Below are 1,153,433 nucleotides of genomic sequence, written 5' to 3' on the forward strand. Positions count from 1 at the left end.
GCTCCTTTCTCTACCCTTCCCTTTTCAGATCAGAGACTTTATCCAATCTCATGGTTTTGGATACTATCTGTATGCTGATGACTTACAAATTTACTATTCCAGCCTAGACTTTTCTGCAGCCCCCGCAGGCTCAAATTTATAATATGATATTGCTATGTGAAAGGGCATCTAATGATTCTGGTACCCAGTTCCTGGGGCAGGGGAGGGGGACGGAGGGGGTGGTTCGCTACACCACCAAGCAATTCTCTGAGAAACTATGTTTTTTAAATGGGACTTGAAAATACACTTCACAAAAGTTTATAGGTAGATGGCCAATAAGCCCATGAAAAGGCATACAATTTCAGAGTATTTAGAAACTTACAGCAATTAGAGACATTGTGTGTCTTTTCATTCTAATAATTCTTTGAAAGACTTGTATTTTGAATGTGTTTTTTATTTCATGCTTTCTAGTGATGCGTTGTTGTTGTATTTACAAAGGTCTTGTTTTGGACATTTTTAAACATTTTGTTTTTCACCACAGGAGTTTGAGAGACACTATTCTACAGCAAGAGGCTAACAAACGACAGCCCTTGGACTGGCTGCCTGATTTTGTAAATAAAGTTTTATTGGCACACAGCCATACCCATTTATTTCCATACTATCTATGGCTGCTTTTACATGACAGAGGCAGAGTTGAATAGTTGTGACAGAGATCATTTGTCCCACTAAGCGGGAAACATCCACTATCTTGCCCATTATGGGAAAAATTGGCCAACCCCTGTTCTGCTCTGTCTCCCCAGCTGGATTGAGCTCCAGTGGCCCACAGTGATAATGTGCTTGCTGACATACCTTCTATCACATTCTTTCCCCTCCCTGTCACATTTTCTCATTCCTTGCCAGGGTTTCCTAGATCTCCCAAATAAACACCTTGTACTCACATTCTTGACCCAAAGTCGACTTCTGGGGGAACCCAACCAATGTGCACATGATGTCCTTATTTTTCTAATTCCAGGCCAAAATGCTAGCAGAGTAGGGACCACTTTCTAGTGTCCACCTCAGCACGTCAGTTAAGCTATCACACGTGTATCAACTGTAATTAAAAATAAATAAATAAAAAAAATAGTATCAAAAGAAAGTGCAAAAAAAAGCTATCACACTGCACCCCTCCCCACTGTCCCGGGTCTTCTGCAATACCCTGTGAAAATTTAGCTCTGTGGGCATGAATTTTTCTGATTCATTTGCTCGCATCAAGCGCCACCTCAGCACCAGGGGTGCTGGAGGAGAGGATAAAGAGGAGGGTGAGGAAAGAAAATCCCCTCTTGTCCTACATAGGATACTCCCTTGTGACATCAGCACCCTGCTTGGAGTCAGTCCCCAGGTGTCCATGCACCTAAGTAGAGGCCAGTTGCTTTCAGCCTCAGAGGACGTGCCCAAGTCATTGCCCACCCTCACTTTGTCACTGCTGCTTTCATTTGTCTCTGCCTGCCCCTCCTAATTACTTAGGTCATTCCAGATTTTAATTCTGTCTTCTAAAGTGTAACACCGCCATAATTAGGCCATATGTTAATTAGCAAGATGACGTCTTGTCACTCGTGAGAGATGTGGATCATCCCAGAAAGTGCCATAGAAAGGGCAGTGAAGCGGGAAGAGGAAGTCTGAGGAGGCTGCAAGTAACTCTGCTAAGCCCAAACTGACTAGAGAGCAGGAGAAAATGGCGGGATGCAAGAAGGGGAAAGGATGGGGTCACACAAAGAAAAAGGGCTAGAATTGACCTCTTTTGCACTCCAGGAATGAGATGGAAGCCAGGAGGCATGTCTGACGCCAAGAAGCCACCAGGGATGGCAGAATCTTCTGAAGGACAGGAGGTGGACAGGGCTGAGGTCAAGGTGAGTGTCAGGCATACTCCCAACTCTGATCCTAGATGCCTGTGGCGATGCCGTTCAAAACGCAAGACTAAACTCTGCCTCTATGGCCACTCCAGGAAATCTGAAGGAGTAGGGTTCTGGTAGCCTGGGGACTGTTTCTATCTGCTATTTGTTAACTGAATTTTGGCTCCCCGTTTTCTGTTAACTGAACTTATTTTCTGACATTCTTGGGATAAGAAAGTTGGAAAGGGGATTGGGCAGGATATGATAATTTCCTATTTCAGATAGTGTCATTTTATCACTCAGGAGACAATTTTCCAGGAAACTGATTACTCAGGGAATTCATGATGGGGTGCAATGACGTGAATTATAAAGATATTAACCTCCTTCCAGTCGGCTGTCAAAACATGATGTGATGAGAATTTGTTCTGTCATCACCCAACTAATGGATGAAAGGGGCTAGGATAGTTGTTTTACGTCATGTATTTGCCTGGATTTCAAAAGGCATTTGACACAGGAACTCTCAAAGCATACCAAAGGGGAAATTTTGAAGGTAAAGTTTCTGTTAATGATAATATTAGTAAGTATTATTATTATCATTGCTGATATTTGTTGAGTTCCTAGTATATTCTAAACCTATACAGGCATTGCTTCTAATACGTCTGACAATCCTTCAGGGAAAGTCTTATGATCCCCATTTAATTTCAGGTTCACAGACATTGGATCGTACTCAAAGATCACACTGTCAGATGAGTGAAAACTGAAATCCATGTTTATTTGTTTGTTTTTCTTGAACTCTAATGTTTGAGCTCTTGTCAGTAGACCAGGGTCAGCAAACTTTTTCTGTAAAGGGCCCGATAGTAAATATTTTCAGTTTGCCGGCCAGATGGTGTATGTTGTGACTATTCAGTTCTGCTGCTGTAGTGCATAGGCAGGCAGAGACAGTACCTAAATGAATGACTGTGGCTATGTTCCAATAAAACTGTATTTACAGACACTAAAATTTGTTTTTAATATATTTTTCACATGTCATGAATTATTATTGTTCTTCGGAACTTTTTCCTGTTTAAAAATGGTAAAATCATTCTCATGGGCTGTACAAAAACAGGTGGCAGACCCGGTTTGGCCCGCGGGCTGTAGTTTGCTGACCCCTGTACTATAGGAAACTGTCTATCTACCAATGACTTAGGAAAATAATGATGCGAAAGCAACTGAGCTACATATTTTATGTAAGGGAGCCAAGTCAGCTACAGGAAAACTTATCAGCCCTGAAGCTGTAACAAACAATAGTTCTCATTCTGGCTCTCCCATCACAATAAATGTATAAATTTAGGTCCATCGCAAAAGCTTCTGAGTCTTCCTCTCATCTCCCAGAGACAGATCCCTAACAGTTCCATCATTCTTTGATTCTAGTCATAGTATGCATGCATCGAATGATTTCCATAAAATCAGAATTCAAATCTAAGACAATTCCTTGGATGGTGCCAGATTTCAATCTCTAGTCCTGCCTTTTCTCCCAACTCCAAGTTCTTATATGCAACTGTCTCCATGTATGTCTATTAGGTGCCTCGAACTTCACTTGTTCACAAGCAAACTCTTGCCCACAAACATGTGAACAAGTGAAGTTTGAGGCACCTAATAGACATAAGTGGAGACAGTTGCATATAAGAACCTGGGGTTGGGAGAAAAGGCAGGACTAGGGATTGAAATTTGGGGGTCATCAGCATGTGGATTGAATCTGGGTATATCATAGCATTGAATAAAATCTTTTAGGGCAAACTTTCCATTGGCATTTGGGGTAGGATAATTCTTTGTTGTGGGGGCTGTCCTGTCCTACAATGTATGTTGTATGGTGTGAAGCAGCATCCCTGGCCCCTGCCCACTAGATGCCATTAGCACACCGCCACCCTAACTCACCCCTGTGACAACCAAACATGTCTCCAGACATTGCCAAATGTCCCCTGGGTGGAAGTCACTCTTGGTGGAGAATCACTGTTTCATGGAAAAGGCTGAGGATGGTCCCCAAGGACTCCAACTGTGGAGGTCAGAAAGAGGAGGAAGAAATAGGAAAAGACACTGAAAAGGAGTGGCCAGTGAAACAAGAGAAAAACTCAGATGTGGGGTCCCAACATCCCAACTGTTTGGGCTGGACTTGGCTTGATAGTTGATGAAAGGCAGAGTGTTACAAGAAGTAATGCTCCATAGCCTGGGGCTGAGCCGCAGTGAGCTCCGCGGTATTTCCTTTATGGGACTCTCCCCGCCCCAGTGGCAGGACGGGCACATGAAGCATTGAGGTCATACATTTTCTAACTGCATGGAGCCTGAAGATAGCAAAATGGACAGTGTTTTCTAGGGGGGAATTAAACGAAATAGGAGGTTACAAGTAACATTTAGAAACCAAAGATAGAGAGACATGTTCTCGTTTTATTTTTAGAAATAATTCCCAGAGGATAAATATTGTCTGGGTTCAGGAGAAAAACTAGAGCAGAAATAGAGTTGCTATGGTTTCGAGGGAATGCAAAAGGGACTTCCGACCTGGAGCTTTTGCCATTCTGGGCCGCAGGGTGGATCCTGTTTGTTGTGTTATGTCTTCACTCACTTCATGCCTCATGGTAGTTAACAGCAACCAAAAAAGTGAACAGATTGTGAACTTTCTCTTGATACGTCTGAAACTTGAAGCGCTATGACTTATGAAAGGCACAATATAAAGGTTACAACAATCAATTCCTCATATGGAAATTAATGACATTACACAAGAGTGTCTCTTTAGCCACATGCCTGATACTGAAGGACCAAAAGGGGAGGAAATGTCTGCTTTGTCTTCTATTGTTAAGTCTTCTCACTCCAAAATGGAAATAATCTATTTATCTCATGAGATTATTATGTAAAAGTGCCTAACAGTGCTCAGTGCATAGTTGGGCTTTCATCAATGTTTAGAAATAATAACAACGTGTATCCTGGTTGTGGTGGTGATTATGCACGTCTACACATGCAATAAAATTCCATAGAACTGGACACTGCACCCCCACCCCAAGAAAGTGCAGCCAAAGAGTATAATCCACATAAGATTATTAGTTGAGTGAACAGTATTGTATCAATTCAATGTCAGTTTTCTGGTTTGGGCGATGCACTCTAATTAGGTAAGATGTTCTCATTTGGGGAAGCTGGGTGGAGGGTACACAGAACTCGATTTTTGCAACTTCTTATGACACATTATTTCAAATAAAAAAGTATTTAAAAAAACCCAAATAATTAGATGCCGAAAGAGATTGAAAAGGCTCTCTGTTTATGATTATTGTGCAGCTCAGGATCATTTGGTTTTGTGTTCAACTTTACCTTGTAGGTTCATTTTTATTTTAATGGAGACTCATATCCTGAGTAAGCCAAATGATCAGGTTTTATTTAAAAATGGTGAAACAGATTGTAATCACTATAGTTTAGGTTAATGCAATAGGTTATATTCCAGATCATGAACCTAAGTTGATCTTAACTAATATGCAGTCACAAAGCCCAATGATCGGTAAAAGTATAAAATTAAACAGGATTTCCATTCAGTCTCCAGTTTTGGCATATTTTATTTTTGGATAGTCCAGGACTCATCTAAGCTTGCCAAAGAGGGAAGTTTTCACACAACACATCCTTAAATTCCCTGAGAAGTAGAAAGTAGAGGTGGCTTGCCTACTTTTTTAGGTGAGAATTTCTACTTCAGCAGACTTTGGGGAGGGCAAGCCTCCTCTATCTTGCTGATATGCCTAAGATGTGATCTATTTATATTACAAACCATATGCAGAACCTGGCAAGACTTTCTGTAAATGAGCTCATGGCTCTGCCCTAAAATAGGAGGCTGGGAGGGGGGCACCAAAGACATTAGGGACCTTTCACAACCATTATGCTTCTTGGTGCTGATTGAACAGGAAGGATGAACAAAATCTATGAGTTCGGATAAAAAGGATAAATAATAAATACCTGTCAAGGGGAAACAAGATGCTCTCTCTCCTTGGTCTTTGCAGGTCATCAAAGTCAAGTTATTAATGACTTGAGTACTTTTTAATGGGTTTTCTTTTTTTGTGTATTGTACAAATTGCAAGTACAGATAATTTCAGATTTGTCTTACTGATGGGCCTCCTTCAAAGTGTGATGAGTTTTATCTAGAGCTTCATTCAAAGCAACCAGTATTTATAGAACCTTTATCCAGTGTTAAGTCATTAGATTTGTCTGCAAGGGAATAGAGAAGAGCACTTGCCCACCTCAAAAGGCTCCCAGACAAAGACAAAAGATATGAGAAAACGAAGAAGTGTGTTACAAAATGACAAGCACAGGAAGAGAGACACATACAAGGTTCAGAAAAAGGTATAAGGGGAAGGTCATGGACTGTTTAGAACAGCGTGGCTTAAACTGGGCTTGCAAAAGGATGTATTCTCGGGGGGTGTTGAATGTGCTGAAAGAATTTTTAAATTTTGTGTTTTCATTTAGACAGACATTGTATGTTTACATATATATACACTTTCTCTAGTTATCTGGATGAGTCTGTAACTTTAAAAAAATTATTTTTATCGTAGTAAGAACATGAAACATGAGAGAAATCTACCCGCTTAAATTTTTAAGTATACAATGTAGTATGGTGAACTATAGGTAGTGTTGTTCAGCAGATGTCTAGAGCTTATTCATCCTGCGTAATTGAAACTTTACATCTGTTGACTAGCAGCTCCTGGTTTCCCCTCCCCCCAGCCCCTGGCACCCACCATTCCATTCTCTGCTTCTATGAGTTTACCTACTCTAAGTTCTTCATATCAGTGGAATCAGATAGTATTTGTCCTTCTGTGACTGGCTTCTTTCACGTAGCATAATGTCCTCCAGGTTCATCTGTGTTGTCACATACTGCAGGATTTCCTTCTTTTTTTAAGGCTGAATAATATTCCACTGTGTATACACCACATTTTCTTTATCTATTCATCCATCCCTGGACACTGAGGTTGTTTCCACATCTTAGTTTCTGTGAATTGGATGAGCCTGTATCTTATTGAATACTCACAGCCACATGGTTTTAGTGCATTTGCATCAATGGGCTGTCCAAACGAGTGTTTTGCTTTAGTTTGAATAGAGGGAAGTGGGTAAGAAAATGGAGTCATTCCAGAGCCTAGCGTAGTTGGGAATGTGGAAATCAAATAACCTAGAATAGAGCATCAGTGGCATATTCTGAGTTCTAGTGGATGTTTTACATAGATACCATATTTATTTGTCCCAACCTATTAAGGAACCAAAATGTCCTTAATAGGAAGTGTAGGAGTACATATTCAATGAAGAATTTGCATGCTTCTAATTTCAACCACATCGCTTCTTGCCCTTTTGGCTAAGATCAAGTGTAATTTGTACCACAACTGGATACGATACGCATTTGGTGCCTGAATAATGCCCCTGCCTTTAAGTGAACAGGAAAGTTGTGCCTGTGATAGATCCATTCCCCCTTCTTCAAATTCTTATCATGAGCAAGGCAGCGGCAATTTTAATACTTTAATGAAAAGGTCAAAAGGGCTATAGATACATTGGCAGTGTACCAATCAGAAATTGCATTCAGTGGCTAGTAATAAAAACCCATGGCTTAAATTATGTCTTTATTGAGTCAAAAATGGGTAGCCCAAGGCTGTGATGGTGGTTACATGATATTACCAGGAACCTCTGCTCCTTTTGACTTTGTGCTTTGTCATCCTAACCCTCCTATTCTCAAAATGGCCGTCAGAGCTCCAGCCATCGTATTTTCATTTCAGGCATAAAGAAGGGGAAGAGCAAAGAGACAAGAAGGCATCTGCCAGCTGTGTTAAGCCCTTAAAATTGCCTTCCTGGACGTCTCCTTCAGTGATTTTTACTTACATCTCACTGACCAGGACTATTTCAAGTACTCCCAGTTGTAAAAGAGACAGGAAATTTAATTTTTAACTTGTCACATTTTCTCTCCAAATAATCTCAGGTTCAAGTAATACAGAAAAAAGAGATATTTGGTAGACAGTCAGTAGCCTCTGCAACATTGGGATCTTATTATCACTGAGTTCTTGATTCATCTTTAGCAACTACTTCTAGACTTCTTGATACATGGAAGAAAGAAACCCCTAATGTTAAAGGTACTGTTATTTAGGTGTTTGTTATGTGCAGCTAAACATATTCCTACCTGAAAAAAATATAAATACTGCTCATTGGTGTTTAACTTTTAGAATTGACTCATTGACCGGGAATCAGAAATTCAGATATATTCAGAACTAGGTAGGCAATGTGAGTGAGTGGTACAGGTTGGGGAGGGGGTCATGGTAAACTGGAGAGTGCGTGCCCCATCTAAATAGCCCACTTTCATATAGGATTGCCAGCCCACCGTTACCAAATAAAAAACTTTCAAGAGAATCAGAAATCTGGATCTTTATGCATATCTCAAGGTCAGAAAATTCTTTTCACACCACATTATAAATACGAAGAAAAGAATCTCTTTTCTTTATTTAGTCTATAATTATGGCCTCTCCCAATCTCCCTTCTGCTGGGTGGAGGAAAAGCACAAGAAAACACCAACACACCTAAAAGTCACTCTTGTTTCAGTGTTAGTCCATTCTGAAAATTTAGGATATATTGCTTTCTTCTTTTTTAAAACGTTGAGGTATAATTCATAAACCATAAATTTACCCTTGGAAACAAACAATTCCATAGTTTTTAGTATAGTCACAAAGTTATGCAACAATCATTACTATCTAATTCCAGAACATTTCATCACCCCCAAAAGAAAACACATCCCATTAGTAGTCACGCCCCTGCCCCGAGCCCCTGGCAACCAGTAATCTACTTTTTGCCCCTATGGATTTGCTCACTCCATTCATTTCACATAAATGGAATCATGCACTGTGTGGCTCTTTGTGACTGGCTTCCTTTGCTTAGTATAATGTTTTCAGGGTTTATCCATGTGTAACGTATAGCAATAGCAATACTGCATTCCTTTGTATGTCTGAATAATATTCCATTGTATAGATAAACCTCATTTTGTTTATCCATTAGTCATGGACATTTGGGTTGTTTCCATTGTTTGACTATTAAGAATAATGGTGCTGTTATCATTTGAATACAAGGCTTTGTGTGGATGTATGTTTTCATTTCCCTTAGGTATATACCTAGGAGTGAAATTGCTGGGTCATATGAGAACTTTGTGTTTAACAGTTTGAGGAGCTGCCAGACTCTTCCAAAGTGGCTGCACCAATTTACATTCTCATCTGCAGGGTATAAGGGTTCCGATTTCTCCACTGCCTTGCCAACTCTTGTTATTGCCTGTCTTTTTTATTCTAGCCATCCTAGTGGTATGAAGTGCTATCTCATTGTGGTTTTGATTTATTTTTCCTTAATGACTAATAATGTTGAGCATCTTTTTATATGCTTGTTGGCCATTTATATATCTACTTTGGAGAAATGTCTATTTAAATCCTTTGTTTTAAAAATTGGGTCATTTTTATTTATGAATTGAATGCTTACTTTTTATATAGTTTGAAAAATATATTATTATCCTATTTTGCAGGTTACAAATGTTTGAAAATTGGCAACGAGTATGGTTCAAACTAACATAAAAATACTCAGTTTCCTCCTGGCTTTCTTCTTAGAAGAGCACTGAGATGTGTGGTGTAGGGTGTAGCTTTTGTAACCTCCTGGTAGGAGGGAAGAGTGAGGCTCTTTGGATCTTTTTCGGGGCTCCTGAAGCAATGTTCCATATCTACTTGGGTGCTGCTAGCTCGGCTGGCATTTATGGCTCACATCTTTGGTGGGAGAACTAGTAATCTGGCCTCTCTTAACTTTGTGAGGGTCTTGGTTGCTCTGGCTGCTTTGGCCTCAGCTCTGCCTCTAGTCACTTCTGATCCCTCTGAGGTCTGACCCTGACTTCCATTTGACCCTGTCTGCTCAGGCTGCTCTAACGAAATACCGCAGACTGGGGAGCTTAGAACAACAGACATGTATTTCTCACAGTCTGGAGGCTGGAAGTCCACAATCTGGGTGTCAGCATGATCAGGTGATACCCTTTTCTGGGACACAGCCTTCTCCATGGTGTCCTCACATGGCAGAAGGGCTAGGGAGCCTTGTGGGGTCTCTTTTATAAGGATATTAATCCCTTTCTTGAGGGCTCCCACCCTCATGATCTAATCACCCCCAAAGGCTCCATTACTAATATCATCACCTTTAGAGGTTAGGGTTGCAACATGAATTTTGGGGGGATACAAACATTCAGACCATAGAAATCCTAACTCAAGTGGTCTTCTGTAGAGTCTTCAGTGGATCTCACCTCACCCCCACTATGGCCATACCTTGAGCAAACTCTACAGCTAGAAGCTCAGTTACTTTCTGTTAGTGGAACGTAGGGCGACTTGGACAAGCTAAATTTCAAGATCTCCTTTTGCATGACTTGGTTATCAAGCAAGGCTATATGCTTGAGTGGTACGAGGAAGCTTCCAGAGCCTCTGTATTCTCCCCGATTTGTCCCTTCGTGTCTCTTCTTTGCCAGGCACAGGCAAAAGAAAAGTCAGGTGACCCAACTGCCCCCTTTGCTCTCCTGCTTTTTTCTCTCTCACCTTTTCATGGTTCCTCAGATCAGAAGATAGGAGGGCTTATTAGACAGGGTTCCCCCGAGAAACAGAACCCATAGGATATGTGTGTGTGTGTGTGTGTGTGTGTGTGTGTAAAGATACTTACTAAAAGGAATTGGCTCACAGAATTATGGAGGCTGAGAAGTTCCAAGGTCTGTAGGGTGACTTGGCAAGCTGGCGACCCAGGAGAGCCGCTGGTGAAGTTCCAATCTGAAGCTGGCAGGCTCAAGACCCAGGAAGAGCCAATGTTTCAATTCGAGTTTGAAGGTAGGAAAAAGCCAGTGTCCCAGTTTGAAAGTCATCAGGCAGGAAGAGTTCTCTCTTACTCGGGGGAGGGTCAGCATTTTTGTTCTATTTAAGCCTTCAGCTGCTTGAAGGAGGCCCGACCACCTTAGGGGGAGCAATCTGCTTTACTCAGTCTACCAATTTAAATGTTACTCTCACCCCCAAACACCCTCATATAAACACCCAGCATAATGTTTGACCAAATATCGGGGCACCTCATGGTCCAGGCAAATTGACACATAAAATTAACCATCACAAAGGACTGTCTCTTCTATTGTGACTAGGATGGCCCCTAAAATATACCATGGGATCTAGAACACATTTGAGGGTGAACGAATGCACTAGCTGGCTGGAATGCATGGGCCACATGTGTAACCTGGGCCTGTACAAGTCAAATCAGGCTGTAGAGTGACCCTACTTCTATCCTCTAAGTTCTGTAGCACGGCTCCAGCTGGCAGAGATGGAAGGACAACCTATTGTCAGGTTACTGTGGGAATCGATGAGGCTAAGTCCTCAAAGCTTGTCCCTTGAAAAACTTCAGAGGACGTCAAGTAATCTAGAAAGCCCTCTCAAGAAAAAAGCTAGTTTTGGAGGATTAGTGTCCTGCTTCATAAGCCTATTTTTGAAGATCAGAAGATGAATATTCCCTTGGACTTTCTCTTCAAATTTCCTCTCTAATGAATTCTGGTCTCTCTACAGGCGGCTGGATGACTGAGCAGTGTAGGTTGAAGGTCATGAAATTGAGAAGGAAAAAGAGTAAGGCACCAAAGAAATAGTAAGAAAATAGTACTTTGGTTACAGGGGAAGTATCTCAGTTTAAAATACTAATTTATAATTTCTATTTAAATCAAACAAAACACATCCATGGCATTTTTCACTCAGGGGCCAACAGGGGCCAATTTGACCCTTGCTGGACAAATCACAGATGAGTTTTGTTACAGAATCAGGTTGGTGGGGATGAGAAAGGAGTGATAGATGGAAAGGAAAGACCATTGCTGCTTTTTCTTACAGAATGGAGAACCAAGAGACCATCCTTATGGTGGAGAGAACGTGAAATAGAGAAACAGAGTGTACTCACTTACTAGCAGCATTGACTGATGGAGGTCTTGATCTGGAGATACAATTAGAGTATATACCTAAATATAAGTGGACCCTGACTATAAGTGAAACCATCATTTTCCTAAATGAGAACGTTGAAAACAACTTCTCTTTTTTTCAACGTGAATATACAATATTTAGGAAAAGAGTACAAATGGCCAAATGTCTACCTATAATTTTTAACTTAAACTTTATTTATATGTACATATTTTAAAGCTCATGTTATATAAAATATATTATTATACACAGTTGTTCTTTGTCACTCTCCATGTCATGATACAATTTTTCCCACACTGCATACTTGCACATTGACATTCATTTCTCCTTCTTCTAGAGCCACTTGAAAACTCATATTTGCTTCCACCAAGTTGGTTGGCACCTGTGGCCTGTTCAGTAGATTCAGGAGTGCGGGAGAGAGGCTCTCTGACAGATACATGAGTATCATTTGAGTGTAGCTACAGCCATGGGAGTGGCTAGAATGGCTAGGAGATTTGTTTTATGTAGTGTAACAAGGCTGGGGATTGGGCTTTGGGAAAACTTTCATCATTATTGGAAGGGAGGGGAGAGAATCCCATGAAGGAGGCTGAGAAAAAATGAGACAGAGAGAAAGATGGTCAAGACAGGAAAAGTGTCAAGGAAAGATTATTTAGTAGTGTTAGATTTCAAAGGAATACCAAGTGAAATAAAGAATGAAAGTGTCCACTTGATTTAGCAAAATTCTTCTGTATTTTCTAAATAAGGTTGTGAACTCCTTAGATGATAGATCATTTTGTCTGTAAACAGTTTAGAAGAGCCTTTTGGGGAAGGTATGATTTAGGAGTATTTAGTTGAAATGTAATTAACTCAATATTCATCAAGAGAAGGACGACCCTGGCAAAAACAAATGAATGTGCTTTTGCCCAAATTTGCCTGTGGCCCTGCATGCGGATAACCTCACAAACAACTAAACTGAGTCCCTGCCTTTGTCCTCTGGGACCTCAAGTTCACTTTGTGTCTAGCTTGCTGTCCATTCTGGTTCTGTCTGGCTGTCCCTGATCCCTGCCCAATTTTCTTCCAATGACCACATCTGCGGCAGGGGCTTTGCATTTATTGGTAGAATTTCTGTTGAATAGATATCCATTTTGCCTCCAGACACCCACTACTGTCTTTGTGATTCCCATGGATGTATCTAAAGGGTGGTAACTATGGGGAGACAGATTGTTTCAATGCGAGGATGACTATCAGACAAAGTGATTCAGGAGGTATTGAAAGAGTTAATCAAAGAGGCACCAGATTTCCATTCTCCAACAATCTTCCAGCACAGACTAGATGACCTTTTAGCAGTCATGCTGCAAAGAAAAGAATTCCTCCATCAGATGACCTTTAAAATTCTTTCCTGTCCTAAGAGTCAGTGGTATCCCAACACCAAACATAGCATAGAAATCAAGGAACCTCAGGGTTGGAAGAGACTTTAAGATGTCATTAGATTCACTGCCTACCACATAAATATATCCCTTCTACTGCCTTATTGAAGAGGAGCATACACAGCTTCTTTGTTTTTGAAATTAATACACTATTTTTAGAGCTGTTTTAGGTTCACAGAAAAATGGAGTGGTAAGCACAGAGATTTCCCATATACCTCCTACCCCCACACATGCACAGCCTTCCCCACTGTCAACATCCCACACTAGAATGGTACCTTTGTTACAATGAACCCACACTGACACATCATCGTCACCCAAAGTCCAGAGTTTACATTAGGGCTCACTCTTGGTGTTGCATACTCCATGGGTTTTAAAAAATATATAATGACATGGGTCCACCATTGTAGTATTTACAGAAAAGTTTCACTGCCCTAAAAATCCTGTGCTCTATCCATTCATTCTTCCTTCCCCCAATCCCTGTTGACCATAATCTTTTTACAGTTTCCATAGTTTTGCCTTGTCCAGAATGTCATATCATTGTAATCATACAGTATTTAGCCTTTTCAGGTCGCCTTCCTTCACTTAGTAATATGCATTTAAAACTTCTCAATGGCTTTCCAGGGCCTGATAGCTCATTCTTTTAGAGTTGCATAATATTCTATTGTTGGATATACCACTGTTTATTTATTTGTCCTATGGAAGGACATCTTGGCTGCTTTCAAGTTTTGGCAGTTATAAGTAAAGCTGTTACAAACATCTGTGTGCAGGTTTTTGGGCAGACGTAAGTTTTCGATTCATTTGGAGTTTTTAATTCAAGGAGTGCAATTGCTGGATCATATAACAAGAATATGTTTAGTTTTGTAAGAAACTGTCAAATTGTCTTCCAAAGTGGCTGTACCATTTTGCATTCTCACCAGCAATAAGTGAGAGTTCCTGTTGCTCCACATCCTCACCAGCATTTGGTGTTGTCAGTGTTCTGGATTTTGGCCATTCCTTGGCTTCTCTTTGAATAGTCAAACAATGGTAATTTACCATGTTGGAAACAGAATGCATTTAACCAGCTGAGCAACGAAGGCCTTATTGGGGAGTCAGCTGAGATAAAGAATGCTTATGGCATCTATGTTCACCCTTCTGTCCAGTCCTTCCATTGGCTCTCCACTGATTTCTCAGAGTCCCACTAACACCAGAGCTCCAGTCATGAGCTCCCTCGGTGACAATGCCCCTCTCTACAATTCCTGAATAAGGCACCTCATTCTATTTTTAGAAGAGTCTAATTGGCATCAAGTTCTTCCTTAAGTGAGTCTAATATGCCTAATGAAAACTGCCTTGTATTTGTTCAGCCTCCATTATCTGGAGTTGTGAAAATATCTTCTCCTATGTAGTAGACTTCTAGTTGATTGAAAATGGAATGCTTCCTTCTCATCTTCTCTCTTACCTAGTCTGTCTGTTTTTATCCAGGTGAATGTATGCGTATTTTACAAAAGTGAAACTGTCCTGAAATGGAATGATAAAAGGATATATATTTCAGTACATGAATATAATTATAACTAATATTACACATTTAACACATGAGAGATGAACTTGTTTAAAAAAACATAACACATGTGTAGGCTGTAATGATGATACCTATAATCCATCTGCTTTTTATACATCTTTCAGTTTTCTTGGTAAAATTTCACTTGGGGTTGAAACTTGGCAAAGCCTTAGTCTGACAGCAATTTTTAAAATACAAAATGTGAGAAAAAGAGGAAAGGATCTGTCATATTTTTCAGTTACAAAAGCACTAAGGCAAGGAATAGCTCCTTTATCTTCTTTTCCTTTTTATGAACTCAGAAAGTCCAAAAAGAGAGGGTTAGAAGAGTAAAACCCTAGCACTTTTCAACTTAAGAAAAAGTAGATATTTAGATACTTAAATGAGAGAAGTAATCAATGACCCATCAGAAGCCAAGGAGGCCACTGTAATTGAAAAGTACATTCACATGTTTTCTCAATGTTTCTTTTAAAGCCAGAAGAGTTCCTATTTCTTTCAAAGTTAAGAGGAGCTCTGGGAGCCTGTTATTGACCTCTTGTTTCATTTAACTCAAAAACTTTTTCCTGTTTAATGTCATCAGTATTGGACTTTCCTTCCCTCATCCTTTTCCTCTATCCTTATCAAAGCAGCCAGATTACATCAAGGCAGCAGGACCAAGGGAACAGATACATATATAAACAGAGGGAATGAAAAATAGGCAACATGGCGGCAGAGGAAGAGTGTGAGGTGGGCATTGGGAGGAATAGCATTGAGCAAAGGTGCTAGAGGGTCAGATGACTTTCTCTTCTTCCTGCCTTCCCTGTTCCACTTTTGCCTTCTTTCCTTGTCCTCCCTTTACTTCATTTTCTCTTTTCCTTTCAACCATTTTGTCCTTTCTCTGCTTTCCCCATTCTTATGACTCTTCTTTCCTGTAACTTCTGCCATCTTTTCCCAGTTTATCACTTGCCATGTGTGTAGGACACCATTAGCAGAGCAGGCCTAAGGCTGCTATCTTTAAAAGACCTTCTTACAAGGTTGGCCCTGGGCTGACACCTGGACGTTTTGCCTTTAAAACATTCTCTAGGTGATGAGTTGTCTTGCCCATCTGGGGCACTGAACACCTGCTTCCTTCTGGGAATCTGAAATTTGGGCAGTTGTGGAAGGTCATTATGCCTAACTGACAAACTCCCAATAAGAACCCTGGACTCTGGGTGGCCAGATGGCTCAGTTGGTTTGAGCGTGAACTCTGAGCGGCAGGGTTGCTGGTCTGATTCCCACAAGGGCCAGTGAGCTGCGCCCTCCACAACTGGATTGAAGATAATGAATTGCTGCTGAGCTTCCAGAGGGGCGGCCATATAGCCCCGTTGGTTAGAGCGTGAGCTTTCAACAACAGGGTTGCCAGTTCAATTCCTGCATGGAATGATGGGCTGCACCCCCTGCAATTAAAGATTGAAAACAGCGACTGGACTTGGAGCTGAGCTGCGCCCTCCACAACTAGACTGAAGGACAACGACTTGGAGCTGATGGGCTCTGGAGAAACACACTGTCCCCCAATTTAAAAAAAAAGGAACCCTGGACTGTGCATCTCAAGCAGGACTCACTGGGCAGAGCACTGCACACGTGTAGCTGTATCTCATGGCTAGAGGAAGAAACACATTCCCCAAAGAGAATCACGTTTCCATTTTCCCGGTGTCCATTCACTCCCTCATACTGTGAAATGTAAAATAAAGTGAGGGTGAATGGAGACCACTAGATACCAGGCACTATGCTTAGCGCTTTATATACACTGCGTCATATAATCAACAACCCTGTGAGGTAGTTATGATCACTCCTACTTTGAATGTAGGACGTCGACTCAACCGATTACAAAGCTAACAAAGACAGGAGGCAGGACTTTAGTGGTTTCATGAATATTTATCAAGCAACTAATATACAGAGAGTGCCAAAAAATGTATACACATTTTAAGAAAGGAAAACTGTATTAAAACTGTAATACTCAATATATACCGATAACAAAAGATGAATACAAGTCATGTTTGCCGTCTGCGATTACAACATGTGCTCACAGTGGTTTCCATCAGTGTCCAGACACTTCTGATTACTGCGAACTATCGCTTGAGCAATGTTGACCAAAGTGTCCACTTGAGTACATTTTTTTTGGCACCCCTGTATATCGGGCAGCATGCTGGGCAAGAGAGAATGATAAATGAATCCAAGAATCAGCTATAGAGTTGCTAACTGTTAGGGAGGAGACAGCCATATAAAGCTAATTGCTATGCTCTCATGAAAGCTTAAGACGATAGATACGCCTGGGGTGCTCTGAAATTTTAATCTAAGTAATTTTGATGGGAAAGTTTAGGGTTTTTCTTTTTAAAGTTCATTATTACTATACCTCCCCCTTTCTTTCAAGGGAAATGCATATGAGGAAGTGAAAAAGTTCTGTTTTATTCTTGAATAATTTTTGTTAGGTTTTGAAATGCACAAGTAATACATGTTCATGACAAAAATGTCTGATGGTTCAGGAAAGTAAAGTGAAAAGTCAAAATACACATCCATTTTCCAACAATTTTCCACATTCCATTCCCCAAAGAGAATCACGTTTCCATTTTCCAATTGTCCATTCACTCCCTTATACTGTGAAATATAAAATAAAAAGATAGGAGCCCAATAATAACTAAATTTAATGATTAAAATAATAAATCACTTTTTTTCACAGACTTTCTGGGCAAAGTGTAAGCATCCTGAATGCCCCTGGCCATGTTGGACTGAATTTGTGTTTCTGACTATGAGTTATATTTCTGACTATATATTACTATTTTAGTTTATATTTCAGTTCATTTTTAAACTGACAAAAAGAATTGTATTTCAATACTTTTTTTTTTTTTCATTTAAAAAATCCTACTGGTCAATTCTTTAAGTTAGAAATCTCAAATATTTATGTTGATGTTAGATTTTGAGAAAATGATTTTGAAATATTCCTGGATTCAGTTTCTCTAAAAGCTGTGATTTTGTTTCTTCTATACTGAGATCTGAAAAAAAAAATCTTACTTTTCTAAGGATGTTATAAAAGAACAGTGTGACAAAAATAGATTCATGCTCAACTACTACAGAAATAGGCGACAGTGGGTAGAAATGATAAATAATAGCCAGGAATAATGGGGGGAGGTCATGATTTATGTTAGAACTGGAAGGAATCTTAGAGCTCACCCAGTGTGTCCCCTCAATTTACATATAGGACTCTCCATACTACTAATGATGAAAACCAGAAATGAATATTAATTCACAATGAGAGTACAGCTTGTGGTTTGTTTTTTATTTTTATTCTAGAGCCTATTTTTTGTTTGTCCCTGGATTTGAGTATTCTTGTATATATTTGGGGAATTTTCAGCAGTACCAGCTGAGTAATTAAGGAATAGAAATGCCGCTATGTTAGATCTGATTCAGAATGGCTCAGTCTCACCAAGCTTATTCCTATGAATTTAAATCAAGTAAGTTCAGTTCAAATTAACTCATCAAGAATCTAGCACAAATTCTTGTCCTATATTCTAAGGTGCTCTTCATCCCGTGGGAAGTAGGATCGCAACATAAAAAATTAGAAAGCAATGTTAGAGTTCAAACATGTGATACAGACAGAAGGTGCTAGAAAGATATCCATGCATTTTTATAGGCTGAAGAAGGCAGTTTTTTTATTTACAAAATAAAGATTTTGGATTAAATTGACCCAATGGTTTTCTTAATTTTTAGTAAATTTGTAGACTTGTGTAACCATTATCACAATCATGTGTTAGAATTGCCCCATTACTCTCAGAATTTTCCTTGGGTCCATTTGTAGTCAATTTCCGGCCCTATGCCTCCACCCCACCTGCACCAGACCCAGCTCTGCTTTCTATAGCTATAGATTTGCCCTTCAGAAATGGAATTACACAACATGTAGGCTTTTGCATCTGGCTTTTTTCCCCCGCATAATTTTTCGAGGTTCATCCATGTTATGGCATACAGCAGTAGTTTGTTTCTTTTTATTGCTGAGCAATATTCTTTTGTATGGGTACATGACTTGTGTATGGAGACACCAGTTGATGGACATTTAGGTTATTTTCATTTTTGACTATTAGGAATAATGCTGCTATTACACTCAGTTACAAGTCTTTGTGTAGACATATGTTTTCATTTCTCTTGGGTAGTAGATTCCTGGGAGTAGGATCACTGCTTGTATAAGTTTAAATTTTAAACAAACTAACAATCTGTTTCACAAAGTGGCCATGTCATTTTACATCCCTACCAGCAGTATATAAGGGTTCTAGTTTCTCCAAATAACAAATGATGTACATCCGTTCATTTGCTTCTTGTTTATTTGTGTGTCCTTTTTGGTGAAATGTCTATTTACATTTTTTTACTCATTTTTACATTGGCTTATTTGCATTTTTATTGTTGAGTTACAAGACTTCTTTATGTATTCTGAATACAAAGAACTAAGAAGTTAGTCAATTTTTGAACTCTTCTTACAGATTTTGTTCAAAAAAGGATTTTGGGAAGTACTCGACTTTAGCTTGGGTATGATGACAATAGACATTTTCGAGAATGGCAAAATTCACATCTTGGAATGCAAATTATATGCAGTTTACCTACAGTAACTTAGGTGTAAATATATAGAAAGAAAAAAACTCAGACATAGTGAGGTTCTATTATCAACTTCTAATTCTTTATCACAAGGAAGTTAATGAAATTCCTTCATCAGATATAACTAAGAAAAGAGTCAGTGTTCTGGTCTAGTGGAAAAACTCCCTTCCTCATTGGCTATTAGCTGAAAATAAGAGTCCAGCCCATTGGGCTGACAAGTGGATGATGGGTGAGGTGGTGGTTGGGATATTCCTGTTTAGCCATTTTGTGCCGTCTGGGCCACACAACCCTGCCTTCTTTGTGGAAATGACTTGTGTGTCAGTGCACGAAGCTTCAGCACTGCGGTGGGCTACACTGCACATTCTGAGTCAATGGTAAGAACACACTATATGATTTCAGCCTTTTCAGATTTATTGAGACTTGTTTTGTGGCCCAGCCTATAGTCTATCCTAGAATATTCCATGTGTACTTGAAAAGAATGCTTACTATGAAAACTCTTATAGAAGAAAAGTTGATTTGACTATAAAGTATCCTGTGAAATGTACTTCGAATCAGTTTATGCTACCCTTGTGTAAATGAGGCTTATTCCTATTCTCCTAAGGTAAATTTAACAAGAAGATACATATTTATGATGCAGATTATTAAGAAAGCAAATATACTTGCAGAAATCTTTAAAAACATAGCTGTCAAAATAATTTATATTTTCCTATCCCTGGTTCTAGTAAACAGTTGAAGGTGTGAGAATATTATTTGTTTCTTCGCCATGTTTTTCAACATTTGTGTACATAATATAGGTTTATTAAGGCCGTTCCTATTCTTGAACTGAACTATTTTGACATTTGTTTAATTAAATAATTATTCATTTACTGCACATGGGAAAAACTTCACTCGCAGACAAGGACAGAATTATCCAGGATATCAATTTTTATTCTCTGCACTATGAAGTCGATGTTAGCGAAAAGCCAGAAGCGCAAAGCAGCAAAGCACAGCATTAGGCAATGTTTAGAGGCTTTGTCATGCAGTTAAAAAGGAATTTCAGGTTTTCACGTGATAAAATTTTGCAAAATATTTTTACTTCTGTTTTTTCAAACCTGGAATTCATCATTTTGAGACAGAATCTTGAGATGAGGCGGAGGCGGACATTTTTTAAGATAATTTCTTAAAAATATCAACATGTTAGAACCACAGAACTCCTCCATTTTGCATAAAGGAAGGCCACTTCCCAAGACTTTCAGTTCCTGCCTTTTCAGGTTTTAGAAGCTAAATAGTTGATTGCTTCATTATTCAATTTCTCACTATTTTAGGACAATGAGGTTCACGGTCAGGGAGGAATACTCAAAATCGTTTTCTCCACATATTAAGAGTTTTGCTTTTGGGTTCTCTTTTTTACTACTCTGTCTCTATCCCTTGTTACATTAAGTGGTTTCCACAGACTTGAGACTAATTGCTGCTGCCAGTTCAAGTGAAATGCTCCTTTCTGTTTCCTGATGCTTTCACTGTGCCTGTGTCCTCCTCTTTCCTATTGCGGGTTGTGCTTGTCCTTTATACTTGAGGATTTGGGCTGTCACTTCTAACTTGGCTTAACTTTTGCCTTGTGTGTTGCAAATTTCCAAGAATTACTGTTGACTTAAATGAACCAAATTGGCCATTAAATACAACAAGGGTGCTTCTCAAGACAATATAAAATTAAGAATACATTTGTGAGAGCACTTGAAATCTATAACAATAGGCATATAGTTTGGAAACAATCATTTCTCAATTTACTGTGTCGACGAAAAACATTCAGCCTAAGAGAAAGCGTATAAGAGTTTATTTGAACCAAACTGACGACAATTGCCGGGAAGCAAAGACTCAACAGATTGAGAAAATGTTCTACAAGATGGCGGTTTGCAGCTTATTTTTACATAGAATCAAAAGAGGAGGGCTACATGAAATCCACTGGTGGTAGATTAAGGGAGTGGGAGAAAGCAAAGCAGGGAAGTCTCTGGGATTGCATAAAAGTAAAGTGGAGAGACAGGTACTTATTTTCATTGCTGGGTACAGGATAGTAGTTCACTTTTTACAGTACATAGAGATGGTAATTAGAGGACAAGAATAACAATGAGGGATTCTGTAGTTTCCTGCTCTGGTGGTGAGGGGGGGAGGGATTACTGACATTCCAAGGGCAGTTATCGTAGGTGCAAAAAGACAATAGCCTCACTTAACGTGAAGATTGACCTTTGTCAAGGAAGCTATAGGCTAAAGGTGTGACTTTCCGCTGTGGCCCACCTTACTTAGGAATTTTTATGTTCATGCCATCCTATGTGGTTGTTTTCAGTCTCTAGAGCTTGCCAGGGTTAGCCTGTGGCCCCTTTTCCGTCTACAACTGTTTTCTCTTGAAGAATAGGTTGCTGTGGTGCTTAAGTTGTCTATTTTAATCTAAGCAAATGTATTGTGGTTGGTTACTATTTCTCAGGGTAATCATCCTTTTTGAGATTGAAGTGTAAGGAGAGCTTCTTGGTTGAGGATTTTTTACGGGACTTGGGCCCGAAGATCAGCTTCTTCCAGGATGTATCTGGACTATATGGTTGCAGCTGCTACATGACTCAGGTGGCATTTGCAATCCTGATTCATTCCTTGCCAAGCAGCATACTGATGTCAGAGAATGTTTCCTGATTATCATCAAAGTTACCTTTGCTGAGATATACTTGGTTTTTCCAGGAAAGGGAGCTGGCAACTGAGAGCCAGTTGGCACCTGACTAGCTATTAGTAATGTGTTCTTCTCCCTCTGGGGTGTCAGCTCCCCAAGGGCTCCATGCCAATCACACTTTAATGATATTTAAAATAGATGAATTGTCTTAGAGAAAATGTTGCCTCCTTGGAAGCATCTTGTCAGGTTCTTAAAGCCTGATTATAAATGAACTCATAAGAGACAAAACTTTTATACATCGGTAGGATTTTTCCTAAACCGAGTTAGGAATAAATGGTTCCTGCATTGCTGTAGGTGAGGTTCGATGAGTTTTAAGAACTTTCTGTAAAGCTCAAATTCCTGGTTATCCTTGGAGATGAAGATTGATTAATCTTCATTTAGTAGCAGTTGTTCTTTTACTGAAAAATTTATAAGGTATCTCTTATTTATGTAAGAGTAGAACCAATTTGTAGATTTTTTTTAAGTCTAAATCTCTAAATTCAATTGAAATTCTTTCACAAAGTATTGAATTTTTTTAAAATAAAGAAGCAGTTAAGGCTCTGCTATGGGACTCTTAAACAACTTGAAGACATTTACTGATTTTCTGAGTTTGTGTTAATTGTGGATATATTTGGTACAAAGCTGAACAAGAGCCAAAGGCTCCAACAGAAGGTTGACAGTGCGATCTGTGATAAGTCATATCTGAGTAAGAGAGATAGAATAGCTGGAGAAGTATTATTAGGATTGTTAAAGGATAAAAAGAGGCATATTAAAAACTTTAAGAGTTTGAGGAAAAATCAATTGGAATTGGGTAGCCTGAAATGCCTTAGAATATCTTGTCAGGTTTCAGCCAGGACCAACAGTAGGTATTCCTAGTAGTACTGAATGACCCCATAGACCCAAGAGGGATCTTCAGAGCTACTACCCTCCCAAGATCCAGAGCCACTCCCAAAGATACCATGTTTCCCTGAAAATAAGATCTAGCCAGACCATCAGCTCTAATGTGTCTTTTGGAGCAAAAACTAATATAAGACCTGGTCTTATTTTACTATAATATAAGACCGGGTCATAACATGACATGACATGACAACACCAGGTCTTACATAAGATCCAGTCTTTAATATAATATAATATAATATAATATAATATAATATAATATAATATAATATGATACCAGGTCTTATATTAATTTTTGCTCCAAAAGATGCATTAGAGCTGATTGTCTGGCTAGGTCTTATTTTTGGGGAAATAGTACCCCAAAAAAGAAAGACTTAGACAATTCTCCTGACAGCTGGAATTGCTGGGGAATTGCAACAGTCTGTAGGACCCTAGCTGTAAATGAAGTATACTCCACATTTCTGCCCAATCATGAGTGGGGTGCAACCCACATTTCTATCTAGCCATATTTTGGGGGACCCAACGTGACAGTTGCTAAGCCAAGTTCTCAGGACACAAGAAGGCAATAGCTGTCCCTGGGAGAGAAAGGATCAATAACCAGTGCTTTTTTCTGCCAATCTGAATTTGGAAAGGAAGGGACAATGTGAAATTTTACCTTCTCTCAATCACGCACTGCACAGATCGAGAGAGACCTGGGAGAGCTGATTTTGGCGAGAATTCTTATCCTTTGCTGGCTTCTGCAAGTTTGCTCAGGATGCCATCTGCAGGTTCCGGAGTGAATGGGGTGTCCCAGCGGTCTCATCCTAGTCACCAGGAACTGTACAAGTGGAAACATCATTTTCCCTCTATCCTTTATAGTGAGTGTCTGGCTAAGACCCCTTGTTCTTTAGGTCACCTCAAAAATGGATAAGGTTATCTAAGATGGTTAAAAATTCTCCACTGAGGCCACTGTAATTCAAGATTATCTTTGGTAAAGTTAATCTACTTGTTCAACCTTAAAACACAATTTTATTCTCCTGAGGCCTCACACTGGCCCTGGTCTAGTTTCTAAGCTGGAACCAGTCTGTCCCCAGACCCAGTCTGGTTTGTAAGCCAGAACCAGTTCATCCCAGACCGGACCAGTTTCTAAGCCAGAACCAGTCCACGTCCAACAGTTTCCAGACCCAATCTGGAAAAAGAAATGCTCAAATTAAGTTTGAAAGATGGTAATGCAAAAGCTGCAGAGCTAGGATCTGGGATTCAAGAGGGAGTGGTCAACCATCTCCAGAGGGTGAGAAAGCAGAGAGCTCAAGGGGCAGTATCAAACCGGAAATGATTAGGAGTGCACAGGGCTGCAGCTCAGGGAGAGATTTTATAGAAAAGATGGAAGCAAAGTAAGGAAATTATTGATTGGCTATAGTATAAAGCCTAGTTGGCTGTTTGTGATTGGTTGTCCTTAGCATTTAGATTTTGTAACCTTGAGGCATTTACAGGCTTAGATTTTGGTTGTCTTATGTTGGCCCCCACGGCATTAGAGCCAGCTCAGTCTAATAACCTCTTTGTTTAATTTAACAGGATTTTATATTTAAATCTCTCACAAAATAGTCATTTATTGGGTCAATTTCCTATGTCAGCTAATTATACTGTATGAATTTTTCCATGACTGCAGCGGTGACTATGTCCTTTATCAAGGTCTGCTGGATTTTTTGACTTGAATGTTAGAACTGATAATACTTTTGATTTGATAGTTCCTGTTTATCTTTTAAACTGAAAAAAAAAAAGCACAAACATGAAAATAAGAAATAAAAAGTTCTTTTAGCTTTGTTTTTAGTCCGGGGTTGATAAATATGCATCAGGCCAGGATTTGTCTTTCTCTAATTAATTCACTTATTCAGTTTAATGTTTGTACTATTTTATAGGAATAAAAGCCTGAAATGTGTGCAATCCTTCCGGGGTTTCCTAAGGAGACAGAACTTATAACAACTAAAACAAGTAGAAAGTGCTTAATACTCTAAGGGCTGGTCTCCAAGTAGGTGAAGTCCCATGGAGGGTCTGAGGCAGGAGGGAACCTTTCTACTAGGGTAGGGGTTTATCCGATGGAATGGGGGCAAGAGTTTTGAGGACAGTCTTAGTGTTGGATTGGCATTTCTGATAGGTCTCACAGAGTTGGTAGGATCTTGAAAAGAGTGTTTGAGGTGGGGAAAGTATTAGAGGGAGGAAGTAGCATGAGGGAAAGCATTTTGGTCACCTGTAAGGCTCATATGGGGACTAAAAGGGTACTTAGACTACTGTAAAGATGTCAAAAAAGGAAGTACTAGAGATTAAGGTTTACACATAGGTTAGGTGGAGATCAGAGAAAATTTGGATGCCAGGCTCAAGATTGTGTATATTTTTGAATTTCTGTGTAGGAGTGGTATGTCAGCTCTGAAAATGCACCTTGCAGACCTCCTACACTGGGAAGCAGTTGTCCCAGGGCCTCAGCTCCTGCCCTCTGGAATCCACTTGGATCTTGCCTCCATGGGCTGCTCCCCAACTATGACTGAGTGGGGAAGGGATACTAAGGCATGCTGTTCCAGGAGATATAGTCTCCTTTGTTGGTTTAACTTGACTCAAAAACTCCCAGACAGCTTTGCTGAACCTTCCTTAGACATTAAAACAGTGTAGGCTGCTTCCACCCAAGTGAACGTGGGTCTGTCAGCTCTCTTAATCTTGCCTGGCTCCATCCATATTTCCCTTTGCACAGGCATTTCCACTAGTAAAGCCCTGGTGCATTTAATCTCATCTTGACTTCTGCATCTTAGAGGAAGGACCAGGACTAACTCCAGGTGTTTAAAAGTAGCAGCATGGTTGAAGGTATATGGCTAAGGAAAGTGTCTTGAAGATGTGTTTGTGTAGCAAGCACAGTGCTTTTCTTTTCGCTGTATGGCTACTTCAGGAGACTTTACTGGAACTGGTGGAGATTAGGGAGGTCTATAGCACCCCCTAGGCTACCCTCCGTGTTGGTGGCGGGGAGTCACTTCAAGTTTTTGACTTATTACGAAATGAAGACAGATTATTTCATAGTTTAGTCATAAACTGTGACTAAAGTCATATGTATGACTAAAGAAAACATTATTTCAACTCTATTAATGTAAACTGAAAATGTAATTTCTGCCTCCAGTTCAATACTTCTGATTTAGAAAGAACTCGTGTCTTAAGTGTTTGACAAAGATGGCTTAAATATTCTTTTCTCCATTATTTTCCCCCCCAGTATCCCTCTAATGCATTTTATCAGGAAGTATGGCATGGCCATACAGCTTCTTAATTTACAAGGTTCCTTCTTCGTATAATTTGTGAAAGAACTCTTATGACAGCCCGAAATTACTTCGACTCAATATTAATAAAGACATTTGTTAAAACATGTGCCTTGTTCTCCTGTTACTCAGCTTTGTGTTATGCTTTGTCTTCCACTGAAATAATTCTGTGTTTAGGACCTTGCCGTTGGTTGCCTTGGATGTCATGGGACTGTCAGAATTTTAGGCTGTTACTCTGCTGCATGTGCTGGCAGGAGACAATAGGCTGCCAGGCAGAGGCAGAGAGAAAGGGAAAACTGGATTCCCATACATGCTGTGGCCTTGGCAAGTTACACACATTGCACAGGTCTGTGAAAATAATTTCTACCAGAAATACATGTCATAAATAAACAAAGGCTGCTCAGAAAGTTAACAAGAGAGAAAAAATGAGGGAGGAAGCATAGACGGCCTGGGTGCGGACTGAGGGCACTTGAATGGCATTGCATTGGCAGCTCTAAACCGGTAGTCAGACACACCAGAGGGGCAAGGACAGAGGAAGCTACCTAAGGGATGCTAGAGCCCACAAGAGTAAGCTGAGACTTTGAACAGGGTAAGTGGAAGAGGAGGGGAAAGTGGCCAGGGGTTGATTTGCATGCGCAATTGGACAATGGGAGCTTTTGGTGTCCCTTGAGAAAAGCCTGTGCTTCCTCCTCAATGACAAGGGTTATTTAGCAAACAAAGTGGTCAGGCCTCTTGTCTTTATATGCAAAACTATCCTGTCATTCTTTTGTTGCTCTGGGAATATTCTAGAGAATTGATGTCTCCTTTATCCATGAAGACTTCCACTCATCTGCTAATCCCCTAACAACAAAGATGCATTCCAAAATCAAAAGGAGTTTAATGGACACTTTACATTGACCTTATTTATCGCTCTTCCATTCTGTGGGCGTTCTTGACGTCTGTGTATAGTAAAATGTGAGTGTTTCCTTCCATAGCAAAATAGGTTTTTCTCTAGTAAATGTTTGTTCTTGTGCAGAAAAATGTGAAAGAAGTCTTATACTTTATTGTTACCAGTTGTTTCACAAAGTTAGTAATTATTTAAATTGAGGATGGTGGAAGTAGAAAAGTCAGAAGAACATCCACTTGTGACATTCCCAGGAGAAGAATTCCTGCAATGAGTAAAACCGAGTGAATTCTACTGTTCTTTAAAAATATATAACAAATTTTGTAGAAAGAAGATAGTCAAAGCCAGACACTATTTCTCTTACAGGTGGATGGAAAACAGACCAAGAGGAAAAAATAAGTGACTTAATGACCTAACTTTACCCAGAGAGTGGAAAATAAAACGCAAGATTCTAAACCCTGCCCTTCCATTTCATCTTCATCTTTGACAAATACCGGTGAGTGTTGGTAATCATTTTGAAAGTTTACCTAGTGGCCATGGAAACAAAATGGCCAAAACAGCAATGCTGATTTGACTCAAAAATTCTTTTAATTTTCTTGCAAATATTATTAGAATGGTATTGTTTTCTTATTCATGAATGTGAAACTGTGTGACTTGATCTTTTTAAAAAAGCACATCTTTATGAGTTGTGTACATCACATGAAGACATGTTACTCAGAACGAAATCTCCACGGGGAAGGCACCTATGACAATAGCAACAATGACAGCCGCAGTTTATGGAGTCCTTTTTCTGTCATGCGTTGTGCTAATGTGCATTCCAGAGATTTTCTAAAGAATCCTTGTGATAGCATTAGGTAAGTATTTTCAGCATTTTATGAATATGGAAACTGAGGCATACCGTGTTTCCCCGAAAATAAGACCCAGCCGGACTATCAGCTCTAATGCGTCTTTTGGAGCAAAAATTAATGAAAGACCTGGTCTTATTTTAATATAACATAAGACTTGGTATTATATTATTATATTATATTATATTATATTATATTATATTATATTATATTATATTATATTATATTATATTATAATACCGGGTATAATATAATATAATATGTGTGTCTTATATAAGACTGGGTCTTATATTAATTTTTGCTCCAAAAGATGCATTAGAGCTAATGGTCCGCCTGGGTCTTATTTTTGGGGAAACATGGTAGAGAGGCTAAGACATTAGCCGCGGTCCGTATATCTAACATGACTAGTCCTCTCTCTCCAAAGATAATTCTCTTAACCAGGGAAGATAATGCAACTGGTAAACTGAGTGGTGATTGGGACACACCAGGTCCTTTAACACATTTGATTTTTCTAAAAGGATATCCAGATTGTAGAGTAGGTTGAATGAAAAGGAACCAATTCATACAAGGCTTTGGCATAGGAATAACTAGTATGTGGCTTGCTCTTATGATATCTTGTGTCTGCCAATCACTTGCTTTGGAGAGAAGGACGTCACAAAATGGGTACAGTTTCCAGGCTACTAGTTCAGGTAATAAAGGACTGTGAACATTGAGTTTAGGCAATCATAGGAGAAACAAGGTGAAAAAGCACAGTTCTCAGTTGTAGTCCTGGAAATCCACTGACAGCGGGGTAGACACATTCTGTGAGCTACAGTGGTGGTTGGTGGTCTGTGAATTTATTTCTTTACACGTCACTTCAGCAAAAAAAGAAAAAAAAAGGTAAGACTGTCCATATAAGCATGTGTCTGTGTATGTATATATAATGATTACAGATTATAAACATTAATATATTAAGAGCTCTTAAAAGAGACTTTTAAATATGCATCAAGTTTAGTAAAATTGTGTAATGGGCTGAGTGTTGTTTCATGATTTTTAATATTCCTGAAAACTATGGCAATAGTTTGTTTTCATGGTCTGGATGTTTAGTTTTTAAAATATTTTGCAAATTGTGATGACTTCATGCTACTATTAGCCAATTTCTAAGGGGGAAAATATACACTTTTGTGGTGAGACTGATGATTGACTGTAACAGTTGTTAATCCATATTTAAATAGTCTTCTTAACTTCGATTTCGTGTGGTGGATTTCTCCTCAGAACTGATTGTATCAGTATTTTTCAAACTGCATATCACAACCTATTGGTGGATTATAATATTCATAATAATTCATATAACTTTTTAATAAAATAGAGAAAATGTTAGAGTACATTACTAATAAGTATTGTTTTGAGAATCTCTTATTTCAGTTGTATACCTATATCTCTATCTGGCTATATTTACATGTCTATTTACATGTCTGTATATACATATTTAACTGAATCACAATGTGAACGTTGACGGTCAGACAACCTTGAAAGTATTAAATTAGGTATTAAATTAGGTCATTATTGTTTTTACCTAGGACTTATCACTGTTAAAGAGCTTATACTAAGACAAGGAGAAATGTAAACTCTACTATTCTCTATTTTTTAATAAAGATTTTGTTGGGGAAGGGGAACAGGACTTTATTGGGGAACAGTGTGCACTTCCAGGACTTTTTCCAAGTCAAGTTGTTGTCCTTTCAGTCTTAGTTGTGGAGGGTGCTGTTCAGCCTCAAGTTATTGTCCTTTCAGTCTTAGTTGTGGAGGGCACAGCTCAGCTCCAGGTCCAGTTGCCGTTGCTAGTTGCAGGGGGCACAGCCCACCATCCCTTGCGGGAGTCAAACCGGCAACCTTGTGGTTGAGAGGACGCTCTCCAACCAACTGAGCCATCCGGGAGCTCAGCGGCAGCTCAGCTCAAGGTGCCGTGTTCAATTTTAGTTGCAGGGGGCGGAGCCCACCATCCCTTGTGGGACTCAAGGAGTCGAACCAGCATCCTTTTGATTGAGAGCCCACTGGCCAATGTGGGAATTGAACGGGCCACCTTCCACATTAGGAGCACAGAGCTCTAACCGCCTGAGGCACCGGGCTGGCCCCAACTCTACTATTTTCTTGCTTTTTTCTTGTGCTTGCATCATCTGCATTTCTTTAATCCTTGACTTTTTTGCACAGAGCTTTTTAAGCCATTTATGTGTTGTGTGTTGCGTGAGGGTTCGTTTAGTTACAACTAGAGAATATAATCTGTAAATTAAGGCACATATCAGCTGCAACAGAACAAAAGTATTGCAGGTGCCTGACAGACCCTTTGATAACTCCTTTTCCTCAAGTAACATACGTGGTTCATGAGCTTTAGACATCAGTAAGAGAGAGCACCAGTGGCAATCTCTATATGAGCTATTAGCAATGCTTAATTTCTGTCCTATTGTTTTACACAATCTTTTTTCATAAAAGTGCTGATATTTTTCTCCTGCACCCCAGCGGATCACCTTAGGTCATGCCCTGTGGAGCACGTACCCTGCTTTGTTGACACTCACTCATAGGCACGGTGGCCAGGGGTTGCAGCCACTCCTGCCTTCTGTTTTGACCTCATCTCACACCATTCTACCTGCTCCAGTCTAACCACACTGACCACACCAAACAGGTTCCTGCTGCAGGACATTTGAACTGCTGGTTCTTATTACTGTGACCCCTATGAGGCTGGCTCTTTGTCATCACACAGGACTTGACTCAAAAGACACCCTCTTGAAGAGGCCTTCCCTGATCATCATACTGTATACAGTCCCCTTCTCTCTCTCCACAGTCCCTAGTCACTCTTTATTTCATTACTCTCTTTTATTTATGTATTTTCACAGAACTTATCACTTTCTGTTTAATGTTACTCATGTCTTAAGTCCCTCTAGAACGGGACCTTGTCTCTACAGCTCACTCGTGTATCCCCAGAATGTTGGAGCTGGTAAATACTTGTAGAAAGATTCAAAGAATGACTCAACATTTCCCCTGTCCCACTGCTTCCCTTGAGCCAGTCCCTTTGTATCCAGGCTTCTCATTTGTCTCTGAAACCAGTTCGTCCCCAAGATATCGTTTGGCAGAGACACTGTATTGGGAAGGATGGGGTGGTTGTAGGGTGAACCAAATGCTCTGAGAACTCTTTGGAAGGAACGCTCATGACCCAGGTGTTGGGTATGGATGCTGGTCCTAGAAATCCTGATGGCTGATATCTGATAATAGAATTATCAGGCCCCCTATGCATTTGGGAACAGAGACCTACAACTGCAGATGTATTTTACTGTTCGCTCTAAAAGATAAAATTTTTGTGTCCCATAGATAATTGCCATGATAAGAAATTTGATCTCCAATTGGAAATGAGCTAAATTTAGTGGAGACTGCTAAATTTTATCCCTGTAGACAAAATATTACAGTCGGAACTTGGAGTCAATCAACTGTACTTGAATGCCATACCATCCTGGCTCATGTCTGGCACTCAATAGACTCTTAATAGGTATCAGTTATGTGAATAAATAAATATAGCCAGTCATGGAAGCTGAGTCTGGCCTGACTGACATTATTCAGCTGTGCAATCCAGATCAAGATCTGACAAACGATGGCCCATAGACCAAGTCTAGGCCCCCACCAGTTTTTCTAAATAAAGTTTTATTGGAACACAGCCATATACAACAATGGCAGAGCTGAGTAGGTGTTTATCTGGCTCTGTACAGGAACTGTTTCCTTACCCCTGAGCTGGAGAAGATGACTTAATATCTCCTGGCATTGATTTTTGTCATTTGTAAAATGAGTTGAATGGACTCAGTGGTGCAGTGATCCTTTTCAGAGCTCACACCTGGATCCCCTGGAATCTAAGATACTGTGTCCATAAAGAAAAAGTGATGCAGACCTAAGGTTACACTCATTGTCTTCTGAGAAAGCACATGATTTCAAGAAGTTACGTTTTCATTAAGTGGACATAAAGCTTTTACCACATATATCTTGTAGACATTTGGAGCATTCCAGGCTGAGTTCATTTCTGTGGTTTGGTGTTAAGTGCTTACAGCAATAGACTCATGCTGCTTAGTAGTTTCCCACTGCTTTCCTCAAGGGCTTTACTAAAATAAAAGTGAAGAGTTTGTAAAGTAACTCTGATAAGTGGGTTCACTTACAGTCTATAATGTTTTAAGTCTGAGCCTGGTATATTGAGTTAAGAAGTGAAAAGTAATGTTATAATTTATAAATACATACATTATAAATAATTTTAATATAACATTAAAATCCCAGTTGAATTTCTTTGACTTACTGTGATTTTATTTATGGGCCAGATAAGAACATTATTAGTTGCTACCTATTACAGGAAGAAAATCTGGTTTGGGAGAAAAATTTGTCTTTATTAAGTTAGAACCAATTACATGATCTTCATTGGTTTTCTTGTTTGGGTTTAACTTATAGATGCTTCAGTAAATAAGAGACTCATGCATACCTTTCAGGATCATTAGATCTGTAAAAATTTGTTCAGGTCATCAAGTTTACATTGGCTAGTTCTTCCCATACTTGCCATCCTTTTCCTTAGCTACTCTTCTCCTATTACTATTAGCTGCAGTCTATACCACAGATCACAGCATATGAATATTACGATCAAATCATGTAGTCAGGAGTTTCTGACAAACTGAGCAAAAAGAAGTAGAATACGTTGAATTTTTCTGCGCAATTAAGCAGCAAGTTGCAATTCAGGAACTCTCCCTCATTCATTAAACATTTATTGAGCATCTACTACGTATGTGGCAGTTCACGCCAGGAGGTGAAATAGCTCAGTTATGTGTTATCTTCTATAGATTACAAATCTATAGAAATGTAGATCTCATACTTTGAATCCACTTGATTTTCACCCCAAATTTGGAAGGGAATCAGAGCAAGGATTCTGTCTACCTCTAAGGTTTGTGTGGGACCCTTCTGGAGAAATACTCGAGTGATAGAGTGGAGAGGTAAGCCCACCCTGGCACTGTCTGGGAAAGCTTCATCCTCCCCCAGGTGAGTTTCGTTATATGGGATCTCGGTGTGGACTGGGGAAGGCCGGACACCTCCTTGATCTGAGGGTGGTGAGCAGAAAAAGGGTAGTGACAGGCGCTAAGGCTGGGCAACCTCTGCATGCAGGAGACCGGATTCCTAATTCACACCCTACTCAGCCTTCTTGACCCAAGTAGGAGGCTGGGTTTTCAGCTCATGGTGAGAGGAGCCCTTCTGGGTCTACCTAATGCCCAGATAACTCCAGTGCTTGCCAAACACCCCCTCCTAACCAAACTCAAATTGCTGCCTTTCCTTTGGGTGTGGAGTGGTAGGGCCAGGGTCTATGAAATGGGAAAATTCTTTGCAAATTACTCATCATTGTTTGATGGTGACCTGACAATAATAGAAATAGCATCCTGGACCTGCCAATAGGTAACTCTTTGCCTTTGGATAAGAAATTCTGAGCCATAATGTCCTGATCTATGAAATGAGGGAGTTGGACTAGGTAGATGGTCTTTGAGATCTTTCCCAAATCTTACTTGCTATGAATTTTGAACTTAAATTTGACTCCCAAATTAACTCAGTTTATGTGGGGCTCATGATCCAGAGGTATCACTGTAGCATATGCTGTCATGGTAGTGCCTATTCGTATCCCCCTGGCACTCACCATTTCTGCTGGCTTTGCTGCAAGCACCTATCACTCTCTGCTGGAGGCTTTCATCTGGCTGCCGAGATATGCTTGGCTGGAAATGCAAGGGAGTTAAAATCCTCAGGAGAGGTCCTCAACTGATGCCAAGTATGAGTTGAAGAAAGATATCGCAGATTGAGGAATGTATTTTATTTGCCCTAAGGTTACTAGACTGAGCAAATAAAAATACAGGACTCTCAGTTATATCTGGGTTTCAGATAATATCAAGTAATTGTTTAGTTCTAGAGGTATGTCCCATCCCTATTATGTGGAATATACTTATACTAAAAATTTCGTTGTTTATTTGCAATTCAAATATAATGAGAGTCCTGTGTTTTATCTGTCATTGTTAACCCCATCTCTTATTGGGAGCATTGGGTATTGCAAGCAGACCATTTCCAGAGCTGAGGAAAGGAGGGTGATTGGGACTGGTTTAGAAGATGCAAAATGTGGAGGGAGTGAGGCATACCTAAGTACCAGTGCCCACGGATAAAGACATGTCCAGAACCAAGTAGTAGAGGGGTGTCGGGTAGTGCATAAGGAATTATCAGTTCAAAGGGCTCAGGCAGGGAGGCAAAAACTAAGTACAACAAAACTGCAACCAGCAATCTCAAACACTGTGGGGAGACGCTGAATTCACTGAGCTTGCCCAGACATTATTCATTTCTCTAGCCCTACTGCCCAGCACAGTGTCTGGCTCAGTTTTGGTGCTCAGTTAACCTTGAATGACATGGGAGGAAGACTGATGGAAATAGGAAATTCTGTCGTTTTGAGTTTGGGGCCTACTGAGAAATGCACAGGACCTTTTTGAGCAGTGGCACATCTGATTACAGATGCATAGAAAATATGAATTGCTATGTGAATCATAAGTAATAAGCTTTTCTAATCCTGTCCTCATTTTTTATTGCAAGTACAGTTCAACTTAAATCTTTCAGGGCTAGACAGGTTTTTGAATGCCACTTGTATGTTCAAACCTAATTTACTTAATAGCCAACTTATCTGAACCTTGAACAATATTATTGGAGCATTTAGACTCAGTGAAAGGGTTTGGGAGGAAATTTTCCCATTCAAAAGACTGTAGTCAATTTATGTTTTCAATGACATTTCCTTTTCTTTCTGCAGGAAGAATAAAATCTCATTCTATGTCTATTATTATTTCTAACTGTAAGTTCAAAGTTGAAAAAGATCAGTTTTATCCTCAGCAAGCCATGTCATATGTCCTTACTCTTTTACAGAGAAAATAAAGGGAAATAGAAAAATAAACAGTAGCATCTAGATAACTGAAAAGTAGCATCAACATTTCTGTAGTTTTCGTTCAAGTCAGCTTTTATTTTGACCAGAGAAAATGCTGTTTACAAAGCATTAAGCAGGGTGCTCTCTGAAAGGTGGTTTCAACTTAAAATCATTTATTCTGTAGACGATATATTTTTCAGAGCTAATATGTTCATTCTGTGTCGACAGTGTGTCAGCCACATGAGAAGGGCAGAAATCTGTATACGGAGAAGTAGTAAAAATGCACTTACGAATTCAAAATAATATATATTTTAATGTAAAGTGAAAGTTGTCCTTGTTGTTAGCATTCTATCAAAAACAAAAGTTTCCCCTGATGCTATAAGCCAATAATAGCTCTTTTGAGGCTTCTTGTCCCAACTCTGTGTGATACTGTTATGGAGACTTGTACAAGAAGTAAAGGAGGCTTCCTGTTTCTGAGCGTGGCGGGGTCAGTTATTCATACCAATTGCCTGGGTAAAATATGTTTTCAAAAGCTTAAAATTACCGAAGAGCTGACCAAAGTACAAAAGTGAAGGAAAATGTTAAATCACAGCGTTGGCTAGACTATGGAGAACTGGAAGCCTTGTACATTGCTGGTGGGAATGAAAAATGGTTTTGTTGCTGGGGAAAACAGTATGTCAGTTCCTCAAAAAGTTAAACATACAGTTACCATCTGACCCAGCAATTCCGCTCCTAGGTATACACTCAAAAGAATTGAAAGCAAGAGCTCAAACAGATACTTGTACACCAATATCCATAGCAGCATTAGTCATACTATCCAAAAGGTACAAACAACTGAAGTGTCCATCAGAAGATGAATGGATAAACAAAGTGTGGTCTATCCATATAAGGAACATTTTTCATCTATAAAAAGACATGAAATTCTCATACATGTTACAACATGGATAAACTTTGAAAACATTATTTTAAATGAAATGAGCCGAACACAAAAGGACAAATACTATATGATTTCCCTTAGGCCAGGTACCTAAAATAGGCAGACTGATAGAGACAGAAAATAGAATAGAGGTTACCAGGGTCTGGGGGTAGGGAGATGGGGAGTTGGTGTTTAATGGGGACAGAGTTTCAGTTTGGGAAGATGAAAATAATTCTGGAAATGGATAGTGATGATGGTTGTACAAATTGTGAATATATTTAATGTCACTGAATTTTACACTTAAAATGGTTAAAATGGTAAATTTTGTTATAGATCTTTTACCACAATTTTTAAAAACCCAGAATAATGTGAAGAAAAAAATGAGAAACATGACAGGTAAATGATTACAGAAGCTGCTTTTGACCTGAGGGCATTTGCCATTTCTCCAGAAAATGAGGACTTTTCCTTTACAACCTCCTACAGCAAGAGAGACAGAAATCAAAGCCCAGCGTCTTTTTGTTGGGTATTTAATATTCATCTTCATTAATTTTACCCTGAATGTGCCCTGTGAGGTTTTCTGAATGAGAGACCACAGATTTTCATTTGTGATATTTACATAATAATCACTGCTTTGGCTCCCTTGCCCCAGACCTTTCTCCTGGGGCATCAGTTTGGCACCGGATGGAAGTACCTCTTCTGTGAGGTTGCCAGATAGATAATCCATAGGTGAGAAATGGAGAAAAAATGGAGTTTCTCTGCTTATATACAGTAGAAAGGGGCAGCTGCCTCTCCCTCGTCTCTCAAAGAGGGAATAAAACTTTTTGGTCCTTGGAGGTGAGATGAAAGGATCTGAGTTTTCACTCTTACCTTTTTGAATGTATTTAAATATTTATAAGGACCAGATAATCCTAGATGGCTCTGGCTCTACCAGGTCCTAAGCCTCGTTTTCCCTTGAAAGGTAAACACAGATCTCCAGAGTTAGGCAAATCTCTCTGGAGTTCTCTCAGTATGTATACTCGTACAGTTTGTAAATTACCTTCCCAAAGCTTGCTCTTAGCTCAGGATGCCAAGTTTTCAGCAAAATTTGTTCAGAAATCCCTAGCTGCGCAGAAACACAAAAATATTTTCTCTACACCCCACACTGTTGAAGACTGCACTTAAAAAATTTCCAAGTTCAGTTTATCAACTCTTTGTTCTACCCAAGAATGCTTTCCCTGTAAGGTCAGGGGCAAGACAAGGCTTCCCATTCTCAGCACTTCTATTGAATATGTACTGCAGGTTCTAACCGTTACATTACAGTGCGGTGTGGGGAAGGAAGGGAAAGAGAAGAAACGGATTTCATTTGCAGATTACATGACCATCTATGCAGAAAATCCTAAAGGATCTACAGAAAGCTGCCTAGAACAATAAGTGAGGTTAGCAAAATTAAAAACACAAGTACCTGCAATGTAAGGCAGAGTGTGATAGGTCTTTTACAGAGGTACCACGCGTCCTTTAGATGTACTGAAGTGGAGAGATGGATTCTCTTAGAGAAAGTGGAAGGCATCATAGGACGTGAGCTATGAATCAGGTGTTTGGGGAAGGACTGATTTTGGTCATGAAGAAGGGCATTGGTGTTCTGAAGGAAGGGAAGAGCAAAAAATCTGTTTGGCAGTGGACAATTATGGGGAGCTCATTGCTTTCTTTAATAAAATTGGTGTTGAAATTACTGTTCCCCCGAAAATAAGACCTGACCGGACAATCAGCTCTAATGCGTCTTTTGGAGCAAAAATTAACTTATTTTAATACAAGACCGGGTCTTATATAATATTAATAATCTTATATTAATCTTTGCTCCAAAAGACGCATTAGGGCTGATTGTCCGGCTAGGTCTTATTTTTGGGGAAACACAGTAGGAAGAAGAGCAGAAGGGAAGAAGGGCCAAAAAGGAAGGTTGGGAATGTTACTGATACCAGGACCAGAAAGAACCCAAGCGGCACTCAGAGAGTTAGGAGTGTCAGCTTTATTATGCTGGTGGGCTCAGCGGGATCCTTCCCAAAAGACTGAGCCCCTAGCAAGGTTTTGAGCAGGTTTTTATGGGTTGGGGACTTCCTTGAGTCGGGGAAGGGGTAGGTGTCGTCTGGTGATTGGCTCGGGGTGTAGCTTGGAGGGGGTTATGTGGAAGTGGGCTGGGGCTTAGGCTGGGGACTTCTCTCTCCATTCGGGCCACCATTTTAGCTCAGTTCCACGTGGCAGGGAACCATTTTGGGTCAGTTTCTCCATCAGAAAGAGATGGGAGAGGCCTTGAATGTCAGGCCCAGAATTAAAGACTTTACCTGAATAACTTTAAATAATTCCCAACACCTTCCTTAGAGGGGTATACAATTATTTTATCAATTATAAAATAGCGGCCTTGCTTATTTTTCTGTTGGCAAGTCGTAAAAGATGATTATGTTTCATAAGTAATTTTAAAGTCACTCAATTTGTGACTTTATTTTTTTTAAACTAGGCAAAATAATCCAATTGTATGTGGAAACATAAAATGAAAACATGAAATGAAATCTTGCAAATCTTCTGCTCTTGTATATTTATCTCTCTATATAACCCTAGAGTATAAGCTCTTTGAGGACAGTGACATAGGATCTAAGTCTTTCATATTTGCTACTGTGCAGGCCATTCAGTAGGTATGTAATAAATCTTAGGTATCCAGCTACGATGTACAAGTACAGTAATACAGTTGGTAGCTTTGACATTATTAAGAAATGAGTGTTTCCTGGAAAGAAAGAAAGGAAGGAAAGGAAGGAAGGAAGAAAGCTTCACAGCATACAGCCAAGGAATAAATATGGGAAATAGGCCGAAAGTAGCACCCACCCGTCCCCCTGGGCCAGGCCATGTGGAGCACCCTGGCGGTTCCCAAGGCAGACAGCTTCGCCCCCTCCAGTTCTGTCCACAGAGGAGGTGTCTGTTTACCCATTTCAGAACACCACTGTGCTTTGTTACAAACCTTTTCTCCCTTTGTTATCCCAAAGGAAATGGTGCACAGCAACTCTCCTTTCCTTCTCACTCAAAACCCTTTCCCATAGGAACCTGGAAGCACAAACCTCAGCCCTTCAGAGACTGACCCCCCACACATAATTTCCAAAATGAGCCCTGGAGTGGACAAACAGCCGTGCTGACAGGGTTTCCCACGTGAGAAACCCGCCTGCCTTTACGTCATACCCGCTCCTACTCAGAAAGGAAATTCTGAGGCTCCCAAGGCTCTTTCTCTAAAGACAACTTCCTCTCTGCGAGATTTCTCCGTCAGGCCTGCCGTTCTTAATGAGATGCCCACCACCACCTGTGGACTTGCTGAGCCGCACTTTCACTTTAGAAACCATCTTCCTGATTTTCTCAGTGTTGAATTAAAATAGACTGCAGTTACTGTCTTTAATTGAAAAGACTTTTTTGGCTCTAATCTGATGCTCATAAGGAAACATCCCAACAGGGGTTGGTTAAGGTTACACGACTAGGTAGGGAACCTGTGTCCTCATTATCTCTGCCTTGATTTGTTTTGCTGTCAAAGATCAGCTGGGGATAGTTTGCCAGAACAAACGCTACCGTACTTGCAGTGAAATGACAGAAAGGAAGGTAAAATAAAGACTATGTAACTAAGGAGAAATTAGCATATTTCAAACAGCAGGTTTCGGAGACTTGGAAATTATAGTAGTGTATTAGGACTCTCTAGGGAAACAGAGCTAATAGACTATATGTAATATAAATATTCTATGTATATATAATGTATATATACAGAGGGTGCCAAAAAAATGTATACACCTTGTAGGAACGGAGTCCCAGAGCAGTTTCCAGGCTCCCGACCTCACATAGAAAGGTGCTGGCTCGGGTAGTAGATGCCCATCAGCTGTGATCAGGTAGCCATCAGCTGTAAGCAGTTGGCCATTAGCCACTATTGTTTTGTATATAACTGTCATGGCTATGCTAGCAAGCACGGATTGCAGCTAGCAAGTGGGTTGTGGATTGTGTTGATCCTACTCCCTGTGTCTTGCCCGGCCGCCAGCAAGACTGGGGTGCAGGAAGACCCCTCGTTGAGGTACCGGCAGATGTTGGCTTTTGTGTCTCGACCAGCCACCATTGAGAATATAGTGGTATGAACCCCCTATCTGTGGCTCCATTGTTGTTCCTTTTTGGCCTCACCATGTCCTGTGTTCTTGTGTGGGGAGCGGAAGCTGAATCCCTGCATTACACACATTTTAAGAAAGGAAAACTGTATTAAAGTTGTAATACTCAATATATACCAATAGCAAAACATGAATATGAGTCCCGTTTGACTTCTGCAATTACAAGAGGTGCTCAAAGTGGTTCCATCAGCATCCAGACATTTCTGATTATGGTAAACTGCTTGAGCAACATTGACTAAAGTGTTAACCTCTTAAAATGTGTACATTTTTTGGGCACATAATATGTATGTGTGTGTATGTGTGTGTATATGTATATATATATGTCATGTGGGGTGGCCTGCGGGGTCTCTGCTCCTGCTCCCCATATAAGAATGCAGGACATGGTGAGGCCAAAAAGGAACACCCACGGAGCTATAGGTAGAGGAGTTATACCACTATAGTCTCACTGGAGGCTGGATTCACATGACATGCGACCTGCTGTCCGCTTTCCTGCCACCTAACCGCCTTACTTCGATTCAATTCCCCAGCGCAGCCGCGGCAGTTATACTAGTGGCCAATGGCTAACTGGCTACAGCTGATGGCCATCTACTACGCGAGCCAGCACCTTTCCACGTGAGGCCAAGAGCTTGGAAACTGCTCTCTGGGGCTCTGTCCCCACTATATATATACACACACACACACACACACACACATATATATGAGAGAGAGAAATATTGATTTATTATACGGAATTGGCTCACGTGTCTATGGAGTCTGAGAAGTCCCATGTTCTGCCCTCTGCATGCTGGAGGCCCAGGAAAGGCCATTATGGTCCCCTAGTCTGAGTTCAAAGGCCTGACAACCAGGAGAGCTAATGGTGCAAATTCCAGTCAGAGCAGGAGAAACCCAAGTCCCAGCTCCAAAACAGTCAGAGAGAGCGAATCTCCCTTATTCCATCTTTGGTTCTATGTAGACCTCCAATGCATTGGATGAGGCCCACCCACATTGCGGAGAGCAATCTACTTCTTTCAGTCTGCTTATTCAAATGTTAATCTCATCCAGAAGCATCTTCCCAAATACACCCAAAATAATGTTTAACCAAGTATCCAGGCACTCTGTGGTGCAGTCAAGTTGACACAAAATTAACCGTCCCTGGTAGTGAGCAGTTCAGCAAATGTCAAAGAAGATTTGGTATTTCCCACCTCAAGTGTGTCTCCATTTTGACAACCCAATTGTCCACCTGCATTTGAGTTCTATGGTTCCCTTCACTATTTACCGACTACCTGTCTTTGGCTGGAGCCTATCTCAAATGTAAATAACATCCCTCCTCTTTTGAAAAGCTTCACTAAAGAAATGGGTCTACAGCAGTGCTTTTGACCAGGAATTTTTGGCCCCCACAGGTGTATTTGGCAATGTTTTCACCCCAGGAGGGGTGGGCCCATGCCACCTGAACGGAATATTCTTACATATGGTAGATAACTGGGACCATTAAGTTGTTTACTGCATTGATTATACAGCTTTTAACAAGTCCGTGCCACAGAGCTCCAAGCCACCTGTGTTAGCGAGTGTCACTTGACTACATATAACAAGCCCCATTGACTCAGGAAGTTTTCCCACTGTGTCTGGAGATGTTTTTGGTTGTCACAATTGAGATGCTACTGGCATCTAGTGACTACAGGCCAGGGATGCCACCAAACATCTCCCAATATCCAGGGCAGCCCCCTCACAAAGAACTATCCATCTCCAAAGGTCAGTAAGGTCAAGGGTGAGAAATCGTGATCTAAAACCAAAGACATATTCCATAACACTCAGCATAGTGTGCCCGAATGGCCCGTCTGTCATGGAAGCCAGTGTTTCCTGGATCAGCATTTCCCCACTGAGTTTAAATTACTGGGTAGGATCTAGCGTTAAAATTGGCAACTTGCAAATAGCTTTAAGGTAGACGTGTTAAATCTCAAATTTGGATGAAAAACGAGAAAGCCATGAGAGAAGTTAAGCAGTACTTTGAAAGCTAGGCGAGCTGTGAGACTTGTGTGCAGGTGGCTTCCTTCCAGATGAAAGCGCCAAAGATCCTGTAGTGAGTTCTCCGATGGGGAGGGGCAGGTACTCAATTTCATCAGAGGCAAATGCTGAAACTGCACTTCCGGCCTCTGCAGCCCTTCAGAAGGTGCTCCTTCATTCCCAGTGCCATATCACTTCCATTCTAACTGCACTGACTGGGTTGCCCTGATTCATCCGGGTCTGTGGCAGAACATCAGAAATCTTGTTCTTGACTCCTCAATCAATGTATGTGCTTCGTGCCAAACCTGATTGCTTTTTTGCCTTAAATGAGTAACCTGTGCATCTTTGCTCAGGGTCAGGAAAAAAGTCCCTGTTAATAATTTACAAAAGACACAGCTACTCCTTTTTTTGCATCCTCAAATCTCTTCAGAGCACGTGATTGTCTAAGCATATCTGGTTTCCAAGTTGCTGAGTGATGAAATATGATTGGCCTCCCTGCATCGATTCCTCCTCTCCTTCCTCTCTTGCTCTCTTGTCTAGCAGTTGTTTGTTAGGATACAATCATTCTCATAAAAGAATACAGAACTGAGTTCTTTCTTTCCATCCTTAGGAAAAGGTGGGCTGTTTTGGCTTCCTAGCATGGATGAGGATCTCGAAGGAGAAACTTGGCAGACCCTCTCCATTCCCTGGGGCTTCGGCAAGGCGGTAGAGGATGAAGGAGGACATGTATGCCAGTGAGTAAAAGTCCTCAAGTTCAAAAACCGGGGATCTTATCATGTTTCCTGAGACTAGCTCATGTTTTTTCGGCAAGATGAATTTATCTGGACAAGGGTTGAAAGCCATGCCTCAGAATTACACATGAATGATGCCTTTCATAGAAAAGTAATGAGATTCTTCTGAGGTTTGTTCAGGCAATTGTAATATTTAAAAATATTGAAGGTGAGGCAGGAATATCCTGTAAAAGAAAAGGACAAAACCATGTACTACTTTTATTTCCTCAAGGCTAAATGTCCAGAGGCACTTTTGGGAAAAGTGAAACTGATTTTAGCTGCTGGTCCTTATATATGGTATTATAACAGGCTCTAATTTACAGTAAACTTTTGACTGCACTTTTTGCAAGGGAAAATGGTTTATGCTGTGTTTTCTTTTAAAAACGGTATCTTTTCTTTTAAAAACGGTATCATTTCGGTGACAAATGTTTCTGTCAGGATGAAAAGTTTGGATTTTGAAACAGAAAATAAGTTGGCTGGGCAAATTGGTTTGTATTTAATTGCTTCTTTATGTTCAATGATCTTGATAAATAAGTTTTTCTCCTTTGAGAAAACCCCAAATTTTACAGAATGTTCAGATCTTTGCTGAATGGCTTATGGCTTATATAAATATATAATTCTTTCTTGGGGTTGTCTAGGTTTCAAGTATGAGAAATTTGTCAGTAATGAATACATTTGGGAATGCTGATTGGAAAGTTTCCAGTCGTTCTGCTATTTAATGCTTTCTCATTAATCACTGACACTGTGTGTTATAAGCCACTTAGGAATTTGCATAAATGATATTCTTTCAGTAGATTCTGTGATTATTGAGTGTTTAAGCTTTGCAGTAAGAACATTATATGGAGCCCCACGTATAAAGGAACTGCCACAGGTTAAGAGAAGCTCTCCAAATGGATAAAACTCAACACCCTTGACTTCTACTGCTTGGGACTTTGAGCTAAATATTTTTTAGAGTTGTCATAATTTTCCACGACAGTAATCACTTGGTGGCACTATTTGTTTTAAAACAGTTTGGAGAGTTTGTGTGCGTGCAGATGAAAACTCTTTCTGTTATGTAGTTCATTGTAAGGAAAATTTAGAAATAGAAATTGATGTTGGCATTGTATGGGACTAAAACCCACAAAACAGTCTGACATTTTGGAATTTGAACTGTGAGCCCTCCAAATGACGGTTTGCTTGTGACATAGTTTTATCACATACCTTTTATTTTTAGTGCACACATTTCCCCCCTGGTTTCATACTTGAAGGATGAAATAATTGAATATTTGGGCCAAGGAAAGTGACCACTTAAGACTTTGGATCCTGGGATTTGTGTCTTTTGCTTGCCTTGTCAATAACATGAAAAGAAATAGATTCAGCTACAAGTTCATTTAAGCATATTGTTTATGGGTTTGGTAAAAAGTAGGTAATAAAAGACAAGAAATATTTTAAATCAAAACATGAAAGCCAAATCACTGAATTCCAGTTTGATAGTTTGTTGGCCATAGTTTTAACTACATGTATTCAGTGAAAACTCTAGTGTGTCTTGTTTGATTAGAATTAGTGCTAGATAGGTCTCTCTAAAGATGCAAATTGTATGTTATCCCTGAATGTGCTTAGTCAGTAGATGATTCAGGTAGTATATCATTTTTATTTTTTCACATAAAATGCTGTTTTATTTTTACAACTCAACATCAAAAGCAACCATTATTATAACTTCAGCCTATATCTCCATTGGAGAGTCAAGTATAGAACTAGTAAATGTGGTTAAAAATGTAATGCATGGGGATAATTTTCATAGAGCAATAAGTGATGTTGGTCCAGTTTGTTCTGCTGAGTTCCACTTGTGTTGCTGGCTTCACAGGAGTCAGCTGTCAAGTCCTTAGTCTGTCCTGTAATCAGGCTGAGCCGGCTGTCCAGCCTGGGGGCCGGCACCCCTCATTCATGTTCCTCATTGCTGATCTGAGTGATATGAAGAGGACAATGCTTCACTTTCCTGAGGTTTTATAACCCTTCAGAATTAAAGTGACTTGAGGTTGTTTTGTTGTTTTTGCTGTTGATTAAAGAGTAACTGATTTCTTTGCCCAGTGGAGCAGCCTCACAGAATCTTAGGACTGTGGTTTCTGAATCAGCTTGACCTGGGTGTGCTTTTGCTAATTGGCTGTATGCCTTTGGGCAAGTTTGTCAGCTCCATGAAACCTCAGTCCCCACCTAGCTCTTGGGGTTGGGGGGTAAGTGAGTTACTGTAGGAACAGCTCCTAGCACAGTGCTGGGCTCATTCAATGATCCAATTACTGATGGTGAGGCTTAATTGTTAGTACCAGTCAATAGCAGGATGGCAAAGGCTTTCAAAAGCAATCTTGTTTGCAAACCTTCAAGTACAATTTAAGTTTGAGTGAAAGTTCTAGGTTATATTGTTATATCAATTTTGCAGTAGGAAGAATGAATCATTTAGGACTTGGGAGAAAGAGTGAATACAGGAAGGTAAGAGAGAGTTTATACTTCTATGCATTTTCTTTGGTTTTAAACACAAAGCTTGGTAGAAAGTGTAATGAAAACATTAGTGAATTTTAAAACAGGACTTAAAAATGGGATGAGTTTATTTCAGTTCAACAAAATATTTATCGAGAGCATACCAATGTGCTAAGCGCCGGGGTACAAAGATAAAAGTCAAGGCTGCAATGAGATACCACATCACACCTACTAGAATGGCAAAAATGAAAAATGCCAAGTGCTAGTGAGGATGTGGAACAACTGGAACTCTCGTACATTGCCAGCAAAATGCTATAAAGCCACTTTGGAGACCGTTTGGTAGTTTCTCATAAAGCTAAATATACATTTGCCATAAAACCCATATGATCCCACTCCTGGGTATTCACCCTAGAGAAATGGAAAGTCACGCTCACAGAAAACCCTTTCACAAATGTTTATAGCAACTGCATTCAAAATTGCCCCAAATTGGAAATAGCCCAATTAATCCTTCAATGGATGAGTGGATAAAGAGCGTTAAATCTTCACAGTGAAATACTACTCAGCAATAAAAAGGAACAGACTATTGACATAGGCAACAATTTGGACAAATATCAAAGGCATTATGCTGAGTGAAAGAAGCAAGTCTCAAAAGGTTACAAGCTATGTGATTCCATTTATATGACATTCTCCAAAAGACAAAACTATTGTGACAACAGATTAATGTAGGAAGAATGCTAGGGGTGGGGGGAGGGTATGCTAGTATCTGATGTGATGGAAGCTTTCTGTGTCCCAATTGTGGACATGGTTATAGGAATCTACATGTGATAACATTTATGAAAATGTATATCAGAAGTCAATTTTATTATGTGGTAATTTAAAACATGAAAAATGAGAGAAGAAGGTTCATGCCCTTGAGTTCACAGGTGCAGTGAGAGATAATTATAATACAGTGGGGTGAATGTAGTGATTGTGACATGCTGAGAGAAGAGCTACCAAGCAGCGTGACATGCCATGACTGGGTTACAAGTGGACCCAGATGTTGCTGTATAAGGACTGTGGTCGCCTATCACTTAGGCCCATTGCTTATGACCAAGCACGGCCTTGTCCATTTACCCTTAAACATTTTGTATGTGTATCAAGATGTAAAAAGTTTTGGGGTATTATGGGAGCACAGAGGAAGTATACTTTGCCTGGTGGCCGGGGAAGAAGGGTGTGGTACCAGGAAAGGCTTTGGGAATTAAAGGGTAAGAAGGAGCTGGGTGGGCAGAAGAGGGCTTCTCCAAGGAAGTGAGCGGGCACTCCAAGAAAGCCATTCCTTGCCTGAGAAAGGCACAGAGGAGGAAATGAGTGGGGTGTGAGTTAGGAGCTCAGGGGTATTCACGATTATAGGAATACGAAGTCTGAGATGGGGCTGGAGACGCGAGATGGAACAGACTTATAGAGAGCCTGTATAATAAAGGAATGCTTGGTTTTGCGATGGTAGGTTTGAGCATATGTAGGGGTGGATGGGGTGAGGCAGCAGAGAGGGCAGTTTGATAAGAGAGGAGGCCGGAGGGATGAGATAATGGGAAGAGGTATTGGGTTTGGTCTTAACTGTCTAATGCTGGGAAACATTCTTATAACATGTGTAGCATTAATGGAAGACTCGCCTAGGAAGATCTTTTCATTCATTCATTCATCCATTCATCCATCCATTCATTCATCATGAATTCATTCAGGAAGTCTTATCCCGTACCTACCTGCCTACTGGACACTTTTTTAGGTGCTGGAGAATCCAACAGTGAACAGAGTCTCATGGAGCTGATATTTTAGGGGCTTACTGAACTTCGATTTGGACACTTTTGAAGTGTAAAGGGCATCTCATACAATGAACCCTAGTAGATGAGCACTGCGGAGAGCTGTCTGGGCTTGAAAGTGCAAAGAGGCATATGTCTCACCCCTCAAAAAAAAAAAAAGGCTTAGAAGTGCTGCCCAATACATTGTCGCTATTCAACACACTTTATTAAATGAACTACACAAAAGCTATTATTTCAAAGCTTCGAGCTCAATATATACTCAAATAAAGCAAAATCTTATTAAGGCTCATTTATGCGATCGATTATTCCTTCTATATTTTCAGTGGCTGGGGTGAACTTATGTCCAAATACTTATAAAAGCAAGGTGCCCTGGGAGAGGCCCAGCTTAGAGTGCTTTATTCGGCAGGGATGCATGTGCCCTCCAGGAATCATTTTTGTAAGCTTCTCAGTTCTTCCCACACAAATCAAGAAGGTGTATCCAGTAGTAATCAATGCTTCAAACCCCACCAATTTGTGCTTTCCATTCACAATTTCCCTCCAATATGCACCCCTATTTTCTGAAAGATTTTTTAGGTGACTATTAGGGAGTCTTCTACGGTCTTAGTTAGTGGATTTCTAGAAGAAAACAGCTGGGAAACATGTTGGAATTACAGAGTGGAGATTGATTTAGGTGGTTTTTTTTTTCCTGATTACAAGGCACAGGCAAACTCAGTGCTTTGAAAAGCAAACAGAGATGTCAGGAGGTCTTTCCCCAGGCAATTCAACAAGCCCTTAAAGGACCCTTCTGGGACGAATTCTCTGCTTTGCCCTTTGAAAGCCCACTCAGGTAGAGATGGTTATCCTGGATTATAGATCATTGCTGACAGGGTTGAACACAATCCTCCCAGGGGACTGCAGCTAATGGGTTGGAAGTTGTCCGTCTTTAATATAGTTGCCTGGGGGATACCATCTTCCCTTTCCAACACAGATTTCAAGCCCCCAAAGCAGGAAACATGCACACACAAAGTCAGTTCTAATAATCACATCTTTTTTGTTGTTGTTGTTTATTTTTTTTTTGCTAATTTGATGTATCTACTTTTAATATTATTTTTGTTACCTGATAATTATATCTTAATACCAACTCTCTGACTCAGAATTTTTGTGCTTATTGTACCTTTTCTCTGGAAGGTTCTACCATGTCTCTGCTCAAATGTCTTCTTGGAGAGACTTTTCCTGAATACCTAACCCCAAAATTGTTCCTGCTCCCTGCTTTCTTCCTTCTGACGCAGCTTTAATTTTCTTCAGAGTACTTGCAATCATCTAGCATTTTTGGACATTTATTAGTTTGTTTATTATCTCTTTTTTTCCTGCCAGGGTATATGTACTCAACAAATATCCCTTTATTCCAATTACAAGTTATTGTAACTTTTTCAATATTGCCCCTTTAACTTCATTATTAAATGAATAAATGAGGGAATTTTCAAAGGAAGATTTAAATGTAAGAGGTTGAACAAAATATTTTCTTACTTTCTCTATGCAAGGCTCTCCTTGAGAAAGCTTGCATGCGTTGACCTTTGTTCATTTAATGACTATCGAGTGCTAACTGTGTACCTGGCACTGATCTATATGTTAGTGGGACGGTAACATTATACCATTACTAAGCCAGTCTTTTGTCTCTTTGTGAATACTTAAACACTTGACTATGATTTGGGGCTAGAACTTGTGTCTCATACGGGTACTATTCTGAGGTCTTACATTACCAAGTATATCAGGATTATGTTCTTTCCCCTTGGGTTTTCATGGAGAAAAAGGTAGCAAAATAACATAGATAAATGGAGTTTTGAGAGGGTGCCTACAAGATTAATTTCCTGTTGTAAGAAAATGGATTGACTTGTTTATTATCCCGTACAGTTAAAACATGATTTGTAAGTGCATAAATTTCCTTACAGAAAGTGCTTATAAAGAGTATTATAAAAATAAGTATAATTGTATTTTGCTCACTTCTTATTCTTAAACATCGGACTCATTTTATTGTAATGTTATTGGAAATTTTTAATTCTGAGTGCTCACAATACCAATGGCAACCACTTAATAGAAAATATTTTCCAAAATGAAGCACATTATAACTGGGATGTGAATGAGGGCTGAAGGTCACCACTACAGACATCAAATACTTGATGTTTGTTTCCCAATTTTATTTTGTGTACACTTTTCACCTTCAAAGGTCTGTGTCATAGCTTTTGACTTTCACATTATACCTTCACAATTTTTCCCTGTATTACATCTGTGAAATTCTCCTATTTCTACTTCTGTAGCATATATTCTATAATATTCTTGAAACCCCACAATTTACTAATTTAGTGACATTATATATACCATGTGCCATAGCAAATAAGAATTTTAAAGGTCTATTTAAAATTGTCATTCTCTGTATAAAGGACTTTGAGAGCTTTCTATTTGTCCATGGGGCTGACTTTTTCATTTTTGTATAACAAATTTGAACACTATTACTCAGGTATTACATGGCTCTTTTCACTCCTCCATTTACCTAGGCTTAAGTTGTACTTCCTGTGCTGAACTGTTCTCTGATAACTCCAGAATACACTGACTGAACTTCTAAGTGTTCACAGAATTTTATTGTTGGTGTTAAAATATTTTCATTCTCAAATATATGCATATTAATTGATGCATACTTTCTAATGGTTTTCTTTGTAAACGTACCCGTATTCCCTACTATATTACAAATTTCTTGGAATTATGTCTCCAACTTTTCCCCCATTACCCAGTAGTTGAATAAATACTTATTAAGTTGAATTGAATTCAGAAGAGACATCTTCTTTAAGAACTCTCTAAATGTAAAGTCAGCTCTTGGCATATATTCTGCCCTTCAGTTGGTACGCGTATTTCTTTATAGTCCTTCCAAGCATTGTGGCTTTTGAAATGTCTATTATCCTCTATGTGAGTAGACCATTAGTATCAGTTATCAATTGCTAGGTAACAAACTACCCCAAAACACAGTGGCCAGTGGCTTTGAACAACAGAGATTTGTGGATTGGGATCAGCAGGGTGGTTCATCTGCTGCGTGAGCTCTCAGCTGGGGTCACTTGTGTAGCTGCTTAAAGCTAAGAGGTAAGCTGGGACTAGAACTTCCAAGATGGCTATGTTCACATGTCTGGCCCCCTAGCTGCAGTGCCTAGAGCTGGGGGCTGGCTGGCCCCTCTCCCTCTCCTCATTCAGTTTAGCCCGAGCTTCTGTACATGGCAGTTGGGTCCTAAAAAGGCAAAAAGGAAAGCTGCCAGGCTTCCTCAGGCCTAGGCCTGAAGTCACACAGCTTTATTTCTGCTATGTTCTCCTAGCCCAAAGACCACTCAAGCCAGATTTGAAGAGAGGGACTCCACCTTTTGATGGGAGGAGCAGCAAAGTCACATTGCAGAAGGGTAGGTAGGGTAGGACGAACTGTTGGCAGCCATTTTTCAGATAATCTATCACAGCATGATAGCATGGAAGGACTATGACATTATCTAGGCAAACTTTTAAAATTTTGCATCTGAGAAAGCTGAAGCCTGGAGAAGTGAGATGGCTTGTCCAGAGTACCACAGCTGGCTTCCTAGACCCTTGCTACACAGTGTCCCTGGACCAGTGGACTCCTCATCACTGGGAGCTCATCAGAAATGCAGACTCTCAGGCCTCACTCCACACCTACTGAACCATACTTGGCCTTTGTGCACTATCCCCAGGGGCTCTGAATGCATATTAAAGTGTGCTGAGAAGCTCTAGTGCTCTTTTTATTTCCCAGACTGAGACAGAAGACTTACCACCAGTGAAAGATTGTTTTACAGCCAGAGATTTGACTCAGTGCAGAAAAGGTTTTGTTTACTTATGTTTTTCTTTTAAAGTACTGCCCTTAGCTCTTGACAATTATTATTGAATTTAAGCCTCCCAACAATCTTGAGGGGTAATTTTTTGAAATGTTTTTTAATTATAGTTGACATACAATATATTGGTTTCACATGTGCAACGCAGTGACTAGACATTTATATAACTTGCAAACTGATCACCCCAATAAGTCTAGTACCCATGTAACACCATACATAGTCATTATAATATGACTGAGTATATTCTCTGTGCTGTACTTTACATCCCGTGACTAATTTTACAAGTGGCAATTTGTGCTTCTCCATCCCTTCACCTTGTTCACTGTGAGGTAATTATTATAATTTCCATTTGACAAAAAGAGAAAACTGATGCTGAGAAACCTACACTTGTACATGGACCAGAATTCAAACCTAGGGTTTTCTGACTCCAAATTCTATGCTCTTAATTATGGGACTGTGTACCCTGGCAACTGCCATTTGGTGGCCGTGAAGGTGTCTAAATGTTTAGAGGAAGAGATGGTTAGAGGGGAGCCATAGCATGTGTCTGGCTTGGTGAACTGTCGCTTCTTCCCTGACGCCTCCCACTCCCACCTTGCCTAAAGTGAAGAGGCTGACATGGATATATGACAGATGGCATGGCCCTGCGCTGCCGTATGTGTGCTGCTCCCCATTCCTGGGCACACAGCTGCCTGACACAGGCCTTGCCAGTTGAGCAGCTGCCTCTTGCGGTGTGTCCAAGGGCTGTTGGTTCGATTGCAGTCCAGCGTTTCCTCCACTTTTCCTTTTAGACATGCCTTCCCTCTGCTCCTTCATCTCCACCTGGAGCAGAGAGCACTGTTTGAGGTCTGACTGGGGGGAGCCAATGCCAGACCTTGAGCTGCACATAACAGGTGGCATGTGGACAAAGCTCATCCAAAAGTGGGCGAGCCAAGGCCAGGAACTGTGAAGGGCTCCTGGATTCCCGCTTCTGGGAGAGCTTGGTGCCAGCCAGAGCTTCCTTCCGACAGCTGTGCGTGGGGTGCAAAGGCAATTCCTTCCTTGCTGTTCCCTTACCAGGAATGAGAAAGGAAGGAATGAAGAATAGAGAGCAAGTGCAAGCAAGGGCATTCCTCTTCCCAGACCCAGAATCTGTGGGAAGAGGGGCCAAGCAAACCTCCAGAATCCTTCCACATTGGAGTAGGGACAGCGATATTTCTGTTTGCTTTGGTCCCATCAGCACTTTATGCTAGCATCAGATAGGTGAACAGTTGACATCGGACACTGAATGTGCAATATTAGCTGGCTCAGGTGCTGCAGTTACCCTCTTTGGATTAAAACCTATGTGCTAGCCCTTTCTTTGGGTAAATTACTTGATAAGCCTCAGGGTTCTCATCTGGAAATTGGGAGTAATTTATCTCCTCATACCGTAGTTGTGAGGACTAAGGGATAAAATACATCTAAAGGGATTACATAGCCCACTAACTGGCGTTTAATACATATTTGATAAATGTTATTCAGTACTGTTAAAGTTTTTGTGAGGGCAGTAACTTTGTCTTGTCTACTGTTACATCCCCAACTCCCAGAATGGTTCCTGGCACATAATAGGTACTCAGTATCGAATAATGAACAAATTCTCTAATACCTGAGCAGTTATTTGTGTGCTTCATCAGAGGACTCCATGGCTTTAGATGTAGTGGGTTGAGCACTTAATATGTGTGTGTGTGTGTGTGTGTGTGTATATGTGTGATTGTATGTGTGTATATACATATGGGGGGTATATATGGGGATAGACAGATTTTTCAGATGTTGCTCAGTTTGTCAGAGATGATGCTGCCTTTTTTTTCTCTGGAGCTAGCTAACTCTCTCTATTCCCTCTGTTCCCTCTCCTCTCCTCTCCTCTCTCTCTCTCTCTCTCTGCCCTCTCTTCCCCGTCCCTCTCCACTCTCCCCCTCCCCTCTGCCTTTCCCTCTCCCCCCTCCATCCCTCCCTCCATTCCCCCCTCCATCCTCCTCGCCTTTCTCTTTCTTCTTTCTTTCTTGTTTTTTTTTTGGCTGTGGTGTTAAAATCCTGCCTCACAGCATATTTAGTAAATTGCTTTCACGCTCACAGCAGAGCAGAAAAGAGTCACCTGGTCTTCGCCAAGTGAAATTGTACAGCCTTCCTGCTCTAAAGCCAGTCTTTCAACACTGCTTGCTTTTGTTGGAAATCAAAGCAAGCTCCGCCTCTGGGACAGTCCTTCCCCAGCCCTCCTAGGGTGAATGGGCGCTCTGCAGGAGGGGCACTCCCCTCCATCTCGGCCTGTTGGAGGCCTTGAGGCTCTAACAGCCACCTGCTCCTTAGCTGCCACGTTTGTTGGAAGGAAGACTGGATGAGCAAAAGGACACACGCACTACGATACAACCGGGGGCCAGAATCAGTACATAAACATCTGCTGTACAGAGAATGGCGTTGCTGTATTCAATAATTAAGTTCTGCCATGGTGATGAGGGGACTTTTCACAGTTAAAGGGCAAAGAATGAAAGCGGACTAATCTTGCATCTCCTAGGGGTCTGCTGCTTTTGGTCAGAGCCTGGGAGCCCAATAAGAATCCTGGGCATAGGTTGTTCTCTCATCCCTTGGGTCTCCTGTGTTTTTTCCTGAAGGGATGGTTTTATAGCAGTAATTGGGAATAGAATATATTATTTCAGAAATGAAGCCGGAGATGGGTCTTAATCAACTCGGGTTTGCTTCAGAATCAATGAGAGCTTTCTCAAGATACACATGTCTGGAACTCAGAATTTTGAGCAAAATTTCTGGAGGTTCATCTAGGTTTCTTTGTTTACTATGTTATTTAATAACCCTTTTTATTTTAGAATAATTTCAGATTTACAAAAAAGTTGCAAAGATAGCCCAGATGACTCCCATGTTGGCTTCACCCAATTCTTCCCGTTGTTAACATCTTACATTTCCATGATGCATTGGAGTATTTCTCTTAAACTCCAGACTTTATTTAGGTTTCACCAGTTTCTCTACCATTCCTTTTTCTGTTCACGGATCCCATCCAGGATACCACATTGTATTCAATTGTCATGTCTCCCTAGTCTTTTCCGGGTCTGTGACAGTTTCTCTGTCTTTCCTTGTTTGCTATGACCTTGACCGTCTTGAGGAATCCTGGTCATGAGTATATTTACTTTTTAGAAGTTTCAAGTTGCTTCTGATTCTGAAGGGCACCACTATTAGGAACTCCTTCGTATATGGTGCTTGAGCTTGCATTTTCTTTTGTATATATTTTTTTCCTTGAGTTCTTAAAGGTTTTCCCTGAGTTCTTAAGATTTCTTCCTGCCTGTCAAGTTATCTATGATACTTTGGTGACAAATAACCTGTTTTTGGCTAGGGATGAAAACATGTTTTGTCTATAATATAACCTAATGTAAAGTTGAAATTGAGATTTGACCTCATCCAAATGCATTACATGCACAGCACTTTCGTATGGAAATCTTTGACTACAACTTTTACCCCTTTGGTAAGATCAATAATCACACTTAGAGCTAACTGCACGAGGTACTGCCCTCAGTGACTTCGGTGAGGTAGGGCATGTAACTCTGTGATGGTTCTGGATGTGGCCGCCGGCTGGCCTCAACTACAGTCCAGAGAGTTGAACTCAAAGGACCGGAGAGATACTCTGATGGGTGTTTTGGACAAGATGATAGACACTTGCACTTATTTGTGCAACAAATGATGGCAGAGCACGGTTTCTTAACAACAGCACTAATATTTGGTACCAGATGATTCTCCTTCGTGGGGCTATCCTGTATGTTGTACAATGTTTAGCCGCCTACACTAAATGGAAGTAGCACCACCCCCGAGTTGTTGTAACAATAAAAAATGTCAAGATATTGCCAAGTGTGCCCTGGGGGACAAAATCGCCCTCAGTTGAGATCCACTGGAATAGACTGGAGGATAGTGCAGGGTTGTTGTAGGAGGTTCCAAGATCAAATCTTTAGAGCATTACTGAAAACTGTTAGGAAGAATGAATAACAGATCCAATCACCTCCCTGGAGATCAGGGAGCAGTTGGTCAAGGGGGAGAAAGAAATTAAGACAAAGGGCCTTGGGTTCATCCAATGTAACAAGCATGACCTTATTAAAATCAACACAGATTTTTCTGAACTTAAAAATTAGGCAGTTTTAGGAGAACAAAACGGGCGCATCATGCTGCTGAGGGTAATATTGCAGGGCCCAATGGATGGGAAGATAACTGTTGCAGTGTGTAGGTTCATTTTACTTCGTTAAGATGGGAGACATCTTCTGCTTTTATTCTTCCATTAATGCCTACCCAGGGCCTGTGCGCCTGGTTCTAGAAGCCTCTCGACCATAATAGGGAGAACTCCACCTCACATAGGTTTTCTTCCTGCACCTGGGTCAGTGTGTGATTTTGACAGAGTTGTGTGAGCATCCCGAGATTTTATAGCCGTTTCAGAAGTCACTATTTAGATTGGCACCTGGACGCTTTTTCCAGTATTTTTTCATCCCCTCTAATTAAGTTACCTTTCTGCTTTAGATGAATATGCGAGTTCAAGGATCCTTCCCTTTAAAGGAACTGTCCCTTGTTGATGCTCTTGGATGTGATTTCTCAGTTTCAGGCTTCCAGCCATTGAGTTCTGAATGATTTCCCCTGTGTAATTCAGACACCCTTCTAGAGCTCTTTAGGCCACAGTGATTTAGGTAATCCAGTTAGCTTCCCTAAATCTCGGAGGCATATGTATTTTTAAGAAGGGAATTCAAACTTGATTATACTACCATGTTTCCCTGAAAATAAGACTTAACTGGAAAATAAGCCCTAGCATGATTTTTCCGGATGACATCCCTTGAACATAAGCCCTTATGCGTCTTTTGGAGCAAAAATGAATATAAGACCCGGTCTTATTTTCAGGGAAACACGATAGTTGCTTTCTCCTGCAGTGTTCCTTCCTTATCTTTCCCACCCCCTAGAGCCAAACTAGTGTTTGTAAAGAGGCCAAGGTGATATTAATCGTCCTTGCTTAGTTTGTATCAACTGACCAGCAGCAGTGAAATCTGCTCCGGCTGAGCCTGACACAACAGTGTGTGGCCCAGGACTGGGCTAATGAACTCTTCCCCTAAGAGTATTTAAACAGGCACTTCTCCAACTGGAAGGTGCCCACCAGTCGCCTGGGCATCTTGTTAAAATGCAGATGCCCATTCAGTAGTTCTGGGATTCTGCATTTCTAGCAAGTTCCCGGGGGATGCTGATGCTGCTGGTTCCTGGAACAGACCACACTTTGATTAGTGAGGATTTAACCCAGTCTTGTGGTTGGAGGTTTGGAAGCTGCTAAATTCAGTATCTGAGTTAAGCTGGATGTAACTTCACGTTCACCTCACCCTGCTTTCCTCAAAAACCTTGACAATTACCGTTTCCGTTTTCTACTTTAAAATGTGCCATGAAACATGGATGAATTTCAAAAGCATTATGTTGAGCAAAAGAAGCCAGGCACAAAAGAGTACATATGGTGCGATTTCATTTACATGAAATTCCAGAACAAGTGAAACTGACGTAGAGGGACAGACATGAGATCTCTGGTTTCCTGGGGCTGGGGTGGGTGAAGATGGTGGGGTTTCCTAAATTTGTTAGGGATGATAGTGGCCCTTATATTTTAGAGATAATACTGATACAAATAAATGATATTCCTGGAACTAGCTTCAGAATCATCTGCTGGGGGAAATGGGCGGCGGTATAGCTAACACGAGAGTGGCCCTGTGTTGGTAATTGTTGGAGCTGGTTGTTGGGTACGTGGCCCTCATTGTACTATTCTCTCCTTGTGTATATGTATATGAATGTCACCAGAATACAAACTTGAAAAAGTGATTTTCTGTTAGGATGTTTCTTCTCATGACAAAAGTGTTTTAGGAATGTAGGAGATGTTCTCACCGAAGTCTACTTTCATTCATTTATTCAGCATACATTCATTGTGCACCTACTAAGTGCCATGCGCTGAGCTAAGTAATGGAGATACATCAGTGGATGAAGCTGAAAAACCCCTACTGTCACTGCACTTGCATTCTAGTGCAGAAGACAGGCAGGAACTGATTAACATAATAAGTATGTAAATTGGATGGAATGTTGGACATGCGTGCTGTGGGAAAACTAGAACAGGGTAGGAGATAAGAAGTTGTGGAAGAATGAGAGGGTGACAGGGACAAGTGAAGGCTCATTGAAGAATTGGGTGCTCAGCGTAGGCCTTCCTGGGAAGATGACATTTGCATCAAGTTCTGACGGAAGCGAGGGATTTAGCCCATGCAGATAATGGGACAGAACATTCTAGGCAAAGAACAAGCAAGCACTCAGAAAGTGTCAGGAAGAAGCAGTCTGAGGCTCACACAAAAGAAGAGGCCCTTGTGACGGAGTGGTGTGTGTGGGGGGTGGGGAGGGGACAGTAAGAGGGGAGATTGCGTGGTGATAGGTCCAGATGGAGAACTCTGAGATGGAGAACCAGTTACTTTGAGCAGGGCGTGGTACAACCTGACTGCTGTGTTGAGAATAGACTTTAGGGGGCAAAGGTGAAAGTAAAGGGGGGCAGCAGGCAGGTGACTCCACTCGCTTGGTCTGTTCCCTTCTCTCATGTGCTGTATGTAGATCACTCCATACCCTATTACTCACAGCCAGAGATACCCTCCTCTTTTCCAGTCTCTCCCCTCCTTGCAAATATTCTTCAATTTGAAACACTCCAGAACTTGCCCTACACAGGCAGCATCGGCCTCACCTGAGAGGAGCCTCAGAGATGCGCCATCACTCATCCAGGTGAGAGACTCGGGGAGAGGCACAGAAAATGGAAGCTTTGGAGGCAGGAAGAAGAAGGCAGATTCTGGAAATAATTTGAAAGTAAAGCTGACAGGATTTCCTGACCAATTTGGCATAGACTGTGAGAGTACCAGTGAGTGAAGGATGTCTCCAAGGTTGGAATCCAAGAACGTGGAAAGGTGGAGTAGCCTTTGAGATCAAAACACTGATTTGGGTGTCTGAGTAAGGGTTTAAAGGTTTGACAAACCCTCCACTCTGCAGTGAGCATAACATCTAATTTCTTAAAGACAGGCTGATGTTTGCGCAATAGCTTCATAAAAACTACAAAATGGCTTTTCCATCAAAGTAAATTTGAAGAGGTATTGAAGAATACAGGAAGTCGGAGCTATAAATTGGTAGAGGATTTTGTGTGATGGGAGCAGCCCATGGCAATATGTTCACATTCCTCTCTGTGGCATCCTGATTTTTCATGCCTAAAATGCACGCGGGTAATTGAAAATGCGTTTGCTTCCTCTCAGGATGTGGCTGGTGACTGTAAGAAGAGAGATGTTGCAGAATAATTTGTTAGTACAGAAGAAAATGGCTGAAGAGTTGATTGTAGACTAAAACCTGACATCAATACTAATCTTATTTTCACTTGCTGTGACTCAGGAGTGATGCTGACTTTCTTTCCAGCTGACACTTTGTGCTGTCAAGCTCTCCTTTTATGTATTTGTTTGTTTTTGTTCTTTACCGTCACCCATTGACATCTTTCTCTTCTTCTCATGAGAGCTAAGGATTAAGGTTTAAATGATAGATAATATAATATGTTAATGATTATTTAGCCATGGTCACTGAATTACCCAATAATACTTTCATTTTTATGTGGAGTTTTGAACGTAAGTACACATTCACTTAAGTGGACTATAATGTGAAAGAATTTTTATGTTGGCTACTGGGTCATTTTGTAGCAACAATTCCAAATGGACAGTATTCCTTCTTTTCCATCCATTTGTTATTCACCATCAATATAACATCATTCCTCCCTGAATCATTTTCTGCTATTACCACAACCCCACAATAATACAAAAGTGTTGGATATTAAAGAATTATCCAAATGCCTAGTCTTTGGAAAAATACTCTTAGTGATTCAGGGGCCAGGCTTCTGAACAGTTTGGGTTAGATGAGTTTTTTCAGGTCTGTTAGGAGCCGAGTTGCTGGTTTCTCTTTTGCTTTTTCATCCAATTGTAGGCAATCCTATATGAAAGGTATGATAATTTGACAGATTATTAAATTGCCTTTCAGTGAGATTTGTTATTTAACTCTCACCTCAGAAAAATAGAATTACTAGGGATCTGCTCTGTGGCTGCTCACACTTGACATGGGAAATCATCTCTTAGAATAGAACTGGAATGGAAATGGCGGTGGCCTCTTACCTCCCTCTTACACCCACTATGAGGTAGAATTTCCAGAAGGAAAATGAATTACTGAGCAAAGAGCAAAGGTGAGGGCCAGGAGGCTGGTTAGGAAGTTATTACTGTAATCGACGGGAGTGATGAGGGAGCCTGGCACCACTGGGCTGGTTGTGGAACTCGTGAGAGATGGGTACCTTTTGGGTATGTTTTAAATGTAGGGCTAACAGGATGTGCTGATGGAATAAATACTGGTTTAAATATAATTCCAAGGTTTTTGACCTGAATAACTGAAGAATGTAGTCGAAAGGCGGGATGTCCTGGGAGGCCAATAGAAAGGAAACTGAGGAAGGCAGGATTTGGAAGAATGAAGTAGCATTGATCAGGAGACGGCTGCCATTTTTCATTTCGTTTACAGTCTTTGAGCATGATTACTAGTCTAATCTACCACTGGACATTATCCAAAGCTTTTTGATAAATGATAAATGCTGGAAAAGATTAGTGGTGGGTATTTATATGTCAGTATGGAGCATAGACTTTCAACTCCAAAATGGAATAAATTGCCCTAGTTTTCTAAACTATAATATTTTCGATTTTAAAATTTATGCTAATATAACACTCTTATTGTAGAAAAATTGAATCAAACTGTGGTTGAAGAAAAAATTAAAGCAAACCATACTTATATGTAGTGTAAATTTCCTAACTCAGAACATCAAAATATTCAGTGTAGCTCTCAAATAATGAGGCTGGTTAATAAACCATATGGAAACCCATTCTTGGTTCTTTACAACGCTAATTCCTCTTCTCCAATTTAAACCCAAATCACAATTCCATATTGTTCAAGTTCCATCTTTTAAATTCCATGCTTTCTTGTTTGAAGTTAAGACATTTTTAAATTACAAATTTAAAAGTCATTAAATTTTACCAGAAACCCAATACTTGAATCAGAGTTGTAAATTTAGATTCTATGTTCTCTAGCCAAAACTATTGAAATTTCTCTTTGTAGCCCTCTAGTTTGTCTTTTTAAATATCTATTATTTAAAATCTTGTACTATTGGTATTTTATCATGTCCTGCTGCTTTGAATCTAATTTTGAGAATATTAAGCGAAACATCAGGATATTGTGGGCGCATTATCAATTTACTTTGAAATGGTCACATTTGTCTCCTCTGTTTCAAATGGGTGGGTACAAATAGTTATCATCTTGTTTAAATCATTGTCATTTTTATTTTGTACAGTGTCTACTTCAAGAAAAACCAGACAGAGGTCTCCATCATGAAAGCTAGATTTCATAAAGTGCTGCCTTACTCACTGAACACAAGTAATTAAGGGAGACTTGGCCACTAAGCTCGAGACTAAGGAGGGTGTACGTCTCTTTCATCAACTCCTGTTGGTCCTCGACCTTTTTGGTTGAAGGGCATGGGACACTTACAATGTTGGCTTCAAGGAAAGAAAGAGCTTGGTTTGGATTTTATGAACACTCAATTTTGTCCTACCAACATCGAGTCAAGTGGTTTTACACAATTAGGTGAAACTGATATTGAGTTTCCTGTCTTGGTCCTCACTTTCACCCTTCTCAGGAAGCAAGTCAGAATTCACTGCATCAGCCTTGACCTCCAAGACCCATGGGAAGTCAGTACTCATCAGCCACCTTTTCGGAATATCAACAGTGACCATACTAGGACAGTCATTATTGATCTTTGATTGCTGGTCTCACTTGAATGTTAGGACTCTGAAGTCCTGACCTTGTCCCCATAGCTCTTGAGTTTTCATAATAGGTTTATTTTTAAAGATACAACAGTATTATTGACGTGTAGAGAATAAATCTATTTTGGGTGATAATGGAAGTATCCTCAAATAGCAAGATGGTGGTTTTTTTTTTCTTTCTATTTTCTGTGGTAGACAAAGTTAGTTGTATCCATAATAGCATTTCCTCTTTTCTTTGCCACCAGGAACTCTATTTAGGCTGCAATGGGTACAACCCTCGGGGACAAGTCTTAAACCAGTGGTCTAAACAACTGCATGGTAATTCATTTCCCTTGGACAAATACTCCCATTTGAGGCCCTCTTGCAAATTAGGTGGTCACGTGACTTTTAGTCAATGAGACATAAGGGTAAGACTGCTGAGGGATAACCAGGAGAGATTTTATTGTCAGCAAAAGAGACAGTTGGGAAGGACATCTCCTCTGTACTTCACTTTTCCCCTTCTTTCAGCCTTGAATGTGGTGAGAGATGTGATACCTGGATTTGCAGTATCCTTCTCGAAACCATGAGATTACAAACTAAGGCAAAATGCTGAGGATGGCAAAGTGGAAAGATAAAAATGATCCTCAGACATTGGTGAGTTTGTTGATCCAAGGTATCAAACCAGGAACTCCCTATCTTATTTTGAGATAATAAAATATATTTATTTTTTACATTGTTAATAATTGTATTCATTAGTAAGAAACATTCTTTATTGATTCAGTTTCTGTTGTATTCTTCAGGCAAATCATCTACATACTTCACTTTGTACAAACAAGCTTTGTCTACTAGAAAGAGCCCTGAATTAGCTCACACTTGGACTGTAGTTCTAGAACACTTATATTTCAATGCCTACTATTCAGCAGATTCTGTGCTACATATTGGGAATGTTAAGGTTGATAACATGTGTTCTTAACCCCAAAGGGTCTTAGAAACAAGTTGGAAAGATTGGCTTTAAATAGATAATTTTGCACAGTGAGTCAAGTGTAACAACAGAGGTATCAGCTAAAAGTTATTGGAGCAAAACCTGGGATTATGGACTCCTTTTGTGGGCACAGAGAAAGCTTCTGAACAGAAGATAATATTTGCTTTTTAATTAAAATTTATTGAGGTGACAATGGTTAGTAAAATTACCCAGGTTTCAGGTGTACAATTCTGTAATACATCATCTATGTATCACATTGTGTGTTCACCACCCAGAGTCAGTTCTCCTTCTATCAACATGCATTTGACCCCCTTTACCCTTTTCTACTATGCTCCCAGCCCCCTTACCCTCTAGTAACCACTGAACTGTTGTCTGTGTCTGAGTTTTTGTTTCTTTATTTGTTTGTCTTATTCCTTTGTTGATTTCAGTTTTATATCCCACATATCAGTGAAGTCATATAGTTCTCGACTTTTTCTGTCTGATTTGTTTCACTTAACATAATCTCAAGATCCATCCATGTTGTCGCACATGGCACTAATTCATCTTTTCTTATGGTTGAAAAGTATTCCATTGTGTATATATACCACATTTTCTTTATCCATTCATCTATCAAAGGCACTTTGGTTTTTTCCATGTCTTGGCCACCATAAATAAAGCTGCAATGAACATTGGAGCACATGTGTCTTTATGTATAAATGTTTTCAGATTTTTTGGGTAGATACCCAGGAGAGGGATTGCTGGGTCATATGGTAATTCTATTCGTAATTTTTTGAGGAACCTCCACACTGCCTTCCATAACGGCTGCACCAGTCTGCATTCCCACCATCAATGTATGAGGGTTCCTTTATCTCCATAGCCTCTCCAACACTTGTTACTATTTGTTTTGTTGATTATAGCCATTCTAACTGGGATGAGGTGATATCTCATTGTGGTTTTTATTTGCATTTCTCTGATGATTAGTGATGTTGAACATTTTTTCATATGTCTATCAGCCATTTGCATGTTCTCTTTGGAGAAATGTCTATTCCGGTCCTCTGCCCATTTGGATTCTTTTTGTTGTTGTTGTTATTGAGTTGTCTGGGTTCTTTATATGTTTTGGATATTAGCCCCTTATCAGAGGTGTTGTTTACAAATATCTTCTCCCATTTGGTTGGTTGCCCCTTTGTTTTGTCGATGGCTTCTTTTTCTGTGAGAAGATAATCTTTTTTAAAAAAAGTTTTATTGACATACAATATTATTCAGCTTCAGGTGTACTATAATTTAATATATATATATAGTCATGGGATATGGAGTACAGCATAGGGAATAGAGTCAATGGAATTGTAATAGATATATATGATGCCAGAGGGGTAACAGATTGGGGTGGGTGGTTACAGGGTTGAAACTGGAAAAATAAAAAAAAAGGAGAAAGCAATAGCATTAAAAAAAAGTTTTATTGAGGTATAATTTACAAACAATAAAATTCACTAATTTTATATGTAAATTTCATGTACAATTGTATAATAGCCACCAAAATCAGAATATAGAGTTTCTGTATCATTCCAAAAAGCTCCCTTTGCAGTTAATCCTCACCTCAAATCTCCTGATCCTGGCAAACACTGGCTTTCATTCTGTTCCCATAGTCTTGCCTTTCCTAGAATGTGTAATGAAAGCATTTAGTTAGTTCCCTTTCATTTTCAAGGTTAGTTTTGCTGGATTTCAATTCTTGGTTGACAGTTTTCTTTTTGCACTTTAAATATATCATCTCACTGCCTTCTGGCTTTCATTATTTATGATAAGAAGTCAGCTTTTTATTATGTTTTTATACTGTATATAATGAGTTGTTTTTCTCTTGCTGCTTTCAAGGTTCTTCTTTTTCCATGGCTTTTAACAGTTCGAGTATGGTGTGTCTAGGTAAAGATCTGTGTGTGTATTCTACTTGTGATTTAGTGAGCTTTGCCTCTCCTTCTGGCACTCCCATCACATGTAGGTTCGTACACTTGATGTTATTCCACAAATCTCTGAGTCTCTGCTAATTTTCCTTTCATTTTTTTTTCTGTTTTACTGATATTTTTATCTGTTATCTCACATCCGCTGCTAAGCCCATCTAGTGAATTCTTTATTTCAGTTATTGTAGTTTTCAACTCCAGAGTTTTCATTTAGTTATTTTTAATATGGTGTCTATTATTTCAAGACATTTCCAATTTCTTGAATCATTATCCTTACATTTTTATTTAATTCTTAAATAAACATGGTTTCTCTTAATTCATTGAACACATTTATAATAACTGCTTTGAAGTCTTTGCTGAATCCAGCATCTGGACCTGAGCACTCAGAGTCCTTCTTTTTGGTATTCTTGCTTTTCTATGTATGGGTTATACTTTCTTGTTTCTTTGTCTCATTTTGTTGTTGAAAACTAGATTGAAAGCTCAATCTTTCAGATAATATATTGTAGAAACTGTGGGTTCTGCATTTTTTTTCCTTTTAGGGATGTTGTTTTTGCTAATTTTTCTTTTTTGGTTTTGTTTAGTAACTTACTTTGCTTTGATCTGTGGAATCTTCCACCCCTCCCTCATTACCCATGTTTATGACTGATGTCTCCGCTGTTTTTTGTCTTTTTATTTTTAAACTGGCTTCCTATGTATCACCCTTTTGTCTGTGTAGCTTAGTTTTCAGTCAATGATTAGGTAGAAATTGTACTAGAACAATTTATGTCAGTAAGGATTCTGCTTTCTGCTGATGGATCTGTAAGCACTTTCAAAGTTTAGGGAGTTTTCAATCTTTAATTGTTTGCTGTGTCCTTTTAGGCCTTTCTTGCATGTACAAACAGCCTCCCAGTTATCCAGGGATGTGTGGAGAGCTTGGGCCTACTCAGGTCAGCCCTATGTCTGCACACAACTTCCAAATTAGCCAAGAATGTGTGGAGAGCATTTCTAGCCCCTTTATGGCTCTCTAGTTATTAGGATCTCCCTGTTACATTTCTGGCTTTCCAGCTGGTCTGCCACTCACCCCCAGTGGCATTACATCCTCAGACTAACAGAGCTATGGACTCTCCCCTTTTGTTTCCTACTGAATTTGTAATTTTTGCTGACAGTACCACTGGTCGTGGGCTTTTCACCCTCTGCTCCAATTCAAGGCAGCTCCCTCTAGCAGCTGTCTTATACTACCAGCCCCACCGCACACTACTATGAAGCACACTGCTTTGCTGATTAACCTGGGTGAGTAGATGGGTGTGTGTGTGATCAGTTCCAGGCAACAATGCCACAGACACACTTTTTTGCTCAAAGTTCACCAGTTTTTCATAAATACATCTCAATTTGTTGTCTGCCTTTGGTTTATTTTGAGAGAGCCTTGAAATGTTTTTTTTTTGTGTTTTTTTTTTGATTGTCCAGTTGTATAATTGGGCTTTGGGAAGAGATTTGCTGCTTACTGCTATGGCATAACTGAAAATCTTGCTTTTACATTTATTTTTTAATGCTAGATCTTGAATTCCTAGAATAAATTCTACTTGATCATGACATTAGCTTTTTCTATATTGCTATATTTGATGTACTGATGTTCCTGTCTGTGTTCATAAAGGGTATTTGTTTCTCATTTTCTTTTCTTGTAATATCATTGTTTGATTTTGGTATCAGAGTAATGTTAGACTCAAAAAATTAGTTGAAAATATTCCCCCATCTTCTAGTTTCTGTAGAAGTTTGTGTATAATTGGTCTTATTTCTTTTTTAATTATTAGGTGGAATTCACCATTGAAGCCATTTGGGTCTGGCATTTTCTTGGGGGCAAGATTTTTAATAACAAATTCTACGACTTTAATAAAGTTATTTCATTTCTTTCTGAGTGAGCTTTTTGAAAGTTTGTGTCTTTCAAGAAATTTGTCCATTTACCTAATTTTTGAAATTTATTTCCGTAACATTAGTCATCATAGTCTGTTAATATCCTGTAATGTCTGTAGGATCTATGGTGATGTCTCCTTTTTCATTCCTGATATTGTTAATACATATGTGTATTCCCTTATTTTCTTGATCAGTCTGGCTAATTTTTTTCAATTTTATTTATCTTCTCAATAATAGTTTCATTGAATTTATTGTCTTTCTGTTTTCTGTTTCACTGATTTCTGCTTTCTTCTTTCCTCCTGCTTACTTTGGGTTTCATTTGCTTTGCTTTTTCAGTTTTCTTGAGTGGAAGCTTAAAACAATGATTTGAGATCTTCGTTTCTAACATATTCATTTAGTGCTATAATTCTCCTTCTAAACACTGCTTTAGCTTCATCACACAATTTTTAATATATTGTATCTTCATTTTATAAATTCTCTTTTAAATATTTCCTAATATCCTTTGTGATTTTTTTTTCTTCAACCTATGACCTATTGGAAATTGTATTGCCTAATATCTAAATATATGAGAGCTTTTCCCAGTGTTTTTCACTTATTGATTTCTAGTTTAGTTTAGTTATAGTCAGAGAACATACTTTTACTCAATCATCTGCAATGTATCGAGGCTTGTTTTATGTCTCAGGATATGACCTATCTTGGTGAATGTTTTATACATATTTTAAAAGTATGTGTATTCTTTTGTTGTTGGGTACAATGTTCTATAAATGACAATGTTATCAAGTTGGGTTGATAATGTTTACCAAGCCACTACTGATTTTTTGCTTACCTGTTCAATCCACTTCTGAGAAAGGAATTTTGAAACTTCCAAATGTAATTTTTTATCTGTCCATTTCAAGAAATCTTAACGAAGTGACGCTTCTTTACTCACTAGCCACATGATTGTAAACAAACCTGTTAAGCCCATGGGACTCAATTCCTTCATGGTTAAAATGCTGATACTCTCTATTCCCACCTTAGAGGGTTGTTGTATTCACCAAACTGGATAAATCAGGAAAAAGCAGTGTAAACCATTTACTTTGTGTTATCTCATGAATTTGCATTTGTAACATGATGTTCCCACCAAAGTCTCAAGCCTTATTCATAGGTATGTAACACGTCAAGACACAGGATAATGCCTGCCAGGACTTTAGCATTTGTCTTTTGTGAATTAATATTAAACATCTATAATGGACTTTAAGAATCACCAATTTTCATCATTTTTCAAGAAATAAATTAGTTACTTTTGCTGTTATAAAGAAGTAAAAATGTAATCCTTGAATAAAATCTGCCAAGAATCCCTGCAGAGAGACTATTCTGCTTAGTTGTATTAGCATTATTTTTGGCTCGTTGTTAGTCTAATACAGGGTCAGCAAACATTTTCTGTGAAGGGACAGGTAGTGAATATATTAGGCTTTGCAGTCTCTGTCTCAGCTAGTCAACTCTGCTATTGTAGTGCAGAGGCAACCATAGACAATATGTGAAGGAATAAGCATGGCTGTGTTCCAATAAAACTTTATTGACAAAAACGGCTGGTGGGCTTGATTTGGCCTGTGGGCCATAGTTTGCCAACTCCTGGTATAGATAATAACCTTTGTTTTGCCTTCCCCCAATTCAAATACTGCATTTGTTTATCTCTATACATATATTTGCTTATTTGGTAACTGAGAGATGTGAGAAGATATTATGTTCAAGGACAGTAACAGGTAAAAAGGAAAGAAAGATGAAAGAGATTGGATGGTCATTTGGGCTGGTTTTGAACTCCCCACCGTGCAAGTAATATAGAGTTCAAGGTTATTCCATTACTTTAGGAAAACTTGACCACAATTGTGGAAGCTTTGGGGGGCTGACTGCCAAAGTGTGGCACTGTGTTGTGGTAAAAGGGCTTCTCTGTCTTTCTAAACAGACTCCAACTGCATTCTGGCACCTTGGAGAGCAGCCACAGAGAGACTTTGGGGCATAATTTGGTGGAGCCTGATAGGTACTGGCAGCAGGGAGACTTCTCCTGGAGACTGAGTGGACAGGGGGTGGAGACAAAGTCAGCAAGAGCAAGGAGACCAGGGTAGACATTGGGGATCAACTGCAGCTGACAGCCATTTTTGTGGACACACATGGAAGCATCCTCTTAAGAACAGTCCAGTTGCTTTACAAATGAGTGCTATTGATCCAGAAGATATTTAAGCAACAAGATGCAATAGGTGAGATGAGCCAAAGTGGTGCCACAGCCAGATGTGGCCAGAGGATAGAAGATGGGCAGGCAAGACTTTTTCACCTTCCTTCAGGGTGCTTTGATAGTAGCATGGAGGTGGTATCCTGGCTCTGCTTGTGGAGTTAGCTGACTGCTTGGTTATCAGGAAGAGACCAACGGTGCAGAGAGAGGGGAAGGCTTTCACAGGCTACTTCAATGGCAGACGCTGGCTCCTCTTACTCAAGCCACCAAAGAGGAAGAACATGGCCCTTGGTCCTCTCAGTTGAAGCTGGCAGTTAGGGGGAAAGCAAGTTCTTGTAAGCCACTCCCAGCCTGTTTTCTTATCCTTTGCTTCTTAGCTTGAAAGTTAGTATAACCAGGATGGCCTCACATTTTTATCTGTCTCTCAGCCTTAGAATGTTACCCTGGGAAATGGAAACTCAAGCTTAACACAGGACAAATTGTGTTCTCTTCTCAGAAATCAAAAAGGAGATCATTTACCACAACGAGATTTTCCTACCTGTCTTCCCTCTCAGTGGTTGACACAATGAACAGACAGTTTTACTTTACTACTGCTCTTGTAGGTTAGATAGCAAATGGCTTGCTGAGATAATAACACATAAAAGAAATATAAAAGTTCAGATTCCTCCAGGAACAAAAACGCCACTTGACAGATGAATTCACTGGTCTGACAAGCTAGTGAACTTATCTTGACCTATGGAGAAAAAAAATCCTATGTATACATGATGACAAAACAAGATTTGGGATCTGCCTGTAGATTTCCTTTTGGTCAAACGGACAACTTAAAATGCCCCATCAATTCTGATAAATTTTTATATGTGGAAGCACTCTGTCATCCAATCACAGTTGTAGGACATGACAAGAAATGGCTTATTTTCTGATATTTATAGCAGAATAAATGAGATTAAAAAAAGAGGCTTCTAGACAATAGCAAAAGGAAAAGGGAATTTATAGATCACCAACTCTGCCCGAGGCATCGGACTGGGTACTATAGTTTTATTACTTTATATTATTTAATTTACTTCTGAGGTCATTATCATTATCCCATTTTAGAGATAAAGAAACTAATGCCACGGAGGTTAAGAAATTGACCCTCAGAGGAGGCCCAAACCTTTTAAGTGGCCAAGTTGAAATTTATATTCACATGTGTCTTTAAAATCAGTGATCTTTGTGGTTCTCTACTTTTGTCTAGCCTGTGGTTCATAGTCTTTACTGGGACTATGTATTTCAGAGAGAGCTTGAAATATGCAGATTCCTGAACCCTGGCCCCAGAGATCCTAATTCTGTTGCTTTTTTGGGGGGTGCGGTCTTGAATTCCCATTTTCCCAGGCATGGCCTGTGATTATGAGGCTGACTGTCTGAAAGACAATACTTGGAGGTGTGCTGGAGTGGACCTGAGGTTTGCAAAGTACCAATTCTTGGTGCCTCACCCCAAATTCTCTGGAGTGGGGCCCACGCATCAATATGTAAAATTGAAGTCCCAGCCCCTCTGGGCCTTGGTCATTCTGATGGACAGTGAGGGTTGTAAATCTCTGATCTAGGTGTTTCTGGTGTTATTTTCATCATTGAGTAACTGCGTGATCACTGACAGTCCTTGCTCCTCCATGAGGTATTGGACTGTGATGGTTCATTTTTATGTGTGAACTTGACTAGGCTCCGGGATACCGAGCTAACTGATAAAACATTATTTTCTGTTGTGTCTGTGAGGGTATTTCAGGAAAAGATTAGCATTTGAATTAGTAGACTGAGTAAAGAAGATCTGCCCTCATCAATGTGGACGGGCATCTTCCAATCCACTGGGGGACCAGAATAGAACAAAAAAGGCAGAGGAAGAAGGAATTCCCAGCCTCCATAACTGCATAAGCCAATTCCTGTAATAACTCTCTACTTTTATATATCTCTCTCTATCCTATTGATTCTGTTTCTCTGGAGAAACCTAAGGCATGGACTCCATCCTCAAGATCTCTTCCAGATACTTGGGTCTTAGAGGCAACCTAGTTGATATTGGATGCATTGTTTATTGTTCAGTAAAAATCCCAAATATATACGGTTGCTTTTGGAATTAAAAATTTACATATTTTCACTTTGACAAATCAGGAAAAACATAATATTTGCAAGTAAAATATGATTTTGTTTTAGTACTTTCTGTAGAATGAAGATCAAGAATTTTCCTAAAGCTATGAAATAGAATGGGAGAAGAAGGACAAGGGCTAAAGATGGTAGATAGAATGAACAGAGGTGAGGTGTAACACCAGGTCAAGTTTCCTGTTTCTTTCTTCTTTTCTTTTAAATCTTAATTGATTTACTAGTTTCAGGTATACAAAACAGCATAGTGATTTGACATTTACACCCCTCACAAAGTGATCACCCCCTAAGTCTACTACCCCTCTGACACTGTACATAGCTATTACAATACCATTGACTATATTCCCTATATTCCCTATAGCTGTAGTTTACATCCTGTGAGTGTGTGTGTGTGTGTGTGCGTGTGTGTGTGTGTCTGTGTGACATTAGTTTCAGGTGTACAGCGCAGTGATTAGACATTTATATAATCTATGAAGTGATCTCCCCGATAAGTCCAATACCATCTGACGCTTCCCTGGTGGTCTAGTGGTTAGGATTCGGCTGTCTCTCAAGTTTCCTTTATCAATGGGACTCCCAGCAAACTCTGGTGAAAACAGATATGGAGAAAAGGCAATGACAGTTTCCATTTAGTAATCATCATCATTTTAACTACGGTAGACAGTGAGAGCTGCCAGTACATCCTAGAATTGTGGTTCTGCTAGAATTCTGTGACTTGAGGAACACGGGTCTACAACTCTGTGTCCCATAAATACAACTCCGTGTTCCATAAATATTTTCTGGATGAATTAATTCCTCCAGATTTAGAGAAGATTCGTAAATGCAGGAAGTGAATTTGTGCGTTATGTTTAAAGGATTGCTAAGTCTAGCATGGTGAACTGATGGTGTGTTGCATCTCAACAGCACATTGCACAGTGTCCTTCAGTAGCATGTCATTTCATTAATAACTAGGTAAGAATATGAGTGTTTTTTTTATTGGGGAAGGGAACAGGACTTTATTGGGGAACAGTGTGTACTTCCAGGCATTTTTTCCAAGTCAAGTTGTTGTCCTTTCAGTCTTAGTTGTGGAGGGTGCAGCTCAGCTCCAGGTCCAGTTGCCGTTGCTAGTTGCAGGGGGCGCTGCCCACCATCCCTTGTGGGACTCGAACCAGCAACCTTGTGGTTGAGAGGATGCCCTCCAACCAACTGAGCCATCTGGGAGCTCAGCGGCAGCTTAGCTCAAGGTGCCATGTTCAATCTTAGTTGCAGGGGGCACTGCCCACCATCCCTTGCGGGAGTTGAGGAATCGAACTGGCAACCTTGATGTTGAGAGGATGTGCTCCAACCAACAGAGCCATTCGGGAGCTCAGTGACAGCTCAGCTCAACATGCTGTGTTCAATCTTAGTTGCAGGGGGCACTGCCCACCATCCCTTGTGGGACTCGAGGAATTGAACTGACAACCTTGTGGTTGAGAGCCCCCTGGCCCATGTGGGAATCGCACCGGCAGCCTTCGGAGTTAGGAGCATGGAGCTCCAACCGCCTGAGCCACCGGGCCGGCCCAGAATATGTTTTTTTTTAAAAAAAGTCATTCGAGTTTTCTGAGTTACTGTAGCATGACTGCCTCAGTAGGGGTTGCAAACTCAAATGTCTACAGCGGGCCAAGCTGGTAAACTAGATTAAGAGTACTGAGCAGATGTAAAACAAGAAGGGACATGGGGTGATGGGAACAGTGGAACCATTTGAGCCTGTGAGTCCTGAAAAAAACATTGTGTAGGTGGAATAAAACACATCCAAGGGCCATCACTTTGCAACCCCTGATCCAAACAAAACCAATTAGTATCTTGTTAGTCTTCTATTGTACACCTTTAAAGTCATAATCCCTTTGAATTATTTGAAAATTCTTTACAACTTTTCTTTAATGGTAGAATTTTTTTTTAACTTTTATTTACTTAATTGTGTTCTTCCAGGACCCATCAGCTCCAAGTCAAATAGTTGTTTCAGTCTAGTTATGGAGGGGGCAGCTCACAGTGGCTCATGTGGGGATCAAACCAGCAACCTTGTTGCTAAGACCACTGCTCTAACCAACTGAGCTAACCAGCCGCCCCTCTTTACAACTTTTAACATGCCATGTTGTTGCCAGGCTCTCTTCTGTTCCTGAGAAGGAAAACAAAACTCCAAACACACAAACAGTCTTGTGTATTTAAACTGTAGCAGTTGGTGGTTAAACATATGGGAAAATTATTTCTATGGGTATCATTGTTGTCTGTGTACTGTGCCAAACGGGGAAGAAAAATAAACTTTTTTTTCACGTATACGTTAAGTAACATAGTGTGGACACAACATATGCTGCCTTTGTCACTTAGATATTTTTACTGAGTTCTGAATGGTGTTCAGAAATTTAAATTAATGTAACTTCTGGATGCAGATATCTGCCATAGTTTCTAAGTATTATATGTATCTCCATAGGCCCTCTATGAGGCATATATATGTTGTGTCTCTACCATGTTATTTTATATATATATATATATATACATATGTAATATATATGAGATTTACAAAAGCTTTCTAGCAACATAAAACAAATAGCTTTCAGGATGTGCCTGTCTTAACTGTAGTTGACTTTTATTTCCTACTCTGTGGCACCGTATGCTGACCTTATAAATGTTGTTAGATGTTGACCTGTAAATATAAATAAGAATTATCAATAAATGGAATTATGTGTCTGAACACAGAGGTCAGATGCTCCTCTAAGCTTCATGCGTTTACTTGGTGAGCTTGTAAGTATCAAAAAGTAATAAAACAGTTTTTGCGAAGCATTTTCAACCAGCGTGGTTAAGCACATTTCCTAATAATAGGGATTGTTCAGCATAGGCTGCAGAGTGGGAGCCCAGCAAAATAGTCTTGTCCCTCAGTCATAGAGGCAGAAGAGCTGCCCCCCATTTTTATGGAAGAAGAGGAAATAGGCCTGTTTCAATCTGACAAACATTGCAGCTGGGTCCTGGGGCATCTGATCATGAACAAGCCATAGTGCCTGCCCTCATGTGGAGAGGAATATGATGCAGAGCTGTGCTCTCCAATGAGGTAGCCAATAACCAAACGTGGCATTTAAATGAATGAAAATGTAAAAAAATCTAAATCCAGTTCCTTAGTCACACTGGCCACATCACATGTGCTCAATGGCTATATGTGGTTAGTGACTACTATATGTGATAGTAAAATTATGGAATAGGTCCATCACCATAGAAAGTTCCATTGGACGGCACTGGTATAGAAATCATGAACCCACCTCTGGAGTCAGGTGGCCTAGGTTTAAAACCAAGAACGGTTCCTTGAGATCGCTGTGCCTCAGCTTTCACCATCTGTAAAATGGGAGGGATACTTAGAAGAGGGCTGCCATGAGGATTAAATGAGTTCGTCAGACAAGATACTTTTATAACTACCTGGCCAAGAGGAAGTGTACAGTAGATACAGTGGGGCATTCCTCAATAGAGGTTCAACAGAACATTCTGAACACCCAGAAGCGCAGCAAGTTAACTATGACACAGACCGAGGAAGCTTCATGAAAATGGTGAAACCTATGTTGGGCCTAGAATGATTAATTTTAACAAGTAAAGAAGGGAAATGGATGGGCAGGAAGGGTTCAGCCTGTGCAAAGGTGTGGAGGGAGGCATGAAATGACGGGGCATGTCTGGGTAATGGCAAACTGCCCGATTTGTCTGTGGAACAGGGGAAAGGCCCAAGGTGATGCTAGAAAGGCAGGCAGAGATAGCTTAAGCAGTGCCATGCATGCCACACTGAGGAGGCCAGATTTGGTATTATAAAGTAAGGAGCCAGCAAGGGATTTTGACGTCACCATATCTAAGTTTTGGAAAGATAGCTCTATGGTGTTACTGTGGAAAATGGGTTAAAGTGGGGGTGTGGCAATCAGAAAGGGAAAAGGAGGATGATGGGATCTTGAACTAAGACTGAGAAAGTATGGAGGTAGAGGAGAGGGGAGTGTTGATAAATCCTGGGGGTGAATTACATGTGGGGAGGTGGGAAAGGGGGCTTTGAAGGCAATTCCTTGGGCTTCTGAGTTGGGTGGAGATACTCTTCCTAAAACAGGGATTTCAGAGGGGTCAGGCAGGCATCTCCTGTGAAGCCTTCCTTCTGTTGACCTCTGCAGACCATGCTGACAGCTGGGGTCCTGTTTTGTCTTCCATTCTGGCTCTAGATGGCAGCAGCTACCAGACACCACCACTGCCTCGAGCTCATCCGAATCTCCCTTCTACAGGCTATGAGGACAGGACCAGATAGTGTCTACACTGCCATGCCCCTCCTCGTGGAATGTCTCCCACCCTCTTTCTTACCAGCAGACACGCCCTCCCACTAAAATGCCAGCTGTCTGTGTCCCCAGCCTCCCTTGCCACTAAGACACGGGCATGGACATATGATTCAGTCCTGGCCAATGTGAACTCAGGGAACTATTGGGGCTGGGCAAAAACTTTCTTCCTTGACAGGGGAGCAAGATGGGAAGCTTCCCTCCCTTCCCTGCTTCAAGACACTGTTCTGTGAAAGTGTAACAATTAGAGCTCTGGTCGCCATATTGTCACAATGTGGCTAATGTGAACAGATCATACCATGTTTCCCCGAAAATAAGACCTAGCCGGACAATTAGCTCTGATGCATCTTTTGGAGCAAACATTAATATAAGACCCGGTCTTGTTTTACTATAAGACTGGGTATAATATAATATAATATAATACCAGGTATAATATAATATACCGGGTATTATCTAATCTAATCTAATCTAATCTAATCTAATCTAATCTAATCTAATCTAATCTAATCTAATACCAGGTATAATATAATATGATATAATGCTGGATATAATATAATATAATATAATATAATATAATATAATATAATATAATGTAATACCGGGTCTTATATTAATTTTTGCTCCAAAAGACGCATTAGAGCTGATGGTCCATCTAGGTCTTATTTTCAGGGAAACAGGGTAGAAGATGACTCTGAACCTGATATTGCTGAGGCCCTGGACCAAATATGGAAATGCCCTTCTCTTCCAACTCTTTACATCTCCTCTTTAAATAGGTGTTCTCTTACTCATGTCTCCTGGAAGGCAAACTCATCACCAGTTGAGAACTACTATTCTAGGCAAATGCTTTGGTTATATGTCAAAATCTAAAGAGCAAATAATAGGGACTACACACATATCTGTTACGAGTCACAGGTGAGTCCATGAGAATCCATCAAACAGCCTAAGGCATTGCTTGGTGGTGAGGATCGGGCCTCCCACAGAGTGGGAGACCGTGCACAGAGTCAGGGGGGCCAGGTGAGACTATGGGTGCTGCAGAGGAAGGAGTGGTCTGGCTGGGATTTTTCAGGGAACTCTTAGGGAGTCAGGGTCAACAGCAGGCACCAAGAAATCATGCTTGGCAATTATCATTGGAGAGATCCAATGACAATTCCTGCCTACTTCAAGAGTTGAATTTGGGGATGAATGGGGAAAATGGTGCCCAAATCAGAAGTTGTACTATGAAAGCTAGTATATGTTTCCAATTCAAGGCTATTCACTGAACCTGCCTCATTATATTCACTTCTGTAGGGTGTAAAGCTTGAATAGAGTAGAGCATCTTTTAAAACAAAGTCCTCCCTTCCCCCTCCAGCTCTTCTTCAGACTGTCAGTTTATACATGGTACAGATCTCAGCGTCTGTGACAGCACTGCGTGCTGCCTGCTGGGTAGCTATTAAACTGTTCTGTAATGGTGCTAAATTACTGAAGGACAATATGGCAATGAAGAATAAGGAAATGGATATTTATTAGTGAGTAAATCTCTTTTTAGCCCCATAATTCCTGAATTAAAAACAACACAGCTGTCATTCTTTTATGAAACATTACAGAAACACACCAAACTCTCCTTCCTCCCACCATCTAAATTCCTGATATAATTTCCGAAATCCCCCCTCCCTTTTTTGTTTCTGATAAAAAGAATTTTTCTTCTGGACCACTGAGACTCTGCATTGCTAAAACCAGGGGGCAAAATAAGAGAGGAAAGATAGCCAAGTGTGTTTTCAGTTTTTGCAGTAACTGGGCTTTAATCACAATTGATGATGAATGCTAACATCTTTATTTAAATGCCAACATTGTTATGACAGTAAACTCCCATCAGCTGCACAGTGGCCCTATTGCATAAATGCAGTGACCCTTTCTTCTTGCCTGCAGGTAGGCTCCAACAGCCTCCATTCCTCCTTTCCCATCTCCAATCTCCAAACAATTCATCACAATACCTTCTCTACGGTAATTAATCCTGTAAGATGAGCTCTGATTTACAATAATGATTTATGGAACAAAGGGAAATGTCTCTTTTGATAAGACTGATGCATGCCAAGCTTTAAATTCCCCTCAGGATGAATTTCTTCAGTTACTAAGAAGAATATAGGAAGAAAGCAATATAATATTTAATGGAAACCTACTATGTGCTAGGATTTTCTCTCTTTTACCTCTCCCAGCAGCCCTGGTAGCAGTGAGCAGTATTCTTATTTGACAAACAAAGCAAAACTCAAAGAGGTATGAAATTTGCCCAAGCCCACAGCACCAGTAAATGTTAAAATCAGGTTCCCAGGACAAAGTGCTGTAGCTATGACACCCATCTCTTCCACTGGGACCAGCTGCTGCTCATTCTATGAAGTCTAGGAGTAAAGTCAGCTCTGGACAAAAGGAAAAGAGAAGGAGGTTTCATCTTTGGTGTCCCCTGAGCTACCTTTCTGCATGTGTCTAGCTAGACACTCCAGATGCATCTAAAAAATCAGGATGGTACTCACCAACTGCTTTAACAAACATCCGCCAACTTCAGTGACATAATGTGGTAGATGGTTTCATTGTCCCCAATTGCTTTGTCTCCTACTGTGTAAGACGACTATGAACCTCATCCATTACCATGTAACTCGTAGTGCCTATTTGAGGGGGTGTATTAGTTTGCTAGAGCTGCCATAATAAAATACCACAGACTAGGCACTTAAACAAATAGAAATGTGTTGTCTCAGTTCTGGAGTCTGGAAGTCTGAGATGAAGGTGCTGGCAGGTTTGGTGTCTCCTGAGGCCTCTGTCCTTGGCTTGCCGATGGCCACTTTCTTGTGTCCTTGCACAACCTACTCCTGGTGTCTTTTCCGTTTCTTATAAGGACACCAGTCATTGGATTAGGGCCTCAACCTTAGGACCTCCTTTATCCTTATTTTACTTTTTAAAGGCTCTGTCTCCAAATACAGTCACATTGGTGGTTAAGGCCTTAGACCTATGAATTTGGGGTGTACATAATTCAGCCCCTAACAGCATAAGTAGAGTTTCCACCCTGCTAACTGAAGCTTGGCCATATGACAGGCTTTGACCAATGGAATGTGAGCAACTGTGATGCCACATCTGAGCAGAAGCTCTAAGAACCTTGCATAGTGGTTTTATTGTTGCTTCATTTTCCCCTGTGCCATAAAGCAGCATGTCCGAAATAGGCTGATCCTTCAGCCTGAATTCTGGAATAAAGAAAATGCAAGGAGCATAGCCCCAGCCAAACAGCAGTTATCATGTAATGTGAACTATAAATAAACTTTTGTTGTCATAAGCTATTGAGATTTTTGGAGGAGTTTGTCACCACACCATAACCTAACCTACCCTGACTGATACACGTAACAGCATAAAAAATATATTTCTTGCTAAGTTACAATCTCATACAGGTTGGAGATCTTTGTTTCTCCTTTCATACAATGTCTCAGTCCTTGCATCATAGGGTTCTGTCATCTTGTCCTCATCTCCAGCCACCCAGATGGAAACAAGAGAAAGCCAATGATCTCTTGGGAGATTTTAGTAGGCAGGCCTAGAAACGAAGTATATCACTGTCTCCATTTCTTTGATGAGAATTAATCTCATGGTCCAAACTTAAATGCAGAGGAGGCTAAGAAATAGAGTTTTCTGGAATCCCCAGGAAAAGGAAATATTGGTGAGTATTTTGTCACCCTCGGCTTGATTGAGTACCTATCTTCAATGTTTAATTCTGAGAGGGGTCCTTTCCTCCAGCTGTTAATTATACTTCAAGGGTATTAACTGACACCATGACAGAAAGTGTTAGATACACATCTTTTCTTAACAAAGAGCTTTTAAAGATCAGAAAGCCTCTTGAACCAGCAAAGGGATAAAATGCCAGTAACCTACCTGATAGATGAGGGTAAAACCTGTATGCATCTATTCATAAGCCAAGCTGGACCCAAGTAGTCCAGCGAGTATTAATTACGCACTTAGCTGTACCCATGTGAGACTGTGGACAATGAGCTGTGGGAAATGGGAAGTGACTAATTTTGCCCATGAGGTATTGAGAAGGTTGTATGGAAGAGGTGAACTTTGAACTGGCCCCAAAGACTGTTCCTTTAGGGAAGGTAGCAAATGACACTCTAGTCAGAAGGGCACTGCCATGTGATCACAGTCATACAGACACATGAAAGAGCGAAGTGTCATGGGAAGTGCAAGTGGCAGAGTGTCCAGATCACAGCACACGCAATGGGCTAGGGACAAGGTGGGGAAAGTGATAACCTGGAGAAGTGAGGTGTAGTGGGTTGAACGGTGGCTCCCAAAAGATATGTCCACCTGGACCAACCTGTGGAGATGACCTTATTTGGAAACGGGGTCTTTGCAGATGTAAATAAGTTGTTTCCAAATGAGATGATCTTGGACTACTCAGGTGGGTCCTAAATGCAGTAACAAGTGTCCTTATAAGAAGAGGGGAACACATACAGAGAAGGCCATGTAAAGACAGAGGCAGAGATTAGAGTGATGCAACCACAAGCAAAGGGATGCCTGGAACCGTCAGAAACTGGAGCAAGCAGAGAAGGATTCATTCCTAAGCCTGCAGAGGGAGACTAGTCCTCCTGGTACCTTAATTTCAGACTTCTGGGCGCTAAAACTGTGGGAGAATAAATTCCTGTTGTTTTAAGCCATGAAGCTTGTGGGAATTTGTTATCACAACAGGAAACTGATACATGAGGATATGAAGAGCCTGTTCTATGTCTTCCTGAGGAGTTTGGGCATCATCCTGGGAGCAGGCGATGGGCAGAGGAGGTGGTATTGATAATCTTTACGATGTAACTGATGTCGTCTGCTTTGTCCATCAGAAAAGCAATTCTGCTGTCTCTGAAGGGTAATGGACACTTATTATCAGTCTGCTTGTGCTTGAGGAGTGGGGCGCTGTGAGGCAAGAGGCACAGTGGAGCTGAAGCGGGAATACCTGCCTCTAGAGACACTGGCTGTGCCTTGGCCACAAGGAACCATAGTCTCTTCCCAACCATCAGTTATCCCCACACCCTCTCAGGGGCTACTTAATGAGCTGTCTTTATCAAGCTCCCTGGATAACCAGTTCATTACTAAAGGGGAGTGAATCCTTTTCAGGGATTCCTTCTGAAAAAGGCAGAAATTTTGTAATCACCTGGCTATACATTGCCTCTTCTGGAATGCTGACCTCAGAAATATTCTGAGTGCAGCACATGTGTAGGAGTGTCCCATTGCTGAGCACCCACATTCCACTGAGGCTTATTTAGATATTTATTACTGTATAACAAACCATCCCAAAATGTGGTGGCTTAAAGCAACAGCCCTTTTATCCTCTCAGAGTTCTGTGGGTGGACCGGGCTCAACTGCGTAGTTCTTCTGCTGGCCTTCCTTGGGGTCTCTCATTAATTGTCATCAGATAACAGCTGGGTCTAGAGTCCTCTGGACGTTTGCCTGGGACACTGGGATGGCTGGGCCTCTCTTTCTCTCCACATGCTCTTTCTAGAAGGGGAGTGGAACTTTGTTCCATCGTGATTTTGGGGTCCTAAATGTGAGAGTTCCAAGAGGGAGGAAATGGAAACTGTTAGAACGCTTAAAAGCCAGGTCTGAAATTGGGATAGGCTAACTTCTGCTGCCTTCTGTTGGTTAAAGCAGTCGCAGTAAAGCAGATTCAAGGAAAGAGAAATAGCCTCCATTTCCTGATGGGAGAAGACAAATAATTGGCAGCCCTCTTTAATCCATGTCAAGTCTATTTTCGAAAAGTTGCCATTCTGTCATTTTCTTTAAGCAGAACAAATGGGAGTGGAAGGGGCACAGTGTAGGTATTCAATGAATATTTGATGAATAAACTGAATGAATACATGAATGTATACAAACAGTCAGCGATGTTTTAGAATTTCTCAGTCACTTTAAAAAGAAGATTTAATAATAGCGATGATATGATACTAAAATTGCCTGGAAATATTGTTTAAGGGTTCGATTAGAAAAGAGAGAAAAGCTTCTTGTCTGGTTAAGCGTATAATGCCAGCATGGAGTGATGTTATTAATTAAATCATGTTGTTAATTGCAGGGTGGATATCTATGAGTATACGGCAATGCTGAGCCCAGGGAAAGGACTGTTTGTCCCTTGCCACTTAGGAGACTTGTTACAAAGGAATATTAATGATAGTTCCTCTTTTTTATGAATCTAGCAGATAAAACTGCTACAGGCATCAATTAAGAAAGATGAGCTAGTCATTTAAAAACTTTATAAAATTAAAAAGCTTTTAAATCAATATGTACATTTCATTTCATCTTTATTGAATAATTCTGTATTCATAAATAATATTGTTTGCTTTGGTTAACTTTTCCTAATCTTTACCTTTCTCTGTTTCCTATGATAGGAAACCTGAAAATCATAAATTTTTGAACTTAAGATACCATGATGGCTTCAGTATTGTATATTAGATGCTACTGGTCATATTAATGATTCAGGTTGCATACAAAAAGTAGACATTGGTCAACTGTTTAAATGACTATGTCATTTTAAAGTGGGACTCTCCTGCGGTGTAATTTTTGACGAAATTCTTCAACATTTGCTTCTTTGAGTTGGGTGTCTCAAACGATATACCGGGTACTAAATACACAAAGCAAGTGCTGTTCTCCTGTTTGAACAAAGGGAGGTCTTCAAGAGAACCAAAGAATAAAACAAGACGCATCCAAAATGCTTTGAACTCAATAAACACGTTTCTGGGAGCCTTTGCCAGACCCACTCTTTCCCCATATCTTCCTCTACACGTTTCCACAAACGAGAAAGGTAACACTGCCGATATAAGTCCCACCCCTAGATTCTAACGCAGAGACATCTGCACCAATTACAGAAAAGGCTGCCAGTTCCATATTGGCCTCATTATTCCTGGATCATAAAAAATAATTGTTGTTCCTCTTGGAAGATGGCTCATTGTCTGTATTTATCCTTTTGTCCGTATTTATCCTTTTGTCCTAACCATACCCTTGCAATGCTCTTCATGAAGACAGGTGCCCTACCTTGCATGACACGCCTCTTCTCCCCCACTGGCTGCCCTCCTTTTTCGTATTTGAGCTATGAGCTGTCTCAGCAGCCTCAAGTGATTGGTTGGAAATAAGCTTTCATTTAGACCATTGAAAGTTTTCCAGATGCGTGGAGTTGCAGTGAACCAGGAAAAAGCAGAAAATCAAACATTTTATATTATTGCTGCAAAATGATTTTCAATTCATCCTACATGCACATCAGTGCCCAGAAATTCCAAAGGATCAAAAACTTCATTGCTTCTCAGTGCCTCCACTGTCAATTCTATTTCGGGAACCAATTGTACCATCGTACCCACCCACTCTCCACTGGGGAGAATAAGTGTATGCATTGGTAGGATTGAAACTCAGTTTCCAAAATATTTGGTGACGTTATTGAGGTTAGCTTTGTGTCTTTAGGGACAATCAATATCTCTCTAGAATAAATGTAGCATTAAATTGCATTATTTCAGTGGCAGGACTTCTAATTATGATTCAGTTGATAAATCTGGTGCTAAGCATGCAATAACCTTGCCTCTTCGTTTATGTTTGTCTCTGTGCTAATTTTCTTTTTAAATTAAACTCTTCAGAAGAGAGCTTAAGGTGTAGAATTTTTATTTCAATTAAATAGCTCTGGCTCATTCATGGCATATTCCCAGGTCTCTTGGCCCATTGCTGGTCATAGTTAAAGGGTAGATAAGTTTATTGAGATGGTTTTATAATGCCAGGCAGCTAGCGTATTACCTGATAATCTCAATTTCAAATAATTTCAAGCAAGAATTATTGATTTAGTCTGCTGTGCCAGGTAGGTGGGAGGACCACGGCATGCTTACTGGGTTACTGCATTGGGTACTGAGACTTGAAATTGTTGGGATTTTGTCTGTTTGCTTGCCTCCCTAACTTTTAAAACAGGAAAGTATGCTTGAGTTCTCACATAAGCATGGTTCTGCCAACCTGCGTGATGGTTGGTCTACACAGAAAGGCTGGAAGGAAACTCTTGACTCCAAGTTTCCCCAAGTGCAACCCCAAATCAAAGTCTGTTGAGAAATGGAGAACATCCCACTGACTGCTTGGTTCAGTGGTTTCTAGACTATAGCTCCTCCCAGGAAAACCTCCATGGTCATAAGGGTGGTTTGTTTAACTCATGAGAGAGACCAAAAAAATGTATACACATAGAGGGTGCCAAAAAATGTGTACACATTTTAAGAAAGGAAAAAACTGTATTAAAATTGTAATGCTCAATATACACTGATGACAAAAGATGACTATAAGTCATGTGTATACATTTTTTGGCAGCCCTGGTATATGTAAAGAGAATGGCTGGGGAACGCTTTCTGTTCCTACATGAAGAAGTAATGTGTTCTTGCCAAATATAATTGGGTGGTATTTAGTGTTTTGAGAAAATGCCTTGATGAAGGAAGCTTTTGTCTTTTCTAAAACGATAACTTGTTTGTAATTATGTACGTATATGCATTCCTGTGAGATGATAAACTCTTTGAAATTATAAGCAATGTCTATCTCTCCCACTGATGTGTCCCCAACCTAGGACAGGGTCTGACACAAGCCAGAGTGTCAACAAATAGTTCTAGATTGAATGATGAAGGGATGAATGGAAGTTAATAGCAATTTACTACCGAAGACCATTTTCAATGTTGTTATTTCATTTGTTTGTAGAGGAAGAGATACCTACACTATGTTATGTGAACAACAAAATATGGGCAAGACAAACAACAAATGACTGGTGTTTTCTTGTGAATGTGGAAGGTCAAGTTCATTCATATATACCAGTTTGTCAATAAATTTTGGCCTTTTGTGACACTGGATTTCTAACAGTACAATAAACTATTGGTGAATTTTTTATAGTACTTTTGGGAGGTTTCAAGAGATTATTATTATGAGACATGCCGTATGTTTACCTGTAGGCCATTCTGCTGCTTGCTAGTAACGGCATTCCCCGGCTCCCCAGCACTTCCTGAAATATAGAAGCATTTTGCCCTTCCTCCCCCAGTTCGCCATATGCCTCTTCACATCCATAGGTAATTGTTACACATCACTCCCTCTTGGGAATGAGAAACAGCTCCCATATCTGAAGGCTCATTCTAAAATGAGATCACGGACAGTGTTTAATTTGTTTAATAAATACTTCAGCCTCAACTACTTAAAAGCTTAAAGGCAGCAGTTGTTGAAATAAATCCAGTGTTCAAAATTTGAGGAAATCCAGTCGACTTCAAGCAAGCTTCTAGATTTATCCCCTAGTTTAAAAGATTTAGGCAAGGGAGAGTGAAGGCATGGAAGTTATTTTTAGCTCTGTTGAAATGTGCAGGGACACCTTTATTGCTCTGTAAGTTGAGGAGGCTTTTCTGCTCTGCTGAAAACATCAGGTCTTGTGCCTCCTTCCTAAGGTGTAGTATGTGTGAGACTGTTAATCATCAGTCGTCAGACCTCAGTTGTGACCCCGGGCTTCCAGGAAGGAAGGACATGTGCAGTGGAGAAGTGAAGAAAACACACTACCCGGATGCTCATGAATGCAAAAGCTTTGGAGATGGAGAAAGGCTAAGATTTTGATGCATATACAATAAATAGCAAGGTGACGGCTTCTACTTAACATGCCCAATGTAAGCCTAGTATCTCTGAAAGAGTTGTGTTTTAGTGGAAACGTATGCTAGATTTTGCATTTTAATAGTCATTTGGTTTCACTCTCACCCTATGTATATTTTTATTGGTGGTTATGTTGATTATTATTCTAATTGCATGATGCATTTCAAAAATGTATCATTACTTAAGGAAGAGTAATTTTAAAAGTATTAAGTAGAAAGGCACAGACGAAACACAAGTAGAATTCTGGCTATCATAGAATTAAGGGAGAAGTAGGATCCTCCCACCTCATGAAATCAACGGAAAATGAGAAAGTAGAAGTTTCCCCAAACATAGTGACATTTTTGCAATCCCTTTAGGACCAGATTTGGTGTGTGACAAAGGGATGGGAAGGATTAGGTTGTTTTCCATAATATCGCTTTCTTATTTTTAGAATAAATAAAAGGAAAGCACATGGGATCAATTTTCTTATTGTGGTAAAATACACATCAAATTCACCATCTTAACCATTTTAAAGTGTACAATTCAGGGGCATGTAGTATATGCACAGTGCTGTGCAACCATTAGAACTAGCCTGTTCCCAGATATTGTATCACCGCGAAAGGAAACCCCATACCCACTGAGCACTCACTTCCCATTTCCCCCTCCTTCCAGCCCCTGCAGCCAAGTACCAGACTTAAGCAACCAGTAAAATTTGCTTTTTTGTTTCTTTGGATTTACCTATTCTGAATATTTCACATAAGTGGGATCCATTTTTTTAAAAAAGAGGGAAATCTAAGCCATCAATAGCCATCATTTGATAAGTGGGGTAAAAGCAAATACCGTGTTTCCCCAAAAATAAGACCTAGCCGGATCATCAGCTCGAATGCGTCTTATAGTAAAATAAGACCGGGTTTTATATTAATTTTTGCTCCAAAAGACGCATTACAGCTGATGGTTTAGCTAGGTCTTATTTTCAGGGAAACAGGGTAGTTGGATTTTGCGATCTGGGACCCTTCCTTCTGCCAGCTGGCTGCACCAGAAGTGAAGGGCCAGCTGGAGAATAATGATAATTGAGCAGAAACCAATATTGGAATACCTAGATGCTATAGATGAAAATCTGGAATTTCAGGTGAGTTCCTGTGTCCCCTAACCAGAAATTTGGACAGAATTCCAGATTTGAATCTCAAATTGTTACAGTGACCTAAGTCTGCAACTTGAAATGACCCATGTTGAGCTGTGAGAATTCAACTTTCTCCATCTCTCCTATCTTTTGTTTTTTAAATAAGCTTATTGAGCATGTAATGTGACCAACACTGTGGAAACAATGGTGTACAAGACAGGCATTATCTCTGCCCTCACAGTCTACACTTGTGTGGAGACAGACAATAAAATAAGTATCTATACTCTTCTCTAAGTGTTATGAGTAAAGAGAACACCACATTACGAGTGAGAAGAATTGGGCAGCTCCTTTAGCCCACACTATTAGGAATAGTCCTGAGGATGTCATATTGAAACTAGGAGATGAAGGACGCGAGGGAGGGAGCCAAGTGAAGAATGGTGTAAACTAGTTCCAGGTAGAAGAATCACCATGTGCAGTGACATGGCCAGGTGCGCCGTACATTCCAGCAAGAAAAGACCAGAAACCTAGTGAGGGAGATGAGGCTGGAGAAGTAGCCCTGGGCCCAGTCATGCAGCACCTAAGAGTCGATGGTACAGAATTTCTTATAAAAGCAATGAGCAGTCATTTGACAGTATCAAGTAGAAGATGGATTTGATCCATTTTTAAAAAATAAATTCACTTGCTGCTCTGAGGAGATAGGATGGAGGGGTCAAGAGTAGAATCGGGGAGACCACTTAGGAGAATAATGAAAAGATCCAGATAGTGGTGACCTGGGCAAGATGAAGATACATCTGTTTATACTGTGGTCATCTATGGAACCCTACGGCTGTGTTAGGCAAAATGCAATGAGCATGAGTGTTCGTGTTATGCCGATATTTGTCCATACAACACCCTTCTAGGGGACTTGGAAACACAGAAGATACAAATCAGCAATATAGTTGGTAATTTGTCACAGTTTAACAAACGTATTAAATTCCTCTCTGTGCTAAGCAGAAGTTGGCACCATTTTCCTTCAGAATTTTGAAGTCATTGCTTCCATGTATATCTTCCTTGGTCCCAGGACTGCTGTTCAGATGACCAAAGCAGTTCTGGTTTTTGTTCTGGAAGCTGGAGGGCTCTGCTCTGTTCTGTACTGCAGAAGCACATGGGCCTTAGTTTGGGTTTCTAGTCATTCATTTTGCTGGGTACTCACTGGGCTAGTTCAGTCTTAACATTCATGCTCTTCAATACCTGGAATTTAAAAAATAATTTTGTCACTGATTTCCTATCTGCATTTTCTTTTCACTTGCTGGGTATCTTATTACATTCAGATTTTGGACTACTAGACTCACCCTTTGTCTTGTTTTCCTTGTATTTTTGGGACAATTATGTATTCAATTTTATCTTCTAACCTATCCATTGAACTATTTATTTTTAATTTCCATGACCCACCCTTCCTTTTTTATTTAACCTCTCAATGTTCCTTTTGTATTGGATCTGGGAAACTGGACATGTAATTGTTTCTTAAACATACTTTGAACCAACTCCCCCCTGCCCCCACCGTTTTATAACTTCACCTTCTAACCAACACCCCGGGGTACTTGATACTGCCAGTTGCTGCGCCGTGGAGCCGGCTATGGCAGGGATCAGCAAACAGCTTCTCTAAACAGCCACATAGTAAATATTTTCGGCTTTGTGGACCTTACAGCTGCTCGACTATCAAATCATAACTGCTCAGATCTGCAGCTGTATCATCAAACAGCCATAGACAATAACTAAATGGATGGGCGTGGCTGTGTTCCAGTCAAACTTTATTCACTGACCCCTGGTCTGTGATACAATCAGGCTGCATTGTGGCTTTCCCACTGCTGGTTTAGGCTGGAGCTTCTTTTGAAGTCTGCTAATTGACTGATTTCTTCTCCATCTGCTTTTCAGCTTCCAAATGTTTGTTGCTATCATTTGTCCTTCTCCAATTCTTGTTACTTTGAGATTATATGTTTTCAATGCTTTTACAGTTGTTTCACTGGAGTTTCAGGAATGAAAGTCAGTAAATAATCTTGTTTCCTTCATCATCTTTACCTGGATATCACAGTTAAGCAGGAATGAAGAATAGTATGAGGTATTTCCATTAGTTATTTCTGTAATAGGACCCTGACACTGTGGGCCATTAAGTGATTTTACTTGCTTCCCCCTTTTGCAGGGCCCACTAATTTGGGTCCTCTAATTTTTGTTGTCCTTTGTTGTGATACAAATTTTATTCTCATTTCAGCATTTATGTAGAAATCTATTTCCAGCAATTCATGGGATCTTAGCATTTGTAATTTCATGTAAAATTAATGGAACATAGATTTTCAGCAGTGCGGTCAATATATGAAGCTAACTTACAAATGGCAGGTGAGAAAAAAGAGCTCTCCCAAGGAGCTGCCAGCACCAGGCTAACATGCTCAGATAAGATGGAGGCTGATGCTTCCATGACTACCCAGATGAGGAAGAACAGAAACTACCAAGAGCAGTCGCTGGTCCTTGTACCCTGAAGCATGGTGGCAAAGGCTGGATCAATATTTCAGGAAATGCCATAGGAGCAGTGGCTTGCTAACATGATTGCACAATAGTATCAGCTGGGGAGCTTTGAAAAATCCTGATGCCTAGGCCCCACCCCAGATTATTTTCATCAGACTCAGCATGCAGAGCCCAGGTAGTAGCATTTTAAAGCTCCCTGTGTGAGTTCCTTATATAGTTTGGATATTAACCCTTTATCAGATGGAGGGTTTGCCATTATTGTCTTCCATTCTGTAGGTTGCCTTTTCATTTTGTTGATTGTTTTCTTGACTGTGCAAAAATGTTTTTGTTTGATGTAGTCGCAGTTGTCTACTTCGCTTTTGTTGCCTGTGCTTTTGGTGTCATAGCCAAGAAATCAGTGGTAAGACCAGTGCCAAGCTTTTCCTCTCTGTTTTCTTCTGGAAGTTTTATAGTTTCAGGTCTTACGTTTAACTCTTTAATCTATTTTGAGCTGATTTTTGTGTATGGTGTAAGATAAGGGTCCAATTTTATTCTTTGACATGCATCTGTCCAGTTTTCCCAATACCATTTGTTGAAGAAACTATCCTTTTCATATTGTGTATTTTTGGCTCCCTTGTCAAAAATCAGTTGACGGTATGTGCATGGATTTATTTCTGGACTTTATTCTGTTCCTTTGGTCCATATGTCTGCCTTCACACCAGTACCGTACAGCTGGGCAAAGGATTTAAATAGACATTTCTTCAAAAGAGGACATGCAAACAAATGGCCACCAAGAGCAATATGTGAAAAGGTGCTTAACATCACTAAACATTCAGGAAATGCAAATCAGAACTACAATGAGATATCACCTCATTCTTGTTGGAATGGGTGTTATAAAAAAAATAAAAGATAAGTGTTGGAGAGGATATGGAGAAATCAGAACCCATGTGCAGTGTTGGTGTGAATGGAAAATGGTGCAGTCACTATGGAAAACAATATGAAGGTTCCTCAAACAATTAAAAATAGAACTACCATATGATCTAGCAATCCCACTTCTGGGTACTCAATCCAAAATAATTGAAATCAGGATCCTGAAGAGATATTTGCAGACCCATATTAATTGCAGCATTATTCATAGTAGCCGAGATAAGGAAATAATCTAAATATCCAATGATGGAAGACTGGATAAAGAACATGTGGTACATCCACATACAATGGAATATTATTCAGCCCTAAAAAAGAAGGCAATCCTGCCATATGCAAAAACATGGATGGACCTGGAGGGCATGATGCTACGTGAAATCAGCCAGTCACAGAAGGACAGATACTGCGTGATTCCACTGATATGACGCATCTAAAACAGTCAAACTCATCGAAGCAGAGAGCAGAATGGTGGTTGCCAGGGGCTGGGTAGAGAGAGAAATGGGGAGTTGTTATTCAAGAAGGGAGGAGGAGGGAGGAGTTGTTTAATGGGTATAAAGTGTGTTATTCAAGATGAATGAGTTCTAGAGGTCTGCACAACATGGTGCCTATCGATAATGACATTGGATCGTGCACTTATGCATTTGTTAGGAGAGTAGGTCTCATATGAAGTGTTCCTACCATAATACAACAAAAAATTATAAAAAGTAAAATAATAATAATAATAATAATAATAGAAAAAATGGCCCCCTGGGAAATTCCAGTGCACAGCCAGGTTGAAACCTGGTGTTTTAAAGCACAGCCTCATTTGGGAAGTATTTCTGCTGGAGTTTGTCTGCCCACAAGACTGCTGTTTTACCTGTAACCCCATTCAGTGGTTCTCAAAATGTTGCCACTTTGTCATCAGCATTAGCATCACCTGGGAATTGGTTAGATGGGCAGAATCTTAGCCCTCACGCTGAGCTACTACTGTGTCTCTCTGAAAATAAGACCTAGCTGGACCATCATCTCTAATGCGTCTTTTGGAGCAAACATTAACATAAGACCCGGTCTTACATAATATAATGTAAGACCGGGTCTTATATTATAGTAAAATAAGACCGGGTCTTATATTAATGTTTGCTCCAAAAGATGCATTGGAGATGATGGTCCAACTAGGTCTTATTTTCGGGGAAACATGGTAAATCAAACTGGGATGGAGCCCAGCTCTTTGAATTTTAACAAGCCTTCCCGCTGATTCAGATACGTACTCAAGTTTGAGAATCACTGTATGGGTATGGGTGGGGTTCATTGCATTTGCTTATCAGCTTACTTTCCTCAGCAATAATAAATTGACACCAGGATGTGACACAAAGTAAAACGGTGTTTTAACTTGGGAGAAGAAGTGAGAAAACTGTGGAGTGTAATTCTGGTTTTAGAACAAGATTTTTAAAATGTAAGAATGTGAGAATTATGTCATATTTAATTGATAGCTCAAATTTATGCACTATCTTAAGCACTTTCCACATACTATCTCATTTAATCTTCATAACAACCCTATGAGGGAAGTATTATCATTTTCATATTCTTACCAAAAAGGAAACTGAGGCACAAGGAGGTTATTTGTACAAAGTTACACACAGGAAATAAGTGGCAGATCTGGGAGTCCATCTACAGGGTTCAAGGTCATGGCTACACTGCCTCTACGTTTAATTTTGCAAACGGATGATGTCTTTATGGAAAATAATCAAATTGTAATAAAATAAATATAAAACTGAACAAAAAATATAAAGCTCTGAGCACAGCACATGTTCACAATCTTTTATCTAAATCTGAAATGGCCACAGCTTGGAAAACAGAGTTTTGAAAGTATGGCCTGCAAACTCATTTGTCTACCAGACCTGCACTGAACCAGCATGAGGTGATGCATAATCTCTTTTTACCCCTCATGTATAAATATTCATTTTTTGGGGGGGTGCAGTTATTGGGTTTTATTACTCTTTGCTATGGTAGACTCTGCTGGGGTTATTGCATAATACATGGCTGTGGAAATGCAAAGGGAACTTACATCTGTGCCAGATGTTTCCAGCCCTCCTTTCTCTGGGCACATTGTAGGGTTTCACTTCCCTTCCGCCCTTTGAGGTTATGTATGATCATGTGACTTGATTTGGCTGATGAAATGTGAGCAGATGAGGTATATGTCACTTCTGAGCAGAAGTTTTGAGAGGCAGCTTGAAATTAGCTTCAGCTCTCTTAACCCCTGGAACTCTGACCAGCAGCACTCCTGCCCGTGCTTGCTCTGACAGCCGGGGACCTGGAAGACAGGCAGAGCAGAGCAGAGCCCCCACTAAGTTCGATTTTGGAGATAGTTGTTACTGCAGTGTCATCTGCCCTATCCTGACAGATACAGTGCTAGAAATTCCACTTTACCTTTGTAACATCTGATTCTCAATTCTGAAACATCTGGCACCAAGGGTTTCAGATAAGAGATTGTGGGATCTATATTTGAATATTTGAAATCAGGATTTCCCCCCAAGAAAATGTAAACTTCGTCATTTCTTTGAGCACAGCCCGTTTCCTGAAAGAGTAAACTAGCATCCGAGCAAGTCCTCTGGACTGAGCTCCTAGGTTCGTCTTACTCATCTTGGTCGCCTTATGTCTGATGCCGAGTTAACACTTGGTAAATAGGTGCTGAAAATAAAAATGGTGGCCCAAAGACAGTTGAATACCTGGAGCTCGAGTCTCCAGGGGAAAGAGCCAAAGAAGAAGATATAAGAGTTGAAGACAAAAAGTTACCTACTTCATCTGGTTCACAATTTTGCCTTGTTCGGTAATGAACTGGAGGCAGAGCAAATCCTGTCTGAAAGAACAGTATAGTGACTAAGTAAATGCTCATAGATGAAAGTTAAGATTAACTGAGGTGATTTCTTGGCCCAGAACTGTTTGTTTATAGTTAACCTGTAGTAGTTTTAGCTATGATTAATATTAATTAAAAAATAGGTAGCAATCTTCATGAAACTTGGTATAAGACGGGAAATTGACTAACACTGTGGTTTTCAAATTGTGTTCTATGTGTTCTGAAGCCACCGTGGGAACTCTCGGGACCCTGGAGAGGGCAAGAGGCATCTGAGTGGGTGGAGCCTGAACCATCAACGCCTGCCAACCTCAACTGCTCCGCTTTGTAGCCATCAGGTGTTAGTTACCTTCTGCATAGGATTCTGTTTGAAGAAGGGGTTGTGTGGATAAAAATAACCTTAAAGGCCATCAGAATACTATATTTTGGCGATACCTTTGGCAGCAGGTGTTGAAAACCAAGGCTTTTTGATAAATTGCATTTTAAAATAAATTAATAAGTTATTCATAGTGTCCCGGGTGTTCTGGCTAATTACAATTTTAATGCAGCATCTTGACATAGCATTAAAAAAATATTTAATGCTCTAATAGTCACGAGAGTATTTGGATCCTTACAACATTTTCTCTGCTTCTTCAAAAACCAAATGATAGATTTGGACGTTTATAGGCTAATGACATGAGATCTTTGCTAGCTAGAATTTAATGAGATGTTACTTAAAGCTCCTAGAATCTCCTCCCGCCTCATGAATTTGTGGCTCTGAAGGGCACACTATTAGTGTCCTGATTTAAGGTAAAATTAGAGACTTCGAGAAAGGGCTATAGATTCCATTTCTGAGATCTCATTAATGTGGCAAATAAGATGTCACTGAGTAACATTCACTCATTCTAGCTTTTGAACTGTGTAGGGTGTGTGTGTACCAGGTGGCAGTCCCCTCGTGAACTGACTGATCCCTGAGGTCTCCCAAGAAGATGCTTTTCCTACTCACTTGTCCTCCCTGTTGGTGCTTCAAGGATTCCTGTTCTGGGAGCCCTTGTGGGTAAAACAAAAATGAAACTTGAAACCTTCTGAGTATTTGTTCGGAAGTGGAAGAGGAAGGGGGACTATTTAGAACACCTAATCCAAGTTAAGAGACATTCAGGAGGTGTCAGTTTTCCAAAGAGAAATCTGATTGTTTTGAAATTTTGTCTAGCACGAACCCTGCAAACGAATGTATGTATGTGTTGGTGAGGGGTAGTTAGAGGGGGAACGGAATTTTTCCCCTTTTCTCTTGTCTCCTTTCCAGAATGTCTCTGATTTCCAGGATTCTCAAGTGAGACCAATATTATAAGTCTGGTTGAGGTCAAATAGGGCTGCACTTGGCCTTGGACGGTGATCGCCCTGAGCAATATTATCATAGGATGGGGAGAAGAGCAAACTGGGCCCAGACGGGCTAAAAATGGACTTTTGGAACAACCCCTCAGTTCTGTGCAGGAAGGAATCAGTGACAGGAATTTTCACATCCCATCTAATATAAATCTCTGATGGTAATTATTAATATTGTCATTTAATAGTTTAAGAAAGACTTTGAGCGTCATAATGACAGAACTTGAGTTTAAACTCAAAATGCCAAGTTCTGCCATTTTTCTCTCAGTCATGGGAAAACCATTCTTGTATCTGGAGCACAACTGAAAATATTCCCTGTTCAATTGTATTAATTCTGTCACTGATGTGTACACCAGTGTTTGTAACACCGAAATCATGCATCCTCAGAGTGTAAGTCTAAATCAAGCAGACCTTTCATAGGCTTGATTGCTTTTGGTGCGCCATGTTTGGCTACTATTTCTAGAGTTGGTTTTGTTCACTGTCCCACTCTAGGGTTGACTGTTAAGAGAAGAGGGGGTTTTTGTTTTTGAGAGGTGGGTTTTTAAGAGGCTTCCATCTGGTGCTCACTGGAAAAGGGATACAAAGTAACTTTTAAGACAGGTACAGCTGTCAGTTAGGCTGTTTCAAAATGGCTGGAGTTTGGTTGCTTGAAGGGGCATTCACACTCACCCTGACCCAGAGGCCCAGGTGGAGCAGGTGGGCTGTCAGTGGGCAGAGCCTGGGGATGGTCCACTTGCCTATTGAGCTGCCTGATGGCTGAGTGAACGTCACATTCAACTTTTAGACTTCTAAAAGTTGCTTGGTTGATTTTTTTTTAAGGTGCATAAGTATTAGAAGGCAATTTTATTTCTTTTCTTAAAAATTGAGATGTAATTCATAAAATTCACCCTTTTAAAGTGTCCAGTTCAGTGGTGCTTAGAATGTTCACAAGATCGGGCCCTAGGAACTAAGCCTCCAATGCCTAGTGGGTGAGTCGGCCCTGCTTTCATGAACGTTGTAGCTACTGGTCAGTGAGGCGGGTGGACCCGGGCCCCATGGGAGCCTTTTCCCACTAAGGGGAGCTTTTAGGAAATGACAGGATGCATGTTCCTTCCCAGTCAGGTTAAGCTTGCTGCTTTTATTTCTTGAAGCTGCAAAATGGATACTTTTTGGGACATCAGGATAGTAGCATTAAATCTCAACTGGAACTGTGCAAGGGAAGTCATATTTATCAGAGAAGCCTCTGCCTTAAGTTGATCTCAGGTGCTATAGTTTGCATCCCAGGGGAGCCAAGCCTAATCTGCCTTCCCCGGAGCCCACTTGTTATCTTCGAAAGGCAGTGGGAACTGGCAGCTGTCCAGCCAAAGTCTCCCTTCTCCTCCCATCGCAGGAGATAGGTGCTCAACATTAAAGCAGTTACTCAAAGCTCAAAAGCATGTGTCTGAAAGGGCCCTGATTTTTTTGCACTTCCTCTTGTCCTAGAGACTCTAGGCAGGTAAAAGCTAACCATAGGGACATATTTGCAGCCATCACTCTACTCACATCCTATCACATCCTCCCCTGAGACCAATACCTCCTTTGGGGATGGCTGCCATGGCCAGGGGTCTTGGGACTCCTTGGCTGAAATGGTGAAATAATGAATAGACCAGTGTCACTCAAGGTTGGGACCATCAGCAGCATCAGTATTGCCCTGAAGCTTGTTAGAAATGCAAAATTTCAGGCTCCACCAAAATCAAAAGCTGAGGAGATGTCCAGCATCAAGCCTTAATAAGCTCTCCAGAAGATCCTTTTGCATGTTAAAATTTGAAATGCACTGAGAAGATTCCTGATCAGGTGGGGTTTGGAGTGCTAGACATAATGAGATGGTTCTGAAAGCTAGTGCGAAACCAACAAAAAGAAATCACGTGACCAATCCAAACCTCTGAAGCTTATATAGACATGACCACCAAATACCCACACATTGTACAATTTTTATATAGGCTGAAAATGAATGGGACTTCCCTTCTCCTACCTGCATCTGTCGTTTTATCATTTGACAAGGGCCTTCCTTCAAGAAGCTCTTTATTGTTAACTTCACTGCAAATAGATTAAATTAAGAAAATAAAAAAAATAGTGGAGAGGGAGTGAAAAGAGGTAATTTCTTTTTTGTTGTTGCTGTTTTTTTAATCCTGGGATTTAGGAATCTAAGATTCCTAACTATGGTACTATTTAGAACTTTTACCCAGATTTCCATTGTCAAATAAATGCCAAATCTGGACTCAGATAAGGAGGACCTTATTGCAAAGGATTCTTGCAATGAGGGAGGGGCTACTGCAGAAGGGAGAGAGAACTTTGCAAGAGGGAGAACAGTTTGACCCATAAGATCTGCAAGCATATCAAAGGCTATTGAGAAGGAATTCTTTTATCAGGAGTAAACAAGACTAGAAAGACCCAGGTATGGGAGAGTGGAATGAGCAGGTCATAAGCCCTTGATTGGGAGATGTCTTTCTTTAGGCTCAGCTATATCTCCTGAGGGTTTAGGAAAGAGGGGTTGGCTGGTTGGCATTTCAGTGCTATTCGTAGGTATTTTGTCCAGACTGGTCAGTGGGTACAACCAGTTCAGCGAATCATTAGTGGCCACAAACAGGAATGTAGAGGGTCTGTAATTGGCCTTGTCCTAGGTAAATTCACAAGTTGCCTTGAGGTCACCTGGGGAAGGTGGTTCTCTGTAGTGAGTAAGCCGTTTCCCCACAGTATGAAAGGCTGGAGGGATATCTTAGCCTTTGCTGTTTTCCATGTCACCAGGGCTCAGGTAAAATTTAACATTGTCACTGTATAGTCATTGAAACATTTTAAAACACAAATTTCTTAGCACTTGTGTAACAAAGCAATTCTCTTTAATACAAAATGCATTTGTTGACTTCAATTTTGTTAACCTATGTGTTTTGTAATTAAAAAGAATTTGCTTTATTTGATAAATGTTAAACTTCTCTTTTAGGAGAGGAACCAGTAACCATACTTAGCATTAAGCACATGCAAATACATAGTATAGATATTTTAAAAGTACTTTGAAGATAGAATTGAGTGAACTATTAGGTTGGTGCAAAAGTAATTGCAGTTTAAAAGGTAAAAAATAATTGCAAAAACCACAATTACTTGTGCAGCAACCTAATATTTAAAGCTGGATGCAAGAGTTGCAAACGAAAAAAATACTACATATTTTTTCCCATGTTACTAAATCTGGTATACACAACATGTGACTTTGGTGAACAAAGAAATGCTGGGAAGTCATTAATTACAGTAACGAGAGGACAGAGTGGCTAAGAAGGTGTTCACAGGTTGTCCCATTACCAGTTCCTAAAAATAATCATCATGGCTGAAGTTCTTTTTTTCACATGAAAGGTTAATAAATAAAACAAAAGAACTAAGAGCAGGGAAGTCTTTAAGTAGAGGTGAGGGAGGAAAAATTGTTAATTTTTTAACACCATATTTTTCAGTGCGGTAGTCCACTGTGCTCATCAAGCCGACCACAACTTCTATCAAATAATGCAAATCCTTTCTAACACCCTGGACTATTGCCACAGTGTCGCACTGTTTTGCACTGTTGTTCTGTCATTCTAGCTTCCATTATAGGATCATAAATTGATTGTAGGAACTGCTAATTCCTCACTGAGGATTTTTTCTTGACCGTGTTGGTGTCCTTGAGGGCTTTTCAGCAGAGCAGGAAAGTCTCATCACCAGGGATAATTCTAAAACTCCTCCCAAACAACCACACTGACAACAATAACAAGAAAACCATTTATAAGAATCAGTCAGACACGGTCTTAGGCAGTGAAAAAGTTAATTTATATATTGGGACCCACAAAATGGAGGCTGCCCCAGTGGCCCAGTCCATGTCACAAAACTAAACTTAAGTCAGCTTGCACTTACAGGAAACACCTTGTTGTCAAGAAAACCTAATCCCAATCACAATTCTCCAACTTAGCTTTAGCTAGCTCACCATACCCTAGAAAATGGGACCTGCTAGCCTCATAAGGAAATCCCGACCTCATAGCCAGCCATACCCTGTTTCCAAGTTACCACTTCTAACGTTCTGTAAAACTCGCTCTTGCCACTTAGGGGGTAGACAAATTGATTTTCTTTCTACCCTTCTAAATTCTTCTGGCTGGACTAATAATCAAATCAACAGGAGACAGCTTAACAGGAGAAAATGACCAAATTTATTATGTATGTATATAAGGGAGTTCCATAATAATATGCAAGCTGGACAAATTGGGCAGTTAAGGCTCATATGCCATCTTGAGCTAAGGAGAGAGGGGTGGGGTTGTAGTTTGGTACTACAAAGGGCAAGAAGGCAATTCAACAGTGGAGATGGAAAAGCAAATATTTGGTAACTAAATGTTGGGCCATCTTTAACAACAGGACACAGAGAGGGCTTTGATCACACAGGCCCTGCTACCCCCAAACATGACACCTTGGCATATTGAATATTTTATGCTGAAGGAATTTGAGAAACGGCAGGTGCGGGAAAGACTCAGACTTTCCCCTGAAGCAGGTCATAGGACCCTGATGTGATAGGTGCCCTCCCTATACCCAGAAGAAAGGAACGTCCTTACCTCTGTAGATGGAGAAACACTGAGAGGAATCTGAACAAATAGGCCTTGCTATATTTCACCCAGTTTGCTACCCTTAGCTCATACTCTTTTGTCTTATCACATTTTCCCATGACTTCCCACTCAATCAAAGCTAGCATAAAACAGAGGTTTGCTTCTTCAGGTCTTCATTTCCTTATAAAGGCTCCCGTGTCACACAAAACTGACATTAAATAAATTTGGAAGCTATTCTCTTGTTGATCTTTCTTTTGTTATAGGGGCCCCAGCTGAGTAACCTAGAAGGGTAGAAGGATAAGGTATTTTTCCTGCCCTGCAATAGCTTAGCCCCTTTGGAAAATGACTCAAGAGTCCTTATTGTTTGCCATATGCTTGATCACTGGTGTGTCTACCAAGACAGAGCCTTCCCCGACCCCACCTAGCTCTCCACGCACATACGAAGTCTGATCAAACAATATGGTGAATATTTAAATAAAAAAATTTTATTACAGTAAAAGACAAGACACATTGTCATTATTCCCCCTTAAAATATTCCTCTTCACTTCAAACACACTTATCCCATCATTCTTGACACTTTCTGAAGCAGTTCTGGAAGTCCTCTTTCATGAGTGTCTTTACTTCATGCTCTACCATGACAACACTCCGTGTCACACATTGCTTCTGGTATATGGCAATGTCTGTCAAATAAAAATATTATGGTGGGCTGGCCCGATGGCTCAGGTGGTTAGAGCTCCGTGCTCCTAACTCAGAAGGCTGCCGGTTCGATTCCCACATGGGCCAGTGGGCTCTCAACCACAAGGTTGCCAGTTCAATTCCTCAACTCCCACAAGGGATGGTGGGCAGCGCCCCCTGCAACTAAAGATTGAACACGGCACCTTGAGCTGAGCTGCCTCCCGGATGGCTCAGTTGGTTGGAGGGCGTCCTCTCAACATCAAGGTTGCCGGTTCAACTCCCGCAAGGGTTGGTGGGCTGCGCACCCTGCAATTAGCAATGACAACTGGACCTGGAGCTGAGCTGCGCCCTCCACAGCTAAGACTGAAAGGACAACAACGTGAAGCTGAACTAAGATTGAAAGGACAACAACTTGACTTGGAAAAAAAAAAAAAAAAAGGCCTGGAAGTACACACTGTTCCCCAATAAAGTCCTGTTCTCCTTCCCCAATAAAATCTTTAAAAATATGTGTATATATTAAGGTGTGTCCTCATCCACCTTATTCATGGGATCTGGCACCATGCAACTACTGGCTCTTCCCCAAAGTCAAAATGATTCAGGACACCGAGGCAGCCACAACAGCACAACTAAAGACACTCACGAAAGAGGCCTTCCAGAACTGCTTCAGAAAGTGGTAAGAACATGGGATAAGTGTGTTTGAAGTGAGGGGGAGTATTTTGAAGGGGATAAATGGCAATGTGTCTTGTACTATAATCAATTTTTTAAAATTTAAACATTTACCGTAGTTTGATTACGCCTAATAGAATTAATTGCCCAGTTCTACTCAGTCTCCTTATTAAGATGCCATTTTCCCCACTGGGACTGGAAGCTGTCCTGACTCTGTATTCTATTTCTTGCTTTCCCAAAAGTAGTATTATAATAAATTCAATTAAAGATGTATGTGAGGTTTGGAGAAAGGACACCTGCTTTAGAGTACATTAGCTACTCAAATATAACATAAAACCATTACATTAGAAGATGCTGAATATAGTAATAAGAGGAACTCACTTCACTGTTAGTATATAGCTATATTAACCCTTAATGGGATTCGTGGATGATATGGTCCCATGATAAATGTATGTACTTTTAAAATGACCCTCTGGTGTAACCTAGTTCTTCCTTAACTTGGGTGGACAATTCCTCTTTTGTCAATATACTTTCTTTTGTGTAAAAAAGCTCTTTGAAATATTCTTCTGTACCAGTTTTAAATAGCATCTTTGTTCTTTCTCTTTTTCATCCTTGGCCTTTCAGAAATAAACTTAGAATGTTTCAAGAGCATTAGAATATTTTTTCCCCATGTTGAAATTAGAGCACTGAGATAAAATTGTCACCAAAGGAGGCAGGCTGGCACTAACATATGTTTCAGGATCTGGTCCAGAGGTTTGGAGTTCCAGAAAAGGGAATTGTGTGGTGCTCAGAGTTCATCAGCCTTAAATGTAGCCTATTCGTATAAAGGCTGGTTTATCATGAGAGTTACAACTTATTTGTTTACACTGAGAAGGCCGGTTTGTAAGAAGACTACAATACTTGTATATGGGTATCACATTTTCTCCCTTATAAAAAAGCTATTGTTTTGGGTAAGCCAGAGAAATAAAACAAGAAAGAGGGAGATAAAGTCACTGACTGGTGTCATGTCCCTCTAGATGTCTTGAATATTAACGCCTTCCTGAACAGAACCTGTTAAAGGGTCATTTTTAACAAAAGGCAAAATCATGCATCATACAAATATCAAATGAACACACAAAATATTTTACGTAACTCATTGATTAAATGAAAGTCCTAGAAAGATATTAGAACCAAAGTAGAGTTAATGAACCACTGATTTGTATGGAGTAAAGACACGTGAAAATGAACTTACAATTTGGACATAAAACGGGTTTTATTCCCAGGGATGTGGTTTAGGGAGTTGATTGAACTGCCACCAGACAATTTATTTGCACGTCTACAGGCAAGAATTATTTTACATTGCCATTAGTTATCTCTAACTTACAGAGTTGTAAAATACCTCAAAGAAAATAAATCATTTAACCCAGAAGATTGTGCTCCACACAGAGCATAGTTTTCCCATTGGACATTATCCAGTGATCTTGTTGCTTAGTCCAAATTCTTACAAAGTTGTTTACATCTTCTTTTGACCCATAGTCATTATCTTGAAAGTCATTTGTAGGCGTGATCTCTCCTGACCTTGAGACACCTTTCTTCCCTCCCTTCTCCTTCACTGGCCAACAACTAGGTTTCCTTAACAATATACCCTAAGAAAGTAACTTTTATTATTTAAAGGACCCCTCAATTGGTCTTCTGTGCAATTAAAATTAGCACTTAATATACTGATTTCCAAACCTAGTTGATCAGAATCATCTGGTTGAATTTTCAGAAATATAGACACCCAGGCCCACTCTAAATTTCCTGATCCAGGTTCTTGAGGATTGGAGCTTTGGGATGTATATGTTTAACAAAAATTCATGTTAGAAGTCTGTGGATGTAGTACAAGTTAGAGACAAAGGGGTCTGAAGGAAGAAGTGTCAATGTTGATGAAGAGAAGGGGTGGGGTACAGAACTATTTGAGGTGAAATTGGTCAGACCTCATGACAAATTGAATATTGCAATGGATAATGGGGGAAGAAGAGTTTTCACAAGTTGAGCATGACTTCTAGTCATTGAGCAACTTGTTGCATAGTGGTAAGACCAGTTATCTTCTTTATCATATTTAAATCATTATGACAATCACTTTAGTATAGCTTTCCCTCCAAAAACCAATCTCGAATTAATTCCAGTGTTTACCATCACTTTAGAAAGATACATTTTGTGATAGAATGTAATTCTCTATATTGCCCATATAGTATTTTATATCAAAAACCAATATGCAAATAAAGGATGTGTTTGGTAGTTTTAGACTCCATTAAGTTTAATTAAATGGGCATTAAAAGTCATAATGCAAAAAAAGGAATCAAAATGTAGTTTGTGTCCTGAAAAGAAATCTTAAATGAAAAGCCTCAACTATTATTGCAGGTTGTATTTGTGATGTTGGGGAGGAGAAAGTTTTCCTCCACCCTCTTAGAGTCCCTGGCTGGGTCTGAAAATTAAACTGGCAAGAAGATTAACAGGAAAAAAGCATAACCAAATTGATTTAATGTAAGCTTTGCATAATTCGGGAGCCCACATAAGAAAATGAAGACCCTAAGAAACTGTTAAACCGGAGTATTAGATAAGGCGGGCAGGGAAGGGCCCTTAGCAAGGCCAGTTTGTTCACATTCTTCCCCTTTGGACTTCAGACAGAGGATGCCCCTTTCCCCTGAATATGGGGAAGGCCCCTTTCACTTGAACCTCTTTCAGCGGAGAAGCTGGGAGGGATCAGAGTTCCCTTCCTGCTGCTGGTTTTTTCTCAATGTCCTTCAGCTTCAATATGCCAAGGTGCCAAATCTTGGGGTAGTGTGTCCTGATGCCAATCAGTGATTTATAGTAAGAAATATGTGTTTGGTTTTCATCCTTCTTCCTGGCACTGAGCTCCTACATTTTTGTAATTTCCTGAGATTAGAGCGATAAAAGTGTTTCTGTTTTTCATAACAGGCCCCTTTGGAGCACACCAGTTTATGTTAATGAGGTGACATTTAGAAAGCCCCAGGTAACCTAAGCATGGGGGCTGGTTGGGGGGAGGGGAACCTATCTTGATTAGAGGGTTTGAACTTTCAGCCTCACTCCTCAACCTCCCAGAAGGAGAAGAGAGGCTGGAGGTTGAATGAATCACCAAAAGCCAGTGACTTCATCGGCCATGCCTAGGCAATGAAGCCTCCATAAAAACATAAAAGGACTGGGTTAAGAGAGCTTCCAGGCTGGTGAACAACAAGTGTCCATGTGCCAGGAGGGTGACAGGCACCAAACTCCAGAGGGCAGAAGCTCCTGTGCTCAGGACCCTTCTGGACCTATGTCTCTATTCATTTGGCTGTTATTCGTGTCCTTGAATGTCATTTGTAGTAAGCCAGTAATCTATTACTAATAAAACTGGTTTCCTGTTCTGTGAGCTGCTCCAGCAATTTAATTGAACCCGAGGAGTGTAGTGGAGACCACCAATCAGAAGCACAGGTAGTCACTTGGACTTTGTATTGGTGTTTGAAGTGTGTGTGTGTGTGTGTGTGTGTGTGTGTAGTTATGTGGGATGGAGGCCCTAAAGCTGTGGGATCTGATGCTCCCTCCACATAGATGGTATCAGATTTGAGTTAAATTGTAGGGCACCCAACTGTTGTCACATATCTGGTGTCAAAAATGAAGCAGTATTGTAGCGTAGTGCGAGTTCCGGAGACATAGGCGTGTTTTTCATGACAGGATTTCTTTTAACAATTTCCATGAGTGTGGCAGACATGCCTTGTTCCCCAAACTACGTTCTATAAAGGATACAAAAGCCCTTCATTGACATGTGCTCTATGTCATGGGGGGGGGGGGAATCACCTCAGCTCACAGTAATCGATGATGCCAAAGACAGCGAGCTCTGTTGGAGGTTCAAGTGTCTCCAATGATTGGACATCACTAAACTAATTCACAAAACTTGAAGCCATCAGTGTTGAAGAGGAACAGCACGCACAGAAAGCAGCAGGTGTTAGCTTTTTCAGCAGACTGAGTGTGCATCGCAGAAGTAGCGCTGATTATTATAGCGTTGGGAGTAATATATCAATACCGAGCTACTTCCTTATACAGCATTTAGCACTTCCTGTACTTCCCCTCCCCGCACCTCCCTGCAGCTTTCCTACAGCTCCTGTGGGTGTTGCGAGGGACCATTTGGATTTTAAAGGCTGAAAAGTAAGGCAAGTTCTTTCTCCCCTGGAGTTGACCGGTTACCAGTTGCTTCTTTCTTCTGGGTGTCAGTGTATTCAGTCTGTCATTGGGAAGGCCACACATTCCTCTGAAAATGATTCCTTTATGTTACTCAGTTCATACTCCAGAATAATTTTGTTAAGTAGCATTTAATCAGGCATGAGACTCATCAATTCACTGTTAACTCATCTCTGACCAAGAAGATGTGATTTCTGCTTATTTAGAGCAATGCACATGCTACCGGGGCTGTTGTCATTTTTCCAGGACCACACTTTTGTCATTGTTTGATTCTGTAAATGTTTCACTCTTTCAAGTGTCCCTGGGAAGTCTGGATGAGTCTAATAAAACCATCTTCCCATTTAATCATTGTTGTTGGGAATAGAAATCAGTATTCTTTTGTCAGTAGTACATGGTTCCTGTCTGTTGCTTTCCACTCTCGCAGCCTCTTAAATTTTAAAAAATGTATGAATACAAAAGAAAAGGGTATTAGCTGTTTTCACTCCAGTATAGAACTTGAATACTGTCTTGATTTGATTGCTATTTAGAAGCAACCTCCTTATGTTCCATGGTGTTGCAAGGCAAGAAGTTCTTTCCTCTCTAACAAGGAGGAAATAATAGTTTTCTTATATCTCAGAATTTTGTCACACTTCCTGAACTCTATGTTTTAATATTTAGTGAATTAATCCAGGAACATAAGCACTGTGCTTGATAAAACACATCTAAGACACAGACCCCCACCTAAAAGAGGCTTAAGAATCTTGTGGAAATATATACAAAGTTGGTAGGAAAGAAGCTTTTATACACAGAGTAGAATTACTTGAAGCTTTTCTTTGCCATGGAAACATTTGCATCTAATAATAATCATAATGTTATTATTTTAGCCTTCATTTGCCTCTATTTGCCATGGCAATGAGTTGAAAAGATAGCATGAGTATGTAAAAGTCATCTGTGATCTCAAAATGTTTTAACCAAGACTTTATTTTCTTGTAGATCTAGTATTTTTCTAAAGCAAAATCAGTAAGTAAAACCAACTAGGTTAAATTTCACTTTCTTTCTCCGACTTGACCTTTCCAGTAATGCCAAGTGACAATTCCTTTGATTCACACAGACCCTCGCTTTGATCCAAAATCCTCAATGCTTCATTCCTTAAATCTCCAGTTTCATTTATATTTAAGAGACTCACTTGTATGAATGCAGCTGATTATTTTCAAGTAGGATAGATTAAACATGCTGGATGACCATACTTATTTGGATTACACTGGAAGATTCTCTTAATTATGCCCATTTCAGCCCCCACTTCCCCAGCCATCAGCAAGTAAGTGGCTTAGGTATGAGTTTTACTTGCTTATCTGTGTTTCTTTTATGCTTTTCAGGGCAAGAGGTAACAACAATTGATAAAAAATGATATTGCCGTCCAGGAGTTTGAACTGTGTAGAGACCTTAGATGTAAAATATATCATATCCATGTTGGAGCTTCTTCACATTTCGTTGTCTTCAGGAGTTCGAGGCACTGCCGCCCCCACCTCGAACTACTGAAAACATACAAAGTAGTGAACTGTTTTGCATGGACAGTGCTGTTATCTGATGGTGTGTTGTGAGACCCTGCCAGATGCCTTGTTTAGCTTCAGAGTCACAATTTACTGCTTCAGTAAGAACTGTGCCACCCGAGTCCCTGAATGATTTATTTTCACAATGCATTCATCACAATAAGCTTTGGAATTTGTGGATTTCCGAAGCCTTGAGCTTTTACCACATGACCTAATCATTTGCACTTTCCTGTGAGCACCTGGTCTTGCAGACTCAGAAATGGATGCGAAGCCCAGCAGCTTCCTTGAGGTTGGTTAGACCAGGACTGACAGGAGCCTGGGCTGCACTGAGAAGTGGATGACTCCTTGGCAGTCATGGTGGTTTCTTGACGGAAGTTGACCAGCGACAGCTGGAGTAGGTTTTTTGATTGCAGATGCTACTGTCACTGTCCTCTTGGTTTTCTTGCAAAGGAGAAATGGAAGATTGGCAGGAATCTTTATGGAGGGAGGTGGCCAACATCTAGAATTCTGTTTGACCACATAGGTCCACCAATTCTTTCCATTTCATCTTCTCTTGCACTCCCTTTTTCTGGGATCCCCCCCTTACTTCCTCCCTCCCTCCCCCATTGTTTTAGCCTTGGGTCTAGTTCATGATCAAAGCTACTGTTTTATGCAGGGCAGTATGCTAATATTTGCAAAAGCTCAGTGAGTAGGTGCTAGTATTTTCTCCTCCCCCCCTCTTTTTTCCAAGAGAAGTCCACTGAGGCACAGAGAGGTTAAGTAACTTGTCCTAAGTTACACATGGGTAATGGGTGGCAGAGGAGATTCAAATCCAGGCAACCTGGCTCCAGCACCTGTGTTCTCAACTTGCTGGTTGAGCATACTGTCATTCAGCCTGCTATGTGTCACCCCCCATCCTTCCCAGGTATGGGAGGCAAAAAAGCTATTTCTGCCACTTGCAACCATGTGAAGCCTGACAAAGAGACCGACCAAAATCCCATTTGCTTCATTTCAAAACTCCTTCTTATTCAAGGATCAGAGAAAATAAGGACCTGGGGGCAGGGGGGCTGGGGGGAGTTACCTTCCAATATTTAGGCTGAACAAAGTTTTAGTCTTCTTTCTTATGTATATGTATTCATTCCAATCCACATGTTCTTTCAATTGATGGATGCTACATTTATAAACATAAATGAGAGTTTCATGGAGGTGTTAGTAGCTATCGTTTAGTGGTCATAGGGAAGTATTTTTAAAAGGTGATGGTCTCGAGGGAAACAAGACAACCATGAGTTTGTTGGCAGGAAGGAGAAAGGTGCCTTTTGGGGGGCTAGGAAGCTCATCTGTTATTCCATGAAGACATTTAGGATTGTCAAAATGTTTTCCCTGAAAGTTTTAGTGATTGCCTAAATCTCCTGCTAGTTTTGAACTCACTGTGCTTTGATCAGAATGCCTATCATTTATCTCATACCGCAATAATTGAAGCAGGGAAATATGTCCCCAACCAAGAATTGCAAAGCAGTTGGATCACAATTTGGGACAGTCAGTGGCCTTGGGGTTGTAAAAAGAAACTTATAACAGGATGATGGGGTGGGAAGACAGTGTACAAGACCATTTAGGGCAAGTCTTTTATCAAAGCAAAGCTTACAAGGGTCATGAATAGGTGTGGAAGCAGTAAACTCTGTCCTGAACAATCCGGATGATTGGCTCTCATCTCCAGCTCTGTTGTGTCAGTGGAGTATTAACAGAAAACAGAGGCTATTTTTCATCAACATTTTCTCTCTGCAGCAGGACTGCTAAGAAGGACCCCCTCAGCTGTCTCAGTATGCCAGAGTGCCTTGCAAGTCTTCTTGGGTGCGAGGTACCTCCAGCACAGCCCCTACTGCGTTTTCAGGAACCAGGCCGAGTTGCTCACCTTGGTCCTCAACATTGTTGGGTTCATCTGTGAAGGAGCATGCCCCCAAGAACCTTCCCGATGAGGCAGTGCCATCTGAAGTGCGAAAGCACCAGAGGATTTCCATGGGGTTAGGCCTTAGACCTGAAGATGGGAGCCTTTCCTCAATGACTTGGGTAATGGAATGAAAGAATCCAGGGTATTAAGATTCCAAATGGCCTTAAAACAATTGTAAGGGCTTATCCTGCAGCTTGGAAATCAGGTCCACAGTCTAAAGTTGCATAGATAAATGGCAGTGATTGTCAGGATCAAACAGAAGCCCAAGGCCGTCTTGGTACAGACCCACTAATGAATTTGTGTGAAATGCTGTGGTCTGTGAAAGGCTGGCTGAATTTGACATTGGGGAGATATAGAAAGCCTGGGATCTACATTATTCAATAAAATATCATTGTCTTTGTTATTTAATAGTATGTAACAAACACGTCAATTCAGTCTTACATCTCAAGTTAATTAGCTTAGTGGACTAGAAAGGTTGCTTTCACCATCCCCTACGCCCTCGAAATCCTGCCTCTCTCTACTCCCACCACCCCGCATCGGAGTATCCAAAATACAGCTAGTGTTGTTATTCAGTTAGAGTAATACACTGTTACTAGTCCCGTCCTTCTGCAGCCTCAGATACAGTAGCTGTGGTATTTTGGGGTTTCTAGGATACTGTAGCAAAACCAGAGACAGATACAGGTTGCTATGTTTTGGGAAATGTTACTAATTTTGTGATGCCTGTTGGCACCAAGAGAGTAGGCAGTTTGGTTCTCTTGCCCAAATCAAAGAGAGATGCTTTTCCAAAGGTGTATATTATTAACATTCATCTCTCCTGTCACCATAACAACCTTCATCCCATGATAAGCAGTGATTATCAAAAGAGGCTAAAGAGGAAAGCTTTCCTCTTTAGGAAACACTATCTTTTGATAACACTATGGTATTTTTGCTTCTCTTCCTGGGGGCCATCTGGTGGACTTCTTGCAGGCCCTTTGTACCTTATAATAGATGATCATAGCCATCAGACTTGGGTTCCCAGATGGAGTCTGATGCTGCCACATTGTTAGCAAGCTTTTTGACTACTCTTGTCTCTATTGTCCAACTTCCACACACTACGGTTGGGGTACATGCCTAATCAGTAGAAAACAGGGGGGAGGGGCTTGGTCCCAGCACTAACCAACTATGTCCCAATCACAAAAAAATTAACTAATAATGCTCTAAGTAAATGAGCTGCAGGATGTTGCTTGCTCTTCCTAGATATGAGCTATACAAGAACCACCAGGGGAACAGAAAGAGTAGGTGTTTAAGCCAAGTCAGGAGGAAAATTTCAGCTGACTGCAAATCTCTGCCACTTTGGCTGGGTGAAATGATTTTTCCCGGAAGGTTTCAGTGATTGCCTAAAGCACTTGCTAGTTTTGCTAATGTAGTTTGACCTCACCAGGGCTCTCATCACAAATGCCTGTCATTTATCTCATAGTACACACACAGCTGAGGCAGAGAATTTATTCCCACCCAAGAATCTCATAGAAGTTGGATAATCACTCTTTGGTTCAATCCAATTCCATTTGATTGTCTCCTGGTTTAAGCCTCCCCTACAAACAAATAAAGTATTGATCTGCGGGTCAGTACACGTAATTGGCAATTGTTCTTTCCCTCTTCCAGATCATTTGTGTGTCTCACATGGTTTACAATGGCTGAATTTATCAGGGGTTTTTCCACTGGGCTTCCTAGATTTCTGAAGGTCATGATCTGATCCCCAGGGTTTATTTCCTGCCTTTCTGGAATCTGTGAGTCATTAAATGTGTCTTAGCCATGGGCTGGCTTGCCAGTCTTAGTCCAAAATCAGAATCTGAGTTACCGCCTTACATGCGCAGGATTTTGTTAGGGCCAGGGAGACGTGTTTCCTTTCACTCACAGCAAGGCTTTCTGAGTACAACATTCCATGTAACTCATTATGGATGGCCTTCCCATTTCCCGTATTTGATTATTTGTTTATTATTCATAGAACATGATTCAGGAATTATTACAATATTATAATTGTATTACTTATATGGAAATATAGATATAATATTTAACCATGTAAATATCAGTATACAGCATGAGCTGGTCAATGGCAGGATCTAGATCTCATTAATCATTTATACCCTAGCCCCTTGAAGAGTACCAGCTCATAGTTGGAATTCACTAAATGTTTTCATTTTAATGAATAAATAAGTGAATGAATAAGAGAATGAATGACTTTGCGCTATTAGATTTTCCCCCGTTAGTATGTGCCGAGTAACTTAAAGAACACTTTTATTGTCTTCTCAACCATCATTCCACCCTCCCCCATGGGAAATAGCCGTAATGCATTTGGTGCAGGTATTGCACCCACCCTCTCCACCCAGACCCCCATGTCTAGGAATAATTCCTGACTGGTCTAGGTCTATTGTCCTGGCATTAACTACCAAAAAGGGCACACTCTTTTAGGTTCTATTAAGAAAAAAATGAGGAAAAACCCTGACGTAATGTGTTGTACTTCAGAGATGTTACAGTATGAAAAATATGTATCTTACAATGGATGCAATATGGTGAATTGGTTCAATCAGTGAAGCTCAGGCCTTCCGTTTGATAATGTGGGAAAGAGATGCCCCTCTTCTCACGTGCAAATGAGAAAGCCAGTAGCCCTGAGAGTCCCTGGCCATCAACATCCTACAACTCTGCTGGGCAAGATGGCTGGCCCCAGATGTGGCCAACAGTTGCGATGGCAGTGTGGATTGCCAAAGGTAAACTGGGTTCTTGACACAGTCCTGTCTCGGGAGTTCTTCAGTTATGTGGATTAATACATTCCCTTTATCATTTAAGGCAGTTCCAGTTTTTCTTTTTAAATTTGGGACCTAAAGCATCCTAAGTCAAGTGTGACTTTTAATGAAGGATACTGGGCCCAGAGAGGATACACTGCCCAGAAATTAGAATTGTAGGGAAAGAAATGAAAACCACGGTACAGTGTACAATGCCACCGAAAGAACGACATGTAAGTGGCGTAAAATAGCCATCCCATGTGCTCATTTTAGCTAGATTCTCAGATCATAACTAGTTTCTGCTCTTGAGTTCACATGGAGGACTTTTCTTTAGAATTCCAGAGGAGTCTTCCAGGGAAAGTTTGGAAGAAAATGAATTGGAATTGTCCAGTTTGGAAAAATAAAAACACAAGTAGTAACAAAAAGGCAGGCTAGTGTAGTGGGTGAAAGCTTAGGGCTAGAGTCGGATGCCTGTGTTCAAATCCTGACTCTATTGCTCTCTCCTAAGACCTCAGACACATTGCTTACCTCCCTCTCTTCTTTCCTCATCTGCCAAGTGAGTCTAATAGAGTACCTGCCCTTTGCATTGTTAAGAGAGTTAAATGAGATTGATTCATGTAAACCATAATAACAAATGCCTTACAAATGTTATTCATGTCAAAACAATTTTGAAATCATTTTCAATTATATGCCATATGCAGAAGAGATAGTAATCAGGTAGCCTTAGCCTTGTGAGTATGTAAGACTAAATCAGTTTATATTAAAGCTCAAAGATTGAGGGTGGTAAAAAAGGGAAAACTTTCAGCCAGTAAAAGCTGTCAGACCTCCAGATAGATTAACAGACAAGTGAGGTTCTTATCTGTCTAGATTCAGTGAAGTCCTCTCTCCAGTTCGTCCAAGGCAGCATCCTGAAGCAGAAGGCTTGACTTTGCCTCCCCCTCTCATGGGGGTCTTTTATTCTTTCAGCGCAGAATTCAGTGACTTTAATTTTGCCTGGTTGTGCAGTAACCTCCACTTCAGTGCCTCTTCCTCATTCACACTTTCTCTGTCCTTTCTCCTCTCTTTGTGGAAAACAACAAGTTCTGTGTCTATTAATTCAGGCTCCAATCCATCGTGATGAATGAGGAAATCATTGTTATGTTTCAAAACATTTGATTTTGCTTAAACCTATTATAAAATGTGATATTTCAGAGAGAAGAGCTATGGTTTGAACCGGAGACCAGGGCTGTCTAATTTTGTGTGTACTGCTTAAGAAGAAGCCCAGGTATAAAGCCATCTGAGGTGTTGGTAGATCTAGGGCTTTGCTGCTCAAAATGTGGGACTTGAAGTAGCCAGGGCACCTGTTCGAAACACATGCCTCCCTCCACCTAAATGCACAACCAGAATCTGCATTTTAATAGGTACCTTGAACGACTGTGAAAGTTGGAGAAAGCTGAAGAACTGACTGTAAAGCTCATCATCTGATTGGAAGAGGCCTTTGTGTGATTTTAGGCTGTGTTCATTCTTTGCTTTCTCTGTCTTTTGCATATTTTTCACTAAGAGCAAGAGCTAACCATTTATTAAGAAAGCAACTAAAACAATAGAGAGCCCCCGATGAAAAGGAATGCTACGGAACACTAGGGAATAGGCAGTAAAAAAGTGTCTTCTGCCAAAGAAGTCTTAAAGGCGCTAAGAATGGCAGTGAACGGATTCTAGTCAAGGCTTGAGGAGAATCAGGATTCGATCCATCAGCGATTGGCAATGATTGAAGGTTCCTGTGCCTGGACATGAAAGGGAGTTAACAGACCCTGGACATAGCTCAAAGGGAGGGCACATCAAAGGGGCAGGTCTCAGGAGAGACTGGAAGCTGGGAGTCAGGCTGCACTAGAGAATCTGGAGTGAGTGGAACTCCAGTCAGCTTGGAGTTGAAGAATTTGTACAGAGAAAAGGTCAAAGTCAAGAGACAGACATACGCAACTAGCTTAGGAAAGAGGAAGGAAAAAGGTTAAAAGTCTAAATCAGTCATCAGAACTCAGAAGATCCCCGAGAGTTGAAGAGGTAGGAAGAAAGCAAAGCAGGAGATCTGGGCTGTCAGGACATTGAACTTGTTCGTGGTTTGCCAGGAGTCTAAGGTTATTAATAAATGGGAGCTCCTGGCTGGAGTGAGGCAAGAGTTACAGACAGGCTGCTACTGACCGGAAGCTGTCGATCCAGGCCGACCTCTGTGGTGTGGGTGGCAGAGGGTTAAGGCTGGGCCAGAAAGATGAGGTCCCCAAGGTCAGAGGAGCTACATGAGAAAGGTAAAGGAGCAGCCCTGGTTTTCCCACTGCGCCAGGCCCAGGAGCAGAGGGTTCCTGAAGGATTGTTGGTGTGCAGGAAAACAGCCGGAGGTCAGCTCAGGTGGGAAAGGTGAGAGGATTCTGGCAAACAAGGCTATTGGCCTGGGATGCCAAAATTTGCCTGTTGGATCCCTGTGCTCATTCCCAGAGCCTGATGATGGGTGTGGGTGACCCCGAGTATAAATCACATCTCAGAGGAGGGCAGAGGCTTACAGAGAACAAAAGCAAGATACTGCAGGTCAGTGAAGCATGTACCTCTGGCTAGTATTTTCATTTGTTTAAGTCTTAATCCAAAGACAATGAGACCAGTTTAAGTATAGGACAAAACATGCTGTCAACAAAATTTGCAGGCACTGCCATCAGACACACGGAGGCTTGGAGAAATTATCTTTGAGCTTTAGGAAACAATTCCATAACATGGAGAAAACATGACCTTCGCAGGATTGTTGGAAAGGTTTCAAACATGGAGTTTATCTGAACTCAGAAACACCTAGTGCATAGCAGGGGCCGGATGATATGCAACTGAATATTTATGGGGAGAAGAAAGCATTCCTATTTGCTGCCTGAGCCTTCTACCCACTGTTGCCTCATATGGACCCTTCATTCTCGTTTTTGCATTTTGGGGTACTGATTGTGTTTGGCATTTACTGCATGAAGAAGATGATAATTCCATTTCTGGTGGGTAATGGATGAGAACAAGGGTAATTGTTGGTTCAAAATATACTCGATAAAGGCAAAGTTGAACTCTACCTAGAAGCTGCGCACAGCTCAGCCCTGGGAACTCCTCCCTGGGCCCCTTCCCTCCTGGTGGCCAGCGAGCCTCAAGGAAAAGAACAGCTGCTGAAGTGCTACTACGGTAGCCCTGGAAATTCATGTATGTAAAGCGAGGGTCAACAGCTCAGCTTCAATCAAAGAGGTACTATTTATTTGGAGAATTATGTGTATGACCAGCTGCTAAGCTGCTATTGAAGTTAGTGGGTGAGTATAGGTCAGTACCCTACCCTTTCCAGAGGAGATATTTTGCATTTTAACAGGGATTGCTGGAGAAAAAGGCTACCATTCAAAGCAATGACTCTTACCCTGGGAATTTTTGAGGTTGTGGCAGATCCATCCGTGGGAGAGCAGTGTGGGGACAGGGAGACTAGGATCGTTTTATTCTGGGCCCTCCTGAACGGACTCTCTGTGTGAGCCTCTCCTCTGCCAAGTTAATCTTAAACTTCCCGGATATTGAGGTGGAGATAGACTTGTCTCAAGCTGTTTTCTGATCTGAGAGTTGAGGCTCTGCAACAGAGGTATTTGAATAATCTGTAGCTTATTACACACAAAACTAAAGATAAATTCTCCATGAAAAAATAAGGAACAAAAAAAGGGCTTATTGGCCTTTTGATAGTGAATATCATAGAAGATAAAAGTATTTCCTGTCAAATCTATTTTTTTCTTTAAAAAATCATAGCTTTGATGTTTTGGTGCTGTCTTCCTTTTTTTTTTTTTAAACCAAAAACAAAAAAAACCCCAGCACTTTAAAACATAACACTCTTGACTACCATCCATTTTCAGGTAAGCTGTGGCCCTGATCAATACATCAATTTTTATTTAAACGGGAAGGGAAACCTACTTTTCTGGCAAGGGCATCAATAAGGTTGACCCTTTGAATGTGTTCATTACAATTGTCAAAGGAATGGGAAGCTATCACTTTAAAAATGAGATCAGTTGATCAATTATAATGTGATTCCTCAGATCACACACTTCTGTTTTGTATCAAACAAGCCCATCACTATTCAACTGGTTGCCTTATGAGAATTCATGCCAAGCAAATTACTAACGACTAGCCAATTTAAGAGATTAAACTTGTTCCAAAAGAGCCCCTGAATAGCTGTGATTCAGTGGTCTTCATTAGACCCAGTTCTTCCCTCCTTATTTACCATGACTCATCAGCTTTGATGGGACCAATTCTGGGATTATTTGCACTTTATTTTGTCCTTTCTTTTAAATTGTATCAGCTTTTTATTTTAATTTTCCGTTGCACAGGATCATATTGATTGCAGAACAGCTTTTTTCTTGTAAAAAAACAAACAAAGCATGCATTCTGGTTCATGGACTCAGTGGCAAACTGTACTTTACTAAGCAAATAGTGTTTTTCTCATATATAATGAGTAAAAAATGTTAAGAAGGCATTTAGGTCGATACATTTGGCTGCTTCTTATTGAAAAGTAGCTGAAACAGTGGAAAACAAATTCTGAGCAAGAGGCCACATTTGTGTAAATTTGCTTTTTAGAATCATTCTGTTCCAGTATGGCCCTGGGTCTCCGACATGGGCTCTGTGTACAGAGTGGAAGCAAGGACATGTGTGAGCCCACGTGTTTTTGTTCTCTGGTGTGCTGATGGGTATTCAGAACCATCTGATGTCACCTGAGCTTCCTCCTGGAAAACCTCTTCAAGGCTGGTGTCTTCCGTTTTGATTCAAAAGGGGTTGGCTACTGTTTTCAAAAGGGTAGAGTATGCTAAATAGTGTGAAGTGGAGATGTAAGGAGAGAACTACCGTGTTTCCCTGAAAATGAGACCTAGCCAGACCATCAGCTCCAATGCATCTTTTGGAGCCAAAATTAATATAAGACCCGGTCTCATTTTACTATAAGACTGGGTCTTATGTAATATAATAATATAATATAATACAATATAATATGATATAATATAATATATAATATAATACCTAGTCTTATTTTACTATAATATAATATATATATATTATAATATAATATAATATATATAATACTATATATTACTATAATATATAGTATATAGTATAATAATATAATATAATATAATACAATATAATATAATACCAGGTCTTATATTAATTTTTGCTCCAAAAGATGCATTAGAGCTGGTGGTCCAGCTAGGTCTTATTTTCGAGGAAACACGGTATGTCCAAGAATATGGCAATATACCTACTTTTTAGCAAGATTGTGGTATCTAGGACGTTTTGTCTGTTAAATAAAAACAAAACAAAAGACATTGGGAATTGAAAACCGATTCAAAGAATATATGCTACCCATCTTTAAAGGGGAAAGAAAAGAAATCCTTCTGGTAATTACTGCAGGAGAATTCTAAACTGAATCAATCACTGAAGTAATGAAATGGTTATTATGAGTGCTGTAAGTCAGGGCTGCTAGGAAAAATGGAATCTTAATGAGTAGAGTGTCTGGAGAGAGGAAATCATGCCCCACACGTATAAAAATTTATTTTGAAGCAATTAGAAAATGAGACATAAGAAAAGACCATCTTTAAGATTTTTTTATGTTTCCAGCTTTATTGAGGTCTAACACTAAAATTGTACATATATAAGGTATACAACCTAATGGTTTAATATACGTATGCATTGTGAAATGATTACCACCACCAAGCTAATTCATATATCCATCAGTCCCCATGTTACCATTTTGTGTGTGTATAATGAGAACGCTTAAGATCTATTTTCTTAGCAAATATCAAGTATACAGTACAGTATTGTTGACTATAGTCAGCATGCTATATGTTCGATCTCCAGAACTTACTCATCCGGCCTCACTGAAACATTATACCCATTGACCAACATCTCCCATTGCCCTCCCCCCATGGCCCCTGGTTATTATCATTCTATTCTCTGTTTGAGTTCAGCCTTTTTAGATACCACTTGTAAGTGAGGTCATGCAGTATTTGTCCTTCTTTCTGGCTTATTTCGCATGATGTCTTCCAGATTCATCTATGTTGTCACAAATGGCAGGATTTCCTTTTTAAAGACTGAATAATATTCGTGTGTGTGTGTGTGTGTGTGTGTGTGTGTGTGTGTATCTCACATTTTCTTTATCCAGTCATCTGTTGACAAGCACTTAGGTTGTTGTCATATCTTGGTATCTTAAAGATCTTAATTCACATTAGGGTCAGAACTTTTCTTGAAACTTGATATATACAGAACTGCAATGTTCCCTGTCTTTTTCACTCTCCTTACCATCGTCCCCCAAAATAAGTCACCCTAGAATAGTACCATATTGTTATTCTCACAGTACCTTATTCTTTGTAACACTAAGCACTTTTGTAATTATTACTATCTTCAAAAATTAATTATGGTGAAAAAGAGGTCTGACAATTAAGTTTGCGAACTTGTTGCAATGATGTTGCTAACATTTTTTGATATCAGAGAGATTATTAATTATGAAAATTTGTACCAACTGGACAGACAGTTAACCATGTTTACTATTTGAAGTACTGCAAAGGCTGCATGAAAAAGACGACCTGAACTTTTCGCCAACAATTCATGGCTCTTGCATCACGACAATGCACCAGCTCACACAGCACTGTCTGTGAGGGAGTTTTTAGCCAGTAAACAAATAACTGTATTGAAACACCCTCCCTATTCATCTGATCTGGCCCCCAGTTACTTCCTTCTTTACCCCAAGATACAGGAAATGTTGAAAGGAAACATTTTGATGACATTCAGGACATCAAGGGTAATATGATGACAACTCTGATGGCCATTCCAGAAAAAGAGTTCCAACATTGCTTTGAAGGGTGGACTAGGCGCTGACATTGGTGCATAGCTTCCCAAGGGGAGGACTTCGAAGGTGAGCATAGTGATACTCAGCAATGAGGTATGCAGGACTTTTTCTAGGAAGAGTTCGCGAACTTAATTGTCCGACCTCGTGTGTCAACATCATGAGGTAGGACTCATTTGGGGTCACCTTAGACTCTGTCTGCTACAGAGTCTAATCTTTAACAGCATTTCAAAGTGAGGTCCAGTGTTTCAGGCATAAACACTTCCAAGTTATGATGCCATAAACTAATTATCGTTTAATGTAAGGAGCCAGCCTTTTGTAGCCTGTAAAGATCCCATGCCTTTCCATCTATTTTACCTTTACTTTGGAAACACAAAAGTAAAGATGCCTCACTAAAAGCCCATGTAGCAGAATTTCTAACTTTGTACCTCTATTTTAACAAGAGACAGGGACTTAAATTTAGACACTAATTGTCATTGAGTACTTGTTAAAGCCAAGCTTAAGGATAGTGATTGCTTCTAAAGTCCCACCCTTCGCACATCCTCTTGAATATGAAATATTTCTTCTGTGCTTGGAACAATAGGAAAAATTATTTCCTTTAAATTTTCCATTTGCCTTATAGTCACCTGAAAACATTTAGAACTTTTTTCCTTTAGACAGAATAGGAGGCAATGCTACCTTTGAAATGGATGAACCGTGCATTTCAGTTGAGATGCGTTATAAGAACTCAGAAGAGTTTTGATTTTAGGTTTGCTTGCCGTAATTGCAGAGTGGCAATTGAAATCTTATTGAAGTTTTATTGCAAGTGCACTCACATGCAGACCACAGGGAACCGTTGAATTTTTATATCTAGACTACTATCCAATGATTTAGAAGATAGATCTGCTCTAATTTTATTCAGTGTGTTTTTTCTGAGTGCTAGAATAGGCTTTTGTTTGCATGCAGGCGCCTAATTAAGAGAGAAAAAAACCCTCCCTTGTTAATATCAGCTGGGAATAATCAGAATGATCATTGCACGGCTCATAAATATTACATGAGCAATATGGGTGCACCAGTGATTTTTGTTTTCCAGTTTCACTTAAAACTTTTTGTTCTAAAAGTCTCCAAGCCCAGGAAAAGATTGGTGCTTTAAATTCTTAATCACAAGAAGAGCTAGCAGGATTTGTATTTTCAGCAATTTGGTTTATTGATACATTTGCAAGGATTATTACGAAAACCAACATGTTATTGTTGTGGCCACTTATGTGTCGTCTCCCTGGGTAGGACTCTAGTGTGGCTTACCCAGCATCTCAAGGGTGAGATGCCTGCATTTCCTGGGCTATCTCACCACCACCTGTGTTTTGCACCTTAATATTTTGACTGCCCTTTTTGTTGTTTGGATTCCACTGCCTTTAGAGAACTTGCAGCAATGAGATAGGATTACATAAATCTTCAAAAAAATTTGTGAGATCATAGCTCTCATTCAAAACATGTAACTGAAATTCCAGGAAGGAGATGCAAAGAGAAAAATAAATAGATGGTGAAGAGATTTACTTAAAGGGGGAAGAAAATTCAAGCCCCACTGGAGTTTTTCTTTATTGCCCACTGTTTGTCCCAACTCTCTAGTATGGTGGTTTCCTTGTGCCCTGGAAGACCTCTCCACGTTATTACCCCTTAGGAAGATGCCTCCTCTTGATGGAAGACTGCAGGGGGTGGAGATGGCGACTCAGTGTGAGGAGAAGAGCCTTTTAAATACATAACCAACAGATACTGTGTTCCAACATAATCAATGATTTATGACTTTGATACCGTGTTTCCCCGAAAATAAGATCTAGCCAGACCATCAACTCTAATGCATCTTTTGGAGCAAAAACTAATATAAGACCCAGCATTATATTATATTATACCAGATCTTACATTAATTTTTGACTGGGTCTTATATTAATTTTTGCTCCAAAACACGCATTAGAGCTGATGGTATGGCTAGGTCTTTTTTTCGGGGAAACACGGTAGTCCTTGATTTTGCAAATGTTACAACTCATCCGTTTAAAAATAGGATTTTGTTCCCACTATAATTTCTTGGTTTACCCAAAATGTTTTAACTGAAAAGAGTAAAGTTGCTTCTTTGTCTTCTCCTTCCAAAAAATCAGATTTTTCAAGTAACAGTCACATGGGGTACCTGCAGTGGATAGAGTCCTAGCTAAGCGTCATGGTCATTAAGCAAATGGAGAAGATGTGGGTATCATCCCTTTTCCATAGCGTGTAACCAAATTAAGGGCTGAGTGGGAGTTCTTATTATGTGTCTAGACCGGGATTTCTCAGCCTTAGCACTAAGGACTTTGGGGGCCGGATAATTGTTTGTGGTGGGTGTAGTCCTGTCCATGTAGGATGGTTAACATTGTCTCTGGTCTCCACCCACTAGATGTTAGTCACATTCCCCCCTGTCCAGTTGTGACAACCAAAAATGTTGCAGAACATTGAAAAATGCCCCCTGGGGGCCACAAAGTTTGAGAGCCACTGGTCTCAAGAAACTATAGAGACACGGGCATAGGAAAACAAAATCAAAAATAAACATTCATTTAAAAATCAATATATTCTATGTATGTGTTCTATAGATCATTATGTCTGACTTGACTAGAGATACGTGTTGTACAAGTCAGGGATCTAATCATATTTTTGTAAAAACAAGGCTCTGCCCCTTCACATGTTCTTATTTTTCATTTGAATAGTTTTTGTGATGCAGTAAATTCAAGGGCTACAGTGAGTGTAAAGGAATATAGTCAGTTGTTTGCCCTTTAATACATTTTCAAGTAGATGTATGTAAATGTGACAATGTATTGAGTCCTTGCTTGAGAATATTCATCTGTAAATTTTTCTTCAGTGAAGCAAGAACAAAAGCTCTTGACTGGAGTCCAATTCTGCTAATTATTTTGTGATGAACAGGTTTCTTGTTTGGTTCTATTTTCCAAAAAGTGATTTATGTACTAATAGCAACTGCACAAAAATAAAAAATAAAATCCGAAGTGATGCATTTAAGGTTACTGGTGTTTGTAAGTAGGACCTGTCTTTGCACAGACCAGCAGTTCTCAACTGGGCGATTCCTCCCACCCTCCAGGACATTTGGCATTGTCTGGGGATATTTTGACTTCACAGCTGAATGAAGGGATGCTATTGGCATCTAGTAAGGAGAGGCCAGGAATGCTGCCCAAACACCCTACAATGCAAAGGACAGACATCCATGGAAAAGAATTCCCCAGCCCCAAACTTATGTAGTTCCAAGGTAGAGAAAGCCTAGTATGGCCATAATGAGAAAGGAGACCTTTGTTACATAGGGTGACTTGAGCATTAGAGGAAAGTTATTTTATACCCCCAAATACCTCTCCTATAGGCCTATGGGATTTCATTCCTTTGAGTCTAGCATAGACTTCTCAGTCTCTTCTTTTGAAACGCAGATAGTCCTCAGAGAGATAAGGTACTGAGCTACTAAAATATAATCAGAACCCTCCAGATGGTTTGTTCTTGCAGTAAGAAGATTGCAGGATAGAGCAAGTAACACAACTTTGGGGTGTGCATTTGGGAGTGGGAGAAGTCTTTGCAATGAAGAAGAAAGAGCAGGAAGGGGCTATGGAGTCTGTAAGGTTGAACTCCATTATTGCTTCATTTTCTTATGATTGGTTGTTTTCAGGAGCATTCTTAGATTTATGAACACATAAAATGGCAAACTGTGTTGAGGGCTGTGTGTGCGTTTGTGTGCAGGAGTTGTATTTTAGATTAAATCTAAAAGGTGATTCCTGTAAAATGAGATTTCTATGCTTGCTGGTTCTCCAGATAATGGGTGATAATGGGTTCATTCACCCCAATAAATCAAGCACCCCAAAGTTTACATTTAGCTCATGGACTTCTAGAAGACATCAATTCTGTTGGAAGCCCTATGTTCAGTCCTTCGTTTCAGCTCTGTTTCTGTGTTCTCTCTTTTCATTTTTGCATATTTAATGCCATATGTCTGCTCTTAAGTAGGCGCAGAATCATTTGAAATACTGCTATCACTTTTAAAAACTTCTTTTTCCCCAGTCACTTTCCACTTAAGATTCTAAAATACTTGCAACAGCTCTCTCTTTTTTCTCCCAGAACAGATTGAATATGTGGTCTTTGGACCTTTTTTCCCCTCTCCAGATTATGCATTTTGTCTGTGTACTGTAATGTTTCTCATTGCTAAATTGTAGTTCTTACCAATGAAAGTTGGGTTTAAGAGTTGAGCAGAAACTTTCAAAAGTGATTTGAAGATCAAAGAGGATGACCAAGAATGTCACACTACAACGTGATACTTTGAGGTACAGCATTTCCTGACATCTCTTTCTTTACAGTGGCATACTGTAGCAGTTGCTAATTTAAAAAAAAAAATTTTTTTAAATTTTTTAGTCACAGTTCAGCCTGGAAGTGGTCCCAGAGAAATTTAATTTTGTCTTCTCAATTTTTCCCACTTTTGCTTGGGTCGTGCTATCTTTATTTTCTTAGGATTCCCATTTTAGTTGCCAGTGAGGTATAAATAGAGTTGAATCTTCCACATTTCAGACTTCTTTGTCCCACCAGCAGGCACAGGGAAAGACTCTACTTTCCTTGAAAAAGACTCTTTAGAATCGAAAGATTGAGAAGTGAAGATAAGGAATTTATTGATGCTCTTTCCCCAGTCAGATTTTTAAACATGTAGTTATTTAAAGTATTAAGGAAAATGTATTTAAATGGTTAAGATCTCACTGTGTCTGTCACCATAATTATTAACGTAGTCATCTCTCTCGGTCATTCGAAAGCTTCTACCCAATAGGGTTATCAACTCCTCTTCTCATTGGGCACCTGTCATAACTGCGGACCGACCTGGACTTGGATGAGAAGTGTGGAAAAATCATTCACTTACGTGCTTAAACATCCACTCCCATAATTAGTACCAAATTGCATTTGAAGTAGCCAACACTCCAACTCTGATTATGATGTGGTTGAAATGTTAGAGGTTGGAAGTAGTCTTCAGTTAAATTTCACTTTTCATAAATGCATCAGAGCTACTTTTCAGAATCTTTTGGCAGTGTTACTTTAAAATTCTGTTATTGGGTTCTGTTTCATAATCAACAATAGGACTTTAAATTTTCCTGAAAATGTGCCTTATAAAGATTCAGTTATTTAGATAGGTCTCCATTTTTATAAATAAATAAATGAATAAATAAATAAATAAATAAATAAATAAATAAATAAAGAGCAGACAGTGTACCTAGAAAATGCAATTCCATTAGTTAGTGCATTGATTTTGTAACGTAATATGCTACCTCTTTGATAAATTATGGAAGTTGCTACTGTTCTGTCAGATGACAAGGGGAAAATTAAGAAAACACATTTAAATATTTGTTTCTGGTAAACTGGAAAACTATAAGTAGTGTGCTGTATCAGAAGATTCCCTCCCCAGATGCCCTTTTGGCCTTTCCTCATTGACTTAAAAAAACATAATAATAAATAAGGGTTGACAATCATGTTCCCAGATGGTGGCAATTGGGTTAAGAAAATTCTCTGGGTCACACATGACCATGACTTCAGGAAATGCATCTATCACACTCGTCTTCTTTTTTGTCTGGCAACAGATATAAACATTTAAAATATATACAGCAAATGAAATGAAATTCCTTCAAAGGAAAACAGTAATGCTTCCTTTTGTGTATTTGTTGTTGTTGTAAATTTTAAAGCTCTTAAAGCCATAGGTGATGTTTTATTTGCTTTTTTTCCAGCCACGACGTATTAAAGTACCTGGCACATAGTAAGTGCTTGATCAATATATATTGAACAAATGAAAGCTGATTTTAGGATATCAAACAAATACCCATTGTCTGTTGTGTCCAGCCATTATGCAGGAAAATTTGGGGGGTAGGGGCAAGAGAATATAGTAACATTTGATGTAGTTCTAGCTTTCAAAGAGATTTCAAGGTAGTTGAGGCGAAAAAATATACATGTAAGCACATATACAAAGTCAGTGCTCAAGTAGATGCTGTATAAACTAAAAGTGTCATGGGTATGTGTAGTCCTTGCAGCTCTGTGAGGTCTGGGACGGTGATTACTACATGAAAGGTGGCTTAAGACGAAGCTTTGTAATGGGGCAAAAAGAAGTTGTGAATATTTTAAATGGGGCCCCGGGGGAGAGGTTCTTTTGCCTGAAGAAATATATGGCATAAAGAAGTAGTCTGGGCTGGAAACACTGAAGAGATTAAACTGTTTGGTGGTATTTGCAAACAAGGCAGAATTTGAATCTGAAATGCACATAATGGGAAGCCCTGCAGACTGTGAGATGAGCTATGACATGAAGGTGATGTATACGAATAGACTTCGGGATGGCTGAGAAGTGTGCAAAGCCAAACTTAGGGATATAGGTTAGGAGGCTGTTCCAGTAATCCAGTGCAAAGGAAGGATTGAAAGAATACCTCCTTGGTGTTTGGATTTGGAAGAAGAAGGAGTATAGGGTTAAATGGTAGGCAAAATTGTTGTCATATTTCCTAACATGCATGTATTAGTCACCTATTGCTGCAGTAATGCTGTGTAACAAATCATCCCCAAATTTAGTGATTTATAACAATAAGCATAATATCATAACTCTTTGGGTTGGCTGAAGTGGCTCTTTTTCAGGCTTCAGCTTGGTGGGTCTTGGTTCCAGGTTTTGGAATCCATGGACCACACTTTGAACTCCAGGTTTCTCATCTACAGCATGTGTCTCATTATGGGGCCCAGGCTGAGGGGCAGAGGCTAGCTAGGACATGTTCTTCTAATGGTCATCATAGGAGGTGAAAGTATGCTTAAAGCCTTTGTTAGTTATACTCCTTTGGTCCAAGTAAGTCATGTTGAAGTGGAAATATTTTTCTCTGAGTCCCCAAATTATGTAAATGATGTTGGATCAGCTAGTAGTTTCTGGGTGTGGGCCAGGATCCTGTCTCGTAAAGCCAAAGAATGGACACACAGCCAGGGAGAGGCAAAAAGTTGTAAAGGAAGATAGTTTATTAGAGGCAGGAAAAGAGGTTGCAGCTCCTGAGCGGGAGAGGGTCCTGAATGGGGATGCCCAGTGACTAAGGCAAAAGCTCTTTCTTTTATACCTTCCCTTGCCTGCTTGGGGAAGGAGGCTGGAGCCTTCTAATGGAATTCATCTATCTATCTGATCTGCTCCTTTGTCCGGCCAAAAGGGATTTGAGATTATTTGTTAACCTCAAGGCACAGGTCTCATATCTTTGTCCTGGAGTGAAGGAGACATTCCAGAACCTGGAGTTTCAGGATATGGCTGCTTTTTGTTTATTCCACCAGGGACCCCCCTGTCTACCTAGCAACATGCTAACTAACCTGTCTCAATATGACAAAGCCCAGTTCAATGGGGCAGGGACGTATATGTGAGGGAGGCTAAGTGAATATTTTCTGAGCAATAATCCAAACTTTCAAAACTGGTATTTTTAACACGTTGCATACGGCGGGGTTTAAATCCCTCATACCCCTCTGTTCCGGCAGGTTTTTAAAAGAAACAACTTTAAAATGCACTCTTCTCTTTAAAGCGTAAATGCTTCTATGTCATTTATTATTTTTCTATGGAATTTTTTAGGATTTACTCACCTATGATGTTAGTAATCCCTCCTGGTGTGATACTGCAGAAAGCAGCTTCCTTTGTTATTAACGAAACACAAATAATTCAATAAAATGTGCAAAGTAAAAAGAGTCAACAGTAAAAACGAGAATTCTCATTATCCGTCCTTAACGCATGGCTCAGAAAAAAACGAAGATTCTCGTGATCCGTACGCAACGTGTTAATAAATGCATCTGGACAAGTCATTCAAGTGGCTCCCTACCTGTGTAAAGGTCAAACTTCTTAGTAAATTGAGTTCTTCATGATCTGCTCACATTCCCATCCCAGTTCTGCTATGTTTCTACATCCATCTTTCACTCTAATTACACTGACCTATTTGAAATTCACCATGAAATTTCATGCCTTCTTTCCACACATTGTTCCTTTCTTCCTTGAATGCTCCTCCCCTCCTTTCAGTCCTTCAAGACCCAACCTAAGTACTATCTTCTCTCAAAGGATTTTCTGACCCTTTGAAAGGCCGTGATTGATGTCACTTATCTTTATTACCAGATACATTATGTGTAAGTCTGTCACAACACCTACCACAATTTACTGATGCACCATGGAGGCTGGACCATGTGGCTTGTGCGTCTGTATCTTCCTTGCATATGTTGACTGAATGAGGCAAGATAATGGTGGTATCTTTAGAAGGAATTGGGAACTGGGGCAGCAGAACCAAAGGTTTTCTTCATTTTGGTTTTCTTATTATATGGGTGGATAAAGGATAAGAAAATGAAGAGTTTTTCCCTTTGGGTCTTTTTAGGTTTGAGGTAAGGTCAGGCCATCCAGATGGCTCTCCATAGCTGAAAGTCTGAGACTTGAGCCAAGGTGAGAGGTCTGGGAGAGAAAATCCAATTTTTCAACCATCTGCATTAAATTTGTACTGAAGTCTGGTTTATGGTGAGATAGTCTTTTCTGCCTAATTGTCATCAAAAATCTTGTTTTTGAAAGTTTCGCCACAAAAGAGGGTTTTTTAAAAAAGCCTTTTTGGAGTCAGTCCATAAATCATATCTAAATCATAGGAAATGTGATTGTTCATACTCAGGGGATGAATGATTGTTTCATCAACTTGGCGTATCCTACTTCCAAAACCTTTCTTAGTGCTGATGAAAAGTTATGCAAACTGGGCTTCTTTTGGAAACAACTTGTCTTCCCAACCAGCTTGCATCAGGAACAGCTGCACAGTCCCTGAAAGGAACTACCTAGTTGACTAAGTGCTTTTCACTTTGTATGGGAAAATGGTTTTCTTTTGCTTATTTTGAAAAAGAGAGAAATCTGCTTTGGATTTTTAAAGCAGGGACAGCTCAGGCTGTTAGTCTTTGCATAATTTCTTATGTCTATGGGATACATGGTAAATAACAGTGATCACCTGATTGCTGGTGTATAAAGAGCTCATCTAGAAAGCTGCTTCCTGGAGAGAACTTGGGAGATGGGTGACCTTTGGAACGGCCCCAGCTACCATCTAACTTTATCCGGGGTCCCAGTATCCTGCCTTTATCCACATCCAGATGCCTCCCTGGAGAGTTGCCATATTTGTTCATGACCTGCCACTCAGTCCGAAAGCGATGAAGACATTGCTGTCTCTACCAGACCAAAACTGAATAGTTGAGCTTGCAACTTCTTTGTATGTGTCCTAAAGAAACTCAAGGAAGAAAGAGATCCAGAAATAGCCCAACCCCGTAAGTTAACATATAGTTTCAATAGTGAAATACTAACTTTAACAACTGAATCAGAAAACTTTCAAGTTGAATAAATGTTTTCTTTCAGCAATTCTGACAAAGGACATACCTTAAGACAAAAAGCATTAGGTATATTGCAGCTATTCCCTCAAGATGTCATTAAGGCACGTTAGAAACTTGATGGGGGAAGTTGTAGACGTTACTGACAAATTCACCATGGCAAGATGAGTTAGCATGTGCAAAAAAAGATCACACGGGAAGTGGGTCTGACTCTCCTGCTGCTGATCAATCTGAGACAGAAAGCAAGTCTGAATGGGAGATTGTGAAGAAATAGGCAGAGGAAGCAATTAGCAAAGGGAGCACACCATCTCCCCCAACTAAAAACCTCTTAAAATGATTATGAGCATCTGTGAATGCCGCTGATGGCTATGTCTGTCTTGGAGCCCATCAGTGATACTCAAAAAATGGTAAAGATGAGCCTTCATCAACACGCAGAGCACATCCTGAAAAGATGTTCTATGCTTTAAATTCTCTTCTACTGTTTGAGGAAAAGAACTCAACTTACTGACATTTAAAAGGCCTATGTTTGAGAATTAAATTTGAAGTGATAAAATGATATGCCTTCTCAGATTTATCATTTTTTATTACACTAAAGCACATCTTCCAATGAGAGTTTTAAAAACTCACTTTACTGTATCTTACCTACTTCAGTTTTTTTTTCCTTTACCATCTCTGCTCTACCCTCTCTCTGCTCCTAACAAATGAAATCTTTTCTGTAGGTTTTGATACAGGTTTGGCTTATTTTTCCCCAATTAATTTGGCATAGAGTAGAGCTGTGAAAATATCTGTGAAAATTTCGAATTACAGGAGGTAGGGTGGTACAAAAGCCAAAGAAACATATTTGGATTTCAACTCTTATTTTAAAATATCCCCAGAATAGTGATTGGAATTATGCAGGAGAAATAAAGATATGGTCCAGTAAGAGTCTAATTAAAAGGCAACTTTGACATAAATGTGCAGCAATGTTTAACAGGAGAAAAGAAGTTCAATATCATAATAGACCAAAAAGAGATGGTTTGCTCGTGGAGAAATTGTCAAATGTGATGCTGAATTGAGGTTGTCCTGGCACCTCTGCTGATTCCTTCCGGATCATGGTAGCTGCCTTGCAATATATTTTCCTTGCCCAGGACATTCTTCTCTTCTTCAGGTTATGTTCACACTTTTTAAGACTGGCCCCTGGAACATCTTTCCAAACCTGCAAACTAGATTTGGCATCTTTCCTCTCTGAGACCTTAGCACCCTCAGGCTAGCTCCTTTATCACACTCAGTTACTCTGCTTTAATCTGTGAAATTGTGTCTTTCATTTCTTGAACTCCTAGCACCATGAACGTTTGTTGAATGAATGGTTCTTTTATCTGTAAATCTTACTTTTCTACTTGGTACAATTGGTAACTTATCGGATGCATTTTAAAAACTGACATGAATCTATTTATAGTCTTTATTTATCTTGCCCAGTGTGAATATTCATGCATTTAGCTGCAGAAATATAAATGCGCTTCATAATTAGGTGGTGCTGTTCTGGACTTGACTGTTGAGTTATATAATAAGTGGTATACGTATTGCCCATCTTTCTAAAATCAGAAGAAAAGAATGACTTTGGGTATGCATTGAGTTCCGGAGAGAGGCTGGTGGATCCCTCCGCGTACACACTGTTCCCTGGTATAATACCTACACTTAGTGAGTTGGCATCCTTATTAGTTAAGGTTGGTTGTTCTAGCTGCTACAATGAAGGCTGAGAGACTGCCATATCCTTTGTATGACTCCTGATATTCCTTTAAGGTGGACCACGTGAAATTACACTGAGTTGGAAGTGTGGGCGTTTCAGTTAAGTTGCCTTTTCTGATGATTTACTTGATACACACAGAAGCGTAATAGAAAATACAGGAAGATGATAGATGATAGAGAGTTTACATTAAGAAACAAGGCGACCTAGGGGAAGAAGGGGCTGTAGAAATGACCATCTACTTCTCAGATGTTTTATGAGTATGGACAAATATTGATTTAAGAGAACAGTGATGCCTGCTGTACCATCCCCTCCAGCCCAGAGTGCCTGAAACACAAAGAAACCAACATTGTTAACACAAACAAAACCAATGACGCTATTAAAGAGGGGGGAAATGTCCTATCGGGTACACTCAGAGCACCAATTTTTAATTTTGAGTTTGTCCTCTGAGTTAGAGGCTAGTGGAGTGACTTGACCTGCAAAATTGACACATTTTAATCTTTGTAACTAAACAATACTTTTGGAATTCTCCCTCATAAATGAAGGCTTCAGAATGGCCATTGAAGTAATCATCTCCCCATTATCTCTTCCCAAAGATGAAAGGTTTTGTATAAAGATTGACTTGCCATCATTAACAGACTAGAAGCGATGCCTGGGCGTTCAGAAAATATGGTCTAAGAGTGAGCCATGAATGTAATGTCTGTGTGTAACCAGAGTCTAGGAAGTCAATAGCAATCATCGTGGTTCTCACTCTTCCAATCGGAGCATCCATCAATGTCCGAGTACAAAGCTCTGCCTTAAGTACAGGATTAGGCCGGCTCCTCGGAGGCCCGTTTCCATAAAGCCGGAAAGGAGATGCCAAACGTGACCTCAGAGCGTTGGACTTCCTTGCCAGTGCATTCCATAGAGAATTTATTATCCAAATTCTGGACAATGAAGGATGTGTTTTAATTAACTTTCTGTCTCTCCAGTGAGTTCTTGAACCCCTCGCTCCCCTTTGTGTAGCTGGAATGACAGACAGGAGCAATCGCCTGCCTGCTTCTGCTCATGTGGGTGTGGGAATCCTTTATTTTTCTAGGCTTGTTCATAGGCAGGCAGCTTTGATTGTGTGTCAAGTCAGCAGTTCCAAGAAACTCGATAGCATTACTCCTGGAATTGTATTTCTAATCATAAGACAGTGCCATGGACTGATTTAAAGCAAGTATGTAACAGAAAAGCCAAGTAAAATTACGTAATCTTAGAAGTCATAAAAGCAGTTATACTACATTCTTGTTCCTCTCTACCCAATTTTTAAACCCTTAATCAAAGTGCAATCATGTTGATAACTGAGAAGATTTGTGTTCATTGCTATATCCGCATTTCCTGGAATTGTGCATAGTACATAGTAGGTGCTCAATAGATGTTTGTTGAATGAATGGGAAAAAATCCCTTGGAAACTGGAGAAGAAATCCCCTGAGGGGTCAGCTCTACATTCATTCATTCATTCAACCATTATTAAGTAGTTACTATGTATGTCATAGTATTAGGCATTGCATATGCAAGGCTGAATTCCTGTTTGAGTTTCTCAGGCTCCGAGAGGTAGAATTTGGAATATGTGGACGTGTTGACATAATATATTTACTAAAGTTGCTATGGTAGACATGCATTTCAGTAGTCCCACTAACAGAGCAGGGGTTGGGAGTTTCTTTTCCAGAGACCCAGGCTCTAAGACTACTGGGTGGAATTTTAGTAAAATAAGCAGGGACTGAGTAGGAGTTTAGCAACTGTTTTAGAAGCTGCTTTGGCATGAATTTACTCTTATCAAGCCCCACCCATTCCAGGTACTGAAACTCCGAAACCCAAACTGCAATGAGCCAGGAGCAGTGGCAGCACTGAGCTGGGTTAGGCCCTGGCATTCCTACCTAGTGTAGCCCAAGACAGCAGAAGAGGGTCAAGATCTGAGAGCACTGATTTGGAATGCTAGTTCTGCAGGTATCTTACTTCCTGGTAGCCTTGATTTCTTAGTCTGTAAAATGGGGATATAATCGGAATAATAGGGACAGTCACAGGGCTAAGGGAAGTGACCTATTATTACACCTTACTTACAGCCTGCTGCATATACACCCATCAGTTTCATTGAGATTCTGCTGAGGAAGTGTCCCTCCCCTTCCCCATTCGTCACCTGGTTCCTTCCTCTGCTTCCTCTCACTGTGCCTTCATCTACCCATTGTCACCCAAACATACATCATTAACATTATGAAACGCACAAATTTTTCCCATTACACTTTATCTCAGGTTGCACACAACTGATTGAGTGTGGGTATTTCAGGTGCATGGACTCCTCACATAATTAGCTTAACTGAGGTTCCAGTCATGAATCTGTCCCCTACCTCCCTTCTTCTCCCTCCCCAAAGGCATTTTCTCCCTTCCCTTTGTTTCCCACTGCTGGCTGCAGAATAGAATGACTGGTGAGTTTTCTGAAAATACTCCTGGGTCCCACCTTCAGCTATGCAATTAATTGATGGGAGCCTGGACATCATGGTGTATTAAATGTTCCAGAGATTGAGAGTCACTACCCTAAAGCAGAGCTCCCTTTAGGTCCTGGCAGGATGGAGGATGTCTACATAGGCCAAGGTCTGCCAGTCTGAATCAGGTGAATACTACTTCCAACCTAAAGCAGTAGAATTCTGATTCAGTTGGCACTTGGCACTTGCTCAGTCATCATTGTGGAATACGTGAATGGCTGTTTTCTTGCTTTGGACACACCAGCAGTATACTTAACAATTTTGCACGTGGCCTTTCCTGTGCATCACCGTATTGAATCGCCATGTAGCCCACATAGTGCTTGTTGGGTAATGTTCACAGCGAGGCCTGGCTTGCCCATTCCACACTACGAGCCAGCACCAAACCCTTCTATTGTTTATCATCTTGGTGTTGAGCCACTCAAAAAATGGGAACAAATTGGAACAGATTTGGTTTTAAGCTGCTGATTCTGTGTTTCTGCTTGCTGTCCATGATCTACAGTTGTCCCCTTGTATTTATGTGGACTGTCTGGCTCTGCTGCCTCTTACTGCCAGGGGGACAAGATCTGTCCAGTCCAACTGGCCTCTCGGCCTCTGTCCTGGTGCCACGTTCTCCTCCATTCCAGGAGCAGGAACCAGGTTCCGCTGGCTCAGTCCTCTGCCTGACTTCCTTCTTGCATTGTTTAGATCCTCATCACCCCACATAAAATCTTAATCACCATTTCCTGAAATACGGAGTACATCATCAGTAATCTGGGGACAGCTGATGTTGGCAACTGATCTGTGAACATGTCAAGTTTCATTGATTAGCATGTATTCAGCTCCTGTGAAACTTTAGACAATTTCCTAAAGACCTAAATGACACATGAATTATGCCTCATTTTATTATGCATTCTTAAGAGTTGAGTAAACCAAATGTCTATTGTTATTTTTCTATTATCTACAGTCTGAATCGAGGCGTCTCACACTGCAGGGTGCTTAGGAATCATCTGTAGGGCTGGAAAAACACAGATTGCTGACCCCACCCCTAGAGATTCTGACTTAGTAGGTCTAGGATGGGGTCAGGGGATGCTGATGGTGCTGGTCCGTGGACCACATTTGGAGTAGCACTGGCTTAAATCACAGATATCCCATCCTGGGTTGACAGTTTATATTTGAACTTCAACCTGACCATTATTGAGAAACCCCAGCAGGAAGAACTTGTGGCAAGATAATAATTTGCTTGGTTCTCTTTAGTTTGCCATTATTATATTTTTCTATTCTAGACAGAGTCCATTTTTATCTCCAATGTTTCCTTTAATCCCTAAGTACCCCAAGATGCAGAACCCCCCATTGTGTAGAGTTTTATTTTCTGAGTTTTTACCCCAGTGAAGCATCTTTTAATAGACATGTGAGCCTTCACCAAATGCATTATGTCATCCTTCTGAGCTCTGCAGCGAGAAGAATGATATGCCTTTGGATCTGATGTGAAATGATGGCTTCAGTGTATCCATGATGAAGCAACTCTGATTTGGGAGAGTGCCCAGAAGTGTGACAGAAAACCCTGTGGCTGGGGTGGAGTGGGAAAGGGTGGCCTGTGACTCCTACTCAAGCCTCCTACCTCCATGCTTGCGTGAGATCTGTCTCTTCCCAGGCTGCCACATTCAAAAGTGGGTTTTATTTTTAGAGAAGAAATCATTAGTCATTAGACTAGCTCAAGCTTCTTTTTTCCCTTTGGGTAAATTTTAAGAGCTTGATCTTTATAAGAAAATGTTCAGGCTGTTAAAAGAAATGGTGAAATGATTATAGCCTTGGTGTAGCGAACCCATTTGCTTCTTCCAGAAAAAGGCAGACTTCTCACTAGAGCTACTGCTTTCAGTCCCTACATCTAAATCAGCTTTGTCTTTCCCATATTGTTAGAGAAGCCCCTGACTCATGATTTCCTGGCCCCCTCAAACTTAAGATTTCAAACGAATTTTATCATGCACTGAATATTTACTTTTTAAGCCCATTATAAAAATCTCATAATGGAAGTTGATTCTCAGCAAAATAGCCCTCTGGCTTAGGTATGTACAAATTTTCACTTAACAAAAAGATTTAATAGATATAATCTATATTGAAGCAGAAAACAAGATTTCTCTGATATCTTTAAATTCAGGGCTAAATTACAAGATCTTTTAACATGTTTCCATTGCCCTGGGCTAAATACATGTTATGTTAATGGTTTTACTACTAAAAAATCCACCAAAATAGCCAACTTCTGGTTTTAATTAAATTGTATCTGTCAATGTGTAGTTGGGAATGTCATCATTTTGAAGCATATCAAAAATTCATAGTCACATGATGACTGAGAAATCCCAGCCCTCCCCTGGGAGGGACACAGCACATTCCATTGCATCCCTCCGTGCCCCCGCCCCTCCCCACAACTGTAACATTTTATTTCTGACATTTAATCTTAGTGCGACAGAGACCATCAATTCAGGAAAGCAGGAGGTAGAGTTTTGCAAACGGATACCAGAAATCCAAAGGGAAGGGATTCTAAAATATGGCAACCCAGGGGTTTCTGTGGTCTCGAGGCTAGAGGAAGGGCCATTGCATGAGGTAGCCAACAGCAGCTCCTCTGCTTTGGTGGGGTGACGGAGAAAGAGGAGAGAGACCGGCTATGAGTCTCAGTCAGTCTTCTGCTTTTCTACTTAAGACAATCGAGTGGCAAATTAAGATGGCCGCAAAATCTTTGACATGCCTCCCACGGGAGGAAGATTCTGTATCCCCTCCACTTGAATCTGAGTGGGCTTTCTGGTGGCTTGAGCAATAGAATACAGTGGAATGTTGCTGTCTCAGTTTCTGGACCTTAAAAGACATGACGCTTCTAATTCCTGTCTCTTAGAACACACTGTTCTTGGAACCCAGCCACCATGCTGTGAGGAAGACTAAGCAGCTCTGCGGAAACACCCACATGGAGAGAACTGAGGCTAGATCCAGCTAACACAAATTTGGCAGCCATATGAATAGGCCGTGTTGGAGTTGGATGCTCCAGCTTCAGTGGAACTGCCCAGTTGCCACTCTGTGGTATAGACAAGTCTTCCTGCTAAGCCCTGCTCACTTTGCTTATTCAGGGTAACATAAATGGTTGTTGTTATTTTAAACTGTGGAGTTTTGAAGTCATTCTTTATGCAGCAATAGATATCTAGAACAATTAGCATCTCCTTTTTCTACTGCATCCCATAGCTGCCCCTAGAGATACTGCCAAGACCAGGCAATGGCTCTGACGCCAGAGCTGTTCAGACAGGTTCCTGCTGGAATTTCCAACCCCTTGTATGGCCTTGGGTATGTCCATCCAGTTCTTTTCCCTGGCAAATGCCGTGTCCAAAATGTTTTCTGTTCTTTCCCCTAGCTCCATCATCCACATTGTTGTCTTGTCTCATTCAGAGCCCACTGATTAGCCAAGTAGTGTGTTTGGGGTCAAGAGCAAGAAGCAGCCTGAAATTTCCAACTGGCTGCTAGTCATTATTCCAACAAAAAGCTTGTATCAAGATTAAAAGCCTTGCAGTCTTCTGTATTCCCACCTCGGTGACATAAATATACATACCTTTAAGGGTGTAGCTAAAATCTATGGTATTGTTAAATTCTGAGCAGGGATTGGTGACAATGAGCTAAGAGTAAGGATTGGCCTGTCGGTGGCCACAGGATGGGCCTGAATATTTCTAGGAAGGTGAGGACACTCGCTGTTAAGAAACAGGAAATGGGGAGGGCATCAGAAATACACTTAGGTGGTTAATGCTAAGGGAGATTGTACTCCTGAGTCCCTATTTGTCAGGCTGATGCTGAAACATCACCATGATTAATACTAATACTCCTACTCGCTAACAGTACTGCTTTCTTTGTGCCAGCTACTGTTGCGACACCCTGTATGAATTTAGGTGGGTGCTATTAGTATCCCCGACTTATGCCTGGGGAAACTGAGGAGTCAAGAGAGGACACTTGGCCAACATCACATGGCCTGGCAGTGCATAACAAAATTCAGAAACCAGGATTCAATCCCAGGGCGTCTGGCTCCATCGTCTGTCACCAGCTTTGGCTGAAATCTGAACTCTAGGCACAGAGGCTGTGGGGAGACCCATTTGAGTTCACAATACACTTTTAGTCCTTGGCTCAAATCATGCATCATGTCACACTCATGTCACGTGGACTGAGATGCTTCATTTTTCTTATTTTAAACACATTTTAATCTCAAATATATCATATGTGCCTTTGTTGGCTGCTTGAAATATTTCTCAGAAGAAGGCCAAGTGTAAATAAACAAGTACACAAAGGTAGGTTATAAAAGCAGATGTAAAAGACAACAGAGTAGCTCCACGTAAGAAGAATTAAGACTTTGAGGTCCACCTCATGGCCAGCTAGCCCAATGGCCTTGACTGCGATGAACCAGGAAACTAGGTGATATCTGCATTAGGCACGTGTTCCTGAGTTTCCAGGCATTCTAATAACCCTGATTATAGTGGCTTTAAAAATATTAATTTTTCCTAAAAAAAAAAAAATAAATTTTCCTTTAAAAAATAGGTATAGGCTTTTATTTTTTATTTTTTCAGTCTATAAGCATGTCTTAGTTGCCCACAGAGAGTTGAATGTATACTCCATGATATGTGTTTTGCCAAAAGGATAGCCTCCAGCTCAGAGACTTACCTGATTATATTAAAACCTACCTTTGCATTAAGTTGCATGCATAATTTAAACTGACTGTAACACCTCAAAGAGACCCCAAAACACATCCATTCTTCCTCACTGGGCAGAAATAAGTATACACTCCATAACTGTAAAGAATGTGACCCATTTCAGAGAAAGGGGTATTTTTAAAAAAATATCCCATTTGTGTATCAAAAACAATGTAGTTATCTAATATAAATGCAAAGACATTACAAATATTGTTTAAAAATTCATGAACCTACTATTTAATGTATTCAGAATAAAGTCAGAAGGTTTTTATAGGCAGACATAAAACAAATGTCCTATATTCTCACCACTCTGCTTTTTTCCAATGTTTCATATCAACTGTGTAAACAGTCGATACTGAATAGTAAAGAGGTGTTGCTGAGCAGGCAATGGACTTCAAGTAGATGAACTTGGCCTGGGAAGACTGAACATACCATTGGGGCATATTATTCTTACTTATGATTTAATCTGATAGCTACTAACTTGTAGTCAATAGCTTTAAGATGTTGAATGAAAAAGGGAGAGTAACTGCCTTTGTAAGGAGAACACAGCAGGGAGAGTAAGTGTGACCAGCTTGGGAAATGTACATTTTCTGTATCCTTTGAAGTTGCAAAAAAATTCCTCCATTTTTTGGGGGAAATTATTTTTTGTAAAGCTTTTTACATCTAAAGTTTTTAAATTTAATGAAATTATTTTTTGAAGTTAGAAACCTAGAAATGTTTTGAATGACTAGTTCTCATAAAAATCGCTGCATTTCTGTTAAAATGGGCCACGACTATTAATTTACTAACTAGATGTATATCCGTTTTTATTTTGGGTTCCATTGGCATTCTTACTTCAATTTCAGGGAAAGCAGGTAAGCAGCAAGTGGCAAAATGAGGTAGTTGGAGCCACAAATGCCAGGGTCTGAGTTTGTGAGCCAGTTTTGAAACTCCTTACCAGCTGTCTGTCCATAGGCAAGTCTGTTTATGCCTTAATTTCTCACAGTGTAAAATGTAGATAATGAGACCTACTTTTGCTATGTCAGGAAGTTATCTTGGCAAGGAAATGACAAATTGGGTGGGATAATGTTTGCAAATAGAAAATTGATATGCATAAGGAGACACTTATTAATTCCTTATAAATAAACCAGCATTTATTTAAAATATTTACTATGTGACTGCTATATGTAGGTCAATACTCTAGGTTTTGTGAAGATTTAAAAAGTAAATCTAACAATTGTCACCCCAATAAACTTTAGTTTAAAAAAAATAAATGAATAAAGCGATAGTTCCTATAGTCCATTCCAGAAACTTACAGTAATAAAAGATCAGCAAACTTTCTGTGGAGAGCCAGTAGTTGAGAGCCAAATCGTCTCTGTCGCAACTACTCAGCTCTGCTGTCATAGAGCAAATGCAGCCATAGACAATATATAAAAACAAAAAAACGAGCATGGCTGTGTTTCAATAAAACTTTATTTATAAAAACATGCAGTGGGCCACATTTAGTCTACAAGCTGTAGTTTGCTGACCCTGGGTCTAATCAGATAGATGATGTGCATGGAAAACTATAATATGTGGTCAGAGTACTAAATGTTACAAATGAAATAGATGAAGAATGAATGACATCCAGGACACTGTCAATTTGAGTTAGGCCCGGAAACATGTCATGTTTGGATTTGTAGAAGTGGAGGAAGACGTTCCTAGCAGAAAAGACAGCCCAAGAAAAGATACAAAGGTGGAAATATGAAGGCGGTATTTAAAGAAGAGCAAGCAACTTGGCAAATCTGTACGGTAGAGTTAGAAGCAAGAATTCACTGGAGTTGGGCATAAGAGAGGAAAACTGTACATAGTCACTTAAGCATAAGCTGTATGATTTCTGACCTCAGCCCAACCCCTTAATGAATACTAAGCTGTAGTTGTTAGGAAAGCATTTCTTACATTTTTGGTTGGTTAGAATAGTCTTCCATGTTTGTATGTTGCAGAATCCTTTTAGGTATTTCTAAGGATGTATTGTAACTTGTAATTATTTGCCAACAGTGGTCTGTCTATCTTCATGCTGCTACACGCATTACTCATTAATCAGTGAAGAAGTACACATAAGTTGGCCACTCCGAGGACAGAACCATGAGGAGGAATGTCTGATTTAGTGCAGGGACTAATAACTCTCTACAGTGTTCAGTGTGGTGGTCTCTAGCCTCATGTGGCTATTTAAATTTAAATACAGTTTTAAATTCAGTTGTAGTAGCCACATTTCTAGGGTCCAATATCCACTTGTGTCTAGTGGCCATTGTACTGAACAGTGTAGATATAGAATATTTTTCACCATCCCAGGAAGTTCCGTTGAACCATGCTGCTCTCAAGAGATAAGAAGACAAATAACCATTAAGCATTGACTTACAATCTTGGTGCTGGAGATTTGGGTGACAGTTATGACATTTGGTAACTGGCTCCACTAACAAATACAACACTTTCTAAGTATTCCTTTTGTTATCTGTGGTATAGGATAATAATAGTACTTGCTTAAAGGTAGTTATGAAGATAAAATATTGCCTAGCTCTTTGGAAGGTGTAAAACACTACATAAGTATGACATTGCTGTTATTTCAGTGATATCCTCTATGCATTCAAGCAAATTCCATTATATGTTTATTTGCCTCCATGTACAAAATCATGTAATTTGCAAATAGTTTTGCTTTTTCCTTTTTTTAAATCCAGGTGCCTTTTATTTCATTTTCTTATTGCTCTGGCTAAAGTCTCCAGTATACAATGTTGAACAGAAGTAGTGAGAGCAGACATTCATGTTTTGTTCCAGATCTTAAGTGGAAACTTTTCACTCACTCACCATTAAGTGTGATGTTACCAGGGGTTATTTGTAAATGCCTTTTATTGAGTTGAAGAAGTTCCCTGCTTTTCCCAGTCTGTTGAGGTTTTGTTTTGTTTTTCTTTTGTTTTGTTTCATCATGAAGATGTGTTGGTCCTTTCTCCCTTCTGTTTATTCAGTTTATCACCTATTTGTAGGTCTTTCACTTACTTTTTTCCCCTCTTAATTCCTTATGGGCATGGAAACCAGCTATGTAACTGGTTATACCTAGCATCCCCTAAAGAATCTTCTTTCTCTGACCATCAGGAAGGCCAGACAAGAGTACATGGATGGACTAGACAAATCCATGGCACCTTCATTAAGTCTACTGCTATTGAATCAGTGCAGAATTCATGTCCTACCACACTGAGAAACATTATATTTTGGCAGAAGAACCGTATACCATTAGTGTCTTTAATTTATTATTTTGACATGGAAAAAATGGAGTTTGTTATCCATGTGGTAGCCTGCTTTTGGGGAGATGAGGATAGAAGAAGGAGACAAAAGAAGATAAGATGAAGCATGGGAAAGGAAACTGCATGAGCGAAGATATGGAAGTAGAAATGATCATGAAATATTCAAGACGTAGTTAGTGATGAGACTGAGCTGATGTATATGAATTTAGATGTTTTTGCAGCATAAGTAGTACTAAGTCCTCAAGGTCCTCCCATAAAACTTCAATTTATGGACAGATTTAATGAACCTAGACCTGGAATCCTGTTGTTCACAGTGGTCTCATGGTTGAGAGAGAGCCATTAATCATTCTCTAGAATCCTAAGGAAATTGTCTCTCAATAGAAACAAAAAAATAACTCTGTAGTTCTTTATAATAACCACTCAAGCAGTACATTTCAGTGTTTCAAAACCTTTTCTGGGCCAGCCCAGTGGCTCAGGTGGTTGGAACTCCATACTCCTAACTCCGAAGGCTGCCGGTTCGATTCCCACATAGGCCAGTGGGCTCTCAACCACAAGGTTGCCAGTTCAATTCCTCGAGTCCCGTGAAGGATGGTGGACTCCGCCCCCTGCAACTAAAATTGAACATGGCACATTGAACTGAGCTGCCGCTGAGCTCCCAGAATGCTCAGTTGGTTGGAATGCATCCTCTCAACCACAAGGTTGCCGGTTCGACTCCTGCAAGGGATGGTGGGCTGCGCCCCCTGCAACTAGCAACGGCAACTGGACCTGGAGCTGAGCTGCGCCCTCCACAACTAAGACTGAAAGGACAACAACTTGACTTGGAAAAAAGTCCTGGAAGTACACACTGTTCCCCAATAAAAGTCCTGTTCCCCTTCCCCAATAAAATCTTAAAAAAAAAAAAAAAAAAAAAAAAAAAGAAACACAAGTACTTCAAAGGAAAATGTATTTTAAAAAAAACACCTTTTCTTTTTTCAGGAAAGGTAAACAGGTTTTGTTGTGTTCTTTTTTTCATTATATGCCCAACCTCCCTTTATTTTCTATGTATTAATCTGAGGAGTTGTCAAGCCCTTTATATCCATGGTCAAGGACAGATTTTACAGTTTTCCAAAGATCTCATCATTGTGGAGTACATGGCAAACATGAGATCTGGGGCCTTTATATGTTGTATTCCTCCATCCAGCTCAATGTCAGACTTCCTTTGTTTTAGTTGCAGTGCCAATTTGTTGCCTCATATTTAATTCATTGACCTCCAACTACTGTCTCAAACTCTGGTGATGTCAGTCCTATTATCTTAACTCCTGTATCAGTAGATGTCTGGATAGCTTCTTCATTGCCCATGTCCCCTTTCTGAGATAGTTATCATTTTTATAGCTCCATCTCCCTCCTGGGTACCCGGCCCTTACCAGGCTTCCTCTTCATTCCAAAGAAACCTGACAAATGTACTTACACTATGGCATAAGAAGCTTCAGATGTTCTCTCTCCCTGAGTGTAAACATTTTAAAACAGGACATCAAGGAGTGGTGTGGTAGACAGCTTCTGACATGGCGCCCAATGAACCTTGTCTCTTTTATTCACTCACTTGTGTGATTCCCTCCTCTTGACTTTGGGATGTACTTACTGATTTGCTTCTAGTCAATAGAATTTGACAATAGTGATGGGATGTCACTCCTTTGGTTAAGTTACAAACAATGGTAACTTCTGTCTTGGTGGAGACTCACTGTTGCATTCTTGATTTGAATGCTTTGCTGAAGCTGCTGTGTTGGGGAGGTCCCCAAGGCAAGGAAGTGAGGGCACCCTCTGACACGAGTCAGTGAGTAACTGAGCCTCTCAGTTTAACAGCATGCAAGGAACTAAATCCTGCCAACAATGACGTGAGCTTAGAATTGGATCCTTCCCCAGCTGAACCTTCAAATGACTCTCCAGACCCTGGGCTGAAACCTTGATGTAAGCCTCATTAGAGACCGGGAAGCAGAGGACACATCCAGATCTCTGACTCACAGAAATGGTGAGATAATAAATGTATGTCATTTTAAGTCACTAAATTTGGGGGTAACTTGGTATGTCGCAATAGATGGGTAACACAAGTGGTTAATAAATACTGAATCCAAAGTAATGATCTCCAAATGGTGGACATCCAGGCATCTAGAAGCAGGAAGGACAATAGTTTGGAGCAGGGGCTGTCCTACTGTTCTTAAATATAAGGTCATCTTTACTAGGAACAACTACCGTCTTTCCCCGAAAATAAGACCTAGCCGGACCATCAGCTCTAATGCGTCTTTTAGAGCAAAAATTAATATAAGACTGGGTCTCACAACATGATGTGATATAATATAATATAATATAATATAATACCAGGTTTTATATTAATTTTTGCTCCAAAAGAGGCATTAGAGCTGATGGTCGGGCTAGGTCTTACTTTCGGGAAAACAGGGTAAGAACCCTACAATTCTTTAATAATCAACTCTTCAGGGTTTGCTTTGCTCAATTTACAATTACCATTAGTGTGTAATGGTAATTATATAGGCCGATTTCTGAGGTTATTAGCTTTTTCTTCCTTTATGATTTGACTCAGATATGTCGTCATTGAACTGCTGCACCAGGTTTGTACTCATGCAATTCTCCAACTTGTCAGAGTTATTTCATTTGCTTCTTTTCAGCTGTCAGCCACATCCCCCAACTTGGCATTCTTAGGAAAATGTTATGTGAGTACAGGTAACCCCTGTATAACATGGTTGTTAGGTTCTTAAAAATTGCCGTGTTATGCAAATCTGTGTTATATGAAACAAAGAACTAGTACAAAAAAGGAGGTTAGGTTCCCAAAATTGAAAAACATACTATTATATTTTTATAATTAAGAGAATTATCTTTATTAAAGTAATTTTCACCAAAAGTATAACATTAGTATCTATTGAATAATGTTTTCTTTGTCATCACTACTAAGCTTTTATTATTATGTTTCGTGTTGTTTGGGGATTTCCCTAATTTCTAATGAGATATCTTTTTGCTCCTTAAAAGCTCTTATTACACTCCATGTTGTTCAGGGATTTCTCTAATTCTCAAACTGTGTTAGAGTGAAACCGTGTTCTAGGATGCCGTGTTGTACGAGTGTGGGGACAGAGCCAGGAGTGCAGTTTCCAGGCTCTGGGCCTCACATGGAAAGGTGTTGGCTCAGGTAGTAGATGGCCATCAACTGTGATTGGATGGCCATCAGCTGTGGCTAGTTGGATGTCAGCTGTAACCAGTGACCATTGGCCACTAATATAACTGCCGTGGCTACGCTAGCAGCGGATGGTGGCTGGCAAACACAGATTGCAGTTAACATGGCGGATTGCAGTTAGCAAGGGGTTGGTTGGTTGGTTGGTTGGTTGGTTGGTTGGCTGGCAGGCAGGCAGAGAAGCGGATAGCGTGGCTCCTGCTCCCTGTGTCTCCAACCCAGCCACCAGCGAGAATATAGTGGTATGACTCCCCTATCTATGGCTCCGTGGGTGTTCTTTTTTGGCCTCACCATGTCCTGTGTTGTTGTGCAGGGAGCGGAAGCTGAGACCCCACCTGACAACGAGGGTTTCCCCCAATTCTTAAACCATGTTAAAGCAAAACTGTATTAAAGCAAAACCGTACTATAGAAGTGCTGTGTTATACGGGGGTTACTTAGATAGTCTTTAAGCCCGTTACCTAAATCACACACACAAAAAGCATCATGGTGCACTGAAAACTAACCCTTATGGAACTGACTTAATACAAATCATGTATTAGTGCTTCTTTGAAAATGATCCTCAGATCAAGTTTATTATTTAAACTATACTTTCCTAGTTTGTTTGTTTGTTTGAGAAGCGTGAAATGTGCTTATCAAAAGCCTCACTAGACCCAGATCTCATTTTTCTCCTACATGTCCCTTAAGCCAAGAATGGATAGCTGTCTGCTCAGGTTGTCTCCACGCTTTCATCCAGAGGATGCCAGACTCAGATTTGGCAGTGCAGGTAATTGCTGTCAATAATGCCTCCATGTATTCCTTATAGGAAGCAGCAACAAGAAAAAGGGCAGGAGCTTCTTAAGGTCTGTCTGTCTGTCTCTCTGCTCAAAGAAGAGAGAAGACAACTGCTGCCTGTGAAGGACCAACCTGCTGTCTCTCTAACGCATGGCATTAAGCATTCTGTGCTATGAGTAGTAAATTACCCGTTTTTATATCACTTAGATTATACAATGAAAAGCGAAGGGCTACCTGACTTAATTGTTACAAGTCATACCATATTTTGCTGTGTATAATGCTGACACACTTTTTTGGCCCAAACTTTGAGGAAAAAAAAAATCTTTCCATTTAATTTTTTAATCAAATTTTTGTTTGTTTACACTTAGGTACTTGTTTTTTATATTATAAAGGAATCTTACCATTTATTTTTAACATATTATGGTACAAGAAAATTTACGTAACAAATTAGTTACATAAATTAGATACCAGGTACAAGAAATTTTGTGTACCGGTAACACATTTATGGTATTTACGCATCCTAGAAGGCTAAGAACTCTTAGTCATTGCAAGTTCTTCGTAAGTTCAACAAAACTGATTGTCGTATTCCAGAGTATTATTTTGCATACAGATATCGTTATTGATTTCTAGAGTTACACTTTTAACTCATAAGCATAAATAAAAGAATTAAAATCATTTATACAGGTACAGAATTAGTACCACCCATGTGTAATGTGCATTCTTATTTTTCCCTCATAAATTTGGGCAAAAAAGTGCATGTTGTACACAGCAAAGTACGATATTTCTAATGTTACATTCCAGTTGTTTTGTGAGTCTGGAAACTCGCTTCTGCAAGCTCAAACATTTGACTGCGTCTGACCTGTGTGAAAGGGTATATGTGTCCCTGTCTGCTTGGTGTGTGTTTTGCAGAGAAGTAAACCAGGGATTGTGGAAAGCAATAAAGATAGTACTCTTCCATCAGAGTTTTCAATGAGTGCTTTGAAGAGGGAAAAACAGAATAAAAAAAAAGTCTATGGATACAAAAAATGGAAATATATTCATACTTGATTTTTTTTTTTTGTGTGTGTGTGTGTGTCTGTGGTGGATGTATAGTTGTGTGTATATGTTTAAGGAATTCTGGAGAGAGAGCCTTGAATGGTTGCTGAAAATACATGGTATCAAGTGCTTTGTGGTTTTATCGAGTGGAAGCAATAACTACATGTACTGCAGGCTATGACAGCAGTGGGGTAGAAAGATCTAACGCTCTTGTTGCGATGATTCAACATCAAATCTCCCTCCATTTCCCAAACAGATAACAGCATAAAATAACATTCCGTTTGGTAAAAGGACAAGTAAGTTAGCTTGATGAGGACACCGTGGTGGGACCCAAAGATACATAAAGAAAAGCAGGAATGGGGGCATTTTCTTTGCTGCATTTCTGTAATTGGCAGCACTGTGCTGGATTTGGGGGGGGGCAGAAATCATGCTTTAAAAACAATTAATTCCAAGAGTGTGATCAAAATGATTGACCTTCATGCAGAAGTTCAGGAATATAAAAAAATATGGCTCCACCTATGTTATAGTTTATTTCATAGTAAATTTTAAAAACTTAAGTTTCTAGTTTTGGTTGTTTGGCTATCTCCCCAGTTTGAAGGTAGGCAGGAGAGAACACAGTGCCCCGTCACCCAGTTAATTCCTATTTATTTCTTAGGTTTCACTTACCAATATGTTTTTTGTGATCCTCTCATCTTCCCCAGGCTAGATCGCATGGCCTCATTATATGCTCTCATGTCAACCTGTACTTTTTCATTGTTCCATTTCTCAAGGCTTGACATTGTATAATGTAATTATTTCTTTTATGTGTATCACCAAATAGCTGATATTTGTTGGCCCCCTTTTTATTGAGATATAGCTGACATACAACATTCTATAAGTTCAAGGTATGTAATGGGTTGATTTGATACATTTATATATTACTATATGATTATGTGCCTTAGCTCACACCATTACGTCACATAATTATCATTTCTTTTTTGTGGTGAGAACATTTAAGATCTCGTCTCTTAGCAACTTTGAAGTATATAGAGCAGTGTTGTTAACTGTAAGCAGTATGTCATGCATTAGATCCCCAGGACTTATTTATTTTCTAACCGCAAGTTTACACCCTTTGACCAACATCTTCCCAATTCCCACACTCCCCAGTAACCACCATTCTACCCCATTTCTACAAGTTCAGCTTTTTAAGATTCCACATGTAAGTGAGATCCTACAGTATTGGTCTTTCTCTGTCTGACATTTCACTTAGCACAATGCCCTCTAGGTCCATCCATGTTGTCTTGTGGCTGAATCTATTCAGACAGCCCAACACTTAGGTTGTCTTCATGTCTTGGCTATTGTGAATAATGTTGGAATAAACATGGGAGTGTACCATGTTTCCCCCAAAATAAGACCTAGCCGGACAATCAGCTCTAATGCGTCTTTTGGAGCAAAAATTAATATAAGACCCGGTCTTATTTTACTATAATATAAGACCGGGTATAATATAATATAATATAATATGATATAATATAATATAATATAATACAATACAGTATAATATATACCGGGTCTTATTTTAGTATGAGACCAGGTATAATATAATATAATATAATATAATATAATATAATATAATATAACCAGGTCTTATATTAATTTTTGCTCCAAAAGACACATTAGAGCTGATTATCCAACTAGGTCTTATTTTGGGGGGAACACAGTAGTTATCTTTTTGAGATCCTGTTTTTATTTCCTTTGGATAAATGCCCAGAACTGGAATTGCTGGATAATAAGGTAGTTCTGTTTTTAATTTTTTTGAGGAACTTCAATACTGTTTTCCATGCGGCTGCACCAATTTACATTCCCACCAACAATGCACAGGGTTCTCTTTTCTTCACATTCTTGCCAACACTTGTTATCTTTTGTCTTGTTGATGATAGTCATTCTAACAGGTGTGAGGTGGTATCTCATTGTGGTTTTTATTTGCATTTCTCTGATGATTAGTGATGTTGAGCATTTTTTTCATGTACCTATTGGCCATTTGTATTTTTTGGAAAAATGTCTATTCAGCTCCTCTACCCATTTTTCAATTGGTTTGTTCTTGTTATTGAGTTGTATGAGTTCTTTATGTTCTGGATATTAACCACTTATGAGCTATATTGCTTGCAAATATTTTCTTCCACTCTGTAGGTTGCCTTTTCATTTTGTTGTTTCTTTTGCTGTGCAGAAGATTTTTAGTTTGATGTATTCCCACTTGTTTGTTTTTGCTTTTGTTGCTTGTGTTATTGCCCCTTTATCCTATCTAAAATAACTGTTTTATTTCAGGTGGACATTTTCCTACCTAAAGTCTACATTTCCTACACTCCTATGCATCTATAGCTAGCCATGTGACATAATTCAGCACCATTAAGATGTAAGTAAAATTGTAAAGGGAAGCTTCAGGGAGTGACCTTTAAAATGGCAGCAGATACAGCTGACTTGGGTGGCTTTGGCCTATCACATTTCCTGTTTAGGGCACAGTCACAATATCGGAAGATACGCAGCCACTTTGCAGCCATTAGGTAAACAAGCATTAGATAAAAGCCATATACTGTGCTGAGGTTGAGTAAAAAGACAGATGCAGAATGGATTCCCCAATGGCATCACAGAGCCACCATACTCCTTCGGACTTTATTGTAACACAAGAAAAATAACTGCTTTGCTGATTTGTCTTTGCTGTTTTCTTTTCAGTTTCTCTTGTAGTGGTACAGAAGGATAAGCAAAGAAGGAAGGATATTGACTATTTTATCAAGAGAAGAGAGCTGAGTTTCGTTAGACTGGGGAGTGACATGAGGAAAGGTCATACCCTTTCCTAGGAAATCATGACTGGAGAAGTCAATAGAAGAGAAGAAAGTTGAGGGTGAGACCAAGACATCACTAAAGAGCAATGGGAAAAGTGCTCATTATGAAGGAGTTAAGTCAAAGGAAGTGGAAGGGAAATGATGAGAGTCTGTTGGCTATGTAATGTCCCTATTGTTAAGTGTGGTTGGGTTTAGGAGAGGGGCTCAATGTGGTTAGTGTTCTTATGTGCATTAAGCAGACCAGAGTGCATTAAATGGGGAATGAATTGATTTTACACGACTGTCCTCTGCCATCCTTTTAGAAAAGTAATGACTAATGCAGCCCTGCAAATGTGTTTCTCCGGAAAAGCGTTTGGGGAAGGAAGATTTATTTTACCTAATCCCTTTCATCTATATTATGGATTACTTAGTATGCTTATTTGACCTTGAGAACTCTACTTCTGGCCAGTAGGTAAAGCAAGTCTAACCTAAAAAGAAAATTTATATCGAGTACTATCCTTACAAAATCAGCTGTTTGTGTCAGATTTTTTCCGTACTTAAATGTATAGAGTACACATGGCAAACTCTGCTTTCGGAAGGTGAGATCTACGCGCTACAGCACAGCTCATGTTAGGCAGGTCACAACGTGGCTGTGTACTCCTCCCCGTGCCACATTCCTTCCTCCAGAGAGATCTCAAATGACTCCAGCTATGGCCCGCAGACTGTCCACACTAGGGAAAGGCCCAGACTTCTCATGAAGCAGTCCAAAGCCTCTCATTGGTTCTCGCTGATTAACCTAGCTTTGGAATCCTTACTTGCCTTGATGTTGAATAGCTGTGTACCTTGCTTACTGGCTTGCCTTCTGGCTTCTGATCCATTTCCTTCTCAGACTTCCTGTACTTGCTCCATCAGTAATTACCACTCTGCCTCTGCTTCCTTGGTTTCTTGGCTGGGCTTTTGCAACTCTTTGAGTTCTTTTACAGGGCTGAATGCAGAAAAGCAGAAGGGCGGACTGTTTGGCAAGAACTTTTTATGAGCACATAACCTGCACATATCACAGCCATACGATAGAAAGCACACTTCCTGCCTGTGATTGTGTTTATAACATCCTTTTCTCCACCAGTGAAACCAGTTAGTCCCTGGAATCCGATTTTATAAGCAGCCTTCGTATGTCCGCATTTCAAACCCTTATCAATCAATTCCTTTCCTATCCTTCTCTTTTTTCTTTTTTCTCTTTTCTTCTCTTCTCTTCTCTTCTCTTCTCTTCTCTTCTCTTCTCTTCTCTTCTCTTCTCTTCTCTTCTCTTCTCTTCTCTTCTCTTCTCTTCTCTTCTCTTCTCTTCTCTTCTCTTCTCTTCTCTTCTCCCCTCCCCTCCCCTCCCCTCCCCTCCCCTCCTCTCCCTCTCTCAGTTTTATCTCAAAGGAACACCGAACTCAGCCATTCATAGAAGAGCTTGTTCAGGCCAAATCAACAGTCAATGAAGAGTCAAAGATCCATTGCCCCCCAATAAGGGAGAGGTTTATGATACAAAACTATTACTTTCTCCTATATGGTATAGAAAGATATTTTTATTAATACTTTATTTTTAGAGCAATTTTAGGTTCACAGCAAAATTGAGGGGAAGGTGCAGAGTTCCCATATACCCCTGCCCCACACATGCACAGCCCTCCGCCATGATCAGCATCCCCACCAGAGTGGGCACATTGGTTACAATCAGTGAACCTACACTGACACCTCATAGTTACTCAAAGTCCAGCGTTTGCATTATAGTTCACACTTTGTGTTGTGCATTCTGTGGGTTTAGGCAAATGTATAATGACATGTATCCATCATTATAATATCACACAGAGTAGTTTCATTACCCTAAAAATCCTCTGTGCTCTGCCTATTCATTCTGCCCCTCCTTATCCCTGGCAACCCCTCTTCTTTTCACCGTCTCCATAGTTCTGCCTTTTCCAGAATGTCATGTAGCTGGAATCATACACTATGTAGCCTTTTCAGACTGGCTTCTTTCTCTTAGTAATGTGTTTAAGGTTCCTCCGTGGCTTTTCATGGCTTGATAGTTCATTTCTTTTTAGTACTGAATAATTCATTGTATATACCACTGTTTATTTATCCATTTACCTACTGAGGGACATCCTGATGGGTTCCGAATTTGGCAGTTATGAATAAAGCTGCTATAAACATCTGTGTACAGTTTGTATATGGACATACGTTTTTAACTCCTTTGGGTAAATACCAAGGGAAATGGTTATTGGATCATATGGTAAGAGTATGTTTCATTTTGTGAGAAATCACCAAACTGTCTTCAAAAGTAGCTGTGCCATGCTGCATTCCCACCATTTTGCATTCCTACTGCTCCACATCCTCACCAGCATTTGGTGTGGTCAGTGTCCTGGATTTCGGCCATTTTAATAAGTGTGCAGTGTTCTGTATGTTTTTTGTTGTTGTTGTTGTTGTTCTGTTTTGTTTTGAATTTATTTCCTAGTGACAGTGTTTTTATTGTTCCTGGGGAATGGAAACTAAGTGGTAAGTAGTTCTCTGTTGCTTGTTCAGATTCAAATCTGCAGGTCCTGATCCTCTCCCAAATGTTTAAATGAAAAAAATAAAAATCACTGACTCAACACACGTAAAGCACTTTGGGAAGTGTCTAGTGCAACATAAGCACTTTGCTATTGTCTGCTATTATTTTAACTAAAAGTTCATGTGAGAATTGCTGGCAGCGTGCATGTTGTGAGCCCATTGGGTAGCGCAGGAAAGTTGCTGATTTGAATCTTCATTGGTAGGTAGGCCCCACTCATTCCTTGCTAAAAGACACCCATTAAAACTTTTCAACACTGGGATTTCTCTCAGAAATTGATCTGAAGATGAAATACTTATGATTCAGCCAGCACCTTTCCTTCTCCCATACCAGGCGCAGTGCAGCTCACCCCTGGGTCATTGTATGTTGTTAAATCAACGTGGAGCTGGGTGGGGACATGGCACACACACCAGGCCTTCTCAGTCATGCTCAAGGCATTATCAGACTTGTTATGTCTCTGAAAAGCCCAGATCTATATGTCTCCCTGGTCATCTCCCTCAGGACCCAGGTTCTCTCCTGTGCTGATGACTTTAATCACAGCCTCCTGTGTAGTTTGTCCCAACTCAATAAAGAGTCGGGTACCGGCAATGTATTTCTTCTTCTATCAGTTCAGTCTTGGCTTTCAGTAAGTTATTCCATTCAAACTCCTTTTAAGGGCAAATTAGAGTTGAGTCAGTGCCCTTGGGCTCGTGTGCAGCTGGCTGGATCCCTCTGCTTCCCTCCTGTTGCCTCCTCCCTCCCCACCCACACTCACAGCCTTGATGCCAGTCTCTGTGCCTTGACGCCATCAGATCAAATCTCATCTTGTTTTTTATCCCCGTTTGAACTGGGATTCACAAGAAGATCGCACTCCCCAAGTCATTCTTCTCTCTCTCCTGGACTTTCATCCCCACATGTGTTATGTCACCTTATCAGGGAACGGGTCCCTGCTCACTGGACTTTTCGTTTCCAACCCTTCTCCCTAGTGCTCCTCTGCTTTATTTTTCTGAATTACTACCTCTTATAACTTCTTTCATTGTTTATTGTCTGTCTCGTTCCATAGAATATAACCTTTGTGAAGGCATAGACTTTGTCTTCTTTGCCATGTCTCCCTAGTGCCAGGAAGCGTGCCTGGCACATGGTTAGAACTTGAAAGACCATTGTCAAATGACTCTCTACCAGTAATGGGCACATGGCACTTGGGAAAAGAATCTCAGGACTTTATGCTCCCTCATCCACTTTTAAGAATTCGCCTCCGTTCCTTCCTTCTTTTCAGCATCAATTCCCTTTCCATTTCTGTTCAGGGTCTCGGAGCTTAGTTTGCCTTTCCAATCCTGGTCATAACTACAATGACCGTCCTCTTCAGGCTCCTCCCTCAGCCTGTGTTTTCTTCGGTAAGCAGTCCCTGAAGAGATGCCTGCTCTTTTTCCCGTTTTGCATTCTTTGGGGAGGGCAGTAGAAGCAAGGGTAGGGCTGGAAGAGTGCTTTCTTTTGAAAGTCATGTAACTACAGTCAAGCCACAAAATTTGGCTTGCTTCTGAAGATCTTTTTTCTCCTAGTTTCTTTGTACTAACACAGACAGATCTGAACACCATTTGGCAGTATTCCCTGTCATTTTCTTTCCCCTTCCATTTCCATTTCTTTTATCTGTAATCTACATTCTAGTTAAGCTCTGAAAGATTGTCTGTTTTCAGCCCTCATTGTGAAGGTTGAATTATAGCTATCATTTGTTTATTGCCTGCAGTGCATTCATCTATGTGTGCATTTATATGTGTGTGTGTTTGCATGTATGAATGTGTATGTGTATGTATGCACAGTCACATGTATAAATTACACACATACACACTCATGCACACACAGATATACACATGCTCCATTTTACAGAAGAGAAAACTAAGGTTCAGAGAGAAAGTTATGGTTAAATAACTTCTCCAAGATCACTCAGAGGGTGAAGTCAAACTTTTCAGAAGAGGACGCTACCCTTCCTCACCTCCCATTCTCTCTTTAGTCTTACTAAACCTACTCCATTTGAAACGACTCTTAAAAGGTTGCCAAATCTTGTCAATTTTCGTTCATTTAAAAGTTTCACTGCAAAATATTTGAATCATATAGACAAAAAGAAAATAATATCAAGAATACTCATATATTATACTATATTTGCTTCAAACTTTTTAAAGGAATAATACATTACAGATAAGGTGATATCTATTGTATACTTTTACCTGATCATTACCACCTTCTCCCTCCCCAGATATAACTGCTTTTGTGGATTAAAAAAAATAATTCCTATGCTTGCTATTGCATCATTCCTATTACAAATGGATTTATAATAATATGCATTTAATTTTAGATATTTTAAAACTCTTAAATAATATCCCTCTTTGTAACAATTGCCTACTTGACACCTCTTCTTAGATATCTCAGAGTTCAAATTTAAGATATGTTTTTTAAAAAAGGAACTCTTCATTTTTCTGTCTAAACCTGTGGTAGAGAGTTTCTAATGTGGTCCCCCTGCGATCCTGTTCATGCCTCCTAGTATTCACATCTTTGTGTAATCTCTTCCCCCTGAGAGTGGGCTGGACCTAGTGACTTGCGTCTGTTGAACAAAGTAGAGCAATTGTGATGGGATGTCACTTTCAAAATTAGGTTACAAAAGACTACTTCTGTCTTGCTTGCATTCTCCCTGGCTCTCCTTACTGTCTCACTCTGATGAAGCCATCTGCGATGTTGTGGGCTATTCAATGGAGAGGCCTACATGACAAGGAACTGGGAGCTGTCTCTGGCCAAGGAAGAACGGTGTCCTACCAAGTCTACATGGGTATGAACTTCGAAGTCGGTCCTGCCACAGTTGAGCCTTGCAATGGCTTCAGCCACTGCCGACACTTTGATTGCACTCTTGTGAGAGACCCTGAGGTTCTGGGGTGCCTGACCCACAGAACTATTAGATCATAAATGTTTGTTGTTTTAAGCTGCTGTTGTTGGAGTCATTTGTTACACAGTGTTAGATATCTAATTCAAATCTTATTCATCTCCCACTGGTCCCCATATCAGTAAAGCATCCACTTGGTAACTTAGGTTAGAAACTAGAGTCATTGTTGACTCATTCTGTTTCTCACCCTCCATGGCACCGCATTTGCTAGTCCTGCAGCTTCTATCTTCTAAATATAACATAAATATCTCTACTTCTCTCCCCCTGACAGACACTAGGCCAAGCCACCATCATCTCTTGCCTCGAGGGAGTACTTGCCCAGTGTACTAATGATGTCTAAAGAAATTCATAGGTGCTTTGGAAATTCTTGATCAGAGGTGCTTCCAAAATTGTTTGTTTGAGGCAGAATTTTCCAGCATGGTGCAGAAAGTGATGGTTGAAAAAGTTAGGCATGTGTCATTATATTCCATCACCTGACTAATTATTCTCTTTGCTTCCTTAATTACCCTCCCCATATGTGAATCTCTAGGGATGGGCCCTTAAACACAAGAAACTGTGGCTGGGTGTTCTTCCCCCCTTCACCATCAAAGATTTTGGACAAATTGTCAAGATTGCATTATACTTAGTGAAAAAGGCATAAATTTGTTCCTGTAATATTTGAGTAATGTACCTATTATGTCATAAATTATGTCCCTATATAACTGTGTAACAGTGTAAGATATCTCTTTAAATTATTACATCATTTTTTTCTTTGGAATAATGAAAACGCTTAAAATTGAAATGGGGACTTTTACTGGCGAATGGGTTCACTCTCCCATATAGGAAGGGGATTTGCCCTATAACCTTCATTATCAGTGATCTTCCAACCTCTGCATAATCATTTCTAGTAATTGGCAACTTGTTATTGTACAAGGCAGCTCGTTTAATTGTTATAAAGATGAAATTGTTGTAACCTCTAATATTGATTACAAATCTGCTTTTTTTTTTTTTTTTAAGATTTTATTGGGGAAGGAGTACAGGACTTTACTGGGGAACAGTATGTACTTCTGGGACTTTTCCAAGTCAAGTTTTCCTTTCAATCTTAGTTGTGGAGGGCGCAGCTCAGCTCCAGTTTCCGTTGTTAGTTGCAGGGGGCAGAGCCCACCATCCCTTGCAGGAGTTGAGGAATCCAACAGGCCACCTTGTGGTTGAGAGCCCGCGCTACAACCAACTGAGCCACCTGGCCACCTGAGAGCTGAGCGGCAGCTCATTGACTTCATTTTAGTTGCGGAGGGCGCAGCTCGCCTGCCCATGTGGGATTCGAACCGGCAGCCCCATTGCCCAGAACTTGTGCACTAACCAACTGAGCCACCCGTCCGCCCCAATTCTGCTACCTTTTGATTTATGTCTGTTGGGCCTGTTTACTTCTGGCAAAACTGAGTAATTCTAACCTTGGGTCCATTGCTACTCTGCAAATTCATGTCAAAAGGCTTAAACCCTGCATGAATAAGGCTTTTTCGATGGCTTATTACTGTTAGGTGCTCAAAGTTAACTCAATTTGTTCTCCCATCTGTCCAGTGGATTCTTGATAGCAAGAGACAATCTTTGGATCTTGAATTGTGAGAAACTGTAATTTCCTCAATCATGTAGATATTTGATGCAATCATCCGATGTGAGTGAACAATCTTATGTAAGGAAAACTAGAATCAGCCTGAAACAATTCCTTCTGTTACATAAGTGTGATAGAGTGATCAGCAAAAACTCTTCATACACGTCCAACCTCATTCCTCAGTCCTTGCTTTCTGAAAACAAATTTGTTGGGGTATAAATAAGATAAGCAGTAAATAAGTAAGAAAGATAGTCCCAATGCACCAAAAAAAAAAATGTCAAACAGAAACATCTCAGCTCTCGCTTCTTGTAAATTGGACTTTGTGATGCATTTATAGATACCTAATGCAATAATTTGAACTATAATAAATTGTGCTTTCTTTCTAGTCAAAAGAAATATTAGTAAAGCTGATATCTGGGATATGTTACTTGTGCAGATAAAATTATTCCTGATAAATGGTCAGTGTAATCTTAAATGCATAGGAATCATTTGCTTATAAACTATATAGTCTTTTTCTATTGTTGGTGTTTAAATATCACCCACGTATTTGACGTTCCCGTAAGATGGGAAGTTTATATTTAGTAGGTCACTGGTCTCCTTCTGTTACCAACCATTGAATTTTATATCTCAATATTAAGGATGCATTAATTTTCTATTGCTGCACAGCAAATTGCCACAAACTTAGTGGCTTAAACAACTTACGTTTATGATTTAGGAATCCATGCACAGCTTAGCTAGGTTCTGTGCTTAGTGTCTCCAGGGTTTAAAGCAAGATTTTGACTGGGCTGTGTTCCTTTCTGGAGCTCAGGGTCCACTTCCAAGTTCATGTGGTTGTTGACAGAATTCACTTCCTTGCAGTTTTATGACTGATGACCCCACTTTCTTCTTGGCTGTCAGCCAAGGGCTGCTCTCAGCTCCCAGAGCCTCCAGCAGTTCCTTGCCACTTGACTTCCTCACAGTATGTCAGCTTACTTATTCAAAGCCAGCAGGAGAATCTCTCTGATCTCTAGACCCTCTTTTATTTTTTTGCTTTTATTTATTTTTCCTTTAAAAATACATTTTATTAAATTTATTGGGGTGACATTAGTTAATAAAATTATATAGGTTTCAAGTGTACCATTCTATAATGCATCATCTGTATATTGCATTGTGTGTTCTCTACCCAGAACCAAGTCTCCTTCTGTCACCATATATTTGACCCTCTTTACCCATCACCCATCCCCCTTTCTCTCTGGTAACCACCATAGTGTTGTCTGTGTCTATGAGTTTTTGTTTATCTTATTTGTTCATTTGTTTTCAGTTTTATATCCCACATACGAGTGAAGTCATATGGTTCTTGACTTTTTCTGTCTGACTTATTTCACTTAGCATAATAATCTCAAGATCCATCTATGTTGTCACAAATGGCACTATTTCATCTTTTCTCAGGGCTGAATAGTATTCCATTGTATATATGTACCATATCTTAATCATCTATTGAAGGACACTGGCTGTTTCTATGTCTTAGCCACCATGAGTAATGCTGCAGTGAACATAGGGGTACATATATCTTTGCAAATAAATGTTTTCAAATTTTTAGGGTAGATATTCAGAAGAATGATTGCTAGGTTATATGGAAGCTCTATTCTTAATTTTGAGGAACCTCCGTACTGTTTTCCATAGTATCTATACCGATTTACATTCCCACCTGCAGCGTAAAGGGTTCCTTTTTCTCCACAAGTTCTTCAACACTTATTTTTTGTCTTGTTGATAATAGCTGTTCTAAAAGGTATGAGGTGATATGTCTTTGTGGATTTGATTTGTATTTCCCTAATAGCTAGTGAAGTTGAGCATCTTTTCATATATCTGTTGGCTGTTTGTATGTCTTCTTGGGAGAAGTGTCTGTTCAGGTCCCCTGCCCATTTTTTAATTGGATTGTTGTTTTGTTGTTGAGTTGTATGAGTTCTTTATATATTTTGGATATTAGCTCCTTACTGGAGATATGGTGTGCAAATATATCCTCCATTCAGTTGGTTGCCTCTTTGTTTTGTTGATGGTTTCTTTTGCTGTGTAGAAGCTTTTTAGTTTCTTTTTATTTTAGATATAGTCCCATTCATTTACTTTTGCTTTTACTTCCCTTGCTTTTGAGGTCAAATACATAAAATCCTCTCTAAGACCAAGGTCCATAAGTTTGGTACCTGTGTTTTCTTCTGTGTATTTTATCGTTTCAGGTCTTATATTTAGGTCTTTGTTCCATTCTGAGTCAATTTTTGTGTATGGTGACAAATAGCAGTCTAGTTTCATTATTTTGCACGTGGCTTTCTAATTTTCCCAGCACTATTTATTGAAGAGGCTTTCTTTTCTCCATTGTATATTTTTGGCTCCTTTGTTGACAATTGTTTACCCATGTATATGTGGGTTTATTTCTGGGTTCTCAGTTCTTTTCCATTGTAGACTCTCTTTTAAAGGGTTCACCTCTTTAGGTCAGGACCACGTAGGACAGTCTCCCCTTTGAGTTTAATATAACTGATTAGGGATTTTAGTTACATCTGCAAAATTTCTTTATGCTTGACACATGATGTCACCTAATCATGGAAGTGACTCTTCCATTACATTTACAGGTGATGTCCACGTCTAAGGGGAGGTGATTGCGTAGGGCATGTACCCCAGGGCACTGGGAATCTTGGGGCCATCTTAGAATTCAGCCTACTTAGAATTCCATTTGCTCATTTCTGGTCCTAACATCTGTGGGCCTCACTTTTATCATCTGTCAAATGAGACTTGTTATAAATCAAATAGAATTGTTATAGATATTAGGACTCCACTCGTATCAGCAACTGTCTTTCTCTTTATTCTATTGTAAAAATAGAAACCAGTCTGATATATAGAATCATAAGAAATTTTCCAGATTTCATGAGGCTTATTGGCATCCTGGAAGTTAAATGTTATATTTTCTACATCATCTCAAAGAACAGGCTTTATAGAAAAGTTACTGTCTGTGCATTGTAGCATCTTTCACAGCCGACTTCCAGGTCATTGCCACTGCCACTGGCACAATACCTGCAATAAATAGAAGGGACACCCATGAACAGGATGCTGAAGTAAACCTCCAAGTGTGACCTTCTCCCCCAGGTAGATCTGTTGGTGTTTGGATTTCTTTCTAATTGTTTTGGGGTCTCTTGATTATGAGCATTAACATGGAAAGCCTCATCTTGAGCTACTCAATGCGGCCTTATTTCTTGACAATTGAAATCCCTGCAAATTCAGTATTAATTAGGAAGCCAAACAATGAAAACAGCATATATTCTCTATGGCAAATCTGGGAATGGTAAAGAAACCACAGTCATCTCACCATTCCTTAGTTACAAAAGGCATATGGACAATTCTAAAACAAACGGGCATGAAAGTGGTTAGAGAAGGCACTATCCATTAACACTGGTAAGGAGAAAAAGAAAATGAAACCCAAAGTCAAGTCAGAGCTAGTCATTGACTTACTAGAGATAAGAAAAGACAGAATAGAGTGTTATTTGAAACAAAGCAAAACGGCGAGAAATGAAGGCTGTTTTGACAGTAGACATTTTCTTCTTAAGCTGCACGCCTAGTATTACTAGTATTCATTCAAAATCAAACTATCTCCTTATCTAAGGTACACTAACAGATGTCAAAATGCCTGCATAAATGAGTTCTGGTGAGGCGCATCGATAATGTTTGTAAAATGCCTACCATAATGCCTGGCAGATAACGAATGCAGATAACAAATGCTAATCCATAGTAGTTGTAGAAGGAATAGTATGAGAAGTCTACAGTGCGATCTCCCCAGAGGGAAAAACTATACAGTAACACCACCAGTGCTCACAGTAATTTACAGGAGGTGTAGGGAGAGGAGGAGTGAATACAGAAAAGCATGTTTCAACATGCTTGGTCAGTTTTCAATAACAGGAGTGGTTGTGCTTTCTCCTAGGAAGTCAGTCTAATGGTAGAAACTCTCGAGTGAAATCATGTATCATCTGTGTTTGCATGATATTGCTGTTCAGAGCAAAAGATTGTTTAGAAAAAGCTTCTGAAATTAAATCTGCAAAATATTTTTGGCAGGTTAAGAAGAAATGAGGGATAGGGCAATGGGAAGAATAAAGCCTCAGAATGCTGAAGGAGACAATATCCACAGTGGTGAATTTTCTGTGAGGCCACTGGCAAAGTGGAAAGGATCAGTGCAGACAATGAACAGGGAGGGTGAACGTTGAGGAGTCATTTGCTTTCAATCACTCTAGGTCACTGGTTCTCAACCAGGAGTGAACTTGCGCCTTGGGCAGCGTTTAGCAATGTTTGGAGACATTTTTGGTTGTCACAGCTCGGGGGAGGAAAGGCAGCGCGACTGGCATCTAGTGGGTGGAGACCAGGGATGCTGCCAGACAACGTAGAAGGCACAGGACAGACCCCACAAAAAGAATTATCCAGCCCTAAAGGTCAATAGTACCATGGCATGAAACCCTCCTCTAGGTATTTCAATGGTATTATTGGATCAAGTTGAACCAGGAAATATTACATCCATGGAGTATGTTAGTTTAGCCCCCATAGAATCAGAGTTGCAGTTCCCTGTTTTGCCTTTTACCTTTGTCAGAAGCCACCACTACAAATAAACATACAAAAATTTAATATGGCATGTATGATAAAAAAAGATATTGTTCATGCCTTACGTGAGATATTTAATGTTAATTTCATTCTTGGTAAGAAAAGAATACCCTTTGCTGAGGAATTTTCATGCATTTCCTGTTCAATAAGATCCATATAATAGATTTTCTTTTCCTTTTTGCCTTAGTAGCCAGGAAATTGGGGACAAAACTTGAAGCTCAATTGTGATTTTTGCATTTGAACATAATAACTGGAATAGTTTCTATCTTTCTTTTCTTTGGTTATGATTGTCTTCTTACATTTCCATTGAATTACTATTCGTATATATGAATATATATTATATGAATATTATATATCATATAATATATATTCATACATATGATTTTCTCATAACTGGACAGAAAGACCCTCCTTTGCATTATAGAGTTTCTAATCTCTTAACACAAACTTCCTGGATTATAAATATGTAAGTTATTCTGAATTCCTCCTAAGCAGTGTACCTTCATGCAGTTTTATGCATTAAGTAGATTATTGGAATGTCAGACATAGCACTTATATCTGGCAGTTGCTGCTATGGGAATTGGAAGAGAATTATGAATGGAAAAACACAAAAGATTACCAGTCAAAGGAATTTTGAGACGTAGTAAAGGCTGGCTACCTTCAAATAGTGCCACAAATCCATTCTGGTTTGGATTCTCTACAGCACTTGTCAGCATCTTGGTGAAGACACTGACTCTGGGTGGTGAACATACAATGTGATATACAGATGATGTATTACAGAATTGTACACTTGAAACCTATGTAACTTTACCAACCATTGTCATCCCAATCAGTTTAATTTTAAAAAAGAACAAAATAAACAAATAAAGATAACAGAAACAGACATACAGATACAGAGAACAAACTGATGGTTACTATATGGTGATGGAAGGAGAAGTGACTCTGTGTGCTGAACACACAATGTGACATATAGATGATGTGATGATGTATTACAGAATTGCACACCTGAAACCTGTGTAACTTTACTAACCAATGTCCTCCCAATACATTTAATAAAAGTTAATAAATAAATTGCAGAAATAAATTTTTTTTATTAGTGTCAGGTGTACAAAACAATGTAATAGTTAGACATTTATACCCCTCACAGAGTGATAACCCCCTCCCCCAATCTACTATCCCTCTGACATCGGATGTAGCTGTTACAGTTCCATTGACTCTATTCCCTATGCTGTGCTCCACATCCCGTGACTATATATGTATAAAATTATGCATATACATATATGTGTGTATATATGTATATGTATATGTGTGTGTGTGTATATATATATATATATATATATATATATATATATATATATATATAAAATTATAGTTGACCTAAAAAGATTTTTAAAGCCTTAAAGAAAAAATAAGGAGTTGGGTTTATTAGGGCTAAAGTTTAGCCAAGTGGATTTGAAAGAAGGAGAGTGAAGGAAGGGGATTGTGGAATAAATGTCCATAAAACCAAATTAGATGGAGAAGGAAGTGAAGACAGGATGGAGGGTGACAGCTAGGAGAAATAGTAGGATGAACAAGGAAATGGGGGATCCCTCTAAGGTCAAAGAATAGCTAATAGAAAGAACTGGAGAAAGAAGAAGTTGTGGTGGCAGGAGAGCTATCTGAGTTTAAGATTTTGGCCCTGGCGATGTTTTGCATGAAGACAATATAAGAATGTGGCCCTGGGAGGAGGCGGAAGGGAAGTAAAGTCAGAGGCAGGTAATTGCAGGTAAGGAAGTCAAGGATATGAGAGGAAATGTTGTGGCATATGATGTGGCAAGTGGAAAGGTAGTCATTTTGGACTTTTATTAAAGAAGAAACACTCCATGGAACAAGGAGAGAGATTTAAAGGTAATGTCAAGGAGGACAGGAGGAAGGTGGGACAAAGCTTGGGTGTCATCCACAGAGAAGGCATTTTAAACCAAGGATCCACTTCTCAACCACACTGCTTAGGAGATGTGGAGACGATGCAGATTTCACGTAAGGTACTTTGAAGGAACACGTGGGAGAACAGAAGAAACAATCAGCTATTATTTCACCGTCCTGAGCAATCACTGTTAACGCATTTAAGAAGATTGCACTAGAGGTGATGTAATCATTGGTCTGAGAGGGGACACACAACACAGACAAGGTCATGAAGTCTTTGACCTTGGGCTGTGGTGATTGGGATGGAGATGAAGATGGACACAAGCAGAATAGCATTCAGGCGGTCACTTAATTTTCTTACCCTCTAATGCCAATTTCTGGACATTACCTGTGTTCACAGGGCCTAATAGTGTTTTCCTCTTGCTTATCCTTCATTCTGAGCTCCCATTCATCTGGCTCTTGCCTCCTGCTTCCTTCTACTGGGATTTGATGTAGCTGTTTAATTTCATCTGCTACGTAATCCTGTTTCACGTGAAGCATCAGGTGAAGTCACCAGTTTTACTAGTCCTTATTTTAGCACTTGGGAATAGAGTACCAATTACAATACAGCTGGGCCGTTTGCCTCCACCCTTTCCGGTTCTTTCACTGGGATGGGATACTCTGCCACCATCCCAGTGAATTATTCAACAATTGGATTAGATGAACTCAAAAGAGCATGTAGGCATTACTTGAAGGGGGTTACACTGTCGTTAACTGATTTGTTTCTTTGCTGAAACCATTGCGTGTGTGAGTACAAATGCATATATGTGTGCATGTGTACACACATGACTGATCAAAGCGGCCAGTGTTTGAGTGTTTCCTAGAGCCATGTGTGTAGGCAGCGCTGGCATCACTGTAAAAGTTATGCAATGGGCTGACAACCCAAGTTGGCAGCTGTTCTCCTGAAACTGTACTTCATGAAGTCGGCATGGAAGGCAGTCAGTCTCTGGAGCAGTTTGTGCCGAGTTTTTGGCATTGTTAAACTTCCGTTCTACTCAGTGTTGCTTCGTTTGTACAATCAGGATGCTCCGTTTTCAGACAATAAAAGCATTGACAATTCTTTAATAAATAGATTTTTATTTCACGTCAAATCCAAGTTGAACGATGAAATAGCAATATAATTATGTTTTGGAGGATGTTTTCCTCTCTTTGACCAACATTTGTAACTGGTTTCCAAAGCTCTTTAATGCACAGTATGTCTCATTGCTTATACAACCACACAGACTTGGTATTGTGAGCCCCAATTTACAGATGAGGAAGTTAATTTTCAGAAAGGAAAATTGAATTACCAAAGGCTGGGTTTTAGTGACAGACGCAAGATAAAAACACTGGTTGTCTTGAAATCTAGGGATGTTTCTATTAAAAGATACTAAGTTTGAACAAGGAGGTTTTTAGTGTATTTACCAGTGTGTATTGTAATAAAGTGTGTTCAACTTGAACTCACTGTACTTCAAGGTTAACACTTTATAAATGGAACTAAATCATTGGAGCTTAGGCCAGGGACTGAAAGTTTATTTATTGATCCAGTCTGGCCTCTTGGGTTTCTTGGTATTTGGTAAATGGTACATTTGTCAGTACAGTGGAAAAGCATTTTGTTTCCTCCAGAATGAAGAGCACGGCTCTTGAATTTGAAACAGAAGAAATGACTGTCCAATAGGGCTTTTGGACACAAAGCATAAACAACAAGCTTCGTGTTGGTACAGGAACAAAATAGGTAATTTCTGTAGAGCCCGTTTATCAACATCTACTTAAATCTATGCCTTAAAGATAATGGGAATATATGATAGTCTCTGAAAATCTGCATAGTCATTAAACATATTTTTCTGTTCCAAAACTATTTCTAATGAGGTTACTAGTGGTAAAGTGTGTTTCTTTTCAAGGATATTCTTTACAATGGCATAGTATTTTAATATTAAAATATATGGAATGGAACTAAATTATGAACTATAGAAGTATTTCTACCTGGATTACTTATTAATTGCAAAGGGTGAAACATCCCTTTACCATAGAGCAATCTGATGAACAAACAATCCAAGGTAACAGCCATGATCCTAGAACAAATGAGTATCACAGGCACCCTGATATGATGTAGCATGAGGGACACACTGTCACATCTATGGGGTACCTGCCTAAGATGCTTAACCACTGTCTAATCATGAGAGAAACATCAGGCAAGCCCAGACAGAGAGACATTCTACACCAAAATGGGCCTAGATCCTTCAAAATGGAAATAGCGTGGAAGACAAGGCAGAACAGTTCCGGATTAAAGGAGTCTGGAGCAATGTGACAGCTAGATGAAATGAGTCACATCTGGATCACAAAACCAAAATTGCTCCAAAGTATATTATTAGGAAAATTTACAAAATAAAAAGTTGAGCAAGAAAAAAAATTATATCTTTACAAATAATTGAGAACGTTTTGACACATCTTTAGAAATAATATGAATTGATTTGAATGTTATTTTGAAAACAGTCTCAAGCTAAGAAATGAACAGCTTGCACAGACGCCTTTGAGTTTGCTTCATTATTTCCAAATGCAATAAAAATAAGAAATTCTTCTCATATCAAGGGAACAAACTTATTACAGAACCCTGTTTCAGCTAAGGCATTATCTAGCTTACACAGCCCAATTGCACTTGCATAGAATTTTAAGATTTAGGTAGAGTTTCTTTATTTTGATTTGTTTACCTGTTTTAATTTTTTTTCAGTAATTTGAAAAACATTTTATTTTTATATACGAAGATTCTAAAACGGCCATGCAGGCACCATTGGCACAGGAGTGTGGGGAAGTAGATTAATTTATAGACTCCTCAATTTTCATATTTCACCATTTATTATTCCACCTCCACACCTGGCAGAGTATCTGAGTTTGGCTAAGCTTCTTTGTTGGAAACCATTTGTGTGTTTGTTATGTACATTTCCTAAGCAGCTATGAGATTATGGCCCTTTGTTGGGTATGGGGACTATACAGATAAATTACACCGTGTTTATCTCCTCACACAGGCAGTGCATTGACTTATGGAACTTCTAGGTAATTCTCCAATGTTCTCAGCTGGATTACAGGTAAATATTTAGAGTTTTTAGTGTGAGAGAACGAGGAGGCCTGCTTCTAAAGCTGTGTTTTCCCATGAGGAATATTTTTGTCAATAGTTTTTTTACCCTTTTGTTCTTATTTATTTTAGATGCATTTTGACAAATGTATATAGTCATGTAACCACCATTGCAATCAAGATATAAAACATTTCCATCACGCCAAAAAGTTCCCTCACGTTCCTTTACACCTATCTCCTTTTCCCCTCACTCTGGTCCCTGATCTGATTTCTGTCCTTAATTATTTTGCATTTTCCAGTGTGTGATATAAATGGAATCATGCAATGTGTGACCTTTTGCGGGGGTCCATGTTTTTGTATGTATCAGTAGTTCCTTTTTATTGCTGAATAATAGCTCATTGGTATGGGTGTACAATAATTTGTTTATCCATTCACCAATTGATGGTGTGTTTGCATTTCCAATTTTTGACTGATGATGAATAAATGTATTATAAACATTCATATGCCAGTCTTTTTTAACATATGATTTCGTCTCTCGGGTAATTATCTAGGAGTGGGATTTCTGGGATGTATATTAAATGTATGTTTAAGTTTTTAATTCATGTTCAATTGTTTGCCAAGGTGGCTGAACCACCTTGCATTCCCACTAACAATGTATGAGATTTCCAGTTCCATGTCCAGCCCAGCACTTGATATTTTCAGCCTTTTTTCATTTCAGTCATTCAGGGAGATTTGGTATAACATTGTGATCTTAATTTTCCATACAAATATCCTTTGTTAGCGCCTTTATTTGAGTTGTAATTGTTTCTTATGTATTCTAGATACAAACCCTTTAACAGATAATGGGTTTTGGAAGTATTTTCTCCCAGGTCTGTGGAAGGCCGCTTCATTTTCTTAACAGTGTCATTTGTGGAGCAGAAATTTGATGAAGTCTAACTTACCAATTTTTGTTTTAGTGTGTGCTTTTTATGTCTCTATCTAATAAATCACTGCCTACCTTCACAAAGGCATTCTCTTATGTTTTCTAGAAGATTTAGTTTCAGCTCTTATATTTAGGTCTATCATCGAAATGTCTTCTTAGGAATTTGTCTGTTTCAACTAATTTGCATAATATGTTGGTGTAAATTTGTTCATCATATTTTCTTATAATCCATTTAACTTCCCTAGAGTTGGTAGTGATATCCAATCTTTCATTTTTGAGTGTGGCAATTTGTTTCTTCTTGTTTTGGTCAGGCTGACCAAATTTACCAATTTTGGTGATTTAGTTTCTTTGTTTCTCTGTTTTCTACTTGATTCATTTCCCCTTTGATCTTTATGATTTCTTTCCTGCTTGCTTTGGAGCTAATTTCTCCTTTTTCCTAATTTCTTAATGTAGAAACAGATTATTGGTTTAAGACATTTCTTTTTTTCTAATATAGGCCTTTGGAACTATAAATTATCCCTAAGTACGACGTTACCTACATCTAAAAATTTTTCACACATGTAATTTTGTCTCAATTCAGTTCAATTACTTTCAAGTCCCTTTGTGATTTCGTCTTTACTTATAGAGTATTTAGAAAATACTGTTTAATTTCCAAATATTTGGTGATTTCCTAAATTCTTTTCTGTTGTTATTTTCTAACTTAATTCCATTGTGGTTGGAGAACATACTTTAACTCATTCCATATTTTTTCAATTTATTGGGACCTGTTTTGTGGAATAGAATATGGTCTATTCTGAGGAATATTGAATGTGTACTTGAAGAAAAATGTGTATTACGCTCTTTTGAGTGGAGTGCTCTATAAATGTTAATTAGGTGTGTGGTCGCAGCTCTCTGTTCATTTTTGTCTCCCTAATTTTAATTTTTATCCTGGATATATAGATGCCACCGCTTTGTCTGCATAACTTAACACTCAGACAATGACTGGGCAGAGGTTGTGCTCAAACACTTCAAGCCATTGGGCTGTCACACTCTGCCATTGAATTTGTTGTGTGAGTTGGGAGCACATTCAGAGTTCAAGTGATTTTAAAATCGGCCTCGGCTTTCACTTTCCGCTGGGCTCTTTTAGCTCTCCTTGCCCATACATGTAATTTTCCCAGTCAGAGATGTGGAGAGATTTCCTTGCAGTTCTAAGGTGATCTCATTTCCAGGACCATTTCCTTGTGTAATTTCTGCCTGGCTTCTCATTGGCCCTGAAGGCTGAGGCCAGCGGGGCTCGGGTTTTCTCCTTTTGTTTCCTACTGAGTTACTGCTTTTTCTGACAACGTTGCTGGGAAATGGATTTTCAGCTTTGCTCCAAACCAAGTCAACTCTCTCTGGCAGTGAAGTGGCTGGTTTTCATTGGCTAGCACCATACCTGGGCAACCATCATTCCTGTCTACTAAACCCGGCGGTGGGGTTGGGGGCAGACCCTGCAGGCAGGTCGCAAACTCCCACAGTTCTTGCCTGAAGTTAGGGGAGCTTTTCATGACTCAGTGCTTCTCCCTTTGCCTTTTGCCTTTGGTCAATGTTTGCAGCTCTGAAAGGTTGTTAGTGATCATTTTTTCCACCTTTAGATGTGTTTGTTGGGGAGAGGATTTGTCAGAATCTTCACTGTCATAAATGGAAGTTCTGCCCCTTACAAGGATTTTGAAAGAAAAATGTATGCCTTTTTTGTGGTGAAAGAAATGATATATGGCTAAGTTAGTGAGCTAATGATGAAAGCCTGTAATTTAAATAAGAAGATAATTGAGATTGATAAAGATGTAAATTTGAAAGTAAATCCAATATCAAGTTTAAGAAAAAGAAAAGTTAAAAGCTTCTGAAAGAATTGTCTTTGGTAATCTGTTGTGTGGCTGGCTATAAAAGAGAAAGGCATTTAATATATTGTAATGATGCAGAAAAAGAATTTAATTATGTTAAAAAAAATGGGAGTTGAAAGAGACCTCAGTTATTCTCTAATCCAGTAGTCTCCGAACACTGAGCTATGGATTATTAGGGTCTTTGGGACCTGTGAAATTTTTTTCCCAGTCTGTAGCACAATTTAAAAAAATAGTTACAATTTAACATGCTTTTCTTTTTTTTTTTCTTTTTTTTTTAATTTATTGGGGTGACAATTGTTAGTGAAATTACATAGATTTCAGGTGTACAATTCTGTATTACATCATCTATAAATCCCATTGTGTGTTCACCACCCAGAGTCAGTTCTCCTTCCATCACCATATATTTGATCCCCTTTACCCTCATCTCCCACCCTCCGCCTCCCTTACCCTCTGGTAACCACTAAGCTATTGTCTGTGTCTATGAGTTTCTGTTTCTCATTTGTTTGTCTTGTTCTTTTGTTGTTTTTGGTTTATATACCACATATCAGTGAAATCACATGGTTCTCTGCTTTTTCTGTCTGACTTATTTCGCTCAGCATTATACTCTCAAGATCCATCCATGTTGTCACAAATGTTCCTATATCATCTTTTCTTACCACCGAATAGTATTCCATTGTGTATCTATACCACAACTTCTTTATCCATTCATCTATCGAAGGACATTTTGATTGTTTCCATGTGTTGGCCACCGTAAACAAAGCTGCAATGAACATTGGAGCACACGTGTCTTTATGGATAAATGTTTTCAGATAATTCAGATATTTTGGGTAGATACCCAGGAGTGGGATTGCTGGGTCATATGGTAATTCTATTCATAATTTTTTGTGGAACCTCCACACTGCCTTCCATAGCGGCTGCACCAGTCTGCATTCCCACCAACAGTGTATGAGGGTTCCTTTTTCTCCACAGCCTCTCCAACACTTGTTACTATTTGTTTTGTTGATGATAGCCATTCTGACTGGGGTGAGGTGATATCTCATTGTGGTTTTTATTTGCTTTTCTCTGATGATTAGTGATGTTGAGCATTTTTTCATATGTCTATTTGCTATTTGTATGTCCTGTTTGGAGAAATGTATCTTCAGGTCCTCTGCCCATTTTTTCAATTGGGTTGTTTGTTTTTTTGTTGTTGAGTTTCATGAGTTCCTTGTATATTTTGGATATTAGCCCCTTATCGGAGGCACTGTTTGCAAAAATCTTCTCCCATTCAGTTGGTTGCCTCTTTATTTTGTTGATGGTTTCTTTTGCTGTGCAGAAGCTTAACATGCTTTTCATAAAGCTAAATTTAATTAATTTAAAGGACTACGTTTCAACCAACATAACATTGTTTTCCTACATTTTGGTATTAAAATGCTCTTCTGTGAAACGGTAGTAATAGATAAATATGCATACCATGTTCTTATTAAGCAAAATTAAAAATTTTTCACTGCATTTTATTCTCTAGTGTGTTAAAAATTTCCTGCAGGTCCTGAGAAATCAAATGTTTTGCTCAGTTTCACTGTTTTTTTTTTTTTTTTAAGAGGATATGAGAATATGGTTTGTCTTCATAAGAAAGGCTTTTTATTTAACTGACAGGAAAAATGAATTACTGCTTTTCCTTCTCTGTAATTTAGCTGTTTGAGTTAACTTTTATCAGTTTTCTGAATGATCAAATATTATTTGAGCTTGGGAAAAGATTTACCCATAGTTCTTAAATCTTTCTTTTTCAAATCAATTTAACAATGATTAGATGACTTGATAACTGGCCATCCAGAATCATACTCATGTATTTCTAGGTGTTGGCTTCATTGGTCTAGTTAGGAGAGATAGGAAGGTGAATAACAAATGCTCAAATGAGAGAGAAAAGCAAAAGTTTGCAGTGCACTGATAAGTGCTAGAGGGAGTATGAGCAAAGGGTGCACTGAGTTCAGATGATAGACACAGTAACATTGGACAGTTCAGGGGAGGGGTCTATGAGGAGGGGACCAATTTGAGCTGGATTTTGAATGATGAGTAGAGTTTTTCTATGCCGCGTTCGTAGTGTCAGACATGGATGAGTCATTTAAACATTTCAGCTTTCAATGATACAAATCCTAGTTCTAAAATTCTGTTCTCAGATCAATGCAGACACAACCATTTTACTAGATCAGTAAATTGGAGGCTGTGGTCCCATGTACCATGAGCTCTCTAACTTGGCCCGAAGTGATACAAGAAGAGACTTCTCTTGGCCAGTTTGTGTGCTGGGAAAATTGCTATGGAAACAAAAGTATCCTTTCTAAATTAGTGATTATTAATGCTGCATAGTTTAATAAAAATAGCAAACACAGACATCAGTTTCTATGTATTAGAAAACTCTCTAAATCAGGGGTTGGCAAACCTTTGCCTGTGGGCCAGATCTGGCCTGCTGCCTGTTTTCAGACAGCCTGAGAGCTAAGCATGATTTCTATATTTTTAAATATTGAAAAAGAAATAAGAATATTTACTGATACTTATAAATGATGTAAAATCTAGATTTCAATGTCCATAATAAACTTTTATTGGAGGACAAACATACTCATTCATTTAGGAGTATGAGTACATGCTGTTTTCGTGCTAAAACAGTAGAACTGAGTAGCTGCAATGGAGACCGTATGGGCTGCAAAACCTAAAGATTTAATACCTGGTCCTTTGTAGAAAAATTGTGCCAGCCATATTCTAAACTCATAATAAGGAATCCTTTTGAGGCCTAGGTTGAAGATATTTCTCTCCAAATATGTTTTGTGTTTACTCGCAGGATTACTACCATTCGGTAACCTCCTTTGATTATTTTTCTTTGTTTGGGTTCTAGGGACATTATAAATAGGGAACCAGTTTTACTTATTTGTCCTTTCCCAGCTTAAAGGGTCCTGTATTAATGTTGATGATCACATCAACGTTAAACGTCTGAACCCCAAATTCATGTGAGGGCTGGTGTGTGAGTTCCGATTCCAGAGGGAGACTTCTGTTTTTCACTGTGGGAGCCCATGTTGAGATTGGCACGTTAGCCAGTGTGGGAATTTTTTTTCTAGACTATTCTTTTGCTCAGGTCTGTAGTCCTTCAAGGGTCCTTGGCAAGAAGGAAATTACACTCAGAATTGAGATTTAAGAAGGATAATTGAGGAAATATCACTAAACAAGTGGGTAAATCCAAATATTACGACTAAATGAGATAATGTTAATGTCCAAAATTTAGGGGCAAAAAAGCAAGGGAAAAATAAATGAATAGGCTACAGCGACATGTAATATGGATGAGGGTATTTTCAAAGTTAAATTGCAGTAAGGTTCCTGTATTCTTGGGAAGAGATAGACATATTGATTAAATTGAGGCAAAATATACTTTGATTCAAATTGCTATTAGGAATAAAGAGGATCATGGCATAATGAAAAAAGATACATGTCAACCTCAAGATATATACTTTACTTTATCTGAACTTTTATGATAAAGTAAGTACATAACCTTAAATATATATAAAGCAGCTATTTACAGAATTACTAGGAGTAACCAACAAATCCATAGTGGTAGGTTTTAACACACGATATTTTTGTAATATTTTATTCAGGTGGGTGATAGGTACACAAGTATTTTTTATAATAAATGTCATACTCTTTAGGGTAGATGAGTAACAAAGGAAACCTTACTACAGAAGTAAGGTTTGGGCATGTGTGATGGCACGAGTGATGGATGCTAATTTAGAAAGAAAACTGTTGTACAAAACCTCATGTGGTGGTGGTGGTGATGAAATGTTATAGATACCACCAGCATCCAAAGTACCAACCAACCAACCATCCATGAACTCAGTAAACGCCCAATCTTGTACCAATTACTAGAGCTGTTAAAGTGATGAAAAAGAAATAAGGCCCATTCCCTTTCCTCCAAAATCAGGAAAAAAGGAATATAGGAAAGTAAACAGTTATAGTACCATGTTAGCAGAGAGATATTCTAAATGCTCCAGAACATGGGAGAAAGAAGTAATAACTTGGTCAGTGGAGGCAATTTTCAGCTGTGTTGAATGTAGAGAATATAGAACAACTTTTTTCATTAAATTGAGCCAACAATTTTGTTAATTAATCATTTAGACATATTTTATGGTATGCTTCAAAGATAGTTTTAATTTTTGAACCATATAAAATATGTCGAGTTAACATAGCAGTAAGGTCCAATTGCTTTGTACCATTTAGATGACTTGTGCTAAATAAGGATACCAAAATTTTTCCAGACTCCATATTCTTGAGGTAATTTCTTGCAGTTGGTGGTAGAGTCAAACGAATCCTTTGTAAATCACTGTCAGATTTATAGAGAAGGGAAGCTTATGAAAGTGTTTCTCGTGGTCATTAAATGTCCTTTGTCTTTTGCCTAGAGCTTGGTATATTGATGGTCTAACCAATACATCGAAGAAATGTATAGGGTTCTAACTTTAATCTTACCTAGAGAGAGAATTAGAAGGGAGTGGGGAGGAGAGGACATCTGAGTACTCACATAATGTCTTTACACTATTTCCACAAATAAATTGCCTGGTGATTGTTTGGATGGGTAAAGGAATATATACTTTGACTCCCATAGCAAAATGGGTATAGTAGAAAAGCGCTGAATTGAAAACCAATGAGCATGAACTCTGTTGTCTTGTTAGTTGTGTCACTCTGTGACATGGATAATCAGTCAACCATTCCAAAGCAGTCTTTGAATATCCAGGTGTCTTTACCCCACAGCTTTTCAATAACCACATGACAGTGTCTCTCTCCCCCCATCTCCCCCTATTCCAATATTTTGGGTTCTTTACAAATCTCTCACTTAAGGGTGTTCTCTCAATTACTTTATTTTAAACAACCACCAACAAAAAGGCACCTATAATAAATGAATAATTCTCTAATATTAATATTAATAAATTTCTACTATGGCAGTATTTGGGACCAAGAACCAAATATTAAGGCAGGCAGACAAGCGTTTAAGGGAAACAAAAAGGTAAGACGGTAGTCAATATAAAGGTGTTCTGAACTTGGACCATATCTTTTCTGTCTAAATCTATGACATATTGCAAGATTCAGGATTCTTATAAAACACTGCTAAGAATTAAACTGACGTTACAAATGCAGGTGGGAAACAGTTTCATGTGGGAGCAAAGCTCAGTCAAAGCCTACACATCACAAATGAAAAAAGCAAGAAGAAAACCTTTAGGTGAACAATATAACTGTGGCCACTTCTTAATTGTAACTATCTTTAAACTGTTGATGACACTTAGATAACAGATGAATTGCCACTGAATTCCAATTATGGACTCTGGGGTGAGGGGCCTGACTGTTTGCATTTGCAGACACATAGACAGTGGTTTAAAGGACAAGCATGTGGGAAGATGACAGACAGATATCTCCCACAGGCCAGTATCCTCCCTCTGCTCCCCAGACCTGTCCTCAGTATTATGTTTGATTTGTCCTGGTTCCTCACAACTTTGATAGTTTCTTAAAATTCCAATTGACACATGCACCCCTCCTTCGTTCTCATTATACTGTTCTTCTCATCTTATTCCCACCTCCATATAATTTACTGTTTTATTATGTTTATTGTTTGTGTTTGCCTCTTCTCCCTAGAATGAGGGTATCTATTTTCATTTGGTCACCGTCTTCATTTTGGTTACCATCTGGTCAGGAAATATTTGTTAAATTGAGCTTAATTAACTCTGATCAGATGAAAATGGCAAGATTTTCATTGGCACAGATCTCACTTCCAAGAAGCAAATGGAAAAATGAGTACATATCAGAAAAAATGTTAACCTAGTAAAACATGTTTGATACTGAAAAAAGTTATAAAGCTGTAATGTGACAAGTCATAATTTATTAATGTATAGATGTTTCCAGTCTCTCTGCCTGAGCTTACCCAAAGAAGAAAGGAGTTTGCCACCCTTATCAAAGAGTTTCTTATGGGTTTTTGGATTGAACCAGAAAATAGTAGAGGAAGATGAGGCCTAAGGGCTTGAGGCAGGAGAGCAGGGAGAGATGTGGTTAAAATAAGCTACATCTATCTCAACCCGGTTGCCTTTTTTTCATAAAGGCCACAGACTTTTTCCGCCATCTTTCTGTGCTGCCATCTTTCCATTGTGCCATCTTTCCATGGTGCCATCTTTCCATGGTGTGCATGAATGTCCCTGCTGATGCTCTCAAGAGCATCAACAATGCTGACGAGAGGCAAACAGCACATTCTTATTAGACTGTTCCCCAAAGTCATCATCCGGTTTCTGACTGTGATGATGAAGCATGGCTACATCGGTGAATTTGGAATCACTGATGATCCCAGAGCTGGGAAAATTGTTGTGAACCTCACGAGCAGGTTAAACAAGTGTGGAGTGATCAGCCTCAGATTTGATATTCAACTCAAAGGTCTATAAAAATGGCAGAATAAGCTGCTCCTGTCCCTTCAGTTTGGTTTCATTGTACTGACAACCTCAACTGGCATCATGGACCACGAAGAAGCAAGACGAAAACACAAAGGAGGGATAATTCTGTGTCTCTTTTTCTAGGGATATAATACAATGTGCAAATAAAGTACCTCAATGGACCATTTTTTAAAAGGCTACAGAGCTGGAAGAAGGATAGTGAATTAAGAGAGGGTGGGAGGGGAGTATGATTCATGCTTCTGGGTGGTTAGGACTTGAATCTGTATGATGTTTAGAAGATGTATAATTAAACATTTTATAAGTTAGATGAGAAATGCAATATTTTAATCTATTTGTTTGGACCTTGTGGGTTCAGGATTCATAGGGGGTATAGTGAATAAAAGAGAAATTCCCCAATTCTTTTTAATGGCTATATAACATTCTATGGTAGGAATATACCAACATTTATTTAGCAATCCCCATCTTGATGAGTATATGGGGTGTTTCTATGTTTTATTATAACAAATAATGTAATGATCATTATATATTTTAGCAATTATGTAATTATGTCTATTCAAATGCTTCCTACTAATTATGGTATAAAATAGTAAAAAACTTATTTGAGTGTAAATTATGTTTTTTGGCCACTGTGAAAATTTAATTTCTAGTAGTTATTTTTCGAAAAAATATTTTGATACTATAAAATTCTTTGAAGCAAAGAATACAAACACTATACAGTAATTGAATGGTAAATTAGTGTGTACATAATGAAGACAGGCATTTATTTTAATTATCCAAAATTTGGCAGATGTCCCTTCTGCTTTCATTTGACAATTAGTTACGTTACTGTTGATGGTGTTTTTGAACAGAGTTTAATTTAGTCTCATCAGCATCACTGAAAACAATCAAAATCAGAATTACTCTTTTTAGTTAGTTTTCTTGTGTCATTTCTTATCAGTCATAAATGGAATATATTTAAATGTTTACAACATGAATTTCGATTTGGGTATACTGTCCTGTGTTATGCATTTTAAGAGGTGGTAGAACACAGAAATCTGCCCCCTTCTCACCAAGCATTATTGGGGCCTGAGATATTCAAAGAGAATGAATATCTAGACATAATAATTATGGTTTACTTTTTCAAGGGCTCAAATAGTTTCACCATTTTAGTGGAAGTCATCCTAAATCAGCGTTAGTCACTGCCTACAGTATTAGTTCCCGATTGAGTACACCAACAATGGCTTGAAACAGCACACATTTAGTTTCTCAGTTTCTGTGGGTCAGGAGTCCAGGCCAGGATTTGCTGAGTCCTCTACTCTGGCCCTCCTGAAGGCTGCAATCAAGAGGGTGGAGATTATGGAGGCCACATTAGAATTCTGCCTTACCATGCCTTACGGAGACGATATAATACTTCATTGAGTAATTTTTGAAAATGCAGGAACAATATTAAGAATATCCACTCCTATTCTTTGCTATTACACTGATTTTAGAATTGTCAATATCAGCTTTTGGGTTATAGTGACAATCAGTTCTCCTGGCTCTGTCTTTTTAGCTTTGCTTTAGAGATGGTTTCCTGATGCCTGAGTTTAATAGACTGTTTATCACTAGATAAATGAAATTTCTTTTTCTGGGCTGGTAGGAAAGGTCTTTCAAAACCTAAAATGTCAGTCTGCTTCCTCTTATAGTATTTCTGTAAATCTCTTACATTGTTTTCCTCTCACCATTGTCAAATCTTTCCTACCAATGGTTTCAGTAAAATAAAATTACAGACAGTGTCACCTGTCATTCACAAGCAGAAATTACTTCAAGAAATATTGTCCTAACCTGAAACTAATAAAAAAAATTAAAATTAAAAAAAGAAATATTGTCCTAGAGCAGAAGGATTATATTTCATATAAGACCCAATCATCAAATAAAATGACTTTAAGTTCATTGAAAGGGTAAGTTGGAAAATAAATACTAATAAATAAAAATGGTATACCATGATGTGTCACACCGTTTTTCATGAACTGGTTTCATAAATAATTTTTATAAAGTATAATACACAGGGTTGCTTAGTATTAGTGGTATAAAAACACATTTGCCCTACAAATGGGAATGTCTTTAGCTTAACATTTCTGAAGAGTGGGCCACAGATTCACTTTAAAAATATTTATATCCTTTAACCCTATAATTCAAGCTTTCAGTTTATCGGAAGAAAATCATCAGCTTTCCAACCAAAGAATTTTGTACAAGTGTTTCTTATTTATTGCAAGACAAATTTAAAGGTCATGAAACTAAAATGTCTAATTACATATCATGGTTAAATTAAATGATTGTGTGTTATAGTATTTTAAAGTCATAAGAAGATGCCTTTAGAGAATATTTCATGACAAAGTAAAATGTTCAGCATTTCACTGGTTCACTGATTTTTCAACCCATGACAATTTTGCACACACTCCCTCACCACCAGGAGGTATTTTTCAATAGCTGGAGACATTTTCAGTTGTCAGAAGTGGGACAGGGCCGCTACTGGCACCTAGTGAGGAGAGGCCAGGGACACTGCTGAATATCCTAAATGCATAGGACGGTCCCTCACAACAGAAAAATTATCCATCCCAATAGTCAATAGTGCCAGTCAATAGCGCTGGGGTGGAAAAACTCTGCACTAAATGAAAGTAATATACAAACCTATAGTAAATGTGAGTCCAACACAGTCCTAACTGTGTTCCTAGCTGTCTCTCTATCATGTTAAATTGGTTTTTACTTTTCAATTACAGTTGACATTCAGTGTTATTTTATATTAGTTTTAGGTGTACAGCATAGTGGTTAGACATTTATAGAATTTATGCAGTGATCCCCAGATTAGCCTAGTACCCACCTGGCACTATGCATAGTTTTTACCATATTATCGACTAAATTCCCTATGTTATACTTTACATCCCCATGATTATTTTGTAACTACCAATTTGTACTTCTTAGCCCCTTCCCGTTTTCTACCCAGCCCCCCAAACCCCTTCTAACTGGCAACTACCAGTTTGTTCTCTGTATCTATGAGTCTGTTTCTGTTTTGTTTGTTCATTTATTTTGTTCTTAAATTCCACATATAAGTGAGATCATATGGTGTATGTTTTCCTCTGTCTCACTTATTTCACTTAGGATAATATCTTTTAGGTCCATCCATGTTGTTGCAGATGGCAAAATTTCATTCTTTTTTATGGCCAAGTAATATTTGTGTGTGTGTGTGTGTGTGTGTGTGTGTGTGTGTGTGTGTGTGTGTGTGTATCTCAAAATTACTTTATCCATTCATCTATTAATGGGCACTAAGGTTACTTCCATATCTTGACAATTGTAAGTAGCACTGCAGTGAACAGAGGGGTGCATATATCTTTTCAAACTAGTGTTGTGGATTTCTTCAGATAAATACCCAATAGTGGAATTGCTGGGTCATAAGGTAGTTCTATTTTTAATTTATTGAGGAAATAATTTATTGAGGATACTGTTTTCCATAGTGGCTGCATCAATCTGCAATCCCACCAACAATGCATACGGGTTCTCTTTTCTCCATATCCTCGCTAACACTTGTTATTTGTTGATTTATTGATGATATTTATTGATGATGGCAGGTGTGAGGTCATATCTCACTGTGGTTTTAATTTGCATTTCTCTGATGATTAATGACATTGAGCATCTTTTCATGTGTCTATTGGCCATCTATATGTTCTCTTTGGAGCAATGCCTATTCAGGTCCTCTGCCCATTTTTAAATTGGATTGTTTGTGTTTTTGGTGATGAGTTTTATGAGTTCTTTATAAATTTTGAATATTAATCCCTTATTGGATGTATCATTGAAGGAATATCTTCTCTCATTTAGTACGATGTATTTTCATTTTGTTGATGGTTTCCTTTGCTGTACACAAACTTTTTAGTTTGATGTAATCTCATTTGTTTATTTATTTTTTCTTTTGTTTCCCTTGTCTGCGAAGATATGTCAGGAAAAATATTAGTAAGAACAATGTCAGAGAGCTTACTGTCTATATTTTCTTATAGGAGTTTTATGGTTTCAGGTCTTACACTTCAATCTTTAATCCACCTTGAGCTTACTCTTGCGCATGGTGTAAGAAGGTGGTCCAGTTTCATTTTTTTTGCATGTGTCGTCCAGTTTTCACAACAACATTTATTGAATAGACTGTCTTTACCCCATTGAATATTCTTGCCTCCTTTGTCATAGATTAGTTGCCCATATAGGCATGGGTTTATTTTTGGGCTCTCTATTCTGTTGCATTGATCTATGTGTCTGTTTTTATGCCAGTACCATGCTGTTTTGATTACTATGGCCCTGTAGTATAGTTTGATATCAGGTAGCGTGATATTTCCAACTTTGTTCTTTTTTTCTCAGGACTGCTGTGGATATTTTGGGTCATCGGTGGTTTCATATAAATTTTAGAATTATTTGTTCTAGTTCTGTGAAAAATGCCATCGATATTTTGATAGGGTTGCATTGATTCTATAGAATGCTTTGGGTAGTATGGACATTTTAATGATGTTCCAAATTCTTCTGTGGTATTGGGCAACCCTGTTACCTGTATCTCCTTGACTTAATTTTTAAAATTTGTATTTTCATAGAAAACTCTTCACTTCATCTAGGTTTTCAAATTTATCAGTGCCACGTATAGTGAAATAGAAAATGGATTTATTTTTGTTTTAGTAAAGACAGCTGAATTCCACATAGACTATGACCTATGGTGTTTTCATTGTTGATTATAATGACTGTTTATATTATAGTGCTATTTTAGTAAACACAACAAGTTATTGAATCTCATATTTTTAAGTAGGGACTGATGGAAGATCAGGATGAATGATTAGTTTAGGTTTTCCCCTACTTTGTACCTACCTGGCATACTATCCATGTGTACTGCTGCAGTCACAAAGCTCGTGTGTTTCACATATTCAATAGATCAGAGTTTGGACTAAGGAAAGCTTTCATTTATTAAAATTACACCTTAAAGAGAAGATGGGAGATTTCTAGTTTTCTCAAATTCAGCGTAAGCACTCCTTGAATCCCAAGTGTCTTTTATCACAAGGGGAGGGAGGCAGGCTGGGGCAAGACGTGGGATCTAAGGGCAAAAGTCTTCGATTGTCTTTGTTCCCAGTCAGAACCGAAATTCACGCGGAACTCCTCCAGTCAATTAGCATATCTATAGAAACGCAGGAACTCCCTACTGGTATTAAGGTGGAGAGGAGCCTGTCACCTTGTTACAATTCCAGGCATTGTTTTAGATGCTTTATGTATATAATCTCATTTTATTCTCTAAACAACTGTTAAGTAAATAGTAACACTGACATTGTGCAGGTGATTAAATGCATACTGAAGAGGGTATTGTATTTGGTAAACCCTCCAGAGCAAGTTTGTGGCAGAGTCGGGCTTTTAAGGAAATATTGTGGCAGCAGGAGAAAATTCATGAGACAGAGGAGGAAAAACCTTTTTCTCTCCCTATTTTAAGTTCTCCAGCTGGGCCCTGTGAATGAGATTGGCCAAAGACACATTAACAAGACAAAAAGAAACAAGTTTATTAACATGTGCCTCCTGGTGTACACTTGGAGCACTCAGGTGAGTAACCCAACGGAGTTGTTAGAATTTGGGTGAACATACCAGTAAAGGGGGTTTGAGCTTTGTGGGCAGGAGAGGCAAATTAAGAGATGACTGGGAAAGTACGGTACACAAGGGTTGTTTGATAAGGTTTGTTACACAGGTTTAAGTCAGAGCCTTCTTGGTGGACAGTTGTTAAGAGCCTTCCTCTTCCTAGTTAGGGAGAGGAAGACATCTCTACAAATGGGAATTTCCTTTACAAAATGAAAACTTTTGCCCGTATTTAGAGCTTTGCCTGGTTCTCAGTGGCCTTTATCTCAAAATAATTCCTATGTCAAAGAGGCATATTTTGGGGTCGCTTAATCCAGTACCCCTCAGCACTATGTCCCTGGCACAGATTTCAATTGTGAGTTTACATTTTTAGGGATCTAGGTAAATCAATATATTCCGAGTATGCCTCCTGGGCCTACTTGAAACTTGACAGACACCTGAGCAAGAAATGTGTCTGCTGTGTGAATTACTGGTCAGGTGTCTTTTTCTAGAGTTGAATCAAAGAATATTTTGTCTGTCACTGAAAATATTTGAATATGGAGGTTTGGAATTGTCAAATATCAATGTGAGGTGCAGAAGAATGAAAAAGTGGGCAACACTGAGGTTAATCTACACAGGAATAAGAAACCCATCATATAGTTTATTAGGTGATTTCTCCAGTGCTTTAAAAAAATGGAAATAGATCATAGGAATCCTTGACAATATATCCTGGGAGAAAACTTTTTCTAGGACTTGTTATAGTAATTAGTTGAGCCCTAAAAATTTTGAAAAAATGTTCATTTCAGTGGATTAATGTAACTTTTTAATAGATTACTAAAATTTTTCTGTCTGGTGTAACAAAAATGAGCGAATCTGTGGAGAATGTTATATGGTTTAAACCCTACAAGTTAGTAATAAGTACACAGAATTCATGTGGTTTTTAAATGTCAGTGTGAATAATTAACAATCTCCATTTACTAAATGAAGAGGCAGTTAACATGAAAATGGAGTAATTAGACTTCTGTAGTTTGTAAAAGGATATTAAGATTCCTATTTGCAAATACTATTGAATTTTCAATCATTCTGAATTGGCAAATTGAGTGGGTGTTGTGTCTTAAGAAGCCAGTGAATACTAGAAGGAAATAAAACATTAAACCTTTAAACAGATTTCTGTTTGAGCACCACGTATTCTGATTTATCCCTTTCAAACAGTTCTCCCTGGAAAAGATCAGGTACTGAGCGCTTGTGAGAATCACGTAGCTAGAAATGCATAGTGACTCATGGTGGCGAGAGTGAAGAAAAGGAGAGTGTGTATTTAGCCAATGCCAAATGGTGACTAGTTACTATTTCATATTGTCATCAGTGGAACCAAGACTCACTCAAATGCCTATTTCAGAACCTCGGACAGTTCCATTCAAAAGGCACAGGCGGGATGGTTCCTTGGATCAGTCCTGGCCACCTAGTGGCTGCATTCCTCCTTCCTCCGTCTCCACTTCCATACCAGCCCTGGAGACCATCTATTGAACATGCGTATCTCTAACCCAGTGAATGCTCATACTGCTTGCCTCCCAATAGCCAGTAATTCGAGTGATAAGGAGTTGGGGCTGGGAAACCACTTCATTCGGAAAGCCTGCAGGCCGATCCGATAGCAGACTAGGGTCCTAAAGAAGCATCTTGAGAAAACACAGAGTTCAGGCTTCTTTTATGTCAAGGGAAAGGGGAAGCAGGAGGGGTTTGAGGTCAGGAAGTGATTGATGGCTGCAGACTTCTGGATGTTAGCAAGGGTCTGAGGGGGATGGTGAAACTTCTCTGCTTTTGGTCACCAAACTCAGGTTGCCGTGGTCTCAGTCACAAGGTTCCTATAGATCTTTTGGTTTGCAATCATTATTTTTGTACATATCCCTTATCTTTTTGGGGCGGTAGTTTTGAGCAGGGAGGTTGTTTCAGTAATTCCTAGGCTACAGGTGATATCTCTTTAATGATTAGCATATGTCTGTGCAGGACTAAGCAGAAGTTGCTAACTGACATGTTATGGGAACGGGGCATGCTTGAGCATGACGGAGTCAGAAAGATGGATTATTTTCTTTTATTCTGTTACATCTCTTCTTGCTTTGTGTGCCTGTTGCTGCAGCTATATATCTACTGTAGCTGCTCTCGTTTCTGCTTTTGACTTTGTTGTTCAAGGCTACATTTGATGATTATTTTAAACAAAATATTCCCTGAATACTAATATTACAGCAGGAAATAGGGACATAGATACCACTTATGGTTTGCCATTGGACATGGGTACCTTGAGGGATGACTGTCTTTGTAGCAAAACAATTTGAACATTTAGTAATCTAAATTTGTACCTTGGGACTATGTGGGAGATTTTTTCAGTCTGTGTGTATCTTATTTATGCTGTATTTCTAGTTTTACCTATTGTTAAGGTTCAGAGATCAGCCACAATTTTTCAAACATGTACATCCAGCTATATTCCTCTCCTGGGAGCTATATTATGCCACAGTCATTGGGTTAAACCATGAGATATTTCATATGTTTAAGAAACTTAAATATTTTAGTGGGGACCCAAGAATAACTTGCTAGATAACAAAATCTTTCAGGGAATTAAGTTTCAGCATGTTTCCATTTTTGTTTCTTCCTCCTGCTATTTTTATTAGCTTAAATAAATTAAATTTCCTTCCAGAGAATAACATCCACCCAGATCCTTCTTTTAGGATGTCTGCTCAAGACATCTTCTGTCCCTGAAATTTACACTATGTGGTTGCAGGATCTTTATCCATGTGTAGGAGCAGAAGATGAGGCACGGATACCAGATTTGAAGGGGTGTTACCTAGGAAACAAATCAAATTCTAAGACTGTGTTTTCTATAATCGTCCATGATTAGAGATGAACCCTTGAAATTTAACTTCCGAGGAATGTGTCTTTTTGTGAGCCTGGTGTGCACAGAAAGAATTGAAAGGATCAAGTAAGCAAATATACCTGATGAGATATTCAGCATTTCTTTTCTGCTTTTTGCCCTTTAAACAACTTGAGTTCTGTTTGACCTTTAATAAGTGTAACTTCTGTGGGCTTATTCATGGGGAAAGAAAAATTTAATTATGAAACATTTAGATTTTTGAATATTCAGGATGCTTCAAGAGCAATAAATGGTATGGAATTTGTATATTATAGACCACCTAAGTGATCCTGAAATATTGTTTTATAATACATTTTTTTATTCTGATATTTTTTTTTACAGAAGCAGTATAAAGTAAGCATTATTTTGGGGTGGGGGTGTGGAAACACAATTGTCAAACTCAAATTCTGTTTCCTATCATTTATAACGCTAGATACCTTAAAAACAGAGCAAAACAAAATAAAACACAAGCATAGCAGCAGCATTAAGATTTTAAAGAAATACCAAACTGCATGGCACGTTTCATGCACCGTGAACTTTTCTCACATAAGAAGATGGCCCCACACCGTTGATCTTCCCTCCTCCACTCGCTTACAGACAGTGTCCATGTCCAAGGAATGCCCATTGGTGGTCATGGCTACCATTGTTCACCCCTTCGGGGTCTTGGTCACTCAAAGGCAATCACCAAGTGGAGTGTTTCCTGAAGTATTTTGTATATTCTCGAGTTCTGCCACAAGTATCTTGAGATGGGAAGATATCCTGCATTAATCTGGATAGGCCCAATGTAATCACAAGGTTCCTTCCTAGAAGGAGGCAGGAGGGTCAGAGGAAATGTGATAACAGAATCAGGAAGATGGTCCAGGGAGTGAGAGATAGAGATAGATTTGAAGATGCTACTCTGCTGGCTTTGAAGATAGAGGGAGGGTTCATGAGCCAAGGGATGCCTGCAACTTCTAGAAGCTGGAAAAGGCAGGGAAACAAAATCTCCCTTAGAGCCTCCAGAAGAAGCACAGTGCTGCTTACCTTTGATTTTTGTCTTGGTGAGACCCATTTTGGATTTCTGGCCTCCAGAAATGTAAGATAATAAATTTGTGTTGCTTTAAGCCATGAAGTGTGTGGTCATTTGTTACAGCAGCCATAGGAAACTAATACAATCACAACTTTGTGTTTTTCAAAATAGACCACTTTTTATTCTGATTATAACGAGCTCAGACTTTTTAAAAAATACTTACTTTACAGAAAAACACCAAAGGAGGGGAGAAATTATCACTTGGAGAACACAGCAGTCCTGTTGAAGACTGATCTATGTTGGGACCCTCCAACCCTCAAGCCCCTCCCCCCACTTTCTTAATGTCAAAGTCTAATGAACACATTATGCCGTACTGCAGTTTAGTTAAACTATGGAACTAGACTGCTTTTTTTTTTTTAACTTTCCCCTTGAAACTGTGAACTCTTGAAGTTCAGTTTCCTTTCATTTCATTCCTGACTTTTAGCAAATTAACACACAGTAGGTCCACAGTCAACAGTTGATGAACTCTTTGATTAGTTTGTTAATTGATGCAATGCTATTAAAACATCGTACTCTATAGTATTAAGTATTAAGTAAAATAATAATTGTTGACTATCTATTGAATGTCAGACTCAATCGTAGGCACTGTATGAAATTGAAGTCCATCACCCAGAGGTGCATATATCAGGCGGGGATATAGACAAGAAAGAAACAAGCAAAGCAATTGATATACAGTATTTCCAGCAGCGATCAGTGCTTTGAAGAGAAATAAATGGCATGCGGGATGGAGAGTGTTGGGTTGGTACTATTTATAGGGAAGGCCACTCCAATAAGGTGACATTTGAATAGAACATGAAGAAAATAAGGAAGTGAGCAATGCCACTGTGTCAGCTAAGAGCAAGAGCCCAGAGCAAGACGGATGCTTGGCATACTGGATGAGATACAGAGATGTCTACAGACAGAGTCCAGAAAATGAATGGGAGACTGTTGGCAGCGAGATCAGAGAGGTAAGTTGGGCCAGTCATGAGGACCATGGTTAGGACTTTGGCTTTCACCCCGCCTGTCATGGGAAGCTTCAGGAGGCATCGTGATCTGCTAGTCTGAAAGTATTACTCTGTCTGCCATATGGAGATTAGATTGTAACCAGCAAGGATAGAAGCAGAGAGAATAGGAATCCAGGCAAGAGGTAATGATAGTTTAGCTACCAGTTGCTGCAGCAAAGGTGGTGAGAAGACACCATATTGTGGATATATTTCTAAGGAAGTGCCAGGAAGATTTTCTCATGGATTGGATGTGAGATATGGGATATGAATCTGGAGTTCTTAGAAGAAGTCCAGCTGAAGACATAAATTTTGGAAAGGTCAGTGGATACACAGGTTTCAATCCAAGGGGCTTGATGAGAGCACTTAAGGAGTGAGATTGCAGCCTGAAGAGACCCTTGAAGAGACCTGCGCCCAGAGCACCTCAGTGCTTGGAGGTATAGGAAATGAGACTGAGGGATTTGCCGATCAGGGGAGTAAGAGAACCAAGGTCCTTTTAAGAAAGACTTTCAGAGCAGCATGTGGATAAGATGACAAAAATGGGAGGGGAGTGTTGATTACGGGAACTAACCTCAGGGAAGTCATTGGTGACTTTGAATAAGGAATTCAGGTATAATCATGGAGACAAAGGCTGTGGGTCCAGAGAGAACCTGTAGACAGGAAGTAGAGACAGTGAGTGTAGGTACATCTTGCTAGGAATTTAGCTGCTAATGCAAACAAAGAATTTCGGCAGGCGCTGGACGAGGATGTGGGACCACAGAAAGGCTTTTTTGTTTTTAATATTGGAGATATTACGGGGTGTTCGAATGCAGATAGCAGTGATCAAATAGAGAGGGGGGACGCAAAGGTGCAAGAGTGATGGGAGAGGGCTGCTAAAGTGGTGGGCTTGAATAATCTAAAGGAGGGATGGTGTCCAAGGGTCCTGTGAAAAGCCTGGCCTTAAAAGTGGTGAATGGACAGGTCACACAGTTTCTGAAGAATTGATAAGGACATATATTTTAACAAATATTTTTTTGTAACACTTTTCAGTGTGAGATGCATTTCAAAATATCTAGTTTTGATACAAAAAAAAAGAAAAATAGAAATTTCTGGAAAGTTTCATGGTTTAGAGGGACTGTAAGACAACATTTCTTAAAAACTGGGCTTTCACGGAAAACCCATATATACAGACAACTATCTAGCTGAGTTTTAGTTATTAATTATATCTGGTTTAAGTCATTTTGTTAGAATGTTAAGTTGAGGCAATGTTTCAAGTTTCCATAGGTCTGCCGGCTTTAAATAGATAAATACCATGGTTCCCCAAAAATAAGACCTAGCTGGACCATCAGCTCTAATGCGTCTTTTGGAGCAAAAATTAATATAAGACCCGGTCTTATTTTAATATAACCTAAGACCTGGTCTTAAGACGGTCTTAAGACCGGGTCTTATACTACTGTTTGCTCCAAAAGACGCATTAGAGCTGATGGTCTGGCTAGGTCTTATTTTCGTGGACACACGGTAATTGTTCTGCAGTTGTGGATGGCACCATTAAAGTGAGCCATATAAATAAACTGTGGGTGGGGTTGGGGGCACAGGGGGCTGACTCATTACAGGATCCACCTCACTACTGGAAAAAACCCAGCTCCAATGACTGTCAGCACCATTATCTCAGATAAAAGATGGCCCTTCGGGCCAAAAAATACGTAGATATATATTGTCAAGCTGATATTGTCAAGGTAATGAAAGCGGCTTTTCAAATATGAGATACAATTGAACTAAATCATTTCGAGTGCTTCCTGGACACTGGCATTGCAAACCACCATTTCCACACAGCGCTCACGGCTGTCTTGCTCATTATGATCTTTCAGGGGAGTGTGTGCCCTGGATTTATTTTGGAGAGTCATTTTTTTGTCTTAGAAAATTACTCGGCAGTGTTTTTGAGAGAGTGGCTAAATTATCTACACATTGCAGGTGACAGTAATAAGATGGGTGAGTTACCTGTCCAGAGCTCATAAATAGCACTGATGGAATGGGTCTGAGTATTGATTAGACCCAGTGAAGATCTTCCTTTGGGGGCGGTAGACAAGCTTCACTGTCCCTTCCTCACTCCTGGCCCTCCTTCTCCTCCCTCCTTCCCTCCTTCCCTCCTTCCTTATATCTCGCCTCTCTCCCTCCTTCCCTCCTCTTTCCTCTCCTCTCTTCTCCTCTTCCCTCCTCTCCTCTCCTTTCCTCTATCTCCCTTTCTCTCTTCTCCCTCCCTCCCTTCTACCTCCTCCCTCCTCCATCCTTTCTCCTTCACCTTTCCTGCCTCCCTCACTCCCCTCTCTCCTTCTTTCCCTCCCCTTTGTAAGTCCCCTGAACCATGGCATATATCACACACACGAGTAGAAATGGTCTCACTAAATGGCATATTACACACATCAAAGCATCTGTAGAACACCCAATATCTTTATACAACTTAACCCGTTATAAAGCATTTTTGCAGAAATTTTCCTTTCAAATGTTCCACAATCCTGTGAGAGATCTATTTCCCCTTATTAGTGTACGATTTCATTCACTGGGCCTTGGAGAGGACAAGATGCTTACCCAGGGTGGCACAGACAGCAAGTGGCAATGCTGATAAAGAAATCCAGGTTGCATGGCTCCGAGACTCTTGCCCTAATGCTGCACACTCTCTACTCCGTCTTGCCTCCTCCTGTTGGTGAAGTCACCCAGGCCCCACTGTGACGCTGATAGAGCCTCACAAAACACCGGTGGCCGCTGCTCTCCCTTTCTCCATAACGTTTCCTTACAGAGTGGTGGCAACTTTGCAAACAGTGCTGCACCTCCAACCTGACCAGCAAAAGGAAGGACCCCTCAGGCAGGCCATAAAGCCAGCCATGAATGCTAGACAAGGACACGTGATCCCCTGAGATACTCTGTCCCGAGCCAACCACAAACCCCTCAACATTAAGATAGATGGTGTACGTTTCCCACCATATCTGACATCATTCTCATTAGTATTTAATAATGCTTCTTAACAATATCCCTCTCAACTTATAGTCGGGAACAGCACGTTTCTTTTTTTTTTTTTTTTCCTGATACTGCTGTTGGAAACAAAGCTGTTGTGTTTTCATTCAATGTGTCTGGGAAATGCACACTCTTTATTAACAGGGGTGATTGGGAGGTGGCTTACTCATGAAATAGATTGCCTTGGAATTCTTTTCCATTTCTATCTCTGTTCCAATATCCATAAAGCATTTTTCAGGTATTACAGCAATTACTTTGTCACCCATATCCTATAGTGTCATGGTAATTAGGTGTATAGTCAAAAAACAGGGCTTTATGGACTATGTAATTTATCGTGCTTGTCGGTATGCATTTTCTAGCATTCAGCAGTACAGGGCTGATGCTCACCAAACCTCCTGCCTGACTTTCTGGCCCGAGTGTTATGTAATCCAGAGGACACTTACCAAAAAGGTTGTGGTCAGCTGAAAATGTGGGCGATAGAAGTAATAGCTATTGGAGCAGTTTTGTAATTCTGATGTAATATTTTAAGTTAGGAAAATATTTCATACGTTTCAAAGGTAGAGAGCACATTGCAATAAACACATTTTCATAGTAAACACATTGTTTCTTTTTTATTTGCTACCATTATTTCTTTTTAAAGCAATAGAAGATTATAGATGCAGATAAAGGTTTCCATCCCATTCCTGTTTCCTCTGCAGAAATAACTGGTATCCTGGGGGTGTGTATTTTCCTATCCATATTTTTATACTTTTAGTCTCTATCTCTCTTCATGTATATATCCGTACATCATATATTGTATCATTGAGGGTATTTTTCAGAATGCATTTAAGTGGTTTTATACTGTATCCTTTTGCAGCATGGTTTTTTTATCATTCAACATTGAATATTTGAGGTTTATCCAAATTGATACATGTAGGTCTATTTAAAAAAACTATTAGAGTTCATTGTATAAATATACCAAGTTTATTTATGCAGTCACTTCTTAATGGACAGTCACATTGCTCCCAGTTTCTTTCTAATACAAGTAATACTGCACATCGTCCTTGCACATGTGTGAGAGTTTCTCTAGGGCCAGGGTCTGCAAGTTTTTTTTCTGTAAAGGACCAGATAGTAAATATTTTCAGCATTGCAGGCCAGATGGCCTCTGTCACAACTATCAAGCTCTGCTGCAGTAGCATGAAAGCAGCCATCGACAATACTTAAACAAGCAGGCGTGTCTGTGTGCCAATGATACTATGAGTATGCATGCTGATGTGAATTTCACATATTTTCACATGTCATTCATTATTTTGATTTTTTTCCTCGGACATTTATAAATGATAAGAAATATTTTGAGCTCGTGGGCCATACAAAAACAGGCATTGGACCTGGTTTGGACCAAATTATAATTTGATGACCCCTTTTCTAGGGAATATACCTAGAAGAGGCATTACTGTACCAAGTGATATGTGCCTCTCCATCTGTACTAGATAGAGGCAGATTACTCTCCACAATGGGTGTTTTAATTTCTCTTTATATTCCTACCCACATTTTCCAATAGCCTCACCTACACCTGGTTTATCAGACTTTTTATATATTGCCAATCTGATGCATGTGAAATGATGTCTCACTTTTCTTTGAATAGGCATTTTCCATAAACTGGCATTTTCATCTTCTCATTCATTCAGTATTTATAGATAGTGTTTTATGTGTTCATTAGCTGCTTGGTTTCCCGTTTCTGTTAATTTGCCTATCTGTTTCCTTTTTAAGTTTGCTATCTGGTTGTTTGCCTTCTTTCTTACTAATGTGTAGAATTCTTCATTCTGGATACTGTTTTGACAGGTATAGCACCATGTTGCAAATATCTTAGGTTTGTGGCATGTCTTTGTTGTACTAGAATAGATAGTGCAAAATCCATCAATATTTTATTGATATGCTGTGCTCTTTGTAAAAGAATTTTCCAGGTTAATTTACTTGCTCTCAAATCATTGATATCTGTGTAAAAGACCACCGCCACTACCACAGCTCCCACTCCACAATTGAGAAGGGGCTGACATTTGTACTAGGGGAGCCCATTCCACTGATTTTCACCTGTGTCTTCCCTCCAGCCCCCATTTCCTGGAACCGCCCCTTCCTCTCATTCTTCTGTGCCCCTTCTCTTGGGTATCCTATTAAATCCTGCTCCAGGTCCCCACTTAGATACAGATCTCTGACACCTGCTTAGAGATTTTTCCAGAAAAAGGGATCAGTGTCTTAATCTAAAGGGATAACTGACTGATGTCAAATTTCAAACATCAGTCAGTAAAAAAGGATTTTCTTGACTCTCTGAAATCAAGTCAGTTAGACTGCAGTAGACCTGCCTTACCATTGCAAGATAAATGAAATTATTCCTTCAGCACAGCGTATTATTGATTCAACATATGGTTCTTATATTCTGTTAATGAAATTGGAGATAATAAGAATGTGTAAGTGTTCCAAAAATGTATTACATGTTTTGCTAGCTTTTCTCCACTGACAAGAGATTGAAACTACATTTGCTCTGCATGGGTCTCGCACCATGTCGAGTGACATAATTAAGATAATGTCTTTTATCCTATAATTCTTATAGCAGTGTTCAGAGATATTGTTCCCCAAATGCTTTAAATTATGGTCTTTCAAAAGAGAAGTGCAGTGTTTGTAAAGGGAAGAAGGATCTTGCAGCCCGTGTGGGAAGTGGGTTGTAACCAGTGATAAAGAAGCTGAAGAGTAATAAGCTTGCAGCAGCAGAAGGCAATTTACTGGGCCAAGTCATGTCAGGAACTAGGGAGTGAGTGGATGTGATGCCTAGACAGGCTGTGATTCAAGTTCACCCTCAAGCCCAGTGACTGAGAATGGCTGCAACCTAGAGGCAGTCCATGGCTTTGCCTGGGCATAGAATGAATCAGCCAATGCTGCACTTTGCTCTGTCTTTCATCTTTTATGTTAGAGATTATTATTTTTATATGTCTGTGTTCACTGAGCATGTGAGAGGTGGCCAGAGATCAAAACATAGGGAATTCTGGAGAGGAGGAAGGAACATTGGGCCAACTCTACTGTCAATGCCATTCAAGTTTGGGCAGGCATGGGTTGCTGTAGAACCAGTGCTATCAACATAACCACTGTTATATTGAACCACTCCAGGCTGCTAGGTGGAGGTTTCTAAAAAGAGAACAGGAATGTTGATGGTGAGATATGGGAAGAAACCAGAGGCACCTTTCAAGAACTCTGGAAGTAACCTTCTTCCTGCCCACAGGGAGGGAACAATGATACAACTCAGGACCACAGAGTGGAGAGAAGGAAAAAGAGAAATCTGAAAAAAGCAAAAAAACAGATCTAAACAGGTTTCCTCTTCTCTTGGGTCAGTGGATGCCACCAGGAAAACTCAGGTTATAAATACACCAAGACCCTCAGCCTGAGTTCTAGGAGGAAAGAAGAACAGCAATCGGCTCAGCATCCTGGATTGAGGGATCTGACCATGATACAAATAAATGTTCATGAGACTGTACATGAGGACCCAGGGAGGAAGGCGGCTCCTCCTTGCAGTGGACGTTAGGGGTCAGAGAGGTGGAAGTGGAAGCTTTCAGCCTTCTCTTGTCTATATCAATTTCATGGTGGTGCTGGTGGTGGTAGTGATACTGTTGATGGTACTGGTGATGGTAAATGATGACTCCCATCAAGACCTTACTGCCACCCAGAAAATTCACTGCTGGAAACGCTGAGTTATATAAAGAATGTCTGTACCTCAAAAGACGGGACCCGTATTAGTGACCTAGGGATTTCATAAAATGGGTGGTCAACACTAGTGCTATTATCAGATGTGATTTTGCAATGGAAACTCAATGCTCCACCAAAATTATGCTTTCTCCCCATTCAGTCCACCTAACTAGCCATTGTTAAGAGACTAGGAAAAAAAGACAGAGTACCTGTTCTTTATGAACTCACTGTCTACCGTGTTTCCCCGAAAATAAGACCTAGGCAGACAATCAGCTCTAATGTGTCTTTTGGAGCAAAAATTAATATAAGACCCGGTCTTATTTTACGGTAATATGAAACCGGGTCTAATATAATATAATGTAACATAATATAACATAACATAACATAACATAACATAACATAACATAACATAACATAACATAACATAATAATATAATACTGGGTCTTATATTAATTTTTGCTCCAAAAGATGCATTAGAGCTGATGTCCGAATAAGTGTTATTTTTGGGGAAACACGGTAGAAGACTAGATAGGGAAACACGGAACGACAGTCCAGTGGTATAGATGTTGTGACAGGAACTTGCTACTGGACTTTACTCCTAAAATCTCGCTGCCTCTCCCTTTCAAACCACTCCCCACCCCACCATACACAGCCAAATATTAAGTGGTTCTTTCTTCACCGACCCTACCATTGGCCAGATAGTCAATGTTAGGAACATAGATCGAAAGCCCCGGTGGTCTTCTTTTAAAACAATCTTGTTATCAACATAAGCAATTAAATCTATAAGGAAGTAACAGTATTGACTAATGTTAGAGAGTACCCATAATCTGCCTAAAACACCGTGTTAAGCACCATACTTAAACTATGTCATTTACTCCTCACAGTGTTTTTAAATAGGTGGAATAGCACCTCTGAACTTTACCCTTTATTCATTTTACCCTCTTGGTTTTGGAAAAATAGGTGAGGAAAAGGAGGCGTAGTCCGTTTAAGAGACTCGCGGAAGGAGACATAGATGGAGATGGTCAGAGGCTTGCATTGATCCGATGTGTCCCTATGAGCTGAGCTCCGCTCTGACTGCACTAAAATGATACAATGCCTGTCATGTGCTTTTGGAGTCTTAAAAATAAGTCTTCGGGTCTCCCCAGTAGGTGTGGATTGTGGTTAAGAATCTGGTCTCCGTACCTCAGTCAGCACCACAGCCTGCTGCACGTAGGTGCCCTGGGTCTCCCTATTGCCCGCCAACCAGCCCAGTGGGAAAGTTAGCTTTCTTGGCTAGAAGGAAACGATATTTCCAGAGCAGCAAATCAGTTTCCTGACTTTACTTAAAATAGCAAATTTGCAGCCAAACAGCCAATGACCATAGTGCTTGCTGGATTAGTTTCCCTGGGCTGAGCTAGGCTTTTTGTGGGTGGGTCGTGATGGCAAAGAGCACTGGGAGAGCGAATCCGAAATTGCAAAATCAGACACTTCTCACTGATAACTTTTCTCCTTTCTCTACCCCATTCTTAGTAGTGATCACCCTGTAATTCTGACCTCTGCTTCATAATAGATATTTCACACAATTACTCTATTTCTTTTGGAAACTGTCCCTTGCCTTTTTTTTTTTGGAAACATAGTGAGAAGAAATGTTTTTCATCACTTTCTTCCCTGCACTGTATTAGGAATAGATACAGGCGGTGGAGAATTAAAGACATTTCTCAATTCTATAGGGGGTTGGATAAAGCATAACAAATGCATGAGTAAAGCATTTGGTGTTTCTTCATAGCCTCACCCTCTGCAGAGTAGCACCAATTAGTGTTTTCCATTGGCAAGTTTAGTAGTCAATAATACTAGGGAAAGCATCAACTGCAGCTTAAACCTGAGACAGAGGGGGAGGGAGAGGGAGAGGGAGAGAGAGAAGTATCTTGACTTGTTCCCCGGACTCATAAGACAGTTTACTGATTTGAGATAGAAATCTTATCTAAAAGACTCTAAAAATTACCTTCAAATCAAAGTCCATTTGTCAGAAACAAGGGTAGTTGAGAAAGAACTTCTCTTAGGAGGTTAAGAGTTCTGGTTGAAAACTACAGATGATCAGACACGACCTGCTTTTCCCACTTTAATCTGGAAAGTTCACAAGTCTTCTTGGAAGCCCATAGAGATCAAGGACCCTTGAGGCACCACAATGGAAGGCCCTCTAATTTCTCTTCCTCCAAGAGAGAAGGTTTTCCCTACTTTGTTTACTCATCCACAACCTTTCCTTAGCACTTCACCCTGATTTTCTTTCTAGAAACTTCCTGCTCAAATTCCACAAAATGGCTTTATGTTCATTCTCTTCTCTGAATATTTTTTTCTGCTTCCTTTCTCTCTCCCCTAAATCTGTACTCATCCTTTTCCATCCCCTCTTCTTCCAACCATAGGAAGTTCATATCACCTCAAATTTATGTTATCCTGGTAAACTTTTCAAATGCCATCGCTGCCTCTAGTTCTCTCCTTCAGTTACACAGTGGATCTTTATTCTTCTTAATGTTTTTCCTCAGCTCTGCCAGCACCCTTTTCTTCCCATTCTGTATTTTTAAAATTAATTCATTTTTTTCTTATGCTTTTACAGAGCTTTTGTTTCCTTTTACTTTCATCAGAGTTTGAGTCACTTAAAATGTTCTTTTGTTTACTTGAATGAATCTTCACCTCATGTTTCATATTGTTTGCCTTCTCCAAATCACATGGTTTGATTTGTCCAAAATCTTTTCAAGCACTTTTGTTTAGATTCCACATTTGCCTCTGTGTGTGTGTGTGTGTGTGTGTGTGTGTGTGTGTGTGTGTGTGTGTCTTTGTGTCTTTGACTCGGGACAGTTCTCGCACCCATCCCCTTTCTTCCCCAGTAAGTAGCACTGACAGTTTCCTTGACTTACTTCTACTTTTACCTGAACTCTATTTGAATCTTCCTCTTGGAGCCCTAGAGGGAGGACTGGTTACTACTGTTTGTTCATCTGTGTTCAGCCCCTCAACTCCCTAAGGGCCCCAGGAAGGGTGTGTGCAACTGGAAAAAGTCCATGTTATTGAAATTATCCGCCCCCATCTAGTGAATCTCCTTCACCAGCCATTGCCTACGTCAGGCCGCAACCTGGCTTCTCATGGAAAAGCATCTCATTATGTTCTACCCATTTAGGGGTGATCTGGTCACTTTGGAGAGAAAATGAGTGAGGGAGAAATCGGGAGGCTTTTCATAATTTTGTTTAGTGAAACAGTGCGGGATTTTCTATATGTAGCACCCTTTGATCCACAGCTGCCACCTGGCCTCCAGGTGCCATTTTGTAGTGATCCTAACCCCAAGCATCACCCCCAGACCTTCTTTCTCCCCCATTAAGAATTCAGACCAATAAAGAAGAGTAACACATGGCTCCATACTTTTTCAATTAGAAGCAAGTTTCAGGTCCCAGCCACACTCAAGAGGATGGGATTCTACAAGGGTGTGACTCATTGGAGGTCACCTTAGAGAATGAAGATTGAGAACCTGGTCATTTCTTCTTAGCAGGGCCCCTCAGAATTTCCTCCCTCCCATCCTGCACCAGAAGCCCCTTCTAATGATTCTGCAACCCTTTGAATAAGGAACATCAAGTTCTAGGTGCAGTTCATCCCTACAAATAAGAAAACTAATTGTGAAAGTATCTGATTTTACAGCCTATAGGCATCAACATAAATTGGGTTACAAGAGTTATCAAATAGTGGGCTCCACGCTAAGGAATCACTTGGAAATCCAGTGCTAACGTCTAGGACAGGATCTCAACTGCCACACTGTTCACATTTGAGGCTGGATCCTTCTTTATTGTTGGAGACTGTCCTGTGCACTGTAGGATGTTTAGCAGCGTCCTTGGCCTCTTCTCACTGGATACCACTAGCTTCCCCTTCCCCCTGGGTTATATCTGTTACCGGTGAACAAGGGTTCTTGGTAAACATCACAGGAAGGAATTCAGGGAGGTACCACATAAGCAATGCAAACAAAGCCCAGGAAGCAGTGGATTACAAGAAAGGATATAGTACAGTACACTCTCAAGATGGCATGAGAGTGGACAGACCCAGAAGAAGAGCAACTGTGTGGAAGACCAAGGCTTAGGATTTGATTTGAATGAGGGCTGAGGGTGTGAAATATTCAAGTTTTAGGGGTGAAGTTGCAGGCGTTCCCAGGGCAGGTCCCTGCTGTCCTCCCTGACCACTCCTTCCCATCAGGAGTTGGGATTCCCTTGTTTATACTTGGCCTTTGTTGGAACTGTCTTGGCGACACAGGGGGTGGAGAATTTTCCCTGCCAGCAATGCTAATAGTGTTATAATCCATTACAGTGAGCTGGAGCTGCACTTTAAGAATAATCTCATCTCTTTTTCCTTTGTTTCCCCTCACATCTTCCTTCCTTTCCTTCCCCCTTTCTCCCTGAGTCCCTGTTCTTTCTGCCTACCATGACATATCAACTAAAATGTCTCCAGACATTTCCAAGTGTCCCTTGTCAGGGAGGGTATAATCATCCCTAGTTGAGATCCACTGAGCTAGGGTCTTTCCCCAGGTTTCTATTAAGGAGACAGTGGGTGTCTCTTGATTGCAACACAATCCATGTAGTGTAATTTTCTGGCAACATAATTAGGTTGAAATTGGTATGAATACAGCTGTGAGTCTATCCAACTGCATGACAACTGATGATATAAGGCATTGGGAAATTTAAAGCCATGCTTCAGGCAGCCTAGCAGGTTCTAAAGGGTTCCAGTAATAGTTTGGACTGTCACTTCTCAATGCCTACCGTCACTTCACCTGTAAAATAAGATGTGTTTTACACTCTTCTGTAAAATAAAGGTATTGTAATCACAGGAGAATGATACTTTGGTTTGAAAAGTGCTGCTGCATTCATTGAAATATCCCCCCCTCCCCGCCATCTCCCCGACAATGCGTCTGGCAGTTGGAATATCTGTATTTACCATTTATATTCTCAGGGCATTTCTTTTCACTGAAGAAAGAATAAAATTTCACAACTTCCATAATTCAACAATAACAAAAACTCTTGTGAAAGATAGTTTGCTTATTAAATCTCTATACACGATCCGTTTTCCAAATGTTTATGTCCCCGTTTTTGCACTTGAATACTTCAGTTTTCTAGCCCTTCAAATGATAATAAAATGTACACAACTGGAAATGAAAGTCCTCAGACCCATGTTTGGCAATGCATTAGAAATTGCAATTTGTATAGATGACCCCATAAATCTAACTTATGGCACTAGTGAAAGATTCTTTCCATTTATTTTGTTTTATTATGGAATATTTTTCATTCAAGCTGAGGTGGTAATAAGGCCTACAGCCATAACCCGGTGATCCCATTTAATTTGTAAACGTCTGTAGTCTTGGACCCACCCCTTCAGGTCATTCTGCTGTTGGCAGTGTGAATTGAAATATACTCTGCAACCAAGGTCTTAAAATAGAGGCCTGCTAATATCTCCCACTACAATATAAATTGGCTGAAAACAAATTATCTCTTGACATTCCAGAGTTGAAATACAAAGTAAAATCAAAGATGTAGTATGCTTTATGTGTCATTTGGATCATTAACACAGTTGTGTAGGAATGAAGTCCTTATATCTTGAAAACTTGCTGAACCAAATTTTTGGGGAAACTTGGCAATCAGGCATCATATCCTTTCAGTCAGAAAGGTAATTTTTTTCTCTGAGTGCAGATAGAATGAGGACATGCTCCCCAATGAGGAGAGGGTGACAATATTAGTTCCCAACTCTCTGACTTACTCTCTGCTCTTCCCTCCACAAGTTAGTAAATTCTATTTCTATTTCTTTCCTGGGTAACTTTCAGTTACCCAGGGACAAGTTCACTATTTCGAACTTTAACACTAGAATGGCCATACATCCCTGTTTGCCCAGAATAGGCCGCGTTTACACCTGTTTTCCAGGTGTTACTATTTTCAAAACCTCCACTTACTCCCAAAAGCATTTCAGTTTGGAGGATAACACATAGTCCTCCTAACCATCACTTCTTGACGAAGTCTGGAGAAAAAGCGGTCCATGTTTCTATTTAGGTGGTATTACCACAGATGTCCACCAGGGAGTGCTCTTGTTTCTGGCTTACATCTCAGCTAAAGAAAGTTTTTTCTCCTGGCAGATTTTTAAGATAAAGAGAAAAGAAGCTAATCCGTGAATGTCTGTGAGAAGCCATTAGCTGGGCACAAAGCTCTCAGTAGAACTTCTAAAACTTTGAAGTGAAAAATTAAAGCACAGTTTACTGAAAACACCAGAAAATATCAGAGCCTGAACAAGGAATAGAAGACATTTGTTGCTAAGGGAAAGAATAAAATAAGAGGAAACATCTAAAAATCTAGAAATTATTTATGGTGTGATTATCTGGGAATTATAATTCCCAGAGAATTTATGAGCATGTCCCTTTCATAGTGATGACAGCTGCTTTTCTAGGAAACGGTAGAAAATCAGTACAATGCCACCATAGATTACTTGAGCAACCCAGTGAAAATGCAGACTTGAATTATTTCTTTATAAAGGCATCAATATTACATTTTATTACCTTCTGAAAATGTGTCAGACTCAATTTCTGTAAATTATTTATCTATTTGCTTACTGTTCCTCCCATTTAAATGGCTGCTTATTTAAAGCTATCCACAGGAAACTTCATCACGGCACGTCTTTCCTGGCTCCACACATTGCTTCTTTTCATGACCTAACCTTTTACGGAGCGTATTTGCACATGACCAAAAGATGAAGGTGTTCTGGTCTACCACAGTCCACTGCCCAGCACGAAATGCTGGCCCCCTCATGCGCTAAGACCACAGAGGAGGAGAATAAGTTTTCCTTCGTGGCATTTATTTTTATCTCGCTCATAGCTACAAGCTGTGTGTTGTACTGCACTTGAGGTTAATGCTGACAACATTTTCTTCCCCTCTAGGATAATAGTATCTTTCTTTTTTTCATCTAAGATTTTCCCAGAAGCTATACTGTTGGAGGACTGCAAATTTATTTACTTAAAATTTGAGCTGAGTAGTCTTCGTCATGCAGTCATGGTTTTATGACTGGTAAACTTGTCATTACTTGTGATTTTGCTTTTCTGGGGCTTCTTCCTTAGCCATGAATTTGACCATTGTCTTATATACTCTAAATACTTAACAGAGAGGAAAGTTGCTCATAGATCTGGTAACAGGCTGAGAAGGACCAGCCAAGCTGCTCCAAACCTTTCCCATGCCCGAAGACACTTGAAATGCTCCCTTTAGAATACCAGTTTCTTCTATTTAATTCTTTCAGTGTAATTTTAGATTCTAAACGAGAGGGAGAAATATATGACCATGGACTCTTCTAGGAGTTGTGCTTTTCATTTTTTCTTGCATTTGAAATCCCCTAATGTCACCAGAATTGACAGCTCCTACCTTCGAAAATTTCATCAGTATTCTGTTCTGTGGGATGAAACAAATTTTCTGATTCCTATGAAATTTATGATTTGAGGGAGGAACCACCATAAATATTCTTCCTTCTCACTGTGACATTATTCAGTCGGTGAGATATACTTTTGAAATTACCTGATGTAGCCCGACTCATGATACTTTTGTTTGTTTCTTCCAGGAATCAAGCACAAGTCATTTTCTATAGAAAACTAATTGTTAAAGCAAAATGAAATTTTAATCAAATGGAATGATAACATGAGATGTAGTTAATTCCTTATTTATTGTTTGGGAACATCTAATTATATTTATACATGGTGGTTTGTGTGTGTGTGTGTGTGTCTGTGTGTGTGTACATATATACATTCTGAAGCAGTAGCAAAGGCTTATTCAGATAATTTTGGTGCTCTGAAGAAGTGATGGGGTATTTCTGATGTTAATATTGAATCTTATTTTTGATCATCAAAAGAGATGGGGTGGCCAGATGGCTCAGTTGGTTAGAGCGTGTGCTCTGAACAACAGGGTTGCCGATTTGATTCCCGCACGGGCCAATGAGCTGTGCCCTCCACAACTAGATTGAAGACAACGAGCTGCCGCCTCCAGAGGGGTGAAGGGGCAGCCGGATGGCTCAGGTGGTTAGAGCGTGAGCTCTCAACAACAAGGTTGCTGGTTCAATTCCCACATGGGATGGTGGGCTATGCCCCCTGCAACTAAAGATGAAAAACGGCTACTGGACTTGGAGCTGAGCTGCGCCCTCCACAACTAGACTGAAGGACAACTAGTTGGAGCTGATGGGCCCTGGAGAAACACACTTTCCTCAATATTCCACAATAACATTTTAAAAAAAGAGCTAAACATTTTTGTAGTTCATTACCTAAAACAATGAACAATTTCCAACATATCAGAAAAACAAATAAGCAATGGATTTTATTTTTTGATTTGATTTTATTTTTTTAAGGAGGGCGCAGCTCACAGTGGCCCATGTGGGGATCGAACCGGCAACCTTGGTATTATTAGCACCACGCTCTAACTGAGCTAACTAGCCACCCCCAAGCAATGGACTTTAAAATTTCTTTCTTTTCCACTGTGAAAGACAGCAGAAAGATACAATAGATACTTTTAAAAATCTTCTTCTGGTATAGGAAACTGCCAGAAGAGAGAAGCCACAATGGGTGAAAGCTTTGGAAAGATCAGTGACTTTAGCATGTGATTCCCTTGTGTGTGGAGGACTAAATGGCACACAAATTTGGATAGGAAAATATGCAGATTGGCAATGTAAAAGCCTTAAGACAAACTCACTTATAACATCTTGAATTTTGGTAGAGCCAGAAAAATGTTAGGTAAAAGATAATTGTTTGGATATCATCAAGGGTCACAAATAACAGAAGAATCAAAAATTAAAAACAGCATGAAAAACATGCTTATAGTCTCAATGCAGTATATTTAAATTTTAGCACTGTAAATAAAAAATCATGAAATACTAATCTCAGTTAAATAATTAACTCTGATAATGGTATTTACTGATAATGCCCCGTAATAATAGATATAGCACCAGATGGTAAAATTTACCCGGTAAATGTGGCTTCAAAGAGTTCAATTAAACGAAGTCGTCTTATGGATGTACCATGTGGCTACATCCATATATATCCCATTTTTAAAAACTGAAACATAATTTAAGTGTATGAGGAGGTTCATCTTTTATGCAAACCTGTGGGCATCTTTTGAATACTGAAAAAAAAAAAACTGACCTGATTGTATTATGAATAGTCACCCCTTAATTAGGTTTTTAAAAAATGATCGGTGGGTTGGAGCAGATACATGCTAGCTATTCTCCCTAATTTTTTATCTTTCAAAAATTATTTGCAAACAACAAAAATTATAGAGGAAAAATACACTTATACCTATTATATAGTTACTGATATAACTACTATAATTTATAGATATTCTATTTGAATAATTTCTATTTATTTTCACGTGTGTGTGTGCTCTCTGGGTTGGTATCCTGTGAGATTACACACACACATGCACACGCACACGCACACACAATAAAAAAAGGGGGAGGGGGAAGAGATCTGTATTTAAAATAAGTTATAGAAATGCTGTATGCTTGTCTTCCTCTTGTGGATGTATAAACTTGTAAAACTCCTGCAGTAAAGGAACTTGCTTAACACAACTTTTACTCAAACACATTTGACCACAAAACTGCTCTTTTGTTTTATTTTCTATGACAGTAACTTAGGGAACACATCTGGAAAAATACTGAGGTTTTTATATTGAAAAGTTTGTATCCCTGGAATGGATAGATGGCATTAATGTCTAATTATTAATCTATCAGAGATGAACAAGCAATTCTCTTTCAGGCCCTGGAGAAATAAGAGATCAGATGTTTGAGCAAAGAGGGTAATGTGAGCACCTCTTTCAAAGATGGGACAAAGATAGGGAGGTCTGGATGGGATGTGACATGGGGGTCTATGAAAAGTCAAAGTAATCCTGAGAGCACTGTATTCATCCCCCCCCCCAGCTTTATTGAAATGTAATTGACAGAGAACAGTGTGTAAGTTGAAGGTATGCAAAGTTTTGAATTGATACATATACATTGCAGTATGATTGCTACCATAGGTTAGCTAACCTCCATCATGTCACATAATTACCATTTTCTTTTTTGTGGTGAGAACATTTAAGATCTACTCTCTTATCAACTTTCAAGTATATAAGACAGTACTGTTACCTATAATCACTATGCCCTGCATTAAATTCCCAGAACTTGTTAATCTTATAACTGAAACTTTGTACCCTTTGACCAATATCTTCCCATGTTCCCCAGCCCCTTGCAGCAACCACTCTACTCGCTGTTTCTCTGAGTTTGGCTTTTGTAGATTTCACACATAAATCCAGTATATAAGACATATAAGACAGTATTTGTCTTCCTTTGTATGACACATTTCACTTAGTATAATGCCCTCATGTTTCATCCAGGTTGTCACAAATGGTAAGATTTGCTTCTTTCTCATGGCTGAATAATATTCCATTATATACACATATCTCACATCTTCTTTATCCGTTCATTCGTTGGTGGACACTGAGGTTGTTTCCATATGTTGGTGATTATGAATAACACTGGAATGAACGTGGGTGTGCAAATATCTCTGTGAGATTCTGTTTTTATTTCCTTTGGATATATACCCAGAAGTGGAATTGCCAGATCATTTGGTAGTTCTATTTTTCATTTTTTAAGGAACCTCTGTACTGTTTTTCTATAGTGGCTGCACCAATTTACATTCTCACCAACAGTGCACAAGGGTTTCCTTTTCTCCACATCCTCACCAACAGTTGTTATCTTTTTGATGATTGTCATTCTGTCAGGTGTGAGGTGATATCTCAGTGTGTGTGGTTTTGATTTGTGTTTCCCTGATGATTAGTGATGTCGAGCACCTTTTCATGTACCTGTTGGCCATCTGTATGTCCTCTTTGGAAAAATGTCTGTTCAAGTCCTTTGCGCAGTTTTTAATTGGGTTGTTTTGTTTTTTGCTTTTTGTATGTATGTAACTGCTTTTTGTATGTTGTTTTTGTATCCTGCAAGTTTACTGAATTCATCAAATAGTTTTAGTAGTGCTCCCCTCCCCCCATGGAGTCTTTAGGATTTTCTGCATATATGATCCTGTCATCTGCATACAAAGATACATTTATTTCTTCTTTCCTATTTCAGTACCTTTTATTTCTTTTTCTTGCCTGATTACTCTGGCTAGGACTTCCCCTACTATGTTGAATGGGAGTGGTGAGGTGGGCACCCTTGTCTTGTTCCTGAGCTTCAAGGGAAAGCTTTCAACATTTTACCATTGAATATGATGTTAACTATGGGCTTTTACTATGCTGAGGTATGTGTCTTCTATACCAAATTTGTTGAGTTTTTATCATGAAAGATGTTGAATTTTATCAAATTCTTTTTCTGCTTCTATTGAGATGATCTTAAGAATGTTATATTTCATTCTGTTAATGTGGTGTATCACATTAATTGATTTGTATGTGTTGACCCATCTTTGCACCCCAGGGATAAATCCCACTTGATCATGGTGTATGATCTTTTTAATTTGCTGTTGAATTTAGTTTGGTAATATGTTGTTGAGAATTTTTAAATCTATATTCATCAGGAATATTGGTCTGTAATTTTTTTGTAATGTCCCTATCTGGCTTCAGTATCAGGGTAAACAATGGTCTTGTAAAATGAGTTTGGGATTGTTCCCACCTCTTCAGTTTTTTGGAAGAGTTTGAGAAGAATTGGCTTTAATTCTTCTTTAAATGTTTGGTGGATTTACCAGTGAAACCATCTGGTTCTGGGCTTTTCTGTGTTGGGAGGTTTTTGATTACTGATTCAATTTCCCTACTCAGCATTGCTCTGTTCAGATTTCTATTTGTTCATGATTCAGTCTTGATAAGTTGTATGTTTCTAAGAATTTATCCATGTCTTCTGTAATTCAGTCTGTTGTGATATAATTATTCATAGTAGTCTCTCATGATCCTTTGTATTTCTGTGGTATCAGTTGCAATGTCTCCTTTTTCAGTTTTGATTTTATTTATTTGAGTCCTCTTTTTTTCCCCTGAGTTAGTGTAGCTAAAGGCTTGTCAATTTTGTTTATCTTTTTAAAAAACAGCTCTTAGTTTTGTTGATCTTATCTGTTGTTTTTCTGGACTCTGTTTCATTTATTTCTGCTCTAATCTTTGTTATTTCCTTTCTTCTGCTACCTTTGGTCTTAGTTTGTCTTCTTTTGCTAGTTCCCTGATGTTAAAGTTATGTTGTTTATTTGAGACATTTTTCTGAGTGTAGGTATTTATCACTATTGAATTCCCTCTTAGAACTGCTTTTGCGGCATCCACTATGATTTAGTAATTTGTGCTTCCATCTTCAATTGTTTCAAGATATTTCTTGATTTCCCTTCTGATTTCTTCTTTTACCCATTTGTTGTTCAGGAACATATTGTTGAATCATTTTACATTTGAGAGTTTTTCAGCTTTCCTCATTTTATTGTGTATTTGTTTTCTGTTGCTGTGTAACAAGTTACCACAAAGTTAGTGGTTTAAAACAACACACGTTTATTATCTTATAGTTTCTGTGGTCAGGAGACCAGGCATGGATGAGCTGGGTCCTCTGTCATTGTCCCACAAGTCTGAAATTAAATGTCAGCTGGGCTGCCTTACTTTTCTGTGGTCTGCTTGCAAACTCACCTAATTGTTGGCAGGATTGTTTCTTGACACTGTAGAACTGAGGTCCAAAAAATTCCTGCTGGCTGTCAGATCGGGCCACTCTTACTCCTACCGTGTTTCCCCGAAAATAAGACCGGGTCTTATATTAATTCTTGCTCCAAAAGACGCATTAGGGCTTATGTTCAGGGGATGTCATCCTGAAAAATCATGCTAGGGCTTATTTTCCAGTTAGGTCTTATTTTCGGGGAAACACGGTAGGTGCTGCCTACATTCCTTGGTCTAAGGCCCTCTCCCAATAAGGCAGCTTACTCCTTCAAGGCCAGCAAGGGAGAGTCTCTCACTCCAACCCACTAAGGTGGAGTCTTACATAACATCCCATCACCTTTGTTGCCATGTAACGTGACTTAAATCAAGGGAGTGACAACCTACCATCTTTGCCAGATTCTGTTGGTTATAAGCAAGTCATAAGCTCTACTTGCAGTCAAGAAGAGGGGATTAGACAAGGGTGTGACTCTTTGGAGGTTACCTTAGGGTGTGCCCACCAAAAGCACCAAGAGCCCAAGGATGGGAGGTGGGGAGGGGGTGGTGGGGGAGCTAAGAGGCTAGGAGAAAATGCAAGAGAGGCGAGACATTCAGAATATGGCAGCAAGTGGCTTTCCAAGCCAACTTCGCCTGTTTCATAATTGGGCTCACTCCCAACGTGCCCTGCAGCCTGCATCTGACATACAAGTTTATGCACTCAGTGTTCTCCTCTTAGAATTCTTTGCTCATTGTGGATATCACCCCGGGTCAGCATGGAGATTCAGGAAACCTCCCAGCTAGCCGAGTTTGTTTACCCAAGCTGGTTTATGTAATACTTTGGCCTCGTTTGTAGCTTCACCTCTTTCTGACATCAGTATGTGATAAGCAGAGAAGAGATACAAAGATACAAAAGCCTTGTTCAAGGAGAAATAAAACATACCCACATCATTAATTTAAACATGTTTTCTTGAATACAAAATACAGATTTTTTTTTTTTTTGCTTTCAAAATGACAAGGCAAAGAATTGCTACTTGTGAGATTTTTGTCTTCCCCCAAAGCATGTACCAATCCTACAACACAGTGTACCATATAATTACTAACCAAGTACTAGGTTATGATTCTGCTATTCAGCTACAGAAATTAGCGCATACATATAGTCTGAAAGAAACAATTGGCCCCAAAGAAAATTAATAAGTGTGTCAAGTTTTCATTGAAAAGTGTGTTAATGGAGAGCTCTTGGTGTCTTTGGTGCTGGCAGGCATCATTTTTTTGTGCTCCAGAGATGGCCAGCTGCCCCAGGAGGGTGTAAACCGTGGACCTGTCCCATGGAGCTTTGCTAATTCCTAGCAAACAGAGGCGGCACAAGTACAGCTGGGAGACAGGGGCTTCTGGGAGCACGATCCCTCCTCAACTGCATGGTCTCAGGCCAGCAACTTAACTTTTAAAGTCTGTTTTCTTGCCTTTAAAATTAAGTTCTTTCCAATTCTCAAGTGCTGAGCTCTGTGTAAAGAATGACACATTCCAGTGTGTTTAACAAAAGACTGGAGGTGGAGATCTGGTGCTGGAGAATGGAAGGATTTTGGTGACAGTGTGAGCAGAACAAGCGTTCTTTCATTGTAGGCTGCTCTCTTCAGGGAATGGTGACTTTTGTTACCTACATACTGTGTGCAAAATAGAAAGCAGGGCCTGGAAATAGAGGAGAATAGTGCTAATTTACTCCTATTTGAATCAACCGAAGTAATTTTAACTTTATATTAGAGAATAGTCTCCATATAGAAAAAGGTACATCTTTTAACTGCACATCTCAATGAATTTTCACAAAATGAACCCACCAGTATAACCAACACTCAGGTCAAAAGAAAAATGTAGAACATGAGCAGTTTTGTCCAAGAAGACCCCTCATACTCTCCTCTGCAAGAATAACCATTTTCTTAGCTTCTGACAGCAGAGCTTTGTTTTACTAGGTTGTTACTTTATATAAATTGGATTGTATGCTGTGTACCCTTTTCTGTCTGGCTTCTTTCATTCAACATTACATTTGTGAAATTCATCCATATTGATGAGGCTGTTGTATATTGTCCCTTTGCTTTGTTGTGTCATATTCCGTTAAAAGAACACAGATATTTGATCATTTTACTACTAATCAGCATTTAGGTGGTTTTCAGCTTTTGGCTATTATGAGTAGTGTTCCCATGAATATTCTAGTATCTATCTTTTAATGGACGTATTTCTGTGCAGAGTAATCCAAGGAGTGGAATTGCTGACTCTCGGGGTGTGCTTACAGTGAGATTTTGTCGATACAGCTAAACGCTTATCTAAAAGATTTGTATCAATCGGTGCCTCTGTCAGTTGCAGGCGGCAGTTCTGCTTGCTCTATATTTTTTCGTGTTAGACATTCTGGTGGGTGTATAATGATAGCACAAAGATCTTTATTTGCATTTCCCTCTTATCTAGCGTAGTTGAGTATCTTCATATGTTTGTTGGCCATTTGAATAAACTCTTTTCTGAAGTGTCTTTCCAAGACTTTCACCCATTTAACTGTGATGTTGTTTGCTTTTTCACTGGTTGCTCGGAGAATATATATCTATATAGTTGCCCCTTGAACAATGTGCTTTTGAACTATGCCGGTCCACTCACACGTGGTTTCTTTTCAATAAAGCCCTTCATATGCGCAGGTTTTGCATCTGCAGATTCAACCAGTCATGGATCAAAAACAGTATTTTCAATCCACAGTTGGGAATCTGTGGATATGGGTGCTGACTGCATGCATTGTTCTACTCCATTTTATATAAGGTACTTGAGCATCTGCAGATTTGGGTATCCTTGAGGGGTCCTGGAACCAATGCCCTGCAGATATCGTGGGACAACCATAGTTAAGTTTTTGGGGGAGTCAAAAGTTATATGCGAGGGGCCGGTCCGGAGGCTCAGGCGGTTAGAGCTCCATGGTCCTAACTCCAAAGGCTGCCGGTTCGATTCCCACATGGGCCAGTGGGCTCTCAACCTCAAGGTTGCCAGTTCAACTCCTCGAGTCCCGCAAGGGATGGTGGGCTCCACCCCCTGCAACTAAGATTGAACAGAGCACCTTGAGCTGAGCTGCCTCCCGGATGGCTCAGCTGGTTGGAGCGCGTCCTCTCAACCACAAGGTTGCTGGTTCGACTTCCGCAAGTGATGGTGGGCTGCACCCCCTGCAACTAGCAACGGCAACTGGGCTTGGGGCTGAGCTGCGCCCTCCACAGCTAAGACTGAAAGGACAACAACTTGAAGCTGAATGGCACCCTCCACAACCAAGATTGAAAGGACAACAACTTGACTTGGAAAAAAGTCCTGGACGTACACACTGTTCCCCAATAAAGTCCTGTTCCCCTCCCCCAATTAAAAAAAAGTTATATGTGATATTGTTCGGTTGGGGTTGGGTGCTTGGCACCCCTAACCCTGCATTGTTCAATGGTCAATTGTATATCTATATCTATATATGTGAATTCTTTATTGACTATATGCATTGTGTCAACCAATATAACTTTTCAGTCATTGTGTTTGGTGCCTGCCAAGTGCTTCCTCTCTAAGCATAGTGCAACACGTGGTACACAGGAGAAACACAAGTTCAGGTCTTTGCCACAGTCATTCAGAGTGTGGCTGGGAAACAAGGCAGCCACGTGAGCAGCAGTTGAGTAACAGCTGCAGTGAGTGTGAGATGAAGTGCCTAGTTGAGAGGTGAAGACTTCTGAGTATTTCTGGAATTAGAAGAAGTAGGCTGGAGAGCATGCCAAGGGCCATGGGGTAAAAAGAACGTAGAGTGACACCTGGAGAATAGATAGGAATTGGAGAAGCAGAAACAACCCAAACAAATGCTAGAGGTCAGGCAGGAATTGAATTTGCTCCTCCACAGTGAGACTCCAAGTGTAGACAGGGTGGGGATTTGTGATGGGGATATCTACACATCCTGGCCCACAGAAAGGTATGTAATTACCTGAAAGCCCTTCGTTTTTAGGAGTTTAAAAGTAAGACAAGGGAGGAGCCAATGGAAACAGAAAGCACAGCCTTTCTTTATCTGAAATGGCCAGAAAGTATATAAATCCCATGTCAGTTTCACTACAAATTTGTGTATCTCCTCTTGGGCTTTTCATCGTATACTTTAAATTCCTATCGTTTCAAAGATATTTGATTCTCCCCTTTTTTCTTTGAAATTAGCACGTTAAATATTAGGAGAAATGATTGAAGGAGAGAGACTAATTAGTTTATTGGATGTGAGATTTTTTTTCTTTTCTGGGCAGATTTTATAGATATATAAATCAGTCTCTTAAAAGGTAAGCTCCCCATGTTTTCTTTGGTTTGCCTTGAAGAATATTATCATGGCAAACACGTATTGAGAGCCTGTGACATTTCAAGGACTGTTCTGAGTACATCACTTGTCTTTATTCATTTAATCCTCACAACAACCCTATGAGTTTGGTACCATTATCATCAGCCCCTTTGACAGATTAAGAAGCTGAAGCGCCAAGAGGTTCAGGGACCTTGCTGCAAAATGTATTGGTAATAATCAGTAAACTAGGATTTAAAAACAAGCAACCTGCCTTCAGATTCTACCTGTGTTATACACAAAGTATTAACAACTGTGTCAGCAAAGGCCAGACAGCAAATGTTTTAGGCTTGCAGGGCCGTACTGTCTCTGTCACAACTACTCAACCCTGCCTTTGTAGTGTGAAAGCAGCTGTAGACAGGATGTAAGTGATGAGCATGTCTATGTTTCAATAAAACTTTATTTACAAAAACAAGTGATGGGATGGATTTGACCCATGGACCATGTTTTGCCAGTCACTGCTATAAAACACCAAGATAAATTGCCCCTTAGGTATGTAAAAGTTTTAAGTCAGATCTCCTTTTTATTGACTTCTATTTCCTGATTCCTGGTCAGACATCAGTGGTTCTCATCCTGGGGTGATTGTGCCTTCCAGGGGACATTTCACACTATCTAGAGACATTTTTGTTTATCACAACTGGGGGGATTGTTACTGTGTCTAGCGTGTAATGTTAAACATCCTACAATGTACAGGGTATTTCTCCCGCAGCAAAGAATTATGTGGCCCCAAATGTCAACCACACTAAGTCTGAGAAGCCCTCAACTAGTTGAATCAGATTCATCTTTCAACATATAGAGTGCCCCCTCTTCTCTGTTTCTCTCAGCATCATGGTAGTCTTCTCTCTTACTGCCTCCTAGGTAGATCAACCTTTCCAAATAAAAATGGTGATGATGATGATGACGATGATGATGGTGGTGGTCGTGGCTGGTGTCTATTGAGTACCCTTAATGGAATGGATAATTGTGCATACAATATCCCACTGTTAAAATGTCCCGTGTCATTCTAAAATAAATTCATAAAGTAGGAATTATGGTTTTGTTTCTGCATATGAAGAAATCCAAGTGTCCATATCCAAAGCCTAGAGCTTTGCTTTCCACCTCACTGCCTTTTTCTTCTTCTTATAATGAATTCTATGATCAGACATACGGACTTCAGGGTTTGGACAACCTCCATGAATACCAGCTATGTCTAGGAAACAAGGCTAGATTTGCATATTCAAGTTTTATTTGTGAAGTCGCTTTTCTAACCATCATTAGCTCAAAAATAGCTTTTGTAAGAGTCTTGGATTGAAAGTTTGATGTTTGCCTCCTTTTTCCACATCAGTAAACAAGGTCAATGGTCAGCCCCATGCCTTCCATGTTGATAATAGCTGCTGCCTTCCATTAATACATGCAGGTATTTTTCCTTTGTGTTGCTTTACGTCCTGCTTAACTTGCCTTGGGATGGAGCTCTCACTGCCCTGAGAGGGAGTAACCTGTGGACAGAGATTAGAAAGGGAAAGAGGTAGAAGAGCAGAGCAAATGTGGACTCCAGAGAGGCCATGACCATGAGATTAGTTCAACAGCCCAAAGACCAACCAGAAAAGCAGGGGGGCTTGAGGCTCACGAGCTGAGCCTCACTCCCATCTCATTGTGCTGCCTTAGTTGTATTCATTCATCCAACAAACATTCCTGGAGCCCCATGCAGCATGCTTGGCCGTCTTCTAGGTGCTAGGACACAGCTGTGATCAAGACAGACAAAAGCTTTGGGTCAAGCTATAAAATAAAAGTACTTTTATAGTATAATAAAAGGCAACAAGCCCTATGGAAAGAAAAAACCAGCAGAAGATGGGGAGTGTTGGAAGGGACACTGCATATTGTCAATGAGGTAGTTAGAATAGATTTGCCTGTAAAGGTGACTTTTGGCAGATTTGAAGGAGGTGAGAGAAAAAGCCATCAGGATATGGACCGTGAGGAAGGAAGGTACGTGGTAAATTGGAGGAATGGTAAGGAGACATGTGTGGCTAGGCTAGAGTGAGTCAGAGACAGAGGTCAGAGAGTTTAGTGGGGGAAGGGTCAGCTGGTCCAGTATCTATAGGTCATGGGGAGGACTGTGGGATTTACTCTGGGCAGGATGGGGAATCGTCTGGAAAGTTATGAGCAGGGGAGTGATAAGAGCTGCATGGTTTGAAAATGGATCCCCCTGGACGTCAGGTTGGGAAGAGAATGTTGATTCTATAGGAAGAGAAGGACCTAGTCCTGTAAATTTCTTTCTCCTTTGAGACCCTCTCCCCTTATCCCACCCTCCAAGTCAAAGAATAACCACCTATATGAGAGTCTATTTTGGGAGTTCAAAGAGTGGTCTTTATCTAAAGCTCAAGACGAGAGGAGACATTAAAAACCATCTCATCCTATTCTCTCATTTTCTGATGGGCAAACCAAGGACCCAGCCATGTTCATTTATTTACCTATTATCTGTGGCTCTTTTCTTGATACAATGGCAGACTTGAGTGGTTGCCACCGAGACTAAGGATCACAAAGCCTGAACTGTTAACAGGAAATGTTTGCCGACCCTCGATCTAGTCCAATGAGAAGGTCATCAGCTTGCAAACTTTTTGCATTGGCAAGCTGTTCCTCATTAAGCCACTTCCTCTGTGGTCTGAGGAAGTTTTCCCAAATAATCCACACAGAAAACCGGCCTCCTTGTAATTTCTCCCTGTTGGTCCTAATTCCTTCCTTTGGAACAGCACATAAAAGGCTGATTCTTCATCCATATACCAAAAGTTTAACTGTGCCCCGTTCCTTCTCTAGATTATCCACCCTCAGACCTCTCAGCTCTCCCTCACTATTTGCAGACTGCTCACCATCCAGGTTGCCTTCCTGTGAAAGGACATGGAGGCTAGCTCCCCCCTTAGCTGCTCTCATGAGCTCTGCCCTCCGTCTGTGTCACACTCACCATGCAGGTAAGGATGACTCAAGATCTGCCTTTCCTGATCGCTTAGAAGCTTCACAAGGACAAGGACCTCGTGTGCTTGTGTTCTCTCCACCCCCGATACCAAGCATGGTGTCTGACACCAATGGCTCAATTATTTGTTGAAGGTTGTTGAATGACTAATCACTAATATACCTCTTAGTATATTACATTCAGAAATGGCTACAGTACTCCAAATGTTATCTGAATCCTGCACTTCTGTTATGGTGCCCATGACCATAGTATTCTTTTATGAATAAATGTTATATCCAATTCATATGCAAGTTGTTGGTGTGTAAAAGCCACAGGCTTCTTTTGAATGAGTGATGGTGAAGAGGGGTCTCCTTCATTCTGTTCGTGTGAAATGGATTTATTGAACTTTCACATCTATTCTTAATTTTGTTTGTTTCAGTATTTTGTTTCAACTTACTAAGATACTTTTTAATCTTAACTCTGTTATCTAATAATTTTCTGCCCATTGAGTAACTAATAAACTGAATGAGGACTCTGTGTCTTCAGCGATACTGATAACAAACACGGTCCTGTGCTAAGCCATTGGAATCTTCCCTTCAGCCTGGTCAAAATCCGTTAATGAAAACACTTTGTTTAGTATCCATTTGACAGAAACTATTGCAATCAGTGCCTAAGCCAATGAAGTGAAGGGAGTTGGGGACAGAACAGAAATGGGAAGTCTTTAGGCTGTGAGGACTTCAAATGCCCCTGAATCCCCTGCAACTACTCTACTAACATGAAGGCCTGTCTTCTAATTATATACCCATATATGAATAAGGAAATTGGTCTGAGATTCCATTATATGTCACAGCACAGCAACAGGGAAATCAGAACCTCTAAAACTTGATAACATATCTCAGTCTCATTAATTTTGAGGATGCAGTGACTATTAGCATGGAAGGGGACATAGTGAAATGGACAAATCTCTCATTGTTCAGACCTGCATTCAGGCCTGGTGAATGTAAGGACAGTGGAAGCTTACAGACTGAGTTTACAGCCTGGTAGGTGAATGTCAGTTTCCATCCAGGAAAGGTTTCATCTATACATTTTTAACAGCTTCAATGAGATCTAAATTACATATCCTAAAATCCACCCACTTAAAGTGTACAATTCAGTGGCTTTTAGTTTATTTACGGAATTGTGCAACCATCTCCATGAGATAATTTTAGAACAGTTTCATTGCCCCTAAAAGAAACTCACTACATATCAGCAGTTACTACCTATCCCGACCTCCCACATATATACCCAGCCCTAGCAAATCTACTCTCTGTTTCTCCAGATTTGCTTATTCTGGACATTTTCTATAAATGGAATGATGCAATATATGGTCTTTTGTGTCTGGCTTCTTTCGTGGAACATGTTTTCAAGGTTTATCCATACTGAAGCATGTATCAGTACTTCATTCCTTCTTATTGCTGAATAACATTCCATTGTAGACTATACCATATTTTGTTTATCCACTTACCAGTTAATGAACATTTGGGTTGTGTTCACTTTTTGGTTATGAATAATGCTGTTACGAACATTTGAGTACAAGGCTTTGTGTGAACATTAGTCTTGGGTAGATACCTAAGAGGATTGCTGGGTCTTCTGATAAATTATGTTTAGCTTTTTAAGAAACTGCCAACCTGCTTTGCAAAGTGACTTCACCATTTCACCTTCCCCACCAGCAGTATATGACAGTTCCACTTTCTCTATTTCTTGGCCAACACTGGTTATTGTCTAGATTTAAGTAATATCTTAATTGACACTAGAATGACATTTATTTGACTGGTTACTTTTTCTTACATATTTCAGATCATTGAATTTTAGTTAGGGAAAGCTGGAGGTGACATACAAGTTTTGAGATGGTTATTGCAAATTCCACGATCATTTAAAATGTGTGAAAAACAGAATGAAAAAGAAAAATCAGGAAAAAAAATTGATCCATAGAGCATTAATATTTACATAAAACCTATTACAGTGAATGACAAAAAATATTTGGTATTATAAAAAAAATGTCAAAAAAGCATGTTAGTGCATAGTTAAGATTTGCATTGAATTCAAAGCTACAAAAGAATGGCTACACTTAAGTAAAAAGGTGGGGTTATGAGTGGGCTCATGGTCCTTAAATAAAGCCAGAGAAAAGTGCTCTGACTAGATCTCATGTGGACTTCTCCAGTTTCTCTCTAGACTGGCTGTTAAGATAAAGCTAGTATCTGATGGTTTCTGTTCTAGTGCTTTCAATGAGGACGACTTTGCCCCCAAAGAGAACATTTGGCAAAGTCTGGAGATAATTTTTATTGTCACTATTGGGGGCGGGATGTTACTGACATCTAGTAGGTAGAGGCTGGGCTGCTGTTGTACATCCTACAATGCACCAGGCAGCTCCCTCAACGAAGATTTATGCAGCTCAAAGGTCAAAAATGCTGAGTGGAGAACCCTCCTTTAACCAATGCTTCTGAAGGTGGAATAATTAGAATCATTTGAAGTATTTATCTCCCCTTATTTTTCTCCCTAAGAGAAGATGCCAAGTCATTCCCTGACCCCACCCAATGGGATGATGGAGGTGAAAACTGGCCTGTATATTTGTGATAAAGATCTTCAGTTAATTCTGTTAATCTTTCTTTCTCCATTCCTTCTTTCTGCAACCAATTGAAAATCATAACTCTAAGTATTTTGTAAATGCCTGTGGCCCATATTCAAAGGAAATTAATGTTTAGCATAAATAATTGGAAGAATGGATATTATTCCCATTTATTATTCTGTAAAAAAACAGTCATTGGGTTCCTCTCTCTGTGACAATGTATTAGATGTTTGGGGCAAATCTCTGAGTTATCGAATCCCAAGTAAGAAAATGTTTACTAGTGTTGTCCAGGAAATTCAGGTTAAAATTATTTTTTGACATGCATATAATTCTTCACTCGATTCTGGCTAGACCAACTTCTCACTGAAATAATACCAGCAAACCCTTTTGAGACTATAAATTTTACTACAGGCATGGGCCCTGGAACCTTGATATGTTCTTTTTGAGTTATGTCGGCGCCATTTATGTTATGGAGCAATTGTGTATTTAGTTGAGTGGAATTTCTCCTCTGAACCAGAAATCCTGCTTTCAAGTGACTGTAAAAGGTATGATACTGATTAACATGACTCAGTCTGGTGGAAAGAGTATGAGCTCTGGGATGGATGGTCTTAGGTTCAAATCTCTGGCCTGCCACTTAGTCGCTGACTGACCCAGGGCAATTTGCTTGAGTATTTTGAGCAGTAGTTTCTTAATTTGTAATTTGGGAATACTATCTATCTAGCTCAGAATTAAAATACTCTCCACAAACTGAATCTGGCTTGCTTTTGTAAATAAAGTTTTATTGGGACACAGCCATGCCCATTCAGTTACTATTGCTTTTGTGCTCCTGAGGCAGAGTTGAGTAGTATCGACAGAGACTGTATGTCTGCAAAGCCTAAAATATTTAGCTTTTGGTCCTTTACAGAAAATGTTTGTCAACCGCAACTCTGGCTCAAAGATTCCATGGGCTTAAATAGAGTTGGTATATGTAAATCTCATCTGAGATTGGACCTTGGAAAAAATTAGTACCTGTTCCTTTGTGGACCCAATAAATTGTTTTTTTGTTTTTTTTAATTAAATTTATTGGGGTGACAATTGTTAGTAAAATTACATAGATTTCAGGTGTACAATACTGTATTACATCATCTATAAATCCCATTGTGTGTTCATCACCCCCAATAAATTGTTTTTAACATCAATAATATGAAAGCTCAGATTCATTCAACATCTAATGATTATGTACCTACATATAAGAAGATAATTTTTATAACAGCCTAGGTAGCTATAATTCTCATTTTGTATGTGAAAAAGTACAGTTTCATAGAGATTAAGTAACTTCCTCCTGGTCATTCATATGTATATATATAAAATAGCTATTTCGGTCTTTCTTTTTCCTCCTATTTAAAGAACCCATTCATACCACGTAAGATCTTTTTGCAGGATGTTTTTTGAAGCATCTGAAAAAAAGTAGCTGAGTGTTTAAGCAAGTGAATAAACCTCAAAGGCCGGAGTGTAAATTCATTTTCAATGTTTGCCATCGCTTTTTTTCTAAAGGCTTTTCTATTTGTATTAATTTATTGCCATCTTCCTTGTTCTCCATACTTGATCATCCTCACTTCTCCTCTTTTCTTTAATCTGGTTTCCTTCCTTCCACTTTGAAGCTCTTCCCTTTCTTTCTTGAGAGCATTTTGTGTGGGAGGGGAATCAGTACCCTGTGATCTGCGAAGCTGTAAGGCAGGTGCAGCTAAGCGTGACTCTTCTGAGCCTACCTGTTGCCAGTGTTGAATCCAAGGTATTCTTCATCTTCACGAAACTCCGCTTTCCATAAAGACAAGCTACTGACTTTGTGGCTTATTATTTTAGGAAAGAGCTCACAGCGCTGAGGAATATCTTTAAGGATGGAAAACCAACTTGAAGGTCACTTCTTGTGATGGGCTGTGGGCAGGAAGGATGTTCAGCATCAGGGCGCGTGCCTCTCTGTGTGTTCATTGGCATCTGAATGCATATTTCCATGTTTGGTCTTCCAGTATCTGTGTGTTTCTACAGATCGCTGTCCAGCATTGGGGATGGGCTGACAATTAAGTTCGTGAGCTTGTTGCAATGATGTTGCTGACCTTTTTTGATACCAGAGGGACTACTCATTATGAATTTGTACCAACTGGGCAAATAGGTAACCAAGTTTACTATCTGGAAATGCTGAAAAGGCTGCGTGAAAAAGTTAGATGATCTGAACTTTTCACCAACAGTTCATGGCTCTAGCATCACGACAATGCACCAGCTCACACGACACTGTCTGTGAGGGAGGTTTTAGCCAGGAAACAAATAACTGTATCAGAACACCCTCCCTACTCTCCTGATCTGGCCCCCAATGACTTCTTTCTTTACCCGAAGATAAAGGAAATATTGAAAGGAAGACATTTTCATGACCTTCAGGACATCAAGGGTAATACGACAACAGCTCTGATGGCCCCTCCAGAAAAAGAGTTCCAAAATTGCTTTGAAGGGGAGACTAGGTGCTGGCATTGGTGCATAGCTTCCCAAGGGGAGTCCTTCAAAGGTGACCATAGTGATATTCAGCAATGAGGTATGTAGTACTTTTTCTAGGATGAGTTCACGAACTTAATTGTCCGACCTCATACATCATCCACCGATGGTCAGCTAGCATTTGGGGGTGTGTTTGTATAGATGGTCATGCGGGGGTGTGCCTTCAGAGACAGGGAGCCTGTCTCCCTTTAGCACACTGTCATCATGGGTAAGTATTTCTGCCTGTACTGAACTTCAGTGAGCCTCCCTTTACTTTTCTATCTGTTGGCCCTAGTTCTATACTCTGAAGCTGCCTGGAATAAAGTCTCATCCCTCTTCTGCATGGTTGCTCTTCAGAGTATTTGATGAGTCTTATCTCATCGTCTGAAGCCTTTATTTTTCCCGTGGTGAAAATTGCACAGTCCTTCAGATATTTCTCAGAAGACAAGTTTCTGACCCTTTGTTATCCGGTGGTGGTTTATGTTGATCCATTCTAGTGCATCAATGTCTCTCTTTTCCAAGTATAACTCTTTTCTGATCTCAAAGGTAATGAGTATTGATTATAAAAAATGTGGACAACATTTAATTCCAAAAGAAAGAAGGGAAAGGAAAGGGAGAAAGGAAGAAAGTCACCCATTGTCCTACTACCCAGATAAACACTTTAAAAACTATAGTCCTTTCTTTCTAGTCTGTGTGTGTATGAGGGAGTAGTGTGTGTTTGCTGACGTATTCCTGGACAGTGTTCTTAATGAGTACATTTTACTCTCTTGTTAGGACATATGAGAGTTGATCTGTGTCCTTTTGGAGGTGTCACTGACAGAGGCCACCACAGTGTCCCAAACTGTATTTACCGGGGCAGAGCCGCAGTGGGGCTGGCCCCTGCCTTGTCCTGCATCTCTACTATTTTTGGTGGGTCTTGAGATTAAATTAATTTTCTTAATTCTCAAGTCAAGCTTTTCCTCAGCACCTGAGCACATTTAACCTATTGGTCTGAAGGGGAGAGGCCCATTTGCCAATGGGATGGCATATATCCCCTTACCAGATTTTCTTATGACCCATGATGATTGCTCTACAGAGTCACTTAGTAAAACCTTCCTGAAAGGCTTAGTTGGTCCACTCAGCGTGATGCTGTCGTCATGGTGAAACAGTGGCTAAGATGAGGGTGTAATTTGAGCTTGCGTTACACTTTCAAGGTGATGGTCTTTTTCCTTATGTGACTTGACTCATGGCATATCAGGTATCAATTTATATATGAAACTGTGCTTTCAGCATCCAGCAAAGTCTTTTTCTCCCAATTATTTCTGAGATCTCCCCAGGAGGTGTCTTGAAAGTGTTGAAATATCCCCTGCCATGCCACCACGTGGCACCTTGTCACAGTTTCCTCTCCTTTCTGTCTTTCTCTGATGCAGACAACGTAGGCCTTGAAAACCTGGAATGTTGTGAGCCCTCAAATCTTCTGGTCCCCATGATGGGTGACCCTGTGGGTATGGTTCTCACCTCCTTGCCGCCAACGCCCACCACCCGAAGCCCATAGGGCTGGAGCCATGGAAGCTGCCTCGTGTCTCCTTCAGAAGTGTGTGGGAGGCTCTCTCCCCGCCCCCTTCTTTTTATCATTTTATTGTGATATAAAGCATGGCCTTTATTGCCTACTGCCACACAGCCTTTTCAGTAAAAGTGGAAACTTCCCTTTGTCCGGCTCTATTCCTCTTCCCCTTTCTTCCTCTGCTCTCTCCCCCTTCCCCCTGCCTCTACCTCTCTGTGCTTCTCCCCACTCCCTTTCCTCCCTGGCTTCCTCCTCCCCGTGTCCCCTCTTCTTCCAGCTGGCTTCTCACTCACCCAGCTGCTTCCCCTTCCTCCTACCCCTCCTTCTCTCCCAGCCCTTCTTTCCCACCACTACCCCTGCCTCTCTCTTTTCTCCCTGTCTTCTCCTGCCTGTCTCTCCCACTCTCCTTTTGTCCCTCACAGGAGTCTCTGAGCTGGCACAGAGGACCAAACTTTCACACAAACTTTTGCTCTTTTCCTATATCCACCTCCTCCACTTTCAGAGAGTATTGTCGGCTTTGCGCAAGCCTCAGTAACAGCATACAACAGAAGTACTTTTCAACCAGCCCTCCTCTTGTCTCACATGCCTTCTTGGGTCTAGCAGAAGGGTAAAGGTGAGTGTCAGCTGGATGTGACGTCACAGGGAGAAGCCATCTTGTGCCAGGATGGGGGAAATGTGCCAGCTCACAGGAATTTAAATTCTAGTTGTTCTCATAGCTATGGGAAGACATCACAGGGGGGCCAGCAGCTGGTAGCCTTTGTCTTAAAGAAAATCAAGGCTTGACATGTTTTTAAAAATAAAAAGCCACATCATAAAATCCTAAATTTTTCAAGACTGAGGTGTCCTAGAGATCATGCAGTGGGGAAACTCTTTTGTTCGATATTTCAGCTTCATGGTTAAGAGCACAGGTCTGGTTTTCAGGTTTCCTGGGTCCCATTTCTGTCAGATCCTACAGATGACATTGGACAAGTCACACTGGCTCAGTTTGCTCACCTATAATATGCAATGATCATAGAATCTTCGTTTCAGGACTGTTGTAAAGGCTAAATAAGTTAATATACGTAATGCACTTAGAAGAATGTCTGGTACGTAGTAAATACTCAAAGGTTAATATGTATTTCTTTATTTCTACAATTAAGGCAGCTTAGGAGTTAAATGAGTTGTCTAATCTGTCACATGTAGGAAGGGGCCCACTTGTAATAAGTATTTCACAATGGGCAGGCCACACTTAAGAATTTCCTTCAGATTGACTAAGTTTGGGGTCAGCATACTGTCTGTAAAGAGCCTAATAGGAAATATTTTAGGCTTTCTGGGCCATGAGGTCTCAGTTGCTACTACTCAACCCAGCCACTGTGATGCCAAAGCAGCCCTGGAGAATGCATCAACAAAAGGGTTTGGCTGTGTTACAATAAAACTTTATTTATAAAAACAGGGGATACTTAGACTTGTTGGCACACCCCTGCCTCTCCCTCCTCTGTAGATAAAATAAGATACAACTTAAGTATCTTGTTTCTTAATGCAAAAGTAAATATATGTATTATTAATAGAAAGTTTGTAAATGGTCTATAAACCTAAAAAAATGTTGAAAAATAAAATCACCTCTATTCTGCCCAGAGATAATTAGAATTTACAGTTTGGTGAGTATTCAACACATATTCTCCTAGTTGAAAGATGTTGCTCTTAATCTCTTCCCTTTGCAGGTCTCTGGGAACCTGGTTTATTTGTGATTTGCTTCTTAATATTAAGGTTTAATTATGGTAGTGAGTGGACGGGGAGCTGTCTGCACCTAGCACATACATATGGCACTAAAGCCCAGGGGAGAGGTGGTGAGATAATATAGTACAGATTTACTCTTTTCAGGGTTGTCTTCTCTGTGTGTTGAATAGGAGACTTCTTTATCTGATTGTCACACTGGTTGTCTCAAAACTGTTTATTAATCAATGGAGCCTGGACTTGTGCTAAAATCTTTTTATCCATATCCGATGAGTATTATGTATGCATGCATAAATAGTTAAATTTCTTAATGATTTTAAAGGTGGGGACACACATATGCACTTCTCCTTGTTTTTGTCAAATTAAATCCCCAAGAATCAGCAACTATTTATTGAGCGCTTGGTGTATACTAGACACTATGTTAAATACTTTACATATTGTTCCCATTCTACAGACAGGTAAACTAAGGCTTCTAAAGGTTGAATTAGCTGTCCGAGACAACACAGAGTAAGTGGCTGACTGGGGATTTGAACTCAGGTCTCTGGACTCCTCTTGAGTCGGCAGATTTGGTTGGTTTACAGTGAATTATTCCCCTTCATGTTTGTTTCAGATGGTGGCCTTCAGTAGTATAGGGGAAGTAAAAATCCCAGCTGTGAATCACCTTGTCACTTTATAAGCAGAGCTGCTCTTAAGACAGAGTTCAGTTATTTGCATAGTTATCAGTATGCTGGTACAGTCCCTTCCTTCCACGGTGATGCCTTCCATCACATTTGACATTCGGCTTTTCTCTCTCTTCTGGACGATGCTGACTTTTGTGTCTACTTTTGTTGATTGAGACACCCCAGCGCTGATTTTCTTGGTGCTCGCTCCTCCAGTTATGGCGTTGGCACAAACCATACCTGCAGCATCATGTTACTCTCCTGTGCTAAAAATAACCATGATCCCGGGTGAGACTTCATATATAATTCATGGTTTTGATTTATTAATCTCCATTAAGCTAGAAAACGACATTTTTGCTGGCTGCATTCCAATGTGCATTATCTTAGACATTTAGAATTTGCATTAACTTGAATACCCTCTGCACACATATATTTGTGTTTATTTGTGGTTTTAGTAACATCAGAACCATTGCTGTGGATAACTCCTTTAATCTTTCACTTAACCCCTGACTTCAGAATCATAACATGTACATAATATCTGAGAGAAGCAGCATCAAATGCAAGTTGGTGATAACAAAAATACAGAAACAGAATGAAAAAAAGTATAATTTTGCCTTTTTGTATAGCCTTAAAGTTAAATTTATAATCAGCAAGTGATGAAGGGCAGGGTTTTGAAGCCAGTTTGTTCATTCAGTATTTATTTAGGGAGCCCCTCCTAAGTGTTAGGAACTTTGGTAGGAAGATCAGGACAAGGAGGGTTCTACAGATAATAAATAACTCAACGTTCAGGCTACCCCCTAAGTCTTTGAAGTGAGTTCAAATCCTTTCCCACTTTTATACAGAGGGTGCCACAAAATGTATACACATTTTAAGAAAGGAAATTACAATTAAATTTGTAATAATATATACCGATAATAAAAGAGGAATACAAGTCACATTTCACTTCTGCAATGACAAGAAGTACTCAAAGTGGTTCCCATCAGTGTCCAGACACTTCTGATGACGGCGAACTACTGCTTGAGCAGCGTTGACCAAAGTGTCCACATGTATACAATTTTTTGGCAGCTCCGGTATTTGCATTAGAGTTGGTTTAGTTCACGTGAGATTTTAAAAGACACGTTGAAAAGAGTGAACACATTGTAATTGTGTTACAAGACTTCTCTTGAGAGCTACACTTTCAGGGTCACGTCAACTTCTTGGACTCGATCACCTTCCATGAATCCTTCACCACCATCACCACCACATGACCAGACTCTTAAAAACAGGAAAGGAGGACAGGGTGGTAACAGATTGATAAATGAAGGAGGAAACCCACCATACTCTACTGTCCTTCTTACTCTTGAGTTGCCAAATTCATTAATTAATATAGATAGGTTAATTTTTTAGGAGCCATATTAATAATTGGGGTGGAGGAAATCAAGGGCATTAATGAAAGGAGACGTAATCAAAATCTGGAGTATTGTTTTCATTTTATACTAATGATTTGAAAATTAGATAATCAACATTCAAAGGAAATTGCAACATCAATGTTGAAACTTTTGATCAAATATTAAATATACACTTTGTACATAGTGGGTTATATTTTGTACCCAGTGGTAGCTATGATTCTTATTTACTCAATGTCCCTTCCTTTTACCTTTTCTAGTAACAGCAGCCATCTTTCTTGTTGGGACCCAAGTCCATGTTATTTCTATGGGACTGCCCCTACCCCACCCAGTACCCACAAGGGTGGGAGGACCAAGACATGGCCAATTGAAGTACTGCATGCCCCTAGCTAAATAATTGGTTCAAGGAAAGGGTATCACCTGTGCCAAGCCAATCAAATTTCCCTTGGACTTTTCTGGAGTTTGGTGGTGTGTGTGGGAAGATTTTACTTTTTTTTTTTTTTTTTAATTAGCACCACGCTCTAACCAACTGAGCTAACCGGCCACGTGGAAGCTCTTACTTTTCTTCTGGGGTTGCTAGTTATAAGCAAAGCCACCACACAGCGTAGCTCAAGCGATCTCCACTCATTTAGGACAAGGAAAGCCTTGAATTCAATGTGTTTATCTTTTCTCTGATGTGAGGAGGAACTGCCTGAAAATGAGACCAGCACAGACGGAAGCATTGCTTAGGGATTATTGTAATAGACAGGTTGACAACATCAGCTGAACCATTGAATTAAAATGAGCTGGATGTTAGTTACACTCCTTGAACTTCTGGTTACACGAGTATATTAGTATCCTATTGCTGCTCTAACAAATTACCACGAACTTCGTGTCCTCCAGCAACACACATTTATTATCTTGTAGTTTGGAGGTCAGAAGTCTGACATGGGTCAGCAGGGCTGTCTGTGTTCCTTCTGGAGGCTCTAGAGCAGAGTCCCTTCCTTTTCTTGCCTTTTCCACCTTCTAGAGGCTCCTCATGTCTCCTACCTCTGCCATCACATCTTTGACTCCGACTGTCCTGCCAGCCGCTGAATTTTCCCTCGTCAGACCCACCCAAATAATCCAAGATAATCACCTCTCTCAAGCCCCGCTACTTAATCATATCAGCTAAAGTCCCTTTTGCCATGTAAAGAAGCATATTTTCAGAGTCTGGAGATTAGAGTTTGGGCATCTTTGGGGAGTTAACCACAATGAACAAATTCATTCCTTTTCGGTTTAGGCTGGTCTGAGCTAGAATATTGTCATTTGCAACCAAGAGTCTTAAAAAATACTATAGTAAAGAAAATGAGATACTGGGGCAATTTAAGGACAATTATGTAGATATTTGGAGTTATACAGCAGGTTTTTGGAAAGATGAAAGAATTACACAGAGAACATTAAATTGTACATATAACTTTAAATGGCTCTAGTAGTTTCCAGCCCTTTAATCTCTTTGTACTTTTTTTAAACATCTTTTTCACTCTCTTATGCTACCAACTGGTAATTTTCTTTCACATGTTCTTCTCACTCAGGTTCAGCTTTATAATATTTTGTTTCTTATAGCCTGTTCTATGCTACAGAGCATTTCTGCAATATTTTTTCCCCTTATCTCTTTTTCTTGCCTTTCCATTGTTACTCTTCTCGTTTTTTAGTGTATTCATCTTTTCCTTTCTTAAATTTGAACTGGTTTCCCTTGTTCACTGTTTTTGTGAATAGTTTTTTCTCTATGCCTTTGGGGGTGGGAAATAGGCTCAAAGCTTTTTTAAAAAGTGTGTGCTTCTGTTCTTCTAAGGAATGTTTTGTGGTAATCCTCATGTCTGGTATCAAGTAGGCATGGATTCTCATTTCACAGTAAATGAATAAATAACTCTCTTTCTACCAGAGTGGTTCTTATTCTTTGCTGTTCCATGTAAATAACATAGCCCTCCATTACTTTACTAAAAAGTTTATAAAGTCATATTCTTAGTCTTTAAGTATACTCATCTATATTTCAATCTCATCTCTTTTTTAATTGAAATATTATTTTACCGGGCCATTTTGACTTTTTGCTCATAAGAATAGGTAGGGGAGGAAAAAGATTTCCTGGACCTCCTTAGTATCCCTGGCTGGGTCTGAAAAATAAACTGATAAAGACAGATTAACAGGCGAAAAGCATGCAAATTTATTTAATATAAGTTTTACATGACATGGGAGCTTTCATAGGAAATAAAGACCCCCCCCTCCCTGAGAAAACAATAGTTAAAACTGAGTGCTTTGTGCTAGGTTTGCTGAAAGGTAGACAGTCGTGGGGGGAATAGGATCGGTGAAGGAGTATGAGGAAAGTGTAGTAAACTGGGGAACTTTGCAAAGCCTGTTTGGAACCTTCTGGGTGTCCCTTTGACTTCCTGGATAAGGATGCTCTTTCCCTCCTGGTAAGGCGAGGGAGGGCATCTCTCCTTTGAGGGTTTTATGGTCTGTTTTAGGGGAGAAGGGCGAGGGAAGGTCAGAGTGACCTTCTTACTTCTGCCAACTCCTTCAGCTTAAAACTTTCAATATGCCAAGGTGCTAGATTTGAGGGTCCTCCTCCCTTTCCTCCTCCTCTTCCTCCTCCTCTTCCTCCTCCTCTTCCTCTACCCCCTCCTCCTCCTCCTCCTTCTTTTTCAATGAGACTAGGATCTGAAGGATTTGGGGGGAAAGAAATGAGATGTATCTCCTTGTGATGGATGTTTCTGGTCTTTGTTGTTACTTTCTCTTTCTTAAGTGGCCCTTTTCCTCCAGGGTTGCATGTCATCCCCCATCATGTTGCACCCTTGACATGGTCTTCTTGCTCCTCTGTCCCCTCTGTGGGCTCCTTACTTCATCCCCTGATTCTGAGTTTTCCCCATTGCTGGCCTCTTCCTTCTCTTCCTCACTTCAGACTGCGCCTTTATGTCACACATAGCCCCATCATTCTATAGATCTGAGATTAACTCAGGACACTTCCCTTCGCCTTATTGTCATTCCCACAATATCTTCACCTTCCCACTGTTACTATCGCTCCCTTTTTGCAAAACCGTGTCATTTATCCCCGGGATGATTTAAATTCATGCCTCAGTATTTTCCCTGCCTCCTGGTGTTTTCAGTCTTCACTCTTCCCTTGCGAGCAGTGCTTGTCTACATTAGGCACTTAAACATTTTTTGTCTTGATTTTTATACATAAATCATGGATGAATAGCCCATTGCCCCCAACATATTATATGTGTGCGTGTGTGTGTGCGTGTGTGTGTGGGGGGGAGGGGGGGTGGTTGGGTGGGTAGGTGGTAGTAGTAGTAGTAGTAGCAGTAGTTTCCTTACTCCTCTGGTCTTTTGTTCTTATAACTCATCCTTCATCAGTATTCTTATTGGGACAAACAAGTCTGATCATGTCACTCTCAAGCTCTATTAACTTCAGTGACTTTCCCCAGCCTAGAGGATAAAGTGTAAAGTCTTAGAACATGTCAGGCTCTGTACAGCCTATTCACATGTCCCACCTCGTCTTCTGCCCTCAGCCCCCAGTCTCACCATCCCAAGCCCCATCGCCCTCACACCATTTCTCAAACATGCCAGCTCTTTCAACCTGCACACGATGATCTCTTTTTTGCTGGACTTGCAAAATTCCCTGATTTTTGTTTTTTTTTCAAGATCCATTTTAAATCATCTCTTCTGAAAGCCTTCCCAGCTATTGAACTCTCCCCGTGCTCTTGGGACTTCGAATCTTGAGTAAGCAAAGCAGTAATTTGGGAATAAAGGCAGTGAGTTGTGTGTGGCTGAACCATCTTGTGGTGCCTTCTGCTCAGCCCCCAGACAGCCTTTCTCAGTTGGGAACCTCATTTGAACCAGAGAAACTGAAAATGATTTGAGTGACAGTTTTCTCACTTCTGTCAAGGATGGCACATAACTAGTACCATTTTAGAGGCACAGGAGAGGAGTTAAGTCATTATATGTAATGCATGCTATAGGGTGGTGGGGCTTCATTTTCTCATGGAGCTCAGGTTAGAAAGATGGCTACAGGGCATTTCTAGATCTGTCATCTGTCTAAGCCTGACCCTCCAAGCTCTCACGAAGTTGTGAGCATCTGGTATTATGACAAATTCCCTTTGTGCCTAAGATATAACTAGGTTCAGATGGGGTTGCTAACAAACAACACCCTTCTCTGATGTAACAATATCAGAGAATATGTATTTGTTGCTGTATGTGTTTGTTGAATAATTAATTGATTGAGTAACCTTTGGAATTCCTCCATTTTGTTTTCTTCCTGTATGTAATCAGTTACCACACACATTAATCTTTACTTACATGTTTCTCAGAGTCTATCCTCTTTGTAAATTTCCACTCCCACCATCCTTGTCTACATTTTTTTAAATAATCTCAGCCCACATTCCTGCAGTCATTCCCTGTTGCCATTTACCTCATTCACTCTCTCCCTTTCAAAGATACTGAACCCAGATCAATTTTTCCCCCAAATAAAAGGGCTTATTATCGTTTCATTTTGAAATATCATACAAATTGGCTTTCAGATTAAGTTAAAACTTGTGAACCTAGAGCTCCAGGTCTGCCATGATTTGACCCCGTTTTCTGAGCCTAGCGTGCTTCCTTCACTCCACTCTGACAGAGATGTTTTTCTTCGCAAACACTGTTCTTTATACTGCACTTACCACCCCTTCCTCCCTGGAACCTATGAGGTGTGATCAAATACTACAGTGAATGTTTAAATTAAAAAAAAAATTATTACAGTAAAAGACACATTGCCATTAATCTCCCTTAAAATACTCCCCCTTGCTTTGTACACACTTATCCCATCATTCTTACCACTTTCTGAAGCAGTTCTGGAAGTCCTTTTTCGTGAGTGTCTTTAGTTGCGCTGTCATGGCTGCCTCAATGTCCTGAATCATTTTGACTTTGGGGAAGAGCCAGAAGTCACACGGTGCCAGATCCGGTGCCTAAGGTGGATGAGGACACACTGTAATATTTTTATTTGACAGAAATTGCTGTACCAGAAGTGATGTGTGACATGGAGCATTGTCATGATGGAGGATGAAGTAAAGACACAGAAGGTGGCAAGAATGATGGGATAAGTGTGTTTGAAGTGAGGGGGAGTAATGCCAATTTGTCTTTTACTGTAATAATTTTTTTTATTTAAACGTTCACTATATCTTTTGATCATACCTCGTATACTGTTGACTTAAAAAAATGTATTTAACAGATTTTACCAAACGTTCTTCCCAATATCCATGTTCTAATCATTTTGTTTCCTGAATTTCTTAAGCTGTATTCATTGCTTCTTTTTCTGCCTGATATGCTTACCTCTACCCCCATTTCCCATACTTCATTTAATCTGGGTAATTATTTTTTTTAATGTTTAAAATACTCTTAATAAAACATACATACAATGGACAGAAAATATAAGCAGAAGGTGAATTGCACAGTGTCCAAATCTTTAAATAATTTTCTTTGACTTCTAAAACCCTTTCGTACCACATCAAAATCTAACTCCTTCCGAAAGCCTACTTGACTCACTTTGACCTAAATACTCACTTTTTCCTAATTTTAATTCTTACGCTCCGTTATTGCCTTGTCTACATACTAGTAAGTGGAATTATCCACTGGAATTTTCTTCATCAAGAACCATTAATTAACCTGTTAAGTATGCACTTAAGTGGTCGGCAAAGAAAACAGACTTTTATAAAAGGGTATAGAAATGTTCTTACCCCAGTTTTTCTTTTTTCTACCGAATTGCTAAACACTTTTTCTTAAAAAAGAAAAAAAATTAAAAGTTCACAGCAGGTCACTGCTGGCTATTAACAAACCTAGTAATGAGAAATAAACCATTTCCAAGTCACCTTTGGGGCATTGGCATTGTCACTGGAAACACAGAGGCCTCCTGTGTATGTCTGTAGGACTTAATTAGAACATCTTCTGCCTCTGAGGAGTGGAGGTGGAGGCCGGGTTATCTTGGATGTCAGGGCGGTGTCAGACTCAAATCATCCTGCCTCCCCATACCTAAGTAAAGGTAAATGCAGTGGTAAAGATGGTCTTGGCTGGGGATCATTTTGTTGTGAGAGTTAGTAGTCTGCTCAAACTAGCTCATGGAAAGATGGGAGTTGTGGTACATTTACTATAATGATGAATTGTAGTACATTTACTATGCAGTCATTATGACACAGGAATCAAGAAGTGGCCCAGCTTCCTGAGAATGAGAGGAGGGAAGACATTGAGACTGAAAAGCTCTCTCTTTTTTCCTCTTCAGCTCTTTGTTAGCAATCGCAGAACCTCTCCGATTTCTACTTCTCTTAGTAGTCTCTGCATTCCAACAATGTTGACCACTACAAGGGCTCAAAAGGGCCGGAACTATGTACATGGCCTTACAGTTCCATCACCCACCATTGCTGACCGCGTTTTTCATGACTCTGAGTTCAAGTTCTCAAGTAAAAGGATTTGGCTAATCATTGGTTTGACAACAGTGGTTACCCTTATGCCAGTCGTCATCGTTGGTCCACAGCACTGCTTCTGGGATTGGGGCCACATATTATAAAAATAAACATATGGTCCTATCCTTTCAAGGTGGCTTTGAGTGAAGTCACACATAGGTCCCAAAGCTTTCACTATAAAAAGTTCAGTGTGCTATATGTATTTGAGATTCATCATTGAGTAATATAAAAGAAGAATAATTTGTTTAACACCCTACGGCTGTTTTTCTGCCTTCTTCCAATTTTAGTAGCTAGTTCAGTATGATATACAAGAGGAATTGTCAATTTAATCTTAAAATTAACATGTTACCAATGACTAATGTCATCAATATGAAATGACGAAAAATTATGAATTAGTTCTTATAATCACATATACCATATGTTACATGGTTAAAATCAACCTTATTAGAGGCTGGGTGCAATTTGGGCCTGCAAAATTAAAAGAGCATATGGAAGAATTGGAGGGGGGGTCTATGAAAAGCTAAGGAAATGAAAAAAGGGAAAGAAAAGAAAATGTGAGTTTTAAACTAAGGAATATGATAGGCTTATTTACCCTGCAGAAGAGAAGACAGGGTGATGATATGAGCATTTCCTCAAACATATGAAGGTGAAACAGGGATATATTCACCTCATCTCTATTGCCTTGATATAACATGCAACAGAATATAGATTTCAATGACAGCATAAACTCAGCCTTTCAGATTGTAATGCTATGTGTTGAGAAATTAATGGACTGTCTTTATATATAAGATGCCTAAATGTGTCTATAGGAGCAGAATGTGGTATCAGAGTCACAGGAGTATAAATTAGAGGAGCTGGTTGAGATCGCCTCAAGCTCTGTGAAGCTGAGGTCAGCTCTGTGATATTTAGTAGAAATGAGAGACAGAAGAAATTTCCCAATCATGTTTTTCTTAATGAATTATTCCAGGTGTGCCCAAACGAATCGTGCCCTCTAAGAGGCATTCAAAGGAGCAGCAATAGTCACTGATCTCTGAATTTCCTTTTGGTGAATGGGCATTATGAGCTAAGGATGAAAGCTAAAGTTTTCTCCATAATAAAGTGGGATTCTGAGTGACTGAGAGAGGAGAGAAAGGAGAGATGTAGTGAGCAGAAATGGGGACAGGATCGTGCAAATTCCAGTTAGAGAACTTAACAGACTTTCTTGCAAATAGTGTGTAGTGCGAGTCATCTTTCTCCACCCCCTCTCCTTTGAGATTTCTCATAAAATCGTCACAAAATATCTGTTTCTGGTTATGTAGTCATGGACTCAGATGTCTGTTATGCTGCATGGAAAATGCTAAGTCCGGCCTCCAAGTGGGTTTGGACAAGAGCCGAGGTTACCTTTGGAAGGTGTAGTATACTCAGCTTATCTGTGTTTATCAATCCAACAGCAGGCTAAGTAAATATTTCAATGTAGTATCTGGACCAAGTAAGAATTTTGATTGGGTAGAAGAAAACCCAAGATTGCAATTCCAGAGAGAGGAACGGTGTGGCTTTGGGTGAAGCAAATAAACTTCTTGTGCCTTAATTTCTTGTGCTGATGAAGGCAGTGTATATATGTCATCTATCTCAGGATTCAATACTATGTGCTCACTCAAAAGAAAACACAGGCATTCAATATCACAAGTCCTACTGCCCAACATTGAGAACCATTGAGAAGAGAGTGAGCAGTGCGCACTGCGGCGTGGTCTACCACTTCCCCCTGAAATGTGGTCTGGGACCCTGGGGGTCCACAAAACTCAGGGGGGAACACAAAGTCAAAATTACTTTTATATGAATATTTAGGCTTTATTTGCTCTTTTCAATCTCATTCTCTCTTGAATGCCTGGTGCAGTTTTCTGGAGGCTACATAGTGTGTGATATCTCAACAGATTGAATGCAGAAGCAGATATTAAAATCCAGCTGTCTTCTTTAAGCTAGAGATTAAAAAGATTTGCAAAAATATAAGATAGTACTAGTCTTTTTATTTAATTTTTTTTCTTTAGGAAATATATGTAGCTATTTTTCATTTAAAATATTACTTATGCTAGCATGTAATGGGTTTATTGTTATTTTAAAAGAATCAATAAATATTTAAACATTTTTCAGTTTTAATTTCTAAGATAGTAATAGCAATGGACATTTCTCTTACAAACAAAAGATTTTTGAGGTCTTCTAATTTTTTTGAGTATAATGGAGGTCCTGCAATGAAATTGTTGGAAAACCACTGGTCCACTACTTCACCTTGGCAAAGAGGCTTTGCATAAGGTGATCCATGCACATTCTAACTCTCCTTCCTTCTGCCATGGTCTTACGGTGGGTGATATGACCCTTGGGAGAACCCCTCAGAGAGTGTAGATATTTGGGATCCCTCTCAAACTGGCATGAGACGAAGTTAAACTGTGTGCTTGGTTCCCTAGGCAGCGCTGTCATATCCAAGCCTCACAACATTCATTTGCTGTGGAGATTCTCTAAGGTTATTGATCTCTAGGTCAGAGGCTGCTAGCATTTTAGGCTGAAGGAACGGTCCTGGGGAAGATCTGGGCTTGGCAAAACCTGGTCTCGTCACATTAGCAGCCTTCTTCTGTGCATCTCTCAGTATATGTGTAGGCAGAATGTTCAAGCACCAGCCTCAGAATAGCTGTCATTGATGCTCTTGATGTGTGAGACATTGGTCTAGGCAATTTACAAGTACAGTATTAAATGTCACAGCACACTTAGGATTTAAGTACAGTAGTACCTTGGTTTTCGAACGTCTCTGTTGACGAACATTTTGGTTTATGGACGCTGTAAACCCAGAAGTAAATGCCTCAGTTTTTGAACACGCCTTGGAAGTCGAACATGTCACACGGTTACCCCTGAGTGCAAGATCCTGAGGCCTAGCTGTCAGCTGTTTTCGAATGTTTCAGAACTCGAACGGTGTTCTAGAGTGGGTTATGTTCGAAAACCGAGGTACCATTGTATAGTTATAAACCCAATTTTATGTATGAGGAAATTGAGGCACAAATTCAAGTAAATTTGCTCAAGATCTCACATCAAGAAATTGGATTCAAACATAGGTATTCTGGCTCCAGGTTCTATGACATTAAACACTATATTTTATTACCCTCCCTACAGACTGGATGAATATAATTTCCTCCTTAGCAGTGTATTAGGAAGGGGTAGGCTAACTCCTATCACAACAAACCTAAACTTTCCAAAAAGATTAATATAAAAGTTGTTCCTTTGTGTTCCAAGGCAAGGTAGGTTGGTGAGGGCTCAATGTAGTCACTCAGAGACCCAGGATCTTTCCCTGTTGTGGCTCCATCCTTCTGTAGCCCTTGGAGTTCTCTATTTTCAGCCAGTTGATGGGGAAAGAGAGTGGAAAATGTCACATAGGAGAGTTTTACAGGCCAAGACAGCATCTCCACCAATATTTCACGGCCTTAAATCACTCATGGCTACACTGAACGGTGAGGGATGCTTGGAAATGTAGTATTGATGCCAAGAAGAAGCAGGTGAAGAGTTGAACAAATAATGACATGAGTGCTCTGAAGAGTTTTGTGTTAAGAAGTAATGCACAGATTACAGGACTATTGCCAGGGTCTGAGCTCACAGGTCAACCGATACTTTGGAAGGCCTACCAATAATTCTATATCCCAACATAGAAGGTTCTTTTCTTTAAGTCCAGCAGGACCTAGGTCCTCAACTATAAGTATGTAGGGGCCTGGGATTAACTATCAAGAAAGTTTAATACAATAGTGGATGCTAAGAACCCCATATAACATCATAGTGAAGATTAGAAAAACACCTTACTTCCCTAAGACACTTCAGTGCTATGTTCCAGAAAATTTCCTCAGCAAATACACAAATCTATGATTAATATAATGAGAACGGTGCCCTCTAAAATTGTGCAGTGTACATCCAATTGTATGAGGATGACTTGTCTTTATGCTGACTAAAGACCTTCACCCCATTAGTTTTTACAGTTCAACCCAAGTTTCTAGCCATCTTGCTCACATGCACCAAGAGAGTGTGATGAGCCATAGCTTGATTTTCTTTAAATGTTCCTCTTCCTGGTTCCTTCTATTTGTCCCATGCACTGTAGCATCTCTCATCATTACCTGACCTAAGTAGAAAAGAAAGAACAATAGACTATTCCTTGAGTGAGGGTCACCTAGTCCTGGAGTTCCAGCTTCTAGTTCTGGCAGGGTTTCTCAACACACATGGTTATTTAGTGTATGAAATTGTTCTATAGTAGGGTTTCCAAACCTTGACACTGTTAACAGTTTGGGTGGATAGATCTTTGTTGTAGGGCCTGTCCTATGCATTGTAGGATATTGAGGATATTATACAGCATTCCTTGTCTCTACCCACTAGAGCCCAGTAGCAACTCCTCTTCCCAGCTATGACAATCAAAAACATTCCCAGACATTGCCAGATGTCTGCTAAGGAACAAAATCATCTCCAATTAAGGACCACTGGGGAGGCAGGTAGTGGCTTGGAGTGTAGATTATCATCTCCTAAAGTCATTGGGTTAAAACACTCATCTAATGAGTTGTAATGGTTGTGCTACTTGGGTTAGAGCAGTGGAATTCATTCTTGGTTTGTGCCTTTCTTCATTATCTACTCTCCCACCCTAGCCACCCACCCCTGGGATTCTCAGGAGTGGACAGGTAGCTGCAATTCTTAAAACACACTCCTATGACTTCCGTTGCTCTTAAAATGGAGGCCAGTATCCTTCCAGTGGCCTGTGGCTCTTCTACCTCCTTTCTGGCCTCCCCACTACTACTCTCCCCATACCATTTGTAATCTAATTCCTGGTATAACCCATGATCCTTCTCCCCTTTGGGACTTTGCACATGCTGATCTCTTTTCCTGGAATGTTGTTCCTGACTTCATTCCTCTTTCCTTAATTTTCACTTATCCTTCAATTCTCAGAGCTTATCACTTACTTCCAGAAAAACTCCTTCTCCCAAGACAAGGTTAGGTCCCGAGTTAAATGCTAATAAAACATTCTATATATTCCTCTCCTGGCTCTTAAAAATCATAATTGAATATATATATATATATATATATATATATATATATATATATATATATATATATATATTATTGGATAATTTAGTAATTATTTTCTCTCCCACACTAGAAGGTAAGTTCCACAATGGGAGAGCTCATTGGGGTTGACAGATCTCTTACATGTAACAGACCAAATACAAAGTGCCTTTGAGACTTCCAAGGGTCTATTTCATACCTGGAACCTGAGGGAACAAAAAGATTTGGCCTCCAATGTATGAAAACAAGTTGTACCATTAATAAATGTATAGTTAAATGTCTACAAAAATGAATGATGTGATGATAAAGCAACCCATTCACTGAAGCTCAATTCTTATATATTAATAGTATTTAAATCACAAGAACAAACTGAACATTTTATTCTGAAAAAAATTCAAAATTATAAATATTTTGAAAATCCTTTCAAAAATTGTATAGCAACATCTATTTAATGCCTGACGAATGTACATTTTATTTTATTATTTTATTAGTTTCAGGTGTACAAAACAATGTAATAGTTAGACATTTATCATTTATATCCCTCACACAGTGATAACCCCCCCTTCCCCCATCCACTACCCCTCTGACATCGCACACAGCCATTACATTTCCACTGTCTCTATTCCTAACGTTGTATGCCACTTCTTGTAAAACATATATATAAAATTGTAATTGACATTCATTATTGTTCAGCTTCAGGTGTGAGTGTGCGTTTTAATATGCTTCATATATAACAGGTGGTGGTGGTGGTGGTGGTGCAGCTCCAGTGTGGAGCGCCCCCTGGAGTGTAAAATTGCTAGAACCTGCATCTGTTTGGCTCACAGTTGTACGTAGCCACAGTATCTTGCCCAACTCCTTCCGTGCAGCAAAGGCTCAATAAATGTTTACTGAATGAAAGAATGAGTGAATCGGTGATTGCTCTCTACTAATACTGCCCAATTAATTTTTGTTTTTCATAGTATGTTGTTCAGCCTGCAAATCAGCTGGGAACCTTCTCACTCTCATTTCCCTTGACACAGTGACCTGCAGGGGCAGTACCAAAGCCTGGCTGGGTTCTTAAATCATGGTGCAAATTATATGTCAGTGATCTTCAGAGCATAGTTGGTGTCCCAGAGGCTTTGCAAAAGCTATGTGAGCTCTTCTAATACATCCATACTGAGGTTCCATCACACACACACAATTTGGGGGAAAGGTAGAAAGGACAAAGGGGAATAATAACTGGAGAATATGAGGGCGCCTTCACTGCCATCATTAGCTATCCAAAGGAGGATGAAGTAGGCTGGGATGGAGCAGAGGTGGGGAGATGGATGAACACCACCAATGAGGTCAGAAAAGGAGCAGTACCCACAGGGATGCTTGGCCAGTGCTGGTTTGGCTGTGAATTCAATAAGCATAACATTCATTCATTCAACAAACATTTATTAAGTTACTTGTACATTCAGGGAACTGTTCTAGGGATTTGGGATCCATCAGTGAAAAACAAAAGAAAACAACAACAAAAGAATCCCTGTCCTTGTGGAGCTTTTATTCCAGCAAAAGAATCAAACAAGAAACAAGAAACAGTGGACATAAAAATAAATTATATAATGCGCTAGTGGGTGATAAGGGCTATGAAACAAGGGGGAGACAAACAATTCATGGGGTCTCAGAGTCCAGGGTCTGGGGGCCTTGCAATTTTAAATAATTTTTCAGAGGTTAGTGATATTTACGCACACTTGATGGGGTATAGGAGCTGGCTGACCACACAAATATCTGAGGGAAGAGCATTCCAGGCTGAGAGAGTAACCATTGCAAAGAGCTAAGGGTGGGAGGATACTTGCAGAGTTTGATGAATGGCAAGGAGGCCAGTGTTGCTGGGGCCCCATAAATGTGGCGGTGGCTGAGAGGTGGGGAGTAATAGATGAGGTGAGGGAGATCAAGGGCCGTGCGCCTAGGGCCTGTTGGTCACTGTAGGAGTGCAACTTTAGCTCAAAAGAGAATGGAAATCTTTTGCAGATTGTGGATCACATAGGTAACCTCATCTGACCCATGTTTAAAAGGTATCTCTACATCTACTACATTGAGAATAGATTGTGGCACAAAACAAAAAAATTCTCTTTTTTTAAACATGTTGCCTTATTTATGTGACAAGATTGCTATGAGACTCAAGTGCAAAAGCGCATTAAAAATTGTAAAGCACATGCAGCCCCAAACTATAATTACTTGACACAAACAGTAGGAAGCTCAAAAGCCAAGGTCCCTCTCACCTCCTCTCATCATGAGTAGTAAATAAACCTGTTCTTGAAATTATACGAGTCTATAAGAAGTTAAAGGAAAATTGATTCTATTTATTTTTTAAATGATGTAATTTTATTCCTGTGTCAAATCATTAAGAGTTTTCAGATTGCCACTGATTTTATGTTTAATTTTTGAAAGAAATGCCTTTAAAAAAAATGGAAGTACTGGGCTTAAACACTGAAGACTTTAAATACAGCAATAGACCAGGATAGGAACACCCATCTGGGAACTTTAAACCTGTTTCCTTTTTTCCTAATCCCTTCCTGAGAGCTAGAAGCGCACTGGCCAGATCCTCCAACGTTTGGGGGGGTGGGGGCAGGCATCTTTTCTTTGCGGTGGCCCTGCCATCAGGTGGACGCTTCTGGGTGGGAGAACACACAGTTTGTGTAGCCATCTGACCTTCAGAGAGTCTGGGGAGAGATTCTAAAGGATTTTAGAGAAGAGGCCTTGAGACTTCCAAGAGAGAGAACAAGGAAAAGGGGCCCAAGGAAGCCTGAGCCCCGGGGAGACAGAACTGAGTTAATGACGAGGGGTGATTATCCCAGGTAATTATGTAAAAGAGAAGGCTAGGAGTTCTAAATGGCTGCAACTTGGAGTTTACTCTGCCTAAGGTGAGTGTTTCTGTTTCTGTTTTTTGAGTAAGGTTTGTTTTTTTTTTTCTCTTCCTCCTTCACCCACCGCTTAATTTGCGAAAGCAGCTGGCCTGCCTGCCAGATCCCCATTTCATCCCTTCTCTTCCTTTACGTTCTGAAACCCATTCAAATTAGTCACCGTACCACTGGCTCCCGGACCCTCATCTCTGTGCCCCTCTAGTAAGAAGCAGCTGTGCGTACCCCACCCCCAAATGCCTCCCGTTCTTGTTTTCTCATTTCTCCAACGCTTGCCTGGTGCAGCTGTCCAAAGACACACCTTCCCAGCCAGCGCAGCTGTCACGTCTCGCTCCAGCGGTTCCGGGGGGAACAGTGGGAACTCTGCGCTCTTCAATTCGAGCCCACTGCACCGGGCATCTATCTCCCTCTGCTTCCCCTTGAGAATCTATCCAGCCTCGGTCATCCCCGCTCCTCCTTCCCGATCGCTAGTTTTGTTTATAAAAACAAACCTAGGGTTTGGGCAACCTGCAGTTGCTGGGCTCTCCTTTGGTTTGGGGAAGGAGGGGTAAGTTTATGGTCCCCTGTATGCCAGAGACTGTTAGATCTTTCAGATCTGGAGGCACACGCAGCGGGTGACAGGAGACACCCCCTTCGAGGGTGGGGGTGGGGAGAGGAGAAGGGACACGGCTTGTGGGGAAGGAGGCAGGGAGGCAGCTGCAGTGCCGGGAGGGGTGCGTGCCTGTGTGCCAGGCTCGCCCGCCGACTCCCGGCTCAGTCTGCGCTTCTTGGCGCGCGGGGCAGCCGGGGCCGGCGGGCCACGGAGCATGAGCAGCGCCCCTCACCCGGGCCTCGCCTCTGCAGGCGCCCAGCAGTCTTCCGGGCTGGGGCGCACTGGGCGGGGCGCAAGACCCAGCGGCTCTCCCCACCCCCGCCTCTCGCAGCCTGCCCGCCCCTCTCTCCATTGAGTTTTCCCTGCTCGGGTGCCCATCAATGGTCCTGCTTGGGGATGCACACTCAGCTGGTGGCCGGAGGGGGGTAGCAGCCGCTGCCTCCAGGTGCAGGCTCTCCCGGGCCACCACCGCCACCCGCTGCCGCCGCCACTCGAGCCCCGGGGCACGCTGAGGTCCCGGCCGGCCATGGGGCTGCCGAGGCTGCCCTTGCTGGCGTGAGAAGGGGCGAAGGAGCCGCCGCGCTCGGGGTCCCAGGCTGCCTGCATGGATGTCTTCAGCTTTGTGAAGATTGCAAAGCTCTCGAGGTAGGGGCTGCGCCGGTTCATTTGCACCCAGGGCCACTGCCATGGGCAACTTGGGTGCTTTATTTTTCGAGAGGGTGGGGGGAAGCAAAAGCTGGAGAGAGCAGCGGGGCTTAAGATAGGATTGAAACGAGGTGGCCAGGGGCTGCTGCGTTCAACTTATTTCTCACTGGCTGGTCGGGCTTCTGTGTCCAAGGGTGTAGACCAAACCTACAGAGGCACACGCTCTTGTGAACACAGCAGTATTGACGACAGTATGTTTTCCCTTAGGAAAAGACTCAGTGGTGTTTAGGGTCCCTCGTATCATTTAGGGCTAAGAGAAGATGGTTGTAATTGCTACTGCTAGGGAAAGCCAGACGAGCTTAGAGCTTGGGTATCGTTCCAAGCAGCAGTGAGCAAAAGTGGCCCACTGCCCCCCACCCCTAAATAAGACCTCCACACACCAGAAAACTCAGCTTGTAGGTTGACCCAGGTGTTCTCAGCAGTGACATAGATGCTGAATTCAGGGAGACAGAAGAGAAAAACCTTTAGCTTTCCTTTGGGTAACTATTATGGAATCTGAAGCCTTGAAAAATTTAGATATTTGCTTCCAAGTGGCCATGTTGTTGAAATGGAAGAAAAATCATCATTTCAGGCAGATTTCTCTGGCAGTGCTGTTAGCGGAAGAGCATTTCCACTTTTTGGCCTCCTAGGCATTATATTATATAGTCAGAGCATTCTTCTGCCCTGCTTATGCTTCCAAAGTCTTCATCGAACCCAGGAAGTAGGTCTGTGCTTGTTGCCGTGTGGCATTAATGGGAAGAAGCTGGTTTGAGAAGTCTTAGAAGGCCCTGCCCCACCTTCTCTGCCCAAGTGTCTGGAAGGACTGACCTTCTGCCCCTGGAGCTTCTTACAGCAGTTACCACCTCGACCTTAGTAGGTAGACAGTAGGGGTTTGCTGTGACAGTTTACATTTGCTGGCAACACAGAGACTAACTTTAGGTTTTGCTTCTTTCCTTAGTGTCAGGGTGGGACGTGTTGATTACATCAGGCAAGAATGAGCAGCCTCAGATAGCCCTAGCCCAGATCAGAAATGTATGTTGCCTTTACATTGCTAAATTATTCTTGGGCTGTTTCAGAAACACTCAGTTTACATGTGGCTGTTCAGATGTGCCTCCTTCCAACATCCACAGGTCTTTATTTGTTTTTCTTGCCTGTCTCCACCTTCCCTCTCTACTCACATGGCTCAGTTTTAGTATCACAGGCAGATTTCCCAGGGAACGGGCCCCAATGTAACTTAGTCTGGGTAGACGTGAGGTATACAGTTGATGGGTAAATGTGTCTGTCTTGGAGCAGCCCATGAAGAGGTGTTGCCCTGCACAGTAGAAAACAGATGTGTCAAGGGGAGGATGATGGTAGTGTGGCAAATTGTTTGGTTTCACACCAGTATCATAGCGGGCCACGGCTTCACACCTCTATTCTATTAACTTCCTTCTTGCGTCTGCCTATTGCTGATTTATCAACAGCTGTTAAATCATGAACCATGGATGGAAAACGCCTGTGAGCAACAGTTTAGCAATTGCCTGGTACCATCTGTGTGATGGGCAGAGCTGCTGCTGAAGGAGAAGTTCAGTAGTATAGTTTAAAGTAACCAAGACATTTTGGTGGCCTCAACTGATAAAAAATGGTAAGATTAACAAAACACCTAGAGCCTTGATTTAGTCCTTAAACTCTGGAGTTTGGGAGAGAACAGTGCTGTGTGTCGGTGAAAAGATGTTTTACTAAATTCTAGGATGCCTTCGTGATATTCACAAAGCCGAGGTTTTGCAAAACCGAAGCCAGCCTGTGGGGGATTCGTATCTAATTTTAAAGAGAGGTTAAAATTTAGTAAATGAGTGTGATTTCACTTTCTATCCTTAATGTGATCCAGATAGAGTGTTTATTCTAAAGAGAGAAGCTGCACATGTCCTGAGCTTCTGTGCTGATGAAGAAATCTTCCATCCATAGGAATGCTTCTTGTTTCTCAGTGTGAGCTCAACAATGGTCTGCAAGCTGAAATAGACACACCTTTAGAGGGTCATTGGCATTTCAACCCTTGAAGGAATAGTCTTGTGTGTATGTAATTTAAACACTGTTACAGAAATGAAGTTCTCTTCTCAACGGTGAAGTGTAAAATTGCTTACACTACAGGATTTTCCTGATTTCAGAATGGATAATCTTCCTAAAGGATTTAGCTTTGATCAGTGTAGTTACTCGAGTGCTTAAAATTCTCTTGCTTTAGAGGTGAACACGCATAGTTACCCCAGGCCTTAGCCTTGCCTTTGGTTCCCAAGAACTTGAGTTTCTATAATAAATGTTAATTCAGAAAGCTTTTGCTGTAGAAAGCATACCGGATATTTGCTAAATGTCCTGTCTGTGAGTAAAGAGAGTGGTAGTTACAGAGAATCCTGAGAGAATATTAGTCCACACTGGAATTGATAAGCAACATATTTTGACTTTTAAAAGTAGCTACATTTAGCCACTTATTCCCAGATTCTGTGCCCTTTTAACCATGTGAAAAATTAGAATTCAAATTGCCCCTCAAGCACCTAGTACCAAGCATCTTATGGTCCTCATTTAAAAAAAAATACCGCTAAGCATTGGAATAGCTGCCAAGTTACGACCCTTTACATCAGCTTTTTGAGTTGTGACCCTTGATTGCATCCATCGTGGGTGATACCGTGTGTCATGGTTCTATCTGGAGATGTTTTTTCTTGTTCTTCTAATTTTCTGGTTATTAAACTGCTTGATAGTTTACATGCAATTTTACTTCACTGTTTCCTTGGTAACAGTTATATATCATTTTCCATCCCTATAGATGAGAATATTATAGATGATTGCTTTATAAACCAGTAATAGTATCAAAATAGGCAGATATTTTCATTATTACTGTTCGTTGTATCGACTATTTCATTTGTAAAGTTGATGCACTCTTTGAAGTGTTTATAGAAGAATGTAGTTCAGTAGAAAGACATACGATCGTGCCCCTTCACCTAAGGGAAGTGATTTGAAACCCAAAACTTATAGGGGTGCTGCTAACCTGAGCAATGAGTTCATGTATCAAATAGCCTGACTTCATTTATTTTCTTTAAGCACAATGGCAAACACTTTGAGATAATGATTGGGTGCCAATTATTAATGTGAAGATTATTTTTTGTAGTAGCAGGTCAATTTGGTTTGTCCTCGATATTACATTGTCTCGCAGCTGCATGGGTTATTTTGTGGTACACAGCAGTGACTACTATCTGTAATAATAAAGTGCTTATTTAGTTACAAGTGTCATACGTTTGAGGAAGAATAAAAAATACATGTTTATAGTTTCCTCAGATTTTTATGTAAAATCTGTTTAGAGACTGCTAAACTTCTATTTTTTTACCTTTACCTTTCTTCAGAATTAAATACTTCCTAGGGAAAAAAAAAGGAAGTTAAAGAAGAAATGCAAAAGGTCAGATTTTCCCATCTCTCTTTTTACCTCAGTGATTGCATTAGCGTTGCTGATCATAGTGAGCTCTGGAGGCTGGCGATGAAAAACTCCCAAAGACTCCGGATTTGAATTTTATTAAAAATGCTACTTGCTCATCGTCAGAGTCCTTTCTGAGTTCTGCTGATTTTCCTGGCTGTCAAGAGGTGAAATGATGAACAGTTTCATAACAGAACTAGATTCCTGTTTTAGGAATATTTAACTCTAGTTTCCCAGGGGTTGCTAGTTTGCAGCTGTGAAAGTCTAGTTGATAGCAGTTCCGGGGGGAAGATTTCTAGTTCAGGCTATGTACCATTTCAAACCTCTCTCTCTCTCTCTCTCTCTCTCTCTCTCTCTCTCTCTCTCTCTCTCTGTCTCTCTCTGTCTCTCTCTGTCTCTCTCTGTCTCTCTCTGTTTCTCTCTCTCTCTCTCTCTCTCTCTCTCTCTCTCTCTCTCTCTCTCTCTCTCTCCTGAATTTCACCTTCTTGCTGTCAGAATTTGATACAGATTGTCAGCTACAGTGAAATTTACTTGTACTTTAAAAGCATGACCTGGAAATTCTCACTTACTGTTTATGGACCTTCCAGCTGTTCATTCTCTCTTTACACACACACACACACACACACACACACACACACTTCAACTCAATTACTTTATTATTCCATTTGCAATTTGCTATGGAAGTTTAGCTGTGAGAGGATGTACATTATTGGTGAAGCAGAAATTAATCTTTAAGGAATGGACTTAAAAAAAATCACTGATTCCATATTTGGCTCAACGAGAAAATTGAGAGCATTTTTTGAATTTGTTGAGAAATACAGTCCTGAAATCTACCACTCTTAACCATCAAATGATCTTGAACTTTGAAAGCTAATAATAGCCAGGAAAGAAAATAATGAGTAGATTAAACCAGGGGTTGGCAAACTGTGGCCTGTGGACCAGATCTGGCCTGCTGACTGTTTTGGTATAGTCTGTGAGCTAAGAATCATTTAATTTTTTTTTTTTTTTTTGTAATTTGTAATTGGTTCAAAAAATTAAAAGAATAAGGCAGAATTGAAATGTCAGTGGCCATAAATAAAGTTTTATTGGAACACAGCTATGCTCATGCATTTGAATATTGTCTCTGGCTGCTTTCACTGTATAACAGCAAAATCGAATAGATGCTACAGAGACCTTATGGCCTATAAAGCCTGATATGCTATCTGGCCTTTACAGAAACAGTTTACCGACCCCTGGGTTAAACAATGTCTTTTCCTATTTTCTCTTCTTTACATAATCAGCACATGTGTGTGGGCACAGCTATAACCAAATACACATTGTCAAAAATCAACAAAGCCCGACACTAGTTAAAGTAGTAAGGACAGATTTTAATCAGTAATATACTATTGCAATAGGGAAAAGAGGCCAGTGTGAACTCCATACAACTTCCATCTGTACAGAGGTGACTGGGCATTTTAAAGGGTGGATGAGGGGATAGGGAGCGGGTGATCTGGGGGCTCAGTAGAGGCAGGGAAGTGAAAAATTACAGACAATGAGAAGGGAGGTTGGTGTGCGTGAAACCCATTAGGGTTTGCTAACTGGCACTCCTCCAAGTTAGGCTCCTCCCCTTCCACAGAGGCTGGGAGACAGGGGTCCTATCTTCAGGTGTTGGCTGGAATAAACAGTAAGTTCTTTTGGAAGCATTGAATTTTCTCAGGCAGACACATTAAGGGGGCTGGAATCAGCCTAGGGAGGTGGCCTTGAGCTGTTAGTAAGTATATGATCAGATTTTTATAGGCCAAAGTTGGGGCCTGGTCAAGAAAGGGCTCAGAGGAGCCTGGCTAGAGTGTAGTTAAAGGAGAGAAACTTTGTCAAGACATGTCAAATTTAGCATATTAAATACATGAATTCACCAGTGTACATTCACAACTGCCACAGACCTTATCTTTATTTAAACTTCTGATCTCAAATTATTTATTTAGCTTTGGGACGCTGTCCATTAGAAGTGAATGTAATTGCCCTACTGGTATTGCAGTGGGGTAAATTTTGCATGCTTAGTCTTTGGTCTGCTTCCTTTGGGTCGAAGGAAGAGTGATGCTGGCCTTCCAAAGGCCTTTAAATTTCTCATTTAACATAGATGGAAAAAGAATTGGCAGTAATACTTGTATGGCCTCAACCGACGTGTGCTGGAGAACTGATAAACAAGTCCACAGGAGGATGCCTGGTATTTCCTTACAGTACACTTGAGCCTTCTGGTCCTAATGGCTGATGACCTTCATTAATTGTTTTCCAAGTGGAAACAAAACTAGATAAGTGGATTTAGTTGTAGGCAGAGGGCTGAAGGTAGACTGTATTAATTTGGAGTTGAGTGTAACCCAACTTTCATGTGATTTGGTTGAGAGCAGTGTAATGAAAACCTATACACTTCCTTTAATTTTTTGTAGCAAAAACATATAAAAGGAATGCTGCTTTGCTTCTGAGTGATTTAGGTCATTATGTACTTAAGCTGTGAAAATTATCTTGAAGAAATCTAAGCCTTAGTTTTAGATAACAAAGTTAACATTCCCATTTTTTTCCTGGCAAAGAAACGAGAAGGATTTCCTGCCCGAACTCTTCTTTTAGAACTATATTTTCAAGCATGGTTTACAGTATTTGGCATACGATAAATACTGAATTCTAAATAATTAGTGAGTAAAGTCATAGACAACACTCTCTAATACTCCTTGCAAATAAATTATCAGCATTTGTTTAGCAGAACAGTAACTTAGGAATGTAAAGGATGACACAATTTTAAAAGAAATGGCCTTGGGGTGGCCAGTTAGCTTAGTTGGTTAGAGCGTGGTGCTGATAACAGCAAGGTTGCAGGATCGATCCCCACATGGGCCAGTGTGAGCTGTGCCCTCCTTAAAAAAAAAAAAAAAGGAAAAGAAACAAAAGAAATGGCCTGCTCTTGAACTAGGTCTCAGAGAACAAACTTTTATTTCTGTTTTGACATTTGAAGCATTTTTTTTCTGTAATTGATGGTTAAAAGTAATCAACTTGGGCTTCTAAGAAATCTGTGTTTTACTGCTATAAGCTCAACAAGCAAAATTATGATTATGCTGTAATGGGTTTTTATAGATGTCAGTAAGTTTTTATTTTAGGAAGTCCTTTATGAATGATAGGAAAATACTGTCATTTTGATGAGAGAGATGTTTCTCAAGTTTGAAAAGGAAAAGCAATTTCCTTACAATTATAATTTACTATAGGGTTTTAATTTTTATCTTGGTTGTTTTTTATATATTGCATAAATTCTGTGAGACTTGCTTAATTTGAAAATAAGAATGTGATAATTAGCTGACAAAGATGAGCTTTAAAGAAGTTCATAAAATAGGCCAAAGTTCATAAAATGAATGTTAAAATTTGCCCAATGAAAGTAGGAGGGAGTATATTTATACGTTTAACTGACATGATTATTTAACAGGTTGAAGACTGCTGTGGTGGAGAGCATGAAGCCAGGTGACTAATTTGAGGCCATTCTGCACTGGATTAGACATCTTAACCATGGCCGTTTTACAACGGCCCCTCTAACTGGAGTCCAGGGGCTTGTCACCAGTCTTGACCTTGAGGCAGGGCCAATTCGTAGTGTCAGGCACACAGTGGCTGAAGACGGATTAGTTTTGTCCCAAGCCCCTTACCTGCCCAACTGAATTGCAACTCAGGGCATTGCCCTCCTCTGTGGCCTAGGGTACAGGTAGCACCCTGAATTGTTTGCTTTTTAAAAAATTTACTTATTTTATAATAGCTCTACTGCCAGTTTTTATAAATAAAGTTTTATTGGAACACAGCCATGTTCTTTTTTTATGTATGGTCTGTGGCGGCTTTTGGCAGAGTTGAATACTATACTGTGACCAAAACCACATGGCTTGCAAGGCCTAAAAATTTACTCTTTGTCTTTGACAGGAGATTTTTACTGTTCTTCCTTGAGCTCTCTGCCCAGTACCGTACTCAGATTCCCCGTTGGTGCTAGAGCTGTGCTCTGGGTGTCTGCCTGCTTTGCTGGGAGGCGGAAGGGTAGATGTGGTTGGGGGAACACCCAGCACCCAGCCAGCTCTGCCAGCCCCGCTGTGGGGTCTTTCCTGTTAGCACTTACTATACAACTTGGAGGTTAATTTATAAGCTTTTCTACAGTGCAAATCTGATCCTCTCTGTCTTCTTTATCTTCTTGCCCTTTAATGCCCATAGGATAAAATCCACATTCTTTCTCTCTACCCTCCCGGAGCTGGCCCCTTTCCTTTGGGTATCTTATTTGTGCACACTTGTTGTTTCTGCTTCCCAGCCTTAACTTCCTATTTAATCCCCCAAAGCACAGATGCATGCATGCGCGCGCGCGCGCGCACACACACACACACACACACACACACACGCTTCTCCCCCTCCCCCCCCAACCTCTATGTTGAACGTTTTAGAAGTCCTAAATGGTGTCACACCTCTAAGCCTTTCCTATACTCTTCATTTTGTCTGGACCAATCTTGACCTTGCCCCCTTTTCACCTACAAAATTACTGTTTGTCTTTTATGTTTCAGTTTGTAATCTAAGCTTGTTCCACATAGCCTTCTCCAACTCCCCAGTCCTGGGTTAAATGGCACAACTACGTCTTTCATTAGCTAAGATAATGTAACTGCTTTAGCAGATTAAGCCCTCAATTTGTAGTGGCTTATTTTTCACTCGCTTGGAGCCCAAAATAGGTGTTCTTGATGGAGTGAGGCAGGGAGCTCTGTTGCCTCCCCTCTGTCAGAGAACCTGGCAGATGGACGTTCTCTCATCTTCCGTCTGAGGTTCAAGGTCATGCTGCCCATCACATTCAGCTGGCAGATAAGGGGAGAGACATGGGGGAAGACTGGGTGGAAGGTTTCGAAGGGCCATTCCTGGAATTGAAGTACATCATTCTACCTGTGCTCCAGTAACCGGAACCATGGCCACATCTAACTGCGAGGGCAGCTGGGAAATTCAGTCTAGCTGTGTGCCCAGTGTGCTGGGCATCACATGACCTACCTTCATCATAACATTTATTCACTATGTGGTAGATTGTGCTTTTGTTCTCAATACTTCAACCTTCCTGAATCCAAGCCTTTTCTATGTGACATTACCGTTACTCCTGGTAGAGGTGGAGTGTCCTTCCCTGCCCCATTGCTGTTGGGCTTGTGACTTGCTTTGGCCCCCAGAACATGGGCAGAAGTCAGAGTGTCGGTGTTGGTAGAAGGCCTTAGGAGGCAGTCGGTGTGCATTTCTCTTCTGTTTCTAACATTACTATTTGAAGAACTGCCTGCATTAGTCTGTTGGTCCCAGGAGCTAGATTCACATGGCACAACACCATCTTGCAAACCTGTGAGCATGAAAACAGATGCTTATTGTTGGATGACACTGAGCTGTGGAGTGACTTGTTAGGCAGCATTATTGTGGCAATCGTGGACTGGTACGCGTTGTATAATTGATTCCAGTTTGGGCTTGGGTCTCATTTATGAGCTCTTGCAGGGCAAACCCCCTTGATAATAAACCTCCTGGGTGTAGAGTAGATATTGAGTAAGTATTTGATGAATTATGAATAAATCAGAGTGAAGCCATACTGCATTCCACGTGATGTCAGGTATTGATATCACAGATACACCTTCTTCTCTACTCGATTCAGTACATCGGACAGCTCCGGAGTTTTAGGACCTGCTGCCAGGGCTCATTTAGTGTGCCTGCTGGGCACTCGGCACTGACGAACTGCCTACCTGCAGCTTGGGACCCCATTTCATCTCCGGGTGCAGGTCCGCTCAGTGACACATTTGCTTCCGTTCCTTTCCTTCTAGCCCTGAAAAGTCCTAGTTGTCTCTAATTAGACACATTGTTTTCCTACTGCCAGGAGAGAATTGTAGATAACATTTGTAACATACTTAAAGATTTGATAATGAGGGTTTTGTATACTTAAATGAGATTAAAGAACCTATGAGCAGGGTATTTTGTATGCGATATGTTGAGAAAAGGAAATAAAAGACTAGAAAATAGAAAACTCACTATACTAAATGAAAGGTATTGTCTTGCTAAAAGGTCACATACTTGACCTAGATCTAGTTTTTATGTTACTCTTCTAAATACCACACTGAATGAGCCAATTTTAAGAAATGGGTCTTTGAGAACTTCGCCTAAAAATTAACGTGAAATTCTGTACCTGTTGTGTGAAAATGGTAAACTATAAAGCAGTTTCAAAAGGAGATTGAATATATATATATATATATATATATATATATATATATATATATATATTTTTTTTTTTTTTTTCTTGTGCTTGCATTAAAATGGAAGGATGCAGAAAAAACTAATAACAGTATTTAACTCTGTAAAGCCGGGGTACAGGGGATTATGCGTGAGAGGGACTGGAGGATATGGGTGGGTCCCGTGTCCCCATCCATGCTTTAGGTTCTTATTTTGATTTTTGAAGCCTAGGAATATAAATAAATTTGAATTTTCAAAACACGATAGGATACCCACATAAATCCTGGTGTCCAAATAGCAATATCAGCAAGTTTTAACATGTTTGCTCTGATTGTAAAAGTAAGATAACTTTATTATATTTTTGGAGAGTATAGAATATATAAATATTTGAAATTCTGCCACCCAGATGTAATCACTGTTATTTATTTAATCATTCTGTTTTGCATAGTTAATATTATATATACACAGTTCTATACTTAAATTTTTACAAAACACTATGTTCCCATATCATTAAAAAATCTTTATAAACACAAAATAAACTGGTACATATACCACAGTTTACTGAATGCCTTCCTATTTAACATTTAGATCATTTCCAGTGTTTTGCTTTGACTAATAATGTGACGAATATCTTTATAAGGTTGTCTTTTGGTTTCCCGGGCATATTTTCATGACATTAATAATAGCATATTCAGTATTTCAAAACTCCTAAGTCCGAAAGTACTTTCAGATGTTGTGAAAATAATATTCAGATTTTATGCCAAAATTGTTGGTATTCTAGTTCTTCAAAGGGGTTAAAGTTGACAAGCAGCATTCGTCATAGAAGTTAATCCCTTGACAAGACTTAAAGCCATTGGTGGTGGAAAAGCTTGAGTGGTGGTGGCTGGAAATTCAGGTGGATTTTTGGCAAGTCAAATCTTTGTTTCCTCATGTTTGTATAATGGCAAAATTATGTGGTATTCCCTCTAAATTTAATTATATTTCAAATTTCCATCATTTTACCATAGAATAAGCAAATTTAAAAAACTCCATCAATTAAAGCTTAAATTAGCATGAAACACTATGCAGCTGTAAAAAATAAAGAACAACGGAGCGTTCTCTGCATTAGAATAGAACGATCTCTAGGATATATCTATTGAATGAAAATAGTGAATTACCCAACAGTAAGTACACTTGGATTTACATAAAAATACTGAAAAGAAACATCAGAAACCAATAAAAGTGTTGTTAGGATGTGGAGAGGTGGGGGTGAAGAAAGTTTACTAAGACAAAAGAAAGAAAATTGCACAAACATCCCCCAAAATGTGATAAAGTGTTGAAAAATCTGCCCTGGGTGAAAATATAAATTGCTTAATGAGACTGTTCTAACTTATAATTTCTTAGTTTCCTCTATTTGAAATGGATGAAACATAAGAGATAGTTTAATATATTAAGGGTATATATCAAAAAGTGTAATAGAAATTTCAGATCTATGAAATTTTAATGACAATTTTGGTTAGCAAATTAAGATAAAGCTGGAAGATCATGTCATTATAAAGCGATCTCTTTCTGCATAGAACTGAGTACTCGCAAGCAAAATTCCGTCAGTTGTTATATCTAGATCAGGCTTTCTTTGATAGGAATATAAACAAAACTATTTTTCTTTTGTTCCCACCCCCAATAAGGAAGGCGTGTAAGTTTTTTAAACTTAAATTTTATTAATTTTTGGCAGCATCCCTACAACTCTTATCTTCTGATAATCTCCCATCCACCAACAACTTGGTGTTTTTTTGAGAAACACATTCTGGGGATATATTGATGGATGTTTCCTTTAGGACTGTAATTTGATTCTGATGCCATTAGTTCATAATTTGGCTTTCCGGTTGAGATCATGTTGACAGGCTGAAGAATAGAGTGCTATTTAACTAAGTTGATGAAACACGTAGGAGGCAATAAAGTGCCTAATCCTTCTCTGCTGGTTCATCCTTTACTTTATCTCACTTTAGTATGGATGTAGCCATGTATAACTTTAGAAACTTCCATTTCTCTCAAATACAGTGATGTGTTTAATCACGGACTCTAGCTAGTATAGGTATATCTGTTAACATTTTTAAAACCTCATCTGAACATAAGAAGATACATGCCTAAAACTATACTGGGCACAATTCAGAGTTTTGTTGCTGACCCAGAAGTCATTTCAAAGTTTTTCCCGCGTCCCAGGTCAAGGATCGGGTTGGCCAATGGCAGCCTGTGGGCCAGTTCCAACCAGTTGCCTGTGTTTGTATAAAGCTAAAAATGGTTTTTCCATTTTTATATGGTTCCTCCAAATCCAAAGAAGAGTAATATGTCATGACACATGAAAATTATATGAAGTTCAAATTTGATGCCCATAGTAAAGCGTTATTGGCAGATAGCCACATCCAGTGTGTATTGTCTGTGGCTGCTTTCTTGATAAAAATGGGAGGGTTGTGTGGTTGCAGTGGAGACCAGATGACCCACGAAGCCTAAAATATCTGCCCCTTCTACAGAAAATGCGCTAACCCCTGTCCTACGGCATCAAATATCACCAAGTGGTTCTTGATGGGAAGAAGTTACAGATGAATATGTAGACGCACATTTATATATATAATTATTTTTATCTTGCTAGGTTTGTCGAAATTCTGCGTAAATGGGAGGTTAGACAATATCACTTTGCCCTTAGAGAGGATTCTTTTTACTCGAAATGTTCCTTCTGTGAACAATCCTCTCTCTTCCCAAATAGATTTTAAACAACTTGAATAGGAATTACGCTGTAAATGTTTATATTCTCCTGCCGTGCTTTCTCATAAAGAAGATGTAATAATGCACACATGCTATGTAGTAAAGGATTCAAAGCAAAAGGCTGATAAACTGTTTCCTCTTTGTCCACTGGCTGCCTGGCTGTAAGGTGTTTGCTTTGAAGGGAGGTGTAGAAACCACACTGGAAAAGTAGGCTTACTTAATAAGATAAAAGAAACAGAGAAGATGTGGCCCCCGTGCCAGCTCTGCTAGGTTATTATCTACTAAACTCCACTACAGTGTAGGGAGTTTATTTAGGGCCACCTATACTTAGTAGTTTATGTGTAACCTAAATAGCTTCTGTGTTTTAAAGGTTGAAAGTGTCATCCTTATTCTGCTTTTTATTGACTTTATCAGTTAGGATATTTTCACTGCAGGTAAGAGAACACTTGACAAACAATTTCCTAGAGGTAAGTAGTCCCTGGATGAAGGTTCATTCACTCAGGCTCTTTCCTTCTTTCCGCCCCACTAGGTTCATGCTTGTTACCGCATGGGCATAAAGAGGTTGCCACAGCTCCAGGCATCGTATCATTATAGGACTGGGTTCAGAGGCAGGAAACGGGTTGGTTGGAGTGCTGTGAGCATTTTTCTTGTGTGGCTCTTTTGCATAAGCTGAGACTCTTCCCTCAGAGTCTCCTTGACCAGAATGGGTCATATGACCACCCCTAGCAAAGGGCAAGAGATGTCCATTTCTGGCTCACCTTCCCAGAGATCCCAACACTCAGGATCAGGGCTCTGGGAGGTAGCTAACGAGTGTCCATCTGGACACCATGCTCATATTCTGGTAGAAATATCTGACCCTTGGCTTTGTGATCAAATTGAAAGTATATTTTTATGATACCATCAGCAGCAAATAATAGAAAACACAACTACAGATAGCTTACAGAGGAGGACTTTTATTCTCTCACATAAGAAACCCAGAGGTAGGGCCATTTTAGAGTTGGTTAACTGGATTCAGGGGTTCTGGGTTTTGTCATCTTTTTTCATGTAGCTCTAGCTATCATTTCTTCGCACACACAAAAAGACCAACGATGAGGCGAGGGGAGCAGGATATGATCCTTCCATGCCTCCCTTTTTGAGAGTGTGGAAAACTTTCCCAGAAATCTCATAGCAGAGTCCCTTGATCTTGCATTGTCCAGAATTACCATGGTGTCTCATGTTTCATAAATTTACCTAGTGAGGGGAGTCACCACGGCTGGTTTGGACTTGTAGATGTTGGCAAACTATGATCTGTGGACCAAAGATAGCCTACCACCTATTTTTATAAATAAAGTTTTATTAGAACATAGCCATGCCCAATCATTTACATACGATTTGAGTTGCGTAGTTGTAACAGAGATTGTGTGGCCCACAAAGCTTAAAATATTTACTATCTGGCCCTTTATAGAAAACGTTTGACAGTCCCTGGTTTAGAGAACCAGTGGTTCTCAACTGGGGACCAGGTGTTGGGCAATGCCACTGAGTGTTCTCATTATTAATAATGTTGCGGACAGGGATCCTAGGTACTTAGAGTGGGAAGAGACCAGGGATATGAAGCTTTCCCACATGAGCAAAACTGTTCTGTATACTGAAGAGTCGTCCCACTCAAAATAGCAATGGTGCTCCATGTTGACAAACTTGTATGGTGGGAGAGGGCCTCAGCTTCTGCTCTCTTACCCCCCCACCCCCACCCCAGCCCAGCATGTGGCCGTCTGATACCTCTGCAAAGTTGAGACTCTGGGAGGAAAGGAGGGGGAATGACTGTTGGTTAGGTAACTAAGAGCGCTGGCTGTGGAGAGCAGGGAGGATTTGCTAAGTTGATTTTCAGAAAGTGATGTTTCTGTGGGTACCTGATAACTCTGGACTGACTCATTGCCTGATGACTGCGGTTGCCCAGATGGAAACAAGCTCATATAGTGCCTGAGTTTTACGTGTGTTGGGAAATGTGCTTCCCTGTGTCCCATACTGTGTTTCCCCGAAAATAAGACCAGGTCTTATATTACGTTTTGCTCCAAAAGACACATTAGGTCTTATGTTCAGGGGATGTCATCCTGAAAAATCATGCTAGGGCTTATTTTCTGGTTAGGTCTTATTTTTGGGGAAACACCGTATAATACAGGATTGGAGTGTCTGTGAACCAGAAAGGTCTTTTCTTTCATGCTGTTCTGTAATGAACAAATTATTTCCAATAAGATGTATTGACTGTGTGATTGAAAGTAAATTTATAAAGATAGTTGTAAACAAGTTATTTAAAATGAATTATCTTGGTGTTTATGATAAAACCAATCATTTAGTAGGCATTTTTGTTTGACTCATTGAAAGGGTATTTACATTTCTTATATTTAACCATTTTCTCATTGATTCAACAAAGTGTAATAGATCATAATAAAAACGTCTCCGCTATACATTTTTGTGTATCTATAGCCATAATCACGTTAAATAAAGGCATGGGGATGGGTATGAAATATTACTATTCCCATGAATGGCTAGGTGTAGATCTTACATGTTGAACAAGTCTGCTGTTTAATGGTTGCCTGGAGTATTGTAGTCCTCTGGTTTTTAAAAACCAAACCTCACAGTAAGAAATTTGGTCTCCATTGGTACCCAGTACACATATACACCACACGTGCATGCACATGTATGCATGATTAAAGTAGACATTTCTCAAAATACTACTGAGTTGGATACTATCTGATTCTACTCATTTTATCCTTTAAAACATTTTAATTCTGTCAATTGTAGCCCACTGAAGTAGTTTCATGAACCCCCCACCCCTCCCACACACACACTAAATTGCAGCCCAGGTTTGAAAAACACTCGTGGATGTGTCGTTTTGTTTTTCCTCCTCCTGGGAACTCCTTCCACGTGCCAGTCGTAATATGCCTGAGCCCTCTGACACGGATTTCGCCAGTGACAGTGCTTGCCCAGAGTTCTTTTTAACTAGAGCCAGCAAAGAAGGGCTTTGTTCCTCTAGGGTGACAGCCTTTACGAATGTAAGGCCAGAGCTCTCTGTCACCATAGGTGCCAGTCCCAGGGGACTTCTGGCCAAGAGCCTGAGTCAGTGTCTAGTGAGACACTGGGAGGAAGAACTCTGGTGGCATCTGAGCTCTGGATCCAGCCATGTCAGAGGCTAGTCTCCCTTGGTGGGTTTACCTATGCAAACCTGTATTTTGTTTTTTCTTAATCTGGTCTAAGATGGTTCTTGTCCTGAAAGGGTTCTAAGTAATACATATCAACAAGCACAGAAAAGGGGAGCCCTGAAGAGGGCCAGGCGTTGATTCCACGACAGGACCTGATTGGCAAAGAATCTCCTGTGGCATCTGCAGGGGCCTCAGCCTGTTGAACCATACAGCCATTGCTTATTTACAGCGGTGAGCGAGGAGGTGGGACTACATGAGAACTTGTAGAAGATAAACCTACTGTATAAGTACATGTGTGCATGTACTTGTGTGTATAGATAGCGAGAGGGCAAACATGAGGAGAGCAAGGGGGAAGGGGAGGGAGGATAGAGAGGGCGAGATTTATTGAAAAAAACATTGATGTTGTCATTAGCAGAGAAATCCATTTCCCCCATAATCCCACTTGTAGTCTTTTTAGTATCTGTGTCGATGTGACTCCTGAGGACTAGTGGTCCTAAGGCTTGAGGGTAAAGTTAGATAGTAAGTAAAACATTTGCTGTTTGAATTGAAGGTTATTTGACTGGGCTGGGAGATGAGGAAGTAGGTAGACGTTCCCAGTAGTTGTAAACATCCCACCAGGAAATAACCTTTGTCTCTCACTTGCCTAAATGATTCCAGTCGATGCTGTGGACCCATTGAGTCTTTTAGTCTCTAATGTACCTCCTTCAAACCGCTGTCCTAATATCAGTAACACTAAGTTTTTTAACAAACTGTTTATTGAAGCATGATAGTTGTATACAATTAAATCCTAAGTATGTAGACTCGTGAATTTTCACAAACTAAATATACCCCTGTAACAACCACCCCAGGTCAGTAAATAGAACACAACTTGAACTTGCCTGGCCCTTTTTGGAGCCCTTCCCGAAGTTAACCTCTATCCCAACATCTATCACCATCGGTTAGTCTGGCCTGTTTTGGATGTCATATCAATGCAGTCATATAGCTGTGTCTGGCTTCTTTCACTCAAGAATATTTACGAGACTCATCTGTTTGTGTGCAGTTGTGGTAAATTTACTCTCATTGCTGTATAGTATTCCATTATATGAAGACCCTCAATTGATTTATCCGTTTTACTGTTAGTGGCTTTTTGGGGAGTTGTCAGTTTTTACCTTGAACAGACCTATCCTGATCATTCTTGTGCCTTCTTTTCATGAATGTATGTGCGTATTTCTGTTGTGCATATTCCTAGGAGTGGAACTGCTGGCCGTGTGACTGTCATTTGTAGTCACTCATGTTTCTCTCTCTCTCTCTCTCTCTCTCTCTCTCTCTCCTTACTAGACTGTAAATTCTTTGAAGGGAGATACTGTCTTATTGACCGTTATCTAACCTCTATACTTAGCAGGGAAGCTGTTGCCTAGAAAATACACAGACTTCTTGAACACTCTAGAAAATGCTCCTACATTGACCCTTTAACGTTTATGCTGGAATAGGACAGAAGTGTTCAGGCGGGCTCTGTTGGCCAGCCCACCTGGATTGAATAAGTTAAGGTAAAGCTGCTATAACAAAGTAACTCCAACATGTGTAATGTCTACCAAACCAGAATCATTTGTGTCTTGCTATCATAAGGTCTCCTCCAAGTGGTGCTAAAAAGACCTGAATTTCTTCCATCTGTGAATCCATTATCTCCAGTAAGCAGCTTCCAAGGCACCATGCTTGCCTGCATAAAGCAGGCCGATTTTGAAAGGAGGGCAGAACGGTCAGCAAGGCACGAGTATCACTTCTGCTCTCATCCATCAATGAGAACTCGTTCTGAGGCTGATCTGAAGACATGAGATGTTGGGAATTGTAGTCTCATGGGTTTCAGGGATAAGTGAGAGTGGTCTGCTGACCAGGTGGCCAGTCTCTGCCACAGTCTTTTCTGCGGTTCCAAGATGTTGCTCATTGTTATCACTGTCCATAGTCATCAAAGAGCTCACTGCCTTTTCAGTCCTCTGTCCTCCTCTGAGGGGTGAGACAGTCTTGCTCTCAGGGATTGTTACAGTTTCTCTGGACAGTTGTACTAGGGCCACCACAGTCTGTCTCCATGCTCTATTCCTTTAGAGAAGTTTTGCGGTAACATCTCTCATGCCGGGGAAGATTTAGAAGATAGATGCAGTCAGTTCTGCTACAATGTAACATATGCATTTTTGAAATTATGGCATGATTTCAAAGTTGTGTTATACAAAACACCTGGTTTGTAGGGAAATGGGTGAACAGCACTGCCCTGAAAATAATAGAAAATGTTGTCAGTGACCCAATAAAAACAAAGACAAGAACCTAATATAAATGATAGCACAATTTTATACAACTTCACTGGTTAAGAAATACATAAATACTATAATACACATATCACTTTCCCTTGAAAAGCCTGAAGTTGGCTTATGGAAGGGGGTGGAGGCAGGGTTGCAGCTTGTAAGTTTCGGCAAAGGGGTGGAGGAGGGAGAGCAGGTGTGGATGCGTGTGCTTCCTAACATCCTGCGAACTGAGGGAGTTGGAGGTATTGAGAGGGCCTGTGTGTGTGTGTGTGTGTGTGTGTGTGTGTGTGTGTGTACTCATTTTGTGTACCCCTGGGTAGCTCTGTTCAGCAGGATGTGGTTTTCTGAGTTCATATTGCTTCCACTAGATGAAATTTGCATCAGCAAACAATAAATTTGCATTGTAGTCAAATTGTTCCCTAGTGTATCAACCACATGGAAACAATTGACATTGACAAAACAAGTACCATAGCAGAACTGACCTTACTGGGGTGGTATAAGTAGCCACAAACTGGTCTCTATTCATTGCAATAAAGTTCCGATTAGTGCGTATCTTCTTATATGTGGATATTTTTGCAGAATGTTATTGACCAACATTGTTCTCAAACCAGATAGCTTGCTTCTAGGTAATCAAAAATTAACTGTAGTTTGGAAACTCTTAGAGGAGTATGCTCATTTCTTTCTGTTTCAGGTGTGTTCTTCTGCATTCTTTTCCGAGTAATGATTTCTCCTCATTGGTAATCAGCACAACTCAGATAACCCTAACTTTAATGGTTCCTCTGCGGCTTTCATTTCCTTTTATCTATGTGCAGATCGCTCTCCTTTTTTTACTAATACTGCTTCAAGATACAATTATCTTCTTTGAAAGGAAGGCAGAAGGGAATCACACTCTTTAGAATACCCCTGTGTCCAGAATAAATGTTAATTCCTAGCACAAAATAGGTCAATTTTATATTGCATTATTTTTATTGACTGCAGTGATTTTCAGGGTCTAGAATATTAGTATAATAATGAGTACTGGTAATAGCAGGGCTCTTTGTATTGCTCATCAGCAATGATGTTATCAGAAATGTTAATAATAGTACTAAGAGTTGCTAATGCTGTTACTGATAGTATTAACATTGCTACTTACTTATGCAATTTTACTATCACTAATACTACTTTCTACTATTTATATTAGTAATTATTTTACCACTTCCCAGACCTAATGGTCGATAGTACTCCTAACTGCTACCTCCTCCTCCTCCTTCTCTTGTTGGCACTGCTGCTTCTACTACCATGAGGTCCTAAAATGTATTGTGGGCTTGCTGTGTCCCAGGCACCTTGGGAACAAACAACAGCTGCACAACAACCTGGTGACATGGGTTCTATTGTTATTCCCATTTGTAGAGGAGGACACTGAGGGTCAGAGAGGAAATGTAACTAACTTACTCAAGGACGAAGCAGACCCCAGATCTGACCATCGCTCCAGAGTCCCAACTTGTAACCACTTTGTACACTGCAGAAATGAATGCCTCTCTGTTGTGCTATCATCATTTGTTTCCTGTGACCACATGGAGCTGCCTTCTTAAACAATAATACTATCTTGGAGCAAGGAGAATATTTATAGTCTTTGTTGTATTGCATATATTTCCAGAGCTATAGAATCAAACACTGATGGTCTCATTTCCAACAATATGGGTATTAATGACAGTGGTTTCTTCCCACTCCTTGAAAGAAGAATGATTTTTATCATCACCGAAGGAAATAGAGCAATTAGGTATTCCTAAAATTCTCAGTAACCTTCTTTCTAGACAACCATCCCATTAGATATTCCTGACTTTCTTTTGAAACTATATTGCCTTTGTACATTTTGTTTGAGAATTAAATGGATGCAATCTACTCAAAAGAACAATAGCTGTCATGAGATGTCAGAGAATATTAATAAGTCTGCATTTTGGAGGTAATCTGAAATTTCAGGTAGAACTAGTCCTGGAATAATTGTTGGAGGGTCTGATTATGAATTCTCAGCAGCATGTGTTATTAACTCTGGGGTTGGGACAGGTTTCTCATATTTAACAATGTTTATCTGGTTGGGAACAATGTAGAATTCAGAATTAATTCAGTGGAGTTGGGTGGTCCACTTTAGGCAACACGACATCCAGCCCAGGAAAGATGCTGGTAGTTTCTAAGAACAGGAGCCATGTAGGAACAGAGGCTTTGAACGGACTGTACCACGTTCTTACTGGAGCAGATGGAGTTGTGTGAGGCATGTTAGTAGAAAGACCAGATTCCCCACTTGGAATGCATTAGTCAATTGAATCTAGACTGTCCTATAAGCAGATGCATTTTTTTGATGACTTGTTTCCTGTTGATCGTTTTCAATGACATTTACGATTAGTGCCCTTGAGGCTGAGGACCACAAGTGCCAGGGAAGGTCAGTCTGTGGAGTAGTGAGTCATAGTGGTGATAACATATGCTTTGGGAATCACTGCCCACCACAGACATTCTGACAGCAGCATCTGGGAAGACTCCTCCGCTTCCGTCCCTAGCGTTCCCCTTCCCTGTGGTAAACATGGCATTTTCGGATCAGGGAGATTCCTTCTTGACCCAACAAATGATCTGCTTATGTTATAAAATGGTGAAATTTGACAGATTTTCCCCCTCTGATTTGAAATGTTATGATGAGCCATAGAGCTTAGCCAGCTAGTCTTCACCTTTGTAAATTTCTCCACTACTGAAATGTCCAGGGTCATTGTGTGCAGTAAGAAGGTTCCTTCATCTTATTGTGAATATCTCACTAGTAGCATCTTTTGATGCCTCCTCCTTAGGTCACATGATGAAAGGTGGAGGAAGGAAGGAAAGAAGGAAAGAAGGAAAGAAGGAAGGAAAGAAGAGAGGGCACATTTTTTTGTGTGCACAGGTGAGAATGAAATAGATGGTTGTTAGAAGATGGTTTCCAAATGATAAATGGAGCCAATTAGGGACTCTAACCTCCCCAGTGTGTGGGTAGCGCGCAACAGAGATATCCAGGATCTAATGATATTTGTTGGCGAGATTTCCCCAGGACTTTGAGCAAGATAAACGGTTCCAATTATTCCTTCTCTGGAGTGGTGTTTCTTCCTGTGTTTCCTACTCTTCAGGTCTAACATTATTACTATTATTATTTGTGCTTATATGCCCATTATTATTTCATCATTCTTGATTGTCGTAATTTTTCACAATGGATTTGTTGGTTCCAGTAACCTTTTTGAAAACAAAAGAATGTTGCTTGAGACTTCTTGGTTTCAAAGATTGGTTTTGATAGCAGCTTTCATTTGAAGTCCCCTGACCTAGGTGAATTACAGCCATTAGGGTTTTAGTGTAGTGCCTGGCAGTGTTTACACTGGCCACTGTACTATTCCTTTTGCCTTTTACACAGTACTTTCCAATAAATAACTTCCTGGGCTTGAGCATGTGCCTCTTGTAGGAAAAACATTATCAGTTGTGATTGTACTACTGTTTCCTAAGCAGCCACTGAATGTTGACGGGTATATACAAAAGACCCAGGCCTGCCTTGGATTACTTCTTAGTTCCTTTGCATCATTAAGAATGAGAGGTAGTGCTGTTTCAAGGGAATTTAGGATAATCATCTAAGTAATTAGCAGAGGGCCCAACGTTTGACTTATAGGAGCCATTTTTATAATGTTATGGGTTTTGTGCATAGGTGATTGCCTTCCATTGGAGAGAAGTTGATGGGATGGTAGAATCTTAAAGGGGGAGGGAGTGAGTGTCAAATGGTACTCACTGTTTGTTCCTGTGGCCAGTGGAACAGTTCTGAAATGCTTGTGAAGTATTTCAAGGCAGGGGGAAAGGGCACTTGCTTTTTTATGGGAAGATGATGTAACGGAACGTCCAGCTAAAAAGCACCTTGTGTCCAGCAGCAGTTGGGATCAGGTACCATGTGTGCTAGATCAACAAACATAACTTTATTTAATATTAGAAAAACGTTTTACAGTAAACAAATTACTCTCCTGGGAATAAATGGGAAACATCATCTCTGATGAGTGGTAAGAATTTTTCTGAGTACATCAGTGGTCCTCAGTGTGGGGAGGGAAGACTGTTGTGTTTTCAGGGTATATTTGGTAGTATCTGCAGACATCGTTGTTTTGTTTGTTTGGTTGTCACAATGGGCTAGGGGTGTGTGTTTCTAGTAGATAATAGATAGAGGCCAGGGATGCTGCTCAATAGTGGGTAATGTCTGGGGCAGCTCCCTACAACAAAGAATGATCTGGCCCCAAAGGTCAGCCTGCTAGTATTGAGAAATCCTGCTCTAAACGGTTAGGGGAGGCAGAGCCCAAAGATGGAAGATGCTTGGGACTCCACATAACTGTTTAGAAAAAGACATACCCACACAACCCCTGCCCCCCAACTCCTGTATAATTTCACTGGACTGGGATAGTGAAAACTAACTTCCACTGTTAAACCATCGATACTTTGGGATTGTTTTGTTATGGCAAATACCCTCTCCTACTAATGGAGATTCAAAGCTAAATTGAAAAAAAAAAAATCTCTCCAACCTGTAGTGTGATCAGAATGCCTTATGCATGCAGCTTAAATGAATAGTACAAAACCTTGTAGTGATGCCATCAAAGCGGAATGGTAACAGAATAAAACTTAGAAAGCTTTTTCAATTCTCATGTTGAAGCAGGGAAAAGAGATTTTATTAGAGAATAGGAAATGTAACTTTCTGAAAGTTACTGTGCACCCTTTTGACAATTTTAGAAGGTAAAGACATTGATTATTACCTTATTTGACTTCAAAGTGTTTCTTTCATCTTCTTTGACAAAGCACATTCCTAATACAACTATTAAATTTATTATTCATGAGTCTCGCATTTTAACTCATGTGGAGGTAGCTTTCTAATGCTGCTAGCAAGAATGTTAGAAGAGAGTAATAAAGAGGCTAGGAATACAGATATGTGAGAAGAAAATTGCTTAATAAGTAGTGATTAGTGAAATCTATAAGAAAGCAGAAACACTTTTTATGTATGATGCCCCTAAATAGAAAAGCAAGAGGTGGTGGGCAAAAAAGATGTTGGGTTTTTTCCTCAACTGGGCAACAATTGGTGTGATTGGCATATGTCAAATTTCAAATAATCTAAGTTCAACAATTGTTAGATATCTTTTTGTGTGTACCACTAGGCAATTATATAAGACATAATGTTTTATCACTTTGGTAATAGGTTGGCAAATTGCCCTGTAGGCCAAATCTGGCCCACTGCCTGTTTTGATAAATAAAGTTTTATTGTAACACAGCCACACCCATTTTTTACATATTGACTATGGTTGCCTTTCTGCTACATTGACAGACTTGAGTAGTTGCAGAAGAGATTGTATGGCCTACAAAGTCTAAACAATTTGCTACGTTGTCCTTTACAGAAGAAGGTTGGTGAACCCTTATACTTTTATTTCATATATTTCGAGCTGACTTTTAGACTTAAGCATAGATTTTAATCATAGAATACTTTGGTGCATACAAAAAAAGTGAAATACAAGCATAAGCTGACAACTTAGTTAAGGTATTCCTCAAACTTTTCTACGTAGAACCTATAGAGCTTGATCTATGTGAATCACTTTTCGATGCTCACAGTAAGTTTTGTCCATAATTTTCCACAAAATATTTCCTCGGTGCCATGTAAAACATCGGCGATCCAGCATTTCTTGAATGAGTACTCCATTACTGCCTCGAAGATTTTCTTCAAAGCTGGTGAAGCCTGTTCTACATGCTTTGATGCAGACATTTTCTTGATCTTCCCAGATGTTTTCAACAGAATTTCCTTTTTTCAACGACAACCAGGTCTCCTAGTCCTTTGTCAATTGGTCTTTAGCTGGTTGCCTGAAACTGGGAGGAATTGTGGTTGTCCAAACATGATTCCAGGAGTCCGACCAATTGTGCTTGCTCCAGGAAGGCAGGGATTCAAAAATGTCATTCGCTGTAAAATGAGCCCAGAGCCTTTAAAACGTGAGAGGCATGGGCTTCTTAGAATTCATGAAATGTTAGCTTGTTTGTTTCCCAGCAGGTGGGGAGTGGTTTGGTTCTTGGTTAATTGAGGGGAGAGAAGGAAAAACAGCATCCAGTCACATGGTTTTGCAGGTCTTTTGTAAGCCTGGCACTAGGTGTATACTTGAAATGTTCTGTTTATTCTTTGCTTTACTTTATCAAACTAAATAGACTTCCTACCAAGTCTGAAAGTGAAACCTCACCGAAAGGTTCTTTGCGAGTCTCTAGATTTTGAGCCGCTCCCCTCTTCTAGGGGCTGCAGTCAGTCGCATGGATAGCAGTGGTGCTTGGTTGCTGACAGGGGCGCTTGGGGGAGGGAAGCTCCACTCCCTGAGCTTAGGCAGCTTCGCCTTGGAGCCTAAATCAGCCTCATACCTGGAACTTTCCAATTTACATAATCCTGCTCCTCTTTCCTATGCAGCACATCAATGTCCTGTGAAAATCTAGAAGCCCCTTGTTGGATTAACAGGGTGAGATCGTTCTTTGAGAGATTTTTCATTCACTGGTGTGGTTCAGAAGAGCTGTGCCTAATGAGCAGGTGTTTCCACTCATTCTCACATTTCTAGCTGCTGCTGCTGCACTTCAGAGCAGTTTCCCACAGCGCATGGTCGTTAAAAAGTATCTGAGGATCTGTTCAGTAAAGCTGTTCTTCTCTGTCAGGGCACCCCAATATTTGGGGGGTCTAGAAACCCTGTTTTCATTTCCCTGGCAGTTGGGGGTTCTAAAACTATGTAACCCCAGGTCCAGTGGAGGAAGGGCTGCTCATTTCCAGAACTCTCCTTGTAGATGAAAAAGGCTAATGATTCAAGGCAACAGGGAGCCTGCAAGAGCAGCCAGCTTTGAAATGTGCCCGGTAAGGACTGGGGTTCGGGCCTTTCTACTGATTGTCCATCCCAGTTTGGGCTGCATGTTCTATTTTTTTTTTCTTTATTCCAGATGGGATTATATAAGCAGCTTTGAAAATGAAAAATAAACCTTTTCATTTTCCTATACTTTGCTTTGTGGGCTCCTGGAAGCATTGTGAAAGCCGGGGCCATTTTCCACCATGAAAACACAACAGAGGAATCGTTTGCGCTTTAGAGCTTAGTGTTTGTGCTTCTAACTTGTTCCAGTTGAAGAGCTACATTACAACTGGGCAAGATTCCGGAGATAATAGGCAGGGTTGCAGTGGTTACATATTCAATTTTTCAGAGCCCAAGAAAACGAAGGCAAAGGACTCATAAGACTCGGAAGCCAAAACCTGGATGAGCTCTTCTCCTGATGAGCAAGCATGGGACCTCATACCACAGTCAACACGACTTAAGGGGAACCCAGAGGCTTCCTGGGTTCATTAACTTTTGGGAACACAGAAGTTCATATCAACAGTTTCCAGAGACCTGGGGATGAAGGAAGGAACTAACAGTAGTGAAACCCAATCTGGCTGTCAGCTAGCGCCATTCTCAGAATTTGAGAGGCTAGCCCCGGAGGTTCCCTCTCTACTTGGTTCCTGGTTGTACCACAATTTAGATTGCCGATTACCCCTTCCTGTCACCTTCACACAGACATCCACTGACTGTGCCCTTTAGTGCGGCTATCGTCCCTTAGATTCCTGCTGGCATAGACAGCTGCCATATCAGGTCATCACTGCCTGACACGGGCCCATGGTTGATGCTTGAGGTTAGTCATATCTTAACCACTGTACAGGACGTCTGTAGAATAGTCTAGGTTGGTGCTGAGCCAGCAGGCTTCAGTTCGTTTATTTAGGTCTTTTCTCCAGGATGAAGTGACATTCAGATCTCAAGTCCTTCCCCAAGTACCTTCACTCCTGCTCTATCCTTGGAAATTGTTTCAACAAGATCTTCTCCCTGTGTGTCCATCAAAGTCACCTTAGAAGACTTGTTAAAATGTGGACTGCTGGGCCCACTGCCAGGGTTTCTGATTCAGTAGGTCTGGAGTGCGGCCTGGGAATTAGTCATCTCAGACGAATTCCCAGGAAATGCTGATGCTGCTGTTCCGAGGACCACACTTTGGGAACCAAGAACAAGAGGAAAAGAGAACAAGAACGGAAGAACAAGGAGGAGATGGAAAGAGAAGTTAGAGATTTTGAAAGTGAGAGAGACCCACCGTGGCTTGTTTGGAAAGGGCTGTGAGCCAGGGAATACAGGTGGCCTCTAGAAGTTGAATCCAGAAGCCACAGACAAAGGACCGCCAAATCCATCCTAGATAAGAAAACTTTCTTCAAGGCAAACATTAACTGCAAGGAGGTGACTCTGCCTACAGCCACTTTCTCAATGGCCACTATCACAGTTTTAGAATTTCCAAGGTCTCCTTTACTAATTGAAGTTTCCACTTTCATTTGCATGACTAAAGGATTCCTTCAAGCAACTAAGATAATCCTCTGTGCAAAGCATATACAGAGAGTGCCAAAAAATGTATATATATTTTAAGAAAGGAAAAAAACTGTATTAAAATTGTAATACTCAATATATACCGATAACAAAAGAGTGAGTACAAGTCATGTGTATACATTTTTTTTGACACCCCGGGTATTTACTTTCTACTCAGAAGAACCCCAAACTGCTGCAGCTCTTGGTTACAAAGATAAAAAATGCAAACTTCGAGCCGAGCACAAGCTCAAGGTCTCTATGACTTTCTTTGACCAGAAGTTTCTGGAAATGGGAAGGTTTTCTGTGATGACAAAGCCTTAAGTGACTTCTGCTTAAAATAGCTATGGTTGGATGAGGCAGGTAATTGGAAGATATTAACAGATTCTGCACCCAGAGCATAGTGGTAAATTAAATCTGGGCTGCTCTCCAGAGATATATTTGGAGCAAGGCATCACTTCCTTGCAGCCAACCACAATGGGGGGCGGTGCTGAGCAAGAGGCCACAGGTGTGCTTATCCATCTTGCTCCAGGGATCTCCAGCTTTTCCCTCTGGCTGTATGTCACTAAGGCCAGAAAGAAAAATGACATTAATATTCAAATTCAAGGCGAGCCAATAGAAGAGAATGTCATCAGAAGTAAGAGCACAGTGTTTGGAAAGAAAGGTGTATCAGGAAATGCCACATTTCTCTCTTTTCCTCAATCAAATATTCACCTGCCTCAGCTACCACCTGCCTGATAAGGCAGAGTGTACAGCGGAGAGGGTCCCAGCTCCTGCCTTGAAGCTCATTTAGGGATTAAGCAGGCCAGGACCGTTAAAGTGGGGCCCCTGCTCTTCATTTCATCATGACTGCTGCTGCGATGCTCAGGGTACAAGATGGTGTTTGAAAGGGGGGACCTTTGCTGATGGTCCTGCTCTCCCTTCTTATAAGCTTGGCCTCTGTATTTTCCATACAGCTCATAAGGTCACACATCTTGGTACCCTTTCTCTAAGCCACTGCTCAGATAGTTTCAGAAGACATCTGCTACCTCTGAGGCTCGGGCTGAGGCTGAGATCAGGTCTCTGGGCCTGCAGGGCTCCATTGTACATGGAAGCCACCAGTCGGCTGACCGAGACTGGGGAACTCTAACTTTTCCTGGGGCCGGTCACTCCCTCTCCCTCACCCTTTAGACTCTTCTCCAGCTCTAAACCTTCACAGGCTTAGCCTTTAGAATGGAGGTCAGCAAACCTCACTGAAAAGGGCCAGCTTTGCTGGCCTTATTGTCTCTGTCGCAGCTACTGAACTCTGCCGTTGTCACGTGAAACCAGCCACAGACAATTCGTATATTAATGAGTACATTCATGTTCCCATAAAACTTTTATATGGACACTGAAATTTGAGCTTCGTATAACTTGCATATGTCAAAAAATGATTATTTTATTGTTTCCCAACAATTTAAAAGTGTACATGCCATTCTTAGCTTGTGCATGGTACAAAGTGGGTGATGGGCCAGACTGGACTGGTGTCCTGCAGTTTTCTGACCCCTGCATTAGAAACCAAAGCCTTTTTACTGTTCTCAGGGATAATGCCATGTCCAGATGCCCAGTAGAAGATATAAACAATTCCTCAGTATTTTTATTTCTTTAAATATTTCTTTGGGGGAGAGGACACCGCACTTCTACTCAATTAAGAGAAATATTTTTAACAGTGTGGAGGTCTTATATTTTTTTACACTTATGTCATAAATTCATAGGGAATGGGTTCCAGCAGTGCAGGCTCCTTCCCATTGGTTCTCACAGTGCGCTTCTCTGGGTGGGGCCGGCTGGCGCTTCAGTGAACCCAGGTACCTTTCTCTTTGGCTTTCTTCTTTTTTTTGATCATTTTCCTTTACACATTTCAGGAAGCTATCTCGGCTCTTCGAGTGTTTAATATACTCAATGCGAACATTAATTCTCTTGGCAACAATCTTACCCTTGTTTGTTTACAGCAATGGCAACCGCATGCTGAGTAACACTGTATACCCTGCCAGTTTTGCCATGATAACATTGGTGGGGCATTCCTTTTTGAACAGTGCCCATTCCCTCGATGTCCACAATATCACCTTTCTTGTAGATTCGCATGTATGTGGCCACAGGAACAACTCCATGTCCTCTAAAAGGCCGACAGAACATAGAGTAATGGCTCTCCTGTTTTCCTTTTGTGTAAGATATTTAGGTGAATTACTGGAAGATGGCGGTCCCGGCTGAGAAGTAGCCCTCAGTGTTTTTTGTTTGTTTGTTTAAACATAATTTCACATCACTCTTTGCTGGCCAGCGCTGGCCTCCTCTCAAATCCAGCTTTTTCTTCTGTCAGGGACCCTTGGTACTACTCTAGCCCATCACATTTCGTCATGATTCTCTTAGTTAGTGGGCTTCCAACCTTGGTGGTGTATATAAGAATTGCCTTTGTATTTTTACCAAGTTCCTCAAGTGGTTTCAATGCCCACCCAATTTTGAGACACACAGGCATCAATATGTTGTTTATAATATGCCATTCTGCACTTAAACCTGCAGTTTCTTTGCCTGGGATGGTTTATCCGCTTCCTTTCTCTGGTCCACTTAACCTGACTCTTATCTTGTAAAAACATAAGTCAATTGGTAGTGCTTCTGGGCAGACTCCCTGATCCCTATCTTATTTTGAGCTCTTAAAGCAAGCTGCATATCCTTTATGATGGCACGATTACCAGACCTTGCTTTGAATGTCTAGTTGCTATCTTCCCAGCCAGGATGTAAGCTTGTAGACTGGGCCTTCTCTGATATTTTATTTCTAACCTCGTATCATACCAGACATAAAATAGAGACTCAGTAGAAGATGGTGGTAGGAATGAATGCAAATGCACCCAGAGAATGGGTGGCAAGTGATAAGGAATGGGCAGGACATGAGAGGCATGGATAGAGATTTCTAGTAATTTCTAGTCTTAATTGCCTAGCTTTGTTGTTAGCAGTGATCTATCTGGGCTTACTTTGCCTTTTCTGAATTTTTAGGATGAAATGTTGCACTTGTTAATTAGTTCACACAAAATGACCTGAACCAGTGGTTCTCCAAATGTGGTCCCTGGGCCATCTTCATTAGTCTCACCTGTTAGAAATGCTACTTCTGGAGCCCTACCCCAGATCCACTGAGTCAGGAACTCAGTGTTTTAGCTAATCCTCCAAATAATTCTGATGAGCCCTCATGTTTAAGGCTCACTGTGTCTAGATCACTGGTTCTCAAACTGGCTACACATTGAAACCAACTAGGGAGCTTTAAAAAATACTGATGCTTGTGTCCCCGTCCCCACTCCAGTGATAATGCTAGCTTGTGTTTGTAAATATTTAACAATTGTCTTCTTGGAACATAAGGAGCCATGATGTATAGTGCCTGCCCATTTCTCTGGTGTAAATACTCCCATCACTGCCAGTTTCAATGTATTAATGTTAATGTCACTGAACACGGAGTTGGGAAGACATGTGCATTATTGGCTCTTGGGAGCTGCTAGGAGCCAAGCTGGCTTCAGCACAAATTGGTCCCGTCCCCAGAGATCCAGTCTAATCGGTCCAGGTTGTGACCTGGGCAACAGAAGTTTTGAGAAATGCCCCAGCTGATTCCAATGTGAAGCAAAGTTTCAGATCCACACCAGTAGAGTGCTAGTGAAATAAATTTGTTAGTGAGTACACCTCTCACCCAGCCATGGGCAAAATACTTCCTGCTCCTTTGATTCCATCCCTCCTGTACTATGATAAAGCAGGTTCTTTAGAGAAGTCACTGATTTTCAAACCAAGAAAAAAAGTTGTTTAAGAATTTTATTCATTTTCCCAAATTTTCTTCTCAAAAAATGTTTGTATAAATATAGGACTAAATGTAATGTTAAAAATCTGTACAGCAATCCCCCCTTATCCACGGTTTCACTTTCCACAGTTTCAGTTACCCACTGTCTCAGCTACCCATGGTCGGCTGTGATCTGAAAATATTAAATGGAAAATTGCAGAAGCAAACAATTAATACATTTTAAATTACATACTATTCTGAGTAGCCTGGTGAAATCTCACTGCCGAGATGTGAATCATTCCTTTGTCCAGAAATTAGAGGACGGGGGAGGGGGAGAGAAAAGAGAAGAGAGACCAGAAGGGAAGGAAAGAGAGGGGGAGGGAGGAATCACATTCACATAACTTTTATTACAGTATATTCTAATTGTTTTATTTTATTATTAGTTATTTTGTTATTGCTTACTGTGCCTCATTTATAAATCAAGCTTTGTCATAGGCGTGTATGTATAGGAAAAAATATATATAGTGTTTGGTACTATCTGTTGTTTCAAGCATTCACTGGGGGTCTTGGAACATATTCCCCTTGGATAAGGGGTACTGCTCTATAGTTTAAATCAAGTTTAGTTTACATTTAACAATTTAAATGAAATTTTTAGATCATAAAATATCATAGTTGAGACAAGATAATTTTTCTTCCCTGTATAACTGTATTTCAAGACAGTGATTGATGTTATATCTGTTTTAAAGTTGGCTTCAAATATTCAAAACATTTAACATTAATATAATATCTAAATTTAAGCAATATAGCAATGTTTTGTATTTTCAAAATTAGAATAAACTACAATTGGCATATATAGTTTGACTAAAAGGCACAGAAAATATAAAGACATGTGGCATTTTGAAAAATCTGGTACTAGTGAGAAAGGTAAACCATAAGTGATTTTCTTTTATGTGGCTTGCCATAGTCATGTTTGAAAAATGTATTTCTCAGATCCTCAGGAAGAAAAATGGCTTAATAAGAGCAACAAATATAAAATTGATTTAACAAAATGAATCATTCTAGTGTCACATTTGGTCTTCTGTGGATGAATAAAAATGAGAAGCCATTATAAGTGGGTTATTCTTCATATACTCTGATAAAATCATCAGTAATGAAAAGATGCTATTAATGAATGTCCATTAAATACAAATAAATCTGGAAATTTCACCTACTGGATTATAGGTGGTAGTTATTAACTAGGTCTTAATTCAATTATTTGTTCCAAATATTCCTGCAGAATTGGAGGAGGGGAAATAGAAGTGGTTTTCATGAATTAAAGTTGACCAAGAGTGGATGATTATTGAAGCAGAGTGACAGTCACATGGAGATTCATTAAATTATTGTCTAATTTATGTTTGAAATTCTCCATAATGAAAGGTTTAAAATATTCATTACAGTTTCATTGTTTATACCTGGTGTGCTAAGCATAGTGGAAAATACAGAGAAACGCAAGGGGTAGTTCTAGCTCTCAAGATACAAGGAAAAATAAAGACACATTCTAACTCACTTACCTGGTAGTCCATATTCATACATTTTTCAGATGAATGAAGTTTACCCATTATGTGTGCAAACTTTGAAAACAATTTTAGAATTTTTTTCCAAAATGTTATCTCTTGCCCTGTGTTCTTAAACTTGGTATACTGAATATATTTTAACCTTTTCTTGAGGTCCAGTCTCACATTAGCCATCAGTTTGTTCTGTGCTTTCTATCGTGATTGTCTTGAAGGTTGTTCATTCAATCAACAAACGTTTACTGGTGCTGACGATGGGCTAGGAACTGGGGTTGTAGCAGTGAAGGAGACAAGAATCTCTGCCCTTCTGGCACTTACATTCTACTGGCTGTTGAGATGTGTTGGGTGGCTTAGGTGAGGACTTCGTGAAGAGGCACCAAATAGCCCAGAGCCCTACACTTAATTCCAGCTCTCCTGTATGTTCGTTGTAGTAAAATTCATTCATCTCCTTTCTCTTTCTGAGTTGTCACTTTTGTTACCTCTCAGTTTACCTACCGTGAGTGATTAAAAAAAAAAAATTTGAGTTAGGCTTCCTTGCCCAGCATTCAGGTCATTGCTACTGTCATCTGCATGACGTGGTCACTAGATTTGTTATAAATGTGCATTAAATAAAACAAACTAGGCCTCTGAGTAAATTCTTGAGTTGTGGTTGGGTAGCTCTTGTCTTACTGTCTCATCCACCTCTCCCAATTATTTTTGTGTTTCTGTGTTACTATTAATAGATAGCTGAGCTTTCTGGATGTGTGTATGATTCATTCACTTGGCATTTAATGAATACTTATTAAGCACCTACTATGTGCCAAGTACTATTCTAGGAGCTGAGGATACATGGTATAAAACATAAATACAGTGCATGCTTGAGAGCTAGGAGAAGGTACAAGTGTTTGTAATATCCTGTGCTACACGGAGAAGCGTTTGTAAAAGTGCCCCACCAAGCTGGGCATGGGGGATCAAGGAGGGGTGTGGAACCTGGAAGAGGATGGAGATGCTTGGAAGTTTGGGCTTGTAAAGTTCGATGTGCTTCTGAGACTTGCAAGTAGAGATATCCTGCAGACAATTGGAATTTCTGTTATTTATTATTGCATAACAAACCACCCTAAAACTTACTAGTTTAAAACAACCACAGTATATTATTTCTCCCAGTTCAGTGGGTTTTCTGGAGAATTCTACCACTGGTTTTGCTTGAGCTCATTCATACGGCTGCATTCATCTAGGACGGCAGCTATCCTGGAAGGTCCGAGAAAGCCTCACACGCTTGTTTGGCAAAGGCTGTCGGCTATTGGCTGGGGCACCTTAGTTCTCCTCCATGGGGTCTCTGATCCTGCAGGACACTAGATTGGCTTCCTTCCTTTCATGGTCTCTGGGCAGCATTCCAAGGCTGCAGAAGCAGAAGCAGCAAGGCCTCTTTAGACACAGCTTGGGAAGACACGTAATGTCATTTCAGCTATAATCTTTTGACCAAGCAATTTACAAGACCAACCCAGGTCTGAGCAGTTGGGAAATAGACTCATGCTCTTAAAGGGAGGAGCAACCTAGTCACCTTGCAAAGGGTCTTTGCACACAGGATGATAAGAAGCTGTGGCCATATTTTGTAATCTCCCACAGTTGCGTAGATGCTTTTGAATTTCAAGAGAGTAATTTGGATGGAAGATAGAGGGATTTGGAAGTTACCGATGTATAGATTAGAGGCTACTAATCCTGACTACACATCAGTTTCTCCTGTGGAACAGGGGCAGTTTTCCATATACTCCACGTTCAATAATGACTATTTTTCTGCAAGAAAGAGATGTCCTAAAATATTGGGGTGAGGGGGACAACTCAGGGCTTCATAGAGAAATGACACTGGACACCAAAGTGAAGACCCAACCTCACTTCTTGCACTGATTCCATGGAAACTCGGTCAACAAATCAACTTTCATCTCTAGTCCTAACCACAGACTTTAGTATCCACACAGGGATTTATTGTGTTCAATAAAGAATTTGTAATAAAATTAATATTTAATGAATTCTTTAATAGCTTTTGTAGTGTTCTAGTTTGCATGATATCTTGCTAACCTAGCCTTCTTGGTTAATTGTATATTTGTTTCTTTACCAGAATTCTTTCACACATGAGCTGGATTTTAAGTCCTCATTTGCCATTAATTATCATGGAAAAGATGGCTTCAGCCTGCCCATTATCTGTTGGTATTGGATACTAGACAAATGAGGGAATTCTCTTGAGGCATTTATAGCTGAGCCCTGGGAAAGCCTTGGAAAAGAAAATGTTGCTTAGAGAGCATAAAATTTTTCTATTTCTTAGTATTCTTAATTCTCTAATGCTGTCCTTTCCAATCAGTAGCCACTAGCCATGTGTGCATATTTATATTAATTTTAAAGTCATTGAGTTACATAAAATTAAAAGTGGAGTTCCTCACTTGAACTGATCATATTTCAAGTGTTCAATAATTCCACGTTACCAGTGGCTACCATCTTGGATAGTTCTGATGTGGAATGTTTCCATCCACATGGCAAGTTCTGTCCAACTACCGCTCTGACATTTCTTGTCCAATTAACGATAAAACTGGTAATGCCAGTGTTAGATCCCCATGCTGTGGATTAAAATCAAGGGTGAAGGGTATTTTCCTATGTGATTTAAAATACCCATTGCAATTGAAATATATTTTAGGAGGACCGTACATATAGGGAATACAATACAGTTATGTTTGAGACCATTTGTGAATTAACAGAGTTCATGTGTACATTTCGTATTGATGGAATTAAAGAAAATCTCACAAGCTGGTATGAAGGGCCCAAATGCACATAATAAAATCTAACAAGTATAAATATAAACACTTATCTTGTTGGTTTAAATCAGGAGTTCACAAACTTTCTGTAAAGAGCCAGTTAATAAATATTTTTGACTTTACATGCCAGCCAGTTTCTGTTATAACTACTCAACTTTGACACTGTAGCATGAAAGCTGTCATAAACAGTATCTAAAAAATTGTGCGTGGCTGTGTTCCGATAAAACGTTATTTAAGAAGAAGCAGTGATAGGCTAGATTTGGTTTTCCAGCTGTAGTTTGTCCGCCCCTGCACTTGGTCAGTTGTTTCAGTGCAAAATGAGGAAGCTTGGCCTGATGACAGTTGACCTGTACTGCCCTAGGGGATCTTTAGTTGGCTGGGGACTCGCTTTAGCCAGTTGCCTTAGGTAATGCCATTTCAGTCTGTGTTGATAGACATGCTCCATCCAAAGTCAGGGAAGGAAGAATTGCATTTTAGTTCACTGTAGGACTTTGCATTCCATCTGGATATTGACAATCTGGATATTGCATGGAATGTTCAAGAATTCGGAAACTGAATAAAAGGAGAATGGAAGGCACTGGGGTCTAACTTATTAATGGTGAATTATTTGGGGGTGTGAGTATATCTGTTTTTAAGTATTTGAGGTCCTGGCGTTTGGCAGGATGTATGATTTATCTGAGTAATTTTGAAGATTAGAAATTGAATAAATAGGTATAAGTTTTATAAAAGGAGAACTTTAAGAATATTATAGTGGTTTCAAAATGGGCTACCTTACAAAGTAGATAGTGTTCCATGAATGAAGGGTTTTAGAAAAAGGAGGGATAATTATCCATGAGTTGGTTGAAGAATGTGTTCTAGAACTGGGTAGAAGTTTGGAAAAATAATCGTCTAAATTATAGTTATACTATCAGATTAGATCTAAGTTGCATGTAGAGAAATCTCAAACCAAAGTTGCTTAAATAAAAAATAAAAAAAGAAGAAGAATCTGTTGGCTCACATAGCCGAAAAGTTTCACGACAGGTCTGATTTTCAGACATGACTGGATCCAGAGGTCTTATCGAAGACTTTAGTTAAGACTGGCTACACAATTTGTAGGGCATAGCACAAAATAAAAATGCAGGGTCCCTTGGTCAAAAATTGTTACAAGTTTCAAAATGGCAACAGCAGAGCATTAAACCAAGGCTGGGGCCATTCCAAGTGCAGGGCCCTATGAAACTTCACAGGTTGCTTGCCTGGAAGCCAACCCTGTCTTCAGTTTATTGTCTGCCTCAGACTTGGATCTATTTATCTCTAGGTTAGCTTCATTTTTAGACAGCTTTTTGTCATTGGCAGCTCAAGGCTTGTATTTTTATAGCTGCAAAAGAGTGTTCCTCTACCCTGGTGACACCAGCAAATGATACCAGATAATTTCTAATAAACTTTTCTCATCTCTGAATCCAAATACTGGGGGTGCCAAAAAAAAAAGTATACACATGACTTGTATTTATATTTTGTTCTTGGTATATATTGAATATTACAATTTTAGTACAGTTTTTTTCTTTTCTTAAAATGTGTATACATTTTTGGAGCACCCTCTGTATATGGTGGCACTCCATTTGGCCAGGTCTGGGTGACTTGTCTACCCCAGGGGCTGGGAGTAGAGGCAACTCTACTCAAACCATAAGGACCAAGAGAGAAAGGGATAGTTGCAAAATGAAAAACATGTTGGAGTTACTTGAAGAATTGTGGGAATGGATACAGCGTGGTCCAATGATAAATGTCTACTCTGTTTACCAAACAGCAATTATTACAGATAATGAAGAAGTGACTCAAAATAAGAAAAAGTCTTAATCCAGAGTTCTTGACAGTAAGTAAACAGATTCCTTTCGCTCTAAGAGTTTGCTAAATTTTTAAATTCTCTTTTCTCAAGTATCCATGTAAGACTTTTTTCTGTCTCATGTATATTCAGTATAACATTTGTATTCTTATCCTGAGCTGTTAAAAACTGTTAGAGGGATAGTGGATGGGGGGAGGGGGGTTCACACAGTGTGAGGGATATAAATGATAAATGTCTAAGTTTTGCTTTGTCTTGTGCACCTGAAACTAATTAAATAAAAAAAAAAAGAAAAAAAAAAAAAGAATTGTACCCTGAAAAAAAAACAAAAAAAAAACAAAAACTGTTAAGATTCTGAGATCCAATACTTACTGTCCTGCCTCAATTATTTTTGTGCAGTGAAGTTTGTTCCCTGGAACCTTATTATATTTTTCAGGCCCACCTTTCATCTAAAACTCTGTTTAGTTTCTTAGGAGGGGAAATATGCGCTGTTTCCCCAAAAATAAGACCTAGCTGGACCATCAGCTCTAATGCGTCTTTTGGAGCAAAAATTAATATTAAGACCCGGTCTTGTTTGACTATACGATCGGGTCTTATCTAACATAAGACCAGGTCTTATATTAACACGTTGCGTAAGGCGGGGTTTAAATCCCTCGTGAAGATTCTCGTGATCCGTACGCAACGTGTTAATTTTTGCTCCAAAAGTTCCATTAGAGCTGATAGTCTGGCTAAGTTTTATTTTCGGGGAAACACGGTATGTATTTATATGTGTCAGCACATTGTTTAATAAGCTCTGCTCAAAACTTGACTTTTTTTTGGGTGAAATCATGGGTCAAATGCCTGGAAGGGAGAATAGAACCCGGTAGTGCCAGGACCGTGGAGAGTTGTAGTTGTAAATGGATTCAGCACTCATGCAAATTTCTCTAACCATGATATTCATTCTAATCCGGTGAGATCTCACTTATTTTCCTGTCAAGTTTGACACTTTTGGGGATCTGAATTAACTAACAATGTTATTTGAGTCAGTTTATCAGGGGAGGTAGGCGCAATTAATTATAGTCCAGCCCTGCCATAGTTCCTTGCAGCTCACAGACGACCCTTTTCTGAAGTCAGTTGTACTGAGGCAGAAGTTCAACACAAGATCTCTGCAATGAGATTTCTGGGGTTTGACTCCTGGTCCTGAGACTCGTGAGCTATGTTTCCTCGGGCAAATTTACCTCTCTGAGCTTCCTTTTTGTCATCTGTACAAATGTCATTGCTGGTATCTATGTGTAAGCCCACACCATGGAAACAATAAAAGGGCTTGCTTCCCTTAGGTCCAGCACACCTGCTGAGATTCACAGGGTACATTTTTCTGGGTCATTCAAGTAGGGTTTTAGAAAAATAAAATGAGATGTGAATGCCTTGACTTCCTGTTAGTATAAACAAGTTATCAATTACTGATATGCTTGGCTAAGCATACATTGGCATATATTTACATGGGTTGACACCTGTCACCAACCACCCCATACCCGTCCCAAACTGGCATGGCTTGTCCTCCACAAATCCATGAGGCACAAATTCACATTAAGTAAAAGTCTAAGATGATAGTCTTTTGCCTCTTTTTTCTTTTCTTTAACACCTGACTTTTGTGAGCTGTTAGGAGCAGGCTCCAGCTCTTGGCTGCCCCTGGCCACTTTCTGTAGCTACGTTGCCTGACTCCATTTATCTGCCAGGACACCCCTCTCCTGCCTCCCACCCACTTACACAGTCCATCTGGCCAGGCCCCAACCTCAAAGAGAGTAAGAAAATTGGGCTACTGATCACAGGAGGACTTGGCAGACAATGAGGATATTTTAGAGTGATCCACTTTCATTAGGGGGCAGAAAACTCCATTTTCAGCATCTTAAGTAGATGAAGTAGTGGAAGCAGCACATTATATTCTTGTTAAAAGCAGAGCTTTGGGGCCTGCTCTGCCCTTGAGTGGCAGCTCTGCCCCTGGTTTTTTGTTTGTTTGTTTGTTTTGTTTTTGCCTCTTTTCCTATCTTGAACAAAGGTCCTCGCTAGAATAAAGTGTCCCAAAGCTTTTAGAAAAACAAGAGCTATTTTAAGGAAGACTTAATGTTCTGATCTTTCACAGAAACATTGAAGTCTGGTCTATTAATTACATCAAAGTATTTTCCCTGCAAATATCTGGATTTTTCCAGCTGACAGGTTTGCACTTAGCTTTGATTGGTCTTGAATATTTTAAATATAAATTGTAGACTGTAAAGGCTTGATCGCCTCCTGCTATCTTCCAGAGAAGTAACTTGAACATGTCTTTCCAGTGATAGGCACTCATGGCCCATGGCTTTTAAAGACATATACGTCAGTCTGGTGTTTTTCAGAATCTAAATAGAAGCATTGAAAATACTCTTGGAGCTTTCTAAATTGACTTCCCTGAACTAAGTTAGAAATTAAAGTTGGGCCGAGGTGCATGTCTTTGGCTCATTAAGTCTTACAGCGTTTTCTCTGAAATGGCAGGTCTCCTGGGAAAAATCAAGAAAATGTTCTCTTTTAATTCCCTGAAAATTAGAAAGGCGAAATTTTCTGATAATTTAAACTTATTCTTTACTGGGACTGCATATTGAAAATGGAGCATGGCACCTGGGCAGATAAAGGAAATATATGAAAAGAAAGAAAGAAAGAAAATATAATTTATGTTTGTATTCACTTACCAAAGTAGTCAGTAGCACAGTTGGAATTTTGAAAAGTCCCAAGGTACTTTCCCATGATTGCTAACAAAATCTACCCTGAATTAAAACTTACCACAGCTTTAGGTTACAGGAATAAAAATCCTGAATACCAAACAAATGCACATGTGGAGGGAGCCCCTGAGAAATATTTGTCTGCCTAGCTATGCAGAGATGGCACTAAGCTTCATGTGAATTCTTGAACATGCCTACCTTGCATGGTTGACAACCGCTGAGCTTGATTTCAAAGTTCAGGTTCTTGTCTCCACTGGCCACGCACATACTAAAACGGATAAATATCCCCACACCGTGCTCAGCCTTGACACAAACTGCAATAAAAATCACCACCCAGAGGTATAAAACATGGCAATGAGAGTTCTGCCAGTGCGTTTTCCTTCCGGGCATCAGAGAGTACACCCTATGTGCTCATGGCCAAACTTAGGTCCACATTATATAAGAATATTTTATGGCCAAACAGGTGAGGCAACCTGGAACTCCTGAGCTCCAACGAAAAAAGATCCCTTCATGTGTTAGATGAAGGGTGTGTGTATTCCGCATTGAAGCAGTTATTGGCCATGGGTGAGCCAAGAACTAATGAGGAAATTTGATAGAGTAGTGGTGCCCAGGTCTCACCCCACAGCCACCAAATCAGAATTTGGGGCTGGTTTTCTGGCATGGGCACAAAGTGAATGTCCCACAAGTGAATCTCATTAAGAATTATGGCAGCCAGATGAAAACAACACCGTGTCTCCCACCAGTTGACCGTCCGCCAGAGCTGACTCTTCCAATAGTCCCACCCTAGTCACCCATCTGGCCCACCCCCTCCTTTTGTGCCCGTTGGCTTACTCATTCTCACAACTCCTGGAAAACACCTCAAAGGGGAAAATTTCACTGAGTCATTTTTAAAATGTCACTGCAAGTGTAAGCAGTTCTGGCCTCGCACAAGTAACAAAGGAAAATAATGGAGTACTAATGGTGGTGGTAGTTTAAGGAACTCAGTTTATTCCCAGGGGCTCCATTCATCAAATATCACTATAACTTTATAGCATATTCACCAGAAATCATACATTTTGGTTGTGTTTAAGTCCCATTACCCAGGGTCATAAAATTCCCTCTAATAAGAAATCACGGCTGTCAAGTCCAGTCTGATTAAAGAGAATGACAGATGATCTGCAGCCTTGGCGATGATGTTTTTGGCTGCCCATTATTTCACATATGAAAGATGATTAAGTGATTATTAAAGGAAATCCATAGGTACAATTACAGGGCCTCACATCATAAATAATTCTAAAGGCACGTAATCTGCGCTTTTCATGTCTTTTATTGTTTGCATGCAATTTCTTGAATTGCCTCAACCCCTAGGAATTTCAACTCTCTACTTCATGTAAAATACCTTTCAAAAATCTCAAGAGCCATAGCAACACCATGACCATAAAACGTATGAGTTAGAGTCCTTCCAGCTAAGATAGAATGCTGTGTGTCATGAAGCACGCAGACTTACCAAACCAGAAAGCAGTGATTTAATTCTTCCTACTGTTTCACTTTCATAGTACTTGACAGTGTTTGGGGTCTTTTGTTTTAATGTATGTAATTATGTTATTATTATTTTTTTAATGGAATCTCCCAAAGTGCTTTTTAGTGCTCTTTTTTTGTCTTCCTTTATGTCATGTAATAATACAGTAGTAACCCAGAAAAAGGACTTAAGTCATTTTTGATGATGGCAGCATTAATATATTCTGATACCTTGGCTATTCAAATTGGTACTAGCGACTTCCTAACAACAAAATGTTAAATACAGCCAAGGCTCAAATGTGTTTTTGGCATGTTGCTTGATGATAAAAAGAGAATTTCATTAAGAGGGAAAGAAATAATAGTGCTTCCATTCCATTCAGAGGGTGAAAACTGGAAAGGAACTAAAACTATGTTATAGCTCTTTTTGTGTAGATTCCCCTCTCTCTCCACTTGCACCATTGCACGATATCTTTTTTCTCCAACTTTTGGGAGAAAAGTATATCCAGCAATGTGTCAGTACATCCTCATATTTTCCCCATAACCTTTCCTTTATATCTCAACAAAAGCCATGCACAGCAGAAGCTATAAGGAGCTGTACATGAGGACTATTTGGGGGGGACATCTAGAAAACCTGAATGTATCTTACCTGTACAGACACACCTCGGAGACATTGTGGCTTCAGTTCCAGACCACTGCAAAAAGCGAGGATCTCAAGAAAGCAAGTCATAGTCTTTTTTCCTGGTGGAGGGTCTGGCCTTCAATTTATCAAAAACACAACATCTGTGAAGTGCAATAAAGCAAAGCACAGGAAAACCGAGGTATGGATGTAAACGGAAGTGCAGCCTAATTTTTCTCTCCTCTAATTGTTGAAAGAAAGTATTAGAGTGGAAAAGGTGGCAATAATTTAAGTAAATATGATTTTTGGAGGGACTGTTTTAGAAGCCACTGAACAACCATTAATAAACAAGAAGTATACCCAGGTTCTTATGCTTTCAATGCACTTGCCCGTCTGCCCCATTCCTGTTGGTCCTTCTCAGCTGGATTCCAGTGTCATTTTGTTTTTGATAGGGCCGTCCCCTACCCTTCCGTACTCCCATGTATTTTACAATAGCTCTTCTTAAATGTTATACATTATCAACCATATCGCATTGTATTTTAGCTATTTCCAAGTCAGTCTTCTCTAAACAAGTCTGAAATTCCTTTGTAGCAGAACTGGATTAAATTTACTTCGTTTCCACAACAAAATCAGTAGCTAGTTCTTGAAAAGATCAACAAAATTAATAATGTAATTAAGAAAAAAGAGAGAAGCACAAATATTAATGTCAGAAATGAAAATAGCCACATCACTACAGATCTCATGGACATTGAAAGGATAATATAGAAATGTTGTGGAAAACTCTATGCTCCCAAATTTGATAACATTGATGAAATGGATCAATTCCTTGACAGACACAATCTGCCAAATCTGACACAAGAAGAAATAAAAAATCTGAATAAGCCTATAAGTATTAGACATTGAATTAATGATCAATAACCTTCCCAAACAGGAAGCACCAGGCCCAGATGGGTTCACTGGTGAATTCTACCAAACATTTAAGGAAGAAATTACACCAATTTGCTGCAATCTCTTCCAGAAGATAGAAGCAGAAGGAATACTTTCTTACCCAGTCTTTGAGGTCAGCATTACCCTAATACCCAAACCAGACAAAGACATTACAAGAAAACTACAGACCCATATCTCCAATGAACATAGATGCAAAAATCTTCAGCAAAATATTAGCAGATTGAATCCAACAATGTGTAAAAAGAATTATACACAATGACCTAGTGGGATTTATCCCAACTGTGCAAGGCTGGTTCAACATTTGAAAATCAATTAATGTAATCTATCACATCAACAGGCTAAAAAAGAAAAATTACATCATATCGATAGAAGCAGAAAAAGCATTTAACAAAAACCAACACCGTTCATATGGGAACACTTTGTACTTCCATCCAATTTTGCTGTGAACTGAACACTGCTCTAAAAATCAAGTCTATTAAAAAATTAATTAAACCAAAAATTGCTTATGAATCAACTCTTTCCATATTAGAGAGCTTTCCCCTGAAGGCATTAGTCTGCTTTGGGTTTGGTTTCAATGAGCCGTCTCTTCTCTGCTGGTTGAATCAACTTTATCACATTTTGAAACACAACCAACATTTCTATGCACAATTCTCAAACGGGGACTCAGTGCCCTGTAGTGGCATAGCTGTGACTGGCCTCCATGCCACTGCCTACCATGTGACATGGACATTCATGATGATTCAATTAACCTGCCTTTGTTATTTCTGTAGTGGTATAGAGAAGCAGTATTCTTTAGTCACCAACAGGTGTTTTGAAACTTCGCCCTGTAGAATGGTGGCTGATAACTGGAGAGCATGTGCAAAGATGGCAGCCACATTGACACTGGAGTGAGGTGTAATGCCATGTTAGGAAGGATATTGTGAATTTGCATGATTACTTCTCTTTCACCTTGCCAGTCAAGCATGACAGAAGGATGAACCTCCTTGCCATCTGCTTCCCCTCCCTCTAAAGATGACAGCTTGCGTACTCTGTAGTCACTGTTTCCAAGTTTAACTAGGTACTGTGTTTCCCCCAAAATAAGACCTAGCTGGACAATCAGCTCTAATGCATCTTTTGGAGCAAAAATTAATATAAGACTCGGTCTTATTTTACTATAATATAAGACGGGGTCTTATATACTATAATATAATATAAGACCGGGTCTTAATATTAATTTTTGCTCCAAAAGACTCATTAGAGCTGATTGTCCAGCTAGCTCTTATTTTTGGGGAGACAGGGTATGTGCCCGATATTGAGCAGTAATTCCCAAATGTTAGTGTCCATCAGAATTACCTGGAGGCCTTGTTATAATCAGATTACTAGGCCTTACCTCCAGAGCCTCTGATTCATTAGGTTTTTGGTTGGGTCTGAGAATATGCATTTTTAACAAGTTTCCAAATGATGCTGAGGCTGTAGGTCTAGGGACCACACTTTAAGAACCTCTACTCTAGAAGAAGGTCTACCTACACAACAGAGGAAGAACTTGGTGGACGGTGTTAAGGCACCACACATTAGCACATCTGTTTATCTGACTTTTTTTTAATGGATAGATAGCTCAGAACATTTTCTCATGATAAAAAATATAGTGAGTGTTCCCGATTAAAAATATTGCCTGCGCAATTGCAGTTTCCTTTTAAGGCATTGGCAAACATAGTATGAAACGAGAACAAAGCCAGCAGGAGGTGGAGAACAATGTCAGATATGAAAAGTGGGAACTTTTCTGCCTGGTTTCAAATCCGTTCTTATGTTTTTATACCTGTTTGTCCATCTCAGGATTGCTGGATGGTTTTCTCAATTGTGCTAACTGCCTGGCTTAGATGCAGCACATAATCTTCTAAAGTAAATCTATGGACTTTGAAAGCTTTGTCATTTTTTGAATATGGCTTGATGGTCTTCCTGAATTGTTGGTAACTAACTCCTATTTTTCCTCCAAAATATTATGAAACATTTCTTTAATGTCAGAAACATCTAGGTGTGGTACTTTGATTATTGAAACGGACATATATGCCTTTTGGAGAAAATAGGGCCCCAGGTCAGTGGGAAATAACTGGTGAAAGAGTCCTTGTAAGAGGATTTATGCTAATTGGATGATTTAAAAATTGTCTGTTTCTTTGGTAAAAGTCTGACAAATAGAGGTGGGGAGATCTATATCTTTTTTTTCTATGACCTGGCTAGTGGGTGGTATTTTACAATGTTATAATGAAAGCAAGTCTCAGATCAGCATTTGTATAGGTATTAATTAGTGATATGGCAAAAAGAAAGAATAAAAATGAGAGAAAAAAAAAAAAAAGAACAGATCTACTCTCTATTCTTTGGGAAGTTAGGGAAGCCCCTGTGCAGTACCCACCCCAAGAATTCTCTTGGAAACAGACATGGTGTGAGGTGTTCAGCTGTACCAGGCACAGAGTCCTCTGTCAAGTGGATGGTGGGTGAAGGTGAGAAATTTGGCTCAAGACCAAATCCTATGGCAGAATTCAGAGTATTACTTTTGGGTATACAGCTGTTGGTTTTGCCCAATTCTTATTCTTTTCTCATGCAATAGGGTCTGTATAGCCTTCCTGGTGACCACAATTCTGTAACACCACTCATTTCTTTAATGAAAAATGATTGCTAACACCGCTTATGCTAATTAACAAACCCTCTGGTGCAGATGTATTAGGTTGGTGCAAAAGTAATTGCGGTTTAAAAGGTTAAAAATAATTGCAAAAACCGTAATTACTTTTGCCCCAACCTAATAGATAACACATTTGAAGTGCTTGCCTTGGCTGCCTCTGAAACCTGGATTCCTCATTAGGGGCCTTTAAATGTAACCTAATTGTCTTTAGGATATGGGTTAAAATGAACTTATGTAACCATATTCATATCACTGTTTTGTGCCAGTTATAACAAGAAGCTAGCAGAGGTGAGATACAAAGTTATACAGGTTAATCACAGAGGCACTTAAAAAATTGGGGATAGCTGCCCTATTATCGATTGGACACGTAACAGGTGTAAGGAAAGAAGTGGGGGACTGTTAGTGTTTACTAAAGTACCATTATATAAAATTTGGAAATTTTGTGTATGATGTAGGTTAGTATGTAAGAAAATATTGTAAAAATAATTGTAACATTTTTGAATTCCATCTCAAGTCCCAGGAGTTTAGATTCTCTGAGGCATAAAAGCTATTGAGAGCAGAGGCGTGCTAAAAAAAAAGCTGGATGGATTTTTCGGAGGGAATACTGTTTCTTCTCACACGTTTCTATTTGTAGCGCAACACTCGGGTAATGCTGATAGCAAGCCCTGCATCTAGTTATTATTATTATTATTATTTTCAATTAAAGTTTATTGAGGTGACAATTGTTGGTAAAGTTACATAGATTTCAGGTGTACAATTCTGTATTACATCATCTATAAATCCCATTGTGTGTTCACCACCCAGAGTCGGTTCTCCTTCCATCACCATATATTTGATCCCCCTTACCCTCATCTCCGACCCCCCTCCCGCCTTACCCTCTGGTAACTACTAAACTATTGTCTGTGTCTATGAGTTTTTGTTTCTCTTTTGTTTGTCTTGTTCTTATGTTGTTTTTGGTTTATATATCACATATCAGTGAAATCATATGGTTCTCTGCTTTTTCTGTGTGACTTACTTCGCTCAGCATTATAATCTCGAGATCCATCTATGTTGTCATATGGTCCTATTTCATCTTTTCTTACCGCCGAATAGTATTCCATTCTGTATATATACCACAACTTCTTTATTCATTCATCTATCGAAGGACATTTTGGTTGTTTCCATGTCTTGGCCACCGTAAATAAAGTTGCAATGAACATTGGAGCACACTTGTCTTTATGGATAAAGGTTTTCAGATTTTTTTGGTAGATACCCAGAAGAGGGACAATTTGGGCATGAAACAGAAGTTCCCAATGCCACCTTTCCTCTTTTATCCAAGATCTGGCCATAAATGTGATTTTCTTGCATGTGTGTTGAGAGTGACTTTTATACACAGAAAAGATTATTTAAGGGGCAAGTTTTTGAACTAACTTGATGTCCAATATATTAAAGTTATATACTCAAAATCCTGCTTGTCATTTAAAAATTTTTTTAATCTAGCAAAATTCAAAGTCACATTTATAAAGACATATTTAAATCTCCTGAAACATTTAAAATGGCGTTTCTATATTTCTTTTAAAGTTCTTCAATTGTCTGGCAAACCCTTCCAAGTATTGACATTACTCTTATAAAGCTAATGTTTTAAACTTAGACATGCAAGTGTTTTGTTCTCTTAAATGTTTCAGCCCCATCTACAAACTTTTAATGTCTAAACCGAGATCTAAAGCAGTTACTGAAATACACATGTTTTTAAAACTTTTATTTATTTTAAGTGTGTTTTTCCGGGACCCATCAGCTCTAAGTACAGTAGTTTCACTCTAGTTGTAGAGGGCACAGCTTACACTGGTCCGTGTGGGGATCGAACCGGCAACCCTGGTGTTAGGAGCATCACCTCTAACCAACTGAGCTAACCAGCCGCCCCTCAAGTGCACATTTTAAATTAGAATTCCAAGCCTAACCTATTAGACATTCCGTATACCAAAGTCTGTTAAATAATATAAAGTACTTATTATATCAAGTATATACAGATTAACTCTAATGCGTTGGGATTGATTTATTCTATCATTTCTATACTTGATTCTAAACCTTTCTTGAGTTAAAAGATATCCAATAAGGAAAAACATCATCCTCACCAAGGCAAGTTGAAGTTCCCATCTCAGTTCCCACCCAGTTTGTAATTCAGCCAAGCTGCACAGCACTGGTCTTGATTTATCCTTGTGACACTGATGAGAAATACCAACCACTGTTATTCTCCCTATTTCTTGACCAGTGATTCTCAATCTCTAATGTCCGCATGGATCACTTGGGGTCTCCTTGAAATGAAGATTTTGATTCAGGAGGTTTGGGTGGGACCTGCCTTTCTCTCAGGCTCCCAGGTGATGCCTACCTGCTGGTACACAGACCACAGTTGAGTAGCGAGGCCTTTGATTCAAGTGGCATTTTGCATAATTCTTCCATCTACTCACAGATGACTTCCTCCCCCAAGGAGATATGTGACTTCCTTCACAGTTTGATTGGTTTAGCATTTCTTTGACTCTCTTGCCATATTCAAATGTCATCCCCATTAGACTGCAGATTTCTCCAAGTTTTGTGGTCATAAAATTCACAGAATCCTTGAAGATTCAAATTACTCTGACTCATTTATAAGGGAAAAATGATAGTTTTGAAATAAATGGATAGAAATGTTTTATGTGGGGGGGGGGTGAGAAGGAATGGGATAAGGTTGCCAGATGGATGTATTGAACCCCCTTGAGTTTTATAAATATAAGTTATAGCATTTTATTTATTTTGTTTGTTTGTTTTTTATTTAGTTATTTTTTCGAGTTTTTAAACACTATTTTAACATCCAATATATGTTTCAGGTGTACAGCATAGTGGTTAGACATTTATAGAATTTAAGAAGTGACCCTCCTGACTAGTCTAGTTCCCACCTGGCACTATACATAGTTATTACCATATTATTGACTATATTGTCTATGCTTTACATCCCCATGACTATTTTGTAACTGCCAATTTGTACCTCTTAATCCCTCACCTTTTTCACCCTCCCTTCTATCCCCCCAATAAATCTAGTACCCATCTGACACCGTACACAGTTATTACAATGTTATTGCCTATATTCCTTATGCTATACCCTACATCCCCATGACTACTGTGTAACAACCGATTTGTTCTTTTTCACTCACCCCAACCCCCTCCCATGAGTTACAGCATTTTAAAAAGATGTTTCCACCGAAATGCCCATCCGTAGACGACTGGATTAAGAAACTGTGGTACATTTATACAATGGAGTATTATGCATAAAGAAGAAAGAAATCTTACCATTGCAACAACATGGATGGACCTAGGGAACATTATGCTAAGTGAAATAAGTCAGACAGAGAAAGACAAATACCGTATGATCTCACTTATATGCGGAATCTAAAGAAAAGAATAAATGAATGAACTAATCAGAAACAGTCTCAGAGACATAGAGGAAAAACTGAGGGTTGCTAGATGGGAGGGGGGGTGGGGATAAGGGGGAAGGTGAGGGGATTAGAAAGCACAATCGGTAACCACAAGATGGCCACGGGGTTATGAAAGTTAATTTGGGGAATGTAATCAATAACGTTGTAAAGATTTTGTAGGGTATCCAATGGACACTTGTCTCATTAGGGAGACCACCTCAGGGATGATGTAGATGCCTGATCACTGCACTGTACACCTGAAGCTGAAGCTGAACAATAATGAATGTCAGCTGTAATTTTATATACATATATATGTATACACTTACAAGAAGCGGAGCACAGCATTAGGAATAGAGACAGTGGAAATGTAATGGCTCTGTGCGATGTCAGAGGGATAGTGGATGGGGGGAGGGGGTTCACACAGTGTGAGGGATATAAATGATAAATGTCTAACTATTACTTTGTTTTATGCACCTGAAACTAATAAAAACAAGAAAAAAATATATAATACTCAACATATACCAGTAACAGAAGATGAAAAAAAAGTTGTTTCCTGTATCTCAATGGTTTTTTTAGATTGTTTCTAGAGACTGTGTATTGATTGAAGATTCAACTATAGATGCAGGTTTGTTGGGTTTGATTCTGTCTTACCATAATGGCTGCTCCTCCTTTCCCTTCCTTGTGTCTCCTTATTTGATTGTAAGGGAATACAGCTTGCTGGATGATTTTTTTCTGTCAATTACATGAGTAGCAATGCATCTCACAGAATGAGCTTTTTATTTAAACAAGTTAATGCCAGGCTAGATTTCTCACTAATATGTCTTCATTCAATAAAATAAATAAATTTAAATTTTAGGAAAATGTGTGTGTGTGTGTGTGTGTGTGTGTCTGTTTGTGTTTTCATTTTTGAATGCCTTTTGGAGCAGGCAGTGAGCACTCTTCAGTTCCCATCATAAGTCATCTTTCTGTGGTCTTGCACAGGGCCTGAGTAACACCTCTCTGTTACCTGCCTGGCCTTGTCAGCATTTGAGTTGGCTACCCTACAAGAAATGGGTCCTCTCACGTAATGTTCACAGGAGTATACTAGTGTACAGCCTGCCAGCAACAGGTTTCTGTATTTAGATTTGCAGGCATTTTTACCTAGCAATTCCACTTCTAGAAACCTGCACAAAGAATTCATTGGACAGGTGTGCAATTTTGTTCAAGGATGTTCATTGTGGTATTGTTCACCAGAGCAAAATATTAGAAACCACCAAAATATCCATTAGTATGGAACAATCACGCAGTTGGAATAATATGTATTCATTACAAATCTATATTAGTCATCATGAAAAAGATCTCTGATGTATTGTTAAAAGAGCAAATCAGGCTACAAGGAAATTGTTATCGTGGGATTACATAAAGAACATGTGCGTTAAAGTGTGATTTTCAAGACAAAGTAAAATCATGAGTCTCATACCGATATCAAATGAGCACATGTTAACGATTTTTATATAACTCATTGTTAGTGAGGGAACTGGTAAGATGTTAGAATGATTCAAAAGAGATCTAAAAACCGGCACATGTATGGATCAGGAATATTGAAATGGATTTGCAAATGGTTGCAAAAATGGACTCTTCAACAGTAGGAAAGGGAGGCAATCGCACCTCCGCCTTACTGAATTTATTTATTTACATCTATAGATGAGAATTATTTTGCATTGCTCTAAGTTATCTACAACTTACAGAGTTGCAAAATAGCTCAAAGGCAATGAAAGGTAGGCAGCTACCACACACTTGTATCAGATAACTTGCAAAGGTGTGTTCTAAAGTGGAGAGCCTTAGCAATGCATAATTTTCTCTTAAAACACAAATTTTTCTCTAGTGTATGTATTTATTAAAGTCTGGAATGAGAACAGAAAAATGATTAGTTGTCTATGGATGGTAAGGTTGTATGTTCTTTTTTTGTAGTTTTTTCTATTTTTCTGTATTTTCACAGCATGTCTAAAAGAGTGTGTAATTTTTTTTATATATAATCAGAAAAAACAACAACCCTACTTCTATACTGAAAAACAATCACTAATCCTCCTGTCATGTTTTTAGCAAATCCTTCAGCAACAGCAGCAAAAGCAGTGACCAGAGAATGTGGTGGGGTGGTTGGCAGTCCCCTTGCTAACCTGCTATTTCTGGTTGGTCCTCCAACGGATGGCTTTGTTTTCAGGCCCGAAATATTCCCACTTATAAGAGATGGTGATGAAACCAAGGTACCTAGCATGTCAGTGATGCTTTTAGCTTTGACACTCAATAAATGAAGTGCCAAGAAGTTGCTAATGTTGTCTGTGCTTTTCTCAGTACAGTAGGGAAAAAACGGGTGGGAGAGGGGAGGACAGTGGGTCGGTACGGTGTGTCAGAAGGGAAGGTGCTTCCCGTTGCTGTGTGTGATGACAGTTATTAACGAATAGATGTTTCCAAGTTCATGCAACCCCCTCGGGTTCGTGTGCTTATTTATAGACTTGATTTGAAAATTAAACAGAGCTTTTTCTTTCCCCAATTTTACAGTTGTGAAGAGATAATAAACATCCTCATGACTTATATTATTCCATAAGTATTCACCTAGGTATTGATTATTGCCTAGGGATTTGTTGTCTTTCTCTGATCTGGGTGTTTTTTCTTTTGCTTTGTTTTCCCCCTCTCATGCCATTGTTTCTGGCTATAATCCTCATTTCCTTACAGCCTGCCAAACTGCAGCTCCTTTTGGGTGCCAGATTTTTCTTATAATCCTCCTGACTGATGAGAGATTTGCAGAGAAGTTGGCCCACACACATATTATGTATCTTATTGACAGTACACATGCAACATTTTAAATAACCCGAGGTTATATTCATCTCCAATTGTATGAAAATGATTGAGATTGCATCAGCAATTAAACAGTCTCTTGCTCTTCTTTGGTTTAGCTTGGAGCTAAATGCATGTTGCTGACAAAATGTTTTTGTTGAATGAATACACTGAACAATATTTATTTATATCACCCTATGTATCACCTATGTGGAGGAGTAGTTTGTGTGGCTATGTAAGCATCCTGCCCTCAGGAGGAATAACTTCACCTATAGGGAACATTTGGGGTGGGGGGGACAGCATTCACATTTGATTTGGAGATTTAGTTCTAAGAATACTACATCTCCTACAATGCTGGGCATACTTACCATGATGCTTAGTGCATCAGCCCTTATGGCAGGACTTGCCTTGGGAAAGAGGAAGCAAGAGGCACATTTGGTCTTTGATGCCTGCACTGGGTAAAATAGTGTCCCCCGAAACTTCATGGCTTGGTACCTGTGAATGTGACCTTATTTAGAAGTATGGTCTTTGCAGGTGGGGTCCTACTGGATTAGCAGGGGTTGTAGTCCAAGACGACTGGTTTAGGAAGGATATGTGGAGACAGAGACACAGAGGGAAGATGGCCACGTAACAATGGAAATAGAGATTGGAGTAATGCAGCTACAAACCAAGGAATGCCAAGGATTGTTGGCAACCACCAGAAGCTAGGAGGAGGCAAGGGAAGATTATTCATCTAGAATTCTTCCCTAGAGCCTTCAGCGGGAGCAGTGTCCTGCTGACTCCTTGATTTCAGAGTTCTAGCTTCCACAATGTGAGAGAGTAAGTTTCTGTTGTTTTTAGGCCCCCAATTTTTGGTTCTTTTGTTGTGGCAATCTTAGGAAACAATGACAGTGTCCTCTACTTCATGGTGATGCTCTTGTTTGGTGTCTCTAACTCCCCTGGTCTCCTGTGCCCTTATCTTGAGGCTTCATCCATGTATGAGTCAAGGTTGAGTAAGGTAAGCAGAAACCACTTTAGGTGTAGTGAGCAGGAAGGGATTGAATATAGAGAATTACCTGCTCTCACACTGTTAGTGGAATTAGGTAGTGAAGGTCAAGGAAACCTTGCTAATATCAAGAACTTAGGAAGCGCAGGGAAGGCAAGAAACCAGTATCTGATCTCTTCCCATTAAGCCTTCAGCACTTAATGGGATGATTCTCAGGAACGTGCTTGGAAGATCCCAACAAAACTCTGCGTATATCATCTGTTGACACGCACACATCTGACTCCTGCTGCTGCCAGTGAATAATGTCTTCTCTCTCTTGCTCTATCACATCTCTGTGAATGACTTTTACTGGCACAATGTAAACAAAAGTCTTGCTAAAGGATTCTGGGAAATGTAGTTTCCACGCTTTCAGCCCTAGTGACCCTGGAGAGACTGTTGAAGGGCAAGGGTAGAACTAAATACAAGAGATGATATCCTGCTTACTTATCTTAATTTCTCAAAACAAGAACGAGAGTACTTGCTTCTCTGAAAGTTTCTGATGATCTATTCATTTACACCAAGGTATGAAGGACCAATAATACCTTAAAATGTTTTTCCTCCAAGACTATTTGTAATTTCACATGATCAGAGATTTCATTCACAGAAATGAATCTGTTTATTTGACACTTAGTTGAAATGGGGACTCACAGCTGTGTTTTCTGATGGGTCCTCAGAGATACAAACACATTTTAGGTGGAAATCTTTGCTCTAGAGGATTTTAATCCAGTTTGGCTTTCTCTTTGTGCATGCAGTGACATTTGGATTTGTTGATTTTCTTTTGTTTTTCTTACAAATATGTTAATGAGAGGCAGATTCTTTCTGGTTAAATTATTTTCAATTGTTTATTACTAGTGGTTTTTTAATGGGGCAGTTTTAACCCACCCCCCCTTCTCCCATCATCTCCTCAGGGGACATTATGCAATATCTAGAAACATGAGAAACATTTTTCGTTTCACAAGTGGAATGGTTGGATGCTATTGGCATCGAGTGGGTCGAGGTCAAAGATGCAGCTAAATATTCTAGAGTGCACAGAACAGCCCCGTACAACAAAGAATGATCCAGCCTCAAATGTCAATAGTGCCACAGTTGAGAGAATCCTGCTCTGTATGTGGTTGAAGGGAAAAGGTGAGGTCGATCTTTATTATTGTGACCCTTTTCTAACTTCAGGTAATCTTTAATGCTGTTGCTGCCCGTGTTGTTTGACTATCCACTGTGTTAGCCCTTTCACTGTCCTCTGACGTCCTTTGCCTAAGATATGGCTGACGTTCTTACCTTGGCTGCCCAATTCAGAACCAAGGTTGGCGATGCGTCTCATCCCTCTTAACCGCTCTTTGGTTTTGTTCCATTCTGAGATCCCCCCTCTTTGAAAGCCTTCTTTCTTCCACAGTCTGGAAACAGCCCATCTGTCAGCTTTCCTCCAGTCCTGCGAAGGGTCTCAGATTCTCAGCACATGTTTAGAAGGCCTGTCGTCTTTGCCACTCTCCCCTTTGCCCCTGCCCTTCACCACATACCCCTGTCTTAAAAGTTTAAACATTCTCATCTTCTGTACATCAGCTGGAGAAAAGCTGAGGGCATAGAAATCTGCTCTTTTCCTCAAATCCCACCATTTCCATCCGCTTACTTGCTCCCCATGCCCAGGGCACTTATCCTGAATTGGCACAGGTGGCATCATCCCATTTGTTATGGGGCTCATTGTATTTATTTATTCATTTGCATATACTGGAGGAATCACTTCTCTGCGTTACTAAAGACTTTAAATTCCTAGAAAGCAAAAACAAGCATCCTGTAGTGCTCTTCCACCAACTTGGACACAAAATTCAGAGCTAATTAGATGCTAAAGAAAGGCTTTATGATGAACGAAGGTGATGATAAGTCAGGCTGAAAGGGACTGTAGAAACCCACGAAGCCTGTTCCCCGTGCACCCAGGTGGACTAAATCATCAAAGATAAATGGGGAGCTATCCAATTTTCAAAGATTGCCAGAGAGGAAAATTTCACAACCTATTCCAGCTATTAACTACCCAGTTATGAAATGCTTTCTGCTATCTAACCTAAATCTCCCTCTTAAGGAATCAACATTCTGAAAAAATATAGAGTAATAAATTTTGAAATATGAGTTAAGATTTTCTTTATACCTAAGAAATTTATATACTACCATTTCCCTTCAAGTTAAGAGGATTTTTATTTTTATCTGAAAAAATTGCTAAGCTAGGTCTTCTGGCAAGGGGATTGGGGTTCAGGATAAATGAGTAGCTTGAAAAGACGTTAGAATGTATGAGGTAAGAAAAATGGTTTAATTCTCTCTGTATATTCTCAGTGTTACTGCACAGCTGACTTAGAATGCTGAGAGCTCTTTTAAGATGACTCATATTGGGGTGTTTATTTCCTTGAAGGCATCATCTCTCCTGTATGAAAATGGTGCATTGTATTGTTTCCTTCATAACTTCCTACAGGGCAGCTGTTCAATTATGCAACTTCACAGGGCTGTTCTGTCTACCTCAGCATTACCCCTTTCATCGCAGAAATGAATTTTCAAGATTGGTGCAATTTATTCAGCAAACAAGGATTGAGCTCCTTTCGTGTGCTCAGGCACCATGTAGGCTAATTATAGAGCCAGAGAAGAAGGTGCTGTCTTGACCTGAAAGGGGCTTCAGTGTGGGGCAGGGGATTTCACCATGTAAATAAAGCTGTTGGGGAATGGCCTGTGAGCTCCACTATAGCAGTATGTGTAAGATACAGTGGGAAACATTTGGTACATGACTTTCTAATAAGTGTACTTTTTTTTGCCTCCTTCAAGAACACATGACTTTGAACCAAGATAAACTGGGTGACAAATCTGGTCTGTGTCACTGTGTAAAAGTTCTTAGCCTCAGAATCTACCCTCACAAATGGAAAGAAATCATATCTGCCTTAAAGATCATTGTGGGGATTAAATCAAATGCAATTAAATGAGATAATATGCTTTAAAAATGCTAAGCAATGGGCCTATTCCTGGGTAGGTACTTAAAAGATATTGTTTCTGTCTTCTCTCTTTGATGATTCAAGGATAGTGTAAGGAACTTTTTTTTTGGGGGGGGGGGAATCTCCTCCCAGTGTCACAATTACTTTCCTGCATGTGGGGACTCTTCTAAGTCATGAGACCGAGTTAACCCTACCATAGAATCTGACGATGACACAGACCCACCTTTCTTGCAACTAGCAGTGGGGCATGTGGCCAATCAAACACACCAACATCTGTTTTTGAATTAGCAGCTCATGGTTTGGAGAAGCAGGGGCCAAACAGAATCCATTCTGATGACAAGTTATATTGACAGTTGCCATCGGACCTGGTTGTTAGAGGTGTCATTTGCTGCATTTCTTCAGAGGTACCTCAAGTCCAACTGGTGCCAATTTCGGTGTCTGTCCTCAATGGCAGCAGCAGTGGTATCTTTAGTGTCTTGATCTGTGATGTGACTTTTCATGTTGGCCCTGGGGACATTGCCTCCAACCTTGGTTCTCATGATTGTTAACCTAAAAATGAAAGGCCTGTGAAAGTGAGAGGCAACAAGCATTTATTTGAGATCAAAGAATAACTATTTGGGAAGCACTGATTCGGGTAGAAGCCCAAATAGTGTTCTGATTAGGAGGCAAAGGCAATTGATGTTTATGAGAAAGGGAAGTTAAACAATTATATCACTAGAAGGAAGACATTTCTGTGGGTGCAGGTAACAGGACATAGTGATGTTAATTTTGAACAGTGGTTTTAATTTTCAGTCCAGTAGTCATAATGACTGCTTTCTTGTTATCTTTATAAACAGTTCTTTGGGGCACAATGTTGCTTAGGCCCCATTCAAAGGTTATTTTGCCTCTTTTCTAATATTCCAAAGGTTTGAGGCATAAGACACGCAAGGCAATTCTGCAATGGCAGCCCTGGCTCCATTTTAAAGTGGCTCTGTTTGTTATTTTTTGACATGACCTTCATGAACAGCATTCATGAATAACCACTTTTCCTGTAATTAATTCCTCTTGAGCTTGTATTATCCACATTCTGTTGCTCAAATTTGAACTTTTGACTGATAAAAATATTGTTATAAATATTATGAGTTTGTTTGGTTTTGCTACACTGATGTCTCATACGCTATCAAAGCAGGAGAGACAGTTCACCTCTACATTAAATAGACCCTTATAATGGTCCCTTTTCAATTAGTTTGCATCTTTTGTTTTTAAACCTTTCTACATCTTCCTTTATTGTGGCATGCCATTTCTTATTAGAAAAATAACAGTGTTTCAGACTTTCCATTCTTTTGATGCTACATCTACGTGGCAGGGAGATATACCTTGTAGAATTGCCAAAATCTATAATGCCATATGCAGAGAGAAAACAATTCTGACTTTCTGTTTTTGGCATTAAAAAAAAACAACCCTCACTCTTCTTCATTAACATTCTATTTTAGAACATGACTATTAAGCCTCAGGGCTCTTTAGTGTAGATAGAAACTTAACAATATTTTAAACAAGGCTGAGAAATAGAAAAAGGGAGTACCTCTTTTAATTAAAAAACAACAACAACAACAACAACAACAAAAAGCGAGCAAGCAAAAACAAATCTCCCAGGTTCTTGTTCCAGCATTGGCAGTGTAGCTTGTATCATATTAAATATCACTGAAGTAAACATTTTGCTGGTAACAATTATAAACTCAGAATTATAAACTGTTAAAACAATTGTTTGAAAGCTGTTTGGAGAACAACAAAAGCAAGCAGAAACCACAGGAGATAAGACCCTTGGAAAAGAGCACGTTAGGTGAGATCTACATTTACCTGGCTCTTCCACTGAGGGTGACACAGTGGGACAGAGCTCAAGCAGCCGTGGCATTCTAATTATGCAGAGCAGACTCAGAGGTTAGAGTTCAGGGCTGCCGAAATGCCTGGAAATTGAGGAGGAATTCTGGAACTGGGAAACCACAAAATCTATTAGGTTGGTGCAAAAGTAATTGCGGTTTAAAGGAGAGGTTTCGGGAACGTACGGGGGGGGGGGGGGATGGTGGATGGGGGGAGGGGGGTTCACACAGTGTGAGGGATGTAAATGATAAACGTCTAAGTTATTGCTTTGTCTTGTGCACCTGAAACTAATAAAAAAAAAAAAGAATAAATGCAAAAACTGCAATTACTTTTGCACCAACCTAATACATACAAATTCCTAGTTGACTCCTAAACTGTGCCTATGCGGGTGTGGCTCCAAGGAACACAGCAGAAAACAGTAGTTGGGAATGTAAAGACATGAGACTTTACCAGCTGCCTGGTGATGGGAAACCAGATTGGAGTGACAGTCCTGACAAGTGGAAGGAGTTTGGTAAACACGTCAAGGTTTTCATCGGAGCCTCAGAGTCACCATGTTTCAGGAATAGTGATGACAGTGTCCCAGGAATGAGAGCTATGCCCTTGAAATAAGGACAAAACTGAAATAGACCTAGTCTAAGAGGATCTAAAAGCCACACCTCCACAGAATTAGCATGACCCTCTAGTAATATAATTGCTTGCTACTATGACAAAAATCAACACTTTTCAGAGGTAGATAACAGAATCTAGATTGTACCATTTCCCCGAAAATAAGACCTAGCTGGACAATCAGCTCTGATGCATCTTTTGGAACAAAAATTAATATAAGATCCGGTATTATAGTAAAATAAGACTGGGTATTATATTATACTATATTATATTATACCCGGTCTTATGTTATAGTAAAATAAGACTGGGTCTTATATTAATTTTTCCTCCAAAAGACGCACTACAGCTGATTGTCCAAGTAGGTCTTATTTTCGGGGAAACATGGTATGTATACAACATATCATCAGTAATGTCCAGTACATAATTACAAATTGCTAGACATATAAGAGGCAGTGAAATAATCAAGAAAGGAAATAGTCAATTGCTGAAGGTTCGCATATCACCCAGATGTTGGAATTAGCAGACAAAGACTTTAAAATAGTGGAATGTGTTTAAAAATTTGTAGGAAAAGTTGGCTATAATGAGACAAAGCTTAGAAATTTTGGGAGAATGAAGGAAACTCTTAAAAAAACATCCTAGTACAGAAAAATTAAAATCATATCCTTGGTATCCTGTTCATTTTGGTATCCTTTCCAATTCCTTTATGCCAAATATAGTTGTGTTTTGCATAGCTGATTATTAGTAATTTTTAATAGATAAATTTCTTTAAATCCATCAATTTGGTTTTTCTCCTTCAAGTCATATAAAAATCAGCAGATTAAACTGTACTATATTATAATAAAAGATTGCAGTAAATTAGTATATCTAAGTAAGTTTTGAATACTGTGGAACAAATTATTTATATAAAGCCATCCTACCCAATTAAATAAAATGATCTCTTGCATTTATTACCTATATTTAAACTGTAAAGAATAAAACTCTGGAAAAATTCTATGTGGGAAATCTTTGGATAAATTATGAAATAACTGGAAGAAACTGCAATAATGATTTTGAATTACAATAGCATGGTTCCATCTATTTAGAATCAAGTAACTGAAATAAGTTGGCCTTCAATAAGCTGTTTAATTTGTAGGTTTTAATTATTGAATGTAGAAACTATTCGTGAGAGTAAGGATCACAAAAGCTAACATAATTAACCTCTAATGGACTTTTCACTTTTTAAATTGGTGTAGTTACTGAAGTATTTTGTTTCAGCACTTGTGTGAATCAGTCCAGTGTATCTTGAATTAAGTTATAAATGAATTATTTCCAATCATGCAATATTCCCTTAATAATCTACAATATAGTACAGGGCATTTTTAGTCTGGAGTTCGTAAAACTAGGAGTTTACATCTCCATGTATTTTTTTATTTTATTTTACAGAGTAATGTACTAAAAAGTATAATTTTTTTGATTAACTTTTTTTGCCACTTTTCATGTTGGATATTTGAAAAGGTAAACCAAAAATCGGTACCACATATTAACTTCACATCATACAAGTAATAAATAACTGCAGAACCAAAAATTTATTTAGGAAATCATAATAATGAGAAACTGAAATCATCTATAAGCAAGGAGTTTAGACATTCTATAGTCACATCTCTATATATTACACATAACTCGTTTTTTCTTTTTTAGTACTTCCCCAGTTAAGCCATTTGAAAACCCTTGCTTCAGTGTGATGGATGGGAGTGGTGGGTGGGAATGGGTGGGTCTGTGAACCCCTTGAATGTTTGCAAAAATTTATCTATTTGTAACATTGGTCATTTTCTGGGAAAAGACCATTGATTATCAATTCTGTCCTCGATTCCAAAATGATAAGAATCCCTACTGATAATAGTCTTCTTCAGTTATTGACAATCACAAATCTTTTCCATTTCCTCATTCTCCTAACTTTTAGTAATTGACAAGAGAAGTCAGTATAAAGGGCTATTCATTTGGTCATTTCTGAGACTCTTTTGACTTCTAAGAAGTGAGATGAATCTGTTTAGTATCAGATGTTACTATTGTAATTGATGTAAATTATGAAAGCGACCACCATGTTTTCATAGATTCCACTTAAGTGAGAATTGCTTGGTTTTCTTTCTCTGACAGTGCCTTCATAAATAATTATTGACACTGTGACTTTCAGCATATCAATGTATTTATGGCCTATTTTATTCAAGGAAAAATTAAAAATTCTTCCTAAATACGTGCACAAAACAACAATACAATGTAAAGTGAGAAAAGCAAGTGAACAAGAAATGCAGATAAAAAAAGATAAAAAGCCAAGTATTAATCCATAAAACATGTGCCTCAAGCTACTTCACTTTTGCTAGACACACAGTTCAGAATTGGACCAATGTTCCTTGTATTCAGGGCAAACGGGAAATTAGTTAAGTTAGGGAAGAATGCAGGTCAACAAAACTAGCTTGAACCAGCAAAAGGTAGCTTGACTGACTCCAGCCAGCTTGGGCTAGCTCAAACCAGTATGAGGAGGTTAGGCATGCCCCGAGTTATGCATCCTTCCTACCGTATGAAAAGAAGACCTAGCCGGACCATCAGCTCTAATGCATCTTTTGGAGCAAAAATTAATATAAGACCCAGTCTTATTTTACTATAAGACCAGGTATAATATAATATAATATAATATAATATAATATAATATAATATAATATAATATATAATATAATATATAATATAATGCAATATAATATAATATAATGTAATACCGGGTCTTATTTTACTATAATGTAAGACCGGGTCTTATATTAATTTTTGCTCCAAAACATGCATTAGATCTGATGGCTCAGCTAGGTCTTATTTTTGGGGAAACACGGTAGGATTGTGGAGTGGATGTATCATGAGCTCTCCTGGCATACAACAATGGAGCACAGATATCTTCTCCTTCAGGAGCCCCAGGAGTCAATTCCACCCACTTCTCTCCTCCCACTTCCCTCTACTGTCTCACCAGTGTTGTGTCCCTCCCTCCTTTCCAGTTTCCTTTCTGTAAATATTTCCGGAATCCTTCCTTGATGCCAGATTCTCTGCTGGGCACGGTGGGGTATAGCACAGTGAGAAAGTGAGGGCCCCTGGAAGCTGACGGTCTTCTTGAGAAGTCAGGAGTGACATGCAGTGTGAAAAGTGATCTCCTAAGGGGGGGCAAAGAGTACTGGCGATCTGCCTTCTTGTGGTCCCAGGTTTCTTTGTAAATTATTGGAATATTTGGCAAAGAGAAATCCACGTATTTGAGGGACTTTACATTTGCATTGACTGATACTGCGGGAGCCTGAAATAACCCCCAATTTCAATATGTCCCAAGAATCTGTGCGGTATGTGCTTGAAAGGAAGGCTTTCTGAAGGGACAGAAAGGGTAGACAAGGATGTCCTCATCTTTCCTAAAAGACAAGGGGGTGTAGCTTCTGAACACACATTAATAAAGAGCTTGGCGGTTCTCCCAGTGAGCACAGTTTGAAGTTCTGGAGACTGCAGGCAATCATCGTGTGTCACTGTTGGAAACCGTCACTTACTCACTCACTCACTCACTCACTCACTCACTCACTCACTCACTCAAAAAGGGGGGAAATAAAACCAGACAACCTGCAGTTGAATTTAGATGTATGAGAAAGTGACAGCCTTAACATTCGACAAATTTAAAGAGACAACATTCAACGGTAAGTTATATTTTAAAATACCAAACACTGAAATGTTAGACTTTCAGAAATATGAAGGTTTTAAAATGTCAACAGTAGGCATTTAAAGAAATTCTGCAGATAGGATTTCAAAGTGACAAAATGAAATAGAATATCTCACTGAAAGGTACTTTTGTCGAAATAAAACAGCGTTTGATTTCAGTGGGGATTAGCTCATTGCTCTGGCATTTATTTTACATTCTCAGCAAGGACCCAGGAGAGAACATCTCCATGTAATATGACAGAGTTAGAGTGATTGGCATTTTTGTAGTTCACATTGAAAGGACTGGATCAACCAAGATAATCGTGCTGGTTGCTTGATCCTCTGGCTATAACCGATGTGTCTTTGATAAGCAACTTGGTGAGGAGCTCTGGTAAGAAATGGGAGAACGTCAGATTGGGCAAAACAGTGCGTATCTTCCCTAGACGTGAACTGTGTGTCCAGCTCCCTCTCGCTCTAGTTGTCAAATGCTCTCCCCTCCCTTTTGCTCCACTTGGCTTGGAGATCTGTTTACCAGCCTGTGAGCTCTTTGATGTCGGAGGGAAGCCTCTGAATGAGGATTATGTACAGGAACTTTGCTTTTAAGTAAGTTTGTATTTAGTTTATTAAAGTTATACTTGCACAAATCTTAGGTTTTTTTGTGTTTTGAAGTTCAGTGAATAAATCTTATTCTTTTTTTAAATCTAGTAGAATAAGGACATTCACCTTTGCATTTTCTTTGTCTAATATTTAATTAATTCATGTCAAACAAATGATACTTATTTCAATAATCACACCCATTTTTGAAAGTGGTTAATTAAATTATCTTAAATATTTTACACTGCAGTTATGCATTTAATATATCTTCCTTTGAAGTGTTTCCAGTGACTGACAGAACAACTCAGTGTGCAAACTGTCAAAAGCTTTTGCAACATTTAAAAGTACTCTTATAAATATGATAAATTAAACTTATAAAGTAAACAAGCTCTGTGAAATGTTCTAATTCTGTTTAAAAATATGATCAATTTTCTTAGTCCTTTCAGCTTAAGTTGGCAAGACTAATTTCTTAAATCACTTGTATAACAAACAGATTGTTCATAAAATTTACTGAAAAATACTAATTCTATGGGCTTGTGTCATTTCAATTGTTTACTTAATTTTAAATATTCTCAATGTTGAAAAGACAGTTACCATTGTGGCAGAAACTTCCAGTCCCAACCCGATATCCATTTTTTCCTTTTCTGTATAACAGGCATTGTCAACTTTTTCTGTAAAAGGCCAGATAGTAAATATTTTGTCTTTGTGGAACACGTATGGTCTCTGTCATGTATTCGTCTTTAAAAAAAACCAGACACTTAAAAATGTCAAAATACATTCTTATCCCTCTGGCTATTGAAAAAATAGTAGTCAGTGGGCTGAACTTCATCTGTGACTTGTAGTTTGTTGACTTACCTGTGTTCTATAATTGAAAAATCCTTTGATTTTGTTTTTTTAATTTTAAGAGGGGCACATTTTCCAGATTTCCTGTAGCTAGGCGACCATAAGACTAATTTCTGTCCTCTTTCCCTTGGAATGGATTGTAGGCCTCGTGGTGCATAGCCTTGAACCTGTGGTCAAGGACAGCACTGTGGAGATGGCGGAGTATCAAGACAAAAGGAGACTGAACTCCGTGGCTCTGCGGATGCCATAACACTCACGACAAAAAGGGAGCAGAGCTGACATTCCAGGCTAGACTTTTATGTGAGAGAACGTCTTGATTAAGTCACTGTAACCTGAAGGCAAATCTATTTCTTAACTAATCCACTTTCTAAGGGGACAGATTTCATAACTCAGGGGATCTCAGGTTAGTGAGTCAAAAATTCATAACTACTTTATAGTTGTCATTAAAATGAACTAATTCTTTAGTAATTGCTAATTGCTTTCATCTTTTCCTCATTGTCATGATAAATTCTTGCACCTGTCACCCAGGTCTACAGACATTCTAATGCCATTCCATTGGATTTTGCAATTCATAGTTGGTTAGGAAGGCCAGTGATATTGTTTTGGTGCCTTGTTTTGTGTTTTGTTGTTTGACTGGTGTCTCCTAAGGAGGCAGGGCTGTATTGCAAACTGTGACCTGAGGCATGAAGGAACTTTACTCCTAAGGCTCTGTGTCAGGTCTCCCTCAGGACCTTCTTCCTGAGACCCAGTGCCTAACTGGTATCATCATGGTGACAGCTACCTTTCTTCCTGGTTTCTGTGTTTCTGGGCCTCAGTTGTGAGAACTTGTTCTGACTTCTCAGGTTTTAGAGCTCTAGCTTATGTTTGCTCCTCTCCCTCCCAAGTAGAATCCACCCGTAGTCTTTATTCTGGGATATGGTCCCCTTTAAGATGACGTACCTGGCACATCGTAGAGACTTAATAAAAGTCAATTCTCTTATTTCCCATGCTTTTGAAAACTAGAATAAAGCCATAACTTTTGGTGGCATTTCTAATTGTTGCCCTTAAAAAATAAAATTGTAGAATATAAATGCATTTTGCCTGAATTAATTGGTCTCTTAAAATTCGATGGATGGGTAGAAAGTGTCTAGAATTTGTGGAAAATATATTATGAAGAAGCTGGGACATAATTTTCCTCAAAAGAGGCATTGATCTCCTGAGAATTCTTTCCTTGAGTGGCTCAATTTTTGTTATAACCACTAAATGCCAGATGGGAATTTAATGATTTTTGTCTGATAGATGTTTTTCAGTTGAGGTTCTTGTTGGATGAGTATTGGCCTACTGAATACCTTGAAAAATGGCTTGTATCTCAATTTTAAGAGTGTGGACTTTACATATTTAGAGAAACTTTCATGTATTTCTTTTTACCTACAATCTTGAAATGCTTTGCTTTATCTGTAAAATGAGAAAAGATAAAAATATACGGTTTAACCAAATTCTGCTAAAATGACTTCTTATATTATTTATGAAACTGGAAGTAGCTTAAATGTTGGGCCTCAGTTATTTGTTTCATCGATTATCCTTAAAACCTCTGTCTTACTCAGGTATATATTGAAGACTGCATTTCTCTTGGTACATTTATTTGACTTATCTTTGGGCCATATCCTAAAAAATTTCATCAAAAGTGGAGTCAAATATTTATTGAGAATCTGTAGCTATTTTGTTTTTGAATACTGAAATTTAAGGGTATATTATAACACATATTTAAATTTTCCTATGTTGTCATGTTATATTAAGTTCTTTATCATTAAGTAAGAAGTTAATTAAAAATAAAAACTTTTTAGCAGTGTGAGTGGTTGAAGTTTTTCTCTATATACACATATGTAGTTTTTCTTGGCAACTGGCATTTTTAAAGTAGATCACTCCTTGTTATTGACCTTTAAAAATAGCAAATGAGTTTGCCCAAGAAATGCAAGCTTAATGCAGTAAAACACTCTCTTGCCATTGAGTAAACGTAACATTTGTCTTTTAAAATCTTGTGTCACTTAGCATTACAAGATCCTCAGTTCCAGACTAGGAAGAAGTTGAAACTTAGTACTCAAACTTGATTTATGCATATTTATTTATTTGTTATGATTTATACCCTATGGTAGATCAACTTACTATTGACCAATGAAACATGGCTAAAGACACAATATAAAATTTATTGTTTGTTGGCAAAACAAATTAAGAGTCAACAGAGACCTCTGGGCTAAGAGTAATTTGGGGAAACAAAAGGGCTCTATAACACAAACACCACAGAATTATTTTGTCACCTTTTACGTAGAACATGCCATACTAGATGCCACTCCTAAAGTCTTTGTTTCTTGTGAACTGATTTCTGCATCTTTGGGTCTCCTGTGGCAATGCCCATCTACAGTAATGAGTAGATGGAACAGTAAGCATCCTTTCAAAGTCCTTATAAAAGCAAGCTTAATTTTATGAGAAAATGCCAAAGGGATCATGTTTAAGTAAAAAAAGTGATAAATATATAAATCTGTGACATAATTTTGTTATATATAATTTGTATTTCTGATTCCTTTATGCATAGTCATCATAAAATAAAATATTATTTAATGTGTAATTATACATAAATTAATATTTGCAGTTAAAATATTTTCCCGCTTGATATATATGTTTATGTATATGTGCATATTTTTGCATGTGTGTATATGTGTGTGTGTGTGTGTGTGTGTGTATGTATAGTCAGAAGAGAAATAGTACAACACTATGTCAAGTTGAACAATATAAAATTGCTGCAAGTCAACCTTTTTTTGACCCGCAAAAATGACAATTTTATGTGGTTCAAGAAAATATTGTTGCTCTTTCTGAGTAGTGAGACTACATGAGATTTTTCTCAGCATAGTTTGTTTCTTTTGCTTTATAATGCATAGTTTTTATGAGGTGTATTTCTCATCAGGAAGAAACCTCCGAGACAGTTGTTCAATGAAACCTACAAGGCAACCCTCCTTTTCTTGCTCTGTGATTCTGCCAGCTTCCTTCCCATCCTGGTTAGCCTCTTTCTAGGCACCAGGGCTAATGGTCTCTCCACTTGTCTATCTTGTTGCACAGTCCCTTTTTATGCCTTATTTCTCATATTTGTCTCTTCTCTGTTTCTGTAGTTTCTCCCCTAATTAACCACAATAAAAATAGTAGCAGCCATTTACATGGTGCTTACTATTTGCCAGCACTGTTCTAAGACCTGTACATGTCATACACCCCTCACAGTGATCTAAGGGGTAGATAATATCATCTCCCGTTTTAAGATGAGATGAGGAAACGACGGCACAGACTGGTTAAGTGGCTTGCCAAGAATATGGATCTATAGGCCCTTTGCTTAAGTACCCAGCCATCCTGCTCTCTAGGTACCTTATTTTGCCTCCAAAGTAGTTTCTGCGAATTCTAGAGTACACAGCCACATTTCTGCCCTGGGACTAACATCAGCTTTCTTCCTTTGCCTAGAATAGGAGTCAGTAAAGTACATCCTTTGGACCAGATCTGTCACACTCTCCTCCCCACCAGGCCTATTTTTGTGAATAAAGTTTTGTTGGAACACAGTTACACCAGTTCATTTGCATATTACCCGGCTGCTTTCTTTCTACAACAGTAGAGTTAAGTAGTTGTAACCCAGATGATACAATCTGCAAATCCTCAAATATTTAGTGTCTAGCCTTTTAAAGATAAAGTTTGCTGACCCCTGGCCAAGAATAGTTTCTGTATCCAACTATTCCGGTTACGTGCTATGGCTGTGTAGCCAGTTACTCCAAATCTTAGTGGTGTAAAATGACCATGTGTCACTCTCACAGGTACTGTGCGTCACGAATTCCAGTGGGGCACGGCATTTCTTTTCCATAATATCAGGTACCTGGACTGAGAAGATTTAAAGAGGTGAGGACTCCACAGGCATCACTGCCTATAGCTCTGCTTGGTCTCGCTCCATGGTCTGTCCAGCATGGCAGCTTGAGGCATCAGACTTCTAACATATCAGCTCCAGCTTCTCAGTGTGTGTGTGTGTGTGTGTGTGTGTGTGTGTGTAGAGAGAGAGAGAGAGAGAGAGAGAGAGAGAGAGAATGAGAGAGAGGAGAACAGAAGCAGTCGCACCTTTTCGGACTAGCCTCCTATGTTACAGTGTCACTTCTACTATGGTCTGTTGGTCACGATAGCCACAAAGCCTCCCAGGTTCAAGCAGAGGGAACACAAGCCTCACCTCTCTGTGGAAAAGTGTCAGTGTCAAATTGTAAGAAGCATATGTGGGGTGGAATATATAGTAGTATGACTCTGTCTGGAATATGAGTCTACCACCCCCACCCACCCACCTGTCTTTAACTCTAGACTTCTTACTCTCTCCGAGGACCCTAACTGGGAACTCACTTAGGGTCCCAGGCTAACAGACATTCTACCTCATCACGGACACCTTTGCTCATCATCATGTCTGGAAGTGACATCCATCTCTCTTGTTTCCCCATCCTCTGTCAGTGGAAGACACCTGCAATATTGTGAATAGATCATTCAGATGACCAACAAATATTTTTCACATATTTGGTCTTTGTCCATGGTTCCTGGCTCACAGCTCCCAAAACTGTTGGAATTTCCTGAGTTGTAAGAGCAATGGGAACATCTTTTGTTATAATATTTACTCTTTTGTCCTCAGTTCTTAAAATCCCTCCAGAGCCATAAAGGTGAAGTGGGTATATTGTTGTTGCTAACAAGCTCCTTTCCACCACAGCTAGGTTTATGTTAATGGGTGACTTTGGAGAGCTCCTAAGGAAAGGGGTGGGTTGCCAGGGGAACCAACCTTGATTAGAGATTTGGAACTTTCAGTCCCACCTCCTGATTTCTGTGGAGGGGAAAGGGGCTGGATGTTGAATCAGTCACTAATGGCCAATGATTTAGTCAGCCATGCCTGTGTAATGAAGCCTCCATTAAAACTCAGAAGATCGGGGTTTGGAGAGTTTCCGGTTTGGGGAACAGGCGGAGGTTTGGGGAGAGTGGACACCTGGAGAGGGCATGGAAGCTCCATGCCCCTTCCCACATACCTTGCCCTATGTGTCTCTTCCATGGGGCTGTTTCTGAGCTATAGCTTTTTATAATAAGGCAGTAATCTTGCAAGTAACGTGTTTCTCTGAGTTCTGTGAGCTGCTCTAGCAAATGAATCAAACCCAAGGAAAGCGTGGAAATTTCTGATGTATAGCCAGTTGTTGACAAGGACAGGTGACATCCTGAGCTTGCAACTTGCATTTGAAGTGGTGGTTTGTGTGTGGTGAGGTGCAGTCTTCTGGTACTGAGACCTTAACTTGTGGGATCTGATGCTATCTCCAGGTTGATAGTGTCAGAATTGAGTTGAATTGTAGGACACCCAGCTCGTGCTGGAGAATTGCTCGTTGGTGTGGGGAAATCCTCCCCCCGCCCTCATGTTGAAATTGCATCCCAGTACCCTAATAACATCACATTCTTAATGTAAGCCCAGGATTCCTCCCAGCATTTAGCCCTGTGTTTTTCTTTTATGTGTGTTACAATAAATCTGCTTGTTTTTCTGAATCTGAAAGTGTCTTTCTTTCCTTCCTGTGCCTAAGCAAAACCCCTGCTCTGCCCTAGGTTTAAAATCTTTATTACCCCTCTCTGGGGCCTGCAGAATTTCTATATAAAAGGGATGCAAATGGCAGTCTTGGACGATGTGAAATGTATTTATGATAGGAGGGGACCAGAAGACCTGGGTTGAAGCTGAATGTATATCAGTATTTCACACACAACTAAAACAAGTCAATGGATATTACTAGAGGAATTGTGGGTAGTAGGGTTGATGTCTTTGTGTCATCCTTTGGTTCTGCCACTGACTTTCTTATTTTTGGACTACCCTCTTTACCAGGTCTAATTTTTCATTGTCTTTGGAAAGTAAGTTTCTGAAGGATTGCTTTGAGATTTACCAAAAGAAAGGGAAGGGTAAAAAGAAAGTTAGAAAAGCAGATCATAAACACTGGTTGGTCTTCAATCCAAGCCTGTTAATAATCGTGGGTAATAGGAAAAGAAACTTTCCTTTGATGTTTCAATGAGTTCATTTCTTTAATGAAAAGTAGGAAATAACAGTTTTGATGACCCACCACATAGGTTCTTGGGGTAATAAGCTTGATATTCGTAATTGGCAAACTGGATAGTCATTCTAATTTATCTCAGGAAATAATATTTTGGTGGTGTCTTTTTTCCACCTTATAAAATTTTTCCAAACCTTATAAAATTTTTCCATACCTTATAAAATTTTCCACCTAAATCAGGGGTCAACAAACTATGGCCCGTGGGCCAAATCGAATCCTCTACCTGTTTTGTAAATAACTTTTTTTTTAACATTCCAAAATTAAGCTTATTTAAAAACAAAAACAGAAAGGTAGGTGTATCAAACTGCTGTAATGACATTTACCATCTCAACAAGGAAAAAGATTATTTATATCTCAGCCTTATAGTAGCTCCAGTTTTTCAGATTGGGAACAAAGGTAGCAAGACATAAATATTGTTAATAAACACAGGGAGACGATCTTGTAACTAAGAGAACAGAATATATGTAGTTTCATCTTAAAAGGCCTGTGTCCTAACTGTAAATAAAGTTTTAGTAGGGCTCAGTGTTGCCTATTCGTGTGCATTTTGCCTCTGGCTGCTTTCTAACTACAGCAACTGGACTGAGTAGTTGAGGGAAGTCATAGGATCTACAAAGAGAAATATTTACTTTCTGGACTTTTATAGAAAGTTTGCCGACCCAAAGCATATGTTGCCATTTAAACTAATTTTCAGATCTCTTTTTCCATTTAGATGTCAGATAATATAGTGAATTGATCACATGGAAAATTTTAGTAGAGATATATTTAACTTGACACGGAATTAATTATTTAGTCAACATACAGGTGTCAGGAGAAACCAAAATACGTCTTCCTTTTGGTACTTGTCTGATTGAACCTGAGAAATAAGCTCTCAAAAAAAAAAAGGATTTTAGTTATAAGTATACATTAACATCCTTAATTTTTAAAACATCTGAAAAGAATTGATGGAAAAAAGGTCAGGACAAGAAGGTATGGATCTATCAGGTGATCTCTTCAGAAAAAGCAATTAAGATTCACGACATTCTATTACTGTACAATGATATTTGGTTAAAAGAAATTTTTGTAAAGATTTCCAGTGACTTTCAAAAATGGTTGCAGTAGTGAAACTCTTGACTGAAGCAACAGCCTGTTAGGTGGCAGAGAGCTCTGCGGAATGTGATGGGAGGAATCTGCATTCAGTCCTGGGTGACAGGAACCAGAAACTCACCTGTGAACTGTTGTGCACCATTGGGGTGAACGGTACTTACAAGTAAAAGCCGGTCTAATCAAAGAATACAAACTTGTCTGAGGATTTAGTTGTGGGAGTTTATAGAATTCATAATCAGGGTTCATAGATCTCTGTTGAATTTTTTTCTCTACTTTTAGCACAACCCACCCTCTCCCCAAATTGCAAAGAGGGAATAAGTCAGCTCCAAAAATAACAAAATGGTAGAGGTGACTTTAATTAAAGGCTTTTGAGGATGGTAATTATGACTGTCAAAATTTCACGAAGGTATTAGGAGCCTGAGAGATGAGCTAGACCCGAGTTTTGGAGCTCTGCTCCGGGGTCTGTGGTTCCGTGGGCTCTATGGGCGCCCCCTCAAGAGCCTGTGGAGTTGGAGGCCTAGGGAATGGTTCAGTGCTGTTCCCTCTCTCCTTCCTACTAGCACACACATGCTTTGTTTTCTAGGTACTGCCTTACACATAAGCTTTGCTGTATGATGAGTTTTTAGTGAACTGTTTTGAAACCTCTTCAAATTTTGCATATGAAGAAACTGAAGCTACCATAATTTGCATGTCTTCACTTCCGCTGTACGTTGAATTATAATAGAACTACGATTAGAGTCTAGCTCTCCTGTGCTCAGTCAAGAGCTTTTTTCCCTGTGATTCTATAACGAACAGCAGACTATCATGCCTTAATGCACTGAGACAAAGGGTAAACCTCTGTATTTTTATTTTATTTTAATTAAAAAATTTTAATTATAATTGACATACAGTATTACATATTTCAGGTGTATAACATAGTGATTAGACATGTATATAACTTAACACAGTGATCATCACAATAAGTCTAGGACCCATCTGACAGCATATATGGTTATTACGATATTATTGACTATTCCCTATGCTGTATATTACATGCCTGTGACTCATTTAAACCTCTATATTTTTAATATCCTTAGGGTTAGAGTTTAGTATTTGTCAGCTATTGTGACTTTTGTCATCACTCTATAATTATTCTCAAATTTTTGTATGTATAAGAATCACCTGGGGAACTCATTAAAAAATCAGTTTCCCATTTATCCTTCCTGTGGTGGAATATCTGTATTTGAATCAAACATCCTAGATGCTTCTGACGTGACGGCACATGTAGTATGGCTAAAAAAAATACTGTCTTAAAGTTTTATAGTTGGATCCTGAAGGTTGCTAGTACAAGCATTATTAGTAGTTTCTTGGTACCATGCCCTCTATTAAGGCAAACTATTACAAAGAAGACGTTGTTAGCATATTAGGCTATGCTGCAGTAGCAGCCAACCCCATTGCAGTGGTACCTCGGCTTTCAAACGTAATCCGTTCCGGAAGACTGTTCGAGTTCTGAAACGTTCGAAAACAGCCGACAGCTAGGCCTCAGGATCTTGCACTCAGGGGAAGCTGCGTGACATGTTCGATTTCCAAGGAATGTTCGAAAGCTGAAGCATTTACTTCTGGGTTTACAGCATGCATAAACCGAAATGTTCGTCAACAGAGGTGTTCGAAAACCGAGGTACTAGTGTATTGGTATTCTACAGGGACTGCTTCTAACTCACAACTCTGTCATCAGAAACTTGTGGGTGCAAAGTGTCCATAGCAGGGGAGGAGGGATGTAAAATCATACCTGATCAACTTTTTATTAAATTATAACAAACAGAGAGAGAGATGCACAATTATGAGTGTGTAGCTTAATGAATTTTTACAACTGAGCACACTTAAAATCAGCACCCAGTTCAAGAAACATAATATACAAAAAACCTTGTGCGTCCTTTCTCAGTTTTTAGCCATCCCCATCCCCAGTGTCAGTAATATGCAGGATTTTTTTGAGTTCAGCTTTAGAAGTAGCTTATTTGTCTTCCACTGCATTCCATTGACTTGGATCCCCATCTAACTGCAAGGGGTAATGGGAAAACGAGTCTTTCTTTGTTCCCAGGAAATGAATAATTTCGGTTAACATATAATAGTTTCTCCATTACAGTTAAGATTATAACCTAGAATGTAATCTTATGGTCCAAATAATGATACTTTCTATGCTTTTCTGTGGGTATGGCAGATTAAGTAAAAACGTGCATGCTTTCTAATTTAATTATTCTTTTTCCTTTTTCTTTAGAAACTAAATTCACTCCCAAATCGCTACATATTTATAGTAATGATTCCTTGAATGCTTTTATATGGAGTTGTAGATGGCTGGTAATTTAGTACAAGATGGAAAGAATGTAAACTTCTAAGGAAAATTTAATTTTCAAACATGCCCTGAGCACCAATTCAATTTCATAGGAATGAGCATTAATCCTTGTGGGTTCTGGGCTCCTGAAGAATGTCCAGGTGTGCACTAGATGGGTCTTTGTTTAGATCACAATATGAATTTTCCACTTTTCTTTCTTAGCCATAGCTCTCACATTTGAAACTGGTAGTTATCGTTCTAATTTTTGTGAAAACCCTAAGCTCATTCATTAAATACTTGATGGTCAGCTGTGTTGTTTCACATAGAAGTGGTTTGTTCCTTTTTATTGCTTAGTATTATTGTATTGTGGTTATGTGCCATATTTTGTTTATTCATTCACCAGATACTGGGCATTTCGGTTATTTCCAGTGATTAGCTATTACAAATAAAGTTGCTATTTACATGTTCATGAAGTCTTTGTGTAGACATACATTTGTATTTCTCTTCAGTAAATAAATAGAAGTGGAATTGTTAGGTCATATAGAAATCGTATGTTTAATGTTTTAAGAAACTGGCAAACTTTTCCAAAGCGGCTCCCATTTTACATTTCTACCAGTTGTGTCTGCGAGTTCCGGTTTCTCAGTATCCTTGACGATTCTCATTATCTGTCTTTGATTGTGGCCATTCTAGTGGGTATGAAGTGGTTTTCATTGTGTAATTTTCCATTTCCCTGATGACTAATGATGCTGAGCATCTTTTCAAATGCTTATTTTCCATTTGCATATCTTCTTTGGTTAAGTGTCTTTTCAAAATTTTTGCTCATTTTCCTTCATTTATTTTGCAAACATTTTTAAAACATTACACAATTTTATGGTTTCGTGCAGGGTTTTGGGTACTCTTGGCATTTTGGATCATACTTGGCCGTGGGAGGGCTGTCCTCTGTATTGTAGGATGTTTAGCACCATCCCTGACTTCTATCTAGCACATACAAGTAGCATACCCGTGTCATGACAACCCAAAATGTCCCCAGATATTGCCAAGTGTTGTTTGGGGTACAGAATTGCCCCTACTTGACTTGAGAACTACTGGTTAGGAAATTGATATAGAGTCAAAAAAAAAAAAAAAGTAAAGCTCAAAGTGATGTGGTAAAAGTGGAACTTAACTTGGGTATTTTAAGCGAATAGAATTTAGAAAGGTAGGAAGAAGAGGGAAGATTTCAGGTAAAATATTTACTTTTATAAAGTAAATTTTGCTGCTAAAACAGTTTTGCAATGCAGAGATTTAAGACAAGCATTATATCCTGCTTTCCTCCCATTCTGAGAACAATGTAGTTACCTTCCTTTTGTTTCCTTCTGATCTTTTTCCAGAAGTCTCTGTTGGTAAGTGGGCACTACACATACCTTTTGTTTGACGTTTAGTTTGGCTCTGATTATGTGCTCTTTGAGACCAATCTTTAAGTGTGCTCCTCTGTTCAGACAGTTATTAATTTTCTTAACGTGGAATTTCTTTCCTACAATGAATATCTGTGAATGATATTCCTGGGATAAAGGACATAACTTTTTTCATGGGTTTTAATATGTACCATCTCTTTGTTTTCTAAATTTGTACCAGTTAGGAAATGTCCATTTCCAATTTGTACAAGGCCTGTTGTACCAAAGACAGTCTTTGAATAAACCCTTCTTTCTCTACATCTTGAGAAGGACCTGTGCCAGTTTCTAAGCCTCTAATAGTAATGGTCTAACACTTCTCCTTTCTTAAAAATCCTATATATGAAACAAACAATATGCTATGCCAAAATTCCTGCACTAAGTGAAATCCTCATGACAAAGATTTGAAGTATGGAAAGATAGGAAATGAGTTCAAAAAGATAAATCTGCTTGTGCACTGAGAAAGGGTAGTACTTTATGTAAGAAAGCCTCCTTAAGTAAACATTTGATGGAAGGAATAAAATCTTACTTGAACGTAAATCTTTTTTATTAACAGCAGAGTCATGTGTATAAGTGAGCACTAATGTACCCGAGGGAAGAGGAAATAGGGGGAGTGATTATGGTACACAAGATGAGGGCAGAACTGTGTCAGCATTCATCAGACATTGGTCCCCAGTTGTTTAACCAACAATAAGGAAAGATAGATGGCCGTCCTGATGGCACTTTACATAACAGAGTGAAGCTAACACTTCATCAATAGTAACTTTCTCTACAGGCTCTGAGTGTTCCAAACACCTGATATAATTTAGACAGAAATGGAAAGTCTTTCCTGCGTTTCTCCTTTCTGATTTCCACAGCTTAACTGAAACTGGAACAGCAGAAATCCACACATCAGATGGAAGTTTGTGATGGCAGACATTTCAATGGGTGGAATTCTCTGGAGTAGTGTGACCTGAAGGCATTTGGACAAGGAAGAGCCTCACTCTCTCCCAGAAGGAGTTTTCTGGCAATCCATAGCATTTTACAAACAAGGTCTCTTCTACAGGCATGAACAGTAAGCGATACTAACAGTTAAGTGAGAGGAATCACACATGAAGATTAAACCTGCTTGGTCCTAAGTGGTGTGCAGTCCTGGAGACCATGTGGGGTGGTGGGTCTATTGCCTCACTTATGGCACCAGCCTGCCTGGGTTGGAATGATGGGAACTACCTCCTAGGGTGGTTGTGAGCATTAAATGAAAAAATTGGTGCCTGGCACAAAAACTCAGGAAGTTTCAGCCATTTGTTGTTTTGTTTTGTTTGTTTGTTTCTTTTACTCCTAGGAAACAGGACTTCAAGGGTAAGGGGGAGATTCATTCTAAAGACAAACTTGGCTTAGTGTCAACGTCTCAGTGATCTTGAGGACGGGCACTTAAGAGTAAAGCGATGAATGCCACTTAGATTTTTTTCTGGTTTGGTTCCCATAATCTGTATTTAGATCGGAATTCCAATGAATAGGTCCCTAAATATAAATGTCAAGATCTGTGAAGGGTCTGAGATCTTTCTGCCTTAACTGAAAGTTAACAATGCAGCCTGTCACAATTTCATGGATGCTGACAGAAGACACGACACCTGTGTCAAAGACAGTTTATTACTCACAGCAAAGTAGACCTAGAGTATAAGCACTTGGATCAATTCCCTGAGCGCCAGTTTTCACAGGGCAACAAGAAGAGGACTGGAAGCATGCCAGGTATGCAGTTGTTTCCATTACAGGAACGGAACCCTGAGCTTAGACAACCCGATTCTCTTACAATGGGCAGTCATCAGCTATACCATTTGCTCCAAAGGATGGCACTATCTCTGTCTTTTTGTGCTACAAGCAAACCTGCCCTTTGCTTGGGAGGAAGAGAGGGACTCTATCTTAAAAGTCTATTCTTCATACAAACATCTTTTGTTCAGGATAAATTAGTCCCGGACAAAGGGCATCAGAGTCTCTGCTGCAAGGATGTGTAGAGATAGGAGAGATCCAGAGATCCATGGAGAGTCGACTTCTGACAGTAAAATCTGAAAGCTACCTTTGTATTGAAAGATAGGGAAGGATGCAAAGAAGCATGGCTTTGATGTCCTGTGCAACACAATGTAGCAATAAAGGAAAGAGAGTACGTATGACACATTGACAAGTTCCAAGACAAATGGCATTTCAAGGACAGTGTGTAATTATTTGATGGCACTGGTCTCGTGCTGATGCTGGAGCTGGTGATGTCTGGTGGTGGCATCAGGGGTGCCTGGTGGTTCATCAGTGGAACCCCGTGGGATGCAGCTACCTCATGGCCCTTCCTGGAGGAACTTCCGTGCAAATGTGTAGGCATGAATGGATTACATGGTGGATATGGCATAGAGGCTTAAGGGTTATTCAAGAGCCTCTAGGTACTTGTTTAGGGCTCCTAGAAGTCATTGGAGGCAGCTGCATAAGGAACTGTGGCCTCCCCAATAGTTGAGGATGGTGAGAGCCAACAGAACATTGGTTATATTTGATAATGGCTTCTACTACTTCTGATTTAAAATTCCGATGGTGGGTAGGTGTTTATATATAGAAGTGGAAATTTGGTAAGAAAAAATAAATAATGGCGAGGTAGTGAGAGACAATCAAATTGATTTACCAATATCCACTAATTTTCTGTTTCTTATCCAGATTTTCTCAGTGATATGTAATTATCATTTGTCCATTTCAGTGCTCCCAAAGTGTGTTTTGGGGAACCCCTGGCTGTCCTTCAAATAGCCTACACAAGAGAACACCTTTGGCCAAATACGTCTTGCAAATGCTGATATCATCCCACCCCTTTGGTGATTTATACTTTAACATATGAAAGACTCTTCTTTCTCCTGCCCTTTAAGATGCTCTTGAACTTTGTTTAAACCATCCTTTCCTAAACCCACCTGATCACAGATTCCTATTTTTGCATAGCATTCATGAAAATCTCCATGGAACTAATGTTTGGAAGAGCACATTGTGGAAAATGTTGTATGGTAATGTCATGACATTAGTGATGTCACAATTAATGTACTAATACATAATACAAGAAACTTTCAGATTCTTTAGAAGCTCTTCAGTGATACCATTATTTCACTTGTTGCTCATATTTAAGGTCAGTTACAAACTCGAACTCTTTCACTCCTGGCACTGCATTGTATTCACTAGTAAGAAGGTCTAGCATACCAGACATGATCTAGAATTTCTTACATGACAATAGTTCATCCAAGCTTTTAATATGCCATAGTTTCCGCATAGAGTTGATATGATTCTGGTGAAAGGCAAACACGCTTGGTATTTCTTAGAGCTTGAGCAGCTTCCCTCAGGTTAGATCCCCAAATTTCACTGGATTTATGGAATATTAAAACTTGCTTACACACAGCTAAATGACTGGATTCCTTGACAGTATAGGACACAAGGTTGGTGACCATTGGATTAGAATGTCTTCTTCTTGGGTCCACGTGGGGTTTTTATTACTTTGTTGCCAGGTGAAATATTAAGGATGCAGTTAAGAATTGTAGAGCACCCTTGTTCTCATCTGTAAAAGGCTGAATCAATTGGAGGATTTATTGGGTGTTTTTCATGATATCAAGTGGAACATAATTTAGTTTATCTTTTGTTTGCAGAGAACTTATATCAAATTTTATACATGACAGGTGCTCCTTTTGCAGTTATCTCTTACAAAATGACAAGTGAGATAAGTTGGTAGAATTGGTAGGAGGTACTCTGGCAGGAATTATCACATAGCCACATTGGATATTGGGATAAAATTCACAGTGGCTGAAATTGTGATGTGGACAAAACTCCCCCTTCCCGCACCCCCTGGAACATCTCTTTCCTTTTTATATTTCATCATGGAGTCAAGTCAGGGAGATCAGTGAGGTTTGTGTTTTAATCCTGGGTCCACCATAGAAATTCACTTAATATCTATGATCCTCAGTTCTCTCTTTTGCAAAGAGCAATATACTTTTGTCATAAGATGTTAGGTGTTTTAAATGAAATGCCAACTATGAAGGACCCAGTGTAGTTTCTGGCATATAACATGATCTTGATGTGTTCATTTCTTGCCCTTCATTCCTTCCCTTCTGCACATTGAAAATCCTTCCCATGCTACCCCTTGACGGAGCTCTATGTCGGTCTCCTGTAACCCCCTATCCCTACACATTTCGTTTTTCCCTCATCCTTAATTGAATGGTTTTATTTTCCATTCCATTGCCCTGTTGTTCAGCTTCATCTTTGCTTTCTCTCTCTTCACTGATCTTTCCTCCAGGTATTAGTCATACATTGATCTCACCCATCTTAGAATGGTCTTGCTCTTACTCTGCTCGTCCTTGAGCTACCAACATTGCTCTCTCCTTCACTTCTTTACCCAAATCCTGGAACATATTGTCTATGCCAGCTGCTTTCATTTCTCTACTCTTTGATTCTTCCTTAATTTTCAGCAGTTACCCTACATCCTGCTATTGTACTGTAGCACCTCTCACGAAGGTCACAAAAAAACCATTTTGCAAAATTCAATAATATCCTTCAGTCCTCATTTTTCTAGACCTTTCTGCTGCATTCAATTCTCTTGACTCCCCTTAAATGTATCCTTTGCTTTCCACTGAAAATTTATGATCCAAGTCCTTTTTCTCTCTTTCTAACTACTGTTGTTCCATAGGCTCTTCCATGCCTTCTTTCTCCTGCTTCCACCTGTTTCACCCAAAGGTTACCCCTGGCCCATTGGCTCTATCCCGTACACTGCAATTCAGTAGGATTAAATTATATCTGCAGATGAATCTGACCAGCTGCTTTCCTCTCATATTCACATAGTTATCACTTGAGAAGTGGCTCATGGGGCAGTGATCCTTTCCAACTGGATTGGCTGTGAGTAAACTTACAGCAGTGCCATTGCCCTCCTGACATTCAAATCTCCAACAATGATTGTGCCAGCCATCCTGTACATAAATTGTATAAGGGGCTGAGCAATGGCAAATGGAGACCAAGTTATTGAGCCCACCTTTGGGCATATAAACAAGAGGCATGTCAATGTTATGTCACAGGACCTCCATCTTAGTTTTGAGCCAAATCTAACAAGTCGTGGAAGTCAGACCTAGCCATCACCCTCCACCCATTATACCCCACACAACAAATTGAACCTTTTTAAATCAAGATATGTGGCCTCAAAGTCATGAAAAGGAGGACTAACAAGAATGGTGAGATAGGCTGGTCGGAGGTTATGGTTTCAATGGGGCTGACCTGCCCCAGGGACAGTCCCACATCTGAATGTGGAATTCAGGACACAAACTAAGGAGTTTTTCTTTCCTATTTGCTTCCTGTTATTTAACTATCATTTCTAGTCACTTCTAGTCATCTGCGTAGAACTACTGAATCAACAATTTTCAACCATTCACCCTTTCCTCTGTTTTCGTTTTGTTTTGTTTTTAGTCCTAACTACAAGGAACCATTAAAAATATTTCTAATGACAAATATGCCTTTGTATATAGAGAGGATAGTGGGTATATTCAGGCTCTGAAGTTGGCTTGAATTAGATCTGAGTGCCTCCATTGGATGTATAACTTTGAGCAAATTGATTAATTTAGTGTCAGCCTTCTCATTGTAAAGGATTAAATGATGCAGGGCTTGTAAAGCAATTAGCACATGGCTTGCTTATTCCTCCGGTAGTTTCCTCTTAGCTTAGCAGTTCCTTTTTTCCTGTGCTCCAACGAAGCATTGAACAGCCTGCCAGGCTCAGGCTTACACACAAGGCCCCACGTGGCTCAACTTATAAATATCTAGCTGCTTACAACCAGATGTGAGGTGATTACATCAGATCAGTAGTTGCCAGATACTTGTACAGAAGACTCACTTGGGTGAACTTTAAAAAAACACAGATTTCTTGGCCCTGCCCAGATTTGCTAGATAAGAACCTCCTAGGGAGTGGGGAGTACAGTAGTACTTCGGTTTTCGAAAGTCTCCGTTGACGAACATTTCGGTTTATACCAACGCCGTAAATTTTATAGATCTGTGGTATGTATCATTAGATAGTAAAATTCATGCTAAATTTGCAGTTTTAGGGGTTGATTTTAAAGGTCTGGAATGGATTAATCCATTTTGCATTGCTTTCTATGGGGAAACTGTGCCTCGGTTTTCCAACGTTTCAGAACTCAAACGGTCTTCCAGAATGGATTACGTTAGAAAACTGAGGTACCACTGTCCTGTGATTCTGCATATTTTTGAAAACTCCCAGAGCCTATGTGATTCTTATGTGCAGCTAGTCTTTTCATCATGATTGGGAACCAACAGAAGAGATTCAAAAGTCCAGTAATTCCCACTGTAAGAGTGTGATATTCGAGTTTCTAGCTCTTGAGCAGAGCAGAAGAGAAGCACTGATTAACTGGGGCGGATGTCTTTATCATGGCCATTCTGAGGACAAACATTTGTGTACTGTGTTGGGAAGTTTCATGCCACCTCTCTATTTAAAATGAGTTCTTGAGTGTTCTATGAGTGGCATGACCACCCAAACCAGGGAACTGAAAGTGAAACAGAGCGTGGAGGATGGGGATATTGATAATCATTCTGGAACAACAGAAATAAACCAGAATTGTCCCAAGCAAAGAGGGACGTATGGTCACCCATAAGAACCAGCCTAAGTCAAAGAAGAGAGAAAAATGTGGGGAATAGAACCCACTGGAAAAGGCTACATGGGAATAGAACATCTGCCATGTTTTGTATTCTTTCTACTTCTTTCGCCTTCTCCCTGATGCTTTATTTGGGACTCAGTGGAACATACTGGCCTTACCTAGAGAGGTTAGATTGGCAAACACCTGGGTTGGGTGGGATTCTGGCAGGGAGGGAACAATGTTGGAATGATCTGTGAACTAGATTATGCTGAGTTTTACAGCCTTTCAGTTAAATGCGGACATACCAACACAGTCAACCACAAGGGGGAGCAAATCTTTATGCTTACCTACCATGTAATCAGGGATGAGCTGGGTCTGGGACACAAGAATAAATAAAAGATGCCTTGGCTTTAGGGAGCTAAGGGTATAGTAGGAAGTATAAGCAAGTGCAAAGGCCTTTCAAATACTGTGTGAGGTTAAGTACAGGTTTTCTTCAGAAAGAAGTAATGCAATAATTCATGCTGCAGGGAGTCAATGAAAACCCAGAAATAATATTCAGCAGCACCCCAGCTGCCATCAGGAACCCCATTGAAATTCCTCATTGTTTCCTGGCCTCTCCTATTTCTTTTCTTAACTTTTGGTGACCCATGTTTAGTTTCCGTATGTGTTTTATAATCATAAATTCTATGTAGTCTTACCCAATATGAAAGATACAGATGCTTCAAGCTCTAAATTTGCCCACTCTCCAATCTTCTCCCCTGTTCACCAATCCAATTTTCTGAGGCCATGAATGCTGAGTGGGGACTGTTTAAAATATTTGACATGAGGGTATGGGCCTTCTAGGGATTATTTTTAATTCAAAAGTGAGATATTTTAACCTAAAGGAATCTCAAAGTGGTATATTTATAAGTTTACAAGATTTAACAAATAAAGATACAAGATGCCCAGTTAAATTTGCATTTCAGGTAAACAATGAATTAGTTTGTTTGTTTGTTTATTTATTTATTTATTTATTTGAGTAGGAATATGTCCCATGCACTATTTGGGATATACTTACACTAAAAAGAAAAATTCATTGTTTATCTGAAATGAAAATTAAATTGGGTGTCCTATATTTTATCTGGCAACCCTACATGTTTGGGGAGCTAAGTTTGAATCAAGAACTTCCAAGAACTGTCTTATTTGGTCTTCATTTCCCCCCCCTCACAATAGTGATTTTATTAAATTAGTTGTTTTCATGGTCTTTACTTTTATAACCTTAGCCCTAACCATGACCCACCATGAGATGGTTTTCTTCCATTCTTTCGAAAACCGTTAATTAACTCTGCTGCGGTTTAGGACTCCAAGATACAAAGGTCACTGTGATGAGCTGGAGTGAACAGGGCAGTTGCTGAATGGGAAGTCCAGGGCAAACGTGGACAGGTAGCTGATGGCTTGCAGCTGGAAAGCAGCATGGTCTAACTGAAGCTTCCACGGGAGGCAGTCAGTGACATGGGGTAGATTGGGAGTGGAGGCAGACTGTTGTGGGCCCTGTAAACAAGGCAGGGAAACTTCTTGAAGGCAGGATTTGTGCTCTATTCATTTTGTATTACCATATGGTTTAAAAAGATGTTTGGACACAGCAACTGTTCCAATATTTGAATTAAATTGCCTCCTTCAAGGAGGTATCTTCGGCCTTTTCCTACTGCATAATCCACGAGGAAGTGAAACAATTGGCTAATTTATTTCTTAGCTGGCTGCTGCACATGATATGCTTCCCTTCTTTAAGTTTGTAAATGACCCTGTGGGGTTTAGCAAAAGAATTAGCTTGAGCAGGAATGAACGGACTGGTAGACTGTGTGAGCAGAGGGCTTCCTTTTAATATTCAGGCTGAGTGTGAGTGAGTGTGTGTGAGTGTGTGTGTGTGTGTGTGTGTCTGTGTTGAGAGTAACACAGTGTGAGTGCTATGCTAAGGATAGATTGCTGTGTTGGCATTTTACAATATAAAACTTTCATTAGAGCTACCGAAGTACAGATTAATTACAAAGGGAGTTAGTCAATCCTGAAGGCGAGAGATGACCCATTGTCAAGGACAAGTTATCCAGCAGATCATTGCCTTTGCTCTGGCTTGAGCAGAGGTGCATGGAAACCACTGAGAGATCATTATAATGAGCGGCACTCTTGGTTTTCTCCTACTGCATTTCTGGCTGCTCTGATGTGCAGCCTCCCGCAAAGTTGCCACCAACTCCAGGATATCAAAAACTATCCAAAACAAAGTTAAAATAAATTTCCTTCCATTTAAAATGCAAATATATATGTGTGTGTATATATATATAGTACTTTAGGAGCAGTGGGATTGGGTGTTCGAAAATCAGACAAAGCAGTGGTGCAGCAGTGTTACTATTTGCGAAGTTGGGGAAAAAAGGAAACATGCTAATGGCTTATGAAGGGATTGAACACTGCTGGGGAGGAGATAGAAACGGGAGTTAAAACAGCCTCTAAATTTAGTTTTAATCCAACTCCCGGGAATTCATCTCTACTCTTCAACCATCATCAATAGAACAACTTGTCCTGGTGGTATCTGATTTTGATCTTTGTTTGTTTATGATTCGTTCTTTCATTCATCCACTCAGTATTCACTTTGCGTGCTAACTCTGCTAAATACCAGGCTTATTAACATATAGGGTGGGTTTTCTATGGGTTCATTTCATACCCTCATATGGCCCTCCCATCTACCAATGTTGTCCTGGCCTTCTGGGAGCTGGGAAGAGGGTGTAGCATCAGAGGATGGAATTCAGTGAGCTCATCAAATAGTGACCATTGAGAGCCCAGGTGTGCAGAGTGTTACACATCCCTTCTAGGAAGATATGGATGGTAATGGCTTTGAGCATGAAATTAAATGGACCAACCTCAAGGACAAATAGGAATAAAGCAATGAGGAGAGGATGAAATGTTCTCTCCTTTTAAATTCTTAAATTTAATTGTAGTTAATAGTAGTTGTCTTTCCCCGTGCCTTTCCTGTGGGAAGAGAGGTCTTCCAAATTCTGTATGATCATACCAATAAAGAGGCCAAAGTTACTGATGATTTGGGGTAGTTTTATTTTTTCTTGCAGGACAACGTGGTTTTTTGGTTCACCATTAGATAACTACAAATTTTTTTGAGATATCAAAATTCATGCATGTTCAATATCAGAAACAAAATGGGGAAAACGTTTAGGTTTTTTGGCACACATAACTAATGAAGTAATTAGTTCTATTTAGCTGCTTTATAAGATTAAAAGTCAGTGCTTAGATTTCAGTATAGTATTTTATATCTAGCATTCATTATTATACTTTTTATCCAGTATTATATTTTATCTAGAGCCATTTCTCAGCGCATATATTTGAAATTAAGAGTAGGGTCATAGAAAGAACATGACTTTTTATCAGAAAGAGACAAACAAAAAGAAAAATTATGGCATTAGAAAAGCAGTGAACAAGAGTAGGTATGTACATATTTATCAAAAACTGTATATTCAGTAAAGATATTTTAAAAGTATCTTTATTTTTAAAATGTTACACATTTTGGTTGCGGATACGTGGACGTCCCGCATGTGTATAAATGTGTAACTTTTATAATCATGATACAAAAATATAATAATAAACTTAAGGAAGAAACTAAGTTTTTTAAAAATCAGAGACAAGTAGAAATAAAAGAGTAGGTAATAATTTAAAACTAATTTCTACATTTGGAAATTAGGCAAAAAGAAAAAGAAAACCCTCACAAATGTCTTTTATGTTTCTCTGAAAATTTTCTATGTAAATGAAAAATTTATAATGAAAAACATTATTTCATTTGAAAAGTAGAAATACATGCTTTAAATTTAAGTCATGAATCCTGAGCGAATAGCGTTTTCAGTCACCTTCTTGGGCAGTTTATGATTTTTTTTCTTGAAATGCACGTGAGACTCTGCCCTTGTATTGCTGTAGCATGTTTTTCTGTAAATCATTGGAATATTTGGGAAAGATAAATCCACATATTTAAGGGACTTTTGTTTTTCTTTGATTGGTACCACTGGAGCCTGAAATAATTCCCAAATTAAATATGTTCTAAGAGTCTGATCGGAAAGAATGCTTGACAACAAGCTTAGGTATAAATTAGAAATCTGAAAGGCAATATCCTGCCATATTTATGACTTAGGAAATATCACTGGTTTGTGTAAGCCTGTAGGTCCTAACATATTGCAGTGTTGATGGATAGTAATTTCTTTTGGAATTGAAGACAGTAATTGATCTATGCTAGTCATTCTCCACTGGGGGTGATTTTGTCTCCAGGGGACACTGGGCCATTTCTGGAGACATTTTTGGGTTGTCACAACTGGCTAGGGTGCTGCTACTGGCATGTAGAGAGGAAAGGCTAGGAATGGTATTAAACATCCTACAATTCACAGGACAGCGCCCATAACAAAGAATTATCCTGCCCCAAATATCAATAATGCCAAGGTTGAGAAACCTTATTCTTTTTTTTTTCTTTGCTTACGATCTTTATTGAAGTTGTACAAAAAGAATCCCCCAAAAGTGAAAGAATACATTATATACAAAATACTTTCCCTTGGGAGGAAGGCTCTGCACCTTCTTAACATGCAGTGCTTTCAACTGCAGCGCCAGCCTCTGCTGTCCCCTCCACTGCTGCCTGGCTTTCAGCCTGATTCTCAGCCTCCTCCTCCATGTTTTCCGAAACTGCATCTCCACAGGAGACTGTATTCCCACTACCTCCATTCCCCTCCAGCTCTTGTTTGGCTCTCTTTGCATCATCTTTCCGGGGGCTCTCTTCCTCTGGTTTCCTCTTCTTTCTGACAAGGTGGGAAATATCGGTCACACAGTTTGATGGGGAAGCACCATCTGTTTGCCTTCTACTGGCAATCATGGAGACTGAAGTGCCTCCTCCCCTAGAAGTGAAGCCTGAAGTAGAGCTCTCTACCAGAGTTGCCTTCAGAGCCAATTCGGCTACATTCTCACCACACTGGGACTCTTTTGCATCTTCTATCTTCTCTCGAATTTCAGGTAGCAGTTCCTTTAGCACCTCAATTTCTTTTTCATATTCAGTAGTTGAGCCTTCAGCCTCCTTCATCTGCTCATTTAGTACAGCCATTCTCTTCTCAATGACTTCAATAGATTTGCTGACCTGTGCACAGCGTCATCGTGCTGAGATCTATATCCATGGGCCAAGCCCAGCTGCTAGTGGGTCTCTGCAAGGAGACAGTCATGGGCTTCCAGATACCGCTCTTGGAGATTTAGGCGAGCTGGAACTCCTCCACAGCTTGGACGTAATTCTCAGATTCAACACTAACTTCTCCAAGTTTAAGATGTGCCTGCGCAGCGTAAAGCTGAGCTTCTTTTTGTTTCTTGCCTTTTAAAAACGATCTTTGCTAAATCCAGCATATCCCAGGCAAGCTCTAGGTTTCCAATCTCCTCTTCTTCATTTTCTTGAAGAGACTTGTTTTCAAGAACTGAATCATTGGGTGTTTCGTCAGCCTTGTCATTTTCTTTATCCTCCTCTTCTGAGCCCTCAGTGAGAAACCTTATTCTCCACACACAAAAACACAAGTGTTTAAATTTATTTCCTAAAGTTAGTGCATATGAGGATATTTCTTATGCATAATCTTTCCTGTGATGGTAACAGACTGTGTTTAATAGAATAAAAATTATTATTATTATTATTATTTGTTAAGGAGGGCATAGCTCACAGTGGCCCATGCAGGGATCGAACCGGCAACCTTGATATTATTAGTACCACACTCTAACCAATTGAGCTAACTGGCCACCCCCTAAAAATTATTTTTAAAGTTTGTCCTTATTTGTAAGAAATAAATTTTTGCATCATTTTTTATAATGTATATAGCTAAATTTTAGAGCAACTGTTCTTTTTTCATATTTATTTTACAGCTGTATCAGAAAATAGATGATTTGGCGTGTTCAGACATGCTCAATTTATCCTAATCATGAATGAAATGTCTGCCAGAAAAGATGATTTCATACCAGATTTCATGTTGGCAATCAGACTTCATGTGTTTTATTAGTGCTTTTAGCATTTGAACAAATATCTTCCATATTTATTTGCCAATTAAATTCTATTTCATTCTTGGTATCAACATATTTATTTACTTTTGCATTATATGACTTTCCTTCTTGACCACAAATTTATAAAGAAGCACTATATTTAGATATTACTCCTGAGGATTTCTGGAAAAGTCTTTATTAAAACATTTCCTCCTACCACTTTCTTCTCGGCATTTACTCCAAAGGTTTTTATATACCCAGATCTAGTTGATTCTCAATAAGCCTCATGTTTTTTTAATTACACCTAAATATTAACAATGATTATTTAATATCAACTGTGCATTTAGTGTTCAAATTTACAGTTGTCCAAAATATATTGTTTTGTAATTTGTTTGTATAAATTAGAATCCATATAAGGCCTACACTTTGCAGGTGATTGATGTGTCTTTTAAGTGTCTTTTAATCTATAGGTTCCTTCCTTTCTCTCTCTCTCTCTTTCTCTTATAATGTGTTTTTTGAAGAGCCTGAGTCATTTATTCTGTAGAATTTCTACACAGTCTGGACTTGGCTGATTTCAGTTTCATGGCATGGCTTAACAGGTTTCTTTGTTCTTTGTATTTCCTGTAAATTGATAGTTGAATGGATACTTAATTTAATCTTAAAACTAAAATCAGTAACAAAAAAAATCCACATTTATATATAAATCTTTTTGAAAGTCCATTTTTGGAAAGGGGTTTAGCTTGACCGAACATTTCCAGAAACTGGTAAGGAAAGTAAGATTTACCCTTATAGTCCAAATTATATTCATAATTATTATATTTGGAATATATTATATTCTTAATAATGATAGTCCTTAGAATTTCCTTCCTAAATACCAATGTTTTAAGAGGTGAGGAAACTACTTTTTTAATTAAAATTTCTTAGAGTGACAATGGTTGGTAAAATTACATAGGTTTCGAGTGTACAATTCTGTAATACATCATCTATATATCACGTTGTGTATTTACCACCCAGAGTCAGTTCACCATATATTTGACCCCCTTTACCCTCTTTTATTTCCCCTCCCCGTTTCCCCTCTGGTAACCACTAAACTATTGTCTGTGCCTATCAGTTTTTGTTTCTTTATTTGTTTGTCTTATTCCTTTGTTGCTTTCAGTTTTACATCCCACATATCAGTGAAGTCCTATGGTTCTTGACTTTTTCTGTCTGACATATTTAGCTGAGCATAATAATCTCAAGACCCATCCATGTTGTCGCAAATGGCACTACCGTGTTTCCCCAAAAATGAGCCCTAGCAGGACAATCAGGTCTAATGCATCTTTTGGAGCAAAAATTAATATAAGACCCAGTCTTATTTTACTATAATGTAAGAACAGGTCTTTATAATATAATGTAATGTAATGTAATATAATGTAATATAGGACCAGGTCTTATATTAATTTTTGCTCCAAAAGACGCATTAGAGCTGATTGTCCGGCTAGGTCTTATTTTCGGGGAAACACGGTATTTCATCTTTTCTTATGGCAACATAGTATTCCTTTGTGTATATGTACCACATCTCCTTTATCCAGTCATCTATTGTAGGACATTTAGGTTACCACTGGGAAACACTACAACAGGTGACAAACTACAGTTAGGGCAAGGGCCTGTTTTTGCAAATAAAGTTTTATTAATAGGATTACTGTCACAGACATTCATTTACACATTGTCTATGGCTGCTTATACACTGCAACTGCAGAGGTGAGTAATTGCCACAGAGATAGAATGACCCAGAAAGTCCAAACTATTTATTATTTGTCCCTTTACCAACAAAAACACAAAAAAATTTGCTATCCCTGGCAATACAAGATTGGCCCTTTAAGAAAGTGATCTATAGTTTGCTATAAACTGTTGATAAAATTTTTCTAAAAAAGGTTAAGGGTCACTGTTATCTGTCACAATATGTAATTAATAAGTGTAATTATTATTCAATCATGATACATTTGTACTTTATCATATTAAGTTAGTTTCATATCTCTTTACATCTCAAATATAAAGTTTACATGTTTAAAAATTCAGTATGATAAAAAAGTCATTAAATTTTATTTTTAAAAAGAATTCCTCTTGAAAAAAAGTATGTGGATGCTCTAAGATAATAAAATATAATAATCTTCAAATCTTCAAATTTATTAATTAATCCTTTCTTTGCACTTTTACTGTCCTTAAATGAAATTATAACGTCTTTAAAATTGGGAATGGTAGGGGCTTGATTACAGTGTCTATTTGGAGTATTTTTTAGATGTGGAATAATAATGATTCAAGTAGAGTATTTCCTATATTACATTAAATGGACTCGTAATTCTGTCTGCAGGTAAGAAAATTAGTTATTAGTATATGTCATTGTATATCAGTTACATGCGATCAGTTCATCACATCAAGTGGGAATCAAGGCCATTGCCTAGAATGAAATTGTACCTTCTTTCTTTGAGGCAAGTACCATTTCTGTTCTCAAGTATCTGTCATTTCGAAATCGGTGACTGGCAGGGTTTGTCTCTAAAACTCTTAGGAAGTTTTCCCATCAGATTATCCTTGACAAATGTTAAAAAGAGCGAGGGAAGGAAAACATGAAAGTCTGCTTGCTTAAAAATTGTAAATAAATCTTTAAGTTCACGGAAATCTGGATGCTGAAGCTCGTCCCGAGGACTCAGATGGGAGCATTAGTGTTTCTCCAAGGAAACCCTTTATTTCTGAAACAGTTTATATGATCTCCCTTATTTTCACGATGGTCAAGATTCTGCAGTTGCTTATGTATTAGAGTATTCCAACTGCTGAAACACACTCAGAGAATTAACACACAATAAAATGTATTTCTTACTTTTGTCATTGTCCAACGCAGGGGTTGGTAGGGTAGGGTGTGTGGGGAGGAGGGACTTAGCATCTTTCAGTCTAGGGGGGCAAACTATGGCCTATGGGCCAAGTATGTTTTTTACATTTTCCCAATGTTTGAATGGTTTAAAAATAATCAAAAGAATAATATTTAGTGACTCAGGAAAATTATATGCAATTCAAATTTCTGTGTCTACCATCCAAAGTTTTACTGAAATACAGCCATGCTCATTTGTTTACTTATTGTCTGTGGCTGCTTTTGTGCTACAAGGGTAGGTTTGAAAGGTTGTGACAGAGATTATATGGCCTGCAAAGTCTAAATATTTTTTCTACCTGCCCTTTTCAGGGAAACGTTTGGCCACCCCTGGTCTAGGGGCTGACCATCTTCTAGGGTGTCGTAGTACCCACTGGAGGGGGAAGAGAGAGTGAATCTGGTGGATGTCACAGGTTTCAGGGCCAGGCTAATATGTGGCACTGCCAACACAGTTGGCCAGAATGCAAGCATGTGTCCCCAGTACCTGCAGGGGGAGCTAGTCAGTGCAGTCTAGCAAAGTGCTGTGGATGAGAGAGCACAGATACTAGTCAATGTCTACCATTTTAGTTGGAAAGTTTATTTTTGGAGAAATTTTTTGATGCTCACCCTTGAGCCGTGTCCTCAACCCTGACTTCATGTGATTTTAAGTTCCATAAATGCACGAGCTCTTTTATCCCCCCTCCCCACACTGTCATTAGTTCGGGTCATCACACTTTGTTTCCTCAATTTGCATATCACAAAATGAAAGATAAGTTGTTTTTTGTTATTAGATTTTTTGTTTTAGATCAAGATGAACAATGTGATGAGAACAGCAGGGGTGTCCAATAATGGAGCTGGGTTTGACAGACTCATTTGTATACTTACTGAACTAGTCATACCATAGGTGTTTGAAATATTGATCAAAGCAATGTTTTATTTTTCTGTATCCTGTCATCTTTCTTTTTGGTCTGGTTGTACCTGCTGATGTTTGTGAGTTATTATGAAATGGGCACCTTCCCAAAGGGTAATGTTTCATTGGAGTATAAATTTCGTGGGAGAGTAGAAGCTCCTATAAATTCAAAGATTGTGATAGCTAGATTTCTCTCTTAAGACAGAAGCAAGAGACAATATGAATACAGCAATCAGAGATTTTAATATTTCGACAGTGAGGACTTTCATAATAAAACCCAATAGGATCCTTGATTTTCTTTAGGTTCCGGGGAATTTTCTCACATTAGGAATAACTTTTAAAAAGCTGACAATAAGAGTAATTACAAACGTTTAGCAGTGCACCAAAGGCAGTGTACCAAAATGGCATTTGATTTATTACATTGGGGAGATTTATCTGTTTTGATCTTGAATTGGAACAGGACTGACTCAGCTCTTGTCCAAGTGGGTCACTTTTGTGCCATCTATGAGAATCCTCAGAGGGCCCTGGAATAGGTACAATTACATGACAAGTTGGAGGTGAAGCTGCATATGGACCACCATCTCTGTACTGCCTAGACAGAGGCCTCCGAGCATGTCAAATTACTCATTTAACTTCCAGTTCCTTTGTGTAATTTATAGTTTCGGGCCATTGCAGACGGGACTTTGTTCGGACCAGATGTGCTACTGCAGGTGTTTCGGCCTCCTGCAAGCACCTTGGCCCATACCTCTCCCTGCTCCCCCTCAACAGGTCCCAAGATCTTCAGAGCACTCCATATAAATATTCCGACAGCTTTGGGTAGGGCCTCTTTTTATTCTGACTCCTGCCCTCTTGTGATTACTTCTGAGGCCTCTGGTGTCTGAAGTGAAGGGATCCTATGCTATATATAGATTCCATCAAGGTTAATGGTTCTCAACTGGGAGTAGTTTTGTCCCTGGAGACATTTTGGGTGTCTTGACTAGGGGGTGGGGTGATCCTACTGGTATCTAGTGGGTGGAGGCCAGGGATGCTGCTAAACATCCCACAGTGCACAGGACAGGTCCCCACCACAAAGAATGATCTGATCTAAATTGCAGTCTGGTAGTGCCAGGGTTGAGAAACCCTGAGTTAGATGATTCTTCTAGGCTGAGTGACCCTGGACCACTCCCGATATTCCAGTTATGGGCAAAGCTTAAGCCCCTAGGTATCTGATCCTAGTGACTGAGTTTCCAGTTCCTTCCCTTTGGGCAGACTGTGGCCATGCATCAAAAGGTTGTCATGGTAGTCGTGATTTATTGCACTTTCATTGAATAGTTGCCCCATCATGCTGCACATTAGAATCAACCTGGGGAGCTTTCAGACGATTCCAGTCCCCAGATTGTACCCTAGACCAATTACACTGGAATCTCTGAAGATAGGTCCCAGGTGGCATTTTTTTTTTTTTTTTAAGCTTTCCCGGTGAATCCAGTGCATATGCCAGGGTTGAGAACCACTGCTCTAGCCCAACCTTCCCACTGCCCAGCAAGGTCCTGTCATCTTTATTTCTGGTATAACCACAGTCCCGGAAAAGCACCTCCATAGAAGTGCCAGGGTAGCCTCTGTCCCCCACACAAGCAGCAAATGTACCTTGTTTGTCATTTCCAGCTTTGTAACCTGTGCGTATGAAAGTGAGTCTGCCAAACCCCGACATTTGATATTTTGCAGTGAAACCACACTTCCAAATCTTGCACAGAACTATCTTTCTATTGTTATCAGAGGGAACCTGACCCCTGGCTGGAGCTGCTACTCTGGTGAGTGAGTGTAAGACATCTGAAGGGTGACTCAGAATTGCTCAGTGGGAGCCAGCCAATAGACAAAAAAGAAATTGCCAGAATTTGTCTGGCACCCAATGGCCTCCTCTCACAGTTCACTTAACCTTTCAGTAGGTGCTTTACCACTGTTACCTGATCCGGGGATTCTGACTGAAGTACAATGTGAACGTATCTATATTTCAAAGGAATTAGTATTTTCAGTTTGTAATTAAGAAGATTGTACTGACCCACATGGCTAATCCGCTATTCAAATCCCCTGGACATTTCTAATAAAATAAATGATCATCTCACGTCTAATGAAATTAATGATTCTCTCTGCTCCCCGATCCTGTACTTTTATTCAATACCAACCTCTGCTGAAAAACATATTGGGTGGTGAGTTTTGATACAAAGAGTGTATTATTACTTTAATTTAAAAAGAAAAAAATAATGCATTCCCAACTCATCCAAAAACTCCAAATGATTTCCCTCAAATATCCCCAAAATACTCTAACAACCCACAGTAGATTTCCGCATGACACAAAGCATATATACCCAAAATGACCAAATTATTTACTGTTAGATGAACACATTTGTGCATCTGTGTGCATAGGTGTGCAGACTTTCAGTTTGGTTAGCAAATTTGGGGTACAAACGTCTTGCTGGTTGGTAGCATACCAATAATTTGGAAGGAAGACTCAGGGACACCTGTATATGGCTGTTTTTATTCCAAAGTGGGAGATTTTCTTTTCACTCTATGGCATATACTAAAGGTTCTTCAGCTGGAGGAAATGCACCTAGGTTATTCTGTTCATGAAAGCTATTGTCCAAAACTATGTGGGTAGGTGAAGATCAAGACAAGCATTTATTCCAGTAGCTATGTGGCTATTGAGTCCTGATACCAGAGTGGGCAGCAGGTAGAAACAGCTGTCCATGTTCGAGGGCACTTGTTCTCTGTTTTTGTTTGTTTGTTTTTACATGCTGCATTCCTTCTTTCAAAGAAAGGAAGTGTACCCAGTAGCTGCATGTGATTAGGTGGGTTGGCTGTCAGTCAGAGTCTGGTCCTCCAGCTCAGTAAGTGTCCCTGTGTAATCCCCTTGGCTGGGGGAGGGGTAGTTCCACCTCCCTTCGGGGCCCCAAGGGACAAGTGTGTACCCCTTTGGACAACTAAGTAAACTGGTGCTCTTGTTCTGATTTATCAGGGAGATGTTCACTCCATGCCCCTGTGACAACAAACTACATTTTGTTGTCAGACCAGGGCAGAGCAGGTGACATAAACATGGGGCTGCAGTCCAGTCTAGTCTGCCTTCTCACTCTGGCCGCAGCAGCAGTGCAGTCTTGGGACCAACAACAAAGGGGGTTCACACCCAAAGCAGTGCTGCCCAGTAGAAATATGTTGCCATCAACACTTATGAGACACAGGTGTAAACATATGTGTAAATTGAAATTTTCTTATAGCAACATTGAAAATGTTTTAAAAATCAGGTAGAATTAATTTTAAGAACATTTTACCACAGATACCTCATTTTAATATCTAAAAAATATAAAATTAGATATTTTGCATTTTTTGTACTAAGTCTTTGAAATCTTGTGGGTATTTTGCACAGAGAGTACATCTCAATTTGGACCAGTCACCGTATTTCGCGTACTCTGTTGCCACACATGGCTGGTGGCTCTTGTACTGAACGGTTCTAGAAGGTCCATGTTGGTTGCCCTCTAAGCATGCCTCTTCCCATGGTTCAGGGCATTTGCAGAACCAAAGGGGATGTGTGCTCTTGAGCCCATGCCCTCGTGTCTTCTAAACCTGGCACCAGCAAACAATGGCCTGTGGTCATCCCCGCTGTTGGCAAACAAAGGTTTTGTTTGGAACATAGTCACACTCATTCACTTACACGTGATTTGTGACTATTTCTGTGCAATAACGGCAGAGTTGAATAGTGGTGGCAGACATAATATGGCCTACAAAGCCTAAAATATTTACTCAAAGATTGCCTCTTTAGAGCAAAAATTAACCAGCTTCTGTCCTAGACCAAGCGCTGGGTACCTGGGACCCTGGAATTCTTTGCCCAACAGTCCTGAGACTACTTCCCAGGCTCCTAAGGGTAGGCCTCAGCAAAGGTGGCCAGGTGAGTCTGCAAAGGGGAAGTGGACAGGGCTGAGATTCCCAAGCTGTCCAGTAGGCCTGAGTATGAGTTGGGACGAGAGGTGGGCTGCGGCACCCCTGGGCGCTAGCTCCTCCATTGCACATCGTGGGGGGCGGGGGGACTCTGAGGAATCTAAAATTCCTAAATTTGAAACTGATTTGATTTAATTGGAACATGATTTGATTGAACACATTATTAACTCAATTTGGAGCTTTTGCATATTTAGATGTGTCTATGTGTGCCTCCATATGCATTCTTGCCCAGAGCTACAAATGTTGAGGGTGGGCCTGCCCGGAAGAGGGGTGTCTCATTTACATAAAGGCACTGTGGGCAGAAGGAGACAGTTGCCTGGTTGAACCACCCTTTAATCTGGCTCTGACATTCTTTCCTCGCAAGAGAACTGTGTGGCCCTCTCTCAGGCTCATTCAGCCCATAAACCTATCAAGGGAAGGAGGTCCCAAGGGCTGAGAAATGCCATCAGGTACTTTGCCAACCTGCAGGTATTTACTGTGTGCTCACCGTGCGCACTAATGGAAATTGACATAACCCACTGGGTCTCTTTTTCCATTTTGCGTTCGCTCTCAGTCATCTTTCCTTTCCCCGGGTACCTTGGCTCAGCCCGCAGAGCATGTCCAAATACAGTCATTGCGGATGGATTGCCACAGAGTTGCCTGCGCTGACATACGGTCTCTGTGCCTTGTGATCCAGCCATGGAAGCCAGTAGTGTTCTTCCCCCCTTGGGCTTTGCAAACAGATGTTTTGACAGCTCACCACTGCTTCTTGTGATTCATTTCCTCAGAATTACTGAACCGTGGTCCCCATGGGGGTTCTGAAAAGAAGCTTCATAGTCTGATTGCTGCTGTGTTAAAATCAGTCATGGGTCACATCACATCATAATGCAGTCACTTGACTGAAATGAAAGAGTTTCAGTTTCCCTCCATCTTCTGATATGTAAAAATTACATTCCTGCGCTCTTAGCAGAAAATACTTTGCACGATTATTCAGCCCTTTGCATCATTTCTTCATTGATGGTTCACAGTGACCTCCTGTGAAGCCACTGTGAATTCAAGGATGAGCCAGTTAATTTACCTGGACTTTTCGGTGTTCAGTACTTGAAAGTGGAGTGTGAGGTTATTTTTAAGGATATAGTTTTCATGTTCTCTAGTAATGCTGTTAAACCACTTAGAGTCATAGGAAATAAGCCATATTTTTTCTTTGCATAATTCTTATGGTAATTTCTATTCTTTTTTTTTCTACTGATGAGAGGTAGTGCAGATAAAGGGAGATACATATTGCACGAGATTCCTGAACATATTTAGCATTTTTTAGCACATTGTAGTATAATCTTTCATGAACACCCTAAAATTATGGTCTCACTTTCCATTAATAAGATGGCCATAGAGTATCATTCCACCTACCAAACAGATGGGGTTCTTTTAATTTAAAAACAAGATAAAAAATTCAGAAACCAGATTTCTGTCAACCTGAATCTATGATTTAAAACTAGTTGACAACTAATAAGCTTAGGAGAAGACTTTTTGGTCTAATGGACCAGTAGTCAGTGCCAACTGGAATCTTAAGGGGATTCGCAGAGTAGGTGAATTTTGTCTTGAATTTGCTTGCCTCGCTGTCTTTCCCCAGCTTTCTTATCTCTAGGGAAGGTATTCTCAACTTAGCACTGTTGACATTTAGGACAGGATAGCTCTTTGTTGTGGGGACTGTCCTGTTCATTGTATGGTGTTTAACAGTATTCCTGGCTGTTCTCTACCAGATGTCAGTAGCGTCCCCTCCTCAGTTACGACAACGAAAAATGTCTAGACATTGTCGTATGTCCCCTGGAGGATGGGAGCAAAATCCCTTGGGATGGGAACTTGTGCTCTAGCGGATTCCTTCCCCCAGTGTCTGGATGTTTCATGCTACCTTCTGGAATCCTGTAGTCACCACTCTAGTACCCCATCCCCAAATGCCCTTCTCTGGAGTACCCATGCTCTCAAATCATCGATCTCCCCCATAAGGCATGACCCTCATGACAGAAGAGTGTGATGTGTCACCTGTTTAAAGTGGTTCACTCTAGTGTGTGAATCGCTCATGGACTGAACTCAGACCAGCATATCTGCATTTTAAAGGAGGAGTTTGTTAAACTCTATGTCTAAGCAGTGAAAAATAAGAAACCATCTATAGTTTTACTTTTTGTTTCATCGTTTTTTTTGAGACTTAACAGCATTTTTTCCTAGTAGATGAGGTTATGGAAGAGGAAATTGAAACTTAGGGAGATTATGTAATGTGAACAAGGTCAGACAGCTTAATATAACAAAACAGGAATGTTCTACAGATCTCTTAGAGTTTAGTGAGGTGTTCAAGGTATTTTGGAATGTTGAGAGTCTTTCTAGGTGCTCTCCAACTGTCCCAAGTGATACTCTTCCTTCTCTACCTACCCCCCGGCATAAAAAACCATCTTCTTTATCACATATTGTTCCTTGTAAGTAACAAAAACAGTGTTCAAGCGGTGAAATTCCAGGAGACTGACACATGTTAGTTTGAGCTTTATTACAGTTTCCGGGGGATGGGAAGGGGATTATATAAAGTATAAGTTCACCTGCTGACACTCAGTAATTTTCTACATAGGCATCTGTTTCCAGTTTCAAGCCTCATTTATTACAAACAAAAGCAAGAACAAGGCTCTTCTTCATGCTCCTTTTATAGGTGATGATGACATAGCCATTCTCACATATGCTCTTGACTTAGCAATTTTCACAAGAGGTATTCAGATAGTCCCTGTAGAGTCCAATCGACTCACCTGTTAATTGACTTCTTGGTTTCCTAGGAAAATGTTAAGGATACTATTACGTGTGTTTGCAAACTTATAAATACGGGAAAAGTTGTTAAGGGTCATGTGTAATTTATGTTTAACAGCTATGAAATTATGTTTTTAAAAATGTACTCTTTATAATTGTACTGGAGCAAATTTGGAATGTAAAATGACAATGTATAGTGACAAAGAATAAAGCAAATCACCCATAATTCCACTGCTCAGTCGTAACCATTTGTGACATTTCAGTGTCTGTCATTTTAGTCTTTTTTTCCTAGTCATATATTAAGAAAACAAACACATTGGAATCATAGTAGTCATAATATTTTTATGCATACTAGATTGTGGGCATGTGGGAGAACCATTATGCATTTGATTTTAATGACTACATATGCTCTGCTTTATATCATATCATGATGTTCTATGTATTTGAATATATTCTTCTGTTCAAACCCTTGAATAGACACAAAAGACATAAAGGGCATTTTTTTTATATATAGAGTAGGTCCCTTGTGATATTAACTCTTGTCAGGAAAATACAGAGAAGGTAGAGGGAAGCATGGCTGCCTGGACTTCGGTTTTTGTGAAAGTCACAGGTCTGACTAGGTTCCATAGAGAGAATGTGGTGTGCACTTCCCCAGCCATACTTAGTAGGGCAGCAGAGACTGACTGGAGTGTGTGGGCAGGTCTGGCTGGCAGTGAAAGAGCAAGGATAACCCAAGAAATATGAGTTCCTGTTTCCTGGGGTCATTGCAGGGCTTTGGTGCTTTGGAGCAGCTGGCTGGAGGGGAAACAGGAGAGAGGTTTGCTTCTTATGTAATCGTGCTTCCCAGGGCAAAAACCACCACCCTCATCATCTGCAACACACATTTATTGACAATTTTCTCTCCTTGGTGGACCTCAAAGGAATGTGGGATGCATTCGAGAGTGTCTGCTTCATAACTGGAAATGTATTGAGAGAGAAAGAGCACCATTTGGACACTCTTTACAGAGACTTAAGCCATCTAACTCATTCCCTCAAAAACTTTTGTAAATTTTCAGAAGACAAAAAAGGTGTTAACGAGTTATTTAATGTTGGTTGAAATGGCTATGTTAGTTTTAAGACGAGAAACCCCACCCTCCCTACTCCAATTGCATTGTGCAGGGGACACCCGTCACACATATAACTTGTGTCATCAGTGTGCTTTTATCATAGGACTTAATTTAGAATATAATTTTTATTGGATGGAATACACATATTTCAGCTATTTTGTGGTGGTTTTAATTATTATTTATGACATATATAAATGTAAGTATGTCTTTCTGCTCACAAATTTGAATACAGTAGGCACCAAAGGCAGAAAGAAAATTTTTTTGGTGTGTGCTTGTGATCTTATTCTGTGAGGGAGGTTTGCTTAGTAATTTACTGTTCGGGAACACACTGTGATGCCAACTGGAAACTGCTTATTTATGAAGTGGGTTCTAACTGGGCATTTAACTATGTCCTCTGTCATCACTAAATGAACTTTCAGAGTTGTTTTTCTTAAAGTTTCATTTGACAGTGATCATTTTCACGGCAAAGTAGACTAATGCGATCACCAAACATAATGAAACTTCTGATGAGTATGTTCTAATACCTTAGGAATTCTTCAGGTACTTTTCTTCAAAACACCACATGCAAATATTCACTACAAAATCAATTTCTAGATTTGAACAGATATTTCTTTGGCAAAATTTGCTGCACACTAGAAAGGGAGTGTAATTTTGGGGAGATTGGTACATAATTATAGAATTAATTTCATAGAACAAAACGTAATATAGAAATCTCTTATGTGGATAATTTGTGTATTATACCTCCTTCCAACCGAATACCCTAAGGAATGAAAATAAAGATTTCACTAATGTACAGTGAAAATGAAATTCATTTAAATTAATTTAGTGTCCTTATGTTGCCAAAGTTTAAATTTCACATAGAATTACTAGTAAAAAGAGAGATCAATACTAAAACAGTACAAGCTTCGGCTCTCCTAACCCTCAACAGAACGGCCATCACCGCCATTTATCCAATGGCCAAAGTGTTATGTCTCAATTTAAGAAAACAATACATCAAGGCCAAGGTTGGATGCAAGCAGCACCACTTGTGTGGGGATTGTGGAATTGCAGATGGGGAACCTAGAAAGTGCAGGCTGTGTCTAGATGATTCGTGTAGTCAGATATCCCCAGTTAGAGCCAAGAGCCCCCTGACTTCCACCCTTCTGTTCCTTTGCTCCTCCAGCCCATACTGGAGGAGGGGCCTTTGCTCATGGAGAGTCCAGGCGGGCTCAGAGCCCACCTCCCATTGTCTTCTGGCCAGGACACCGAAGTCCCCAAGCTGAGTTCTGGTGTTCCTCTGTTCAAACTAGCCGCACTGTGAGCACTGAGCTGCCATGCAAGGAATAACAATTCCGAACATTATAAATGGAATTTAAGATTTGGTCACATTGTCTGATGTTCAGAAATGCCGTTTAATGAGACACAGTCTCAGCCAGTTCCCTTGAAGACTGAGGAGACGCAGTTGATCAAAGAGCGGGTGTCATCCACAGAGAAGTCAGGCCAATGGTCTGTGCAGACAATGTCAGGGTCTGGCCTTGGATCCCTTTATATCCTTTGTACTGTTTTTGTGCCCTCCTTGAATCCTGTCTTGCTGATTCCTCTTGACCACTGGAACCCACTTTGAACATCCTTTGCTTGATTGAATAGGAAGCTGGAAGCCCCTGGGAGTGTATGCCCCTCACTCCACCCCCTACACACAAACACTTAGCTCTTGACCAGTGACTGGCTGATGCTGGACCACACAAGCCCCAATCCTTTAGCTGAGGTCAAGACAATTCTGAGGCATAACTCACACCCCACAATTCTCCGTGGGAACTGGACAAAGCTACCCTGTAGGAGACGTTCTCTGGGAGTCTGTCCTTCTGGGTTTCCCACCCTTCCCCATGCTGTGCTCCACCCCCAGCAGAGTTCCTAGAGAGTGCTGCCTGTATGGTCACGTGCACACATGCATGCAAGCCTTCCTTTACAGTGTCTGCTCCTGGAGAAACTGGACTAAGACAGTAAGTCGATACATATATTGGGGGACGAAAGGGGAGCTAATGTGCATTGACACTGACACTGCCAAGTGGCATGTGACTGTTGTATTAGGTTGGTGTAAAAGTAATGGCGGTGTTTGCAATTTTTAACCTTTTAAACCGCAATTATGTTTGCACCAATCTAATATAATGGTTAAGAGTCTCTAGACTAAGAAAAACCCTGCTTCCACCTTTGGCAGCTGTGGAACCTTAGGCAAAGTGGCCAACCTCTCTGAGCTTCACTTTCCTTGCAAAGTGGAGGAAAAATAGAACCAAACTCATAAGGTTGCTATGAAACTGAAAAGAAATAGTGCTCGAAAATGTGTGTTTATGACACATGATAAACCCTCAATAGATGTTAGCTCTATAGAAAATCCTGCTCCTAAGACTTAAAGGAGTCCGTATGCTTAGATAATTCTCTACAGCACAACAAGGAAGCTTTATGAGACAGAGCGGCAATATGTGTCCCTATTTTGTAGGGAAGAATATGGGCTCAGAAAAGTTACGTGCCTGTGTATTAAGTTGGATGGTCTGTGACCAGGACCTAGGGCTCTGAACTAGCAGGCCACTGCTTTATCCACGGTACACACAGCCTCTAGGCATCTAGTGGTCTGACATTCGGGGACTATGTTTGCTTGAACCCGTTACCACATTGAACTCAAGCATAGAAATGGAGGTGAGATTTTTAAAGATCAGAAATAGTCTATTATTTAGGAAAGAGGTTTAAGATAAAGGTCAAGAAGGAATAGTGCAGTAAGACTATGTCCTCTATTCTTGGAAGGCCTCAAACAATAATACTATTTCATTAAATGAAATTCTTTCATTATTTCAAATGATTCCAACCTCTGGTATTGATTCTTCTACCTTATCTAGAGCAAATGAAAAAGATTTTAGATGATGGTGTTCTCAGAAGCTCTTGAATCTGTGAATTTGAAAATGTCACATGAAAAATGTGAAGGTCATGTGCATAAATCTACATATGATTACATTCATGTATGTGTTAATTACTTCCAAAGAAATTAACATCAGACATATGGAAAGCCATATGTACTGGGAAGAAAAAAAACTCAGGTGTGTTGAATATATCAAAGCACAGAAATCTCACCTGGTCAGACTGATGTTGAAGGGCATGTGTAAGTCAGGTCTTCAATGTATAGCAGAGTGAAAGTGGCTGTATTTTGTTAGTTTAGGTGGGAAGGTCAAGGGTAGGGAATTTGTTTAGATGTAGGACTTTGAATAATGTATAAAAGACTTCAAATTATATTTCAGTTTCCTGGAGGGTTTGGGGCCGCCAGGTCCGAGAGATTTCAGCTATTTATGAGAATATCCAGAGGACAGAGCAGTTGTTCTGGGAAATGTGCAAAGTGATGTCACACTTGTATAAGCAAGGTGTCTCTATTTTTTGTTTGTTTGCAGTAAGGTGCAAATACAACTAAGACATGTTCTTTGAATACTGGGAGGGTTGTGATCTGGATGAAGGTGTAGGCTTCTTGCTGGGGCTTCTGGAAGGTAGAACAGAAATTGGAGGAGGAAACCTGCAGTGAATTAAGTGTAGGGTGCGCTTTCTTAGAGTTCAGTTGTGAACAGTGAGGGAGTTGACCATCACTAGAGGTGTTTTCGACTTATCAAAGATGTCATAGAATGCTTCAGGTAAGATCTAACCCTCCTCGAATTCTGTGAATATTTCATTTTAATTTTCATAATCATTTGTGGTCCTGATAATTAAAACTTAATCAATGTTCTTCATAAGATATTTTTAAAGTGTCGTGAGTTTTGGACCCTTGTGATTTCAGTGAATCTAGTTAAGAAGCTGTCTGTGCCTTGAGGTCAAATGTACCACACATAATGTCATTACCCTCTACTAAAAAGCAATGGATGTTCAGCATTGATGCTACTTCTCATATAAAAATAAGGATTATGCTTTTTCAAATGGACAGCATTATTCCAAGCATATTTTTAGTTAAAGTAATTGGAAAATGTGTGTTTAGTTTGATAATGTCTTCAAAATGCTGGGGGAGAGAGAGAAGGACGGTGTAGATAGAGGGATGGAGCAAGGGAGGGAGGGAGGGACTCCACACCAATTGTTATATATCCAGAAAACCTATTTCTTAAGGATGGGTTGAAATAAAAGGTATTTTCCAGTAAACAAAGTACAAGAGATTTTCTACTTAGAGATGACAACTAGAGAGTGTAGTCTATGAATAAGGGAATATTATCAGGAGAGTATGTAACCAAGTTTTCTTTTGTTCTTTTTCCTTTCTCCTGAAAGGGATGCTAAGCAGAAAGGAATAAGTCCAGGTTCCCCACCAGTTCAATTGTATGGATGGAACCCATTGTCAGAATATATTTTTTTACTAGAAAATATGGTGGTGTAGTACTTCTTCGGGGGGGGGGAACTAGATTGGATGAAGGAAAGAGTGGCTATAGATAGTCAGGTTGTAAGCTACTGCAATGATTTGGGCATTAGAGGAAGAGGAATAGAGAAAGCAGAGAAAGTGTTAGAATCTACACAACTTGATGACTAACAAGATGTGAGGACAAAGGCTAGGCAGGAGGCCAGGATGGCACCCACCTAGGCATATATTGGTGCCTTTTAGCAAGATAGGAAATGGACAGGCTTGGGGACAAGACCGTTAGTTTAGTTCTGAGACTGATTACAAGGCATTTGTGAGACATCCAGGTGACGATGTTGAAGTGGGCACTTGACTGTATTGGTATAATAACGTGGAAAGCGGCTGAGGCAATTGGTTTTGGGATTCCAATGAAATTATAGGGAACCTAACCCACACACAGTGGGAGGTCCACAGCATCTTCCTGTCTCTGGGATTCTTGATGGCGAAGCTGGTGGTAGGGAGGCAGGCTTGCAAATTGTTTTCTGCTCATCAGTCTGAATTTCTGCTTCCACTGACTTTGTTTAACAGACCGATGATCTCCTTGCTCTCATGTCTTCTTTTTCTTCTTCTATATTGTCCCAGGTGAGGAACAGAGAAGTATGTTATTGATAACATCATCAACAACAGCAATTATTTATGGAAGACATTTATTTAGTAAGCTTGAAGTTCTGGGGAATTGGAGGGTTTACCTCAGATCAGTTGTTTCCCACCCTCCTAGCTTGTCTGCCTCGCCACCAGATTGCTCAGCCATCTCTTTGTTCTTTAAGACGCATCTTTCACTGTTTTCTGGGTCCTTCCTGCAGGCTCTTCTGGGAAAGTCTGTTCCCCTCATTCCATGCAGCACAGCCTTTGATCTCTTCATAGTTCCCAATTACCTTTCCCAAGCATCCTCAATACCTTCCGCTACACTAAGGTTCAGGCACTGTCCTATCCAGCCCAGAACTGCCAGAGGCATGGAGAGTTAGCCTATTCCTTCCTGGCTTGGGAGCAGAAAAGCACTTGATTTTGTCTCCTTTAAGTAAAATATGGCAGAGGTAGCAATGATTTTGTTCTCAGGCAACGTTTATTCCAACCGACATTGAGACTTGAGCTCAGAAACGAGATCAGGACTAGGGATGTAGTTTTCAATCATCAGCACAGAGATCATAAAAAGGAAAGCAGCTGGGATGGATGATGGTACTCCAAGCACAAGCCAGGAGGACAATTTTCTGCTCAACTTGCGAAAGGGGAAAGATTGAGCTTTCCTGGACCCAAACAGTATTTGCCAAGGGAACCCTGTGTGGGTGTGGTACGAGCAGTGGCAAAGGGCAATTTCACAGTCAGGATCTTGAGGAGAAAATATTGTCAAATTTCAGGCCATGATTTATGAACTACTGTATTATCTCTGTCATTAGAGTGGGGAAAATATTTTGTGAGGCACTGTGTTTCTGAAATATCAGTTCAGTACAGCCGAGTTTCTGTTATATGCAGGCCTTTCTTTAAAGAATTCAAATATTCAATGACTACATAATTATTCCATCTCTGTTTAAGTACTTTATGCACTTCAAAAATAAATTTGAATATTTTAGGTATACACAGTGAAGTGTCATTCTCCAGTTTAGCGAAAGGGAGAATCTGGCCATATAATCGAATGCCTATTCATCAAGGTAACGGGTTTGCATATGGAGGAAAGAAGCTTGTCTCTTTGGTCTCCATCAGTGTGGCCATGCAGCAAATGGGTGTTGTAGTGTTAAAGTCATTTTGTGAGACTGACACAATTGGCTAGAAACAGGGCAAAACCATGGACGGTGGTACTGGTCTGGGCATTCTCTGTTTTGGAGATTTCATTCCTGAAGAAGAAAGTCAAGTTCTCTTTTTTGTGGGCTAGATCAGCAACCTGAAATCTCCAGATGCACTTGCTACATCTAGAGGTTGGATGCCAATATCAAGGGCAGGTGGCCAGTTACAATCACCTGTGCTTGACCATCATCACCCTGTTGGGAGGCCCCCATAGGGTGGAATGTGGGCATGTAATAAATGTGAGATTTCTGAGATGGTTGGCCTTATGGATTTCTAACCAAACCCCCATGTTGCTCCTGACAAGCTCTATGGGGATGTTGACAACACAAATCTCAGATGCTTTGATGTTTCATCTAGAGGTGTCCCTGCCCCAGCTAGTCAGTCCCCTTCCCCACAAACAGGAGAGAGGAGGGCAGAACATAAGATGATAGAGTGGGCTTACATGTCACCAGGTGGACACAGCTGGATCCTATGCCCCAGGAATGTAGTCAGGACTTGATCTAAACTAGTTAGGTCCATGAGTAGGTAACTAAGACCTGTGCTAACCACCTTCTAGTGGGGTGAAGCCAAGATTTGAACCTGGTCACATGTGAGTGACAGTAGCCTTGGGCCCTCATGGTAGGACATTCTTAATTAACTTTGTAGTTGAGGTGATCTCAAAGACCAATGACCAGGAAATAGTTATAAGCAGGCCCTATAAAGTTGACCTATTCATCAAGTCCTATTTACAATGACAACACCTCTGTTTGTGTGTATGTCTGTGCTTCCCAGCCTTTTCATGTCATGACAAATGCAAAATCCAGTAAGTGGGTTAGGTTACTGTGACAGAAGATACAGACCCAGAAGCTCCAGCTGTCCTAGGCGAGTTCCTTTGGTTATACGAGGTCTGACAATTAAGTTCGTGAGCTTGTTGCAATGATGTTGCTAATCTTTTTTGATATCAGAGAGATTATTCATTATGAATTTGTACGAACTGGACAGACAGTTAACCAAGTTTACTATTTGGAAGTGCTGAAAAGGCTGCGTGAAAAAGTTAGACAACCTGAACTTTTCACCAGCAGTTCATGGCTCTTGCATCACAGCAATGCACCAGCTCACAGGGCACTGTCTGTGAGGGAGTTTTTAGCCAGTAAACAAATAACTATTGGAACACCCTCCCTACTCACCTGATCTGGCCCCCAGTGATGTCTTTCTTTACCCAAAGATAAAGGAAATATTGAAAGGAAGACATTTTGTTGACATTCAGGACATCAAGGGTAATACGACGACAGCTCTGACAGCCATTCCAGGAAAAGTTCAAAAATTGCCTTGAAGGGTGGACTAGGTGCTGGTTCGGTGCATAGCTTCCCAAAAGGAGTACTTTGAAGGTGGCCATGGTGATATTCAGCAATGAGATATGTAGCACTTTTTCTAGGATGAGTTCACGAACTTAATTGTCTGACTTCATATATCTGGGTAAGCATCTCTAGTAAAACATCACTAGGCACTTATAACCCATTCATGGCACACCAGTGTCCTTTGGCACTGTATGTTATTTCACAATCCTTAATCTCCTAAATGTTTGTTCTACTTCCATTGATGAAATCAAATTATCTCAGTGTTGTCATTAATAGCCAAGGTGTGGTAACTTTGTAAAACTGTATTCCAGAAAAGGTGTTTACTGCCAAACCTGAAAAATACCATCAGGTTTCTCATTTAAATTTTAATTGTCATACTTGTTGAAATGACTCCTCAGAGCTGGTGTTTCTTGCTTGGTTTTGCTGGTGTTGTGTCTCTTGCCCACATTTTCATTTTCTTTATGCTGTAATTGTTTGGTGCTTACAGGTCCCTCGGTTTCACCAATATTTGGCTTTAAAACCTTTCCTTGCAAACTCTCAAGACCCACATGCCTAGATGAGGACAGTCTCTTGATTGAAAACATTATTGTAGGTTTTTTCACACTTGTGGTTCCTGTTTGTATTCCACTTCTATCACCTTACAAATTCTGAGTATGTGTTTTACCTATTCCTCTTCCTTCTAACACCAAAATAATTTTTTTTTTAATTCCATGCTTTTTTTTCTCATGTTTTGATGCTTGAGGCCAAAGACTTATGTTATTTTATTATCTTACCATTATCCAGCTTTATGGAAGCCAGAATAAATCTTTCATTTGTTTTGATATTTTTTTCCTCTTCTGGTTTTGCCCACGGAACCAAGATAAGTGTGGTAAACAAGGTTAGATGAGAGGCCTTTCTAATCTGCCAGGTGCTTTAGAAGGAACATGAGATATACAAATATACAAACACACACACACACACACACACACACACACACACACACACACACACACATTGGTTAAGCGAACCTGGGTTCCAGTCTTGACTCATTAACTGTATGACCTTGGAAAAAAACTTACGCTCTGAGTCGTTTCTTCACCTGCAAAGAAGGAAATCCTAATGCTTGCTTTATGAACCTTGAAGAACTGTATTAAGGAGTTCATGGGCAAACATTTCTAATTATCTGGCATTTTGCCAGGGACATACTACATGCCAATAAGTGTTGTGCGTCTTCTCTTGATGTTTTCTACTTAGAAAAACCTCTGTACATGCTTCCATCCGGTTTCAGAGGCTAAGGTGTCCCTTTTTTTTAAAGTTATCCCTCCATTTGTGTTCCTGATCTTATCCCTTGTCACCTTATCCAATGTTGCTGTTGTTGAGGAAGGGGATGGTGATGGCTACCAGGTATGAGTATGTTCTATGTGTCAGGCACTAGACAGGGTGCTTAATGCTTTTTATCTGAAACTCTTACAACCCTGCAAAAGGTAGGGATGATTATCTTTTCCCTCAGGTGGCACTCTCCTTGCAGCTTAATTCATTTCAGGTCTGTGACCCCCACCTAACTCTCTTGGATTGCTGTGAAATAAGGAAAAGGTGTATTGGTCTCTGACCCTGGTTCTTGGCGCCCAGCTACTAAATCCCTTGGAATTTCCTGGGTAATGGGTATGTCTTTTGTGCTAATGAGATGACTCTGTGTGGGCTCCGGGATGGGTCACCAGAAAAACCAAGCCATGATTAGAAGCTTGGAACTTTCAGCCCTACTCCTCATTCTCCAGACGTGGCTGGAAATTGAGTTAATGACCAAGCATGTCTATATGATGAAGCCTTCATAAAAATCTTTACAAGGAAGGGGTTCCGGGAGCTTCCGAGTTGGTGAACATGTGGAGGGGCTGGGAGAGTGGCCTGCTTGGAGAGGGCATAGAAACCCTTTCTCATATACTTTAACCTATTCATGTCTTCTTTCTGGCTATTCCTTAGTTATATGTTTTTATATATATTAAAAACAAAAACAAAAAAATAACCCCTGGTAATCTAGTAAATAAACTGTTTTCCTGAGTTGTGACCCACTCTAGCAAATTAATCGAACTTGAGGAGGAGGTCATCGGAACCTCCAATTTAGAGCCAGTTGGTCAGAGTACATGTAACAACTTGGATTTGGGATTGGCGGATGAAGTGGAAGGAGGGGCCAGTCTTGTGCGACTGAGTCCTGGTGGAACTGACACTATCTCTGGATAGATGGTGTCAAAATTAAGGGAAACTGTAGGACACCCAGCTGCCGTCTCAGAAAGTTGCTTAGTAGGGGCAAAAATCCCCACACATCTGGTATTAGAAGTTTTGTGTGTGTGGTAGTAGTGTGAGAGAAACAGAGAAACACAGGAGAAGTGAGTTTTTGTCAGTTTCCATCTCTTTAAGTATTGCTTCTTTGTCATTCTTGTAGGTTCTTTCTCATAGCATCTTAGACTTGGGTTTTCCCTGGTTGTGACCTTGGCCTTTTGTCCTTCTTAGTCAACATGCATTGCCTTGGTGACCTCATCTTTTCATGACTTTACCTGAACTTGTATGTTGATGACTCTAAAACCTAAGTCTCCTTATCTCTTATATGAACTTAAGAATGATATATCCAAACACCTGTATGTAGCCCAGTTACCAAAAACACAACCTCTTCCAAAGAGTACTTCTCCAATTTCACCCTAAGAATTTTTTTCCTTCCATATTCTCACAGTAAGTGACACTACCCAGTCACCCAGAACAGAAAACTAGTGGTAGCCATCAATTCTTCTGACTCTAGCAATGTTCCCTCCTGTGTATGAGTTTGAACTAGCTCCCTCAGCTTCTAACCATCTATTGCTTAGTTCTGTCTCATTATTCTTCACTGGGTTTTATTTCAGTAACTCTTATGGTCTCATTTATTAATCTTGCCCCTTTCAACTCCATTATCCACACCGGCACCAGCATGTTGTATCTGCAATGCGAGCTAGCTGTTTACAGTTGTTCCCTGTTCACTCATCAGTGACTCCCCTAATGCACCAATCCAAGCTCCTCAGGCTGTGAATGACCTCTGTCTTCGTGACTCTTCTTCAGCCTCATATGTTACCCTGTGCACAGTACTTTATGCTCTAAGAATAGCAGACTGCTCTAGTTCTCCCCATATGCCGTTGCTGTCTCACTGCTCTATGCTTTTGCTGAAGCTGGCGTCTCTCCCTAGATACCCTTTTCTCTTTTCTGCATGTAGCTAACTCCTCTTATCCTTCAAGGTAACTCAGGTATCTCTTCTTAAGATGCCTTTAGGTTGTCACAAATCGCTCTCCTCTGGGCTCGATCACACCCCGTGTTTGTCTCTATCTTTGCACTTATAATGGTATACAGGAATCCTTATTTCTGTGTCCCCTCCCTAGAGTAGGTTCCCTGAGGGTAGGGGAAACGTGTCCCAGTACCCTACATAGTAGTTTCTAGAGCATAGTAGACGATGAATAAACATTTGCCGAATGGAGCGCAGCTTCTCGCAGAGGACGTAATCATCTGGATAGAGATTTTGAGCCTGGATATGACCACAGGTGATGTCTCATCACCCCCACAGAACCCAAGGGAGAATAAAGACTCCTTACTTAGTAAAAATCAGTGAAAATTGCATTTCAGAATCACGAGGCTGACATGAATAGAATTCAAAATAAACAAAGCTCCAAATTCTATCTGATTCTCTGGGTTTTATTGGTTTAAGGGGGGAAAGCAACAATATTTTGATATTTCCCAGAACCTCTGACTTCAAAAGCTGGTGATTTGCATTTATCCTCTTAAAACACCATCAGGCACTTTCCTGTGTAAGTGCATACCGGTAGAACTTGACATTTAGGGAAGAGGCTATTGGAAGCTAAAGGACTGGAAGACATTATTTTGGTGACTAAAAAAAACTACAAACAGCTTAGCCTAGCAAGAGGTCAAGAGAAAAACAGAGTCGGAGCCCCCCCAAGGAACTTAGTGTACAGTGCACATTGCATTCAATAATAAGTGAGGCTTTCATGATTTTAACTCTGTTTTGAAAATACATAAAGTAAAGCAGGACAACCCCTCAGGATATCCACCTTCAGTAATTATCAACATTCTGCCCTTTCTGAATGATCTATAGACCCACACTGTCTCCATTCCCGGTTCCTTTTTGTTTTGCAATAGAATGGAGGCTTTTACTTTATATATTCAAAAGTACAAGGACAATATATCTAAAATATTTTCAATATACCTACAAAATGTTTTCATCATGAAATTAATCATATTATAAATACAAAATATTACATTTTTGTTGCTTTAAGTTATAGCACGAATAACTTATTTTTTTGTCTAGTTTACTTAATAAAACATATGGCAAAAAAAACACATATAATCAGTCACTGCTTGTGTGAATGACATTATTTCTACTTCTGAATTGTTTCTGGAAGCACTTTAGTATTGTGCTTTAGAGTCGGAGCCAGTGACTCCACCCCATAGGCCAAATTCGGCTCCCGCCCTGGATTTGAAATTAACATTTGATTGGCACACAGCCATTCCCATTCATTTGTGTCATGTCTATGACTGCTCTCCAGCGACAGTGGCACAGTTGAGTATCTGCCACAAACTATATGGCCCACAAAGCCTAAAGCATTTTCTATCTGGTTCTTTACAGATAAAGTTTGCCAACCTCTGGTTTCAAGTCGGAGCTTCCTGTTACCATCTGTGTGGCCTTAGACGCATCACTTAATTTCTTTGAGATTGTTTAATCATCTGCAAATGGGAGTGAAAGTGAAGTCTCACTCATAGGGCTGTTTTGAGGATCAAGTGTTAATACTTGCGAACGCCTGGCAAGGTTATCGTTATCGATTTCATTGGTGATGGTAGTGGTTATATTGGAGTCAGATAAACCGATGGGCTTCAAATTGCAGATACGCCACTTTGGGGTCTCAAGGAAGTAAGTTCTTTTAGCTGAGCCTGTTTCTGTATTTGTACAAGAGAGATAACAGTCCCTTCCTTGTGAAACTGTTGTAAGGAATGAAGACAAATCCTTGGGACATGGCAAAGTTTCATGAAATTGGGCTGTTCTTACTGTGTTTCTGCAGGTGCTTTCCATTTGTATGGCAGTTACTGGGCATGTGTATCCTTGTAGAGATCTAGCTGACAGGTACTCAAGAGACCTCATGGGATAAAACTGTAGATCTTGGTGAATTTGCTCCAGTCCAGAGCCTAAGCCTCAGCTTTGAAAAGATCTAGGAATCTCAGTTTATTTCTTGAAGATCAAGTTTCTCCCTCTTGAACAAGACTTCAGGTCCTGAGATGGATGTAGAAAGCTGTGAAGTCAGTTTGTACATTTACTTTTAAAACAAGAACTGCTAAAGGGATTGGGCGCTTGTGTTCCAGACAGCAGTCTGGTGCATAACTCTCCATGGAAGGTTTTGAGTGGATTCAGAGCAAAGGCCACCTCTTAAGTCATTTGCATGTTTAATGGATAATGCCTAACAAGTGTCTGTCTCCACTCCTCACTGGGGTCGTGCCTTTGGATGGGCTCAGACAGGACTGGGTGGGAAATACCAGCCTTTGATTGATTGCTCGTCTCCACTTCCAGAGGAACAAGGGTGTTGAATGGCATTCTTTTATTCTCCATGTAGGTATAGTGAATCCAATTATGGTCCACTCTGCAGAACTATGGGCAAGTCTAGGGAGACCCAGGGTGGGGGAACTGGATGGCTCGGGGGAGCCATTCCTCATGCACTCATGTGGAAGGCACTTGACATTTTACACAGGGATTTGGTTTACTGGTTGCCATGCAGCATGTGTCCTGAATTTTATAAGCCTCAAAAAATCTGGATGGCAAAATGTATCCAGAAAGTGAATTCAAAGCCAATATTCATTAAGAGGGGGAAATAAAGAAAGCTGTTAGGAATTTTACCATTTATCTTTATGAAGTAAACATTTCCCTCTTAAAAATGAGATATTTATTTGGGAGGAAAACAGACTTCCCCTGCATAGCCTTGTAATAATGTCAATTTGTTTATGAAACCAGTTGTGGATGAAATGAGGTGATTGTAGTTTCTGATGTGCATTGCACCTGATATACTGTCAGTCTGTAATGACAATAAAATGTATTAAACATCTTCCCCTTGCTTGGATGAGTTGTTTATGTCATTAGGATGTTGTTGATGGGTACATTCTAATAATTGATTTATATTAGGCTTAGAAAAAAAAATCTCAATATGCTTCTCAGAATTGTAAATGGATTTCGATGCATATGATTGCAAGAACAAATAGGAAAATTCATTTTATGTCACACTAACTGCCCATTTTTGGCCAGTCTTTCCTAGGCAGACTTTGGCTCCAATTCCAAGTTTAATTTTTCCCCACAATCACTAAATTATATATGTCCGATGGAGTTTTCTAATTGTCTTATTGATTATAGTTCTTAAGCTCATTAAGAACTAGCATTGATCCAGTATTGTCATCTAGAAACAATATTGTTATCTTGAATCAAATAATACTCCCTGGGACATTATTATGTAGTATAAATAATTATTTTAGCAAATATTTCCTGAGTGTCTACTATGTACCAGGCACTGTTCTAGATTCTGGGAATACAGCAGTAAATAAAACAGCCTTCATGGGCTTACTTTCTAGTAGAGGGAGTAGGAAATGAAGCCAAGTAAATCACTAAACGTAGAGTATGTTAAAGAATGATAAGGGCTGTGAGAAAAGGGAAACAAGAAGATGGGGTAGAGATAGACTGGAGGGGAAAAGAGTCACTCGTAAATATAGGTAGTGAGCTAAGACCTAATGTGAGGGAGGATGCATACCAATGAAGGTGTCTGGGAGAGGGAGAGGTTGGGTGCCTAACTCATTTTGGTTTCCCCAGCACTTATCAGTATTTTTAGCACTGAAGGTCCTGCATCTTAGGAAACTGCTCTGTCCCTGGTAAGCCAGGATGCTTGGTTACCTTGGGATTGGTGAGAGCATGCTTGACATGCAAGAGAATTAGCAAGCAGACAAATGAGTGAGAGGGAAGTGGCAAATGATGAGATCAGAAGTGATGTGAGGGCATCAGCTGTGTAAGGCCTTGTCAGGCATTTTAAGGACTAGGTTTTACTTTGAGTGAAATGCAAAGCCAATGGAGGGTTGGCATTGGAGTGACATGAGTTGATTGATGTCCCTTACTGAAGCCCATGTTGGCTTCTGTTTTGAGACTAGAGAAGTGAGCAAGGGCAGCAGCAGGGACATGCCTTCTGAAGCTCCCACAATGACCTAGGCTCAAGGTGATGGAGGCACGGGCCAAAGCTCAACGGAGATGGGAGAAGCTCCTGTAGTGACCCAGGAGGAAGCTGATATTGGTGTGGGTCAAAGCCAGGTAGCTGTGGAGGTGAGAAGTGGTGGGATTCCAGATGACTGGTGGCGGTGAAACCAACAATTCCCAAACAATTTGGATGTGGAAGAAAAGAATGGCTGGAGTCAGTGGTGAGTCTTGAGCTCTTGTCCTGAGTTACTGAAAGGAGAAAATGACCATTTCCTGAGAATGAGAAGAACAACTTTTTAAAGGGGAAGATCAGAAGTTAAGTTTGAGATACCTGTTGCAAATGAGAATGTTACATAGGCAGTTGGAATTTGAAGTCTGAAGCTCAGAGGAGAGGAGAGGGTTGAGTGTTCTCCGGGGGGCTCACGACCTCCCCCACGCCCTCAGTGCATGACGAGGCCTGGCATTTCATACCACAGCTGCTTTCTGCAAACATTTTATTATGCCATACATTGATATGTCTAAAAATACAATGTGCTAATAAATCCATCTCTCCACAACAGGTGTTGAATGGAATTAAGCGAGATGTAAGTTTAGGGTACCGTATGTTTGTTTTCCCACAAGACTTTAATGAGTTTGTCTATTAGTTTAACATAACAAATTTTGAATACCGGAAGACATTTGATTATGCCATGGTATGTTTGTGAAGAATGCCTAAAGCTACTATTTGGTTGATTGAAAAGCATTCTTTTACTATTTTTCAAGAGACACAATTATTTGAAGTTAATCTGAATTGGGGAAATTCATGTGGGGAAATATGGAGTTGGGTTGTATTAGGCCTAATATCCACTGTGAAATCTACTAGTGAAATCCACCAGTGTAATTAGCTATGCTCCTCCGCCAGGGTGAAGTGCTGTGGTACAAAATAAACCAGGTTTTAGTAGAGGAAGATACAGGCCCCATGCTGTATATTACCATGCTAATATATTGCAGTAAAAGAAAAAGTTGCCTTGCTGACTTGGCATTCATGGAAAAGCAAGGGTTTAACCTATGTTTTGGTTTCAGCCTGTAGATGTAATCAAAGTAGTTGTGAACCATGGCTGTACTGTGCAATCACCCAGGGAGCTTTAAAAGATTGATGTAATTGGTCTGGAGTGTGATCTGGGCAGCAGGATTTTAAAAAATCTCCCAAGACAATTTAAATGTGCAGCCAAATCTGAGAACCTCTGATATATGAGTAGAACAGAATCTGATACTGTGGTTTTCTAGTTCATTTGACCGTGAAGATTTTTATAGTAAATGAGTCCACTTCTAAGAAGGAAAAAGACGTTTAGTAAGTGTACCAAGAGTCTTCTGTGTTTGTATGGGTTCTAATTTCTTAGAAGGTTCTCTGGGTGTATATAAACCTTTAAATATGGTGCGCATGGTCCAGGCATGTTTCCATGTTTTTATTCTTTCTTCGGGAGATAATGTGAGAGATGCATCTCCTGTGATTATGTGTTTGGAGAGCCCTATATCAGGTTTGGGAGGCTGAATGAGATGTCTGTATAATCAACTACTTGCCCCTCTTTCTGCACACTGGAGGTCAATCCATTTAGATGAAAAATATATATCTTCAGCATGACTTTAAGAGTACCTTGTAATTTCCCCAAGTTTCTATTATAATACTGAGTATTGGTAGTTTTACTGGGCTTGGTTATTATGACAGCCCCCTTTTTCCCTTTGTATAATATAAAAGAAAATGTGTAGTACTCCAAATAACTCCTTTTTTCTGAGACAGATGGGATTCTTGGAAGTGAAATCTTGAAGCATGGTTACTAGTGTATGCCTTGATAAATTCAGTAACAAATTATTGGTTCACTTTTGTGTTACTGGCTGTTGGCAGAGTGATGATAAGCTGTTATTTGTCTTGTTGGTTTACGTGTATTCTGCATAGAAAATGTTCGGGAAGAGGGCTTCACTTGGGTATTTTGGGGTCTCCCATAATTAAATGAGGAGAAACTAATGGTTCTTTCCTAAAAGCCAGTTCCAACTAGGAGTGTTGCTGACATGGAGGTCAGCAGTAAAGTCCTTGGGAAGTGAAATCCTAGAGCAGAGGTGGAAAGGGCTTTACGACGATGTGTACTAGGTTTCCCCACATAACCAGGAGACTGTACTTGGGAATCTGGAGAACATCTGTAACTCCTTTCTATATGCTGAATCCCCAGAAGTTCCCTGACAATCTGCTAGGCATTCCCCTTCTCAAATATGTTGCTGTCCTCATCAGATTTGACAAAAGCAGTCATAGTAGTTACGGTAGTTATACCCCAAATCTCAGTGCTTTAATACAATGAAAGTTGATTTCTTGCTCACATCCCTGGCCAGTGCAGTTTGGATCAGGATGGCCCAACTCCACATGGTCATTCAGGAATCCAGGCTGCTTCCATCTGATATTTCGGCCTTTCTCTAGATCTATAAGGTCATCTCTGTTTAGCTAGCAGATTTGCAGAAAGAATGAGGACCTCAAGTGAGAGATTTTTCAATTGATTAGGCTTGGAAGTAGCACTTTCACTTCTCACATTGCATTGGCCAGAGTTTCATCATACAGCCATGACCAATATAAGGAAGGCTGAAAAACCCAGCCTTCTCTTTTGCCCAAGAAAAGGACAACAGGAATGCCCAAGAGTAGTAGCAGGCTCCTCCATAGCCAAGCACAGGGAAACTTGGGAGTACGATTATTGCAAACACCCAAAGGACAGGAGTCTCTGCTCTTCCTCTAGAATTAGCTGAGGTATAGAGCAAAGAGCAGCAGACTTCACAGCAGGGATTCTAGCTTCCAGTCTCTACTCTGCATTCGTGAATGGTTAGGGGTCCTCCCCTCATTTGTACACCTATAATAAGAGTCTCAACCTCTCTGGATGATATTGGGGGTCAAATGAGCTCATAGTTGGGAAATGCCTTTGGAAGTATCATCTTTCTGTTACATCCTACAATCCCTTGCATGGTGCTAGCATTGCCTTTCCATGACCCTTTTTTCCCAAATGGAAGTTTTCCATTTCATTGACAAGAGTAGGACATCATTAGTTCCTTAAGGTGGGCAGCCTTCTGCAATGAGTTCTTTCTAATTTGGGGGGACTTAATATTGCGGGAGTTTTGATATAAATATCACTTTGAGCTTTACCTTCTTAGTAAGAATAGTCCTAAGGATTCTTCACTTTTCTTTAGAAAATATTCACTGGGAATTTGGCCATAACCTGCCCTAGGGTGAAATGTGACTGTTCTTTTTGGTTCTCGTGCTAGTTTCATCTTTTTTTCTGCTGTTGCTCATCAGTGTTGGAAGACTGGGGTTGTGGCTTTCTATCACATAACTAGGTAATCTGCAGCCTATCAATAAAATGATAACCTATCAAATTATATGACTAATAGTTTAGGAGAAGCCAGGTTGGCCACCCAGGGTAACTGGACTAGAAGCCACACAGCTTGGCTTGTTCGGTGATTGTGGAAAAATGCTTACCTCTGCAGAGGACCTCAGTTTCTTCATTAATAGAATATAAAAGGAATCTTCCCAGAAGTTCTTTTAAACCTTCCTGCTATAAGGTGTATTCCAAGTATCAATTGACTGGCAGGATCAGGAAACATGTTCTTAAAGCTAGAATGGAAAACTTATGACATATTTGAGTTCCACTTACATCGTTGATAGATACTGTCTTGAGTCATTTCACACTATTTCTAGTTTGTTGTTAAAAGCCTGAATTTTTGTTTGAAAGTATGTCTAAGTAATACCATTAGAGCAGTGGTGATTTTGCCCCCTCTTCCTCCGGGGACATTTGCACTGTCTGGAGACATATTTGGTTGTCACAACTAAGGGGTGTGTGTGCTACTGGCATCTGGTGGGTAGAGGCCAGGGATGCTGCTAAACATCTTACTATGCCCAGGACGGTCTCCTCCCACACCCTTCAGCAAAGAGCTATTGGACCCCAAATGTCAATTCTGCTGAAGCTGAGAAACTGAATTAGAGACAGAATATGGAGTCTCAAATTCGCCAGCTTTATGTCATTGGGATGAGGGATGCATTTTTAGGAGGAAATAGGTATTTGAACCATCTGTAAACTAGAGTTTGGCATAGATAGATGAAGGGAGTGAGAAATATGGAGAATAATAAGAAGGTGGCCCTAAAAATCATGTACCATTTGGTAGTATTTAATTCCCAAAGTTCTAATTGACTACTAGAATGTTCTCGCTGGTGAAATTATTGATTCCTAGATCAGAAGAAAATTCTAGATGCAAAAATACCAATGTGTTCATCCCTCATGTACCTAATACCATCTACTGACTATGGTCCACATGTAGTATTTCTTTCTTGAGTTTTGTCAGTAGATTTTTTTTTCCTGAGCAATTCTTTATAATGTCATTCTGATGAGGAATATTAGTTAGCATGCCAATGCCATTGTGTTTTCCAAAATGTGCTTTTAAAAATACCTTGTTTGGTTTGTCTTGGATGAACTGCTTAATTGAGCCATGTGTCAAATGATTTTCTATTCTCTTAAGACTCTGTGACCATCTGGTTGATTTCTAAACTCCTGAAAACTGAAATCAGTTTAATTTTATATAGGATATTGCAACAGGATACAAGGTACGAGCAGTCCCAATACTGCAATTAAGTAACTGGTAGGACTAAATGATTATGATCAAGTTATGTGAGAATGTCATGAATAGGAAAAGTTAATTTGCAAATTCACCTAATGATTGTTTTACTCTTCAATTTCAGATATACATATAGAGGTATAGAGATGTACACATGTATATGTATCTACATATCTTTTTATATATATGTGTGTATATATCCCCATATATTTATATATAATATACAATAGGATATTGTCTAACAATCAAAAGCTAAGCAACACATTTTTATTGTATTCACTTATTCATCCGTATTTCTTTTCTAAGTCTATGAAGAGGGCTGTAGGATATGGCACCAGCAGCTAAAAGAGAGTATTCTTACTGTTGAAATCTCAGTAGAGTCTACGGTTTAGTTAATAGTATTGTGCCAGTGTCCATTTCCTGGTTTTGACAAAATACTGTGGTTATTGAAGATTGAGTGCATGGGAACTCTCTGTATTATTTTTGCAATTTCTTGTGAGTCTAAATAAAATGTTAAAGAAAAAATAAAAAACAATTAGGATGGTCTTCCTGCTTCCAACAGCAGATCAGTTATAGTTTTCTTAAAAAGAGAGCACACCCTGCTATTTTGTTGGAAAATGTGGTAACTCACCCATATATACCATGCAATTCCTACCACTCAGTTACAAAAACTTTTATGTTGCATATCTGTTAGTGAGACTGTATTATAGAAGTAGTAACTTCTTTTATGTGAATGTTTATCAAAAGAGAACACACATGCTGTAATCCCAAGTGCGCAGTGATAGATTTTTTGCAGATGGAACACACTCATGCAACCAACACTCAGATCGGGAACTGAAATGTGATGAGCCCCACCACCACCGCCACTCCCTCACGGTACCCCTGACAATCCCTAACTGGGCCCCACCCCTGCCAAGGGTAACAATATCTTGACTTCTGGTTCCATAGATTAGCTTGTTTTGTTTTTTAATTAGTTTCAGGTGTACAAAACAATGCAATAGTTAGACATTTTACCCCTCACAAAGTGGTAACCCCTCTCCGCCAATCTATTGCCCCTCTGACATCATATATATATATATATATATATATATATATATATATATATATATTACAAATCCATTGACTCTATTCCGTATGCTGTACTCCATATCCTGTGACTATATATATATATATATATTAAATTATAGTTGATATACAATATTATTAAGCTTCGGATTTAGGTGTACAGTGCAGTGGTCATGCATCTGCACCGTCCATGAAGTGGTCTCCCTAATAAGACATGTGCCCATCTGACACCCTACAAAATCTGTACAACATTATTGATTACATCCCCCAAACTGTCTTTCATATGCCCTTTGACAATATTGTAGTTACCAATTTGTGCCATCTAATCCCTTCCACTTCTCCCTCATCCCCAACCTGCTCCCTTCTAGCAACCATCGGTTTTTCCTCTATGTCTCTGAGACTATTCATAGAGTAGCTTTGACTGTAACTTTGGCCTAGTGACATTTCAAGTGCCTCATGTTTTCTGCCAGGAGAAAGGTGTAGGCCCAGCACCTGTGTGTGGCATTAGCCGAAGGCGTTCCTTCTCATACCATGTGCGAAGAGGTGCCATTGAGCTCTTCTCGGTGCTGCTCACCTGTGCTAGGTGAGCTAAATAAAGTACAGCAGAACTGGGTACCCCAGATTTCCTTCACTTTTCCAACTTAGATTTGTGCATTTGGCTTGTTATTTTAAGATAAAAGTAGGAGCTTTTATTCAGATGACAGTGAGAGCTTTTGCATGGTGGTCAAAAAGTTAGTACTGTATCTTTTGTCATTAATCAGTTACCTAGACAACTGCATGTCAGACTTTTGAGTATCAGACTCCCCTGAGGGGCGCTTTGAAGTGTAGAGTCTCATACAGTAGGTCTGTGTTTGAGTCAAGGATTCTGTGTTTCTACCAAGCTCCCTCTGATACCGATGCTGTGACTATAAGAACCACACTTATATAGACCGTTTCCTATAACCAGGGACAGCACTGTGTGGGGGTTGGCAACAGGGAGTCTGGGCAAGATTGCCCAGATTCAAATGCTCGTTCTGCTCTAGACCTGTGGACTTCAAATAAGTTTCCTAATCCTTCTCTGCCTCGGAAGTGTTGGTCACATTTCAGATGACACATCTGTCAAGTGGGGAAAATAATACTAGGATTTTTTAAGGGTTAAATGATATCTTACATGAAAAGTGCTTCGAGCAATGCCTGGCACATAGTAAGCACTCACTAAATGCCATCATTATTCAGTGATTGGGCATTTGGGATAGTCTCTGTCAATCACTGACAATGAACTTGTAGCCACTTGGCCTTCTAGTGTTGAGGAAAGAATTCAGTCTTGGCGTTTGGATTTGGATGGGCATCATGAAGACACTGGCAGTGCTGCAGACCTGGAATCAAATAAATGACGGGGCGAGGGGGTGGGTTGGAATCATTTAAGCTATGACAGAGTACAGGCTCTTAATACCTGAACGGCCAGTGCCTGATGAAGTAAACGATTATGGTGGTTGGGTCTAGGATGACTTATAGAAGGGGCTTTTGGTAGGAGTTTTTATTAATTCATCTCTTCTATAGACCATCTGATTTCAAAGTTTAAGGGGGTGGACCTTGACCTATTTGAAATCTGCAACAGTCCTTAGTAGGTAATGATTAGCTAGCTTACGGGGAAATAAGTCAGGGAGGAGAAGAAATATCACACCCAAAAGAATATGATGCTTGTGTGAAACCACAGCTTAACAACGGAAAATGACTGTCATTTTAGTTGCCAGTGCTACTGACATAGCCATTTAGTCTTTTAAGGAAATAGAGCTCCTGCCTCTACCAACTGTGGCCTTGTTCTTTTCCATAAAGATGACTTTATAGAAGAGTAGGTATTCTTTGTTTTACAAAATGAACTTCATTAAACTGCATTCAGAAAGTGCTAAGAAAAATGAAATTTTGAAAGTAGTAAGAAGTAAATATCTGACATTGTTAAAGAAGAAGGTTGCTGTCCATTTTACTCAATTTGCTTCTATTTTATAATTTCTGCCAAAGTATAGTATGACATTTTTTTAGCACTTATGGTGATTTGGCTTTCAAATCAGACACATTTGGAGACACTAGAAATTTTGCAAGCATAAAAGTTAACATAGATTTATTTTCCAAATACAGATTGTTTCATGAATAAAAAAATTGAAAATGACATAAATAATATTTCATGTAAATGCAGTGTTTAATTATATGACATGCTAAGATGATAGCACTCTTAGTTTAGAGAAGCTTCTGGTTCCTTGCCGTGCCTGTCTCATTAGTTAGAGGGTGGTATTTTAGTAGGCGCACACTAGAGTATGTAGTGCTGGTTATTAAGGAAGTTTGTCGTGTTTTGCTCTTAAGTGTCTGTGCCCTGCTGAGAGCGTGAAAGTCTGTGGCTCTTCTCTACTTTTCATGTACAGGGAATTATTACCTTGGGAAGACTTTCCTCTTTGTACTGAATTTGCATTTCTGGGTATCGAAACTACATGTGATTTAATTTGCCTCTTTGACCGAAATGTTTCTTTACTGTGTTGTCATTGTCACTTTGTTTTCCTTCACAGAGGTGACAGTATTTCCATGCCGCTATGCCATTTTTGAAAAGGTGTCATTTCCTCCTTATGGAATAGTATGACATCACTAAATTTCATTCATATATTCATTTAGTCATTTCTTGATTAATTCATTCAATAAGTGTTATGGGTCTTTTGTGTGAAGTACGGGGGTCCTACTAAGAGTACAAAATGTTCAGGTAATACATTCTCAAGGGCCTGGGGGCCCCTAAATTGCCACTAGAATGCGTTTTTTTAAGATTGAAAAAGAATAGGCTTAAGCATCTGCCCTTTCCAATCAAAAATTAAAAGAGAACTGAAATCAGGCACAGATCCAGGTTTTGTGGAACCAGAAGCTGTTACATGAAGAGAAACCCTTTTTGGGGAAAAACAATACAAAATTATGACTACAAATCACCAGAACTGCACCCGGAGCCTCTGAAGGAGCTTTGCCATTCGGGCCCTTAAACAGAGACAGCGTTAGCCTCCTGGTCAATCTGCTTTGGAATAAAAACAGGCCACTTTACTGTGAACAAATGCATATTCATTCTTAACTTCTGTACAAAAGAGATAGCTCCGATAGAACAATACAGCAAAGAAACAAGGTGATTGCGTTTTATAGCTTAGGTCAGCGGCCAAGTAATCCATTGCTGTGGCCCACTTTTGTTTCATGCATTCCTTAGGCAGGATTTGTTTTAGGAGAGACATTAGCAGCAGGAAGCCATGAGGAAACTGGGCCAGTGTGCGGTGCTCCTGCCTTGGGTATGGAGCATAGTGCTGGTTCTGCTTCAGATTCAAAGATGGATCCTGCTTTTCAGGAGCGAGTTCCAGCGATGCGGCATTCTCAGAAATAATCATTGCCCAAGATAGGAGGCACTTCCTTTTTAGAAGGCAGTGAGACATGGCGTTAAAGAAACCCAGAAGAGCTTAGCTTACTGCCAGCTGAGGAAATACAAGCTCTCACTGAAAGGTAACATTTCAGCGTGACTTTGATTGATCGGTGACATGTGGGGATGTAACTAAACAGGATTTCAGAGGATGTGATGCAAACCATAGAAAAGAGAAAGGCGTGAGGCCAGCTCTGTGGGACAGAAATGCAGGGATCAGAGGGCAGAAGTGGCAAAGGAGGCCCCGCCGTGGAAAGCCTACAGGACTAGGTGGGATTTTCCTTTGTGTTGAGTGGGTAATGAATGGGAAGCCTGTGAAGAATTTTGAGTTGGGAGTTACAAGGACCTTGGAGGAAGATAATTGATAGCATTGGGGTGATTTGGAGATCAGTTTAGCTGAACCTCTAACCTTACAGATGAATAAACTGGGACCCAGAAGGGCAGTGACTTGTCATTTAGGGAGTGAACTTAGGTCTCCAGATGGACAGTGTTTCCTTTTTGCTCCCAAGACATTATGGGTCAGGATCACTCTCCAGCTTGGCTCCCACAAACCTTATCCCTTCCTATATCAAGGCGATGGAAAAGGGGCAAGGTAACTGATCGACAGCAAATGTATCAGATATTTATTTGAACATAAATATCAATTTCAAGTCCTGTTTTGATACAAAGCAACACTGTCCCAATAGAAATGAAACACATGTAAAATTAAAAATTTTCTAGTAGTCCTATTAAAAAAAGTTATAAAATGGTGAAATTAATTTTAATAACTTATTTTATACAACCCAAATAGACCCCAAGCTTTATCATTTCAACATGTAATCAATAGAAAAAGTACCATTAAGACATTTTGCATTATTTTTTTAAATTAAGTCTTTGTAATTTTACAATGAAGGCACATCTGTTCAGACTCATCACTTCATGCCAGCTGGGGCTGATGCTGCCATATTGAATAACACAGGAGTAAAGCTTTAGACCAAGGTTTAAAAGAGGGCAGTTCTGAATTTCTAGGAAGGCATTTCATATTCTAATTGGTCACCCTTATGTCTGATCTAGTGAGTAGGAATTGCAAAACATGACTGAATAGATGTTTCTGAAGTCAGACCTCTGTGTGAAGCACTGAATCTCACTCTGTGTAGATCTCAAGTCCATGGTCAGTCTTTCCCTTGACTCCCTTGTCTCAAAAGGATTCAGTCTTCCAAGAGTATGATGAGTTCCTTTTCTTAAAAAATTTTCCCTACCTAAAATCCAGGGTTCAATATGAACAAAAAAGTGCAAAAAAGTACCAAGCCTGTGTTTTTGACAGAAAACACCAGGGAATGATTGGGTGTTTCTTCCAGCCCCTATTTGGTTTTCACCCATTTTATTAGCTACTTCTATTCACAGATGCTCCCAGCCACCTGTTCTCTGAATATATTCTTTTCCCAACTGGCTTCCCCATTTGTTTTGATATTGGACAAAACAGATTCCAGCTATCATTTACGAAGCCCATTCAATCTGAAAAGCTGTGTCCACATGCAGCCAGGAAGACAAAGTCACGGGCATTATATACAAATCTATTTGTAAAATCTCATCAATGGGTCCAGCCAGCAGCTTAATTCCTACAGGGAGAATAAGGAGGAAGGAAAGACATTCATCTCTGGAGCTAAAGTGGAGTCATTCTGTGAGAGAGTTTTACGGTACCACCCAGATGACTCAGTGTAGCAAATGCTTCCGTGGCCCTTCACAGAATCCGTGGTTACTCACTGTCCTTGGACATGCTGAGGGCTCCCTGTTACAAGCACCTGAGGTTTATTGTGTGAGAGCTGTCACTGATCTACTCTTGGATAGAACAGGCCAGAATTACTGGGCACTTGACATTTCTCAGAGCAGCCCTCAGCTAATGAAAAACGGGAGTTGGAGGGTAAATACTCCAGCTCCCTCCCTCCACAGGAGGTACAACTCTGAAACTGGCTCTTCACTCTCCCATGGTCCCAGTGGGTCTGAGTGCCACTTGCCCCCAGCTGTCACATGCTTATCGGCATTTCTTCTACTGCCTTCCCTTCCGTCTCACTTCCCCACTCTCTCTATTAGAGCTTCCTGAAATCATCTCCCAAATTAACTGTTTTCACCCAAATCTTTGCCTCAGGGTCTGCTTCTGAGGAGTGAACCTAAGACATCTGCCCTTGCCAGCCTTGCCCAGATGTCAGTTGTATATGTAGCTATTGGAAACACGTTGGTCTTGGGCTCCGGGTGCCCTCAGTTTAACATTCAGAGTCCCAAATCTTGTTTCCAGAAAACACTGGGGATAGGTCCAGCATTCCTCTTGGTGGACCCAGTCTTCTCCTCTATCATCACTTGAGCAGCCTCCAGTCTGCTGCCATCTCTGTCACCTCTGGCTAATGGCAGCACAATATTTGCTAACTCCCCACTGCCCAGGGCGCTCTCAGATGCCCACCAAGATGCCCTCCTTCAGCATAGAAGGGTGTCTGCTTTCGGGTGTTACAGCGATTGTCAAGTTCTCAAACAGGGTGACCTTGGCAGGCAGTCATCTTGAGCTTCCCCAGGAGGCATAGGCTGAGGGACTATAGTACTCTTAATTATTTTAAACACTGAACAAAATACTGAGCTTTTAGGTCATAGAAAATGTTTTAATATAAGATATTATACCACTGCAGCTGTAAAATCTGAATGAAGGGCTGAGTAAAGGCAAAAGTGCCTTGGGTCCTCGGAAGGCATCATGGCAACTCATGCCCAAAGCCTGAAGCAAACACTAGCTTCAGGCAAATCAGCTGTAGCATTTTGAATGCTTACTGGCATTTGGACTGTCCTGGGGCTGGGCTTGGAGAAGTTCAGGAGAACACCTATATTTGCCATCTGCAAACCCAAAGGAAATTGAATCACCTCTGAAGAGAGGGGGAGATCACATGAGTGCGACCTCTGGGGCCTACAGCAACTTGCTCTTGGCTTGACCAGTTGGCCACACCACTGGGCAAATCAGTGCCTGTCATCAGCCCAAGTGTACCCTGGGGAGGCCCAGAAATCTCCAAATAGGTCAAAGTCTATAGCTGCACTGTCCAATACATAGCCATTAGCTATAGGGAACTATTTAAATTTAAACTGAACTTCATTAAAATTGAATACAATTAAAAACTCAGTTCCTCAGCTATGTTAGCCTAGCCACGGTTCAATAGCCACACATGGTCAGGGGCTACCCTATTGGACAGTGCATGTACAGAACAAACATTTCCATCAGTGCAGAAAGTTTCATTGGACAGCATTGGTCTGTGCTGTGTTAAAAGCTGGTTTAGGATTATTGGCTTTGTGGTTTCCTAGGAGTCAAATCTTAAGTTCTAGACTTAAGTTCTAGAAAGAATCTTTGGACTATCGGTACCAAATCTCATTTCTGCTAGTGTCAACACTGCCCTCGTAAAGTTCCATCTGTTGCTGTGAGGAGCCGGGGTTTAGGGAGAAGGCCAAGTGGAGGACCAAGTGGTTGCGACTGCTTTAATGAAAAGATAACAATGATTTGCAATCAACTCTGTCATCATTTCTAAGTGAGTGTTCTTCAAGTCCTTGAAATCAGTTTGTTCTCGAGGGCAAATTAAACATGTCTTCGGAATTCTCGTTTGTGCCGTTAAACTGATGAGCACACTCTCCATAGTGAAGAGATAAATTTTTGCTTAGGGTCAACTGATGACGCATGTTAAATTGGTGGGCTCTTAATTAGTGAGGGAAAAGGCCAAGTGGAGAACCAAGTGGTTGCCACTGCTTTAATGAAAAGATAAGAATGATTCGCAATCAACTCCGTCATCATTTCTAAGTGAATGTTTTTCAAGTCCTTGAGATCAGTTTGTTCTCGTGGGCAAATTAAGCACGACTTCGGAAATCTTGTTTGTGCCATTAAACTGATGAGCACACTCTTCATAGTGAAGAGATAAATTTTAACTTAGACAGGGTCAACCGATGACGCATGCTAAATTGGTGGGCTCTTAATTAATGAAGCTTTAATAGAACTATCATTTTCTCTAGTAAACATTTCATTTTAGTTGAGTTTTCAGCGTCTGAGTTGCCTGAGTGACTAATTAACATATGAGACATTGGGTTCCTCTGTAGCTATGTGAATGATTTTCTGTTTTCCTTTGTTAATATTTATTCTCCCATTCATTCACCAGACTGGCACAAAGAAACGATGAAAAATACCTTAGGTAGTCCTGTATGCTCACGTATAATATTTGTTTTTTAGGACTCTTTTTCTTGATAGCTCTTTAACATAAATTTAAGAAATTCCGAAAAAAATCTCTGTATAATGGAAACAAATTATTAGTAATCGTTTTTCTATAGATACCTGAGGAACTATCTCTTGTAGTTCATTATTTCATCACAGATTTTCCCAAACTGTGTTTTGAGCTACCCAGCTGTTTCATGAGCTATGATAACACAGTTTCCAAAAAAATTGAAAATAAAAATAACTTGTGGATAAGGAGTGTGGCAAATAATCCACATGAATCTGAGACTTTCTGATAAATACTTCAGTAAATAAATCTATTGAAGATGTTCTTATTCAGCATTTTTCACACTTACTTGATTACAGAACACCCCATTTTAAAGTCATTGAACAGGATGTTAGTATTATTTCTTGAAACTTTTCGGAAATATATTATGAGCCTGTGTGTAATGTAATGATCTCCCCTCCTGTTTTCTAGCTCCCTCTGAAGTAGGAGCCCCCATTTGGGAATCTGTTATATATACAAAACATTCTTTCTGCAAGATACCCTGGACACCAGAAAGATTACCTTACTGCTCCTTCCCCCCACTCCTCCTGTCCCCTCAAGCTCCTTACGTTTCCTGAGTAGTGACTGGTTCGGTTGGTCCTTGTGACAAGATGAATTCCTTTTGTAACTTAACCAGAGCAGGGGAAAAATGTCCTTGCAGCAGTTAAGACCTGGATTGTAGATAAGAATGTGCTTTCCCAAAGTGTTGTAGGCAGGGGTTATGAAAGCTGAAATAGCTACATGGTCTATTACATAGATTGATGAAACTTCCAGAGCAGAACCTAAACTGAAAGCAATATTACCCTGTCGATTCATGTTCACTTTAGAGTCCATGTATGTGCCTAAGTATTTTCAACTTGCATGGTAGTCATCTCCCCCACCCCTCACAAATGCATGTAAAGATGTATTCCTGCACTAGTGTGCAGGATATCACATCTGTCAGTGTTATGTTTTATCTTGCTAGAGTTGGCTTATCCTTCCTAGCTGTCAGAATCCTTAACGACAGCTTGGGGAAGAGGTTAAGAACATAGACCTCTCTAGACAGCCTGCTTTCTAATTTTGGCTCTGCGTGTCACGACCTGTATGAACATGGCAAATTTTAAAATTTCTCTAGGCCTCGGTTTTTTATCTATAAGATGGGGGAAAATAAGATGACCTATATCATAGGGTGGTTTGGAGAACTGTATAACTTAATTTATGTAATGCATTTAGCAGTATGTCTGGCATAGAATAAGTGATCAGCGAGAGCACCAGCTATTACTGTATCAAGCTTGACCTTCCGTGAATGTATTATTTAACTGTCCTCCCTTTTCACCCTATGCAAATTTGATCAGGTTTCTAGCTACATACATATCAAAATCATTTATAGAAATACTAAATGGGGGGAAACCTTTTGGCACGCTACTCAAGAATGATTCCCAGGGAGGTGATTCAGACCTAATCCCTGTCCATGGCCATTCATTCAGTTACACATCCTCTTACAGTACGACTTCAAACAAACATGGTTCCATCTTATTCCCAAGGAATAAGGAGGATCGCATCAAATGTAACATTTGTTTACAAAGACCAGCTTCAACTCAGCTCATTTTAGAGCAGTGTTCCTTATGCGGCAGGGATGGGTATCAGAATCATGTGAGAGATCTTGTGGCTGTTATTTTATTTCCCCATTTTATTTTTTGAGACATAGTGGAGGAGTTTTAGAGCAGAAAGGATGAGATGAGTAAAGCATATTAATACAGTAATGTGCATGATTTGTTGGGGAAACTCAAGGAGGTCACTTTACGTGTGTCTGTGTGTGCAGTTAGGTTTCCCATATAGACAAGGACAGGAGAGAAGGGATGGGCAAATTGAAGAGTGTAGAGTAAAATAAGCCTGCACCTAAAGGGCAGATCTGAAGGACACGTTAAGTAGGTTCTTTAGACTGTTGGTGACCCAAATATTTTAAGCAAGGAATCCTCTAATCAAACTCTGGAGAAAGATTATGGAAAAGCATTTAAATGCTCCCTTTTTATTTCTTTTCTGAGAAGACGTTTCCTCTGAAATCCTTCTTATAGGAACCCAGCATCCTGCAGCCGAAATGCCAGGTACATGTGAGAATTAAATAAATGCACATGGGTTGTACTTATAAAATGGTAATCCTCATGCAAACTACCACAAGCACTCGCATTTAAGATAATCCTGTGGACAAACAAGCTCGACATAGGAAATTTCCTGGTTTGGTCTTTACACCCAGTAGTGCTGTAAATAGATAAACACACATGAAATTCACTGTTAGCAAATATTTTGTGACACATCCCACTTCTGCTAAACCCAGCATCAGCAGGGAACAATGGCTCACTTCTTCATTGATGGTTCTTTTCACTTAAATGAGCAAAATGCATTTCATATACATGTAAGTGCCTACTAAGGAAGACAAAGTAGATAAAGGTAAAACTTTATTATAAAGGGTACCACACACACAGAAAACCACCTATATTCAGACAGCTACCTGTGCTTGACAGATTAATTTTGGGGTGACTATTTGCATTCTAGAAGGATTTTAGTTTCTGTGAAAACACCTTGCCATAATTTTCCACTTAATCATACATCCTCCCAGTATAAATAAAAATATGCATTGCAAATGAAGCCCAATTTCCCCACCTATAATATGATCGGGACCCCAGCAATGATGTGTGTGGTGTTGGGCAATGTAGTATGCCCTGAAAATGAGACACTGAATTAGATCATCTGAAAGGTTGCGTTAAACTCTATGATTTCTATGACTCTTTAATGAAATTTATGAAACACTCTTATGCCTTTGAGTAAGTTTCGTGTATTATACTACAATTTTGTGATTGGCAGAATGTTGGAATATGCACAAGGACCCTTCTGCCTTTTTTGTGCCTTATGAGGATTTCATATTGTTATAGCTTTGATTAAATTGGTCATAGACTGAGTGGAGAATTATATCTTGTGATAGATTTTTGGGGCCTCATTTGTCACTGTGTGGACAACAGTGAGTTGATCAGAAAGCCAAAGAATGTGAGGATTTATGAAACTCTACTGCATGACACTTGAATGTCTTCTAAAAAATGGAAAAAATGGTCCACTGATTTTTTTTTTCTCATTATAGCAATTGCAGAAATGAATTTCACAGCTAGGTTATATGTGGCCTTCAGGACCTTTGAGCTTACATGGCAGAACAGCCTCTGTGGAGGGTGTATCAATTCTGACTTGGCGTAAATCAAGGACACTTGGGAGAATGGGTCAGTCCATATGGTATCTTTATTGCTTTGTAGTTGAGGCAGGATGTAAAAGAAGGGCCATCCTTTAATGTGTTCATTCAACAGTGTTCATATACTGAATGTCTGATATGTTCTTGACTTTGTCTAGGTGCTGGAGTTATAGAGATGAACAAAGCAAGGCCAAATGTTTGCCCTTAAGGAGATGATCGTGTTGGGGGTGGAGGGTTTGGGAGAAGTAAATAGCCAACTGTAAAGTTAAAGGGAGAATAGTGGGAAGTGGGAGCCCGTAAGAGTTGCAGCTAAACCAGGTCCTGGTGAGTTGGGAAGGCTTCCTTCCTAGTAGGACCAGTGACAAAGGTTGAGTCCCAAAGGGCAAGAAGAGGGTCAGCTCAGTGGGGATCGGGGAGGAGGGTCAGCCTCCCCGATGAAGATTGAATGCCTAGAATTGGTGACATAGGTGACCATGGCACCTTTGGGAGCCTTATCAGAATGCCTAGATTGACCATAGCAAGGGGCATGACTGGAGGCCGTCAAGGGCCAGATTACAGAGGACTTTAAATGCATGTCAAGGAGCAATGTCAGGGTTCCACTCCCCCATAGCAGCCTGAGAAATGTCCAACATGAAGGTTGCCTAGTGCGGTCACCAAATAGCAGCTCCTCCCTCAGAAAAATCAAGTACATTCCTGTGTAAGCATCAGAAAGACAGCTATCAAATCGTTGCCTCATACTGTATAGGAGCAGGTGTGATAAAAAATGTACTGTCCAGCTCATTTATTCTGATTCTCACTCCAAAAAGGAATCTGGTGATAGCTAGGCTTAATTTCATGTATGGCACCCAAAGGTAGAAGAAGGAGACCAGGTTTTGTTTTAAAATCAGGAACCATTTTTTTCTGTTAATTTTTGGGCTTTTTCACTTCACCAGGGTTACCATTGATTAAACTCAGCAAGCCTCAGTCTTCTCTATAATTTCAGAATGAAACTTGAAACTCTTCTAAACTTGGCTAAATATATAAATTACTTAGTACAGTGCCAATAGTGTGTTACTTTGTCATTGCTTTTCAAGTTAACAGGAAAGCCACTTTCACATATTGACAAATTTTCATTGTAGGAGCAGTAAAGCATTTTACATATTTGGCACTTTTAGAAAAGGCAACAATGAGAAGCATAAGCATATTTTCCTCAATGTTATGTAGTACCTATATGCTATATTTCTGTCAGTGTTTTCTATTGATTAAAGTTATTTGAAAACGTATTTGTGTGGTAGAAGTAGCAAGATGTGTGTGTACCTGTATATTGTTTTGTTTATTGTAACCTTTCCTTGGTACTCTCCATTCCAATCACTAACACCCCTACACACAAACACACAAATAGATAACCGTATATTTCACAGAGAGGTAATAGGAAGTATATCCATAAACACATTAAGGTGGACTCATTACTTTGTTCTGGCTTGTTTTGGAAGAAGAAGGAGCTTCTTTTTTGTGATGCCATCCTTTCCAAAGCCCTGGATTGATTCCCTCCCCTGTACTTTGTGACTTGAGTTATCACTTCTTTTACCAAATATTTACTCTTTCTAGCTCCCTGGGGGTATCACCACAGTCAACTAGCATGGTCAAATTCCCCCTTCAGTAATAAAATAAAAAGGCCTTTCTACTCCCCTATATCCCTTCCTAGTCCCATCTCTCTTCTGAATCGTTCCCTAGGAGGTTTCATTGTCAAGTCCAAACGCCAGTTTTTGATCTTCATCTTACTTGAACCACTTTGTAACATTTGTCAATACCACTTTTACTTCTTGAACCTTTCTCTCTGACTTCTAGTTCTTTGCATTATCTTCATTTTCCTTATATGTCTTTGACGCTTATCATTCTTTGCTGGCTGTTCCATGTCCGTCAAATGTTATGATTCCCCAAGGATTGTTCTTGGCTCCCTCTAGGGCCTCATAGTACATTCTATCCCAGGATGATCTTATCTATCCTCAAGGCTTCATATGTCATTTATATGCTAATTACTCTCGAATCTTTGGCACTGGATTCTCTCCCGGTCTCTACATCTATACAGGACATTTTCTACATGGATATCCTACAGCAATATCAACTTTATAATTGCCAAATTTTATTATTGATCTTTTCTCCCTAACCAGTTCTGCTTCTTGTATTCCTGAACTCAGTCAATGGTAGCAAAGTTCACTCAGTCTCCTCAATAGACTGACAGTCATTCTCATTGCCAGGTCTCTCCCTCCCTCCGTCAGTCACTGGTCACTTCTTAGTTCTGCCATGGACATGTGTCTCAAGTCTAGTCTCCTTTTCTCCTAATGCACTGTTGGCTTAGTCTTATCCTCATCTTCTCTAGTCTGGGTTGTTGCTTCCTACTCATTCTTAATGCCACCAGCTTCTTCCCAATCGGTCCATTGCCACATTTCTGAAACCATCCTTGTTATTTCCTTTCTGTGCCTGAAAACCTCTTTTTGTTCTCTGTTGCCTAAGAAATATATATTCATAGGTCTGCGCATGTCAAAAATGCTTTCCAGGCAGTGACCACCAGGAAGACACCCAGAGTTGAACAAGTTGGGTTTATCACCCATTGCAACGAGGGAGAATGCAAACCATGGGAACGATGGGGTATCTGAAAAGAGTATTAGAAAGGACTCATGCTAGGAAGCTAGACTTTGCTCTAGACTGGAGGCTTCAGACGTAGGGGCAATTCTATGGCTATAGATACCCTGTTTCCCCGAAAATAAGACCTAGACAGACAATCAGCTCTAATGCATCTTTTGGAGCAAAAATTAATATAAGACCTGGTATTATATTATGTTATATTATTATGTTATGTTATGTTATGTTATGTTATGTTATGTTATGTTATGTTAATGACCTGATCTTATATTATAGTAAAATCAGACCAGGTCGTATATTAATTTTTGCTCCAAAAGACGCATTAGGCATGATTGTCTGGCGAGCTCTTACTTTCGGGGAAACACGGTAGGATTAACAACTTGGATCTATGAAGAGGAAGAATGACTTAAGGCAAAAGTTAATTGGTAAAGAAACAGCAGTCACTCACATTAGCCAAACTAGAATGGTGTTTGGCCAATTTTATGGTTTGTTCAGTGTTCTTGTTTTGTCTGTATAAAGACAGAGTTGCAGAGTGGTCCTGTTTTTGTCTTGATCCACTGTGGCCACAGGGTGGCCTTGTCAGGTTTTGCTGTTTTGTGAAATTGTTCCTGTCCCACAGCAGAGTACCCAGGCCCAGCTCGGAGTGTCCATGAGCTCCCTGACATCAGGGCTACTTGCCTCTTCTCACATTGCTCCAGTGGAACCCTCTGGCCTCCACTCTGTCCTTACGCTCTCCTACTCAGTCTTACTGCTTTTCCTGCTTTGCATCCTATATTGTTGCTGCACTGAAAGTTTCATAGTTTTCTTAAACATTCCATGATATTTCTTGCCTTTCTGCCTTTGGCATTTTCTGAAAACTGACCCTCATTAACACGCCTATATTTTTGGCTAAATGCAAAATCGTCAAGTGTCTCCTCAGGAGAGTTGCATTATGGCACTTCCTACCTCGCAATGTAGTCTATTTCTTTCCTTCACTGTATTATGACCTTCCCCAGGGAATCCTTTACCAGCTGTACAACTTTGAGCTAGTTACATAATCTTTTACATTCTCAGCTTGTTTATTTCTAATATGAGAACAATAGTAGTACCAACCCAAGAGTATTGTATGGCTTCACACAGACTAAGTGCTTCAAACATTGCCTGAGCCATAGTAAATAACAAATTAGAATTATCTATTATTATTGGTGGTGGTTTTGGTGGCTTAGGGTGATGTGGCCTATTATTATCACTTTGTTTTGAAAGTTTCAACAATGAATTCAGTGCCGGGCTCGCAAAATGGTGGCAGAATGAAAGTTTTGTATTTGTACATTTCTTTTCAATGTAAAGCACTTGTGTGCTCATTATTTGATTTAGATTTAGGGCAATACAAGGCAATTCTTTTCATATGCAGTTTGTAGTTGAGGAAACAAGTGTGGAGTCAGTAGCTGGCTTGCTCATGATCACACTAAAAAAAAAAATTGATGTATGAGACTTGAACCAGGGTCTTCTCATACTTGATTTAGTGTTTATCAAACTGAATATGCCAATTTAAATGACAACTTTTCCATATGCATTATTATATTCAAACTATGCTTTCCAGGTTGTATAGTCTCTCAACATACGTTAGGGGAAATACTGAATGATGTCATTCGTTTTAGTATATTGAAGTCTAAATGGGAATACTGAGCCAAATATTGACTCTCCAGTGAATCCAATCCAAATATTAAGGATTTTGGTATATGGCTACTACATTGGCACACCTATACATCTTAATGTTCTGTAGAGTACAGAATATGGATTTTTAATATGAAAGTTTGATAGAAATGGTGACTGCATTCTCGTTCTGTCCATCACTTAGCAGGTCGTTCATGCTTAGTAACTGGTCTGTCATTATGAAAATTTCAACTATATTTTTGGCTGATTTGAATATGTGCTTCCAGAACTTTGTACCTAGGAGGCTAAGCTGGCAGCTTACATAAGAATATAGGGGTGCAGAAAGCAGGGCTGGGGAACAGAATCCTAAGAGTTATGTAGGAGAAATACATCTGATCTGGTAAATAGATTTATTTCAGGGGAGTCCATTTGCAGTGTTGCAAGTGGTAATGTAAATTACTGCCTGGAGAAGGGAAACAATTTAAAATCCAACAGCACAGAATAAATATGCAAATTATTTCATTTTTTGAAGTAGCAAGAAAGAATTATACCTTAATTCATTTGTGGTGTCACTGTCTATTTTAATACTCACAGCAACACTGGATTCTTTCTACATTTAATTTGTTCGTTGCCTTTCTTTAAATTATTCTTGTTATAGTGGGTGGCCACTGTTGTACAAGAGAGACTAATAAATTAAGACAACAGGCTTGTATACATAAGGCAATGCCACTGACTTAGAAATTAATAATAGGTAATTTTGTTTGAATTTAATACAAGTCAACTGTTGTGATTTGTAAGTATTTTTCGTTTCAGAATTTATGGCACTGTTTTTAAAACTCTATGTAGCATTTAGAATTAATTGTGCTATGAATTAAATGTTTCTACTTTTGTCTTTCAGTTTGCATGCTATTATATTATATAGTGCTAAACATAGGATTATTTCAGAAACCTAGTTTTTTCTCTATACATAAAGTCGGTTAAATATCTTATGTATTTGTCAGTAAATTTCCTTTTCATTAAAGGTATCTTTGACTAAGAATAAGAGAGAAGTCCTTAGAGTAATGTATTATGCTTATAAAAAGACTAGACTAATTGGTGGTGAAGTATTTATTGGATCCTCACTGGTCCGAGATCTGATTAGGTACTCAAACAAAGTGTACGCCATACTCCTTTGAACTAGAAGTTTGCAGTCAACATCTGTGTTTTCTAAATCCCTTTCCTCTCTTCCTTTCCTTCAGGCCCCAGAATCTGTTACTTATACAACATATTACCAAACTGCTCTTTTGCAGGGAGGCATATTGTGGGGTTGAGGAGGGCCCCTGGCTTGCCCATGTGGCCCTAAAGGGTGTCTCCAGAATTCTCAGGTACCTTAGAATAAGATGTATGGGCTATTGCTCCACTTGATGAAATAAGATGCCCTTTTGTAAAGCAAATGGCAGTTCTTGGCAGCAAAAGAAATACATCAGTGAGGGACATAGATATGAAACCCAAAAAGAGTTAGAAAATGAACCATGAGATGTAAATAACTAAATTTGTTAATCAAAGAAAGTATTTGAAACATTTTAGGAATATTAAACACTTTGGAAAAACGTGACCATAAACCTATAGCTGTAAACACACACACACACACACACACACACATACACACACACACGCACAGCTTTGCAATGGGTTTTTCTTATGCTTATTATGTATGTAGCAGTTGAACAAAATGTATTTGACCTAGATGTTACCCCACATGTGATGTGTATATGTCATAAGATTTCACAAGATGCTATGTGATCTTTCTGGAGATGTCTTTGACCTAATTTGCAGAAGGTTAGTAATCAGGTTGGGGTCACCCCCACTAGAGAGGTGACCTGCACCAGAGCAGGAGTATGTCACTCTAGTTATTCCTGTATCCTCACTCAGTGCAGTGCCTGGTAAATATGTGTTTAATGAAAAAGTGGATTCAGAAGGCCAGGTGATCACTGTGACCAAAGAAATAGTCTTCAAATGCACATTTGGGAATCAGATTTCTTTTTCTTACTGGAGAGAAATTGGCCTCTGAAGATTGGAATCATGTTAATCATGTTCATAGACTTGAAATATAAATTTGCATATTTCATTTATTCAATGTTAAACACACAGATTATATTTATAGGTTTCTATTGAAATATCAATGTACGAATGAATGTACCACTAGAAACAAATATAGTTCTCAAGCACACCAGAATATTCACCGTCTCACATCAATAGCTACTTTATCTGTAGATGAGCTAAGCAGTAAGTTAACTTATAATTGGACTTCCAGTTTACGAAAGTGTAATAAAAACTGTGAGTCAACTGGAACTTCATGTCAGCTTGACCTGCTCACTGTTTCCTTGCAGAGAATCTACAGGATAAACCAAATTATCAAAAAGCTGTCTTGATGGGTCTGGAATCAGAATATGGGTTGTGGGTGATATCACTTGACTGCATAATTGTATCAGGTTTTTATACTCTGGAAATACCCATCAAGAAAGGGGTATTTTGTTGTGTGTGGGAAGCCTGTCTTTTAGCCAGTTCATGTATGAAGTCTGGTATGGTCTGCCTTCATGAAAGAGCTATTATAAGAATAACCTCATAGAACTATTATAAGATACTAATTGGTAAGAATAAATACTTACTGTTTAAATAATGTGAATTTGTTATCCCTTCTCTGTACTCTGTTATTCCTTTTGGTCTCTTCCTTTTCAGCATCTTACTTTCATCTCTGCCTTGGATGACTAACCTTCCTCTGAAGGCCACCCTCTTCCTCTACAGGCATTCATCTCTTCTCTTTCTTTTCAGTCTAGGACAGGAGTCTTTTTGTCACTTTAGGGAGTGTTTGCATGTCTCTGCTCTAATTTATTATTTACATATTTTAAAGTTTAGTTTTCAAATGTCAACATTCCTCATTTTCAAGTTTTTGGGAATTGTGGAGAACTTTGTTTTAGCATCTGTACGAACAGCAATTTTCATCATTTAGTGGGGAGCACTGGCAATGCTTGATGTGGGATCTGGCATATTGTACACTCTTAACATACATTGTTTGAATTAATTGTAGCCTTTAAAAGCCATTTCCTTTAGAGCAGGCCCTATTGACATGTGCGATAGAATTTACGGCTGGATCATTTTTTGGTTTTGGGATGCACTCTAGGATGCACTCTGGGATGTTGAGCAGCAACCCTCTACACACTAGGTGCCAGTAGCATAGAGAATTGTGGGGGAAAATGCATATTGTGGGACAGAATAGAGGATTGTGGGAGAGAATGGAGGTTTGTAGGATGAAGCAGGATATTGTGGGAGACATGGGGACTTGTGGGAAAGCAATGGAATTGTGGGAGAAAATAGAGAATTGCAGGTTACTTCAGGGAATTGTAGGAGATATAGGAAATATTCAGGAGAAAAGAGGATTCTGGGAGACAAAGGATTGTGAAAGAGACAAGGAATTATGGGAGTGAGTGGAGAATTGTGGGATAATTTAGGAAATTGGGAGAGCAATAGAATTATGGGAGAAAATGAAGAATTGTGGGATAGTACAGGGAATTATAGGAGATGGGATTTTGGGGAGGAGGAAGAGGATTGTGGGAAGATTACAAAATTATGGGACAGTACAGAGAATTGTGAGAGTTAACAAGATTGTGAGAATGGAGAATTATGGGACAGTATGGAACTGTGGGAGATAGAGGAGCTTATGTAACAGTACAGGGAATTGTGGGAGTGATGGAATTGTGGTATAGAATAGGTAATTATGGGACAGAATATAGAACTGTGAGATAGTATAGAGAATTGTGAGATTAAATGGGGTTGTTGGAGATGCTGGGAATTGTGGGACAGAATAAAGGGTTGTGGGAGAGAATATAGATTGTGATATGCAACAGGGAATTGTGAGAGACATGGGAACTTGTGGGTACAAGGGAATATTGGGAGAGAATAGAGAATCGTGGGTTCAGGGAATTGTGGGAGATGGGATTGTGAGGGGAAAGAGGAGAGGGGACAAAGAATTATGGGAAAGACAAGGAATAATTTGAGAGAATTGAGAATTCCGGGATGGTACAAGGAATTGTGGGAGACCACAGGATTGTGGGAAAAATAATTGTGGGACAGTGCAGGGAGTTGTGGGAGACAGAATTGTGAGGAAGAATGGAGAATAGTGGAATAGTACATGGAATTGTGGGAGATACTGAGGCATATGAAACAGTACAGGGAATTGTGGGGGAGATGGAATTGTGAATAGTGCAAGGAATTTTGACGGACAAGAGGACTGTGGGAAAATACAGAATTTGGGGAGAGAAATGGAGAATTGTGTAACAGTACAGGGAATTTTGGTAGCTATAGGGGCTTGTGGGTGAAAATGACAGCTTGTAGAGAATTGAGGATTGTGAGAGAATGGAAAATTACTGGAGTGAAAATCGAATTATGGATGACAACAGGGAATTTGGAAAGTGAACAGGTAATTATTTGAAAGAATGATTAATTGTGAGAGATTGGCAGGAAAGCTAGGGATTTGTGGGAGATGTGCAGAATTGTGGGAGACGATGTGGACTTGTAGGATATGATTGAGGATTGTGGAAGTGAATATAGAATTATAGGATAGTACAGGGAATTGTGGAAGATGCTGGGACTTGTGGAAAAGAAAGCATTGTGGGAGAAAGTGAAGGGTTGTTGGATGGAACAGGGAATTGTGGAGACATGGGGACTTGTGGGAGAGCAATGGAATTATGAGAGAAATTAGAGAATTGTGGGATAGTACAGGGGATTGTGGGAGATAGAATATTATGGGACAGAATGCATTAATAGAACTGTTAGGAAAATGCAGGATGTGGGGAATGGGGAATTGTGGGAGAGAATAAAGGATTGTGGGAGAGAATAAAGGATTGTGGGAGAGACTAGAGAATTGTGGGATAGTATAGGGAATAGTGGGAGTCACAGGGGTTGTGGGAAAGTACTGAGAATTTGAGAAGTGCAAAATTGTGGGAGTTACTTGGAATTCTGGGAGAATACAGACTTGTGGGAAAGAATGGATATTTGTGGGATACACAGGGAGTTGTGAGAAATTCTATAGGATTTTGAGAAGGAAAGAACATCAGATAACCTGGAGGATATTGGGGTGGAACAGGGAATTGTGGGGAAGAACTGATGATTGTGGGAGAGAAGGAAAGAATGTGGGATAGAACAGGAAATTTTGGGAGAAAATGGAGCATTGTAGGAAAAAACGGAAGCTTGTGGGTGACAAGATAGCATGTTGGGAGAGATGAAGTACTGTGGAAGAGAAAATAAATGGATTATCTGGGCTTCATCCCTCAGCCAGGGCCATGTCCCTCAGTTTTGGCCTTGCCACCTTTGCTCTGTCCTAACCAACCCCCTCCTATGCTTCCTTCACCCAAGCTTCTCCCACCAGTGCCACTTGCCTGCCACTCCCCATATGCCTACCAGGCCACCTCTCTCTGCCCCTTAAGGCCTTGTTTATAATATGTCTGGAAAGTTAATTTTCTCTTGTTAGGAATGCCATAAAATGTGATGTTCTTGAAGACACTTCTCTGTCCCAACACTCAACCTTCTTAGTACTCCATTTTATGATTAGAATTAGTCATTTCAGTTTTATTCAACAATCAAACCTTCATCGGCTGTGAGAAATGGCAAACATGAACAAAATGTAGCCCCTGCCCTCTGGAATCTTTCAATTTTGTAGGACACAAAACTAAATCATGTTAGTCATAGATGCATGTAAGACTGTGAATAAAATGCCGTGGGAACACAGACCAAGGCATGAATTAAAACTAAGAGGATTCAACAAGTCAATTATAAAATTCTATAACAAAAGCAAAAGAAAGGAAGGTTTCTCAAAAGAGGTAATTGAGATAGACCTGGAACAATAGCAAAACTATTTAAAGGTAAAAAGTGAAATCAATTTTGCAGTTAAGGAAATACAGTGTAGTGAATATAAACACAAAAGACAGGAAGGGATAGGACATGGCTGACTTGTGGGATGACCTCGTAGAATGGCTCAGAGGAGGGTGGGGAGGGGTCATTAGTGTAACTGCATGTGAAAACCATAGTTGGGTTAAGATTTTAGAGGCCAAATAGTTTGGATTCTCTGGCCTGGGCACTGGGGTGCTAATGAAGATTTTAGTGTTGGAATTACTTCAATGTAAATGACAAGGAGAAGGACAATGGGAGATGGAAACACATTCTTTGATGTGCCCGTTGGACTGGCAGCCCATCATGCCTAGGATGACCAGGGGTATGCCAGTGAGACTCCGGAGGCAGGAAGGAATGGGGACAAGAATTTGTAGAATGAATGAAAGGGAGAAGCCAGGGGGAGTTTGGAAATAAGAGTCAGGTGACTTGGACTGGAGGCCATCCTTTCTGGATCTCACTTGTTTCCACTTGTAAAGTGACAGCTTGAACTAAAGGGTATATTAGATTTCATTCAGGTTTACTAATTCTACACTGTTATATGGTGTTTCAAGTTATGAACAGAAGTGAGAAAAGCATGGGAGGGATTGAGGTGGGTGCTAGGTAGTCTGGAAAGCAGTTCCTGAACTAACAGAATTGGAAGAAAAAAACCTCAAGAGTGAGGTGACTGAAAAAGCATTGAGAAGAAAAACTTTCTTGGGATGGGTGTGAGGAGGAGGTGGTGGAACTGGTGGGATGTCAGAGCCACAGGGTCTTCATTTAGGGGATGCTGTAACAAGTTTTGACTTGAAACTGATGAGTGGATTTAAGGGCCACCAAAAGGTGAGCATACGAGCCCCTCCTTCCACCTTCCTATCCTGCGAGTCTCTCAGTCGTTACGTGTTTCATACTGACCTCACTGCCTTCTTGCCCTCCTGCCCCTTCTTCTGTATTCCATGTAGGAGTGTTTCCTTCCACTCAGTTTTCCGAGGCTAGACGTATCTGTGGTCCTTGACTCTTTTCTCTTCCTCGTGCTCCATAATCAATGGCTGGGAAGCCCTGTAGTTTCCCCCTCTTCATTCTGTCCCCAGTTCTCTACAGCAACTGCCGCAGTCATCACTGAGGCACCACCATCTCCTCCCTGACTCATTACATCGTGCTTATGGCTGGAATCTCGACACCAGTGTCTCCCACACACGTGTCCTGTGCTGGTCCTACAAGCACATTTGAGGAGGTCTCTCTTGGCTTGAAAACCATAAGTGGGCAGTCACCGGGCGGCCACCAGATGAGGTCCCAGGGTCCTTTGCGGAGTCTGTAGGACAATTTACGACCTGCTCCCAACCTGCCTATCCAGCTTCCCACATGCCCTCCACCCCATCCATGCTTGGGGCCATCCCCAAACCAGATACAGACATTCTGCTGTGTGTCTCACACACAGTCTTTCTGTCTGGGTTGTCTTCCTCTTCTTTCATTGCAGTGTCTTGGGTAAGCCTCAGACTGAAGACTACCTCCTCCAGAAACTCTCCCCAAATGCAATATAGCACTTGCATTTTCTTTGTCCCTTTAACATAAAAAAAAAGTATTTTGCTTACTGATTTGTTAGTTTCATACATTATGCTTCTCAAGGACACTCGCCCCTTGGGCTGCAATAGTGCTGACCATATAGGAGATGCTCAATGAATATTTATTGAAGGTCAAATTCAGCCAACCTGTGTTAATATCCTTAGTAAGTGTCAGACACCACATCAGATAGTTAATAATGGAAGCTCAATATGAGCTTTGTGGCCTTGGAGTGAAACTTAAAGTAGTAGATGCTCAGGGCATATGATAAACAAGTCAAGCTTCATTCTGACAGTTTAAAGAAGGAGAAGGCTATCTGTATTTACTGTATGTAGTTTGGATCTCTGGCCTTCCTTCCATATGTCCTAAAGTATTTCTTGCATTATGAATAAGCTCCCTGCCTTTACAGAAAAGATCAAAATTGAAGCAGCTGGAAAAAAAAGGAAAAAGGAACAAGTGCAAGACTAACCAGTATCTCCGTCTCAAGAGTATGACTTTTGAAGAGAACACGGCTCATTCCTTTGGGTTCTAGTAGCAGCACGTTGCCTGCGGTAAAGGGATAGGAGCCTGTTGTGGGGGCATCATCCTGCCCCGGGCCAGTTTCCTCACGTGCATCCATTTCTGGAGCCCGGATTGTTCTGCCCTGATAGTTTATTTTACTTATTATTTTTTTAACTTATTTTTTATTAGTTTCAGGTGTACAAAGCAACGTAATAGTTAGACATTTAAACCCCCCGTAAATTGATAACCCACCCCCCAATCTACTACCCCTCTGACATCTTATACAGCTATTACAGTACCATTGACTGTCTTCCGCATGTTGTACTCCACATGCCGTGACTATATTCACCTATATATTTAGGTATAGTTGACATTCAATATTATTTTACATCAGCTTCAGGTGTACAGTGCAGTGGTCAGGCATCTACACAGTCTATGAAGTGATCCCCCTGATAAAAGTCCAGTGCCCATCTGGCACCTTACATGATCTTTACAACATTGTTGGTTATATTCCCCATGCTGTATTAACTACCAGTTTGTATTTCTTAATGCCTTCACCTTTTTCACCCTGCCCCCAACCCCATTTCCATCTGTCACTCTGATAGATCTAGTACCTGTCTGGCACCATACATAGTTATTACAGTATTATTGACTATATTCCCTATACTATACCCTACATCCCCATGACTACTGTGTAGCAACCAATTTGTGCTTCTTAATACCTTCCCCTTTACCCATCTTTAACCCCCCTCCCGTCTTAAAGAAGCCCCTCTAAGATTCCTTGTAATACTGGTTTGGTGGCGATGAACTCCTTCGGCTTTTTCTTGTCTGGGAAGCTCCTTGTCTGTCCTTCAATTCTAAACTGATAGTTTATTTTAGATGTAGACTGGAAATTTCACTCAACTGTTTGGCTTGTGAATTCTGTTCCTCATCACCCGCCCCCCGTAACCCCCCACCAACTAGGTGATTTACTAGAGATCATTATTAGTTATTAGATAATGATCTATATCAGTAATTATCACTTATTGACTGCTTACTGTGTGTCAGGCACTATTTAAGCACATAGCATACACTATCTCATTTGCTCACAAAATCTTATAAGGAATTACTGTCCTTAGCACCCTATTAGAGGGAACGGAATGCTACGTGAGACTTGTCAGAAGGCCTCTCTCAGGAGGCTCCGATGAACCGTCCTGTGCCTAGACACTACTAAACCCTGATCTGAGTTTCTCATGGCAGTTCTTGCATAGAAAATCGATTCCTTATACTTAGATCATATGTCGCCTAGCTTTTATAAACTTCATAAATGTTGCTACTACTTAAACAGCTTCCTAATGATAAAATCTGAGTTTAAAAAAAAGTGTTTAGTAAGACCCCCCCAACTCTCATATTAAGAATTTTTGAACTTATAACCAGTTATTTTTTAGCGAAGCCTTTTTAAACCCTGAAGTATAGCCAAAGCTACACAAACTCAACTTTTCCATCAAAAATTATAATTTAATGTTATTACTTAGACAGCCATTGGGCACTCACTGTGTGCAAGGGTCAAGCATTAGGTACTAGTGTGAGATGGTGAATGGATTGCACATGGGGCATGATACTGGCAGTGTACATGCATTTTGTGAAAGGTTTCAGACATCCCCGATGTAGTAAACTTGTGGACGTTAGGAAAGGAGAGGAGCTACAGAGAGGGGGCAGAGGGAGGGGAGAGACACCTTTCTTCCCAAACAACATTTGTTGGATCAACTCACTGGTCCCAAGAAATAGGTACTTCCAACAAGTACTCTTTTTCAGTTGAGCCTACTTGAAGAAGAATTTCAATCTTCTTCAACTTTAACAGCAAAATATTAATGCAAGCAGAATCTTTAAAGGGGCAAAATCTGAATATATAATTTATATTAAAAATTAAAGCAAGGTATTTTCCCACAAGCCTTAAATAAAGACATAAAATGAAAATTTGATTTTAGACAGGTCAAATAAAGCAAATTAAGGAGGGTAAAATTAGTCAGTTATAAGAACAATGACATAAATTGGGATTTAATTTGAAATAAAAATCATAAGTTTGTTTAATTTTCTCTCATTAGCCATCTTAATTAGAAGATAAATGAAGTTGTAATAATCAATTCAGAATATAGAACAAATGATAAGTTATAAGCTTATGATATGTTTGATGACTACAGATATGGAGAGAGGTGTATATGTGTGTATATATATACCTCCCGTGTGTGTGTGTGTGTGTGTGTGTGTGTGTGTGTGTGTGTGTGTGTTTGTGTATTTATATATGATTCTTGTCTCATTTTAACTAGTACCCATCGGCTCATCGGTGTATTAAGTCACAATCTTTAGACAAGTGTTATTTAGGTCTTTAACTGCTACTTTCTTCCTCTTGAATAGTTGGATTAATGGAAATACTAACCCAAATGAGAATAGTACTTAAAAACAAAGAAGAAACAAAAAGAGAGGAATTTGTAAATTGATAAGTTAGGCTGATAAGTTAGGTGGCAATGTGGGGAAAAACCTTCATAAAAATAGAGCTTTCAGCAGTCAGAAGTGCTGGGGTTATCATAGAGAAAAATAGATTTTAGAGAAGACACTCAGGTCAGAGTCAAACTTCACGTGCACAAACACTGTAAAAGATTAATTACAAGTGCACAGTGCATTTTTTCCCGATGTAAGACCAGTGAATCCAAGTTAGGTACTCTTCATGGTAGATTGTGCCCTCCTAAGTAGAAGCTTCTAGGCAGCAAGTCAAGACTGAACTCAATTGTTGGTACCTTAGTTGGTAACGCGAAAACTCACTACACCTATGGCTGGCAGGTTTTCCTCAGAATATGGCATGTGACTTGTTTATTTATACTTGTGAACAATAAAAGTGAGATGCCAATTACCAAGGTGTCAGTGCCAAATATCATCTATGGTGTACTAGGTCCTAAGCTGCTAATTATAATGATGGGAAACTAAGATGGAATTTGTGGTCCATTACATAAAAGCTTGCACAATTAAAGTGGCAACAGTAGGTTAAAATAGGCTCTCGCAACCTTTGCACAGTTGACACCTGGTAACTCTTTGTTGTGGGGGCTGTCTGTCCTGTTCATTGGAGGATGTTGAGCAGCATCTCTGACCTCTACCTACTAGATGCAAATAGCCTCACCCCTCCCAAGTTGTGACAACCAAAAATGATACCAGATATTGCCTAATGTCCCTTTGGGAGCAAAATCACCTGTGGGTGAGGACCATTTCTTTGTAGTAAGCCTGTAATAATAAATCCAAACCTTCCTTTTGTTCCCCAGATGTTATAAGTAAGAAAATCAGTTGTTGGGGACATGGCGGTGTAGAGTTGTGCTCACTGTTCATTATCGGTAGAGACAGGGGAGCCCATTGTCTGCCTCTGTTCAATGAAGCTGTTTAAAGACAGCCCCTCCCGTTGCTCATTCACTCGAGGCAGAAGCCACCCTGGGAAAAATTTTATTTTACAATCACATATAAAATATAGATGCCTGGTGCCCCATTTCGAATTTGGGCTTGATGCATGTCATACGAAATGAATTATTCATGATAAAGACATGATACATGTCTTCTGTTGTAGAACACTATTTCATAGAGAACATTATTAATTGGGTGACTATCAATAAAATATGAACTTACAGGTCAGATCTTACTCTGCCATTTTACCAATTTGTTACAGCCCACTACAAAAGTATGGGTAGAGATGATTAGAAACTAGAAATTATGAAACATATTTGATGGGAAAGTTCTTTTGTGCACTCTGATTTAAATATAACTCCTCAATAGGAAAATAGTTTTTATAAGGATGGCATCATTTATCTGCACATTTACCTCATTGAAAGTCAGTGCTATGAGCGAGGGGTCAGGCAGGTAGAGGAGGAACAGATAGATGAGGGATCCGGCCCACAATTAGCCTGTGCCCACAGGCAGGGAGGGAGGCGAACTCGAAACCTTCCTGCAAGTTGGCACAGCCTCTGGGAAGAATATTTAAATGACATTCAAGGATCCCCCAGAATTGACAGAGAAGTGAATAAGTGTGTTCTCAGGTTACAAGCAAGTGGCCCCAGAGACATTGACCAGGGAAGAGTTCCAGGGAATCCTAGAATTGTCCCCAGAGGGCAGTGGTGATGACAGGCCAAAGTCCCACGTGGGGATCTTCATAAATGTCCTGAAGCATCCTGAGCAGCAAAATACTGAAATGATTTAATGATTGAAATCTCTCCCTAATTTTTTAGCATCGTGGATTCACATTGCTACATATGGTTACTATACAAAGTGTTGATGACTGTATCTTCAGGGCAAAGACTATGTTCCCAGGATGACTAGATGCAAACTTAAGACTCTAATGACCACTTCAACTGGATCTCCACTTTATACTTTTCCAGGAGATTTTGGTTGGTAATTTCACAGACATATTCTGTGCTTCAACAAATGCCTCCAAAGCCTGACCCAACAGAAGTTAGCTAATAATGGGTTCTAAATTAATACTGGTGACTTTTAGAGACAATTTTTCCACAGTCAGAAATACTGATAGCATTTCTTGTTTGTCTCCAAAAGTTTTTCTTATGTACTTGGTATTTCCTCCAAGGTTTTCTCAAGCCAGTATTGCTTTTTGTTCTTGTTGTTTTCCCCAATAGACTGTGAGATCACTGGGGGCAAGGTTTCCAGTCTCTGGTCCCTATACCCCACCCAGCAAGCAGCCCAGGGCCTTGCATTGATCAGAAACTAAGGGAAGAGCAAGGAATGAGTATTTATTATAAGAATATAAGCTAAAGGTAACCAGTTTCGTTTCCTGTTAGTTCTTTTCTTTTTCCATGCCCATAAAAATAAAAATGTCTTTTAAATTTGAAAATGGCTTTTAAAGCCTTGTTTTATTAAAATTAAACCAAAACTGAACATCATCCAATTTATCATCCAACGACTTTACTTCTTGATTTGCCAAATTCTCCCGCTGCTTGCACTATGAAAGGATTCATCTAAATGAGTATTTACTTGACAAATGAAATTCCAGTGACCCAAAAATGGGGTGTCCTTTGGGACATGGTACAAGTACCATCAGAAGTTTGATTGAGAATGGAGATTACATCATAGAAATGGCAGTGTGAGGTGAAAATGGCAGCTGACCCTTTGTATCGTGCCGTTCTCCAGGTAATTGTTATGAAGTCACAGTGGTCAGCACTACCGTGCCACAAGAAATAGTTGCAGGATCCTCAAATGGACTGGCCTCTCAAGGTGGGAAATATGATGTTTTCCCAAGACTTCCTGGAGAGGTGGCATTTTTATATGAGCCCAGAAGGTTGTGGACGTTTTCCACAGGCATAAATGAATATAGTAGGGAGGGGGCATCCCGGGCCCACGCCGTTGCTAAATCAAAGGCCCTGAGTGGGGGCGTGAGTGAGGTGTGCTTCAGCAGTGGGGAGGTTGAATTTGGCTGAATGACCATGGACATAGAGGGCACAGCAGGGCCATAAAGGCTGGACAGTGACTCAAATGCAGTAACAGAAAGTCTTGAGTATTAGAACGAGGAGACTAGGTTTATTAGAAAGCAGTGAGACACTATTGGCATTATATGTGCTGTAGAGTTATAGAATTCACAGCGCTGAACTGCAACAACTTAAATATCCACCAATACTAAAACAGATAAGTACATTGTTGTATAGTACTCCACTGTATGAACGTATCAAAATGAAAAGAAAACACACCATCACTGCATGCAACAATTTGGATGCATCTCACAGACCATTGCTGAGTAAAAGACATCCAGCACGAATCCTTCCATTCAAATGAAGTGCAGAAACAGGCAAAAGCGGCCTAGAGTGTTAGTCATCAGAATAGGGTTTACCTTTGGGAGGAGTATTGACTGAGAAGGGACACGAGGGGCCTTCAGAGGTACTGAAAGTAGTCTGTAGACATGAATGTAAATATTCGTCGGTGTGCATAGTTTATTCATTTTTTTATAACTTCTCCAGCCATTTTATTAATATTCTCTTGGCTATAATACTCCAAGTCTTTATGACGGTCTGCATAGTTTAGATCAGTGTACTTTGATGCATGTGTGCTGTGTTGCAAAAAAAAAGGGGGTGGGGAGTAAAAAAAAGAAACAACAGAAAACCAGTGTAAGTTTTCTGGAAGAGAAGAAGGCCTGAACTAGAGGCCACTGAGAGCAAACAGGAGTTAAATGTGACAGCACTTTCTGAGGCAGCCAAGCCCAGAGCTTGGCACAGATTTATGAGGGCTCAGAGGAGGGAGAGGAGTTAGAGAGGGCACTGAAGTTTTCAAGGGCAGGTAAATTAAGGCTGTATGTGTGAGTGCTGTATAGTAACTAAAGTGGGGGATGATCTCAGTGTACGAATGACCATTTGATTTTCTGCAACATACACGCTTTGGCAGAATTCACCAGGGCTCTGCGGGCCTAGCATTTTCTGGCATGCTTCTGCTTCTTTTGTTCACACCTATAGAAATACAAGGACTTCCCCCACTGTACTTCACATTCCGAGGACCTCTGCATCTCATTAACATCTACCTTGTATTCTATACAGATCCACTCTTCGCTCTGAGAAAGTCAAGTAAATACAGTCTCACCAAGGTCATTGCAGAGCTCACACAGAAACCATTCTGTATCCAAAAGATTCTGCAGTTATAGGAAGCTTTGTCTTTTCAGGGTCATTGTAACAGAAAAATTTTGATGCTTGGTAGCTAATTTTCAAAGGCTACTTTGGTTCTGTTACTGCAACCATAGAAAGAGATCGTGAATCTGTCTTCTCATTTCTGTGTGTACAGCTGGGCCCTGGGGAGGTGTGTTTCGGGGTTCACACGTTTGCTGTGTTTGGGGCTTGTGCATTTGAATTGAACAGTAGGTACTTGACAGAGTCACCGCCTTGGCAATACCTTGGGCCTTCCTGATGAACCAGCAGAGAATGCCACAACAGGCACTGTAGGGGAATGGATGACAAAGAGACCGGGTTTTGACAGGAAGGCAGCAAACTCCAGGAAATAGTTGGAACAGTGTGCACTCTTCAGAGCTGTGCCTGATCCTGGCTCACCAAGGCAGTGGAGGTGGCCTCGCAGCCTTACAGGCATTTAAGGAGGAAGAAAGGTGGGGAGGCTTTAATTATGTGAAGAAAAAGACTTTTATAAAACAAAATAATTTATTAAATAACAGTCTACCTAGCCCCAGGGAGACAGCTTGGTAGGTACTAGTTGCTGAAAAAACCTTTTCCCCCTCACTGTTCAACATTTGTCTCTGTGTGGAGGCTGAAACCATTTTACATATGGCTGAGAAGGCCCCTCCCTGGATTCCCTGTAGAGCAAACTTCCTGTAAAGGACTGCATGATAAAATGTTTGGCTTTGTGGGCCATAAGATCCATGTTGCAACTATGCAACTCTGCCATTCTAGCATGGCATGTACCATAGAGTGTACATAAACACGTGAGAATGGCTACGAGTGTTCCAATAAAACTTTATTTACAAAAAAATGGTGGCTGTGAGATTTTGCCTATGGGCCATACTTTGCTATCCCCGCTCTTGGGAGCCTGTATGCTCAGAACCAGGTTCTCTTCGAGTTGCTATATGCCTCTGTGTGCTCCCTCTGAAATCGGAAAGCTGTCTACATGGAACTAGCTCTGAGAGACGGACACTTAGAAGTCACTCTCACCGTTTAAAGGTTCAAATTTAAACCACTGATGGAAAATTATCCAAAAACAAGGCCTGCAAGTTCTTAAGGCTTCATGTTTCCTTGCCTCTTGGAAGAGTGGAACCACACAACACTTTTGACCTTTTGTTTGCCCTACTTATTAGTAATTAGATTTGTTTTTGAAGTGAGAAATTGTTATATAAAAACAAGCTAACGGATCATTTCCTAAGCCGTGTACACCATGATGGTAGAGACCATCTTCTTGACTACCCATCGTATACCAAGCTCCTAGTCATAAGTCCAGATTAAGTATTTGTTGAATGAACTAAGGAGTGGGCCATGCAGACAAGATGGTCTGTTATCTGAGAGTATTTATTTTGAAAGCCAATTACTGTAATTCCAGTGCACAAAACATGCTGTCTTATATGATGCCTTAGGGCAGACTTCAGGCAGAGCATTCTTGCTTTGTGTTCTGGTGTTCCAGGTTTGCTCCCTTCTGTTGACACAGTCTTGCTGATCCCCTTTGTGTAAGAGTTGCTGATTGGATCAGAAAGGACATCTGTGCTCGAGCAGGAGCAAAGCTGACTGGTCCCCACAGATTGCATTCTGCTAATTTGTGTTTTGAGCAGTGCCCTTGCAGTCTAATGAGCTGAACAACGTCACATAATTCCTTGCTGGTCTCAGTTCTAGTCAATCCCTCAGAAAAAATAAAGTGAGAATGTTAAAATAAAATTCAGAAGCCATCACCAATTTGGTTTCCTCTCTTCCTTCCAATGAATAAATACCATTGTCATTAAATGAAATCTGTAGTTTGAGGTATATCTTGAGGTATATCCAACATAAAATAGTATTCATGTGGAACAAAGGAGTGACTGCTTATAAAGCTATATTATCCCCAAGCCAATGCAGCTAAGTTGACTTAATTTGAGAAGTTGGTTATAATGGGTAACTATTTTCAACTTGAATGGTAGCATACCCTAATATAACCAGAAATCTTTATCTGCCCAGCAGGGAAGAAGATCAATAATTAGTTTAAATTTTCCACGCTATTTCTGCTGGTAGGTAGATGCTCCTCTCCAGATCTCCTTATGTTTTATTTAGCCTTTAACTTTTTTCTATAGTCTTGAATTTTATGTCTCTTACAAGCAACATGAAGTTGAAATTATAAAATATTTAATCTTATGTTTTAACTTGAGCATTTATTTCATTTACATTTGATGTAATTATGGGTACTTATATGCATAGATTTAAATCTACCATCTTATTCTGTGTTTTCTATTTGTCTTAATAATTCCATGTTACTTTTCTATCTTTTGTTTGTTTATTTATGGAGTGGTCAGGATCTGGGCCCACCAAGGCAGGACCCTTCATCCTCCCATATAGCTGTACATTCACTGCTATGATGGCTGGATATGGGTGTGACACTTCAGTGCCATCCATTTAGTGCTAGTTGATTTGGCAAATTTTTATCCTTTTAGTGGTTTCTATAAAAAACAAAACATGTCTTGTTAGCTGTCAATGTCTAAAGTTAATACTTTCATTTTCCTCCCACAGAATACAAAGAATATTTAAAATCCATTTGCTCATTCTCTCACTTATAAATGTATATGCTCTTATTATTATTGTGTATCTTAATTTATCCTCCAAGATAAGATGAATTTTGCTTGATACAGTCAGTATTTGTTTAGTTGCCCATATATTTGCTATTTTTACTCTTCTTTGCTTTCTGCATCTTAGAAATTTCTTCTGGGATGTCCCCTGTCTTTTTTTTTTAAACCTGGTTTGTGTACATGCTTTAGAATTTCATTTAGAATAGCTCTGTTGGTGGTAAATTATTTTCATTTGCCTAAAAACGAATTTGTTTTGCTTTGATTCTTCAAATGTATTCTTGTTTATTATTCTAGGCTGGCAATTATTGTCTCTCAACTCGTTAAGGGTATTATTCCATTGTCTTGGAATTTCTACTGTTGTTTAGAAATCTGCTTTAACTATAAATGTAATTCTTTTGAAGGTGATCTCTCTTTTGCTCTGGTTACTTTAGAGAATATATGCATTTCTAGGTGAGCATTCGATTTATTTTATCCTTTTTGATGATTTTTTTGGGACTTCTTGAAACTGTGGACTATTGTCTTTTATCAGAGTAAAATATTCTCAGATACTATCTCTTCAAATATTGCCTCTGCTCAGTATTCATTAGTAAATGTATGTCAGGTCCTCTAATTGGACCCTCTATATTTTTACCCTCTCTTTTGTATTTAACAACGTGTGATCTCTGTGCTATAGTCTGGATAATTTCTTCCAATTTATCTTCCAGTTCACTAATTCTTTCTTCAGCTCTATCTGATCTTAAACCTGTTCACTGAGGTTTTTGTATTTTTTGTTTTTAAGTTTTTGTATTTTTATTTATATAATTTCTATTTGTTTTTTTGTTTCCATTTTTTCCCCAGTTTTCATCAATAAGACTGACACAAATAATCATACTTCTCATTATTGGAAATGAGATGCCCTTGCTTTCAGCATTCTTTCCCCTGTTTTGGAAGACAGCATCCTCAACTCCTTGATTTTTTTTTTTTCCATCCTAATCACAGACACCCTGCAATTATAAATGACCTCTTATATGAGACCACGTATTTTCTTATGGTGGGCTTCCTCTGTGAAGTGACACCATCCCTGAACTCACTACAGAGTAGAATAGCAGGTGATAATTCAGGGATAATTCAGTGATGATTCAATATACACCCATGGCGTAATGGGAGATCAAAAAGCTGAAGTCCAGAGTCTTGGAATTGGGTGTCTGAGAAGACTCTGGGTGGAGTGGTGGGAGAACAATTAATGAGATCACTCAGTAGAACATATCCCAAAAGAAGAAGGAAAGACTAAATCTGCAGTATGTTCATATTTCATGGGTGAGGTGACAAAAAAGTAGCCAAAAATGAGATCGAGAAGTAATATTTAAAAATCAGAAGGATAATAGGGCTTTGAATTTGGAGAAGGAAGGGTAAATTTCAGACTTGAGAAAACGAAGACTAGAACAGGTAATATGATCAGGCAATATGGTTGCCATTGATTACCTCTGAGGGAACAATTTTAGAAATAGTAGATAGAAGTCAGGATTCCTGGGATCACACATTAGTAACAAAAGGGAGAGTTTATAGATTAAGGGGCACTTGCCATGAGACAGTGCCTTGAGCATTCCACCAGGGGTTGGCAAATTAGGGCCTGCCGGCCAAATCTAGCCCACTGCCTGTTTTGCAAATAAAGTTTTTTTGTAATGCAGCCATGCCCATTTTTCTTTAACGTATTGCCTACAGAAAAATTTGAGTAATTAGGACAGAAACTGTATGACACACAAAGCTGAAGACATTCTCTAGTTGGCCCTTCATAGAAAGTATTTGCTGAACTCTTAACTACACAGATACGTAAGGTTTTATTTCCTTTCAGTGATACAGAAGAGCACATTTTAGGCCAATTTCAAGGGAACAGTGGAGGGAAAAGGCTGGAGGTCATGGTAAGTGAGGGGTTAATTAATGATGGATGATTCTCAAGGAAATGGGATCCCAAAGCTGCCAGAAGGATCAGCTTTCAAGGTGTTGGGATTTGCTCTGAGTCACTTTACAGACATAAGAGAAGATAGAATGAATTTATCTACCAGAACTTTGAATTGAGAACAAGGAATGTTGAAAGAATTCTTGGCCAAAGTTTCAGATCTTTTTCTTTTTGTAATGTAAAATACCCAGGAAGTTGAAAAATCCAAACTCTTTGAAAGAGTAAGGCTTTGTGACTTCCCTCCCCCATTTATTTCATGTTTATAACCAACTCCTTTTAATTTCCTGAGAAGTGGATAGTTTCATTTTTGTTTTATAAATCTAGTTCCTGACTTAAGCTTTCCATTATTTTTAATTTCTTCTCAATGGATCTGATTCCCTCATCCCCCATGAATTTTTCAAAATTCCTCAATCTTTAAGAGTTAAAATGGAGCTTCTCCAAAATCGAATGTAATATGTGTATCACGATGTAATGTACGCAATGTAAATGTATTAAACTACATAGTGGAAATCAGGCCCAAGGAATGAAAGGTGGCTGTAAGTATTGTATGTGGAAGTGATGTTAAACCTGCTCTAGGGTTCAAATTTGGCAAATATTTCTGGAATTCAGGGCAAAAGACATTAACACCTAACTCTCAGTATCGGAAAGCTGAAAGGGTTTATTAAATCAACTAATTTACTGATTGCCTTCTATCAATTAGGCATGGATAAATGTGTAAATCTATGACACTAAATAGTTTAGAGTGAAGAGGGAGGAAATAACTGAATCAATTCCACTACAGATAATGAGGGCATGATAGAAAAGAACTCAGGAGTCCTTGGAAATACAAAAGATGGGCATGTTAGCCAGCTTTGAGTTATCAAGTAGGCTCCCTGGAGAGAGTGGACTTAAACTGTCTTACAGCTGTGGTTTGCAAAGTTTAGGGTACCTATGTGTCACCTGGAGATCTTGTCAAACATTTGCATTTCCAGACTCCTCCTCCCAGAGCTTCTAAATGAGTTTGAGGAGTGAGGCTGAGGATTCTGTGCAGTAGCCTGGTGGGCTGTGGACCCTGCACTGAGCAACGGGGCTGTAAAGGATACACAGAAATTATCCAGCGGCGTTCGAAATAATATCCCATTGAGATGTTCAGAACATAAAAATCTTAATTTCAAATGAGCCTATAGTTGCATTGGGAAAATCTGAGGTTATGAACATCTAGTGCTTATGGTTTATGTATGTTTTTATGACTTTTTCAAAAACTTGGTAATAGACTTGTTAGACCTGTGCTGCTCTCTCTCCTGAGTGTGGTGGTAGTCCACTAAAGAGACAAGTGACTGAGGACAGCGTGATTAAAGAGGGACTCTAATTAGTGACACAGCTAACACTGCAAAAGCGGAGGCATCTGCTACCGTTGCTAAATATAATTGCTAGAGAAAAGTTTATAAATATTCATTTAAATGTATTTCTCAAAGCCTCATGTTTGGAACCACAGCTGCTGGGTTGCCTAAAGAAACACAAATGCACCACAATTAGTGCATTCTTAAAGGAAGACAAAATGCTTTATCTTTAATGTTGCAAGCATTTTAGTAAATACCGTGGATCAGCGATTTCTATAGCTAGCATTTGGCATGTCATATTTATTAGACAGTGTTACTACTTATATTTGAGATAATCTGTAGTTTCTCTGATTATGGCTTTCTCAATTTATCAGTTATAAATTTAACTTGTGTCGAGTGACTAATATACTATTTAATGTTTTGTGTAATTAAGTCTTGAGTTTGCTTGCCAAAAATTTTGGCTAAAGACTTAAAATGAATTTCGTTTTCAAACAAATCTAGAAAACCTATTTCATTTTAATATTTCAAACAAAGGGATATTTTTTGTGGGGGATGGTTTTTGGTTTTAATCTTCCATTTAGTTGTGTTGAGAGGTGTGCCGTAATAATTATTCATTAACCACGTGTGCCACTATGTCTCAGAATGTAAGTTTTACATGACATGAGAGCCTTCATAAGGAAATGAAGACCCAAAGAAACAGTTAAAACTGAGTGTTTTTATGCCAGGTTTGAGGAAGAGTGAAAAGGTGGGGAAACTTGTGGTAGAAAAAAAAGAGCATGAGCTAAGGTTGGTAAATTGGGCGAAACTTAGCAAGGCCTCTTTGTTCAGCTTTCTCTCTGTGTCCCTCTGTCTTTGGAGAGAAGGGCGTTCCTTTCCTTGGGTGTGGAGAGGGCCTCTCTCACTTGAGGGTCTTATGACCTGCCTCTGGGGAGAAGGAGAAGGTCAGAGAGTCCTTCCTGTACCTGCCATTTCTCAAATTCCTTCAGCTTAAAATATCTACTATGCCAAGGCGCCATATTTTTGGCAGCATTTTCTGAATCATGTCAGTATCATCTCATATATTGAATTTGGTGGATTTGTGGAACAGAACATAGCAAATACCAATAGGCAGTGACTGGTCTGGGAAAATCAGCTGGGGATGTTTAGGGAATATTTAGGTGTATGAGAATAAGGTGGGCAAAGCATGGGTTAAAAATATGCAGATTCTCAAGAGTAAAGCAGGCAAGATACTTCACTGGCGTCCTTACCAGAGGCTAGAGCAAGGCAAAGGCAGATTTCACAATAGACAGACTAAAATGAGAACTAGACACCAAGAATCAAAATGTTGTCATGTGAGCTTGATACGGATACAAGACTTGGCCATAGATTTGTGCCTGTGGAGTGGTGCTCAACCAGGGGACATTTTGTCCCTCAGGGAACATTTGGCAGCGTCTGGAGACAGTTTTGGTTGTCACTAAATCAGGAGGAGTGGGAGATGCAACTGACACCTAATGGGTAGAGCCCAGGAATGCTGGTAACAGCAACGTAGAACACACAAGATGACCCTACAACCAAGAATGATACTATCTGGCCCAAAATTTCAATTATGCTGAAGGTGAGAAACAGGAGACAAAGGTGGTTATTCAAAGTCAGCAGAGACCTCATATGGCTTGTTAGGTTTAGTAAACTGGATGAATTGTTACAATTTGTGTTCATTTCCAGATTTCTTAAAGAGCAACATCTGTGGTGGTAATTGCATGATCTAAATTCTGGAAAGAAAGATAAAATTAAAAATATTCTCAGCCACTGTGTGTTTGAAGGTGATATAGCCATAATTAATAGCTTTTGTTAAACTCAGTGGAAAACTTTATTATTTATTTTTTTATCAAACATAAGGACTTTTATTGATGCTTTTGGCATTTCCCTTTTTTTTCCATCATTATTTTGGATCAACTTCTGAAATGTATTCCCTCACAAAATTACACAGATAAACCTTTGTGTGGTGTGCCTGCTTTCAGTATTATGAAAAGTGCTACAAAAATCTTCTAGGGTTCTATGCCCTTCTCTCTTACATTACAAGGTTTGGTTGAAAGCCAGTCCTCCGAGTGCTAGAATGCACTGTTCACACCGTCTGGTTTGGAAGTAAAAGTCTTTTATCATTATGGGGATCATCATTGAAAATGGCATGCACAGTTTAGCATTTTTTAATGTTACCAAAATCGTTAAAATTTATATTCACTGAAGAATGTTTAGTTCTGATTTAATGAACTTCCTATTGCCATTTTAAGATCTGAATATAGAAGCCATTTGAATTTTAAGGTTTTTGGTGATTGCATATATTGGATTTCAAGTAAACGTTGTGGGGGTGGGGGAAATTTCCTTCTTCCCTCCTTTGGCTCTTTTTGCTGCTTGAATAATTAAAATCACATAAGAAAGATTAACAGGAGACAATAATACATACCTGTGGGGAATCCACACCAACACAAGAGATTCCAAAGACAGTTAGGCCAAATGAGGTATGTATGTCATTCTAGACTAAGGAGGAGAAGGTAGAGTCCTGGAACTTCAAAAGGAAGTAAGGCAATTCACAGGAGGGTGAAAAGAGTTAATGTTTGTAAATATATTTGCTGGGCCATAGCGAAAGGATGGGTCACAGAGAGGACTTTGGTCAGAGGGCCTTGCTAGGTTCCTCCTTGTCTGTCACATCTAGTTCATATTATTCTATAAATATCTATGATGATAACTTCCTTCCTGGAGCAGGTCCTCTGTCTCAGTTCTTTTAGGCAGTTAGGGGGAAGGTCAATGGTTCTTCCTGAGTCTTTTGTTTGCTGAAAATAATCAGCCAAAGAGACATATCATTGGGTGACAAATTTTGCTCCCCTACAATGGCAAAGGTTTATGTGTTGGCTTTTCACTAACAAGAAACATTTCCTTTCTGCTGTTGTGTTGTAATAAGAACAGGGGAAAGTGTCAAAAATATTTACCTGAAATAGCAGACACCTTAAAAATTGTAATTTTGGGGGTCTCTTTTGACTGTCTTTTCTTGAAAAGTCTGAGTTGTTTGGAATGAGAATGCGGTGACTCCATTCAGTTAGCTTACCAAGTATTGATGTAGGTATCCCCAAAGCAGAAACTGTGCATAGTTAGTACAGAGGCAAAATGAGAAATGGATTACATTTCACTGCCCTGCCTGACTAATTGCAGTGGGTGCCTCAGAGTCCTAGAGGCTGAGAAGCATTCTGATTGATTTGTAATGTCTGCCACTGGCGTAGAAAGGAAGGTGTTGACTGACCACCTTATAAGGCCAAGCCTTTAACCCTGCCTTCAAGAGCAGGGGGCTCCAAAGCTGGGAGTGTAGCACGTTGATCCAGTGTAGGGCTTCATATTTACCTTTTATATTAAAAGTAAAGAACAGATATTAAACTTTTTTAGCATATAATATGTGAATTGATGTTGGAATGCTCATTTTGGTCTCTGTCCATGTGTTCATGTTTCATGTTTGATCATGTATCCAGAGGGAAATGTGAAAGTTCTATAACATGGAGGGGTTGTCAGCTGTGATCTCGCTGCCTCCCTTTTGTTGGCTTTCAGTGTTTTGTACCATGTTGTCACTGACATCCTGTAGGATGTCAGTACTATTCATCATTTAATTAAAATGTATCTTTAAATAGTAGATTGTTTACTGTACTTTGTAATGAGATGGGACTTAGCCCTAAAAATATTTTCATATCTGCAGAGGCTTGCTCCTTATCTCATGGCAAAATACTTCCAAAAATCTTATCAAAATTAAGTGTTTCCTTTTATATTACAAAAATTATTTTCATATATGACAAGAAGGTATTAATAGTATACTGTGTAGTAGATCTTTTTAAGACATAAACGTGTTTTGTCCGTTATTTCAAGATACAATGTTAAATAATGTACAAGCAATTAACTGCTTTCAAGAGAAACAGGTTTTAAAATTCTGGACCATTTTGTAAATGGATGTTTGTCAGTCTTTCCATCGTTGTAGTTTCTGAAATAAATACATTGTTGCTGAAAAACATGAGTGTTACCATATCTCAACACTTATAGATGCAAGCTTAAATCCTTGAGAACAGCATTTTCTAACCTGTTTCAAAAGCTTCCAGATTTAAGGTTTCAATGGGTTCTGAGCTCATCATGTTTTAAGAATATGAAAATTAGCACTATTTGGTTAGTTTCCTGGACAACTGATTATTGCTAGGGAAAGTGGACATTTACTGTCAGAGGTTCAACAAAAATGATTTCTTGGTTCGTGAGCATGGATTGAAAAATAACATTCATGAGTTGGAAAACTCAGCCAGTCAGCATTTGGGTCAACATGTCCCTGTCAAGATTTTCTTTCAGTCCGAGAGCTACTGATCCAAGTTTTGCAATGAACTTCATGCCAGCCCTTCAGATTGCTATATCACAGAGTATAAAACCAAGATTTTCCAAATGAATTAAGCATATTAAAACCAAGTGCTCTCTATAAAAAAATACTAACAGGGATGGTTCCACTGGAGCACATCCTATGCTATTAATAATAAAACACATAGTTAAAGATGCATTTATTTTATCCATCTGAATTTCCCATTTGTGTGTGTTTTATACTGTACATAACATATTAGGTCAGTGATACAGGTAAATAATTTAGCATAGTCTAGGTCAGCGGTCATCAAAACAGGGCTCCAGGACCCAGTCTGGCCCTGTCCCTTCCATTTCCATGTTGTCTCTGGCTGCTTTGTGCTGCAAGGGCAGACATGAGTAGTTGTGTCAGATACTGTGTGGCTGGCAAAGCCAATAGTGTTTACTACCTGGCCTTTTACAGACATGGTTTGCTGACCCTTGGTCTAGGGGAATAAGCAGCAATGGAAAAAGGATGTCCTGGCCTGTCTTTCATTCAGGTAATGTTTTTCGGGACACCTCATAATACTGGTTCTGATATGCGGCCGTGCATTGCCATAGTCTTGAGAGTTTGAAAAAATACGGATGCGTGGACCCAGCCTAGCTTTGCTGATGTAGTTGGTGTGGGTGGGGCTGGACTGCGGGACGTTTAAAAGCTCACCAGGGGAATCTCCCATGCAGCCAAGTTTGAAAACTACTGCCTATGGTGCTGGACAGTCCTGATGGGAAGTGAGTTTCTGCAGGCTGGAGATGCCCCCGAGTCGAGTTACAGGAACCGTGTGAAGTAATGCCTGAAGTGAGCTATCACTACATTAAATAAAAAGAGGACAGACTTGGGGATAGCTGTCCTTTGGCTCTCCTTCAACGTCCTGAAACTTCCTCAGGGCTGTGGCAAGAAGACATGAGATTGGGCCTGTAAAAACCCATTGATTCTCTAGACTTCGGTGAAATGTGAAACCCAATGGCTGCTATTGTTTCTGTTTCAGTGCTTTCCTTGGCTCTCTGGTGCCTATTTTACCTGAACTGAGAAAGTCCATTGGCAGTGTCTTCCATTCCAATGTCAATGGATGAGGTCTGAAGTTCTAGAAGTTTGGCCATCGTAGATTTCTTTTCCTGCATGGTTTAGGAACTAAGGATTATTTCAGTACTAATTCTATTTCTGAATGCCTGCCACATAATGTTATTTTGCAGTTCTGTGCATGGCTGTCATTGTAAACACTGTTTATAGAACCTTTATCAGCATTTGCCTCTGGAATTTATAAAGCACTTAGTATAATTTGCTGTGAAACCACTGGTGGTTTTTTTAGCTTAATAGAGTCGCACATATGGAGTATTTGGGAGATAGCAGTTTACATCCCACAAATGGCTTGCCGGTCTCCAGCACTTCTCTCTGAGCCATTTACAATGATTGATTAGTTAATTCACATAGCCAGGTACTGTTCTCATTTTACAAATGAGGGAAACGAGGCAAAGAGAGGACAGGGGACTTCTTCAAGGCCACAGAGCAAGTTAGGGGCCGTGGAGCACTGGGACTCAAGGTTCCTTGCTGCCTAGGGTGAACGTGCCCTGCCACTGCATTCCCTCATACAAGGCAGGGAGAATGCTATGTTGGTCTACGTCCTGCCTGAATGCAAAGCACCCGAGCAGATGCTCGTAGTAAAACACAGGACCACATCACTGCTCCTGCCTCGAGGAACACTTCTCCACACTTTATTATTCTATTTTCCTTGGACTGCCATAAATATCACTAGATCCATTGAGAAACAGACATTTTGCTTTTAAAAATTAAACCAGGAGTCTGGGTAGGCAGAGTCATGTACACAGCAGTCAGGAACTAATTCCATCAGTATTGTATAGGAGAAGGTGATAACCAGAAGAATGTTTTCTAAGTGGTGTGATTGAGCGTGGGGTTATGCTGCTCATTTCACTTAGAAGGCTTTTAAAAGAGGTGCTGCGGAAACTTGACTAGCCAAAAGATAAGGAAAAGAGAAATGTAGCTGACTTGATGGGGCCCAGAAAGATAAAACTTGGGAAAAAATCCTTGTTGGGAGTTTATTAAAAATTTTAATTTCTGGACTAAGTACCAACAGAGAGCCTCTTTCTGTACGATGTAATCATGTTTAATATTCATGCCAGTACCCCGTAGGGGAAGCAAGACACTCAATTATCAAACAAAATCCACTTCTCTCTGTATACTTTCTAAGGCAGCAGAATACATTTTTTAAATGATAGAAAACATTCCATAACCAGGGCTAAGCCACGTTTATTCCCCAAGAACTCCCGTTACTGAGTTTATTGTTTAATGCTTTAAATGTATGGAAACTTTGCTTGAGCTAAGAAATGTGCCCAGCAACATACTTTCTGGAGAACACTTTTTTTTTTTGGTAAAAATGAGACCTTTTTGCCCACTTATAAGATGGATGAGAGCTTACATAGGAGGGGCATGTTTGGGTGAAGAAGTGGCTTGTACGGTTTGTAAATTTTAAACTGAGCAGATAGAAGTCTACAGTTACATTGATTATGATTTTACCGTTACCTGATCTCTGTCCTCGTGAGGCTAAGCGTCTCTAGATATGTGACAATGAGCAGAGTCACATATCTAGTCCAGATGTGGTCAGAGCTGTACACAAGCATTGAGCAGCTCCTGTGCAGACATGTAGCTGCTAGACTACCTTTCCACACTGGCATCAATTGAATCTGTAAGGAAAAAAACGAGCCCAAATGGATTTAGGCAGTTATTACTCATGGCACAGCATGTTTGCAATGGTGCCCTTGCCCCCCCCCACCCAAGTTAGCTAACATGACGTGCAGGGGGCCTGGAAAAATGCTGGGCACACAGTGGGTTTGTGTCCTAACTGGAAAACGCGGAGTTGAGGAAACTCCCAATTATGAAGAATCTGCTAGCAAACCTGCCCATCCTCCCCTCTGAGAGAGAGCCTCTCTCTTTATCAGCCTGGAGTGAATGTAAGCAGATCTTCTCTGCGGAGGGAGGGAGACTTTCCCATCCTTTAATGTCTCAGAGCGCAGGCGAGATAAGCTCTCCCTTTACCCTCCTGCTCAGGAAATAAATCTGTGGGCCAGGGCTGCACTATGTAGCTGTAGGGCTGTTTGCTGTCCGAACATCCTTGGACCAAGCTCTCAGTGCCCTTGACTCAGAAGACATGGAAAAACCTGAATTATCTCCCAACAGCAAAATGAGGTGATGTAAGGTGACTGAAGGGTGTCAGAGGAACGGGGGCTGACCTGAGAGCTGATACATGTAGCCAGAACAAACTGTAGGCGTAACTCAGGACCACTCAAGAGAGGGCAATGTGAGCTGGGCGATGAACTTGGCATGCTCAGGGGACTTCAAGAAGAGCAGCCTGGTATGAGCTTTGTGGGCAAGCAGGAAAATGGCGGGGCAAGTCTGGGAGGTGTGGGAATCATGTCATTTAGGGCCTGTGGGCTGTGGTTCGAGTGAGGAGTCCCTCAGAGGTTTAATGGAAACCTGTAAGGGATCTTCTGTATTTTCCAATGACAGCTTCAAACCATACAGTGCGTAAATCAATCAATTTAGCTAGTCACAAGTGGATTTTTTTTTTACTATTTTTTAAATTAATTTCAGGTGTACAAAACAATGTAATCAAGTGGAAGTTTTAAATAATGAAATAGAATAGGACATAAAATACCAGAGTGGCATATACGAAGTCTGACAATCAAGTTCATGAGCTTGTTGCAACCATGTTGCTAATCTTTTTTGATATCAGAGGGATTATTCATTATGAATTTGTATCAACTGGACAAACATTAACCAAGTTTGCTATTTGGAAGTACTGAAAAGGCTTCATGCAAAAGTTAGACAACCTGAACTTTTCGCCAACAATTCATGGCTCTTGCATCACGACAATGCACCAGCTCACACGGCACTGTCTGTGAGGGAGTTTTTAGCCAGGGACAAATAACTGTATTAGAACACCCTCCCTACTCACCTGATCTGACCCCCAGTGACTTCTTCCTTTACCCAAAGATAAATTAACTATTGAAAGGAAGATATTTTGATGACATTCAGGACACCAAGGGTAATATGACGGCAGCTCTGATGGCCATTCCAGAAAAAGAGTTCCAAAATTGCTATGAAGGGTGGACTAGGCACTGGTGTCAGTGCATAGCTTCCCAAGGGGAGTCCTTCAAAGGTGACCGTAGTGATATTCAGCAATGAGGTATGTAGCACTTTTTCTAGGATAAGTTCGCGAACTTAATTGTCATGCCTCGTATGTAGTGGAGTATTGTCTCATGACACTTTTGTTTGTTTTCATATTTTGAATATTAAATTGCACATTTTTCCTATATTGGCATCTCTTCTAGAGTCAAGGTGGGACTCAAGATCAATGGCATCTAAGATTTGATTAAATATAATATAAATGTTTCATATATGCATGTGTGAAGTGGGTTACTATGTAATATTCATTTCTGCCCTTGGGTCACAGTCAGTATCTCACCTCCAGAGCCCTACTTAATGGTAGCATGCTTGGGACAGGCTGGAGGAGGTAGAATACCATGTAGAAATTGGATGAACCCCATTCTGAGTGGGGTGATTCACAAGAGGTAGAAGTAGCTTCGGGCTCTAGAAGCAAATATAGTTGTTACTTCAGCCTACTGTGTCAGACAACTGTGATCAAAGCAGCTGACTCAGGCACTGACAACCAAATATGACAGGATGGAGGGGGTGCCCAGTGCACAGAGGGAGCCACGAGCTTGCAAGGCTTTGGGCTCCTCGTAGCACTGTGCCCTCATTGGGCAACTCAGCCGTTAGAGGCTCATGAGTCCTAGGAAGATTACTAAGACAAGGTATGTGGTAGAAAGAACCAGGCCTGGGCCCCCTTCTAAAGCATAGGGCAGCCAGGTTGTGACACTAGGGAGCTGGCTTAGGGAGGAAGGTGCTACTCTTTACCACTTCTGTGACCACTTCTTATCCACACGCAACATGTGCCTTGTTCACTCTGCCTCTTTGCATGTAGTCTTTTTTCTTAAATGTATTTGCAATTACGGTGGTCATTCAGTATTACTTTATGTTACTTTCAGGTGTACTGCATAGTGGTTAGACATTTATATAATTTATGATGTGGTACCCCCTGTATGTGGCCATCAACAGTAAATCAACAAACAACAAGTGTCAGTGAGGATGTGGAGAAAAGGGAACCATCGTGCCCTTTTGGTGGGATTGTAAATTGGTGCAGCCACTATGGAAATCAGTATAGAGGTACCTCAAAAAATTAAAGATAGAACTATTTTCACATGCAGTCTTAATTGCCTTTACAGAGGGGTTACTTATGGGGATTATGCTCAGGGGAAGATCCCACTTGACTCAGCTTTGGGAGTCTAAGGTTTGGGGAATGACCCTCTGGAACTAAATGGAAGCCAAGCCAAGGCCCCTGTGGCCACAAGGGCAACTGGAGGCCCACAGTGTTTGGCTGGGCTTGTGTTCAGTTCTTTTATGAGCAAGGTTGAGCCTCTGTGGGAAATCAGTTGCTTTAAGGAAGAGGAGAGATGGATGCCTTGCCTGGAATCCTAGTGTGACTTCCATCTTCTCATCTCTTGAGAGGATGGAAGTAAAGGTGTTTGTGCAAAAATGACCACGGGTGGGTTGAGCCAACAAATATAAGGATGACATAAGAATCGACTTGTGTTGCCTTAAAAGTAAAGCCCTGTGCTTCTGTCCCTTTCCAAGCCCTCTCTTGCAAAACTCTATCTTTTCTCCAACATAGACAGGAGGTGGGAACAGAGAACTGTCTCTTCAGTACGTGGCTAGGTGGCAGCCCACTTTCCCTAACTTCAACTTTGCAGCCTGACTATGTGTAGTTCAAGTTGTGTAACCTTTTTCAAAGGGAGTGAATTTAGTCATCACATATTTTCCAATAAGTACTCCTAAATATGCTGTTTTCTAATTGTCAGATTATGACTACAATTAATTAAATGACAAAAGGATGCCCCGGATCAAAACAATTAACAAGTGACGATTTGTTCGTCACCTAATTTTTGGTTCAAACTGTAGCTTCTGCCCTTGAGTGTGGACTTTATAACATCAAAAGGCACTTTTTGGATTTTGACAAAGTGACACATTTTGCTTATGTTTATTAATTGTTCTCAAAGATAATGGTTAGGATTTTTAAGCATAATTTTAAGTAGTCATGGGGATGTAGGGTATAGCATAAGGAAAAGAGTCAATAATATTATAATAACTATGTACGGTGTCAGATGCGTACTAGATTTATCGGGGTGATAGATGGGAGGGCATTGGGTGCAGGGTGAAAAGGTGAAGGGATTAAGAAATGCAAATCAGTACGTATAAAATAGTGAGAGGGATGTAAAGTAAAGCATAGGGAATAATATGGTAATAACTATGTAGAGGACCAGATGGGGTACTAGACTAGTCAAGGGGATCACTTCTTAAATTATGTAAATGTCTTAAATTATATAAATTATATAAATGTCTAACCACTATGCTGTACACCTGAAATTAATATAAAATAATATTGAATGTCAATTGTAATTGAAAAATTTTAACGGGGTGGGGAAAGTAAAGGGGAATAAAAGGTTCAAATTTCCAGGTATGAAACAAATAAGTCATGGGATGTAATATACAGCATAGGGAATATAGTCAATAATATTGTACAGCATGGTACAGTATTAGATGGTTGCTGGACTTATCATGGTGATCACTTCTTTAGGTCTATGAATGTTGAGTAACTATAGTGTACCCCTGAAACTAATATAATATTGTATGTTAGCTATGATTTAATAAAAATTTTTAAAAAATTAATGCATTAAGAGGAGAAACTGCTATATTAATGCATTATGAAACAGAAACTGCCAGTTAAGTAGAAAGCAGTTTGAAGATAAACGGTACAGTGAGATTTGGCTTATCTATAAATTGAGTGTTTTATGTTCTCAATTATTACGTTCCAAGATTATTTTACTTCTCTTCTTACTGGTATGAGACTATTTTCATAAATATCTTGATACATACAAATTAATTACCTTCTCTTTAATCAATATATTTAGAGAGCGATTGCTATTACTAACAAATTTCCTAATTAAGTAGGATAAGGGGTATAGTTTTCTCTTTCACAATAGACTTTTATGGAGCACAAGCTGTTGTTTTATGGTCTTTTAATATTTGACAAGAAAAGTTCTCCAGATTCAGTAAAATTCTGTGAGGACAGAAAACAGTTTTGTTTGATGCTTTGTCAAAGCTGTAAGCTCTTTAATGTAATCTCCATTGGGTTTGCTTTTATTTCTATGATGCTATCCTCACCCAAAACACAAATAAAAGTATGCCAGAGAAGGAAAGTATTTTAAATGAATCCAATCTGTTTCACTTTTCTTATTATGGAAAAATATTATTTGTTGTGTAATATTTTGTAACTGTTTCATATACTATTTTGTATTATTTTGCATTGAACTTGTGTGACATATCTTTTTGAAAAATGTGATAAAATGAATACTGAAGACATATAGTCTAAATTTTCTAATTCTTGGGGATTGAAACCTGTCTAAGCTGATTAACTCAATTTCACTTAGATGCAGTTTTACTTTCAAAGGGAATACTAACAGACCATGCAGCACACAAAACCAAAAATATTTCCTCTCTGGCCTTTTACAGAAATTGTAATCCAGATGCATCATTAGAATTATTCGGGTACTTATTGGATTCATGGAAAGTAGTCCTTAATATGGAAAGTTTGGCATCTCTGCACCGGGACTGTAGCACATACTTTAGGCTTGGTGGCTGTGTCAAGGCTTCTGTCATGACTGCTATGTTCTGCTTTGTAGCGCACAGATAAAAGACAAACAAATGAATGTGGCTGTGTTCTTATAAAACTTTATTTACAAAGCCTTCACCTGCCTTTGGCCTAGCAATAGTTTGCCAAACTTTTCAAACTCTTGTTACCCAAAGAAGAATGCACACAGTGGGAAAGTCAGTATCCACTGGGGCTCCTTAGAAATGCAGCACAGCAGGCGCTGCCTTACACCCACTAAATCTGAATCTATGGTTTAAGAAGATTCCTAGGAGATTCATATGCTGCTTCAAGTTACGTTGCTCCTAAGGAAGCTCTGTGAAATGAATAGGTATTTTGACTGGCTTAACTCTAGGCTGGGTGATAGGCAGTAAGCTGTTTCACTGTGGACTTCTAAAGGGTAGTGTTACTGGAACCCCAATGTTCTTCCTGGAGTCTACCTGCCTGTGTGCACTGGTCCAAAGGAATGCATGAGCAGTAGTTTGCAGTATAGGAAGAAAAAATAGCTTGATGTTGAATTGCCAGTTTGGAGATGGAGAGTTTATGGGCTAAAAAAGAACAACAACAACTCCCCAATGGCATATAGGTTACAGATTATATAGGGCAAAATTGCAAGATACTGTGGGTTGGGGGTTCGGGGTCATGCTGGAAGCTGATTTGTGGGAGGTGAAGTAAGGGTAACAAATCATTTCTTCAGGTCTTGAGGACAGCTGTCAGGTCTTCTCGGGCATCCCTATGTCTGGTCTCATGGGAAAGTAGCCAGGGGGTCATTCCACCTTAGGGCTCAGGAGCTGAAACATAAGTTAGGTCAAAATGTTACCTTTAGCTGCCAGAGGATTGGACTATGTGACCATTAGTCAGGTCTGGCTACTGTCTCCTGCTGTCTGGAGGTTGCTGATTATCCGGGGGAAAGGCTGGGTCTCTGAGGGGTGGAGAGAGAGATGATTTCTAGAGTTAGGATTTAAAGCTAAATTTAATCAAAGGTATAAGGACCCTCAGTTTCACTAGAATGTGGAGATCTTTACCTGGAACATCAATAACCCTCGCTTCCTGCTTAGATCTTCTTAGGTGGTTCTATTTCTTTAGGGAAGAATCTCCCAATTGATGGCCCTGGGAAATATTGGCTATGGGTACTTCTGAATGAGGGACTGGGTAGGGTGAATTATTTCGTATATACATGTTGCCTTGAAGGATGTTTGGTCCTGTTTAAAATGTCCACAGAGACATTTAGTCCACGCTGAAAGGTCCTCGACCTTTGGTCCTGTCCCAAAACGTTTATGGACATATTTGGTCCATGATTCATTACCGAATACAAACATTAAAACTCATTCAACTTGTATGGGTGTCATTTTCTTGTAATTCGTGAGGAATCTTCAATTTCATGTTTATTCTTGTTGTTTCTCATCCTGAAGTTCAGCAGTGTTACTCTGAATTTGATGAGCAATTTCTACTGAGTATATATTGACCCGATTATTGCCTTGATTTTCGTTCTATCTGTAAATGGTTTCGGTGATTTGGATTTGATTCTTTTGGTATCATCATGAGGTTGGTGGCCATATTTGACGAGAACCATGAAGAACCTCAGTGAGGACCCTTCTGTGTGGACCAAATATTAAAGACTTTTCAACGTGGACCAAATCTCTTCCTGGACATTTTGTACACGACCAAATGTCCACTAATCAACTATTTTACTTTCCTTCTATTTTCTGTCTAGGCTTTGTGACACCCAATTTTGTGTCTGGCGTTTCTGAGTCCCAAATTTTGTCTTTTTTCCAGTTAAATCAATTTTCCCCTCCATTGTAGATCTCTCTGAGTGTAGCCCAGCTTCCCAGCATCTGTGGTATAACAGGGTTTCTCAGTGTAAGCATTATTGGCCCTGGGGACCAGGCCATTCTGTCCTGTGGATTGTAAGGTGTTTAGCAGCATCCCTGGCCTCTCCTCATTCAATGCCAGTATTTCCCCCATTGCTATCCCCCTGCAGTTGTGATGGCCAAAAATGTCTCCAGACTTGCTCAATGTGCCCTGGGGGACAATTTTCCTGGTCTGAGAACCACAGAGCTACAAGGATGCTGAGAAATCAATGCCTTCCCGATTTATCTCAGGGTAGCTAAAGGGCCAGGACATTGTCCTTCAGCTTTGAGCATTCTGTCTGTCCATGCAGTGAGGCATAATAATGGTATTTTCCATGTGAGACATGAAATGAAAAGTTTGGGAAGCACGGTAAAATCCACAACGTCCCTGCTATGAGCTCTCGCCCTCCATCATCTCTTCACCCTCCCAACACTTGTTACCCTCTCTCAGCTGCTGATCCATCCTTTTTCATATTCTCTCTGTTAGTATCAGTTCTTCTTCCCTTGTTTTATTTTTTATGTTCACTTTAAATACTCTCAAGTGGGAGAAGAGATAAAAATGTACTGTCTGTTTGGCATTTGGAACTGAAATCTTCATCACAACATCCTCTAAAGTAACGTACTGGGGACTGAGAAACAAATTGACTTTTATAGTTTCAAAGTCTTCTTTCAAATTAGAATGGTGCTATTACTGTACTTTGCCATGTATAATGCGCTCCTGTGTATAATGCACACCCACGTTTTTGACCCAAACTTTCAGGGAAAATCTTTTGTTTTAATTTTTGAATTCAAAGTTTTATTTACTTACATTTAGGTACTTGTTTTTTATATTGTAAAAGAATTTTAGCATTTATTTTTTAATATATGATGGTACAAGAAATTTTATGTAACAAATAATTACAAAACACAAGAACAGATACAAGGTACAAGAAATTTTATGTACTGCTAAGAAATTTACGATATGTATGCTTCATAGAAGGCCAAGAACTCTTCGTCGTTGCAAGTTCATTGTAAGTTCAACCAAACCGATTATCATATTCCAGGGTATTATTTTGCATTCTGATATAGTTATTGATCTCTAGAGTTGTACTTTTGACTCATAAGCATAAATAAAAGAATTGGAAACATTTATATAGGTACAGAATTAGTATTACCCATGTGTAATGCACATCTTTATTTTTCCCTCACATATTTGGGCAAAAAAGTGTGCATTATACACAGCAAAATACGGTACTTAGTTTTCATAATGTCCATGGCATATTTTAAGGAATCATCACCAAATGATTTAATTTCTGTAGCTGGTTCCCTTGACTTGCTCATCACAAGTCAGGCTGGCAATATGACTGCCCTCCATGAGGAAAAGTGCTGGCATTTGCTCAGTTTTGTATGAGTAATCATGGCCCTCAAAAATCTTCCCCATCTGATCAAACCTAACTTATTTACTCCTGTAAAGAAATCACTTTACATTATTCAGTGATTAAAATATTAAGTTTTCAAATATTGAACTTTTCCATTAGGTTATTTCTTGAACTTGTGGTATGTAAATTCGGAGTTGATTCAATTGACTGGAATAACAGTTGCCAGCGGGAGTAAGTATGGGTCAGCCAAGGAACAGACTCTGTAATCTGTCTCCTGAGATAAAGGTACCGCATGGCAGATCTGATGTACAGTTTCATTTGGTATTTCCTCATTTTCCAAAGAGAAAAGCAAGATGATAGATCAGTGTTCCTGCCAGTACATACCATGTCTTTGTGAATAGAAGAGGTTGATTAAAACATGGGTTCTGTTTCTCCAACTTTGCCTTGGCTCATATTTGATGTACTGTGACTTTTCAGTTCCTTCCATCAATCGGTGGAGTCTATTAGTCTGTTTCTCCTCTCTTCTCCCAAAGGGGGGCCTTGTGCCTTGCTTTGGCCAATGGAATGCAGGTGCAATGATGATGCACTTGCTCTGAGCCTAGTCCTTTAGATGCCCTACTCACTTCTGCTCTGTCTCGGAACACTGTCCAGCTCCCATGAGAACAAGCCAAGGCTAGACTGCTGGCAGGTGATAGACCACATGGCTTAGACAAGAGCTGTCCCAGCTGAGGCCATGTTAGACCACCAGTCCTGGCCAACCCAATATTTGACTGTACATGCTTGGCTGAGCCCAGTCTAGAGGAACTGCCCAGCTGAGCCCAGTCCAGTCGCCACTAGCAGAGTTGAGAGCTAAGTCAAGCGATATATATGCATTCGTTGTGGTATGATTTGTTATACAGCAAATCAAACAAAAACGGTGAGAATTGGAAAAAGATACCCGTTTGGGTGTATAAGTCAGGTAATGGTACCCTTTTTCTGGCACAGATCTTTCCAGAGCACACACCATTACTCCCTTCCTTAGGTTTCCTTATTCAAGGCTATAGCCTTCACAGTTGGAAGTGATAGCCATAAAAACTAGGTTGCAGCATTCCACTGGAGGCACAGCCATCTAGAATCTGTGTGATCTCCAGCAGAGAAACTCAGCTCTAAAAGCCTCTGTATTGTTTCCCTACATTTGGATCTCTGAACGTACTCATGGACTACCCGGATATACTCACACGAGGCTTTTGTTCAAAGGCAAAGGATATGGTGTGGCAGCAGAAGGCAAATGTGGGCAAGCATTGAGTCAGAGAGACATTCGAACAATCCAAACTCTCCAGGGTCTTTTTCTCTGAGTGCACAGGGCTGGACTGTCACTGGCTTGAATGCCAAGATCTGTGTGAGGGATCTTGGCCCGGGAAAGTTCAGAGTAGCTCTCAGTGCAGGGCACTCCTAAATCCTATTGGTCATAATCCAGCTAGGGTTGACACACCAATTAGGGCAGTTGCAAACCAGCAGTAAAGAAAGTGACCAGGGGATTTCTAACCTTAAAAAAAAAAAATAAATCCCACTGCCCTTATCTTGTCCAAATGTCAAAAAACAGACATTTCAGCATTCTGATGGGTAAAGATAGAGCTTTTCCCTATGTAGTTGTCAATCATTCAGAGTTAATTATAAACTTTTCATAGGATTGCTATGAGGATTCCATGACAATTCATGCAGAATACTTACTAAAAGTGCCTGGAACTTTGTAAACACTCAAAATACTGTTACCATTATTAAATAAATGAAGAACACTCACCTGGGGATCAGGAACTGCGTTCAAGCAGTGTGACCTTGGACATAGCACCTCAGCTTCCTCCTGGGCCTCAGTTTCCTCCTATGAAATTAGGGAAGTAATTATCAGGTTGGTCCCATCCTGTGATTATCTCATGAAAACTTTCATTTGAACCGATGCCTCAAAACCCCTATAAGAGAGCCCTTTTATTATCAATAGTTCGTGCAGTTTAGCATCTGCTAGGTGGAAAAGCTAGAAAAATGAATTTCATTTATTCCTATTTCTGAGGAGATAGTGGATAATTATGTGGATAATCCAGTAAGCAAACTTCAGAAAGCAGGTGAACTTGAGGCTTAGAAAAATCTGTTGAGAAGAGGGTTGAGAAAATTCTTGCATTGAATGTTTGGGCATCACAAAGAATAATCTATTTAAGGTCACCTTTGTGTTGGTTCCACTGTGGTCCATGAATTATTGGTGATCAGTGGGTTTTCACCAGTGGTTGGTGAACTGATGGCGACCTTAAGTTGGGATGTTACTTTCTAAACACCTATGAGTACCTAAAAGGAGAATAAAGGGGTGAGTGAAATGTTTGGTTTGCCTTAGTGCCCTTCTTAACTAAGACTTGATTTTACCTCTGAAACAATATTTATACAGAATGAAATAATCCATATATTAAAAGATTCCATTTTAATGCATATGTGTGTGTGTGCGCGTGTGTGTGCGCGTGTGTGTGTGTGTGTGTGTGTGTGTGTGTGTGTGTATATATATATGAAAGAAAGAAAGAAAGAAAAGCCCTGAAAAGACCTTTGGAAGTTGGCATTTTTGCATTTAACATAAAACATTTATTATGGAAAAAGTTTAAATGGTTTATGCTTGATTTTATTTTCCTGGTTTTCAAAGCAGCCAATACATAGAAACAGTTGCCTCATTAAATCTAAATCTAAGGAAATAAGTGAATTGACCCAGTATGCTCACTGAGAACACAATAAATAGATGAAATGCGAATACTTGCTGAAAAATGTGATTAAATGCAGCGTGTTTTCCAGGTCACTTTATTATTTATATTGGAATTAATTTTCATTTAGTAAACAGATACGTTGTAATTTACTTATTTTCACCCAAACTTGAATTGGAACTAATATTAAAACTTAGGATCTTGGGTTCATGGGTTAATTAAGAATCCTGAAAGTAGTTTGTTTTGTTTTGTTTTTTTCTGGCATTTGAAAAAAATAGCATTTTAAAATTGCTTAGTAACATGATTTAATATTTAAAAGTAAAAATGAAACCCACTAATAAGCCTACTGTATTGTTTATTTCTTGTTGAAGACTTCACTCTTAAAATACTGCTTCAGTAAGAAAGGTGCCCTTGCAATCTGAAAGCACCATATGGACAGAATAAATATGATCCCGATTAATCTCCCTATTTTATATGGAATGGCAATATAGCCAGGCAGTTTAAATACCTGTAACTTGTCAACCCCTTATTTGTGCTTTCCCACAGGACTAAGGCAGTGTGGTATATTTTTCTTAACTACAGATGTTTGCCATTTTAACCATAATAAATATACCCAAAGTTTTTAAAGCATTATATTACTTTACCCCATTTAAAGATAAACATCTGTTTGCTTTAAAATTGGAATAAAGTATATGAATCATAGATAAAGTGACACATTTTATGAGCCATGTGCACAAACTCTAGAAATGGGCTAATTTTCAAAAATTATTATGGACAGGCAATTATGTGCTTCAAGTTTCGCAAGAACATGATTCATTACCTAAGTGACACTGAGCATTTTTTTACATTTAGAATGTTTTTGTAAGAAGGCAGCTACTAGGGCATGTTTCATTTTTGGACTCTTGGTTATGGAGGTGTGGCCAAGATAAAAGGAAACTGAAATCCGCCTTTGTTGATGAAAAGGAATTATGCTCCTCAGCAAAGGTAGCTTTAGATGTAACAGCCGCCAAAATGAATCCTGCTTCCTTCAAGTTAACCAGAGAAAACAGATGTGCCTGAGGATGCTATAGAATCTGGGTTGTACTTTCACTTGTGAGCATTAAATCTGGGCTACCAATGAGAACCACTGTGCTTTACAATTCTGCTAAATTTGGATTTACTTTCATGACCCTGTGTGGTCTATGATGTCAAGCAGAGTGAACTTGTAAACATCACTTTTTCAACAGTAGATGATCATCGTGTTCCTCCCTTTCTATGTTTTAACAAGCTAACCAACCAAAATTAATCTGGGGAAAAGATTTCATTAAAATTGGGGAGTCTCTCTGCCATCTCACATAATTTATGTAGAAGGCATGCATGTACTTGGCTGGAAGAAACATATTCAGATATGTAACTTTTGATTGTTGTGTTTGTCTCCAAATTGTTTTAGTTTGGGGCGGAAAAGCACAGTGATGTGCACTTTCAAGACCGTCTATTGACCGGATATAGATAATGCACAGGCTTCCATAGGTCCTTAAATAACGGGTAGGCTTTTCTGATGTGTCTAAGGGACAGCCAACATCTGTGGCTCTCCATCATCCTTTCCCTTTAAAAGGTTTTCTTTGTACACTGTGCAGTCGTATACTTTTATCAGGAGATCGTGGAAAGGGCCTCTACCACTCTTCAAATTGCAAAATGTCAATGAAGTATCCTTAGTATCTGCTTTTCACTGGAAAGTAAGTTAGACAGTAAGCTTTGTCCTCACCTTTTGTCTTATTTCCTTACATTAGGGAGAGAACAAGTCCTGCATTAAATTGGTTTAAATGTATGAATTAACTAGTGTCAACCTAGTTATTCAGTTTACCTGAGAAATGCCTCCAGCCAGTCCGTTCTTCCTCCCTCCCTCCCTACCTCCCTCCCTTCCAAAAAGACAGCAATTATAGCAATTCAAACTCAAATCACCAAAAATTATCGTTAAATCCATGCAGTATACATTCCTTGGCTTATGATTAATGCTAAAGGAAAGATGATCTTTTTGGAGGCAAGTGCGTATTCATTAAGCTACTTTTATGTTTATGTGTCATCTCAATATCTTTTTAATTGCAAAAGTGAGCTAAAAAATATCATTACTGCCATTGTTCAAGGATATGGGGCTATTTAGAATTGTTAATTGAGGATCTAGAGATAAATTATATGTACCTGAGTAGAAAAATACGCTTAGAAATTATAAGGAATGCACACATATTCTAGCAGTATGCTGTGTAATATTTTTGAGTGTCAAGTTCATGACATTTGTTTAGGTTGTGGGTTTGAGGTAATGAAGTATACTATTATGAACTACCTTGATTATGTAAGGAAAGGAAATTGGCAGGGGATGTTGTTTTCCTTAAGAGGTGTTTTCATCAGTAAGACGGCCTTTGAGCCTAATGGTAGCACAGATGCTCTGCAGCAGTCATTTATAGTCTCCAATCAGAGCAGGTTGCGAGGTCAACTGGGGCTTGCAGGATGAACCTTGAGGAAGATAAACCATTAGAAAAGAGGTGATTGGTGAAAATAGTTCTTTATATGGTTATATTGCTTTGCTGTTAATTCATGATATCGGGTTGTACCTTCATGATGAAAAGGTCTTTAGAAAGAGTAATATTTCACTCTGCGTTTGGTTTCATTTCACTTTGAAAGATAACAAAACAGAGGTATGTGTGCTCATGTGCAGAAGTGTGTCTGCTCACAGACACGTGTCCCAGATAGCACATAGTCCCATGGAAAAGGAAGATGAGAGCAGCTTTGACGGGGGTGTATCTTATTATCTGTGTGCATTTGTCCATGTCTTGGCCAATGAGTGAAAAAAATCTACCTACATTATTCATTCTAACATCCATTCATTCAGTAACATTTATTGAGTACCCAGAGTAGGCATTGATTGAACACCTACTACATACCAATCACTGTGTTTGTTGTAATGCAAATACAAAGTTCAACAAAACAGTTTCTTTTGTGGAAGAATTTTCACACTATAGGGGCATGTAGACATGATTTTTAAAACTGAAAATGGATAAGTGTTAGAAATGGATATAAAACACTGGGAATTCAGGAATTGTTGCTAAACGTTACCCAAGTAAGTGAAGCCATTAGAAGGGAAGACACAGCTGTGGAATATGTGCTACCTAGATGAGCTTTGCCGGGCCTTGGTGCAGTATTTCAGTTTCCCAACGACCATCAGGTAGTATTGATTGACTTTTTAATCCTGGATTAGAGCCCGCATTTCAATCTCAGTCCATTTTGTTCTGGAGCCCATCTCGTCACTGCTCCAGGTTGGAGTTTGTAGCATAAGTAGGAGTTCACTAGATAGCTTACAGAGGAAAACAGTTTTCAACCTGAGAACAGAGAAGGTGGAAAAGCTTTTTTTTTTTTATTTATTTTTTTAATTTAATGGGGTGACAATTGTTAGTAAAGTTACATAGGTTTCAGGTGTACAATTCTGTATTACATCATCTATAAATCCCATTGTGTGTTCACCACCCAGAGTCAGTTCTCCTTCCATCACCATATATTTGGGAAAAGCTTTTAAATGTCAAAAAATTCTTCATTTGGGGCCAAGGCATTTTGGGAAAGTGGCAGCAGGAAGAAAGGAACTTGGGGTGGAATGGGAAAGAGATTATCAGAGTTAAGGGTTACAATCCAGGTGTGAGAATGGCAGAGAGAAGGCTGAACATCCATCTGTGACCAAAGAATTGTTCATTTATTTTAGAGAAGTTCCATCAGATTTTGAAAAACTTGATCATGATTTCAACTTAGTTAAAAAGTTATTTTATTAAACCCTAAACTTTGGTGTTGGAAAGTTCCAAGCCAGTTTTTTCAGGATACATATAATTGCTGGACAGGATACATATAATTTGGACAGGATACATATAATTGTTTATGGGTAGCAAACTTTTGTATATGAACCATAGCTTGCATGAAATTTGTTTTTATTTCTTTGTTCTTGCCTTTATGCCTGGATATTTTATGTCACTGTGTCATCTTTGCTTTTTATGCTTTAACCCTACTGATGACATCCTCACTAGGCCTGCTAATCTGTGTTAAACCTGTGTCTGTTTGCATGTCCACAATTCGCTCATTCATTTCTGACATATTTCACTCTCGCAACATTTCTAGAAACATAGGAAGGAAGAGATGAGGCATAGCCTGATCAACTTCTTGCTGACATACCACAGTATCATTGAAACAAGTTTAATTACATTAGCGGACAAATTTGAGTAGCAATCAAGTCAGTCAATAGCAAATGGGATTTCCCTCCACCCTTTTGAAGACTTAATTCCAGTTTCCCTTAGAGTCATTCTGCCCAGCAGACTACAGTTTTGTAGCGTGTCTTATGCGGTATCAGGCTCCTCGTTAGTGACACTCAGGGACTGTGTTCTCAGCCAAGTATCGCTTAGGCTGATTATGACCGTGTTACACCAATACAGTGTTGATTGTGTCATAAATGTGTTAACCATCCTGTAATTTTTTCCATTGAAAGCAAATACAACATTTCAGTACTCAATACTTTTCAGACACATTTAAGTATTTGCATGCACATTAATTGTGAGTAAAAATGGTCCATAGATGGCTGTAATCAGTTTAGGAACAGTGAATGGTACTTGATATTTTTGCAGAAAAGTAATGAGCTGACTGACAAAGAGGTCAAAAGGGGTGTTTTGTTCTTTAGTAGACCAGCTAAAGTTATCAAAGGAAACCATCTCAGTTCTTACGGGTTCTCTGGAAAACACGACATTTTTAGCTGAGAAGCACACGTGATTAGTAGTCTCTGTGTTAAGTGGTATGTAGTTTGTGGGCCTTGATTTTAGCTTATTTTATGCATTTAAGGGTTTTGATTTTGACATCAATATTGATTCTTTTTTTTTTTCATTTTATGTATTCATTCAAAAAGCACTTGGTTTTTGGTGGTGCCTATTTGGAGCTAGATACAGTACAAAACACTGCAAAAGGAATAAAATAGCATTTGTCTTCCACAGTTCTACAATCTGCACATACACTATCTCATTTGGTGGTCAAGCGCCTATACAAAAGGTGAGATTTTAATCCCCATTTTATATGTGAAGAAGAAATTGAGACATGGGGTGGTTCAGTGAAGTGATCGGGGTCACACAATTATTGGTAGAAGAACAGGAATTGCAAATCCAGGCATCGTGACCCAGAACTGGTGCCTTCAATGGGCGTCATTGGTGGGTTTGGTCTACTCTAGCTGAGATGCCTTATGGAGGAGAGGACATTGGAATTTGTTAAGATTGACAAGTTCATATTTGCCATCTAGACCCTGGAAGTGGGGAGTGGGAAGGCTGCTCTAAGCTAAGGAGATATTTGGAAAAACAACAGGCAGCAAAGTACAAAGGAAATGTTTGTGGAGCAGTGGTTCACCTGGTAGATAATATCTTGTGTATGAAGTGATGTGGCTAAAAGATGGGTGAGGGTCCACTTGCCGAGGCCCGCAAAAGACTAACAGGCAAACTACCTCACAGCTATTTAACAGACCTTTACATAGAAGTAACCATGTGGCCACTTACACATTAATTAATTTCTCATAATGGCGTTAAGTGTCGTCATAACCATTCCCATTTCACAGACTGGGAAACTAAGGATACAGAGACATTAGCTTTCCTGGTATTATACAGCTAGTAGGAGGTAGAGCTAGGATTCAAATTGAGGAACTTGGGTTCCAGGGGCTCTGATTTTCACTACTATGATGCTGTAGATATTATTTGGAAGTGGCGTGATGTAATCAGTGTGTGTATGAGTGTGTGTGTGAGTGATTACTATCACACTCCACACGAGAGGTAGTCATTGTCTGTGGTCGGATGGTAGCAGTGAACAGGAGTGTGAGGTGAGAGAGATTAATGAGAGAGGATTGGGATGTGGGAATAGGAGCTCTGAGCTTGAATTGTGACCCTGTCCACCGCTGGTTGCTGTGTGACCTTGGGTTAATGGATGAATCCCTGTGATTTCATTTCCTTATTCACAAAGTGGGAAGCACAGTGGAGCTGGAGGAATGAATTCTATTTTGGCCGTGCTGATTTCGAGGTATAGCAGGCCATGCACCTGCCCAGCACGTCAGTTGGAAATCTGGGTCTGGAGCTCAGGAAAGAGGTCAGGGCTATAAATGGACTCAGGAGTCACCTCCAGGCATATGAGAGTTGAAATTTTCCAGCGGGGTGTGTGTGTGTGTATGGGGGGAGGGTGCCTAGAGGGGAAGAGAGGCCAGGGGAGGAGGGAGGCTGATGAGCATCTGCCTGCCTACTCCTGAGAAGAGATCAGGATGATGAGATTACTAGGAGCATATTCCACTTTTCTGTTGTAACGTAGCTAATATCTTTTTCTGTACGTGAAGTTGTCGCTGACCTCTTTCCTCACCTCAGCATTTTTTACCTGCACTTCATGAGATTGAGGTAAGCACTCATGACATTTTTTTCTTGGGCTCCACATTTGCTATTTCTTTGGATAAAATCACTTTAGCAGCATGACCTCAGCATAGCCTCGGAGGTACTACATCCATATATAAAACCTTAAACCAGGTTTTTCATTCACTTTTGATGTCCCAAAGTCATTTTCTTTTCTAGGGGGCATCAAATGTTGCCAGTGAAATTACGATGGTGTCATTTGGTGTTTTATTAATGCATTTATTCCCTTAATTTAATGTGGAATTTGAAATGTAGCCTGCAGTTAAAATTGTTTGGAGGAGTGATCACCTACAATAGTAAATTGCAGCAATGGACTTAGAATTGTCTTCTGTGGTGTTTATTTTGTTTTTTTGTTCCGAAGTCTCTTAGCCCACATTGCCCGTGCCTATCTATCTAGGCTGTCTGCTCTTGCCTGAAGGCTCACCTCAGCAGCCTGTGCCAGTCAGAGGAAACAAACACGTCCTCCAAAAGCCTTGCAAAAGAAATGGAGGTCCTTGCAGAAGGTCTTGAGGACCTGTACGCATGCGGGAGGTGGGAGCATCCCATCTCACCGCAGAACTCCCCTCAAATGTTCACTAAATTCCTCTTTCACCAAATCCCTCTCCTGTCAGTAACTGCTCAAATTTCCCCTTTTCTTCTCCCTTCTTCTCTCTCTCCCTCGGCCAGCACATCCTTCCCTACTTTTTCAATCTTTTGATATTACATCTTACCTCTTCTCTCGCTTCTCACTTGGGTGCACACTTGCTGTCCTTGTTAAATCCAACACAGTTTCTTTTATTATTCATCAACATTAGTAGGTGGAGGAATTGTAGTGCTTTGTCTCTTTCACACAAATATTAATTTCATCATGCTAATTATTGGACTAGACTGAACCATATTCAGTGAATTGTGAACAATGGGCTCATAGCTCAAGAACACTTGTCTTTTTGGACATTAGTGAGATTTCACTGATTTTTGCAGCCTGGTGGTGTTGACTTCTTTTGGAGTCTGTTTTTGTCCTTTAATATTTTTTTTCAGGCTTTAGTAGATGGCAAGTGGCAAATGTACCCAAGTGTTTGTGGACCCGGCCACACTGGGGAGGGGAGGTAAATCTAACTGAAATTCTTTGCTCCCTCCTCCAACCCCTCCTTTAGTACCTACAAAGCAGGTAAAAATAGTCCAAGTTTTTTTCATTTGTTTAAAGATATAAGTTAAACCTGGTTACACATGAATACAAGAAATTCCCGGTATCATTCCATTGGGTATTCAGTGGATGGGTGGATGGATGATGGGTGCATCGGTGGATAGGTGGATGGTGGATGGATGCCTGAGAGAAACTGATTCCTTCTCCCCCTTTAATGTGTGATGGTGGAGAAGTGGGTGGTGCTTATGGCCACATTATGGATGTATGTGAGCTTGAACTTCAGACCTGTTTAGCATAAGTTCAAGAAGATACTTTCTTTCATTCTAGCAATTGTACCTCTAGCCCTTTTCCCACCAATGCAGAAAGGCCAACTTACTTTCCCATTGACTCAGGATCAATTAGTGGTAGACCTGGGCTTCCCATCCTGAGATAATGAGCTGCCAAGCAGGGCTAATTATGGTGAATATTTGAAGAACTGGGGAACCTTTGTATTTCCTCCTGTTGCTGATTATTATTCCCTGCCAGTTTCCCATTGGATAAGTCTACATTTTGTCACATGGATCCATGTGACATACTGGGAGACTGGCATACTGGGAGATGTGTGACATACTGGGGGACTGAGACGGATGGTATAAAATCTAATCTGTCACTAATTTATCCAATTTAGTTCAATCCTGTTAATTCTGTACTTTAACAATAAATATATTCACATCTTATTAAATATTATTAATCTCTCTAGCTCTTTAAAATACAACAATATGTGATGTGCTTAAGGCTTAAAAACTTGACAAAGAGCCGAAGAATGCTTTTTCTTTGAATTTATAAAAATGTTAATTAAGCTACTTTATGAACGAGAAATCTACAAGGAAAAAGAAAAGGATGCATCTTGACTGTTTCTCTTAAGTTTCAGAATATGAAATTTTCCTGTTAAAACAATTTTCCATTAGAATTTTTTAAATATCTAAATTTTTAATGTGTATTTTAAGATAAATGCTTAACAAAGATTAGTGCAATTGTCCTGAACTACTCAAAATTATGAAGCCAGTACAGAAAAAGCAAAGCAAGTCAGTAAGCAAAGAAGTAAGAAGTTGGGATGGCAAATTGATGGTTAATTGAAAGTTATCTTTAATGAAATATCATTATAATTTACCACAAAACAAGTGGAAAGTGTTTCTTGGGAAGAAAAAAATTTGGTTGCATTGCAATTATATAAGTAAAAGACAGAAATGCCAAGTCCAGTCTGAAATTGTCATATTGGGGGTGGCCAAATCTTGACAAGGCTTGAGCACGATGGCATTAGAGAGAGTCCTGGATCTGAATTGACCATCTCCCACTCATTCCTGCCGAAACCTTGACAAATTTACATAATGTCCTTACTTAGATTGCTGTATTTGTAAAATTGGCAAAAATATCTCCTTTAGAGAATTGTACAGATCATTAATTCTATAGTAATTTTTTCTAGTGTACCTCTTGTACATACTCAGCTGCTTTTAGTACCCTTTAAAATATTTTAGAGTCTGCTCCCTGGTTTTAGCCAAAATGGAGTATGCATTTCTATTCTCAATTTACCTTATAGTTGTACCCCTTTACTTGTTGAGGAGAGGCCCTGATTCCTGGATAGCTTTCTTTCTTTCATTTAGTGATTTAAAGAAAATCACAATTCTTAGTGATTCTGATGGATGCTTTCGTTATTTCCCATATATCCATTTTGTTATGAATACTATAATAATAATATCCTTTTCCCTTTAAAAAAAGGATCATCTTAAATTTCGAAAGACTTTTTATTAATTCATACTAGTGGAATTGGCATTTACAAAGAGGATGCGGAATTATGTAGGATCCAATATTCTGAGATAAGTAAACAAATCATTTTTTTCACTGCTAAAAAAGTTGTGTAATTTTTATATAATTAATTTGGGGTAGTTGTGATAATACGATGATTCACCCTATTTAGGAATATTCTTTTAAATCATATAATTCGGGTGAGGAAAAGCTTCTCTGGATTTGGGCACAGGAAAGCCAGATGGGTAAATCTGATATTCTCCCTCTTGAAAAATATGTGTTTAATATTTTATACATTTAACCTTTTACATGGCCATCTGTTCCAAGAATTGTGGAAGTAAAATTGTCATTATATGCAGATGACATGATACTATATATAGAGAACCCTAAAGACTCCACCAAAAAACTATTAGACCTGATAAATGAATTTAGTAAAGTAGCAGGACACAAAATTAATATTCAGAAATCAGTTGCATTTATATATACCAATAATAAAATATCAGAAGGAGAAATTAAGAAAACAATCCCATTTACAATTGCTTCAAAGACTATAAAATACCTGGGAATAAATTTAACGAAAGAAGTAAAAGATCTGTACTCAGAAAATTATAAGACACTGAGGAGAGAAATTAAAGAAGATACAAATAGATGGAAACACATACCATGCTCATGGATAGGAAGAATTAATATCGTTAAAATGTCCATACTGCCTAAGGCAATATACAGATTCAACGCAATTTCCATGAAACTACCAAGGACATTTTTCACAGAAATAGAACATATAATCCTAAAATTTATATAGAACCATAAAAGACCTCGGATAGCCTCGGCAATCTTGAGGAATAAGAACAAAGTGGGAGGTATACCGATACCTAACATCAAATTATTCTACAAGGCTACAGTAATCAAAACAGCATGGTACTGGCATAAAAACAGACACATAGATCAATGGAACAGAATAGAGAACCCAAAATAAATCCATGCCTATATGGTCATTTAATCTACGACAATGGAAGCAAGAATTTATGGTGGGGTAAAGACAGTCTATTCAATAAATGGTGCTGGGAAACCTGGATAGACACATGCAAAAAAATGAATCTGGACCACCTCCTTACACCATATACAAGAATAAATTCAAAATGGATTAAAGACTTAAATGTAAGATCTGAAACCATGAAACTCCTAGAAGAAAATATAGGAAGAAACTTTGCAGACATTACCCAGAAAAAGATTTTTACTGATATATCCCCGCGGGCAAGGGAAGTAAGAGAAAAAAATAAACATGTGGGATTACATCAAACTAAAAAGTTTTTCACAGCAAAGGAAACCATCAATAAAACAAAAAGGGATCCTACTGAATGGGAGAAGATGTTTGCCAATGATATATCCGATAAGGGGTTAATATCCTAAATCTGTAAAAAACTCACTCAAGTCCAAAAAAACAAACAAGCCAATTAAAAAATGAGCAGAGGACATAAAGAGACATTTTTTTCTAAAGAGGACATACAGATGGCAATCAGACATATGAAAAAATGCTCAACCTCACTAATTATTAGAGAAATGCAAATAAAAGCCACAATGAGATACCACCTCACCCCAGTCAAAATGGCTATCATTAATAAATCAACAAATAAGTGCTGGCGAGGATGTGGAGAAAAGGGAACCCTTGATACACTGTTGGTGGGATTGCAAATTGGTGCAGCCACTATGGAAAACAGTATGGAGGTATCTCAAAAATCTGAAAATGGAACTACCTTATGACCTAGCAATTCCACTCGTTGGTAACTATCCCTAGAAATCCAAAACTCCAATTCGAAAAAATTTATGCACCCCTATGTTTATTGCAGCACTATACACAATAGCCAAGACATGGAAACAACTGAAACGCCCATTGGTAGATGACTGGTTTAAGAAACTGGTACATTTATACAATGGAGTATTACGCAGCCATAAAAAAGAATGAAATATTACCATTTGCAACAATATGGATGGACCTAGAGAACATTATGTTAAGTGAAATAAGGCAGAGAAAGACAAATACCATATGATCTCACTTATATGTGGAATCTAAAGAAAAGAATAAATACTAATAAAGAATAAAAACTAATCAGAAACACTCTCAGAGACATAGAGGGAAAACTGAGGGTTGCTAGGTGGGAGGGGGTAGTGGGGGTAAGGAGGAAGGTGAGGGGATTAGAAAGCACAGTCAGTAACCACAAAATAGCCACAGGGATACGAAAGTCAATTTGGGGAAGGTAATCAATAATGTAAAGATTTGGTAGGGTATCCGATGGACACTTGTCTCATTAGGGAGACCACCTCAGGGATGATATAGATGCCTGATCACTGCACTGTACACCCGAAGCTAAAGCTGAACAATAATGAATGTCAACTACAATTAAATATATATATATACATATTTACCAGAAGTGGAGTACAGCATTAGGAATAGAGCCAGTAGAAATGTAATGGCTCTGTGCCATGTCAGAGGGGTAGTAGATGGGGGAGGGGATTATCACTGTGTGAGGGAGATAAATGATAAATATCTAACTATTACATTGTTTTGTACACCTGAAACTAATTAAAAAATTAATTTAATTTAATTTAATTAATTTAAAAAATGTTTAAAAAAAGAAAAAGAAAGAAATACAAATTGGTAGTTATGAAACACTCATGGGGATATAGAGTACAGCATGAAGAATATAGACAAGATATTGTAATAACTGTATTGTGTCAGATAGGTAGTAGATTTATCATGGTGATCACTTTGTAAGTAACATAAATGCCTAATCATTGCATTGTACACTGGAAACTAGTATAATATTGTATATCAACTGTAATTGAAAAATAAAATGTATTTCAAAAAATAAAAAATAAAGTTGACCTCCGAGATTTCATAGGTCATAAGTAAAGGAAAATATGAGACTCTTCCATTTTCTGTCATATTTCCATGCATGAGACAGAAGCAAAGAATCAGAATGTTTTGTCGCTCTATTTCTCAAGGTAGGAGGAATTGACAGGTCGGAGCTCTCAAGGAATTTCAGACCATCCCCAAAGATAATGTGACGAGGAGGAATCAAGTGTTCGCATCACTTCCTGAAGTGAGAACTGAAGACACATGCCCTGGGTCTCCCCTCTCTAATGAGCAAATACTGAAGGAAATTCTCCCAGAAAATAAGTGGACCTTGAATTCATGTTTGCTCTCCAGAAGACTCCCCGCCCAAAAAAGCCTTTAAAGACGAAACTTTGATCATAAAGAGTCAGTAGTCCATAGGCTAAAACTGGTTCTCACACTTTTTACTGAATCCAACACTTTTCTAAGTGGAATAATGGAGAAATTTGCTTAAGGATGTCAAAGTTAGGGTGTTCTAAGCCCATTCTGCCCTCATGAACTAATGGGGAAAACAACAGAAATAATTGGAAACCGAGAACAAAACTCTGTCTTTGAAACCAAGGAAGCAAGCTATGAAATTTTGTCAGAGAGACACACCCTTACCTACCAAGCATGACAAGGAATTGCCACAATCAGTGAAATTTATCCTAAACTGAGCTTTTGAAGAGAAGACATCTCAAAGAAGGGAGCTCTCCATAAATGAGAGATGCAGGTGTCAAAGGGCCAGTGAGTATCCCCAAAAGAGGTGGACCCAGGCATGCGTGACTCTTGTCCCTGCTAGCAAGCAAAGGGGGACATAGGCTTGAAGAAGTTACTTGGACATGCCGTGTTGGCAGAAGAGCAGGCCAACTGACAGAGTGGTCCAGTGGAGGAAAGACAGTGGGTGGCAGTCAGCTATGCAGCAGCTAATCTCAGCCAAAGATGTGTAATTTTAAAAACATGAAATCACCACAAACACATGCAAATCTTGTGATTACAGGGCTTCTCACAAGCTGTCTGCAGCCCTTCTGTTTACACCGAAAATGGTAAGGAGGAAAAAGAATTCTATAAGCCCTCCTGCAATCAAAAGCGGGTCACCTGGGGATGAGTCAGGATCTTAGACAAAGTATGGCTGCCTCCAGAATTCTCCATAGTTGAGCTCAGTCCTGAAGTAGTCTTATATCTACAGTGTCATGGAAAGATAATAGTGGAAGTCAAGAATCTTATGCTCAGCCAAGTTGTCATTCAGGTATAAAGGCAAAAGAGAGACATTTTGCAACATTCAGGTGAATGTGACATCTGTGAGCTCTTTCTGAAACAAAAGACTTAATTTTGAGATTTCTTTAACCAGGAATTAACAGAGAAGCTGAAAAGGTAGCTCCATTTCAATATAAAAGTCTAAATAATTGAGGGAATTAGGGTTACAGAAGAGAGTGCAAATATTTTATATCTTCCTAATGGATCATTAATAGCATAATTTATATAACATGATTAACAAAAATTCCTAGCAGGAAAGGATGTGGGTAAAATTTAGGGATATGGATTTCCTCATGTTTCATAGCTGGGAGTAAAAAGATACTCCCTAAAAGGAATACATTAAGCAATAGAGATTTAAATTATATCGTAAACGTATTGTTTAAAAGTAGAACGATCATTAGTCGAGAAATATAAAACATAGCAAATCAAAATTTTTCAAGTGGAGCAAGGAGGGAAGTTAGCAAGCATACCTGCATTTATTTCCTTCAGAATCAATAGTTAATAGACCCTGTCTACAATTAGTACAGTAGTATTCCCTCCCCAGCCCCATTCATGGTTTTCCTTTCCATGGATTCAGTTAGGCGCGGTCAGCTGCGCTCTGAAAACATTAAATGGAAAATTCAAAAACTAAACAATTCATAAGTTTTAAATTGCTGCTGTTCTGTGTAACATGATGAAATCTCACGCCATCCGGCTCTGTCCTGCTCTGGACGTGAATCATGCTTTTTGTCCACCCTGTATCTGCTCCCCTCCTGTGGTCACTTAGTAGCTGTCTTGGGTATCAGAGCGACTGTTATGACATCACAATGCTTGTGCTCTAGTAACCTACATTTTATTCTTATAATTGTTTTGTTTTTATTATTGTTTATCTCATCCTGTGCCTCATTTATGAATTAAAATTTATTGTAAGTGTGCATGTATAGGAAAAAGCATAGTACATATATAAGGTTTGGTACTATTCACATTTTAAGGCATCCACTGGGGATCTTGGAATGTATCTCCTTTGGATAAGGGGCACTGCTATAATGCATGAGACAGATAATTGGCTATTTAATATACTAGAACATCTAAAATTAATTATAATATGTCCAAATTGTCAGGAACAAAACACAAGGAAAATAGACCACATAGCAAGATACTGTCAATGCTGTATGAGTGAAGTATGGGGCAGGAGGGAGGGAGCCTCACTTTTCCTTTTGTTCCTTATTCCCTTTATTCTGTAGAGCTTGATTTTTCACTTTATTTTTTTAATATCATGGATCTGTTTTATTTTTATAATTTTAAAAAAAGGAGTAGAGAATATTTTTTCTAATCTTCAAATTCTAGATTTGCTTCAATGGTTGTACTCTTCAAGTGGAAATTTTCTGGCTTGTTCTTTTCGCCAAATTTCAGAAGATGAACCACCACATTCATATGTGGGAATTATTTATAGATCCCAACATCTGTCTTGGTCGTTGTGACCTCGTGTTTATTGTGAAAAGGAGAGTTGTTTTCGAACTACAATAGTGGGCAGAGATAAACTGTCTCATTTAATTAAAATTTCAAACTGATTTTGATTAAAAATACCTTGATAAGAACTATATGTTGGATAGGTTAGACATTTCAGATTACCTCTGTAATAAGTTAAAAACAGGTCAAGAGACAGGAAATGAAAACTGGAGGTGAGCAAGGAAAATCTCATAGCGAGTGAGTAAATCTCATTGAAAGTTCTTCCAGAATGAATGTATTTAAAGTTCTTGATCAAACTTTTGAAAGAGGTTACATCCTGACCGAACAAGATGTGCCCAAAATAGAAGATAGTAAGAAATGAGAATGAACATTCGGAGAAAATATATTTGCCTATAATATGTAGTTCTCTCTAGAGAGTACCGTGTGTGGAGATGCCTCAGAAATTTGTCGATGCCACTGCTATTTCTAACACCATTCTGGTGACTTATTTCATTCCTCTTTTGGCCCAGGTCCTTTAAAAGAGGAATATGTGACTTAGTTCTTTATGCTTGAGTTTCTCAGTGGTCTGTACATAAGCACTTTCCAGATGTGGGGATTTCAGTCTTATACATTTTTTTCTTATAATCGGGAGACTACCATAGTGATCATCTCCATCATTTCAAAAAACAAGGACCATTTTAAAGTAATCTTTTTGTTAAAGTGTAACATACAGACAGAAAAATGCACAAGTCTCAAAGACTTTTCACAAAATAAGCACAAGCATGCTCTAGCACCCAGAACAAGAAAAAGAACAGTACTAGCCACCCGAAACCCCTCATGCCTCCTTGAGGCCACTCCCTGCCCAAGGTACCCTCTATCCTGACTTCAAACAGATCAGTGTTGCTTGTTTTTAAACACTAAGTAAATGGAACCATGCAACATGTGTTCTTTTGTATCTAGTTTCTTTCTCTCGACATTACGTTTATGAGTTTCGTTCATGTAGTGGTGTGGCCATTCATTCCCAAATACTAAGCAATTCCACTGAATGAATGTACCACAAATTATTAGCCATTCAATGATTGATGGACAGTTGAGTAATTTCCAATGACGAGCTATTACAAGTAGTGCTGATATGAATATTCTTAGTGCCTCTTGGTGAATTTATCTGTATGTTTATGTTGAGTACATGACTAAGAATGTAATCGTTAGGCCAAAAGATATTTTTTGTATGCTCGGCATTAATGCTGACTTCAGTTCTCCAAGTGTTTGCATTAATTTATATATGAGAGTTCCAATTGCTTATCCATCTCTCCCCAGCACTTGTCATTGTGTATCTTTTTCATTGTAGACCTTCTGATGTGTACATGGTGGTATCCTATTGGGGTTTTCAGCTGCATTTCCAAAGAAAAGTGCATTTCAACAGAAAATTAGGGAGTATAAGTGCAGAAAGAGATATAATACTTTCTCAAAGAGAACAGTTGGTCATTTTTGTTGACCTGCAAATTTTTAAACACACATATTGAAAATATGAATGCTGAAAAATGACAGCATAAAATTTTCCTTTCACCGTATGACATGGCTCTTATTTGTTTCTTTACATGCCTGTGTTAAACTGGGGAATTTTGTGAGCTAGTTCAACATAATTCCAGGTCATGGAGCCTGGATATTCAATTTGTTCTGGGGTTTCCATTGTCATTACATTCACAATTGAAAATGGAACGAGTATCTCTATACTAGATCTCTAAATGTGAAATATTCTGGCCAGACTGAGAGAAGCTGTAGAATAACAGCCCAGATCCCTGGGGCTCTCTGAAGGCCCATGAAGAAAGTGTGGGTGGGTGGGCTGGCTACTCAGGACCAGAGAAAGGGAACGCCACTGCGCAACTTTCTCCATGGGTTCAGAGAGAAGATGTTGTCCCAACCCAGACCCACCCAGCATGGACAGAAATGTGTCTCAGATGGATTTTGCCACCCTGTCATTGGCCAGGACAAGTTCACAGATTGGGTTTTAGAAACAAGGGTTCACGCTGATTCTAGAGGCTGCTTTTCATCACACAAGCACTTTCTCTGTGCAGAGGGTTGCTCCATTTTAGCTCATCAGTTCACCACTGCTTTGGCATCCCATTTTTATCCATCTACTAGACATTCTTCCCAGCAGAGTGACTTCTGCCTTACGGAAGGCTAGAAGCCAATCATGCTGGACTCAGCAGCTGAAGCTCAAAATATTTGTGTCGCTCCTCAGAAAGTTGTGTAGAGATAAAGTTGCGGTGAAGTTCATGACCCCTTGAGCTTTAGAGCTTTCACTTGCATAGGGCCTTTATAAGACCCTGGATCTAATTTTGTATTTGTAATTTTGTATTCTTGCTCTTAAAGCAGTTCCACCCAAAATTGTATAAAGTTCAGGTCCCACAAAACCTGGATAAGCACCAGGCTTGAAATATCTAGTTTCTTGTTAGCTAGCTTACTTTCTTTCTGTCTGTCTGTCTGTCTCTCCCTCTCTCTCTCTCTCTCTCTCTCTCTCTCTCTCTCTCTCTCTCTCTCTCTCTCCCTCTCTCCCTCTCTCCCTCTCTCCCTCTCTCCCTCTCTCCCTTTTTCCCTTCTTCCCTCCCTCCCTCCCTTTCTTTCCTTTGGAAGAGAGTTAGGAACTCAAATAGAGGAAAGCTTCTTAGCAATGTTATGCTACAATTAGTTGTGAAGTGGTTTTGGTTAGTGAGAACAGTGGTCACTATTCACTGAGTGCTTGTTTTGTGCTAGGTCCTGGTCTCAACAGTATTTCATTTAACATTCACGACACTCTTAGGACAATGACACTATTATCCTTAATTTTCACTGAAGGGAACTGAACTTCAGAGGGCTTAAAATAAGTTGCCAAGGCCATGTTTCTAGAAAGTAGTATTGCCAGGGGATTGTGCCTTTTCTCATTAGTAATTACTAAAATGTTTAAATGATTTCATATCTCAAAATTCACTTAAAATATAACTTAGCACAAATTCACAACTATCCCCAATATTGTTTCACTTGTCCAAAAGGTGTGCTCTCTGTTGCCACACAATTGTGTCCAACCCAAGTTCATCTCATCCAGGTCATGTTTTCTGATAAGTCCTCCAGTAAAGGCAGTGTGTACCCATGTGGACACCAGCCATTTCCATGTGGAGCGTGTGAAATGCCTACCTGAGCTAGAATATCTACCTGCCTCGGTTTCAGAGGGGGATGGGCACGGCTCCCCCCGAGGAGTGGGAGGCTGGCTTGCAAGGTGATGCAGTGTCAGTTCTGTACTCTGCCTCCAACTCACCTGTCCTCGGGCACAATCTACCCATCTTGACGAGCATGGAAAAAATACAAAAGCCTGCACCAACCTGAAGTCATTTCCATGGTTGTAGTAGTCTTCCCCACTTTATTCAGTTCTGCTACAGATACTATATCATCGGACATGCGAGAGCTTATCTTGAGCTTTGGGTTTAGGCCAACATGTTATTCTTTGCTCCTTAATGAAAACCTTCCCTGGCTTTTTAGACCCAAATCAGAAACTTCTCCTGATAGATTAAGGCTTCAGAAAATTTAGCGCACTGTGATTTTTTTTTTAAGCAAATAGCTGTGTGATCACTAATAGAAATCTTTCTGCCAAAGGTCACATTAAGTGATGCAAAAAAAATTCTGAAACGAACTAAAAAATCTATCCACTGGTGTCAAGTAACAGAGTCAGATGTCATTCTTTTTTTTCTCCCTAGTGAAAGAACAGGATTAAAATGTAGAGAGATTAAAGAAGACTGGGGACAGAGAATATTACCAAATCTCACTTTAGTGTGTGTGATTTAATTTCTATATATTATGTTCTCCTAAGTTTGGCTTTTCTTTGATATAATACACCTGGCTTTGCTGTACATGAATGCAAAAGCTATTTGGAAAACTTATAGTATGGGAAGTATGCTATTTTTCCTCTAAAAGAAACATAATGGAATTGTTTTTCCTTCCTGGTAATTCACTGTCTACTTAGGACATTACAGATGCATTTTTTCTGCACTGAGATTTGCATCTGCCATGTTCTAATACTAGTGAGAGACTACTTTAAATACACCTTCAAGCACTTCCATCTATGTTTATAACACATTTTACAGCTCACAAAATGTCTGCAAAGTTTTAATAAACATGTGGTAAATGGCAAACTTTATTATATTAGGAAAGTGGGTAAAGTGGAATAAATGAGTAAATTTTGTGCCTCCAGAATGAAAGACATATTTTTCAAGATGAATGTGGGTACATGAACTGTTTGACTCTTCCTCTACCGGTTTCCATTGGAATAAGATTGCAGTTTCCCTCTGATAGGAAGGAATTTGTAACTTTAATATTAGTCTGTGCATTCAGTGTGTGAGTTGGCAAAATCAAAACCACTATTTTTAAAAAGTGGCATACCAGAAAGAATCTTGGCTTGAGAGTCATGGCATTTCAATAGGAGCTACATATGTGTTGTGCGGTGTTGAGTCAGTCATTTATTCCTTTTGCATGTCCTCAAGCAATCTGAAGCTAGGAATGTTACCTGATACTAAAGCTGTTAGGCCTTAACTCTCAATGGCTATACCAATAAAACGCGGTATTAATTCCTGTTATTTTCATGACTATGAATTATCTTTTAACTTCAAAGGAAAAAAAACAGTTTAATTTTTTTTACCTAACTTAAAGATTGGCAGGCAACAAAAGGACAAAAAAGATAAGTTGGACTTCATCAAAATTAAAAACTTTTTTTGCATCAAAGACACGACGAACAGAGTGAAAAGGCAACCCACCCACAGAATAGGAGAAAATAATTGCATTTCATATATCTGATGAGAGATTGAAATCCACAATATGTAAAGAACTCCTATAATTCAACAATAAAAATCCATGCAACTTGATTAAAATATGAGCCAAGGACTAGAGTAGCTATTTCCCCAAAGAAGACATACAAATGGCCAATAAGCAAATGAAAAGATGGTCAACATCATTGACATTAGGGAAATGCAAGTGAAAAACATAATGAGATAGCACTTTATATCCACTACAATAGCTAATATTAAAAACACACACACATACACAGAAAATGACAACTATCGGAGAAGACATGAAGAAATTGGAACCTTTGTGCATTGCAGGTGGCAATGTAAAGTGATGCAGCTGCTATTGAAAATGGTTTGTCAGTCCCTCAAAAAATTAAACATAGAATCGCTATATGACCTAGCAACTCCACTTCTGGGTGTACTTTTGAAACTAATGAGAGCAGGGACTCGAGCAGGTTCTTATACCCCCATGTTCATTGCAGTATTATTCACAATAGCCAAAAGGTGGAAGCAACCCAAGTGTCCATTGACAGATGAATGGATAAACAAAATGTGGCACACACACACACACACACACACACACACACACACTATTATTCAGGCTTAAAAAGGAAGGATGGTCTGACACATGACATGACATGGATGAACCTTGAAGACATTATGCTGAGTGAAATGAGCCAGTCGCAGGCAAATACTGTGCGATTCTACAAACGTGAGGTACCTAGAGTAGTCAAGTTCACAAAGACAAAATAGAATGGTGGATGTTAGGAGCTGCAAGCAGGGACGAATGAGGAGTTATTGTTTTAATGGGTACAGAGCTTCAGTTTGGGAGATTGAAAGGTTTGGGAAATGAATGATGATGATTGTTGCACAATTTACGTAACGCCCCGGAACTGTATGCTTAGAAATGGTTAAAATGGTACATTTTATATGTATTTTACAAGAGTATAAAAAGGAGAGAGCAGTGCAGCCATAGGGTAACACCAAGATTTGAAGTCGGGTTACCTTGAAGATTCCAACAGCCTCAGTAGTTCAGCAGCAGCTCTGTCTTTAATGCTTGGCTTAGACATCTGTTTGCTCATGGGGACTCCTGGGCACCCCAGGGAATGTACTATGAAGGATATGCAGAGGCTTTGTGCCATGGGAGTGGTCCTCTGTGCACCAGTGATCAAACCAGATTTTTTTTTTGATTTTTTTCAATAGCAGTTGACATTCAATATTATATTAGTTTCAGGTGTACAGCATAGTGGTTAGACATTTATATAATTTCAGAAGTGATCCCCTTGACACTATATATGATTATTACCATATCATTGACTATATTCCCTGTGCTTTACTTTACATCCCCATGACTACTGTGTAACTACCAATTTGTATTTCTTAATCCTTTCCCCTTTTCCACCCAGCCCTCCAACCCTCCCATCTGACAACCATCAGTTTGTTTTCAGTATCTATGAGTCTGTGTTTGTTTTGTTTGTTTGTTTATTTTGTTTTTCTGGATTCCACATGTAAGTGAGATTATATGGTACTTGTCTCTCTCGAGACAGATTTTTAAGCCACTTCTAATGCTCCAGAACTACACTGTCCAAAGTGGTAGCCACTAGCCACATGGGCTATTTAAATTAATTAAAGTGAAATGAAATAAAAGTTAAAAATCCAGTTATTCAGGTGCACTAGACATGGTTCAAGGGGCCATTCGCCATATATTCCATCAGCTGATGAATGAATAAAAAATGTGGCCTGTTCATATAATGGAATATTATTCAGCCAAAAAAGAGGGATGAAGTACTGATATGAATGAATGCATGGATGAATCTTGAAAATATTATGCCAAGAGAAAGATGCCAGACACAAAATATCACAAGTATTGTGATTCCATTTATATGAAATGTCTATAATAGGCAAATCCCAGAAACGATGTAGATTAGTGATTGCCTGGGGCTAGAGGGGAAGAGAGAATGGGGAATGACTATCAATGGATATGAGGTTTCCTTTAGGGTGATGAAAATGTTCTGGAATTGGTGGTGCTTGTTTCACAATCTTACATAACAAACACCACTGAATTATATACTTTAAAAACATGAACTTTATGTTTTCTGAATTATATCCCAATAAAGCCATTATTGTAATGATACATGTACCTTTGTAAAATATTTGTTATTATTTTGAATGAAAATGTCCTTTTAATTTACATAAATGCCATTGTGCTATTTATTTTTTTTAAAGCCGTGTTTGGCTAGTGCCTATTGTATTAGGCAGCACAGATATAGAGTATTTCCGTCATCTCAGTAGGTTCTTTTGGGCTGCACTGCTCCAGAGAAAAACCTGCTTTACAGATAACAGGTTCTCAGAATGTTATCCTCTCTTCTCGCCACAGTTCCATTCTTGACCTCACTGCCAAGCACATGCACTAGTTGAAATGGCGCTTTTGAAATCATCTATAAGGCTTGTTTCTGCTCTAACACAAATCTTCTGGAGATCTCTGGGGGAAGCTATTTCATGCTTGAGGTATTGATGTTGGGGGCTAATAATTTCATCCCACAAATGACACAGGCACTGTATTTAAATTTGACAAATGAACATTCTAATGATTGAAATTTCTGTGGCCTTTTCTTCAAAGGTAGGTTTATGTGACTGTTTCTGAGGTTTGGGCCATGTTGTGGTCCTTTCAAGCCATGGTCAGGCAGGTAGTCACCCATGTTAAAATGAAGTTGTGATGGTCTGTGCAGCCAGCCCTGGCAGAATAAAGAGAACACTGAGTTACTGTGTCTCAATACTTCACTGAATAAAAATATCTCTAAGTTAACATTGACTTCTTCCTTGTGATTTATTGATTTTTGAAGATACACAAAATTGTAATATCTTTGTGGACTAATTTTGTAAATAGCTCCATTACAAAGAAGCACTGTTAAAATACTTTGAACAACTTACTCTTCGCTACAAGAAAACATGGAGGAGACTTAAATGCACACTGCTGAGTGAAAGAAGCCACCAGGAAAATGCTATACACGCGGTATGATTCCAGCAACTTTGTGGAAAAGGCAAAACTCTGGAGCTAGTAGAAAGATCAGTGGTCGCCGGTGGTATTGGGGGAGGGAGAGATGAATAGATGGAACATAGAGGATTCTTAGGGCAGTGAATCTGTTCTATAAGATATTAGAATGGTAGCTGTATGTCACATTCCATTTGTCTAAACCTGTAGAATGTGCAACACAAAGAATGACACTTAATGTTAGTTTGAACATTGGTTGGTAATGATGTGTTAATCTTGGTTCATTGATTATGACAAATGTACCACTGTGGTACAGGATGTTGATGAAGGGGGAGGCTATTCGTGGGGGGAGGAGGTGTATGTGGGAACTCTGTATTTTTCATTCCATTTTGCTATGAACATAAAACTGCTCTGCAAAATAAGCTCTATTAATTTTAAAAACTCACTCATATAATTAAAAAGTTCTAATGTAACTATGCATTTGTTCCTATTCAGCTTAATAGCATACCAGGTACAATGCAGATTCTGAATTTTACTTTTGTACTTTTTTCTCTATTTTTTTACATTTGAATAATACTCAGACATTCCAGTGTTATCAAGTAAATCAGTAGATACCTTTCCTAGTAATAGATTTTAGAAAACTGTATGGTATGCCACTGACAAAAATCATTAGTATTCTCATTGGAAAAATTAACTCTTAAATATTTTAAATTCCTTAACTGTACTCAAAGGGTAAGAAAAAGCAGCAGCTAATATATACTGAATGTGATCTGGGTGCCAGACTTTACTAAGAACTCTATGTAGTTAATCATTTAATCCTCACAACTTATGAGGTAGGTCCTATTATCCCCATCCTACACATAACTGCATAAGTGGAGCATAATATTTAGCATCTGTGTTTGAACTCCAGCTGTGTACAAATAAGACGTGGATCCAGATCACCCACATCCAGGATAGCAGGACCTGGCATTGAATGGCGTCCATCATTGGTCACAGCAAATGAAAGCTGATGACATTGTAGATGGTACAGCTTCCTGGGTGGTTATATGTCCTGGCAATTTACTCAGGTCTCTAAACACTCTCTCAGAATTGGGCGCATAGAATGAAAACAGTGTCTTTTAGTACCAGATGTCGGCAGCCTGAACCCAAAAGACCAGCTCTGAAGGAAGAAGTCCTTCCAGAGGCACAGTTAGCCTGTCAGAAGCCTTTGGGGCTTTGCTCCTTTTTTTTTTTTGAATGACTTTATTGAGGTATAATTTGCATATCTTACAATTCTCTTACTTTTAAGTGTCTAAGTCAATGATTTCTAATAAGTTACTGTATTGTGCAAGCATCACCACAATCCAGATCAAAATCTGTTATGCTCATGTATAGCTAATCCCTGTGCCCGTCTCTGGCCCTGGCAACCACTACTCTACTTTCTGTCTCTATAGTTTTGCCTTTCTGTACATTTCATATCAATGGAACCATACGTGACGTGGTCCTTTGTGACTGCCTTCTTCCTTACTTAGCATAATGTTTTTGAGGTTCATCAATGCTACAGCATGAATCAGAACTTTGTTCCTTTTTGTTGCTGAATTATATTTCGCTGAATCGATGTACCACAGTTCGTTGATCCATTCTCCAATTTATGAGGATGTGTGAGGTTTCCACTTTTTTGGCTATTCGTATTAATGCTGCTATGACGATGTTTTTAACTTACTAATGTTTTCCCACATTATGCAGTCTACATACAACTGTACTTTTTTTTCTCAAGAGCCTCTCTGTTCCTCACAATCCTACGTGTAGACGAGGACTAAGTTGAGACCCAAAGTCCAGCAGTAATATGTCCTGCCAGTAGGAAATGACTTGTGAGTAAAATTCTGGGCTCTTGGATGCTAAGGTGTGGGGACAGAGTCCAGAGAGCAGTGTCCAGGCCCTCGGCCTCACGTGGAAAGGTGCTGGCTCGGGTAGTAGATGGCCATCAACTGTGACTAGTTGGCCATCAGCTGTAACCAGTTAACCAACTAGCCATTGATATAACTGCCGTGACTTGCTTGGTTGGTTGGTTGGCTGTCTGGCTGGCTGTCTGTCTGGCTGGCTGTCTGTCTGGCTGGCTGGCAGACAGGCAGGCAGAGAAGTGGATGGCGGATTGCATATCGTGTGGATCCTACTTCATGTGTCTCGTCCAGCCGCCAGTGAGAATACAGTGGTATGACTCCCCTATCTATGGCTCTGTTGGGTTCCTTTTTGGCCTCACCATGTCCTGTGTTCTTATGTGGGGAGCGGGAGCTGAGACCCTGCATGACACCCCGCATGACATAAGGTCAAAGGCTTATGTGTTTGGAAGTGACTCTCTTATATTGTATTTTGCTCTGTGCTCTATGGTGACTGAGGAAATATGGCAGTTGCTGTTTGGTGGCTTCATGTCTCCATTTTACAGGACTGCCCAATAAAGGCACTCCTATTACCAGACTAGGGACTTGTCATTTACTTGGACTTTATAGTTGTGCCTGAAGACCCCAAAATCTCAGTTCTTAATGTGGTTTTACTCATCCTTTCTTTAAGGGTTAGTTTTAGAGTTCAGTCACTGGAAGCTTCTGAGAGAAATCTTTCCTTACTTAATTTTTTAGTAATTTAATTTTAATTTTAAATTTTAATGTATTTAATTAAAAATGTTTAATGTATTTATTTTACATTTAATTTTAAATTTTTAATAATTTTTAAATAATTTTCCATAATTTAAATTTAAGGAGAATAAAATGTGAAACTTAGAGAAAGAATTCAATTACAGTTCTCAAAACAGAAAAGTCACTTCAAAAAGTCAACGCTGGATGTCTATAAGAACAAGGAGGGGACTGTCTACTAACAATGTGCAGAATGTAGGTATCCCTTGCTCTATTTTTTAGAATTTGAGTTTTGCCTCACATAATGTGTTATTCTTAATGCCTTTTAACTGAATTTCCAGATAGACATTATTTTTTGAACTTCAACAGTGTTGTAAAATAGGCTGCAAAGCTTGCCCTGAAGGGAACAATTACTCCCCTTCACCCCCAACAAGGGTACAGAGTGCTGGAAGCTATCATCAATGCTGGATGGAGAGACTGTGATGTCTGTTTCCATGATGCTGCAAATGCGATTGCTGGTAGATTTATTAATAGCTCACAGTTGATTTTTGACCTTGGATTTGTTAAATTAAAGAAGCTATAAAATAGAGATGAATAAAATGAACTAAAGGAAACCCAGGGCATATTCTCCACTTAATTTTTTTATGAATATTTAGTATATTGAGTTTGAGGGGGTTATGGGCATATACATACCGTGGGTGTCAAAAAATGTATACAAGTGGACACGTTGGTCAACGTTGCTCAAGCAGTAGTTCACCGTAATCAGAAGTGTCTGGATGCTAATGGGAACCACTTTGAGCACCTCTTGAAATTGAATTCATCTTTTGTTATTGGTATATTACAATTTGAATAGTTTTTTCCTTTCTTAAAATGTGTATACTTTTTTTGGTGCCCTCTGTATAATTAGCATTTTCTGTGTAAACCATTTGAGAATGTAAATATTACTTTAAAGTTAATCTGTTTAGAAATAAGAAATCTTGTAGAGTTCATTACGCTCATCTTTCCACCAATTTGTTTGTTTGTTTACAAACAACCACTGATGTGTTCTCAACAAAGTGCTACCATTCTGTTGTCGGGCAGGCAGACTAGAGGGCAGTTTTCTTCTTTGTCTTCTCATGCTTATGCAGGTGGTTACAGTCTGCTCTCTGGGGACAAGTCTGGAGACCTTTTATGTGACATCGAAATCTCCACTTCATCTGGTGCTGATCACAGTAGACATTCTGGGCCAGGGTCCTGATCCAGCCTGTTGACACTCTCCCTTCACTGACTTAAGTTTAGACTTAATGCTATTTTGTTCTACTTCAATAATGCATTTTGATTGTTCAAGCTTTGCTTTTATTTTTATTTTTCTGGCAGGCTTATCAGGTTAAATGTTGTAAAAATAGCTGTCCATATGTACCACACCACTACTTCTTTAAAGGAATTGGATATTTTTGATATATACCCAATTAAATTGTATCAGCTATTTATTCCTCAAGTGTGAATAAATTCATGGGATTCTATTCTGAGTCTGTTTGGGATTAAGGGACATTGAGACCAAATTCCAATAAGTGCAAAATTTTGCAAAAGATTAGCCTACTTAGGGAGTTGAGCTGAAAAAATATATATGGTTCGTTGGGACATACGGGGATGGTTCAATGGAGGGCAACTGTCCATGTGTGTCCATTGGCATGCTTAATGTGTTTGACTTTATTTTCTATGTCAAAACTAATCATGTAGAAGTAAAATTCTAAAAAAAGATTCCTGTGTCATCTCCTATTTGCACAAATTTCAATTCTGAACAAGTCTGAGTCACTATTAGTCACCAATATTCTGAGTTGTTAAGAATAGTCACATTTGTCAATTATATCTCAATAAAGGTGGGGGGATAAAGTGTACTCATGCAGGCCAACTAATAATTCCTTTTCATCTTCCCACAAACTAAACAAGTACTATGTTCTTATCATGCTCTGGTTAATTCCTGATCTTTCTTTACTAGTTAAAAACTGGTTGGTTGTCAAATACTTAATCTATGCTATATATTCATCCATAGACTGGTTGACCACATCTTTGGAGAAATATTTTAAGAAATAAGTATATTTAAGAGTTACTTTATGTTCAGGCAATTTAGTTTTTTCCTGACAGTTATAGTTCTGCTTTATATGTTCATTTATTTTCTAACCATATGGGGGAAACAGATATTTGTGGCTTCTTGTGTCTTATGGCTCTTTTGTCATGTCTCAAGTCATGTAAAGTCAAGTCATGTAAAGAAGAAACCAATATATATATTGAACTCTGCAGGCCTAAATGGAGCTCTGAGGCTTTGAAGAACAGTTACCAAAGTCACTCAAAATTACTCTTGTTTTGTCAGCCCAGAGTGATTGAAGGAAGATAGAGTTTCTTTGAAAAAAATGAGTCGCTGTAATGGAATAGTTGAATTTAATGGTCTTGTCTTCAAAATAATGCAAATCAGCTGTTTCTTGAGCTATGTCAGACTGTGTAATCCTGACATTGCATTTTCCCGAGTCTAACATGTAAGGTACATTTTGAAGAATATTTATGTGTCGGTTAAGAGATGGCTTTTACAAGTAGCCAGAGCAATGAAAGTTCAGTTGGAATATTAAGGAAATCTCTGTAGAAGGCATAGGCAATAAAGTAAGATTGTCAATGGGAATAATGGGTTTGCTAACTGGAAGGATTCCAGACTGATCTTGACATCACCTCTCTGGGATAATTTAGAAATCACAGGAACAGGCTTACCTTAATGCAGAAGAGCAGGCAGATGAAGCACCAGCCTTTGCTGAAACACTGATCCCGTCTTTCTATTGGGATCATTTAACTTTTTCTGTTTGCAGGAGGAAGAGCTAGATTCAATAGTTGAACACAGTGATTTTCACATGTTTTGAGACAAGAACACAGTTTTGTGTTATTATTTGGGCCTTTTGGACTGTGAATGTACATATGACAGGATGTAGTTTCCTATGGTTACTGGAGCAACCTGGGTGGCTTAAAACAACAGAAAGGTTTCATCTCACAGTTCTGGTGGTCAGAAGTCCATACTCAAGGTGTTGACAGGGTTCTGTGAAGGCGCTAGAGGAGAATCTTTCCATGTCTCTTCCAACTTCTGGGAACTCCAGGCATTGTTTTTCACTTAGGGTAGCATGACTCCAATCTGCTTCTGTCGTGACGTAGCCATCTCCTGTGTGTGTTTTCCTGTCTGTGTGTTCTCCTCAATTTGTAAGGACGTTTGTTGTTGAATTTAGGGCCCAGCCAGTTAATCTAGGATGATCTCATCTTGAGATCCTTAACTTAATTACATCTACAAAGACCCCTTTTCCTAATAAGTTCACATTTTCAGATATTGGGAGTTAAGACTTGGACATATCTTGTTGGGAGCAACCATTCGACCCACTACAGACAGTAAAGGCGACACGAATAAATTAGTTTCCGTAGAAATCTGTCCATTTATTTTCTTCCAGTTCATGTGAATCTTAATCTTCTTTGTGTCTCTGAAAATATTAGGAGGGAAAGACCATTCTCCATAAACATTCTTTAGCCTACCCTATATTAATGTATAATTCTAAATTACATTCCCACTAGTAAAGTATTTTATTCTTTCAAAATACTTGCCTCATTGGAATGATACAGTTCCACAGGCAGTACATCAAGTATTAGCTAAACGTTTGCATTTCTCTTTGAGTCCTGGGACATGCAGGGCCCCGAGGGCATAAAAATCAGCACTGACCACACCTCAGCCTGTTTAAGGTCCAGTAGTAGCTCAGCAGCTCGGCTCAGCTCCTCAGGTAGGTGACATTCCAGCAGCCTGAATGCAAACCAAATGCAATTGTGGGTGTCTGCTGTTGCTGTCATTTGGCTTTGGTCTCGTGGCTCTGCCATGGAACACCTCCCCTTTTCAAGGGGCAGTCTTGTCTGTATAAGGGCATTTGAAAATTATGCTAAAATTTATTGTCATTTCGCCAATTTTTGCCTCCTCTGTAAGACTTAGAGGCTCTATTTTCTCTTGGCCTAAACTTCTGCATGTTAGTTTTCTAATATTGAGCAAATGCTCTTTCGCTCTTTGTAATTGCCCTATTTAAAATATATGTATATGCTGTTCAACAACCAGTACAATTCACAAAGAAATTGTCCACAGGGAGTTTACTTCAAATTGGTTGCTTCATTCAAAGGTTTCGAACTGGAAACGCAGATGACGAAATGTAGCAAAAAGCAAAATCTGAATGGGTTGGGAGTTATACTAGCAGTTTCACCCAGGAGGCTGACACCAATACTCTCAGGAAAGGCCACGACCTTCTCCCCTTGAGCTTGGCCAAATGACACTAGGAACCCTTGCTGGGGACGAAAGGAATGCTGCGAGAGTCCCTTGCAGCCCCAGGCATTGTCTCTCCAGGGGCCATCCCCTGCATTGTGAAGAACTAAGTCTAGGGAAAAGACAAGGATTTTGAAGATGCTTGCAAAACGTTACACGTGTCCCAAAGACAAAGATGTTATGTGAGAATGTGGAAAGGTTCTGGCAAACCGTGGGCTGTCATTGTAATTTTTCAAGTTTCACTCAGACACCTGGTCTTTTGTAAAATTGCTAGAACCCAAACCTTCTTCCTTAAACAGGTTTTTATGATTTCTTTCTTGATTGCTTTGTGTGCGGGGATTTTATCTTTAAGAATTTGTGGAATCCAGAATGCTTCAGTTTCTTTAGTAAAATATAAAAAGATCCAGTCTACTACGTTGTCTGGGGAGCTAGGTGATTCATTAATCTTATTGCCAGAGGGAACTTTCTCTTTCCTAATAAAGTGCATTTCCTGTTATTAGACAGGGAACTCAGTAATAGATTGTGTTTCCCTTTTTGCTTGTACTGCTGGGAAATCTGTGCTTATGTTTTATACTAAATTTTCATAGCTATCTTCAGCCTAGGTTTTCTATCTCATCCCTTTTGCTATGTGAATTTTGTGCTTTAATACTGTCTTAATGGTTTTTCATTATCTGTGTTTCTTTGTATAAGTCATCTAAATAAAATGTAGATTACCCCCCAAAAATACACAATAAAGAATTAGCTCCCCATATTGCACAGCCTGATGAATATTTCCTGTCCCCACTGTGTCACAGCTAGATCATCTGGTCACAATTACATCTGAGAATTATGGTGGGCCAAGATGTTTGAGAGGCAGGTGGAATGACCAGAAGACAAAAACAAAACGTGGGGGTTGGGGGGAAAAAAAGTCCCTAATTGAATGCTATTTTCTAAACTAATTTACTTGTAGCTTAAAGAACTGAGGCTGTAATTCCTATCTGAAGAGTTTCTTTTGGTTTCATTTTAATCTGAGTGTGTCAGAAATCTCACTGAAATCAACTTGTTTGAAACTCATGCCAATAATGATTGCAATCATTTAAGGAGTCTTTATTATACATCAGGCACGGGGCTTCCTGCGTTGTAGACTCTTACTTGATTCTCATTACATCCCGTGAGCAGCTCCCTATTACCTGGAGGGGAACTGAAGCTGAGAATGTCTAAATTATTTGCTGCAAAGCCCATTGAAAGTGGTTGAACAGGCATGCCTACTGTGTTTCCCTGAAAATAAGACCGGGTCTTTTGTTAATTTTTGCTCCAATAGACACATTAGGGCTTATGTTCAAGGGATGTCATCCTGAAAAATCATGCTAGGGCTTATTTTCCGGTTAGGTCTTATTTTCGGGGAAACGTGATAGGTCTGTACTCTGAAATTTACCCAAGCTTACTCAATGGGAGGTAGGAGAGCTGTCAGTCTCTCAGGCAAAGAGCTCTGTAAGGCTCAGTCTTCGGATTGCACACTGGTGTGTTCTGTGAAAATTAAATCTGCTGCAGAGCGATAAATGCTTAGGACAGTGGCTGGCACATGAGATGAATAAATAGGCCTATGATAACAATGAAGACTCAATGTGAGTACAGTGGCCACCTGGAGCAAAGAAACATACAGGCTGCACAGTGAAATTGAATTTCAGATAAACAACGAACAATTTCTTAGTGTAAGTATGGCCCGTGCAATATGTGGGATGTACTTATACTAAAAAGTATTATTTACCCCTTGCAATATTTGATTTATACCTATACTGAAAACAGTATTCATTATTTATTGGAAATTCATATTTAGCTGGGCATTCTGTGTTTTATCAAGCAACCCCAAATAAGAATAAATGTGGAATGTTGGCCTATGATAAATGCCAACAGACATCCAAAACCCAGCCCTGCTCCTCTGTGGAGAAGACCTGCCCACACAGTATCTTCAGTGCTTACCCAGGACAAGCCTGGGCTCCAGAGTTTCTTGACTTGATTCAGATTTCCTGTGTCTGCAGTCAGATTAACTTGAGTCTTTTGCAGCCTTCTGACGTTTGACATGTGCTAATTTCCGGAAGTTGCCAGAAACCTGTCAGCCATACTTTGGTGCTTCTCAAACTTGACTGAACATTAGCATTACCTGAGTTCTAATGCCCAGGTCACAGCCTAGACCAATTATGTCCGAATCTCTGGGGTAGAACCAGGTGTGAGTATTTTTATTTTAATGCTTCCCACATGATTCCAATGTACCGCCTGGGATGAGAATCTCCTCCTAAGCTCACAGGCCCTGTGAGTCCTTGGCTGGAGCAGTGACGCCAACACCTATCACAGGCTGTAGTGTTCTTCCACATATTCCATCCCTCCTTTGGCCAACCCTGCTATCAGCATCCCCTCATCTTCCAAAGTGGCTAAGTTGGCTTCTTCGTAGAGCTGCAAAGACCGGTGTATTGGGTTCTCAAAGCAGTTTGTCTGGGAGAAACCATTGTCTTTTGCTCTCGGTTCTGTAACTTGGGCCTGTAAATGCTTATTGTAGTTCTAAAAGACTCCTGGGAAAATGACATGGCTTTTTCCCTTTTTATCGTGTGCTGACAGAGCTGGCCTCCCATTCAGTGGGGTTGGAGGCATTTGCTCAGACAAGACAGTGAGTTCTGAGTTATGGAGATGTCCATGCCTGATTAAATAAAACATCGGTCCCAAAGCACCACAGAGCCTGACACCATCTCGGATGGTCCCCAGGAGAGTCAGGGAGGCAAAGGACCAATTCCGGGCTTCATGGTGCCATGACATAGCAGAGAGGTCCATTAGGACGTTGGGAAACAGCCCTGCCGAGATCTCTCTTCCTGCTGCCTTACCAGATAATTCCACACCTATAAGACAGTTTTGTTATATTTTGGTCTTCCTCAGGTAATAAATGTAACAACCTTGTATAAGTTAGTCCTGGATTTGTAAAATCCAGTGCATAATCGCAATATCCATGACTTGATGTTTTCACAGGGTAGGTTCACTCATCCACTTTGCTCTGTTGAATTTTTGGAGTTCTGATTGCTTAGTGTAAAGGAAATAATTCATATTTGCAGAGAGAATATTACATTTCCCATGCTTTAACCTGGGTGTTTAAAAATTCAAATTTCTCAGAGGACATTGTGTTGCCTTTTTTGCATTTTAATTCTAGAGCTTTTAAGAGAGTTAGGTCATTAAGTAATCATCGGATGCTGATTGCCTAACCTCTACAAAGTTTGCTTTCAAGAATCTCGGTCCCACATAATAAATGGGGGGAGCAAGTGGCATATACTGTGCCTCTCTGTTTTGATTCATATGTGTAACAATTTGTACCTGCTGCTTTAAATTGGCCCTGAGAACACCTTTTGTGTTAAAGCCCACTCACAGTTAGAAGGAGCCAGCATCAACCAGACAATAGGAAAGTATTATCTCCCAACTAAACAAAGCCAAAAAGCCAATGGGACAAATTGTTCTGTCAGTATTTCCAAACCTTGACTGTGTGGTCTCCTGCTATTTTTAGAGCTTTTAGGGAAATGAATCCTCCTTATTGTACAAATAATCCAATTAAGTATCACGTCGGCCACTGGGAAACTCCGTTTCCTTTGATCACCATTTTGGAGACCTGTGTTCCTTTTATTAGAGTACAAAAAGTTGCCCACAAAGGTGGCAGTCTTCAAAGGGGGCCGGAGGGTGCTGTGATGGTGGGGTAACCTGCATCTCACAGGACAAGCTGCGGCATCACCTGCCTGAAATTGCAGTAGTTTGACCTTGGTACACTAAGAATACAGAAAGTCTAATTCTGACTTAGCTCTCGCCAGAGCCTTAAATTCTGTGCTCCTTTCTTTATAGGAGTGGTGGATGTCCAAGATGAGAGCTCTGTAGATTTTCTGGAGTGAAATTTTTCTAATTTAACCGTAAAGTAGACGAATGCCTTGAACAGACTTAAAGAAAATAAAGCTGGGCATTTATAAATCTTCATGCAACTTAGGAATCGTTGATAACTTTTGGAGTCAGGCTGCCTTTTCATAAAGATGCAACATTATCTATAGAATTTTAGCCTCTGAATTTTAAGACTAGTGAGAGAGACTTTTCATGTAGTCCCCAAATCAGAAAGCACTAGTTCAAATGGCAAGCAGTTTTACTGATGACCCATGTTGAGCTCGGACTAACTCCTGCCCCGGCCTGGCAGCTCACTGCCTGGTCCACTCTGCTTGTTCTTCACTAAGGTAAGGCAAGTGAATCACTCGCCTGGGGTGCCACTAAATGCTATAATGAAGATAAACACTATTTTAACACAATATTTTTTTTATTTTTCAATTATAGTTGACATGTAATATTATATTAGTTTCAGGTGTACAGCATAGTGGTTAGACATTTGTATAACTTACGAAGTGGTCACCCTGATAAATCTAGTCCCCACCTGGCGCTATACATAGTTATTGTCATATCATTGACTATATTTTCTGTGCTGTACTTTACATCCCCATGACCGTTTTGTAACTACCGATTTGTACTTCCTGATCCCTCCCCTTTTTCACCCTTACCTCCAAGGCCCCTCCCATCTTGTTTGGTTTTTTTTTTGCAGTCACTTTGATTTTTTTATACCAGACAATACAATTTTATAATATTGTGTTACACAATATTATAAAAAAAACAAAATGCAAAGAAATTGCAGATGGGCCAAATAATATTTTAAATAAAAACAGAATCCAACGTGGATGAGACTAGGGTGAGGTAAGTGAGGCAGGGTTGTGTGCGAGCAGGTCAGAGCCCGCTGATATTTTGGTAGTTGGTAATTGGCAGTTTTTCTTGGGGCCTGGTACACACGCAGCTGGCAGCTTGGGTATTCACACCACTTGTAGCTCCACTCTCCGCCACTCTGCATGCCTCCGAATGAAAAGAGTGGCTTCGTCCTCTGCTCCTGGAATCTCACTTAGTTCTGCTGTGCCTTCTAGTTAGTTGCTGTCTTCTCCATTCTATTATAACACCCTTGAAGATGAGGGTCTTGCCTTACTTGCTTCTGAATCCTCAGAACGTAGCATAGTATGGGGCACTTATTTGTCATATATTTCCCCTCTACTCCATCAGTCTTAGAATCATCTCCTTGCCTTTGGATGTCCCTGTGCTGACCTAGTGTCTTTCTAGGGCTTGGCTTGTGAATCCAGTGACATCTGTGGCACTGGTAGGGGTTACCTTCCCCATTGATGAGCCAAATGAATGGAGACTGTCTGCAAAGCAGGGTGATTAGTTTGTAGAAGATCACCCACCTTGGCCATAGAGAAAGCTGGGTTATTCGTTATCTCTTGCTGTGTAACAAATTACCACTAACTTAGAGACAAATAACCCCCATTTATTTTCACAGTTTTTGTTCTGGCTGAATTCTCTGCTTAGGATCTGACCAGGCTAAAATTAAGGTGTCAATCAGGGCTGTGGCTCTCAGCTTCTAGACCCTGGGTGCTGCTCTAAGCTTGCTATTTGTTGGCAGAATTCAGTTCCTTGCAGTGGAGGCCTGAGGTCTCCGTTTTCCTGACGTGTGCCCCTTCTTCTTTTTCAACACATCAATGACACATTGAACCCTTCTCAGGCTTCAAGGCTCGCTAACTTCTTTACACCTTCCTTTTCTGCTTTTAAGGGCTCATGTGATTCCACTGGGCCCACTCAGATAATCCAGGATAATCTTCCCTTTTTAAGGTCAGTTGATTAATAACTTTTGTTATAACATTTGCAGAATCTCTTTAGCCATCTAACAAAACCATAGGCTGACACCAGAAGGTGAAGGTCATGGGAGACAGCCAAACATTTGCAGTTCCTCTTAATACTTCAGGGGCCAAACATCCTTGGTGTCTTCTTGGCTTTGGTCCCCAAGGTATTTGGGAAGATTGGGGTCAGTTGTTTAGGACCACAGGCATAGTCCTGATGGGTCTGAAATCCCTCTTGTGGAATCCTGCATTGTCATTTTCTGGAACTTTGGCAGAAGCATTTCTTTGGGAAATGAGGAAAGGCATTCTGACTTCAAAGACCCTGAACCCCATCTGGTCAGGAAGCATAATCTATTATTCATTTCTGTGTCCCCTGATGGGCCGCACAGAGCATGGCCCATGATAGGCAGTCTAGAAAAGCTTATTTGAAGAAATGAGTGGATAAATGAATTGTTCCATCCTGAGAATTTCCTATTAGGAATTTTTGAACCAGTATTTATAATCACTATTTCCTACCAACTATTTCCATATTCCCCCAAATGGGAAGGCATCCTCCGATTGCTCAGGCAATCCTCATCATAAATAGCTTGTGAGAGAGCTGGGTAGAACGTTTGCCTAAAAAATTTCTTTCCTAATCATCGATGCCAACATATGCATCTGTTTCTCCTTCTCATCACCACTCATGCTTCCCAGTCTTACACTAACGGCTTCAAATGTCTGTGCTATGATTAGAAATTGAATTTGTGTGCTTAGGTCTGCTGTTGAGTCTAAGAATCTACTGTATTTTCTTTTAACTGGTTGATTTAGCAACTGTTTTCTAATATCTCTTAACCATACTTTAAATTTCTCATTGACTTCTAGGATAAGATTTACATAACTTGACATTTATTCCCATACTATCAGTGTACACACTCACCCACTCATTAACTTACTTGCGCACCCAGTTTCTTAGTCCATGGAGGGCAAATTGGCTACAATTTCAAAGAGAAGCTCATGGAAGGTAATGTTGCCCAGCAACGTTATGCTTGGTTTTATTCTACATTTACTTTTTTTCTTTTTTTCAAATGTCACTCTGTACCACTGAAATCCTAAACAATAGTAATAGTAGGCTACCCCCTTGGTACCTTAATCCAGGAAAGATGGCGAAGAGTTGTGTCAAACTTAGATGGTAGATGTGAAAATTCTGGTCATTTGAAAGACATATCCTGTACCGTACCTTTATTTATTGGGTGAATTAACATTTATAAATTAAATTTGGTTTATACATTGTTTTCTTGTGAGTGTGGTTAGTGTGCCTTTCCAGAGACCTGCATAAGCCCTGGGTCAGTGACCAAATAGTTTCTTTGGACCTCGGTGACAACATTCTGCATTTCCCAAAGACATACTTCTCCCCAAGTTCCAAAGTACTTCCTCCAGTTGGGGTACTTGCTACCCACATGGACCTGCTGACAACCTCAGTCATCTCCCTCCCTGCAACAAAAATCTCAGAGAAATCTTTCTGCTACATTCAAATGCATATTGCCCAATCGCAGAGGTTGGGAAAGCAGGGTGAGAAAAGTCCCTTCCAGGCTGTAGCAAGATTGTGTCCTGAGTGCCTGAACACAAAAGCACATAGCGAAACTTAACCTTGCAAATGTAATTCCCAAACCATGTTACACAGGGGGGACAAATTTAAGGAAGAAAAAGAAGCACTGTTACATTGTTGTCTTTGCAACTCAATCAACCATGAGCAGCATGTGAGGGGAAAATGTAAAATTAATTGTACCAAGAGACCTGCTTTCCCTCACTGTGGACAGTAGGTCATCCTCATCAGATGGGATGTGGCCTGGTAGCCACTCCTTATTATGTTGCATCACATCGCATACTTTTTGGACAGTGGGTTTTTGTTAAGCTTGTATTTAATGTTATATATCAACGATGAATTAAAGCTACGGCAGCCTGTTTTCACGAATCCATTTCTAATAAAGGCCCACAGAGCAGTTACTTCTCAGCATAAAGCTGACACATACCAATGTGTGTGGTATTCATTTTTCCAGTCTTGAAAGTTGCTGAAAAGAGAAACATGGCAGTCAGCTCACTGAACATCACCCAGCGTATCCTGGGTGCAGGCAGAAGCTTGCAAAAGGTGCTTCCCTTAGCAGAAGACATCACAATGTTTCACACATGTGTGTGTGTGGATGGGACGTTGGCTTGAAGTCACAATGCTCGCAGAAGTGCAGGGGTGCTGGCGGTGGTTCAGGCAGTGAAATGTAAGCTTGCCTTGTAATAAAAGCTCTGGGAATGCAGAGGATGCCTCGCCATTAGGCATTCTCCTCGTGTTTCACATAAATGCATCCTGTTCTCGGGAGCGGATGAGCAGTGCATTTGCACTGGCTCATTCAAATTGAATGCTGGTAAAAGGAGAGTCCCGAGGAAACAGAACAGTCTGGCATCTCTGAAGGCAGGAACAAGGTGAAGCTGTCGCCCGCCTTCTCTGTTGTTTATTGGATGTTTATTTGCTGACCTCATGCACACCCACGGCACGTTGCAAAGAGGCACCGATGGGGCGACTGGTGCCTGCACAGCACAGGCACCCATGCAGGTTTGCCCGGGCTTTTCAGGGCAATAAAGTTCAAGGCTTCATACGTGGCTTCACCTGTTGTCCCCAAGCCTGGTGTGGATAATGTTTTGCTGAAAGAGAAAGCTCCTCCGGAGAGGCAGTTTGTATTGTATTTTTCTTTTGTTCTGTATCAGTGCTGTATCTTTAACTTTGTCACAGCAAGAGTGAGGAGAGCGAGCCTGCAGAGAGCTTTTTGCAACGTGCTTTTTTCCGTTAGTTTTAACAGGAGCAGAGCATTCCCAGCAGCAGGGATCGCTTGCTCTCTAGTCATGTGCTATGAGGAATAAAGACACTGTAGGGCAGTGAACCTGAACTTGGCCCGTTCATCCATACTGCATTGAGTGATTGCATGGAGTGGAGTCAAATGCCACTTGGGGGTGAAGAGCACGCATCAGCTTGCATTCCTCCTGGATATAGGAGGAAGGACCCTTGACAGAATCCAGTAATTAAAAGGTAAACCATGAAGTGTATGCCGTGTGTGAGAGCCTGTGGGCTGAGGGGAGATTGCCCGGGGAATAGGGGGTTGTTTCATTTTATCTTGAATGATATGTTCCTTAGATTTTCTTGGCCAATAGATCAGAAGAAGATGGGGAGAGATTTTGACTTACTGCTCACTTACAGTAGAGTCCAGAAGTTACTTTTTTTTTTTTTTTGAGTGTTTGTAAATGAGTGTTTATTTTAAACTTTGTTAAAATAAAATTCATAAAAGAAAAGTACATGATTCCTAAATGTACATATGAAGTTACTTTTACACACGATGACACTGTTGTCCCCAAGTACTCAGAACTGTAGTGGACTTCTGTCCCTGAAGCAGGAGGGTTCTCAGTGGGGACTCTGAGGAAAAGAAAAGTTTGACCACAGAATTGAACGAGTACACTCTTTCTGTCTCCGTTTTCTTTCTGGTGAATCTCATCTTGAGAATTCATTTGGTGTTTTGCAGTAATGGTTCTGTCTGTTAGTCCCGAAATCTAGTAAGACCTGGCTTTCGGAGATACAAAAAGACTGGGAAATGTGACATTTCTCTTAGTTACATTTCTAAAGGTATATATAATTTCCATCATCCTTTTGGGGAGATTCTTGACAAGAAGGTGAAGTTCTAAGTTAAAACATGTCATCTGCTTAATGAAATTGAGTACCGTCTTTTGTAAATCATTGTTACATGTGCTGGCTTTATGTTAAGACGGAAGTAAGCAGTGTCTCTCGGCAGTGTGTGTTCTTAGCAAGTTATTGATGAAATTTTGTGACTGTAAACTTAGCTCGTGCCTAGTAAATCTCCTGTCCAGCTCTTTGAGCTCTTTTACAAGCTGCATTAAAAATACAAGGATAGATTTTTAATTAAATTAAGTATTGTATTTGCCCTTTGGTTGCTGAAAGGCAGTCATGTGAGCGTGTGGACAACGTGATGCTGTTGTTTCTAACAGACTGTTCACATAATTTGCAATTAGAAAATAAGCCTGATGCTCTGTGGATCTTTGGGGTATTTTATTTTACCACCCCATACAGTTGAATCTATTGAATATCTGTTTCAGTTCACACTCAAATTAAATAAACACAATGCTAATTGGTGGTATGTTATACATGTGTACCTATTATATATTCGTTATACATATCCATATTATTTATCAATATACACACATATGTATATGTATATCTTCTGGAATATTTTGTTCAAAAGGTTTGGTTGGAAGCAAAGCAATTTGTCAGCAGCAGAGTTAATAGGACTTAGCATAAGCATTCTTGGCATAGAAATATGGGTTCGCAAAATGAAGAGAGATGCTCAAGTATGTATCATCCAATGGTATTTCGCTTGAGAAACAATGCTGATAATTGCGCAGGGGTTCATCACAGGCATGATATGTAGATCATTGTTTCTATGCCAGAAATTGCATCTGATCTGACGTAGAGAAGATGGGAGTGGGGACAGATTTAGGGGAGGAAAGGCAAAGTCTTTGGGGAAAATTGGTATCAGTAGTAGCTTTTAACGTCATCAATGCCGGCACAAGGATCAACTCTATGGTAACTTGATAGAAGGAACAATCTTGATTGATGGCAGATTTTGCATCATTTTTAGCCTATGAAAGTATGTTCATCCCACTTTTTTGTTTATGTATTTAATTTATTATTTAAGATACCAGTTGGTTTTTTCCAACAAATACGTTTTTTTTAGTGAGGTTTTAAAGGTATGGACATGAAGGTTCATGGAATATTTTATAGTAAAATGTCAAAGTAAATAGCAAATATGTTATAAAAGTTAAGTTACTAAATTTTCAGAAATAGTTTTGAGTAATTGATAATGAGTTTATAAAAGGATACGATGTAAGGGGATGGCATAAGAGAATCAAATTAGCTTTCCTTCATTTTCAATTGAAATCAAAATTTTATTATCTTTAATATCTTTAATTAGAGAATGTACAGCTCTGTAATAGTAGAAAGCAGGGAAAATAAGCAGGGCCTATATTCCAGACCGTTGCAGCTAATTTGGATGAGCAATTTAATTTTTGTTGTGTGGACTATTTTGCTTAAACTAAACAGTATCTGGTCCATTGAAGAAAGGTGTCTGAAGTCCCACTAACACTGAAGGTTGCTCCAATCATCATTTCTTTGATGGTCCAGCCTGGCCTTGCTTGTTCAAACAGACAAAAAGTGTTCTGTGATGCTGGAAGTCAGGAATGTCTGTGCTTGAGTTATTTCCTAGACTGATTCACCAAGGCAATTGTGATATCTTGTATTTACAGAGCAGCATTTTGTGAAGCGCTCAGACTGGTTTTTAGACATTATCTAATTACCACAATGCCACAGGGAAATAGCAAGTGCTTGCTATCTCTACCCTACAGTTGAGATGATAGAGGGACAAGAGGTAAAGCAATTTGTCCAAGCTGATTCAGAAAAAAACACTGACACACAGCTAGGGAATGAGCCAAGGTGAGCCCCTTGGACGGGTCTGTGACTTTTGTCTGTGAGACCCCCTTACCTTGCTAGTCAGCTGTCAGTGTGCCCCTGGGATCCTCTGCCCAAGGGAAACATATTCGAACTGACTTCATGGACTCCCTCCCAACAATTTGTGGTTATAGGATTCCAGTGACCTGTTCAACATCTGCGATAACCAACTGGAGTGAAAGCAATGAAGAACATTGCCTGCAGGTTGCCAAACTGAGGTCATAGAATTGGCAAATGTCACTAGTAGTCTTTAAAATCAATGCGGAAAGCAACAGGACATATGACTTCCCAGAGTTTAGACTTGAAAACCATTTGAACCCTCTCCAGAAGCCCATCGACTGTCAGGGAGAGAGTTGGGATACTTTCTCTTCCTTGATTCAGGAACCATAAAACTGACAATCAGGAAACATACTTACTTTAGTATTTCAGCTTTTAGACATCCAGACAGTTTAAGCTTATTCAAAGTTGAAAATGAAAACTACTGAGGATTTGGACACAGTGTTCTCACACTTATGAGGACTTACTGTCTTTTTTCTATTAAGTGCTTATTTTGAAAGAAATTCTGTCTCAGTTAAAGGGTAAGAAAACTATTTAAATACATAGAAGTTATGTATGTCCTGTATTTGAGGGGATCATTTCAATTTTGAAATAGACACCAAAGCATTTGCAACTTAGCATATTAGTTAGATTCACAAGTAGTTGGAATGAGAAAGCAAATACTTTCCAGGAGACCATTACCACTGAGACTGGCTATGTTCAGATGGAAAATGCACTACAGATACAGTAATCTAGAGGTAGAGTCTGGGCAGATGGATTCTAGGAGAAAGGTCTGCAACATGGAGTAACTATACCAGGGTATTAGATGGTATTAGACAAAATAATCCATAAGAAATTCTTAGCGCATGGCCAGGCGCATATGGTACCCTCACATGCTGGATCTGACTCTGAATGGGTTGGGGAACCAAGCTGGGAGGGAGGCAGCCTAGAAACAGAGCCACTGGGGTGGGGTAGGGGGTGGACAAGTGCTGAAGGCTTTCGGAGAAGGAGGAGAGACCAAAGAACTGGGGAAGAACAAAATCTGGTGGAGAATGAAGGAGACTGAAGAATCCAGACAGACTTGGGTACTGATACTTAGGGACGGAAGCACGGCGGCTCTTTGCACCCCCAGTGAAAAAGCTGATGTGATACAAGAGAATTTCTGAGAGCACAATATGTAGGTCCCTAAGAAACTGGTTTTAAAGGCTGCAAGAAAAACTACAAGAGGTACTTAGGGACAATGGGGAAGAGTGATGAAAGGGCTCTCTTTTCTTGGGATTGCACACACCAAATACAGTAGCTTCGATGCAAACAGGGGTATAGAAGATGCGGTGACCTAGAAGCAGAGGTCAGAGAGGCAAAGGATCAGCCCAGCAAAGACATATGACACTGGGAGGGTTAGAAATTGGGGAAGGCTTGGAGGGGGTCTGTTGAAGGCTTAAGTCTGAAGTCCCCAGCGTGCATTATGCTCTTGGAGGAACTGCCAATCAGGGAAGCTGGGGGCTTTTCTCACTATACTTGGTGACCCACCTGGCATAGGGTAGCACACAATAATTGTTTGCTGAACAAAATGCAAACTTCGTGCTTGGTGCTGCTTACATGAGGTGGCCCCTGCTCTTCTGTAAGGCTGTCCTCGGGATTACTGGTTAAACTGGGGAATGACTTGCAGCTCATCCCCAGCCCCCTTACTCCTTACCCCTCCCTCTTGCTTTCACTTCATCAGAAGCACTCGCCACTGTCTCACACACGCTATGTTTCCTCTATTTGTTAAACACTAGTATGGAGGCTCTGCCTTGGAAGCAGCGGTCTATCTTGTTCACTGCCTTCTCCCCTGAGCCCCAAACAGTCCCTTTCTCAGAATAGGAAATGATTGTTGAATGAATGACTTGCTCCTAACTTATTGATAGCCCCTTCTGGAACTTTCCCAATTGACTGACCTTGTTACTTGTATTCTGTGTTCCACCCCTCCCCCAAACAAGATAGGAAACCTTTGAGGGCAGCCAGTTATGTCACACTAATTTTTGGAAACCCTCAGTGAATAGGATAGCACCTTAAGCTTGTGGAGGTACTTGATCAATATTTACCAAATTGAAACTATACCCCCAAAATAGGACCTAATTGCTATCCTTAAAATTGTATACTCATATTCATTGAGGATACAACTCACAGTTAGAAAAAACTCAAACAATAAGAGAATATATTTAAATCTGTGGTTCTCAAACAAGGGTGAGTTCCACCTCCTCCCCAGGGGTGCTTGGAAATGTCTAGAGACATTTTTGTTGTAACGTCTGGTGTGTGTGTATTTTTTTGGGGTGGGGGTGCTACTGGCATCTAGTGGTTAGAAACCAGGATGCTGCTCAGTATCCTACAGTGCACACAGGACAGCCTCCAACAGAGAATCATCTGGCCCGAATCGTCATTAGCTGAGAAGCTCTGATTTATAATAAAACCCTTATCACATAGTTTTTGAACAACTTTTATTATTTGTATTTTCCATTCAACTCTGGGCTTCTGGGTAGCAGTGGTTTGTCTTCTTCCTATTTGTGTATCCAGGTTCAGCATAACACCTGGCATATCTAAGGCTTTTAATAAATGATGGCTGAATTGATGAATGAATGAATATTAATGATGCCAAAAAAGGAGCTCCAGTATCCTCTTTGGAACAACATTATAATTAGAATCTGCATTTCTAATCAAGGACTCAACATGAAATAATCAATTGAGTCAATGTCAGGTTTTAAAAGCGGAGACCGAACAGCCACATGTTCTGTCATAGAATGTTAGCCCTGAGGGCGACCCGAGAGGCCATTCACTTCAACCCTCATAAATTACAGGTGAAGCAATAGAAACCCATGGAGGTTAAATGACTCACCTAAGGGCTCACAGGCAAATGGCAGAACCAGGAGTAGAATTGTTTCTCTTAGTCTTGGCACGTTTTCATGCTAGGCTGTCTCCATTGTATCAGCCCGACAAAAATTGGCACAACAGATTGCTTGTAATGATTATATGAAGCACCGCCCCGGTGTAATATTGGATGTAACACATAAAAATGATATATTTACAGTATTGTAGAATCTGACCTTAAACTAATATACTAGGCATTACTATCATTAATATAGAGTTTAAGATAATGGAATGTAAGGGCTGGAACAAGTGTTGGTAATTGTCTGCTAACCCCCTGAATTCTGAGTGAAGTGAAGGGTACAGAGAGCAGAAATTTTATTTAGAGTCATGAAAAAGGGTCTGGAATTCTCTACGCTGTGCTGTTCTTCACCATAAGAGTGTTTCCTAAAATGGATTCTTAGTTGCAAAGGGTATTACAGGAAAACAGGGTTATGTGGTCAGATAAATATAGAAAATGCAAGGGTAAACAAAAATAAACTGGTGTGTTTGCCAGAGGACATTCAGCATTTTTTATACTTGGTACACCTCTCCAAGAGGGAACTATATACATAGCTCCTCTAAAACTTCTTAATTAGGACCTCATTTAAACTGCCAACCAGTATTCCTCAGAATCTGATTTGAAAAATGCTCTACGGCTTCTTCCAATCCACTTAATTGACAGAAAAGTGGCAGGACTGCTTAGGTTTTAGAGGGACATTTTAGGTAGTCTTTTGGATGGCGCATGTTTTCTCCCCCGCAACCCCTCTGTGTCTTTCTGAAAACACTGTCCAAAGGAGTTTGAATTAGTCAGTATATTCTGGTTCTCATGGTAAGTTTGCCAATCACAAGCCAGGGTTTCAGAGAGCATCATTCCTGTGACCAGTCTGGCAGAAATAGGTACCTCATAAAGCAGAAAGACACTGGGCTTGAAGTCAGAAGATCTTGCCTTGGCAAGCCAGCTAACATCTGTTGGTTATCAGTGAAATCAGACATGACCTGAACAGTCTTCCATGCAGAATTCCAATGTGATCATGACAGACAATAGGGCTAGTTAGTTTACAGAATGTACCAAGAAATTCTGTGTTTTCCATCCTGTCTATACAATAAAACCTTGGAGCAGCTTGGTGTAGAGAGGCCCCTTCACTTTCTGACCTTCTACCTGATGACTGTACACTGCAAAGAATACAGACGTTATTCTGTAATACCAAGGACCTCAGTCAGTCCTTCCGTTACTTTGTATAATTGTTCCGTATTTAAATTGACTTGAATTTCTAATAAAATTATTCCCTAGTGTGAAAGCACACCAACAAAACATTGCCCTTTACATAGCGAGTCTTAGACAGGGAACTGAACTATATGCAAAAGCGCGTATTTCACAAATATGTTTACTGCAACAGCCTTTGGTGAATTTTTTTACACTTTATTTATTTATTTTTAACATTCAATATTATTTTATATTAATTTAAGGTGTAGCATAGTGGTTAGACATTTATGTAATTTAAGAAGTGATCCCTCATCTAGTCTAGTACCCACCTGGCACTATACATAGTTATCATATTATTGGCTGTATTCTCTATGCTACTTTACATCCCCATGATTATTTTGTAACTACCAATTTGTACTTTTTAATCCCTTTACCTTTTTCACCCTGCCCCCACCTCACTCCCATCTATCACCCCGATAAATCTAGTACCCATCTGACACCATACATAGTTATTACAGTATTATTGACTGTATTCCTTATGCTGTACCCTACTTCCCCATGACTGACTGCATATAAAACCAATTTGTACTTCTTAATCCCTTCCCCTTTCTCACTCACTCCCAACCCACCTCCCGTTTGGCAACCATCATAATGTTCTCTGTATCTACAAGTTTGTTTCTGTTTTGTTTGTTTATTCCATTATTTAGATGCCACACAGAAGCAAAATCACATTGTATCTGTCTTTCTCTGTCTGACACTCACTCAGCACAGTACCCTCCAGGTCCACCCATGCCACCACAGATGGCAAGAACCCATGCCCTTCCATGGCTGAGTAATACTCCATTGTACATATGTACCATTTCCTCTTTATCCATTCATCCATTCACAGACACCCAGGCTGCCTCCACATCTTGGCCATTGTAAACAATGATGCAGTGAACATATGGATGCACACATTCCCTCAAAGTAGTGTTTTGGGTTTCTTCAGATAAATACCCAGAAGTGGGATTACTCGGTCCTTCTTTGTCGCTTGTTATAGGCTTTGTTTTAAAGTCTGTTTTTTCTGGTATAAGTATTGCTACCTCACCTTTTTTGGGTTCCATTTTCATGATGTATCTTTTTCCCATTCCTTTACTTTCATTCTGTGTGTCTTTCAATCTGAAGTGAGTCTCTTGTAGGCAGCATATGTAAGGGTCTTGTTTTCTTATCCATTCAGTCACCCTGTCTTTTGATTGGAACATTTAATCCATTTACATTGAAAGTAATTGTTGATAGATATGTAGTTATTACCATTTCATTATTTGATTTTGTTTGTTTGTTTGTTTGTTTGTTTTAAAGAAGTCCCTCTAAGATTCCAGGTAATACTGGTTTAGTGTTGATGAACTCCTTTAGCTTTTTCTTGTCTGGGAGCTCTTTATCTGTCCTTCCATTCTAAATGACAGTTTTGCTGGGTAGAGTAACCTTGGTTGTAGGTCCTTGCTTTTCATCACTTTGAATATTTCCTGCCAATCCTTTCTGGGCTGCAAAGTCTGTTGAGAAATCAGCTGACAGTCTTGTGGGAGCTCCCTTGTAGGTAACTAACTGCTTTTTCTCTTGCTGCTTTTAAGGTTCTCTCTTTGTTGTTAACCTTTGGTATTTTAATTATGATGTGTCTTGGTGTGGGCCTCTTTGGGTTTATCGTGTTTGGGGCTCTCTGCGCTTCCTGGGCTTGTATATTTATTTCCTTCACTAGGTTAGGGAAGTTTTCTGTTATTATTTTTTCAAATAGGTTTTCAATTCCTTGCTCTCTCTCTCTTCTCCTTCTGGTACCCCTATGATGTGAATGTCAGTGCACATGATGTTGTCCCAGAGGCCCCTTAAACTGTCCTCACTTTTTTGGATTCTTTTTTCATTTTGCTGTTCTGCTGGATGTTTTATGCTACCTTATCTTCTAAATTGCTGATTCATTCCTCTGCTTCATCTAATCTATGTTTGATTCCCTCTAGTGTATTCTGCATTTCAGTTACTGTACTCTTTATTTCTAACTAGCTCTTTTTTATGTTTTCTGTGTTTATTTTTATGTTTCCTATCTCTTTGTTGAAGTTCTCCCTAATAACCTAATAACCAGTGTTTAGAACTCTGCATCTAGTAGATTGCTTATCTCCATTTTGTTTAGTTATCTTTCTGTAGCTTTGTTCTATTGTTCTTTTATTTGGGACAGGTTTCTTTGCCTCTCCATTTTGGTAGCCCCCTGTGTTTGTTTCTCTGTATTAGGTAGGACTGCTATGTCTTCTGGTCTTAGTAGAGTGGCCTTGTGTAGTAGGTGTCCTGTGGGATCCAGTGTTGTCTCCCTGGTCACCAGAGTCGGGTGCTGCAGGTGTGTCCCTTGTATGACCTGTGTGTGCCCTCCTGTTGTAGTTGAGCCTTGGTTGTTGTTTGTATGTCAGTGGGAGGGATTGACCCTCAGGCTGATTGGTTTTTGAGGACTGGCTGTGATTATAGTGGAGGAGCTATGGTGCAAGGGCTGACCCTACAGAGCAGGGTTTGCTTTAGTGGGGCTCAAGTGCCTGGCAAGTCTGCCCTTTGTGTTGTCATCCTTGGAGGCAGCCAGGTAATGTTCCAGTTTGGTCCACAGCTGGCCACCAGAGGTGTGCCAGCCCTGGGGCCTCCTGGGAGGGGACCCGCTGCAGGCCAAGTTTAGTCACAGCCTGTGCTCTGCCCAGAGCCACCTGGTATGAGCCACAAAACAATCTGCAGATGGCCGCCACCTACACTAGGATTAGAGGTGCCTTGAGAGACCAATCTGCTATTCGAGGCTGCCTGATGCTAGTGCCAGGCTTGGGGCTGCTCAGCCAGAGGGAAGGGGCACACAGAAGCCAGATGCTGCTTCTTTGGATTTTGTGAACCTTTGAGAGATTTTATGAAAGTCCACAGCATGAGCCCAGACATGTTGTTCATATGGGAAAAAACACTGGAATCGGCTTAGTTGTGCCCAAATTTGGGTGGGGTGAGGTTTCTGGGAATCACTAGGGTGGAGCAAATGAAAGGTGATAGTCAGGTTGATGGAGACTCAGATATGTCATATGCCTGTTTCCTGCATCTGCATGCAGGGAGTGGGAAGGCTCAACACAGAAACAATGGCTTCTGCCAGCTCCTCTGTCCAGGAGAAAGCTGCTCCTGCAGCTCTCGCCCTGAAGCCTGACACTTCAGTTCTCCCCATATGTCCCTGGTACCTTTTGAACTGCTGCCCCAGCACTGGAGCTTAGAGTGAATGAGATTGTCAGCAAGTAAGTCCATGCGTGATCCCCTTAATAATGCCTCGGAATGCAGCCGCCCTCCATCTCACTCAGTCACAATCTCCGCGGGTTTTCACAACCAGAAATTATGAGAACTTCTCTCCCCAGCACTGGAACCCTGGGCTGGAAATCCAGATGTGGGGTTGGGACCCCTCATTTCTCTTGGGGGTACCTCCAGAGCTGAGATACCCCTCCTGAATTATAATGGTCACACACAGTGTGAGACCAGCCCGTTCTGTGTCTGTACCCCTCCTACTGGTCACGAGGTGGCTTCTTCTGTATATCCTGAGTTGTAGGGCTTTGGTTCAGATAGACTTAGGTGATTCTCAATGATTGTTATTCTGTAGTTTAGTTGTAATTGATGTGGTCCTGAGAGGAGGTGAGCACAGCATTTACCTGTTCTGCCATCTTGACCAGAAATCCTCCCTTTGGTGAATTTTAAGAAAGTAGACAAACCCAAAATGAACTGAAATAAAAATGAAGGAGAATCAAAGAGCTTCTAAGGATAATCCAGTTTGGCATCTAGCCAAGTGATAGATAAAAAATCTGCACCTTAACATATAAGAAAAGCAGTCCAGAAAGAAAGAGGGGGTATTATATGAAAAATCTGTCTCAAGGAGTTTAAAATTGTTTCTTGCTTTTTTCACAATAAGTTTCCTCTTATTCGTAACAGAGGGCTTTTAGAAACATTCTATTGACAGTCCTTGCAGAAGTTTGGGATGTGCACAGATTAATACAAACAAGATGGGCTCTTGCTTTCAGGTGAGTTTGAGTTGACTCACCTTTTGCTTCTCTTCATAGAATTTGATGACTTTCAAGTTCATGTCCATCAGAACCTTCCTTAGGACATCACATGAAGAAGGTGGGTGTCTGTCTCATGATTGGAAATAAACTGCCACCCTTCAGAGTGAAACTAGGTTTCCACTGTTAAATTTCACATCTTCAAGGGGCTGAGTGCAGTTGAAATTGCCACCAAATGAAATAAACCTCTCAAATGTGAAATACAAAGGAACAACCCATTTTTGTGGAAAATTATTTGAGGGAGAAAAGCTTGGGAGAGTTGGCACCCATATATAGACTAAATGGTCTATGCAGTAAGTGAACATAAGGAAATTCATAAGTGGCCAAGAATGAAAGTCTGTGGATGGATTGATCAGAAGGGACTTTTCTATTTCTCATAGCTCAGTCTTGAGCTTGATAGATGCACTCCTCAAAGCTTTCTGGTGTCTACTTAACCCTCTTGTGCATCTTTGCTGATTGTTTGTTCAATAGCTACACACTTTACCTATTCAGTTTGCTTTGAAGAAATAAAAATAACCTGAGTGAATTACCTGCTTCTCTGCTTGCTGTACTATAGCTAACTCATCACAAGCTACAAAGGGGCTGGCAGTTGAGATTTGAAAATGGAGATGCAACTCAAAGGACAAAGGCTTTTCATCAACTGTGGTGAATGGAGATGGTGGTATATAAATGTAAGGGCAAGAAATTTATCACAAAAGGAACTTGTAATAAAGAAATATAGGTAATCTTATGGGGAAGGGAGCCTACCCTAAAGAATCATTGTGGACAATTTGTTTTTTGTTCTAATTATGCATATCAGGAGAAAACCATTTGGTGAACATTTAGCAGTTACACTAGAAAGAAATCTAAACATGCCATTATTGGCAAACAAGACATAAAGGAAAGGTTTTTGTATTTTTCTGTACTGTATTTAGTTTTAACTATGTGTTCATGGAGTTGCGCTATTCTTTTAATTACTAGGTTAAGAACATCATAAAACAATAGGGAAGCCATCCTTTCTTTGTCTCAGCCTGAGACAAATGTCTAATGATATCAGCAAACATTTTAGTAATGAAAACTGCAAATGAAACCTCGATAAATATTTTTCACTGTTTCTGATACCATAAAAATCCCTGGGGGCCCAGGTACATTAAACTTGGGTTAACACCATTTCAGGCAAACCTGATGATTAAAGGCTGTTCATTTCTGTTTTACGGCATCAAATCTAAGCCTCTAGGAAATTCTAAGACAAATTAAATAATGTGAAAGCAGCCAACTGAAAGATGTACAAAGGAGCACGAGGCTTATTGATTATAAAATGAAATGAATCTTACTCAGAGCAGGAAAATTGAGGAAGGAAAGTTATATCTGTGAAGAAAGCTATTTAATAAGGTGTCATGATTGAAGAGAGAACTTTAAATCAAGTAAATAAGAAAAACATAATTAAAGTGAATTAATCATGGATCAACATCTTGCTGGAATTCCCTCTTGTTTATGAGATTTAATAAAAATTATACTAATAATGTTACTGTCCCTAATTTGATATACTTGTATCATTTCAGGAACTTGGTTTTTTTTTTCTTTTCTTTTCTTTTTTTCTTGTAATACAAGTCTCTGAGGGCTAGATGAGCAGTATGGTGTGATATAAAACAAATTCTGAGATTATTAAGCATTTTCCACTCCTTCCCTCCCCTTCCCTTCTTCGTCATGCATAAGATAGATTTTTCTTGGTTGTGGTCTTAGTATGTCTGATCACCAGTGTCCACGTCCATCAGTGTTCTAAGCATCTCTTGACCACCTCAGCCACCGTTATGACAACTCTTCTTTGGCTAGCTTTACATTACCTCTGTAGTATAAAAAGTAGTAGCCATACAATGAAATATTAGGTCGGTGCAAAAGTAATTGCGGTTTTTGCAATTATTTTAAACTTTTTAAACCACAATTACTTTTACACCAGCCTAATACTATATGGAAATGAGGAGAATGAAGTACTGTTTATACAGACAATATTTGAGTGAAAGAAGCGAGATAAAATTATGTATAATGCATGATTTCATTTATATGAAGAATAAGAACAGGCATACCTAATTTACAGAGACAGGAGCCAGAATAATGGTTACTTCTGGGGGCCAGTTGGATATTGACTGGGAAGGTTTATGAGTGAATGTTCTGGGTGCTAGATATGGTCTATATCTTGGCATGACTGTTGGTTACATGAGTCTATACATATGTAAACACTCAATGAGCTATACATTTAAGAGAGTTATATACTTTGTTGTATATGTTAGATTTTTTAAATGATTTTAATTCTTTTTCAAATTAGTGTTTTGGATTTCCTCTATGTTTACTGCATTGCTATTCACAATAGCCAAGATATAGAAACAACCAAAGTGCCCATTGATAGACGATTGGATCAAGCAATTATAGTACATTTATACAGTGGAATATTATTCAGCCATTAAAAAAGAATGAAATCTTACAATTTGCAACAACATGGATGGGCCCAGAGGATATTATGCTAAGTGAAATAAGTCAGACTGAGAAAGACAAATATCATATGATGTCACTTATATGTGGAATCTAAAGATCAGAATAAACGAGCAAAAAGCCCAGAAATAGGCTCTTAGATGCGGAGAACAAACTGATGGTTGCTAGGTGGGAGGGGGGTTAGGGAAGGGTGAGAAAGGTAACGGGATTAGGAAGTAGACATTGGTAGTCACAAAATAGTGACAGGGATGTGAAATACAGCATGGGAAATATAGTCAATATGTTGTAAAGACTGTAGTGTGTCAGATGGGTACTAGACTTATCAGGGGGTCACTCCACAGATTATATAAATGTCTAACCACTATGCTATACAACTGAAACTAACATAAAATAATATTGAATGTCAACTATAAATATATATATGTATGTATGTATGTATTACAGGATTTATAGTACAGCATAGGGAATATAGTCAATCGTACTGTAATAGTTATGTACAGTGTCAGAGGGGTAGTAGACTTGTTGGGGTTATCACTTTGTGAAGGGTGTAAATGTCTAATTATTATATTGTTTTGTACACCTGAAACTAATAAATTATTTTTCAAACAGAAAATTTTTTTTTAAAACTTCACATATTCAGAAGCAAGATACTTTGTAGTGAATGTATAGAAGAGTTCAGTTGTTCAGCAAGAAAGGACCTGTGAATTGTGAGTTAGCTATTGTTACGTAGAATTAATAATGGTGGCGGAGACTTTGCTAACACTTGTTTCCTCATTTCTCATAAGGCCTGCAGGATAAGCAGTCTCATTCCCATTTTATAGATTGCCACCAAAAACGGTTCATCGTTTTCATTTTGCAATCTCTAAACATAACTGTGCTGCACCCAGAGTTGCACTGGAGGAATTAATGAAATTGTTACTGCAGTAGAAGTCAAATTGAAAATGTAGTCTGGTAAATTGCTAGTGTTAATTATTGTAGTTTCTAGTCCTTCTAGTGTTTTTCTAGTGCAGTCAACATAACTACCAGGCTACAATATTAAACTTCAGTTTTCTGATGGAGGAAAAAAGTTGTGCAGGGTATTAAAGGTAGGTTACAAAATCTCAGGGACAGACATCCAGTTTTTCTGTTTGTTTTTTTCCTCATCTGAGGACAGAACCTGTTAATGGCATGAAACAGAGAGTGTTAATAGAAAGAAAGAAAGAAAGAAAGAAAGAGAGAGAGAGAGAGAGAGAGAGAGAGAGAGAGAGAGAGAGAGAGAGAGAGAGAAAGAAAGAAAGAAAGAGTCTGAACTACAGATTAAATAATTTGTAAGTATTCAAGAGATGAAGTTTTTCTCTTCATTTGGTTATGACCCCTTTTTCCCTTTGTAAGTTTCTCAAAAGCTGCAGTTTATACAAAATCTTTATGAGATAATCACTTTTGATGTCAATTCTTTGCCCGTTAACAAAAATGTAGATTTTTTTTCTCAGTGTTTAATCTACATTACTTGTGCTCTCTGGAATGTTTGATATACCTAGATAATGCAAAAAATATGTCAACTTCACTTTAAGAGTTGCTTTGTCCATCACCCTAGAATGACAGCACAGTGGAATGAGACTGGGTCCTTAGCAATCACATTTGGGACCTCCTCATTTCAGAAAAGACTGGAAATTGGTGCCTTCAAAGGTGCAGTGCTTTGTTCCTAGATATATTGCTCAGGAGTGATGAAGCCAAATCTGAAATTAATTACCTTATGATGTTTATCACCTTCTCTTGATATGCAATGAGTCACTTCAATTTATGGTGAATTTCTAGGAGCCCATAACTAAGTCTTATCTATCATTCAGAAATCCGCTGCTATTTACTTTCCTTTCACACATATCTGGTTTCAACATAATGGTTCCACAGTTATTTTAAAATGTAATCAAGAGAGTTCTTTTTTAATTGGAGAATATTGGGGAACAGTGTGTTTCTCCAGGGCCCATCAGCTCCAAGTCATTGTCCAATCTAGTTGTGGAGGGCGCAGCTCAGCTCCAAGTCCAGGAGCCATTTTCAATCTTAGTTGCGGGGAGTGCAGCCCACCATCCCATGAGGGAATTGAACCGGCAACCTTGTTGTTGAGAGCTCGCGCTCTAACCAACTGAGCCATCCGGCCGCCCCTCTGGCAACGCAGCAGCTTGTTGTCTTCAGTCGAGTTGTGGAGGGTGCAGCTCACTGGCCCATGTGGGAATCAAACTGGCAACCCTGCCTTTCAGAGCTCGCGCTTTAACCAACTGAGCCATCCGGCCCCTCCCTCAAGAGAGTTTTGATGGAATCCATGTATTAATACCCCCTTGTCTCAAAGATATTACTGTGATTCAGTAAACTTCCAAGTTTACAGACCATCATGGAAAGTTGTGTTAGTACCTCAGAGTCAGTCCTTTGGAACAGAAAGCCTTTAGGAGACACTCAATCCAAAGCTTTTATGTGAGAGTGAGACCTTTGAAATGTAGAATCATAAACTTCTCCCAGACTACTTGTTAAGAGACAAGTTTTGAGTTCTCTTAATAAGGAAAGTTCTTGAATGACAATGATATCCTTCCTGTCGTGTTATTGCTTCCCATCTACCCCTGCATCCTTGTTCACATGATTGAAATGGGGAGAGGGAAAGGAGAGTAACACAAATCAGACTCCTGACATTTAAGCTCCCTTCGTTATCAAGAAAGAGAATAATCGCTCCAGGAGCAATGTCCTGGACAGAAGTCATTGCTACCTACAGACATTTTTGAGGAATGCGCCCACAGCATGGTGCACTGCCCTTTCCGAACTCATCGGGTCTGTGTGATGACTGGAGCATTTCTAGTTGTTATCTAGATTTGCTCATGCTTCCTGGAACTGTGCTTTCTCAGTGCTGCTCACTCATAGAATCTTAGCATTTGGGAGCTAGAGGAGCCTTTAGAAATCATCCAGTCCTCATTTTCGAAATGAGAAACTGAGGTACAAAGATGTAAAGTAACTTAGTAGCTGGTGGAGAGTGTACCAGGCAGCCAGGCTCTCGCACTTCTGCATCAGGGCTCTGTCCTCCTTGATAACACTTTGCCACATGCTAATAATCTCTTTACTAGAGTCACATAAGTGAGCTCCTCAGGGATAAGGAGCAGCTGAATCGAGTAGGAACGCAGAGGCCTGACCTCTCATAGAAGTGCCAAAAAGAAAAGTCTGGCTAACGGGAGTATTACCTTGAGCCTCGGAGAGTCCTGAGCCCTGCCTCTTTTACCACCATTCCAGTTACACAAAATGGCATACTTCTGTAGGGTTGACTGTAGGACAACCCTGTCCAATAAAACTTTCTGCAATGGTGGAGATCTGTGCCACTAGCCACATCAGGCTATTGAGTGCTTCAAATCAATAGAGCTGTGCAACTGAGGAACTAAATACTTCATTTTATTTAATTTTCATTCATCTAAATTTAAAGAGCCACATGTAACTGATGGCTGCCATCTTGGACACAGCCTCTTCTTTCCCTCCACTGTGTATGAATTTTCAACTTATATCTAAGTGTCTGCATCCTTTTCTTTCTGCTTCCTATATCCTAGAGATAAGACCATTCCATTTAATATAAACTAAGTCTAGATACAGTACAATATTTTAAATAATTATTTTTGGTTTCATATCAGTGTACACATTCTTCATTTCTGAAATTAAACTTAAAAGTTCACAGAGAATATGTGAAAGGTTGCATCAATGGTTGGGAGGGCACAGGCTGCAATTTAAATTTGGAAGCTTTGGAACTATATTCTCAGTCTCTTCTGTGCCTTTCAGTCTGTGCTCTGATTTCCACAGTTCTTAAGGAGAAACAAAGGATCGCTAGCAGAATGGCCAGACTTGGCAAATAAAAATGCAGGATGGCTTGCATGTTTATCTGAAATTCAAATTTAACTGGGCATTCTGTGTTTTATCTATATCCCTATTAATCTGTGTTTTTAATATAGCCACTTTTAATCTTTTTCTGTTCCTTAAGGAGAAAGAAAAAAACCTGGAAAAAAATATTGGACAGATGTTCATCATCTTTTTCATTCATATTTCTCTAATAGTATTTTCTTTTTTAAAAAAGATTTTTATTAAAGTATAGCTAACATACAATATTATATTAGTTTCAGGTGTACACCATAGTTATTCAACATTTATATAACTAAAAAAGCGATCACCATAAGTCCAGCAACCATCTGACACCATACTATGCTATCAACATTATTGATTATATTCCCTATGCTGTATATTACATCCTCATGACTTATTTGTGTTATATCTGGAAATTTGAACCTCTTATTCCCCTTCACACTTTTCCCCCATTTTTAAATTTTTAAATTGCAGGTGATATTCAGTATTATTTGATATTAATTTTGGGTGTACAGCATAGTGGTTAGACATATAATTTAAGTGATCCCCCTGACTAGTCTAGTACCCACCTGGCACTATATATGGTTATTACCGTATGATTGACTATATTCCCTATGCTTTATTTTACATCCCCATGACTACTTTGTAACTACCAATTTGTACTTCTTAATGCCTTCACATTTTTAACCACCCACTCCCAAGCCCTCTCCCATCTGGCAATGATCAAAATGTTCTCAGTATCTCTGAGTTTGTTTGTTTTGTTTGTTTGTTTATTTTGTTCTTTAGATTTCACATATAAACAAAATCACACTGCATCTGTCTTTCTCTGTCTGACATACTACACTCAGCACAATCCCCTCCAGGTCCATCCATGGTGCTGCAGGTGGCAAGAACCCATTCCTTTCCGTGACCAAGCAATATTTCACTGTATTAGTGTGCCACTTACTCTTTATCCATTCATCCATTGATGGACACCGAGGCTGCCTCCACATCTTGGCCATTGTAAACAATGCTGCAATGAACATATGGATGCACACGTCCCCTCAAAGTAGCATTTTGGGTTTCTTTGGATAAATACCCAGAAGTGGGATTACTGGGTCCTTCTTTGTCTCTTGTTATAGCCTTTGTTTTAAAGTCTATTTTGTCTGGTATAAGTATTGCTACCCCAGTTTTTTGTTTTGTTTTGTTTTAATGAAATACTTTTTTCCTATCCCTTTCAGTCTGTGTGTCTTTTGATCTGATGTGAGTCTCCTGTAAGCAGCATATGTAAGGGTCTTGTTTTCCTTTTTTTTTTTTTAATTTTTTTTTGGGGGGGCGGTTCTTCTTTTCTTCTCCATGTAGCCACCCCTTCTTTTGATTGGAGCATTTAATCCACTTACATTTAAAGTAATTATTGATAGATATGTAGATATTGCCATTTATTATTCATATTTTTAATTTTTTTCAGTTTTTAAGAAGTCCCTTTAAGATGCCTTGTAATACTGGTTTGATGTTGATGAACTCCTTTAGCTTTCTCTTGTTTGGGAAGCTCTTTATCTGTCCTTCAATTCTAAATGATAGCCTTACTGGGTAGAGTAATCTTGGTTGTAGGTCCTTGGTTTCCATCACTCTGAATATTTCCTGCCAATCCCTTCTAGCCTGCAAAGTTTCTCTTGGTAAATCTGCTGACAGTCTTATGGGAGCACCCTTGTAGGTAACTGTTTTTCTCTTGCTGCTTTTAAGATTCTTTCTTTGTCTTTAACATTTGGCATTTTAATTATGATATGTCTTGGTGTGGGCCTCTTGGGGTTCATCTTGTTTGGGACTCTCTGCACTTCCTGGACTTGTATATCTATTTCCTTTGCCAGGTTATGGAAGTTTTCCATCATTATTTCTTCAAATAGGTTTTCAATTCTTTGTTCTGTCTCTTCTCCTTCTGGTACCCATTTTTTTTCTGTTCTGATTGGGTGTTTTCTGCTACCTTATCTTCTAAATAGCCGATTCATTCCTCTGCTTTATCTAGGTTGCGGTTGATTCCCTCTATTGTGTTCTTCATTTCAGTTATTGTATTCTTCATTTCTGACTGGTTCTGTTTTATGTTTTCTATCTCCATTTTTATGTTTCTTATCTCTTTGTTGAAGTTCTCCCTGAGATTGTTTAGTACCCATTTAACAGTCTTTTGAACTCTGTGTCTGGTAGATTACTTATATCCATCATGTTTAGTTATTTTTCTGTAGCTTTGTTCTGTTTTTTTATTTGGGACATGTTTCTTTGTCTCTCCATTTTGGCTGCCTCTCTGTGTTTGTTTCTGTGTATTAGGTAGGGCTGCTCTTCCAGTCTTAGTAGAGTGGCCTTGTGTAGTAGGTGTCCTGTGGGACCCATTGGTGTAGTCTCCCTGGTCACCAGAGCCAGGTGCTGCAGGTGTGTCCCTTGTGTGCCTTCCTATTGTAGTTGAACCTTGGTTGCTGTTTCCACATCATTGGGAGTGATTGACCTTCAGGCTGATTGGCCGTGACTATAGTGGAGGAGCTGTGGTGCAGGGGCTGAACCTATGGGGCAGGATTCACTTTAGCAGGGCTCTGGTGCCTGCCCTGTCTCCTCTTTGGGTGTGTCCTCCTTGGAGGTGGCCAGCTCATCTTCTGGCTGGGTCTGAAGCTGAACATGGGTCTGCCAGCCCCAGGGCCTCATGGGAGGGCACCCACTGCAGGCCAAGTTCCACCACTGCTTGTGCCCTACCTGGTGCCACCTGGTATAAGCCACAAAGCAATCCACAGATGGCTGCCAGCCTTGCTGGGCTTGGAGTTTCCTCCAGAGACCAAGTCATTAACTGAGGCCGGGTGTCACAATTGCCAGACTTAGGGAGGCTCAGTGAGTGGTATGGGACATGCCAAAGCCAGCTGGTGCTTGTTTGGGTTTTGTAAACCTTTGAGAGATTTTATGAAAGTCCACAGTATGAGGCAAGACAGGCTGTTTTTATGGAAAAACCACTAGAAGCAGCTTGGGTGTGCCCGAAAGTTGAGTGGGGTTGGGTATCAGGAAATCACCAGGTCAGGGGGAGCAAATGGTGTCAGCCAAGAGGATGGAGACTCAGATATGGTGTTGACCTATGAGTGCAGAGTGGGTGCGGGGAAGACTCAACAAAGGAACAATAGCTTCTGCCAGCACTTCTGTCTGGGACAAGGCTGCCCCTCCTGCCCTTGCTCGGCAGCCAGACAACTCATTTCCTCCCCATATGTCTTTTGTGCCTTTTGATCTGCTTCCCCAGTGCTAGAGCTCAGAGTGAGTGAGTCCATCAGTGAGTAAGTCTGTTCATGGGTCCTTTAAAAGGAATGCCGGGGACACCAGCTGCCCTCCATCTCACTCAGCCACAATCTCTGCTGGTTTTCACAGCCAGAAGTTGTGGGATTTTCTGTCTCCAGCACTGGATTCCTGGACTGGGGAGCCTGGTGTGGGGCTGGGACCCCTCCATCCTCCAGGGGGAACCTCCTCAGCTGAGATATCCCTCCCAATTATTAATGGTCACCTACGGGTATGACCATGCTACATCTCTGCCCCTCCTACCAGTCTTGAGGTGGCCTTTTCTGTATGTCCTTAGTTGTAGAGCTTCTGTTCAGCTAGATCTCCAGCCATTCTCAATGATGGTTGTTCTGTGGTTTATGTATAATTTTGAAGTGGTCATGAAAGGAGGTAAGCACAGCTTTTACCTACTCCGCCATCTTGACTGAAAATCCCCTAATAGGATTTTCTTGACTGTAGAGGTCATTTTTTAAAAAAAAGACCCATGATTAATCTAAATTAAGATAGGCTTGGCCTATCTTGTCCTCTCGGGTGGAAAACAATCAAGTAGGTATCAAACCAAAGTGTGAAGAACTGTGAATTTCTAAAGAGTCATTATATTCCGTTAATGTTCATTCTAAATTGGCTATGTGTATAGAGGCCCCATTTTTAAATAATGAAATCATTGATCTATTTTCATTTTTCAAGCAAGAGCACTTTTTGTTTTTGTTTTTACTGTTTTTAGTATATATATACCTAGCTTTTCAGGAAAATTATAGAACATGACGTTGCCTTTTGACTAATGTCTGTCTCCAAGAAGATTGTTTATTTGCACATACTTTTTTCTCAAGTAATCCATTTGTGAAAACAGCATTTTCATCCCTGAGGGAGTACAAGGTAATATAGTATTTCCTTACAGATCACCAGATGCATTTTTAAAAATCAGAATTTTATATAAAATGTTAGATACTTGAGTACTTGTGAAAGATATGCACCTGTAGCCATTGTGTAAAGTTTAAGTGAAATCACTGTATGCATGTGATAGTAAGAATCGGCAATAATGTTGACATCAATATGGAAATGTCATGACTTATTAATTTTGTCATCATTGAGTGATGGTTGTCATAACTGAAAGTAACAGCCATTTAAAGAGGACAGACTCATAGTGGAAACCTAGAATATCAGGGTGAGAAAGTACCATATATCTTCATGCAGAAGCTGGGAAATAGTGAAATGAGGGAATTCAAAATAAGTATTTAGGCTGATGAAACAGAATTGTGGCTCCTTTTCAAGGCCAAATGACAAATGAAATTTGTTTTGGCCTTCACCCTGTAACCCTTTTTCACCTCTCATGAACTTTTTCCTTCTCATTTAGATATTCTTTTAATTGCATGCCAAAACAAGGTAAAATATATGGTTCCTAATAATTGTTTTTAAAGTGTGTTAGTTGTTGTTCCCTGACCTTTTTGAAAGAATGATTTAGCTTTCTGTTGTTGTTGAGGTAAGAAACGTCCAAACCTTGAGAGAATTTTTATGAGTTCATTTGAGCCACACTGAATTACAATTTCCGGGAAGCAAACATCTCAGTGGATTGAGAAAATGCTCCAGAGAATGGCAGTTTTAACTGGAGCATATATACATTAGAATAAAAGGAGGAGACTTAAGAAGGGTTACGTGAAATCCATTGGTGGTAGATTAAGGGAGCGGGAGACAGCAAAGTGGAGGGGGCAGGATCTGTGGGAGTGGATAAAAAGTAAAAAGGAGAGACACACACTTCTTTTACATTGGTGGGTACAGGATAGTTAATAAGTAACATTTACAGCGTATAGTGATGGTATTTGGGGAACAAGATAACAATGAGGGATTCTATGGTCTCATGCTGTGTTGCTGGAAAGTGTGCCTTGAGGGCTCTGGAAAAGATTTCTCTGACCTTTCAAAGGGATGTCATTTTAGATGCAAAAAGACAACAGACAGGCTCACTTAAGGTAAAGATTGCCCTTTGTCAAAGAAGCTACAGACCTAGGATGATTACCTGCCATAACTCACTTTTAGTTAGGAATTTTTATGTTCAGACCATCCTATGTTACTTTCGGTCTGTGAGTTTGTAGGGCCAGCCATGCTGGCCTCCACTGAGCTTGTCAGGTTTAGTATGTGGCCCCTTTTTCATCTACATTGGCTTACTCAAATAAGCACTGTGATGTGCACTGGGCCTCAGTGATAAGCCCTGGGTGTCAGCAGTAGTTCTCTCTCTCTCTCTCTCTCCTCCCCCCTTTCCCCCTTATTCCCTCCTTGCCTTTCTCCCTTTCTTTCTTCCTTCCTTCCTTCCTTCCTTCCTTCCTTCCTTCCTTCCTTCCTTCCTTCCTTCCTTCCTTCCTCCTTTCTCTGGCATGGCAGTAAAAAATCATTTGTTTTGTTGATCAAGTATAACATGGAATAGCCTGGAGGAGTTGCAGTGCGTTAGCTGTTTTCATTCCTATGTTTGGATTTCTTTGTATTCTGATTCAAATGTCAATATACAGTGCAGAATACCCCTTTATAAAGGTTTGGGGGGAGAGGGGAATGTACACAGGATTTACATTTGTTTCACGAGTGCTGAGGTGGAGATGGCAGGTCATGTGCTCCCAACATATTGTAGTTTGGCATTTCCAGGACTCAGAGAAGCCTGGATCCAGCTTGCCACCTCTGAAGCATGAAATTCCCTACTTATCTGGCTGTGTTGACAAATTTAACAAACAGACATCTGTCGGTGTAGATGTTGGGCACTGACCAATAACAGTTATAGCCTCCAACTGCTAGTGTGAGGCATAGTGTAGAATTAGTTAAGCTCTGTTGATAAGCATACCAGAAGATTAATTAGCCCCAGGAGGCTTCTCCTGGGTACTGGGGAATTGTGGACTGTCAGGCAAGGAAGCCTCCAACAAAACCTTTCCATAGGACTGACTTGACCTGGAGAGTGAACAGAAATTCCTTTGGGGAGATAAAAGCCACTAAATTGGCCCCCTATGTGTTTGGGGGTTTTTTCCTATAAAAATGGTGATATGAACTATGTTTTAATTAGAAGCTAGCAAAGCTTTCACAAAATTAATGGGCAAATTTGCTTCCAGTTATTCATCCGATAAAGGATAAATTTGGCAATTTTGAAATGATTATGGATGTTACTAATAGGCATTTCATTCACATTATCTGGAAAATGTCAAATTTTCATCTATCTACTTTTTTGTGACATAATTTTCCTTGAGAGTTTATTTGAGGCTCTAGAGCCTTTCTTTTCCTTGGCTGTAATTGTGGCTGCATATTTTATTAAATGTGTATATAGCACTTAATGCTGGTTTAAACTGGGAGCAGTGGTGACTGTTCTTTTGTAAGAACACAAAACTTAAGAGATTAGACTAAAGTGGAGAGTTTGAGAGCTCCTTCAAATTCAGCAGTGTTTTTAATTTCTGTCTATTTCAGATATACTGAGATGTTCACATATTAGAATTATATGTAATTGAATTTTCATGGTATAATATACTATGTAAGCAGCAGAATTAAATGACAGCTTTTTGTATGAATTGATGAGATATTATTTAAGGTAATGTAGGTGACTATGACAAATATACTTCAAAATCTTGGTGGCTTAAAACAAAGAAGTCCATGTGTCACAAACATAAAGTCCGGTCTTTGCTCTGTTCGGTCATTCAAGTAGCAAGGTTGATGGAGACCCTGCTCTCTTCAAAGCGTGTGGTTTCTGGGCTTGCCTCGGCATTGATATTCAGCAAACAGATGGAGAAAGAGAAAGAAGAGAGGCTTGCACTGGTTTTATGGACTTGGCCTTGAAGTGGCACACATGATTTTACCCACATCCCATTGTCCAGAATTCAGTCACATGTCTTCCCTAGATGCAAGGGAAGCTAGGAAATGTAGTCCCTGGCTGGTCAGCTATGTCCCAACACAACTCTACAGTATGGAAGGGGGATATGGATGTTTGCTGGACAGCTAGCTATCTTTGACACAAATGGATTTAAAAAAAAACTATGTTAGGATGCTAGTAAATTAATGCTGGCATATGATTGTCATTATCTTCTGGCTAATGGCATCATTTGTTGACAATTCTCCTGTCTCTGGGGGTCCTGTCTCCCTCTAAGTTAGATAACCTTGGCTGTCACACCCTTACTTGGTTGATCACTTTTGAAAACTATTCTATTATAAATCCCAAGTGGGTACACTTTGGTATATTCGTTTTCTTAACTGAACTTTCTCAAAATTAGAACCTGAGAAGAGACACATTATACATTTACCTCTATCACGGTTTAGGAACCAAGAAGAGGGAGTGAACATGAAATTTTTCTGATTACTTTCCTAGAATTAATTTAGAACATATTCTTGAAATAGTGGCAGTTCCTACAGAGAGACTTATCTAATCTTGTGTAAAAGATGACCCTAAAAGAATTCCATTTGGACTAAGAAAGGCATGCTTCCTCCTCTCCCTGAGTCCCAGGGGCAGAGGGGTCTGGGTGCATGTGGGTATCGGGGTAAGCAGCGGTGATAATCATTGGCTTCTATAGACTGCATGGTTCTAGTCTCTGATCTAGGAATTTAACATACTAAAGTAGTTTTTAGTAATCTTTGTCCTTCATGGACTTAGAGCAGTATTTCTATAGCCAAAGTTAGGAGGATGTTGTGATCATTGAAATTATGGGGCCATATGTATAGTCGTTATGTCAGACAGTCATAAAATATCATCTCCTCTGTCTTCATTATTGTCTGATGAGGTTCAGAAAGCTTATTTCACTTGCAAGACCTTGCTTATTTCATTGCAAGGGGGTAAAACGCTATTTCAAAACAAGGCGGAAAGTAAAATTCATCTACCAAAATTAGCTTCACCTATTTCTAACAACTAATTTGCAAGGAAATCTGCAAGTATGTTTTAGGCTATAATTATTTTCCATGGGATAACTATTGTATTCTTTTCATCTTTCATGATGTGAATGTTCTGTGTGTTTCAGTCCTTTTTGTAAGAGACTGACAGTCAATGCCAACGTATCTGTGGATATGCTTCAGAGTTGTATCAGTAAACTGTTCATGCTTCCTGTTTCATGTGCAGAGTCCTAAAGTGAGCACCGAAACCACAGTCCAAGTGGGAACAGGGCCCAACCTCCCAGACCATCCCGTTTCCTCTGGCTCCCTTCACTTGGCTAAGTGCTTTTCAGCCTCCGCATCTCAGGACAGACAGCATTCCTGCTAAGACCCTGTCTTTCCTTAGCTGCTAAGCCTGACTTAGTGGCTCCTTCTATGTGAGTCTCCAGTGTCCTGTTCATGCCTTCATTTGAGTGCTTCTTGTATCACCCTCTAAGGTCCATGAAGAAAAGAAAGTTTCGTGGCTACTTGGTTCACTGGTGTCTGTTTAGTCCTTAGGACAGGTCCCAGCATTTAGTAGGTTCTATGTAGATGTAGAGCTATATGTAAATGAAGGTGTGGGTGGGAAGATAGAGACAGAGATATAGATATTTGATATGTAGATTATTATTTTAAAAAACAAAAACATATTATAAGTTCCTCAAGGCCACAGACTGTGAAAACAGTGTGTTCACTGAAGCTTTATCCCAAATATTTATGCAAGTGTTCCATTTCGGCTTTTCATTTGTGCTTGACCTCATGCTCTCCTGGGCATTCCTTAGGTATAATAATGTTTTCCCATGTCCCTTTCTCAAGCCCACATCTGGAAGGTGTTCTTGGGTAAAAGAAACTTAGGAGGAATTCAGTGCAAATATTTGCACTTGCTTCTGAATCCTCAGACGGGGAAAGTGACACAGGCGTACTACCTGGACGGACTCCATTGGTTAATAAAACCCATTTCCTTAGAGGGCTGCATAGCCGTGCTCTTCCCCCATATTGAGGTGAAATGAAGTCCATATAAAATAATTAGTAACATTAATGTTCAAGGATAATTTTAGAAAGTAAGTTGAACATCCACTCATTCATATTTGTCATATTTAATTTACCTGGATGGCTTTTTTATTAGAAAATGAGCATCCACTGTATCCTTTTGGGAAATCTGCCTAAAGTGGGGAACAAATGCCAACTGGTAGATTGCAAAGACTGAAATTACTGGAAGAGGATTAATTCTAATAGATCTCCCCTTGGAAGTCACTACATGTTTGAATGTAGCAAGCATTGTGACATATGTGCATCAAGTTCATTTGGTTTAAAAGAAAGTGACATTAACATCTGTTATTTCCCAACCATAAAATATGATTGTGAGGGAATTGCTTTCCTGTATTTTAAACTCCTACTCTTGACATTATTAATGCCTCTTTTGACCTAAGACGGATGCCAGGCTGCCACTTTAATTTATATGACTTTTTTGCCCTTTCAATTTGATTTCCAGTTTGGCTTTCAAACAAGTTCAAGCCCAATATCAAGATCACAAAAGAGTTTCATTTTGTTTAATTAGAATTTGTTTTGTTACTGTGTTGTTGTTTTTTCTCAGCCATCTTTCTTATCTACTGTTTCTGTTTTGATAGTTTGAGTTTGTGGTCATGAAAGATTTTGTGATGACACTGATTTGAAGAAAATGGTTGAAACTAATGTTATGACAAATAGTAAACACACACACAAAATCCTGAAACTAAAAATCTCATAATTCTATTTTTAGCAAGCCTCGTAGAAAGGGTTAATGCTCATATTTTGGTAGAAGTATATAAGAAGAATATAATGAAATTGTATCTCCCTTAGCTTAAGTCAGATCTTAGCTGAAGAAAATCTGTCATTAGAAGGAAGTCTAATGTTCAAGTTACATGTTCGATTAATTTTTTCTACACAAAATGGACAATTTAAGTACAGTTGAACTCAATTCTTCAGTTGATCTTATGTCCTTCAAACTTGATGAAACTTGAAAAGCGAGTGAAAATCTCTTTCATTTTTCCTCTCTGGAGAATATAATTCTCCATCTGTGCAAATAAAAATGTCCATGAGGATAATGGCTTATTTCAGCAGCCCATAGTAGTTTGAGTGAGGACAGTCTGTGCGTAGTTGCTTCTAATAAGAGTTTTTGGCTTTTGTTGCTCCCCATTTGTGGTCTTCGACTTGTCCCAGATTTTCCTTCTTATTCTTATCCCCCAGAATCCTCCCTGTCTTTGGAAGGACTAAATGTGGAAACAAGAGAAGTGGAGTAAATATCCATGTCAGTTGGTTATGTGAGTTAAATTGGAACAGATGATGATTGAAGAACACCGTGTTTCCCCGAAAATAAGACCTAGCTGGACGATCAGCTCTAATGCATCTTTTGGAGCAAAAATTAAAATAAGACCTGGTCTTATATAAGACCCGGTCTTATAGTATAGTAAAATAAAATAAGACCGGTATTATATTATATTATATTATATTATATTATATTATATTAATTATATCTGGTCTTATAGTAGAGTAAGACCTGGTATTATATTAATGTTTGCTCCAAAAGACACATTAGCGCTGATGGTCCGGCTAGGTCTGATTTTCGGGGAAGCATGGTATTAGTTTTATACTGTCAGTTGGCCTGTACATACATTATTATATGGCTATTTCTTAGGTAAAATAATGATTTCTGTGATACCATAATAAATCTCAGGGCTGATGGTACCACTGTTTCCAGATTCGTATGTTCCACAAACATCGCATTTGCAGAGTAGTGCAAAGTGGTGTTGGTTGACTTCTTTACAAAGTAGTGTACTAGATACTGTGGGAGATAAAAGTGAGTCAGAAACAAAACACCCAGCTTTTAAGATCAAGAGGGTCTCCTCATCTAGGTAAATTGCACCGCTACAGACACTCAGACCAAACCTCAAGAAGTTTTCCTTGTTTACTCTGGCCACTTTCCCCATAGCCTATCCATTAACAACATTGTGGGATCAGCCCGCCACTATTTCGTTGTTTGATCAATGCCATTAGTAACCAAGGTCCACCACCATCATTCGCCTGGATTACTTTAGCTACTTCTTTGTTGCTCTTCATAGTTCATTCAAGTTTTCCCTCTTATAGTCCATTTTTTTTATGGACCAGCCAGGAAAACCTTTCATAACAAACACAACTCAGATCATGCCATGCCTCTGCTTGTAATGCACCAGGGTCTTCCCACTGCCCCAAGAATCCGCTCTGAAATCCGCATCATGGCTACATGGGTGTACTAATCTGGCCCCTGCCCACCTTTCCTGCCTCCTTCGGGATACTCTTCCCATGCCCCTTCCAGAACATGGGTTCCTTCATTTTGCACTACATCAGCTTTATTCCTGCCTCAGAGTCATGGAGCTTCTGTTCCCTCTTAGAATGCTTCTTTCACTAGATGTCATTACTCAGGTCTCCTGAAAAATGCCAGTGTCCTGACCACTTCATCTGAAGTAGTTCCCATCTTCCTGTTCAGTTAGTTCTACCTCATACCCCTGCTTCGCTGTCCTGATGGCTTTTAGCACCATCAACATTCTCATTTATTGGACGGCTTGTTTATAACCCGAACTGCTCTCCCCTCCACACCTCCTAAGGCTGGAATCTCCTCGAGAGCTGTGCATAGCTTGTTGATTACTGTCTGTCCAGCCCCTCATGCAGGACCTGAGTGCTCAGTAAATAATATTGAATCCATGAGTAACATGGGTTCACCAGCAGCACAGCAACCACCCAGCTGTCTTGCCGAATGCATGCTTTCTGTTCTCCCCTTCCACTGGCTGATCTTCAGCCTAGATCTTTTGGGATCTTCAAGCTTTCTCCTATTCCCATCTTGATATGTGTTCTCTTCAGTTGGTTGATGAAGTTGGCCCATTTTTTACTGTGTTTCCATGCTGAGTCCAATGTTACTGACTCAGGAAGCATTCACCAGCCGCTGACCTCAGCCTACCACTGTGTTTTTGGTATGGCTAAGTGTAGACCTTTTTAGGTCTTTCCTTAAGAACATTTCCATGGCTTGATAGCTCATTTCATTGTAGCTCTACTCTCTGGGTGTAATACAATGTATTTATCCATCACCTACTGAAGGATATCTTAGTTGCTTCCAAGTTTTGGCAATTATGAAGAAAACCGCTATAAACATCTACATATGGGTTTTTGTGTGGATGTAAGTTTTCAACTCCTTTGGGTAAATACTAAGGAATACAATTGCTGTATCATATGGTAAGAGTATGATTAGTTTTGTAAGAAACTGCCAAACTGTCTTTCAAAGTGGCTGTACCATTTTGCATTCCCACCAGCAAGGAATGGGAGTTGCTGTTGCTTTGTTGGTATTTTTAAAAGCTCTCCAAATGATTCCAATGGATAGCTACATTGCGGAACCACTGGTTTAAAGGGAGTTACCCCGCTAGAGCCAAGGCGTTCCCAAGGTGAAGTAGATGGACATGTGAACAACTAAATCTAATAAAGACAGTAAAATAACTATTGTAAAAGAACAGAGGGAGCCCACAGACAGAAAGAAGGAGGGGACATCAGAACACTTTCTCTAGGGAGTGCCATTGGAGCCATCCTTGAATTCTGAACAGGTTCTGTTTGGTGCAAAGGTGCTAACCATCTCTGGTCAAATTTCTGCAAAGTCCTGTCTCCTTCATTAATGTGAAATCGGGAGTGTAATGAAGAATTATACCCTGTACCAACAACCTTTGTTTATTTGCATGTTGCCATTATCTTACTCTTCTGGAATTAATATATCAGTGACTAAAAGCAAATGAAAAATTATATTTACTTAAATTTCAGTTTTTTTAAGGAACTGAAAATAGAAATCTGAGCTCTGAGGAACAACACAGAGACAATGGAGCAGGATTTATATGCTTGCCCAAAATCTAGTTTGACAGTATTATTTCCCCAATGTCACTGTTTCTTTCATTTATTCAATTTTCATTGGGGGTGGTATTCTCAGGAGGCTTAAGGAGAGTAGAAATATATAACGGCATGATGGAAGTAAACTAAAACATAACGTTTGTCTTCGATTATGCTAGCTAGTGGTTCTCAACGAGAGGCAACTTGCCCCTGAAAGGACATCTGACAATGTCTGGGGACATTTTTGTTTGTCCCAATGGTGGAAGGGGTGATACTGACATCTAGTGGGTTGGGGCTACAGACACTCCTAAACATCATACAATCCACAGGATAGCCCCCACACGGAATTACATGTCCCAAATGTCAATACCCCAGGCTGAGAAACCGTGGATTATGCTAATGTATTCAGACACAGAAAGCTTTTCAGGAAAATTTCTGTCCGGTATTTCAAGGAGTACTTATATAATTATCCCAATAGGTCAAATTTTTAATAATCTCTAAGTCACAGTCATATTTTTTAACAAAGTAGAGGGCAATGGCATTAACATATTTTGGAAATCTCAAAATTAGCTTTTGGATGCTGAAGGAAAAAAATAAGATTAGAGGAAACATATATATTCCTCATTATAGCCTGTGGCCCTTGGGGCAACACAACTCGTGTGCACAAGCATGCTCTTCGTTTCTCTCTCTCCCTCTCCCCAGTCTCTCCCCCTTCTTCCCTCTACCTCTCTCTCCTCTCAAGCTAGGTAGGTTATTATCTGCCTTCAGGGAAGATATGCTGAGCCCAGAGCTATCCATATGGGCGATCAATCTCAGAACCCCTCCTCTCAGGTTTTCCAGGTAGTTACGTAGCGCACAGGTTATTTCTCAACTCAACTCCCATCCAACTGTTCATTATTATGCTCCATGAAGCTCCTTCTATTAGCTTGAATTAGAATAAGTCCCTCTGTTGCTTCCATTTTGTGTATACTAAAGTGTGGCCCAAGTAAGTAAAATATGACCGGTGTATGAGTTGCCCGTGGCTGCTGTAACAAATGACCACAAACTTATTAGGTTCAAACCACACAAATGTATTGTCTTACAGTTCTGAAGTTCAGAAGTCCAAAGCGATTTCACTGGGCTAAAAACAAAGTGTTGTCAAAGCTGGTGCCATCTGCAGGCTCTGGGAGATAATCCATTTTCTTACCTTTTCCAGATCCTAGAGGTTGCCCGCATTCCTCTCCTTGTGGCCTCATATCTGACCTCTGCATCAATACGCAGCCTTTTCTGACGCTACCTCTCCTGCCTTCCTCTTTTACTTATCAGGATCTTGTGATCACATTGGACCCTCCTGGACAATCCAAAATTATTTCCCCACCTCAAGATCCTTTAAGTTAATTACACCTGCAGTGTCCCTTTTGCCATGTAAGGAAACATTTACAAGCTCAGAGATTAGGACGTGGATATCTTTGGTGCCATTATTCTGCCTGTCACAGCTTCAAATGACCAAATATGGTGTCAATTGGCCACATACTTTAATTCTATTACACAGAGAATCATGCAACTCACCACAGAGCTGGAGCTCTGGAGGCAAAGGACCTGAATTCCAATACTGACCCCACCAGCTACAACTTACGTAGGTATGAGAAAGTTACTTCACCTTGCCTCAGTTTCCCTATGTCTAAAATGGGCATTCCAATAATACCGCCCTGGTAGGGTGATTGTTGCGGGCAGTAAATGAAGTCATGTGCTTCAGGCAATTCACATAACACTTGGCACATAATAATTGCTCAGCATGCTCTAGCATTAGCATTGTCACTCATGGGGCTGTCACGAAGATTAAACAAGGCAGTTCACTGAGCAGCAAACTTTCTGTAGAAGGCCACCTAGTAAATATTTTTGGCTTTGCAGGCCATAGTCTCTGTCACAACTACTCAGCTTTTGCTGTGGGACAGAAGTAGCTGCAGGCAATACGTACATGAATGGATGTGGTTGCCTTCTGATAAATGTCTGTTTTTAAGTGCAAGCAGCAGAGCGGATTGGGCATGCGCAGGTCCTAGTTGCCCAAGCCCTGCTCTAGAAGAGTGGTGCTCGACCCTGGCTGCATACTGCTTTCCCCTGCAGAGCTTTTCAAAAGTGATAATGGCTTCATGCCTAACTTTCGGTCTTCTTGTAATTAAAAATGTAATTCCTCTTGTTTTTCCACTCCTGATTTCAGATTAAGTGTCCAGGCACATTACCTTGTACGTAGTAGTTGTCAATAACACTTTGTTGAAAAAAATTATGATGCTAACTGAGTCCCACCTTACTCCAATTGAATCAGAATTTCTAGGGGCAAGGCCTAGGCATTTGTTTCTAGAAAAAGCTCTCCAGGTAATGATAGTCATGGCAGCCTGAATGAGAACTGTGTGCGCCACAACTCTGCTTGTGCTCCCCATAACAAGAAGAGGGACTGTCACATACTAGGTCAAAATCTTCTGAGTATGAGTGAGGAACCGTGTGACACCATTAGCACAGTGCCCAGTCCAAACTGAAACTCAGCAAATGGTAGTTGATCATTTGGGGCCCTTTAATTGTAAACACCCAAAGCCCAAAGTGACTAATTTAGCTAAATTAGGACATTATTGGGAAGAGATGAAGGCACTCAAAGTCTTCCAAGAAGGTATCACATAGAACAAGAATGACAGCACGTACGAGATCTGAGAAGCAGCATTCAGGAGGGCTTTTTAAGGATTCTTCAGGAGGATGAGTCACCTCTATCTTTTCTTCTAGCGTTCTTTTGCTCAGAGAGAGGTTATCTACAGGATAGACTGGCCATGAGACAGTGGGACACCTTGACTGGGAAGCCTCACCCTCATCGTGACTGATGGGGGAGAGCTTGCCTCCAAGGCCAAAAATTAGGAGTCTCTAACTAGAAGAAAGGGTTAAGAGGCAGTGCAATAAGCTATCTGTAGCTAGTTGTTGCTGTTTTTTAAATTATTATTGCCATTGAATACCTTTGTGATGAGCATTATAAAGTATTCCCCATGGTATAAGGCACGCATTGGATGCTGAAGCCATTTACCATCAATGAACCTTTACAGAACACTGGTAAAACCAGTAAGTCACAATCTTTGCTCTCCAGTAATTTCATTATATCACTTGTATTCCTATATAGCAGTGGTCCTAAACTGAGTAATTTGGCATTCTCTGCTGGAGACATTGTTGGGGGCAGGTTGCTACTGGCCTCTTGAGGGTAGAAACCAAAGATGCTGATGAGCATCCTAATGTGCACAGGACAGTCCCCCCGACAAAGTATCACTGGGCCCACAATGGAATAGGGCCAAGATTGAGAAACCCTGGTATACAGTAACATGGATGGGTATTGGTTGTGTTGATGCAGTTTTAGGATTTTCCCAGCTAAAAGGGATCTGCTTTTTCCAATCGCTAAATGATTTCTCTTTGTGTGCCCCACCACCCCTACTTTAGAGATTGAGTTTGAAGGAAATGAGGGGTATTTGAATGTGCCTATTTATTGAAGACAACTGAACTCTGAGGGGGGTTTGAAATTCAAATTAGAACAGAGTGGTGCAGGGAAATAGGAAATGTAGGATACATTTCCAAAATTCACCTCTATGAAGCTACCCCAGAATTTTACTTGCTAAAAATAAATTAGCAGAAGAAAGAAATTTGAATAAACATGTGTTAATGAAATGGCAGACGAATATTTTAATAGTCCAATAGAAAACATTTAAAAATAAATGCAATTAAAGCTAATCAGTTTTATGTTTTTCAACTCTCACTGAAGGAATCGTTCCATAAAATGAAAGCCGTATTTAGGAAAAATCACTCGATATAATGATATTTCAGTTATCATTAGAAAGGTGTTGAGAAAGGTGTTGAGTAGTATCGCCTTTGAATAGTGGTAAATTTTTACTCTAAAAGGTGGTTATTAAGTTCATTGCTGTTCACTAAACATTTTATCTCCCTTTTTTGTAAGTATGTAATAGTTTTACAATATGTGAATAGCATCTTTTTTTCTCCCCTGAATTTTAGAAAAACAGGGCTTTAAAACATCTTGAAGCTTTATGTAAGTGCCAGTTTTTAAAAATTAGTTTCAAGTGTACAAATCAACGTAATAGTTAGACATTTACACCCCTCACAAAGTGATAACCCTCCCAAAATTGACTACCCTTCTGACATCGTACTGTTTCCCCAAAAATCAGACCTAGCCAGACCATCAGCTCTAATGCGTCTTTAGGAGCAAAAATTAATATAAGACCCGGTCTTATTTTAATATAAGACCGGGTCTTTAATATAATATAATATAATATAATATAATATAATATAATATAATATAATATAATATAATATAATATAATATACCAGGTAATATAATATAATACCCAGTCTTATATTAATTTTTGCTCCAAAAGATGCGTTAGAGCTGATGGTCCGGCCAGGTCTTATTTTCGGGGAAACATGGGTATATAGCTGTTACAATACCATTGACTATATTTCCTATGCTGTATTTTACATCTCATGAATATATATATATATATATATATATATATATATATATATATATTTATTTATTTATTTATAGTTGACATTCAATATTATTCGACTTCAACCTCAGGGGTATAGCACATTGGTCGGGCATCCATATAGTCCATGAAGCTATCCTCCTGATAAGTCCAATACTCATCTGTACATAATCTTTACAACATTATTGGTTATATTCCCCATACTGTAGTTCATATCCCTATGAGTATATTGTGACTACTGATTTGTACTTTCTAATCCTCATCTTCTCCCTTTATCTCCAGCCCCCTCCCATCTAGCAACCATCAGATTTTTTTTCTGTCTCTGAGTCTTTGTTTTGTTTGCTCATTTATTCTGTTCTTTAGACTCCACATATAAGTGCGATCATATGGTATTTGTCTTTCTCAGTCTGACTTTTTCCACTTAGCATAATATTCTCTAGGTCCATCCATATTGTTGCAAATGGTAAGATTTCATTCTTTTTTATGACCGAGTAATACTCCATTGTATAAATGTACCACAGTTTCTTTATCCAGTCGTCTGTTGATGGGCATTTCGGTTGTTTCCATATCTTGGCTATTGTAAATAGTGCTGTCAATTGAAGCTGAGACTTTTTTCATGGGGGGTCATCAGATTCAGTTAATTAAGTTTTCAGCTTCTGACACATTATCATCACTGGTAATGAGACTTCTTGTGGTTGACTGGATAACTCATTCATTTCCTTTTATACCTTATGTCACTCCTATTTACATACCCAGGTAATTAATTATTCTACTGAGTTTAGTATGGATCTTTTATATGCATTTGTTTTATATTCATTCATTTCAATTTGCACAACTTGTATTGAGTGATATGTATTATTACTTATGTTTTTTCTGAGCCCTGGGATTTTAAGACCCATCCATGTTGCTCTGTGTACTTCTAATATATATATATTTTTAACTGCTATGTAATGCTCCTTGGTGTGCAGCAAACCTGGTTTTTGAGACATATCCACTTTACACCAGTAACTTGAAGTTCTGCCTTTGCCTTTTTTATGATGGAGTCATAAAAGTATAATGAATGAAAAAGCTACTAGCTATGTATAGAAGCTAAAATGTCGATTTCAGGTCCCTCAAAATTGATCCTGGCTACAATCCCCTAAACTGCTCTTATTTTTAGTCCCAGTGAAGAAAAATCTTTTCTTAACCTCCAAGTCTTGCTAAAGACTCTTTAGCCTATAATTAAATCTACCAAATATGATTTAAATACAGTAGTCCCCGCTGACTGTGGGGGATGCATTCCAAGACCCCCAGTGGATTCTTGAAACCGCTGGTGGGTACTGAACCCTATTTATACTATTTATTTTCCTACACATATATACCTTTTCACTTAACAGAAGCACTTCAAGACTTCTCTTTGGCATATCTGAATTACTAGCATCACTACTCTTGTGCTTTGGGGCCATTATTAAGTAAAATAAGGATAACTTCAATGCAAGCACTGCAAAACTGAGATACTCTACCTGATGACTGAGATGGCTACTAAGTGACTGATGTACAGGGAGTGACTACAGCCTGGAAACTCTGGGCAAAGGGATAATTCACACTCTAGGGGGATCTAAGGGAATGGCTCAAGATTTCATCATGCATACAATGGAATAGTACTCAGCCATAAAATAGAATGAAATATTACCATTTGTGACAATATGGATGGACCTAGGTGGTATTATGCTAAGACAAATAAGTTAGACTGATAAAGACAAATGCCACATGATCTCACTCATATGTGGAGTCTAAAGAACAAAATAAATGGACAAATAAAACAGAAACAGATTCACAGATATAGGGAAAATGCTGATGGTTGCCAGAGGGGAAGGGACTTGGGGAGCTGGGTGAAAAAGTTGAAGGGATTAAGAAACACAAATTGGTAATTACAAAATATTCGTAAGGATATAACATACAGCATAGAATGTATAGTCAATAATGTTTCAAGAAGTATATACAGTGCCAGGTTGGTACTAGACTAATTAGGGGGAACACTGCATAAATTATATAAATGCCTAATCACTATGCTGTATACCTGAAACTAATATAAAATAATATTGACGGTCAACTGTAACTGAAAAAAATAAATAAATGATTTTTAAAGAAAAACAATGATTTCATCACACTCCTTAGAATGGCGCACGATGTAAAACTTGTGAATTTAATATTTTTGGACTGCAGTTAACCACAGGTAACTGAAGCCAGAGAAAGTGAATCCATGGATAAGGAGAATAACTGCATAAAGGTTTAAGTAGTTGCCTTTCCTTCCTTATAACCTTTTTCAGGCCGTTTTCATCTTATTATTGACTTATTATCCTCTCTGTCACCTTGTTTCTTTTAGAGTTCTTTTAGACTTAGAGGTTTTCTCATGATCACTCTTGAGCATATATAAAAAGAAACATATAAGCAAAATTAATTTATGCAGGTATTCCTAAAACTTCACATTTGCCTTTCTGACTCGGAATCACTGATGTCCACACTTGTTCCTATTTCATTGTTCTTTGTGCCATCAGTCGTATTGGTAACCTGGCATTTCTTAGGAATCCCCAGTATTTGAAATGTTCTTCCGAACTCTGAACACCCACTCTGCAGATTTTGACACTTGGGATTTTCTTGCTGGGCCTGGGATCGGCAATGCTTTTATATCTACCTTAGTAGCACACTATAACACAGCTTCATCTACTTGTGTGGGTATTTTCCTATCTTGGGTCCTGAAAATATTTGGCACTTTGCTAGAAAATGTGTTCACTTTTTCAACAATGAATATTTGCTTTCCCAATATCAAATTCATGTTCTGCTGCTCTGTTTCTATGCTTTTCTACATACCAGCAACTTTCCATTTCAATATTGAATCATAATGTAATCTTTTGGAGGATATTTTAAATGGGACTTAAGCTTGACATATATGGTGTCAACACTAGACATCATTCAGTTGAAGTGAAGACCATATAAAGAGCAGTGAGTACGTGGTTCACATATGTGCAGGGCATACAGCTATTGCTTGGTGGAGAACAGTTTAAAACACTATCAACTGTACGACTCATCCCACTTTTAAAGATTTTAAAGTGTAGAAAATGTGCATCTTGTATAAGATGAGTGCAGAAGTAGCTACTCAAAATTCAATATGGTGGCTCCATCGTCCACCAGAGACCTGAGCTCCTCCTCTTTGCTGTTGCATCCTTAGCGTGTGACTGCCATTGTCAAGGTTACTGCAGGGTCCAAGATGGCCTAATTAGCTCCAGACATCATGTCCGGTTAGAAAGAGAAAGTCAAAATGGATAAAAAGGCAATGTAGACACCTCTAACTTGAAGGGCAGCTGCCTGTGAACTACAGGCAACTACATGGTCAAGTTTGTCCCCTGGGAACAAATTGGGGCGTTGTTATTAGGGAAGGAGAGATTGGATGCTGAGTAATCAACTAGGGGTCTATTCACCACATCCTTTTGAAAGGCTCAATTCTCTTGCATCTGAATCCCAGCCCAGTTCAGCCTAATTCCAATCATATGACAATTCAATGTGTAATGCTTTGTGACAAATCTTAACATTTTGCTCTTATCATTAGATGTGAGTCAAAAGTAATCACTGGTATTTAAAGTAATCACTGGTATTTAATGTGGCTAAGCCACTTCTCTCTAATGAGTCTACAGACTCCTTGAGGCATATCTGTCTTCTACATCTTAGTCACTTCTCCCACCCCACCACCCACCCCACTGCCCACTGTCTGAATGAGCTTACAAACAAACAATGAATGCTGCATACATGGATTGATGTCATCTGGTTTCTGTGGCCTTGATCAGTGATTGCTGTGTCCCGCTGATTTGGTATGTAAGCTTCCCTCTTTGTGTCCACAAGGAATTTTGTAAATGCAGCAGCTTTGGAAGAGGAAAGTTTTAGTGTGCTAATCTCCTTTGAGAAACTTTTAATCCATGTTCTGGTGGCCATCAGTTCTGGGTCAGGGATTTCTTTAGCATCCAAATTGAGGAAACCCAGCTGCAACCTCTTGTGAGATTCTCAAGGTCCTGCCTAACAATGGCGGTAAAGGTAGAAGCTGTGGATTTTATGAGAGTAAAGACCCAGTGGTTCCTAGAAGAAGAATTTGTGTCTGGGGTTGGTGGTGGTTTGTACTTCATCTCATATGCACATAGTGTGCAAAGGCAAATTACCCCCGTATTTTTCAGGCTGAGCCTTTCTGGTTGAGTCTGAATCATCATAATCATGGTTATCAAATGTTATGGAATAGCTACTCTGCTGGGAGCATTAACAAGGGTCCTGGTAGCAGTGGCCAGTGCCTCCATGGGTAATGACAGTAATACTACTGATAGTCATAGTAAATAACATTTATGGAACTCTTTCCATGCATCCTGCACTGCTCTGCGTACTTGATGTACGTTCAGCCTCGCCCACACCCTTTGGATCATGATTGTGCACTAGAAGACTTCCAACAGCCACTATCTGCATCTCTGTAGCTGTTGGATTTTTCTGAAACTGTTGTAGCTGCTGTACTTTTGTCTGGAATTACTTTAAAAATGACTGACAAGAGTTGCTGTATAAATACCCAGCTGCCTGGCCCTGGATATGGGATGTTTCAGAGATGTGCGTTTTGCGCCATCTGTAGAGTTTCCTGGCAGGATTAAGTTTCCCTCGCCTACTGTGGTGGGGGGCTGGGTAGTACATTCTTTATTGACTGCTTTCTCTTCCCAGCACAGTGTCTCCACCGTAGCACTCCAATCTTTGTCTTGGGATCTGCTTCTGGGGAAACCCAAACTAAGACAAATACTAATATCAACCCTGTGACTTAGATACTATTATCACATTTATTTTACAGACAAGGAAGGAAATTAAAACAAAGCTAGGTAAAGGGAGTGGCAGAGGTGGGGTTCAAACCCACATAGTGAGTCTGGTTTTAGAGCCCACACTCTTGCTATTCTGCATAAATGCTATGTGAGCTAAGAAAAGGAAGATAGAGAATTTTAATACCAAGTGGACGCTCTAATCTGGCAGAGAAATTTTACCTAGTGGTCTGTAGATTTAGTTACTTTGGCAAACAAAAATGTCAGTTCAAATGTGGAAAGTGTGTTATACAGACTATTGCATTTATGACTGGATCCCTGGAACGTTGCATGACAGCCTTTGAATGTACAAACTCTTGTTTTTGAGGACCTGGTATGTTTACCAACTAAACCACTTGTTTTTAAACCTGGTGCTGTTTTGGTGAGGTTCAGCACTTCCAGCCAACAACCCTCCATGATCATCAGGAATCTAAAAGGTGCTAGTTTTGTTTTCTATTTCCTTCAATTTCATGTAGTGTCTGGATGACAAATGTCTTTTAATTAAAGCCTATAAGGCTATGGATTTACTGTTTGTGAGATGGTGGCTTTCCCTGTTAAACCAACATTGTTCTTCTGTGTGACTATAAATAAGGGTTTCAGTAGTTATTTATATATCTTGGCTAAGTAAAAAGGAATTTATAAGTTATTACAAAGACTTCTTTCAGAAGCACTTAGGGCTAATTTCATATGTGCTGCTTCCACCTTAACATCCCCACGCAGTAAATTAGGTAGGTCCTCACTAATCCTACCCTCACAACACTGCATCACTCATTCATTAACAGATTCCTACTGATGTCACTTTTAGCTTCCTGTTTTTAATTTGGGGGTCGTCTACTTTCTGGCAGACTACAGTTCAAAACGTCTATCATTGATTCAGCCTGAAAGTTGATGATACCCGGTTTCCCTGACAATAAAGACCTAGCCGGACGATCAGCTCTAATGCATCTTTTGGAGCAAAGATTAATATAAGACCCAGTATTATATTATATTATATTATATTATATTATATTATATTATATTATATTATATTATACCCGGTCTTATAGTAAAATAAGACAGGGTCTTATATTAATTTTTGCTCCCAAAGACGCATTAGAGCTCATTGTCCGGCTAGGTCTTATTTTTCAGGAAACACCATATTTGAGACAAAGAGTTATTTGAATTATTTTAAAAAGCTTTTTATGAAGTGAAAAAGTTGTTCTTTCTTAGCCTCAGTTGATTCATGTTGCTATGTTATGTGATCCTTCTCAATTTAATATTGTTCTGAAAATACTTTGTGTCAGCATGGAGATCTGTGGGATATAGTTATATTTTCCTCCCCAATTGAAAACGCTCATTTCTTTACTACTTAGTATGAACAAAACAATCTCATTAAATTAACGTATTTGGAGAAAATCCTATTAAAGGATTTTGTACCAGAATTCCTCTCCTAACACCTCTTTTGACCATTACCAGCTCAATTTTCTATGTGGCCTAAGTGGTATTTTCAGGTGATATTTTAACAAGAGGATTTTGCTCTTAATCTTCCCCACTCAGCATACACTACCAACCTGGGAGTTCAACACAGAGAGGAATGTGAATGATGCCCTCAGAGGGAATAATTGGCTACCAGACAATAGTAGCTAAACATTTTCCCCTTGGGAATTGGAATAAAATCAAACTAGCTGGGCTATTCAAGAGCAAAATTGAGAAGTGGGTGAAATGCGACTTTAGGCTTTTTTATTACCTGATTTTAGTTTTGACTACAATTGTAATGGAGTCAGATTGATTACTAAGGCTCCTATCATTACCAAAACTTTGCGACTAGCACCCAATTTGCCATTTACACATTATGATTATATATGTTACTAAATATTTGAGAGTCCCTTTCATGCATTGTGTTTGATGTGATACCTAGTGTTGTATGTGAATGTATCCAGAGTCTTCCTGGTTTATTTCTCATGTAGCAAAACCTGCTATTTACAATTGTCAGGATATGGAGGAATGTTGCTCATTCTCTCCTGAAAGTATTTTGGTCTTTCACTTTGAGTATGTTTTGTAACACTGCTGTGTACCTTGTGAGGCCAATCATTTCAAGGTCAGGGTACATTAGCATTATTTACATTTGTCTACAGAAGCTGAGCTTTCAGGAAATTTGATGATTATCTAGAATTCTTCATAAAAACAATGAGAAAACTTGTAGACCTTTTGGCAGCATATATAATTTTAAAGGGAAAGAAGTAGCCCTTCTTCTGTAAAATGTTACAGTGCTAAAAAGCAAGTTATTAGGAAATACCATTTACTGGGCATCTATTCTGTTCTAAATGTTTTCCTTCCCTTCCTTTCCCTTCCCTTCGCCCATCTTCTCCCCTCTTGTCCCCCCTCGGCCCCCCCTTCCCCTCCTCTCCTCTCCTCTCCTCTTCCCTTCCCTTCCCTCCCCTCCGCTCCCTCCCCTCCCCTCCATGCCTCTCTCACTCCCTCCCTCTCTCTCTCTCTCTATCTCTCTCTCTGCTTCTTCCTCCTTCTTTCCCCCCTTTCTCTCTCCGTCCTTTCTTTCTTTTCTGGATCTAAATGGTGATTGAGTGAAGATGGCAAAACAACTCTTTCTCCTCCTTACACTCCTTGGGGGAAAGTTCTGTCTTGGAGGGGGTTACGACTCCTATCCTGGCCTGGTCTCCCTTCAGAGCCATCAGTTAGCACTTCTACTCCAGTTGTGGGAGAAGGCATTGCTGCCATGACCATAGACAACTGGTACAACGGAGCCCTTGAAGGCAGGAAGATACTTCTAACACTCATCGCTACGATTGTCTAATTTGTGGCATTGATAATCAGTACCTTTTAGATTTACATAACATCTTTTTGCCTTAATGATCTTGGCATTCTCTCCGGATAAATTTTCATGGGACTCCATTCTGAGTCCTGATTTTCAAATAAATTATTCATGTGGTTGGAGAATATTTTAATTGGTATCTTATGACTCTCCTTTATTTACCCTTTTTGCCTCTTTGGAGATGGGACATGTGAAAAAGTTGATTTGTCTCCCTTGTGGGCAAAGAAAACATTATCTAACTTGTTAAAAATGAAAGATATTTGCTCTGTGTTCTTCTCATGTTGGACTTTTCCTTTAGCCACTTTACAAAAGAAAGTCACTGACACCATATTTTTTTGTCTTTCTTTCTTTAAAATCCTTTTTTTAGGAACATCAGAAAATGTTTTTTTCAGAAGATTATTAACTCATTTTTGCATAATCTCTTTCCTTAGTCATCCAGAAACTATGGCTACGTAATTTAAAATTGTTGTTTAATTTATAGGTAAGGATAGCATTTTCACAACTTGAAGCCTCGGCTCAGATAACATCTCCTCCAGGACGGTGTTTCTATGCTAAGAGACCCTCCTCTGTATCTCATAGCATGAGAGCAGACTCTAATATTTCTTCAGTTTATTCAATTTATCACTTTATAGGTCTGTTTCCTATTAGACTGCAAACTACTTTTTCTGTTGCCAGCAGGCACCACCACACTGGACATACGTAACACTAGTGGGACTTCAAAATAGTGCTAGATCTTTCTATTTCATGTATTAACTAAGAAGCACACATATTTTTACATTATAAATTTGCTTTTAAAAATGTATTACTATATTGCAGTGTAATTGGTTTCCTTTGTGATTCTCTTTATTTTATTTTATGCACTAAAAACATTCTTAGATGGATTCCATAAGCTTCAGCAGACTTTCAAAGGGGCTCCTGGCATGAAAAGGGTTAAGAGCCTCTGCCAGAATAACATGTGCCACAATTTAGAGACCTTCCAAGAGGATTGAGAGGATGCTTTCACACCCCCTTGCCCTCTTTGTCATTGACCGAGTCCCTTATCATCAGCATGGAGACAGCTTGTGGACTTCTGGCTGGTGCAGGGAAGAGCAGAGATTGGGTGACTGTAGGCTATTCCCGGGCCAGCTGATGACTCATGGATTCGAGCATCCATCAGTGTTTCTATTTGTAAACAGTATTTGTTTCTGTGTGACAGGTTGAGATATGCAGAGAAGAACACTGCTGTTGAACCAAACATAATCACTTTACTCTCCTGCTGCATCCTATGATAATCCCATTATTGCTAGTCTACAAGTAGTTGAAAATGGCCACCCTGTCTTTGAATTTTCTCTAGAAAGGCCAACGATGTTACATTTCTTTTGTTGTTCCTTCTAGAATCTTTTGGCATGGATTTCAGTTTCCCAGAAGGCCTCACAATTTCTCTAACACCACAGATTCCTTTCTTGATAGTCCATGTATATTTTTCAGAGGAGACTCATTCCTTGGATGTAATAGAAAGGATTATTTCTGCTCAAATATTCCCTATGCTTTTCAAATTTCTGACCCCTCCATCCTCCTTTCCCTGATCCAGGAAAAGTAGATCCTACTAGATGAAAAGTACCTTATCCTCCTGCCTCCCAATGGCTTAATTTCCTCATGTCCACACCCAGTATTGCCTATTTGCATGGTTACAATGGGAGCGAAGTTCCTTTCCCTGTCTCAGGTGAAGGCAAACTATCTGTATTGCCAGAGGCATCCTTCCAAGGTACAAATCTTATTATTTCTTCAAGGCCCTTGATCACCTGGCCCCCACTCACCTCACCTGCCTCACTTATCATTACCCTCTGTCACTCATGTGCCAGCCACAAGAGCTTCTGTGTGGTCAGCATTCCCGCCCCCTTCCCATGTACAGACACATGCTGTGCTGGCTGCTTCCCACTAGGTGTTTATATTCCAGATCAGATTTCTCTTCCCCAGAGGAGTCTTTCCAAAGTACCTCCTCCCCCCTCGTGCCCCATCTCTGTTTCTGTAGCACCCCACGTGTGCTCTGTGATGGCATTTGTCAATCCACACATGTAACTGAGTGTTTGACGTGACCTCTAAGCAGGCAGCAGCCTCGTCTCTCTTATTTGGCAGGGGCTCCCCACAGCATCTGCTAGCTCCATCATTCACCAGAATCTTTCGGTACTTAGTTATTGAATGAGGAAGTTCATATTTTTACATTTATTTTTTTCTTTTAAATGTGAAGAGATTTTAGTGATTTTTCCTTTGTTACACAGAGAGAGGTTAAGTACAGAAGAGCAGTGATTTCAGTATTTACAAAATATAGCATTTGTAGTTGTCCTAAAACCTGGTTATAATTTCATCTACTACGCACAAGAAAGAGAATCTCAATATAGGGAGGGTGCAGTGCGAGGAATAGAGATCTGATAAAAACATTATCCTAAGATGAGTGTGTCACGAAAGAAAATGCCAGTGTTCCTTTTCTTTCTAGAAGTGGCCTTTAATTTTTAAAACCCTAAGTGTAAAAATGGTCCTTTGATTTAACTGTTTTGTTAAAATAAATAAATAAAAATAAAACTATAGAATTTATCATAGGACATGACTTCTAATCAAGTATTATCTCATAGTTTAGGAGTATGAGGGGAAAAGGCTTCCATGCTAACTTTGGCTTTCTCAGACAGTGAAATATTTGCCATGGAGGTAAAAGGTTTTTATTTTTTCCTATCTTTTTCATACGAGGGTGTAATATCTAGTCTGTCACATAAAGAGACCAATGGACGTAAACACAGGCCAGGAAACAAGGGTCTCCAGCTTCCTGCATTGCACATCTTCGTGTTCTCTTTTCTTACCCAGTTTGCATTCTTGTCTGTTTCCTTTCTGCTTCCCACTGTTGTGGGTAACTCACTGGATCTTCATTTCCTTAAAATCATGACCACTTATGAAGTTATCAGCATGATTGAATCCTTGAAATCAGGGTGTGTATGTAAGGCATTCCCTTCCCTGTATTATAACGTAGGTGTTTAATTAAGGGATTTCTAAAGAATTAGGGCTTTAGGGGTGGCTTCTTTTGAAAAGAAAGGGGCTGGTGACTACCAGCTCCCGTATCTCTTGTGGGTGATTTCCTGTGAGGACACAGCTCACTGTCTGGCCAAAGAAGACCCTGGTCTATAACTCAGTTCAGTCTCACAAATATTTATCGGTCATCTTCCAGAAGGACATTGGGTAGGATGCTAGGGGTAGACTACAGTCTTTGACATTTGGGGTTTGGGGCATCAGCTTGGATTGGGGAGCCTTTTCTTCTAATTACCTTTACTTCCTTCAATCCCAGTCTCTTCATCTAAAATATGGCACAAAGAATACCTAGTTTTCAGAGCTGTTTTAAGAATTAAATGAGATAATGCAAATAAAGTGCCTAGTTCAGTGCCTGACACACAAGAGGAAGTCGGGACATAATGGTTTTAAGAACTATATGAGCAAGATTAGAGAAGATTGGGAAAGGTTCCCCAGGGTTCCAGAGTGAGCTAGAAAGAGATCTTGGCATTTTTGGAAGAAGTGATATACGTAGAATACTGAGACACAAATGAGGAAATACATTGTTATAAAAGTGGGAAATAGCTACACCAGTTTTGGTCTAAAAGCAGCACTCTTGCTATTTGATTCGATTTATTATTCATGAAAGTGACTAGCCTCCCAGAGACTTAAACAACAATTTTGACAGGCTTTTTGGGGGTAGGGAATCTTAATGTTTGCACCTTTTAAAAGGCAGAATAGATCCTGAAGTGGGAAAGATGGGACTTGGTTGGAGCTGATATTTACTGGAGGGAAGAATAGGCAGTAAGCCTACGTATATTGTGTTTGTTCAAACTGAGCTGGTCTTTTGAGGTAAAAGGGTTTTCTTGACAGCTGGGTGTTTCATATCCTGCCTGTGGAAACTCAGTAGGTTTCCAAAAGCCAAGTCTAAAGGCAATAACCTCGAGTTCCTGGGGTTCTTGTTTGAAAGGATTATTTTTCTGGCTTTGGGAGAACAAAACACCTTTTTAAAAATTCCTACTCCTGAAATCTGTTGGTACATGATTTCATTTTGAATAAGGTCATGGGGTCCAGTTAGCAGTAATCGAGCATTTTTCAAAAGTTGACCCCAAATTGTTGTTCCTCCCCAAGGTCTTGAGAAAAAAAAAAAGGAGATTAGGTTTGAAGAGAACGGAAACTTAAATGAGTGTTTTTCCTTAATTATGTTTTTGGCCACCATCACGAAGATTATGGGCTTTCAGCTTCTAATCTTCCACCTTTTTGATATATTTCCTGTTACTGTATTATTGTTGCCTGAGTGGGGGGGGGATGCTGCAGAGGAAAAATAATCCCATTGATGTAATGGAAATGTCTTTGTGTGCAATTCAGTATCTGGCTTTATTATTATATTTTTAATAAGGTTTTTGCAGTTTCCTTTCACATGACATTGTTTTTTATTTATTTATAGAGCTAATTGCCTGCTAATTATTGATGCCATTTAACCTTGTGTATTGGACTTTGACTCATCATTTTAAAACAAGAGAGACCTCAAACAATGGAGTTGGTGTCTGGGGACTCCAAGGCTTCATGTCCCAATCGTTTATTCACAAAATCCCCATCCACATAGACTTGTCAGCAGATGCTAACAAATACCACCAATCTTCAACTCTTCTTCAAAAAAGAATGATAGAAGGAAAGAAGGAAAGGGAAGGAAGAAAAAGAAAGAAGGAAGGAAGAAAGGGAAGGAGGGAGGGAAGAAGGGAGGAAATAAGGAAGGAGAAAGAAAGAGGAGCTTTCAAAATAAAATGCGTCATGCCCTTTTGGTTGCAGGGACCATCTGAGGGTTTTATTACTTGTTAATTACTTGTTAATGCTAACATAGCATTTTGTGTGTTTGGGAAAGAACTGAAACATGCCATCATAAAGAAATTATGGGTGGTATCCACCTTGAATCAGTAATGGTCAGGGAGCAGTTGCAATTTGAGCTTGCAGTATGGCCCTTGTCATTTCTTTTCAGGTGGATTTCTCCACCCCCATGTTAAATATCCAACCAGAGGAAATACCTTTCCTTTGAAGAACATATACTATAAAGGCTTAACTTGACCGTTGTTGTACTAGTTCTATTTATCTTGTTTTCTAGCGTCACTTTTTGTATATAATATGCTATTGTTTGAATAACAGAGGTTCATTTTTTAAGATGTTTTTATATTTTCCATGAAGTCCTAAAAAGAATATTTTCAAAACATATTTGTCTTGGGTTAGCACAAAAGATTCTATACAAAATAGTCTTAAACGATTAAAATTGGACTCTCCAGAACAGTGTTTCTCAAACTTTAATGAGTGTAATTATTACCTGGGGATCTTGTTAAGATGCAGATTCTCATTAAATAGGTTTGGGGTGGGGCCTGAGGACAATAAAATGTCCTCAATCCGATCTCTGTTCCTTGGGGTTCTTACCATGTTTCCCCGAAAGTAAGACCTAGCCACACAATCAGCTCTAATGACTCCTTTGGAGCAAAAATTAATATAGGACCTGGTATTATATTACGCTATGCTATGCTATGCTATGCTATGCTATGCTATGCTATGCTATGCTATGCTATGCTATGCTATGCTATGCTATGCTATGCTATGCTATGCTATGCTATGCTATGCTATACCTGGTCTTATATTATATAAGACCCAGTCTTATATTATAGTAAAATAAGACTGGGTCTTATATTAATTTTTGTGCCAAAAGACGCATTAGAGCTGATTGTCAGGCTAGGTCTTACTTTTGGGGAAATACAGTAGTTATAGTTTAGTGTTTTTTTAACCCTTTAGAACCTTGGCTTTCACTAGCTGTGTGACCTCAGACAAGTTACACAACTTCTCGGTGTTTAATCTCTCTGAAAATGAGTACAGTAACAGTCCTTATGTTTCAGATTGCATAGTGGGGATTAGCTAATGGTGTAAAGTGTTTAAGACAATGGCACATTATAAGCACAATATAAGCCTTAGCTATCATTGTGATGCGTATACATATAAACTCACTTATATTTAAATACTTTAGAAATTCATTTTGTTTTGATGCAAGGGATAATTAGTTGGTTGCTGAAATTCCTCTTCCAGTATTTTATCATTATATAAGAATTTTCTTATCTCCTTAATTCAAAATTGCATATTCATAATGAGCCCTTTTTATCTCCCAGTTTTATTCTCATCTTCCTATCTCTGGTAAAAAATAAGCAATCAAGTAATCATAATTTTATTAGCTGAAATCAAGATGCAGGCCAGTGCATACATATTTCTCCTTGGGTAGACCAGTAGTGTGCAATCAACTCAAGCTAAAGGTTACAGGATGTTTAGATGGGTGAGTGATGATGAAAATATAAGGATGGAGAAAAGCTAAGAGAACTAAACAGTGTAAAAGTAAAAGGAATCAAGATGTGGTTTGGTCTCTTTGGTGCTCTGAGGGGGAAGATATAAAGGACAAGACAGACAGTGATGACACTAGTGTCCTGGGACATTGCCAAGTGCTTTCCAACCTCACATGGTGAAGCCACCATATTTCCAGATGTCTAATCACCAATGGAGGTTGTTCATGCCGAAAAGAGTACTTTATGTGAGTCTCTGTTTGAAAAAGAGATGCTACTTAATTTAATTTTACCAAAATTTTACTTACAAATAATTTGAAGTCTGATGTGAAGGGCTTGCAACATAAAACCAAAGTCTGTTGGGTGGTTAGATGGTTCAGTTGTTGAAGCGCGAGCTCTGAACAACAGGGTCGCCAGTTCGATTCCCACATGGGCCAGTGAGCTGCGCCCTCCACAATTAGATTGAAGACAAGGAGCCACTGCTGAGCTTCTGGAGGGGAGGCCAGATGATTCAGTTGGTTAGAGCGTGAGCTCTCAACAACAAGGTTGCCGGTTCAATTCCTGCGTGGGATGTTGGGCTGTGCCCCCTGCAACTAAAAATTGAAAATAGCAACTGGACTTAGAGCTGAGCTGCGCCCTCCCCAACTAGATTGAAGGACAGCGACTTGGAGCTGATGGACCCTGGAGAAACACACTGTTCCCCAATATTCCCCAATAAAATAAACCAAACAAACAAAAAAACAAACAAACAAAAAAAACCAAAGTCTGTTACCTCCTTTCTTGTACCTTGCCTGCTCTGAGAAGGCAAATACATTTAACTCTGCTTATTTCTTCTTTTATTTAGAAGCATATTGTTTAAAAATAATGAATAAATTGCTATCTTGTGTATTTATCCAATTTTAGACATTATCTACAAACTTTTTTATTATGACAGATTTTAATTTCGTTTCAACTTTTTGTTAAATCCATATAGGGTGTTTTTATGATGATGACGATGTGAATCTTGTTTTCTGCTAAGCTAGGTATCATACTATGATTACATTTCCTTTCTTGAACAATTATTTTTTTTTTATAATTGCTTTGTTTTGTTTTGTCTGTTTGTATTTTGACCATCTGGAAAAGCCTTCAATCAACCCCGTAATTGCTTGCAATACCTCTCAACACAATTTTGCCCAGGATTCAACATGTCTGAGAATTGATCAGTTTCTATGTTTTTCCTGAATTCATCCAACCTCCACCAATCCTGGGCAGCTTATCTTTAGGCCTACTCTGAAACTCACATTTTAAGACAGCTGTCATTTTGCCATCATCCTGTACATTTCCTCACTGGTGACGGAACCTCTGTTTCTCCTGAGTCCCATGTCATTTCTGCCTAGGTTTACTCCCTCTTTTTGTTGGAGCACATCCTCCAGTACTTTTCTAAGAAATACTGCATGGCTATAATATCTTATATCTCTGAGGATTTGATTATAAATTAAATCCTGCTTCAGTTTCCTTCTCTTTTATGGCAGAAGCTCCTGGCTTCCCCATTGGTTGAGGAAGGATGGCTGGATGACTATACTTTGTGTGGATGCAGGCCCAGCTCAATAAAGCTCTTGCTACTGATAATCTTTCTAGCCTTCTGCCTCACCCCTCCTTCCATTGTAACTGGTATCCCAAATTCCTAACTTTTGGGGGTTCTGAAGAGGTAAAATGCTTGCTTCTACCATTAGCACCCTACCTCCTCAACCAAAGCACCTAGCTATGACCTTTATCCTGTCTGCTAAGTTCATTTGGCTTTCCTCCAATTGATTTTTGTAGTTTGGAGTGTAGTTTTTCCAAAGTTGATGGAGATTGTCCTCTATTTCTTCTTATTGTTTGTACATAAATTTTAAAAGTATAGAGTGTAATGCCTTTCCTCTGCCATCTTGAAAGTATATATGACTCTGATGCCCTTTTGTGTACTATAACTCTAAGTTGATCATAGTTGTCTTGTACCTGCCTCATCGGGTAAATTACTGGAGTAGGGTAAAATGCAACAAAACTCAGGGTTGTTCTTCTTACAATCTCATTTTCCATAATTCCATCATAACGGATTCTGTATTCTTTCCATATGAAATTATTTGCAATTCCCCAAACTTGCCATGCACTCTTACTACTTGACAAAACCCATACTGAATATGCCTTTTAGGAAAAGATATACATCTTCTAAGTTTCATGTCTTGAGTGGCCTTAACTCTTGGCAGTTAGCCCTGTCTTCCCTTTAATACCATTGTTTATTTCCTTACACATCAGTTTCCCAAGCCAAATGGGAAAGCCTTGAGGGAAAGACATCGTTTTATTTATTTATCTGTGAATCCTCGAAGATAGGAGAATTCCTTCCTTATTATACGTGCTCAATTCATACATGTTCAAAGAATGGATGAATGGTGTTTCTCTTGGACGATAGCCAAAGACAATCTTTAATACCTAGTTTTGCCTCTTCTTCTGGTGTCAAGGCCAGCTTCACCACCAGCTGGAAATTGGTGCTCTAAACAACAAGATGGAGAATAAGTTGTTGTTGAACCCTCTTTCTGATTAATAAATTAGCCTTTTGAATTTCACATTTTTAGTATATGGCCAATCCTTTTACACTCATCCTTTCTTTTTCATCTTTAAATTTGTCAAGCATTATTTTCTACCATCTCTCAGACCTATGTAACTTTATCTTTCGGGGGTAAATTACATTACTACAGTCTTTTTTAAATGAAAAACTTTCTCTGAAGCTTTTGACTGCTGCTATGAGTTTTTCCGAAATATATTTACATAGCACTCAGGGTTCAGAGGAGTATTTATATTCAAATTGCATAAAGAAATTTAGTCATCCTCGAGTTACAAATCAAATTGCATCTTAAACGTTGTATTTAAGAGAGACATAGCTTTCAATTTTGGCTTCTAGGAACACATCTTCATGCTCTTCATTGATTCATGCAAATATTTAATGAAACCCTACTGTGTGCCTAGCAATTTGGGGGGCTTTAGTAGTGCATATATAAATATATTCTCCTCTTAAAGGCGTCTAGGAGGGAAAGAACTATAGATTATAAGCAAAACAATATGCATCCCGTATGCATATGTAATGAATGGTTCATGAGACCAGTGTGAAAGGACATGAGCATGACAGCACATGACATGAAAGGAAATAGATGGGCTTGTTCTTGTCAACATCTTTTTGAACAGCAATATGAATGTGAATCTCTGTTCAAGCGAGATTTAGATTTCAACCCATCAAACATTTACTGACTACCTACTATATGCTAGGTGAGGTGCCCAATGTTTAATACATATCTGATAAAACTTAGTAACATGCATTAAGTTTGCATTGACATTTAACTAAAACAGAACAGAGTAAACTGAATAGGAAAATAGAAACAGTTGAGAATTTTCCATCCATTTCCTTTCCCCATGAGATTTGGTGGTTATCTCAAAGGCCTGCCCAGACATTGGAGTGTAGACGCCCTGTTCTTCTTACTCAGCGGTTCTTAAATTTTAGCATATTTAAGAATTCCTATACACAGTTGTCATACCCCAAACTGTTTATAATAATCTGCATGGTTGACAATTTTGCCTATAATTAATTTTGTCTTATATGCTAAATTTGCTTCCCGGTAAGAAGCAATTTTTATTTGTTCTTGTTCTGATCAGCTCATTTTAAACATCAAAAAGCAGCACCTTTAAGAATATGTCATTTGTGCCTTATCTGGTCGATACTAAAGCGAAACTTTATTGAGAATTCAAATTCTTCCAGGGAGAGACTGTTTATCTCAAGCTCAAGAAGACAAAGCTGGCACACGGTCCACCTACAGAGAGAACCAGGCTGCCCTCCTTAACTCAAGATTCTAAATTTGTTTTAAACTAATCTTTGGCAGAATTGAACACTTCAAGTCCACGTCTGGCTCAGGATTTGTACTTGTTGTTCCCTCTTCTTGGAAAGCGTTTCCTACAGATACTCGCACGGCTTATATCCAAACTCTCTTTATCTCCTCCCTCAAGTGTCTCCTCTGAGAGGCCTTCACTGATCACTCTTCTAGCACCTGCTAAACTCTTTCTCCTTATCCACATACTTAACATCCAAAATATCATGTCTCAGTTATCCATTGTTGTGTGACAAGTTACCCTAAAGTTTACTAACTTTAAACAAAAAACATTTATAATTCTAGGAGTCCTGTGGGTCAGGAATCTGGGCACAACTTAGCTTGGCCCTGTGGCTCAGGGTCTCTCACAAGGCTGCCATCAAGTTGTGGACCAGGGCCACAGACATCTCAAGGTTAAATCCTGCTTCCACGATCATTCGCATGGCTGTTGGCAGAATTCAATTCCTTGCGGATAGTTGGACTGATGGCCTCAGTTCCTCTCTGGCTGTGGGCCAGAGGCTGCCTTCAGTTCCTTGCTACATCAACCTCTCTGTAGTGCAGCCTAAAACATGGCAGCTGGTTCTATCAAAGTGAGCAAGCAAGATAACATGAGAGAGTGCCGCCAAGATGGAAGCCACAGTCATTTAAAACCTAACGTCAGAAGTGAAATCCCATCAGTTTTGTTGAATTCTATCATTAGAAGCAAGTGACAGTTCAGTCCACTCTGAGGTTGGGGATTACACAAGGACATGAGTCTTTGTCCTGTTGGAGATACAGATCCTGGGGAGCCATCTTAGAAGGCTGCCTAGTAAGTACCATATGTTTATTAGTTTGTTTCCCATCTTCTGCGCCACAAACCGAAATACAAACTCAGGGAGAGCTGGGGTTTCACCTGTGTTCACTACTGAATGTTCATGGTGTCTAAAACGTAGTAGACATCCAGTAAATATCTATTGAATGTTTGCGTTTCATAAAACCAAGGAGCTTTTCAAATAAATGTTAACATAAATTGCTTGACATCCACATTAGAAAATCACATCCCTCCTTGTCAAATGGATGCTCAGTAGTAACCTCTTGGAGCTCTTTTTTTTCCTCATGATACCTCCTTTGCATTTCAATCTTTGGTCTCGTGGAACTTAATTCACTTCCCCATCATGCCCCATTTCATTCCTGAGATGTCACACATGCAATTCCCTCTTCCAAAATTCTTTTCTTCCCAATATAGTTAGATGCCCAATCTTATTTCTTTATTACCGTGTTTCCCTGAAAATAAGACCTAGCCTGACCATCAGCTCTAATGCGTCTTTTGGAGCAAAAATTAATATAAGACCTGGTCTTATTTTAATATACTATAAGACTGGGTCTTTATAATATAATATGATGTGATGTGATGTGATGTGATGTGATGTGATGATGTGATGTGATTGTGATGTAATATAATATAATACTGGGTCTTATATTAATTTTTGCTCCAAAAGACTCATTAGAGCTGAAGGTCCAGCTAGGTCTTATTTTCAGGGAAACATGAAAGTTATCTTTGAAATTTTAAATAATATGCTTAATCCTTTGCTTCTTGCTTCATAAACTTGCTATCTCTTGATTTTTGACTTGATAATGTAAGGATATTAATTTCCTTTCTCTTGTTAACATCTGCCATCTCTTATTTCCTTATATTATTATAAGTTGTGGCATAATTTCTTTAGCTGACTTTTTTGGACATATTGTTTTCAGTTTATTATAAATGTCAATTATTAGACATCTTTACCATATCTTTGTTTATTGTTTCATAATCGGTTCCTTGAAATGATACTTCATAGTGAAAGGCTTTGCACATTTAAAAAATTTTTGAGACCTATTGCCAAACTGCTATGCAGAAAAATTATATCTACTTGATCTCCTACCATTTTTGTCATTTATGATTTCTTAGCCATCATTAAGTAATATCATCTTTATACGGTTTTCCAGCTTGATAAATGAAAAACAATATCACACTTACAGCTATTTGTTTCTTAGTGAGGTTGACTTGTTTTAATATGTTTATCAGCTATTTGTATTTCTTTCTTTTTCAAATCAACTGTTCATTCCATTATCATTCTTTTCAGTTGGGAGTGTTAGTCTTTTTAGTATTGATTTGTAATCACTGTTTGAGTTAGGAATATACTTTGGTTTCCTACATAGTTCTTTAAAGTTTTATGGGTTAACTTTTGAGCTATGACAGTTGTCAATATTGAAACCAGTGTTGAGCAGCCAGCTAAGCTTACAAAAGCAAGGAAGGCGTTTATTATCTTGGATCTTGTTTCTGTAAACGAAATCATGGGCAGAACAGAATAGTGTAGAGCAAAAGCAATCTGTTTCTGCCGGCATGGAAAGGAGATGAATAGGATTAAGCTAGAAAGACAGCCTGGGGATTGTCATCTCTTCTGCTCCATGGACAAAACACTGCCCCAGGGTACAGATGACTTCCTAGGCTCTGGAAATGTGGAGGTTGAATTGGCCTCTTGCTACTGGGGAGATACTACTCTTCAGAAATTGGCCAAAATTTATAACTGCATCTTCTCAGTTAACTGATCAGAGGGAAGTGAGCAGGTTGTACAATTTAGAGACAAGTTAGATGTAGCTAGGAGTGGATTCAGGGCTGAAGATATTAAATACCAAGAAAATTTTAGTCAGAATGCAGATGGTTCAAAAAGCGTGATCCCAGAAATCCAATTCAATCAACAATATTTTCTGAGAACTTACTATGGTCAGTGTATGAAAGACCATAAAGGTACGACTTGCCTCCTGTACTCAGACAGCTTACAGTCTATTTAGGAATAAGACAGATAATTTTAAAGTTAAACAGCAATGAAAGAAAGGTCTCAGCAATAGCAGAAGAGCCCTCCTGGCAGTACGTCTTCAGTTGTCAACTTTGTGACGTCAGCCTACAGAGGAGCTCAGAGAAAGGAAGAAATGGTCAGCCTGGGGAAGCAGCAAAGTATTTGTGAACAAGGCAAAATGTCAGCCGTGTTTTTAGTATGAAAATGACTATAGGTGGAGAGGAGAAGGGGTGAGGGCCTTCCCAGTCAGTGGCGTAGTATGAATTAATTAAACAGCTTGGCGGTGAGAAAGTGCACAGTATGTTCAGGAACAGAGAAACTTCAGATGTGGAGGAGAGAAATAATGTAGGAGAGTGGGTGAAGGGCATGACTTGCAGCGAAGCTCTGAAGTTCATGGTAGAGCTCTGCCCGCCAAGCCCTTCTCTACACCAGTATCACTTCTACAGAGGTGTGTTCCTTCATCGCAGGTACTTTAATTTATACAAACTGAATTGTGGGGTTTTTTAAATTAAATTTATTGGGGTGACAATGGTTAGTAAAGTTACATAGATTTCAGGTGTACAATTCTGTATTACATCATCTATAAATCCCATTGTGTGTTCACCACCCAGAGTCAGTTCTCCTTCCATCACTGTAATTTGACTCCTTTTAGCAGCTTCTACCATCCCCACCCCCCTTACCCTCTGCTAACCACTAAACTATTGTCTTTGTCTATGAGTTTTAGTTTCTTTGTTTGCCTTGTTCCTTTGTTGTTTTCAGTTTTATATCCCACATGTCAGTGAAGTCATATGGTTCTCGACTTTTTCTGTCTGACTTATTTTGCTTAGCATAATAATCTCAAGGTGCATCCATGTTGTTGCAAATGGTATCATTTCATCTTTTCTTACCGCCGAATAGTATTCCACTGTATACATATACTATATGTTCTTTATCCATTCATCTATTGAAGGACATTTTGGTTGTTTCCATGTCTTGGCCACCGTAAATAAAACTGCAGTGAACAATGGAACACACGTGTCTTTATGTATAAATGTTTTCAGATTTTTTGGGTATATACCCAGGAGAGGGATTGCTGGGTCATAGGGTAATTCTATTCGTAATTTTTTGAGGAACCTCCACACTGAATTGTGTTTTAAAGGTCCCATGAGAAATTGCTGTTTTGGGACATCCTGTGATGAATACTTAACTCCCATTGTATCCGAGAGAATAATTTTATCAAATTACAGATTTCAGAAATTGTTATAATGGGTTGTAGTATTGGCTCAGTCCAGTGGTTGGGACTCTGTTTCCCCGTGATGGTCTTGGCTCTGCTCTCTTCTGAGTGTAGGCTTCAGCTTCTGTCTGACGTCAAGATGGCGTCCCAGTTATGTTCAAAACTCTGTGGTAGAAAATATTAAAGGAAGATAATGCATTGCTTCCTGTAACTCTTCAGGTAGTGAGATTCTTCTAGAAGCACCCAGGAAACTTCTCCTCCAGTCTCTTTGGCCTGAATTACATCATATACCCTTTCCTGAACCAGCCTGTATTGGGTTGGGAATGCCATACCCAGATTGACTGAGACCTGGCTTCTGAAACATGTGCCCACAGGAGTAATGAGGTGGACTTGAATAATCTAGACCAATCAGGGCTGTTCATGGTGCTGGGATGAATTCCCAAAGCACAAAGCAGCCTCCCAATGCAGCAGGGGTGGAATGTAAGTTGGGGAAGATCACAGGGTCCAGGTTTCATGCCCTTAATTGCGGTACAGGTATGGAATTCTATATACAAAGTTTGCTTTTTAGAAACTGTCATTGCTATTCTTGCACATTTACTCACCCTCATTAATTTTAAAATCTCTTAGCCAAGTGCCAGCAAGTCTTTTTCAGATTTTTTAAAAATTTATTGGGGTGACAATTGTTAGTAAAATTACATAGATTTCAGGTGTGCAATTCTGTATTACATCATCTATATATCACACTGTGTGTTCACCACCCAGAGTCAGTTCTCCTTCCATCACCATATATTTGATCCCCCTTACCCTCATCTCCCACCCCCGACCCCCCCTTAGGGTTTTAGTAAAAATAACTGAGAGGAATTGACCCCTTTACAGAATTCATCCTTCTCACCCGTGACCATAGTGTGCTGTGATAGTCCTTTTATTTCTGTTAACATTTTATACTTTTCTTCATATTTGGTTCTCATAAGTGTTTTCTTCATAATATACATTTTTTTATTAGATACATGCCAAGGTATTTTATAATTTTTATTACTATTGAAAATTGGATCTATTTTTCTATTACATATTCTAACTTGTTAAAATGTGGCATTTGAGATCTTATCAATTGTTATATGTTCATCTTGTCACTAGCCACATGCTGACCTCTCATATATGAGGTCTGGCAATTAAGTTCACGAACTCATCCTAGAAAAAGTGCTACATACCTCATTGCTGAATATCACTATGGTCACCTTCGAAGAACTCTCTTTGGGAAGCTGTGCACCAATGCCAGTGCCTAGTCCACCCTTCAAAGCAATTTTGGAACTCTTTTTCCGGAATGGCCATCAGAGCTGTCATCATATTACCCTTTATGTCCTGAATGTCATCAAAATGTCTTCCTTTCGGTATTTCCTTTATGTTCGGGTAAAGAAAGAAGTCACTGGGGGCCAGATCAGGTGAGCAGGGTGGGTGTTCCAATACAGTTATTTGTTTCCTGGCTAAAAACTCCCTCACAGACAGTGCCGTGTGAGCTGGTGCATTGTTGTGATGCCATGAATTGTTGGCGAAAAGTTCAGGTCATTTTTGTCTAACTTTTTCATCCAGCCTTTTCAGCACTTCCAGATAGTAAATTTGGTTAACTATTTGTCCAGTTGGTACAAATTCATAATGAATAATCCCTCTGACATGAAAAAAGGTTAGCAACATCATTGCAATAAGTTTGTGAACTTAATTGTCCGACCTCATACATTCTAATTGTTCACTGATTATCTTGACTAGGACATCATCTTCAAATAATAAAAACTGCCCCTTCCTTTATGATCCTGTAAATTTTCACTAATTTTATAAATCAGTTTTTTAGCTGGAATCTCTAGTACAATGTTGCATATCTGTTGAATATAAACTGGCAACAGATATTTTTAGTTATTCCGGGTTTTCATTGGAATGCATCCTAAATTTAACTACTAAGTAGGGCATTTTCTGTACATTTTTAGTAGATATCCTTTTATTGACTTAGGAATTTTTCTTCTTTCCTAGTTTGCTATGAGTTTTTATCATGAATTGGTGTTAAATAATAGTAAAGGCTATTTCTGCCTTAATTAGGATTATTTTTACATCTGAATTCATAAATAAGTTTGGTGGTTTTTTTCTTATGTTACTTTTCTTTGGTTTTGGTTTCATAGTTACACTGGCCTCTTGAAACAAGTTGGCAGACTGACATCTTTTGACAGAAAGTAAAATAGTTAACGTAAGATAGGAATCGTTCTTGTCAAAGTTCAATTAAAGTCTTCAGTAATATCATTAGATCTACTCTGTTTCCCCGAAAATAAGACCTAGCTGGACAATCAGCTCTAATGCATCTTTTGGAGCAAAAATTAATATAAGACCCTGTGGGGACAGAGCCAGGAGTGCAGTTTCCAGGCTGTCACCCTCACATGGAAAGGTGCTCACTCGGGTAGTAAATGGCCATCAACTGTAATTGGATGGCCATCTGCTGTGGCTAGTTGGCCGTCAGCTGTAACCAGTGAGCCATTGGCCACTAATATAACTGCTGTGGCTACGCTAGCAGCAAATGGGGGCTAGCAAGGAGATGGTGGCTGAGCCTGCAAGCACGGATTGCAGAGAGGCACGGAGTATAGTGGTATGACTCGACTATCTATGGCTCCATGGGTGTTCCTTTTTGGCCTTACCATATCCTGCATTCTTATGTGGGGAGCGGGAGCTGAGACCCTGCATGACACCCCGGCATGACAGACCCGGTCTTATATTTATATTATATATTAGATCATATTATTATAAGACCCGGTCTTATATTATAGTAAAATAAGACCGGGTCTTATATTAATTTTTGCTCCAAAGGACTCATTAGAGCTGATTGTCCGGCTAGGTCTTATTTTCGGGGAAACCCAGTAGTGGGGGGATTTAGAGGAACTTGTTCTATTGGCTCAATGGCTTTTATGTTCAATCGTGTATTAAAGCTTCCAGTTATTTATTTCTTTGTAAAAATTTATTTCCTAGGTTTTACATTTATTGACTTAAAATTGTATGTGGTCTCTTATGATGTCTGAAATCACTACAACATGTATAGTATGCCTTTCAGTTTTAATATTATTATTTTTTGCCTTCTCTCTCTTTTTTTCCTTTTCCTAGAGGTTTATTTATTTCTTTAACAACAAACTCATTGAACCAACATTAGCTTTATTGAAAAACTCTGTGGAGGTTTGTTTCGTTGTTTTTTTTCCATTTGAAATTCTTTTATCTTTCTCTTTTCCCCCTCTTTGTTCATTTGACACTTTCTAGTTTTGTGAGTTGATCATTTGTTTTATTTTTAGTGTCTCTTTATTTATTTTTAACACGGATATTTAAATACTGCTTTAGTTCATCCCACTAATTTTGATATGGGCAGGCTTTCTTTACAATTCAGTTCTAAATATTGTATACTATTTATTTTTCTTCCTTAATCGTGAGTTATTTGGACACATATTTTAGTTTTTAAATATCTGGGACTTGAAGTCTTTTATTTCTCTTTATAGTGGATATGACATAAGATTTTTAAAATTAAGAAATAATTATTTAGTCAAAATACATACATGATTGATGTCTGTCTTTTAGTAGGTGAGTATAACTGATTCATATTTATTAGAGCAATCGAAACATTTGGACTTCTGTGTCTTTCTCTTTCCTTTTAGTTTTTATGCTGTTTTCTTTCCTGACTTCTGTTGGGTTGATTGAATTTTGTTTGTTCGTTTTTTACTTCTTGGAAGTTATACATTCCATTTTTATTATTTTTTTCTTATCTTTTTAATAATTAACAAGCACATACTAATATTTTTCTTGCAAAATCTGAAGTTAGGCAGGATTTGCCCTCCCAAGGAAGATACTTTACTTTTCCTACATTTTCCCAGCCTGGAATCTACCCCCAACTCCCAAGATAGTATTACTTTGACAGTAGGATTTTCATTCCAGCTTATTATTACACCCACACACACGTACATACACCCCCCACACACACACACACAGACACACACTCGCTCTTTTTCCAGACAATACTTACTTCGATTTAGCAACTCAGTTTCTTTTATTCTTTCTTCTACCTACACGTCTTACCCATTTCTTTGCTTCTTTAGTCACTTACGCTGGCAGCAGTCTTGACTTCTCGCCTCAGTTGTGCTCCATCAGTGGCAAACTTTCTGATTTCTAATGTGTCCAAAGTATCTTTATGTTATTCTTACTCTTGAATGATGGTTTGGGGTTCTAGGTTTTTTAGTTTTTTGTTTTTTCTTCTTAGAACTTTCTCAGTGTTCCTCATCCCTTCAAAAGTATTACCCTATTGTCTTCTGGCATTTACTAACATGATGAGAAATCTGTGAACGGTCCCCCCCCATCCATGTTTCATAGGTAATCTGCCTTTGCATCTTTCCTTTTCGTCATGCTCTCATTATACCTGGTTCTCTGAAGTTTTGCTATAAAGTACCTTAATGCAGACTCAAGTGAATCTTTCCTGCGAGTTTGTAAAGTTAAGTTTTCTCCAAGGGTTCCCTGAGAAACCAGTCAGATTAGGCATTCAAGGTCCCTTGGTTACTTGTACTTTCAAAAGAGAACAAAATGTTGTTTTGTTGAGTTCTGTTCAGGACCAAGGATCGAAATTTATTGGTGAAAAACAACGTGTGCATACTCCATCCATCTTTTACCTAAAACTATAAAATAAGGGAAAGAAATAGATAAATCAATTCTACCTCTGGCCTTTCAAAATGTCTTATTTTTTGATTTGCCATTCCTAAAAAGAATTTAAAAATTTGTGGATTATATCCAACTATATTATTTGACAACTGAGTGTGTCAGCAAACCAATCCACAAAAGATTTTCAGACAACCTTCTGAGGGAAACATTCCCACTGTTTTAGTAAAGCTGTAAGTCAGTTTAAGTAGGCACAACAAGCAAAGACTTTATGAAATTAGAAATCTAAGAGCAGAATATCAATGAGGGAACCTTACTTTCTCTATCAATCCTTTATGCAGTTTGGGATTGGATATAAAATTGTTTCGCCTCCTTGGTCATAAAAGTATGCTAGTCCATTAGTACAATTTATTTCATGGGGTTATGTACTCATCATGCCTAATGACGATATGGAGAATACATAGCTTTTCTTATTTGAGAGCGAAGGAAGCCTCCGAGAAATTCAGGATTCTCTCAAGTAAGAGGAGTTAGATTAAGCCAGACAATTTGGGCTTAATCCAGCGTATCACACAGAGCCTTGTAGGTGGTAGGTGCTCAGTACGTATTTGCTTAATGAGTGGATGGCAAAACTGGGGATTCTGATGCCACACCCACGACACTTTGTGCTTCCATTGCTGTTTTTAGTAACATGGAGTTATACAGTCATTGTGGAGGAGGCAAGAAACAGAACTGGTCAGAATAAAGAACTTTTCTCAACAGAAGGTGAAGAAGAACTCTGTGAGGTAGAAACTATTTTGCCCATTTTATATATGAGGAAGCTAAGACTTGGTGTTGGGGGACAATTATCCATGGGTCTCTCACATTTCTATATGTCATATGAGCAGAGACACTGGCGGCCCTTTTTCTGCAGTATCTCTAAAGGATGTTTGTATAGTGAACAGACTTGGATGGCGGTGGTAGTGACGCCACCCAGAGCAAAGGCAGGTTCATTGTCCAGTATAATAAAGACCTCCCTCTGGGACAACAGTCATGCAGGCTTTACTCTCCATTGTGAAATATTTAGGTTCCCTAAGCTCAAGTCCCTGAGCCTTAACCTAGTGTGTCTAGGTGTCACCTGACCTTCTTTGTGTCCACCCATGGGAATTAGGGCTCTGAAACTGGTACAATTGCTGATACTCTAGCTATTGTTATTGCTATAAGTAATAAATTCTTCTTTCTCTGACCCAGGAGTCTTATGTCAGCTGTAAGCAAACATGACACTGTAGCAGACTAAGTTGTCAGCTTGCAAATAGAGTAAAATCTGAGACATTTCCCAGTTCTTGAAACTTAGCTAGGCTTAGCACCATCTAGCCAGGGTGCTAAGGGTTTGAACCCATGTATGAAGGACCTCAGAGCCAGCATGCCCAGCCTCCAATCTATACTGTTTCCTGTGGAAATAGGCATAAATTACCTCAGCGGGAGCCCATGGTGCAACTGGAACTGTTTCATTATTACATTCTGAACTCATGAAGTCCAGAGCTCATTTCATTTTCTTCTCTATTATAACCCTTGAAATTATATCCAACCTTATTGAGAGGCAAAGGAAATGGGTCACTTGTACTGTAGGAGGGTCAGGAGAAGGTCACCTGTCAGCAGATGAGATATTTCCACTGGGAACAATTCACATTTTCCTGTAAAGGAGTTGTTTGTTAAAATGCCACATTCTGAGTTGGTTCTACTTACCAAATGGCTATTGGCCATTGAAACTAAGTTTGAATTAGTTTGATAATTTTGCTTTTCCAACAGGGAGGTTGAAAAGTACAGGGTTCTAAGAAAATGATACAAAACAAAACAGTAAAAAGGTCCACAGATGAGTCAGAAAACTGAAAACTCTTATATGACTCTTGAAAAGTCACTAGACTATACTTTAATTAAGAAGAAAGACCTTTACCTTCCAGAATGAAAATTAGAAAAGATAAAGGAAGTCACTAGACTTCTCCAAACGTTAGTTTTTCATCTATAAAATGGAAATAATTATCTCCGTGGGTTGCTGTGAGCATGGGACATACTTATACTAAATAATCTACTGTGTATCTGAAATTCAATCTGGAATTTGAGGAACACCACAGATGTGTCTCAGCCAGTGACAGGGAAACCAGGCTTTGATATTCCCTGTACCTATGTTACTGGCGAAGGGGTACTTCCGGCTCTCTGTAGTACTTGGCAAAGCAGGCCCCTAGGGCACCCCTCCAAAGATCTGTAGCTGCAGATCATTGACAAAGAAAGCACATGGTGGGGGAGGGGAGGAGGGAAGTGAACAGAATCCATAAGGAACCGATCTCCGGAAACCTCGGAGGAATGCCAACACTGTAGAGCGCTATGAGTGGTTGATTTCAACAGACTGAGGGCCACTGAGAGACACGACGCTGTTAAGAAACTGTCCTAGGCCAATCGGGCTGCTCTAACAGAGTACCATGGAGTAGGCAGCTTATAAACAGGAAAAAACATTACTGCTCACAGTTCTGGAAGCTGGAAGTCCAAGATCAAGGTCCCAGCAGATTCAGTGTCTGCTGAGAGCCCAGTTCGTGGTTCATAGATAGCCGCCTTCTCGCTGTGCCCTCACATGGTGGAAGGGGTGAGGGGCTGTCTGGGGGTTCTTTTATAAGGGCACTGATCCCATTCCTGGGGGCTTCACCCTCCAAAGGCCCCATCTCCTAATACCTTCTCTTTAGGGGATAGGACTTCTACATGTGAATTGGGGTGGGTGGCACAAGCATTCAGTTCATAACAAACAAAAGAGACAGAATACCCCTAAAAGATAAGTGTCAATTCGTACAGTTCTTTTCTAGATCCTGCTGCTCATTTGGGACACTGGGTAGTTATCTCCTCTCCATTTTATTTGCGTGTATCTGGGGTTGGGGGTGGGGGAGAGCTTTCCTTGAATCCGGAGAGAAAGCAACCCTTACAGAACAGCGTCTTCCTTACTGTGATGTTGAAAGCCCAGCTGGAGGCAACTATAAACACACAATCCTTGCAGGGCATCTCATGGGGGAACTACAGGGCATAATTTGGAAGTCCACGAAGTGCTACATGGCTTTGTCTGGAAAATCTTGGAGAGAAGTTGAATGACCTTAAACTGATGCCCAAATTGCACATTTAAAAACCCTGTAATTTAGAGGAAGTCTCCCCAGGAGGCTGTATGTTCTGCTCGGCCTATAAAATTCTTAACATTAAAATTAAAAATAGCTAAATACACAACTGGAAAAGAACACATGTATTGAAATCATCATTTATTGTGTTTGCTTTTGGCACCTTCTCTCTCCTTCAAGTAACAATTCCATGGCAAAAGGATCTTGTGGTATCACACTTGCTCCCCATCACTGGAGCGTGAGACTCCCAGGATGCAAAATGATAGGCTGACGGGGCAGGGCATTTTGCCATCACCTTGTGCATTATTTAGAGGTGAAAAGGAGCCAACTGAGAGAAGCTAGGGGAAAAGAAAAAGAGTGTTTGGCAAGGCACTTGGGAGATTTCTTTTTGAAAACTAAGCATTTATTAAAAAGAAGAAAGAGAGAAAGAAAAAAGAAAAAGAAAGAAGGAAAGAGGAAAGAAAGAAAGACAGGAAGAAAGGAAGGAAGGAAGGAAGGAAGGAAGGAAGGAAGGAAGGAAGGAAGGAAGGAAGGAAAGGAGGAAGGAAGGAAGGAAGGAAGGAAAAACTGTAGAAATAACTATCTAACATGGTCTCTTAACTCAATGGCAGACTATTATGTCAGCTACCAGGTACTAAGGCTGTCACCATGATGATGACATGCCTTTAGTTTTTGAATCCCCCCCTTCTCCAAGAAGTTCCATCTAAGAAGATGATTGTTGTAATGGAACCACAGATTTTGAGACTGACCAATAGGTAGCATTACTCATGAAGATGGTTTGGGAGTACATCAGTGCCTTTGGCCACAAGAATGTGTAATGAGTTCCTTCTAGAGGCATGGCTTCTAGAGTAAGCTTCCCAACTGGTGTGCCACAAATGGGATATAGGCTGGGTGACTGTAAGTCTCAGTTTGCTGTGACAGTCCTGATTTATACATATAATCCCAGAATAATTGGTAACATTTGTTCATTTGTCACGGACCTCTGCTCACTGAGGATAGTGTGGTTGTAAACATTGCCATGGAGACAAGTAGGTCTTTATGTGGGTGGAGAAGCCAGAAGACAGAAAGCTAACATCGAGGACTCAAGTAATGAAGCCAAAATGTCCTTGCGGATCTGAGAAACTGAAGTCCTTGTAACGCCTCTCTAAAGACTGTCTAACCCAGAATTGTGCAATAAAAATATAATTTAATCAAAACCACAATGAGATGCTGCTTCACATTCCTTAGGATTTATAACATGAAAACGTTGGATGATAACAAGTACTGGTGATGATGTGGAGAGACTGAAACCCTCACGCATTGCGGGTGGGAATGTAAAATGATGCAGGCAATTTGGAAAACTGTGTGGCAGTGTGGCAGTTCCTCAAGAAGTTAAACAGAGTTACCAAATGACCCAGTAAATCCATTCCTAGATATATACCCAAGTGAAGTGAAAACATATGCTCACAAAATAAAATTGTACTTTAATGGTCATAGCAACATTCTACATAATAGCCAAAAAGTGGAAAGAACACAGATATCCATCAACTGATGAACAGAGAAACAAAAGGTGGTCTGTCCATACAATGGAATAGTATTCAGCCATGAAAAAGAATGAAATAATGATAAATGTTGCAACATGGATGAACCTGAAAAACATAAGTGAAAGAAGCGAATTGCAAAAGACCACAAATTGAATGACTTTATTTATCAGAAATGTCCATAATAGGCAAACCCATAGAGGCGGAAAGTGGATTAGTGGTTGCCACGGGCTGCAGGGAGGGGACAATGGGGAATGACTGCTAGTAAGTATATGGCTATTTTGTTGGGTGATGATAATGTTACAAAAATAGAAAGTAGTGATAGTTGCACAACTATGTCAGTATACTAAACACCTGAGCTGTACATTCTAAAAGGGAAATTGTGTGGTATGTAATGGTATCTCAATACATCTGTAATTAAAAATATATAAATACATAATGTAAGCTGCATATATAATTATATATTTTCTAGTAGACACATTAAGAAAAGTATAAGAAACAGGTGTAAATAATTTTAATAACACATTTTATTTAACATAATATACCCAAAATATCGTCTTAACATCTATCAACATTTTTTTAATTATTGAAATATTTTACATTCTTTTCAATTGTACTAAGGTCTTCACAACCCAGTGTATTTCACCCTCACATCACATCTCAATTCAGACTGGCCACATCTCAAAGACTGTAATGCCATCTGGGGCCAGTGGCTACCACAGTGGACTGTGAATCTAGCTAATGGTCAGCAGAAGTAGAAGCAAATGAAAGCATGATTTAGTTGGGTTTTAATAATCCTTAGGGCCAGTCTGTTTGTACCTTCCAGCACTATTGTCTATGCCTCCAAAATAAGCTTGGGACTCAGATGTTTTTGATTTTCGAGGAAAAAAGCAAACCCACAGCTACTAAGTGAACCCATTCACCATTCATATTTTGGTCTCCTAGACAAGTGTGCCCCATCCATGAGTTAGCTTTCCTTGAAGAACTTCGACTTACATGTCATTTGCATCATTTCTCCATTTTCTAAAAACTGGCCTAATGCTCCTCTTGGCACTTCTAACTTAACTGGAAAACCCCTGAGTTTTCAAGTTCTAATTTCCTGTCCCCCTGGTTGTTTTGGTGCACTCATATCTTAACAGCATGTTGTAGGATACAGCCTAACTCCCTCTGTATTATTCTGCCCATCCCCTAATTTCAGAGACATGGGATTTTTATTACCCTGTGGGTGGCCTTGTGGGTTATTTGTGAAGCAGAGAAAGTGTGTGTGGGGGGGAACCCTTTGTGGAATAAGCTCATCTCTTTCCTAAAGATGAGGTGTTCTGAGGACAGGGAAAATAAGAAGTTTCTGAAAGGAAATTTCTTGCCTGACCAAAAGCAGAATTATGCCTCTCATGAATTTTGGTGCTTCTGTGTTTGTGTTGACAACTGAGAATAAAGGGGCGGTAAGCTTGGCGCAGAGAGGACCATAAACAATAGCTGTGAGGATATTTTCTTATGTGGATGAGAAGAGACCAAACTTTGCTACTTGCTGCAAAAATGGAGAAACAGTGCTTGTTTGTTTGTGTTTTCCTACTAGACTGTGAAGTTGGTGGGACTTGAGGACACGTTGCTAAGTTGGTTGCTCTCTTATTCTAGTACATGTTTCACTCATCCTAGGAGCAACTGTCCTGACCTCAGTTTGACTCGGGCAAGTATGACAACAGGGTTCCTGTTTTCTATCCCTCAGGAGGTTCTGTTCATCCATGTATGAGAACCTGGGAGGCTGATTCTAGTGCTTTCATGGTGGATGAGGTGTGGTTGGCCCGTCCCTCCAATAATGGCCGCTGCATTAGTTGTCCTAAAAGTCCATGTACAGTCATGGTTCTCTAAGAGTGATCCCTGGTTAGGCATCATCAGCATCACCTGGGACCTTGGTAGGAATGCAAACTTTGAGGCCCCTCTCCAGATCTATTGGATCAGAAAGTGTGTTTTAACAAGCCTTCCAGGTTATTGAAAAGCATGCTTGCCTTTGAGAACACCGACGTAGAGTGTTTGATACTATGGAGGTATTATTTCCTGCTCCACTTGGGGAGCTTCAAAAATAAATAGGAATGAGAATAATGGAAAGTCTCCAGTTGAAAAAAGTTCCAATAACAGACGTAGAGAAAGGATATGCAAATATGGATTTGGGAATAATAAATCATTTGTTGAAAGCCTGTGATGTGTAAGACACTGTTCCAGCACCTGTTACATACACTCTCTGTAGTCTTACCAACAAATATGAAAGGTCGGTGGTATATATCCATTTGTATCTCTATTTTATAGCTGAAGAAATTGTTATTCAAAGAGTTTAAGTAATGCACCCAGCATTAACAGGTGATATAAGAGGCAACACTGAAATTGGCATTGAGTCCAGGTCTGTTTGTTTAGAGAGCCTAGAGAGGTAAAGAGGTGTGGATGTTGACCTGTTACTGAGAGTGGGGTGATTAGTGTTGTTATCTCTTCTTCCTACTGGAAACATGTTTGATGGCTGGCATAGGATTTCCTGCTCTCTTTTCCAACAGCATACGTAGGGTTTGTCTCAAGGCATTTTAGATTGTAGTACAGAGAGCAAGCATGGACAGATCTCATATGCTCTTGTGTTTGATGGCATCTCTTGTTTGAAAACTGAAAATGAGAGATGCTTTATTACAAGTGTTCTTTACTGGAATGGGCTTTTTACTGCTAATACTGTGTTTCCCCGAAAATAAGACCTAGCCGACAATCAGTTCTAATGCATCTTTTGGAGCAAAAATTAATATAAGACCTGGTATTATATTAAATTATATTATATTATATTATATTATATTATATTATATTATATTATATTATATTATACCTGGTATTGCGTTATATTATACCTGGTATTATATTATATTGTGTTATGTTATGTTATGTTATGTTATGTTATGTTATGTTATGTTATGTTATGTTATGTTAAAGACCCAGTATTATATTATAGCAAAATAAGACTGGGTCTTATATTAGTTTTTGCTCCAAAAGATGCACTAGAGCTGATCGTCCTGCTAGGGCTCATTTTCAGGGAAACACGGTATGACTTGGGACGGTGAGCTCAGAGATGGGAGAGAGAGAGAGAGAGAGAGAGAGAGAGAGAGAGAGAGAGAGAGAGAGAGAGAGAAATCATAAGCTCTGTTACTCTCAGGAACTGGGTGGAAAACATAGATGGCTGTCTAGACCAGTGGCTTTAGTCTTTTTTAATCAAGGCCCACAGTTAGAAATACATTTTACAATACATTTCAGGACATAAATAAATGTATGTATATCTTTATAAAGCACTCAAAATTGAACAAAACAGTATTTGTAGTTGGTATGTGTGATGAACTGTAATATCTGCTATTTTATTCTTTTTTTTTTAATGCTAGCCACTACCCACTATTGTGATTCCGCCTTCCCCTAATCAGTAGCAACTGGCAGTGGTGACAATATTGAAATGTTGAAAAACAATGTCTACAGCACACATTTTGAGGGAATCTGAGGTGCTTTGAGTACCTGGAATAGGGAATGAATATTCTTCAAATGGGAAAAAGACTATCGCCAAAGGTGAAACTGTTAGGAAAGTGTAGGTTCTGGCCCCTAAATCCCTTAGATTGGGCTTCTGAACGTCACAATGGTAGGGAGTAAGGAGATGTTCAGGATGTCCAGGTGATTTCTCAGCAGGGGTGCTTCTGCCCTTTCGGGGACATTTGGAAGTGCCTGTGGGCATGATGTGGCTGCTGCCATGACAGCGAACACTACTGGTACTGGTGGTGGGAGGGCAAGAATACTGGCTGTGGTGAGGAGCAGGGAGCAGTCTTGCACTGCCAAGTTTTCCTGCCTTACATGCCCATAGCGCTCCAACAGAGAAGCACGATGGGTAGGTCTTGGCCACCAATCCATCCTGGGTCCTTGGGGCATAGAACATTTGGAGAACAGCCAAAGACTAGATCTAAGGGAGTCTCAGGGCTAGGCTCCTGTTGTTGACAATTACTAAATTAACACCCCTATCCTACATCAATGATAGAAAAGCCATGAGGGGAACAGCATGGATGACCGAAATAGGATTTCTCAGCCTTGGCACTATTGACATCTGGGGGCCAGATTATTCTTTGTTCTGTGGAGCTGCCCTATGCATTGTAGGAAGTTTCGCAGAATTCCTGGCCTTGAGTCTAGATGTTGGTCGCCCTGCCCTCCACTTGCCAGTTGTGACAACCAAAAATATTTCCAGATACTGCTGATTGTCCCCTATGGGGCAAAGTCACTCTGGTTTGAGACCCACTGGTCTAAGGTAATGAAGAATGGCCATAGATAACTTTAATAATGAATTTCAAGTAAGAATAGGAAGTTCGTAAGCAGCCCGCCCAGAACAAGCTTGTCGCCTCCTGCAATTTGGCTGTCCCTCAGGGCTCCACCATGATACGGTACAAACTGTGGCAAACTTTTTTGTCTTTCCCCTAGAATCACATTCCCTACACCTTCTGTAGTAAACTGCTTAAGTCAGCAAAATTTTAAAAGATGTACAAAAGGGAAAAAAAGTCGAATCCATCCCTGCTGTAAGAGGAAATCGAGTTCAGATAAAACCAATGCTTCAGTGTTTTACAGTCTTTTACAGTGTGATGGGGTAATGCTTCCTAGACTTTTCGTGCTTCTCTTGGTTTTAAGTGGTTAGCTAATTACTTCACAGCCTAACTCCATCATGGATCCAGGGCCCTATTCCGTTTACTTATGTGTGGAATAAATATGTAGATTGCAGTCTGCTCAGGGTCCTGGTAAAATCCTGATTGGTGGAACAAAGACAATTCATGACACATGGGGCTATTGCATATTTGCAGTTATTATCAAAACAATGTTCTTACAAAAATAAACATCCTCCCTCTGCTAAGTTCCCTTAATTTTCAGTTTCCTTTGTTTTATTTCTTCAAACTCAATGTTATATTGCCTTCAAATGTCTGCTTTCACAGTGTAGAGCTGTCCTCTCAACAAGAATCGCAGTTTCAACTTTTCTGGGAAACATGAATTGGATTTAGGTGTCATGGCTGGTAACTGTCCTTGTTTTGCAAAGGTGACATTTATGGCATGGCAATTAATTGCAAGCAGCAAATATTGCTTAGGTCTTCTTTAGAATCCATTGACTGTGCACACCTAGGGAATGATGGAGCATTTGTATACTCAGTTAATCAAACAGGAAGTGTCTTGTTATGTCCAAATAAAACAAGCGTCTCTTAAAATTTATTAATTGAGAGTTACTGCTCCTGGCAAATGAAATGATCTATGCATTTATGAGAACTTTACCCTCTGTTTCAAGGTTAACTGCATGTTGAGCTGGGAAGAATAGAAATTTATTCTTTAGAATTCACGTTATTGCCATTAAGAAGATCACAGGACTTGAATGAATAAAAGTAGAAACTATCTCATTCTTGGCCCAGAATCACTTCAATAAATAAAATGAGCTCCTTCGCTTTAAACAAACATTGCTAAAATGTGTAATGTAGACTAGGCAAATTTAACAAATAAATACAGTTTTGGTCGTTGTGAATTTTATTATTTCTGCCAATTGATTGAGTTAAAAAATCTTCAGCTGGAAACAAAATAATGTTCCTGGTGAATCCCTAAGACACATTAAATTATCCAGGTAAATGCAAGAAAGGCTAATAAGAATTACTGCTGTCTTCATGGAAATACAGGGATCAGAGTTTGAAAGTATTGAAATGAAGATGCTTCTATTTTGTACGCTCAAGAGTTTTATAATATGTTTGATTTCAAGTGAAGTGATATGTTGAAGATTAAACATCTCCTGATAAAATGAGTTCAGGAAGACAGATCTGATCTTACGCCAGTCTTTTCCCATTGTGCGGTGCTACTGACCCTGTATACACCCCACCCACCTCTCCATGTTAAACAGGGTTAGCGTTAGTGTTTCCTCTGATTGGGTGCCTAAGACCTTGCTTGAACATTCCACCTCTGCTTCAAAAACTGTCTCTCTGATGGCCAGGCACCCTTACTTTAAGAACTAAGGAGATGACGTCATAAAAATGGAGGTGTTTGGTGAGCCTCTTGATGTCTCCCATGGAATTTACAACAAACTGAACAACTATAACTCCACAAAGGACTCCCTGCACAGCAGACAAGCAAGAGTAAGAGGCACACTACTGAAATCACCTAAAGGTGGGCAAATTGCGTGAGCAGGGGAGGAGGAAAGGGAGAAGTGCAGAGATGGAGCCCCGTGGGCGCAGGGCGCAGGACGCAGACCTAGCTCAGTGCTCCGAGCTCGCTGCATCCAGGAACTACCGCAGCTGCGGGAGAGGGAAGAACTCAGACTGCTAGGGCTCTGCTTATGGCCCACAGGGCTGAGGGGGCAGCATATAACACGGCTGAACCCAACGCTCATGGCAGAGACCTCGGAGAAAAGACTGAGGGAAGAAGGCTGAAAATGGTGGTTTAAGCCCTCACTGCCAAGCAGAGAACGGAAGCCTTAGGCACGGAGACTAGATGCCCCTTCTCTACCCTCCCAGAGCTCGCCCTGCCTCCACCTGCCCAGTACTAGAAGCTGAATAGTAGCAGTGTCAGATCAAAAGAACAGAATATTTGCAGTTCTGAGACCTATAATCTGCAGACATGGACTCACAGCCCAACTAGTTTGGGCAAAGGGGAGGGAGCTGTGGAAGCAGGACTGGCTGTGATGGTGATTGCCGCCATTGCTCTGGGCCACCTCTCACAACTCACCGCGCCCCGTACCCACCTATCTGGGCAGATCCCTGTAGGAGTAAACAGAACTGCTGAAACATACGGGCTCTGAATCTGGTGCAGAAAGAGTTTTGGAACTTCAGAAACTCTGCACATCCCCCCACGGAGGTGGCGCCCTATGATCAAGGCAAACTGTTCACAGAGGAGAAGCCCACCTTCCAGGGAATCCTCCCGTGGTGTGAGAAGCCGGAAGAGTGCAGAGAAAATACAACACTACAGTGTGAGAAAGAATAAAAGGCTGCAGTCAGAGAGAAAATAAAACATTCTATCAATACCTACTGGAAAACCAAAGAAAGACCTCTTTCTATCAACCTGTTGCAGAACCCACTCTTGTATGTGTCTAGGAAGAGAAATAATAAATCATTAATTGCCATGAATAACCAAGGTAACAAGACAGCTCAGGAAGAAAATGAAAAGTCTCCAGAAAATGAACTTAAAGACATGGAAATATGTGACTTTTAAATGACAAAGAATTCAAGATTGCAGTTCTTAAAAAACTCAATGAGATGCAAGAAAACAAAAACAGGCAGTTTAATGAACTCAAACATAATCAAAGAACAAAATGAACATTTTACCAAAGATATTTAAATTTTTAAAAAGAGCCAAATAGAATTTCTGGAGATTAAGAACTTAATAAAAGAAATGAAGAATGAAATAGCCACCTTAGGTAGTAGAGTTGACAGATGGAGGAAAGAATCAGTGACATTGAAGCTAGAAATCTGGAAATGACACTGATGGAAGAAGAAGAAAGAGACTTGAGACTCAAAAGAAATGAAAGAACTCTACAAGAACTTTTGACTCCATGAGAAAGAGCAATATAAGAATAATGGGCATACCAGAAGTAGAAGAAAGAGAGAAGGGAACAGAGAGTATATTCAAACAAATAGTCGATGAGAACTTCCCAAACTTGTGGAAAGAACTGGATCCTCGAATCCAAGAAGCAAATAGAACACCTAATTACCTCAACCCCAACAGGCCTTCTCCAAGGCACATTGTATTGAAGCTGTCAAAAATTAACGATAAAGAAAGAATCCTCAAGGCAACCAGGGAAAGGAAGACGGTCACCTACAAAGGAAAGCCCATTAGATTATCATCAGATTTTTCAGCTGAAATTCTACAAGCCAGGAGGGAGTGGAATCAAATATTCAAACTATTGAAAGAGAGAAATTATGAGCCCAGAATAATATATCCAGCAAAGATATCCTTTAGATATGAAGGAAAAATAAAGACCTTTCCAGACATACAGAAGCTGAGGGAATTTTCTAACACATGACCTGCACTGCAAGAAATACTGAAGGAGGCTATTCAACCAGCATAAATAGGGATAATTTGTGACAACCAAAACATAAAAGGGGGGAGAGTAAAGGCCTGAACCAGAATATGGGAATGGAGAAAGTAAGCATGCTGAAGAAAATGGAATACTCTAAATATGAAACTTACATAAACTCAATGGTAACCACTCAAAAAAAATTCCAGAACTGAAATATATAACATAATAAAAGAAGAAACAGGGAAACATCATAGAATACCACCACACAGAAATAATAGACAACAACAAAAAGGCAAAGAAACAATGGAGACACAGTCTTACCAGAAAACCAAAGATAGAATGATAGGAAATCCTCACATATCAATAATCACCCTAAGTGTAAATGGACTGAACTCACCAATAAAAAGGCACAGAGTAGCAGATTGGATCAAAAAACTAAACCCAACCATTCTATTTGGCTCTGCCTCCAAGAGACACATCTCAGCTACACGGACAAACATAGACTCAAAGTGAAAGGGTGGAAACATGGAGGAAAAAACAGAGGGTTGCTAGAGGGGCGGGGGGGTGGGGATAAGGGGAAGGTGAGAGGTTTTGGGAACGTACAGAGGGATAGTGGATGGGGGGAGGGGGGTTCACACAGTGTGAGGGATAAAAATGATAAATGTCTAAGTTTTGCTTTGTCTTGTGCACCTGAAACTAATTAATAAAAAAAAAAAAAAAAAGTGAAAGGGTGGAAATTGACACTCCAAGCAACTGGCATCCAGAGAAAATCAGGTGTAGCCATACTGATATCAGATGAAACAGACTTCAGGATAAAAAAGGTAACAAGAGACAAAGATGGACATTTCATAATGATAAAAGGGACTATACAACAAGAAGGCATAACAGTCATCAATAGTCATGCCCCCAATCAGGGAGCACCGAAATATACCAAGCAACTACTAACAGAACTAAAGGGAGAAATTGACCAAAACACAATTACAATAGGGGACCTAAATACATCATTGACACCTATGGATAGATCATCCAAACAGAAAATAAATAAATAGCAGCCCTAAATGACACATTAGATGACATGGACTTAATTGACATTTATAGAGCACTTTATCCTAGAACATCAGACTATATACATTTTTACATTTTTTTCTAGTGTACATGGAACATTCTCAAGGATAGACCATATATTAGGATATAAAACTAGCCTCAGCAAATTTAAGATTGAAATCATGCCAAGCGTATTCTCTGATCACAAGTCTTTGAAATTGTATATCAACTGCAAAAAGAAAGCAGGAAAAATCACAAATAGGTGGAGATTAAACAACATACTTTTAAAGAACGACTGGGTCAAAAAAGAAATTAGAGGAGAGATCAAACAATACATAGAAACAAATGAGAATGAAAATATATTCTACCAAAATTTTTGGGATGCATCGAAAGCAGTTTTAAGAGGGAAATTTATATCATTACAGGCCTATCCAAGAAACAAGAAAAATCCCAGATAAAATAACCTCACGTTACACCTTAAAAAACTAAAAAAAGAAGAACAAATGAAACCCAAGGTCAGCAGAAGAAAGGAAATAATAAAAATCAGAGCAGAATTAAATAAAATAGAGAACAAAAAGACAATAGAAAAAATTAATGTGACAAAGAGCTGGTTCTTTGAAAAGATTAACACAATTGACAAACCCTTGGTTAGACTCACTAAGATAAAAAGAGAAATTGTACACCTGAAATCTATGTAACTTTAGTAACAATTGTCACCCCAGTAAACTTTAATTTAAAAAAGTGTTATTGGCAGATAGGCAGTTAATTAATAAAATCAATAGATTACTTTCTAAAAAAAGAAAAAGAAATTCTGAATTAAAGTATTTTAGCCAAACTGATTGTGGTCATCCATCTGCTCTCTGAGAAATTGTTTTGCGAGAAAAACCATGGGATAAAACAAATACTAGATTTAGCAATCAGAAGAATCATATCTAAAACTTCCCTCCTCATTTCCAGCTGAGTAACTTTAGACAAGTTGCTCAAACTTTTGATCTTTACCATCCGCAAGTGTTAAGTGAGAATAACCATTTTAATTTTTCTGTATGTCAGTATTTAAGACAGTAATACATCTCAAATTGCTTCGGAAATTAAGTGCCTTCAAAATAAAAGATAATGTCCTTTCTTAGTAAGCTGAAATTGTATTTTCAGAATGGCTAGATCTGGAGAATGAACCATAAATATTTTTCTCAAAATAATGCAACAAAATATAATACATAAAGCATGCATCTACCAATAACGATGCTTTTCATTTATCTAGAGGGCGTCCATCCCTGTTATTTGTTCTGATTCTCACAGCCCTGTAAAAATATCAGGAGATTTTATTTGATCTGTTTTGACTAATGAAATAAAAAGGACACAAATGGCATAAACTGGACCTATAACAATGAAATCTCAAATGAGCATTTGTTAAGCACCTACTTTGTGTCATGCCTAAAGTGAAGATAAGGTTGTCATTTTTATTACAGAATAGTTAATCCTTGTCACAATAATGAGATCCTTATTATTCTCTACAGTTCTGAAATTTGAACCCATTTGCATGTTTTAAGAGGAAGGAAAATGAGAATTTTACACTGAGTGACTCTCCCTTAACATGGTGACATACATAGTATATTTATCCAATGGGAATTTCTGATTCTACTTAATGCATTGTTTTCAGCCAGGCATTTTTATAGCCACCCTGCAGGCCTCCTGCATACAGTATAGAGGTTACCCCTCCAAGGGTTCCTCCTTCAAGTTTACCCCTACAAGAAAAGCTAAAGGAAGAAAAGACATAAGACTAAAACATCCTAGCTCTCTCTGTTAGGATTAGATTCCATTACATGTAACAAAAAATAATAAAAATAATAGTAGTGTTAAAAGATAGAAGTTTATGTCTCCTTTAAAGAAGTCTGAAGTTTGGCAGGACAGGGATTGGATGGACACTGCACAGTCACCAAAGGGCCCATGCTCCTTCTACCTTTCGTTCTGCCATTGGAGTAAATTGCTTCCAATGTCAAGTTCCAAGGTGGCCTGTGATCACACAGCATTGACCTCTGCATTCCAGAGAGTAAAAAAAGTAAGATGGAGAGAGAAAGAAGAAGAGATGTGGGAGGAATGCGTCTCCCAGCTTTGAACAAATTTCATAGAAGTCCCTCTCGACACTTCCACTGCTAGCTCACTGGTCAGAACTTAATTATATGGTCTGAACAAGTTGTGATGCTGAAAATGTAGTTTTCCAGCTGTACATGCTGACACTGAATAAAAGAGGGATTATTTTACTAAGGAAGAAGGGAAGGTGGCTCTCGGGGAGCAGCTAGCAATCTCTAAGAAATTGAGATAGAATGTCTGAGGGAGGCTTTCTTTGCCCTGGATGATTACCACCAAATCAGTGGAAATATCTACCTTTGTTTTGGACTTGAGCCTGTAAAATTTATCCAAAGAAAGGAGAGGTATAAAATCAAGTCAGTACGTTAAGCCAATGGCTCCCCCACCTCACTCAGAGCAAAAATCCGAAGTCAATGGGACTCTGCAGGAACTGGCCTGTTATGTCACGTACTGCTCATGCCATCTCAGGCACACTAACCTTGAAAGTGCCAGGCGGTCTTTGCCTTAGGCCCTGTGCCTGGCTGCTCCACTGGGCCCCAGCCGCTCCCCCTGGTGTCTGCATGGCTCATTTCTCTTCCTCCTTCAAGTCTTTGCTCAAATTTACTCTTTTCAGTAAAACCTACTGTGATGTTGTAAGTTATAATAAGAAATATATATTTGGTCTTTGTCCCCTTTTCTGACAAAGAGCTCCTAAAACTCTTAATGAGGAGGAAAAGGACGGTGTCTCTTGTTATGTTAATGAGATGACTTTTGGACAGCACTGTTTAATTGGGAAAGGAGGAGAAAGGGGATTTTCACAGAGGGTATGCCCTTGAAGGAAAGGGACAAGATGGCATATATATAAATTTTGGGCTATCTATTTCTATGTATATAAAAGTACACTCACAGGACAAAAACAAGGAAAATGTTCACTTAAGTGTGTAATCTTTTTTTGTATTTGTCTTTAACGTTTTCAGACTGCTCACAGTCATTTTACATTATGAAATCTTTTTTTCAGATTCTGTTTTCCTTGGAGCTTCCCACTATTCAAACCTCAGTGGTGTGTGTGTGTGTGTGTGTGTGTGTGTGTTTTCTTTACTTTCCTCTTTTCAATTCTTATCTGGGTAACAAGTCTTGACATATTGAATAAATTCTCCCTCTTTTTATCACTAGTTACTTACTATTTTTTCTGGATCTGTTTTCCAACTCTCCTTGAACTTTTGTCACCAGTAGTTCTATTCTTTCTCTTTTCTCTTCTTGTCCCACTAGTCTTTTATCATCCAACAATTATACCATGAGGCGTTATATGGACTCTACCAGAACTAATGTCATGTAATTCTCTCAGAAGAATAGTCTCTTCTGTGCTGAGTCCCTTTGCCTCAGTTTACAGTGATAATTACGTTTACATAATTACAGCGATAATTATGTCAACCAAAATCAGCACCTAAATTGCAAAACCAAGACCAACAAGGGCTACTGTTTCTGAAAAGATGACTCTAACCAGAGAAGGTCTTTATCGTTACAGGACAAATAAAAATACTTTTTTTTTCCTTTGCTTTAAACTTCCCATTTAAAATGTTCTTCCTTGATGAGTGGCAATTTTGAAAGGTTTTCAAAATTATTTTTGTATTAACTCGTAATCAAACTGTAATGTACAGAGGGAGTTAAACATATATCTGCTTTGCCATGTATTGCATTATAAGTTATGACATAACTTTTGTTTAACACCTGGAACATATTCAGGATCATGAGTAGTAGCTTGACATCTTTTTTTAAACAACTACCGTGTTTCCCCAAAAATATGACGTAGGCAGACAATCGGCTCTAATGTGTCTTTTGGAGCAAAAATTAATATAAGACCCGGTCTTATAGCAAGATAAGACCGGGTCTTATCTAACATAATATAATATAAGACCCGGTCTTATATTAATTTTTGCTCCAAAAGATGCATTAGAGCCGATTGTCCAGCTAGGTCTTATTTTTGGGGAAACACGGTAGATGAAGAGAACAAGGACAAATGGTTAAGAAACTTTGCCATAGCAGCTGAAAACAGCTGTTATAACAAGAAAACCCCAATTTCCCAGCATGGCAGTGGTGTTCATTGTCAGAGCCCTGAACCATACCTCCCTCTGTTCTTTGTCAGCCATTTTCATCTCTCTCCTTCAGGGCCTGTGTTTGAAGGAAGTATACAAAAACAAAAAATCACAGAAATGGAATATTAGTTAAACACCAAGCCTATTTTTAATATTAATATTCACTTTGTTCTGTGAAATTGTCATAACTTTTTATGTCTACTCATAAATGTTGAAACAAGACCATTATTCAGCGCCATTAAATCACTTGTAAATTACCGCTGATGAGGCTAAAATTGCTAGTTCTAAAATCACACTACTGTGAGGGCTTCCTGTAGTTCGGTGAATTACCACCTCAAAACTGCCTTACAAGTTGCCCAGACTGTCTGGTCAGACATGATGAATGTTTGATGGCTGCTGTCCTGGAGCTCCAAATGGCAAGGCCAGGCTTCCAGCCAGCATGGATGTAATTATCGCTACTTTTGATTTTGACTACAGAAGATAGAGTACAGTGTTCAAAGGGTGTAATTGTATAATGTGACTCTCGTTACTTTAAAAAAAAAAAACAATTTCGTATTTGTCATTGTTGCTTAGAGTTGAGTCGTATGGAAACAGGTCAATGGTTATGTTGAGTTTTTTTGCCCGTTATAAAATCTTGTGTTTATTGCCGGTGCTTTTTCAAAACTCCCTGCAGTGGGTAGAACAAATTAAGCAAATAAAGGAGAGAATTAGGCCTTGGCAACCACCCAAACAGTAAGATGTTCTACTTCTTGAAAAGTAGATATACTTGTAAAAAAAATAATAATAATAGCTACAGAAGGTATGTGTTCACAATAGAACGGCCAGGTTGCTTTTTTGTTTTGGTTTGGTTTGGTTTTGGATTTTTTGTTGTTGTTTTTATTTACTTTTGAAGTTAATAGTTTATATAAGGTATTTAATGAAAAAATTACCATTTTTGATGTCTTCTTAAAAGCAGCAAAATGTTACCTAGTAATTCTGAGGAAGTATTCCCTGATTTTGTTGGTGGGAGCTAAAAGGTGACAATAGAGCCATGGGTTATTTGGTGAGAGTGTCATCTCTCAGAATCAGTTCTGAATGACTTTAATGTCAAGGACCATGGGGCAGATCAGAAAAGTTCAAATTTCCCACTTGACAGAGTGCAGCACTGTATCTTATCATTCATTCAGAATCACGTATTCCATACCTTTATGTGCCAGAATAAAGTAAAAATAGAACATGACTTTTGAAGCTAGGAAAAACAGCATCCAAAAATTCAGCAGAATTTGGTTTTCTGGTATAGACCGAGCACTTTAATGGTCCATATGGATTATGATTTTATTGTACAACAGTTAACCACTGACTTTAATGTTACACAGCTCCTCAAGCTAACATATTAACAAGATCAAATTCCTCTATATTGTCATGAAGGACTAGTGATTATTTATGCATGTTCTACTTTGAAAATACCGTTCAAATAAATATGACATAAGAATGCTTTGGTTGTGAACAGATTTGCTACTTGTCCAGAAAATTAAAAATAAACAACAGGAGAAAATTAATCTTCATTCCGTTTTCTTAGAATACTCAAAATATACATGAGTATTGCAAAAAGTCAGCCTTTAGATGCATAAGTTTCTGTGCGAATATTAACATTCTAAACAAATTCTGCTTTCACACGTGAATCAATCAGCATGCTTCTCTTTTCTTTAAAATTTCAGTGATGGATCTGGAAGCTTTCAGTTTTCAGAATCCATTGAGACCTTGGAGGTTTGGGAAGAAAAAATATTTTTAAAAGAAGGTGCTTAGGAAAGAGCTGCATGACAAACTCCTATTGTCTAAAAAAGACTTTCCTTGCTCTGCAATTTCTTCTAAAAGTCATGTGTGCATTGACAGCAATGAGGTTTCTGGAAGAACCCCACCACACTGAGATTCCACAGTGCGGTTAATAATCACGTGATCATGGACTGCAGACAATATCACATGTGAAAGAATGACTGAAGGGAGACTTGGCAAAGGAAAATTACCTTCTGATGATCAAGACCAGTTCTGGGTTATAACAAAAAGAGAGAAGCAAGCCTACATGAGCAGTCCTTTCCTAGACATATCAGTGATGGGTTGTAAAATAACTTAATGTTGAACTTCACTGTAGATTATTGGGAGTACATTTTTATCTATCACTCCGAGTTGATCTTTCCAGTACAATGGGAAACCTCTTTTTTTTGTTCAGAGATAGCTAGGTTCATTGAGATGAAAAAACACGTAGGATTTGGAGTTAAGAAGTCAGGGTTTTGTATCAGCTCAGCCTATTGGACCAAACTTCAAGAAGCCACGACTTCCTCATTTTTTCAGTGACGTGTCACGAACCTACCAGCCTCACAGGCTTGATGCAAGGCCGTAGGATAAGTTTATGAAGTGAAAACTATAAAGTCTGTAACACTGCACACGTTGTCTTATTATTTGATTAACAGTTACTATACAATCCTTGGTGAAAATAAGCTGTAAAATTTATCTCATGGAAGTACACATGGCCATCAGTATCATGGTGGGTTCTCTTAAATAGCTTTGAATTGTTCACAGTTTGGATGGTGCACTTCCTCTGTACAAAATATTGCATCTTGTGTTGTACATGTGGTAATATTATCTCAGCTATTTCTTCCACCAACCCAGTAAGTTAACAACTGTGTTTTTAAGTCTCGGAGAAGTTATGTAACTTGTATAAGTTAGCCAATTTAAATGGGAAAGGGAGTTTCTAACCTGCTCTGTCTGCCTCCGAAACTTGTGCCCTTAACCACTACCCACACTACCAAACGACAGCATATACAAGAGATCTTGTTATTGCATTACTTTTATTAAACCTTTTTGAGTACGAGAGCCATGTCTGTTTCAGTTTTCAACCCCTGTAACTCATGTTTGCTGAAATTATGCCATGGTAACAAACAATCCCCCACATCTCACTGACTTATAGTAGCAAAGGTTGCTTCTTAATCTCATCAAAGCCATTGTGGATCATCTAGGGTTTTCTACTGCACTGTCTTCATTTTAGAAATTAGCTAAAGGAAAACAGAAGGAAGGTTGAAGGTTAAACCATTTGATGATGCTAAGAAATTTTTATTAGCATGTATTTTGTCACGTCCCCTTATATTTCATTGGCCAAAGCCAGTCATTTGTCTAAGCCTGACTCCAATGGGGTGAAGAGATAAAGTTGCCCATAGAGAGATAATGAATGCAATGTTCTAAACCCCCCTCCTATGTCTTATAGACAATAGACATTCTACTTATTTTATGAATGAATTAATTAATTAATAGAATGTCAGGAAGAAATGTGAGAAAAATTGGAAGGAAATATAAAACAATATAACCTCATTGCTCATCAAATTTGAAGCAGATGGTTATTTTCATATGAACAGAACAGAATGGATAGCATGTATTTTCTTATTGTTTTATGTGGAAACTTAAATACTGAACCTTTTGGGAATTAAGGACTCTGCTCTGGGTGGGGTCCTTGTATTTGAACATTGAATTAGTAGTAACTAATCATTACCAACTATATACAGTTACAGATTTTTTAATGCCCTTATGGAAATGGGCCAAATATTTAACCACCTTCTATAATATATTTCCAACACTCAATATATCTAAATAGACAAAGGCATGCTTTTAAAATGGAGTTTGCTTGTCCTATTGTCACACCTAGGTTTCAATGAGTAGAAATTTTATTTAAGTGTACATACATCTTTAGAAAATCAAATTGCTGTGAAGATCATATCTCATAGTTATCAAAGGAAAAGTAGTATATTTTTTCTATTGCTATGATTGTAAGCTGATTTAGGGTGGGTCAGGCCAAACCCCAAAGCACTCTCCATCCATGAAAAACAGGCAACAAATGGAATTCTCTCTTAAGAATTTGATGAACTGAGAAAAATATCGGAGAAGGCATTAAGAGGCCTCCTGAGGCTGCCAGTTCATGGTTCCCTTGTTTTGACCAAGGATGCCTCCTATTGTCACTGTTCACTAAATCCTGAGAGTGTATATACAGACCAGCTCTTAGCAGTCTTCTAGAAGGACTGCTTAAGAAAACACATGGCTTGCAGTCAGCCTAGGGATCATTTCACTGACCCTGATTTATCTGCAAGGACTCTACTTCCTAGTCTGTAGCCTTGCATGAGCCAAATATGTTCCTTTGCAGTGCTTTACTTCCTGAGATAAATGATGACCGTGAGACACAGAATATAATGGTGATGCAATTTATTCTAATACTAGAATAAACCCAGATCCTGAAGTTGCTGCTTTATCTTTATTATCGTCTTCTAGTAAACATCCATTTGTACCAGGGCACCAAAGCTGCTGTACAACGATCACATTTTATCATGCGTGCTTCCGTCATTACTTCTGTCAATAGTGAGTGGGTGCCTGTGCCTGCTATGTGAGATATGGATGTGAGGGCAGGTAGTTTATTTGGGAGGTGATTCCAGGAAGCAGGAGTGAGGAAGTAGGAAAAATGAGAGAGGGAAGGAAGAAAAGCAAAACAAAAAAAAAAAAAGGAGTGTTGTTTAGCAGTGTGGGCACCTGGGGTTCAAACCCACTGGGGAATTTCTAAGAAATGCTGTAGAACAGAGGTCAGCAAACTATATCTTGCAGGCCAAACACGACTGTTTTTCTGTAGAATTTTATTGACACACTGCCCATTTGTTTATGTGTTGACTCCGGCTCCTTTTGTGCGACAATGGCAGAGTTGTGTAGTTGTGACAGACACTGTATGGCCTAAAATATCTAAAAGTGCCTAAACATGTCTGGCTCGTTACTGAAAAGTTTGCTGACCCCTGGTGTAGAACTTACATTAGACTGTCCTTCTGAAGGATGAAAAAGCTGGAGTATTTATTCACTGACCCCTTCCCATAAGTCAAGTGTTTTCCCCAGGAGCACCTGAAGTGCACCTAAGCAACTTAATAGAAAACTGTGACAGAAAATTGGGGAGAACACTCAACTAGGACCCTGGGGATGAGACCACCAGTGGACATAGAACGTATTGTCCGTCCTGCCTACAGGACAAGCACAGACTGGCCAATAAGGAGGCCTCTGAAGCAGCTGCTATAGTGTCATTATTCTGCAAGGATTAGCTTCTTTTTACCTGCTGATATTTGTTTTCCCTTGATTAACAAGAAAACTTTATGGTTGTCTCTTTACCATAGTCCAGAAAGTTCTGGTTATTGCAGGCATCCCAGTTTGGAAAGTTTGGGGTATGTGTGAACGTGTATATGCGTGCATGTGTGCCCCAAGAGGTTTTCTTTGAAGTTCATTGTGCAAAATAAGGTAGACAGACTATTTGACCACTTAGGAACCTCTGTTCATCGGCACCGACTAAGGGAGAGAACCAACAGGGGTTCCGCTCCGACCGGTGTCTTCTAAATAATGTGTGTATCTGAAAGCAAGGGTAAGTTCATGGCGCTGTTTGCCAGTTGCTCAAAATGTTTGCTATCAGCCGGTATAGACAAAAGGGTAACTATTTGCACAATCTACAACATCATTTGGAATTGGATTATATAAGAATGACAGGTGCATAGGTGCCACCATGGGACTGAAAATGGAGGTGGTCATTGCAAGTCGGCAAAGCAATGGGGCCAAAATGAAAAGAGAAGGTAAGATTCCGGAGATGGGGCTCCCTCCTTTAACATTACCCCAAGTGAGACTTTACTACCAATGATTTGTTCCCTGCATCCTCTGCTGTACGTAGTAACACTTAATTCAGGAAGTAAACTATGTTTTCCCCTGTAACTAGAGAGTATTCTGAGCCTATATGGACAGCATTTCTTTTGAGTGATTGCCTACGAAAAATAGAAGATAGAACCCCAGGAATCTAAGGTTAGAAGGACTCTGTCACATACTCTAACTTTCCTTCTCTGGCAGTAAGCCTGTCTACACCAACTCTGGTGGGTGAGCATAGCCCGGGAGGGATAAGGTGCTTATTTCTTTGTCAGTGTCCCCATGATGTATTGCCTAGGAGTAACACAGTGTCATCGATTTGGAAAAATTACATAACCCCAAGATAGAAAGTGTTTCTACTCTTAGAGTTGGTGATTGAAAGGAAGGATCTGGTGAGATGCTCCCCAATTATATGTTTTGATGGGTTAGTGTCCTGATGGTCGTAGGGCTCCCAGTTCAGCAGCGCTGGGGTTCCATGTCTTGGTGACACACGGTGTGAGGATGGATTTTATTATGAAACAGTCTAGAACAAAAGCCTTCCCAAACTCTAACATGAATGGTCCAGACCATTGCTTAGAAAACACCTGGGGTTTCACTGCCCTCTGTACCTCAAAATGAATGCTATGTTGGCTTTTAAACTAGGTTTTATAAGTTCAATTGAATCATCTTTGATGCTGTACTTTGCATATTCAGAGACCTAGGTTTAAATAAGCATTGGGCTCGGGAGAGTCATGAGTTTTAAGATTAAACGAAGGGAGAGATTGACCAATTAATGCAGTCTCTGGAATGCACGATTATTGCAGGTTGTTATTATTGGTGAGAACAAGCCAAAATAACAAAAGTAATATTTAATGTAAAGAATAACTTTGGATAACAAAATCATTATTGCCACATGCATTTGGCAATACAGACAGGATACAAAGGATGGATATCTTTTGCTGTTAGAAAAGAACCCTGGGTTTCATGCCTGGGTGGAGTCACCAACTTCCCTGCCCCGTGGCCTCCTTCTCTCTTTGGAGAAAAACTAGTGTACAGTTGTCTTTTCTTCCTAAAACTTTGTAGGCATCTAGAAAACACTTTGAAATTAGATCCTACATGGGACTTTTTGACTTTTTATTCCTGAAAGAGATGGTGGCCCCAGTTAGAAGAGGTGGGAGGGAGGGAAGTAAGAATGATGCAGACATATTTCCAGTCTGAGTATTTTGGGATTATCAATATAAATCTCATTAATACAAATGGAGCATTACAAGTGGGACGATCACCCTTTTTCTGAGAATAAACCTTTTTTGGTTTGCATTCTCAGAAATGCCTGTGAGATTAAACAGGCAAACAAAATTGTTATGCCAGGAAAAAAAACAGAGCTGATTTATTTCTCAGTGTTTTGTTCCCCTTAGAAGTGCCTGCCATGAAAAACAAAAAGTGGTAAGGATCATACTTTTACACCATGTGATTAAGAGACTTTGTCTCCCGAAATGCAGCCTTGGTCTTCACTCAGCAGGCCTAACTGAGATTTTCCTATTTGATTTCCATCTCTCCCAAAAGTTGTTCTTTCTTATGATCTGTTCTTACTCTTCTGTGATCTCTAAAAACACATTGGTTTCTTTAGAACTTAACAAGACTCAAAAGAACTTCCATTTTTGAATGCCTGTGGTCTTCAAATCACAGAGAAAAAGAGCAAGAAAAGAAAGTAAGAATCCCTGTTAGGGAGGGCCACAGAAAACAGATTCTGTAACTGTCGGAAAACCATTCTGAAGGGAATACACAATGAGGGCTAAATCAATGTGCAGAGCTGTTTGCTTCTTCCTAAAGAAATCGCCAGGAAAGGCATGGTTAGAGATGAACAAGAGCCACCTCGCTGTGCATGTTGGGAAAGGTAGGATCCACTTAAGGAACATCGAAATGTTTTCTATAAGTGTTGATATATTTGAAGCAGCTCATTTTGGGGGAGTTCTAGTTAGCTCCATTCTCTCTCTCTCTCTCTCTCTCTCTCTCTCTCTCTCTCTCTCTCTCTCTCTCTCTCTCTCTCTTTCTCCGTGTGCTTACAATTTGATTTGTGTCCAAAAGTGGGGAGAATTATGTGCCTGCATATGTGTGTGTGTGTGTTGCTATAGAAACTTTTATGGGTGCCTGCTATATGGGTGCATGCTTGATTGCTTGCACAGAAAGACTAATTATGCAGCCCTAAGGCAGTGGTTGGAAATATCAGTGAGCAGACTTGTAGGCTTACCATCAGTATGTTCTGTTAAAAAATAAAAAAGGCAGTTTGCATGCACAGACCTTGGCCAGTTTAAGTAACTATAAGAGAGCTTTACCCCCAACACATGCTCCATTGTAGCAGGTCAACTTGTGCTGTGCGATCTAGCTTGTTAATCATTTTCCAACACGCTTTCTCTTAAAGCTGAAGACTGTATTTCACCTCATGCTGAAAGGCTCAAAGAATGAAACTCACAGTCCTTTGATAAAGCACAGTATTTTTTGGTGTCTACTAAATAAGTGTTCCTGTCCTGACAATCGTTCCTTCACATTTTAGTAGCGGAGGACCACTCTGATTGACATTTTAACTGCTTATCCCTGTTGGACAAGCCTCGGGACTGGGAAATTGTCAAAATGTTATGGCTTCATTCTCACCTGATGCCGCTCATCCACAGTACAATCGTGCCGGCTCTGACATACCAAGCTAGATGAAGATAAAATTCTAGTTCATGAGCCATCAGGAAAAATGATCTGTTTCACTTTTAAGAAACGGAAAGTGCTTGTTGAGATTCGGCCAAAAGATATAGCACTACTATCTTTTAATTAAGATGACTCTTCACTTATTTTCATGCAACATTAAGTTAATCTGTTTCCAATTTAATGCAAACAAGGGGGAAGGAAAACATGTGTGCTCTTCTACATAAGATCCTTTCCATGGATAATGTCTCATGGAGGGATTTGATTTTACAGTGAGCGAAGGGTTTAAATCAATACGAAATCAGAACTACGAAAAGAAATGAGATCAAAAGTAGGACAGATGAGTCCCTTGTTTTCATCACAATCACATGATACCAATTTCTAATTTACTAATGGACTTTTCCCATTTCCTCACGAGAAGGTCTATTTTGTGCAGAGCATAGAATAACAAATGACAATCAGATCTGAAAATGGAATGGACAAAATAAAAGGAGTGGAGATGTGAATTTGTGAACTTTGGTGAATTCGTCAAAAATGCCATTTGCTAGAGATACCTCCACATGTTATATTTGCCTTTGGGGATATGTATGAATTTCATCTCAGTATATTCAGTGAATTGAAGGAGCATTTGCCTTGCTTTATTTTCAGCAAACGTGTGTAAATTTTTTGTCAGGAATAAGTAAGTGGTTTGGATCTAGCTGTGTCTACTTGAGATGGTATCAAAGCACTAGAACAAATTATGCTTTTTAAAAGGAAGTATTTTTGAACTGAACACACAAAAGGTGTCATGCAAAGGCAGAAAAAAACTAATGGGCAAGGTTGCATAAAATGGAGATTTAACAACGGAAAGTGTAGGGAGGTGTCAAATCCCAGTTGCATTACCATCAACATGACTGCCCTGAAGCGAGGATTAAGTTGCCTGTCACTCAAAGCTTGTGATGTGTGTATTCAGGCCCTGTGTAGTGTCTGGCCAATGGATGCTCTCAGGAAAGGAAACTGTTCTTTTGGGTGACGTAATTTAACTTTCAGAAGCACCTCCTCTGTTGTGGTATATACGTGACTTGAGGTTTACAAGTGACAGTCATACCCCAAATGGGACCCAAGTGAAGAGAATATTCTACCCATATCATCACGCACTTACCATGAGTCACCTTGATACCCTGGACCAGACAGGTATCTGCTTTTTTATTCCCCTGACAACCATACAGAAATTTCTAGAGGGACGTTTACAGAGAACAAAATGTCCTAAAAGCGCTCTTTGATCATATGAGGAAAGGCACGTTATAAACATGTGTTTTACTCTGCTGGTTTCACAGCATCTGTATAGGACACATTGGCTGTGAGCATGATCAAATTTAAGTCCTTTATCTGATACATCCTGGTCAAAAACTGCAGCCAAGATTGGGGAGGGATGGCAGTGTGCCTTGATTCCCTAAGAAAATGTCAATTTTCAAAGTGATTTTTTAAAAGCATGATTCTTTTCCACTTTAAAATTCCATTGAGTCATGTCATTCACTTAGAATGTTCCAGACCTAACATTTTGGTGATCTCTGGGAAATTGGAAAGTACAGCTTAATAGTTCACATATTTGGAACTAAGATAGATTTGTTTTTCCTTCCTGCCTCCCTTCCTCCCTTTTCTTTCTTTCTTTTTAAAAATTATTGTGCAAACTATATCTCTCCAGGCAAACAATCTTATTCCCAGAGGAAGGTCATGATTTTTCAGGTTGAGGTAGACTGGCCTTTATAATTACCTTCTGGAAGCTAAGCTTTGGTAAAAATACTCGAGATGAAACCAGGTGATGAGTATTTCAAAGGCAACCTTAAAATAAGACTAATGAGGAAGTAGAAAGTCTTTGTGGTTTTTTCAAATAAATTATCCACAGTTGCCTTATAATTGGATACCCTATACAGAGAAATATAAAGTCATCTAGTAAGTAAAAATATCCCCAAATGTCTCAGCTATTATTGGGAGTCTGTTCCCTCAGAGAGTTAACATGGAAGAATGGGAACAGTGCTGCATGTGGACACAAAAACTAGCAATCGTTTAATCAGGGTCCACTCAGTTCATCAGCTCTGCAATGGAAATAATTGACCCTTCTTGCTCTGATGGTTAGGATCAGATGAAGTGACAGGTGTGAAATACTTTGTAAAGGGAAAGCTGTGATCCAAGATACCAGCATTGCAAACACTGGTATGTACTTGTACGGTATACAAACATACAAGTTGTTGTGAAATCCAATTAGGAGCCAATCACAAGGGAGTCTCAATTAAAACTAGTGCATCAGTGAGAAAAGAAGCCCTCCACTCTGAGTTGCTTAATAACTGGTCAAAATCATTATCTCTGAGAAGGTAGGATCTTAGGCTGTCTTTGTGTTTAAACACAATTTGAAATTGTGGTAACATCTATATATTCTTTATTTGTTTTGCCCCCATACCGTAACCATCTAACTAATCAACATGCCACTTTTATCATCATAAATAAATGCAGGTACAGCCATTGATGGGCCCATGCTTAGTACCTAAGATTCAATTCTTCCATCTGTACTGCCCCATCCATTAAATTGCACTTGCATAGGGAAAAATTAATTCTTCATTAACATTGTAGATTGACTATAGTAACGGTGTTGTTGTTCTTCCAGCAAAAAAGATGGAATGGCCTGAAGTCTTTGTAGCTAGGCTCACACATACTCAACATGAATTAATTACATTTGTGAATGAACATAAATATGTCAGTTTAATTCTAGTATTGTTATAATAATTTGTTTTTATTTCAAAAAATAATAAAAACTAATGGAGTAGAAAACTCTCTCAAATTCCTTTGGGGAAGTATAATTATATTTTCCTGAAACCCAGTATGAGGTCGAGCTTAGTTGATACGGTCTCCCATTCAGATGTCCCTTCCTGAAACTGTTAAATGTATTTTCTACATCTGTCACATTAGATAGGTCTTTTTCCTCATCAAAATCTTTCAGTAGCTCCCTGTTACAAATGAAAACAAATTCAGAAACCTAACTTTAGGCTTCTAAGTCCTTCACTGGTTACCCCTCTCATATGTATGTCCGTCCATCCATCCATTAAAGTAACAAATATTTATTGAGCATCTAATGTCTTCTGCTAGATATGTTCAAAGACCCTAGTTCAAGGCCTCCTTCTCCTGTTGTTATTTTCTTCGTGGGAACTTGACTCCTGTGTTTCCCATTAAAGAAGCTGCCATTCTCCCCATTTACAGCACTCAAATCAGCACATGGACCTTCACAAACATTCTCCTCAATTCATCTTTCCATGTTTCTGTGGGGTGTCAGGTATTTCAGAAGCCAAGTGAATCTGACCTTCCTGGCTCTGAGAATTGGAGCTTAGCAGGTACTGCGTTGTGCCAGTCTCTGCAGCAAACCACATTCCACCCTAAGCAAACAAAGCTGCTCAAGAATTAAGAAACACAAAGCCTGTTTTTAAGGAGATTATAACTAATGGAGCAAGGGTAAATACAGTGGGAAACAGAAAACACTCACAGAAGACATCTGAAGTGAACCAATATGGTTTAAAGGAACTTGAGTAAAGTACACAGGATGGGATCCATCATGAAATTAGGTGACTGGATATCAGGACTAATCAGAAAGGGCTTTGTAGAGGAAGGTGGATGATGCAAGCAGGCTTTGGAATGGTCAGATAAAGGGCAGCTGTGATTTGGCAGTTCCTAAAGCACAGGTGAGAGTTTAAGCAAAGTCGGAAGCACACATGAGCTGCAGATTTGCTCGGCTAGTCCTTAGGCCAGGAAACAAGGAGACTGGAGGAAGGTTATTTTTGTGGCGCTGGCTGTTGTACTTCCTTGGGAACAGCGATCATCCTTTATTAGTATCGCCGGAAACTTGGGAGGTTATAGATGACGATGCACGTAGTTGAGGACTCACTGCTGTGGTTCATTGCCTACCAAGGTGGTTCACGCTGTAGGTGAGTGGAAGGACACTGATCTCTGCATTTGGCATTCACTATCTAATTTAATTCACCCACAATTGAAGGACAAGGTATTTTGCATTTTGCAAACAGAAACTGAAGCTTAATTCTATGCAAAGGCAGAGCCCGGACTCAACCTTAAGACTTCCTGGCTCCCAACTTCCCTCCATCCACTTTTCCATGCCCTCTCTCTAGAACAGGGCTTCTCAGTCTTGGCACTCTTGGCATTAGGGGTGGATCTTTCTTTGTTGTTGGGGGGACCGTCCTGTGCACTATAGGATGTTGAGCAGCTTCTCTGGGCTCTACCCACTAGGTGCCAGTAGCAGCCTCCCCATTTGTAACAACCAAAAATGTCTCCAGACATTGCCAAATGTCCCCTGCAGGGGTGGGGTGGGGATGGGAGTAGGGACAAGCAAAACCATCCCCAGTTAGGCACTACTGCTCTAGAGTATTATAAGAGTTGTGGAAATTGTTATGTAAACTTTTCTTCCAGTTTTAGCCACATTCAAAAATGCAAAAGAGAACCTGGAAAACAGTGTGAACGCTAAAGCTCAGTTTGTATAATTCAAACTTTTTAGGACAATTCCCCACTTTTTTTCCCAAACCTAATGATTATAACTTGGAAGTGCTCTTACAAGAAGACGTGTTGCCAGTTAGAAGTAAAATGTCTGTTGTGAAGTCAGCACAGAGCCGGAGAACTCTAGTTGTAGAGCAAAGCGGTGCACAGGCTTTCCTGGGGTCTTCCTTCATGGAACTGAAGAAGCTGCGGCTTTAGCCATCAATTATTTGAAAGCCTCTCCATGCTGGGAGTGTGAGAACTGCTGGGCAGACATCAGTCTTTTCAGCTGGGTTGTTTCCAGCTGCCTCATTGAATACAAAGACAAATTATGAATATTGAAAGCTCCTTGAGAATAGGGACCATGTGTTAGACACAGTGGGGTTATTAAGAAGCATAACTCATAATTAGCAATAAATGAGTTGGTATTGCAGTCATTTGTTGACAAATATTTATTCAGTGCTTATTACATACAAGTATCATATTACAGTACTACAATTATAATTATAAAATTATAATATACCTATTTCAACATTATGATTATTTGATTAATTAACCACAAAACTTTTGGATATTGCTTTTGTGGTAATAGAGAAACAGCTTGAAATAATTTAAGTGTAAAACAAAATAACTAGGGAGGTTGTTGCCGGGCTCTGTAATGTCACACCGGTAGAATCTAACCCAACTCCTGCTACACAGATTTGCCACATACAATAATAAAAATGGACTGAAAGCTAAGAGCCTGGTAGTCAATCTGATCACACCCAAAACACACACACCAGAAGAATAGTCATAGATTTCAACCCTTGGTAATGGATACAGTATGTAGCTTGGACCATAATGTTTCTAAGCTGTTAGAACCAAATTTTTAATATGAAGATATCTCATTAAATGTGTCATTTGAATGTGTTTCCACACATCCACAAGAGGCAATTTAAAAATGATGGCTATGTTACTTCAGAACATAGACTTCAAAAGCATGACATCTTTTTTTTAGGCTTGAGTCTTCTTTCAGTCATATCTCGGAGCACCCATTTGCAAAATAGAAAATAATGCTAGCTGTGTGTTAAGATTTATTTCATCAACTTGGTTACAAAGTTTACTAAAGTATGGGCTTGGGTTCCTTTTGGCAATGTCATAAACACACAGAGTTAGAATGCTGGCGGAGGACATTTGTTTAAAAGGACGTAATTTTATGCAGTCTTTCTTCCAGATAACCTGCGCATATGTAATTATGAAGCTATTACATCTTTCAGGGACTGTTGCCCTTGCAGATAATTCCAGGGGAGGCTGGAAGAGGTGATAACTAGATCAGTAGGGAAGCAAGATGTCTTCTTTCTCATTCTCTCTTAAAAATTATATGAAAACTTTCCATATTTACACATTTCCATTTTTACGCATAGTGTGTTGTTAGTGATTATTGCCCAGCTCTTATTTCTAGCAGCACAATGTATAATCTTCTTTATATGAACTAATGGGTGTGCATAGGGGCATTTATTTATCGATTAAAACAGCCAAAAAGGATCTTGAGGGACTTGTTTTGTTTTTCCTATCTCCAAGCGGAAATGTAAAGAATGACACATGTGTATCCGCAGTACAACTCTAAAATACTTGCACAGTTCCTGCCCTAGGGAACCCTGCAAAGACTGAAGCACTCAACAGCCGGTGGCAAGGTAGGGACAGGTAGCATGGGAAAGTGTCCCCAGGGTCTTGGCTTCCCCATGCCCTGGGCGACAGTTGGCCCAGAGACAGTGTGCTGGCAACACTGTCATGCATCTTGGTGACATGTATTTCAAGTTGAAAACAAAATAAGGTGCATGGTGTGTTCCTTGGTGGACATTACCTGCTCACAGGTAAAAGGAAGTCCCCAGTAGGCCAAGCTATTGGTTCCCATGGAGGGAGCATTCGAAGGTCAGGTGCTTACAGAGGTGTATAGGCCCTAAGAAACATAGATGAAGGGGAAGGAAGGGGTTGATAATCCTTTTCTTTATCATGTCAAGAAAGAAGCAGTTAAAGTACAGACCCAGGATTTGAATTAGGCAAATCTGGGTTGAAATGCTAGCTCCATCCATTTAGTAGCTCGATAGCTTTGGGCAAGTGGTCTAGCAGTTTCCTCATCTGTGAAATGGGGATAGGAATAATGGCTTATAGGGTTGTTTACATCATTAAATGCAATATTTGCTATAAAGTGATTTAAAAAAATCAAACTGTAGACTGAGAAGTCTGAAGACGTAACTTATAAAGTTGATTTGGACACTCAACTAGCTTGGTCCCATCGTTAAATTTTTCAGCATCACTTGCCCCATCTATCACAATGGTGTCAGGTAGCAGAGAGGTGTGGCTGGAAGCTCTTTCAGTTGAAAAGTTATCAAACACCATATAAAATCATTAATAATATAGGAGTGGAAAAAGTGAAATAGTTGCAGAGCTCGCCATGGACCCCAAGAATGTATATGAGATAGAGAGTTAAACTGAAAATAAAACATAAACTAAATGTATGTTCCTTCCTCTTTGTGCCTCTACAACAAGAGACAGAAATTAGTCTCAAGAGATGAGTCACCCTCACCTCTTGTGTTGCATAAAAATTAAGCTTTAGATTCAGAAGGAAAGATTGGGAGAAGTAAATGTGGACCTATTGTGATGTAAATGAGCAGCAGTCTGTCTGATCCTCTTGTTTTGTGTGTTTTTAAGGAGGGCGCAGCTCACAGTGGCCCATGCGGGGATCAAACCTGCAACCTTGGTGATATCAGCACCACACTCTAACCAACTGAGTAACCAGCCACCCCTTGGTCCTGGTTCTTTAAGACTCAGAATGCTTCTGTCTTTATCCTTTCTTATCTCTCCTGCGAAATGGGTCCGTCCTTTGCAGAGTTTGGGAGAGATTAATGAGATCATGTCTGCCCAGTGGCTTCATTTCCTTAGGCGAAGCCCCCTTTGCAACTACATTTTGATCATCAGGATTATTTGTGCCTCTGAAATACTGCCAAAGAGAATAAGGGGAGCCTGCCAGGAAGATAAATGTCCTAGGGCAAGAGATGACAAAGAAATGGAACGAAGGGTGAGATTTTTTTAAAAAATAAGGGGAGAAAAGAGAAGTAATTGCAAGAAAGAAATTAGAACAATTACATAAACAGAGATTGACTTCAAGGGCACATGGCCCAAATCCCAGAATTAGAGTAAGGCATGCAGTGGATAAGAAGAAAAACACAACCAAAACCTTTGAGAGTTAAAATGTCAAATTCTCCAGGGGTGATCAGAGAGGTTCCAGAATAGAAGCTTCAGGTAGGCTATATTAAAAAAGGAAAAAGAAATGAAAAAGGAAAATCAAAATTTCCGATAAGCCTTTGTATTTTTCACTTCTCTGTCTCCCAGAAAAGATTTTTCAGCCATAAGATATTGGATATCACTGGTAGAAATACAATGGAATATAATAGAGTATAAAGAATAATTATGGATTTTGCAGCCTATTAAGGAAGTTTGTTACGGTTTTTTGTATGTACTGCCTCTTCCTTTTCAATTCGTTCACCTGTGTTCTAGACAAAGCTCCTTTCAGCTTGTTCCTTCTTGTCACTAGAATTAGATTGGCCTGTATCAGGTTGTCTTGTGTGTCATGATTGAAGGCTGGCATTCTTGCTTTGAATAAAGCAAAGGATCTTAATGACTTCAAGAGTTGACACCTGAAACGTTTGTCACAGTGGTGGAGCTAGCATAGACTGAGCCTGCAAATGATGACGAATTGGACAACTTAACTGGGTTGCCAGTTCAGTTAAAAAAGGAAGCCTAAGAACAAACATACGTTTTGGTGTGGATGTTGTCATGAAATAAACTTAGCAATTTATCAGTTATTTACTTGCTTCCTGTAGGTATAAATTAAGATTGTGTTTTTCGATAAGAAGTGTCCTGAGATACATGGAACAGGTGACTTGGCGTCTGAAACACTGTTACAGAGCTAGATGGTCAACTCACAGGATAACACCCAATACCTTTGGAGCAGTCCTTGCTTGCTCCTTACTTTCTAAAGAAGGAAAGAGAAGAGAGGGTGTAGCCCCAGAAACAGACATTCCTGGGTACTGGCTTCTTTGGGAGCTTCTGAGAGGTGTGGTGTGTGGGGAACTTACATTTAAGGAGCTTGCCAGCCCTGCTGTAACCAGTTCTACTCCCCTCCCACTCCCCCACCTATGGCCCCAGTCCCTGCCCTTAGCCTCTCCCCTCCGAGAAAAGAGGTTCCACATTTGTACATGATTTAGGAAGAGTCCGATGAAATCAAATACTTATTCTCTCACACCAGGCCCACCCTGTCAAACTTATAAGCAATGATTTCTAGCTTACTATTCCTTGAATTGATAATGACTTTTAAGGTAACAATATTTCACGAGTCCTGAGGAAGATAACAAGGCAAAGATAAGACTTTTTTTTTTTTTAAGAACTAAAAATCTGATGAGGGCTCATTTAAACATCCATGTTAGATATTTGCAGTCAGTCAAACTAGAAGGGTGGGTAGAGACAACCTAGTTTATCCTCCATATTTACTGTGGTTCAGGGAGATAAGATGCCTGCATCTCTTACCTCTTAATTCTTAATGTAGTTTTTCTTTTCATTCAACAAACATGGGACTGCATTCTATGCGTCAGGGATGACTGTAACCCTGAACAAGACCACAAGTTCCCTGCTTCAAGCAGCTCACAGAGCCCAGAACAGATAATCAAATCACCAGGCAAATTGACAAAAAGAATGAGGGATATAAAGAAATCTGTGGGCGGAGCACCTGCCCTGTCCAATAAAATTATAAAGCGAGCTACATGTTGTTTTAATATTTTTGTTAGCCACATTTTAAAAAGAAAAAGAAATTGGTGAAGTTAACCTTAATAGTACATTTTGCTCACCCGTTATCCAAAATTGTATCATTTCAATATGCAATCAATGTGTAAAACATTATTAATGAAACATGTTATATTCTTTTTCTCCTATTAAGTCTTCAAAATCTGGTCTTAAAGCACATCTCAGTTGGGACTCACCACATTTCCAGTGTTCAACAGCTACATGTACTGTGTTTCCCCAAAAATAAGACCTAGCCAGACCATCAGCTCTAATGCGTCTTTTGGAGCAAAAATTAGTATAAGACCGGGTCTTATACTATATACTTATACTATATAAGACCCGGTCTTATTATTAAAATAAGACCGGATCTTATATTAATTTTTGGTCCAAAAGATGTATTGGAGCTGATGGTCTGGCTAGGTCTTATTTTCGGGGAAACACGGTAGTTAGTGGTTACCATACTGGACAGAGCAGCTGACAGTGTTTCTTGGAGGATGAAGTGTTAAGCCAGAAGGATAAGTCAGTTGCAAGAATGAATGGAGTTGGGAGAGTTGGAGAAGGCTTCCAGACTTTGAGGGTCCAGAAAGCTTAAACACTCAAAGGCGAGAGAAGGCAGGTGTCTTATAGGAAATGCATGGAATTCATCGTAGCTTCTCTTGGCATGTAAGGGTTGCCATTTCTATGGATGGGGAAGGTAGACAGAGGGCTAAGTTTGAGGGAATGAACGTGAGTTCCCTTTGGGATGTTTTGAATTTGAGTTGTGTATGGACAACCAAGTGAAGGGCTGAGATGGTAAGAACTACAGGAATTCAGAGATCTCAGTGTGGACTAGACCAGAGTGGAGCAGCTTTAGGAGAGAGGTAAGGACTTAACCATTGCTTTAAAGGATGGGTATAGCCAGTGCCATTTATCCAACAGTGGGTGCAGATTACTGGGTTGGAGTTCTCAGTTTTGGCCATTTGACACAAAGGAACAAACACAGCAATGTTAGTTATTGGAACCATCAAAAGTTTATGTTACACCAATTTAGCCTGTATGTATCCTTCATACCCTATTATCATCTATAAACAAAGTAGGGTTTCTTGTTATGCTAGAATGACATTTGGATGTAGGATGACAGACTTTTTATTGGAATATTTATATTCTAATCCTTCATGAAATCAAGATCCATTTTGTGTGCTTTAGAGGAATTTTATGAATTTTAAGTTGCTATTAGGAAAGATCATTCACTGAAATGTATAATTTTTACTAGGTAATTTTGTGGTCTAGGCATAAATCAAGTAAATTAAACCTAAGCATCACACTTATTAGTCTTTTTTATCCAAATTGTTTCTAAGGGTTTTTTAATCCTCTAAATTATGATATAAACTTATGATACAGAATCTGGGTATAGGCAAGATTTAATTTTTGTGTGTGTGTGAGGGAAAGCAAATAAAATAGTGTGCTATATCCATAAAAATTAAATTTATTTTAAAGGGTCCCAAACTCACCAGCATCTTGGGAACTCCTTTCTTCTATGATTTTAGGAACTAGCAGGACTGATATGGGCTTACAGGACTCACAATTGAAAAGTATGGAATTTGTTGGACTGGCAGAATGACAGTAAATGAATGAAATACTGAGCATTAGAACATACAGTGGATGAATACTGTAATTTGGAAAAGATTTGACTTGCTTTCTTTTCCAGAAGCAATGACAGAAGGTGTATATTTTTTATTCTCTTCTTTAAAATTGATGAACATAAAGGAGGAAATTTTAAAAGAAAGAAAAAAGTTAATTGCTTACAAAATGCAATTACTGCCTCTTCTTCCTGCTGGGTCCTTGGAGCCCAGCTAAGACTGTAAAATACCAGATGAGTGGGGCTGCTGGAACAGAAGGAGAAATACACAGCCCTTAAGCCAGTATGCCAAGGGCTATGCCTCTGCATTGTTTGCCGTGGAGCGGGGGACTGTGCTCTTTGTCTCTGCTAGGGCTTGGAAGTAAAGATTCACCAAGGATCGGAAGTGCTAATATCAAGTATTTTATGGCTGCGATTCATTATGGAGCCTCTTGTAAAATCCCTGTCAAGCAAAATGGCTGTAAGAGCCACTTTTGTGTTGCTGCCAAAAGGGCCATTTGGTTTCTGCTAATTTAGTCACAGGTGTAATCGGATGTTTGCTTATTGCTCTCAGTAATTTCCCCATCCTAAATATCATGGCTTCAGTTGTGCCCAAGAAAAACTCCAAAGTTCAGTTTCATTCAACTCAATTGATTGAGCTCCAAGTTCAGGCAAATCCCTATGCTGGTGGTCCATGACTTACTTGGACATGAGCATGGTTGGAACCTGTAAGAGAACTAGAATACAGGGTCACTTATAACAAAGTAAGTGACACCACCTGGGGTTGTGCAACTGTGTGGCCCTGGAGTTTAGGCTCTCTCTCTCTCCCCCCCTCCCTTCCTCCCTCCCTCCCTCTCCCTCCCTCCCTCACTCCTACCTTCCCTTCCCTCCCTCTTCCCTCCCTTCTTCCCTCACTATCTAGAGGTGACTGTAATACAAGATGCCATAGAAGTGATGTCAGGCAGGTACTTATTACTCTAAAGCAGGAGTTGGCAAACCGTTTCTGTAAAGATTCCGAGTGTAAAATTTTTAGGCTTTGCAGGCCATATGGTCTCTGTCACATTACTCAACTCTCCCATTTTCGCACAAAAAGCAGCCATAGACTATACTTAAATCAGTGGGCATGGCCGTATTCCAATAAAATTTGACTTACAAAAGCCGATGGTGGGCAAGCCCATGGGCTGTAGTTTGCTGGCCTCCCATTTGGAGAATAGAGGGAGGAGACACCATTACTGGATCTGAAAGTCAAGCCCTGGTGGAGGAGATAGCCCAAGAAATGGTTCTAAGGGAATGTGTGATATTTCTGCAGGGGTACCTATTTCCAAGCTAGTTTATTCTTGCTTGTTCTCATTTTATCTATCATAGTTTCCTGTTAGCTTTTGTACATGTTCTTGAGCACTGCGGCCATTTTGTGATCATTTTGTGCTCTTACAGAGTTTAGAGGAGTTCTAAGATACAATATGTGCTCAACAAATCCTGTTGGAGAGGAGTAGGGTAGGGGCTTCAAGGAAAGTTTCCCAGAGCTTTTAAACTCTGCTCTACTAAAGAACCAAAGCCACAGCCAAAGATTAGGGCCCAGCCATGCCTTCAGTACCTTGTCTGGAGTTGTGGATGCTCACAGGGCTTCTGAGACAGACACGTACACCAGGGTCCTGCCCAGAGAAGGGAGCCCTTCGGTTCCAGACCAAATGCAACGCTATCTGCTACCTTTGAAGGAAATGAGTTAGGTTCCATTTAATGGGTAGTGTCATGCAGGGTGTCATGCAGGGTTTCTGGTCCCACTCCCCACATAAGAACGCAAGATATGGTGAGGCCAAAAAGGAACACCCGTGGAGCCATAGATAGGGGAGTCATACCACTATAGTCTCACTGGTGGCTGGGTTGGAGACACAGGAAGCAGGAGCCACAGGATCTGCACTCTGCTGTTCACTTCTCTGCCAACTGACCCCACTTGTTAACTGCAATCCGCCGTGCTAACTTCAATCCCCGTTTGCTACCTCAGCCACCATCTCCTTGCTAGCCCCCATTTGCTGCTAGTGTAGCCACAGCAGTTATATTAGTGACCATTGGCTCACTGGTTACAGATGACGGCCAACTGGCCACAGCTGATGGCCATTCGATCACAGTTGATGGCCATTTACTACCTGAGCCAGCACCTGTCTCTGTGAGGCCGCCAGCCTGGAAACTGTACTCCTGGCTCTGTCCCCACATGGTTACCCTGCTCATATGTTAGAAATCTGAGGTGACCGTGGATATGAAGTGCCACTGTTGTTCAGGAGACATAATTTGTTTTTGTCTTATTTTCCTTGTTTGAACCAGTTCTCATGGACTCCGTACCCTTGACCTAGGTCTGTCAAGTTCAGTGTCGGGGAAGGAGTGGATGCTGCCTTCCATCTTGGCAAATCCCTGCCGGGCCAACCTTAATGGCCTCATAGGCATCTGTCTGGAAGCCCCAAGTTGAAACCTCCAGCAGCAATAGCTTACTTCCTGGTTCAGAAACATGTTAAGGCTTGCTACTCCGGTCTGCCCCTTGGACCAGCAGTATCAACACCACCTGGGAGCTCGTTCAAACAGCAGCCCCTCCCTTGGCCTGCTGAATCAGAACCAGAATTTTAACAAGATGCTCAGCTAATTCACGTGAAAATTCATATTAAAGTTGGAGAAGCCATGCTATAACGGGCACTTTTCAATTTGAAAGGCTTTTCGGCACTTTCTAATAAATGTATCATCTAGTTGCTAAAATCTCTTTCCTGGAAATAGTCACGGTTGTAGTATATATTGTTGTCAGAGGAGATTTTTAGAACTTGTCTAATAAAAACAGCATGTCATACTTGGTTACAATATAGCTCTTTACCACAATTTGGAAGTCTGCACACTTTGTAAATAAATGTCTTCCTTGCTGTGGAAATAATTACTCCAGGATGTAGAAATATTGGGAACTTACTGTTTCAGTGCTTTCAGGTCATTTCTTCTCTGTGACACACCTTGGGGAAAATACATGATGGGATTTGTCCCTATTTATAAAATGATCATGTTTTGGCATAAAAAGGTAGCAGAGCTTAGTTGTGGCCATTACTGGAGCTCGGACAAGGCATTTCTGGCTCTGGCTCTGTGTTCAGTGATAACATGCCTATCTTTGGGAACTGGGGAAGACGGATGAAAACTAAGCCACCCTAATTGTTACTAATGGCATCATTTGTTTTGCTACAGTTTTTTATTATATTTTTTTCATGATATTGTTCTCAAATTGTTATGGATGTGTGAAGGCAGAATGGAAAACTATGAAAATCATCAAAGAATGTGGGCTTTCTCTTTCACAGAGTTTGAGGTGGACTCCAGCTCTCAGAGATTTTTCTAAAGAGATGAACCGTAATTCTGTTTTCCCCAAATGGATCAAGGAGTTGCAATGCTCGGGTTTTCAGCCAACGTTCAGCATCACCTCTTCCTCTCTCTAGTTTTTATTAGGTTCTTTGTTCTTTGAGGGTAGGGGCTTGTCATCTTTCTTTATCTGTCACAGTCCTATGCATAAAATGGTGTGTAATAAAAGGGTTTCTGACTGAACAAAACAAAAAGAAGAGGAAGGTAATTGTGGGGACAGAGTCCCGGAGAGCAGTTTCCAGGCTCTTGGCCTCACGTGGAAAGGTGCTGGCTCGGGTAGTAGATGGCCATCAGCTGTGGCTGGGTGGCCATCAGCTGTTACTAGTTAGCCATTAGCCACTAATATAACTGCTGTGGCTGAGCTAGAGGGCTGGTTGGTTGGTTGGTTGGTTGGCAGGCAGAGAAGAGGACTGTGGATTGCGGCTAGCAAGTGGGGTTAGCAAGTGGATTACATTGTGGATAGTGTTGATCCTACTTCCTGTGTCTCGCCTGGCCACCAGCGAAACTGGGGAGCAGGAAGACCCCTTGTTGGGGTACTGGCAGATGTTTGCTTTTGTGTCCCAACCAGCCGCCATTGAGAATATAGTGGTGTGACTCCCCTATCGATGGCTTCATGGGTGTTCCTTTTTGGCCTCACCGTGTCTGGCGTTATTGTGTGGGGAGCGGGAGCTGAGACCCTGCATGACAGTGATATTGGGTGGGAAGCATCTGCAAATTGGCTTCCATTACTACCAGAAAGTTCCCACATGATCCTTAGAATGTGTTTTCACCTTATGATCTTCACAGCTGTCTAAAGACAAACAAACAAATGAATGAATGTGGTGGGAAGGCCCTGAGTGATAGGTAGCTATTTTCAAACATATATGTTTATATCTTTTATGAGGCTTTCTGTACTCTTCCAGTCTTATACATTTTGGATGACCTTGAAGATGTGCAGATACTGAGAAATCTAGTGAAATAATATATTCCCCTTTGATATGTAGGCAGGGAGTATTAAAAATAATTTTAATTTCTGCACTTTGCATCATGTACACATTTTTTGCTTCTATATTAATAGTTTAGGAAAATGAAGAGAAGCCACAGAACTGCGCGATCAATTCAGGGTTGTGATGGGAAGAGGCGCCAGTCACGTAAATGCAGGAGCAAAGCCATGCATCTCTGTATTAAATGACTCTAAATGAAAAGTCACCAGAAATCTTCCTGGAATTAGATAAAAATAAAGTATACTAGGTCAATGTATTTTGTTTATATTATAAATAACCCCTTACAAATACAAGAAATGCAGTCTAACTGTGGGGAAGGAAGCCAGACAACACATTTTAGCACGCCAGTGTGTTTAGGTATACCTTAATGAGCTATAACTCTCCGTCTTACCTTGTTAAGGATATCGTCAGGGGTACTATAAACACCTGTTCTTTAGGGATTGTAATTCAGCAGTAAAGAAAGAAGTCTCCAGCAGACACTGACATAGCAAACAAAACTCAAGGGTGTTTTTGACTGAAAATAGAAACATTTTAGCTTGGAAAATTCATGGCCTTTGGTATTATAGTTTAAAAAATGGAATAAGGCTAAAACAAGGATGGATGTTATTAAGCATCATACTTCTTAATATTAAAATCATCTTATGACATCACACTGAAAACACGGGGGGGGGGGGGGAAATCAGCATGTGACACTATTGCTACAAACCAAAAGAATTTGGATTTGGATTTTGGTAAGCAGCCACTAGAGCGAGTTTTTCCACCCATGCCCATGTAGTGCATATTTGAAACACCATTCATCCAGGTAGTGAGCCTATTTACAAGGCAAGATCAATGGTTCAGAGACTCAAAATTCCCTATAAATATTGAGGTATGTGATAGACTAAACTATAATGTTCTATCTGTGGGTCAAATGCTATGGAAAATAGGAATCTTGTTCACTTTCCTTGAGTGGTGAATGTTACCTCAGTGGAAAAACAACTTTGTGGAATTTATGTATCTGGGTCTCTTCCAGTCCTGTTCAAGATTATGGCCTTTGAGAAATAAATCTGTTTAGTTGATGAAGGTGAACATTTTGAAGCTTCAAGGGACCTCAGGAATCATGTAGTCCTGCACCTTCATTCTATGAATAAGAAACCTGAGAGGCAGAAATGTAAACAACTTTATCAAGGTGCCACGGTAAATCTGGGGTCAGCAAACTATGGCCCGCCAGCCAACTACAGACTCTTTTTGGGTAAAGTTTTATCGGAACACAGCCATACCCTTTGGTTTACGTATCGTCTGTGGCTACTTCAGATTCAACAGTAGAGCTGAAGAGATGCAACAGAGACCACATGACCCTCAACGCTGAAAGTATTTATTATATGGCTCTTTACCAAAAAATGTTTGCTGATCCATGCTATAAATGGAAACCTTAGAACTTAGTCTCCTGCCTTCCAGGCCAGTGTTCTTCCATCTATCTTTTTTTTTCACTTTTAGTCCACAAAAGGCACGTACATAGTCATATCAGTTCCTTCCCCTCTCTCCACTTTCTCTTTTGAATAATCTCTTCCCTTTTATTCCTGCTGGTATGTAATTGAAGATAGTTTTAAGTAATAATTGTATTATTTTACTCAGAAATAATAAAAAGTCTTAATGGAATGGGGGATAGCTAGTAGATACACTTTTAACATAGGATTCTAAAAGTCATTAAGGAAGGCTAAGAAGATTAGTCAAGACAAGCAGATACTTTATATGTTAATACATAAACATTCAAAAATGATGAACATATATGTGTATGTCCCCAACAAACAGTGAAAATGTAATTTTCACAATAGCTAGCTAACTCAGAAAATATTTGAATTTTTCATACACAGTTCATAAAGATGTTCAGTGGAAAGCCAATTGGATCTGGCTAAGCTTGTTGAGTAGCAATATTATGCTATGAGTCATCTAAAAATAAGGCAAATGTGAACATGAATGCTTCCTCTCAAAATGATGAGTGTTTGCAAAAGTGTTTTAACAAAACATTTGAAAATTAGATTAGGCAATTTGGCAGATTCAGTCAACGCTGGATTTCATTAATCCTATAATCATTGTCAAGTTCTATGACATGATGCATTTGGTGGGTCCTGAGAGCATATTCAGGTTTCCTATTACAGCTAAGAGTGAAAGACTGGGCCCTAGATGAAGTGCAAGAAAGCATTTAATGGTCACTATGGGTGAAATAGTTGTCTGTATGGGATAATTGGAGAAGGGTAAGGAAGATTTCCATCTCCTGATGCCTGAATTTCCCAGCATGGGACTCCTACCTGAGGAGCTTCAGTGAGAGCTCAGGTTTCAGGGAACCACCAGGAACCACCAGGGAACCAGCCAGGCAGATGTCCAGGTAGGATGAGTCGTGATGCCATCAAGTCCATGAGGACAAGTACCCTATCTGCTTGTCACAGCATTAGGCCTGTACAATGACTGACACAAAAGTCCTCAATAAAATGTTTTGAATGATTAGTGTCATGAAGGCACTGGGAGCTTGAGAGAGAGAACGAGTTCCCAGACTCTCAGTAGAACTTAGAAAGAGTTCTACTTTCAGTAATAGCTGAGAGTAGGAACTGTATTATAGGGTATCTATATCGTACACAGGGCCGATCCCAGAACCTTGCCAAAAGGAGTCAACAGCCAATGAATGCTTGTTGACTGACCAGAAGGGTCTCTCTGTGTAGAGGATTGACTTGTCCAATGCCTTGTGTGTTCACTCTGAATCTTCTCTCAGTCCACATTGGCCAGTCTTCTCTCCAGTCGGCAGCTAAACCAAACTCTTTACTGTCTTTTCAAGAGATTCATTTGCCATCTCAGATCCTTTATGGGAAAAGGAAGGTGAAAGGGATAGATATGTGTCTGATATTCACTAGCAAATGCGAACGGTCTGGTCTCGCTGTGCCCTGGGCTCTTCACACATCAAGACATCTGTGAGGGGCTTTCTAGCTGGGGTAGAATGTTCTTTGATTTTCAAACTCTTGTTCTGGTGCCTGTAGTGTACTGTCGCCTCTCTCTCATCTCTCTTGCTACCTTGCCCTAACCACCAAAATGTGGGGTCCTGTCAGTCCTAACTGTCCCAGTTCCTCCTCATAAATACTCAGACACCTTTTGTGCTACTTTCTGCTTATGTTTCCATCTTGAACTCTGCACTTTGACTAATCCTAGGAGTCTTTGGGGGGCCCTTTTCTGTCATGTCCCAACTGCCCACAGTTACCATAGTCCTTGTGTAAAAGGTTCTAACAGCTTGTGTGTCGTTAGTTAACAAACAGTATCTATTGCACAACTACCATTTCCAGGCCTTATGTGAACTTCAGGAGTCATGTCTGAGTAGACTCTATGGTGTGGTTTACAAAATTGGTCATTATTGCTGGGTTTTGAAGTCTTCAGGTCTTAAATTTATGATAACTTTGCATCCTTAAAACATGGTTGACTAAAGAAACAAGATAACTAAGTGCAAAGTATAAAGATTGATTTGGTACTGAATCAAACAAAAGAAAACCTATAAAAGAACGTGATTGGGATAATTGGGGAAATTTTAATATGGACTGTATGTTAGATAATATTGTACCAATATTAAATTTGAGTGCAATACGGTACTGTAGTTTTAGAGGAGAATGTCTTTTTTCTAAAGAGGTAGATGCTGCAGAACTTTGGCATGAAATGTCCTGATGTGTATTACTTAAGCCAGGGGTGTCCAAACTGCGGCCCGCGGGCCAACTGCGGCCCATGATCCATTGTTAATTGGCCCACAGCAAATTCCAAAAATATATTTAGTTTACTTAAATAAACCAGGTGAGGCAATACGTACTTCACCTCGAGTGAGTGGCCCGGCTGTTTGTGTATTTTACCGCATATGGCCCTTGGTGAAAAATGTTGAAAAAAGTTTGGACACCCCTGACTTAAATGAAATGGTCCAAGTAAACATGTTATATACATAAACAGAGAGAGGGAGGGGGTAAAGGAGCAAAGGGAGAGAGGATAAAACAAACACTGCAAAATATGAACAACTGGTAAGCCTAGGTCAGTGTGTCTTAACCTCCCCACTATTGATTGACGTTTGGGGCTGGATCATTCTTTGTTGCCGGGCATCCTGGACACTGTGGGATGTGTGTCAGCATCCCTGGCCTCCACCCACTAGATGCCAGTAGAACTCCACCACCTTCAGTTGTGACAACCAAAAATGTCTCCAGACATTTTGAAATGTCCACTGGGGGGCATCATCTCTGCTTATTGAGAACCACTGCTAAGCGAAGAGTACAAGGATGGTGCTTATATTCTCCTTCCAACTTTTCTATCTGATTGAAATTTCTCAAAATGTGAAGTCAGGGAAACAAACAATCTTGGTTGAGCGTGTGAGCTTGCCATCACTGGAGAGCCATTTCCAGCTAAGGGAACCTTGAATTGGAAAAATAAACAACCTTATATCAAGGAAACTGATCAAAGCTTAGAAAATGTGGCATCCATAAAGTTTAGATTTAAACCCTTTGGTTTTGATTTGGGGCTTCTGAATTGCAATTTCATCTTCACAAAAACAGGACTCTTTCAGGAATGCTGAGGCAGCAAGTTCCTGTTGACAACAGTGTTGCCTTTCGGGCTGTAGCATCCATCTCTTGAAATCCTGGACCCACCCAGTCTCTGTCATGTGGTTCCTTTTAGAGGATGCTCCAAGGTTAACTGTTATGCATTCGTTTGTTCAAACAAATGCTACTATAAAGCAGTTTCCATGTGGCAGATCCTGACGTCAGTACTGATGTAAAAAGTGGTTGCTTTTTTGTATCTAATTATGCCAAGTGCAGGCTTGATGGCCATTGGTGAACTCAAAAGTGAGGACAGAAGACCCAGGAGTCCCATGAGTGCTATGTCTGTACATTCTCATCATGCAGAGACACCAGCCATTCAATGACAGTAATATGAAGAGGCAATGACATTGCTTCTATGTATTTAGGTCCGCCGTCCAAAAGCAATTGATAAAATTCCAAATTCTGTATAATTCTGTAGTCCTCAGTAAAGCAAGTGTAACAGGACCACTTACGAGGTGTGATCAAGCAATATGGTGAATGTTTAAATTTTAGAAATTTATTACAGTAAAAGACACATTGCCATTAATCCCCCTCAAAATGCTCCCCCTCACTTCGAACACACTTATGCCATCGTTCTTGCCACTTTCTGAAGCAGTTCTGGAGTCCTCTTTCATGAGTGTCTACTTCGTTCTCCATCACAACAACGCTCCATGTCACATATCGCTTCTGCTACAGCAATTTCTGTCAAATAAAAATATTACGGTGTGTCCTCAACCACCTTATTCACCGGATCTGGCACCATGAGACTTCTGGCTCTTCCCCAAAGTCAAAATGACCATGAAAGATAAACATTTTTAATCAATTCAAGACATTGAGGCAGCCACGACTGTGCAACTAAAGCCACTCTGTCCCTATGGGCATTGTAATTGGCTAAGGGATATCACAGATAAGAGATTAAAAAGTTGCAATGAATATATTAACAAGTAAATATTTATTGAGCACCAGCTAACTGCAACATGTGGAATTTTTTAATGGTATGAATTCTCAGGAGCTTATAATCTAGGGAGACATGTATTCACATGCTAATTATATTGGCCATTATAGGAGGTAGGTGTTACCTCAGTGGTGCAAGCAGTGGCTTCCCATAAGTATAGGGAAGTGAGGTAGTCATTTTAGGGCAGGAGTATTCAGGGACTGCTCTCTGCAGGTGGTGGCATTTGATAGGAGTTTTGAGGATGGATCAATTTTGAACAGTTATGGGGAGTCATAGTGGGGAAAGAAGAGTGTTTTAGCCAGAGGGAATAGCATGATCAAAGATATGGAGATATGGACATGGGGAACACGTGTGTTCAGTGTATGACAGGTGAGTTAGTTTAAAAGCCACAGAATATTGTTATACAAAATTAATGCATTGACAGACTAGGAAAGAAGATCTGGGCCAGGTGATTTGGGGCATTTATTTTCTATGTCGATGGGTCTGGTTTTCATTGTCTATTTTGTTCACTGATGTATTTCAAGCACCTAGAACAGCATGTGGTACATACTAGGGACTCCATCAATATTTGTTAGATGCATTAATACGTTGAAGGAATAACAATAGGAGCTATTTTTGCACATTTAATTCACATGGTTCTTATGACAATCCCACACGGTGGTTAAGATTATCTTAGCTTTCAGAAGATAAAGCTGCTGTTTTGGTGAGGATAAGGAACATCAAGTTCAGAGCTAAAGGGCAGAGCCAAGTTCAATGAAGCTGTCTGTGTCTGGACTTCATGGCTTGGCCTTATATATGCTTTATTCCTCCCTTGATTTTACACAAATGATAGCAGGTTGTGCATCTTCTGCATCTTGCCTTCTTTTATTCTTATTTTTCCATTTACTTCAGGATCTTTCCAAATCTGTACACAAAGAAATTCCCCCATTCACAGCTGCGTAATATTCCACTGTGTGTTTGTACCCTAGTTTATTTCATTCATCTTGTACTGATGGACACTTAGGTCAAAGGGCATACACATTTACAATTTGGATAGAGACTACTAAATTACACTCCATGGGGGCTTGTTGAGATGCACTCTGAACACTATATGACAGTGCGTGTTCCTCTATAGCTGCGCTAACACCGTGTGTTTTCAAACTTTCAGTACTACCTCTGCAGTTTCTCCAATGAATCCACCAAAGTCCAGATGGAATCATATTCCTTTTTCAGTTCCTTTTGATTAAAATAAATGATTAGTTATAAAAGTAATGCATATTCATTAAAAGAAATAAGAAAAAACAAAAGCAGACGAACCAAACCCCACGTCAATCTCATAACCCAGAGATAGTCACTGTGGACCCATGCTTCCAGACTGTTGTCTTATGCCTATGTACATGGATATTTTTAAAAAGTAGATCATATTGTACACACACTTTTTTTTTTAATTTAATTTTATTAAATTTATTGGGGTGACAATTGTTAGTAAAATTACATAGATTTCAGGTGTACAATTTCGTTCACTTGGTTTATGTCTCAATGGTATCCATTGTTGGATGAACCGTCATGGCGGCAGCCAGCCCCTCTTGTTAAGCTGTTGTGAGATTTGAGATAGAGTGATCTGTCAACGTGCCTAGAACAGTGCCTGCCTAACAGCAGTTATTAAACCTGTGTGACGCTCCCCCTCCTCCCTCGACACATACTCTTATTTGCCTGAAGGCAGGAAGCTAGCATTTAAATGCCTAAGATTCTGTTGCCAGTACCATCGTGTACCTTGTACTCTATTCATTCAATTCACATTGAGTTTCTATCACGTGCTGGACACTGGTCTGAGTAAGAGAGATAGAAAGTGAAGAAGACCTGGTCCTTGCCCTCACAGGTGTGCCAGCTTAGCATATCCACTTGGCATCGTGTGCTTACCTGGGACATACAACTACAGACTCATGAGCACGGACAACACCATTCTATTGAAAGGGGCTCGAGACTTCACCAGCTGACTAGTCCCACATTTAGCTCTGAAATGCCAAATGCCTCTCGGGCATCCTTGCCCAACCTGACCAGTCTGTATCTGTTTCCTCCTGTATTATACAGGGCTAATTATAATTGTCCTTCCACATCCACTGAGTTGGAGAGTTCAGTGTGCTAACAGATGCAAATCACTTTGAAAAAGTCAATGTCTAATTCAAGGCAGAGCTGCATCTGACTTTAATGGCCCCCTGTGTGCAATGTTTGGGGACTCTAAGTATTGTGTCCTCAGACTCTTACAACGTCTTGAGTCTGTCACAGGGTTGTTTACAGAGTGAGGCTAAAGTTTGGATGTGCAGATTTTTAGAAGGAAAACCAGTTAGCCTGGATTTAATTCTCCTAGTAATTCTCCCAGATACCCAATTAGGAAACAAGTTATTCAGTGGTGAGAGGTTTGTATTGAAACTCATAATCACACAATCAGTTTAATTGTGTGGGTTGGTAAATCATGCAATGAAGCAGATAAAAATAATCCGAAAAATGTTTAAATTGCTTTATTAAAATATATATTCATTTTTTTATCAGAGTTAAACTCTTGATTAATAATACATTTCTGCTTGACTAAAATGATTTGGTAATGAATATATTCTTGAGTTTCTCCTTTTAAGAGGCTTGGCATTAATATTTAAAGTGGTTTTTTTAACTACCTGCTTTCCCCCCTTTACTGTATTTTCCTGTCCTTCTTGTCATAACAGAAGTGGAATCTTAAAAATAGTTGCTAGGATGACTCTTCTGTCTGCATGGCTTTGATGTTATTTTCACCCTATCAATGTAGCTTTCTTCACTTGTACCCACACTAGAAGCTACTAATAAGGGTCCATAGGACAGAAAACTATTTTCTCTTGTATGAGACTGAAATACTGTGACCACTGTCCTAAAGCCTGATTGAATGAAGAGAGTTATATTCTGAGGTAGGAAAGAACGTGACCTATTTCAGAAGTGTCCCTGTATCAACAGCATGATTAACTAGAACCAGAAGCCTTAGTTGGTCAATCAGTTCCTCCTTCATCCATGAGAACAAGAAGTTTTGCAGGACAGGACGCCCTCAACCCCAATGGGCACACAGTTGGTCACAAAAGGAACAAGACTACCACCAAACTTGGAGCTTTTTCAATTCATCCAGAACCATCTTTTGTTCATTTTCTCACTCCTTCTCTGCTTCCTTTACCTTAACCTACATTGCATGTCAACCTTGAATGTCATCTGCTTGCAAATGGTGTGAAGTTAGGAGTTCTGTTAGTTTATGGGTACTGTAACCCAACCACCATTTAGAGCAAAATAAGTGAGAAAATGCTTTACATTTCTTAACACCATCTGTAACAGTATGTATCCTTGGGTTATTCTGAAAAATCTTTGTGAGTCCAAAGAGACAAGATGATCAAATTCAGGGTCATGTTTGATTTTGTGGGATTTGTATGGTGTCATTCTATGTCAGGAATGAATAACTGAGTAGATTTGGCTTATCTGAAATGGACATTATAATTAACTCCTCAACACCAATTTCAGAGGATGCAGCTTAATGCTGGCTACTGGTCGTAAATGCTACCAGGTATATAAGGAAACCCATACACTGAAGTCATATTTAATTATGGCACAGTATAAGTAGTATGGAGTTTAGAGCAGGAAGCCTCGGGCTTCAGTCCTGGACATTCTCCTAACTAGTTGTATAACATCCACAGGAGCTTTGCATAAGGTGAGTCTGGGGGAGCTCTACCATCCTCACCCCCCATTTCCACCCCTAGTACAATCTGTGGAACACAAGTGCTTGCCACAACAAGCAATCTCCCTTCCAACTAATTGGAGTCCTGGGCCTCTTTCCCCACAGTGAAGAAAATGTAATGACTCCGCTAGACTTGGATAAGACATTCTCTCTGAGCGTCAGTTTCTTCATTCTTAAAAATAGATGCATTAATGCTTTAGCAGGCATTCTATTGTGGCAGGCTTGTGAGTATCTCAAGAAGTTATATATGTAGAAGTGCTGTGTAAACTAGTAGGTCAAATGCAAAAGTTATTTTCCTTACTAGTACAACCACTTGTAACACAGCATGCCGGCCGATGAGACTCTTCTGAATGAGTCCAGCTCTGTACTTCAGGGCTTTCCATATCTCATTTATCTGTATAACATTGCTGTGAGCTGGGTGTCATTTCCATCTGACACAAAACTAAAACCCAGAAAGGCCAAGTAATTCGCCTAAAGCCATGAAGCTATTCCGTGGCAAACCTGGGATTTGAACCCGTTCTCTCTGATGTCAAGATACATTCTACTTATCCTAATTAGGTTGCCAGTGGAAACACTGAGATGGCTTGTTTTTTGTTTTAAGTGTATTGAGCACCAACTGTATGTCAAGTACCAACCTAAGAATTGTACCTTCATTACTTTATGAGCTAAGCAGGGCCACTATTGTCATTTTTGCTGGATCATTCTGTGTTCTGGGGGTTGGACTGTGCATTGAAGGACGGTCAGCAACATCCCTGGTCTGTACCCATTAGATGCCAGAAGCATCCCTCTCCCAGTTGTGGCGACCAACAGTGTCTCCAGACATTGCCAAGCATCTCCTAGCGATAAAATCCACCCCAGATGAGAATCACTGATTGAGACTAATTCTATTTTACAGATGATGAAAATAAGGTAGAGAGAGTTTAGAGTCCAGGGTCACAGAGCCAGTAAGTGGCCAAATTAACTGTCTGACTTGGGACTTTGGATCCGGACCTCCCCTTCCTTCTCCCCCACAACATCCCTTTTTCTGATATTGAGGTATATTTCTAAGGAAATTCAGGTCACCATCATGGCCTGGAGGTGGTTTTAAGACTGTGCCTGCTCCTAGGCTGCATTTGCCATCAAGATTTCGTCCTGGGCTGATAGATGTATACACAGGAAGAGATCATGGGTTGCTTCCACCATTGGTCCCAATGCAAATAGCTGTGCCACTGTGCCTGTACCCTTCACAGCTTCTCTCACTTCATGTGAAGTATGAAGATCTGTTTTGTCCAGGACAGTTTCCATCTGTTGCAAAGAATAGATGGGTGAGGCACAAAGTTGCAAACCAGTTCAGTCTGTGGTGGGGAGTTTCTGGAGAGACTGAAATAGCCCTGCCAATGTAGGTCGCTATTTTTAAGGCTGAGCTAAGTGTTTGAAAATGGTTCACACAGCCATGATCTCAGGTTGAAGTCACAGAACATCGCAGTTGCAAGGAATCTCAAGGCCTGGCCTGAGACAAGTGGAAAGTGACCCTCTGTCCCAAGGATCACACACACAGCTGGGAAAAACTGTCTGATATTCTCTTCTCCTTTGAGAACAGCTGAACTCATCAACTTCTGACCTTATAACTGGGGCTAGCTACAGCCCCTTCTTGCCCTCCTCTTGCCAGAATGGAAAAAAATAGATGACTGAGCCTTTCACCCTTTTCTATTTTGAGACTTGATAAAGCCATTTATACTTGCATCACTACCCTAAGTCCTATATTCTCTCGACGGATAGGTAGAGATCTGTTTAGCAGATACTTTATAGCACATAGTATAGCGTGTGCCAAGAGTCATACTAAGCGCTTTACAAAACTCACTTCATATTTTCCCAAAGATGTGGTCCCATTATTGCCATTTTATAGAGGAGGAGCTGGGACTGAGGGAGTTGGAGAGCTTGAGTAACTTGCTCAAGTTTATGGAAAGTAAGTGGCAGAGCCTCCATTTAAGAGAGTCTGAGTCTAGCCCACTTCTCAGACTTGAGTGGGCACCAGCATGGCCTAGAGGCTTGGTGACACAGACTGCTGGGTCAGCCCCATCACCTCAGATTTGGGGGTTCAGTAGGTTTTGGGTGGTGGCCAAGGATTTGCATTTCTAACAAATTCCTAAGTGCTGCTTCTGCTTCTGGTCCCGAGGCCACGCTTGGTGAATCTGCTGCTCCAGCAGGCAAGCTCCCCACTGCCACAGCCCGCTACTCCTATCTAGTCAGTATCAGACGGGGCTCCGAGGCCAAACAATGAGGGGCTCTGCTTTTATATGCACTGGCTGGCCCTGCTGCTACTCTAAAAGTGGCCACCTCTTTGCCTCCCGGTAGAAACAAACTGTCTTTCAGCAGTGATGGGATGGGGCACATTTAGGAGTGATGGAGAGTTTGGTGCAGCCACAGAGGTGGGAACTGGAAAACAGGGTCCCTGGAGCATCTTCCCAGCCCAGAGTAACCCCCCAGCTTCCAATGCTAGATATTGTTGGGGTAAACTTGCAGTTATCACACTGCATGGAAGCAAGAGCCAAATCCCTCCATAATCATGACCTTTATCCTTGGTTTTTCTCTAGGCTGTTACGGTTAGATATGTGTTATTTTCTTTTCTACTTGCGCATTTAGTTTGCTAAGTTCTACTATTGTCTTTCCAAACCATGTTTTTAATGTCAACACAGGACAGACATATAGTCATATCTGATGTTAATTATTACTTGTTTTCTTTCGGCTGATGTCCCTTGACCCGAATGAACTCATTTAGTGTTTGTGGATTTTTCCAGTATTAGCGCTTCACTTGGTGTTCTCTGACAAAAGGCTGTATTGGAAAACAACTTGCTGGACTGTGTTTCCTACTTCCTGAACATCCTGTACAGGACAGAGTGCAGTTTATAATAAAATCCAGGCTTCCTCGATCTCATTATTATAATTCTGTATTTTACATGTAAATTATATATATTAGGAAGCCTGTGTCTTTCTTTTCATGATTTAGACTTCGGGGGTGGAGGGTGCAGAGAATGGAAGAAAGGAAAAGAAGACAAAAGAAAAGACAGGTTACTGTATCTTTTTTTAATAAGTTAGCCCCTTCTGGGAAGGATTAATGTTCTGCTATAGCACATAATGTAGTAATCTAGAATAAATTCTGGCATTCTCTACACAGGCCTCCTTTTACTTACAAGAATATTATTTGTGTCACTGCTTACTGTACTCATGCTTCTACAAAATTTTTTAATAACAGGGTATACTGTGTTCATACCTCCAAGGGCTTATTTTCTTGGTTCCACCTTGGAAAACAGTGTAGAGAAATTGGCGTTTTTTTGGTATACGTCAGGGTAGAAATTCATGCGTTCGTTCACTGTAAGGGAGCAACACATTTTTTTAAAACCACCAGAGGAGATTGCCACTGCTGGCTTGCGTGAAGAAGAGGGACAAAAACGGTTGCCATGTCTTTGATTTTAATAGTCAACGGGTAAGAAGTAACCCTATAGTGGCATTCTAAATTTACCAGACCTATATTAAATTTGTGAACTCTTTCGCTCACCACACTTTATAAAGGATGTGGGAAAACTGAAAGGAAGTTAATGTAAAGCAATGGAGGTGGTTAACATTATGTAAAACAGTTCCTCTTGAGAAAACTTACAGGAAATGGACTTGTGTCACCTGAGGGAAGTGTTGGGTTATGGTCAGATGTATGATTTTGGTGAGGCGTTGGGGTGACTTACTCTGGGGAATTAAAAGTCTCCCCTTCTCACGGAAAGGTTGACACCCCCGATTTGGGTGTTTGCTGTGGGAGGGCAACAGGCTGCATGAGAGCTGCCATATACATACAGTTGTGTCAGTCGCCCATGTGACTGGTGCAGGAGTTGGGGGGGTGGCTTCTTTCTCATCTTAAAGGGCACGCAGGTACACTATTGAGACACTGGTGGTGAGGCCCCGGAGATGTCATCACTGCTCTTCCCCACACACTTAAGTACCAGTCTGCAATTTGGGTCTTGCAGGCAATCCAGAGTAACTTCACCTGGACCAAAAGGCCCAAATGATGAGGAATGTTGGTCGATCCTAAATGGTATTGCTTATTTCCTTTCCATAGTTAAGCTCAGAAGGAATCTTAGGAATTCATGAAAGAACGGTGGAATTTCTGCACATCCTGGGCAGATGTGGAGTGGCCAGGACTCCGATGCTCCAACGAAACTGGGCTCAGGCCTCTGGTTAGGGATTGTGACTGCGCTATGCTGCCCATCATAACTGCTTGTCCCTTGGAGTCCCTTGCCCTTTCCTCTTGCTCTTGGAAAGGCATGCTTCTAGAAAATTCTACTTGTCCTTTCATTTTTCTGATGAGTCAAATTTAAGGTGTGGACTGAAAATTGTAAAAGTAATTGTGTGCATTTTCATTGCAATTTAAATTGAGAGGTTGTCTAAGGTTGTATGACTCACTTGACTAGAGTGTGGTTGCTGTGAATGGAAATTATGTCTTTTGTGTCAGAGGAGTCCTGGAAAGTGAGGCTTGGGGTTATTTGTTTAAGACCCATAAAAACTGTAGTCTATTTTCATATGTGTGTTTGTGTTTATATTGTGGTGTGATATCTATTTATGTGCAAAACTATGCTAATGCCTGGTCTCAGGAATGTCTAGTGTAATAGAATGTGTGCAAAACTTTTGTTCAAAATTGGCTTGTGTGTCCTCAGGAAAGTTACTTAATCTTTTCAAGCCATTCATTGTTTCCTCATCTGTGAAATAGAATAAGTACACTTTCCTCATAGGGCATCTGTCACAAAGTAAGCAAGATGCTATAAAGAAAAATGAGGAGCATGGTACCCGACGCAAAACATTCTTTATCATTGTTCATTTAATCAGCTGAGAATATAGCGCACAGTGGAGAGGAGCAAGTCTCTGGAGTTTGTCTCACAGGAAATGTTTAGGAATCAGGTGTACTGATGCTTTTCTTTCTTTTTTTTCCAGCCATAGGACAAAGTCTTCAGGCTGGCCGCCTCCCTCTGGAACCTGGGGCTTGAACCAGGTGCCACCCTATGGATGGGAGATGATGGCGAACCGGGATGGCCGGGACTGCTTCATCAGGTATGTTGAACAGAGGGCATGAACAGTAAAATCTTTGGTTTTTTGAACATCTCTGTTTTGACCCTCTACTCAGGAAAATTAGTATACTTAAATTAGGGACTCACAAGCATTCAGAGGCCATTATTCAAGCAGCTGGATCTCCTGTGCCTTCTGCATCTTGTGACGTGAGCTTGCTTGGGTCTGGGACAGGCGCCATCTTAGAGTGATGTAGTGCAGTAATCCTGGGCCAGAACAAACGTGTTCATTAGTAAATCCAAGGCCAGTTTGTACTCATTGTCTGAGGCTACCAGTAAAGTTTGACAAGGAGGGGTATCATTTAAAATGCTTTCTAGAAATGGTCAAGACAGAAATGTTACTGACTCAGCTGTAACTAGAAAACTCAGCTAAAAAGATTATGTGCATTATGGGTTGTGTCATAAATTTCTCACACTGACATTAGCTGGTGTTTTGGATTTTTTGTGGTGCTTTTTTTGATTGTGGGGTTATATATATATAATGCAAAATTTACCATTTTAACCATTTTTAAGTGTGCAATATGTACAATTCAGTAACGTCCCATTTCCAGAACTTTTTTCTCATCCCCAACAGAAACTCTGTCCCCATTACACACTAACTCCCTATCCCCCCTCTCCCCAGCCCCTGGTAACCTCTATTCTACTTTCTGTCTCTATGAATCTCCCTATTTTAGGTACCTCACCTAAGTGCAATCATATAATATTTGTCCTTTTGTATCTGTCTTATTTCACTTGGCATAATGTCCTCAAGATTCAGCCATGTTGTAGCACATATCAGAATTTCATTCCTTTTTAAGGCTGAATAATGTTCTGCTGTATGGCTATATACCATATTTGTTTATCCATTCACCTGTCAATGGATAGTTGGGTTGCTTCCACCTTTTGGCTCTTGTGAATAGTGCTGCTGTGAACATTCATGTACAAGTATCTGTTTGAGTCCTTCTTTTCCACTTTCTTGGCAATCTATGTACAAGTGGAATTGCTGGACCATATGGTAATTCTATGTTTACCTTACTGAGGACCCACCAAACCAAACCATTCTCCACGGCAGCTGTAGTGCTCTGGTGGTTTGCATTTGTATGGGAAGAATGCTGAGATCACACTTCTCAAAACAGCAAGGGTCCACCCTGCTTTCTTCTCCAACCTAAGGGAAATATTCTTACCTAGGACATATTAGTGATATCTATTTGAAATCAGGAAGCATGGTTTGCCCTGGTCTAATAAAACTGAGCAGAGATTGGCAGCCGAAGGAAACCAATCTTTCACGCCACAGGCTGCATTCTTCATTTCAGCCAACCTGACTATGGACTGGTTAGCAAACACAGGATCGTCATGCGGTGGGAGATCATTTTTATAAAAATTACAATGTCTGCAAAGATTAGGGATTTAATCTTCTGTGCATACCAGCACCTCCATGTTAGGATTGTTGGAAAGTAGCTAGGGGCATAACTCACATGAGTGTTGTGGCCAGTTTCCCAGTCTCTGAAGCCCAAATCTCTCCTCTCCCTGGAATTACTATGGAGAGGAGAAGACACCCCCTCCTCAGAGTACAGTTGGTTGCTGAGGGGTTTGCCTCCTGGGTCCATCCTGGGAAATTCAAGTTGCCCTTGAACATGAGCCATTGGGGAGGCATGGGGGGGCGGGAGAGGACTGAGAGAGGGACTGTGGGAAGTGACCCTCCAGCTCTTCAAGTCTTTCCTGAGGATGTGCTCCCAGAGAAACGATAGTGGAAATGGCAGTGGGAGCAAAATCTCCCAGAAAGCTCCAAGACTGGAAGAAAGGCCAATAGTTTTGCTTACACCCTAGATTCTAAATCATTAATTTCATGAATTTTCCCAAGTCTCTCATACTGCTAGAAAGATGATATTTTTGATATTATATTGTGTCACCTATTTTGTAACATGGTTATGAATTTATGTAATTGACTCAGTTGAGGTAGCCTAAATGCTCTGATTCAAAACAGTAAACATTTCTGCCAAATAAATGTAATTTTCAAAAACCATGAATTATCAATGTATGAAGTTCTATCTCAGACTTCTCCAATTACAATGGGTTTTTGTTTTTTCCTTTTCTTTTTCTTTGTCCTTGGTTGGATTTGGGTTCCTGTATATTCCCTGCCATTTGATCAATGGATAGAAACGAGGGCCAACCCAGGTGTCCATTTAGCATTTACAATGGCCTAATGCCAGCTATTAAAATGTGTAAGAGCAAATCAGCAATCTGATAGAGATATCTGCACTGACAACTAAATGGCAAGTTTTAAAACCAAGGTCACCAGTGTAACTTTTCCAAATCTGTGGGGTTTTTTTACTTGAAAAGAAAGTTTCCACAGTCCTCTCAGAGACATTGTTTTAAGATGTTAAGAACAGTAGTTCTTTGGAAAGTGTTTGTTCTTTCTTGGTCACTAATGAGTTTTATAAACAAGGAGAATCATTCTGATTTTTTTTCTTACCTACTGAGGACTGTCCATTATAAAGAGATACTCTAATGAGCAGCATTTCTGGGGAGTCTGGGTTTGCAGTATAAAGTATATCTCTACTCATTAGTTTTAGAAGTTAAAAGAACAATTTGAAAATTAATCCGTGGTTAGTAATTAGCACCTTTGCATTTAATTTTTCACTCTTTTATATATTCTCTTTGAAAGAGATTAGATGTCTCCTTTTTAAAATATTTTCTTAGGATCTAAACGATAACCCACATCAAACCATCATTTTTTGACGGAGGAAAAACTACTTCCAAGTGATGGACAAGCTATGGGAGGAACCAGGCTTCACATGTTCAAAGTTAGAGTATCATAGCTAAATAATGAGATAATTCTATCATTATGCAGCTTTCAGAACATGGCCCAGGATACTTCAAATGTATTCAAATTTCATATTCCCTTTCCCGTCCCCAATTATTTAGAGTAGGACTAAGTAACCTGTTTTCTGTAAAGAGTTATTAGTCCATAGAGTTAAACATTTTTTTCATGCCATGTGCACATGTTAAAGTACCTTTGTATAATATTGTATAGTCTCCAGACTAGTGGTTCTCAACCTTGGCTGTACATTGCAGTAGCCTGAGGTACAGTAAAAATTCTGATGCCTGGGTGGCTTAGTTTGTTTGGGCTCCTATAATAAAATATCATAGACTGGGTGGCTTAAACACAGAAAGTTTTTTCTGACAGTTCTGAAGACTGAGAAGTCCAAGATCAGAGTGCCAGCATGGTTGGGTTCTTGGTGAGGGCTCTCCTCCTGGCGTGGAGATGGCTATCTTCTCACTGTATCCTCACAAGGCAGAGAGAGAGAGAGACAGAGAGATCATCTCTCCAGCTGTGTTCTTAGAAGGACACCAATCCCATCATAAGGGCTCCACTCTCATGACCTAATCATCTCCCAAAGGCTCTACCTCCAAATACCATGACACTGGGGATTAGGACTCTAACGTGAGTTTGGAAGCAACACAAACATTCTGGCCATAGCACTGTCTGGAGAAGAGCCTAGGAATAGGGAGTTTCAGGGGCTTCAGGTTCTAGTAAACAGCTATGGTTGCTCTTTAAAGCACTTTTCTGCATTTGACCTCATTAATAAGGGATAATTATCCCATTTGGCAGGTGATAAAACAAAGGCTCAGACTAATCAAATAGCTTTCCCAAAGCTTACACACATGTAGCAAGCAAGTCTCAATGCATAGCTTCTTGAAATATACCAGATCCCTCATTAAGAAAGAGCAAGTTTTGTTGGTATTAGAAAAATATGAAATAGTTTTTTGAGAAACAGAGAACATTGCTTAAAAAACATGACAGCTGCAAAATAAAACAAAATTTGTCAATTTTTTTTAACCAGTTAAGAGAAAGAGAACAGAACAGGGAAAGGGAGAGAGGCAGATGTGATGAAGGAAACTCTGAGGAAATGGTGACTCTCAGGAAAGAGTGTCCTAGTGAGAAATGGGTGACGGAGAGATGGATGGAAAGAGAAATTAAGAGAAACAGAGAAAGTGGGGTACTCCGAGGTGGTTGTTATAATAAAAGTATCAATAAATAATAGGTGTGGATGCAGGTGGATATAGATATAATTATGGATACGAATAGGGATATAGATGAACATCGAATATAGATATTGACATCGATATTGATATAGATATATTAGGTTGGTGCAAAAGTAATTGCAGTTTTTGCCATTTTTAACCTTTTAAACTGCAATTACTTTTGCACCAACCTAATAGATGGATATAGACTATAGGTATAGATGATATAAATGGCATAGACCTAGACATAGATGAGTAACCATGCAACTGGGTGTGCCCAAGAGGCTCTTGGTTTCTGGGTATTATTCTGACATAATTACTGATAGCATCTCCATTTGCTCTCAGAGTGTTCTGCTTTGGATAATACAGGTAAGATAACTATATATCACACCACCAAAGTTTAGAAAACTCTTGCAAGACATTAGATTTCATTTCATCTTGACAACTGCCCTCTAAGGTCGTTAAGGCACATTAAAGAATCTCCTTAGTGCAGAAAAAGCCAAGGTTGACGAGGATTGGGTTCTCCACATCCGATGGCTAGTCAGACCAGTGTTGCACCCCCTCTTCCGATGCCAAGGTTTTGGTTCTTTTGGCGCTGTCATGGAGTTGAATCCATACTAAACCCCCTAACATTGTATAAGGATTCCTACCCCTAGAATTACCCAGCTCTATCCCTGTGTGCTCAGCTCAGCTCACCTCCACCTGCCCATCATACCCTCCCTACTCAGCATCCTTAGAAATGGCCTGATCAGCCTGGTGAGTCGTGTGCTGCTTTCAGAAGCTGGCCTTGGCTACACCCAATATCTATCCACCCGACATGTATTGAGCACCCTAAGTGCTGAAGATACCAAAATAAGGAAGATAAGTGCATACCTTTAAGGATCTTAGAGTGTGGCGGAAGTGATAAGTGAAATAATAGAATGTGCTTTAGATGCAGTGGAAGCGCCCCCAAGGGGGAACTAATCCAATCTGTTGGAAGTGGGGCTGAGGCTGGGTGAGAATGCAGGCCGTTGCCATGGGCCTCATACTACAGAGAGGCAAGTTTCATTCTCAACCAAGCAATGTATCTTTTAACCTCTGTAGACACACATAGTATGTGTACTAATGAGAGGAAAGGGAGTATTATGTGTTACTTGTTTTCTTTGTTGAGTTAAATGGAATAAGAACATGCTTGTTTGTGGGGATGGGGAAAGTTAATGCAAAAATAATGCACTTCATTAATTTGGGGCTTTGGTTTTTGTAGATCGAAGGAAAAATGAAAGCACGAGCACAATAAATATTAAAACACTAGCTGGCAAGATAGATGATTATGATGAGACCCGTGGGAGTCTAGGGATAGGAATGGGGGCCTGGGGTGGGAGAGGAGACTGGAGGTTCATGTCCAAGCCACATGCTCTGATTTTCCAAGTTCTAAGTTTCAAAGGCTTTTTTTTTTTTTTAACCTGCTGGCTTTCTGGCCACTGTCACCCTGTGAGTGTACAAAACTAGCCCTGTGTATATATTGGACAAGACACCCTGTTCTATTATTCTACCAGCAATCCCCATGGTGGGTCATTAAGCAGGGTCACTAACTTCATAATGCAGAAGAATTCAGTTCTGAAACCTGAACAGTGGAGATGAGTAATGAGATGCAGAAACTTGCACTTTGTTCTCCAGTATGGACTTAGCCCAACTTGGGAGAAGTTTAGCCATTCTGATCTGCCAGTCAATTCCGTAGTCCATGGGAAGTGTATTTTTGGCTCACCCATCTCCAGAAAAGAATAACCTGAAAAAATGCAGGCAGTTTGTGTGTGTCCCACCCTCCTTTCTTATTAACCACAGCAGAAGACAGTCAAGTCTGTGTGCCAGGATTCTGTCATCATGGAAATTAGAAATGGCAAACCTTCCCTCATCCTTACAGCGGAGCCTCAAAGTACCCTCTTTAGCCTTGACCTAGTCTAGTTCAAGTGTCCCAAAGAAGGAAGAAGCAATCAAATGTCCTCACATGTTATTTGGTCATTCGAGGGCTATTCTTCAGTATTGTTTTCCTGACTTTTACCCCAAGACGTTATAAGAAAGTCTTACTGTTAGTCTGTGGATGGGCCCTTAATATGTTACCCTGTGCTGATTGTCCTTGAACTTCTCCTTCTCTGGAAAATTTTTTAAAAGTCAAGAAGCGTTAAGATATAAAGTTGGATGTGGGTATTGTGGCTGCACCCACAACCCCTGTGTAATATTTTCAGATTTGAAGCAGACATGAACTTCCTACTTTCTCAAGCCTGCATTTTTAATGCACCCCCTACAAAGGACAAATTAATCTGAGACAGTCATGAGTTGTTACCTTTGTTTCTGGTAATAAAATGCAGAAGGTCTTGGTGGAAATTACAAGTTGTGCCAATAAAGGAAATAATAGAGATCTCTTTGATGTGGGTTGCTCTGTTATTTCGTGAAGTTTTAAATATCCAGAGTTAAGAATTGGCATTACATTAGAGAAGAAGCAGCTTACCTCACTTTTTGTGTTTTTGATGAAGAATTCTTAAATAAAATATATCACTTCCAAGTATACACAATGAATTCTGTCTAAAAATGCAAATTGCCTCGTGGCAAGAGCACATGCCATTTAGTTAAACAAGTTCCTTAGGATCCAAGCATCCAGTCAAGGGAAGGGAGGTATATTATAATTTGGGGATTGGAGGAACAAAGTAAACGTGATAGTGTCATTACATGAAATGAAGGGTAATTATGTCGTGTCAACGTGAAAGCTCCCAGGCTGAACATTGGAAGCTGTTTATTCCCTTTGTTGGAGCAGATTTATTTTTCTTTCGAACCTGACAAAGCACCTATCCGCTGAGTTAATAATCTGTGCTCCCAGCTGGAAGGTAAGTGTGCGGAGCTGATGGAAGGACTTTTAACAGGAAGGTTCTGAAATGACACTGTCATTCCAGATCGAACTGGGCATGCAGCACAAAGAGCTTTGCTAGGCAGACGTCTCCTGTATCAGAGGCTATTTCATTTCCCCTGTGCATTTGTTCTCAAAACTTTGCTGGTTTTCTTAATCTGGCCATCATCCTAGGACGAGTCCCTGAAATACTTGGCTTATTTCCGGCAGGCCCAAGTCTCTGAAGGGACTGTAATTATCAGAAGTTCCTTGGGCCACTTGACAACAGGGTGGGGACATCATTCGGGCGGAGCTATGGACAGCAGGTTAGCTGCTGCCCAGGGTGGCTCTTTCTTCTCCTGAGCTTTCCTGGAGCCCCTAGGGATATACACGAAGTGGGTCACAAAGTCCATTTGGAATCGTAGGGACAGCCAACCTGTGAAAAGGAGAAGCACCTGGGTAACCAGGTTTCCATCACAGCCTGTAATTGAAATGCTAGCTTGGGGCTGCCTACCACCCCTTGGTTCTTTCGAGTGGCCTTTGGATCTGTCCTTTGTGGACTGAGCCAACCCTTGCTGAGAGCAATTTTGATGTCATTGCCCAAAGCTGGGGACACAGGCAGGAAATTCTGGCCTGTGCCAAGCACCAAGTGGGGGGTAAGGGTGTTGCTGCCAAGTAAATTGGCTGAACTTAAGAGGACATGGAATCACCTTTGTGGCAGGTGTCTTTTCATTATTGTCTGAAGTCCTGCAAGAGGAGCAGAGGAGGGCTGGTGACAAGGGGCCTTACTGTGGTCGAGCAGGGTGTGGGAAAGAACAGTTCCCTGCCAAGCTAGAATAAACCTCGCTCTCAATGGCCAGTTTCTGGGGAAGAGCCTCTTCAGCTGCAAGGATGATGAGACATGCAGTACTTTCTGTGTCAGTGCACCCTGGCCAGTCTGAGTCCACGTAGCCACGTCACGTAGTTGTTACGTGGAGTATGCCACTCAGCTGCTCCCGGAGCACAGGCTCGGTGATAGCATATCAAGTTGGGAAGGCCATGAGAGACTCTCAAAGAAGGCTGTTTTGATCTTAAAGGATGCTACTGGGCATTGTGACCAGCTAGATAATTTGGGGGGCCCATTGCAAAATGGAAAATGCAGGCCCCCTGTTCTAAAAACAGGAAGAAGGTGCTGATCAAGGTACTAGAAGGGAAAGGTTTTCCTTTTCTTCTGTCATCTGTCAACATGTCACAGTCTTTTATTTGCTAGTCGATGTCATTCTAAGTAAAGCTAAAAATGTAAACTAGTAGCATAAATGTTACTGATCATGAGTATACTGCGCAATATGAGTTTTAGACGCAAATGTAGGAGCATTTAACTCATCTGAGGAATTACTGAAATGACACCATTGTGTTTGGTAGCTCATGTATGTATATGTATTTCATTCTAACCAGAGAAGTAGAAATGCTGCACAAAACTGTCAGAATAGTTTTCACTTCTGCAACTCTACCAACAGTCCCTACTTTTGGCTTGCTGATAAATAAGGAAAGACTGAAAGGAAGAGGAATTATGGGTTGCCCTATCTTTCCCTTTTCTTCTCTGTCATCACTTTCATTGTAAGTGAATGGCCGATTCTGGAAAGTAACGTGAGTAAGAAAGGATGTGACAGGATTCCTTAGTCATTCGTGTTTGTGTTTCGTAGAAACCCACATTTGTTCAACACTAATTAGCCCTCATCCCTTACCTCCCAACCTCACCTCTTGAAGTTTTCTAAATCATGTATTTAGTGGCTTCTCAATAAAGACTTAGCAAAGAGGAAAGATTGGCTCTAGCTATTGACTCCCTCAGATAGCAAACTCCCTGTCCTCTCAAGGAGGGGTTTTCTCACCAAAAGGTAGACACTCTTCTCCCCCTGCCCCCAGCCCTTAATTCTCTAGGCTAGGTCAGCAACCTTTTTTCTGTAAAAAGGCTATGGAGCCAATGGAGACTATTGGAATTTAACACAATGCAACTCTGCCATTGTAGTGTGAAAGCAGCCATAGGAAGTATGTGAACAAGTGGAGATGGTTGTGTTTCAATAAAATTTTATTAAAAATAAAACAAAACAGACTGGGGCCAGATTTGGCCCGTGGGCTATAAGTGTTTGTCATATCTTGCTGTAAAGCGTCATGCATTTGACCCCATTCTCATATTTTTAATTCACTAACTGATAAATTTTCAAAACCTTCCCATGAAATGGGAGCTACCGTTTATTTTATATATAAAAGAAACTAGGGCAAACAAACATTGGTAAAGGGACTTTTCTGAGCTTGCACTATGAGTCATACAGGGAGCTAAAAATGGACCCCAGAGCCCTGTTTTCTCCGACTTGTTGCCAAAAAGCTCTATATGATATATTTATGTTGGCAAACAGTTCTTGTGCAGCTCTGACATCCATGACCTACCTCTAAAGAATGTTCTAGGAATGATATTGTCAAAATCGACCAAAGAAGTAGAACTTTTAATACAGGGGTGTCATGACTCCTCCCGTCCATGTGGTGGGTGCCGAGGGAGAGGAGGTCGGCTGATCACAGGATTTGTAGCTGCTCCCCACCTCCCAACTAGCACCTTTGTTGGGAGAGGGATGGAGGGACAGGAAACGATAGCAACACGAAGCTCAGTCATGAAGCTCAGTCATGCGGAATGCCTAATGCAAGAGCAAATAATTATTAGGGAGGTGAAAATTACATAGCAACTTGCTCTTACTAATGGTCTACAGAGGCACTTTTGTACTTTCAAAGAATTAATTGTCCATAGTGTATTGAAGAAATTCTGCTCATTATCTTTGTGGAATTTTATACAGCTCCCATGTAAAAGTCCCCAGTTCATTTTTGGTGATGTTCTGTTCTAGGCTGTTCTCTTGACTTCCATGACACCACCCCCCTTCTTTTGCTTCAAACTCACTGGAGGGTCTTTCTCATGTTGCCTCAATTGGTTCTTCTTTGTTAGCTCAACATTTAAACTTCCATGTCCAACACATCAAGCGTATGTTCCTACTTAAAATGCACATGCACACACACACACACAAAACATGATTCATGAATTTAAATATGATGATACCACTTGGTTTTGGTCCACAAACTGAGTTGGTTTGCACTGCCCTGCTCACCTTAAACAAACGAGTGTGGCTGCATTTCAATACAACTTTACAGACACTGAAACTTGAATTTCATATAATTTTCATGTATCACGAAATATTATACTTATGTTGATTTTTTTTTTTTTTTTTTTTTGCAAAATCATCTTAGCTCACAGATGGCTGGTAGGATTTGGCCCAAAGGCTGTGGTTTGCAGATCCCCATTCAAGATAATCTCTTAAAATACTTTTTAAAGCTCAGTGATTATTTTTCTTCGTAATTTTACCTGGGTCACCTTCATTCCTCCTTTCTGTAATACCTTTAATGAGATGACCCTGAGCTCAAAAATCGCCAACCTGTCTTACAACACCACATTTGTTTCTGACTTTCAACATGACATTTGGAAGGTCACGCAATCTCTTTTCCTTTTCCCTTGTGCACCGAATTGTCATAATACCTTGGTTGCCATAGAATACTTGGGGAATACAGGACAGTATACTGTTAAATCTTAAAGATAACGGCTCTTATTGTTCCTCTCCACTATTATTGGAAATTGAAGACATGCCTTCAAATCTGCAGGTATAACTTAGAGTTAGGTTACAACTCTGTCATGTTGCTAAGCAATTGTTCTCCTATTTTTGTTCACTTTTAGCAGTGCCTTTTTTTTTTCTAGCTTAAATATTTAGTAGATTAGAACTGTCTTCAGAATGATGTATTTCTTAAAGTCTTTATTTTCCAGTCATCGGTCAGAGTGCTATTATGTAAATGATTGAAGTAAGTATTTAAAATGTGGGTTTAAAGATCTTCTCAGGATCAGAAGGTGACCCTGGAAAGAGAGGGATGGGAGAGAGAGCTGAACAACAGAGAGCGGAGGAAGGATAAAGTCAAGGAATCTTTTAAGCTCCTATAAGAAGAAGGTTTGGCTGGATCTCCAGAGGAAGATGAAAAGAACACAGGCTTGAGGGAAAGTAGAATTCATTGGAACAGCATGGGCCTGTAGGGGGTCAATTATCTGTTTTAAAACTAAAATGGGCAACTGTGGAATGATTTGGTCAAACATGTTTTGGCAGCCTTTGCATTGTAGTCCAATTACCTTGAATGCGTATGATAACTTTTTTTGTGTGCACTGTTTGTTTATGACCCACCTGTCTCCAAGAGAAATGTCTAAGCCTCAACTAGCCTGTGGGGCTCTTGGGTCTGTTGTGTCCCAGCCGGTGGCATCCTTATGCTATGTTTTAAGGGTTTCAGGGCTCTGTGAGAGGGCTAGATTTCAACCCCCATTTGGCCCCTAGGCCAGGCCATTTGCAATTCTGAGGTGATTCATGATTAAAGACACCTAATTTGGTGGCAATGCACTTGAATAGCTATTCCCTAGATGGAATTTCTAAACAGGGTCAAAGAGCAATTTAGGGGACCAGTCTGTAAAGGACCAGGTGGAATTCACTTGCATTGACCCCAATACATGTGTCAAAGAGAAGGACTCATTTGTCTAGTTTTTCACAAATCTAAATTGTCCTAATAGTGACAAAGTAAAATGATAAACTCTAGAATTTTATTATAGCAATTGTTTTAATGGCAAGATTTCCAAATGCCTAGTGTACGGCTCCCTCCTTTTATGTTCTCTTGAGCCACCATTATGAGGCACACTCAAGGTTAAGGAAGGAGGATTAGCTTTGGTCCTTTTTTGGCGTGGTTCCTTCATGCTTTTGTTATATCTGGTTTCTCCAGGGACTTCATTGTTGTTTATTATTTTCCTTTCTTTTGTTTTCTAAATCGGAGGACTATCATGTGGCAAACTGACTGCTGACCTAGCTTTGGGCTTTAAATATGCCTTCTAATAGCAGCCCCTTCCCCAAATATCTTACTGCCTAGTCCCCTTTGAATGTATAGTTTATAATCTGCTAATGACTGGAAAACTAGTTTACTGGGGTTGTTAGAATTATGTGTAAGATAAAAGTTAATAGGCTCTAAGGAAGGGCCTCATGGGCTCTCATGAAACAAATGAACCTGCAGTTTATTGCTCAGGTTCCTTGAGCTGCTCAAACAGTGTTTTGGTTTAGATTACCCATGTTCTTGCCAACACTTGATTGTGGTGTTCCATATAGATGCATTTATAGGAAAGCGACCTCCAAATTATGTTATGGTGAAGGGTTTTTATTACTTGTGGAATAAAAGCTAAAGTGCAGGAAAGTCTGGTATTTATGTTCGTGAGCTCTGGAGCTGTGCTGCCTGGACTCTGTGTCTCTTCCCAGTCACATGATGGTGGGCAAGGTGCCCGACCTTTCTGTGCCTTCTTTTATTCATCTGTAAAATGGGCACAATAGTAGCACCTACTCCACTGAATTGTAAAAGGGTTAAATGACTTCATGTGAAATGTTAAGAAGAGGAAGTACTCTAGCGTTAATTTAATCATTATTAAGAAGAAAAGGAGGAGGAGAACAAGTAAGGAAGCAGGCTCTCCAAATAGACGTCAAGTTAAATGTCATCCGTGGGACTGGTTTATTGAAACAAATATGTACTTTCCTGCCCTGATACCTGTTGCTTTGAAATATGCAAAGTTGTAGGTATAACACTGTGTTTGCAGGTGTATTAGTCAGGTTTCTATGGAGAAACAGAACCAATAGGATATACAGAGAGTTAGAGAGAGATTTATTATGAAGGATTGGCTGACACGATTATGGAGACTGAAAAGGCCCAGGATCTGCTGTCTGCAAAGTGGAGACTCGGGAAAGGCAGTGGTGAAGTTTTAGTCCAAGCTCAAAAACCGGAGGACCAGGAAAGCCAGTGGTGTAAGTACCAGTCTGAGTCTGAAGGCCCAAGAATCAGGAGCACCAGTGTCCAAGGGCAAGAGAAGAGATGGATGTTCCAGCTCAGGTGGAGAGAGCGAATTCATCCTTTCTCCTCCTGTTTGTTCTCTGCAGTCCCTGAATAGAATGGGTGATGCCCCCCTGCATTGGTGAGGGTGATTTTCTTTACTGAGTCTACCAATTCAAATGCTAATCTCTTCTGGAAACATATTCACAGACACACCCAGAAATAATGTTCTACCAGCTATCCAGGCATCCTTTAGCCCAGTCAAGTTGACACAAAATGAACAGAGCTGAGGGGAGAAATGGACAGCAATGAATGATTGTAGGGAACTAAAATGCCCCACTTTCATCAGTAAATGGATCATCCAGACAGAGGATCAGTGTGGAAGAGCAGACTTGAATAACACTGTAGACCAGGGGGACATAGCAGACATGTGCAGTGTTTCATTCAGCAGCATCCAAGTACTTGTTCTTCTTGGGCTTATGTGGCGCATTCTGTAGGATGGATCATTTGTTGGGCTGTGGGACAGCTCTTGACAAATTTGGGAAGACTTAAATCATATCAAATGTCTTTTCTAACCACAATGGTATGAAATCAATAACAGGAGGAAAATGGAAAAATTCATAAATGAGTAGAAATTGGATGGCATGCTCCTGGGCAGCCAAGGATTCAGGGAGGAAATCCAGAGGGCAGTGGAAACACAACATTCCAGAACTTTTGGGATGCAGCAAGGGCAGTTCTAAAAGGGAAGTTTATAGCAATAAATGTTTATATTAAATAAAAAGAAAGGTTTTAAAAAGACAATGTAACTTCGCACCATGAGGAACTAGAAAAAGAATGGTCTGGACCCAAAGTTGGCAGAGGAAGGGAAATACTAATAAAAATTAGAACAGAAATAAATGAAATAAAGACTAGAGAGATACTAGAGAGGATTGATGAAGCTGGGAGTTGTGTTTTTTAAAGGATGGACACAATTGGCAAACCTTTAGCTAAATAAATAAATAAAAGAGTGAGGATTTAAATAAATAAAATTATAAATGAAAGATGGGACATTGCATCTGATGCCACAGAGGTGCAGAGGATTATTAGAGAGTACTATCAATATTTATATGCCAACAAATTGGGTGACCCAGAAGATATGGATCAATTCCTGGAAACAGAACCTGCCAAGACAATCATGAAGAAATAGAAAATCTGAACAGACCAATAATGAGCAAGGAGATTGAAGCAGTAGAAAAGCCCAGGACCAGATGGCTTCTTTAGTGAATTCTACCAAACATTTAAAGAATTATTGCCAATCCTTCTCAAATGCTTTCAAAAATTGAAGAGGAGGGAACACTTCCAAACTCAATTTAGAAGGCCATCATTACTCTCATACCAAAGCCAGATAAGAACACTACCAGAAAAGAAAATTATAGGCCAATATCCGTGATGAACATAGATGCAAAAATCCTCAACAAAATAGTAGCAAATCTAATTCAACAGCACACCAGGTAACAAAATCAATATACAAAAATCAGTTGCATTTCTATACACTAACAATGAACTATCTGAAAAAGAAATTATGAATACAATTGCATTTACAGTAGCATTAAAATTAATGAAATATTTAGGAATAAATTCAACCAAGGAGGTAAAAAATCTGTACAGTATAAACTATAAGACATTGATTAAAGAAACTGAAGAAAATACAAATAAATAGAAAGGTATCCCTTGTTCATGGAATGGAATGGAAGAATTCACATAGTTAAAATGTCTGTACTACCCAAAGCAATCTACAGATTCAATACAATCCCTGTGAAAATTCCAATGACATTTTTCACAGAAATAGAAAAAAAAAAAAACAATTTTAAAATTTGTGTAGAACTACCAAAGACCCCAAAGCAATCTTGAGAAGGAAGAAAAAAGCTAGAGGCATCACACTTCCTGATTTCAAACTATATTGCAAAGTTGTAATAATCAAAACAGTATGGTACTGGCATAAAACAGACACATAAACCAATGAAACAGAATGGAGAGTCCAGAAATACACCCATGTATATATGATAAACTAATCTTTGACAGAGGCATCAAGAATATACAATAGGGAAAACATAGTCTGTTTAATTAATGGTGCTGGGAAAACTGATATCCATATGCAAAAGAGTGAAATTGGACCCTTACACCATACACAGAAATTAACTCAAAATGAATGAAATAGTTAAATGTAAGACCTGAAACCATAAAATTTCTAGAAGAAAGCAGAGGGGGTAAACCTCCTTGACATTGGTCTTGGCAATGATTTCTTGGATATGACACCAAAAGCATAGGCAAAAATGGAAAACTGTATGGAAGGTCCTCAAAAAATTAAAAATAGAACTACCATATGACCCAGCAATCCCACTTCTGGGTGTATGTGTAAAGGAAATGAAATCAGGATCTTCAAGAGATATCTGTACTTCCGTGTTCACCGCAATCGTCAAAATATGGAAACAACCTAAGTGTTTCCATATCATTCACAATCGTCAAGATATGGAAACAACATAAGTGTTCATCGACAGATGAATGAATAAAGATGTGGTACATAAATGCAATGAAATATTATTCAGCCATAATAAAGAAGGAAACCCTGCCATTTGCAATGGATAAAACTGGAGGACATTGTGCTAAGTGAAATAAGCCAGACAGAGAAAGACAAATACTGTATGATCTCACGCGTAGACTCTAACAAAGTCAAACTCATAAAAATAGAGAATAGAATGGTGGTTGCCAGGGTCTGAGAAATGGAGAAATGGGAAGGTGTTGGTCAAAGTTTACAAACTTTTGGTTATAAGAAAGGAATACATTCTGGGGATCTAATGTATAGCAGATGAATTAGTTAATAATACCATATTGTATACTTGAAATTTGTTAAGAGAGTAGATTTTAAGTGTTCTCACTATAAAATTTGAAAATTGTTACTATGTGAGGTGATGGGTGTGTTAATTAACTTGATCGTGGTAGTGATTTCACAATGTATATGCTAATCAAATCATCATGTTCAACTTTAAAACAAAGAAATTTTTTTGGAAAAGGAAACGTATTTTAAAAAAGAAAAAGAAAAAGGAGCCTGCATTGAGAAATGAAGCCAGCCACACTAGAGTCTAAATGACTTGAGCCAGTATACTACTCTTCCCAGGGGTATTTGTATTTTCTTAAAGGTACAATATCTTTAACCAGACAACTAAATCTCATAGTAAAAATACTGGTATCAAAGACCCCACCACTGACTTTCCTGCTCACCCACCAACCCACATTCCTGTAAACATACATGCCCTCTTAGCCCTGCTTGCTCACTTTGGTCCCATTATGGTGAAAGAAGAGGCCCTCTTTTGTCAGCCAGAAGTTCCTTGGTCTTCACATCCAAACCCTACCACCTCCTTTGAAACCTCATTTCGTCTATCATGCCGTCTCTTTATTATATATTCAGTATCTGTGATCCAGGCACTTTTATATCAGTATTTAAACATGGACAATTTGTTACTACATTAAAATAAATATATATACAGAGGGTGCCAGAAAAATGCATACACATTTTAAGAAAGGAAAAAAAAACTGTATTACAATTACAATGATGGGAAACACTTTGAGTACCTCTTGTCATTGCAAAAGTCAAACGTGACTTGTATTCATCTTTTGTTATCGGTATATATTGAGTATTACAATTTTCATACAGGTTTTGTCTTTCTTAAAATGTGTATCCATTTTTTGGCACCCTCTGTATATAAGAAAATAAACCCCCTTTGCACTTACAACCCACTTTGTACCTGTACATTTACTTTCTTCTTCACTATATAAGCACAATTATTGGCCTCATGGCCTTCCTTTGCTGTCTCCTTTGCCACACCCTTTCCATACTGAACTCACTAGGTCCTGGCCTGCCACAAGGCCCCCAGTGAGAGCCTTCACCAAGGTGTTCAATGGAATGGCCACTTTTAAATCAATTAATTTTTATTAGAAAAGGAAATCACAATACAGAAATGGTGATAACAGTGGATTCGACAGAGCAGTGGCAAAAGATGTGCTAAAGGTATACATTTCAGCATTGATATATCTCAACTATAATGTTGACTGCATAATAGGTTGCTAAAGAATGTCTATGATATGATGCCATCTGATAAAGTTTTAAAATATACAAATTATATATTGAATATGGATATATACACATAGGTGTCTTTACTTTATTGAGGTCTACCTTGCATGCCATAAAATTCACTTGTTTTGAGAATACAATTCAATTCCTTTTAGTAAATTTACAGTTTTGCAGCTGTCACTGCAATTTAATTTTAGAACATTTTTATTACTCCCAAAATAATTTTGTGTCCTTTGGCAGTCACTCCCTGGTCTCAACCCCCAACCCCAGTCATCTACTAATCTACTTTCTGACTCTATGGATTTGCTTATTCTGGGCATATCACATAAATGGAATTATGCAATATAATACAATGTGACTGGCTTCTTTCGTTTAGCATAATGTTTTCAAGTTTCATTCATATTGTAGCATGTGTCAATACTTCATTCCTTTTATGGCTGAATACCATTCCATTGTATGGATATATCACATTTTGTTTATCTGTTCATCAGATGATGGACATTTGAGTTGTTTCCACTGCTTGAATACTTATGTGAAAATATTTGCATGTGAATATGATTTTATTTCTCTTAGATAGATACCTAGGAGTGGAATTCGTGGTTCGTATGGTAACTCTGTGTTTAACTTTTAAAGCAACTGCCCACTGTTTCCCATTTTACCTCCCCACCAGCAATGCATGAGTATTCCAGTTTCTCCACATCCTCACCAACACTTGTGATTTTCTGCCTTTTGATTCTAGCCATCCTAGTGAGTATGAATGCTATCTCATGGTTTTGATTTGCATTTCCCTGATGGCTGATGATATTGGCGGTCTTTCAGTATGCTTATTGACCATTTGTATATCTTCTCTGGAGAAATAGCTATTCAAATCTTTTGCCCATTTTGAAATGGGCTCATTTATCTTATTAATAAATTGTAAGAGTTCTTTATATATTCTGGGTAAAACATCGCTTTTTATTTCCTGAAACATTTTGTAATAAATGTTTTCTCAGTCTGAGAGTGCTACAGGGGAGGTAATTTAAAGTTTGAGGGCTTTCGAAGTGCCTCCTTGTAGAAGCAGCACTGATTAGCAGTTTCCACAAGCGTATAGCCCTCTGCAGGCTCCCCTGGTGGGTTAGTTCCCTTGGTGTGACCAATTCATCAAAGTGTACTTTGTGTCAGTCTCCCAACAGCAAGAGCTGGCTCTAACATTAGCTGTCATCTGACCTGAATTTTCATTTTAAGCACCTTCGGTCCTAATGTTTGCTCTTGAAATCTAGAGCAGCCAGAGTGAGTGACAGGCGCCTATAATGAGATGCCTTTTTAGTGTATTATTCTTAATACATGCACACGTTTGCCTCTTCATTCACAAAGAGCCCCTTGGGGCAAGCGGCGTTGTTAGCAGTTTTGTGGAGGAGGGCAGAAACTGCTGATTCAACAGAAGTCTGCTTCTGAAGGGCTTGAGAGTAATCCTAATGTCAGTTCCACTCATCACGCGTCTCCCCCAGCCCTGTTTCCTTTGCCCTCCAGTGCCATCCTTCATAACACACTCTCTAAATCTTCCTCTTGTGTGAGCAGCAGCCATCTGGTGGTCAAATGAGCATTAAAAGTGTCTTTGACAGCGTTGTGGAAATTGTAACTCATGAAGCACCTTGGGTTTTTAAGAGAGATAATTGATGGGTGACAACAGAAAGGTTTTAACTTTCCAGAAGGAAGTTATCATATGAGAGAACAGTCTGGTTTTCCACAAGGCCAAAAAGATTTCTTATGCTTAAAAAAATATTACTGTCTTATACATCAGCATACATATCATTGACAGGAATTATTCACAGGTGGCACTTGATAAACTTTTTTATCTTTGCAACACATTTGGTCGTAAATGCTGTTCCTGAAATTCCTAGGAGTGTCAGTTCCAGAATTAGAAGTCAAAAAATAAGGAAGAATGCTTTTTCTTATCTATAATTTGCCTTCATCTGCTACGTCCAGTCAACTTCATGGGTTATTGTATAACCAAGGTCAAATTTTAGAAAGCTGGAAAAAAAAAATAGTCAAGCAATCCCTAAGGAAAATAATGGCCTTAGTTGATCATTTTGTCTTTTAAATTGTAAACGCATAATCGGTACATCTCTTGGGCTAAATATTGGTTGAGTAACTGTGGTGGTCCCACATACCTCATGGTGCTTAATTAAAGCTGTTACTGATTTTTCACTTGCTGGAAAATGACATTCTAGTGGCATCTTTTTGGCTGAGTCCTCCCCTAGAGAACTCAATAAAGGTGTTTCCACTTATGTTGCCTTGTATTTAGCCTCATTTTTTCCTCTGTTAATTTGCATTTCTGTTTATTTTATTGGCACTGCCTGCTTCTGTTACTGTAAGTGATCCTTGTTAATCCTTTGGGCTTAGGGACTGCAATATTAATTGGCCCTTACCCAACATCAGAGATCTGAGTTACAGTTGTTTTTTTATCATCGTTGTTTGTGAAGCACAAGCAAATCACCATGCCCTTGGAATCTGGGTGTTTTTTTTTATGGTTGGTTGCCTGGTTGATTTTGCTTCTCATTTCTTTCTTTCTTTTTTTTTTGGTTAAAATTTATTGGGGTGACAATGGTTAGTAAAATTACATAGGTTTCAAGTGTACAATGCTGTAATACATCAACTATATATCACACTGTGTATTCACCACACAGAGCCAGTTCTCCTTCCATCACCATATATTTGATCCCGTTTACCCTCTTCTTCTACCCCCCCTTCCCCCTTTCCACCCTTCCCCTCTGGTAACCAATAAACTGTTGTCTGTGCCTATGAATTTTTGTTTTTTTATTTGTTTGTGTTGTTCTTTTGTTGCTTTCAGTTTATATCTCATATATCAGTGAAATCATATGGTTCTCGACTTTCTGTGTCACTTATTTCACTTAGCATAATAATCCATCCATTTTGTCGCAAATGGCATTATTTCATCTTTTCTTATGGCAGAGTAGTATTCCATTGTGGATACATACCACATCTTCTTTGTCCAATCATCTATCAAAGGACACTTTGGTTGTTTCCATGTCTTGGCCACCCTCAATAAAGCTGCAGTGAACATCGCAAGGCAGTGTGGAGGTTCCTCAAAAAATTAAGAATAGAATTACCATATGACCCAGCAATCCCTCTCCTGGGTATCTACCCAAAAAGTCTGAAAACATTTATCCGTAAAGACACATGCTTTGCATTTCTGAGACTTCTTCCACTCAAGAGAAATATCCTCTCATTTTAATCATCTTCTGTATGGCAATCAGATGTAGATAAAAGTCTGATTTGCATTGGGTCCATATACTTGAAATACCCAGGCAAAGGTGAGTTCCTAACTATCTGGAACTCAATCACCACAATGTATATGCTATATTCATTTATTCTACTAGTAAAACTTTCTTACAGAGCTGAGAAGCCATGATTGGAATTTTCCCCTAAGGTGTTAGATGACACTTCTCAAATTTTCATTCCAACGAAATTTTAAAGCATAAGAAATCTCTTTGGCTTAGTGGGGAAATCGAAATGTTTTCTCATGTTATCACTTCTGGCATTTTAAAACCTTTGTGTTGTTATCCATTGACCTATCAATCTATAGCAATTCATTGGGCAATTACCATATGCCAAATTATGTGTCAGCTACCTCAAGAAATGGAAAAAAGTACAAAACGTTGCCCTGTTTTCAAGGAGCTTAAATTTGTTCATCTATTCATTAATGTATTCATTCAACTCCTGTTTACTAAATATCCGGTGTGTGCAAGACACATAGTCTAGTTGAGGCAAAATAAGCGTAACAAGTATATCTAAGAGCCGTGCAGTTGGACATCTGAGATTGGACAGAACCTCTAGGAGGAAGTAGCTGGCACAGCGAAGATATCTCATCTCCCTTACGGGAGTCAGTCTTCTGGTGGCTTCTTTCACTTCTGATGGGATTGCAAAGCCTCCATGACCTGACCCAGCCTGCACGGGGCTCCTCACATTAGAAGCATTTGTCAGAGTGAGAAGAAGGATGGCAGCGTCATTAAGTGGAAGACTCCAAGGGAGTATTCTTTGCAGCATAGATATACTGAGTATAAAAAACACAGTATCAGTAGTCCTTAAATAACTCTCACCTTAAAAAGGACTCTTGTTCATACGCATGTTTAACCCAGTATCCAGGATCATCCATAATTATTCTTAAATCATTATTATTTATCAACAGACCCAAAGTGGTTCTCCATTGTGTTAGTTATCTATTGGTGCAATAGCGAATTATCCCAAGATGTAATGGCTTAGAACAACACATTTATTGTCTCACAGTTCCTGTGGGTCAGAAACTAGGACATGACTAAAGTGTGTCCTCTGCCCCGGAGTGTCTCACAAGGCTGCTTTCAAAGGCTTGGGTGGAGCTGTGGGTCTCATTTGAAAGCTGGACTGGGGAAGGGTTCAGTTCCTGCAGGTTTGATGGACTGAGGGTCTCAGGCTGTTGGCCTGAAACTGCCTTCATTTCCTTGTAATGTGGGTCTCCCTGGCAGAGCTGCTCACGTCATCAAAATATGTAATCCAAGAAAGCCATAGAGACAGTCTGCTAGCAAGATGGAAATCATAATTTTTACAACCTAATCGCAAAAGTAATATCTGTTCAACATTGCCATATTCTATTAGTTAGAAACAAGTTGCTTAAAGGGAGGAGATTACACAAGGCAGTGAATACCAGGCAGGTATCACTGGAGGCTGTCTTAGAAGCTGGATGCATAATTATTTTATTCAACAAAATGTATCAGTCATCTAACATGTTGTCACTAGTGTGTAACTTTGGTAATAAGTGGCCCTTGTCCTAAAGGTGCTCACCATTAGCTGGGGAACTTGAGCACATCAACCTCAAACTCTAATTTAACATGGAAAGTCTTATTATAGTGTCAGATTCAAAACCCAGTGAAAATATGGAAAAAATGGATGTCTCTGTTCATGATGGAATACCCAATGGGAATGCCATTTTCTCTCACAGTTAAAAAATAAATACAATGCCAGTTCTGCTGTGGAACTTTCTCTGACACAACTTTTTTCCTCAATAAAATTCCCAGAAGAGATGACATTTGAAATGGTTCTTAACAAATGAAGTAAGTAGCAATGGCTTCCTAACTGTAAACCACAGTATAATGAAAGGCATTGAGATACAATGCAGTGTGACACATTCAAGAGCGATGGAACTACAATATAGCTAGAATGTTGGAGCTGTCGCCAAGGATGGGGAATTGTTATGGCAGGAAATGAGTCTAAAAAGATGTATTGGGCTCATATTATGAAAAGGAACTTGAATGCTATACTACAGAGCTGGAGCTTTACTATATAAGAAGCAGAGGACACCTGAAGGTCTCTAATTAGTAGAACAATGTAGTGAAATTCATGTCTTTGAAAGGAACTGTGGAAGCAGAATAGAGAATTTGCTGGAAATACTAGATAGGAGGCTAAGATAATATTCCAAGGAGTGTTGATAATGATGAAAAATTAGATACAGGAAAAAGAAGGCCCTGGAGACGGTAAGTTCAAAATCGGAGAAGATTGGGGACAGGAATTGACAGGATTATGAGATTCAGGCAAGAGTTATGAGAAATGAGGGAGAGATATGGCAGAGCCAAAGATTTCTCTGGAATTTTTATCTCAAGAGAATGACAGCTTCTTAAAAGAAGGAGCATATGTTATTTAACTTCAGAATCTCAGTATTTTAATGGTGTCTGGTACTTGATGGTTGGCACTTGATGTATTGACAGGTGAGTGGATGGATGGATGGATGGATGGATGGATGGATGGATGGATGGATGGATGGATGGTTGGATGGATGGAAGGATTGTGACTGGATGGATGGGTGGGCAGGTGGGGGATGGATATATGGATGGTGTTGTTAAACATTCAAGGGAATACAAGAAAAAAATCAGTTTTCGGGATGGAGGCGATAATGGGTAGAATGTGGTAATAAGACCCTCAGATGGCTAAGGTGACAGCGAAAAGAGTTAGGAGAGCAAGTAAAAAGTTCATCCAAGTTTATTCTTTATGGTAATCCATGGCTTTGATAGTTTTCACCAGCAATTTGTTACTCCATCTGCTTCAACAAATTTTAAGGAGTAGTTTCTTTAGAGAACAAAATTCTTTGTGCAAATCATATCAATATTTTGGAAACCTATTCATTTTCTCAGCACTTTATCCTAAAACATTATTCAAGGCAACTAGCAGTCTGACCACTAAAGCCATTTAGCATTCCTTGAAATTTAGTAAGGGACATGGGAATATTAAAAAATGTTCCCAGAAACAAAACAAAAAGTTCCTTCCTTTCATGTCTTATACTAACCTCACCTTTAACCTTCTATAAATGGTATAACTACTTGGCAATTCTCAGGTTTCTTGGACATCAGATTTTCTGAATCAGTGTTTCTCAAACTTGAGAGTGTACCATCTGGAGATCTAGTTAAAAGGTGGATGCTGATTTTGAAGTGTGGAGTAGAGCTCGAGAGTCTCTAGTTCTAAGTAGCTTCCAGGCAATTCTGAGGCTGCTGATGCATGGACTGTACTTGGAATGGCAAGGATCTTAAGGAATCATTCAGTGTTGGTGGTTTGGCTGATAGCACTGTTGTTGACACAGTCGGGTTGTTAGCTGCCTGTCAATCCAAACTTCCATGTCCCTCCTGCCCTTGTTCATAGCCTCCCTGGGTGATTTTTTATTCTCTACGTCTTCCCTGATGCGTCCAGCTCCTACAACTAAATAATAATATGCAAGGAGAGCTCCAGCTCTTTTCCTTCCTCCATATCCCTAATGAGGCTGTCAGAGCTCCCTTCTACTTTCCCTCTCCATTTCTTAGCTCACTGCTTCGTTTGCAGTCCTTAGATTTAGTTTTCTAAAAGTCTCTTCTTCCTTAATGTCTTCAGACATTCACGGACAATTACGGTTCACAGGTCCATTGTTTGAAGAATTTGGGGTCTGACCATTTTTGCAGTGTTTGGGAGGTCAGCAACGTGTGTAACAAAAGCAAATGAGAAAAGCAGTTGGCCTGGGTCACTGGGGAGTGTTGTCTTAGCTGGAAACAAGGCAGCCTAATTCTCAACCCTTCTGCTAAACAATTGCATGACCTTCAGGAAATCGCTTACTCTATCTGAGCCAACGTTTTGTCAGCTGTAAAATAGTACATTAGATTTAAATGATCTCTGTGGTCTATTAAAATTAATTATGTGGAGGCTGACTTAGCCTCATATCTTCATTATATGTCTGAACTAGAAGAAAGTTTCTGAACATGAGGTTCATGGATCTCCAAGAACACTGTGGATAGAATTCAAAGAGTCCATGAGCTTTGATTGGGTGGGTGGGTGTGGAATTACATTTTTGTTTTCACTGACCTGACTACCAGTGAGCATTTTCTTCAATCAGGAATATAAACAACAGACTAGAGTAGTATTTGCAGTGCCTCTGACTTGCTCACCAACAGATTGAAACCACAAATATAGTTTACGTCACATTACTGTATTTGTAGATATCAAAATATCCTGACGCCACTACTTCAAAGCTCTGGCGCTTCTTAGACCCTACACTACATCTTCTCATTGAACATGCTAATGAAGAAGTACATCTATTACTATAGGTCAGCGGTTGTCAGTACGGGAAGAATATGGTGAAACTAAAGTGTTTTCTTTTAATTTCTAATACGCACATACATTTATTTAGATTCCAACTTTAAATGAAAAGACCAAGTCAATGACTCAATTATATACTTTATTTGGGAGTCACAACTACCATCTTAATCGGCCAAGTTCTCTTTACTATCATTGAACATACATCAGCGAATTTGTGCAGGTGCCTTAATCAAGAAATAGTAATATGGTGGTTTTGAGTCTTTATTTATGTTCTCAATTCTCAAGCTTCCCAGGGCTGAAAGGTCTCAGGCATCCAGAAAGTCCAATGTAGTCTCAGTTCCTGTGATGATTTCTGACCAGAGATTTCAACTGGGTGTTGAAACTTGGAGGAGACATCCAAGGTGATTGTTCTCACAGCATCTGTCATTTCATCTCATGAAATCTGGGAGTTGCCTTGTCAGCATGCTGGAGATTTCGAACAACCAGCAATTTCAGCCAGAAACTCACCAGGTCCTTCTCAGGGCCCTTAATGGGTTGTCCTAACCCTATACGCCTAGCTGCTGTTGGGAAGCCTTTACAGGGAAAGCTTTACAGGGGTGTAGACATGTAGCCCAGTTCCCCGGAGTTGAATTGTATGTAATACCTAATCATTTCTTCTCTGAAAACACTGAAAACCCCCAGATTAATCACTTGGTTGAATTTTGCATAGCTTTGCCTCTATAGAAGTATAAATGCCCTTTCTGTATAATTTTAAGAGTTTTGACCTTAATAAAGTATTGCTTCTTTCATAATCTCAGGACCCACCATGTCCTTGGATATTTAAATCTGATCCTACTAAATTCCTTACCTGGCTGTCTAGCCCGTTACCACAACTTGTAAGGCTCTTTTCACAGCACACTGAATCACAGGATTTTGTTGATTCTCGAGATGTTCTCCAGGGCTCCTCCAAACTCAGCCAGTCCCCATTGATCAGCGGCAGAGCAAGCGCTTTTCTCATTTATGTCTTCTGTCATTAGGACCAAAGTGTAAGGTGCATCCAAAGTCTCTCTGGATAGTGTGGGCCCCAGGGCAGTCTCAGTGAATGACATACAAAAAGGATAACCCCGCGAGATATCTGAAATTAATTCAAATGGGCATAGCTCCCTTGGAAACTGTGTAGCACACGTTGCCAGGCAGGGCAATGGGCTCTGTGTGCTATTTTAATGAGCCCACACATCTGTGGCCTAAGTTATAGCCTCCCATGATGCAGCTTAGCTTGGAAAACGCCAAGGTAATGACGTTTCATGGTGAACTGCAAGGAGACAGGCAGGGAGGAGGGGAAGATATAGCATAGAGTAGTTTTTCTGCCCTTCGGTGCATGAGCCCACCCTTTATTACAGCATTCTTTCCAATTTAGGGCTCCATAGCGTAAGGGAATTTGAAAAACTAAACATGAGACCCAGCCGGTGACACATCTTGAAAGCAGGAATGAAAACTCCCTAATTATCAGTTAGCTACTTGACTTATCTTTACTGTACAACAGTGATCTGTTCTGCTTAAAACCACTGCTGGTAACAGCTGGGGAAAAGGTGATGTGAGAAAGGTGCCATTTAAAACCATCATTTTGAGCTGCAGTTTCGATATGTCAGTGAAAGACTGGTCCAAATTTCGGCACCTCATTTCCTAATGAATTTTAATTGTTCAATAGCCCTCATTTAGTGAACTATGTTGTATCCCCATTATTTCTTGCCAACTGCTTTTATTCCTGTTCTCTCTGTAGCCCACAGGCAGGTCAATTGCCGTTTGTACTTATGACTGGAATGTTTCCCAATTATTGATTAGTAAGCCAGACATTAGAACACAGAAGGTACTTTTCCACAGATAGACTGTTAAAAGTGTAAGCAAAATTCCAGGCCAGCCCACAAAAGATACTTGGTTAACACATAAGCTAGCTATAGTTGGGAATGCAGAGGGTTTTCCCTATTTTTCCCATGCGACAATATATTATGATCCATTAATTTCAACTCTGCTACCCCAGGGGCACAAGTGGCAGATGAGTGGAACCAGCAAACACCATGGAGCTACTGAGTTTCCCTGAAAATAAGACCTAGCCGGCCAATCAGCTCTAATGTATCTTTTGGAGCAAACATTAATATAAGACTGAGTATTATACTATATTATATTATATTATATTATATTATATTATATTATATTATATTATATTATATTAAACCCAGTCTTATTTTACCAGGTCTTATCTTATTTTACTATAAATAAGTAAAATAAGACCGGGTCTTATATTAATTTTTGCTCCAAAAGACACATTAAAGCTGACTGTCCAGGTAGGTCTTATTTTCGGGGAAACACGGTAGGTCCAACTGAGCCTTTACCTGCCACTGAGCATGTCTTCTACTAAAACACTGGTACCTAACTTGTATGATCGTGGTGGGGGTTACATGTAACTATGACAACAAGAGCAATAATAAAAACAGTTAATATTTATTACATGATTATTCTATGTCCTTCACTGATCAAGTCACCCCTGCAACAATCCTGCAGGGTGGTGCTACTTCCCCATTTCACAAGTGAGGAACTGAGGCACAGAATAACTTGCTCAACCGAGGTCATAGAGCTTACAGATGGCAGAACCAATTCAAATCCAAGTGGTGTGGCTCCAGAAGCCATGCTCTTTGTCATTCTAGTGCAGAGATCAATGAGCTTCAGCCCACCACCCATTGCTATATGTGTCATGCAAGCCAGAACGGTTTCACCATTTTTCAAGGGTTGGGAGGAGGTGAAGAAGAATATTTTGTGACATGTGAAAATGATATGAAATTTAAATTCCAATATCCATAAATAAAGTCTTATTGGAACACAGGTACACCTATTCACGTGCATGTTGTCTATAGCTGCTTTGGGGCCAGAATGGCAGAGTTGAGAAGTTGTGACCCTGTGGCCCGCAAAGCTTAAAATACTACCTGGCCCTTTTCAGGAAGTTTGCCAATCTCTGTTATAGTGCGTGAAATGCTGTCAGGCCCAATGTCTATCTTATTATAAATCCTCTATAAATGTTGGCATTTGGAAAAACAAATGCGTCTCCCTCCTGGTGCTGGGGTTGGTGCTAGTGCTATAACTCCAGGGTTTCTGGTGCAAAGTCAAGGTTCTCTCATTCAGAAGATGCCAAACAGCCCAGTCCACACCCTCAGGACCCCTGTGACAGCACCTGCTTGCAAGCCCCCCACCCCACTGCCTCAAGGTCAGGGCTCTGTCAAAGGCTTTGTCCTGGATCCTTTTCTTGTACACGTGGAGGTCAGAGTGGCAGCAGTTCCCAAGGCGTTTACTAGATCAAGAGTGAGGGCTCCAGGTAGACAAGCAGCATCTTCTGGGGGGCTGAAGGGATGTGACATCCACCTGCCTTGCAGAGGCTGAAGGTATCAACAGCAAGGGATACTTGGCTCATGTCTAACCAGAGTGTTCCTCCCAACCTGTAGGGATTGGGTTCCTAGAATCGAGGAACTTAACATCTAGCAGAAGAGATATGAACTGGTGAGGGACTCTAGCACATGTGTATCAGATTGCACAAAAATACTCACAGCAGCATTTCCACAGCAAAAACCTGGGCACAACCCAAATATTGGTGGGCACGAGAAAAAATAAATAAATGTGGCTCATTCCTTTGCCTTCTTCAAATCTTTACTCAGTTCATACATTATCAAAGAGACCTACACACACACACTTTGGAAAGGAGCCAGCAAAAGGTGAAATACATGGCTCCTGGGCTCAAGCTCTCTGGGAAGCTCTGGTGCCAGCGTAGAGCAAGCCTCATAGTTGTCCCAACTAAGAGGCAGGCATCCAAGGTTTTGATGGAAGGATGAGTCCCTGGAAGTACTGACATTCTGACACCACTTCATGCCGCTCTCAGGCTGAGGTGCCCCTGTTGCCAGAATAAATACCCTCAGGCAGAAAATCTTAGGCTTGTAGCGTGAATCCCCAGGGACCTTAGGTGGATTGTCAACAGCAATTGCAGTCTTCTAGCTGGAGGTAGTGGTGACATCTCCCTTCACCTCTGCTCAACTGTGATCGAGAGTGTGCCAAGGTCCCCTGAGACTCTGCTCTGACACACAGATGAATGGATTCCCTAGGCCCCAAACCTCTCTACGCAGGCATGCTCACTAAAATTTAGCACAATAAGATTTCATGGAAGATATTGCTTGACCCCTGTCTCAACCAAAAATATCTCAATGAAATAACACTAAATGCCTAGAGCTCTGTGCATTGCCACTCTCTGCTGTGCCCCGAGATCAACTTTTTTAAAAATGCAAATCAAAGTAAATCGATGAACGAATTTACATAGTTATTATTCATAAGCCAATTATCAAGAGTTTTGAAAATTTTGTGGCCCAGATTTACTGTTTTAGTACTATATGAATAAAATATATAAAATGCTACAACTAAAAGAAAAAGAAAATAATTCATTTCCTTTTGCCCAGTAGTATTACATCGAGGAATATATATCCTTTGGATATAATCATGAATGTAAAAATGATTTATGAATAAAAATAACTATTGGGGTATTTTTAATAATAGAGAAAATTGAAAGCAAACTTAATAGCCAACCTTACAGTGAACATTAAATAAATTATGTAATAGACATATTACAAGCTGTTTTTCAACCATTGAAATTATTCTTATAAAGAATTTTAAATATTATGAGAATGTTTATGACATAATGGTAAGGGATAAAAAAGCACATAGGAAGTATGATTCTACTAATGTAGATGAAATGTTTAGACAGAGAAAACACTGAAAAATACCTTAAAAAATAACAAAGGGCTGTAGGAAAATGAGTGATTTTTTTTTTAAATCTGTATTTTTCTACCTTCTCTACAATGAGCTGGTCTCACACTTGCAATAACCAAGCTAACTTTAAACATTAAGTAGGTTAACACAAGATAGGTTAATTTGTCAAAGAATAGAGGAGATTCTAAATGACAGGAATAAATAGACCTTTAATGAAAGACTCTAGGATCAGAGGTTCTAACTGCACTGTCTTCATTTTAATGACCTCTGGATGTAAATCACTGTTGAGTACTTAAAAATTGTCAAAGGTACATTACAAGAATTTTAAATGCAATGTTCATAATTATGATCTTCATATATTTCTAAGCATCTTTATTTTCCGTATATGAGGTGTCATCAAAAAATATGGTGAATGTTTAAATAGAAAAAATATATTACAGTAAAACACACATTGCCATTAATCCCCCCCAAAGTGTTCCTCCTCGCTTCGAACACACTTATCCCATCATTCTTGCCACTTTCTGAAGCAGTTCTGGAAGTCCTCTTTCGTGAGTGTCTTTACTTCATCCTCCATCATGACAATGCTCCATGTCACACATTGCTTCTGGTACAGCAATTTCTGTCAAATAAAAGCATTACGGTGTGTCGTCACCCACCTTATATACTGGATCTGGCACCGTGTGACTTCTGGCTCCTCCCCAAAGTCAAACTGACCATGAAAGGTAAATGTTTTCAGTCGATTCAGGACATCGAGGCAGCCACAATAGCGCAACTAAAGACATTCAGGAAAGAGGTCTTCCAGAACTGCTTCAGAAAGTGGCAAGAACAGTGGGATAAGTGTGTTCAAAGTGATGGGGAGTATTTTGAGAGGGATTAATGGCAACATATCTTTTACTGTAATACATTTTTTATTTAAACATTCACTGTATTTTTAGATCACACCTCGTATATCCTTATTAATTCTAAAATAAGGGGAAATGTAGACCTTAAGATTCTGTCACATCATTAGTTTCTTGATATAGATATCCTGAAATGAAATTTTGCCCCATGGGTTATACTGCCCTTCTATGTTATTATTGAAATGCAAGATGTCTGAAAGATATTGCTTCACTAAATTTTAGCTAATAATAAAGAGATCTCATTGCTAATATGGACTTTGTAGGATGGGGGAAAAGTGAGTTTAAATGAAAAGGATTTTATAAGGAGTTGTATAACCCCAGCGTGTTATAAAGAGAGCCTTCTTTTGCTAGTGTACAAATTCAGCACTCTACATTATGTTTTCACACATTGCAACATGGTGGTTTAATCCTTCCTGAAATCTGAAGCTTAGGTAAGTTTACTTTCATAAAGTCGTGCAGCTGTTAAATCTTAGAGTCTGGCATCATATCTAGTTCTATCAAAACATGCATCACAACTGAATGGCAACATTGTAGCATGATCCAGTATAACTAATAGGCCAGGCACAATTCTACCTTCTACTGTCCCTTGGTTCTCATTAAAGAGTGTCACTAAGTCATGGCATTCATTTTGGATGTTTTCTCCACCTCTCTGGACTGCTTGAATGAGAAGTAATCCACTGAGAACTGGTAGGCAACTGAGCAGCTAGTCAAGAGCATGGCAGACAGTCAACAATTGAAGGAACAGTAGACAAGATTGGGTATTGTCTGGCCGGGCCAGGCAGAAGGTGTAGGTTTTAATCATGTCAGGCTAGGCATGTGTTGGGAAAATGTCTAGCTCTCACTAAGCCTATAGTGGGAGACAAAAGTCAGGCTGAAGAAGAAAGCAATTAAGGCCCAGACAGCTAAGGGGCTGGACCCTTCATTGTGAGTTTTTCAACTGGACAAGTCAGTACCATGGACAGTTCCCAGGGGAGTACGTGGGAGACTGGTTTCTTCAGAGTCTCAGGTCAATTTTTTTTGCAAAACTTCTACTTCTTTGAAAAACTTCCAGTTCCCTCCTATGCCCTCAGGGATCTCATGTGCAGCATTGGGAGAATGGAGCTACAACTAGCAAAATAAGCTTACTTCTGAAGATGTCCTCACACATAAGATTTCCCAGATCATGTGATAGAAAAGCCATTACTTCTAGCCAGTGTAACTAAGGGTTCCATCAGATTGGGTGGGGGTAAGAGGCATAGCTGGTTATAGTCCCCCTAGAACCTTTTCATCTCTTGGGTCAGCTCCGAAGTACTAACAACCCAGTCTCTCTCTCTCTCTCTCTCTCTCTCTCTCTCTCTCTCTCTCTCTCTCTCTCTCTCTAAGTTTCTGAGAGGATAAAGTGTCATTTATTTCACAAATCTGATTCCTACAATGTGCATATTCAAAAACTATTTATTATATCAGTATTGACTGGTCTTAATTTCCCATAAAATTAGATACTCAAATTGTAGATACTTTTCATTTATCTTCTATAGCTGAAATTAATGTACCTTTTCTTAATTGATTTTCAAAATGAGTTTCTGTTTTGTATCAGGTCTCCGTAATACAAAAGCCCAGAATGTGTCTTCATAGATGGAATTGCTTTTTACTCTAAATTTGCCAGCCTGTACATCTGGTTCAGATAATGGAGGTTCTGAATCAGAGCTACAAAAAGGTTGAATGGACTCCATGCTGCTGGGTGTAATTACCTGTTGTTGGCCGTATCCAGGCACTAGTAGACCAGCATTTCCCAAACTGTCTTTTAATGAGCACTAGTCCAGCAAAAAAAAACTCTGTGAAAGCAAATGGTTCCAAGAAAGAAGTTTGGAAAACTCTGCCTTACTTTCTGCCTTTTTCTGTAGAATTACAGTGTTCATTAGCATTAACTGTTCTGAGTAAAGAAAGCGTGTTCATATTCTTCTTTCAGCCCAGCATTTTCCAAATCCTTTGAACTACAGAACCCTTTTTTGTAAATCAGTAGTAACCATTAATATCTCCCTGACCTACTATTTACTATGAAATACTATAAAATGGATACCATTGAGGGGGACTAATGCATCTAATAGGAGATTTATATTTCCTAACCTGAGAATCTATGATTTTTGCTATCCTAGCTTAAATATTTACATATGTGACAGGGTCCATTTTAGTTAGAATCAAAAGAAATTTCATTTATATCTTAAATAGAGCACTTTGGAATTTCAAGAAATATTTTTTAAGGGAAGTAATTAGTTATAATTACACATTAAAAAGTGCAGATGTTTAGTAAGGGCTTCAGACTCATGGGTTTTTCAAGCCATAATTAAAATCTATAAAATTAATAGATAATATGTTCTATTAATATTCTAGAGTAGAGAGTTCTATGTTAGGTATGGGAAATAAGCAAGACAAAGTGTTAAAAAATTCCTGGACTGAACTGATTCATAATGATCTTAAAGATGTTAGTATCTTCTTTGAAGAATAAAACTCTTTTGAATATTAAAAAAAAAAACACAAAAGCATTCTATCTGATATTTTTCCCCTGGAAGGAGTGGAATGATTTATTTTGGATTCACTGAGGTGTACTATTGAATATTTCAGAATAGCAGGCCAAGTGTAAGAACCATAGTACTGTGTTTGCAGCTTCAGCTTTGAAAGCAGTTTTCCAACTCATTTGTTAAAGAATATTCATTTTCTGAGCCAAATGATGCAAAAGAAATTGTTTTCTGTATATACACAGCACTTTTTTTTCTTTTTGGGCTTGGGTGCAGAAGATTGACTTAATAATATATACTCCTCAATTCATAGAACATTGATCATTTTTGACCCACATAAGGCCCCCTACTGATACACATACATGTACCCAGGGTGCCAAAAAAAGGTATACACATCTTAAGAGATGTTATCTATGCTCAAGCAGTAGTTTGCCATAATCGGTAGTGTCTGGACACAGATGGTAACCACCTTGAGCACCTCTTGTAATCGCAGAAGTCAAACGTGACTTGTATTCATCTTTTGTTATCAGTATATATTGAGTATTATAATGAATACAGTTTCCCTTTTTTAGAATGTGTATACATTTTTTTGCACCCTCTGTATATACATCTCTGTACATCTATGTGTATGTATTCTCTCTTTTATAGTTTAATCAATATATATGAATATAGTAGATATATTCCAATATATGTATATATAAATATATTCCCTTTTTATTATGTATAAATGTATATGAATATATACAGTATACATATATAATATGCACATGTATTTCTGTGAATATATGTATATATTTCCTTTTACTCCCTCCTCGGAAACACTAGAGATGTTTAGTCAAATTTCTGTTCTTCAAACTTACTTGAAATGTTTCCTCTCTTTACACTTATGTGTCACCAATTCAATTCACACTTAGGTTCCTTTCTTTCACTTTGCTTTTATTCATAAAAGTGTCTTTTTAAATTTGTACTTGTTTTGTGACTATTTAAAATATTTATCTTGTTCCAAAGTGAAATCTACAAAATAGGATGCATTCAGAGAACTCGCAATTTTAACCCTGTCCTCTCCACTTTGTTCAGTCTCTTTCTCACAGGTAATATAAATTTTATGTTTTCTAGTTTTTATTCTATTATCTTCCCATTGTTTTTAAACATAAGCCTGTGTATGTATACATCTGTCTATATGTCCCATTTTGAAAACAAACAGTAGCCTACAAAATATGCTTTGTTCCACTATGTTTTTCACTTCACAGTGTATTCTGGAGATAGTCCCCAGAGCTATATAGGGGCAGTGCTCACTCCATTTTCCAGCTATTTTGCAGAGAATACTGATGGACATTTGGGTTGTTTCTCATCTTGTGCTACTTCAAATAGCGCCACATCGCACTAACTTCGTGAAATCCATCCATATTCCAAAATATGCAACTAGTTCACTGCAGCAGCATACTCTTTGTAGTGTAACCACCACATTTTGCGTCTCCTCCAGTCCTGTCTTCAGAATAGCCTTCAACGCCCTGCCACTCACCCAGATCCCCAGTCCTTACCCCCACCCTCCAAGGCTGTGGGTGACACTGTCCTTACAGGCCCAGGTCCTGCTAGATCGCATAAAAGACCAGCTCTATGAAAGCAGGCATCTTAATTGTGTCCATTCTGTTGCCCAGCTTCTTTATGAGGACACATTTCAGGAGATATTTTTATGTAATTTAAGTATTAAAAATAGCCGTGCTTCTGGTAAGGGGTCTGAGTTTATCTTATAGCCAGGGTGAGTTGTATACATGGCTAGATTTCCCGCGGCATTTACTTCAAAAAAGTTTAGTTTCTTGACCCTCTCATTGTAGGTATAAAAAACTATATGGTTATATTGTTCCTTGTTTTCTTAAACTAAATTTTTTTAAGAAATCAACATTGTGCTGGACATAGTTTTTGTTTTTTTTAAATCAAGTCATTCTAGTTTATAAAGCTGAAGTGTTGCTGCAATACACGTATTTTGTATCCAAGCTATGTGAGCATTCTAGAAGGACATATGCAAAATACCATGTTATTACATTTAAAAGGGTGTTTACAAACATCAGAGCCCTTGAAAAATGACTCTAACTGCAGCTTTCCAACATTCTATAAAGTGCATTTCACTACAGTGATGACATTTTGAAGGGATTCCTGGAATGAAATAGTGACCTGATCCAAGAAGCTGTGGGTTCAGGGGATTTATGTAGGAAAATATGAGTCATGAAAGGCAGAGCCCTGCTTCATAATTTTATACCTCAGGGGGAAAAAAACCAGAAGTAATTATCTTTGGGGTTTTTTCTTTATTGTGTATGCTTGCATTTTTATATTTGTAAATCAAAAGACGTATTAAGAGACATAAACAGATTACAGAACTTGGCAAGTAGTCAACCCTGCTTTAAAGAATGTATTAACTGTAAGAGAGAAACATTATTTATATTTACATATATGTATATTTATATTTAATAGTATGCTTTAGTTTATGTTTATTTTCATGATAAAAATATAATCTAGGGAAATCTATGTATAATGTAGTGTTTTATACAAACTTTTATCACATATAAATATAATTTCATTATCCAGCATCATTGCCAAATTAGGTATGCTATGGAAGGGAGTTTTTTGGGTACCCAGCAAAGCTAGTCTCTCAAGCAGGGCACACTAGTGCATTCAGGAGCTAATGAAATGCAGACTGTGGTGGTTCGTATGCAAAAGAAGATTTCCAAAGGCTGTCTAGGTCACTGTTTTCAAATAGTAGCCATGATCTATTAATGACTCAAGAAATCAATTCAATAAGTCACTACCAGCATTTAAAAATACAACCTAGATGAAAATAGAGTACATTGTGCATAGTATAAATATTGTTTTGGAAGACTTTTTTTTCATGGTAAATAAATGTGTATATTTGCATGGTAGGTCAGAAAGGAAAATATATTTCTTCTTGTGTTCATGGGAGTGTCAGTCAAGAGAGTCGGAAAGACCCTGCTCCCTGTGGCTGTGGGTGTCCAGCCACCCCGTTCTCTGATAAGGGGTGCTCTGCTTTATCTCCCCAAAGGCCAACTTTTTCTCCAACACCACAGCTACATCCAAAATATCTCCCATCCTCTTCCCCCTTTTTCTCATTACTTTTCCTCTTTCCTTTAACAATTGTATCTCATGACTTCTTGATTTGAGGTGAAAAGGGATCGAAATCTATCATATTCTCATCCTGTGAATGAGCTTCCCCTTCACCTTCAGCTGCCCCATAACTGGTGAATCTTAGCATGTCAGGGTTGATTTCAGGCCCTTTGTGTCTTGTCTATGTTTGTCAGTCTACACAACTTAAAAGCTCTTTTTACCCCCTGCTTTTTTATTTAAATTGACTTTTATGGTGTTGTGGATGTCATGAGACTTCATTATAATTTTATTTATTTTTTGAGGTTGAATATATAAATTCAATAAAATATATATCACTCCTTTTACTGAACTTAAAAACCAAATTGAAATATATTGGAAAAAATAGGGTGTGGTGTGGCTTAAGGTAAACTGATGGACTCAGCAGCATTCCTCTGGTAGGGGTGGAAAAATAATTTTACCTTTACCCTTCTAGGTTCTTGGCTGAGACCTCCCTGCAATAAAAGACAGATTAGCAGGAGAAAAACAAGCAGAAGTTTAAAAATATGCATCCCTCCTATATACCGGGAGAGACCCAGGAAAACTGAGTAACTCCCCAAAATGGCCCAAGCCACCACGTTAAATACCATCTCCAGCTAAAGATGTTGGGAGAAGGGGTGGGGGAGGTTAATTATAGGAAGTTACCAGGAAAAGCACAGTAAACAAGGGTCAGGTTTGTTATGCAGATTTAATCCTGTTTGTTGATTAGAGTTTGTGATTTAGTTATCCTTCCCTTTCTGGTACAGAGAGAGAGACCCCCTTAAATGGAGATTTCCCTTATAAATGTGTCTCTTACAAAAGGGTAACTTCTGCTGTTTTTAGAGATTCTCCTGTGTCTTCTATTTCTCAAAATAATCTGCTCAAAATAATCTTTATGCCAAAGAGGCATATTTTGGGGGTGGCATATTCTGCTCCCCTTTGTTAAAAGTTAAACTGGGGCATATTAAAAACTCTAAGAGTTTATTTGAGCAAAAATTGGTTCAAGTCAGGCAGCACCCAACGGGAAGTGGTTAGGAGTGCTCTACCGACAAGAGCCAGGGAAAGACTTAGAGAAAAAAAATGTGAAAGCAAAGAAAGGACATTATTGATTGGCTGGAGCTTTAAGCCTAGTTGGCTGTTGTCCTTAGCATTTTGATTTTGTAACTTTGAGGCATTTACAGGTTTAGATTTTGGTTTGCTTACATAGGCCTCCACAACATTAGCACCACTTCAGTCTAATGGCCCCTTTCTTTGGTTAATTTTACACCTTCAGTCTCATGAACCAGGGGTTTTACCTGTTCAGAAGGGGACTGAACTAGAAGGAGAAGACAGTAAGTAGATACTGTAAGGCTTCTATGGAACTAGTTCTGTAATATACAGTGAACACATTTAATTGTAACACCACCTTCTGGGTTAAGCATCATTTGCACCTTTTTTAGGAATGAGACAATGGACTCAGAGAGATGAAGTCAACTGAAGTCATATAGACAGTATATGGTAAAAACAAGACTTGATGCTAAGCCTGAAATCAGTTTCTTGCCATCACATCATGTGCAGTTAGAGATGAAGAGCACATCAAACTTTGCACATTCTTCCCCAAAGTCACCAACTAAGCCATTCCTGGGTACTACTAACAGCTACCACTTGTACATCTCTTTATGGGCTGCAGTGAACCTGTACATGTTTCATTTGATCCGCATACGGTTGATTGCTCATGCAAAGCGGTTGTATGCTTTCCCCTTTAACAAAGTTGAAGGTACATTATTTGTAAGTGAAAAAGAATTGGGTCATGCCTAAGTCCTTGATAAAATGAAAAAGAAAAGAAAACGGCCTGCAGACATTTAGATGACCAAAGTTGTTGTTTTGTAACTGAAACAAGAGCGACGCTTATTATGTGTCTCTGCAACTGTAAGGTCACAGTGAAAACCAGACGTTTTGTGTTTTCAACTTAAGACATATCCTCAGGAAGTGATGTGCCTTTAAAATATAAATTGTATTTGCTAAATGATGTCTGTTAGAGCATGATAGATAACTTCTCTCAAAAGTCATTTTGTTTTAAATAGGAGAGGGCAGAGAAAAACAAGCACAGAATTTTTTTCCTTTACACATAAGAAGGCCAAGCAAAAGCAATGTTGTTCCCAGAACAGCAGCCTTAGTTACTAAATGGACATTCAAATAAGGAAAGCATTAAAATAACCTCCAAGAATGAAAAGGGCAAGTTCAGGGCATGGTGTGATTGTAATCGGTGTTATGCTTGCATTTTATACTGGCCTCCAGATTTGAACCAGGAGGAATCTGCTAAATGCCAAAATTTTCCATTTTCAAACTGCCAAAATTTGCCCATTCATTTCCCAAGATAATTCTTAAGTACAGAAACTTTATTTGGGCTGTACATCCTGTATGCTGCTGGATTTAGGTTGAGAAATGTTTTATAGGTTAATTGACTCAGCAATAAACAAACCTTCTAGCAAATCAGTCGTGCCATTGAGAAAACAAAAGCAGAAGAGAAATGTTTGAGGAGTGGAAAGAATTACTAATAGAAAGCATTAGGTAAAATGTAAAGAGTTAACAAGTATATGGGAGGTTTAGAAATGAGGCCAAAGCACTTTCTAATTAGGGCATGACTGTACACTGTGTAGAAGTCTTCATCTGTTATTTGAGAAAGAATCTACCTTCCTCAAATAAACATTTAGTTACAGAAACATGTGTAGTGTGGGGGAATTGTGACTTGATTGGTTGAACAATTATTTTAAATGGTAAATTTAGGGAAGAGAAAGATGCCGTCTTCAAATTAGAATTGGTTCTCTAAAGAACAAAAATGTCTACTCTATTTCAATATGTTCTCCCTATTTTCAGTTCAGGCAACCTAAGATTTAGTTCAGAGAGAAAATAAGAATTTTCTTCAACAAATGCTTTACAATTAAAGAATGCATTCAAAGAGATGATTTATTGAGTTTGGAAAGTGACAGGATTTATTTAGTAATAATTCATGATACATTTTTCAAGAGCCATTGAAGAAAATATTGATTTAACTCTCACAGTAAAATATCAGGCAGTATACATATAGTTAAGAACTGTTCCCTTTAAATATAAAGGTCCGAGATTTCATAATTAATAGCTTTTCCCTTGTCAAAACCTATATTTGAATATATACTTCTGTTTTCTTATCTGAAGTTCATTTCTCTCAGTTGCCAAGACCACATACAACAGAGTGTGAGAACCCAGGGACATACAAAATGGACAACCTGGATTGATAGCAGGAAGAGGAAGTTGGCAAGAGAGAATTTAGAAGGGACCCAAAAAACCCAGAGTCATCTGAGGAACCTCGAAGGAGGGGTATTGAGTAGACTTTACAGTAATTTGAGTTCATAACAATGACTCAATTTTAAGAAAAAAGTCTAAATAGTGCATGATTTCTTTAAAAATGCAAAAAAAAAAACACAGTGGTATGCATTTTGGAAAATACTAGCAAAACAGGAAAATAAAATTTTGGAGCTAAAAAAATTGTTTCATTAGCTGTATGTTTATTATGTCCAGTGATTCTCCATAATTCTTTTTTATTTTTATTGTTATTAGTTTCAGGTATACAAAGCAATGTAATAGACATTTATCTTTTATATCCCTCACACAGTGACAACCCCCCTCCCCCCTCTACTATTCCTCAGACATTCGCATACGGCCATTACATTTCCACTATCTCTATTCCTAATGCTGTACTCCACTTCTTGTAACTATATATATGTATAGAATTGTAGTTGACATTCATTATTGTTCAGCTTCAGCTTCAGGTGTACAGTGCAGTGATCAGGCATCTACATCATCCCTGAGGTGGTCTCCCTAACAAGACAAGTGTCCATTGGATACCCTACAAAATCTTTACAACCTTATTGATTACATTCCCCAAATTGACTTTCGTGTCCCCGTGGCCATCTTGTGGTTACCGATTGTGCTTTCTAATCCCCTTACCTTCCCCTTATCCCCACCCCCCTCCCATCTAGCAACCCTCAGTTTTCCCTCTATGTCTCTGATACTGTTTCTGATTAGTTCATTCATTCATTCTTTTCTTTAGATTCCACATGTAAGTGAGATCATATGGCATTTGTCTTTCTCTATCTCCATAAATTCTTGCTGCATCTTTATAAGTCTGACATGACATGTGTCTGGACAATAATTGGTATGTACTACGAGATCTGACAATTAAGTTCACGAACTTGTTGCAAAAATGTTGCTGACCTTTTTGATATCCGGGGGATTATTCATTATGAACCTGTACCAACTGGACAAACAGGTAACGAAGTTGACTATTTGGAAGTGCTGAAAAGGCTGCGTGAAAAAGACGAAAACGATCTGAACTTTTCGCCAACAATTCATGGCTCTTGCATCACGACAGTGCACCAGTTCACATGGCACTGTCTGTGAGGGAGTTTTTAGCCAGTAAACAAATAACTATTGGAACACCCTCCCTACTCACCTGATCTGGCCCCCAGTGATATCTTTCTTTACCCAAAGATAAAGGAAATATTGAAAGGAAGACATTTTGATGACATTCAGGACATCAAGGGTAATACGACGACAGCTCTGAGGACCATTCCAGAAAAAGAGTTCCAACATTGCTTTGAAGGGTGGACTAGGCACTGGCGTTGGTGCATAGCTTCCCAAGGGGAGTACTTTGAAGGTGACCATAGTGATATTCAGCAATGAGGTATGTAGCACTTTTTCTAGAGTAAGTTCGCGAACTTTATTGTCCAACCTCATATATTTTTTGCCACTTTCCAGCGTCTGAGAGTAGGAATTCGCCCTAGTGTTTGCATCTTTCATTATCTTGTTTAGCAGTTCTGACACTAATTTCTCAGTCAAATGGAAATTGTGAATATTACTTATCTACTTTTACTTTTCATGGGCCTTGAGAAAATCAATAAGCTGAAATGTCCAAAAATCTCTTCAGATATTTCTACTTTTTCAATCAATGGAAGACTGAAAACATTCAGTATATTATTCATGATCAAAACAGTTTTTTAAAAATACATAAATAGATTAAAAATATTTTCCCACTGAATCCCATGTTCCCCTTTGATGTATATTCCCTAGAAAACTTCCTCAGCTACAAATCATAATAAATTACAAACTTCAAAAATCTTGTATTTCAGCTCAGAGAATTTTCTGCCACTGTGAAGTGATATTATATATTGTAAACACACTTATCTATATTTAATTTTCCTGCTGGGTCCTAAATGAGCAATCAATTCACGTGATATTTTTGACACAATCATATTGACATATTTATGAATATATCTATTTTATGCAATACACTATTCTAGGTCCTACAGAATATTTTAAAATAACCTTTGTTCTCAAAAAGCTCAAAACCTAGTTATCGTAAACGTAAATTAACTATATAAAGTAGTGTGTAATACATACCAATATAGATGATTGGCAAAGTATTGTAGCAGTTTGAAGAAAGGATCATTTTAATTATAACAGCTGATCGTTATCTGTTCCAGACATTATGTTAATTCCATTCTCCCAGCAACCCTGAAACATAGTTTTGTTACTCAAAACTTTTGATTGCAGGTGACAGAAACTGCAACTCAAACTGGTTTGAGAACAAAGAGGGCTTTGTTGGCTCATATCCAGGTGGAGAGCTCCAATGATATTATCAGGACTCAGGCAGACGCTTTCCATTTTCCTCCAGGCTGGCTTCATTTCCGGGTAGGTTCTCTTGACCACCATCCGTCTCAGGCTTATATCTTGCAAGCTTTGGGACTGGAAGCAAGAGAGCGTCTCTTTCCCAGTAGACGCTCCCACACAAAGTATAGTTCTAACAGTCGTCTCACTAAACAAATTTGTTCAAGGGATTCCACTTCATTTTCCATTAGTTTAATATCCATTAGTCTAATATTCACGATTTAGGCCTAAAAACCTGCCTTGGATGAACCTGTGTAGGGGTTGGGGGAGGGCTGGTAATTCCCTAGAGAGGTTTGAAATTAAATTATTCTTTCTATAACTTGAAAATATTATTTTCTTAAGGTTCTGTCTTTTTATGTGAACTTCCTCTTACTGTTTTACAAAGAAAGGTAGTGTCTGAGATGATATAGTCAACCCCTTTGAATATTCTGTGCTGTGATATCCAGGAAATTTACCCAGATTGTTCCTTTCTGGTACTGGCCATAGGTGAACATATCTCTGGTCTCATTTCCCTCATCTGAACAATTATGAAAATACTTGTAGTCTACTTACCTCAGAGACTTCTTTCTCCATCTTTGAGGAACTCAGTGTGAAGTCACTTTAGCTCCTTGGGAGGAAAACATGTGCAAAAGAAGTACAAAGCGTTATGATTAATTGCTTCTTCTTTTCAGATGGTGTTAGTTGAGAGAGGAAACGAAATGAAGGACAGGAAATTGAGTTGAAAATTCACATAAACACACGCTCTGTGAACTGCCTTGCATGCTGGGACCCACAGTGAAACATCATTAAAAAAACAGATTTGGCTAAAACCTGTCATGAGACTTGTCTGGGCAGAAGTAGATCTTGGTCTATTTTTTATTTGCAGGCAAAAAGGTAAAGACATTTTTCCCAAATGATACCTTGGAGCTTAGTATGTTTGGTGCTTCTCACCAGGGGTGATGATCAAAATATTTTAGCAACATTTGCAGGATGGGCACAGAGAAATCAGTGGGGGAATATGTGCCAAAAACAACAGGTATCACCAAACCAATGGGTGCCTATGGAAACACAGCCCTGGTTTCCATGGGGTATTGGTTCTCAGTGTTGAGTCTGAGATTGTGAAGGATCTGAAATGTTGTTACTCTCTAGCTGACAAATCAGCCTTCCCAGTTATAGGGTTATAAGTGTGTCTACACACACGCACATGTATACACACACGACCTCTGGTTCAGGACAGACTATATATTCACAGAGAAGCTTTTGCCAAAGCCCCAATTCCTTCCAGGGAAATTCAGTGAAAGCCAGATATACCTACCTGTGTGCAGAGGTTTTGCACCATAAGCAAGGAACTCTAGAATTATGAAACCCAGAGCTTACATAGAAAGTGCTGGCACATTTATTCATCGTCCCCTCTGGAGAAAGAGAGGATGACATTGGTCTGAAAGGTATACAAATCCTCTCTGGAGAGTAGAGGGGAAGTTCTTTGCTTCACCACCCTGGAGTGTAAACACAGGACTCCAGGGAGCTATAAGACTATACAAGTATAACTGCCAAGGGCTCAATCTGTCAGGTGATTCAGTCATCCTTTAACCCAGGTGCCAGTGCTGTTTTCTTAGGAAGCCCTGGCCATGCAGAAACATGAAAATATTCATGGAGCATTGTTTCTTGAGCTACCCAATAGAAATCCTGGGGAACTTGGCTTTCCCCTAAACACTGATTTGTCTGGAATACTTACTAAATAATTCTGACTCCATTGTGTCCCTGCAATTGGGTTGAGAGCCCCTGCTGTAAACTACATATTGTATTTAAGTAATGTTAGACATGGTTAGGAATTGAGTTATAGTAATATTAGGTTGGTGCAAAAGTAATTATGGTTTAAAAGGTTAAAAATAATTGCAAAAACCGCAATTACTTTTGCCCCAACCTAATAGTATGTCTTCGAGGTGATTGTTGCTTGATACTGTGTTGTCTGAGCATCACACTTGCTTTATATGGGACTTACCTTCCAGATTGGGGTATGTGTGCTTCTTTAAACATTGCCATAACCACAGATGGATTAGATGATAGTTTTTTTTAAATTTAAATGGCTCAGATTTCTATTTTATGGGAAAATAATGACAAATGATGGAATATGGGCTGGTAGAGTTTATTCTGTCTGGCAAAAAGGAATTCTTCAGCCATGTGTTTTTGCGTAAAGACACTGTTCAGTTCTAAGTATCGATGCTCTGTAAGTGCAACATTTTCCCCTAAAAGACAGACTCTTATCTCAACACCTACAGTTTCACAATTCCAGGTTTCATTTTACTAAGGTGGTACTTATGAAGTATAATAAATGAGTGTTCTATACTCAATAAGTCATTGTACTTGGAATCAATAAGTAGGATCCACACTCAGGTGAAGGCACATGACTCCTATTAATGCCCCTATTAAACTGAAAGAGTTCTAACATTCTCCAAGGAGAGAAAGCAGTGCTCCTTGGAGAAATGGCTGACTTGGGGACCAGGACAGGAAAAATACATGCCTATGGCATCTTGTAGTGCTAGGAAGTAAGGAAATGTTAAAAAACAAACAAAAACATCAAAGGGACACAGAAGCCAACCCGAAAGGATGGCCAATGACCAAACCTGGAAAATTCGAGCAACAAAATAATAGTGTAGTATTGCATTATAACCCAAAGTAAACGTTAAATAGGCACGATATTTAATATAGTGTATGTATAATATAAATGATTTAACAAATAAAGTAATGGGAGAGACAAGACAAATGTTTCTTACAGAACACCAAATAATTTATGTAAAAATCTCTCCCCTCTAGGAGGTGGAGCTCAGTCACCCCGTCTCCCTCCTTGAATGTGAGATGCACTTTGTGACCTGCTTCTAAAGAGTATATAAAGAGGTAAATAATAATAATCACTTCATAGTGGAGACAGTTGGCAAGCACGACCTGGGCCAGGTGACCAAGGTTCACATGATAAGCATGTACCGCTGATGTAATGCAATAAGGCCCATCACCTCAATGATATTCTTTCCAAAAATCATAACGAAAAGATCAGACCAACCCAATCTGAGAGACATTCTATCAAATACCCAACCAGTACTTCTCAGAACTGTCAAGGGCATGAAAAATCAGCAACTGTTACTGACTAGAGACTAACAAGACATTGACAGCTGAGGGCAGTGTGGCACCCTGACGTGCCACCTGTACCAGAAAAAGGACATTCATGGAAAAACTGATGAAATCCAAATAACGTCTGGAGTTTAGTTAATAATAAGGTACCACTGTTAGTTTCTTAGTGGTGACAATGGGGGAAACTGGGTGAGGGGGAAACAGGAACTCTCTGTGCTATGACTGTAACTTTTCTACAAATCCAAACTTTTTTCAAAATAAAAAACATATTAAAATGATGGGGTGAAGCTTTAACCCATTAATTCTGAAACCATTTCCTTCATTATATTAATCTTTCCAGAGGCAGGGCATTAAGAAATTGGAGGCAGTAATGATGTGGTATGAACTGGAAGGTCTAGGAAACAGCTCCAAAGGTAGGGGGCATCAACAGAGTCAGAGATCCTGAAAGCCTAAAAGGCGGGGCATGAAGCCTGTAAGCCTTTCTTCTGTGGCACGACTCAGCATCTTCCACAGAATGTCGCTGACTATAGAACCGAATTGTAAGTCAGTAAGGGATAATGTGAATATAATAGTCCCTTGAAAACTGAAGGAAATTAATTGCAGTCAGTGCAGAAAAAGGTTTGTAACTGGCTTCACCCGCTCCACGAGAGTGTTCCAATTGGAATCGGCTTCTCCCAGACCACCCCCAACCTTCAGCCCACCCAAGGGAAGACTCAGATCTTCCAAATGAGTTTCAAATTCTTGATACCATGCATTTTGTGTTCTGTATATGATTTCTAGTCTTACCACCCTGACTGCCTGCTGAACATTCAATATTAGTATGCTTCCATTGTTCTTACAAAAAGAGTTCACTTCATAATATCATAAGCAATGCAATGTCATTATATTAGCGCATGGATTTTTAGTGTGTGATTATTTTCATCAAGCTGACAGAAATGAAATGAAGGAAAAATAAATATTTTCCCATGAAATTAAAAAAAAGGAAAAATGAGCACTAAAATGAGCTGTCTTAAATTTCTAAAACTTGAAGGAGATGAAAATGGATAAGAAATTATTTATCAGAAGCCTTTATTTCACCTTTCTCTTGAGGTGGAAGGGTGGGATTTTTTTACGTAGGAGATTTTAATAACTGTCCAGCGTTCTTTGGATTTAGGAACTATGACTCTTTGGTGAATACTTTTGTTTGAGAACTATTTGGGGATCATTTAGAAAGGAGCAAAAAATACTGTTTCCCCAAAATCACACACCAAACTGGCCCTCACAGTCAGCTCTTAGTGGTGAGAAAGCCACCTTTCTTTTCTTTTCTTTTTAAATTACTTTAGTTTTTTCAATGACAGTTGACATTCAGTATTATTTTACATCACTTCTTGAATTATATAAATATGTAGCCACCTTTCTTTTCTCACTTGCAATGTAAGCGTACATTCTTCTTATCTTGGTTACAACCCAAAGTTCAGTGATAAGAAATAGGAATTAATGCTAATTTCTTTCATTCCACTTGGGTGTATTCTTACCCAAAGATAGGTAAGGTATTATACAGTTTCCTCCTTGTCCTGTTTTGAAAAGGAAGCACATTATTTTCCTCCACTGAATTCTCCTCCCTCAGCTAGTTTCTGTCATGCACTGCCACATTTTGAACAGCTTGTGATTGCTATTGTCAGAGTTCCTCTGGTAAGTGACTGTATTCTTACTGTTCCGGGTTTCTGAGGAAGGTGAGCTTCTAGTATCTCAGGCTGCAAGGGCAACAGACTTGCACAAAATTCGTTTTCCAGGAGCCCTCCACTGCTGGTTGTCCGACAGCCATTTGGATTTAAGATAAGGGTTTCATTTGAAGTGAAATATCTGTCCCTTTGTAATGTTTCGGTGACATGGAATTGATTTTTCTAACAAAAACCCCTAAAATCTTCAGCTCTCTCTAACCATTCATTCATGCATGCATGCACTCAGCCATTCCTTAAACACTTAGGGGCTACCACGGGAGAGCTGGTAGGGCTGAAAAATGAAGAAACTGATGGACGCTACACTGAAGAGATTACTATCACAGGGAGGGAAGCAACATATAAGAAAATAATCGCAACACAGTGTGGCCAGTGCTGACCTAGAGAAATGAGTAAGAATGGCGAAGGTTGAGTAGGTGACACTTGCATGACGAGCAGGAGTTTACTCTCTATAGATAAGTCAGGACTTTGGGAAAAGAGGGAATGGCATGGTTGATCAGGCCCAAGACGGGTAGGTGTTCCCCGTGCTGGGATGGGTGACCTGGAATCGTAGTGAGGGGCTACTTTGCTACACGGAAGACACTGGACTTTTTCCTCTATGGCTTGTGAACCAACAGATAGTCGCAATTTATAATACTGTCTGAATACACTTGACTGTTTACAGAATGGCCCAATTATGTGTATTTAAAGAGTTAACACCATTTCTAGACAGACTGTCTAAAAAAGAAATCTAATAACAGCCACAAAATGGAGAGGCCTCTTTGCTGCCCTCCAGAGGCCATCCGTTCTCGGTGCTTTCAAAAAAATAGCCTTGAGTCTGTACACACACTTCATTTTCCTTGGCAAGGAAATATTAGCTGGAGGGAAAGTTTGAGATAACCACATCAATGTACAGCAACTAGAATGACAGCGGTACAGAAAGATACTATATGGTATTGTAATTCCTTGCATTTCAAAGTCTTTTAACTTTTAGTTCTGTAGTTCAAATCATTTTCCAGCATGCTTTATTTATCTAAGAGACTTGTCATACTTTATAAACCCAAAGCTGGCAATAAGTATTGCGATTAACAATAATTGTTTTAACGTTTAAGTAGATTAACACTCAAATACCAAAGCAAATTTAAAAGGCCAACTGGGTAAATATTTGCAATACATATGATTAATAAAAAGGCTTTATTAATTTCTTGTTTACTCAGTTAATAAAGAGTTTTCCACATCCCTCTCTCATTCTTTTAAAATGCTACATAGAATTCCATTGTATGTGATTTTTAAATGATTTTAAAATCACAGATATCATTAAAATATTTCTTTAAGTATACACTAGAAATGGTTAACACTCATCTTCTGGGCAGTGGGCCTAGAATTGGGGGAATTCGGGCAAGATCCATATTTTCCATTTTATAGTCTTCTATAGTATTTGAGTATTTCTCTTAAAGCATATTTTACTTCCATCGTTTTAGAAGCTGGTCTAGGATTATAAATGAACCAGTAACAAGTATGGAATCACTTGATGCCTAGTCTATGACTCAGACTAGTCAATATTGGCTCAGCTACAAGGATGATGGACATTTCAGAGTTACCTGGTCTACAAAATCACATCTGCATTTCAAATACCAAACATTTTACTCGAGAGTGAAATGTCAGAATATTTCAAGTGAAAATTTAGGTAAAGTAAATGGCAGTAAAGAAAACTAGTTATGCTAATACAAGGTTGTGTTAAAATGCTTTTAAGCTGGAAATCAGAAGACTCTGAGTTTAAAATGTCTCTCTTGATTCTAGGCATTAAGTTAGTTTCTTCTCTATGGCTCAGTTTATCAATCGGCAAAATGGGAGTGATTCTATTCACCTATATTAGTGGCAGAACAGTATTTTTTTGCCTACTCTTCAAACCCTGTAAGAAATTCAGCGGGAAACTTGAAAAAATAATTTAAAAAAAACATACTCCTAATTTTATGTTTGCTACTGTTAGCTTTTATTCGGAGTTTGCGTTTGTAGAATAACATCATTAAATTTAGATTTTTTTCTCTTGCTCTAGTGACATAGGAATTTAATTTAAAACCAAAAGAAGATGTCACTGAAAAGAACTGAGCACTAGTAAATGTGCCTAAACCAGAGAAATTTTAGAAATTGCTTTGGAGGGTTTGAAACCATAGGCCAACCGAGTCTGGGGCTCGTGCTGCCTGCACCGCTCAGCCAATAGACCCACGCAGGAGTTGGGTCATAGAATAAGCGTTTATTATCAGAGCACTGGTGGTCTGAGAAGGCAGCCGGTTAACACCTCCAAAAACTGCCTCAACACTCTCAGACCCAGGCCGGCTAGGGGTATTTAAGAGAAAAATCTAGGAGTTCTTCTAAAGGCTACGTGATGGGGGGTGGGGGGAGTGGGTCGGCATGGAGGCTTCCCTCTGGCAATCAACAACCCAGGAACAATGATGGGAGTAGCCTGGTAGACCATTGAGATTGTGATCAATAAACCTAAGGGTATTAATCATCAGGGTAATTTTCTAAAACAGGGAACTGGGTGGGACTGGGGACTTTCCTAGCTCTAGCCACAGGGGGTGATCTATTGTTAAGCAATAGGTCAAGGAAAGGAGAAGCCCCTATTATGGGGGTCCCAGGTTCACTCTGGAGGTAGATGTCTTAAGTTCAGGAACTAACCTAACGTATTCATGTACCTACAACAGTCCCTGGTACAGCATTTAGGCATACAGTAGTTACTTAATAAATACCCATTAAAATATAATTTTCAAAACAAGGTAAAATCATGACTCTAATACAGGTATAAAAGGAACCCATGGCAGATTTTGCTTAACTCATTAATGAGGAAATTGCTATGATGTTATGACCACTCTAGAGAATCCAAAGAAAGGACGCGTGTATAGATCAGGATACTGAAATGAACGTGCAAATGGAGTCATACTTGGCTTCCATTGTGGGGGAGGAAAATCAATAGAGCCTGCTCCCGGGATGGGATAGAATTTGCACATCTATCTGTGGACAAAAATGGTTTTGCATTGTTGTCAGCCCCAATATACAAAGCTGTAAACTAGCTCCCACCAAATTCGAATCAGATAACCAGGAAGGGTGTGTTCTGGGCAATGCATAATTTTACACTGAAGAACCATTCGTCCCCCCACCCCAACCTATTTTTCAATGATCTAGAGGTGTTCATGAACATGTGTGCTCTATATTTTCCTGATTTCGAGGAGAGTAAGACCCAAGAAAGACAAGAGAGGTCCGTCATCACTGTACCCAGGGGCAGAGTGACGGAGAACCTACCTGTCAGTTCTGAGCCACGTCCACCCTCGCTTCTGGGATTTCTTTATTGCCTTTGGTTGATTGAGAATCTGAGGGCAGTTAATGTGACAACTACATATGTATGATCTCCCAATAAATGGAGGAAGCCAAAACCATTTCCTAAATGCCTACTCTGTGCCAAGCTCCTGCTTGGCATTTTACAGTCCTAGACTCTTTTAAAGGTCACCATAAATCTCAGCTGAGAAAACAAAGAAATATAAGTAAAGTCCAGTAACTGTCCAGCTCCACAACAGGGGGAATGTAAAACTCAGGGAGAATCTGACCTCCTGACCCCCAAGACCTCTACTGTTTCATCTTATAGGAATAATACTGCACTCATCATGTCTTTGAATGAATTTGAGGAAAAAGGAATGAAAATAGTTTCATTTTTTAATGGCTGAAAGGGGAGAATATTTAGGGAGAGAAAAATTATGTAAAACTTGTCAAATTTTATAACATCACCAGTACTGTTTAAACTCGACCCACTGCAATTATAATAATTGAGCACCTACTTTATGTTAGGGCTTGTCTGAGGAGCTTTGCATTAATTTACCTGAGTTGAATCCTCATCATAACCCTGTGAGGTAGGTATTATCCCCATTTTGCAGATGAGAAACTGAGGTGCTGAAATGTTAAGGAACTTCACAATAGCCAGTTGGTGGGATTGCAATCCAGGCTTGGGTGGTTTCAAAGCTGGTTGGTTTTTCCTGCAGGAGTCTCCCTCCTAGCCCATTTCTGGGTCCCATTTCACATCCCCAATGGCTAAGTGTTCTCCAACAGCTTGTAATGTGGCGTTTCTGTTTTTTTTCCTAACTTTGTGTCTCTGGGCCATTTTTCCTCACCTGACCTTGGCCTTCAGAGCCTCCCTCCATGGACAGGCCTGTTCCTAACTGCTTGCAGGGCCCATTAGAAGCACTTTCTCTCTTGCCCAGCTCACCCATCCAGCAAGAGACCCTGGGCCCCCCAGTACCTCTTCTGGCCCTCACTGGGACTCCTCTTGGCAGCCTTGTCTCCACAGCTCTTCCCTGCCCCAGTGGAAAAGACAGTGAAGGAATGCACAGAGGATCCTGTCCCTCGGCTAGGGAGGGCAGCTGATTCAGTCTTAGAGTCACCCCTACTCTCCCACCCTTAACAGAGAGGGAAAGTGTTATCACACTACCTCCATTGTTTGCATTCCAAAGAATTCCTCCAACTAAGTTGTATCAAAGTAGTCTCTCTCTCCTCCCCTCCCCACACCATGCCCTTTCCTTTCCTCATCTAAATCCAGCAACTGCTAGGGAGTTCTGTGGATTTGCTCCTTCTCTGAGCTGCCTTAGGTTCAAATCAGGTGTCTTTTCAAAAGGAGCTTTACTTGTGGGACACAGTATGCAGCGAGTACTTTTCAATTTCTTCAGTTTCCCTCGGTTTGAGTGTTTGCATTATACTCATCTTCTGTGTGATTTTGAAAAATCGAATAGCACTTGTAGTTGGCCAATTTCCATGTACTCTCATCTGGGTACATAGAAATTTCCCGAGTTGCCAGGAGATGAAGCCACTTGCCCTAGGCAAGGCTGCAATTTTAGCCCAGGGCGTCTCCCAGTAAATCCACTGCCTTTTCCTCCAGTGCCTTAGGGCAGCATCTGGTGTGTAATCTCCTCAAAAAGGCACAACTCCCCTCTCTCCAAGCTTTTTTCCCCAGCACCGCAGTACAAAACAGGAAGTGCTGCTATCTTGGTAAATAAACATAAACACAGCTTTTGCTTTAAATGTCTCTAAGTAATCTGCATCCAAACTGCAACTTTGAGGTCAAGATTTTTTACCCAACGGTAAGCCTGGCCTTGATTTATTGAACTATGGAGCTCTCTTCTCCCACAATGAATAATTCACTCTCCAGCCAGGCATGCCTGTGCAATAATTAAATGAAAACTACACAAATGATCACAAGAAAACCCTTATTAACTGGCATATAAAACATCTCTATGCTATTAAAACATATTTATTGCTGATAGGTGTTGCTATGACAGCAATTTTTAAAATTTTTAACATTTGGGACACTAAACAAAGTCTGGGCTGTGCATAATTTTTTAAAGTGCATTTAAATGATGTTGAACGTGGCAATGGCTTAATGGGAACTAAACAAGGGTGGCTTTCCCCTTCCCATTTCCTGCCTGACTCTCCTTCTTCCCAGGAGCCATTTCAGGCTTTCTGTCTTGATGAACTGTGTCTTAGTGATTGGAGAGTACAGCTCAGAACAGTCATTCTGTCCCATAATTGTACATTTTAATTCCACTCTGTAATTGCCAATAATCAGGCCATCTTCTGGCTTTTCTGGAATGCTCAATTAGAGGCTCAGGGCCCTCGCTTTCTTACCCTTTCAGCGAAGCATCTATGCCTGACTCATCGCCATCTGAATGATGGTATGATACATATTCTCAGATTTGGAGAACTCTGAAAAGGAGTTGCCTAATTACTATTGTTCCCTTGATTGCAAATTTCCCAGCTCTAAAGCTGTGGTCTGTTAATCATGAGGTCGCTGAAGCTCTAATTTGCTTTTTTTTTTTTTTTTAATGACTTCAGACTGTTATGATTTATTATGATTTTAGGATAGCTTTTTCCTTTCTGCCTTAGAAAGACAAATGTTTTTTTTTTTTTCTTTTTCTTTTTCATTTACAGTTGACAGTCACTATTTTATATTAGTTTCAGGTGTACAACATAGTGGTTAAATATTTATGTCATTTACAAAGCAGAAAGGGTCCTTTTGTGTGGTCAGTAGTGAACATTGACATAAAATAATAGTGATTTTATTTCTTTTAAACAAAGGGAATATTCTCTAAATTAAAGAAAATAGCAAGAAAAAAATTAACAAGATTCATTGGGTTTTCATTTCACACATATAAAATTCTGAAATTCCTCACCCTGTTTTAAAAAGAGTTTTTCCACGTGTGTTGTTCCTCAGCTAGTCCTGCCAAATGTCTCCCTGAAGAAAGGAGCCCCTGCTCCCCAAATATCATGTATTGTATACCTCTTTGGGGGGGGGGTGCAGTATGTTCTAAACTTTTAAAACCTCTGGTAATTCTTGCAGCAACAAGAATAGCGCGGTTTGGTTTACTCTTATTTTTCTCAAGCTTAGCTTAACCTATTATCTCCCAGATAACTGTGAGATAACCCTGTTTTCAAGTGACATATGTTAAACTGAGCTTAGAATGCACTCAACCACTTTCAAATCTTATTATAAACATATTAAGGTAATTATGTTAGGGTTCTAAAAACTCTTTTTAAAAGATATGATTGAAGGAGAAGTGATTAAATTCCCACTTAAGAAAGCAGAATAAATGCTGCCTTTTGAAAAAGACATGCCCACGTTCTAAGGGGAAAATTAAAGAAAAAGTCATTCTTTGTTGCAAGGCTTGTCAACTGTGGCACTATGGATATTTGAGGTCAGTTGCTTGTTATCGGGGCGCTGTCCTATGCACTGTGGGATGTCTAGCAGCATCCCTGGTCTCTACCCACTAGATGCCAGTAGCACCCCCCAACCCCAGTTGTGATGATCAGAAATATCCACAGACATTGCCAAATGTACCCTAGGGGGCAAAATTGCCATTTGAGAACGACTGCTTTAGCACTTGCTAGCAATGAGTAGCTGACTATTCACTTTCTACATGAAATATTAAAAGTTGTTCAAAATTTGACTCACTCCCATCGGTATCTAATATTTAAGGTAGTACCAAATCCAACATGTGAAGTTAGTTGCTCAATATAATTGAGATGCAAGGCGGGGGAATTTTCAAAGGGAACACTGATCAAGTACTTTGGCTTTCTACGATTAAAGCACAATAGTGTTCTGTTTTCCTTATTAAAAGGGGCTTAAAAAGGAAATTTGCTTTTATTCCTAGGTCACTCGTTAATCACTGCTTAAAAACTCTTCTAGTTTGAAAACTCTCAGAAGAAAATGGAGGCTAAAAAGTAGACCAGACCTAGGTAGGAGGAATCTGAGGGAAAAGAGGTTAGAGCAGCTCGCCAGAGACTGCCTGGGAGACCAGACCCCCCAAATGCCGCCTGCTTCTCGCAGATTTAAAGACTAAATTCCCTTACAGTGGTAACATGAAATCATAGAACAAAACTTCACTTTTAAGAGAGTTTTTCTCTGACTTCAGCCCCAGTACATAGTCTCTGGAGCCCATAAGGTTGTCATTTATCAGGGGTCCATGTTGTGCTAACACCCTGATGAAAAACATATTAGAGCAGTGGTTCTCAAAGTGTGATCTAGGGACCCTGGGAGTATGGCAGATCCATCACGGGGTCGAGATCAAAACTATTGGTATAATAATACTAAGATGTTAGCTGTCCTTTTCACTCTCGTTCTGTCACAAGCATACAGTAGCATTTTCTTGATATGTGATCTCACAAGAGATTGAATATAGAAGCGGAGATGAGAGGCCCAGCTGTCTGCTAGTAAGCCAAGCATTCAACAGATTTGTGAAAATGGAAAACAGTGCCCCTCTTCTCAATATTTTTTCTTGTTTGTGAAAATATAGTTACATTTTCTATGTTATTTATGTTACAATATGGTGGGTTTATTGTAATGAATTTGTAAGTATTTTTTTTAATGTCTCAGTTTTTATTTCCATCATGGTAAATATCAATAGATATAAGCCATATAAACAAAAGCTCTTTGAGGTCCCCAACAATTCTCAAGCAGGTAAAAGTGTCCTGAGACCAAGAAGTTTAAGAAGTGCTGTGCTAGGGAAGGAGAAGTTTTTGTTGGGTGTGTGTGGACAGAGAAAGATCAGACTAAACTCAAAGGCGCCAGAAGCCTGAGGTGCATTTTAAGTACACACTGAAAGGTAGAGAGGCGTCTCAGGGCTGGGATTCATTAACATCTTCAACCCAATGAAATGCCACATTAAAAATGAGGCTGCTCTCTGACACTCTCCTATCTCCTGAGGGTACTCATTAAACAGGAAAATCTATGAAGAGGAGTCCCCCTTCCTGACAGTGTTGTATCCGTCTTCACCTTCTGCTAACTCATAAAGAACAGCTTTGATTTCAAGAGAGGGACTGCATGTCCCTCTGCGGTCTGGCTGTCCTCCCCACCAGATCCATTGTTCCCTGCTGGAAATGACAGATGAAGGAGGTCCCTTCATTGATGCTATTCATAGAGAATTAATTCATGTGCATTAGTATTTGAATGCTAAAAGACATGGAAAGCGTACTTTAGCTTGTGTCATCAGAATTTACTATCACTCTTCCTGTGAATCTGGCAGGTCAACTATCCCCTCATTTTCCTCATTTGTTCAGTAGGCTGTAAAAACCAGGCAAGGATTTTTCTTGATGGGAAAAAAAAGGCAGTAAATTTATTTTTACAAGTAAAGACCTATTTTTTCAGGACTATATCTTGTCTCTCTTGGGACCTTCTCTATAAAGTTGAAGCCCAGGTAGATGAGCTTAAATCTTTCACCCTGGAACACAGAGCAAGTTAATAACATTTGTAGAATCAAGCTGTGTTAATGCTTCAAGAAACCTTTCGTCATTGAATCCAGTGATTCTTAAATTCCCCGTTGAGAATCTGTTGACAGCTAGTAACAGTTTTCCCCAGGAAGATGCACTGGGTAAGCACAATAATGGCCTACTGAAAATGTCCATGCCCTAAACCCCAGTGCCTGTAAATATGTTACATAAAATGGCCAAGGGAAATTCAGGTTACAGATCGAACCAAGGTGGCGAAGCAGATGACCTTAAAATAGGGAGATGAGCCGGGATCACCCAGGTGGATCCAAGGTGGACCCCTTAACATGCAAGAGGGAAGCAGAAGGGGCAGTGTCAGAGTGATACGATGTGCAAAAGACTTACCGATTATTGCTGGCTTTGAAGATGGAAGGAGGCCATGAGCCAAGGAATGCAGGTGTCTCTAGAAGCTAGAGAAGACAAGGAAACAGATTCCCCACAGAGCCTCCAAAAGGAACCAGCCCTGCTGACTCCTTGATTTTTAGCCCAGTGAGACCCATTTCAGACTTCTGACCTCCAGAACTGTAAGGTATTAATAATACATTTGTGTTGTTTTAATCCACTAAGTTTATGGCAGTTTGTCACAGCAGAGCAGCAGTGGGAACGTAAACAGGGCACATCCATGCATAATACCCAGCTTCGTGCACAAGCACAGGGAAGACTGACCCCAGGGTAAGGACCCATGATATGTCCCCAAATTTCATTTTATGGTTAGAGGTAGAACCCAAACCCCTGAGTTCTAGTCACCAACGCTCTTTGTTTCTAAAAGTAAAATACTTTCTCACTCAAAGCCAACTTCAGGGTTAAAGTGGGCCACAGGTATAGTCTTTTCTCATAAAAATAAGGGCTTTGACCTCAATTTGGATGGATTTTTTTTTTTAAATGAAAGCAACTTAAGAAAAAGTAGTTCAATCCAGACCTCTAAAATCATGCTGAAGTTAGGGAGGAAAAATAGAAAAGAGTCTTGCTTTGAACAGAGCCCATAGTAATGCGGGTACTTGAGGTCTGTCCATCTGTCCCGGGGGGATTTACCACACTGCATCTCAGCTGCTTAAGGCCTGCAGGCTAAATTTGTGAAACTAGAAACCTGTCAGTCCCTTCCTTCACAACAGCACCCTCAGGCACTGTTTTGTGGGAATTCAAGCAAGAAACATCCGTTGTTAGGGTCGCAGGAGACTGGCTAAGAGTCAGGGCAAGAAGAAATGAGGGGGTGGAGGACTACCTTCTCATGATGTCTTGGGTGCTAGCCTTACTCCATGGCAACCCACCATTACAGAGGTCAGGTCTAAAAGCCTAGAAGTCATCTTTAGTACGTCGGTTAGGAACTGAAAAGAAAACTAAGATCATTTCATTTGAAGGGTTCACCACTCTTTAGTCACTTTCTGTCTGCAGTAAGAAAATGGGCGTACACTCTGAGGCCAGTGAGCTGTGTCTGTCACCTGGGCTGGCCACAGGTCTTTGAGGGACCAGGGATGCCTGAGTTCCATGATAGCTGTCACTTTAAGCCTCCGATTCCTCTTAAATTGTAAATCCGTGGACCTGTTTTAAGACACCTATGGAATTCTAAGCCCCCTGAGGAAAAGAATCATGCTTATTCATCATCCTTCTATTTCCACAGAAGCAAAAGTCTCATTGCTAGTGGGTGCTCAGTAAATATTTATTCGTTATTGGGGAGAGATGACACTTCAGTTTTAATCCACGGCTGTTTATTCATTCTAGACATTGTGTTAGGTGCTCTGGATTTCTAAAATAAATCGCTAAAAAGCAACCTCCTCTCCTGGAGAGGGCTGCATTTCAGGAGAAGAGAGAAGACCCTTATGCAGACAGCTGTCATGTGAGAAAAACTGACAAGGGCAGTGGGAGAAGCAGAGACAAAGTGAGGGGGCTTGCAAAGTGGGCACACATCATTTCCAGAGTGCAGCTTAGGAAGGCTTTGGGGAAGAGGCTCTGTTTGAGTTGAGTGTTGGCCCGTCAGTAGGATTTCATTTCAGCTGAAGATGGTGGAGGTGACATTCACCACAAGAGGGCTATGTGGACAAAGAGTTGAGAGAGTGTGGGGAGCCTGAAGCCACCAAGTTGAGCCAAAGTTGACGTGCTAGGATGGGCAAGGACGAGGGCGTTATTAGCAATTTAAACCAGTACAACATAGGAGAGTTGCTTGAATGGAAATGAGGACTGCCCACGCATCGGTGTTGCTAATGAGGTGACATTGCGTCGAGAGCTGCCCAGAAGGTGCCTCCATGACTAGTCTTGTGTGGTTTTTATCCACTGTGAAGTGGGTGAGTATCAGATCTAAGTTAAGGCATAGTTTTTTGAGAGGATCATCATATTTAACTGACAGATTCACACAAAACCCCAAGCTGATAAAAACATGTAGATATAAAATCTCTATCTAGCTATTGCATAATTGTGTCTATACCTAATATGTATTCAGGTAGATAGATATAGATAGGGAGAGTGTGTGTGTCTGTCACTGTTTCTCAATCCTTTTTAAATTGTCCCCCCACCAAAGTGTGTCTAATTTTTAGACATTTATTTTGCTACTTACCCCACCATGAAATTTTAATACCACAGATCCTTATACTGTATATAGGTTTATGTACTATATGTGTATCCGTGCTTCATATATAAAAATAGTAAGATTTTTGTGCCCTGCCTCAAGAACCAATTTTTAAGCTCTTGGAAGTGATATCACCCCCATTGAGAATACATGATATATATGTATATATGTAGGCACATGTGTGTCACCTTACGGTACAAGAGTTAGGATGCCAAATCAGATATTTATTCATTCACAACAGAAAGTGTAACTTTCCAAAGGAATGAATATTCCCATCTTTCATCCAAGTACTAGGACAATTGAAGTAGTAAATAGGAAAAAAGAAAACTGCTTCAAGATCAGTGAGTCAAAAGAAAATAAATTGGATAGTCATAGAAATATTTCATCCAAGGTATAGAAATGCCTGATGAACTATTCCTCATTCTAACGCATAGAACCTTACTCTAGTGAAAAAAATATATCTAACTCTACAATAGATAAAATATTTCTGTCTCTCTAACAGTGCTGGATGAAGTCTCAAATTCTGATTTTTCCATCCTGTTTTTTTTGGACACCTTTCAGATTACCCTTCCAATTTCATGATAATACAGCCATTGTCTCATAGCTGTTACAATGCAACTGGGTAGTTGATAGCCCTAGAGAACCATCTTAGTTTTCTTAATTGGATTAGACTGCGGACTGTAATCTCAGCAGGGACACATTTAAAAGCCATCTACTAAGCAGAGTTAGTTCAGCAGATCCATTATGTATGGTTTTGAGTATTTTCAGCTTCAGGGCAACGTCTTTCTGACCTTGTAGCCAAATTCTTGTGGTCCCCCAGTAGAGCCCAGTGCAGTGAGCGTGAGTCAGAGACTGAACAGGCCATGCTCTATTCAACCCAGAAGCTGATATATATATAGTTTTGTAGACAAAGATAGATAGATAGATAGAATATGGATTTTGTAGACAAAAATCAGTTTTTAGTCCATCAGGAACTAATGAATAAGTGCCTTCTCTCAATTCTTATTGGGCAGAGAAGTTGAGTCCAGTTTCCTTTATGTGTACTTAATTACAGTTTAAAAATATTCCCAATGAACAGAAGAAAAGAAAATTTAAAATGCTTTCTTGTTATAAGCTTTAGAAAAAGATGAGGTTGAAAGGAGAGATATTGAAACTAGGAGATAAAATGTCTTTGGAAAATAAAATAAAACTTCATTCCATTAGAATGAAAGCTATTCAAATAGGTAAAAAGTTTTAGATTGTAGATTGGATTAAAAATAAAAATGATTTTTCCATTTCCAGATGGCCGAAGAAACTCCTACCAGACTGATCCTCTTCAATATAATAACTAAACTCTGGACAAATTTTTTAAAAACACCTACCACGAGACATGGGAAAATGAATAATGGTAGGCAGATTCTCAAGGGGAATTGACACTTGGAAGAAAGGAATGGCAAGGGATAAGTTTATCAGCTTTTGTAGCTTTTAATGTCACACTTGGCCCCGTGTCAAGTCGCAAAAATTTCAATAGAAAATCCATAGTCTTTTTGGACTAAAGAACAAGAGGGCAAAGTTTGGTGCAACCAGTGCCGTGAGGGCTGATTTCAGAAAGGAGAAAGCCAAAGAAGGTGCCCTTTATTCTCTGCATAAACTCTGCCCAAATCTCTGGCTGACTCCTAAACCACACATGTGCAAGCAAACTATAAGCAGTCTAGCTAAGGATAAGAGAACAAACTGAAATTTTAGCTGATGCCTAAGAGATAGAATATGCAGTTTGAGTCTAACCAAGTAATTGATTGAAACAGATACTTTTTAGAGAAGCATAACAAAATACAGAGTTGCCACAATATAAAATCACAATGTCTGGTATATATTCCAAAATTACTTGACATATGAAGACACAGGAAAACGTGAACCATTCTCAAGAGAAAAAACAATAGAGACTAATATTGATGCAGATGAACATAACCATGCTCAATGATCTGAATGAAAATAAATGTGGAATATATGAAAAGATAGAAAATTTCAACAGAGAACTAGAAATTGTTTTTTAAAATGGACTGGAAAATGTGGTATCTGAAAAATAAGTACAGCATGATTACTTGAAGATTGATATCACAATATACACTATTGCCTAATAGATTGTCAAGAACTCGCTTTACATAACAGCCAAAAATTATTTGTAATCTGTAATTTGTAATTATTTGTTAGTAATTGTAAGCAAATCAATTCTACCAATGTGGTATCTAGAGTTTTAAGAAAAGGTAAAAGGATCCCATTCAATCCTTTTTTTAAAAATTAAGTTGCTTGTTAAATCTCTTTTTTTTTTTTCATAGAGAGTACAGCGCTAAATTGGGTCTAGCCTATGTCCAAGTTATTACAATTTCTGAGCAGGATAAAAATTGGTATAATCACAGTATTTATGAATTTTCATTTTGGGTCATTTTCTTCCTGTCTTCCATTAGCATGGAAAATAAGACTTGATGCAGTGACTTTTTTTTTTTTAAGCCAGTAATCCCATGGCATTGACTAAAGAGTAATTCTCCTTTGCCTCTAGAAATAGGATACATGAAAGATGTTTGTTTATCCACTCTGGATACTTGGATCTGATTTGCTTGGGAAGAGATTATGCTTCCCACTTTCTGTTGCCAGCAGAGACACTGATAAGTCCAACTCATCTTTGGGGACTGGGCCATATCACAGGTCCAATGGACAGCCTATGAATTGTATTCCCTCGTATCAGGTGTCCACCCACCCCTGTTCAATTACATGTGGCCCAGAGGTAGGGTAGGAGTGATATGGTTTAGGGAACTCAGGCACAGTGGTTTATTTTAGAAAGAGCTATGAGTGGGACAGACACTAAGACTGGATCCAGATCCTGCCCTAGACTTGAAGTAAATTCTTGTTTCCCACAAGGCAATGAGTGACCTAGCAAATTATCATGGACCTACTACTTGCAAGATTAAGATTTGGATGCAGAACCCAAAATAAGAAGAGGAAGTGGTAATAGTTACTTTACAACCTGACTTTGTCAAGTAAGTGGGCATAGAGAATGCTCTTCTGGCATTATTTCATTTAGCCCAGAAATATTTATTGAGCATCTGCTATGTGTCAGGATCCATAACAAATATTATAGCTTCTGAGATTAAACCTGTAGCCCCTGCCCTCAAGTAGTGAAACATTTCGTGGGGGATAATGACAGTAGAGCGAGCAGGCAATGCACTGTCATCCAAACTTCATAGGAAGTAAGTTCAGGATATAATAGAAGCCCAAAAGGAGGTCAGTCACCCAATTTGGCCTGGGAGATGGGGGCAGGGGTGTCAAAGAAGATTTCTTGACCAGTGTTTGCTGAACTGAGAGCTAAAGAGAAAGACAATAAAGGGAAGGAAAGGCATTCCAGAGCAAAATGGGGAAGGACTAGATAGCAGGGTGCATGCAGGCACTGGAGCTTCTAGAAAGCAAGAGCACCCCAGTGTTGGGCATGGTGTTTAGCATCTAGTAGACACTTGGTGAATGCCTGAAGAAATGAACCACCTTCTCAGGCCCTGTGTGGTCTGCCTGCTGCCCCACTCTCTGACCTGTCTCCCAGTACTCTACCCCAGCCCATCCCCCTCCAGCCATTGCCTGCTTGTGATTTGTTTAACTTGCCAGGCATCTTCCAGCCTAGGCATTTGCATTTGCAGTTCCCACTGTCTAAAATGCCCTTCCTTCAGGTATCCGCATGACTCACTCCCTCTCCTCCTTCAGATTCTTGCTCAAACTCCATTTCCTCAAGGACGCCTTTCCTGCCTCCACCTCCCACCCTGCCTCCTGACACTTCTCTTTCCATTTCTCGTGTTATTTTTCTCCATACCGCGTATTAGTCTCTGATCTTACGTATATTTGATTTCCATGACTTATTGTCTGTCTCGCTAGAATGTAAGCTCCCCTGAGTGCAGGGACCTTGGTTGTTTGTTCTCTGCTACCTCCACAGTTCCTAGAACAATGCCTGACATGTAGCAGGCTATCAAAACTATTCATTAAATGCACTCATAATCTTCTACTTGTACAATATACTAGAGTCGTGAATTCATTGCCATACTTTCACTGTATGCCCCTCACTCAGATATGCAGATGTTAAAGGTGGTCCTGGAAGACAGCATTGGTTTCTCTCTGCACTGGCTTCTTAACAGAAAAGTACAAACAATGGAACTGGATCAGACCAATTACAACTCCCGGTTGTCACCTGGACTTCTGACCAACCAGCTATAGATCAGAGGTTCCCACGATCCCACTTCTTGGGTTCAATTAACTTGCTAGAGCAGTTCCCAGAACTCAGAGAAACATTTTACTTACTAGTTTGCCAATTTATTGCAAAAGGGTATTACTCAGGAAAAGCCAAGACTGAAGAGATGCACAGGGCAAGGTATGGGGAAAGGGTGCAGAGATCCATGCTCTCTGATTGTGACACTCTCCCCAAATCTCCACATGTTCACTAACCGGGCAGCTCTCTGAACCCCATCCTTTTGGGGTTTTATGGAGGCTCTGTTACATAGGCATGATTAATTAAACCACTGGCTATTGGTGATTGATTGAACCAACCTCCAGCCCCTCTCCACTCCCCAGAGGTCTGGGTTGGACTGAAAATTCCAACCCTCTGATCCCATGGTTGGTCCCTTGGTAACCAGCCCCCATCCTTAGGTACTTTCCAAAAGCCACCTCATTAACATAACAAAAGAAACCTTTATCATTCTCATCAGTTAGGGAATCCCAGTGGTTTTAGGAGCTCCATGCCAGAAATGAGGATGAAGACCAAATACGCATTTCTTATTGCAAATCACAATATCACAACAACCATCACCAGTATTTAGTTCCAGAACATTGTATCACTGCAGAAGTAAACTCTGTGATTATTAAGCAGTAACTCCCTATGTCCCCCCACCCCCAGCCCCTGGCAGCCACAAATCTGCTTTGTTTCTATGGATCTGCCTATTCTGGATGTTTCATATAAATAGAACCGTACAATGTGTGGCCTTTTGTGTCTGGTTTCTTCCATTTAACATAATGTTTTCAATATTCATCCATCTTGTTTCATGAGTTGAAAGAATAGCATCACCTGTAATGAAAACCATACTTGTTCACTCAGAAAGGAAAGCTCAAAATGAATCATTAGAGTATTGAATCAGTACTTTGTTTTTATGGCTGAATAATATTCCAGTGTGTGTCTGTGTGTCTGTGTGTCTGTGTGTAGGTTAAATTAAGTTTTAAATTTGTTTTAAATTAAGCTAATGCCTAATGTGTTTTTTTCTCCTTAGGCTAAAAATGAGTGTTTTAGTTGAAACTTTGATGGTCTAATGATAATATTCATAAAAGTGGCAATGCAGTAATTTTTTTCAGAGGATCAAGCCACTGTTCATTCAGCTGCTCCTTCATAAATTCTCAGAATTCAAGGAAAACACTGTGGGGAGAGAAACCCAGGTTCATAGGTGTGAAAAATCTCAGATTTTAACATCTCTGAAATTGAATACAGAAAGTGTTACATTCTGTTTCACAATAATAATCATACACAGAAACTGTTTATCTTTTCATGTGGCATAAGTTAGATAAAAAATCTTAGCAATTATATTATTATCTATAAACCCCTAAATTTGATATGAGCAGAGAACAAGTGGTTAAATTCTTTGTTTACCCAACCTCCATTTTCATACACTTTCAACATATTAAACACTTTCTGAGACATGCCTATGAAAAATGAATTGTGGCCTTTCCAGGCTTAATTTGCTTCTTAATTGTGCATGATTTTATAATGCCCATAAAATAATACTTATAGGCATAACATTTCAAAGGCAGCGCTTTTCAGAAAAGGAGAGTTAGATTTATTTCCAGACGTTTCTACTGAACATTTTCCTTCTTTCACCCTACACTCTGATTTCATGGTTGTGGTTAACAGTGCAGAGCTCCATAGCAGAAATTTATCAGCGGATTCCTTCCACCTACCAAATTCAGTTTTCAAGGTTCAATTTGAGACATAATGAAAGTCTACTTTGCATAATTATCATATGAGACTATCTCTAATTAAATGATGAAATGTGGTTACGCTCCAGTGTGTAGACTAAGCTTTATGTGAATTGAATTGAAGCCGCAGTGGTTTCTCTGCTTTACCTTTCATTTGCTGTTTGGGGGTTGGGGGTGGGATACAAATAAGCAATTCATTTCCAACAGACTTTAAGTTCCCGTGGGAATCTATTTTTGTTTGTTTTTAACTTCAGGAGAGAAGACAATCTCTTAAATTGAAGAATAGCTAGAAACTTCGATATGATTGCCTCTTCAATGTTAAAAGATACTGCTTCACGAACTTTAATAAGTGATCATTATCAACATTGCATTTTGAGTTTTGCCTTAAAAATATTTTTAAAATCTTTTATGATCACTTTTCAAATACCTATACAAAAAGATCTGTTCTTCATCATATATTTCTAAAGCCTGAAATGAGCCTTGCAAAATTTCTAATCTTGATTTATAATCTTGATTTATAGTCTTTCTATTTCTTCTAATTGGGTAAAACAAAGTTGTCTATACCAAGTTTAAAACTAAAACAGTGGTTCTAAACTTTCAAGTGGGGAACGACATCTCTGGGATTCTTTGTGAAACCCCATGGAATGTTATTGAATTAAATTTTTTTTCTCCCCTTCTTCTGCCCCCCCCCCAGTTCACACCTTTGTTTCTCAGTCTAGTTGTGTAGGACACAGCTCCCTGGCCCATGCGGATATTATGAGCCTTGCACTCCCCCCTCCCCAGGCAGTCGGTGGTCAGCCACCTGTCAGCCGCTCACGATGGCTGCCGGCCACTCATGCGGGCCACCAGCCACTCATGCTGGCCACTGGCCACTCCTGACAGCACACAGCAGCCCGCTGGCAGCACACAGTAGCTCACGCCAACTTCCCGCTGCTCATGGCCGCCCAGCTCCAGGGAGAGCCATTGTTCACAATGTTAGCTGTAGAGGGTGCAGCTCACTGGCCCATATAGGAATTGACCCCGCAACCTCGGCGTTAGGAGCACGGTGCTCCAACCACCTGAGCCACCAGGCCGGCCCTCAATTAAATTTAAAATAATTGAACAGGTAAATTTGGCCAAATTATATCTATATTTTTCCAAGCATTCTGTGCACAGCAACTCTGTGCCACAAACTGTGGCAGAGACTGAAAATTAAGATACATTATTACACAACCTTCAAGGAGTTCAGAATCTAGTAGTATTCAATTCTAAAATTTCCAAGGGGATGCATTTATCAGTGATCTACCTGGACAAATACTGGAGTAAAACTTCAATTTAAGTCATTTCATCCATTGACCTTTCCCGTCCTAAATATTGGGAAAAGGCTACTATTTTTTAATCTTAGAGGAGAATTTATGCTCTTGACATAACTTTGAGAATCAAGAAAGAGCGTTCCTCTTAGGAGCTAAATGAAAAAGGAATTTTAAGTGTTCGTCTCTATTGTTTCCTTAGCAGTAATTTGGAAAATCATGCTCTATCGTTTTTGTAATTGTGGTGATTTCCCACATATATCTAGATCTGAGGTTAGCAAACTGTGGCCCACAGGCCAAATCTGGCCCTCTGCCTGTTTTTGTTAATAAAGTTTTATTGGGGTACCATGATACTCATTCTTTATGCATTTGTCTATGGCTGCTTTTGAGCTACAATGGTACAGTTGAGTAGTTGTGATCAAGATCAGACGACCTGTGAGTGGAAACAGAGTTTGCCACACCAAAATATAACTTTTGGGATATTGATTATTTTAAGCTGGTTATTTTTAAGAAAAGAAAGTCTCAGGAAAAAACTTTGACCTTCCCCCTAACTGCCTAAAAGAGTTTAGATAGAGGACCTGCTCCAGGAAGGAAGATACCAGCATAGGTAACTACAGTTTAATGTGAACTAGTGATAAACAAGGAGTCTAGCAAGGCCCATTTGGTCAAAGTCCTCTCTGTGTCCCATTGTTAAAGCTGGCTCAGCAAACATTTATTTACCAAACATTTGCTTTTCCATCTCCATGGGAATTGTCTTCCTACCCTTTGAAGTCCCACACCACAAACCCCCCTTCTTCTTAGCTCAGGATGACCTATGAGCCTTACCTGCTAGATATGTCCTAGGGCCTTATATTCTTATGGAACCCCCATATGTACATCCATAATAAATTTGGTCATTTTCTCCTATTAATCTAGCTCATGTTAATTTGATGATTAGTCAAGTTAGAAGAATTTAGGTAGAGGAAAATTTGTTTAGTTTTTATCCCCCACACCTGTACAATCTAAAATATTTACTATCTGGCACTTTACAGAAAAAATCTGCCAACTTCTGTTTTAAACAATATGCTCCAACTGTTGTTACCAATTTTTAGACTTCTGTCTACTGATTGCTTACTCTGCCAGTTAAGGGCTAGATTGGTTGCACCTTTCCCCATCTCCTTCTCGAAAGCCTCCTTTCCAGGGGTAGTTCTCTACAGAACTGTAAAATCACTTTGTGATTTTAAATGACAGATTATACTTTTCTTTTTCCTTCTATTATAAACAGCATATCCTGATACTGTTAATTCCCCCTTAGTAAGATGAAAATGTAATTCATGCTCCCCTCTTGCTTACTTCGCTTTTCCGTTCTTCCCTTTCCTTTCCCAACTTTTGTCTTCCATACTTTGTCTTTAATAATACAAAGGTTGAAAACATTTACAATTGGTCTGTATCCATTGCGGAGTCTTTTTTGCCTCATCTATAGGTTGATTGTAAAACTTGAAACTCGTTGAAGATTTTTTTATTATCACTAAGAAAATATTATTCATTGTATAACTAATTACTGCTGGTTATCTTGCCACTCTTTTAAACATGTTTTGTTTTTCTAACAGTCTGGCTGTTCCTTATTTTCCCCATTGCAAGTCCTGTCTTAAATGCTTTGTTCTTCTCAAGAGTAGATAAAATCTCTGGAACCACCTTCTTTCCCAGGCTCCTCCTTCCTCAATTCCGCCTTCTGCTCTAATCTGGATTGATGACTCCTAGGTGACTACAAAACTGTCCTCTTATGACTTTGCTCCTTTCTTATCCCATGTTGGATCCATGGTTTCCTTGATGTCATGCCTTTCTGTGTCTTGATTTTTGTTGGAGCATATCTTCAGATAACTTGCTTAGAAAAGATGTGTGGGAAGTAAACTTTCTAAATATTTGCGTGTCTGGACATGTCTTTATTCTGCTCTCTCACTTGACATAGAAATCTAGGTTGAAAATTATTTTTTCACAAAAGATGTAAGTCAAGCTACCTTGCCTTTAGGCTTCTGGTCCCACAGTCAGATAATGATCTCATTCTCTTTCCTTTATCCTCAATGTATCTCTTCTCTATATAACTTGAAAGATCATTTCTGTATCCTTGGAGTATTCAGGTCTCATTGTGATGCATCCAGGTGTGAAGGTGCTTTCCTTGTCAGGCTAAAGGTTCTCAGGCTAAGTTTTCAGGTCATTGAGCTCAGGGACTATTCACATTCATTTATTTGGTAATTCCTTTGTCCCTACTGTTTTCTGTATTTTAGAAATTCTTATCAATTATATATTGATTGGATTTTCTGAATTGATCATCAGTGATTTTTTTCTTTTCTCTTGTATTTCTAACACGTTGTCTTTTCATTGTACTTTCTGTAAGATTTTTTTTTAAAACTTACCCTTCAAGCTTTCTATTGAATTGAATGTGAAATTATATATTTAATTTCCAAGAGTATTCCCTTATTCTCTTGTTTCGTTTTATTTTATTTTTCCAATAAAGGGTTTTAGTGTGCATTCTTGGACACATAGCTGTATCCAGTTATCTTATAGGATACAGGTCTAGAAACAACATTGCTGAGACATATACTGTATGTATTTAAATTCCGAAAGCTCATGATGGCCCTTCAGAAACAGGTTGTACCACCTTACACTTATATTTCAAGAGGAAAAAGTGGCATATCAGCATTTTACTTTTGATTTATTGGTGAGAATGAGTGTCTTTTAGAACTTTTTTGGCCATTTATATTATTTTCATCTGTGTGCCTGATCACATACTTCGCATTTTTTAATTGGGTTATCTTTTATGAATTGTACAAGCTCTTTATTAATATCATATATTTGTCAGTTTTATCTGTTGCAAAAATTTTCTTCCAGTGTGTTATTTGCCTTATAACTTTGCTTATGCTTTTGCCCTCTTAAATTGCTATGTAGTTGAATCTGTCTTTTCCTTTGTAGCTTCTGGATTTCACGTTATACTTAGAAATGCCCTTCGTACTCCAAGACTCTAAATGTTTTCTTTAGTATTTTCTTCTAGTACTTTCATTGCTTAAATGTTTTACATTAACAATTATGGGAAACTTTGTATATGGTATGTTTGAGGATCTAGCTTATTGACCTTTCAAATAGATAGTCAGTTAAGTCCACTTAAAACAATAATGTGTTCTTTCCCTGGGATTTGCATTGCCCTCGTGCATTATTTCTGGATCACTTCTGCTCTGTTGTACTGTTTATCAGCTTCTTTTAGAGAAGGTATTGTTTCATCATGTAATAGTTCAGTGGGGGCTCCCTTCACTGCCACTTACTAACTTTCGAAAGTCCAGTTACGTTACTGCTCTGTGGCTCAATGCCCTCAACGATAAATGATGGTAAGAATACTACCCACCTAGTAGGTTCATGTGAAAATAACTGTGGTAATACATACACATATTGAAGAACAGTGCTTGGCAAGCCTAGTGGGTGTTAGCAGCACCTGCTGCCGGTATGCTAGTGGTTCTTTCCTTCAGGGCCTATTACAGTGCCTGATTAAAAATATATCTGTACGACTTAAGGGTTAGATACATGAATGTAAATTATTGAAGAGAATGGAAACCACTTGAGAAAGAGCAAAGAGCATAAAGCTTAAGGCTCTTTTTTTTAAAGTGGAGAGGGATTGGGCCAAAATCTCCCAGCGTTTTATCCTGAGTCTTCGATTTGTTTCCCCCTTGGCTTGTGTAGCCCAGAAAATAAGTGTCACAATAATAAAGTTTGAAAGTTGTTTTCAGCTCTTAAATTAAATTCAATGAGTACTATTGTAACAAGTTAGACATTCATAAAATTGCTAAATATATGTCAGTGAAAATGCCTATGTTCCATATTTTGTTAAACATCAATTATGATCGTAAGAAATCTGCATCTAGTAAAATGGATACTGCTGGCATGTTAATTATTCTGGAAAATAATTGGTTTGAAGTTCAGATGCTCAGGTAGGAATGTTCCCAAGTCTCAGCATCTCCAATCTGTGTTGGAGCAGTGACAGGAAAATAAAATAACACAGTGCGTGCCTCATCTATGTGCCTGATCATATACTTCACCATTTTTAAATTGGGTTATCTTTTCTTTTTGAATTGTGCAAGCTCTTTATCTATATCTACATGTTTTCCAGTTGTTGACAGTGGTCTGCATTTATGCTAATATAATGGCAAATGTTAATTCAACGCATCAAATTGTTGATCATCAAGAATTGCTTTTGCCTCCCATAAATGCTTCTGCACCCAGTAACTCAGAGTCTCAAGAAAGTCACAGGGAATTAGGAAGATATAATAGAGGCCGGCCGGCACTCTAGCCAGCGATGTAGTGAAGGTGGCTGTGAAGTACAAGATATATGGAGTTTGGCTGTTTGTTTCTTCTCTTGAACCCTCTCCCTGATGTCTCCCACTGAGGCAGTGCTTTTCAAAGTGTGGTCCTGAACCCTGCAGCAGAATCACCTGGAATGCCTTTTCAAAACAGGTTTCTGGGTAACCAGTGTTACCATTAATTAATGGGGAGAATTGAAATATGATTTAGTTTATCCATTAAGTTGGGTCTGAAAAATGAAATAATTTTAAGCAAGTAGCATCAAAGTAGATATCATGAAAAATATCAGAACATTGTGGAGCTTTCTTTAATTATTTTAAATTTAATATTTTTATTTTGAAATGGAAATGGCTGATGGGAAGTTCATTATCCTGGAAGATGCTGACCATTCTACTCTCAGTGGCTATTCTCTTTTCCCTACTGAAATGGAACAGTTTCCCTGCCTGAAGGGGGTCTGAACACCCAATCCTCTGCTTTCCTCCAAGCCCACTTTCCTGAGGTTGACCTTGCTCTCACCAACACCTCTAGCTTGTAGCTGGAGTGCACCCTCCACACCACACGACTGTCCACCAAGTGTCACAGAAGAACCACTGACATGATCTGAAGATCCCTGCTTGGGCTTCAAATACAAGCTTGGGCTTCCTGCTAAACTGTTTTCTAATGTGGTTGTACCGATGTATTCTCCACGAGTCGATTTCCGTAGTGATACTTCAAGTGTTCTGTAGCTTCCTCTCCAATTCAGATGACCTTACACTCACCCAGATAGCACACTGTTTATATTGATTATTGCCAAACAGAGCATGTGATTTTGAGCATTTATTGTGTGGCTACCTGCCTATGTTACATGTCTTTAATTTTGAATCCGCAGTAAATCTCAATTGAAGATTGAGGATTCCTTGGGAGTAATGCATATCTGGGGCTGATAGTGTGAGGTGAGGTTGAGAGCCACCAGCTCTGCTCAGCATCTAATCAACCCAAGAATGTGACTTGATTATTATTACCTCTGACACATTAGAGTGTCATTAGCAGAAAAGTCATCTCTTGAACACATTGAACTGAACTCAATTATTGTAATGGATTACCAGCCTAGCTGTAGGGATTTTGCAGCTTTAGGGAAACTGACAAACATTTTGCCCTTTTAGATCCTACAATTAGATTCACAAGGCACAGTCGATAAGCATTTTGTAGGTGCTAAATTCATCGTCTTTGACGATGACAAAAATCTCTCTGGGTAGATGAACTGCCTGTTGATCATAGGCTAATTGTTGAAATGGTTTGCAGTAGTGGTATTGACAAATAGAACTGAGTCCTTGAAGGATAAATTTGACCATGAATTAATGAAACCTATTTTGGACGTTAATTTATACAAGCCTTAATAGGTCCTTGATTTATTGCATCTCACTTGCTAAAGCTAAAAGCATAACTGGAAAAATGTGTCAGTCTGGGTTCTGTTTAAACTCTATGTTCCTTTGAATTGTAACCCTCAAAATGAATAGTATTCTGATTCATAAATAAAATTAGATGTACATTCAAGCTAATATTTAAGAACTATGTTAGCCTTATTTTCTAAGATAGTGTACTTTTGCCTCCTAGAATGTGGAGAGAATTTCAGGATTTTTATTTCCTCCACCCATTGCGTACCAGATCCTAATCAGGTGATAGAGCTTAGAGCCTCTGACCTTTCCAGGAAGGATGTACTCTCGCTTATATAAAGGCTGATGGCTGACATTGCACAGCATTCTAACATGGCTTGCAGTTTTCCTCTCTAATCTCATTTCTCCTCAGTACTGCTCTTTCTCCTAAACAGCCTCCCCATTACCCAAACACCATTTGCCCCAAACACCAGTTTCTTTTATGACTCTGTGGCTTTGCTTGTTGTTCCCTTGGATTGGGATGTAATTCCCTTCCTTATCCACATGATAGTTACCATCTCACATCTCTAGAGTCATCTCCTGGGCGTCTTCTCTGGGAAGTAGTTCCTGGTCCCCATTCACTGCCCCCATGGAATACACCTCCACAGTGTGGCGTGTGTTCTTCCATCACACTTGCCTCTAGCAATCTATCATACTTACATGTTTGTATCTCTGTTGCCTCCTATAGATTGGAATTTTTTGGAGGACATAGAACCAAGCAGCACAGCTCAGTAAACTGACACCCACTAACACTTTCTTGAATAAAGGAATGAATGCATGAGTAAAACAATGGCCTGGATATATCTGTTCCCCTGCCTGGGATACTTTTCATATGGATATCCTCCCAGCTCAATCCCTCACTTCATTCAAATCTCAGAGGTAACCTCCTGGTAGGCCTCCACTCCCATCTTGTTAAAACAATCCACCCCTCTTTTATTCTCTATCCCACTGTATTTTTCTTCATAACAACCATCAGCCTCTGACAATATGTAATATAGTTCATGTTTATTTTATTTCTATTGTCTCAGACCTTCCACTGGAAGAGGGTTTGGTGAATTTTTTTTTTTTCTGTAAAGAAGCAGATAGTAAATATTTTAGGCTTTGTATGCCTGTCACATTTCCTATGTGGGTAACGCTGACGAAAGAAAAGTTTGCTGGGAACTTTGACAAAGAGACAAAGAAAGAAAGAGTCCTCAGTTAAGAACATAGCATTTCATTTAAATTAGGCAAATAAAAATGGTTTCCACGGTGGTCAGTCTGTGGCCAAAAGTCTTCATTGTATTGAAATGTTTATATGTGGAAAATGTGTTTCATTGAGAAAGAAATGTTTATTTAATGGGTATTTGTTTGGGGGTTTTGTTGTTTGTTTTTGAAAACCATTGGTATAAATATTAACTGATATATTATAAATAAATATTTGTTGAATAATTAATCTCAGTGCTGTTCTGAATGCAGAAATGTTTGTTGCTCTTGGCTAAGCATCAGAAAAGAAGCTAGAATGACATTTTTCACTGGAAGTCAGGACAGGGAGACTCCCCGTCAGTGCCATCCGAGAGGCAGGGTTTGTTTCATGAGACCTTACAAGGTTGCTTCATGGAAGAGAGAGACATGGTACATGGTTCAAACTCCTGGCAGGAAATGGACAGATGTGGCACAGATAAGGAAATCAACAAGTCCCATTGACGCACCAAGGGTCTAGCAACATCGAGGACCTGTTAGCATGGCTAGGCCTCATGGGGCCTAGAGTGGAAGGAACATGGTGAGCTCTGGGAGAAGGGCTGACAAGACAGGAATGGTAATGAGAGTGGATAAAGTCACTCCAGAACTTCAGCAAAGCAAGGAGGGGCAGAAGTAATAAATACCCTGATCTCTCTGTCCTCTTTACCCCACTTTTGACTGTCAGCACCTCCTATTGGTTGAATCCAATGGAAGGCAGAGGGCAAGGGGCCCATGTGATGCCACCCATAGGAGCGAAGCTCCCAGGGCATAGAGCAGGCAGAAAAGGAACCAAGCACGGATGGGATCTGGGGCTGGTAGTGAGGTTTCAGTTCACGTATTCCGGGCTTCAAGCAAGGGAAACACAAACAAACAAAACCAAAATGCAAAAAATGGGTAACCTTGGGCAGTGATGCAGTTTTAAGGCTAAGGAAACTAAACTCTCTAGGTAGAGGCTAAGAATAATTATTTTAATGAAGAAAAGTTCTCACTTAAAACGGAACTGTTAGCTCACACCTTTGGTTCTGTGATTTTCTTACCAGCCCCTTTTGAATTCTGTAAGTTCTTGGTCATCAAAGTGAGTCCTTATCACTCTCGGGGAAGGCAAGAATCCACCCCCACATACCTACTTTAGTTCTTACAGCTGGACTAAGAAGAAAGTAATGAAATTGACGCAAGACTGGATTAACAGGAGAAGAAATAATACTTACCCAGGGGGGAATCATAATATGATGCTCAGAAAAAAAAATAGAAAGAGGCTCAAATAAATAATTGAACCAGGAAGCTTTTTATACTTTTTAGACAAACAGTAAATTTGTGAAAGACTTGACAGGACAAGGAAAGTCAGTGCTCGTTAGAAAGGACTCTAAGGAAGGTTTGGGTGTTCCTAAGTGAGGAATCTAAACAGTTTGGGCTTGGGTACTAAATTGCTAAAGGCTTTACAAGGTTTGTTTATACACACTTTCTGCTCTGGATTCTTTGAACTCTTGTGATAAGATTGTCTCTCAGCCCTCAGGAACAGGAGGGCTTTATCACACTGGAGATTTATCTCCTGACTTTAGGGGGACAGAGAGGTCAGGATTTTCTTCTTGCACAGGCAGTTCCTTAAGTAACTCATTCAAAATCATCAGTGCCCCATTGTGAGATACCTTGGGGCAGCCTGCCCTGGGCCTTGACACTAACTTCATTTTTAGGTTTCTAAAAATGCCACTGAATATTTCTGAATGTGAGAGCTGGTCTTTTCAAGAGCGATGGTGAGCTTTGTAATATCAATGATTCTGTCCATCCTGTTGGAGTATATAATACACCCTTTGGGCTCACACCCTAAGTCCGGGACCCCCTGGATCATGCAGTGCAGAAATCTCCACACTTTTTGCTTTTGTACTTCTCTGAGTGAAAAAGTTTTGAACACATACCCCCAACATATGATAATTTATTCATTATATATATATATATATATATATATATATATATATATATATAGTATCAAAAGATGTATAACAAAAGATGACTACAAGTCACATTTGACTTCTGCAATTACAAGAGGTGCTCAAAGTGTTTACCATCAGTGTCCTGACATTTCTGATTATGGCGAACTCCTGCTTGAGCAACGTTGAATAAAGTGTCCACTGGTATACATTTGTTTGGCACCCCCGGTATATATGTACTATCGTAAAGAATATATTATGGAAAATATAAGGCATATTTAAAAAAGATGTTATAACGAGATGTTAAAATAAGATGAGAGAAAGGTGAAATACAGATTTTAATCACTTGTAAACATTTTCCTATCACTGCTGCATTAAAAATTATTTAGTATTTTAAATGACAGCAAAGTGATTGAGGTTATTTATTTTCAAGCATCTTGGTTTCCCACTTCATTGAATAAAAATTTGAAGTTCTGGTTGCAAGTTCAGCTTTTTTCTTTACTTGGTTTTAATCATTGTCATTGGAGGCAAAAAGGAACCACAGAAACGTAAAAATCAAACGGACAAAGTGTTTTACCAGCTTGCTCACCAGATCATGAAATACTATTTTTCAATCCCATCTATGCAAGGGATTTTGTTGAAATTCACCTGGAAAGTTTCCATATTCCTTGCTGTCCCTCAACCGTTCTCATAAACCAAATGGAAAATGTTGCACTTTTATATTTAACAAATGAGTTCACAATCCACTGAAATGCTTCATTTGGAGGATTTTTAAACAGGTTAGAAAAATCCATTTCCAAGTTTTCAAAGGCTGCTGTTTTTATAGATACATATTTGCATAATTTTCAATAAAACAAACACATAATGGTAGAATTGGTTCCAAACATCTGTTTCCCTACATTTGTGCCACAATCCAAGTTTCTTTTGTAAAATAAGTTACTTTCTCATTTATTATTACACTATCTCCTTTACTCTGAAGGGACTAATCTTTGCGTTCAATGTCACCAGGTAGTCAACAACCCCTGTGTAGAACAGAAGATTTTCTTCTTTTAAAAAAAAAAAAATCATTTTTATTTTCACTTGCTGGGAATTTTTTTTTAATTTTTTTATTGGGGAATATTGGGGGAACAGTGTGTTTTTCCAGGACCTGTCAGCTCCAAGTCAAATTGTTTTCAATCTAGTTGCAGAGGGTCTATGTGGGAATCGAACCGGCGACCTTGGTGTTATAAGCTCTACCCTTTAACCAACTGAGCCTACTGGCCGCACGACAGAAGATTTTCATAGCTGCTCTACTGTACTTTAATGGTTTTATTTCAGAAGCAACCACATTGTTGACATGCTAGAGCACTTCTGTTTCTTTGGAACCATAATTTGCAATGCATTCTTTCAAGTGGGCAGGCATCTTTAAATTTACCCTAACAACCTTGTTTTGTTCTAGTCCAAGCTGCTACTCCATCATTTAATACTCACCTATATTTGTGCCATTATCACAGCATCCTAATTGTTATTTTATAGTAGGTTCTGGTATGTTGTAGGACTAGATAGCCAGAGTGTTTTTCTTGTTCAGAGTGTTCTTTTATATTATTATATAAAATTTAGAATTCTTTTAATAGAATTCCTTAAAAAGGACTATGGAGATATCTCTATTGGATGGCATTAAATCTATAAATTAATTTGAAGAGACCTGAAATTTTCATAGTTGGTCTACTCATTAAGGAGAAGCTCCATTTATTTCAAACCCTCCTCAAATTCTCCCATAAGAGTCCTCCAAACATTTTGTGGTTTTTCTAAGCTTAAGCATTCTGGATTCTCTTGACTTTTTAACTGCTAGGTAAATTTCCAAGCTTGACCAAACAGTTCTCAATCTTTAAATGTTCCTGACGTGTTTTGGTAATTGATTGACAGTGGCCTGTGGAATGGATTCCTGAAAGTTAAGTTCTTCTGAACCTGCAATATGCCTGTTTGTGAAGGCAAAAAGCATGAGACTGACTAGGTACGTGAGCGGTAAACACATTATGTGCAGTTATTTAAGTTTATATTAAATTTCACTCATTTCCTGTGACAGGATTTGGTTAGGCTCTTTTGGTTCCCAAGGACTGAGGCTTTCCCAGATTTGTAAAAACAATGAAAGTTGTGTGTAAAAATTCCTATATCATAAGAGAGATGGAATCCCATGGACATGTGAAAATGGAAATGTAGGGTGGCTGAGCCTCATGGGGATCAGTAGTAGGAGGTACCAGATGCTAGAAGCTTTAGGATCCTTGTTAGCAGGACTTCCTGGGTCTCCTAGCATGATGTCAGTCCACGCTGTGGTTTCTCTCCAAGTTTAGTTACATCTCTTCTGACTACCCTTTATCCTTTCCCTCAATGATTCTGTTTACTCGTAGTTTCTGTTTTCTTACGTAGCACACATAAATCTCATCCCTAAACTCATGTGTGAGTATCGTCATGTTATATTCCTGCTGTTTGGCAGTTCAAATGTAATCATGTTCAGTATTTAAAAGTCCTGGAAATCTATGCAGAGCGGAAATTCCAGCAGCCCTTTATGGCCAGCCTTCAGTAATGTTACCTGCTCCTAATATACCTTAGTCCAAGCCTGCATGGTCCCCTGAAGTTCACTGACTCTGCCATTTCTTTAGGCTCAATCTACAGGTCTTGGTGCCTTACTAGACATACCACCACGCTCTCTCTCCTGAAATGTCTGCCACCTCACAGGGGTCCTCTGCCCTTGCCTCCTCAGCCAAGTTGCTCAGACTTTGAGGAAACAAAAGTCAAGAAAGAGGGTTACTTGTAATCAGCTTTTGCTTGGGCCCTAGTAAATGCATCTCCCTAAGACAAGGAACTGCAAAAGACCTGCCTATCTTATTAGACCTAGTAGAGGAAAAAGTTCTGTGAGAACAAAGACAATCTTTTCCAATATGTTATTTTGCCACACATGTCATCATAATTTTGACTTGCTGAAAACCTGTCAAGGGGTCTCAGTTGTAACCTATCAACGTGAACAATCAATCCATGCTTCTGCTCTTTTTCCTTTCTGCCTACATTCTTGTTCTGGGGAAATCTGGTTTGCCTAGCACCGCAGTTTTGCTCAGAACTTTTCTCATTAGGCTCCCTCACAGGCCTCAATAGGGCTTATGAATTGTTGACTCTTGTGCTGGGAGCCACCATTACCCAAGTCCTGTCAGGGATATGAGACAGTCATGAAGAATAGACTGTGGGGTTCTTGTGGCTGCTGTGTCAACAGAGATAATGAGGGGAGAAGTTTCTTTGGAAGTGTCTGTGGTATTTGTCCAGTGTAACATATTTAGTCATAAATAGTGTAGGCAACAAGGTTGGTAGAGAGAATCCTTTGGGGATGTGGAATTTCAGGGTTATAAAATAATATCAAAAGCACTATTTACAGATTGTATGAGTGAGCTTTTGGTGCATAACAAACGTTCCCAAAATTCAGTGTGGTACAACAGTCATTACTAACTAACCCTCATTCATCTGGCTGATTGAAGCTGGGGGACTCGGCAGCTCTGCTATGCTTGGCCCGAACTGAGGTGCTGGCTCTGGTTATTCCACATGTGTCCATCCTGGAGCCTAAGTTAAGGGGGTGGCAGCTTCCTGGAGAAGGTCTTCTCATGGTGATGGTAGAGAAGTGTGAGCACATGCCCGATGGCACAAGTGTTTTCTGCTTCTCACATCGGGGCTCAGCCATGTGACATAGTTTGGACAGTGAGATGTTAGCAGAGTCAAGGGGTGGAGAAATATGTACTGTGGGCAGTGGGAAGGCCTTGTAAAGCAATGTGGTGTCAGCGGCAAACCACATCCACCCGCCACCATCTTTTCTAGAGTCTTTAACTCCACACCAAAGGTAATAGCTTCTAAATTTGGTCCTTCCTTCCAGAATCTTTCCACTCAGCGCATATTCCAAAAAAGGACCTTGCTGGTTCCAATGAGTGCATGGGAAACTGGAATTACTTTAGGTTTCTTACAGGGTGCTTTATAATTGTCAAAGTAATTCTTTGTGATACATTGGATGTATCCATCTTTTATTTCTGCTGAGGAAGAAAGGCTCCAAGAGTTCAAGGATAGCCCTTTCCTCTTGTTATGGGGACTTAGGCAGCAGGATTACTATTATTCCTCTTGAAATGAATCTGTCAGAAACAGGAAGATTGCTCATTCAATCTCAGAACACATTTTCAATCACAATTAATATACTCTGTGTTTTTAGGTCACAGATTCCTGGCCTATCTGTGTGTGTTTGTTGGAGAAGGTTGGGGGCTGGGGCCGGAGGTTTGTGTAGCTCATCAGTTGTATTCTTCTAGTCTCAGCATCGGAATTCACTGAAGCATGTTCAGCAGGTGAAAAAATGCTGCTCTTTCAGCTCATTATAAAAGGACTCAGGCATCTTTATAAAAAAATATTGCAAGGAGAGAGCCAAAAAGTGCTTGCCTTAATACAAAAAACAAAATGATGTTTCATGGGGGAACATTTTAATGTGGATTCATTCTTGCTGGAAAAGAGACAGAAGTTGATTATTTTTAGATAATTTATTCTGAAAATACAACCTGTTGAGCAAGAAAATGATAATGCCAGTAGGAGGTTATACTCAAAGTGCAAGCAAAACAGAAAAATTAAAAAATCGTAAACAACAAATGAAAATGCGAGAACAAACAACGACCACAAAATACACATTTGGTTGTAAGTTTCAAACTTTACTTGGGTAGGGAAACGACACTGACATGTTAGGGATGAACTTCAGATACTCTGTTGACACAGAGGATGGCAGCATCTGAGATGAAAGGGCCTGCTCCTATGTCCCACCTTACAACATGACTGCTTCTCATTTTCCCCATGATTCAGGCTCACTCCCCAGCCCTGGACTCAGTGTTACATAGTAGTCCATGAGCATGGCCGATGAAACTTACTAACAGTGATTCAGTCTCTAGAGAGTCTGGATTTTATTCCTGCTTCTTTTATACTTCTGTATTCTGGTTTATATTGCCTTGTGTATATCAATTTAAATTTGTGTTTACTGTGTCATTGCATTTGATATGAGTTTTCAAATTGAAGGCTTACGATTCGTGAGGCATTTCACCGAGAGATGGGCTGTAGGTATTTGAAACATTATTGAGTTTGTCTTCCTATTTTAAGACTGAATGAGTTCATGATGTCTGAAACCTGTTCCTTTTTATTCATTGACCTCAAGAGAAGAAAATAACAGCTAATGCTTCTTGAGTGCTCACTATGTGCCAGACATTTTGCTAAGTGATTTACATTTACTCATTCATTTAATTTTCATAACTATCTTATGAGATTCTTACTATTGTTTTTACCATTTTCCAGAGGAGGAAACTGAGGCACAGAATGATGAAGTAATTTGTACAGTTCACACTGCCTGGAAGTGATAGGGCAAAGATTCGAATCCTTAGAGTCTGGCTCCAAAGTCTCACTCCGAACTACCATCTCAGTTCTCAGGTTCACCCTATACTCAGGGATTTGTGTGTTTCTTGTGCAAACCAGAAAGAGGTAGTTCCTTGGAGAGAAAAATGTCTCCTGTAATTTAGATATATCAGGACACAGGACTTACATTAGACAACATGCTCATAGGTCGATCCTCACTGGGAATGCCCTGTGTGTGCAGGAAGAAGTTTCCAGAGTAAGCGTTTCACCCCTGCTCTGTCAGAGTGGCCTCCAAATATGTTAAAAACCCAACAATTTCTTGCCATCTCTGCCATTCTCACCCTGGTCCAAGCCACCATGATATTTTGTCAGGATTGAAGCAATGGGCCCTGAAATGCCCTCCCTGCTCCCACCAGCACCGCCTTCTGTCTGTTCTCAGTACAGCAGCTATCACATTAGTCCACTCAGAACCTTCCAATGGCCCCCTTTTCACTCAGAACAAAACACAGAGTCCTTTGAAGAGTCCGTGTGATCTTGGATCTCCCTTCATCCCTTCTGTACCACACCCTCACGGCCTCCAGCCTCCCCACCCCCCAACTGGCCTCTGGGCTGTCCCTCAGGCATGCTCTCACCGGGCAAGTCAGGCCTTAGGACCTTTGCACTTGGCGGTCCCTCTACCGGAAATGCTCCTCCCCCAGGCATTTCCCGCGCTGATATCACACTGCAGTACCCTCACCCAGCAGCTCTCTATCCTTCCTCCTTGCATTATTTTTCTCCTTAGTGTTCATCATTATCTGACATGCCATATATTTTACTAATGTATTAGTTCATTCTCTGTCTCTGAACTAGAGTGAACATTTTACTTTATTATTTTGCTTTCGTTCCTATTGTATTCCCAGAAATGAGAAGCCAGTGGGTGTTCAACAAATATTTGTTGATTAAATGAATGCATTATGTAGTTGTTTTGGAGACTTAACTAAATTAACATATGGAAAGCATTTCAAAAAATGCTTAACATGAAATTGGTGTTTAATAAATGTCAGGTATTAATAAAGTAATAATATAATAGTTATTGAATGAATGATGAATTAAAAAATAGAGACTATTACTTTATCACGTAGTGGAAAGAGGACAATCAAGCTACAAATGATTTCAACATTTTAACTTAAATTTACAATGGATACTAGAGGAGGTAATCGGCATATCACTGGGTCCTCTTTTCTTTATCAAGAAGATGTACTAAAACCCACCCTTCTCTGAGCAAGTGAATGGTTCCCAAACCTTGCTGCACTTTGAAATCACCTGGGGAATCTTTTTAAAAATTGATCCTGGCTCGCACCCCCGATATTCTGATCTCATTTGTCTGGGTTGAAACCTGGGCATTAGAACTTTTCTAATGCTTCTTAGGTGATTCTAATGTGCAGGAAAGCTTGGGAACCACTGCTGGAAGCTTTTTCTAGAACTGGCATCAGCAGTGGGAGAGGCTCTCTCAGTCCTTCTCTATACCTGGAATTGAGAGTTATGCCAACCGGGGTTCAAGTCTCTGTTCTGCAACACATGTGACCATTAGCGAGTCGCTTCCCTTCTACAGCCTTCCTCATATAGAATACTCGTATGTCTTCTGTGGATTATGGTGCAAACTCAGAGCTCAGGGCCAGAATCTGAAAATGTGGATTTCCTCTCCCTCTTTTCCTTTGTTCCATTTGGGAATAAAAGGAGAGACTCGTTTCAAAAGGTAGCTCAAGAACTACACGCTGTGAGCTGGAGCTCTCTTACAGAAGAAACAAGAGGACAGAACAACGTCTACCCCCCAAGTGGCCCCATTCTCCCCCAGGCGCACACAGCCATGCCTGTTTCTGGTCTGTGAGGGATCACTGCCAGGGGGGCAAGTTCCTGCCCAGTGAGTCCTGCTGTGGGAACTTCAGAGGTCCTCCTGGTATACCTGGTTCCCAGCCTTGACTTCCCCACCTGTTCCCTGTGTCTCAGTCCCTCCCTGCCTAGGGCTCCTGTCCTAGGTAGTGGGCTTCACTCTGCATCGGTTTGCTGGCTTAATCAGGATCTTGAATTCTGTTCTTTGGAATACTAGTCTTCTCCATGTGACCTGCTGCCCACTTGAGGTCTGCCCACCTCCCTCCATCCCAAACATATGCTCCACCATGGTAGCCATGCCTAATCTCTAGGTCCACACAAACACCTGCAATTTCACATAAGACAGCCCCTCCCCTTTGTCCCCATTATGCCTCTTCTCTGAGCTTGGATGTTTGTAGAATGCTGGTGGGACATTGGGGATAGCACCAGGGCCAGCTTCATGGGCGTGGGACCCATGCAATCACACAGGGCCTTGGACTGGGTTTTGTGTTCTGCTGTCTTGAAGTTCTTAACCGTAGGGCTCCACCTTTTCATTTTTCACTGTCCTTGCAAATTATGTAGCTAGTCGAGCGCTTGACACTTAGAATCAGAAGACCTGGTGTGAATCACACCTGGCTTACACCTGAGAAGAGAATGACATGACCTTGGCGCAGTTATTCTTCTTCTCTCGGCATTTGCAAAGAGGAATTGGGTGGGCTCAACTGGCGCCATCGTAAGGGGGTTCTGAGGATGAATAAGATAACAGATGAGTATCAGCACATGGTACACAACGTGTTAGTTGTCAACTAACACTTCTCTTTTGCCTAGAGTTCCAGATCACAAGCTGCTAAATCTCAGACATTTCCTTTCTGTTTCAAAGGGATTTTAAACTCTATTTTCATTTTCCTAGTCAGTGATATATGCCTAAAGGACAGATCCTGGATGGTTTTCATTGATTTTTCTTAACTCTTATTAATTACACAGAAGGACAACAGGATTCCTCCTTCTCTGTCTTTCTTTATTACATTTGAACAATATGTTGTCCAGATGGCATATAGAGTAGCATCTTTCAACGTATTTAAAAATGATGTGCTTTTACTTATTGAAGAAGATTAGACAGAGAGAAAATTGAATTAAGTCCATGTTATTGGAATAATCTTGGCTTACATTACTTTAAGGAGATTTCTAGAGTTCAAACTAATAACTCTTCCCTCAAAAGAAATCTTCCTTGGACAATGTGCATGTGAAGATTTCAGGAAGAGTTACAGGAGTTGGTTTTCAACCCGACACTCTGACATACCAGCCGTGGGCCCTGAGTAACAAGAAACCACTATTTTGATCTCAGTTTCCTTACTGGGAAATGCAGATAATAATACCTTCTCTGCTCCCTCATTCTCAAAGTTGCTTTGTGGATCAAATGAGATATTTGTGGAAGCATTTTGAAAATGTTTGAATGCTATACACATTTCAAGCTTAGATTATTCATAAGACTTCTGAAAATTTCGATATTAACAAAAAGAGTCATTTAAATCATTTGAAAATCTCTCCAGAAAAGAAATGCCAAGAGTTAATTGTTCAACGTCTTTGGACAGGGGGAATGTGTTCGATACCAGAATAACCTATTACCACCAAAATAATCCCCATCACTTCAATTTCACTGGCGCCAGAAGCCATACACATTAATGTCTGTAATTCTCTACTTAATGTCTGTAATTCTCTGAGGTTCTTTCTCAGCATATATTATAATTTTATAGTTTTCCACAAAGAAGTATCTTTTTCTCTACCTATTAATTTAGTTATTTATTGAGAATCCACTACATGCCAGGCACTGTTCTAGGCACCGAGGATAAATCAGTGAATGAAACCAAGTTGCCTGCCCTCATGTAGCCTACATTCTAGTGTGAAGAGCAAAACACTAAAAATAAGCATTAAAATGAGTATATTCCATGGCACATTAGCAAGTGATTAGTGCTACGGGGGGGAAACAAGTAGAAGAGGGTAAAGGGCTCTCAGTGTGGGGAAAGCAGGGTTGCAATTTTAAAGTGTGTGACTAGGATGATCCTCTTTAAGAAGGTCATATTTGAACAGAAACTTGAGAGAGGTGAGGATGAGCCATACAGATATCTGCAGGACAAGGATTTTCATTTCCGGGAACAGCCTGTGCAAAGGCCTAAAGCAGAAGTGGGCCTAGAGTTTTCAAGGACCAAGGAGGCCATGCAAGAACCATGAACGGTCTCCCCACACCATTCCCACTCTCTACCAAATAGACAATGGAAGGTTTGGAAACTAGTCAGAATGTGATTACCAGGCCATTGCCTAACACATACATTGATGCCTTGTTTCTCTCGTGTGTGTTTTCCCCACAGTCACATGACACAGGCAATCCCATTTGACGACCCTCGGTTGGAGAGCTGCCAAATCATCCCTCCGGCTCCACGGAAGGTGGAGATGAGGAGGGACCCTGTCCTGGGATTTGGTTTCGTGGCAGGGAGTGAAAAGCCAGTGGTTGTTCGCTCAGTAACGCCAGGTAAGCACCCAAACCCACTCCTCGGTCTCCTGGGACCATCCATCACACTCTGCCAGAATGATGACTACTCAGTTTCGTAAGTTTTGTACTGTTCCGTTTCAGGCTGGGAAGACTAGTTGAGTTTTCCCAACACCTGGATAGAGTCAGACCACCAGAGGGACAGAAATGGCTCTGCAAACCAGGGTTAGACTGCCAAATCCATTATATCGCTTGACTTAGGAAAACATTGATCCATCATTGGTGACCAAGGAAATGACCCACTTCTTAATGTGTGAATGGAAATAATAAGAGGCAGGCACTGTACTATATTTCAGTAAGCTCCTGATGATCTCCTTAGCGAAAAAAAAAAAAGCAGGAAGTATTATTTAAGTTATGGTAGGATCTAATCATGGATGTGGTTGGATAATTTTACAAAGATGCACTCCCCTCACTTCCCACTAGAGGCAAAAGGTATTTCCTTAGCCCATCACTATTAGGCTGGACCAGGTGACTGACTTGGCCTACGGGCGTATCAGCAGAGATGACAAGCAAAGGCTTGAGATATGCTTGTGCAGTTGAGCTTGTTTCTTGGGTTTCTGCTATGACCATAAGAATTTCCCTCAAGTGGCTGCTACCCTTTCAGCCTAAGCCCCAAAATGAACGCTTTGGCCAGCCAGCCTACAGCCTAGAGCTAAGTACAGCCTGATCTGCAGTGTGATGCTGAACTGCCCGGCCGAGCCTGGCCTGGATCAGCCAATCTAAAGACCCATACACATGAGAAGAAATGATTATTGGGTACCCTACTGAGTTTGTGGGGGGGTTGTTATACAGTAAACATTGACTGATACAGTGTGTGGCAAATCTTGTACATTCTACGATATGGTCAGATAATTAACGTCATTCTCATCAGAGGATACAGGTGTTCCACTAGCAACACAGTTTAATGTAATGGATGGTGACGCAGTTGCCTGCAGTGGGCTGCCTTTGCCTTTCTAGAAACAATGCTCTTTTAATTATTTACTTATTATACATATTGATGTACTTATTTTAATGCACTTGTATTGAATTTATCTTCAGACCAAAGGAGACTATCATCTGTGCTGTTTCTCTCTGGGGTTTTCCCAATGAGTGACGGAGCTCAGCAGTAAAGTGCACAGACTCTGGCATCAGACTGCCTGGGTTTGATGGATTTGAATCCTGCCTCTCTCTGCCCTTTATTAGATTGTTTCGCTTCCGTGTTAACTCTCCTGCATTTCAGTTTGATGTAACTTCTCTATATCATCTGGACAATGAAGATCGTAGTAGTATCTACCTTATAGGTCTAGGGAGAGAATGAAATACATTAGAAGAGGGCCAGGTACATACTTATTCCGTAATATTTATTATTATTAAACTGAAATATTTGGCCAGCTGAGTCTGTTAGTTAAGGGAAATGAAAGCCAACTAAGTGAGCTAATATAGATTTTTTTAAGTTGATTTAATTTTTCACTTTTTATTATTTTGACATAATATGCCCCAGGGTAAGCACTGCTAATACAGTCAACCACTTTCGACTCGTGCAGAGAATACGTTTCCTTTGTTCTCCTACCATTGTCTCACCACACAACTTCTTAATCGGCCTGCCAAGCTGTTGATTTCATTAGCCACAGATCATATTTTAGTTCTCAATGTGGGGTTGTCGAGCTTGACAGAATTGAGAATTTTATCCTCAAAATAAAAGAGATTTGTTGCTTTTTATGATAAAATATTACATATGCTTTATAAAAAAATACAACACAGTAGATAGGAGAGAGGAGAAAGTGACAAAACATCACCTGAGTTCCTACTACTGAGAATTGAGCATTATTAACATATACACAGAGAATATGACAATTCTGTGCACACATATACATATATTATGTATCATATGTACATATATATAATATTATATGTGTGTGTATACTCCTATTGTTTTCCCAAACAAGGTCACATTGACATGCTGTTTTGTAATAGTGGGATATTTGATCATCTCTGGTTATGAGATTCTCTTAAGGGGGTGTCCTCCTGGGAGCTGACTGGAGATTTCAAGTCTTGCTTTTCAATTTCTTGTATTGCCTCACTGTTCCTTCCACCTCTTCCCTTCCCTGTCCTCAACTCTCCTTAGCTTCAAATGCTAACACCCACTGTTCGACAATTTTGAGAAGAGTATAAAAAAGTGAAAACAGAGGTCAAAGAGTACCATTTCCAGTCATTTTTATGAGTGAAAATTCTGGTCAAATAAACTGTGTCTGTCATAAAAATGACTCTACTGAAGTCCCTAGTGATTTCAGCGACGTGACCAGATTTTCTATACCAGACAACCCAGCCTTCAGACTAAAGGGCATGAGACAATTCTGATATGTGCCACTACTTCATATTTTGGAAGGAACTATATGTTGCTATCTCTAGAATTTTTGATTCAAGTCACTTGATTAAACAAGAATATTTCCATTTGATTAAAAAAATAGGTCAAATGTTAAGAGTATGTCCTGTTAATTGGCAAGTGCTTTTCTCATCAGAGTCATTAACACTCATCACCGAAATAATTGTTTTGAAAAACTTTCTGTCTTTGACCAGCATTTGATTTCTAACCATTTGTTTGACTGAATTGGACTGATGGCTTGCACATTACCCAACAGTTATAAAAAGTCTCCCAAGTGATTTTCAGAACTCCTTATGTGTGCAAATACTGACTCTTAGTTCCCACATCTTGAAATGAATATTTTTTATCATTGATATGGGACCGTGTTAAGGTCCCCCCCCCACTCCCAAGAAAGAAGATAAGTTTATGCTCCAGCTTGAATGACACATATACCAAGTGTCTAGGTGGGTGGAAAACAACTGAATTACTTTGAGTTCCATATTCTGGATCTGAAGTGTTCATTTCAATTTCTAAATACAGTAATAGTGACAATATTTGAAGCAATAATATTTCAGCTGCTCCTATTACCCAGTGACAGACCTCTGGAAGTAAAGTTAAAATTATAGCACCATATCATTAATTAGAAAGTAAGTTCATTAGACATGTGCGGGTATTCTAGATAATCGAAGTATTTGTTTACAGGTTTTATTTCATATAGATGTGTGCTTCATGCAGCTATAGCTTTAAATTTATATGTCAGGAGACCTGGTGGTGACCAGCTTTTGAATTATAGGTGCAAGTTCAAAAGAGATGTTGGCCTCTCTGAACTTGGAAGAGTCCACAGACCTAAGCTGAGACCCAGACCTATCCTTCCAGCCAATTCTTTAGCCTGTGTTGAGCCTCGGTTATCTCATTATATAGAAGGGATTACAGTATTCAGTGAGGTTACTAGGCAAAGCATTTAGACAATTGCCCGGTGCATAATAGATGTTCCACAAATATTAGTTCCCTACCTCCTCCTTGGAAAAACAACTGAAAGAGAAAAGCTGTGACCATGATGGATCAGGACCAAATAAGAGTCCTCTGGAATCATGTGTGAGCCCCGACACATGCAAGCACAGTCAGTCCACGCGACAGAATGACCTAACAGCCTGATACGAGTGACTGCTATTCCTTTACCAGTCCCAGCTTTAGCTCTACTTCTTTCCTCCCACCTTCCAGACAAGGATTATGAAGATGCTCAGCTAGAATTGCCCCAACTTCCTGAGAGCAAACTCCCACTTCTTTGAACCCTCCCCAAAGCACATAGTACAGGCCAAGCCCTAGAAGTCCTCCCTGGCACCCTCTGATTGGGTGGTCTTCCAGTTCCCCACAGCATGCGCTCTCCTTAGTCGCAGTGGGTAAATAAAAGCAACTTTGTTCTGTGCCAGGTGTGCCCAGGTTGTTGCAGCTTTGGCTGTAGGGCATCAACACGACTGTTTTGGCTACCTGTTGGAGGAATACCGTCTTCTACAGGCCTCGATACTCAGAGTTTGGTCAGTGGGCCAGTAGCGTGCACAGCCCCTGGGAGTTTGTCACAAATGCATCCTCAGTTCACACTCCTCCCCACCTACTGAATCCGTCTGCAGGCTAACAAGGTCCCCGGGTGACTCATGTGCCCATTGAAGTGAGAAGCGCTGCCAGGCCGCTGAGTCTCAATCTCGCCTGGGAAATTTTAGAGAAATGTTGCTGCCTGAGTCCCACCTCCAAAGGTTCAGATTTAGTTGGCCCGGGTTTAGCCAGAACCATGGCCTTGTCCAGCCCCTCCAGTTCTTTCTAATGTGCTGCCAGGGTTGAGGAGCACGGATGTAGCAGACACCCAGGTTGGGTTGGCTTTTGTTTTTGCCGATAGCTCCATTTGCTCACAGTATATCATGACCCGGAAAGGAGGCTGCCGATGGATTAGCAATGGTCTCACCACGCTTCACTCTTATTTGTCTCCAGGTGGCCCCTCGGAAGGAAAGCTGATCCCAGGAGATCAGATCGTAACGATTAACGATGAACCGGTCAGCGCTGCCCCGAGGGAGCGGGTCATCGACCTGGTCAGGTGGGTGACTCAATCTCCGTGCCCTGTCCTGCCCAGAAAGCTGCTGCACAGCACCAGGGCCTCTTCCAGCAGCGGCAGGGCTTCCTGGGGGCCAGTTTAGGGTAGAAACACAAGCCCACACATTCACCTTGAAAATGCTGGTGACGCTGACCTCTAATAAAAGACACATGAACACAAAACATTTAATTGCTCACTCTGTGTTAGCGTTCAGGTTGCATAGACTAAAGCTGAAATGTTTTTTGACTTCTTAAATTATATTTATTGGGGTGACAATTGTTAGTAAAATTACATAGATTTCAGGTGTACATTTCTGTGCTACACTATCTATATATTGCATTGTGTGCTCACCACCCAGAGTCAGTTCTCCTTCCATCACCATATATCTGATCCCCCTTACCCTCATCTCCCACCCCCCACCCCCTTACCCTCTGGTAACCACTAAACTATTGTCTGTGTCTATGAGTTTTTGTTTGTTTGTCTTATTCCTTTATTGCTTTCAGTTTTATATCCCACATATGAGGCAAGTCTTATTTCCATCACTATATCCAAAAGTTGTGCTTTCTTTTCCTTCCAAAATTACTGCCACATTGATATTCCATAACCAAGAAAATCAAAATGCAATACCTGAATTTAGATTAAGTCATGAGTAATTTTATATACATAGTCCCACAGATACAAAAACATACAGTTCACTGGTTTTTCATACTTGACTGAGTGATTCATTAGTGAGTTTTGAAATCATCAACTGAAGCAAAAGGATAATTAGGTCAAGCATAGGACAGTTTAAAATGTGCTTGGTTGATTGGTTTAGTTTTATTATAGATGTAAATAATTTGTTATGTGATGTTCTTAATGGGGCACCAGAAAATATGTTTTATTTGATGTTAAAATATTAGGTCAAGAATCTCCTCAGAAGCCTCCTGGAGTTACACTCGCTCAGTGTATTTAGGACAAAAGGGGTCTTCAGAACTTTTCCAAATGAAGCCGTGCCTATTATATGAAGGTGTTCACGCATCCGAACACTTTAAACTGAGAAGGGGATCTTCCACCATGTCTGCTCTCTCATAGCAAAAAGTACATCTGTACTTTGGGAGAGGCATTAAGTGGAGTATTTCTGGGGTTTTCCGCAGAAAGTTCTTTCCCGAGCCTAGTTGAGCTTCTGCTTCACAGAGAAGTGTTGGACGGTCCTGCATCCTTGGAAGAACTTGGAGCAGGGTGAGAAGATAGAGAAATAGAAATAGAGGGGGCCGACTAGTACGGTGGCCAGCAGTCCCCGTTTTAGCATGGAGAGGCTCACATCCTGGGAAACCCCTCAGTCCCAGAACGGTTGGTCACCCTGCTTTAGCCCAGGCCTAACATAATGGAACCTTCACAGCTGGCTGCAAAGGCGTGCCTGTCATCCAAATCTGCAAGGGTATTTCTATACAGGAGCCAGCGCTGAGGCTCATGTCAGATTCACCCGGTATGGGGAGTGACACCTGGGAGCGCCTCCAATCTTCCTGTGGACCAGGAATACAGGAATCGGGAGTGACTTCATATTTTCGAGCCCTTGGAGGGAACTGCAATGTTATTGTTTGGAACTGCTTTTCTCTTGACATGTGTGTGGGTGTCAGCGGGAACATACCTCATCCAGGCTGGCTATGAGCCTTATGAGTTGGCATCCTGGAGTGCCATGTTTGGGCCTGATGGCAGGTCACACAGTCATTTTGTTTTCCCCTAGGCACACGCCTCTGTGATCAGTCCTATTGATTTCTATGCCTAGAGGATGATAGAGGACATAAAATATCTGTGTTTGTATTCGCTGTGACTGAATTGCCTGCTGCAGGACAAAGATGGAGAAAATGCTATCTAAAAGTGTGATCATTTCCTAGCAATCCTTCCAGGGGCATTTAGAAAGATTTTGTTTTTTTCCTTCTGGTTTAATGCATTGAGGAAGAAAATGGTATCTCTGTAAACAAAAGTGTCTGTAGGACTTCATATGTAATGAAGCTCAGTGAATATTTGTTGAGTAAATGAACCAATTAAAAGAGGGGTAGCAAATGGCAGCTCGCAGCCCAGATCCAGCCTGCCACCTGTTTTGCACAGCCCATGAGCTAAGAATGGCTTTTACCATTTTTGAAGGGTTGGAAAAAATAAAAGAAGAATATTTTGCAACACATGAAAATCATATGAAATTCAAATTTCAGAGTCCACAAATAAAGTTTTATTGGAAAACAGCCACAGCCAGTCATTTGCATATTGTCTAAGAATGCTTCCTCCCTACAATGGCAGAGGTGAATACTTGCACCAAAGACCTGTGGCCCGCAAAGACTGAAATATTTATTCTGTGGCCCTTTACAGAAAAAGTGTGCCAAGCCTTGCTTTAGGAGATAGTAAGGTCACTGATTGCATTTTCTTTGGTTAAGCCAAATTAGACTAAAAACTCGCATAATATGCACACAGAATTTCTCTCAAACGGGGGTTGTGATCACTGCAAGATTCCCACATACTTGGTAAAGAGATTGTGGATTGCTCAATAACAAATGGATTGAAATGGAAAACGTGCATGCTTTTTAAATGTCATGAAATACTTCAGGTCCATAAAACTTTCTTTGCCTTCTCAAGGCCTGGCTTCTCTGGGCTGGAGGTTGGGAGGGGATTAGGAGAGACAAAGCTGAGGGCTTCTTGCATCACTGCCCATAGTTAGAGCCCTCTCTTGGGGGACAGTGGCTGCCTCTCTGACTAGCATTGGCTGGTGAATCCCTTGGTGTCACCGGTAGCTGCATGCTGGTTCTCCTGTGAAACTTGTATGTGAGTTATTTGGTGGCAGGAGAGAGGGGGCCCCCTGAGGAGCCATGCCACCGCACAGTAACATACATGGGAGGTCTGGCTCAGGCGCTTTCACCCTCTTGCTTCTAGTTTTCCCGACCAAATCTCTCGGATAAGCCCCTAGCAAGACCAGCTAGTGTTCAAGAGGTCCACTTGACCTCATCACAGAGCGGAGGAAGTAAACTCTCACCAGATCACAGCCATGCTGCCAAGGCCACAGTGCTCTGTCGCACCCTTGCTGGCTTTCTTATGTAGGCTGGGAAGAAGAGGAGGAGGTGGTGGCTGGTAGAAGCTGATCACACTGTGCCTCCTCCTAGAAAGTTCTGGGGGATCCCACTTGTTTGCAGCTCACTTTACAATGTGGTCTAAGTGTCACTTTGCCAGTGTCTCAGGCATAGGTCACAAGGACACAGTTTAAATCTGGAATGTAGCTTGTTGTCGAATCAGGGGGCCTGGATTCTAAATTCCATGAGAAAAGAGACTTTGTCTGTGCTGTCCCCTGCCATGTGCCCATGCATGGCTCATAGGAGGTGCTCAATAACAATGCGTTGAGGGACTGAGTGGGCTCTGAAGAGCACTCTTCAAAAACTACAGGTTTAGATGGTTTCCCCCAGCCCTCCTTCAGCTCTACATTCTGCACATTTGAATGTGACCTAATGAATCCGTGCCTCAGAAAACATTCGTTAGTCTCCTACTAAGCGCAGGACACAGAGCTAGGCACCCGCTACAGAGGGATGGATGAGACAAAGCCCAGCCTTTGGGGAACTTACAGTCTACACTACTCTGATTAGTGATGCCTGTTCAAGTTGGACCTCCTTAAAACAGACAAGCCCCCACATTGGACGCTTGGGGAAGTTGTTCAGATTTAAAGGAGTTTGCTAGTGATAAAAACACATAGGCCCTGGATGCTATTGAGACAGTGAACATGTAATCCTAAAACATACTCCCTTTTAATCTCAGGGCAATAAGTTTATCTTCCTGAAAGTACCAAGGTACTTCACTTTAAGCAAATCAATCCAAGTACAATGACACAGTGCAATTCACAGAGATGAAATGCAGCTGGTTGCCGAGTTCTTATTGTCACTGATACCTTCAAATTCATTAAACCAGAATTTTGAAATAATGTATTTCTCACTAATGAAAAAGTTCATGGAAGAAAAATTTCCTGTGCCTTCCCATCAGTTTAGTCATCTGTCTGCCATATGTGTACTAACCTAGAAATTTAGCTCTTATAAAATAATCTTTTTTATTGGGCTTCACAGCCGATACGTGTTCTAATGTCTATATCTTACACAAGATGAATTCCCTTTCTGTTTAATAAAATATCCCATTTCCTTAGTCACTAAGGAAATTCGGAAAAACACTCATCATTTTAATAACACTGTAAAATCCTCTCTTTAAAAATTGGCATCCATTTACTTGCCTAAGTGCTTTAGTCTTGTTTTGTTCTTTTTTTCTCCCATTGCAGCATTTGCTCATGGATCATTTTTTGTTTCCAGATACATTTGTGTTTCTTTGTGGATTATTTTTCTTATTTGATTGCTTTATTATAGAAATTTATAATTTTTTTCTTGAGAAAATGAAAGAGTTTCTTGGAGGCCAATTTACTGCTATAGTAACCACAGTTGGGTTTTTTTCATGTATCCTCAAAAAAGAGCTATAATTGTTGCACTGAAATTAGACAAGTTCCGTTCATCTCATAGTTTTCTCAGTTCTTAACTCTAGCTCACACTTTCCAGTGGTCGAAGAGCAAAATCTTTGAAGAGCTGATGCCCTTTGCAAATTACCATAGCTTTCTTCTTTGGAAGTATCCAAGGATAATTTCCCTTGGCTTTTCACAATTAGACAAATTAACTTAAGACAGTCTCTAAAATTTTATTTTAAAAAATGATGGGGTATAATCACTCATAGATGTTATGAGGCATGCCCCATCTCCCAAGACTAGCCAGCCCAATTAAATGTATTGACTTAAACAGTTATTGAGCATTAACTAGGTAGGAAATGTCACGTAGGGCACTAGAGATATGTAACTAAGACGTCATTCCTGCCCCCAAGGAGGAGACTTCTAATTAATTACACTATATTTATGATGTGCTCAGGGGGAGGATGGTGTTCAGTAGGAATGTTTGGTGGGGATGGAGGGGATGTGAATAAATGCAGTGGTATAGTGGTAAATATATAGTGGCTAAATATAGTGTAAAGGGTAGCCATTGGTCTTGAGGGGAAGGGCAGGTTTATGCATGGAGAGGCAGTTGTAAACTAGATCTTTCCTTTGTCCCTGGAAACCCCAGTCCCTCCTGATGGATACTCACTCACTTTCCAACCTGCAGGTACAGTAATATCCATCATCCAGGTGACTGTCCTGATCCACAACCTCAAAATTTGCTTCTGCTCTTCCTCAGTTGCCCCTTCAAGGTGGCGACAGAAATCTCCTGGTTCGTGTTAGACTGGAGGCACTAGTCTTTTGGGGATGAGAGATCCATTTGCAAATCTGATAAATACCACAGACTTATCCCCCCACCCAGAAAAATCCACACGTACACAAAATTTTGCTTATAACATCAGAATGTTCCTTGACTCCCCCGGTGCCAATCTCCATTTTAGAGCCCTGGCAGGAGATTGAATGTGCTGGCTCCTTTCCTCTCCCTTTGTCTCTATCAGAAGGTAGCATTGAAGAGGCAAGGATGTGAACAGTTCAGTCTTACCCCTTTCCAACAGAGCAGTGGAAGCTGAGGGCTGCTCACCCCATAGTAAGAAGGCACAAGGGTCAAACTGGAAACGAGTTCTCCTTCTCCCATCCTCTGCACTAGAGCAGCTAACTGTCCCTCCAGCTGTCTTCTCTCATTACCTGAGTTCATTATTCCTGCTGATCTCATTAGTGGGCAGTGCCATAGCGATGGCCACATCTATAGAAGGTTGCCCACATCTATCTGCACTTCTATGCTAATACCCTGGGCGTAGGCAGCATTTCTGGGGAGCAGACATGATAAGAAAGTAACTGTAATAAGAAATAAGAACAGGTGATAAATGACTAGTCATTACTTTAATTCACAAAGGACAAAACCCCTAATTTTTAGTGACATTCCTGTTACCTAAGTAACTAATACATATAAACACATGCCAACCAATATACAAATTCCCCTTTAAACCAGGGAGATTATTCCAGTAATTCTAACAAGAATGCTCAAAAGGAGGATTCGTGCCTTCCTGGAACACGTACATTCCTACAAAAGAAGTGAGCCAGCTCACTGACACAATCAAGGTCAAGGCTTTGTGGATAACTTTTAGGGGTCACTTTATTGACATGTTAACATGTATTAGATCCTTATTATATGTTAACCCTCCTGCTAAACACCTCCATTCCTTAATATTAAGAGCAGCTAACACTTTCATGGTGCTTACTATGCCCTGTCCTGAGTATTTTTTGTATGTTAACTCATTCAGTCCTCACCATGGTGAATGGGTACAATGTACCTCTAATTTAAAGATGAGGAAACCGAGGCACAGAAAGGTTAAGGGACATGCCCGACATCCCATAGCTAGTAAGAGGTGGAGTGAAACCCAGTCGGCTCCTGAGTGAATGCTCTTGACCTGCTCATCATCTTTATTCCTCTCAACAGCCCCGTGAGCAAGTACTGTTTATTGTACCCAAATGACAGAGGGGAAACTGAGGCTGACAGAGGTTGAAGCACTTGCTCAGGGCAAGGAGGGAAGCGTGCAGTGGGAGTGGAAGAAAACCAGTCCAAATTACTGGGGCGTGGTGGTCCAAAGGGGACAAGCCTGACTGTTGGGCGTGTCAAGTCCTCACTTGGTAGGCCCAGCAAACAACAGAGCTGTAAGCGGGCTCTAGAACTTGGGTTCTAGCACCCACACCCCATGGACACTTCCATTTGGGGATTATATGCACCTAGCCTGTCTTCTATCCCAGGTTTGCCAAGCAATTGCCTTGATTTTAGTAGGAAGTGCTCAGGATTACCTGCCTGTTGCAGTTGGTGGGAGATTGGCAAGATTAACAAGGGCAAAATAAGCCATTTAGAAGGGACCCATCTAAAAATTAGATCTCAGCATGTCTGTCTTTTTATGAGTCCCTCCTCATCAGAATTATAATAGAAAGTCAAGTCAGATCATGTTCCAGGGCTACTGTGTCTGCAAAAGAATATATTAGGAAGGTCACCTTCCTGTCTAATTTCAGCTGGGCTTGGATGCATAACGGTGCTGCTTTAGTAAAATAACAAAGCAAAGAACATCTACCGAGCATCCAGCATATAAAATATGCATGATGATGTATGATATAATAAGGCCTTATTATGGTAAGACCAGCAAGCAATTTCAGTGAAAACACAAAAGAACATCCTCGTGGCATGCTGACACTACAAATTGTGGTCTCACCTAATACACACTTGCCGTGTACACGTTTTCTGACAATTGCAAATTACAGAGCCTGGGGAGAAAGAGGTCAGCGATTCTAGAAAATGGACTATGTGGGAAAACACATTCTAATAAGAATAAAATGGAAAAGGGGATTTGAGTCCATTGTTCATTAAGGGTATAATGACATATAATTATGAAAATTAATAAGAAAAATGGCTTCATCCAGATTATTTTAATGTCCCTTAGATTTCATTAATGACCATCTCCCACTCTTTCATTAAATCTCTCCATTACTGTCGATGCTTTTATGCAACTCATGTGTGGAAAATGGATGTTGAAGATTGAAGAACTAGAAAAAATTTTAAATGAGGGCAACTTTTCAATGATCTCATATGGTTGACACTACTGAATGTCTTAACATCTTGCTTGTATTAAGAAAAACAATGGAAGAAGATAATTATTGGCCTTATGCGATATTCTATTAATCCTTTAGAGCTAAAAATTTATAAATTATTCCATGCCCTTTCTATAAGTAGCTGAAAAGACAAAAAATATATATATTTTTGAGCCTGTGGTCAGAACATCCTGAGGACTTAATATATATCATTTCCTAGAGATGCTAGTAGAAGGGATCCAAGAGCTCAAAGGCAGAGCCTACTTTTACAAACAACATGGCGGGTAGAGTGGGCAAGAATCTCATTCCATTTTCCACAGTACTGAGTCTACATTTAAGGGAGGTCGGTTCAATGGGAGGAAGTGTTGGGAGAGGCGAAGTACACCCACCTTTTGGCCACATCATTCATCTCAGTAGGAGTACCTGAGGTGTCTTTGTACCCATCTGATCTGCCTTTGATCACTCACGTAGGCAGGAAGCTACTGTGTCATCCCTTGTTCACCACTGTCAGCCCTTCCTTAGCCACTTCTTTGTCATCTTGGGTGCACTTGCCCTTTCTGAGTTGTGCTGGGACATAAGATAATTTCTAGGGCTAATTCCCTCCGGGATCTTGTCACTTTCCTAGGATTTTGACTAGGAAAGAAGGCACAGGTTGCTGTGCTCTTTAATTCCACACAGCTCTTTGGGGGTTCCCAATTAATTCTTCCTGGAGGACCAGCTTCTGAAAAGAGAGGGGCCATGCCTGCTCTTTCCCAGGTAACCACAAGTCAGTGCTCTTCTACATACCTTAAAACACACTCCGTCTCCCCATCCTCTGACAAGTCCCCATTCTGGAGAGAAGGAAGTTTTACTCTGATTTATTGAATATCTTTCCTAGCCTATAGTTTTTACTCTTCGTTCCTAGGACCTAGCTATTTCTTTACTTCTATAACAACGCTGTCCTGAGGTGATAAGTGTTGTGTGGTCTGTCTGATCAAAGGAGCAAAGAAAGACCTGATCAAACCGAGCAAAGAAATGGGGGTGTGGGGGTGGGAGGGGAACATCAGTGAATATTTCAAAACATTATCCTGCTACTCGATGAAAAGACATGTGGCATAGAAATCAGAAAAATATGAATTCAAATCCTACCTCTGCAATGGATTAGCTGTGTGTGACCTTAGGGAAAGACAATTTACATAATCCTCAGTTTCTTGATCTATAAAATGAAGACCTACCGCACACAGTTGTAAGGATTAGATAAACAACAGTGAGGAAAACTCTTAGCAGAGTAAGAGCACATGAGAAGGTCTTAATAAATGGGAGTTGCTGTCTCCATCGAGGTCAGCATCATCACCATAGCTGATGATTGTGAGCAAATTGCTTTCCTTGCAGGGTCTTGGTCTCCTAGTCTGTAAATGGAGGTAGGAATTTTACACTTCTAAGCCTTTATCTAAGGATTGAATGAGATAATGTATGTGAGAGAACTTTGTAACTCGTAATCAGTTAGGTCATGCTTGTGCCAGATGTCATTACCGCTCTTGAAGTTGCAGAGTAGAGGATTGGAGCACAAACCCTGGTACTCAAAGCCAGAGAGGAACCTGGGTAGAAATCTCGTCTTTTAGCATGAAGATAACTTGGGGAATGATTAAAAAGCCCTGAAACTCAGGGTTTGCAAAAGTAGCCAGGGTTCACCCCTGGGGCGCTAGAACCCAGCAGGGATTGTCAGTGAAATTGACTTGGGTCAACACAGGTGTGCAGCAGTGTGATAAGGCAGTGGCTGGAACAAGAGTGATTTCAGTGTTGTCATATGGGTGAAGGGGGTGTAGAAAGATTCAGGGGCTACTGGCATGTGCCCTGCTGAGGCTGAGATTAAGTGAGGGATGATATAAATCAGGGGTCAGAAAACTTTTTCTGCAAAGGACCAGAGAGTAAATATTTTAGGCTTTGCAGGCCGTGTGCTCTCTGTCACAACAACTCGATGCTGCTATTGTAGCACATACGTAGCCATAAATAATATGTAAACCAATGGGTATGGCTGTGTTCCAATAAAACTTTATTTATAAAAACAGGAGCTGTAGCCCACAGGCTGTTGTTGGCCACCCTTGACTTAAACCAATGAAAGTTCAAGAGAGCTGATCTGAAGATAATAGGACATAGAGGCAAAGACATGAAGCTGAGGGTGCTAGGCTTTTTTTTCCCTAGCAAAACTAATAAAGATAAAGCAAATATTCTGAACTCTGGCCATCTAAAATCCTTTTTGGAAAGAAAAAAAAAGGAAATAAAAATCACAAACTTTTGTTACGCTTTCCTTCATCCTCCCTGATCACCCTCGAAGTTAATAGCTCCCATATCTTGACCCACTGAAATGTATACACAGCTTTATTATAATCTGTACCACACAATGTTACAATTACTTACAAATTTGTCTATTTTTGTCACAAGTCTGTGTGGTTCTTAATGATAGAATAACACCATGATTAGGATAGCACCAGCTGCTGTAACAAACCCGCAATGGGTGTTGTCAATCACAGAAAGTCCGCAAGGGCTGCTCCTGATTGGTGGACAGCTCTCCGTCAGGGCATAAATACAGGGAGCCAACCCAGACCCTCCCCGTTTGGCAGCTCTGCTGTCTTCAATGCATAGCTTCCTGTTTGTCCCTGTCAAACTGCAGAAGGGGAAGAGGCTGGAAAGGCACGTGGAAGGTTTTCTGGGCCAGGCATCCAAGGGGTGTACAGCACTCCCACTCACCTTTCTTTGGCAAGAAGCCAACCACATGGGTGACTCTCCTTGTACCGGAAGCTAAGTGTAGTCCAGCTGTGTGCCCAGATGGGGGAGGGAGCGGGTTTGCAAAGCACATAGCCAGTCTCTGCACAGATCCTATATTATTCATTATGCTAGCCTTTGTGCCTAGTGCAGTGCTAAGCATGAAATTGAAAAGAAATGTTTGCAGAAAGAACCCTAAAAGTGAATGTCATACTACCCCACCTTTACAAAGATTACGTACAATTTATTTTATTATTTTTTAATCAAATCTAAATGAGCTGATAACCTTTTCAGACACTGTGCCAGAAGCCGGTCCATCACTTGTCTCGTGCTTTTGCATGTGTGTTGATTTTAGCCTTGACACGTCGTGTGTTCCAAACTTCTTCATTGCTCCATCGGTATCATTCACTGTATTATCTCTATTTGCCTCGCTTCTACTGACTTCACAGTGGTCAGCCTCTTGACATCACCTTAGACTCGGCTCAAAGATTTGAAATGAGATATTTGGTACATGGAATTGACCTGCCCCCATGCCTGAATGCAGTGTCAGGTCATATACCCAACATAACTAGAGTTACATTTATGCCCACACTTAAGATGACCTCTAGTTCGACATTAAATTCAGTCACCTCTCTTCCCTCTGGGAAAATGCAGTGTTTACTGCCCTTTTGTCTGGGCTTGTAAGGGCTGTATTTATGCCTCACGTGCATCATTTACATGTGAACTTGCAGAAAAACATCCTCCCCCTTTCCTGAGTCAGTATCCAAGCTATGTAATGTCCCTATGCTCCCTTCCTGTGGTTAAGAGGCAGAGAGTGTGATAGTGAGACCTGCATCTGGGGAAGAGAAGGTCATAGGTCCACACCAGGCATCTCCCAGCCAGCTCTGTCAGGTAGGGCATGTAACAGCTTTAGAGTCCTCATCCCCCAAAAGGTTAGGATGCGGGGACTATAGGCATTCTGTGTGAGCCCATTCTCCAGAGTGCAGGTGTGTCCATGTACGGAAGGACATTTAGCATCTGTGACCCCACCTGCTAAGTCCTGGTGGTGCTCCCCAATCATTGGGGATGCCCCCACACCATTGAGGACCACTGGAGATGACTGTCATGAAACTTTTCCAGCTTAAGTGTACTGTTATAAGTAGTAGACACATCTCACCTTTTTTTCACGAGGGTACAGTTTTCAAATTCCTGCAGATGAATGGTTCCCCAGTGGGTGGGAATGTTCCAAGATGGCAGAATATCCCTGAGATGTTGAGAAGAGAGGAGGGAGGTAATGAGGCAAGTCCTGTCCCTGTTCCCAGGCAACGGGGCAGGGAGCAGGGAGGTAGCAATTACCAAGATCCTCCCTCTCCCTGCTGGGAACCCAGATGGTGTGGTAGCAGAGACCCGTGTTCATAAACTAAATGGTAAGAGTGGATCTTAGTTATAAATAGAATCTATAAAAATGAATTGGCTTATAAATCTGTAGGACGAGGCAGAAAAGGATTCTTTGAACAAGTAAGATGTAGAGATTTTGTACTCCCTTGCCACTCTTTTGCTACCTTGTTTTTTTTCATGCAAACAGAAACTGCTGGAAGAGGCACTTGATCTGAATTTTTTAAAAAGGAAAAGGGAAACAGCCACCATTTACCAAGCCCTCCTCTGGGTCACATACACCAAATCCTAGCAAATCTCTGTGATTGGGGGTAATTGGACTAATTTACAGTTAAGGAAACAGGATTAGATAAGTGCTAACTGTATGCAAGTCTCTATACTGTGCTAGTGAGTTCTGTAATTTGCTCAAGGTCAGTGGAGCAATATTTGATGAAGCCAGGAAGTCAACCCAGTGTCCATCTGTGGTATGAACTTTCTCTTACGCCATGCCACCACCTGATGTTGAAGGGACCCTTAGACACTGAGTGGGCCAGTCAGCAGTGGCTGGTGTGAGTTAGCCACCAGAGGAAATTTCCTGAATGGTGAGAGCTGAGTAACAGCCCCAGGACCCTCACATGACTTTGGTAAGAGGGGACATCTCTCAAGACATACCCGTGAATATATTTCCCACCAGCCAACTGGGCAAGAGCTCAGAGGAGAGATACGTTATATAGAAGTATTAAAAAATGGGATATTTCTTATAACTAGTATTATGGAGTAAAAATTTTTACACTGCATAGTCTTTTTGTAATGTGCACACAAAATGCAGAAGCAAAGAAATTGTGACTTTCTTTAGTGCCATTTGTCCACTCTGAGATACGTTTTGATTCTACATACAAACATATGAGCTGATGTCTATCAAATAGGTCTTGGTCCAAATAAGAGTTCACTTATTTCAACATCTTTGCTTATTAGTATTCAGCATATTTTAAATCAGTCCTTATTAAGTGTGTCGAATTATATGCCACCACGTATAGACATTAAGAATCAGTTAATAAGCCATTTGATAACTTAAAAGATCAAATATAGATTCATGTCCTCCATGTGGGACATATGTTTAAACAGAAAAGTACAAAAAAAATTGTGGCTCTTGTCATTCAGACAGAAGCAATTGTAATATATTATTATTCCAAATAAAAATTCATTTATGTCAGCGCCTTTGCTTTTTTGTAGTTTGAGTATTTCCAACTTAAACAACCCAGTCAAGATTCATTACCAATTCTCGATCAAGTAATAAAGGACCCAGAAAACAAAAGATTCGTTATTTTTCCCCCATGTTCCCTCAATCACTGTTAAACATCCTTCTCTCCCTTTTAGCTCCTTGCTGCAGTTCTGTTTATATTTTTATACACAAAACAGTTTACATCTCTGTGTCTAATAAATCGGATTGCTTTGTGGGCTGAGCTGTCTTGGATTTTTACAAGAGGCATGTCAGAGCTGAATTTTCATCACACACTCTGAAACTCTACCCCAGGGCGTTTTCATTTATATTTAATGTTAAATCAAGGATATTAGAGGTGGAACAGACTGTTCTTCATTGAATCCAATCAGCAGTATCAGTTCCCTCTGAATTCTAGAAATAACATTTGGAATGTTCTTTCTGATAGAGCACTTCAGGGTTTCTGGGTAACTTGGAGCTTAGTAATTTCAAAATTGAATAGCCAAACACAATAACAAAGAAAACCTCTCTTGAGATTTATAATAAAAAATGCCAAGTTTGGAAAAAGCTTCTAAAAGTGAGAAGATTTAAAAAAAAACATGCATATTTCTCACCCTTTAATTTCCTGCATGAATTGTGTTTCTTATGCACTGTGAGTACTGGTTTCCATTATTTGGCAAAGTAATACAATATGTAGGAGGCCCTTAAAAGTAGCCTTCCCCTGTAATTTGTTTCTTTTCTCCATGAAGTAAGTCCCTCCCATGAGCCCTCAATATACAGTATGTCTTAAAAGGAGCATAGCTGTGATTAGTAAGAGCCTTTCAGGCAGAAGTGAAAGATAATTCAAAGTGTGGCTTAAACAAGAAAAAACAAAAAATGAGTCTACTGGCTGGTTGAACTCAGAAGGATGTGGGTGGAGCTTGGCAGGCATGAGGGGACGCCAGTGTTGAGACCCTATAGTACCAGGAACACTTCGCCCTCCATCTCAACTTGGCCCACTTTCCTGTACTGGCTTCTTTTTCAGGAGAGCTCTCTCCAAGTAGTGTTAAGACTAAACCAGAGTTCTTGGCTTGCATGATACCAGCTTAACAATCTAAGTGAGTGAAAGACCAACATTTTCCACTAAATCTAACCAGACTTCCTAGACAGGGCTTTGACTAGCCCAGTATGGTGATTGTCCACTCCTAAACATATCACTGCCACCCAGGACGTGGGCTGTGCAGGGGGCGGAGCCAGGTCTGTATCATGTGATGGAGATGGGACAGCCACACTTGAATTGGTTGGTTCTGCAAAGGAAATCTGTGGGCCATTACTAAAAGAATGGTCAAGCCAAGGAAACAACTGCTACTACATCTGGTCGCTGATGGCTTCAGGTTTTTTTGGAAGCATTTTATTATGGAAAATTTTGAACAGGATTGTAAGTGTAGAGAACAGCATAGTCAAACTATGTTCACATCACCCAGCTTCAACAGTCATCAGCTCATGGCCAGTCATACCCAAGTTACTTCCCCACCCTTTGATGACACTGAAGCAAACCTCAGACATCACATTCTGTCATCAGTAATAATTCAGTATATGAGGTATGATCAAACAATATGGTGAATGTTTAAATAAAAAAAAATTATTACAGTAAAAGACACATTGCCATTAATCCCTCTTAAAATACTCCCTCTTACTTCGAACACACTTATCCATCCCATCATTCTTGCCACAGCAGTTCTGGAAGTCCTCTTTCCCGAATTGCACTGTCGTGGCTGCTTCGATGTCCTGAATCGATTCAAAACGTTGACCTTTCATGGTCATTTTGACTTTGGGGAAGAGCCAAAAGGCTCATGGTGCCAGATCCGGTGAATAAGGTGGACCAGAATGTTTTTATTGGACAGAAATCACATACCAGAAGCGATGTGTGACACGGAGCGTTTCCATTGTGATCACAAAATACGGTGACTGCTGCTGCCGAGAGTCATCCAACAGAAAGGCAGGGATCTTCAATATGGGAAACGGTACATGAAACCTTAGTAACAGTGTGTGACAAGTTTCAGCTTCTTCGGTGCAATTAGTCGGGTGTGAGCTATGGTTGAGAGAAGGTGTATTTTAAAGTGTGCTGTAAATCCTCCTCCATCCCGACAATGCTCTGTATCACACATCGCTTCTGGTATACGGCAATTTCTGTTAAATAAAAACATCACGGTGTGTCCTTATTCACCTTATTCACCGAATCAGGCACCATGAGACTTCTGGCTGTTCTCCAAAGTCAAAATGATGCAGTACATCAGGGCAGCCATGACAGTGCAACTAAAGACACTTACGAAAGAGGACTTCCAGAACTGCTTCAGAAAGTGGCAAGAATAGAGGGATAAGTGTGTTTGAAGTGAGGGGGGAGTATTTTGAGGGGGATGAATAGCAATGCGTCTTTTACTATAGTACATTTTTTTATTTAAACATTCACCATATTTTGTGATCACACCTTGTATAGCTCTAAGGAGTAAGTATTCTTTATAAAAAGTAAAATTCCACAATAGCATTATTGCACCTTATAAATTAACAATATTTTCTGAATATTACCAAGTATTGAGTCAGTATTCCGATATCTTCCATGGTCTCATGAAATAATTTCTTGTTGCAGTGTATTTGAATCGAGATACATACAAAGTCCATGTACTGTGATTTGTTGTCGTGTCTTTGAAGATTGTTTTAATCTATAGTTTCTCCTTCCATCTCTTTTTTATTATCTTTCAGAACAATTTATTTATATTTAAAGAAACGTATGTGCCCTGGGCCTACATTTTTCTAACTGCATCCCTGGATGCCATGTCACATGTCCTCCTGTATGCCCTCTAAGTCTCTGATCCACTCTGTTATGGAGCATGCCACGTGCTTTATCCTCCAGAGGTGCATGACACCTGGTTTTGTCTGTTTCTGTGATGTGAGCAACTATTGATAACATTTGCCAAGACCTATCAATTTGTTAATGATTGCAGAGAAGTGATACTCTAATTCTGTCATTTCTTCTTCAATTATTAGCTGAATGGCTAATAAAGAGAAACAATTTGATTACCCTGAAGAACAGTTCATGAGAAAGGCAGGACACATATTTGCTTCTGTCTCTTTACTTACCACTTTTCAAAACCAGTTCTCAAAACTATGAGTTGTTTCATTGGCATTCCCCCCAAAAGAGGGGTTCTTTTTAAGTGTCATTATGAACCACGGATTTAAGTATGTTTAATGATTTAAATCCATTGATATTATTATTGTTGTTGAAGCTCAATTTGTCTCATCTTTAGTAAGTGGGAACCAATTCTAGAGGGCTATTGAGTCCTCTCGACATGACGCTAATAATCTCTGTTAGTGTCGAACTTTTGATAAGACCAGATAGATGCTTAAGGATTAGCTTGTTTCTTTGTTGCTCCTCATCCGTTCTAGTAGGAGATGGTATTTAGTAATCTGAATGCTAGTGTGCTCATTGATAAGGACAGAACTAAGATACTTGTGTTCATTTTTAAAACATAAAATACATCATGAGCTCATCCCAATATGTCTGATTCAAATTCAGAACAAACAGATTTTATGTAACCTCATCTATCTTAAGTCTTTATTTCCTTTTACTCGAACTGTATATTCCAATTCTCACTGACCCCGTTGTAATTTCTCAACTTTATCCCACACTACACACACACCAGCCTCAGAATGAGAACACTGCCACAAATCACATGACTATGGAACACATTTTAAAATATTTTTATTGCAGTTCTGTTTGTCTCTATGGCATATCCTACAAGGATGTTCAAATTACTGTTTGAGAATCACTTGGGAAGTTCCTCTCTGTCATTCAGCCTCTAACTGGATTCATAAGTGCAATTATTTTATTTACTTACAATTGTTAGGGATGGCTCTTTTGTTTAATTTTGTTTTAAAATCATGTATAACTACAACCGTGCCACCCACTGCATACACGGGCTCTTTATTTCATTTCGCAAGCAATTTTTAGGGATTTTATTTAACTGTGTTTCATAATTATGTATATTTCCATAATTCCCAAGTCAAATCTACAAACTGTATATTCAAAGAAGTATAAATTCTGTCTCTGTCCTCTCCTCCCTATTTCCTCCCACATATATAACACTTATTTTTACATTTTATTTTATGGCTCATTCTTCCATTGTTTAATACGAGCACATACTCCAATCCCTCTCCATTCTTAGAAATAGTAGGAAACTAGACACACTTTTATTCACTTTGCTTTTTTCCCATAAATCAATATCTTACTGATCACTGCATCATATCATCATGTTTACACACACACAGACACACACACACACACACACACACACACACACAGTGATTAGGAAGAGGTATACTTTTGTTCTAGTGGTTGTCATTAGACTAATGTCTTTATGTAATCGCTCTGTTCCCCTCCCCCCGCTTCCCCACCTTTTCAAAGTTTCTGGCTAGTTTCCTACTGTGAACATTATTAAAATTAGCTAAGTAATCTCTTTGTCCTTTTTGCTCTCTCCCTGAACATTTGGCTTGGACTAATATCTTTATGCTCACAATGCATATTAATACCTATAAGGCATGCAGTTACCTACCTCTGCTCTTCGTAAGCATCCCTCTTTCTCCCCCCGGTTTTGGATAGATGTGCTACATCCACCTTGTCAGAACAGAGCCAGTGCAGATGCTACCTGTCACCCTTTCACCATCAGAGTGGCAGTTACACAGGGAAGTGTGTGCTGGTGCCTGACCACTCTGCCTTGGCACCGGTCTCTCTGCTTATGATGGATGCCTGAAGCTTGCTTTCCCTGGATGGAGCTCTTCTACTTTTTGTGAGGACTTATGGGCAATGATGGGGTCTCTCTGATCTCCGAGTCATCAAAGCCCCATTTCCTTCCCTCTATTTCTCTCCACATAGATGCTGTTGGCAGTTTGTCTCTACCAGCTCCTATTTTGGTGTTTCAGGGGATATGTCACCACCTAGTATTGCTGGGGATGTTGTCCGTGGGTTTTTGGCTTTGCTGTCCTAGTTGCTTTCTCTCTTGTTATGGGAGAACTCAGAGATATTAAAAAACTATTTTACCAACTCCCTATAATCCTGCAATGGCTACAGATTTTATCAAAAAGTTTTAAATCTGAAGAACTACTTATAAATATTCAGTATCTCTTATGGTCAAGTAGCACTTTGACTTAAGTAATTCGCTTGCAGTCCTAGTAGACAAATATAAACAAATGGTAATTCTCACAGGCTCGGATGAAATCCTGCTTTTTTAAATAAAGGAATAGTCATATATTATGGAAAAATAAAATATAGCCATTCTGTTCAAAACAAAGCATTCCCTTTTTTCCTTGGAAGTGAATAGCAGACCTTTTTTTTATGATGCATGTGTAATTTGTTACATAAAGTTTAAATGTTGAGAATTTTACATTTGTGGACATCAAACAAAGCCTAGATTTTAAAAATTGACTTCCTGCAAAGTAAAGTACCTATTTATAAAGCAGTGTGGGAAATATTTTATCCACTGAAAACGTTGCCTCTGCCACTATTATTTTCATGTTTTATGTTCTTCCATGATTAATGTATGTGTGTAATGGGTACCGCTCACCTTCACAAAATGGTAGACTAACAGAAAGGGTTTTCTTCATTTTATAAATGAGGTTATAGAGGCTCAAGGAAGTGTAGTATTTTCCCAGAGTCGCACAGCCAGTAAATAGCAGAGCCCAGGGTCAAATATGGATGCCAAGTAAAACGAGTTGAGAACCATATGGCTGACCAGGCAGAAACCAGGCAGCACCATTGTCACCACAAGAAGGGGTTCTAACCATTACCATTGGAGAAGAAAACTTAGAGTTCTCATTTGCTTAAAGGATAGTGAGGAGGAAGGAAGGGTAGTTGCTAGCCTTGCACAGTCTAAACATTGTGGTTTGATAGATCGAATTTTTTTTCTTCAAGTTTTATAAGCTGTAATTCAGAGTCACCAGGGTGGTATCTGCCCACCTCTGGATTGAAAAAGAAACACAGAATCAAGGCTATTTTAGTCATCTGTCAGGCTGTAATTACCTCTTTGCTCAGAGGAATCTTTATGTAAGACTAATGCAGATTGGCATTTCTTCATTTTAAAAGAACATTCCAGTCATCCTTTTAAAAGAATGATCTTTATTAATGATGGTAATTTCAGTATGTTTTGATAGAGAAAAATGTGGCCTTGACATAGGAGACTTTACTTTTTATCTGGTCTGTTTACTTGCGATGAGTTTTCTTCTCCCACTCTTCTAGGTCAGAAATTGTGGAGTAGCATTTCTTTGAACTTTTCAAGTAAGCTGTATTTGTCTATGTATACCTTCCACAAAAAAATTTACCCAAATTATGACCTCTAGGACGTGGGATTGAAATGACAATTTATAGAGAGAATACTGATTTTTGCTCCTTATTAAGCACTTGTTCAGTGTCTTAGGTTGGGCTCCCAGACACTGAACCTGAGAGGAGAATCCATGTGCAAGTGGCTTAGGAAGAGTTCCCAGGAAAAATGACTAGGAGAGTGCAGGGCGGGGAGACCTGGGAGAAAAGGAGGCCAAACAAAGATGTCTCCTCAGGTAGTCCCGGCTGGGTAGCTTTGGCACAATCCGCAAGGAAGTTCTAGATATCTTCTAGGTCACACCTAATGCTTGTCCCATCAGAGGCAGGGACATGGAGCACTTGTACTCCTCCACAGGACAGTCACTGGTTAGGGACTGCTCCCTGGGGAATGTACATTCCCAGGACTGCTAGCTCACCAGGCCCCCTCCCTGTTTTTAGGCAATGACCAACTCAGTAGCCTGAAGGTATTTTTTGAAGAAAGAGTCAAGGCCTGGCACTGGATAATGTGAGTGAAAGCCCCTGGCATCGTCATATGCCCTGTATACTGATGGCCTACGCTGCTTTCACTCTGCCCCTTGAACTTGCTTTAGTCCTGCTGCTTCCATCAACACATCTTAGCATTCCCAAGGACATCTTAAGCAAGTAAAAGTACATAAGAAGTTCAAGTTCTATTGTGTTTTCTAGAAATACATCAAATAACATATCAGAGACCATTTTACCTAATCCAACATTTGTTTCTAGCCCAATATTCCACATTTACTGACAATTATCTCTAGAAAAAGGACTTGAGAGTGAATTAATTTAGCTAGAAAAAATTATCTGCTTTAAAAAGAAAATCATGCTTTTCTAATCTTTAACTCAGATTCTAAATATGCAACTGAAGTCGCCTGAATGTTCTGATGGGGATGATAGATCACCAGCCACTTGAATGCCGTTTGCAAGAATGGATGGTTTTTTGAGGAAATGATCCTGCGCATTAAGACTGTATCTATGCAGATATAGAGAACCAAAAGCAAGGAAAATTGTCGTAGTCCAGCCCTTCCCTGGGTGCTGGACATATTTAATCAACACGGCAATCCTCTAAGACAAATATTGTTACTGCCATTTTAGAGGTGAGGAAACAAAGGCTCAAAGAAATGAAACGTATTTATTCAATAAATATGTATTAAGCACCCACTGTGCACTGGGCGCGATGGTAGTTGCTGGTTATGGAATGGTGAACAGCACAGACCTGGTCGCATCCTTCATCAAGGCCTAGTGCGGAAGATAGTAAGAGGTGAAACATCAAATGCATAGATAATTACAAATGATGCTAAGTGTCATGAAGGAAAAGAACGGGGTACTGGAAGAGAGAATGTTGGCACAGGAGTAGGAGATTCAGGGAAACCCTCAAGGAGGAGGTGATATTTAAGTTGTGACCAAGTGGGTGGGAAAAGTCAAGCAGGCGAAGAGTGGACGGAGAAAAAGTGCTTAGAGTGTTTGGGGAAGAGAAATAAGGGCAGTGCAGCTGTCCTTGGCCAGCAAAGGGAAAGTGATGTGAAAATATTAGAGAAAGAGACGGGAACTGGGTGATGGCGGGTCTCCTAGAGTAGAAGTTGGCAAATTGTGGCCCACCACCGCATCTGTCCCATTTCCTGCTTTTGTAAATCAAGTTTTGGTTTTTTTTTGGAAGTAGCCAGACCTATGTATTTACATATTGTCAGTGGCTACTTTTGTGCTACAACTGCAGAGTAGCGGAGTAGCAAGAGACGGTCTGGCCCCCAAAGCCTAAAACATTTGCTCTTTGGCCCTTTACAGGAAAAAAAAATGCTTACCCCTGGTCTATACCATGAAAAGAAGTCTGGATTTTCTGGGAAAGAGAAGGAACCGTTGGAGGGTTTAAAGCAGTAGAGTAAAATAATCCAACTTGCATTTTAACATAGCACTCAGGCTACACTGCATGGAGAATGGGATATGGGTGGCAAGGGTGGAAACAGAGAAGCCATTAGAAGTTTTTAAAAGAGTCCAGGTGAGAAATAACAGCAAGAGGACTGAACCAAAGTAGTCGTGGGGAAAGAGGAAAGTGTGTCATAGAGGAAGAAGCAGTAGAACTTGGCTGTGTATTTGATGTGGAGATTGAGAGACTGTGCGGAATGCAGGATAATTCAAATTTCTGGTGTCAGTCAATGAGATGAGACAACAGATGTTGACAGAAATAATTTAAGTGTGTAAATAAGTTTCAGTTACTCGGAGTTCTCTGTTACTCAGTTATGGAGTCTGCATTGGAGACTAAGTCGTCATACTTTTTCTATAAACAATGTGGCCTCCTAAAGAGTCATCACATAGGTTTAACTCTCAATTGAATTCGTGCCTTTGCCACAAAAGTACCAACATTAAATCTTTTCATTGCCAATATTTGGAGCAACTGGGCCACAAAACAGTGGTCAAAGTGATCTGTTTTAGGTGTATATGCTTGTAAGTGTGTAGCCTAGTCTTTGTTTGACAAGATTGTATACAATCTGCATTATGCATAAACAGGTGCTAGTTTTGAGCTTCTTAAAAAAAGAAACATTTCAGACCATTGATTAAATCTTTCAGATGTGACTTAAATATGTATCTATACACACTATGTAGAGAGCATCTTTGAGGACATACAGTATAGGGTTCAAAATTAGTATAGGGCTCTTGAGGTCACCATAACATTTATTTTTTCTCAGGCAGCTGAGGAAGACTCACTCACCAACATTTCTCAGGTCCCGATTTGAAATCAGGAGATTCCAGAACTTTGGTTAGTCATAGCCTGGGCAGGAGTGGCTCAGAGGCCCCCCAGCCTGACCGAGACCTCCCACATCTGGTTCATCTTCCCATCTCGGTAGCTAAGAGGGCAGCAAGGGGCTTCTCCTGGTGGCCTCATTACTCCACTCAGGTGGGATGGAATCTCATGTCCCGTGCCACCCCTCACCCAAGTTTTCTTAAGCAGCAGACCTGGCCCAGGTTGGAATCTGGCATGGCTTGGAAGTGGAAGGATGACCCAGTTAGCCACCTTTCAAGTTCAAGCTCAAAGTACCACTCGCATGTAATCCTTTTCTGGGACTCTATATGGAAGGCTTTTATTTCTCCTTCTTTAAATGAATAGCAGTTCATCTACATGGAGAAACTGCACATGAATAAGAGCAAAGCAGGTAAAAAGTGAGTTATTAACTATGCAAATTGACTGCTTCACCTGTTCTGTTGAGATTTCCCCTAACAGTTTTACTGGGCATATGTTTATTATTCTTTATATGATACATTACATGAGTTTCATGGGCAAAGAAAAAGCATTTTTAAAAGAACCCCTAATGTGTGTTTGTATAATCATGTCTTATGGTATTTTTAATGTTGCTACTATTCATCAAATATGAAAAATACGACTTTACAATATTACCAAATAATGTTCACACAGTAATAGTCTCCTACCTAATTTATATTTTCTGCTACTTCTCTACCATTCTTCCCAACATATTCAGATCTTTTTGTATTTTATTTCATACTGTTTTTCTAAGCATAGTATTTTGTACTATGCATCAAGTAATTTTGAAAACTCTTGCTCTTTAACTCAGTTTTTAAATATTCTCCTTTTTGTATCCCCTCACTACCCTACAGGACTCTTTTCTATTTCACCTAGTTGAATATTGATCTTCCTTGGATTTTCATGAAACTCAAGAAAAAAAAAACACAGTGTAAGAGACAAAAATTTGTTCATATTTTGAAAAGATTATTGCATATATTTTGATTTGCATCCTTTTTAACTCACTCTATTTCTGGACATGAGGTTAAGTTTCCATTTGGTGGCAGGAGTGAAAAACATAGGATGATTAAAAACGGAAATCACTAACCTCCACTCTCGCAATTGTTCATAGCGCCGAAAGTTGAAAGAATAAAAGGCTATGGTACTGCTAAAACCTGAATCTGTTATTTTAGGGATGTACAGGGAAGGGATCTAAGCTGTGCTCTCAGATTCTGTAGGAAGAAACTTACTCCACTAGTTCTGTTTGTTTCCTTGTTTTCCTTTTGTTTGTAGTAACCCCAATGGATATCTGCTTTTGCAAAGTAATCTTTATACGAATCTTTATGTAGTAATTGGATAGCTTTTGTGAGTGAAACACTGTTCATATAGTTAGCCCAAATGCAGACTATAAACCCTATTAATACAAGGTATAAAGGTCTCAGAATTCAGTTGCAAGGTTAATGTGGTCCAAGATCATGTTCAAAGCTGTGTTTCCCAATAGAGAGGAAAATGTGATTTCTGTCTGACTTGCCGTGGATAAATTATAGCCATTGATTAATTTATAAATAGTTTTCCTAGATTGAGGCTAAATTCAAACATGGAAGGCATATTTTCAAAATTTAGTATAAACCTCACAGCCTCTTTCCATCAATGAAAATATCATGCTTGACTGAAAATCTGTCAGCTTTCAGAGAGGAATAGGGCATTGCTAGGTTTTCTGAGAGTGGGAGTGTTGTTTTAGGATAGCTGTGTTTGAGCTATGTACCTGTTCTTTCTTAACCTGATTTTTTGCCTCCTGGTAAGAAGGAACATTCTGTCCTGTGGCTGTTTACAAACAGTCTCTGTATGTGCCATCTTTGAATTATGGCTTCTTCAATGGCATCATCTCTGTTCCTTGCCAACATTAAAGATAGTGTTTCCCTATTTTACACTTGCCCCCTCTCCCTTAACATGCACATAAAAGTCCTCAACTGAAACAAGAGTTCAGAGACTTTACCATTGCCTTATTGTTAATATTCAAGTGCAACTTCAATCCCAGTACAGCGCTGCCTAGTTCCAGTTCTGATACATATAGATTGGTAGGTAATGGCTATGATCATTAACCCCTAGAACACCTGGGAGCCCCAGCTACTTCTGGCACGAGAACATTCTATGTAGGTTCTGTTTTACTCATTCCATCTGTGCCTTTTACTTTTTCATTCTTGGGCACCATTGTATCAGTCCCCAGCTTAAAGGACCCGCCTCGGGGGCACTGTCATCTGAGATAAAGTGCACCTGCTTACAGAAGCTCAGATTCGCTGTGACCATCATGCTCTCGGTCAGCCGCAGACCCTGCCTGTCCTCTGGTATGGCGTTAGCAAGTTTTCAGCAGCCCCCAAGTGCACTGTGTTCTCTCCTACCTTGTTTTCTTTGTTTCCTTTGGATTGAAATATGAAGAACATAACAGGTTCCCACTGCCTGAAATTGCCTTCATTTTCTTCCCACCTGCTAAACTCTTCCGCCATTCCTCAAGTCCAGCTGAAGTAGCTCCTACTTTGCAAATGCTTCCCTGAGTGTAACTTTCCTCACATAAACTCTGGGAAAAATTGACCCCTTTTCCCTCCATGCCACCATGTACCCATATATGCTTCTGTGTGGCACCTTGACTGCAATTCTATTTTCTGTCAATCTAGATTGTGGGCTTCTTGAGGACGGGGAACCTGTTATATTCTTCATATTTCTGTAGCCTACCATTGTCCCAGGTACCTAAATGTTTATTGAATGAAAAAATAGTGAATGAATGAACATGTGAATCAATGAGATCCAGCTTTGGCTGGCTGGTTTTGGAAACCTTTATTCTTGTGTCTGAAACCTTTGGAAACCTTTATTCTTGTGGCTTCCTTCTGAAAAAAGAAATCAATGGATTTCTTCTAAATTCGAATGATGATAATGGGGATTCTAGAGCTTTCCTTGCTGTATGACACCCACTAAAAACACAAGTTGCACTCACACAGTTAAGTTTTCACCTGTACCTCCACTTGGTTTTCTATGCCCAGGATAATTTCTGCCAACTGTTACCTATGATGGCCTCCTTTCTTTCTGTAATGACTCTACTATTGAAGAGTGGTTCTTCCCAGGATTCTTTGCATCAACAGGGTCTTCCTAAGCTCTCCCCAGTCTTCCTTTCGAGCCTTTTCTGTCTCAAGAGCCACCTACTCATCTTGTGTCCTAATCACACCTGGAAACGCACTATTCCCTAACCAGACCCAAAGCATTCCTGCCTGTAGAACTGTTTTCACTTCAGTGCTCCTGGAAACCACTTTCCTTGTCAGGTTCTTACCCACGCATCAAGCTCCAGGTCAAAAGCTACCTTCTCTGTGGTTCTCCACCAATTGTCCTCCTATCTCCCACAAGTCAAGGTTGCTCTTTTCCCATTCTGTGTTTCCGGGACATCTGTAGTAGCTGTGCCTTACAGCTGTCACATCCTGCCCTGCTGGGTGAAGTGGACAGATTGCTTAGCCTCTCTGCACCACAGTTTAGTCAACTACCAAATGGAGAAAGTGATACCTGTCAGTGGCATTATGGAGATTAAAAGAAACAATATGGGAACATGCTTTGGAGCCCAGGAAGACAAACACAACACGCATCTTTATTGGGCAGCTTTAATGAGTCAACAGAGAAAGGCAAAACTTTGTGATGTGGGCATTCTGAATACTGATAATGACTTATCGAGGATGGAGGGAGAGAACATTGGTGCACATGGCCTGGGTAGGGTTCCTGGCTCTACCTCAAATAGTAGTGTGGCCTTGGACAAGAAACCTAACCTCTTGAAGAGAGCCTATTTTTCTCACATGTAAATTGGACATAATGAAAACTACCTTGTAGAGTTGTTTTAACGATTAGAGATGATGAGACTCAAGCAGCCCAGCCCAGGCCTGGTGCACACAGTGATGAAGAGTACACGGAAGCTGACAGAGCTCCGATGACTTGAACCGAAATGGTTTCCTATGTCTCCTTATCATCTGCCACCCGGACCATACTGTTTTGGGACAAACACTGCGGGCAAGAAACAGTGTTCCCCAACTTGACAAGGCCAGAGAAAGAGTGCCTGGCAGGCCTATGAGGCTCAATTCCATCCTCGGAGGCTGCTGACCTGAACAAGTGTCAAGATCCTGCCTTAGAACCCTGCTTTGCAAACCAGCACACCCTCAGGCTTCTCCAAGTTACGGCTGGGAGTAGTCTAGAGCATTGTGTTCACTCCTGCAGAGCTTATTCTCGAAAGCTTCGGTATGGTGAGCGCAGAGGGTGTGCAGCAGGCATGATTGGGGCAGAACAATTCTTTATGTGGCGCTCAAATGAGCCACCTCCATCACTGGCCTATACTCTCCTCTGGATCTTCTGGAATGCCCTCCCTCAGGGCTCCGGGGGCAGGAATTCATGATCATCAAAACAATAATGGTTTGGGGCCGGCCCGGTGGCTCAAGCGGTGAGAGCTCCATGCTCCTAACTCCAAAGGCTGCCAGTTCGATTCCCACATGGTCCAGTGGGCTCTCAACCACAAGGTTGCCAGTTCAATTCCTCGAGTCCCACAAGGGATAGTGGGCTCCGCCCCCTGCAACTAAGATTGAACATGGCACCTTGAGCTGAGCTGCCTCCCGGATGGCTCAGTTGGTTGGAATGCGTCCTCTCAACCACAAGGTTGCCGGTTTCTACTCCCACAAGGGATGGTGGGCTGTGCCCCCTGTAACTAATAATGGCAACTGGACCTGGAGCTGAGCTGCGCCCTCCACACTAAGACTGAAAGGATAACAACTTGAAGCTGAACAGCACCCTCCACAACTAAGATTGAAAGGACAACAATTTGACTTGGAAAAAACTCCTGGAAGTACACACTGTTCCCCAATAAAGTCCTGTTCCCCTCCCCCAATAAAATCTTAAAACAAACCAAAAAAAAACCATAATGGTTTAATGACAACTACAGCAGGCACTGCCCGCCCTGCCGTGTGGGTCAGGGCAGTGTGCAACACATCTGGCATACATTACCCTGCATACCTTACCTTACGTAATCCTGCCACTGACCACACGGACTCTGCCCAGGGGCGGAGCCTGCAACTGGGTCTGTGGCAAGGACCCTCCTCCTGCAGCGGGAGTGGCTCTGCTTTGGTAAATGAGGGTTGTTTTTTTGTACTTCTGGCACTTAGACTCAAATATTTTAATTTTCAGAGCCTCTGTATCTTCACCTCTGAATGGGAATAATAATAAAATGTAATTCCTAACATACTTGAAGGGATACATGAGAACTATTGGGTGTGAAGTGCTTTAAACAGTCCCTAGCGTACAGTAGAGTGAAGTAAGTGATCGCTCCTACTGATGGTTCCTCTGAGAATGTTGCCGGTTGGCTACACGTAGATCCTGACCATCGGTCAAAGTTCCTGTTTGTATTGAAACCTTGTCCAAAGTAGCTTTCTGATAAAAAAACATCCAAGCCATGTGACTCCAGGTGGCCAAGCAGCCTGATTCTCACTTTTCCAAATTTGTTGCCTCTTTCTTTTTTGAGACACAGAGTTTTTTCCCCCCGACCTGTCCTTGCAGAGCTGTCCCTACCTATTGAAAGGTGGCCGTGGACACAAGTAGTCTGGAGGCAGATGGGGTTATCCAGAAGGCTTCAAAGTGAGTGATTCTGGAGAGTGTTCTGAAGAAAGAGGGTTGTTGAAGAAAAGGTCACAGGAAGTTTTAGGTGAATGGCATTGAAAAAAAACCCAGCTTGATTAACATAGGGGACTCATCAACTGAAAGGTTAAGCAGCTTTGGGTCTCCAGGAGAAACCCATGTAGTGTGAGGCCTGGTCCAGCATCTCCGGGATGAGAGCACAGCTGACTGGAGGGGAGATGCCAGCTAGGGCATCCTCTGCTCAAATGCCCGAGTGAGTCCCAGGTGATTGCACAGGGTGGCAGCCTCAGATGGGCAGGCCTTCTTTTCTGTTTTGTTCACTGCTCTATTATCCTTAACACCTAGAACAGTTTTTGATGCCTACTAGGGGCTTGGCAAACATTTGTGGAATGAATTCCAGTGCTCTTTAAAGTTGAAGTGTAAGTGAAGATAAATGGAAAGCGACTGGGGGTGTCCCCTACTGGGAGGAAAAGATGAGGAATGTTCCTGGAATCTGAGATGCAGTTGGAACTCATCATAGTATTTTGAGGGAAGTGATGTGATCAACAACCTCAGTAAGATGGTTCAAATTGCTTCCAAATAGACCAGAGAGAAAGGAGACAGGAGGCATTCCACTTCTTGATAAAGAAGATATTTTCCCCAAATATGGTTATTGAATGAATTAATTTGAAAAACAATTCATGTGTTGGTTGTCGTGAAAGCCATAAGCTTCTCATTATCATCTCACCTGACAAATGAGAACCTATCCATGGAGTCCAAGATAGGAATTTAACTTCTGTCACTATAAATTGCAGCAAGCTGTAGATCAGCCTTGCCTTCTAAAACGCTCAGTTTAAAACAGCAGATGCACCAGGGGTATAGGAAAATAAGCACTCTCATATCCTTCGGGTGGGAATACAAATTGGCAATTTATATCAAAACCCGAAAAGAGATGCATGCCCTTTGGCCCATCAATTTCATTTCTAGAAATTTATCCTAAAGAAATAATTAAGAACTCCTGCAACGTTTTATCTATGAGGACATTTGCCTAGAAAAAATTGGAACTAACTTAAGTGTCTAACAATGGGATTGATTAAGTAATGCATATATGTCCATCAGATAACATTTTATGTAGCTATTTAAAACAATGACATGTGGAAGAAACAGTTTGTGGTCTGGGAAATGTTTAGGATATAGTAAGTGAAAATGCAGGTTACAAAATGAGATCATTTTCTTTCTGCTTGTCGGATTTGTTGAATTTTCTTCAATAGCATGTTTTTTGTTTGTAAATAGGAAAAAAACACCAGTTGCCTCGACTGGTCTTTTTTTTTTTTTTCAGCTGGTCTTTAGACATTAACTCCCAGAGCACATAGTAATCAGTGTCTGCCCTTGGGACCAGGCACTTTAGAGTTGCCTGGGGAGAATATTCTGGATGGGTATTAAGAACACAGAGTACAATGAATGAAGTGAAAGCAGTAGCCACGTTAACAAGATGGAGAGGATGCTCCTAGCACAGTGGATGTAAAATCTATGTATTTTGCTGGACAAGAGCGAGGGGGGAGAAGTCACTCAATCACTGCACCTCCCACATAGCTGTGTGGCGAGGTAGACAAAGTTCATTAAAGCAGATGCACTGGCCAGGAAGTAATTCTCTCCATCACTGGCTTCTTTGAATTATTTTGTCTCCCTTTCCTCCTTCAATCTCTGCTCTCATCCACCCACTAGGATTTTTTCTTTTTTTGCAGTCTTCAAGGAAAAATAATGAAAAGAAAAAGAACTGGAATTTACATAATACCTTTCTTCCAATATACTAAAAGCAGTTCACCCATCTATAATTTGTTCTCACAACAATCCTCTAACAGGACTGTTATTATTATCATTATTATTATTATTTCCATTTTACAATCACATCGCTTGCCGCTGAGACTTTTAGCTAACACCTCATTGCTTGAACAATTTTAACCCCTCAGCATATAAAAGGCTTCAGCTGCCACCTCCCATATGTGACTGTGCCACATACTCCATTACAGTATCTGGCCCTCTGTTTGATTTTATCATTTAAAAATATATTAAGTCCCTATATTGTGAGAATACCGCAGGACTGGTGAACAGTGCTGAAGAGAGAGCTGAAAGAGAGCAGAATCAAACATAAATCTCTTCTGAACTAAGAGGGAAATGGAAAGCAACTGTCAAGGCAAATTGATTTGAATTGCATAAGAATGTGATTTTTGTGTGTGTGTGTGTAAGAATTGACTCGGGATATGAACTATTCTTTCTAACAGCTTCAGCTTGGCAGGTGACACTACCTGTCTCTTTCTAATCTCTTCCAGTCTTTCAGGCTCCAAATTTGTATTGGCTTCCAATTTTTTAATGTTTCCAGCTCACTGAATTCCTCTAGTCATCTCACATACCCCTGACGGCCGTGCCTCCGTAGGAATGACCCTGAAATGGCATAAGCCACTAGCAAATGATCTCTTTTAATTGTTGCAGCAATCACTTCCTTCCTTGGCCCACGACCTAATTTAGTTTTAACCTGGAGAGATTTCATTCAGCAGACCAGATCTTGAATCTGACCTTTTTCCCTCTTTCTTCTTCTCTTACTCACATTCAGTGGTTCATCGAATACTCATTCTTCTTTCTCTGTAATACCTGCCCTACTAGCTTTGTTAATATAAGACCCGGTCTTATTTTACTATAATATAAGACTGGGTCTTATATAATATAATGTAATGTAATGTAATATAATACTGGGTCTTATATTAATTTTTGCTCCAAAAGACGCATTAGAGCTGATTGTCTGGCTAGGTCTTATTTTCAGGGAACAGGGTATTAGATAGGGGCTGTATCAGTCAGCTGTTACTTCAGAACAAATAAGCACAAAATTTCAGTGGCTCATAACAACAGCCTTTCGTTTTTTTATTATTGTGGTAAAATATATATAACATAAAATTTGCCATTTGAACCATTTTTGTGTACAGGTCACAGGCATTGCACTCATTACACTCACAGTGTTGTGCAGCCATTGCCACTACCTGCTTCCAAAACTTTTTCATCACCGCCAACAGAAGCTCTGTCCCCATTAAGAAAAACCCTCCGTTCCTTTCTCCCCCCAGCCCCTGGTAACCTCTAATCTACTTTCTGTTCGTGTGAATCTGCCTATGTTGGATATTTCATGTAAGTGGAATCATACAACATTTGTCCTTTTGTGTCAGGGAATAACCGTTTGTTTCTCATGCATCTGAAAACTTGAGGGTGCCTCTTTGGGCTGATCTTGACTGGGCTTGCCTGAGAGCTGCAGATTAAGTTCATGTCTACTCCACAGGTGTCTCATCCTCTTTGGACCAGGGCGCTGGCTAGGGTGTGATACGCACATAGCGATGCAGAGCAGGAGTGGGCAAGCGGGAACACTCAAGGCCTCTCCAAGAGTAGGCACTGGTCTGGTACACGGTCACCTCGACACCTCTTCCATTGGCTAAAACCAAAGTCTAGGGTCAGGCCAGTGACCGCCGCCACTTTCTAGCCATGCACCTTTATTAAAAGTGCTGTAACCTTTCTGAGCCTCGTTTCCTTATCAGTAAAATTGGGATAATAGTATTACCTATCTCCTAGGGTGTTGTGATTATTACTGAGATGCTGTACATTTGCAGTGTAAAATAGCAGGCAATATTATTGTCATTCTTAAAATGTAAAGAATAGTAAAGCAACCAAATCCAATAAAACTTTGTTATCTTTGCTTTTCTTTGCGGAAAAGAAGTTTAAGTTAAAAGAGGATGCTGGACACCCTCCTGGAAATTCAGAATGGAATTTAAAATTGCAGACGAAGGTCTATTGGAATTCGATGAACCAGTAGCAATCATTCTGCCCAATGGTTTTCCTATCTGCTCTTAGCAGTAGAGCCCTTTCTTCAACAGAAACCTAACCCACAATCCCAGTGCAGAAAGCAGTGGAGGGTTTCTGGATGAAAAGACACAGGGATATCCAGGGCTCTTCCCACTGGCATGTGTCGCCCTCTCAGAAGGGTTGCATGGAGCAGTTTGAAAACCACTAATTTAATACAAGCTCCCTGCTCTTCCAGATAGAAAAGGTGAAACCCAGTGAGTTGATGTGATTCGCCCCGAATATATATGAGAAACAAGCTCCTTTGAAGTGCTGATAATGCTCGCCACACTCGGAAGTGTTACCACGGCTGCCACAATGCCACTCTGGTGCCTTTGAGGTTTTATGCTTCTAGACTCATATCTGAATTTCTACAGGACAACTTAATTAAGGACACAGAGGCAGGCTTTGTATCAGAAAGCACAGGTCCATGTTCTGGTTGTGCCAGTTACTGACTGGGTGACCTGGGACCATTTCATTGATCTCTCTGAACCTGTTTCCTCATCTCCAAAATGGACCTGATGGTACCCTTTTGGCTGGGTTATTGGGAGGCTTGAAATTATGCAACACAAGTAATGTATAGTACAATGTTTAGCATGGGGCAATAATTTAGCATGTATTACCTATTAATCTACTTATTTTGTGATGTCTGCTGTTGTTCAAAGGTTTTTTTCCCATTTTATGTGCACTCGGGCACAGGGGAATACATTTGGGGAAATATTGGAACAAGATTAGATGAAATCTTTAGAAATCATCATATTATTTTAGAAAAATAGAGTATTTCTTAATTTTATGGATAAACTATTTAAAAAAATTTTCAAGAGAATAGGCCGCTGCAAGGTGTATACCGCGTGATTTCTTGTCCCCACACTCCACTTGTGCCTGTGTGCCTTCCAACAGTCAGATCCAGCTGGCCAAACTGCCCTCCTCCTCTAGAATAAGATAGGGATCATGCTACAATTTTAGAGGAGGATCGTCTTGGTGTTTCTTGGGAAAATATCTCTAGATAAGCATCTAGAACAGCATTGTCCAATTACTCGTGGCTATTGTGTGCTTAAAATGTGGCTGGCACAACAGAGGAAATGGCTTTTAATTTTATTTCATTTAGTGAATTTAAATTTAAATAGCCAGAGGTCTAGAGACTTCTTTGGATGTTCTGAGCGAACTACAATGCTGTTGGAAATTTTTTTATTTAACTGTTCAAATAGCACATCCTTGAAGATATAGACAGGCCAAAAAAAAAAAAGGATGAAGACTGTTTTCATATGGGAAGCATGTCAAAGCAGCCAGAAATGAATGGAATGATGTGAATTAAGTCTGTCCTTTCCCAACTCATCATGATGAGCTTGAATATTACCAACTGCTCACCGGGGCTTTGGGGCTTCCAATAGTTTTGATACAGTTTATACTGTTTAGTTTGGTGAGTTGGAAGTTGCATGCTCATACTTTCTGGCACCCCCTCACTCAACTGACAAAGCTGTAACCACTTCTTAAGTAACTTTAAGGTATTCTTTTCCACCCTGTCCTTTGTGAGACATAAATTGATGGTTTATTCAACAAGATGTCTTTCAGTCAGCTCTTATCTCCACATGCACTCAAGAATATGTGTTTAGATGACATATATTGATGGACTGCAACTTGTTCCATTAGCCGGCACAATAGAATGAGCTCAGTCAGACACTGAGAAGAGTAAAAGAATAAGGTGAAGGAAGGCTATTAGAGTTCATAGAATTAAAGAGATACTCATGTCACAAGATCAGGAAGGAATAATATAGCCAAAAAAAAGGGGGTCTCTGCTTGAACACATGAATACCCTATGACCTAGCAGTTCCACTCCTAACTATATACCAAACACAAATGTGTACATATAGTCACCAAAAGACATATACAAGAATATTAATAGCAACACTATTCTTTCCAGCCCCAAATTGAAAATCACCCAAATGTCCATCGATGGTAAAATGGATAAAGAAATTGTGGTACATTCACATAATGGCACATGACAATTTGGATGAATCTCAAACACACTGCTGAGTAAAAGAAGAAAGAAAACTAAATAGTTTATACTATGTGATTGTATTAATATAATGTTCCAAACAGGGTCAGCCTATTCTATGGTGTTAGAAGTCTGGAGAGTGGTTATCCTTGGGAGTATATCCTAGACAGCCCAGGATTTCTCAATCTCTGCACTACTGACACTTTGAACTGAAAATTCTTGGTTTTGGGAGGGCCGGGCTGTGCACCACAGGATATTTTAGCAAGGTCCCTGCCCTATACCCACTCCATGCCAGTAGCTCCATGCTTGTTGTGACAGCCATAAATGTCTCCAGACATTGCCAAATTCCCCCTGTGGGGCAAAATTATTCCCCATTGAGAATCACTGATGGATCCCAAATTCCAGGAACCTGCTAGATACTTAATGAATACTTATTGAAAGAATGGATGAAGTGAGAGCTATTTAGGATTGTACATGTATATAAAATAATTCAATTTTTTTCTCAAGAGATGCTGCTGCCCTTTATAAATCTTAAATATAAGTACCAGTTTCATCCACTAGTTAAAGGTAAGCAGTTCAAAGGCCAAAGACAGTATCCATTCAGCACAAAATGAATTAAAGGGACAAAAAAATTAGGTCAAATCAAAAACAAATACCATATGCAAATAAAACTCCTAGCAGCAGTTTCCAAATTCAGAGTCCCTAACCTGAAATTTTACTGCAAAGGTTTAAAAACCACAATAAAATAAAGGGCTTGAAATGAGACAATTATATTAAAATTTTAATTTTGATAATCACTGCATCATTTATATGTATTTTAACCTAATAGCCTAATATTCTTCACAAAGAAGAGCACAGCCTAAGACTTAAATACACTCAGTAAAATGGGAATTAGACTTTGCAAAGAAATCTGGCTTCTCCCTAGGTTTATATTCAAGTGATTGGTTATATGTAAGCTCTTTAATTCTAAACCTAAAATGTCACTGTATTTTAATCCTTTCTCTGCAAGGTCAAATACATACCTCACAATGCACTGCCAATTGTGCCTTCAATTCTTTGTAGTGAAGTATTTTTAGTCTAAGACCCTAATTGGGTCTTTTCCTCTCCCTTAAAGTTTATTAGTTATTTTCCTCTCTACCCTAATCACCAAAAGTCCATAATTAGTGTTACAATTGTGCTAACCCTACTTTCAGCAGTTAGAACATTGTTTTTCACACTTCCACATATGTTTGTATGACAGATGGTTTTGTTTTTAAGGGTGGGTCTCCATTACAGTGTTCTGGGGAGTCATTACATTAGACACTTCCCCTTGCTTGATAAGGTAGATATGTTCAATTTCAAAACCATTTGACTCCTTTGATTACCAGTTTTTTAAAAGCATAGTGTTCAACTTTTTATGGACAGATGACATTCCATTTTTTTTGTTGCTGTCCAACAAATGTAGTGGCTTAATAAAATAATTTCTTATCTCTCGTGATTCTGTGGGTTAACTGGGATAATCCAGATGGTTCTCACTGCTGTCTCTCATCTGTCTGCAGTTAAATGACAGCTGGATCTGGAGCCATATGAAAGCTTGTTTGGGTTGAACATCCAAGATGGCTTCTTCACTCATATGTTGTTGCCTGGACTTAGCTGACACAGTTTCGGCTGGCCAGACAAGTCTCCCTCTCTCCACACTTCTTCTCCACGTGGTTAACTTCCTCACAACATGGTGGTCGCAGGCTTATTGGACTTCTTCCATGGTAGCTGGCTTTTCTCAGAGTGAACATCCCAAGATACCCATGTGGACACTGCAAGGCTTCTAGGATTCTTCTAACTAAGGTCTGGAAGTCATGTCATGTCACTTCCACAATATTCTATTTATCAAAAGTAATTCACAAAACTAGTCCAGATTCAAGGGGAGGAGACTACACAAAGGTGTGAATCCCAAAAGGTGTGATTCATTGAGGGCCATCTCTGGAGCTTCTGTATCACAGATGGGAAGAGACAAATAGTACAATCATCCAGTTTTTAAGGGTGAACTCTTTAACGTATTGCTCAATAAGGATCTTTCCTTAAATTCTCTTCATTTTCCCTTTGGCTGACAAAATGGTGGTCTTTTTTGCTCAGAAGTAAATCCCTCAGTCAAGGGTAAAATGGTAGTGGGAGAGACATTGTCTGTAGAGTTGGTAAAAGTTAAATTAGTGCTACTGGACAGATGAACTCTTGGATGTATCTCCTCTATCTTTGTTGCCCTGATGACTATGGTGGCTTCATTGTGCCCATTTTCTTCCTCAGCATCTCCTGAACATAACGGAGAAATGACAAATAATCCTAGTCTTCCTCTTGCCACTTATCAAAGTAAAAGCAAGGTTTGGTAACAATGGGTAGAGTGTTAGTGTTTCATAAAGTCCGTGACAGATCACAGCCTTAATGTATTGACCTTGTTTGAATGCTTGGTCATTTGCCAGCTATCTCCATTCTCTCCAGCTAATGGCTTCAGTACCTGTTAGGAACTGATACAGTGGCTAATTACAGTCTATATTCAGAGTGTTGGAAAGGTCAACTAAATGAAGCATTAAACCTCCATTCCAAGCAGTCCTGTGGCAACTTTTCTGAAAATGAAGGACAACATTATTTCCCCCAGCTCCTCCAGCAATTGACTAGACTGACTCTATGTTATGGCTGGTTATCAATCACAAAAATCTTAATGTTCTTTTCACATCTCAAGTTTCAGATAGGAAGAGAAAGTAGAAGGCATCCCCATGACTTCATAACACCATAGGATTGCAAAAAGACTCTTCTGAGCACAGTGTCATTGGAGAAATGCTGTTAATTGGTTCTTATTTCCATCAACGGTAGCAGAGAGTTTAATGGCTGAGATGCACTAGCTTACAGAAAAGAATTCTAATCTCTTTGAAGAACTCTGAAGTGTAAGAAAAAAGAATCTTATGTGTGCATGTATTTACCTTACAAGTGAGAGTCCAAATACCCCTTCCCTGTATCTTACCACCAGTGTTTCCAAACAAAAATACCACGCATCAAGTTTTTGAGTTACATTAGAATGGCATTTTACAGTTTACAAAATCCCTTCATAGGCTACCCTAAATTACCTCTTTATGTTTCCTTTTAAAAGCCTAGCCCTTCAGCCTTCGTAGATTGATTCCTTACTTTCAAGTTTGAAGTTTAAAATTTCATAGTTCACTTGGTTGGACTTTTTTTTTAAAAGCAAGACTCGAATTTTGACATAAAATACCTTCCTATATATTTTAGCTGTTTTGTCTTTGCTTTGTTTTGTCTTCCAAATCTCTGAGGAAATCTCACTGCTCTTCATATCAAATTTATATCAGCCTCTGAGTTGATCAAAGGATCTGTTTAGTTGGTCTAAAAGGGAAATATACAATAGCACATGCCCATATGATTAGATATTGCAATATTAAAATCATGTAAATAGGAAAGTCAGTTAAAGAAAGGTGCCAGGCTCTGCTGCTCTAGGAAAAAGAGAACACGAGCTTCAGCTTCATAGTTGAAAGGGATTTTAATACTGAAAGGCTAATTAGAGTCTGAGCTTCTTCCTCACATTGCTTTCCTTGTTGCAACAGAATCACATCCAATGAAACTAAAACATGGGATGTGATACAAAAGCATGACTTGCAGCCACTGATGCTGGGTGTCCCAAACATGTTTCAAGGGACTTTCCATCCAAAAATGATGAGGAAAGACTTCTGTTAAAGAAATGAAGAAGGAGGAATTGAAGGCAAATTGATAGGGGTAACTTAGGGTATGTTAGACTATATTTTCCTCTGCGTGTCAGCACTGTGATTCAGGGATGAAAATGATTATTTTTTAACAAACTCAGCCATTTAAAAAATACTGGCACTGAAATTTGAAATTATTCTCAAAAGTAGAAAATTCACTTGGAATTTATTAGGAAATAATGCTTCTCTAAATGTGCTTCTAACTGGATTTTTAAAATTTTTCTACTTGTTTTAGGACTTCATAAAATAAAGTTATCTGATTACTTGAGTGGGGCATCTTCTATTCTTGATTGTAATCTTTCTGGTGAGGCTATTCTAAAATAGCTTAGATCTTTTTTCCTCCTAGGATCTTAGGGCTAGGAATTCTAAGGGATATGAAATTAATTCTTCTTGCCTAGCAGGTTATAATCAAATAATTATAGGGGAGAGAAAACAGAAGAAAAGCATGTTCCCAGTCCACATGATAAATGACATTGAAATATTTTATTTAAATTCAAATAACTTCATTTATTCATTAAATGGTAAAAATTAAAATCAATCTAATTTATATTTCAGGCAATTTACAGGGAATTACTGTAGACACAAAGTCTTTAAATTCCACAAAAATAGTAGACATATTTTGAAAACTGTTTTCAAATTGACAAGGTATACTGAGCAACGCTTCTTCCTGATACTCTTGACAAAAAAAAAAAAATTCTGCGTGAAAAAAATTCATGGCTGGAAACTACTTGAGGTACTTATAGTTTACTTGGTTATGAATCTCTCTTTGTTAGTGTGGTAGGAAGAATTTAAGATGGCCCCCAATGATCTTGCCTCCTGATATTCATAGCTATGTATATTCCCCTCTCTTTTAGCATGTGTGGAACCTGTGACTTGCTTTGAACCAATTAGAATATGGCAAAGGTGATGGGATATCACTTCTGTGATTATGTTACGTAGGATTGTAACTTCCATCTTGCTAACAGACTCTCTCTTTTGCTGGTTTTGATAAAGCAAGATGCCATGTTGGGGAGGCCCATGTGACAAGGAACTAAGGGTAACCTCTAGCCAACTGCAGCAAGGAAATGAAGCCGTTGGTTAAACAGCCCAAAAAGCAATTTAATCCTGCCAAAAACCATAGAAGTGAGCTGGGAAGTAGAGCCTTCTGAACCGAGCTTTCAGATGAGACCTCAGCCCTGGCAGTACTTTAGCTGCAATCTCATGACAGAATTTGAAAAAGATGACCAAGTTAAGCCATGCTCATGTTGCTAACTCATAGAAACTATGAGATAAAAAAAATGTACGTATTTTGTGGTAATTTGTTATGTAGCCCTAGTTAACTAATAAAGCTGGTATCGGTGGTAGCGCAGAATGATGATTCCTGCAAAGATGTCTATGTTCTAATCTCCAGAGCCTGTGACTGTGTAGATGTGATTCAATTAAGGATGGGGTGATTATCCCAGATTATCCAGGTGGACCCAGTGTAATCACAACGGTCCCTATAAGTGAAAGAGGAAGGCAGGGTAGTCGGGGAGAAATTGGAAGATGCTTCATTGCTGGTTTTGAAGATGGAGGAAGGGGCCATGAACCAAGAAATACAGGAAGTCTCTAGAAGCTGGAAATGGTTCCAGAATGAATGCAGCTCTGCTGACACCTTGATTTTAGCTTAGTGAGGCCCATTTCAAATTTTTTTACCTCCAGACTTGTAAGATAATAAATTTGCATTGTTTTAAGCCACTAAGTTTGTAGTAACTTATTATAGCAGCAATAGGAAGCTAGTACAGTGTCTATACTTATTTTCTTAGCATCTATAGATAAGAGTTCTTCTCCAGGGGCTTGTCTACTCCTAACAGACTGCACTGGAGCTGTGAATATCTGCTTCCCTTTCCAGAAGTGAACAAATAAATATGGTAGCATTGAGCATTGCTCTAGAGAAAATTAGCATATTCCCCATAGCCTTGTGGGCCCATCCATTCAGCTGCTCACCTCATACCCCTCATTCTTATGTTTGCCTTTTCATTATTTCTTCCTAAGGGTTTAAGCACTCACTGTCATAGTCAAGAATTGTTTGGACTCAAAGAATATAATCTATTCAAGTGAGTTTTTAAGTGAAGAGAAATTGGGGATGAGTGTAGCAATAGCAAGTAAGTCTCAGAAGGTGGTATCATAAAGCAACTGTTGCCTGTTCGTAACAGCTCTCCAGGGCCACTTCTTCCTTAGCCCGCAATAAAATCTCAGGCACGCCCCATAAATGTATTGAGCAGGTTCAGGACAATTCCCCAGTCACTTGTACACTTGTAATCACAATAATTTGAATCTATAATTAAAACATTGAATTGTCATGTGATAGTCGAAACTCCCAACTCCACAAACTTTCTCCCTTGCCCCTATTTCCAGCTAGGCCTGCATTTGGTTACGGGGCATCCCCCAGCACTCTTCTTTAGCTTTGGCTCCTTCCACATTGAAATGGAGCCAGGACAGTGAGGTAATAAAACAGGAGACTTCTCACTTGGTAGCACCAGTGTAATCCAGCATTGGTTTCCATTATCTATGGAAGATAATGAAGATTGACTCATTCCCTTGTGGACACTTTTGTGGGTTCCTGGAAGATTTCTCTGTTGGGTGGCTCCAACTGCAGCTCCACTGAGTCACACAGAATCCAACAGCTGGGTACGTCTAACACCCCTGAGCTTCCACATCTTTCTACGAAGACCCTCTTGCCCCTGGAAGAAGCTCAGTTGAGCAAGATGCCCTCATTCAGTGACCCCAGGGCACTACCTCTACTGCATCTTCCATATATTGTCACTGGGAATTGCATACTTTGGGCCTGCCTCAGTGGAAGGGTAGTAATTTTACAAACGTAGTTTCTGTTCTTTAGGCATGTGCTGCTTCCACCAGCCTCTCCCTATTGCCTTTTTTTTTTTTTTTTAATTAAGTGATGCATCAGACCCTGAGGTGAATAATGGGTTAAGGGCCTCAAACTTTGGTTTTTAATACCTCATTTGAAAGCCCTGCAGCACCCTGCTTTGGCATGTAGGGGTGATTGGCATGTGTTAGCATGAGGCCTCAGCTGAATCTGCCTCAGTCACCTTAGCGCCCTGTAACATTTGAATACATATGGCTTCCATCTTTTTTCCTCCTGCAAGTGAGTTAGGCATCCTAAGCAACCCAAAGCACTCCAGACTATATTCTTCTTGTCTGGCAGGTGATAATTAAGTACTTATAGATGAGAGAAAGCAAATGAAACCCCTTCCCAGAACTGCTGATAGATATCATACTGAGATATTTTACATCAATTAGTTTATTTCTAGCAGAATGGTGATCAACCAGCCCTCTGGAATGGTGGGAACCATTCCTGGGGACCACCAGCATCTGTCCCCTTTACTCCTAGTCAGCCATGTATGTGACTTGGCCCCCAACTCTCTTTGACTGTGTCTATTAGTTCTGAGTCTAAGGAAGAGAAGAAATCTGATTGGTTCATTCCAGCACTGGAGCGCAGTCAGCTGTGCCGGAGGATGAGGTGAGAGGGCCCATTGCCTGTGACAGAGGGCTCTGGGAGCAGACTTGGGCAGAAGAGGCCAGGCAGGGCAGACAGGCTCACTACCATGCTACTACACTCATGGGGTCATCAGCCAATAGGGATGTACCCCATATTTGTTCCTCTTATGGAGAGATCTGCCCCAGAAACAGTGGGAGCCCGGGGACTGTGTGAAACCCACCCAGGGAGAGGTCATTTGGTGCAGTGGGATGGGCCCAGAGAGTTGGGAGCCTGTTTCTCCATTGTCTTGGTGAGACAATTCAGGATTACTTTAGAGATCTCCCAGAGCTGCCTCCCCTTAAACAGTTTATAAGTTTGCTGACATATGACTACCCCAAATTTCATCTTCCTTCAAGTTATGAATTTATCTTTTTAATCACAGCTACAGAGTTGAATTAATCAAACTCATAAATTCCTGGTATAAAATTATTTTCTCCATAGACCCATGCAAGGCCCCTCTCTGGTTTTATTTATTTATGTTCACATCCACTCCTATCTCCCCCAAGAGAAAACCGTATGTTTAGTATGTATCCTGTCATTTTTTCATTGCATTATTCCAATTATATTGTTGCTGTTTTGCATACAAGTGCTTTGAGCCTGAGTGAATGGTATTATATATTTCACACTGTTTCACGTGTAGCTACACGTGCTGACGTGCTCACCAGCCATGCATGATCGTGCATCTTATCCACGGAATTCTCCTTTGATTACACTGTTGCTCTATTACCCCGTCTAAGGGGAATACTGGCTGTCTACTCCAGTTACTGGGGCTCTCTGCCAGTGCTTGGCAACTGGGAACTCATGGGAGCAGATGGGCCGCTGTCAACGGTATCCCGCTCTCCTCACCATCAGTGTCATCCTCAGTATTCTGAGTCTTTCTCAAGTTCCTTGAGTTCTAGTCTTCCTTTCCCTGGTCCACTGATTTCTCCACCACCTACCCCACCCCCACCCAGTCCTTCCCTCAGGGCCCACACCCACCGCTGCTGTGGCAAGTCAGTAGAACGTGATCCAACCTAGCCGGGCATGAGTGGGCCAGACCACACAGCAGCTAGTGCTGGAAACGCAATTTGTCGTGGCTTCTGCAAGGGAACAACCCTGCAACAGATCCCTTCCACTTTATTCGTTTGAGCAATAAATCACAAGAGCAGGGAATTAATTACAACCTAAAGTAGGAAAAGTCAGCTTCTCCTCAAAGTGGCAACTGACCTTTCTCCTACTCATGATAAAAAAGGAACAAAGGAAGGAAGGAAGAAAAACTATTATAACCCATAATATGATTTTTCCCCAAGGGTTTGAGTTATTTGAAAGGTTTGGGTTACTTGGGGGAAATTAAATAAACCATTATATTACATTGTTCTGCTTTTAGCTACAAAGTGTTCCCTATTGTGAACAATATTTCGCAGTGAGTGCCTGTCTGAAATATTTATTGGCCCAAGGTCCTAGGTATTATTACCGCGAACTCAGGAAGCCACACAGCATGGGAAATGATGTTTGCTGGGAAGCTGTTTTTACATAAAAACCTACAGTGACATTTTATTTCATGATGCTGTTTCTGAGAAGATAATGACATTCACCGAATTGATAGAATCTTTACAAAAAATCTATCCCCCTTACAGAAAATTACACAGAAATTTTTAAGAAGCTAAAGGCATATCAGAAGGGGAGAATCAATTTTGAGAGCAGCGAAAAGTGTAGAGACTGAGTCAGTGCTTCTAAAGCCAATCTTCTCTCGGCAAGTTTTATTTTAAGGCCCTGCCATTCGGCTTCGCAGATAATATCACCCACCATACACTGCGTGGGAAGCTTTCAATCGGCCTGTTTGTTCCACTGGGTGAACACTTGATTCAGGTTTGCTCTGCGGTCTGAAAACCCACTTCTGAGCCGCTTCATTCTTTGCCCTCTGAGCCCAAGGAACATTCGCCAACGCATCACACATTTCATTTCTAAAGAACATTCACCGAGTTTGGGCTCTGTGCCTTTCATAAATATGTTTGTTTTTTTCTCTTACAGAAGCTGCAAAGAATCGATACTCCTGACTGTCATTCAGCCTTACCCTGTAAGTGTCCTGTGAGTAGAAGTGCCATCGTATGATCTCCAGCTTCTTGTCCCCTCCTCCCATTCCAGTAAAACCATGACGATGAGTAACAGCAGAGAAAAATAGCATGCCTGCACAATACGAGTCAGAAATCTTGATTATTTGTATTTCATACTTCCCAATCATGGGAGAGAGAAAGGAAAGTAACGCATTTCCTCAATATCTTGAAAATCAGCTATTCAGACCTATGTGATTCTCATATCTGGAAATGACACAAAACTCAAGACTTTCTTGTAGTTTCCAGCTTCAGAATCATAAATCTAATGGGAATATCTAATTGTAGGAAGTTGAAGCATGATTGTTTTCCTTATCCCCACCTAAATAATTTGATAGAGAACTGGATATTTCAGTGAGACCTGCTTTAAAGGTGGGTATCAGAGGAAATAAAGCCATCGAAATTTTATTCAGCAGCCTTGGTCAGGAGAATAGGAGTGATTAAAATTACACTGTCTTCAGTTCCCGTGATTTTTTAAAACACAACTTTAATCATGGTATAATTCACATATCATAAAATTTGTCCATTTTAAATGTATAATTCAACGATCTTTATAAAATTTACTAAGGTACACAGACATCACCACAATCGGGTTTGAAAACACCTCCATCGCCCCAATAAGATCCCTCATTGCCATTTACAATGAATCCTCCTTCCCACCTCAGTCCAGCAACCACTAGTTTACTTGCCATATCTATAGAGTTGCTGTTGCTTGTGAATTTCATACATTGTCAGTTGAACTGAAAAATGCAGAGGCTAATTCCTTCTGATTTTCCCCTCAACTTTTACTGTCAGTACCTGTGTGGCCTCCTCACGGAGTGGCAGAGATTCCTACCTCGTGACACTTCTATTTTCTTCCCCATAGAGTTGGAGTGTTTCTACATCAATTAAAAGGCTCTGGTATTAGCCAATCTCTGTCTTCTGACCAAACTCTTCATCTCCCCGTCCTAGAATTTTCTTCCTAAGCACTATAAGCTAGGCATTTTAGGCAGGAAAACTCACATGTATTCAAGATTCGAAGCGCACAAATAGAGCTAACCAAGACAACAAATTATGCCATGCAGGATGAATTACATATATTAAAAGCTCTGTTTAATATTGACTGTTACTGTTAGTCCCATCTCTTTGACACACACACACACACACACACACACACACACACACACACACTTGGATTTGTAAACTAAGGAAATGGCAGGATGTAAGAGAACCAGGATTTGAGATCTAGTTCACAATAGCATAACGGGTGAGTCCCACACCTGCTCAGAACGCTGGTTTTCTTATCTGAATGAGGAGGTTAGATCGCATGGAAGAGCCTCCTTTCTCCACCATCTCCTGATTCCATGATCCCTTCCTTAGAAAGTACAGCTGGTCTGTTTTCAGATTGTTTCTCTTAACCAAAATGTCAGTCACACTTACTTCAGATCTCTCCAGGCTTCCTTTCTTTGCAGTGAACAAGTTCGCTTTGGTAAAGCCAGTGTAAATGTCTATAATAATTGACGAATTATAAATTCCTGGTAGAACTTTACCTTTCCTGAATTCTCTCCCCCACTTGATAATCTAGTAGCAATGCAAGATCAGAACCATTTGACTCCAAACCAGCTTATTTTTGCAACATGGGGTGACATTTTGTCCCATGCAGTAAGCTTAGAGAATGAGAGGGGGGAGTTTTGCATTTAAGTTAAGGGTTGTGTCCTATGGCTTTGATTGCTCTTTTTGCCATTTGAGTCCGTGTGACTTTGTTTTTCATATGAATACTCATTACTATTGATGAGTCCTAGAACATACCTTTTAACAGAAAATCTGGAATTTTCTAGGTGTTCAGGTGGCTCTTGCTGTTGTGTTGTAGTGAAAGTCAACGTGAAGCTACAACATTTACTAGGAGCACGTGTTGCATCTTCTTATGGCCAATAACTGCACTTCTGCTGCTCAGTCACTCTCCCCCTCCCAGTTCCTATAGATCAATTCTCATCTTTGCCTTTCGTTTGACCAGCCCTCCTTCCTGAAATGCCCACCACCTCCTCAGCCTAATTAAATCTTTCTCACCTTTCAAGTCTCAGCACAAATTCGAAATGCTACCTTAGAGTTTCTCAGTTGGCAGTGTTGGCATTAGGGATGGAGCATTCTCGGTGGTGGGGCTGTCCTGTGCACGGTAGGATGTTTAGCAGCCCCCCTGGTCTCTACCCACTAGGTGCCAGTAGTACCTATCCCCGAGTTGTGATAACCAAAAATGTCTCCAGACATGGCCAAATATTCCCTGGGGAGCAAAATCACCCCCACTTGGGAACTACTGTCCCACCTAAAATCTTCCCTTACTGGTGTAGCCCAAAGTGGCTCTTTCCTCCTCTGTATTGTAGGAGTTCAAATAAAGGAGTTGAAACCCCAAAGTTACTCATGTAGATACATTAAATGTAAACAGGAAAGCAGATAGGAGAAAAGGAAATTGCAATTTTTTATTTATATTTCTGTGGTTGGATTTTCCTATAAGCAAATTGCTTTTCTTTAAAAAATGTTGTTTTAATTGGGTTTTATTTATTTGCAAAACATTCTCTGGGCAATCAGGATGGACATACAGAAACAGGTGACCCACCAGATCAAAAGAAAGTCCATAAATTTTACTTTTATTACAGACAATAAAAATTAGCATTTTAATTTCTTTGCAACTTGCTGGCCAACATTCTTTATGTTGTATTTGTTCTGCGTAATAGGGTCCACTCAAGACAGAGAGCCAATGTTTCCACCTTCTTGTCACACTCCACCAGGGCTCAGGGCACCCCAACAGGACGCAGTCATGGAAATCAATCTCCAATGAGGCACAGGCCAAGGGGGCCTGGGAGAAGATCTTAGGATCCCCAAAATTTTTTGACAAGAAATAATTCTTAACAGGTTGCTGCCTTATAATTTAAGTAATATGGAGGGCGCGCTCTCTCTCCACCATTTTTACTTTATTTCTTAGGAAAAAAATTGTGGAACTGTAGAAGGAGATACAGTAGCAGAAAAATATGTGTTGGTAAATCTTTTCCTCAGAGACAACCATTGTAAACATTTTGGCCTATTTCCTTCCAGTCTTGTTCTATGCGTTGTCAGTAGTTGAGATCATATTGTATGTACAGTGTTATTCTGCTTCTTTCAGTTAGCATATCAAGCATTTTCCCATATCATCAAAAATTGTATATAAGCATCATATATATGTCTGTAAACCATTACATTGAACCAAGATTTACCTAGTAAACTCCCTATCACTGAGCTCTTCATAATGTCTTGTGATTATAAATCATTCTGCAAAGAACACCTTTGTATATAAATCTTTATCTGTATTTAGTAGTTTTTCCTCAGTATGAAATTTTAGAAGGTGAATTTCTGAGTTACTCATGAATTTTTTTTGGTTTGGTTCTGACATACTACCTTCTTCCCTTGTACTGTTACTATTTTTTGTTACAGAACTTTCTTGGCTAGCTCTTTTCTTCTTTCCTTTCCACAGTCCCCAAGTCCAGAACTTCCAGAACTTCCCAGTTCAATCTGACAGAGAGTGTTTAAGGAACCTCTATAACCTCCCCTCACATAACCCCAACTCAATGGGACTTGGGCTAAGTCACTTTCAGTTCTGGGGTCCATGATTCACATTCCCTTGGGTTTCTTCTGGGCCAAAGAGCTGAGGGACCTGCTTGCCTGCCTCTCACTTCCTGCCTACCTTCCAGTGTGTTCCACACACCTGAGGGAGGCTCCACTCCTCACGGAAGTCCCAGTGTAGCAGATGCTATCAGAACTGGGACCATATCCCCTTAGTATGTGTCATGCCCAGCATATCAGCCCAATTTCCCACTGAGAACACCAGTGATTCTTTGCCTGTGTGCTTTTTCTGGCTATAGGAGCATGCTCATGGAGCAGGCCGGAAGTGCTGAGGAATTATCACTCCCGGAAGAGCAGCCATCACTGATTCACAGGAGCTCATGGATAAATACATCAGCTCCCTGTCTCCTCAGTCAGTATAACTGAGGCCTGTGATCTGCCTTGTTTCCCAAGGTTCCCAGCCGGGTTAAGCTCTAGTTGCTTACAGTGGTGCCTAAAAATGAGTGCTTTATTGGCTTATTCCCCTTCCCTGTCTCCTTTCCCCGATGTACCTACCTGTGCTTCCTGGGAGCACCTCCCAAATCGGCGACCTGCTTGTGAATCCTTGTCTTAGGGTCTGCTATGAGGGGACTCCAAATAAGTTATCCAGCGATAACCATGGGCTAGTTAGTCTTCACCAAACGTTTACTCAGTGCCTGCTATATAAGTAGTTCTGTAGAGCTACAGGGATTGCAAGTTCAAGACCTTATACTTCAGTTTCAGAAATTAATCTTGTTTATGTAATGTTTTTCAAACGATGTTCTAGTGACTTCTAAGAGTATCTAAAATCATCACGAGCATGCCACACATTTATCGTGGCCACCTTAGCAGCAGCAAATTTGGAAAGAGGTGCAGGGGTTGATTAGAGGCCTTCTAAACACAAAATTAATTAACAGCAGGAGAATCTGATTATTCTAAATGGTAATTACTTGTCATTTCCACCACAGGATATAAAGTGCTTGTGAACAACACCTACAGGTCTGCAGGTTGCTAAGAATTAATTCATCAGATTTTTGAGTGGTGCACATTGTATATTTTTTGAGCCTCAAAGAGAGATCTGAGTTAAAACTGCAGTCATGACTGGTTTACATTCGCCATGTATCACAAGTAACTCCAGCCAACTGGAATAAGCCATTACTTTGTTGCTTTTAATTCAGTAACCTTCAGACTTTAAGAGCTTATGCTTTTATTATCAAAAGCAACTTTTAAAATATATGTCGGTGATATGAAATAGTTATAAATCCAGAATAAGAAAAATGCACTCATATAGATTCTTAGTTAGACTTTTATCCCAAGTCTGTTGACTTCAAAATATGTATAAAACAACTACTAAGTTAATTACTTAACTACCTTGGCTATCTAGTTTGCTTCTTGTTTTCCTAGATTATGAGGTTTGTCATTAGGGCATGGCGAATAAATATGGGAATGGGGCTGCAAGAGGTGGGCATGCTACAGCTACAGAGAGAAGAGAGAAGCATCCCCAGCTTGGGAAGTTCTGCTCTATGGGGCCACTTGCTTTAAGGGTCAATAGTCCTATCTACTTTCATGAGAACATCACTGCATTCTAAGATTATACACATCAAATAATATGCATAAAAAGCTAAGTTCTGTTCAATATACTTTTTTATTGAGGCAAAGAATTATGTAGAACATTTTAGAAAAAATATGGTGAAATATTACATTAAAAATTCAGTATCTGGCACATTGAACACGTGTGAAATCTTTCATTCCCAAACAATGCTGGAGAAGTGGGGTGTTACTGCATTCTGACATCTCATCTAATTAGTAGTGTCTGTTCAGGGTAGCTTTATTACAGCCGCTTCACTTGTGCTAAACTCATTGTGCCAATGTAAATATCACTTGCTTAAAATCATTAAGGGAGAATAATGTTTTCCCTTCAGCTAAAAAATGGCACATCACAAGCAAATGAACTCACTCCTATATGATTTGTTCGTTAATCATTATTAAACTTGGCCTATAATTACCAAGATACCAATGAAAACACTGCTGTCATATCACTTCAGCTCTACAATAGGACTTTTAAAGTCACGTTGAACATGTTCAAAGCTGTTCTTTTTGAGGAGCAGCCATTCAGAAGGGGTTCTTTTTTTTGTTTTGTTTTGTTTTGTTTTGTTTTGTTTGTTTTTTTAAAGGGCAGTCATTCTCTTAAAGCATCCTGCATAAGTGGAGAAATTAAAGCTCTAGAGGCCGAACCATCATCCATCCATCCAGTATTCTGACACTGGGGTGGGCATGGAGGGGAACTTTCAAAATAACAGGATTCCCCCAGTATCAAAGCAAAACTCCACCCAGGAATAGACCCACACATGTTTTATCATGTTTTTTTCAACAGTGATTTTGTTTTATTTTAGTGTTTTGTATTATTATAGTAAAAACTATTTTATTATTTATTATCTACACATAACATAGAGCTACCATTTTAACCATTTTAAAGTGTACAATTCTGTGGCATTAAGTACATTCAAACTCTTGTGCAACTGTTGCCCCTGTCTAGTTCCACAAATTTTTCTTTACTCCCAAAGGAAACCCTGTTCACATTAAACAGTCACTCCCCATCTTCCCTCCCCCAGCCTCTGGCAACCACTAATCTACTTTCTGTCTCTATGGCTTTGCTTATCCTGGATATTTCATATACTATGGAATCAAGTCATATAACATGTGGCCTTTTGTGTTTGATTTCTTTCACTTAACATAATGTTTTTGAGGTTTCTCCATGTTGTAGTATGTCAGTACTTCATTCCTTTTATAACTGAATAATGTTCTATTGTATGAATAGACCACATTTTACTTATCCATTCAATCGTATTGTCTTTTAATTGGTCTCAAGTATACTTGTATTTGACAACGATGAGAATCCTTTTCTTTTTCGTTTTACTTGAAAGTCAAACTATGGGACACCCTAATTGGCTTTTGTGCCTTGAGATTAATGCAATACACAGAAGGTTGAGCCTCTGTTGATTTAAGAGTCAATCACTAGAATTCTTTACACAACAGCCTTCATCTCTGAAGTCTATATAGTGTGACAAACATTAGGTCGAACCATGCGCAATTTCCAATATTTGACCATTCTAATCTATAAAATAGCAATTATGTGATTCAAACTAAATATTTATGTCCATATTATGTTCAATAGAGAATGCTATTCTCTTTTAAAACAAACAAATCCTGCAGACACCTCCTAGATGTGAGTTCCCTTCCCCTCAGGCTTCATTAAAATTACGCAACAAAGATGATTCTCAGATGAGGTAAATTTACAAAGATCATGCAGCAAGGGCTCACAGTACCCTTCTAAGCAGGATTTCCCATTGCATTTTCCACGTCTGACGAAGAAGAAATGAGTCACTTAGCCGTCTTTCCAACAAAGAACCCATAACAAAAGGCAGAATATGAGGTCATCTTTCAGTTGTAAGTCAAGGCTTCCTCTGTACCCTGCCCAGTAAGATGACAGGTTCACAGGTTACCATCAAGGGCTTGTAACTCAAGTTTCCGGTATATAAGGTGTGCACGTGCGTGCGTGTACTTATCTGCTCACACGCCCACATGCCCTTAATGTGAATAACAATGGGATTATCAATCATTTTAGAACTACTGGTAGCTCTTCTCCACCTTTTAAAATAGATGATTAGTGATCAACTCATCATAAACCCAACATTAGATTTGGCTACCACCTCACCTTCCACGTAGTACTCAAAGCTCTGTCTTAAAATCAGGGTTTAGGTACTCTGACAGCCATCATTTAAAAAAGTCCTGGGAAATGTGAGAACATGGAACACGCTGTCTGTAGTTCTGGTCTGGTGACTAAATAAAACTACTTTAAGAGCATGACAGGGTTTTGAATGCATCCATGATCTGTATTTCATCCTTGAATTGGGCATGTACCAGACACTCCAACATATTGCATATCTGGGAGGATAGAGATCAAAAACAACTGTTACAAGGTGTGCATTATGTTACCAATAACCAGAGAAAATGTTTTCTTTTTTTCAGTCTCCCAAATCAGCATTTATTAGTGCTGCAAAAAAGGCCAGATTAAAGTCCAATCCAGTGAAAGTGCGCTTCTCCGAAGAGGTCATCATCAACGGCCAGGTGTCGGTGAGTTGATAGTCGCCTGCCTGTGATGCAGAGAGAGTCACTGAGACTCTGAGCAAAACCAGTACCCTACTGGAATGATCAATGTGAAACTGGTTGTTGGATTTCCCAGGAGTGTTGAATCTCAGGATTATAAATGACTTGAGCAGACAGCAGGTTGTGACTGATGTATTCCCACTAACATTTCCAGAATCCATAATAGTCCAGTATTTCCTTGAATGCTTCCACTGTTAGAGACCTCACTGTTTTGCAAGGGAGTTCGTTTGATTTGAGGTCACTGTCATGGCCTCCTTTTGAGTAAAATATGGCTCTTTGAAACTTCCACTGGTTTCTTCCCATTCTGCCAACTAAGCGTTCTTCCATGACAGCCCTTTCTGTATTTTGAGAAAGATATTGTGTTTCCACTAATTCTTTTCCTTACCAAAATAAAATATCTCCATTCTTTCAACTAATCAAAGTAGAAAGAAGTTCAAATGATAGAAAGCTTTCCTATAGGCAATCACAAGTAAAGAAATACCACCCAGATTTCCATCACCAGGTCTTGAAAGAAATCATGATTGCTCGGGCACATGATTGATCTTCAAAATGAATAGTAATACAAACATTAGTAGGATGATTTAATTTCATTTTTTTTCCAAAAGAATGTCACACAGTGTTTTTAGTTTTTAGAAAGCTGTCATCTAGGACACTAATATTGTTTGGACATGTGAAATGCCAGCTTTTTTTGTTAAGGTTTTGTTGTTGGTATTATTTAAATAAACTCACAAGGGTAAGATCTCATCCATGCCATGCTCGTTATAGGTCACAAACTCTTCCCTGAGCGTGGTCCTAGATCTGAATTTGAAGATGTAGGACTGCACATCCCGGGTAAAGCACTCATGGTCCAAGTGTCTTCTGGCCCAAGCTTGCTGACCTGTCTGCCCACCCGGTACCCAAGGGATTAGCTGGCCAATCTATCAAATCTATGCTTGTGGGAGGAGGCCTGGGGCTGTCACGTGCTGCCCTGTGAGTGTTTTAGCTGTGGCCTTGTCCTCCCAACAGCCATCTCTCACTCCATCTGCTCTGCTTCCCTTCACACTGTGGTCTGTTCTGCTCATCTCAGTGGGTCCCTGTCATTCTGGATGCAGTTTACCATACATTGTCATTTCAGAAGAAGACTGTCCTAGCTTAAGGCTGGAAGGGTCCAGTCACAGAAGAATCACTGTATCACAGAGGTTGTGTGAAATGTACCTCATCTTTTCTCAAGCTTCCCAGCATGAGATTGGGCCATCGATTTATGCATCTTTAGAGAGAATTTGACTCTAGAAGCTGCTGTGGCAGTTTCACTTTGTACCCAGATTGAACAGGGCTCATTGGAGGTATGTGGTGTGTGAGGACAGCTCGGCTGTGTGTGACAGGGACGTTCAGTCAGGTGTCTGCTCCTCACCCTTTGTGACCGTCTTCACTTCCAGTCTGCTCTTACTCACCTGAGTCATTCTGGGTGGCAGGAAAGTCATGTGTGAAGTCCATGGGAATAGAAAGGAGAGGGAAGAAAATTCATTGAAAGAAATTGGAAGGGAAAGGCACAGAGCCTGCTACAGAAATACTTAGAGATTGAGTTCTCAGGGACGAACTATAGGACATTAGCAAATCTCTGAACACCTCATCTTCAGTGTCCTCATCTGTAAACCAAGGGACGTATGGTTTCATGATTGCAGAGGTCCCCTCAACTCCTATGACTATGACCAGCTGTTTGCGAGTAACACAGTTCACTCCAGGGATCATGGAATTCATCCAACATGCCTTCTTACTCCCCCTTTCATCCCTCCCTGCTTCCAATTACAGAGAAAATTCAAAGGAATACATTTCTGTTGTTTACCTTGGGTTGTGTTTTGCATATCTCTTTTTGAGTTATTTTAAAATTATGCTCTATTTGTTATATGTAGACTTTGTATTTTACTCCACTAACACACTAACCCATTCCTGATATGTCCCCTTTGAGTTTGAGGAACATTCCTAAATGAGCTAAAAAAAGTAACGTTACATTTGAAGCTGATTAATGCTTGTGATTCACTGTCATGACCTCTGCCAGGCGCCAACAGGCATTACATCAAACATCATTGCTGGACCTCGTTCCGCTCCAGACAAACTGTTCTGCTAAAGTCTGGGCTTGTAGTCCCAAACACTGGCTCAGTTACAAAGGAATTATTTCTGTAATTGTGTTCCAATGGGAAACCTTGATTTCAGAAAAGAAACTCATCTGATTGATTTTCTCATGGGAAAAAGTCTTTTATTTGAATCAACTGAGTTAGTTGTAGCTGGAGAAAAATAATTTTTTCTATGAACAACGGAACTCAGATATCACCAAAGGGACACTTTGGTTTGCCTTAGAGAGTTCATTTTTTTTTTTATGTTGCGTTAGAGTAAATTGTAGATATGTGCAGTTACTGCAAAGAGCAGAATTATAATTCAACTGACTTAAACCCCTTCTTCTTTTTTTGTTCTTCTTGTTAAACAGGAAACTGTTAAGGATAATTCACTTCTTTTTATGCCAAATGTTTTGAAAGTCTATCTGGAAAATGGGCAGACCAAATCATTTCGCTTTGACTCCAACACCTCCATAAAGGTAAGAAGACCCGCTAAACTCTGTACCTGAACACTGCCAGATAGGAAGTGAAAGCTGCACTATGAGTCTTATATGGCAGCACCTTCTTTCAGAGCTATCTCTTTATTTCTGAGATATTTTTTTTTTTGGTTGCTTCCAAGTAAGATAGTGTGTGAATACTTAAAAACAGACCAAACCAAAAAGTTTCAACTAAGGTTCTAGGGTGTGTGTGTGTGTGTGTGTGTGTGTGTGTGTGTGTGTGTGTTCTAAAACAATGTAATGTGCTATCAGTGATGAACCACTACAGCTAGTCATTTTAATGCAACTGAAAATTAATTAAAATAACGTGACTGTCACTAAGAAGGCTTGGCACCCTGCCCAAAGCCAGCATGATTTTTCAGCAATATTAGCCACCAAGAAGATTAAGATGTTAGGTATTAATTGAATATCTGGTACTTTGGTGTCCAGCAAAAGCAAGAGTTAGAATAATGTAAAGATAACATTTACTTTTAATTACTGGAAATAATTTCATGGAAATAATGCATAAAAGGCAGAAATGACACATGCTTCTTAGGAAAAGTGGTGAAAAGGAAGAGTCACAAAGCAATGCTATTACAGTAGTCCCCCTTATCCATGACGAATACCTTCTAAGACCCCCCAGTGGATGCCTGAAACCTCAGATAGTATTGAACCCTATATATGCTATGTTTTTGCCTATATATACATATATTTTCACTGAAAGGAAGCACTTTATGCTTCTGTTCGGCACATCCGAATTACCAATGTCACTACTCATGATTTGGAGCCATTATGAAGTAAAATAAGGGTGACTTGAACACAAGCGCTGTGATACCTCATCAGTTGATCTGATCATTGAGATGGCTACTAAGTAACTAATGGGTGGAGAGCCTATAGAGCTTGGAGACGCTGGACAAAGGGATGAGTCACGTCTGGAGATTACATCCATCTACTCAGAACAGCACACAATTTAAAACGTATGAATTGTTTCTCTCTGGAATTTTCCATTTAATACTTTTGGACCGCAGTTGACTGCAGGTAACTGAAACCGCGGAAAGTGAAACCGCGGATGAGGGAGAACTACTGTATTTCAGAGCTACAGGTGAGTTTGCATAATGGGTATCATAGCAAAGCATATGAGTTTTCCTTTCATGCTTCCTTCCTGGGGAAAAAAGTACATATTCTCTTTTTATTGGACAAAAGTGTGTTCAGAAATTGATTGCTCCATAATGCTCCATCAGCCTAAAAGAGGCTTTCTTCAAATGCACAGTGAAAGAGATTTTATGGAGGTAAAAAAAATATCTTATGATGATCTGTACAATAAGGTATCAAGAGAATATTAACTCTGGGTTAAAAATGTCTATCAATAGTCAACCCCTAATTCTCAGTTTTTAAATTAATCAGCAAACCTTATGAATGATTGCATTTCTGCAAAGGCTCACTCAGTGTGCATTCTTGTTGTTATGATACAAGCAAGCAGCTTGTTTTGAATTGATTTAAATAGGTAGTGATTTAGCAGGTAATAGAGCAGACAATAACAGTAGATTGATGATAGAGCATTTAAGTCATCCTTAAATCATTCCAGATGAAATATTAACTTCCTTCATACAAAACTGCTCATTGTAAATGGTGATGACTGAAAAAAAAGTCCTTTTCCTTTATTCTTATTCAAAATCAGTTTATAGTAAGGTGTTACTCTAATTATTAATCAACTAACCTAGGACTTGACAACTTTCTCTGGAAAGGGCTCAAGAGTAAATATTTTAGGCTTTGTGGGACATTTGATCTCTGTTGCAACTACTCAACTCTGCTGTTGTATCATGAAAGCAGTCATAGAAAGGTGGTCATAGTCAGGAGGTTCAATAACTCATTGAAGGACTCACAGATCACAGCAAATTATTATACTCACAGTTACAGTTTATTACAGAAAAGGATACGGATTGAAATCAACAACAGGGAAAGGTGCATAGGGGCAGCAGACTGGCCATGGACCTTCTAGTTGTCCTCCCCCAGTGGAGTTGTGCAAACAGTCTTTTCCTGCAGCAATGATGTGTGACAACATGCACAGAGAACTGCCAACCAGAGAAGCTCACCTGAGCCTTGGTGTTCAGAGTTTATTGGAGGTTGGCTACATGGACATAGCTGACCACCTGTGTGGCTCACCCGAGGTGGAGCTGATACCACATGGCCCAAGGTCCCACCATAAATCACATTGTTAGCATGGACTATCTGGTGTGGCCCAAGGTCCCCAGGTAAACAAAGACACTCCTATCAGGCAGGACACTCCAAGGTCTTAGAGGTTACCTCCTAAGAGGCAGAAGTTAAGAGACAAACCTTTCTTTAGGCAACACAAATCCTTTACTGCACAGACAGTATGTAAATGAATGGGCGTGGCCAGATTTGACACCCCCCCACCCACCCCAGCCATAGTTGGCACACCCCTGACCTAACCGATAAAGCTGCATTATTACAGCTCCCTCAGACACAATGGCCTTATTCTGTAACACCAACTGGTCAGAAAAGCTCCTTGCCATTGGACTCCCTCCCCTATCTGAAGATATTGATAAAGACTTGAATGTATTTTTTAACAGAAATAAATCTGAATTTGGAAAAGATTTCTGTTGTTAATTCCCTCTGGCCTCTTTATTATAGGAACCCACACTAGACTAAGTTTGATTTCCCTGAGGATGGCAGATGACAATGAGAAGACAGGAAGCAAAGCAAAAAGTTCACAAGAAACTTATAGTTATCTTATCTTGTACCTAACAGCCTTATTATCACAACAGACCCAGGCTGGTAGACATAAAATGGAAATAGTATAGTTATAAAAGGGATATGACACTGTTTTATAAAATTGCCAAAATTCTTGCAGTCACAATAGGAAAAAAAGTACTGCTATTGATTTTCCAGTGTCCTCCCTGGTGATTCAGGAAAAGGTTTTATAAAGTATGTATTGCTACACAAGGACGGGTTTTGTTTTCTCTTTCCTGGGCTTTGGGCAAACATTATGAAACAGAGAATCTTTTTAGGAAATTCAATATAGTCAAGGCATTTTTGTTGAATGATTTTTTTGTTGTTGTTTTTTGGTGATGGGTGGGTGTGGGGACCTTTGTTTTAAAGGTGCCTGAAGAAATTGAAAAAGGTCCACAAGAAGAATCAAAACCTTAGAAAGATCAGTAAAAATAAACCAAACAATTCCATGTGTGGCAGGGTTCCTCTCTTTTGGCACTTCGATACTTTGGACCAGAGAATTGTTTGTTGCAGGGGCTGTCTTGTGCTGTAATAGACTGAGTAGCATCCCTCAATGCCTAGCATCCCCTGTCCCACTGTGACAACCAAACATGTCTCCAGAAGTTGCCAAATGTTGCTGTGGGGCAATTTTGCCCCAGTTGAATACCACTGCTGTATGGGATATTTAGCACTGGAGTATACATTATCTTGAAGAGAGATCACTGACTAGTTTTCAAGTACATGAAAAAAGTGTAATGGTTGAGAACATTAGTTTTGCATTGCAGTACACATGTGTTTATGTCTGGAACACCTTTCTGATCATAAATGTTTACTCTTTTAAAGGATTGCTGATGATGCTTGCTCATTCTACCTTCCCCAGAGATTTAAAATAAAAGCTAATATATGTACTATATTGTTACAGTGCCCTGATTCTGGGCCAAACTGTGCTGTAATAGATGCTTTCTGTGTCTGAACTCATTTAGTGCTTATATCTATTCTGAGGCAGGTATTATTATTATCCCCCATTTATGGGTAGAGACGCTAAGATACTTAGAGGTTAAACAACTTGCCCTAAGCTGCACAGCTAATATGTGATAGAGCTGGGGTTAAAACCCAGAATTTTCAAAGCCCACATTCCTTACCACCACCATACTTCGCTTACAGGAATGTAGGCTAGGGGTTGGCAAGGGTTTTCTTGTAAAGGGCCAGAAAGCAAATATTGTAGACTTCACAGGTCACACAGTCTCTGCTGCAACTACTCAACTCTGCCTGTGCAGAGCACAAAAGCAGCCATATATTGAAGTAAAGAGGCATGGCAGTGTGCCAATAAAACTGTATTTATCCAAACAGACAGTGAGCTGGATTTGGCATGCAGGTGATATTTTGCTGACCCCTGGGGTAGAGCACTTTCAGAGGTGGTTTAATTGCCACCCATTTAGAAGAAAAGAGAACAAAACTGACTAACCTGCACAATATATTGATAAGCTTTCTAGACTAAGACTTTAGATAATAGGTAAGCACCTCCCCCAGCTATTCACCTTGTTGCCTGTTTGTGAACTCCATAAAGATTTGGAGGTATGGCAGGCCAGGCAAAGGGTAAGAGAGAGAAGCCCTCATTTCTATTTTTTTGGGGGGGTCTTCGGAGCATCAAGCTTCAGAACCAACCAAAAGTATAACATCTAAAGATCTGAAGCCTATTTGTGCAACACTTTTTGGTCATGGTAGACTCCACAGGAGGGCTACCTTGGTTTTGATCCCATCTTGTCAATGTTTCCTCTGTAAGGATGTCATCTTAACCCTTCAAGAGAAGCTCTCTATCAAAGGCATCGAACATTTCTCCCTTATGCTGGAGCAGAGGACAGAAGGCGCTGGAACCAAGCTGCTCTTACTCCATGAACAGGAGACCCTAACTCAGGTGTGTGGAATTACACCCTCACGTGCTCATGCTGCGGCTGAGAGCAGAGGCCGCCATGCGCCAGAACACCCCCACCCCACCCCGCCTCAAATCCTGTAAATGTATTCTACATCGCTGGGTGGCCCCACTAAAGGAAGCGCTGGCATTAATAATGGATTTTACACCTCAAGGTGATGTTTCCCTTTTTGTCAGTTTTTTCATAGACTCTCAGTTGGTCTCAGAAACGGATTTGTTATTCAACGACTCAGCAGCCCCTCTTTGGGACGATGGCTCTGTAGAATTATATTTTATGTCATTGTAAAGACTTGTTCACCTGTTTTGATCATTGATGTCTTGGAACCATTAAAAGGAAATGGTTTTGGAGGTTATTTAAGTTAAAGAGAAATCATATTTAGTTGTTTTCGGGTCTGGGTGTATACGTCAGACTATTTTTGGAAGCCTGAAATCCCTCCCCCCAGCCCTTCCCACTGGAAATACTATGCGATCCACCAGTGTGTCCCAGTTCCTGGTCGTCAAGATGCCACCCCCATCTGTTCTGTGGGGAGACAAGCAGACTGCATGGCTGCTGAATTCAGCACTGCACTCTGACTTTTCTTGTACTTCACACAAGCAGAGTCTTTGTTGGACGTATAAGGGACTTGAACAAATTCCTCTCAGGGAGGAGAGTTCAATGATGAGAGGACTGTAGGCTCTTAGGTTCCTACCTTCTGCTTTCTTTTACCATGAGCCATGGGTGAGCAGCCCATAGCCCTCCGTCTCCTGCGTCCACTCAGCTTTGCAATCCTGCCCCCAGCCAGAAAGCTGGTCAGTGTTACTACCTCTCAGGATGCCCAGTATACCTTTCAAAAAGGGTGTTTCCTGTTGAAATTCTCCTACTTAATGAAGATAGCATGTAAACTGTAGGAATATAAATACACACATGTACGCACACATGCATGCACGTGCCATGGGGCTCAGTAAAGCTATTGCTGTATTTATTTTGAATTTCTAAATTGCAGTTCACGAACACTTTTATTTTGCCAGATTTATCCGCTGCATAAAAGTAGTTATCAGTACATGAAACTACATACACGTGATGAAAAGTCCAGCTGTGCATGGTCTTAGTTTCATCTTGTTGACTCCTTGAAGGGGAATTGAAGAGCTTTTACCTTCTTTCTTGGAGTCCAGTGCCTTTTCATTCATTCAGCTGTGTACTAAGCGCCTACTATTCATTGATTGATTCCCTTTTGTTGCAAAAGGAGTTAAGAAACTAACACCTAGTATTTGGCACATACTGTGCTGGAAAAAAGGAAAACAAATCAAACAATCCATGGTCCTTAACCCTGAGGAACCTGTGGTGTATTCTGAGCTTCTTTGAACAATTTGAACGGCGTCATGGCATCAGAAGTTGGGTCATTTGGAAACTTGTGGACTCCAGTTTGAGTGCATGGGCCACAACTTCCATCTCCCTACTTTCCAATGTGATGTCATCCAAGATGGACACTGTCATGCTTTCTATACTCCAGTCAGTCTGGAGTCTAATTTAGAAGAACCCCAAAGCAGTGTTATGCAGCAGTAAACTGTAGTGAGCAGTCACTGTGCTCTCCCACTGGGTCCCATTTTGTACCTCCCACCCAACCCTAGCTTTGGTGTGCTATCATAACATCCAGCATCTTCTTCTGGTGATTGCCCTCTGACTCCTGGCTCCCATTCTGTCCAACCTGGAAAATCACATCCCCCTGGGACAGCTCAAAGCCAGTGACTTGTCTGTGCTCCTTTGGCTCAGGTCCCATGGCTCTGTGATGTAAGTTACCCGCCAGAGTCCCCCAAGGAACAGGCGGTAGCTAAGCTCTGCTGGGTACCATGGCCTTGCTCAGCTTCCTCTCCTGCCTGCCCTGCTTCCCCCACTCCCTTACTGGCCTCTCCTGGGACCAGTTCCTTAGTAAGTCCCTCATCTCAGGGTCTGCTTCTGGGGAACTCAACCCTAGGTCACAAGGTCTTTGCAGTTTTGGGGGGATGTCTATGACAAATATTGAAAGAATTTCAACCACTTCCTTCCTCAATGTCCAGAGGAAGTTGCCTTTGCTTCTGTGTCTCTCGGCCATTTCTCAGTCAGCACTGACAATTTTTGCTCTTCTAGGTGACTCAGAGGCCCAGCTCCCATAAGATGAGGTGTCTTTTCCGAATTAGCTTTGTCCCCAAGGATCCGATTGACCTGTTAAGGAGAGATCCGGTTGCTTTCGAGTATCTCTACGTTCAGGTATGTGAGAATTTGTACATGTTTTATATGAATGTTGTGGGATAAATCAACTGTGGGTTGTTTTTTTCCTGAATTCCTTAAGTTTGGGATCTCTTTGTCCCCACCTCAACCTCAGTGCATTGTAAAGTGATTCCATGGTGCTTTTTGAATTTTTACCTTGGATTTTGAAACAGTTTCATACTTATGAAAAAGTTACAAGTGGTAAAAGAATTCTTTGATATCCTTCACCCAGATTCACCAGTTGTTCACATTTTACCACATTTACTTTACCTTTAGTGTTTGCACATGTTCCCTCACCGTCACACACACAATTTTTTTTCTAAACCATATGAATGTCAGTAATCAAAATCATGCTCATTGACCCCTAACCACTTCAATGTGTATTTTCTAGTACCTTAGACTTTCAAGAACTTCATAGTCTTGAGAGCACTGGTCAGTTATTTTTATAGAAATCTCTCAATTTGGGGGGACTCCCCCATTCGGGATCCCCTCCCGCTCAGGAGATGCAACCTCTTCTCCTGCCTCTAATAAACTATCCTCTTTTAAAAAAAAAAAAAAAAAAAAAAAAAAAAAAAAAAAGAAATCTCTCAATTTGGGTTTCTCTGATGTTTCTTCTTGATTAGATTTAGGTTATGCATTTTAAGCAGCAGACAACATGAGTTTTTGTGTCCTCCTTCGTGTATCATATCAGGAGGCACATGATGTCAGCTTGTCCCCTTAATGGCAAGGCTGACTTTGACTCTTAGATACAGTGATGTTCTCCAAGTTTATCCATCCAGAAGTTACTACTTTTCCTTTTGCAATTAATAAGTAATTTGTGAAGAGTCACTTTGCAACTCTCTTATTATCCTTTCACCCACTAGTTTTCAGTATTGATTGATGATTCTTGCCTGAGTCCATTATTATTGCGATGGTTGAAAAGGATGATTTTTCTAATTCCATTATTTCTTCTTCATTTATTAATTGGAGTTCTATAAGAAAGAGTTTTCCCTTCTTTATTTACTTATTCATTTATTTGATACTTAGATTGTTCTGAAATAATCATGATATTCATTATACTAGAATGATTAATTTCAAGACAATAAAACATTAAGGAGACAGTACCCTTTGCAAATTGTCTATATCTGATTCTGGAACAAACTTTTCAGAAAAATAAGGCCTCCAAAAATAACAATCTTTGCTAGTTTGTCCCACAGGGAATTAATCCATTTGATATTTGGGAGATGTTCCTATATTTCTCTATAAATGCTTCCTATTACACTCACGTAAATTCCCAATATAATCACATTAAACAGTAAGAACCCACTTACCTAAAACTTAGGCATCTAGCCTTAGAACTACTCAAAGAGGTTGTAAACCTAAAAATGTAACCTCCCCCACAAAAAAGGGAGAAAAGGCAAAAGTGAGCCCCCCCCCAAAAAAAAAAGGCATGCTCTCTTTAGCTGGGGATACCTGTATATAGCAAAGACTGCTGGAGTCATGAGTAAGGAATGAAAAGCAAAGAAGTAGGAAAAAGAAAATAAAAAACATTTGTCAACTCTGGGTAGTTGATATACTGGTATTAGTTTTACTATTCTCAGTATTTTCTTGTATATTTCTTGTATAGTTTTTGTAATCTTTAAAAAGTTGGATGGGGAAAAAATAGGTAGAAGACAGCAGAGACAAGATGAATGTCAGAGGTTAGAAATGGTGACATAAATTAAAGTGGCAATAAGCCCTGGAGAATAGAAATTAAGTCAGAGGAGAAAAAACAAAACAAAACAAAACAAAACAAAAAAACAATGTACCAGAACATTCCAGCAGAGGGGGAAAGGCGAGTTAAACATTCCCCACCTCAGTGGTCTTTGGAAGAGACTATGGTATTTACAGCTCGGTAGGCTGATTAGCTTTCAGGAAGATAACCCTGAGTCATCAGGAAAAGGTAGATCCCATTCAATATACCCTGTTTATCAAGTAAAGAAGTGTGTAGTGCACTTGACACAGTGTTTGACCCAGAACAGTGTAAGTGTCATGACTTGGGTTTTATAAGTGTTAAACTTTAGTCACCTGGACCCCTCAACAATATTCCTTGGTCCCCAACAGGCCGGGTAATCCAGATGTAACTGCATGAAACAGTCTGATTGTCAGCTGATCTGTTACTGCTGACATATTCCCGCTGAGAACCAACCCAGGGCTTTGCCACCACAGCTCAGATCGTGTGCTATGGTTTTCACCTTGTTAGTTGCAAATTAATAGTTACAGGTGCCGGTCAGTGCATGGCTGTAGGCAGTGAGACACATTCAGTTGTCATTCTCTATAATTAGATACTCATCCATTAACAAGTTGAGGCTTTAGAACCATTTTATTCTGCTGCTGTTTTAAACATCGTAAGCCCACTGAACTTGTAAAAGAAGAACGTGGTTGCATTTGTCTTGGGGTGGGGGAAGTTTTTTTTATTAAAGTTTATTGGGGTGACAATGGTTAGTAAAATTACATAGGTTTCAGGTGTACAATTCTGTAATACATCATCTATATATCACATTCTGTGCTTACCACCCAGAGTCAGTTCTCCTTCCATCACCATATATGTTATCCAGACAATAGTTCAGTGGTTACCAGAGGGTAAGGTGGGAAGGGGATGGTAGATCAGGGTAAAGGGGGTCAAATATATGGTGAGGGGGGAACTTCTTTAGTAGAGGAGTACTGCTACGCATGTTCCGTGTAAGGGGTGTTTGCCCAAATCTAATGCAGCTCATGGTGGTCTTTCTTATTCAAAAGATACATCTCATCTTTTATACCCTGAGACTGTCCTGAGAACAGAAAAGTCTGTCCAGGGATCTTGCTCTGCGGTGAGCAGGAGACTGAAGTGTTTCTACTTTCCCACCTTGGGTGTTATGGGTGGTGGATAAACCACCCCTTCAACAAGTAGCCAGTGGGGGCAGGTTGGAAAGGCATGTATAGTGGGCAATAGAGACCAAAATTAAGCACCCATCATCTTATATATCTTCCACTGAGAATAGGAAATGAGAATTTCTTGGCCTCAGACCCTCTGCTTCAAAATGCGTTGTATCACAGAATGTGTGGTATGCCTAAAATAAGATATCTGTCTAATGAACATAAGTGAGTGCATCTGCAAATGGTGCTGTGTGCACATGTTGACTTTAAAATGCAATAAAAGTAGCTAGAGAAGAAAAGAGTAAGCAGAAGCAATATATATCACATGACAAAGACAAAAATTGAGTCAACCTAGCAGGCTCCTAATGAGGACAACGGAAACAGGTTTCAATAGGGACAATATTTATTCATCTCCTAGTCATCAATGGCCCATGAGGTGTTTTCCAGATTTCAGTGTACACATTAATGGTAAGCCCTAATCATCCAAACTGCTCTAATTCATAATTATAATGAACCATGCTGACATTTACCTGTCCACTATCCAGAAAAAGATCATGACACCAATTAGGAAACAGGATAATACCCAAGGCTACAAAAAGTTTTCAAACACTTTAGCAGTATTAGTTTCCTTTTTAACATCTGACATGTTCACTATAAATGACATCCATTTAGCAAAACAATGACCACCACTTGCTTGTGTAACTGTATTTTAAGTAATGTACTTGAGAGTAATAAAAGCATGATTAGTACCAAAATATACGTCAGACTCCACACTAATTCTCCAGGATCAATCTGAACTAATTATATAATGTAATTAAGTGACTAATTACCTTGATAAAAAATTCACCTGGAAGTCTAGTTAAAATACAGGAGATACACACACACACACACACACACACACACACACACACACACACACACACGGTGTAATAGGGATGGGAAAAAACAATTCCGGTCCCAACTCTTAGGGGAAGCAATAGTGATGACTCACCCTTATAAAGCATATTCCATTTTAATGAAACATCCTTACAAGTATACCAACAACCTTGAGAGTTGTTGTTAGCCCATTTTTCATATTAGGAAACTGAGACTCAAGAGAGATGAAATCCCATGTCCAAGGTCTTTTGAGTAGTAGTTGACAGAGCGTAGGGTTGAACCTGGGGCTTTTGTCTCTAAATTCCTTGTTTAAATCCTGTTTCAAATCCACTGTGCAATAGTTCTCATAGAAGAAAGTGAATTATCAAAAAACTATAATTGCAGTGCTTATTTTGGCCTGGCACTCTGCTGAGTGGCTTCCTCACCCTCATGAGACTCTATAAAATGACCCTGTCTTGGCCCTCAACCCTGTGGTGCCCCATTATGGGAAACCCTCAACACTTAGAAATAGCTGGTAAACCCAAGACTATCAAAACAAAATGGCAGCGTGGAATTGCTCTCAGGGTCTGCCTTCACTCAGAAGGCCCTATCTCCCACCTCATGTCTGACCCACTTCCAACAAGCAGTGCTGTGCAAGCCTGATGGGTATAAAATGTTAAGGGGATGCAATGTGGAAGACCATATTAGGGATGGAAGGGGGTGAGACTATGACCACCATCTTAGGAGTGAAGGGATGGGCTAAGAGGCACGCACATGCATTGGACAGATGGACAGAACATGCATTGCACAGTGGCAGCACAACACGGATAAGTATTTGAAAGGTAAATATTGTGTGCAGAAACTATACAGGGGTACATATTCCCATTTAGTAAAATCAGTATGTAAAGTGGTCAGAAATGCGCCTCTCTTGGAAAGGAGGCAAACGAATCCTGATACAGTTTTCCATTTGAAATTGTCTTGGGACAAGGTAAAGAATAAGAAAGGGAGAAAGAGGCTACATATCATATTTTCTAGTCCCAAAGCCTAGTTTCCCAGAACAGAAATAAGTAAACACACATGCAGAATATGCTTAAGCAATGCTATGTTTCCCGTTGACATTGGGCCCAGTCCTTTGCTCCTATTGAGGAGAAAGCCATCCTGAAACCGTTTGCTGTGGTCATATAGGACTTTGCACTTTACACACTCTCAGCCACTATGACGCTCACCACAAACTTTGTGAGGTAGGTGAGCCCCTTTTCCAGATGAACTAACTGAGGCTCACACATGGATGACTCCCTCAAAGTCACAGTGGCGGCAGTCACCATTGGAATACACTGAGGATTTTAATAGCTGCCCTTTACTGAATGCACTAGTGCACTGTGGTAAAGCGTTTGGTGTGCATCTCGTCTAACACACCACTAAGTGGGGGGTGGGGTGGGGGGAGGTAGTTAGTATGAATCCCCATCACACAGATGAGAAAATTGAGGCTACAAGGGTTAAAGTAAACAGGTCCAAGTTAGGTACGCGGTCAGTCACTGGCAAAGCCAGGACCCAGAAGCAGGTGGGGTAGGTCCAGAGCTGCTGCTGTCCATTACCTGCCTCCCTGACCCTGGTCTACACGACAACCAAGAGGCAGCTGACGATGACCACTGTTAACACGTGTGACTGCTTACAGTTTACCAGGTAGAGTTCCAAGGGCTTCACGTTGTTAACTCATTTCACCTCACCACAACCCTGTGAATAGGAAGCAGTATTATTTCCAGTTTACAGAAGAGGAAACTGAGGCACGGAACTGTTAAGGAATTTGCCCAAGCTCACGGCCCTGTGAAGGGGAGGAACAGGATTTGAACCCAGGATTCCATCCGTCAGACAAATTCCAGAAGCCATCGTGCTATCAGTTCTTCGTGTGTTCCATTGCAGCACCTGTGTTTGCAAATTTCCTACCTGAATTCCTAATTATTTCCACAAAAAGCTAAATATTTAACTAGCAGCTCGCTCGTCAATGGATGTTAAATGTTTCTTGTGGTCTCTGTGTTTCTGAGTGCAATTAAATATTGGCTCGATTCCAAGCAGCGCAGTGGAAATGTTCCTACATTTAGCCTCCTTGCCTCTGAAGTGAAGGGGACATGCCGGTCACCCGTTCCTCAAAGGCAACGTTGTGGTCCCATTCTTTAACAAGTTGCGCCCTCTGCTGGTCTCTTTGCAGAGTTGTAACGATGTCGTCCAGGAGCGATTTGGGCCGGAGCTGAAGTACGACATAGCCCTGCGGCTGGCAGCCTTGCAAATGTACATCGCAACCGTTACCACCAAACAAACGCAGAAAATCTCCCTGAAATACATCGAGTAAGTGTTTACTCAGAGCCATTTCAGAGACAAAAATGCTGCTCCCTTAACGCCCAAGCGTATTTTTTACCTATGTCTCTATTTCCAAAATTGATCTTGTTTGTGGCAGAACATTTGTTAAACGTGGGCAAAATATGTGAATAGCATGTTCGTTTTTTTGGTGGAAGAAATCCATTTCTTACATAATCTACTTTTAGAGAATTGTGGTTAAAATGGGGGTCATATTTAAAACGAAACACACATTTTTCAACTCCTAAACAGACTTGGTTCCAAGCCAAGCTTTGGTCTCAGCGCTTTTCAGACATTAAGTTGTTTAATTGTCATGACATCCCTATGAGATCAGTAGGATTTTAGCTCCATTTTATAGATGAGCAAACCGAGACACATGATGGTTAAGTAACTGGTCCAAATCACACAGGCTATTTACTAGAGGGGGCAGGGTTCGAGCCCAGGCAGTGGGACTCCCCATTGCACTACAGTTTCTGTGATCATTTGAAGCACCTCCGTTCAGAAAGTGGTCTGCATTACCCCAGATTACTTTTAGATGACCAAAATGCAGTATAAAACATAATGTTCTCAGTCATAATCAGGAAGAGTGGGATTTGTAGTAAAGAGCTGCGACAGAGTGGGAAAGGATGCCACACAATCCAACTTTGCTTTGTGACTCGAATGCTGTTTGGGAAATGTGAATGCTCTGTCTTGCTGAGTATGTACCCATTTACAGCATCAGTATACTACCTCTTTGGCCAGAGAAGATCTCTCTTCTAGGATAAAAGCAATTTTTGTTGCCCTCAGTTGATGAGCTTACTTAAGGTTTGTCCTTGAAAAGAGAACCGTCTGTTGCCCAGTCTGTATGCTCCCCTTTTACAAGTGATTCAGTACCCCAAAGCAGCCATACTTCCTTAATCCTAGCAGCTCTAATACCAAGAGAAAGGAACGTTCATATTTCTAAGTTCATGGCAGGGCTGAAGCCACATTTCCAGATAACACTAGAAGCCTTAGAGTCCTCTCTGTCTCTACCTCCAAGAGATGTACAAATACATTAGAATCACACCTTCCAATCCCATGGGCTGCCTATGAAGCCATTCTGAATTCCACAGTGCCAGGTTGACCCCCAGGGGGCAAAATGGCTTCTTCTTGACAGGTTCTTGAGCCTGTGTTGGCGAGGAATAGACCTCCAATTTGCTGACTCCAACGCCACTGTTTTTGCGACTCAGTTCTGCTGTCGATGCCCAAGGACAAATCCTTGTGTGCAGTTTGAGAACCTCAGCTCTCCCAGTCTCAGTCCACTCCTTTCTCTCTTGCCACACATGCTACACATTCACACCCTCACCCATTCCCTTATCTGAAGTTCTTGGGGATGGATGAAACTGGCTCCCATTTGAAAAGGTGGCCCATTCAACTTGAGATGATTTTCAAACAACTGAAATGCATTTTTGTTCCTACTCTCTGTCTCCACATTTTACCTGGTTGGACATGGTACAGTCAAAAACCTCTATAGATAACTAGCTTGACTACAAATCTTGCAGAGCCTAGAATAATGTTCTCATTAATTCATCTACCCAACAAATATTCATTGAGCATTTTATGTGGTATTCACACTAAGACAGTAGCGAGTACTAAAAAGTATAAATTATAATCCTAACCATCGAACAACTTGTGATCTGATTATCAAGACAAGACATAAACATATGAAAAGTAATGATTTAAATAATTATACAAGTAGAATTATAAGGTGGCCCATAAGGACTGCCAAAGGAGGGGTAAAGATAAGTTGAGAAGGACGCGGGAGAAAATGATGATCACATAAAACACTATCTTAACTAGTGAAGAAGAAGAGCGTGAATGGTCAAGTGAGGGAAGACTGTCTTTCTACCCTTCTTTTGAGAGGATTGAAGCAGGAGAAATAACCAGAACATTCACATAATCTAAAAGACCCTGGTTGAGCACATGATCATTCAGGATAGAGTTCCTAGAATTCAAAACAGGAAACTTCTTAGGATAGAGTTGTACTCATTGCTGGGGAAATGGGCTCCTGGCAAAAATATGTTAACCCAGTCCCATTTTTTTTCTCATATATCCACATCTATGAGATGTTTTCACCTCCACATCAGTACCAGACATTCGTAAGGGTCATGAACCCTACCCTGACTCCACACCAGCAGCACTCCCCAAGCAGGAAATGTTGACAGAAGGAGTCAGATAGACATGAAGAGTCTGGGAGAAAAGAGAACCGTGTGTTTCTAGAGAGATAACCATTGATGAGGGAGATGTGAAGGGAAGAATGGTTTGAGGGCATGAAGAAGTTGCATCCGTCCTCAGAGAGGAGAAAAAGACAGAGGCAGGCAGAAATAGGTGACAATGGGAATAGACAAAAGGATGGAGAGAAATTGGTGTTGGAAATACAAGCTCAGATATCAGAGATTAGAATGAATTCTAAGAGACTCAGAGGTAGGTCGAATAAAGTGTCTCTTCAATTTCCATTGGTCCCAAATCCCTCTTTGCATTCTCTCTGGAGAGTGAGGAATGTGTCTTTTTTAAATGCAAACATATGTATTAAAAGTCAAATAGTGTTTCCTGAGTGCAAATTAAAAGTTACTTCCCTAGTTGGGGACTTGTCACCATTCCCCACCTCGCAAAGATTTCATTTGTTCCAACAAACATTGGAGCACCATTTTGTCTTAGATAACTCATCATCACAAGAATGTGAAATTTAAGATATGCTCTTTATTGCAGAAAAGAATGGGGATTAGAGACTTTCCTTCCTTCTGCTGTGCTGCAAAGCATGAAAGAGAAGAACATAAAGAAAGCACTTTCACACCTTGTCAAAGCAAATCAAAACTTGGTACCACCTGGTAAAAAGGTATCACATTTGCATCTTAATAGAAAATGTATTTTAAAGAGAAAGGCTTGCATGCATTTTTTAAAATGTTTAAAATTAGCCCATGAATAAAATACTTAGCACCATATTTTCAGAAGCAGTAACACTGTCTAACCTTTTTTTTTAACTATTAACGTTTCTAAGACTAGTGAAAAATAAGTGTTTTTATGGAAAGCTGTTTATTTCTTGCAAGCTATAGACTCCTTATTGTGGTTTGTGTGTGTGTGTGTGTGTGTGTGTGTGTGTGTGTGTGTGTGTTTGCATGTGCATGCAGGAGAACCTTGCATAACATCTGACTAGAGGATAGAGTCGCGAGATAATTTGACATTTCCATCATGCTCTTATTTTCCACTCAGCCCAGCTTAACTGCACAGCAGCCAGCCAGGATCCCTGCAGACCAGATGCCACATTAATTAAACCAGGGTTCGCTACCTCGGCACTCTTGACATTTGGGACCAGATCATTCTTTGTTGGGGGAAAGGGGCCGTCCTGTATACTGTGCGATGTTTAGCAGCATCCCTGGCCTCTACCCACGAGATGCCAGTAGCACCTTCCCCCCTCAATTGTGACAAACAAATATCTCCAGACATGTGCCCTGGGGAACAAAATCATCCCAGGTTGACAACCACGGAATTAAATCTTACTTTTAGAAGGAAGATAAAATTATTTCTGTCGTCATTCACCATCATTAGTGTTAAAATCTCTCTCTCTCTTTCTCTCATCAAGCAGAAGAAACACAAAGGACATTTTAAAATATACTATTGGTCGGAATAGAGAGCTATGTTTATAGGTAATAAAAAGCAAAGTATTTCAGGAACCAGAAATCGGAGCTTTAAAATACTGGACCTATAAAATTGGAAGCAGTCTAACAACCCAAGAACATTTTCCAATTGATACTGGCCCTAGAAACTTCTGTGACTCTAATACAAATCACTGTTTATGTGGGTAATTTTTGGTCTTAGAATCTGATTTTAAGTCATTTTTACTGGCTAAAACACGCGTATTTCTATTCCCTCCTAACCCCATGGCTTTTTTAAAACAAATAATCAGGTTCAACATACTAGCAGCATCTTCAACTTACTTCCCAGTAAACAATCAGCTTACTGGAATATAGCAGGATATCATGGATCAAGATTTTTTTTTTTTTTTTTAATTAAATTTATTGAGGTGACAGTTGTTAGTAAAATTACATAGATTTCAGGTGTACAATTCTGTATTACATCATCTATAAATCCCGTTGTGTGTTCATCACCCAGAGTCAGTTCTCCTTCCATCACCATATATTCGATCCCCTTTGCCCAAAGCTAATTTCTTTTAATTAACTTGATAGGATTTTTTTTCAACCCTGGCTCACTGGTTTTGTAATAATTTGGATAACTGCTCTAAAATCGATCTATCTACCTATCTATCATGATCCTTCTATAAAGGCCATTCTTTCCAGCCAAGAGTGGTTTGCTTTCAGATCGATTTGCAAAGTGCTTTGGGTTTTTGAAAGAAGTCAGATGGACGAATAGTGCTAAATAACAGTTACATAAAGGATGGGACTCTTGGGGGTAGTTAACAAATAAGTTGGAAAGTCATCTGCGGTTGAAAACAGAATTTTATAGTCATTGCTACTCGATGGTCTGTACCCTGTTGGAAAATCTCATCCCCAACAAACATTCCTGGAACATTTAGAATGAACCATGGATATTTTTTTAATCAAGTACTTTTTTTATGATATGGGAATCTACATATTTGAGTGTTTATAAAGATAAATTTTACCCGGATAAAATCTCATTTGTAAATTATTCATGAAACTCAGTAGATTCTTGGAGTTGAATAAAACTGGGACTTACCTAGCAAGTTCAAACATTTGCACAGTGATTGGATCTCAGAAAGTTCATTTTCTCTAAAAACTTGCAAAGACTGTAAGAAACTCGATGGGCATGTAGAGCCTGTTTAAAGGCTTTATGTAGATCATAGATATATATTCAAAACAGCTCCCACAAACTCCACCTACAGGTAAGTCTCCTATGCAATGGGAGAATGTGCATACAACTCGCCTTTGTCCCAAATTGCAACTGGGAAGCACCACTCACCTCTTGAAATCTCCCCAGGAGCAGATGTGTCAGTGGGAAATTGGATCATCTTGTTGTCACTTGTTGAGTGCCCTGGCCCAGCAAATCTGTACTTATGAGTCCCCCAACGTTTCCCCCCAAATAAAACTAATCTGTGCAGGAAAACTAATCAGAGTCTTTGTCATAGCAGTAGAGTCCCCTTTCTAGTTTGCCCTTGTTTTCAGCTGGTCTCCAGCAGGAAGAGTCACACCCAATGGAGTTAATACCTGAGGTTTCTTTTCTCTCCTCAGCTCTCTGCACTGCAAGCCAAGGTCCATTATCTCAAGTTCCTCAGTGACCTTCGATTGTATGGGGGTCGTGTATTCAAGGCAACATTAGTGGTAATTTCTTTTTCTTGCTTTTTCTGGGAAGCCATGGAGGCCTGCAAAATGTCCCTGCATAGGCCGTCTTGAATTAGCTATCTTTGATGACAAAAACAAATCAGCTAGGAATCTTTTCCAGCCTTCATTTCTAATTGACTGCACCACAGTCTGAAAATACCAGAAAAAAAATGTTAAGCTAGATAACACCACTGCAGAATGTCCTAGAAAAAGAAATGGGAAGAACCAAGAGAATTGATGCACTCTGATAATGGCCATCTTTTAAATCATTGGGCCGGAAGTTGCTTTCACATTAAAAAGAAAAAAATCCTCATTTCTAAAAACCTTTCATGATCATGAATATACATGCTATGATAACTTTTACTTTCTGCATTATTCTTAATTTATCAGAGCCTCGATATATCTGGTTCTTCTAATTGGATGATTTAGTACAATATAACCCAGAAATACTTTCTGAAGAAAATGCAGTCTTATAAAAATGTTCTCTCAGGTCCAACTTTGCCTGGCACTTCAGAAGTCTAGGATTTTTATATTTTGTCAACGTCTCTTTCTCAGCAGGCAGAAAAGCGCTCGGAAGTGACTCTCCTGGTCGGGCCCCGATATGGCATAAGCCATGTCATCAACACCAAAACCAATCTGGTGGCTCTTTTAGCTGACTTCAGCCACGTCAACAGGATCGAGATGTTTACTGAAGAGGAAAGTTTAGTGCGGGTAGAGCTCCATGTGTTGGATGTGAAGGTAAGTCTTTCAGATTTTGACACAGGGCCTTGATTTGAACAGCTCTTTTCTGATAACACTGCTGACATTTACAAAGCAGGCAAAATTTCAGTGTGTACATAACATCAAAGGAGCAATGTGCTACAGAAAAAATGCACCCAGCTCAGACCTGAAGGCTCCAGTCCTCACTAAATAGCCGTGTGATTTGGGGACAAGTCGCCATTCTTCTCTGAGCTCAATTGCTTCATCTGTACGTGATGAAGCCAGTGAGTTCACTTGTAAGGTCCCTTCTGGCTCCAGAATACATGAATCATAGATAGAGACTGGGGGAGATGTTCCTTCCTAACTTTCTAGAATATGTGACTCTTGTACAGACAGTCAGGGAGATTTTTCCCAAACTTGTTTAGAACTCCCATTCCCTTTTGTTAGCTTGGGTCCCTATGTGTTTATTCTTTTGGGAAAGCTGAGTATTTTAGTCAACCTGTCTTTTCGTGCTGTAGCAATTGGTAGTGACTGAATATCTGGCCCCAGTGAATGTCATGGCCAGTCCATTTAAAACAATAATCTGAGATTGTCCTCAAAGGGCAAAATTCTACTCCCAAAAGAAAAGTTGACAGGAAATAATCCGGGTCCCCTGTCCCCACCTTGTTGTCCCAGTAATAGATGAGTCATTGGATTTGGGCAGTATCGATGTATCCAGTGTTTCTATGGAGAAGTGGCAGTGGACCTGAAGAGAGACAGTGATTCCACAAAGGAAACTGTCAACCAGGAGGAGTGCTCTGAGGACAGGTGGGGAGGACCCACTCCCACTAGAGTGGAGTGGGAGGAGCGGATTATGAGGAAATGAGAATATGGGAAGGGGTTTCTACACAGCAAATTGGAAAGCGTCAGTGTGCTCTGCAGAAGGAAGAGATGACCCTGGGCTGAATCCAGAGGGCTCCAGTTGACTTCATGGCAAGCTGAAGGTGCAAGAATAGACTTGGAGGGCCAGGTCTAGTCTATGACCAAAGATGCTGAGAACAATAGCTCCATCGTGGGAGAGGGGTGAATTGGATGCAGTCATCACAGACCTGCTAACAGGCATAATCTGTCCCAAACAGAAGTGGGTGGCAAGACTCTATTGATGGTTTCCTGCCTATATGTAAGAATTGTGGGGTGGCTTGAGGGGAGACCTCAGTGGAAATGGAAAGAAAAGGCAGTTCATCAAGTAGTACAGGAGCTTTGGATGGGAAGTTAGATTCCACCAGCAAGGCAATCAAACCTGGCCAGTGTCCTACACCTGGGAGTGAAAGCAAGAGGCCTGCTGTCTTGCTGTTTCTGTGCTTCTCTAGGTGTCTGCTTTTTGGTTGCTCCCTTATTTCCCTCTCATTTTATCGCTCTTTCAACAAAAACACACCAGCCAGTCCACCCTTCCCAACTCAATGGGAATAATTGCTTCCATTGAATACTTTCTTCCCTATATGCCCAACATCAGTGTCCAGTGACGTGGTAACCTCAGTGTTTCCAAAAAGTTTTAGCAAGGCCGTTTCTCAACTCCCATCTCTGTGTTGCCCTCCTGTGAATTTATAGTTTATTTTAGAAGTATCGTCTTCCTGGATCTCTTTGACACTTTTCATTCAGTCTTAGTAGTAATTTCCACTTAATTTTTACTTCTCTTCAACACTAATTTTCATCATGAACCCAAACTTCCTGTGATTTTTCAGATTACGGGTTCACATCTGGTAACTGATTCCTTAACTATCACTTTTTACAGTATTAACTATTTGGCAACAAAACCAATGTGATTAGTTTTTCACATCAATACGTCTTGGAAAAGCCTCAAAATGTCTGGGCTTTGAAAATGGTGTCACCAAATTTTTTTCAGTAAGGCTGTCTGTGTTACGCCTGACCTTTTCCCCACTTGTGTTTTCCCAGTGAAATAGTTGCTCATAAATTTCTTTTGTTTACATATCATAAGCACAAATGCAGCCATTGTCACCTGAGGGATGTTATTAACCAAAACATTCTCTTTTATGTAGCCCATCACGCTCCTGATGGAGTCGTCAGATGCTATGAATCTGGCCTGCTTAACAGCTGGGTACTACAGACTACTTGTGGATTCCAGGAGGTCTATATTTAACATGGCCAACAAGAAAAATGCGAAGACCCAGGAAACAGGTATTTTTTTCCTAAACTCATGAAGCACTGACTCCGCACCCCTTCTCCACCCCACCTGGCAACGGTAATAAGAATGTTTCTTAAAAAGTTAAAATCATATGCATAAAAAAATTAATGTCCAAATTTAACACAAAAGCTTTCAAATATATGTGATATGGCCTAATTTTTTTAAATGAAAACGTTGATTTTTTTCCATCACATTTTACACGTCACTTGGAAATGCCTGTATATAAGAATTGTGGGGTGGCTTGAGGGGAGACCTCAGTAGAAAAAAAGGGGTGTGTGCGTCAAAGGCAGTGATTTAATTACTGTGAAGCGGGTAAGCATCAATCTTTTTGGCCAGCTTTCACGGCCTCACTTTCATTTAAAACAACTTTCACAGAGGTCAGGATGCAAAGAACTAACAACGGAATGCCCAGTAGGAGTTTGAGCCCCCAGCTTTAGGGCTTGTCCCTCCTTAAGATGCCCTAAGCACAGATGCCTGGGTTCCTCCTCCTGAGTCAGGCTTACCTCCAGGATTCTGGGAGCTCTACCAACAGGACATGAGGCTCTAGAAGGGACCCCACCCCGGCAGCCATCTTAGCTCTGTAGTGGGAGCGTCAAAATGGCAAAGACATCAAATAATTCAATCTAGCCACTGGGATGAAATAGCCCCAGAGTGAGGACAAGAAGAACTGCAAATGTTAAATTGATAGTTTCTTTGAGGATGGGTGGTTTTCATTTGTTTTAGAATATTTTTTCTTCAGTGTTTGACATATTTTTCCATCTACAGTGGATAGTCAGTAGATGTGACTGATGGACAGATACTACCATTCAAGCCAAAGCTACTGACTCATGAAAACAGTATAATCAGGGTTTCTGTTAAAAGGAAGGGAAATTCTAAAGAACAAATTCCATTGTCACTGTTTCTGAGAGAAAAGGGGAAAGAAGGGAAGGAAAATCCTCTCACTTTTAAACTTAGTAGAACACATGAATCATTATTTCATAAATATAATATGTAGATAGACACACACAGAGACAGACTTGCACACAGTTTATGATGATGGCTGGTTAAATGGAAACAATTACAGTCATAGGATAAAGGGAAACCAGAGAGAAAGAGAGAAATGGACGAGGCATGCCAGAGGGCAACTTTGACTTGCAACTAGATTTTTTTTAATTTATTTTTTAAATTTATTGGGGTGACAATTGTTAGTAAAATTACATAGATTTCAGGTGTACAATTCTGTATTACACCATCTATCAATCCCATTGTGTGTTCACCACCCAGAGTCAGTTCTCCTTCCATCACCATATATTTGATCCCCTTTACCCTCATCTCCCACCCCCCACCCCCCTTACCCTCTGGCAACCACTAAACTATTGTCTGTGTCTATGAGTTTCTGTTTCTCATTTGTTTGTCTTGTTCTTTTGTTGTTTTTGGTTTATATACCACATATCAGTGAAATCATATGTTTCTCTGCTTTTTCTGTCTGACTTATTTCACTCAGCATTACACTCTCAAGATCCATCCATGTTGTCACAAATGTTCCTATATCATCTTTTATTACCACCAAATAGTATTCCATTGTGTATATATACCACAACTTCTTTATCCATTCATGTATCGAAGGACATTTTGGTTGTTTCCATGTCTTGGCCACCATAAACAAAGCTGCAGTGAACATTGGAGCACATGTGTCTTTATGTATAAATGTTTCCAGATTCTTTGGGTAGATACCCAGGAGAGGGATTGCTGGGTCATTTGGTAATTCTATCCGTAATTTTTTGAGGAACCTCCACACTGCCTTCCATAACGGCTGCACCAGTCTGCATTCCCACCAACAGTGTATGAGGGTTCCTTTCTCTCCACAGCCTCTCCAACACTTGTTACTATTTGTCTTGTTGATGATAGCCATTCTGACTGGGGTGAGGTGATACCTCATTGTGGTTTTTATTGACTTGCAACTAGATTTAATCCAGTCCTAAAGTGTGTTTTGTTTTTAATTTCTCTCAATTTTGTTTTTTTCATTTGTAGAATTAGGATTAAAAACCTAGCTTGCAATGCAAAGATTAGGAAAACATCTATGTAGAATGCCTAAAATGATGCTCAGTACTTCTATTAATAATTGGCAGTTAAAAAAAAAAACAGGAATGGAAAAAATTCAAACGAAAGTGACAGAAACACAGAAAGGAATGGAAGACAGGCATAAAGCAAAGAAAGACCCTGAGAGACAAAAAGAATTAGAAATAAATAGGGAAGAAACAAAAGGGAGAGTTTAGTGGTGAACATTTTTATGAACATATGTTTTCCCTGAGCTAGGAAATTTAGAGCAATCTAACACTGACCTTTGAAATTCCTAAGAGCAGTTCAGCAACTTAACACCATTCTTTAACATTGGAAAACCAGTTTGTGGCTTTCTATTTTCAAATCTTACAGTTTGTCTTGCAAATAAAACCCTTTCCCCATGGTAAGATTGTGCAGGTGCATGAAGAAAACCAAACCCACCATTCTAAAAATGGCCACGGTAATAAGGGCCTGAGTTCCAACTAATTTATACTGGCTCACAATGTAATGTTTAATAAAATTTTAAGAGGCAAAACCTTAGTTCCAAAAAGTATTATTGCCATGGGGAGAGAATGGAACTTGAACTTCTCAGTAATTTCTCCCAGTTCTGCAGTGACAATGAGCATGAAGCCACATGTTTCAAATATCACTCTCCATTCTCAGAAAGAGAGAGACAGAATGCACGTACATGCAACTTGTGTGTGTGTGTGTGTGTGTGTGTGTGTGTGTGTGTGTGTGTGTGAAGGGAGGGCGAGGGAGAGAGATGGCACACTCCCGTAAGCAACTGGTTGGCCAAGGCTTAGCATCGTCTAATGGTGGAAAGTCCTCTCTTCTCTTCTGAAACTCCCAAAGGACCTCCTGATACTCAACAAATGTAGAGTGAAATCTGCTGAGGCCAGGTCATCGCTAGTCCATTCTCCCCTCCCACTCTATGAGACACTGGTCCATATTCCTAATCCACATTCTTCCGTTTTTCCAAAATCATTCCAGAAGCCAAATCAGTCCACCTTTCTGGAAGGAAGCCATGATTAAGTATATATTTTCTTTTTATCTCAAATTGATCAAAGGCTTTCATCAAGATTTCTAACAAGGAACTATAAACCCCCATTTCTTGTTCTCAATCTTGGAAATTAACCTTCAAGTTCTTTGAAAATCCCGAACCCACGTATTTATGCATCTCTGGGCCTTAGGGGGGTCTGAGTAAGTATATGTTAACTTGCTTTTAGTCTGCTAACTTATTCGGTTTTCCTGTTGGTTTAAACCAGGAGTTGGCTAACTATGGCCCATAGGCCAAATCTTGTTCTTGTAAATAAAGTTTTATTAGAACTCAGCCACACACACTGTAGTAGTTTCTTAGGGCTGCTGTACCAAATTATTACAAACTTGGGGACTTAACAGAAACTTATTCTCTCGCAGTTTTGGAGGCTAGTGGTCCAAAGTCTAGCTATTGGCAGGGCTACATTCCCTCCAAAGACTCTAGAGGAGAAACTTTTCTTGTCTGTTCCTCTTCTCATGGCCGTCAGCATTCCGGTGGCTGAATAGCTCCAATTTCTGCCTTTGTCTTCACATAGCCTTCCCCTCTTCTCTGTGTGGCCCAGATCCCCCTCTACTTTTCTCTTGTAAGGACACTTGCCATTGGATTTAGGGCCCCTTTGGATAGTTCAGGATAATCTCATTTTGAGATCCTTAACTTAATGATATCTGCAAAGACTCTTTTTCCAAATAAGGTCACATGCATAGAATGGACATATCCTTTGGGGCCACCGTACAAGCTACTACATCCATTTGTTTATGTGTCATCTCTGGCTACTTTCATGTTGTAACACTAGAGTTTCAGTCACTGTTCCACTGAGCAGTTGGCCCACAAAACCTAAAATATTTACTATCTGGCCTTCCTTTACAGAGACAGTTTGCCCACCCCAGGTTTAAAGCCCAAGCTCCATCACCACTTTGCTGAACCACTTTTCCTGCCCCCTGACAGTCCATACTCCTGACACACACGTGCACCCACACACAGCTAGTCACAATCTAAGTTGTTAATAAAACAAGACTGAAACCCCCCATGTGTATTTATTGTAAAGTAACCATGCCAATATGGCTGGTATAACTCAGTGTCTTCAAAATGATATCTTTTACTTGCTATTCATGAAAATACATGTAATTAGTAAAATGACTTGGAATATTGTTCAGCATTAAGTTCACTGTATAATTTAGGGAAAGCAAGAACCTCTTCAGTAAAACCGATTTTTTCCCATATGTCTTATATATCTGATATCAGTATTACCCAACCTTGGGACAGGGGGCAATTTGAGGAAACAGATGGGAGAATATGTGGCCCTAACACTTACTTAAAATGTTGCCTCTGGAATCTATAAAACAGTATTGACAGAGTGACACACTGCCCTGTTTTGGTAAATATCAGAGCAAAATCTCCACCTCAAAATTCCCTGTTGAAAGACCCGTGAAGAACAAACAAAACAACAATTTTTAAATTAGGATCTTGCATTTTATTTCACAAGGAACATCACACAAATCTTTAGGTGTTCTCATGATACAAATAAAAATGGAAATTAGTCAAAGTATTAAGTGTGCTTAGAAATAGCAGAGAGATACACAAGGTGGAACGCATACAGGCACATATACTGACATTTTTGCATGAATATGTAGACACCCACTAGGATATAAAGGGGCTGAAGAGATAGAGGTTTTTGTGCTATCATTCCAATATCTGTTATTATATTATACTTTTGTATATATATATACATATATATGTATAGGTTTGTGTGTGTATATATATGTATATATTTACATTATTACATGGTCATTGCAATGTCTTCTAAAATATGTGGTTGAAGTACGTGCATCCTTGACTTCCTCTTACCTCGATGAGGAAAAAGTCCAACATCTTCCTTTACAAAGTGGGCAATGTTAGACCTCACTTTACAAAGTAAAGGGCGGTGTATTTTCTGGAATAACAGCCTATTGGGCTACCATCTTTAAGAATTTTAAAAGGCACGTTTTATAGTCACAATCATAGATGTAAGTGAGATCTTTTAATAATAGAACCAAGAGTCAGGTGGAATGAAGCTATAGTTCCCTACTCTCAAATGGTATTATATTTTATCAAATAGCAATTATATTTTATGCACTGTCAATTCTGTTAATGTATCTTCTCACCAAGAAAGCCTTACACCTTGAAGCCTAAATCGACCGGTACCATATTTGGAAAGCTGAATAACCCCATTTTTAACAAAAGTGATGCTACAAGCCATTAAATTAAGAAAGAGAGACGAGGCCCCCAGAAACCAGACAGCACAGTAATGTGTCTTTGCATGATTCTTTCTCTTTAGGAACTGAAAATAAAGGAAAACATAACGTCCTTGGCCCAGATTGGAACTGTATACCCCAAATGACCACTTTTATTGGTGAAGGGGAACAAGAAGCCCAGATAACATACATAGATTCAAAACAGAAGACAGCTGAGGTTACAGATGGCACCTTGTGTCGAAAAGACCACCGGCACTTGTACACCGACAACACCTATCCTTCAGACGAACTCAACCAGCCACTGACGCAGCCGGGAGAGGCTCCGTGTGAGGCGGACTACAGAAGCCTAGCTCAGCGGTCCCTGTTGACCTTCTCAGGACCAGAAACTCTAAAGAAAGCACAGGAGTCTCCGAGAGGAGCTAAAGTGTCCTTTATTTTTGGAGATCTCGCCATGGATGATGGTATTAATCCCCCAACTCTCGCCTATGAGAGACTGTTGGACGAGAGTCCAGAACTGCTGGAGAAGCAGAGGAATCTCTACATCAGCAGTGCCAATGACATGAAGAGCCTGGATCTTGCTCCAGATGCAGAGAGCATCCAATTTGTGGCAAATTCCGTTTATGCAAACATAGGTGACGTGAAGAACTTCGAGGCCACCCAGGAAATAGAGGAGCCCCTCCTGCATGACATCTGTTACGCAGAAAACACCGATGATGCAGAGGACGAGGATGAGGTGAGCTGTGAGGAAGACCTCGTCGTGGGAGAGATGAACCAGCCAGCCATCCTCAACCTGTCCGGGTCAAGTGATGACATCATTGACCTCACGTCCCTGCCCCCTCCGGAAGGGGATGACAATGAGGATGACTTCCTGCTGCGTTCCTTGAACATGGCTATCGCCGCTCCCCCACCGGGCTTTAGAGATAGTTCAGATGAGGAAGACTCTCAGAGCCAGGCAGCTTCCTTCCTCAAGGACAAAGATCCAGGCAGCAGCCTGCAAAGTGACGAGATCCCGGTGTCCCTCATTGATGCTGTGCCCACCAGCGCCGAGGGAAAGTGTGAGAAGACACTGGATAACACCGTCGTTTCCAGGCTGGAAGCTCTAGAAGCTCTGTCCGTCTCAGAAGAACAGCAGACCAGTGACAATTCAGGTTCTTTCACAATTGTTACATTTATTCACTGATAACCTTATCATTTCGTCCCTTCAAGCCATTTGCCCTTGGAGTCCTGTTATGTGGTGTCCTCCATTTCACGCATGCCCCATTTCATAAATGTGCAGAAACTACCATCATGTCTTTTTTGTGTATGCGATTTCCTTTGTTATTTTTTTACACATGTGGCACGTTTTTTTCCCCATTTCTGGAACAACTGTGCAATAAACTCAGAGTCCTTACTGAAAAGGGAAAAACCTGTTTTGTTTTATTTTTTAATAATAATGAGTCCCATTTTCTTACATGTCTCCTAGTACCTCTGATGCATCCATTAATTGGTTCTTGTTTTTTACGGCATGCAGGTGTAGCCATCTTGCGGGCTTATAGTCCCGAGTCTTCGTCAGACTCGGGCAATGAAACTAACTCTTCTGAAATGACTGAGAGTTCTGAACTGGCCACAGCACAGAAGCAGTCAGAAAACCTCTCCCGCATGTTCTTGGCCACTCACGAAGGCTACCACCCCCTTGCAGAAGAGCAGACAGAGTTCCCCACCTCCAAAACCCCTGCTGGGGGCTTGCCTCCAAAGTCCTCCCACACCCTGGCTGCCCGTCCAGTGACTGACCTCCCACCCAAAGTTGTGCCTTCCAAGCAGATACTTCACTCAGACCACATGGAGATGGAGCCTGAAACCATGGAGACCAAGTCACTCACTGACTATTTTAGCAAACTGCACATGGGGTCGGTGGCGTATTCCTGCACCAGCAAAAGGAAAAGCAAGCTGGCCAATGGGGAGGGGAAAGCACCCCCTAATGGGAACATACCAGGGCAAAAACAGCAGGGGACCAAAACAGCTGAGGTGGAGGAGGACGCCAAAGGTAAACTTGGTCCCGTGTCTTCAAGGGACAGTCAACACCTAAGCACTTTTAACCTGGAGAGAACTGCCTTTCGCAAGGACAGCCAAAGATGGTATGTGGCCACTGAGGGCGGGGTGGCTGAAAAAAGTGGATTGGAAGCAGCAACAGGGATAACCTTTCCAAGAGCTTCTGGTCTGGGATCGAGAGAGGCCGAACGGAAGGATGAAGGGGCTACCGATGGGGAAGCCAGAGAGGTGTCAGGACTTGGCCAACGGGACCACTTAACTGACGTGACCTGTGTCTCTTCAGCCAAAGACTTAGATAACACAGAGGATGCTGACCCGTCTACCTGTGACCATCCTTCCAAGCTTCCTGGGGCAGAAGAGAGTGTGGCCCATCTCTGTGACTACCACTTGGCCAAGCGGATGTCATCGTTACAAAGCGAGGGCCATTTCTCTCTACAGAGCTCTCAAGGCTCTTCGGTGGATGCAGGCTGTGGCACAGGCAGCAGCTGTAGCACCTGTGCGACACCTGTGGAGTCCCCACTGTGCCCCTCCATGGGGAAACACTTGATTCCTGAGACTTCTGGGAAAGGCGTGAGTTATGTTCCTTCAGAGGAGAGAGCCACTGGGCTTCCCAACCACGGAGCCACCTTTAAGGAATTACACCCACAGACAGAAGGGGTGTGTCCAAGGATGACAGTGCCTGCTCTGCACACAGCCATTAATGCTGAACCCCTCTTTGGCACTTTGAGAGATGGATGTCATCGACTCCCCAAGATTAAGGAAACCACAGGTACAGCAATGATGGATTTAGTGCTTTGCATTACACATGACGGACATGTAATCCAAACTTACAACAAACCGAAAAATATAAAGTCTGGACCAAAAAAGTTAGAATCTTTTAAAAGGCTGCAGAACTGTGGCCAGGTTAAGTATTAATCATTGATCCCTCCATGTTTAAAAAATACCAAAGTTTCCAGATCTGAAACAATACTGAAGATGGCATTTGCTCTTTAGAATCTTCCTCTGTCCTTGCTTTTAGAATTTGATAGAGCCATATATTTTTTTCTAAATTCTAAAAGTAGACTTTTAGCAGTGCCCAGGGTGACTTTTAGTTATAAGAGAGTATCACTTAGAATCCCCAAAACAGTTTGATTTCCTTTTTAAGGTATCGAATTTCTAATTTTGCCGTTTCATTTTTGAGAGTCAAGGAAGGCCAATCGAGCAGGGAATCAGGGAGATTGGAGGGCTTGGGGAAGATGATTTGCCTTTCAGCAATACCTCCAGATTCCTCCTGACTGTAAGACTCTCCTCAAGCAGTATCATGAGGTGTCTGGCATACTTCAGTGTCAGCAAGGTTTTGAGGGTGTGCATGCTCTGTTTTCCCCAAAATAGTAAAATCTAGACACAGATAGAAACAAGAACACAGCCACCTTCTATGCCTGCTTCACTGTTCTACCAACCACCCAGTGGGCACTTATCCCTCTCACTGATCAACTTGGCCAGCCACCATGTGACAGAAGCAGATATTCTTTCATACTTTCCAAATTCAAATTATATCATCAGTAGTGTCTTTTCCATATAGGTCAGTGAGATCTTATACTGGTTAATTTCCATTTCTGATTTTTTAAGATTATCTATTTTTCTCAAAAGCCAGCACTGGCTTCACCTGCCTTGAGAAACCCATCTAGGAATCACCCAGCTAGCCGTCTTTACCTCTAAACTAATGAAAACACACTGTTAAATCCTTTGCAGTTTACAGAGAGCTTTCATCTAACTTACCTTGTGTTTGCCACAAAAGTACTTTGAGATGGAGATTATTTTCTTCACATGACAACTTTTCTGAGAAAAGTTGAGCAACTTGCCCAGTGTCTCAACTTCAAACCCTGTACCAGAAAAACTGCATGATGTCCTCTTAAAAAGGCTAGTTTTAATTTCATTTCCATTAATTAAATTAGGTTACTTTTTTTAAAAGGTTACCTGATGCCAGGATTATCCTAATTCCCTTGAAATGAAACTTAAATGTCATAAATATGTTTGAATTATCTATTTGTAGGATGTGTGTTTTCTAATTATGTGTGTAAGCTTTGATAGATAAATATGGGGAGCAAGGCAATTCATGAAATTCCACTGTCTCCCTGAAAATGTTTGGGATTTCTGGACAATTCCAAATGAATAAGTAGTTTAAGAAATAACAGATTCCACTATTTCTTAAAATGTTTTAAAATGGAAATCTGCTATAAGATCTCAGGCGGCAGTTTTTGAGAAGTGGGGCGACCCTGACAAATGGCAGCCCTTCTAGAATGCATCCTTGGGAAATGACAAATATCACAGAAAGATACAGTAAAATTGACCACCCGAGAGATGCTTAATGATTCTCTCTGTTTTTCTACTACCCCTAGTGTAGCTTTGACAGAGCCTGGGAAGGAGAGACGAGGAGGCATGCCTTCAGCTTGGTCTCAACATCCTGAAGCGGATCCCATCCTGCTACCATCAAATATTCACTCGGAATCAAAGGTGCCAATTCCAAATCAAGACCCTAATGATTTCTCCCAAGCAAACCAGGCCTACGGAGAGACTGTGAGCTGGCGACCACTGGATCTGAGACGGGGAAGCCTGGGGACACCTCCTAGCCAGAGGGCTCTGCGACACAGCAGCAGCAGTATCTTCTCAGGATCTGTAGGTTTGGAGACCTTCCGAGAGAGAACCAAGGGTGCAGTCAGCTTAAAGTGTCCAGTTATCACAGAAGTGCAGGAGGCCAGTTCAGAAAGGCGAGCAGAACTCCCCCTGGGGAAGAAGCTCACCAAAAGTTTTTCCCAAAGCTCGATGCACTTTAGCTCTGAGGGGAAGGTTCACAAAAGCTCCCCAGTGGCTCACAAAGACTCAAAGCTGTATAGGACATTACCCTTGCGGAAGCTGGAGGGCAGCAATTGGAGATGCCGGGGACCTTTCAGCTACTGCTTCCTGAACCGAGGGCAGGATGAAGATGGTGATGAGGATGAAGAGGAGGGAGAAGCCACCTATCAGGTCTCTTGCCTCTTTCGACCACAGACGAATGAAGCCACGCCAGAACCAACCAGCCCACCCCTGGCTGTTGGGATTCCGAAGCAAGGAGGGGAGCTGTCCAGAGTTTCAGTGCTGAAGGTCTGGGCAGAAGATCTGAGTGGCCCAGATGACCTGGACTTCAGCAACCTGGCTTTTGACGCCCGGATTGCAAGAATAAATGTCCTAAAGGAGAACACATATGCATTGCCCGATGGGTTCCTCGCAGCCCAGAATGATGCCAATGAGCTGCTCTGCCTTGTCAGGGCAACCAAGGGGAAGAGAGAGGAGTTACGCCCTGAAGCGTATGACCTTACACTTTCTCAGTACAAGCAACTGTTATCCATTGAGTCCAGACAGTTGGGAAGTGCCTGTAGGAAAATGGCGATGGCCGAGAAAAGCCCAGAGGAGATGCTCCTAGCTATGACTTCCAGCTTTCAAGTGCTCTGTTGCCTAACAGAAGCTTGCATGCAATTAGTTAAAGTTGTGAACTCAGAAACACAGCGGCAGGAAATTGTAGCGAAGATTGATGAAGTGGTCATAAACTACATTTGTCTCCTGAAAGCTGCCGAGGCAGCCTCTGGAAAGACCACTGGGGATCCCAATGTTGGACTCTCGACGCGACATTCAACCACCATGGCCGCTCTCGTAAGCACACTAACACGTTCTCTCAAGATGCTTTTAAATAAATAAAGTATGGAAGTCACGTCATAATCTACCTTTGCAAAGCCATACATGAACTTTTATTTACTTTATGAGTACGATGAACAGATGTCTCCTTTCTTCTCTGTAAATTTGGCTATTTTGTATAAAACGGGAGATAAAAGTCACATTGAGGAAATGTTGAAATGTACTAACCAGATGTATTCTGTTTATATTATACATATGTATACATGTAAAAGAAATATACAAGAAAGTGATGACATTTGGCTATTTTTCATAGTCGAAACTCCAGGTATATGATGTGAAATTTTAAATTCCATCATGTTAGAGCAAAACAATGAATCCTATCCCCTTTCCTTCCAAGTGGATACGTGGAGACCATATCATTCATATTTAGAAGTAAAGAAAGAAAAAAACGAAAGAAATCACAATGTATATAAAACAGTAGTTATGTTTTAAAATTATGATTTTTAAGCATTGGAAATAGCAAAAAGACATTTAAAATTCAAGAAGCTATTATGAATTATTAGAGAATCTATATAATAAATTAATTTTTTGCTCATAGTGTTTGGTTATCTGATGCCTTCTTCCAAGAATCCTACAAATTTCAGTTTGGCTTGTGCCATTTGGGTTAGAAATGGGTGGGGATGGATTCTATTGTGTCAACACAAATGCTCTTCATGATATTCCTAGAGTTAAAATACTTCCCAAATAGAAGAACAGAGGGAATGATGGCCAGGTTCCTGGATAATACCTAGTTATAGATGATCTAATTACATAAATTGAAAGGAATTGATAATACCAAAATTAAATCGTTTGATGAAAAGAGAGATCTGCTTTGACTAAATGTCAAAATATATAAACCAAAGACATCATCCCCCCTCTCCCAACTCAACCATGAAACTTAGAATTCCCTTAAGAGTGACAGAACATTTAGTAAAGTATTTGCAAAATTACAAAACAGAAACATTTATTGATCATCAGAAGTAAGTGCAGATCCAGTCATGTAAAGCAGACTGCACACCAGCCTGAGTCACATCTCAGATCACAGCTCTCAGTGTCAAAGAGCTTCATGCATCACCTCCTCTACCGGGGCCAATGCTTCCAACCAAATTTTGAGTTACAGCCTAATGCTGGGACAAAATTTCAAATCTGGAATGTTCAGAAAATCAGGGAGATATCCTACTCTAATATAGAAGCCATGATTAAATAAATAATAAAATATTTATTAAATGATCTAATCTGGATTGGCTGATAGACTATGAAAACTGTAAAAAAATAAATAAATAAAAACCGAAGTGGTAAATTTGACCACGTTAGGTAAAACTGATGGAATGCAAAGAAGTTTTCAGAACTGTCGTCTCTCTCAAACTGTATCTTTGGGTCAAAGCAAAAGGATGCAAACTCTGCAATTGTAAAATAAAATTGATGTGTACATACGTACTTCATGGGTCATTTAGTGCTTACGCTACACACACTCCTATTTATGTACGTGGCTTCTTAAAATATGACAGGAGTGTGCCAAGTACAAATTTTTTCATTTTTGTAGCCTACTGGGCAGGAGGCATTACACAGTCCACAGTTGCTGTCTCTCATCCGTCGTTCCATAGAGAGTCAATAACAAAAATCACACATATTTGTAGATGGTAGCATACAAAAGGAGTTTAGACATGTGTTATTAAAAATAATGTTTAAATAATAAAACATTATTTTACTAAAATTATAATTATAAACATTGATGTTTGATATTGAGAAATATTAATGGTGTTTTCTGTGGAAATTTTTGGTAAATATTCTGTGTACTAAAATACTAACATTAATAGGGTGTGTGTTCTATGTCAGACAATGTGCTAAACATATTACATATTATCGCATTTAATCATCACAACAACCTTATGATTTGGACACTGCCATTAATTCCCTATGGAGGCAATATGGTTTAACAGTTAAGGGCATGGAGCATGGGATCCGAAACTTCTTAAGTTTGAACTTTGCCATTTTCTAGCCCTTTTATCTTGGGAAAGCTAATTAATTTTTTCTGTGTCTCAATTTCTTCATAGTAAAATGCAAATCAATGATAAGTTGTATTTCCATAGGGTTGTCATGAGTTTTAAGTAAAATTATGTGTGTAAAGTTCTTACCACAATTCCTGGCAGAGTAAATCATGTGAGATATTATTATCATCGTAATCATTGCATTAACTTTATTGCCCGAGATAATATGTGGGTATGTTTGTTTTATATGCATATTGTATCCTGACTCTGTGCAGAATACATTATGTGTATTGCATATGTATAAAAGAAGTGTACAGGGAGGTGATGATCCTTGTTCAAATCATATATCCAGTTAGAACAACGTCCCCACCCATTCATTCCGGTTCTTTGAGAGGCCTCAGTGAAATAGCCCTGGGTCTTTCTCATCTATCTCCCATTACCTACGGGTGCTCCGATAAGTTGCTGTTTCTTATAAACAAACATTTTACTACTTAGAAAACCTCAAGGGCCCCCCATTCACTAAACATGGGGCTCCTAAGTGGGATCCACATCCACAAGAGTGTAGAAAGAACATATCAGAATGATACTGGTGTTTATTTTTAACCAGCTGTTTTTATGTTTGTGTATGTTTTATAATGGCATAATAGTACAGTGGGTATATGTACATCATTTAAAATAAATAAATCAATTAACAAGCATATGCCTGGTGCGTGTATGCAAAAATATTGTCACAGGTAGGATTGCCTTTACTAAAGTTTGGAGACCACTCAACTAGAGATTAAAACTGTCTTGCACTCGAGGTCCTTCACATTTAGTCCGCAGCCTATTTTTCCAAGTGTATTATAATACGTATCATTTTTATTAATTTATTATTATAAAATGTTCAAGCTTACACAAAAGTAGACACAATCATGAATATAATGAATTAACGTACTCATCACATGCCAATTCATGTCTAATCTTATTTTCTCTATTTCTACGCATCTCCTTCCACACTATATGTATCAGCAAATCTGACATCATAGCATTTAATCCATGAATATTTCAGTAAGAAATTCCTATAGATAAGAACTTTTCAACATAATCCCAATGCCATTTCACAGTTAAAAATTAATCATTCCCTAATAATATCAACTAAATATTATTGAAATAAATGATAAAGAAAGTGAAAATTCCTATAAACTCAACCCCAAAGAGAGTCATTGTCAACAATTTAGGGCATCTTCTTTCCAGTTTTTCTAATATATATATATATTAGAAAATAATACCATATATATATATATGGTATTATTGTGTGTGTTTATGAGTTTAACTTTTGACTCAGAAAGTTGTTCTCACCACATTTGCCCTTCTATGTGAGTCTCAGTTCCACCTTAATTTGGGTTGGCCAAAGGGATCTGATCGATGTGGGAAGACAGAGCGCTCAGATGACTAAGCACCACACCATTAGGCTTACAGTAAATCCAACCACAAACGCAATTGCCTCAGACAGTCAAATTAACACAGACCCCTAGGCCCAGCTGGAATTTGTCTAATCACAAAAGATATTATTTTCCAGAAGAGAAAGACTGGCAATATTAAAATGAGCAGGCGCGGCAGCCCTACCATGATGAGTTCCTTTTGCTATGAATTTCATCTTTTGGAAGACAATCTTCATTTGTTTATGTTCCTCTTTCATACATTTCGAAATGCCAGCTATTCTTTGCATGTTACTTCTGAGCTACTCAGGATGTTACTCTAATTTGTTCTGCCTGGATTACTCTTGATTTGGCAGGAGGAGAAGTTTGCTGTCTTTGACTGGTTATTACCATTCATAATTGTTAACTCTTTTTGAAATTGAAAAAAAAAAAGCAAATCAGCTATGTTCAGGTGATTCCCATCACTTCCAAGCATTTAGAAATCTTCATAGGCACCAAATATACCTGGATATTACATTGTTTCTAACCTGATTTTGTGTCTGCTTTGAAAGTGGTCCGTTTTGGGGGGGGGGTGTTTGGGTGTATAGAAGTAGAAGTTTGGGTGTATTTCATTTTGATTAGTACCCTACTGCAGGCATAGGGAAGGTGTTTGAATAGATAGTTATGAGTGTGTGTCTGTCTGTGAGACTAGTTTTCAGTTTGGCTTCATGGACTTCAGAGCTAGTTTCCCCTCTGGCAGTCCAAAACTGACGATAAAAATTTTCTTATATAACATCCTACATCTTCCTTTAAAGTCAGGTTACAGAAATAGCTTCTCAGCTTTGAAAGATCAAAGAGTTAGAATCTTAACTTTTGAACTGAATTTTCATTCGTAACAACCTGAACATCACTGAGTTAGATATTTTTCAGTTATTTCACCTATTCCCGGGCCTGTCCCTCTCACTTTTTAATTTTAAAATCTATACTTAGAAAATCCATGGAAGAACAATTTGTGTATTTATTAAATGTTTCTGCTGCACAGAATAATGGAATGAATTAAATCCTGCATCTCTGAAAGCAGTAGATAACCAAGTAGCTTATCCCAAGTAGCTTATGTCACTATTCAACTTGAAATTAACCTGCTGCCTTCAACTGAACTGGCTCCACATTTATAATTCCATCTCAATTTTCTGTTCCACATTAATTTCAAAGCATTAAGGTTTGCTTTTTTTTTTTTCGTTATACCTGTTAATTCTCATTTTCCACTCCACAGTCTGGGCCAAAATTCTGTGCCATTTGCAGCAGTATCATCCAGAACTTTAGGTAGAAATTAGCTTTGGGATTCAGGAAACTAAGCCTTCTTGGTAACCTCCAATCAAGTAATGTTTCTCCTGTTTTCATTTTGATTAGTACCCTTTGTACATCTTGTACTTTGTCTAAGTGATCTGTGACTCCTTTCTGTCACCCACTGAAAGAAGCAGGGTATGTCTATTCATTCATTCAAATAGCTATTAACAACTTGCTAATTGGGGCAAACATTGTTCTAGGTGCTGGAGTTGGGGTAACAATGGAGAACATAATTGACATGCTCCCTGCCAAAAATGGAGCGCCCATTCTAGAGTGGGTCATCACTTGTCATTTGTGGAGAAAGGAGGGCCTCAGAGTGAGTCAGCATTACAGGCAGTCTTCTCTTTGCATGGTAATGCGAGACTGTCAAGATGAACATGCCAGCCAAAAACATGCAAGGTGATCTTAATAATCAATGAAAACAAATGACAATTGTTCCATGACCTGTACCGACCGATTGTTTTCAAAACATTACTTTGTCAGTTATAAATGTATGAAAAAATGTAGTAAAACATATCTATTTAGTACATAGTAATTTAAATCATTGCAAACAGAATTAAAATGGGTCTTTTTTGTAAAACCTTATACAGAGTAGTTTGAACAGTGTTTACCCTCTTTGATTCATCATGTAATTCACAATGTGCAGTGAGCATCTTTTCTATGCTTTGGCAAATTGTGATACTCCTTTCTAAATTTGAATCAGCTTCAGACATTTTATAGGTGGTGCTTTCAATGTTGTGAAATATCTCCCAGAGTTCCTTTAATGTGAGTGTTGTTTGTTTGCCCAGTGTCACTTCCTCTGGGACAGCTTCTTCCTTTTCACCACAGCCACTCTCCTGATTTCTGTCAGTAAGTTCGCTTTCGCTGCAGTCCTCTGCAGTGTCAAATGAGGGCAGTGTATTCTTCTGATACTCAATTTACATCTGATTTTCATTTCACTCCCACAGTGATCACTTTTTGTTTCTTCGCTGCACTTTCATCTTTGTTGGCCAGTTCCCTCTTTCCATCATCAGTTTTAGGAAACGTTTTGTGGCTGCCCTCAGGTAGTAAAGGCAGACCACGGTTCCTTGCCACAGGAGCATCTTCAGCATGGCTGTTCATTTTATTAAACCTGTGAAGGGAATCTCTGTCTTCAGGGAGGGCCTAGTCCCTCCCCCTTTTATGGGTTTTCACCTGATCAAGTCAGGCCACCCGGAATAACCGCCCTTTTGACTAACTCAAAACTAACTGATTTGGTACCTTAAGTACATGTTTAAAAGTCCTTCATTGTTGCCATATTCTGTTAGTTAGAAGCATGAGAGAGGTCCCACCCACATTCAAGGGAAGAAAGCTATACAGGGCATGAACACCAGGAGACAGAGTCATGGGGACCACCTAAGGGTCTGTCTGCCATGCCCTCTATGGATCTTCCCACAGTATAGGCACTTGAAATACAGACTTGAAAGGCTTTCGCAACCCTGACATAAGCCATCAGAAGTACACGTAGGCGGCCTCCAGCCTCTCTGCCCTGGCCCAGGCCCAGGCCCAGGCCCATTCTATAGATATTTTTTTGTGTTAAGATGCCCAGTTGCTCTGAGCTGGAAACACCAATAATTATGATGTACTGACCTATGCAGTTCAGGATTTTATTAGTGCCAAGTTCATAGATAAGCTCTCGGTGGCAATATAACTTTATTCATTGCACTCATTCTAGAATCAAGTTATGACTTCGAGATCAGGTTAGACTGAATAATTCAGCTGGCAGATGAATTATTGAAGAGGCTGAACTTTAACCAGTGTGACCATACCTTTCCCAAGTATTCATGTGAAAGGGGATGAGTGAACTCAGGTCACTTGCTCCTAAGTTGTCATCTGGAAGTGCAGTCCATGTGTTCAAGTTCAGCTACCCACCATGCCCCTGAAAGGAGGCTGCTTCCTCCATTTGGGCTCCAGCGGAGTTGAATACGTAACAGTGTTCATTTCTTTCTAGATTCTATGACCATTTATTCTCTCCCTTGATTTTCTGAAGATATATTGTTGAATCAGACTTTGCTGAAGTACTCCTTTGGACTCCCTGGATTTCCAAGAAAGGTGCAACATGGCACGCGTGCATGTGTACACCCACATACACACACGTGCACATGTGTGTGCATGAGTGTAAGGTAAATAAATGTAGTGTGTCACATTCCCCAGAAATCATGCATTGACCAGATTTGGCTTTCCTTCTTCCAGTCTGCCTCTGCCCCCTACTGCTGCAAATTTGGTCTCCAATCTGTTGCCAGTATGATTATAATCACATTAATAATAATAATGCCTAATATTTATTCATGCAAATACTGTGCAGGTACTGTGCTAAATGATCTTCATGCATAATTGTCACATCTATTTCCTAGAACAACCTATGAGAAATTACTATTATCACCCTTTTTTTATGAAAGGCAGTTGAGTTTAGAGACTCCAAATAGTTTGCCCGAAATCATGGATGCTGGTCAGAATGAAGATTTGAACTCAGTAATTGCAATTTTGTTCAACAGTGTTTGGCCAAGCAGCTAGAGAGCTGCATTGCTTTTAATCAAACAAATACCAGCATAAGATTTTTTTAAATTTTATTTCCAACAAAGGACTTCGATAAAAAAGCAACCATCTCCTGTTCTATAACTCCCCACCCTCAGTCCCAGTTCCACGAGACAACCCATTTCACCAATTTCTGTTTTTAGTGTTTTTCTCCTTAATCTTAAATAATGTTATTTCTTGACTTGCCCACTTTGGATGATTTGTACCAACCACCGCTTGAAAGATAAGGAATTCACTTACTTCTGTTACCCCCTCACCTTTCATTCTACCTCCCTAACCAATGTTTGATAGGGAGATTATTATTATGTTCTATTCTTGGTTACCTATTTAGCTTTAAATATTATAATTGCATCTCTGCTTCTTGTTCAATCACCTTTAGATAGTCTCTCTTGACTCCTCATCTATGTGGAACGAAGTTGTTTGTTCCCCCAGCCTTTCTTTCCCTCCACCTCACCACTTCTCTACTTCTTCCCCTTCTCTTAGGCCATCAGTACCCTCACGTTTACATTGTTATGAAAAGCAATGTTTTCCACAGTGTTTACAGATCAAAATTTTGTAAACCACTGCAGCCTGGAACAACAGCATAGTCCACTGCTTTCCCAAGAACCATAAAGTTATCCAGAGCTCTTCTAGAGGGTAAATAAAAAACACCACCCATGGAAAGAAAGAGGAGTTTACCATGAATTCATCATAAACTGAGGATTCTCAAAATGTGGGCCCTGAACCAGCGGCATTAGCCTCACTTGGGAACTTGTTGGAGCTGTAGAGTCCTGCACTTCACCCCAGGCCCTACTGACTCAGACACTCCTGTGATTTAGCAAGCCTTCTAGATGATTCTAATGCATGCTTAAGTTTGAGAATCCATGTGTTACATGATTTCAAAAAGTTTCTCAAAGTCATGCCATATTTAGATCCCTTTGTATTTACTTTCTAGGTTAAAAAATTTTTTCCTGGAGTTTCTATAGGTTTACCTTTTTTCTTACAAAATTTAAATGTGCTGTTCTGAATATGTATTGCTGCATTAAAACCACCCCAAAATGTAGGAGATTAAAGAACAATTTATTATCATCTCTCCTGGGTCTAGAAATGGGCTCAGCTGGGTGGTTCTCACGAGCGGTCTCGCGTACAGTTGCACTCAGGTGGTGATGAGGCCAGATTATCTCAAGATGACTTCTCTGTGGCTAGCAGTCGTCTGGGAGCTTACCTGAGACTATCAAGCAGAGTCATACATGTGACTTCTCCATGGGGTTTGGGCTTCTCACAGCATAGCATTCTCAGGACAGCAGCACCTCTTCCACAGGGGCTGGCCTCCAAAATGGACCATCTCAAGAGCAAGTATCCATAGAACCAGGCAGAAGCTGTACTTCTTATGACCTAAGAGCCTTTTGATTTCCTTTTCTAGGGTAAACCTGTTTTTATCTGAATAGATGCCATCCTAAGACTTCCCTTCCCAGCATTCTTAGATAAGGACCCCACAGTTTCCTGTATCTTCTATCGCCTAGAGAAATTTTCTCATAAAGATGATATGCAATGTAACCTTCTTGAGTCTATCCTGTTTGAACATACCTTTACTTTGCCCTTATGCTTAGTTGATCATTTTGCTGCATATGGGACTCCAGGTTCAAAATTACATTCCTCGAGAACCTGGATGTCATTGCCCCATCATCTTTCTGCATCAGTTTGCTAAATATTATTCTTGTTCCTTTAAAAGTCCTCCCCCTTCATCTAGAAGATCTGTTTCTTCTGTTTCCTCAAAATGTGAATTTCACAAAGTTGTGTCTAGGTCTGGAATTTTCTTTAATTCATTCTGCCTGGAATTTAGTGTGTCTTTTCCTTCTGATAATTCATGCCTTTCTTCAATTCTAGATCCTTTTCCTATTATTTCTTTTTCTCCTCTCAATTTTCTCTATAGCCATTATCTAGTGTTCAGTGAACAGAGCAAACCAGTCAGATATTTGTTCAGAGATATCCGCTACACTGTTTTCAAAAAATTCTTTTTAGTGCACTACAGAGCTCTGGCTTGGCATTTTTATGATTTTGGTTACAACGTGGGCAAATGGGCTATGTGAAGGTCATAAATAAATAGTACAGTTCCTTTCCTGGCCGTGATCTAGGTGTGCACAACTAGATGTGCAGGTACCTTTTTTTATCTCTACTTTAGCACGAATTGATTTATATTGTGATTTTTGTATGGCATATTTGAAGCATACATTATTCTCTATAATTTTCTAAAGTCAATTCCTGTGTACCTACCACCCATATTTGTCAGATCCTAGCAACTTACCATATTGTTTTGGATTTTTGTTTTAAAGAAATAAACATCACTGACAGAGCTGGAATACTCTGAGTAACCTTCCCCAGTGCCATGTTCCTCCTCACATATCATCAAGCCTGATTTTGTTTTTGTATCAATCCCATGTGGTTCTTCATATATTTACCACATAATTACATGTCCTTAACAACGTGTGATATTGTTTGGCATGTTTTTAAACTTGATGTAAATGGTATCATACTGTACATGTCCCTCCACACTCTGATTTTATTATTCAACATTAGTTTTGTAAGAACTGTACCTTTAATAGATATAGTTTTTATTCATTTAGCTTCATTGCTTCACAGTAGTCAGTTGCATATTAGAATTTAGATTTTGCTCTTAATGGACAATTAGGTTGTTTACAATTTTTTGCTATTAAAAACACTGCTGCAATGAACATTCTTGTACCTGTCTCTTTGTGCATCCCTGTTGTGATTTTCCTCTAAGACGTATGCCCAGGTGTGGAATTTGAGAAGTAGAATGTATTTTTCAACTTTACTAGGGGTGATTCCCCTCCATTGGGCAGGCCCAAGCATCCATGCTGATGGCGAGAGCAAGGAAAGCATTCCAAGCTAAGTTGCTCTGAATCTTCTTTCTCCAGCATCAGTTCCTGAGTATCTGAGGTCTCCTTCCTACCAAAGCAGGCTGGCTGATTTTATAGGAAAAGAGAGTCAAGCAGAGAGATAAAGAGATATTGATTGTTCTCTCTGCAATAAATTATGTATTCCCTAACACTGACCCAAACCAAAAGACCCAGAAGTACACTTGAGTACTTCTAGGCTTATTTCAAACCATTGTATGATAAGTTTTGTTCCTCTTCATGACAGTATGACTACAGTGTAGAAAAATGTTGGTAGTGGGTTTATACTGACCCTCATAAACACAACCCGGATAAATCAGACAAAGAGATGAGAGAAGGAAGGGGAGGGGAGGGGATTAGAGAGAAAGGAAAGGGAATGGAAGAAATAAAATGATCAGGAAGCCCATCATCTGAATAGCAGGTCTTCTGGAGAGTTAGAAGAAAAATGCATCACGACTTAATATAAATGGTCCTGTACTATAGACCTCATTCTAATTGTTATATTTATCTTGACTTTCCGATGTTGCTATGTGTACTCTTTGGTCAGACCCTCATTTCTAATTGCTGTATGATATTCCATAACATACAACCACCACCTTTCTTTATTCATTTCCCCAGCGATGGACACCTATGTAGATGACCTGCAACTCCCTTCTACAACCACAACTGCGATGAATATCCTCATACATCCCCCTGTGTAATAACAAAAACACAACACACACACGTGCACGCGTGCACGCACGCACACTCACACAAGCACACACACACACACACACACACACACACACACACACACACACACTGGATCAAAAGGTATGCGGATACCTTAGGTCACCAAGATGGCCACACCTGTCTACACACCCACGGGACATTGATCCATATATCCCACCAACAATGTACATTATCCAGCACTATTCCTTGAGGATTTTGTTTAAAAGTCCTTCCTCAATTCTTTATGGGAAATGTATTTTCCCACATTCCCTTCTATTTATACTTTCACCATTCATATTTAGATCTTTAATTCATCTGAAATTCTCTTTTTTATGAAGTCTGGTAGGAATCCACATTTCTTTTTCTCCATAGATGTAGACAATTCCCCCTACATCAATCTCTGATCAGCTCCTATGGGACAAGCAGCGTACTGAGACTTCGGTGGCAAGGGGTAGACAGATTGGGGATGATGATTTGTATCACTTCTGAGGTATACACATCCTGCCTCTGGTTCACCTAGGACTCTCTGGAGGGAACACCCTTGGCCATGACACAGATTCCATCATGAAGATGTGGCATGGGGAAAGGCTAAGGTACTCTTCACCCATTTAGAGGGAGTAGATCACAGCAAAGATGAACTGAGGCAGAAAACCATGGTGGATGTTGCAGAACTGTTGCAGAAGTGCTGGTGAACTCATGTGAGATACCATCAAGACCTCCCAGGAAAAACTGGATGAGACATTAACAGGAAAGAAAACTCCTACATTACTCAGTGGGTACAAGAACAGCCAAGCAATGATAAATTTCTATTAATTTGATGCCTTCTGGAATCACACAGCTGACAGGCCAGGGGAAATAGAACAATATATGTAAATTGTGTCCTCTGCTGTGTGATAGGGTGAAACTACCATTTTATTTTCAGGTTCATTAAATAAGAATTACATTCTTAGGAATAAATTGCAGTTTGAAAAGAAAAAAAATTATTCTTGAAACCAAGCCTGTATATATCACCCATTCATATTGTTATAAGTGAAGGATTACTCTATATTTTAGAATTGTTTTTCTATTACATAATATTCATACTGATAAAGGCGAATGGATATGAAAAAAGACATTATAATGATAACATTTAATCATGTGAAAATATCACTAAATCACATTTGAACATATCTTAAATAAAATAGCATAATAGAAAGAATAACTAAATCCAGGAAGACATTTTTATCTGTCTTTGAGAATATGGAAGGCAGAGTGGAGGTCACAAATGCCTGAGGCAACACGGGAATAAACACAGATGGAAAGTATAATGATAGATTTTTGACAACTACTTGAATTTGGAATTACAATTTTAAGTGACCCTTTTCAAGGAAAATAGCTCTCCATCTTGAAGTCTTTCCTCCACTTTGTCCAACTAATGAAATTGTATTCGTTTTTTTCAAATCACACCTCAGAGGTCACCTCCCTAGGCAGCCCTCCATGATCGCCCTTCCAATCACCCCCTCCCTCAATACTTCAGAGAGACACATCCTCTTCTGAGCTCCCTGTGTCTCGTTAATGCTCCTATTATTCCATCCTTCACACAGTATTATTATTTTTTGGTTGTGTTCTAAAATCTGTTCTGTTTAGGGAAGTACGTGCATCTTACATTTGTATTCCTCATGCTTAGTGCAATACTGGCACACAGCAAATGCCAAATAAATGTCTGTCTTTTTTAAAAAATTAAACTGAAATGCTAAGGGCTTTCTTTATGTATTGACATAGTCATGAAATACTTGCAAGGACGGGAAGCTTGCAAGGACGGGAAGTTTTTAAAAACTTTAATATAATCTGATCTGTGACCACATTCAAACTCACAGAGTTATACAACCTGAACTTTGGCACTGCATCTAGCGCAGCACCTCTCCAACTTTGATACGCATATGCAGCACCTGGGCATTTGTTAAAATATAGATTCTGATTTAGGAGGCCTTGGGCAAGCTGAGATTCTGCATTTTTAACAAGCTCCCAGGTCATGCAATGTTTTTGATCTACCAACCCCACATGAAGTAGCAAGAGCTCAGTCGCCATGCCCAACCCCGCTAATCAAATGCGTGAATTATAGCTACAACATTTGGACAACTGGTCAACAAGCAAACACATAAGAAAGTCAGCTTTTCTAAACTTCTCTAAGACAGTGGTTCTCACACTTTGGCTCCATCGATAGCACCTGGAGGGTTTGTTAAAATACAGGTGGCTAGGCCCCATACACAGTGCTCCTGATTCAGTGGGTCTGGGGTGGGGCTAGAGAGTTTGCGTTTCTAACATGTTCCCAGGTGACGCTGATGTGCTGGGCTGGGGATCACACTTTGGGGACCACTGTTTTAAGAGTCACCTTGAAACAATTGTAATCAATGACCAAGTCATCCATAATTGTCTGAATCCAAACATTCACACGAATGATATTAGAGGAACTCATTGGAGCACCTTGGAACCATCTGTCGCATGACAGTGAATTGGTCATTATTTTAGAGATTTGTCTCCACCTGGTAAGGAGGAAAGAGCACTAAGTGATGTCCTGGCTTCCAATTCTGGGTCTTGAACCTGTGATTTACATCCCCTTGAGAAATTTGTGAACCACCCCCAAACTCCACTTTCTCTATGTACACTTCTAGACTCAGCTGAAGTAGGCTCTGAACGGCTGACCTACCAGAGCTCCCCCAGGCAATTCTGACCACCCCGGACTTCACTGGACCTTTGCCCTTGACTCTTGAATAATACAGTGTGGTGTCTAGCTGAGCAATAAGACTCCAAATCCCTTGAGGGCAGAGATGAGTTTTGTTTATGTTTATTCTCAAGCAACTACAGGTACCTCTGGCAAATTGCAGGTACTCATTAAATGTTTACTATTGAATGAACAAAAATAATAAACCCTGGGTTCCAAATAGCCCTTTAGGACCTGTCTTTATGCTAATTCTCTAATTTTAGCTGCTTTGAAATATCATTAGAAAAGATCGCCCCACCAAGTAAGGCTGGAAATGAGACACACACGATTCAAAGCTTCAGATGAATCTGCAGGGACAAATCTATGGTTAGGCTGCTGCGCTATAAATTCTTTTATTTTATTATCAGATTTAATGATACATAGAATTATTTTTGTAGGAAGTATTTTCACTGCTGCTATTTCTCACAAGCTGTATAAGGCAAGTTTTCCTATAGGGCCTTGCTTTTATAAGTAAACTGGGTCTTTTATTACTGTAAAAGTTTTCATTAATAAAAGAAATGTTTTTGTGCTTAGGTGTCTGTTTTTTAGATTTTAGAAGTTTTACTTTAGTTAGAAACAATTTTCTGGTAATAACAAATTCATATTTGTCTTTTTTTTTTTTCCCGCTTGCTAAACAAAAACTTTCACAGCTGAAACTTTTTCTAAACGAAGGGTTTGTTGAGACATACCAGCCAGAAAAAGGACCAGGTGTTGAGCCATGCAGTATAAACCACCAGCCGCAGGGCCAGACGGAGAAAGCAACATGTCAGCTGGCCTGGGGCTGATTGGTTCTTGCATGCAAACAGTTTGGGGAAGAAAGATGTCAGTTGTTTTCAAAGAACTTACATTGGCTAGAGACAAAGGGGGTGGGAGAAGGTGAGGCGGGGCTAGTTCCGGGATAGGTGCAGAGTCCCTAAGGAAGAATGGTTTGCTCTTCAGGATTGGTGTGGGCAACAGTCCAGAAAGTTCCTGCGGAAGCAAGAAGCAGTGGCTCCTGGTGGTCAGTGGCACCTAGTGGTCAGTGGCTCCAGGTGGTAAGTGGTACCTGGCGGTCAGCTCCTGGTGGTCAGTGGCTCCTGGTTGTCCGTGGCACCAGGTGGTCGGCTCCTCACCTATTCCCTTTAGAAAATTGTAGAAATAGCCACCTAGAGGTGAATTCAGTTTCAACATATATCCATGAATATAAGCAGTCTTTTGTTGGTTTTGCCCTGCAGCTGTAACTGACTTACCTCCCTGTCTCTCTTCCTTCCACCTGCCTGCGTGGTGTAATTTAGCACATCTAAGAATTTTCTCTGTCAAGCTCTACCATGTTCCAGCCGTGACTTTGGTGAGTGACTTTGGGTGAGGCATCTAATGTTTTTGTGCCTCAGTTTTCTTATCTGTAAGATAGGGATAAAACCGTTCCAATCTTATAGTTTTCATAAGAAATACGTGAGTCAATAGATGTCTTTAGAAGAGTGTCTAACATATAATAAGACCTAATTTATTAAATGTTACCAAATATTATTTTAAGATTGAGTAAAATGAACACATTTTCAGGAAGGTGCAGGCTTTCTAACCATAGCCAGAGGTGACGTTTGCCCCCAGCCAGATCATGAGCCAGGACAGGGTCTGGTTTGGCTAGTTCTCATGAGCTCATACAAAGATGGGCTCCGCTGCATAATTCAGTGGGTGGAGTCTCTCATTTTGTTCATGGCTTCAGAGAGGATGGAGTGCTTCTCCAGGTCTGATTGTTTTCCCTTTATCTGCATATCTTAATGATTCATTACATCTTCACTCCCATGTTCCTAGCAGTATTATTCACAATAGCCAAGATGTGGAAGCAACCTAAATGTCCATTATGGATGAATGGATAAAGAAAATGTGATAGATGTATTATGTAATAAATAGATGTACATTATATACACACAATGGAATATTATTCAGCCATAAGAAGAAGGAAATCCTGCAGTGTATGACAACATGGATGAACCGGGAGGACATTATGCTACGTGAAATAAGCCGGTCACAGAAGGACAAATATTGTATGCCTCCACTCATATGAGGTACCTAAAATAGTCAAACTCATAGAAGCAGAGAGTAGAATGGTGGTTGCCAGGGCCTGCAGGGGAGGGAGAAGTGGGAGTTGTTCAACAGTTGTAAAGTTTCAGTCGCTCTAGATGAGTAAGTTCCAGAGCTCTGCTGTGCTACACTGACCGTACTGATTGTGACCAATACTTGAGTACGTTTCAAAACTTGTTGAGTGTAGATCTCAGATTAACTGCTCGTACCACAATTTTAACAGATTAACTGCTCGTACCACAATTTTAACAGATGATTCATTAGGCTTGTGCAGTGTTTTCACTTACAAAGGGCATTCTCAATTGTCCTTTTTGAATCCCCCAAACTATTCTGCTGTTATCCTCATTTCCCACCAAGGAAATGACTTCTGAAGAGTCAGGTTGGAGGACCCGCTCAGGGACCTATGGAAAGGGGAGTGTGGGAGGCAGAACGTGGCTCTGGTCTTTGACTCAGGGCCTCAAGTTCACCTCCTGAAACCACCCCAAGTTATATTGCAAGTCATAACACGTGGACATATGAAGCATGTAAATATCTGTTTTCCAACATAAAAATTTATGTATTGACTAATGTCCCTCATTGGTTTTTAAATTTTTTTTTTAATTTTTCAACTATAGATGACATACAGTATTATATTAGTTTCAGGTATACCACATAGTGATTAAGCATTTATATAACTTAGGAAGTGATCACCCTGATAAATCTAGTACCATTTATAGTTATTACAATATTATTGACTATATTCCCTATGCTGTGTTTTACATCACCATGACTGTTTTGCAGCTACTAATTTGTACTGCTTAATCCTTTTCCCTTTTTCATCCATCCTCCTATCTGGCAACCATCAAAATGTTCTCTGTATCCATGAGTTTATTTCTGTTTTGTTTATTTTGTTCCTTAGATTCCACATATAATCGAAATTACATTGCATGTCTTTCTCTGTCCGACATACTCCACTCAGCACAATACCCTCCAAGTCCATCCATGCTGCTGCAGATGGCAAGAACCCATTCCCTTCCATGGCCGAGCAGTATTCCATTGTATATATGTACCACCTCCTCTTTGTCCATTCATCCGTTGATGGGCACCCATTCTGTCTCCACATCTTGGCCATTGTAAACAATGCTGCAATGAACATAAGGATGCACACATCCCCTCAAAGTAGCATTTTGGGTTTCTTTGGGTAAATATCCAAAAGTGGGATTACTGGGTCCTTCTTTGTCTCTTGTTGTAAGTCCAGTTTGTCTGGTATAACTATTGCTACCACAGTGGTTGTTTTTTTTTTTTTTCATTTCCATTTTCATGAAATATCTTTTTCCTATCCCTTTACTTTCAGGCTGAAGAGAGTCTCTTGTAGGCAGCATATGTAAGTGTCTTGTTTTCTTATTCATTCTGCTACCCTGTGTTTTGATTGGAGCATTCAATCCAGTTATACTTGAAGTAATTGTTGATAGATATGTAGATATTGCCATTTAGAAGTTGTGGGACCCCTGGGCTGGGGAGCCTAATGTGGGGCTGGGAACCCTCGCTTCTCCAGGGGGGACCTCCACAGCCGAGATATCCCTCCTGATTTTTAATGGTCACCCGTGGGTGTGGGACCAGCCTGTTCCATGTCTCTGCCTCACCTACCAGTCTCAAGGTGGCTTCTTCTGTATGGCCTTAGTTGTAGGGCTTTGGTTCAGCTAGACTTCAGACAATTCTCAATGATGGTTGTTTTGTAGTTTAGTTGTCATTTTGATGTGGTCATGGGAGGAAGAGAGCACAGTGTTTACCTACTCCACCATCTGGACCAGAAGCTACCCCCCAGTATCCCTCATGTGAATCCACCAAAAATTCCTCTGCTGTTCTCTTTGCTCACTGCATCACAGAGGGCACCAGCCACTGGAAAGTGCAAGTGGGGAAAGTAGAGACAAAGGTTAGGAGGCCAAGCTAGGTAGAATGAAATTAAGGACTACAGAGAGTGGTGTCGGCTACCCTAATAGTCAGTCTGAGTCCTACAAATAAAGGGGAAGTAGGTAGCCTTGATTGCCTGTAGGTTGGGGCTTTGGTTACACTTGTATGCTTAGGTGGGATTGCCTCCTGTCCTTCCAAATACTGTCTCCTGTGGCTGTATGGCTTAAGGCTAGGAGCAGTTGTCAAAAAGTGCACAGGCAGACAATGGAAGGCAAACCAGCTGGAAGCATAGATTGCCTAAAAATACTATATCCAGCAAGTCAGGTCTGTTTTTCAGATTCAAGTTGTTTGCTATCGTGGGTAATTGAGGTAATGAAGAAGAAATGAAGCTGATGGAAAAACAGGGACAAAGGCCCAGGAGACAGCAGTGACAATAGAGAAGGCTGCCCGTAGGCTAAACAGTTAGGACATGGAAAATCTCAGACAAGTCTGCTAGGAGAGGAGACACGTGACCCAGTTGCCCTCAAACCCCAGGTGATAGCCAGGCAACCTCTAGAAACAGAAGGGCTCAGGTGACCTGTTACTGACCATAGTTTCATAAGAGAACCAACTGAAGCCAAGCCTATAGAGCCAACCTAAAGAATCATGAGCTAGGTAAACAGCTGTTATATGAAAGCATTAAGTTTTGGGGTGTTTGGTACATGGCAGTGGATAACTTAGACAGGGAACAACTATGGTATTTCAAATATGGACTGCATATTATATGATATCAGGGTGTTACTAATTTTCTTAAGTGTGATAATGTTATTGTGATTACATATAGATAGGTCTTTATTTTGAGGAAATATAGGCGTGATATAACATCTGCAACTTTCTTTTAAGAGATTCAGCAAAAAATAGGTAGCTTGATAAGTAGCTGTGACCAAAAAAGCAAAGATGACAAAATGTTATCAATTGTTGAATCTAGATGGTTCAACAATGTAATCATTGCACTATTTTTTTTCAACTTTCCTACATATTTGAAAATTTCAGAGTAAACAGTTGGAAAATAAATTTTAAAAAAATTATGCATATCCCACAGTAAACATACATTTATATTTAAAATTACATTTTTATTTAGTTATGAGTAATCATTTAACTAGTTTGGGGCTATAATTTCTTGGCTCTTCTCATGAACATGCAGGAATTTTGTGAAGAATAAAACCCAATTTATAAATTGTTTCCAAATATACAGAAATTTCTATAAAATTTATGAATTTCTGAGCACCAACTTTATTTATCTAATTTAACAATGTATAAAGATGGCATATTAAACCTCACAGCCATTCAATACAACACTTATTAACTAATTAATTTTGACTTAGCAGTTTTATTTTTCCATTTAGGAGCCAGTAGCTTTTCTTCAGTCCTCCAATGCTTTCATAAGCTATATATAAGTAGTAGCTAAAGGATAAAACAACCAGTTCTACTCCTTAATCAACTGTGAGAAGAAGCCAAATACTTCAGTTGAAAGCGGCAGTAGAGAGAGTCATTCCTTGTCAGGGTCTTGGAATTGTGGTCATGAGAGCCATAGAGTCCTGGGTTCAAATCCTAGTTATGCCAGTTTTTGAGAGGCCACTTAAGCATGCTGAGCTTCAAGCACTCTGAGGTTTGAAATGGAGACAATAATGACTATGTGACTAGATTGTCATTATGACAAAATGAGGACATCCCATATAAGCCTGGTGCCACTGTTACTGGGCCTCATGGTTTTATTTCCTTGAAATCAAATGACTGCAGAGAAGGAAGGCATCTGGTGGGGTTTTCAGCTTGGCCCTACACGGGTCTCCGCAGGCTTGGCAGGAAGATGGATAGCTTTGCCTTCCAGATCACTACATGTCCAACCCGGTAGAGCCCCTTGGAAGAGCCTCAATAAATGGTTGTCAAATAAATTAATGAGACTTGTCGTTACACTCTACACTCCTCAGAAGGAATATTGCATTTGGGGGATAGTCCAGAGGCAAGAGGTAGGAAGTCGATAAAAGAAGTAGCTAGAGCACAACCACTTAAGTAACCCAGTCACCACTAGTTCATATGACATCTTTGTACAAATTAGGAAAAGGTACCCCTTCCTGGAGATACTGTCTTTAGCATGTTGGAAATTTGCTGAAATATACTGATTTTTTTCTTTTTTTTAAGCCAAGACAATTTATTATTGTCTGCTAGGAAATTGTCATAATAAATATACAAATTAATTATAGCTACACGGTGAATTATAGATAGAAATGTTGCTTACTTTTTGTGGCAATCACTGGATATTCAAAGTTGGAATACACACACACACACACACACACACACACACACACTCACCATGCTCAAGAGTGAAAGAGAAATTTAATTTACTGTCACTCTTCCGTGAGCAGCTGGAAAAGTGTAAAAAAGCTCAATCTCTGTAAAATTTAAGATACTTGTAGTACTAAACCTAGAAGAAAGAAAAAGCAAAATCAATGTAAAAAAAATAACCCTGTATTTGTCATGAAATTATTCCTTCTTGGACATTTTTGGGCACAGACCAGTATTTGTTCCTTGTTTTATTTTTAACCTTCCTGAAAAAAAATGCATTTTAATTTTCATTCCTATTAAGCTGTGACCATTCACAAAAAAGAAAGCAGCCTTGTCTAGTCCAGTAGTTTTCCAAAGTGACGAAACATCATAATCACCTGGAAAACTAAGACTATGGGGAGAAAAGCTACAAGAAAGAAAGAAATACACAGGCCCAAGTTTCTCACTTCAGCTAGGTTTGGGACCCATCGGTCTAATCAACAACTAGAAGATGAAGAGATAAGATGCTGATATCAACTGGAAACCCTGAGTCCTTCTACTCTCAACTTCCATTCAATTTCCTCTCTAAAGCCAGCAGGCTGCTGTAGAACCAGGAAGAGCCAGTGACCCAGTTGAAAGGCCAGCTTGCAGAAAGAGCCCATGTTTAGTTTGAAGACCATCATACAGGAGAATTCTCTTACTTGGGGGGCGGGGGGGGGGGGTTCAACCTTTTGTTCTACTCAGGCCTTCAACTGATTGGACGAGGCCCACCCACATTAGGGAGGGCAATTTGCTTTACTCAGTCTACACATTTAAATGTTATTGTCATCCCCAAGACACCTGCACAGAAACACCCAGAATAATGTTTGACCAAATGTCAGTACCATATGGCCCAGTCAAGTTGACACATAAAATTAACCATCATAAACACTGCAGGTATGTACTGAGCCCTTCAGGTGGAGTTGCTTGCACTTATGCCACTTCCATTCCCAGGTGCCAAATTTAAATTTCTGTGCTTGCCATTTTTAACTGCTTCTCTTGCTATTGTTAGTTCTACTTCTTTCTCCACCCCACAAGTGGCCAGAGTTCAAGTCCTGTCATCTCTCACTGAAAAGTGAGACTAAAGATGTCGTGCGGGAGACCCTTCTCACTGTGCCATTTGTCATACAGGGGACCCTGCTCGCTGTGCCATGTGTCATGCGGGGTGTCATGTGAGGTCTCAGCTCCAACTCCCCACATAAGAATGCAGGATATGGTGAGGCCAAAAAGGAACACCCACAGAGCCATAGGTAGGGGAGTCATACCACTGTAGTCTCACTGGCAGCTGGATCCACATGACCTGCAACCTGCTGTCCGCTTCTCTGCCTGCCAACCAACCGACTCACTGACTCGACTCGACTCCCCTACCTATGGCTCCGTGGGTGTTCATTTTTGGCCATATCCTGCTTTCTTATGTGGGGAGCGGGACCAGAGACCCCACAGGCCGCCCCACACGACACATGGTGCATGCAGCAAGCAGGGTCTCTCGCATGACAAAAGAGAACTTATCCATAAACAATGGGTTAAATTTTCAAGTTGCCAAAAGATTTTGGCTTATTTTAAAGCAAGCTTTGCAACATTTCACACAACTTTTCTTTATCGGGAACAGAATGAGCACAATATGTTCTAACAAAGAATGTAGATGTAGTATAAAGGAACTAACTCTTCTAAAGTTGATACATGAATACCCCCAGGAATTGTGTTATCTGTCTCTGGGAGCTGGGGGTGGGGAATGACTCTTCTCCCAAAGAACAGCCAGTGCTAGCTGTACAGGTGCGCCTACTTATTCCTATCCCTGAGAAGAGGAAAATAAACAATAGGCAGAAAGACCATAACAACTGCAACTAGAAAGAGCTGAAAGCAGAAAGGCTTTCTCTCCCAATAGCTTCCCTTAGGGTCAACCTTACCCCCTAGGAGTAGAGACTGAGTTTTGCCATCTCTAGAGGGACACCAAAAGTGTCACTGACTACAGAAGGTGAACTCTTGGCTAATGGATCCCAGTAATGAGAGGGAGGGAGACCAAACAGAAGTCCTAGAACAGGTGGCTTCTAGTAAACAATAATAGGTGGAAGAGACATACCACCTCTAACTGAAAAGAAAATGAAAGAGAAGACATAAGGAAATTCAATTTCAGCCTTGGAAAAAGACTTCTGGAACTAAAATCAAACAAAAATGATTTCCAAGTTTTAAAAGAGAATGTGTCAATTTTGTTCACTGCTCTATGACCCTATTATTGTACATTTACACAAATATTCAATAAATAAAATTCAATGGACAAAATAGAAGAGGCAATGGGAACAAATGAGAACAGAATTAGAGGCCTTGACGTGGATTGGAAAGGGCAGAGTGGGAAGAGAAGAAACAAGCTATGGAGGAAACAAGCTGTGGAGAGACTGGCAGAGGAAGAAGAGCCCATGGAGAAGTCTGGAAGAGGAGCCACAGAGCAGGAGAACCTGGGGAGGGCAATATCACGGGAGCCAAGGGATGAAGAATGTCCCGCTCATGTGCACTTGTCTACTGCTGTGTAACACACCACCCAAATTTTGTGTCTTGAATCAGCACTCAGCTATTATTGTGATCTCTCATGGCTTGGGGGACTGACTGAGCTTGGCTAGGTGGTTCTGGCTCAGGGTTTCTCATGTGCCTGCAAGTCAGCTGGAGTTGTCTCAAGGACTTCCTCACTCCCATGTCTGGTGCTTGGGCTGGGAAGGTGCGAACAACTGGAGCCTGGAACAGCTGAGTAAGCACCACTCTATCTCTTTGTGGTCTTCCACACTGTCTCTTACCTGTGACTGCATCAGAGGAGTCTGACTTCTGACACCTTCCAAAAGTGTGTGATCCAAAGAGAGAGCCTGGTAGAAGTCACGTCACCTTTTATGATATAGCCACAGAAGTCACGAAGTATCACCTGTTGCATTCTCATTAGAAGCAAGAGACAAAGACCCACCTCTATTTAATGGCCCTTGATGGGAGCCAAGGCAAAGAAATTCTAAGCATGTTTTAAAACCACAACGTCTCCATCATTTTTGTTTTAAACTATTGCTTCATTGTCACAACAGGACAAGGATACAATTTCTGGAAAGACCCCAGGCCCAGGATATAAGTTTCTTCAGTGTAGCTACAGAATATAAAAGATCCATGAGTAATCTACCCACAGAAGGAACACTGGTGCATCTCCAACTGGAGGGGCAAGCTTCACTAAGCTTCACTAAGCTTTACAGTACCCCAAGTCACCCAGCGGATCCCAAGTTTAAGTTTGCCAATCCCTCAGCACTTTTCATACTCCCTAGCTTGCACTCCCATATCACCAAATGTTCTGGACTCCTCCCCAAGCAGCCCAGCTCTCAGGTGCAAGCTACGATAACAACCCCCACACATTCCATTTTCCTCAGTGTTCACTGCAAGCCTGAGTGATCAAAAGTCACTTCTTTAGCCTAGCTTCTGCTAGCTGGCCGTGGCATCCAGGCTGCCTACAGCCCTCCATGCACCCTTCTTATCTAAAACCTATACCCTATCTGTTTCCAAAACTTTGAGGCTGCTCACTGATCAAGAAAATGCACAATGGGGTAATCAGAGAACAAAAAGACCCAAGTGAAGAGGACAAAGGGAGTAGAGAATTATCGTGCAGCTCTAAGTTTCCTGACAGCGAAGCAAAAAGGCAAATTTTGGCTTCTGTATCTTTATTCATTCCTCTTCAGTGACCAACTTTTTCCTAAAGTAAGCTCATTTATCACAGCAGAGTAGCGAATAGAGGATACTTGGTTACAAAGTCCACACAACGCCTTTCACTGCAGTTATGCAAGAGTCATTGGCTGTCTGCATGATGGATTCTCCTATATTGATCCTTTATAAAGATTGAAGATATAACATGCCCATTAGGCTCTCTCTTCCAATATTATGTGTCTTAAATGAGTCTTTCTTAGGTTACTCCTCTGAAAAATGTATTGAACATCATCAGTATGTCAGATGCTGTGCCAGGTGCTAAAGAAGTAGGCAATTTATTCTGGAGTCCTCTAAGACACGACTTCTCAAACGTGAGTGAGCAGCACTATCTCCTGGGGAACCTGTTAAAACTCTGGGCCCCTCCCCAGGGTTTCAGATTCACTAGGTCTGGGTGGGGCCTAACGTGTTCCCAGGTGATGAGGTTGCTGGTCCAGGGCCCACACTTTGAGAACCATTACTCTCAGACTCATTGTAGAGATAGGTATTCTAACATGGTTTTAAGTTTGTTACATGCTTTGGATGTGAGACTTGAGAGGAAAGGAGTGGTACAATATGCATGCATCTGAGAAAGATTAAGAGGCAGGCTTTATTTCCAGCTACAAGGAATATCAAGTCATTTCATGAAAAGCATGGGAAATAGTGGGTGCATTATAGGAAGTGCAGTAATTTTTCTCAGCCAAAAACTTGGGATCTTTTTGAAAAACGTGTAAGTCCCTAAAGGTACTGCCAAACCGTATGGCAGAGATGATATTTGGGCCGAAAATCATTTGAAATATCTGTTTCCTTCTCATAGCTTAGTCCATACAAGAACCCCAGTGTTGTCTCTAAGAGTATGCTAGCTTTATGAAGCTTTATGAAGTCTTGATGGACTTGTGAGAATGAATTCAGTGCAAAACGCCATCTGAAGCATGAGAAATTGTCATGCTAGGCTCAAAGAGAAGCTCATAGAAGCTTCCAGAGAGGGAAAGCAGAGAAGAAACAACCTCATATGAAAGAGCAGGGATTGAAATGCTTTGAACAGAATTCTCAGCATAAACAATGGAAGCTGGAAGTATATAGAACAAAGGCCTTAAAATGTTGAGTAAAAACTATTTCCAATCGAGAATTCTCCAGCCAACCAAGTCGAAGTTAAGTATAAATGTATGCTAAAGACATTTACAGGCTTGCAGAACCACAAAAATATACTTCCTATGGCCCATTTCTCAGGAAGTTACTGGAAGACAGGCTTCCCCCAAATGAGGGAGTGAGTCCAAATGAAAGAGAAACAGGATGTGCTTCCAGGAAATTTTTGAACTGGTGATACAGGTGGAGTTAGGAGCAGGAAGACTGGGCTTAAGAGAAAAGCAAATATATTTTTAAACAATATTTTACATGTATTTTAAATAACAGAGAAAATCCTCTGGAGCAGGGATCTCAAACTTTAATGTGAATCACCTGGAGGGCTTGTTGAACCAGTGAGGACTTCCTGGCAGAAATGGTTCTCTATCCATATTATTGAGATATATGGAGGTTAATTAGGAAAAAAAGGAAGAGTTGAAAGTGGTTGTATGTAGGGAAGGAAAAATGGAGCTGCAGGAAGTAGGGACTTTAGAGGAGGAAGTGTGCAGTACAGAAAACTATTGAGAATAACATTTGGCCCTAGCAGAAAAAGATTTGACCCCTTAAAGCAAGAGTCAGCAATTATGGCCAGAGAGCCAGCTGACTATTCTTGTAAATAAAGTTTTATTGACACGTTCTCTGGCTACTTTCCCACTATAAAGTCACAGTTAAGCAGTCGGGACAGAGTCCTTGTGGCCCACAAAGCCTAAAATATGGACTATCGTACCCTTTACAGAAAAAGTTTGCCAACCTTGTTTTAAACCATCGGTGTTTAACTGATAAAAATAAACACTAATTGAAAAAAGTAAAAACCATAGATTAATAGCTATAGAATCATAAAACATTAGCGGTAGAAGAGATCACCTGCAACTGCATTGATTTACAAGTGAGGAGACTTAAGTTCGGAGAGGTGAGATAGCTTGCCCAAGGTCCAGGGAGAATGGGAAATCTCGGCGTATTCTCCAGGCCGCTGATTCCCCGCTCAGATGCATGCCCATTGCCGTGCTGCTATCGTCTTCTAATCTAGCACTGTATTTAAATAGTTTCCATCTAGATGAGTCACAAAAAGTTACTAAAGTAAGGTATTCATGAATTAAAACCAGCACATGACTAGGCTTCACCAAGAGTTCTAACTCAGCATTCTACAGTGAAAGCTGTGGACCATAAAGCTCAGACGGAGCTGAAACTCCCACATTTTTCAAGAAGAAATACTTATTTGAGTGCACAATCAATGCTGCCTTGAGTGTGATTTTCAATTGCTTTTCCTTGTAAAGTATCACTCTAGCTTGTCAGTTATTTCATCAACCCATGTGTATTTGCCAACTGGGGACCTATAATCTTCTCAAAGCCAGGTTTAAGCTCCCTAAGATTGAGTGTTCAAATATGAATCATCCACATGCTTTATTATAAGCTCAACTGCTGTAACAGGTAGATTCAAAAATGTAATGGCTCATAGTCAAAGAAGTTTCTGATTCACATAACACTCTGAAGGCGTAGGAGTTGAGGAGGGTGCTGTGTACAAGGCTAGTGGGGAGAGGAAAGAAGGGCTCTGCTCCACACAGTCATTCAGGGACTCAGGCTGATGGCAGCTCTGCCATCTTTCAACATTTGGCTTCAGGCACACTCTATCACTATCATTCCAGCTAGCAGCAAGCAAGGAAGTCCATGGAGGAGTATGTGAGGTTTCATGTCACTTCTGCTCAAGTTCCACTGGCCAGAACTCAGCCACATGCCAGCGCCTGGTCAGGAAGCAGGCGCTTGTGAAACCAGAGGCCAGGAGACCCCTGAACCCTGCTTCCTGCTCATGGAAATGGCAGGGTTGGCTGGGGTCAGAAATCTGCTTTTGTTCTCCTTTTTTTTCCACATGTAGTAATCATAGGACATAAAGCCATAGCAGTAAGCAGGGAGAGTGTGTGCAATAGTTCAGGTGACAAAATCCACGGATCAGATACTCCTGAGTTCAACCCCCAGCTCTGCCACTTGCCAGCTGTTCTTCACCCAGCGAACATCACGTTGCTTATTCTCTCTGCCCGTCAGTTTATTCATCTGTAAAATAAGGATAGTAATTCATGCCTCTTCAGCTTTTGTCAGGATCAATTGAAATCATGAATGCAAACACTTAGCACACTGCTCAGAAAATACATAATATGGACTTAATATACGAGGTGTGATCAAACAATATGGTGAATGTTTAAATTAAAAAATATTACAATAAAAGACACATTGCCAGTAAACCCCCTCACTTTGAACACACTTATCCCATCATTCTTGCCACTTTCTAAGGCAGTTCTGGAAGTCCTCTTTTGTGAGTGTCTTTACTTCATCCTCCATTATAACAATGCTCTATGTCACACATCGCTTCTGGTATGGCAATTTCTGTCAAATAAAAACATTATAGTGTGTCCTCATCCACATCATTCACGAGAACTGACTGGCATGGTGTGACTTCTGGCTCTTCCCCAAAGTCGAAATGATTCAGGACATTTAGGCAGCCACAACTGTACAACTGAAGACACTCATGAAAGAGGACTTCCAGAACTATTCCAGAAAGTTGCAAGAACGATGGGATAAGTGTGTTTAAAGCCGGAGGGGGGGAGGGCATTTGGAGGGGATTCATGGTAATGTGTCTTTTACTGTAATAATTTTTTTTATTTAAACATTCACCGTATTTTTCTTATCACACCTCATATAGCCAAATACTAGAAATATAGTTTTATAATTGTGTTTCCCATGGAAAGCTAGATAACAGTATGTGACTGGCTATTTCATCAGTCATTCTAAATAACAGGCGCAATTCAAATTGTTCACTTTTATAAAAAGGTGTGGGGGCTGTGGAAAGAAAAACTAGGAAACACCTTATTTCTCTCTTCAGAAGTTTACTCGGTATTTTTTCCAAGTTTTTATATCTTTGTAAGGCAACTGTTCTCAAACATTAGTTTATTAGGACATTTAAAGTTTTGATTTGCATACAGTAACCTTTAATTCAAGACAACAAAATGCTATTCCTTTGGAGTTTTTTCCAAATTTAAAAATTAACAATATGCAATCTTAGCATACACATCAATAATATAACCAAGGCGTAAAACAGTCTTAAATGTCTTTCACTGTTAGAAAGCTAAGCTTGCTGGAAGTTGCTCTATTTCAGAAAGATAAAATAGTAACTTCTCGTTCCTTCTCTTCTACCTACTTCACCATAAGACCTATATAATTTCCATATTTCCAAATTGTATAGAAAAATGCACAATAAAAATTCAAAGTATTACCAGAACAATGATGATACAGTAAAAGCCGTTCTCTGGAAGAAAATTGAAATATAAATGGATTTCTAAAATAAATACTACTGGGGAAATTAAGCTAAACCTGCAAATCTCAAGCTACATAGGCGTACAATTGAAATGAAAAGGAAAACCGCCAAGCAACAGCATCTGAATCAAAATTCTAAGACAAGTCCATGTTACCTGTTTTCTTAGGGATTTTCACTATTCATTTTAATATTCATTTTTCAATACTCATTTTAAAGTTGGGACTTTATTTAATTCTCTAAAAGTACGAGGCAGAGCACAGTTCCTATGCCATGAGAAGCACATGAGCTTTGATCCTCGGGGTCCCTATTCCTCCACCTCAGCCCTGACTGCAAGGCTCTGTGAGGTAAGTGCAGACTCACCTGCTTCAGAATAGACCCCATATTACGGCAGTATTTACACAGACCTATTCCATATGCTCTTTGTTGTTTTTTTTCTTCTGCAACAGTAAAAGCACACTTCCTCTCTAGGGGGATAATTAAATTTCTCCAGATACATGCACGTCCTGAACTGCAGGCCCAGGATAATTGGAGTCAGGCAGCTATTTGCCCTCTAATTTAAATGGATCCTAAGGCTTAGAGGTAAACAAGCAAAATCAACTACCTGCAAGAGTCGAGACAGCAATGGAAATGTGTGACTAGGGCATGGTGTAACGACAGCCAGAAGCACACTGGTGGTGAAAGATGACAGTCGACATTTGGCCTCCCTAGGAATATAAGAGAGACTGCTGGAGCAGATGGCAAAAAGGGACAGCCTCGACTCAGGGACAAACAATTGTGGCTCCATGCAGAAGCAGGACCAGTGCTGCCAGATCTTCTGATTTTTCCAGAGAAGTCAAAGATCCAGCTTTTATATGAAATCTTCTCTATTTTAAAAGTTAGCAATTCATTCAAGTGAAAGGCGACAACACAGCAACGTCACTGTGATGACCAAAGAAAACAAAACTGCAAGACACTGGTTTCCTATTTGTGGCCTAGAGTATGAAGTTTTCTTCAGAGCTGCATTTCTCCTTGAAATATAAATTGAGACACATGCTATTCTTTCAAAAAGTCTTCTCTAGAAGAAATATTAAAGGAAAATAACCCCACATTAAATGCAGTCTGGTGTCCTGGACTCGATCCTGGAACAGAAAAAAAACAAACAAACCTCCCCAAAACCATAGTGGTAAGGTAGTGAAATCAAATCAAGTCTGGAGTTTCGCTAGTAGCATTGAACCAATGTTAATTTCTTAGTTTTGACAGTTGGGCTGTGGTTCTATACGCTCTGAATGTGAGAGGAGAGTGAATGGAGGATGTATGGGAACTTTCCATACAAGTGCAGCAAATTTTCTGTAGTTTTAAAATTATTCCACAATACAGGGTTTATTTAAAAATAAACACGTAGAATCAATTAAGTCATCAAACACATATTGAACAAGCAAGTTGTCCGTGAACATCACTGTGGCAAGTGTAGTTTGTGGGTAGGAAATAGGGGTGAATACACAACTGAGTTCAGGTATGGGTGGGGGGCAAAAGTAAAAATGCCAGAAAGCACAAGATACCTTAAGACAATTGGGTAAACCAATGTGAGTGGGTCAGAGGGTCTGTTAGGGGAGGATTTAGGTGAAAAGTCTGAAAGAAAATGAGAAAAATCTGAAAGCAAACTTTTACTGTCCTGAATTCCATGTAGATACAGTAGACAACGGCATTACTCATTTATTTTCTCTTTGCTTAAATATTGTTTTAAACACAGTAAGACTTCTTTATTCATCTGTGGTCTACCAATTTCCTAGCTTCCGATTTTCCATTGTTTATTCTTCACCACGTTAATGAAATACAAGGTGTATACTAGTAAAGATTAAGCACAAATAAAGGGCTAGAAGAAAATGAAAGAGATATCAATTTAAGCCACGACAACACATACACACAGATGGCCATCTAGTCTATAAATTCATCAATAGTAGGGTTTCTCAGCCTCGGTGCTATTGGCATTTTGGTCTGGATCATTCTTCGTGGTGGAGGCTGCCCTGTGCATTGTAAGACGTTTAGCGGCATCCCTGATCTCTCCTCACTAGGCACCAGTAATAGCCCCTAAGTTCTGACAAACAGAGATGTCTCCAGACATTGTCACATGTCCCCTTGGGGGGGGGGTGTAAAATTGCCCCTGATTGAGAACCACTGGCCAAGAGAAAACGTGTGTTTATCTGAATCAGGTAGTATATTCCATCCCTGTACTGCCATTCAAGTTGTTAGAACTATCAGATAAAAACAAATGAAACTGCTGTTTTTGTAGGTCAAAAGTGGTTCAGTATCAGCAACTTCATAAATTTCAACCTGAAATTGCTGTACTTCTATGTTAATTGGTGAATAGCAAAATAGCAAGTGCTATTAGTGGTAAAAAAAATAATAACTTGCATTCTAATAAAAACTTGTTAGTGCAAAGTCATTGCCATGTCATAGACTGTCATGCTAACCAACCATCGTGATGGCTGTGTGACTTGGTAAATCATAGAGATATTAAATATATTAACATCCCAATGAGAGGCAGTGGCTAGAAAATGTTTTTATTAATTGGCTGTGGGTTTATCAGAAGCTGAAAGTGAATTCAGCGACGAGAATAATATCATTGCTGTCAACATAGATTCTCTGCTGATTTAGTTAAGAAGTCACCAGCAATATGGCCCTCTGTCAGCTTCAAAGGCAGGCAATGGGACGTGGGGGGCAGTGCTGGTATAGGGTGCCTAGCGATGGCATTGGGAACGGGTGCCTAGCAGGCTGGAGCAGAGGGCATTGGTGGCACCATGGTCCGTACCATGTAGAAAGCTGTAGTTTCCACAGGCTCAGCCAGCTGAGATCTGAGGCACTCTGCCTGGGGGTCCCTGGGCTACACCAAATCTGAGAGCCAGCATTGGGGCCCTAATGACAACCATTTAAGGGGCACTTCATTGGATGAGTTGGATGTAGTTCCTTGTGTCAAATCATGGCTCAGACAGGGGCATCATTTAGCTGGTCATAGTTGAGTCAAACAAAAGCTCATCACATCAACGATTTCTAAAAATCAGAAATAATTCATAAATTATAAGAATATTCAATGAGCAATATGCTACCACTTAGATTACTTGGGAAGCAGTCTTGGATTGATGTAGCTTAGTTTATGTACAGAGTACAAGGGAGCACATTTATAATTTTACATATATTGATTTTTATGTTCCCCTTGCAGTTGTAAAATATTTCAATGGCGGCCTATCATCAGATGTCTAGAATCCTAGTGGTTCCCAAAGGACAGCTCACCCTATCCAGAGTGAAGAGTGAGCAATTGTCTTCTGTGTTTCAACATTACAAAAAAAAAAAATCAAACGTATAAACCAAAAACAGAAGAGAGTTCAAATCCTCGCCCACCACTAACTTGGGTGCCTTACTAACTCTCGCTGAGCCTCAGTTTTCTCATGTGCTTTTGGAGCCAGAGCCACCTCAGTCACTTTGAGAACTAAAGGTGACAGAGCATGGCCCATAGGAGGGACTCGTGTTCCCTGCCGTGGTTCCCATTAATGAATGAATTAATAAGCAACCTTTTTCTATATTAAACCAATATGATTTGCGCTTAATACTTTGTATTTCACACAGTAGGGGTGTTTATTAAATGTATCTTATTAAATGTATCTTGATTAAAAGTACCCGGAATTTAGGGGTCTAAATAGGCCAGAGGAGTGTGTTTGAGCTAAAATTCCTGACGGTGGTTTGTTGCAGTTCTTCTGTTACTTATGATAGTGTAACCTTGAAGGAGTGCCAGTGGAGTTAATAATTCACAAAGTGTGACTTTTTCCCCAAAGACACTTGAGCTGAGGCTTTTTCAAGCCTGAATAAGGTCACATTATTCTTCTTTAAAAGATCAAGAAATTCACATCATGCTTTGAGAACTGATATGTAGATAGCTAATCACAAGTTGGCATTCAAGAAAATGAACATTTTTTGTTAAAAAGCTATGCTTGTAAATCAGACTCTTATATACAATAAACCTTCCAAAAGTACATGCCAAACTCTTTTACTTCCTTTAGAGTACTATTTTGGAGAAAAAGTTTTCAAAAATTATTCATTTTATCTTTTAAAAAATAAATACTATTGTTTAAAGTAAAGGGATTTTTAAAAAAAAAAAAAAAACACTAAACACTAAGAAAACATCAATTTCAACATTTCCCCACTACCTTTGCTAAATTAGTTAGGTGACATAAACAGTTTATATCTTTTTAACTGGCACCCCTGAGCCAGAGGAGCAAAAGGTCTTTAACATGGGAGACTAAAGAGAAATTATGTTACCATCACGGCCCTAATGACTTGAAAGCTGGTGGGAAAAGAGAATGGTGGCCTGCCTAAAGAACTAAGATAAGAATAAAACGACCACAGCTAAGAGTACATGCACCACTAAGTTCGTGCCATTCTCAGGTTCACTACAAGTTCCTCCGAGGAAAAGTGTCTCAGTATTCTGGGGAAAGTGAAGAGAAGGATGGTACAATTCAGAAGCTAGAGGGGCAAAAAGCCAATGGTGGAACCAGAAAGACTAGGGGTATGCGTGGGGGGAGGGAGTGGGGATCCCTTATTATGCAATGATCAGAAAAACAGGCTTTGTTGAGTTGTTCCTCATTACTCTAAGACGTTTATAGGAGTCACTTGATACTAATTCCTATTTTGTCACTGGAGTATTTATCAGAGTGGCTATGTCTACACAGCATAAAGAGAAGTGGATATTTATTTAGGAAGATGCCAAATGATTAAGGTACTTTTGGCTGCTGTCTACATTGATTATGTCAATTGCAAAGTAATTGCATTTTTATTCAACCATATGTCATGACCTCTCTGAATGCAAATTTAAAGAATATTGATTGGTTGGAGAACATTTCTTATTTTTAAGTTCTTCCCTGCATGCCTTCTTTATTTCAAGAAAAGGGTGGAGAAAGAAAGGAAAAGAAAGAAAAACTTGTGAGAATCTGCCAAGCAGTGTGCTAGACAAGGGATTGGCAAACTGCTTACAGCCTATGGGCCAAATATTATTCAGCCATGAGAAAAGGGAAATCCTGCTGTTTGTGACAATTGGAATGGAACTTGAGGGCATTATGCTAAGTGAAATAAGCCAGACAGAGAAAGACAAATACTGTATGATCTCTCTTATATGTGGAATCTGACCAAACTGAACTCATAGAAACAAAGAGTAGAATGGTGCTGGCCAGGGGTTCAGGGGCTGGGGAAGAGATGTTGGTCACAGGGTACAGACTTCCAGTTATAAGATGAACAAGTTCTGGGGATCTAACGTACAGCATAGTGATTATAGCTAACAGTACTGTCTTAGATGCTTGAAAGTTGCTAAGAGAGTAGATCTTAATTGTTCCCATCACAAAAAAAGAACTGGTAATTATGTGAAGTGATGGAGGTTAGCTAACATATGGTGGTAATCGTATTGCAATGTATGTGTATCAATTCAACACTTTGTACACCTTAAACTTACACAACATTCTGTGTTAATTATATCTCAATAAAGCTGGAAGAAAGAAAGACTTCTCATCCGAGAGGCCCAGCTTTTAGCCACATACCTCTGCCACAACTCCTCAACTCTGTGACACAGAGCAGCCACAGACAATGTGTAAATGAATGGGTGTGTGGATGTGTAAAACTTCATTTACAAAACAGGCTGTGAACAGAATTTGGCCTTCGTTTAGTTTGCCAACCCTTATTGTTGAGTTGGATATTCACATCTAGCCCTCAGGAGAGAGGTCTGAGCTGGAGATATAAACATATAAATTATCAGGATTTGATTATGGGCCTGGACGACGGCAAGGAGAGCTTGTAAAAAGAACAAAGACAACAAAGCCCCAGTCCATTCTTGGAGGCATTCCAACAACATCCCAAGAAATGTTGGGTGAATGGGATAATCTTTATCAAAATTGTAGGATTATTTAGAAGCAGGAAACATTATCATAAGGAAGGAGAAATACTCTTTTTATATACCACATTGATCTAAAATGGAAAACCTTCTTCAGCTGCTCCCACTTACATGGTAGAGCGAAGTAAGAGGCAGTAGATGCAGTAGCAAAATCTGTCTGGCTCCGCTATGCAGCTGTGTGACCTTGGGCAAGTTACCTAACCTCTCTGTTCCTCAGTTTCTCTACCTGTCAAATGGGGATGAGAGTAACAACTCTGACCTCATAAAGTTGTTGTGAAGGCATGCTGTATATTAAGTGCTATATGCGTGAAGAATATTATTATTCCTTCTCTCAATTGTTACCTTATTCTAGAAGGGATTTGCGGCAACTTGCTCTTACCGGTTCTTAATTTAGACCCTGCACCTCTTTCTTAGTTTGGCTCGCACTAAAATGAAACTCGGTTCTGCTTAACTGTTGATTCTCTCATTAGAACATTACTGCAGCTCCTCGCAATCACACAGAGCCTCTGTCCCCTTTAAGAACCTTCTAGCTCCATGGTTATACAACTTCCTCACACTCCCATCTCTACCCTGGTTGGGAATTCCTGGGCCACTTATCTTGCCTTGACTCCTCCGCTTGAATTATTCACACCATATCCAGCTCTCTTAAGCTCACTGAGGGCCCCAGAGTCTTTATCTTTGATCTAATTTCCAGAAGTGACTGATGTAGCCCACATGAAAGGGGCATTTCTCTAGGCAGCATCAGATTATATGTAATTACCCAAGAAATCAGTCAGTTCCACCTTCACCTTGCCAGTCAAGAAAATTTAGTCTTTAATGACCAATTTTTCATGGAAAGGAGTTAGTTTAATATCCATATGGCTTCATTGGATTCAATGAAGCTTACTTTTGTTCCTGTTTTGTTCTGGGTTTCATTTTATTGAGTATCGTTATGGACTCCCTGCGTTTGATATATTTGGTACATTTCAGGCAATTATCATTCCACGAACTTTTGATGTCCACACTATCCTTTTGATAAGTAGTAACCGCTTTAAGCTGGCCGCTTTATCCTCCGGGTATCCTCCCGCTCGTCTTGGACACAACTGAGGTAAGATGTCCCGGTTCACGTTGTCCATTCCTGCCCCAGGTCTCCAAGTCTCACTGGATACTTTTAGCAAGATGTAGCATTTACACACCAAACTCCTTACTCTGAACATTGCTGATTAAAAGGAAGAATATGAAACCTTTATCTTGATTTCCAGTACAAACTGTATTTGGGGGTAACCAAGTAGCCCCAGAAGATGAAGGGGGTTCTTGTTTCCTGGAGAAGTCAGCTAATATTCGTAGACAGAAAGGGATGAGAGAACTAGAAAATTAGCATTTGCAAGGGTAGAAAACAGTCTTGTAATGGAGGAAATCAGACCATCACCATCTTAAACCAGTGATTGATCTCAATATCACTAATAGCAGGAGACCCTGACATGTTAATATCTCAGATGTGATCTTGGTATTGGAGTCATAAAGAAAAACGTTCTTGTCTTTTTTTTTTTTATATAATTCACATTGGGATACAATTGAGATATAATTCACATACCATTCAATTCACCCACTTAAAGTATAAAATCCAATGGCTTTTAGTACCATGTTTCCCCGAAAATAAGAACTAACCAGAAAATAAGCCCTAGCATGATTTTTCAGAATGACATCCCCCGAACATAAGCCCTAATGCGTCTTTCGGAGCAAAACTTAATATAAGACCCAGTCTTATTTTCAGGGAAACACGGTATAGTCACAATATTATGCTTCCGTCTCCATGATCAATTTTAGAATATTTTCATTACTCCCCAAAGAAACACCACACCCCTTAACCATCCCCCCCAGTCCCTCCACCCTCCCACCCCCAGACCTAGGAAACCCCTAGTTTACTTTCTATCTATATTTGCCTATTCTGAGCATGGAATCATGCAATATGTAGTCCTCTGTGACTGGCTTCTTTCACTGAGCATACTGTTTTCACGGTTCATCCATGTTGTAGCCTGTGTCAGAAGAACTTCATTCTTTTTTGTGGCTTAATAATATCCCATTGCATGGGTACACCACATTTTGTTTATCCACTCTGGACATCTGGGTTGTTTTCATCTTTTAGCTAGAGTGAATAGTGCTGCTATGAACATTCATCTAAACTATTTGAGCACCTATTTTCAGTTCTTTTGACTATATGCCTAGGAGTAGACTTGCTCGGTCATATGCTGATTCCGTGTTTAACTGTTTGAGGAACTACCAGACTGTTTTCCAAGAGGGCTGCATCACTTTACATTCTCACCAGAAATGTATGACAGTTCGTTTCTCCGCATTCTTACCAGCACTTGTTATTGTCCATTTTCTAATTACAGCCATCCCAGTGGGTGTGAGGTGGTATCTCATTATGGTTTTCATTTGCTTTTCCCTGATGGCTAATATTGCTGAGCATTTCTTCATATGTTTATTAGCCATTTGTGTATCTTCTTTGGAGATATATCTATTCAGATCCTTTGCCTATTTTTTTTAACAGACTTTATTTCTTTTAGAGCAGTTTTGGGTTCTCAGCAAAATTGAGTGGAAAGTACAGAACATTCTCACGTACCCGCTGCCTCCACACACACATAACCTCCCCTACTAACAACATTCTGTACCAGAGGGTACATTTGTTACCATTAATGAACCTACATTGACACGTCTTTATCCATCAAAATCCAAGGCTTACATTAGGGTTCACTCTTTTTTTTTTTAACTTTTATTTATTTTAAGTGTGTTTTTCCAGGATCCATCAACTCCAAGTCAAGTGGTTGTTTCAATCTAGTTGTGGAGGGCACAGCTCACAGTGGCCCATGTGGGGATCGAACCGGCAACCTTGTTGTTAAGAGCACTGCACTCTAACCAACTGAGCCCTCCAGCCGCCCAGGGTTCACTCTTGTTGTTGTATGTTCTGTGGGTTTGGGCAAATGTACAATGACATGTATCCACCATTACAGTATCATACAGAGTATTTTCACTGCCCTAGAAATCCTCTGTGCTCTGCCTATTCATCCTTCCCCACAACCCTGGCAACCATTCATCCTTTTACTGTCTCCATAGTTTTGCCTTTTCTAGAATATCATACATTAATAGTTGGGATTATAAACTGCTTCTTTCACTTAGTCATGTGTATCTGAGGTTCCTGTGTGTCTTTTCATGGCTCCACAGCTCATTTCTTTTTAGCACTGAAAAATATTCCATTTTCTGAATGGACCACTGTTTTTGTTTTGATTTTATCCATCACCTACTGAAGGACATCGTGGTTGCTTCCAAGTTTTGGCAATTATGAATAAAGTTGCTATACACATCCATGTGCAGCTTCCTTTGCCCACTTTAAAATTAAGTTGCCTTTTTATTGAGTTGTGGTGACTTTTATGCATTCTAGATCCAAGTCCCTCATCATGAATTGCAAACATTTTTTTTCCCATGCTTTGCATTATCTTTTCACTTTCTCGATGGTATCTTTAAAGCACGAAAGTTTTTAATTTTGATGTCCAGTTTTTGTTGCTGTTGCTTGTGCTTTTGGTGTCATATTAAAGAAATTATTGTCTAATCCAAGGTCAGGAAGATTTATACCTATGTTTTCTTCTGAGTGTTTTATAGGTTTAGCTCTTTCATTTAGTTCTTTGATCCATTTTGAATTAATTTTTGTATATGGTGTGATATCCTTATCTTTTTATAGATGCAGACTAAAGAATTTAGACATGATTATATGATGACTGTAATTCAAAACACTTCAGAAAAAAATAGATGAAGCAAATATGGCAAAATTTTGACAGCTTTTAAGCCTAAAGTGATGGGTTTATCAGTGTTCGTTACACTTCTATTTTTAAAAAAATTTCTTTAAGTGATAGAAAATAAAAGGAAAGGATATAGAAATAAAAATCAGAAAAAATACTTGATTTATGAGTGAAAATGTTACTAATTGAGGAATAAACTTGCATCCATTTAAACTTATACTTAAGTAAATTTTTTATAAACTTTAGCATTTTATAACTAGTGGTAAATTATTTGTCACACTCCTAATAAAAATACAATAGAATGGATGCATCAGGGTGTCTTGGCACTGGCTCTTAGGAACCAGTGTTCTAGAGCTTCTCGTTCGTTCTAATATGGCAACTGCTAGCCACGTGTGGCTGTTGAGCACTTGAAATATGGAGAGTCCCAACTGACGTGTGCTGTAGGTGTAAAGTTTATGTCGCAAATTTTGACTCCGGACTGGGTGATAAATTATTAAGGCTTTGTGGGCCAAGAGGCAAAATGAAGAGCAAATTATGTAGGTATTTATATAACAACAGAGAAAAAATTTCCACAATGTTTTTATTGATGAAAACCAAACTATAATAATTGGTACTTCATTATTTTTTTATTGCAGCACATACCTACTAATGACAGGAAAGTTCTTTTTTGAGGGAGATATTTCTCTTAATCGGAGTTCAAAGGTAGAGTAAGTATTAGTAGGTTGCAAATGTTCATGTGTGAAAACAGAAATGAGCTCTCTGGTACAGAGGCAGCGCTGTGGGTCTGGCCCTGGGCCACAGTTTGCAGTCCCCTGTAGTTGGACACTAGTCCTCTGCACTGAGTTTGGGGTATTCTAGGTTGAGGGATCGCTCCCGGTTGCCAGGTACCTCCATCGCCTCTTCCCGCACCCGCCCTCGGTTTTCACTTAATCTGGTTCATTGGCTTTCAACCACGAGGCAGGACCGAAAGGTCAAGATTGTGGCCTGGAGCTCTCCCACGGAGCAAGGGCACCTCAATGCTTCAGGACCACCCAGGGCCTCCCGCCCTCGGTGTGTGGTCAGTTCCTGACTCCCAGCCCCTCCCGTTCTCCCTCCACTCCTGCTCCCCAACTCCCCTTCTCCTCCCCTTCCCACGCTGCTCCTCCCACCTCCCCCCCGCTCCACCAGCGGGTCCAGCCGCAGCGCTTTCTCGCTCCTCCCCCAGCCCCGCCCCCTCCAACTCCTCCTCCGGGAGCTCCGCCTCCCGCGTTTCCATTGGCTCAGCTCCTCCCTCCGCCAGGCAGCCGAGCTTTCCCGCCCCGTCTGCAGCCTCCAGTGCCACCGCCACTCCGTCTCCGCCGCGTACCCCTCGGAGCCCCAACATGCCCAACATCGTGCTCTTCAGCGGTAGCTCGCACCAGGACCTGTCCCAGCGCGTGGCCGACCGGCTGGGCCTGGAGCTAGGCAAGGTGATCACCAAGAAGTTCAGCAACCAGGAGACCAGGTGGGGGCCGCGCTGTGCGGGGGAGGGCGCGGGGCGCGCGGCTAGGCTGTGGCGGGCGCTCCCCCTTCCGGGGCGGGCCGGCCACGACGAGGCCTCCGCGCCACAGCCGCTGCGCCCTGGGAAGCCAAGGAGGGCGGCCCCAGCCCGGAAGGGCGACCTGGGGGCGGTCACAGCGCCTCGGGGCGCGGTGGGCGCAACCGGCACGAACCGCCTCGGTGCAGGGCACGCGGGGAGGGCCGCCTTGGTTGTGCCTGCAGCGGTTTCGCGTCCCTGAGGGACTTACCCCAAACCCGGCGTGCTCGGGAAGGTTCCGCCCCCGGCGTGGGCTGCGCAATGCGATTCACCTGGGTCCCCTTAAAACGCCTCTTCCCCGCCCTGCCCCGGGGTCTGAGCCCACGGGCTGGGGAGCAGCATGGATAAACCTCCCAGGTGACTCTCCTGAGCAGCCAGGGTGCAAACTTCTGGGTTAACCAGAAGGTGGTTGTGCTAAGGGTTTAAAGAGCGTGGGAACTCCGAGGCGCACGTGCTGGGTTCCCCAATGCTTCCTCTAATTTTTTCTGCGTCAAAGATGATAGACTTTAAGCTCCTTCGTAGTTCTGGGACTCTGCTGTGTCCAGCAACCAGGCCACGGCTGGAATATAAGTGCCACCCATGTCTCAGGTCCAGGAGAAGTGGTCGCTCTGCTCAGTGAGGGCAGGCCAGTGGCAGAACCAGGGGTTCCATTTTCCACTTGCCAGAGTCCTCAAAGTTCTTTGAATAATTTCAAGTTGGTCTCATTTCCCCCCCTCAAATGTCTAGCACTGTACGTGGTTACTGATCATTTCCATATCTTTGTCCAAGATCCACTTAAACATTTTCAGCAAGTGAGGCTGAAACAATTGGTGCCAGCTGCCAAAAAATAAATAAAAATAAAGAACATTCATCCATTTTTCCCACCATTTCAAAAACTAACTTGAAATGGATCATAGACCTAAATGTAAAACCTATCTAGAACTAAAATTTTCTAGATGAAAACATGGGAGAAAGTCTTGATGACTTTGAGTTAGGTGAAAATTTCTTAGATACTGAGGTGTTATTTTAATGCATATGGGGAAGATGGTGTTTGTTGTTGTCAGCTTTTTGGGGATGGGACTCCCTTCTAGGTGGGAAATTACAATTACATGGCCCTGATGATAGTGTAAGTGAAGAAACATTTGTGACTGAGTACCAGGTGGTATTAATGCTGGGAGCCCTTCGGATAAAGAATTCCTCTTTGCAGAGTTGAATACAGAAGTCCAGGAGGATGTCGGGCTCTAGAGAAAGATAGTATAGCTAGGTATGAATGTTGGAATATTTTGCCAGTCCCATTTAAGTTTCAGTAGCTTTAATTACACGGCAAGTCTTATTTTGGGGGAAATGCAGTAAGTAAAGGAAAAATTTCTGGATGAAGTAGATTTTAGAAACAAATGTGTTGCCCTTCCATGTTATCTCAGCCCACTCCATTGCTAAAGAACGTGGTTAATCTACATCAGAAGTCCATTGTGAAGTCAGCGTTGGATTTCTGCTAAAAATACTATGTGTACTGTTGGATGAAACTCACTCATTGAAGTATTAAAGGAGGCCTAATTTTATTGGTTTTGAGTATTTTACAACTACCACTTGATAATTAGAAATCATGAGGTCTCAAAAACCATTCTACGTGAAGTCTCGGAATTGCTTCTACAGTTATATTTTATGTTTACAGTTATATTTTATAGACTCTAAGAGGTTAACTTCTCGATTTTTCTCTTTCCCATGAGCTGTGTAGGTCCAGAGGTTGATTTTTACCAACAGTCCTCTCTGTACCAGGTACTATGTTAGTGATCCAGTTTTTACTGTATGCTCCTAGAGACCAGACACAGAAGAACAAAAGGAAGACAGGACTGATTCAATTCATCTAAGGGGCCCCTTTCCGAATCTCTTACTGAACCAGGACCAGAAATCTGGTTTGGCGTCTCCTGGTCATTGCTCCTCCCATTCATTCCCCGTTTTCAAACACTATGTAATCGGACACAGAGCCTCCTGATTTTAACTTCTCATCTCTAAATCATTTGAGATATGAGTGAGATGTCCGCCTCAGCTTTACTATAGACCACTGAAATGCCATCATGATGTCCTAGGACAGCACCGATGATGATGCCTGAACATCTGTTGTAACAGTTTATCCTGGTCAGTTAACCTGCCCAGAGTCATTAGCTGTGTTGTAAGACCCAAAATTCTGGTTGTCTCTCATTGTGTAACAAATCACCCCAGAATTTCATGGTTGGTAACAATAATTGTTGAACTGTCAAATCTGCAATTTGGGCAGGGTTCAGCAAGGAAGGCTTGTTTGTGCCTCATGTGGTGGCATCTGGGATAATTAACGGGCTGGAGGATACACTTCTAAGATGGCTTCCTTACGTGGCTGGTAAGTTGGTACTAGCGTTTGCCTGGTAGCTTAGTTAGGAACCTCAGTGCCTCTCCACAGGGCTGCTTAAGCTTCCCCTCACAGCATGGAAGCTGGGTGCCAAGCACAAGTATTCCAAAAGACAGGAAGTGGGATCTACCAGTTTATTAAGGCCGGGGCCCCGAAGTTGGTGCTGCATCCCTTTTGTCATATTCTATTGTCAAGCACAGAGTCCTCCCTGATCCCAAGGGGAATCTTCTTGATGGGAAAAGTGTTAAAGACAAGGCGGCCACCTTTTGATTACCACATCCATTCATTGTTGACTCAAACTCATCAGCCTTCTTATTTCAGGATCAGTGCGGATCCTTTATCTGAACAGCAAAGGGATGCTGCCTTCTGGCCACAAGTTTTAAAAGTCCTACAATAAAGATCAGTCGTGATCATGTTTATGAGTAGAAGCAGGAATAGCTTTGGGGAAAAAGTTGCCATGTTAATAGTATTTTCTGTCCTGCTCTGGACTGTTAGTCATAGGCGGATTGAGGTTCCTAAGGAAAAATAGGCCAAAGAGGCTGAAATGTTGGGGGAGTAGCAGTCATCACAGCAGGAATTGGCAAACTTTTTCTGTGAAGGGCCAGACAGTGAATATTTTAGGCTTTGTGGGCCCCTGTCTCCGTAGCTGCTGCACTGTGCCATTCTGTAGCCTGGCAGCCCATCATGGGTCACTGTGCCCCATTCTGGAGGCTCTGGGAGAGAATCTCATCCTTGCCTTTCCCACCTTTTAGAGGCTGCCCACATTCCTTGGCTCTTGCCCCTTCTTCCATCTTCAAAGCCAGCAACATAGCATCTCCTGACCCTGTTTCACTCCTCACATCTCTTTGACCTCTTTTGTCTCCCTCTTCCATTTTTAAGGACCCTTGTGATTACATTGGTCCACTAGAACAATCCAGAATAATCTTATTTTAAGGTCAGTTGATTAGTAACCTTAATTCCACCTGCCACCTTGCTTCCTCTTTGCCATGTAAACTAAAATATTCAAGGTTTGAGGGATTAGGATATAGACATCTTTGGGAGGCCATTATTCTGCCAATCACATCATCCTCAGCTCATGGCTTAGATTGTCAACCCCTGAGCTATGTAATAAATGATTTCCATATTGACTTCATCCCACAGTTGATGTGATGTGCACAAAGGAATTATATTTAGTTCCTTCGTATTCAAGATAGGAAGGGAGCACATAGAATTCTGTCCCTCTCATCCTGAGGTTGGCATCATACTGTTTTCTTTTTGTACCCCCACTTCTTCTGCCTCATCCCCACTCCCGTTCAAGCTGTTGTTTCTCAGTCTAGTTGTGTAGGACACAGCTCCCTGGCCCATGCTGATATTATGAGCCTTGCCCCCCCACCAGCCGCTGAGGCAGTCGGTCGCCAGTCATCGGTCAGCCACTCCCAGCACTGGCTGCCGGCCACTCACGCTTGCCACCGGCCACTCATGGCGACACAGCAGCCTGCCGCAGCCCACGTCAGCCCAGCTCCAGGGAGAGCTGTTGTTCACAATCTTAGCTGTAGAGGGTGCAGCTCACTGGCCCATGTGGGAATCGAACCAGCAACCTCGGCGGGCGTTAGGAGCAGTGCTCCAACCACCTGAGCCACCGGCCAGCCCATCAGCATAATGTTTTCATCCATGCAAGAATATAACCCACTATTGCCAAAACTCATTTTCAGATCATGTTATCTTGAATTACTTCATTTTTCTCTTCTAGTTATCCTACTTGAACTTAATAGAAGCTTCTGTAGATTCAGATAGGCTGCTATATGGTATCCCAAATGTCACTTGTGTTTAAATTTTCTTATGAAATAGTTGGCTCTTTTAATAAAACCATACCATTCGGTATAATTGGCTTCTAATAGCAGGAAAGGGGATAGGGTAATTATGTGCGTCACTTGTAATTTTAAAGATTCAGTGGCTTTCTTTTTTGGATATGCCTTTCATTTGCAGTTACTTCTGTAAGGTGACAGACGAATTCCCAAAAATCACCACATTATGCAAAATCATGCAGCAAAAAGCCACAGGGCTTATGGGAAAGATGGGGTTAGGGACACAACAGTTAAAAATTTCCTCATTGGCATATTGAAAAAAGATGGGAATGTAATAAAAATGGGAAAACACGTACTACATGTTTAAAACAGACATATATACAATAATTGAAAAAGACCTGCAACTTGCTTGTTGAAGTGGGTCTCAGAAGGGTTGCAGCTTTTGCATTCTCGTGAGGAGGTCCAATGAGGGCGATCTGAAAGGGTGCAGAAAGTTGTGACACCAGATGTGGATGGGTGAGACTGTTGTCCTTGTGACGTGTGTGTGTGTGTGTGTGTGTGTGTTTGGAGTATTTCTTAGTGGCTCCATTTACCTGGGTGCAGTGTGGTCTGCATTCTCATCTCAGGATGAGGGATCGTGGTAAAACAAGTGCAAAATTCATGTTATTCTCAAACTGTTTCTAGTATATCAATCATTGGGACAAATTGGCCTTTTCAAAACAAACATTGTGGTAGAGCTGACGGTGTCCTTGGTTCTCAGGCAGTACTCGGTGAAGGACTGGCCTGAACACGTGGCACTGGTTTGCTTTCCTTGCCATGGAAGGTCCCTGCCAGCGATGGGCAGGCTCACTCTTGGGTTGAACACTCAGAATTATATACCCAAAATACAGAAATTTTCCAACATGTAGTTTTTGAAGCCTTTCAAAGCTCCTATTGACTCTTTCTCAAGAAGCTACTGGAGGACACCATTCAGCAAAGCAAGGAAGTACAGCAAGAAAGGGTACAGAAAGTGGGAAATGGAGTGATGGACAGGGGTGGAGGGGCTTCCCGGGCGGCAGCTGGGCGGAGCAGAAAGAACACAGGGTCAGACAGCTCTGGGGAGATGCGGGCAGGATGATAAAGTCTCCGAGTCGGTATTTGAGGCCTCCAACATCCTTCAGCTTGTTAGCCAAGTGTTTAGGTTGGAATGTATATTCTGTACTCAGAAAACTTAGCAGATCAAAAGATAGGATAATTTCCTCTAGGGAAAACAACCCGCCCCCCCCCAAAAAAAAAAGAAACCCCAAAAAGCAAAACTTATGTTTAGATGAGAAATAACTATAAACTGCTTTAAGTTCCCTATATGGGCTCAGCTCTGAACAGCATTTACACAGTGGAAATGTAACACTCTTATTTGGTTAGGATATTGGTCTGTATTGGGATGATGGCCAGACGAGGTAGGGAGGGAGGCTGCACATGATTCAGGTGATGGGATGGAGAGGAAATAGAGTTAAATCCTCATCTTCATAGTGACGCATCAACACGTGATGCCTGAAAATGAGAAATCAAGATGAAGCAATCCAGACACATCAGCTAAAGACTTGAAGATAAACATTGAAAAACCATATCAGGAGTTGAAACTGGTTGCCTCTAGGCTGTTTGTTATAAGCCTTATGGAATGATTTGAATCTTTTAAGCAATGTGTATATGTAACTTGAATAAAAATTAAAAGTAAATATAATATTTAACGGAAAAGAGTTCACATTAGCAAGGCTGAGACAAATTTCTAAAGAGCATATAAGATCTTGTACATGAAAAAGGCCTGCTGGCAAGGTGGCCCTCAGCTGGTGTCTAGGAAATTAACTTTTGCGAGGATTCCCTCCATTCCATGATAGAAATATCTCACTGCTAAACCCAGTGGACACCGTGCTTAATGCTGAATGCCTGGGAGTCTGGAGTTTTGGTTATGTGCCAGGCAAAGGGTGCCTGCGGGCCCAGCCCGCCAATAAAACCCTCCAGGCACTAAGTCTCTAACGAGCTTTCTTGGTAGACAACAAGCACTTCGCTTGTGTTGTCACAGCTCTTGCCAGGGGAATTAAGCTCAACCTGTGTGACCCTACTGAGGACAACTCGTGGAAGCTTATACCTGGTTTCCCTTGGATTTCACTCTGCGCACTTTTTCCCTTTGCCCACTTTGCCCTGTATCCTCTCACTGTAATCAGAGCCGTGAGTACAACCGTAGATATATGCTGAGTCTTGGCGAATCATCAAACCTGGGGGTGGTCCTGGGGCCCCGCACAACACAAATATGCTTTCATGTTAATGGGTGGCATTTTTCTTTTCCTAGTGTTGAGATTGGTGAAAGCGTGCGAGGGGAAGATGTCTATATCATCCAGAGTGGCTGTGGCGAGATCAACGACAACCTGATGGAGCTGCTCATCATGATCAATGCCTGCAAGATCGCGTCGTCGTCCCGGGTGACTGCCGTGATCCCGTGTTTCCCGTATGCCCGACAAGACAAAAAGGACAAGGTACGAGAGCTGTGTCCTGTTGAAGGAACCTGCTCTGGGTTGTCGTCGCCATTTTTCTTCCTCACATTACCTCAGAATATCTGGAAAATGTTTGCCTTCTATTTTAATGATCAAGTAAATATGCTCTCTCACCTTGGCTTTTTCAAAGGTTTGTCTTTGAACCAGCCATTGTGTTAATATTTATAGGTACAGAAACAGATAAAGCATAGTTTTGTAGGTAGGAAAATACCATTATAGTCTTTGTGGGGTGAAATTGTTGTGTAGCTTTGGTGGTAGCTAAAACTAAATAGCTACCCCCCGTGCACCCGGTGAGCACAAACCCTGGGGGAGTTGGGAGCAGATCACTAGACTATCAGTGACAGTCTCCGGGCTGTGATGTACCATAGTTTTGCAAAATGTGACCATGAGGAGAAACTGGGTGAAGGACACACCGGATCTCTGCATAGTTTCTTACAACTGCATGTGAATACACAATTACCCAAAATAAAAGGTTTGATTTTAAGAATATGCCATTATTTCTTATTAACTTTTCGAGAAGAATGAAGCTAATGTCATTGAGTTATTCTTTTAGCAACATTAGCACTCTAGGAGACTCTTGAGTTTCTACAAGAAATTGAAGAAGAAACGGTCTTTGCTTTCGAGAAAAATCAGAGAGGTTGGAGTTTGACGGGAACTTGAAAGGGGATTGTATTAGTTTTCTAGGGCTGCCATAACGAATTACCACAAACTCAGTGACTTGAAACAACAACAATGTATTCTGTGTCAGTTCTGGAGGCCAAACGTCAGAAATCCGAGTGTTTGGCAGGGCTGCGCTTCCTCTGAAGACTAGCGGAAAGTCTTCGTTGCCTCTTCTGGTTCCTGGTGGCTCCTGGCATTCCTTGACTTCTGGTAGCATCACGCCCATCTCTGCCTCTGTCTTCACATGACCTTCTTCCCTGTGTCTCTGTCGTTTCCTGTTTTATGAAAGGACAGTCATTGGATTTATGGTCCACCCTAATCCAAAGTGATCTCACCTTGATCTTTACGTTAGTTATATCTGCAGAGACCCTATTTCCAAATGAGATTACATTCTGAGGTTCTGGGTGGACGTGAGTTTTGAGGGATACTATTCAACTCACCACAGGGATCAACTTTGAAACTGTTATCTACTCTATATCTTATGCATAGATGTTAGGTCAAGTTCCGCATGAATCTTTCCAGTTTATAAGACACACTGCTGTTCTGTGTTGTGGTGACAAATTGTGAGAAACGTTTTCCCCAGTACACCTCCATTTATCTCCGTAATTCATTTTCTGAAACAATGCAAATTTCTAAACAGCACCCAAGATTCCCTCACGTAGGAAAAAAATCCCTTTATAAGTTTGAATTCATATACCGTGGTGGTGTCATTTCCAGACCCTGTGGCTGAACACAGCTTAGTCAGTTAATTTCTCACTGAAAACCTTGATCTCCAGAACTCCATTCTGCACGTGACATATAATTTGCCACATATAGGTTAGAAGGGGTCAGCAAAGTTTTCTGTAAAGGGCTCTAAGTTCTCTGTGGTAACTACTGAACTCAGGTTGTATCTCAAGGACAGAGACAGACAGTATGTAAATGATTGGCATGGCTGTATTCCAATAAAATTTTTATTTATGGACATTGAAATGTGAATTTCATATAATTGTCACATGCCATGAAATGTTCTTTTGATTTTTTTTTTCAGCTATTTAGTCATATAAAAACCATTATTAGCTCACAAGCAGTGCAAAAATGAGTGGCTGGCCAGATTTGGCCCACAGGCCATAGTTTGCCGTCCCCTGGATTAGAGCATTGATTGGCCGTGTGTGTGTCTGTTGTGACTTAGCTTTAGCTAAGAGTAGCCAAACCTTAGGTTACAGATGCTGCTGTGAAGCCCGCTTATTATTCATGGAGCGTCTTTTATTCTAAACTTGGTTTCAAAGTTTTGTGTGTATTTTTAGCTCTTAAATTTCAAATCGTTTTGTCCCATCAGTGTAGTGTCTTGTCCTCACTGTTCCCTTCATCTGTGTGTTTGCACAGGATGCTTTAGCCCTTTGTCCTTGTCCATATCATACAGATAACTAATATTCTGCTATTATGTCTCTTCAGGTAACAAGAGGTTTAGTAAATTGTATATCCTGTAATTTGTAATCAGGTTCTCCTTTCACTTCAAGTAGCTTTTGCATTTGGGGCTAAGATATTTGATAATGGTATCGTAAATAAATGATTCCTTTTATCATTACAGGGCCCTTCCCCACTGATTTGTAACCTAACTTGTTCTTTAACAGATACAAATATTGAGATTCCCACATTCATTGTTTGCAAGTAACCGATTCGCAGTGGTTTCCAAGGTTGCATTTGCAAACTTTGTTTCTTAAGTGCGTTCATAATATAGTCTTTGTTGTACAGAGAAGCAAGCACTGGCTGGTCTCCTGCTTTCCAGAGGATGTGATGCGTTCCTGGCCTCTGACCCTTGATTGCCAACAGTGCCCCCTACCACTGTGCTGACAAAAAAGAGCCCCATGTAGTTCTTAAAACCCTTGTGGCTTTAGCTGTTCTGTGCAACTGTGCCATCTGACTGGCGCTTCAGCCATTTTCCCATTGTGGGATGTGTAGAAGGGTTTGCCTTCGGGGGCCATTTTGAGCACTTGTTTCTTTCCTCCCTTTCACCTTTTCTTCGTCATTGTGCTATAAGTGCGTTTCTTGGAAACAACATGGTAGCTGCTTTTAAACTCAATCAGATGATTCCCCAACTTTCCAAATTTAGCTGCTGATGGAAGAAATCAGACGTTGATTGTCAACAGCACAGAAGCAAGGATATGATAACAGTTGAGAGACTGCACGAATAGCAGCTGCGGGAATCCTGAGTTGACAGATTGTGTGGCTTATTGTTAGAGAAACTAGTAGAGAAGAAGCAGTCATGAGCGCTGGGTTAGTTGCCTGTTGCTGCCATAATAAATTGCCACAAACTGGGTGGCTTAAAACAATGGAAGTATATTCTGTCACACTTCTGAGGCCAGGAGTTGAAAATCAAGGTGTGGGAAGGCCACACTCATCCGGAGGCTCTGGGGCAGGATCCTTCCTGGCCTGCCCCAGCTCCTGGTAGATGGGGCGTTCCTTGTGGCTGCATCACTCCGCCCTCTGCTTCCATCTCCGCGTGGCCTTCTCCTCTTGTCTCTGTCAAATCTTCCTCTTTAAAGATACGTGTGATAGCATCTACTGTGATAGCATCTACGGCCCTTCAGGATTATCTCCCTGTCTCAGAATCCTTCACTTAATCACATCTGCAAAGACCCTCTTTCCAAGTAAGTTAACAGGTAAACAGCTTCTAAGGATTAGGACCTGATATCTTTGGGGCCACCATTCAGCCCACTCCAGGGGGCCCTGAAGGAAATCATTAATGTATTAATAAGTGGATATTTTAAGGACAGTTCAAGGTTTGAGATAGGGTCATTATTACATATCATTTATCATCTAAGCCAAGACATTTGAGAGTTTGAAGGGGCTCTATGAATAATTATAGCAGGAAAGAAGTATTCACCCTAGCTATCCCAGGCGAGTCTGACACATGGGCACCCTTTTATAGGCCTCGAGCTTTGGGACTGACGTTGGAGGTGGCCAAGATGAATAGATTGTTCTGGCACTATTATTTCTGAAATGTCTGTATAGTCACTGTGACTTGTATTATAAAGAGAGAGGCGGTTTCATTCTTTCACCAAACTGGTCAAAAAGGAAATTCTTACTTTTGTCTATTGTTTGAGGGATGCTTTTGTATTTTTTAAATTGCTGCTCATAGCTCTTGATCATTTTTCTAACTATCCATTTCTTTCCTTATATCAACTGGATTGGCTTTGTATTGGGAAACTATATTGAAGTGAGGGTATCAAGGGTTTAGTGCTGGCTTGAGCAAAATGGCCTGAGCCTGTGAGCAGACTTCATTTACCCGTGAGGGTGAACGATGAGACCCAGAGTGATGGGGGAAGCACTTCTCCCCGCTTTTAGCTTGCTTAGATAGACTAAAGGCCATGTAGTGTTTAATGCGATGGGAAGTCATGGGCCACACTTGCTTTCTAGGCTCAGACAGAAAATTCTCCTCCTTGGCCAGAGGAGGAGCCCTGGGCAGCCACCCACCCCCCAGACTTGCTCTTATCTTTTCCCTCCCATAGAGCTGTATTGCCTGTGACGTCTAAGACCCAGAAGTTCCTGGTAATTGATAGCTGCAAAGAAGCCCAGAAAAAGCTAGGGCCTTTTAATCGTATTCAAAGCTTATTTCATTATTTTTAATCTCACTGCATCTTTTTAAGCAAGCTCTGCACATCTGTACAACTTTGTTTTTGGTTTTTGGTTTTATTTATATGTGCAAGAAACCAGGGACAAGTTCTGACAGTAAAGGAATGGTTTCATGAATTTGACATATCAGCACAATGTAACAACCATCATGGAAAATGATGACAATATAGTATTAATTGGAAAAGGCATGGCACAGTGTGGTCTGAACTCTGGGGTTCCAATTTTGGAATCAGGTGGACTCAGGTTTGAATTTTAGTGCCATTATTTACTCAATATGTCCTTTGTAAAAGTAACTTAAACTCTTTGTGTCTTTAGTTTCCTCACCTGTAAATTAAGGATAATATTTGCTATTATTTATAAACTTCTTAGCAGACTTTTTCCAAAAAGAGCCAGGTGTCAAATTTTTTAGGCTTTGTGGACCACCAGCTGGAGAGAAATGGCTCAGTGCCACCATTTTGGCATGAAAGTAGCCATATATCACATGCAAAGGAAGGGGTGTCACTGTGTTCCAGTAAAACTCTATTTATGGGCATTGAAATATAAATGTCATATACTTTTCAAATGTCACAGTATATTCTTGTTTTGATTGTTTCTTAAACCACTTAAAAACATAAAAGCTATTCTTATCTCACAGATTGTACAAAAACAGACCACGGGCTGGGCTGGGCCCGTAGGCCTGGGTTTGCTGACTCCTGCTCTAGTGGACACTCAATAATTGCTAGTGTCCTTTCCCAGTAAAAAACAGCATGATGTGGCCAAGGCTGGAAGTAATTACTTCTGAGGTGATAGAAGACTTTTTTCAAAATAATTTTCCAGGTTATATTCTCTTTTCAATGATAAAATTGTTTCTTTTTATTTCTTAACTGGAAACACTGAGGAAAGTTGTTCTGACATGAATGTCTACAATCTTGTACATTTTTTAACAGTTGTCTAATTGTATGCTTTTAGCAGTGTGGCATCTAATACATTGGATAAGATCTGAAGTAGCAGGAGAATCTTTGTTATGATTGGGCTGGTTCAGAAAACACTTGACCTTTATCCGTTTTTCGTTAGGGGAATTGAACGTTTTATTTTTGACTACTGTACCTTGACTCTACCTTTGTTGAAATGCCATACGAGTTTTTCTCTTTTGGGAATGTAAAATCAGTTAACTTATAAACCATTTTTCCTGCAAGATTAATTTGGGTGTTGAGCCAAATTATGAAACACAGTGTAAAAACCAAATTTGTAAACAAGGTCTTAAAAGGGAAATCAGAAAGTATGAATTTGGAAGTTACCCCTGTAATTTGCATCTCAGAAATAAGAAATGCTCAATGCCACTGAGGGAGATGAGCAGAGAAATAGGAAGAGCCCCAAATTGACTAGGACTGTGAGTCAGATTCTATTACAAAGAAGTTTCAGTGATCGATGTTTTTTTTTTAATTATCCTGGAGTTTTGTCAAACCTAATAATTCTCACAATCAGTGAGGCTAATGATAAAGCCTTGGAAACTTGGTATTTACAGAGATTTCTATTGTGAAATATTTATCAAAGAACTATCGTATTCAAGGTACAGAGCTATGTGTAGTAGATGATATGAAAATCTCCAAAACCAAATCTTTGTCCTTGAGGACTACATACTCTAGCTGTGAACTCTGACATCCGTACATATATCTGCTCACGTCAGTCTTTTAGCAGGCAGTCCCAAATGGTGGGGGCCACATGCTTAGCCAGTGCTGTGTCCTTTTGGAAGGGACAGATTATTTCTCTCTGGAGTTCTCAGAATGCCTTAAGTTTGGAGATTTGAACCAGATCTGGAGCTCCAAACACATTGGCTCAGCAGAGATGGGGTGGAATGGAGGTGAGACAGGCATGCAGGTGTAGGCAACACTTAAGGTGCCCTTCAGAAAATGGAGAGCAGGCCCAGGACAGACTGTAAGGAGGACCCTTGTAGCAGAGGCACGTGTGTGGGAGGACCAGCTCTCCGTAGCTAGAGCCAGACTGGCCGAGGGTTTTTGATCCCAAAGGCAACATGGAAGAGAACATGGGAGTAAACAATGAAAAACTGAATGATATTATGTAGTTAGTTGAGACGGTTGAAAATTTTTAAAAATGAGAAAAATACTTCCCCATAATCTCACTATCTACAAACATCTGTTAAATGTTTGGGCAGATTTTTGGTCAAAATGGCAGAATGGGCAAACACTGTGCTCACCTCCTCCCACGACCACATCAGAATTTCAACCAAACTATAGAACAGCCATCATCGAGAATTGCCTAAAGTGTGGCTGAACCAAAGCCCTACCACTAAGGCCATACAGAAGAAGCCACCTTGAGACTGGTAAGAGGGACAGAAACATGGAACGGGCTGGTCCCACACCCATAGGTGACCATTAAAAATCTGTGGAGGTCCTCCCCAGAGGAGTGAGGGGCCCCAGCCCCTCCCAACCCAGGGTTCCAGTGGGAAGAGAAGTCCCCACAACTTCTGGCTATGAAAACCAGTGGAGTTTGTGGCTGAATGAAACAGAGGGTGGCTGGAGTCCCAAGTGCTCCTTTTAAAAGGACCATGCGTGGACTTACTCACTGACAGACTCACTTGCTCTGAGCCCTAGCCCTGGGGCAACAGATTGAAAGGCACAGGGACATACGGGGAGGAACTGAGTTGTCTGGTTTCAGGGCAAAGGCTTGAGGGGCAACTTTCTCCCAGACAGAAGTACTGGCAGAATCCACTGTAACCTTGGTTGAGCCCTCCCCTCACCAAGCCTGCATGCACGGGCAGGCACCATATCTGTGTCTCCATCAACCTGGCTAACATTTTTTGCCTGCCCTGGTGATTCCCTGGTACTCTGCCCAACCCAACTTGTGGGCCCACCCAATCCACTTCCAGTGGCTTTTCCATACACACTACCTGTCTTGGCTCATGCTGGGAACTTTCCTAAAATCTCTCAAAGGTTCACAAAACCCAAATAAACAACTTCAGCATGTCCCGTAACTCTGGCTGAGCAGCCCTATCCCAGCATTAGCAGCATCCAACCTCAGTTCATGGCTTGGTCTCTTGAGGCGCCTCCAAGCCCAGTGTGGATGGCAGCCATCTTCGGATTGCTTTGTGGCTCATGTCAGGTGACCCTAAGCAGGGCATAGGCTGCAGCTGAACTTGACCTACAGTGGGCATGCCCGGTGGCCAGCTTCAGACCCAGCTGACACATCACCCAGCCACCTCCAAGGACAACACACCCAAAGGGCAGAATGGGCAGGCACCAGAGCCCTGCTAAAGTGAATCCTGCTTTGTAGGGTCAGCCCCTGCACAACAGCTCCTCCACTGTAGTCACAGCCAATTTTCACAACCAGTGAGCCCAAGGATCAATCCCTCCAACAGACATGCAAACAGCAACCAGGGCTGAACTATAACCGGAGTGCACACACAGCCCACACAAGGGACACACCGGGAACACCTGGCTCAGGTGACTAGGGAGACCATGCCACTGGGCCCCACAGGGCACCTACTCCATAGCCCACTCTACATAAGACCAGGAGACATAGCAGCCCTACCTAATACGTAGAAAAAAACACAGGCAGCCAAAATGGGGAGACAAAGAAACATGTCCCAAATGAAACATCAAAACAAAGTTCCAGAAAAAAAACTGAACAAAATGGAGGCAATCTACCATGTTTCCCTGAAAATGAGACCTAGCCGGACCATCAGCTCTAATGCATCTTTTGGAGCAAAAATTAATATAAGACCCAGACTTATTTTAATATAAGACCGGGTATAATATAATACCAGGTCTTATATTAATTTTTGCTCCAAAAGACGCATTAGAGCTGATGGTCCGGCTAGGTCTCATTTTCAGGGAAACATGGTACCAGACATAGAGTTCAAAACACTGGTTATAAGGATGCTCAGTGATCTCTGGGAGAACTTCAACAAAGACATAGGAAACATAAAAATGGAGATAGAAAACATAAAAACCAGTCAAAAATACAGAATACAATAACTGAAATGAATAATACATTAGAGGGAATCAACCATAGATTAGATGAAGCAGAGGATCGAATCAGTAATTTGGAAGATGAGGTAGCAGCAAACACCAAAACAGAACAGCAAAAAGAAAAAAATCCAAGAAAATGAGGACAGTTTTAGGGGCCTCTGGGAAACATCAGATCTAACAACATTCACATCATAAGGGTACCAGAAAGAGAGACAGCAAGGAATTGAAAACCTATTTGATGAAATAATGACTGAAAACTTCCCTAACCTGGCAAAGGAAATAGACATACAAGCCCCAGAAGTGCACAGAGTCCCAAACAAGATGAACCCAAAGTGTCCCACAACAAGATATATCATAATTAAAATGCCAAAGTTTAAAGACAATGAGAGAACCTTAAAAGCAGCAAGTGAAAGGTAGCTAGTTACCCACAAGGGAGTTCCCATAAGACTCTCAGCTGATTACTCAGCAGAGGCTTTGCAGGCCAGAAAGGATTAGCAGGAAATATTCAAAGTGACAAAAGCCAAAGACCTACAACAAAGATTACTCTACCCAGCAAAGCTATCATTTAGAATCAAAGGACAAAGAGCTTCCTAGACAAGAAAAAGCTAAAGGAGGTCATCAATACCAGACCAGTATTACAAGGAATCTTAAAGGGGCTTCTTTAAGATGAAAAAATAATAATATCAATATGAATAATAAAATGGCAATAACTACATCATCTATCAATGATCACTTTCAATGTAAATACAATAAATGCGCCAATCAAAACATAGGGTAGCTGAATGGATAAAACAAGACCCTTACATATGCTGCTGCGTACATAAGACTCACTTCAGATTGAAAGACACAGAGACTGAAAGTAAAGAGATGGGAAAAAGATATTTCATGAAAATGGAAATAAACAAAAATACTGTGGTACTAGCAATACTTATGCCAGACAGAATAGACGTAAAACAAAGGGTATAACAAGACAAAGAAGGACCCAGTAATCCCACTTCTGGGTATTTATTTAAAAAACCCCAAAACTTTGCTTCGAGGGAATGTGTACATTTATATGTTCATTGCAACATGGTTTACAAGATGTGGAGGCATCCTGGGTGTCCCTGAATGAATTGAGTGGATAAAGAGGAGGTGGCACATACCTGGGGTGCCATTTTTGGGGGGAGGTACCAAAAAAATGCATACAAGTGGACACTTTGGTCAACATTGCTCAAGCAGTAGTTCGCCATCATCAGAAGTGTCTGTCTGGACGCTGATGGTAACCACTTTGAGCACCTCTTGTAATTGCAGAAGTCACACGTGACTTGTATTCATCTTTTGTTATCGGTATATATTGAGTATTACAATTTTATTAGTTTTTTCCTTTCTTAAAATGTATATACAGGGCGGCCAGATGGCTCAGTTGGTTAGAGCTCGAGCTCTGAATAACAAGGTTGCCGGTTTGATTCCCACGTGGGCCAGTGAGCTGCGCCCTCCACGACTATATTGAAGGACAACTACTTGGAGCTGATGGACCCTGGAGAAACACATTGTCTCCCAAAGTTCCCCAATAAAATTAAAAAAACAACAAAAAAACCCACAACTTCTAAAAAAAAAAAAAAAGTATATACATTTTTTTGGCACCCTCTGTATATAGTTTGTTTCTTTGAGATTTATTCTCTGTATCTAGTGTCAAGCATGTTGCCTTGCAATAGTATATGTAAGTACATTTTTGGTGAATAAAATGTAATGAATACTTGTTATAACGTTAATTTTATTAATTGTTAATTAAATTATTAAAGTAAATAATTTAAAATTATTAATGTTAATTTTCTTAACATGTTATAAATCAGCTGTGATTTATCCTTCTCATGTAAATTTTAGTGGGAGGAATCTAAATGTACCCATTTCCTCCCTTATAAAAATCCATGTCTTTATTTTTTAGAGTCGTGCTCCGATTTCTGCGAAACTTGTGGCCAATATGCTCTCAGTTGCTGGGGCAGACCACATCATCACCATGGACCTTCATGCTTCTCAGATCCAGGTTCTGGCATTTTCTTTCTTGCCCTTGGTTATGAGTGCAGGTTTAATGCAAGTGGTTAAATCCTAACTGTTAAGTAGTTTTCGAAGGGGTTAATGTTACTTGTGTTTGAGTTTGGTATATGGTGATTCTCTTGGCTTTTCATCTTTATTAAATGTGGGCATATAATTTAATGTTGATGTCTCCTATCTTCACCACCTTGCCTCCAGTCTGTTTTGGAGGCGTGCAAATGGCTTCTTGGTAATAAACTCCATAATTCCATCTCAACTTCTGGAAAATAATTAGAATGGCAGAGCCGTAATGTATTTTTTTTTTACCTCTTCATCACTTAGTTCCTTCATCTATAAAACAGGCCGAATTATCCTGTTTGTGCCTACTCTGTAATTTAATGAATGTGAAGTATTTGGCTTATAATAAGGTGCTTAAGAAACAACAAAGCTCATCCCCACTGCCCTGGAAAGCCATTCTCTCTATTCTTTAGGATATAGGCGGTCATAACGTAATAGAACATGTCCCCACAGATAGCAGATGGGACTGAAATATACTCCTGGAACATAGCTGTCTTTTGACTTAATTCTCTTAACATGAAGACAAGGGAGTTTATTGAGAAGGCTTTTTTGGAATAAACAATTCCAATTGTATTTAATGAGAGATTATCTTTTAAAAAGCCCTGCAGTGTGACACTGACTTGCCCCCTTAGGGATTCTTTGACATCCCGGTGGATAATTTGTACGCAGAGCCTGCAGTCCTGCAGTGGATCCGGGAGAACATCCCTGAGTGGAGGAACTGTATCATCGTTTCCCCCGACGCGGGGGGCGCCAAAAGGTAGGGCCTGGGCCACCCGAGGCAGATTTCTGCGTTTGCTGAGTGCCTTTTCCTTGTCCTGAGTATTCAATAAGGAAGTGTGTTTTAAACTGCTCTTCTGCAAATGAGCAAGCAAGTATTATAGCCACAGGCTTCACCTCCAGAAGAGAGGGCTGTCATCTTTGTCAACATTCCATCAGTCATAAAAGAAAAAAATACGTACACAAGTGCACATGTTTTCAGCAAAGAATATGTTTTACTTGAGTTTTTTAAGTTCTTTTTTCTGATTATAAAAGCAATCGCCTAATTGGAAAATAAGGCTTTTAATTAACAACACGATTGAATAAGCTGGTCCTTCCTACTATAAACACTTGGAAATGGTAGCCCAAATAGAATCTTACAAAGGAAATGTGTGTCTGTGGGGCACCAGGAAAGAAAGGGAGTTATCTGGGGCCAAGAAATAAAGAAAGGCTGAAAGCCATGCTTGGGTGCCCGATGGGGGGTCAGGTGTCAGATCCAGGAGGAGGCTGGTGGCTGGGGTGTCAGCGCCCACATAGGGGCCTCCAGAGAGAAGGGAGATGAAACGGCAACCTCTCCCCTGCAGCCCAGGAGGAAGGCCAGGCTTTCCCAGGGCCTTTGAATGGTGGGAGGAAATAGGCACCTATGAGAAGTCAGACGGAAGGCCTGTTCCTCATAGGTGTAAGAATCCCTTTGCTGAGAAAATTTACATTAAAATCGGTCCCCCCCAACTCCTCCACCCCCCCCACCCTCGCTGCAAAGCCACTGCAGAGAGCAAATTCCACAGGCCCAGCTGCTTAGTAAGTAGTCGCAGCTGACACCTCATATCTGCTGATCCAAGTTAGAAAACGGCACAGCCCACCTGGAGCCAGTGTCTTCAGGTCACCGGGCCGCAGCCAGCCAGCACTGTAGGGTGACAGAACAGTTACTAGCTATAACGTTAGGAGGTTGGACAGAAACTGATATGGCACTAATAGCATCCGAGTACAGGCACCCCGGATGGCATACGAAAACAGTACTGAGCAGCAAATCTGGAGGGCTTTGCAGAGACGCACGGAATTAAAGAGGAGTCAATACAGAGCTCAGAATCAAGGCTGACGATGATGGAATGCTGATTTGATGCAGACTGCTGTACTGCAGGCTGAGACTGGGCGGCTCAGTGACCTCGTAGGGCTGTACAGCTGCTCTCTGGGAAGGAAAAAAAACGGAATGGAGTTCTAATGCCCAGCTCGGGGCCTCTATCAGGAAGGGAGAGATAAAAGATACCTCCACCAGCCCTGTGAGAAAGCAAGGAAGCCCATAAATGTGCCATGAGAGACCAGTGACCATCAAGCTTTGGACCATCTTTTAAAATGTGCCTGTACTTCATTTGGCTGCCTCATGCACTTGTGGCCTGACTAGGGACCTAGAATTGAACTTAAAAGCTTCAGAGTAGCGCAAAAAGCGAAGGTCCTGATTCTTAGAAGCACCCTTTGTGCACTAAGCTGCCGTCACTACTGCTTAGATTCCCAGCACAGAAGAGGAAAAACGGGACAAGTGGAGATGGGGCCCTGATAGCAGCAGGAAGTGGCTGTTGAAGGAGGTCACAAATATATAAAATATACAAGGAGATACAATATGTAAAAGACAGAAGCAGAAAGTTGACTTGCAAAGAGCCCAGCCAGGCAGCGACAGGGTGGGGAGCATTACGATGTCATAGCCCAACACAGTGTGTGAGGCTCACAAACCTGCCCCCAGCCAGGCCCTCCAGGTGGAAGCACAGTGTGAGTGGTGTCTGCTTAAGTCGGGGGGGGGGGGGGAATGTGAGCAACACTTGGGAGTACTTCCTGCTGGAAATGCTTGCCATTTACTGGGAAACTTAAGTCACAGTGGAATCTATATTGAATATGGCGAATCCATTGGCCTGATCAAAGCTGACCAAATGGGCCAAATGGTACATGAGCATCAGATGTCATTTGTTATTAATAACAGCTTTATTGAGAGAGAATTCACATGCCTGCACTTCGCCTATTTAAAGTACACACTTTAGTGGTTTTCAGTATATTCAGAGTTGTGCATCCATCACCACTGTCTATTTCCAGAACCTTTTCATCACCCCAAAAGGAAACCTGTGCTCAACTGCAGTCACTCCCATTCCTTCTCCCCTCAGTCCCTGGCAGCCACTCGTCTACTTTCTGTCTATGGATTTTCCCATTGTGGCCATTTCATACAAATGGAATCATACAATATGTGGCTTTTGTGTCTGCCGCACTTGTTTTTTTAACCAGAAAAAATTAACTTTGGCAGCTAATAAGCCAAAAGAATAATAGATCTCACAAACTCTTGTAGCCTTTTCTTTTCCTATCCCAACCCTGTTTTGTAATATACGAGTGTAATCTAAAAGCAGACGTTCTTAGCAAACATTCCAACTTTACAGGATAGTGTCCCGTGTTTCCTTCTTCAGAGACCTCTGTTCTTCCCAATGTCAGAATTACGTTCTTCAGACATCTAGCTCCCTGTTTATTTCACAGAAGCAGTAATATGCCATGTATACTCCTTCACTGTGTTTTTATTCAAACTTGATTTGCTCCCTGTCTTTTTACAGCTGGGTTATATTTCATTGTATGTGTATGTCATGATTCCTTTAACCACTTTCCTGTTCCTCACTTGTAGATACTGTTGTTTGTATAGTCATGCGCTGCTTAACAATGGGGGTACGTTCTGAGAAATGCGTCGTTAGGCGATTCCATCACTGTGCAGACATCATAGAGGCGCTTACACACGCCTAGACGGTCTAGCCTACTGCACACCTGGGCCGTGTGGGGTAGCCCATTGCTCCTGGGCTGCAGGCCTGCACAGCATGTGCTGTACTGAATGCTGTAGGCAACTGTGACACCGTGGTAAGTGTTTGTGTGTCTAAACATATGTAAACATAGAAAAGGTACAGTAAAAATACAGTAAAAAAGATACAGAATCGCACACCTGAGTAGGGCACTCACCATGAATGGAGCTTGCAGGACTGGAAGCTGCTCTGGGTGAGTGAGTGAGTGAGTGAGTGTGAGGGCCTAGGCCATTCATTACTGTACACTATTGTAGACTATGGACACTGTACACTTAGGTTAGATTTATTTTTAAAATTCTTCAACAATAAATTACCTTAGCTTACTGTAAGTTTTTTACTTTATGAACTTTTTAAATGTTTTTAACTTATCGATTCTTGTAATAACACTTAGCTTAAAACAAACACATTATACAGGTGAACAAGAATATTTTCTTTAAAAAAAAGAATATTTTCCTTGTGTCTTTATTCTATAAGCTTTTTTCTATTCTTAAATGTATTTGTTTATTTGTTTTATTGTTGAATCTTTTTGGTAAAGAGTAAGACACAAGTCCATTCATTAGCCTAGGCCTCCACAGGCTCAGGGTCAGCAATATCACTGTCTCCTACCCCCACCTCTTGTCCCACGGAAGGTCCTCAGGGGCAGTGACACTCAAGGGGCTGTCATCTCCTGGGACAACTGCATTCTTCTGGGAAAGCCTCCTGAAGGCTCTGCCTGAGGCTCTTCTTGAGGAGTTGTCACTCTTCAGAAATGCGTCCATGGTGGTTTGCTTGGTTTGTTTTTTTCATCATAGGTTTGCTTGTAAGCAGATAATGCACCATGAACATTCCTCTCTATTTATGAAAACTTTTCAGTGTTGGGGTCCATATTTGCAAACTTTAAGGAGCTTGTTGAGGTCTGCAAAAGCTTCTGCTAAACGCTCACGGAATTTTCTTGAGGGATCTTATGGGACCACTGTTGTATATGCGGTCTGAAACATCATTATGTATATTGGCTGAAACACCGTTATGACTACCTCTTAAACACGGTCCTGCAGCACGACACTGGCTTTCACGTTTTGTATACGCGTGCAAGTAAGATGCGTTCCTAGAAGCATCGAGTCCAAGGACACGAGGCATTTTGGTTTCTATAGACACTGGCAAAATTTGGTCTTTGAAAGAAGATAGACCAGTTGACATTCCCATCAAGTGTGGATGCCAGTGACTTTCTACACAGGCTGTTTTACTTTACAAATCAGAGAAGTGATCTGTGGTACCTCTTCCTGTCCTTCAGGTTTCTGTGGATAAGATTGAGCACCCTTTCCGGCATGTTTATTGTCCCTAAGGGTCTGTTCTTACCTTTTGCCTGTTCTGTTGGCTGGAGGCCTTTTTCTTTGGATTGTTTGGCATTCTGCACAGGCGAGAGGTCACACCTTTGTTTCTCATGGTGGGGGGGGGCAAATATTTCCCCAAGTTTTCGTTTCTTCCCCTTCTGCATTTTAGTTCTCTGCAGGACTTTTAAAACATTCTTATGTCATCCAATTTATCTCTTCTTCACATTACAGCTTCTGGGTTTATGAAGGATTCACCCTCCCCCAACACTTTTTTTCTAGGATTTTGTTTAATGGTTGCCCTTTTCTTTTTAATGTTCCAGTTTTCTTTGACCTGAAAATTGTTTTGGAATCAAGAGAGAAATAAGAATCCAACTCTTCCTCCCACCTTACACACCCAGCTATCTATCTTGTTCCCAAAATATTTATTAAATAATTCATTTCTCCCCTATTGACACGAAGCACCATCTTTTATGATATACTGAGTTCCCATGTCTGTCAACTGCTGCTTTTTAAAATGTAGAATCAACTATCACAGAAAATGGCTGACACTGAGATGCTGTTTGTTCAGACAGACCCCCTTCAGAGCAGTCCCAGTCCACCACCCCCGCTCCCTGTGCCAGGAAATCCAAGTTTCAGATTTTTTTGCCACCTCCTGTCCCTTTCCTCAAAGTTGACGCTAGACAATGTTGTCATGCTCATGTTGTGGAGTAAGCTGTTCCCCACCTGACAGAACAGCCTCTCGGGTAGCACGTGATATGTGCAGTTGACATTATCACTTCTTTGCATGATGCAAAAAGGCATATTCACCACAGAAAATACATCTATGTCTATCTAGCAAATTAGAACTTAGAAAAAGCTTTGAGGCCTGACTCATTCCTGGTTAAAAAAGAAGAAAAAGTAAAAAGAAAAAAACAGTATTGCCACAAGAGGTCACTCTTGGGTAGTCTTTGAAGCTTGATAGAGTTGACAGCTAAGAAAAAATAAACCTTAGAAGGAAACACACCTGCCACTGTGGAGATACTCAATATTAACTAAAACTGACATGGGAAGTTGGTGAAACTAAGTAATTGAGATTGAACTTTTATTGTTTTTTCATTTCCTGCTTCTGACATTACCAGTGGGTACCTGAAGTGGCTGGAATTCCCCACTCGTGTCCCATGCCAGGCCCCACCTCCTAAAAGCCCTATAGCTCAGCTTCTTTCCCACCCCAGCCTCTGCGTCCCGCTGCTGGCCGGCCTGGGCACAGGCTGGGAGAGTGGGGATTGCCTGGCAGAGATGTGAATGCACATTCTGCTTGGACTTCACAACTCCCAGGCCTTAGACCACAGTGTGGTGCTCTCCAGTGCTAGGTCGTGGGCCAGGGCACTGCCAGGATGAGGTCTTCCTGGTCCTTACAAATAAACAAACCGAAAAAGTCGTATATATGCACATTGTATATAAGGTGTTCAACAGTCTTGGGACTACCTGTCTTGTCTTTTGAGAAACTAACTTTCCTTAGTTGGAGTTTAAATGGCTTTTATGTTTTACGTACATCTTTTAAGGTAATTATGGGGCAAAATTTTTGTCACCATTCAAATTAATTTTTTTTTTTGCTCAGTTAAGTCCTTAAGGTAGGAAACCAGTGGTAAATAGATGTAGAAACAGAAAGGGTGTGAGCTGGAGAACTTGGTTTTTGGTTTGAGGTGGAAGGGTGATTTGTTTTCTAAGGGTTGGAAGAACGTGGACTACCGCATCATAGTAACACTTCCCTTTATTTCAGGGACTTTGGAGATCTGAAATTGGTCTCTAATCTAACAGTCTTTGTCTTTGACTGGAAAGTTTGGTCCATTTCAATTATGATTACTGACATTTTGATTCATGACCACCATCTTTTGTGCTTTAAAGATGTTGTCCAGTATAGTATTTTTCTTCTCCACAAATTAGACATTGTTGTGGTTTTATACAATCAACGTTTATTTAGGTTTGTCCACATGTTGACTGATATCTTTGCTTACCTCCCTCCACCACCACCCCCCAACATCTTAATGTATCTGTTATCATTTTATTTTTGCTTCAGTTACATTCTTGAGACTTTCCTTAAGTGGTTGTATATGGAAGTGATGTCTCGGGTTATATAATGAGGTGGAAAATATCTTTATTTTGCCCACATTCTTGAAAGGCAGCTTTGCTGGATGTACAGTCCTAGCCTGATGGTTATTTTCTCACATCACGCTGAAGATAATACTTCCCTAACTGCTGGCTTCCGGTGTTGGTGTTAAGAGTGTGGCCATCAGTTTGATTGCTGTTCCTTTCTAGGTAACCTGTCTTCATCCTCTGCCTCTTAAAATTTCTTAGGGATTCATTTGTTTCGCTTATTGGATCAGAAGATTGGTGTCGTCCAGTAGTTATGCAGAATTCTCAGTCATTGTCTTTTCAAATATTGCCTCTTTCTTGTTTTCTCTTTCTAGACCGCCAGTTATTCCTGTCACCTTGTCATATTGTTCTTCACATCTTTCAGCTTCTTTTTCATATTTTTGATCACTTGTCTCTTGAGCTGCATTCTGGACAGTGTCTTCATCTGTATCTTCTAATTCATTCAGTTTCACACTCTCTAAACCCATTCAGATGTGTTTAATCTCTTTATTTACTAAGTTGTTAATTTCAAATATAATATTTTCCATTTCTAGAGTTTCTGTTCTTTCTCAAGTCTTGATTTGTCATTCTTTATCTAGTCCTTTCATTCTTGTCTAAGCTTCTGTTTTATTTCTTTAAAACAGAAAACAGTCATTTTTTTGTTCATTCTTGTCTAATTCCAGTGTCGACCATTTTGCTGTTATAGCCCTGTCCCCAGTTGTTTCTGGTGGCCCTCACTTTGGGTGCCTTCCTTCCCTGGATGTTTTGTGACTCTTCTGTGACTCCTTCGTCTTCCTTAGAATTTTATTATAATTCTTCAGACAGGATTGGCGTTCATTATTGCCAGTTGCATTGGAGTGCTGCCCCAAAGTATCACTTTGAATTAAATTCTGCAGTTGCAGGTATCATCATACACAACTTGGGAATTTGGATGAACACCCCTCGGGAGTGCCTACACGTGGTTTGGAACTCGAGAGAGAGAACTGACCCCCTCCATTTAGCATAGAGTTTGAGACAGGCATGCATCCTTCCTGTCCTTACCTGGGCAGCAGCTTTTTTTTCATTCCTCATTATTCTGAAGGCATGATCTTCAGCATCCCTGTGTTACACAGGGTGTCTCCTGTTACGCTTGGGTCTCAGCTGGACCCTAGGCTTTCTCTCTCACCTCCCATATCTCTGCCATCAGACAGAAGCTCGATGTCATTTAGGGCTCCATATAAACTCTCGGGGCAAGAACTTAGCTGCATGTTAACTTCTCAGGATAAGCTATTCTTACATTCTCTGCCTCTGAAGATTCCTGCTGCCCTTCCAGTTCAGTGATGCATTTATAAAGATATTTCCCTTTGTAAGCTAGGATTGTAGTTTCCACTGGGAATCCAGGTAACCAGGGGCCTAGTCCGCTATAATGCCAAAAAACAACTCTAAAATGTCATCTGGAAATGCAGATTTTTCTACATGGAATAAAGGTGGCCTTGCCTTAGGTCTCATTTTCATTTATGTCCCTTGCTTGACGTAACAAATGTCCCTGCTAATTTCAATGTAGAAAAAAACATTAAGGTCTGAAAGAGGTGGCTGTAGTCTTTGATCAAGTTGGAAGCTGGTAAAATACTGGCCAAATAAGTTATACGCAGAGATACTATATGACCCAGCAATTCTAGCAATTCTGCCCCTGGGTATGTACCCAAAAGACTTGAAAGCAGGACCTCAAACAGATGCTTGTATGCTGGTGTTCCTAGCGGCACAAGTCATAAGAGCCAAAAGGTGGAAACAACCCAAGTGTCCATCACTACATGAATGGATAGACAGAATGTGCTGTATCCACGCAATGGAATATATTCAGCCATAAAAAGGAATAAAATACACATGCTATAACAAGGATGAACTTAGTAACCATCATGCTGAGGGAAAGAAGCCAGACACAAAAGACCACATATTGTATGATTCATGTTCAGAATAGGTAAATCCACAGAGATGAAGTAGAGTCCCAGGGCCTAGAGAAGAGGGGAAGGGGGAGTGACTGCCTAGTGGGCACATGGTGTCCTTTTGGAGTGATGGAAGTGTTCTGGAAATTAGAGGTGATGGGTTGTACAGTATGATGTGTGCGCTTGATCCCACTGAATTGTACACTTTAAAATGATTAAAATGACAAATTCTATTGTATGTGTATTTTACCACGAAAAATACTGGTCATTGGACATTCTTAGAAACAGGCAAGGGAAACGTGGGGTACAGAGACTTGTCTGCCTTCTTGATCAGAGCACCCATGGAGTGCATTCCTGGTTGCCATCAGAAGATGACACAATGAATGGGACCAGGACTTTAAAAACATACGGAAGTCGTGTGCTCCATTCACTGCACACTAAATGGGGGTGGGTGACTGTGTGTGTATTGATCCCTCAATATTTTTTCACCTGAATTGTATAATGATTGTTATTATAAAAATGGGGAAAGGGGTTTGGGGGCTGGGTGAAGGGATTACAAAGTACAAATTGACAATTAAAAAAAAACAACCTGGTATAGGAAAATCGTCATGTCACATTATATCTGTGGCATTATTTTGTGGTAAGTTTCCATCATTTAAGCCCACGTTTTTTGGGAAATCCAAAATGTCCTGGGCTCACTGACAGGCCAGGCCTGCCATCTTCTCTTTCTGTGGCCACCTCAACCCTTTCTGAGCTGATGGCTTTGGGCCATTCACCGTAGATGGGCAGAGGAGCCAGACTCATGATTTAGTTTCCCGAGGCCTCAAGTGCAGCAGGGCCCGTTTTCATAAGCCTACATGTTACGTGGATGTGTTAACCAGGATTCAGTCCCCACTAGCTGCACCTCTGATTATGCCAGTGGTGCTTTCTGAGTAACTTGCTTTAGGTTGTGGGTGCGATTTTAAAAACTAGCAAATTGAAGATCAATTTCTAATCCAGTAGTTTTGTTCAGTGCTCAAGGCGCGGGGACATCACCAGCCACCATAAATACTAGCACATCTTTCTCCATGTTTGCATATCCCGACCAAGCCTGGCCTTCCAAGTTAAGACCTGAGTCTTCCATTATCTTGAGTGTGGTTGGTTACTACATTCCTAAAATAACTTTAAAGAACAAGATGTTTTTTTCTTTTAGTGACTGTAATTAACGTGTCCTTTGGCATCTGCTCAGGGTCACATCAATTGCGGACAGGCTGAATGTGGAATTTGCCTTGATTCACAAGGAGAGGAAGAAAGCAAATGAAGTGGACCGGATGGTGCTAGTGGGCGACGTGAATGACCGTGTGGCTATCCTCGTGGATGACATGGCCGACACGTGTGGTACCATCTGCCACGCTGCGGACAAGTATGACGGATGGTTTGGGAGAGTGTGAGGATAGCGCCTTAAGAAAGGAAAAACGTCAGCTTTTTAAAATCGGGCCTGTTTTTCCTAATTATTACTGTTTGTTTAGCAGTGGCATTTCAGACCAAAGGAAGTTCTGGGCCCCTTTATGGTTTTCTTGGTAAAAAGAAAACCGTGGTCCTTTTTGGCCTGGTTTTCATTTTCAAGGTTGAGCTTTCGGTGTGTTTTATAAAGGGTCTGAGAAGGTGCATCCCCTGAACCGAGCACAGAAGGAAAGAGACCATCCTGTGGGCTTCTTCAGGCCCTCGCTTCCTTCTGTTCAGCCTTCACTCCAGCCTTCAAAAACAGTACAAAACAACGTAAAATCTCTGTGTTTTTTTTAAATATTGATTTTATGTCAAAATGGTGATATTCTGGCTGTTTTGGTTGAAGCCAGTGGTTCCCCACCAAGGGCAGTGTTGCTCCCTGGGGAACATTTGACAATGTCTGAAGACATTTTTGTTTGTCACACCTGAGCGGAGGGAGGCATAGTTAGTGAGTAGAGTCCAGGGGTTCTGCACACCAAAGAATTACTCGGGCCCAACACAGAGGTTGATAATCTCGGATTTAGTGGCATACAAAGTATGTTGCCAGCACATATCTTAATGATTCTGTTTTCAGCTAGTGAAATTGGTTTCATGTTTTTCTTTATGGAACACACGTTTTGCTTTTAAATTCACACTAAGGGCAGACTGTTTCAAGAATATTTGGGTATACTTATTTTGTCTTCTGTTTCATAGGCTGCTCTCAGCCGGAGCCACCAAGGTTTATGCTATCCTTACCCATGGGATCTTCTCTGGGCCAGCTATTTCCAGAATAAATAATGCTGCCTTTGAGGCCGTTGTTGTCACAAACACAATTCCGCAAGAGGACAAAATGAATCACTGCTCCAAGATCCAGGTATTGTCTACACTGCAGGCTATCCAAGCAGCGAGGCACCTACCTTAGATCCTGAAAAATAGCATCGAGTCTTCTTTGTGTGACAGCTTGCTAAGGCAGATGTCGGCAGAGGTTGCAGCTTCTCATCATGAGGGTATAATTCATGTTAGATCTCTGAGAAAGGCTGGGACTGACAGAGGTCAAAGTTAGAAACAGTAAGTGCATAAAACCCCAATAGAAAAACAGTAAGAAACAGGCTGTGTTATACCATATGACTCAACAAGTCCATCTCTAGGTATGTACCCCAGAATATGTAAACAGGTGTTCAAATAAAAACTTGTACACAAATATTCATCACAGCCCTATTTATAGCCAAAAGGTGGAAATCAAATGTCCATCGGCAGATGACTGGGTAACCAAAGTGTGGTCTGTCCATGAAATGGAATATTTTTCAGCCTAAAAAAGGAAGGAAGTTCTGACACATGCCACAGTGTGGATGAACCTTGAAAACAGTATGCTCAGTGAAAGAAGCCAGATACAAAAGAACATATATTGTATGATTTCACTTCTCTGAGGGACCTAGAGTAAGTAGTCAAATTCATAGAGACGGAAAATGAATGGAGGTTGCCCGTGGCTGGGAGAGGAATGATGGGGAGTTAGTGTTTAATGGGGACAGAGTTTGTCTTTGGAATGATGAAAAGTTTTGGAAATAGGTAATAGGGATGGTTACACTATATTGGGGATATAATTAATGCCACTGAATTGTATCGTTAAAAATGACAGTTTTTATGTTCTATGTATTTTACCACAATAAAAACAAATGGAGGAGGAAAAACCAGAAGCAGCAGGCTATGCTAAGGTGTTTCTTCTTGCCCCTCCTGACTTGAGGCCACCAGAGAGTTGGTGGTAATCACTTTATACCAGCAGGCCTGAAATACGCATTAAGTTGAAAGGGTTTGAGTCCCCATTTTGCTTCTGTGTCGCAGTGAACCTTGGCAAGTCATGTCTAGAAGCCCCCATCATTAAGATGGGTCAAAGTGATCTGCTTCCTGACCTTCGGAGAGTGAAGCAGTTCATTTAGCATGAGAAGGACATATGTTTAGAAATGGTTAAAATAGCCCTCTCTGCCATAGATTTTCATGCCTCATTAGCAGTAGTTGAGAGTCAGCAAACTACAGCCCACAGGCCCAATCTGGCCCACCATCTGCTTTGGTAAATAAAGTTTTATTGCAACACAGCCACGCCCATTCACTTACATATTGTCTATGAGTGTTCTCATACTACAACAACTGATTCTGGCCTGCAAAGTGGAAAATAATTATTATTGAGCCCCTTCCAGAAAAAGTAGTTTGCTGACCCCTGAGTTGGAATGGTCATAGCTGTGCTTTTAAATGACACAGTCACTGCATTTTCTGAAACCAAGAGGGAGAAAAACCTTTCATGTAATGAATGAATAAAATTATAAAAAACGCCCCAAGAAAAGGATATCTGGTTAACAGTGACCCTGAAAAGCCTTTTAATATCTTCACTGAAAATCTCACTTCCAGTATCCTATGGGGGTTTGGTTTAACAGGTTGTAATTTGAAGATAGACCCAAAGCTGTCTGTCCTCAAAAGAAATGGGTGTGGGAGGGCTTGATAGTAACACGTCGTACAGGTGGAGAAATTGTAGGTTTTCTGGCTTTTATGTTTTTAATTAAATAGAACTAAGATGCCCCACTTTCCTCTCCCCTTTTCTGTTTTTTGGTGTCTAGGTTATTGACATTTCGATGATCTTGGCCGAGGCGATCCGAAGGACCCACAACGGGGAGTCCGTGTCTTACCTGTTCAGCCACGTCCCTTTATAAATCCAGGATGGGAGTGTGGAGCAAGCCTGCTGGCTTCTGACTTATGTGCATTTATCTGATTTTTCTAGCTTTAGGACTCAGCAATTAGAACGCAAAAGCATCCGATCTTTGTATACTCCAAGATCCATTCTTTCCCCCTTCTATAGCTCAAGACCATTTATTTCCAGTTTGGGGGGAGGGTGGCAGTTATTTGATCTGTGAACTGTCATAAATGAGAAATGTTTTTGTCATCTTGACTTGTTCTGATAGGTGACTGTTTCCTTTGTTCAGTACTTTGAGGCTACAACTTTCAAGTATTTAATTCCATTATGGAAATTCATAGTTTATATATGTCAGGGTTACCAAAGGTGACTTTAGATAAAACCTTCTATGTAGATATATAATGATAATGCCTATGGACATTTGGGTAAAACCCTGTATAGAATGAGCCCTTTACTTCTAAGAAAACCTTAGAAAATTTATAATACCATGGATTTTTATTTTTATTTGTCCTTTTTGGTTATTGTGCTTAATTTGGACCAAATTAGTATAGTTTAATATGGGCATTGACCCATTTTTGGGTAAATATTAGACATATCAGAGGCCATGTAGTTCAGTATTTTTTTATTACCACTTCTGAAAAAACATACCTATCACCTACCTGAAATGTCATGTTCTAAAATTCCAAAATTATGTTCAGCAGTAGATATGACTTAGAAACCATTTTGAGGTAGTCTCCACACTCACTGTCACATTCATGCTTGCCTCTGTCCATCCCAGAGGGACCGTTCTTTGGGCACCTCTTGTCCTGTCGTCTTGTTATTTTAGGTCACATTTTTAGCTCTAGCTTTTACATTGCCTTTTTCCCAATAATTTTCTGTTGTGGATTTCCATCAAAACAGAATTCCTCTAAGTCCCCTCAGCATTCCTAATCTGATCATAATTTAGCTTTGGTCGTAAATAAAAAGGTGAATTTTTGTGAGGGACACCAAATGCTTATTTAAACATTTCATTAGTTTCGATTTAATGTTCTTTTGCCTTTTGTAATCAGAAGTAGCAAGCCTTCTGGGCAGCTGATTATTTCAGCTAAAGCTATTACATGAAACATGTGGGTAAGAAAGGCCTACGAAAAAAGTACAAATAGGTAAACATTAGTTCCTCCATTAAGATAATATTCTGATAGGGGCCCAAGAGCAGTCATGGAGAGGAAGATTGCTTTCTCCACAAGATGGCCCTTGATGGCATCCTCTTGGGTGAGGTGAGCCCCTGACTCTGTGGCTGAAGGCAAGCCTTGCACTTTGGTGGCAACCCACTGACTTCTTCAGCCCCAGAGGAAGGGAGTTTGCCTGCGTAGAGTAATAAACAATAGTCTCTTCCTTCTGCTGAATCTTCCAATTTGAAGAGAATAAAGCCTTTGCATTCTGCAGCTGGAAACATAAAATCTAAGTCAGTAACAAATACAGCAATCTTTAAGGTTCCAAACTTCACTACAGCAGAGGTTGAATCAAAGTTAAAAAGAGTCATTTAGTCATTGCAGAAACGAGCATTTTCTTGTACCTTAAAGTAGATTTTAAGAAAAAAATGATATAGCCTGGTAAAGCCAGCTATGCAATGCATATTGACTATATGTAGAAAGAGTTGACTTGAAATATGTAAAGAGTCTATTCAGAGTCTATGTAATTTTAATTTTGGATAAATGAGTGATATCTGTATTTCTTGGAATTTCTGTGCATAGAGAAATGAAAATGTAGTTAGGAACACATAGGTAGACAGTTTGGCATGCAAGCGTAGACATGCTGACATGACTAAAACCAGTTGATTTAAAGTTAATCATTTCATCTAAGACAGTAAACTAGATAGCTAGTTCTAAAATGATCTGAAGATAAAAAGAAAAATCTGTATTGTCATTCTCTGCATTAAGAACTGCTAGTTTCTGTCATTTAGCACCACTTTTGTGTTTTAAAGTACTTTTAATATATGTATTAACTAATTAGACTTGACTTAGCCATACACACTGGCAGTGTAGACCTTCACTGTTGGATGGTTTCTGTTCAGCAAAGATGAGGAAGGTGACGTCAGAGCAGCCTCATCCCAGAACTTGCGCTTCCCTTTGCTACTGGTGTGGAAACATTTATGTGAAACCACTGAATATACTGGTTCTATCCAGCTCTGCTGAATGGAGGCCAACATGGCGTATATGGAGCCAAAAAGGGGAGCCAGAGACATGTGAATATACCAAAGTTGTTCAGCCTCCAACTTAGCATACATTAACCCACTTACAGATATTCATAATAGAACTGTCCTCTGTTTGATAGGAAGTCAGCTAGATTCAGGAATATATTACCTGTTTGCAGTGCTTGTATTGGTTTTGAATATAAGATTTTAAGATGTTACAACACTGTACTAACATTTCAATAAAATCATGCTACTTCTTTCTTTCATAGTTTATAGCATCATTGTGGAGTGATATGTTTTGACGGAGTGATGTGTTTTGATGGGGTACCTGAAAATGTGTACTACTTCACGCTTATAGCCCAGCATATAAAATTACAGAAAAGCCAGAAGTTTATTGAAGTCAGCTCTCCATTTTGAAGGTATTTCTAAAGGACTGATTAGCAGTCTCCTTGCCCTAAAGCGTAACAGCTGTGCCACATAAGGCATCCAAGTTGATAATTCTAGATGTTTCCTGTAAAATTGAAGATTACACAGTGCATTTACACAGCAAAGTAATGTTCGATATTTGGAGATTGGAGCAGACCAAACTTAAATGTAGGCCCCATAGAAGCTTTCCATGCGCTTTGATTTCAGACGTGTCAAGAACAGTTTCCTGCTCCCATAAAACAACTGCCTATTCAGTGATGCTTTGAGTTACTCTTGTGGGCACAGAGTAAATTGATAATTATGTTCTCCCAGTAAAGCTCAGCTTTAAAGTGTGGATAACTGAGAGTGGCAACATGTTGTCTTAAAGTCCCAGTGAAATAAATATGAAAAACTAAAACCAGGCTCATCAGGGAAGTTCACAGTTTAAGAGAGAATGTGATAGAATGTACTAAAAGGGAGGGGGGGGCAATGAAGGAGAGGTGGAAACACCAAAAACACTTCAATTCTATCTAGTCATGCTGTCACACATCTTCGGGAGTGTTTCATTTCCTATGGCAGGTCCTACAAACCCAGCAGGTGAACTACAGGCTAAGTGTCAGGATGGCTGAGGCTGGGGTGATCAGGAAGGGCCTTGTGAAGGGACTGCCATTACTGGGGGTATTTCATGACAGAATTTTCCAGCACCAGATGGCTGTAATCCAGCACAGACTGAAGCAGGGCAACATAGGATGTTTGGTATGTAATATATGTTTGAGCGAGGATAGCCAATGAAGATGGAAGTTAGGGGCTGAAACTGCCATGTATCCTGCATGTATATTGCGTGAAGTCAACAAAGTCAGTCGTTTTCATTACAGATTTTCACCTTATTGGTTGATCTCCCTGTACCCCAGGAACACATCTCTCCACCTTTTCCCTGCCCTCAGTTCCCAAGACCACACTCTGGATTGGTTTGCTTCGCTGTAGTCTCCGAGCTCTGTTTTCTCTTCTGAAAGAGCACAATGCTCTAGGACACATACTCCACTACTCACTAGCGTTAAAAACAAGCACAACAAAACCTCTTCAGGCTACTTGGTTAACCCCTCTGCCTCAGTTTCCTTGTATGTGAAATGGGATAATGGTACCTAACGGGTGTGCTGAGGATTAAATGAGATATCGGTAAAGTGCTTAGAACTGATTCCTTTGTACATTAACTCCAATTTTTAGAGCAGGCATCTTAAATCTTCCCTTTGAAAGACTAAGAATGTGTGGAGAAGCGAAATTTTCGTACATTTTCTAGATGTTAAGCCATGTGCCTGTGAGCTGGTCACAAACACGATCCCCTCACCCGGGGGTTCGTTGTCCTGGCATGTGACCGTCTCCGTCAAGGGTGACATTTGGTGATGACAAACAGTTGCATGTTGAAAATACTTCCACTGCGCTATAGAAATGACAGGAATGAATGCCAGGCAATAATAGAGATGGTGATCAACAGTCCATTTACAGCAGCCTGATTCGATCCACCATCCCAACATAAATAGAGCCAAATATGCCCAATATAAACAGCAGTGGTCACTGTTCTGACAACTGAATCCTGTGGTCAAAAGAAAAACCAGCCTCAGTTTACATTTTAAAAGCGATAAAAAGAGAATGGAAAAGCAAAAAATGTAATGCAGTGGGAAGTGCCCTAAACTGGGAGTATGGCCATTTAGAGTCTGGTACCTGGTATGCTACTAGCAAGCTGTGTGACCTTGGGAAAATATCTACCACTCGGAGTCTGAGTATCTGCAAAAATGAGAGGGTAGGTGGGTGCTGAAATCCCCAGCAGTTTTTATAGGCTATGGTATTCTCGATTTAGTGGGACTGTTTCTACTAACCAAAGGTTGTAGTTCTAATGAGGCAAAGATGGTTACTTCCCCATCAGGCGAACAGCTTGTCTTGGCTGGCAGGGGACTTGCTCGATTTCAGCACGGGAAATCCTGCATCCCAGGAAACCCCTCAGTCCTGGGCTAACTGGATGCTTGGTCACGCTAGTTCCCTCTCTTCTAGGGCAGATTGTTCAGATCACCAGTGCTGCGTTGGCTAAGGAATCCCATGATCATGGCTCTGATCTTGTGCCAGTTGCAACAAAAGCAGGTTATATGACAAACCCAACAATGTGCCAACAACCTGTGACATCTCAGTTCTTTGAAAAATCCATTGTCAAGTAACTAGTCGCTGAAGAGCTGTACTCAAAAATAGAGGGAAGACCCGGCTTGATCACCCAGCTGCCTTTAGTGCCAGTGATGCCCCAGGGGACCGTCTGGGCAGAAGGCAGAGTTCCCGAACTTTCTCTGGTGAACATCACCCTCCTGTGCATTGAGAGTTCTTACATCTGTGAGCATTTGGCCACCTGTGACCAAGGGTGTATAATTCTCTGAATTTCCCTAGACACATTTTGATGTACAGTTGCTATAGAGTGAATTCATCTGAGGAACCAAGGGAAAGACCTTAAATTTCGTTAAGCCTCAGAATATCCTATATTTAGGACAGAGCAGTCCCCTAAAGTATTGAAAGGGACAGAACCCTCTCAGCAGCAATGGTGCATTCATTGATAACTACACTCGTAGCCTCCAAACAACACTTCGGTAAAAGATAAAATTCACGGACAGTGTCCTGTGAATTACAGAAAAATCAGTTGGCACAAGAAGACTGGTTTTTGATAAGTTAGTAATTCCTTACTGACTTGCATTGGTGTTGCCATAAACACAGTTTCGAACCTTGTATTAGTTTGGTGCAAAAGTAATTGCGGTTTTTTGCAATTGTTTTTAACCTTTTATTTTTTTTTTTAATTTTATTAAATTTATTGGGGTGACAATTGTTAGTAAAATTACATAGATTTCAGGTGTACAATTCTGTATTACATCATCTATAAATCCCATTGTGTGTTGTTTTTAACCTTTTAAACGGCAATTACTTTTGCACCAACCTAATAATTTGGAGATGTTTTGTTACATGTGTGCAAGTTAGGAAAGATAATCCACCTGAGAAATAACCACTTCTTTCCCTGTATTTTGACTGTTGGGAACATTCTGGCTCAGACAGATGTCAAATGGAAAACGCGTATTTGTAGTCTTCTGGCCTGTCGTGACGCTTCTTTCCACAGGCAAAGTGAAGGAGTGGGTCTCGTTTCTTTCATCCCCTCACCCATTCTTTATGAAGCACCTGCTAGGAGGCCATTGTGTTAGGCTGGGGCTCTGAAGTAAGTACAAGACAAATAAAATACATGACTAAGGCTTACATGTGGCAGGCTAACTTGTTAGCTTGCAAGTAAGGTAATATCTCAAACCTTTCATAGTTCTTGACAATTTATTCACCAGGTATTTGAATGTAGGGCCAGGACTCCTTGAGTATGACTTCACTGATAACCTGTCTCCCACAAACCTCACCTGGAATACATTACCTACTAACTATCTGTATTTTTTTAATGGGGTGAGAACTTAAAAACATGTACAACAATCTGAGTACAGAATCCTTCCAGATATTTTTCCCCTTTATAGTTATCTCACCCACATCTGATCTGATAGCTGTATCAGTCAGGACTCTTCAGAGAGACTGAACCATTAAGAGATACATACATAAATATAGATACATAGATATAGATGTGAATTTATTTTAAGGAGTTGGCTCACACAATTGTGGGGACTTGCAAATCTGAAATCTGTAGGACAGGCAGGTGGCAGGCTGGAAACTCAGGCAGGATTTCTGTTACAGTCTTAAGGCAAAATTCCTTATTCTCCAGGAAACCTCAGTTTTTGCTCTTAAGTCCTTCAACTAATTTGATAAGGACCACCCACATGATCAAGGGCAATCTCTTTTACTTAAAGTCAACTGATTTTAAAGGTTAATCACATCTACAAAACACCTTCACAGCAACATATGGACTAGTGTTTGAACAAACTGAAGACTACAGCCTAGCCAAGTTGACACACAGGATGAACCATCACAATAGCTTTTTTTCTTTTTTAAGCAGCTCACTTTGGCTGTCTCTAAAATATTCAACTCTGTCTCTTATATTCATATTTAATTGTGCTATGGCATTACAATTAAAAACATAACTGGCGGAATTACCCAGTTTTCCTGGGTCTCTCCCATGTATGCAGGAGGTATACATGTGATTAAATTTTTATTCATTTTTCTCCTGCTATTCTGTCTTATGTCAATTTGATTATTAGACCATGCAGAAGAACCTAGAAGAGTAGAAGAAAACTTTTCCTCCCCAACAGTTGGCTAAGTCAGCAGGATAAAATTTACTGGCTGGAACCCCATGCTTCCCCACCCCCAGAATACTGCAGCTGACAGATCCTGTGATGTCTGAGGAACAGTCGGCAAGAAGTAAGCATTCTTACCCCGTCAGCCTCCCGGATCTGTCTGCAGGCTTCGGTGGAAGTTAGAAGTGGTGAGAGTCGTTTTTCTCTTTCTAAATTTAGTTTAGCAGAGGAAATATCAGTGGAACTAGTTCCTTGGGTTTAGCAGCACTTGGTTATTTGGTATGAGTACTCAAGAGTTTTCTTAATTGTTTTCCTCTCAGAGGTGGTAAAAATAGGGCCTCTCACAGTTCTCATTTTTCACCAGCCAGAGGATGGTAGATGCATCTGGCTTGCAGCCAAGTGGGCAGTGGATTCAAACTTAGGGAATCTAAAAAAACCTGAGTGAATTTTTGGCTTGATAAGTCATCATAGTCTGTTCAAAAGGGGGGGAAACAAGTGTTTCCCTGTATTTTGGAATAGTTGTTTCTAACTCTGGGAATCAACTGTTTGCCTTGGTTAAGCCATAAAAAGGCTGATTGGTTTGAGTCACTATTGATATCCTCGGGCATAGCTAAACCTTTGTTATGGATCCTTTCTCCTCCCAGAGATGGTCACTGGTTTTCTTTGTAATCTGTCTATTCTATTGTTTGTCTTGTTCTATGTTTTGAGAGCGTGGTTTTGACCTATGAGAATAACCATCTGGAAGGTGCAGGTATCTGTATGCATTTGGCAGCCAGCCAAACAGACTAGGGATTCAGGGCCGCTGTATCCAGTGGAACATGTGTACAGGAATTTACGTGGGGCTTGCAGCTAGGTCAGCTGTTGTCAGTATGTCAGAAGCACAGGATCTCTTTGTCTTTATGCCCCACTGTTCCCGATCTCAAAGATACTTGTCATGAGGGGTCCCCCCCCAAAAAAAAATAAAATAATAAAAACATAACTGGCGTGAAAATGAATCTAGGAAATCAACTCAACTGGTAGACACAGAGGGGCATACGTACTAGCAACTTACTGACTTGACATGTTATATAGGTCCTGGAGATAAGCCACCATTTTTATTTATTTATTTATTTATTTATTTATTTATTTATTTATTTATTTATTTACAGAAGGAAAGGAGAATGCAGGTTAACCAATCAGATTTTAAACAGAGGTCAGTCAAGAGAGCTTCTGTTCCTGTTGGTCTCAAGCTTGTCTGTCAATTGGAATCAGTTGAGCAGCATTGAAAACTCCCATCACTCCAACCTCACCCCAGAGTAGTGAAATCAGAATCTTTGGGTGCCAGGCATCATGATCCCTTTCCAACATGCAGCCAAGATTGAGAACTTCCGGTTTAAGGTCATGGTCATGAAGCTCTCAAGGTCTGCTGTCACCTCCCAACGTGTAAGTGGATCAGCTTTGGGACACTATATTTAGAAAGCAAAAGAGCAAAGAAAAGTGTATACAAAAACAAAGCGCCATCATTAATTCCCCAAATCCGTACAAGTCAGCGCCTACACTTTGGTGAATTTAAAAACATTTCCTCCTTAGTTAGAATTCCTACATGTAGAATTGCTCCATAAGAGCAATGCCCATTTTAAATTTCGGTATATTTTAATTGCTCACCAGAAAGGTTGTATCAATTTGCAATCCCACTCAAAGTCACTATGCTATAAATGGACAATCTTTAACCCCTTTGTTCCAATCTGATAATTTAAAAATACTGGGATGTTGTTTTATTTGCATTTCTGTAAGAATGTTATTTTACTGACTGCAAATATTTTCCTTTATAGGATCTATAAAGTAATATAGTAATATGAATATTATATAGATATACCCAACCTTGTTAATCTATCACCTTTTACAGCAATGTTTTTATCTTTTTTCTTTAATTATAAAAATACTTTATTACTAATTATAAAATAATATATATCCATTGAAGAAATTTTGGTAAATACAGGACAAGAAATGAAAAAAGTTGATAATTACTTGGCAATAATAATGGATAAAAGTAATAAAAAAAAAATGGCTAGAAGTGTAGCATATAACCAAACACGTATTTGCTGTAAAACCATTTTTGTTTACACTTAGCATATTATTTTTCTCCATGTCATTCAGTATTCTAATATGTGACTTTTAGAGGCTGTCTAGTAGTCTAAAGTATTATGTTTTAAATCCAGTATCCTTCCAGGCATCTGAAACAAATGGATCTTGGCTTAAATTACTAATCCCTTTACCTCTCTCGTATATATCACAAGTTGTGGACTGACCATTATTTGGGTGGTTCCCAGTGAAACATGGCTTCCAGTATTCATGCTCGTGCAGAGTGCCCTCCCTTATTGACTCTGGGTTTGGCCAATAAATAGGACATTAGCAAGGATGATGCAAGGACTTCCTAGCGCTTGTACATTGATTGGGCTTGTCTCTATTGAAATGCTCACTCATAGTATCTAACCACCATGAAAAGAAGCCCAAGCTAGCCAGCCACGTGGAAAGGAAAAGAACAAGAGGTCACAGCCGTCCAACCTTCCCCACTGGGGCACCAGCCATGTGAACAAAGCCATCTGACTGCAACCTCATGGGAGACCCCAACTGAGACCAACAGTAGAGCAACCCAGCAGAGCCCCCGCTAACCCACAGAACGATGAATACATAAACTGGTTGCTGTCTTAAGCTGTTAACTTTTGGAGTGGTTTATCACACAGCAATAGATAATTGAAACATGACAGCGTCTGATAGGAATACTGGCATCAAATATGGAAAATAAATCGTTAGACTCATAAACTCAAAAAGGACTTTTACTTATTATCTGGTTAAATTGCTGAGGTCCTATCTGATTAGATGACACAGAAAGAACATGGGCGGTAGAGTGAAAAAAACATGACTTGTAACCCAGTTTTGCATATGACTAGATATATGACTTCTTGGAGTCTCAGCTTCTTTGTGGGCAAATCAGGTTTTAACACTAGCTACCTCGCAGGTATTTTATTCGTCAGCTTTGCAAGTAGTGGTGCTTCTGACTCAGTGGACTCATAAACAGGATGAAGGAATGTACAGGTGTGAGCTAACATTTTTGTTAGAAAGCCATGTCTCTCAAACCCGAAAGAGTGTTCTTTCCACTGTACCTCTATTAATGAATTTACTTATGGGTTTATGAAAACCAGATGGCAGGATAGATTCTCTGTAATGCCCACCTGGCAAAACTGCTTCTGATTTTTCAAGGCAGCAGGCAGACAGCTTGGAGACCATTACATCCATAAATAGCCTTTCCTCTTTTTAACCAAGTCATCTACTCTATTATTTGCATCAGGGGCCTTTTTTTCAAAGCATCTGACCCTTTGGACTCATCTGGTAAACTCCAATACTTATGATACTTACGTGGGCTCAGTCCTCAACACAAAAGAAGGTTTTTGTTACATGAATTTGCATATCCTGTCAAGGACAGCTTCAGAACACTTTCATTTCAAGGTAAAATGAAACTTACAGGAATAAGCAGAGAGGTGCTTCACAGTTAAGTTTAAAGGGGGCAATGAGAAACCAAAGACAAGTTTAATTGTAGCATGGGGCTTTACAATGCTAAAAATGCAGTGCATATGAAGAAACTATCTAGCCTGTGTTCTATTTCCATGTGTCACAAAGAGCAGGCACACGGCATCTGCAAATTTCTAGTAAAGAGTATTATTTGAAAAACGTTCATAGTTGTATCTACCTTTAAACTTGTTATAAAAATACCATTAAAGTCTTTTCTCCTTTTCATCAAGCAGATCCTGACTTTCAGCATCCAAGAGTGGAAACAGCCAGCAGAAATTGGAGAAGCAGTAGGGTTAATACCTAGCTCTCAGTCACAAACTCACCCAAATCAAGCATCTTGCATAAACAACAGTAAGATGTTATACTGTCCCATGCTTGGAGCCCAGCATTAGGTGGACTGGAGCAATTTGCTTAAGGGATTTAGTTGGGTTCCCATGCCCTATAGGAGAGTATGTATGATGCTAAGTGTCTACTGAACCCCGTTGATGTCCATGCCAAAGTCAAATGGCAGAGCTGGGACTCACACCTGCCCTTCTGTCTCCAGCTCTGTACTTGTTCAACCACCATTGTGGTTGCTGGCTCAAGTCTGGCCTTTCAGAGACTTAATCCCAAGAGTTTGCCAATGTTTAAATCTCTAGATTTACATGACACTAAACTCGGGCTGCCAGATAAAATACAGGATGCCTAATTAAATTGGAATTTCAGATAAACAACAAATAATTTTTTTAGTATAAGCATGTCCCAGTTTGTCAAATTTAGAAACCGTACACTAAACCTTAACTACCCACCAAGAGTTGTTCCTGATCCTTATTCCGACCATAACGAGAAAAAAAAAGAAATGTAATGAGGGTTAGAAAACCCAACTATGAGGCAGCCCAGCCCATGAGAGGCCCGTCCTCACAAGATAAATAGAACTCTGTCCTCTTCATCCAATAATTTCTCTTGAGCTAACTAACCTGCAGGGGGCTAAGCCGACAATGTGGCCATCTGCTGCGTCATCACTCAGACTGGGAAGTTCACTGGGGCCACAACTAACTCTTCAGCAGATAATATTTTACAGGTTCAAGGTCAGTCATTGCATTATTGCTTGTTCTACCAAAGATTGGAAACAACCCAGGTGCCCATCAATAGGAAGATGGTTGAGTAAACTGGAATATCCAGACAATGAAACACTCTCTAGCTGTGAGAAAAGAAAGATGCCCCTGAGACAGAGGTGTAGAAGGAACTTCACATGAAAAAAGCAAGTGAGGAACACAGGGTATGCTGACAAAGTAAAAAAGGAGGGGGAGAAGAATAGAAGGAAACGCTGGAAAGAGAAGTACAGAACTCATGACAGTGGTTTCCGGTGAGGATGGCGCTTGGGTGGAATTGAGTGGATGGTGCGTAGGGAGAGTGGAAGATTTGTTTATTCTGTATCCATCTGGGTATGTGCGTATGTATGTATCTGTGCAGAAAAGAGTTAACGTAGCAGGCCTGAGACTGCTGTCCTTAAGGCCGGCTTCCTAGGTTGGCCTTTGACTGGCATCTGGGAACTTGGATTTCTAGTGGGTTCCCACCATTCCCAGGACTAGTAAGAGTGGCTCACTGTGGCTAAACTGTTTGTCAACAATGTGATTTATGCTGAACACCTGCTTTCCTTCTGGGAGTCTGGGATTGTGGTACGTGTTAGGCAAACGGTGCCTACGTGACCGCCCCCAATAAAAACCCTGGGTGCTGAGTCTTCTAATGAACTTCCCTGGTAGACAGCATTTTGTATGTGTTTTCTCAACTGGTTGCTGGGGAAATTCCGTGCAACCTGAGCTTGCGCCTGGTTTCCTCTGGTCATCGCCCTGTGTACCTTTTCCCTGTGCTGATTTTGGTTTGTATCCTTCCACTGGAATGAATTATACCTCTGCGTAAACTATATGCTGAGTCCTATGAATCCTCCTAGTAAATCACTAAACCTAGGGATGGTTTGGGGGACCCCTGACACCGCAATCTCTCTTCCTCTCTCTTTCTCTGTCTCTAAATACATATATATATAATATGTATGTATAATATGTATGTATAATATGTATGTATAATATATATTATACATACATATATGTATGTATAATATATGCATGTATTATAAAAGCCCCATTCAAATATGTATTATACATACATATTTGTATACCACATGAATATATATTCTCTATGAAATATATTATTTATTTGCCTAACTAAAAGCCCCATTCAATCTATCTCCCTTCCTTTGTTTCTTTTTTCTATTTACTATATATAAGAGTTCTTACCTTATGATTTCTATTAAAATTAAAGAAAAAGTTAAAAGGCTATTGCCTTGCCTTATATTTGCCTAACTAAAAGCCCCATTCAAAATGTTTTCAGAGAGAGAATAGAAACAGAGAGAGAAAGAGAGAGAGAGAGAGAGAGAGAGAGAGAGAGAGAGAGAGAGAGAGACTCAAAAGGAACAAAGAATAAAACGAATTTCACTGCCTTGATCTATATAAGGAGACAGAAAATTCTTGTAGCTTTTAAATGGCAGTGTTAGTTTTTTCTTTCAAACTTTTTTCAGCTCTTAGACATTAATGTTTCAAATCCTTAGGGCTGTGTTCTAGAAGACTATGGCCCTCTTTGTACATATGAAACAGTCCAGCATATAACTGAAAATACAGGTCTGCCATTTAGGAGAACATTTTTGGAACAGAGCTTGAAGTCACCTTTAGGGGGGTAATATACATTTAAAAAGTTTTTATATAAAGAAGGATTATGAAGAGATTATAGAGACATAAACAAATTCATTGTGTGAACACTGAGTAGCTCCTGAATCAGAAAAAAACAATGCTATAAAAGATGGTTTGGGGACAAATTGGGGAAATTTGAATGTAAAATTGATGTGAGGTGATGTGCGATTACTGTTAACTCTCTTATTTTAGGAGATGTAGACTTAAGTGTTTGGGGTAAAAAGTCATGTTGTTTGTGTTTCAAATGGTAAGAAAATCATACACTACACCCACATACAAAGGTAATGGCGAGGTAGCTCACTGGTAACAGTCGTTGCACTTAAGCAGCAGGCCTTCAGGCTGCATCGTACAATTCTTTCAACTTTTCTATGTATCTGAAAGTTTTAAAAATAAAGTTGGGAAGAAAAAGATTTTTAAACAGGCTGTTAATGTACTTGAAGTTAAAATAGAGTGATATAATATCAGTTGGTAGAAAATCAATAACCACTCTGCTATGAATTCACCACCTTGATTTAAGAAGGACTTAGACTCTTTTGAATAAGAAAACAATCGGCTTCCGAGATCAGTCAGTAATATTGTGATAACTATGTATGGTGCCAGGTGGGTACTAGAGTAGTCGGGGAATCACTTCGTGAGTTACTTAAATGTCTAACCACTATGCTAAATACCTGAAACAAATATAGTATTGAAGGTCAACTATAATTGAAAAATAAATAAGAAAACAAAAGGCTTTATTTACCCTTGACTACTAGACAAGTTGCACTTCTTTACATTCATACAGCTAGTGAAACGAATCAGATGACTTGTCACTTCAGTTGATCAATTTGAATAACGATCTTCCTCCCAAAATTGACCTCATTGATTGAATTGTTCTTATTTCATGATCAGATCACTTTCATTTTATCATCATAAAGAGTGATTTTTTAAGCACCTACTATTAACAAGATGCTGGGGACAATGCATTCTTAACTCGAGGGGCTTGTAATATCATTGAGTAGCTAGGAGATATGAATCAAAGATAAATAACGAGAAAAAGAATAATCAATAAGCTAAATGCGTAGTATCATAATCTCTCAGGATCTTACCACATAAAACCTGAATATGTCTTTACTGATCACACACAACCTCATTCCTCACTTTATAGGCAAGTAAACAGATTTTTTAAATGTATTTTCCAATTACAGTTGACATACAATATTGTGTTAGTTTCGGGTGTGCAACATAGTGGGTAGACATTTATATACCTTACGAAGTGATCACTGCAATAAGTCTAGTAATAGATTTGTTTTTAAGTGATCAAATTTTTCTGTTTTCTTTCAGACTCTCGGGTTGTCACTGTTTTATGTTGGTTGTTGTCGTATTTAGACTTTCCCACTTCAAGATTATAAAAATATTCATCTATGGTTTCTTCTAATACTTTTAATGTTCAATGTCTTACGTTTAAATTTTTGAATCATATGAAATTAATTTTGGTGTAAGAAACATGGTAGGACTAGAGCTTAATTTTTTCTAAACTTCAGCCAGTTGCCCAACACTTTTAAAATTCCTTTTGTCATTGATGTGACTTTAATGTCCCATGTGTGCTTTTACTTAATTTTGGTATCTGCTCTCTTTCATTGATGTGCTGGTACGATGCCATTGTAGGCATTGTGTTGCCTTTATAGATCTGGAAGAGAAATCCTCCCCTTGTTACATTTTCTTTTAGAAATTGCCTGATCATTCCTACAAGTGGTCTTAACCCCGTCAGCTCCAATGCCTCATTTGTATATCCAATAGTTAGTGATGTGCCCTTTACCATAGGAAAGGAGATGACATTTATGGATAACATAGCTGCAGTCTTTGTGCCCAACAAGAATGCCCAACTGACTTCCAAAATGTCCCTGAATTGAGAATCAATCTGGCAAGTTACCCATGATATCCTGTTGGTATTTGACTGGAATTGCACAGCATGACAAATCAATTTAAGCAAAATTTCCATTTTTTATAGTGTTGTGGTCTCTGGCTCTAATAACGATACATTTCTCTTCATTTATTTACATCTCCTGTGTGTCCTCCAGTGTGCTGATAGGAAACAGGTGGCACACTCAAAGTTAGAAATGGATGTTTAGCAAAGTGACTATTAATGACAGTGGGGACAGGATTTAGGGAAATTAGAAAGGATGGTATAGCAGCGCTCCAGGAGGACTCTTTACAACCCCAGGCCTGAAACGGCAAGGGGAAGGAACAGTTAGTGGAATTTGGGAAGAGTGGCCATTAGGAGAGCATCACCTGATAAGAACTTCATTAGAGGATCTAAGCCAACCCACAGCCTCAGAAAGGGGGGCAAGGAGCCAAGGGGATAAGTGCTCTGACCTGTCCCTCCATTGGCCATACCCCACCAGATGTCTGCCAGCTGTTTCTGTTCTTAGACAGCTCAGCATTCTCGGACACAGAGCAGGGTGGAAAGGCGTGGCGAGGGGATTTGGAGAAGAAATGGCAAGCTCGAAGCCTGCTAGGTAAGGCGTGATAGCCTCCCACCCTCCTGCCACCTCCTTCATTCCTAAGCATTTCGTGTCAGTTTTCTTCCCAAGTATTTCATAGTTCTGTTACTGTTTTCAATGGGATCTCTGCTTCTAGTACCAATCTGGATCAATTGTTGTTTATATGTGAGAAGGCTACTGATTTTAACAAGTGGTTGCCATAGCAAAGTGGTTTGATAAGAAGGTGATTGATTTTTACTGCCTGTGTGAATATCACTCACGTGGTATATGACCTGGAGAAAGTCCATTACTTTTTCTGCATTAATTCCATTGCTTGTATAAAAAGAAAAAAGAAAAAAAAAGATAATAAGATGTTTACTTCTTTTTTGGTATTTAATGAGATAATACATATAAAGCAGTTAAAACAATGTGGATCTGGGGCACCAGTGGCTTTTCAATTGAGTATATTAACCGTGATCATTATCAGCTGATTTCCCCCACACCAAACTTCATTTTTCAAAAATCTCTCCAGGTCGACTAGATGAACTAAAGAACTTTAGAACATAACTATAGATATTGTGACTTTACCTACAAAAGGCCCCAATAATTAGGAAGGGAAGAATTGTCTTGGGGACCCCACTTTGAGAAGCAAGGCTTTATATGACACTAGACTGCAAGTACAGCTGACCTCTTTTAACCAAAATGAGTGAACCAACTGGAAGGTTTGCCACTGCTTAAAACCCACAGTCCCTTTCAGCTGGGTCTAAAACAGAACAAGGTCAATTTAAACACGTCTCTAAGATTTCTGTGGAACAGCTGTTCTCAACCTGCAGCACTTTTGCCCCCCAGGGGATATTTTGAAACGTCTGGAGACATCTGTGATTATGACAGCTGGAAGGGGTAATGCTACTGGCATCCAGTGGGTATGGGTCAGGGATGCTGCTAAACATCCTACAGTGCAACAAAGAATTATCACGCGAAAAATGTCAGTAGTGCTGAGGTTGAGAAACTCCTGTGAAAAAGGAAGATGAGTCCAGCACGTGGTCTGGATTTAGACAAGACCTTGCCCCAGTTACGGTGGTAGAAATAAGAGGAACCTGGTGTTTCTGCAAACCTTGTGTGTTGGGTGGCTTGAATAGTCACGCTCCTCCTCCCACCCGCCAACCTTGTCTTTGCACTTGGAAACTCCAGGGCTGGTCGGCTGGAGTCTCTGTGACTACACCTCCTGCAGCCCATGCATCTCTTCATCTCAGAAGACTCCAGGTATAGAATCGCTCCATGCAATCAATAAAGGTATTTTAAACATCGGGACAAATTGAGATGATTTAAGTAACTAGATGTATGAGCTGTTCTCAGGAAGCAGGGAAGGGTGAGAGGGAACCCAAATCATGCTTTTTAGACTCTAAAGAAGAATTTGGGTAGTGTAAAATGTCAGTTCTTCAAAGATAAAGTCAGACTTTTAATAATATTAGAAATGGTTTTCTGGAGTGTGTCTCTAATCTGTATAAGTTTGAGGAAGTAAATACTATTAATAGGTGTTTTCAACAGCACCTTTTAAAGCAATGTTCCCAGCGTGTTCTGAAGCTACAATACTTTGTGGTTTTGAAATGTAAAGTTTGATGTTTTCTCTTTATCTTAGTTGATGCTATGGGGCCCATCTCTGGCTGACCTTGCTGCCTCTCTTGCTCTGCTCTCTTCAACCAGACCTCTGTCCATTTTGGAAGAAGACTAAAAATGGTAAGAACAGCTAAGAGATCCCTAAAAAGTGTTATCTGTAATCTTTGAGAGAAGAACTGAAACCAGCTGGCAAGAGCGATGTTTTAAGAACCTGCACTTTGGTTATTTGCTGGTGGAAAGTTATTTGTGATAATTCATAATCATGATTAATCATGAGGGTATTTCATAATTTCAGAGTAGCCAGTGTTCTGTCCAATTTCCCACAAGAATAAACATGTGCTGCAGTGAGGAGGGGCTGATGTTTGAACTGGGGAAATAGTTTCTGTGGGTCCAATTTTTTCCCTCTGTGTTTTTGGCTTTCAAACCCTATAAATCACTGAAGTTACTTTGTGCCTTTCCAGTGTATGGTGTCATCTGAGCAAGTATGCTATAGGGGAGCACATAGGACCAGGATTGCAGGAAACCTGGGCTTGCGTGCTATCAAAGAAAACCAGAGCTGGGCGGTAGTAGTGAAAGATGGAAAAACAGATTTTGTTCAGGAACTATTGCAATAGGGGAAAAGAGAACTCGGTATAAAACCGGGCTCACTTCCAAATACAGCAAGGACAAGTGGGGATTTACAGCTGTTGAGCAGAGTGAGGGTCGGTGGATGGAAAGTTACTAGGAGGAAACATCAAGGCTGGGAGGATTCAGGATGAACTTATTTGCCAAGACTCTTGCTGAAAACAGGACAAGGAGATCAGACATCACTTGGGGGGTGGCAGGGGACTCATCTTTGAGGTCTTTGATCAGATGTCAAGGGTGATCAGATATCAAGGGTGAGAAATTCTCGTTAAACTGACTTCGCAGGATTCATGCTAAAACTACACAGATGGGCACAGATACCCAAAAGTCGCTCTGAGGAGCCTGACTGAAGTTTAGTTAAGCAGCGAGTCTTTGTCAGTGCTGATCTGTCACTAGCTGGGGGACCTTGGGCCTATCACCCAAGCCCTCTGAAACTCAATTTCTCTGGCTATAAAATGGGCATTATAATACATCTCCAGTTGCATTGTAGGGCCATTGTGAGGCTCAAATGACAGAGTGTATATTCAAGTCCTTTGCAAGCAGTGTGAGTTATTCGGTATGCCAAATATTAATCAGCAAAAGACATCAGTGGCTTTTTTTCCGAAATTATTTTGTCACCCAAATCAGACATGATAGAGCACTTTCACCAGGAACCCACTCTGACTTCTAAATCTGAACGTTGACACCAAGGCTCACTTTGTGTCTAAAGTCTAACGAATAGTTAACCGTGGGGGTATTACATGACAGAGGAAACAACTTCTTAGAGTTTCATTTCCTAGATATTCAGATGTCTATTTTTATGCAAACCCATTTTGCATCTGCCTTCGCCCCTGAGAGATGGCATGATAAGATTGATAATAATAAAGAGAGCTCACATTTATTGACCACTTAGTACATGTCAAGCCTCATGCTGAGGGCTTGATGTCTGTGATCCTAAGCAGGCTTCCAAAGCAGGCTTGGGAGGCACTGATGAGGGATCTGGAGCTTCTGGAGGTTAAGGAGCTTGAGTGGTCTTGACTGGCGCCTGGCTTCGGAAGCCATGTTGGAGACCCCTGTGCTCTACCTAGACCAAGCCTGGAACACAGTTACCCAGGAGATACACAGTAACTGGGGGCTTTGATTATCTTACTTCTTAAGACAAAAGGAGAAGTTGGTAGATCTTTTATGAGACATGAAAAAAAAAGCACAGGAAAATTATTCAACCTGATTAATAGTTATAGTTCTGATCTTTTGATATGGAAACTCCACTTCTAGAAACTCTTCTTGAAGAAATGATCAGGGATATGGCAAACTATTTACAAAGATAGTCTGTGCAGCAAGGCAAAGAGAATCTCTCATGTCCCATGTTGGGGAAGGGTTCATTCACTGTGATCTACCCATTAAATGGAATATTATGTAACCATCAAATCATTTTTAAAAATAATACTGAACAACATAATACTCATGATATAATGGTAATGAAAACAAGCTAGAAATTGGTAAGTATCGTTTATTCCTGATGTTTTTAATGCATGTGCTAGATGCTAACTAAAGGTTGGTTAATCTGTGATGATGGTTTACACGAACAAATGTGTTACCTATTTTTCTTAATAGTTTCACAAAAGAGCCCTGCATTCTAACCATTTTACAATAGAGAAATCTGAGACTCATGAGGTAAAGTGATTCATCAATGTGAGAGAGCTCTTAAGTGGCAGAACAATAATTTTAAATCAAGTCTTTGCACTGACAAAGCTCCACCCAGCGAGTTCTAAAAATGCTTCTCACTATGTGAAATAGATACAGGAATGGGGAAATCAGTACTAGAAGGAAACATGTCGAAATGTAACAGTAGTTAAGCAATTTTCAAAATAAAAACATTATTCTGCTCTTAACTACAGCAAATTTCTTCATGGCTAAACCAAGGGGTAATAAGGAATCCATTGACTAAATTAATCAATTCTGATTATTTAAAAATTTGGAAGATGGTGCTGAAATTAAAAACAATAATTACGGATTAACCAACTAGTGTCTTTTGTTGAAAAACAAAATTCAACCGAGTAAATTTGAAGATTTAATTGGCTTTAATTGATTTGTGACTCAGGCAGCACCCCATCCAGTAACTAGAAGAGTTCTCCCAGGGGTTATACAAAATGAGAAGTTTTATAGGAAGAAGGGCAGGGCAGGGGAGCTACATAGTAACAAAAGAAAAGGCAGGATTATTCTTGGGTTTACATGTCTTTCCTTTGGGGGAAAGAGAACCAGAAGGGTTTTTATCATGCAGCTCACTCTTCTTTCTGTGTTGTGGGGGGAGGGGGTGGAGAGGGCCTATGTGACAGATTACTGGTGCTTGACCAGAAATTTCCAGACTGGTTGGTTAAGATGTTTCTGGGAGAGGTTTAAACTGCAATTAGATCAGGTATGAAATCTAGTTTTGGTATCATGGGCTTTTAGCATGAGTGGTGCCATCTGAGGCCTGTGTACCCCAAGAATAGATCATTTATCTCTTAGAAGCCCCCCCCAAAGTTGAGGGCTGAGGTTGGCAAATTATGACTGTGGGCCATATCCAGCCTGTCACCAGTTTTTGTACAGCCCACAAGGTAAGAATGTTTTTCATGTTGTTAAATGATTGAAAAAGTCAAAGGAAGAATACTATTTGTTGACGTGTAAAAGTTATATTAAAATCAAATTTTAGTGTCCATAAATAGTTTTATTGTTTGTGTATTTGTTGATATATTGACTATAACTGCTTTTGCACTACAAGGCAAACTACTCGAAGGGTTGAGTAGTTGTGACAGAGACCATATTGCCTACAAAGCATAAAATATTTACTAACTGTCCCTTACAGGAAAAAGTGCCACTCATGGTTTATGGAAAACAAGGCAATAGGGTATAAGGTCAAATAAGTTTTAAAATCATATGGTCTTTGGTACCTGTTGTGATGCATAATAGCTGATGAATTCCTAATTTATGTAAGACTATATCATTTTATCCTTTTATTTTGAAAACTAAGTCTGTTGAGCTAAAATCGTAGGAAGTAAATGATTAAAAGTCTTTTTTTCAATGTAAGTGGGTAATATTCCTGTACTTAAATTTTTTTGTTGTATAATAAGATTTTGGCATTTGTGGTAGTTACAGTTTACAGAGATTAGACTATAATTAGAAGTATTGCAAAATTTTCAAAAAGAGGATATTTGGTCATAAATCTATTAGGGAAATTTCCAGTGCAGGCTTGGTCTATAAAACAAATAGCACTTAAGTAACTTCCCGTATTCACAGTGCTTGGTTGGCCCCTTGGGGATGTAAATAATACACATCTAATTATCCAGCAATTCAGTTCCAGATCAACGTGGCAAAAGGTTAGTGAATTCAAATGTAAGGTTTTCCAACAACTGCTCCCCGACTCCTCGCCTCTTCCATGTCCCTTCTGATTATTCTCCAGCCAGCCATCACTTCTAGTTCAACCTAGCTCATCCACCTGCCTCTCCCCGCCGTGACATAATCCCTTGTTTCCCCAGTTGGTTCACGGGACTCCCTCCACCAGAAGTGCATATGCCAATACTTCTTTTTCAACTCAGGCAACTTGGCTTTTATCTGCTCTGTGATCTTGAAAAGATATCAGAGGGACAGCTGAGTGCATGGAGGTGTCCCCTGAAGTTTGGCACAGGGTAGCCCACAGGGGTTGCCCAGTATGCTGGCCTTCTGACTGCTTGGTTAGGTGAGTGAGCAGAGGAAGGAGAAGAGGTAATTCTCCCTTAACTGAGTATAACAGTAAGGATTCCTCCTCTCATCTCAAGATGAATTTCCATTTGTGAAGACTTTTGCAGAAACTATTAATAATTAAATCGAACCAGATAATGGCTAGGCAAAGAATGTATGATAAAGACTGGAAGGGGGAGTGCAAATTAAATCCAGAAAGGTGAGGAGTTTTTTGGGGGGTTCCTTATTGCCACCAGGTAATAACACTCGACTTCCTCATCCAGTGGCTCCCTGACCCTCCTAGAGTTCTCTCTTCACCTTCTCTCTCTTTGAACCTCCAGCACCTCCTGCTGTCTCCTCACTCTTAGCTGCTAACCTTGCTTCCTACTTCACTGGGAGCATGGCGGCAATTGGAAAGAACTTCCACATATTTCCCTCTCATTGTGTACCCACACAGAACTTTTGGACATATATGTCCTGCATGACCTCCTATCCAGTTAGCTATCACTGCGTGACAGATCACCCCAAAATGCATAGCCTTAAAACAAAAACCATACGCTGGTATGTGTTGTGGGTCCAGGGGTTGACTAGGCTCAGTTAGGTGGCTCTGGTGCTAGGTCTTTCATGCAGTTGCAGTCAGTGCCTGGGGACTGGACTCACCTGAAGACTCACTCTCTGAGGTCTGCTTCCTGGGCTAGGAGACTCAACAGCTGTGGGCTGGAGCAGCAGGGGCTGCTCAGGTGTCTCTGTCTCCATGTGGTCTCTCCAATATGGTGGCCGGAGTGTAACCAGACTTCTTACAAGGCTGGTGGCTCAGGACTCCAAAGCAAGTGGAGAGAGAGAGAAAGTGAGAGATGGAGAGAGGACGAGTGCAAGGTCAGGTGGAAACTCTATCACCTTTTCCATCCTAGCCTTGGAAGTCCAGCAGCATCACTTCTGCTGATGCTGTCCTTCAAAGCACTCACAAAAGCCTGCCCAGGTTCAAAGGAGGATGGGAGATGTGTCAACAAATTTGTGGACTCCTACATTAAGGATGAAATTTCTATATTCCTAGCTAAGGCCAACCGTCCCACTAGTGCACTAGGTCTCCTTCCTGCTCGCTTACTTGGGGTCAGTGCTCCAGCCTTCTCTCTTTTCTCTCCTACATCATCATCATTATTATTAATGGTTTTTTTTGCATTTTTTTTACTTTTATGACCTGAAGTGTGCCATTTTCACCAGCATTACAACATGCTGTTATTTCTGCCATCCTAAAATAAATTATTTTGACGCTACTGTCCCTATGAACGCCTGCCAGGGTCTTTGTAACCCGCACCCCACCCCCGCTAGGAAACTTCCCAGAAATATTTGCTGTCTCTAATCCCTCTCCTCACATTCTTCCAAGAACTTTGAAGTCATATTTTATTTGGCTTCACCTTAAAACATATCCAGGATTTGGCAAGTTCTCACCACTTCCATCCATTCCTGCCAGCTGGATCTTTTGCTTGAATTACTTTATTAGCCTCTTGACTGGTCTCCATGCTTCTACCCCTGCCCCTCATTGTCTCTTCTCAACGCAGCAACCAGCATGATCCTTCTAAAATCTAAGTCAGACCGTGTCACTCATCAGCTCAAAAACTTGCAATGGATCCTCATGCCACTCAGAGTAAAAGCCACCATCCTTGGAATGGCTGACAAGGCCCTTGGTGCTCGGCAGGAGGGCTGGGGGCCCTCCCTCTTTGACTTCATCTCATATCATTCTTCTCCTCTCCCTGTTCCAGCTACAGAAGCCCTGTTGCCATGTTCATGAATGTTCCAGCATATTTCCACCTTGAGGCCTTTGTATTAGGCTCTTCCTGCTGCCCTGAATGCTTCTCCCCTAGTAGATGTGCATGGCCAGCTGCCTCCTTTCCTTGAGGTCTTTGCTCAGATGTCCACTTCTCAGTGATGCCTACCCAAACCACCTGATTTATAGTCACAACGCCATCTTGCATTCCTGATCCCCTTCACCCTGCCCCACTTCTTTTCCATAACACTTATCACTTGACATCTCATATAATTTATTACAGTCATATATTTTTGAGTTTATTATTTGAAGAACATGAGCTGCAGAAGAGCAGGAATCTTTTCTATTTGGTCCACTGGTGTGATGCAACACTTAGAAGCAGGTACCTGACACATAGCAGCTATCAATAAATACTTGTTGAATTTTTCATTTTTCACAATTTCCTTCCACATTGTTACAATGAGGTTGTATTACTTCATCTGTAATTTTTAGAATGTTTAAATAAAAGCAACACATATCCTTCATAAAAAAAGAAAACCTCAAGAGAAGAGAAGCATATAGAAGTCCTTCTTTCCTACCCAGCAAAAGCCCCTTCTTACCACTGCTCAGAAGAAATCACTGTTGTTTCTAATGTGTTCTTCCATGATTTTCTCTGCAAATACAAATAAATATATATATATATATATGTACACACATCATAAAGGGATTATATACTATATGTTATTGTGATAGTGCTTTAAAAATTCATTTTAATGTTTTGCAGCTTAATAGTATATCTTGCACAGCTTTTCATGTCAATACCTATAGCTCTTCCATATTTTTTCAAAGATGTATTCAGTATTCCATTATTGGTGTTTTTCCATTTGTAACCATTTCCCCAAATTGAGGGATCATCATCGAGTTCTTCCCATTCTTACTATTTCAGGGAGCTGAATAAAACTAATAAAATAATTTTATCTGAAGACATGCAATGTTTATTATTATAAAAAGATATACTAGGATTTTTTCCTCCCCCTTTCTGTGAAATCCTTACGTTCATAGTGGTTGGAAGCTTTGCCTAGACCAGTTTGAAACATCAGCGGTCTGAGGTTCTGGGGTCTAGGAAGACTCCCGACTGATAAGTTTCAGAGGGCTCTGGGCCAACCCTCAGAATCATAGAATAACTGCAATAGAAAAGGAGTGTTGAGGTCAGTTAGCTCAACCCCACAGTGTGTAGATGAGAAAGTCAAGGTTTAGGAGAATTCAGTCGGTAGCTCTGCATTAGACAGAGTGTCTGACTCCTGATCTGGCTTTCAATTCACAGGGTGGTCACCCCCAGAAAAAAATAAACATGAGAAGTCAGACTAATCCTGGTCTTCCTCTAACTCCTTGCAAGATGCAAACCACTTAACCTCACTTCCTCACTCTTGCCATCTGTCCTTCTAACTCCTTGGAGTGCATCCATACATCTATTACAAACTTGCCAAATCTTGAAGGTAAAAATACTGTCTGCAAAGCAGGAAGTTAGAAACTTCTTGGTAAATGTGTTTTTCTATTAGTCATCACAGCTCCACAACCACAGGCATTCTGGTGGGAATCTAATAGGGATCTAAAATCAGGAGAATTCAATTCCGAATACAGCCTCGAGTCCTGCCACAAAAATGGTGCATCCAAGGGAATACGTTCTGCCACTTTGAAGGGTTGTTTATTCAAACTGTTGTCTGAATAGTGGGCAGGCACATCACCTTTAGGCCTGATTGGCCCTTGTCCTGCATCTTCTTGTTTCCGCCATGGATTTCCTGGCAGCAGAGTCCTGGGTGCAAGAGACACACACAGCTTCCGAGAGTTAGCAGCAGAGGAATTTGGTTCGTAGTTGGGCAGGACCGGTGTGTGACTCATTATCGTTCCCCTACTTTGTCTAGCATGGTGCCTTGCATGCAGTACGTTCCCAGTGATATTTGTTGAATGATTACGTGAGCATGAAATACTTTATTACGAAGGTAAGGCTCAGCATGCCTTTACATTTACAAGGTCATAAACTCCTAGCATACATAGCGTTGCTGGACATCAGATGTGATTCGTAAGAAATGTATCACCTAAAAAGTCTCTTCTCTTTTTCCCTTAAGGTGGTCCCACTCAACTCATAAGATACTTTTTTTAATATTTGTAACTTTTTCTTCTAAGAACTCTGATTGGCACAGTATCAAAATATTACAGTGCCAAGAATCCTTTCACTGCAAAGGAAATTAACCAAGATGCAAACAGACATTCTATCAAGTGACTGGCTGTCACTATATGAAATTACTTGAAGATGATTGGTCAATAGGGAGGTTGAATCTTGGTTCAAAATGGTCCCTCTAATCTCTGCTTCCTCATGAATAAAACGGGAATATTTATATATTCTTTGACTTCATTGTCAGGGCTCGGTGATGTAATATAAACAGTGTGTCCAGCTCAGCATCTGGCACATAACAAATACATGATAAAAAGCAGCCCTTACAAAAAACAAAAACACAAATGACTGATGACTGTTCCATGTGAATTCTACATTTTCCATTTTAACAAAAAGAGATGATTTGCTGAAAGAATAGAACACCTGTGCATACAAAATCACACATCCCCATATTTACCATAATTAGCTCGCTAATTGAGCATCCAAATTTACCCAGTGTGTTTGCATGTGTAATTAGCTATGATTCATTACCAAAGCTGGGCCTGTGTGATGGTGTATTATGCTATTTTACAAATCACGTTCTTGAAAGACGCATGCCTTAGGCGATCGTTGCCAAAAACACAAGCAAAACAAAATAACGTGGATTATTTATGTCAAATTACAAAATAGACCTGGCTCAATACTGAATGAACTCTTACATTTAAAAATAACGTTGGTTGAAGCTAAGGTCCCAGCTTCAGTCTGAAGCAGGTCATTCCCAATGGTTTGAAAGGGGAAATGTTCACACTTAAGGAAATTTCCATTGGAGTAAAGGATCGTTTAACATTTTTCAATCATTTTCTCAAGAAGACATGTGTCCCATTTGGGAGACCACCTCAGGGGTGATGTAGATGCCTGATCTCTGCACTGTACACCTGAAGCTGAACAATAATGAATGCCAACTATAATTTTATATATACATATATGTATGTATATATATATATATATATATATATATATATATATATATATATATGTATATGGTTACAGGAAGCAGAGTACAGCATTAGGAATAGAGACAGTGGAAATGTAATGGCTGTGTGCGATGTCAGAGGGATAGTGGATGGGGGGAGGGGGGATCACACTGTGCGGGATATAAATGATAAACATCTAAGTATTGCTTTGTCTTGTGCACCTGAAACTAATAAAATTTTTTTAAAAAGAGTATCTTTTAAGTTTAGAAGTCTCACAGGTATTATTTCTCTTTAAATAACAAATGTAGAAAGGCTTTGTTCATTGAGTCAGGTTTTTTTCCTCACCTGCTCGATCAGAGCCCAACTATCTCATTGCAGTTAATCGTCTCTTTGGCATGGATCTTGGAATGCAAACTTGCTGGTATCTGAGTTCCGGGTTTCCAGTGCAGCTGGTGTGCAAAGCCAAGAGACGTCTGGTCTGGTGGATAGCATTGCAAGGGCCAGTTGGGCTGGGGCTCAACTATTGAGCATAGGCCAACAACAGTCCCATTCTGGCTGTTCTTGCTCCCAGGAGAGACAAATGAGCTCCGTGCTCTCACTGGGGTTTCATGTTCAAGGGAACAGTTCTTCTGAGAAAATGGATTGTGCAGGAGTCCTTCTGCAGCTCCACTTTCCACGAGCTTCCTCCGACACCCTCTCCTTTCCTTCTGCAGCCCTCTTCCCACTTCAGCCCTTCTTTTAGAGGCCCCAAGCCCTCCTGGTTTCTTTTCGTGCCCTTGTTAAAACTCTGATCTTTGGAAAAACTTTAGTATTTGTGATCATTCAATGTGAATCTTCTGTGACACTTGGAAGACTCGCTGTTGGTTGAAGTTAGTGGCATATGAACTGACTTACAGGCTTTGCAGACAATATTTCTTCTACTATTAGGTTGGTGCAAAAGTAATTGCAATTTAAAAGGTTAAAAATAATTGAAAAAACCGCAATTACTTTTGCACCAAACCTAATATTTGGCCGTCTTGGGTTGAATTTTCTTAGAATTCATTCCATGTATAAGCATAACACAGCCTAAGATGTTTTTTTCTAGACCAGGGGACTGCAAACTACAGCCTGTGGGCCAAATCTGTCCGGCTACCTGCTTTTGTATGGCTTGTGAGCTAAGAATGGTTTTTAAGACTGTAGTTACATTCTAAATGTTATTTAAGCACCCACATAATATCCTCAATTTTGCCTAAGATATTTACTATGCAGCCCTTTACAGAAAAAGTTTGCCAACCCCTGGTCTAGGCCAACACTCTCTAATAGAACTTTCTGCAATAGTAAAAAATGTTCCATATCTGCACGCTCAAATACCATAACCTCAAGCCTCATGTAGCCTGAGCACTTGAAATACGGTTAGTGTGACTGGGAAAGTGAATTTGAAAATTGCATTTACTTTTAATTAATTTAAATTTAAATAGCCACCTGTGACTGGTGACTATCATATGAGACAGAGCAGCTCTAGACAACTTTAAGTCTAAAGATTTTCTATTCTGTCAGTGCTCCTCTCTCTCAATTTAATCAACTCCCTAGAGGCTGTGTGAGTCAAGGGGAAGGCAGCACTCTTAATCAGATTCTTTGTCTTGGACCGGCTTTCATTGTCTGCTGGAAAATGATTAATAGAAAATGCTTGAAAACTGCATGTGAGCATGTGCTTATGTCCTCTTAAGGCTGCAACTTTGACTCTCTCCATTACATGTGCTTTAGTTTAGGGTAAAGCAGTTGGCTTTTTCAACCTTGCAAGGCCCCAAATTAAGGACGTCTTAATCAACTTTAGAGTTCAAGCTGCAGGCAAAGAAAACCTCACTTACCAAAGCTGTATTTCCTTTCATCCCCACTTGCAGACTGGCTAATGACAGCCCTGGTTCATTTTTCCCATGAGACTGCTAAAAACAATGAGAAGCTGTCAGTGCACATCATCATTATGAATACACTTGACCCTTGAGCAATGCAAGAGTTAGGTGCACCAACCCCATGCACAATTGAAAATCCACATAGAAACTACACTTGGCCCCCTACACATACAGATTCCTATCCATAGATGGAAAATACTGTTTTTGATCCACGGTTGTTTGAATCCTCAGATGCAAAACCTGCGGATATAGAGGGCCAACTGTGTATTTATTGAAAAAATTCACGTGTAAGTGGACCCGTGCAGTTCAAGCCCATGTTGTTCAAGGATCAGCCGTATTGCCAAACCATTTCCCTAAGAGTAAAGTCACAGCTGGCATTCTAGGGCGGTAGTGTACAGTATGACGACTATAGTTGCTAAGAGAGTAGATCTTAAAATTTCTCATCACCAGAAAAAAAATTATAATTACCCGAGGTGATCGATGTTAAATACACTTATCATGCTAATCATTTCACAACATGTGTACCTTAAATCATTATGTTGTCCACTTTAAACCAATACAGTGTTATATGTCAATTATATTTCAATAAAAGTAGGACAACAAAAGTTACAGTTGGCAGGTGTTCTGCCTTCGAAGAAAGCATAGGTGATAGTTGTGTCAAGTGTTTTGGGATGGAATAACAGGGATCGCCAGCTTTATAGCTCCCAATAGCTGAGTCTTTCTTGCCCATAAACTGACAACATCAATGTCACATATTTTAGGTTCTCTCATGGAGCAATTTATTCCCCAGTTCTAAATTCTACACTGGCTACAATTAGGCAATGTTTAAATCTAACATAAATAGAATTTCCAATAAAAAAATAGAAATAGAAACTCCAGTAGAAATAGAAAAATGCCATAGAAAATCCAATTAACACTGGCTTAGCATAACAATTTTATGATTTCTTATAAATTCCTGGAAGTCAGCAGTTCAGAGCCATTATTTCTGCTTTGCTCTATGAGGTCGTACAAGGATCTGGATACTCTGGATCATCTATCTTGTTGCTCCATCATCCTTAGCACATTTTCCTCATTTGCATTATCCAAGATGGCTGGCTACAACATCCATATTACAAGAAGCTAGATGGAAATAGACAGGAGGAAGGGGAACAGGTCTACTGTTTAAGGGTATGACCCAGAAGATGCACGTCTCACTTACTCTCACTTCACATTGGCTATAACTTTGTCACATGGCCATGCTTAGCTGCAAAGGAGTCTGAGAAATACAATCTTTCTCCAGAGTGCCAGATGCCTGGCTACAAATGGAGATCCTCACTATGAGATGAGAGAAAGGGGAAAAAAGGTACTGGGAGATATATAACAATCTCTGGACTCTATGAGGATAATAAAAAGAATTAATTGGGAGAATCAGAAAGCACCCTATGGAATAAGAAAAACATACCATTAAGCTACACATGTATAAGTGTCGGTATTTGGAAAGAACTAAAGAAAAAAAAAAAACAGGAAGAACTAGTTCATTCAGTTCAGGTCAAGATTTGCCTCCAAATGAGTTCAGATCATGTCATGTTTGCCATCAGCTGAGTTAGGACCCAGCTTTCATTTTGGAGATTTTGGAATTGCAGACCTCTATTATTACCTCCATTTTACAGATGAGTCAGCTGAGGCACAGGGAGGTATATGTACTCTGTACTCAACTGCCCTATACTTAACTTTCCATATTTTAAATCCTGTGTAGTTTTCCTCTCCTCCACTAGATTTTGAACTCTGTAAGGGCAGAGACCATGTCTGCTGCCCCCAGTAGGCATTCAAAAAGTATTTGTCAAATGAAAGAATGAATACGAGTGAGTGGAATTCCGATTTTTTTTAAAGATTTTATTTGGGAAGGGGAACAGGACTTTATTGGGGAACAGTGTGTACTTCTAGGACTTTTTTTTTCCAAGTCATGTTGTTGTCCTTTCAATCTTAGTTGTGGAGGGTGCCGTTCACCTTCAAGTTGTTGTCCTTTCAGTCTTAGTTGGGGAGGGCGCAGCTCAGCTCCAGATCCAGTTGCCGTTGCTAGTTGCGGGGGGTGCAGCTCACCATCCCTTGCGGGAGTGGAACTGGCAACCTTGTGGTTGAGAGGACGCGCTCCAACCAACTAAGCCATCCAGGAGCTCAGCGGCAGCTCAGCTCAAGGTGCTGTGTTCAATCTTAGTTGCAGGAGGCAGAGCCCACCATCCCTTGTGGGAGTCGAGGAATTGAACTGGCAACCTTGTGGTTGAGAGCCCACTGGCCCATGTGGGAATCGAACCAGCAGCCTTCGGAGTTAGGAGCATGGAGCTCTAACTGCCTGAGCCACTGGGCCAGTCCCCTGATGTTTTTTTTAAATCAGACTTTAAAAAAAAAAAAATATTTCTCACAAATACTTACTACAATTCCTACCTAAGGAATTGTTGGAGAACTTTCTGGTCTAGGCCCATTGTCTTGGTCCAGGAGGGTTGTCTGGATCCTTGCTGTATCCCATATTGTTGTTTCTGTGTCTGTCATTTTTTTGTACGGGGGGTCTTCTCCTGAGCACAGGGCCTACCTCAGAAGTGTACATAGATAGTGAATTACTGAGCCAAGACTAGAACCCAGTTCTTCCAACCCTCAATCCGGAGTTCTTTTCACAACCTCATGTGTGACTGGTGCAATAGGAGATGAGAGGAAGGAGTGATTACTTCTGTCCAGATTGATACCACGAAGCTTCTTGAAGAAGACAGGTTTGAACTGGGCATTATAAGAGCAGAGCTTCTTAACTCTTTCCCCGGGCGGCCAGTTTGTTCAGTGGTTGGAGCGTGGTGCTCATAACACCAAGGTCTCCAGTTCGATTCCCCCATGGGTCAGTGAGCTGTGCCCTCCTCCACAACTAGATTGAAAACGACTTGACATGGCGCTGATGGGTCCTGGAAAATCACACTGTTCCCCAATAAAAATTAAAAAAAAAAAAATTTTCCCCAGAGGAATCCCATGGCAAATGGAAGAAACAGAGAATGACCCTGGGGAATTGGGGTGTAGCCTGAGGGAACCTACTTCCAGGAGAGCTTTCTTTTAAGTATTTTTCTTTATTTCACTAGTCATTCATTCATGCATGTAGCACACATAATGGAGCACTAGTAAACTGCCAGGTACTGTTTTACATGAGGACACACAGAGCCCTGGTCTCTTGAAGCTTACATTCTCATGCAGATGGACATTAAAGAAATAAGCACATAAATCATAAGCAGTAAATTATGAGCAAATAATTTCTGATTGTGCTAAGAGCTATGAAGGAAACCTAGCAGGGCAGTCGAGTACAGAGTACATATACCTCTCTGTGCCTCAGTTGACTCATCTGTAAAATGGAGATAATAATAAAGGTCTGTGATTCCAAAATCCCCGAACTGAAAGCTGGCTCCTAACTCAGCTGATGGCAAACACGACATGATCTGAACTCATTTGGAGGCTAACCTTGACCTGAACTGAATGAGCTAGGTCTTCCTTTTTATTTTTCTAATCCTACTGAGAGTGGACAATCCTGTGCTTCACTGAACACATTTATGTGTGTGTGATTATGCTGTCCCAGGCCCAGTATTGCATAATATGGGGGACACACATCATATTACCTTCTAAAGTCTGAAAAATTCTGAATTCCAAAACACATCTAGCCCCAAAGGTTTGGAATAAGGACCGAGGACCTGTAGTGCCACCTCATCTGGTTATTATGTGAAAAGTAAATGAGTTAACATGTAAAACACTGAAAATGATGCTCACCGTATAGTTAGTGCTACCTCAGTCAACAAATGTTACTGTCATTATCACTATTAATACATGGGGGGGGGGGATTTAGATAAATTGGTCAAAGAAAACTTCTCTGAGGGTGTGTCACTTAAGAAGACACCTAAAAGATGAGAATGACCCGGCTGTAGGAAGAGGAAGAAAATGATAATTTTAGGAAGAGGGAACAGCAAGTGCCAAGATTGGTTCAAATGCAGAACAGAAAACAGGCCAGATGTCTGGTGTGTGGTCAAAGAAGGGCAAAGATGGTTCAAGGTCAGAGAGGTAGCCTGGAGTCATGACATGATGTAAGCAACAGTACAGACTTTAAATTTCATTTATAAAGAATGCTCTGATGCAGTTTGATGAATGAATCGTCGAGGAGAAGGAGAATCAGGGAGACAGAGCAATGTAGAGTCCAGTACGGTAATCCAGGTGAGAGCTAATGCTTCATTGGAGTAGGGAGCTGGTAGAAGAGAAGGAGAAAAGTAAACAGGTACCAAAAAAAGCGTAGAAATAAGGAAGAAAAGGGCTCTCTGATTAAGTTTTCATTCTAATTTATAATGCGTCCATGTGTAGAGGCTAGAAACGACACAGTCTTTGTCTCAGGTGCATCACAGTCAGTGCTTTGCTGGACCCAGCTCATATGGACCTGCCATAGCAATTTTGCACATCTCTTCCCAACTCTGCGTTCAGTGCCACCACAGGGTCAGCTCAAAATTGGCCATGGTGGGAGTAGTTACACTATGGGCGTTGGCCCCAGCTCATATGGACCTGCCATAGCAATTTTGCACATCTCTTCCCAACTCTGCGTTCAGTGCCACCACAGGGTCAGCTCAAAATTGGCCATGGTGGGAGTAGTTACACTATGGGCGTTGGCAAGTGCCACAAATCAGGACTTCACAAATCAGAGACTGGGAGTCAGGGGAGAGGAAGAAAGCCAGTTGTTAAAAACTTACCAGCACAACACTGTTGTGTGTTTTTTTCTGTAACTAAACTAATCTTAGAGCCTCCATTTCCCCCATAACAAAAATACTTAACCTAGGCATACAGGGTCAGACAATTAAGTTCGCGAACTCAACCTAGAGAAAGTGCTACATATCTCATTCCTGAATATCACTATGGTCACCTTCAAAGTACTCCCCTTGGGAAGCTATGCACTGACGCCACCCTTCAAAGCAATTTTGCAACTCTTTTTCTGGAATGACCATCAGAGCTTTTGTCGTACTACCCTTAATGTCCTGAATGTCATCAAAATGTCTTCTTCTCAAAATTTCCTTTATCTTTGGGTAAAGAAAGAAGTCACTGGGGGCCAGATCAGGTGAGCAGGGAGGGTGTTCCAATACAGCTATTTGTTTTCTGGCTAAAAACTCCCTCACAGACACTGCTGTGTGAGCTGGTGCATTGTCGTGATGCAAGAGCCATGAATTGTTGGCGAAAAGTTCAGGTCGTCTAACTTTTTCACGCAGGCTTTTCAGCACTTCCAAATAGTAAACTTGGTTAACTGTTTGTCCAGTTGGTACAAATTCATAATGAATAATCCCTCTGATATCAAAAAAGGTTAGCAACATCGTTGCAACAAGTTTGTGAACTTAATTGTCAGACCTCATATGCCAGAAAACTTCATATTTTTATCTCAGGTAATTCAGAAGTCCTCCCACTTCTTCCCAGGGTCTTGTGTAAGTTCATGGGAGTGGGATTGGAAGAGGGCTCCTGTTTCCTGATTTGTCTTTTTATCCATTTTGCCCGCCTCCGTAAGAGAACTCAGCTCCCTGGTCCGCAGCATCACTCTTAGTAGCATTACTTATTGCCTTCTGCTGGTGGGATTCATGAACCCATTACGTCTTCTGACAGAGCATAGCTGGTCTGGGATCTTATTATCAGGGACCATACAAATAGGTTACTCTACTTCTCTCCTATCCCTCCTTGAAAGCCCTTCCCGCGATCTTGACTTAACCCCTCCTCCCTGAGTGGTGAGCGTTTTTTCCTAAATCTTTGAGGAAGATCGATGCTCAAGGAAGATATACCATATTTATCTAAGGGCTTCCTGTACCCCCTGCCCTATTGCCATATCCTCCCAGGGATCTGAGAGCTCCAGATTAAGAAGGATAGTCTTAAAGGATATCTAGAACTCGGGTGGGTGTAAAAGGTAGGGAACCTATACTCTAGGTGGAGGAACTCACGAGTCAGAGACCTGCAAGCTGGGCTGGGGTTTCGTGATGAGAGAAGCCAGTAGCGGAGTTGTATCAGGTAAGCACAGACAAATGGATAGGGGGTACAGGAAGCCCAAAGTCTTATGGAAGACTTTGGCTGCCTTGATGAAAAGTTAGGGCTCATTTTGTAAAAAAGAAAAAGAAAACCATTTTACACATTTGAGAGCAATATAATATGATTAATGTTTGGGAACCTCAATGGATGGGGTAGTTTGGAAGAATGAGAGTCTGGGGACCAAGATGAGGCTTTGGAGCAGACCAAGGATGGAATAATCCCAGCTGAGACTGTGCCAGCTAAAGTGGCAAAGCAAGGAGGCTGTCAGGAAGGATGATGAAGGAGGTCAACTGGCCTCAGTGAATGGTTTTAATGATGGGGAGGAAGAAACAGGTTGGTGAAAGAAAAAAAAAGACGACAAACTCTGGGCATGTAAAGATGTGTGAAGGAGCTTTTTGAGACCTTCTGACCCATATTGCATTAGAGAAAAAGACTTACTACCTATTGGAGGAATTAAGGGAAGTATGCCTTTGGTTTATTAGATATTAACGTGATTGGTCGATTCAGTCAATTGGGAGGACAAAACATTGGGTGAGCTAGTAGCCTGTTGGAGACTTACAGGCTGGATCATTCCATGGATAAGCACTGGTTAAACTAAAACCAGTAAAATATAGATAGAAATCCTGAAACTTGAGAGTAGTCCATGGTTCAACCACCCTCTAAGGCAGGGCAACTTCAAGTTAATATGGTGATTAGCAAAGCTCTTCAGTGCTTCCCATATTCCTTTTTGAGGTCTTTCTCCCCAGTGGCCAGTGTTTCTCATGTTAAACCTGGATGTCCAAGAATCAGCGTTAAGGGTAGGTTCCCATATGTCGCAGGTTGCCTGACAGAGTCTTGGCTTATGCCTATAGTCTTGGCATAATTGTTAACAGCTCCCCTCGTTTCATTCCCATAAGTATCCATCCTGTTTGACCAGTTAGGGGTCACCCAGGCAGTGCCCTGACTCTCTCTCCTTTCCAAATTTATGTAATGTAAACCCAATGTGTTGGGAAAATGTTCATCTCAGAATCATATTGGAGATGATTTCCAAAAACAATCCAAGAGTAAAGCCAGATTATAGATTGGCAGTGCCAAAATGGCAGGAGTTGCGTGATCTTGGGCAAATCAGCTAATATCGCTGAGCTATGTCTTAATCTGTAAAATGGGGATAATGGATCTCCTTTGTTTCCCTACTTAAAATATTAAAAGGCTCAAATATTGTGTAAGATTCTTATAATGGGTACCAGAGCAGGCTTAGCAAGTAAACATTAATTGCATTAAAGTCTTAATGTGTTTTTCTTCCCAGATGTACTTGCATTTTAACATTTCTTCACCACCACCCCCACAAATTTCAGACTTTGGAAGCTAATTGATGTCTCTTCCATTGTAGCATTCTAAATAACAGTGAATAGAAAAAAATACTATTTCTACCATCTTAAAAAGCTGTGTAATTGAAAAGCTAAGATGCTAAAAGCTTAATATGTAACGAAGTTATTATGAACCTCAGTAACTGACAAATACAGTCGTGGGGTGGGGGGTGCTGTTTATACAGTTACAAAAATACATGAATTATTTATTTTATAATGTAGCAAAAGAGAAGCAGCAAATGGGAATTTTGAACTCTGATTCTTGTTATATTTGTGAATGGTGATTTATTCTCTCTTAAACTTTCAGGTGTTCCCAATGTGGACATTGAAGAGACAATTTCTTATCCTCTTTAACATGATCCTGATTTCCAAACTTGGGGCTAGATGGTTTCCTAAAACTCTGCCCTGTGATGTCAGACTGGATCTTCCAGAGACACAAGTGATTGTGGACTGCACAGACAAGCATTTGAAGGAAATTCCTGGAGGTATTCCTACCAACGCCACCAACCTCACGCTCACCATTAACCACATCCCGAGCATCTCTCCAGCATCCTTCCACCAGCTGGACCAGCTGGTAGAAATAGATTTCAGATGCAACTGTGTACCTATTCTACTGGGGCCGAAAGACAACATGTGCAATGAGAGGCTGCAGATTAAACCCGGAAGCTTTAGTAGACTCACTTCTTTAAAATCTCTTTACCTGGATGGAAACCAGCTTCTGGAAATACCTCTGGGTCTTCCTCCCAGCTTACAGCTGCTCAGCCTTGAAGCCAACAGCATCTTTTCGATCACGAAAGAGAATCTAACAGAATTGGACAACATACAAAAACTGTACCTCGGCCAAAACTGTTATTACCGCAATCCTTGCAATGTTTCATTTTTCATTGAAAAAGATGCTTTCCAAAATCTGCCAAATTTAAAATTGCTCTCCCTGAAAGATAATAATATCACAGCTGTCCCCACTGTTTTGCCACCTACTTTAACAGAACTCTATCTTTACAACAACATCATTGCAAATATCCGTGAAGACGATTTTAGTAACCTCAGTCAACTGCAAATTCTTGACCTAAGTGGAAACTGCCCTCGTTGTTATAATGTGCCATTTCCTTGTACACCCTGTGAGAATAATTCTCCCCTACAGATCCATGTAAAAGCTTTTGATGCATTGACAGAATTACAAGTTTTACGTCTACACAGCAACTCTCTTCAGAAAGTGCCCCAAAGATGGTTTAAAAACACCAACAAACTTAAGGAACTAGATCTTTCCCAAAACTACTTGGCAAAAGAAATTGGGGATGCCAAATTTTTGCATCTTCTTCACAACCTTGTCCAACTGGATCTGTCTTTCAATTATGAACTTCAGGTCTATCATGCATTTATGAATCTATCAAGTGCATTTTCTTCACTGAAAAACCTGAAAGTTTTGCGGATCCAAGGATACGTCTTTAAGGAGTTGCAACTCTGTAACCTTTCCCCATTACATAATCTTTCCAATCTTGAAGTTCTTGATCTTGGCACTAACTTTATAAAAATCGCTGACCTCAGCATATTTAAACAATTTAAAACATTGAAAATCATAGATCTTTCAATGAATAAAATATCGCCTTCAGGAGATTCAAGTGAAGTTGGCTTCTGTTCTAACACCGGAACTTCTGTAGGAACCCATGGGCCCCAGGTCCTTGAACAGTTACATTATTTCAGATACGATGAGTATGCAAGGAGTTGCCGGTTCAAAAACAAAGAGTCTCCTTCTTCTCTTCATGTTAATGAAGAGTGTTATTTGTATGGGCAGACTTTGGACCTAAGTAGAAATAATATATTTTTTATCAAGTCCTCTGATTTTCAGCATCTTTCTTTCCTCAAATGCCTAAACTTGTCAGGAAATACCATTGGCCAAACTCTTAATGGCAGTGAATTTCAGCCTTTAGTGGAGTTGAAGTATTTGGATTTCTCTAACAACCGGCTTGATTTACTCTACTCAACCGCATTTAATGAGCTACGTGAACTGGAAGTTCTAGATATAAGTAGTAACAGCCATTATTTTCAATCAGAAGGAATTACTCACATGCTAAACTTTACCAAGAACCTAAAGGTTCTGAAGAAACTGATGATGAATAACAATGACATCTCTACCTCCAACAGCAGGACCATGGAGAGCGAATCTCTTAAAGTTCTGGAATTCAGAGGAAATCATTTGGATGTTTTATGGAGAGATGGTGATAACAGATACTTAAAATTCTTCAAGAATCTGACAAAGTTAGAGGAATTAGACATCTCTGCAAATTCCCTGAGTTTCTTGCCTTCTGGAGTTTTTGATGGTATGCCTCCAAATCTAAAGACTCTCTTTTTGGTCAAAAATAGGCTCACGTCTTTCGAATGGGAGAGACTCCAGTATCTCAAGAATTTAGAAACTTTGAACCTCAGCCACAACCAGCTGAAGGCCGTCCCTGAGAGATTATCCAACTGTTCCAGAAGCCTCAAGAAACTAATTCTTAGCAATAATCAAATCAGGTGTCTGACAAAGTATTTTCTCCAAGGTGCTTTCCAGTTGCGATATCTGGACCTCAGCTCAAATAAAATCCAGATTATCCAAAAGACTAGCTTTCCAGAGAATGTTCTCAACAATCTGGAGATGTTACTTTTGCATCATAATCGGTTTCTGTGCACCTGTGATGCTGTGTGGTTTGTCTGGTGGGTTAACCATACAGAAGTGACTATTCCTCACTTGGCCACAGATGTGACTTGTGTGGGGCCAGGAGCACACAAGGGCCAAAGTGTGATCTCTCTGGATCTGTATACCTGTGAGTTAGATCTAACTAACTTGATTCTGTTCTCACTTTCCACATCGGCAGCTCTCTTTCTGATGGTGGTTATGACAGCAAGCCACCTCTATTTCTGGGATGTGTGGTATAGTTACCATTTCTGTAAGGCCAAAATAAAGGGGTATCAACGTCTGACATCACCAGAATCTTGCTATGATGCTTTTATTATATATGACACTAAAGACCCAGCAGTGACAGAGTGGGTCTTGGATGAGCTGGTGGCCAAATTGGAAGACCCAAGAGAGAAACATTTTAATTTATGTCTTGAGGAAAGAGACTGGTTACCAGGGCAGCCGGTTCTGGAAAACCTTTCCCAGAGCATACAGCTTAGCAAGAAGACCGTGTTTGTGATGACAGACAAGTATGCAAAGACTGAAAATTTTAAGATAGCATTTTACTTGTCCCATCAGAGGCTCATGGATGAAAAAGTGGATGTAATTATCTTGATATTCCTTGAGAAGCCCCTACAGAAGTCCAAGTTCCTCCAGCTCCGGAAGAGGCTCTGTGGGAGTTCTGTCCTTGAGTGGCCAACAAACCCACAGGCTCATCCATACTTCTGGCAGTGTCTGAAAAATGCCCTGGCCACAGACAATCATGTGACCTATAGCCGGGTGTTCAAAGAGACAGTCTAGTCTTCTTTGCAAAATGTGACTACTTAACTAATGAAGGAAAAGCTTGGCTGCCTAGATTTTCTCAAAGATGTCTCACCAAGCATGTTTTTAAATCCTCCATGACTTGGGATTGCCAATATCACAGAGGCGTCATCAATGGATGACAAAGGAATTAGAAAAATGGGATTTATGTAATGCACTGAGTTGTCTTATCTCTCTATGTCTCCATTGGCACTTGAGTCTCTCCCTTCTGCTCATGTATAAAATACTATTGGGGAAAGGGTAGCAAGAAGAGATGGGGCTTTTGATTCTTCTGTAATTGATTATTAAATATACACAGAATCATGAAATGGAGAACTGCACTTCCACCCTTAAGAAGTACTGGTATGTATATAAGTCAGGTAAAAAAATGCTCAGGGTCTGTCTACATGGCATCAAAATATACCAGAGTTAATTAGTGAACTAAAAACCCAGTTAAGGGGCAGACAAGTGGCTCAGTTGGTTAAAGCGCGAGCTCTGGGTGACGGGGCTGCCGGTTTGATTCCCATATGGGTCAACGAGCTGCACCCTCTGCAACTAGAATGAAGTCAATGAGCTGCCGCTGAGCTCCCGGATGGCTCAGTTGGTTGGAGCGCGGGCTCTCAACCACAAGGTTGCCAGTTCGACTCCCTCAAGGGATGGTGGGCTGTGCCCCCTGCAACTAACAACGGTGACTGGACCTGGAGCTGAGCTGCGCCTTCGACAACTAAGATTGAAAGGACAACAACTTGACTTGGATGGAGCTGATGAGTCCTGGGGAAAAACACGCTACTGTTCCCCAATAAAAAGTCCTGGAAATACACACTGTTCCCCAATAAAGTCCTGTTCCCCTTCCCTAATAAAATCTAACAAAAACAAAAACCCCAGTTAACTCCTCAATGAGTTGCCTCAGTGTCATCTAGCACCCCCTTCTTCACAGGCCAAGTATTGATACCTGCCAGGTGGCTGCTGCTTTCCCATGGGCCTCTGGCTAGGTTCCATGGGGAAATAGTGAGAAGCATCTTTACCATTGATGGGCATAGTCTACTTACAAATGGAAAAAACGTCAAGTGATCTGCTTTCATACAAAGTGATACTCTTTACCTTTCATAATAATTTACCTGCTTAAATATTGTATGGACTGAATGTTCCCCCCCCCCAAAATTTGTATGTTGAAATCCTAACCCCCAGTGTGATGTTGTTATGAGGTGGGGCCTTTGTGGGGTGATGAGGTCCTGAGAGTGGAGTGTTCATGATGGGATTAGTGCCCTTATCAGAAGAAACCAGAGAACCAGCTTGCCGTCTTCCCACCATGTGCGGATACAAAGAGAAGTCAACAGTCTGCAACCCAGACGAGGCCCCTCACCAGAACCAGATCATACCAGCACTCTGGTCTCGGACTTCCAGCCTCCAGAACTGTGAGAAATAAACGTTTGCTGTTTAAACCCCCCAGTCTATGGTATTTTGTTATAGCAGCCGGAGCTAAGACATATTTTTATCTGTGTTGCAGACTACGGTGTCCAAAGTAAAGTTGCCTTATCCAGTGATCTTTCAAACTGCTTTGTTAGTTAAGACTGTATACTTAGGGGTATCTGCAACCTTGGTCCATCAACATTAGTTTTGATAGTAAACTCTAAAAGAGGATCTGAGAGCATGTATTTATTTATAGTTATCAGGCAGGGATGACAATGAGATGGATTCCTTTCAATTTGGGCGGGGGGAGGTGGGGGTGGAGAAACTGAGGTTTACAGACCTTAACACTGAGAAAGCTTCAGTCTTAAACTTTAGCTTTATGACTCAAAAACCATAGAAAGGGCCAAGACACTCTGAAGACACAGATTTTCAACTGGGTTGAAATTCACATGAGTTCATTAGTTGGGAGATGCTGTGTTTTCCCCATATATGGAAATGCCAACGGTTTAACTTTAAATATGGTTGTAAATATAATACATAGTATATGAATTATTTCCAAAGGACATGTAATCAATTACTAAGGATCATGAATTCCCAATTAATCTCTGGAATGAATAGAGAGATAATTAAGTTGCCAGAACCAAATTTTTGACTATTTCTGTAACCTTTGTTTTACTTAACAGGCAGATGCCTTTCTTCTTTGGTGAAAACAAAGATAATGTCATAGAAAATCAGCTTTTGGCCATCATAAATTTCCTTCCATTAAGACATATAAATGCATACAGTTTAAGCTATTTTGGCAATTTATAAACCATAACGTACTTGAAGACTTTAACATCTTCTGAAATGGATCAAGAGGAAGGGAAACTGAAAAGAATGCAACTCAAGCCACAGCGTATTTCAGCATGAAGTTACAAGTATGCGGTTTGTCGTAAGAAACAACCAAAAGCACATCAACAGATGGTCTTAGTTTTAATTCCTTTGTAATCTTAACAAGTCACTCTTTTAACCTTCTGAAGACCCTCTGTGAAGTTCTATACGACTGGAACCATTCATAAATGGCCCCGATCAAAAGCCACCAACTCAACCTACCAGGAGAGTGTGACTGCCAGGTCCCCTGCAAAGCTCTGAATGTCCTGCTTCTCCAGTGACCCTATTCCCTCATTGCATGAGTTAATAACTTGATCTGGAAGGGACTTCCTTCCGATTCTCCATAAATGCCATTCTACCAACAAGGCTTGGACCCTAGCCCCTTTCAACCCTGAACCTGGCCAGGGTTTATCCTTCCTCCTCAGATAGATACTGTACCTCAGCAAGACTTGGGCATTTTCAGGATTCAAGACGAGAGGCATTAGGCAGGGCAAAGGTTACGGCTGATAAAAGGCAAGGCAAGTGTTTGCCGTCTGTAGAGCAGAGGGAGGATGTCTGCTCAGAGATAGCCCCATCCTGGGTCAGGTTCTCTTGGCCCCATCCTCACATCTACTTCCAACTCAATCTGTCTGAACACTCTCAGGTCAAATGGTCTCTTAAATGTAGTCAGGGAATATGAGTATGTGAGGGGCTACAGTGACTTGAGAACTTGGGCATCTTGTCCCTAATCTCCAAGGAAACTGTAATGGAAATAGCAGGGACACACACTCTTATTTTTTGTGAGGCTGTCCCCTCCATCCCCATAAAACATACTTGTTATTTGCTTCCTCCTTCTCATCCTAACCAGGTTGCACATCCTGCAAGGTATTTATGGACCGATTTTTAAACGGGGGTGAGGATAAGGTTTGATTTGTCCTCTAACTCTTCTGCACATGCTGGACTGAGCAGAGAACACTGGTTATGGGGCCAATTTACTAGCCCCTCCTTGGAGCCTGGGGTGCCAGGCCGCAGGAGAAGTTAGTAATGGGACACTCCATCAGTCGCATTGCTGGAAGATTGAGCCCTTGACCCTAAGGAACACTGGGAACTACCTGTATCTTCTGATGTACAAATAATGTGGGAAGGAGATGACCAAAGAACATGATTGAGGGTGACTCAGAAGGAGATGTGCTTTGGAGAACACCAGGACCGAAAATGAATCCAGTTCACTGCGTTAATGTAATGAAGGAGAACAGGAGCCCAACCAACCAACATAGTGAAGGGGAAGGGTTAAAAAGAAAGAAAGTCTCAAACTCCTGATGAGAGTGTGTGGGAAAAGGTCTGGTGACATAGGGGCCATCCATGCTGGTGACAATGAAATGACAATAGGGCAGTTTCACACTGTTTAGGTTTTATATCTTTCTCATCTTGGTTCGCCTCCCCCTCCCTCTCAGTTTCCTCTTTGGCTTTAGACACCCATGGCGAGTCTCGTGTAATGCACAAGAGTGAAGAAAGAGTTGTTGCAGGTGGATTCTTCTGTTTGGAAGCAGTGGTTTTGTGTGAACTTTTGGTTTAAAACTAATCTCTTTCCCACACACACAGGATAAATCCCCACCTGCTTCAGTGAGCACGCCTTCTACTATAATTGGCTTGATGAAACCTTCCCTGGGTGACTCTGGCCGGACTCTCTGCCACATTCAAATTCATACTCTTTCTGCTTATCTCAACTTTTAAGCATGTGAGTTTAGAAACAAGACGTGGTGCGCTGCCTTTAAGATTACCCTAATCTCAGGTTGTAATTAATTTCTAACATGTTTGTCATGACATTTTAGTGGTAATATTCATATATCCCTTCTCCCTCTTGGTAAATTACATTAATTAAATGTTTTGGAAGAGCCCAGACTTAAACTGACTGAGGAAGTTTGAGTCACACTGTCTCTCAATAAGCACCCTTCAGAAACAGTCTGGTAGGCTCTGGAGGGGAAGAGGAAGTCCCGGGGGCCTCACGGCAGTTTTCAGACATCCCAAGAGTCCACCAGTGGGCAGGGTGAGGTGGGCTTTGCCTTCACACACAGAAAATGACTCTCAGTGTTACTGTGGCCGGTGGCAACCCCTGAAGCTAAGGCCAGACAGAGACAGCCAACTAGGGTGCCACCGTTGTCTTGTATGACACACATGACTGCTTCACTCCTCACTGGCCGAGGAGATGCAGTGGGTCATAGATTCCAGGGGCTTTCATAATAGTGAATTGCGTGAGTTAATAACTTGAGCAATAGAAGTTTGTAGGAACATCCCCATGAACCCATATCTGAGGCCCATAGTCCGAGGGGGGACCACACTAGTAAGAAGAGTGCTTGGGCTGTTTTGAAAGTTAGAACTAGTCTGCCGTCCTGCAGTCACCCTTGGGAACACTGGGTAACACTCCCAGCCCAGGTCCCCATGGAGGCCCACCAAGCAGGACTTTGTAACCAGGTGATGGGCATTAAATAAAACGGCTTACAGTGTCGTCTCTGTCTCCTAGGTCTGCATTTCCCCCAGGTTGTTGCCTTTTGATTGAAGCATCATAATTGAAATACCCACTTAATCTATGACACATTGCTCTTGTCCATTAGCACATGATGGGTTAATGTGTGAGATAATCAACTCTCCAGCACAGACCACGTAAGTAACCAGAACACAAGAAGCATGTTCTCAATGGGGAGGATGGATTTTAAAGTCATCACAGGTTTGGCTCCTACTCATGAGGGCGGACCCCCAAAGGGAATGACAGGGCAAGGAGAGAGTGAGGAGGATTTTAGGAAGAAGAGTGTAAGATGAAGTCACTGGCACCTGGACAATATTATTGAGTGGAGTGTGGAAGGAGGTCACATTTATCAAGCAGCAAATGCAAATTAAATGCTTGATTTATTCCATTAAATCTTCACATTGTCTCTATGAGGCTGGTATTACGAGCTCCATCTTGAAGATGATGGGTCAACTCAAAGTTGACGGTGGGGTCAGAAGGGTTAAGTCAACTGCCAAGGTCACAGAGGAAGTAAATGGCCCTACCCCAAACTGACCCTGTTCTCTTCAGCCAATCCAATTGCTTCTCCAATTTTACTGGGGACCAGAATCACCTAGGGAGCTTGGAAACCATGTGAATTCCAGGCTCTGGGGCCCAGGAATCTGCATTTCTGGGACTAGCCCAGGTGCTTCTGAAGCATCTGGTCTGTGGAGCCCAGTTTGGGAAGTATCACATCTTCCTTTGGGATCCCAGGGACTGCTAATACGGGAGTCACTTCAGCAAGGAAAGCCTGGGACCACCGGGGGTGCCCAATTTCTCTTTCTCCTGTGTGTAACCCTCGGTGCTCTTAACCCACTGCTAGGGAGTGGAGCTGCACTTCAATTCCAATTGCTTCCCACTGGCACTTATTTGGGAGGGGTATGATTTGACTATATAGGATTGGCAGTTCTGTTCAGGGCTGAAATGTAGAGACAACTTGGACAAGTACACTGGACGGTTTTAGGTAGAGACAGGGCAGGTGGCCAACTGAGTCACAGTCCCATTCCCATAAGCCCTGCTTACATTTCTGGTTTAAAGGCTGTATTTAGTGTACTTTTCCTAGTGTCTGACTGAATGAAATGCTAACTGTGCTTTACGTATATGGAGCATAGTGCCACCTAGTGGAACCTCTTGGATGCTGGTGTTCGGCTCCCCAGACCCCTGCCTGGGTCTCCAAAGACCGGTGTGGAAAGAAAATGCAAGGATATATAGTCATCTTTTTAAAAGTGTGTTTGTGGCTATTGGGTCATATACCCGGTGGATTAGTACAGATATATGTAGGGGTATGTTAAGTGTTGTTTATTGATGAGAGGGCAATATAAAAAAGGTTGCAGACCACACACTATCAAATCTTTGTTTCTACCACTTATTTCCATTGCTTTGCTTGGTGTCTCAAGATGGGGCTGACTGTGCATTTCCCTTTGCACATGCAGGTGTAGATGAAATACCCAAGTTAAGAGGGTGAACAGCCCTTTTCTCTATATGACATACGACACATTTCCTCTTTTCATTCAACATGACCCCAATGTTAAACTGTGGTTTAAGTATCAACAGAATCTGTATCTGTCTGTCTATCTATCTATCTATCTATCTATCTATCTATCTATCTATCTATCTATCTATCTATCATCTATCTATCTAATCTTTCTCTCTTTCCCTCTCTGTCTTTCTCATATATCTGAATAATCTAACCACTACCCATTCTCCCCCACCACCCCCCTCGAATCCCAGCCCATACGTGGCATCTTTAAAGCCTGCTCTAACTTGGTAGTTTGAGGGTTAGCAGTTTTCTTCATCCTACTTAACTGTGAGTTCACGAAAGCTGTCACTGGGTGGGCACGATGCTTGCGTGTTTCTTGCCTGCTTCCCAAAGACAAAGTTAACTAAGTCAAAGATGACGGAATGTTCACTTGCTGATCAATATATATAAACATTCCACATACAGTGACTATTTCTCATCTTTTTCTTTTAGCACAGAGTATGTGGGAATTGTCTTCTAACCATTTCTGCTGTGTATAAAGTTTATGCCCAACAATTCATATACTACATTTATATATTATGTTTAAAATATTTTTTTATTTAAAGGGTGACACTCAATTTGTTAGCTCTTCCATTCATTACTTAGTCTCAGTCACTGCTTGTTCTACTCTTGTCTTCTTTGGATTTAAGCCCATCAAACTTACCAGAAACGTCTCAGATACCCAGAGCTCATTTTTATAGACTCTTTAAAATATTTTTTTTCCATTTTTTATAATCTCCTGGCTACCATGACAACGCTGACCACTTCCTGCTTAAAATTTGTCTTAGGAAAGTCCCTTTTTGTTGATCCAAGTTGCCATATTTCCCCAGTTCTGCTTTTTCCTATGATCCTGCAAGAAGAAGAAGAAAATCCAAAAGTATGAAGTATTGCCAAATGTTGCTTTGCATAAAACTGTATGATGGTTCTGAACCTGTAAGAATCAGAATTGACGTTTTCCCTTTCTTACCCCTTCCCCCTTCTCCTGATATTTCTACTGACTCTGGGTATAATTGGTCTCCATTGTTACACATGAGTTCACATATGTTCTGATATAGCCTGTTTTCATAAAACTTCATTTAAAAACTTCTGTTGAGAGAGACCATATGAAGGTTTAGATACAAAAGTATAAAGTGCTTTCTTCCAAGACTGTGATGGGTAGGGTTTAGCTCTCCCTAAGGAAAGAAGGACAAGTCCCCATCCTTCCCCACTTCAGGAGGCGATGTCAAAATGTAAGGAGAAGGGACAACTCCCTCTAAAGTACAATTTTGAATCAACAATAGATGAGTAAAATCTCAATTAAATGATCTGTAATAAATTAGTCTGCAAAATATCATGCCATGCTTGGATTCCTGAAATGATGAAGACTTTCCTTTTTAAGCCTAAGAGCAAACCTTATAGATTTTCCATCCTTATGTATCTACCTTACAGGGAAAGACAGAGTCCTTACCTTGAGAGGCACTGAAGATACCATTTCTAAGGCTCATCCTTATTGATTGGGGTCCATCATTTCCTGTGCGCATTTATAAGATAGTGTAAAATGTAGATATGAAACTTGTATTCTGCATTATGTCAATGTAGTATTTAGAAGCTGTCAATTACATTCATTCATTCATTCATGCATGCATGCATGCATTCATTCGCTTTATTCAGTCAGTCAATAAATAATAATGAGTGCAACCATGGACGAGGCATGGTGCTAGGAGCTGAGAAGACACTGGTGAGCAAAAATAGAATGATCCCTGTGCTCCCAGAGCTTATTCAGAAACCCATTAATCAGATAATCACATAGAAGATTCAAGTGCTTTGGAGGAAAGGAAAAGTGTCTTCTAAGATTATATAATTGTCAGTTCCCTGAGTTTAATTGGGGAGCAGGAGGGACAGGCTGCCTAAGGAAGGCCACTCAACTGACATGTGAAAAATGAGTTAACTGAACAAGACAACACTGAAAGAGGACCATATTTGTGGGTGAGAGATCACGAGTGTGGCTTACTCATATTCAATTTGGGAGGTTTCCAATACCCAAAATGGAGATGCTGAGTCAGTAGTTGGCCATAGTCTACAGAGCTCAAGGAAGTGAGCTAAGCTAGAGATATATAGTTGAAGTCTTCTGTGGCAATGGCAGCAACGGACACCTCGGGCAGGGATGATGTCGTCTAGGGCCTTGCTACTCAAACTGTGGTCCATAGACCAGTAACATCGGCATCTCCTGGGAGTTCATTAGAAATATGGAATCTCGGGCCCCACTTCATATCTGCTAAAGCAGGACCTGAATTGTAACAAGAGATGCAGGTGGTTCCTAGACATATTACAGTTTGAGAAGTAGTGCCCTAGGGTAGATTTTCTCAACCTCAGCACTACTGACTTTTGAGGGCAGAAAATTCTTTGTTGGGGCTCACCATGGAGTTGTGGGGGGGAGAGCTCTCCCGTGTATCATAGGATGTTTAGTAGCATTGTTGGTCTCTACCCATGAGATGCCAGGAGCACCCCACCCCCTACTTCTGACAACCAATATCCATGCCAAATGTCCCTTGGTGGACAAAATACATTATCTCTTAGTTGAGAACCATGGACCTAGGGGCAAGGTATGAAAGGGAAAGATGATGGGAATTGAACTTTGAATAATTCTAACCTTTCACGGCTGGTAGAAGATGAGCCTGAAAGGGAAAATGAAAAGGAGACAAAGAGCTAGAAGAAAAACCAGGAGAGCATGTGTCTAAGAAATCCAGGCAGCAAGGATGCTGAGGACAGTGCCACATGCTGCTGAGGTGAAGATGAAGGTGAAGATTGCAAAGTACCCATTTAATTTAGGGAAATGGAAGTTACTGGTGACCTGAGAATGAGCTCTGTTGGCGGAGGGGAAAGGTTAACTTCAGGTTGGAGAAGGTTGGGAGGTGCGGAAACCCAGACAGTGTGTAGAGTTCTTGTGACTCAGTGTGGCCCGCGGAGCAGTAGTTATCAGCACCCTCTGGGAGCTTGTTAGAAATGCAGTGTCTTGGTCCCTCCCCAGACCTGCTGAATCAGAATCTGCATGTGAGCAAGAGCCCCCGGCTCCCAGGTGATTCCTATGAGAGGAGACCTACATTGTGCAATTGTATGTACAACTGGTTTGCTACCTGTGACTGCCGCCTTAAATAGACTTACCGTCTATAAATAGATTTAAAAGAACCACATGTGGTTGAACATTGTGGATATTTAAACAGGAAAACGTGCAACTTACAAACTCAGAACTCAGCACTTGGGTTGCATTCCTGTTTTTAAGATACTTGGTAGATTCACAACTTCATGATTTCATTGGTCTCAAGTACAATTGTTACTTTATATTTTTATGCAGGCAGTTAGTGCCATTGAACAAATGAAAATGTTACAACTAATTGGCTCTCATTTAAGAAGAATAGTATAGTTTATTGTAAACAGAATCTTAATTAACGTTTTTATTAATTGTTTTTATGCCAGGGGGCATACAGTGGACATATATTACTCTACTGATTTTCATTTTTTCTTTTCCCCCAGCTTTATTGAGGTATAATTGACAAAAATTGTATAACTTGAAGGTGTACAACATGAGGGTTTAATATACATATACATTGTGAAACGATTACCACAATCAATGTAATTAACACATCCATCGCATCATACAGTGATTACCATTTTGGGGGGGTGATGAAAATGCCTAAGATCTACTCTCTAATCAACTTTCAGGTCTACAATAGAGTATTGTTAATTACAGTCACCATGTTGTACGTTACATCCCCAGAACTTACTCATCTTCGAAGTGGAAGTCTGTACCCTGTGACCAACAGCTCCCCATTTCCCTCAGCACCGCACTGCTCCCCACCCCCAGTCCCTAGTAACCACCATTATACTCTCTGGTTCTGAGTTTGACTTTTTAAAATTCCACAGATAAGGGAGATCATAACAGTATTTGTCTTTCTCTGTCTGGCTTATGTCAGTTAGAATAATGTCCTCCAGTTTCATCCATGTTGTCGCACATGGCAGGATTTCCTTCTTTTTTAGGGCTGAGTAATATTATGGTTGAAATTTTATATATATATATATTGAATATATATATATATATATATATATATATATATATATATATACACACACACACACACACACACACATACACAGACACATACACACACACTCACACACACACACACAGAGGGTGCCAAAAAATGTATACATATTTTAAGAAAGGAAAAAACTATTAAAATTGTAATACTCACTATATACCGATAACAAAAGACAAGTCATGTTTGACTTCTGCAATTACAAGAGGTGCTCAAAATGGTTCCCATCAGCGTCCAGATACTTCTAATTATGGCGAACTACTGCTTGAGCAATGTTGACCAAAGTGTTAACATCTCTTAAAATGTGTACATTTTTTTGGCATCCCCAGTGTATATACATTTTCTTTATTGATTCATCTATTAATAGACACTTAAGTTGTTTCCATATATCTTGGTTATTGTGAATACTGCTGCAATAGTGCATATATCTCTGTGAGATACTGGTTTCATTTCTTTTGGGTATATAACCCATCGTGGAATTGCTGTATCATAAGGTAGTACTATTTTTAATTTTTTGAGGAACCTCCATACTGTTTTCCATAATGGCTGCACCAATTTACATTCCCACCAGCCATGCATGAGGGTTCCCTTTTCTCCCTACCCTCTCCAAAACTTGTCTCTTCTCTTTCTGATAATAGCCATTCTGACAGGTCTGAGGTAGTATCTCATTGTGGTTTTGATTTGCATCTCTCTGATGATTAGTGATGTTCAGCATTGTTTCATATATTTCTTGGCCATTTGTATGTCTTTTTTGGAAAATGTCTATTCGGTTTCTGTGCCCATTTTTTAATTGTTCTTTTTGGTTGTTTTGGGGTGTTTTTTTTTTTGCTATTGAGCTATATGAATTCCTTATATATTTTGGATATTAAGCCCTAATCAGATATATGGTTTGCAAATGTTTTCTCCCATTCTGTAGGTTGCCTTTTCATTTTGTTGATAGTTTCCTTTGCTGTGCAGAAGCTTTTTAGTGTGATGTCATCCCACTTGTTGATTTTTTACTTTTTTGCCTGTGCTTTTGGTATTGTATCCAAAAATATCATTCCCAAGACCAATGTCAAGAAGCTTTTTCCCTGTTTTTTTCAAGGAGTTTTACTGCTGCAGGTCTGACAGTTAAGTCTTTAATCCATGCAAACGCACAGGAAGGAAACCCTGTCCCATCAATAACAAGGGTTGTAACCACAGAGATTCTTGGGCTGGGGGTAATACCAAGATATGCCAGAAGAGAGAATATATTTATCGTGAGACAGTCCCAGAGATTCAGAGATCAACTCCCTCACCTGTTATAGTGGTTCTTAATCTTGGTTGCTGTGGGGACAGAGTCCCAGAGAGCAGTTTCCAGGTTCTTGGCCTCATGTGGAAAGGTGCTGGCTCAGGTAGTAGATGGCCATCAGCTGTAATCAGATGGCCATCTGTGGCTGGGTGGCCATCAGCTGTTACCAGTTAGCCATTAGCCACTAATATAACTGCCGTGGCTACGCTAGAGGTTAGTTGGTTGGTTGGCAGAGAAACAGACGGTAGATCGCCGCTCCAGCTTCCTGTGTCTCCAATGCAGCCGCCAGCGAGAATATAGTGGTATGACTCCCCTATCTATGGCTCCGTTGAGTTCCTTTTTGGCCTCACCATGTCCTGCGTTCTTGTGCAGGGAGCGGGACCAGAGACCCTGCATGACAGTTGTGCCTTGAAATTACCTGGGGAACTTTCAAAACCCCATGCCCGGACTCCACCCATGTAGATTCTGATTTAATTGGTTTGGGGTATAGGTTGCCTGCCTGGGCTTTTGGAAGTTCGTTGAAGCTCACAGGTGATTCCAATATGCAGGCAAAGTTGAGAACCGCTGCTTTAGACCCATTATTCTATTGTAGGCGGTTCTCAGACTTGAGCATGCATCCAAGTCACTTGAGGGGCATGTTAAAACTGGGATTGCAGGTCCCACATCAGATTCTGATTCAGTAGGTCTGGAACTGGAGCCTGAGGATTTGCCTTTCTAACAAGCTGGCCCCCGGGGGTGCTGAGGCTGCTGGTCCCAGAACCACACTTTGAGAACTGCTCTACTGAGCTCCTGGGTTAAAATATTTGAGTCCTGACAGCTGCATTTTAAATAAGAACCAGATGATCCCCGTGCAAGTGATCTAAACACAAACCTTTGCAAAACCCTGCCCTAGACACAATTTATGTCTGACGTTTGGTGCTGAGTTGACACTCAGAGGCAGAGTCATCTTTGAGATGTCATCTCTTTTCTTTCCCTTTTCCTTTGTCCGCATTCAAGCAGACCTCAAGCTCTGTGCACATCGCCTCCGGGAACACGTGCCTGGGTGAGTTATTTGCATTTTGTCTTCTAAAGGCCTACTGGGATCAAAGGGGTGTTTGTGCAGGTAGCTATTCAAGGACAGCTGGATCTCCAGGAAGGGCAAAGAGAGAAGATGCTTCTCCACCGCTTTTGGAGAGAGAAGTGAAGAGGGAAGGGAGGGAAGAGGAAAGGAGGGCCGGGGAGGTCTGTTGGTTCTCAGAAAATTTATTTGGAAAATCACTAAGAAATGGATTGTGGATGCATGGGCACGCGCACACACCACCCTAGTGTGTCACTACATCAAACTCAGAAACTACACAACCCCTGGGAGGCAAGGATCCCAGCCCCCTGAAGGCCTGAGTGAAGCTTCGGGACAATCAGGTAAGATGAAAGCTCAGAGATCTGGAGGAAACTGAGTCATAGAAAACAAAGCTGTCTTTCTGCATATTGCAATTGGTCGACTGAGAGTCACACCCGGTACGTTAGATATATGTTCAGCTATTTGAACATTTTCCACCTGGCAGTATTTCTTCTGTAACCTGGTTTTGTTTTGTTTTCTCAAAATCTAACTCGGTAACTGGTTGTAGAATATACATTGGCAAGTCTGAACTTTATTTCACATCATTTATAATTTTATGAAATTGACCCTTCTCTAGCTCATTACTTAGTTAAAATTCTCCATTGCCAAATGCGAGAGCAAAACTTATTGTTTCATGGTGTTTGCGTTTCTTAAATCTTTTTAACACTTTGAGACCTATAGGGCAAATTATGAGTAAAAAATGTTTTTATTTGGAAACATGAGTTGCCTTAACTAAAATTGCCCCAAAAGCAGGAATAAATATTTTATACATGTGTGTATTTTATTAACTTTTACAGCAATTTAAAATTGTATACTCATTTTATCCTACCGGTTATTATTGCACAATGAATGAATTGACCAGCCTGCCTATTCGGCATGTCTGAAATACTGGGCGGGGAGCGCCACCTGGTGGCAAGATGGATATTAACTCCTTTCCGTTGGCTGGATCTTCCAGAATTTCTGACCCTGAAGGCGTTTCTGAAGTCCTTTGGGGTGCAGGTGCAAAAAGGAGAAAACAGAAACGGGTTTCTCCAACACTAAAAGCACCATTTTGAGAGATATAGGGGTTGGGAGAAGAGGTTTAGAAGGAAAGAGGACAGAAAGCACGTCGGGTGGGGGGGAGGGAAAAGGGACACTTGGGATTGTGAGAAACCAAATAAGGACCTCTGGAGTCTCCCTCTTCGTGTCGAGCCCTTGGCCTCAAACCTCACAGATTGTTCTGTGCTTTCAGAGTGCCCTCATGGCTGAATTAAGTGGCTGTCCCCAAAATCTCCCCACACATTTTCTGCCTCTGGTATTGATTCCCCCAACTGATGCTCTCTCCCCCAGTACAGAACCTCACCTTGGACATCACAAAGAAATTGGAGGCGCCCCAACGTGCACTTCTTCAAACGCCCTTCCCTCAACATCAAAATATGTTTTATGTCACCATCCTCTGCACCGTCTCACAAAACAAGATTCTTTCTCCAAAGATCCTATTCACCAAAAAGCCTATCCTATTATGCAAGGAGAGGTGGCCCTCCCTTAGGTGTCCCTTCCCCTTTGAAAGTTGAAACCCCACCCAGCCCCGCTCCTGGGTCCCTTCCTTTCGCCTACTTGGGAAACATGCTTCATCAGATATACTCATACTCCATCTGTTGCATAACCACACTCTTCCACTCTGCTGGCATTTCTTCTCATCTGAACACTCTTCTTTTAAAGTTATTTTCCCTCGAAAGATATTTGTTGCACCATTGTTTGTAATTTCCAGAAATTAGGATAAACCCAAATGTCAATCAACAGAAGATTCATTAAATAAAACGTTATATTTATACAATATATACAGCATAGCCATTTAAAAAAAAGAATAAGACAGGATCCATGTCTAAAACAGAGCTCTAGGTTGAAAAAATGGTGCAGAATAGCACATATTGTGTGATCCCATTTTTGTCAAAGAATTCTGTTTGTAATCATGTGTCCCTATCTATATACATAGGAAAAATCTTGACTGTACACCAAACTGTTAATAATGGTTGTCTTTGAGGATATATATATATATATATATATATATATATATATATATATATCCCTTAATTCTACCAACATCATACTGTGTCCCCCTTTCATTTTCACCAGCATTTATCAAATGATAAGTGCACAGGACCAAGCTGGATGAGTAACCCAGCCCTTGGACTCAAAAAGTTTATGGTCTGGTTGAAAATGTAAGATGGACCCACCAAAATACAACCCAGGGCAGAATGTGACAAGACCAGCAGAACTTTTGGTTTAATTTAGGCAAATTACTGAACCCTGGCAAGCCTGCTTCCTCCTCTGAAAACAGAGATTGTAACCACCAAAGATGAATGTGAAATGTGAACGGGTAGAGTTTTAAATGGGTGCCTGGCACAGAAGAGGTCAAATGTCACAAGAGGCATGGCAGGGCCTGGGGACTGGGAGAGCTCACATGTGCTGGGTGGGCTTCACAAAGTGGGTGCCAGTTGAGATGGGCAGGACGCCAACAGCTGTGTGCCAAATGTTCATGACCGAAAGGCACCCACAAGATCACAGAATGCAAGCTCCCACGATTTGCAAAGGTGGGGTGAAGTGGGGACAAATGGAGACCTCTCCAGAAAGCATGGAGAAGACCACAGAGCCAGGAACGACTTAGGGCATTTTCAAGGAGCAAAGGCCAGTCATGTCAACTGAATGGTAGGACTGAGGTCCAACAATATTGAGAGGGAAAGTTGGAAAAATACTGAATCTAGACTGTGGGGAACTGGCATCCTAGTTGATGGGCCCATACTTAGGGTGGCTGTTGAGCTGAGATAATGGTAATCAGTGGACTCATTCAGGAAAGCGAGCCCCACGTTTTAGGGTTAGTGCTGAGTGGGGCACAAGCATATCTGATCTTATCCCCACTACTGTGTAACCCCATATAACCTGGCTTTTGATTCTACTATGCTGTCAAAACTGCTCTCTTGAGTGTCACCAATAACCTTCTCTTTGTCAAATTAAGTGACTTTTTATAGGTCCCCGTGATCCTCTCTGTTGTTGGAATATTGGATAGTGGTACAGCTCTGGAGCCAGAGTTACCTGACTGTTTTAACCTCTTTTTGCTTTAGATTCATCCCGTGAAAAATGATTATAACCATAGTCTTTCCGTTGTAGGTTCCTGGGAGAGGGAAATAAGTTAATAAGGGAAAATGCCTGGCACATAGTGAGCTAGCTCTACTTTAAGGGTCAGATGTGGCTACGCAACACTTCCTTTCTTCTCCTCCCACTCTCCTCCCTTCTCTCTCCATCCTTCCCTCCCTTTACTCCAAAAACATTTGCTGAGCTTCTACCTACAGCCACTGGGCTGGGTACAGGGGGATCAAATGCTAAAGTGCCTGCCCTCAGGGAGCCCCCAATCCAGAGTGGGGTACACACTAGTCACTTAATGACTTCAATTTTGAAGAGCTGGGAAGGGAGACAGAGCTCATCAGAAAGTATCTTGTTTGTAATCCTAAGAAAGTTAGACTTTATCCTGAAGGCAATGGGAAATCCTCTGAAGAACTTTTGTAAAGGTGGGGTGGCGGTGAGGTGTTGAGAGCTGCATTCCAGAAAAACCAGCTGCTTCCTCTTACTCTTCCCCATACTGTTCAGTCCTGATTTGCCTCTTCCTAAGGTTACTCTTCCTCTGGCTTCTTTGACAGCTCTACTTCCATCACCCTTATTCAACAGTGAATTTTCATGGAGCCCTTGCTGTAGGCAGGCCCTGTGCAGGGAACTAGGAATACAGTGGGGACCAGGACGGCCGTCTTCATTGTGCTCATTGCTCTCTGAACGCTTCGTGAAGGTCCACACTTTCTGCCTTTGCTCCTGTTTGGAACGTGCTTTTCTTGTCCCTCTTTTGTTTTAAGCAAGAACATTCATATTTTGTTTTACATCTATTTGCATATACACGCATATAGAGAGAATCTTAACCATTCTCAGTTTTACATAGTGTTGATGTAAGAATGTCCAAACCTGTAGAGAATTTTTATAAGAGTTTATTTGAGCCAAACTGATGACATGTGCCCTCAAATGCTCTGGAAAATAACTGTTTTGCAGCTTCTTTTATGCATTTGAACTCAAGGAGGGGATGTAAGGAAGATTACAGGGAGGTGGGAGAAAGCAAGGTGGGAATCGGGTTACAGGATAGTTAACAAGATTTGTGCTCTCTTGAGAGATAACCCCCTTCCAGGGCTATTACAAAGCTGTGTTAACCTAGATACACAAAAACAATGGACAGGGCTGGCTTAAAACCTTTCACTAAAGAAATTCTATTCCTCAGGCATGACTACCCACCATGACCTGTCTGGTTAGGAATTTATGATCAGATCACCCTGTGGTTACTTTCCATAGAACCCCTTTTTTATCCACAAGAGTCATTTGTTTTATTTTCAATATTTAGATAAACTTTTTATTTTAGAATAGTTATAGATATACAGAGAAGTTGCAAAGACAGAAGAGTTCCTATATGCCCCTCACCAAGTTTCCCGTTATTAGCAACTTATATTACTATGATACATTTCTTACAATTAATAAACCAATATTGATACATTGTTATTAATTAAGCTCCATAATTTATTCAGTTTTCATTACTTTTCCCTTAATTTTCAGAATATCAAGTTACATTTAGTTATCATGTCTCCTTAGGTTCCTATGAGCTGTGACAGTCACTCAGATTTTCCTTATTTTTGATGACCTTGACGGTTTTGAGAAGTATTGGTCAGGTATTTTTTACCGTGCCCCTCAATTTGTTGTGTTTTTTTTCTGATGATTTTCTCATAATTAGACAGGGGTTATGGATTTTGAGGAAGAAGACCCACAGAGGTGAAGTGCCATTTTTGACACATCATACCAGGGGTACCTGTTATCAGCAAAATTATTTTTATATTTATCCATCAGTATCTATATTAAGCTAAATATGGGTTCATACTGATGCCTCCAACTCCAACCCAGTGTCACGTGGTTTATTCTAGCTTCCCCTCTTGTATAAGCTCTATTTTTTTAACAAGCCCTGTTGTATCTTTTGAAGACTTTCTCTTCCATTCTGGTCTTTACCCACTGATAAGGATGGCTAATGTCTAAAGCTTTACGAGCTATAAAAAGATCTCCATCTGACTGCAGGCGCAATGGAACAATCACACAGGATGGTCTTGCTTCATCAACCAACTCATTCAACTGTAACCCTTTCGTTCACACCACCATGCATTGGTCCCCTCAACCTGAGCTTGAAACCCTCCCAGTCTCTCAGCCAATATTCACTCTCTTCTCTGAAGCATTTTCCTCCATGATACTCTGGGGCTCAGAGAAAATCAGGACAGCTGTCTCAGGCCCTCTTTGCCTCAGTGAGGAAAGTTCTAGACATTGCCTCTTCCCATGATTCCAGATGGAGTACGAGCAGGAGGTTCCCTCGACTCCTGATTACAAAAACTTCTCTGGGGGTTCTAAGTTTTCTCTGCCCCTGAATTTACCACAGCCCAACCCCCTGTCTGAGACCAAACTAGCATCTTGCTCTTTTGCATTCCTCTGTGACCAACTCATCCTCCAGGCCAGATAAGTTTAATCTTGTCCAGGGAAAGGAAATACTGTTTTGTGCATTGTTTCATATATTTCATACATTTAGAGCTGGGCTGCAGCTTTTGAAACTGCTCCCTTTTCTCCAGTTCTTCCAAGCCAACCCTTCCGTGAAGCAGTGACTGCCTCCTCGCCTACTTCCGGACGGGCGGAGGTCAGAACACATATATGTCAAGTGGGGGCACTCACATTGTTAAACACCTTACAATGCTTCTCTGCAGCACTAATCCCATTGGGTCTGGGAACATTTGGTGTCTTGGAGCAGCAGGAATTAGTACATGCAGTCCTTCGCTGAAGAGATGATTACAATGAGATTTTAACAAAAGAGGTGAGGAGTAAGAACAAAAAGTTGATGGGAGCCAGAAAACCCACCCTCATCCTCTTCTCCAAATGCTGATTGAATACTCGATACTGCTTGACTTTTCACTGTGGGCCTTTGTGAAGGGAGAAGTCCAAAGAACACCAGAGCGGAAGTACAGCAGTGAGAGTTCCGGTGCTCCTCTCTACCACTGCTGCACTCTTGACCTTGGCTTCAGTTCCCTCATCCATGAAACAATGGGGCCCTTACAGCTCTAAAGTGCATGCTCTTTTGGTGGTGTCTTGGACCATTATTTAGGAGACACTGACTTCAGGCAACTTGCCCTTCTTGGAGACCCACAGGTTGGGCGCAGCTGAAGGGGAGTTGGCCATATGGCCACATGAGGCTATAATCCAGCCCTCCCTCTTACCTAGCTCTGTGCCCTGATTTAGGGTACTCAGCCCACAGGAAGAGTGGCTTTAGCTAACTTGTTTATCCAGAGGGCCACCATTTTCCAATGGGCACCAAGGCACTGTATAGACTAGCACATGAAGCTTTTGTTTGAAATGAGAAGTAATAGTACAAATGGAGAACTGGCTGTGGTTGGGGTTGAGCGGAATGGGGTAGGTGTGAGGCAGGATGAGTGCTGAGACTGAGGGTTCAGGAAGAGTGGGTTAAGGCACCCAGGAGTGAAGGGGGAAGAGAGAGTGAGGAAGGAGCCCCATGAGATTGATAATACCTGCTACCTGTGGCTGAGTCCTGCAGTCCATCTCGCCTGTGTCTGCACTGACCAGGGAAGGGCAGCTTGCTGTCTTCTCAGGAGCTCTGCACATCAATTTAAAACCAGGATGGGCTAGCATCAGCTCTGGCATTATGTAAAGGAACCCTCTTGTGCATTTCTTTATCCAAATCATTTGCTTAAAAAAATGTTTCTTTTACATGACTCCTTCCACTTGAGCCTTTTCCATATTCAGTGTTGTTTTCTTGTTTTTGACAAACAACTGATTCCCAGCACCTGGTGTTGTCCTAGGTCTTGGAGCATCTTCAAGGCTCCATGGTATTTCCATACATGGCACTTTGCCACAGCCTTGATGTGGAGAAGCCATCTGCTGCACTATGAATGCTCTGGTGCTCATCGATGGCACAGGAAAGGGTGGCATTGCCCTGAGAGAGATTCTCCTGGCCTACTGTGGGCAACAGCCCAGAGACGTGTGAAGTCCACAACGACAAGAGTAGTAATAATAATACTAACTCTATTTGGTGAGTGCTTATTCTGTGCCACGAATTGTTCTAAGGGTTCCACACGTATGAACACATATAATCCTCAAAGCTTCCATAGGAGGATGAATCTGTTAGTATTCTCCCCATTTGAGAGGTGAAAAAACTGAGGTTCAGAGAGGTTTATCTACTTCAGCTGGTCGTTTGTGTGTCTGGAACATCCATGCTGCCTGGTTGGCTTGCCTGGCAGGAGGACTTAATGACAGATCATCTCCATTTTGAAATAAAGGTCTGTGTCAGTGTGGATGGCAAAGGGAAGAACAGGAAAGAGATACCCAAGAGCTTTGTGCCCTCGCAGGGCAGAGCAGGGCAAGGCGAGCAGACCTGGCCACTGAGGGCTAGTTTCTGGGCTCAGGCAGAGGGCTTGATCCTCTGGCCACTTTCCTTGGGGGATTAAACTTCTGGTTTGCAGTGATTTTCCTGCCCTGGTGTTGATTCTATTTTCATTTTTATCTTTTATGGTTACTGGTTGTATGGAAACAAGCTGGGAAGGCTCATTTGATTTGAATCACTGGCTCATTTTTATCAGTTTGCCTGGCGTGGGCACTAGACTGTTGGCAAGTATAACCCTAGCATAGCATGCGCCATGCTTTATGAAATCCCAATTAACTGGTGTCTAATTGGATGACACATTGTGTCCTGGAAGCCAGGGCGTGTGTGTTTGGCTTTTCTAGAAAGGCTGACCAGTGCTCGAGTCTGAAGGGGTCTTCCTCAGTACACTACTGGCAGTCATTTTTTACTTGTAATACAGAATTGTACACCTGAAATCTATGTAATTTTACTAACAATTGTCACCCCAATAAATTTAATAAAATAAAATTTAAAAAAATTTTTATTTCTGAGCAAATATTTCAAGGAAAACCAAGAAACTGGGTGGCAGCCAGATGAGGTCTTCAAGCTCAGTATCATGAATGATTTTGGTGAGCCCATGAAGCCACAGGCTATGTTCCCTGATGCCATGGCAATCCCCTCTCAAACCACACATCAGGCCTTGAATCGCTGGAGGGACCAGTGGTTAGAAGTCAAATTAGGAATGGCCACCCAAGCAGATGAGTTCTGAAAGGCATTCCTTCATAGGAAGGTTTTCCAAAGTCTATATGTTGTTACAGAGAAAGATTATGCAAGGGAGGGAGACCAAAGGCCTGAGGGAAAATAATAATAATAAACTGTGCATGCGTGTGTGTGTGTGTGTGTGTGTGTGTAAATGTCACCCCCTACCCCAGTTTGTGTTCCTCCAATTCAAGGAGTGTAAGGCAAGATGAAGCATATTCTATTCAATTCCAAACGATTCTTTTGGCCCAAGGTCAGCAAATGTTTTCTGTAAGGCAAAGAGGCAAATTGGGGATATTATGTAAATACCTACATAATAAGAGAGAAAAAAAAACAAATTGAACAATTATTTAATTGATAAAATTCAAAATATAATAATCGAGTGCAGTTTTGTGTAATATAGGCCTAATAATGAAAAGAATGGAATTCTTTGAGGGACGATAACATTTTGCCTAATTGGAGTTTAATGTTCTTCATCATCAGCTCAATTGCAAAATTTCTTCTGTGAAAGTTCTTCAACCATGGGTGAGACTTGGCCCACAGCCTATTGTTTGCTGACCTCTGCTCTTGGTTAAACCTCTGAGACCCTCTTCCTGAGAGCTTATAATCCAATTCACTTATCAGGCCAAATCAGGAAATTAATTTTTTCTGCCTTATGAATGCTAACGCAAATCTGTTCACTCACTCATTCATTCAGTGAATGTTTATGGAGCTTATACTATATGCCAGGCACTGGCTGAGGTGCAGGGACACCAAGGAGAAAGATGCCCTCTTTGCAGCCACAGCCTGGTGGGGAACCCACACTCACCTTGCTATGTGCTGTCTTGGAAATGTGTGGAACAAAGATGAAGCAATGCAAATGTTATTTAACTACATCTGTGAGTTATATAACAAAAGATGAATTTGGACAATCCTAAATGGAGTACACTTTTGTGGTAAAGTAAAAAAACAAAAAACAAAACAAAACAAAAAAACACCCTATAGCTGAATGGATAAGGAAACAAGACCCATACATATGCTGTATACAAGAGACACACCTCAGATCAAAAGACATACATAGACTGAAAGTAAAGGGATGGAAAAAGATTTCATGCAAATGGAAAGCAAAAAATCAAACAAACAAAAAAGGTGGGGTAAAAATACTTATCTCAGGCAAAATAGGTGTGTGTGTGTGTGTGATAAAATGTGTATACCTTTCAGGGTTTTTTTATTTGTTTGTTTTTTTTATCGTGGTTTTCCTTGATTTTTATCCTTACTGGGATAATGTTCATGCATTTCTACACTATTCTTAAGTAATTCTCAAGTCACAATAAAAACATATAGAAGACATTTTTATAAAAAGGAAACTCAAAACAAAATAATCAAATAATCTGAGTACTTTCTTCCATTCTCCTATCAACATGATATTGGAAGTCCTAGACACAGCAATCAGACAAGAAGAAAATAATAAAAGGCATCCAAATTGGAAAGGAAGAAGTAAAACTGTCATTATTTGCAGTGATACTATATGGAGAGAACCTCGAATACTCCACCAAAAAACTAGTAGAAATGTTAAATGAATTCAGTAAAGTAGAAGGATACAAAATTAATATTCAGAAGTTTGTTGCATTTTTATACACTAATAGCAAACTATCAGAGAAATTAAGAAAACAATCCCATTTGTAATTGCATCAAAAAAATAAAATACCTAGGAATAAATTTAACCAAGGAGGTAAAAGACCTATACTCAGAAAATTGTAAAACATGGAAGAAAGAAATTGAAGAAGATACAAATAAATGGAAGCAGATACCATGCTCATGGATACGGGGAATTAACATTGTTAAAATATCCATACTACCCAAAGCAATCTACAGTTTCAGTGCAATCCCTATCAAAATACCAACGGCATTTTTCACAGAACCAGAACAAATCCTAAAATTTATATGAAACTATTTAAAAAAAAAAAAAAAAAAAAACACCGAATAGCCATAGCAATCTTGAGAAAGAAGAACAAAGTTGGAGATATCACACTACCTGATATCAAACTATACTACAAGGCCATAGTAATAAAAATAGCATGGTACTGGCATAAGAATCGACACAGATCAATGGAACAGGATAGAGAGTCCAGAAATAAATTCATGCCTATATGGTCATTTGATCTATGACAAAGAGGCAAGAATATACAATGAGATAAAGATAGTCTATTCAATAAATGGTGCTGGGAAAACTGGACAGATACATGTAAAAAAGTGAAACTGGACCACCTTCTTACATTATATACAAGAGTAAGCTCAAAATGATTAAAGACTTAACTGTAAGATCAAAGCCATAAAACTTCTAGAAGAAAATATAAGCAGTAAGCTCTGTGACATGGCCCTTAGCAATATTTTTTTCTGATATATTTCCTTGGGCAAGGGAAACAAAAGAAAAAAATAAACAAATGGGACTACATCAAAATAAGAAATTTTTTCACAGGAAAGGAAATCATCAATAAAATGAAAAGACATCCTACTGAATGGGAAAAGATATTCACCAATGATATATCTAATCAGGGGTTAATATCCAAAATTTATAAAGAACTCATACAACTCAACACCAATCAATAAAAAACCAAGTGTTGACGAGAATGTGGAGAAAAGGGAACCCTTGTGCACTGTTGGTGGGATTGTAAATTGGTGCAGCCACCATGGAAAACAGTATGGAGGTTACTAAAAAAATTAAAAATGGAACTACCTTATGACCCAGCAATTCCACTCCTGGGTATTTATCTGAAGAAATCCAAAACACTAATTTGGAAAGATACATGCACCCCTATGTTCATTGCAGTGCTATTTACAATAGCCAAGATATAGAAGCAACCTAAGTGCCCATCAATGGATGACTGGATAAAGAAGAGGTGGTACATGTACAATACAATGGAATATGGAATATTACTCAGCCATGAAAAGAAAATACGAAATCTTACCATTTGCAACATGGATGGACCTAGAGGGTATTATGCTAAGTGAAATAAGTCAGAGGGAGACAAATACATGGAATCTAAAGAATAAAATAAACAAATAAACCAAAAAGAAAAAAAACAAAACAGAAAGAAACTCATAGATACAGAGAACAAACTGATGGTTTCCAGATAGGAGGGGCATTGGGAGGCTGGGTGAAAAAGTGAAGGGATTAAGAAGTACAAATTGGCAGTTACAAAATAGTCATGGGGATGTAAAGTAAAGCCTAGGGAACATAGTCAATAATGTTGTAATAACCATGTATGGTGCCAGGTGGGTACTAGACTTATTGGGGGATCACTTAGTAAATTCTATGAATGTCTAACCACTATGCTGTACGCCTGAAACTAATATAAAATAATATTGAATGTCAACTGTCATTGAAAAAAACCACCCTAGAGTTTTTTTAAAGTAAAAGGAAAAATTTCCCCAATTCTCTCCCTCATTTCCCCCTAATCTTACTCTCCAGAGCTAACTTCTGCTAACGTTTTGGGGAGGATCCTTGCAGCCACACCCCGCACCCACCCACACATCCACACTAATATACACAAACTCACAAAAATACACTGTGTTCGGGTTATATTTAAATTTCTGGTTCGGGTTATATTTAAATCATTTTATAAATGACTTTTCTCCCCCCAATTTCAGTTTTGAAATGTTGAAGTACAATCAATAAATGATTTAGCAACAGTTAAGCAATCATAATTTCCTGCTTCCCATGTAAACTTCTGCAAACCACATGCTAGGTTCCACTGAGGGGTAAAGTCACCAATTTAGGAAGTTGGCCAGTTTGTCTTCTCCATGTGCATCCACCGTATAGAGGGTACCACTCTGCCGTGCTGCATGCAGGCTGTGGAATGAGACATCAGGAGGGCCAACAACAGAAAAGTGGTAAGTACTTCTACTCTTTTAACAATGCTTTCCAGCAAAATATGTGATTTCTGACCCCGAAATATGGTTTGGTGGCAAATAGTATGAACAGAGTAAGTGATGAATAGGCAAATAAGGATCAAAAGGTTAAGTAGTGAAACAACTCTAAATGTAGGTCATTTTGAAAATGAAATGCAGTGGACTTATTATTTTGGACAGGAAGACAAGCCAATTCCAAGTTAAGAATTGAACTGGAACATTGCTTTCTGGTCCTGCCAGAAACAATATTCTCTTCTAGAACCAATGAGTTGGAGGTGAAGTGGATGGGGAGGTTTTTCTCCTTTGCTACTTCTAAAGAAAAGGACAAACTCTGTCCCCTCTCATACACGAGTCACTAGCTAGTGCCAAGGCAAAGCCTGAAATTAATATCCTACAAGGAGCTTAACGTTCAATATTAATTACGTTTCTTGTTAGGAGTTTTTAAGTAACTCCTATTTCTAAAATTATATTCTCTAATGTTTAGGCATAGCAAGTGGTCAGTTTTTGTTATTGTCAAGAACTGGCAGATTGAAAACTTCATAATTTTAAAAAATGATACGTTTTCTAGAAAACTCAATGAGATCTAAGAACTATTGAGAAGTCTGATTTCAGGAGAAGCTCATCCAAAATTTACCTATTTTCCACACTCATTTAGTGCTTACTAAAGTTGTTGGAGTCATTTTTTATACCACCATTCAATGTATGTTTAAGTTTTTAAAGTTAATTTTTGCATCCATTTGATGCCCGTTATAGATATTGAAAGTAGATAAAGTCTGCGCTGAAATTTTATGCTGCTTTACAAAATAACTGCAATGGTCCATAAAGAATTGAGCCAAGAGGGCCAATGCCATGTATGGAATGGCAATGGAAGTTAATTTCTATTTGATATTTGTAAACTGCTGTGGTAAGCCAATATAATTGTATTGTAAGAAAGTGGAAAGTAGAATAATAAAATCAAACTAACCTTGGAAAAATGCCCTGGCTCCCTCCCACTGGCCTCAGAGCATGGGCGTAGTCTTGACTATGTCTTAGTATCACAGAGGGGGTTTTAAAAAGTTCTGCTGGCAGGCTGAACCCCAGACCAATGAAATCAGAATCCTGGGGGGTGGGAGCTGGGCATTGCAGCTTTCTAACTTTCCAGGTCTCAATGTGCAGCCACAGTTGAGAACCACTGTCTTACAGCAGCATCTGGACAGCTCTTTTGGTCCTTTCACTAAAGAGCACAGTCCTTTTTTAGGGGTGACAAGACTGTAGGGAGACCTGAAGCTTACTCATTAGCCCCTTGGTTTGGTTTCAGAGAGCAAAATAACAGGTCCGGTATGCCTTATCTGAAAAGCCGAGGTTGCGGAGCAGGGTGAGGGCAGTTGATGAAGTTCATTTTCTGCTCTAGTCACTGACCTTCATCTTTCCATGTAATAATCCTAACATGGCATGGAGGATTATGGGACAGGAGGCCGTCTCATGAAAATCCCAGACTTAGGGAGTATGGAGGTGTCTCATAGGGGAGGATGTATTTACCCAGGGTTGTCCTTGAAACTCAGTTGGAGGTTGTTTGTGTCTTAGTGTCATCTCCTGGGTCTATTGAGGGGAACGTCGTTCCAATGGAATGTATTTGAGTTTGAGTTATTAAATGGAGTTGAGGGATTTGTTATTTTTTAAACTATTATCCCCAATTTATGACTATTCAGGGCAATAAAGACACAGGAAATTTAAGTGTGTCACCCATGGTTGTGGATCAGCATTAGTAAGTAGGGGCTGTGTTGACGCTTCAGATGGTTACAAAGAGCTGCTAGTTGGTGCATATGTCTAAAATCAGTGGACTTCCAGTTGTTCTGTGGGATGACAGAGAGCTCTGTGGTTGACTGATCAGTGCAGAAATCCACCCCGGCACCAAAATCCTGAAGGTTCCAGGTATGGCTATGGTGTCTGCTGATAATCAAAACCAGATCATTGCTAACTGGTCCCTGGGTTCCAGCCCTACCGATTTGTTAACTACTCAGGTGCATGTAGGCTCAGATTCAGCTTCGCCACCCACCTACCATCTGAGTGAGCTTGGGTAAATTAGCCTCTGTGAAGCCTCAGTTTCCACATCTGTAAAATGGGGCTTATGATAGCGCCCACCTCACTGGTTTGTAGAAGGATTAAACAAGGAAATGCATGAGTCGCTCTCAGCCCAGTGTCTGCCTCATGGTAAAGAACTCACCATATTTCCTGGAATTCAAGCAGCATAAGCTTTCATATTTTTATGTATATGAAATCAGGATCCATCTCTTCATTGATATGTGCATTTAATGAGGTAGTGGTTTCCTTTGTCTTTCAAAGCTATTAGTGAATTCATCAGATTTGAAATGGATAAAATAAAGTATCTGTTATTAATTATAAATTTCACCTAAGGTGCTTAATCCTATCTGCACAACCATTTCTTTATTAATTTACTTTCATAATGTACCAGTGGTCAACACACTCAATGTGAATGAACCAGAACCCATGAAAACTTAGAAATATTTCCCATTTGGCAAAAATCAGTTCTGGTTGAATCCCACATCATGCCCAACAACTAATTCAATTGGGGGGATTAATCACGTCTTATAATCAATAGGTTCTCTTGACAATTTAGTGTTAGGGGGTATCAGCAGGACCCATCCTGAGAAAGGGGTGCAGCTGAGGAGATGCGCTGAGGCAAACCACATGTTGCTAAAGGAAGCCTTTGAAGAGAGAGGAGGCATCAATGCAAAATGGCTGCTTGCAGCCTAGGAAAGGGGTGTGCAAAGATAAAAAGCCGTTTATTCCAAGAAGGCAGCATTGGGTACCTCGCAGACCATCTTCACCTTAGGTTGTGTAGGAAAACCTGCAGGATTTATTTTAGTATCACTTAGCGGGATCAGTTTTTTTGCACCAAGTCTCTGCCCTGCCCACAACTTTCACCCCAGGGGGATTCTGGGGGTGGCCCTTTGGTTCATTCTGACTCCCAGGTTCCTCACCTAAGGTAGACTTTTCCGAGCTGTTCTTCAAACTGCACTGGTCTTTAAAAAGATGTGTTTTTGGTGTCCACTGGGGTCCAAGTTGAGAAGCAAGGTTTGGGCGAGGACTGAAACAGGTTGTTTGCATTGTACCTTTTGGCTCCTTCAGAACCCAAAGGAGAGAGTTGTCCTATCGTGTGTCCATGTACTCAACCAAAGAACTTGTTCTGTGTGGAAAATAGGGAAATCGTTGTGAAATCACTTCCTTAATAGCTAGCAACAGCTGCATTTGGCAGGGAGGGGAAGGTAAGCAGATTTCTTTTGGGGTGTGACTCATGGTTTCTTTAAAGAAATGGATCTCAATTTTTTTCTGGGTGTTTCAAGGCAACACTCAGGGAAAGATCCAGAACATGAAGACCCAGTCATCCTCCTCAGGGTATGCTATGCAGCGAGCTCACGGGCATGTCCAGACAAAGGGCTTTTTCTGGCAGCTTGAACTTGTCTCGGCAGTGGTTCCTACTGAATAACTCCTGTTTATCTGCTCTCTGCTCTTACTGTTTCCTGGGGCTGATGTAACAAAGTACCACAAACCTGGTAGCTCAAAACAACAGAAGTCTATCCTTTCACAATTCTGGAGGCCAGAAGTCGAAAATCAAGGTATTTTCAACAGGACTGGTTTCTTCTTGGGGTCTCAGGGAAAATCTATCTCATGCCTTTCTCCTACCTTCTGATGGTGGCGGGCAATCCTTGGTGTTCCCTGGCTTGTAGCTGCATCACTCCAACCTCTGCCTCCATCTTTACATGGCCATCTTTCCTGTGTGTGTCTGTGTCCAAATATGCCTCCCCTTATAAGGACACCAGTCATTGGATTAGGGCCCACCCTAATCCAGTATGACCTCATTTTAACTTGATTCCATCTGTACAGACCCTATTTCCAAATAAGGTCACATTCACATATACAGAGGTTAAAACTACTTCCACATATCTTTTGGTGGAGGGAAATAATTCAACCTGCAACACTTTCCTTTTTTGATTCTCTGTTATGCCACTCCATTTAATCCTAATCCTTTACTTCACCAGCTCCCAATCTAACACTTAATTTACTTTCCGAGAAGTATGTCCTACGTAACTTGTGTCCGGGGGCCTGATCTGAGCCCCATTGTACCATCATTGACACCCAGGCCTGACTCCTCTTAGGCACAGAACGCACAGGGACTACAGCCCATGATACTTTAAGCAGATTTTAATTTCTTTTAAAATCAGCAAAATAATGAATATAATCCAGCTTGGATTAGATTCATCTTTATACCAATGGGGTCATAAAATATAATTTTTACTTTCTTTTTAATGGAAGAAGGGGCCCATGAAGACACAAGTACATCGGGCCCATGAAAGGCATAATTTGACCCCATTGACAGCCTCTCACATTCTGTTTTCTGATTTAACACAGGCACAGGAAAATTCAGGAATTGCTAATGTGTCCCCAAGGAAGGAGATTTAAGTATCAATGCATGAACCCTTATCTGAAACCTGTGGGCCAGTGTTCTGTCAAAGTTCAGAATTCATATGTTAGTAAGATAATACGTGTTTCCCTGAAAATAAGACTGGATCTTATACTAAGTTTTGCTCCCAAAGATGCCTTAGGGCTTATGTTCAGGGGGTATCTTATTAAAAATAAATCATTCTAGGGCTTATTTTCCATTAAGTCTTATTTGGGGGGAAATATGGTATGTTACTTGTATGATATATTCCAAAACACTTCCAATGGGTCCAGGTCACACCCATGGCTGTTTCTGCCTTAAAATTAAAATGCTCACGCTAAGTGGATAAATAAAGGTGATGGTAGCCTTGGGTCAGCTCAGATCAGGTTTTGCTGCCAAACATATTACAAAAAGCAAAACAAAATCATCTAGAGCTCAGATCTTTTCGGATTTCAGAATTGCAGAGAGGGACTTGAGACAGGACCCACATTAAGAAAAGAAACCATAAACACTGTCCTGAGTGGTAGAGGCCTGATTCTACCAATTTGGGGGCCTCTGATTTTCTTTTTCTTTTTCTTGTGTTGACCTCCCTTGCATACTGGGTGAATTTCCAGGTGACTGGTGCTGGCTGTTATTTCATTCTGAAGAGAGAGGCACCAAAGAGCTGATTAGAAGCTCCAATTGCAAGAGCAGGGCTTCCCAGTCCACGTATGAGTCTCAGCCCAAGATGGTGGATGTGATCAGCTTTGGACGAGGGTGTGCCAATGTCATGGGAGATCTTTTCTGTGGTGCAGGACCAGGACTAGGGTGAGGAGAGTGAGGCACTTGCTTTGGGTGCAAAATTTTAGGGAGGAAGGGTGCCAAAAAGCTCAGTAATCATGATGAATAATTTTTTAGTTATTTTTTAAAAAAATCAAATTGGCAAGCTCTGGACCGCAGACTGGTTGCGTGTTTCAGTAAATCAAGTTTTATCAAACCAGAGCCGGGATGAGGGTGAGGCAGGTGGGGCAGGGCCTTGCAAGTACAGGGTCAGAGTCTGTCCTTGTTTGAAATGTTGATATTTTGTCCAACAGGGATTCTTGGTTTTTAAAATAGTATTCATCTTGATGACTCAGTTCTTGGGTGTCCCCTTAAATTTTGCACCTGCAGCCCTGCTACTATGCCTGTCTGTTTTCCCAGCAAGATCCTCCAGTCTCCTTTCCAGGGTGCTGGAGTGTGATGTTTATAAGCCAATGGCTGTCCGAGTTTCTAGAGCTGGGGAGGGAAGCAGATGGGGTTCCACGCCTCAGACACAGAATGTCCTTGACCCTCGTGTTTTCCCTTTGGCAGTTCTCCCGGGCCTTCACTTGTGCCTGGAGTCCTGAACCCAAGGCTCTGGATTCGACCTTTCGAGACAGTAAGTCTCAGGGAGAGGACCAGGAGGGTTTAACTTTTCATGCGGACTCTCAATCAATCCACTGTGCAGCCCCACCTGGCATGCCACTTGCCATGACTGCTGCCTGAGTTCTGGAGTCTTTCCGGGCTTCTGTGATGTGAATGGATTTTGCTGTAGCTGACCCTTTGGTTTCTCTGTTCTGACACCTACTGCTCAACTGCCTGCTCTCCGTCTTCCGCAACATGCTAAGCGGTCCTTGTCTGCTGTGATCTCCTCTTATGCGCTCTCTGATCTTGTTAGGGTCCTAGTCCTTTACTGTCACTTTCATGGGAACCTTCAAATGTCAGGCTCAAACAACAGAAGTGTCCTCTCTGTCTCTGTCTCTGTCTGTCTCTCTGCTCTCTCGCTCTCTGTTTTATTTGCATAGTTCCACTTTCTGTCTTATTTATATAATTGCTTTTTTTTCTCCTCTATTTTATTTGTAGAGTTGCCAGTTCTCTATTTTTTTTATTTTTTGCATCATTACCATTTCTCTGTTTTATTTGCAGAGTTGCCATTTCTCTCCTGCCAGGTTGGGCGGTGTTTATTCACTAGTTACATCTTAATGAGGATAATTTTCCCTGGGATCCTTCTCACTTTGTCTGGGATCTGGTTCCCTCTGATGTCCTTTTGGGGCCACAACTTTTGGTGGCCAGAGGCATGGGGGTGGCCAAGAGGAAGGACTTGGCTGGGGAGGTGCAGTTCTCGCTGGGGCCCTGGGCTCCATTCTCTGTCCTCAGATCCAGCTGGATGATGTGAGCTGTGGTTCACTCTATGAACAATGAGCCTTCGCAGTCCGTTCTGCCTCTGTGAGGCCCTGAAGAGGGGAGAGAGGCTGAATAGTCAGAGTTTCCTTCTCAACTTCTTTGCCAGCTGCCTGGTCACCACTTCTCGTTCTTCGTACCCATGTGCTTTTCTTCCAATTGAGGTTCTTCGGAACTTATCAACTCAAGTTCTTACCTCAGCACTCTTTCGGGAGGGTGGAATTAGGAACCTCAAGCTCTTCACTCACAAATCCCCTCTGAAATATTCTGATCATTTCCATAGCCCAACATTTACTTTAAGGTGCCGCAGACTCTCTGGGAGGCCATTTTCATCCTGAAAGTACAGCAAATTTCAGGAGGCCCCCTCCTAGTCGCTAGTACCCGCTACATCCTGTCCTCAATTTCTCAGCATTAGATGAGAGACAGTTGCATTTGAAATTAGATGTTAAGGCCTTAACTTGAGGCTAGAGAGGCCACATGGGGTGGCCCTCTCCTCTGGAGCTGCCCAAGTGACCACCTACAAATGTCTCGCCTACCAACAGTGCTCTGTTTATCATGCAAAGTGTCTGCAATCTGGCCTCACTCTGCCATCTGTTCCCCATGGACCTTTTAAAAAAATATTGTATCTTATTTTTGATTAATCTATAATTAAAAATGATAGAAATCGGGCAAACACTACCTCAGCCAGATGATCAAGGTCCATATCAACAGTGTAAATCATATTGTTAGTATGTGCTCTTGGTGTGATGGGACTAGAATGACACTTTACCTCTGTGGCCTTCTTCCCTAAAACCCATTACCCCAGTCTAATCAGACACATCAGACAAATTCCAGTTGAGGGACAGTCTACATAATCATCTCCTTTCCCCTCTTTATTTTTCTCCATAGTACTTTCCACCATCTAACATACTGCCTAGTAATGTAAGTTCCAAATGGGCAGGTATTTTCATCTGTTTTGTTATTGCTATATCCCCAACTTGAAAACAGGCCCTGAAATAAAGTATATGCTTAATAAATATTTTTGAATGAATGAATAAATGAATAGAGCTACTGTCTCATCTTTAATTGCTGCATAGCATTCCATTATATGACTATAACATATTTTTTTAAAAAACCAGACCACTATTCATAAGCATTTAGATTATTTCCAATCTTTGGCTATTACTAACAGCCCTGCATTGAACATCTTTGTATAAGTATATAGCCATTTACATACGTGAAGGTCTATTTTTAGGGTATACTTCTAGAATTGAAATTGCTGAGTCTAAGTATGTTTCCAATTTTGATAGCTATTACCAATTGCTCTCTATCTTAGAGGTGGCACTAGTTTAGACTCCTACCAGCAAAATACGACAGCACCTGTTTCTCCACATCCTCACCCATGCAGTAGAATCTGTGAAAAATGTTGTCTCAGTGCAATTTTTTGAGTGAAGTTGAGTGTTTTTTCCTATGTTTAAGAGCTATTTGTGTTTCCTTTTTCTGTGAACTGTCTGTTAATGTATTTTTATCCAGTTTTCTTTCAGGTTGTCTTCTCACTTATGCATAAAAAGTCTTTACATATCAACTATATTACTCCCTTATCTGTGATATGAACTGCAAATATTTTCTCCTAATTTATCTTTTCATGTTTGGCATTGTTTACCATGGTTTTTGTGAGGCAGAATTTTTATTTGTGTGTGGTTTAATTGGTTAGTTTTTGCTTTTTTTGCTATTATTTTTTCACTGTTCTGGAGTAACTAGGCAATGCAATTAGACAATAAAAATAAATTAGACTGCATAAAGGGTGATAGGAAGATCATCATTATTTGTAGATGATTTAATTGCTTACTCCAGAAAATCACATGGAGAAACAACTATTCAAAGTAATCAGATATATAGTAATTTGGTATAAGATTAATATGTAGAAATCAATACTTTTAGTGAACACCAGCAAGGACCTGTTAGAAGGTGCGATAGATGTGATCCATTCACAAAAGAATCATGAGCAGGACTTGCCCTATCAGTAACTTGCATACCTGAAAACTATAATTATTAAAACATGTGGTACCAGTGCATGAATGATGAATAGATTGATGAAGCAGAATAGAGAGTCTAGAGATAGATCCAAATACACAGGAAAGTTAGTTTATGATGAAGGGAGCATATGAAATTGGTGAGCAAAAGATTATTTAATAAATGATGTTGGGGCAAACGGGTCTCCATTTAGAAAAAAAAAATAATGTAAGTCTGCACCTCACATTTCATGCCAAAACAATTCCAGTGGGATAAGATATTTCAAAATAAGAAAGTAAAATCATAAAATTACTAGAAAAGAATGGATGAGAAAAGTGTTGATAACTGAAATGTGGAAGACCTTTTATGGCTTACACTGCCCGGGATGATCTCATTAAGACCCATAGCTGTAGTTGCCATGACTCCAAAATTCATCCCTCCATCAGAACTCTCCTCTCAGCCTAAGATGCATTATGTAACTCCTACTGGACATCTCCACTGGAAGATCACAAACTCAACTCAAATTTAATGCGTTAAATTTAATTCATATTATGTACTCCCCTCTCCCCCTGCCCCAAACAATCTTCTTTGTCAGTGAATAGCACTTTCATTCCTCCAGTTGCACAGACCAGGAACCCAAAAGTCACTTCACAATCCCCCCTCCATTATACATCTATTGCTATGTCTCTCAGTTTACCTCCTAAGTATCTCCTAAACCCATTTCTCTCTACCGTGTTTCCCTGAAAATAAGATCTGGCTGGACCATCAGCTCTAATGCATCTTTTGGAGCAAAAATTAATATAAGACCCGGTATTTTTGCTCCAAAAGATGTATTAGAGCTGATGGTCTGGCTAGGTCTTATTTTCGGGGAAACACGGTATCTCCATTGCCACCAACTTAGTTTGAGCTACCATCATCTTGCTCCTGAAGTTCTGTGTGCCCTTTTGCCAGTGACCACTATAGAATCGATGAACATAGTACCACTCTGCTTAAAACATTCAAAGTCTTACATTGCTCTTCAGATAAAGCTCACAATCCACTCTCGTCTTTTCTTATGTCCCTGGCTGTCTTCTGTTTTCATATATTTACATGCTTATTAAGATGAGGACTGAAAAATGTCCATTGAATGTAGTGTCATGGATATACTGAGGACCTCAGCAACATCTCCACTTGTCATCTATTATGTGCCATTCCAATCATCTTGGCCCTACCTCTTATTCTGGGTCCTACTGTTGCAAGCAGTTCTCTGCAGGTTTCAACCAGCTTTGAGGACTTGAAACCCGCTGGGCTTTGTGTCAGGTCCATACCATGTCCCTCTTGATTCCTCTCCAGGGCTCCTGTGAAGGCACAGCATGGGAAACTTGAAGGAATACTCTCAGGGCTTTCGCATATGCTGGAACATTCTTTTGCCCTTTTTGTGCCTTATACGTGCCAATTCAACCTTAGAATCCCAGCTCAAGTTTGACTTCCTCAGGGAAATCTTTCCCAGCCTCTATGAGCAGGTGAAATCCTCCTCTTTTTGGACCCCTTTTCTTTGTGTCACAGTTGAAATCTTATAATGTTGTGTTCAACTCATGTCTCTTTAACCCACTAGACTGTGAACTAACTAATAAGCTGTGCATGTAATCAAATGGACTCCCCAGGCCACCCATCAGCTTGGAAAGCTCAGGGAAGAGTCAGGAAGTCACTTCCAAATCTAACAATTTTCACACTTGGAAATCACATAGGCTTCTATCGGCTTAGGTGCTGAGTATATATAACATTGCCTGAGTCATCTCTCAAAGTTGCTCATGTCCCCAAGCTTCATTACCCTCTTGGTTCACCTGTGTCCCCCAGTGGAGATGTCGACCCTTGAGATCTGTGGTGGCCTGTGCGAGAGCTGCATATTTTCAAGCCATGAATCATCTTTTCACACATATTATCTAGACATATTAGGGTTTTTTTTTTATTTCTACATAACAAATAACCCCCAAATTTAGAGGCTTCAAATAATAACCATTTATTAGCTTAAATGTCTGTAGGTTAGAGTTTGGGTAGGCTTGCCTGGGTTCTCTGCTCTAGGTCTCATAAGGCTAAAGTCAATGTGTTGGCCAAGCTGGACTCTTATCTCAAGGCTCTGCTTAACGATCCATTTCCAGGTTCATTCAGGTCAGCAGTCAGTTTTAGTTCTTTGTGGTTGTAAATGGGGTGGGGAGAATTTCCTTGCTAGCTGTCAACAGGGAGCCACTCTCAGCTTCTAAAGAGCTGCCTGCATTTCTTGTCAGTGGCCCCCTCCATCTTCAAGTCAGCAACAGTGCGTCAAATTTTTCTCCTGCTTCCAATCTCCCTGACTCTCCCTTGTACTACTAGCCAGAGAAAACTTCCTGCTTGTAAAGGCCTATGTGATTAGATTAGATAGTCTCCCTTTTGCCACATAATGTAACATAATTACAGGAATAATACCAGGGGGCGAGTCAGGGGCCATCTTAAAATTCTGCCTACCACACCAGGTAAAACAGGGCTTTCTTTCAGTAAATGTTAAACATTGAGCAGCAGTACCTACATAGGGCTGTAGTTGAAAATAACTGAAAATTCCTGGGAGTTCTACTCCACTTTAACTTTCATCTCATAAGGAGCTGGGGTTTTTTCTTATCTGTCATAAATGGGCAATAACTATTGCCCCTAAGAATAATGGACATCCATATAAAAATCTTTTATAATATAGTAAGGGTGTGACAGAGACTGTTAGTTCCCTAAACTTAAATGTTAGGATAATTTAGAAGAAAGCACTTACCTGGCTTAACTCACAATAAGAACATGAGTTGGGCTTTAGTGAAAAATATAGTTTAGTGAAGGTTGGTCTTCACACCCAGTGAGATAAGATTTTGAGAGTCCTTTGAACATAACCTTTCATCAAACCAATCACATTAATCTTTTTATTGCATTGTATAATTACTAAAAGTAATGTAGTCAGCCCTTAATCAAGAAAGAGGCACAGAAAGTGAGGCATGCTACTAAGTGTTACAGAAGATGCATAAAAATATAAAACACCATGTTTCCCTATAAAAGTTTACAATATTAAGAAAAGAATAGCTATTGATGCCAGTGTTTGTATGATAAGGTACATATGAATAGTAGCCATTCCACACAAAAATGTCTGAGTGCTGTCTGCATTTGAAGCATTGTTCTGGTGGGAAGATTTCAAAATTAGATTGTGTAGTATGATGGCTAGTGGTTAAAAACAGGATGCTGGAATCATACTGACTCAAGTCCCAGATCTGCCATGTATCATCCTTCTGAAAGTTGTTTAAGTCTCTGAGTTTGTTTCTTCAGTTACAAAATATGGATAATAATAGAATCTATCTTGCTGTGTTGCTGCAAACAGTAATGTGGATGAGAACATGTTTATGTTTGGCACAATAACTGATACTTTGTTATTATTGTTATCAACAGAAGGTGTCCACTTTCCTGTCATGCAAGGAGATCAGAGAACTTGATACGTACCACCATAAAGGTATAGAAAAATTATGGGAAATACCAATGAGAGATATTGTGTGAATAGGTAGAGATGACCCTGGCTTGGAGATCATGAATGGTACTGTAATAGAAGCAGGATCTGAACTTTCATTGGAACTGGCCAAAGTTTCATCAAGAGTTATATTAATAGGTTGAAACTATAGATAACAGGTCTGACAATTAAGTTTGCGAACTTGCCACCATGCGCTTACATTGGCAGCACTATACAAACAGCTCGGTGAGGTTTCATAACCTTGGTATATCAATGTCTCACAGCTGTGTTCGTGTTGATGTGTGGTGGTGTCTTGCTGAGTGGTGTTCATTATTGTTGTTGCGTATTTTTGTGTGCCGTCACAAGAACATCTGAGCTTGAATTAGAGCAATGAACAAACATTAAATTTCTTGTTAAACTTGGCAAGAGTGGAAGTGAAATCAGGGACATGTTAGTCCAAGTTTATGGGGATAACGCCACGAAGAAAACGCAGTGCACAAATGGATTAAATGTTTTTCTGAGGGGAGAGAACGCGTCACTGATGAAGAGAGGTCAGAGTGGCCAGTAACGAGCAGAACTGACGAAAACATTTAAAAAATTCATCAAATTGTGTGTCAAAATCATCGGCTGACTGTGAGAAGGATAGCAGACCAAGTAAACATCAATACAGAAACAGGAAAATCTTAACTGAACATTTTGGCAGGAAAAAGGTGTGTGTAAAAATCATCCTAAAGGAGCTCACTGATGAACAAAAACAAAAGAGAGTCGAAGTTTGCCAAGACCTTTCGGAGAGGCAAGACGATGTTTTGGGCCATGTTATCACTGGTGATGAAACATGGGTGTACTAATATGACCCTGAAACAAAGCGTCAAAGTGCACAATGGAAGTCAACCCATTCTCCCCAACTGAAAAAGTTCTGTCAGTCCAAATCAAAAGTCAAAATGATGTTGCTAACCTTTTTTGATACCAGAGGGATTATTCACTATGAACTTGTACCAACTGGACAAACAGTTAACCAAGTTTACTATTTGGAAGTGCTGAAAAGGCTGTGTGAATAAGATGAAAATGGGGTGGCTGGATGGCTCAGTCAGTTAGAGCGCAAGCTCTGAACCACAGTGTTGCTAGTTCGATTCCCACATAGGCCAGAGAGCTGCACCCAGCATAATTAGACTGAAGGACAACAACTTGGAGCTGATGGGCCCTGGAGAAATACACTGTTCCCAAATATTCCCCAATAAAATTTATAAAAAGAAAAAGACGAAAATGACCTGAACTTTTCGCCAAGAATTCATGGCTCTTGCATCACGACAATGCACCAGCTCACACGGCACTGTCTGTGAGGGCGTTTTTAGCCAGTAAACAAATAACTGTATTGGAACACCCTCCCTACTCACCTGATCTGGCCCCCAGTGACTTCTTTCTTTACCCGAAGATAAAGGAAACATTGAAAGGAAGACATTTTGATGACATTCAGGGTATCGAGGGTAATACAACAACAGCTCTGATGGCCATTCCAGAAAAAGAGTTCCAAAATTGCTTTGAAGGGTGACTAGGTGCTGGCATCAGTGCATAGCTTCCCAAGGGGAGTACTTTGAAGGTGGCCATAGTGATATTCAGCAATGAGGGATGTAGCACTTTTTCTAGGATGAGTTCGCAAATGTAATTGTCAGACCTTGTATGTAGCTTGCCATGCTATAGATCTAGCATGAACCATAGCCATGGTCCAGCATCAGCCCTATTATTTTGATGGGGCATCTTGATTAATGCTTCTGCAAAAGCTTCCAAGGTTTTCTCATCATCATAATCTGAGATAGCTCCACCTTCAACTTCTTTTAGCACCACGAAGCTGAACGCAATGAAAGCTTAAAATCATTCTGAACGTAATTTAATGCAACTTATTTAATTGTTAAGAGAACTCACACTTCAAAACGCTTACAAAGTGTGGTGAAGCACTGTTGATTTCATCATGAAATACCTGGCAAATACCACTACTCTAATATTATGCCTCCACTTTTGATTTTCCTTAGGTAAACATGACCCTTCAGTGTTTGCTTGTGACCTGCGTTTTCCTGCTAATTTCTGATTCCCGTGAGTTCTTCGCTGGAGCAGATTATCCTAGGGACTATCCTTGCCATGAGACAAGACAAAATTCCTCTGTTATTGCAGAGTGCAGTGGTCTTGACCTGCATGAAGTTCCCAAAGGAGTGGGCAAATATGTGACAGAACTAGACCTGTCTAGTAATTTCATCAAACTCATAACAAATGAATCATTTCAAGGGCTGGGAAATCTTACTAAAATAAATCTAAACCACAACGTCATGCAACCGCCCTACATTGAAAATCGTCATACAAATAAAAAAGGCCTGACTATTACAGATGGGGCATTCTTTAACCTCCAAAACCTAACAGAGTTACTGCTTGAAGACAACCAGTTAAACAAAATACCTGCTAATTTGCCAAGGTCTTTGAAAACACTTAGTCTAATTCAAAACAACATCGTTTTTATAACTGAAAACAATACTTCTGGACTTAGGAATCTGGAAACTCTCTATTTGGGCTGGAACTGCTATTTTGGCAATGCTTGTAATCAAACTTTTTGTCTAAGCAACAGAACATTTAAAGAGATGACAAATTTGAAAGTCCTTTCACTATCTTTTAATAACCTTTCCCAAGTGCCACACAACCTGCCACACTCCCTCACAAACTTGTATCTCAGCAACACCAATATCCATATCATCCATCAAGGGGACTTCAAGAAATTGGGAAATTTAAGAGTACTAGATTTAAGCGGGAACTGTCCAAAGTGTTTCAACGCCCCATTTCCCTGTACACCTTGTCCAGGAGGCGCTTCAATTGTCATAGATAATCTTGCTTTTCATGACCTCTCCAATCTTCAAATCCTGAACCTCTCCAGCACTTCCCTCCGCAAGATTCCTGCAACCTGGTTTGACAAGATGCATCATCTGAAGGAGCTGTATCTTCAATTCAACAATTTAGCACAAGAAATAATGTCTGGGGACTTTTTAACAAAGCTGCCCGTTTTAGAAATACTTGACTTATCTTTTAACTATATAAAGGGAGGCTATCCAGAACATATTAATATTTCTTCAAAATTCATTAACCTTAAGAGTCTCCGGGAATTGCACTTAAAAGGTTATGTGTTCCAGGAACTTTGGCAAGAAGATTTGGAGCCCCTGGCAAACCTCTCAAATTTAACGACTATCAACTTGGGTGTTAACTTTATTAAGCAAATTGATTTTACCTTTTTCCAAAACCATCGCAACCTGAAGGTCATTTACTTGTCATTAAACAGAATATCACCCTTGGTAAATGGTATCAGGCAATATGATGGCAATGACTCCACTGGCCAAAGTCATATCCGTAAGCCACGTTCAGCAGATAATGTGTTTGACCCGCTTTCGAGTTTTTATCATAACACCAATCCTTTAATAAAGCCACAATGTACAACTTACGGCAAAGCCTTAGATTTAAGCTTGAACAATATTTTCTTTATTGGGCAAAAGCAATTTGAAGCTTTTCATAATGAAATTGCCTGCTTAAATCTGTCTTCAAATGACAATGCTCAAGCATTAAATGGAACTGAATTTTCAGCTGTGTCTAATGTCAAATATTTGGATTTGTCACACAATAAACTAGACTTTGATAGTGACCTTGCTTTCAGTGAATTGACTAAATTAGAAGTTCTAGATCTCAGCTACAATGCACACTACTTTCAAATAGCAGGGGTAACGCACCGTCTAGGATTTATTAAAAACTTAACGAAGCTAAACGTTTTAAACCTGAGCTACAACTCCATTTATACTTTAACAGAGTACAATCTGAGTAGCGTGTCCCTGCAAGAATTAGTTTTCAGTGGCAACTGCCTTGATCGACTGTGGCATGCTGAGGATGACAGGTACAAGGCCATTTTTAAAGGTCTCAGGAACCTGACCCGGCTTGATTTATCCTATAATAAGCTGCAGCGTATCCCAGATGAAGCTTTTGTTAACTTGCCCCAGAATCTCACTGAACTGTATATAAATAATAATTACTTACGGTTCTTTAACTGGTCATTACTTCAGCAGTTTGTTCATCTCAACTTGCTCGATTTAAGTAGAAACTATCTCTATTTTTTAACTTACAGCCTATCTAAATTCACACCTTCTCTTCAGACGCTGCTACTGAGTCACAATAGGATTTTCCACCTGCCTTCCGGCTTTCTTTCTGAAGCCAGAAATCTGGTACACCTCGATCTCAGTTACAACAAGCTACAAACAATCAACAGATCCACACTGCAAACTCAGAACACCACCAAGTTAGCTGTTTTGCAACTACATAAAAACCCTTTTGACTGTACTTGTGACCTGGGAGATTTTCGAAGATGGATGGATGAAAATCTGCATGTCAGAATTCCTAGACTAACAGCCATCACTTGTGACAGTCCTGGAAATCAAAGAGGGAAGAGTATTATAAAACTAGATCTAACCACCTGTGTTTCAGACACCATCGCGGCCACATTATGTTTCTTCACGTCCTTCATCACCATCATGATTATATTGGCTGCCTTGGGTCACCATTGGTTTTACTGGGATGTTTGGTTTATTTATCAAGTGTGTTTAGCTAAGATAAAAGGCTATAGGTCTCTTTCCACATCCCGAACTTTCTACGATGCTTACGTTTCTTATGACACCAAAGATGCCTCTGTTACGGACTGGGTGATAAATGAGCTACGCTTTCACCTAGAAGAGAGTGAAGAAAAAAATGTGCTCCTGTGTTTGGAGGAGAGGGATTGGGACCCAGGGTTAGCCGTCATCGATAACCTCATGCAGAGCATCAACCAAAGCAAAAAAACAATATTTGTTTTAACCAAAAAATATGCAGTAAGCTGGAGCTTTAAAACGGCCTTCTACTTGGCCTTGCAGAGGCTAATGGATGAGAATATGGATGTGATTGTATTTATTCTGCTGGAGCCAGTGTTACAGCATTCTCAGTATCTGAGGCTGAGGCAGAGAATCTGCAAGAGCTCCATCCTCCAATGGCCTGACAACCCCAAGGCAGAGGATTTGTTTTGGCAAAGTCTGAAAAATGTGGTCTTAACTGAAAATGATTCACGGTATAACAATTTGTATGTTGATTCCATTAAGCAATACTAATTGATGTTAAGTCATGGTTCACCAACATAATACAAATGCAAAGAAATAACACTTCTGCCTTAGTAATCTATTGCTGCATAACAAATTACCCCAAAACTTAGTGGCTTAAAACAATACAATTTGCTATCTCATAGTCTCTGTGGGTCAGGAGTCCAGGTACGGCCTAGCTGGGTTCTCCGCTCGGGGTCTATCAGAGGCTGCAATTGAGGTGTCAGCCAGAGCCATAGGCGTCTCCTGGGGTTAGGATCTACTTCCAAGCTCACACTCATGTGGTTGTTTTCAGGATTTGGTTCCTTATGGGCTGTTGGCCAAAGGCTGCTCTCAGTTCCCAGCCACATGGACCTCTTCCACATGGCAGCTTGCTTCACCAAGGCCAATGAGAGAGAGAGTGTTGGCAAGATGGAAGTCACCATCTTCTGTTATCTAACCAGGAAAGTGACATCCCATCAATTTGACCATATTCTATTTGTTAGAAGTGGATCACAGGTCCCACCAGCTCAGTAGGAGTGGTCACCTCAGTCCAGGAAAACTAGTCTATGACCGAGTTGTGATGGCTTCAATCAGCCTGGCATCTCGGTCAGACATTATGAATATGAGGAGGCGGGGATTGTTGTACTCCATTTTAGCAGCTGGCCGACTACATCTTCTTTTCAATATCTAAGAACTTTTGAAACTGCAACTAATAGTTCCGATGTTAAGTTGCTGTTTAGATTTATCATACATCCATGGTTACGTGATTATATTATGCTGTGGTTGCATTAGTCTTTCTTGTAGAATTACTTTGATAATTATTGGCTATAGCATTTGACTTCTAAGCTTTAGATGCCATTTAAAGGCTGAGATAGATAGCTTTTTTAGGTGTTTATTTTTTTTAACTTCTTAACCATTTTTTAGAGTATATAGCTAAATAAGAAAGATTTAGAGTATCAATTGGAGTTGCTGCAAATCGTGAATGATAAAAAATGCTTCATTTTGGGGCAGCTGGTTAGCTTAGTTGGTTAGAGCGCGGTGCTCTTAACAAGGTTGCCGGTTTGATCCCCACATGGGCCAGTGTGAGCTGCACCCTCCACAGCTAGAGTGGAACAAATACTTGACTTGGAGCTGATGGGTCCTGGAAAAACACACCTTTAAAAAAATGCTTCATTTCATATGATAGACATATGACAAATATACAGTAGGAAAATAGATCTATAATATAAAAGAAATTGCCACCTACACTGGCTTTTTTGAGAATAGTTTTTAAAAAATTTTGGTAGAAATCAAAGGGGAAACAGTTTTCATGAAGTTTGTACATTCAGATAATTAATAGAGAAATTAATTCTCTCTTTACCTCCTACTTGGAAGACATAAAGTCAGAATGCCTGCCTGTTGGCACCCTTTCTGCTTTTCTCCCAAATGAAACAACTTTGGCACTCCCCTTCACCTCTGTTGTCCCCTTGGTTCCTCTGTACCAGTCCATAACATCCTCTGTCCAGTATAGGTATGAACCTTGAAGAAGCACCTATGAAATTTACCTGGGAATAACTGGAAATTATACAAGCATAATAAAATAAAGTCCCTTCAGAATGAAAAGAAGAAAAATCTCCAACGCACCATCCTTCCTTAAGTACAGTCTCTTATTAATCTTGCAGGATGAGTTATCTTTATATGTTTATCAGAAACTAAACAAAATAGTGTGTCGTAGTGTTACCATGTTTCCCTGAAAATAAGACCTAGCCAGACCATCAGTTCTAATGCGTCTTTTGGAGCAAAAATTAATATAAGACCTAGTATTGTATTATATTATATTATATTATATTATACTATACTATACCCAGTCTTATATTAAAAAAAGACCCAGTATTCTATTCTATTCTATTCTATTCTATTCTATTCTATTCTATTCTATTCTATTCTATTCTATTCTATAAGACCTGGTCTTATATTAAAATAAGACCCAGTCTTACATTAATCTTTGCTCCAAAGGACATATTAGAGCTGATGGTCCAGCTAGGTCTTATTTTCGGGGAAACATGGTATTTAATATGGACAAAGTGGAAATCAGTACAATTTTGCCAAGGACTATTTTACCTTTGTCACATTGAACCCTGTTTTGTGACCATGATGTTTATAGGAAGATATTTATGCTGGTGTTTGTTGAGGTATGGGGACAAATATCTTGATGCTACGTTAATTTGTTGTCTGGTAGAAGCTCATTTCCATGTTCCCTGATTGTTTTGGTAAAGTAAAAATGTAGATTTTTCAGTAGTATTAGTAATTAGGGGTCTACGTCAAGCTCACACACTGTGGCAGTGTTCTGTTGACAGAATCAAAAGTTAATGAAAGTCACAAACAGTCTTATCTTCTTAGCAAATATCTTCATAAAGTGAAGATAGTGAAATCAGTGGTTAATAACATTTATTTCCGAAACTCACTTATTCCTCATTTAAGATACCAGTATGGGAAAAATCAGACATATAATTTGTTAAAGAGAAAGTCAGCATTGTTCTGTTTTATGTTATTTTTTAAATGGATATATGCTAATACCTGCATATAAGTTTTTAAAAATTCAAAGTTTACAAAAGGATGTAAAAGGCAATTTAAATCTCCCTTCCAAAACCGCTTTCTAGAGAAAAATCACCATTCAAGATTCTTGTGTATTCTTTTATATTACGTACAAAGGCTTAGCAGCTGTAACAAAGAGACCCAACAATACAGAAGTTTATTTCTCTATCCCATATCCTATGGCCTGAATGTTTGTGTCCTCCCCAAATTCCTATGTTGAAACCTAACCCCCAAAGTGATGGTATTAGGAGGTGGACCTTTGGGAGGTGATTAGGTCATAAGAGCAGAACCCTCAGAGGGGACTACTGCCCTTATAAAACTGGCCCGAGAACACTCCCTTGCTTTTTAGCCATGGGGCATTACAGCAAAAAGAAGGCTGTCTACTAAAGCAGGCTGTCACAGACACCAAATCTGCCAGCACCGTGATCTTGGACTTCCAGCCTCCAGAACTGTGAGAAATAAATGTTTGTTGTTTATAAGCCACCCAAGTCCCTGGCATTTTGTGATAGCAGCCTGAATGGACTAAGAGACCCATAACAGTGCCAATGAGAATAGTTTAGATTGGCAGGGCAGCTCTGCTCTCTATGGCCATTCAAGATCCTATGTTCTTTTCTCTTGTTGCTCTGCTGTCCTCTGGGGAATTGGCATCAGTTGCATGGTCCAGGCTGAGTCACCACTACAGTTGGGTTCCACCTGGAGGCAAGGGAAAAAAATAACAAGGAAACAACTCAGACCAGTGTTGGGGCGGCTGGGAGGCTCAGGTGGTTGGAGCGCGAGCTCTGAACAACAGGGTTGCCGGTTCAATTCCCACATGGGCCAGTGAGCTGTGCCCTCCACAACTAGACTGAAGACAAGGAGCTGCCGCTGGGCTTCCAGAGAGGTGGCCGGGTGGCTCAGCTGGTTAGAGCATGAGCTCTTAACAACGGGGTTGCCAGTTCAATTCCAGCGTGGGATGGTGGGCTGTGCCCGCTGCAACTAAAGGTTGAAAACGGCAATTGGACTTGGAGCTGAGCTGCACCCTCCACAACTAGATTGAAGGATAAGAACTTGGAGCTGATGGGGCCCCGCTGATGGGCCCTGGAGAAACACAGTGTTCCCCAATATTCCCCAATAAAATTTATATTAAAAAAAATCTCACATCAGTGTCTTAAGGCCTAGACTTAACCGTGGCACACATCTTCTTCTCACCTTCCATTAGAGAAAACCTATTTGACCCCATGTAATGACCCCATGTAACTGCAAGGTATGCTGGGAAATATGCCCAGCAAAAAGTCTATAACTACAGAAAAAAGGGAGAAGAGATTTAGTAGAAGCTAGCCGTCTCTGCTACAACTTCTAGAAGTTTTCAGTCTGCATATCTAAGCCTTCAACTGCTCATTTACTATAAAGGAGCAGAGTTTATAAGAGTATTCAACATTTTGCTCTTTTCACTTAATATTTTTCAGAGTGTATATTTTTCTTTTTAATGGCTGTATATTACAGCCTTATATGAATGTACCATAAAGTATTTTCCCGGTCCTTTATTGCTGAACATTTCAATTATTTCTAATCTTTTGGTATTACAAATAATTCTATAATACTTATGTCTTCAGGTTCACAGATACATATCTCTATACAGTAAAATACGTTTAGTACAGTGATACTCAAAGCGATCTGCAGACTGAGGCTGATCTGTGAGTAGATATTGCTGATTTGTGATGAGATAAATATAGAATTTGAGAGTTTTCTTTTTTTTAATTTTATTAAATTTATTGAGATGACAATTGTTAGTAAAATTACATAGATTTCAGGTGTACAATTCTGTAATACATCATCTATAAATCCCATTGTGTGTTCATCACCCAGAGTCAGTTCTCCTTCCATCACCATATATTCGATCCCCCTTACCCTCATCTCCCACCCCCCACCCCCCACCCCCCTTACCCTCTGGCAACAAGACAAACAAATGAGAAACAGAAACTCATAGACACAGACAATGGTTTGGTGGTTGCCAGAATTTGAGAGTTTTCAATTTGACATGGCCACAACTTCCATGATCAGTGGTTCATGACACGTTGGAAATTTTTAACAATGTGATGTTTTGCCACAGATGCTTTGAGAAATACAGGTATAGAAGTGGAATTACTGGGTCAAAAGACTCATATATTTGAAATGTTTATAGATACTGCCCAGTTGTCCTGCAAAGTGGTTGCTCAAATGTATGCTTCCACCAACAGTCTTGGCAGAAAGATGTGAAGAATTAGAGTCAAAGAAGAGTTAATGGTTGTCATTCCCAAAAAAAACCAGATGATGCTTAGAGTCCATCTTGAAGTTCCTTTCCTTGTTGAGGAATTAGTAAAAGTGATCTATTTCGCATGGACTTGACCGGCCAACCAAAACGTGTTATGAACATAGGCGCGTTGTAAAAGTCTAGAGCCCTCCTGGCAGCGTAGGGCCTGTTGGGAAGGAGGGGAAGGGTAAGGAAAGCATATTTAGCGTACGTATTGCTTTTATAATACAAACTACACAATGCAAATTTTCATACACTGTTGACTGATGGTGACCCATGGAATGAAGAGTGAGGAAACCCTATAGAGAGGATTGGTTGGAAATCACTGAGATAAGCTTTACTCAGCTTGATGTGATTAATCAGCTGAGCAAGGACAGGGACAGGGAGAATTATTATAGGGGGGCAGGAGTGGAGAAGCCTGAGACAACGAAAATGTGACTTATGGCCATGACAGATATTCACTTCATTGCTTCTTCATGTATTCACTTTTTACCCTATGATCTCTGGTCCGGAAAAACAATGGATGCAGGTTCCATAAAGCCTCCCTGATGCTGTTAGATAGCTAATATCTTCTCAGGGAAATGCTAGGGTTTCTTTGCCCCCCAATATACCTTGATATTAGAACTACCAGCTGAAGCAACTGTTCCCCGTTATCCTCAGCAAAGGACACGGAAGTTACAAGAAAGGTAGAGCCTTTTCATGGGAGAAGAATTTGTCTGGTTGGAGTTTTATCAGCGACCTGGGGAGTCCGACCCAGACAGATCCTCCTCTGCACTCTCAGAATATTTTCCTGCCAAGTGGAGACACTCTCAGAGGAATTCTCCACTCTTTTGCTGTAGCTTGCTCCTACTCAGATATTCGACATAGTTCATCCAACAAAAACTGAGTGAGGGCCTACTATGTCCACCAGTTGTCACTGCTTCAAAGTGCACGTCTGGGGAGTCTTTGGACCAATGGTGACCAGTCTTCATTTCCCTCTCAAGACCAGTCCTCAGGACAGGGCCCCAGATAAGCATGTTTCCTGGGGTTGAAATAAGGGAAGGAAGAGAGAGGGCTGAGGAGGGGAGCTGTGTTACAGAAGTCCACATCTATGTGTGTGACGGACTCTCTGGAAGGTCTACCAGGTCCTGCCACAATCCTTGAAACCATCCACACATTGCTCATTGCTATGCGGCTAAAGGAGCTAGTTAAGTCATTTACACCTTAGCAATAATTAGATCCTCAGACCCCTTCTCCTGAGAAAGAAGAGGTCTCACACGTTCCAAACTTCTTTTATCTTTTTCAAGGCTCCACCCTCCCTTATCACCAACTTTGGCAAGAATTTAAAATGATCGGGCCTGGGATATTTCATCTATCATCTGGGCTCTCTTCTTCTTCTTTTTCTTCTTCTTCTTCTTCTTCTTCTTCTTCTTTCTTTTTTTTTTTGTCAATTTTTAAATCAAATTTCCAAGATAGTTCAAGCAGGTACAAGTGAATATCCATAATATCTTCCTCTTTAATTAAAAATGTATACTTAATAGACACATGCTTTTTGCACAACTAATATGTGTTGAATCCTAAGGTGGGTTCAAAAGTGGCCAAAATCCATCAACTAATAAATATATAAATAAAATGTGGTATGTCCATACAATAATATACTTGTATCCATATTATTCAGCCATAAAAAGGAATGAAGTACTGACACACGCTACAACATGGATGAAATTTAAAACAAGCTGAATGAAAGAAGCCAGTTATAAAAGGCAACATATGGTATGATTCTATTTGTGTGAATGTCCAGCATAGGCAAATCCATAGAGACAGAAAGTAGATAAGTAGTTTCCTGGGATGGGGGGGGGGGATGGGGAGTGACTGCTAATGAGCATAGGATTTCTTATTGGAGTGAGGCAAATAGTCTCAAATTCATTGTAGGGATGATTACACAACTCTGAATCTAGTCACAGCCTTATTTCTCTTCTTTGCCTTTTTTGGGGGGTCTTTCTTTTCTAGCATGGCTCCACCATGTCTAAGGCTCCTGGCATTTGTACCCTACACTCTTGAAGTCCTCTCTGTCAGCTCACTTTGGTCCTCTGCTTTTTTCTTGGAGCTGGTCAAGATTTGCCAAATCCCTGCTTGGCACTCATCTCTTGACCTCTGTAAAACAAACAAACAAAATCCTGAACCACAGGAATTGGAATGCCCAGTTCTGGTCATAGCAAAGGAACTGGGGGACTGGGCAAACCACTCCACCTCTCTGAGCACGATTCCTCGTTTGTAGAATGGGTTGAATGATCTCCAAGGTATTTTCAAATATTACAACTGTGTTAGTTTCCGAGGGTTGTCATAACAACGTACCACAAACCGGGTGGCTTAAAACAGCAGAAGTTTATTGTCTCTTAGTTCTGGAGGATAGAAGTTTGAAATCAAGGTGTCTGCAGGGCCACGGTCCCTCTGAAACCTGTAGGGGAGGATCCTTCCTTGCCTCTTCTAGCTTCTGGTGGTGGCTGGCAATCCTTTGCCTCCGTTTTCACATGGTTGTCTTTCCTCTATGTCTCTCTCTTCTTATGAGGACACCAGCCATATTGGAGTAAGGGTCCACCCTACTGCAGTGTGCCTTTATCTTAGCTAATAACATCTGCAACAGACCTATTTCCAAATGAAGTCACATTCTGAGATACTTGGAGTTAGGACTTCATCATAAACTTTGGGGGTGCACAGTTCAATCCATAACAACAGCCATGGCTTTTCTTCTTTACACGTTACTCAGAATGCCATGAAAGTTGAAAATGCCCTTGTGAATGTGAAAGTCACTCATGATTATTGGACTAATAAAGGCAATTTCCCTCTCAGCTATTCATAAAGCTATTATAGTGATATGGCCAGTTTTCCACTGTCATTATCCTTGAACTTAAAGCCATAATAGCATCCATTATTTCCAGTGAGTACAAAAGAAGGTCACACAATTGTGTTCTCCTTGTTTCTGCCCTTGAGTGTTTTCAGGGAATGAGGGAATTGGTAAAGCCCTGTGTTTTAAACAGCAATCGTTTGCAAACCTGAAGGGGACATCTCAGAACTTCCTGTGCCAATGACCCAAAATGAAAAATGGTCCCTCCATTGTGCAAAAGGAAGAGACTAGATTTAAAACTCATATTAACAGAAAAACAAAAACACCCCATTTATGACAGCAGAATATTGGCATCAGGAAGCTGTTTATTATGAGCCTGATTTCTTTCCTGGTGAAAAACGCATTTGTAGAAGTAGAGAGAAAAGACCCATCTGTCTTATCTTCTCAGTCTTCCTCCCCTTTGACATTATACCTGGACTATTTCAAGGATAACTCCATAGTTATCTCAGTAATGATGTACCAGAAGCTCAGAGATGATAGAGTATTGTCTGGCTTAGCAAGAAAAGCCAGAATCCTGAGGCTCATTGTTGACTCTTCCATTTCCCTCCCAATCATTCATCAAGGACTCTTGATTTGACCTCCTAAATATCTCTCCCATCCATTTCCAGCTCCATCATGACTGCCCTTGTCCAAGCTACTAGCATCTCTTATTGGCTTCCTGGTATCCACTTTAGTCCCTCCAATGCAGTTCCAGCAGTCAGAATGATTGTTATAAAACGTGTAACTTCCTAATTAAGTTTATCATCTTAACTCCTGAACCAGGTGCACAAGGCCTTCTGTGACCTCCTGTTTGCCTGTCCTCCAGCCTCGGCTCTAAGCACCCCTGTGAATAGCGTTCAGTTTATGCTGAGCACACACCAAACTCGCCTTAATGCCTACACACATGGTAGTACCCTGCAGCACCTCTCCCTCCAGACTTCACTCAGCTAGTTCCTGCTCATCCTACAGGGAATGGTTAAATGTCAGTTAGAGAGGCTTTCTCCTAGCCTCTAAATGTCACTTAAGTGCCCCCTTATCATCTTAGCATTTATCACAATTTTTGTTGGGTTTTGTTGGGTGGACGATAAAGAAATGGATAGAGTGGTATTAACACATGAGTCTTCCATTAGACTGTAGGCTCCAGAAATGAGGGAAGGTGCCTTTTTGTCCATCACTCCGTTCCCAATATTCATTAACATGCCCAATACACAATAAAGATTCTCAATAAATACTTTTCAAGTGAGTGAATGAATGAATGAATGTTCAGATAGAATACTCCAGCTGCATGCTAGGACAGATGTGGTATGAGCAGGAGGGGACACTGTCTAATGTCACACTGCAGCACCTATGCGTAGGGCCAGGGCTTCTTCTATTAGGTTGGTACAAAAGTAATTGTGGTTTATAAAATTTAAAAATAATTGCAAAGACTGCAATTACTTTTGCACCAACCTAATATACCTTTCCTCCGTGAGTGGCAAGGGGTACTTATGGAAGGCAGAGTTTCTGTTCCAAGGATCTGGTTGTTTTGACATTCCTGTTCAATGCCAAACCCATTTTTGGAGGAGTATCAAAAAATATTCCAGGATCCATATAAAATTTATGAGTTTTATTTATGTTCAAAACACTAAAACTTTTGCCCAACATTGTTCATTTTTCTGGGTCTTTATCTTATTAGCACATTTGAAAAAAAGTCCCTTTTCGGAAGCTCAGAACCTGGGCAAGAATGATTTGCATTCTTATCTGAATGTTGGGCTGCGGTTCAGAGCAAGTGCAACATAGACAAAGAAGAAGGCAAGGGAAGATGTCACGAAACAGAACAAGTGAGTTGAGTACAACTGTGTCGAGATCATGTAATGTTCCATAAACAAATACGTAATAACCATAATTCTGAATTTAAGCTCCCGGAAAGCAGTCCTGGGCTGGGTCAGCATGGGGTGGTTTAGAGGTTCTATGTCACCATTCAAAGCAAAATTTCCCCAAGTTAATTCCCTACCATCCACCAAAAATGCTCCTGAGGTCAAACAGGTTTGGGAACTGCTTGGTTATTACAGTTTTTCTAATATGCATTGTAATTTCCAAGACAGGGCTATATTACACTGTGTTTCAAACTTATTTGGCCATGGATTCCTTTGCAAGGCATCTCCTGGAACAAAGGTTCTCTCTCTCTCTCTTTGCAAATGCTGAATTGAAGGCCTGATAGAGATTCACCCAACATGGTGAGTCCTTGAAAATGTTTTCAGGTATATGGTGACAGTCACTATTCTAATATGGATCGTTCTGTTTTAAAAGCAGAAAAAATAATCTAGGCCACGTGCCTTGAGGACTTTATATCCAGATGATTAGCTCTTTGAAAAGGTCTTACTGGGTCTCCCAAAGGGACATTATTGCTTCTAAAGAGAGAAGTGACAACAAAGCAGATTATAATTCAGAAGCAGTAAATAATGAAAGTGTAAAACTGATAGATTCTTCTTTAGTATAGGATAAAGAAGTTAATATTCACTTCTAAATGGTGGGCAGGTTTTAGCTGTGTCAGGTGGTGGGAAAAAGAAGAAAGAAGTGGGAAGGATGTAGGTGAGTGTGCAGGTGAGAGAAGAGACAAGTCTGGGAGGAGGGAAGGAACAGAACCACTTATAGGTGAGAAAGCAGGTTCCAAAAGGTTAAAGGCCTTGCTCCAGCTGACATAGCTTTTTGTCAGAGTAAGGATCTGTACCCACTTCATACTTGCTTCCGAATCTAAGCTTTTTCCACTCCCTTCTCTGTTTCATGTCCTGTTGTTGTAAAGATTAAATTAGATAATATGGTGTAAATCACAATACAAATGTAAGGGATGTGTAGTATAAATGCCCGCCCACTATCCCTTGATGATAAGAATCCTATGTGTCTTTCGAGGCCTCTTTCTATCCCATATCATCTTCTCTTTGAAACAGTGATTCTCAAACTTTGGCGTGCATCACCTGGAGGGCCTATTAAAACACACTCTGGACAATCCTGAGAATTTGTATCTTTAATAAGTTTCCAGGTGATGCTGCTGCTGCTGGTTGGGACCACATGTTGAGAACCATTGGTCTGAGCATCACCCGACGACCGCACTCACAAGCAACAATTTCCACCTCCATAGTGGACAGCACTCTGCTCCTCCTTCACGGCACTTCTTTGTTCTGTCTTGAATATAGTAGACTCATCTCTCTCCCCAACAAGACTAAATTCCTTGATGACAGGAGTCACAATTTACTCATGACTGTATCCCTCAGAGTGCCAAGCACAGTGCATTTTAGCTGTTGTTTAAGAAATGTTTGTGCTAATAACAAGTGTTGGAGAGGCTGTGGAGAAAAAGGAACCCTCATACACTGTTGGTGGGAATGCAGACTGGTGCAGCCGCCATGGAAGGCAGCATGGAGATTCCTCAAAAAATTACGAATAGAATTACCATATGACTCAGTGATCCCTCTCCTGGGTATCTACCCAAAAAATCTGAAAACATTTATCCACAAAGACACGTGTGCTCCAATGTTCATTGCAGCTTTGTTTACGGTGGCCAGACATGGAAACAACCAAAATGTCCTTCTATAGATGAATGGATAAAGAAGTGGTGGTATATATACACAATGGAATACTATTCGGCGGTAAGAAAAGATGATATAGAACCATTTGTGACAACATGGATGGCTCTTGAGAGTGTAATGCTGAGCGAAATAAGTCAGACAGAAAAAGCAGAGAACCATTTGATTTCACTGATATGTGGTATATAAAACTGAAAACAACAAAAGAACAAGACAAACAAATGAAGGAACAAAAACTCATAGACACAGACAACAGTTTAGTGGTTACCAGAGGGTAAGGGGGGTGGGGGGTGGGAGATGAGGGTAAAGGGTATCAAATATATGGTGATGGAAAGAGAACTGACTCTGGGTGGTGAACACACAATGGGATTTATAGATGATGTAATACAGAATTGTACACCTGAAATCTATGTAACTTTACTAACAATTGTCATCCCAATAAACTTTAATTACAAATAAAAATGTAAACCCTAAGGAAACCATGAAGAAATAAAATGCAATGAATTGTAGCAAAAAAGAAAAAAATAAATGTGAAATTCTAGAACGTGATCTGACAAATATGTTTATTATGTAAATGAATCCTCCTAGAGATTTCTGTGGTTTGTTTACTGATGGCAATATCTTAAAATCAAATGAGTGCCTTTCTAATGATACCCATTTGAGCAATGTTGAGGGGATAGCGTTTGGACAAACACCTGCTGAATGGCTCTTAAATGGCAACCGGTTGGCTTCTCCTGGTCTTCCTGCTCCTCACACTCATCGGGACAGCTCTGCACACCTTTCCAGCCTCCAATTGTCAGACGTTTCAAGTGAGGTACTAATTTGAACACACGAGCACAATTTTCTGATCACGGAATATAAAACATTACAAAAGGAAGGCTCATTTAAGATTCACATAAACTCATCCAAAGATAATGTAAACTACTAGATGAGTACATCTCCCTAGTCTCATTACCCCCATCTGATACATTTAAGGGTAGAATCCTTTCTGCCTCCAGCATTGTTAGGGAAATTACGGAGCACCAACAAGAAATGAGTCCAGGTAGGTTTACCACCACGGGGTTTACTCTTTCTCACGGGTCAATACCAATCATTGCCAGTAGGTGGCAGCAACACTCTACCTAAAGCTTTGGATTTAGCTTCACCGCAGGAAGATTTACCACCACCAGGGGGCTTACGACTCTTGCTCACGGGTCAATACCAATCACTGCCAGTAGGTGGCAGCAACACTCTACCTAAAGCTTTGGTTTGGGCTTCACCAGGAGGGGGTGGGGAGCCCTCTTTGTTTACTCTGAAACCTAGCTTCTCACCTGCCTGTGGACTCAAACCCTCCTCCGACCAATACTATAACAGCCTCGGAGCAAACATTTTGAAACTAAGAGAGCTGATGAAAGGCTGGATTTAGTGCAAATCAGAGAGTGGGCTCTCTCATAAAAAAAGCAATTGAGGGGGGGGGGGGGTGCCTAATGCTAAAGGTTGTCCAGCAGTTTCTAGGTTTGATCAATTTAGACATGAACCGGTAAACTCAAGTGAAAGTTTTTTTATTGGCTCCTGGTGACGTCATACAAGGCTGGGAGAACTGGTTTGCAGCGTGTGGGGCTTCTGTATTCTCTGAAACATCTTCTAGATAAAAATGCCCTGAGGCCTTTCACCTCCTGCGGAGCCAGGCCCTCCAGTTGTAACTGGATACTAAGCTTTTCCCAGACTCTTTTTAAATAATTTAAAAAACAAACAAACAAGAAATATAAATGTAAAGTGGGCAGAAAGACAATAAACTGCGGCAAGGTTCTCACCTTGGCTGCACCTGGACGTAGCACCTGGGAGTCTTACTGGTCCCCACCAGAGATGCTGATTCACTGGTCTGGAGGCAGCCTGGGCAGCTGAAGTTTTGAAAGCTCCCCAGGTGATTCCAACGTGTAGCCAAGACTGGGAACCATTGTTAGATGTGCGGCCTTTGCTCCTGTGTTAATTAAATCCTCATGCCCACTTACTCCAGTCATACCTTGTTTTATTGTGCGTCTCTTTATTGTGCTTCACAGGTGTTGCGTTTTTTACGAACTAAAGGCACAACCCTCCACCACTAGCAAAAAGATTACAACTCACTTTATTACGGTGTCTGGATCTGAACCCGCAATATCTCTGATGTCGGCCTGTAGTTTAGATTCCTTATGCCTTGAGCACATTTAAAACAAGACCCAAAACTTTAAGAAAAAGTTAGCACAGGGTCAGAGAAATGGGAACCTGATTAAAATCAAGCATAAAGCAAACTCGGGATTTTTTCCCTCTCTCAAATTGCCCCTGTTAACTGCTCCCAAAGAATACCAGCCTGCTATTTATCCATTTCTGAAAGAAGCACTTGTATTTTGCTGACCTTCGAATACTTCTGGTTGTCTATGAGGAAGCCGTTTCGGACTTTGACTTTTGAGTGACCTGGCAATTTGTTTGCATCAAATCCCTTTAAACCTCTGCACTTGACAGTGGAAAATTGACTGTTTGCATATGCTGCCTAACCTCTGGAGTGGAAGGCTTCAAACACAATTTAGGTCAAGTCTGTTTAAATCAGGGGTGTCCAAACTTTTTTCAACGGTTTTCACCAAGGGCCATATGCGGTAAAATACACAAACAGCCGGGCCACTCACTCGAGGTGAAGTACGTATTGCCTCACCTGGCTTATTTAAGTAAACTAAATATATTTTTGGAATTTGCTGTGGGCCAATTAACAATGGATTGAGGGCCGCAGTTGGCCTGTGGGCCGCAGTTTGGACACCCCTGGTTTAAAGGCTAACACGGGAGCCACCAATGTAGGCAATGACCCGGATAAGCCCCATGAAACCTTATTTCCACAGCCAAAAACTGGCCACCTACCACCTTGGGATGATGGTTACATTTTTAAACATGCCTTAAGTCCCAGAGTTCTCTTGGACAGTTAGACTAACCTACTCTCGGGGTTGGCAGAGTTGGAGGGGTATAGCATGAATGGTTGTTAGGGTGTGGTAGAAGGACCAAAACCTTGGAGTATATGACAAGCTGGCCTCGCCACTCTCTCACCAGCAGTGTGATCTTAAACAGATTTATCACTGTCTCTGAGCCTCAGTTTGCCCATCTCCACTATAAGGGAATAAATATTTCAGGCCATTTTTCTTAAACAACTAGGATGAAATTGTGATGTGCTGGTAAATGTTTGACAACTGCTTTTGGGGGGGTGAAAGTACTATGATTTGTAGTGTTTGCCAATTTTCATGGTGTAAATACTCCCACCACGGCTGATTTCAAGATACCAATGTGATGTCATTGAATGTGACATTGGGAAGAGTGTGACATTGCACCATCTGTGATAAACCATCCTATAGCCCCTACCAAGAATGTAGCAGATACTCACAAAAGAGTGCACCCACAAAGTCCCTTCCCCTAATAGGAACATTTATGTTGACAGAAGGGTTTACCATTTTTAAAGCACTTTACACGCACTATCTTGTTAAATTCCCTGGGCAACATTGTGAGATGGGCAGGGCAGGTGTCAATTCTATGTTTTACAGATGAGAATCTCAGGCTCAGAAAGACTAGAACAAATTGCTCAAGGCCACGAAGTAAGTAATCTATAAAATGGGTGTATTCGGTAGAATGATGCCCCGCCCCCAAGATGTCCACAACCTCATCCCTGAAACCTGCGAATATGTAGCTTACACGGCAAAAGGGATAGAATTAAGGTTGCTAGTCAGCTGACCTTAAAATAGGGACGAGAGTCCTAATTACCCAGGTTGTGGCAATGTAATCACTAGGCTCCTTCCAAGTGGAAGAAGGAGGCAGAAGAAGGGAACCAGAGGGAGATGAACAACCATTAGGTTCAAAGAGATGCAGCGTTGCTGGCTTTGAAGATGGAGGAAGGAGCCACAAGTCAAGAAGTGCTGGTGGCCTCTAGAAGCTGCAAAAGGCAAGGGAACAGATCCTCCCTAGAGCCTTGGGAAAGGGACACAGCCCTCCACTACCTTGATTTTGGCCCCAGGAGACCTGTGTGGGACTTCTGACCTCCAGAACCGTAAGATAACACATTTATGTTGCTTAAGCTGCCAAATTTGAGGTAATTGTTACAGCAAAGATAGGAAAGTAATACAATGAGGCTGGCAATTAGGTCTCCTCATTTCTCAAGTGTCAGCTCAAATTCCATCACCTGGGGGAGCCTTTTTCCCCTTGCCCTTTCTAGGCCTTTGCTTTCTTCCCTGAGTTGCCATAAAACCTGGCTTGTAGCATTTTTACCATGTGGTTGTAATTCTTGGCGTTCCTGTCAGCCTTCTCCCTAGTCCCGAAGGGCAAGGTAATATTCTGTCCCTTTTGCATCACTTTCTGCCAGCACAGTTCCTTCCACGACACCAGAGCATAATAACTAGATTGAGAATGTGTGAATAAGCCGAGGAATGAATGCTTGGTTCTGATGTTAGCAATAGTACGGCACCTCATCACCACCAGACATCATGGCGCCAAGCTGTTGGTACTGCAGGACAACGAAAAGCATCTCTTGGTCGCGTCTGGAACTACCCACCCCCTTTCCTGCGCTGCAGTCAGGGAACTGCAGGAAAGGTCAAGCCTGCCTGTCTTCCCACTGACCCCCAGAAGTAGCCTTTCCCCAGGACCAGCGTGTATCTGTTAGCCCCTTTCGCAGAGGCAGGAGGGTTCTGGCTTGAGATTGAAGAGAAACAGGCATGATGAATGGGTTCCAGGAGCCCCAGACCCTGATGCGACCATCTTTGTCTCAGCAAAGCTCATAATTGGATTTGGGCCTTTAGGCCAGTCACTTATTTACTCTGTCCTCATTTATCAAATGTGAGGAATACCAGCTCTGTGTTCTGTTTACTTTCAAGGCTTGTGAAAAAGAGACAAAGAAGTATGGACGGGCCTTGAATACTATTACATAGTTAATGCACTGATAGCAGATGTGGCCACGTGCTAAGAGCCAGGGCTACGTAGGAAAGTTCACATTCACACGGGAAGTGAAAGTAAATTGCTTCACTTTCTATCATGTGACAGCCGTGGGATGCTGATCAAATCACTGAGCCTCTGTTTCCTCCTGTGTGAGATGGGGATAATGATAGCTCTCATTTATTGATCACTTTCAACGTGTCTGACTCGTTCCAAGCCCTACACCGTTATCCTTATTTTACAGTTATATAGCTTGTCAGTGTTAGAATCGGGACTGGCTACGTAATTTGTGAGACCAGTACCTTTCTTCAAAAATAACTAGAATTCCAAGATAGTGGCAGCAGAGCATTAAACCAAGTATGGGGCCATCCTAAGTGCAGCCTCTATGTGACTACACAAGTTGCACACCCATGAAGCTGGCCCTGGGCAGTCTGACTTCAGAGTGTTCTATCTTAACATCTGTGCTATGATGTCAATCTCCTAAGGTTGTTGTGAGGTTGGAAGTGACACTGATGCATTCTTAGCAGGGGGAACAGTGTGAATAATGGTCTGGAAGTAGAGGCATAGAGAGGAATATGCATAAGGAATGATAAACCCTTGTGGCTACAGCTTTGGTCACTTGAGGAAGCAGAAGTGTGCTGGTAGATAGTACTGGTTCCAAACTGTGGCACTCGAAAGGCCAACCAGAGGCCCTTGTACCTTCTGTTGCTGGTGGTGGGGAGAGCTGGAAGGTTTGGAAGCAGGAAGCGATGGAGACACAGGTTAGGGGGCACTGTGACTAAAGCAGGGCACACTAAGGCAAGAAAGTCCCCAGAGGAGGCTCTGACAACAACACTCCAGGGGCAGTGAGGAGGGGCTCCTGGAGTAGAGGCAGGGGGAAAGGGGAGAAGTGGACAACTTTGAAGTAAGTCGAAATGCTGAGTTTTGGTTACAATCGGCATATAGGGAATGGGAAGAAAAGGAAAAGCTTCTGATGCCTGATGGCCTGGCCTTTTGTTTTGGGGACATCAAGCCTGTCTTGGGCTGTCATCACATATAAAAACTGCGTTTGAGCACACAGCAAACAGGATACATTTCTTCAGGAAGTAGAAACTCTATGAGAAGCAAAATTCAATTGAACTTCCTAAAAAGAACAGCTGTTACTGGCTATAAATTCAATCATTTTTCAATTTGGGTTTTTCCCCTCAAATATTTCCTTCTAATTTTCAGAGGCCTTATCAGTTCTTTGATTATATTCCTTGCATATGATTATATCATATAATAATAATTGTAAATTTCAGAGGAAACAAACTGCGATGAAAACAAAACCAGAAAAAGAAAAAAAATCTTCCAAATCTCTCCAGATTCTTCTCTTAAGCTTGGTAGGGGCCCAAAGAGTGGGGTACCTCAAGCTGTCTTGCCTGGGTTCAAATCCTGGCTCCCATTTACTAGCAATGGGACTTTGGATGAGTTAGGTAACCTGGTTTCCTTCTTTAAAGTTGGCGGAACAATACTAGCTCCTTACCTCAATCCTCCCATGTTACCTTGTTCTGAAGATTACATGAGAAATGCTTAGACTAGTCCCTCGTATGCAATAAGCGGCCATAAACGTCAGTTATCATCCTCTCCAGATTTTCTACAATGATCCTGAATGACATTTAAGATCAGAAACACCTATATAAAGTTACCATATATTATAATTATTACACATTTATCCCCAATGGGGAAAGAAGGTACCATCTGCTGACACTATAGTCATGAGGTTGTGTTAAGCCTCACTCCTGCCTTGGAGGCCTAGAAAGAAGGTCTTGTGGGCTCTTTCTTCTACATGGGCTCCTAACAAACAGCATCTCTATTGGATGGATGGGAAACCTGAGTTGAGCAAGGCCACAGGGGATGGGGGAAGCAGACCCATCCCCACCTGTTTTGGAAGAGGAGCTATCTGGTATAATAACATTTACCCTATTTTTCATGATTCAGGGTTGGAACCCTGATGCTCCAGTATAGTTCTTGGGTAAGCATTCAACAAGCATTATTGATTTAGTTGCTATGCACTGGAGATACAAAGAAAAATAAGACCCAGGCCCACAACAGAGACAAATGTCACCACAGAACACTTTCTGAGGCATGGGGGTATGTGGATTTCATTCTGCCACAGAGCCAAAGGTTCACACAGTAGGCCACCATTTAAGCAAATTCTGTAAAATGGCTGAGAGACAAGGAACTTTCTGGAGTGATGGAAATAGTCTGTATCTCAACTGGGATAGTGGTTATACTGGTGTACATGGTTGTCAACACTCATTGAATGTAACGTAAAATGAATGCATTTTATTTTATGTAAATCAAACATTAGTCAAGTTGATTATAGAAAGAGTCTACTAGGGCAGGGCCATGTTGTCACGTTAGCACACTGCCTGGCACTTAGTGGACTCTCAGTGAGTCTCTGATGATTGGCGGACCAGCTCCAAGCCTCACAGGACTGTTTATCATGTCAGTGGCTCCCATCTGCTCTGGGAGTTCTTGTCTACAGTCTGCTGGGCTGAGCTCTCAGCCACCTCCCCTGCCACCACTTGCTTCTGAGTCTCTCCCTCCCTCGCCTCCTTCCCCTCCCCTTCTCTCCTCTGCCTGGGGACTCAGTCGATGCAGGGCTGGCAGGAGTCCCTGGGGGGAGAACTGAGAGTGAAAGACCTGAGACTTATTAATGCCTCCGTGTGTGTGAGTGTGTGTGTGTGTGTGTGTGTGTGTGTGTGTGTGTGTGTCTGTCTGTCTGTCTGTCTGTCTGTCTCTGTGTGTTTGGGTGGCTCTGGACAGACAGACAGCTGAAGTAGTGATCAATCTATGAAAAGGTCTACATTTCCCCCCCCCAAGGTAGATAAAAATACAGGACACCCAGTCAAATTGAAATTTCAGATAAATAACGAACAATCTTTAAATATAAGTATGTCTCAAATATTGCATAACATAACTTATAATCAAAAGCTATTTCTTCTTTATCTGAAGTTCCATTTTAACTGGGCATTCTGCATTTTGATTGGCTAAATCTAGCAAGCCTACTGGGTGGGGTGTGATGGGAATGGTGGAAGAGGGGAGAGAAGACATCATTCCTCTAAGCCAGCACGTGGCATTCTCAGGGAAACAAGCATGGCTGAGCCAACACAACTCTTCAGCAGGGGCAGCAGAATCAATGCGGGTAATGGCAGTAGTAATGGTGCTTGTATGGCAGGTGTGTGAGGTTTCTCTGCTCTGCTTCCACAGAGGTGATTATCTGGGAAACCAGCAGTCAGCAGACTGGGGTAAGGGAACAGGGACTGTGACTATGCGCCAGTCCCTCTCCCACCCCCACTTCGTCTATGTGACCCCTTCTCATTTCCTATGCTATGAGGCTACACGGGGTAGCCAGGTGGGAGTAACCGCGGGCCGTGGGCATGGATGAGAGGCTGGGAGGGCAAGCAAGATGCCTCTCCTGCCCTTTCCCCCAGCCTCACCTGTTTTTCCAGGCTTCCCCCATCCACTACCCACATGGATCCTTCCCATGTCAGAACTCCACTGCAGGGATGCAGTGGCCCTTAACTCTCTAGGTAGGCGGAGGAGAAGTCAGTGGAAAGTTACTTTCAAATAAACGGATGGACGGATGGATGATGAAACCCCAGGAAACCACAGCTCCTCCCCTGCCGGGGCCCCAGGCCAGAAGGCAACCTGCTAGGCTTGGGACCCATTTCTGGCCTTTACTACATGCCCAGAGACCATGGGGAAGTCACTTACCATGTGTCTCATTTCTTCACTTACAGATGGGATGCCAGTTGTCTTATCACACCTTTACAGGGCTGTCAGGAGGGAAGAATGAGCTAGCAGATGCAAAATAATGGCAACGTTTTATAATGAAGTACCTATACCAATGTACTTTTATAGTGGTTCAACTTGGCCACAGGTTTTTCTACTTAAAGAAATCCAGTACATAAATATCCAGACACTTACATACATCATTATATGATTCCAGGAGCAGCTTCCCTACATTACTGAAAATGTGATTCAATTCACCAAAATGTAATGTGCTCACATTTTACAGGAAAACCTTCAAGGCACAGCTGCTCTGATTAAGGATGGCTCTTAACTGGGCCAACGGTGGGCTGGTTAACTAAACACTGTGTGCTTCAGTTGTATTCTAGAAAGGAGGCATGCTGTGGCCCTGTTTACAGTCAGTTTGATTTAGGATTATAAGAGCCATAGTCCTGACAGTAACTGTCCTCCTCTGTCCCTTTAAGAATACAAATTCTTTCAATCGCAGATTTAGCAGGAAGTGCTGCTAGTCTGTCTTGGTTGTATGTTTCACTTCCTTTCAAAGGTGTTTTCTTACTAAAGAAACCCCAAGTCCTATTTCTATTTCTTTCAAAGGCACAATCAACTGCCTTTGTGTTGGTTTTATGAAATTTCTTGGGCAGGAAAATATACAAATAATATACGTAATTTTTTTTAATAGACTTTATTTTTTTTTTAGAACAGTTTTAGGTTCACAGCAAAATTGAGTGGATGGTACAGAGATTTCCCATATATAACCCCTGCTCCCACACATTCATAGCTTCCCCCATTACCAACACAAATATTTTTAAACATATAAAAGATGAAAATAGAACATAAACATGATATTTAAGATATTTTAAAATATAAAAGTAATACATGCTTCTGGTAAAATGTAAATGGTAGAGGATTCTCCATTCCTCTTCCCCAGAGGTAGCCTCTATTAATACTTCTTAAAATTCCCTTCTGGAAATTGTCTCTGTACACCTCACTTTTTTATTACAGAGGGGCATTAGACAATATTTATGAGGTTCTCTTTTTTCCACTTAGGAGTATACTTTGGACTCCCTTCCAGGCATCATGAAAAAAATCTACTTCACTCTTTTTCTAACGGCTGCATGATTTTCCATTGTTTGTTCTTAACTAATCTCCTAATTAATATACACTTATGTTGATTCTAGCTTTTCCTGTTACCTACAATGCTATGGGTATAAAAGATATATATGTATGTATCTGTAGATGTAGATACATACCTTTGTGTAACTGTCAAAGGGGTTCAGAATGGGCCTACCTAAGATGACCCACTTTGCCCTGTAAATTATTTTGAGCTAAAGGCAATTGAGACCCTGAGGGCTCACAAGAAATTTTCATCTCTCTCTTAAAGAATTTAAGTGAGGGGCCTTGTCCATAATAAGCGTTATTACCAGAGATAACTTTTTATGACCTATCGCTAGGGCAGGGCAAACTTCTAATTACTGAACATCTCTGCTCTTCTTAACATCCCACAATAACCATCCTCCCCTCTGAAGCCCCCGGGGTGCCTTACCTCATCCCTAGCTCAGAATGTCCTATATATACCTCAATCACCCTTTCTGTCTCTGAGCCTCTCATGTATGTGGAGTCTCTGACTCTCTCATGTATATGGAGTTCCTACATGTATGTATGTAATTAAACTACGTTATTTTCTCTGGTTAATCTATCTCATGCAGATTTAATTATTAGACCAGCCGAAAGAACCTTGAAGGGTAGATGAAAATTTCTTCCTCCCTAAAGTGTCCAGATACGGCTTTAGAAAACAATTCTAGCAGTGGAGCCACTGGATCAAACTGAAAGCGCTGTTTTACTTGTGAGAGTCACCGATACCTCTGAAAAGTCTGCACCAATTTCCACTCCCGACAAGGGCATGTGAGAGCTGCTTTCATTCTTCTTTTTCTTCATTCTGGCCAACCTCAAGACATTAGTCAGCCTTCTCATTTTTGTCAGTCTGAACAGGGCCAAGAGGACCTCCTTGTGTGATTTGCACTTGAAAGCCTACTCTCCAGGGGCATCTTCCTGCGTGAATCCTGGTCATTACCCTATTCTCTAGCATTTAATAAGAAAAGACCCTCATGGGTCTACTTTGTGAAAATAGAGCTACCATGTTTTATTTTTAAATGTTCTCCTTCGGAAGAGGAATGCACTCTGAAGACTGTGGTGTTGCTCAAGTGACAGTTAAGTTACTTGTAAGTGGGGATGGTGCGGACATGCTTTCTCTTGTGTCCTTCAATGCCACACGGAATCTCATTTGGGTTTGTGCATGGTGGGGAGACTAATTCACCTCCATTGAGGTAACAATTAACCCCACCCCTACTGAGTGCTATTGTCTGAATGTTTGTATCTCCTCAAAATTCATACAAGATCTGACAATTAAGTTCGCAAACTTAATTTGCAATGATGTTGCTAACCTTTTTTGATATCAGAGGGATTATTCATTATGAATTTGTATCAACTGGACAGACAGTTCACCACGTTTACTATCTGTAAGTGCGGAAAAGGCTGTGTGAAAAAGTTGGATGACCTGAACTTTTCGCCAACAATTCATGGCTCTTGCTTCACCACAATGCACCAGCTCACACGGCACTGCCTGTGAGGGAGTTTTTAGCCAGTAAACAAATAACTGTATCGGAACACCCTCCCTGCTCACCTGGTCTGCCCCCAAATGAGTTCTTTCCTTACCCGAAGATAAAGGAAACATTGAAAGGAAGACATTTGGATGACATTCAGGACATCAAGGGTGATATGACGACAGCTCTGATGGCCATTCCAGAAAAAGAGTTCCAAAATTGCTTTGAAGGGTGGACTAGGCACTGGCATCAGTGCATAGCTTCCCCAGGGGAGTACTTCAAAGGTGACTGTAGTGATAGTCACCAGTGAGGTATGTAGCACTTTTTCTAGGATGAGTTCGCAAACTTAATTGTCTGACCTCGTATGTTGGACAATGTCCTTCTTCTTAGTAAATGCACACCAAGTATCTGGGGGTAAAAAGGTGTCATGTTCACAATAAACTCTCAAAGGGTTTAGAAGATTAGATTGATAGAGAATGATAAAGCAAATGTGGCAAAATAGTAACAATTGATGCATCTAGGTGAAGGGTATACAGGGATTCTTCATTATATTTTTGCAGCTTTTCTGTAAGCCACCTCCTTATTATGAACAATCAGGTGTGGTCCAAAGGGCCCATCAGGACTAACAAAGACACTCCAACACTCCAACCACTTGGGGAATTCCAAGGACTTAGAGGCTACCTCCCAGGAACCAGGGACGAAGGCCAGCCACATTCTCTATTACACAAAACCAGATCCAGTATTCCAGTTACAAAAGTAAGGCATTTGTGCAAACATAGCCGTAGAGTACAAAATATAAAATTCAGACATTAAAATACCTCCTCCTGGCCCAAACTAAAATTATGTCCCTGTCTATATATAGATAATAGATAGAAAGATTGAAGTCCAAATGTATGCTCACTCTTTGTGCCAAGTACTAAAAGTAGTTTTTAAAAAGGCAGGCGGGGGGAGGGGGGCCGACAATATGTCGTGGAATCCGTTTTCATGAATAAGTGAATTTAGGACTTTCGAAGCCAAGCATGCAGGTTCAAATCTGATGCTTGGATGATAAAAACTAACAAATCACACCATCACCAGCAGTGCCACTGCCACAACTAAACCAGGTGTCCTATTGCTTGCTTAGCATTGGGAATAATTCCAGTATCCCCAAATCATCCCATAGTTAGTTCTAGTACTGTCCTTCGATGACTGAGTTTCATAAATGACTGAATTTGGCTCCTTCTAACCTTGATATATAGTCTTCCTCATGAAATAGGATGATCTGAGCTCTAGCACCTAAAATCATGATGGAAGGAGTATGGGCCCACAGTCGAAAGTAAGGCGTTCTGGTTTGTGGGTTTGGCTCTGCTAACCAGCTGAATATTAGGCAAGTCACTTAACCTCTCTGTGCTGAGTTTCATCCTCCATGAAATATTGATACGGTACCAATACCTAGCTCCTCCATCTGCATCAGGGTGCTGTAAGGATCATAGGACCCAGAAGATGAGAAAATGCATTGACAAAGTTCACAAACACCAGGTAAATACAAGTTGTGTTACATAAGGACTTTACTAAAGCCCAAAATGTAAGGTGACACTTATAAGCTGGTTTTTTGTGTTTTTTTAACTGTTGTCCAATTTACTGGTTCCTCTGAGCTGGCGCCTAAACCACTTTAGGTAATCTGCTGGTAGAGACTGCGGAATTTAGGCCATGCAGAGAGCATGCAGGGGGAAACAGTAAATTGAATTTCCAAAGCAGTTATTTAGTGGTTTACCCAGTCCACTGATAGGCATGCCGTCTCTTCCATTCTCTCTCAGAAACCCTGATGGTGACTACCTCTAGCATGAGAGACCCTGCCCATAGATAGACTGGGGTCCACTTCATCCCAGAAGTCTATGGAGAGAATCCACGGAGTCCATGAACTTAGAAAGAAAAAAAATGACATCTTTATTTTCATTAACCTCCAACCGAATATTAACATTTCCTTCAGGTATGCATGTAGGCAAATCTCTTAGCACGGGGCTTCTATAACAAAATACCATCCACTGAGCAGTTTAAACAACAGGTATCTATTCTCCCAGTTCTGGAGGCTGGAAAGTCCAAGCTCAACATGTGCCAGCAGATCTGGGCCCTGGCGAGAACTCCCTTCCTGGTTTATAGACAGCCACCTTCATTTAGACAAACATTCAGCCCATAACAGCAAGGCACCTCTGTAATATTAGCAGTCCTGATTGTATCAACAATAGAAATCACACATACTTTTATATGTTGACGTGTTGCAGATATCTACACACTGATCACTATTTTGAATTTATGCTGGGTATGAGACCTGCTATTAGATTGCATTATTGAATGCACAGAGAAGCACATATATTAAATTACTACATCACAATGTTTAAAAACCTTTTGGTAACTATATGGAAATAGAATTGTTTTCATTCGTGATCCTGAGTTTTTCATTTCATGTGTTTACATAATTCCGAGAAAGGGTCTACAGGCTTCATCAAATTGCCAAGGCACAAAAAGAGTTCAGAACATGGAATCTCACTCCACCCTTGGCTCCCCTCCCATCTCCTCATAACCAGACACTGGGGTGTGAGGAGATGGGACTATGACTTACTTTTCTTTCATCTTTTTCTGTTTGTTTGTTGTTGCTATTTTGCATTATTTTATCGAGGTAAAATTCACATGACAAAAAAATGAACCATTTTAAAGTGAACAATTCAGTGGCATTTAGTAGTCACAATGTTGTGTAACCAGCAGCTCTATTTAGTTCCCAAACATTTTCATCACCCTAAAATGCAATCCTGTACCTCTTATGTAGCCACTCCCCTTTCCTCCCTCCCCACAGCCCCTGAAAACCTGTAGTCTACTTTCTGTTCCTATGGATTTGCCTGTATTGGACATTTCATGTAAATGGAATCATACAATAATTGGTCTTTGTGTCTGGCTTCTTTCACTGAGCATGTTTTCAAGGTTCTTTCATGTCATAGCGTGTATCAGTACTTTGTTCTTTTTCATGGCTGAATACTATTCCATCTTTTGGATAGACCACATTTTGTTTGTCCATTTATCCATTGACGGACATTTGGATTGTTTCCACTTTGGGGCTACTGGAATAATGCTGCTATGATCAAGTGTACAAGAATTTGTTTGAATACTTGCCTTTGATTCTTTTGGGGATATTCTCAGGAGTAAAATTGCTAGGTCATATGGTAATTCGGTATTTACCTTTTTGAAGAATAATGATTAACTTTTAAATCTTTAATTGTTAAATCTATTCACTAAAGTGAGATTTGGTAATTGTAGCATCTATGGATCTCAATTGTCCGTATCATCTTTACCAGCCAATTGAGTCCTGGCTGTAAATCGCATAGTATAAAACTGGAACTTGTGTCCTTTTCTTGGTGCTTTCATTTGCCCCGTGTTTGGTCTTTGTGTGAGAGGATGACATCCCCTGTCTATGGAATTCTTCCCCTGGGAAGGCTCGTATGAGTATAGGCAGCAGAGAGAATCAGAGAAGTGGGCACAGGAGCTGGTAAAGGCTTACTCCTTCATTGGCTTTGGTACATGCCAGTCAATTCAGATGCGCAAGTAAGTGAGAGCTGCAGGCACCCTTTGGACAGGAAAACAATCTGGCAGAAAGGAAGGAAAGAGAACCAGTGTGCGCACATGGCACAGGCCCTAGGGAAAGGTGATGCATGCCCAAGGTCACCAGCTACAAGGCCAGCTAGGCTCAGACTGAAGCTTAGCAGAGGGCAAAAAGGCTGAACCATCCTGTGCACACACTCAGACCTTCCCACACTTGGGCAGCACAGGTAGGAATGATCAGAGAGGGCATTCTAGGCAAAGGAAGAGGCACCTGAGTAGATGGGCCCATTCCTGGGTCCTAGGAGAAGCCAGGGACACTGGATGCACACAGGAAATGCAAACAAGAGGGGCAGGTCTGGCTTCCAACTTCCAACTTGGGGACGCAGTGCAAAATGAAAACACGGGGCCCCTTGTTCAAAATTATTCAGAATTTCAAGATGGCAGCAGCAGAGCATTAAGCCAAGTACAGGGCTTTGTGAATGTGGGGCTTTGTGCAACGGCACAGGTGGCAGGCCCATGAATCCAGTCTTGGAGAAGGGAAATCATCAGGGTCAGTCAAGAAGGTCGATTTGGGCGTATGTGAGGTGTCCCCTCAAATTTGGCCCATTGTCTATTGCCCAGCTGTGCTTCATTTTCCTCACCATAAAGCCACTTACCACCTTCTGCTGAGGATCTGGAACTATATTCCATTAAAAACAAACAAACAAAAAAAAAAAACAAGCTTTGACGTCCACCGAAGCACATTAAAATCTATGAACACTTACTACTTGCTGATGATAATTCTGCTTCATAATGGAATAAAACATTTATCGTTTTTAACACAGAAGGCTGTTGAGAGCATGTAATACCTCACATTTTAGTATGTTTTTTAACCTACTAATTTTTTAAACCATTGTAATATGAATGACTGCTGAGAAAAATATTAAAGTAGTGAAAAGCTGTGTGAAACTGCCAATGTTCTAGATAAAGAATTCCCTTTATGGCGAGTGCATTGGGCTACGTAGAAGGAGGGGAAAAGAACAGACTGACTGTCTGTAATGAAATAATTTGAAAATCGGAGCAGGCAGATTTTTAATTTATATGATCTATGACTACAATATCTATGTTTAAAAGTTTTAATGATGGAAAGGTTAGATGGTTTGAGATGAAATATAACTTTACCCTTACCTGGCCTATAGAACAAAGTCTAAAGGCCTTACCCTAGGACTCCAGAAAAGTGTTGTATTTAAATGAGGCAGCTTCTGAGCCAGCCAGTCTGAGTTCAAACCCTGCCTCTGGCTTTCACTGCGTGATTTGGGGTAAATTATTTAATGTCTCCAGGACTCCCATATCTGCAATGGAGAAAAGTAACAGTGCCTCGCTCATAGGATGACATGAGGATTTAAGGAGATACTACTGCATGGGAAGCTTCTCAGCCAATAGTAAGCATTCGAAAAATGTTTGCAACTATTAAGGCCATTATTATGGTTATGATCGATGTTTATTATTATTATTATTATTATTATACAATCTGGTCCCTGCATTATTTCCTGTGACTTTCTCTCATTCTGTGCAAGCCCCAGCCAAGTAAACTACTCCCCACCCCCTGCATATACTAGAAGGTTCTCTGCTTTCTTATTGTTGCCCTGGCTGTGCATAGGCTGAGTAACCACTTGGAGGGGATGTTGTAGAGGCGAATTCAAGCCACAGAAGGGAACTGGGTTCAATGAAATCCCCCTTGAAAGTTCCTTTTGGCTCTAAGATTCCATCAGATCAACAAAATGGACAGAATTTAGCAGCACAACAGTCAATACTCGAGAGAGTGGTCTTTAACTCTTCTCTGCTTCCCTGTCATCCTCCACTCATTTTTAGCACACTCGCTGAGGGAGCCTTCTCTTTCATCGCTTTGAGCCAAACGTCGAGCCACCACAGGAGGAAATCCTAGAGAAGACATTTCAGCTAAATGTAAGGCAGATATGGGCTGCAATGGAAGAACACAGACTTGGTAGATAGGCCTGGCTGTTTGATCTTGGACAAGTTGCTTAATTTCTCTGAGCCTCTGTTTCTTCAGCGGTAAAACGGGGCTGTTCCCCACTGAATAGGGTGAGAATGAATCAGATATTGTCTACAGATCATCTACTAAATAGCTTTTCCCTTCCTTCTCCTTTCCTCTCCCTGTCATTAAGGGGGGGACTCAGGCTGTGTCTTCAAGGGATTTAGATGAACAGATGGAGAGTGTAGGGTCACAGGGGAAAGTGGGTGGCAGGCAGGTGGGGGCAGGCGGTAGGAGGCCCTGAAACACAGACAAAGGGACCTGGACTTGAGAAAGCAGAGTGGGGAGCCTTGCTGTTGTCACTGTCCCTCTGTTCCTCTTCTGCCTTCTCTTCTTCTGGCCAGTACGCTGCACAAAATGTTATCGGTTAAAAACAACAGGACTAATTTTCATGAACTCAGACTTCAGTGGCTGTTTCCCCAGCATTGAAAAGAGCTACAAATTAGCCCCGGGGTCACCCTGGAAAGCAAAATAAAATACAGCCTGCCCGGACAGCGCTTCCTGGTTCCACCGCACAGGCTTAAAGGAGGGCCGCCCTCCAGCGCTGGCTCTCTGCACATTTTTCAACATTTTTCACGGGGCGCTGTGGCCCAGGAGGTGAGGAAGGCAAAGCAGGTGTCGGTGGGCTCTTTACTCGTCTCTCATTGGAGAGCCCTCACCTCTAAGCCTCTGTCTTTACAATAGGGATTGAAAGCCCCCTCCTCCATGGGGGTTGTGCCCAGCACGAGCTAACCCCTTATAAATGGTAGCTTCCATGAGGCAGACATTATCCCTGACATCTGAAACATTAGTACTGAAATAATTTAATGATGTGGAGAAAAAAAGCGAGGTGGCCAGGGTAACAGGTTCAGAGTGGGGTGGAGCTGGGTTCAAGACCTTCCTCACTTAAGCAAGTCAGTTCAATGCAACGCCATGGCTGTTTACTGAGCCAACTACTGTACTGTCTACCAGACACTGCGGGAAACACAGCAGCCTGCCTCACTCTTCCTGGTGATTCTCAGGCATGGCCTGGGGTAGTGGCAGTGAAGACCTTTATATACCCCTTAGCATAAATAATACAGAGTGGCTACTGGCTAAGTTACCACAGCGATGCTCTCTAAGCCTCAGTTTCTCCAACTGTAAACCTCTCCTCATGGAGAAGAGGTAGGCATGAAAGGCAAAAACAAATGCAAAACACCTATTATAATCCCTGCCTGTTAGAGGGCATCAACCAATGGCAGTTGCTTATTTGCTGAAAAACTAGCACATGATCTCATTTTTATTAACGCTTTATGAGAAATAGCTAATATAGAAACATCTTGACATTTTAGTTAATGCCAAACACTAAAATATTTTTTTGGTTTTTCTCAACCTTTTTTCCAATTAATAATAATAATACTAGTAACACCAAGTGTTTACTGTCATGCACTGTCTTAAGCATTTAGGTCTCCAAACAACCCTGTGAGGTAGGTACTGAAATTATCCCATTTTACAGATGAGAAAAGTCAGGCACAGAAAAATTAACTCGGCCAGGGTCACACAACTCTTAAGAATATTCCTTTAGCTTGCATTTCCTTTCACCTGCCTCACCTTCTTTTCATTCTCTCTAGGTCCCTGACAAGCTGGTGAGACAAACCCAATATAGTAGGCCTCCCTCTCTCACCCTTCCTCTCTATCTACCTAAGGCTGCGTTGTTATCAAGCTAGAAAGCCTCCAGATTTCCACTTTACAGATTTCCACTCCTCCATTTCCTTTGGAGACAGTGTTTCGGCAAGGCCTAACCCTTTCTAAGGCAAAGGCCTTGACGAGAAGAAGTAACGAGCTATAATCAGGACACGGGGGAAGAAGGTTCTTGACAGCAGCGGGTTGAAAGGGAACTAGAGTCCCTGAACCTACAGACATGGTGTCGGTACACTGCATCTGCCTGCTGAACCCGGCCAAAAAATGCACCTGCACCATCTTTTGAGTTTTCACAATGAAGTGGACTCTCTTCAGGACAGCCAACTAGGGGAGGGCCGGGGGACATGTAACCAGAGAGGTGACATCCTGTGCCTGCACCGAAAGGTCCAGTGTCCCCATTGGGAGAGCAGAATGGCAGCCACCCACCCGCCAGAGCATGAACTGGGGAACCAGATGGTCAGCTGCCCCTCCTCTGTTCCCCACTCTACTCCCAGGAAGAAGGAAATCAAGTGGATGAAGAAATGGGGAAGTCTGAGCTGCCCCTGCAGTGGCTTTAGGGGTCTATATAACAGTTGACTATAATCTCCTGTGAGACAAAGCCTCTGCCATAAACATGATTAGCAAGGGGTTTCTGGAAACATTTCCTCAGGATGCAGAAAGGGAGGAGTACCGTGCATACTGTTTTGCATCTCAGAACAATCTCAAGTAGGTCTTTTCCCATTGCTGGCCCAGGGCGTGGTATTTGTGACTAGTTTCAGCAGCCAGGAGGACCTTAGTACTGAGTCAGGTGCCATTTTGAAAACTGCTCCTTGCTACCTAAATCTTCCATATTTCCCGATGTAGCTTAGAAACGCACTTCCAAAATGTGTTGTGCTGAAAAGGCTTCCTTCACAATATAGACTTCGATTTCTAAATTTAATCTTCAGAGTTTCGAGATAATGGGATTGCAGTCTGGCATTCAACACGGGCCTCCTTAGCAATCACTTTTATAATTTAGGAAAATAAGAAACATGCAAGTAAAAGAACTCCCTATTGTTAGGCAGCAAGTCAATAGCAGAGCTTGAACTTCACCTATTTTTATAAGAGAGAGACGCTGCACTCTATAAACTCCAGATAGATTAACCTCAAACCAGCAAATTTTCCGGTTATTTGACTTGGGTGCTCACAAAAATTACAGCGATCAAACAAATATGCATATCACAGTGAAGAAACTTTTTTTTTAAAAATCACTTAAGGGTGCTTTATCTCCCACCCAAGTCACCAAAAAACGCTATGGAGGAGACAAAGAGGACCGGGTGGGGCGAAGGCCCGCCACTGGCCTGAAAGCTGAGTCACACGAATCGCACCCCTGCAGTGAGGGAGGCCCTCCTGCCGGGGACACCGCACCCTTGCTTGGAGATGGCTATATCAGACAAAGCCGGATTCGCAGTAAAGGAATGCCTGTCCCCGTAGGTGCCACTCAGGCCCTTAGTTATCCTGCTCCGGTCCCCAAGAGCAGGTTTGCGCGGCTGTTATAAAAATCCACTATGATAAAATAGACAAAAAAGGGGTAAAGTGCATTATGAAGAACGTGCTGGAGGGTGGGGTTTTGCTCGTTTTATTAATATTTTTGCACCCTCGCGACTAAGGTGCATTGGTGGACATGGGGGACGGGGCGGGGGGGGTTGGGGAAAACGCCAGTGAAGCCACGGGACGACGTGCCCGAGACGCGGCGTGAAAGAGTTAAACGGACCGGCGGGTGACATCACCTCATTTACATAGGAGCGCGCATATAGCTGCGCCCTGCGCACCCCGCCCGGCACTCCGCGACCGCCACTGAGCAGATCGGATTCTACTCGTTCTCGCGCCTCGTTCCGGTGAGCCACGGGGCCCCTGCCTCCTGTCCTCGGGTCGGTCCCTTTCCCACCCGGTGCTGTCATCCCTAAAGCCAAACCCCCGTGGCCCTCCCGGGAAAGGCTGCCTTGGGGGACTGGCGGATGCCAAACGCTTTCAGATGCTGGGTAACGGGGTGTCGGGAGTGGGCGATTACAAAAAAAAAAAAAACCTAGCGTTTTCCAGTGCAGCTTCGAGGGAACATTTTCCCCCCTCTCCCGCCCCCCCCCCCCCGAAGGCATTCTATTATACATTACCTTTTAGGCAGTGCTGAATCTGGAACAGAACGATCCTTTGTTCCAGCTCACACCCACCCGAGCCCGGAGCTGCAACAATTGCCATTTTTCCTCCAGCCTAGGATGGCTTCGTGGGCAGTGTGGGTCCGGGTTTATGGTGTCTGGGCAGTACTGCGAAGTGTTCATAAAGTCGCTCTTGCAGGGCAATGTGTGCCGAGGCTGCCTGGTTGCCCCTCGCTGCAGAGGAAGGAGGATTTAGGGTGTGGGGCAGCTCCGCGCGGCTGGCTGCATTGTTGCGCGCGAGTGAGGGAAGTGGGGAGGGCGGTGGTCGGAGGCGCCCGCAGCAGCTGCCGCGCCTTTGTGACCGGGAGGAAGCACCGGCCGCACGTTTCAAGGAGAGAGCACCTATAGAAAATGGGAACGCTGCACACTGGGCTTCATTTTAACAATTTTTACTCGATTTTCTCCTCCTTAAGCTTGAAATGGCTTCACTGTTCTCTAGTAGCCAGATTTTAATGTCGAAGCGCCGCAATCAACAACTCAAAGCGGTCAATTTCGTTATTCTGAATGATTCGTCCTCCTAATGTGAGAGCGATCTTCCCAGTCTGGTCCCCCGCGTTTCGAAATGTTGAAAGGGGATTCTATTTTCTGTAGAAAGAAGTATCTTTAGCCCTGAATGAAAACGGAAGGAGGCGGAGGTGGGGTTTCAGGCAGGGGATGCGAGGGGAAAAGCGCAATTCTGAGCCGGGAGAAACGAGGCTGGGTGGCTTCGCTCTCACCCTCCCTCCTTGGCTTTGTATCTGCAGCTTCCTTTGCAACCATGTCTGACAAACCCGATATGGCTGAGATTGAGAAATTCGATAAGTCGAAATTGAAGAAGACAGAAACGCAAGAGAAAAATCCACTGCCTTCAAAAGAAAGTAAGCCCCCTCCCCCCCAACCCCTTCTTGAGAAAAGGCTGGGCGGGAGTGGCGGGTGGGTAGGAGGGAGGATGGGAGGGGCAGGGGGAAGTGGGGGGGGAGGAGGGCGGGGGAGGTGCCGACAATTTCATGATGAATGTGGCCTGGAAAGGTTAATTAAAAATTGTTTTGCAGCCAACAAACACAGGGCTTCGATAATTTAATGATAGAATGTTTAATATACCATATTAATATGCATATAATTTTATCTGTTAAAATATTCTATTATATAAACATTCATGATGAAGTGCCTATTGATACTTGTAGATTTTTATGATTCGGAAAGATGTTTTAAATGAAAGTAATGTAATCTTACACTAGTCTACACTGAATCGGTCTAACCGGCCCCTTCCATCTTTTTTCTTCCCGGTCACAGCGATTGAACAGGAGAAGCAAGCAGGCGAATCGTAATGAGGCACGCACCGCCAATACGCACTGTACATTCCACAAGCATTGCCTTCTTATTTTACTTCTTTTAGCTGTTTAACTTTGTAAGATGCAAAGAGGTTGGATCAAGTTTAAAATGACTGTGCTGCCCCTTTTCACATCAGAACTACTGACAACTGAAGGCCGCACCTGCCTCTCCCATATGCCTGTCTGGCTGGCAGGGAAGGAAAAGAACTTGCATGTTGGTGAAGGCAGAAGCTGGGTGGGACGACAGTGAAATCTAGAGTAAACACCAAGCTGGTCCAAGGTGTCCTGCAGGCTGTAAAATGCAGTTTAATCAGAGTGCCATTTTTTTTTTGTTAAAATGATTTTAATTATTGGAATGCACAATTTTTTTAATAATGCAAATAAAAAGTTTTAAAACCTGGTTGGTGTGACTGGTGTCTGGAAGGAGCGGCTTATTCTTAGATGAAACCTTTGGAAAAGGGCCTTCCTGTTCTCACTGGGGAGCGATAAATGACAAACATCTGGTAATTGGGGTAAATGCTCAGAAGACAGAAATGGGTTTCACCCGGCACCTGGGTATGTGAAATATCTTCATCTATGCTAGGTAATTGGAAGGTCATTTACTTAGGCTGGTTGAATTCCTAGTATGAGTTGTATGAAAATGTTGATACAAATAGGTTTGCAATTCTTACAGGGTTTGATAAGCTAATGATGAATTTATGGTAACTGATCAAGAAAGTGAAGGTGGTGATAATTCACAGCACAGTATTTTTAGGTGTCAAATTGAACTTGGTTCCTTAGCCAATTACCGGCAGTGACAAAATAGAGTGGAAATCTTATTGGAAGGAAAGTACATTTTTAACAACTGCATTATGAAAATTCAAGACACGTTTTTCCTTATCTAATGGCTGGTTCCAATTCAGTACTTAAAATTGCTTTAAGAAAATAAGGGCATTTATGATAAATGAGGATTTTAAAATTGAATCTTAATTTGAATAAAACTTGGGATTTCAAAGACACTAGCAGAACGAGTGAAACTTGGGCTAAGTTTAAATCCAGTAGGATTTCATTGGCTCAGTACCAGGGCTTGCCTTTCTTGAGTCCTTGATAACTTCTCAATCACTTGAAGTACTAGTATTTTAACTGGTGGGTAGAAGCCAAACCCTTGTTTGGGAGCATTTAATATGCAGAAAGGGAGAAATAAGATCAGTTTTAAGTACAGCATTTAAGAACGGGTCAATGCAAATGTCCAAGAAGTTAAACTCCCCAACTCATGAAAATACACCCTTTTCAAAGGAGAGGGGAGGAGGGCAAATTGTTGATAATTAAGCCGGTTGATTTTATTTCCTTTGCAACACTTAATTTTGAGAAATGCACAGGAAACCATTTACCTGTGGTTTAGACAGTCAACTATACCAGCAGCCAGAAGCCTTTATCTGCATTGCAAGGGAAGATGTATACCTGAAGTGTCACAGCCTGCTGGGTCAGTGGAGAGAAGAGAGTAGTGGGCACAAAGTCGGAGGTGGACCCTGCCCATCTGGGCAGAACGAAAATGCCCAAGGCACAAAGATAAACCAATCCCTATAGGTTTTTGCTGTGTGCGCTTTTCAAACAATGCAAAGATGAAATCACATTTTAAGAAATAACTTCAGCGTTCCTCAGATTAAAAATAAAAATGAGCATTAAAGGGGTGCAGGAATGATTCATGAAATCAAGTGATGGAAGAGAAGACCTTTCTTGGGAGAGTAAAGCTAAAATGTAGCAAAAAAAATGAAATGAAAAATCTAGTAATGATTGAATTTTGGCTGCTTGGTGTGTGGGATGTGCAAATTCAAAGGCTTCTGTACGTATCACACTAAATGGCTGCACATGGGGATGGGGGTGGGAGAGGCTACTTTTTTTTTTTCTTCGATGTGGAAGAGAATTCTTTTTCGTCCCAGGAGAGAATCTTCCCAGAAGGTCTGGGGGTATTTATGAATCAGTCTGGGAATGCATACTGCTATTTAGGAGCTTGGAGAGGACGGTCTCTTTCACAGACAGAACAGGGGCCTGAGGTTCGCCATAAGTTCGCCATTAGAATGGGGTATGAGTCCAATAGAAGGAACCTCTGGCCCCCCGCATCTTTGACCCCTCTCCGCCCCCAAGATGGAAACCGGCCAAAGGAGCTTACATAGGAGCAGAAAGCCACTGGGACTTCTGCAAATTTTGAATTGATCAGGCCGAATAAAGCAAAAACAGGAAGTAAAAGAAGCACACCAAAGAGCCTTGGGGACGGACTCATTCATTTCTAAATCACAAATTCCTCAACCATCACAGCCACATTTTCAGTTGTCCAAAGGATAGAATTTTTAAAGCTACTTTATTTTTCCAGGAGAACAACACAGCTGCTGGGCCATGTGTGTACAGATGGAATGTATGGGATGGGGACTGAGTGTGTGTGTGTGTGTGTGGCGGAGGGGAGGGGACATGCGAAGTCCTAACAAACTCAAGCCTCTCCCCTGTCCAGGGCCTCTTCCATCCCTGATAATCAGGCATCCTTCCCACACCCTGAGAGTTAGATACTGTCTCCTTTAAATGCCCCAGGAAGATCTGTTTGTTTCTGTAAAAGAGGCATCCAACTCCACAAGACACAAAAATGAAACCATTTTCTACTCTTTCTCAACGTATGGGGTCAATTTTGTGCTTACTAGAAAGAACAGTATGTTTTGCAACCAACATTATGGCCAAAACATAAAAATATAAAATCTCGAGCCTTTCTTAGTTCAAGAATGTAAATTGAAAGCATTGTTTCATAACGTTTAAAGCACTTACGGCTTGATTTACCCTAGTAACACCTTCACTGTCCCAGCAAGAGAGTAAGAAAAATACTCTCCTCCCAACCCCAATTTCTCACTTTTAAGAGTGGCTTACGCTGCAATCTGAGAGAATTAAATACACCAATTTGAAGTTCTACTGTATTTTATTTGCATGTAATGAGAAGGGACTGAATTATAAATTAAAGTTACAGATATGCAATGAAGTAAGCTAAGGAGAAAATACATTTCTAAGACCTATTTACCTGGCTTATTTTTTTTTTCCTTGGATACTTGTGTAGCTTTTTATCTCTAGTCACATTGTCATGCTAGTACCATCCTTATGCTTGGCTTCTGAGACATTGGTGGTCAGGGTCTGTGCACTCTATGTTCATACTCAGATATTCTTCCTTTTAGGTCCAATAGTGCCTTGAATTAACGGAGACATATTAGAGCTTCAATATACACATTCCCCCTCTTAATTAATGGAGACTTCACTTAACATGCTTGTTTTGGGGGTACTTTTCAATATGTGAATGTCATTCTAGATAGCACAATTTTAAATATATTTTTACAAACATTTAAAGACCTTTGAATGCAAATTTGCCAGTGTCCTTGGTTGTGCTGATTTTGAATCAATTCTTATAGCCAACTACATATTATTGATCTAGAACACTGGGTCATTAGTTGACTCTGCCAATATTTATTGACTGCCCAGTACACGCCCTGTATTTTATTTGCTACAGGGATGGAATTGTAAATAAGAAGACGTAATTCCTGCCTTCATGTGTCTTCCCTTACTTAAAGATGCCTTTTTCATCTGAGTGCTAAGAAATTATTCTTGGCCATTTTTAGGGTGAATACAAACTCAAAGTGCTTTGCATTTTTAAATGAGTGTTCAGATCTATTCTTTGCATCAGTGTGGACTTTTCCCCAAATGTATCTATAATGATTACATTCCAATCCCTCCCAAAACTTCAAAGCAAGTGAAATTTGATGGAAGCCAACTGATTCTTTTCACCACAAATATTTTATCAGCCTAGAGAGATTGGGCCTAATAGCCCTTGCCTGTTATCTTTTGATAACCCTTTATGAGGCATGCCCAAGATTTAGGAATGGACTGAATGGATGTTATTTTAAAATCTACCTTTTTCTAGGATTTGATGATTTAGATGCGGAATTTCCAGAGCAACACTTGTTATTGCTAAATTCTTACCCTTCCTCTATCAGACTTCTTTCTCCAATTCAGCTGTAACATTGTTGGGGGCAGGCATGGTCACTTGAATTCTGAAATCCCTCAGAGAACATAGCAAAATGACGACCATGAGAGGATATCAATAAGTACTTATAGCACCTTGCTGACTGATGGCTGGGTCACATTTGTGTAGTAGGATTCCACAGCTTTGAGCTTCTGACAGGGACAAGTTATGTTCATGATCTATTCAATGCAGTTGGGGCTATTCCTGTCACATTATTGTCAAACCACAGGAAATTATGCCTTTCCTCATTGCCACACTGAGCTCTGTAAGGGGCTGATATCCTTTGGCTACACAGAGACTTGGTGATAGTGTCTTCCCAATCTAGAAACAAAACTATTTCATAAGATATATATATATATATGGAGAGAGAGAGAGAGAGCTAGTTATTATATTTCAACCTAAAGTGATGGCTGGCGTAGAAAGTGGAAAGAATCTCTCTCTCTTTTTTTTTTAATTAACAAACCTTTACTGAGTACCTACTCTGTGCCGAGCTCTTCCCTAGCTGCTGGGAATAGGAAGATGAGTCAGCCTGGGCCTGACGGAAGAGGCAGACCTGTGTGAGTGACTAGCCGTATATACAGCATGAGCCATAGAGCTGTTCATTTACCCAACAACTATTCACCGAGCTTTATTTTTGCCAGCTAATACACTAGGCTGGGAGAGAAACTGGAAGCAGATTGTGAAGCGCCCCTCACCCCCAAGCCTGGCTAAGGAGTTTGAAAATGACCTTTAGGCAATTAGTTGAGATCAGAAGTAAAACCACTTAGCCCACAGGAGGCAGCTTGTAGATACTTCCTGTTCAGAATGTAGCTCGATGGAGGGCAGGGCAAAGAAGAAGCTGTCCGTACTTGTCATCGAAAAGGCAGATTATTAGTGTTACATTCACCTACTATGAGAAGGTAATAAATCATACTTTTATCGGTATTGCTTAGTCTACATTTCTGTAAGACAGGCTGTAACACCTCCATATTGTAAACACTTTTCCAAGCAACACTTTGCTACCAATTTTTATACCAGTGTGGACAGAGGGTTAATATATTTAAAATGGTTAAAATTGCATTTTTTGTGTGTGGAATCTCTGAGGTTTGCAGTACCTTATACTAGGGTTTGCACATTAAAAACTGCTCTTCAATCATGTATGTTTCCTGAGACTGCTGTAACAAACTACCATAAACTCGGTGGATTAAAACTACAGAAATTCATTCTCTCACAGTTCCAGAGGCCAGAAGTCTATCATCAAGGTGTCAGCAGGCCACACTCCCTCCAAAGACTCTAGGGGAGGGTCCTTCTTGCCTCTTCCAGCTTCTGGTGGCCCCAGGAATTCTTGGCTGTGGCTGCACAACTCCAATGTGCATCTTCGTCTTCATGTGGCCTTCTCCTCAGTCTCCTCTCCTGTCTCTTCTAAGGACACTTGTCATTGGATTTAGGGCCCCACCTGGGTAATCCAGGATGCGCTCATCTCAAGATTCTTAAGTACATTCTTAAACACTCCTTTTCCAAATAAGTTAACGTTCAAAAGGTCCACAGATTTGACATGGATAAGGCCTATGGGGGGCCACCATTCAACCCACTAGCCTGGTGACCAACAGGTCTTCTGGTAGAGGCATTGCACTGCGATAGTTGAAGTGGTGAACTGGTAACCAGCGCTGAGTGCAGGCACATTATACCGAAAGGTTGGACGTGTGGGAGGAGATAGGACAATTGCAGTTTTTTTCGGATTAATCAGAAAGTTTCTCCATGATATAAAGATTAATACGGAAAGACTTATAGGGGCCATGAGCGAGTGGAAACAAAGGGGCCTGAATGAGAGGAACATCAAAGGTTTGGGATCCGTTATATGTTTACTGTGATTACAGAGATGAATAGCATGGGTGGTCATAAAAGAAAATTGTGCTGGTACAGTAATTTGAAATGTCTTCAAGGCGGGTGAAAAATACCATCTGGGAATATAACTATATATACTATTATAAGTAGTTGGAGAGGCCAGTCCAGAAAATTAAAAAGAAAATAAAGTCAAAAAGAATATAAACTGGATTATTTGAAGAAAGGATTATAATATACAACCCGAACTTGTCATTTCAAAAATTATTGTTAACTTGAGCTAGGAAGATGAGAGCACCATGAGTTTATATAGCCAAACATAAATTCTCGAAGCCTAAAGTGTTCCTCTCAGATTCCACTGACTCTCTTTAAAAGCCCATGTTATAATAAAGATGCAAAAATACACATGTGCACCAAGAACAAACATAGTGGCAACAAATGTTTTGAATCTTCATCCGATCAGGGCTGCTTTTCTGAACTAGGTCATGAAGTTTCCCAGCAGGATAGATGGATACCAAAAGGTAAATCTATTGAGGTTCTTCAACCCAAGTTTCAAAGAATTCAGTCTTCAGATTCGAAGGAGGTGAGGTCAATTGAAGCTAAATCAGATGTTAAAAACTGGCTGCCCCAAGGAAGGTTACTCTACACTTGTAACCGTATTTCTTTGACAGAATTGTAATTTGTTTTCTCTCTCCTCTCCTGGAAGCTGACATCTATGTATGTTGACCTCTATGTATGTTCAGAATTTCTCCAGCATTTGGCTTGACAGGTGTGACTTGGGCCCCCGATCCCATGCTTTCTACCACATGCGATTCCAATTAAGGCTTCATTAGAGTGGGAGGGTAGTTAGGGCTTTAGGTCACGGGACCAGGTGAACAAAACTGTGAGGGGCCGAGGCTTAGCTAGGGAAAGAAGGCTGAGGGAGACGGCTCCAAACCAGACCACTGACTGCCATTCTAACCTTTACTCCCTGACCCCAGTGCCACCTCGCTGGGGCCACACCCTAGAGCGTGGTTTTCAAACCACAGGCGGTGTCCCCTTCCAGTTTCAGGAAATCAATTTAGTTGATTCTTGCCAGAATTCAAAACAAAACAAAACAACAACAAAAGAAGCCAAAACAAATCACTAAAGAGAAACAGAACGGGAATGACCAGACTCGCCTGCATGGTAAGTGTAAGTCTTGTTTACTCAAACTTCTGTTTCAGTTATTTACGTGGGAGTGTGTGTGTGTGTGTGTGTGTTTACTGGCCTGTGATCTAAAACGTTTTTCTCAGTGTGAGTCAGAATCACATTTATCAAGACATCCATTCCCCCACTTCCTGCCTCCCCACCACCTCATTTCCTTTCTTTTCTCAGTCTGGCTTCCACGCCTAATGAACGACTCACGTAGACTTTAACTCTCCTTCCGTCATGCCCTGCTGAAGTCACTCTGCACACCCGAGTCCCGGGTCCACTCCAGGAGCCTAAATTTTCCATCCCTTCGTCCCAGCTTCCAGGCTGACAGACAGAATGACACACTTCCATGCTCTCATCACTGAACTTGTCACCTGTTCCTGGTCAGCTTCCTGTTAGCTGTGCAACCTTGCATACACTTCATAACTTCTCTGAGCTTTAGTTTTCTCATCTGCAAAGTGGGGGAGGGAATGGCCCTAACATGTGGGCTAGCTGTGAGGGTTGAACGAATTATGTGCACCTGCTACATTCTAGGTGCTCCATAGATGGTCGCTTTTATAATAAGGACATTCTCTTACATAACCGCAGTACAATGATCAAATGCAGGCAATTTAACATCAATACAATGCTACTATTATCTAATATAAAGTCCACATTTAAATTTTGCTAGTTCCGTTAGTGTCTTTTACCACAGCTTTCTTCCTCCTCACTGGGAATCCACTCCAGGAACACACATTGCATTCAGTTGTCATGTCACTTTAATCTGAAACAATCCCTCTACTGTTCTTTGTCTTTCAAGACCATCACATTTTGGAAGAATACAGACCAGCTGCTTTTAGAAGTTCTCTTAGTTTGGGTTTGCCTGATGCTTTTTCATGATTAAATCAGATAATTTGAGGTAGGAATACCCTGAACGGCATGTTGTGTCCTTCTCGGTGCCTCACCTAGGAGGCACATTATGTCACTTTGTCCCATTCATTGATGATGACTTTGATCACTTGTTTACGTGTTTGCCACCAGGTGTCTGTACCATAAAACTGTCATTTTCCCCTTTGTAATGAATAAGTAATCTGTGGGGAAATTGTTTGAAACTCACCTCACCTGTTCCCCATCAAACTTTCATCAAATAGTTTTGGCATTTATTGATGATTCTTGCCTGAATCAATTATTTTTGTGATGTGAACAAAAAGGTGAATTTTTAACTCTTATCATTCCTTCTAATGTGATTATTTTTGTGTGTTCCTCCTTATATGGATAAACCAATGAATGCAATTTCAGAATTAATATGCTAACAGTATTAAAAATAAAAGCAGGCCTGTGGGCTTGTTCTGCTAGACTAGTCACCCTTATAGAGGAGCCATGTTATAAGGAATATTTTCAAAGGCCCTTTTGAGATATGGCCGACACATGGCCTGTGCTGTCATTTCCTCTTTAAGAGTCAGCTTAGGGCTTGTTTGCAACCAACATTCTCCCATGTTATGGCTGTGATTTTCAAAAGGAATACAGATGCATATGTGTTCATCACATTCACATTCGCTTCAAATTAGATCTTGAACGTTAATTTTGATCAACTGCAAATATTCATGATCTGGCAGAGAAATTGTTTTTGGTTCTGCATGGCTCCAGCAAAGTCTTGAAGTGTTGAAGGATGGCAGAGGTGGATCCTCCTCAGGTTCCTGATAGACAACGGATGTGCGTTATAGAGGAAAGCCGGACACAGCTGGAATAGCAAGGTGCGGCCTTTAGCACTGTCGCTTCTGCAGCTGTACCGCAGGAAGCCGGCTTCTGCTCTTCCTCTGAGAACCGAGAAGTGGCTTTAGAAGTGCTCATTTGACTTGGGTCAGGTGTCTGCGTTTCAGCAAGCCTTAAACAAATACCACCTGTTCTACTGGTCAAACACACCTTCCCAACACTAGTGCGAGAGGAATAAAAAATAGAGCTTCAAGGATATCTGGCTCTTGTCCATTTTCTACCTGGAAAAAATGTCTTCATCCAAATACTGCTGTTTGCTTGTAACCATTGTACCCTATCCTACCTGAGGCTGGAGGCCAGTGCTAACGCAGCTGCATACCTGAGCAATGACTCACTGCCAGAGTCATGTTAAAGACACCCTGGCCAGGTAGTATATGGAAACCAGGAAAAAGTCTATCATTTCAATGGGAACATATCCTCAAAAGAGGCAGAATCTCCAGCATGTAATCATATAATAAACGTTTTTCTTCTTTTTTGTAGGGGGAGTGGCAGTTGACCTTTTAAATGTGTTTTAAATTATTAAAATTTTTTGAATACATGATACATTTATATAGTTCAAATATTAAAACAATAGAAGTATACTCCCATTCAACCAGTTTCCATTGCTCCCATTAGGTGCTGCTTTTTAATACTTTCTTGCTTATCTTCCACTATATATGCACAAGCAAATATAAATATTTTTTATCTCCCTTCTCCTTACACAACTGGTAGTTAAGTCATCTTTCTAACATGGTATTTTTAAACTTTAAAGATCATTATAAGAATAATACATATCTATTTATTTAAAATAAATCAAACAGTATAGAATTGAATGAATTAAAAATGAAAAAATTCCCTTAACCTCCAACTCATGTTCCAGAGGTAGCCACTGTTAACAGTTTTATGTGAATCATTCTGGATGTTTCCTAACAGTGGTATCAGTGGCAAGAGCCGCTTGTTAAATTTTCCAGAAATTTGAGAGCTGGCTGTTAAACACAGCCACTATTAAAAATTAAATTATATAAATTTACAATGAAATATATTACAATAAAGGTGATAAATATTCATAACTCATCACTGCCTAATTATTTTTCTATGATCTATGCTCTTGGGGTTACTTGTGTCTACTGTATGTATCTCTATAGCGGAAATGCTATAAAATGGTGGCTACTGGTCATCTCTTCTCAACTCCTCTTGAGGACTTTACACCTCTATTAACATAGAATGTAAAAGATAACCCATCAAAATGAATTAAAAATATAAATCAGAATGTAAAGATGCATCTAAAATATCAGTGCAATTATCTTTAAATTTAAAGAAAATTAGCATTAACAATAAACGACATTGCTTAGTTAGGGGGAAAAATAGCTAACTCTCATGGATGTACAGATTTCCCTTTTTTTATCTAATTACCCAAGTAGACAAGATCTGTCCTCCCTCATCCTGCAAATCCACCTCTGTCATCCACCTGTCACTTTTTGGTTGTCTTCCAGAGTTTCTCCTTGTCCTGATTTTTCCGCTTCTCTTCACTCATATCTTTTACTCTGGCTCTACTTCTTCAACTGTCCTTTAAGTGTTGGTTTGTCCACGGAATTAAACTTGACCTTACACTCTTCCTCATCTATACTCTTCCTTTCCCCAAGGCTTTGGTTAGGTAGTGATTCTCTGACTCCCTTGGTCTCCATCTGACTCTGTCTCTGTCAGCGCCATGTGGCTAGACATTTTCACATGATTGGTGCTTAAAGTCATCCTGTCTATAAAATTTGTTCTCTGTTTTTCAATGGCATCACTGTTGTTCAAGTCACATGACAAGTCAACAACATCTTGTTTCTCATCACTCACATTCATTATTTACCGGTACTGAAATCTAATCCAAACGTTCTGCTCTACAAACCTCCAGCTCTGTTCCGGGTTCAGGTCTTTCCTTCTTTGTGTTAAGCTCTTTCTGCCCTACATGCCCCATCCTCATCCTAGTCATCTTCCAAGGCACAAGTCATTTCACATCCTCCAAGAAGTCGCCCTAGATCCTCACTCAGATTCATTTTGACCTCTATTTTTCTCACTAGATTGGAGGCTCCTGGACTGGGAGGGACAGAACAGGTCCCAGCATGGAGCTCTGGAGTATGTGCTTGAGAAATGTAAGTTGAATTATTTTCTATAGAATTTATGTACTACATATAGGAAACTTGCCAATGAAAGGCATAGGATAGAGCAAATTTCCTCCACCTCTGGTCACAAATTTATGGGTCTACAGGTGCCCAGCAGGGCACATAAATGCCTAGAGAGGCCAAGTTTTAGTGAGAGGGGAAGCAGCCCTTTCTCAGGTCCAGCCAGTTACCGTAAGGAAACATGGACCCAGTATTACCAAATCTTGTGATTTTTCAAGAGAAGGCAGAAATATGGATTTTTAAATGTGCAACCTCCCAAGTTTTAATTACTGGTAACTAATTAAAAGCACTTTAACCTTTTTATTGTAAAATTAAAAAGTAAAGAAAAAATGTGTAGCTTCATGCATAAGGCAAGCATCCTACTCTTGTAACCATCATCCAGGTCAGAAATAGAACTTTGCTACCTAACCCAGGAACCCTACATGGGCCCCATTCTACCCTTAACACCCCCAAATTAACCACTCCCCTACTTTTATACCAATAGTTTGCTTTTGTTTCCTTATGGTTTGTTCATCTAGGTGTGCCTCCCTAGATTCTCTGTTCTTACTAAACACAAATTTAGTCTTTAATTCATTTTTTTAAAAACTTGTGGTTTTTCATCTATAGCTTCCCCTCTAGCCCTTCTTTTTCCTTACAATATTTCTTTTGAAGTACCTGGGATATTGACTTGTAAATTTTCCCATGGTCTGAATTATGCTGATGTTTACTCATTGGTATGGCTCAACATGTGGTCTGCATTTCTACATTTTGGCAACTAGATTCAGAACTCATGTTCATTAACTAAAACATTATTTTAAATTGTTAGTATCATTAGTTGGCCTCTCATCTCTACAGCTTCTACCTTGCTCTGTCTGCTTTGTTTCTCTATCCACTGACCATAAATAATAAGTCAGCTTCTTAGCCATTTGCCATGTTTAGAGGATGAAGATGTATTCCAATCTAACTGAATCAAAGTTTGCATAATTATTACATTGCTGACCATAAACGTTAAGTGTAGTGGCTCTTTTGATCCTATATCATGCATCACATAGGGATGTTTCAAAGGGAGGAAACGAGGCATCACTCCAGAGACTGATTTGTTTTCTTTTCAGCCAGATGGTTCTCTGGGTGGGATTTAGCCAAGACCCCAGTCTTTCCCTCTCCAGATCACAGGGTTTCCTCCAACTGTAGCACATATGGATTTAAAACAGAACTCTAGAACCACTTCCCACATGTGGAAGTAACTCGAACTGTAGGTGCCAAAAGTCAGAAAGTTCTAACGGGAAGGGTTGGGAGGGTTGGAGGTGTGTGAATACAGTAGAAGAGAAAGGGAGTTTGTTGAGTAGAAGCAATCGTACAGAGGGACCTATGTTTTCCACAAGGGTAAAAGGAAACAGGATTTGCAGAGACCCTCAGGGTAGCAAAGCTCTGGTGAAAAATCTAATAAATCTATAAAATTCCCTGAAGGAACACATAAGAAATAGAGAGGAGGGCAACAACCACAAAATGGGGTGGGGGGGGGGGGAGGAGAGGTCCCTAGACAACAGAACCAAGACATCGACCAAACTGTTGTAGATCAGAAAACATTTTCCCAATCAATGAAAGGGCCTGGTAAACAAAGTGAAAGTTGTATGTCCATGGTATGTAGGTATGTAATTAATTAGAATTATTTAAACATTTCAGGTAAAAGCTTATCTACAGTGTTAGCTTGCTGCCCAACTAAACTGTTTTTTGTTACAGGTCAGAGATTAAGAACTCAAATGCATAAAGCAAAATGACCATTGGTTAGTGGACTAATAACCAGCAAAAACCTGTCTCTAGGTAAGTTGACCTGTACAGCTACTGCCCTGGAGGGAGTTTCCTCCTACTGAGTGGACTTAATGTCTCATGGCAGTTGATAACTGATTGTACCAGCAGCTAGGCACTTCATCGGGCCTGACCCTTTTTCCTTCTCCTTTCCACCCTCCTCACTTCTTTTTGCCTTAACTCATTCTTATCCTCTCTAAAGTTCATTGCTAATCAGACAATGAAATGTCTGCTTTCATCTAGATGGCTAAGTGAAATTTCCCTGAAAGAATGTAGAGTTCAGTGTCTGGCAATAATTGACTTTCATTAATATCTCTGATGGATTACTGAATTTCAAAAGACATTTGCTCCAAAGGAAAATTTGCCTTGTCACCATGCTTTGGGCATTAAAAGATAACATCCTGGGTGAAAAGAGGCACCTTTTCCTTAAAGAATAATTCCAAATTATGTATTGAAATACTCCTCCCTCCAGGAAGGGGAGATTAATCCCTCCCCCCCCACCCCTCATACACACTTGAGGGTGGCTAGAGTTAGTGCCACGCTTCCAAAGACTAGAATGTGGACAGGGAAGGGAAAAACATTAACATTATAATGGAGAAACCTGGCAGACAGCGCCTTACCTAAGAGATGAAGGGTGACATCGCCAGTGATGTCATGTAGATGTCAGGTACCCTCCGATATGTTGTGGTAAGAAGGGTACTGTACCTCCTACCAAAAAAACCCCAATAATAACAACAACAACAACAACAACAGCCCAGGTCTAGTGAGAAAAACCTCAGCAAACCCAAACTGAGGGACATCTACAAAATTCCTGACTGGCAATACGAAAAGTTGTCAAGGTCATGAGAAAATATGGAAAGATGAAGAGACTGTCACAGCCCAGAGCAGATTAAGGAGACATGATGACTAAATGCAATGTGGTATCCTGGATTAAATTCTGAGACAGAAAGAGGACATTTAATGGAAAAACTGGTGAAATTGAAGTCAAGTCTTGAGTTTAGTTAATAGTAACATACCACTGTTAGTTTCTTAGTTGTGACAAATGGACTCTGCTGATGTAAGATGTTAACAATGGGGGAAATTGGGTGTGAAATAATGGGAACTTTGTCCTATTTTTGCAACTTTTCTATAAATACAAAATTATTCCAATATAACATTTATTGAAAGAAATTAAACCAAAAACCCAAAAGGTAACATCTTTTAATTGGATACCAAGTATGTAACATAGATTTGTTTTAAGTATGCAACATAGATTTGAATTATTCAATATTCATCATTCCTGTCTTCTACTTGTAGTAGTATGTGGCAGGCTGTTTAGTGTATAAAGCAGTTAAAATCAAGACTATAAATTTGACGTGGGTTTGTTAGCTCTGTTGATTCCAAAGCCATAGTCTCTGTCCTAGCTTTGTCTAGAGAGATCTTGTGCAAATGTATAGTTTGAATCACCATGGGTAAATACTCACTGTGGTTCCCCCGACCCCCAGAAAATAATTGAAAGTGCATGTTCTCTCGAAGGTGAGCCAGCAGTGCTATCTTTCCATATGAAGACCTGCTTGCTTATAATTAAAACTTTCATTTGACTATTAAAATTAAAGAACAGCTATAAATTATGGTAACAATATTAAAACCTCTGGGGGTAAGTCTAAAGATTCTCTCTGTAATTAGAGAGCTGCAAACCTTAAGGAACACTAATTCTTTTCGGCGTCAAGGCCTCATTTTGTCAGGAAGCTGGTATTTTGTAAATCACAGCTCTTCCAGGGCTGAGGACACATTTTGATTCTTGCCTAGAGTGATTGCCTGAAATATTTTGCCCTTTATGAACTAAACTACGAGTTAGAAGACTGATTTCTTATCGTGATTGGACATGTGAAAATCTGGGTGGTCTTGGTCATGACCTTTCTAGATTAGAGTTTCCATAGCTCTATAGTTAGATGTTGGGTTATTAACCTTACTTGACTCTTCTAGTTTTAAAAGCTTGGAGGTTTTTTTAAAAAATAATGAATATAAGCCCCTAATACAAGCTCTCCTTAAAAACTGAAGGCATTAGTTATAGGTGGTGGGTTTGGTTATTAATGGTTAAATATTCTCTTTTGCACTTGTCTGTATCTTCCGTGTGTGTGTGTAGTCATGTAAATAGGAAAGCTGTATTTGAAAACACAATAAGGACACATACTAATAGATTTTTCATTAAGACTTACTGAGTTAAACTAAGGTGTTGCACTGAGGTGGGCTTTAATCCTTCACTTTAATAGCGATTTCACCAGGATGATCTAAAAGTTGAACTTGGCCTTCAGTCCATTCCCTGACTGTCTTTTTCCATTTGCAAGTCTTAATATTTGTACTTTCTCTTTATAGATGTTACTCCTCAGTTTTTGTCTTTTTTCCCCCATTGGATTAAAACAAACAATGAGCTTTAAAAAGAACACTCCCAATGGTAGATATCTCCAGAGAGCTTATATTTACTTTAAACTGAATTCTTGCCAGACCGCCCAAGTGGATACCCCTGATTTTTTATTATCCATCACCATGTTACACTGTAGTGGATACAATGGCATAGAAATAATATATCCAAGCAAATCCCTGATAGCCCCACCGGACAACCAACACAAAACCATGAGAACATTTTCCCATCTAGTTCTAGGAAAATAATTCATACTTCTCCTCCTTTCCTTTTTTCCTTCCTTTTTCTTTTGAGGTTTGTAAAAGGCAAAAATATGGGTATAGTATGAGGTGTCATAAAAACTACAGTGAATGTTTAAATTAAAAATTATTACAGTAAAAAACACATTGCCATGAATCCCCTCAAAATACTCCCCCTCTCTTCAAACATATTTATCCCATCGTTCTTGCCACTTTCTGAAGCAGTTCTGGAAGTCCTCTTTTGTGAGTCTTTAGTTATGCTGTCGTGGCTGCCTCAATGTCCTCAATCAATTCAAAACGTTTACCTTTCATGGTTACTTTGACTTTAGGGAAGAGCCAGAAATTGCATGGTGTCAGATCCGGTGAATAAGGTGGATGAGGACACACCATAATGTTTTTATATGACAGAAATTGCCATTCCAGAAGTGATGTGTGACATGGAGCATTGTCATGATGGAGGATGAAACAATTTGCCCATTTCATGTTAATGCATTGTTCGTGATCCATGATTTACAGCACAGTTTAAAGCACACCTTCTCTCAACCGTATCTCACATCCGACTGCACCAAACAAGTTGAAACTTGTCACACACTGTTACTTAGGTTCGACACGCCACTTCCATATTGAAGATTCCTGCCTTTCCATTGGATGGCACTCGGCAGCAGCATTCATTGTATCTTTTGATCACACCTCGTAATTTTGTGCCTAAGAATTTAGACTCCGGAAAATGGGATTGCCGCTGCCATGTTTCCCATTGGCTCAGGAAATGCCTTTCCCAAGAATATGCAAATATTAGCACCTAGACTTTTATGTCTTTAAAAGTTATATTTGTTGGTTTTATAACATAATGCCAGCATGACACTACAGTCAGCTGTACCTGAGACTAAAACTGTATATTTTGTGTTCAAAGCAAAGAATGAGGACATGGAAAAACTGGACATTTGAGTTTACCCATGATTATCTTAAATTGACAGAGTTCTGGATATGGCCCAGTCATTGCTGGCTTGATTATCTTGGCTGATTGCCACCAATCACATCTAAGGATTTGCCATCACATGGCCCTTTTCTCATACATACTGATATGTGTAAGCCAGATAGTGTAAAGGACTGTATGGTCATTTTAACCTTCTACCTGAGCCTTCAGTTGTAAAAACCACAAGATGCATCCCAGTTCACTGACTTTATTGTGTAGAATGAAATGCACATATAGAACCTGTTTCATTAGCAAAAGTAAAATCAGTCCCCTCTTTGAAGATCTGGAATGATTTGCAAACCTGATCCCTATAAAGACATCTTTGCTAATTTAATACTTATCTATATACTTCTTTTTCATCCATAGAACTTGCATTTCAAAAAAAGGAAAATCTTTTACAATGATTAATTCATTAACTCAGATAATATCTCTCAACACACGGGAGTCAGCAAACTCTGGCCCGAGGACCATACATGATCAGCTACCTGTTTTCCTCAGCCTGAGAGCTAAGAATGGTATTTATATTTGTAAATGAGAAACAAAAGAAGAAAACTATTTCTTGGCATGTAAAAATTATGAAATTCAAATTTCAGTGTCCATAAAGTTTCACACACTCGTTCATTGTGGCTTGTCTGTGGCTCCTTGTATGTTCAGTGCCAGGGTTGGGTAGCGGTGACAGAGACTGTATCGCCTGCAAAACAGAAAATATTTACTTGGTGGCCCATTTCAGTAAAGGTTTGCTGCCTCTGATATAGACAAAGCTATTTTCCGAAGGAGAACTGAAGCACAGCATGGAATGTGTAGACTCATAAAAAGTCCCACAATGAACTGGCATGGAATGTAAACTAAACTTCTTATGTGATATAATTTCTAATGAAATATCTTGCATAAGCAGGGAAAATAAAAATCTGGAGATTAAAGTAAAAAATAAAAATCAAAACCCTGAACTATGTGTAATGGGAAAGTTTGAAGAATAGAGCACAAGGATGGAAGGCATTTTTTATCTGTTGCCCAAAGGTGCCCTGTCTGAACTAGTAGTCTTGCCTTCCTGAAAGCGGAGCTGTGTAGCCCTAGGCGATCACTAACCCTTGCTGATTGACTGATGGATGCGAGACACCCGGCTCTGATTCTGGCCTGAGTAGGCAGTGATGAGGGTGACTTTTGAATGTCTCGGGTCTCAAAGCAAGCACACATCTTTTTTTGGTCCCATGAAAAGGCTGAATGTGTATCCTTCCGTTAATGCCCCCTAGACGTGCTATGGTCAGGTTCCCCAAAAGCCTGCATATTCCTTTTATTTTGGACATGTTTTAGTCCATTTGGGAGGGGATAACTAAGATTACAGTTTCAGTACTTGTTATGATTTCTACAGCAGGGAGAATTTCAGTGGTGGAAGAGGAATATGCCTAAGAACAATGGTTACCCTTTGTAATTTCCAGTTTGTATGTGTATGTGTGTGTCTAATGTTGTATTTTGGGATAATCTTGGTGCAGTAGTTCATATGTATAATTTATAAATACATGCTACATTCTTATATATTCATGTGCTCAAACTTTTTATTGTTTTACATGTGTTACCAAACAGTTTGTATACTTGTTGGCTTAATTTTCTGTTGATGCATAACAAATTATCACAAATGTAGTGGCTTAAAGCAACACATTTATTATCGCACAGTTCTCATCCATTAGGAGTCTGGGAATGGCTTAGCTGGATCCTTGGCTCAGGGTCTCTCAACGCGGCAATGACAGTGTTGGCTGGGACTGCGTCTTCATCTCAAATCTCGGTCTCCTTCCACTCTCATGTGGTGTTGGCAACATTGAATCTGTAGAACACATGATGGCTTGCTTCTGCAAGGTCATCAGGAGAGAATCTCCATGGCTCAGAGAAGGCCTAAGCCCTCTTTCAAAGGCTACCCAGCTGATTCAGTCAGGCCCAGCCAGGATAATCTCCCTTTTGATTAGTTCAAGTCCCAACTGATCTGGGACCTTCGTTGCATTTGCAAAATCCCTCCCACCTTGCCATAAGATGTGACATAATCAAGGGGGTGACATCTGTCACCTTTGTCATTTAACTTAATCATGGCATAACACTGGGGAGCTAAGATCATAGATGCCATCTTAGAATTTTGGCTATCATGTGGTGGGCAAAAAAAGCATGATTCCAACTTTGAATCTTAGCTTTCCCGCTTACTAGCTGTGTGGTTGTGCAACTAATTTAACTTCTCTATGCCTCAGTGCTTTCAACTGTAAATTGGAGTTCATTCTAGCATCATTTTAGCATTCTAGCACCTACTACTTTGGGCTGGTGCCAGCATTAAATAAGATCATGCTGTTAAAGGGTCTAGCACGGTGACTGGCAAACAGCAAGTTGTGAATGGGTGTCAGATCGTTTCATTCGATATTCCTCTTCAGGCACACATACGTCTTATTCATACGACAGAAAAATAATATTGGACGTCACCAGAATGTGCCTCACTGGATCTCAAGCAAGCAAGATGAGAGGAGAGAAATGAGGAATGCAAATTAATCCTGGTTTATGACAGAAAGGGATTACTCTGGTAGTGATTAAGAACAAGCTAGTTCAGTAAATAGTGCTTTAACACAAAGCGAGACACTGTATGTGAAAACGCCTGCACTCAATAAATATTAATTGAATTTCAATCTGGACAGCAGTGCATGTGTAATAATTGTTAGTGGACTTGTTGTGGTTATCTTCTTATACATTCAAATCACTTGCTTAACCAAATTCTTTCTTTTCCTTTCCAGTTACCCACAGAACTATTTGAACATGACAAACATTTAATTTGCCAGATGGCTCCTCCTTCTTCCTGGATCTAAGGTACCGTCTGTTAGTATGAAACCAATAGAGAAAGTCAAAGTGTCAGAATATTTGTCAAAGATCTTGATAAAGCATGTGTAGCAAATGAAGAAATACAAACACCAAACCCCGGACCTGCAGTTTCTGTGCTGGGAAATTGTTCTTATCTACCTCCTAGTCTCAAGTTCAAAAGCCTGTGCTAAGCTCTTCTATGAAGGGGAGGAGAAAAAAAAATAAACCCCAAACAAGAAAGCTCCTCAAAATATACCACTCTAAATTTTCTCATGTCCTTGGAAATAAAAAAGCAACAATTTCCCCTGATTGCAGACTTCCTGATATGCAGAGAATGCACAGCCCCAAGTGACCTCTGCTCACAATAATGGGTAGACAGAAGGGCACACAGTGCAGTCTTTTGTATTCTCACTATATTGTCATCTTGTTCCCCAGAATGGCTTCGGGCCTGGTGATGGGGAGAGGGCTGCTTTGCTGAGGAGCCCTCTCCAGAGTTACTGGTGCGGCTGTGGGCAGATCTGGGGAGACGCGAAAGGAAAATTCCCGGGAACAGGGGCTGTAACTCCAGTAACTCTGCCACCCTGGAATTCCTGATGAGGCTGGGGCCTTGGATCTCTTGGAATCATATGAGAGTGAATCAGAGAGCTACCAATTCTAAAGTCTTATGGAAGAGAGAGAAGGGGGTGGGGAGGGTGAATGAATGAATGGGGGAGAACAGCATCAATATACAGCAGTACTCTGCGTCTCATTGTCAAGTTTGGCGAAATGTCCTACGTGGCAGATCCATATCTTGCTACATCTTTCATAAAGAGGAATTTGTTTAGAGAGCAGTAGGGACAATAGGACCATAGGGTTGGTAAATCATGTTTTGCCTTCAGGATCTCTGCATACAATCTCTCTATTTTTTATCCTTAAATAGAGAAAAATAGAGTAGTGCAGACAACCATCCAGAAGTTTCCAGACATCCAGGTGCTTGATATTGTGGAAATATAGACACAGATTGTCTGGGCTTTACATGGACTCATTATTTATGCTTTTTGTTTGTATATATATTTTGAGCAGGTGGGATAAGTGGGCTATGGGCAGACTTGATTCATAACACACACTTATGAAGCAGCTCTACTGGGTGTAACATACTGCGAAAGACACAGATGGATCACAAGGCTTATGAGATTTATAGTTGTCTCCCAGAGACAGCAGCTTGTCATGAGCTTTGTTCAGAGCTGCACTCACATCCATACAAGTCATCTCCTGGAAAAGTTGGTCAAAAATGTTCAATGGGTGCCTCATTCTGGATGAGAACAAGAGAGAGATTGAATTGACCGGTCATTTAACAAATGTGGTTAACCCGATTTCCAGTTTACTAACAGCCAAGCTGAAGTCTTCTAGAAGGTGTAAGTCAGCTCTCTGACCTATATCGATCTTTTTTCATGTCTACTGGAGGAAAAACAACTAGTCCAACTGCTGTCAGGAAGCCAATATTGCAATCAGCTAGTCAGATGCAGTGTTCGCCTGTGAACCCAGGGTTTGGATTCACCTACACCGGGCCTCCAGGGTGCTTTCCTCATTCAACATTCCACCCCCCATTTACCTCATCTCTTTCTAGTCATCGTTGGCAAAGCAGGATAAAATACCTCTATTATTATCTGAGGTTCAGCATTACCTAAGATTTAGCTTTTTCAAAACTAGGTAGCCATTACATTTATCAAAAGGAGAGAAGTAGTAGGTGTGACTAAGTTCATATTGCCAATGGGTATTGCAAATTATACTAAGAAAAGCTGAGTGCAAACATCTTGTGTTATTAGCTTCTCAGATTCGATTATACTATTTTATGAGGGCCTTTTTTTCCTTCTCAACATGTGTGACATTTTTCTTAAAGTAACAGCCAACCTAATATATTATTTGTACCACCTGCAGCATTATGGCTAAGAGGAATAATCCATGTGGGTGCTGATGACATTTTAGTCTTTTATTTCTGAACTGTTGGAGCCATTTAGCAGTTGGCCCACGAGTGGACTCCTTAGAGCATATAAATACCTCTTAACCAAGGCTGCACCATCTTTTTGGCTATGAGTGTCCCTAGGACCATAAATCAAAACTCTACAGTATTTAAATGTGTGTTTCCATGAAAGGCATGCTAAACTGCACCTCTCGATACTATTTGAACATTGTCATGTGGCGGGGTCTCTCCTGACAAAGGCAGCCAAGGAGGTAACTCTCTACTCCCTAGTGACAGCATTTTCAAATTGCTCTTTTCTGCTCAATAAAGGTTAAAAAGGGAGTGAAACCTTTTGTAGTCTTCTGCACTGCTGTTTTTCCAGACAGAGCAGAAACGCCTGCCATACATTCTTCTAAGGGCTTGCTAAGAAAGGGTTGAAAATAGCAGGCAAGAAGTGTTTTTGTTTTGCTGCCTGTTGGTTGGCTATGAAATGAAAACAAAAAGATGACATTGAATTTGGCGTTTGAAACTGCAGCGCCGTTGTTTCTGTGATGACTGGCTCCACAAGCCCACAGTATTCTAGGATCAGGAGCCTGTCCCGGGAGCCAACTCAGCTATTTGTCAAGAATGAAAGCACTGGGGCTGTGCAGTCTTTCCTCTTCCCGACCTTTGTAGCAGCAAGCTGGGCAGAAACACATGCAAATAAAAATCAAGAACCCCAGAGAGCAACCAAATCATTTTCAGACAGACTGATAATGAACTTCAAGCCTTCAGCTCAAATATCACTGATTTAAATCCGTTTGTTCTAGCTCTTTAATAGAATCTGAGGTTAAATACACAAACATATTGTTGGAATTCTCTCTGTACTAACACTGGCATGTGATTTAAAAAAACAAAACAAAACAACACAGTGATTTTTAAAAATCGAGCATTTATATCTCAGTAAAGCTGGGGGGAAATTCTAGCATTGAATGAGGAAATGTAAAATGCTTTTTGATTTCCTTGTCCTGATTTTGAAGTTATTTTTTCCCCTTTATTTCCCTACTTTAAAAGTTTTAAAATTTAAGCCAGGTGTGAGCTCTGAGGAGGAAGGAAGCTGCATTTGTGTCCCAAGCAACAAGAAATGGTAGTGTTACCATTTGTTGAATGAAAGAATCTTCAGCCTCCTTATCCATCTATTCTTCTAACCTATCCTTCTAATTCTTCTGTTTTGGTAATAGATGTGAATCACAAGTTCCTGGATCAGTGGTCCTGCTTGTATTACTGGGGTTACATTAAGAAGTTTAGCCGATCCTATAGCTCGAAAGTCTTCCTTTCTTTCCATGTGTCGCGAGATTTATTGACTCTGCCTTCAGCTCTGGTGATGGCTTGGCAGCCTTAGTTCTCTCTTACTTCCTGTTAATGATTTGCATTTCTATGGCCTATTATAGCTAACCATCTCAACAAACCTCCTAAAATATGAGGATACATTTCATTAAACTGTACTTTTTTTGCCTCTGGGATGAATATGACAATATTTTGCTCATTTCAGAACTAGAAGATTAAGGCCCAAAGTTGCAAAGATATTTCTTTTTCTGAATTCTATGTATTTATGTAGTATGTGAATAAATCATTCCATACAGTAAAAAAAAAAAAGAAAAAAAACTCTGAATTTTTTTTTTCCTTTAGGTTGGAAACAAAAACCCTTTTCAGAGAATTTGATGATTCTGTCTCCAACCCTTAGCTTTATTCACACATTCTGTTAACCGCAGTTATAAAAGCAACAGAACCATCTACCTTTGTGATCAGGAGAGACCATTAAGAAATTAGCTAAAGAATTAAAAATCCTCCTTTTCAAGGACTTTCATAATCTTTCTCCTCTATGAAAATCCTTTGATCTCTCCTTATCTGAATTTTCCATTTATATTACTATATCAGTGGTTCTGAACTTTTAAAAAAAAGTGACACCTGTTTTGCACCCTAAATTTTTTTGTGGACTTCCACAAGACACTATAATTATTTTTTAGAATTTTGAAATTTATTAGAGAAGAATCTTCTAGCTAAAGAATTGCACTCATTAGACTGGGAAAACATTTGTTCCATATGGGATCTCTCGCCCCCGTTATAACTCTGTGAGCCCAGGGGAATCAGACCCACAGTGACCAATTCTACTTGTTTTCATGCAGCCATTTGGGTGCTTCTTTCCCTGGTTTTCTAATTGCTTCTCAGCGTTTAGTTTTCGAGGATGGAAATTAGGCCATTTTTTTAGCTCCCACAGGCTGGCCACATAGTACTGCTTTAGAAACTAGTCGTTAATGCATTGCTTGGTCGATTCTCTTTTTACATAGGAAAAGACACTGCACTGACCTTTCAGACAAATCTTTGGTTGCTGCAACTTGTTTTATATTTTAGTATAAAGTGAAGGGCCTCTGACTTCCATCTAGTAAGAATCTGAACAAATACTCGTGGATTAACAGTTTCCATCTTTGCAGACTGTGTCCTTTAAAGCTCGTTTTGCTTTCTTTTCTCACTATCACAGGGCCTTTTTTTTTTTCCCTTTGAGCATAAAAGTCCCAAAAGACCTAGTCCCTTCAGAAAGGAACCTCTGGGCCACTTGGCTGAATGGATAAAAGGTCCAGGCCTGATCCATTGGCTGCTGGAATAGTCAAGTGAAGAAAAAAAAAAGACCCCATTAACCAACTTTTCTAACTGTACTTTAATCTTGATTGCAAATTGTTTGTTTCTAATGTCTTTTCATCATAATCTTTACAATCATCTTGTCAACAAGTTATCCTAAAAATTGTTGAAAAGACTCCATTCATACTTAGCATAGAGCTAACCTTCGGATTCCTTTGTGACTATTGCTTCGCTCTTAACACGTGGCTGGTATGAACTTGTTTTGAAAATCCTGACACTGGAACACATTTTCACTCAGTAAAGTCGCCTACACCTTCCTCATGGACTGATTTTAAGGGGCTTCTTCATCTAATTGGCGATGGCCCCAGAACCTTAGCCTCCACCATGAAAGTTTCCCAGTTTACTCAGCTCCCAAACCTCTTCACTTCTGCAGTTCTCTAGGTTGCTGAATGTTGAACATGGGACACCCTAACTGTGGTTGCATAGAATTGGTTGGGGATTACATGAGTCTTTCTGTATGAGGACTACAGAGAACTCTTCAGTGGGCCTAGAAACTGGCTTATGTTGTCTTCTCCAAAAATAGGTGGAATGCTTTTTCATTTTAAATAATGTACAGGGACTTGCCATTGGCTCTGGGTTTTTTTTAATTGCATAATTCTCTGATTTTGTTGGGGATTTGAATTCAGGCATACAATGATAACTGCAGCCAAGACCTATGGGTCTACTCTTGGCTTCTTATTAGCCATGTGACTTTGTTCAGGTCACTCTCTCTGGCTTTGATTTTCTTATTTGTAAAATGATGTAATTAGATCAGGTTCTTTCCAGGCCTCTTCCTGGTCCTTTCCATCTCTAAATGTCTACGATAAATAGTGGAGCCACGTCATGATGGGTTCCAGCATAGCACCCTCATGTCTAGTGCATTCTTGGCACGCACACACGTCTCCATATAGGGCTTCTTGGTTTTTAAAGAATAGCAAATGGAAAAGCAGACCTGAAACCCACATAGTTTCAGTTCTGACTTAGTGAGTTTTGAATTTAAATGCTTTCACACATGAAACAGTGAGTGGGCAGAGCAATCCTACAAAAAGAGAGTCCTGAGGTTGGATGAACAATGCACAACCCCTTTCTATTGATGATTCGCTTTTGGAACAAAACACATCACTGCTCAAAGCCAAAAAAGAGAAAAAAAAAAATAAGTGAAAGATAAAAGAGAACCCACCATACCATGTGAGAGGCATTGTTGAACGAAGAGAAGTAGAACATGGCGGTGTGTATATCCACATAGGCCCTTGGCCAACCCACCTACTTCTAATGCTGCCACACCTGCATATATCAGGCTGGTTTCTGGGATGGAGGATTTGACTGAGCCTTTGAAGGCAGAGGATTTTGTTCCCAGTCTCAAGACTTTTTTAGAAAAAAGAAAAAAGGCAGTGCTAAGAGGAGAGACTTTTGGGACCAATGCTACATGCTGTAGTGTCTTCCAAATAGCTCTGTGGGATGAGACACATTTTGGTTGGGATGTGTGAAATGCTGGTACCAAGAATGGTGAACAATGGTGCCTCACCGTTGTTTCCTACTGCTTACAGGCAGAGCATCCTTGTATCAAGGGGTGTGAGCACACTGTCTACAAATAATATGTTTGCGACTTTTAAATTCATTTGAGTTCTGACTGACAAATGAGTTCCAGGCAAATGATTATCTGCATGATTTTTCATAGAATTTTGTTACACCAGCACTTAAATGAAATATAAAAACCAATCAGGAAATGAGGGAGGTCTGAAATGTTGCTTGGGAGTGTCAAGAGAAGATGGAGAGAAATGCTAAGGATTTAAGTAGGAAGAATTAGTGAGGAAAAACATATGACACTATAACACTGGAATTTTTCCTTTTTTGGCCATTCCTGAATTTTCATAGTTATAACCATTAGTCTCAAGCTATTCCTCTGATATTTTCACGTCTTATAAAAATGAAGAGTTTATAAAAGACACTATCTTGTAGGTCTGGAGCATTTGTAACTGGCTTTTTAAAGGACTTTGTTACTTATCAGCCCATGAGTGCCTTTCCAAGCTTTCCTTGGATTTTTTTGGGGGGGCGGGAGCGAGGGAAGGAAAATTAGTTTTCCTGTTTAAATATTGGATGTCCTGGAGAATATCTGTTTCCCAGAGAGTGTTAAATAAAGCAGATATACATACAACACATTTAAAAAATATATATCAGTTCTGCAAAGGTACCTAAAGAAAACATGACATACAGAATTGTGGGGAAGGGTGCAAGGGAAGTCAGACCTCATGGAGAAAATAACATAATGCGACCATGCGTGGAGATGAGTGAAAAGATGTAGCTAGAGAATCATAAATAACAATTGAAAGTCATGTTGATTTTTCTCTTGGGCTTAGAAAGTTTGGGGAACCATTTAAAAATAAATACTCAGCAGTTCTCCCAAGGAGTGTTGGAGATGGGAAAGACTGATTCCTACATGACAGCCCTCTGTGTGACTGAGGCTGTATGTCTTGGAGGTATATAGTATCTAAAATGTATGGAGTTCCTACCCCCAAGGAGCTTGCATTCTAGTGAAGAGTCACTGACAAAAAATAACCCAAAACGAAACAAAGAAATATCATAGCCAGGCTTATTGATAAATGTTTTGGAGAAAACTAAAATAGGGTAAAGGAGATGGAGAGAGCATGGGAGGGTGGGGATCCATGCTGTTTTACATAGCAATGATCATAAGGAACATTAAGTCTAGTCATCATTCTCCCTCTGCACAGACGAAGAAACTGAGGCATTGAAAGTTGACCCAAGGTCCTCAGCTGGGTAGTGGCCCATTGGGAATAAAGCCCAACTCTCACGGCCCACGACAGTATTCTCTCTTCTTTCCTCCACCCTAGACTGGCCCACAGTTGGAAATGAGTGGCTGCTGTCAGATTTTGAAGTTTATCATGTCTTCCCTTTGCGATCAATTCCCTTTGATTCTCTTAGGAATACAAAATGAATTGGCCAACATTATTTTCACACCAACTTAGGCGATTGGGAGTGGTACCTAAGATTGAGAACCAGCTAATTAGCTAGTGGTAACTTGGGAATTGTCTAGAGTTGACCCAACCGACAGCATGGTCAATAAGCGTTCATGACACTGCTTGGCACTCTTCACCGTGACGTGACACATTCAGGGGGAGAGCACTGCTTCTCCAAAGGCAGTGTGCACAGAAGTCAGCTGGGAATAGTGTGAAAGTGCAAATTCCGATGCACTAGGTCTGAGGCGGGGCCTGAGACTCCGCATTTCCAGCAAGCTCCCAGGGGATGCTGATGTTGCTGGTCCCAGGACCACACTGAGTTGCAAGGGTCCAGGTGCCTCTGGTCCAGTTTGCTCAGCACAGCTGAGTAAGATACCTCACAGTTAAAGCTTGCATTTTCTTCCCATTTCCCCCATGGCCCTACTCCCCTCCTTTGGAAGGATCCAGCTTAAAAAAAGAAAATGTTACGAAACACCAGTGCCAAGCCTGAATTACAATGTTAGATGCGTAATTATCTGGGCCAAAAGCAGATGTCTCGGACTGGGACTTAGCTCAGCCCACCGCCTGGGGCTACGTGATGAATTTGCTAGACTAAAGAGGCTACAAGGCATATGCAAGGGCAAAAGGGGTCCCTGTTCCTGAAACTCGGGGAGGTGAGGAGTGAACAAGGCTCACCATTGCATAACTAATGTTGGAAGCTTCCCCTTCCCACCAGATTGCAAGCTGAGATCTGGCTTGTTATCTCGGCTGCAAGGCTGACTCAGTCTGTGTCTGTAAATGAAAGCTTTCCTCCTTGGCTGTGAAATAAAAATAGCAAAGAACTTGTGCTGTGATGGGGCTTGTCCCCTACCGGGTTTGCTGCTGTCCACCGTTATGAGCCAGTGCTTGAGCCATCTTGAAGGAAGGTGTGAGCATGAGCGAGGACCTAGTTTGGGACAGGTTGCAGAACCAGTCTGTAGAGGGGGTCTCCGTGTAAAACCCGCCTTCTACCGCTCTTTACATTTGAGCATATTTGCTTGCTGAATGTCTCGCTGTCAACAACCTTCACTGACCCTGCAGCATATGTGAAAGCATGTCCCGGGAACTCAGACTCCAGCGCAGGAGGGACGTGCCACCCCACCCCCATGGTAATCTAGCTGAGATTGGGAGAACTGGGCTCCCCAAGTCTTTTTGCAAGCTCAGTTCCTTTTCAGAGGAAAATGGTGACAATGGTAATAAGAAAAACTTCAAGTGATATCTCTAAGTGGACAAAGACTGAACAGTTCCCATTTTTCTTACGGAGGCAAAACCACTACTGGTGGGCGTAGACTTTCATAGCTGCATGGCGCTTCATTTCATTATGAGACTTTGAGCCATTTGGTCTATTCAGTAAGACCCGGTGGGGATGTAAGGACGGGGTGGTGACTGGGTGGTAGATATCTGACTTTGGATCTCTAAGCATTTGTCAAAATCTTTTAGACTCACTTACTCCTTCTACAATCAAGACTGTCACCACCAAAGAAAATGATCATTCGCCTTGAAACCGTTGGGATATCCCATAATGCTCTCAGTAAGACAAATGGAACACTCTGGACCATGAACCAATGACTCAGAAGGGTGGACTTCACTCTGGGAATTTTTGCTGGTCTCTTTGTTCAGAGTTGAACTAGAGAGGTGGCAAGTAGTGGTGAACCTCTCTTATCAGTTACTAGAATCCTTTTCCATGACCCAGATAAGCCATTCAGGGAAACAAAGACTGGTTCCCTGGCCAATAACAGCCTCTCAGCCTTGGGGAAGGGAACAGCAAAGTGAAACCCCTTCTCCACCAAATCTCAGTCCATTGCAGCATCTCAAGGATAAGGCTCTGGGGTGGCCCAGTTATGGCAGTCCCGGGATTTCTACATGAGACTGTGATCTCGGCAAACGCCAACTGTTTCTGGAGGGTGATTTTGGGAAAACAGAGGGGGAAAAATCATTTTAATTCAAATAGTCCTTCTCACTGTCACTTTGAATGGCTAAATCATTTGTATTTTTAATTGTCCTCATTTATATGCGGTGTATGTAAGGGGACACCCACTGATAGGATCACTCTATAGCTCTACAGAGTGAGCGTGGCGTGCGGGTGGAGGGAGGGGAGCATGGAGGAACAGAGAAGAGTTCGATCCATTTTTCTTATTGTACCACTAATCTTAAAACATTGTAATTTCTTTGAAGCAAAATAGCATGCTTCTGTTTATTTGAATTAACTTTTTACTTTGGGATACTTTTAAATTCACAGAAAAGTTGCAAAGGCAGCACAAGGTTCCCACATGTCCTCATCCAGCTCCCGAATGTTGACATTGTACATTTGCACTGTTCATTTGTCAAATCTAAGAAACAGACATTGGGGCAGTACTGTTAACCAAATTCCAGACTTTATTTGGGCTTCGTCAGTTTTTCCATGAATGTACTTTATTCCAGGAGCCAATCCAGGGTACTATATTGCATTAAGTCACATGCTCTTTTCTAGAAGACCTCCACTTGAACTCATCTGGCTGACCTTTTCGGCAGCCATATGAACAGAGCCCTGGCCAGACCGACTCTGGGAGACAAAGATGTATAGTCATCAAGCAGTTCGCTGTCCGGCTGTTGAGGATGATACACACGTAGCACCATGGGGGACGCACAGTCAGGGGGCTTGCGAGCGGGCCCTTGGGGTTGTGGAGCACAGGCCTCACTGTGCCTCACTGAGAACTCATTTGTGATGAGCTCCGAGAACCAGAAGTTGTTCCTAGGTAGAGAGTGGGCTGGGAGGGAAGTCTGGGGAGGTGATATAAAGAACTCTACTCAATCTCACTTCAATAGGAAAAGGAACATACTGTGGGCTGCTGAGCCCCTCATTCAAGATGTAGACACCATGAACTGGCAAATGTCCTGCTTTCCAAAAACAATGGAGGGAAGTACCCTAATACTGGGAAATGGTGTGTGCACACGCGCATGCATGTGTGGGTATGATTTTTAGTTGGGGCTCATTAGGAAGAAACCCCACTGATCTTTCTTCTCTCTCTTTCTCTCTTCTCCTCCCTTCCCCCGCCCCCTCTGTCTTTCTTTCTTATTGTAGCTTGTTGAGCTATTTTATTTTACAGCAAAGAACTCAAAAAAAGAGTGCTGTTGTTCCCAGGCTAAAAGCACAAGAAAATGGTAAAAATCCTGTAGCATACTAGAGACCAGATAGAGAATCATCCGTCTAATCTGTTGGTTATTTGTTTTGTTGGTGGCGATCATCTCTGCTTTTTCCTCACCCCAGTGGTGCTGACTCTCGTCATAGCAGAGGCCAAAGTGGTGGAGCGAGTACCCATTTCCCCCACTGACACCAAATGGCTGCAGGGGAAATGAGCTGCCTCACTCACAGCCTCAGCTGGGTCCACAGGGAGGATATGGGCTGTCCTGGGGACAGAGACTGAACAGAGTTGAAAGCAGTGCTCTCCAAAAGCAGGGCATCCATTGGTGTCAGAAGAAATGGTAATGTGGACCTTTCAGATCGATTTCAGGTCGGGTGCAACCAAAGTGTTCCCAAGTTCTGTTTTCCATGTCAAAGCTTAACTTCTGTTCTCCCCCAAGAATTTGCTTTCTTAAAGAAGGCCAAGATGTAGCATCAATACCCTTCTACTCTGGTCTTCCACAAAATTCCCAGTGTGCATACGCTATCCAGCAAACCCAGAATTTGGTAGTGGACATGGGGGCAGGGGCTGTCATGATGCCAGAGGTTTAGCCGAAGGACTCACCAGGCAGGTGGGTTTAACTTAACGGCAAGAGAAGAAGGTGAGACTCCCATGGTGACAGCCCCCCATGGGTGAGGACCTGGAGGTTGAGAAGGCAGGAAAAATAGTGTGTCATTTGTGGTTAAGTATAAGCCGGAGTGACTTCAATAGCTGAGGGGACCTTAATCTTTCTGAACCTCAGATGTCTTTCATCTGTAAATGAGAATATTATCATCTGCCCTGTCTATCTTGCAGGGTTCTAGTAAGAGCTCAAAACACAAATGAACATAGAGGACATTGCCTCGTGTAAACGTACTCAAAAACGGTGGCTCTTGTTCATATTACTTCCTGTATCATAAAAGAGCACTTTCCTGCATTTGAGTTCCTAGTAAATATGAAGAGTTTCGTTGCAGTAAAAAGAGAACAAACTTGATGCGACTAGATAAAAATATATTGGTATTTGCCTGTTGTGGCAGAGAGAATAATGGCTCTGCAAAGATGTCCATGTCCTAAACTCCAGAACTTGTGAGTGTATTATGTTACAAGGCAGAGGCATTCAGGTTGCAGATGGAATTAAAGTTGCTAAGCAGGTGACCTTGAGATATAGGGAAACTATCTTGGGATATTTCAGTTGACCCAATGTGATCACAAGGATGCTTAAAAGTGAAAAAGGAAGCTGTAACTGTGGAAGAGAGACCCAGAGAGATGGAGGCATGAAAAGGACATGACCTGGCATTGTCAGCTTTGAAGATGGAGGCAGGGGCCAAGAGCCAAGGAATGCAGGCAGACTTTATAATGTGAAAGAGCCAAGGGAGTGACTTCTCACCCAGAACCACCAGAAATGAATGCAGCCTTGATCTTATCCCAGTGAGAGCTATGTCAGACTTCTGATCTATGGAGCTGTGAGATTACAGAATTGTGTTGTTTTAAGCCACTGAGTTTGTGGTAATTTGTTACAGCAGCAATAGAAAATGAATACACCCGTCAATAGAAATTCTAGAGTAATAGCACATTCTTGGCTGTAGGAATGAAATGTTTATTAGCTGCACAGTCATTCAGGAACCTTCTTCATTCTTCTTCTCGTGTATAATTACAGGTGAATTAGTATTGTTTTCGCCATTTGCCTGCAATGAATTGCAGTTGCCAAGCTTGAGCAGCTACTTACAGAGCTCTTTTTACACTTTCTATTATGTTTGCAAAGATTTATATACAAAATACTCCTGCCTGATTCAGGCTCCCTGGTTTGACTTTGAACAGGGCATGTGGAGGGTAAATTGAAAGGGAAATGCCTAGTCAAGGGCAAAGAGCTGTTGATAAATTCCAATTGAAAATATTTACAGAAGAAAGATGGGTAGGGTCAAGTGGGCCTTTTTCCCTGTGATTTCAAGGTTTCCCCAGGAACAAGGAAGATGGTATTGCTTTACCCCTTTGCTGACTTCTAACATAAAATGAGAGAGAAATGACAGAAACCCAGCTCACGTTGTTTGACTCCCTAGAGGAGCTCAGAGAGGGAGAGGAAAATCCAAACTCCTAAATAAACATCTGTAAAAGGATTTGGAACTACGGAGAAGGAAGTTCTGAGGTCTGCTAAAAGGGAAGGAAGGGCTTTATTTACTGGCCAGGGATTGTACTTCCTGTTGTGAAGCTCGAGTCTGTTTCATAACAGCTGGGGGGCTGCAGTCTCTTGTGCTATAATGAGGAAGCAGCCCTCTTGGTTCCCCGCATTACACAAGTTAATGACCTCTACCGCGCAGTGAAATAGATGCAGAGAAGAATAGGACACTTGCTCTTGCAGACATAGCTTTTTTTCTAATTGCAGAAATATGTCTTCATATATAGTATTACTGAATATGCAGAACACCCTTTATTCTTGTGCATGCTCTTTGCTTGCCTGGAGATGAAAATAGCTGACAGAAATAAGCACCCATAAGCACCCAGGGTAGCCCCATAGCATATATGACTTGTCACACAGCCGGGAGCTGCAAAAGCCAGCATGGTCTGTGAGAAAAGCAATTCAATTTATGTCTTTCTTATCATATAACTTTGTCACAAATGCCACAAAAACTGTTTCGCAACAAATGTGCCTGGAAGGTCAGCCAAGGAATTGGGAAACTATATTTAAGCTGATGGGAGATGTTATAACCTGCCTGTGTCCTTTTGAGGATGAGTGCTACCTGGGCGAGGCTTGCTCATATAAAATACAGTGAAGACCTGCAAAGACTTCTTGGCTATTTCATTGGATGAATACTCAAATATCTAGCTTTTTTTCAGCAAAAGGATCTTTCAGGTTAGAGAGCAGAGGTGGGGCTCTATCATCACATTGTGCGAGTAGGAATTCCGGTTAGACCATTTGCTGTGTGACCGTGACTAGGTTAATTAACATCTCCGTGCCTCAGTTTCCTCATCTTTATTGGGAAGAATAATAAAACTTATGCCACATAGTTGTTGTGAGAATTAAGGAAGGCAATATATGAAGCCTGCACAATAGTACCTGGTGCTATAAAATGCCTGATCAGGGTAGCTAATTTGATTAGACAGAATGTACGTACAATCATGATAGAGGACAAAAATGTGCAGAAACAGGCGAGTCACCACAGGGAAGGAAGGCTTGCAAGCCCAGGAAACACTGCCCACCAACACATGGTATCATCTGTACCAAGCACTCAGGGCTCTCTACCACATCTGCCCAGCTTTTCCAGCCTGCTTCTCCATGATAATTCTTCAGGAAGCTTCTGCAGCCACACTGGTCTCCAGGCCTTGTCCGTCTCCTTCCCTGGTCTCCTACATTTTTCTCCCCCTCACATCCTCCCCTCTGCCCATCAATTCTGCTAAGAGTTTCTCTCTTTCTCTTTGAAATCTTCCTCCTTTGAGCTTACGCAACTAAAAGTCACAAGACTTTTTTTTAAAAAAAATAATGATGTGAAGGAACTTTAGATATCTTGCTTATGTTGTAAATTTAAAATTCTGGACCAGAAAAGTTGTGTGATTTGACAGTCTTATTCAACTCCACTCTTGGAAAATATGGACTCTGAACTAAACCCCAGGTTTTCAACTCCCTTACTTCTGGCCCATACTAAATATTGGGGATACCACTCTCCTAGCACCGCTGTATTCTTTCCCCCTGTAACTTTCAGGGTTTGGTCTCTTATTTCTGCATTAGATTCTAAGTGCTTCCTGGGCAGCAATCAGATGTCAGCTTTGCATTCCCCAGGATATCTCTCAAATCCAACTCTCAGATTCTTGAGAATCTTTATGATAAGTAAATTTATTGACATTTGCATTGAGTCAATGACTAGGGGACTTATTCCCTTCTAATGCAAAGTCTATAAAAGTCAGGTTGCTTTCCCCCACTTCGGGCTCTGTGGATCGGTGCACCCATCTCAAGAGTGGCCCCTGATGGTTGTGAATTTTGGCTGTTTCTATCAGCAGGTAGTATTCTGGACTCTTTCCTCAAATACTGGTTCCATCTCAAAGGCATGTCCTTCGCATTCTGCTATTGACCACACTGGAAGTGAAACTATAGGCTCATTTTTCATGCTGGGACACAGTGTTTAAGGAAGTAAAAAAGACAAAAGGAGAACAGACCTGCTTTGTTCCCTTTAATCTCAGGTTTGGTGGGTTGCAGAATTTGGAGCAGGCTTTGGAGGCCAGCAAATCACACCACATTGCCTCCTTTGTAGTCTCCAGGGAACCTGGCTACCAAGTTCCTTTGCAGGCGACTGTAGGACAGTTTCAAATTTTCAACATTGAGCACATTGCCTGAAAAATGAAAGGAAGGTAGGATCCTCACCTGTTATAATGGGGTGCAGAGCCCTGGCAGGAACAATGCAGGGACTTGTGGCGGCAACTGGCATGGTAACTTCTTGTGTCTTCATCTCCTCTGGATGTTCTTGCTGAAGACTTAGGTGATCCACTTGGTGAGGGGCGGGTCCCTGTGTTGCCTCAGTTAATTGCATGTTATCCTGGCCTTTCACAGCCTGGAATTTAAACCTTGGTGGCCTTCTCTCTGACACAACCTCCCGGTAGAATTAAATGTCACTCTGGTCAGATCATTCATACTGATTCGTCTTCAACGTAATTCCAGATGCCTTGGAACTATTGCTCTGCAGTTCTCAGCATTTCCAAGAGGAAAACCATGGCCAGGCCTTCTTGGAGTGCTTCTCCCCCACCATTCACAGCCTTTCACCGACTAAGTCAGCTGCCCCCTTTCTGTCTTAGCCCAGAAATATTGTTTCCTCCCATAACCTTGGAGAGAGCATGTTGGACCAGATGGCAAACACCTATCGGTTCCAACATGCCGGGCATCTCCTTTCCCTTGATGTGGTGTGATGGAGGGAAAAGACAGTCGGACTTGGTGCCAGATTTGGGTTCTAACAGTAGCAGTCCTGCTTCCTGGCTGTGTGGAGTTCAGAGTTCACTTCTCCAAGTCTCAGTTTTCTCATCTCTAAAATGGGAATGACAATGCCAGTCTCAAAGGGTTGTTGAGTAAGCATTAATGAATGAGGTCATGCATGCAGAGCATCTAGTATAATGCCTGGCACACAGGGTGCACTTTAGTTATTATTACTGTGTTAATAACAGTGTCTTTCATGGAATTAAAAATAAAAAGAACTGGTCAGGTGAGGCCTTACAATGATATGTTAAAACACTAGGAAATAGTAAGTGCCATTCTTTGCCATCAATCCTCTAGCCCTTCTCCTTCCATTTTGGGGCCCAAATCATGTCCTATTGTTATTGCATAATTTTGGGGGGTCTTGTTTCCATCATATTTTACTTTGTCATGTATTCCGCAGAATCTGACAAGGTGCTGTATGCATGGTAGTGTATTCTAAAACATGTAATATATTGAATTGATCATGTTTTACCTAACCAACCAGTCTACCATGCCAAATAATCACGATGACAATTCCCACCGTCCTGACCAAGCATCAGAGTGAACTGATGAAGCAGCAGTAGCCTAAGATTGCCCACCCACTGAGCAGCACTCCCAAGTTTTCCACTGACAATGCCGAAGAGGGCATCCCGTTCTACACGCACAGGAGCAAAACCATTTAGGGGCGGCCGGGAGCTGGATCTGGAAGAGGCACAGAGGTTGAGCAGAAATAAGAAGGTCCCTCTAACTGAGCAGCTACCACAGAGCTGACACTAACCACACACTATTTGTCATGACCCTTCCAGCCATCCTTAAGGCAGAACTTTTGGTCTTTCATTTCAACAAGGAAACCGAGATCCAGAAAGATGAAGTCACTTTCGCAGAGTCCAGCCAGGCTGTCTGAGTTGACAGCCATGTGGTTTTTTGCCGTGCTGCCTGGACTTCTCAGCAAAGAGAAGGGACTGCTTATGTTGCCCATACTCAGAAAGTATGCCTGGTTTTCTGTGTAACTCAATTGTCTCTGAGGTGTCTCGGCCTTTGGATGACAGTTTTCACACATACTTTCGTGTCCCTTTAGCCTCCCTGGGTGTGTCAGGAGGTCATTCATTGCATACTTTCCAAAATGAGAGGCCTGGAGTGAGATTGCCATATTGTAAGACTCATTTGAACAGAATTAAAATACCCTACCTGATGCCCTTACACAGTACTTTGAATCCATTGCCAATAAATATCTTCCCAAGTGAATCTAATTTTAAGAAATGTGTTTTTTCTTAACTCACAGACTCACCCCCTCCCAGCTATTGCTACTTGGAAGAACATTGGTCTAAGAAATCAGAGACAGCGCCTTGTAGCAAAAACACTCGGAATTTCCCCACAAGCACAGACTCCCATGACAACCAAACAATAAAAGAAAGGAGAAACTCGTTATCTTAAAGCCACCAGCCGTAATTCCTTTCTGCTAAAAACCAGTACAATATAGATCTTGTTTAAAATTTTGTTCTTTTTATGACTGACATGAAGAATGACCCTGAGTTTAAAAGTCCTTTCTACTGCTCTATTTTACCTCTAAACTGGTACAGAGATCTTGGTATAAATTATCCAATGAATGCATTGATAAAATGACTTGATAAATTTGACTTAACTCGTGTAGACTGTCAGTAATTATTTTGACTATCTCCACACACTGGTCTTCCAATAATCTTCATCCTTTTCCCCCAGTGAGACTGTCTAGGCTGACTGTCTCTTTATGGCACAGTGAGGGAGCAGTTGATACAGTATAGGCCAAAATGATTGATCTATTTCCGGTTTCCCCCTGAAAGTAACTCACAGTTTAACATCACTGATTACAACTGATGATTCCGTTCTAAAATGAATTGTACACTTATTTTGCTACACATGGTTCAGTTCCCAGCAACGCCATCACCAAGGTCTACTTATGGATTCAATTCTGAGGCACAGAAAGATGTTCAAAACTCTGTGGTGAAAAGAGGTTTAATTTTGTCATCTTCACTTCCATTCATCTCATTAGAATCTTTTAGTTGGGATATTGTGTGACAGATACCACAAGCAACTCCCTTCCTCCCTCCCCGCAATTACATTTCCTTTTGCTGTACCCTGGACAGAGAACCTGTGAGGTTTCCTGCCCTGTAAATTATCCATATGTGCTTATCCCTGGAGTAGTTTAAAAATCAGAGCCAGGGGGGCCATTTTTCTCTCCATAAATCACCACAGAATCAGTCTGTGACAGATCAGCAGCTGGAATGACTCCCAGACAATCTTGGGATGATTCGTTTCTTCATGAGGAGTGATTTTCAGTGCCCCGAACCTACCCTCTCTGTTATCTGCGGCTAACACCATGCAGTGTGCCGTGCGTTTCAATTAACTTACAAAAATTTCCCATCTCTTTTACTCTCTGTATGATGCTGTGTGTGTTGTAGCACAAGATATACAACTCCTCACCAATTTTCTCTCTTCAGACAGGCTATTGTGTGTGAAGATTCCCCATAAGAATTTTCACTGTATCTGACTGTTGTAAGAGAAAGTTTGAAATAACCTGAATACCCAAGTAAAAGACATCAGTCAGATAAACTGTAGTATAATAAAATGGGATATTAAGCGTCTGTTTAAAATGAGGTGTCTGCAGAGTATTTTAATGTTATGGAAAGTTGATAGTACTATAGTGAACATCTTTATACTGGGTCATGAGCACCTATGCAAGAAATTCTGTAGGATATATTTCCAGGAGTGGAATTGCTTGTTGAAAATGTTCAGTCAAGTACAAAGGCCCTGGAAGGGGGAAGAGAGGGTGAGACTGCTGTCTGTGTTGCAGGGAAAGAGAGAAGACCTGTGTTGACTGCTAGCTGGTCCCAGGGTGTGAGCCATGGGGAAGAAGAGGCCTTCTGTCATTACGATCTCATTCCCCTGCAATGGACAGCCCATGGAAGGTTTGAAGCAGGAAAGTGACCTGATGATTCATAATAAAAATCGAGTTATAAAATAGTTCTAGTATAAAACAGTTCGAGTACAACTATTCCGATCATTTTTGAGATAGCATATTTCTAATAAGTGTAGGAAAGAGGCCTTGGGCTGGAGGTACAGACTGGGAGAGCCAATCCAGGAACAGGTAGAGATGGCAGATTAGCAGGAATTGGAACCAGAGATATTGACTGCAGCCCGGGCTGCAGGGTGGGTACACATTCGGGTTTCAGCTCTTGTGTTTGCTTTAGGGTCACCACTGTTCTGCCCTTTGGCCACAGTGAAAAGAAGAGTAACTTGAAACCCCTCTCCCCTTCCCCCCCACCCCCCATAACAACAGCTTGTTTACCTGAAATGGAAAATTCCTTAACACAGGATTTACCAGCTCCCCAGGATTTTAAAGTTGTGAGGTCAATCTGCATTTTAACTGGGATAAGATCAGGATTAACTGAACTGAAACTTGGGCCCCAGCCTGGAGTTAAGACTCGCATTTCCAATGTCGATTCTTTCCAGTTTTGCTTTAGACCGCCTATAAACTGTTGCAACTCTCACTCATCTCATGATTCCATAATAGTTTGGGCAACAGATTTCCATGACTTGACTCCCTACACAAATTCCGCTATGAAGTTGTTTCTACAACAAAGCCACAGTGGATCGATTTGGTCAAATAACTGCTCAATAGAAGGGCGGGGAAGCCAGTTGAAGCAGGGATTTGGTGTCAGGTAAACACAGTAACACGCTTTTAATCGAACCGGGTGTCTTTCCCTTTCTTTCTGGCCAGTTGTTTTGTTGTGTAGACAGAGCGTCAACCTGTCCAGGTAACATTTCCCTCTTTCTCCAATAATCCCTCTCTATTCTCCGTCCTCGTGGCCTGGACTCATTCCTGCTGTTTTCCCTGTCTACATGCTGCAATATCTGAAATGTTGGAATTGTGGAAAATCAGAGGAAAGGGGAGTCTGGAGTGCTTCTGTCAAACAGCTTCCTCCCCTCATCACTCTTAAAGAATGGGCCGGTGGGCCCCATATTAAGGGAGAGTGTGAACACTGCTGCTCAGTAGGAAATGATTCACACGCCCTGTGTGTCTCTCTGATTCACTGAATAGTTCTGGGTAACTAGACAAAAGCAAATATTAAATCTACCCAATTCAGGGGGATTAGCCAGCTGTTTTCCTGCTTCACACTGACATCCTCAATGTGGGACATTATCTTCAAGGGGTGCACTTCCTTTTCTCTCTTTTGAGGTTCATCCCAATTGTGCTCCTTGCCTCTCCTCTCAGGAGGCTAGGAGGATGCCCCCTGCCTGTTTTCAGTCTTACAATGAGCATGGCCATTTGGTGCTGACACGTGAAAAGGAACCCGGATCCTAGGTCTGCACGTCTGGGGGAAATGCTGGTTTTCCTTGAATTCAACAGGCAGCTAATGAGTTTTCCATCCCTTCGGCTTTGGGAGCTGCTATTGTGTCTGTTGGTGTTTGCAAATATTAAGTGGTCAGCATACTTCCTTCCATTGCAAAAGAAGACTTTCCGAACTCATAAGTGGATGGTCATTTATAAAGGTTTGATTGGATTTTGAAAATAATTTGAAACAAACTCTCTCTCTCTGTGTAAAAAGGAAAAAAAAAAAAAACTGTATTGACATGACACCATGGTGTTGGGGGTAGGTCTGGTAACCAGGAAAAAGGGGTTTCTTCTGTCCCTTGACTGGCTACATTTAGGAGAGTGCTTGGCTTGGCAGGAAAACAACTGGTTCTACCTTCTCACTTTAGCCTCTTCAAAAATCTTCTTTGAAAATCTTCTTCAGTGAAAAGGTGTGCAGATCATATAATACAGCAGATCATGAGTTACCCTTGCCATCTTCTGCAGATGATAAATGTAGGCCATTTTATAAAAATGAGAGCGAGATGGTGATGTGAGAATAAATGCAGAAAACCATTTTATCTACAAAACAATTCAATCTGGACCACAGCCAGGAAAAAGTAGTTAGGCTATTAGTAAGTGATTAGAGAAAGGCAAAGGCTGACTTGAACACAACAACTTCGATCACTAGGACACATGTTTGATTCCCTATAAAAAAGCTGCAAAAAATCCATGACCTAAATCTCTGAACTTGGGTATTTCCAAGGAAAGCACCCGACTTCCCCACTGTCTTAGATTTAACACAATTAATGAAATACCCAACAGGCCCCAGAAGTCTTCTGTGTAATTAGATCAACAGCAGCACGAGGCACCAGCAACTGAAATTTAGATTTCTCTCCAACCAAGATGCCTTCGGCTTAGTAGCATATGCAAGTGGAAGGGAGGGGGTAAAAAACCCCAAGAAAACAAACAAAAACAAACAAAACTTCTGAGGCAATTAAGAACCTAGGATTTTCCTGAAGGCAAACAGCTGAACTCACATTAGCAGTGAGACTGAAAGAAGCTCATTACTCAGAGTTTACTCAGTGTGGGGCACAATTCATTCCTGATGTTTTAATAAAACATGGATTGGTAGCGATAAAATCCATGTGTTTTAATATAATTCAAGTTAGTAGTATCAGCCTCGTTTTTTACAGATAAAGAAACTGAGGCTCTAAAAGTCATCAGCAATCTTGAAGTCTAGAAGATTGCAGGGCCAGAACTCAAACCCCAGGACATGGGACTCTAGAGTTGAGAGCATATGTTATCTTCTTACCAGTCACACCTTAACTAGCCTCACTGGAAAAGGATGATTACACATATATTTTTTTAAGTGAGGATGTGGAGCGGGCAGGGGGGGAAGGGATATAAAAATGTGGCCCAAAAGTATTTAAAAAGGAAGCTCATTGGCACGCCAGGTCATGAAATGAGACCAGGGTGTGAATGTGAACTAGTAAACCACAATGCACCTGGGAATGGCCCCGACATAATTGACTGTACTGTCTGGAAAAATGGTGAGGCCTACCAAGAAAGAATGCCGAGCAGCAAAGTGGTAGGGTTTATATCAAGCAAAGATCAATATGTCATCTTTCTTTGCACTCTAAGTAGTTTTCCTACTTATGACATGCCTCTTCACCCTGAGCTGACTCAAGTTTATTGGTTGAGTGCAAAACAGGAGGAAAGCCAGTGGGGAACTGACATTCTTTTTAGATTGAGCCTCTACCAGTGAGACCCCAACTTAGGGTAAACCTCCAGGATTTCAATGACGGAGTTGCTTTCTTAGTAAACAACACTAGAAATTCCTCCTCATCTTCTTTCATAGTTCTTGTGCTCTTTATCAATGATTTGTAGGTTGGAAGAGAAAACCCTGCTCCCTAGATTTTAATAAGCTTATGGAGAGGAGGATGGGAGTTGGACGGTACCTACTGTGTTCCCCCAAAAATAAGACCTAGCCGGACCATAAGCTCTAATGCATCTTTTGGAGCAAAAATTAATATAAGACCCGGTTATATTATATTATATTATATTAGACCCTGTCTTATATTATAGTAAAATAAGACCGGGTCTTATATTAATTTTTGCTCCAGAAGATGCATTAGAGCTGATGGTCTGGCTAGGTCTTATTTTCAGGGAAACACGGTAGCAGCTTGGAAGGTAGGAGCAGAATTCAAAAGAGATCTTAAGAAATTGAAGAAGGATTCATAAACTGTACAACAAATACTCGTTGAATGAGTGATGAAAATGCAAGGAAGATGGAGATGGAGAAGCAGGTTGTAGAGCAAAAGGTCTATGGATCATAATTATGGTACCTTTGTCTCTGAAATAGAAACCTAAGATATATCATGACAAGCATAAATGTACTTTGCAACACCTGTTCATTGAGTGCCTATTTGATTCATTCTGTTGAGATTCTGACGAAGCAGAGAAAAGGAAAGTGGGAATCAAAATGATCAGCTGGACTGCCTGTTGGGCAGTCCAACAGGTTATTTCTTGATTGCTGCATTAAAACGTAGTCTTTGCATTTTTCAGCTTTATTGGGGGTAATTGACATACAATACACTGCATGTGTTTAAAATGTGCACCACAATGAGTTCTGATTTATACACACACCTGTGAAACCATCTCCACAATCAAGATAATGAACATATCCACCATCCCTACAAGTTTTCTCCTAACCATTTGTAATCCCATCCCCTCCACTCTCAGTACCCAGGCAACCACTGACCTGTTTTCTGTTACTACTGGTTGTATTTTATAGACTAAATTTATATAAATGAAATGCTTATTTTAAAGGCTAGCCTCTTTCATTCAGCGTAATTATTTTGAGAGCCACTCTGTTTCAAATGTCAATATTTTATTTCTTTTTATTCCTAAATATTCCATATAGTTGTTTTTTTTTTGGAGCTTAGTTATTACTTCCATGGATAAATTAGTCAGTTGACAGATTCTTACTCTTCTGTTTTTTGTTGTTGTTGGTTGACTTACATCATAGGCTCAATAAATACTTAATTTATTTAAGGATTTGGTTAAAAAATTCCCTTCAAGAGGATTCTATGAGAGGTCATTTATTTATTCAACCACTCAGCAAAGATTGATTGAGTCTTTACTAGTGTTAAAAGGTAAACTGAGGAATATTAAAATTTGAAAAGTTTGAGTAAAATATCACTCTGAATGGGGCAGCACTAAACTAGAAGTGGCTAGGAACACTATACTGACAAGAGTTGGGAGAGACTTTTATAGAGAAAAGGTAGAAGCAAAGAAAGGAAATGATTGGCTATAGCTTGAAGCCTAGTTTGCTGTTTGTGATTGGTTGTCCTTAGGTATTTTTTTTATTAGGTTGGTGCAAAAGTAATTGTGGTTTAAAAGGTTAAAAATAATTGCAAAAACCGCAATTGCATCAACCTAATATAACCTAGGGGCATTTACAGGCTTAGATTATGGTTTGCTTTCGTAGGCCACCATGGCAATTAGAGCTGTGGGGGCTAAAAAATAATACTCTCCTCCCACCTTCTAAATTCTTCTAGCTGGGCTAATAATCAAATTAACAGAGACGGATTAATGGAGAAAATAAAATTTTGATATGTGTGCACAGGGAATTCACATAAACATGAACATTCCAAAGACATTGAATATATATATATGTCATTTTGGACAAAAGGAGAAAAGGGGGAAACAGGGTCTTAGATTTCAGAAGTGAGAATGAATGATTTACAGGTAATTGAGGAAGCGGGGGGTGGCAGGGAGAAACACATGTCAGGCAAGTTCACCCCAGAAACGGGGTGATCCAGCCACCAGGCCCCTGCCTGGAGCCATCCCACCCACCATTACTCAGGGCAATATCCTAAGGTTTCCTTCCTGAAGCAGGCCTTTCCCACCGAATCTCTTAGGCAGGAAAGGGGGAGGGTCAAAGGTTCTGTCTGGGTCTTTTGGTTCTTCATAACCAGCTTAAAATCAGTACCGCAAAAGGCACAGTTTTGGGGGGTTCCCTTCAAAGTCACCTCAGTCTAACAGCCTCCTTGTTTCATTCATGTAACAGTGGGTCCCAGGCAGTATTCTAGGTACTAGGGCTATAGTAATAAAGAAAACAGACACAAATCCAGCTCTTATGCCCTTATATCCTAATGAGAGGAGCTGGGCAATAAATACAATAAAAACAAAAATGTTATAGTATATTAGAAGTTAATACGTACAATTTAGAAATAATAGAACAGGGTAAAGGGCCATCAGATGCCATCCTAACGATGCAGCCTAGATTTGGACAAACACCCATAAATTGGACTGAATGGAGACTTTCGTGTGGTTTTCTCAAACTCACGAGATTCTGTGGAAGTCACCCTCTAAAATGGGACCTAAAACCAGGCTGCCATGAATGGCAGGAGTTAGAGAATGAGGCGCTCTTTCCATTGGAACCACCCCCACGTATTAAGCTTTTGTGTCCACCTGGAGGACAAAGGAGAGAGAATGGCTGCCATGCATCAGCTCCTCCCCCAGCTGGAGGAATCAAGTCGGAGAGTTTTAAAATCTGGAGAACACTCTCCAAAAACTCAAAGCTCGTCACATTATGTTGGTAAGTGTCCCATTTCAGTTCCAGATAAAAACCTGGACCCAGGAATGTGTGTGCTCCATTAATTCCAAGCATTCATTTATTTGATTTGGGGGAAGGAGAGACAGCAAGGCAGACCAAACTGAAAGTTCCGCCAAGCCAAAATGTCTTGCTCAAAAACGGATGAAATGGGGCCCCAAGTCTGTAGCCAAAGAATGTTGGACACTTTCCCCAGCCTCAGAAGTGTTTTTTCATTTGAGCTTAGGTAGGTTTAAGGGAGGCGTGTAAGGAGAGAGTTTCTGTAACTAGAGGAAGTGCCTGCCTTCAGCACTTTTACTCTAGTGCCATCTGGCACCCAGCCAAGGCAGTCTGAACTTTCTGAGAAACTTGATTTCCTGTTCCCACTGCCTATGCTCACTGAGAACTGGGCCAAACTTCACCCATGAGATTCTTAAAAATCTTTTGGGAAGACAATTTGTTTTGCTTTGTTTCAGAGTCATTTAAATCATAAAACTGTCAACTTCTTAAAATCCAGAGGGGGCCTTACCGTCACCTAGTTCAACTCTTACATTTTACAGAAGAGGCGAGGCAGAGTTCAGAGCTATTATGTGACAGTGGGGGGCAGGGGATGGGAACAGGGTCCAGGTTTCCTGACTCTGAACGTGGTGCAATTTCCTCCACGGATTATAGAAAAGTGCAATTCCAAATACTAGGCCTGGTGAGTTTTACTATATGTGAATGATACTTCACAACCTGACGTAAAAAAAAGTTTGATGCCAGAGTCCTGGGTGTTTTGTGCTTTCCCTCTCAGTAGCATTATTGTCACTAAGGGAAGGCACAGACAGTCCTTTTGATTGTTTGTGTGTTGAGGAGGAAGCTAAGGACTGAAAGTCTATGCATGCAGCACGAAGGCATTAACTATGGCAATTGGAAAAAACAGCTTGCTGGGTCCTGAGCAGGGCAGGTCAAGAGCTTGTGATAGTGCCGTGTAAATTTCACTTCCCAATGAAATGAATCACTCTTCGCCAGTCTCTGCTTGGGGTTCAGGATTGAAAAACAAAGCAGGGCTGGCCCCGTGATAGGAAAGGGACATTTGGTATTCTCATTGGCTTCCTGGCTAATTACAAAGTGTTAATGACATTCAAAGGAAACTCACCTCCCTCAGTGATCTACAAATAAGGAAAGGCAACAGAAGGTGAGCCAAAGAAAAGACAGGGTCCTCCAGGGAAAGTGCAGAGCAAAACCACTCAGCCCTAATAATCATCAGAGAGAAGCATCTTCATTTACAATGGAAATAGAAGCCCCAGTAACTTGGAAAATCAGCACAGGCTGAAATCAAGTGGGACCAAGAGCTCTTAAACTAATCATAGCTGGTTTTCAAAGCTCAAGGATTTGTTATTGCAAACTGTTTCTCACACAATAAGCTGAAAGAATAAATGGTGATGTCTTTCTTAACGTCCATAGTAAGTAAACATACGCGATCTAACAATTAAGTTCACGAATTGATCCTAGAAAAAGTGCTATATACCTCATTGCTGAATATCAATCACTACCATCACTTTTGAAGTACTCCCCTTGGGAAGCTATGCACCCACGCCAGCACCTAGTCCACCCTTCAAAGCAATTTTGGAACTCTTTTTCTGGAATGGCCATCAGAGTTGTTGTCATATTACACTTGATGTCCTGAATGTCATTCAAATATCTCCCTTTCAATATTTCCTTTATCTTTGGGTAAAGAAAGAAGTCATTGGGGGTCAGATCAGGTGAGTAGGGAGGGTGTTCCAATGCAGTTATTTGTTTACTGGCTGAAAACTCCCTCACAGACAGTGCTGTGTGAGCTGGTACATTGTAGTGATGCAAGAGCCATGAATTGTTGGCGAAAAGTTCAGGTCGTTTTCGACTAACTTTTTCACGCAGCCTTTTCAGCACTTCCAAATAGTAAACTTTGTTAACTGTCCAGTTGGTACAAATTCATAATGAATAATCCCTCTGATATATATAAAAAAAGTTAGCAACATCGTTGCAACAAGTTTGTGAGCTTGATTGTAAGCATGGAATATAAATAATGTGTGTAAGAGGAATTAGGAAACAAGAAGAGAACAGATGGAGACAATACAGCTGTTTAACTTTGATGGTAACGGAAAAGATTCCTTAAGCAGATCAACATAATATTTTGTTTTGTCCCTTATGAATATTCTTGATGAATTATGCTCCTGTAGTTAAAACAGTATTAAAGTCAAGATTTCCATTTTTTCCTTTGTGAGCATACATTTGATGGTCAGGATCAGTTAATTTTGATCGTTCCTACAGTTTTGGTTTACATCAAATATCATTCTTGGCATTCTGGGGTCTGAATCATTTTATTCACCAGCACTTTGAACTCTGCTCCACTCTCAGCCTGTACTGAGATTACTGAATGAATGAATTCAGCAACTTCTGAATTTCCCTTCTTGAGGTTACTATGCATTTTATTATACTTATTCAATAGTTCTCCAGTCTCTCCCAAGCGTTGTTTATTTGTTTTCTCCCTTTTCTGCTTCTTCACCCTTTCTCATTTCCAGTTTGCTCTGTGTGGTGTGTTTTGCATGTTACATGGCTTTCTTTACACAGGATTGAGATGTGTCACAGGCAACAATTTCTAGACATCCGAGTTCATTAAAGTAGGGGTCAAAATATTATGAAGGCCGAGGGTGTTCACCATGACAATAGGATGAATGAAAATAATCACCGGCTTCAGGTCCTGGTTGCTTTAAGGTATCTTTAAGGATACATTACTTCTCCACTGTTAAGACGGAGGGATTGTTTCTGCCTGACTCGTGACTTCCTTCACGACCCGCGAGCAAACAGCCACAACATCCACTTTTAGAAATTCTCTACTTTTAGAAAAGATTCACACATTTTGCTTGGGCTTGCGTACCAAGGAGGAGGGTCCAGTGAAGCTACAAAGTTAAAGACTTGCCCAACAAATGGCTTGTAGGGTCTTGGAGCTAGAATGTTCTGGGAGACCTGCCCTGTGTCTTTCTGTGACGTGGGTTTGCCTCACCCTGGTGCTAAGTTCACCATTATATGAACTGCATTACTTCAGGAAGAAACAAAGGACAGAAAACCACAATCAGGGACACCCAAAGCACCCCCTTTTGGTGGCCCATCTCCTTTTGCGCAGCTCCTTCACCTGCTCTTCCACTGTGCAGGCCCTCCTCCCACAGGTGCTGAGCCCTGGCCCACCCCTGTGCTGGAGCCCACAGAGCACAGCCAAGTGGCTCTGGCAGCCAACAATGCCCCATGTGCTGCATCATGCAGGCAGAACAGCCAACCTGAGGTCCCTTAGTTACAGACGTAGCCCCATTTCCTCTGCTAGGAAATGCCTTAAGATCCTTTTCCACCTTCTAGACCAGCAATACTAAGGATGGATTTGAATCTATGCAGGCCTTTCATACTCTACTGGGCAAAGTGTCTGTTCTGCGTAAAATGGTGGGCTTGGAAACATGAGGGATGAGAGATCGCTCAGAGATCAGACGGGATCGTGTCTATAGCTATTTCTCCATCTCCTTGTAGGTACCCAAGACTGCCCCTGTGCCTGCTTCCTCGCTGTCTGCTCTAGGAGCTCTGGCTCCCTTGCTCACCCCAGACAACTCCCCCACCCCAGCATGGGCCCCTGCCTTAGGCACAGACACAGCTGCACCCTGGAAAGCATGGCTCCGACTTGAAGCTCAACCGCCCACCTTTAATGGCAAGATTTGTGTCAACAGGATCATTCATTGCCATTGCTGCGTTAGAAGCCATCTTCCCCCGACAAGTCAGCCCACCTTTATATTCAGGAGTTCTCAGTAACCTGAAGGGAATTCCTAATTCCTGACACTGAACACCACCAGCTGTCCCCATTTCCCCACCATCCACTTGGTCCCCAAATTAGCCAATGAGACATCTTGGGCAATTTGAAGCCATAATTGCCTCAGGTTTCCCTCTTAAGGGAAACAGTTTAAGATGTGAAACAGTTAAGAAAGAAGACAAATCTTGCTGAGTGCTTTGTGCACCCAGTCATACTCCTTTATATCCATCTGGATAAATGCAATTTACAAATGCCTCATCAAGGAGTTCAGCTGAAAACACTATTCCAGGCCTGTTCTGTAATCGGAAAAACACACACACCAACTAGCCGTATTCAGCTCAGAATTTAATGCTGTCTCGTTTTTTTTTCTTTAAAAGAATGTCAAATCAAGGCACAATTCTCCATCACAAAGCAGGATGAGCTGTCAGGTGGAGACAGATGAGGATTACAGAGTTACTGATTTGGCACAACCACCTAGAAACAAACCGAAAAGGATTCTGCAGTGTTAAACAGGCACAAGGCATTCTTTTCTGAACACCAAGTGTCCAAGTTTCAAAACCCCGAAGAAATGCTGCTTCTAAACTTTCGGCTGGGGCAATTTATCTCCTTTCCCAGCTGGAGTATTTGTGAGACGTCTCTCAGAAAGAAACAACTCAATATGCAAATTTTTAAGCCTTTGTAACGGGAAGAAGTCTATTTGAGGCAACTCTGGATTGAGGAAGCAGAAAGACTTGAAAATGCATTTTTCACATGGGTTTTGTGAGCTAACCAATGCATTTAGGATGAACGTGGTCACTTCATTCTTTTTTTTTCCACTAGAGGATATCTGCAAAGACCGCAGGTAATGTTTAAGCAAATTTAAAGGCTATTTCTCAAGAGTTAATAAAATACAGTAATTTAGAGATTTGGTTTCTAATAATTTAAGGCCTGACCCCTCCCACCCAACACCTACTCCACCTCCAGTTAGGTGAATTGGCTAACAAGTAATAATAATGCTTACTACCAAATGTAGGAATGTGTTTTTAAATGTTCCCTCTTTTATTGCTCTCATTGAGAACTGACTCAGAGAAATGTACCACACAGAGCAGTAGACAGAGGGACAGCCAGATGGATGGATAAACAAGTACAGCAAAATGTCAATGGTGAAATCTAAGTCGTGGGAACATGAGGGGTCTCTATAAAATTCTTTCCACTTTGCATGATGTTTGATTTTTTTTTTTAAGATTTTATTGGGGAAGGGGAACAGGACTCCATTGGGGAGCAGTGTTTACTTCCAGGACTTCTTCCAAGTCAAGTTGTTGTCCTTTCAATCTTAGTTGTGGAGGGCACAGCTCAGCTCCAGGTCTAGTTGCCATTGTTAGTTGCAGGGGGCGCAGCCCACCATCCCTTGAGAGAGTTGAACCGGCAACCTTGTGGTTGAGAGGATGCGCTCCAACCAACTGAGCCATCTGGGAGCTCAGTGGCAGCTCAGCTCAAGGTGCCATGTTCAATCTTAGTTGCAGGGGGCGCAGCTCAACATCCCTTGCGGGAGTCGAGGAATCGAACCAGCAGCCTTGTGGTTGAGAGCCCACTGGCCCATGTGGGGAATCGAACTGGCAGCCTTTGGCATTAGGAGCACGGAGCTCCAACCGCCTGAGCCACCAGACCGACCCAAAATTTTTAATAATAAAATGTTAAGAAAAAAATATCTACCACTCATTTTGAAAATGTCTACAAGAAATCTAAGATGTGACTATTGGGCTGAAGACTGGGACATCAGTACTCTGTCGCCTGACGGCCAAACATTGCTAATTTATCAAATGGGTCTGGGAGTGCAGGAAATGGAGGTTTCCCTGCTAATAATCCTCTAGATGTTTGAGTGCTTCACATTCATTTACATTTCAGCATTTTCTCCAATTCTTAGACTCTTGGCAAAAGTTTTTGCTCAAATGCAGCAGTACATTTTAGGCTCTGGCTATTTAAGTATAAATGCAAGCATTCATCTCTTTCAGAAAGCCGTCTCTCATTTACACCCCACCCCCCCATTAATGTCCCTCTTCTGTGCTCCCTTCTGTACAAACTATCAGGGACTTCTCAGTGGGGTTTCCAGGAGTCTCTCTAACTAGATTATAACTCCTTGGAGACCAGGAGCAGTGTCTTTGGTCAACTTTGTTTCTCCAGCACTCATTGCCACAGCTGGCCCGTCAGCAAATGCTGCTTTTGTCTGTGTGTGTTTGAATGCTGTGTATACACGTAGAGACCTAGGCTCAGGCCTTCCCATCAAAGGGCAAAGTCAACCTGCCCAGTCCTGAGAATCACACATCTGCTTAGAGCAGAGGTTCCCCAGCCTGGCATCCCCTGGAATCACTGGGGGAATCCCAAAGCACTCTACTGCCTCCATCCTACTCACTGAGTTCCTGATGAACTGTGCTGGGATGTGGCCTGGGCCTCAGGACATTAAAATCTCCCCAGTGGTAGAAATGTGCAGACAGCACTGAGAAGCCCTGGGTTGGGTCTTGTAGGGGTTACCAGTTGGTGTCACTTTCACTTAGTCTTTCATTTGATTCTCAGGAAAATCTAGCAGGTCTCCAGGGCAAAGGCTTATACCCAAGTCAGTGGTTCTCAATTGGAGCAGATTTTGCCCCGGAGGGGACAGTTGGCAGTGTCTGGAGGCTGTTTTGATTGTCATATTTGGGAGTGGGGGCAGCTAGAACGTAGAGGCCAGGGATGTTGCTAAACATCCTACAGTGCACAGGGCAGCCCCCACCTCAAAGGATTCTCTGGCCCCAAATGTCAGTAGTGCCGAGACTGAGATGCCCTGGTCTATTGGTAACCGATCAGCTTCCTGGAATGACTAATTATCTAGCATAGCCCTCATCACTCTTATCAAGGTGAATTCTCCTCCCCATTCTAGGCACAAACCCAAACTAAAGCAAACCGTACCTCCATCCTCTGTATGGGCCTCTTTTCTGGAAGGTTTCTTGGGCCCATTAACGAGCAAAAGTGACTTAGCTGCATAGCTGTTTCTGAAAACATGGAGATTTAAGTGAAAAGGCAATATTTTTGTTTCTGCCTCCATTCTTTAGTGAGAATCAACGTTAACAGCCTATGGTCAGGTTAGCAGTTCACAAGAAAGGGTGAAGTTGCCAGAAAATCAAGATCACAGTTTCCTGTGTATTTCAACAATGTCACTGAGAGCTTCAAAGACAAAAATGACTGTTTGCCAGAGCCAGACCAGCTCCAAGTGCCTTTGTGTGCTGGCTTGTTTGATGCTACGAGGCCAAAGCATCCTTGCCATGATGTTCTTCTCTCTGCTCCCCACCTCTGTTCTTTTTTTGTTATGCTATTAAGATTCCTGCTGAAAATTAAATTAAACTTTTCAATTTCCTCTTTGTTGATCCAAGCAACTAATTAGAGAGAAATTAGAAACAATGTGCTACACTAGGGTGTTTTTTGAGTTTGTAATTGGACACAAAGATGGTAGAACAATAGCTGTAAGAAAGGAAAAATATTTGTACTGATTTTTCAATTAATATTTATTTATCTTGGCATCAAAAGTCCTCCCATTCACCCCATTTAAACATGAAAAGGTGCCTATTACCTGCGCTATAATCTATTTCCCCGACCCTCTTCCTCCCTCTTCATCCCTACACATCCCCCACACTGATTTGAAATTTATGGCAGGGGACTGTGTAGCCCCTGTAATTCAGCTCCACGGCCAAAGCCACACTTCCAGACTATCAAGCATGTCATTGCCACTTACACTCGCAGCTTCAGCTTTGGTATGGTTGAAAATTCTTCCAAATAATGTCCACGAGGGATAGTTTTTTCTGGGGTGGGCCTGCTGGGCCAACTCAGAGGGGCACGGTAGATTTTGATGACATCTTTCAGTATATAACATGTAGATGGCGACCATGGAAGGACTGCAAAACTTGCTGACTAGAGGGCCTCCCAAGATTACTTTATGTGAATTCAAACTGCTGAAGACACTATGAAATTGACCCACTGTCCTGAGCTTTGGGTCCAGATCCATGCACTCACCATAGACTTGAATGGTTTGACTTCTGGCCACCACAATTGAAAGTTAGAGTCTTGAAGAAGGTAAGAGTTTCTGGATATGGAGGCTTTAGACCTGGAGTGCCTTAAAGGTTTCCCTTTGGAACCATTTTGGATATAGCGACCACATTATCTGAATTTAAATTTGGGAGACATGAACAAATATCCACAGATATGGACAAATATCCGTAGAGGATTTGAGTACTACTGCCTCTGAGCCAAGATGACTTTTCCGGGCTCCATGGCATGTCAGTAATTTGTACTCCTGAGTCTCCTATGAGAGAAGCTTTTTCTTGGGCCTGGTCATCGCTGTCTATCTAGGTTGACTATCAAGATCTGTATGCCTCAGAAACTAGAGCTGGGGCCCGGGATGTCACACAGGGGGACTCAGGGGAGGGCAGTCATCTTAACTTAAGGTAAAGGCATACAACCTTCATACTGCATTCAGAGGATCAGCTAATTCTGCGACCTGGTGACATAATCTGAAAATCCATGAGCTGAAATGGAGCGACTGCCATGGTTATGGTGATCATCTCCTCCTAGCTTGCTGACTATCTATTAACCAGAATGTGGGTAATCATTTATTGGCCCCCCAAAGCCATTTTAATTAAGAAGATTTTTCTATATTTACCTAAGGCCATCCCAGAAACATTTTCTTTTTAAAGGTGCTTTGTTCATAGAAGTTTGCTGTCCTTGTTGTGCTTTAAAATAATTGATTGCTAGTTATTTAATTAGTGTTTAGTATTGAACCATTTCTGAATCACTACTTTATTCTTTTCAGATTTCAGGTGGGTCAGGATTCATGAACACACATGAACTTTGAACCCAGGCAAGCTCATCAACACCAAAGGAACTGAGACACAGATGATCTTTGGCTGTTAGTATTTACCATAGCAATTACTGAGATAATCGGAAAACATCATACCAACCAAGAGGTTATGGCTTAGTCGCATACAATCAGAATTATAAGGCACTTTAAATCCGTATTGCTCCAAGTCAGCATAACCCATTCATCACACTAATTGTAAGTAATAATTACTAATTTGGAAGGGTTTCCTGAGTAATCCATTGACTCAAATCAGTGTTTTCTATTTAGTACAGTCATAGCATTTTTGATCATTTCTTTTTATGGACTCAGGATAAAGAAACAACAGTTCGCTATTTCTCAGTCTCATTCCTCAGAATATTTCAGAACGTGTTTTACTCCACTTATAAGTATGTAATTGACATCAGTTGATTTCCTCCTCAGCGACCTTGTGAATAGAAGCGTACCAACGGATATTTCTTTGTTTTCAAATAAATAGGATAATACTGGACATTTGCACTTGTCTTCTATTTAACCTGGTGGTGAAACTTGGGTGTCCTTGTGCTTTTTTACATTTGCCTTATTTCATGGTTGCACAATAGTCCATTGTATGGAGGTAGTATATTTTAACCATTTCCCTCCTATGGCTATTTATGTTGATTATAGCTTTTTTCCTCTGCTGGTATAAACATGGTGTTTTTATATCTTTGTTCATTTGTGCAAATTCCTAGAAAAGAAAACCTGGATCAGTTAGAGTGTATTTTAAAATCTTGTGATCTGTTGCATGTTCCGTGTTGACATGAATGAATGCCAATCCTAATGTTTAGGAAGGTCAGGCACCTGTGTTAAGAGAGGTGTCACTGGAAGTGTTTAGAATAGAGCCTGTGCTCGCTCTCTTCTATAATCTCTGAGCCGATTAGCAGACATTTTGTCTTTATAGCACTCAGTGGCAAATGCGTGCTATGATTATACTAGATTTTATCCCCATCCTTGGTTATGGAACGCTCTTCACATATACACTGAACTTTGAGTGTGAAGATGGGGCTTGATGATTTTGGGAACACAGAGAAGCCAAGATAAATGCTTAAGATTGCTATTTAGAAAACTGTTGTTAATTTGCTTATTTGGCATGTAGATGTACCATGTTTCCCCAAAAATAAGACCTACCCCGAAAATAAGCCCTAGTTAAGATAGTCAGCCAGATGGACGCATTTAGTAGGTTATGACGATGTTCCAGAAGAAGACGACATGACTGTATTTGAATAAATGTAGATTGTTGTACATGAAAAAAGAAGACATTCCCTGAAAAGACGCCCTAATGCGTCTTTTGGAGCAAAAATTAATATAAGACCTGGTCTTATTTTTGGGGATACACAGTAGGATAATAAGCCTCGTTACTAGTATTACAAATAGCCATGCAAGCCTTTGCCCTAAATTATTTATTATTTCTTAGAACTCAGGCCATTCTAAGTGTCCCATGGATGGTCTTTCTATAATGACACAGGCCATCAGAATTGTCATTTATAAAATATAGACTCCAACTCTGGATAAGGCAAGGAAAAAAGGAATTAATTAGGGCAGGGTAGTTTATATAATCATCAGAACAGTGAGAGATCAGGCTCAGAACATAAAGGAGAACCAACAGTGGCCTGGTGGCCAAAGACAAGGCCAAGATCATGTTGTGCTCTGGTTAGGGCCTCATGCTGGCACCAGGCCTCCTAGGCCTCCACCAACCTTTCGGCTCCTGAGTCCACCACTGCCACGAAGCGTATCTTATGCCCGCCTCCCTCAAGACTCAAAGTCCTAGGTGCGCCTTTCTGATTAGCTGAGCCTAGCTCATCTGCTCAAGTCTCAGTTGCAGAGAACTCTGTGAGAGGGAATTATCTGACACCCTTTGGCTTTCCCCTTGGGAAATCTCCTACATGACCCACACAATGGTTCCTAAATAGAGAGTTCAATACCTCATAGCAAAAAAAAAACACCAAAAAAACCCAAACAAACAAAACGAGAAATGAGAACTGATTACCACTGTGAGGTCTCCGCTTCTGTTTCTGGAATGACATTATAATTTATTTATGATTCTCGTTATTGGTACCTCCTTAAAAGCAGCATATTAACTCCTTGTAACCTCATCTAACCTCCACCCCTTGGCATATGTTGTTACTGTGTTTTTTTAAAAAAAATTTTATTGGGGAATATTGGCAAATAGTGTGTTTCTCCAGGGCTCATCAGCTCCAAGTCATTGTCCTTCAATCTAGTTGTGGAGGGTGCAGCTCAGCTCCAAGTCCAGTCGCCGTTTTTCAATCTTAGTTGCAGGGGGCGCAGCCCTCCATCCCATGCGGGAATTGAACTGACGACCTTGTCGCGCTCTAACCCACTGAGCCATCGGCTGTGCCTTGTGTTTACTTCTTTTGACATACTTTTTTTTTTTTTAAGCCCTCTCCCTATCCAAACACTAACCTCTCCATTCCCACTTGCTTCCTCAAGAGTTCCATACCGTGTTTCCCCAAAAATAAGACCAGGTCTTATATTAATTTTTGTTCCAAAAGACGCATTAGGGCATATGTTCAGGGGATGTCATCCTGAAAAATCATGCTAGGACTTTTTTCCGGTTAGGTCTTATTTTCAGGGGAAACACAGTATTAATCACTGGAATGAAGATTTAGCTATTTTTCCTTGATTTCAGGACCCTCCTTGAGATCTCCTACTGGAGATCTTTTTACGATAAAAACCCAAAGCATGAAAGGCCCAACTGTTGTTCTAGGCACCGCATGCTTTACTAAATATAATAGTAATTACTTTTAGGTATGATAATGGCATTGTGTTTATGTTTTTAAAAAGGCTTTACTTTTTAAAACAGTATTTCTCAATCTCAACATTTTGGGGTCCTTCTTTGTTGGGCTGGAGGGGTGTTCTCCTTGCATTGGAGGGTGTTGAGCAGCATCCCTGGCCTCTACACCTGATGACATTACCCCTTTCTTAGTTGTGACAACCAAACAGGTCTCCAGACATTGGTAAATATCCCTGGGATGGGGGTGAGAGAGGGTAGACAGCTTCACCCGCCGCTGAGAACCACTGTTTTACAGATACATATGGGAATATTTTTGGATGAAATACTATGACATCTGGTAGGGGTGCTGGAGGATGTGGGCGTGAATGTGGCAGGATTGGCCAAGGGCCAGTGGTTGAAGCTGGGTGATGGGTTCTGGAACTTCATTATAGTTTTTTGATAATTACTTTTGTGTGTTAGAAATTCTCTAAAACAAAAGCACAAAAACATTGTTTCAAGACATCAGCGGCATCAGTTTAATAAAATCCACTCCCAAGCCTGAGACTGAAGAGTGTCTTGCTTTGGAGGGCATATGAAGAGCTGAGGATAGAGGAAGTAGAATATTATTCATGCTTTCCACTAAGTGTTGTTGACCATTTTGGAGACATACTAAGTTTTGAATTGTTAAACTGAGCTCCTAACCGGTCTCTCTATTATCAGGCCCCCATGATTGTCTGTTCCCTGGTCATCTGGTCCAGCTTTAGTCAAATTGAACACTGGACTCCATGACTCATGGAAGCCTTCCATCTTCCTGGGGGCCAGCATGTGTCTTATTTAAGCCATTTGCATCAGTGCAGCCCTCTCTCAGACCTGCTACCTTTGGGATTGAGGCTAAAGGACAGCATCGTGTCCCTTATTAAAGCCTCATGGGCATAGACGTGCCCAGCGAGGAGGAGGCAGGGGGAAGGCTGAGTCTGGCTGGACATAGAGGAAACACCAGCAGGGATCCAATTCATAATGCATAATTACCAGTCAACCCGAGCTTTTTTTTAGCCTGAGAAACATAACTGGAACTTAGCTTGGGGCTGGGCAGAGCAACTCTCAGAACCTTTATTTTGCGGCTGAAGACTGGAGTCATCCAAAAGACAGCAAGAACAATCAGGGTTTGCTTTGGGGACGGTGATGTTGGGCAGGTGACAGAGATGAGGTTGGACAGATTGGCAGTAGGACGTCAAAGTGATTCTTTTCCATGTCTAAGGGAAATATTCAGGGCTGTCTAGAGAAACTGGCAATTCATAATTCTCACCTGCAAAGAAAAGATGTAGCTGTAACTGATTTAGAAGAGTCCAGGGCTACTTCCAATCTTGAAGATGGTAGAGGGTGTGGCTAAGAGATACAGCTCCTGCCGGACCACCTGGAATTAAATTCTAAATCCACTCCTTAGAAGCCATGCTAACCTCAGTAAGGCAAATTACGGAACCCTGCCACATCTCAGTTTCCTCATTTGTAAATCCAGGACAATAATTGCACTCCTCTTAACGATTCTTGTGAAAATTACATGACTTAGTACTCTAAAGGGTTTAAAACACTGCCTGGTGCCGAGTCAACAGTAGGTGTTGGTGACTGTTAGCTAGAACTAGCCTTCTCTTGCCAGACAGAGCAAACATCGTCTAGGCTGGACAATTTGAGGTCTGGGAGAAGAGGCCCCTTTCATAAAATTTAAATTAATTGTCAAGGTCCATTTGTTTGGATTAAGAAATTTCTTGTTTTTCCCATTTGAGGGAGGGTGAGCGTGTAGCATGGGGGTGTGTTTATCAAATACTGTTCCCCTGACTGCTCTCTGATAGAACAGTTCTGAGGGGATGGGAATATGAATGAGGTGAAGGTGAGAGGAGGAAGGGGAAACCTGGATTATGGGGGATCTACCCATGATGGAAGATGGGTGGTTCCTGGAGGACCTGAGCTCTAGAAGACAGAGGGCAGGGATGCTGAGAGATGGGTGAGGGTCCCCAAAGGGAGATATGCTGTATTCAAATTATTTCTGAGCTAAGAACCTCTTGACTTAAAGTGATTGTGTTATATTGAATGTGCTCATATCAAAGAGATCAAACTATCCATTCAAGCCTATCCTTTGTGCTATTAATGTGTTAAAAACTCACAAAATCTCTGTCTGTCCTTTTCAGATACTCATTTTTCTTTTTTAACCTCATCACCCAGATGGCATGCAGACCCTTTCTGGTGTCATTTCAAATCTGGAAGTGAATCTGGTAGCTATCTTTGTTGCCAGAATTTTGTGTTAAATGAGATCATCAGAAATTTAAATACTCCATATTTACACGCTCTTTATTCTGTCTTTTCAGCAAGCAAATTGTTCTGGCTTTTGTACAAATACTGCTCCGAATTAGAACGAGGGTTCTTCCCTCCCTTCCAAGGGTGGCCCAACCATCATCTCCTTTATTGGAATGTTCTGTGCACTCTGTGAACAGTATTATCACTCTAAACTAGATTCCCTCAGTGGTCTGCAGACCTCTGGTGTCAGAAACCCCCAGAGTCCGAATTAAAATTGCAGTTTTGTGGTGGAACCCCAGATCTTCTGAATCTGAATTTGGAAGAGTGGGGCCCAGGAAACTGTATTTTTACCAAGCATCCCAAAGGATTCTGATGCATAGTAAAGTTTGGGAATTGTGGCACATACCTTAAACCCAGGGTCGGCCCCTCCCCCATAGCAGATTCTCCAGCATCCTTATCTTCTGTCTTATCCACCCAGGAAGCTTCTTTCCCAGATAGGCACCCTGCATGGTGTCATCAAGTTTGCTTTTCTATGAAGGTAGACTGTTGATATGACCTTTGCATGAAGTTGAGAGGTTATACCTTGAGCCTCAGACAGAAAACCTAGACAGGATGAGTCATCCAAGGAAAAGGAGGAAAGGTCCGCCAGCTTGGGCTGATAGAGAAAGACAGGCTTGTGAGTCTGACTCTGTGAATCCATGCTCTTAGTTCAGTAAATATTTGCAGAATGAAACAGATGATTTACTGATACGGACGTGGTGAGACTGGCCACTAATCACAGTAAAAGAGCATGTGTGTCCTCCAAGCTGACTGTAGCTCGGCCCTTACTCAGACCTCGATTGCTCTTGTTTTAAGCATAATTCCAAGAAGATTGATTATCCAATTGCTGGGGCTACTGAATATGGGAAGCAGCTGATTAGAAGCAAAAAATGACAGAACTCGGATTCTGGAAAATTTGGTTATGTGGAACTCATCATTCCAGGATTATGATATATGTTATGTGGGAATGTAATGGCACCTGTAAAAATTGAGTGCTTCCAACTTAAACACTTTAAGAATCTTCTAGTACTAAAAAAAAAAAAAAAATGTAGTCCATCGGTGATCATGTATAATGTTGACTACATAGGGATAGAGAAGTAGAGATAATGAAAAGTAAATAGGCCTCACACAGGTCATTGGATAGAGTCAGTGATGATCCAGGGGCTGAGACTACATCCCAAACAGGTCTCCCAGAATTTATAGATTCTGTTTCATAAAAGGCAAATGACAACCGAAAAACCTACGTTGAGCCTCTCTGCCATTTGATTGACCTAAATTCTTTTAGCTTTGGCTGATTACCAAAGCATTACATTAGCAAAATGCTTCCCGCTAGCATGCGGACATTTAAGCTCGAAATACAATATTCAAGTAATTAGCGTCAGTGTTCCCTATACAAGTACTAGTGACAGCTCAGGCATTTCTCTGCATATAGGGAAGAAATAAAATCAAGTTCTGGCATAGTTCTGTAAATATTAGCTAATTTCACACAATTCCAACAATGCCAGCACAAGGTACATGATGTAAAAGTCCAAATTCTCAGATAAAATTGAATACTGATGTGCTCAATTGCGTAACACTTATAGTTGAGGTTATGCTAAGGGAATAAACTTAGTGTTTGTGGTTATCTGAGGAAATTAGCTAAATTATTCAGGTAATAAAGTTGTGTTAGATAGTGTAGTGCGTCTATGTGATTTTGGTCTCAAGAGGGAAGATAGACATACAAAGGAGAAAACATGTGTTATAAGGGCTGGGGAAATTGTTAGCAATAACCAGCCAGGTGAGTTTAAATTTTAAATCCCAAATAGGAATTTGCAAAATTCATCTCATGTTGAGTGAGAAACATCTTTCCTATGAACTCCAAAGAGGCCTGAAAACCTCTCTACCTATGAATTTGTCTATCTCTTGAGCCTGGACTCACCATGGGCAAGATTCAAACCTTCCAGACGTTGTAGTTTCTCCATTGATAAACTGGGAATATTACTGCTCACCAGAGCACATTTCCCCCAAGGTTCATGATGATGACACATGACCCCCAAACTCCAAACACGGTTTCTGAGAGGGCCGGTAACATTTGCATAGAGTACTAGGTACTTAGACCAGGAAGAAACTTCTCTAGTTACACAGTGCTGTAACTTATTTGATAGGTGAGGGAAGGGCGTGGAGAGGTTATGTGGCTTCACGTCCTCTTTTCATGTATTTTCCATGGTTCATAATGACCATGAGGTTGTGCTGCTTTCAGTTCTGGGAGTTCCTTCAGGGCAGGAGTTCTATCTTCTTCATCTTCATATCCTCCTGTCCTGGCACAGTGTCAGGAACACAGCAGATGTTTGCTGTTTGTTAGATCAGTTGCTAAACAAAGTTGCAAAGTCAGAAAAGGAGTGACCCTGGTAATCAGACTCCCAGCCAGCCTTGCTTTTATTAAGTAAAAGCTCTGTAAACGTTCCTAACAAATACATCAGTTCAGAACATTCTGGACTCTCTGAGGGATTTGTCTTAGCAGCATCTCACTGGAACGAGATGTTTAAATTCCTTTCCCGAAGGTTCTGGCCCTGTAGTTCCACAGGCCCTGGCCAAGTCCACACACACGATCTGTTTCTTTGGGGGCTCTTTCTCCCTGCTGCGGGTCCCTTGAGGACTGTGACTGTGAATTGGCCATGTCTATGTCGCTGGAGGCTGATGCACACTAGTGCTTCTGTGAGTGTAAGTTACTGTGACCTAACGCTTGTTGGACACATAACCATGCGCCAGGCACTTTGCAAACCTCTTCCCTGCTGAACTCCTTTAATCCTCACAGCGGCATTATTACTGTTATCCTGTTTCACAGATGGAGAAACAGGCACAGAGAAGTTTGAGACCTAATCCAAGGTCACACAGCAAGTAATTAGAGGAGCCAGGATTGGAACCAAGGGAATCTGGCTCCAACCTGCAATTCTCAAAGTTTTGGTCTCTTAGAATTTATCAAGGACCTCAAAGAGCCTTTCTTTTTGTAGGCCAAATGTCTCAAAATTTACCGTAGTAGAAATTAAACCTGATAAATTTTTAAATGCTTTTTAATTTATATGAATATAACAGTAATAAGCCCATGGGGTGTTAACATGATATCTTTTTATTTAGGAAAACAAACTTTTCATAAACACAAAACATGTAATGAAGAGAGTAGCAATGTTTCACATTGTCGCAAATCTCTTTAATGACTGACTTAATAGAAGACAGCTGGTTTCATTCATCGTCTCTGCATCCAGTCTGTTGACATCTGTCCTGCAGCCTCTGGGAAACTCCGATGTGCGCCTGTAAGAGAATGAGGCGTGACCCCTTGGATTTCAACAACCCCCCAGGGCTCTTCCTGGCTATAGTTTGGACCATGCGTCACTTCCTCTCTGCATGAGCTCTGAGGTGGGTTGGGGGTCACAGAGATGAGATTCTGCCTCCCAGAAGGCCTTAATGCTGTGCAGGTGACTCACGCGTCCTCCTCTAACCTGGTACAGCCTGTGATGTGACTGTGGTCTCATAAAAGCAGTCCATGTGCTATCCCCTCATGGTCCACGTGCTCTCCTGCCTCTGTTCCAGTGCTCTTACTGGGCTGTCTCCCTGGCATGCTGCCCTCTTCTAGGTGCTTCCCAGAGGCCCCGTCTGGACCTACACCCCCTCTTCCATCTTTCCCCAAATAGAGCTCCGTGGAGGCCTTTACCATGTTCATGTTCCATTGCATCTCTCACTCGTCTGAGCGCTCTCCAAGAGCAGGAATTTAGAATTTTGTCCTCTTCCCATTTCCAGTGTTGAGGGCAGAATTGTGGAGCAAAGTGCTGGGGAACGGGGTGGGGGAGATACATTTGACCTGAAGATTGAGGGATACTTCCTAGAGAAAGGGGATTGGACCTGGTCTGGAGGTAGGTGGGAGGAAAGGGCCATCCTGGCATTTGGAACAGATTGAGCCAGGCCAAGGGCAACTCCTGAAGGAAGAGGGAGATGACTGATGTGGTTGGAGGGTCCATGGCAAAGAGGCTGGTGGAAGACAGCTGGGAAGGCAAGAGAGGGCACAGAGTCACCTGCATACAGAAGTCACTTGGATGAAAGCAGCTCATCTGATCTTGCCTGTTTGAGTTTCAGGACACTTGGAGGGTCGGTAACACTGAGGCCTAGCTCAGTGCAGGGAATGAATGCTCAGGCCTGTTAGGTGAGATGGAAGTGTTTCTCCTGGGCAGCAGCCAACAGACCTCACGTTCAGAAGTCTCCTGGTCCCAGGCTGGCTGCCAGACTGATTGTGTAGGAGCAAGGTCTTATGTAGAAGAAAGCGTACAGCCACTGGGCTGGTAAGTCTATTTATTCTCAAGGACATAGGCTATAACCCTCATACAAATACAAGAGATGCTACATGGCTAAGAAGCAGAGTACTTAAGGAGGCAGACGTTTATTTTTAGTCGACAGCAAGAAATATATTTTCCCCCTGTGCTTCAGCTGCCATTGTGGCAAGTTTTTATTACTCTGGAGAGAGGCAAAGCCAAGAATTTCTTGTTGACATTATTTCCCAGCATGTGTGATGTTTTAAAATGCATACAAACATCTTGCCCTTGATCTATTTATTCCAGACATTCAACTTGGCACCACTTAATAAATTATTATTACACACTTAGCACCATTTAATTATTATCATTGTTGTTTAAATGGTGCTATTGAAGAATTTGAAAGTGTAGAAAAACAGAAAGAAGCAGGGAAAATATCCCCTTATATTTCCAAATACAAAGATGCTTATCCTTATGTGATAGTCTGCCAAGATGTCTGCCATCAGTTCCTTCTCTCCCCGTATGCACATGCTCTTCCACCTATCAAGACATGGAGTCTGTCTCCCCTTGAATCTGGGCTGATCTCCCAAGTTGCTTTGACCACTAGAAGTCTGCAGAAGTGGGACTGTGCCAATTCTAGGCCTAGACTTTAAGAGGCCTGGCAACTTTTCCTCTCTGAAACTCTGGAAAGCAGCTGCCATGTAAAACGCTGACTATGTAGAGACTCCACAGTGTGAGGAAGCCCAAGCGAATGATGTGGGGAACCACATAGAGGAGAACCAAGGTATCTGACATGTGAGGAAGGCCTTGGAACTTCCAGCCTAGCCTAGCCACCAGTTCAGCACAGTTGAATTAGCCAATGTCACATGGACCTAAACCAATGTCACGTGGAACAGAAAACTACGAAGCTAAGAGCATTTACCCACAGAGTCATGAGAAATAATAAATATTGTTTTATGACACTAAATTTTGCAGAGTTTATTATTAGACAGCAAGCGATAACTGACACACCCCATTCATTGTATTTTAGAGTATTTTCTTAGTATCTTTTTCTCAAAGCATTTTTAGCAGGCCCACTCATATAATAAGTACAATTGGTTTGTAGCACTTTTCACTTCACATTGTTAGGACATGAATTTTCTCATTTTTTTCAGAAGTGCTATGAATATTTTTAATGACTCTCCACTATCCAATTGTAGGTGGCTATTATCATCTGGGCCAATCAGGTCCCCCACCCCAGGAAGGTAGAATTGGGACAGTGATTCTGGTCAATCTTTGTGATGTTGGTGGCCACATTTGGGCACTGTGCAAACAAAGAGAAAATCAGTTATAGAGCAGAAGAAGAAAGAAACAAGCACAGAGAGGAGAGAAAATGGAGATGCTGCTGTCCACAGTGAATCTCCATGAAGTCTGCTGGGATTCTAATTCTCATCCAAGGCCTTGTGTGCAACCCCTGCGTCCCATGAAATACTTGAACATTTGTTTCCAATTCATTCTTCATTTACTCTTAAACCAGGTTGAGAGACTTTGGTTTCCTGCAACCAAATGACTCTTGAATAAGGCCAATGGTTTCAAAAGAAGAGCAAGAAGGAATATCACCTGGGAGAGGCAGGGTGACCGTCCTGGAGAATGAAATTGCCTTTGCAGACTTCAGTTTCCTGATGATGGATCAGCTCTACAACTTGGAATTGAGCTATTAACAGACAGTTTGTACAGAGTAATTCTAGTGATGGATGTTCAGTTTATCTAAAATATCCACCATTAAGATTCACTTTTGCTGAATTCTGATTCAAAAAGGAATAGAGGCTGTAATAGTCTGTGGGGGCTGCCATAACAAATACCATAGCCTGCATGGCTTAAATAACAGAAACGGATTTTCTCACAGTTCTGGAGTCTGGGAAGTCTAAGACCAAGATGCCAGTTGATTTGGTTCCTGATGAGAGCACTCTGTCTGGCTTGCAGAAGACCACCTTCTTGCTGTGTCTTCACATGGAGGGGAGAGAGAGAGAGAGAGAGAGAGAGAGAGAGAGAGAGAGAGAGAGAGAGAGAGAGAGAGAGAGAGAGAACGAACTCCAAATGCAGTCACATTGGAATTTAGGGCTTCAACATGTGAATTTTAGAGGGAAACAATCCCATAGCAAAGGCCAAAAACCATATGGGCCCCTGAGAACAGTACCAAAGTTTCCACTTATAAAATAAGGACATTAATAATTGTCACTTTACTACACAGAGGCTATGAGGAAGAATATTGCTTCAGTTTTCAAAATCAATTATAGCTTGTTAAATGAAGGACATCTGAATATTGCATGTGTACATACATATCTGTAATCAATACAGTACTTCTTGGCTAAGAGACGAGAAATGATTTTATGTAGGCATGCACAAATGTACCTTTATATTTTGATGATATTTGATTTCTTTGTAGGCAATTGTCTTCTTGAATCAATTACTTGATGACTGTATTTTTCCATGAAAGATTATGAAGAATGTTCCACATTTACTCTCCAGTATTTGAGATGGACAGCTGTCTTGCCAACATGTGGTCTTCAATGTTCTCTGTCTAGCTGGGGGTCTGTTAGAGCACCATTCTCTAGAAGTGCTCTTTTCCATACAGTATACACATGTGACTACTGAGCAACTGAAATAGTTAAATCCAAGCTTAGATGTCCTGTAAGTGTAATATACACACCCAACTTTGAAGACTTGGTACAAAAGAAGAATATAAAATATCTAGTAATTTCTATGTTGATTACATGTTGAAATGATGTTTGAGATAGAAGTAGGTGAAATTAATATATTCTATTTAACTCAACACAGAGGGTGCCAAAAGAATGTATACACGTTCTAAGAAAGGAAAAAAAAAACTTTATTAAAATTGTAATACTCGATATATCCCTATAACAAAAGATGAAGTCACATTTTACTTCAGCAATTACATCTCAAAGTGGTTACTATCAGCATAATTTTAATACAGTTTTTTCCTTTCTCAAAATATGTACGTATTTTTTTGGCACCCTCTGTATTGAGTTAAATAGAATATATTAATTTCACCTACTTCTTTATACTTTTTAAAATGTGGTTACTGGAAATTTTTAAATTACTTCTGTGGTTTACTTTTGTGGCTTGCATTATATTTCCAATAGGGAACACTATTCTACAGAGTTGACATCAGTCTTTTGTGAGTTTATCTGGGCCCCCAACCAATGAAGACTGGTAACCTTGAAGCCCCAGATTATTTCTTCTCCCAGGCCCTACGAACTGAAGCAATCATTGAAGAATCAGGGGGCATCGCCTTTGATGCCTTCTTTCTTCATGCCCTTCTCAATTCCTGGATGCCATTCACTTCTACCTATGTAGGTGTCCCAGCAAGAGAACTTCCCAACATGCCTTCACAACACATCTCCCCAAGCTTTACAGTGGCTCATTGTTCTTTCTCTTTTTCATCTCCCCAAAACTAATAACCCCTCAGCCTAGGGATCTCACACTGTTGTTATATGGAATGTGGGCTTTGAGAACTTTCCCATAGGAGTGTAAAAGGCAAGCTTTCTAATAGCCCGTTAAAGGTAAGATGGGAAGGCTCTACAATGGGTTAGTTTCTGGCTAAGTGTCCCAGGAAAAGAATGCATTTCCAACAGTTGGGAGGCAGGTATTTTGGAGTAATGTATTTCAACCAAGCATTATTGCTGCACAGCTAGTCTGTGAACATACGAGGTCTGACAATTAAGTTCGTGAACTTGTCGCACTGATGTTCCTAACCTTTTTTGATATCAGAGGGATTATTCTTTATGACTTTGTACCAACTGGACAAACCGTTAACCAAGTTTACTATTTGGAAGTGCTAAAAAGGCTGCATGAAAAAGTTAGTCGAAAACAACCTGAACTACTCGCCAACAATTCATGGCTCTTGCATCACCACAATGCACCAGCTCACACGGCTCTGTCTGTGAGGGAGTTTTGAGCCAGTAAACAAATAACTGTATTAGAACACCCTCCCTACTCACCTGTTCTGGCCCCCAAAGACTTCTTTCTTTACCCGAAGATAAAGGAAATATTGAAAGGAAGACATTTTGATGACATTCAGGACATCAAGCGTAATACGATGACAGCTCTGATGACCATTCCAGAAAAAGAGTTCCAAAATTGCTTTGAAAGGTGGACTAGGCACTGGTATTGGTGCTCATTTCCCAAGGGAAGTACTTCGAAGGTGACTGTAGTGATATTCAGCAATGAGGTATAGAGCACTTTTTCTAGGATGAGTTCGCGAACGTAATTGTCAGAACTCGTGTTAACATTCTCTCTGCTGAAGGCATAGTTAGCAGTCTGGGAATCAGTACGATGTTGTCTCCAAATGACTTCCCCTAAAATAGTCTCTACCTGTTTCTATATAAATCCCTCTGCACCTGTCCCCATACCCTCTTCCTCCTTTAAAAATCTTTAAAAATCAGAAGGTACCATTATAGACCAAATCACTTCTGTCACAAAACTATCTATGAGGTGTTTTTAGCTCCATTATTGATGACTTTTTCTTCTTTGGAGTGACATGGTTCTCATTCATTGATTCATCCATTTGATATTTATATACCATGTACATACCAAAAGTTCTTGAAGCTGTTTGGTGCCTTTCAAATGCATACAAACATGTTCTCCCCATGTTCTGTCAAACTGAAGCTTCCACCGAAGGAAAACACCAATCCTACTGCAAAGAGACATCAGTCCAGGCCCTGCCAGAATTTTTCAAGTAGACTCAAGAAGAGAGTTGGGCTTTTTAAAAACAATCCCCATAAATTAACCCATAGTCTATAAAAATTAGCTGAGACTAAAAGAGGTTTACTAAGCAATTTCTACAGCTATGGTATTATATTTCAGGGAGTTTATGGGGATAAGTCGCTCTTTATTGGGAATCACCATTAACATGGTCATTAGCTTTCACATCATTAAATATCTCATTTCAAGGGCAATTATGTTGGACTCTATGTTCATCAGAAACTAATTGCAGAAAAATGTGCCACACATACCCATTTTTCAGAGGCATCAGCAATACAAAAGGTGGAAATCAAAAGTAACATTTCCTCTTTGTGTATTACTGTGTTTCCCCGAAAATAAGACCTAGCCAGACAATCAACTCTAATGCATCTTTCAGAGCAAAAATTAATATAAGACCTGGTCTTATTTTACTATAATATAAGACCTGGGTCTTATATAATATAATATAATATAAAATATAATATAATACCCGGTATAATATAATATGATATGATATTATATAATATATATATAATATAATATAATGCTGTGTCTTATATTAATTTTTGCTCCAAAAGATGCATTAGAGCTGATTGTCTGGCTAGGTCTTATTTTTGGGGAAACACAGTATTTGAAAATTGTACCATGGCAGTTTTGCAGGACTAATTCTTAGATTGGCTTATTTATGTCTGATGTTATATGAGCTTCAAATTATCCACCTTCTCTATGATTCTTTTAATTTTTTCCTCATAAACGGACGCATGCTTCTTGCTGCCAAGTTTGGTTTACTCGTATATGGTGATGGGTAGCTTACTATGTATTGGAAGACTCAACCCATACAAATAGGATTATCTATCAATGGGTGTGGCGGACACATTCTAAGGTGACCCCCAATGAGTTACATCCTTATATAATCCTCTCCCCTTGAGTGTAAGGGGAACTATGACCTACTTCCACTCAATAAAATATGGCAAAAGTGATGGGATGTCACTCTCTTGTTGCATTATGTAAGACTCTGTCTTAGTGGACCCAAGTGAGAGACTCTCCCTTGCTGGTCTTGAAGAAGTGAGCTGTCGCGTTGGGAGAGGGCCGTGTGATAAGGAACTATAGGCCGCCTCTAGGAGCTCAGAGTGGCTGATAGCTAGTATGGAAACAAGGACCCCAGTCCTATAGCTTCAAGGAACCTCTTCAAGGAAGAGGTCTCTGAGTTCCAGATGAGACTGCAGCCCAGCTGACACCTTGTTTGCAGCCTTGTGAGACCTGAGCAGAGAACCTGGCCATGCTGTGCCCAGACTCCTGACCCATGGAAACTGTGAAATAATAAATAGGTATTATTTTGAGCCCCTTAATTTATGGTAGTTTGCTATACAGCATAGTAAACAAATTCAATGGGTTTTCCATTAATTTCTATAACACAGTATTCATGAATTTATCTTTAAACTGGTTATTCTCAAACTCTCTTGGGAGAACCAGTGTTTTAATCTCCAATCTAGCATGGAAAAAATACTTTCATAAAAAAATAAATTATTAGAAAAATTAAATTAAAAGACACAAAACACAGGCCCATAGACCAATACTTTCATAAAGTGAAATAAAAAATGAGTTAGAAAAATTAGATAAAAAGACATACAAAATGCAAGCCCAAGAGGTTTATTATTAGATTTGGTAGACATATAATTTCACTGTCAAGTTAGTACAAAAGTCTCTAAACATTTGCTCTCAATTTATATATCTCATTGAGAATGGGTAATAATCAACTTATAAAAAAGCTGGTACTTATGGAGGGCTTGCTATGCTCTGGACACTGTGTAAAGTCTTTTTCATGAATTACCTTCTATTCATGTTCCTGACAACTCTATGAACTTTACAAATCCCCCCATTTTATGTGTGAACAAAAGAGGATTAGTGGGGTGAAATAACTTGCCCAACTTGGTCACACAGCTAGTAAGTTCAGAAAGCTGCGACCCAAACCCACAAATCTTAACTGAACAGTTTGATACTGCAGAGTTCCTGTGTTATTCATAATAATTGAGAAAAATATAATACTCAAGTTATCATAAATATGACCTATAATTAATGTCACCCTGGTCAACTATCCTACAAAGTCCTACATAGGGAATTTTCTGTGCTCATATTCCTTAAAAATGAGACCACTCTTTGTGCCAAACTTGAGCTACAGAGATGTGGTGATTTCTAGAAGGAAACGAACCGTGCTCTTGTTGATCTCTCTTCTCAAAACGTGGTGGTTCTTAGTAGCAGAATCAGAGATGCGGAAGAGAGGAAAACAGGTGTACTTGGTGATTTATGCTCTGTTTACACTCCGTTATGGCTTTCACTTCCTTCACTGCAGTCTGTCAGAAGTGTGAAGGGTACCAGTTCCCATCAGAATCACTGGGGTTTTTTTATAGCTCCTGATGCACGGCCCTATCCTGGGGGATTCTTTGTCTACTGGTCGGGGAGAGCCCACAATCAGGAGTGTTTCCAAAGCGTCTCCAATGATTCTAATGTGCAGCCAGGGTGGAGAACTGGATTTTTAAGGAGGATAAGCATGAGACTAGGTGCAGCTGAGTCATTTCTGCTCCACTCTTGATGCTCTGTTGCTCAGGGCTGTGTGGAAGCCTCACAGAACATCTTTCTGTCCACGGTAGTCATCTATGGGGAATACCCAATTAGGATTAGGGTGGCTCACGTACCCATTTTATGTAAAGCTCAGGAAATCTTCCACCAGCAACTTCAACAGTCCCCCAAGCTCTGTCCATTCAGGCCTTCATTAGCTTAGGTCTCATGGGTTTTGCAAAATCACATTCAGTTGATTTTATCATTTATCACTCAATTGAGGTTATCATTTATGGCAAAATTAGAATTTCATTTCTACTCAGCCCTCATTCGTGGTTTTTACCTACACTGTAGGATATACTTCTGTTGTTTAGGAACTTTCCAAAGAATTTTAGTGTTTTCTCATTTTACTTTTATCAGCTTTGAGTGACGAGAATTACAAATCATTGTAATTTAGCTTTTAAGAATTTTATGTTGTTTCCTCACATATTAGATTGGACACAATAGCAGAGCTAGGGTTGAGACTAATCTCACCCCTATTTGGTGGAATCCAGTCTTGTGAGAAGTTCCTTGGAAAGAGTTTCCCAGCCCCTTACTACTCAAAGTGGCGTGGTCGAGGAGCAGCGTTGTCTCCATCTCCTGGGAGCCTGTTAGGAACACAGAGGCCGGGCCCCACCCCAGATCTAAATGCAGAATAGGAACATACATTTAACTAGGCCCCCAGGTGATTCGTATGTATGTGTAGGAAGAGTTTGAGAAGCACTGAATGTGGAGAAACAACTGCGAATTGCGTCCCCTTTGTGAAGATAAATAATACACGTTAGCATATGAAGGATTCTGTTCCATCCAATGGTAAAGAAAACCCTTTACTCCAGATTTTCCCAAATGCATTTGACCATAGAACATTTTTTACTTCTGGTAGCACTTAAAAAAACTTTTTATTGAAATATGACATACATCAGAATAGTGTACATATTATTGTTGGTTGACCATTCTCCATGAGTCTCTCACCTTTCTGCATTTTAACCCAAATGTGCCCTGGGTAAAGACGTTGTGGGGAGGGAGGGCGCTCTCTGCCTCCTGCTCTCCCTTCCGCTCCTGGCCCAACTTCTTCCAGGAATCCCAAAGACCCTGCTTCCCCAGAGCTAATGGAGAGACGCTGCTGGTGCCATCAGTCCCACAGATTTTTTGCTTCTTAAAGGCACTCCCTGGGGAGGAAATCTGAGGGAGGCTCAAAAAGGGGGGGTACTTCCAGTCTGGGCTTTTACTGTGGAGATCAGCAGAGCCTCTCGCTGCCTTTCATCCACACCAGGCACAAACGCAATGGAGAGATGGTGTCACTGGAACACCTCCAATTTTCCTTATCAGAATGATTTTTGTGCCTCAGAACAGGTCGACAGATGGAGAGCCAGGGAGCCAGAAGCTCCTTTCAAACCAGGGAAGAGACTTTTGATGCACGGGGGTTGGCTTCCCTGTGCACTAAGTGGTTGCCGCTAGGGCCCCATTTTGTTTTCATAGCTGCGTTGTGACAGAGGGGAAAGTGTGCCATTATTATTTGCTCTCTGCCACCTAGCAATGTCTGGCAGCTCATAGGCCACTTGAATTATTTGGTGGAGGAGAGAAAATGAGCCTGGGTGATGAAAACTTTCTCTGAGTCAGGCGCTGCCCTGCCCTCAGAAACTCAGGGATGTAGATGCTGCCCTTTTCCTGTTTCACGATCCAGTCCTGGACTCTATGCTGCATTAGTTCATCTTTATTTTTAAGGAAAATGACTTCCCCTTTTCATTGGAGAATTTCCATTCTTAATCGTTATTGCCCATCTTTCTTAAAATTCCTGTGGCAATTTTGGAAAACATTAATTCGTTAGACAATGAGGGCACTCATATTTCAGTGGATTGGCCTTTAATTGCCAATAGTAAGGGGAAATTATAAAATTTAAAAAAGTGGTTCTGATGGGAGTTGATGGTATTTTAAGCAGCCAAGCAGGTAGTAAGTAGCACACGGGGGTGGGGGGTGGGGTGTCCCATGAATCCGGAGGGAGAAATACTTATTCACTTATTTACTTTTGCTATTTAAAAATGGATTTACTAATTTGGGCTAGTAGATGACTCATAAAATAGCCTTGTATGTATTGTATAAAATGGAAGTGAGCTCATGTCCCTTTGTTACTTAAAAACCTACAATGTTTATAGCTGTGCTACTCAAAATAACCGAAAGGTAGAAATAGCCCAAATGTCTATCCGCTGAGCTGATGAATAGATAAACTTGTCACAAAAAGGAGTAAAGCACTGACATATACTACAATATGGATGAACCTCCAAAACATTATGGCAAGTGAAAGAAGCCAGTCACAAGAGGCCACATATTGTATGAGTCCATTTATGTGAAACATTCAGAATAGGCAAATCCATAGGAACCTAATGCAGATGGGTGGTTTCTAGGGGCTGGAGGGGAAGGTGAAATAGGGAGTGACTACTAATGGATCTAGGGGTTTCCCTTTGAGGTGCTAAAAATGTTCTGGAACTAGACAGAGGTGAGTTTGCACAACATTGTGAATGTACTAAATACCACTGAATCGGTCGCTTTAAAATGTTTAATTTTCTGTTCTGTGACTTGCACCTCAGTTAAAAAAAATTAATTATGTAATTAAAACCTTCAGTGGCTCCCTATTTCCTTGAGAGTAGAAGCCAAATCCTTACAGTGGCCCATCATGCTCTACAGGATCTTGCCCTATTACCTCCTGGCCTTGTCCCCTCCTACTCTCCCTAGTCCCTTACTGGGCACGCTGGCCTCCATGCTGTGTCTCCCACATGCCAGACATGTTCCCACCCCCGCTCCCTTCTGCAATGGATGTTCCCTCTGCCTGGAAGATACTTCTCCTCGATACCCTTGTGGCTCTTTCCCTCACCTCCTTTATGTCTGCTCTGATGTCACCTCTCAAGGAGGCCTGTTTTGACCACCTTATTTCCCATTACACCAGCCCCAGGCGTCAAGCCCTTTATTCTGCTCTACTTCACTTACTGCCTTCTAACAAACTATGTACTTTTACTGATTTATTCTGTTTATTGCTTGTTCTCTTTCCCCTCCACCATCAGACAGTAGCTCCACTAAGAAAAGGATATTAGTATGTTTCTTCATGCTGGGCTCAATTTGCGTTGATTTTTTTAAAGGCAGCCACAGATCAAATAACTAGGAATTATACATTTAAACAGATTCAGTTAAGTGGATTCTGAAGGAAATGTCCACAGAGAATGAAGTATCAAATCTAATAGTAAAGTGCCATTACTGCTTTTTATTCTCTGCCAATATTTATACTTCATGGAGGCATAAAAGCATTTAGGTTGAAGTTAAAACTTTCAATCCAGAAACTCCTCTCTCCCTCTATTCTCTTCTCTCCTTCATCACAAGTCACTTGAGTTTTGAACCTGAAGGAGATGTTTTGGTGGGACTGTAAAACATTTTCTACTGAGTGAAGGTGACTTATTTTCTAACGAATACTGTTATTCTTTTTTATCAAGGCCGATTTGGGTTGTTACAGCTTTTACTGGGGTGGTGAGGGTGGGGGTGGAAAGGTACGGAGAACCTGTTTCTGCAACTGCATTTATTTATCAAATTTGTCCAAGGCCTTGATGGTGATTGTGGGAGGTGTAAGGAACACACATATTTGTATTTAAAGGAAGACAACTGGATTTAATCATCACAAGCGAGTGAAAGTCTGAGAAACAAAGAAGGAAAAAAACGGAACAGAGAAAAAAGAAAGGACAAAAATTTAGAAATAGAGCTCCGGCTGAAATATTTTTGTACACGGGCAGGAAGTTGCTTTCAGAAAGCCCGGCCGCAGACTCTTGCACACAGGCTTTGCGCAAGGAGATCTATGATGAGAAAATAGCATTGTGAGCTTAAAGCTATTACATTTTGCAGATGGGCCATCTCTATTAATTTGGATCTAATTGTGGCTGGAGATCCTGCTATCTGATGAAAAGCAAACAAGAAATGCTACCCCCCTTCTCTCAGTGTTGGTGTTCAAGCTGAAACATGTTTTTGTGTGCGTCTGTTTATCTCAGCATAAGGACACTGAGTATCCTAGTACCAGAAGTTATCTGGTATCTAAGATTAAGTGCGGAATTCTGATAGGAGAGCTCTTGAGCACAAAGTGTTGGACACGGACGGATTTCTCTGCATCAGTTACTGTTCTCTCATTGGCTTAAGAGAATGCTTTATGAATCCATATTCCATTTTCCCACTTGGACACACCACTCATATGGATTCCATTTGAGGAAACAAAAGCTTAAGAAACAGAGGGGAGGTGGGATTTTTTTGTGACTGTCGTAATTTCAGAGAATGTGAAAATAGCATGACCCAATATTGGCAACTCTCATGCTGCAGAGTGCTCTGTTCATAGAGCCACTTAGGAAACGCTGCATCTCTGAGGCAGAACTGGCCAGTTCAGGGACTAGCAAAGAGTCGGGAGTTTAAGAACCACCTCTTGTAACAAAGAGCAGAATTTTGCCTGATGGTGAAAGAAAAATTACTTTTCTTAATTTGATACAAGGCAAGGTGATATGAATGCTTTCCTTGATTAACTTAAGCCTTCTCAAATACTAGCATGCATTTGTGTTTTCACAGGGAGGGTTAGATGGAAGATTAGTGATGGTGTGAGGCAAGAGTCATCATTTAAGATTTTTCATATGTCCTTGGACCATAAACCAAGCAAAAAACACCCAACGAAGTCAATTCCTCTTAGAGCTCTTGCAATGTACAGTGAAACCTGCCTAGGAGACTCCAAAGATTGCTCAACCCACTGGTTCTCAACCAGAGGCAAATGGGCAGGGATATATTTGGCAATATCTGGAAACATTTTTGGTTGTCACAATTTGGCGGAGTAGGCATTGCTACTGTCATCAAATTAATAGAGGCCAGGGATGCTGCTAAATATCCTACCATGCACAGGACAGTCCCCACAACAAAAAGTGATTCAACCAAAAATGTCACTCGTGCCAAGATTGAGAAACCCTCATCCTAACACCTGTCCTAAATATAAACCCACTTGAAATATTTCCCAATTGGTGGAATTAACCAGAACAACAGTCTGATAAACAAAAACCAAGCAAAAACCTCATTAGTAACATTTCCTCCTTTCTCTTTCCCACCCCACAGAAAATGATTGAATGTAAGCATGACCTTTTTAAAACAACTCCGTAAGCAGTCTCCTTAAACATGTTTCACTGTAATTTCTGCCATTCTCTAGAGCAGGGGTGTTCAAACTGCGGCTCACGGGCCAACTGCGGCCCGCAATCCATTTTTTGTTGGCCTGTAGCAAATTCCAAAAATATATTTAGTTTACTTAAATAAACCAGGTGAGGCAATACGTACTTCACCTCGAGTGAGTGGCCTGGCTGTTTGTGTATTTTACCACATATGGCCCTTGGTGAAAACCGTTGAAAAAAGTTTGGACACCCCTGCTCTAGAGGCTATTACATTCCCCCGAAAATTATTAAAACCACTGTAATAATAAAAATTTATAACTGTATTTAGCATCTCTTGGCTAAACTCGTTGAAATGACAGGTGAGGGGGAAACATAAAAAGACCTTTTTAAAAAATCTAGCTTGTTTGATTGTTGTTCCACAGTTTAAGGAGAAAGACTAGAATTTATGCTCAAACTGTCTTTAGATGCAGGGCAATTAAGTGGCATATATAAAAATTCAAGCCCAATAAAGCAACGCCTGGTTCAGTCGACCTGAGCTTGTTGTTCTTTAATATGTTGGCCAGAAGAGGAAACTGAGCTTCGTTTGTGGTTCCTAATTGGGAAACTTGATGATTGTTATCGAAATATGAAGCCCAAGATCCTTTGAGAATGTTAATACAGAAAGTCCTGCCCTTGGCTTGGAGAGTTTTGTGCAAAGAGTATTAATGGGGTAATCGGGAGATTTGGGTTTTTAAGACAATTGGTGCCACCACTTACTTGTGTGACCCTGGTCTTCAGTTTTCTCATATGTAAAACAAAGGCTCTGGTCATTTTAAATGACTCCAAGGTCATTTTAAACTAAAGAAACAATAGCACAACAATAGTACAAGCTGACCTTGAGATTTCCTCCATACCACCAAATGTCTCCTGTTAGTCATTTTTACTGATTTAGAAGTAGTTGAGTGATAGCTCATAAAGCTGTGGATTTTCTCTTTCGTCCAATCGAGAAAAGAATAAATATCTGCTGTGGAAGGATTGTAAATAATTAAGACTCTCTTTCTTTCATCAAATAAATGAAACCAGGAAATCTGTGATAGAGAACTGATTATTTCTCCAGCATCCAAATCCATTTGTTACTCTGTTGGGGTTGGGCATTTACATAATTGTAGGCTATTTCTGTATTGAATTTGCTTTTGCAGACCCCCCTCAGACAATAGCACCTCTATCTTAATATCTGCCTAAATGTTAATGTTAATTAATTTCGAATTTTCCAAGCAAATCTGCATGCAAAATAGATTGGCGGACAGCATGGTGTTTCAGCATCTAGTGTCTTCTCTGTGACAGGCTCTTGAAAGTCAAAAACAGGACAATACATAGGGCAAGAGTGCAGAAATCACTACATGTTTTTTCCTCCACAGGAAATCTCTCGCCGGAAGCCATGCCACAGAGCACTCGGGCAGCTTGCAGAGAAGGATGCAACCCACGCCAGCCCCAGAGGACCCTAGGGAAGGCAGGGCTTGCTTGTTTCTCAGCTAGTTTTATTCTCCTGCCCACACCCTTCCACCCAGAGTACTGGACTAAGTTATTCCTTCTGCAGCTGCTTTCTGTTATTTCGGGAACAGTTTTACCGTATTTGTCTTGCCTTTTCCTCTCTTCTTGGGCTTGAATTTAGATGAGACATAAGAGCAAAGGGCACTGGATCCGAAAGCCATTTTATTGATTAATTCACTTATTCATTTTCATCTCAGCAACACGTTAGTGAGAACAAAGGCTGATAGGATAACAAAGAAACCGTTAGTGAGTTTGAAAAAGGCAGGCCATCATGGCGGCTGTAGCAAGACAATGGCTGTACAGGACAATTTTTTTTAAAAATGAGTATTGTCGGGCCGGTCCAGTGGCTCAGGTGGTTGGAGCTCCGTGCTTCTAATTCTGAAGGCTGCTGTTCGATTCCCACATGAGCCAGTAGGCTCTCAACCACAAGGTTGCCTGTTCCATTCCTCGACTCCTGCAAGGAATGGTGGGCTGCGCCCCCTGCAACTAAGATTGAACATGGCACCTTGAGCTGAGCTGCCGCTGAGCTCCCGGATGGCTCAGTTGGTTGGAGCGCGTCCTCTCAACCACAAGGTTGCCAGTTCGACTCCCACAAGGGATGGTGGGCTGTGCCCCCTGCAACTGACAATGGCAACTGGACCTGGAGCTGAGTTGCACCCTCCACAACTAAGATTGAAAGGACAACAACTTGACGTGGAAAAAGTCCAAGTACACACTGTTCCCCAATAAAGTCCTGTTCCCCTTCCCCAATTAAAAAAAATGAGTATTGTCTATTTAGATATGTCTCTTGGGTTGTTTATCAAGGTGTGTGACTTTGAGAGTGAAGAATGGAGAAATGGTAGCATAAGAGAAGCCATCTTCCATTTGAGATCTTGTGAACCAGCTCTGTTTCTTTTGCTAACTCTAAAGTTAAGAAAAGAAAAACCCTCAATGGGGAAATATATAAATATTTACAAAGGCTTCCCCTCTATCTACAGTACCCTTGTGCAAGATATATCATCTTGCAGCCTTGCAGTGTGGTTGTATTTGAAATAAATGGTGCAAGAGGGTTTTTTTTGTTTGTTTGGTTTTTTTCTTCCTAACGATAGTATAACCTGCTTGCAAAGCCTGTGAGCATGGATCCTAAATGGTGGATTTTATCCGCCTTGGAAGGGAAAACAGCTTGACCCAATGTCACCAGAATCTGAAAGTAGGGTTCCTGGGAATCTGAGCATCTTAGTTGTGATTTTAGGGCCCTCTCAGGTTCTCCCTTAAGGCTTGTTAAGTAGTGGTAAATAACATCAATTGGCATTGAGACCAAATTAATAACAGAAGGCAGCCAAAAAGTATTCTCTTTTAGCCTCATTTCCCAAAAGGGCTCATCATCTGCGTTAGTAGAGTGGGATGTTCTTTGTCTAAGTGGTCTCTTTAGAAGTTTGAGGAGTTGTTGCTCAAGGAAGAATGGCTCAACCTGAGGAATTCTTTAAGAGCAGCTGAGAAAGGGCCCTCTACTCAGGTTTCTCCTCAGCTGGATTCAGTTTGTGGTCCTTTGGTAGCTTCAGACATTGCAATAAGGAAAAAATCAAATAGTGTGAGAAATCAAATGGCTTTTGTCAGAGTGTAAAAGGGAGTGCATCTAACTAACATTGGGGTTGGACAGAAGCCATAAAGTCTCTTGTGTGAATGTTTCCGGCTGCAAAATCTACCTGACTGTTGCACTGAAACCACAACTATATCACATGTTTGCAAGAAACCCCCAGAAGCTTCCTGTTTCATGTGGCTCATGAGAGGGATTGCACAGTACAGTACAGGTTTCCTTGTCTTTGTGCTATTTCCAAGCTAAGAGACAGAAGAATTTCTACTTTGTACTTTAAGGTATTTATGAATACTGTATATCTCTAAATGTCTCCATTTGTATGCAGACACTCTAAGACAATAGACAGGAGGCTGTGTTGATCTGGATTAACCATTCCATGTAGGCCTTGGGAGGAACTGGCTCATCTCCAGGGCTCAAGCAGTGTAATCTGGCAGGGGGACTTCCAAGGGCACATCAGGCTGAGACAGGGGAACATGATTGACCGATAGCAAGGTGGTTCTCGAAGATGCAGTAGATGGGATGGCACGGGCAGGTTGGTTTGTGAGGCTAGAAGGTTTATGTCCTCTCCTACTGAGTCCAGTACCCCCCAAAGACTACTTAGAGAGTGTGGAGGAGAACGTGGTCTCGTGTGAGGTTCACATCAGACCGCACAAGTTAGCTCAGTGTACCCCCTAAGGAATGGCTGAGCCTTCTCTTCCTGCGAACTGCAATGGACACATATTCAGTGCCATTAAGGAAAAGCATCTGGTCACCCAGTGGCTGGTGGTGTCCAAGTTCCGATCACAAGGTGAACAGTCTCCTGAAGATAAAAGAGCACTGTGGCCATGACCACAGGCCCCCAAATCGCAGTTTTCTGGGGCCTTTAGGGCCCCTCCTGGCAGTCTGCAGAGTTTGCATCAATGTACCCTGAGAAGGCTGCAGTTGATGAAGGCATTTTGGTCCTCTTGGTTAACTCAAGAAAGCAAAAGAATGTCTCAGCCACCTGGCCTCGCCTCTTCCCCCGTCCTGCTGGTCAGCTCAGAATTCCTATCTTCTCTTAGTTGGGAGAATTGTCACAGCCCATTGTCCCTCAATTAGCATGCAAAGAGCAGTCACCTCCTCTCCATGCGCCTGGGCGAGCCTTTATTCACTCACTATATCAGAGCGTGAAACTAGGGGCTTTTGCGTGGCGCATGTTGTATGCAATCACAATTCCCCTTTTGTAAGCAGTAGAGTGGAGAAAGTACGGTGGACTGCCATTCCAGCCTCCACCATGTCGACTGGACTATTAGCACATTGGTTTTCTCCCATTTTCCTATTATTAGTTAATTAAGGATCTTATTTTCCTAAATGAATGTTTAATTATAAAAAAAACAACACTTAATAACTATAGGGAATTTAAACAATACAGAAAAGCACAATAAAAAAAAGAAGCCCTTATGAACTCCATCCTCAGCTAACCCAACTCACTGTTAATATTTTGATGTTTCCTTCTAACGTTTTTTTTTTCTCTACCTCTACATATTTTCATAAACATGTCCCTCTTTTTATAAACCTAGGTCATTCTGGAGAGTCAGTTTTGTTTCCTATCATTTATCATGTTATGTGTTATTTTAGCCACATTACCACCCTTCTCCAATAACATGGTTACTAATGGCTATGTTCCCTGTAAGAACATGCCTTATACGTACATTTAAAATGACTGTTGAGGGACATTTAAGAGGTCTACAATTTTTCTCCATGATAGACAACACTGCAATACACATCTTTGTTCATGGAATTTAGACTGTATCTCTACATATTGACCAAATTTAGGAACCTTGAAGTAAAACTTTCAAGATCAGAAGGTCTAACTGCCTTTAAGCCTGTTGCTGCATATTGTGAGACTGCCCTCTGGAATAGCTATCCCAATTGAAGTCCTGTAAGCTTTTCTTATCTTTATTATCAAAGGATCCTCAGTGCTGAGGGCCGGTAGTGACCATGCACTGTCTTCAGTGAGAGTGAAAAGCACAGACCAGCTCCATAACTGGGATTTCAAAATCCAAAAGGAAACTTGATCAGATGTGGAGCTGAGGATGCTTCCCAGGGTTCTTCTAGAAGGAAATGATGCCACAAGGACCATTTTGGTAGAGCTAGTATCCTTGATCAAAGAGACCAGCAAAGATGCCCTCAACTTGAACATGAAAAAGATATATACTTTATCCCAAATTTCCCTTATGTCCCCCAAAACCACACTTCTCTATTCAAGTCAGGGTTCTGACAGGGTAGCCAATTAGGGCTTGAGGTTTCAGTAAGGGAGGGTGAATGTATATGTGATTAGCTTTTGCAGAAAGGAAAGTGAACGTACAAGTTGACCTTTGAGGTCATTTAGTGCATACCACGCAGTGGGGAACTGGAAGCGAATCAGTCCTGGTCCTCTTCTGCTTCTGGCCAGAACTGACTGCATCATTGTCTGTTTTCCCACTCGGGTAATAATATCCATTGGCTTCCCAAAGGATAGTTGGGGTCGAATTGCTGTTTATTAAAAGCTTGGAAGAAGGACCAGACAATGTGTGCCAGTGACAGAGAGGGAAGCCCAGCACGGGCCTGGACTCCCAGTGGCTAGCTAAAGAGGCCTTGGGTTGCTCATAAAACGAGTCTGGGTTAGTAGTCTTCATCCTTACAGAGTTCCTGGGTTGATTGTGCAAGAGACTCATGATCTGATCACAAGACAAAAAGCGCCTGTGTTGCCGATAACACAGAATTTACACAAAGCCTGGAGCAAACAGCCATGTTTTAAAACACTTGGCGAAAATTGAAGTTACAAAGCGTTTTATCGTCTCAGGTCATCACTGAGAGGGGCCAGCTGAAGCTACCCCATACACATCCTTTTACAAGCACTGGGTTTTCAATGGGGCTTTGAAAACCAGCTGAACTGTAGCTGGCTTTTCGGAGTGTTTCAGCTGGTCGGCTTACAGCAGTACAAATTGGCAGCGTGGCAAGAAAGAAGACTGAAATTCTACGCTCAGATTGAAAGCTCTTGAGACTCAAATGTCACCGACACTGGGGTGTGGCTTCTCCACTAATTATGTTCTGTCAAACAAGGGTTGAAAATGTCAGCCCAGACTTAAGACTTGGCCCCTCCTGCAGCCAATAGCTTTGGGCCCGGGCCCCTGGTTTAAATGATGAAGAAGGAGTTTGAAAAGCCACTCGGTTGATTTCAAGACTTCCTGGGGACAATGTTTAAACCACAATGTTCTCTTTTGGGGGCAGAGTTAAGGGCCAATCACAATTGAGGTTTCTCAGCATGTTCTGCCCATATTTGGCTGTAATCTTGCTTCATTCAACTAAACTTACAATGCATGTACTTGAAAAGCAAGGCTCTGAGAAGTGTCTCTCCCTCTTTCGCTGTTATGAAAGCAGTCTTATCTTTGTACATTTGGGCCTGCCTGTGAGCTTACAGCCTAGCTCCAAAGCAAAGAGAGGAGCCAGAGTAGGAAATTTGTTTTTTACTTTTATTTTATTTTTTAAATAAGCTTGAACTGTAGCTTCTGGCTTTATACTATTTACATGAAACTACATAGAACACAACTTAGTTTTGTCCTGTGCAAAAATAACTGGAGGTGACTTATGGGATTATGGGGGTATTGAGGAAACAATGCCACAAGCATTGTTGTATTTTATCTGTGATGTGTAGGAGATCCATTTCTCAGAGATCACAGGAAATAAATTCACCCTTTAAAGGTTCTTCTTAAGGGTTGCTTGACAAGTGTGATTAAGTCTTGACGAGACATCCGACACAAATATGATAAACCACATTCTCCCTTTTTCAAGTGAATATTTATTGACCACTTCATATATGTACTACCCATTTCATTCTACCACGATCCCACAAAGGACATCCTATTCTTATCCACACTTTGCAGATGAAGAAACTGAGGCAGAGATGTTACATAACTTGCTTAAGTTGCCTGACCTTATAAGTAATGGACTAGGAATCCACCCCAGTCAGATGCACAAGGCCCTCACTTTTAACCATGTGTCACTCTACTCCACTCAGATGTTTTCTTATGTGTATGGGCAACAACAGTGGCCTAAGTAGTACAGAATGGCCCGGAGACCCCAGCCTCTAAGACACCAACCTCCTCCGAGCCTCAGGACCCCAGGGAAAGAAAGTTGAGTGTTTTTTCAGTTTGTCTCAGGCCTGGCTTGGGCAAGTTCACAATGACTCCTAGGAGATCACATCCAGAACTGTCTAGTCAGCGAGGAGCCCACAGCCACAGCCCACCAGCTGAGCCCCTCACTTGGGGCCTCAGTTATTCCCAGTCTCAGGAAACCCAGCTCTAGAAGGCCCTCCTCCGTGGAACTGAGGACACACGGGCTAGAGCAAAGAACCCAACCCCAGTCCTCTGCGTTCTCAAAACTGGGGCGGCCTAGAGGAAGAGGAAGTGGCTAGGCAGCCCAGCCTCCCCTGGGACTATAGAGAGGCCCCCATCTCCTCCCTGCAGTGCAGTGGTGCTCATCTAGGGGCAACTTGCACCCCTCCCCCAGGGTATGTTTGACAATGTTTGGAGACAGTTTTGGTTATCACAGCTGGGGGCAGGTGCTACTAGCATCTAGTGGGTAGAGACCAGGGATGCTGCTAAACATCCTACAGTGCACAGGACACCCTCACTTAACAAAAAATGATGTAGCCCCAAATGTCACCAGTGCCATGGTGAAAAACCCTGTCCTAGAGTCTTGATTGGGTGCATTCCACCGCAGCTCAGAGGAAGTTCTGTCTGGGGCTTCTTCCAAGAGTCATTCTGCAACCAGAAAGTCAGCAACCCGTAAAACTAGGCAGAAGTTAGGAGACAGAGGAGGCGGGACCATGTGTACAGGTTCTAATTTCTGCATCTTTCTTTCTGACAGAGAGAGGTCAGTGTTTGCCTCTGTTTATAGGCATCGTGACCAAGGTAGGGGCCGCCTGTATGTAGTAGGCCAAATAATGCCCCACAAAGATATCAGGTCCTAATTCCTGGAGCTTGTGACTGTGAGCTTATATGAAAAAAAGAACGGTCTTTGCAGATGTAATTGAGTTAAGGATCTTGAAATGGGGAGATTGTCCTGCATTATCTGGGTGGGCCCTAAATGCAATTGCAAACATCCTACTGAGAAGGAGGTAGGGGGAGACATGACACATGCACAGTGGAAAAGGCAATGAGACGAAGGAGGTAGAAATTGGAGCATCAGGGCCACAAGCCAAGGAATGCGGGCAGCCACCAGAAGCTGGAAAAGGCAAGGAGCAGATTTGCCCCTAGAGCCCTGCTAACACTTTGATTTTGGCCCAGGGATACTGATTTCCAACATCTGGCCTCCAGAACCATGAGAATAAATTTCTGTCTTTTTAAGCCACCAAGTTTATGGTAATGTATTCCAGAGGCCCTAGGAAATTAGAATATTTCTGCCCCCAGATTGACCTGTTGAGGCAGAGGGGCAAACCCTTCCAGCACAGAAAAAACCAGAGCCCTTCTGGGATAGGATTTGAGGGGAAAATGGAAATTTCTTTTCCAACTTCCTCTATGCACTTGTGTCTCCCACTTTCCTGTTGAAGCACCCTCCCCTATGAAAACATGGCACCTACCTTCCTTCTGCCTCTTTCAGCCAATAATTTCCAGTGAATGCCAGGCAAATCATCTGGTAGTCCCAGTACTTGGCTCCAACCTGCCTGCAGCCACCTATCACTTTCCACCTTGATTATTTCTTGTCAATGTAAATGTCACATGTGAGCTCCTGGGGAGCAGGAAGCCTGTTTGATGTATTGTGGAGCCTCCCAAGACCCCTAGCACCATATCGAGCACACAGTATGTGCTCAGTCAGTGGTTAAGGTGTGTTTCCTCCATCCTGATTATGAGAAATGTTATTGTCTGTTGGTCAAGCTGCTTAAAGCCAAGGCGGATGCTTAGAAACAGAAATCCCCATGCATTCTGTCAGGTCTGCAATAGCTGGACATGGACACCATCAGAATTCTTGGTTTTTCACTGGGATGTTATTTACATACAGAAAAATGCACGTATCTGAAGTGTAGAGCTTGCTGAATGTTTAGCTATCTACACCTCCTGGTAAGCACTGGCCAGATCAAGATATACAGTAATTCTCCAGCACCCCAGAAAATTCCCTTCTTCCCTTTCCCAATCGGTTAACTCCATGCTCTTCACGCTCCAGGGAACCACTTTTCTGTCTCTACCCCCAAAACTAGCTTGTTCGTGAACATCATATAAACGGAATCATACAGAACATACTCTTGCATCTGGCTTTTTTCTTTTCCCATAATAATTTTGAGATTTATCCATGTGGTTACGTGTATCAGTGTTTTGTTTTGTTTTATCTTTTTCAAAAAACTGTACTATTGCATTGTAGGGATATGCAACAATTTCTTTATCCATTCTGTTGTTGATGAGCATTTGGATGGTTTCCAGTTTGTTTCCAGTTTGGACCTATTATGAATAGAGATGCTATGAGCATTGTTGTATTGTTGTATTTTGCGACCCCGTGGTTTCATTTCTCTTGGTTATGTACCTGGGAATAGAATTGCTGGGCCATAGGGAAGATGTCTGTTTAACTTCATAGAAATCAGTATCATTGTTTTTCTTTTTTTTTTTTTTTTAAGAATTTTTTAAAAAGATTTTGTTGCGGAAGGGGTACAGGACTTTACTGGGGAACAGTGTGTATTTCCAGGACTTTTCCCAAGTCAAGTTGTTGTCCTTTCAATCTTAGTTGTGGAGGGTGCCGTTCAGCTTCAAGTTGTTGTCCTTTCAGTCTTAGTTGGGAAGGGCACAGCTCAGCTCCAGGTCCAGGTGCCGTTGTTAGTTGCAGGGGGCACAGCCCACCATCCCTTGCGGGAGTCGAACCGGCAACCTTGTGGTTGAGAGCATGTGCTGCAACCAACTGAGCCATCCGGGAGCTCAGCAGCAGCTCAGCTCAAGGTGCCGTGTTCAATCTTAGTTGCAGGGGGCACAGCCCACCATGCCTTGCGGGAGTAGAGGAATTGAACCGGCAACCATGTGATTGAGAGTCCACTGGCCCATGTGGGAATCAAACTGGCAGCCTTTGGCATTAGGAGCACAGAGCTCCAACTGCCTGAGCCACCAGGCCGGCCTGGTATCATTCTTCATTGTTTTTTTTTTTTTTAACTGGTTTATTTTTTTATTTTTAAAATTTTTATTGGGGAACATTGTGTTTTTCCAGGACCCATCAGCTCCAAGGCAAGTTGTCCTTCAGTCTAGTGGTGGATGGTGCAGCTCAGCTCCGAGTCTGACCCAAGTGGAGTATAAATGTGACAGCTTTGTTTTCCATTTGAAGCCTTCAGCCATGCTCTTCTTTTCCTTTCTCCTGTATGGTAGGAATGTCTCCTGTCTCTCTAATAGGGTGGGTCTCCTGAGAGGGTCACGGGTGACCTGCGGCTCCTTAGGCTGGGAGTGAAGTCTCAGTGACATCGATTGTCCCAGAGGCACTATCTCTTTAGAGAGGACTTCTTGTCTGTATCTGCAGGTTGCCATCTCATGGTGGGGTTCATCGAACTCCTCCAGGTCCTCCAGCAAAATCACAGCTTCGACCCCACTCTCTGGACAGTGTTCCTGCACCCACCCTGCAGCTCCCCAGGACAGACGGACATAAATGCCCCAGCACCAGCAGCTTCAGTGTCTGTTCCTTCGTGCTCACAAGGGCCTCAAGCACTGGTAGCAAAGTTCCTGGCGTCAGTTAAGAGCCTCCCTCGGTCCAGGGTCTCCTGGTAGCAGAGTCGGCAACAGCGCCTTTGGAGGGTTTCCCTTGCTGTGGATTTCTGCGTTTCAGTCTGGATTCCTGCATTGGTAGGAAACTTTCTCCCTCCAGTTTCACTCCAGGACGCCGCCTGTCGTTTCCCTTTCTCAACCGGCCCCTCTAGGACTCTGCATCTCGTTTCCCATGTTCGGCCACTTTAGGATTCCGTGCGTTCTTTGTCAAATCTGGTCGCTCCAGGGTTCCGCCCCTCATTTTGCCCGCCCCAGATAGTCTAGGATTCCACCACTCGTTTCTCACTCCGCCGCCCCCTCCCCCAATTCGCCACTCTAGGATGCTGCGTCTCGTTTCCCAGCCAGCGTGTTGCTCTAGGACTCCGTCTCGTTTCGCATGTCCCGCCGCTCTAGGACGCCGCATCACGTTTGCGCCCCATCGCCGACCGCTCTAGGATTCCGCGTCTCGATTCCCATGTCTGGCTCCTTTAGAGTTCCGCTTATCCTATCAAATCGGACGCTCGGCTCGAGGGTTCAGCCACTGATTTCCCCGTCCCCAGTCGTTCTAGGATTCTGAGTCTCGTTTCCCCACCTGCACAGCGCTCTAGGACTCCCTGTCTCGTTTCCCATGTCTGGCCGCTTTTGGGTTCCACCTCTCCTTTGCCCATTATTCTTGATTTAGATACAAGGAAACAGATTTTTAGAGAAAAATGAAGGAGCGACAATCTTTCTGCACCTATTTTCCCAATTTCATCCATCATAGTAATTTCTTAAAGAAATAGAGTGCCTCATGCATGGCTAGTTGAATGAGTAGTTGAGAAAGTTGAAGGGTCACGAGTCATGAGGCTAGAACAAAGACACAATCCATAAACACATTCTCATATCATTTTCTGTGCATTCACACCAATCCGTGTCTGTAAAGGTGGTCTTTCCTGGCATTGGCATTGAACATAGTGCTCACACAGACAGGATCCCTGTAGAAGAAAATACTTTAAGAGGAAAATTTGTTCGGTAATGAAGCCCAGATTGCAATGACAACTGCAGGCAGTGAGAAGTATGTGGAATATATAGAACGAGGTCAATCAGGCCCTACTGTGGTGTCTGTTCTGAGTATCTGAAGAGTATTTGATCCCCCTGCCAAATCCATGTCTCTCCTGAGACCTGGGCACAAGCACTGCCCTGCCTTCCTGGCTGCCAGTTCCCTTCACAAGTGAATTCCTGAAGACCTCTTGCTCCGCACTTGAGAACCACTGAATTCTAGAAACCTTAAACAGCTTTGCAAAAGTGACTAGACAAGGGGAAACTATTTTCAGACCACATAGTGTTGTCATGACACTATAGAATTAAGGCTGGGATGCCAAAGGAAAGAACAGAAGTGTCCAGGTTTGTCTTTCTACAAGGTGTCTTTTACAGCAGCCATTACTCATTACAGGTCAAATTACTTTCACCAAATAGGTGTTTCAGACAAGTTTTCCTACGGTGCACAGCATTTGTTTTCAGATTAACTAACCTCCCATCCCTTTTGCTACTTAAAACTTTGATCTTTCCCCATGAGATGCATCTTATGCTTCACCGAATGGCAGCTTGGTGCAATTATGCATTCCTTGGTTCTTTCTTACAAAATCTGAGATGCTGCTTCTGGGATCAATCAAGTGTCTCATAATTTATTTGGTTTCCCTAAACTCCTCATACGGTCCTTTGTCTCTTTCTCTTCATCCATGGAAAAAGTTGGCCATGTGGGTGGCACCAAACAGTCAGACTAAGTCAGCAAATAAGAAATGTCAATCACCCAGGTTGTGGACTTGACACCAGGAAATTAAAACAATGGGGTGATTCAATATCTTTTCCCCACCTCTTCTTATTTTTCTTCTTTTTGTTGTTTTTAAACATTTATTTTCCCATTGCTCTCCTGCTGTGTAGATAGTCGTTTTCTGGACAAAAAGAAATCACCTGTTACTTGATCTCCTTTGCCATTTTTGAGAGAGACTGCTGAGTGAACTTGTCCTGGAACTGTTTTCAGAAGAAAAGTTAGCTCTCTCAGTGGGGCTGATAAACAGTGCAGTGAGAACTGGCCCTACATTTTTCATTACTTTCTTGAAGCTCAGCTCCCACATGAGTTGTTTTAACGTACAACTTATTGGCTTCGCCATGATTTGGAGCCCATTCTCTTATTCTGAAGGGCATGCAGAGTTACTTAGGAAGAAGTGGCAGTGGACTCTGGCAGATACCTCCCTTATTATAGAAATCAGTGCTTCTGCCACTGGAACCCCACAGTGAGAACCTCAGAAGCCTCCATAGTAGTGGGGGACTGAGTCCCCTCCCCAATATATTTTTTATGGAAATGCTTCTTTCTTATTTTAGTTCCACCCGCACAACTAAGTCTTGATTTGGAAAATGGTGAATAGATTACTGCAAATGCGTTTGCGGGCCCATAGACTCTATCGTAAACTTTTTAAAATTGTTGATAATGTCAGATTTAATAATTTACCTATAGCGTAATTCATCCTTTTTATGTAGACAGTTCTATGACTTTTGAGAAATGAATATAGTTATGTAACTACCATCACAATCAAGATATAGGGTATTTGTATCACCTCCAAAAGTTTCCCATTGCTTCTTTAAGGTCAGTCTCCTCCCACCAATCCCCAAGTCCTGCCAACCGCTTATCTGTTTCGAGTCCGTATAGTTCAGCCTTTTTTGGAATGTCATATAAATGAAATTATGCAGTATATACCTTTTGTCTCTCACTGTTTTCATTCACCATAATGCTTTTGAGATTCATTCATGTTGTTTCATGTAGCAGTGGTTTGTTGTTTTTTATGACCGAGCAGTGTTCCATTGCATGGATGTACCACGGTTTGTTTATACACTCACTTGTTGATAGGGCATTTGAGTTGTTTCCAGTGTGGGACAATTATGAATAATGCTGCTGCAAACATTCATGTATAGATATTTATTTGTACAGACATGTGTTTCCATTTCTACTACTGTCTGAGTCAGTTCAGGACGCTATTATAAAGTACCATTGGCTGAGTGGCTTATAAACAATGGAAATTTATGTCTCACCATTGTGGAGGCTGGAAGTCTGGGATCAGATTGCCAGCATGGTCGTGTTTTGGTGACGGGGACTCTTCTTCGTGGCAGATGGCTATCTTCTCATTGTATCCTATCATGGCAGAAAGAGGGCAAGAGAGCTCTCTGGGGTCTCTTATCCCATCGTGAGGGCTCCATCCTCATGACCTCATCTCCTCCTAAAGGCCCTGCCTCCAAACACCATCACATAGGGGGTTAGGATTTCAACCTATGAATTTGGGGAGGACATAAACATTCAGTCTGTTGCATGAGTAAATCTTAGGAGTGGGAATGCTGAATTGTATGCTAAGTGAATGCTCAACTAATAAGAAACTGCCAAACAGTTTTCTAAAGTGGCAGGACCATTTTGCATTCCCACTAGTAACATATAAGATTTCCAATTGCTTTGCATCCTTGGCAGTATTGTTAGTTTAAAAAAAAACTGTAGACATTCTTATGGGTTTGTAGTGGCATCTCACTGTGGGTTTAGTTCATATTTCTCTAATGACTAATGATGTTGAACATCTATTCCTGTGCTTATTTGCTATCTACAGCTCCTCTTTAGTGAGGTGTGTGACCAAATCTTTTGGTCATTTTTAAATTAAGTTGTTTGTTTTGTTTTTATGATTGGAATGTGAGAGTTCTTTAGATATTTATGGCTATGAGTCCTTTATCAGATATATGAGTTGTAAATATTTTCTCCCACTCTTGTCTTACCTTTTCATTCCTTACCAGCATCCTGTAGTACACTCTTATTTTCAGAGACTTGGCAAAGTTTCTTACCCCACTCCTGACTCCTCTGCCATCTTGTACAGCAGGATAAAGAGCTAGGAGGTGCCACTGGCTTTGGTTCAGTCATAATACTCTGGCTATAGGTTAAGGGCAGTCCCCTGAAAGAAGAATATTGGCCTAAACAATGGACACTTCACTCTCTAACTGGAATGTACCTAGAGTAATCTGGAAAGTTTGATTAACATGCAGATTTCTAAGCTCTACTCCTAGAAAGGTTTATTCATCAGGTGTGAGGTGAGGTACAGGTTGATGCAGTACAACAAGCACCCAGATTATCCTCATATAGGTGGCTTCGGGTTGACATTTTGAGCAACCTTGAAACTTTAAGGCCACTGATAATGTGTCACATCTGCTGTGGTCAGGATTCAAAGTCTATGTCCAGGCCTAAACAAAATGGTGTGAGATAAGTCAGAGGAGGGAAATACCACACAACTAGACAAAAAGAAGAGACATCAAGAATGCAGGAATTTTAGGACATTTTTACTGAACATTCACCTATTCCTTCATCCATCTCTCTCTGCTATTATAGGCATATCTTAATTTAGGCAGATATCTTTTAAAAGTGCCTTTCAAGTATGACACTTTATTTGAATAGATACTGGAGGGAAAAGGTGGCTGATAAATAAATAAACCATGGCACATTAATAATACATTTCAATAAATTGTTAACTGTGATCCTGAATAATAACATTTTCTCCTTACGTTAAGTACTAGGCTGTCAGCTGTGGTGCTATGATAGATTCTGGTCCATTTTTTTTTTTTCAGATCCACTCTATTTACAGGAAGTTATCCTGAAGTTTTTCACCAGGTGTTTGTGGATGTCTTTGGTCTTACAATAAATTGTTTTTGGACACAGGCAGAACTTATCCTGTGTATTTTCAGACAAATCCATGAAGGCTATTGGAGTATGAATCATTACCATTTTTTACAGAACAGGGAAACCCTACAGTAGCAACAAAACACTCAGCTCCATAAAATCCAAGCATCCAGATGTTTGGACTGTGTAATACCAAGCAACCAGTTGGTCTGAAGTTTCTCCTGAATTGGAAAAACTACTCTGACATTGCATAATTACAACCAGCATGATTTAAGTTTCACCGGTATCTACAGACAGAAACCAATTGGGACTGACCTGATTTTCTGTGTTAATCAAATGTGATTGTTCAAACTTGTTGGTACCTCTCAGCTGAAATTTTTTAAAAGGCCTGTTGTTTTAATCCTGTGGTGAACTGTTTCTTTAAATCACAACTAGTTAATGTATCTTCTAGCCTAACTAGAGCGCCCCAGGTTCTAGCAAACATAAGTGATCAAAGATGGTGGAGTAGAAAGACTCCAGGAACAGGAGGCAGGAGATGTGGAACCTACTTCTTGCTTGAGCTGAACTGTACCTCCTTAAGCTTTCATGAGAGTAGATTCTTAAAGAACCATAAATTTGTAAAAATACTAAAACCAAAGTGGTTAACCATTCTCTCTAAATATAACCCACCCACCAAGCAAGCAAGCAAGCAAGCAAAACAATCCTTACAATATGAATGTTTATGTGAATCCCATACAGAGGGGACCTGAAACCAGGAGGCCACAGGATTCCACAAGGTAAGCAGAGATTTATTTTCTTTATTCTAAAACATTATCCAAGTTATGTATAATTAATGTTGAAAAATTAGAAAATAAGAAAAAGAGCAATCAATAAACAAAATCAATTAAAATTCTGCTACTTAGCAAAAACTACTGTTAGCCTATCAGTGTATATTCTTCCGTGGATCCATACATGTTCATGATATATGTATATTTCAAATGGCTGCTATGCCGACACCCGCTTCTTTGATTTAATGCCATATTGTGAATCTCCTTGCATGCCAAGGAGCATGCATCTTTATTATCCATGTCAATGGCCATATAGTACTCCACTGTAGGCTTATAAATATTAACAACGAACACATATAGTGCTTCCTGTGTGCACAGCCAGCATTGTTCTAAGCATTGTACCAGCATCCCTGTGAAGTACATAATATGATCACTCCTGTTTTACATACAGGGAAACTGAGTTAAGGAGAGGTTAATTAACTTGCTCTCTGGGATTCAACCCAGAGAGCTTCAGAGTCTGGCTTCAGAGTCCAAGTTCTTAACACCTGGCCATTTGCTTCTCACCTCATCCCCTTTGGTTATTTAGGTTATTTATAATATTTTACTCTTTTAAACAGTGCAGATCAATTTAAAGCTCTACTTTCTCACAAAACTGGTGGTGGAGGGTGGAGGCAGAAAGGGGAGCATTCATAATGGATGGTTTTTCAATAACAGAGTCTTAGGGGGACATTCTTTTGGGTAAGATCAGATTAGAAGGGGTTAACTCTCACGGTAAAAATAGAGGAAGTCCGTAAAGTCAGCGTAGTTCCCCAGGGGAGGGGCTGTTTTCAGACACAGGCATATTGACCTGCTGTGCTGTAGAAAAGAGGGACTCCACCAGCTGCCTGGGTCTATGAAGTAGAATATAGCAACCCTGTAGTGGAAAAGAGTAGCTCTGGTGACTCAAATACAGAATTCATATTCTGCAGGCTGAACTTTGACCTATTACTAAGAGAGACCAAAGTTCTTAGCAAATAGAGTATCAGCTTGAAGACCAGGAAGTGAGTGTTCATTTGGGCCTGGGTGTGGTGGGAAGCTGAGCTAAGAATTACTCACAAGCAGATCAGCAGATGATAGGGGCGGAGCCGGGCGGAGGGAGGAACCTGAGTGAGCTAAGCATGCACTTCTCTGCTGGGGCACAGCATTGGTGGCTCACCCTGGACACAGGATTTTCTCGTGTCTGCGTTATTAAATTACACAACTGACAGGAGGCATGAAGGTAGAGGTGGGTAGTTGCTAGTAAACAACTGAATAGGTAGATAATAAATACATTATAAAGAGTGATGAGAATCTGAACAGACCTTTCTCCAAAGAAGCTAATATCCACATGAAAAGATGCTCAAAATAATTAGGTATTAGGAAAATGCAAATCAAAACCACAATGAGATATCACTTCACACCTACAAGGGTGGCTATAATCAAAAAGACAATAACGAATGTTGATGAGGATATAGAGAAAATGATACCCTCATACACTGTTAATGGGAATGTAAAATGGCACAGCCACGTTTGAAAGCAGTTTGGCAGTTCCTCAGAATGTTAAGCGTAGAGTTAGCATATGACCAGCAACTCCTCTCCTAGGTATCTACCCAAAGAAATTAAAAGATATGTCTACGCTAAAACTTGTAAAAAAATATCAATGGCAGCATTATTGATAATAGCCAAGAAATGGAAACAACCCAGATAACTATCAATGGATAAATAGGAAAACAAAATGTGGTTGTACCCAGGCAATGGAAGATTGTTCAGCCGTAAAAAGGAATGAAGTTCTGATGCATGCTACATGGCTGAACATGGGTGTACCTTGAAAACAACATGCTAAGTGAAAGAAGCCAACCACAAAAGGCCATGTACCGTATGACTCCATTTATATGAAATGTCCAGAATAGGCTAACTCAGAGAGAGAGAGAGAGAGAGAGAGAGAGAGAGAGAGAGAGAGAGAGAGAGAGAGAAAGTAGATTAGTGGTTGCCAGGGGCTGGGATGTGGAGAAATGAGGGGTGACTACTAATTGGTATGGAGTTTCCTTTTGGGGTGATGACAATGTTCTAAAATTGATTGTCGTGATGGTTGCACCTTGCTGTGCATACATTAACAACCACTGGATTATATACTTTAAAAGGATGACTTGTATGGTTTGTGAATTATATCTTAATTAAAGACATCATACTAAGTAAAATAAGTCAGAGAAAGATAAATACCGTATGATCTCACTTACCTGTGGAATCAAAAAAGCCAAACTCATGGAAACAGGGAGTAGAATGGTGGGGATGAGAGAAATGGGGAGATGTTGGTCAAAGGGCACAAACTTCCAGTTATAAGATGAGTAAATTCTGGAGATGTATGTACAACATGGTGACTATAGTTAACTATATTGTGTTGTATATTTGAAATTTGCAAAGAGAGTACATCTTAAATGTTTTTACCACCAAAAAACAGAAAAACAAAAAAGGAGGTAACTATGTGAGGTAATGGGAACGTTAACTAACCCTATGGTGATAATCATTTTGCAATATATACATGTATCAAATCATCATGTTGTACACTTTAGACTTACACAATGCTGTATGTCAATTATATCTCAGTAAAGCTAAAAAACAAAAGTGGTGAAGTGAATTGAGGGAACAGAAACACAGACCCTGAGGCATGTGTGAAAGGCCATGTGTGTTCCAGGAATGAAAGAGGAGGCCTGTGAGACTGAGTGTGTTAGGAAGGTGGAAGGGATCTCCAAATTTAGGGTGACAGGTCTGGCAAATGAAATGGATAATTATAGGCACATTGGGATTGTATTCCAAGGACAGTGGGAAATCTTTGAAGTCTACAAAGCCAAGCAGCGACATAATCCATCTTGTATTTTATATAGCTCTCTTTTCTTGAATTGTTTGGGCAGAAATAGATTGTTGTTATAGTTAATAAAACCAGACAGACAGAAGGAGACTTTGGGTGGTGAACATACAATGCAATGTACAGATGATGTATTATAGAATAGTACACTTGAAACTGATATAATTTTATTAATGTCACCCCCAAAAATTTAATACAAAAAGAAAACAGACAGAAATCATTAACTGGAAAATTTAGAGTTAAAATTAGCACACAGTTATTTTCTTTTGCTTTATTATTCATGCTAGGAAAATGAGGACATCAAAATACTTATTCACTAATAAAACAAAAGGAATGCATTATCATGTCAATAATAATGTAAGCTTTTGACTTTTTAAGGAACATATTCTGTTGCCTCTAGGAATTAACAACTGTAGGACACAAAGAGAGAATTAAACTCTTTTATCAATGTTCAGTAGCATAATTGTATCACACAGATTTGGGTTTAATTACATTTAAGACAAGATCTACCCAAGAGAAATGAAAACATATGTCCACACAAAACTGGTACACAGATATTCATGGCAGCATTATTCATAATAGACAAAAAGTGGAAACAACCCAAATGCCTATTGACTTATAAATGAATAAAACATGGTATTTCAATAAAACGAAATATTATTTGGCAATCTGTAAAATGAAATGAAATACTCATTTGTGCTACAAACATGGATGAACCTCAAAACCATTATGCTAAGTGAAAGAAGCCAATCACAAACGGCCACATACTGTGTGATTTCAGTCATGTGAAATAAACAGAATAGGTAAATTTATAGAGAAAGAAAGTAGATTTGATGTTGTCTGGTTGCCTACTGCTGGAGGGGAGAGGAAGAAGTGGAAAGGGGTAGTCACTGCTAATGGGTGAAAGGTTTCTTTTGAGGATGATGAGAATGCTCTAAAATTGGATTATTGTGTTGACTACACAACTCTGTAAATACACTAAAAACCATTGAATTGTATGTACACTTTAAACAAACGTAAATTATGTATCAATAACACTTTAAAAAAGATTAGGGGTTTCATGGAGCAAAAGTATAATGGAAATATCGATCACCTATATTATTAAAAGAGACCTAAGGAAAAAAACATTAAATCAGCAAGTAAAACAATTGGTTGAAAAGACCTTAGTAAGGAATTTACAAAATGGTGGAAAGATTGGTTCCTCTTCTACAAATGCAACTGAACTTCTTTATAATGTTTGCCCTTATTATGGACATAACCCTGTGTAATATTGTGAGTTATAAGCAATATGTATTTGATCTTTATCCCAATTTTTGGCACAAAGCTCCAAAAACCCTTGGAGTTTCCTAAGTGAGGAGAGCGATTAAGGTGTCTTTTGTTATGTTAATGATGTGACTTTTAGACCCCCACCTGAGGATGGCATGTGGTTGCCAACCATGTGATTATAGGGTTGGAACTTTTAGTCCTAACCCCTGGCCTCCTGGGAGGGGAGTCAATCAATCACCAGTGGCCAATGATTTAATTAATGACAGAAATGAAGCCTCCATTAACGCTTGAAAGGATTGGGTTTTGTCAATGAGTTTTTGCTTATTTTTTGTCTTGGTTTGTTGCTTTAAATTTTATATCCCACATATGTGTGAAATCATATGGTTCTCGACTTTTTCTGTCTGACTTATTTTGCTTAGCATGATTATCTCAAGATCCATCCAAGTTGTTGCAAATGGCAGTATTTCATCTTTTCTTATGGCCAAATAATATTCCATTGTATATATGTACCACATCTTCTTTATCCAATCATCTATTGAAGGACATTTTGGTTGTTTCCATGTCTTGGCCACCATGCATAATGCAATGAATATAGGGGTATGTATATCTTTACAGATAAATGTTTTCAGATTTTGCGGGGGAAGGTACCTAGAAGAGGGATTGCTGGGTTGTATGGTAATTCTGTTCTTAATTTTTTGAGGAACCTCCATACATTTTTTCCATACTGGCTGTACCAATTTACATTCCCACAGCAGTGTATAAGGGTTCCTTTTTCCCCACAACCTCTCCAACACTTATTACTTGTCTTGTTGATAATAGCTATTCTAACAGGTGTAAGGTGGTATCTCATTGTAGTTTTGATGGGCATTTCCCTAATAGCTAATGAAGTTGAGCATCTTTTAATATATCTGTTGATTATTTGTATGTCTCCTTGACATACAAATGAGAAGTGTCTGCTCAGGTCCTCTGTCCATTTTTTAATTGGATTGTGTTTTTGTTGTTGTTGAGTCGTATGAGTTCTTTATATATTTTGGATATTAGTCCCTGATTGGAGGTGTTGTTTGAAAATATCTTCTCCCATTCAGTTGGTGGCCTCTTTGTTTTGTTGATGGTTTCTTTTCCTGTGCAGAAGCTTTTTAGTTTGATATATTGGACCCCTTTTTTTGATGGAGGATTTCAAAGATGGTATCTTTTCATGTTTCTATGGATTTCTTACACCACAAATAGCCCTGATAACAAGCTACCTTAGTCAGTCTTTCTTTTTTTTTAAATTGCTGTGGAAAATGAAGAATGCTCTGAACATCTTTTAAACACAAAGAGTTTAAGTTTATGGAAACTTATTTATAAGCTCCTGAGGTTATCATCATTTTATAATGAGGTGCAAGTCAAGCAATTGAGGAAAAAATGGCATCATAGCAGTTCTGGCTTCTAGTTCCCACCAGCGGGACTCAGAAATTCTTGCAGCGAGTGGGTTGGCAGCTAGAGTATCATTGAATGCCTTGTGGTTAAGCTCTTTAGGCACATAATTTTAATAGATGATGAAATACCAAGTCTCCTTTAGATTAGTTCAAGTTACATCATATCTTCAAAAGAAAAAGAATTCAGGGTATTTATATTGTTGCTCACTTCTATAATCTTCTTGCTTGTTTATATAAACTCTTTAGAGTCTCTGTGAATTTTCCAAAGCATTCCACAGTGCTGTTGGGTGATAAGTTTTTTGCTGTATCTGTAATCAGAGCCCACATAAAATAGGAATCTGCAGTGCTTCTATCACAGTTCAAAACCTGAAAGAGGACATGTCCGTGCTTCTCTCCCCCTAATATTCCACTCCAAATTTAAGTAGGAAATACACTATATTTCTTTTCCCTATAATTTCTCCCCAGGCTGAATGCCTTTCTTGTAGGACAGGGGTCAGCACACTCTGGCCTGTGGCCCAAATCCAGCCCACTGCCTTTGTTTTATGGCCTGTGTACTGAGAATGGTTTTTATATTTTTAAATGACCGAAAAAAAATCAGAAGATGAATATTTCATGACATATCAAAATTATATGAAACTGAAATTTCAGTGTCCACAAATAAAGTTACCTTGTAACACAGCCAGGCACAATCATTTATATATCCACTATGGCTGCTTTCATGCTACAACAACAGAGTTGAGTAGTTGTGACAAAGAGAGACTGTGTGCCCACAAAGCCAAAAATGTTTAATAACAGTATCTTTTCCGAAAAAGTTTGCTGACTCCTGTTCTAGAAGTTTCATTAGATTGTGAAGGCTTGCTAAGAGCAGCCAACATGGCTCAGGTGATCCCATTTGTTCCAAGTTGGAGCACTTGATCCCCATTTACACTGATCTACTGTGGCCCAGACTTCACAGCTTCCCCCAACGATGTATCTCATTTCAGGTTCCTCTCTGTTCACTGAGATATCAGGTCCTTTTCAACTGGTACAAATTTTGTGTGGGGATGCACTGGGAGCTGAGCATATGAGGGTAAGTAAGGGTGTAGTGAGCTAATGTGTCCAGATATATGGTATAGATAGTACTTCTCAAACTTTAATGTGCATTTCTGTTACCTAGAGATCTTGTTCAAAATCAGATTCTGATCTGGTAGTTCTGAGACTCTGCATTTCTCACAAGCTCCCAGGGGATGCTGGAGCAGTTGGTCCACAGACCACACTTTAAGTGGCCAGGGTCTACACTACTGATGTATGTTTCCTGAACTGACATGGTTGCCTTTTCATCTTTGAATTTCTGTAATACTAATACAAATATTCCTACAGTGTGATAGACAGCTTATGTATTGTATCTTATTATTTCATCTTTTTACCTCATGCCTTATACCTCTTATTATAAATAGACCATGTTTTCTAGGACTTGGAAAATAAGTCTCTCCTATAGAGACCAAATCATGAAATGGGCTAAGTTTGCCTTCAGGCCCCCAATTCTCGCATCTTTTCTTATCCCCTCTTTTCTTTTGGGCCCCAGGCATAAACCTGCTAAGCCTTCCTACTCTCTTCTTACTCCTGGATCATTCCTCCATCCTGGTTCCTCCTTCTACCCTTGGGCCTCCACAAGTCCCTTCTGTACTCCAGTCTGGAACACAGCCAGAAGTCCTAAAGAACCTTAGGGAACATCTACTCCAGCTCCGTCATTTTACAGGTGAGCGCACCGGGACCTAGAGACTAGAGGTGACACTCCCAAGGTAACCAAGCAGAGACCAGGAAGCCCAGGCCCCCAACTTTAAGCCCTTGGACTTTGACCCCTCACCCCTCTTCTTCTGTACCAGAAAAGCCCTTCTAGATGGCCTAAAGAGTCATCAACAATGAAATGTTCAGTGGGCATCAGGGTACAGCTGTGTCATACTTCCCTGGTAACATTTACTGTGAAGCAGGATCTTTCTGGAGTGATGCTAATGGTCATGATTTCAGATACCGTGATGAGGTAGCTGGGGACAACAGCTTTAAAGCTCTGGGCCTTTTCCCCCTTCAAATCTACATTGAGAGACATTGCTCCCTTGGCTTCCTATGGTACAATGGGAAATTGAAGTAAATTTCACGTAACAAAATAAAAACGAACAATTCTGTGGCATTTAGTACATTCACAATGTTGTGCAAGTATCACACTGATCTAGTTCCAAAACATTTCATCACCCCGAAGGGAAACCCTGTACACATTAGCACTTATTCCCCATTCCCCCATACTCCCAGCCTCTGGCAACCACCAATCTGCTTTCTGTCTCTCTGGATTTTCCTATTCTAGAAATTTCATATAAATAGAGTCATACAATTTGTGACCTTTTATGACCGGCTTTTCACTTAGCATAATGGTTTTGAGGTTCATTCATATTGTAGCATCTATCAGTACTTCATTCCTTTTTATAGTTGAATAATATTCCATCATATGCATAGACCACATTTTGTTTATCCATTCATCCATTGATGGACACTTGGGTTGTTTTCACCTTTTGGTTGTCATGAACAGTGCTGCTATGAAAATTGCTACATAAGTATCTGTTTGAGCCTACTTTCAAATCTTCTGGGTCTGTATACCTAGCTGTGGAATTGGTGGATCATACGGTAATTCTATGTTTAACTTTTTGAGGATCTGAATTTCATTTTAGTGGTTTTACTATTCTCCCATTCTATCACACTGTTTCACAATAAGGACACGTGAAATAATCAGGCAATGGAGAAGTATCTCACTATTTAGTGTCTCCACCTGTCCCCCACCGAATGCCTTTCGCCAAATCAATAAATTTCATTTTATATCACTTATTTTCCCAGTCCACAACTTAATGTAGCAGTTTCTGAAGGGTCGGGGCTTTGTCCCAAGCCAGCAAGCAGGAGAGTGGATGAGAGAAAACACAGAACCTGGATAACCTTCAAATCACCTATGAATAATCTAGAATTGGGCTGGCTCCATGGGCATGGGCCCATGTTTAGTCGCACAGGGCACCACACTCTGTACTTGGTTTCATGCCCTTCTGTCTTTGTCTTGAAAATCTTAATAATTTTTGAAGAAAGGGCCCCACATTTTCATTTTACACTGGGCCCCATAAATTATGTAGTTGACCCTACCAAGAATTGATGGTTTCTATCTTTTACCCACTCTGCACTCTAAACGTCAAATTCTATAACAAATTCTAAAATGGGAATAAAAAAGATATGCCTGTCACTCACGGTAGAAGCATGCCAAGTGTGGGTGGCTACTAAACAGAATGGTAATAGAATAACTCAATTGTGTTTAAAAACACAGACAACAGCCCAAAGCCAGACAGAGTTTCCACAAATGAATTTGCTGTGCCTACTATTGTTGGCCTGAGAAACAACTCAAAATAGCCATTGCAGGAAACAGAGCCCAAATAAGGACAAATAGCAAATGCATTCCTTCTGCTCTCCAAGAAAAAGTGAGGGGTTCCAGTTCTTATGGCTTCAAGTAGATCTGAGCAATGCCCCCTACGTTTGGAAGCAAGGGCCTGGTCAAATTGAGAGCCAAACGCAGTCTCAACAGATGAATTTTAAAGAACACAATACTTTTGCAGTCGGCTGCTAAGCCTTTTTTTCATCATGTTTTGGTTCCAAGAGAGACCAGGCTTCATTGGCTCAAGGAAAAATAAATGTGTTACTGATAAGCCTAAGCCCTGCCCTGCCCTTTCCAATATAAGCAGAGAGGAGGGCCTGGATTTTTCCTAAGATAAAAGTAAACAGATTTTCAGTTCAGGGTGGAATCACAACTGGCCAAAAAGCTGATGGGGCCTCCTTATCTGTTCCATCTGCTGGCTCTCAACAACCTTTAGGGATTGCTCAATTGTGACGTCTTTAAAGAAATCCTGCCAAGCACACCCTTTCCCCCCAAACTTTCCTTAGTTAAAACAATCTACAGAAGATAGGGTGGAGGAGCTGGCCACCTCTGTATTTACTACAAGTGGGTATGAGAAGTCTCCTAGGAGACAGGTCCTCCAGGAGAGTGATGCCAAACAGTCCTGTCCAGAGGCCTTCCAAGAGACCAGATTAGCTGTGATGTGATTATGTAATTACATGACCTGTTTCAAGGAGACGGCATAAACGGCAATTGACAATTTGGCATCAGGCAGCAACTGGGGGTATCAGGAGGAGCCAAGTTGGATACCAAAAGCAGAAGGACTCACTTTTGTAGGGAAAGAAGAGTGGAGGGAAGTGTTTGGTGATGGTGAGAAATAGAATATATTTGTGGTTTCTTATAAGGAGTTTCTTATAACATCTGTCCACATCCCTGATTTCCCTTTACAATTCAAAGCCTGAGTTAAAAAAAAAAAAAGCAAAAATAAAAAGGCTTAAGGTAGAAATAACAGGGCCAGGCTCACCTATAGTCCATGATTTTGTTGAGTTTTGTGGTAGGGAAATATTGTAATATCTTCATCCTCCACTCTCTTAACCTCCGAGATGCAAATCCCAGGCTGTTTGCACACAATCCTTCCTGCAGGGAAAAGGCCCCAGAGCACTTAGCTAGCTTGCTTTCTGGGCTCATTAATTCACGATGGGCAGGTAGTCAGGTACCCCAAGGAGGACTGATGATATCTTTGCATAAGTAATTTACTCCTCAAGTTTTAAACATGGTGTTGATTCTGATCTACCTGGAATTGCTTGAACTTGATTCTGTTGGAAGGTGAAGTGATATTACAATTGCTCTTTTGCTTATCTGTCTCCCTCATTGGAATGTACTCCTGAAGGGCAGGTGTCTCATATTGACCACTGTGTTCCCAGGGTCCCAGTATAATGCTTGGCATATAATAAGTGCTTAATAAATGTTTCTTGAGTATTTGCTAGATGAATAGGGTAGACAGAGACCCTTTCAAGATCTTTTACAGCCCAGCAAGTGTAGCATAGTGGTTAGGAGCAGAGATTATAGAACTGGACTAGTTGGTCTTGTGTCCCAGCTCTGTCTCTTTCTCCTTGTTACTGTGGCTAAGTTACTTAACCTTCCTGTGCCTCAGTTTCATCATCTTTAAATTGGGTATGCTGGTAAGATCTATGTTACAGCATTGTGGAGCTTAAATGAATTAAAACTTAGAACATTGCCTGGAAAATGGTAGACATTAAACTGTGTTAACTCTATTATTTACAAAAAATGTGCTGATGACCCATTTCCATGTTCTTGCAGTTTTGTTCCAGCCCCACTGCTTCCCAACAAAGTAATACTTTGGTAAAGTATTTTCTCATAATTAATCATTATATATCCCATCATCACCCTTGTGATTGTTGTATTATATAGGGCAAAAAACCCTACAGGAATAAATGTCCCCAAATCCACACTCAATAAGGCAATTCTTAATAAATATCCAACTGGCAGGGAAAAAAAAAAGGTGGACTTTTAGAGTCCTTTGAAGCTCTTAGTGACCTAAGCATTTATAACGTTTAATACATTTTGATGAATCATTGTCCATTATTAAATACAAAAAAGATTTGCTTATGCATGGTTATGTTTGAGTAGATTTGGTCAATACCCCATATTTTCTATTAATTCTAACTGATAAGATGGGAACAAAGTCAGAATAGTGAGTTAAAGCTCTTTAAAAATAAGCTTTCTGATATCTTCACCACTTCAGAAAATGTCTGCATTGTGGAAAGTCTGCAAAGTTATAAATATGCCAAGTGTGTCTTGATCCATTCTTCCGAGCATATCTCTTACGCTGCTGGGAAAGTCTAACTCTGAATTATACTTGACCTTCAGGGGAGAAGGAGCTGGCAGTGATCTGATTTCTACCAAAGCATCCAGAGATTGGGAAGCCAGTGGAGGACAGCCTGGAATATGGTTGGTGAGTGTTTATGGCTGAAATTTCTCTGACACAAATCCATTCATTCGTGTGTCCTGAGGTTGGGCTCTCTTGGGGACTCTGAGATGCCAGGCAATGGTCCAGCCTGAACTCCATCCACAATCTGCTCATCTCCCTGGTTACTCATCTCCTCCTTTTCTTCATATGTCATCTGACTCCTCAAACAGCTACTTAGTAATATTACTGAATGAGGAAAGAAAAGGATGAGACGCAGTACATACAAAATGGTCTCAATTGTGTAAAAAGGAAAAAAAAAATCACACTCAGAAATAAGATTGCAGGAAAAGACACTCAAAGTTAGTGGAGGTACCAATGGGGTTTTCATTTGTAGCTGATTTTTATTTTCTCCTTTATGCGTATCTATATTTTCTTAAAATGTCTATTTAAAAACCTCATGCTACTATAATTATATAAAAAGGAATTAAGTTCTGTTTAGAAAAGTCTCCATATGATGTGGGGAGAACTGGCTAGTCCAGTCCTCCTTGAAGCCGGTGTGCAGCCACAGGTATGCGGCCATATGTGATTGATAGAAAACCTGGCCTCCTGTCAGCCAGGTCTAGTCACGAGGGCTTGTCGGAAGTCCTTACGTCAATCTCCGCTCTTAAGAGTTCTGCCCTTTTACTTGCTGGTAGTTTCCTGAGAATGCATTCCCAGTCCTCTCCTTTCACCTTTCTCAAGAGATGGACTGCAGTCTCAGCTTGGAGTACAACTGCGACAGGAAGGAAGCAGTGTGGCTTTCAAATCCCACCATTCCACTAATTATTCCCAGAGGCCTGTGGGACCACAGAGGGTTCTGCTGACCCCCTTTGTCCTGCAGGAGCACTCACTACCTCCCTTCTGTGAATTGTGCTTCGTTGGTTAATGTTAGCTCAGTAAGTCAATAAGGGGGAGTATCCGTGTTCTCACCTGATGAACCAGAACAGTTTCCTTTCTTCAAGAAAAGGGAGAAGGTTATGATTTCATAGAAGCTACTTCTCTTTAGACTTGTTAAAGGTGTTTTCACTTTCTTATGAACTTGTCTGTTTGCCATTTGCTTTAGGGAAAGGTATTTGGTGGACTGAAGTAGGGCTTATTTTTGAAGCTCCAATGTGGAAAACAGTAGTTAAAATAGCAATATCCATTGATTATCCACTGAACCTGTCAAAGGATATAGCACTTATACAAATGCTAATGACTTAAAAAATATGGTTTTGAAGGACTATTAGCATTCTTTTTATAACCTAAGGGAGATCCCTCTCTAGTGAGAGGAATTTCAATTACTCCCTAGATTTCTGATCTGACCTAAGAGCCTCCTGCCCCACCTGTTCCACCCTGATTTGCCAGGATTTGTCTAGGCTTCTTTCATGTAACCTCTGGGGTCTCTCTCTGACTACAGCAATTTGTATGTGTGTCTTACTTCCCCTATTCAACTAGAGCACATCAGGGGCAAGTGTCAGATCTGTTTCATTTTTGTAAAGTCCACATCTCAGTTCCTGGCACAGACTAGTAGCTCAATTAATGATCTACAAACAAATGAATTTTAAGTCTACTCATTGGCCATTCATTCAGTCAGTCAGTTAGTCACTCAACATATTTTTGAGCACAACTGTATGTCAGCCATGTTTCAAGGTGCTGGGGACACAAACTTAAACAGATCAGACTGAAATCCCTGTCCTTCAGAAACTGACATTCTATTGGGTTTGACCGATTACTGAGTAAACTTTTAATTTCTTTAAGCGTCTAATTGCGATCCCTAGGAGTTCCTCTGAAAAAAGGTGGGAGGATTTTTTTGGGTGGCCTTTCCTTTCTCTAAAGATGTGATCAGGGTCAGGGAACAAATAAGGCCTTTAAAGAAAACCTGTCATTTTAAAATGTCGGCCCAGAACTTCATGTGGCTAGAGGTGCAGCCCCAGTTAGATCCCTCTCTCACTGAGGGAATGGGGCCCCGTGTGTGGTCTGAAGTGGAGGGTGTGAAAGAAGGAGGTAGCTTCCCCATGTAATAACAGCTTTAAGTCTTCCCGTCTCCTTTCCGTCATAATTCCAAAGTCAAGAAATTGGGAACCCTATGACTCAGAGAAAATGAGGAGCTAGGATAAAGGTCTCTCTGTGAAGGGAATGGTAGGTGGCCATGTCAAAGGTTTCAAAAATCCTAAAACTGACCTGGAATGAGGAAGACCCACAGGGTTGGAGCCTGGGGCTAGAGTCAGAAGCAAGAAGAGACAGAAGCCTCTAGGAAGAGGAAAGTCACCCACTGGGAGTTCTCAGAAATTTTAGGATGGGCGCAAGACTTCCTACAGGGTGTGTGATTGGGCCCGGAGCTATTTTATTTAGACATTAAAAGAAAACCTGGACCTGGAAGGCTGGGGTGCATGGAGAGTCCAGATTATTCTGTAGTCATGACCGTCTTTTCCAGCCCGGGAGAACGGTTCACTGGCAGCACTTTAGAGGAGTCCCAACATGTTTATTTGGTTGGTCTTCATGTTGCCTCGCTTCCAGCAAATCTAAGAACTTTCAAAGATCTCTGGGAGTAAAAGGGTCTCATTTCAAAGCCTTGCACTCATACTTGGAAACAAACTTTCCCTAAATTAAAAGTAGATAGGATATAAATGAGTTTGCATAATGTAATGTTCTGAACCAGTTTCCATTATCTTGTGAAACTGTTTTCAGAATGCATTATTTGTAGTGGCCCCATAGGTCTTAAGAGCTCACCATTTTTCTCTGAAAGATCCAGAACTAATCCCAGGAGAAGGCAGAAAGGCTTTCAAGTACATGGTTTTGACGTGTTCCTTGCCCACAAAGAAGAAGCTGTTTTCCATGCAGAAGTGCTGCTTCAATGTGAAGCTGATTCATCCGCAATCTATTTTCACAAGCCACTTTGTCTATGCAAACCGAAAATAAAGAACATTGACCGAAACGCCCAGCAATGGGGGCAATGTGAAGAATGGGTGGTGACGCTTTCTCTCTGTCAGCCTCTTCACCAAACCCCTCAATCCCAACCCTCAACAGAGCACTAAACCCAGGGGAACACGAGATTGAGATTTCACTAAAATGGCAAATTCTGTTTGATTCGAACAAGCTCTCACTTTCCCCAAAGATACACACTCCTGCACCTTTCCAGCTTTGAAATAAAACTTTGGGGAGGAACGTTCCATATATCACCTCGGTTTGAAGGAGACCCATGTGACAAATGACCTCTCCTCTATTTTTGCAAAAAGTGAGGCTTCAGACAAAACTGGGAACCCAATGACTGCCTGAAAATGTAAACTTCTGCTAAAGAGAACACTGTATTTACAACAAAGACTAAAAGAGGTCATCGTGGCGACACTCAGGCGGGTTAGCCACGTGCCTGTCCATATTCCATTTGCAGCTTAGCCTCTAAACCCCTTTGGCTTAACCTCTTCCTTCGGAGGGTGAAAAACAAATTGAATAATGGAGAATGGTTAGCATCAGAGGATTTAATAATCTTTTCATCCATTTGCTCTCAAAACTGACTGGAAGAATGCAGACACTTCTCCCATTATTACCATTAAGCTCTGTACCTCGATGTTCTATTTTGCTCCCTTAAAGCTTTTAATGGTCCCAGATAAATCAGAGCTTTTGCATCACCTGCCACTTTATGCAATCAGAATACTCTATCCTCATCTAGGATTGAACATGTCTAACAGTTCATTTACTTTTGATCACATTCTGCTGAGTCTTTCTACCCTGCATAGAGCTTTACTGCATTGACAAGTTCACAATTCCAGTTCAGCTTGCAATTGGGTTTTCCAGAAGTTTCCATTAATTTCTTTAAGGGTGAAAAAGGAAATGCCTTAGAGGTCGAGACAGAAAGCAGGCAATGAGGCATGCCAGAGCTTAACAAGATGTCTAGGAGTCAACAGCAAAATACAGCAAAACCCAAGCCCCCACTGTTCTTCCCCTGCCTTGCAGGTTCTTATCTGCCAGTGAACTTGCCAGTCTTCTATGACTCAGCCATGGTGTCACTGTGAGGGCTGTTGGCACTTGTCCCTCCCATGTACCTTTAAGCAGCCTGCACAGTTTTCATTCCAGCACATTCCTCATGGTTTTGTAACTATTTGCCCACTTGTCTGTCACATCTAACTTCTGGCACCTTCTCCTCTAGTCTATGACCGTTGTGTATATTCTTAACTAGTACTCAATAAATGCTATCTACTCTTATTGCCATAGAACAGGGTTTCTCAGCCTCAGCTCTCCTGACACTTGGAGCTGAATCATTCCTTGTGGTGGGGCTGCCCTGTGCATTGTAGGATGTTTAGCAGCAGCCCTGGCCTCGACCCAGTAGATGCTGGTAGGAACTCCCCCCCCCCCCCCCAACTCTCCCATCATGGCAGTCAAAAATGTCTCCAGACATTTTGTCTGCCAAATATCCCCTGGGGAGCAAAATCGCCCACTTTCCTCCACGCCCCGCATTGAGAACCACTGCTATAGAATAAGACTAAAAACATGGGTGCAATGATTTCACCCACATGATCTTTAATCACATAGACTTTCCAAAGCTATGAAAATGCGCTTTCTTTTTAGGAGAAAGACCAATGTTTTACCAATGCAGCCTCCAGATTCTACTTTAAAAATATGCTTTTTAATCATATTAAAGCCAAAGCAAAAAAAAAAAAAAAAAAAAAAAAAAAAAATCCCTGAGAGGTAGGTAGCTTTACTTGCAGGCTCTATAGGGTAGTAGTTCAGAGCACAGAGTGGGACCCACTGCTTCAGTTTCAAATCCAGTTCTACCCAATACTATCTGTGTGATCTTAGGAGAATCGGCCTATTCCTACCTCCTCAGCTAAATAATAATCCAATTAATCTAAATCATGATCTAAAATAATGCCACCTGACAAAAAGGGTTATGGAGAGGGTTAATATTTGAAAAGCTCTTAGAACAGTTCCTAGTACAAAGTAAGCAAGCTATAAACATTAGCTTAAAGCCAAGAAGTTGGGGGATTTTTCAAGAGGTCTCCAAATTAGACTACATTTGTTTAGAACTATTTGGAAGCTTTACGTTTCTGCTGTCAATGGGATCAGAATGAACAACACATCTTTATACCTGCAATATTTTAGAAATAATTTATAAGATTAGGGTCAGCTCTGTAAGTTTCTACTCTTCAGACTTAATGTTCCTTCCGCTGTAACTCCATCTACTTATTTTAGAAAGTAAGAGATACAATGAGTCTCAACAGATAAGAACTTGGGAAATCTCATTGTGTCTTGTGTGTACTGGTCATTGGGTTCACACTTACCTACTAGAAGCTGAATCACAGAGGAAACCAATTGGCCACCATTTTTGATAATGCATTCAAGTTGGTTTGTGTTCTCTGGGACATCGAGCCATTAATCTTCAGGGAACCTCCCTTTTAAAATTTTTCTTTCCTTTTCATATAGTATAAAAAAAGTTTAAAACATGTCATACCTTTGTTCTCACGGTGCAGTGGTTTTTAGACTGTCACCTATGATAATAATTTCATCCGTTCCCACTGCTCAATATTATATTTTAGAGGCAGCATAGTTCAGGGGTAAGAGCATAGCCTTGGTGTGGGGGCAGAGCCCCAAAAAGCAGTTTCCAGGCTCTCGGCCTCACATAGAAAGGTGTTGGCTCAGGTAGTAAATGGCCAACTGTGATTGCATGGCCATCAGCTGTGGCTAGTTGGCCGTCAGCTGTAACCAGTGAGCCATTGGCCACTAATATAACTGCTGTGGCTACGCTAGGAGAGAGGAGAGAAGGGAGAAGAGAAAGAATGGGGCTAGCAAGAAGATGGCGGCTGGGCTGGCAAGCGTGGATGGCGGTTTGCGGACAGTGTGTATCCAGCCTCCAGTGAGAGTATAGTGCCGCCAGAGAGAATAAAGTGGTATGACTCCCCTACCTATGGCTCCGTGGGTGTTCCTTTTTGGCCTCACCATATCCTGCGTTCTTGTATGGGGAGCGGGAGCAGAGACCCCGCAGGCCTCCCTGCATGACAAATGGCGCAGCGAGCAGGGTCTCCCGCACGACACATGGCGTAGTCGGCAGGATATGGTGCCGGCCAAAGCTCTCCAAAGGACGGTGGAGCAGTTTGTGTGTATGAACACTCAGTCTCAGGAAGACCAGGAGGAGCAGTTGCCGGAGAGCTGGACCCCCGTGGAGGGGTGGGAGGACGTGGACGGTTCTTCCACCAGCACAGGAAAAGCCATGCAGCTGCTGCAGAGATGGAGCCCCGTGGAGAGGTGGAAAGATGTGGACGGTTCCCCAACCAGCACAGGCCGGAGAAAGCGAAGGTCGTTGCAGTCCTGTGGGCCGGGGAAGTTCCTGCTCAGGCAGCCCGGATGCAGGACTTATAGTCCCAGGAGGTAACGCTTGCTGAGTCCTCCGTGGGAGATGAGGGTGAGGTCAAGGTCGTCCCTCACCCCCAGGACAGCCCTGACGAATGACTATGGACTATGGGGAATTTCCTTCCATCCCTAATTTAATGGACCGCTTGACTGTTTGTTTGGGAACTGTTGTTAGTGGAACTGGGGGATATTTGCTTTTGTCTCTTGACTGGCCGCCATTGAGAATATGTAAGCACCTTGATTGTGAGTCGCTGTTGTTCCAGCAGGGTACCCTGAGAGGCACAGAGAGAGTGGCAGTGCGCTGAGAGGTCTGGCTGAGCCCTGAAGATACCCTGGCTGTGCCCAGGAAGTCGGGCTGTTCCCAGAGAGAGTAGTAGAGCCCTGAAGGTACCCTGGCTGTGCCCAGGAAGTCGGGCTGTTCCCAGAGAGAGTGGCGGTGCCCTGAGAGCCCTGGCTGTGTCCAGGAAGTGTGGCTGTGCCCACAGAGAGTGGCGGTGCCCTGAGAAGCCCTGGCTGTGTCCAGGAAGTGTGGCTGTGCCCACAGAGAGTGGTGGTGCCCTGAGAAGCCCTGGCTGTGTCCAGGAAGTGTGGCTGTTCCCAGAGAAAGTGGCAGTGCCCTGAGAAATCCTAGCTGTGCCCGGGGAAACTAGTGGTACCCTAAGAAGTCCAGGAAGTCTGGCAGTGCCCAGGAGTACTGGTGGTGCCCTGAGAAACCCTAGCTGTGCCCGGGGAAACTAGTGGTACCCTAAGAAGTCCAGGAAGTCTGGCTGTGCCCAGGAGTACTGGTGGTGCCCTGAGAAACCCTGGCTGTGTCCGGGGAAACTAGTGGTACCCTAAGAAGTCCAGGAAGTCTGGCAGTGCCCAGGAGTACTGGTGGTGCCCTGAGAAACCCTGGCTGTGTCCGGGAAGACAGGTGGTACCCTAAGAAGTCCAGGAAGTCTGGCTGTGCCCAGGAGTACTGGTGGTGCCCTGAGAAACCCTGGCTGTGTCCGGGAAGACAGGTGGTACCCTAAGAAGTCCAGGAAGTCTGGCTGTGCCCAGGAGTACTGGTGGTGCCCTGAGAAACCCTGGCTGTGTCCGGGAAGACAGGTGGTACCCTAAGAAGTCCAGGAAGTCTGGCAGTGCCCAGGAGTACTGGTGGTGCCCTGAGAAACTCTGGCTGTGTCCGGGAAGACAGGTGGTACCCTAAGAAGTCCAGGAAGTCTGGCTGTGCCCAGGAGTACTGGTGGTGCCCTGAGAAACCCTGGCTGTGTCCGGGAAGACAGGTGGTACCCTAAGAAGTCCAGGAAGTCTGGCCGTGCCCAGAAGCACTGGTGGTGCCCTGAGAAACCCTGGCTGTGCCCAGAGAGCCTGGCTGTGTCCAGGATATTGCATTCACCCCCAGGCTCCTCGCACAGGTCCCCTCGCGGAAGACGCTTGTCGCGTAGATTGTGAGGCGAGAGCCTGTAGGGGTGGAGTGTGGGGGCAGAGCCCCAAAAAGCAGTTTCCAGGCTCTCGGCCTCACATAGAAAGGTGTTGGCTCAGGTAGTAAATGGCCAACTGTGATTGCATGGCCATCAGCTGTGGCTAGTTGGCCGTCAGCTGTAACCAGTGAGCCATTGGCCACTAATATAACTGCTGTGGCTACGCTAGGAGAGAGGAGAGAAGGGAGAAGAGAAAGAATGGGGCTAGCAAGAAGATGGCGGCTGGGCTGGCAAGCGTGGATGGCGGTTTGCGGACAGTGTGTATCCAGCCTCCAGTGAGAGTATAGTGCCGCCAGAGAGAATAAAGTGGTATGACTCCCCTACCTATGGCTCCGTGGGTGTTCCTTTTTGGCCTCACCATATCCTGCGTTCTTGTATGGGGAGCGGGAGCAGAGACCCCGCAGGCCTCCCTGCATGACAAATGGCGCAGCGAGCAGGGTCTCCCGCACGACACTTGGGGCTCAAATTCCACTTCTTGGACTAACAAGACGTATAACCTTGGGTGAGGCATTTGATTTTTCTGTGGCTTAATTTCTGCACATATAAGGGAAAGTAGATATTACTACTGTCATCAGGCAGTTTCTCTGTGACTGGACCGAAAGCTTCATCTTCAGAAGTCAGCACAGAGCAGGACACATGGTTAAGGTTCAATAGATGTCAGCCATTACGGTTAATAATATCTCATAACCATAGAGTAGTTAATACTCTTTCAAGCAGGTTCATGTTCATGATCTCATGTGACAGAGTTTTGTTCAAAAAGTGGGGCAAGTGATTTTAGCCCCACTTTAGAGATGTGGACAGAAAAAGGGGGTTCTATGGAAAGTGACCTCACAGGGTGATCTGATGATAAATTCCTAACTGGGCAGGTCATGGTGGGTAGTCACGCCCCAGGCATATAACTTCTTTAGTAAAAGGTTGTAAGCCAGCTCTATCCATTGTTTTTATGTATCTAGGTTAACACACCTTTGAAATGCCAGAAGTAATAGCCCTGGAAGGGGAGATTAACCCTCAAGAGAACACATAATCTTGTTAACTATCCTGTAACCCAATTCCCACCTTGCTTTCTCAAATGCATAAAAGAAGCCGCAAAACTTACTCCCAGGAGCATTTGAGATCTTGCTCCCCGGCACATATCATCAGTTTGGCTCAAAGAAACTCTTATAAAAATTCTCTACAGGTTTAGATGTCTCATGTCAATAGAGAGAAGACAACAGGCAAAAAGATGGTGAGGAATTTGCCCAAGGTCACCAGTGAATTAGCAGCAATTGAACCTGGAACTGGATCTCCAAGACCCTCAGTTTTGCTCACTGTCTTTGATGAGTGCTTCTCAAAAACAAAAGTACATATCTCCCAGAAGATTCTGATGCTACTGGCCCATGGAACCCACTTGGAATAACAAAGGTCTATCACTGGTGTCATCAACTTTCTGGCACTTCTGATGCCTTGACACTAATTTTCATCAGAATTTGAGAAAAAGTAGAAGAATCTTATCTCAAAAGGTAGAAGAATGAGGCGTACACACAAGTTGCAGAAGAATCACAAAACATATCCTGGGGATAATCTTGAAAGTTATTTTCTTCTCACCACTTTGCAGTTGCATGGAAGTTAATTACCAAAATGTCCGTCTGTCTTCACAGTAGCAGTACAAACAGGCAACCCTAAATTTTGCCAAAGCCCACAATCAATAAAAGTTTCTACTCTGTTGGCTGATTGGAAGTCCCGCTGGGACCCACAAAAGTCCCTTCACTTCTTTCCCTTCATTTAACACACCAGGGAGCTCATTCCCAACGGGGAGCTCCATGGAAAAGAACATTCCTCTTTCTTCTGAAAACTGATTGCTCCCTCTTTATGTGCATTTGTTTTTCATTTGCACAGATATATTTCAGCACTTTTTGCCTTGTTGTGTAACCTAGGTAACCTAAACCAGCAAAAATAAGAACTACTTCCAACTTCTCCTTCGAATTTCAAAGCACACCTGAGCTTTCTACAGATCAAGCAGCAGAAAGAATGACAAGGTTTTTGCAGGGAGAGTGGCCCTCTTTAATCTGAGGTGGCCAACGTGTCATGAAAGTGGATATAGGTGCGCAGGAGAGGTTTGAGTACAGCTTATGAAAATCAATTCACGAACACGGCATTTTAAAATTTTTTTCTCCATAGTGTTTTTTTTGTGTCTTTCCTTTCAGAGTGAACTGGTCTTTGCATATTAGACGAGGGGTCAGCAAACGTTTTCTCTAAAGGGTCAGATAGTAAATATTTTCGGCTTTGCAGGCCAGAGGGTCTCTGTGGGAAGGACCCAACTCTGCCCTTGTAGCTCCAAAGCAGCCCCAGACAATATGTAAACAGTTGGGTAGGGCTATGTTCCAAATAGACTTCGTTCCTGGACAATGAAATTAGAATTTCAATTAATTTTCACGTGTCACAAGATATTTTCCTCTTGAGTTTTCTTTTCACCATTTAAAAATGTGAAAACCTGTTCCCAGCTCTCAGGCTGGACAAAAACAGGCAGCAGGCAGGATTGGGCTCATGGGCCATAATTTGCTGATCTCTGTATTAGAGTCATGTGAGCATAGCGAAAAGCAGCATACTCAGATACTGTAACGTAAGAATTAGATGTAGAATAGACTTCCAGATTTCCTGCGTTTATGATGGCAGTTTTAAAGGAAACCAAAGCTATGTGCTGGGAACTGTTCTGAGTGTTCTGCAAATGTTTTTTCATGTTAGCTTTCAGTCTGTAATATAGTCTCATTTCCTAGGGCTGTTTAGTTTGTGAATGTGAAACCATCAACTTCCTGTGTCAACTTCAAGTAGCTAAGTTTCCTATTTGTTTGAATTCTTTAGTGGACCCTCATCTTGTATTTATTTATTTTAGCTCCAAAGCCTGACCATATTCATAGCAAGAGTTTGGAAACATAAGTAGTAATTTTTCTCAAAGGAATATGTTCTGACCGATTCATTTCACTGAAATCTCCTGAACTATGTGCTTTTAGTCTAGTAATAATGATGATAATAAGGGCTTATGGCAAGGTTCTTTAGCCCTTTGGTTTGTGTATGTTATAGCTACAAGTTAGATTTTTTTTCATGGAGGAATTCCACACATAGCTCAGAAACCGTTTTAAGTGTAGACTTTTTCTTTGTAACATGCATCTTCAACAATGCATGTATCCTTTTTGGGTATGCAGAATTCTTTTCTCTTAGATAGTCTAAACTTACCTTTTCTTTGCACATTTCTTATCACATCAGGCACAATCACCATCAGATTTCCTTCCACTGTCACCATACACATGCCCATTAACCTCAAAAGCCTTAGCTGTAGAAATTTCTCTAAAGTTATGACATTAATTTTTTCTAAGCATCTGATTCCTGTATTCTTCCTCTTAGCAACACTAACTGAAAACAAGATACATGGGATTTTGTCTTGGCTTCTGTAAACCATCATCTAATTGTTCATCTGACAGATTATAGATGCAGAGTAAGTTAATTAACCAGAATGACCATAAAATTAATTTATTTCTACCAAAAGAGTTTATCTGGGGAGCGGGTCAGTAAGAAACATCTGAATCATAATCCCTTTTGGAACAGCCCTTGAACTCTATAAAAATAACATTGACTCAGAACCACTCCCAGTGCTCTGTGCTCCTTCAGAGGTGGGAGGATGGAACAGAGTAGCACCGGCTGCAGAATGCTTACGGATGCCTGCAGACCTGTAAGAGATTGGGCCTGGCTCTGCCCGCACACCTGATGGAAGGAGGGAGCGTTGCTTAGCTAATTTACTTGTGTTCTGTGGCGCCTTTGATAGGGGTCTTGGGACACAAAGCCTTTGTCAGAAGAGAAAGGGGGGGAGGGCGAAGGCAGCAGCTGTGGCCCAGCTGAAGATCTCCCACAAGCGTTCAAATCTCTGACATCTGTACTTCCTCAACCCTGACCTTTTCCTAGCCCTTCTCTGACTAGGGGCTAGCGCTCCCAAGAATTCAAGCTCATGTCACAACACCCTACAGGATCAAGGATGTCCCTGGGTGGCCTAACAATAAAAGCACAGTGTCCTGTAGGAAAGGGAAAAAAGGGGGCGGGGGCAAGAAGAGCTCTAAGTGAGCAAATCTGCAATGTTATGAGGGCCAAGCTATTCAATGTCTGTTTAATTGCCCGTTCATATAAATGAAAGGAAACAAAGGAAGTACATGCAGTTGGCATGGCTTGTTTTCAAGGACTTAAGGCTTTGAAGAAAATTGACTGAAAGAAACAGCCATCTTCAAATACAGACAAACAGGTTTTGCCTATAGGCAACTGGAGTTCGGAACTCCAGGCATATTGGTTGGCCCCTCACATTTCCCCCTTGGTGGGGGTAACATGGAGGACAACCCCATTATTTCTCAAATAGCTGCACTGCTGGGGTAGGCCGGGACATGCACGATGTGAAAGCCACTTCTGTTTAGCTCAGGATGAGTTACTTACATAATGTCTGTTGCACCAGGTTTTCTGATCTGATGATGATGTTTGGCTTAAGCTAATTTTAAATGTGCTGGTTGCTATTCCCTGAGTATATCTTCTGATGAAATTTACCCCAAACACAAAGCTCCCAGAGCTGTTTCATTGTAGCTTGGGTGACTCCACTGCCACGACACAGAGGAGCCAATGGAATTTTTCCGCTAAAGACTGTGCCCGAGGAAACATGCATTTTCTCTTCCCCATTTGCTTTTCTTGTGGTAGCAACCCTCATTCCCATAATATGTCAAGCAAAACAGGAAGCAGTAGACAAGTCTGGTCAACTGTTGAAAGTGCACAGCCCTTTACTCTAGTGCAGGGTTCCTCAGCTTGGCACTATTGACATCTTGGCTCGATCATTCTTTTTTGAGGGGCCGTCCTGTGCACTGTAGGATGTTTAGCAGCGTCCCTGGTCTCCACCCACTAGATACTAGGAGCACCTCCCCTCTAATTATGACAGCCAAAATTGTCTTCAAACGTGGCCCAATGTCCCCCACAGGACAAAATTGCTCCCAATTGAGCACCACTGCCGTTGAATGAGGAAATTGTGGGGTACACAAAATAGCGACTATTATGCCTTTTAGCTTGGCTCAGTTTGAAACACTAGTCATTCTTTTCCAGATTTGGAAATACTGGAGAGGCAGTCGTGCAAGTTCCCTGAAGAACGTGTCCCTGTTTTATTCCCAGCCCCTAGCCTGGTCACAGCAAAGTAGGTGTTCGTTAAAAGTGTGAGGAGCTCAATTGTATTTTCTTTTCTCCTGCTAGTTCTGGCCTTTCCAGTCTGCACTTAAAGTCTAGGGCTGTGAACTTATGTTTCTCGGTAACTGGAAGAAAAAGACGCTTTGGCTTTGGACCCCAGTCTTGACTCAGTTTCAGATCTCATTTTCCTTTTCTTAAACACCAGATCTCAACTTGAGGGCACCCCCAGAGTCTTGCTTCCAGTGTGTGCTTGAAGGAATGTCTCTGTGCTGGAGACATTTTATCTCCCCACTTTTTCTTCCTCAATAGAGTTTTGTCAACTTTTTGACCCCAGCTCTTCACAGTCTGCTTGTGGCCCTTGTTGGCCATCGGTGACCTCCAAGTCTCTGTTTCAGGTCCCCACATTCCCACCACTCAGGCAGCCCCTTTTCTGGGCCCTCAGTTCTGGGCGTGTCTCTTCACAGATAATCATTTGTGGACAGTTGAGAGAGCAAGCTCTTAAGTAGAGCCCATGGATGGGATTTAGGGAGTCGGTCCATCTCTGGATTGTCCACTGACCCTTTTTACGTGCACATTTAAACGCTCCTTGAGCAGTGTTCACAGCCTTCATTGCATATCCAGAAGGATTTAGGGCACACACACACACAAAATCTCCAGAACCATGTCTCTAAACCCTGACCCAGAAAGATTAACTGCGTTTCAAGATCCTTTAAACAAACGAGTGGCTCATACTCTTTTCATCATCTTTAGGTGGAGAGATTCATTTCATTATCTGAAAAAAATGCACATTGTGTACTAGGTACTAGACAAAGTATTAGAAATATAGCAGTAGCAAGATAGAAGCAGTTCTGTCCTCATGGAGGTTACAATATGGGAAGAGCTAGCTCAAAGGGAAGGGAAGAAGGTCCAGCACGCCACTCTGAATGCAGCCAATGTCTGATCATTTTAGAAAATGGAAAAAAACAACAACAAACATATGCTGTGTGCAAGTTTCACAATGGAAGAATGCTTCCATGGATCTGCATAGATCCAAAGCATTACTAAGTGAAAGGAAATATAAGAATCATGGAGTCCAAGAAACCAAAGAGACAGAAAGGCATGTAAGCCTTTTGTATGGGAGAAAACTTACAAAGGACTTTTGTTTCAGGTTTTTGAAGAAGTGCTAAACTTAAACATTTCTTTAGGAAATTTAAAGAAAACCTGAAGAATTCACTGAAGTACAAATTCAATTCAAGTAGAGAAGGCTTCAATAATAACACGACTGTTTTCGTTTTTACCCCTTCATGTTACAGTGCTAGGAAAGAAAGGCAGCTAGGAGATTTTGGTGAGTGAGAAGGTCTCGTAACAACCTGGTTCCTGAATTGTTTTGATCTAATAGCCCTTGGTGACTTTATTCTGCATGGGAGGTGGCTGTAGAAAAAGGATGTAAACCATTATTTTTCTTAGTTGAATCATATAATGAATGATATTGCAAAAAAGTCAGCGGTTGTGCCAAAGATTATAATATAATTAATTCTCCCATTTTAAGAAAAATATGATCAAAAGCCATTTTTAAAACTAGATTTTTGTTTTTCAGAGTGCTCTGCCTTGGGGGATATGTAACAAGTATCAATGCCATCTTATCCCACCCATTAATTATAAAAGAGAATATTGTCAAAAAAAATAAAGAAAGAAAGAAAAGAAAAGAAAATTTGGAGCACAGGGATTACATTCTAGGTCAGAAAAGGAAACAAAAGAAGTAACATGGTTATTTCATTTAAAAAGCGTAAGAAACAAGGAAAGTCTTATGTCTCTAGATAAGAGAAAGAAGCGTCCCAGGGAGACAGGGAGATATATGGGGATATTACCTTAAGAGACTGATGAGAGAGTTTAACTTTGGGTGAGAATCATTTGACACACTTGGAAATGGTTTTATTTTTCAAATATTTCCAAAATCTATGAATGATAAGATTTGTAAATATTTTTGAATCTCCTTATTGGGACAAGAGATACCTTAAGGAACTGAGAAAACAACCTATACTCTCTAAACCACCACGAGGACTCAGCAGAATGGAGTGAGCACCAAAGACTAAAGATCAGAATTTGGATTCTGAATACCATTGACCAATGGATAAGAGTCTAACATGATTATCAAAGGTTTGATTTCTGAACTCCTAATAGAAAAGCCAGTCATCGTCAGCATCAAGTGACAGCTCTCTGGAAGGTGTTATGTCAGATCAATCTAATATCTTTTTAAAATAAAATTACATTGGCGGGACAGTGATATGAGAATATTAGGCAAAAGACAACTAATCCATTACCTTACAACAGGCACGATTCCAAGCTTTTCTGAAACATATGTGACTTCCTACCAGGTGGCATCTAGGAATGTAACATACCGTGTTTCCCTGAAAATAAGACCTAGCTGGACAATCAGCTTTAATGCGTCTTTTGGAGCAAAAATTAATATAAAACCCAGTCTTATTTTACTATAAGAGGCTTATTTTACTATAAGACCAGGTATATATAATATGGTATAATATAATACCTGGTCTTATATTAATTTTTGCTCCAAAAGACACATTAGAGCTGATTGTCTGGCTAGGTCTTATTTTTGTGGAAACACAGTAATATAGAAAATATTATTTTATATTAAACACCACCAATGATAAAAAATGTCTTGTGGTTATGTATATAGTTCATAGTATTTTTTCTTTGAGAGGCAAATTGAGGATCTAGAATGTGACAGAGACAGCAAATGGATTGCAGACATCAATGACAATATTGTCATGTGGACTTACTATTTATAGGCATTTGTAAGTTGCATATAGCAGTCAAAAGAGAACTCTGCCATGGATTATCCAGAGCTCTTTCCTGTGATCCATTTGGTGGAAATCATCCTGGAAGTCTCAAGTATTCGGTGGTTTTCTGGGAGGAATATCACTACTGGAGTTAATCCAATTGTTCTGACACTTCCCGCTTCCCAGCATGCAACTGTTTTAGCAGTGGAGACGTGTGGTCAGGGACTGCAGGAACTCATGTGATGGTGTGGTCTAGCTGGTTACTATTTTTATAACATTTACCAACAAAGCACATGGGATCTCCAGTGATCTCTGTTTAAGTTTCAGGAGCAATGCCAACACTGAAGGGTAGCCTCAAACAAGAGTCCTCTTACACACACACACACACACACACACACACACACACACACACGATAATTAGTAGGACATAATGTTTATTTCTCAGATACTCTTTCTCTCCCCAGACTCTGTCAGCTCCATTACCAAGATGGTAAAAATAAGTTAACACAATTGTAATCCTTTATCATTAGATCCCAAGCAATTGTTTCTAGAACACAGAACTCAGTCCCTATTAGTGAACTGGACGTATCAAATAGGACAAGTAAAGGTTGTTTGAGGTTGTATCCATTCGAGAGGCTTCTGGGTCTTTAGAATGTGTATCCTCAACCTTGGGGGAGGAAAGGATTGCTGTGGAGATTAGGATAAAATATGCTTGATGCAGCTTGTTTTTCTTTGCATGAGAAATTCCATCCAGTGCACATGGCCTTGAAAATAGGCGCTGGGCTTGGAAAGAAAGCAAATACCTGTAGCTAGACAGAATTTAGAAGCAAGAAGGATGCTCTCTGGGTGGCTACCACCACCAGGTTCCGTTTCAGTTCTGAAATTGTAATTTCTATGTCCATCCATTTGTTTGCATAACGCTTTCTCATTTTGCATTATTTTGTTTATTTTGATTTTGTTCTGGAATCCAATATCAACACACTGTGAGGAATAGCTTCTAGACAGTGTTTATGAACAGCTGAAGGCAAGGATCAAGTTAAATAGCACATATACTCCCAGTGGGATTTTTCTCTTTGCACTTTATAATCTTCACATTGCTACCAAGGCACTGCCAAAGCAAACTTCAAAAAGCTAGAAACATGACCTTAACCAAATATATGGTGAGCATGTATCAAAGACATAATTAATTAATGAGGAAACAACCCTATCGGAGAAACTGAGGTATATATAGTCAATGGGGAAAAAAATCTTCAAATATGATTGCAAAGATAGATACAAAACTGTTTGACGTCCTACAAGGGAATAAAACTGTAATCTTTGAGGTTATCTTTTTTTTTCAACCAAACAGAAACCATTTGCAACTCCACTGCACAAAAATGATTTGTAACTTATCAAGCTATGTGTTAACACCTAACTTGGTAGAGTTCAGGTCCTAATCAACAGTAAATAGGAAGTCAAACAAAGATGCATTTCTGTCGAGAAGTAAATAAATGCCTTTGGCTTAGTAGACAGTGCTTCAGTATGACTTTGAAAGGACATGCAGTCACCTTTGTGCTTATGTCCAAGCATTGTATAACTTTCCTTCACAGGACCACACACAAGGCATTCTGTGTAAAGTTCAGTGAAAGGGGGGGTTTATAGGTGTTGGTCTCTGAAATTTCCTTATAACTCCCCCAAAACTCTATATCATGGAAAGCTTCAGCAACCAGTGGAAAACCCCGATATTTTAAAATAGAGATCTTGAGGGATTTGTCTTTCTAAAAGCAAGATTTTGCCATGCACCCAAGGCAAAGGTGGCCTCCCCTCCACCCAACAGCTCACACTTCACTTTAGGCCGGCAATCTGCAGTGAACTGTTTGTCAATGTTCTATCATAATCTGAGGTTTTGACAGGTGTGACTGCCCACAGCTGGCCATAGCTCTTCAGCTTGCATTTTGCTAGCCCAAGTTTGCAGCCAGAAAGTCCTTTAGAATGTTGCAATGAACAAATCCAGAAACCCACAGGTCATCTCAGGCAAAGGAAACCACAGACAGATTCGCTTTCTTCCACAGGTTCCCATCTCAGGTTGATCCTGTTCAATTCTCGGTATTGTAAGTCCCATGACCTTAGCAAAGGTTGAACATGCAGTGCTGACTGAACAGGTAGAAATAGAATTATAATTCTTGCCACAGGCTTTGAGGCACAAAAGTTAGATTCAAACTGTGTGTCTCCTGGGTCCATGTTGCTGCACTGCTCTGCTGAGTCTCGGTTTTCTCATCTGTACAATAGAGCTGAGAAGAATTGCATACCAATATCCATTCATCCCTTCTTCCATGCTGACATAACCTTCATTTTGTTTGCAGTAGCAGTCCATACAGCTCTGTTCCCCAGACCTGCCTGTAGCTAGGAATAGCCATGTGACCTGATTCCGGGCAGTGAGATCCAAGCAGAAGTGTTTTTGGGACTGGGGTGAACTCTGGAAAGCTTTTGTTCCCCTGATAAATGGAGAGTGAGACAGCTGGTGTGGCCTCTCCCTCTTCTCTTCCCATTCTCCTTCCACCTTGAATGCAGAAGTGATGCTTGGGACCTGGAAAATGGGGGAAAGGCCAAGAGAACTGCAGAAACATGGGCCCAGCCGTGATGGGGTGGAGCTCTTTGATCTGAATATTGAAAAAGTTTAGCTCCAAACTTCCTGTTATGGGAGAAAATGAACTCCTCTAGATTTAAGCCACTCAGAGGTTTTCAATTCCTTGCAGCTGAACACAGCAGTCAGTGATGCAATGTACATGAACAATACAAGAGCTGAGTCTCCTAAGATAAACTCAGGACTTTGGGTGACTGTGACTTGTCACTATAGGCTCAAGCTTGGTGACAGTGTACCACTTTGATGAGTGATGTTGACAATGGAGGAGGCTATGCTTGTGTGGGGACAGGGGGTAAGTGAGAAATTTATGTACCTTCCTCTCAATTTTGTTGCAAACCTAAAGCTGCTCTAAAAGATAGTCATCAAAAAGAAGGGGAAAAAACTGTGTCTGCAGGAGTTTGACTACTTAACTAATGCCACCTTCTCCATGAAAGCCCAGAGGCTGTGAATTCTGGGGTCTGGCTTTCCTTATGGAACCGCAATGGCCTCTGTAACACTCTTTGTCCCCCACCCCCCAACAAAAATCTTTAAAAATTATCTTCAATGGCCAACTCTTCAAAATGAAGCATGTGATTAGTGCCCCAAACTAAGGTTGATTCTTGACATGGAGCAACTGTTTTCAATCATTTTGCATGCAAACTTAATTGATTCATTAAATCAAAATTTTAATGGATACCTACTAAGTTTCAGTCTTTGGGAAGATGAATAAAACTAAAACACCTGGTATTCACCGTCTAGGGAAGGAGATAGACTTGGAAACAATTTCAAAAAGGCTGGAAGGAAAACCACCAGAATATGTTTGTGGTTTTCCTGAATGAGAAGTGTCAGGAGCGATTTTACTTTTTCATGTACTTCTAAACATTCCAAATTTTCTATATTGAACATATGTGGTAGTACGAAACCCAGGCAACTCCTCAAACAGTTAAAAAAAAATCTTTTATTAGATAATAAACCCTGCATTTTTATTTAAAAAATATGGTTACTGGGTTTGACATATTACTTGGGGTAGAGACAGATAGATATGGGTCACATTTTTGGAACCAACCTTTATACATTGACTTTTGTCAGACCCCACCCAGCTCACAGACTGGTAAAGCTGAAAAGGACTCAGCTCCCGCTCCCTGTACCAGAACGCAGGTGTGGGGATAGAGCCAGAAGTGCAGTTTCCAGGCTCTCGGCCTCACGTGGAAAGGTGCTCACTTGGGTAGTAAATGGCCATCAACTGTGATTGGATGGCCGTCAGCTGTGGCTAGTTGGCCATCAGCTATAACCAGTGAGCCATTGGCCAATAATATAACTGCCGTGGCTACACTAGCAGAAAAATGGTGGCTAGCAAGAAGATGGTGGCTGAGCTAGCAAGCGGGATTGCAGTTAGCAAATGAGGTTGGTTGGCAAAGAAGTGGATGGCAGGTTGCGGATCATGTGGCTCCTGCTTCCTGTGTCTCCAACCAGCCGCCAGCAAGAATATAGTGGTATGACTCCCCTATCCTGCGTTCTTATGTGGGGAGCGGGACCAGAGACCCCGCATGACACCCTGCATGACAGCAGGACATGGCGAAGCCAAAAAGGAATACCCACGGAGCCATAGCTAGGGGAGTCATACCACTATATTCTCGCTGGAGACTGGGTTGGAGACACAGGAAGCAGGAGCCACGTGATCTGCAACCTGCTGTCTGCTTCTCTGCCAAACAACCAACCCCCTAGTGTAGCCACAGCAGTTATATCAGTGGCTAATAGCTAACTGGTTACAGCTGATGGCCAACTAGTCACAGCTGATGGCCATCCACCACCCGAGCCAGCACCTTTCCACGTGAGGTCGAGAGCCTGGAAACTGCTGTCCTGGCTCTGTCCCCGCAGTGACAGAGGAGAACTTGATCTCACACCACTGGACTAAAACTAGTGGTCCGGAAACTCTCAATTAGACTCCTCATACATGGACGCAGCATTTCAGGGCTAAAAGTCTTGCTGGGAGGAGACCAAACAGTTGGAGGAAAAATGGCTTAGTTATCAGCAAGTATTTATAAGCACATTCTTAGTCCAAAGATTCTAGTAGAATTTCTTTTTAAATAGACTTCATTTTTTGAGCAGTTTTAGGTTCACAGCAAAACTGAGGGGAAAGTATGGAGATTTCCCATATCCTCTCACCCTCTGCCACATACAGCCTCCTTACTGTCAACACCCTCACCATAGTGGTACATTTGTTACCATCGAACCTACATTGACACAACATTGTCACCCAGAGTCCATACATTACATTAGGGATCACTCTTGGTGCTGAACATTCTATGGATTTGAACAAATGTACAATGACATGTATCTACCATTATGGTATATAGAGTCGTTTCACTGCCCTAAAATCCTCTGTATTCCACCTTTTCATCATCCAAAAAAACCCTGTCAGCCACTGATCTTTTTACGGTCTCTATACCTTTGCCTTTTTCAGAATATCATAAATTCAAATCTTGCAGTCTGTAGCCATTGCAGATTGGCTTCTTTCACCTAGTTACTCCCTGTCTTTTCATGGCCTGGTGGGTCGTATCTCTTTTCTTTTTTTTTAAAGATTTTATTGGGGAAGGGGAATAGGACTTTATTGGGGAACAGTGTGTACTTCCAGGCCTTTTTTTTTTTCCAAGTCAAGTTGTTGTCCTTTCAATCTTAGTTGTGGACGGTGCCGTTCAGCTTCAAGTTGTTGTCCTTTCAGTCTTAGTTGTGGAGGGCGCAGCTCAGCTCCAGGTCCAGTTGCCATTTCTAGTTGCAGGGGGCACAGCCACCATCCCTTGCGGGAGTTGAACCAGCAACCTTGTGGTTGAGAGGATGAGCTCCAACCAACTGAGGCATCTGGGAGCTCAGCTCAAGGTGCTGTGTTCAATCTTAGTTGCAGGGGGTGCTGCCCACCATCCCTTGTGGGACTCGAGGAATTGAACAGGCAACCTTGTGGTTGAGAGCCCACTGGCCCATGTGGGAATCGAACCGGCAGCGTTCGGAGTTAGGAGCATGGAGCTCTAACTGCCTGAGCCACCGGGCCGGCCCGGGTCGTATCTTTTTAGCGCTGAATAATATTCCCTTGTCTGGATGGACCACAGTTTATTTATCCATCACCTACTGAAGGGCATCTGGTTGCTTCTAAGTTTTGGTCATTATGAATAAAGCTACTATAAACACCCGTGTGCAGGGTTTTTAAGTGGACATAAATTTTTAGCTCTTTTAGGTAAGTACCAAGTGTAGGGACAGAGTCCCAGAGAGCAGTTTCCAGGCTCTTGACCTCATGTGAAAAGGTGCTGGCTCGGTTATTAGATGGCCATCAGCTATAATCAGATGGCCATCTGCTGTGGCTGGTTGGCCATCAGCTGTTACCGGTTAGTCATTAGCCACTAATATAACTGCTGTGGCTACACTGGCAAGGGGGTTGGTTGGTTGGTTGGCAGAGAAGCAGACGGCGGATTGTGGATCATGTGGATCCTGCTTCCTGTGTCTCCAACCCAGCCGCCAGCGAGAATGTAGTGGTATGAATCCCTTATCCATGGCTCCGTTGGTGTTCCTTTTTGGCCTCACCACACTCTGTGTCTACCCGCCGAGAATGGAAGCAGGACCAGAGACCCTGCATGACACCAAGGAACACAATTGCTGGATTCTACGGTAAAAGTATGTTTAGTTTTGTAAGAAACTGCTAGACTGTCCTCCAAAGTGACTGCACCATTTTGCATTCCCACCAGCAATGAATGAGAGTTCCTTTTGCTCCACATCCTTACCAGCATTTGGTGTTGTTGGTCTTCCAGATTTTGGCCATTCTGATAGGTGTGTAGTGGTATCTCATTGTTGTGTTAATTTACATTTCCCTGTTGGCACATATGATGTGGAGCATCTTTTCATGTGCTTATTTACCATCTGTATATCTTTTTTGGTTCTACTAGAATATTTAACATTCAATTCCCTGAATATCTCAGTATCTGAATATACTTGAGTGACATTTTGCACTTGAAAATTGGCTGTGTTTACCTCACAGCTTAGCAATTTGCTTCATTTAAAACAAAGAGCTTCATAGATACAGTTGTGGGGACAGAGTCCCAGAGAGCAGTTTCCAGGCTCTAGGCCTCATGTGGAAAGGTGGTGGCCCGGGTAGTAGATGGCAGTCAGCTGTGGCTAGTTGGCCGTCAGCTGTAACCAGTTAGCCAATTAGCCACTGATCTAACTGCTGCGGGTGCGTTGGTTGGTCAGTTGGTTGGTTGGCAGGCAGAGAAGCGGACAGCAGGTTGCAGGTCGTGTGGATCCAGCCTCCAGTGAGACTATAGTGCCTCCAGTGAGACTATAGTGGTATGACTCCCCTATCTATGGCTCCGTGGGTGTTCCTTTATGGCTAGCCATATCCTGCATTCTTATGTGGAGAGCAGGACCAGAGACCTTGCAGGCCGCCTCGCATGACAACGGTGCATTACACACTTTCCTATCAGGGAAATTCTTTTTGCTGAGGTGACTAAATGGGGACTCACTAGATAACTAGGTGGGTGCCTGGAGGTCTGGCCTAAAGCAGGCTATATTTTTAAATATAGTTCTTAATATAATTTTTTTATACTAAACTGAATTGTAAATAATATCATTGATCACCTAGTAGATGAATCATTGAACCACCTGTGACTTATCTCATCTTGGATAAACAAAATGTGGTATGTCCATACAATGGAATATTACCAGCCATAAAAATAATCAAAGTACTGATACATGTTACAATGTGGATGAACTTTGAAAACATTATGCTCAGTGAAATTAGTCAAACACAGAAGAATACGTATTGTACAATTCCACTTACACGAAATGTCCAGAATAGGCAAGTGTATGGAGACGGAAACAGATTAGTAATTGCCAGAGGCTGGGGGGAGGGGGAATGGGAAGTGACTACTAATGAGTCTGGAGATTTTTTAGGGGGTGATGGAAATGTACTAGAATTAGAAAGTAATGTTAGCTGCAGAACTTTGTAAACTTATTAAAACTACTGGATTGTATACTTTAAAAGAGTAAATTTTGTGGCATGTGAATTATATCTCAATTTTGTTTTTAAAGAAAAGATTCTTGGGTTTGTTATGTTTTTCAATTATTTGCTAGAGGACCTGCAGAATCAACTCTATCTTTTATAAAATTGTGTGATATAGGTTCCTTTTTCGCCATAGTTTTCACTTAGGTATTAATAGTCCCTTAAATAGAAATGACATAGAATTTATATCCACCCTGGTTTTTATTGACCCCTGTCTCATGAGCTATGTTTTCTTCCTTTCACCGTGACATTTGGTGAGCACTTTTACATTTTTTCTGGAACTTCAAAAAATGCCAGAAAACATAAAGCCTAAGATATCTAGGAAAAAATGGTCTCCTAAAATATAGTACTTATTTCATTTTTTTGCTGTTGGAATTTCATGGGGTTTGTTTTTTGAAAGGTTTGATCCAGCTTCCTCCCCTTCCTCTCTTTCTTTCTTTCTTTCTTTCTTTCTTTCTTTCTTTCTTTCTTTCTTTCTTTCTTTCTTTCTTTCTTTCTTTTCATAGTTAGAGGCCCAGAGATTAGAGTAAGGGCAGTAAAACACATCCGCTGCCTGTAGCACCTCCCAGGTACAGGGCTGGTTGAGTAAATAGGCTGCATTATCAAGAGATAAAGCCAAAGGTTTGGCCAAGAGGGGTCCAGGAAGGCCAGGCTCTGCCCACCATAAACCATATCCTAGGGGCCTCTCCCACTGCTCACAGACGGGGTGGGTCAGTTTCTTCACAACCACAGCTCCAAGGGCACTTTCTCTATTAGCAGAATATCTCTGGGGTGAAACCGAACGCTGCAGAGCTGTGCTCCCCTGTGCTATGTGGGTTTTAGAAACCATGTCTCCAGAATCTCAAACACTGGCTTATATTGGGTCATAGCAAAACGTTTGCCTCATGTGCTGTCATTAATGGAACAAGGAGTATTGATTTCCAGGTTCTTGGGGTGGGAGAGGGCACTTTTCTCTCTTCTTGAGTGGTGCATGGGGAGTTTAATAAGCATCTAGACTCACTTTGCATGAGGGGTCTGGTAACTCTCTGTCAGGACATGTTCATTCTCCCAGGCCCTCTCTAAAGCAGGGATAACCCTTCACCCAGGTTGAGACAGGGCCTCGCCTAACAGGCCCAGGACATGCCACACTGAATGGTGCTTGACTCCATGCAGCAGGCTCGATCCTGAAAAGATCTGTTTAACTCCAATTATCCTGGAGGGACTGGCTCATCAGAGGAATCCTGGAGCATACTTCTTTGTAAAGGAAAAAAATACATCAAGACCCCATAAATCAGCAATTTGTAAAATTAGGATTATTTTAAGATGTGCTTCCTTTGAAGCATATCTGTACAGGGAAAAAGATGGCCCTGTGTGTGGGGGGCTGTTGAATGTCTTTTTCCTTCAATGGACTTGAAGTTGTGTGATGTTCAGACACTGAGCCTTCTTCATTATTTCACCTTCTGTCCCCATACCAATGCCCAGGGCACAGTAGAGGTTCCATAGATATTTGTTAAGTGAATGTGTACCTGAGTGTTACATTATTTCCCTTGATAGTCAGAACCTTTCCTTGAGGTAGGTGTCATTATCTGATTATAGGCGAGGAAGTTGTGGCTGCTGTGCCTTAGCTAATTTGCTCAAAATTACACAGCAGATGAGAGCTGGAGATGGGATTAAACCCAGGTCTATGCAAAAAATGAGTGGGGGGAAGACACTGAACCACCCCCCACCATCCTGCCACTGAAACATAACTCAAAGTTAACCACCATTCAACCTTTTAAATGTTGGTATTGATTTACAAAAATAGGCTTCAAGTCCTTTTTCTCCCATAAATTGCCTTTTCAGACTGTCATTAAATATTCTTGTATAGCAGTGGTTGTTCCTAAAGTGTGGTCTATAGACCAGCAGTATCAGCATCACCTTGGAACTTCGTAGAAATGCAAATTCCCAGACCTCATCCTAGATCTACTTAATCAGAAACTCTGAGGGTGACGTACAACAATTTCTATTTTATGTAATAAGTGCTCTCAGGGATTCTGATATACATTCAATTTTGAGATGTGTGTCGTTTTATCGTATGGATATAGTATGTTTTATATTAGCATTCCTCTTTTCTTGGCGCCTGAGGAGTCCCTGAACAACTTTTTTTTTTCTTGTAAAAGTTGCAGTGGTAAAGATCTTTATGATCAAACCTTTGGGCATATCTACAATTATTTCTCTAGAATAGATATAAGAAGTGCAATTGCTAGGCCAAAAAATATGCATAATTGTAAGTACCCCTGCTCTTTTTTGCTACAAGATCACAAGGTCATTGCAATGTGGACTGTGGTCTGGAACACATGTCTTTCTTCTCCAGAACTGCAAAATATCCTTGTGCAGGTGACCTCATCAAAGATAGGAACATTCCATGGCAGAATTTGGAGCAGGCTCTGGATATCCAGACGCCAGTGCAGGAAACCATTAGATCATGAAAAAGGCTCTGAGGCTTAAGGAAGTGGAGGAGGAAGGTAAGATGAAAAGCAGGGAGAGCTCCCCATAAATAAGCAGACAGCGGAGGAAGTTATCACAAATTCAGCTCACATGAGGATCGACTATGATTAAATTTAAATGCAAGGAAAGTATAAAGCATAATTTAAATTCCACAATGGTGAGGAATTTCATATTGGCTATTACATTAAAATGCCTTGCTGCACACAGATCAGGAAATTATTAAAACAAAACATTCCAAGCATTGTAAATGTTTCCAGAGACATCTGAGTCATTTTATAAAAATAGACTATTTTTCCCTTATTACTAAGAGTTGGTATCAAAAGTTAGAAATGGAAACCAGAAACCCCACACCAGGGCTGGTTATGATAAAGATCTTAAATGTGCCTTGAACAAGACCCCACTCAAATGGGGGTCCTTGTTTGATGGTCACAACTGACAAGCCTATGAGGGACATAGGACAAAACCAAATCGATGACAACAAGCTTGTGGTCAGTAGATATCAAGCATAAAGGACAACATGGTGGCTCACTATCAGACACCTCTCTGACCTATAAAACTGGTGTTGCCCCATGGAACCAGGTTCTAGTCTCAACTATGTTACTTCCAAGTGTATGGCCTTGGACTAGATCCCTCTCTCAACCTCTATGTCAAGGGCATACAGATGTCTGCCCTTGTCTATCTCCCAGGATTATGTTAGCCGTGAAAGGAGATAACTGTTCCTAAACTGCTTTATAAAGGATGGCATAATGGTAGGTATTGCCATTATAAAAATAGACTTGATGAGCCAGTGGCAAAGCTGAGAGATAGGTTTTAGTCTTGACTGCCACTAACTAGTATGTGGCTTTGGGTAAGCAACTAGAGTACATACTGGTAGTGTCCCCCTCAGATCCCCTTTATTGGGCTGATGTACCCTTGTCCAGCTGCTAGATGCTCACAGCTGTCCCCCTCTCCAGAGAATTGCCTCTGGCCAAAGGGAGTCAACTTGTCTGAGAGGTTATGCACCTCCCTACACCCCTGCAGGCCACAGCTAGGGGGATCGCAAGGGTGGGTCCTCTTGTCTCAAGGTACAACTCTATTGTGCTCTCCAGAACTCCTCATGGGGTCAGGCAAGAGCCAAGCTGAGATAGAATCCTTGCTTTGCTCCTTCCCCTTCTCTACCATGCCTCCCTTGCTCCTTTTCTCCTGGGAGCACAACTTCAATAATTCCCATGCACCTAAATTCCAATCACAAGCTCTGCTTCTAGAAAATCCACTGAAGACATTATACCTTCTTATCTTCCTTCCAGTTATTGCTGTAGATTTTTTCAAGAGTTATTTCTCAGCCCAAAGTTAGTTGAAACTTCTGGTCACCAACATGCTCTGTGATTCCTGTACTAAAACGCATGACATCAATCTGCTGGTTACACACTCGTTTTTATACAAAATGTTGCTCTTTACAATGACGTGGGTGCTTCTTGTGTTATCTGCACCCCGATGACATTCTACTTTTCATACAAAGTGCCCCCCCCTCCCGCCAAATGACTTGAAAATCAACTCTCTGTAGATGAAACACAATTATTCCTGAGCAAATTGGATCTTAAAAGTCCGTTTTGCTGATCCAATTAAATCATAGCTTTGTCGGTTCTCTTTCCAGCAGTGTAAATGAACAAACTCCCTGTTCTTTAGTTTTGTTTATAAAATGCTCTTTCCCCCCTACCAGGCTGTCTTTCTACAGCTTGGATGAAATCCCAGAGGGCCACGTCCCTGAACATAACAGCGTTGCTACTGGAATCTCCCAGGCTACAGACATGACTACTTTTTCAGTAGGGAATGTTTTCCATGGTAACCCTCGCATGGGACCTGTTGACAAGAGAAAACGAGAAAATGGTCTAGTCTGTGGCATTTGATAGAAGTCTTCCCATCATTACCTTCCAGGGGCCTAGGATAAAGGCAACAATCATACCTGACATGATAGCACATCGTATCACTCTTCCGGGGATTTGTTAATACCTAGCAAACGTAACTCACCAGCAAGGGTTCCTTTCTGTATTCAACATGGCCAGTGTCCAGCTGTGGGGCTACAGGCCTCCCTCGCTGGCTGTCAGGCAAATAGATTTCCAGAATCTCTGAGTTTCTCTTGAGTTTCACTATAGCTTGCACAAACATCACACTCCTTGCTGGCATTCACAAACGTTGCTACAATACACAGAATACAAGAAAATGAAAAAAAATAATTTTGAGTTTTACATTTCTCCTGAAACCTAGAATATTTTCTTCCTTTGTCCATTTATTCCCCCAAACACCAGTTCTGCAAGTATTTCCTTAGCTTATTGGGGTGCTCAGCAGTTAACATGGAGTGTAGACCAAAGGGATAGAAAACCCCATTTGCTTTTATGCTGCTAATGGTCAAATTGGAGAGATAAGACATGGCTAAGTTGAATATCATTATACACACTTCTCAGGTAAAGAAATGGAGACTGGAAGGGCTTAACTCAAATGTCTGGGGTCACCCAGCTACCCAACATTAAGGTGAGACTCAAACCCAGAACTGACTGCTGGTCAACCCTCCTTCTACTGCCCTCAGTTGCCTGCTCTCATGAGTGAAACAAAGAATGGCTATATCCCATGGCTGTAGAATAAAATGGATTGAAAAGAGAGAGAATCAGAGTCACAAGAAAATCCAGGGGTAACATGGTGGAGATCTAGACTTTGGGTGCCTTGTAACTGTTAAAGATGTGCATTCAAGGCAACATTTTCTGATAAGTAAGTAAACCAATTCTACCATCCAGGGATTCCGTTGTGCACTTCTTTGAGTAAAAAAGAAATATAAGGAAATTGTGAGTGCACTACGTGTTCGGCATTATGCTAAGTGCTCTGAGGAACTACAATATGTAACAACATGGCCTCAGAGTCTTTACACTCTTCTTGAAAGAAAGTTTTATAAAACAATTTACTTGTCAGGGACAATTGCCCAAATAGCCGGGCCACTAGCTGCATGATCACAGCATTCACATTTGTACAGAAGACAGTTCAGGAGGTTTAGTCCTCCTGCAAGGTTGGGGACAAGGAGGGCGGAGAATTTCTAAATTACACATCCTGGAGGCTTACCACGTTACACCCGTGTTATATGTGCCTGCCTGGCATATTATAACATCCTGTTTTTTTCTGAAGCAAGAGAACCTTCTTGCCTGTTGTTTTTGTTCGAGCAGATAATTTAAGGTCAAACAGGCAGCTCAAGGTGAAATATCTGAAGAGTTGGCAGGAGTTGCTCTAAGTAAGATTAGCTGTAGAGGTCTGGGTAGGAAAGTACTAACCGAGGGAACAGAATAGCTTCTTCTCTCCAATCATTCTTCTAGGTGCTCCGTGAAATGGCATCTCAGAGCATTTTACACTAAGACATCAATATGTTTGATTTCATTCCTCAAGAATTTATGCTACAGTATTTTTATTTGAAAAGCTCTTATTATTTAGACTTAATTCTGGGGATAATCAAAGGAATGCACGAATACATATTGGCAGACCAGCACAAACACTGTCTGGAACGTTGTGCGAAGTTTCCTCAGGTCTTTCCCAAGTGTCTCTGTACAAAAGCCACTTTTCCTTTCCTATTGTATCTCCCTCCTTCACTTCTTTAGGTGCTAAATGCATGCAGTGAGTGGGCAATACATTTTCTCTAAGATGAGCTGTTATGGTTCCCATCATAGGCTGTCGATTCCTGACCCAGAGCTTGTTACTACTCATTGCAGCCCAAGCGAATCTCTCTGTCCTCTCCCCCATTCTCAGTCCCACTCACTGAAAGAGCCCCATCCCAGGCCCACCTCTCAGAAATATCACTGGATCTAGAGCTGGACAAAACAGTCTAGACTCCTGAGGATCCTTCGTTCACTGTGAGGAAGGCCCTGGTATTTTTTTGTTCAAATATTTTCCGGATGATTCTGATGACCATCCGGGGTTGGTAATGACTAGCCGCATTTATTTCGGTGGTTCCCAAATGCATACTGAGGTATCAGCCTCACCCGGAACTTGCTAGAGATGCAAATATCTCTAGGTCTCCACGCCAGACCGACTGGATCAGAAACTCTGAGAGAGAGGATCAACAATCTGAGTATTAACAAGCCCCGGGAGATTCAAGTCTGAGAACCGCTGTTTGTTCTCCAAGGGACCTTTTCTCCAGCACTAAGGGAGTCTTTATGTTTTAAATATTCCACACACATCTGTGATGTCAGTTTAGTCTGGGAAGCACTTAGCAAAGAAAACCAAGACCCAGAAAGTTACACGGCTTGACCAGTCCACAGTCATGCAGTGACCCAATTAGGGACTAGAAGCCCTGACTCCTGACTCAGAACTCGTGCTTACTCTATGCCTCTTTCATCCTGTGAGGAGTCAGGCCGGCCTAGGAGAGCTTTTTCATCTCTAAGCCCTGTAAACATTTACTATACTCTTCATGGTACCTTTGAGCTCCTAATCAAGTTCTGCCTCACCTTACTAATTAACTTTTCGATGTGATTCAAGCTGAGGCAGGGTGTGGCTTCCTGGTGCCAGGTACCTTGTCAATATTTGTCTTCTACCACATTGGAGGCTCTTTGGGCAAAGCAGGTCTACCAAATACCCCTACTTCCTCCACCCCTATTCCCATCCTCATCACAGCATGAGATGGTTTCTTTACATATCTCTCCTCCTTTAATTGCAACGCAGAAGGCTCACTTGATATTAATAGAATGAATTGAATACATCTGCTTGCCAGTCTGCTTTTTTATAGTAACTTTTAAACAATATTTTATTGTTGAGTGCATTGTTTGCATTAAAAAGGTTTTTATGTGACAGCGTGACAATCTCTTTTGACTTGGACAATTTTTAATTTGCAGTAAAATTCACATAACCTAAAATTAGCTACTTTAAAGTGTACAATTCAGTGGCATTTAGTACAGTCTCAATGTTGTGCAACCAGCACCTCTATCTAGTTCCAGAACTTTTTCACCACCCCAAAAGGAAACCCTGTACCCATGGAGCAGTCACTCCCTATTTCCCTTTACCGCCTTTGGCAACCATCAGTCTGCTTTCTGTTTCTATGGATTTACCTATTGTGGACATTTCATATAAATGGAATCTCAAACAATAAGTAACCATTTGTGTCTGGCTTCTTTTACTTAACATAATTTTTTGAGGTTCATCCATGTCATAGCATGTATTGGTACTACCTTACTTTTTATGGCTAAATAATATTCCATTGTATGGATAGATCACATTTTGTTTATCTTTTCATTCACAGATGGACATCTGGGTTGTTTCTACCTTTTAACTATTGTGAAGAGTGCTGTGTGAATATTCGCATACAAGTATTTGAGTATCTTTTTTCAATTCTTTTGGTAGTCTGCTTTTGAACTGTAGAGCAGATAGGTGTTTTGTTGGGTGATACAGGACGGTAGGCTCCTATTTTACCAGAGGGGTGAACCCCACATGGGCCCCTTAGTGTCATGCTCACCTTCACAGGCATAGTCACCTTTATTTGTCCTCTTTTGGGTCTCACATCATTATTCTTTTATAAACACTCAAATGGCTACAATGACAAAGGTGCATGACCCAACTCATCTTGTGTAACCCAAGGGTGGGGACCCTGCCTGTCTTTCAGTTCACATGAGAAACTCACCCTTGGTGAAGGACTTTCAGCTAGCAAGCAGGGTATCGAGGAAGTTTTTTGGTTTTTCTACTTCATCACAACTTCCTGTTTTTTCAGAAGAATAAAAAGATTATTGCTAATATAAAAAGGCACCAGATGTTAGATAGCAGCTAAAGAAACATGTTCTGAGGATGATATTTTTAATGGCTGAGAAAAACACGTTCAATCTAATATTTCTACCCACTGAAGAATTCCAGTCTTAGGCCCACGCACCCAGCTTTGGTAAAGCAAAATGTGCTTCATTGGCGGTATGTACAGAAAACACAGTGCCTCTCCAGTAGCTACTGAAAGGAAACAAACACAGAAAGAAATGGAAGCTGCGAAATGCTAATCTCTCTTCAGAGACCTGGAGTCATTTCCAGAAGCCTGCACTTCTCTTTGTAGTCTAGTTGCTGTGGCTCTATCTTCATTACTGCAAAATATTTTCTGATATACTCCGGTGAGTAGTTAAGTGACAGAGTTGATGACCACAGAAGTGCTTGCAGATTCCTATCTTTCAGGCTCTCCTCCCAGCCTGATGCTTTCTGACTAAGCCTTTACTCCCACCTTCTTATGGCTTCTGCAATTGCCAGTGATTAAAGTAGCACAGGAAGAAATCAAAGAAAATGCCACTCAGAAGAAATCAAAGAAAATGCCACTCAAAACACATCTACCAGTTCACAACTGAGTCTCTCAGGGGCTCTATGTGGCAGGAATACCAAGCTGAAGGTGGGCTAAATTTAGAGGCATAAGGAGAAGGTTGGACTTTGCAGATATTTCATCTGGATGGCACGCATTGTGGGTTAAGATGTGACAGTCGGGGTCTCCAGTCTTCAGATGTAAATTCACTTCGTGGTGATCTACGTGACTCTTCGCTGAGGACAGTAATGCAGGGAGCTTTTGAGAAGCATTTAGACAAATGGTGGCCAACCACCCTTTTCTCTTGCCCTTTCCTTTCTCATCTATGAATAGACCTGTGACCATCTCTGCCTCGGTCTCCTTCCTTTCCTTCTCAGTGGAAGAAGCGTTCCTCTTCCAGCCCATGGGACCCAAAGGAGCCTCCTTGTATGTTTTCTTATAAATCAGCTTTATTGAAGTATAACTTATATATAATACATTGACATCCATTTAAAGTGTACAGTTTATTGAGTTTTGACACCATGAAACCACTGCCAAAATTATGATACAGAAGATCTCCATGATCTCCAAAAATGTCCTTGTACCTCTCTGCTATTCATTCTTTCTGCTTCTAACATGAAGCAACCACTGATTTACTTCCTATTACGCTATATTTGCATTTTCTAGAATTTCATGTAAATGGAATCATGCAGTACGTACCCTTTGTTGTCCAGCTTTTTTCACTCAGCATAATGATTTTGAGATTCATCCATATTGTTGGGCATGGCAGTCGGTCATGCCTTTTTATTACTGAGTTGTGTTTTGTTGTACAGATGCACCGCCTTTTGTTTTTCCATTTCCCTGATGGTTGAGTTGTTTCTAGTTCGTGGCTATTGTTTCTCCTCTATCTTTAATTGCTCCCTCTCTTCTGCTTCTACCTCCTTAACATGGAGATATGCTCAAGTCTTCTCCATCTTTAAAAAAAACACTCTCTTGACCTAGCAACCTTATGTGCCCACTCCCAGAAAAGTGATGAATTGAGATTTTCTGAGGATTTCTAGGCATAATTCAAATAAATCAGGCAGGCAAATTTAAGTGGTCTGTTACAGTCATGGGCAAGCCAACCTTTGCAGACAGAGTTCATTCAATCTGAACATTTCTCAGGGCTGACTCAGTCTCCACTAGTGACTGCCTTAGACTGGGATCCCACAACATTATTTTCCTTTCTCATTCTGGACCAAATAACCATTCTGTACCTTAGTTTCCCTCTTGAAAATCAGGACAAACATTTACTTTTAATATAATATTTAAAATTAGTGAACCAAGTCAAAGTCAAAGAATATTGGCATGGGTGGGGAAAAGATAATGACTAACTCATAAGTATCTATACCCATCTTCTTGTGCATTTTAACTATGCTTGCAATTAGGGTTAAGGTTAACTTCTTGTTTTAAATCACGAAGTATAGGACAAGTTGTACCACTACGTTATAAGTGCTGTAGATGTGGCATCAGTGACATGCAGAATGATTTGACATAAAATTGGTGACCTGCAGGGCCTGGGACTATGCCTAGTGCCTAGTGGGAACTAATCAAATGTCAGATGACTGACCCCACCCCCAATGAGGCAGACAGGTGGGCTAGAGGCCGTGTCACCCTTACCCAACTGAGTCTTTGTTGGACATTGGGGTGGCAATGGGACCTGAGGGCTGTACCAGAGCTTTCACCATGAGGCTGGAAGGGAGAAGGTGGGCAGGTGAGGATGAGGTGCTTCCACACCCCAGACGAAAATGGTTGTAGTAACCATGAGAGGCCAAAGAAAATTCCCTGATAGAGTTTAAAATCATGGCCTTTGCAGTAAGAGGTGACTGGACTCTTGGCAAGTCATAAAGCCTCCCAGATCCTCAGTGTTGTCATGTGTAAAATGGGTGTAACAACATTAAACTCCAGTGTTGTTTAGGGACAACCTGAAATGATGGATATAGAGTATTCACCATCCATGCCGACTGTTGTAGGTGTTTAAGGGCCGTGATGATGATGATGGTGACGATGATGATGATAATGATGATGATATTTTGAGTCCTGCTCTTTGTTATGTTTCTGTGGTAGAATAATGGCCCCCAAAGATGTCCATGCCTTAATCCCCAAAACCTGTGTATATGTTACTTTGCATGACAAAAGGGATTTTCTAGGTTGGTTAAGGATCTTGAGATGGGGAGATTATCCTGGATTACCCTGGTGGTCCCATTATAATAACAAGGGTCCTTATACAGGGAAGTAGAGAGACATTGAAAGGTGTGAAATCTTTGAAAAAGAAAGGAGGGGCCACAAACCAAGGAATGCCAATGGCCTCTAGATAGTTGAAAGGCAAGGAAGTGGATTCTTCCCTACAGCCTCTAGAAAGAACCAGCCTTGCTTACACCTTGATTTTAGCCCAATAAAAGCCATTTCAGACTTTTGATGTACAGAACTATAACACATCAGATTTGTGCTCTTTTATGCCACTAAATTTGTGGTAATTTTTTTTTACAGCAGCCACAGGAAACTTACACAGTCTCTAAGGCAAAGCAAGTGTGATTAGCTAGGATTCCAATTCCTGAATCCTTGGTCACCACCATTACAGGGTCCCAGGGGAGATATACAGAGGATGTTCTAAGCAATTAAATAAAGCTTTTCCTAACTACAGTCATGGCCCCACACCTCTAGGTGGGAACTCTAGTTTTGGCAAGTTTGCCCAAGCCCTTGGTGGCCCTCAAGGAGCTGAGTAATCTTGAAAATGAGGCTGTAAGGCAATCTGTGAAAAATTGGCCTTTCAATAACCCTGCTTTGCCTACAGATTTGACTTTGCATTTCCACTTGCTGAGAATTAGGTCATTCAAATTGAGATACTGGAGAGGCAAATGACATCTGACCTTCCCTGAAAAGACATTTCCCTCACATTAAAATTTATAATAGTTTAATATATCGCTGTGTCTTTACTCTGAATAGTATTCTAAGGTAGAAAGTTCCTTTGGAACCCCAGAATACTATTAAGGTCCCTTAACCCTTGTGTTGGGAGCATTTAGTTGGATATAATTTGTAGAATGGATTATGGATGCTCTCCAGAGAATGCTAAATACAAGTAGGATTCTACTTGTTTCCATATGTTTAATTTCTTGCTGACCTAATCGATATATGTTGAATATAGACCTATGATATACACCTTAATATCTTATTGATTGACAGCTTTCAAGAAACCATGTGCCAAATATAAACTTTTAGAAAAAACAAATTGTTAGCAAATGGAATTTAGGGTACCACGTGCTTAGTATGTGGAAAGCTGACAGCTACACTGGCATGGTCATTTATTACTTTTTGAATTTGCTTAAATAGTCTTTGAGTCCAATGCTATGCACATAAGGGGTTCATAGTAGTCATGAATTAATACCTTTAAAAAGTATATATGGTGCTGTCATACTTTTGCTTTAAGAATGAGGAAAGTACATCATCAGAATAACCAAGTACCTTCATTTCCGGGTACTCTGCAGTAGATCAGAGAGAAAGCCCATGCCCAGTTTGTCAATGTCCGAGGGATGCACAATGGTAAAAGCAAGACATATCAATTCATAAGTGAAACCAAAGATTGTTTCTATTTCCCACTTCATCATTTCACATCAATAACAGTAGTTTGTGAGTTGTGTTTGGCACACACACACACACACACACACCTATAAGCTATCATCTCCAGCTCTGGCTTGATTTAAATTACTTTAACTACTCAGAATCATCTTCTGAATTAAATCAACAAACACAGGCATCTATATGTGAATGTATGAGTGTTTAAAATATAGCTGAGAAATTAAAATACAGGCAGAAGCAATTATAAGGTAGTATATAATGTCAACTGAGTGGAACAGATAACATAGCTACAAAATAATCTTTTCTTTAACAATCAAATTATAATGATCTGATTTGGTCAGGAGTCTTTTTTAAAAACAGCTTTACTGAGATATAATTCACAGACCATACAATTTACCTATTTAAAAGTCTACAGTTCAGTGGTTTTTAGTGTATTCACAGGGTTGGACAGCAATCATCACAATCAATTTTAGAACTTTTTCATCAGTCCTGAAAGAAACCTTGGACCCAGTAGCAGTCACACTTTATTTCCCCCATTGTTTCATTCCCACCCCAGCCCTACCTAGGCAACCACTAATCTACTTTCTAGCTCTATGAATTTGCCTATTCTGAACATTTCATATAAATGGAATCATATAATGTGTGACCTTTTGTGTTTATCCATTCATGCGTTGATGGACATTTGGGTTGTTTCCACTTTTTGGGCTATTATAAATAATGCTTCTGTGAACAATCATGTACAGGCTTTTGTGTGGACATATGTTTTCATTTCTCTTGGGTATACACCTAGGAGTGAAATTGCTGGGTCATATGGTAACTGTATGTTTAACTTCTTAAGGAACTGCCAAACTGCTTTCCAAAGCATCTGTACCAGTTTACATTCCCACCAGTAGTCTATGAGGGTTCCAGTTTCTCCACGTTCTCATCAACACTAGATATTGTCAGTCTTTCTATGCTAGCCACCTTAGTGTGTGTGAAGTGGTATCTTATTGTGCTTGGCCATGAGCTTTATGATAGGTCCATGGGTTTAGGGAAAGGAGTTTGGGGTTCGAGATTGGGGGAGATGAGGAGCAAAGGCGTAGATGTAGGAATGCTCCTCCCCCAGCACATTGATTTCACCTGTTGAAGGCCAGCCATTTTTTGGTTTGTGCAGAGGGTCTGTGTAGGGAAATAGAGAGAGATGAAACTAGAAAACTCTACCAGAGATGAAATTGCATCTAGACAAGCGGAGGGTCTGCAGGTTGCATCAATGTGTGCAGGAAATGTTAGACACCGAAGGGAGTTCTATGACGAAACTCTTGCTCTAAGAGAATTAATTCGGATATACAGAACTTCTTGCACAGGAGAGAGGGACAGCTGCCGGAAGCATTGCCTGTGGGTCAGCAATCAGATTGGGAGACTTGTTCCGCAGAAGGGCTGACAAATGACAACTAAAGTGACCCTCAGAGTTCCAGCCTGTGTTCTTGGGAAAATTCTAGTATCCTAAGAGGATGATGGAAGCTATTTCTTATTTTGTGGGGTGGATAAAGGGCAGGGCAATTTCCATATTATAAATGTCAAGTCTGAGAGTGGTTTGGACATTAGGAGGACTGGAGCATGGAGAGAGGTATTGGTTAGAAGAGGGGTCAATAAAGTCCGGCCTGCATGCAAAATCAGGATCACGGTCTGCTTCTGTAAGGCTCAGGAAGTATAGCTTTTACATTTTTAAATGGTTGGGGGGCGGGGGAAATCTAAAGAAGAATAATATTTTGTGACAAGAGAAAATTACATGAAACTCAAATTTCAGTGTTCATAAAGTTTTATTGGCACACAGCCATGCCCATTCATTTACTTATTGTCTATGGCTACTTTCATGCCATGAAGACAGAGATGAGTAGTTTCAACAGAAACTGTATGTCCTGCAAAGCCTAAAATACAGTGGGGGCCAAAAAAAATATACACACTTTAAGAAAGGAAAAAACTATTAAAATAGTAATATTCAATATATACTGATAACAAACGATGACTACAAGTCATGAGTATACACTTTTTTGGCACCCCCAGTATTTACTATCTGGCCCTTTTCAGAAAAAGTTTGCTATCCCTGGGTTAGAGAGAAATTTGGGAGGTGCGTCTTCCTAACTGTGATACTTAAAGCTGAAAAAGTGAGAGTGAGCCAAATTGAGAGTGTAGAGGAAAAAGCGGTCTGGGTTCAGTCCTTGTGGCAACTTCTGTTTAGGGAACAGAGGGAGGTAGAAGAATCAGTGAAGACAGTAGATAAATAAATTTAAGTAAACCTCAACTTAATTAAACATGTCAACTCCCAGACTACTTTATTACGTGGTATTTTAAGCACACTCCCAAGAGGAAGGTGAATTCATAAACTTGCAACCTGGGGTAGCAATTCAGCTGGAAGCAGGACTGACCCATAACTAGAAGTTTGTCTTTGGCAAGTCCCCACCTCCAGTCTTTTCCTTTCTTCTCCCACAACACAGCGAGGTGTCTCATTCCTGCCTGATTCCAGGAAGGCCTGGCTTCTAGCTAACTCTGAGAAAGGAGTATGATTAAGAATATTCCACTAAGGGAAATGTTTGGTAGAAGCTCAAAGTGTTATCCCTGCGCCAAGATTTGGGACATTTAAGACACTAGTATAAGGAATGACTCTCAACTCTGGAAATGTCAGGCACTTGCACAGGGGTAGACAGGGAGTTGTGTAAGAATAGGGGCTGGAGGATTTTTGCATTGTCCCCCCAACCAGGCCAATTTTATGTGCTGGGCCTGTAGGAGTTGAACATACCAGCTTGCCAAGTGGCCTTGGATAAGTCACTTCAACTTTCTGTTTCAGTAACTCATGTGGAAATAGGGAATAAATTCTAAGTCACTTTTAAACAAGAGGCACAAAAGCATTTGAGTCGCCAGTATTTGCTTAATTAATCATTGAAGACTGGCTATGTCAATAACAATGCAATTTAGAGGAAAACACCTCCATTAGAGCCATAGGTGAAAGTGTTTTTTCCTTTCTTTGGGCTGAGCACTAGGAGTAGGGATCAGGAAGCCATACTCAGGAGTGGCCTGCCCCTTCCATCCCTGAGTACGTGGCAGGGCTGTGGCTGTGGCTGAGTGCCCAGGCCCAGAGCCACGAGTACTAATCTGGACCCTGGAAAGCAGGAAACACATTGTCTTCATGGACTCTGCTTGTCAGGAGCAAACACCGCAGGTCTTGTGGGCCCAAATTCAGTAGAGCGTCTGTTCTCGCCAAACTTACTCCATTTTATATTTGTTTCTGAGCCTATTCAGGAAGTACTGGCTAGTGCCAGTTGCTCCGTGAAGTATGTGTGTAATAAATTATCCTTCATATCTATGTGTATGTGCACACACACACTCACACCTACTCACTTAGCTTATCTCACCCCAGGGATTAGGAAAGGTACAGAGGAACAATATTAACAAATTTTACAACTTTGCTTGGGGAAATAGACCCTGGATTCTCCTTCACCCACCCCACCCACCCAAATTAGTATATGCTCTGGTTCCTTTCGAGTGTGTTCCCATAGCAGTTCACTGTTGCCTGGTCGTTGATGAAAATAATGCCTCAATGTGCATCCAATATGGGGCCATCAAAACCTTCATGATACATGTAACTGCTGATCTGGGAATGATCTTAGCAAGCATCTGATCCACTAAGCATCAGCTCCCTCCGTTTCATAGATGGGGAAACTGAAGCCCAGAGAATTGAAGAGTTTGTAAAAGATAATAGTTGGGATAAAATTTGGAGTAGAACTCAAGGCACCTTGACTCACAATCCAAACCATCTTTCTACCAGTCCCAGCTGAGTTTATGAATGGAAAACACTTTGTGAAAAAAAAAAAAATTATAGCACCTATCAAGATGTTAACCACCATTATTTATTGTCACCAATTGTAAATAACCCATCCTTCAAGATGCCTCTGCAGGGATCTTGACAGAGATATTTCTAATCTGCCTTAAGAAACAATCTCTCAGAGACCCAAGGAGCTACCAGAGGCCCATATCTGGAGGGATATAAGGGAGTAAACGAAGGCGAGGCTGTGGAACATAATTTTGTAGGCTGAAATTTTTAAAAATCTTTAGTGCAAACCCCTCTAGTTCTGTGTTTTGTGTTTTTGCTTTAGTTAAAGTAAGGAAAACACCAAATTGTTGATTGCAAGAAATTTTTTAACAGAAAATTTAATAGCCCCCCCCCTTATCCATGGGAGATACCTTCCAAGACCCCCAGTGGATGTCTGAAACCGCAGATAGTACCGAACCCTAAATATACTGTGTTTTCTCCTATACCTATATACCAACCTATGAGGAAGTTTAATTTATCAGTTAGGCACGGTAAGAGATTAACAACAATACTGATAATTAAATAGGACAACTATAATAATATACCGCAATAAAAGTCATGAATGTGGCATTATGAAGTAAGATAAGGGTGGCTTGAGCACAAGCACTGCAATACCTTGCGACAGTCATTCTGATAACAGAGACGGCTACTAAGTGACTGATGGTCGGCGAGCATCTGTAGTGTAGAGATGCTGGACACGGATGATTCATGTCTGGGGCAGGGAGGCGGAGCAGGATGGCGTGAGATTTCATCGGGCTACTCAGAACAGTGCGCAATTTAAAATTTATGAATTGTTGATTTCTGGAATTTTCCATTTAATATTTTCAGACCGTGGTTGACTGTGGGTAACTAAAACCGTGGTAAGTGAAACCACGGATAAGAGGGGACTACTTTCAAAGGTTATAAATTCCCATAAGCCACCCTGCCTAGCAAAGCCAGAAGACCCTCTGGATTAAAGGTTACAATTTAAAGGGTAAGAATCAAAACATCTGATAATCAGTGACAATGCAAACTTTATATAACAGACGGCAGAGATGTCTAACTATATATGGATAAATAGCTGGATAAGAAGAGCTATGTGGATGATGGATAAATGGAAGGATAGATGGATGGATGATACGGAAGGTAAGAAGAAAATAGGCCAAAGTATTTGTTGTGATTGATTTCTGGGTGGCAGGCAATTTTAATTTTCTAACTTTTGCTTCTCTGTGTTTTACAAATTCTTGTATTTCTTTGTAATCAGTAAAAAACAACAGCAGAAATTCTAATAATAAATGCAATTTGTTTAAAAAGCTGACTGACAATGACAAGCACCAACCCCTAGAAATTTCCAGCTCTGCTTCCCAGTAATTCTGCCTTCACTTGGGCTCTTCCTTGTCCTCCACCACATGGAGGTTTCCAGAAATCCCACTGAATTGCAGTCCAGACCACATCTAAGATTCAACCCCCTAGACTTAAACCTTTCTCTCATTTTTTTTGGCAACTTTGACTCGCTGGAGGTAAAATGGCAACCAACCCACTGTTTCATTTTCCTTTGAGTTCGCCCCAGCAATCCAAGGCCGGGTTCTGTCATTTGGTTTTCGTCAGTACTGGTTCACTTCACCCCTGTGAAAGCGTCTTTGAAATAACCAGCTTCACTCAGCTCTTCCAGTTTAATTTCAGGGCCCTGACCCAAGTGCCTGAAGCCACTTGACAAACTTAATTTGAATCACAAAAAGCTGCTGGCCCAAATCCAAACCTTATCTCTTAGCCCTGAGAAAACAGCTGTTTCAATATGCTAATCACAAGATCTCTCCTTTTGCTGTTTTATAGTGTGTCTACCAATTGCTTAACAAAATTCCTCTACCGTACTTTATTATTACTTTTTAACTCTACAGTACTTTTTTTTAAAATTAAAGTTTATTGGGGTGACAATACAGTACTTTTAAGGCTAAAATATATGATATATATACAGCAACTAAAAACTTCAGGAAATCATAAGCTTTGTCCCTAAAGAATGTGAAAACAGGAAAATGAAGATTTTAGTGACATTTGGATCTTGTTCATTTTAAAGCTCAGATCAAAGAAGGCTACTTATACCAGGAAAAATATATGTTATTCAGCATGTTCTGGAAAATTCATTTTAGGGCTTTGGAAACATTTAGATGGGGTTATAGGAATCTCTAAGACGCATGAACTGTTATTTCATTTTTGAACTTCTGTAGATTTGGTGACATTTGTGCTTAATTTCGTTTGGTTTCAGAGGCTGAAACAATAGATATTTTAATCTTTAAACATGTGTTTTTATCTCTAATATGTGCTAGGAACTTTGCTGTTATTAGAAGAGAATTAAAGTTGAGTAAGACTTGGCACAGTGACTGGCATATTGTAGAGAGAGAATAATTATTCATTTAATGAATGACTGAAATCTGGTCTTCATTCACGTAAGATTGTGTGGACGGAAAAAAGGGGTTCTATAGAAAGTAACCACAGGGTGATCTGATCATAAATTCCTAACCAGACAGGTCATGGTGGGTAGTCATGCCTGAGGAATAGAATTTCTTTAGTGAAACGTTTTAAGCCAGCCCTGTCCATTGTTTTTGTGTATCTAGGTTAACACAGCTTTGTAATAGCCCTGGAAGGGGGTTATCCCTCAAGAGAGCACAAATCTTGTTAACTATCCTGTAACCCGATTCCCACCTTGCTTTCTTCCACCTCCACGTAATCTTCCTTACATCCCCTCCTTGAGTTCAAATGCATAAAAGAAGCTGCAGTGGTTATTTTCCAGAGCATTTAAGATCTTGCTCCCTGGCACATGTCGTCAGTTTGACTCAAATAAATTCTTATAAAATTTCTCTATAGGTTTGGACGTTTTTTACATCAATTATTGAAAGTGTTACCCAATAATATTAATGGTATCGTCTAGCATTTATCAAATGCTTACTTCTTGGAAAGTGCAGTTCTAGATTTTTTCCTTTATATCTCATGAGTCCTCACAATCAATATTGTTGTTATTGTTGTTACAGAGGAGGAAACTGCAGCACAGATAAAGTAACTTCCCAACACCCAGAAGTAGAAAGTGTTGAGGGCAGGAATCAAACCAGGATTCCCATTTCAAGCCTTTAAGCTGCTTTGCTTCCATTGTGCTTGTAAAAATGCAAGGAAACTTGATTTGTAAGGCAACTTGTAGTTAGCTTTGGTTTAGACTTTTTGAGTATACCATTTAAATAACAAATCACACAATCGCCACTACACTATAGAAAGCTGAATTTGTCAGTCATGGAGAAAATGGACTGGGGGCTAGTTGACCAGCGTAGGACTATTACAGGAATCCAAGGGCCAGACGATAAGGACCTGAAGGGAGAGCTTGGAGAGAATGGGTCCTAATTAAAGCAATAATTCCGGCAAGATTTGGTAAATCCATTGCAAAGGGGGAAGAGGAAAATGTCTAACCTGACTTTAAGGTTTTTAGGGTGGACACTTGGGTAGGGGTGGTGCCATTGCCATGAGATGGTTGGAACTAGGGTGGGAGGAGGCAGTTTGGAGACGGTGGGTGTAGGGCGGCAGATAGGAGCTTGCTTGGGGAGGTATGTCTTTGGGAGTGATTCTCCCATGAAAAGGTGTGATGCACAGAGGGCAGCTGGAATACAGGGCTGGGGGTTAAGGGCCATGTTGCCTGTAGAGTGAAAATTATCTGCTCCCAAATGGAAGTGTCTGTTAAATCTTAGGGTTGGTTTTTAAATTTTAATTTTGACTCTAGGTAGGAAACTGAACTAAGTGCTAGAATTCGGTGCACATCTACCAACTTTTGTTCAGAAACAGCGGGCTGCTTTCCATCAGCTCACGGAGTCACACAAAAGCCTTTCCTGTTTTTTGCCTGGATTATTTATACCATCCATTCTCAGAAACATCCACCCTCCCAGATTTAAATAAAATTTCTCTCCTGCAGGAAGGTAGGGTTTTAACATCCCAAGGTTTGCAAGCCGGCTACTCTGTGTCCCTAGCCCATTTGTTGCTGTATTGTAGTACCATGTAATTTGGACGTAAATTTAAAATTACAGTGTAGGCTGCAGCTGCAGCCTGGGACTTCATGCAAAGCCTATCACTCAGGCCCTTTTCTCCATGATATCATTGCCTTTCTAATTACAGAGATCTTCACTTCTACTTAAGACAAGTGACAAAGTGGAACAATGGGCACTGGTAACACTGAGGTCTCATGTGGAGAAATCAGCAACCACCCTCAGGAGGGCAGTCATTCTTATCCCACCAGGAACGCACAGGAAGAAACAGGTTTTCTTTTTCCAGTTCAAAGGCAAAAAAGCCGTTTTGACCACATGTGGGTATCGCGGTGCATTCTGACTTCTATTGGGACAGAAACTTCCCCGAAACCTTACAAGGGCAGCTGCTTCTCATTAAGAAGAGTCCATCCCTGCTGAAGGTGGTGATGTTTCCAGCGAAGCCTGTTCTGGATATCCCTCTGCGGTGAACTTGTGAACCCTTTGACTTCCTGCTCAGAAAGGAAGTCTGCCCTCTGAATGCTCTGATGATTCTCCTCTCTTTACCCAACTTTTTAGTTGATTGTGGAGACTTTCCAGAGTTTTCATTCATTCTGCACCTAACCTGCTTCCTCAGCAACCTAGAATGAGAGGAAAACAACCCATCAGTATTTTTACAATCTATTCGAAGATATATCAAGCCAGCCATTCACAGCTGAATTTCCACGTAACTCCAGGGTTTGGGGGAACAGATGTCGGATTTTGGCAACTATTTTTGGCTTAGTCCACACTGTGATATAATAGCAAGGCCATTAAAATGTTTAAATATGTTTATCTGTGTCTTGGGTAGATATAAGAAATCTTTACTCTCTAAAAATTCCTTCTGATGTAGCGGTGGTTTACTGCCCTTCACTGTCTCCTCCCACTGTATCTCCTGTAGGGATCTTCTGAGCAATGACCTGTTAATGAGGCCACAGAAATCTAGCTATCTTCGGTTTTCTCTGGATCAGGAAATGAGGCCTTTTACTAGCAAAGAATAAGTGACTCAAGATGGTGAGCAACAAATTGAGAAAACCTAAGGAGTTTTCTGTCGACAGACACAAGGCTTTGTCAATGTAAGGACTAGTGGTCCTTTTAAGCCCTAAATAAATTTCTCTCTGGCTTGGGTTATATGGACTATTTTTGTTTGTTTGCTGCAAAATAATATAGATATGATTGAGTTTTTAATTCAATCATAAGCCTCCGATACTTGGATAAGCACAGAATGTGACAGGTTGAAGATGCTATAAATCACTCCCAGTGAAGGAAATGAGAGAAGGACAGGTGAAGCTGAGTTCAAAGGGAATAGCCTATGGGATTCTTTACCACATGAAACTTCCAAGAACCCTCTGATAGAAGACTTCTTTTGAGAAAGGAGGATATTTACAAATGAAGTGAAATATTCTCTAATGAGTGTGCACTACATAGTATAGGAGGATAGAGAAAGAAATGATGCTGTTTCTATGGCTTGGCAGGGGAGTCAGTGGAAGCATTTGGGCTGCATAGTGGATGAGTAGGATTTGCCAGAAGGGGAATTGGTGAGAGAGAATTCCCTGCAGAGGGAACAGCATATGCAAAGACACACAACTGGCAAGAAATAGGATGTGTTCAAGGAAAGCCTAGGATTTGAAATGGTCTCAGTATAATGTCCATGGGAAGTTGGCTGTGAAGGACCATGTTAAATTTTCTTTAATCATTGATCAGCTAAGGATAGCTGTGGTTATTTTTTCCTGTGTATGTTCATCAGGTATGTCTCTCTCTCTCTCTCTCTCTCTCTCTCTCTCTCTCTCTCTATATATATATATATATATATATATATATATATATATATATATATATTTATTTATTTAAATGAAATAGCTCAGAGTTAGCATAATAAAAAAAATCATGTGAACATATTTTGAAGTCAAATAATTCTATAAAACTTATGAGAAGAACAAGAGTTCCTTGCCCCATCCTTCCACATCTTCAGTCCCATTCCCCGGAAGCATCTATATTCAACTCTTTTGGCAATTTCTTCTCCTATGTCTACTTTTCACCAAATGCTTAATCCTTATCCACTAAAATTGAAAGTCAGTATAATATGTCTAAAAATTAGATTGTATCCCTCATTATATCTGTTCTAGTTCTCCCAATAGCAGTATCATAATTTTTGGTTAAATTGGTATTTATGTATATATGTATATATAAATTTATGTATATATAAATTATATATATGTAAAATATATATATTTCATTGCTGAATCAAGTAGTGTATAACAATTATGCATTTTTCTCCTACAGTCAAAATCACATCATTTTTCATTTGTTTAGTTTTTATGTAGCTATTGCTAAGTTTTCCTATACATTTCAACATATGTTTGGTCAAAAATACAATACATCAGATTTATTTATTTGTTTAGCATTCATTTTTGCCCCCTTAGTGATATCCTTCCTAGAATCTTTTGTCTTCCTGCTTCAGTCTGAACTGGTTGCTTTCTAGACTTGCTGTATGATTATACTCCTTGGATTTCTTCCTCCTGCTGCTTTGTGTTTGATCTCCTGATTCCCTGATCCCGTACATAGTGGTTTTAAAACATGGCTGAAAGTTCTTTGACACTCTTCCCATCAATGGTGCTGTCTATGTCCCCACCCCTTAAATCTGGGTGGGTTTATGATAGAACTTCAAACAATAGAGGATGGCAGAAGCGATGCTATATGAATTCTGAGGCTAGATCATCAAAAGCCTTGCAGCTCTGCCGCATTCACTAGTAACACGTGCTCTAAGAGTCCTGAGCTACAATGTAATAAGTCCAACCACCCTGAGACCAGTGCTGGAATAATACGTGTAGATGCTACAGTAGACAGTCCAGTCTACTCCTTCAACCATTCCAGATCAGGTGCCAGACATGTGAATGAAGGGACCAACTTGGAAGTAGATCCTCTAGCTCCCACTATTCCAACCTCCAGCCATTTGAGTTACTCCCAGTCATCCCAGCTGAGACTTCAGATGTCATGGAGGAGAAACTAGCCATCATTGCTGTGTCCTTTCTGAATTCCCAATGACATAATAATTTTCTCATGCCGCTACATACTTGGGTGGTTTATTGCATAGCAAAATATGACTAGCATACCATCTTTTCCTCCCTTCCTTCCTTCCTCCCTTCCTTCCTTCCTTCCTTCCTTCCTTCCTTCCTTCCTTCCTTCCTTCCTTCCTTCCTTCCATCCATCCATCGTTTTTGTTAGAGTTCATGTTGGTATATCTCTTGATATTAGCATCTATAGATTTAGTATATATAGATAAGTATCTCTAGATCAGGGGTGTCCAAACTGCAGCCCACGGGCCAACTGTGGTCTGCAATCCATTTTTAATTCGCCCGCAGCAAATTCCAAAAATATGTTTAGTTTACTTCAATAAACCAGGTGAGGCAATACGTACTTCACCTCAAGTGAGTGGCCCGGCTGTTTGTGTATTTTACTGTATATGGCCCTTGGTGAAAAACGTTGAAAAAAGTTTGGACACCCCTGCTGTAGATATTTGTATCTACAGATCTGTGAGACATTTGCTTTCTTCTGTTACCACTCCACAGTTTGTTATCCAACATCCAAAAAATGTGGGTATTTGCATTAGTGAGCTATTACTATAACCACAAATGCCCCCCAAATCTCAGTGGCTTATAACAGCACTTTTTTGGGTCTAAGTTACATGAGGGCTGTTGCTTTGCTAAGCTCTGCTGGGCTTGGCTCCGCATGTTTTTGAAATCTAGGACTCAGGCTTAAGAGCAGGCACCACCTGGGAAATTTTGTTTTCCTGGTGAAGGACAAAAGCATAGGGAAAAGAACTGAACCACAGAAGTGCACTAAAGCTTCTGCTCAGACACGTCTTCCATATTACTTGCTCATTGCATTGGCCAAAGCAGGTCAAATGGCTGTGCCCAAAGTACATGAGGCAGAGAAGTATGTCCACTTAAAGGAGAAATAAGGATCAGCATTCATATGTGTTTGGTTGAAATTCTGGAAAAAAAATGCACACAAAACAAAGAACAGTGTTTACCATGTTTCCCCGAAAATAAGACCTAGCCGGACAATCAGCTCTAATGCGTCTTTTGGAGCAAAAATTAATATAAGACTGGGTCTCATATTGTATTATATTATATAAGACTGGGTATTATATTATATTACATTACATTATATGATATTATGTTATATTAAAGACCTGGTCTTATAGTAAAATAAGACCAAATCTTACATTAATTTTTGATCCAAAAGACGCATTAGAGCTGATTGTCTGGCTAGGTCTTATTTTGGGGGTAAACATGGTACCTAGAGGTGGCAGTGGGCAGTAGGATCTGGGTGGGATATGGCAGGCAGAAATGCCAGGGAGCTTTCCACCACATAAGAACTATACAGTCTTGTGTTTGTACCAGGAAAATGTATTTCTTCCTCAGAAAATGAAGTTTACCAATAAATTCTAGCAGTGCTAAACCTTAGAAGAATTAACATAACTTTTCAGTATTGTTATGGCTAAACTAGCAAATCAAATTGGCTCTCTTCCCAAAAGGTATAAACAATGTAATATCTTTCTGTTTGTCACCTGAGTCCAGATGTCTAGTATGTAAAATGAAAGGGTTTTATTTAATCTCAAATGTCACTCTTCTTTCCTATTGATATAGCTTTAATTCCTTGTGGGTGAATAATAGATTTCCAAGTCAGAGTGGAAAAGTAAATCTTTCCCTAAACTAACTATCATTACTCTGTTTGGAAGTATGCTTTAAAAATTCATACATTTTTATTTTTCTAAATGGAGAAAATATAAGAGAAGAAGAAACCCAGAAAGAAGAAAAACAAACAAAACTGTTTTTTTTATTTCCAGTATATTACAGGGGAGCATTAGAAGGCAAACCGAGTTTGGTAAAAAGAAAATCACTTCAAATGTCATTTTCTGAAGGCTTTCTTAACCCATCCTCTACCCACTCCTGCCCCAGGAAAGCAAATATTTTGTGTCTCTGTGTCAGCAAAGCTTTGTTGATGTTTGTACTATGGCACTCATAAATCTTTAATGCAATCATTGATCAATATGTCTCTTACCTCCACTGGACTGGATTTCTTATGGCTTTGTGTCACTAGAACCTAACTTGGTCCCTGACAATCAAATGTCAATGAATCATTAAGGAATTAACATACACTATATTTTTTCAGAATAAAATACTAACAAAAGAAACCACTGTCTTTCGTTTCATGACACTTTAAATTCTGATGCTGACATTTATAAAAATTCCATTTCATTTGTCCTACCTATGTTCTTTTCTTTTCCATCTGTTTTTGATTTTGCTGAATAACCCCTGGGAAGAAATGTGACTGATACATTAATTGTTTTTCATATTAAAAAAGTATTTTACTTTTCGGTTTTATCAAAATTACATATGCACAAAGCTACACACGAATAGTTGATTAAAACGTCGCTCCTCTATCTTCACTCATCCTACATAGTCTGTCTTCCCAGAGGCAGCCATGTTCAAATCTTTCAGCTGTTTCTTCTGGTATTTAATTCCACATTACAAACAAAACAAGAATAACAGAACAGAAACAAAACCCTGATTATTTTGCTGTTTCTTAATTATACAGTTTTAGGTACTATCTGTTCTTAATAAGGAAATTCTCTACTTCTCTCCCACCCTCCTAATATAATCACATGATAATTTTTTATTCATCAATATTCAGTATTTATATTGTTATGACTATGTAAATATTATTCATAGATATGATTGCATCTCCTTTTTATAATGGTTATTTGTAGAGTTAATTGCCTTCTTTATTCGTTTGGCTTTTATTTTATTTTATTTTTTTTGGTTAGAGAGAGAGAGATTGAGATTTCTAAGACAACTGGGGAAAATTTGTTTATAGACAACTATTGTATTGAGTATTAATTTTCTCCAGCATGAATGGTTCTGTGGTTATATGTAAGAAAATGTCTGTATTTTTTTAGAAATGCATATGGAAATATTTAGAGGAAATATAACATTTGGGATTTGTTTAAAATACTTTAGCAAAGAGGAAAAGGGATCTATGGAGCAAGTGTGGCCAAATTTGATAATTATTCAATCTGGGTGAAGGGTACATGAGAGTTCAGTTCGCTCTACTTTTGTGTATCTTTGAAATTTTTCCTAATTACAGTTAAGTGTTTCTTGCTAGGGTTTCAGTAGAACCACATTTAATAAAAACTCACCAATAAAGTTTAGATTTGCAAGGAGTTGACTATGATATAGAAAACATAATGTTAATTAGATATGTTTATTGCCTAAAACCACGCACAAATACGGACTAGAAACACTGAAATGTAAACTCTTAATCTCAGCTTTGCTACTACTGCAATAGATACTGAGGCATCATGAATAAAACTGGCCCTGGTCTCCTCAACTGTAAAATGACAAGGAGGGACAAAATGATCTTTGGGGCCTTTTCTGCTTGAAGCTTCTTAACTACAGAGAGCTCCATCTAATACATTTGCCTCAGTAGGAAATTCTCCTCTGGGGATAGCAACAGATGCCAAATGGCAGACTGAAGATGTCAGAGAATTCTAGACACTTAGATTTTAATAGTACCTTGAAAGTCATGTAGCCCATATTCCTCCCCAATGCAGGAATCTTCTCTACAGTAGTAACTGTCCATCTGGTCTTGAATTCTTCCAGAAATGGTTATCTCACTATTTGGTGACACTGCCCATTCCTTTAGTAATCGCTTTGATCCTTAGATTAAATTTATAAACTATACTTTAATTGCCAAACATGGGCATGTTCTCATTTTAAATAATAAACACCATCATTTCATTATGCTAAAGAATTTGCGAGGTTTTCTAAAGCACTGAGTTTAAAATAACAACTGATCGAAGTCTTTTGAGTTCTAAGAAACCAATTGTATCTGTACAAAGTTGGTCATGGTCTGCTTCCTTCTGATGGTTTCCTCTCTCTTCCACCACTCTCTTTACCCCATAGGTCTACTGCTATCTTTGTCAGTTTTTGAATTATCTATAAGCTAGGTGTGGGTTTAGAATTATTTTCACATAAATTCCATAACAGAGTGCTGTATCCACTCTACGTTCTGGGTATATTGCCATCTGGTTGGGCCCAGACCATAGTCCATTCTATTTTTAGAAAGTGAAATTCTCTTTTCTCTCAAATTATGGATCAAACCTCATTCATTGGATAACCTTTTTCATTCTCTGCCTGTTTACTCCCTTGGATTGGAAACCTGGGTTTCTCAATTTAATATTCTCTGAGGAACAGGCAGGCTTTAGGAATTTCTGTCTATAATCGACAGCTGTTGTAACCCTAACACTTTTAGAGAAATGTGTGAAGAAAAACATTCGATCATTTGTAGCTTCTTTTGGTCATTTCTCAGCTTTTGCCTCTATGAATGGAAATAGGAAGGACTAAATTATATTCACTGCTCATGCAAAACCTGTATTTTTATAACTTTAAAGGTCAAGCTCAGTATAAAATGTCCCCAAACAGAGCAGATAACAGTTATTTTGTGGGGTTCTTCTGAGCGCTAAGTGGCCCATATTTGAGGGTTTGGCCATCCATTGATCTGTAGGTTAGAATAGTCCAGAACCATTTTCTAAGGGAGATATTGATCCTTTCCACAGACATAGTCTTGATTTGTCTTCCCAAAGCAATGATTGTGTGGACACACATCCAAACATCTGCCTTGAGTCGGCATTTTAAATTTTCTAAAATGACCTAAACTCTATCCTCTTTTTGATGGTTGAGACAATGGATCATCCCTTACTTGGCATCAGAAACTGTCTGGCACTGTGTCCACATCAGGGATATTAACCTTGAACAATCTGCTCTGCAAACCTTATCAAAAGCACATTGACAAGAAATAGTATTGTTGGAGGATTGCTTAAAAGAAATGAAATCCATCCTCAGATATTCTAAAATTGACCCTTGGTCCAAGCCAATCTGTCAGCCAGCTTTGTACTTGACCTTCATTGCTTGGAACCAGCATAGGTCACTTAATGAATTTCCTTCTGCCTTATGTATTTTTTCTGTAATGGAGGACCTGTCTAAGAAACCCTTATGAAATTCATTTTTTATGTGTTGCCGAAAAGTTGTCAAAGATGTTTTCCATACTTACTTTTCAAAGTGTGGTCCCATGAACGGCAGTTTTGACATCACCTGGGAGGTTGTTAAACATAGAGAATCTTGGGCTCCATGTGTTGAATCAGAATCTGCATTTTAACAAGACTCCCAGGTGATTTGAGTGTGCATGAAAATTTGAGAAGCACTGCCTTAAACTACATTCCTTTTTGCCAGAAAGCTTAGGCAAAAACAACAACAACAAAACACTCATATTTCAGAACCTAATAAGCTTTGGTTCCCTCTGAACTCTTCTTATTCTTAACTTATTTTTTTAATCTCATTTTCCTTTCACCTATTTCTTACAACTGTGATATGAGTTTATAACAGTGTTACAGTTATCTAGTGCTGTACCAAACCATCCCCCAACTTAGTGGCTTAGTGGCATTGATTTTGCACACAGATATGCACTTTGGGCAGGGCTTGACAGGGCAGCTGGTCTCTGTTCCACTTGGCATCAGCTGGGGCTACACAAAGGCTAGCGGCTGGAACCATCTGAAGGTTTGCTCACTCCTATGTAAGAAAGTTAATGCTGGCTCTTAGATAGAAAGACAAAAACAGGTAGGACTATGGCCATGTCGCCTCTCCATGTGGCCGACGTGGTGACTGAGTACCAAGGCGGCGTATCCCAAGATAAGAGTGGAACGTAAAAGCTATTATTGCCTTTTATAACCTAGCCTTGGAAGTCAGGCAGCATGGCTTCTGCCACAGTCTTTTCTAAGGGTGGTCACCTAGTCCTTCCCAAAGAAGAGAAATAGATTCCATCTTTTAACAAGGGAATGTCAAGATTCTGGAAGGGATGAGAAATATTGCTGTGGCTGTTTTCTGGAAAATAAAACTTGCTACCACTACTCATATTTTTAAGCTATTTTAAATTGTTTTGGAAGAGTGGAATTATAAGTTGATAATTAATAAAGTAATAAGGAATATTTATTAGAATTAAATAGCTTTTAGTTGTTTTTGTTTGTTTTTCTAAGCCTGTTGTACATCTTTCGTTTCTAGTAAATAGCATGGGATGACCAGGAAAATAATTAAAATTGATAGAAAATGAACTCTTCCTCCTAATGTTGGAGGCTGATCTAATCCTAATACATTCTACCCAGTGTATTATTTTGAATGCAATTTAGAGACCAGAATGTCTGCTTTAGAGTGTCAAATTTCATGTGCATACGGGCCATCTGAAGGGTTTTGTTAACTGCAGATTCGAATCCATTAGATCTGGGGCAGGGCCTGAGACTCTGCATTGCTGACAAACTCCCCATTTTTGCTGATCCTGCTGGGCCACAGACCATACTATGAGTATCAAGGTGTTAGACTGAAGTATCTCTAAGATGTGTGGCTATGGGAACCTTATTTGCCAAGACCTCTGCCCTCTCCCTGGATGGTAACCATGAGGGAGGGGCTATTTAGAAGACTGAGATCAATCCCTTCCTTAATTCTCAGGGCAAGCCAAACAGCAGCCCATTGGAGATGGCTGATTCTACCAAAGTCTACCCAAAAGATGAGGTTCTGGCTTCTTCTGCTGACTCTAAAGCCTCCCACTTGGACCGGAAGGATCCAGGCCTAGGTGATGGAAAGTGGCAAGAAAACCACATCTCATTGTATGTTCATCACCCAGAGTCAGTTCTTCCATCACCATATATTCGATCCCCCTTACCCTCACCTCCCCCCCCACCCCCCTTACCCTCTGGCAACCACTAAACTATTGTCCGTGAACATACAATGGGATTTATAGATGATGTAATACAGAATTGTACACCTGAAATCTATGTAATTTTACTAACAATTGTCACCCCAATAAATTTAATTAAAAAAAATAAAAAATTACCAACTCTAAAAAAAAAAAAAAAAAAAAAAAAAAACCACATCTCATCAGGTTGCTTGAAGCTCCTCTAGACTAGCTACAGGTCCTTCTTGAATCTCCCTTTCTGGTGTAAATCTTACCAAGTCTACTTTTTCTGACCCTAGACTGTGAGCTGGACCAGCAGCTAGGCAAACGTTGGTCTTTTCAGTAGAGCATTTGTATCCCTGTTACCCTTTCCTCAAACCACATTGACCCTGACTCTAAAGATTTCATTTGTGCCCGGGGCTGTGCTACTGTCCAACCATACTGGATACATTCTACATATAAGACAGAAAGGAGTCTGATCTTGTCCCAAGTCATTCTGGGCCTCAAAGACTTGGGAGATCTGGGTAGGATTTCTAGATTCTACAAATTTTCATTTTTTGCATAGTCATCTGATATAATGGGACAAAAGCACTGACTCTGTGCCCAGAAGATGTGGGTATATATCTCAATGCAATGAGCTTGGCCACTTAATACTGTACAGGAAGTGCTGTGAACGTTTTTTGTTTTTTGCCTGTAACATGATTATAAAAACTCCTACCTTAGAACATTGTTGGAGGAAAATTATAGCAAATCATAGGTGCAAAAGTGTTTTTCAGATTAAAAATACTGAACATACGAAAAGGTCCAGGTCAGTGGCCTAGCCACCATTGTGGCACTTACAGGTATGATAGCAGGGATGACATCATTTTATATTTTTATGTCCAGTCTTCCTAAAAGCATGGTTCATGAACCAGCACATCAGAATCACCTGGAAAGTTTTCTTAAGTGTAAATCCTCAAGCCCCACTTTAGCTTTCACTGAATATGGATTCCTGAAGAGAAGGGACAGTGATCTTCCTGTTGGTCTCTTCCAATGACTCTTATACTTATTGAAGTGTTGAGAACCAGGCTGCTGCCTCCACTTCAGGGGTGTTTGATGGGCCTCTGCTGGCTTAGGCTTCATGGGGCAAACGCACAGACAATTTGGATTTTTCCTGGTCATTCTCAAACCCCAAATCCTGACTTTCTAAGCTCCAGTCCTGGCTTAGTTTCCCCCAACCTCCCATTTGTGGGTAAGTTCCAAGCTCTGCTCTATTTTTGCCCTTATCTGGCTGTCATTTTAGACCTTCTCCTGGGTGTCCTTCCCAGAAGCTTCAGCTGTTAGCTTTCCTTCAGCTTTCACTCCTAGAGTGTGTCCTCAGGCTCCGCAGACTAAATTCTCAGGCAAGTTTCTGCTGCCCCTGGGGAGTACTGATCACAACCTTCTCCTTTTGAGCTAGCTCTTAGGGTGTCTTGGCTACAGTACATCCCACGAGTCAGCCCTGTCAGGGGGAAAGGAAGACTTACCAACAACTCAGGTCAAGTAGGAATCATCTCTTCCCTTTAAAAGAAGGTGCAGTGAACCCCTGCCCCTGCCCCAGTGCTTGCTGGGAAGCCAGTAGTTCTCCAGCAATGAGTACAGAAGTGGCTCAGAGCACTCTTTTCCTGACCCATTTCGGAGGAAAATCCAAACACCCAGGGAGTTCCAGAATTGATCCAGTGCAGAGCAGTTCCCATTTGTCTTCACTTCCCTTGAATCAGAGTAAACTGGGGACCACTCAGTGTGATCAAGTTTACTTCAGGGCGTCTCAGCCACATCAGGCCTCAGTGGTGTTCTACTTTCTTAGCTCTCACTGAAAGAAATATATGTTAGTAAAGTGAGGCTTTGTATCATAGATAAGTACCAACACAGCTTCCACTGGCTTTCCCAGCAGATGTAAATCAAGCTCTAGTTCTAGCTATGAATTCAAGCATTAAGACAATCCTACTTGGCTTATTGTCCAGGAATCATTTCCTAGCACATACCGCGTGCCAAACAAATGTATACATATAACTTGTATTTATCTTTTGTTATCGGTATTTATTGAGTATTACAATTTTAGTACAGCTTTTTCCTTTCTTAAAATGTATATACATTTTTGTGGCACCTTCTGTATATGTGTTCCTGTGGGTGTGAGAACATTTGAGGATGTCGATTTTATTCCAAATAACATTTGTTCCTCTTCTCCTTTTATGCTGTCTCTATAGGATAATACCGTAGTCTTCTTCAGTGTTTACCAAGTGCAATGATGGTACACTCATGTAGGAGACTTCTTTTATTGTTTGGCATGAAGATGTTGACCTTGACCTGCTGGTTTTGTTTAGGGGCTGGCAACTCAGCCTGCATGCCTGTTTTTATATAAATAAAGTTTTATTGGGACACAGCCACACCCATTTATTTACATATTGTCTATGGCTGATTTCCCACTGCAGTTGTAAGAGCTGACTAGTTGTGACTAGATGGTATGACCCTCAAAGCCTAAAATATTTACTACCTAACTTTTTACCGAAAACACTTGTCGACCCTGGTTTAGACAGTAAGCATCCAGATGTCATAGAACAGGAACAGTTAGGTTATTTTGTTAAGAGCTGAGCACAACTCTACATGTCTAATGTCCTGCTACATTTGAAGATTTCCAGAGCTGCAATATATAGGACTTTAAAACTTCTATGTGGAGGAAAAACAGTTGAAGAAACAAAACATGTTAGTCATGCTTACCTTTGATTAGTAGGATTATGAACCAGTTTAATTTTCTTCCTTTTTCTTTCTGGATTTCTCAAATTTCCTTCAATGAGTCTTTATTACACATACAAACACTCACCTACATCGCAGCACCCCTCACTCTAGATTATTTGGTAGGGTCTACTTCTTTAAACAAAAAAAATCTAAGCAATATGGGAATTATTTTTCTAAATCAATGTGGAGACAGGAGTAGAGGAAAAACCTTTTTCATAATCAAATCATAATTAAAACAATAATATTCAGAAGTTTCTCTCTTTTAGCATTATGTCCCTGTGGTAAATATTCATGAGAGTCTGTCAATCAAAAGAAAAATGAATGGATTAGGATTATTCTACAATGTATTTTGCAATCCTAAATCCAGGTCATAATCCTTAGTAGGTACTAGGCAATCATATTTGTCAGATTACATTTCTGAGTTGTGTATTATTGGTCAGGACTCTGTGGTTGCAAGTGACAGCAAGCTGACTCAAATAACCTAAGGCAAAAAAGAGGAGGTATTTAATATTAGCACACAGTCAAACCACAGGAATGATGTAGGAGCAACTGGAACCAACTCAAACACCATCAACTTTCCCTATTTCTACCTCTACTTTTCTCTATTCATGGGAGTCATTGTTTCAAGCCAACTTACTAGATCTTGTTTGAAAAATCACAAGAGGATTCTGATAGGTTTGGCTTGGGTCATGTAGTAACTCCTGGTTGAGGGAGGGGAGGTGGAAGTATATTCTACCGGAGAGACTGGGTAGAGAGTGAAGAGAAAGCGAGTTTCTGTCACCAGAAGCAGAGGAGGTGGAGAAGTCACAGTCACTGGGGGGATTATTTTGGAGCAGGCAACCACTGTGACTGCTGTCTCCTCACTATAGACATATGGTCCAAATGAACTAAGAGAGCCTGGATACTATATACAGGTAGGCGGCCAGTAGAGTTCATTTCAGGAAATCCATGTTATTTTAAATCCTTAAAGACCATTCATTAGATGCCGTTAACATCTAGGCCTCCTCTCCCTTCTCCCTACTTATTGATGAAAAACATGGTGTACTTCTGTTTATCTTCCTCCAGCATTTTGCTCGCTACCTTACCCATTGGATCCTGATCACTCCCATTTATGATGTTGCATTCAGGAGGGCAGAAGCTTGAACTGCTCCTCTCAGAACCTGCTCCAGTCCTACAATGAATTCAGAGAGCATCAGACACCCTGAGAACTTCCTAAAACACTGATTTCCGAGTCCCATCCCCACAGAGTGTGAGTCAGGAGATATGGACTAGAGCCCACGAACTTGCATTTCTAACTAGTTCCCAAGTAATGCTGATGCTCAACTGCGTTGAATAACACTGATATAGTTTATGCCTCAAAACCCATGTTTTCACAGTAACCTCAAAACCTTAATGGTTTTCACCTGGGGCCAATTTTGCCCCCTAGGGAACACTTGGTAATGCATCTGGCACATGGCACTTATAGATATCTGGAGACATTTTTATTTTCCACTACTTGGGGGGTGGGTGTGGGTGCTACTGGCATCTAGTGGGTAGAAGCCAGGGATGCTGCTAAACATCTAATATGCAGAAGAGCTCCCCAAACAAAACATTATCTGGTGCAAAATGTCAATAGTGCTGAGGTGGAGAAACCCTACTTTAGTCTCCTGTGGGCCAAACTTTAGCAATCCTTGGGTCAAAGATGAACTTTGCAAGTAGTTTTGTTTGTCCTCTATCTTGTTCTAAAAGGCAGCATAAGTAAAAAGATGCTCCACATCATATGTCATCAAGGAAATGCAAATTAAAACAACAATGAACTACCACTACTCACCTATTAGAATGGTCCAAATCCAGAACACTGACTACACCAAACGCTGGCGAGGATTGCTGGAAGACAGTTTGATAGTTTCTTAACAAAACTAAACACACTCTTACTGTATAATCTAGAAATCGCACTCTTTGGTATTCACCCAAAGGAGTTGAAAACTTATGTCCACACAAAAACCTGAACACAGATGTTTATAGCAACTTTACTCATAATTGTCAAAACTTGGAAACAACCAAGATGTCTTTCAGTTGCTACTGAATGGATAAATAAATGGTGGTCCATCCAGACAATGGCATATTATTCAGCGCTAAAAAGAAATGAGCTATCAAGTCATGAAAAGACATGGAGAAACCTTAAATGTGTATTACTAGGTGAAAGGAGCCAATATGAAAAGGTTACATGCCGTATGATTCTAACATTTTGGGAAAGGCAAAGCTAATAAAAAAAACAATAAAAAGATTAGTGGTTGCCAGGGCTTGGGAAGGAAATGAATAGATGGAACATAGAGGATTTTTAGGGCAGTGAAAATACTCTGAATGATACCATAATGGTGAATGGATGTCATTATACATTTGTCCAAACCCATAGAATGTACACCAAGAGTGAACCAGAATGTTGTAAGGTAAACTATGGACGCTGGGTGACTATGACGTGTCAATGTAGGTTCATCAACTGTAACAATTGTCCCACTCTGGTGGCAATGTCTGTCATAGGGGAGGCTGTGCATGTGTGGGAGTGAGCTAGGAGCATTTGGGAAGTCTTTGTACCTTCCCCTTAGTTTTGCTGTGAACCTAAAACTTCTCTAAGAAATGGTCTTAATTTTTAAAAAGGCTGCAAAAGAAAGCAGATTATAGTACAATGAGCATCTGTTGTTTTGCATTGCACTTAGCTTCTTATATTATCAGCCTGGCCCCTGGAGGCATCTGTTTACAACCCTCTGATCTTGTCCAATCTCTTTATCTTATAGATGAGGGAGGCGGGAGGAGGTCAGCCAAGTAATTTCAAAATCGGGGAACCTGGAATCCAAGGCTGTGACAGCAATCACAATGCCAGTGTGAATCAATATACACACACCAGTACAGTGTAGTACATTCAGGTAAAGCCATGTTCTTTCTTTCTTTCTTTCTTTCTTTCTTTCTTTCTTTCTTTCTTTCTTTCTTTCTTTCTTTCTTTCTTTCTTTCTTTCTTTCTTTCTTTTCTTTCTTTCTTTCTTTCTTCGTTCATTCCCCATACACAGTGTTCTTTTTTGCACATACACAATTACTTAAATACGTAAAGGTTCTCATGTATTACCTAATAACAGCATTGGACACATGACATATTTGGCCTATAATATTTATTTAGCATCTCCTCAAAATGTTTAAAGATAGAGACGTTCCAGCAACAAGTTCTATTTTTGAAATACCACGTTGATGCTTAGAACTTTTTATCAGACTGAATGGCTCTGCCATCTATCGTTGCAGAATGAAAACAGCTGACCTCTAAAAATGTGTGTGGTTATGGCCAACCCTCCCTCCCCCTCTAACCGCACCCCCCCCCCCCACCATTCAGAGAAGTTTTGCACCATCTAGGATTTTTTTTTTCTTTTAATTAAAGTTTATTGGGGTAACAATTGTTCAATTGTTAGTAAAGTTACATAGAGTTCAGGTGTACAATTCTGTATTACATCATCTATAAATTCCTTGTGTGTTCACCACCCAGAATCAGTTCTCCTTCCATCACCAAGGATTTTTATTTTTTATCATCATCATTTTAATGTTAACAGAATTGTAAAAAAACAAAAATAAGCAAGGAACAACAAAACTGCAAAACAGAAAATTCAAAATATTAAAAACCAAAGAAAAATAATAAATTATGCTTGAATTCTGTATCTCAATCAGGGGTTGACAAATCATGGCCTGCATGTGAAATTCAGCCCACCATCCATTTTTAAAAATAAAGTTTTATTAGAAAACAGTCACATCCATTCACATATGTACATATTTTCTGTGGTTGCTTTCATGCTACAATGGCAGATTTGATTGTGGGACAGAGACCTTACGGCCGGCAAAGCCTAAAATATGTACACTCTGGCCCTTTGCAGCAAAAGTTTGCTGAAACAGCTTTTAATTATATATTAGGTTGTACCATATGAAATTGCCAACATTTGGCAGTTTTGACCTACACTTTCATATGGCTCATTCAAAAGCAAGAGGGACTGATTCCACTGAAAACGGCATTCTTTTTTTTTTTCTTGTAGGCTAAAACTTGTAGTGACTCTCGGGGCTCAAAACAAAATTTCACAATGGCCATGTTAATCAATAAAATCACTTTCTCATCTACAAAAATATAAAATAAAAATCCTCCTTCCTTTTCCCAGGAAATGGACAGACTAGACCGCCGTACTGGCCTTGAAACGGAATATTCTAGTGAAAGATTTTGCAGTGCTCTGTAGACATAGATCCACCTTGCCCCACATACTAGATCTCTCTCAACTACATTTAGTCATTCATGAGGACTTTATTAGCTCTCTCTGCCCATGCCATCTTCTGCAAGCACTTAAATGTCTATGCTTCACTGAAGAGATGGCACTAATAGGTTTGCATAATGTGGGTCATTACAGGTCATTGTTAATATAATAAACCTCTGCTCAGGTGGCCTCAAATTACACCACACCCAGAGCTGTCAATTTCCATCTTCCTGTAGAAACATCCAGCATGGTGAGACGGAATGAGCTGAGGCATGTAATTTAGGCCAAACTATTTTAGAATTATGGTACTGTCTTTTACCAGTTGTATGAACTTGGGGGAGTTTTGTAGTTTCAATAAGCCTTCATTTCCTTAGCTGTAAAATGGAAATGATGCCTATTTTGCAGAGGTTGTTATAAGGACTAATAAGTGAGTAAAGTGCCTGACAATTACCAAATAAGCAAATGATATTAAGTCAACCCACATGAACTTGTTGAAAAAAATGGCAGTAACATATCATTTAACCTAAAGTTGTCATTATTAAGATTGTTACCATTGTTGTGTATACATGGGCCAACCTAGGTAAGACGGAAACGGCACTGTGTGCCAGTTGGAGCTTCCAGCCAGGGTCAAGATTAGGGTGAAGCAAGTAAGGCACCCAGGGCGCAAAATTTAAGGAGACACTCACTCTCAGATGCAGACCGTGTACTAGCATGACTCTGAGAACAGGTCCTTCTTGAAGTTTTCCTTCTGAGGCACCTATCTTGCCTCTCCCTGGTGCCTGCTCTGTTGCTGGGTTCCCCTTATCTACTGGAGAAATTCCTCATCTCCTTATCAGCACAGGTGCCTGGTGCCTCTCGCTAACCTGAAAACCAGCCTTAGATGACCCTTTAATAACTAAGGGATCGATGACTCATGGCAAATCATAACATTACACCCCCCCAAAGATGCTTGCTTAAAGAGAAGATTCCAATTTTAATTTAAAAAGCACTAAGGCAGGATTTCAGGCATGTCTTAGTCAGTGTCTCGTGGCTCCCCCACCCATGGAATACGATGGAGGTGAGGGTATGTGACTTTCCAGGCTAGCACATAAAGGGCATTGTGCCTAGCATTTTGCTCTCATAGATTGCTCACTCTTAGGGAAGCCAACCACCATGTCATGGGGATGCTCAAACAGCGCTGTAAAGAGGACCACATGGGAAAGGAATTGAGGCATCCTTCTAACAGCCAACACCTACTCACAAGCCATGTGAGTGCACCATGTTGGAAGTGGATCTTCAGCCCTGGTCAATCAGTTTAGATGATTGCAGCGGCAGCTGACATCAGACGGCAGCCTCCTGAGAGGCCTTGAACCAGAACCAGTCCAGTCAACCATTCCCAATTCCTGACCCATAGAAAATGAGAGATAATAAATGTTTGTTTTCGTTTTAAGCTATTAAGTTTTAAGTAACATGGTACACAATACAGCTAGAATTTGGGGCAGGAGACCTCACCTTAAATCAATAAGAAAAGGACAAACAATACAAGAGAACAATGGGCAAAATACTTGAGCCATTTCACAAAAAAATGAATGTCCAAATGGCCAGTAATCATATCGCTATAGACTGAGGTTTGTGCCCCGCCCCCAAATTCACATGTTGAGACCTAATCTCCAACATGATAGTATTAGGAGGTGGGGCAACTTGGGAGGTGATTGGTTCATGAAGGTAGAGCCCTCATGAATGAGATTAGTGCTCTTCTAACAGGGACCCCAGAGAGCTCTCTTGTCCCTCTGCCATGTGAGGACAGAGTGAGAAGACAGCCATCTGCGAACCAGGAAGGGGGCCCTCTTCACCAGACACCAAATCTACTGGTGCCTTGATCTTGGACTTCCAGCCTCTAGGACTGTGAGAAATACTTTTTTGTCGTTTAGTAGTCTGTGGTAGTCTATTACAGAAGGCTGAACTGAGACAGAAATTGGTACCAAGAAATGGGGGTGCTGCTGTGAAAAAGAAAAAAATGTGGAAGTGGCTTTGGAAGTGGGTCATTGGTAGAGGCTGGGAGAGTTTTGAGGTGCCTGCTAGAAAAAGCCTGAGTTGCTCTGAATGGACTGTTCAGGGCAAGAATAAGAGCTCGAAAAGTAAAGAGGAGCGCTGTAGAGACTGCCTCAATCTTCTTAGAGATACAAAGTAATCCTGAACTGAGAAGTATGGATGGTAAACACCATTCTAATGAAGTCTCAGATGGAAATGAGGAACATGTTATTATAAATGGGAGAAAAGACGATCCTGTTATAAATGGCCAAGAACTTGGATGATTGTGTTCGTGCTCTAGTGTTTTGTGGACGGGAGAACTTGCAAGAGATGAAAATGGATATATACAGCTGAAGCAGTTTCTAAGAGAAGAGTTGAAGGCGAGGCTTGCTCCTCCTGACTGCTTGTAGTAAAAGGGAAGAAGTGAGAACTGACTTAAAGACAGAATGGTTAAGCACAAAGAAAGCAGAACTGAAAGATTTCAAAAATTTTCGGCTTATCCATATTGCAAAAAATGAGACTGCTAAGAGGGTGGCCAACTGACCTAGATAAGGAGATTGGCGTGGGTCAGCCATGTGTACAGAAGACTGGAGCTATTCTTCAAGACAATGGAAAAATGATGCTAAGGCAATTCAGAGATCCTTGGGGGTTGCCACACCCATAACAGGCCCAGAGTCCAAGATTGATTTGTGTGTGTGTGTGTGTGTGTGTGTGTGTGTGTGTGTGTGTTGGGGGGCGGGTGGAGCAGAGTAGTTTGAAAGAGGGGACCACCAGCACTTGCAGGACCTCTGGTACTGGCTGCCTGGTGCCATCTCCCACCTCAGGCTCTGCTCCCTGAACTCTGGCACCATGCTCCTTGGCGACCCCAGGTCTGGCACCTGCAGACTCCAGTGCAGTGCAGGCCAGTAGTGACTGCCCCTCTGGAGAACGAAGGCAGCAAACTGGTGACATCTGCAGGGCACAGTTTCCTCCAGCACACAGAGTACACAGGCCTGGGGTACATGGCTGCCTCTACCTGGATTTCAAAGGATGGGATGCCCAGCAAGGCCTGGAGCTCAGGACCCCAACCCAGGAGAGCTGTGCAGGCCCAGGCAGAGAACCGCTGTGAGGTTGTCTCTCTGAGCTGTGGGGGTGATGTTGCCACAGAAGGGAGCACTATACAGCAGTAGAACTGAATGAGCTGCAAATATACATGGCAATACGGATGTGTCTCCCCGACATTATGTTGAGCTTCTGGGGGGCTGGTGATGGTCTTTTTTATTTTATAATCTGGGTGCTGGTTACATGAATTTGTTGAGTTTGCAAATCTGCCTGACTGTAAAAAAGGATTTTGAAAGCACCCACTTTCTGTGATGTATTGAGAAGGCAAGAAGCTCTCAGTTCAGACGATGACAGCTGTAGTTCTAAAGTCCCGGCTCAAGGTAAAGTCCTGTTGGGACGCCTATTCCTCTAACTCAGGGGTAGGCCAGTAACAATAGCCCACAGGCAAAATCCAGCCAGCCATCTCCTTTTGTGAATAAAGTTTTGTTGGGGCGCAGCCACACCCATTTACAGTATTTATATATTATCTATGGCTGCTTTCACCAGCCACCAGCAGAGTTGAGTAATTGTAGATGACATTGCATGGCCCACAAAGCCATTGGCTCTGATTAAGAAGCTTCGTACTATTGCATCTCTCACCTCTTTATCCTCTTCACCCTTCGTCCTCCTTTCCTTTTGCTCATGCCTGAGTATCAAGGCTTTTTCCAAAGGCAGTTAAGCCCTTTGATCCTCCAGATAAAGGACAAATGGGGCTAGCACCATCATGCCGTTGACCTTCTGTCATGAATCTAAGCTGTCTATTGCAACATAACCCAGGTGTTCCTGTAATGTGCGTCAGGAACTAGGACGTTCAGATTGTTCATTTGGCTCATTACTAGGGTGCTCCTGAAGATAAGATTGAGTTTGACAACAATGGCAATTCAGGTCCCACAGAACACCTGCACACACTTAAGCTATTTAAGCAGAAAGAGACCTTTAAGTGAATAGTGTTTGGGAAAGGACATCTAGACAGAATCGTTTTTGATTACGAACTTCAAATCTTCTCTAGCACATGAACGTAGATGGGCTCTGGACTCTCACAGTTTTTTTTTTGTTTTTGTTTTTTAGCTAAGAGTATATGACACATTCCAGGTATTTGGCAATTACGTCTTGCTGAATGTGGTCAATCACATGGAAATACAAAAATCATTCACTGTTTAAATCAAGAAAATTGTCACTGCCTGACATGTTTTTTTCTGAAGTATTTTCTCTTCCCCATTTATAATCATCTGTCGTTGGGACCTCATTTTTCCTTAAGAAAGGAGACATTGAAATGGAAGAAAACAACTTTGAGAGGGATTGTCCAATAGTCAGAACTCTAAGTTTCAAGTGAAAAAGTTGGCTCTCTTTTCTGCATTCTTTTTAGGATTTGCTCCATGACCTTATGTTTGCTCAGCCTATCTGGTCTCCCATCTGTAAAAAATAAGTTTTCAAGTTCATGCTCACTCAACTTCCTCAGTTGATCTAGGGGATGATAGTTGTCCATGAAGTTCTTTTAGATATCTAGGTGAAATAGATGATGGAATTTTAAAATTAACCCCTATGACAAGGGCCAGTATGTTTCCACTGCCAGTACTTTGTGATAAAGAGTGAAGATTTATATCCATACTTGGTTCTAACTTGCACAGTACCTTGCAGTGATGCAATCATTGTGTGACTTTATGTACCTTTACCTAAGGGAGGGCAGGAGTCTGGGTAAAGAGAAGAGTCTCCTTCAGGGAGGGAAAAATTATACAGAAATACAAAGGGAAAGACCGTCCAAAATTATTTATTACTTCCTTGTTTTGCTTGTATGGGTTGAATTTTCAATTACTTCACCAGAAACACATATTGAATCTATATAATATTCAAGGCACTATTGTGGGTACAAAGGCATTTTAGAAACCCTCTGCAAGATACAAAGGCTTTCCGAGTAAGAAACCACAAGTCCAAATCCTGTCTATACCTTTTACTGGATATGTGACCTTGGGGAACCTGCTTATTCTGTCTGAGCCTTAATTTTCTCATCCAAAAGTGGAGGCCATCATGACCCACCCAGCCCTTAGCATTGTAGTGAGGAGGAAAGGCAATAAAGGATGCGAAGTGCTCACTAGAGTGTCTGGAAAGGAGCCAGTAGTCAATATTAGCCATGGGGGTGTTGTTATTTTTAAAGTATTTCACAATTGAATCCACTTTTGTTAAGAAATCATTTCCAAAACGTTGGAACACAGAAAGACTGTAGTGTGCCCTTTCAATGCCATACTAGAACATTCTCTACAGGCCCACCTAAGGGACTGAGGCTGACTCTTTTGTTCTGAATAAAGAGCCTCTGTCCTCTTTGGGTGGTCTTCATTTATTCCCACACAATAATGAAACTAAGAGTTAGCCTGCTTGTTATTATCACCATGTACCAACAATTCGGAATAATTTCAGTGATATAATACTCCTCCTGGGAAAGGGTGGGGTGCTCCCATCACCCCGCTCCCTTGGGCTATAGAAAGATAACTTGGTTTGACTTGCTATTTACTATTTATTAAATAAGATCCCGGACTACATGTTTTGTCTGGTAGAGATGCAAATCACTTCTGACAGGTGGGAAAGATAACCGCAAAGGTTATCGTTTTATTGCCTTATAGGACATGAGCAGTTTCGTATCTAACCTAGCAATCTCATTCGAACATTCTTCTTCCTTAATGCCTGTACCTATGCAGTTCCTCCAGTGCTCCTTGAAATACCTTTATGGTCTCATTGATCCCATCATTAAGGAATTGAATAAAATCTTTGACACCAGCCATGTTTTGAACTTGTTTTGAGAAGAGTTTGGAAAAGTCAGCCTAGAAGCCCATTATGGCAGATGCGGTGAAAGAGAATTGGGTCCATCAGTGCTGTGGCCTAATCCTTCCTTGGATTCCCCTTGCACAGTTATTTGTTTTCAACCTATATTATTAACTTTCCTTCAGGAACCATAGCCCCGGAAAAGCTTTCCCACAACGTTAATTAAAAGGGAATCTGAAAATGTAAATAACATTTGTGGCCTGCCTGGGAAAGCGCTTGTGGAAGGCCAGTAAGTGGCACCCAGTGAAAGCAGCCCCGGAACTCAGTGGGTGTCCATGTGACTGGGCCACCATTCCCCAAAATGAAGTAGGAAAGGTAACTGGCTTTTCCAAAATGATAAGGGAGTAATAAAGATGACCGACTGGAGTCTACATGTCTGCCTTGAAGACACATGCTGAGCAGCAGTTGCTTCCTAGCAACCTGGAAAAGCCCAGACACCCAGCGAGTTTTAACAGCAAACCCAGGAGAAACCTTAGCCTCCGTGAAGGAGAGCATACTTGCTCCTGAAATTAGTTGGCAATAAAATATTTGAACAGCTGGGGCCCTGGGTATAGTTCTGACATCGACTATTTTATACAAAGGAATCTGTTTGTTTTCCCCACTCAAAAAAGGGGAAAGAGCTCATGTTTTTATTTAAAAAGCCGTTGCTCATGTTTTTATTTAAAAAGCCGTTGTTAGGCCTACTAGGTCAGTCGGTCTGCTTGTTTTCTGGCTTCTCATTTAACAAAAGTCCTTGTCATTCATTATGTGTTTTCAATCACCTACCATGTATTTATTGGCTTTTTCTAATTTAAAAGGCATTTCATTGTTTGACTATGTTATAAGGCATGTTTGTCTCTTCATTGCATCGTTAGCAACAGGCTGCTGTTTGTGCCATGGTCCACTATTTTATGTGCTGTTTTGTATTTATCTGGCTCTGAACTGGTGAGCCTATCAAGAAAATAGCTAGCTGCTGGGAACAGAATAAACGAACATACAATAGAAAGAAGAAAACAAAAGAAAATAGCTGCTGGGTAGGTAAAGACTGATAGGGTTGATCTAAATCACTCACATCTCAAACTTTATGGAGGTTTTTCCATTTTGTTTTGGTTTGAAATATTAAGGTGACCGAGTGAGAACATAAATTAAATGAAAATCTTATTTTTTTTAAAGAAGTCTCCTTTGCTAATAATACCCAGAGTCATTCCATATTTTGATAACTCTTTAACAAAGCTGTTTTGCAGTGATTAGCAGAATTGCAAACGGAGCCAGTCCATTGTAATCGTTGGATAAATTTTCCAACAACAAAATTTTCCAATAACAAAAACAAACTAAATGGTCAATTTGTACATATTTTGTTTTCCCTTGGTATAAGAATTTATCTATCTTAAAATAAATCTAGAAAGCAGAGCTGAGAAATCGCGCTGGTCAGGGGTTTACTACAGTATTACAGTTTTGAAGGGCCCAACGATACCTCCTTCCATCCTTTCACCTGGAAGAGGTTTCCTGCAGGGGACCCCTATACCTGTGGCCCATCCCCAGATCAGAGATGTGTTCACTAGGCACTCACTGCTGTCTGAGCTCGTGACAGGCTAAGCAGTCTGCTTTCTCCCGGTTTTCTCTGGCTCCCCCTCCTCCCACATAGCATGCTATTTGTCAGGAAAGAAACAGAAACACAAAGAACCTAAATGTACAGTGGTTTCCTTAAATTGCTTTAATGCTGGTTATTTTGCATTAGACTGTTTGAGAAAATCTCCCGGAAAAATTGCTGCTTCCTTTTGATGGTATTAGCTCAGGTTTTTCTCTTGTGTTTTCCGTCTTCAAAGAGCTTGAACACTCTACATAAAAGCTTCGGGGTCTGCCTTTCCTCCTCTGGCTTTCATGCTGCTTCTGACACTCAAATTACGTGTTCTATCTCAGGAAGACCTTCACTTAACTGTGTCAAATTGGATTTGTAAATTGTGTGTTTATTGAAGAGAAGGAACTTGTCTGTTTTCCCCTTTAGCGCTGCCAAGAGGCTAAGACAAATGGCTCCTCGTAAATTGCTGGTCTGTTCATTTCTCGGTAATACCTGGAAGTTCTGACCCCATAACAAGAGTAATGAAACTGAGTGGTGTAAAATCGGCACCAAGGGGGTTAGTTCATTAGAATAGCTTGCTTTGTTGCGTTTGTCTTGAACCTGTGCAATCACTGCTCTGTCCCTTCCAGTTCTGAGGTACCGCTACCCAGGCCCACACCTGGTCCCCACTCCCCAAGCTCCTTTTTAGTGGCAGCCTTTTCCTCTGACATACCTTCCCTTCTCATAAGCTGCGGACTTTCAAGAGAGACCTAGCTTGCTCTCTGCCCTGAGGCCTGGAAAGAGGGGTTGATCTTCTCTTTCCATTGTATTACTTCAGCTTCTAGACTGTGTGTTCCATGTGGCAGCCACAAGCCACACTGTGGCTACTGAGCCCTTGAAATGTAGCCAGTCTGAATTGAGATGTACAGTAAGTGTAAAATTCACACCAGATTCAAAAGATTTCATACAAAATAAATAAATAACAGAACATCTCAATAATCTCATATTGATTATATTTTGAAATGGCAGTATTTGCACATATTGGGTTAAAAAAGATGTATTATTAAAATTAACCCCGCCAGTTTCTTTTTACTTTTTTTCTTTAATGTGGCCACTTGAAATTTAAAATTCCATATGTGGCTTGCATTTGTGGCTCGCATTCTATTCCCATTGGGTAATGTCTGAGACCTTCACTCAGCATCCCGCCACCTTTGCAGGCCACACCATTTGGTGTGATGGCCTCTGTCCACCTGTAATGGCTCCTCAGATACTCCTTAGCAGTCCTCTAGGTTGGGATTACCATTTTTTTCCATCCAATGCCAAACTATCAAGCGAGATCATTTTAACATGTATCTAAGTGAAGCCAATAAATATTAATTAGGCACTTACTGTTGTCAGGTACTTTGAGGCTCTGGATCTATATATTTAAAAAAATAAGAAATAGATTGCAAAAAACATAGAGTCTATTGAGGGAGAATAGATTATAAACAATTATGATAAAATGAGAAAAGTTCTAGAATAGATATACAAGGAAGGTGTGATTAAAAAAACACAGTGAATGTTTAAATAAAAAAAAATTATTATAGTAAAAGACACATTGTCATTAATCCCCCTCAAGATACTCCCCCTTGCTTCGAACACTTATCCCATCATTCTTGCCACTTTCTGAAGCACTTCTGGAAGTCCTCTTTTGTGAATATCTTTAGCTGTGCTGTCGTGGCTGCCTCGATGTCCTGAATCTCATTTTCCTTTCATGGTCATTTTGACTTTGGGGAAGAGGCAGAAGTCACACAGTGCCAGATCTGGTAAATAAGGTGGATGAGGACACACCATAATGCTTTTATTTGACAGAAATTGCCGTACCAGGAGTAATGTGTGACACGAAGCATTGCCATGATGGAGGGTGAAGTAAAGACACTCACAAAAGAGGACTTCCAGAACTGCTTCAGAAAGTGACAAGAACAATGGGATCAGTGTGTTTGAAGTGAGGGGGAGTATTTGAGGGGGATTCATGGCAATGTGTCTTTTACTGCAATCATTTTTTTAAAATTTAAACATTCACTGTATTTGTTGATCACACATCGGATATATAAAGCACTACTGGAACCAACAGGAGTGTGATTAATTCTGCCGGTGATTATGAAAGGCAGCACCGAGAAGAGGCCAAGGTAAGGGAGTCTGTGGGAGGTGGAGGTTGAAAATGCCTTTTAGGACCAGATGATAGAGCTACATGAGGCCACGGGAGGTGAGACTGCAGAAGTGCGATGGGACCAGATGATGGGTCTGGCTGGCGCACTGGGTGATAAAGCTGCATAGGACCAGATGATGGTGGGCGACGAGGATGCACAGATGATGGAGCTATGTGGGGCTGTGCGAGATAAAGCTGCAGTCCTGCCAACTACAGAGGCAGGAGAGGAGAGTTTTGTGGCAAAGCTGGAGCAGAGCAGGGACACAGAGGCTGTTACAGGAGAGGGATGGAGTGTTTGGTGGTCTTAGCCCCCAGGTTGCCTCGGTCCTGACCCTGGTCTCACATTTCTCCTTGCGTGCACTGACTGGCCACTCTCAGGCAAAAGGAACAGAGAACTTGCTAATGGGTCCCAGCTTCTGCAGAGGTTTGAAAGTCTGCTCTTTGACAGGACAGCTGCTTCTGCAAGGAAAGTTTAGCAGAAACAATGACCTAGTTCACCTGCCTCCACGCTAGCTGGCATGCCAGGCCAAAACCTGGACAGTCATTAAAAGTGAAAACTCATTCTCCAGTCAATACTGTACTTGTCAAATCCTTCTTTCCACTTCCCATGACTGGAAATCCTGGGTCATCAGCAGTTACAGAGCACATGTATTTTCTTTGCTCTTGAAACCCAAAGACAAACTGTTGGAGGCCCCTGCCTGCTAAGGGGTGTTGCAGCCCTTTGTCTGGTGCACCCAGGACTGGAGTTTAGACAGCAGACAGCTTCGTGTCTGTGTAGCCAGACCTGAGACACACCCCTGTTGGCCTTCATTGTCACATGTGGAGAGGACACACATGGTTTGGGGTGGAGGGTGCTAAGAGAAGAGAAATGTCTCACTCCAGAGATATCAACATTGGGATCAAGTTTATTTTATAAAGAAAGTTAGGGCAGAATCTACCAAGCCAAGGCCAAGGCATTGATTCTCTACTAGCTTTTCAGCTCATGGGATTGCATGGGGAGCTTAAAAACGAAAACAAGAACAAACTGACAAAGAGCCACACCCCCAGATAGTTGGATTTAATTGGTCTGAATTCTCCTTTTTTTTTTTTTTTTTTTTTTTTTCCAGTTTACTTGGCACTGATTTTTTGCCTAAAGTGAAAGGAGGGAAAATTGAGTTTACCGAAATGGGCAAGTACAGAGCAGCTGAGAAAGTGTGAGGTATGTCCAGTGCTGAGAAGTCAGAACTGTAGCTGGAAAGAACAGTAGCTGGAAACCTCACTTGGGACGTGCTCCTCACTTACTTACTTGGCATCTTTACTGCTCAGCAGAAGCCACAGTAATTGTCCTGAAAGGACCAGAAAGAAGCAGTTGCAGATCTCCTATTTCTCTTGATCCCATCCCCAGAATTTCAGGTTCCGTAAACGTGGTGGGACCAGAAAATGTGCATTTCTAACAAGCTCCCAGGTGATGCTGATGCTGCTGGTCCAAGGAGGCAAGGGAGAAGAGTATTACTTAAAATGAAAACGAGGCAGGAATAGTAGGCATTTTTCCCTGAGCACCTACTATGCACCTGGCACCGTGCCAGGCCAGGAGACCCAGAGGCAGAGTCACAGCTCCAGCCCCCCATTACTTAGCAATCTAGGGACCCATAGGCAAACCATGGCATTTTGTTCCGTTCCATGGAGGGTGCCTCCAGTTTCTTCCGGGAGATGGAAAGGGTAGAAAGAACGTTGCTCCCACCCTTACAATACCAAAAAGCCACACAAACTGCAAGTTCAAACTTTCCTTGAATCCATCAGCTGAGGTCACAATGCAAACAACTAACCCCAAATGGAAGGACAGACAGGCATCTGCAGGAAGAGATGGGACATAAGCCCTTGTTTACCTGGGGCTGATGCAGCGGGATGTGGGTAAGAATTTGCTAGATTTCTTTTTTTAAAGCTTGTTTTTAAAATTATTTGTACTGAGGTCCTGTGTGGGTTCTGGGCCACAATTTGGAATTCAAGGCCCAACTCAAGACAAGGCCCAACTCTGCCACTTCCAGGTTCCTAGGCAAGCCATAGGGTAGGAGCAAGGGGGGAATATGAAAAGAACCCTAACTTTCCATTGCACCAGGGTCCGTCAAGCAAGGAATGAAACTGGATGAGTGTGAACTGTTGGAGGAAGCCTCTGGCTTGTGTGCCAAAAGGGCCAGCTGGAGGAAACCCAGTTAGCAGCACCCATGCTAATTGCTGCAAATGGTGTTTGTGCCAACAAGGTGTCGGAAGCCCTAGGACTGAGCCAACCATAGGATCAGCAAGGATTCTTTTTGCTAGCAATTTCTACCACTGGTGGGCTTGTTCCTTTGTAGATCTGGGCACATTCTTAAAGTTTTTCTCTCCTGACAGTGTTTCTGTTCTAGCACTATGGTATACACAGCCTCGCAGTAAATTCAACCTAAGTTCTCTTACAATGATAAAATCCAGGTAAATGCAATCTCTTAAAAGTTGCCAATCATTGGGCAGCTCCTATAATTTTTTCTTTGCATAAAAGTTATAGCCCTGTAGGTCTGAGATAAAATTGAAATGTTATCAGAAGCTCTGAGATCTGAAAATATTTTTACTGGACTTTCTGAAATCCTTAATAGAAAGCCCATGAGTGTACTATATCATTCTTCTTTCTTAGGGACTTTGGGATGACATAAAATAATTTAATGAAAAAAAAGTTAGTCTCCCAGAAAACACTAATAACTAAGATTTGCTGCCTCTTAATGAGAGTCCAATAGAAGTCAGGCTAACTCGAGAAAAGTAATTCTTCATCTCCTTTATGTTCCTTATTCATTATATCTTAGTCTTCATAGCTTTTGGGGTTCCTGGGTCTCTCTGTGGCCCATACTGACTGGAAAGATGCCCGACTCAATTCTTCCTCTCACAATTTGTGTGGACAGTTTTTACTTCCTATGAATCCTTTACTGCCACAAGTACCCCTTTTGTACCTCACAGCTTTGCCCTCCTACCAGGAACCCAGGGAGAGATTTAGCCCCTAAATTGAGATATGTTCTTCCCTGGGTTGTCAACATAAAATAAACTTTCTAGTATTTCCGGTAATTTATGGCTCTCATTTCCCAAAGTCCCTTTTGTTGGTGAATTCTTGGTATTTCTTTGAATCGTTTACTTTCAGTCATTCTCCCTTCAAGCTCATTTTATCATCCAGAGAGGAATCAAACCCATTTTGCAATGAGTTTGTGGGTCTTTTAAATTCTATCCTCAAACTGAAATATTAGCTAGCTGTCCCAAAGATTGTCTCTGGTCCCACCAACCTTGGTTTGGATCTGCCGGAGTCTCACATCTAAAATCTTCACACTGGACGGTTGTGAGCCCAAGTCCCAGTTCCATATTCTGGTCTCCACAAAAATTGCCCAAAATACAGATTCAGATTTAATCCTAGAACTTGCTTGGAACTGGCCAACTTCTCCCCACCAGTAATTAACCAAACTGGATGTCCTGAGCTGGCATTGAACTCCAGTTGACCCTTTGTGTCGACTCATCTTAACCCCACTGCTGAGACTTGGCCATTGCGGAGCTGGTACGCAAGACCGGAGGCAGTAAAAGCGGCCCAAGTTGAAAGTATTTGGAATACATTCCCCCCACATTTTCCTGGCAGTTGTCTTAGCATTTCGGTGGAAGGAGATGATCTTTGTGAGTGGAAATCATCCAACGCTCATGTGCTTTCACCAAAGATGAGCATGACATACGGTTTCTTTCACTTGAACATTCACATGGGTTTTCTAAAAGTCCTTAAATATCACCAGAACTGAAAGCCTCAGATCCCAGGAGAATACATTTATCTCCACACAGACAGACACGCACATACACAGAGACACATACACTCACACAAACACACACACAGACACACATATACAGACACTCACACACACTCACACAACCAAGTCACAGAAGAGTATTACTGCATGAGAAAGGGATTACTTGAGTGAAATACTAAACCGAGTATCAGTGTCCATTTGCTCATTCTTGTTAGGATTAAACTGAAAGCTGTTTATCTGCTACAGGAATATATCTTGGCTTTACTTTCGAAATAGATTCTTGGCACGATTTCATTGTTAGGAATACAGGATCCAAGACAAAAAAAAAATTGTCCTTAAGGAGTATACAAGAGTTATAGTTCTTAGATCTTTATCTATCTTGATGTTTTGAAAACTTGCTTTAAGAGAAATAATATAGGCCCAGAGTAGAAGGACAGGAAGGAAGGGGAAGCAAAGAGAAGAGCCAGGAAGTGGGGACTAGCAGCTGTTCTATTTTTCTGAGCAGGGGATGTAAAACTAGACAAGTTACAAACGCATGAGTGTACACCAACAGCATGTCTGTGCGGGGCGGGGCAGTGGTGAGTCCATAGGGCTTGTGTGTAAAGGACAAGTAAAATAGTTCATGAAAAGTTCATAAAGATAAAGTTAATGCACTCAGCATGGTCTTGCTTTCTAATGCAGGCTTTTCCTGTGAAGAGTATGCTGAGGTTCGATCAGTTCTCCATCTCAATCAACTTCCACTAAACTAACAAACGACATACCAATTTCTTTTTATTTCTGCTTTTCCACATTAAACCAGGGAGTGCTTAGGGATGACAACAGCTACAAGTCAAAGGCCACAGGCCTGAGTGACATAGCCACCTGCACTCATCCTGATACAGAAATCTTTATTTATCCCTTCTTTCTTGCTTCTTTCTCCATACCCAACCACTGTAAACTACACAACATGGCTCTCTGTTTATACTTCACTGTTTAAAATCAGAAGAAAGGAAACAGTCGTCTGAGACATTTGTGTTTTCAATATAGACTTCATAAATGTGTACGCTCTTTTTGTGTTTGCTTGCCTTTCCCCCACCCCGGGCCTGTGGCTGTCCAGAAGAGTGTGAAGAGTCTGCCTTAGTGGAGAAAATGACTACTTTGGTAAATTCTTTTTCACAACCCAATGGATAAAATGCTTGGACTGCATTAAAATCAGTTCAATCATTTAACAAAATTATTGAGTCTGTGATATTTCCTAGACACCGTTCTAGGCACTGGGCACAATGCAGCAAATGAAACAGACAGAAATCCCTGCCCTCATGAAACTCACACTCTACTGGTGATATGGAGAAAAATGAAAGATGGGAAGCAGATGGGGAATGCCAGGGGTCATGGTAGTAGTGCAATTTTATTGAGGTTGGTCTGCAGAGGTGATGTTTGTAGAGATGTTTGAGCAAAGAACTGAAGGAGGAGAAGAAGGGAGCCAAATGGATGTGGGGGGCAGGGGAGAGCATTCCTGGAAGATGAAGTAGCAGGTGCAAAGGTCATGGAGTGAAAGCCTCCCTGCTGCAATGGCAGAGCTGCACAGAGTCCAGGGTGGCTGCAGGGACTAAGGGAGGAGGCGAAGCATAGTTTGAAAGAATAATTCAAATGTCAAAAAGCAGTGTTCTTTCCCAACCTGATTCTTACCAAGATTAGGTTTCTGATTTTTCCTTCTCCATCTAGACAAGATACATGATTTGAGGTGCCAGGTGTATTATTACCAGAAATATTAGAAATTAAGGCCATGTTATCTCATCTACTTTTAATTGTTACATTGATTATTATCATAATCATGATAATTACCACTATGGCCACAAATCACTGCAGTGCCTCCACAGTTTACATCATCTCATTTGACCTTGTGATAATACCTGCGTATGTGCTATTTTCCCACTTTGTCGATTGGGAAAATTTTCAGATGCATTATATGACTTGCCTAAAAGTGCTCAGCTAGTAAATGCTGGTAAGGTATGGACTAGAATTGTATTATTTGTGCTAAATCACACTACTTCAATGCCGGCAGCATCCAGTATACCTGCCCAGAATATCTCTACTCTCTATAATGTATCCTTTTAAGAGATACAATTTGTAGCTAGAAAAGATTGGTTTACATGATAAGGAAAAAGTGAATTGAACAATGACATTTATTACAATGCTATATATCATAGTTAAAAATGAGAAACAATCTGAAAGCCCAATAATAAGAAATGGATAAGTATGGTAGGCAGCATAATGGCCACCCAAAGATGTCTCCATCATAATTCCTGGAACCTGCAACTGTGTCTTGGCAAAGGGGGAGACTAGGGTTGCACATGGAATTAAGATTGCTAATCAGAGAGACTGTTGAGTGGGCCCACTGTAATCATAAGGGTCCTTAAAAGTAGAAGAGGAAGAAAGGCACAGAGAGATGCAATATTGCCGACTTTGAAGATGGAGGAAGGGAATGCCAGCTGAGGAACGCAGGTGGCCTCTAGAAGCTTGCAATGGGCAAGGAAACATTCTCCGATGGAGCCTCCAGGAGGAGTGCAGGATGTTTCAGCCCCATGCGAGCCATGTTGGACTTCTGACCTCCAGAACTGTCAGATGATAGAACTCTGTTGTCTTAAGCTGCCAAGTCTATGGTAATTTGTTAGAGCAGCAATAGAAAACTAATGTAGTAAGTTAACACAGATTGTATACTAGAGGGTCTGTCGTGCAAACATTTAAGTGATATGTGTGAGGTCTGTGTGATAACTTGGAAAATACTTAGGACCTACATTTAAAAAGCAGTATATAGACACATATATACGGGGTGGTTAAAATTATGTTTGGAAAACAAAATAACAAAAACCTTAGTTCAGTGGATATAAAATTTGGGAGAAAATTCACGAAAATGTGAACGATGAGTAATGTGAGTGGTGGAATGATGCTGATTCATTTTTCTTCTCTTTCAACTTTTATGAATTTTCCAAATTTCCTTTAATGGGCCTGTATGGAGAAAATACTAAAATTAAGTTTAAATTGATTTATGAAAATAAAATTCCCATTCAGAGAGTTGTAATGAAATATGTTGCCCAGACTGGACACCATCACATTACATCTAGGGTAAAATAGCAGTATTCTTTCCTATTTTATCTAGGTGGCCACATGGAGAAACAGTTATCGTTTTAGCAGCTGGTACCAGCATTCCTATGTAGAGAGAGATCCACCTTAATTGAGAGGTTGCAAAGAACCTTTATCAAGTTCATTAGCGAGAAGGAAGTCCTCAGGTCTGAGCGTTGGGCAGGTGCTCAGATTTCCCATTAGAGAAGGGGGCTGAGGCTGCTTGGAGCTAGAGTCAGGAGACGATGGAATTAATTGGAAGAAGACATTTGAGGGAAAACACACACCTATAGCATGTTTTCAAAGGAATTCAGCATGTTGTAGATTGGATGGCTTCTTGTTATCCCCAATCTTCAGCAAAACTTTAACTTATCCATGTTTGATTGGATTTCATGAGGAAACTAAGACAAGGGACAAGATCTATGTTAAGTTTGACTCAGAGTTGAAACTGGGCTAGGCTGTGTGGAGAGGGGAGAGAGCTGAGATGTGAATCACATGTCACTTCAAAATATGGTTCCACTGGTGGGGTGCCTAAATGTGCCTTCAATTGTGCTCAATCAACAGCACCCTGAGCTGGATGTTTACTGCCCTGGTCACCATCTCCCCTTCCCAGGGTACCTGCATGGTGCTTTGCAAAATAGCAAGTGTTTGCAGAGCTATTTCACTGCCTCGAGTTGCATTTCATGTTCAATAGGACCTTAGAAACCAGCCCTTGGATTACCTGGGATTTGTGCCAGATTGTTGCAAGGCAGCCACTAAACTGATCCCCTGAGAACCTGTGGAAGGCTCCTCATCACTGATGTTCCTTAGGGACCAAGCAGCTTCTCATTCTCCATTGTAGGCTGGTTTCAGAGCCAGGGGTCCGCAGTTATTCAAAGGAGTCATGGCATTGTGCTGTCCTCAAAAGCCCAGATGATGCTGGGAGAAGGAGTTTGTTAGAGGATCCACTGGGAAGTCCGTATCCTCCAGGGTGCCCTTTAGAGCCGAACAAACTTAACCCCCCAGACATTACAGAAACAGCTCAGAACTCCTGAGGTGCCTATCATTGAAAACAAGGAGTCTTCCCTAGAGATCCTTTGGGCCAAATCCAACTTGGCTCACAGTGGTCTCTCCAGAGCTAAGAAGCTCCAATAGCTTCTTAGGTTTTTTCCAGTCCTGTTTTGAGGGCTCAATGAACCAGAACTCCATTGGGGTCAGGTGATATCCCAGAGGTCTAATGTGTGCAGTGGGTGGCAAGTCTTGTCACCCAAAAGGTGGGGGAGTCGCAAGGGTGATGTTAGTGTGTGTGTGTGTGTGTGTGTGTGTTTACACTCATGCCTGTTGGGCAAGCAGGAGTGAATCTAGGCTTTGTGAGCCTGAAACATAATTTTGAAGGCCATTTTAAGGAGAAAAGAACACGATTACAAATTCAAAGTTAGGTACAAAAGTACAAATATGTATTTGGAATGAGAAAAAAGATTATGACAAATTACAAACATACAAAGCTAGCAAATACCGAAAGTATCCCAAAAATCTAGAAAAATAGTGTGTCTTAATTAACTCCCTGAAATACATACCTCTATAATATTTTTCCTACATCTTTTAGCTGCATTTTCTTTGATCAGCTCTTCAAATGACAATGATTTTGTAATGTTTTCTGTAACAGGAATTGAAAGTCTTTCCTCTATCTAAAGTTATTTTTCCCAAATGAAGTAACAATTTTACTTTTCAAGTGGACAAAGAAATTATTTGATGACTTCAATAAAGCTAATACTTAGCCAGGAATATAGGAGACCTTAAAAGAAATAAAATTATTTCTACACACCACAATGTTAATAGTTTCCGCTAATTATGAAAACAAGAGTTCAAAGAAAGTGTAAAAAAAGCCACCAGAAAGTTGTTTTCAAAGGCTTTATTCTTTTGAATAACAATGCTTGCCCGTTTGAATAAGATTAGCTTTTCTTTTTAAATCTCATTTAGAAAGCTTTATAAAATGAACCTAGGTTTATTAATCATTTCTGTTTCTTTCATCAGTGGCCTGAAAAATCTTAATAAAGACTCTACTGATATCAGTAGACCCATCGCAAGAATAAAGACTGTAGATTCTTATTGGGAAAAAAAATAAACCTGTGCCCTCCTGATTCTTAATGAATTCCTTCTGATCCGTGAGTGTGTGTGTTTCTCTTGCACACAGCCCAACTTTATTTTCAAAATATTATGATCATTGTTATCTCTGTTGCACCAGGGGAATTTTCACCATTCTAAAAATAATTTCAATTCTATGGTGTCTGAGTGTTTTTAGTTACTGCTGCACAAACAGTGGGGTTTCATATCAGATCCATTTTGAAATACTGTAAAAGACTCAGAAAATAATACAAACATGACAAATGCTTTGGAAATTAGGATAACTAAACCTGATTAAAGATCAACTGCTATAATACCCAAAGGATAAAATCCTTGTGTTAATGGTTGAGCTTAGAGGCTTGCTAGAAACCTGTTTCCTTCTTTCTTTCCTCATCATCTATTTGTCTTGTTTCTTGCTGTCTTTCTTTCTGTACTATTTTAATATCAGCTAACACTGTTTTTAACCCAGTGCTTAACCCCTTCTCTATCAGCCATCAATGAAAATCATAAATCTAGGAGTAAGAAGCTAGGTAGGCTCTAGGCTGAAAGGTATGCCTATGGCAAGTTATTTCTTTCTTGTTTTCTTCCCCAGTCACCTGCTTTTGATTTTCAATTTGTGTACAACTGGATTCAAATTTCCTCTCTTATATATGTTGTGATAAATATAAGCAATTTGTTTTATTAGCACCTTCACCCATGCAAAATTAACTTTTTCGATTTGCTGAGTTCTGACAACTGCGCAGTTCTAAGAAAAGCTTGGCAATAAAAATTAATATTCATGGAGATTGCCTGAGGAAAGTAAAATCCATTGCTCACTACAGATATTCATGGACTCCAGGTTAAGGACCTGTGTTGTAACTGAGTGTTAATTACTTACTGCTGCATAACAAATAACCCCCTAATTTTCAGGAACTTACAGTAACAAATAGCTGTTTTTTTCATGCGCAAGTCAATGAGTCAGCTATAGCTTGGTTGGATTCATCTGGGCTTAGGAGGGCTTTGCTCCAGGCTGCAGGTTGGTTTTAGGTTTGTTCCGTGTGTTTTTTCATTGTCCTTGGACCAGTAGCTACTTGAGGCATATTTTTCTCATGGTGAATCACAGGAGACTAGGAGGTCACACTCAACCATACATGTGCCCTTAAAGCTTTAAAGCTCTGGTTAAGTTTGCAAGCTTTCTACTGGCTAAGTCCAAAGTCAAGGGGTAGAGATGCAGACTCTGCCTCCACTATTGGAATGCTACCATGATTCCCCGAAAATAAGACCTAGCCAGACAATCAGCTCTAATGCGTCTTTTGGAGCAAAAATTAATATAATGATGTCAGAGGGGTAGTAGATTGGTGGTGGTGTGTTATCACTTTATGAGGGGTATAAATGTCTAACATTGTTTTGTACACCTGAAACTAATAAAACAAAACAAAACAAAAATTAATATATGACCCGGTCTTATTTTACTATAAGACTGGGTCTAATATAATATAATATAATATAATATAATATAATATAGTATAATATAATATAGTATAATATAATACTATATAATACTATATTATATTATACTATACTATATTATGTTATAATATTATATTATTTTATAATACTATATATTATATTATATTATATTATATTATATTATATTATATTATATAGACCCGGTCTTATAGTAAAATAAGACTGGGTCTTATATTAATTTTTGCTCCAAAAGACGCAGTAGAGCTGATTGTGCGGCTAGGTCTTATTTTCGGGGAAACACGGTAGGTGACATGGCAGAGGGAGAGAGGGAAGAATTAAAGACAATAATCCAGTCTTCCATACTGACCTTTTTTTTTTTTTTAAAGATTTTATTGGGGAAGGGGAACAGGACTTTATTGGGGAACAGTGTGTACTTGCAGGACTTTTTTCCAAGTCAAATTGTTGTCCTTTCAATCTTAGTTGTGGAGGGTGCCATTCAGCTTCAAGTTGTCCTTTCAGTCTTAGTGTGGAAGGCGCAGCTCAGCTCCAGGTCCATTTGCCATTGCTAGTTGCAGGGGGCGCAGCCCACCATCCCTTGCAGGAGTCGAACCGGCAACCTTGTGGTTGAGAGGACACGCTCCAACCAACTGAGCCATTCAGGAGCTCAGCGGCAGCTCAGCTCAAGGTGCCGTGTTCAATCTTAGTTGCAGGGGCTGCTGCCCACCATCCCTTGTGGGACTCGAGGAATTGAACTGGCAACCTTGTGGTTGAGAGCCCACTGGCCCATGTGGGAATCGAACTGGCAGCCTTCAGAGTTAGGAGCATGGAGCTCTAACTGCCTGAGCCACCAGGCCGGCCCCATACTGACCATTTTTATCTGTCTGTGACTTGATTTCCATGTGTAAAATAAAACAAAACAACAGAAAACCAAAAACTCTACCTCCTAAAGTTGTAAGAATTAAAACACTTAAAATAGTGCCTGGCACACACATTTTTAAAAAACTCAATAAATAAAGTTCGCTATTATTATTATTGCTATTGTCATGCCCCAATTACCCAATAAAAGGGAGAAGTTAAGTCTTATGAATAGTCATACCTTGGACTATTATGCAGCCATCAAAAACAGCTATGAAGTGCTGCAATAATTTAGGGAAATGTTTTCTCTCGAATAGTAAGTGAAAAAAGCAGCACATATGAAAATATGTGGATAATGTGATCCCAACAAAGTAAAAAATCGATATGAATCAAAGATGTAAAGCAAACACACCAATCATTAAAGTGGCTGATTCTAGGTGTTGATTGTTTTCTTCTATTTTTCTGTATTTCCCAAATTTCTATAATAGCATGTATTTTTCTCTAATAGCAGAAAGTTTAAAAACATGGTTAAAAACAAAAAGAGATCTAGGATTTGAGCCCAGGACATGAACGTCTGTTCCCAGCCATTAGTTCTTTGTTTTGTGTTTTGGGGTAATTTTTAACCTCTATGCTTGTTTTTTCATCTTCTCACAGGGAACAATAGAATTAGCTTGATTATTCAGTCTTTCAAATATCCAGTTCCTTTCCTCTTACATCTGGCTTAGATTAGTTCAAAGGTTAAATGAGGTACTTTCCATGACTGGAAAAATACACAGCAGGGGATAGGGGTGCTCTAAACTTAAGAATGCAAGGAGATGACACTTCAGGTAATAACACAATTTGTCCAAAGACTTGGTAAGTGCAATGGAAATATTTATAGATATTAATAGATTATCTTTACGTTATTTTTCTGTTTTAGTTATATGTCTTTTTCTTGAGTTCCTATGAATAATGGTATTGACTGTGAGCCTGACCTTTTTCAAAAAATGCCACACTACTATAATTATATTTTATAGGCACAGTATTATTTGAATAGGCACCTCAATATTATTCAGACATTATAATATTACCAGGACTCAAAGCCTTTGAATGATGCCAGCTTTCCTAATATTAGTAACATTAATCATTATATTTAATGTAAGTAGATTGATCATGCCCATATTTTTAACCCTTTTTGGTAAATTAAATTAGATTGTATTTTTCTATGTTCTTGGATTTCCAGATGTTCAGTATTTTCTGAAATCCAAAGTCTGCTTATGTGGTAGTTTGAAAACATGTCCACAAATCCTTTGATATTGCTTTCTTTAAAAGGCAGGGTCTAATTTCTCTCCCCTTCAGTGTGGGCTGTACTTAGTGACTCACTTCTAACAAATAGAATGTCACTAAAGTGATGGTGTGTGACTTCCAAGACAAAGTCATAAAAAGGCATCGTGGCCTCCTCCTTGCTCTCTTTCTTTGATCATCCGTTCTCAGGGAAGCAACTGCCCTGTTGTGAGGACACACAAGCAGACCTATGGAGAGGTCCACATGGCAAGGCACAGAGGCCTCCTGCCCACAGCCATGAGAGTGCGCCATCTTGGAAGCAGACCCACCAGCCCCAGTCAAGCCTTCAGCTGACCACAACCCTGCTGATGTCCTAACTACAACCTCACAAGAGACCCTGAGCCAGAATCACCCAGCTAAGCTGCTCCCAAATTCCCAACCCACAGAAACTATGAGAGGATAAGTGCTCGTAACTTTGAGCCACTGAGTTTTGGAGTAATTTGTTCTACAGCAATAGATAAATCACAGAGCTTATCACAGCTTTATTGCTGGAAAACTATCTTGAAAGGTTTTACAAGTATATCCTGACCATGTAGTGCTTACCATAAGATGTCATCTGAATTAGATGGCAGGCATATAGTGGTGAGGGAAACAAACCCAGAATCTGCAGTTAGGGAGCTTACAATCCGATTCCACAAACATCTAGGGCAGAAAACATTTTTGTCGTTGACAAAGTTACTTAATATCTCTTATCCTCAATTTGTGAACTAGAGAATAATATCTACTTTAAGGGTTGTTATGAGCTTGAGAAATAATATTAAATAAAGTACCTGGCACAGAGTTGGCCCTCATAAATGCTTTCTACTATTATTACAGAGGTAGATTTTCACCACCTGCTTTTTGTTTTCAGACTTTTAAGTTAGAGCCCCTGCATAATGCCCAAAATGTGTCATCATTGCATGTGTGTGGATGATAGCATTTTCATTAAAAGTTTTGAAAAGTTAGAGACTTTACTAGAAAAATCTCTCTACTGTCTTTCTCAACACCTCTTAGGGAAATGATGGTGCCATGGTTTGGATTTGACTCAGTTTCTATCATAAGCTGATTATGAATATATATTTTCATTACTAATCATTTAGAATAATAAATAAGCTAAGTTCCCACACTCATGCGCCAACTTATTAAATGCCATGAGCCATTTTGTTGAAAGATAGAGTGATATTTCTTATGCTCGACCATGTGTATGATATTTTATTCCAAAGCAATCCTCTTATCATTCAGATAAATAGTTACCTGTCATCACATTACATACTTCAAAATTACATGGGCTCCCTCTTTTCCTAATTATATGGTTTGCTTCAACTCCATCTCATCAATTATGTTAATTTCTTAAGCCATTGAGACCAGGGACACCTGACACATACCCACTTTTTGTTTTTTTATCTTCTTCTGCTTGAATATTCTAGGAATTATCAAGAGAAGAAGCTCAGAACCTAAAGAATATTCTGCTTGAATATTCTAGGAATTATCAAGAGAAGAAGCTCAGAACCTAAAGTTTAGATAGATGATCAGCAATTTTAAGAGCCCAAATTTAGATACTAGATATACAAGGTGAAATAACTGGATTGCTATCAACATGACAGTTATTTCTGACCAGATCAGCTCTCCCTCGCTGCCAGTTTCCACATATGCACCAGTCACAGCCCCTGGATTGCTCCGTCGTTATGGCAACCATCACTGTATATCACACTAGAATCTGGTATTGAAATGTACTAGAAGCACGAAGCATACATTTTTCATTTTTTTCCAAGTTCATTTTCCTCATAGTTTCATGCAGCGATTCAACAGGAAACATTTATTTGAGCTTAACAAATCATAAATACATATTCTCTCACTTTGAGATTTAGAACGAGCTTCTGTGACTGAAATAGCAATTCACCATCAAATAGACTTCATACAATTAGACTTTCAAACAATTAGAGTTTCTTTCAAAGAAAGAAGTGGGAGAGATTGGCCTTGGTGGTCTTCTATGGAGCTAATCTACACCACTTCACTCCCTGCTATAAGAATTAGCCTTCAGATTCCAAACTGCAGAGAGAAATGTGGGCAGATTGCAAATGAGGTGTGACATTTGGCTTCTATTCCACAAGAAATAGATAAATGTTGAAATGCACGCACTGCTCTGTCTAATTCATATGGTAAAATCGGGCTTTCTTGACTTGAAGACTGGTTGCCCCTCCTGGCTCTTCTTATAGCAGCTACTAGGATTTGGCACTTTGATGAGACACAGTGTTCTTGTTATCAGAATTGCTGGCATTCAGATAATGGGAATAAAGCTGAGGTTATAGTTAAATACAGAACACTAAAACTGATTTAAAAAAACAACAAAAAAACTTTCAATAACCTAATTCAGGAACTGCCAAGGATGCGTTCTGGAAAAATATTTTTGCATTAAGTGTTCATATCAAAAGAAAGACCCACATCCATTTATCTGACACATTTAATTCTCAACATTATTCCTCTTTCTCTAGGGGAAGATTATATAACTAGAAATATTGTCACAAATGGAAGTAGGACAGAAAAATCCTGTTGTTGAATAAATTGCTGACCTGGCATGAATTTTCACAAACATTTCTTAGATGCAAACTTAACTGTTTTTTCCCCCAATATTTATATTATTATAGTACTCATTGCCAAGACTAGAATATATTATTAAAAAATTTTAAAGAACTCAAAGATTTAGAGTTTTAAATGTGCTTTCTCAGTGTTGGAGAGAATTCTCTGGTTGCAACATCCTTGCCTTATTATTATTATTTTTTTGTGGAAAGACCATTCCAATCAACTGGACAATCTTATTAGAATATGGCTTGAGAAGAAAGAAAACATGTCTTTCAATAGCTAAAAGTTCTAGGATCAAATTTATGAGCTTTGGAAATGGAAATAAAAAGAAAGATTAAATGAATTAGAATGTCCTTGAGCCAGAAAGTTAGATAGGATGGAGAGGAGAATGTCATCGGATTTATTTTGCTTCAGTTCAAATACCGCAAGCAAACCTCAGCTGCTCAGTAGCCTTGCGAAGGAAATATCCCAAACTAGAGACCAAACAGAACTGAATTAGGCCGTAGCAATTCCCAGTTGTTCCGCTGTCGAGGAAACTGCTGACCCAGTGATTTTCTGAATGGATCTGTGGTGTAGTCAGAGAAAATTGCCCTGTGCCTGGGCAACTACATCTGACTTTCCTCTTGAGGAGTCACATCAATCAAGACCCTGATTGCATCCCTACTTAGCTTATTAAACCAGGGACTGTGCTCTTGGTAGCAGAACACCCAACTGTGATGCCAAATCACAACGAATAGAGGCCCACTCTGGACCTCGATGTATATTTAGAACATTTCCCTCAGAGCCACCAAATTCTATTGGACAGGGCTGTTCTAGGTGCAGAACAAGTGATAAAAATTAATCAAGATTAATGGTATGACTTTAGAAATATTTCTTGAAATAACATACAAGCTTTGAACGCTTTAAATTTTTCATCTTAGAAATGAAACATAAACATGATTTGGTGGCTGAGGAAAAATAAATAAGGAAATAAAGGCTGCATCCAATAATAATAACAACTTATAGAATACTATTCAAAATTTTAAAAATGTATTCAAGAAAAATGTATGACTCTTTCCCATACCAGGCACTGCGCTAGATATGGATTCATAAATAAAGAGATATATAGCCTAGCCTCAAGGTGTATCCTAAAGAAGTTCAAAGAGAATGTAGAAAGCTACAAATGAACGATGCCAGCAATCAAGACCATGTGGGAGACCCTCCCCCAAGCATGTAGATTCTCTGGGAAACCTCTCAGGAGCCCTTCAGCAATGGGGCCTTCACACCCCAGCTGGGAGGGTTGCCTACTAACAGCTTACAACTGACACCCTCCCCAGGGGCCTAGCACATGGATCAGACATGTTTTCACATAAAAAATCTACCCGAATATCAAATGAAGGATTGCTCCTCCTCCCTGTGATCTCCCTGAATTATCCATAGACACAAGCCAGTGGGCAGCCATGAGAGTGAAGAGAAAATTCGAGGTAAGAAAGAAGTGATGAATTCAAAAGAAGAAGGCCGTAGTACAAGCAGGTTTTTATTATTTGCTATCTCTGGTTTTGCGAAGTTTGGGGTTGCAAAGGAAACAGAGTGATTAGAGATGTGGTGAGTTCAGAAGGAAAATCCAGTGTTGGACAGGGAAAGATGAAAAGCTCAGCTGAGGTGGGTGGAACAAGGCACTCTTATCCCTATGATGGAGAAAAGCCTCCTTGGGGGAAAATATCACCCCGATTCTGGTGATGTTGAGTTCCTATGTCAGTGAGGAGAGCAAATCAGACCAGGTCACACCAAGCCACGTGCATTTGTCAGCAAACCTGAGAATCACGCTGCAAGTAACATGCTGCAAGTTTCACTACTACTCCTCTCTACTGATGTGAGTAATGAACCTGAACTTGGTACTCACGGAAACTGCATGTTCTTTTGGGCCCAGGTATTATTTCATTGGAGTAAACTGGCTGGTTGGAGGTGCTGTTTCATGGCGAGGATGGACTGATAGGGTCCCTCCCAGGGAAAAGGTGGAGCAAGGCTGTGAGTCCCAGGTCTTTGCAGGAGAAATAGCTCCAAACTGAGGGTAGTGCGGAATCCACCAGAATGTTCTGTTTGAAGCAAATGCCCACCTTGTCTTTTGGTGTTTTACTGTAGCATTGCTTACCTTAGAATTTTTAGATTAAATTCAAAGCTTTCTGGTTTGAGACAGTTCTGCAGTTAAGTTCTGCTGCTTTCTCCACACCCCATCTACACGTGAAGAATAAAACCCAAGACGACTCAGTAGAGTCTTCCGACTGGAGAGAAGGTCAGTCAACCCCTTGCTGCTTGAAGTGGCGTCCCTAGACCAGCAGCACCAGCAGCATCTGGGAGCCTGTGGAAAGTGCACAATTTCGTGCCATAGCCTGGCCTGTGGAATCCGAATCTGCATTTTCACAGGCTCCTCAGGGGATCCGTGTGCGTAGTGAAGTCTGAGAAGCAGTGATCTAACTCAGTGGTTCTCAAAGTTGAACCTGCAGAATCACCCAAGGGGCTGACCTGTTAGACTACAGATTGCTGACGGGGCACCCCCAGGTTTCTGGCTGAGGTCTGAGATGGGGCCCAAGATTTGGCATTTCTAACACTTCCCCAGGTGATGCTGATGATACTAGGCTGGGGACCACACTCTGAGAAGCACTGCTTTAATTCGTCCTCCTCACTTACCTGGGAACTAAATGCTCCTGAGTTCAGATTTCAGCCCTGACACTCACCAGCTGTGTGGTGTCAGAAACGCTCCTGACCTCTCTGAGCCCAACTTTCTTTCCATAGTGCGTGGAATAATACCACCTTCATCGGACTTCGAGAGACTTTAAAGAGATTTTTCAAAGCTGACCACCTCACTGCTGCTTAACCAAAGAATGTGTTCTTCAAATTGTGGTCCACAGACCAGCGGCACCAGGATACCCTGGGAGCTGAGAGAAATGCAGTCCCTGGCCCGCCTCAGACCTGCAGTATCAGAACTGCATTTTCACAAGACCCTCGGGTAAGAGTTCTGCGTGTTCAAGTCTAAGAGAAGTTCTGTAAGTACACAGCATCTCACTGTGCAGTTCCATCCGAGAATACTGAAGCTTGGGGAATGGGGGTTTCTAGCCCCAGATCAGGCATTGGGAGCTTGAACCCCTAAATCTCTCTTCAGTGTTCTCACTCTCTCATATTCCCAGCCACGCACTGATGGTGTGATTCTCCATTTCAGGCCCGGACAGTCTCCACCACCCGCCCTCAGGTTTGCAGAGTACTGAGAGGCACCAAATGTGTAAAACGTGTTGCCAGTGAACTTGTCCCCTAACCCAGAGCTCACCAAGAAACAGATGCAGCCTGAGAGGAGAGAGCATTTCTATACCTTAGGATTTGCTTACATGACTTTTTGACTGCTTTTGGGGATAGTCACATTGAAGTTCTACTTGAATCCTTGTGGGCAGGAGAGAGGTAGGAAGAAGAGATGGACTCAAAGACCATGCAGGGTATAAGGATTTTGAGACAAAGAAAGGAGACTCTGAGCTGCCACAGAGAAGGACTTGCTCCCGGGGAGTACTGGTTTCTGTTAGAACAAATGGCTCAGCTGAGCTCCCACCACAGAAGTCAGCCCCCTCAATGTTCTGGTGTGTGATTCCTTGGGAACAAAGTACTGTTTGGGAGTCATTACCATTTGTAGCTATTTTATTGTATGAACCAAATAAATATGAATCCTTCCTGAACATTCTAATGAACAAAACAATACAGAAGTGACTTCAGCAGACTTGGGAAGGCAGCATTGCTTTTTCGTATGTTTATGAATAATGAGATCTGAAAAATAATGAGACAGGAAATATAAAATAACCAGATTTATTCAATAATGAATAAAAGTCTGGAAAGTCTGTCATCCCCCATGAAGTAGCCCATAAGTTTCAGGCTAATTTTGTCATTGAACTCTCTCTTCAACACCTCTCACAATATGATCGAAGGAGTTTGCTTTCATTTAATTAGACATCATGGACCAGGGCCACTTTTTCTTTCCTTGAGGCTGAAGAAGACTAGACACACATAAACAAGCCATTGTCCCAAATACTGTAAGTATGAGATTTACACTACCCATTATAGGGGAAATCAATACGGCGTTCGCTTTATAGCTGGAAGAAGTTCGGGGATGTGAAGTAATTTATCCAAGATCATAGCCAGTCCAGGTTGGGGATAGGCTTAAAATTTAGATCCCCAGTCGGCACCATCTTGATATCAAACATAAACATAACACTGATAAGTTCCAAGTAAGAGCTAGATTTTAGACTTTTGAGTCTTGATGTCCTTACTTAGCTATATGTTTTCCTGCCTGACCCTTAGGTACTGACATTTCCTGGATATAGTGTTAGGGTTATGTCCATGAAAATAGAAGCAACTTTGGGGGAAATGGATTTCAGTTAGGCCTTAATCAAAAGCTCACTTGTGAGAATTTGGCCTCCAGTTCAAGACTGGGCAGAGCCAGTCTTGAACTCATTTAATGAATAAGGACTCACAGAAATTTGCCTCCTCCCTCCGCAACAGTGATTGCCTCTAAGGAGGAAAGGGTATTTTGGGCTGGAAAAGAAGCAAGGGGGAACTTTATGGAGCAAAAGTAATGATCTATTTACATAGGGGTCCACGGTAGGTAGGTAGCTATTGCAGTATGCGTCTGTCAAAACTCATGGAATGGTAGATACATTGAAGATTTGTGTGTTTCCTTATATGTTCATCATACCTAAAATAAAGCCCTGTATAATAAAAGAAACTCCCTAAGAAAAGATTTGGGACAGTAATAGGGTCAAGAGCTAAAAATGTTAAGGTTGCATTTTTATCAGCTCTGTCAGCATCTGCACCAACCACAAAAAACAAAAACATCTGTGACCACTTCTGTAGAGGGGAGAGGGCGGAAGTTCTCAGAAGTCAAAACATGTACCTAAAGTAGAGGGTGTAAAAGTACAGCATAAGGAATATAGCCAACAATATTGTAATAACTATGCATGATGTCAGATGGGTACTAGATTTATCGGGGGGATCACTTTGTAAATTACACAGAAGGTGCCAAAAAAATGTATACACATTTTAAGACAGGAAAAAACTATTAAAATTGTAATACTCAATATATACTGATAGCAAAAGATGAATACAAGTCACGTTTGACTTTCGCAATGACAAGAGGTGCTCAAAGTGGTTACCATCAGCGTTCAGACACTTCTGATTACGGCAAACTACTGCTTGAGCAACACTGACCAAAGTATCCACTTGTGTACTTTTATGGCTCCCCCGGTATAAATGTCTGATCACTATGTTGTACACCTGAAACTAATATAATATTGTATGTCAACTGTAATTGAAAATTTAAAAATTATTTTAAAATACATGAATAAAGATCCTATGGAGGAATATTATTCAGCCTTAAAAAGGAAGAAAATTCTGGCACATACTACAACATGGATGAAATTTGAAAACATTATGCTAAGTGAAATAAGCCAGTCAGGGAAAGACAAATATTGTATGATTCTACTTCTACGAGGAACGTAGACTAGTCAAGCTCATAGAGACAGAAAATAGAATGATGGGTGTCAGGAGCTGACTTGAGAGGGGGATGAGGAGTTGTTATTTAATGGGTACAGAGTTTCAGTTTTGCAAGATACAAATTTCTGAAGATCGTTTGGACAACAGTGTGAATGTACTTAACACTGCAGAACTGTATATTTAGAAATGGTGAGATGGTAAATTTTATGTTACATGTATTTTATCACAACAAAAAATAAAAAATATCCTCCTGGCAAAAATAAACACATAAAGTAGAGGTTGTATTTCGGGGACAATTTTCTTTCTGCCAGGGAACCAGATCTGTGCCCCTGAACTGAGCAGGCTTTCTTTAGCAGTCAGTTCTTAATTAAACATAGTCTCTAGGGTTGTGAGTGTGTATGGATGGTGGGGTAGCTGAAGACTTGCAGGAACTCTGTCATGAATTCCCTGGAGAGACTCTAGGCAGGATCTTGGGAATTGGGCAGATCACGTTCTCTGATGTCTTCTCCTAAGTAAATGTAAAAATGGGTCTGAAAACTGGCAGGGAAAAAGGAAACGCCCGGTTTTAAGATAAAATACATTACATTATGGGTTTTGAGAAAGATTATAAAAGCCTGTGGGTAAAGAATGCGTTTTATTAAAATTGTATTGTTTGGGAGTCTTTACCCTTTTGTTCCCACTTTGAATATCACTCTATTTCTCCAATTAACCAATGTGGTTTGCTTCTTTTATTTTATTATCATAAAATATTTCAAACATAGAAAATATAGAGAATAATAATATAACAAAGAGCAGTTCTTGTATGTCCAATGTTGTCAGATTCTTCTTTTTCAAGATTGAAAATGTATTTTAGTTTGTGATTAGTCGTTATTAGTAACTAAATAGTTCAAATGAATCAGAGTCATCCTTATACTAACATTTACCTCTTTGACTTTTTCCTCACATTTATGTTATGCATACTTGGAAATCGACATTTGACATCACATTGGTAATAGGATTCTGCTCCCATTTTCCTAAACAGGTACATATATTTGCATGAGTGACTGCTCTCCGCTGTTGTGATTTATAATTTATAATTTGTACTGTTTTCCATAGTGGCTGTACCAATTTACATTCCCACCAACAGTTCACAAGGGTTCCCTTTTCTCCACATTCTTGCCAACACTTTCTGTCTCTTGTCTTTTTGATGATAGCCATTCTGACAGGTGTGAGGTGATATCTCATTGTAGTTTTGATTTGCATTTTCTTGATGATGAGTGATGTTGAGCATCTTTTCGTGTACCTGTTGGCTATTTGGATGACTTATTTAGAAAAATATCTATTCAGGTCCTCTGTCCATTTTATAATCAGATGGTTTCTCTATTCTTGAGTTGCATGAGTTCCTTATATATTTTGGATATTAACCCCATATTCTTTACAACACTATGGGCAATTTCAAAATTTTAAAACAGAAATCTTTATAATGTAAGTCAATAGTTCTCAAACATTTTGGTCTTGGGAGACATTTAGAGTCTTAAGAATCATTGAGGACTTCAAAGAGCTTGTGTTTACATGGATTTTGTCAATTGATGTATTAGAAATGAGAACTAAGAAAAAATTTTAAGTACTTATTAATTTATTTAAAATAATAATAAACCAATTACATGTTAACATAACACGCTTTTATAAAAATAATTTTTCTAAAATAAATTTATTGAAAAGAATGGCATTGTCATACGTTTTTGTAATCTCTCTAATGTCTGCCTTACTAGAAGCAACTGGATTCTCATATTTGCTTCTGTACTCAATATATTGTGGAACATTGTTTTGGTTGAAAAAAGTAGAGAAAACCCAGCCTCACACAGATATATAGTTAGAAGTGGGAGGAATATTTAATAGCTTTTTCAGATATTTGCGGATATTCTTTTTTGGTATTGTGCCAAATTGAGACAAGTGGTAATTTCTTAGAGGAAAGATACATTTTGAGATTTGAAACTATAATAATGAACTTTTTATACTCTGTTACATTGAAATTCATTGACTTATTTTACATTTTGAATGGATATTTTACCCATGCATGATTTTGTAACATTATGTGTTGGTCATTTGGGAAATATTTGTTCCTTGAGTGATGCAGATCTTTCTTACACAATATAAACACACACATACGCACTCATTAATAATGCCACTGATCTCATCAGAGAAGTCTTTAAGTATTGTAAAACTGTCTAGCCCATAGGGGCAGATCCAAGTTTTCTAAACTTTTAATTGTCACTTCAAAACTCAATTTCTATTACTGGCAGCAAATACTAGCAATTGTTTTCCTTAAAGTGATAGGCTTATTTTGTTCATTTTTTGAGTAAATGTCTGCCTAATCCCAAGTCTGAAAAATCAGTGACTGTCAGTTTCCCTTTCAAGTTAAAATGGTGCTACATAAAAATAGCAGTTAGTTTAGCTGGCAACACTAATATTGGTACCTCAGTCAGTGAGTGCTTTTCCTTGAGACACTATATGAATATTGGTGTGCAGAAGAAATGATTTAGACTTACTTCTCATTTTGTCACATAGAATTTAAGAAGGTGTGTGCTCAAGTGTTGAAATGTAGTAAAAGTAATAAGTTTTGCTGGCATTTGTTTTTCCTACAAGTGTGTAGTGGGGAAGCACACAATCACCACTAGTATAGTAGTGTGTGGCCATCTCTATGCAGAGATAACATGGGCTTGCCCTACTGCCTGTGTTTGCAGCATGTTGTTTGTAAAAAAAACAATAACATATGGATTATTTTTGGTAAGCCTTTATACCTGAAGCACCTTCTTTGTATTTTATCTTTATAACCTCTTCCTTACCTGCTCTGGGTCATCTATTTCTGCCTTGTTGACTCCAGCAGTGGTTCTCAAAGGTGGGGGTGGGAAAGGGTGTATGGGTTATTGTGAATCCCCACCACCCAGAGATCAGGCAATGGCAATGTCTGGAGACAGTTTGTTTGTCACCATTTGGTTGGTGTTAATGGCATTTAGTCAGGAGAGGCCGGGGATGCCATTAAGCATCCCACAATGCATAACACAGCCCCTATAACAGAGAGAGTTATCTGGCCTCAAGCATCAATAGTGCTAAAGTTGACAAACCCAGGATTACAGTTTCATTGATATCATATAATTGAAAATGCCAATAACTACTTCTGGTGGGCATTCTCATGGAGACAGTTCCCATTCTCTTGATCTCTGTGGCTTGTGATGCTACCTGCTGTAACACCCCTGAAGAAAGGGTTCTGGAACTCTATAGGGAAATCAAAGACCTCAGCCTTGTAACTTATTGATCCCACAAAGACAATATGCCATAAGGCCCTGGGGTATGTATACATCATGGAACTATAACATGGAAGTTAACTCTTCGATGGCCAGGACCATGGCATATGCATGCTGCTCTGGCTGGCAGAGACAAGCAGGTAAAGAATTAGAATGCTATTCACAACATAAGAACCACATGATTTATCAAGGAAGCAAATAAGCACCTTATTCTTACCACTTTTCTTTATCATTTCAAATTATTCTAATAATTGTATTGTCAGTGACTTCATTCTGAACACAGATTTATTTATTGATTTTTATTGACCTGTTTATAGAAGGCTGGTTCTTTTATCTTGCAAGGGAAACACTGACTATATGGATCGGTTTCATTTCCTTTAATAATATTCTAATATTGGTCAAACAAATGCTTTTAAAACAGGCATGGCGTTGAATGAAAATCAGATCCTCCATTTTAAAAACCAGTCACAGTATTTCTTGAAGAGAGCAAACACATGCTGCATAAAAGAGTGGCCGATTCGTAAATATTCTTCATATTACCCTGCAAAGAGACTACATGTTCAAAACACTCTTAACTGTACTTACTCACATTACCCTAGAAAACACCTTAGGGAAAGTCTTCAGTAATTATTTACTTGTTGGGAGCTTTACTCCCCGAAAAAGTATGCTTGGAAAATGTCACCATTAGGAGATATAGTGTTGAACACAGTGTTTGACAATCTGGCTGTCACATGGGGGAAGAGTTCATTATAGTTCCTCTATAATGAGTTTGCCAAGTGAATGTATACCTGCCCCTGCAGTGGTAAACTTTCCAGCAGCGGCCATCCAGAATAAATGGAAAAGTCACATTTGAGGATGGGGGCACTTGCTTACTTGGATTCACTGTAAATAGCATGAAGTGAAATTCACATCTTTCTTCATCTAGGGGTCTGGCTAACTCTTTCTGATAACAGTACACACTTCTGTGAGGCCACTGAGTCTAGGACTTGATATGTTTGTGATTGGAAGACTATTGTTACAATAGAAAGTGACATATTGGAAGAAATTAACAAATACACATGAAGGTGGGTGTGAGTTTCTCAGCAAGGAAATGGATTCTGTCCCAAAATGTTTGCATGAAAACATCTGTTTCAAACCATTCTAAGCGAGCAAGAGTGTGGGGACCAACCATATGGTTCTCTTGGAAAACGCTTGACTCACAGTCTTGACCTAAGAGGTGGCATCTGGACAAAGGAGGAAACAGAAGTGGTCTTAGAATCACATCCTTTTAAAAACAACACAAAATAAAAGCCATGTCCTTATTACTTTTTACAGGGTTTCTTCACAACATAAAAATTCCCCAAATTTCCCCTTTGTGTGTATTTTTTTAACCATCTACACAGTTTCACCATGGTTAACATCTTTCATGACTGCGGCATATTTGTCAAAATGAAGAAGCTGACATTGGTGCATTATAATGATCCAAACTCCAGACTTTATTTGGATTTCACTAGTTTTTCCACTAATGTCCTTGTTCTGTTCCAGGATCCCATCCAGGACAGCACATTGCATCTAATCATCCTTTCTCCTACTCTTCCTTCTTGGCCTTTGATGAAATCCTCTCTGCTTTGTGACTGAGACAGTAAGCTTCAAAATGTGCTCTTAAGAATTCTTCCTAAGTATACCAGAGCAAAATTTTCAATTGTGTGTATTGTAGGGGAGGAAACAAAATTTTTTCCTCTGCCCTCCTAGGTTCTGCAGTTGGGGCCCTGGAAATTAAACTGACAGAAGACAGATTAACAAGAAAAAAAACAGAGTTTATTAACACGAGCAGAGCACATACACGTGGGAGAAACTCAGTGATGAGTAACTCAAAAAGGTGGTTAGAACTTAGGGCTTATATAGCATCTTAACAAAGAACAATAATATGTGGAGAAGTGACAAGACAAACAGAAAAAGGGGTTAAGGCTTTAAGGGATGGCAAACTGTGGGAAAGTAAATATAGGAGGGAAAACTAATGGAACATAATGGTCATTTAGTAAAGTTTGTTATATAGATTCCTCTCAGTGCTGTCTCTGGGCTGAGAAGAGTCTAGAGTTGTCCCCAGTGATTAAGAGTCTAAGAATTGTCCTCCTCTTCTTAATATGAGAAAGAGTGACACCTTTACAAATGGAATTTTATGTCTGTGTTTAGGCACATCAAGGGGGAGGACAGAGAGTTTTTGTTTTGTTTTTAATCTGTTTCTCAATTTTATTCAGCTCTAAACAATCCTTATGCCAAAGTGGCATATTTTGAGGTGGCATATTCTGGTCCCCTACACTATTGCTCAAAAAAGTAAGTAAACAAAACAAAACAAAAACCCAATCAAAAAAAACCTTTGGAAAATTAAAAAATTCAGCCAAAAGACTCTCCTGATTGCCATTTTTACCTACATAAAACCAGTCATTACCTGTTTAATGAATTTATTTTCTATTATTTTATTGGCTACTCTGGCATAACTCAGTATATAGCTGGATCTCTCTCATGGATCAGAACAGGGGGTCATCAGGAAATAGGAAGGACCAAACTAAGAGAAGTAAGGGCTTAGAAACTAGACTTTCAGACTGGGAAAGAACAGAAGTTTGGACCAGACCATGTTTAACTGTCTGAGGGGAAGTTCAGAGAGCTGGACCATGTCCAGAGAGCTGGGCTATAGAACATCTGGAAGATGCCAGACTTGTGGCACCAGAAAGTAGAGCAAAGAGCTGGAGATGGGGGTAGGTTGAGAATGGTGCGCCGGCAGATGGACTGGCAGTGAGTGCCAGAGAGGATTGGGTGATATGCAGAAGCCAGCAGGTGATAAGGAAAAACAGTTTGCTAGAAAGAGCAGGTAAGACATCAGCTTGGGCCCACACTACTTGTGAATCAGAGACAGGATCCTGGTCTGAGCTCTCGGAGCTTAGGGTTAGAGTTGGTAGCTCTGGCAGGGTTTATGCAAGCAGGAACTACCCAGGAGCAAGATACCTGAGATCTAAGGTGTGAGATACCAGGGGTACCAAGGTAGAGTGTTGAGTACAGTAACTCCAGCCATTAGAATCAGGGCAAGGTAAAAGCAAGCTCAGAACCCAGGTTAACTTGAGGTTGCATTAACTCCCCTACCAAATAAAAGATGCTAAATTCCCCCTGAATAGGAAAGTAAGTAATCACTGACCCTAACTCAGAGTTTCACAACCTTGGCATCAATGAGATTTAGGGCTGAATAGCTCTTTGATGAGGTGGCCTGTCTTGTGATACTGTAGAATAGTTCGCAGCATCCCTAGCCTTGACGTACTAGACGCCAATAGGACCCTCCACCTCACCCCCCACCAAGATGTGACTCAAAAATGTCTCCAAATATTGCCAAATATCCCCTGGGCATAAAATCACCCCCACTGAGAACCACTGCTCTAAAATGAAGCAGAGCCTGTAGAAGGCAGTAAATGTCTTCAGTTTTAGTAGAAAAATGTCGTGGGGAAGGAAACTGAGCCAGTTATTACATCCCAGAAAGGAAATCAAGGGAAGTGATGTACCTAGTAAGGTAATGTGGACACAATACTTCCTTTGTAAAGAGCCATTGAATAGGCAGGTGTTAGAAAATTTTGGTCTTCGATGGAGGGAGTCTGGGACCCTAAGTTGCCTTGCTCCGTATAAACAGTGTATATGGTAGAAGTGGGTATGTATTCACTGATTGAATAGGTCAAATGAAATTGAATATGCTTTAAACAATGTTTAGTGCATAAAGCCAAAAAGAATCAAAATTTTCTTTGTGTTCTCACACCATGAAAGCCTGCCTGTCCTTAAAATGCCTTTGCCCAATGTAGGACATGATGATATTTTATTGAATAATGCCTTTTTTCACTCTGAGTTTTTTTTTTTCCCAGTGGAGTCTTATAAAGGAATTATATAAAGCTTTTTTATCCCAGAAAATGGTGGTCATTTTAAGTATTTTGGTGGAGTTGTTACCTCTTACATACAGTTCTAGCCTAGATTTCTCTGATGTTCTGAGTAGTTTTGATGTTTGGGAATAAACTGGCGAAGAATAGTTATCTCCAAACACTTTGCTACCTAAATCCATGTGAATTTCTTAATTTCAAGCCATGTTGCACCATTACACTGTGGTTGGCAGCTTCCAAAACGGCCCCATGAGCCCTGCTTCCTGGTGAACACAGACTGTGTAGTCCCCACCCCTTGAGTGAAGGAGGGACCTAGTGACTTGCTGTTGGCAAATAGGATATGACAGAAGTGCTGGGATATCATTCTGCACTTAGATCAGGGGTATGAAATTGTGTCATCAAATGTGCAACACACAGCCGCGAAGACAAAACAGTTAAACTTGAACTCCAGCTCCTAATGGGTAGAGAGGGGCCCTGAGGTAGGGGGACAGCAACTGACCATGACACACAGAATTTAAAGCTGATAAGAAATGAAAGAGAATCTACTTGTGACATGGACAGAGGAAGTTCATCATTTCTAGCCACAAAACCAAAAGCCCCCAAATGTTTATAATCTGCCTAGCAGGGGTAGGCAGAAGCTAGCAGAAAACCCGAGTAGTGATATGAGTATTAGGCGAAGTCTCTGTGGGGAAGGAGCACTGGAAAGAAAAAGATCCAGGGTTCAAGGAGGACCAGAGTTTCATGGAATACAATGATGGTTTCAATGGAAATGTGAAGCATGTTTAAAAATATATTTCCCAAATGTAATATGTGATAAAAAGTTTACCATCCCTAAGAACAACCATGACCACAATATTCCCAAGAGAAGAAGAAGCCTCAGCCTCCCAGCCCTCTAGGTGACTGAACTATGGCTGGATTTTCTGAACAATTTTATAGGCCCAATAGACAGGAAAGAACATTCGTTGATGGAGGAAGGAGAGAGGGATATGAAGTCCATTATTCATAACTGGGCAAAAATCTTTAAAAAAAAATACCATGTATTGATCATGGCACAAAACACTTTACAGTTTCTTTAAACTTCATGTTTTGCAGGTGACGAAACTAAGACCTCACAACGAGGTGTATAAATGGTGGAGCCAGATAAAACTGAGGTCACTTTCAAGTTTACCCAGGGATGATATTTAGAAGATTTAACAACCATGCTGTGCAAGAAGAGAGCAATAAGAACATGATGGGCCTACAGCTGGGCCATGCCAGCTGGGTCATGGGAAGCTGATGCAGTGACCCCGGGGAAGGGGGACCCCGAGGTTGCTCAGGTCAGTGTTTATTTCCTAACTGGCACTGAAGTTCTGTACGTTAATATTTAACCATCCAGTCAGATGTACTTATGCATGTGGGCTGAGTATCAACTTTGCTCCCAACCATCTTCTCCCAGGCCTCCTTTCAGCGGGGTCCTGTCTCTACTTGTCAGATAAAACATGCAAATTTATTTCCAGCACAAACTGACTAAAAGTGAAGGCGAAACCAGATTGTCTGCTCCCTTGAGCATTTGTAGACTGACAACTTTTAAATAGAAGCACACACACGGGGTTCTGAAAGCTGTACCACGGGAACAGTGAGTTCTGGTCAGAGATCCTTCTAGAAAGAGAAACTGAAGCTCCTGTCCTGACTCTTGAAAAGTGGGTGGCAGGTGGGGGTGGGATTCGGCTGTTCAGGGAAAAGCTTGTCTCTTTTTTGTGTGTGAGACGGCAACATTATGAAGTAAACTTAAAATGGTTGTAGAGTTGCCTTCCTCCAGCCTGGCTGGTTCATTTGTGCTGCATGCAGATTTAAGGAAGAAAGCTGTACCTTTGTGGCCTGAGGTTGGGGGATAAGACTGGCAGTAGAATATAAAGCAGTGCTTCTCAATTCTAGCCCCCCTCCTAAGATCCTGATCATTGGGCTGGGGCATGGCCTGGCAATGGATTAAAAGCTGCCCCATGACACAGTGTGCAGCCCAGGTGGGCATCCGTGATCTAGAGGGACGGCAGGGACCACACTAGGGTTGTGCCACTTACTAGTTGGGTTGAGTAAATGAACAGGTTAACCCAGTTCATTTTCCCAGTAAGCTGCCCAAGTACTGACCCAACTCTTCCCTCTGATGCACAGTGGGACTTGCGGTCTTTTCTTTGGGACTTGCCTCTCTGTTGTTTCCTGTTTGCATTGGAAGGGAGAATCAGTGATTAAACCTCTCTGGGCTTCAGTTTGTGTTGTTGTTTGTTTGTATTAGTTTCAGGTGTACAGAGCAACATAGTGGTTAGACATTTACACCCTCACAAAGTGATCACCCCATAAGTCTATTACCCCTCTGACACTGTACATAGTTATTACAATATTATTGACTATATTCTCTATGCTGTACTCTGTACTCTATATCCCCGTGACTATTTATTTTTAATTATCGTTGACATTCAGTATTATTTTATATTAGTTTCAGGTGTACAGCATAGTGGTTAGACATCAGTTTTAACCTCCTCAAACTGAGAAGAATAGTCCCTACTCAGTGGTCAGTAGCCACTGTTTTTGTTGCAGTCTCGCAGGGGACATACTCATAGCTGATGGACTCGCAGGGGTGCTGCTAGAGCAGTGGTCAATGGAGGAGACTTACAGAAATGGGACGAGTAGCAAGTGTGGGAACCCCTGTTGCCTGTCGCATTCTGGCATGGTTGTGCTGGACCCTGGAGAGGGACCCACACCCTTGGGCTAAGGCAGCAGGGGGAGAGAAGCCCAGACCCATCGTGTATGAACATAATTGTAATATGATGGAGTAGAACCTTCCTGGTTATAATTGAGCTGGTATATGCAAAAGCACTTCAACTACTAAAACGTTATACAAAGGAAGAGGTAATTACTGTAACGGTTTCCTGTGTTTTCATGCATACCATATTCCTACGCACCTTTAACACTGCTTGATGTTGGGATTTTCTGGGGCCATTTTCTAGGTAGTATAGTACACCCTTTCTCAAATTTCAATATGGGTGTTGATCACCCAGGGCCCCTATTAAAATGCAGATTCTGACTCAGTAGACCTGGGTAGGGCCTGAGATTCTGCATTTCTGTGTTTTCAGCATCCCAGGTGTGATTCTGAAGCTTCTTGTATAAAGAAGGTCTCAAGCATTGTTCCATTTGCCCTGTCTTAAGGCACACATCATGGCCATCAAACACTGCTATCTTTCTCTGGTGGGTTGGCCTCCATTTAGAGTTGCCAGATGAAATATGTGCCAAACAGACTTAGGTAAAAATTATTCCTTGTTTACCGGAAATTCAAATGTAACTGGTCTTCCGGCTAAATCTGGGTACTCTAAGACCCAGCTAGCCTCTTCCCACTTTTAATTTGCTGCCTCTACTCCGTTGGGGAAGGGGGAGTTGAAAACAGAGTTTGAAATTACAGAGCTGCCAAGAGCAAGAAGTCCTCAATTCTTTTCCATCTATACTTGCTTCCCCAGAGCTTTAAATGCTATCTTCTTTCTGACCAAATCTATTTCCCTGACTCCTCTCTCCCAAGTTCTGAGACTCTGAGACCCAGTTGCCTCCTCACCATCTCTGGGGGACTGTCTCTCTGGACCTCAAACCTAACTTGCTCAAAGCAGGTCTCTCGACCCACTCCCCTCCCCTGACCCCCTCTCCAATCCCCCAGTTTTTCCTCCAATATTCTACGTCCCAGTGCGTGGCATTGAGGGCCAACAACCTAAGAGACATTTTGAGTGTTGATCTTTTTCACACACACCCTTTCCAGTCCATCAGCTGGTCCTGGTGGTTCGCTCCAAACATTTCTCCAGTTCAGACTTTTCTCTCACTCCCACCACTAGAATCCCTGTCTAGACCATCATCCCCTCTTGCCTGGACTAGTGCCATGGACTTAGCTGTTCTAGAATCTCTTCCTGGCTCCTTTCTCCCTCCCCACCTCCCACACAACAGGCAGCGGAGGGACCTCCTCACAGCAGCAGTCAGATCGCATCTCTCGCTTCCCTCACTGGTTCACATACTCAAAGGCCTTGAGAAGTTCTGTGTTGAAACTATTGGCTAGAAGCTGGTAAATCTGCAACAGAGGTTCTGAACTGGGAGCGATTTTGCCTCCCAAGGAACATTGTTGATATTTGGAGAATTTTTGGTGGTCAACACTGGGAGGTGTTACTGGCATCTAGTGGGTCGAGACCAGGGAAGCTGCCAAATATCTTGCAATGCACAGGACAGGCCCACCGATACCAAAGAACGTCCAGCCCTAAATGTCAACTGTGGGTAGGCTGAGAAACCCTGGCCTGAATCAGTGTGGACATGAAAGAGTCAGGGACAGTGCCCCAGCTCAAGCTGGAAAGCTGACCAGACACCCCTCCACAATAATGAACGCCTTCATCAGCTGCCCCGAGGGAGGACCAGCTGCTGCCTTGGACAGACAGATGCAGCAACGAGAAGCTGTGCTGAGAGCCCTGTGTGCTGTTACCAAGCAAGCTAGCATGAGTAGGGTGCTTCAAGTTTACATAACCTCCAGCAAATCACACCCGTAGTAAAGAATAAAACAACTGAAAACCAAAGCCATGTGTGCCAAAGGCTTGCCTTTCCAAAGGTCCCAGGGGACCACCGATGAAAACCTTGAACCTCCAGACGGTATATGCTGCCCAGAGAATCTGCAGAGAACAAAGGCCTCTGATATTTTTCCCCAAGTTGTTAGCTTTGAGTGAAACCACGGTAAGAAAGTTCCCTTTCGTGTCTCTTGACAATTGAAGGCTAACGTAGGCAATGTGTTTTGATCTCTTACAAAAACTATGAATTTTTTTCCCCCTTCTATTGAAACATCTTTTCTAATGACATTTCAACAAATTACAAAGGGCAACTTCAGAATGTGTGTTTTTCCACCTTAAAAAAACTGCAAAAAAACAACTGTTGTTCTTTTCCACTTCACTAAACAGACTTAATATAAAGCTGGCCTTTCCTGCTACTGAGTAATGCCACATAGTACGAATACAGCTGCCAAAGAACTAATAGTTGTTAATTATCTCTCTTAACTAGCTTTCCTGTTAATCATTTTTAACTCGGGTTTTCCCTGATGGTAGGAAACACCGCGCGACGTGGTTTACCAGAGAAGCCCTCCGTATCCCCTGTTACTAGATAAGCAAAGCCCAAGCCTATCTTTGTCCAACAGGTTTCAGGAGGCCCCCCCACCCCGCCCCATTCTGCAGTGGGAAGTCAACTCAGTAAAAATGCGGGGTGCAGGGAGAAGATGGGGATGATGTTTTGGCAGAAGACTTAGTGAGATACACAACGCATGCTTACAGGAGTCAGCTATTGGGGGGGGGGGGGGCGTAGGATGTGGAAGACAGCATCCTCTTTTTATGCTACTCCGGAGGCACTTTCGCATCACCTTGAGAGCTTTGAAAAAGCACCAATGCCTGGCTGGGCCCCACCCTCCGAGTTTCTGGTTTAATTGTTCTGGGGGAAGGCCCAGGGCGTGGAGATTTTTAAAAAGTTTCCCAAATGACTCTAGTGGACATTGAACCTTGAGAACCACTGCCCTAGACCAGGATTTCTCCACCTCAGTGTTGGTGACATTTTGGGCTGGGTCGTTCTTTGCTGTGGGACCTGTGGTGTGCACTGTAGGATGTTTAGCAGCATCCCTGGGCTCCACCCACTCAATGCCCGTAGCGCCTTTCCCCAAGCTGTGACAACCAAAACTGTCTCTAGATATTGCCTTCCCACGCCATTGAGCTTCACTGTCACGGCCACTGCATACAGTATGTAATTCACTGGTGAGTATCAGCTAGCGCAGGGGGGATGAGTGAGTGGGTGGTTGCAGATTCAGCTCTCTGGAATACAAAGAGAGCTGTTCAATGTCCCAGACTAGGGCCAGAGGTGGAATTAGTGGTGTGCTCTGTACCTCTCCGCTCAAATGCCCTTCCTCTCCATTACAGACATCCAGCTTAAATCGGCCCGATATTATTTTGAGTCTATAATTTGAATACACAAATCCATGGTCAAAATTATTTATATGATGTTAAAGATCTATCTCTGAAAGAGAAAGGAGATGAATTATTCTCGCTCTCATCGAGTCATTTTTTTTCCTGGAGGCAGCTTCCCTCCCCCCCCCCCCCCCCCCCCCCCCGCCCATGCTACTACCAGCTTTCTATTGGGTTGGTACAAAAGTAATTGCGGTTTAAAAGGTTAAAAATAATTGCAAAAACTGCAATTACCTTTGCACCAATCTAATAGCTTTAAGCTTTCCGATATGAAAGAAATGAATTTATATAAAATGAAAGTAAAGATTCAGTTCCTCAGTCACACTAGCCACACTTTAGTTGCTCAACAGTCACATATGGCTAGTAGCTATGATGTTTAAATGCAGATATAGAACACTTTCATCACTATAGAAAGTGCTACTGGATAGCACTGTTTAACCATGAAATTTATGGTGACATTGTCATGCTTAGAAACCTGTTAACATCCACTGCCTCTAGTATCATTTTCAACCACCTTAGTTTGACACTTAAGATACTTCACTCTGACCACAGCTGTCTCTTCCAAACCCCTCTTTGTTCCTCAATCTCCTTTGTACAGCTCATCACTTTATAGGAGACACCAACATACTTCTCGACTTCCAAGCCTTTGCCTGTGTTTTCTTTGCCCTTTCTCTAACTTCTTCATTTGGAAAGCTCATACTTGATCTTCAAGTTCATTTCAAATGTCCCAAACAATGAATTGCTCCATTCACCGTTGCCCCACTCAACTTGAATAGCTATCTAACACATACTTGTCACTTTTGATCATAAATACTTGTTTCCATGTGTATCTCCAATGCCTAACTCAGAGCTCCCCAAGGTCAAGGACTGGCTTGATTCTTCTTTGCATTACCAAAGGCTAGTGCCATGTAGGCACTCACATTTCAAGTGAAATAATCAACTAACTAATGAACGAAGTGGCATGATTAGACACATTTACCATCACAGAATTCCAATAATCCATACCTCCATGAAATTGATAGCATCTTTTTGGGGTAAGAACATCTATCTGCTTTTTATTTTCTGAGCAGAATGAGCATATTTGGTGACTACAGGGCTCTCTTTACTGGGCTAGAAGAGAAATTCATTTAAAGGTTATATCTGATGCATTGAACGTCAAAAAGAGGAAAAAAGAAAACAAAGAGGAAATTTATTTTTCTCTTATGTGTATTTCATCTCTTATGTCAGTTAAACAGAAATATCTCAAGAGAAAGCACTTTTAAATGGAGAAAGGACTGGCTTAGCATCACAGCTACACAGTGTTTCCTCCCTGGCATATTCTTGACTCTCTAAAGGGTGGTTTCTCTGCATTATCAAACCCAGAGTTATATGTTATATTTCTTTCCCTCGACATATAACACACTGTCCCATACATCGCTGGTGCCCTGCTCACTCACCTCCTCCAGAAAACCCTCCTTGACTTCCCCCAGGCTGGTTTTGTCCCTCTTTTGTAATCCTGTAGTACCATGTGCATTGTTTCATCATGTACTTACCACATTGTATCACATACTTATCTCCTCGATGTATCTATGTCTGTCTCAAGATCAGAAACCATATCTTGTTTTCCTTTCTATCTTCATAGCCTATTAGAGTGTCTTGGCACCACAATACATCTTTGTTAAATAAATAAACATTGGGCAGCAGGCAGTCCAGGTTTGAATGGAGAACCCCACTATTTGCAATGGTTAACATTATCAGAAGGAACTTTTAGAATTTGGAATGAAAAGTAGGGAAAAGTTTATGAGTATGAAGTTATTTGGATAGAAAAACCATTGGTGGTTTTGGCCTGAATAAAGACACAATAGTCATTAAATAATTCCAGAAAGTGGAGACAATTCTAGAAAAAGAATCCTTGCAAGACTCCTTTTAAACCTGTTGATTTCAATCCAGTTAATAAATATTGAAGACTTAATATAAGCAAATAACTGTGCCAAGAGAGAAAAAAGAAAATAACTCTGCCAGTTAACATTTCATAATTCTGTGACCTTATGATTCTGGACCCTACATAAGGTATTTTTAAACCTTGGCAGTCATATTGGGTAGATTTACCTGAAGAACCAGGCACTATGGCATCAGAACTGGCATGGATTTCTTGCATCAAAGTTGCACTACAAACTAGAACCATTGGGTCATTTGGAGACTCAGGCCATCGGTTTATGGCTTCTCCCCAGAGTGCACTGAACAATCATGTACCACTTGGCAGTTTTGAAAGTGCAGTTTCATTCGGTTTTATGCTTCGTTCATTTGCCTAGCAACCAGATGGTTAATTGCCCTTTCTTAAGCACATGCACACTCACAGAAAAGGTGTGAGGAAGGACTCTGGAAAGGGGAGCCTCTCGCAGCAGGCTGAGTCGCCAGGCAGCAGTTGAGATTGTTGAAAGCCTTTTCAGCCACACAAAACCCTGGGGTTCCTCATTAGCATATCAGAAGTGGTGGGAAGTGTTGCAGGCAACAAAGGACACAGCTCAGTGCCATTGTCTCACTGGTGCTTACAGAAGTAGAAAAAAAAAGGTAATAGGGCCAGGGCTACCGTGATGGACAGTTGTTGACAAATTTTCTTGGGTGACCAATATCTCCCCTCATATACACACACACCAGCACTTGATTTGTACTCAAGACTGTACACCCCTCTTCATAGGCACGTTTCCTAGATCAGTATACAAGGAAAAGCCATGTCCCAATCAAAATGTCTCTCTAGCTAAAATGAAGACATAATTTCAGCTTTCACTTCAATTGTGACCGGAAGGGATTTGCCCTTTTTTTCTTTAGACTTGAAAATCTTATTGGTAACATAATTTGATGATAAATAGGGGAGAGTCAGTTGCCAGTTACTTATACCATCATAGAGACTGATTCACTGTTTGTGTCACAGCATCTCTTCTCAGGAATCAGCCATTTTATGATTTTTATACTGAAAAGGAGAAAAGATGTTTAGTGAAAAAGTAACTTCACATTCTCATTGTCCTAAATGATTTCCCAGCTTTGAAGCCTGAGGTGAGCATTCTATATATAGCAGTGGTTCTCAACTGTGGGTGATTCTGCCACCAGTGAGCATTGGGCACTGTCTGGAGACATTTTTGGTTGTCACAACTAAGGGGTGTGTGTACTACCGGCATCTAGTGGGTGGAGGCCAGGGACGCTGCTAAACATCTTACACTGCACAGGACAGCCCCCACCACAAAGACTTATTTGGCTCAAAATGTCAATAATGCCAAGGCTGGGAAACTGCTCTATGGCTTTCTCTGTGTTGATAATTTACAAATTCTTATTGAGACAAATTGCTATTGATAAATGGGCACCTTGAGGGACTTCCATTCCCATGCTTGCTCTATTAATTTAGAATATTGAACAGTTTTTGACAAAGAAACAGGACCTAAATGATAATTTCTCATCTTTGGCTGCATCATTGAAAGACTTGATAGAAGCAGAGCACAGAGGGGTGAAAATTTTCCTACATGTAGTGATTTGACTTTCTTACAGCCAACATGTCTTTTATTTCACGCTCGGCTAAGTCTTAAATATACTCCAAATGGCATAAAATTTGATTGAAGAATTCTTACTCCTCACTTGGAAATATTTATAACCTCTCAGAAAGTGACACATTGGGGTACTATATGCATTATTTAAATATATATACAGAGGGTGCCAAAAATATGTATACGCATTTTAAGAAAGGAAAAAACTGTATTAAAATTGTAATACTCAATATATACTGATAACAAAAGATGATACAAGGCATGTGTATACATTTTTTAGCACCCCTGGTATATATACTAAAATCAAATTTACATTTAAAACCACATGTTATAGTAGGTTTGTGTTATTTAATATGGTTTTTTTAATCAAAATTTTTTAAGTACAATATTTACAAATCAGAACATTTGTAGTCCTATATATACACATATACATATGCATATGTGAATAGATATAGATGTATAGAAAAACATATATTGTTTTCCTTAGATGCCAGTTCTAGTCCAGTAGCTACATGTTGACCAAATGACTCCAGATCCCAAACACTATAATCACTGGTTATTATAGCCACTGGTATACAAGTTAGAGAACTGCTTTCTTCACAGGGTAAAGTAGATTTTAGATGGCAGAAAAGAAATTGCAGATGATTATAATGGACTTTATAAAGAGGAACATAGAGAGCAAACTGAATTGTCTTAATCCATCTTCAATTACCTTACGATATGGTCTGCAAAATCCAGTTCTTTTCCTTTAAAGCTCTTAATTGAAATTATTCTATTGTTTAGGAATCAGTCAGGCTTGAGACACTTCCAAAATCAGAGTTATGCTTTCTGGTGAAGATATTTCACCATTTGTAAAAAATATTTTCACTTTCTGTAAAACACGTGTCATATAGTCTAACACAGTGCTTCATATTACAATCAACTGCACCTTAAACACACACTCATTTCTTAGGCTCCAGTCAGACTGGTTGAATCAGAATGTCTGAGGGTGGTATTAAAACAAACAACACACACACACACACACACACACACACACACACACACACACACACACACCAGGTGCTTCTAATGTGCCTCCCTGGTGGCACATTGACCCAGGTCTAAGGCACAGACTATCATAGGTTACTGAAAATTGGCAGGTAAACTGGGAAAATATTGCCCCATAGAGATAGCAGGGACATTTCTCTGTCTTAGTCTAGTGGGGACCGGGAGTGTGAATTATCCAGCAGAATACGTTGGTACGTTACAATCTAGCAATGATTCATTTTTTAAATTGCCATCCTAAATGAGAACAGCGGCTTGGTGAAGGCAAAGAATGCCGGCATGCAGGTGGTGCTCTAGTTCTGGCTCTGTCCCCGGCTACTGTGTGTGTGGGAGCTCTGTCAAGCCTTTTCATGCTCGCTAGCCTCGGTTTACTCACTTAGAAAATGAGGGGGGCTGGTTATATGCTTTCTACTGCTTTGTTTCAATTTAGAGAGAAAAATAACTGTAAGTGGTAAGTGTGAAGTTAGACAAAAATGAAACAATCTAGCATTTTATATTTCTCAGACATTTATAAAGCACTGGATGGCAACATAATATAGAATGTATAAAGGAACTTTAGGCAACTTCTAATTAAGATACACATTTCATCTTATAAAAAATGGGCCTAGTGTTTTGGCTATAAGATATTTCTATAGCTAAATATATCTTAGACTGGAGATCAGCAAAGTTTTCTGTGAAAGAGCAGAGAGTAAATATTTTAGGCTTTGAGGGATAGGAAAATCTCTGTAGCATAATCTTTTAAAAAAAAATTTTAAATATGAAAAACAGGTGATGGGCAGGATTTGTTGATCCCTGTCTTAAACAATTAAAACAATATTTGCATAACAACAAAATTGCTTGCTTTTATATAACAATAACAAAAAGCCTGCTAAAAGCTATTGTTACATGGAGAGATTGAATCTGAGCAACAAAGAAGCCTGCTGAAGAATTTTTTCACTCAAGGCCTACCAGAGGCAGCCAGCCATTGTCTGCAGGCTGACCGGCTCATCTTGGTTTGCCTGGAATTTACCTGGTTTTAGCACTGAAGTCTCAGTCCCAGGAATCCAGGATGGTTGGTCAGCACCCATCTAAGACTCTTGGACAGATTTCTTTCATGGGAAATCTAGGATCAAATTGAAAGGTAAAAAGCTTGCAATGGAAATGCTTTCAGGAGCTTTAACATATAAACAATAGGTGAAGGCCCCAGCTGGAAGACTTTAAAGGGAACATTGCAAGAGAAAATTTTGTAGTCTTTTTTTGGATTAAGCTCAATTGAGCCTAATTCCGCCTTCCCGTTAACAGCCCCAATCCAACAGGCTGCAGATGAGGAAAGCACTTATTCACAGATGTGACAATTGTTTTGTAGTACACGTTTATACATCCTCTAGATATGATAAATGTTGGAGGTTATGATGAAACACAGTCCAGCCTTATTACTCAGAAGTGACAAAGTTTATAATTACTTCCTGGGTTTGCCTGATGAGGACACGTGGCATGAAACTAGCTGTGAGGCTAACTATGAATAAAAAGATTACTAGTGGGGCTTGCTTTGGAAATGACCAGGAATATAAGAGGGAACAATTTTCTCAGCATGCTTTTATTATGGGCATTACTATCATTAATTTGGATCTTTCCGGCTGCAAGCTCAAATCTTAAAAGGCTGTTTGCTCTTAGGAACTTGCCTTCAGATTAGGTACACCACCGCCAGGAGAGCTTTGTTATGACCACATGGTTTTCCATTAGTACTTTATAAAAACAGGAACCCTTGTTAAAACATAAGTATTACAAAGCAGATCTAAAAGCTTGAAAGAGGACACCATTGCGTAAAACAAAATCAAGGATATAATTTAGAACCTTTTGCAACATTCTTTTATTGTTATCAGTTTATTCTGATTCTGATCCTATGTTTGGAATTGATTGTGCCTTTATGACGCGCCTATTTGAGTCATAACAGTATCTTCTCTTCTGAGCTTCAGGTCAGCTTGACATCAGATGTTCTTGCTCCCTCTGAAGCTGTAGCTCTGGGTGGTTCTCTTCAGAATCGGTTTCAGCAGAATCAGTGATGCTGAAAAACAGTCATACATTTCTCTAAATAAATCTTCCTTTCCCTTCCATGGTATAAAATCAAGAGGAAAGGGGGAAGACCCATTTAGGGAGTGGCTTGATGTCTGGGTTCTACAAGAAACCGAGCAATGAGTGTCTTTCCTTAAATGAAAACAAACTTTCCTTTACTGTAATGGGAGTGGGGTGGGGCATTAAGACCTTAGACTAGGAAAGTACAGAATGGCTCAAGTGATCATAGATAAGGAAAAAAGGACCAGGGGCCACTTGGGTGCATTGGTTATGGCCATGGAGTGTCCAAGCAGTGGAATTTTAAGGAAGTATTAAAGTATTGTTTCACCAACTCTCTCCTAATGTATGTAAATGTATATTACAATACAAATACAAGTGTAATATTTGTGTCAAAGGTTCCATTAGTTCCTACTCACCTACCCCCATTTGCTCAAACCCAAAAGACAAGTGGGCATGAACTTCCTATTTCACCTAGTGACACATCAGGAAACTTAATCATTTTCATTGCATTTTATTACCTAAATTCCAATACCACTGAATGTATGCAAATTAAAAATATCTAAATTATTTTCTGAGCTAAACCTAGATGCAGGAACTTCTTTTTCTTAATGGCGTATGTAAATAGATGAGGACTTACCTTGCTCCCTTACAAAATTTTGCACTGAACAATTGCTGAAATTGAGCCCCTTCCAAACCCTGCCTTGAAGCCTGAGCCAAACGGCCCTACTGTTCCTGACCCCTGAGCCTTCCACTGCCCCCATGGGTCCAATCCCTGCTTAAATATTTTTCACATGAGGGTCTATTCCATGGCTTCCTGCTACTCTCTGTTAGCAGTGTCAATCCTGCAGCCCTTTGCTCCTAGGTTCACTTAGGACCACCGTCCCCTCTTTATTGTATTGTCACGCTAGACTAGTTATTAAACCATAGTCCCTCAACTCAAGCCCTGTTTTCTGTACTCTGCCCTCTGATGCTGGGACTGGAACTCTGCAAACCTCAATGCCTCTTTGCCATCTGTCTCCCTGTTAGGCTCTACCAGTAAGGGCTGCTAGATGGAGGTAGAGGCATGAAGGATGGAGGACAGGACTTCTTCCCATTTGCTTGCTTTTCCTGTCAGTGTCATCTCAGCTATGCTTCCTTGCCCTGGCAGCAGTTGCTTCCAGAAACAGTTGGTTCCGATTTCCAGTAGTATTCTCCATCCCCTTAAAGTTACCAGCTCCAGCCAACTAGTAGCTGACCCCTCAGAGATCTGGGCCCCAGCTCTGCAGGCCTCATGCCCATAGATTTTAAGTTCAGATAGTCCTAAGTTCTTCCATTTGTTCCTGCAGGCCTACGAGTGGCCATTGCTTCCACTAACAGTGACTACCGCTGTGTTACCTCAGTCTCCCCTCCTTCTCTTCTCAGTCCTCTAATATCTATTTATCTGAGTATATGAAATTCTCTCTGTTAAAATGACTGGTATATTTCCTCATTTTTCAATTGCATCTTGACAAAGACTCTTCTCTATCAGATTCTAAGGTTCCGATTCTTCACACATGCCACGTATCAGTAGGAGGGAGCCTGAAAATGCCCCTTCCAACTTATCCAGGGTTTACTGTCCCATAATTAGGATCTATGTGCTTAGTTAAAGTGGTCTCCAAAGTAGGCTCCATCTTTTGGGATCCCCCACCCCTCCCCACACACACATTCCTATTGCAACTTTGTGCATGGATTGGGCACACACCAAGGGTTCTACCCAAGGGTTCTGCCCAAGAGTTCCCTTTGATCTTTGCTCAGAAAAACCAACTGATCTGCTGTGGAACTACAATCAATAGCCGAGATTCCAGGACATTCCTATCATTGACTCCATCCTAGCAGGATGACCTATTTCTTATCCGAGGTTAGTCTGCTTTCCATTCTAACTATTTAGGAGAGAGTTGGCGCCTCCCCAGAGGCTGCACACCAGCTGATCATAGGGCTTCCAGAAAAAAACCTCAGATTCCTCATTTTAGTCCCATGAGTTATTATACCTCTTAGACACACTTACATCCTTAAAGATAAAGTGAACCTTAAAATTTATCATCATCTATTCCAGCTGTTCATTTTAAGGAGGATCTATACATTCTATTATTTTTTAAATGACAATTTTGGGCAAATAAAACCAAAAAAAATTGGTTGAATAGATAATTCACATAATAACTAATATTCCCTCTGCCTGATGCAGTGGAATCAGTGAAGGTATTCAAAGGAAATCCTACAAAATACAGTTCGATTTTATTTTGATCTTTAACATGGGTCTACACATCCTCAAGCCATGGGGTTACAATCTCGACAAATGCCAGGCTTGGGAACATGTAAATTTTATGGAAGAGCATTGAAGCAATTTTTCTATAATTATTCAGCAGCTGTCATTCCTGAAAACTGTAATTGCAGTATAATAGAATGTTCCCAAAATCATAATGAGGGGAGGCAGTGTTCTGTGATCTGGAGCATGTGATGCAAGCGAGGAATGCAGCATATAATCTGAAGATCTCGAATATAAAATGAAAATACTGTTAGGGCATATGAGGCCAATGTTTTTCAATTATTCAAAATAGTTTACAATATTTTGGTCCCTCGAGCATCAATGGTCGCATTCTGATGTGATCCCATTTAATCCTCTGTGCGTTCTAGTTTTGATATTTGATTACTGACATTTGATTATTATTTACAGTGGTGACAGTCTCACCATTATAAAAACAACTATGCTTATATACATTGAAAAAGCACTTTAAACAATGAACTATTTCTTTCCTGCATGAATGTAAAACAGCAGCCAGAGTTGACGAACAGGGATGGTTGTAGTTATGTTTAAATGTCCTCATTCCATTCAGAGTGTTAGTGTTATGGTTATGTCAGTTTTCATTGCTATATAACAAACTACCCCAAATCTTAGTAGTTTAAACCAGCAAACATTTATTATCTCAGCATTTCAGTGGATAAGGAACTTAAGCGCACCTTAGCTAGGTGGTGGCTCATGGACTCTCGCGAGGCTGCAATGAAGCTGTTGCCCAGGGCTGCAGTTATTTGGAGATTTCACGAGGGCTGCAGGATCAGCTTGCAGGCTCACCTATGTGGCTATTGGCATGTCTCACTTCCTATTGGGCTGTTGGCCAGGAGCTTGCTTCCCTTACAACCAGCACTCTTTACAATCCCGCTTTCAATTCTTTGGGCTATATACCCAGAAGTGGACTTACTGGATCATATGGTAATTCCACATTTAATTTTTTGAGGAATTGTCATACTATTTTCCATAATGGTCGCACCATTTTACAATCCCATCAACACACAAGGGTTCCAATTATTCCACATCCTCACCAATACTTATTTTCTGTTTTTGTTTTTATATTAGCCATCATAATGGGGATGAGGTGGTATCTCATTGTGGATTTGCATTTCCCTAACAATTAATGATGTGGAGCATCTTTTCACATGCTTGTTGGCCATTTGCATGTCTTCTTTGGAGAAATATCTATTCAAGTCCTTTGGCCATTTTTTTAATCGTGTTATTTGTTTTTTGTTGTTAAATTGTAGGAGTTCTTTAAATATTCTAATTATTAACCCCTTATCAGATATATGATTTGCAAATTTTTTTTCCCATTCTATAGGTTGCCTCTTTACTGCTGATTGTGTCTTTTGATGCACAAACGTTTTAAAGTTTTATGTACTCCCATTTGTCTATTATTGCTTTTGTTTCATGTACTTTTAGTATTACATCCAAGAAATCATTGTCAAATCCAAAGTCATGAAGCTCTTTCCTTATATTTTCTTCTGGGAGTTTTACAGTTTGGGATCTCAAGTTTAGGTCTTTAATCTATTTTGAGTTAATTTTTGTATATGGTGTAAGATAACAGTTCCACTTTGTATTTTTTGCATGTGGAAATGCAGTTTTCTCAATACCATTCGTTGAAAAGACTGTCCTTTCCCCATCAATTGATCTTGGCAATCATGTCAAAGATCATTTGACCATATATATGAGGGTTTATTTCTGGACTCTATTCCATTGGTCTATACATGTCTTTATTCTAGCACCTCACTGTTTTGATTACTATAGCTTTAAAATACATTTTGAAATCAGAAAGTTTGAGACCTCCAACTTTTTTCTTACTTTCAGGATTGTTTTGACTATTTGGGGTCCCTTGAGATTTCACATAAATTTTAGGGTGGATTTTTCTATTTCCACAAAAAGTGCCATTGGAATTTTGATAGGGCTTGCATTGAATTTGTAGATTACATTAGGTAGTATTAACATCTTAATAATACTGAGTCTTCCAACCCATGAAGACAGAATGTCTTGCTATTTATTTGTGTCTTTAATTTCTTTCAGCAATATTTTGTTGTTTTCAATGTATCAATCTTTCATCTCTTTTGTTAAGTTTATTCCTAAGTATTTTACAATGTTTGATGCTATTGTAAATGGAATTTTTTTCTTAATTCCCTTTTCAGATTGTTCATTGTCAGTGTATAGAAACACAATTGATTTTAGTATGTTGATTTTGTATCCTCCAATTTTACTGAATTATTTATTTAGTGCTAACATTTTTGTGTGTAGAATCTTTAGTTTTTTCATATGAGATCATGCCATCTGCAGAGATAATTTTACTTCTTCCTTATAATTTGTATGTCATTTATTTCTCTTTCTTACCTAATTTCTCGGCTGGGACTTCTAATACTATGTTGAATAAAAGTGGTAAGAGCAGGTATACTTATCTTGTTCATGATCTTAGAGAAAAAGCTTTTAGTCTTTCACTATTGAGTATGATGCGTTTTGGGTTTTTTTTAAGTCTTTTTAAAAATGTATTATTTATTAAAGTGCGGTTGACATACAATTATATTAGTTTCAGGTCTACACCACAGTGATTAGACATTTATATACCTGATGATGTTATCACAAGAAGTCTAGTACCTACCTGGCACCATACAAAGTTATTATGGTATTATTGACTATATTCCCTGTGCTGTATATTACATCCCCATGACTCACTTATTTAATTTTTTATAACATTTTTTTAAATTAGTTTCAGGTGCACAGAACAATGTAATAGGTGTTTATCATTTATATCCCTCACACAGTGACAACCCCTCACCCCCATCCACTATCCCTCTGACATCGCACACAGCCATTACATTTCCACTGTCTCTATTCCTAATGCCGTTGAGTATGATGTTAACTGTGGGATTTTCACATATGGCCTGTATTATGTGGAAGTAGTTTCCTTCTATTCCTACTGTGTTGACTCTTTTTATCATAAAAGGGTGGTGGATCTTGTCAAATGCTTTTGTGAATCAATTGAGACGATCATGTGGTTTTTGTCCTTCATTCTATTAATGGGTTACAATACATTGATTACATTTCATATGTTGAACCACTCTGGCATATAATCCTTTCACTGTGCTGTTGAATTAGGTTTGCTAGTATTTGTTGAAGATTTTTGAGTATGATTTCATCTTAACTAATTACATCCACAATGATCCTATTTCCAAATAAGGATCACATTCTGAAGTACTGTCAGTTAGGACTTCAACATCTCCAACCCCTGTGGTTTCCACCAAAAGTGTCCTCATACTTTACTTTTGTTGAGTTCTGCAGTTCTAGAGAATTGCTGTTCATTGTTTACAGAGGTCCTTTGAATGCAAACCATTTGCATCATTCCCTTGATCCACCTCCCCACCCCCAAACCAGCTGTACTTTTGTACAGTGAGTTCATTTTTAATTCAAGAAAATAAATGATTGGTATGCAGGTCAGTTCCTAGTTCTGCCTTGGTTAGCAAACAAAGGATCAGGGCCCAACTAGAACTTGCATAATTCAATTATCCTTAATATGGCCTTCGTACAGATGCTTGTATGCATTCACCTCACTCTTTCCTTGTGACCTAGAGATAATAACCCTCCAAAGATCAGGCTTGAAGCTAGGTAAAAAGTTCACATTTATTAAATCTTGGTTAAATCTTATTTGTGGCTTTAGAGAATCTTCTTCTGACCTTACTAAACCACCTTACTTTCTCTACATAGCAATGGATTGTTTAAAAATGAACTTCATATAGTTATTTAAGAGAATGTATTTTTATGCCAGCCGGATGATTACTGGAAGACTTTAAGCATATTGTTGAGACTTTAGTACATAGTCTCTCAAAACATTCAAGGAAGATATAGGGTCTTTGGTTGCTCTGCAGTACCTTTCTCTTCAGGAAGTCTCCCTGATACCCTGACCTCCCTCGCATGACACCCTAGAGGTCTAGCCAGTTCCCTACAGCTTCAAGACCATTCTCAGGCACCTCACCGATTCGGAACCTTCAACTCAAAGCTTCAACAGGTTGGGAGTAGTACATTTTCCACTGTGAGAAGATTTGCATATTTAAAATTAAAATTGCAGCACAGTTCTGTGGTTAGAAGAGCAGCATTTTTAACTAAGGTGACACCAAGTCATACACGACACAGATGAATCATTTTATGGTGTTTGCCATACTTGACAGACAGAGCAAGATGCTTCTGAAAAATTAGGCATTGGCTTCTAGCATCTGTCCATGTAAATCTACTTCTTGCAAAATGTTCACATCCAACCTTCTTTGGGGAGATTAGGAAGTAACAGAATGACTTTTACCCAATCAAATATCAGATTTTCTTATGACTCAGGAGGAAGGTTATAACGTTTATTTAAAAGAGATTTCTTATTTATAGCATTTTGTCTGCTGGGGTACTGGAACCAACTCACACTGGCCCATAAGAGCTGCTTGTTAAAAATTCAGAAATTTTGTGAGCTGATTTACATCACATTGGTGGAAATCAGCCATAGTGGAAGCATAGAGGGTGCCGAAAAAATGTATACACATTTTAAGAAAGGAAAAAAGCTATATTAAAAGTGTGATAATGTATACTGATAACAAAAGATGAATACAAGTCACGTGTATATATATTTTTGGCACCCCTGGTATTTAAACCATGGGAATTAGCAAATGCTACAAATCAAGGCTTTTACCAGCACGCCACTGATTTCATCCCTTCTTTTAAAAAAAACTCATAAGAAATCAACTTTATGCCTGAAATGCCTAACACATCCTTTTTAAGTTGGCAGACCTCCCCCCAAGACATTTTTTCCCATGGAATTTATAATGTATTTGAGAAAACAAAACAAACAGGGAATATCAAGCAAAGGAGTGTCACCTTGACCATGGGGCCAATAGGTGTCCAAAGAAGAGAGAGAAAGGAGTGAGCACACATGACAGAGACTTCCTGAAAATGTTGGACTTTGGGCTAGGCCTTGAAGGATGGGTAGGAAAGGAAAATGGGCGACCGAGCAGACAGAAAGGCACGGAAAAGAAGTGGTAAGTGAGCCAGAAGGAATAAAATCTACTGTAAATACGAAAAGCTAGTGTGGAATGAGAGAGTACAGTGATGTGGGGATGGCTTGCAACTGTGTGACACTACAGCGTGTGAAGGCTTTCTTACACATTATCTCACTCTGACTTCAAACCAGGTCTGAGAGAGGAGCAATGGAGGCTCAGAGATGATGTGACACAGCTGTAGGAGCCTGTGTTCAGGACAAAAATTTGTCATTTATCCCTTGTTCAGTTTTCCCCCACTGTACCATGTTGACTCTGTTCAACCACATTTTAAAGCATATAACACAGAAAAGCAGCAATGGAAAACATTGTAAACAAGTAATATATTTAAAACATCCTGGTTTACTTTACATGTGCAGACAATGATGTTCTGGATGGCTTTAAATGACAGTAAAATCTAACTTCTAAGCGTAATTGTTTTCAAGGGTTCAGATACAATTTCTCTGCAAGGCATTCAGCAAACCCAAGCCCACAGCTTTATTGTATTCAACCCGAACTCTTGACAGGAAACAGAATTATAACCAGAACACTATTTCTAAGAAAAAGAAAACAGAGAACAAATAAAACAGAGTGTTATCTAAACTATGAGGGCTGGATTCTTAGGTCCCTTGAGAGTTAACTTTTCTAAAAGAAATATTTTTGTTCTCTCCATACCATATACTAACCCTCAAAAGGGATAAACAAGAACTGAACTTTCGAGTTTAAAATTTTCCAGTAATGTGAATCTCACAAACATAATGTTGAGCGAAAGAAGCCAGATACGAATGCAATACTTGATGATTTCATTTCTATAAAGTACGAAAAATCAGGCAAAACAAATCTGCTATTAGAAATCAGCCTCGTGGTTACTGTTGGTGGGGTGACAAAGTGACAGGAAGGGGCCACAATAGAGCTTCTGGGGTGTAGGTAATACCCAGTTTCTCCATCTGGGTGCTGTTTTCACAGGTATGTTCATTTTGTAAAAATCCATTGAGCTTCCACATATAACTTGTACATTTTTTAAATCTCTGTTATATGTTATATTTTAATAAAAAGGTACTTAAATATTTCCTGCATCCTTAAATAGGATAGAGCCAGGAGTACTGTACTTTAAGAGACCAAGAATGTTTGATGCTGGAAAAATGCTCAATGATAAAAGTATTGAAAGTCTGGCTCCCGGCAGATGCTGGAGCAGGGCATTCTCAGGTGATTTGATGGGAAGAGGGCCATGTAAACAGGAGCGCTGGTACATTCCAGTCTTCTGAATGGGTGCCAGCATGCAGCTGAAGGATACTCTAGAGGATTAGAGAAACAGTAAGAGGCCCAAGATGGCTTATAATACTATAATAGATAACATCAAGATCTGGCCCAGTCTGGGACCATTTTTTCCATAATTCAGCTGATTGGTTGCCCCTTGAGATCTTAATTCAGAAGGAAATGATTTCAGATCAAGATGGCAAAGCCCATGCTCATGCAGGCAAAGCAAAACGTTCGATTTTTAGTCACTCAATGAATAGGATACAATTTAAAAAGCAGGGTGGGCATATGGCCCCTTGAATTTCACTCACTGATTACTCTTCATAATTTGAGCGGATATACGGGATTTCTGAGCAGAAAGACGTTTATAATTTAAGAGCCATGTTATGTTATCTCCCTTCTAGGTTTTCTAAGCCTATCCTTCCATCAAGTTAGATCATCAAAAAGTTCTGTACCGTGTTACTTAGGTTAGCCTCTTACCTCCTTGGAGGAGGTGTCTGACCTCTTTCCAAGCTATGGAGCCCAGGGGTGGTCCCGTAAAGCTCATAGGACTCTTCTCAAAGTAAGCATTTAAATTTATAAAGAAAACGCACGGGTCAACAAAGAAAACCACTTACATTCAAATTCAGTTCTCAAAATATTTCAATAGAGCAACATATATGCTTCTTAATTAAAGCATTAAAAATGAGCTGCCTGCGGTCTAATAGTAATTGTACTTTCATAGTAGCAATGAGACAAATGAAATTTTGAGCTATCTGCAACAACTCTACTGTGATTAAAAAAATATATATCTGTAATTTTTTTGGTGGCAAATTTATAGGTATCGCTAAAACTCTGTGCGGGCTCCATGCGCCGTGGAAGAAAATGCTGACAAATGTCAATTAGAGGTTAATGAAAATAAGGGTGAAATTCTCTTTTGTCCAAGCCCATGGATCCCATGAATTTCCATTTTAGAGTCTATTCTTGGCCTATATTTGGGCCTAGAAGCCATTTGATCGTAATATTTTCGATTTCTTTGTAAAATGGTGATCATTGTGTACTGTATAGTTCAAGGTCTCCTGAATAAGGAGCTTAGGTTTTAGCATTAAGAGAAACTGCCTCTGTAAATGAGGAAGGGCTATGTATAACTGTTCTGCTTACATTTTTGCCCACATTAAGTTTTCCATTTATTGACAGTAATTAAATTAACCTTTGTGGCTTACGTATTTGGCTTCTCTGCCTTTGTACCATTTTAGTTCTCTACTGCTATTGCGTAAAACAAATTTTATGTATTTTTATTGTAAGCTATAGCGCGCGTGTGTGTGTGCGTGCGTGCGTGCGTGCGTGTGTGTGTGTGTGTGTGTGTGTGTTAAGGGGCAATGGTATAAATACATAAATAAGAGTCATTGTCCCATCACACCCAGTGCTGCAGAGCTACCATGAAGTTCTGGATCTCAGGTCTCCAGACCCTGTGATCCTTCCTAAAAGTCCAGCACCTTCTACTCCTTCACTGTTTGTTGGAAAAACGAATCAACAGATAGGATATTTAATCCTGGAAAAGCAAGGGTAAAAGGTGTAATTTCTTGGGACAAATGAAAATGACATTTCTGGGGACAAATGAAAATGACATTTTCAGGAAGCAGACTTTGAGCTAAAAGCCCATGGGGGCAGGCAGGAGGAAGGAAAACACTCTGCTAGGAATAAGTTGTACGTCAATACTCACGTCATCCAGGTGTCGGAAGAAAATTCATTTATGATCTCCATGCTGAACAAAGGCTGAAATGGTCTCTAAGTGCAGCAGTTTGGCTTTTTATTGAATCTGTGCATCACGTGAAGGTTCCAAGGTCCCTTGTGAAAATTCTGAGGTATTAGAAAGGTGGCTATCTTAGGAAAGGTTAGCTACCCTGCTTCAGAGAGTACCAAAGAGCTTCTCTATTCTCTCTGGAACATTCTTGAGATTTAAAATTTAACATGGATAATTCTATCCTCAATCCCAGTTCATTTTCTCCCACCAATTCTATCTCCTTCAAATACTTACACAAATGTGCATCCCTGATTGGATTATTCTAGGATCTGAACATTTTGAAACAAATTTATTATCAGGAACAAGTTTACCTTCAGGTTGGAGGACAGAAAAAAAGTAGCATGAGCTCTTTGTAAATGTCATATTTGCAAATATTTGAGAACTCGGGCAGATAAGCATAAGATCTAGAACTAGCCTGTGCTATAATTGAATATGGATTTGTACTTATGTGGGAGAGGCTGGCCTCCAGCACCTCAGAACTGCCTTTGAAAAATGTTCAAATCCAGACTAATACTTGATAAGCTGGAGTAACGCATGCCCGTGTCCTGTCACTGAAGGGGACATCAGAGGGTCAACCAGGGCTCATCTCCAGGCAACGGCATCATTTCCTCTCATATTCTAATCGTCCCCTCCCCCTTCAATTTAAATATGATTTTTTTTTTTCTTGCATTGATTTCAGTTTTAAAATTCTAGGTTTAGGGAGGAAAATTAGAAAATAAAATAGTCATTATTTTTAAAGATGTTAAAGTGACAGAAAAAGCCTTATCATTCGGATTAACTTCATGGTACTGGCTGCCTGATATATAACAAATCTATTTGCTGGATTGGGAAGGGGCCTCACATGGCAGACAGAGAGGGGAGATACATGAATTGCATGATAATTTTCTTTGCTCTTATTTAGCAAATGCTGTGGGTGTGATTTCTTCCCTGCTCAGCTTGAGAGTGACTGTGCCAATGGATGACTCCAATTTAGAGGCAAGGCCATCCTTAAGCGTGTTTTCGTTCTTTTGCCTCTGTGAAAGTGACAGTGACAATACATGACTCCTCCTTAGAGGCAAGACCATCCTTAATTGTTCTTTCCATTCTTCTGCCTCTACATTTGAAGCAGGAGTTATATGGATCATTTATAATGTGTGTGTGTTTGTGTTGGTTTTTTTTTTTTGGGGGGGGGGTGGTAATCATCGAAGTCAGGTCCTTAAAACTTTTGAATCTGAATGTTCACCCTACCCAGCCAGCAAAGGTACAGGATGACCTTCAACCATTTTAAAATAGTCCTCCCCGGCACCAAAGATTAAGAAACTTGTTAGTGTCCCCTGGAAAAGTTCGTGACTCCTGGGTAAACATTTTAACAGTTTTGTCAAAGAATAGACAAGAAGCTTTCCCACTGCCACTTCCTGCACCTGTTACATTTAAGGCTTACTGGGTTAATGTCCTTCTCCTCTATTGAAGCCTACACTCCATGAATCCCACAAACCTCTTGGATCTCATGAGATTCCTGCCCATATAACGGTCACATTTTCAACCAAAAGAATTTAATACAGATCCAAACTCACTCTACTGTCCTCCGTTTCTGTACGAGACAGTTTTTAAAGGACTTTGTCTCCTTTATCTGAGGGTGAAACAGAGTATAAAAGCACACAGGGGATTTGATTATTTAGCCAAATGGTCTCCTGATAGTCTCTGATCTCATCTTGCTCAAAATTCCTCACTAGCTCTCCACTACGTAGGAAGTAAACCTTGACCTAGACTAAACAGCATCTGTGATCTGGCTTCTGACTCATCTCCCCCCACCCTTGCCCATTACCTGTCACATGCCAGCAATACTCATCAAGGGCAGCACCCCCCAAATGCCACGCTCTCTCCTGTCTTTAGACCTTCACAGATACCATTTCTCAAAATGACTCCCCTGATTTCTGTGCCTGGGAAACTCCTACTCATCCATCAAATCTTAGCTCAAAGCCTTCATATCCTATTGCCCTCGGGGCAGCTACTCCTCCTCTCCCCTGTGCTCCAGATACTTCTTACATGTCCTTTTGCAAAGGGTCTCCATCTGGGCTGCACATCCTGGGCTCATTACATCAATCTCGGGGTGAGACTCAGGCATCAGCAGTTTTTAAGATTCCGCAAGTGATTCCAAGGCTTAAAGACCACTGTTTTTCCTCCCCAAGTTGAAGACTCCAGACAAGCAATGACCATGCTTTTTTAGTCTCTTATAAACTTAGTGCCTAGTCCAAAATGAAGAAATATATAGAGCCTGGGCAATAACTTTCTTCAAAATGTTTTACAGTCATTAATGAATTCTTTAGAAAGTAACTCCAGGTAGTAGCAAAAACTGCTTAATCCGAATCAACCTATTTTAATATTTTTACCCGCAAGTTTAATTTTGTATATCTCTGAATATATGGATCTTTTGCAAACTACCTCCTATCACTTTTAGAGAAGGATGGAGGCTATCCTTCTATCATGCAGGGTCTCAGTTCCCACTCCCCACACAAGAACAAAGGATAAGGTGAGGCCAAAAAGGAACACCAATGGGGCCATGGATAATGGAGTTCATACCACTATAGTCTCGCTGGCAGCAGGGTTGGAGATACAGGAAGCAGGCTCCACACGATGCGCAATCTGCCATCCACTTCTCTGCCAACCAACCAACCAAACCCCTAGCGTAGCCACGGCAGTTATATCAGTGGCCAATGGCTAACCGGCAACAGCTGATGGCCACCCAGCCACAGCGGATGGCCATCTGATTACAGCTGATGGCCATGTAATAACCGAGCCAGCACCTTTCCACGTGAGGCCGAGAGCCTGGAAACTGCTTTCTGGGACTCTGACCCCACACCCTCCAAAATTGCTATTGTTTAATGTGGTTTGACATATTCATTTAGCACAATCAAAAAAATTTGTAAAAGAAATAAAATTAGCAAGTTAGTTCCTTGATAATGAAAGATAACATGTGTAAGTGCCTAGCAGAGGACCTGGTCCTTGCTCTATGCTCAGTAATGTGTGCCTCCTCTTTCAGAAAAGGCTGCCTTATTAATTCACCTCACACAAAGGTGTCTGCAGATGACGCTACAAGAGGAAATAAGAAAACTTTCCAAACACTTCCTTTCATTTACTCACAGCCCATGAGATTCCCTGACCTCATTCATCATAAACAGAGAGGTGTTTGCAGGTTTAGGAATTCAGTGGATATGCTACCCATGACACAGACAAAAAAGAAACAATTCTGTTCCACCTTTGTCACTCCATCTGGCTACAGCTATATAAGGCCTGTTTTTCTAGACCCTTCTTTTTCCCCACAAAATTCTGGCACTACATTTACCCAAAAAACCTTCAAATCAACTGCTCTGGAACTAGCCAGCTACTTCTTAGATTTAATCACATAACTCTACTCCTACACAGTCCCTTCTCTCCTCAGTCTTGTGATTCCACAACCCCCAGCTGAGTCACTCAATCACAATCACATTTCATTGCCTCCACTTCAGTGACTTTCTTTGGGCAGGCTGCCTTTGTCAAGAATTAAGTGGCAAAGTTTATTTATGCCACAGCACTTCTTAGTATCCACAGTACAAATCAACTCTTCTGATTTTTCAAGTACGAATTAAATTGACAGTTTTCTGTCAAAATTTGCATTAGCAAAATTTGAATTACCTACAAGTCTCAATAAACAAGAGTATTTTAATTTACTTTCTATTCGACTTGGTACAAACTTAAAAACTCATTCTGTTTTTCAACCTTTTGTTTCATACTTTAGTAAGCGCCATGCATTAATTCAATAAGGTTTTTGTTTTGACAGTTAAGTCTTTTGTGGTGTGTGTTCATGATTATGACCATGACTGTTCACTTGTGAGGCCTATAGGAGTTGATAAAGGAGACACAGAAATCAAATCGTCTTGGCATAGACCAGCTAGCTGTTGATCAAACACCTCTCCTCTTCCTCTTGGGCACCCACATTTTCCAGCTGCCCTTGCAGTTAGGTGTGGTCATGTGACTGCATCCTGGTCAATGAGATGCGGACAGAAGTAAAGTGGATGAATTCCAGGCCGGACTTATTAAAGTCCTCCCAGCTATATCCTCCATACTCTTTCCCTTTTCCCCATGACCTTGGAGGCCATATGTTGAAAATGGCAGAACCAAAAGACGGAAGAAGCCTGGGTGCCAGAATTACCACTAGGAAGAACATCACTGCCTATCAGAAATACCCCCTTTGGACCTTACATGAAAATGAAGTAATTTTTTATTTTTTTAATGCCACTGAGATTTTGGATTTAATTGTTATATCATAATTTTACCTTTACTAGTAAGGATTTATGTAGTAAGTCCTCACTTAACATCATCGCCAGGTTCTTGAAAATTGCAACTTTAAGAGAAACAAACAAGGTATAACAGACCAAGTTTGACCTGAGGCTAGAACAAGAGTTAAGTTCCTATGGCATATTTTTGGTCACAAAATCATCACCAAACTTCTAAACAAAGACCCAAAACACTTCTGATATGAAGCATTGAAATAAATGTGAGCTATACTTTATTTAAGAAAGATGAATAAAAACAAGTTAAGGTAATGATTTTCCAACCATTTTATTCCAGTTCAGGGGCATGAGTGGCCAGAGCCTGTCCTGGTAGCTCAGGATGCCAGACAGGACCTACCTGGACAGGACACCCTTCCATCACAGGACACTGGAGAATGGGACAATGGAGACACTCCAATTCACCTCACATAGGCATCTTTGGGATGTGGGAGGACACCAGAATCCTCAGAGAAAACCCACGCAGACCTGGGAAGAATGTGCAAACTCCACACAGATGGTGGCTGCTGCCAGGAATCAATTTTCTTTCCTCTCATCAATGTTACAACAAATTGGCATTGAACAAAATGTTATTTGAAAACCTGCTGTACTGTACTTTAAAAACTAAAGTGTTATTTCCCCCCAATAACAGTAATATATTTTCACTGTTTACTATTTGGAAAATAATCCACACTGGCATGTTAATGTCACCTGAAAAATGCTTTTAGAAATAAATCTCTAAGAACTTTGTTAGTCATAACATCCATTCTTTTTCCTGAACATAAAAGTTAAAAAAACAAAAATCACCTCAATTGAGATGCATTCTAATTAATGTTTGAGTACCGATTGGTTATTCTAATATTTAAATTAATTCAGAAAATTGATCAGTTTTGGTGCACGTTGTTAGGTGGGCTGCTACAGCTGGGTAACACCTCAAGGGCTCTAGAGACAACGGACTCATGTTCCTGCCATTTCCTGAGCTTGCGCGCACCTCGACTGCACGCACGCATGACATCACGCACGCACGACATCCCTCACGACAGCAACTCACGTGCTCGCTCGTGGGCAACACGGCCTTCTTCCTGTGCGCCTGCGCGAAACCTGCTCGCCTGTCCGGATGTATCTGGAGGTGGTCACATCTGTTAGAAGCAACTGAAATTTCCAGATCCAAAGAAATTTGGTTGGCAACCCAATCCCTACCTTGTTCTACTAAATAAACAGCCTCAAAAATGTTACCTCCTTATGTGACTTGCACACATTTTATTTGGATTGTGCGTTAGAAGGAGGAAAAAAGAGCTGCAGATCCTATTGTTAACTGCTGGCAGGGCGCTCCAGTTTTCACCAGAAGATGAACTGTACTTGGAAGATTCAAATTTAAAGTACAAACACTTTTATCCTAAGACCTGAGCAGCCTAAGAAAAACAGATAAGAAAGAGAATAGACTTCCAATGTCTAAAGGAAACTTCCAGAACAAATGGAAAAGAAGCAATATTTGGAGAACAGAATATAGTTTCCTTGAGTCAAAGAGAAACGTTTCTTCAGGTGAGATTACCCAAGCAAAACTGACAAAAGCAAAATTGACAAAAATTGTTCAGTACCTGCATGTGAACAGCTAATGTTTTAAATTTCAAAGATAAAGATTATCCACAACATACAAAATCTGGCTTCTCCTGAGTGTCACAGAGTAACATGATACACAAGACAGAATGTATCATATTTTGAAGGGAGAGGCTATGTTTGACTCAGTACTTCTATATCAAGTCATATGTGAAATCCACAGAAATAATTCTCATTTATGTGTAGGCTCTGAAGATTTCACCTTGTCTGAGAAAATTCAGACAGATGTACTGTAAACGACTGAAAGATTAATCAAAAAGAAGACTTTTGAAGTAGAAGTGCATGGTAGAAGTCCTGATGGTGAGTGTAAAAATTAATTAAATGAGAAACTATGAATAATTGTTGTAAATATGATTTAAAAGCACTGAAAATGTTTTTAAAATTCAAATGTTAACCTCTTTTGTTTCTTCAAAAATCTTTTAATAAAAATAAATTGGTTCACTTAAAAACTTAATGAGACTTGAGCAAATGTAAATTAGAACTACATACTAGATAATAGTACTATATGTACTACTATTAAGTTTTCTAAATTTGAGAATTGCGCTGTGATGACATTAGAGAATGGCGTTGATGTTAGAAAATACCGAAGTGTCACCAAGTTAAGGGATGCATATACACGTAAGGGAGAGAGAGAGACAGAGAGAGAAAAAAATATATATATATAGTTAAACGTTAATAACTGGTGAGGATGAGTAAAGGGTGTATGGGAGTTCTTTGTGTTATTCTTGCATATCTTCCGTACATTTGAAATTATTTCAAAATAAACTGTTTAAAATAGTTTTTAAATGTAAGATCAGGATGTTACTGATATTCTGGCAAGAGCCATTTCCATGCAGTGGTGGGGCAGAAGCTAGTTTGAGTGGGTTTATGGAGCGAGAGATGAAAATGGGAGGTGACTCTTGGCCCTGAATATGTTTTACCTGCTTAAGTATTGGGTTTTCATAGTTGGAGTTTTCATAGGCAGGTCATTTGTGTAAACTCCATGATTGATATGTCCATATATATTTATTCCATGCTATAATGTAACCAGACATAAATACTTCAGGGCTGTCATTGTTTTAAACAGGAAATTCCTATTAATTCCTAGACTGAAATTAGAATTCTGACAGAGGTGTAGCACCAGGTCAAAGAGAAGTACCAGCGTCGCAAAGATGCTGAGTTTTGTTACCAGTGACCAGGGTGCTGCCTTCTCACCATCCCCTTCCTGGAAAATATGTAGTTCCTACAAGCCAGAGCAGGATTCTTGGGTACAGATGAGATGATTGCTTCATTGGCTCTAGCACTCAATGGCTACATAATTATACTTTTTACTCATGAAACAGAATGGAAGTGATTGTGTAAACACATTACATGTCTTTACCAAAAATTCACAAAGTGCCTTCTTCCTGATTGTCCAGCTAAATACCTAAATTACCCGTTTTGCCAAGGAAGGGAGAAAACTGCACCCAACGAAAAACAGGGAAGAGATTGACTATCAAGATAGAAATGTTTGTGGGAACTTTTTTTGTGATTAAAGTGCTTTTAAAATATATGAGGAACTAAAATGCACACATAATTCCAATATTTCAACAACATAATGATTTTCATTTGTTTGGAGTTCTTTCAAACTTTTATCCATATGGACATATTGTTGTTAAGTTTATCAAACTATATATATATATATATATATATATATATATATGTATATCAAACTATATATATTATAATAAATATTATACATTTATAAATTTTGCATATTATGTAACATTATTTTAGAAACATTTTTCCTTGATTTTACATTTTTATCATAAATTTTTAATAACTTACATCCCATTATATTTATACATAATGTATATATATATATATATATATCAATTTAATCATTTCCTTATTATTGGATGCAAATGCTGTTTTTTTAAATTATGAATAACTGCTGTAAATGTCTTCATACATATGGATTTTTCTCCTTTTGAATTTTTATATTGCCTCAATTCCAAGATGCAGTATTTTTCTTCTTTTAACATTGTCAAACGAGCCCTTAGCAAGCAAGTCCAGCTGTGGAGGAAGGTGGCATGCAGCTGTGCTTCGCTGGGCTCTCCAACATCCCTGGCCACTGTCCTGACCACAGGTTCTATGAGGGCGGTGGGCTATGACCTGTCCTGTGCCTATGATTACAGAGTGCCACCTATGGAGAAAACCCTTGTGAAAACTGACATTATTCAGATAGCCCTTCCTTCTGGGTGTCAGGGAAGAGTAGCTCCACATCTGGCTAAGCTGCAAAACACTTCATAGATGTAGGAGCTGGTGTCATAGATGAAAATTACAGAGGAAATATTGTTGTACTGTTTAATTTTGGCAAAGAAAAGTTTGAAGTCAAAGAGAGTGACTGAATTGCACAGCTCATTTGTGAATGGATTTTTATCCAGAAACAGAGGAAGTTCAAGTTTTAGATGACACTGAAAGGGGTTCAGGAAGTTTCGGTTCCACTGGAAAGAATTAAAATTTGTGCTAAGAATAGAAAATGAGAAAATGTACTTTTTCCCATAAAAATAAAGAGTTTTTGCTTTAAAAATATTGTCAGATGAACTCAACAAGTATGGAGACTTTGTTAGAAATAAATGGTAGAGATTTATTCAAGGGTCTTAGAGTTTGCACACTGGGAACACAGCTAGGCAAAAAAGTGTTCCAAAGAAGAAAGAAAAGTTTAAAGTTCTTATAGTAAAAAGTACATTCTTGAGAATTATCAGTCCTGCACTCTTAGCCCTAGGATTGGTCCCGGACAGTTATCAGTCAGATACCGTGTTTCCCCGAAAATAAGACCGGGTCTTATATTAATTTTTGCTCCAAAAGATGCATTAGGGCTTATGTTCAGGGGATGTCATCCTGAAAAATCATGCTAGGGCTTATTTTCTGGTTAGGTCTTATTTTTGGGGAAACACGGTACCAAGCAGTCAGGAAGATGGGAGCCAGGAAGTCTGGTCAGTTCAGTGGTCTGGATAATGGATTCAGGTGGATGTATATGTGAGTCCTTCAGGGGGCAATCAGGTGGCCTGGACACGTAAGTTCTTCAGTGGATAATCAGAGAATTACCTGGAGGTCTAGCTGTATATCCAGGGAATGACACAGGACTGCAAAGTTTTAAAAAGTTTAAGTTCCCAGGCTAGTTAGAACAAGAATGGAGTCTTTCCTCATGCCTCAACCTTCATAATGTTAATAATTTTAGCAGCTTGTTTAAAGTGACTCCATTTTAGATATTCCTTATCTTCACCTTTTTCTCACTGGATTAGAGTAATACTGATATTTTCTAGCTGCGTGACTTTTACTAAGTCATTTAACTTTCCTGAGACTTAGTTTCTTTATCTGTACAACATGGGTTGTCAGATACACCTTAGAAGGGTGCTGAGGATTAAATGAATAAAATATGGAGAGGTTCGGTGTAATCTATCTTCACTCTTTCCTCAATATATATCAGGGTACATTTTCATATCGAGATAGGTAACAGTATTTGTTTTTTCCCTTTAAAAAGCTATTAGTAAATTGATGTGCATCTTAACATTCATACTGTATTAGAATTGGAGAAATACAATAATTTTGTAATATAAATTCAGAATAGGGGATTTACTAAGTCAAAATAGGTTTATGATACTTGATGTGTGTATCGAATGTCTTCTAAAAGGATTTTGCTAGTAACATCAGGAATATATGTGTGTTACTATTTTCCTACAACTTTGCCAGCATGTGAGATTTGACTTTTCTCTTGATCTTAGTCTTAATAGGTGCAGATTAGTTCCTCGTTATTCTGTTAATTTTTAATATATTTAGCTATTCTACTCTTTATATCTAAAGGAGCTATGGGTTTAAAGAGAACAAAAGGCAAAATTTGAAGACATGTCAGAAACCATTCAAAAGAAAAGTCCTTAATGTTTAATCAGTGATTTAGAAAGAAAAAAGTAAGAGGTACCAGCCTGCTTCTTGGCTCTTCCCTTTCAGTGTTGTTACATCTGTTCCACTGCCATATGCAACATTAAAAGAAGGCAGTGGTTTATTTATAGAATCATAGAATTTTTGAGCTAGATGAACCCTTAGGGATCATCTGGTCAGACCCCTCATTTTACATATGATTAAATAAAAACCCAATGAGATTCAAATTGTTCAAGATTTTGCAGCTAGGAAATGGCAGGGTTGAAATTTGAGACCAATGTTCTGGACTTTTCTACCAGGCACACTGCATTTCTGGTGCAAATTCCATTTGAAGGCCAATGACACAACTACTAGTCCTTTACATTAAGCTAGGCAGTATGGAATTTAGGCTTAGGATATTCCTAATTCTTGCTAAATTAATTAGTCATGAAAGTGAATTCATATGATCTCAGATTTAAGATTATAGAACCAAACATGAAAAAAATGCCTCCATCTGAATATGTTGCCTAAAACTAGAAACACATATCATGTACTCCCTGCAACTGGCTTATATAATGAATTTTGAGTAAGATGTCTTATGTCTAGTCATTCAGATTCGTGGGTGATTAAGCCCTCTAGAGAACTGAATCACCATGCTCTTGAATTTTTCTCACTGTAGATACAGTCTCGTTGCTATTAAATATTGATGCTGTGCTTACCTTTTCCAAACCAAATTAGCACTAAAATGTTATCTCTGAAGAATGGCGTATTTTAATCCCACGATCATTATCATTGTTATTTCCAATCTTTCATGATTTTATAAAACGTTCCAACAACTGTTAACCCAAGTCTCAGGCTTTATCAGTATATGACAATATTACGTCACAGTTCTGTCTTAAACCCGAACTGCTATGTCATGTGCTGAAATCAGCATAAGTGCTGGAAACTGATCGTCACATTGTTTCCCCAACTATTTCTGAGGTCTCCAGAGTAATGCCTTAAATACCCAGGGCTGGTTCCCATCTTTTATCTCTGCCTCTTTGTCTTTCTTCTGGACAGTAGTGCTGCTATAAGCACCACTGTCCCCCCTTTGTGACCACTGTTAATCCATCTCAACTGTAGTCTCGAAGCAAGGTTAGTCCTTCTCACATTCCCCCTATCTAAACTGGGATGAAACTGTACTTAAAAAATAAAAGTCTTAAGTTAGGCTCTGGGAAAAGGAAACTGAAAACAGGATAACTTAAAACATCCAGAAAAAGTAAATATCTTTAGAGATGACAAGTCCAAACCCAAACCCTGAAACCCTGCCTAATTCCCAGCATTCCCTGACTTGTCAGGGGCAGCTCAAAAGGAAACGGGCAACTCCAGGTTTCACCGTACATTGGAGTTCAGGTCCCATTGGCCCTCAACTTAGAGAAAAAAAGAAATCCAGACTCTCTCCAGCCCTAGCCTGGCTTATTTTCCTGTCCCAGAATTTTCCTCTTCTCAGAATGACTGACAAGGGGAGTACCCATTCCTTGGTGGGGGTGGGGGGGGTGAGGGAGGGGAGAGGGATGGTGGAAATCCTATACCTGTTCTAAGGATTGATCTGAGTTTCATAGCTTAAATTAAATAATCATCATAGTAGGCAGTCTATTTTCCAAAATCTGGCTTGTACAGTCATAAAATTACCACATTGTGGGGGGAAATTTGTGCTTCAGTGGACAACTGGATTTTCTAGAGTATATGGCACCTCTCTGGGTTATCCAATTCTATGGGAGCTATTTTATAACTGTGTAAGTTGTTAATAACTGATAGCAATGCAAAGTGCTTATTATTTATAGATGTCAAATTATGTCCTGTCTGGTAGAGGGGTAGTGGTTCAATCAGCCTCTCTCCCCTCATGTGGAAGAAGTCAGTTTTATCTCAATTTGCATTTTCATTTCACTATTCCTCATTTATAACTAATATTCTGCACTGATTCACTTCTGATCACCAGCTAGCAATTCTAATTCTAATTCTGATGTGTATGTGGCGGAGGGGTTCCCACACCACCAAGCAATTCTCCAATACCAGCTTGGTGTCTTACAATTCAACTCCATTCTGACACTGTCTACCCAGAGATAGTATCAGGTCCCACAGGTTAAGGGCTCAGTCCTACAAAGCTACCCCTCCCCCTTCAGATGCCAGTTGCAAGTTCATGTTGTCACCTGGGCTATAGATCAGAGGTTCTAAAGATCCCCCTCCTTGTGTTCAATTCATTTACTAGAGCAGCTCACAGATCTCAGAAGAAAACATTTTACTTACTAGTTTAGTGGTTTATTATAAAAGGATATATAACTCAGGAACAGTCAGATGGAAGAGATGCACAGGGAAAGGTCTGGGGAAAGGGCATGGAGCTTCCATGCTCCCTCCAGGCACACCACTATCCCCAGATCTCCACATGTTCACCAACCTGGAAACTGAATTCCACCCTTTCAGGCTTTTGTGGAGGCTTCATTACATAGGTATGATTGATTAAATCATTGAGCATTGGTGATTGACTCAACCTCCAGCCCCTCCCTATGCCCCAGAGGTCAGGGGGTGGTACTGAAAATTCCAACCCTCCAATCACATGATTGGTTCCCCTGGCAACCAGCCCCCTCCATAAGTGCTTTTTAAAAGTCACCTCATTAACATAAACAGGTGTGGTTGAAAGGGGTTTGTTAGGAATATCAAGACACCTTTATAACTCTTATCACTTAGGAAACTCCAAGGGTTTTAGGAGCTCTGTGCCAGAAACCTTTGAAGACCAAATATATATTTCTTATTATAAATATCACAATAATTGCATCTGTTCTTTGGATTCTCCTT

At 40.3% G+C, this 1,153,433-nt stretch overlaps 5 protein-coding genes, 2 long non-coding RNA genes and 4 pseudogenes across 15 annotated transcripts; 8 read left to right on the forward strand and 3 right to left on the reverse strand.

Annotated features, from left to right (window-relative positions):
* Window positions 1-1,618: 1,618 nt before the first annotated feature.
* FRMPD4 (FERM and PDZ domain containing 4) lies at window positions 1,619-744,202 on the forward strand. Of its 4 annotated transcripts, XM_074324291.2 has the most exons (19): window positions 1,619-1,865; window positions 27,441-27,570; window positions 42,508-42,631; window positions 560,777-560,893; window positions 644,274-644,434; window positions 648,777-648,879; window positions 691,626-691,671; window positions 699,323-699,427; window positions 701,922-702,029; window positions 706,540-706,671; window positions 708,791-708,910; window positions 714,846-714,982; window positions 717,719-717,845; window positions 720,214-720,303; window positions 720,859-721,041; window positions 723,039-723,177; window positions 728,575-729,639; window positions 730,002-731,288; window positions 732,903-744,202. In XM_074324291.2, exons 3-19 carry the CDS (start codon window positions 42,537-42,539, stop codon window positions 734,228-734,230), a joined length of 5,343 nt encoding a protein of 1,780 aa, XP_074180392.2. In that variant the 5' UTR covers window positions 1,619-1,865; window positions 27,441-27,570; window positions 42,508-42,536; the 3' UTR covers window positions 734,231-744,202. The 4 variants fall into 4 exon arrangements, with proteins under 4 accessions (XP_074180392.2, XP_019601859.3, XP_019601858.3 ...); XM_019746300.3 differs by lacking the exons at window positions 1,619-1,865; window positions 27,441-27,570; window positions 42,508-42,631 and adding an exon at window positions 232,417-232,678; XM_019746299.3 differs by lacking the exons at window positions 1,619-1,865; window positions 27,441-27,570; window positions 42,508-42,631 and adding an exon at window positions 233,038-233,912.
* On the forward strand, window positions 170,481-170,871 carry LOC109455030 (small ribosomal subunit protein uS8 pseudogene; annotated as a pseudogene).
* Window positions 261,890-262,326, reverse strand: LOC109454993 (large ribosomal subunit protein eL21 pseudogene; annotated as a pseudogene).
* Window positions 318,474-393,008, reverse strand: LOC109454994 (nuclear autoantigenic sperm protein pseudogene; annotated as a pseudogene).
* On the reverse strand, window positions 602,127-603,102 carry LOC141569629 (uncharacterized). Its single transcript, XR_012493342.2, has 2 exons — window positions 602,914-603,102; window positions 602,127-602,439 (listed from the first exon to the last, which is right to left on the reverse strand). It is a non-coding gene; the product is annotated as an uncharacterized LOC141569629 (long non-coding RNA).
* A 29,004-nt stretch (window positions 744,203-773,206) lies between the features above and the next one.
* Window positions 773,207-805,994, forward strand: PRPS2 (phosphoribosyl pyrophosphate synthetase 2). Its single transcript, XM_019746354.3, has 7 exons — window positions 773,207-773,416; window positions 779,961-780,144; window positions 790,327-790,425; window positions 791,123-791,247; window positions 800,638-800,811; window positions 801,588-801,747; window positions 803,480-805,994. The coding sequence occupies exons 1-7, from the start codon at window positions 773,295-773,297 to the stop codon at window positions 803,570-803,572; spliced, it is 957 nt and encodes a 318-aa protein (XP_019601913.1). The 5' UTR covers window positions 773,207-773,294; the 3' UTR covers window positions 803,573-805,994.
* A 4,479-nt stretch (window positions 805,995-810,473) lies between these two features.
* TLR7 (toll like receptor 7) lies at window positions 810,474-843,779 on the forward strand. 4 transcript variants are annotated; one of them, XM_074323537.2, is made up of 3 exons: window positions 810,474-810,566; window positions 820,749-820,846; window positions 839,480-843,779. In XM_074323537.2, the coding sequence occupies exons 2-3, from the start codon at window positions 820,844-820,846 to the stop codon at window positions 842,624-842,626; spliced, it is 3,150 nt and encodes a 1,049-aa protein (XP_074179638.1). In that variant the 5' UTR covers window positions 810,474-810,566; window positions 820,749-820,843; the 3' UTR covers window positions 842,627-843,779. The 4 variants fall into 4 exon arrangements, with proteins under 4 accessions (XP_074179638.1, XP_074179639.1, XP_019601899.2 ...); XM_074323538.2 differs by lacking the exon at window positions 810,474-810,566 and adding an exon at window positions 818,012-819,145; XM_019746340.3 differs by lacking the exon at window positions 810,474-810,566 and adding an exon at window positions 819,160-820,402.
* A 23,460-nt stretch (window positions 843,780-867,239) lies between these two features.
* TLR8 (toll like receptor 8) lies at window positions 867,240-888,417 on the forward strand. 2 transcript variants are annotated; one of them, XM_074323436.2, is made up of 4 exons: window positions 867,240-867,467; window positions 873,256-873,322; window positions 879,529-879,589; window positions 881,611-888,417. In XM_074323436.2, the coding sequence occupies exon 4, from the start codon at window positions 881,617-881,619 to the stop codon at window positions 884,734-884,736; it is 3,120 nt and encodes a 1,039-aa protein (XP_074179537.1). In that variant the 5' UTR covers window positions 867,240-867,467; window positions 873,256-873,322; window positions 879,529-879,589; window positions 881,611-881,616; the 3' UTR covers window positions 884,737-888,417. The 2 variants fall into 2 exon arrangements, with proteins under 2 accessions (XP_074179537.1, XP_019601802.2); XM_019746243.3 differs by lacking the exon at window positions 873,256-873,322.
* A 27,850-nt stretch (window positions 888,418-916,267) lies between these two features.
* Window positions 916,268-918,405, forward strand: TMSB4X (thymosin beta 4 X-linked). The gene is made up of 3 exons (XM_019746355.2): window positions 916,268-916,380; window positions 917,439-917,552; window positions 917,968-918,405. Exons 2-3 carry the CDS (start codon window positions 917,453-917,455, stop codon window positions 918,000-918,002), a joined length of 135 nt encoding a protein of 44 aa, XP_019601914.1. The 5' UTR covers window positions 916,268-916,380; window positions 917,439-917,452; the 3' UTR covers window positions 918,003-918,405.
* Window positions 918,406-924,786: 6,381 nt separating this feature from the next.
* Window positions 924,787-970,904, forward strand: LOC109455012 (uncharacterized). 2 transcript variants are annotated; one of them, XR_012493418.2, is made up of 5 exons: window positions 924,787-925,023; window positions 928,827-928,898; window positions 930,648-930,728; window positions 937,089-937,161; window positions 970,370-970,904. It is a non-coding gene; the product is annotated as an uncharacterized LOC109455012 (long non-coding RNA). The 2 variants fall into 2 exon arrangements; XR_012493417.2 differs by lacking the exon at window positions 970,370-970,904 and adding an exon at window positions 965,280-966,750.
* A 177,845-nt stretch (window positions 970,905-1,148,749) lies between these two features.
* LOC109455008 (deoxyuridine 5'-triphosphate nucleotidohydrolase, mitochondrial pseudogene) lies at window positions 1,148,750-1,149,201 on the forward strand (annotated as a pseudogene).
* The last annotated feature ends 4,232 nt before the right edge of the window (window positions 1,149,202-1,153,433 follow it).

The sequence above is a fragment of the Rhinolophus sinicus genome, chromosome 18 (genome assembly GCF_057876585.1).
Source record: "Rhinolophus sinicus isolate RSI-liver-muscle chromosome 18, RSI-T2T, whole genome shotgun sequence".
Classification (NCBI taxonomy): Eukaryota; Metazoa; Chordata; class Mammalia; order Chiroptera; family Rhinolophidae; genus Rhinolophus; species Rhinolophus sinicus.

Bases quoted from the DNA above. Each gene is read 5' to 3' on its own strand.
- FRMPD4 (XM_074324291.2), top strand. From the start codon at position 42,537: ATGGATGAGGATCTCGAAGGAGAAACTTGGCAGACCCTCTCCATTCCC. The intron at 729,640-730,001 runs GTTCTTTCACAA...TACGGCATGCAG, and splicing joins GCAGACCAGTGACAATTCAG to GTGTAGCCATCTTGCGGGCT. The intron at 731,289-732,902 runs GTACAGCAATGA...CCCCTAGTGTAG, and splicing joins CAAGATTAAGGAAACCACAG to CTTTGACAGAGCCTGGGAAG.
- TLR8 (XM_074323436.2), top strand. From the start codon at position 881,617: ATGACCCTTCAGTGTTTGCTTGTGACCTGCGTTTTCCTGCTAATTTCT.
- TMSB4X (XM_019746355.2), top strand. From the start codon at position 917,453: ATGTCTGACAAACCCGATATGGCTGAGATTGAGAAATTCGATAAGTCG. The intron at 917,553-917,967 runs GTAAGCCCCCTC...TCCCGGTCACAG, and splicing joins TCCACTGCCTTCAAAAGAAA to CGATTGAACAGGAGAAGCAA.
- PRPS2 (XM_019746354.3), top strand. From the start codon at position 773,295: ATGCCCAACATCGTGCTCTTCAGCGGTAGCTCGCACCAGGACCTGTCC. The intron at 773,417-779,960 runs GTGGGGGCCGCG...TTCTTTTCCTAG, and splicing joins TTCAGCAACCAGGAGACCAG to TGTTGAGATTGGTGAAAGCG. The intron at 800,812-801,587 runs GTATGACGGATG...TCTGTTTCATAG, and splicing joins ATCTGCCACGCTGCGGACAA to GCTGCTCTCAGCCGGAGCCA.